This window comes from Mesoplodon mirus, assembly GCF_964341445.2.
Source record: "Mesoplodon mirus genome assembly, chromosome: 1".
In the NCBI taxonomy this organism is placed as follows: Eukaryota; Metazoa; Chordata; class Mammalia; order Artiodactyla; family Ziphiidae; genus Mesoplodon; species Mesoplodon mirus.
The window spans coordinates 75,907,186-77,060,618 of record NC_138976.1 but is presented as its reverse complement, the minus strand read 5'-3'; the positions used below and the strand labels follow the sequence as shown (position 1 = coordinate 77,060,618).

General features: G+C 41.7%; 8 protein-coding genes, 1 long non-coding RNA gene and 3 pseudogenes across 20 annotated transcripts; 3 read left to right on the top strand and 9 right to left on the bottom strand.

Annotated features, from left to right (window-relative positions):
* Positions 1-91,474: 91,474 nt before the first annotated feature.
* ENTREP1 (endosomal transmembrane epsin interactor 1) lies at positions 91,475-153,099 on the bottom strand. Of its 2 annotated transcripts, XM_082606162.1 has the most exons (11): positions 152,591-153,099; positions 141,917-141,973; positions 115,395-115,505; positions 107,860-107,988; positions 106,244-106,351; positions 105,990-106,123; positions 99,293-99,422; positions 99,040-99,118; positions 97,587-97,739; positions 95,055-95,347; positions 91,475-92,337 (listed from the first exon to the last, which is right to left on the bottom strand). In XM_082606162.1, exons 1-11 carry the CDS (start codon positions 153,005-153,007, stop codon positions 92,134-92,136), a joined length of 1,815 nt encoding a protein of 604 aa, XP_082462288.1. In that variant the 5' UTR covers positions 153,008-153,099; the 3' UTR covers positions 91,475-92,133. The 2 variants fall into 2 exon arrangements, with proteins under 2 accessions (XP_082462288.1, XP_082462289.1); XM_082606163.1 differs by lacking the exon at positions 141,917-141,973.
* A 38,161-nt stretch (positions 153,100-191,260) lies between these two features.
* TJP2 (tight junction protein 2) lies at positions 191,261-325,713 on the bottom strand. Of its 6 annotated transcripts, XM_082612606.1 has the most exons (24): positions 325,501-325,698; positions 298,316-298,436; positions 235,296-235,349; positions 232,410-232,534; positions 231,144-231,246; positions 224,790-225,447; positions 220,692-220,795; positions 219,596-219,749; positions 217,947-218,055; positions 217,708-217,841; positions 216,187-216,253; positions 214,980-215,130; positions 211,117-211,225; positions 209,548-209,758; positions 208,512-208,699; positions 207,785-207,880; positions 206,964-207,043; positions 206,339-206,549; positions 199,854-199,954; positions 198,418-198,630; positions 197,045-197,155; positions 195,531-195,860; positions 193,467-193,552; positions 191,261-192,204 (listed from the first exon to the last, which is right to left on the bottom strand). In XM_082612606.1, the coding sequence occupies exons 3-24, from the start codon at positions 235,338-235,340 to the stop codon at positions 192,039-192,041; spliced, it is 3,552 nt and encodes a 1,183-aa protein (XP_082468732.1). In that variant the 5' UTR covers positions 235,341-235,349; positions 298,316-298,436; positions 325,501-325,698; the 3' UTR covers positions 191,261-192,038. The 6 variants fall into 6 exon arrangements, with proteins under 6 accessions (XP_082468732.1, XP_082468727.1, XP_082468730.1 ...); XM_082612601.1 differs by lacking the exon at positions 298,316-298,436 and having other exon boundaries at positions 325,501-325,711; XM_082612604.1 differs by lacking the exons at positions 298,316-298,436; positions 325,501-325,698 and adding an exon at positions 277,098-277,153.
* On the top strand, positions 225,609-227,216 carry LOC309799490 (hypoxanthine-guanine phosphoribosyltransferase-like; annotated as a pseudogene). The gene is made up of 2 exons: positions 225,609-226,351; positions 226,587-227,216. The product of its transcript is annotated as a hypoxanthine-guanine phosphoribosyltransferase-like (transcript).
* LOC309799485 (UDP-N-acetylglucosamine transporter-like) lies at positions 228,110-229,899 on the bottom strand (annotated as a pseudogene). The gene is made up of 2 exons: positions 229,405-229,899; positions 228,110-229,044 (listed from the first exon to the last, which is right to left on the bottom strand). The product of its transcript is annotated as a UDP-N-acetylglucosamine transporter-like (transcript).
* LOC309799498 lies at positions 324,608-434,684 on the top strand. The gene is made up of 4 exons (XR_014293291.1): positions 324,608-325,053; positions 425,962-426,023; positions 426,113-426,380; positions 433,413-434,684. It is a non-coding gene; the product is annotated as an uncharacterized lncRNA (long non-coding RNA).
* FXN (frataxin) lies at positions 366,809-388,937 on the bottom strand. Its single transcript, XM_082613963.1, has 5 exons — positions 388,748-388,937; positions 381,627-381,724; positions 378,211-378,331; positions 372,261-372,358; positions 366,809-368,383 (listed from the first exon to the last, which is right to left on the bottom strand). The coding sequence occupies exons 1-5, from the start codon at positions 388,913-388,915 to the stop codon at positions 368,221-368,223; spliced, it is 648 nt and encodes a 215-aa protein (XP_082470089.1). The 5' UTR covers positions 388,916-388,937; the 3' UTR covers positions 366,809-368,220.
* Positions 419,030-748,208, bottom strand: PIP5K1B (phosphatidylinositol-4-phosphate 5-kinase type 1 beta). 3 transcript variants are annotated; one of them, XM_082612673.1, is made up of 15 exons: positions 748,116-748,208; positions 639,354-639,438; positions 636,142-636,210; positions 589,410-589,540; positions 577,286-577,403; positions 567,760-567,912; positions 551,840-552,139; positions 528,746-528,957; positions 527,045-527,128; positions 526,873-526,921; positions 523,991-524,075; positions 511,810-511,965; positions 498,306-498,450; positions 447,202-447,319; positions 419,030-419,772 (listed from the first exon to the last, which is right to left on the bottom strand). In XM_082612673.1, exons 3-15 carry the CDS (start codon positions 636,208-636,210, stop codon positions 419,770-419,772), a joined length of 1,623 nt encoding a protein of 540 aa, XP_082468799.1. In that variant the 5' UTR covers positions 639,354-639,438; positions 748,116-748,208; the 3' UTR covers positions 419,030-419,769. The 3 variants fall into 3 exon arrangements, with proteins under 3 accessions (XP_082468799.1, XP_082468798.1, XP_082468800.1); XM_082612672.1 differs by lacking the exon at positions 419,030-419,772 and adding an exon at positions 429,385-429,541; XM_082612674.1 differs by lacking the exons at positions 419,030-419,772; positions 447,202-447,319 and adding an exon at positions 477,603-477,642.
* On the bottom strand, positions 560,272-562,598 carry LOC309793392 (M-phase inducer phosphatase 3-like). Its single transcript, XM_082603864.1, is given in 2 exon segments — positions 560,272-560,555; positions 560,557-562,598. Coding segments are annotated over 2 exon segments (1,368 nt in total). The 5' UTR covers positions 561,666-562,598; the 3' UTR covers positions 560,272-560,296.
* On the bottom strand, positions 674,709-676,094 carry PABIR1 (PP2A Aalpha (PPP2R1A) and B55A (PPP2R2A) interacting phosphatase regulator 1). Its single transcript, XM_082612592.1, has one exon. It carries the CDS (start codon positions 675,972-675,974, stop codon positions 675,108-675,110), a length of 867 nt encoding a protein of 288 aa, XP_082468718.1. The 5' UTR covers positions 675,975-676,094; the 3' UTR covers positions 674,709-675,107.
* Positions 748,209-780,595: 32,387 nt separating the features above from the next.
* Positions 780,596-781,442, bottom strand: LOC309803861 (large ribosomal subunit protein uL22-like; annotated as a pseudogene). Its single transcript has one exon. The product of its transcript is annotated as a large ribosomal subunit protein uL22-like (transcript).
* A 135,642-nt stretch (positions 781,443-917,084) lies between these two features.
* Positions 917,085-920,856, top strand: TMEM252 (transmembrane protein 252; the record flags this gene model as incomplete). The annotated part of the gene is made up of 2 exons (XM_082628356.1): positions 917,085-917,436; positions 920,619-920,856. The coding sequence occupies exons 1-2, from the start codon at positions 917,159-917,161 to the stop codon at positions 920,854-920,856; spliced, it is 516 nt and encodes a 171-aa protein (XP_082484482.1). The 5' UTR covers positions 917,085-917,158.
* A 7,852-nt stretch (positions 920,857-928,708) lies between these two features.
* On the bottom strand, positions 928,709-1,121,641 carry PGM5 (phosphoglucomutase 5). Its single transcript, XM_082612658.1, has 11 exons — positions 1,121,151-1,121,641; positions 1,098,546-1,098,708; positions 1,090,689-1,090,835; positions 1,087,182-1,087,307; positions 1,082,517-1,082,707; positions 1,081,761-1,081,915; positions 1,003,785-1,003,900; positions 985,097-985,232; positions 981,302-981,485; positions 964,957-965,091; positions 928,709-930,208 (listed from the first exon to the last, which is right to left on the bottom strand). The coding sequence occupies exons 1-11, from the start codon at positions 1,121,409-1,121,411 to the stop codon at positions 930,119-930,121; spliced, it is 1,704 nt and encodes a 567-aa protein (XP_082468784.1). The 5' UTR covers positions 1,121,412-1,121,641; the 3' UTR covers positions 928,709-930,118.
* Between the last annotated feature and the right edge of the window lie 31,792 nt (positions 1,121,642-1,153,433).

Genomic DNA, 1,153,433 nt, shown 5'->3' with positions numbered 1-1,153,433 from the left:
AACCTAGGAACAGGGCTTCCAGAAAGGCTCTGCTGCCCTAGTAACCAGATTTGGGAATGGAGAAATGCTGCCGCCTTGTGGCCGTTTCCCACAACAGCAGCTTTAAGCCCAGTGCTAATGGTCACTAAATATTCACACTCATTGCGGGCCTGTAAATGACACCTGCCCTCAAAAAAAAAACAAAACCCTGGGGTCGAAAATAGACCAAGAAATTCAAAAGAGGGCCACCTTTCAAGAAGGCAATTTCAACTGGTCTATTGTACTCACCGTTTGTTTTGTTTGCTTAACAGAAATTTAAAACGGTGTGGAAAATGCTGAACACTAGGAATAATTAAACACATGCAAATCCAAATTACAAAAACCTATCAGCTCACACCAGTCAGAATGGCAATCAGAAAAAATTCTGCAAACAATAAATGCTGAAGGGGTTGTGGAGAAATGCCTACCCTTGGTTCAACGTGGAACATGGTAAGAGCCAGTAATGAAAACACAAAGGAGGTGCCTTGAAAAGGTAAATATTGAGCTACCATTCAATCAAGCATACCCACTTCTGGGCCTATCGCCTGAGAGGATGTGAATCAAAAGGTCACAGGCTGGGCTTCACTGGTGGCGCAGTGGTTGAGAGTCCGCCTGCCGATGCAGGGGACACGGGTTCGTGCCCCGGTCCGGGAAGAACCCACATGCTGCGGAGCGGCTAGTCCCATGAGCTATGGCTGCTGGGCCTGTGTGTCCGGAGCCTGTGCTCTGCAACGGGAGGGGCCACGGCAGTGAGAGGCCCACGTACCGCAAAAAATCAGAGTAATAATAAAGAAACAGGCTGGCAATCCTGCACTCCAGCAATATTTACCATAGCCAACACTTGGAAGCAATGAAAATGTCCATCAACAGAGGAATTCACAAAGAAGAAGTGGTCCATGTACACACCGGAATATGACTCCAATAAAAAACTATAAATTCATTTTAAAAAACAAAGATAAGTAAGGAGACGTCGGGTTTTGGGGGTTTATCCGGGCACATTCCCCTCTAATTTATAACCGAGGACCAACGCTGGCAGGAAGGTCGGATTCCCTAGTTACCAGATTGGGAAAAGCAGAAATGCTGCCGCCCTCTGGCCGTTACCTGCAACAGCAGCTTTAAAACCTGTGTTAAGGGTCACTTCCTATGCACCAGTACTGGAGGGCTGTAAATGAAACCTGCCCTCAAAGTGTCTTGAGGGAAGTAATGGCCAAAATAGTTCAAAATGTCACACATACTTCAAGAAAACAACTTGAAGAGCTAAGCTGTACTCACCGTTTGAAGGAAAAAAAGGACATGCCAGAAAGCTCAATTTCAAGGGATTATGAGATGCATGCAAATCCAACCACAAAGAGGTATCAGCTCACACTAGTCAGAATAAACATCAGCAAAAAAACTACAAACAATAAATGCTGAAGGTGTTGTGGAGAAGTGCGTACCCTCAACTTGAAGTGGGATGTAACCTGGTAAGAGCCACTAATGAGAACAGAATGGAGGTGCCGTTATAAGGTAAACATTCGGCTACCATAAGATCCAGCAGGCCCACTCCTGGGCCTATAACGTAAGAAGACAGAATTGGAAAGACACAGGCAGGCAAATGTGCATTGCTGCAATAGCCAAGACATGGAAGCAACCAAAAAGTCCATCAACACATGTGTGGACAAAGAAGAACTGGTACATGTACAGACGGAATATTAGCCAAGGAAAAAAAGGACACAATGTCATTTGCAGCACTGTAGATGAGTCTACAGGTAATCACGCAACATGTAGTAAGTCAGAAAGAGAAAGACACATAGTGTATGGTATCACTTATAGGTGTTACCTAAAAATTGATACCAGTGAAGATGTTTCCACAGAGAAGGGCAATCACAGATTCATTAAACAAACTTTTGGTTCACCAATGGAAAGGTGTGAGGATTGGATACATTTGGTCATTGGGGTTAAGAGACATATACAAACACAGGTGAAATATATAATCACCAAAAACCTACAGAATACCAAGAAAAGACTACTCAACATTCTCTCATAACGTACATGGGAAAAGGATCCCAGGAAGAATAGACATAGGTATATGTGTAAAAGAACCACATCTTGCACACCTAGAACAAGCAAAGCATTGTAATCAAACTTGCTGTGATAAAAAATATAAATTCAATTAAAAAAAAACGAACAAGATGTAGTGGGACATAAACTTAAGGGGCTTTCTCCTGGCAAATTCCATTCTAAATTACAACCTAGAACACGACTTCCATTGACGTTCTGTTGCCCTAGTAACCAGATTTAGTAAAGGAGAGCTGCTGCCACCTTGTGGCCGTTTCACACAACAGCAGCTTTTAACCCAGTGCTAATGGTCAGTTGATATTCAAAATAATTGCAGGCGTGTAAATGACACCTGCCCTGAAAACAAATCCTGGCGTCGTATATCGACCAAAAAATTCGAAAGACGTCCACATTTCAAAACGACAGTTTCAAGAGGCATTTTTATGCACATTTGTCTTATGATTCTTTCTTTTTCTTTCTTTCTTTCTTTCTTTCTTTCTTTCTTTCTTTCTTTTGTTATAAAAACGGGAATGGACAAAGGCTGAACATCAGGAATTAATAAAGCCATGCAAATCCAGTGTACCAAAACGTTCACCTCACAGCCGTCAGAATGATCATCAGCAAGAAAACTCTACAAAAAATAAGTGCTGAAGGGGTTTTAGAGAACTGCATACCCTTTAGCTGCTGGTGGGATGTAACCTGGTAAGAGCCAGTAGTGAGAACAGAACGGAGGTGCGTTTAAAGGTAAAAATTGAGCTACCATGTGATCTGGTAGGCCCACTGATGGGCCTATCACCTGAGTAGACCAGAATCAAAAAGAAACAGCCTGCCAGGCCTTCAATTCAGCAACATGTACCATAGCCAAGACCTGGAAGAAACCAAAATGTCCACCAACAGAAAAATGTACCAAGAAGAAGTCGTCCGTGTACACAACGGAATATTAGCCATGAAAAAGCATGGAACAGTGCCGTTGCCACCACTACAGAAGGATCTAGAGATAATCACCCAACTTGAAGTAAGAAAGAAACCGAAAGACAGATATCCTATGACATCACTTATACGTGTTACCTAAAACTTGATACCCATGAAATAATTTCCAAGAGAAGGACACGCATAGATTCAGAGAACCAAATTATGTAGAACCAAATGGAAAGGTGTAGGGAATGTATGAATTAGGTTATGGGGTTTAACAGACATGTACTAATACATATGATATATATATATATATATATATATATATATATATATATATATATATATATAATCACAAAATAACTATGGAATACGAAGAGAGGTCTACTCAACACTCTATAATAACATACATGGGAAAGGATCCAAAGAGGAATAGACAGATACATTGATAGGATGAACCAGAAACTGTACACCCAGGAGAATCTACATTTTTATCAAATTTGCTCTGATCATTCATAAAAATTAAATTTCAAAAGCAAACAACAATTTAGGAGATGTAAGCCCTTGGGGGTTTGCGCTGGCACATTCCACTCTAATTTGCAGCGTTCTAACATGATGTCCAGGAAAGCTCTGTTGCCCCAAATCCCAGAGTTGGAAATGAAGAAATGCTGCCGCCTTGTGGCCGTTTCCCACAAGGGCGGCTTTAAACCCACAGCTAATGGTCACTTAACATTCACAAGGACTCAGGGCTCTAAAGGACACCTGCCGTCAAAAAATGTCCTGAGGTAGGGAATGGCCAAAAAAAATTCAAAACTGGCAAAATTTTCAAGGAGATAGTATGGAGGGGAAAGTTTTACTCACTCTTTTTCAACAATGAGGAAAATGGATAAAAGCTCAACATCAGGAATTATTAGACTCATGAAAATCTAACCTCCAAAACGGTTTCAACTCACCCATGTCAACTACCATCAGCAAAAAGTTTACCAACAATAAATGCTGAAGGCGATTTAGAGAACTGTGTACCCTCTAGCTGCTGGTGAGATGTAAAGTGGTAACAGCCAATACTGAGAACAGAAAGGAGCTGCGTTTAAAAGTAAAACTTGAGCCACCATTCCATTCAGCAGGCCCACCGATGAGCCTCTCACCTGAGAAGTCCAGAGTCGAGAAGGCACAGGCTTCAACAGCTGCACTGCAGGAACTTTCACAATAGCCAAGACACGGAAGCAACCAAAATGTCCATAAACGAATGAATGGATAAAGAAGAAGTAGTCCATGTACACAATGGAATATTAGCCATGGAAAACAATGAAACACTTCTCTCTGAGGCACCATAGATGAGCCTAGAGATAATCACAGAACACGAGGTAAGTCGGAAAGCAAAAGACATATCTTATGATACCACTTAGAGGCGTTATCTAAGAACTGACACAAATGAACATATTTCCACAGAGGAAGACACTCACAGACTTAGAAAACAAACTATGCTTATCTAAAAAGAAAGGTGGGGGGAATGGAAAGATTAAGAGTACACTTACCATACGTGTACAGATACCTATTAAATACATATATCAAAAAGACCGAACATATAGCAAGGGAGGTCTATGGAACACTCTGCAATAATTTACATGGGAAGTGGATCTGTACGTGAACATATGTATGTAATGTACAAATGAACCAGATTGTGTACACCTAGGACAAACAATATTCTAATCATTACCGCGATAAAAAAATTAAAACAAGAAGTAATGTGACATAAACTTATGGGGGTTTTTCCTGGCACATTCCACTGTAATTTACAACCTAGGAACAGGACTTCCAGAAAGGCTCTGCTGCCCTAGTAACCAGATTTGGGAATGGAGAAATGCTGCCGCCTTGTGGCCGTTTCCCACAACAGCAGCTTTAAGCCCAGTGCTAATGGTCACTAAATATTCACACTCATTGCGGGCCTGTAAATGACACCTGCCCTCAAAAAAAAAACAAAACCCTGGGGTCGAAAATAGACCAAGAAATTCAAAAGAGGGCCACCTTTCAAGAAGGCAATTTCAACTGGTCTATTGTACTCACCGTTTGTTTTGTTTGCTTAACAGAAATTTAAAACGGTGTGGAAAATGCTGAACACTAGGAATAATTAAACACATGCAAATCCAAATTACAAAAACCTATCAGCTCACACCAGTCAGAATGGCAATCAGAAAAAATTCTGCAAACAATAAATGCTGAAGGGGTTGTGGAGAAATGCCTACCCTTGGTTCAACGTGGAACATGGTAAGAGCCAGTAATGAAAACACAAAGGAGGTGCCTTGAAAAGGTAAATATTGAGCTACCATTCAATCAAGCATACCCACTTCTGGGCCTATCGCCTGAGAGGATGTGAATCAAAAGGTCACAGGCTGGGCTTCACTGGTGGCGCAGTGGTTGAGAGTCCGCCTGCCGATGCAGGGGACACGGGTTCGTGCCCCGGTCCGGGAAGAACCCACATGCTGCGGAGCGGCTAGTCCCATGAGCTATGGCTGCTGGGCCTGTGTGTCCGGAGCCTGTGCTCTGCAACGGGAGGGGCCACGGCAGTGAGAGGCCCACGTACCGCAAAAAATCAGAGTAATAATAAAGAAACAGGCTGGCAATCCTGCACTCCAGCAATATTTACCATAGCCAACACTTGGAAGCAATGAAAATGTCCATCAACAGAGGAATTCACAAAGAAGAAGTGGTCCATGTACACACCGGAATATGACTCCAATAAAAAACTATAAATTCATTTTAAAAAACAAAGATAAGTAAGGAGACGTCGGGTTTTGGGGGTTTATCCGGGCACATTCCCCTCTAATTTATAACCGAGGACCAACGCTGGCAGGAAGGTCGGATTCCCTAGTTACCAGATTGGGAAAAGCAGAAATGCTGCCGCCCTCTGGCCGTTACCTGCAACAGCAGCTTTAAAACCTGTGTTAAGGGTCACTTCCTATGCACCAGTACTGGAGGGCTGTAAATGAAACCTGCCCTCAAAGTGTCTTGAGGGAAGTAATGGCCAAAATAGTTCAAAATGTCACACATACTTCAAGAAAACAACTTGAAGAGCTAAGCTGTACTCACCGTTTGAAGGAAAAAAAGGACATGCCAGAAAGCTCAATTTCAAGGGATTATGAGATGCATGCAAATCCAACCACAAAGAGGTATCAGCTCACACTAGTCAGAATAAACATCAGCAAAAAAACTACAAACAATAAATGCTGAAGGTGTTGTGGAGAAGTGCGTACCCTCAACTTGAAGTGGGATGTAACCTGGTAAGAGCCACTAATGAGAACAGAATGGAGGTGCCGTTATAAGGTAAACATTCGGCTACCATAAGATCCAGCAGGCCCACTCCTGGGCCTATAACGTAAGAAGACAGAATTGGAAAGACACAGGCAGGCAAATGTGCATTGCTGCAATAGCCAAGACATGGAAGCAACCAAAAAGTCCATCAACACATGTGTGGACAAAGAAGAACTGGTACATGTACAGACGGAATATTAGCCAAGGAAAAAAAGGACACAATGTCATTTGCAGCACTGTAGATGAGTCTACAGGTAATCACGCAACATGTAGTAAGTCAGAAAGAGAAAGACACATAGTGTATGGTATCACTTATAGGTGTTACCTAAAAATTGATACCAGTGAAGATGTTTCCACAGAGAAGGGCAATCACAGATTCATTAAACAAACTTTTGGTTCACCAATGGAAAGGTGTGAGGATTGGATACATTTGGTCATTGGGGTTAAGAGACATATACAAACACAGGTGAAATATATAATCACCAAAAACCTACAGAATACCAAGAAAAGACTACTCAACATTCTCTCATAACGTACATGGGAAAAGGATCCCAGGAAGAATAGACATAGGTATATGTGTAAAAGAACCACATCTTGCACACCTAGAACAAGCAAAGCATTGTAATCAAACTTGCTGTGATAAAAAATATAAATTCAATTAAAAAAAAACGAACAAGATGTAGTGGGACATAAACTTAAGGGGCTTTCTCCTGGCAAATTCCATTCTAAATTACAACCTAGAACACGACTTCCATTGACGTTCTGTTGCCCTAGTAACCAGATTTAGTAAAGGAGAGCTGCTGCCACCTTGTGGCCGTTTCACACAACAGCAGCTTTTAACCCAGTGCTAATGGTCAGTTGATATTCAAAATAATTGCAGGCGTGTAAATGACACCTGCCCTGAAAACAAATCCTGGCGTCGTATATCGACCAAAAAATTCGAAAGACGTCCACATTTCAAAACGACAGTTTCAAGAGGCATTTTTATGCACATTTGTCTTATGATTCTTTCTTTTTCTTTCTTTCTTTCTTTCTTTCTTTCTTTCTTTCTTTCTTTCTTTCTTTTGTTATAAAAACGGGAATGGACAAAGGCTGAACATCAGGAATTAATAAAGCCATGCAAATCCAGTGTACCAAAACGTTCACCTCACAGCCGTCAGAATGATCATCAGCAAGAAAACTCTACAAAAAATAAGTGCTGAAGGGGTTTTAGAGAACTGCATACCCTTTAGCTGCTGGTGGGATGTAACCTGGTAAGAGCCAGTAGTGAGAACAGAACGGAGGTGCGTTTAAAGGTAAAAATTGAGCTACCATGTGATCTGGTAGGCCCACTGATGGGCCTATCACCTGAGTAGACCAGAATCAAAAAGAAACAGCCTGCCAGGCCTTCAATTCAGCAACATGTACCATAGCCAAGACCTGGAAGAAACCAAAATGTCCACCAACAGAAAAATGTACCAAGAAGAAGTCGTCCGTGTACACAACGGAATATTAGCCATGAAAAAGCATGGAACAGTGCCGTTGCCACCACTACAGAAGGATCTAGAGATAATCACCCAACTTGAAGTAAGAAAGAAACCGAAAGACAGATATCCTATGACATCACTTATACGTGTTACCTAAAACTTGATACCCATGAAATAATTTCCAAGAGAAGGACACGCATAGATTCAGAGAACCAAATTATGTAGAACCAAATGGAAAGGTGTAGGGAATGTATGAATTAGGTTATGGGGTTTAACAGACATGTACTAATACATATGATATATATATATATATATAATCACAAAATAACTATGGAATACGAAGAGAGGTCTACTCAACACTCTATAATAACATACATGGGAAAGGATCCAAAGAGGAATAGACAGATACATTGATAGGATGAACCAGAAACTGTACACCCAGGAGAATCTACATTTTTATCAAATTTGCTCTGATCATTCATAAAAATTAAATTTCAAAAGCAAACAACAATTTAGGAGATGTAAGCCCTTGGGGGTTTGCGCTGGCACATTCCACTCTAATTTGCAGCGTTCTAACATGATGTCCAGGAAAGCTCTGTTGCCCCAAATCCCAGAGTTGGAAATGAAGAAATGCTGCCGCCTTGTGGCCGTTTCCCACAAGGGCGGCTTTAAACCCACAGCTAATGGTCACTTAACATTCACAAGGACTCAGGGCTCTAAAGGACACCTGCCGTCAAAAAATGTCCTGAGGTAGGGAATGGCCAAAAAAAATTCAAAACTGGCAAAATTTTCAAGGAGATAGTATGGAGGGGAAAGTTTTACTCACTCTTTTTCAACAATGAGGAAAATGGATAAAAGCTCAACATCAGGAATTATTAGACTCATGAAAATCTAACCTCCAAAACGGTTTCAACTCACCCATGTCAACTACCATCAGCAAAAAGTTTACCAACAATAAATGCTGAAGGCGATTTAGAGAACTGTGTACCCTCTAGCTGCTGGTGAGATGTAAAGTGGTAACAGCCAATACTGAGAACAGAAAGGAGCTGCGTTTAAAAGTAAAACTTGAGCCACCATTCCATTCAGCAGGCCCACCGATGAGCCTCTCACCTGAGAAGTCCAGAGTCGAGAAGGCACAGGCTTCAACAGCTGCACTGCAGGAACTTTCACAATAGCCAAGACACGGAAGCAACCAAAATGTCCATAAACGAATGAATGGATAAAGAAGAAGTAGTCCATGTACACAATGGAATATTAGCCATGGAAAACAATGAAACACTTCTCTCTGAGGCACCATAGATGAGCCTAGAGATAATCACAGAACACGAGGTAAGTCGGAAAGCAAAAGACATATCTTATGATACCACTTAGAGGCGTTATCTAAGAACTGACACAAATGAACATATTTCCACAGAGGAAGACACTCACAGACTTAGAAAACAAACTATGCTTATCTAAAAAGAAAGGTGGGGGGAATGGAAAGATTAAGAGTACACTTACCATACGTGTACAGATACCTATTAAATACATATATCAAAAAGACCGAACATATAGCAAGGGAGGTCTATGGAACACTCTGCAATAATTTACATGGGAAGTGGATCTGTACGTGAACATATGTATGTAATGTACAAATGAACCAGATTGTGTACACCTAGGACAAACAATATTCTAATCATTACCGCGATAAAAAAATTAAAACAAGAAGTAATGTGACATAAACTTATGGGGGTTTTTCCTGGCACATTCCACTGTAATTTACAACCTAGGAACAGGACTTCCAGAAAGGCTCTGCTGCCCTAGTAACCAGATTTGGGAATGGAGAAATGCTGCCGCCTTGTGGCCGTTTCCCACAACAGCAGCTTTAAGCCCAGTGCTAATGGTCACTAAATATTCACACTCATTGCGGGCCTGTAAATGACACCTGCCCTCAAAAAAAAACCAAAACCCTGGGGTCGAAAATAGACCAAGAAATTCAAAAGAGGGCCACCTTTCAAGAAGGCAATTTCAACTGGTCTACTGTACTCACCGTTTGTTTTGTTTGCTTAACAGAAATTTAAAACGGTGTGGAAAATGCTGAACACTAGGAATAATTAAACACATGCAAATCCAAATTACAAAAACCTATCAGCTCACACCAGTCAGAATGGCAATCAGAAAAAATTCTGCAAACAATAAATGCTGAAGGGGTTGTGGAGAAATGCCTACCCTTGGTTCAACGTGGAACATGGTAAGAGCCAGTAATGAAAACACAAAGGAGGTGCCTTGAAAAGGTAAATATTGAGCTACCATTCAATCAAGCATACCCACTTCTGGGCCTATCGCCTGAGAGGATGTGAATCAAAAGGTCACAGGCTGGGCTTCACTGGTGGCGCAGTGGTTGAGAGTCCGCCTGCCGATGCAGGGGACACGGGTTCGTGCCCCGGTCCGGGAAGAACCCACATGCTGCGGAGCGGCTAGTCCCATGAGCTATGGCTGCTGGGCCTGTGTGTCCGGAGCCTGTGCTCTGCAACGGGAGGGGCCACGGCAGTGAGAGGCCCACGTACCGCAAAAAATCAGAGTAATAATAAAGAAACAGGCTGGCAATCCTGCACTCCAGCAATATTTACCATAGCCAACACTTGGAAGCAATGAAAATGTCCATCAACAGAGGAATTCACAAAGAAGAAGTGGTCCATGTAGACACCGGAATATGACTCCAATAAAAAACTATAAATTCATTTTAAAAAACAAAGATAAGTAAGGAGACGTCGGGTTTTGGGGGTTTATCCGGGCACATTCCCCTCTAATTTATAACCGAGGACCAACGCTGGCAGGAAGGTCGGATTCCCTAGTTACCAGATTGGGAAAAGCAGAAATGCTGCCGCCCTCTGGCCGTTACCTGCAACAGCAGCTTTAAAACCTGTGTTAAGGGTCACTTCCTATGCACCAGTACTGGAGGGCTGTAAATGAAACCTGCCCTCAAAGTGTCTTGAGGGAAGTAATGGCCAAAATAGTTCAAAATGTCACACATACTTCAAGAAAACAACTTGAAGAGCTAAGCTGTACTCACCGTTTGAAGGAAAAAAAGGACATGCCAGAAAGCTCAATTTCAAGGGATTATGAGATGCATGCAAATCCAACCACAAAGAGGTATCAGCTCACACTAGTCAGAATAAACATCAGCAAAAAAACTACAAACAATAAATGCTGAAGGTGTTGTGGAGAAGTGCGTACCCTCAACTTGAAGTGGGATGTAACCTGGTAAGAGCCACTAATGAGAACCGAATGGAGGTGCCGTTATAAGGTAAACATTCGGCTACCATAAGATCCAGCAGGCCCACTCCTGGGCCTATAACGTAAGAAGACAGAATTGGAAAGACACAGGCAGGCAAATGTGCATTGCTGCAATAGCCAAGACATGGAAGCAACCAAAAAGTCCATCAACACATGTGTGGACAAAGAAGAACTGGTACATGTACAGACGGAATATTAGCCAAGGAAAAAAAGGACACAATGTCATTTGCAGCACTGTAGATGAGTCTACAGGTAATCACGCAACATGTAGTAAGTCAGAAAGAGAAAGACACATAGTGTATGGTATCACTTATAGGTGTTACCTAAAAATTGATACCAGTGAAGATGTTTCCACAGAGAAGGGCAATCACAGATTCATTAAACAAACTTTTGGTTCACCAATGGAAAGGTGTGAGGATTGGATACATTTGGTCATTGGGGTTAAGAGACATATACAAACACAGGTGAAATATATAATCACCAAAAACCTACAGAATACCAAGAAAAGACTACTCAACATTCTCTCATAACGTACATGGGAAAAGGATCCCAGGAAGAATAGACATAGGTATATGTGTAAAAGAACCACATCTTGCACACCTAGAACAAGCAAAGCATTGTAATCAAACTTGCTGTGATAAAAAATATAAATTCAATTAAAAAAAAACGAACAAGATGTAGTGGGACATAAACTTAAGGGGCTTTCTCCTGGCAAATTCCATTCTAAATTACAACCTAGAACACGACTTCCATTGACGTTCTGTTGCCCTAGTAACCAGATTTAGTAAAGGAGAGCTGCTGCCACCTTGTGGCCGTTTCACACAACAGCAGCTTTTAACCCAGTGCTAATGGTCAGTTGATATTCAAAATAATTGCAGGCGTGTAAATGACACCTGCCCTGAAAACAAATCCTGGCGTCGTATATCGACCAAAAAATTCGAAAGACGTCCACATTTCAAAACGACAGTTTCAAGAGGCATTTTTATGCACATTTGTCTTATGATTCTTTCTTTTTCTTTCTTTCTTTCTTTCTTTCTTTCTTTCTTTCTTTCTTTCTTTCTTTTGTTATAAAAACGGGAATGGACAAAGGCTGAACATCAGGAATTAATAAAGCCATGCAAATCCAGTGTACCAAAACGTTCACCTCACAGCCGTCAGAATGATCATCAGCAAGAAAACTCTACAAAAAATAAGTGCTGAAGGGGTTTTAGAGAACTGCATACCCTTTAGCTGCTGGTGGGATGTAACCTGGTAAGAGCCAGTAGTGAGAACAGAACGGAGGTGCGTTTAAAGGTAAAAATTGAGCTACCATGTGATCTGGTAGGCCCACTGATGGGCCTATCACCTGAGTAGACCAGAATCAAAAAGAAACAGCCTGCCAGGCCTTCAATTCAGCAACATGTACCATAGCCAAGACCTGGAAGAAACCAAAATGTCCACCAACAGAAAAATGTACCAAGAAGAAGTCGTCCGTGTACACAACGGAATATTAGCCATGAAAAAGCATGGAACAGTGCCGTTGCCACCACTACAGAAGGATCTAGAGATAATCACCCAACTTGAAGTAAGAAAGAAACCGAAAGACAGATATCCTATGACATCACTTATACGTGTTACCTAAAACTTGATACCCATGAAATAATTTCCAAGAGAAGGACACGCATAGATTCAGAGAACCAAATTATGTAGAACCAAATGGAAAGGTGTAGGGAATGTATGAATTAGGTTATGGGGTTTAACAGACATGTACTAATACATATGATATATATATATATATATAATCACAAAATAACTATGGAATACGAAGAGAGGTCTACTCAACACTCTATAATAACATACATGGGAAAGGATCCAAAGAGGAATAGACAGATACATTGATAGGATGAACCAGAAACTGTACACCCAGGAGAATCTACATTTTTATCAAATTTGCTCTGATCATTCATAAAAATTAAATTTCAAAAGCAAACAACAATTTAGGAGATGTAAGCCCTTGGGGGTTTGCGCTGGCACATTCCACTCTAATTTGCAGCGTTCTAACATGATGTCCAGGAAAGCTCTGTTGCCCCAAATCCCAGAGTTGGAAATGAAGAAATGCTGCCGCCTTGTGGCCGTTTCCCACAAGGGCGGCTTTAAACCCACAGCTAATGGTCACTTAACATTCACAAGGACTCAGGGCTCTAAAGGACACCTGCCGTCAAAAAATGTCCTGAGGTAGGGAATGGCCAAAAAAAATTCAAAACTGGCAAAATTTTCAAGGAGATAGTATGGAGGGGAAAGTTTTACTCACTCTTTTTCAACAATGAGGAAAATGGATAAAAGCTCAACATCAGGAATTATTAGACTCATGAAAATCTAACCTCCAAAACGGTTTCAACTCACCCATGTCAACTACCATCAGCAAAAAGTTTACCAACAATAAATGCTGAAGGCGATTTAGAGAACTGTGTACCCTCTAGCTGCTGGTGAGATGTAAAGTGGTAACAGCCAATACTGAGAACAGAAAGGAGCTGCGTTTAAAAGTAAAACTTGAGCCACCATTCCATTCAGCAGGCCCACCGATGAGCCTCTCACCTGAGAAGTCCAGAGTCGAGAAGGCACAGGCTTCAACAGCTGCACTGCAGGAACTTTCACAATAGCCAAGACACGGAAGCAACCAAAATGTCCATAAACGAATGAATGGATAAAGAAGAAGTAGTCCATGTACACAATGGAATATTAGCCATGGAAAACAATGAAACACTTCTCTCTGAGGCACCATAGATGAGCCTAGAGATAATCACAGAACACGAGGTAAGTCGGAAAGCAAAAGACATATCTTATGATACCACTTAGAGGCGTTATCTAAGAACTGACACAAATGAACATATTTCCACAGAGGAAGACACTCACAGACTTAGAAAACAAACTATGCTTATCTAAAAAGAAAGGTGGGGGGAATGGAAAGATTAAGAGTACACTTACCATACGTGTACAGATACCTATTAAATACATATATCAAAAAGACCGAACATATAGCAAGGGAGGTCTATGGAACACTCTGCAATAATTTACATGGGAAGTGGATCTGTACGTGAACATATGTATGTAATGTACAAATGAACCAGATTGTGTACACCTAGGACAAACAATATTCTAATCATTACCGCGATAAAAAAATTAAAACAAGAAGTAATGTGACATAAACTTATGGGGGTTTTTCCTGGCACATTCCACTGTAATTTACAACCTAGGAACAGGGCTTCCAGAAAGGCTCTGCTGCCCTAGTAACCAGATTTGGGAATGGAGAAATGCTGCCGCCTTGTGGCCGTTTCCCACAACAGCAGCTTTAAGCCCAGTGCTAATGGTCACTAAATATTCACACTCATTGCGGGCCTGTAAATGACACCTGCCCTCAAAAAAAAAAACAAAACCCTGGGGTCGAAAATAGACCAAGAAATTCAAAAGAGGGCCACCTTTCAAGAAGGCAATTTCAACTGGTCTATTGTACTCACCGTTTGTTTTGTTTGCTTAACAGAAATTTAAAACGGTGTGGAAAATGCTGAACACTAGGAATAATTAAACACATGCAAATCCAAATTACAAAAACCTATCAGCTCACACCAGTCAGAATGGCAATCAGAAAAAATTCTGCAAACAATAAATGCTGAAGGGGTTGTGGAGAAATGCCTACCCTTGGTTCAACGTGGAACATGGTAAGAGCCAGTAATGAAAACACAAAGGAGGTGCCTTGAAAAGGTAAATATTGAGCTACCATTCAATCAAGCATACCCACTTCTGGGCCTATCGCCTGAGAGGATGTGAATCAAAAGGTCACAGGCTGGGCTTCACTGGTGGCGCAGTGGTTGAGAGTCCGCCTGCCGATGCAGGGGACACGGGTTCGTGCCCCGGTCCGGGAAGAACCCACATGCTGCGGAGCGGCTAGTCCCATGAGCTATGGCTGCTGGGCCTGTGTGTCCGGAGCCTGTGCTCTGCAACGGGAGGGGCCACGGCAGTGAGAGGCCCACGTACCGCAAAAAATCAGAGTAATAATAAAGAAACAGGCTGGCAATCCTGCACTCCAGCAATATTTACCATAGCCAACACTTGGAAGCAATGAAAATGTCCATCAACAGAGGAATTCACAAAGAAGAAGTGGTCCATGTACACACCGGAATATGACTCCAATAAAAAACTATAAATTCATTTTAAAAAACAAAGATAAGTAAGGAGACGTCGGGTTTTGGGGGTTTATCCGGGCACATTCCCCTCTAATTTATAACCGAGGACCAACGCTGGCAGGAAGGTCGGATTCCCTAGTTACCAGATTGGGAAAAGCAGAAATGCTGCCGCCCTCTGGCCGTTACCTGCAACAGCAGCTTTAAAACCTGTGTTAAGGGTCACTTCCTATGCACCAGTACTGGAGGGCTGTAAATGAAACCTGCCCTCAAAGTGTCTTGAGGGAAGTAATGGCCAAAATAGTTCAAAATGTCACACATACTTCAAGAAAACAACTTGAAGAGCTAAGCTGTACTCACCGTTTGAGGGAAAAAAAGGACATGCCAGAAAGCTCAATTTCAAGGGATTATGAGATGCATGCAAATCCAACCACAAAGAGGTATCAGCTCACACTAGTCAGAATAAACATCAGCAAAAAAACTACAAACAATAAATGCTGAAGGTGTTGTGGAGAAGTGCGTACCCTCAACTTGAAGTGGGATGTAACCTGGTAAGAGCCACTAATGAGAACAGAATGGAGGTGCCGTTATAAGGTAAACATTCGGCTACCATAAGATCCAGCAGGCCCACTCCTGGGCCTATAACGTAAGAAGACAGAATTGGAAAGACACAGGCAGGCAAATGTGCATTGCTGCAATAGCCAAGACATGGAAGCAACCAAAAAGTCCATCAACACATGTGTGGACAAAGAAGAACTGGTACATGTACAGACGGAATATTAGCCAAGGAAAAAAAGGACACAATGTCATTTGCAGCACTGTAGATGAGTCTACAGGTAATCACGCAACATGTAGTAAGTCAGAAAGAGAAAGACACATAGTGTATGGTATCACTTATAGGTGTTACCTAAAAATTGATACCAGTGAAGATGTTTCCACAGAGAAGGGCAATCACAGATTCATTAAACAAACTTTTGGTTCACCAATGGAAAGGTGTGAGGATTGGATACATTTGGTCATTGGGGTTAAGAGACATATACAAACACAGGTGAAATATATAATCACCAAAAACCTACAGAATACCAAGAAAAGACTACTCAACATTCTCTCATAACGTACATGGGAAAAGGATCCCAGGAAGAATAGACATAGGTATATGTGTAAAAGAACCACATCTTGCACACCTAGAACAAGCAAAGCATTGTAATCAAACTTGCTGTGATAAAAAATATAAATTCAATTAAAAAACAACGAACAAGATGTAGTGGGACATAAACTTAAGGGGCTTTCTCCTGGCAAATTCCATTCTAAATTACAACCTAGAACACGACTTCCATTGACGTTCTGTTGCCCTAGTAACCAGATTTAGTAAAGGAGAGCTGCTGCCACCTTGTGGCCGTTTCACACAACAGCAGCTTTTAACCCAGTGCTAATGGTCAGTTGATATTCAAAATAATTGCAGGCGTGTAAATGACACCTGCCCTGAAAACAAATCCTGGCGTCGTATATCGACCAAAAAATTCGAAAGACGTCCACATTTCAAAACGACAGTTTCAAGAGGCATTTTTATGCACATTTGTCTTATGATTCTTTCTTTTTCTTTCTTTCTTTCTTTCTTTCTTTCTTTCTTTCTTTCTTTCTTTCTTTTGTTATAAAAACGGGAATGGACAAAGGCTGAACATCAGGAATTAATAAAGCCATGCAAATCCAGTGTACCAAAACGTTCACCTCACAGCCGTCAGAATGATCATCAGCAAGAAAACTCTACAAAAAATAAGTGCTGAAGGGGTTTTAGAGAACTGCATACCCTTTAGCTGCTGGTGGGATGTAACCTGGTAAGAGCCAGTAGTGAGAACAGAACGGAGGTGCGTTTAAAGGTAAAAATTGAGCTACCATGTGATCTGGTAGGCCCACTGATGGGCCTATCACCTGAGTAGACCAGAATCAAAAAGAAACAGCCTGCCAGGCCTTCAATTCAGCAACATGTACCATAGCCAAGACCTGGAAGAAACCAAAATGTCCACCAACAGAAAAATGTACCAAGAAGAAGTCGTCCGTGTACACAACGGAATATTAGCCATGAAAAAGCATGGAACAGTGCCGTTGCCACCACTACAGAAGGATCTAGAGATAATCACCCAACTTGAAGTAAGAAAGAAACCGAAAGACAGATATCCTATGACATCACTTATACGTGTTACCTAAAACTTGATACCCATGAAATAATTTCCAAGAGAAGGACACGCATAGATTCAGAGAACCAAATTATGTAGAACCAAATGGAAAGGTGTAGGGAATGTATGAATTAGGTTATGGGGTTTAACAGACATGTACTAATACATATGATATATATATATATATATATATATATATATATATATATATATAATCACAAAATAACTATGGAATACGAAGAGAGGTCTACTCAACACTCTATAATAACATACATGGGAAAGGATCCAAAGAGGAATAGACAGATACATTGATAGGATGAACCAGAAACTGTACACCCAGGAGAATCTACATTTTTATCAAATTTGCTCTGATCATTCATAAAAATTAAATTTCAAAAGCAAACAACAATTTAGGAGATGTAAGCCCTTGGGGGTTTGCGCTGGCACATTCCACTCTAATTTGCAGCGTTCTAACATGATGTCCAGGAAAGCTCTGTTGCCCCAAATCCCAGAGTTGGAAATGAAGAAATGCTGCCGCCTTGTGGCCGTTTCCCACAAGGGCGGCTTTAAACCCACAGCTAATGGTCACTTAACATTCACAAGGACTCAGGGCTCTAAAGGACACCTGCCGTCAAAAAATGTCCTGAGGTAGGGAATGGCCAAAAAAAATTCAAAACTGGCAAAATTTTCAAGGAGATAGTATGGAGGGGAAAGTTTTACTCACTCTTTTTCAACAATGAGGAAAATGGATAAAAGCTCAACATCAGGAATTATTAGACTCATGAAAATCTAACCTCCAAAACGGTTTCAACTCACCCATGTCAACTACCATCAGCAAAAAGTTTACCAACAATAAATGCTGAAGGCGATTTAGAGAACTGTGTACCCTCTAGCTGCTGGTGAGATGTAAAGTGGTAACAGCCAATACTGAGAACAGAAAGGAGCTGCGTTTAAAAGTAAAACTTGAGCCACCATTCCATTCAGCAGGCCCACCGATGAGCCTCTCACCTGAGAAGTCCAGAGTCGAGAAGGCACAGGCTTCAACAGCTGCACTGCAGGAACTTTCACAATAGCCAAGACACGGAAGCAACCAAAATGTCCATAAACGAATGAATGGATAAAGAAGAAGTAGTCCATGTACACAATGGAATATTAGCCATGGAAAACAATGAAACACTTCTCTCTGAGGCACCATAGATGAGCCTAGAGATAATCACAGAACACGAGGTAAGTCGGAAAGCAAAAGACATATCTTATGATACCACTTAGAGGCGTTATCTAAGAACTGACACAAATGAACATATTTCCACAGAGGAAGACACTCACAGACTTAGAAAACAAACTATGCTTATCTAAAAAGAAAGGTGGGGGGAATGGAAAGATTAAGAGTACACTTACCATACGTGTACAGATACCTATTAAATACATATATCAAAAAGACCGAACATATAGCAAGGGAGGTCTATGGAACACTCTGCAATAATTTACATGGGAAGTGGATCTGTACGTGAACATATGTATGTAATGTACAAATGAACCAGATTGTGTACACCTAGGACAAACAATATTCTAATCATTACCGCGATAAAAAAATTAAAACAAGAAGTAATGTGACATAAACTTATGGGGGTTTTTCCTGGCACATTCCACTGTAATTTACAACCTAGGAACAGGACTTCCAGAAAGGCTCTGCTGCCCTAGTAACCAGATTTGGGAATGGAGAAATGCTGCCGCCTTGTGGCCGTTTCCCACAACAGCAGCTTTAAGCCCAGTGCTAATGGTCACTAAATATTCACACTCATTGCGGGCCTGTAAATGACACCTGCCCTCAAAAAAAAACCAAAACCCTGGGGTCGAAAATAGACCAAGAAATTCAAAAGAGGGCCACCTTTCAAGAAGGCAATTTCAACTGGTCTACTGTACTCACCGTTTGTTTTGTTTGCTTAACAGAAATTTAAAACGGTGTGGAAAATGCTGAACACTAGGAATAATTAAACACATGCAAATCCAAATTACAAAAACCTATCAGCTCACACCAGTCAGAATGGCAATCAGAAAAAATTCTGCAAACAATAAATGCTGAAGGGGTTGTGGAGAAATGCCTACCCTTGGTTCAACGTGGAACATGGTAAGAGCCAGTAATGAAAACACAAAGGAGGTGCCTTGAAAAGGTAAATATTGAGCTACCATTCAATCAAGCATACCCACTTCTGGGCCTATCGCCTGAGAGGATGTGAATCAAAAGGTCACAGGCTGGGCTTCACTGGTGGCGCAGTGGTTGAGAGTCCGCCTGCCGATGCAGGGGACACGGGTTCGTGCCCCGGTCCGGGAAGAACCCACATGCTGCGGAGCGGCTAGTCCCATGAGCTATGGCTGCTGGGCCTGTGTGTCCGGAGCCTGTGCTCTGCAACGGAAGGGGCCACGGCAGTGAGAGGCCCACGTACCGCAAAAAATCAGAGTAATAATAAAGAAACAGGCTGGCAATCCTGCACTCCAGCAATATTTACCATAGCCAACACTTGGAAGCAATGAAAATGTCCATCAACAGAGGAATTCACAAAGAAGAAGTGGTCCATGTACACACCGGAATATGACTCCAATAAAAAACTATAAATTCATTTTAAAAAACAAAGATAAGTAAGGAGACGTCGGGTTTTGGGGGTTTATCCGGGCACATTCCCCTCTAATTTATAACCGAGGACCAACGCTGGCAGGAAGGTCGGATTCCCTAGTTACCAGATTGGGAAAAGCAGAAATGCTGCCGCCCTCTGGCCGTTACCTGCAACAGCAGCTTTAAAACCTGTGTTAAGGGTCACTTCCTATGCACCAGTACTGGAGGGCTGTAAATGAAACCTGCCCTCAAAGTGTCTTGAGGGAAGTAATGGCCAAAATAGTTCAAAATGTCACACATACTTCAAGAAAACAACTTGAAGAGCTAAGCTGTACTCACCGTTTGAAGGAAAAAAAGGACATGCCAGAAAGCTCAATTTCAAGGGATTATGAGATGCATGCAAATCCAACCACAAAGAGGTATCAGCTCACACTAGTCAGAATAAACATCAGCAAAAAAACTACAAACAATAAATGCTGAAGGTGTTGTGGAGAAGTGCGTACCCTCAACTTGAAGTGGGATGTAACCTGGTAAGAGCCACTAATGAGAACAGAATGGAGGTGCCGTTATAAGGTAAACATTCGGCTACCATAAGATCCAGCAGGCCCACTCCTGGGCCTATAACGTAAGAAGACAGAATTGGAAAGACACAGGCAGGCAAATGTGCATTGCTGCAATAGCCAAGACATGGAAGCAACCAAAAAGTCCATCAACACATGTGTGGACAAAGAAGAACTGGTACATGTACAGACGGAATATTAGCCAAGGAAAAAAAGGACACAATGTCATTTGCAGCACTGTAGATGAGTCTACAGGTAATCACGCAACATGTAGTAAGTCAGAAAGAGAAAGACACATAGTGTATGGTATCACTTATAGGTGTTACCTAAAAATTGATACCAGTGAAGATGTTTCCACAGAGAAGGGCAATCACAGATTCATTAAACAAACTTTTGGTTCACCAATGGAAAGGTGTGAGGATTGGATACATTTGGTCATTGGGGTTAAGAGACATATACAAACACAGGTGAAATATATAATCACCAAAAACCTACAGAATACCAAGAAAAGACTACTCAACATTCTCTCATAACGTACATGGGAAAAGGATCCCAGGAAGAATAGACATAGGTATATGTGTAAAAGAACCACATCTTGCACACCTAGAACAAGCAAAGCATTGTAATCAAACTTGCTGTGATAAAAAATATAAATTCAATTAAAAAACAACGAACAAGATGTAGTGGGACATAAACTTAAGGGGCTTTCTCCTGGCAAATTCCATTCTAAATTACAACCTAGAACACGACTTCCATTGACGTTCTGTTGCCCTAGTAACCAGATTTAGTAAAGGAGAGCTGCTGCCACCTTGTGGCCGTTTCACACAACAGCAGCTTTTAACCCAGTGCTAATGGTCAGTTGATATTCAAAATAATTGCAGGCGTGTAAATGACACCTGCCCTGAAAACAAATCCTGGCGTCGTATATCGACCAAAAAATTCGAAAGACGTCCACATTTCAAAACGACAGTTTCAAGAGGCATTTTTATGCACATTTGTCTTATGATTCTTTCTTTTTCTTTCTTTCTTTCTTTCTTTCTTTCTTTCTTTCTTTCTTTCTTTCTTTCTTTCTTTTGTTATAAAAACGGGAATGGACAAAGGCTGAACATCAGGAATTAATAAAGCCATGCAAATCCAGTGTACCAAAACGTTCACCTCACAGCCGTCAGAATGATCATCAGCAAGAAAACTCTACAAAAAATAAGTGCTGAAGGGGTTTTAGAGAACTGCATACCCTTTAGCTGCTGGTGGGATGTAACCTGGTAAGAGCCAGTAGTGAGAACAGAACGGAGGTGCGTTTAAAGGTAAAAATTGAGCTACCATGTGATCTGGTAGGCCCACTGATGGGCCTATCACCTGAGTAGACCAGAATCAAAAAGAAACAGCCTGCCAGGCCTTCAATTCAGCAACATGTACCATAGCCAAGACCTGGAAGAAACCAAAATGTCCACCAACAGAAAAATGTACCAAGAAGAAGTCGTCCGTGTACACAACGGAATATTAGCCATGAAAAAGCATGGAACAGTGCCGTTGCCACCACTACAGAAGGATCTAGAGATAATCACCCAACTTGAAGTAAGAAAGAAACCGAAAGACAGATATCCTATGACATCACTTATACGTGTTACCTAAAACTTGATACCCATGAAATAATTTCCAAGAGAAGGACACGCATAGATTCAGAGAACCAAATTATGTAGAACCAAATGGAAAGGTGTAGGGAATGTATGAATTAGGTTATGGGGTTTAACAGACATGTACTAATACATATGATATATATATATATATATAATCACAAAATAACTATGGAATACGAAGAGAGGTCTACTCAACACTCTATAATAACATACATGGGAAAGGATCCAAAGAGGAATAGACAGATACATTGATAGGATGAACCAGAAACTGTACACCCAGGAGAATCTACATTTTTATCAAATTTGCTCTGATCATTCATAAAAATTAAATTTCAAAAGCAAACAACAATTTAGGAGATGTAAGCCCTTGGGGGTTTGCGCTGGCACATTCCACTCTAATTTGCAGCGTTCTAACATGATGTCCAGGAAAGCTCTGTTGCCCCAAATCCCAGAGTTGGAAATGAAGAAATGCTGCCGCCTTGTGGCCGTTTCCCACAAGGGCGGCTTTAAACCCACAGCTAATGGTCACTTAACATTCACAAGGACTCAGGGCTCTAAAGGACACCTGCCGTCAAAAAATGTCCTGAGGTAGGGAATGGCCAAAAAAAATTCAAAACTGGCAAAATTTTCAAGGAGATAGTATGGAGGGGAAAGTTTTACTCACTCTTTTTCAACAATGAGGAAAATGGATAAAAGCTCAACATCAGGAATTATTAGACTCATGAAAATCTAACCTCCAAAACGGTTTCAACTCACCCATGTCAACTACCATCAGCAAAAAGTTTACCAACAATAAATGCTGAAGGCGATTTAGAGAACTGTGTACCCTCTAGCTGCTGGTGAGATGTAAAGTGGTAACAGCCAATACTGAGAACAGAAAGGAGCTGCGTTTAAAAGTAAAACTTGAGCCACCATTCCATTCAGCAGGCCCACCGATGAGCCTCTCACCTGAGAAGTCCAGAGTCGAGAAGGCACAGGCTTCAACAGCTGCACTGCAGGAACTTTCACAATAGCCAAGACACGGAAGCAACCAAAATGTCCATAAACGAATGAATGGATAAAGAAGAAGTAGTCCATGTACACAATGGAATATTAGCCATGGAAAACAATGAAACACTTCTCTCTGAGGCACCATAGATGAGCCTAGAGATAATCACAGAACACGAGGTAAGTCGGAAAGCAAAAGACATATCTTATGATACCACTTAGAGGCGTTATCTAAGAACTGACACAAATGAACATATTTCCACAGAGGAAGACACTCACAGACTTAGAAAACAAACTATGCTTATCTAAAAAGAAAGGTGGGGGGAATGGAAAGATTAAGAGTACACTTACCATACGTGTACAGATACCTATTAAATACATATATCAAAAAGACCGAACATATAGCAAGGGAGGTCTATGGAACACTCTGCAATAATTTACATGGGAAGTGGATCTGTACGTGAACATATGTATGTAATGTACAAATGAACCAGATTGTGTACACCTAGGACAAACAATATTCTAATCATTACCGCGATAAAAAAATTAAAACAAGAAGTAATGTGACATAAACTTATGGGGGTTTTTCCTGGCACATTCCACTGTAATTTACAACCTAGGAACAGGGCTTCCAGAAAGGCTCTGCTGCCCTAGTAACCAGATTTGGGAATGGAGAAATGCTGCCGCCTTGTGGCCGTTTCCCACAACAGCAGCTTTAAGCCCAGTGCTAATGGTCACTAAATATTCACACTCATTGCGGGCCTGTAAATGACACCTGCCCTCAAAAAAAAACAAAACCCTGGGGTCGAAAATAGACCAAGAAATTCAAAAGAGGGCCACCTTTCAAGAAGGCAATTTCAACTGGTCTACTGTACTCACCGTTTGTTTTGTTTGCTTAACAGAAATTTAAAACGGTGTGGAAAATGCTGAACACTAGGAATAATTAAACACATGCAAATCCAAATTACAAAAACCTATCAGCTCACACCAGTCAGAATGGCAATCAGAAAAAATTCTGCAAACAATAAATGCTGAAGGGGTTGTGGAGAAATGCCTACCCTTGGTTCAACGTGGAACATGGTAAGAGCCAGTAATGAAAACACAAAGGAGGTGCCTTGAAAAGGTAAATATTGAGCTACCATTCAATCAAGCATACCCACTTCTGGGCCTATCGCCTGAGAGGATGTGAATCAAAAGGTCACAGGCTGGGCTTCACTGGTGGCGCAGTGGTTGAGAGTCCGCCTGCCGATGCAGGGGACACGGGTTCGTGCCCCGGTCCGGGAAGAACCCACATGCTGCGGAGCGGCTAGTCCCATGAGCTATGGCTGCTGGGCCTGTGTGTCCGGAGCCTGTGCTCTGCAACGGGAGGGGCCACGGCAGTGAGAGGCCCACGTACCGCAAAAAATCAGAGTAATAATAAAGAAACAGGCTGGCAATCCTGCACTCCAGCAATATTTACCATAGCCAACACTTGGAAGCAATGAAAATGTCCATCAACAGAGGAATTCACAAAGAAGAAGTGGTCCATGTACACACCGGAATATGACTCCAATAAAAAACTATAAATTCATTTTAAAAAACAAAGATAAGTAAGGAGACGTCGGGTTTTGGGGGTTTATCCGGGCACATTCCCCTCTAATTTATAACCGAGGACCAACGCTGGCAGGAAGGTCGGATTCCCTAGTTACCAGATTGGGAAAAGCAGAAATGCTGCCGCCCTCTGGCCGTTACCTGCAACAGCAGCTTTAAAACCTGTGTTAAGGGTCACTTCCTATGCACCAGTACTGGAGGGCTGTAAATGAAACCTGCCCTCAAAGTGTCTTGAGGGAAGTAATGGCCAAAATAGTTCAAAATGTCACACATACTTCAAGAAAACAACTTGAAGAGCTAAGCTGTACTCACCGTTTGAAGGAAAAAAAGGACATGCCAGAAAGCTCAATTTCAAGGGATTATGAGATGCATGCAAATCCAACCACAAAGAGGTATCAGCTCACACTAGTCAGAATAAACATCAGCAAAAAAACTACAAACAATAAATGCTGAAGGTGTTGTGGAGAAGTGCGTACCCTCAACTTGAAGTGGGATGTAACCTGGTAAGAGCCACTAATGAGAACAGAATGGAGGTGCCGTTATAAGGTAAACATTCGGCTACCATAAGATCCAGCAGGCCCACTCCTGGGCCTATAACGTAAGAAGACAGAATTGGAAAGACACAGGCAGGCAAATGTGCATTGCTGCAATAGCCAAGACATGGAAGCAACCAAAAAGTCCATCAACACATGTGTGGACAAAGAAGAACTGGTACATGTACAGACGGAATATTAGCCAAGGAAAAAAAGGACACAATGTCATTTGCAGCACTGTAGATGAGTCTACAGGTAATCACGCAACATGTAGTAAGTCAGAAAGAGAAAGACACATAGTGTATGGTATCACTTATAGGTGTTACCTAAAAATTGATACCAGTGAAGATGTTTCCACAGAGAAGGGCAATCACAGATTCATTAAACAAACTTTTGGTTCACCAATGGAAAGGTGTGAGGATTGGATACATTTGGTCATTGGGGTTAAGAGACATATACAAACACAGGTGAAATATATAATCACCAAAAACCTACAGAATACCAAGAAAAGACTACTCAACATTCTCTCATAACGTACATGGGAAAAGGATCCCAGGAAGAATAGACATAGGTATATGTGTAAAAGAACCACATCTTGCACACCTAGAACAAGCAAAGCATTGTAATCAAACTTGCTGTGATAAAAAATATAAATTCAATTAAAAAAAAACGAACAAGATGTAGTGGGACATAAACTTAAGGGGCTTTCTCCTGGCAAATTCCATTCTAAATTACAACCTAGAACACGACTTCCATTGACGTTCTGTTGCCCTAGTAACCAGATTTAGTAAAGGAGAGCTGCTGCCACCTTGTGGCCGTTTCACACAACAGCAGCTTTTAACCCAGTGCTAATGGTCAGTTGATATTCAAAATAATTGCAGGCGTGTAAATGACACCTGCCCTGAAAACAAATCCTGGCGTCGTATATCGACCAAAAAATTCGAAAGACGTCCACATTTCAAAACGACAGTTTCAAGAGGCATTTTTATGCACATTTGTCTTATGATTCTTTCTTTTTCTTTCTTTCTTTCTTTCTTTCTTTCTTTCTTTCTTTCTTTCTTTCTTTCTTTTGTTATAAAAACGGGAATGGACAAAGGCTGAACATCAGGAATTAATAAAGCCATGCAAATCCAGTGTACCAAAACGTTCACCTCACAGCCGTCAGAATGATCATCAGCAAGAAAACTCTACAAAAAATAAGTGCTGAAGGGGTTTTAGAGAACTGCATACCCTTTAGCTGCTGGTGGGATGTAACCTGGTAAGAGCCAGTAGTGAGAACAGAACGGAGGTGCGTTTAAAGGTAAAAATTGAGCTACCATGTGATCTGGTAGGCCCACTGATGGGCCTATCACCTGAGTAGACCAGAATCAAAAAGAAACAGCCTGCCAGGCCTTCAATTCAGCAACATGTACCATAGCCAAGACCTGGAAGAAACCAAAATGTCCACCAACAGAAAAATGTACCAAGAAGAAGTCGTCCGTGTACACAACGGAATATTAGCCATGAAAAAGCATGGAACAGTGCCGTTGCCACCACTACAGAAGGATCTAGAGATAATCACCCAACTTGAAGTAAGAAAGAAACCGAAAGACAGATATCCTATGACATCACTTATACGTGTTACCTAAAACTTGATACCCATGAAATAATTTCCAAGAGAAGGACACGCATAGATTCAGAGAACCAAATTATGTAGAACCAAATGGAAAGGTGTAGGGAATGTATGAATTAGGTTATGGGGTTTAACAGACATGTACTAATACATATGATATATATATATATATATAATCACAAAATAACTATGGAATACGAAGAGAGGTCTACTCAACACTCTATAATAACATACATGGGAAAGGATCCAAAGAGGAATAGACAGATACATTGATAGGATGAACCAGAAACTGTACACCCAGGAGAATCTACATTTTTATCAAATTTGCTCTGATCATTCATAAAAATTAAATTTCAAAAGCAAACAACAATTTAGGAGATGTAAGCCCTTGGGGGTTTGCGCTGGCACATTCCACTCTAATTTGCAGCGTTCTAACATGATGTCCAGGAAAGCTCTGTTGCCCCAAATCCCAGAGTTGGAAATGAAGAAATGCTGCCGCCTTGTGGCCGTTTCCCACAAGGGCGGCTTTAAACCCACAGCTAATGGTCACTTAACATTCACAAGGACTCAGGGCTCTAAAGGACACCTGCCGTCAAAAAATGTCCTGAGGTAGGGAATGGCCAAAAAAAATTCAAAACTGGCAAAATTTTCAAGGAGATAGTATGGAGGGGAAAGTTTTACTCACTCTTTTTCAACAATGAGGAAAATGGATAAAAGCTCAACATCAGGAATTATTAGACTCATGAAAATCTAACCTCCAAAACGGTTTCAACTCACCCATGTCAACTACCATCAGCAAAAAGTTTACCAACAATAAATGCTGAAGGCGATTTAGAGAACTGTGTACCCTCTAGCTGCTGGTGAGATGTAAAGTGGTAACAGCCAATACTGAGAACAGAAAGGAGCTGCGTTTAAAAGTAAAACTTGAGCCACCATTCCATTCAGCAGGCCCACCGATGAGCCTCTCACCTGAGAAGTCCAGAGTCGAGAAGGCACAGGCTTCAACAGCTGCACTGCAGGAACTTTCACAATAGCCAAGACACGGAAGCAACCAAAATGTCCATAAACGAATGAATGGATAAAGAAGAAGTAGTCCATGTACACAATGGAATATTAGCCATGGAAAACAATGAAACACTTCTCTCTGAGGCACCATAGATGAGCCTAGAGATAATCACAGAACACGAGGTAAGTCGGAAAGCAAAAGACATATCTTATGATACCACTTAGAGGCGTTATCTAAGAACTGACACAAATGAACATATTTCCACAGAGGAAGACACTCACAGACTTAGAAAACAAACTATGCTTATCTAAAAAGAAAGGTGGGGGGAATGGAAAGATTAAGAGTACACTTACCATACGTGTACAGATACCTATTAAATACATATATCAAAAAGACCGAACATATAGCAAGGGAGGTCTATGGAACACTCTGCAATAATTTACATGGGAAGTGGATCTGTACGTGAACATATGTATGTAATGTACAAATGAACCAGATTGTGTACACCTAGGACAAACAATATTCTAATCATTACCGCGATAAAAAAATTAAAACAAGAAGTAATGTGACATAAACTTATGGGGGTTTTTCCTGGCACATTCCACTGTAATTTACAACCTAGGAACAGGACTTCCAGAAAGGCTCTGCTGCCCTAGTAACCAGATTTGGGAATGGAGAAATGCTGCCGCCTTGTGGCCGTTTCCCACAACAGCAGCTTTAAGCCCAGTGCTAATGGTCACTAAATATTCACACTCATTGCGGGCCTGTAAATGACACCTGCCCTCAAAAAAAAAACAAAACCCTGGGGTCGAAAATAGACCAAGAAATTCAAAAGAGGGCCACCTTTCAAGAAGGCAATTTCAACTGGTCTACTGTACTCACCGTTTGTTTTGTTTGCTTAACAGAAATTTAAAACGGTGTGGAAAATGCTGAACACTAGGAATAATTAAACACATGCAAATCCAAATTACAAAAACCTATCAGCTCACACCAGTCAGAATGGCAATCAGAAAAAATTCTGCAAACAATAAATGCTGAAGGGGTTGTGGAGAAATGCCTACCCTTGGTTCAACGTGGAACATGGTAAGAGCCAGTAATGAAAACACAAAGGAGGTGCCTTGAAAAGGTAAATATTGAGCTACCATTCAATCAAGCATACCCACTTCTGGGCCTATCGCCTGAGAGGATGTGAATCAAAAGGTCACAGGCTGGGCTTCACTGGTGGCGCAGTGGTTGAGAGTCCGCCTGCCGATGCAGGGGACACGGGTTCGTGCCCCGGTCCGGGAAGAACCCACATGCTGCGGAGCGGCTAGTCCCATGAGCTATGGCTGCTGGGCCTGTGTGTCCGGAGCCTGTGCTCTGCAACGGAAGGGGCCACGGCAGTGAGAGGCCCACGTACCGCAAAAAATCAGAGTAATAATAAAGAAACAGGCTGGCAATCCTGCACTCCAGCAATATTTACCATAGCCAACACTTGGAAGCAATGAAAATGTCCATCAACAGAGGAATTCACAAAGAAGAAGTGGTCCATGTACACACCGGAATATGACTCCAATAAAAAACTATAAATTCATTTTAAAAAACAAAGATAAGTAAGGAGACGTCGGGTTTTGGGGGTTTATCCGGGCACATTCCCCTCTAATTTATAACCGAGGACCAACGCTGGCAGGAAGGTCGGATTCCCTAGTTACCAGATTGGGAAAAGCAGAAATGCTGCCGCCCTCTGGCCGTTACCTGCAACAGCAGCTTTAAAACCTGTGTTAAGGGTCACTTCCTATGCACCAGTACTGGAGGGCTGTAAATGAAACCTGCCCTCAAAGTGTCTTGAGGGAAGTAATGGCCAAAATAGTTCAAAATGTCACACATACTTCAAGAAAACAACTTGAAGAGCTAAGCTGTACTCACCGTTTGAAGGAAAAAAAGGACATGCCAGAAAGCTCAATTTCAAGGGATTATGAGATGCATGCAAATCCAACCACAAAGAGGTATCAGCTCACACTAGTCAGAATAAACATCAGCAAAAAAACTACAAACAATAAATGCTGAAGGTGTTGTGGAGAAGTGCGTACCCTCAACTTGAAGTGGGATGTAACCTGGTAAGAGCCACTAATGAGAACAGAATGGAGGTGCCGTTATAAGGTAAACATTCGGCTACCATAAGATCCAGCAGGCCCACTCCTGGGCCTATAACGTAAGAAGACAGAATTGGAAAGACACAGGCAGGCAAATGTGCATTGCTGCAATAGCCAAGACATGGAAGCAACCAAAAAGTCCATCAACACATGTGTGGACAAAGAAGAACTGGTACATGTACAGACGGAATATTAGCCAAGGAAAAAAAGGACACAATGTCATTTGCAGCACTGTAGATGAGTCTACAGGTAATCACGCAACATGTAGTAAGTCAGAAAGAGAAAGACACATAGTGTATGGTATCACTTATAGGTGTTACCTAAAAATTGATACCAGTGAAGATGTTTCCACAGAGAAGGGCAATCACAGATTCATTAAACAAACTTTTGGTTCACCAATGGAAAGGTGTGAGGATTGGATACATTTGGTCATTGGGGTTAAGAGACATATACAAACACAGGTGAAATATATAATCACCAAAAACCTACAGAATACCAAGAAAAGACTACTCAACATTCTCTCATAACGTACATGGGAAAAGGATCCCAGGAAGAATAGACATAGGTATATGTGTAAAAGAACCACATCTTGCACACCTAGAACAAGCAAAGCATTGTAATCAAACTTGCTGTGATAAAAAATATAAATTCAATTAAAAAAAAACGAACAAGATGTAGTGGGACATAAACTTAAGGGGCTTTCTCCTGGCAAATTCCATTCTAAATTACAACCTAGAACACGACTTCCATTGACGTTCTGTTGCCCTAGTAACCAGATTTAGTAAAGGAGAGCTGCTGCCACCTTGTGGCCGTTTCACACAACAGCAGCTTTTAACCCAGTGCTAATGGTCAGTTGATATTCAAAATAATTGCAGGCGTGTAAATGACACCTGCCCTGAAAACAAATCCTGGCGTCGTATATCGACCAAAAAATTCGAAAGACGTCCACATTTCAAAACGACAGTTTCAAGAGGCATTTTTATGCACATTTGTCTTATGATTCTTTCTTTTTCTTTCTTTCTTTCTTTCTTTCTTTCTTTCTTTCTTTCTTTCTTTCTTTCTTTTGTTATAAAAACGGGAATGGACAAAGGCTGAACATCAGGAATTAATAAAGCCATGCAAATCCAGTGTACCAAAACGTTCACCTCACAGCCGTCAGAATGATCATCAGCAAGAAAACTCTACAAAAAATAAGTGCTGAAGGGGTTTTAGAGAACTGCATACCCTTTAGCTGCTGGTGGGATGTAACCTGGTAAGAGCCAGTAGTGAGAACAGAACGGAGGTGCGTTTAAAGGTAAAAATTGAGCTACCATGTGATCTGGTAGGCCCACTGATGGGCCTATCACCTGAGTAGACCAGAATCAAAAAGAAACAGCCTGCCAGGCCTTCAATTCAGCAACATGTACCATAGCCAAGACCTGGAAGAAACCAAAATGTCCACCAACAGAAAAATGTACCAAGAAGAAGTCGTCCGTGTACACAACGGAATATTAGCCATGAAAAAGCATGGAACAGTGCCGTTGCCACCACTACAGAAGGATCTAGAGATAATCACCCAACTTGAAGTAAGAAAGAAACCGAAAGACAGATATCCTATGACATCACTTATACGTGTTACCTAAAACTTGATACCCATGAAATAATTTCCAAGAGAAGGACACGCATAGATTCAGAGAACCAAATTATGTAGAACCAAATGGAAAGGTGTAGGGAATGTATGAATTAGGTTATGGGGTTTAACAGACATGTACTAATACATATGATATATATATATATATATATATATATATATATAATCACAAAATAACTATGGAATACGAAGAGAGGTCTACTCAACACTCTATAATAACATACATGGGAAAGGATCCAAAGAGGAATAGACAGATACATTGATAGGATGAACCAGAAACTGTACACCCAGGAGAATCTACATTTTTATCAAATTTGCTCTGATCATTCATAAAAATTAAATTTCAAAAGCAAACAACAATTTAGGAGATGTAAGCCCTTGGGGGTTTGCGCTGGCACATTCCACTCTAATTTGCAGCGTTCTAACATGATGTCCAGGAAAGCTCTGTTGCCCCAAATCCCAGAGTTGGAAATGAAGAAATGCTGCCGCCTTGTGGCCGTTTCCCACAAGGGCGGCTTTAAACCCACAGCTAATGGTCACTTAACATTCACAAGGACTCAGGGCTCTAAAGGACACCTGCCGTCAAAAAATGTCCTGAGGTAGGGAATGGCCAAAAAAAATTCAAAACTGGCAAAATTTTCAAGGAGATAGTATGGAGGGGAAAGTTTTACTCACTCTTTTTCAACAATGAGGAAAATGGATAAAAGCTCAACATCAGGAATTATTAGACTCATGAAAATCTAACCTCCAAAACGGTTTCAACTCACCCATGTCAACTACCATCAGCAAAAAGTTTACCAACAATAAATGCTGAAGGCGATTTAGAGAACTGTGTACCCTCTAGCTGCTGGTGAGATGTAAAGTGGTAACAGCCAATACTGAGAACAGAAAGGAGCTGCGTTTAAAAGTAAAACTTGAGCCACCATTCCATTCAGCAGGCCCACCGATGAGCCTCTCACCTGAGAAGTCCAGAGTCGAGAAGGCACAGGCTTCAACAGCTGCACTGCAGGAACTTTCACAATAGCCAAGACACGGAAGCAACCAAAATGTCCATAAACGAATGAATGGATAAAGAAGAAGTAGTCCATGTACACAATGGAATATTAGCCATGGAAAACAATGAAACACTTCTCTCTGAGGCACCATAGATGAGCCTAGAGATAATCACAGAACACGAGGTAAGTCGGAAAGCAAAAGACATATCTTATGATACCACTTAGAGGCGTTATCTAAGAACTGACACAAATGAACATATTTCCACAGAGGAAGACACTCACAGACTTAGAAAACAAACTATGCTTATCTAAAAAGAAAGGTGGGGGGAATGGAAAGATTAAGAGTACACTTACCATACGTGTACAGATACCTATTAAATACATATATCAAAAAGACCGAACATATAGCAAGGGAGGTCTATGGAACACTCTGCAATAATTTACATGGGAAGTGGATCTGTACGTGAACATATGTATGTAATGTACAAATGAACCAGATTGTGTACACCTAGGACAAACAATATTCTAATCATTACCGCGATAAAAAAATTAAAACAAGAAGTAATGTGACATAAACTTATGGGGGTTTTTCCTGGCACATTCCACTGTAATTTACAACCTAGGAACAGGACTTCCAGAAAGGCTCTGCTGCCCTAGTAACCAGATTTGGGAATGGAGAAATGCTGCCGCCTTGTGGCCGTTTCCCACAACAGCAGCTTTAAGCCCAGTGCTAATGGTCACTAAATATTCACACTCATTGCGGGCCTGTAAATGACACCTGCCCTCAAAAAAAAAACAAAACCCTGGGGTCGAAAATAGACCAAGAAATTCAAAAGAGGGCCACCTTTCAAGAAGGCAATTTCAACTGGTCTATTGTACTCACCGTTTGTTTTGTTTGCTTAACAGAAATTTAAAACGGTGTGGAAAATGCTGAACACTAGGAATAATTAAACACATGCAAATCCAAATTACAAAAACCTATCAGCTCACACCAGTCAGAATGGCAATCAGAAAAAATTCTGCAAACAATAAATGCTGAAGGGGTTGTGGAGAAATGCCTACCCTTGGTTCAACGTGGAACATGGTAAGAGCCAGTAATGAAAACACAAAGGAGGTGCCTTGAAAAGGTAAATATTGAGCTACCATTCAATCAAGCATACCCACTTCTGGGCCTATCGCCTGAGAGGATGTGAATCAAAAGGTCACAGGCTGGGCTTCACTGGTGGCGCAGTGGTTGAGAGTCCGCCTGCCGATGCAGGGGACACGGGTTCGTGCCCCGGTCCGGGAAGAACCCACATGCTGCGGAGCGGCTAGTCCCATGAGCTATGGCTGCTGGGCCTGTGTGTCCGGAGCCTGTGCTCTGCAACGGGAGGGGCCACGGCAGTGAGAGGCCCACGTACCGCAAAAAATCAGAGTAATAATAAAGAAACAGGCTGGCAATCCTGCACTCCAGCAATATTTACCATAGCCAACACTTGGAAGCAATGAAAATGTCCATCAACAGAGGAATTCACAAAGAAGAAGTGGTCCATGTACACACCGGAATATGACTCCAATAAAAAACTATAAATTCATTTTAAAAAACAAAGATAAGTAAGGAGACGTCGGGTTTTGGGGGTTTATCCGGGCACATTCCCCTCTAATTTATAACCGAGGACCAACGCTGGCAGGAAGGTCGGATTCCCTAGTTACCAGATTGGGAAAAGCAGAAATGCTGCCGCCCTCTGGCCGTTACCTGCAACAGCAGCTTTAAAACCTGTGTTAAGGGTCACTTCCTATGCACCAGTACTGGAGGGCTGTAAATGAAACCTGCCCTCAAAGTGTCTTGAGGGAAGTAATGGCCAAAATAGTTCAAAATGTCACACATACTTCAAGAAAACAACTTGAAGAGCTAAGCTGTACTCACCGTTTGAGGGAAAAAAAGGACATGCCAGAAAGCTCAATTTCAAGGGATTATGAGATGCATGCAAATCCAACCACAAAGAGGTATCAGCTCACACTAGTCAGAATAAACATCAGCAAAAAAACTACAAACAATAAATGCTGAAGGTGTTGTGGAGAAGTGCGTACCCTCAACTTGAAGTGGGATGTAACCTGGTAAGAGCCACTAATGAGAACAGAATGGAGGTGCCGTTATAAGGTAAACATTCGGCTACCATAAGATCCAGCAGGCCCACTCCTGGGCCTATAACGTAAGAAGACAGAATTGGAAAGACACAGGCAGGCAAATGTGCATTGCTGCAATAGCCAAGACATGGAAGCAACCAAAAAGTCCATCAACACATGTGTGGACAAAGAAGAACTGGTACATGTACAGACGGAATATTAGCCAAGGAAAAAAAGGACACAATGTCATTTGCAGCACTGTAGATGAGTCTACAGGTAATCACGCAACATGTAGTAAGTCAGAAAGAGAAAGACACATAGTGTATGGTATCACTTATAGGTGTTACCTAAAAATTGATACCAGTGAAGATGTTTCCACAGAGAAGGGCAATCACAGATTCATTAAACAAACTTTTGGTTCACCAATGGAAAGGTGTGAGGATTGGATACATTTGGTCATTGGGGTTAAGAGACATATACAAACACAGGTGAAATATATAATCACCAAAAACCTACAGAATACCAAGAAAAGACTACTCAACATTCTCTCATAACGTACATGGGAAAAGGATCCCAGGAAGAATAGACATAGGTATATGTGTAAAAGAACCACATCTTGCACACCTAGAACAAGCAAAGCATTGTAATCAAACTTGCTGTGATAAAAAATATAAATTCAATTAAAAAAAAACGAACAAGATGTAGTGGGACATAAACTTAAGGGGCTTTCTCCTGGCAAATTCCATTCTAAATTACAACCTAGAACACGACTTCCATTGACGTTCTGTTGCCCTAGTAACCAGATTTAGTAAAGGAGAGCTGCTGCCACCTTGTGGCCGTTTCACACAACAGCAGCTTTTAACCCAGTGCTAATGGTCAGTTGATATTCAAAATAATTGCAGGCGTGTAAATGACACCTGCCCTGAAAACAAATCCTGGCGTCGTATATCGACCAAAAAATTCGAAAGACGTCCACATTTCAAAACGACAGTTTCAAGAGGCATTTTTATGCACATTTGTCTTATGATTCTTTCTTTTTCTTTCTTTCTTTCTTTCTTTCTTTCTTTCTTTCTTTCTTTCTTTCTTTCTTTTGTTATAAAAACGGGAATGGACAAAGGCTGAACATCAGGAATTAATAAAGCCATGCAAATCCAGTGTACCAAAACGTTCACCTCACAGCCGTCAGAATGATCATCAGCAAGAAAACTCTACAAAAAATAAGTGCTGAAGGGGTTTTAGAGAACTGCATACCCTTTAGCTGCTGGTGGGATGTAACCTGGTAAGAGCCAGTAGTGAGAACAGAACGGAGGTGCGTTTAAAGGTAAAAATTGAGCTACCATGTGATCTGGTAGGCCCACTGATGGGCCTATCACCTGAGTAGACCAGAATCAAAAAGAAACAGCCTGCCAGGCCTTCAATTCAGCAACATGTACCATAGCCAAGACCTGGAAGAAACCAAAATGTCCACCAACAGAAAAATGTACCAAGAAGAAGTCGTCCGTGTACACAACGGAATATTAGCCATGAAAAAGCATGGAACAGTGCCGTTGCCACCACTACAGAAGGATCTAGAGATAATCACCCAACTTGAAGTAAGAAAGAAACCGAAAGACAGATATCCTATGACATCACTTATACATGTTACCTAAAACTTGATACCCATGAAATAATTTCCAAGAGAAGGACACGCATAGATTCAGAGAACCAAATTATGTAGAACCAAATGGAAAGGTGTAGGGAATGTATGAATTAGGTTATGGGGTTTAACAGACATGTACTAATACATATGATATATATATATATATATATATATATATATATATAATCACAAAATAACTATGGAATACGAAGAGAGGTCTACTCAACACTCTATAATAACATACATGGGAAAGGATCCAAAGAGGAATAGACAGATACATTGATAGGATGAACCAGAAACTGTACACCCAGGAGAATCTACATTTTTATCAAATTTGCTCTGATCATTCATAAAAATTAAATTTCAAAAGCAAACAACAATTTAGGAGATGTAAGCCCTTGGGGGTTTGCGCTGGCACATTCCACTCTAATTTGCAGCGTTCTAACATGATGTCCAGGAAAGCTCTGTTGCCCCAAATCCCAGAGTTGGAAATGAAGAAATGCTGCCGCCTTGTGGCCGTTTCCCACAAGGGCGGCTTTAAACCCACAGCTAATGGTCACTTAACATTCACAAGGACTCAGGGCTCTAAAGGACACCTGCCGTCAAAAAATGTCCTGAGGTAGGGAATGGCCAAAAAAAATTCAAAACTGGCAAAATTTTCAAGGAGATAGTATGGAGGGGAAAGTTTTACTCACTCTTTTTCAACAATGAGGAAAATGGATAAAAGCTCAACATCAGGAATTATTAGACTCATGAAAATCTAACCTCCAAAACGGTTTCAACTCACCCATGTCAACTACCATCAGCAAAAAGTTTACCAACAATAAATGCTGAAGGCGATTTAGAGAACTGTGTACCCTCTAGCTGCTGGTGAGATGTAAAGTGGTAACAGCCAATACTGAGAACAGAAAGGAGCTGCGTTTAAAAGTAAAACTTGAGCCACCATTCCATTCAGCAGGCCCACCGATGAGCCTCTCACCTGAGAAGTCCAGAGTCGAGAAGGCACAGGCTTCAACAGCTGCACTGCAGGAACTTTCACAATAGCCAAGACACGGAAGCAACCAAAATGTCCATAAGCGAATGAATGGATAAAGAAGAAGTAGTCCATGTACACAATGGAATATTAGCCATGGAAAACAATGAAACACTTCTCTCTGAGGCACCATAGATGAGCCTAGAGATAATCACAGAACACGAGGTAAGTCGGAAAGCAAAAGACATATCTTATGATACCACTTAGAGGCGTTATCTAAGAACTGACACAAATGAACATATTTCCACAGAGGAAGACACTCACAGACTTAGAAAACAAACTATGCTTATCTAAAAAGAAAGGTGGGGGGAATGGAAAGATTAAGAGTACACTTACCATACGTGTACAGATACCTATTAAATACATATATCAAAAAGACCGAACATATAGCAAGGGAGGTCTATGGAACACTCTGCAATAATTTACATGGGAAGTGGATCTGTACGTGAACATATGTATGTAATGTACAAATGAACCAGATTGTGTACACCTAGGACAAACAATATTCTAATCATTACCGCGATAAAAAAATTAAAACAAGAAGTAATGTGACATAAACTTATGGGGGTTTTTCCTGGCACATTCCACTGTAATTTACAACCTAGGAACAGGACTTCCAGAAAGGCTCTGCTGCCCTAGTAACCAGATTTGGGAATGGAGAAATGCTGCCGCCTTGTGGCCGTTTCCCACAACAGCAGCTTTAAGCCCAGTGCTAATGGTCACTAAATATTCACACTCATTGCGGGCCTGTAAATGACACCTGCCCTCAAAAAAAAAACAAAACCCTGGGGTCGAAAATAGACCAAGAAATTCAAAAGAGGGCCACCTTTCAAGAAGGCAATTTCAACTGGTCTATTGTACTCACCGTTTGTTTTGTTTGCTTAACAGAAATTTAAAACGGTGTGGAAAATGCTGAACACTAGGAATAATTAAACACATGCAAATCCAAATTACAAAAACCTATCAGCTCACACCAGTCAGAATGGCAATCAGAAAAAATTCTGCAAACAATAAATGCTGAAGGGGTTGTGGAGAAATGCCTACCCTTGGTTCAACGTGGAACATGGTAAGAGCCAGTAATGAAAACACAAAGGAGGTGCCTTGAAAAGGTAAATATTGAGCTACCATTCAATCAAGCATACCCACTTCTGGGCCTATCGCCTGAGAGGATGTGAATCAAAAGGTCACAGGCTGGGCTTCACTGGTGGCGCAGTGGTTGAGAGTCCGCCTGCCGATGCAGGGGACACGGGTTCGTGCCCCGGTCCGGGAAGAACCCACATGCTGCGGAGCGGCTAGTCCCATGAGCTATGGCTGCTGGGCCTGTGTGTCCGGAGCCTGTGCTCTGCAACGGGAGGGGCCACGGCAGTGAGAGGCCCACGTACCGCAAAAAATCAGAGTAATAATAAAGAAACAGGCTGGCAATCCTGCACTCCAGCAATATTTACCATAGCCAACACTTGGAAGCAATGAAAATGTCCATCAACAGAGGAATTCACAAAGAAGAAGTGGTCCATGTACACACCGGAATATGACTCCAATAAAAAACTATAAATTCATTTTAAAAAACAAAGATAAGTAAGGAGACGTCGGGTTTTGGGGGTTTATCCGGGCACATTCCCCTCTAATTTATAACCGAGGACCAACGCTGGCAGGAAGGTCGGATTCCCTAGTTACCAGATTGGGAAAAGCAGAAATGCTGCCGCCCTCTGGCCGTTACCTGCAACAGCAGCTTTAAAACCTGTGTTAAGGGTCACTTCCTATGCACCAGTACTGGAGGGCTGTAAATGAAACCTGCCCTCAAAGTGTCTTGAGGGAAGTAATGGCCAAAATAGTTCAAAATGTCACACATACTTCAAGAAAACAACTTGAAGAGCTAAGCTGTACTCACCGTTTGAAGGAAAAAAAGGACATGCCAGAAAGCTCAATTTCAAGGGATTATGAGATGCATGCAAATCCAACCACAAAGAGGTATCAGCTCACACTAGTCAGAATAAACATCAGCAAAAAAACTACAAACAATAAATGCTGAAGGTGTTGTGGAGAAGTGCGTACCCTCAACTTGAAGTGGGATGTAACCTGGTAAGAGCCACTAATGAGAACAGAATGGAGGTGCCGTTATAAGGTAAACATTCGGCTACCATAAGATCCAGCAGGCCCACTCCTGGGCCTATAACGTAAGAAGACAGAATTGGAAAGACACAGGCAGGCAAATGTGCATTGCTGCAATAGCCAAGACATGGAAGCAACCAAAAAGTCCATCAACACATGTGTGGACAAAGAAGAACTGGTACATGTACAGACGGAATATTAGCCAAGGAAAAAAAGGACACAATGTCATTTGCAGCACTGTAGATGAGTCTACAGGTAATCACGCAACATGTAGTAAGTCAGAAAGAGAAAGACACATAGTGTATGGTATCACTTATAGGTGTTACCTAAAAATTGATACCAGTGAAGATGTTTCCACAGAGAAGGGCAATCACAGATTCATTAAACAAACTTTTGGTTCACCAATGGAAAGGTGTGAGGATTGGATACATTTGGTCATTGGGGTTAAGAGACATATACAAACACAGGTGAAATATATAATCACCAAAAACCTACAGAATACCAAGAAAAGACTACTCAACATTCTCTCATAACGTACATGGGAAAAGGATCCCAGGAAGAATAGACATAGGTATATGTGTAAAAGAACCACATCTTGCACACCTAGAACAAGCAAAGCATTGTAATCAAACTTGCTGTGATAAAAAATATAAATTCAATTAAAAAAAAACGAACAAGATGTAGTGGGACATAAACTTAAGGGGCTTTCTCCTGGCAAATTCCATTCTAAATTACAACCTAGAACACGACTTCCATTGACGTTCTGTTGCCCTAGTAACCAGATTTAGTAAAGGAGAGCTGCTGCCACCTTGTGGCCGTTTCACACAACAGCAGCTTTTAACCCAGTGCTAATGGTCAGTTGATATTCAAAATAATTGCAGGCGTGTAAATGACACCTGCCCTGAAAACAAATCCTGGCGTCGTATATCGACCAAAAAATTCGAAAGACGTCCACATTTCAAAACGACAGTTTCAAGAGGCATTTTTATGCACATTTGTCTTATGATTCTTTCTTTTTCTTTCTTTCTTTCTTTCTTTCTTTCTTTCTTTCTTTCTTTCTTTTGTTATAAAAACGGGAATGGACAAAGGCTGAACATCAGGAATTAATAAAGCCATGCAAATCCAGTGTACCAAAACGTTCACCTCACAGCCGTCAGAATGATCATCAGCAAGAAAACTCTACAAAAAATAAGTGCTGAAGGGGTTTTAGAGAACTGCATACCCTTTAGCTGCTGGTGGGATGTAACCTGGTAAGAGCCAGTAGTGAGAACAGAATGGAGGTGCGTTTAAAGGTAAAAATTGAGCTACCGTGTGATCTGGTAGGCCCACTGATGGGCCTATCACCTGAGTAGACCAGAATCAAAAAGAAACAGCCTGCCAGGCCTTCAATTCAGCAACATGTACCATAGCCAAGACCTGGAAGAAACCAAAATGTCCATCAACAGAAACATGCACCAAGAAGAAGTCGTCCATGTACAGAATGGAATATTAGCGATGGAAAAGCATGGAACAGTGCCGTTGGCATCACCATATAAGGATGTAGAGATAATCACCCAAGTTGAAGTAAGAAGGAAACCGAAAGATATCCTATGACATCACTTATAGGTGTTACTTAAAACTTGATACACATGAAATAACTTCCAAGAGAATGACATGCATAGATTTAGAAAATCAAATTATGTTTAACCTAATGGAAAGGTTTAAGGAATGTATGAATTAGATTATGTGGGTTAATAGACATGTACTCATACATATGAAATATATAATCATAAATACCTATGGAATACCAAGAGAGGTCTACTCAACTCTCTATAGTAACATACATGGGAAAGGATCCAAAGAGGAATAAGCAGATACATTGATAAGATGAACCAGATTCTGTACATCTGGGAGAATCTACATTTTTATCAAATTTGTTCTGATAATTAATAAAAATTAAATTAAAAAAACAAACAACAATTAAGGAGATATAAGCTATTGGGGGTTTGTGCTGGCACATTCCACTCTAATTTGCAGCCTACTAACATGATTTCTGGGAAGCTCTGTTGCCCAAAAACCCAGAGTTGGAAATGTAGAAATGCTGCTCCCTTGTGCCCGTTCTTGCAAGAGCAGCTTTAAACCTACAGCTAACGGTTACTTAACATTCTCAAGGACTCAGGGCTGTAAAGAACACCTGCTGTCAAAAAATGTCCTGATGTAGGGAATGGACAAAAAAATTCCAAACTGGCAAAATTTTTAAGGAGTTAGTGTGGAGAGTTAAGTTTCATTCACTCTTTTTCAAAAAAAAAAGGAAAATGGATAAAATCTCAACATCAGCAATTATTAGACTCATGAAAATCTAACCTACAAAAAGGGTTCACCTCACACAAGTCAACTACCATCAGCAAAGTCTACAAACAATAAATGCCGAAGGGGTTCTATAGGAATGTGTACCCTATAGCTTCTGGTGAGATGTAAAGTGGTAAAAGCCAATAATGAGAACAGAAAGGAGCTGCGTTTAAAAGTAAAAATTGAGACACTTTTCCATTCAACAGGCCCGCCGCTGAGCCTCTCACCTGAAAAGACCAGAGTCGAGAAGGCACAGGCTTCAACAGCTGCACTGCAGGAATTTTCACAAGAGCCAAGACACGGAAGCAACCAAAATGTCCATAAACGAATGAATGGATAAAGATGAAGTGGTCCATGTACGAAATGGAATATTAGCCATGGAAAACAATGAAACACTGCTCTTTGAGACACCATATATGAGCCTAGAGATAATCATGGAACATGAGGTAAGTCGGAAAGCAAAAAACATATCCTATGATATCACTTACAGGCGTTATCTAACAACTGACACAAATGAACATATTTCCACAGAGAAAGACACGCACAGACTTAGAAAATTAACTATGCTTATGTAAAAGGAAAGGTTGGGGGAATGGAAAAATTAAGATTAGGGTTACCATACATGTACAAATACATACCTATTAAACAAATATATCAAAAAGACTGACCATATAGCAAGGGAGGTCTACGGAACACTCTGCAATAATTTACATGGGAAGTGGATCTGTACATGAATATATATGTGTATTGTACAAATGAACCAGATTGTGTACACCTAGGATAAACAATATTCTAATCATTACCCCGATTTAAAAAAATTAAAACATCGAACATGTAGTAATGTGACATAAGCTTATGGGGTTTTTCCTTTCACATTCCATTCTAATTTACAACATAAGAACAGGACTTCCTGAAAGTCTCTGCTGCCCTAGTAACCAGATTTGGGAATGGAGAAATGCTGCCGCCTTGTGCCCGTTTCCCACAACAGCAGCTTTAAACTCGGTGCTAATGGTCACTAAATATTCACACTCATTGCAGGCCTCTAAATGACACCTGCCCTCAAAAAATACCCTGGGGTCGAAAATCGATCAAAAAATTCATATGAGGGCTACCTTTCAAGAAGACAATTTCAAGAGGTTTATTGAACTCAAAATGTTTTTCTTCTTTTGTTTAACAGAAATAAAAATGTCATGCGAAAATGCTGAACATTAGGCATTATTAAAGACATGCAAATCAAAATTACAAAAACCTATACAGTCACACCAATCAGAATGGCCGTCAGCAGAAAATGTGCAAACAATGCTGAAGTGGTTATGCAGAAATGTGTAACCCTCGGTTCTAAGTGAGACGTGGGAAGAGCCAGTAATTAAAACACAATGGAGGTTCCTTGAAAAAGTAAACATTGAGCTACCATTAAATCAAGCATACCCACTACTGGGCCTATCGCCTGAGAGGATGAGAATCAAAAATACACAGGTGGGCAATCCTGCACTCCAGCAATATTTACCATAGCCAACACTTGGAAGCAATGAAAATGTCCTTCAACAGACGAGTGCAGAAAATAGAAGTGGTCCATGTACACAATGGAATCAGACTCCAGTAAAAAATATAAATTCAATTTAAAAAACAAACATCAGTAGGGAGACATCAGCTTTTGGGGGTTAATCCGGGCACATTCCTCTCTAATTTATTACCGAGGAACACCACTGACAGAAATGTCTGTTTCCCTAGTTATCAGAGAGGGGAAAGCAGAAATGCTGCCACCCTCTGGCTGTTACCTGCAACAGCCGCTTTAAAACCTGTGCTAATGGTCAGTTAATATGCACGAGTACTGCAGGGCTGTAAATTAAACCTGCCCTCGAAATGTCTTGAAGGAGATAATGGCCAAAATACTTCAAAATGTGGCACAGACTTCAGGAAAACTATTTGGAGAGGTAAGTTTTAGTCATTGTTTGAAAAAAAAAAAAGGGACATGCCTGAAAGTTCAATTTGAAGGTATTATGAGACGCATGCAAATCCAACCAAAAAGAAGTATCGGCTCACACTAGTCAGAATAACCATCAGCAAAAACTACAAATAGTAAATGCTGAAGGGGTTGTGGAGAAGTGCATACCCTCAACTTTAAGTGAGACATAACCTGGTAAGAGCCACTAATGAGAACAGAATGGAGGTGCCTTTACAAGGTAAACATTGAGCTACCATATGATCCAGCATGTCCACCCCTAGGCCTATAATCTATGAAGACAGAGTTGGAAAGACACAGGCAGGCAAATCTGCATTGTAGCAGTATTACAACAGCCAAGACATTGAAGCAACCAAAAAGTCCATCAACAGATGAGTGGACAAAGATGAACTGGTACATGTACAGATGGAATATTAGCCAAGGAAAAAAATGACACAATGCCATTTGCAGCACCATAGATGATTCTACAGGTAATCACGCAAGTTGTAGTAAGTCAGAAAGTGAAAGACACATATCCTATGGTATCACTTATAGGTGTTAACTAAAAATTGATACCAGTGAAGATATGTCCACAGAGAAAGGCAATCACAGACTCATTAAATGAACTTATGGTTCACCAATGGAAAGGTGTGAGGATTGGATACATTAGGATATTGGGGTTAACACACATATACAAACACAGACCTATGGAATACCGAAAGAAGACTACTCAACTTTGTGTCATAAGCTACATGGGAAAAGGATCCGAAGAAGGATATATGTATCTGTGTAAAAGAAGCACATCTTGCACACGCGGAACAAAGAAACCATTGTAATCAAACATGCTTTCATAAAAAATTAAAATTACATTTTTTTAAAAAATGAAAAAGTAATAATGAGACTTTGGGCTTCCCTGGTGGCAATGTGGTTGAGAGTCCACCTGCGGATGCAGGGGACACGGATTTGTATCCCGGTTAGGGATGATCCCACATGCCACAGAGCGGCTGCGCCCGTGAGCCGCGGCTGCTGAGCCTGTGCATCTGGAGCCTGTGCTCTGCAACGGGAGAGGCCACAAAAGTGAAAGGCCCGCGTACCGCAAAAAAAAAAAAAAAAAAGTAGAGAGAGATAAACTTAAGGGGCTTTTTCCTGGCACATTCCGTTCTAATTTACAACCTAGAACACAACTTCCATTAAGGGTCTGTTGCCATAGTAACCAGATTTGATAAGGAGAAATCCTGCCGCCTTGTGGCCGTTGCACACAACAGCAGCTTTAAACCCAGCGCTAATGGTCACTTAATATTCAAAACAATAGCAGTCCTGTAAATCACACCTGCCCTCAAAACAAATCCTGGGGTTGTAAATCGACCAAGAAATTCAAAAGACCTCCACATTTCAAGAACACAATTTCAAGAGGCATATTTTACGCACAGATTGTCTTTTACATCTTTTTATTTTTTAAAAAATGATGGTATGAAGAAATGCTGAACATCAGGAATTAATAAAGCCATGCAAATCCAACCTACAGAAACGTTCACCTCACAGCCGTCAGAATGATCATCAGCAAAATGTCTACAAAGAATAAATGCTGAAGGGGTTTTAGAGATCTGTGTACCCTCTAGCTTCTGGAGGGATGTAAACTGGTAACAGCCAGTAGTGAGAACAGAATGGAGGAAAAATTTAAAGGATTAAAGGAAAAATTTAAAGGAAAAATTGAGCTAACATGTGATCTGGTAGGCCCTTTGATGCTCCTATCATCTGAGCGGACTAGAATCAAAAAGACACAGGCTGGCAATCCTGCACTGCAGCAACATTTAACATAGCCAAGACTTGGAAGAAACCAAAATGTCCATCAACAGAAAAATGCACAAAGAATAAGTGGTCCATGTACACATGGAATATTAGCCATGGAATAGAATGAAACAGTGTCGTTTGCACCACCATAGAAGGACCTATAGATAAACACTGAAATTGAAGTAAGGAAGTAACCGAAAAACAGATATCTTATGATATCACTTATAGGTGTTACCTAAAAATTGATACCCATGAAATTATTTCCAAGAGAAGGACATTCATGGATTAAGAAAACAAAATTATATTTAACCAAATGGAAAAGCATAAGGAATGGATGATGTAGGATATGGGGTTTAACAGACATGTAATAACACATATGAAACATATATCACAAAATACCTATGGAATACCAAGAGAGGTGTACTCAACACTCTGTAATAGCCTACACAGGAATGGATCCAAAGATGAATAGTTAGATACATAGATATAATGAATCAGATTCTGTACACCTGAAATGACATTTTTATGAAATTTGCTCTGATAATGAATAAAAATGATATTTAAAAAACAAACACGACATAAGGAGATTTAAGCTCTTGGGGGTTTCCCCTGGCACATTCCACTCTAACTTGCAGCCTACTAACACGATTTCCAGGAAATCTCTGTTGCCCAAAAACCCAGAATTGGCTATGTAGAAATGCTGCCGCCTTGTGGCCGTTTCCCACAAGAGTGGCTTTAAACCCACAGCTAACACTCACTTAACATTCACAAGGACTCAGGGCTGTAAAGGACAAAGGACAAAAATTATCCTGAGGTAGGGAATGGCCAAAAAAATTCACAACTGGCAAATTTTTCAAAAAGATAGTATGAAGAGGTAAGTTTTACACACTCATTTTTTTAAAAAGGAAAATGGATCAAAGCTCAACATCAGGAATTATTAGACTCATGCAAATCTAATCTATGAAAAGGTTTCAACTCACATCAGTCAAATGACCATCAGCAAAATATCTACAAACAATAAATGCTGATAGCACAGGGAGATCAGCTCGGTGCTTTGTGACCGCCTGGAGGGGTGGGATAGGGAGGGTGGGAGGGAGATGCAAAAGGGAGGGGATATGGGAACATATGTATATGTATAACTGATTAAATTTGTTATAAAGCAAAAAATTAAAATTAAAAATTAAAAAAAATAAAAAAAATAAAAAAGAAAGTGAGTCCAGCAATAAAAAGCTGGGTAAGGTTAAGACAACTACCTCGAAAGGAAGCAAGGCTACAAAAAAAAAAACAATAAATGCTGAAGGGGTTTTAGAGAACTGTGTACCCTGTAGCTGCTGGTGAGATGTAAAGTGGTAAGATCCAGTAATGAGAAAAGAAAGGAGATGCATTTAAAAGTAAAAATTGAGATGCCATTCGATCCAGCACGCCCACTACTGGGCCTATCACCTAAGAGCCAACTCGAGAAGACACAGGCTGACAAAGCTGTACTGAAGCAATATTCAAAATAGCCAAGACATGGAAGCAGCCAAAATGTCAATCAACAGATGAATGGACAAAGAAGAAGTGGTCCAGGTACCTAATGGAAGATTAGCTTTCGAAAAAAAAATGAACAATGCCGTTTTCATGACTACAGGTGAGTCTAGAAATAATCATATTAGGTTAAGTCAAAGTGTATGATATATAGCCTATGATATAATTTATAGATCTTATCTTAAGATTCCTACCAATGAACATATTTCCAAAGGAAAAGACACTCAGAGATGTATAAAACAAACTAATGGTTAACCAAAGTGAAATGTGGGAGGATGGATAAATTAGGATTATGGGGTTAACATACATACACTGATGTATGTTACATGTATATAAACTTTCAATATATAAAACATAAATTATATAATCACTAATACATATAAATTATATAATCACCAAACACCTACCAAATACCAAGGAAGGTCTACTCAACACTCTGTAATAACCGACATGGTAACAGGATCCAAAGATGAACAGATATATGTATGAAAAATTGATCAGAATCAGTACATCCAGAGAATCATGACACTCTAATAAAATTTACTCCAATAGGGGCTTCCCTGGTGGCGCAGTGGTTGAGAATCTGCTTGCCAATGCAGGGTACACGGGTTTCAGCACTGGTCTGGGAAGATCCCACATGCCACGGAGCAACTAGGCCCGCGAGCCACAACTACTGAGCCTGCGCGTCTGAAGCCTGTGCTCCGCAACAAGAGAGGCTGCGATAGTGAGAGGCCCGCACACCGCAATGAAGAGTGGTCCCCGCTTGCCACAACTAGAGAAAGCCCTCGCACAGAAACGAAGACCTAACACAGCCATAAATAAATAAATAAATAAATCTTAAAGGCAAAGAAGAAAGGGGAAATTGTAGATAGAGTAAGGATCTAGTTTTTAAAAATTTACTCTTATAAAAAACATAAAATAAATTTAAAAAACAAACATAAGTAGGAGACATAAGCTTTTGGGAGTTTGTCCTGGAACATTCCACTACAATTTGCAACCTAGGAACACAACTTCCAGGAAGGCTCTCCTGCCCTTGTAACCAAGTAACCAAGCTGGGAATGTAGAAATCTGCCGCCTTGTGGCCAATTCTCGCAACAGCAGCTTTAATCCCAGTGTTATTGGTCACTTAATATTCACAAGGACTGCAGGGCTTTAAATGACACCTGCCCTCAAAAAATATCCTGCGGTCAGGAATGGACATTAATATGCAAAACAGTAGAAAATCTGGAGAAGACCATTTCAAGAGGTAAATTTCCTCACAGTGTTTTTTTTTAAAGGACATGAAAAAATGTTCAACATCAAGAATTATTAGGGACATGCAAATTTAAACTATAAAAAGGTATTACCTCACAGTAGTCTGAATGGCATCAGAGAAAAATGTCTGCAAACAATAAATGCTGAATGGGTTTCCGAGAATGGATACACTCTTATGCTGTTGCTGGGATGTAAACTGGTAACAGCCACTAATCAGAACAGAATGAAGGTGCCTTTAAAGGTAACAATTGAGCTACTATGTGATCCTGCCAAACCACTAATGGGCCTGTAACCCGAGAACACCAGAATTCAGAAAGACACAGGTACCCAAAAGTGCTCTTCAGCAATACTTACAATAGCCAGACATGGATGCAAGCAAAATGTCCAAGTACAGATGAATGGACAAAGAAGTGGTACATGTACACAATCGAATATTAGCCATGGAAAAGGTGAAACAATGCCTTTTGCAGCACCACTGATGAACCTAGGGGTAATCATACTATGTAAAGTAAGTCACAAAAAGAAAGACAAATATCCAATGATATCATTTACTAGAGTTATCTAAAAATTGATATCCATGAACATATTTCCACTGAGAAAGACCCATACAGACTTTGAAAAAGGTGAAAGGAATGGAAAACTTAGGATGTTGAGGTTAACATGCATTTAATCATTCATATAAAATATATAATCAAGAAGGACCTACTGGATGCCAAGGGAGGTCTACTCAACTCTCTCTAAAGACCAACATGGGAAAGAATCTAAACCTGATTAGATATATGTATACATATGAATGATCCAGATTCTGTACACCTAGAACAAACACAACACTGTAATCAAATTTACTCTGATAAGAAATAAAAATTAAATTAAACAAGAAGTAATGTGACACAAGATTTTGGGTATTTGTCCTGGCACTTTACACTCCAATTTACAACATAGGAAGAGGAATTCCACTAAGCCTCTCTTTTCCCTAGCAATCAAGTTGAGTATGAATAAATTTCGCTGCCTTGTTGCCCTTTCCTGCAACTTCAACTTTAAAAACAATGCTTACGGGTACTTAATACTCACAAGGACCGTTGGGCTGTAAATAACACCCACAAACAGGAAATGTCCAGGGGTTGGTAAGCAAAATAAATTCTAAAGGAACAGACTTTCAAGATCCTATTTCAATAGGTAAATTTTACACTGTTTAAAAGAAAATCACTTGAAAAGATGCTCTAATTCCTGTATTATTAGTGTCATGGAAATCAAAACTACAATGAGGGATCACTTCACATGAGTAAGAATAGCCATCATCAAAAAGTCTACAAACAATAAATGCTTGAGAGGTTGTAGAAAAAAGGGAACCCTCCTATGCTGCTGTTGGGATCTAACGTGGTAACAGCCACTATAAATAATAGTATGGAGGTGCCTTTACAAGATAAAATTAGAGGTACCGTATGATCCAGCAGTCCCACTCCCAGGCGTATAACATGAGAAAACCAGAATTGGAAAACACACATGCACCCATATGTGTACTGCAGCACAATTTACAATGTCTAAGACATGGAATCAACCAAAATATCCATCAGCTGATGGATGGATAAAGAAGTGGTACATGTTCACAGTGAAATATTACTCAGAAATGAAAAAGAATGAAGGAATTCCATTTGCAGCATCATGGATAGAATTAGAGATAATCATACGAAGTGAAGTAAGTCAGAAAGAGAAAGTCAAATATCAGATGATACTACTTATAGCTGAAATTTAAAAATTGATACCAATGAACTAATTTACAAGAGAGAAACAGGCACTTTCCAGGTGGTCCGATGGTTAAGAATCTGAGCTTCCACTTCAGAAGACATGGGTGCGATCCCTGGTGTTGGGAGAACTAATATCACGCATGCCTCGCAGTACAGCCAAACAGATAAAATAAAAGAGAGAGAAACAGACTCACAGACTTAGAAAACAAACTTATGGTTACCCAATGAGAAAGGTGGACAGAAGGAATAAATCAGGAGGCTGGGAAAATATTTGCACACTAATACATATAAAATAGATTATCAACAAGGACCTACTGTATAACAAAGGGAAATCTACTCAACACTCTCTAATAACCTATATGGGAAAAGAATCTGAAGATGAATAGACACATGAATATACATAACTGAACAAGATTCTGTACACCTACCACAAACAGCATATTTTAAATCAACTTTACTCCAATAAAAAAGAAAAATTAAATTAAAACAAGGGCTTCCCTGGTGGCGCAGTGGTTGAGAGTCCGCCTGCCGATGCAGGGGACACGGGTTCGTGCCCCGGTCTGGGAAGATCCCACATGCCGTGGAGCGGCTGGGCCCGTGAGCCATGGCTGCTGAGCCTGCGTGTCCGGGGCCTGTGCTCCGCAACGGGAGAGGCCACAACAGTGAGAGGCCCACGTACAGCAAAAAAAAAAAAAATTAAAACAAAAACAAGAAGTAACAAAACAGAAGATTTGGGGTGTTTGTTCTGCCACAGCCCACACTAATTTACAATCCAGGAGCCCGTCTTCCACAGTGGGTCTTCTTACCCAAGTAACCAGAGAGGGGCATGAAGGAAATCCTACCATCTGTGCCCATTTCCACAACGGCAACTTTAAAACATGTGCTTATGGGCACTTCATAGTCACAAGGACTGCCAGGGTGTAAATGACACCTGCCCTTAACAAATGTCCTGTGGTAGTTATTGAACAAAAATTCAAAATAGTCAGACTTTCAAAAAGCCAATGTCAGCTGTAACTTTTTCTCACAGTGTTTAAAAAAACACATGCAGAGATGCTCAAAATCTCGAATTATTAGACACATGCAAATCAAAACTACAACAAGGTATCACCTCCCACAGTCAGAATGACCATCATCAAAAAGCTTACAAACCATAAATGCTGTAGAGGACACGGAGAAAAGGGAACCCTCCTATGCTGTTGGTGAGATGTAAGCTGGTAAGAGCCACTATAAAGCACACTATGGAGATGCCTTTAAAAAGTAAAAATACAGCTACCATATCATCCAGCAGTCCTACTTCTGGGCGTACATCTGCAGAAAGCCAGAATTCAAAAAGACAAAAGCACCCAAACCCAAACATGCACTGCAGCACTATTTACAATAGCCAAGACATGGAGGCAACCAAAATGTCCATCAACAGATGAATGGATAATGAAGAAGTGGTACATGTACACAATCAAATATTACTCAGAAATGAAAAAGGATGATCATCTCTAGGTCCATTCCTGTTGCTGCAAATGGCATTATTTCATTCTAAGTGAAGTAATTCAGATAGAAAAAGACAAATATCATATGATATCACTTATAGTGGAGTCTAAAAAATGATAGAAATGAACAAATTTATAAAACGGAAACAAACCAACAGACTTCAGATATCCTTCACTGAGAAAAAATTTTAAATCTGTTACCAATCATTAAATGTCAACCTGAAAAATGTAAGCAATAAATAACATTGTAAAGGTATTAATTCTCCCCAAATTAACCTATACCAGGCATTAGCAAACTAAACCTGGAGATCACATCCAGCCTATCACCTTCTTTTGTAAATTAAATTTAATGAATGACCCACAAGAAAACCCATAATGTGATGTCAGGTCAAACCTCTCAACGTGGCTATTATTCCAAAGTCTACAAATATGAAATGTTGTTCATGACATGGAGAAGGGAATACTAGCACACTGTTGGTGGGATTGTACATTGGTACACCCACTATGAAAAGAATATGGAGGTCCTGAGAAAAGCTACAAGTAGAACTATCATATTAGCCAACAATTCCACTGCTTGGTATATGTCCAAAGAAAATGAAGACACCAATTTGACAAGATACATGCATCCCAGTGTTCATAGCAGCATTATTTACAATTGCCAACATATGGAAGCAAACTAAATGTCCATCAACAGATGAGTGGATAAAGAAGATGTGGCATGTATACACAATAGACTATTACTCAGCCATTAAAAAGGATCAAATTCTGCTATTTGCAACAACGTGGATAGGCCTAGAATATTTATACCTACTTAAATAAGTTAGAGAAAGACACATACTCTATGTTCTCCCTTCTCTGTAGAATCTAAAAATGCAAGAAAGGAATGTATATAACAAAAGAGAAATAGACTCACAGAGAACAAATTAGTGGTTACTGGTGGGGCGAGTGAAGGGGGGGAGGGAAAGACAGTAGTTTGTTTCTCTAAATCCAATATCCCTACGTATGAAATAAACAAACAAGGATATATAGTACAACACAGGGAAATATAGCCATTATTTTGTAATCTCTTTAGTGGAGCATGATCTATAAAAATATTCAATCCATATGTTGTACCACTCAGACTAATGTAATATTGTAAATCAACTATACTTCAATTTAAATAATCCATAGGGTGGCTGAATGGATTAAAGAAAGTTCAATTATACTGTGTACAAGAGATTCATGTTAACTCTAATCCATATATAGCATAAAATTGAATGATTGGGAAAAAATACTCCATGAAAATGATACTTGCCTGACTAGTCTATTATGAGGTAAAAAAGACTTGAAGTCAAACCTCTCAAAGGAAAGAAGGTTATCATATAATGATAAATGGATTAATTCATCACGAAATCAGGACAATTATAAATACGTATGTATCCAGCTTTGCAGCCTCTCAACATATAAAGAATATATTAACCCACGTGAAGGGGATAATGTGCAGAAATAAAATAATGGTAAGAAACATCTATACCCAACTTTCAACACTGTATAGATCATCTGGACAGAATATCAATCAGGAAACACTGAACTTGAACACACACTTGATATCAAATGAACCTAACATACGTCTACAGTATATTCCACTCAACAGCAGCAAACTTTCCATTGTTCTTAAGTACACATAGAACATTGCCTAGGGTAGATCCTATGTTAAGCCACAAAACAAGTCTTCAAAAATCCAAGAATATTGAAATCATATCAAGGATCATTTCCAACCACAATGGTATGAAACTGAAATTCAATATTAAAAAGAATAATTGAAAATTCAAGAACACTTAGAAATTGAACAATAAGCTCCTGAATAGCCAATGCATACAGGAATAAATCAAAAGGGAAATTTAAAAGAAATCTTAAAGCAAACAAAATTGGAAACACAAAGTACCTAAATTTATGGAATACAGAAACAAGATTGCAATTCAAAGAGTTATGTTTACAGTAATAAATGCATATATTTTCAAAGAATTCTTGAGAGGGGATCACGATGATAGAGTGGGAAGATACTGAGCTCCCCTCCTGCCATGGAAACACCCAAATTACAACAACTTACACGGAAATTATCTCTGAAGACTAGCAGGGAACGTTTTCCACAACTAAACATATAAGGAAGGAGAAACCACAAGGCAGGTAGGACTGGAAACACAGTCTAATTGGAACCCACACGTGGAGCACAGTGACCCACAGCTGGAAGATATCACAATTGCCTAAGTCCTCCACATGGAGGGAAGGGTCTGAGCCCGGCACCAGGCTGCTCAGCCCAGGGTTCCTGCACTAGAAGAAAAGAACACAGCAGGTCTGGCTTTGAAAACCTGCAGGACTCATTTTCAGGAAAGCTAGAGGCTAAAGAAAACTGAGACTTTGCTCTCATAGGGCACACACAAATCTCACATGTTCTCAGTCCCTGTGCAGAGCCAATAGTGTGAAAGACACGTGTGTCAGACCCACTTGCTAATCTCAGAGAGCTTCTTGGAAAGGCAAGAGGCAGCTGGGACTCCCACTAGGAACTGAGACATTGGCAAGCAACATTTTAGAGTCTTCCCTGGAACTAATTAGAATCAGGGGCCTGCCCCATTTACCACCATGCCCATAGCACTCGTGCACCAGAAGCCCTCGCAACCAGACACACTGGGAGCCTACCCTGTCTGCCTGTGCACCTGGAGCACCACACAGCCACCCATAATGGAGGGCTGCCTTGGCTATCAGCACACCCACGGCAATCACACACTGCAGGGGCTCACAGCCATTTAGGCCAGGGCCCAACATCGTCCACCAGCTTGTCTACAGCAGTTGGCCCTGCCTTAAGAGAAAGGTGTGTGCAGCCCACACAGGGGACACCCCTGGAGCATGTGGCTCTGCTGGCCAGAGGACAATGTGCCGCTGGGCCCTATCAGTCATCTCCTATTATAAGGCTACTTCTCTGAGACCAGGGAATGTAACAACCTGAAACTAGTGAATAGAAATGCACAGAGAATTAGGAAACATAAGGAAATAGAGGAATATGTTACAAATGAAGTAACAAGACACGACATCGAAAAAGAACTGAATAAAACAGGGATAAGCATTCTACCCGATAAAGTGTTCACAGTAATGATTATAAAGATGCTCACCCAAGTCAGGAGAAGAATAGATGGACACAGTGAGAATTTCAACAAAGAGTAATAACATGTCAAAAAGAACCAAACAGTGAACAAAACAATAAAAGAGATTAAAACACACACACACACACACACACACACACGAGAGAAGCCACATTATATTATATGATACAGAAGAACAGATCAGTGAAATGGAAAACAGAGTAGTGAAAATCACCCAAACTGAATAGCACACAGAAAAAACAATTAAGACTATAGGTAAAGGGACCTCTGAGACAACATCAAGAATATTAACATGAGCATTACAGGGGCCCCAGAACGAGGAGAAGGGAGGAACTGGCAGAGAAATTATTAGAGGATATAGTAAATGATAACTTTCCTAAACTGGGGAAGGAAACACACATCCTGGTCCAGGAAACACAGAGTCCCAAACAAGATGAAGACAAACAGGTCCACACCAAGACATATTATAAAGCACCAAAAATTTTAAAATTTAAAGAGGGATCACAGAAGTAGTGAAATAAAAGGATCTAGTTATGTTCAAGGTATTCCCATAAGACTGTCAGATGACTTATCAGCAGAATTTGCAGACTAGGAAGGAATGATAGGATATATTCAATGGGCTAAAAAGAAAAAGTCTACAACAGGAATACTCTACCAGCAAGATTATGATTCAGAATTGAAGGAGAGGGCTTATCTGATGGCACAGTGGTTGACAATCTGCCTGCCAATGCAGGGGACATGGGTTTGGGCCCTGAGCCAGGAAAATCCCAAATGCCACAGAGCAACTAAGACTGTGTGCCACAACTACTGAGCCTGTTCTCTAGAGCCCATGAGACACAACTACTGAAGCCTGAGCACCTAGAACCCATGTTCCGCAACAAGAAGAGCCACTGCAATGAGAAGCCCATGCACCACAATGAAGAGTAGCCTCCACTTGCCACATCTAGAGAAAAGCCCATGCACTGCAATGAAGACCAAACACAGCCAAAAATAACTAACTAAATAAATTTATGGAAAAAAAGAATTGAAGGAGAGATGAAGAGTTTCCCAGACTATTTCTGATATGATTTTTATTATTTCTTTCCTTCTGCTAACTTGGGGGATTTTTGTTCTTCTATCTCTAATTGCTTTAGGTGCAAGGTCAGGTTGTTTATTCGAGATGTTTCCTGTTTCTTAAGGTGGGATTGTATTGCTATAAACTTCCCTCTTAGAACTGCTTTTGCTGCGTCCCATAGGTTTTGGGTCATCGTGTCTCCACTGTCGTTTGTTTCTAGGTATTTTTTATTTCCTCTTTGATTTCTTCAGTGATCACTTCATTATTAAGTAGTGTACTGTTTAGCCTCCATGTATTTGTATTTTTTACACATCTTTTCCTGTAATTGATATGTAGTCTCGTAGCATTGTGGTCGGAAAAGATACTTGATACAATTTCAATTCTCTTAAATTTACCAAGGCTTGATTTGTGACCCAAGATATGATCTATCCTGGAGAACATTCCATGAGCACTTGAGAAATATGTGTATTCTGTTGTTTTTGGATGGAATGTCCTATAAATATCAATTAAGTCCATCTTGTTTAATGTATCATTTAAAGCTTGTGTTTCTTTATTTACTTTCATTTTGGATGATCTGTCCATGGTGAAAGTGGGGTGTTGAAGTCCCCTACTATGAGTGTGTTACTGTCGATTTCCCCTTTTATGGCTGTTAGTATTTGCCTTATGTATTGAGGTGCTCCTATGTTGGGTGCATATTTACAATTGTTATATCTTCTTCTTGGATCGATCCCTTGATCATTATGCAGTGTGTTTATTTGTCTCTTCTAATGGTCTTTATTTTAACGTCTATTTTGTCTGATATGAGAATTGCTACTCCAGCTTTCTTTTGATTTCCATTTGTATGGAATATCTTTTTCCATCCCCTTACTTTCAGTCTGTATGTGTCTCAGGTCTGAAGTGGGTCTCTTGTAGACAGCATATATATGGGTCTTGTTTTTGTATCCATTCAGCCAATCTGTGTCTTCTGGTGGGAGCATTTAGTCCATTTACATTTAAGGTAATTATCGATATGTATGTTCCTATTCCCATTTTCTTAATTGTTTTGGGTTCGTTATTGTAGGTATTTTCCTTCTGTTGTGCTTCTTGCCTAGACAACTTCCTTTAGCATTTGTTGTAAAGCTGGTTTGGTGGTGCTGAACTCTCTCAGCTTTTGCTTGTCTGTAAAAGTTTTAATTTCTCCATCAAATCTGAATGAGATCCTTGCTGGGTAGAGTAATCTTGGTTGCAGGTTTTTCTCCTTCATCACTTTAAATATGCCCTGCCAGTCCCTTCTGGCTTGCAGATTTTCTGCTGAAAGATCAGCTGTTAACCTTATGGGGATTCCCTTGTGTGTTATTTGTTGTTTTTCCCTTGCTGCTTTTAATATGATTTCTTTGTGTTTAATTTTTGACAGTTTGATTAATATGTGTCTTGGCGTATTTCTCCTTGGATTTATTCTGTATGGGACCCTTTGTGTCTCCTGGACTTGTTTAACTATTTCCTTTCCCATATTAGGGAAGTTTTCAACTATAATCTCTTCAAATATTTTCTCAGTCTGTTTCTTTATCTCTTCTTCTTCTGGAACCCCTATAATTCGAATGTTGGTATGTTTAATGTTGTCCCAGAGGTCTCTGAGACTGTCCTCTGTTCTTTTCATTCTTTTTTCTTTATTCTGCTCTGCAGCAGTTATTTCCACTATTTTATCTTCCACATCACTTATCCGTTCTTCTGCCTCAGTTATTCTGCTATTGATCCCATCTAGAGTATTTTTATCTTTTTTTTTTTTTTGTAGTATGCGGGCCTCTCACTGTTGTGGCCTCTCCCACTGCGGAGCACAGGCTCCGGACGCGCAGGCTCAGTGGCCATGGCTCACGGGCCCAGCCGCTCAGCGGCATGTGGGATCTTCCCGGACCTGGGCACGAACCCGTGTCCCCTGCATCGGCAGGCGGACTCTCAACCACTGCGCCACCAGGGAAGCCCCCATCTAGAGTATTTTTAATTTCATTTATTGTGTTGCTCATCATTGCTTGATTCATCTTTAGTTCTTCTAGGTCCTTCTTAACTGTTTCTTGCATTTTGTCTATTCTATTTCCAAGATTTTGGATCAATCAAATCAAATCAACATGATACACCATATTAACAAATTGAAGGAGAAAAACCATATGATCATCTCAATAGATGCAGAGAAAGCTTTTGACAAAATTCAACCCCCATTTATGATAAAAACCCTCCAGAAAGTAGGCATAGAGGGAACTTTCCTCAACATAATAAAGCCCATATATGTCAAACCCACAGCCAACATCGTCCTCAATGGTGAAAAATTGAAACCATTTCCACTAAGATCAGAAACAAGACAAGGTTGCCCACTCTCACCACTATTATTAAACATAGTTTTGGAAGTTTTAGCCACAGCAATCAGAGAAGAAAAAGAAATAAAAGGAATTCATATTGGAAGAGAAGAAGTAATACTGTCATTGTTTGCAGATCACATGATACTATACATAGAGAATCCTAAAGGTGCTACCAGAAAACTACTAGAGCTAATCAATGAATTTGGTAAAGTAGCAGGATACAAAATTAATGCACAGAAATCTCTGTCATTCCTATACACTAATGATGAAAATCTGAAAGTGAAATCAAGAAAACACTCCCATTTACCATTGCAACAAAAAGAATAAAATATCTAAGAATAAACCTACCTAAGGAGACAAATGACCTGTATGCAGAAAATTATAAGACACTGATGAAAGAAATTAAAGATGATACAAATAGATGGAGAGATGTACCATGTTCTTGGATTGGAAGGATCAACACTGAGAAAATGACTCTACTACCCAAAGCAATCTACAGATTCAATGCAATCCCTATCAAACGACCACTGGCATTTTTCACAGAACTAGAACAAAAAATTTTACAACTTGTATGGAAACACAAAAGACCCTGAATAGCCAAAGCAATCTTGAGAACGAAAAACGGAACTGGAGGAATCAGGCTCCCTGACTTCAGACTCTACTACAAAGCTACAGTAATCAAGACAGTATGGTACTGGCACAAAAACAGGAAGATACATCAATGGAACAGGATAAAAAGCCCAGAGATAAACCCACACACATATGGTCATCTTATCTTTGATAAAGGAGGCAGGAATGTACAGTGGAGAAAGGACAGCCTCTTCAATAAGTGGTGCTGGGAAAACTGGACATCTACATGTAAAAGTATGAGATTAGATCACTCCCTAACACCATACACAAAACTAAGCTCAAAATGGATTAGACCTAAATGTAAGGCCAGAAACTATCAAACGCTTAGAGGAAAACATAGGCAGAACACTCTATGACATAAATCACAGCAAGATCCTTTTGACCCACCTCCTAGAGAAATGGAAATAAAAACAAAAATAAACAAATGGGACCTAATGAAACTTCAAAGCTTTTGCACAGCAAAGGAAACCATAAACAAGACCAAAAGACAACCCTCAGAATGGGAGAAAATATTTGCAAATGAAGCAACTGACAAAGGATTAATCTCAAAAACATACAAGCAATTCATGCAGCTCAATATCAAGAAAACAAACAACCCATTCCAAAAATGGGCAGGAGACCTAAACAGACATTTCTCCAAAGAAGATATACAGATTGCCAACAAACATATGACAGAATGCTCAACATCATTAATCATTAGAGAAATGCAAATCAAAACTACAATGAGGGCTTCCCTGGTGGCGCAGTGGTTGGGAGTCCGCCTGCCGATGCAGGGGACACGGGTTCGTGCCCCGATCCCGGAAGATCCCACATGCCGCGGAGCGGCTGGGCCCGCGAGCCATGGCCGCGGAGCCTGTGTGTCCGGAGCCTGTGCTCCGCAGCGGGAGAGGCCACAGCAGTGAGAGGCCCGTGTACAGAAAAAAAAAAAAAAAAAAAAAAAAAAACTACAATGAGATATCATCTCACTCCAGTCAGAATGGCCGTCATCAAAAAATCTACAAACAATAAGTGTTGGAGAGAGTGTGGGGAAAAGGGAACACTCTTGCACTGCTGGTGGGAATGTAAATTGGTACAGCCACTATGGAGAACAGTATGGAGGTTCCTTTAAAAACTACAAATAGAACTACAGTATGACACAACAGTCCCCCAACTGGGCATATACCCTTAGAAAACCATAATTTAAACAGAGTCATGTAGCACAATGTTCATTGCAGCTCTATTTACAATAGCCAGGACATGGAAGCAACCTAAGTGTCCATCAACTGATGAGTTGATAAAGAAGATGTGGCACATATATACAATGGAATATTACTCAGCCATAAAAAGAAACGAAATTGAGTTATTTGTAGTGAGGTGGATGGACCTAGAGTATGTCATACAGAGTGAAGTAAGTCAGAAAGAGAAAAACAAATACCATGTACTAACACATATATATGGAATCTAAGAAACAAAAAAGGTCATGTAGTGCCTAAGGGTAAGACGGGAATAAAGACACAGACCTACTAGAGCATGGAATTGAGGATATGGGGAAGGGGAAGGGGAAGCTGTGACAAAGTGAGAGAGTGGCATGGACCTATATACACTACCAACGTTAAATAGTTAGTGGGAAGTAGCCGCATAACACAGGGAGATCAGCTAGGTGGTTTGTGACCACCTAGAGGGGTGGCATAGGGAGGGTGGGAGGGAGGGAGATGCAAGAGGGAAGAGATATGGGAACATATGTATATGTATAACTGATTCACTTTGTTATAAAGCAGAAACTAACACACCATTGTAAAGCAATTATATTCCAATAAAGATATTTTTAAGAAAAGAAATTAGAAACTAAAAAATTTAAAAAAAGAACGCTCAACATCATTAATCATTAGAGAAATGCAAATCAAAGCTACAATGAGATATCGTCTCACACCGGTCAGAATGGCCATCATCAAAAAATCTACAAGCAGGGCTTCCCTGGTGGTGCAGTGGTTGAGAATCTGCCTGCCAATGCAGGGGACACGGGTTCGAGCCCTGGTCTGGGAAGATCCCACATGCCGCGGAGCAACTAGGCCCGTGAGCCACAACTACTGAGCCTGCGCGTCTGGAGCTTGTGTTCCGCAACAAGACAGGCCACGGCAGTGAGAGGCCCGTGCACTGCAATGAAGAGTGGCCCCTGCTTGCCGCAACTAGAGAAAGCCCACGGACAGAAACGAAGACCCAACACAGCCAAAAATAAATAAATAAATATAACTTGTTTTTAAAAATCTAGAAACAATAAATGCTGGAGAGGGTGTGGAGAAAAGGGAACCCTCTTGCACTGTTGGTGGGAATGTAAATTGATACAGCCACTATGGAGAACAGTATGGAGGTTCCTTAAAAAACTACAAATAGAACTACTAAACGACCCAGCAATCCCACTACTGGGCATATACCCTGAGAAAACCATAATTCAAAAAAGAGTCATGTACCACAATTTTCATTGCAGCTCTATTTCCAATAGCCAGGACATGGAAGCAAGCTAAGTGTCCATCGACAGATGAATGGATAAAGAAGATGTGGCACATATATACAATAGAATATTACTCAGCCATAAAAAGGAATGAAACTGAGTTATTTGTAGTGAGCTAGATGGAACTAGAGACTGTCATACAGAGTGAAGTACGTCAGAAAGAGAAAAACAAATACCATATTGTAACACATATATATGGAATTTAAAAAAGAAAACGGTCAGAAATACCTAGGGGCAAGACAGGAATAAAGATGCAGACCTAATAGAGAATGGACTTGAAGATACGGGGAGGGGTAAGGGTAAGCTGGGACAAAGTGAGAGAGTGGCATGGGCATATATACACTACCAAACGTGAAATAGATACCTAGTGGGAAGCAGCCGCATAGCACAGGGAGGTCAGCTCCGTGGTTTGTGACCACCTAGAGGGGTGGGATAGGGTCGGAGGAAGGGAGATGCAAGAGGAAAGAGATATGGTGACATATGTATATGTATAACTGATTCACTGTGTTTTAAAGCAGAAACTGACACACCATTGTAAAGCAATTATATAGTCTAATAAAGATGTTAAAAAAAACATGTGGCACATATATACAATGGAATATTACTCAGCCATAAAAAGAAACAAAATTGAGTTATTTGTAGTGAGGTGGATGGACCTAGAGTCTGTCATATAGAGTGAAGTACGTCAGAAAGAGAAAAACAAATATCATATATTAACGTATATATGTGGAATTTAGAAAAACAATGGTCATGAAGAACCTAGGGGCAAGACGGGAATAAACACACAGACCTAGAGAACAGACTTGAGGACACGGGGAGGGGGAAGGGTAAGCTGGGATAAAGTGAGAGAGTTGCATGGACGTATACACACTACCAAACGTAAAATAGATAGCTAGTGGGAAGCAGCTGCATAGCACAGGGAGATCAGCTCGGTGCTTTGTGACCACCTAGAGGGGTGGGATAGGGAGGGTGGGATAGGGAGGGTGGGAGGGAGATGCAAGAGGGAGGGGATATGGTGATATATGTATACATGTAGCTGATTCACTTTGTTATACAGCAGAAACTAACACACCATTGTAAAGCAATTATACTCCAATAAAGATGTTAAAAATTAAAAAATTAAAAATTAAAAAATAATCAAATTAAAAATGGTTAAAATGGTAAATTTTATATCATGTATAGTTTACCAAAACTTTTAAGATAAAAATACACAGGATGGAATGAGTTTGGAGGTAGTATTTTATATGGAATGGCTAGAGAAGGCCTCAGTGAGAGGAAGTAAGGTGGGGCCCTGTAGATGTCTAGGGGATGAGGGTTCCAAAGAAGGGACAGCACACAAAAAGGCCCTGAGGCCCCCTCTTGCAGGGAAGGCTGTAGGGCGGCATAGCTGGAGCAGAGAAATGGAGGCAGCAAGTGGTTGGAGATGAACTCACTCCAGTGGGGTAAAGTGCCATAGTGGTGAATGTAGGTGAGGGTAAGTTCTTTGGTGCCGCGTGAGCACACGTGCACAAACATACACACACACACTCCCCTAATCGTTTCCACACAAACCCCTTTGCTCCATCACACTCAGCTCACACTCCTCATCACCTCCTCTGTGCTCCCATCAGTAGCAGGAGCTAGGAATTGGCACCCTCCGGTGACGTAACATTGGAAATGCCAAATCCAGATGACTAACTGGATCCCAGATGGTTACTGAGTGAATGAGGAATCTTAGCCACCCATTGCAGGCCCCTTGCTTCCAAATAAGGAAACCAAAGTCCCTGGGACTTCCCTGGCGGTCCGGCAGTTAGGACTCCGTACTTTCACTGCCGAGAGTGCAAGTTCGGTCCCTGGTCAGGGAGCTAACATCCCGCATGCCACAACACGGAAACAGAAGTCCTGAATAGGAACAGGACTCATCCGAAGCCACGCAGTGAGTAGTCAGCTAGAAACCCACTCCCTGGCTCCCAGCCTACTGCTCCTTTGTGTAATCCCAGCTGCTGACCAATGGGGTAGGGGCAGGCTCATCTTCCTATTGGCCAGGCTGGGAGCTGCCTAGGGCAATCTGAGCACACTGCCGTGACCTCAGCCTTGGACCACCTCCAGGGTCTTTGTGAGAGCTGGGCAGAAAAGCACAGAAAACTGCTGGTAGCCCATCACTTCTGCTAGGCTGGGAGAAGCCACTCCAGGAGGGCTGAGGGTGACAGTATGAGAGGCAGAAGGTGGGAATCACAGCCTCATCGCTGCTCTGCACCCCCTTCCCCAGAGCCCACTCCACACTCTGCTCCTATCGGCCACCTTACCAGCGGCCTAACTATATGACAGCTCTCTTTCCCCTCCACTAAAGAGTTTCTTATGGGTAGGGACCAAATTTTTCTCAACTTTGTAGTCATGGTGGGTTATAATTAGAAGAAGAGTCATAGACAAGGATTTGAATTATAGCTCAGGTTTTGTATTAATTATATTCTCACTGTGTTACCCTGGGCAAGTTAATTAACTACTCTGAGCAACTATGTCTTCATCTGTACAATAGGCACAGCTTGGCTCAGCTCTTAAGATTAGAGATTCTGTCCTTGAAGCATTAACATGTGCAATAGAGGCAGGCATTAGGTACAAAGTACAGACCTGGTCCTGGACGGAAAGTGTCAGGGAACTCTTTTCTGAGGAGGTGATACCTCTGCAGGGTTTTGAAGGTGCTATAGGAACTTGCCAGGTGCCACGGCTGGGGAGAACAGTCCATGCAGAGGCCTGGAGGCCTGGAAGAATGTGGTAAGAGGATCCAAAAGCACTTGGTACTATGAAAGCATGGCGTGGTGACTTTCCACCGTGTCAACTTAGCTAAGCTGGAACTTGGTTTTCCAGATTTCTCTTCCCTGTGTGATTCCAAATTAGGGTTTTCCACAAGAGAATGAGTGAGATTTGGATGGCAGATATGAAGCAGCAGCCAAAATGCACTGAAAACGTAGCAGAGAGCTGGATGCTGCTGCAGCACACACACAGTATCCCTGGGCTGCTGGTCCCCACAGTTGGCTCAGGGCGAAGACTGTCCAGCGGCTCCTGCAGGTCCTCTTCTAGCCTCTCTGAGTCCTGGGCTAGGTGTGTATTTACAGTACATGTGTACATATACATGTGTATATATGTGTGCACACACACACACATATATTCCCTCCAGAGAGCCGGTTGTTAAACCCTTACCAGCACACCTGCTCCAGTCCAGCTTCTCCAGTTGGCTTGTACCATCTCCAAGCTTACTTGGGGGAGTGAGCCTGCAAAGCTTTATTCATAAAATAAACAATAATCTTTTTATGGCCCATATGAGAGCAAAGTATCAACAAACCTTGGTGAGTCTTGGTCACAGCACTAGATGGGCAGGCTCTGTGGGGTCCCCAGGGCCTGCCTTGGCAAGGTGAGAAGAGAGATGCATTCTGGGTGACATCTGAGGGTTCCTTGGGTGCACTGGCCTCAGAGCAAAACAAAATGTTGCCACTCACCAGGGTTTAATAAATTCTAACCAGCCCCACTAACAGTCATAATGAGAACTTGCATTCTTTGACCACCTCTAAGATGCCAGGCAGATGAGTTGCATGTATGTTACATCATTTCATCGCACAGCAATATCACAAAGCAGATACTGATGAAGAATCTGAACTCAGATGTGGTAGGTAAGTTGCCCAAAGTACCAGAGTGATGATTTCAACTCAATCCTGGCTATGCAGTGCCGCTCACTCTTCCTGCAGGAGCGTGTGGTCAGAGGCGTGGCCTGCAGGTACACAGGTACCTGGACTGCCAAGCAGGATGCTCATCCCAAGATGGCACCTACAGGGGGCTTGGTGGCAGGGGGATTGGATGGGGGGTAAGGTCAGAGGGCCAGGGAGATAGATATGCAGCCACCTTAGAATAGGGGGTAAGAACAGGATGTTTGGGGCCACAGGGAGCACAGTCAAGTCACAGTGTGTCAGGAAAGGTTGGCTACACTTAGGTTTTGAGGCCCATGCAGTCCAGACAGGAGCAAGTCCATATGCAGCTTCATGGTATTTCATTTATTTCACTCTTCACTAAAGAGTAACTCTGGGGAAGGGCACACGCAAATTCTACCTGCGCTGCTATTTGCCAGCTTCCATTCTCACACCTGAGACTTCCTTAGTCCATTTCTTCAACTTCTGAGCTTGGTGCCAACCACTGTGGTGGGAACTGAGGATGCAGGGCTGGACCAGAGGCACCATCTGTGCCCGGGGGCTCAGAGCAAGGGCCCAGCATCAGCTGTGTGGCTGGACGGTGGGTAAGTGCGTGGTGAGTTCTGGTTCCCTTACTAGCTGGGCCCTCACCAGCACGGAGGCATTTGGTAAATTACTTCATCTTATTGTGCTTCAGTATCCTCATCTGAGAAATGGGACATGCTAACAGTGCTTACCACTGAGGGTATCTCTGAAGTGTAAATGACATAAACAGATGAGGGACTTGGAATGGAGCCTGGCTGTAGTAAGCACTCTGTGGGTGTCACCAGTGATTGTCCCAGGAGAGCCTCAGTGGCCGGCATCTTCATCTGGGGTCCCCATTAAGATACTCAGAATCACCCCGTCTGGAGGTGAGCCAGGCATCTCTGTGGTGTGTCTGGCTCTCCTGGTCTCCTGCGATTGCTGGGCTGATCTGTGATATTCTACAGCCCCCTGGTGGGCCTTATGGGAGTATAGCAACTAATTCAATAAACTCCATGATTCTGATTCTAGAGGGAACAAAGTCTGAGGGCTGGCATGGTCTAGATTTCACTCCCCATGCATTGCTCAGGGCCTACGTTATCCTCATTTATCTTTAGTAAAAGAAAAAGTAGTCAGTAGCTATTCCCTTGGCTTATCCATAGTGGGTGAAGACAGGGCACGGAATAAACCCTTCCTGTTCTACTGCTTTGCTCAAGTTACTGCCATGCAAAAATAGATTAGGTGGAGAGGAAATATCTGGCTGGAACCAGGAGGCAGGGGAGGGGTCTCCACCAACCCCACCCTGAGTTCCAGAACCTTCCATCCAGCACAGTGGCTCTCATTGGCCAGGGTTCCAGGGGTCCCATCCAATCCAGCAGGGGGTGGGGGCACTCTGCAGTTTTGGACACCAGAAGCAAGGGACATCTAGGGAGCCACAATCACAGCTCATCCCGTGGCTGTGTTGACAACCGCCTGGAGTTGCCTTCTTAGTGGATGCTGGATATGGGATGCCCAGAAATCCCCCAAGCGGAAACCACCGACACCACCCTTGGACTTGTGCTTCCCCAACCAGAACCAGTCCTGCAACTGCTACCAGAGAGTCTAGGGCACCGTGCTGGATCCAGCACATCAAGGATGGCACTTTCACACACTCTTGGAGGGATCAGCCCCGGCAAACCCCAGCCTCCCTTCTGCCAGGGTCCCCGCCTCAGTTACCCACCTCCACTCCCAATCTCTAAGCCACAAATAGAGTCATGTTATTCCTGCAAACACAGAAACCAACAAATCGCGTGGGAATAGAATACTTTAAAGTGGATTCTAAATGCACCAAGAAGCCTAGCCACCTAATGGCATTTACTAAACAATGGTAAATCTGATGGTCTTTTGGTGGTGAAAGAAACGTTTGGGTTCTTTATTCAGATTATGGTCATTCATTCAGCCAATTAGCATTTATTTAGGGTTAATTCCGTGCCAGGAACTGGGGACACCACAGCGAACAATACAGACAAAATCCCTGCTCTCCTGCAATTTGTGTTCTAGTGGAAGAGACAAAAAATAAAAAGTAAGGGGCTTCCCTGGTGGCACAGTGGCTGAGAGTCCGTCTGCCGATGCAGGGGACACGGGTTCGTGCCCCGGTCCCGGAAGATCCCACATGCCGCGGAGCGGCTGGGCCCGTGAGCCATGGCCGCTGAGCCTACGCGTCCGGAGCCTGTGCTCCGCAGCGGGAGAGGCCACAACAGTGAGAGGCCCGCGTAGTGCAAAAAAATTAAATTAAATTAAATTAAAAAATAAAAAGTAAGTAAAATATATAGTTATTTGAAGTCGTGACATAGGCTAGGGAGTAAAATTAAGCAGGGAAACCATAGGAGTGCCAGAGGGCTCCAGTTTTGGAGGCTGGGGGGGGGCATAGGGGGGAGGGAGAGGAGGCTTCACTGATAAGGGGACGTTTGAGTTAAGACTGATGGAGGTGAGGGGGCAAGTGATCAGAAAGCATTCCAGGCAGGGAGAGGGCAAGTACAAAGGCCCTGAGGTAGGAACACGTGGACATGTTTAGAAATAGGGAGGAAGTCGGAGCAGCCTGAGCAGAGGGAGAGGGTAAGAGAAAACCAAGCCAGAGATAATCCCAGGGTAGGGTGGGAGCTTTACGTGGGGCCTTGTAAGTGACTCCAGGGTTCTGGATTTATTCTGAGCCAGGTGGGAGCCATTGGAGGGTTCTGACCAGAGGAATGTTTTAACAGGACTGCTCTGGCTCCTTCGTGGAGAAGGGATTGAAAGAGGTGATGCTTTAGTCCTTTTATAGTCTTCCTCTCACACCCTATCTGCTAGCAAGTTCTCCCAATTCTGCTTCCAAAGTATGTAGTCCTCTAAATCAGGTTCCTAAGGACAGGCTTTTCAATTATATTAAGTCCTTATTTTAATTTTTAATTTTTATTTATAACCAATTTTTCTGATTACAAAACATGCATATTCATCTAAAATTTTTCAAAAATTTAGAAAACTGAGAAGAAAATGGCAATCACATGTAGTCTCAGTACCCAGAGAGAATCATTAGGAACTTTTTGGTATGTTTCCTTTCAGACTGTGTATTGTGTTTGTGCTGTGTTCCTAGATCCTACTTCTTTCGTTTAACATTCTATCATAAATTCTTCCCCAGGCCAGTAAGAATTCTTTGAAACCATATTTAATGGCAATATACTGTTCTATCACATATATAATTTTTTTAATTTTAATGCAGAATATTTTAACTAGTCTTCTTGCTGGACAGTAGGCCTATTTCAATTTTTTTTCTTGGTATTTCAAACTGTGCCACAATCATTCTCTTTGCTCTGAAATCCTAAACCTTTCCTAACGGTATTAGCAATAACATTTCAACAAAGGTTCATATTTCCAGTTTTTTCCACTCTAACCTATGCTCCCCGCTGCTTCTGGGCTCTGTTAGGGGCTCCCATATGTCTCTAGGATAAAGTCCAATCACCTTAGCAAGGCATTCCTGGGCCTTTACAAGCCTGGTTCTAACTCTTCATCCTGCCTCTTCTGCAACTCCTCACTGCTTCTGGATACTATCTTTTCTCCACGTACAGCTTTTCCCGTTGCCACTTCATTCTCTGCCTGTAACGCCCTTGCTGCCTGTGGAAACCCTCTTTAATCTTCTGTGGCCCCTTCCAGGACAACTTGCTTGCTGTTGTGTGATGCCTTGAGTACTTTTTACAGCATTTATTACACTGTGCTGTAATGTATCTTTAATCCACCGCTCTTCCCTGCTCCTCTATGAGTGCCTTGTGGGTGGGGACTGTGTCTGTCTTGCTCACTTCTTTACCCATTACACCTAGCAGAGTGCCTGGCACATGGTAGAGAACACAGGTATTTGTTCAAAGAATGGTCACCAATTGGCTAGGGGTTTACCAACGTGGCAGAAGTTTCATTGTCTTATGTCAGTAGCACCACCTCCTGGACATAAATGGTTGTGGCACGAGCCACATCTGAATCCGACCATGTTACTCATGACCCCTACTGTGCCCTCCTTAGAACAAGCCACTGCCATCATTACCTGGATTAATGCAGCAGCCTCCTAACTGGTCTCCCATTTGCTCTCTTCTGTCCACCTACCCCTCCAACAGTAGGCAGAATGAACCCATTAACATGGCAAAAGAATGTTAACCCCCTGCTCAAATCCTTCCAACTGGGTCTCATCACACGTAGGCTAAAACCAAGGGCCTTAGATCCCTCCTACACTGTTGGTGGGAATGTAAACTGGTGCAGCCACTGTGGAAAACAGTATGGAGGCTTCTCAAAAAACTAAAAATAGAACTACCATATGACCCAGCAAGTCCACTTCTGAGTATATAGCTGAAAAAAACGAAAACACTAACTCAAAAAGATACATGTACCCTTAATGTTCATTGCAGCATTATTTACAGTAGCCAAGATAAGAAGGCAATCTAAGGGTCCATTAACAGATGAATGAAGAAGATACTGTGTGTGTGTGTGTATATATATATATATATATATATATACACACACACACCATTTACACCATATATATATGCCATATCTTATTTATTCATTCATCTGTTAATGAATATGTATATATCTGTATACACACACACACACACACACACAATGGAATGCTACTCAGCCATAAAAAAAGAACGAAATTTTGCATTTGCAGCAATATGGATGGACTTGGGATGCATTATGCTAGGTGAAATAAGAAAGAGAAAGACAAATAATATATGGTATCACATGTGGAATCTAAAAAATAAAACAAACTAGTGAATATAACAGAAAAGCTCACTCATAGATATAGAGAACAAACTAGTGGTTACCAGAGGGGAGAGGGAAGGGGGGAGGGGCAAAATAGGGGTAGAGGATTAAGAGGTACAACCTATTATGTATAATCTACAAACACACATTGTAAAACACAGGGAATAGAGCCAATATTTTATAATAATTATAAATGGAGTATAACCTTTAAAAATTGTGAATCACTATATTGTACACCAGTAATTTATATAATACCGTACATCAACTATACTCAATAGAAAATAAATAAAATTAACCCAAGAGCCTTACAACGGCTGACATGACCTGGTCCCTGGCTACCTCTCTGATCTCATTTCCTATCAATCTATTTTTTTTTGCTAACTCCATTCCATTCACAATACTCCTTGAGCACACACCAAGAGCACTCCTACCTCAGGGCCTTTGCCCTTCCTCTACCTGCTCCCATGTGGCTCATTCTCATTTCATCCAGATTCCTGCTGAAATGTCACCTCAACAAAGAGGATTTCCCTGAGCACTTCCTCTAGTGCAGCAGGGCCTAACCTGGTCACTCTGTCCGAAGCAGCAATGTTCATCACCTCCTAACCCTTTATCATGCTTTATTTTTCTTAATAGTCCTTACTATCATTGCTGTTATTTTAATTTTTTTTAATCTGGCTCCTTTCACTCAAATATAATTTGTTTTAGGAAGCAAATATAACACTGATACCTAAACCAGATATAAAGAAATATACAGAGAAGTACTGTTCATAAATATCACTGCTAACTTTCTGAATAAAATATTAGCAAACACAGTGAATCTAAAACCACATTCAGAAAATAGTACACCATGAATAAGAGGGATTTATTCAATAATGCAAGGTGACTCACTATTAGAAATCCATTAACATCATAGTCCACATTAAAAAAAAATCTAAAGGGAAAAATCATGATTATCCCTATCAAGCCTGAGAAAAATTTAACACCCCTTCATGAAAAAAACAAAAACAAAAAACAAACAAGAAAAACAGACAAAAACTTAGGAACTGAGGTATAAGTATACCTCAACATGATAGAATGCATATACTTTCATCCTAAATCTCTTATTTAATGAGGAAGCATCAGAGGCATTTCCTCTAAGATCAGGAACAAAGCAAGGATGTCAATGATCGCTATTACTCTCCAACACTGTACTAGAGATATCAGCTAATGCAATTAGACAAGAGAAATCAAGTCAAGTTATAAGAACGGGTTGTTGGACTGCACCAAGCTATAAGAACTGGTTGTAGGCCTACAAGGCCTGTACACAGCCAGCTTCAAGACCAAAGAAAGAGTCAGCAACAAACATCAAAGGTTTAATGGATAGGGGGAGCTTACATGCCTGAAGCAAGGTCCTGGAGTGACACTTCACCATGGGTGGTGGATGGCAGGCAGGGCATGGGGGCAGGCTTCACTACTGGGGAGAAGAGTAGATTGCCATTTGTAGAAGAAACTGACCTCAGGTTGACTTGTTGATTACCAGGGAAACTAGCAGAGAGTCACATCCTTCACTGCCACCCTGATAAGAACAGTCACTAGCTGGGGCCTGAGGCTAGTAGGTAGGAAGTTCAGACATGTGAGTAGGGTATAGGTGAAGCAAGCACTGGTTGAGTAAAGGATGTACAGAGAGCAAAAGAACAGCCACATTCTTGAGTTCAGGAGCACCACAAAACTGGGGGAAACAGAGACTCCACTCTTGGGGGGTGCACACAAGTTTTCACATACACTGGGACACAGCATAAAGCAGTAACTCCATAGGAGTCGGGGCTGGAACTACCTATGAGTCTTGGAGGGTCTCCTGGGGAGGGGGTGTCGGCTATGGCTCACTGTGGGGGGCAAGGACACTGGTGGCAGATGTCACAGTGTGAGCTCTCCCAGAGGTTGCCATTTTGGCATCAAGACCTGGCCCTACCCAACAGCCTACAGGCTCCAGCGCTGTAATGCCTCAGGACAAACAACCAGCAGGATAGAAACACAGACCCACCCATCAGCAGACAGGGTGCCTAAAGTCATACTGAGCTCACAGTCACCTATAAACACACCTCTTGCCACAACTCTGCCCACCAGAGGGACAAGACCCAGCTCCACCTGCCAGTAGGCAGGCACCAGTCCCTCCCACCAAGAAGCCTGCACAAGCCTCAGGACCAATTTCACCCACCAGAGGGCAGACACCAGAAGAGAGAGGAGCTACGATCCTCCAGCCAGTGGAAAGCAGACCACAAACACAGAAAGTTAGACAAAATGAGGTGGCAGAGAAATATGTTTTAGATGAAGGAACAAGATAAAAACCCATAAGAACAAAGAAATGAAAAGGAGATAGGCAACCTACCCGAAAAAGAATTTAGAGTAATGATAGTAAAGATGATCCAAGATCTCGGAAAAAGAGGCACAGACAGAGAAGTTACAAGAGATGTTTATCAAAGAACTAGAATATTTAAAGAACAAACAAACGGAGATGAACAATACAATAACTGGAATGAAAAATATACTAGAAAGAATCAATAGCAGAATAACTGAGGCAGAAGAACGAATAAGTGAGCTGGAAGACAGAATGGTGAAAATCATTGCCTCGGAATAGAATAAAGAAAAACAAAAAAGAAAAGAAATGAGGACAGTCTCAGAGATCTCTGGGAAACATTAAATGCAGCAACATTCACAATATACGGGCCCCAGAAGAAGAGACAGAGAAAGGGCCTGAGAAAAATTTGAAGAGATTACAGTTGAAAACTTCCCTAACATGAGAAAGGAAACACTCAACTCCAGGAAGTGCAGAGAGTCCCATACAAGATAAAACCAAGGAGGAACATGCCGAGACACATATTAATCAAACTGACAAAAATTAAAGACAAAGAAAAACTATTAAAAGCAACAAGGGAAAAGCAACAAATAATATACAAAGGAATCCCCATAAGGTTATCAGCTGACTTTTTTTTCAGCAGAAACTCTACAGGCCAGAAGGGAGTGGAATGATATATTTTAAAGCGATGAGAGGGAAAAACCTACAACCAAGAATACACTACCCAGCAAGGCTCTCGTTCACATTCAACAGAGAAATCAAAAGTTTTCCAGACAAACAAAAGCTAAGAGAAGTCAGCACCACCAAACCAGCATTACAACAAATCCTAAAGGAATTTCTCTAGGTGGAATAGAAAAGGCCACAACTAGAATCAAGAAAATTTCGAATGAGGAGGCTCACCAGTAAAGGCAAGCATAAAGTAAAGGTAGGAAGTCATCCACGCACAAATATGATATCAAAACCAGCAATCAGGGCTTCCCTGGTGGCACAGTTGTTGAGAGTCCACCTGCCAATGCAGGGGACAGGGGTTCATGCCCCGGTCCAGGAGGATCCCACATGCCACGGAGTGGCTGGGCCCGTGAGCCATGGCTGCTGAGCCTGCGCGTCCAGAGCCTGTGCTCTGCAACGGGAGAGGCCACAACAGTGAGAGGCCCACGTACAGAAAAAAAAAAAAAAAACAGCAATCAAGAGAAGATAAGAGTACAAATTCAGGATATTGGAAATTTATTTGAAATTAGATCACTAACTTAAAACAATCTTGTACACATATAGACTGCTATATCAAAACCTCATGGGAACCACAAACCAAAAATCTACAATAGATACACACACACACACACACACACACATACACACACAAGCAATCTAAACACATCACTAAAAATAGATATCAAATCACAAGAGAAGAAAACAAAAGAGGAAGGGAAGAAAAAGGACCTTCAAAAACAAACCAAAAACAATTAACAGAATGGCAATAAGAACATTCATATCTATAATTAACTTAAACATAAATGGATTAAATGTTCCAACCAAAAGACACAGACCGGCTGAATGAATTTAAAAAAAACAAGAACTCTATATATGCTGTCTATAAGAAACCCACTTCAGATCTAGGGACACATACAGACTGCAAGTGAGGGGATGGAGAAAGGCATTCCATGCAAATGGAAATCAAAAGAAAGCTGGAGTAATAATACTCATATCAGACAAAAGAGACTTTAAAGACTGTAACAAGAGACAAAAATGAACACCACATAATGATCAAAGATCACTCAAAGAAGAAGATATAACAATTGTAAATATATAGGTACCCAACATAGAAGCACCTCAATATATAAGACAAATGTTAACACCCATAAAAGAATAAATTGATAGTAACACAATATTAGTAATACCACACTCTCATCAATGGGCAGATCATACAAACAGAAAATCAATAAGGAAACATAGGCCTTAAATGACACAGTAGACCAGATGGCCTTAATTGATATTTGTAGTACATTCCATCCAAAAGCAGCAGAATACACTTTCTTATCAAGTGCACATGGAAGATTCTTCAGGATAGATCACATCTTGGGCCACAAATCAAGCCTCAGTAAATTTAAGAAAACTGAAGTCATATCAAGCATCTTTTCTGACCACAATGTTATGAGATTAGAAATCAATTACAGAAAAAAAAAACTGTAAAAAACACAAACACATGGAGGCTAAACAATATATTACTAAACAACCAATGGATCACTGAAGAAATCAATGAGGAAATCAAAAAATACCTAGAGATAAATGACAATGAAAACACGACAGTCCAAAACCTTTGGGTTGCAGCAAAAGCATTTCTAAGAGGGAAGTTTATAGCAATACAATCTTACCTCACGAAACATGAAAAATCTCAAATAAACAACATAACATTACACCTAAAGCAACTAGAGAAAGAAGAACAAACAAAACCCGAAGTTAGTAGAAGGAAAGATATCATAAAGATCAGGGCAGGAATAAATGAAATAGAGAGGAAGAAAACAATAGCAAAGATCAATGAAACTAAAAGCTCGTTCTTTGAGAAGATAAACAAAATTGATAAACCTTTAACCAGACTCACCAAGAAAAAAAAGACAGAGGACTCAAATCAATAAAATTAGAAATTAAAAAGTAGTTACAACTGACACCACAGAAATACAAAGGATCATAAGAGACTACTACAAACAACTATATGACAATAAACTGGACAACCTAGAAGAAATAGACAAATTCTTAGGAAGGTACAACCATCTAAGACTGAACCAGGAAAAAAAAGAAAATATGAACAGGTGAATCACAAGTACTGAAATTGAAACAGTGATTAAAAATCTTCCAACAGGGCTTCCTTGGTGGTGCAGTGGTTGAGAGCCCGCCTGCCAATGCAGGGGACGTGGGTTCGTGCCCCAGTCCGGGAAGATCCCACATGCTGTGGAGCAGCTGGGCCTGTGAGCCATGGCCGCTGAGCCTGTGCATCCGGAGCCTGTGCTCCGCAACGGGAGAGGCCACAGCAGTGAGAGGCCCGTGTACCGAAAAAAAAAAATCTTCCAACAAACAGAAGTCCAGGACCACATGGCCTCACAGGTGAATTCTATCAAACATTTAGAGAAGAGTTAACACCTATCCTTCTGAGACTATTCCAAAAAATTGCTGAAGAAGGAACACTCCCAAATTCATTCTATGAGGCCACCATCACCCTGAAACAAAATCAGACAAAGATACCACAAAAAAAGAAAATTACAGGCCAATATCACTGATGAACATAGATGCAAAAATCCTCAAATCCTCAACAAAATACTAGCAAACCAAATCCAACAATACATTAAAAGGATCATACACCATGATCAAGTGGGATTTATCGCAGTGATTCAAGGATTCTTCAAAATCCACAGATCAATCAATGTGGTACACCACATTAACAAATGGAAGAATAAAAATTGGATGATCATCTCAATAGATGCAGAAAAAGCTTTTGACAAAATTCAAGACCCATTTATGATGGGTCTCTAGAAAGTGGGAATAGAGGGAACTTACCTCAACATAATAAAGACCATAGATGACAAACCCACAGTTAACATCATTCTCAACAGTGAAAAGCTGAAAGGATTCCCTCTAAGATCAGGAACAAGGCAAGGATGTCCACTCTCACCACTTTTATTCAACATAGTTTTGGAATCCCTAGCCATGGCAATCAGGGAAGAAAAAGAAATAAAAGGAATCTAAATTGGAAAAAAAGAAGTAAAACTGTCACTGTTTGCAGATGACATGATACTATACATAGAAAATCCTAAAGATGCTACCAGAAAACTACTAGAGCTCATCAATGAATTTGGTAAAGTTGCAGGATACAAAATTAATACACAGAAATCTGTTGCATTTCTATACACTAACAACAAAAGATCAGAAAGAGAAATTAAGGAAACAATCTCATTTACCATCTCATCAAAAAGAATGAAATACCAAGGAGTAAACCTATCTAAGGAGGCAAAAGACCTGTACTCTGAAAACTATAATATGCAGATGAAAGAAACTGAAGATGACAGAAACAGATGGAGAGATATACCATGTTCTTGGATTGGAAGAAGCAATATTCTGAAAATGACTATACTACCGAAGGCAATCTACAGATTCAATACAATTCCTATCAAATTACCAATGGCGGGCTCCCCTGGTGGCACAGTGGTTGAGAGTCTGCCTGCCAATGCAGGGGACATGGGTTTGTGCCCTGGTCCAGGAAGATCCCACATGCTGCGGAGCGGCTGGGCCCGTGAGCCATGACCACTGGGCCTGCGCATCTGGAGCCTGTGCTCTGCAACGGGAGAGGCCACAACCGTGAGAGGGCCATGTACCGCAAAAAAAAAAAAAAATTACCAGTGGCATTTTTCACAGAACTAGAACAAAAAATTTCACAATTTGTATGGAAACACAAAAGACCCCGAATAGCCAAAGCAACCCTGAGAAAGATAAACGGAGCTGGAGGAATCAGGCTCCCTGACTTCAGACTCTACTACAAAGCTACAGTAATCAAGACAGTATGGTACTGGCACAAAAACAGGAAGATACATCAGTGGAACAGGATAGAAATCCCAGAGATAAACCCACGCAATTATGGTCAACTTATCTTTGATAAAGGAGGCAAGAATATACAATGGAGAAAAGACAGCCTCTTTGATAAGTGGTGCTGGGAAAACTGGACAGCTACATGTAAAAGAATGAAATTATAACATTCTCTAACATCACACAAAAAAATAATCTCAAAATGGATCAAAGACCTAAATATAATGTTGGACATGATGAAACTCTTAGAGGAAAACATAGGCAGAACACTCTTTGATATAGATTGCAGCAATATCTTTTCGGATCCATCTCCTAGAGTAATGAAAATAAAAACAAAAATTAAAAAATGGGACCTAATTAAACTTAAAAGCCTCTGCACAGCAAAGGGAACCATCAACAAAATGAAAAGACAACCCACAGAATGGGAGAAAATATTTGCAAATGATGCAACAAGCAAGAGATTAATCTCCAAAATTTACAAGAAGCTCATGTAGCTCTATGTCAAAAAAGAAAAAAAGCAACCCAATCAAAAACGGGCAGATCTAAATAGACATTTCTCCAAAGAAGACATACAGATGATTAAAAAGCACATAAAGAAGATACTCAACATCACTAATTATCAGAGAAATGCAAATCAAAACTACAATGAGGTATCACCTCACACCAGTCAGAATGTCCATCAAAAACACTACAAATAATAAATGCTGGAGAGGGTGAGAAGAAAAGAGAACCCTCCTACACTGTTGGTGGGAATGTAAACTGGTGCAGCCACTATGGAGAACAGTATGGAGGTTCCTTAAAAAACTAAAAATAGAACTACTATATGACCCAGCAATCCCATTCCTGGGCATATCCAGAGAAAACCATAATCTGAAAGGATACATGCACCCCAATGTTCATTGCAGCACTATTTACAATAGCCATATATGGAAGCAACCTAAATGTTCATTGACAGAGAAATGCATAAAGAAGATGTGGTACATATATGCAATGGAACATTACTCAGCCATTAAAAAAATGAAATAATGCCATCGGTAGCAACATGGATGGACCTAGAGATCATCACAGTAAGTGAAGTAAGTCAGGCAGATAAAGACAAATATCATATGATATCACTCATATGTGAAAACTAAAAAAAATGATACAGGGTTTCCCCATGGCGCAGTGGTTAAGAATCCGCTTGCCAATGCCGGGGACATGGGTTTGAGCCCTGGTCAGGGAACGAAGATCCCACATGCAGCGGGGCAACACAGCTACTGAAGCCCGAGCACCTAGAGACCGGGCTCCGCAACAAGAGAAGCCACTGCAAGGAGAAGCCTGAGCACCACAAAGAAGAGTAGCCCCACTCACCACAACTAGAGAAAGCCTGCACGCAGCAACAAAAACCCAACAAAGCCAAAAATAAATAAAATTAAATCTTTTAAAAAATGATACAAAGGAACTTATTTATAAAACAGAAACAAACTTACAGATATTGGGAACAAACTTATGGTTACGAAAGCCGAAATCTGGAGGGGAGGGATAATTCAGGAGCTTGGGATGAACACACAGGCACTACTATGTATAAGATGGATATCCAACAAAGACCTACTGTATAGCTCAGGGAACTCTACTCAAAATTCTGTGATAACCTATATAAGAATCTAAAAAAAAATGTATATATGTATAACCGAATCACTTTGCTGTACACCTGAAACTAACACGACATTGTAAATCAACTATAAGTCAATTTTTTTAAAAAAACCAAAAACTTAGTTTCAAGTTTCCAAAATCTGGAGAGATTATTTTAGATAGACATTCCCAAAACATAATTATTCCTGTAGAGTTTACCTAAAAGCTCTTTTTTTCCCCTTCACCCTTAGAGATCACAAATGATTAAAGTTCCTGAGAGCCCAGGCAAGTCATTTACATCTCAAAGGCACAAGAAGAGAAATACCAGTTTCTTCTAGAGCAGAACAAATTACTTAAACCAATTACAAAAGGCTCACTTGGATGCAATAGCAGAGCCATTAGGGGCCATTGTTCTCCAGACCTCTTGGCAGCCCCCATTCCGCAAGGACAGCCACCACAAGCCCCACATACTGGTGGACGGCCACACTGGGACTTCCCCCGCAACTTTCAGGATCACCCCTGGAACTTCTGGGCCACATGAGCTAGTGGACGGCCCTTGCAACATTCGATTCCCCGTCTTGTATTTCCCGACATCACAGCGCTCACAGGAGCTTCCTCGGTCTCCTGGCTGCTCCTCCAATTAATGGGCTGCTCCCCGCGGGCCTACAAGGCCTGTACTCGCCCAGCTTCAAGACCGAAGAAAGAACCCGGGGTCAGCGACAGAGACATCAACGGTTTAACCGATGGGGGAGCTTACCTGTCTGGAGCAAGGTCCTGGAGCGACACCCCACCGTGTGCGGCCAACACTGAGCAGGACGGAAGCAGGCTGTGCTCCCGGGTGGGGAAGGAGACTGCTAGTTATAGGGAGACTGACAGCAGGTGGGCTCATTGGTTACCAGGGAAACCGGCAGAGGGCACGCCCCTCACTGCCCCCTTGATAAGAACAATCCCCAGCTGGGTCCTGGGGCGAGTATGTAAAAAGATCAGTCAGGTGAGTAGAGTATAGTTGAAGCAGGCATTGGGCAAGCAGGGGTTATACAGAGATCAAGAGAACAGCCATCTTGGGTGGCCTGACCATACACTGGTGAATTATGAAGGTTATTGTGAAGATTGCCTGCTCGTAAGATAGCTCTAGAGGGCTCATAATAAATGTTAGTCATGATTACTATTTTGCAGTGATACACTGGTGTTAATGTTTCAATTCCCGTGGGTTCCAGTGGTGTTTCTTTTACCTTCCCATAGGTCTGCAGACAAAAAAAAAAAAGGTTGCCTGCCATTTCAGTAAACAAAGAATGTTGCCTGCCGTCAAGTCATCAGTCACTGCAGCTGCCCCTAATTGTGAGCACTGAGGAGAATTCAGGGTGGAGGAAAACAGGATACTAGCTCTAGATAGTTAAGATGTATATCTAAGGAATACTGTCAACGAGCCCAGAACTTTGCATCTTCTCACACATAGAAAAACACTGAAATCATTACCATGAGATGTCTGTTTTTTGTAATGAGTCAGTAGTAGTCTTTTTTTTACAACTTTATTGGAGTATAATTGCTTCACAATGGTGTGTTAGTTTCTGCTTTATAACAAAGTGAATCAGTTATACATCTGTTCCCATATCCCTTCCCTCTTGCTTCTCCCTCCCTCCCACCCTCCCTATCCCACCCCTCCAGGCCGTCACAAAGCACCGATCTGATCTCCCTGTGCTATGCGGCTGCTTCCCACTAGCTATCTACCTTACGTTTGGTAGTGTATATATGTCCATGCCTCTCTCTCGCTTTGTCACAGCTTACCCTTCCCCCTCCCCATATCCTCAAGTCCATTCTCAAGTAGGTCTGTGTCTTTATTCCTGTTTTACCCCTAGGTTCTTCATGACTTTTTTTTTCTTATATTCCATATATATGTGTTAGCATACAGTATTTGTCTTTCTCTTTCTGACTCACTTCACTCTGTATGACAGACTCTAGGTCTATCCACCTCATTACAAATAGCTCAATTTCGTTTCTTTTTATGGCTAAGTAATATTCCATTGTATATATGTGCCACATCTTCTTTATCAACTCATCAGTTGATGGACACTCAGGTTGTTTCCATCTCCAGGCTATTGTAAATAGAGCTGCAATGAACATTTTAGTACATGACTCTGTTTAAATTATGGTTTTCTCAGGGTATATGCCCAGTAGTGGGATTGCTGGGTCATATGGTAGTTCTATTTGTAGTTTTTTAAGGAACCTCCATACTGTTCTCCATAGTGGCTGTACCAATTCACATTCCCACCAACAGTGCAAGAGGGTTCCCTTTTCTCCACACCCTCTCCAGCATTTATTGTTTCTAGATTTTTTGATGACGGCCATTCTGACTGGTGTGAGATGATATCTCATTGTAGTTTTGATTTGTATTTCTCTAATGATTAATGATGTTGAGCATCCTTTCATGTGTTTGTTGGCAGTCTGTATATCTTCTTTGGAGAAATGTCTATTTAGGTCTTCTGCCCATTTTTGGAATGGGTTGTTTGTTTTCTTGATATTGAGCTGCATGAATTGCTTGTATGTTTTTGAGATTAATCCTTTGTCAGTTGCTTCATTTGCAAATATTTTCTCCCATTCTGAGGGCTGTCTTTTGGTCTTGTTTATGGTTTCCTTTGCTGTGCAAAAGCTTTGAAGTTTCATTAGGTCCCATTTGTTTATTTTAGTTTTTATTTCCATTTCTCTAACAGGTGGGTCAAAAAGGATCTTGCTGTGATTTATGTTATAGAGTGTTCTGCCTATGTTTTCCTCTAAGAGTTTGATAGTTTCTGGCCTTACATTTAGGTCTCTAATCCATTTTGAGCTTAGTTTTGTGTATGGTGTTAGGGAGTGATCTAATCTCATACTTTTACATGTAGCTGTCCAGTTTTCCCAGCACCACTTATTGAAGAGGCTGTCTTTTCTCCACTGTACATTCCTGCCTCCTTTATCAAAGATAAGATGACCATATGTGTGTGGGTTTATCTCTGGGCTTTCTATCCTGTTCCATTGATGTATCTTCCTGTTTTTGTGCCAGTACCATACTGTCTTGATTACTGTAGCTTTGTAGTAGAGTCTGAAGTCAGGGAGCCTGATTCCTCCAGTTCCGTTTTTTGTTGTCAAGATTGCTTTGGCTATTCGGGGTCTTTTGTGTTTCCATATAAATTGTGAAATTTTTTGTTCTAGTTCTGTGAAAAATGCCAGTGGTAGTTTGATAGGGACTGCATTGAATCTGTAGATTGCTTTGGGTAGTAGAGTCATTTTCTCAGTGTTGATCCTTCCAATCCAAGAACATGGTACATCTCTCCATCTATTTGTATCATCTTTAATTTCTTTCATCAGTGTCTTATAATTTTCTGCATACAGGTCATTTGTCTCCTTAGGTAGGTTTATTCCTAGATATTTTATTCTTTTTGTTGCAATGGTAAATGGGAGTGTTGTCTTGATTTCACTTTCAGATTTTTCATCATTAGTGTATAGGAATGACAGAGATTTCTGTGCATTAATTTTGTATCCTGCTACTTTACCAAATTCATTGATTAGCTCTAGTAGTTTTCTGGTAGCATCTTTAGGATTCTCTATGTATAGTATCATATATCTGAAAACAGTGACAGCTTTACTTCTTCTTTTCCCATTTGGATTCCTTTTATTTCCTTCTCTTCTCTGATTGCTGTCGCTAAAACTTCCAAAACTATGTTGAATAAGAGTGGTGAGAGTGGGCAACCTTGTCTTGTTCCTGATCTTAGTGGAAATGGTTTCAGTTTTTCGCCATTGAGGATGATGCTGGCTGTGGGTTTGTCATATATGGCCCTTATTATCTTGAGGAAAGTTCCCTCTATGCCTACTTTCTGCAGGGTTTTTATCATAAATGGGTGTTGAATTTTGTCAATAGCTTTCTCTGCATCTATTGAGATGATCGTATGGTTTTTCTCCTTCAATTTGTTAATATGGTGTATCACGTTGATTGATTTGCATATATTGAAGAATCCTTGCATTCCTGGAATAAACCCCACTTGATCATGGTGTATGATCCTTTTAATGTGCTGTTGGATTCTGTTTGCTAGTATTTTCTTGAGGATTTTTGCATCTATGTTCATCAGTGATATTGGCCTGTAGTTTTCTTTCTTTGTGACATCCTTGCCTGGTTTTGGTATCAGAGTGATGGTGGCCTCACAGAATGAGTTTGGGAGTGTTCCTCCCTCTGCTATATTTTGGAAGAGTTTGAGAAGGATAGGTGTTAGCTCTTCTCTAAGCGTTTGATAGAATTCGCCTGTGAAGCCATCTGGTCTTGGGCTTTTGTTTGTTAAAAGATTTTTAATCACAGTTTCAATTTCAGTGCTTGTGACTGGTCTGTTCATATTTTCTATTTCTTCCTGATTCAGTCTTGCCAGGTTGTGCATTTCTAAGAATTTGTCCATTTCTTCCAGGTTGTCCATTTTATTGGCATAGAGTTGCTTATAGTAATCTCTCATGATCTTTTGTATTTCTGCAGTGTCAGTTGTTACTTCTCCTTTTTCATTTCTACTTCTATTGATTTGAGTCTTCTCCCTTTTTTTCTTGATGAGTCTGGCTAATGGTTTATCAATTTTGTTTATCTTCTGAAAGAATCAGCTTTTAGTTTTATTGATCTTTGCTATCATTTCCTTCATTTCTTTTTCATTTATTTCTGATCTGATTTTTATTATTTCTTTCCTTCTGCTAACTTTGGGGGATTTTTGTTCTTCTTTCTCTAATTGCTTTAGGTGCAAGGTCAGGATGTTTATTCAAGATGTTTCCTGTTTCTTAAGGTGGGATTGTATTGCTATATACTTCCCTCTTAGAACTGCTTTTGCTGCATCCCATAGGTTTGGGGTCGTTGTGTCTCCACTGTCGTTTGTTTCTAGATATATTTTTTATTTCCTCTTTGATTTCTTCAGTGATCACTTCGTTATTAAGTAGTGTACTGTTTAGCCTCCATGTGTTTGTATTTTTTACAGATCTTCTCCTGTAATTGATATCTAGTCTCATAGTGTTGTGGTCGGAAAAGATACTTGATACAATTTCAATTTTCTTAAATTTACCAAGGCTTGATTTGTGACCCAAGATATGATCTATCCTGGAGAATGTTCCATGAGCACTTGAGAAAAATGTGTATTCTGTTGTTTTTGGATGGAATGTGCTATAAATATCAATTAAGTCCATCTTGTTTAATGTATCATTTAAAGCTTGTGTTTCCTTATTTATTTTCATTTTGGAAGATCTGTCCATTGGTGAAAGTGGGGTGTTAAAGTTCCCTACTATGAATGTGTTACTGTCGATTTCCCCTTTTATGGCTGTTAGTATTTGCCTTATGTATTGAGGTGCTCTTATGTTGGGTGCATAGATATTTACAATTGTTATATCTTCTTCTTGGATCGATCCCTTGATCATTATGTAGTGTTCTTCTTTGTCTCTTCTAATAGTTTTTATTTTAAAGTCTATTTTGTCTGATATAAGAATTGTTACTCCAGCTTTCTTTTGGTTTCCATTTGCATGGAATATCTTTTTCCATCCCCTTACTTTCAGTCTGTATGTGTCTCTAGGTCTGAAGTAGGTCTCTTGTAGACAGCATATATATGGGTCTTTTTTTTGTATCCGTTCAGCCAGTCTGTGTCTTTTGGTGGGAGCATTTAGTCCATTTACATTTAAGGTAATTATCAATATGTATTTTCCTATTCCCATTTTCTTAATTGTTTTGTGTTCGTTATTGTAGGTATTTTCCTTCTGTTGTGTTTCTTGCCTAGAGAAGTTCCTTTAGCATTTGTTATAAAGCTGGTTTGGTGGTGCTGAACTCTCTCAGCTTTTGCTTGTCTGTAAAAGTTTTAATTTCTCCATCAAATCTGAATGAGATCCTTGCTGGGTAGAGTAATCTTGGTTGCAGGTTTTTCTCCTTCATCACTTTAAATATGTCCTGCCAGTCCCTTCTGGCTTGCAGATTTTCTGCTGAAAGATCAGCTGTTAACCTTATGGGGATTCCCTTGTGTGTTATTTGTTGTTTTTCCCTTGCTGCTTTTAATATATTTTCTTTGTGTTTAATTTTTGACAGTTTGATTAATATGTGTCTTGGCGTATTTCTCCTTGGATTTATTCTGTATGGGACTCTCTGTGTCTCCTGGACTTGTTTAACTATTTCCTTTCCCATATTAGGGAAGTTTTCAACTATAATCTCTTCAAATATTTTCTCAGTCCCTTTCTTTTTCTCTTCTTCTTCTGGAACCCCTATAATTCAAATGTTGGTGCATTTAACGTTGTTCCAGAGGTCTCTGAGACTCTCCTCAGTTCTTTCATTCTTTTTTCTTTATTCTTCTCTGCAGTAATTACTTCCGCTAGTTTATCTTCCACGTCACTTATCCGTTCTTCTGTCTCAGTTATTCTGCTATTGATCCCATCTAGAGTATTTTTAATTTCATTTATTGTGTTGTTCATCATTGCTTGTTTCATCTTTAGTTCTTCTAGGTCCTTGTTAACTGTTTCTTGCATTTTGTCTATTATATTTCCAAGATTTTGGATCATGCTTACTATCATTATTCTGAATTCTTTTTCAGGTAGACTGCCTATTTCCTCTTCATTTGTTAGGTCTGGTGGGTTTTTACCTTGCTCCTTCATCTTCTGTGTGTTTCTCTGTCTTCTCATTTTGCTTATCTTACAGTGTTTGGGGTCTCCTTTTTGCAGGCTGCAGGTTCGTAGTTCCCGTTTTTGGTGTCTGTCCCCAGTGGCTAAGTTTGGTTCAGTGGGTTGTGTAGGCTTCCTGGTGGAGGGGACTAGTGCCTGTGTTCTGGTGGATGAGGTTGGATCTTGTCTTTCTGGTGGGCAGGTCCATGTCTGGTGGTGTGTTTTGGGGTGTCTGTGGACTTTTTATGATTTTAGGCAGCCTCTCTGCTAATGGGTGGGGTTGTGTTCCTGTCTTGCTAGTTGTTTGGCATAGGGTGTCCAGCACTGTAGCTTGCTGGTTGTTGAGTGAAGCTGGGTGCTGGTGTTGAGATGGAGATCTCTGGGAGATTTTTGCCGTTTGATATTATGTGGAGCTGGGGGGTTCTCTTGTGGACCAGTGTCCTGAAGTTGGCTCTCCCACCTCAGAGGCACAGCACTGACTCCTGGCTGCAGCACCAAGAGACATTCATCCACACGGCTCAGAATAAAAAGGAGAAAAAGTAGAAAGAAAGAATTAGTAGAAGAAGAAAGAAAGAAAGAAAGAAAGAAAGAAAGAAAGGGGGAGGGAGGGAGGAAGGAGGGAAGGAAGGAAGGAAAAAAGAAAGAAAGAAGATAAAGTAAAATAAAATAAAGTATGATAAAATATAATAAAGTTATTAAGATAAAAAATAATTACTAAGAAAAAAATAAAATAAAATAAACGGACGGATAGAACCCTGGGACAAATGGTGGAAGCAAAGCTATACAGACAAAATCTCACACAGAAGCATAAACATACACACTCAGAAAAAGAGGAAAAGGGGAAAAAAATCAAATCTTGCTCTCAAAGTCCACCTCCTCAATTTGGGATGATTCGTTGTCTATTCATGTATTCCACAGATGCAGGGTACATCAAGATGATTGTGGAGATTTAATCCGCTGCTTCTGAGGCTGCTGGGAGAGATTTCCCTTTCTCTTCTTTGTTCGCACAGCTCCCGGGTCTCAGCTTTGGATTTGGCCCCGCCTCTGCATGTAGGTCGCCGGAGGGTGTCTGTTCTTCCCTCAGACAGGACAGGGTTAAAGGAGCAGCCGCTTCGGGGGCTCTGGCTCACTCAGGCCGGGGGGAGGGAGGGGTACAGTGGCGGGGCAAGCCTGCGGCGGCAGAGGGCATCATGACGTTGCACCAACCCGAGGCGCGCCGTGCGCTCTCCCGGGGAAGCCATCCCTGGATCCCGGGACCCCGGCAGTGACAGGCTGCACAGGCTCCCTGGAAGGGGGGCGTGGACAGTGACCTGCGCTCGCACACAGGCCTCTTGCCGGTGGCAGCAGCAGCCCCAGCGTGCCACTCCCGTCTCTGGGCTCCGCGCTTTTAGCCGCAGCTTGCACCCGTCTCTGGAGCTCCTTTAAGCAGCGCTCTTAATCCCCTCTCCTCGAGCACCAGGAAACAAAGAGGGAAGAAAAAGTCTCTTGCCTCTTCGGCAGGTCCAGACTTCCCCGGACTCCGTTCCGTCTAGCCGTGGTGCACTCAACCCCTGCAGACTGTGTTCACGCCGCCAACCCTAGTCCTCTCTCCCTGCGCTCCGACCGAAGCCCGAGCCTCAGCTCCCAGCCCCGCCCGCCGCGGCGGGCGAGCAGACAAGCCTCTCGGGCTGGTGAGTGCCGGTCGGCACCGATCCTCTATGCGGGAATCTCTCCGCTTTGCCCTCCGCACCCCTGTTGCTGCACTCTCCTCCGCGGCTCCGAAGCTTCACCCCGCCCCCCCCGCCACCCGCAGTCTCCGCCCGCGAAGGGGCTCCTAGTGTGTGGAAACCTTTCCTCCTTCACGGCTCCCTTCCACTGGTGCAGGTCCCATCCCTATTCTTTTGTCTCTGTTTTTTCTTTTTTCTTTTGCCCTACCCAGGTACGTGGGGAGTTTCTTGCCTTTTGGGAGGTCTGAGGTCTTCTGCCAGCGTTCAGTAGGTGTTCTGTAGGAGTTGTTCCACGTGTAGCTGTATTTCTGGTGTATCTGTGGGGAGGAAGGTGATCTCCGCGTCTTACTCTTCCGCCATCTTCCCCGGAAGTCCCAGTAGTAATCTTTTGATGTTGTACTACATGTTTTTTTCAACAAAAACTTGTATATATCCTGGCCCCTACCTTACCTCTTTGGAACAGTCCCTCAGAGCTATCAGAAGCAGGCAAGAGAAATGTAACTTTGCGTTTATTATTATAATTGTGGTCTGTCCCCCTCTCACCACTCAGCATTCTCTCAGCACCTGGCTCACTGCTTGCTACTCCGTAGCTCAATAAATACCAGCTGAATGAATGAGAGGATGAAAGCTCCTGCAGAGAGAGAGAAATGGAAGAAATGTGGTACATTCTTGCCCCAGATTTGGCTTCCCTTGAAGAACCCCAGAGATGAAAACCATGTAAACAAAGATGCCCTTGTTCAGGCCCCTAGCCTTGCCCACCCTTTGTTGTTCTCTTCTGCATCCAGCCATGCCTGGGGGGAGGTGGAGATGCATTCCTTTATTCTGCTTCCCCAGTTCCTCTCCTGCTGGGTGGAGGCAACAGTTGCCCCTTTCCTCTGCCAGTTTTTCCTAACCCTGAGGGATTCACCAAAGCCTGAGGCCTTCTCGGTGTGGGCTTCTCTGTGAGGGGAGCCTCAGCTGTCAGCCACCCTTGGAGACACGTGGGTGCAGAGGGAAGGGTGTCTTCCTGCCCTCCCCTTCCCAGTCCATTAATCCCTCCCCCTCCATCAATGTCCACACAGAATCACACAGAACTGGGAAACTCAGGCTAGAATGAGAACCCCAACCAGAACCACTCAAAGTGTGGGCTGCACATGAGCCAAGAGCTCTTTGTTCCTGGTCCCTAACAAGAGCAAGTTCAGATTGAGGGTGTTTTGAAATGTTAACTGGGTAGAGTTCTATTATGACTGTTGAATCTAATAATTTAATAAGGGGGTTGAATGAGCCGCTGAGCCACTGAAAGATATGGAGGAAACAAATGCATATAGACTAAGTGCAAGAAGTCAATTGGAAGAAGCTCTCTGCTGTGTGTTCCAACGATATGACATTTTGGAAAAGGCAAAACTATGGAGGCAGTAAAAGGACGAGTGGTGGCCAGGGGTTGCAGGGAGGGAGGGATGAATTGGGGGAGCACTGAGGATGTTTAGGGCAGAGAAACTATTCTGTATAATATTATAATGGTAGATACGTCATTATTCATTTGTTAAAACCCACAGAATATACAACACCGAGAGTGAACCCTTGTGTAAACTATGGATTTGGGGTGATAATGATGCATCAATGTAGGCTGGATTATGACGCATGTACAACTCTGGTGAGGGATGTTGACTGTGGAGGAGACTGTGCTTGTGTGGGGGCAGGAGGTCTATGAGAACACTCAGTTTGGCTGTGAACCTAAAACTGCTCTTAAAAATAAAGTTTATTTAATACAAGGTTGGGGTGGGTTGTATTTTATATGTCTTTTTTTATATTACGGTTATTTCTTTTTCCTGGCAAATCAGTGCTATGGACCGAATGTTTATGTCCCCTCAAAATCCATATGTTGAAGCCCTAATCCCCAGTGTGATGGTTTTTGAATGTGGGACCTTTGGCAAATGACTGGGTTTAGATGAGGTCATGAGGTGAAGCTCCCACGATGGGACTAGTGCCCTTTAAGAAGATGAAGAGACCAGAGCCCTCTCTCTCTACCACGTGAGGACACAGCAAAAAGGTGGCTGTCTGCAAGCCAGGAAGGTGGCTGTTCTCACCAGATGCTGAATCTTCCAGCACTTTGGACTTCCCAGCTTCCAGTACTGTGAGAAATAAATAATTCTGTTGTTTAAGCCACCCACTCTACAGTATGCTGTCATAGCAGCTTGAGCTAAGATAGCTTTCAGTCAGTTTGTTATAGTTTACAAAAGTTTTTGGTCTGTGACAGATTGGAGGGGAAAAAACTGATTCTCCATCCCAAATAGTTTGAGAAGCTCTGACCTGCACCAACAGCCCTAGTCCAGGAGCCGGAAGCACTGGTCTCCTGCTGCTGCTCTGTATTTAGCTCTCTGCCTCGTTTCCCCATCTGCAAACTTAAGGGTAGAGTGACCAGACCTAGCAAATGTGGCTGTTCAGCAAATGCTGGTTCTTTCGGTAAATATGGGCAACCTCAGGCAGTTAGGGGCCATGGACCCCTTCCCTACCCCTCACTGTTCGTTGGGACATTCCAGAGAAAGCAAGTCTTGGGGAAATTCTGCCAGCCAGACACAAAAGCTCACTGGCAAGTCTGCACGGAATAGGTTGTAAGCTTGGGCAAGTCTTGCTCTGTCTGAGGACACTGGGACACACAACTTGCGTGAAAGGTTGAGGCAGAGGCAACAGCATTCTGGAGGAGCAGCCTGTATCCTGCTCCATGCCAGTCCACTCCATGCCAGTCTCCTGAAGTGGGGACCAGCCTCTCACTCTGCACTGGTGCAGAGGTAACACTGACTGTCCAGTGTTTCTAGCTAGCAAGATCTTGAACAACACTTATTTCCCCAGTGAAAACGTATTCCAAACACCTCTCATGCCAATTAGTCAACCTTCTGGTGTAATTTTTTTTTTTTTTTTTTTGCAGTACGCGGGCCTCTCACTGTTGTGGCCTCTCCCGTTGCGGAGCACAGGCTCTGGACGTGCAGGCTCAGCGGCCATGGCTCACGGGCCCAGCTGCTCTGCGGCATGTGGGATCTTCCCAGACCGGGGCACGAACCCACGTCCCCTGCATCAGCAGGCGGACTCTCAACCACTACGCCACCAGGGAAGCCCTTCTGGTGTAATTTTGATAAGTACCTTTGAGATGTTTTGTTACCACGTCTGGACTGGATTCTTAAGGTGCTCTAAGTGCAAAAGAGCTGCCCTCTGTGGTACATTCAGTTATACATACACATAAATAGCACATTATTAATGCCTACGTATTTTATAGTATATTACTGGGAACTATACTCACTATAATAACCTAAAAGGGAAAAGAATCTAAAAAAGAATAAATAAAGGGGACTTCCCTGACAGTCCAGTGGTTAAGACTTCACCTTCCAATGCAGGGGGTGTGGGTTCAATCCCTGGTCGGGGAGCTGAGATCCCACATGCCTCACGGCCAAAAAACCGAAACATAAAACAGAAGCAATATTGTAACAGATTCAACAAAGACTTTAAAAATGGTCCACAACAGAAAAAAATATTTAAAAAAACTGTAACAATCATTTTTCTATACACCTGAAATTAACACAACATTGTAAATCAACTATACTTCAATTAAAAAGTAAAATTAAAAAATTTTTAAAAATTAAAAATAAATGAGAATAAAAGTAAAATAAATAATTTTTAAAGTATATTACACCCAGCAAACTAATAGGGAGATGAATTGCGTGGCCTCTAAGTTCCCTCCCAGGGCAAATATATATTGTAATATATAATATATATTTTTTACTTTAATATTCCTTGAAGACAAAAGTCAGTTATCTGAGTTCACCAATACCTTCAGACCATGGAAATACATGGGACTATCCCCAGGCTGAGGGGCAATTCTTCAAAGCTGAGATAGGTCTTCACTTCCTGCTGATAGGCATCAAGTGATGCCCTCAGTTTCTGTCTTCCCCCAGAACACAGAGGCGCCCCAGCTCCGTGCCTCTGGTCTTTCCCCTCTTCTTTACTCAGTGCCCTGACCTCACCCCAATTCCCACTCTGGCCTTGTTTGTTGTCTTGGAGCTGGGGAAGTCTGTGCTTCCATGAACCAAGCTAGAAGTCTCAGCAACCATCTTCTCACAGAAACATGAAATGGCAAACTGCTACTATTTGGGAGGTCAAGGAATGGAGTGCTTTCTGGAGACGGGTGGCTTGGGTGAGAATGGCATCTCTAGCACTTAACTTGCGAGTGATCTTGGGCAAGTTACTGAACCTCATTTTCCTCATCTTTAAAATGGGGACAAATCACAGCTTCCACCTCTTAGGCTGTTGCGAGGGTGACATGAGACTGTCAAGCCCCCAGCACAGTACCCGGAGCCCAGGCGGTACCCGACAAGGACAGCCAGCCTCTCAGTGTACGGCCTCTTTGTTTAGCTCCTCACTGCCACTTTATCCCATATCCTGACCTAAACTAGTCACCACGTGGCATGGTGATCATCTGAAATGTAATTAAACCTGCACTCTTCTGTTGCAAACTCTTCCATCATATCTCACTGTTAGCAGAAAAATCCAGCCAGAGGCTCCTCTCACCTCTCCCCTCGCTCGGGGCTGCAATTACCGTGGTCCTTGCACTGGCCGTTCCCTCTGCCTGGAACACTCTTCCCTGACCCTCAAAGTCAAGTCCAGTTCAAATGTCATTTCCTCAAAGAAGCCCTCTCTAATGGCCCCATCCTCCTTAGCACTAATCCTCAATCTGTAATCACTTTACTGATTTATTGCTCATGACCCCACGAGAAGGCAGCTCAGTGAAGCCAAGCACTGACTGAATGGATAAAGGATGCATTGTTATCCATGGGGCTTGGGTGCTTTTGAGATTAAGCTGCTTTGGTGGCCTGCCCGGACCTGACCCCCTGGCCATCACTGTTGCAAGTTCCAAACCCATTGTAAGGTAAGGCCTGGCCACCTAAGCATAAACAAATGTTGCACGGTGAACCCGGAAGTCCAAGGTAAACACTTTTATTCTCAGTTCTGCCTTAGCTGTCTCTAGTTTTGCAAGCATGAATAAATGGAATCAACAAGAATCCTCTCCCTCAATGTCTTTCAATAAAATCTGTCACCAAACAAGTTTCCTGTTTTTCCTAAAGAGAGTGTGATTTGAAAGTGACCTAATATGAGGCTTGACCATCACAGTATATCAGGGTTAATCATCCTGCTTCCATGCCACTCTCACTTGGCAGCAAATAGCCGCCCAGCAGATCTGCCCTTCCAGCCAGGTAAAGAACTCAGTGAGGAAGGGAGCCGCGAGGGGTGCGGCGGGCACAGAATCCTGAGCCGTTTCCGCCCAGAGCAGGGCAGACCTGGGCAGAGAAGGAGATGCGGCTTCATTCACGGCCTCCAACTCCGCACATCCAAAAGCCAAATGGGTCCGGAATAACTTGTCATTCTTCCTCGAGTGCCCTTGGCCGGCAGAAAGGGGAGCCAAAGAGAGGGAATAAATGTTCTCCAGAGTGCCCCCTTTCTGAGGAGTACCCAGAGGGGGACCCCTACTCCCAGCCAGGAAACTACAGGGTTAGGAAGGGGATCCATCCCCTCAGAGGCCCTGGGTGCCTTCCAGGGCCCATCTTTCTTCCTGCTCCTCAGGAGCCCGGGCCCCGCAGCTTCACAGGACAGTCTCTCGGATGACGCCAATGAGGCTGTGTGGCCTCTCAGCCTCCGCTCGCCGGGGCCTCCTCTCGGCTCTCGGCCTCCCCGCGGGGACAAAGGTGCTCAGATCTCCGCAACTCCGCAGGTGCAGCAGGCCAGGCTGTCTCCTCGAGGGCAGCACAAGGGCCCTGGAAGTGCTGGGCTGCATCGGGCCCATGATCTTTGGGAGAATAAACAGGGTGACAAAGAGGTTAAGCTTCACCAGATGTGGTCCTCAGACCTGCCTCCTACATTTATCCATGTAATATTTAGTTTAGTTGCCTTGGGAAAGAAAAAAGGGTGTTTTCCCAAGGTGGAACCCACTTGGAATTCCAGGAAGTCTCTTAACATGTTGGCTCTTTCCTGAAGTTCCTATGAAATACCCCCAATTTTCTATTGTTTCAGCTGTAGACCTACCGTGTTTAACTATTTGTCAATTGCAATTTCCTGCTTTATATTTAACATTCTTCTCATCACTTTTTTCCCAATTTCCCTGTGGTCTAAGCCAGTGATTCTCACTGGGTCTGCACATCATGAGAGGGGAGGGGAGCCTGTCAGAAAAGTAGATTCCCTGCTCCCCCCTAGCAATTCTGACATGGGAATCTGGAACGGGGCTTGGGCATCTGTAGTTTTAACAAGAACTCAGGTGATCCCGATATACTTGAAAATTGTATAACCACCGGTCTGCTTAAGTTTATAAAATGTCAGCTAAAACTAATGGTGCTTCTAATTGATCTGATAGCTCTCCAATTAAGAAAAAAACATGATAAACAACATAAAAACTAGGCCAATTTATTTGTAAAAGCTGTTAAGAATGTTTCTACTGCTAGATCTATTTTGCAATGCAGCACATACATAACTTTAAATATATCATATAACAGCAAAAATGGGCAATCCCCAATCCAACTGAGATTGATAAGAGGAGAACTGCTGTGTACATACAGTTTTTAAAATTACACATGACCTATATTGCTGTTAGCACGTTGGGAAAAACTCAAGTGCTTTATTATCATCTAACATCACAGAACAATCATTGGGATGTCTTTTTGTTTAGTTTCCACCATTCTGAGATTTTAAGGTCATTAAAAGGTTAATCCCCCCAAAAGATGGGACATCAAATTTTTCTAACACTCTGTTATTATATTTGTCTTTAAGGCTGTCTTTGTTTCCTGGGTAAGAAGAAAATTCCAACATTCATAGATGTCTACTGTTATTACATGGTAAGTTAGGACAAGTGGTTTGGATATTGGTAAAAAATTAAAATGGATATAAAAACACATCCCAATAATACTAGAGAAGGTGAAAATGTGCAAAGCTGGGTAGAGTCAGAAATAAAAGCTCCCTTGCCCTTGTCCCTGTCTCCTTCTGTCTGGGGGATGGTGTGGCATTATGATACCTCACCACTGGGATCCAGTTCTGGAAGCCCCGGCAGATGGCCCAGAGTCTACTGCCACAACCCCTGTGCCTGAACGTTGGTCCAGTCTGTGCACAAAGACCTCGCAAACATTTATAGTGATAGCATCTGTTGAACTATAACTGCTTGTTCTTTTTCCCCAAAGCTATTTTCCATCAAGCAAGACTTTGCAGAAGGTCCAGACCAACAGCTCTGCAGATGCTCCAGCTCTTACCTCACCAGAACTTGGCAGCTCCAAATACTTGCTTCTGTTTTTCAGGCAATTGGGGTAAACAGAGGGAAGGAGGCAGGGAATGACATCTGGAGGAGATCAGGGACATGTGCGTGTAAATCTCTCTCCTACACAGGCTACCAACTGGAGCCTGACCTAGGACTACTGGTTGACCACTTTTTAAGAAAGTAAACAACAAAAGGGCCCATGGTTCATGTACCTCTTCACACGAGTAATCAGACTGTTCTCCCCCCCATGGTCCCCTGAGGGATGGGACAGAATCTGGCTTCTGGCTTCTGTAAGAAGAGGCCAGCAGGTGGAAAGGGGAACAGAAAGGAAAGTGAGATGGGGATTTGTTCAATCTGCCTGAAAAACGTACCTAGGATCCAGTATCTGGCAATGACCCTGAGAACCAGGCCAACTCAACTCAAGAAGTATTTGATGGGCACATAATACCCACAGGCACAGCCAAGTAACACCCGTGAGCCACTGTGCACTGAGGTCTCCAATGGCCACCCCACAGACATGGAGCTACAGAGCAAACACCCAAAAGGTAAACGCTGCTTTTGAAAGATGTGGGTGAGGAAAGCTGCGGCCCATTCCCACTTCTCATCAGAGGGAAATTCCATTCACTCAGAGATACGGATGTAGAGACCACCTAGTCCAACACTTCACTTTAAAGATGAGAAACCTGACACGCAAGTGGAATATTTACGTGCCCGGTTTTATCTTTTCACAGGCTACTTGTTTGGGGATTGCCGTGTGTTTTTTAATAAATGGAAAGGAAAAGATGTTTGTTCCTTTAAGTCTATCAGCTTAGGTAATCTTGCCAAACATTTCATGGGAACGTGAACGGCTCCCAGAATCTTGCCAGTATTAAAATTCGCATATGTCCATCATTGTCAAAGGGCTGAAAAAACATGCCAGATCAAGGGAAACGTTCAACTTAGGAAATGGAATGTTAAATGTACTCCACACTGCCCATAGCCCTTGCTTTCATCCCTGAGCTGCTCCCTTTTCTTTTTTCCAAGCATGCTTTCATATCTCGGAAAAATCGGTTTCCCTTCTCTTGGGCCAAGAAGGCTGTGGCAAAGTCACATGTGAAAAGGAAGCACGCAACTTCCTCCTCTCCTTCCCCAGACCTCCTAACCCCATTCCCCTTGATACAGTGACCATGAACTTTCTGTGCCTTCGACAGGAAACCGGAGAAGCCGCTTCAGCTGCCATGGAAACAAGTCATCTGATTCATGCCTGATATTAATAATAAAACTACCTGTTCTAGAAAACTGGCACTTGTGATGGCTTCCTCCATGTGCTCCTCGTCGGACTTCAAAACAGATTTAATGTTTTCTACAAGTTCATGGATGTCCGGGGTCATGCTGCAGGAGGACTGCTCCAGGAACCTCGCCACCAGCAGCTTGGTGTCCATGTAAGACTTGTAATCTATTAAAGACCTTGGTCTGCATCTCGAAGCTCGGGATCTCAACCCTCTTCTCAAGGTCACTGCAGCCAGGTCTGGTCTTCCCTCAGTCTGAGTCGCGGCTTCACAACTGAGCACGGGGACGGCTGTGGGCAGAGACAAACAAGACGCACCTTTTGGCCAAGCCCCGTGAGCACACATCTGTACAGCACAAACCAAGAAACTCCATGTGGAAAACATGTGACAAATGCTGACAGCCATGCACATCTTGCTTTTCCTCTTGCAGGAGGAAAAAAAAAAAAAACCTAACTATGACACGAGCTTACTCCCTGAAGTGTAATTTCAATAGGACACGTCCCCTGAATATTTTATTGTGCCACATAAAACACAACCATCAAGGTAAAGACAGATGACAGAGAAGAGCATCCAGAATGCAAATCATGATGGAGCAGTGGTTTCATGGGATGATCACCAATATATAGGGATGGTTTGGGCAGGCAGAAAACACATGGTTGACTGATGGAAGAATGTTCTGGGGAGAGGATGAAGAAGCCAATGGAAGAGAGGAACTGAGGAGAGACAAAACTTGTGGGATGAATGGAATGCTCTGCTCACATTGACTGTACCTTTGTCCTAAACATCCTCAGGGGCACTGTACTGACTTACAGTATCGACGTCACACCATGGCTGGGAGGTGGCGCTAGGGCTGACTATTACAGAAAGAGAAATCTAGTGCAGAAAAAGTACACGTCATTCTGGAAGTCAACAGAGGGCCTGGGAAATCCACCACAGGCTAATTTCCACAACTACTACTTCAGCAAGGGTATAAGGACTGGCAGAACATTACTGCACTGGCAGATGGGTGAAGTGAAATCAGGCCTGGTCTCTACATGTTCATAAGCCAGCCAGCAGCCTTCAGTGTACACAACACTGGAGATATCAGTCTGTGAAGGTCTGACAAGCAGGAATTTAGATATTCAAGGAAGAAGGGAGGCAGGGGGTGGGAAGACAGGTGGAGGAAGGGGAGCATTCCTTTTCCTCTGGAGAAAGGCAGGCATGAGGAGTTCTAAACAGGGGTTGGCAGCCGTCTTCCTCGGCTGCCACGTGCACATCACAGAGAACCTGACTCTTCGGGGAACACTCACTACACCCACTCATGTGTGAGGACAGAGTCAGGGACTCCACTGTCGCTTGAAGGCGACCTGGTCCCTTCCACAGCAGAGGGCTCCAACGGGTAAACACGTGTCATCCTTGCCCCTGCAGCGCTGCAGAAGGGGAGCGGGTTCTGGAAAGATCTCGTTAAGCTGTGTAGACAGCCAAGTTCCTGTGGAAGCTGCAGGTGGCCATCCCGAGTCCTCAGCTTGCCAGGTGGGGCAGAGGACCCCACGGTGAAGACAGGTCCGGGGAGCTGAGGGGCCAGAGGGCGCTCAGTCCCGGGCAGGACTCCTCCCCGCTCAGAAGCCACTGGAGAGACAAGAGGAGTGTTCCCTCTGGCTCCCACACGGTCAGTCCAGAGCTGTAGCAAACAACACAGGCTGTCAGGGGGACAGAATACAACTAGGAGGCGACGTGGGGCCCGGGACAGAGCAGGACCAGAGGGTTTGCAAAGCTGTATTTGCATAGAGCTTGAAGACAGCATAGGCAACTTGTTAGAACAGGTCACTGAAAGAAGCCTGTGCTGGTAGGATTACAGACTTTCATTTTCTTCCTTTATTTCCTCTACTTTTTACAATTCTCTACAAGGAAGAGGTATTTGAAGATGTTCAGGCAGTCATATATTCAGAAAAGAAGATTCAATGTCATTTTCAGTTTAAAATTTTTTTTAATTAAAAAAATTGTAACTATTAAAATTTAAAATTATTCAAATAACATCTATACACAAACAAACTCAAAACAGAAAGGGAGAGAGATGGAGTGTGAGAGCTTCGCTCTATCCAAAGTTCTTAAAGCAAGGTCAGATTTAAATAATTCAATCTACTCATACCCAGTAAAAAGATAACTAGTGTTGAATTACAGAAGAGGGGGGTAAAAAATACACCCCTTTGACTTTTTCCTGGAGAGAGAATGCTCATTCCCACAGGACTGGGAGCATCTAGGAATCAGAACTAGGTTTGCACTGTCTTCTTCGTTTGGTACCCAGCACAGTATCACGTGCAAGCAAATGCTTCTGATGACAGTGACTTGACAAGAAAAATTCTTACCAGCCTTGAAAGACATGGTAGATGCCTATCCTTAACGTCCATGCAGAATACCTGATTTTCCCAAGACCTGTTAGCCCCCTCCAAGCTCTCTCTTGAACCCCAGGGCCTTGGGTGGCCAGAGCCACTCGGCACCTATAGGCAAACAAGCACAGCGCCCTGCGAAGAACTTGGGAAATGACATCACCTCTCTCTGCAGAATGATGAAGCACAGGGTCACTCTTGGATCTTGTCCTCGGGGGCTGGAGAGCTCTCCGGCTCCTCGCCGGACGTAGCTGGTTGGAGCTGGGAGTTGATATGGATGCGCTTTCTTCTCCAGGTGTGTTAGGAATGTCCCCACCTGATTTTTTTTTTTAAAGAGGAGAAACAGAAATCATTTCTGTTCAGCTGGCACCTTCAAAATGTTGGGCAGGAAACACCTGTGAGCCCAAACCTTCTGGGACAAGGGTAATACAGTTCACAATATTTGCTTAGGCTGTGGGCCCAGTAAGTTTTTATCCTGCAGCACCGTGGGAAATGCTGCCTCCTCAAACTACCCCTCCACACCTAAAACAAACAAACAAAAAGCTTTAAATCCAGGAGCAGAAAAAGAAGCCATGCTAAAATGCCTAAAGGTACTTGGCGTCTTCTCCAGTGGAGCAGCCTGGTGCAGCGCTGGAAAGGTCCTAGCCGTTTTACCCTTTCTGACAACTCAGGCTGACCTTGATTAGGTGGAAGGTGATACGGGTACAGGTGGGGTGGGGCTGCAGGCCAAATGCAGGCAGAGGGTGTGTCTACGAGCTAGGCTGGGAAACTCCCGGAAAGCCAAGTTAAAGAGCCAGTGGCCACTAAATGAATCAGTCAAACCACTCTGGAATTGGATGACTGCTGTTCAGGAAAATAAAGTCCCATCGCTTGTGAGCCTGACTCGTGGTTTGGGAAACTTTTTTAAGAAATGGAAGAATTAAAAACGTACTTAGGAAACAGAACCCTGCTGCATAATTCTACTTAAGATGGAAGGTGAACAGAGCAGAAACCCATTCTAAATGGCGCTGCTGAAAAATTACCTCCACCTAAAATAGCTGAAAGTTGATCCATTATTTATCACCATTTGCAATTTTGTCCTGTGGACAGTTCTCTGGGCCATTTAAAACCTCTCCAAAGAGAGAAAGCGGTAACAATGTTCCCTTAAGTTACAAGGATAATTGTAAACGGACTCTAGTATTTAATGCAAGATTGCAAATCAGCATTCAGTACATGTGAAGGCAGTATGACCTGGGTCCTTGGTTATAAATGAGCAAATCACTCTGCAATAGGTAAAACTCTTTTTGTCTCTTTACAAGAGCTTATCTTATTTTAACAGGAGAAAAAAAATCTTAGATCAGAAAACACAGGAAAACCAAATTAAACTCTGTAATCCATTTCTGAAAAGTCTGGTTATTCATAAAAGATTCTAAAGATATCTTTATTTCTGTTCACATATTATTTCCTACTTGTAAGCCCTAAGAGTTTATAATATTTTTATATCCAGAAGAAAGGATATAGCTTGAACCATTTGCTCCAAGAATATTTGACCTCCAACAAAATATAGTACAGATGATTATTCTACCATTTTTAGTCTATTGAATCATGAGTTTGGGCAGCAATAATGTATTTATTACCTTGAATCACTGGTATGCTGATCGGTTCCAAAGGGCTGGTGGCAGCTTCTGATCCTTCTGGCATTTGGAATGAAGACCCCTGCAACACAGGAAAAAAGAGGGTTGTCTGTTGATATTCAACTCAACCATCATCTGGACTGGAGTGAACCTGAAAAGATCTACAGGGCATGGTCCCTTCCCCACCCCGCTCTCTTGTGTGGCTGCTTTTCCTACTTGCCATCAATGTACCAAAGAGAAACCCTATGGACAGTACCTGCTGCTGGTCCATCTGGCTCACCACAGCTTCATAGGGAGGTGGGGGGTCCAGAGGACAGAACACTTCCACGCCTTTGATTCGCGCTCCATAGATATGCGGCAGTGGTATAACATCAGGACCAACCATCCTAGGAAGAGCATCCTGGCATCAGGAAGCATGTTCTGGCCATCTGATGGTAGTGGCTCCAGCATACTGGCCTTTTCCTCTAGAGGGTTATCCACTGACAATGGGGAAAATCACTCGCCACTCCACGCTACAACCTCCTGGTCCAGGAGCAGGGGAATAACCTAAGCTGCTCTCTGATGGAGTGCCCAGAATTCTTAGGCAAGTGACAACATAGAAAATGCAATACCATCATTCCTTTTAAATTTACTAGTCAAAAAGCAAACAACAATCCATAAGAGACAGAAAGCGAATTAGTGGTTGCACAGGGGTTTGGGGAAAGGTGGGGACGGGGAGTGACTGCTTAATGGGTACGGGGTCTCCTTGGAGGTGAGGAAAATGCTTTAGAACTAGACGGAAGTGATGGTTGCACCATATTGTGAATGTACTAAATGCCACTGAATTGTACACTTTCAAAAGATTAATTTCATGTCATGTGAATTTTACCTCAATAAAAAAAAACAACAACTAAGGATTCAGGGAAACTCAATTATTTGTTACATTAGTACATGACAAAAGTTTCTTGCCCGGGTTTCCCTCATGTCTGATTCATGGTAGAAACTCACTATTTGTTAAATAAATGTTTGAAATAATGAATACATTTTTCAAAAAAAAAAGTGAACAACATCACAGCTCAGAGACAAAGCAGCAATGCTGCAGGAGGAATCACAGAGTACCTCTTCCTAAAGTTGGTCATTCAACAAACACTGATGGAGCGCTTGCTGTAGCTGTGGCTGTTGGCCTGTGGGTTAGAGACCTTTGATAGCAAAAAATAAAAACAAAAAACCCACAAGATTTTCCACCAGCATTCACAGAAGGTTACACACACACACACAAATTATCTAGATAACAAAGAACCTAAATTTGAAAACGACAGTTAAAAATACATGAAAGTTTGTATCTTATGACAAAACTTCCAGTTATAAAATACATGCAGATAAGTCCTGGGGATGTAATGCACGGCATGGTGACTATGGTTAATAATACTGCATGATGTATTTGAAAGTTGTTAAGAGAGTAGGTTGTAAAAGTTCTCATCACAAGAAAAAAAAAACTTGGGCTTCCCTGGTGGCGCAGTGGTTGAGAGTCCGCGTGCCGATGCAGGAGACATGGGTTCGTGCCCCAGTCTGGGAAGATCCCACATGCCACGGAGCGGCTGGGCCCGTGAGCCATGGCCGCTGAGCCTGCACGTCCGGAGCCTGTGCTCCGCAGCGGGAGAGGCCACAACAGTGAGAGGCCCGTGTACCGCAAAAAAACAAAACAAAACAAAACAAAACTTGTAACTATATGTAGTGATGGGTTAACTAGATTTATTGTGGTGATCATTTTACAATATATACAAGTGTTAAATCATTACTTGTTTACCTGTAACTAATACAATGTTATATGTCAATTATATCACAATTAAAAAAAACTGTACTCAGGCCATGAAGTGTTGGAGAATGAAAAAAAGATAATAGCAAAAGTTTAACGTTTGACTTGAAATGCAAAAATCGTCATAAACTAAAGGAGATTGATGAAAAGACAAATTCTGGGGCCAGCTGCCTACAAGGGACTGCTTTTGTTTTGTTTTGTTTTAGAAAGGTGCTCTCTGCATTTATGGTTGTTTCATTTGTGCCCATTTACAAAAATGCAATTGGTGGAAGAAAAAAATTGAAAAAGATGTGATATTCTGTCTTCCTAACAATAAAACTTCTGGAGTTCTGGGATTTAGAAGGATGAGACTCCTACAGCCTGAATGAAAAAGTGAGAAAGTGCTCCCCTTTTTTCCCGCATCTTTATTCAAAAACAAGACTCTCAGCTCGTGCTTGACCTGAGAGGAAAGGAGAAGGTCACGGGCTGGCACCCCAGGCAGGGATGTGTGCAGGCTCAGCACATCTGAGGAGAGGTACCTGCAGGAATGGTCCCTCCCTAGCCTGGCTGGGAGGGGTCCTGGTAAAGTCATCAAGAAAGGGATATTCTTCTCCTTTAGAGGAGGACTTGCCCATGGGTTTCACGCCAACTCTCCATTCCAGCTGAAGCTGTTTAAGAACTATAAACACCAAGCGACTCCAGGAATACAGACCCTTCGTGGACCTGACTTTGAAGACTTTCCCGACCAATGAACAAGGCAACTTGTTTTACTCACTGAGACCTATGCACTCCTTCCTTCGGCTCCAGAGGGCCAATCTTTAATCCTTAATTACCATAATCCTGTGAGCATCTTTCCGGCACTTACAAACTCTTGCCTGTCCCCCCTCAGCCAACTCCCCATGCATTTCTTCACTGCGGTGTCCTTGCCTGGCAAGTTCATCCCCCAGCTTTGCTTATTAGCTCTGGTGCTGTATATTTCATGTTCCCAACCCAGTGGCTACCTGTATGTTCCTATAGAAGAGAGAGGGCTTGCTTAGGACCAAGAAGTGGGAGGAACGGGCTTCACTTTAGATCCTAAGCTACTACAGAATCTCTTCAAGAAGGAAAACTGGGGGCAGAAAGTGGGTACACTTTATCTAAATTGGCTGCAAAATGAATGGCTTCTATGGTGGTTATTACAGTGACCAGCAAAGCCTCATTTAGATGGAAGATGCTGCTAGAGTTGATGTAGAAGGAAAGTTCCTTTCCTATTAAGCAACTTTTCCTTATTTGTACCACCTTTGGGTAAATGAGGATCCATGGAGGGAAATAGGTCTGTTTGCTACAGGTTTTGTTTGTGATCCTTTATGGTACTCAACCCAGCTATAGAGTAGAATCACCCAGGAGGGTTCCTAAACTGGGCATGGCCCAGGCCTTACCTCTAGAAATTCTGCCCTAGTTGCCTGTGGTGGGGCCCAGGTATCTGTATGCTGTCAGTGCTCCCAGGTGGTTCCAAGGCACAGCCAGGACTGAGACCACTGCTAAGCAAAATGGATTATGGTGGCTGAAATCAAAACCCTGTTATATCTGGGAAAGGTGATCAAACTTTTACTGAAAATGAGTGTCTTTAGAAAACTGTTGCCTGATAAGGTAGGGGTAAGATTAAGGGCTAAATGTTTCTTAAGAGTAAGAAACGTGCCAAGAACATCTGAAACCATGCAACTAACAATGGTAGAGCACGGTCTAAGCTTTTGTTTGTAGAAAGATTTTTTTTAGCCCATTTTCTCATAACAATCCTCTCAGGAGTCACATGACAAGGCAGGTGAATGAGGAAGCTGAGGCTCAGAAATGGTAAGAGATCCACCCAAGGTGACCCTTTTAAGAGACTCCAGAGTCTGGGCTTATTCAAATTCATCCCAAAGTCTCCAGGAAACCTTCGCTGGTTCATGCTCATGAGACCTGAAGATGAACAGGAAACCCAAACAGATCATGCAAAACACGTTCTGCTTTGATGCTCCAAATAGGCCCTGAGAACTTATCCGAGGTTGATGGAGCAACTAATATGACCTTGACCAAAGAACAATCCTCCTCTGTGTGCTGAGAGGGCTTGGCCCTTCCACGGGGCACATGTTGGTAGGGGTGTGGAGTGGGGAGTGAGGCAGGGTCGCCCAGCCCAACAGCTGAGCACAGAGTCAAGCCTAGGCACAGCCCAGCTCCACTTGAGTTTGGGTTTTGAAGTTCATTTGGAAAGGAAATGGGTGGGCCTTGTTGCTTTCACCTTTAAGAAATGCCCAGGTCAACCTGGCTCCCGTGCACTCATCTTCAGTTTTCTCTAGCAGGTAACATCCCCACAGTATAACCAGGTCCACATTCACGAAATAGGTTGGAGACTTTCCTTTTTGACTCCTGGCTCAAGCCAATTTCTGAGACTGGGGGACTCCCTGGAGCAGAGGAGATGGGGTACACAGCCCCCTCCAGTACTTACAAATTGGTTCACAAAGTAGATAACCATCTTTGGATAGAAGCCTTGACTGCAATCAGGCTTCTATTTATGAGAGTAACTTGAGAAGCCCTTTTTCAAGGAGATACCAATGCATGAAATGGTTGTATTTATAGAAGTTAAATAAAGCTCTTCTGAGAGGTCCTAATACCTTACAGGAAAAGGGGAGCCTGTATTACGTGAAAACTCTTAACATAACTGATTGTGGAAATATTAATGAAAACATCTGTAAATATTCTTGCCTGCCTGCTTATAAGAAAGAAAATTACCAATTGGGGTTAAACAGCTAGTGTCTATGATGTTGATTTACACTGAGAATCCAGCAAAGTCAGTCAAATTTAAAAATATCTCTGATAGAATATATATCTAAAGGTGAATAAATTTAGCCATTTAAAAAAGGTGAGTGGGCAAGGGGCAGAGGGGGAGACAGGGGCATGGGATTAAGAGACACAAACCACTATGTATAAAATAGATAAGCAACACAAAATATTGTACAGCACAGGGAAATATAGCCATTGTTTTGTAATAACTTTAAATGGAATATAACTACAAAAATATTGAATCACTATGTTGTACACCTGAAACTAATATAATACTGTAAATCAACTACAATTTTAAAAATATACATAAAATGTTAAAAAAATAAAAGAGAAAGTGGGCTGCATTCAGATATTGGTAGAATTTTAGAAAATGAGGCTCTTTGCCCATTGGAGATATGAGCTAGTGCTCCAGGTATATACTTTAGGCCAAGCATTCTTTTTCTCTCAAGGGTGTTCTGCATAACCCCCTCCCCCATGTTCCTCTGGGAAGTTCTGGTTGGTAGAGCCCTTGATGACAAGCTTGTCTGTCTTCTTCCAACTCAGATTTGGCCAGGGGCTGGCTCAGAGCTCAGAGGAGCAAATCCAGGGATGCACCCAGATCCTCAAAGACCCACAGTGATAAGCATGACTATGGAGGTGCAGAGAAGAGAAAGGAAAGAGGGAAGAAGGGTGGGGGATCCCACAGGTCAGCACTACTTCTAAACCCACATGAGTTACTTTCCCTTTCTGCCACAGCATGAAATTAAATGTCTGTTGCCTCCTCTTAGGTCAACCAAGTGCTCACCCACAACCTCAGAGAGCCAAGGAACTCTCCTTGAAGAGGGCATTTCTCTCCCCAACCATGAAGTAACAGGCACTTTTACTGTCCTTCAATGTGCACTCTGCAGACAGCCTGAGATTGGGCTACGTTTTTAGCAAATGTGTCCTATGGTACACAAAGAATATGTGTTTTGTTGCTATGTCCCTCTGGCCTCTGTAATTCTTGGCTCATTTCCTAAAAGACTAGCAAAGCCATCCTGGCCCCTGAAGCTTCGAAATTCCAGTCCACCAGTCCCTGTACAACAGGGAGGCTGAGCTGTCCCCCAGGCCATCTGTCCAGCCAGCTGAGTCCCTTCCAGCTTTGTGGTCATCTCTTATTTCCGCCGAGGTGGGTGGGCAGGGGAGGGGCTAGAGTGGGGTTTAGACACGAGTCTGAGGGACAAGTCAGGAAGATAACCCATTGAAAAGAACATTAACAGTGTCTGGGTGGGAGCTCCCACTGGTGACCTCTTTCAAAATGACATGTGGCTGCCCTGAGCACTAGAAAATGGATTTCCAAAAACCCCAAGGCTGACACCAAATTTGTTTGACAACTCTCCACGTGTACCTCAGGGTTAAAAAGTAGAAATTCCAAGCCCTCTCAATAGCAAGGGAAAGACACTAGTCTTTCTTGTAGAATTCAGAGATTTGTTTTTTAGAAGTTTAAATGTAGGGTTTAAGTTTAAATGTAGGGTTGCTTTAGCCTTTAAATTCGGACTAAGATCATCACTTCATCCTGGAAGCCAACCCTGACCAGCTGACTCTTCCTTCAAGCTCTCTGCAGCCCACTCACCAGTCTAGGTTAGGTAGTCCTCCTCTTGCATTCAAAATCTCCCTTTTGAGTACTACTGTGATCCTTTCAACACTCATTTTTAATGACCTAGACTGTGAGCCCCCGACAGGGGGAGGAAGTTGGTATAACTCATTTTGAATTCCAATAACCCAGCACAGTAACTAGTAAGCAGCAGAGGATGGATTAAATGTTTGATGAATGAATAAATGAAGTCATTCTTTAGAATGGAACAATTCTAGAAGTGGCTAACAACCAAATGAATGCATGCAGCACTTCATTCTACAAATAATGATTTCTGAGATTTAAGAAACAGACGATCAAATTTCGAGCTAGAATTTGAAAAGGAGAATAAACACAGTACCTATTTTTTTTCTAGACCGAGGAGATATAATTAATAATTAATCTTTTTTTAATGGCTGGGAAGAAGTTCATGATTTGAGGACCTGCTGATGGTTTACAATGAATATCGATTTGGCCCGACTGAGAGCGTTTCCAGGGCAACAGCAGTTTTCAATCATGTCAAATTACAGCAGTTATCTCACTGGGTGTCAGTTTTCCTAAGAAGCTAATTGAAATTGAAAAACTATATCCTTAGGTCACAGTTTGACTTTGGTTTCATGCAATTTGTCAGACCAAAAAAGAGAGAGAAAAACCGGACGATCCTGGAAAATAATACAATGTCTAGATTTCGGAGAGAAGTCAGAGCCCATGCTGTGAGTTCTGGAGACCCTTTGGCCTCAAAACTGAGAGCAGCCCAGAGACCTGGGCGGGGGTATGTAGGGAGGATACCTGCGGTTCGTCCGGGGTGTGCACGAGTAAAACGTGGCGAAATAGGAAGGGGGAGGCACTGGCGGCACAAAGTCGTCAGGGTCTGGGATGCGTCTGTGTTCCTCCACTTCTTCTGCAGAAATCTGGGATTCATCCTAATTAAACAGCACCTCGGTTAGTCAACAGCTCAGGGAGAAAAGCAACGGATGACACGAAAAGGTCCGAGGGTGGGATCAGTGGAGTCACAGACACCCTGCCACCTCGCATGGACTTACGATGCAGGATCTTCTGGCTGCAAAGATCTGCAGGTAGCGAAGGGCGGCTGCCACCAAGCAGACGGTGGTGGTCAGGGCATTCAAGGCACACAGGGCGAAAAGGACTTTCTGGAACCAGGAAACAAGGACGCACCTGAGTACCTCAAAACTGAGGACCAGAATGCAACATAAAAACTTTAAAAAATAATAATAATACTGCCCCAAGGAAGACAAGACCCATGAGAAAATGCATGTAAAGGACTTAGGTGGTGTTTGGCTCATGCTAGGTGCCAAACAAACGCTGGTTATTATTAACACTGTCATGCAATAGTGTGTACTTCTTAATTTTAAAAACTTATCTTAGAAGATTCCTGTCCCGGGCAGACCTGGTAGTACCGTATTTCTTTTTGCATCAGAATCCTGTCTGGAAATATCCCTTCCAGGAAAGTACTGAATTTCTCTTCTGAAGTCAGTGTCCCCAGTGATAGCAAATCCCAACCTCCCCCCTCCCACAGACTCCCACCAGGACAGCACGCTGCTTAATTCGTGGCCACTGATTCTATTTCAGGAGCCACTGGCAGAGCTGCCCCGGGCACCCAATGAGGACAACACAGGGGGCAGGCTGGCCCGAGTGTCAACAGGGCTTGTCTCCTCTAAACACGTCTCAAAATAGCAGCAAAGCCAATTCCAAAAGTTTCTGTTGCCACAGTCCTGGCTGCTTAGCGAGGCTTTCCCCAAGCAAAGTCCTGGCTCAGAAAGTCTGGGAGTGACTCAGCTACCGAAAATCCAGAAGCCAACGAAAGAAGGCCATTTTCACATCCTCCAAAACTCAGAGAGCTGACAGCTTCTCTCTCTTTGCTTAGAGACTCCTCTTCCCCACAAGAAAATAAACCCAAAACAAAGATCTAAAGAAAGCCATCAGGGACGGACCATCCAAAATCTAATATCTCAGGGTTCACCAACTGAGCTTGTCACTCACTGGGCTAACAGACCTTAAGTCAGGACATGATTTTTATCCAATTCCCTAATAAAGGTTAACTTTGCATTTCTCTTCAGCTGGTATCATTTGTTTTTCATCTCTTTTGCTTAGTATAGTTGTGGCCTATTAAACAAGAGGTAGTGTCTTGAATTTCTCTTTTATTTTCTGGCCAATATATCTCCTTAGTCTATGTGTTTTAGAACGGCAGCACTCAACAGCCTACAGGATTCATTTAAGCCAACAAAGGAGCACTAGAACAATAACAAATGGGCATGGACTTTAGAGGTTCTGCTAAAACTACATCTTATACGTGTAGCTACATCATGGGTGTGAATGTGTGCATATGTGTGCATGCATATGTATATGTAAATTCACATACATACACATATACATGTGTATGCATTTAGGCTCCTTTACATTTTTTACTAGCTTATAATTCTTGAGCACAAATAAGCTATCCATTCATAACTTAAGAGAAACACAATGATCTGTGGGTTCTCAATTCTGTCTCTAGGTCACTGATAAGGAGTCTCTCATATCTGCTTTCAACAGGATTATTTGAAGGAGGTAAAAGAGGAGGAATATTTCAGGGAGCTTTGCCTTCCTTGGGGTCTCTGTGGTGTAGTTACTGGTGGGGGGTGGAATCTATTCCAGATACCTTGAGTAGAAGGTGAACAGCACTACAAGGCTGAACTGGGAAGAGTTTCAAGGCATTTTCTTTGTCTGTGCATTTGGCTGGTTGAAATTCTTCACAACAGAAGCAAATCTTGCCTTCACCGAAGTCCACCTTAAGGGGAAAAGGCAGAACAACAATTTAACTATTAAGTAAAAATACACAGGCCACACCATGGAACACCAATCCTACAGAATGAGATATGGCAGGGTTCAGTGTCAGGCAAAGTCTACATCAGTCAGGACAGCCTAGGGTATGCTGTGGTAACAACCAGCCCCAAAATTTCAGTGGCTCAATCAACCAAGGTTATTTCTTGACTACGCTACATGTGCACTGCAAGTCAGCAGAGGGCTCTGCTCATCATATTCCCTTAGGGACCGAAGTTGATGGAGCATCCACTATCTGAGGATTGAGGGTCACTATGCTAGAGATATGGAGAGCACATGATGAATTGCACATTGGCACTTAAAGCAGGTTTACAAGGTAAAAGGTAGGACACTCAGTTAAATTTGAATTCAGATAAACAGGTCATTCCTTAGGGTCAGTATGTCCCAAATATTGCATGAGATATGTTTATAGTAAAAAACGATTACTCTTTATTTGAAATTCAAATTTAATTTGGTGTCCTGTGTTTTCACTTGCTAAATCTGGTCACCCTAGCTTAAATCTTCCTCTTGGAAATGACACTCCTCACATGAGCTCAGTTTCATTTCCAAAGTAAATCATATGGCTCCACTTAATCCAAGAGGGCAAGGAAGTTCAATCTACCATGTTCCTGGAAGAAGCACAGGTCTATTTGGTGAACAGTAGCCCTAAACCATGGAGGCTTAAAGAGATCTCTTAGTTCACATCTTCAGTGTGTTCATAGATTCTAGTAGAAGTTTTCTTTTCTTTATTTGAAGTGATACAATTACTGATGAGTAATCTCATATATTTTTAGTGAGATGCTTTGCAAACTTTGGGTCACTTTTCCAAGTTTCCATTGAGTCAGGGTGGGAACATATGTACTAGCTGACTTGGGCTAATAAGACCCATAATTTGGGAGCAGAGGTTCATTCTTACTTGCTCTGCAGCTTGAGCTGTTAAAGTTGGCTATTCTATTTTGGCTAAAAAGAAAGGCCACACCTCTTTCATACTTGTTAAATTAAATAGGCGGCTTTGACTTCACTAGCTGCAAAATTCTTCAGGAATCTTTAAGAATGACTGAACATTTACAATGCTTTTGTTGCTTAACAAAAAAAAAAAAGCCTTTTTTCTCATTGAATTAAGATTCTTATCCTCTAGTCATAGTGGAAAATTTCATCGTATTTTCCATATTAGGAAGAAACTTAGTTCCTTCTAATATAAGTTGACTAGGAAGCCAAAGGGAAAAATTTGTACCACTGGATTACACAATTTTTGGTTTGGTTTTCTTTTTCTTTTGAACTGCAGTTTACATACACAAATCATAAGCATACCGTTCAAGGAATTTAGAGCCATGCATATACCTCTGTAACCCAAACCTTTATCAACATACAGAACATACCATCACCAGAGAAAATTCCTTCATGTCCCTTCCTATCGATCCCTGCCCACACCCTCCAAAGAGACAACCACTGTTTGGATATTTTTTCCATATCGATTAGTTTTGCCTCTTCCAGAATTCCATGAATCCTAGAACATTTTTTATTCCTTGTCCTTAAATCATATTGAAAGGGATGCATTACTAAAATAAACACTGATGTCCAGATTTTATATAAATTTTGCCTCTGATACAAAGAATTACAACTAGAGTTACCTCGATGGCCTCCATAATCTATCAATTCACAACCACTTTGGTTTCTGTCTTTTCCTAGTTTGTCCACAGAGACTGTTATCTCAGCAACATCCCCACACCTAGATCTACGACTCCACACACAAAGGCACAAGGCTGTTTCTATTTGAATTTTTCTTTCATTGTCTCACATTTTTGAAGGTACATCCTGCTGCTAATATCTAGATTCCTGGCTTCTAAAGGAAAACTACTGTGGACATTCAGACAGGACTTCCCTAGGCAGGAGGAGGGAACTATTCTTTCCCTCAGGGATCGCTGACTTTCTCTTGGCTGCTCTTCCATAGTTAATAATATCCTTACATCAGGCTAAATTCAGAAGGTAAATATTACTCCCAATGGGCTTCCTCCTTGAAAGTCTCCTGCTGAGAACTTCCTGTTTTAATATTAACAGCATTATTTAGTATAACAAAGAAGCACCTAATAGAGATGATTCATTCTTCTCATGTCTCCATTCTGTTCATGTACACAAGGCCCTCTCTCACCAAGCAGGAACCAAGCTCATGTTTTTCAATGCGACACAGTGCAATTTCCATTTCTTATATTGTATAAGCCTCAAGATCTTACCTGAGGACTTCACCTCCCTTAGGTAAGACTAGGTGTCATCTTACAAAGTACTCCCTTCCCACATGAGTCCATTCTTAATCCAAGGCATTATTTTAAGACAGAAGCCAATCCTGTGTGGGCCGCACATACACAGCTGCATTAGTCACACAACACCGGACATCCAAATATACAGAAACCTCAGCTCTCTAGAAACTTTGGATGGCAAAATTTTCCAGATAAGTGATAATTAATCCCTTTAAACAAAGGATCTTATCTGAAAGTTAATCACTATGCAAACAATAATGAATATCTATCACTGTGCCCAGCTGACATAAGAAAGCCCTGAGGCTTCATACAAAATGATTCTAGGCAACCGAGCCTTTTGTGTTCCTCATTCTTCCTGTTCCTGACCCTTCATCTGCCTTCTTAATCCCATCTGCCCAATATTTCTGAAAACATATTCTAACTTCTCTTCAATGTCTTTAACCATTTGCAAACAACCCTGTTCGAATCTCCCCATTCTTAAATGAAAAACATCCCTCTCTCATACTTGATGCTATTACCTGAAGCTGTCAGATCCTCTCCTTCCTCCCGTCATCAATCACTATTATGGCTCTCTATCCTAGCTGCACATTAGAATCTTCTGGGAAGTTTTCCCAAAAATGACGATGCCATCTTTAGCAACTAGGGAACTGCAAATTAAAGTAACGATGAGATCTCAACTTAGCCCCATCAGACTGGCAAAAAATTAGAGAGTAACACTTGTTGTAGGTAGAGGGTTACTGGTAGAAATGTAAGTTAAAGCTCTTTAATAAAGGAACTGTCCATACATTTTAAATTAAATATACTTATTCCCAACCACTTCGGAAAACTGTTGAGCAGTTTCTTTTAAAGTTAGACATACATTTACCACATGGCCCAGCAATTCCATACTTATGTATTTACTCAAGAGAAATGAAAACAGGCCCCCCAAAAAACATTATACAAAAATGTTCACAACAGCTTTGTTCATAACACCCCTAAACTGGAAACAACCCAAATGCCCATCAACAGGAGAACTGATAAAACCAATTGTGCTATTTTTATACAATGAAATATTGCCCTGATTAAAAAAAAAGAGAGAGAGAAGGGAAGATCAAACAACTGATATGACCCAAAAACATGGATGAATCTCAAAAACATCATGCTGAGCTAAATAAGTCAGACACAAAAAGGTACATACCACATGACTCCACCTGCATGAAGTTCAAGAACAGGCAAAACTAATCTATGGTGAAAGAAACTGGAACACTGGTTGCCTATGAGAGAGTTGAGACTGCCTGAAAGAAGACAGCAAATAACTTTCTAAAGTGATAAAAATGCTCTAGATTTTGTCTGGGGTGTATACATGAGTGTATTTGTCATGATGAATGTATACTTTGGTCAAAACTTAATGAACTGCACACTTGAGATCTGGTCATTTAGCTATAGATTTTATCTCAGTTTTTTTAAAAAAAATGGATAGAATCATCAAATGGTTGAAAGTGCTACAAAAAAGAATGAGACAAACAGAAGAACAATCCTTGTCCTGGGAGCCTACTCCACTTAGGTCACAGCCCCGATGGAGATCTGCAGGATAGTATTCATAGCAGTACTGCTTCTATCTGTCAAAACCCAAACCACAACAGACAACAAGAAAATAGAGAACTGACTTGTTCAAAGGAAAAAAGGGTGTTAGACTGTACCTAATACATCTTTAAGTGAGAAAAACAATATGCAGGGAAGTGGATACAAAAGCTCCCATTTCTGAAGAATAAGTCGTGAACAACCCCACCTCATACACATCTACGTAAGGTTACATGAGCATGAAACAAGGAAATCCCCCAGCTTGTTACCGTGGGCTCAGGGTGACTGGTGTAGATGGCGAGGCAAAGAGGGAAGGAGAGCATCCCTTCCTCAGAAAGACTCCACTTGCCAAATATGTTCCCTAATGAAAAACAATTACAATATGGTCCTGTTGATGAAAAATTAGGTGTGTTTTTATCCATAAAGACATGCAAAAAACCTGTCAAATGGTTAACTATGATGTCCCCAGATAGTGAGATTTCAAATGATTTTTGAGTTCCATCCTACACTTTTATGGCTTGTCCAATTATATAATCAGAAACAATCCCAGAGTTCGTTTTGTGGTGGGAAAAATTTTTAATTAAAAATACACTTTAAAACTTAAAAAAATACTGATGCTAAGACCCCCACTCCAGGGCAGTTGAGAATCTCTGAGTATGGGGCCCAAGTCTGGGTATTCTTTAAAAAGTTCCAGGCTTCCCTGGTGGCGCAGTGGTTGAGAGTCTGCCTGCCAATGTAGGGGACGCGGGTTCATGCCCCGGTCTGGGAGGATCCCGCATGCCGCGGAGCGGCTGGGCCCGTGAGCCATGGCCGCTGAGCCTGCGCGTCCGGAGCCTGTGCTCCGCAACGGGAGGGGCCCCAACAGTGAGAGGCCCGCGTACAGCACAAAAAAAAAAAAAAAAAAAAAAAAAACCCAGGTGATTCTAACAGGGAGTCAGGGTAGAGAAGCACAGAATTTCTCAGAAGAGTCAACCATATAGACCCAACAGTGATCTAACCACTCAGGCTAACTAACTACTAACTAACCACTGCCCCTGGAATCCTCTCCTCTCCTGGCTTCGACCCACTCCCTTTATTTATTTATTGTTCAAGGCTCATCTCAAATACCTATGTTCCAGGTATCCTTTTCCCGTCTTCCCAAGAGTAGAAATCCTTCTTCTTTTGCACCCCCAGAGCACTGTGTCTCACTCTGATGGCTGATCACAGACTCCCTTGCTTTGCAGTTGGGCATTTATTCATTCCCTCAACAAACACTGATCAAGCACCTGCCATGGTTATCCCACTCCTCTAGCTACGTGATAAACGTCTAGGTCAGAAATGATGTCTGACTTTTATTTCTACTATCTGCAGTTTCTAGCATGGAGTCTTGCATATAATAGATGCTACTCTTTTATCGAACTATCTTTTAAAATATTATGACTTTTCACTTCTAGCCTGTGTCTGTTCTCTTTGCCCCTTACAATTTTCTGTGTAATTAGTAACAGGAAGAACAAACCTTGTTTAAAATTTATTTTCTGGGGACTCTATGTATGTAAAGAAGTCTGTGGGAGGTGCTGTTGAAAACTCCCAAGAAAATACAGAGCCAGACACCGTCCTCAGGAAGATTCCAGACCAGTAGAAGAGAGAAGAAAGGTGTATGAATACCTTTAGTCCAAAAAAGGAAAGAGAAATACTTCAGAGATGTACAGATAGGAATTCTGGAAGATTACCTTCCCTGGGGATCAGGGAGTATTTCCTTAAGAAGATCATCGGTGAATGAGGCTTTAAAAGGCTGACACCATTTGGATGAACAGGGAAGTAAGGGACAGGGAATGGTCGGGGGAGAGACAGCATTGTCAGAAACAGGAAAGTAGGGCAGGAGCCTGGGTAATGACATGCAGGCTTGGGCTCCATTACAGGGAGTGTGAGTTGCTGCAGCAGGAGAGCAGGATGAGGGCAAATGATACAGGGCCTTAAAAACCAGAAGACACTGTGAGCCTGTGCTTCCAAAACTTACGCTTATTAAGTGAGGGAATGACAAAAATCAAAGAAATTTGTGAAGGGTTTTTAAGGAAGAGCAATAGGTTTTTAGTGAGTCCAGGAGGAGCCTTCCTATCTGGGAGGGCCATGAGTCTCACTGCAAGGACCTGGTCACAGTGTTTTGAGCAATGTGGCAGCCTTCTTCACTTGCATCCTGCTGGTTTTGAAAGGGCGAGATTGCCATGGAACCAAGTTCCAAATAGATGAGGTTTACTACAACCTGTAAAGAGTCCACTTCTTTTGCTTTGTGCCACAGGGAGATATTTGTTACAGAAAAGTCCTCTTAAAAAGTTCAGAGATGGCCAACAATTCCACCTTCCGGGCATATATTCCAGAGAACTGACCCATTTCCGTGGCAGCATTGTTCACAATAGCCAAAAGGTGGAAAGAACCCAAGTGTCCTCCGATGGGTGAAGGGTAAACAAAATGTGTCCTGTATATACAGTGGAATATTATCCAGCTTTAAAAAGGAAGGAAATTCTGATACCTACTACAACATGCGTACATATTGAGCATGTTATGCTAACTGAAATAAGACAAATACTGTATGATTCCACTTACATCTGGTAACAAGAGCAGTCAAATCCACAGCGTCAGAGAGTGGTTGTTGGGCTTCCCTGGTGGCGCAGTGGTTGAGAGTCCGCCTGCCAATGCAGGGGACATGGGTTTGTGCCCCAGTCTGGGAAGATCCCACATGCTGCAGAGCGGCTAGGCCCGTGAGCCATGGCCGCTGAGCCTGCATGTCCGGAGCCTGTGCTCCGCAACGGGAGAGGCCACAACAGTGAGAGGCCCGCGAACCGCAAAAAAAAAAAAAAAAAGAAAGAGTGGTTGCTGGAGGCCAGGGGGAGGAGGGGATGGGAAGAGTTCTAGAGATCGGTTACATAACAATGTGAATGTACTTAACACTACTGAATGGTTAAGATGCTAAATTTTTTGCTATGGGTATTTTACTACAACAGTTAAAAATCAGGAAAAAATAGAAATTGACGTAGTACAGGTCCATAACCTCTTATCCACAATTCTGAAATCCAAAAAGCTCTGGAAACCAAAAATTCTGGATTACATTCTGTTGTCCAGACTCCACTGGGACGCTACAGAATAAACAGTATATGCGTCACATTTATCTTCTAAAAATTGTAAAAACTCTGAATGCTGAAACACACCTGGCCTCCAAAGGTTTCAGATAAAGGACTGCTGACCTAAATTCTGATAATATCCATTTTTCCTCTTTAGATGAGAGCAGATAGATATTGATTGTGGACAACTGATCCATCTATTCACTAACTAATGATGCATTTTATTACTGTGGTTCTGGGGTTCTCCTAGCTGGCCCCTGCTTTGGGAAAAAAAAATTGACAACCTGAGTAAAATACTTAGCAGGAAGCTCTTTGTTTTGTTTTCCTGCTTCCTTTTACCAACTTCAGGTTTCATTTTAAGATGCTGCCTGGTCCTGGGTGTTGCCAGCCACACACTGGCACCCGGGAAAGCCGGGCAGGCCAGGGTCGGCCCAGGTGCACAGTGATGATTCAGAACTGCTTACCAGATCACACCTGGGCACACTGGACACGAACTGGGCCCCTTGGCAGCCTAGGATAAATCCGGCTAAATTCAGGAGGACACACACCACAGAGAGCAGCACAAAGAGGTTCACCTGAAACAGCAAGAGAAGAAGCAGTTAGAAAAAAGACCATGGGTAAATTCAGAGATAGTTTTGTCTGAGTAAAAAACTCATATTCTTTCCCTAGAGGAAACATTAAAAAAAGTCAGAACAATGTTTTTAATGTACAAACTTTTTTTTTCATTTTTTAGAATGTTTTAAATTGTGCTGAGGAATGTCCCTGACCCTCAAGTCTTCTCAGTTTCCAGTCCCTATTTTTCTTGCTCTTTGCAAATGAGGGAGTTCTGTTAGCTGTACACTACTTTAAGCCATGGCTATTTCCTCCTTGAGCCATTGTTATTTCTTTCCGACTTTTACAGGATCATGGTAACTAGACAAATGGAGAATTCTAGAATATAAGTGGAACCCAGGAAAATCAAGGAGCTCAGAGCCATTACCAGACAGAAATCACAGTATGTGTGAAAATAAAGATAAGTCTTTTTTCAGTTCCAAGCAGTGTTGGTACTAAAGAAAAGGTGTGCAGTGATCTTCCATGTACTTGTATCCAAAGTCAAATATTACAAATATTACCCTAAATGATTAAGAATTGACAGAAATCAACCAAGAAGCCAGTATTTACTTAGGGCAAATTAGAGACTACAAAGGCTTTTCAACCTGAGAACTCTGATTATTGTCAAAATCAAACCTTAATGTAAATATAAAAGACTGGAGCTAATGATTATCAGTGTTAGAACCAAGCATCATTTCAGGTAGCTGATATGTCAGAATCGGCTGGCAAATGAGTTCACACGTGAACTCTACTACAGAAAGCTCATCCTTTATTGCTGGTATTCCAAGAAGCTTGAAAGTATCTCCCCAGACCCAGGTTATGAGTCAATATTTAGTATCACATGATGCCACTTTTCTTCAGAGGAATTCTTCCTTCCTCTCCAAGAGGAGCATATGAATTATAAATACCAAGTGACTCCAGGAATCCAGACCCTTGCTGGACTTGACTGAAGACTCTTTCCTGACCAATGAACAAGGCGACTCATTTTTCACTGAGGAATCTGGCTTCTGCTTCTCTCCTTTTTTGTTAATTTGTAAAAGGACTATGTGCCCTGCCATCAAATCTTGAGGAAAAAGCTGGAAGCAGCTACTGTGTTACTGTTTCCCAGGCTAGATTCTTCCAGGTCTGTAGTACTTGACTTGCACTGTGCCCCCTTGCAAGAGCCCCCTCTTGCACTGCCAAAGTTTTTTGGGAAATGAGAATGCATAATTGGCAAAAGACAGGACACGGTCTTCTAACGTGGGCTTCTTTTATGCCCTGGCAGTAGCTACTCAAAGAGACCTAATACATCTGGAAACTTCACACCCAGCAACACAATTATTGTTACTATGGGGAAATCTTGAACTTGCCTTTAGAAATTTTTTTTAATGCAATATCAGATGCCTTAAAAAGAAAACATGGTTATAATCCTTATGCCTACCAGCCCACCACTAATCTTCATAACTGAAAATTAGCAGCATCAGATATAGAATGGATGAGAGTCCATTATCCAACACTGGACCCCAAATCTCTCCATTAAAATCTTAAATCCAGCTCATCAAAAGACACCATTAAGAAATCAATATAGGATTTCCCTGGTGGTGCAGTGGTTAAGAATCTGCCTGCCAATGCAGGGGACACAGGTTCGAGCCCTGGTTCGGGAAGATCCCACACGCCGCGGAGCAACTAAGCCGTGCACCTCAACTACTGAGCCTGTGCTCTAGAGCCCACGTGCCACAACTACTGAAGCCCACGTGCTTAGAGCCTGTGCTCTGCAACAAGAGAAGCCACCACAACGAGAAGCCCGCGTGCTGCAACGAAGAGTAGCCCCCCACTCATGGCAACTAGAGAAAGCCCACACACAGCAGCGAAGACCCAACGCAGCCAAAAATAAAAAATATATATATAAGCTTTTTTTTTAAAAAAAAAAGGGTAGTTGCCTGTTTTAGGGAGAAAGCGTGGAGCGAGGGGACTGACTGGGAAGAGATAAGGGAATTTTCTGGAGTGATAAAAATGTTCTATATCTTGTTTTGGGTATTGGCTACATGGGTGTATCCAACTGCTAAAACTTAGCTAACTGAATACTTATGATCTGGGATTTATATAAATTATATTTAATATATATTTTTCAAATAAAGAAGAGAATCCTGAGTTCAGCTGCCAAGACAGGAGTGTGAGATCATATAGTGAATATGATCTACTTCTAAAACGTCAGAACAAAAAAAACAAGATGAGAGAAGGCCCCAGGGATTCACTGTATGGTGGGCTTGGCTTCTCTCCTACACTGGAGGGGCTGCTAATGAGAAGTTAAAGCCGCAGCACCAGAATGCCGCCCTGCAAACCCCAGAATGAGGACGTGGGCCAAGGCACACAGGCTGTGTACAAAATAGCCATGCACTGTTCCCCAAATTTATCCTTAAATTTGGCTTTTTTATTACTATTATTAAAACTCTGGCCAAACATTGGCCAAATGATCATCTAATTACAGTAAGTCCCCTACATACAAATGAGGTCCGTTCGGAGAGCGTGTTGGTAAGTCCGATTTGTTCATAAGTCCAGCAGAGTTAGCCTAGGTACCCAACTAACACAATCAGCTGTATGGTAGTGTACTGTAATAGGTTTATAATACTTTTCACACAAATAATATATAAAAAACCAACCAACACAAAAAATAACGAAAACTTTTTTTTTTTTTTTGCTGTACGCAGGCCTCTCACTGTTGTGGCCTCTCCCGCTGTGGAGCACAGGCTCCGGATGCTCAGGCTCAGCGGCCATGGCTTACGGGCCCAGCCGCTCCATGGCATGTGGGATCTTCCCGGACCAGGGCACGAACCCATGTCCCCTACATTGGCAGGCGGACTCTCAACCACTGCACCACCAGGGAAGCCCAAGAAAACATTTTTAATCTTACAGCACAGTACCTTGAAAAGTACAGTACAACAGCGGCATACAGGGGCTGGCATTCAAGTGAACAGGCAAGAAGAGTTACTGACTGGAGGAGGGAGAGGAGGTGGGAGACGGTAGAGCTGAAGGATCGTCAGCAACAGGAGACGGAGGGCAAGCTGCCATTTCACTCATGCCTGAATGCATGTTCGCATCTTTGAAAGTTCTCAACTTGAAGGTTCATAGGTAGGGGACTTACCGTACTCTAGTGTAGACCACTGTGGTATATATCAGACATGGCAGATATTAGGATACCAAGCATATCTCTTTCAGAGGTTGGATCAGGCTCAACCGTACAAAATATTGGAGTTATAAGGGGTTCAGGATATACAGGGACCTTCAGAATGGACCCCTCTGGCTTTCACCTAGTTATAATGGTATAACATCCAGGACTCAAATATGCATCCGAACCATCACCAGATGGCATCCCCTTAAACAGAAGACAGTGAAAAATCAGCTACTAGTAAAGAACATCATAGTCACAAAGCCCACACAGCTATACCTGGAAAAGGGAAGAATTTCTCATATTTTCTTCTATTGTCATCATTCTTGCCTTTAAAAAAATCATTGCAGGTGATTTGAGTTTCTCTCTGTGGAAGACACCAGAATTTGGGATCAGGCTTTCCCCTTGCTTGCTGTGATATCTTAGACAACCTCCATGAAACTCACTTTTCTCATCTGTTAAAAAGGTCTATTGTCCTACTGGGAGAAAATATTTGCAAATGATGCAACTGACAAGGGCTTAATTTCCAAAATAAACAAATAGCTCATACAACTCAACAATAACAACAAAATAACCCAGTTGAAAAATGGGCAGAAGACCTAAATTGACATTTCTTCAAAGAAGACATACAGATGGCCAACATATGCATGAAAAGATGCTCAACATTGCTAATTATTAGAGAAATGCAAATCAAAACTACAATGAGGTACCACCTCACACCGGTCAGAATGGCCATCATCAAAAAGTCTACAAACAATAAATGCTGGAGAGGGTGTGGAGAAAAGGAAATCCTCCTACATTGTCAGTGGGAATGTAAATTGGTGCAGCCACTATGGGAAACAGCATGGAGGTTCTTCAAAAAACTAAAAACAGAGTTGCCATATGATCCAGCAATGCCACTCCTGGGCATATTCTGGACAAAACTATAAATCAAAAAGATACACGCATCCCTATGTTCATAGCATCACTATTTACAATAGCCAAGACATGGAAGCAATCTAAATGTCCATGGACAGATGAGTGGATAAAGAAGATGCGGTACATATATACAATGGAATATTACCCAGCCATAAAGAAGAATGAAATAGTGCCATTTGCAGCAACATGGATAACCTAGAGATTACCATAAGTCAGAAAGAGAAAGACAAATACCATATGATATCACTTATCTATAGAATCTAAAATATGACACAGGGCTTCCCTGGTGGCTCAGTGGTTAAGAATCCGTCTGCCAATGCAGGGGACACAGCTTTGAGCTCTGGTCCAGGAAGATCCCACATGCCGCGGAGCAACTAAGCCCACGCACCACAACTGCTGAGCCTGCGCTCCAGAGCCCATAAGCCACGAATACTGAGCCCACGTGCCACAATTACTGAAGCCTGCATGCCTAGAGCCCGTGCTCCACAACAAGAGAAGCCACCACAATGAGAAGCCCACGCACCACAATGAAGAGTAGTCCCCACTCCCCGCAACTAGGGAAAGCCTGCAGCAGCAACGAAGACCCAACACAGTCAAAGATAAATAAATAAATTTATTTAAAAAAATAAAATAAAGTGAAATAAAATATGACACAAATGAACTTACCTACGAAACAGAAACAGGCTCACAGACATAGAGAACAGAATTGTGGTTGCCAAGGGGGAGCGAGGGGGAGGGAGAGATGGATTGGGAATTTGAGATTAGCAGATGTAAACTCAATATTATACACATAATGGATAAACAAGGCCCTACTGTAGAGCACAGGGAACTATATTCAATATCCTATGATAAACCATAATGGAAAAGAATATGAAAAAGAACGTGTATATATGTATAGCTGAATCATTTTGCGGTACAGCAGAAATTAACACAACATTGTAAATCAACTATACTTCAACAAAATAGGTTAAAAAAAAAGTCTATCATCCTAGGTACCTCCCAAGATTAATGAGAGACTCACACAAAATGATGTATATGAAAATCTTCTGTATCCCACAAAATGCTAGGCAACCAGTTTTACTATTACTAATAATAGGCATTTCCTCTTTAGGGGAGCAGCTTTTTATTATAAAACGAATTTCACTCGGTCTGATACCAGCACCTTGCATCTTACACTTGTGATGCACCTGAATTTGTGGCAGATGGAAAGGATATATACAAACTGTAAAAATGATCTGTAGGTATACTGTTTCCAAAACTTTTCCATAATTCTGAGACCTGCTTTAGGAACTCACTCCACCACGCTGACCATTGTCACGTGTGTGGGGTGTCTCCTGTTGACCCCTCCAGATCCTCTCTCTACTCTTCACTCCATCCCCTCCTCCCAGGGAGACTGACCCGCGGACCGTATCACTGGGGCTCCTTTGCCCTCTGGTGGCTGGTTTGGTTCAGCCAATGGGGAGGCCTGGCAGAAGATCCAAGGGAGGGAGGAGAGTGAGGCTGGGGTGTTTTTCTCCTGGTTCCCTCTCTGCAGCCTCAGGATGGCTGTGTCCCTCATGGAAAGCCACAGGTCCTCTCAAGGTCTCAAGGGGTCTCTCTGTACATGATCCCGACTTCCAGATTCTGACCACTGTTCTCCCATCAGGACTAGGGATGGTAACAGCTTCACTGTCCCCAACACCCTGCTCAGACCTTTGTGAACAGGCCCTTAATTAACTGCTTGTCAAGTTACAGTTTTATTGTCATCTATGTTTTACCAAGACCTTGACTAATAACAACTTCTCTATAAAATTTTTCCTTACATTTAACCTAATTTTTTTCTGCTCTTTAAGCTTAGCTCCTATTGTTCTCACTTCAAATTCAACATTACTTGTTCAATGAAGTGAACCCCATGGGTTACAGTCCCTGAATTCTACTGAAGCCAATTCATCACTGGGTTTTACCATCAAGAAAAAGAAAAGCCCAGAGTTGATGGAGAGATGTCTTCCTAGAACTTGTACTTTAGACATGAAAGACAGTGGGACTCAGAAAGTAGAGAGCTTGCCTCACTGCAGCCTGTGGCTTTTAAGGGTAAAATGCAAAATCCAGGATCCAAAGAGCTGGTCCTCTCACAAGGACAGGCAACATGAGTTAAGCCTTTTATGTTTTTGGTTTTATTGTTACTAACTTGAATCATGAATATCTTCTGATACTTATATACCCGGTAGCTTGACACAAAAGGTATGTTTTTCAATTGAGTATTTGGAATTCACCTTGACACTGATCTCTTGCAACTGTGCCCCGAGTTCATTCCAGGTCTCAATTAAGTGACCCAATAAAACAATGTCTGGGGAACCTGAAGCTATCCAAGAAGAAGCATCACCTTCAGTTTGCCCATTCCTACCTGCTAAGAAAGTTCCTCATAATCTCCATCACATAACATCATTAAGTAATTATGCCTATCACAGCTTGGTATTGATGAGTGTGTTTTTTGATACAAGATTTCATTCTCTAAATAGACTGACCTTTCCCTGCTGCTTAAGGACTTTCACTTTGCTTTTTTACTTCCCTACTGCTCCAAGCTCAAGATGCATCTGAAAAGTCAACTATGTATGTTTAAATAAACAGTTCCAGTAATTGTGTGAAGGTAGAGTAGCTTAAAAATGAATGAGTTTAGTGAATTGAGCTTAAGCATTTAGTTCTACTAATTCCTGAAAACCCATTAAAATGGCAATAAATGAAATATTTTAAATGCAGAAATCCATAAGGACAGAGAGAACAGAAAAATGGCAGTACAATTTTAGAAGTTAGAAAACCAGTGGGCAAGCATAAATGGACTCAGTGGTCCTGAGAAAACTCAATCTCCTACAACAGCAATGAGGAAAGCCAAAACAGCAGAATTTATTCCTCAGAATCTCCAAATGTTCAGAAATGGGTGGCAGCAGATACCTCTGGATATGAAAGTGAGGCTAGAAAAGGACTGATTGTGAGTCTAAGAAACAATTAGAAAATGGCACAACCACTATGGGGAACTATTGGCAGTTTCTAATAAAGTTAAATATCTACCACCCTATGACCCAGCAATTCATTTTTAGGTATATACATTAGTGTATATGCCTAGAAAAATACATGTACAAGAATGTTCATAGCGACTGGTTCACAATAGCCAAAAACTAGAAACAATCCAAACGTTTAAGAATAGGAGAACAGACGAACAAATTGCAGTACACTCATAAATGAAATAAAACCCACTGCTGTGGTTTGAATGTTTGTGTCCCCCAAAATTCGTAAATTGAAATCCTAATCCCAAAGCGATGGTATAGGAGCTGGGGCCTTTGGGAGGTAATTAGGTCATGAGGGCAGAGTCAGTGGGCAAGCACAAATTGACTCAGTGGTCCTGAGAAAACTGAATCCTACAATAGCAAGGAGGAAAGCCAAAACAACAGAATTTATTCCTCATGAATGAGATTAGTGAACTTGTGTATGTGTGTGTATTTTTTTCTATTTAAATATCAAAAGCTTGCCAAATTCTTTCCTTTAGAAACTTCTCAAAAACTTTTAATTCAAAAAATACTACCTACTGCCTCAGAATCCTTTTCTTTCACACTTTCTTCTTTTAATTTCCCAAGAAAATATCACTGCTACCCATTTAGTCACTATGCCTTTTTTCCCCCACAGGCACTCTTTGGATACTGCTCAAAAATAAACGAAAAACAGAATACACTTTTCTCCAGTGGGGCACCAAAACATAGGTGGTCTTAAATATTACTGAATGAATGAATCAATCAATCAATGAACAAATGAAAGAAAATTGATTCTTATTATAAACACTACATGGAGGTATCATACATCCTTACTAATATTCTTCAACATATACAGACAGGCCCTGAAAGGCAAACACCAGATTAACTCTCACTGCTTGCATGAAAATGGCTACTGCTACTGCTCCTGGTGGGAACTCACCATTTCCTGGGGCATGAAGATGGGACTTCTGTCCCATCCCTTTGTAGGAAGGAGTGGGGGTGGTGGGTGAGTGGGTGGAAGAACAAAGCACCCAGTCCTTAGAATTCAGGTTACATTTTCCCACTGAAACAAGAACATTCTGTGATCTGGCTGGGAACGTGACCAACATTCTAACATATATGTTCTCAGAGACAAGAAGTCCAAGCTCCAAACCACTGATCAGTCACCGGTTAATAAGACAAATGTCATAGGACCCATGACAATGAACATAACCACTTATTTGACTCTTAACATTTACAATTTTAATTCAGTTTGGAGAAGCATGTTAATACAAAGGTGTAGAATCCTGAGCAAAGTTATCTGAATACAACACCAATGACACCAGGAAAAAAAATTGAAGACAAGACACCAAACTAAAACCTTTCTGAACTAGTTTAGCAAAATGAATCTTCTGATAGACCGCTCAGCACCATGGCAACCAACAAAACATAGTAAATCACAGCGACTCACAAAGCCCAGCCTCCTGCTGCTCTAAAGCCGTTTAGGGAGCTCACACATGCGCTGACTTGGTTTGCCAGGGCGCCTTTAATCCTCAGATCCCAAGGGAACCTGCTCCTGGGCTTCACTCCCTTGACATCTTTTAAACTTCTTCCAGAAGCTTGACAGATATATTACCAACGTCCAGACTGGTTCTCCCTGCCAACAAGCCAAACACAGGCCCGTGGCTGTGAACAGAACCAGCTGTCTCTCTTTTCTCTCAGAGATGTTTAAGTGTCAGATTTACTCATGTTATGGCTGTCCCAGATTTTCTTTTTATAAAATATTGAAAGTGTAATAACAGTTATTTTGAATTCCTTTTTCAACAGTAGTGAAGGGCTTCTTCCTCTCCCCACCAGAGTGAGACACACATTTTCACTAGTTTGGGACACAGCTTCAAGGTGAGCTGAAAGCACTTATAACTGAGAGGTGCAAATTCCTGAGGAAAATATACAAATCTCAGGGTATTTTCAAGGCTCCAGCTTGTGAGAGGAAATTCTGCCTTACCTGGGGTCCTCCCTGCCCTGTTCTCTTGCAGATCCCCCATCCCCCAGGGCGGCCTTTCAGCACATTGCACCCCTCATTTCTCAGGAAAGTGACTCTTCTCATGACCCAGGCAATCAGGAGTAGCAGAGAAGGGGGCGTCCTCATCATGTGTCTGGCTCCATAATTCCCTGGTACAACTTAGGCAGCTCTGCCACTCTAAATTAATACATTCTCATCAGGAATGTGGCAGAGGACCAGGAGGAAAATATCCTAATGAGAGTCTCAAGAGAAATAATCAGAGGATGACATGACACAGGGGATGTACTCTTCGAACAAGCTGAAAGGGTCAGGAACGTGGTCTGCTCTGCCCCTGGGGAATAAGGTGGCAGAAGTCAGTTTGGATTTGAAGATAAGAAAGGCAGCAGAAAGTTTTAAGCAAAATTGCAGATCTATGATTCTTAAGACTTCACGTTCCTTCTAAGTTATTCTTCTCTTTCACCTGTGCATCTCTACTCTTCGTTCTTTCCCTGCTTCTAGCCCCTTCTCCACTGCTCTTAATTTCTCAAGGTTCAGCAAATTAGAGAGTCAGATCTTATGACTTCCCAACAATGAAGAACGAGGCTCTTGAGAAACTATCCAGAGCCAACAGTCCTCAAAGACAGCTGCCATCAAGTCCTTCCCTCTGTACTTTACAGGCTGTTCCTCACGTCAAGAGGTGAAGACTAATACATACAATGGAATATTATCCAGCCTTAAAAAGGAAGTACTGACACGTGCTACAGCACGAATGAACCTTGAAAACAGTATGCTAAGTAAAATAAGCCAGATACAAAGGACACATATTGTATGACTGCAATTATATGAGGTCCCTAGAGTCATCAAACTCCTAGAGACAGAAAGCAGAATGGTAATTACCAGGGGAGAATGGGGAGTTATGGTTGAATGGGTGCAGAGTTTCTGTTGGGGATGATGAAACAGTTCTGGAAATGGATAGTAGTGATGGTGGCACAGCGTTGTGAATGTACTTAATGTCATTGAACTGTATACATTTAAATGTTAAAATTGTAAAATTTAAAATATGGGGCTTCCCTGGTGGTGCAGTGGTGGAGAGTCCGCCTGCCGATGCAGGAGACATGGGTTCATGCCCCGGTCAGGGAAGATCCCACATGCCGTGGAGCGGCTGGGCCCGTGAGCCATGGCCACTGAGTCTGCGCGTCCGGAGCCTGTGCTCCGCAACGGGAGAGGCCACAACAGTGAGAGGCCCGCGTACTGCAAAAAAAAAAAAAAAACAAAAAACAACAAACTTAAATATGTAGATTTTACTCACAAAAGAAAAAAAAAAAAGAGGAAAAGAGGTAGAGTCCAATTTCCAATTCCCCTCCCCTTGATTCTAAGGTGGTCTTGGGAACTTGTTTGACTAAGAGAATGTAGCAGGAGTGACATTCTGGTACATCCAGGCTAGACGGTAAGATGACGCCTGGGCCACCTGGGCCTTTTGGAACACTCATTACAGACAGTCCCTCTCAGAACCCAGTCTCCATGCTGGGTGGCTGTTACAGGAGGAGGTCACATGTCCATGCTCTAGTTAACAGCCCTTGCTGGGCTCCCAGCCGTGTCTTTTATATATATGTACTGAAATATTGAAGGAGGAAATGTGAAGGCTGGGATTTATGTGAAAACAACACAGTGGTAAGGGAGAAGAGAAATGGATGGTTAGGGGTGTAGGGGAGACAAGCTTGAACATGTGTAGCTGGGCAATGAGTACAAGGTGGGGGGTTGCTGTGTTTCTCTCACATTAAGAGTATATTTGGGGCCTCCCTGGTGGCGCAGTGGTTGAGAGTCCGCCTGCCGATGCAGGGGATACGGGTTCGTGCCCCGGTCTGGGAGGATCCCATATGCCGCGGAGCGGCTGGGCCCATGAGCCATGGCCGCTGGGCCTGCACATCCGGGGCCTGTGCTCCGCAACGGGAGAGGCCACAACAGTAAGAGGCCCGCATACCGCAAAAAGAAAAAAAAAAAAAAAAAGAGTATATTTGAAATTTCCCATATCAAAGGAAGAGGAGGAGGAGGAGAGGAAGGAGGAAGAAAAGGAGGAGAAGGGAAGGAGATGCGGGGGGAGAGAAGATAAAGAAACCAACTGGACTCATCTCTTCACAAAGTCAATTCCTGGAAGAAGAAAAAAAAAAGTGGCAGGAAGAGTATTCTAGAATACAGAAGACTAAAGAGACAGAATAGTCAAATAAAATGACTGAACCTTGACTGGGTCCTGGATTTTGAAGAACAGAACAGGGTCACATAGGAGTATTCACTTTTGAATGATCCGTCAAGCTGTACACATATACATACACAAATATGCACAAATCATACTTCAGTTGAAAAGCTTTTTGATGAATAAAAAATTATATAACATTTTGGAATAATTGGGAAAGTTTAAATATGGGCTGAATATTAGATGACACTAGGAAATTACAAATAATTTTCTTACTTATGATAATGTTATTATAGTGAGGTAGAAGAATGTCTTATTTTTAGGAGATGCCTCCTAGAGCATACAGGGGTGAAGTACCATGAAGTCTGAAACTTTGAAATACTTCAATGTAAAATATTTATATATAAACATAGCAAGTAAGGCAAAACATTAAAAGCTATTGAATCTAAGTGGAAGGTATATGAGAATTCATTATTTACTCAACTTTTCTGTAAGTTTGAGAATTTTCATAATAAAACATTAAAAAAATATTGAAGAGGCTTTTGCAGGTGCAAAAGTAACAAGAAGCAGAAGCATGTGCCCACCAGCTATTACTAATGAACTTCTTTATAAAAGAGCTGAGTTATGTGCCTGGGGATACAGGGGTCCTGGTGGAATAGTCCCTCCAAGTCAAGTCTTCTTTTTGGTATAACAGAGTCATCTACTTCTCTCAAGCACACCTTAAAATAAAGCCTATCCATCACGAAGGCCCGCTCACCTGCACAGAGCTCCCAGCAATCCTCCCACCCCTTAACAGACAAGCCTGCTGTGGAAACAGACCCACAAAAGCAAGGGTAGTGATTAAGAACATGGACTCTAGATAGAAACCACCTGAAATTGCAACCCAACTCTGTCACTTCTAGCTGTGTGACCTTGGGCAAATTACTTAACCTATCTGTGCCTTGGTTTCCTCAGAATGAGGATACTAATAACATCTTATAGGATTAGTGGGTGCATCTTACTTATGTGTTTACTATTGTTTACTATTACTACTGTTTACTATTATTTACTATTACTATTCTTATTATAAATTATTACAAACATTAAAAATATTACCAACCTAGTTCTTCAGTCACAACTAGAATTTATGAATAATCAAGGAACAACAGACATTCAAAAATCTAACAGCACCAAACAAGAAGGACCAAGATGTCAACCAGAACTACTGACCCCCATGGAGGAAACACTGATTACTCAGAGAATAGAAAAGAAAAAGACAAAGAAATAAAAAGTATAAGACTTTGAAAAGTTAAGAAACAAAGATGATCAATTCAAGAGGTCCAACATCTAACTATGAGATTTTCTAGAAAAATAGAACAGAGCAAATGGAGGGAAGGAAATAATCAAAGAAACAGCAAAGAAAATTGCTTGGTGTTGAAGAAAGACACGTCTTCAAATTTTAAAAAACTCAAATACTCAACGGAAAAATAGTCAAAAAGTATGAAGGAAACAAGACCCACACCTAAATATACCTTCATGTAATTTCAGAAGACTGTCAGAAAAATTATCTGAAACTTGGAAATGGGCAAAAGAGATTATTGGGTATTCCATTTACTTATTTAGTTATTTGATTGGCTATTTTATAACTCTGTAGAGGCAGAGTTTAAGTTGCAGATTTTTTTTTCAGTAAAGATGGAAATAAATTCTGTCCAATGGAACAGAAAACCTCAAAAGTTACTGTTTATGGCTCTGCTGGACATCAACCAGTTTTGTATCTATCCCAGTAATCTCCTCCTAACATCACCTATAAATACTTAGCTCCTCAAATGTTCTTTGAACCAGTTTTCCCTCATTACTGACACATGTTCATTTTATATTTGCCTAAAAGTCATGATTTTATCTTTTTGAAAATTAAACTTTATCAATACGAAGATAAAGAAAAGATCCTAAAAGCTTCCAGATAGAAAGAAAGGGGCTACCCACTAAGGAACAAGAATCAGGTCAGCATCAGTGACAGAAGTCATCAAGCACTGCCTTCAAGTTTTGGAAGGAAAATCATTTTGAACCCAAAATTCTATATATAGCCAAACTATCATTCAAGTGGGAGGGCAAAACAAAGACACATCAAGACATTCAAACCCTTAGAGAGCTCGTTTCCCTCATATTCTTCATGAAAACTTTTATTTGAGAATATTCTCTGGCAAAATGAAAAAGGAATTCAAGAAAAAAGAATGCATGAGGCTTGAGATCTAAGAAACAATGGCTCTAATCCAAGAATACCAAGAAAAGAAATATTTAGATGACATCTGTATAGGAGACCTAGAAAACAGTTAAGTCCAAACTGGAATAGGAAGTTAATAGTCTTAGAAATGTCCAAAGGAGAAAGTGAAACAACTAGCAAAAAGTATGATTAAGAAGCTAGATAGGGCTTCCCTGGTGGTGCAGTGGTTGAGAGCCCGCCTGCCGATGCAGGGGACATGGGTTCGTGCCCCGGTCCGGAAAGATCCCACATGCCGCTGAGCAGCTAGGCCTATGAGCCATGGCTGCTGAGCCTGCGCGTCCGGAGCACCGCAACGGGAGAGGCCACAACAGTGAGAGGCCCACGTACCGCAAAAAAAAAAAAAAAAAAAAAAAAAAGAAGCTAGATAAGTAAAACTCACACTTAGAGTCAGCTGATTTTCAACAAGGGTTCCAAGATAATTCAATGAGGAAAAAACAGGCTCTTCAACAAGTGGCGCTGGGACAACTGGATATCCACCTGCAAAAGAATGAACTCGAACCACTGACACACTGTATGCAAAAATTAACTCAAAATAGATTATAGACCTAAGTATAAGCTAAAACAATCAAACTCCTAGAAGAAAATATAGGAGTAAATCTCCATGACCTTAGATTAGACCAGCCTTCTTAGATATGACAGAACAGCAACAAAAGAACTTCATGAAAATTAAGAACTTTTGTGCTTCAAATGACACCACAGAAAAAGTTGAAAGACAATCCATACAATGAGAGAAAATATTTGCACACCATATATCTGATAAGGGACTTGAAAAGGGAAATTGGATAATTTTGTTAGTTGTGATAACGTTACTATGGTGAGGTATGGTGAGGCAAAGGATCTGAATAGACATTTCTCCAAAGAAGACATGCAAATGACCAGTAAACACATGAAAATTCTCAACATCAAATCAAAAACACAATGAGATACCACTTCACACCCATAAAGATGGCTATAATTAAAAATAAAATAATAAGTACTGGCAAAGATTCAGAGAAATTGGAACCTGCATACACTGCTGATGGGAATGTAAAATGACACAGTTGCTTTGGGAAACTGTTCTTCAAAATGTTAAACTTGGAGTTACTATATGACTCAGCAATTCCACCCCAAGGCATATAGCCAAGAGAAATGAAAACATGTCCACAAAAAAACTAATGTTCACAGCACCATTATTCATAGTAGACAGAAAGTGGGAATGTATATCAACTGATAAATAGATAAACTGTGGTATATCCATCAATGGAATAGTATTCAACAATAAAAAGGGGGAAAAGTACTGATACATGCTACAATATGATGAACCTTAAAAATATTGTGCTAAAAAAATGCTAAGTGAAAGAAGCCAGTTACAAAGGATCACATTATATGATTCTGTTTGTTTGAAATACGCAGAATACAGAAATTTATAGAGACAGACAGTGCATTAGTGGTTTCCTAGGGTGGGAATATTGAGAGGAAATGAGGAGTGACTTCTAATGGGTACAGGGTTTCTTTTTGGGGTGATGTGAAAATGTTCCACAATTGATGGTGGTGATGTTTGTGCATATCTGTGAACATGCCATTGAACTGTACAGTTTAAATGTGTGAATGTTGTGGTATGCCAATTACATCTCCATAAAGCTGTTTAAAAATACAAGAAGAAGCTACATGATCTCTGAGATTAGGCACCTTTTTTGCCAACAAGAAAAAAAAGAGTCATTTAGAAACTCTAAGAAAAACGTCACTCTATATATCAGTCATGGTCCAAAGCTGAAGCAAACTAAAATATGACATGATGCTAAGCAAATGATAGAGAATAAAAAAGAATAATAGATTTGACTTGGCTGCTTGAAACTGTTCTCTCTCCAGATCCAATCATTCTTCCTGGTGCTACAGAAAATAATGCAGCTGATCCTTTGAACAAGCAGGACTCATGGGCGTCAGCAGAAAACCACTTTGCTTCCACCCTCACCCGGGCGATGTTCACGCCCACTTTGTAGGGCTGAACCCTTAGATGAAATCTGAGGCTGGGCCCATGACTCCTCTGGTCAACATCAGATACAAAAAGTCCTCCAGTAACTTCAAGTCACAAAAAGTCCCATTTTGGTAATTAAAATGTCCAGACCTGTGTCCCAGTCAAAACTTGAAACTGCATTTAAATTTCGGCTTCTTTCCTTCTCATCAGGCTCCTTCTTGTAGGCAGCAAACACGTCGGCAGTAGGAAAGGCAGTGAAAAGATATAATCTCCTCTATTTCCTTGTTTTATGTGTCCACTTCTCCTGAGCCTGCCGGCCACAGCTCTGACATTCTGGAGAGGAGGGAGCAAGGGGGAGGCCAGGCCAAGTGCATAAACAAGGTGGGGGGCAGGAAGAGTTCCCTTGATTGTTCACAACCGGCCTTGGCAAGTGTTTACAGGAGACTCTCCTGAATGAGGCTTCCATTGGCTCCTCTGAGATACCCATTTTTGAACCTGCAGTTCCCTTAATGTGGGCATCTGTCAGGGCAGGCCCGGCCTCTCTCTCCTCTGGTCCCCTCACTCCTCTAAGGGGCTCCCTGGGGCAGGATATAAGCTCACCCCAGGCCTACTCTCTCTTACAGGGCCCACCCATCTGGTCAGCTGGAAGTACACTTCTTGGGCTTGGTCTGTGAAAGTACAATTATTTCCCAACTGCAGTCTTTAACTCTCAGGTCACAAGGACTCCAGCCAGCCCTTTAAATTCCCCAGGCAGGAGTCTGACACCAGTCCAGTCAACCACTGTGAGACCTGTCTCAGGTTCTCCAGTGCTTATCTTTAAGCACCGCTCCCCTCCCCCATGCAGGGGTGGAACTTAAAATGCCGCAATAATTCAGTAACTTTCTCCAAACATTTGTCTCTTTAACCTCTAATCCTTTTATAGGCTGGGGGATGGAGATCAGCTAAGGGCTGCAAAGCTGGTTTCACCCAGAAGCTTTACAAGTCCTGCTTAGATAGTCTAACACACACTGGAACGTGGGAGCTGTTGGCATGGGTTGTATTTTGGCTTCAGGTGAATCTGGAAAGCAAGAATCCAATTCTAACCTCCTATTTCAATCACATTCATATAATGAAAATACTATAAATGCTATTATCGGTTTTCACTCTTTTAGAAACAATTTACAGACAAAATCTGAATGGTATGACATAGTTTAAGAGTAAAATGTTAATGTTAAATCACTGCCCATATAAAGGAAATGAATGGTGTTACCATCAACAGGAGGTAAAAGGGGGAAAGAAGAAGAGCTAACTGCTAATTTCTTCATCTTATAAAAGAGAGAATCAATAGGCGGACTGCTACTAAAAGCATGACCTTATGCAGATCGTTATGTGAACAGGGTTTCCTATGTCAGACACGGTGAAAGTATTTGTCTCTCCAATTGAAAATGCCCTGTATTTCCTGTGATATTTATTGGAATCACTCTATAAGGTACTGTATTATGTGTGTAATTATAACAGTTATTTTTATTTGAGATGGGAGAGTTTTTAATCTTTGTAATTACTGCATAATAAATTTTGTTAGAACAAAAAAAAAGAGAATCAAAAGATACTGTCCAAAGTTAATGAATTAAGAAACAGAACTTTATAATATTATTTAAAATTATAAAGCCATCAATAGGAGAAATAAAAATTATTTTCAAATAAAAATAACTTCAATAGGAGAGAATGTGTCACCCATGCCTCCCTTTTAGTGAGATGGAGACAACTGCCAGGGGCACTAAAAGCAGAGAGAAATTAAAATGGTTAATTTGGGGGAGTGTGGTGAGGTTTGGATGCTGGGAAAAATGCACAGAGGTCTAATTATTACTTTCAATAAGAGTAAGAAGGTTAATGAGCTCCCCCTTTTTTTTTTTTTTTTTTTTTTTTTTAGCTGTACGCGGGCCTCTCACTGCTGTGGCCTCTCCCGTTGCGGAGCACAGGCTCCGGACACACAGGCTCCGCGGCCATGGCTCGCGGGCCCAGCCGCTCCGCGGCATGTGAGCTCCCCCTTTTTTAAATAAAAAAGATTCTTTTCCTCTTAAAAGGCACTTAGTTAATTATAAAATGTCACAATGTCACAGTGGTATGTTTGAAATACATATATATGGTGTCTATGTATGTGTGTGTATATATCCTATATACACATGTTTGATACATATACATATACTGTGTCATGTATGTATATCATATATAAATAAATATAGATATAGAAATAAATAGGGAAAAGTCTCAGAGAGGTGATTTATTTATTATGCCCTAAACTATACATCTAATTATGGAACCCCAATCAGATCCAGGTCTGACTCAAATCTACACTCCATCAACATGCAGAATACCTGCTAATAATACACAATGTCCCTTTATAAATTATTCTTTTCTGTTCACTAAAGAGCTCTACAAGGCAACCCTTTGTATCCTCGTTGAGAAGTGACAGCTTGTCAGACCCAATTCCACCACCACCACCCCCGACAACTGCCCCCACCAGCTCATCTACCTAACACTTTCCACCCAAGTCAAGCACAAACCATAAATCAATCTAACTTGAGCACCCACTGGATTTCTTGTTCTTCAACTGAGTTACCATAAATGAGCAAATGTTTACAATGAATCTCTTTAGTTTTGAACTAGTTTTAAAAAAATTCTTGTAAAAGCAACATTCACAGAAGAAAAAAAATCATGGTCCCACAGCAGTCGGAGTTCCCGATTATGTTATGAACAACAGAAACCAACTCAGACTAAATAAGCAGGCTATCGGGTAGTTCATAGAATCCACAGGAACCAGGCTCAGAAATCTGGGAAGGAGCCAAGGGAAGCTGGGTGCTGGGACCTCTACCAAGGTCATGCCACAGGAAAGCCAGGTCACTGGATGCCAGCCTTGGACACAGGTTGCCTCTTTTGCCTAATGAATTCTAAGCTGCCCCGGCTATTCTGCATCAAGGGCTCCAGCTTCCAAGTCCTGGGCCGGAGCTTCAGTTGGGGGGAGGTCACGGCTCACACCCTGGCTGCCGGCATTCAGGAGTGTAAGCGTCTAGCCTCAGAAGCTTCCAGCCAGAGACAGGATCCTGCCTCTCATCAGGACACAGAAGGGCAGATAAACAAACGCCCCAGAAAGAGAGTTCAGATATGTAGGTACTGGCAGCCAGAACCCAAACAAAATAGGGAAACTAAAACATCCTCCACTTCACACAACACATGTCCTCTCCAGACATAAAGTGGAAAGTCAGTCTCCTTCCTTCCCATTCCCAATGCACTCAACAGAGGTGCCTACTGTAAACAGTTTCTTGTATATCTTTTCAAGAATTTTTCATGTAACTACAAACACACGTATGATCCCCCACATGTTTTTAAAAAACACAAGGGGTACCACACACATTATTCCGCAACTTTTCACACGACATCTATTTTAAGATGCTCCCTGATTCAAAATGGTCTTCTCCCGTGCCCCAAATCATTCACAGTCCATGTAGTTGTCTCACAGTCATATTCAGAAATTGATCACTATGGCCTGTTGGGCTCAGAATGCAGGATGGTCAGAAGGCCCTTCAGCAACTCAGACGCACACATACCACAGTATGTCTGAAATACACTTCCAAAAACTTCAGCACAGACAGTGTGATATCATGTACATATGGACTGGTCCAAGCTACACCCTCAGGACGATTAAGAATTCAAATTCCAGGATACTCAGCATTTATGAAAAAAGCCATACTCCAGAAGCTGTTGCTTTTATCTTTATCTCCCAAAAACAGCCAAGCAGCTTTGCTAAATTAGCAGAGTGACAATGGAAATAAGTTGTCCGATTGATGAAATTATTTGTCTGCTTAATTAGCATAATGGATGTTAAGAATGGGTCCTCCAATCCAAAAAAAAAAAAATGGTTCTGACGAACCTAAGGGCAGGACAAGAATAAAGAAACAGACGTAGAGAATAGACTTGAGGACACAGGGAGGGGGAAGGGTAAGCTGTGACGAAGTGAGAGAGTGGCATGGACATATATACACTACCAAATGTAAAAAGATAGCTAGTGGGAAGCAGCCGCATAGCACAGGGAGATAAGCTCGGTGCTTTGTGACCACCTAGATGGGTGGGAGGGAGACTCAAGAAGGAGGGGATATGGGGATATATGTATACATACAGCTGATTCACTTTGCTATACAGCAGAAACTAACACAACATTGTAAAGCAATTATACTCCAATAACGATGTTAAGAAAAAAAAAAAAGAATGGGTCCTCCATGAAATTTATGATGAGAACTAAAACCAACATAATTTCCATTCCCTGTGCTAATTCTGGGACTGGCCATACTCTTCTGACCCTATAATAAACAATACTGAGAACAAGCAAAGATAACTTAGCTACTTGCTCCAAGAAATACTTGCTTCTCAAAGGTAAGATTGTGAACCAACTAAAATAGTTATCAAAACTAACAACTTACTCATCAAATTTGCTTCAAGGCCCTCCCCTCCATTTGCCCACCAATCCAAAGCTATTATCTCATAGGTTCTGCCCAAGTCCAGTCAATTCCCTATCTTGCAAGACTCACCTTAAAATCACCCAGCCGGGGTCCTAAAACTCTATAAATATCCTCTCTTAGACTCACTCCTTCTGAGAACTGCCAGTAAGGTGTTCTCCCTTACTTCAGCAGGTCCAATAAACTTAGCTTTGCTTGATCAACGGGATTTCAGGGAATCAACAGTGGTATTCAAGACAAGGGGATGCAACAAATACTACACGTAAAAAAAACCCTCACTTCATACCTGCAGAAATCAAGAGATTTCCCTGAGATCATCCAATAATTAGTGGTAACATGTCAGCATTAAAATGCAGGTTTCTTGAACTCTCAAACCAGGGAGATCATTCCAAATGACTGACAACCATGAAATATTCCTGAAAGAACCAGACTGCACAAGCCAGAGCTTCAGAGTTCCTCTTATAAATGTACAGATTCCTAATCTGTGCCTAGGTATTCTGCTCCCTCCTGTTCTTTTATCATCAGGGATGAAAGGGCCACCATCTGTCCCACGGCATAACCCACCTATAAGAATTTTCTGACTATCTGGTGAGACTAGTTCCTCAATCTCTTTTGACAAAGTGTCTGGACATTTCATGACCCTCCCTTTGAGGCACAATAAGATGGAAAGAACCTGGATCCCCAAATGGAGCAGGACCATCTTACCAGCCTAGCCTACTTGAACTGTCAGCTGAGGGGTAATAAGGTATCTGTGTATCATACTGATGCCATTTTTTAGTCTCTTTGGGGAATGAGGGAGGCTTTACCCTAAATACTATAATCTTGAAGTTAGAAGAGAAACTGATGGATCATTTTCTAAAAACAGCCAATTCATCTACCTCTTCTGTTCTTAGTCTAGGGTTCAAATCAACAGGACCTGCAGTTGAGAATAAACCACATACGTGACCCAAGAACCTCACCAGGGAAGAACCTTCATTCTTTATGCTAAAGGATAAAGCTGTCTTTTATCAGCTTGAAGGTCATATTCATCCTCTCTGTTCCAAACTGACAAGAAAAATAAAAATAACTATAGCTCAAATTACCACTTCATAAGCAACCAAAACTGTAGGCAGAATGCCTGGCTGGGCTTTCACAGTGGCAATTCTTACCAAATGTACCACCAAAGGAAAACATCTTGTTACCGAGGCTGTTGCCCCAGAATCAGACCCCTGCCCCTCCCTCAAATAGAAACCAATGAGTCTTAATCTAAGCTTCAGGAGGAAGCTGCAAAGAAAAAAAAAAAAAAGAACTGGTTAGAACCAAATAGGCCCAAGATGACGGAAGATCTGACTTCTAGTAGATCTTGAGCCTCATTATACGTTCGTTGTAATACATCAGCAGGTTATGACACACCCACGAGCACCATGACAGTTGACGACTGCCATGACAACAACTGGAAAAGCCCACATAACGACTGAAAAGCAGAGCTGCAACACTTCCCGGTCCAAACCACACTCTGATTCTCGAATAACTCATGAGTGTTCTTCCCACTCTTTCTAATTCCCTCCCTCCTTTTACCTTGACCCTCCTATATATTTGGTGTCTCTCCCCCAAATTGGGTTGAGAAGTGGATTTGAGAACTAGGTTCCCTCTTCTCCATCCTTTGGCCATTGAATAAAGCTTGTGCTGTTCCAGGGTGGGAAGGAGGCTTAAGAGGGAGGGGATATGGGGATATCTGTATACATATAGCTGATTCACTTTGTGATACAGCAGAAACTAACACACCATTATAAAGCAATTATACTCTAATAAAGATGTGAAAAAAAATAAAATAAAAATAAAAACATCTTTATAGTTAAAAATAAAAGCTTGTGCTGTTCCAGTCTCAGCATCAGTTTTGTTACTGGCTGTGCAAATCCAATAGGAGAAAGAACCTCCCTGGCAGAGACAGGGGGTCTCTACCCCGGCTAGGACACCAGCCTGTGTCCAGTCCACCAATTCAGTAACTATCTTATCAAGGCAATTCTGTTTTCCACCTGAGGTGCCTAAGTAAGGCAATCTTTGAGGTCATTCCCAGCACTGAGTCTGTGATTTCTAAACAAGTCTAAAACATTTTATTAGAATGAAAACTGAATGATATCTAGAAAATATAAGGACATTCTTTTAAAATGGAAAATGTTTGCTCTTGATGGAAAATACACAAGTATTCTTGATAGAATACCATACACACACACATACACACACAGATGCATGCACATGCACACACCCCCAACCTTAATCCCAGTCACAGCCCAAAATAGCTACAAACATTCACAAAGTGTCCCCCAAAATTATTATTTTGTTCTGGACACCTGAGTATTCTATCAGTAGAAAGAAGAAGACCCAGTGAATGAAATCTTCCAACTCTGAGTTTCCATGAAAACTTGAGTTTGAAGGAACTAGGTCAAACTGACCTTCTTTGTTCAAACCAGTATAAACCTGATGTAATCACTGAAACAAACACAAAGGGGGAGCACAAATGTAAACGCTCTCAAAAGGAAGTGTTCAAATGTTCTGGACACCCAACAACTTAAAATGAGAACAGCTTGCCTCTTGAAAGCCCCTAAAGAGACCAACCAGCCCCCTCCCAAACTTCACTACCAAAATACTCTCTAACCACCCTGAAGTGGTGGTAAAAGGTGGTAAGTACAAAGTTCAAGTGAACAAAAACAAGTGAGAAAAATTTAAGACAAATGTAAAAGAGAAACTTTGAGAACTACCCAGGATCTGAATTTCTTACTGGTTGCCAAATTAATGCCACCGTTCAAACGTAAGTGTGTCCTGAGCACAGTGGTCCTGGGGAGAGACCCCTGTCCTCGCAGAACTGACTGACCATCTACTGGGGGAGACAGGTGAGGCGCACTCAGGCTACTTACAGACCAAGAAGAAGCCAGTATTCAGTGCTGGGACCCGGTGAGGGGCGCAGAGGAGGGGTCACTGCAGTCAGGGTGGTCAAGGAAGGTCTCTCTCTTGAGATGACTGCTGAGCTGAGACCCAGAAGAGAAGAAGGCAGCCAAGCAAACAGCTAGGGAAAGAAGGTCCTAGGTTTGTGAAGGACAGCCTGGCTGTGTCAGAGTCAGAAGGCGCCCCTGTAGGTCGAGTGTGGGACGTGAATGGCGGTAGGGCTGTGACTGACCAGACCAGCCCGGGTCTGCAAAAACACACGGGCATTTCTGGCTTCTCTAATGAACACAGCCTCCCACTCAAATCATCTGATGGCATATTCCCTAAACTCAGAAAGGGGGATGCGTGGGGAACAAAAAAAAAAAAGGTAAAGTATCCATTGAGGGTCACTAGATTATCCTCTGTTCAGAAAAGAAAACTAGACTCAGAGAAGCTAAGTGGCTGCACAGAGTGACATAGCTCTTCTGTAAATGAACTAGGACTCAAACTAGGAGTGTCTGACTGGTGCGTCAGTTTCTTTCATGTGGCTTTTTAACATAACAAAAGCATTTGGCAGAGGTTATAATGATATACTACTAAGATTCCCGTGGACTGCTTTTTCCTCTATGATACTGACTAAGGGTCAAATGACCTACTGATATACTCAGAAAGTTTCCCTTGCACAATTCCTGCCAATTAATTTATCTTCTTTATAAACTGATGTTAATTAACATTTCAAAATGATCACTAAATGACCTTCTAAATACATAATTCTTAACAGTCAAAACTTCGAAGCTCAGATGTCCAACAGGCTTATGACTGAGGGTAATTCAGAAATATGACAAAATGCTGCGTAGCAATTCTAAGTTATAGGCATGTGGACTCCTCGTACAGGGAAACATAATAGCTACTAATGTGAACTTAATTTCATATTAAACAGAAAAAGCAGAGCACAACATGGTATGTACAAACTGGTTACAACTTTGTGACAAAGTACATATACTTAACAAGGATGAGAAATACATTTTTATTAAGGTCATTTTCATTTAAAGTTGCTTGAGCTCACATAATAAATTTACAAGGGCACCTTTCCAAAAGAAAACAATGTTAAAGAAAGAAATATTTTAAAAGGTGGACTTTCTTAATATCTGTCTAGAACAAGCACTCATATTCTCTTCACCATTTGGAATTTTAAAAGTACAAATAGCATTAGATGAGATAGTTTTCTGATTTTAAATACCTGAGGTTCGTATTACTGAGCATTTCAATACTGACCCAATGGAAAAGGACAGTGCAAAGATGACGCCCAGAACCAAACATTAGTATAAACATTGAACACCATCAAAAATTTTTCTGCAGTGACTGTAAACCTAGAGAGTTGTTGTAAAACAAACCCCAAGCACTCATAACTCATGCCATAAGACTCATCCAAAGCCTCATTTTCTCCTATCCTGCTAATATATTAAAATGCTGTATCAATCATTTACTCCTGGAAATATTAACAAAGTTTCACCAAATGCAATAATTGATGGACCTGTAAAATGTTGCCTGCATTGTCTTGTGGGTCTGAAAACTCTTCAGTTCAGTTTTTCAAGGTCGTCAACACAGTATTGGGCTCCATTATTCTTACTGTATCCTGAAATGTGCTCCATCTCCTTGTATTTAAGAATTTAACTAGTTTTATATTTGTTACCCATCACTTAGCAAACAGTGGTCTGAAGGACAGCCTGGCTGCGTTATGTATATAAATGGAATGAATTCAGAAAATTATTTAACCCTATTTCAAAATGGATGGGAGAAAAATAAGAGATGCTATACAGAAAAATAAATTTTTTAAGCATACTTCAAATTGAATTTCCTAAATCCTCTACCTCATCCTTGTAAGTTGGCCTCTCCATTGGCATTTGTCTATCTTTTTTATAGTATTCCCTGAATCAAAAGGACATAAATAAAAATAAAGGATGGGAACTTACTAAATGCCATCAAATTGTACACTTTAAAATGGTTAATTTTATACTATGTGAATTTTACCTGAATAACTAAAAAAAGGATAAAGTCAACAATATATGTCTCTATTACAATGAAAATATAATATAGGTGTGATAAAGAGAGAATATAGGAAATCTAAGCAAGGAAATTCTGAGATTGCCCAACCCAAGTACTGTAACAATAAAAAATAATGTATTCATGATTTAAGCTGAGATTTGCTTTGAAAGAATGTGGAGGAAAAAAGAATGTGGAAGGGGTGGGGAATGGGTAAGGGTCTAACTGAACAAGATTGGCTAAGGATTGATAATTGTTGAAGCTGGATGATTGGTACAGGGAGTTCATTATATCATTCCCTTCACTTTTGTGTATGTTCAAAATGCCCAGAGTAAGCCGTTTAGTGGGGTTTTTTTAAGACTATTTTTTAAAATTAATTAATTAATTAATTAATTTGGCTGCTTTGGGTTATTACTTGCAGCACGCGGGCTCTTCGTTGCGCCACACAGGCTTCTCTCTAGTTGTGGCACGTGGGCTCCAGAGCGTACAGTCTCAGTAGTTGCGGCACACAGGCTTAGCTTCTCCGCGGCATGTGGGGTATTAGTTCCCTGACCAGGGATCGAACCCGTGTCCCCTGCATTGGAAGGCAGATTCTTTTTTTTTTTATTTTTTTATTATTTTTGGCTGCGTTGGGTCTTCATTGCTGTGTGTGGGCTTTCTCTAGTTGCAGTGAGCAGGGGCTGCTCTTCGTTGCAGTGCGCAGGCTTCTCATTGTGGTGGCTTCTTTTGTTGCAGAGCACGGGCTCTAGGCAAGCGGGCTTCAGTAGTTGCAGTGCATGGGCTCAGTAGTTGTGGCACGTGGGCTCAGTAGTTGTGGTTTGCGGGCTCTAGAGAGTAGACTCAGTAGTAGCACATGGGCTTAGTTGCTCCACGGCATGTGGGATCTTCCTGGACCAGGGTTCAAACCCGTGTCCACTGCACTGGCAGGTGGATTCTTAACCACTGCGTCACCAGGGAAGTCCCGGAAGGTAGATTCTTAACCACTGGACCACCAGGGAAGTCCCAGCCATTTAGTTTTGTTTTGCTTTTTTTTTTTTTGCGGAACGCGGGCCTCTCACTGCTGTGGCCTCTTCCCTTGCGGAGCACAGGCTCTGGACGAGCAGGCTCAGTGGCCATGGCTCACGGGCCCAGCCGCTCCACGGCATGCGGGATCCTCCCGGACTGGGGCACAAACCCATGTCCCCTGCATCGGCAGGCGGACTCTCCACCACTGCGCCACCAGGGAAGCCCTTGCTTTGCTTTTGTTATATCTTTACAATAGATCTAATCCTGGAACTTGAAACACATGTATAGAATTGGGTGTATAAGAAGCTTAAAGTGAATCAGAAAAGCAGCAAAATTATAATCTTACTTTACTGTCATGAGAACATCTGGCTTCTAATATTGTCCATTGTTAACTTCTTTTTTTAATGAATGAGGAAGCTTTAGCACTTCCTCAACAATTTATTTCAACATACTTCATAAACAGCACATTTTACAAAGGGTAAAAATTTATAAGATCAGTACATACCAGGAGTATCATAGGCCGTTTCCAAGTTGTTAATCCTATGATTCCAGAGAGTATCACCTACAAGGATAAACAGGATCATAAATCTAGAAAAGGGGCCAATTCCAATAAACTAATCCCCAGTCTCTGAAGTATATATTTTTTAAAAATACTGAAATTTCAAAAGCTTCTAACTCAAACATTTAATATTCCTGTTGATTGTATGAGCCCTGGTATATGGTTTTAGAGTATCTTTCTTGTCCAAGTTCCTGAAACTTTTTCACTGACTACGTATGTTTTTTCTTAAGGTCGGTTAAGAACATACGAACAGAAACTAGCCTATCCTCTGAGTTAAGGAATCAGTATTTCCTATCCAGGTTTCCTGCCCCCAGTAGCACCTAATCTGTCACCAGAGTCAGCCGCATAAAAAGAATGTCTGGCTGCAACCCTCCCTTCATTTGGTGGGTACCCATCCTTCACGGGACAAGTCAATTCCTCAAAATGGTAAACAAGGCCTTTTAGGATCTTCCCCTGCCTACTTCGCAAGCCTGGTTTCCATGTACTCCTGACCCACCCTCCTTCCAGGCATACTTGTCCTTCCTCAGACTGGCCAGGCTCTAGGCATTCCAGGACTTTGTGCTTCTCTTTGTCACAGAGTCCTCTCTTCCCAACTCCCCTCCTAGCTGCCTGAGAACTCCTATGCATTCTGCAAGGCCCCAACACACAGTCATCACCTCCGATAAGCCATATTAATCTTAACACCCCACACTCCTGTAAGCCCTCTACAATAACTTTTTCCCCCAAAAAAACTCATTGCATTTTTGTCTTGCCCACTGACTGTGAATGCCTGTCCTGTCTCTCTGAATCCCCAGCTCCTAGCAAAGTGCTTGTCACATGATTGGTAATTAGTAAATGTTCCTGAACTTTTATTCCTCAAAGGCAGAGGGACTACAGTGAGAAATATCTCATGTTGCAAAATGACACGTCAATAAACAATAACCTAAAATCCTCAGTAAAGAAGAACCAGCATTTTGCCAAAACGTAATCTGGAAGACAACATCAGCCTTTTGAATAACACAGTTCACTAAGCAGTTAGGAAAGGATAAGCAAAGTAATTATTCAGCCCAGGGTCACTCTGATGACCTTTGTGTATGTAATAAAGTGCATCTGCTGAAAGCAGTTATGAGGATTTTCTTTCAAGTGCACCTTACACCAAAATCACTCAAATGCACCATTTCACAATAACTATTTATTTAACTACAAATCAGTAAGGATTACAGTGCTACTTGAAACCCAAAGCTCACAGGCCTACCTGCGATACTCTCTGTTCTCCATTTATTGACTGAGGGTAATCATTTCACAACAAACCAGTAGAGGACTAGTCTACCCATTTATATCAAGGACCAAAAAACATATATGGGCAGACAAGAGACAATTTCTTTGTATCACGTCTATGTTTTTTCCCGTTGCAGAGCACAGGCTCAGGACACGCAGGCTCAGCGGCCGTGGCTCACAGGCCCAGCCACTCCGCGGCATGTGGGATTCTCCCGGACCGGGGCACGAACCCGCATCCCCTGCATCGGCAGGCGGACTCTCAACCACTGCGCCACCAGGGAAGCCCTCATGTCTATGTTTAAACATACTATCAGCTGCCTGCTCACTGGGCACTATATCCTTTCATCATCTTAAATTCAATAGGATATTTCCTTCCTCTAAACGATTTCTTCCTGGAAACACACTTGATGGGGCTTGTCTAGAGGGTACGGGTGACATCTACTTACAAATTGGAACTTGGAATCCATGAGATCTTGGGGTCCAGGTTCCTTACTTGGCTTTGAATTATACACACACATGCACAGGGGTATGATATTTACAAAAAAAAAAAAATCATAAAAGATACTCTTCCTCCTCTTCTTTTTCTCTCTCAACAAATACTTCACTGGAAATCACTTCATGTTTACTGGACTAGCTCTCATTCATTTCCATTTAATGTTTACATAATATTCCTTTGTACAACCACTACCTAATGTATTCAATCATTTCCATATTCATGGATATTCACTCTTTTTCCAGTTTTTTGCCCCCAAACAATATTGCAGTAAACATCATGGCCATATATCCTTACAAACAAGTGCTTTTTATCTCTGCTGAATAAAGTCCCAGGAGTAGCACTGCTAAGCTGAAAGGGGCACGTGTATAATAAGTACATAAATAAATAAAATGTTTTTAATAGATCATGACAGATACAATTATCATTTCAAATGAAGAGTCTCTGGGACAAAAGAACTAAGCTTTCTTTCTTTCTTTTTAAACTCAGGAATTTAATTTGTTTTTTATTTATTATTTTTATTTATTTATTTATCTTTGGCTGTGCCGGGTCTTAGTTGCGGCATGCAGGATCTTCGTTGCCACATGCGGGATCTCTAGTTGCAGCATGCAGAATCTTTAATTCTGGAATGCATTATCTTTAGTTGTGGCATGTGGAATCTTTAGTTGTGGCGTGTGGGATCTAGTTCCCTGAGCAGGGATCAAAGCAGGGCCCTCTGCATTGGGAGCACAGTCTTTTTTTCTTTAAAGATTTTTTTGATGTGGAACATTTTTAAAGGCTTTATTGAATTTGTTACCATATTGCTTCTGCTTTATGTTTTTTTTTTTTGTTTTTTTTTTTTGTTTTTTTTTTTTGCGGTATGCGGGCCTCTCACTGTTGTGGCCTCTCCCGTTGCGGAGCACAGGCTCCGGATGCGCAGGCCCAGCGGCCATGGCTCACGGGCCCAGCCGCTCCGCGGCATATGGGATCCTCCCAGACCGGGGCACGAACCCGTATCCCCTGCATCGGCAGGCGGACTCTCAACCACTGCGCCACCAGGGAGGCCCCTGCTTTATGTTTTGGTTTTTTGGCCCCGAGGCATGTGGGATCTTAGCTCCCGACCAGGGATCGAACCCGCACCCCCTGCACTGGAAGGAGAAGTCTTAACCACTGTACTGCCAGAGAAGTCCCCTAAGCTAGATAGTTTTCTTCCTCCCTCCCTCCCTCCCTCCCTTTCTCTTTAGAGAGGACTTTGCATATATGAGCAAACTAAATTTAAAACATAATTGTTGGGACTTCCCTGATGGCACAGTGGTTAAGAATCTGCCTGCCAAAGCAGGAGACAGGGGTTTGAGCCCAGGTCTGGGAAGATCCCACATGCTGCAGAGCAACTAAGCCCATGTGCCACAACTACTGAGCCTGTACTCTAGAGCCCATGAGCCACAACTACTGAAGCCCGCGTGCCTAGAGCCCCTGCTCCGCAACAAGAGAACACTGCAATGAGAAGTCCACACACCGCAACAAAGAGTAGCCCCCGCTCGCCGCAACTAGAGAAAGCCCGCGCGCAGCAATGAAGACCCAACGTAGCCAAATAAATTAATTAAAAAAATAATAATTGTTAAAAATGTACAAAATGTATTTGACATATAAGAAATATCAACAGGGGCTTCCCTGGTGGCGCACTGGTTAAGAATCGGCCTGCCAATGCGGGGAACGTGGGTTCGATCCCTGGTCCAGTTAGATCCCACATGCCTCGGAGCAACTAAGCCCGTGCGCCACAACTACTGAGTCTGCGCTCTAGAGCCTGTGAGCCACAACTACTGAGCCCGCGTGCCACAACTACTGAAGCCCATGCACCTAGAGCCCGTGCTCCGCAACAAGAGAAGCCACCGCAATGTGAAGCCCACGCACCGCAAAGAAGATTAGCCTCTGCTCGCTGCAACTAGAGAAAGCCCGTGCACAGCAACGAAGACCCAACACAGCCAAAAATAAATAAATAAAAAATAAGATAAATTAAAAAAAAAAGAAATATCAACAATCTCAAAATATATGTGACAAAGAAACTTAAGACCTCAGTAGGAAGAAATATAAAGCTTATTGAGCAATATTAAAGACCCAAATAAATCAAGACATGTACCACATTCATGGGTTGGAAGACAAAATACTTAAAGATATCATTTCCATTTGAATTGTTTTGTAGACTCAGCACACACAAATGTTAAATTTCAACAGGATTTTTGTAAACCACCCTTCTTTATAGGATGCTTCAAGAATCTACATTCTAGTTGTAGGTGGGAGTTGTAGTTCCATCCACCTCAGTCCTGAACCCTGCAACAAAGGCACACACCAACTTCTACTCAATTTCTCCCATTCTTCAAGATTAAGTAAGCCCAACACACTTGGGGAACCCCGTGAGTGGTGAGATAGAGAAGGGGAAGCAGAGGAAGTAGGAAGCCTCTGGAATGTGGAATAAAAGTGCTGCAGCTAGGGATGAATCCTTTAAGAGCTCAAGACTGAAGCGAATGGAGGTTCACATTTCGGGGGGGGGGTGTGCAATTCATGACTGGGGAGAGAGGATGGGGAAGCGAAAGAGGAGGAGGCAGAGTATTCAATGCCTCCGCTTCCATCAATGGCAGCAGCAGCTGGAGCTCCATCAGAAGGGACTCAAGATCCCTTGACACTGGCCTTCCATTACCTCATCATGCTATTACTTGTTCAATTGTGTTCTACACTCACTTGCAATCTCATGAGGGCTCGGATCTCTGAATATTCACTCAAGTACCACTAAAGGCTGCTAGAGGCACTCAATTAGTTATGGCAAGAGCCAACGAACAACTGAGTGGATGATGAATAAATGAATGAATGAAGGTCAAAAACAGGAGATGAACTTGCTCAAAGATGACTATGTAAGCCTAAACGTATTTTTCACTCCTGTGCTTCTTAAAAGAGTACATCAACAGGAAAAAGCAACTCCATCAGCATGATTTCCACCCAGTGCAAGATGCAACTTGCTCAGAATAAACAGGCGAGAACCTATTTTCTAACACCAAATTATCTCTATATCACTATAATGAGATTTATTACAATTTTGGTTTCACTCACTTGTGACCCATTCTTTGTAGCTTATGGGGAAAAGCAGAGGCCTTTCTTTTTTTCTGATATTGCAAAGAAGGATGCTAAGATACTCCAGGCAAGAATCACTGTTACCCACCATATGTGGTGAATGTGCCTTAACTTTCCAGCTTAAAAATCAAATCATTAAAGTCAAAAGCATATAATTCTACTACCTTATTTTTCTGTGTTAATCCATTAACATACCTTAGGGCAAAAATGTTCTGAATTGTTTGTCAAAAGTTGCCGTATCTAAACACAGAGTTAAAAAGAGCCATGTTATAGGTGTCCCATATTTACAATATTCACACTTCTTAATAACCTATCTTGCCCTATAGCTTTTACACTGCATATATTTTTTAAATGTATGTGGGCATGTATCATTCTTTATCTGCCCAGGGTAACTCAGTAAAAGATCTGACAAAGTGGACAACTGGGTATTTCTCATGTATGCTTGTTGGTTACCACAATGTCCCACCAAAAAACAAACAAACAAAAAAAAACTAGCCTGTTCACCTTACCTTAATTAAATATTGCCTTGATGTTTAAAAAACATTGATAGAAGTTCTAGTATGTGCCAGGCCTGGGGCTAGGACTCAGCAACGAAGCATTTTCCTAAATGTTCTCTTAATTACACTCTCACAAAATCAATTCTGAGGCAAGAATCATCCCACCCATTTTACAGATGAGTAACTGAGGTTGAGAGGCTCAATGACTTGCTCAAGAACTTATCATCATGGATGGACCTAGAGACTGTCATACTGAGTGAAGTAAGTCAGAAAGAGAAAAACAAATATCATATATTAACGCATATATGTGGAATCTGAAGAAATTGGTATAGATGATCTTATTTACAAAGCAGAAATAGAGACACAGACGTAGAGAAGAACAAACATATGCATACCAAGGGGGAAAGGGGGTGGGGTGGGAGGAATTGGGAGATTGGGATTGACATATATACACTACTGATACTACGTATAAAATAGATAACTAATGAGAACATACTGTATAGCACAGGGAACTCTACTCAGTGCTCTGTAGGGACCTAAATGGGAAGGAAGTCCAAAAAGGAGGGGATATATGTATACGTATAGCTGATTCACTTTGCTGTACAGTATAAACTAACACAATATTGTAAACCAATTATACTCCAATAAAAAAAGAACTTATCATGTGACTCTGCTGTTGTGTAAAATAAAGGACCAAAGAAAATTAAATTCATCTCAAAAGTTATACTTAAAAATACTCCTTCAATATTAAAGTAGTATTTGATGATTATGACAGAAAAAAATGTACTTACTGTTGTTTAACTGGTAGAGACTAAGAATTTTTGTGTTAGTTTCCACTCTGGACCATTCATGCTTTTTTTTACATTCTGTCATTGTAAATTTTTTTTAATAGGTTTACCTTAAGGTTCACCAGTGTCTGTCTCTTTATAAGGAACTGGAATCTTGCCAAAGAATCACAGACTCAAGGGAGGGGGGACCATGAGTTCAGGTCAGTGACTTCAACAGAGAGACATGAATGTATGTAGATGATAAAGGTTATCAGGGCCCCCAGAGAAGAACAAAAAACAATAACTAATTCTCTACCACTTGCCTGAAATATCTCCCAAGGATCATATACGTCATCAGAGTCAGGAATTTTGTTTTTTGAGGGAGACACGAACCAATGCAACTCTCTCTACTCTTTCATTAATCTAAAACAGTGTGGTAGGCTGGTCTCCCGTAGTCCCAGTGGAATCTAACTAATATTAACTAACTATGCCTCCAAATCAGGAGCCGGGATAGCGTGGCCTGAACACAGACATGGAGATCCTCCCTCTGCCCTCACCTGGGTCAAACTTCAGCATGTTTTTAAAGTGTCTACTCGCTTAGTTTCATGAACTTTGGGAATAATAATAGATTGAGTCATTAACCAAGGACACCAGCAAGAAAATAAATGATCACAGAGCGCTCAGAAACAATGGGCACATTAAAAACACTCCCTTCAAAGTTGCTGAAAGTAAGTATGTAAAGTATGGGAAAAGAGTCTTTATAGGACTTGTTAATTCTCAAACATATATTACAATAGATAAAATACACCTTCAAGGTTCAGACAAGTGAAGGAAGACTCCAAATCTCGGGCTCAAGGTGAGAATAACACAGCGGCATATATGGAAAAATATTCTTGAACTATAGTGTGTTTGACAAAATAGTCCTTTCAAATGAATATATTTGTCCCTTATGAGCAAAATTTTTGCTGCAGCCAAAAGATTTGCTGACTTAGTTGATACAGCAGACTCAGGCATATAATGCTCATTCAAAGCTTGAAATATGAGGATATCCTTCTACTGTGTTCCTACGTGGGTTTGAAGTAACCTTAGACTTAAGCTGGCACTGCCACTCAACTACCTACTTTCATATGCCAGTCAAACTTCTGAGAGATAAATAAAACATGGTATAGCAACACAATAGGATCTCATTTGGCCATAAACAGGAATGAAGTAGTGATACATGTCACAACATGGATGTACCTTGAAAATGTTATGCCAAGTGAAAGAAGCCAGTCACAAAGGACCATTTGTTGTATGAGCCCATTTTTATGAAATGGCCAGAATAACAAATCCATAGAGACAGAAAGTAAATTGATCAGTGGTTGCTTAGGGATAATGGAGTAAGGAAGAAATGGGGTCTGACTGTTAATGGGTACAGGGTTTCTTTTGGGGGGTGATGAAATTTTTCTAAAATTGATTGTGGAGATGGTTGCAAAACTGTGAATTTAATAAAAATCATTGAACTGCACACTTTAAATGGGTGATATAAGTAGATTTAAATGGAATGTGAATTATATCTCAAAAAAGCTGTCATAAAAAAAATACTCTGCAGTCCTCAAGTCATAATTTTTAAGCTTTTCTCATAAAAACTTTAGTTTAGCTGTCTTTAAATTAGTTACAACGTGCTATCAAGCTCCTTCCTTTTAACTATTAAGCCCCTTTCTTTTAGAAATACATTCTGAAATATTTAATGCTGAAACTACAATACTGGAGATTTGCCTTAAAATAATCCAGTGGGTGTTACCAAGGGGGAGTGGGTGTGAGTATACAGTGACCATGTAAATGTTGATAACTACTGAAGCTGGGTGACGGGTCAATGGGGGTTCTTTCTATATTTGTTGAGATTTAAAATTTTCACAATAAAATTTTAAAGGTAGAGTGGGGTTCTTAAGACTTCCTGGTCACTTCTCTGCTGTCTCTCAAGTCCACTTATATTTTCTTTCTAAAAACATACATGTATTGAAATATTTACAGGTGTAATGATGTGATGTCTGAGATTTGTTTCAAAATAACGTGGGAAGTGAATCTGACAAACGGACTAGAGGGCACGCTGAAGCTAATTTCTACCCTGCTTAGAACACCCTTCCTTCTGGAGTTATCAGAACACATAGAGGGAATTCCCTGGTGGTGCAGTGGTTAGGACTCAGCGCTTTCACTGCCGAGAGCCCGGGAAACTAAAATCCCACAAGCTGCCCAGTGCAGCCAAAAAAAAAGAACACATAGAGCCGGCAGCAGAGCCAGAAAGAGGTACAGGAGATAAAACAACTGTTAGAGCTGGGTGAGGGGTATATGAAGAAGATTCATTGTACGGTGTTTGAATAAATTTAAAATTTTCCATAAAGCAGAGTTAAAAAAAAAATCTCTCTCACACACATAAATTCAAAAGGTATGTTACTGCTGAGACTTTTTTCCTGCAACACCAGGAAAGTCATGGGACTTAATGCCATTCTCAGATCCTATTCAGTTGTTCTGGACATGTACTATCTGTTGGTTCTGTTGTCACTTTGCAAATTCTGAGGACAACCTCAGAAACAGGCCACAACAAATAAGAATAACAAACAGTTGCAAGTTTGCGTATAGAGTTGGGGGCACAATGTGGGAAAAGGACCCTGTGGAAGAGACTCAGTTCCAAATCACTCATTCTTTCCCTGCTCTGGTTTGCTGAGTCCCAGAGACAAGGATGTGCCCAGCCAGCAGGCCCAAGCTAGCAGCCTTTATCTTCTGGCTGATTCCTCTTTTTTTTTTTTAAATAGTTCATCAAATCTAACAATGGCTTGACTGACATCTAAAGTATATTTACCTCTGAAATAATTCACAATAGTACACCGATTTAGGGGTTTAATTTTAGGAGGGAAAAAATAGTTTTCAATAATCCTAAACTAGCTATCTTTGAGAAGACAAGAGATTATGATTTTACAAAGAGCAAATCCCTAAAAATGTATGCAACAGTCACTTCTGGCCCATGGTATTTAGAGAAATAAAATGCAGCCACCATTTGGCTGAATTTAGTCTGACAAGTGGACTAAGGAGCATAACGGATCTAATCCCTACCCTGTTGGGAATACTCCTTTCTGAAGTTTTAAAGGACTCCCAGAGGCCAGTGGGAGAGCCCAAGGGTAGGGCCAGGAGGGTGGGATTCCTTTTACACGATGCACAGATTGTGAATTCCACCCACCACAGTATGATCATCCAGCATCAAAGTATTTCAAAAAGAAGAACAAACTGGCATCAGTTTAAGTATAAAATGTCAGGCCAGGTTCTAGGTACCTAATGTTCTTGCAGTTCTTATTCAAACAATTACTTTGGGTTCAGTTAGTTCTCCCTATATTCTTAAAATTTGGTCTTGAATCTGGGTTTGTGTGGACCTGCAAGGACAATTTTCAGCCATTCAAAATACACATTCATTACAGATCTTAGTAAAAACTATAGGCATTGCCAGGCTTTTAGATTTAGTTTAGAGAAAGGCCGTTTACTTTAAATATTCATCTTCCACAATCATTCCACGAAAACCTATTTCCAGGTCTCTCAATCCTCAGCAAACCTCAAGACGCAGGATGCCTTGGAAGCTGTGAAATGGTTAGGAGGCAGGGATGAGCAGCCACCAGTTTCCATAAACGCTCGAGGGCAGCAGCCTTTTGCCCCAGAACAGCCTTCCCTGTCGGAGGAGGCAGGGCCGGTAGGGCCTGTACCGGAGCGGGGCAGACATCTCCGGCTAGTTGGGACTTGGGCAAGCTCATCCACGATAGGTTCGGGTTCTGGAGAATTAAATTCTGCCCATCAGTCTGCGTGGCTCCAGGAACCTAGTGCGGGCTTAGGGCCCTCCTTTAATGACCAAGTACGTGGGTGCGTTCACACACCCTGTTATTACGTCCTAAACTCGTCCCCAGATACAGTGGAGCTACCCTACACCACCAGACACTTCACATTTACTTGTGCCTTAGTGCGGAATAAAAACAAATGACGTGCGCCAACCTGTCACTTCATCCACCCCACAAATACTCCTACTATGTGCCAGGCACTGTTGATACATCAGTGAACAAAACAGATCAAGATCCTTGCCCTCCCCGTGCGGACCTTGTCAGCGAAGTAAATACTCAACAGCTGAAAGAAGTTTACTCATTTTCTTCCCGCTTTTTTGTCACCCACCCCCATCCTTCCAATCTCCCAAAGAGCCGGAAAATCGGGTTTATTCTATTAGTTTGACAGAAACAACAAAACCCTTTAGCCTACAAGGAATAGACACTGTCCAGGTGCAACCCAATTCACTCCAGAATTCCTCTCTCTCTTACCCCCTTTTTTTCCCCCCAGCCTCAACGCCTCCAAAAACTTCAACTGGCCTGAGGGGCTGTGCTCCCGAAGGGCAGCCCTGGGGCGATCAATCACGGGGCAGTGGAGGCGAACGGCCCGAGCCCCCCGCTCCCCGGGTGGGCCCTGTCGAGGCGAGCGGGGCACGCGCGGCACTCACCGAGGAGCCGGCCCAGAACGGGCACGAGTTCTTCACCTGCGGGGAGCTGCTCAGCGACAGCGCCCCAAAGCTGAGTGCCACCATGCAGCAGCCCAGGATCAGCTGCAGCAGACCGAGCGACAACAGCGGGCGAGCGGGCAGCAGCGCCGAGCCCGGGGCCGCGGCGGCGGCGGCGGCGGCGGCCCGGCGGGAGGACAGCACGGGCGGCGGGGCCAGCACCCCGGCGGCGGCGGCGGTGGCCGCGCAGCGAGGCCGCGCCGGGGGCTGCAGCGCGGCCCGGGGCCAGCGCGGCCGTAGCGGGGGCAGCGGTGGCTCCTGGGCGGCAGTGGCCGCGGCGCCCGGGCCCCCGGCCTGCGGCCCGCCCGAGAGCCCAGCCACAGGGCAGCAGGAGCCCGGGAGCACCACGGGCAGGGACATGGACGGGCGGGGAAGGAGCGGCCGGTGGCGGCGGTAAGAGGACGCGGAGCGGAGCCGCGGGCGCCGCGCACTGGGCAAGCGGGCGGGCTCCGAGGCCCAGGGGGAGGGAAGGAAATGCGCAGGGCCCAACCACTTGCTGCTGCTGCTGCCGCCGCCGCCGCTGCCGCCGCCCCGACTCCCGCCGGCCGCACCCACCTGCCAGCCGGCGGGTCCGCCTCCGGCCGCCCGGGCGCGCCCCACTCCCACCCGGGCACACCCACGCGCGCCCTTCGCTCACGCCGCGCAGCGCCGCCACCCTATGGGGTCCGGCCGAACCCACGCTCGCTCCCCGGTCTCCAGGAAAGGTGCCTGCCCTAATATTTAAAATTGGTCCCTCGGGCTAGGAGGGAACGGCGGTCAGGGCGCTGAGGTACAGGCAGCCGAAGGTCTGAGACTGTCCCCACCCGCCAAGCTGGGGTGGGACAGGAGCGCCGCCGAAGTGCTGTGGACCCTCGGCCCCTTCAGGTCCAGCCCAGAGACTCTGGCAACCTTTAATACGAAGGGAGCCTGGCTTTAAACTTTTTCCCCCGGGGAGGGAGGATGGCAGGAAGAGGAGTTGTGGGTGACTTGGTGGGAAAAGTATAAGGCTCAGGGCTTCGGGGAAGGACAACTCAGAGCGAAGTTACCGTTCGCGTGGGGCTTCCGGGCGCTGACATTGTGCTGCGGCCCCTCCGCCTGGAAGTTGGGGCGTGGTGGGGTGGGGGGCGGGGAGTGCTTTCCCGGCACCAGAGTAGGAGCGAGCAGCAGCCCAAGGTTACCTTGGAAGTATCCAGCCTCCAGAAAGAAAGAAGCGGGACGGCCCGGAGCGCGTGGCAAGGGTTACACTCTGTGGCCGGCTCATCTTGACTCATGAGCTGTATTAGGCATCACCTGGTAGAACGTAGAATCCCAAACTTCCAAAGAAACAGCATAATAAAAACATAATCTGTTTTTGGTAATTTATAAGATATATTTAGAGCTTAAAAAACGGACTCGCCTTTGTAAAATGATTTTTCCTAATAGTCTACCCTTCCCTCGGAAGAATTCTTATGTGTTGAAAGTGTTCGTATACATAAAATGATCATAATAGATTTTTTTCCAGGTTAAGAACCAGAGCAGTGTCGTTTTGCAGCAAGACAGCCTCTGTATTAGGCTTCTCGTTTTATCAGTAAGGTGAGGGTATTTTATATCCTCCTGTCCAGTAAACCAAAGGAAATGTGTATCCGTTTTTATGCTCTGCTTGCAAAGGCTATATTTATTTTGGTCATTACTTACTTCAGCCCACAGTGTGATGCACTGCCAATGTGCATGTGTTTACATGTACACTTTTTGAATAATTAAAGCACCTGTGATAGGGAGATCAGTTCGGTGACCACCTAGAGGGGTGAGATAGGGAGGGTGGGAGGGAGATGCAAGAGGGAGGGGAGATGCAAGAGGGAGGGGATATGGGGATATATGTATACATATAGCTGATTCATTTTTATACAGCAGAAACGAACACAACATTGTAAAGCAATTATACTCCAATAAAAATGTTAAAAAATAAAATAAAATAAATAAAGCACCTGTGATTAATAGTCCCAAGGACTTCTTTTACAGACTCCTCTTGAAAATAAACTTGAAATCCTGGAGAAAAAAATGGACCTGTCTTTTAAAATAAACATTTAATGTATGTTGTTTCATGCACTTTAAAACATTTTTTTTTTTTTTTTTTTTTTTTTTGTGGTACGCGGGCCTCTCACTGTTGTGGCCTCTCCTGTTGCGGAGCACAGGCTCTGGACGTGCAGGCTCAGCAGCCATGGCTCACGGGCCCAGCTGCTCTGTGGCAAGTGGGATCTTCCCAGACCGGGGCACAAACCTGCATCCCTTGCATCGGCAGGCGGACTCCCAACCACTGCGCCACCAGGGAAGCCCTACAGTACATATTCTTAAATTGCAGGTGATGTTAAACTGAAAGTTTCTTGTGTGCTAGTTTGTACATTTTATTTTATGCACAAGCTTAAAGGTATTTAATTTTTAAGATTCTACTATATTGTGAAATATAAAAAAGTCTGATTGAGTCTTGGGAAATTCTGTCAGCTTAACAAATCTATTCCTCTGGTCAGTCCCTGACTCCTGAAATGTACTGTCAAAAATGTATTCTTTGGGTCTGGGTAGGTTGGTGCTAGAAGTCAGATATCCTCTTCCGTTGGATGGTTAATGGCTGGAAAGGGAGAGCTCCAGGGGAGCTGATAACCATCTGTTTCTTGCTGTGGGTGCCAGTTACATGAGTGAGACTCATTTTGAGAAAATTTATGGAGTTACATTTTGTGCAGTTCTCTGCATTTTATATTTAAACACTTTAAAGTATTTCTAAGTCCTTTATTCTTAAATTTTTTGTCTATTTCCCTATACAGAAATGATGATAAACAAGGGTAATTAAAATCCATAGATAGTTTTATCCAATAGCTTTACTTATTTTTTCAGGCCACTAAACGTTTTTCAAAGCTGCTAATTCAGAGTTGTTGTGCAGTAATTTTATTTTATGTTGTTGTTATTGGCCACATTTATAGCTGTGAAGATTCTTTTTCATAAACACAAATCCATAAAAAATTGCCCCAACCTTTAAGATTATAACAAATAGCACTCTTGAGTATTTGAGCTTTGACTTTTATAACCCAAGCTTGACTCTTTGCATCTGCCAAGCAGTTGCTTACAATAAGTCCTTATTTATACGTGATCAAGCTGAGTTGTATGTAACTAAATTCTTATATGATGATTCAGAGCCATTGATTTCAGGTTGGCTTTAAAAAATTAAGTGAGGATTTTGGAAAACAGTCTGGCAGTTCCTCAAAAAGTTAAACATAGAATTATCATTTGACCCAGTAATTCCACTCCTAGGTGTATACCCAAGAGAAGTGAAAACATATCCACATAAAAGCTTGGACACAATTAGCTTTATTCACAATAGCCCAAAAGGTAGAAGCAACCCAAATGTGGATGAATGAATAAACAAAATGTGGTACTATGGATGAATTTGTTTATCCTGCATAAACAAAATGCAGGATAGCCATGCAATGGAGTATTTTCAGCAATAAAAAACGGTGAAGTACTGGAACATGCTACGACGTGAATGAACCTTGAAAACATCACGCTAAGTGAAAGAAGCTAGTCACAAAAGACCATATATTATATGATTCCGTTTATATGAAATCTCCAGAGCGGACAAAGCCATAGAGAAAGAAAGTAGATTAATGGTTGCTTAGGGATGGGGGCAGAGGGGGTGTATTAGACGATTGAATTGGGGGAAGGTTATAGCTAAAGGGTCAGTTTACTTTTTCAGGTGAAAAAAAGCTTCTAAAATCTATTATGGTGATGATTGCATAACTTTGTGCATATACTAAAAACCATTGAATCGAACACTTTAAATGGGTGAATTGTATCTCAATAAAGATTATATGTGAATCTATCTTTATGTCTCAATAAAGCCCTTACCAAAAAATATTAAAAATAATTAAAGAAGAACACGTGGAAAATTTGACCAGGCATTTCATTATGTAGGTGAAAGTTCAAGGAAACAACGGTTGTAGTGTATTGTTGGGTGAAACCCAGCTGCCAGCTTTCCTCAATATCAAAGCCAAATCCGAGGAGGAGAAATTTCCATCAACTCTTCCCTTCCCTGTACCTCATTTTCCACTCCCTGAACTCAAAGACTTTACCTCCCAGGAATTCAGGTTCTCTCACTCAGGTTACGCTGGGCACTTTTTACACAAACTCTTCAGTTCTTCCCACCATTCCTCAGAAGCCCCAACGTGTCAGCGAATTACAGGAGGTTATTCCCCATTAGAGTGAGAGCTGTTGCAGAAACTCCTCAAAACATGTTCCCTGGCAACCTGCCTCCAGTGCTTGCATTTTACGAGGAGAAGAGCTTCTCTGAGTAAGGCAGAATGGAATCTAGAAGTCCTCATTTAATATGGCTACTGTGGAGCAGCTTCGCAAAGTTTGGTCCAAGGACTAAATAACCACTCCGGAAGCAGGTCAAAATGCAGGCTCACGGGCTTCCTCCTCCTGCACGGAATCTGACACTCTGGAGAGGACGGGGAGCCTAGATTTTAACAATTTTTTTAAAAATGTTAATGGATGGTAGTAGCCAGACTCGAGAATCTTTACATGAGGGATTTTTATATGGGAGGGGACTAGAAGTAGCAAATTAGTTGGAAGGGGAAGGCAGCGGATTTGGCTTGAAGACAAACTGAGATGTAAATATGTTGGAGGGAGGAGTTTGGCTGGTCCCCAGGCAGGCACTGGTGATTCTAATGCACAGGAAGGACTTAGACCATTGGGTTCTAATGGAAAGGGGACTATATTAGGAGCCAGACATCCAGGACCCTAGCCCCTCCTCCACTCTGTGATCTTTAGCAGCAAGCTTTTCTAGCCTCAACTGCTTCATCTGTCACCTGCATATCTGTGATGCTTCATCTGCCTGAGGCTGGACCATGTAATCACATGGAATCCCCAAGGCCTGCATTTTGAAATTAAGCCATTCTCATCACCATGATTTGTCAGGTCACCAGTAAGAGAGCAGAGACCAAGAAAAGCAGGTGAATTGGGGTGCAGAATGGTAAACTTTCAGACTCAAAATACCCAGGCAAAGTGAAAAGTCCTTCATTCTAAACTTTAAGGCCTCCAGTTCTATGGTCTCCTGTTTTTCCACGAGGTACAATTTTGTACAAGGATTGTGTCCAGGAAATGGAATGGCAACTTCCATAATAACAATTCCCTTCGCAAGGAAAGAGCTATGGAATTTTTTTTTTTTAATTGAGAGAGAGAGAATGGAAGAAAAGAAAGTAACCCTGAGCAGAGCTGGGCAAACCAGGCACCCCATTTTTCTGAAATAATGGTGCAGACTGGTTGTTAAGGATTTCTAACGCCACCGGCCCCAAGACAGACTTATCTGTTAAACAGAAGGGCTGCAGCCATACTTTTCACATTGTTGAAATTAAATACTGAAGAGCTTCTTATAATGCAAATCTCACAAAATACAATTCAAGTCAACTGCCGTAAAAATTACTTATGGCTTATAACTTTCTAAGGGAGATAAGCTGCACAAATATATGTAATAAAGTGTGTTTTATAAGTGTGTGTGTGAGAGAACTTGTGTATTTGTGTGTGTGTGTGAAACCTTGTAATACCAGAGCTTCCTGCAGGTTCAAGTTTCTGTATAAGTCAAAGCTGTAATTAATTCATCTTTGAGTGGAGACCATTCCTTTGTTTTAAAGAAATCTCTTGAACAAGACTTTTAGTTATGCAAATGTGAAGCCTAGAACTTTTAGGAACAAAGATGTTTAGGAAAATGCTGTAGGATAACAAGGTAGGCTGTGTTTGCCAGATGTGAGCAGAGTTCCTATCCTCCACTAAGGGGCTCTTGGTCTGGGGTGATTGTCAGACTCACCAGGGGAGCTTTAAAAATATATCCAACTTCTCCCTCACCTCTTCCACTCATCCCACATCCCTCCTTCCCCTCTGGAACCACCTCTGTATAGATGAGGAGATTAAGAGGTACATACTTCCTGGGACTTCCCTGGCGATCCAGTGGTTAAGACTCCATGTTCCCAATGCCAGGGGGATGGGTTCGATCCCTAGTCAAGGAAATAAGATCCCACATGCCACACAGTGTGGTAAAAAAAAAAAAAAGAGGTACACACTTCCAATTATAAAATAAATAAATCACAGGGACTCTAATGTACAGCACAGGCAATAGTCAGTAATATTGTGATAACTTTGTATGGTGACAGATGATAACTAGACTTATCATGGTGATCATTTTGTAATGTATAAAAATATTGAATCACTATGTTGTACACTTGAAACTAATATTATGAGTCAACTGTACTTCAATAAAAACAAAAAAGAAATAATTAATTATATATATGTAATTTCTAAGCCCCCAGTTGCTGAGATACTGATTTATGAGGTGTGTGTTGGGGTGAGGCCCAAGCACATCTATTTAGTAGAAGTTCCCCAGAGGTTGGAGATGCCCTCAAAAGCTCTATCTCAGAGACCAATATACCTTTCCATCTGTGTGCGTGTGTATGTGCATGTTTTCTTCTTTCTAGCAACTATTCACAGAAGACAAAACCTTGGGCCCCCAAAGAGAGTCAGAGGATGGGCGTTCCTGCCCATCAAACCAAAGGAGAGAGGACGAGAGGGATTTGGCCTGGGCTTCGTACGGCCCATGTAGACGGAGCTGTGGATGTCCCCACATGTTGGGTTTTTCAAGACTGACTACCTATGGGAAATGTACAGATTCACTGGATTTAAAATGCATTAGCCATTGACCTACTGAAGACCACTTGGCCATCCAGGGAGAAAGAGGGGGGGTCTCCCCCGCATGGAGAGGGCACAACTGCCGTCAGTCATCCTGTGAGAGGATGTACCTGGGACAGGAACTGAGAATGAGGAATGTGGAGTTTAAGATGCAGGAAAAGGAGCAACCTTGTGCTTTCTCTGAACCTCCTCATAACACTAGCTACTGGTCTTGGCAGTCCGCTATGACCAGGCTTTGCGTGCGTTATTTGGAATACTCACATCTCTATGAGGTAGCTCCTTGGCTGAATTGAGCCAAAACAGAAGAGGAAGAAACGAAAGGAAAACTATTCATCTTTGGGCCTCTTGTGCTCATAGTCACTGTTTGTCTCTCAACAGTCCATAGCACGAAAATAAAGTTGCTCTCCATGAAATGGTATGCTACCAAGTCACTCTCCCACCTCTTCTGGTTTGAGAAACAGGCTGCCCTTGATAGCAGATGTGACTTCTGTGCATTTGAAAGCCTTTCACATGCTTGCTTGCACACGTTGCTCTGATTTTATAAATTGGTATCTAGACATACATCCGTCTCTTATCCCAGGCTCATTTTTACTTTGGGGCTTTTAAAAGTGCTGTTCCCGGGCTTCCCTGGTGGCACAGTGGTTGAGAGTCCGCCTGCCCATGCAGGGGACACGGGCTCGTGCCCCGGTCCGGGAAGATCCCACATGCCGCGGAGCGGCTGGGCCCGTGAGCCATGGCCGCTGAGCCTGCGCGTCTGGAGCCTGTGCTCCGCAACTGGAGAGGCCACAGCAGTGAGAGGCCCACGTACCGCAAAAAAAAAAAAAAAAAAGTGCTGTTCCCTCTGCCAAAAATACTGTTGCATGCTTACCTCCTTGGTGCCCAAACTACCTAACATGTTCCCAGGACACTCCTACTCACCCCTAGTTACAGAATGGAGCTCCTTTGCTCCGGAAAGTTGTCCTCGACACACCCACGAGGGCCCCCAGAGGCCAGGTAAGGTGAGCCTGCTTGGTGCTTTCTTTCACTCTCTACTTCCCAGCATGGTCTTCGCCACACCATATTGTGATTGCCTGACATCTTGTCTAGATTCCTGTCTAGACTCTGCATGTGGGAGATGCTCCAGAAAGGTAGCTCATATTTTTGTGGCATGGTCAAGACAGGATCATTCTGGAAACACGGGAGGACTTCGGTTTCTGCTCAGCACTGGCAGTGATTTTACCAAATGAAGAGCCAGCCATGTGTGCCCTTCTTGACAGCTCTCAAGACTAAGTCCACCCAGACCATCTACCAAGTAGCAGGTTTGGCTATGAAGGAGTTGGCTGTGTATTTGTTCAGATTCTTTCCACCAAAGCTCAACAGGCTAATCCATACCAGTTTGACTAGAAAGGGGATGTAGGGACTTCCCTGGTGGCGCAGTGGTTAAGAATCCGCCTGCCAATGCAGGGGACATGGGTTCGAGCCCTGGTGCGGGAAGATCCCACATGCCGCAGAGCAACTAAGCCCACGTGTCACAACTACTGAACCTGCATTCTAGAGCCCGTGAGCCACAACTACTGAGCCCATGTACCACAACTACTGAAGCCCACGTGCCTGGAGCCCGTGCTCCACAACAAGAGAAACCACTGCAATGAGAAGCCTGCGCACCACAACGAAGAGTGGCCCCTGCTTGCCCCAACTAGACAAAGCCTGCGTGCAGCAACAAAGACCTAAGACAGCCAATAAATAAGTTAATTAATTAATTAAATTTATTTTAAAAAAAAAAAGAAAGGGGGTGTATTGTGGCCATCAGAGACAAGAAACAGGGATGCAACCTGCCAGGACCATCTCTCTACCTCTTGTCATTCTACCAGGCTTGTGTCCATGACAGCAGACATGGCTATAGGAACTCTGGCATCTCATCTTTCCAGCTTACATCCAAGAAAAGAAAAGTCCTCCCATCTCTCTAGCGAGGAGAGTCCTTAGAAGGATCATGATTGGTGCAGCCCAGCTTCTCTGCCCATTCTTTGAGTAATCCCTGAGGCCAGGAAAATAGAGCACCATAACGGGCCATCTTGGGTCACATTCCTACTTTAGTTTAGGAAGTAGGGTCTGTGCTAGGAATGGAGAGAGGAGGGACTGCGCTAGGCAGACAGAACAAGTAGCTCCCATACTGCCATACGAAACCTCGCCACAACCCATCTGGTTGTCATTTTGGTTTGCCGTCCGTCCTTCCTGCAGCAAAACCTTCACATCACCCCTTGACAAGCCATCTCCCTGGTCACAGGATGTCTTAGGGGCCCCTACTCCCTGCTGATCCCCAAGAATAAACTAGCATACTGTATTCGCTGGACCTTTCCATGGCACTCTAGACTCTAATTTGGGGGACAGTGGGTCCCTGATGAAAGGAAAAGAAGATACTTGGTAACCACATATATTCATCACTCAATGCTAGAATAATGTTGTGAGTCAAACAGCCACACAATTTCAGCATGGAGCCCCATTTCTTTTCTTTTTTTTTTATTTTTATTTTTGGCCGTGTTGGGTCTTCGTTGCTGCACACGGGATTTCTCTAGCTGGGGCAAGCAGGCGCTACTCTTCGTTGCAGTGCACGGGCTTCTCATTGCGGTGGCTTCTCTTGTTGCGGAGCACAGGCTCTAGGTGCCCAGGCTTCAGTAGTTGTGGCTCACAGGCTCTATAGCACAGCCTCAGTAGTTGTGGCGCAAGGGCTTATTTGCTCCACGGTAGGTGGGATCTTCCCGGAACAGGGCTTGAACCTGTGTCCCCTGCATTGGCAGGCGGATTCTTAACCACTGCGCCACCACGAAAGTCCTGGAGCCCCATTTCTAAGCACCAGCATACAGCTCAAGATGAGAAAGCTCTATTGAGAATCAAAATATATGTGTACCTTTAGGAATACTGCCTTTTAGAATCATAGAGGATTATGTCTCAAGGATACTTTAGTCATTCTCTAAGGCCATGATTCCCCACCTGTAGCTCAAGAACCACTTGGACACCATGCCTTATCTGAAGACAGAATAAATAGTTTCATATGGATATTTTTCCAAATGTACACAGTTATGTTCATAATCAATAAAATAAAGTCATTAAAAGCATAATGACTCCAGGATCTAGGGTTAACAGATACTAAAAATAGCTACTGTCATATGATTTTCTGAGAAATACTTGAACTTTAAAAAAAAGCTCAGACAATTCAACTTCTAAGTATAAACACTAAGTAAAAGAGAAATGAGTGCTTATTGTCCAAACAAAAGATGTGCACAAGCATGTTCATGGCAGTTTTTTCATAAGAGCCCCAAGCTGGAAACAATCCAAATGGCCATTAACAGGACACTGCAGAAACAAAATGTTACACTCATCTAATGGAACACTACACTGCAATGAAAAAAATAGCTACTGCTACTCTCAATAACATGAATAAATCTCAAAAACACAATGCTGAGTGAAAGAAGACAGGCACAAAAAAAGTGCATCCTGAGAATTCCCTGGAGGTCCAGTGCTTGGGACTCCACACTTTCACTGCAGGGGGGCTCAGGTTCGATTCCTGGGTAGGGAACTAGGATCCCGCAAGCCACACGCCGAGGCCCATAAAAAAAAAAAAATGGTGCATCCTGTATGAGTCCTTCCACATGAAGTTTAAGAGCAGACAAGCTTAATATATGCTGATAGAGGTCAGATGGTGACCTTTGCCAGAGGGGAGGGTGGTGTATTGGGGGTGGAGGGGAATGGGGGAAGACACATAATAAAGGAAGCTTAAGAGACACTGGAATGCTCTACATCTTGATATGGGTGATAGTCTCAGATATATACATACATAAAAATTCATAAAGCTGTGCGTTTAAGATTCGTGTATATCTCTGTACTTAGTTATAACAACCACAACGAAAAAAGGTCAGGATACATGAAAATTGGGTACTCACTCATTTTAACACTAAACATTAAATTTTAATTAAAATTTTTAAAGCAACAACCTGATCTTCCAAGAGGGCTTGACCTAGATGACTCACTCAGTAGAACAGGTCTCCTGATCCCCAGCTCAGAGCTGTTTCTATTATGTTACACTGAGGTACTGGGTCAATGTTGTACACATGGGGGCACAAATTCTGTTCCAACCCGGGCAGCATGGTGACTCTGGGTTTATATAGTCATCCTCAAACCTGGACACATTATGTGGCATGAAGTTCCTTGGGACACCCCTGAGGACTCAGTGGCAGTGTGGTTTGATGAAGGAGCTCAGGATGGCGAATCTAGACATCTTGGTCTTATTGGCCTCCTTACTGCATCAGGGCCTTTGCACTTGCTGTTCTATCTGGAATGCTCTTCTCCCAGATATGTCTTGTTCCCTTATTTTATTCACTTTTTAGAGAAACCATCCCTGACCTTCTTATCAAATGTGGCACTTCCCCTCCTCCTTCACTCCCTATCTTCATATTCTGGATTTATTCCTGGTACTTAACACCATCTGACATTACATTGTTTATTATATCCATGGAGATATGACAAATGTAAGCTCCACGAGGGACTTTGTGTGGAATAAGCCTATATTCTCATCTCCTAGAGCAGTGCCTGGTAAATAGGAATCAATAAACTTTTATTGAATGAATGAATGAATGAATGATCTTTGCTTTTTCTCTCACTTGCTGTGTGATCTTAGACAAGTCACATCACCTCAATGAGCTTCAGTCTTTTCCATTAACGAGGGATGGGATAGAGATGGGGCGGGATTTAGACTGGATCATGTACACGGTTCTTTCCAGCTCTGACATATAATTCTAAATTCAAGCATGTAGAATTTCTCTCTTCTCCAGGTGCCTTGGTCTCCTTTGAAGAGGAATATCCTGATTATGAATCATCTCAATGGGAAACTACAAAGAAAGGGGTGTGTGTGTGTGTGTGTAAATGAAGCTGAAAGACAGGCCAGGGCCCCACAGCCCTGGTGTCAGGCTACCTGCCACCCACATATCAGGTGTCCCACTTGTGGTGTCTATGTTATGTGTCAGCCTCAGAACTTAGCCCAGAGAGCAGGAGCTGTGCTCCTCTTCAACTCATAGGCTTTGCAGCTTAGAATAGGACTAAGGATGAGCTTGGCTATGACAGACCTCTGAGGGGACTGATGTAACTAACAACCAAGCCATCTTTGCTGGCATGGAGTGGGTGAGTGGAGACCTAAAGTGGGAGTGGGGTGGGAGGCAGTGGTGCCTGGTTTTCAGTGTTCTTGGAAGTGTGGATGGATGCAGCCTGGGGAAAGCCTCTGAGGACCGCAGAGGCCACTGATAATGGGCCTTATAAACAGAGACCCCCAATGGCAACACACATTGGAGGGGTAGACGCTGCACTTAACCAGAGTTAAAACTGAAACAGCTCCAGGAAACAGTGGGTTATGGAGCAACCTTGCAGGATACCAAGAATCAGAAAGATTGAGAAGACAGACACTGGACACTCATACGTCTCATGTTTGTGCAGATCTTTCAGTCACATCATCTCATAATACACCAACAACCATGCTGGGTAGTAAATGTTCACTCTTTAAATAGAAGAAGAACTTGAGGTTCAGAGAGATAGATTGATTTCCTTCAAGTCAAACTTCAAAGTCAAAGGAAAAACCTAGGCCTCTGACTTTTAATTCAGTCTCTTTCCCAGTATGCCACAGCACTATTTTGTGCACAGCATTACTGACGATTCAGAAAACATGGGAGAGGGCCCACAAAGAGCTGAATTAAGGAAGCCATCTTCAATTCTCTCTGTCCTCATTTCCAGGGGCTGTTCCTTGCTTTACCACAGCCATGCACTCCCAGTCAGGGCTGCCATGTTCTTGCCTGACTCCACCTCCATCTGCAGATTGGGTCTGGGGCAGGCACTTGATCTGAGGGGACCCTCCAAGCCCCACCCCTCAGGACCACACTTGGTTGGTCCATTTCAATAGAAAGACCTCATCACTGTGACTGCAAGTCAGACAAATCCATATGAAATGTCCAAGTAAAAAAGTAAGCTATCCCTCTAATATTTCCTGAAAAGATGTTTGATCAACTTCAGCATCTATTTCTCTAAGTGAAAGAAGCCAGTCACAGAAAACCATATATTAGGGTTTCCCTGGTGGCGCAGTGGTTGAGAATCTGCCTGCCAATGCAGGGGACATGGGTTCGAGCCCTGGTCCAGGAAGATCCCACATGCCACGGAGCAACTAAGCCTCTGCACCACAACTACTGAGCCTGCGCTCTAGAGCCTGTGCTCCACAACAAGAGAAGCCACCGCAATGAGAAGCCCACACACCTCAATGAAGAGTAACCCTCGCTCTCTGCAGTTAGAGAAAGCCCGTGCACAGCAACAAAGGCCCAACACAGCCAAAAAATAAATAAATAAAATAAATAAAAAGTTTTTTTAACATATATTATATGATTCCATTTACATAAAATGTCCAGAAAAGGCAAACTTATAAAGAAAGAAAGTAGACTAGTGGTTGCTCAGAGTTGGGAGGGAATGGGGATAAAGTTAAAAGGTATGAGGTTTCTCTCTGAGGTGATGAAAATGTTCTAAAACTAACAGTGGTGATGGTTGCACATATCTGTGAATATACTAAAAACCACTGAATGGCACATTTTAAATGGGTGAATTATGCGTATGTGAACAATACCTCAATAAAGTTGTTTAAAAATCCATTTGTGATTTTTTAATCTCTTAATAAAATAAATGGCATAATTTCTTAACATATCTATCTCAAATCATCATCAAGAACATACAAAACAGTTTCATTGACTTTAGGAAAAAATTAAGAATGTCCGTGTTCCCCACTTTCTAGCTAAGCAATGACAAATATTTGAAAAAAGAATAATTATTATGATTTCAAATACATGATTTATACCTGGACAAAGTAGGGGAACCTTAAATATCTGGAACATGAAAGAATAAAAGAATCTGTCACATTCAAATATCCTTCAAGTTAAATTTTAAAAACTACTTAAATAGCATAGGCTCCCATCAGTTTTGAGGCTGGATGGAAAAAAGACATTTTCGTATGCTAAAATCAGATAAGTGCAAATCCAATCAAGTAATCATCTGGGGTGGGACTCCTGGATTTTATGAGCGGGCAGAGACTCAAGTATTTGGATAAAGTGAAACCAGCTAGTGGTCTACATGAGCCACATTTCTTTTTTAAGTTTGGAAGTCATATCACAAAAACCAAAAAAGGCAACCTCAACATGACAGTGGTGTGGGTGAGAAGAAATGCCCTGGATGTCTGCAGCTCCAGGCCTCAACACAGCCTTCATTTCTAGTCTTAAGTAATCCCAGTTAACTGAGATGGTACCATATCTCACCTAATGTAAGACACCATTATTTTAAGTATCATTGAGAAAGACTACTGCCAATTAAGGGCCATTGATTGTAAGACACATCCCAATTTCAGAGACATTAAAATGTGGAAGAAAAAAAAAAGTGCATCTTAGAATAAGATGAAATTTCCTTAGTGAATGAACATCTTTTAACCCTGGAAGATTAAGAATTAAATATTCTGAGCTCTCTGAAATTCTATTAGTATTCCTTAGTGAGTACCAGGTTTTAGTTCTGGGAAGATTTAAATTAAGCATTAAAAAATTTAAGGGGTGGACTTCCCCGTGGCGCAGTGGTTAAGAATCCACCTGCCAATGCAGGGGACACGGGTTCAAGCTCTGGTCCAGGAAGATCCCACATGCCGTGGAGCAACTAAGCCCGTGTGCCACAACTACTGAGCCTGCGCTCTAGAGCCCATGCACCACAACTACTGAAGCCCAGGTGACACTACTACTGAAGCCCGCATGCCTAGAGCCCGTGCTCCACAACAAGAGAAGCCACCACAATGAGAAGCCCTTGCACCATATCAAAGAGTAGCTCCCACTCGCCACAACTAGAGAAAGCCCGCGTGCAGCAACGAAGACCCAATGCAGCCAAAAATAAATAAATAAAGTTATTAAAAAAAAATTTCTTTTAAGGGGATCAAAACCATGGTATTAATACTTTGGTGTTTAGAAAGACTCTAAATAGATTTGATATCCTATATGTTTGTAATATTGAAGAGAATTTGTTCCATTAGAGTGACAGTCTTGTAACTCCAGTATAGAACATTCAATTGAATAAGTTAGACTTAAGATGTTTTGTTGAAATCCTACCAAGTTCAGGCACAGAACTGGAACACTTATGAGAATTTTAGGTTTCCCTTATTTATAAGGCTAATTTATTGCATTTCTAAGAGTTATTTAACTCTTCAGGAAGATTGCCTTGTTTGGTCAAGCAATTAAAATACTTTAAAAGAAAATCAAATATATTAAATTGATAAAGGATGTTTGAAATGTTAAAGCAGTTTCATTAACTGAGTTTTCAAACAGACCAAATGATATTTAAAGCACTTAAAAAGTGATTGTTAACAACTGCAAGATGATAAGTAGAATTAAAAGTTCTGTAAAGAACAAGAGCTATAATACATTGAGAACAACTTGTTTAAACCCAAACTAAACTTCCAAAGAGTCTTTTTTACAAATAAAATCCACCCTCAGTGTTACCAGAAAGCTTGCGCTGACTATCCAGAGGGGCACATGACCCCCAAGTGGTCAATCAGAGATCTTACCTAGAATTTTTTCAAACTGGAACTGGGGAAAAAGTCTCTGGTGTGAGCTTGGAGTCCAGGGTCTTTTGAGCTGCCCATAGTCTTGTGGGCTTCGTGGAGGAACCCAGCCTGCATGGAGAGTGGAGATGATGGTCAGAGAGAAATGGAAGTAAGACCCAGAGAAAGAGGAAGAGTGAGAGCGAGAAGAGGGGGCAAGGGTAGAGAGGAAGGGAGAGAGCAAAAGAGAGAACTGTCCTAGTGGCATTCAAGTCCTAGTTCCAGCCATTCCTCAGGACCAGCCGCACCTCAGGCATCCTGCATTCAGGGTCTTCAACTCTTCCTTCCGTTACATGAGGTATCTTGATATCTTTCCAACAAAATCACCTTTTCTGGCTACTTTGATTTAGATTTCTCCCTCTGGCAACACAAACATTTCAATATTCCCAGGGACCTTGACAATTTCAGGTAAGAACTATATAGCAGGAGAACCCCAGCTCACAGAGGGAGAGTTGTGTCATAGTCAATATCACCAAGTTGTTAATAAAATGAAGAGCCTTGGGAAATTCTACAATAAGGAAACTTGTATTTAAGCTGCTTGTCGTGTACAGAATATTAAACTTCCACAATACACAAAAATTACCTCATAAACCTAAGTGTAAGAGCTACAACCATAAAGTCCTTAAAAGAAAACATAGGAGTAAATTTTCCGGACCTGGAGTTAGGCAGTGATTTCTTAGATATGACACCGAAAGGACAAGCAACAAAAGAAAAAATAGATGAATTGAACTTCATCAAAATTTTAAAAATTTGTGCTTCAAAGGACACCATGAAGAAAATGAAAAAACAATCTGCAGATTGCGAGAAATTTTTCACAAATTATACATCTGACTGGTATGCTAAAGAACTCAATAATAACTCTTACAACTCAATAATAAAAAGACAAGGAACTCGATTTTAAAATGGGCAATGATCAGAATAAACATTACTCCAAAGAGGATATACAAATGGCCAATAAGCACATGAAAACATGCTCAGCATTGGGCAAAAATCATAATGAGATACTACTTCACACCTACCAGAATGGCTAGAATAGAAAAGACAGGCAATAACAAGTGTTGGAGAGAATGTGAAGAAATTACATTAAGAAAAGCTGTGAGGGCTTCCCTGGTGGCGCAGTGGTTGGGAGTCCGCCTGCCGATGCAAGGGACACGGGTTTGTGCCCCGGTCCGGGAAGATCCCACATGCCGTGGAGCGGCTGGGCCCGTGAGCCATGGCCGCTGAGCCTGTGTGTCTGGAGCCTGTGCTCCGCAATGGGAGAGGCCACACGGTGAGAGGCCCACGTACTGCGAAAAAAAAGGCTGTGAAAGAATCATACGGCATGAATGTATGTTACAGGTACAACCCAGTTTGTTGTATAATGAAGACAGAAAATAAGCCATTACCACTTAGATAGTCCTATCCTCCCCTCTTTTATGTTAATAGCTCCTGCTTGAAGAATCCCAGAGCTAATAGCCACGTGGCTCTTTTTTTTTTCTTTTTTTAACAAAAAATTTTAAGTGAGTTATATCACCCTTCCTACTGTTTGCTACCTCCATATAAGTGCCAAAATGTTTGGTTATGTTCTGCTCCAAATTTCACTACAACCACTAACAAAGTGCACACACAGAATTAACTGTTTCAAAATAGTTTTTTCCTTACAGCCTCATTCTTCTTGAATTTTAAATCTCTATTGAAAAGAGCCCTCCAGAGTGTCTATTTTCTGAAAACAAGCTGAAGAGCAATCACCTTGCTTTTCCAAAGCAGCCGTACCGCGTTTGGTTTCTTCATTCCAAAAATAACAGAAAATTTTGGAGCCGGTTACATAGCAGGGAACCAAGCATTGGAATACAAAACCTTCCTGTCTCTTGTGGAAGGCTCTTGAGTCCTTAAGTAGTTACATTCCAACATCACAAGGAAGCTGAAGAGGACAAATGCAGTGAGGAGAGGGTTAGAGGCAGCCCTGGCATTCCTCTCCAGGGAGATACCAAGTTTGGTCATTCCCTAGAGACGTTAGGGTGCTCTGCAAGAGGTATTGTCACCGCTATAGTCCTGAAGGCTATCTGGAGGGAAACAGCATCTTCTCCAGGTTCTAATCAGCTGCATACAATCTCCTGAAACACTCACCTGGATGCTAGCCTGTTTTAGTCCTCACCCTCCTCCTCCATAGAATTACACGACAGCTCAACTTTGCTACTTCACCTAGGGACAAAGATGCAGATCGACTTTTTGCATTCTCTTTCCCACCAATCTTCCTCCCCCCTTAAAAATGGAAAACACATAGATCAAATGTCTCCCTATTTTCCTTAGTTTTTAACAGTGCGTAACTAAGCTAATTACTCCCTGGTCAATCCTTCCTTCTTACCTAATTATCATCTTTATCCAGTGTTCCTTTACCTGCCACAGCCTAGATCCAATTACGTCATTAAAATCTGTTTCTCAGGGCTTCCCTGGTGGCGCAGTGGTTGAGAGTCCGCCTGCCGATGCAGGGGACACGGGTTTGTGCCCCGGTCTGGGAGGATCCCACATGCCACGGAGCGGCTGGGCCCGTGAGCCATGGCCGCTGAGCCTGCGCGTCCGGAGCCTGTGCTCTGAAACGGGAGAGGCCACAACAGTGAGAGGCCCGCGTACCTCAAAAAAAAAAAAAAAATCTGTTTCTCCATCTGTTGGTCTCCTCTCCCGTTTGTGAATGAAAAATAAATGAAAGTAAGGATCCTTTAAACAAATGGTACTGGATCAACTGGAAATCCCTGGGGGGAAGGGAGAAAGAAAGAAAGAAAGAAAGGGCACTGACCTAAACCTCACACCTTATACAAAAATTAATCCAAAATAGATCACAGGTTTATATGTAATATTAGAGTTATAAATCTTTCAGAAAAAATAGGATGAAATCTTTGGAATCTAGATCTAGGTAAAGAGTTACTAGTTCTGACACCAATCATACAATATATGAAAAGAAAATTTGAAAATTGGACCTCATCAAAATTAAAAACTTTTGCAAAAAGCTGTTAAGAGGACATGAAGATAAGCTACAAATTGAGAAGAAAATTTGCAGTTGTGTATCTGACAGAGGACTGGTATCTAGAATACATAAAGAACTCTCAAAACTCAACAATGAAAAGACAAACAATCCAATTAGAAAATGAGCAGAAGACATGAGGTGACGTTTCATATAAGAGGATATATACATGACCAATAAACACATGAGAAGAACAGACAAACTGACCACAATATAAATTACCACGAGGTGTTTTGCAGCAGGGGAGAGGAAGGATTGGACAGAAAGTGTCAAAATACTTTAGGAAATTAAAGTCACATATCAAAGAGGTAACATCAGCAAGATGGTAGACTAGGAGGTCCCAGACCTCATTTCCCCAGAAAAACCAAGATTTAACAGTTTTTGTATGAGATTGAAGTTCAGTTGTTATCAACTTAAAATAGATACGTATAACTACAAGATATTTTAATGCAAGCCCCAGGATAACTACAAAGAAAAAACCTATAAGCAGATACACAAAAGACAGAGAAAAGAATCAAAGCAAATCACTAGGAAGAACAAAACAAAACAAATAACAAAGGAAGGCAACAAAAGAAGAGAGGGGCAAAACAACTGCAAAAAAGGTAGAAAGCAGCTAACAAGATGATAAGAGTAAGTCCTCATCTATTAATAATTACTTTAAACATAGATTACACACGCCAATCAAAAGAATGGATGAATGGACTAAAAAAAAAAGATCCAGTGATGTGCTGTGTACAAGAGACTCACTTTACATTTAAGGACACACACGGGCTGAAAGTGAAGAGATGAAAAAAATATTCTCTGCAAATGGTAACCAAACAAAAAACAAAAAAAGGGAGAAGGGGCTACACTTTGACAAAGCAGACTTTAAATCAAAAGCTCTCTAGAGACAAAAAAGGCTATTATATAATGATAAAAGGGTCAATTCCACAGGAAGATATAAAAATTATAAATATATACTCACCGAACGTTAGAGCACCTAAATATATAAAGCAAATATTGACAGATCTGGGCTTCCCTCGTGGTACAGTGGTTGAGAGTCTGCCTGCCGATGCAGGGGACATGGGTTCGTGCCCCAGTCTGGGAGGATTCCACATGGCGCGGAGCGCCTGGGCCTGTGAGCCATGGCCGCTGAGCCTGTGCGTCCGCGCAAAAAAAAAAAAAAAAAAAAAAAAAGACAGATCTGAAGGGAGAAACTGACGACAGTATGAAGATAACACATATTGACGAGGATGTAGAGAAAAAGGAACCCTTGTGTAATGTTGAAGGGAATGCAAATAGTTACAGCCATAATGGAAAACAGTATGGGATTTCCTCAAAATATTAAAGTAGAACAATCTTATGATTCAGCAATCCCACTTCTAGGTATATATCCAAAGAAAATGAAGTAAGTATCTTGAAGATGCATCTGTACTCCCATGTTCATTGCAACATTACTCACAATAGCCAAGATATGGAGGCAATCTAAAGTGTCCACTGACCGATGAATGGACACACATTATATATACATTGTATATATGTATATATTTTTGTATATGAATATGTGTGTATATATACTCACAATGGGCATTTTGATACACAGTATGCAGATTATATATATATATATATATACACACACACACACATATATATCAATATATACACAATGGAATATTATTCAGCCTTAAAAAAGAAGGAAATTATGCTATTTGAGACAACATGTACAAACCTAGAGGACATTAACCATGGAGGAACCTGGAGGCTAAGTGAAATAAGCCAGATACAGAAAGACAAATACTTCATGATATCACTTATATGTGGAATCTAAAATAGTCAAACTCATAGAGGCAGAGGGTAGAATAGTGGTTTCCAGGGGCTGGTAAGAGGGGAAATGGGGAAATTGGTCAAAAGGTACAAAGAGTCAGTTGTGCAAAATGATTAACCTCTGGAGATGTAATGTATAGCAATGTGACTATAGTTAATAACACTTCATTGTATACTTGAAATTTGCTAAGAGGATAGATCGTAAGTGTTCTCACCACACACACACACCAAAAAAAAAGGGAAAAAAGAAAATGGTGAGGTGATGGATGTGATTATTTCATAGTGTACACATATATCAAAACATCAAGTTGTACACCTAAATATGTACATTTAAAATTTGTCAAGTGTACCTCAATAAAGATGGAAAAATAATAAGGTTGTATATCAAAAGTCAACTTTTTTTATTAAGCAAGTTAATCAGAGTTGTACCTGTTTAAATATATTGGAGGTTGTGACTACAGATTTTTAAAGCAAATGTACCAAAATTTTCATGTGTTCAAATAATGGTCTTTCTTGAAAACTGGTGGTTTTGTGAAGTTACCACAATGAAACATTGAAGTGATGCATCCATGCACAGAGTTGAGGTAAGTTGTTGATAAATGGAATATTTATAAATGGAATGGAATATTTATAAATGGAATATTTCCTGCCTTATCAGTAAACAAAGGATGTCACAGTCACCAGTGATTGCAGCCCTCCAGGGAGAGCTGGTGAGCCTTGAGGAAACTCAGGGCTGAAAAGAATACCTGCCATCTGGCAGCCATCAGACTGCAGCCACTCCCTGCAGTGAGCCCTGAGGAAACTCAGGATGTGAAAATACAGGGCCCAGAGAGCTGAGGTGCATATCAAAGGAATGATTTCAGTAAGCCCAGACTCTGGCATCTTCCCATACATAGAAAAGCACTAAATTCCTTAACTTGAGATATCTGGTTTTCTTTATTTAACAATAATCTTTTGATGTTCCCAATTACCTGCTCTTTGTTGCAAAACTCCTATATATCCTGGTTCCTCCCCTCGCCTCCTGGGAGCAGTTTCTCAGAGTTATGTGAAACAGTCTCCTGGGCTGCAGTCCTCATTTTGCCCCAAATAAAATTTAACTTGCAACTCTCACGTTGTGCATGTTTTTTTTTTAAGTCAACATTGTGTACAGACTCATCTGCACAACTCCCTCCTGGCCACCCCCAATCCTCCCTTCCAAAGAATGAGGGGCAGGTCCCCATATCCAAGAGCTTCGGGAAGGGGCTGAGAGGGGACCAACAGTGTGGTTCCCACAGTCCTTGTGAGGGACTCCGTAAGCCCATTGCATTTGCCAGAAGCCAGTCGTGTATCCTTTGATGAGACCCAATATCTGCTGTAGGGGAGGCAAAGCTCCCCTTTGAGACCTTCCCCTCAACTCTTGGAAGTCCCAAAGACAAGGCAATGCCTATTGATGAGGCTTCTCTGGTCTGGGCTATTTAGGATCCAGGATCAGGATTCTTTAGGGAAGATGTTCCTCCTACGTTGTGCCTGGCACCCAGAGAGCCTGTTGCTTCAAGAGCCTCTTGGTGATGGGTGGTATCTGGTCATTCTCTCCCCACCACTCAGAGCCTACATGGGACACACAGGATCAGGCCCATAAAAATAGCAAGTGTGCAGGGCTGAACAAAATGCCTGTGTGGCCCTGTGTTGAGCTTTTGTTAACGACTACTAATCTATAAAACACCAGTGAAACCAAAATTGAAAACAAACTATTATTTCTGTTCTGGATTTTGCACACAAACATTTTTGTTTAAATTGATGAAGGTGGTAGGAGAAAAAAAACCTCTACAGTTTATCACTACCATAAACATATCTGCTCTAGTTCCCAATCAGAAGGCTTTTCTTTTATCACTTCCAATGCCGGGAAGATAACAAAGCAATTTAGAGCCTAGTGGAGGAAGTAGATTCGACCTTGGCACAAACCTTTTTGTCAAATCAAGAGCTATAGAGGCTGAGCATTCTTTGGGAAGTGTCTTTGAATATCTAGTCAACAGAGGATCAGGGCAATGCAAGATCTGCCAGCACCAGGACCACTACAGGGACAGGACTTCGGGTTCATGAGGGTTCGCCCCACAGGGTGTTGGGGGGGCCTGGGACAGTACAGTGTGCAAGAAAGAGAACCAGGTCACAGAAGCTGTATGCAAGGTTTTCCACACCCAGAGGAAGGGTCCAGATGAGGAGCAGATGCAAGTTCTATAGACAAGTCCCTGAGTCAGTCAGATGGGTCTCCCTATTGTCCAGATTTTGCCAAGGGTATTATTATGGGGAATAATAGGAATGTTACACTATCTGCAGTCCACTTGATAGCCACAAGTTAACCTTGACTTTCAACTGCGTCTGGTCATCTGAGAGCTAAACACCTGGACTGCACCCTTCTGGCCACTTCTGGAGGTTCCTTAACTTTTACTTCTGTGTCACTCCTTTCTCACGTGGAATACACATACAGAAACACAGGACGTGTTTCAATGACACACTGACACTGCCTACTGTTTCTGCTGCGGGGGTGATCATGAGGATACTGTCCCTTACATCACGCAGGGCTTCCTGGCAGTTGTAGGAAGGGAAGTTCCAGGAAAAGTTCTGCCTCTCCCGAATAGCTGATTTATTTTTGTTTTAGCAATTGTGTGATTCTTGTTATCTATGGCACTGCCCACTTTGTTTTGGCTGTCAAGTAGTTCAGAATCCAGTTGGTATTGTACCACCAGCAGAGAGTGTAGGATCCCATGGCATGAAACGTGTATACCCAAGTCATCCCTGGGAACATCTTTTTTTTTCCTATACCAGGCTTTCTTCAGCGTGATGGTGTCAACTTTTTTTTTAATCCTATTTTACTGTGACATCTCTGCAAGCCACTATAAACACCCTGTAGGGGAGAGATAAGGTATGAACAAGTGAAAAGACAAATCAGAAGGGTAATTGGCAGAAACAGCTTGTTTTAAAATACGTTCACCTCCCCTTTTTGGGTAATCTTGCCTTGCCTGTCTTTCAACAGCTCTATTTACAAAACAACATTTTCCATACCGAGGTGTAGCATGTGTTTTTAAATGACCTTGATAATCTGACTTTTTATTCCTCTGGAGGAGAGAACAGGAATCGGAATGGAGTTGACAGCAAGAAGAACCCTTTTAATTCTCGAAAGGTTTATTACTCATCACTTAAGCACATATTTTTAAATGACTGAATCTTTGCTATAAATGCTCATAAATATCAGCCTGAGTTCTCAGCCACAGTGTGATTCGTGGTTTATCTGAGCTCACTTGTCTTTCTTTCCTCCTTGGCCTAAATCTGGGCAACTTCCAGATTTTTCCAACGTAGATGGTTATTTACAGAAGGAACAAGTTGACATTTAAATAAAGGCAATGGCTAAGAAGTTATTTCTCCTTTTATCATAAGTACAGAAAATGTGTGTCAAGAATTGAAGCTGTACACATGTCTAACTTTTATTTAATGAGGAATTTATATAATTTTATTATTATTTTTTGCGGTATGTGGGCCTCTCACTGTTGTGGCCTCTCCCGTTGCGGAGCACAGGCTCCGGACGCGCAGGCTCAGCGGCCATGGCTCACGGGCCCAGCCGCTCCGGCGGCATGTGGGATCCTCCCGGACTGGGGTACGAACCCGTGTCCCCTGCATCGGCAGGCGGACTCTCAATCACTGTGCCACCAGGGACGCCCCACCACTTACTTTTAAGGTAATTTATTAGACAGCCAGAGTAACTGGGACAGCAAACCAAGCAAAAAATGTGAAACCTTCTAAGGTCCTTACCTTGGCATCTGCAGGCTCCTACTCGTCCTGTGTCACAGTAGCAATGCACCGAGACTGGAGGGGTAACCACAGGGAGGGTTCTGCTGCCACAGACAGCTTGGCCACGAAGGAGGCAAAGACATGAAAAATGGGAAGAGACCTGCAGAAGCATAAGAATAATTGGGGGGTCTTCCCTGGTGGCTCAGTGGTTGAGAATCCGCCTGCCAATGCAGGGGACACGGGTTCGAGCCCTGGTCTGGGAAGATCCCACATGCCGTGGAGCAACTAAGCCCGTGAGCCACAACTACTGAGCCTGCGTGCTGCGACTACTGAAGCAAGCCTGCGTGCCTAGAGCCCACGCTCCGCAACAAGAGAAGCCACCGCAATGAGAAGCCCGCGCACCGCAATGAAGAGTAGCCTCCCGCTTGCTGCAACTAGAGAAAGCCCGCGCACAGCAACGAAGACCCAACACAGCCAAAAATAAATAAATAAATTTATTTAAAAAACAAAAAGAATCATTGAGAATTGACTGTACACTGTATAGAATGTAATTTACCCAACGCTGACCATTTCTAACCCTGATGCTGTGTCTGCTAGAACCCTATTTTTGGCAGTGGCATTTTATGGTCACCCCTACCCCACTTTTTTTAAGAAAGAAGAAAAGATATATGGGCAGTGGGGCTTTGAATCATTTTATTCCCCTGGGCCTTATTACCTCTAGCTTTTTGGCTTCCTCCAAACCCTCTCTCCTGTTCATACGCATCTACTCATTATTGCTTAGTTTGCTAAACACAGAATTTGTGGAATTTAATGAGCTGAATACCCAACAGTGGTGGCACCATCAGCAATCCTCCCCCCAATAATCCCCAGTCATCATAATCATTGTCAACATTGTTGTCATCATTATCTTTGTTATGACCAAATAATGCTTAATCTTATGAAAAGTATAACTCCAAACCACTTGAGTATATTCTGCTGTTTTTTATTCATCTGTAGCTATCTCACCCTGGGTCCCCCAAGCAGAACCCAAGACAAGGACCTACGTGCAGGTGGTCTATGTGGTAGGAGATCCCAGGGAGCCAGAGTGAAAGAGAGGGGAGAATAGACCTGAAAGGAGGAAAAAACAATAAAAGGGTACATCTTTGAAGTTGCTACTCTAGATCGTGGAGCGTGATTCCATGGGACTTCCTGAGAAGCATATGGAATTTCTCCACTGTAGGATAATATAGGCTAGTATTTGCTGGGCATTGATTGTGTTACATATTTCCAAACACAGTTTAATCACCACAACAACACCGTGAGGTGAGTTTTAATAATCCCCATTTTATGGATGACAAAGCTGAGGCTTAAAAATCTTAAACTGCCCAAGGCCACAGAGCTAGGCAGAGGTGGAGCCCCACCCTCTAACTTTAAAACCTTTTGCCTCTTTAGAACCGCTTCTACTGTGCAAAGAGGGCAGACAGTTTCATTGGTCTCTCAGAAGCTCTTAGAAAATGCAAAATTATCTTTTTTGGCCTCAAATCAAAAGGCCTCTGAGGAAAAAGTCCCCAAGTGTACAACAGGAATTGTCTGACACATTTACACCCAGGGCTCCCAGCTGCAAGGCGACTTGAGAAGGAACTTCTCTGAGACCTTTGATAAGCCTCTCCAGGCCATGTTATTTTTGTGATGATGCAGCTGACAAGATTTCACAGAAACATGTGGACAGCAAAACCACAGACTGACGGAAAACCTAGGAGCGAAGAACAAAGCTGAGTTTTGGGTCTTATGGAATCCCTGGCAGGAAGCAAGCAAAGCTCCTCGTGGCCCCATCGCTGTCGCCCTTCTTCATCAGTCACAGTCCTATTCTTAGTTTGAGGTATCTCAGTGGTCACCGAAGAGAACTCTCAACTGGCTGGATAATTCCAGTGGCTCAGAATAGCACATCTGAAACCGGGAAGAGCGAGCCAGCAGGCACGCTGCTACATTGTTAAGTGAAACTGGGTGGGGAGGAGGGAGATCCTGTGGACACTGAGAGCCGGGTCAAAGGGCCTTTCTTTTCACTCAGGGAAAAGGCCGGAATAGCCGGTTTTGTTGCAAAAACAATGCTTTAGGGGAGAAGAAGTAAATTCAAAGTAGAGAGCTAGTACACAAAGGCCAAAAAAAAGTCTTCATTCATGTAATGCCTTTTCTTCATTTTGCCAGATTTAAAACATGGAATTAATTTTGTCGTCTTGCAGTTATAAAATCAATATATTCTCATTGTAAAAAAAACAAAAACAAAAACACATACAGTAAAGTATAAAAATGAAAGTAGGGACTTCCCTGGTGGTCCAGTGGTTAAGACTCCACGCTCCCAATGCACAGGGCCCGGGTTCAATCCCTGGTAAGGGAACTAGGTCCCTCATGCGCAGCTAAGGGATCCCGCACAGAGCAACCAAGATCCCACGTGCCGCAACTAAGACCTGGGCAAATAAATAAAAATAAATAAATAAAAAATAAAAAGGAAAGTAAAAATCAGCAGTAATTCCGTTATCCAAAGCTCAGAGATACAAACACTATTCACTTTATGGTGAGTTTTGCTGTTGATTTTGTTGTACGTAAACAACTGGTATTTGCTACCCAGAACTTTCCCTCTTTCTCTGGGCAAAATTCACCCAAATTCCTTTGGCACCTGTTCTCTCCCTCTAGTTCTTAGCCGGGTGGTTAGGGATTGCCTCACTCTCGGTTCCATTGTCCGGTCCTTAATAGCTTCAGCTCACCACTGTAGCCCATCTCCCTGGCCAGAGAATTTGGTTCAGCAGTGGTTATGTGACCCAAGCCAGACCAACCCCAGTGAAGTGTGCGTCTTCTTCTGGGACACTCAAACAAAGATTCTCTCTATGTTCTACTGGAAGTGAATGAGGAAACATAGCCCCAGGGACCGTTGGCAGCTATCTTGGGATCATAAGAGAAGAAGCAACGCCACAGAATGCAGAAGAGAGAGACAGAAAGAAACCAGGCTCTCTGGGATGTCACTGAGCCCCTGGCAACCCTGCCTTTTCAGTTACAGGAATCAACTGACTTCGTTATTAAATTAGCTTTGAGTTGAGTTTTCAGTTACTAGCAGCTGGGAAAGTATCCTAATCAATGTCAGTTTCTTCGGACTTCTTTCTGGCATACACACCGACCCAACTCCCACACATATGGCTTTATGAAAAAAACAGGGATTGTACTATCTTTTCAGGTCAAGAAATATAGGCCTACATAATAGTGATTTCTAATGTCCTTCTTGCCATGTAAAGCTCTACTTAAATGTCATCTCAGTCAGGCTTCCTCTGACCTACTTAAAGTAGCCCCATCCCTAATCACTTTTTATCACAACACCCTTTTCATTTTCATCATAGCACTTACACACCCCAGCTTAAAAAAGTTTTTATCTATTTATTCCAGGTCACCAACGCTTAAAATGTAAGGTCCATAAAAAAAGACATATCCGTATCCCTAGATTTTACAATGATATTCTCACAACGTATGTGCTCAGTGAGTGCTTATTGAATGAATGACTGAATGCCTGAATAATATTTCGTGTATATACCATAACTTATATAAAGCAAGTTCCTATGTTGAATATTTAGATTGTTTCCAAGTTTCTGCTCATAAAAACAGCTATCTTCGTATATTTATTATTTTCTTAGTACAAATTCTTGAAGTGGAACTGCTGAGCAAAGGCAAACATGTTGAAGGGTCTTGATGTATATTGCTATGTCGACCTGCAAAAAAAATGTGTACTGATTTATACTCCAATTTTAAAACATGAGACTCTAAGGCTTCACTTCCTTCCCCACTGATGAAAAATAGTAACTCTTTGTTGTCTTATTTTTCATGCCGTTATTAGTGGAGTTGAGTATTTTTTTCATATCTTTATTAGCTATACGTATCGCTTTTTAAGGAAACTTTATTTTTTGCCCATTTTTCTATTGGGCTTTCAGCTTTCCTTACTGACTTGAAGGAAGGTTTTAAAACAAAATGGGGACTTCCCAGGTGGCGCAGTGGTTAAGAATCCGCCTGCCAATGCAGGAGACACGGGGTTGATCCCTGGTCCAGGACTACCCCACGTGTCGCAGAGCAACCAAGCCCATGCACTGAAGCCAAAACTACTGAAGCCAAAACTACTGAAGCCCGCATGCTCTAGGGCCCACGTGTCACAACTACTGAGCCTGTGTGCTGCAACTACTGAAGCCAGTGTGCTTAGAGCCCATGCTCCACAATAAGAGAAGTCACCACAATGAGAAGCCCGTACACTGCAAAGAAGAGTGGCCCCGGCTCGCCACAACTAGAGAAAGCCCGCGCACAGCAACAAAGACCCAACGCAGCCAAAAATAAATTAATTAATTAATTTAAAAATTAGATTGAGAGCACTAACCCACACATTTATATTCTATCAATATCCAGGCATCTATATCTGAGCCTTCAGACATTCTTTTGAGGTTAGAAAGTGCAATTTCTGGTCCTTTCCTTGTTGGTGAGCTTCTCAGAGAGGGAAATGATGGGATCCCGGCGTAAGTCTCAAAGACATGGTGGGCATGCCTATGGTAACAGGGAGCAGAGTGGATCAGTAGTCAGCAAACTGATCTGCAGAGATCTTGACATGGGCTAGTTGATCATGGTGATGTAGATGGCTAGGCTTCAAAAGTCTTATTTGATTTGTATAAGCTGAAAAACTTTAGGTTTGGGAAGAGACTTGCATGAATCACAATGAAGAGGCATGCGCCCTCAGTCAATTTCCATTCACATACGAGCCTCCAAAATATCATGCTAAGTGAAGGAAGGCAGAAACAAAAGGTCACATATTGTATGATTCCGTTTATATGAAGCATCCAGAATAGCTAACTCTATAGAGACAGAAAGCAGACTCATGTTTGCCAGGGGCTTGGAGGCAGGATGTATGGGAAGTAACTGCTTAATGGTACAGGGTTTCCTTCTGGGGTGATGAAAATGCCTTGGAACTAGATAGGAGTGATGCTTGCCCAACACTGTGAATGTACTAAATGCCACTGAATTGTACACTTTAAAATAGTAAATGGTTAATTTCATATTATGTGAATTTTACCTCAGTTTAAAAGAAGAACTTTTGCATCTAGGTTTCTTTGCTTTTGTTTTTTAAGGCTTACATCTGTTGAGCACCTACCATGTGCCAGGCCCTGTGCTAAGAAATTACATGTATTATAGCATGTAACCCTCACAATCAACCTCTTGAGATAGGTGCAATTTTTATGCTTAGTTTACAGATGAGGAAACAGGCTGTAACAAAGAGGTTATAAAACTAATCAATAGCTTTCAGAGAGGGATTCAAACACAGGTAGTCCGCTCAGGGGCCAACATCCTCAATCACTGTGCTTTGTGAATTCATTGCCTTCAGAGGAATTCTACTCCCTAGGCTTTGTCAAAAAAGAAAGGAAGTTGACATACATTGGTGGTAGGTTTGGGCTAATATTCTTGTACTGCCTACCCTGGGCCAGTCACTTAGGTAGACTCCTCATTTAATTCTCACCACCACACTTTGTAGAAGGAACTACCTCAACCCTTATTTTGTACATGAGGAGGCTGAGGCTCAGGCAACTTACCCCAGGTCCCAGGACCAGTGAGGCACTGCAGCCAGATCAGCTGAGACACAAGTCCTTGCTCTGAACTGAGGATGGATGGGACTAGCTCCACTCCAGCCTCTCAGGTTCTCTCTCACAGGAGCCTTTTCCTCTTTCAGCTCAATCATCTCTGCAGCAGATAAGAAAGTGACAAACAGGGAGAAGGCACTGCCTCCGTTCCCCATCCCACAGAAAGAACGTTACCATCGTTCCGTCCAGTTAGTAGAAATGCACAAGACTGGAGAGCTGGTTCCCATTCCCCTCTGTCACATCCATATCTATTAATAGATAAGTATTGACTAATTTAGGAAATGTTAATTCATCTAGGCCTGAAGAGGAATACAGGTCCAGGGACAAGTCCAGCAGCTGGGCCTAAAACCATTATCTAATCACCTGTAATGCCCTGGACTACATTCTATTTCTATAGAGAAGTTTTCAGAATGCATTTCCCCAGACCAGCTCCACAAATGTGACCTCTGCAATCATCCTGCTAACAAAGGTGGACAGCCATCCCTCTGAAATCCCATTTGGTCCTTATTCAGCAGAGCTCTGGGAGCTAATTTTCTAAGCAACAAAAATATATTTGTCACCTTCTCCCAAATCTCTATTTCTTATTCCAACACATTTCAACTGTAGTAGACACAGAGAACAGGACCTGAAGAGCTATACTCATGAGTTCTCCCTAGAACCAGGTGAAATTTCTGGCCCGTCTTGTAGAGTAAGTTACAAACCATGCCAGGGAGCAGCAGAGTTCCTTCTGCACACTCAGAACATGGGCATCCCTTGCAGTTGCGTGGATGCTGCACACTCAGCATCCATGGCGGGGAAGGGATGCAGGGAAGAGGTAAGGGAGGGTTGCAGACTCAATGCCCTCACCTGTCATGAAGGTCATATTAGTAAATGAGCCTGGGTGGGTTCTACATGGGGCAGCAAACACCCAGCCCCAGCCTATGGTTGCCATGCAAAGATGTGCGCCCAGAACTGCCACATCTACCATTTTTAAAAGGAAAGCCCCCAATCTGGACTGGTACGTAAAATCTGCTGATTTTTAAATTAAAAAAAAAAAATTTCATCACCCACCCTGTGCAGACCAAACAAAACATGTTTATGAACTAGATTAGTTCCATAGGTTCTGGCAATTTGCAGAATCGGCTTCAAAGTACTTTTTTAATTTTAATTGTAAATAGAAAACAATACAACATGATCAACAAACTATTTTGAGAGATCCTATAGAAGGGGACTCTAGAAAGAAAGACTGGAAGACTGGATTCACAAGCAGAAAACTTTGTTTTGGACCCAAACTATACATGTTTTTCATCAGCTGAAGGATTCTGAACAAGTTATACAACTAAGTTATAGATTACTTATAAAACTGGCATAGCCACACCTGCCATTCTTACTATGCAGGGCTGTTGCAAAGAACAGATCAGATTATCAATTTAGGCATTTCTCAGGCAAATAAAGTAATTTGCAATGTAAACCTCTGAGAGGCAGAGAATAGTTCATATTCAGTACACAGTGCCTGTGTTTATCTGCACACAGAGACACTCAATAAATATTTTTCATTGACTTAGCTTACTGAAATTCCTGCTATAATCCAAATTTAGAGAACTAATCTTTCTAAGGATCTACAAAATATTTTTGTGTGACTATGAAGCATAATAATTCACATAGTGACTGATGAGGGCTAAAACTATTGATCGAAGTTCCCAGAGTCAAATTACATGCTAATGTGTAGATTTTTGTCTGGTAGAGATGCAAATAATTTCTGCCTGGTGGAAAAGACAAAGACAAAGGTTATCATTTCTTATCCTGTAGGATATTAACCAGTTTTTATTTAACTCTGAATTCTTATTCTAATATTGCTTAATTAATTGCTTATCTATAACTAGTTCCTCAGATGTTCTTTAAACCAGTCTTAATATCTTATTGGTTCCCTCATTAAGTAATGGGCTGAAAAAAATCTCTGACAAGGATTCATTTTATATTTGCATGAGAATCATTTTATCCTTTTGAAAACTATACTTCGATATTAGCCTGCCTTTTGCTAGCCAAACTAAGTTCTTAATAGTTTTCCTCTACTTGTTTTACTAAAGTTCTCCCGTTTAAATTAGAGCTATCAGTGTTGAAGTTTAAACTGGGCACAATGATAGAAAATCTTATGTCACTGACATGCTTTTGTGACAAAACACAGACACTGCATTTATTTCTCCCTTCATTCGTTCATTCCATTTTCCAACAACATTTCTGGAATATATGCAAGACACTGAAGAGTATACATAGATGAATAACAGACACACACATACAAACACACACACACACTCCTTTTAAGGGAGTTGAGAAGTGAGTGGTGAGCAGTTCTGTACATTGATAACTAGAATATCAGAGAATATAGATGAAGGGCTATGGAAACTTATTGAAGGAGTCAGTGTTAAATTGGATTGGGGGTATCAGAGAAGGCCTGCCAGAGAACGGGATATATTAGCTGATTGGAAAAATCCTGGAAAAATGCCTAGGATTTTGAAAAACAGTGAAGAAAAGGGAAAGGTATTCCCAGCAGAAGAAACAGCAGAGAATTCAAGAAATGCAGTGAGGACAATCCTCCTATGAAGTTGGAACATACATGACTTTGCAGGAGAAAGTTACCTGAAAAAGGATTTGTTACAAAGCAAACTACCCCAAACTCAGTGGATAAACACAAAACTTGTGTAATATTTCTCATATATCTGCTGATCTAAGCTGGGCTCAGTTAGAATGTTTCTGCTCCATATCCGTCTCACCCTGCCTGGGACACAGCAGGTAGTCTGAGGAGTTCCCTGGCACAGGATGGCAGAGGTGCAGGACAGCAAGTCATATGGTCAATCCAAAGCCAAGGGGTGGGGAAATACATTCTGAGTCTTTAGAGGAAGGAATTGTAAAGTCACAAGGCAAAGAACATAGATACAGAGAAGGGTGAAGAACAGACTCGACAGGGACAAATAGTAGGAAAACCTGAATGCCATGATTAACGATTAAACTTTGTTGCTAAGAGACTAGATCTTAATTGTTCTCACCTCAAAAAAGAAATTATAATTATATAATATGATAGAGGTGTTAGCTAACACCCAGGTGGTAATTATATTGCAATATGTAAGTGTATCGAACCAACAAGTTATACACCATAAACTCATGCAATGTTGTATGCCAACTATATCTCAATAAAAAAATGAAAGAAGTAAACTTCGTTCTAGGCAAGGAGAAGTCATCACTGTTTTTTTAAGCAGCAGGGAGACATTCTCAGATCTATGTTAGAAAGATGATTATGCCTGTTGGCTAGTGGAGGATTAGAGAATTTACAACCAGCTGAACTAGGGTAGTGGCTGTGGGAAAAGGGACAGAGAGATAAATTAAAAATAGTTCTTACGTAGAATAAAGTAGGTCATCATTTGGATGAAGAGTAGGAAAATCAGACACCACTCAGATTTCTAAATTGATATGGGAAAACCACTGAGAATTATATCACTAGCTACTTTTATTGAGCATTTATTTTGTGTCAGCTACTATTACAAACATTTTATGCAGATCATTTGATTAAAGTGCCACATAAAACCCACGACACAGTGTTATAATTTTCTATCCCTATTCTGTAAATGCAAAAACTGAGCCTTAAGATAGTTAAGTAACTTGCCCAAGGTTCTAAGCTAATACCTGACAAAACCGGGGTTTAAACATAAAACCATTTTGATTCCAGAATCTGAGTTCAGAACCGCTATGGGCTGCCTCAGCAGGATAGGGATAATGAGGGAACCAGCTCTGGGGGGAACTAACATTTGATTTGGGGAAGGGACTGGATTATTGACTTTATATCCTGGCCATCATACTACTTTTGAGTAATAAAATGCCACCTTATTTATTGGTATAAAACATCATTTTGATATTTTAAAATGCCTGAAGTTTGAGTCATTTACATTTTGGCTCAAAGGTACATTCATTTGGAAAGATTCAGAATCCATCCCTCCACTCTTTCAAACCCTTCCAAAGTATCTTGCTATAATTCCCTCTTCCTGGGCTTCTAATGAGGTTTATGTGTATTCACCATTTGTTTCTCACAGATCCTTTGGTCCATCTATACTTACAGTAGTCTGCAGTGGACTTATTTTAGAATGGTGGGGGTGGAGGGGGGAGGAGCGGGTTGTGGAAAGCAAAGAGAGCATTCAGTGGGGGATTTGGGAAGGAGGAGAAAGGGGGTTTGGGAAGTTTCTAGTCCAGCTCCAGCCCCCCCTCATTCTTTCTACTCCTCTCTTCTCTTGTCCTCAGAGACAGATCTACTCTCATTAACTCAATGCATCTCTCCCAGGATGATTTATATCAGTCAATATCTTTTCCCCAACCATCCTTCCTGGAGAGACTTAAGCTCAGAAGGACAGAGGCCCTCTGGCCCTCTCTGAGTTGGGATAGCATCTGAGGACAATGTAGAAGCAGTGAAACCACATCTCACTTTTTACTGCACAAAATAAATACCAAAATACTATATTGCCATTGCAACCACTAGTTTGGGGAATGTAGATTGTGCCAATTTTATACCTATGTACATATAGGCATGATTTAAATAAAAGGCAGGGGGCCTTCCCTGGCAGTCCAGTGGTTAAGACTATGCACTTCCATGGCAGGGGGCATGGGGTCCACCCCTGGTTGGGGAGCTAAGATCCCACATGCCATGTGACATGGCCAAAAAATAATAATAAAAAAATTTAAAAAGTAAAAAAGTAAAATACAAGGTAGGATGGCAATGGGTTGTATTTATCTCCCTATTTACTCACATATATCTTAATTGCCATTGAGCCTTTTATTTTAAATCTCATTTCACTACTTATTATTTAATTTTTAAAACTAATTTATTTATTTACTTATTTTTGGCTGAGTTGGGTCTTCGTTGCTGTGCACGGGCTTTCTCTAGTTGCGGTGAGCGGGAGCTACTCTTTGTTGTGGTGCGCAGGCTTCTCATTGCAGTGGCTTCTCTTGTTGAGCATGGGCTCTAGGTGCGCGGGCTCAGTAGTTGTGGCTCGTGGGCTCTGGAGCGCAGGCTCAGTAGCTGTGGCGCACGGGCTTAGTTGCTCTGCAGCATGTGGGATCTTCCCGGACCAGGGCTAGAACCCATGTCCCCTGCATTGGCAAGCAGATTATTATTTGAATCCTTTTTATTCATTTTGTTTCTCATAATTTTTTTTTTTTTTTTTTTTGGCTGTGCCACACAACTTGCAGGATCTTAGTTCCCCAGCCAGGGATTACACCCAGGCCATGGCAGTGAAAGTGCTGAGTCCTAACTACTGGACCACCAGGGAATTCCATTTTCTCTTAATTTTTAGGGCTTTTCTACTCATTAAAATTAAATTAACTCTTCTTTATTTAAAACAAAATACAAGTACATATATAATATATGCATATGTGATTATATAAATACCATATAAAATCTATAAAGATGTGTAAATATATGTAATTTTCCTTCTTTTGGTCCATTCAGTCATTCATTCATTTGTTCATTCATTCACTCATGCTTTAACAGTGGACAAGAAGTACAGCTGCAGGGGTAGCCTGTAAGGATACTGAGATGATTAATTCTGTGTCTACTTGGCTGAGCTATGGTGGCCAGATTTGGTCAAAGGTTATTCCGGATGTTTCTGTGAGTGTGTTTGGGTGATGAGATTAACATTCAAATCAGTGGATTTTGAGTAAAGCAGACTGTCCTTCGTAATGTGGGCAGGCCTCATCCAGTCAGTTAAAGGCCTGAATATAGAACAATTGATCTTCCCTGAGCAAGAAGGAATTCTGCCAGTAGGCCATCACCTTTGCACTCAGACTACAAGTCTTCCCTGGGCCTCTAGTCTGCCGATCTAGGATTTACCAAGCCTCCCTAGTGGTATAAGCCAATTCCTTAAAATAAATCTCTATTTGAACACACACATCCTGCTGGTTGTGTTTCTCTGGAGAACCCTGACTAATACAGGTACGTAGGCTCTCCCCCTCCACTCTCCCTAGCGGATAGTTCCCTTGTTCTTCTCCTGTTCTCCGAGCCCATTCTAAGACACTAGACAGAAAAAATCCCTCGCCTTGGAGGGCTCAGTAGATTCATAGCCCAATCATTATCACATTACAAGCAGTCAGGGCTCCTCAGGATTTGTACCGCTGCATGCTCCAGCCTGTCAACCGCCTGCCTCTGCATTTCTCCGCATTTCTTTGCCTGAAGCGGGGGGAGGGGTAAGGAGAGGGAGGAGGGTCAGGACACCCTCTCCCTCATCAATATTTACAATAGCCAGGGCATGGAAGCAACCTAAGTGTCCATCGACAGATGAATGGATAAAGAAGATGTGGCACATAGATACAATGGAATATTACTCAGCCATAAAAAGAAACGAAATTGAGTTATTTGTAGTGAGGTGGATGGACCTGAAGTCTGTCATACAGAGTGTAGTAAGTCAGAAAGAGAAAAACAAATACTGTATGCTAACACATATATATGGAATCTAAAGAATAAATATGGTTATGAAGAATCTAGGGGCAGGACAGGAATAAAGACGCAGACCTTCTAGAGAACAGACTTGAGGACACGGGGAGGGGGAAGGGTAAGCTGGGACAAAGTGAGAGAGTGGCATGGACATATATACACTACCAAACATAAAATAGCTAGCTAGTGGGAAGCAGCCGCATAGCACAGCGAGATCAGCTCGGTGCTTTGTGTCCACCTAGAGGGGTGGGATAGGGAGGGTGGGAGGGAGGGAGACGCAACAGGGAAGAGATATGGGGATATATGTGTATGTATAACTGATTCACTTTGTTATAAAGCAGAAACTAACACACCATTGTAAAGCAATTATACTCTCATAAAGATGTTTAAAAAAAAAAAAAAAAAGCAAGCATACTTGCACTAAGCAGCCCTCAGTCAAAGTCTGAAGCCAGCTGGTGAACAAACAGCCCAGCCCCTGTCTCCAACTTGGGTGGGAAAACTCTGAGGCACATGTTTCATACCATTGACCAGCATTTCTTGGGGGGATTAAGTTCTGGTCTCCCATTGTAGAGTTTCCTTGTATTTCCCAAACCAACTACTTGAACTCAAAACCTGATCTTGGGGTCTGCTACCCAAATTACCATCTCCCCCAGCCTCCACCCCGCAACTACTGCTGTTTCCTTCACCAGACAAAAGCACGGTTGACAGAAGCAGTAAAGTCAGGGATGGATAGAAGGTTATGCTGCACTTCTCTAACCAGCAGAGGCTGAACACGCTGCTCATGAAGCGGGACTACCATGCAGACTCGGGAAGTCTCAGGTTGGAGGGTAGAAGGTGCCCCAAAGAGACCTGCTGAGGGTACAAAACTTTACATAAGTCCCCCGTTTTATCCTACAAATTCGTGTGAGGTTTGCACTCTGCGGCATGATCTGCCCTGTGTTTTAAACACCCACCACCCACTCTGAGTACAATGGATTTTGCAGAAAGATGGATAACGCATTTTCCTTGGGGCTTCATGCATGTCATGCTGCTATTTGAGAGGGAATGGCCTTGAATGCTCTAGAACTGCTCTCTGGATTAGGTCAGAAGTCAGAGTGATGCTTCTACACCGCAGTTTTAGGTGCTTTCTCCAGAACATTTACTGAACGGCCCTCAGAATCATGCTACTGCCCTACAAAGAAAAACACAGTAAGAAATGGACCTCCAAGATCCTCCTTGCAAGTAAGTGGTCATGATTGCAAGAGGCAAAATGAGACCCCACAGAATAAAAAGAATGGGGGAGGCGAGAGAATTCTGGGACAACTCCCCCCCTTCCTCCATGTAGAGTGGACACTACGCTCACTCATGTTTGTCCTTCCTATTCTGATATTCTTCCCTTTCCTCATTTGCCTAGCACCATTTTTTTCTTCCTTATACTACACATATATTGTAGGCAGCCTTAAATCCTCCCTAGGACAAAGCTGAAAATGAACTAAAAAGGTGTGGGGCAGACACTGGTGGTCCACTGGGCACCACTGGGACATCCTAGGGAACAGAGGTCCTTCCTTCCTGCCTGCGCCACCTAACGCATCACAAAGAAGTGCTCGAGCCAGATGACAGCCCAGCTCCTGATCAAAAGCCTCCTCTCCTCCCTTCCTTGAGTTTGCAAAAGGGCGCATTCCTGTATTTAAAGAACACAAGCAAACTAAACCATCATATATTTAACCTGTTTTTTTCTTCCATCCACAAAAGGTGGCTTTTATTTATGAAATATGCAGATCTGAGTCAGTGCCTTGAAGCCTGCTCAATTCAGGTAATGCACTGAATGGTATATAAATTACGGCACCAGATTGACAGATACAACCAAGGATAAATTTATAATGTAACTCAGTTATGAATAAGCTGAATTACCAACTCTGCTAAACACACACTTATCATCTTTGTGTGAATTTATATTACAAAAAGCCCTTAATGGAACCAAGACTCTTCTCCTTTCCTAAATTCAGGGTACTTTTGATCCACACAAACCTAAATTCCTAGGCTGTTTTTTAAAAATTCTAAATATATTTTAGCCTTTAAGAGTGAATGCAGGAGTATAAACTGATGCAACTTTTCTAGGAAGCAATCTGGCAGTAAACATCAAGAGTCTCAAAAATGTTCCTCTGCTTTTACTCAGTAATTCCATTTCTGAGTACCTACCTGAAGAAGAGGACTGGAATGCTGATCATTGATATACAAACATGGATTATATACAAAAAGGTGCATCTCACGTAAAAAGAAGCAAAAAATAGGAAATAATTCAAACGGCCAACACTAGCAGAACTATCTACTTATGCAGCAGTGGTCACAGCATATATTATTATTCTGCAGTTATTAGCAATGATGTTGCGTGAGTTTTACCTACCTGAAACGTTCAAACAGAAAAAGCAGGAAAGAGAACTGCACAGTGTACACCCAGCTATTACACACATGGACATCCACAAATATATAATTGGAGGAAATGCACCAAAATTATCTGAGGGATGGGGCTATAAGTAACTTTTATTTTCTTTTTCATATGTCTCTAATTTTCCAATGTTCAGCGATGAGCATGTCCTCACTTTTATGATCAGTAACTGAAATAAAAGCTGCCCTTAAAAGTAGGAAGTAGTGTAGAAATCCACCACAAAGCACCTTGATTACAATGTCCTCCTTTTTATTAAATTATAAAACTGACTGCAGTCAATACACACAATTTTGGGAATGTGTTTTTCTCAAGTATCTGCTTTCGTGGAACACATAGTTTTAAACAGACAGACAAAATACTTCTATACCAACTTCTTGGTCTTCAAGCTATTTAGCACTGGTAGCTAAACTACCAAGTATAGCTATTATACATACAGTCAGAATTTATGGAAAATATTACAAAGACAAATGTCTTGAAAAGATGACACAGTGCAGAGAAAACCATAGCTCTTAAACTGGTATAAAAATTTAGTCAAAATGTTTTAGTCCATTATGGCTTTGCATAAAGCTTCAAAAGAAGAAAATTTAAGAAACTTCTCATCAAAGGCACTTACAGAGTTGTAATAAACTACTTCTTTGAATTCAGTTTGAGTCACACAGTATTTTTATTTATTTTTTTCACATTCTGTCTCTCACTGAAACGGTCCTGGAAGGCAGCTATTAATGAGGAAAAATAGTTATCATTTCTTTATATGTTAAAAATACGCAAACAGAATTAATACAGATTTTGGTCCACTGAAGCAGGTAACTGTATCAGATGGTAGTGTTTCTCTTAATTCTGAGCCAAAAGCCATAAGCTCCCCAGACTCAGGCCCCTGGGCTCCCCAGGAAGTGCCCCTACATCTCCACAGTGCATCAAAACTGCAAAGAACCATCCTCCCACGGCTGGTGGGAGTGCTGCTCTGAGGGGGCGGCAGCGGGGCACACAAGAGTTAATCCTCGGGCATCTATAATTCCGTGTCCCGGTATTGGGAATGCTGGCCGTAATAACCGCGTTTTGAGTGTTCCGACAGCTGCTGTCGGTATTCTTCCTCCTCGGCGTCACTGCCATAACTTCCTCTGGGATCCTGATAAAGTCTGGCAGGACCTTTCTGCGGCTCGGGGGGCCTGGAACTAACAAAGTGAGAGGGTTACATGAAGCCGAAAGCTCGGGCCTCCCCGCCCGTGATGCATGCAGTGGTCAACTGCCCAGGATGGCTGGCTCACCTGAGTCGCACTCCGCTGACAAGCCAGGGCCCTCCTGGCCCGGCTCCAGGTTCCCAGAGTGGTAGGAGTGAGGACGGGAATAACAAGGCCAATGCCCACTTGAGCACCAAGTGGGGAAGCCAGCCACGTGCTCCCTGACCTAAGAACTCTTCAGCCGGATGTGGGTGCCTTCTTAAGCTCACTGGCTAAAAGCTCACAAGCAGAGCAAGCTCTTTGCCAGTTTCAGTCAATTATACCAAATCCCCTCTGTTGCCAGGGGCCACCTGGTAGGCTGTGCCACAGTTCAACTGGCAAAGAAGAAATGTGCCTCTAGTTTTCTGTTGCGTTAAAACTAGACTCTAGGGGGCTTCCCTGGTGGCGCAGTGGTTGGGGGTCCGCCTGCCGATGCGGGGGACGCGGGTTCGTGCCCCGGTCCGGGAGGATCCCGCGTGCCGTGGAGCGGCTGGGCCCGTGACCCATGGCCGCTGAGCCTGCGCGTCCTGAGCCTGTGCTCCGCAACGGGAGGGGCCGCAGCGGTGGGAGGCCCGCGTACCGCAAAAAAAAAAAAAAAAACAAAAAAAAACTAGACTCTAGTTTCCAGTCAGAATGGCTGCAAGAAAATGTGATTTTTTTTCTTTTGTTTCCTATTCTCAGAAGCAGGAAATGATCCAGCATAAAACCTCAACAGGAAGACACTGTGATAGTTACTAGTGCTTATGTAGCACTTTAAACATAAAGCATCTTACCAACACAGGTCGACTGATGTCACCTTCCCTTCAGACCACAGCTCAGAACAAGTGGCCTGACTTTGCTAGGTGACGCAAAGGAATTAAGGAGCTTGGCTAAGAGCTAGAAAATACTGGCAATGAAACAATTGGCATCTAAGCCCCAGGAATTTTGCTCATGTGCTATCCTAACATAATTTAACACATCTGTGCTCCAATGGGTCTAATGGGACTGACTTGGAATGTCAATGATTATGCTATGTCAGTTTTAGCACACAATCAACACTACCATAAAATTTTGACTCTATGATCTTTACAATTAATTTGACTGAAAAAGCAAACAGTTGACCAGGAAAAAAAAAAAATCTTGTTACTTTGAAATGTAGGTGAAAAAAATTCTTTCTTAGGCATCCAAGTACTAGACAAGCCCCTTTTTTAGACCTATACCTTCCGAGCAGCTCTTACCTTGTGTACTGGGGTGGGCCAGGCTCCGGCTTGTGTGTTTTAATTGGAACTGCATAGATATCAGGATGCTTCTGAGCAATTTCAATCTGTGGTGATAAAGAAAAAAAAGAGGGAAGGGATGAATGACTAGACAGTCAGCTTGCTCATTTCCTGCTGGTTCCATTTTCCAATCCAATTTCAAGGAGAAGAGGAAAATAGAAGCAAATTTCTAGTTTCTAGGGTTGTACATGATGCCTAGTGGTATATGTCAAATAGGAAAAATGTTTAAAACTAATGAAATTCTGCCGCATGCTACAATATGGTTGAACGTTCAGGACACTATGCTATGTGAAATAAGCCAGTCACATAAAGACAAATACTATATGATTCCACTTATATGAGGCTCCTAAGCTGTCAAATTCATGGAGATGGACAGTAGAATGGTGGTTAAGGGACTGGGGAAGGAGGTGATGGGGGTCATTAATACTGACATATACAGAGCTTCAGCTGGGGAGAATGACAAAGTTCTGGAGACGAATGGTGGAGGTAGTTCACAGCAATGTGAATATACTGAATGCCCCTGAACACTTACAAATGGTTAAAATGGTAAGTTTTATGTATACTTTACCACCAAAAAAAAAACAAAGGAAAGAAAAAAGAGGTCTCTTGCCTTCTGAGATGGCCCACACTCTGTCTGTGGAGTGTGTTTCTCCCAGGGCCACTCTTGCCTGTTGAGATGAACAGTGTCCTGTCTATGGAATGTGTACCTCTAAATAAATCCACTTCTTATCTATCACTTTATCTCTCACTGAATTCTTTCTGAGATGAGACATAAAGAACCTGAGCTGGGGCTTCCCCGTGGCTCTGGGAAGATCCCACATGCCATGGATCGGCTGGGCCCGTGAGCCATGGCCGCTGAGCCTGCATGTCCGGAGCCTGTGCTCCGCAACGGGAGAGGCCACAACGGTGAGAGGCCCGCGTACCGCAAAAAAAAAAAAAAAAAAAAAAAAAAACCTGAGCTTTGCTCAGTGCTTTGTGACCACCTCGAGGGGTGGGATAGGGAGGGTGGGAGGGAGATGCAAGAGGGAGGAGATACGGGGATGTGTGTATATGTATAGCTGATTCACTTTGTCATACAGCAGAAACCAACACACCATTGTAAAGCAATTATACTCCAGTAAAGATGTTAAAAAAGAAAAAAAAATGAGCTTCAGTAAGTCTTGACACCAGGAACTAAGGTCCCCAGCCAGGTGGAGGATGGAATGATGATGTTGACCCTCCTGACTTCAATCAGCTAAAGCTTGGACTCTGTCAAGCTCTGCCCCAATTCTATGCTGAATTCTCTGCTCAAGCCCCCTGATGAATATGCACGTACCCTTAGTTTAAAACCTCCCCAGTTTTGCAGTTTGGGAGACGCTACTTCGGGAGAAAATCCCCAGTATTCTCCTTACTTACAGTGAGTAATAAATCCTTCCTTCTCCCGCCCCCGCCACCAAAAACACAAAAAAGAAAACCAGAAAAAGGCTCAGAAGCACTGCCACTGTTGTGACAAACTTAAATGAAAAAAACTCCCATAACCACTGGGCAGAATATGCTTAAATTCTTCTCTGGCTTCTGAAAGGCTTTTGTGCACATGGCACAAAAATTCAAACAGTATCAAAAAGGACAATCTACAGGCCTTTCAATTTTAGCACCCAAGGTGTGCATAGTTTCTATGGCAAATCTGGGAGCAAATTAAAACTCAGTTATAAACTGTTTTAACAAAAAACAATTTCAAAGAGGCCACTGATTCTCTTGTCACACTTCCCCATTCTAGAACCTGACGAAAAGTTCTGAAGTATGAAGGGCCTACACTGTTCGCCTACAACATTAGGTTTTCTTGACTGGAAGAAAAAGGGATGCGCTGATAGCTGGCCATCTGGAAATGACACACATACAGGATGTGCCTTTGTATCACGCGTGTGAACATCCTCTCATGTTTGTGGCAGGGGCAAAAGGACTGCAAATCATTATACTGCAATGAAACTTCTTGAAAATTCTTACTGATGACACGCTAAGATGACCTAGTGATTGAAAAAGAATTACCCTTGCATTCTGCGCTTCTTGGAGCTCTTGCATTCTCTGTAATCTCGCCTTGTGATCCATCTTCTCAAATATTTTTACTTTGCCCAGGACAGACTTGGGGGCGCTGTCCTGCTCCTCACTGCCTTCTCCCCCCTCCTCACTCTCTGGGGGAGGGATGGGAGTGGACGGCTTCAGTATAGGCCGTCCAAAGGCGGGTTTTGCTGCAATAGGAGGTGGACATCCTCTGGTAGATGTCCCAGGAATTTCATTACCGGCAACAGCTGAGGGGTTTGACTTGTATTCATAGGATCTAGAGAAGTCAAAGGATTCTTCTTTGTTTTGGGTTTTGGCCTGCAGAGAGCAATGACATAGTTTTAACCGTGAGCTTTCGGTTTATTTTCAAATCTCTATTAGTGATTTAATACACTCTATTTCCTGATCAGTTTCCAAAGGTGGTCAACAAACTCCATTCCGAAAAGGAATCAAATACAACAGGGCACACGGCCACTGATCTGGCATCCGGAGCCCTACCTCACCCCCTACAGAAGAGAATTAAGTGCTCAGGAAAGCAAGAGGGTGCTGGGGACGTGCTAGGAGGCCCGCAAGTGCTAGAGGTGGATCAGACCTCACTTTGTACTAGAGGAGATCAGAAGTTTGGAGAAAACCTCAGAACAAGTCAGGCTTCAGGATGGAAGAGTGGCTCCCGAGTTCACAGCACACGGAGGGTGCGTGCCCTGGCCTGGAGGTCCAGGAGACTGGGGTGGGGAGCAGGGAGGGAGCATATCATGCTGATGGCCACTTTTTCTTCACACTTCCATCCTAGGCCTGCTTGTCAGTTTTCACTGATCTATTTTAGGAGGTCACCAATTACTTCTGAAAGCTCAATCAATTATTACTTTCCTCTTATCTAAAGTATTGAGTTAGAGAGAGAAATTTTATTGGGTTATAAGGAAAAGCCTATAGTCATAGCTTTGATTCAGAGAGGGGTAAACCGTCGTAGGACATACGCCCACGGGTCCTCACGTTGATTCTGTTCTGGACAATGATTTATTTAAAAAATAAATTCAATGGTCCCCATAATGAGACGCATTGTCAACAATGGTGGTGGATTGTTTTCTTTAGCAAGTCGCCAGGAAGGATTTTTCAGGTGCATCTAAATCAGATTGTGGGCAGAAAAATTTAATTGGACAGAAGAAGAAAAACAGATTCTAAGCCAGGTGATTCTGGGCATGCAGTATTTATCAAACTTTTATTCTTTCTACATAAATAAACAAATAAAACAAAAGGAAGCAAACACTAATAGTACTAAAGTTATACGTTCTTCTAAAACTGCCTTTTCCGTCCGACTTTTTCACCTTTTCCTAATTTTTGGTTTCACCCAAAAGGCCAAAAGATAGGCTCTAAGAGAGAACCTGGTGAGTCAAAAACATAATCCAATGCCATATTATTGTGTGTGCTTCTCCCTGGCTATGCGAGGAGTTCCGGGGGGCACGTGCTTCCTTCTCCTTCCCAACCTGGGCTTCCCAGCCACGTACCTGGGGCGGCTCTGGCTTGAATGCCGGGGGCGGGCTATTGTCCCTAAGTTGATCTCTGCTAGCAGCCCTCCTCATCTGAGCTCCTGGCTCTGGGCTAGGTTTCCTTATGCTCTACAAGACATAAAGGTTCATTCATAACAAGAACATCCCAGCAGAAAGAAGAGAGCACTGGTCTGCTTTGCTGGAGTTCTTCGAACTTGTGGGAATTCAGACGTTAAGGTTCATTCATAACAAGAACATCCCAGCAGAAAGAAGAGAGCACTGGTCTGCTTTGCTGGAGTTCTTCGAACTTGTGGGAATTCAGACGTTAAGGTGCATAACTTGCATAAGTTGAGCTACTGACCCAGTGCTTCTTTACTGAAAAGGCAGATACCAGGCATATTCTCCCATTAGCAAGTGCTTAAGATACATTTTTCCAAAACTAGCTGCATCTCTCCCTTTAAAGTACGAAAACAAAAGGTCTTCCTAAAGTCTAAAATCTCTTTTATCACCAACAGCTGTTAACATTTTAAAGCATTAGCTCAGCTGTATCTGCAGACATTCATGAGTTAATGTATCCTTTACAACTTGTCCAGCAGTATATACTAATTTGTCATGGTGAGTTGTTCCTCCTTTCAACTTGTATTTTTGGTACTTATACTTCGTAAAGAATAAAATCATTCATTGAAATGAGCTAAACTGCTAAAGAGAAGTCCACAGTAATAATTATCCACATACATGGAGCATCTTGTCTACAAAGGTAATTATCCCAATGTTCTCTGAGGTATAATTAATAACCGCTCTGATCCTTAGTGCTGGCAATGTGATTCCTAGGATCACAGAAGCTGTCTATTCGCTGGTCAGTGGATGCATAGTACATGAGATCAGACATATTATTAATCAGCGAACTCAATTAAAAAAATTGAAATACAAGAGAGAAGGAAACTGATGGGGAAACAGGAGTTTTTGCAAGATTAGAAAGGTTAAAGGTAGGGTGGAGAAGAAAAAGCACGGATACCTAAGAGTACAGAGAGAGACCTAATCAAAGGTTACAAGTAAATATAACAATACTGTATTTAAAAATAATGTCCCACTTGTAATTTGGACAGCGGGCCCGATATCATGACGTCATGCCCGACAGCATCTGTGTGATGAGTGCTGGTCACTCAACCTCTCCCAGAGCTTAGTTCCTGTCCCACTCCCCCATGGACCACATCCACAATCATACAGGCACTGGCTTGGAATGAGAGGCTCCCTACACATCATCCGCTCCAACCCTTAGGAATACCTGCCACATCACCCTGAATAAACAGCTGGCCAGAGGAATTCAAGTGAAATGCCAGAACCTCCTTTTCCTGCCCAGGGCTGGGCAGCCCATGGCCTCCTCGCCTCACCTCCTCGTGCTGCACCGGCTCCGAGGAGCGGGTGATGGAAGACACCAGTGGCTCCTCAGCTGGCTCATCCAGCTCATTGTCAGTGTAGGCACCTCCTTCGCCGTCGGTGTCTTCAAAGTCACTGATGAGGCGGCTGTCGCAACTCAGATAGTCCGCGCCCATGGCGGTTAAGTAGGACATGCGGTCTTCGGGGTCATCATCCATCCCTTCCATCTAGAGGAATTTGTTTTGGAGGGTCAGTGGGATCTGACATGGCCCCTGGGAGTGAGGACTCAAGAAAACTCCCAAGGGCACAGCCAAGTGACTGAAACCTTGACTTGTTCTAGAAAGGGAAGTCACCTTTATCTTCCTGGAATCACTTGGCTTTAAATTACTATGTTAATTTTTTGTGCAGAAACTCAGATTAGAAACCCTCCGCCCTATCTCTCCTTGCCACCATCCATCCTATATACCACTACTGAGCCAGGCTTCCTCAGACTGTTGCACTTTTCTTCCAGAATTTGGCTCTCCTCCAGCTGTCTCTGTTGTATTTGTCTCCTAGCAATAGTGCATGCTGCCTTGAGCTGCACACCTCTCCGCTCATCCATGAGATTCTCAAATCCTTGAGGGCAGAAGCTATGTCCTGTTCAACTTGTTCTCACCACAGAGGCTAGCACAAAGCCATAGTGGGTATAAGCACTCAGTAGATGCTACTAGATACTCTGACTAAACACGCAGTTCCTGAAGGGCAAGACTAGGCTCAACCATCTAATTGGTAATGGAGGCACTTCCGCAACAAAAATCGTACCTCTAACGTCTCACAAACTACCTCAATTCAGCTGGACCACAGAATACCAGCACCAAAGGCTCCTAGAACCACAGGGAATTCTATAGTTTCTTTGTTTCCTCCCTGAAGTAGGGCTGCGTGTAAACTGCCTCCACAGATGAGACACGAGCCAAGGTTAGGCGCCTATACAAGTACCCAATGCTCTCCCATCACCTACTCAAATCCCTAGGACACATTCTCTGCCAAACTTCTTTCTAAGCCAATGATTCAAACTCCATTAGCTTTTCTTCTTTCTATTAATTTTTAACCATGTTCTCCACATAGCTCAACCTCACCTCTCCACTCTGGGTTTCCCAAGTCCTTCATAATAAGCTGTGGAGCTAAACACAAGGTCTTGTAAGCTCTGATTAGTGTGCTTGGAACAAAACACTAGTTACTACGTTAAAAGCAAAAGGGAAGTGAATGTAGGGCTGCATATATCCCATTCTGCTTTTCTTGTAAAGGTCCCTTCATTTTATTACTTTTTCAGAGAATTCATAAATTTTTGAACTACTGATGCACATGTTGGGATCACTTAAAATGGGCATGGTTTTACTACATTCACTACCCTCTGGAGAAAAAACTCAGAACGCGGACTCTCACCTCATAGCAGAGTATCTGTGCCACATACCTTTCCTTCGGAGACCCAAACTGCTTCTCCTTGCTGATGCTGAATCGTGTCCTTCAGGCTGCCAAACCAGCTATCATTGGCTGAATTTAGGTTGATTGTAGCTATAGAAATGCAAACCAAAAGGTGTGCCTCAATTTCCAGAGAAATTTTTATTAGAAATCCCATTGGACATAATTTATCCTAACTTTCATATTTAAGTTAAAACTTTGGCAGATGAAAGAGAAAGTGTTTACAAATATTTGAACACTAAATCCCTTTAGTCGAATTAAAACTATTACCATCTTCGGGCTTCCCTGGTGGCGCAGTGGTTAAGAATCCTCCTGCCAATGCAGGGGGACACGGGTTTGAGCCCTGGTCCAGGAAGATACCACATGCCGCGGTGCAGCTAAGCCCTTGCACCACAACTACTGAGCCTGCGAGCCACAACTGCTGAGCCCGTGCACCTAGAGCCCGTGCTCCGTGACAAGAGAAGCCACCGCAATGAGAAGCCCGCGTACCGCAACGAAGAGTAGCCCCTGCGTGCCGCAACTAGAGAAAGCCCGTGCACAGCAATGAAGACACAACACAGCCAAAAATAAAAATAAATAAAATAAAGCTATATTTTAAAAAAACCTATTACCATCTGGCTGTTGGAGTTTACATTACAGGTGGATGTTATAAAGCTAAAAATGGATTAATTTCTTTAAAGAATGTCTATTTTTCAGAAAAGCTACCTTTAAAAATTTTGTTGTTTTTATTTTGGCCGTGCCATATGGCTTTAGGGATCTCAGTTCCCCAACCAGGGACTGAAGCCAGGCCACGGCAGTGAAAGCGCCAAATATGAACCACTAGACTACCAGGAAACTCCCAAATATGTTTTTAAACAGTGTGTTTTCAGGGGCAAAGATAACACATCTGAACCAAATATAAATGTGCTGTATTTTAAAGATCAATACATAGACAGGAACATTATGAGTGAGAAAAACATATACCAAGGTACATGTTATCTCCAATAAAAAACTAAAGATAACATTTAAATGAATATCATTTTGATAGGATTAAACATTTTAGAATATAGACATAGATTAACCAAACTCTACAGGTGTGTATTTACGGAACATACATTTTCTATTCAGAACAAAGTATATCTTATGTAATGGCACTTACTATGATTGACCAAGCAGTTTTCCAAATACCTTACATGGATTAGCTCATTTCATGCTTAAACAAACCTCACAAGGTGGGTATTGCTATTATTCTTGTTTTACAGGTGAGAAAATGAAGCACAGTAGTGAAAGTAACTAGCCCAAGGCCTCGCACCAAGGCAGTGGAAAAGCCTGGATGCAAACTCAGAAGTTTGCTTTTAGAGTCTATGGTCTTGGCCACTGCACGACAAACATGAATTTAGAGCACCGGTATAAAATACCAACCAAGTAAAACACATGTGATCGTTCTTCAGCAATATGAATTCATGGACCTAATGGGGATAAACCAGATAATCAAATTTGGGCCTAGCGCTCCCCTGGTGGCGCAGTGGTTGAGAGTCCACCTGCCGATGCAGAGGACACGGGTTCGTGCCCCGGTCCGGGAAGGTCCCACATGCCGTGGAGTGGCTGGGCCCGTGAGCCATGGCCGCTGAGCCTGCACGCCTGGAGCCTGTGTTCCGCAACGGGAGAGGCCACAACGGTGAGAGGCCCGCGTACCACAAAAAAAAAAAAAAAAAAAGGGGGGGCCTAAAATGAACAAACTGAAGGTAAAGTAGGATTTTAAAAAACTGTATCACCATGGCCTGTTATTAAGGGGTATTGCACTATGTGGCACCCACAAGAAAATTGGAACTTGTTGATAAAAGTTGTTCGGCAGCCTGTCCCACCTATCCTGAAGTCTGCATAATTCTTTGTAAAGAGCCAAAAAGAACCAGTAAGCAAATTTTGTAAGCAATTATGCTTCAGGTTTTCTTCCTAGTAACGTATAGCATTCTTTCATTTAAAGAGTCCTAACACTGACCTTGGAAAATCCTGAATGAGCTTACAGTTTCCTTGGTTATTAATTATTTATAGCATTAGAATAAACTGATACCTTGGACAACTCAAGGAAAATTAACCTTGATTCCTTGGATTTCTGTATCCTTATCATGGTATTTTAAAAAGATTATTGTCCTCTTGGTAACAGAAGTGAGATCGGGCACCCTATAGACAAAATGAGTGATTTGCACTAAGTGTATACAGAACATTCAGCTGCCTTTTAAAGCTTTATGTTGGAGCTGTCTGAGATGAGTACAGTTTGTATTTATCATGAGGAAAACCTAAAGGTAAAAGGGGCATTTGTGAAATGCAGAAAATATGTTCATGCCCCCTGATAAAATGAAAAAAGTCAGAAACCTCTTATTGAAACCACATTGAGTCAAGTATATGAAAAAAAAAAAAGAACTTTACAGTAACTAATTTCCTAAGCCCCATAAAAATGTAATTTCCAACTAAGTTGGTAACATCCAACTCATGCACTTGACCTCTAACAGGTGGGTGCACAGCTATGATGCTTCCCTTCACTTGAAATCAAGTTCCTTTGGTTTACTATTGGCTTCTGCTCCTTAACTTTTTCAGATTCTTTGACTACAAGCAATACTGGTTAATTCCTGTTGTTCCCAACCTCTGGACTAGACCCATGTTCCCTTGGATAGAACGCCAGAAAGTGAAATACTGAAAGGAGCTTCACTCAGCCTCCCTCTCGGCTGGGAGTCCTGGGATTCTGTGGGCATCCCTTCCCAGCCCCCACACAAGCGCGCTCCGTGCTTCTTCTCCTTCTCTACCCAAGGAGGTTGGGGAGCACCGAGAGCAACAGCAAAAGGTTGACATGTGAGGCTGGAGGGGTGGGGAGAAATCGGGAGTGACTGTAATGGGTATGAAGTTTCTCTTCTGGGTGATGGAAAAGTTCTAAAATTGATGGTGCTGAGGGCTGTACATCTCTGAATACACTAAAAACTACTGAATTGTACAGTTTAAGTGGGTGAATTATAGTGTATATAAATTAAATTTCAGTAAAGCTATTCATGTGGCAGGGACCCTCTCTAAATGGACAAGCATCAACTGAAGTGCCCAGCCAGGGAGTATGGCAACTTCCATCTGCTTCCTGTGGCCCTCAGAGTCCCTACATGTCCTTGGGAAACCAAGAACTGCCTCTGAGGTTTGGGTACTTTTGACTAGTACATGATTCACTCCTCTCCCTAGGCTTTCTCAAACACTATATTATGGCATAGAAAATTTCTTTTACAATATGTAACGTTTATCAAGATTTTAAAAAGCATAAAATAGCATCACTAATAAATAGCATTTGTTTAGCATTTCCAAAATCTCAGGACTGAATTATACAAATTTCACATTAATGAAATCTGAGAAAACTGATAAAAGTGCTATCCTTTGGTACTTTAAAAATCCCACAATTTCATACAAAGAGTGGCCCTGTGTGGGTCTTTAAGTCCACAATTCCATTTCCGTGGTATTTAAACCATGAACTGAGTGCTTCAGGAATTCCAAGAAAGCATGTAACTTAAACTTCAGGTTTTAAAAAATAATTTTTGCAACATGTGCATGCAAATGTATTCTAAAATAAAATTTTTTAAATGAGGGGGGAGGGTTGGGCAGCCTAATATTTTAATTTACATTGACAAGTTAATTTGCTTTGGGGCAAATCTCAGAATGAAGTTTCCCTGGTCATCTCCACTTAATTAAGAAGTGTCTTGAGTTTGCAAGAAGAGCCATTCTATTTTAATTATTTTAGTTTTTATTTTTTAGGTAAAAGGCATTTATTCTATTGTAAAAATAGTAATGGACATATGTAAAAAAACAAAAGACCAAATAATTTATAAAATAAATTATACCTTTCAAAAATGACCAAGACATAACAATAAGTATAACAGTACAAAAAAGGTAAATCAACAAGCACTAGCAATGTTAGCTTTTCCTGTAACCACTATTATTATCATACTAAGCCCTGGTTTGTCCTATATCTGAAATACTAACAATTTACCAACACACTAACAGTTTACAAGTCTTCAGTTCTTCTACTCAATCACGTTTACTACACAGTAACTTCAAGAAGAGCCATTTTCATACCGTCATAATTAAATAATCACCTGCGGGAAACAAGATTTTCTTGTTACTGTGCAACAAGGAAAAAAGAAGGATATTGAGCCTGGTGAGACCACCTGCAACATAAGCCTTGATTTTGAATTACTGTTCATCATAGTAGCTCTATTTTTCCCAGTTATTAATTCATTAAAATGACATAAATTTAAAATAATAAAAAAAAACCCTTGGATTTTGGCCATGGTGCACACAATCAAATCACAGCCTGGCCAGGCTGAGTGAGACACGAGGCATAGAAAGCGCTCAGTGGGGCCATTCACACAGCTCTCAAGAGTTAAACTTAGAAGTCTGGAAGATTGCTGCGAAAGGCCATCTTACAGACAACTGGGGCCTTTTGATAAGTTACCTGGCACCCTGTTCCATCCATCCTGATGACCAAGTAATTCCATACTGAAGGCTGGCAACCTATGCTGACAGTGGATCACCTCAAAGTTCTAGATGAAATTGGACACTCACAGTGTCACAGCCTTCAACTTTAGTTATCCCGAAACCTTCAACTTCCTGATTAGCTTAGTCGCAATCATATGGACCTCAGTTCAATGGGCAAATTATCTATTAAATGGAGGAACAGCACTATATGACTCCTTTCAGCATTAGGATAATACGTCTGTGCTGTAAAGTATATAGAATATTGGACCCACAGTCAGAGACACTACAGTGTTAGTCTGGGCTTAGCCATACACTCATGTGTGACCTTGTGGAAATCACCTGGCCTTTTCTATGGCCTAATAAGACAGTACACATAAAAGTCTGTACCGCTGTTAGCCATTGCTATAATAAAAATAGTAATGATGATAATAATAATTATAGTAGTAGTAGTAAAAACAACAGAGGAAAGATTATATATGAACATACCAAAAGCACAAGCTCTTAAGATGCTACATTCACAAAAACTCACTTTATGACACACCATTCCCTTCTTTGCATTTGGCTAGATTACCTACCTCTTAGTTAGAGCACTTCACCATAGTGCTAAGTAGTGCATCTCACTCTTTAACAAGAAAAGCCAGTAAGAGTAAAATAATGTCTAATGTGGACACTCATCATACATTCACCCCCTCCCCTTCCCTTCCCACTGTCAGATAAGCTAAAAATGACACAGGTTGGTGATGACTGGCACTGAACTCAAAAGAGCTATCATTATCCTAAGGATATTAATTACATCCACACAGTCTCCTCATGTTGCTCCCACAAAACTGCATGACCAAAAACTTCGTGCCACCCTGTTAGACCCTTAATTATACCACATTCACAGAACTAGTCATTTTCATAGATAGTGCATATATTCAGTTACTAAAACAGGTCACATTCTTAAATCATTTTACTTTCATGAATAACAGTAGCAGTAGGCAGTAGGTCTTCATTTCAGGAACTTAAAAAAATATTCTATGGGACTTCCCTGGTGGCACAGTGGATAAGACTCCGCACTCCCAATGCAGGGGCCTGGTTTTGATCCCTCGTCAGGGAACTAGATCCCACATGCATGCCACAACTAAGGAGCCCATGGGCCATAACTAAGGAGCCCACCTGCTGCAACCAAAGAGCCCATGTGCCGCAACTAAGGAGGCTTGAAGCTGCAACTAAGGAGCCCATGAGCCGCAACTAAGACCCAGTGCAACCAAATAAATAAATAATTTAAAAAATTCTATTATGGAAAACTGTAGACATACACAAAAGTGGAGAGAACAGTTTAACAAACTCCCATGTACACATCACCCAACAACTATCAACTCTTGGCCAGTCTGGCCTATAGTCCCACTTAAGATTATTTAAGCAAATCCCAGACATGGTATTAGGTCATCCATAAATATTTTATTTAGCATATATGCCTAAAAAATAAGGACTCTTAAAAAAACCCATAATCACAATATCATTTTCACCTTAAAAACAGGAGTAATAAATCCTTAATATCATCTAATATCCAGAGTGTTCAAGTTTATATTTCAAGGACATTTTAAAATAATGAAACCACGTTCTGATCACCTTGTAAGTCAGCACATGCATAGATGGTAAGCAGAGAACAATGACACAATCCATAACAGATGTGGGTACTTGGTGCTACACCAGGCTTAATCACTAGCTTTGTAGTCTCACCCCCAAATTTGAGCCTCATCAAAATGACCAGGTATTGTGTATTATGGATCTTTATGATCATTTTCAAACAGTCAAAATTACAAAGCTAAATGTACAAACGCCATGAGTCTGGTATACTCACTTTATAGGATTAGCGACTTTTCAAGGAGTCATGAATAGAATTTCAGATTACTATTCTCCATTCTGATTATTTTCCTATTCCTTCCATTCTACAATTCTCTATTTCTCACTTTTGAGCAAAGAGACTACATTCTGCATTTCACTTACCTGTGAAAAGATGTGCACAAGTTTTTTTAAGCTTGTTGGCTTGGTCGAATAACTTCCGAGAACTTTTGTTGGATGATGGATTCAACCTCTGTCTCATGGTTTTGACACCTTGTCTAGAGTCTGGGTTGAAAAAAATCACAATCGGGAACCACTGAGTATAATTCAACAGGTCCACGGCTTTAGGAGTCACATCCAGGAGTGCATGCTTTTCCTGTTAAAAATGGGAAAAAGTTACATAAATGGGTATGTGAATGAATATGTAAAGCCACATAGCATCAAAGAGTTTGTATTCATAAGTAAAGGCTGCATCAGATAAAATGTACCAATTTAAATCAAAAAGCAGAAAATGTTTCCCTCCACTTTAATATTACCAATCTATGAGAACTTCTGAGAAAATGAATTAACAGGTTATTTGGTATAATGCTTAGAACTCAGAGAGAACCAACATATCAGTGCCACAGAACGTCAGCTGGTTTCCACACACTGAAACAGCTTATGTTTATATTCAGCTTTTATCATTAACAGTTAATAATTATTAAAAATATAGATTCTATTCTTGAAAAGACTGCAGCAATCCATGACCCACTTCCTTCTGACAGCATGGCCTTCGGGTGAATTTCCTCACCTGTTCAATAATCTGCCTCACGGTATTTAACCGCACCACCCCGGTGGATTTCTCAGATCCCGCGTCTCTTGGTTCCGTTTCTGCAAAAGCAAAAAAAAAAAAAAAGGGTGGGGGGAGAGTGAATAAAATTTTAGAAACCAGTGACAACCAAGTACACCAACCTAGCATCAGCAAGGATGGGACAGCTGACATTCGCTGTCTCCTAATGAGAGGCAATGGGAAAGACCCACACTACCCGTATAGCCAAAATCTAACCAGGGGAAACAGGCCAGGCCAACAGGGAACATCCTATGAGACAAATGGCTTGGACTGTTCAAAATATCACATTACAAACTAATTTAGAAAAAAGGAGGAGACCAGAAAGACATAAAGATCAAATGTACTGCATGCTCCTTGGTTGCATTCTGAATTAAAAAAAAAAAAAACAAAACAGTAGCAATAAGCTATGAAAGACATAATTGGGATAAATGAAGAAAATTTGAATGAAGGACTATATACTAAATAAAATTATTGTATCAATGTTAAATTTCTTGGCTGTGATAATGGTATTGTGATTGTATAGGAGGAGAATTAGGAGATTCACAGAGGTAGGAAGTGTTATAATGCCTGCAACTTAAACTTTCAAACAGTGCAGCAGAAATTATAAAAATTTGTGTGTGCGCATGTGTGTGTCTATGGGAGAAAGAGTGTAGATGGTAAAACGTTACCTGTTGACAGTGACCCCAGGTGAAGGGTATGTGGGTGTTAATTATTTTTTCTGTATGTTAGATATCTTTCAAAATAAAAATTGGTGGAGAAAAAAATATCACTGACAGACTTACTAGCAGTTTGGAACAGGTCAGGCAACTCATTTGCCAACTTCTCCAGGGCTATATCTGCTATGGGGCCAAATAAGACCACAGGTCTCTTGAAACCAGCTGAAATGAGATAAGAAAAGCCATGAAATTAGGTATAAAATAAGCTAGAAGGATATATTGTACAACATGGGGAATATAGCCAATATCTTATAATAACTACAAATGAAGTATAACCTTTAAAAATTATGAATCACTATATTGTACACCTGTAACATATAATATTGTACAGCAACTATACTTCAATTAAAAAAAAAAAGCCATGAAGACACCTACATGTCCTTAGCTGTTAAGAAGCAAAAGTATTTTATATATTGATAACACAACTAAATGAAAGAAATTGTGTGTTCTCCCACCTCCAGTTCAGACTAGCTCTTTTCTGAAAAATAAGAGCTCCCTCTTTTATTATAGTTCACTCCTCCCACTATTACTAAAGATAAGCTTTGCTCTACAGAATATATAAAAACTTCTGAATGGTAGTATTAAAAAAAATAACTGAGATTGTAGAACTACGAGTTTGCACAGCTCACTTTTTTGTAAGTCTTATTTCATGTTTAAACATGATTCCAATCTGTAAGCTGGCTTGGCCTAAGTGATACAGATAAGTTGGAATGTGATCATTAAAGTTAAAAAACAAAGAAAAACAGGCTCTGAGCCCAGTCGGATTATTTCCTGGCCCACTTGGCTTCCACACCTTCTCGAAGCAAAACCCTCTCGTAAGCCGGGAACTTGGTGCTGACCGACACAGCAACCGTCAGGTCTTCCCGACTCTTCCGTAGGTTCTTCTTCACGCCCGATCTCTGGCCGCGCATCCTCCAGAAGTCTGCCCTGTCCCCAGTGCTGTCTCTCTGGGCAGACTGAACGCTGGCCATTTGTTCTGCTCTGAGAGAAGAAACCGGGGGGAAGTAAAGCTCTAAAGCTAGGAAATGCGCAAATGTGTGGGTCACTAATCAAATCCAGTCAAGGTCACTCATGGACTTAGATTAGAGGTGCAGCTTGACAATGAGCAAGTTTCACGGGGTGAGAAACACAGGGCCTTTCTCTTTTGGATGGAGGCAGAGAAAGGCTAGGTGCACATAAAATCCTGCAGAAATAGCTCAGTAATAAACATGATGACATGGCTTGTTCTGTTTAGGCTGATATACAGACACACCCTGTCTTACTGTACTTCGCTTTACTGTGCTTTGCAGATATTGCGTTTTTTTTACAAATTAAAGATTTGTGGCAACTCTGCATCGAGCAAGTCCATCAGTACCATTTTCCCAACAGCATTTGCTCGCTTTGTGCCTCTGTGTCATAGTTTGGGAATTCTCTCAAAATTTCAAACCCTCCACCAGCGAAAACACTATGGCTAACTGAAGGTTCAGATGATGGTTAGCATTTTTTGGGCAATAAAGAATTTTTAATTAGGGTATGTACATTTTTTTTGAGACATAATGCTATTGCACACTTAACAGACTGCAGTAAAATATAAACATAACTTCTGTATGCACTGGTAAACCAAAAAATTTGCGTGACTTGCTTCACTGCGATATCTGTTTCATTGCAGCGGTCTGGAACCAAACCTGTAATATCTCCAAGGTCTCCTCGTACACCAGAAATGGATGATGGGAGAGGTCATGATGACAAATGATGAAGTCATATGGGGCTTCCTTTGTGGGGGAGAGGTGTTGTTTACTTGTGGGAAGAAGGCTTAAAGGGGTTGCGTGGGAGTGTGCAGTCTCAGATACCTGCTTTTGTTGGGGATTAAGCCTTTTTCCAATTCATTTCCGATCCTCACGGCCAGCCAGTGGCCCAGTTTCCCATCGTACAGCGTATCTACCACACGGAAGACCTCCCCTCTGGTGAAGGCCAGGCTCTGTGGAGTTTCTTTCTCACACTCAAAGTGGCTTCTTATAAAAAACGAATCCCCTCTGCCACAAGCCAGTATGTCTCTATACACTGAAAGACAAAAGCATCATTGCATGCGGTACTCAGCTTGGCCAGAGGTCTTTTCTGGAAGAGTTATCAGCTCTCTGAACTCTGATCACCCTCTTTACTTTCTTTGCATTTAGCGAACTCAGCACACAGGTCCTCTTTACTTTCTTTGCATTTAGCGAACTCAGCACACAGGTCCTCTCTACTTTCTTTGCATTTAGCGAACTCAGCACACAGGTCCCATGGGAACCATAGTTCAAACAGGAAGAAGGAAAAATAACTAAGTTCACCAGTTGCTGTGATGGTTAATTTTATGCATTGGCTTGACTGGGCCATGGGGTGCCCAGATATTTGGTCAAATATTATGCTAGGTGTGTCTATGAGGGTGTTTCTGGATGAGATTAACATTTAACTCGGGCAGACTGAGTAAAGCCAATTGCCCTCCCTGATCTGGGTGGGCTTCAGCCAGTCCATTGAAGGCTTGAACAGAACAAAAAGGTAAACCGTCCCCCGAGTAAGAGAAAAATGAACTCTTCTTCCTTTCAAAGTGGGACATCAGCTTTTCTCCTGCCTTCAGACTCAAACAGATACACTGGCTCTTCCTGGATCTTGAGCCAGTCCGCCTTTGGACAGCAACTACACCATTGGTTCTCCTGGTTCTCAGGTCTTTGGACTTGGACTGGAACTAAACCATTGGCTCTCTTTGGGTCTCCAGCTCACCAACTCACCCTGAAGATCCTGGAACTTGCCAGGCTCCATAATCATGTAAGCCAATTCCTCACAGTATCAATAAATAGCTCACTTTCTCCCTTTCTCTATCTGCCTGTCTCTGTCTCTGTCTAGAAAGATACACACACACACACACACACACACACACACACACACACACACACACACACACACACCCTATTGGTTCCATTTCTCTGGAGAACCCTAATACAGTCGCCAATCAACTATTAGTTGAAGCAGACAAGAAGATTCTATTAACCCCCATTTTACAGATGAGAACAATAAAGCTTGGAAAGGTGAAGCAACTTGTCAGACTGATACGGGTTAATATGAGAGCTGACCAGCAGGTGTGGCCCTTTCCATCTGTCATGGAAAAACTCAATAATAACTTCAGGCAGTAATTAAGGATGGATCTCTGTCCAGAAAAGCAGTTTTACTCCAAAATCACACAACTAGTGAAATTCTTTCAGTAGGTGCACAGAAAACATGTGTATAGAAAGTTAAATGGTACCCGAATTCTTTCCACATACCTATGACCTAGAGATCAGGTGTCAGGATCCACTTCGATTTTTTAATATCCAGATTTTCCTATTGTGCTCCCAAGCTACCTCCCTCTCCTACCGCCCACTAAACTCATAACCAAACTTGCTCACCATCAGCTCGGCTCTGGGCTAAAATGGTCACCATTTCGCCTTTGGGGACTTCTAACAGGTAGAGAACGGCATCCTCCCGAACGAGCCCTCTGAAATCCTGTGTGTTCACCTGATAGGAGGGGCAAACAGAAAAAACAAAACAAGAAGAAATAAGAAGTTGTTTTCAAAAAGGTGCCACCTGCTTTTGATCTGTTTGTTTTCATCAGGGCCTGCCCAGAGCAAACCTCAGATGTAAAGAAGTCCTTAGTGCCCTACTCAGGGACTCTTAGCACCCGGTCTGGGCTATGGGCACCACCATACCCTCCTGCCTCCCCACACTGCCCACCCCTTAGGACTATGCCATTCCACCAAGGACTCATCACTGGACCAGGTTAGAATTTCTTGTAGTTGTGTCTGCTTCCCTCTCTTCTTTGAATCTCCTGTAGAGGTGGCCAGGAAGGTAATGTACAATTACAAATCCAATAACTGTAATGCAATAAGGAGTGGTGGGGTCTATGGTAAATGAGCGTGCTGGCCCAGCTTAAGGCATTAATACTTTTCAAATTGATTCAAATAAAAGCCTGCAAATAATTCTGACCAAATCCACCTTTCTCTTACAGCTTCTAGCACCTGAAATTGAAGAACATTAGTCTTATGTGGCAGACCATTAGCCTAATCTATAGGCTTTTAGTTTAAGCTTCTGATACATAATGGGCAAGAAGCTCACATCTATTCCCCACTGAGTAGGGTACACTGTAAATAGCTCTCAGAAGACAAGTTAGAAAGCAGGTAAAATTGAAAAGTGGTACAAAGAAAAACACATTTTGACATCTTTGTCCTGTACCTTGAAAACCACTTTAAAACAGAATAATTACACATAAGTAAGATGTAAAAATGATTTTAAAGTACCTAATATTTTGATAATGTATTACAGAAGTGAAGATACGGAATTCCCCTGAAATATTTTCTTCAGTCACTGAGGACTTGTAGAATCCTTTAATCAAAAGAGTAATGCCTTACTACTGAAAAAAAATTGTTAATTGAGTCTAATTTAATTAAGGTTGGAATTTACCATTAAGTGAAAATAGGCATGAGATTAAAATTTACTTGGTGCTTTTAAAATAGAGTGATTTACTAAACCAATCATGTTAACTTTTCCACTGAAACAATATTTATAGCATTTAAGACAGCTCATTCCCATCTCTCTGTCCCTGAATTAGGGATATTCACGCTTTGGTAATTAATCCTTTCTTGTGCACCATCTGCAGATCTACATCTGTGTCTATATGTGGCCACGTGTATTTTTTTTTTTTTTTTTGCGGTACGCGGGCCTCTCACTGTTGTGGCCTCTCCCGTTGCGGAGCACAGGCTCCAGATGCACAGGCTCAGTGGCCATGGCTCACGGGCCCAGCCGCTCCGCGGCACGTGGGATCCTCCCGGACCGGGGCACAAACCCGCGTCCCCTGTAGGCGGACTCTCAACCACTGCGCCACCAGGGAAGCCCCACGTGTATGTTTTTGTATGCACTGTACATGCTTGTATTTGTTTATTTAAATAAGATATGGCCACAGGGCATGGGGGAAGACCTTGGAGGTCCCTCTGTCCTTCTCTATCAGAGACTGACCTTCTGTCAAGCCAAAAACTATAATGGTCAAAATTAAAGCAACACATGGTAGCTAAAATCCACATGGTTAATAACCAAGCTTAGGAGCTTTTTTTTCTCTTTCCCTTCCTCTAATAGTTTCTGAAAGAGAAATGACAATCATACCAGGTAAAAAAATAAGCAAAGAGATAGGTAAAGCCAAGCACTAAAGCATGTGTACTTCTGTTATTTACAAGGCACATATTTCGCCACAGCACACTCACTTTTTTGTTCCATGTGTCAAGCTGTCACCTTTACAAAAGGAAGAGCTGCACTTAAAAAACCCACAGCAGAGTAAAGTGCTTACTGTATGTACATTGTACCCTGATATATTCAATTTGACCATGAAAAGGAGTGCTGAAACAAATTAAAGGAAAAAAGGCCAGGACAGCACTTTGGTTAGGTTGTACAGCCCTCCCCAATAAATATCCTCTTTCATTATCTATTTAGTAGTCTACACGGTCTGTGTCTGCTGTGAGCCTGAAGAGGATTCTGTGTCAGCTACGCTAAGGCTGTGTCGCAACTTCTCTGCCCCAGTAGGTGAGCTCAATCTTTTTCACCCCTTTGAAGAATTGAGGGCTCCTTTTGTAGTCAACAGAAAATTTCCACACACCCAAGAATGAGGACCATCTACTGCCTGACCTCCAGATGAGACTACTGCAAAAGAAGCTGGTTCCCACAGTTTCTTCCTTGTCGCCAAGGTGATAACAGGAAACAAGACACTTTCTCAAGTAGAAAACATTGTATTTCACGACTTTTACATGTGGAAGTGACTCTCATTTTAACGACTTAGAGAGGTCAAGTCCCTAAGTGAATTTACTTTTTTTTTTCATGAAAATTCTGAAGATCCTTTTCCCCACAGGGTACAAAAATATGTCATCCGTGAACCTTCGTGAGCAAAAGTTTCCAAATTCTTACTTGACTTCCTACGGTCCCACATCAGTTAGGAAACACGCTTTTTCTTCTTTGGCATCAGCCCACGAGTAAATTGGTATAAGCTGGCACTCAAATGGGGTTCTTATCGGTAGCACTTGGTAAGTGGTATTTCCTAGGACCATGTGGTACCCTGAGGTTCTCTCAGGTACACTTAGTCTTCTAGGATCCTGTCCAGAGCCAAAGAGGGTCTAGAATGTCACTGGAAAGCTTCAGCAAAGCTCAAGGTCAAGGTTTGCTCTTCATCGGCTCCAGAAATGAAATCTGAACTACCACCATGAGGCCAAGGGCCAAGAAGGAAAAGGACCACCTCTTTTTGTGCTCTGCCTGCTTCCTTTGGGAATTCTGCTTTTCTCCCCTCTTCTTTGAGGCTAGAGGCTCTTACCAGACCACCTAGTACGCATAAGAAATGCAAGTTTACAGAAGCAGAAATTCTGGTGTAGACAATTCCCCAGCATTCTGTGTTTTTATAGTCACAAGGTACTCAGTGTTCTTGAAGTTAATTCTGAAGTCAGTGGAAAATACATGATAAAATGTCAAAGATGAGTTGGTTATCACTTTTTTTAAACCAATAGATGATACAAACATATATATAGTAAATTGAAAAGTACCAATATTTGATTAACCAGGGATTCTCCTTCCTGGACAATTTTAGAGGTAAGTAACACACTGAGTGGCAGCAACTCGTTAGTTTCCAACAGGATAAAGAACAGACACTGACTTTCCTACCATGTGCCAAGAACTCTGCTGGGCACCTTGCAAGGATCATCTGTTCTAATGTTCCCAGGGTGCCTGCGAGGCAGGTATGCTTATCCCCATTGAACAGATACAGAAACCCGAGTCTCAGAGCCAAAGCCAAGGCCACAGACTAATATGAAGCTGGGACAGGATTCAAATCAGATGATCTGATGCCAATACCCACCTTTGTTCAGTTACAGCACACGGCCTGAAGAGTGACAACCAAGCAGGGGAATCAACTAAAAACCAACCATTAGCAAGATCTTTTGAAAGTTCTTCCACCTAGGCCTTTAGTTGAAGTCTCAATTTTTTTTGTTAATCAAACTAATAGAAATCTTTGTGAGGGTCCTGAACACTATAAAGTCCCACAGACATAGGGATGAGTTTTGGGTTCCGGGACTGAGGAGACAGGATCCATTCGAAGGAAACAGAGACCTGATGCTTGGCAGCAACAAACCTGCAGTTGGTCTATTTTCACAAGCTGGACCACTCTCCTGTCCCTTATGTAAGACCCTCCAGAAACCCCCACTCTTTCCCAGTAACATTGAGAAACAGGGCTGGGATTTCCTACCTTCAGAATCTGGTCCCCTTCTTGAAGACCTTCTTGCTCCGCTGAGGTACCCTCTTGAATGCCGGCCACAAATATCCCGACATCATTGCCACCGGCCAACCGGAGGCCCACGCTGTCTCCCTTCTTGAACCTCACCATTTTGGTATTGGGGCTGCAATGGGTTCCGTTTCAGGAAAGAAAGATGGGAGATTTTTTGGGGGGGGGCGGGGTAAAGGGAAACCAACATCAGCAGTGAGCAATTTAATTTATTCTATCTATAGAGTGATTTACCCTTTTAAAATCTCTCTCTCGGGGCTTCCCTGGTAGCTCAGTGGTTAGGGGTCCGCCTGCCGATGCAGGGGACACGGGTTCGTGCCCCGGTCTGGGAAGATCCCACATGCCGCGGAGCGGCTGGGCCCGTGAGCCATGGCCGCTGAACCTGCGCGTCCGGAGCCTGTGCTCCGCAACGGGAGAGGCCACAACGGTGAGAGGCCCGCGTACCGGGGGGGAAAAAAAAAAAAAGCTCTCTCTCATTTTTCTCATGTAATCTATAATTTTATCTTCCTTGGGGCTGTGAGATGAATATCAGTAGGCCACTTTACCAGTGAAGAATAGAAATAGAGAATGTTTAAGTAAACTCATTCAAGATTAAAAGCAAATAATGGGCAGGATTAGAGCAAAAATCAAGGCCATCTGATTCCTACTTCAGGATTCTTTCAAAGGAAAGCCTGCTGACCCCACAGGGATCCTGTCAAATGGAGACACAGCCTGGGTCCAGGGAAGCAGGATCCTAATCCAGAGGCCACTGCTTGGAAGCAGGGGTTCTCACTGTCAAGTACAGAGCACTGTATCGCTTCTCCCCTCCCTCCACACGCCAGGATCACCTGTCACTACAGCCCCTGCAGAGGCACCATACTTAAGCAATACTTCATCCATCTGTGCGTTCTTGATCTGGCAAACTCAAGTATTCAAAATAACATCTGGAAAACTAGCCATGTAAGCAGACAAGCAGACGAAGTTAACATTCACTCACTTCCACATTTTACTCGTCCTACAAATGATTTCTCTTTCTCACAAACACTAGCAATAGGGGTTGGTTAAAGGGCAGCTGATTATATGCAAAATCACCATCTATAGTTTAAGAAAACCATTCTTCCAAATTTCCATTAAGGAGATAGAGCTGTGTGGAGGAAGAAAGGGGGAAAGCAAGAAAGACTGAAATACATACCCATATATTGCTAAATCTTCAGGACTCGGACGAAGAACAGTTCTTGGGGCTGGTTTTGGTGGAGGAGCTGTGGATTAAAAAACATCATTACCAACCTGGACTAAAAGGCTCTGTCTTGTCTCTACATATAAAGATCACAAAATCCACAAAAAATTCAAGTCGGTACCCTATGCTGCATATATGTTATCACGTCAAACAAAAATGTCTTAAGTTTAATTTTGAGGCATTAGTAGGTGTCAATGATTTCTCAAAAGAAGTGAGAAGAAAATGAACCTTTAAAATGCAAGGTGCATAATCACATTTACAAGCAGGTAGCATTTTTTAAATAACTTAAAAGCCATGTAGTAATGCTGTTTTTTTTCCCATGGATAAATATTTATGCATTTAAATCATGATAATTTTATGGGGTTGGGGGCAGGGGTAGGGAATGGAGTTGAGATCAGAAATGGGACGTAAAAGGACTTCAACTAATCAAACTTGACAAAGTGTGACTGTGACATAATTAGAAGTATGTATTTGGTCTCTGCCCCACCCTCAGAGATCCTAAAGTCCCTATAATCTCTGGAGTGAAAGGGGTGCCAGGAGTATCTTTTGCTCTAATGTTCCGCCTTTGAGCCCAGTTCCTGACACAGAGGTCCTACATCCCTTGGAATTTCCTGGGTGATGGGAGCATCCTTTGTTCTAAAGAGATGACTCCTGGATAGCCTCAGAATGGGGCTGGTCACCAGGAAGAGGAAGCCATGCACATGACAAAGCCTCCATAAACAAGGGAATTCAGAATGCTTCAGGGTGGGTGAAAATATTGAGGTGCTGGGAGGGTGATGTGCCTGGAGAGGGCAGGAAAGCTTTCCACCCTCTCCCCAGACATGGCCCTATGCATCTCTTCCATTTGGCTGTTCCTAAATTGTATCTTGTATTAAAAAAAAAAAAAAAAAAAAAAAAAAGTAATAGTAAATAAAGCGCTTTCCTGAGTTCTGTGAGTCATTCTAGCAAATTATCAAACTTGAGGAGAGGGTCATGGGAACCCCCAATTTAGAGCTGGTTGGTCGGAAGTGAAGGCGGCAACCCGGGACTCGTGACTGGCGCCTGTAGTGGGGGCATCTTGTGAGACTGAGCCCTTAACCTGCGGGGTCTGCACGAACTTGGGTAGTCAGTGTCAGAACCGAATTGAACTGTAGGACACCCGGTCGGTGTCTGGAGAATTCGAGAACTGGTAGCTGGGCGGAGGACAAAACCCACAGAGTTGGTGTCAGAAGTGTTGTGAGCAGAAAACAGTTCAGGCTGGGATCAGGGATGGGAGACAAAAGGACCATGACTAATGAAATAGAACAAAAGGTGACCAACCTGTTGGCACACAGAAAGAGCTGTTATTCTTCATATTTTTTTCAATATTAAATGAGATAGGAGTGCCTCTTCCATATATAAAAATGATTTTAAAATAATTTCTCTCTCTCTTTCCAGCCACCTTCTAGAATTACCAAGCACTGACACCTGAACATGACTGTTTAAAATGAGCCTCACCTGGGGATTCCTCTTGGTATGTGGGTTCCTTGCTGGGCTCTGTGCTCACTGCAGCTGCAATATCCCCAGTGGACTTAAAGGGAGTGGGTGTGGCGACCATCCTGGACCATCTGCTATGCATGTCCTCTCTTGAACTTAAGCACACGTCATGTTAATGTCTCATCATGTGACAGATTTGCAAATACGTATGTGCGTACACTCACAGGGATGTGTGCAAGGGAAAATACTCATCATCTTACTTTGGTCTTTCCTTCAGCTTTTCATTCGAGGAATGATAATCATAATCGGAATACTGCTGTCGTCTGTCCTCCGGAGAAAATGATCGGTTTGACTCTATTTCTGAGATGTCTGATTTCAAAAATAAGAAAAGATTTCTTAATAAAATATTTGAGACCTGTGCCAGAAATTATTCTATTCTCTGGGCAAGGAAACGGGAAATGGAAGAGAGGGCGGGCAGTAAATGTGCTATTAGTCTGATGGTCTTTCGTTGAAAAAAAAAAAAGAATCTGATTGTTTGAAAGGAAAGGCATTAATTAACAAAGAGGGCTCTAAATCCAGAATTTTATGTTCCTCTTTCATCATACCTTCCATCAAAGCTGACACACGGAAGAGACAAAATCCAATGATGGGAATATATGTATGTGTGTGTGTATGTGTGAATCTATATTAGTGTATGTACACACGTACACACACACACACACACACTCATTTTGAGTGTGCACATAGACCAGTGCTTCTCAAACCTTAATGTGCATACGTATCACCTGGGATCTTGTTAGAATGCAACTCTTCTGGGCCGGGCCCGAGATTCTGCAATTCCATCAAGCTCCTGGATGACACGATGCTGCTAGTGGGCTGAGCAGCACACTTGGAGTGACAAGGAAATAACCTGTAAGCTCCTAGCACCCTGGCATTATTTCTTGTGCTCTACTTGTTTTCCTGTATTCAGAGCAGTAACCACCTGATTAGACATTTTATATAATAGAAATTAAACCAAGGTTTAAGGTTTTATAAAGTAATTCTTTTAAAAATCAACAAGTCCATTTCTAAACTTGAGAACTTAATATTTTCTAAACGTTTCTGCACAAAGCCAATACTAGATGGTTAAGTAGGAAATAGCATGCCTACTTATTTTTATTGGTAATTTTTACATGGTTAAAATGTTATCGTAGGTACTGTATGTCAACTATACTTCAATTAAAAAAATAAAAATAAATAATAAAGACATGCCCAAGAGCCCCCCGCCCCGCCAAAAAGTAAAGGGCTAAGAAGACACAAGACCATTTTGAAGGACAAGAAGTTGGATTTGGCTGTGGAAATAAATGAAGAGAGACCAAATAATAAATGTTATCTTATGTAAAATTCATATTCAAATTAAAAAAAAAGAAACGACTAGCTTCTTAAGAGAAGAGGTGACACAGATTGCTCACCAATGAATATCACAATATTCAGCCATTCTGATTGAGTCTATTATAGTGTCTACCAGTTTTAACTATCCTCTACATTGTCTTCTCTTAGTTGGAAATATTAATAGTCACTTCAAAAAAAATCACATGATAAAGCACAAGAATGAGCAATTTACAAATGTATGTGGTTAGTTCTGTGAACCACTCCTACACACATTTTTTTAATAACAAGTTTTGTTTTCAATGGCCTAAATCAGAGTCCACTGGGATTCACGAGTACACCAGAATTTCATACTGGAATCCTAATGTCAACAGACCCTTTAATAAGAAAATAACAACCAAACCTGGAATTAAAGTTTAAAAGAGAGGCTTCTGTTAGAAATTTAACTGCCAGGTGAATGGCTATGCTAAATAGAGATGACAATGCAGAAGCAACAGTCTTACTCTCCTCCAGTTCAGCTCACAGCCTCCCCTTTCTTTACCTTCTATTTCTGAGTCGCTGTCATTTAATGAGGGGATGTTGATGAGCGTCTGCTTGCTGTCCCTCAACACCACGAGCTGGAGTTTTCCTCTTGACTTCTCTATCAGTTTTCGAGCATCCGTTAAAGACATGTTCTCAGTTACGGCTCCATTTATCTGTGTTTATGAAGAACAGTAATGTTCCATGCAATACAACTACCCACAGCAAAATAGAAAATTCTTATTTTCCTCTTCTAAAGAGTTAAGGGCTTTGCTCAGTTACTCAAACAGACGTGGGCTTTAGGATGACTGACTGAATAAAAGTGAATTATCCTTTAAATTAAATATAACCCTGCATGCCTGGAACCCAAACACAGGCCTGAGAAAGCTGTAGTGTACTTAAGTTACTCTGCTAATTTATTTAACTTCCAAGCTCAAGACGATGGTTTGGTTTACTACTGGAACATATTTCCTGACTAGAGAGGTTTACAAAAACTATTAAATATTCAGCATTCATATACCACCAACTTGCCCTCTCATCTTTCCTTCGTTTAGAGAACAGGAGCTTAACCTTTTAATAAACAGGGAAGAAGAAAGACTTTGTTGAGATTTTTTAAAATTTTATTTTTAATTTATTTTTATTTAATTTATTTTATTTTTGGCTGTGTTGGGTCTTCGTTGTGGTGCGCGGGCTTCTCATTGAAGTGGCTTCTCTTGCTGCGGAGCATGGGCTCTAGGCACGTGGGCTTCAGTAGTTGTGGCTCGCGGGCTCTAGAGCGCAGACTCAGTAGTTGTGGCGCACAGGCTTAGTTGCTCTGCGGCATGTGGGATCGTCCCAGACCAGGGCTCGAACCCGTGTCCCCTGCACTGGCAGGTGGATTCTTTACCACTGCACCAGGGAACCCCCAAGATTTTTTTTTTTTTTAACTGACACTACACTATTACAAATCTCCAGGTCTGGTTTTCCTGATAAAAATGATCTCTCTGCTGCTCTTCCTAGCTTTGTCTTATTATTGACTCCTATCTCAACAAAGTTTCACTGACTTGGCACTTGAACGCAGAAATACAGACTAGGAAGCTGAGCATGAACCCAGCTGTTCTCCTCCCTTTTCCACCCACCTTGAGAATTATGTCTCCTTCATGCAGGTTGCCATCTTTAGATGCTAGACCTGTTCCGGTCATTTCCTTTATGAAGATCTGACTCCCGAGCCGGAGACCATACTCTAGAAGACAAACACACAAACAAACACATATTTCATCAACGTGTTCAGAAAACTAAGGCTGGCTTTTAGGATGATTTAAAAATATGTATGAAAAATTAATTTTGCATGTGAGACAGTCTGTAAGCCCACTGGCCTTCACTTGTCAAAACAGCTGATGTCATTAAAAAAAAAAAGAAAAAGAGGCAGAGGGACTGTTCTAGATTAAAAGAGACTTAAAAACTAAATGCACTGCATGAAACTTCACTAGATCCTCAATCCAATATGGGGTAGGGGTGGGGGGTAGGGGTGGATTACATTGTTTTGGAGTAACTTCAAAATGAACTGCACTATAATATATTAAAAGGCATATTAATGCTAACTTTCTTAAGAGTGATAATGGCATTATGGTTATGAAGGGCAATGTTTTTATCCTTGGGAGGTACCTGCTGAAATATTTAGGGGTAAAGGGTCATGTTGCCTGCAACTTACCTTCAGGTGGTTCCAAAACACCATTTAGAGACAGAGAGATGCGGTAGGGAAGGAAGACGGGGGAGGGAGAAAGGGAAAAAAAGGAGAAATAAATCGAATGTGGCAAAATGTTAACAATTGGTAAAACTAGGTGAAGGCTATTTGAGTTATTTGCCACAAAATTAACACTTTTCAAAACAAAATGTTGGGGAGAAAAAAAAAACAATTCAGTACATCTTAACAGGCATGTTCTACTGACAATACAGTTGCCTACAGGCGGGTAGCACAAATAGCAAACTCTCTATCTGTAACAATTCAGATTGTGTGGCATTTGGCACTGAAAAAATGTCACTGTGTGAAGAAAAGGGGGAAATAAGCCAGCAAAGCAACAAATAAAGTATTCAACTAAAAACTGGCATAGCTCTGGGGATTTATGGACTTTGCATTGCTCTCAAGAAAAACCACTGTATTTACTAAGTATGTATATTTTAAAATATTTTAAATGCTATTCAGACTATTCTGATTTTACTTATTAAACTTGTAAAAATACACACTTTAAGGATGAATTTTGGTTATTTTAGGAAGCTACCTAAACCCAGCAGGTTTTAAAAGAGGCACATTCAAATTTTATTATTATTGTTATGGACTCAGTGAAGTCAGGAACAGAAAAATAAGTATCGTATATTAACGCATATTTGTGGAATCTAGAAAAATGGTATGGATGAACCTATTTGCAGGGCAGGAATAGAAAGGCAGATGTAGAGAACGGATGTGTGGACATGGTGGGGAAGGGGAGGGTGGGATGAATTGGGAGATCAGGTTTGACATAAATACACTACAACGTGTAAAACAGATAGCTAGTAGGAACCTGCTGTATAGCACAGGGAGCTCAGCTTGGTGCTCTGTGATGGCCTAGTTGGGTGGGATGGGGGTGGGGAGGGAGGTCCTAGAGGGAGGGGATGTGTGTATGCATATGGCTGATTCACCGCACTGTGTGGCAGAAACTAACACAACATTGTAAAGCAATTATACTCCAATAAAAATCTTATCAATTCAAAATAAAGTAACTTTCTGTCACTTAGAAGTAGATTTAAAGATAAGTTTTCAGTGACTTATAGTAAGTTAGATTCAGATCTTACCACAAGGATTAAAGCTATTAAGGTCCACCCCCGCCCTTTAGGGAGCTGATACTCAAGAAAGAATAAAGGTAAGACAGACAGCATTTTCTTCAGGGATGGCAATTCCTTACAGGTTAAACAGCCTCACAGCCCAGGACAGAAGGCTGAGACAAACTTGAGCAATGACTTCTTTCTCACGTGTCAACAATTCCTCCATCCTCTTAAAAACTGCACTCTTATTGTAAAATTACAAATAGGTTGCTATTGGTATGTTTGTGGGCACCTCTCAAATGAGGAAAAAAAGTCAGTTGGCCAGCTTCTAAGACTTTTACCAGCAAGGCTATCTGATGCCCATGAAACATGTAAAAGCTGGCCATGTGAATGGATCCTATTTTTCTTAATCAAATGTAGGGTTTGCCTACAGCCAGATATTTTTAAAGATTAATTCTTATGCAACTCTGGCCAGTGATAGCTTAACTACTGTGTCATCTTAGCAAAATGTGGCTTAAAAAATCTTTTACAAAGTAGAACTTTGGAAAAAACAAACAAGCAAACACTGAATTCTAAGTTTAAAAAGCAAAATGGCCCAGAAGCAGTAAAATGTCGTATCAGCAAAGGGGCATGAGCCCTCTTTGTTCCTTAAGAGTATTACTAAGACCAGGCATGATGTGGGCAGTTTCTTAGGACAAACATCTTTTTAATTGTGGGTCACAACTCATGAGTGAGTCTTGAAATCAATTCAGTGAGTTGTGACCAGTATTTTTAAATTTAATGTAATAGAACCTCTCAAAAATCATCACACAGAGTTAAGTACCGTTCCATGAAACACTTGGCCAAGTTTTTCACATATTGGTGCCTCCACAATTATTTGCAAGATGTGGTTCTTTCTGTGGCAGGAGGAGGAGGGGGAAGAGAAGGAGAAAGAGGAAGAAGGGGAAGAGGAGAAAGAGGAGGAAAATACTGCAACGGGGAACTCAAGAATCTGGGTGCAAGTCCTACAGGACATGCATCAGACCTCTGTGAAGGAGGCCTTGTGTCAAGTTATCTTTCTCAAAACTTCTCTACAGTCCACAATCTGGAAGCAGAATGGTTTTTACTCTGCAATTCTTGGGGGCTGATGAATTAATATGTCATTTTCCATGGTTACAAAGATTTTCTAGAATTCTTAAATCTCCCAAGATGCACATCCCTCAGAGATAGTACCATCTCCACTTTCACCTTTATTTTCTGGACCTGGGCTCCAGGTATCCCATTATTCGCATCCTTGCAGTTACCTCAATATCCTTTCAATAGGTACCCAACTGTATAACTCAACTCTTTATGCTCCTCTAGAAGAACTAAAGAAAACAAACCCTCTCATCTGATAGGCTCTTTAAAATGCAAATTCCCAACCTAAAAAGCAAGAGGTCTTTCACTCTGCACTCTTGGGTACTCTTCATCTTTTTTCCTCTTTGAAGGAGGACAATTAGAGAACAAGCAGAGATAAAAGATGTTACCAGGAATTCAAAAAGTTGGAAGCCAAGAATCAATGCAAGGAATAGCTCAACGTGGGGTTCTAAATCCCTGTTCATTCACCTACTTGCTTCCTATCATCTATTTCCAAGAGATGAAGTTTGAGCTCCAACTCCACCACTTACTTACCAGCGTCAAGATGTGGGCAAGTCACCTCCCATCTCTGAGTTTCAGAAGCCTCACCTAAACTGCAAGTGCTGCTCGCTTGTCCAGCTGCCACAAAGGGGTTTAGTGAATCTGGATGTGCTTAAGCGTATGCAAGTGCTCCAGGCATGCAACACGGGATGGGACGGGCAGCCTGGGCCAGAGCCTGCCTCATCTGTGGACACACGAAAAACCTCTCTGCACCTTGCTATATCCACCTGTAAAAGAGGAATGAAGTCTCCTACCTACCACAAAGGCTTCTGGTGAGGATTAAATTAGAAAGTATTTATTCCACAGAGGGCCCTGGCATAGAGCAAAAACTCAATCAAGATTAGCTGGAGTATTGTCCCCTACTGTGGTTTCATCAGTTTAAGCTGCACTGGGTTCACCAAGAGAGCTTGTTCACACAGAGACTCCAGGGGCCACCCCAGTGCTTCTGATTCAGTGGGGGCTGGTCTGGGGCCTGAGAATCTACATTTCTAATAAGTGTCCAGGTGCTGCTCTGAGAACCACTGGCCTATTAGTTTAAAGCCAGATTTCCACCACCTGGCTTAGCCACTGATGATACAACTTTGTGCCAGTCAATGAACTTTTCTGTGCCTCTAGTTTCCTTGTCTATAAAATGAAGATATGACTAACTTCCACAGTGGGCGGTGGTGAAGACAAAATGAGCTAATCTGTGCAAAGCATTTATTAGGTCAGTGCTTGGCACATAGCAGGTTCCACGTAAGAGTTAGCTATTATAGTGCTTTTTCTTCATCAAGCATGACTACCTTCATTTCCTTTGCTTTTCATCAGAAGGACCCCGATGGGCCTGTCCGAGTCCAGCCGCCCCCGCGGGTCGGGGCTGGGGCTGCGGGAGTGGAGGTGCTCGCGGCTGCGGCTCCGGGACGCCCCGTACCGGGCATCGGGCTGGGCCCTGCGGCCATACTCCCCCTCCGGGCTGTAGGCGCGATCGTAGGTCGGGTCAATGCTCCGGCCGCGGCTGCTCTCCCGGGCTCGCCGGTAGTCATCATCGTCGTGGTCCAGGCCCCGCTCGAGGCTGCGGCCAAGGCTGCGCTCTCGGGCTCGCCGGTAGTAATCGTCGTCGTCGTGGTCCAGGCCCCGCTCTAGGCTGCGGCCACGGCTGCGCTCTCGGGCTCGCCGGTAGTAGTCGTCGTCGTGGTCCAGGCCCCGCTCCAGGCTCCGGCCGCGGCTCCGGTCCCGCTCCCGGCTGCGCGCCCGGTCGTGGGGACGACCCCTCCTCTCCGGGCTTTCCTCCCAGCTGCGGCTGCGCCCTCCGCGGCTGCTGGGCCGGCTCCTCTCGCTGTACCCGCTGCGCGCGCTTCTGCCATCAAACTCGTCCATCAGCTCGAAAGCCCGGTCATGCTCGTGGACGGGAGGGCTGCCCTGCAGCGGGGCCAGCTGGACCTTCCGGGGCCTCTTGACCACCTGTCACAAAACAAACAGTGGGGACGCAAGACAAATCACAACCAAACAGAGAGAATGCAGTGGTTAAGAGCCCGCGTTCTCCTTCCAGTAAAACTCTTGTGTCCCCACCCAGCTGCTAAGCCTCAGGGTCCTCATCTGGAAAATGAGGACCCCTCAGGGGGTCAAGGATAAAATAAGACAATGAGTATAAAACTCTGAGCACAGTGCCTCCAAAATCTGCTTCTACTCAAAGTGTGAAAAGCACCAAAGGGCTTTAAATCACTAAGTTACAAAAATGAAAATCCAGAAAGTGAGACATTCTGTATACAACTGCGTAGGTTCATCCAAAAGTCAATGTCATTCAAAAGGGCGGGGGGCAGGTAAGGGGAGAGAGGAGGTAAAAGAGGGATCCTTTAAGATTAAAATGGACCGGAGCGGAGGCGGCGAAGAGCGCTCGGGCGGACCACTCTGCTTTCCCGCGCCGCGCAGCCTCCCGCCCTCCGCCTCCTGTTCGGACCGCCGCCGGCTTCTCCTCCCGCGACTGCCCTCAGCCCGCGCACCAGTCGGCTCCGCTATGGCGACCCGCAGCCCCAGAGTCGTGATTAGTGATGATGCACCAGGTTATGACCTAGATTTATTCTGTAGACCTAATCATTATGCTTAGGATTTGGAAAAGGTGTTTATTCTTCATGGACTAATTATGGACAGGACCAAACAGCTGGCTCGAGAATGTGATGAAGGAGATGGGAGGCCATCACATCGTGGCCCTCTGTGTGCTCAAGGGGGGCTATAAATTCTTTGCTGACCTGCTGGATTACATCAAAGCACTGAACAGAAATAGTGATAGATCTATACCTATGACTAGATTTTATCAGACTGAAGAGCTACTGTAATGACCAGTCAACAGGTGATGTAAAAGTAATTGGTGGAAAATATAAAACCGATAGCTAGTGGGAAGCAGCCGCATAGCACAGGGAGATCAGCTCACTGCTTTATGACCACCTAGAGGGGTGGGATAGGGAGGGTGGGAGGGAGGGAGATGCAAGAGGGAGGAGATATGGGAACATATGTATATGTATAGCTGATTCACTTTGTTATAAAGCAGAAACTAACACACCATTGTAAAGCAATTATACTCCAATAAAAATGTTAAAAAAAAGTAATTGGTGGAGATGATCTCTCAACTTTAACTGGAAAGAATGTCTTGGCTGTTGAAGATATAACTGACACTGGCAAAACAAGGCAAACCTTGTTTCCTTGGTCAAGCAGCATAATCCAAAGATGGTCAAGGCTGCAAGCTTGCTGGTGAAAAGGATCCCTCCAAGTGTTGGATATAGACCAGACTTTCTTGGATTTGAAATTCCAGACAAGTTTGTTGTAGGATATGCCCTTGACTACAATGAATACTTCAGGGATTTGAATCATGTTTGTGTCATTAGCGAAACTGGAAAAGCAAAATACAAAGCCTAAGATGAGAGTTCAAGTTGAGTTTGGAAACATCTGGAGTCCCATTGAAATCACCAGGAAAATTACCAAATGGTCTAGTTCTGTGGCCAGCTTCTTAGTAGAGCTTACTGCATGTATCTTCTAAGAATTTTATCTGTTTTGTATTTTAGAAAGGTCAGTTGCCGCATTCCCGTACTCTTTATTTGCACTATGAGCCTATAGACTATCAGTTCCCTTTGGGTGGATTGTTGTTTGACTTGTGAATGAAAAATCTCTTAAACCACACCACTACTAAATGAAAATATTGAAATTGTATCTGTAAGAAACATTTAAAGACAAGAATATATTATTTTTTTATTGATATTTTAATTTTTATATATTCAGGAAAGAACAGAAGTGATTGAATATTGTTAATTATACCACTGTGTGTTTAGAAAAGAAGCAGTCAGTTTTGTATCAGTGACAGCATTTAGAGGTATTGTTATGTTGGAATTACTTTAGTAGATTTCAGTAGCATTAACTGTATTTTCCTGCTTGTTCAGATTATTTCTGGTGAATCTTTGTCAACAGTTCCATTTAAATACGGGTCAATAAGTTCTAAAAACCTACCATTTTTTGAAGTCTTCAATGTAAAAATCCTAAAAATAAAGGCTGTCTCTTAAAAAAAAAAAAAAGATTAAAATGGACTAAAGTGATTAGGACCAAATGTGATGCGTGAACTTTGACTGGATCCTGGATGGGGAAGAAAAATAATCTACCAAAGTCATCTTAGGGTATGGACTGTATATTAAATGATATTGTAGAGTTATTATTACTTTTCTTTTTTTAATTTTAAAGTAATAACAAGGAATTATCTGATTTACAGAAAAGAAATACAATTAAGAGATTAAGGACAAAACTCCATTAGTGTAAAAGTCACTAGCTACTATCAAGCACAGGAACAACTGGATTGCTTCCAGCAGTTTTGAAGCACTAAAATATCTTAAAATGTAGATGGGGAAATAGATGTGTATATTTCTTCACATTAAATCTAAATATGAGTTTTATTCTGACAAGTCAGACCCAGAATGTTACTTTATCAATTTTTATGCATTTGAACATCTGCAACATATAGCAATCCTTTGTTTAGTAATCTTCAGTATAAATATAAAAATCTGAGATCCATGAAAATGTTTTTCAAATCATACTTCTATTTCTTCACAGCTTTATATGTGCAAAATTATAGGTAATTAAAATTTTCAAACTTTGAATATCCATGTTATTTGATATATCTGTACAGAAAGAGTAAGATAAAAACCATTTAATAAAATTAAATATATCTAATTTGCAAAACTGATGTCTGACATTTGTTGTGTGCTCGTGCAAAGAGTGCATAGGTTATTTCTGCAGCAATCAAAAACATAAAATCTTTTTAAACTCAGATTTCAAGTTTCCTCTGATAATTATTCTACTCCCTGGAAATACTTTCAAGTTTTGATTTCTAGATGCAATGGGTATTTTGTTACATATACATATATTTTATCCTTCAACTTTTATATTTTCAAACTATGTGAACATTATAATCAGACTCAGCATGGTGATTTTTTCTTAGAATCTGTGGAAGTCCTCTGTTCAGGATTAATGTAGAGATTCCCAGTGCGCCAATGTGAAAAACCAGATAAAGATAGTATTACCACTATGCTTTTGTGGGATTTCCTGCATGTTTGCGATCATAACCATGTAGGAAAGTAGTTCTTATTACAAGGATGGCTCCAAGGGAAAAGACACTGGTTGGTACGAAATCTTGTAGTCAAAAATAAGATATCAGTGTTGATAATACTATTCACAAAGGGGTTGCAAATCCTTTTAAAATGTTATCCGCATACTTAGTAACAGCAGCTATTACAAGGCCTCCCAGTGCCTGAAGAACAACAACTATCCATGTCAGCCGGTTATATCCCTGAAAAAATCCATTCTTTGATTCCAGTTCTCCATCATAAACATATACACCCATTAATCCAAATATACTCCCCAAAAAACCAAGTTGAATATTTCTTATCCACACTGACTGTTTGCTTTCTTTTAAGATTTTCTCAAAGTAAAACCCAGCAAAGCCACTTGAAAAACATGCTGTGCGAACTGCCATGAGGCCTACGAATTGTGAGCCAGGTGAAAGTTCCTTAGAATTAAGCACTTGTGGGGCTTTGATGGCAGCTCAGTGGTTAAGAATCCACCTGCCAGTGCAGGGGACATGGGTTCAAGCCCTGGTCCGGGAAGATCCCACATGCCGCAGAGCACCTAAGCCCGTGCACCACAACTACTGACCCTGTGCTCTAGAGCCCACGAGCCACAACTACGGAAGCCCGTGTGCCTAGAGCCCGTGCTCCACAACAAGAGAAGCCACCGCGATGAGAAACCCGCACGCCACAACGAAGAGTAGCCCCCGCTCGCCACAACTAGCGAAAGCCCATGCGCAGCAACGAAGACCCAACGCAGCCAAAAATAAATAAATAAATAAATTTATAAAAAATTTTTTAAAAAAAGAATTCAGCGCCTGAGAATCTGAGGGCCACTGTACAAAAGCAACTCCTGTAATCAAAATGACAAGGGAGAGCCACTGGTACACACCGAATTGTTTTACTAAGCATCGACACAGAAAAGAATGCAGTCGTAAGAATTTTCAACTGATATGTGACCTGATAAGTAGCTGCATCTAGATTTGACAGTGCCACAGAGAGTAAATTATTCTGAAGAGTATATATCCCTGATGGAATAGCAAGTTTAAGCGCTTCCATAGGTTTGTTAAGAATTTCACCATGTAGTATTCAATTCAGTGCTCTTAGACTACATTTGCTGTCTTTGTACTAATAAAATGCAGGCCATTGTCTTCAAAAGTTCAGCAACAGCCACAGCTGTAGAGGACAGATAACGAGGCCCCTCCTGTTTTAAAGTCCTAGAATAACACATTGTTAGAACCAAACTGGTAGTCTGAAAGACCAAAATTCCCAAGGAAAGGTATTTTAGGTTGGCTGACAATGTCTTATCTTCATTTGCCTGCTAGTGTTGGAGGGTCTCCTGCAGAGGTGGCAGGCAGCTGAGGCTCACCATGGGGACAAGGGCACTGGCAGCAGCAGTTCTGGGAAGTACTCATTGGCGTGAGCCCTCCCAGAGACCGCCATGAGCCCTGCTATACAGCCTGTAGCTACCTTTCTTAAATAGGATAATAGTAGTATAATTATGCAGATGAATGTCTTTATTTAGGAGACTTGAGAAGTAAGAAGGATTAAACTGTCATGTCTGCAACTTCTCCTCAAACAGTTCACTAAAAATATGTATGTCTTGGGCTTCCCTGGTGGCGCAGTGGTTGAGAGTCCGCCTGCCAATGCAGGGGACACGGGTTTGTGCCCCGGTCTGGGAGGATCCCACATGCCGCGGAGCGGCTGGGCCCGTGAGCCATGGCTGCTGAGCCTGCACATCCGGAGCCTGTGCTCTGCAGTGGGAGAGGCCACAACAGTGAGAGGCCCGTGTAATGCAAAAAAAAAAAAAAAAAAAAAGTATGTCTTTATATACATATATAAAGAAAAATCAAGTGAATATGGCAGAATATTAACATTGTAGAAGATATATGTGTTGATTATACTAATCTTTGAACTTTTCTTTTTGTTTGAAAATTTTCATAATATAAGGTTGAAAAAAAAGTTAAATACCACGTACCCGATGCATCCCCCCCAGCACTGCCCCTAACACACTGTGTTCCAATTCTCGCTTAGTGTGTCCATTTGCCCCACTGGAGTGAACACTCCTTGTAGCTCAGACCTGCTTCAGGTCATTTTCAACCAATGTTTGCTGAATGACTGAGTGAGCTAATAAATGAGTGAATGGTACAGATTGCCAGTATCTCCTAAGAAACAGGAGTTTATGAAGGTAGAACAGATCCTGTGAGGGCCTGTACAAATGAGTTTCTGAGCTCATAATTTAGCCTCTAAATGAATGCTGTTTTACCATTGTTCTCAATCTAGTTAATTCTCTTAGGGAATAATTGTTTAACCTGGCTCAAGGCAAATTCACTCTGACAAGAGAAGCACTGGTCTTAAGTTAGGAGTAGGATGAGGAGAAGGCAGGGAGGGGTCACTCACGTACATCTTCACATCACCCTTAACATCACCCTCCCAAAGTACTGAGGATATGGAAATAGTGGTCCCTAGATAGGGCTGAAGAGCAAGTAGTAATTTTCTTCTGGGCATAAAAACAAAGTCCTACCGAGGCGAGCTGAAAACAAACCCAGAACGTACAATGGCAGCGATCTTCCCACTTTTCCTCAGCTGCTGAACAGCAAACGAATGGAGCACGCCTTCCATGGGGGTACCGTTAACCATGACCACCCTGTCATTTTCTCTGCAAATAAAACAGAAAAACGGAATGTGAAAAACTCCCATCTCGTCCCTCTGGATCATTTATTTAGGGACAAATAAAAGTGGCGGATTGACCCAAAATGCTTATTAAAGGGCTCAGTGTCTAATGACTCCTGAGGCTTAATCCATCAACTTGGTCTGAGCTCTTCCGAGGAAGGAACCCAGGAGCCACTCAGCCCACTTTGGACAGTGTCTCCTGGAAACCACCTGGGGAGAAGGACCCAAACCCATGGGGTCCCTCCAGGAGGCACCGGATAGCAGCGAGGTTTGAGCACAAGTGGAGTTTGTGTGTCAGGGCCTCCTTACCCATGGTACACGGTGCGCCTCAGCAAGTCTACAGATCTCCCCGAAGGAAGATGATATTCACTTGTATTTTGGAGGGGATGAAATCAAGAGCTCACCTCAGATTCTTAACGAAATTTTGAGGTCACAGAACCCTAACTCTTACTTTGTCTCATCCAAAAAAATCATGTAAAAATTCTACCATGCTCTCTGTATGAAAGAACACTAACTTGGAGAGGACCACTGAGATGAAATGCCAACAGAAGCTAAATTCTGGAGCCATGTGGCCAAGGCAGCTGTGTAATTAACTTTAGATTCTGCCCTGAGAAATTATCCTAAGGGGACTCAGACATGCATCTTTTCCAATGGCATTTGCTCTTCAGACCAGAAGCCTGGCAGTTGGAAAACTTGGGTTTCCATTTGGTAAATTTTTCCAACTTCTACATCCCTCTTACAAATTAGATAATCATTAAGCAGACTATCCTCATTCTTAACGAATAAAAATGAAAATAAATATAGATAGTGTGGGTAGGCATTAGGGGAAAAAAGAGCATGCCAATTTTACACTCCATGTTCATAAATGATTCCTAAACCCAGGAATGATAGTTACGATAGATAGTTATAACCATCTTCCTGTGGAAATTATTATTTTCCTCTGTTCAAAGTCTGGATATTCCCAAAGGTTTGGGGATTGTTAAAACATGGTGTGTTATGGTCTCCATTACTGCCTGAAGACTTTTCAATATACATATATAAAATTTTATTTTCTTTTTGAATTTTAAAAGTGCACACCACTCAAAGCCCCCTGTCTAGGGCCAACCAGTGGGCTGGCACGGGTTGGGGGCAGGGAGTAAGGACACTCACTGAAGCAGCCCATCGGCGGGCCCACCCGGGAGCACGTCAGAAATGACGATTGATGTCTCCCCATTTTCAAAGTGTGGGTTGTCTCTGCCTCCGGACACTGCAATTCCAAATCCTCTCTTGGAATCCTGTTCATTGGGGTTAAGAGAAAAATTAAAATAAAATCCTTCTATAAGTGGTTTTCAGGATTTATTACAAGCAGTCGATAAAATAAAGGTCAAACCAATAACCAGAGACAGCTCAGGAACAGAAGGCTTAGAGAAACAAGTGAGAAACAGAGTACAGCGTCATCATGGTTAGCTGACAGGTTTATAAAGGGAAATTCCTTATCTAAAAGAAACAGCCTTGTGAAAGCTGGACAAGATTGATAGCACAGACTGGAGTTATCACTAGAAGCTGGCAGGGGATGGGAAATTACATCTTCTGTCCAAATAAGGATGTGTTATTGGATTCACCAATCACACCTGTTCTCATATCCAGGCCTGAGCCAGATGGGCTGGTCACAACTGAATCTATGCTAAAACCATATTTTTAAAGAATACCTTTAACTTCCAAGTTAGGGGAGCTAGTGGTTTCACTTTCATATAGGGTCAAAAAGAAGGAAATGGATTTTAAAGATAAAATCCGAAGACGAACTTAGTTTTGAGATCTCATGAGAGAGCAAAGCATTAAATTCTTTTCTACATGCATGTAAGATGGAAATACAGATGAATTAGATTCAAGATTAATAGAGAAATGTATAACAGTGAACCCAAATAATACAGAATCCCCACTCATTTCGGTGTTTAAAAAAGCTAAGCTTCTGGATTTCTTCATCCAGATCACAAGGGCATGTACGTGACTATCACACTAAATACGGGTTTCATTACATAAAAATCTTCTCAGAGAATGAAAGAACCCTCACCTCAAGATAAGTTCCCACGTGGGGCCCACTGTGGCAATCGATAACAAACAGCAACACAGACAAGCTGGCTTGTTGTTCATTAATCGCACGGCTTTGAATTTGGCAGTGCTATCCCCTGGTACCTGTTTTTACACAGAGAGAGCTCCATCCTCTATACCAGGCCAAAAATGTTTCTCACCTTTGCCAGTTCGGGGTCCAAACTCAAATGGTATGTGGTGGAAGGGCAGAGAGAAGAGTCGGAAGATGATAAGAGGTGAAAAATAAGACCTAAAGGGGGAAGCCTCTCAACTGAAGAAATCATGATGACTGCTCCAGAAGTTTCAGCACTTGAGCACCAATCTGTGTTTTTCTACCTGGATCGATTTAATACACATTTATTCAAGAACCAAATTTGCACTCAAGTCAAGGGTTGAAGTTCATGGTTGTGAAGGTCAAAGGAAAACTCTCCCTTTGGGGAACTTACAATCCATCTAAGAGGTGACAGAGACTGGAGAGACTCAGAGTGGAGAAAGAGCCATTCAGGGCCCAGGAAAAGCTAGATGCTGACCAAGGCAGCTTGATGGAATAAGCCTTTGGGATCACGAGTGCATGTCTAGCTCGACTCAGCCGCACGCAAGTCACTTAAAAACTCTTGGTGGCTGCGCTTGTTTCGAGCGGGGCTAGCACCTATCATGCCCACCTCAAACTCTGCTGTCAGAATAAAAAGGAACAGAGCTAACATTTATTAAGCAGTGATTATGTGTTGGTCTCCAAGTACCAGAAGCTCTTTGTATTACCTAATTTAATCAAGAGGGGCAATACCTGTGAAATACCTTTAAAAATTAAGTAAAATACACTTACATGTGATCTTACTTCTACTTTCAACCCCACTGTGGGGAGGGGGCTGTTGTTTAAAACCTGATTAATTCGGCACCTATTAATATAATCAGGAGTGGGACAAAGACTACAACCCATGTCTCCTGAGTGCTAAACTAACGTTTTAAAATTTAGTTTGGGGAACTCCCCGGTGGTCCAGTGGTTAGGACTCCAAGCTTCCACTGCAGGGGCACAGGTTCATTCCCTGGTCAGGGAACTAAGACCCCTCATGCATGTGGTGCAGCCAAAAAACATTTTTTTTTAAATTAAAAAAAATTTTTTTTAGTTTGGACTTAAAACTCACTGAGGGAATAAGTTATAAATGCTGTAATTAAAATTACAAAAGTTGTAGAAGTTACCTCAACGTCCTTAAACAGAACAGATTATTTCCATTCCTCCCTTCCTTTCCTCTCTTTTTTCATAAACTATTCTATCTGGAGACAGGTGAATACATTAATTAACCTCAATACATTAATTAACCTCTATAATTTTCTATATTATACAGATCTTAGCCAAAAAAATAACAACATGCAAATCCTTGTTAATGCAATAACTGTGTTTGCTTAAAAATAAATAAGATCCATGATCTGTTGTGGTATACATATACAATGGAATATTACTCAGCCATAAAAAAGAATGAAATAATACCATTTGCAGCTACATGGATGGACCCAGAGATTATCACACTAAATGAAGTAAGTCAGACAGAGAAAGACAAACATCATATGATACCACTTATATGTGGAATCTAAAAATGATACAAATGAACTTATTTACAAACTTGAAACAGATACACAGACATAGAAAATAAACTTATGGTTACCAAAGGGAAAAGGGGAGGGAGGGATAAATTAAGAATTTGGGACTAACAGATACACACAACTATATATAAAACAGATAAAGGTTCTACTGAACAGCACAGGGAACTATATTCAATATCTTGTAGTAACCTATAATGGAAAGGAATCTGAAAAAGTGTTTGTGTGTGTGTGTGTGTATGTGTGTTTAATGAATCACTTTGCTGTATACCTGAAACATTGTAAATCAACTATACTTCAATTAAAAAAAAAAATCCATGATCTGTAAACTCAAGAACAGACTGTAGCAGATATGACATGTGTAGTACTCACCTTCTGTAGGGTCACCGTGTACTGTTCCCATATCAACTCCTCCATGCCTGGGGCCTGTTTTAGAACAATCAAAACCAATTTGATTAAAACCACAAACATTTCAATGTTAGAAATAAAACTATAATTCAAAATGTCTCCATAGAAAGGCCAGCTCACACATTCTATACACCAAAGAGTGGATATTTTTTAGGAACATTATACTATCTACTATATTTTCAAATATACTCTCCTTGAATGAAATGGCAAACTTAACAATACTAGAAAATTAGTGAAATACATAGGGAGAGATGTACCCTAAAAAGAATGAAATATTAGGGACTTCTCTGGCAGTCCAGAGGTTAAGACTCTGTGCATCAAATGCAATCCCTCCTCAGGGAACTAAGATCCCACATGCCGCGCAGCACGGCCAAAAAGAAAAGAAAAAAGAACGACTGGAATATTAAGTGTTAAGCTTTTTTATTATCACCACTCCAAAACACTGTCATGATAAAAGCCCTTATCTAGAGTTGCAAACAGATATATTTTCATTCTTAAAAAAAAAAAAAATCTCCCTTCCTCCAGTGAAAGGTGACCTCCTAGGCAAGTTTCATGCATTTTTGTGGCGGGGGGGCGGGTGGGGGGAGGCCCACGCTGTGCAGCTTGCAGGATCTCAGTTCCCTGACGGGGGAATGAACCCGGGGCCATGCCAGTGAAAGCGCTGAGTCCTAACCACTGCACCACCAGGGAACTCAAGTTTTATGGATTTTTATGTCTAAAGGAATCCTTGGCCTTATCACAGAGACTGCCAAATTGTGTAATCTGTGGGACCCCCTTGGCCTTTTCTCCACCAGTAGTGTGGGTGTGAAAGATGATGATGCCAGCATAAAGACCACTAGGCTTCAGTTTCTGACAATATTCTAAAATAGATGTCTAGACAAACCTGAAAACAGTGGATATCATTCAATAATAATAATAATAATCCATTAAATGCAGGCTGCCTTTGAGGGGAAATCCTTAAAGGCAAGAAATGCCAAGAAAGCTCAAAGCCAGAGAAATAAGGCAGCACTGAAGCAGGCATTTCAACAGGAGGCCAGGAAAAGAGAGAAACTGTAGGATCCAAACAGGGTGGAGATCAGATCAGAGTGAATGTATTAGGGGCAAAAACACTACCAGGCAATGGAGACAGCAGGGACAGTCGCCTACCTTATTCTTGGCTCTGGGTAGAATGGAAATAACTAAAAATATCTCCATAGAGAATCCCTGTATCAATAACCTGTACTCACTCAGGTTTGAGACTGAAATTCATATTACAGATGTGACCACACCCTCCCCCCTCCAAAACCCTCACACTCAAAGTGGTACTGCATTGGTAGGACCATCCAGGTACATGGAGGAGAATGAAATTCTCCCCTAGAAACACATTAAAACACAGGCTTCAGAGAATCCCTCAGATAAGCATTTGAGGAACATGAGTTCACAATTTAAACACACACAAAGCAAGTGAGTTAAAAGAAACAAAAAACTGCAGAATCAAAGACTATAAATATTGGAAATATAACCACAGACCAAAAAAAGGATGTATAATGTTTCATGGAAATATAACCATAGACCAAATAAAGGATGTGTAATGTTTCATATGTTTGTTTATTATAAGAAGTTAAACGGGGAAATTAAAAGTATAATGAAAGTACAAAAGAACATCAAAAATAACCAAGCCGGACTTCCCTGGTGGCGCGCAGTGGTTAAGAATCCGCCTGCCAATACAGGGGACACGGGTTCCAGCCCTGGTACGGGAAGATCCCACATGCCATGGAGCAACTAAGCCCGTGTGCCACAACTACTGAAGCCCGCGCGCCTAGTGCCCGTGCTCCACAAGAGAAGCCACCACAATGAGAAGCCCGCACACCACAACGAAGAGTAGCCCCTGCTTGCAGCAACTAGAGAAAGTCTGCGTGCAGCAATGAAGACCCAACACAGCCATAAATAAATAAATAAATAAATTTATTTTTTAAAAAATGACCAAGCAAATCTAAAGAAAAAATTTTAGAAATAAAAAAATATGATAAAATTAACACATTTTTGATGGGAGACATATTATGGCCACAGGAGTTAGTTTCTGCAAAAATCCCCCAATTATGTATTAAATTAAAAAAATGGATTAAACCACATATGACACATGGTTGAAGTCAATAATGAATTAGAAGAAAGATGTGAAGAAATTACCCAGAATACAGCACAAAACATTAAAAAAGTGGGACACATGAAAGAAATTAAGAGTGAGAAAGTCTTACAATGTGTCTAAGATTTCCTGAAGGAGATGATAAGAGGGTGTGGGAGAGATGCAATACTCAGTCACAACAGCTCTTCAGGACTTGATGATTTTTCAGGTTCAAGAAGGCTTATACATCACAAGCAGGGTAAATTCAAAAAGAAAGAAAACCACTTTGAAATTCATGGTAATCTTACTGTAGAAAAAGATACAGAGATGAGAGCATATAGGTAGAAGAGGCTACAAAAGAGCAAACAGAATAAGAGCCGACTTTGAAACAGCAATCATGAAAGGCTGAACTTGGTAGAACAGTATCTTTAAAACAGTATCTGTTGATTTAGGGGGCAGAAAGACTTTTTTTAAAAAAACAAAAATTGGGAAAGGTTATTACAAGCAATAAATGAACTTCCAAAGGATAAATTTAAGAAAGGAATAATCCCAGAAGGAAGACCTAAGACACAAGAAGGAATGTAAGCCTGGACATATATTGGCTGTATTCAACTAATCAATATAATAATGTATGATTTGTGAGAGTTAAACAAATAAGACAGAAGTAGAACACTGGGCAACATAGCATGTAAATCCAGAAGACTTTAACATGATTTAATTATTCTAAATATTTTATTCAAGAGTAGAGTTAAACTGTAGATTAATTTTGAATTTCACTGAGTAAAATCCACATGTTAAATTTTCTGGCATATATAATTTCCAAGATAGCAGAGAGGAAAATAAAATGAAAACAAAGCAAAACAAAAGTCAATCCAAAAGAAGGCAGAAGAGACAAAATGGGAAATTTAGAAAAAGCAGGGCAAATACAAAACAAACTGTGACTGCAGAAATGAATATAGAAGAATAGAGTAATCACAATAAATATAAAGATAGATGGTCAAGATGGATTAAAAACAAGTAGATCCAGTTACATGTTTCTTTTAATAGAGAATATCTAAAACATAAGGACACAAAGGAAAGGAATCTAATTATATGAATAAAAAGCCTTTCTGTACTTATTATATACAAATAATTTAAGAAAAACTATCTAGTTCCTTTACATTAAAATTTTTTTAAAATCAACTGTGCCATTCTGCTCTGCTACTAATGACAGAGAAAAGAATCAAAACATGTCCAGATAATGTGCTCCTGTTTTACCCAGTTAACAAACCCTTAGGCTTGGGGAGGAAAGACGTTTAGCACAAAAGGCAATTCTAACAACTGATATATTGGAGCAGATAATTTATCCTTTGATAGAACGGGATTAGGAAAAGGCAATTTTGTTTGTATGTAGAGAAGAAAGATGAGCCAGCCACTCTTGAGTAGCTATAACTGATTACTCAAATTGAGAGGAATTTATAGTCTTTTAGTTCCCTCCTCCCTCTATGTACTCACTTTAGGGACATTTCCCTGGTTAATACCATCTGGTTCCAAGAACTCTCAGGGAGAGATTTAAAAATAGAATTCAGGGCTTCCCTGGTGGCGCAGTGGTTGAGAGTCCGCCTGCCGATGCAGGGGACGCGGGTTCGTGCCCCGGTCCGGGAAGATCCCACATGCTGCGGAGCGGCAGGGCCCGTGGGCCATGGCCGCTGAGCCTGTGCATCCGGAGCCTGTGCTCCGCAACGGGAGAGGCCACAGCAGTGAGAGGCCCGCGTACCGCAAAAAAAAAATAAAAAAAATAATAATAATTCAAATCACCGCTAGGGTTAAAAAGAATTTTAAAAATGGTACCTGGGAAAGCTGAGAACTAGGATCTGTGCTACCAGCACGCATGGGACTGGGTGCTATGGTGGGGGGATGGCGGGAGCATCAGCATCCAAAAAGAGGTGATGTTTAGGTTAAATGAAGGCACATCAACACAATGAAATATGTAAACATTCAAAAAAGGTCATTGTCTAAATTATGTAAATCTCCCCAATTATTTAAGTTTGTTCACCAGGACCACTGTTTTTCAATTAAAAAAAAAAAAAAAAAGAAAGTGGATTTTCAGGTGAGCTTTTTTATATCTCACTCCCTCACATTTTTTCCAATATCTCCTAGAACAGTGTTTGGCACACAGAGTAGGCACTCAAAAAGGTTTTCTTTTCAATAAACTAACAGATGGATACACTATTCATTCATCACCCAATTAGTATGATGAAGGCACTGATTGCTACTACTTACAAGTTTTCTTAAAGGAAATTTCTATTACATTCAGTGGCCCTCTGCTTCTTTCATAGCACACCTGAGGTGGTTAGCTGGAAGCTCAGGTGTCTGTGGTCTGGTGTCCAGCGAGGAATAGTTTATAGCCATTCCTCTCTGGAATTTTGTGGTCTATGTCTATAACAGCATTTCCCAATTTGTACCAGTATAACACAACTTTTCGATGATTTTAATAAAGTTTTCTAACTCCTTTTTTTTTTTTTTTAAAGAGGGACTTCCCTGGTGGTTAAGAATCCGCCTGCCTTGGGGGCTTCCCTGGTGGTGCAGTGGTTGAGAGTCCTCCTGCCGATGCAGGGGACACGGGTTCGTGCCCCGGTCTGGGAAGATCCCACATGCCGCGGAGCGGCTGGGCCCGTGAGCCGTGGCTGCTGAGCCTGCGCGTCCGGAGCCTGTGCTCCACAACGGGAGAGGCCACAACAGTGAGAGGCCCGCGTACCGCAAAAAAAAAAAAAAAAAAAAGAATCCGCCTGCCAATGCAGGGGACACAGGTTCAATCCCTGGTCAGGGAAGATCCCACATACTATGGAGCAACTAAGCCCATGCGCCACAGCTACTGAGCCTGCGCTCTAGAGCCCGTGAGCCACAACTACTGAGCCCGCGCGCCTAGAACCCATGCTCCGCAACAAGAGAAGCCACCACAATGAGACGCCCACGCACCACAAGAAAGAGTGGCTCCTGCTCACCGTAACTAGAGAAAGCCCACGAAGACCCAACTCAGCCAAAAAAAAAAAAATATATATATACACACAAATAGGGCTTCCCTGGTAGTGCAGTGGTTGGGAGTCCGCCTGCCAATGCAGGGGTCGAGGGTTCGGGCCCTGGTCGGGGAGGATCCTGCGTGCCGCAGAGAAGCTGGGCCTGGGCGCCACGGCTGCTGAGGCCCATACGCCTGGAGCCCGTGCTCCGCCGCAAGAGAGGCCACCGCAATGAGAAGCCTGCGCACCACAACGGGGAGTGGCCCCCGCTCTCCACAACTAGAGAAGGACCACGCGCAGCCTCGAGGACCCAACACGCCAAAAATAAATAAATAAAATAAATAAATTTATTTTTTTTTAAATTGTGACTTTAAAAAATACATAAATAAATAAATTTAAAACAACAAAAAAGGATTTTTTTCTTAAAAGGAAATAGTAAGCAGAAACCCAGCTGATCAGAACTGATCATCTCTTGCCATTTCCAGAGAATACCTCTTAACTTCTTGGCATCTTTGGTTTTCAAAGTGGCTTTTGTACAACCAATCCACTATCACCCGGAAGTGACCTTACTAGCATGTATGTTTTCCAAGTTTCTTCTCTGCTCTTTACTATACCTTAAAGCTGACAAATTTCAACAAAGTGAACTACTCTGTAAGTTATGGTAAATAAATACAGTTGCCAACTCCTCTTTGAATATAGCTATACTCCCGTATATTAAGAAAAACAGCGCACAGTACCCTACCCCAAAAATGTATTTAAAAGTCATCAGAAAAGAACCAGTACCATGACAACGACCCCTAGGATTGGGCAGTGCTATAGGGTGGAGGGGAGCACAATGTCCAAAAAGAGAGTGATATTTAGGTTAAATGAATCAACACAATGAAATACATAGGCACTGAAATAATCATTTAATTTCTGTCCATATTTAAAGTTTTTTCTTTATGATGCCTGTGTTTTCAATTAGAAAGAGAGAATTCGTTGTGTTTTTTTTTTTTTTGCGGTACGCCGGCCTCTCACTGTTGTGGCCTCTCCCGTTGCGGAGCACAGGCTCCGGATGCACAGGCTCAGAGGCCATGGCTCACGGGCCCAGCCGCTCCGTGGCATGTGGGATCTTCCTGGATCGGGGCATGAACCCGTGTCCCCTGCATCGGCAGGCGGACCCCCAACCACTGCGCCACCAGGGAAGCCCCTGATATATTTATTTTTATAAGCATACAGGGAAAAGACTGGAAGAGTAAATACCAAAAAATATTAAATCTCCCCAGGAGTTGTGGTATGGCAGAGAGTATTTTTATGAGTACCTTGCTTTTAGAATATATGTCAAAAATAAAAACAGCAAACTCTCCATTAAAAGTTTTGGATTTAAATTTTTTTATCATTTCACAAAATAAGTGCATTACTACAAAATTTATTTTCAAAATGTTGTCCAAGCACCTGGCTTTTGAAATTCACTGTTCTTCCTTAATAAGATTATACTGTCTTTAAGCATTCCTGTGCTGCCTGCAGTAGTATTTTATTTGTTTGTTTGTTTTTTTTGCGGTACGCGGGCCTCTCACTGTTGTGGCCTCTCGGGCTGCGGAGCACAGGCTCCAGACGCGCAGGCCCAGTGGCCATGGCTCACGGGCCCAGCCGCTCCGCGGCATGTGGGATCTTCCCGGACCAGGGCACGAACCCATGTCCCCTGCATCGGCAGGCGGACTCTCAACCACTGCGCCACCGGGGAAGCCCCTGCAGTAGTATTTTAAATTCATTTTGGCAGAGAAAGGATGAATCCCTTACCACTACCATGCCAACGGGACTGAATCAAAATTTTAATCAATCAGACCTTACCAGGTGCCAAAGACTTCACCAACTTGTCATGAAACTGCTCAGATTATAAGTGACTTCTCCTTACCTAGGGTTAATGGGTTGGGACACAAACCACTGACTACTTAAATATAATATTAAAAGAATATATTAAGTGATAAATTTTAAATCTTAATTTTAAAGGTGAGGAAATTAGAGTAAAATAAATTTTAATAGTGCCTTTGAGAATTAAAAGTACACCATGCTGTATTTAGCCCACAAAGCTGTGACTTTTTACAAAGTCTCAGAGAAAACCCTTTATTCATTCATTCATTCATTCACTCACTTATTCTCTCACTCACTCACTCAAAAATATTTACTGAGCATCCATTATGTGCCAAGCATGTGGTTTGTGGCACCTGGATTACACTGGTAAAAAAAACCAGCCAAAGCCCATGTACAGCTTACCAACCACAGGTGTGCCCCGAAAAGCCAGTCACTGAAAGTCTGCCTCAACTATATACTATCTTTCCAGAAACACAGACACCCCACACAATCACACATATTCCCCAGAAAATCAGCTCCGGGTACACGGCCGGGGACGGCCTACTGGCGTGCAGCAACTCAGCTGAGAGCTGAGATCAGGCCTTTCGAACTTGGCCAACGGGCTTGGGCCCCACCCAACCTGTGCTGGGCTGTGCAGAGATCAGAGAATTGCTGTCAATATTTAGACTGCATGAATGCCAGCAGGAAGCTGCTTAGCCTTTGGAGAGCTTTCCAAGCACACATATATCAGAGTAAAGGTACGAGTATTCACAACGCAGTGATTCCTCTCCTGCGCAGAGGCCCGAGAACAATGTGCCAGTATGTGCACATAGATCCACACAGAGAGTATTCACAGCAGCAATGTTTCAACAGCCCAAACCTGGAGACAACCCAAACGATCTCTCAAGAGCAAAACTGACAAATAAATTGTGACATACTATTAAAATGCAATGTTATACTGCAATGAAAATAAACTAGAGCCACACATCCACAACATAGATGCATCTCAAACATAATATGGAGTGAAAAACATCCCAGAAGAATTTATAGAGCATGCTATCAGTTTTATATAATTCAAAGATCAAACACTGTTTCATAAAAATGTGAATATTCTTAATATATTCTTGTACACTTAAGAATGACTAAAACGATAAGTTTTATGTTATGCGTTTTCTATGACAATGGAAAAAAAATCAAACAAAACCAATCTTTTGTTTAGAAATGTTTGTGTGTATGTATGTGTACGTGACCTGGGATGAGGCAGAGGAGTGAGAAGGGACCTTGGGTCCATTTTGGTGAGGGTCCATGGGTATGTGTGATGGGCTCATGGGTATATTTTATAATTATGCTTTATGATTTAGACACATAATTCTCTGATATGTACCAAACATTTTGTAAATTAAAAAACAGAGGGGAAAGGGGGGCGGGTTCATGAGTGAACAAAGGGTACTCAATGACTCCTGGCCCAAGAACCTCATACCAAATATTTGTTAATGCAGTACAGACTTTGCAAAGCCAAAGAGCAGAAGAAAGTGTGACCATTTGCACTGGAGGAGGGCAGGGTGGGGATCGTAGCAGTCATTTGAGAGGTGCGTAAAGGCAGGTGAGGTGGAGGAGAGGCTAGCTCTGAGGGAGCAGCAGGCTGCAGAAGATGCCAAGTCTCTTTTTCACCCCAAGAGTCAACATTCCAGGAGCAGGAGGACCTCCGCTTCCCCTCATCACTTTCACTTTTCCTGTAAGTAGTGTGAATAATCACTCCCACAAAACTGTAATGACTCATTCCTAGACAACACAGGATGATAAAAGGGGGCCAATTTTTGTTTTGTTTTGTTTTTTTACCATAAATAAAACACTGTGTTAGCAGTAAGGTAGTTACATGCAGAATGAGAAAGGGACAAAGACAAACAGTTATCCGATCTTTTAAAAAATATTCTCTAGTTGTTATAAAGTTTCTTTCCTTTGAAAAATTTTGGCCAAACAGGTAAATCCCATATTTTACATAAAGAATATGGAAACGTGTTAAAAACCAACCAGAAGGCAAACACCAAAAGTCTTCACTGCCCCAACAGGAAATCTTTAAGCTTTTTAAAGTCTACAAATTGTTGCTTCCCAGTGATGGAGGGTCAGAGCCAAAGCTAAAGATTAATCAATATCTGCCCAGAAGGGACATGGTTGATAAAAATCCCACCCACCATAAAAGTAAACACTTATACATGTTATAGTGCTACAGATGTTCAAACTATAAAAGGAAAAAAAGAACAAGGGAAAAACTTTTTTTCTATCATTTAGAATCTGAGATATAAGAATATTTTTTAAAAAGAATAAGAATATACATTTCTGCAGGATAAGGAAGCAAAAAGTTTTTTCCCCAAACAAGAAATTACAATTACCCAAATACAAACGAACATCTAATAGGCAAACTATTGAGTTATCCCCAGGAAGCAACACCGTGCGTGCTTGCAGATTCCCAACACATGGAAAACAGCAGACTTTGATTCAGAAACCCCATAAGAGGCTATCAGTTTTGCATACGTCTGCTAAAAATAATACAAGTATTTTAAAAACCCACCAATGACTACAATCTGAATCTCACAATTTGTTACTGAAAGCTGCCAGAAGCACAAATAAATCAAAGGAAAAAGGAACCACTGTGAGAAGGCCCCCCCCCCAACCAACTTCCCACAAAAGAAAGGTCTGGAAAGAAAAGGGGGAGAGCTTATAGAGGGACTCACATGGACTTTCAATCTCCCCAACTTTTTAACAGCCTGGATCCACATCCTCTGGAGGACCTGAGTGGTCTTCATGGCCTCTGGAGGTAAAGCAACCAGACCACTGCCTACATCCCAGGCTGCTCACCCATTGCCATCACTCCACGTGGTTACGTAAGGCAGATACAATAGTGGCCCACATTCCCAGCAAATCCTGTTGTCATCTCTCAGTGACACATCCATACAGCAGGGACGCCAAACGCTTTGAAAAGCACCACTTGTGAGGAGAAAAGAAAGCAGTCTGGATTTGCACCGCTCTTTTGGCTTTCCTTTCCTCTCTCTCTCCTGTGCCAGGGAACCAGAGAACTGGAGTAAATATTCCTTTTAGACATGTAGAATGATTCAATATCCAAGTAGAAATTATTAAGTAAGTAGGGCATTCTAGAGACACGTAGAGAAGTTTTATTTACATAGATGCTCACACACACACACACACACACACACACACGAAAAGCATAAGCTGGCTGAACAGCTACTGGTAATGTTTCAGAAGAATGGAATTGCTACTGTTGCCTAGAAAATTAAAAGGCATGAAGATAAGAAGTTGCTCATCCTTGGAGATACATAAATCTGTACTTGGGCTGTTGGTGCAGCTCAGAGCCACCGCAGGGATAGAATGCTCACTAAGCAGAGCTTCCTCCTCTTTCTCCCCTTTCTGTAAATTTTGAAGATAAAAGAATAACAAAGAGCCCTGCTATCCATTTCTCTCTTTGTCTTTACCACTTGTGGGGGTGGGGTGGAAAAGCACATTTTGGGTTTCTGAACAGCTAAGAAAGACTGTATGGGATACCGGGGGTTTGAAAGTTGGGCTTGGGATTTTGGAAGCATGGTCTCAGGGAGCTGGTGGTCCTTCTCACTACCACAGTGTATATGATACCAATGGGCCAGAGCGAGTGAGAGTGAGCCCTTTGACTTATTTAAGATTGAGATGTGAAATAAATGTGGACCATGAGATGCAGACCATATAGGAAGCAACTTGAAGCAGAGGCAAGGACGTGAGTTTTCAAGGCAGACGATCTGGGGGCAATCTGTTCCGTCACTTAGCTGTAGGCCTGGGATAATCTGTCTCCTTCACAAAATGGGGATAACACACTTACACCTTGGAGGGCGAATATCAGCCTGGAATGAGGCAACCTTTCCCTACAAAGTGCACTGCTGAACGGGCACTCGAAAATGTTCACGTCCTTCCCTTGGACTCTACAAGAGTAAGTCCTTCAGCAGTGTTGGGACAGCAAAATAGGATAGGAAATGAATGAAAGTTTGTTTCAAATCTTGCACTGAGGAGGGCAGGGAGGACAAAGGAGTCCTACTGAAGCAGGAGCCTTAGAAGCTGAGGGGATGCCCAGGACTCGACCCCAGCGGACCAGCCAGGACCAGCCCAGGGCCCCAGGCGCAGAAGAGCAAGGACGGAGGGCACAAAGCAGCTCACTCCTTTACTGTGACTGTCCTTAGGTAAACACTCCTGCTTCCCTGATGAGGAAATAAACGCTTCTTTCCCTTAAATTTATGCATATTGCCCAGAAGTCATAGGCATCCTACAAGTTAAGAATTCCAGATTCTTCTTCAATGATTTCCAAAAGTCACAGTTTCTGCCATCACTCACTCTTTTTTAAAAATTGTGCTAAAAAAAAACTGCATAACAGGGCTTCCCTGGTGGCGCAGTGGTTGAGAGTCCGCCTGCCCATGCAGGGGACACGGGTTCGTGCCCTGGTCCGGGAAGATCCCACATGCTGCGGAGCGGCTGGGCCCGTGAGCCATGGCCGCTGAGCCTGCGCATCCGGAGCCTGTGCTCCGCAACGGGAGAGGCCACGGCAGTGAGAGGCCCGCGTACCGCAAAAAAAAACCCTGCATAACATAAAATGTATCATCTTAACCATTTCTAAGTGTTCAGTTGAGTAGCGTTGGGTCCGTTCACGTTGTTGTGAATCTCCAGAACTTTTTTGTTGCCAATCTCCAGAACTTTTTCATCTGGCAAAACAAACTCTATACCCATCGAACAACTCCTCATTCCTTCTCCTCTCAGCCCCTGGCAACCACTATTCTACTTTCTGTTCCTATGAATTTACTCTGAATATCTCATGTAAGTGAAATCATACAGTATTTGACTTTTTTGGTCTGGTTTAGTTCATTTAGCATAATGCCCTCAAGGTTCATCCTTGTAACATGTGTCAGACTTTCCTTCCTTTTAAAGGCTGAATAATATTCCACTGTATACATATGCCATATTTTATGTATTCATCCACCAGTGGACACTTGGGTTCCTCTCACCTCTTGGCTATTGTGAATAATGCTGCTACGAATGGAGGTGTGCACATATACCAATTCTTTACTCATTCATTCAACAAATGTTTACCAAGTACCATAGGCCAGACCTTGAGGATCAAATGAAGATCAAATCATACACAGCGCTGCCTTCAGGAAGTCTGACGGGAGCTAGCACCTGACCTACTTGGCTGAATGGGGAGTGGGGGGTGTTTCCCATGAGCAAGGGACATTGAGATGAGGTTTGTAGAATGAGTACAATTGGGGATGGGGTGGGGTTGTGCAGGACCCAGAGAACAGCACAGGGCAAAGACCCTGAAAAAGAAAGTCAGGAGGGGCCGCTAGTGAAAAGGCCATCAGAACCACTGCAGCCTGTACTGATGAGCAGCTATTCTACCAGTGGCATCAAAAGGACACTCTGTGGTGGACAGCTGCCTCCATGAGAAGATCTCAATAGTTTAGGGATTTACCTTTTCCAAGATCCCTAACTCCCATAGTCACATATTCGAGAAACATCTACTGAGCAACTAGACACCCGCCCTGTGGATAAAAGAAAAATTACCCTACATCATTACCCTCAGGCAGCCATAGTCCAGTGGGGAATTGGGACACGTAAACAGTAATCACAAGTCAATGCAACTACAACAGCAGACGAATATACAAGGCTCATTCATTCAACGAATATTCCCCAAGAACCCAGGACGTGTCAGACACTGCTGTAGATGCTGGGGGGAATACAAGCCAGTGTCCTCCCCTCACAGGGAGGATTTTAACAGAGATAACAGACAAGTAAACATATTATAATCTTCAGTAGCAGTAAGTGCCATGGGATGTGACATTGGAAAGAATGAATCATAAGAAAACCTGGACCTCTCTCCAAGGAGAGGGAACAGCAGGTGCAAAGGCCATGAGAAACAAGCTTATAATCATGAAAGAAAAAAGGCTACATGGGGCTGGAGCAAGGCGACCCCTGAAGTAATGGCAGGTATATACAATGTGAAATTGATGGCATGAATGCATGTTATTAACCGGGATGGGAGGTCTGGGGTGGATGGAAGTGTGCCCCAGTGGCAGGGGAGGCCCTCCTGTGTTCTACGCGAGCTCAGTGCTGAAAGATGACTAACTTGTCAGGGCGGGGGGCGGGGTGGATGACCTTGGGAGGGAACCGCAGGCAGAGCAGGAGGGATAACCTGTAAGGTGTGTGCAAGACACTGAAAGCACTCGGTGTGGCTGGGAAGTAAGCTGTTTAATAACACACATGGGATGCTACGTTCTCAGCACGGACGGATGTGTTAAATAACTTAATTACAGCTTGGGAGTCTTAAAACACACAGCCACCCTGGAAACAGGAGACCAGACGGCTATGGGAACCGGAACGGAAGGAAGCCATTAACACTCAGCAGGCACCTCGCCCATGGCTCTCTGTACAGTTTTTCACTGATGCCCACGACCCTGTGCGTTAGCTACGACTGTCTCCATTCTATGAACAGGAAAGCTGAAGCCGTAATTCACAGTTTACGCTGTCAGATACGGATGTGAGGCTGGAGCCCCACCCCAGATTTGATTCCTTTTCTATGTGTAGAATGTGATGTGTGCTTTGCACACACTAAGCCCTTAATAAATGTTATGTGGACACATCATAAGGAAGGAAATAAAAGGAGAGAGGAAGAAAGCAAGTAAGACAGAAGGAGTACAAAGTGAAATAAATCATCAAGGTTCCCAGGAGGCTCCATACAGCAGATATGAAATCTTGGGAGACCACCACCAGGATAAACTGGGCTAATGGTTTTCTGCACCAGGATTCCTATGGTGTTTTTATGCTGTGTCCAGTATGTCATTTTAGAAGGCATCTCAAGAGAGAGTATAAACAAACAGCCAGCCAGCCTCAGGACGGGTAGGCAAACCATAGCCCACCTACCTCTAGCTGATAACAGGGCTTTTGTTTCACCCTCCCCCCACCCTTCCCCCAGGAAATTGGTCTCATTTTAATGGCTGTGAATTATTTAGTCAAAATTCTCTTCATCAGACCCAGTTCTGAAACACCTGTCAAATAAGTACACAGGAACCCCTTTTCCCTAGAAAAGGCAAAGAATGAGCTCCACTCTTGCTCTTCCTAAAATGAGTAGTTTTTAAAATTATAAACCAAGTCTTTGGCTTCAAGGCACTTGCCTGTGTCTCTTCAAAGCCAAACCCTTCCTGGTAGCAGTAAACTAGTAAGCAGTGAGTTAAACAACCCCTTATGTGATTCTTGGTTTACAAAAAAAACAATCTTTCATAGTTTATTCCGTCAGTATTTCACGTTCAAATGCGATGACACTGCCACCATTGGCGCCTTACCCTCCCTTCTCAACTCAGGAAGGTGAGCGCTGACAGGGAACAACTAGTGTGCACGGTGTGCTCATAGCACACAACTCACAGTGGACACAGCCTGAGTGTGACCAGGGTTAAAGAAAAAAGCTACACACAGAAGTTGAAAGAGGGATTCTTGATAGCTCAACAGAACTCACAGGATTAGATTCTAGAGTTACTGTTGATGGGTACCAGAGTATCTACCTAAGGTAAAATTTCAGTGCGTATTTAAGGAAATAATAGAGAACTGGGAGAGGATGACAGTATTCCTAGGGGTGCAATCGGCAGTTTTGAAAGCAGTTGTGCTGAAAGGCACATAGCAATGAACCCAGACTCCCAGGAAGACACTTCCAGCCAAGACTCTGCCCCTCCCAACTGATCCATGACCTTGGGCACCCACTCAATTCCATTGCCACTTGGTGAAAACAAGTATATCATCATCTGTTTCACAGGGTGAAATGAAGCAAACTCCCACAAAAACACTGTAAAATCCAGGCCAGTAAACCTTCAATGGGGAGGTGGGGTTGTCATAAATACCCCTGACAATGGCAGCCACATAACATGGTGGGAAGAGCCCTGTAGGCCACTGCACATGCCTGGGTCCAAGTTCATCTCTCACACACTCTACGAGCTCTGTGACCCTGAGCAGTTTGCTTGTTGAGGCTCAGTTGCCTCATCTATAAAATGGGCTCAAAATCCCTACCCTATTATAATTGTTGTGAGGACTGAATGGAGTAATGCTTGTAAAGAGCCTTGCCCAGGGCTCATCACACAATTACCACTCTTCGTAAAGGTCCCCACCATTAGTTCTGCAGCAGCAATGTAAGGTGACCACTCCCAAGTAAGAAACTGTTTTCTTTCTCCCAGAAGAAATCATACTCTCCCAGAGTATGATTAACTACAATAAGAACACATATGGAAGCCAAGGGAAATGAAAATATATGTCCACACAAACACCTGTACACACATGTTTACAGCAGCACTGCTTATCAGAGCAAAAAAGTGGAAACCATTCAAATGTCCATCAAATAATAAATGGGTAAACAAAATGTGGTATATGCATATAATCAACTATTATTCAGACTAATAAGGAAAGAAATACCAATACATGCTCCAACAAGGATAAACCTTGAAGACATTATTAAAGAAGCCGGATGCATAATACTTTGGGAAATCACAAAATATTATGATTCCATTTATGTAAAATGTCCAGAAGAGGCAAATCCATAGAAACCAAATGTAGACTAGTGGTTGCCTAGGAATAGGGGAATACGGGGAGAAATGCGGGGTGACTTGCTAAATGTGTACAGGGTTTCCTTTTTGGGGTGATAAAGATGTTCTAAAATTGATATGGTGTTGGTTGCACAACTCTGTAAATATACTAAAAACCACTGAGTTGTACACTTTTATTTTGTGAACTATATCAATACAGATTTTTTTTTTAATTTAAAGAATGCATCGTGGATTCTGCACTCAGAAAGTGGGGATTCTTTTCTTTCTTTTTTGGCTGTGCCACATGGCTTACGGGATCTCAGTGGCTTATGGGATCTACCAGGGATTGAACCTGGGCCCTCAGCAGTGAGAGGGCGGAGGCCTAACCACTGGACTGCCAGGGAATTCCCAGAAAGCAGGGATTCTAATCCTTGCTCCACCACTTCCATTACTTAACTGCTCCTTGCCTCAGTTTCCCCCATCTGTAAAGCAGGGGTAGTCACAAGACCCACTCCCCTAGAGTTGTTTTGAGAATTTAATCAGGTAATTCATGTACAGAACTCAGGGTGGTGCTCTACACACAACCAATGCTCTGCCATTTTCAGCTATTATCATTATCATAATTATTGGACTCATTTTACAGAAAAGAAGACTGAAGTCAGAGAAAAAAAGTAACTTGTTGGAGGTTATACAAGTTAAAGGTGGCAGAGGATAGATTCTAACCCTTTTCAGTGTGGTTACAAAGCCTGTCGACTGAAGTACGTTGCCTCTTTCACTATACAGCAATTGTTCCTTTCAGAACCTACCCATGAGTGATGACTGGTCCCTGACCTTGAAACCAACCAAGCAACCAACCAACCAAAAAAAAAAAAAAAAAAAAAAAAAAAGCCATGGTTGTTGGTGCTTGGGCACCAGACCTGCAACGGATCCAATCACTCTGACAACTCAGAACATCTTAAAAAGCATGATGGTCACTTTCAAGCAGTTGGCCTGGGTTCAGTCAATCCAGCTCAGGAACTCTTCCTCAGTGACTTGGTAAGAAGAGAGTGCAGGAAGGAAATAGGGTCGGACTTTATTTTATTTCATTTCTGGCTCTTTCAATAACCAGTTAGTTATAAGTTCCCTAACGGCTGTGCCCCTGTGAAAACACGTTTAAATGAGGGGGCATGACATACACCATTATTAACTGAACGTTACAATGTGCCAAACACTGTGCTAAATGCTTTATCGCTCTTGACCACTGATCCTTCCAAAAACTACAAAATTCCTCCCTTTTTACATATGAAAACATAAAGGCCTGATGATCCACAAAACAAGGAATTAAGAAGCTTCAATTAAAATTAAAAACTTCTTCTCTGTGAAAGACAATGTCAAGAGAATGAGAAGACAAACCACTGACTGGGAGAAAATATTTGCAAAACACACATCTGATAAAGGACTGTTATCCAAAATATACAAAAGAACTCCTAAAACTCAACAATAAGAAAACAAACTATTGGACTAAAAAATGAGCCAAAGACTTCAACAGATACCTCACCAAGAAGATATACACATGGCAAATAATATGAAAAGATGCTCCACATCGTAAGTCATCGGGGAAATACAAATTTAAGTAACAATGAGATACCACTACATACATATTAGAATGGTCCAAATCTGAACAATGACAACACCAAATGCTGGTGAGGATGTGGACCAACAGGACCTCTCGTTCACTGTTTGTGAGAATGAAAAATGGTACAGCCACTTTGAAAGACAGTTTGGTAGGCTCTTAAAAAAACTAAACATACTCTTTCCATACGATCTAGCAATCATGTTCCTTGGTATTTAACCAAAGGAGATGAAAGCTTATGTTCACACAAAAATCTACATGCGGTTTTTAGCAGCTTTATTCGTAAGTGCCCAAACTTGGAAGCAACCAAGACGTCCCTCAGTAGATGAATGGATAAATAAACTGTGGCACTTCCAGACAAAGGAAATATTATTCAGTGCTAAAAAGAAATGAGCTATGGAGCCATGAAAAGACATGGAGGAACCTTAACGCATATTACAGTTGGCCTCTGTATCTGCAGTTTCTGCAGATTCAACCAACCATGGATTGAAAATATATTAAAAAAAAAAAATTTCAGGAAGTTCCAAAAAGCAAAACTTTTGGGGGGGGGGGAATTAGGAGTTTGGGATTAACATATAAACATGACTATATATAAAATAGATAATCAACAAGGACCTACTCTATAGCACAGGAAACTCTACTCAATATTCTGTAATAACCTATATGGGAAAAGAATCTGAAAAAGAATGGATATATGTATGTGTATATATACAACCACTTTGCTGTACACCTGAAACTAACACAACATTGTAAATTAACTATACCCCAATATAAAATAAAAATTAAAAAAAAGAATTTCTTCACAGTGATGCTATATTTCTGTACTTCCAGTATCTTTTCACTAAAGAAAAATAAAATATGAATACTGTAATAAAAAAACAAAACAAAACAAAAACTTCAATTTGCCACATGCAAGCAACTATTTACATAGCATTTACATTATATTATTAGATATTATAAGTAATCTAGTGATAACTGAAAGTATACAGGAGGAACTGCCTGGGTTATGTGCAAATACTATAGCATTTTATATAAGGGACTTATTTGAGCATCCCTGAAATTTGGTATCCACCTTGGGTCCTGGAACCCATTTTTATATACATACATACATATATATATATATATATATATATATATATATATATGTTTTTATATATATACATATATGTACATATCCTGAGATATTAAGGGACTTGCACACAACCCCACAGCTAGTAAGTGGATGGTCATGATCTGAATCCAGATCTGCGTAAGTTCAATTTTAGTAAGATATGAGGCAAAAACAAAAACACACCATCAACAGATAATTACATTTAAGACCTCTATGTTCACAGTTTTGCTACACTAAGTTACAAAGCAAAATTATAATTTAACAGGCCCTTCTTATTTGTAATCACAAAGAAGCCATTAATAAGCCAAAAAAGGAGCTAATTTGACAACACAGACACAGCCCTGTCTACTCTATGATTTTAAATCTGACTAAGCCCATAAACTTTAAAATATAGCTTTACTTAAAAAAACAAACATACGTACAAACCACCATCCATGCTGGTACCAAGGTATATAAACTGCTTTGTCAAAAGGCAGGTTAGAAAACCAATTAGTGTGCTCAGCTAAATCCTGCCAGCAGGATTGGCCCTGTATTAAATACCCAAGGTCAACTGTCCCTCCCAGACCCAAGGCACCATCAGAGGATAGCTCACACAGAAAGGAGCAACATGGGGCTTCCCTGGTGGTGCAGTGGTGGAGAGTCCGCCTGCCAATGCAGGGGACATGGTTTCAAGCCCTGGTCAGGGAAGATCCCACATGCCGCGGAGCAACCAAGCCCGTGTGCCACAACTGCTGAGCCTGCACTCTAGAGCCTATGAGCCACGACTACTGGGCCTGCATGCTACAACTACTGAAGCCTGCGTGCCTAGAGCCCATGCCCTGCAACAAGAGAAGCCACCGCAATGAGAAGCCCGCGCACCACAACGAAGAGCAGCCCCCGCTCGCGGCAACTAGAGAAAGCCTGTGTGCAGCAACAAAGACCCAACGCAGCCAAAAATAAATAAACAAAATAAAATTTTTTTTAAAAAAGGAGCAACGTGATGCTTCTTCCATATTTCAGTGTGCCTGGTTAATCCCCAGAAAGTTAGGAAGCCTATAGACAGAGTCCTGAGCCTCAAAGACATGCCTTTCCTATGTGAATTGGGGAATAAATGCATGAACATAAAGAACCTCACCTTTAGATACTGTATTGCCAACACCTGAGAGCCTCATAGAAATGCAGAATCTCAAGCCCTTCCTTGGACCCGTGGATAATAATACGCATTTTAACAAGAGCCCCCCTGTGATTAATGTGCACGTTAAAGATGGAGAAGCACAGGTCCCCAACAGAACTCTGCACCGTGATGACAGTGGTTTTTTTTAATTTTTATTTATTTATTTATTTATTTTTTTGCTGTACGCGGGCCTCTCACTGTTGTGGCCTCTCCCGTTGCAGAGCACAGGCTCCGGACGCGCAGGCCCAGCGGCCATGGCTCACAGGGCCAGCCGCTCCGCGGCATGTGGGATCTTCCCGGACCGGGGCACGAACCCGCATCCCCTGCATCGGCAGGCGGACTCTCAACCACTGCACCACCAGGGAAGCCCCGATTACAGTGCTTTTTCTGTTCTGTGCTGTCCAATATGGTAACCACGAGCCACTTGCAGCCACTGAGCACTTGAAATGTGCCGACTGCAATTAAAGAACTGAATGTCTAACTTAATTTAATTTAAATTAACTGTAAACAGCCACATTTAGTAAATAATTAGCCATATCCCTAGCAATCCTTTAATGCTGTTTCCAATTTTTTGCTACATAACAAACACTATGGCAGGCACTGTTGTGCATGCAGCCACTCCCCCCATAATTTGCAGTATTTCTGAATTAAAGAGCATACTCATTTCTAAGCCTTTTCATGTGTACTGACTTATTACTTTTAAAACAAGTTCTAGCAATTTACAGTGCTGTATCAAGATGAGTCAAATGTCATTTTGAGAACAAAATACTACTTATTTACAGAAGCAGTGCTTGTTTCCATACTTTAAAGATCTTTCTGGTATTCTTTTAAAACTTTTCCTGCAAGAAAAGGAAGAGATTGTGGGGAAAAGAATATTTTGAACTCCTTCTGTAGGCACATTGATAAAACTTACCAAATGACCCTTTGAAAACACTAATTTAACTAGCTCTCAGTAAGAGACACAATAATTTTCTATTAAATCGTTAATCTATGGATGAGATTTAAAAGTTTACAATTTATGGCTTTAACTGCTTAAGTATTTGTTATACATTTTATTATTTTTAATTTTTTAATTGAAGTAGTTGGTCTACAGTGTTGTGTTAATTAATGCTGTACAGCAAAGTGATTCAGTTATACATATATATATACTTTTTAAAATTTACTTTCCCATTATGGCTTATCATAGGATACTGAATATAAGTTCTCTGTGCTATACAGTCAGACCTTGCTGTTTATCCATTCTATATATAATAGCTTACATCTGCTAACCCCACCCTCTCACTCCATCCCTCCCTCAACCCCCTCATCCTGTGCAACCACCCGTCTGTTCTTTATGTCTGTGATTCTGTTTCTGTTTCATAGATAGGTTCATTTGTGTCATATTTTATTTTATTTTATTTTATTATTTTTTTTTTTTGCGGTATGTGGGCCTCTCGCTGTTGTGGCCTCCCCCGTTGCGGAGCACAGGCTCCGGACGCGCAGGCCCAGCGGCCATGGCTCACGGGCCCAGCTGCTCCGCGGCATATGGGATCCTCCCAGACCGGGGCACGAACCCGTATCCCCTGCATCGGCAGGCGGACTCTCAACCACTGCGCCACCAGGGAGGCCCTTGTGTCATATTTTAGATTCTGCATGTAAGTGATATCTCTTTCTGACTGACTTCACTTAGTATGATAATCTCTAGTTGCATCCATGTTGCTGCAAATGGCATTTGTTCTTTTTATGGCTGAGTAGTATTCTACTGTACATATGTACCACATCTTCTTTATCCATTCATCTGTCCATGGACGTTTCAGTTGTTTCCATGTCTTGGCTATTGTGAATAGTGCTGCTATGAACGTAGGGGTGCATGTAGCTTTTTGAATTATAGTTTTGTCTGGATATATGCCCAGGAGTGGGATTGCTGGATCATACGGTATTTCTATATATTTTTAGTTGTCTGAGGAACCTCCATACTGTTTTCCACGATGGCTGCACCAACCTACATTCCCACCAACAGTGTAGGAGGGTTCCCTTTCTCCACACCCGCTCCAGCATCTGCTATTTGTAGACATTTTAATGATGGCCATTCTGACTATTGTGAGGTGATACCTCATTGTAGTTTTGATTTGCATTTCTCTAATAATTAGCGATGTTGAGAATCTTTTCATGTGCCTATTGGCCTTCTGTATTTCTTCTTTGGAGAAATGTCTATTTAGGTCTTCTGCCATTTTTTGATTGGGTTTTTTGTCGTTGTTGTTGAGTTGTATATTTGTTGTACATTTTAAATATCATAAACTTCACAATGGAATGTGTACTTGCATAGTACATTCAGAATAATGAGTGTGCACTGTATCTCAGGGAATCAACGGAGGAAAACAAAGACCCACTTGGTTATTCAAGAATACACTCCATTCAGGGGAGGGGACAGCAAAGACTAGAGACAGGAAGGGGAAAGGTGAGGTTTCCTACATCCAGCTCCCACACCAATGAAAGGTGGGAGCCCAAGCCAAGCTATTAAAAATAATGAAAATGCATATCAGCAAGCTTTACTAATGATTTTGACTTAATAAGAAAACAGAGTAGATGAAATTGAAGCAAGTTGTACCTAAATAGTTAGGCTTCTAATTTTTTTTTCTCATGACAAAATTGAAAGAAAAAGTTCAGATGTTTGAAACAGCCTTATTGCTAAACTTAGAAAGAGACCACATTCTTTGATCTAGTATCTTGTATGGCATTATTATATAAACTGAGTTAAATGGACAGTCCATAAAAAAATATGTACCCTCCTGTCCCCACTCTTTGCCACTGTTTTCCTTTATTGGTGACATGGGAAATTTCAGATATAGGTCAATATTATTTTTTAAATTCTGAATTAAACAATGTTGATCTCCTCTCAAAAAACCTGTCTATGCCTAGTAACATAAATGGTTGGCAGAAATTGTATGTGATCTTAAAGCATAAAAAGGCACCCAACATTTCCCTTTTGTGGAATTTGTGGTTATTAGGAAATCAGCAAAGGCCACTGCATAGTAACAGACATATAACCCACTAGGTGGCGCAATGATGCAGAAATAAAAAAGAATGCTGTTTCCTTTCAAATTTAAAACTTCAGAACGTAATTCAGGGAGATTAGAAACAAACTTTAAAACTTACAATAAAACCCCACCATTATAGCTTTTATAAGAGGTAAGGTACATTTGCAACTCAAGGGAGAAAACTAAAAGAGGAAAATTACACTTTTATTTGTCATTCATTAACATTTTTAAAAAACCACTACAGCATACATATTACAATCAATTAACATCCTATGAGGTTTTGGCCCTGCTCTGGTTGTGGGATAGTCAAAGCAATTTAAACCATCTGGAAGGTAGAAGACAGCACTTTCTAACTGTTAATCGCAGGACCTAATTGGTATAGTGGAACATATTCCAGGAGAAAAAGTTACAGGATTTGGAGTTTCATGTAGAAGATGGAGTCCATTCACTGGTTCATTCAATAAATATTTACTAAACACCTTTTTCATGCCAGGCTTTGTACTGAGCACTAGAGATTAAACAGTGAGGAAAATAAACAAGGTCCTGCCTTCATGGAGCTTACAGGCTAATGGGGGCCCAGCTGTAAATCAAGGAGCCTGTCAGCAACTGTAGAACTAAAACTGTGACACACGTGCTTTCAAGGGCAAGTACAGAAAGGTCTAGAATAGGAAGAACTGGCCTCTCCAGGGACATCAGGGAAGGCTTTCCTTCTTAGTGACACCGTGGAAATAGGGAATGCAACCCACTGAAGGAGGACAAGACGAGAGACCACCACCACGGCTGAGGCACAAAGAGGGAGGCAGATGGGGGAGCCTGGGTCTCAGGAAGGATCTTGTTCTCATCTATGAGTAAAGTAAGTATAAGTCTGAGGCAGATCAATGGCACAGGTGGATTTGCAGTTTTATATATTTGGGTCCAAATTCCTCATCTTACTGAGAAGCAGGGAAGAAATCTAAGCCTAGGTCGATAGCCCCAGTAGATTACTGGGTACAAGAGGTGGGAAGAAGGAAGTAAGGGAGAGGTGCACTGAATTCCCCAGGCAGTAACGGCTTTCTCAGGGCAGCTGAACCCCAAGGCCCACCCAAGGGTTTAAGCCCCAGTCAAGATCCCCTTATACTGTGAGGAAAGAATAAAGCAAACCATAATTTCTAAGCCACGTTCCAAAGCCACCTCTGCAAGTACATCATTTAGGAGTGGGCAAGAAACTGCTATCAGGGCAGGAAACAGGAATGTTTAAAAGGCTTTCTGAGAAATGGATGCAGACACCAGAATAAGCCAAAGGACCAAAGGAACAAACTGCACCATCAAGAGTGCTCATCAGGGGGAATTCCCTGGAGGTCCAGTGGTTATTAAGACTCAGTGCTTTCACTGCTGAGGTCCCAGGTTTCAATCCCTGGTCAGGGAACTAAGATCTCACAAGACCCGAGACACGGCCAAAAAAAAAGCGTGCTCGTCTGAAGAAAGGCAACAACCAAAACCTGTCTATTGAAAGAAAATTCAGGTAAGGACTTCTACTGCATTTGCCAGGAAGACTCAGGCTTCTGCTTCCCTGGAGGGCTGGGGCCAGGGTCCAGACAACAACACAACACGCTGAGCTCTCTCCAGCTGTTCTAGTTTGTCAGTAGATGAGCTCCCGGTTTGTCATTAAGCAGCTGTAAAACCTCTAAGTTCGCTGAACATCTCAGGTGTTAATACCCACCTCACAGGGTTCTTGAGAAGATCAAGTGGAATTTTATGTGGAAGTTTTGTTTTGTTTTGTTTTTTTGCGGTACGCGGGCCTCTCACTGTTGTGGCCTCTCCCGTTGCGGAGCACAGGCTCCAGACGCGCAGGCTCAGCGGCCATGGCTCACGGGCCCAGCCGCTCCGCGGCATGTGGGATCTTCCCGGACCGGGGCACGAACCCGTGTCCCCTGCATCGGCAGGCGGACTTTCAACCACTGCGCCACCAGGGAAGTCCTATGTGGAAGTTTTTACAAACCAGAAGGTTTCACACAAATGAGGGGTACCTCCTATATTAAATAAATCTCACTCTAAAAAGAGGCAGTATGGTATACATTTAATAAAAGATTTTGCAAATAGATTGCATTTAGTCATTCAGCATTTAAGTATCTACTATGACTCAGGCTTTGAAAACAAAGGCCTATCGAAGTAGAACACAGTCCCCGCTCTCAAAGGTTGCCTTTTTTAGGATATAGAAAGGCCTGGAATGGTCTAGAGAACAATGGCAGTGAATGTGTACTGAACTGGGGTATCAGTCACTGATCTATCAGCCTCAAGCCTTTCCAAATCCCCTGAGTTGGAAAAACAACATTAATTCCTCTTCTGCGTTACATTTCTTCACAACTTCGACCATGATGGTGGTTTATCATATCTTTGAAGTTTTCCCCAGACAGTAAAGAATGAATTGTTTGGAAATGAAATAGCCAACAACTTAGAAATACGACAAACATAATCTGTTCCAAAGCTGGAAATCCAGAGCATAAATAAGAACATCCAAAACACAGACAAATGTTTTACCATAGAGGGACATCTCAGTTTTATGGCCTTTCAACATCCTAAAACCAAAATGAGCTTGGACATATACTTTCTCCACACTTTCTTGTATTTAACTTACTGCTTAACCAGAGGAAGTCTACACTCATAATTTCTCAACTGGGCTATTACCAGTCACCTTCCGAGACTGAAACCAGAAGCAAACCAGCCCTTCAGTGCTAAGATCCACACTCTTCTGCATCTGGCTTTCCCATAGCCAAGGGGGACCTTGGACAAGAGTGTCCTCATAAAGCCAGAACATTTCATAAGTCAGCATCTGACATATCTATACCCAGATGGCAGAAAAACTGCCTAGAAACCAAGCATCCTGCTTCTGGAAGTTCTAAACTAGTGCCCAGCAAACATTTTTTTTAAAGGGCCACATAGTATATATTTTTGGCTTTGCAAGTAGAGGATATTAAATAGATACTTATATAGCAACTTAAAATGTAACCATTAAAAAAGGTAAGAACAATTCTTAGCTACCAGGCAGGAAAAAAACCCAAAAAACCAACCAACCAGGCAGCCGGCTGTAGTGTGCCAACCCCCAGTCCACACTTATGCAAAATTTAATAACTGACTAGTAATAGATGTGCAGGTGTCTGTTCACCAAGCAAGGTACCATGTTTAGCCAGCAAAGTGCTCACAACCAGCACACAGGGAGGTGCACACACTGCTTGATTCCTGCTTTCCTTCATCTTGGTTTTCACTTCTATCCTCAATAAGCCTTAGGATTGGTGTTTGCTTCTTTCTTTCTTTTCTTTTTTTAATTAATAAGGCATAAGTTTTTAGTGGGTACATAATACAAAAGTTAGGTCAATTCAAAGTGAACTCGGGACTTCCCTGGCGGTCCAGTGGTAAAGAATCCACCTTCCAGTGCAGGGGATGCAGATCCCATCCTGGTCGGGGACTAAGATCCCATGTGCCGCGGGGGCAGCTAAGCCCACGCACCACAACTACTGAGCTCGAGCACCTCAAAGAGAGCCCGCGTGCCGCAAACTACGGAGCCCACGGGCCCTGAAGCCTGTGCGCCACAACTAGAGAGAGAAAACCCGCACGCCACAACTAGAGAGAAGCACGAACGCTGCAACTAAAGATCCCGCGTGCCTCAACAAAGATCCTGCATGCTGCAATTAAGACCCAAGGCAGCCAAAAATTTTAAAAAAAGCAAAACAAAACCAAGTGAAGTACACTTGGTTTTGGTAGCAACTTAACTTCTCTGGTTATATTTTACCTAAACAAAAATCTGAACTTGTTCACAATTTCCAATCACATACCACAGGGGAAACTGGCCTGAGATCAGAATCTTGCTTCAGATAATCCTCCAAGTGGATGATTAACTACAGGTGGGAGATTATCAACACTTTATTGGGCGAGAGTGAGGAAATGTGTTGGACACAGAGAAGTAAAAACCTTTGCTCCCGATCTCAAGCTGGGCTGCCGTCTGTGTACCCTCACAAAAAGACAATAAGGATGTGGCACCCACAACCCAAGACAAATGCCACTGCAGAAGAAATGTTTTAAAGAGAACGTGAAAACACTACAAGTTTCCATTGCCCACCATGAAGTCTGACTTAGAGTCTGGTCAGAATTCTATATACAGCTTGTGTCAGGGCTGAACTTAGAACCAAGAATCAGCATTTCAAATCATGTCAACCTTATTAGACTGTCAATGGAAGCTCATCAAACTCATCAATTCTGAATCCTGGGAGAAGAAAGCCATGCAGTGAGGCAATGAGGAAAAGACAAAAGCACCCTTGATAAGACTCCAGGGGGAACAGGAAAGAAACAAAGTTTATATCTGGAGCAAGCCTACCCCTTGCTGGTTTCTCTGGCTTTCAATGTCCTCCTACCCCAAAGCGTTCAAAGGTGAACTCCAAACACATAATGTCTGCTCCATCAGCAAAATGTTCTGGCTCCCAAATTCCCTCTCTATCTTTATCCCCAACCCAAACTCTCACTGTATCAATGCTTTCAGTCTCAGCTAGATAGCAGAAAAAGATGACCTACTTCCCACTAAAGTATGAGTGTCTGGTAACCTACACCTCTTGGTGTTTTTTTAAAAGATGTACTTTGACCCTGATGAAACTCCTGATGGAATTCTGATCCTTAACAGGCAAGTTCACAAACACAGCACATCAAAGATGAACATTCTTTCGAATTCCACAACCCAGATGCTTTGTAGCCACAAGTTTTTCTTGACATTAATTACAATTGTTGTTTTCTGTGGGATGGGATTACACAGCCATTTCTAACTAGAGGCTGTGGACTTGGAGACAGTGGACTCTCTCTCACTTGACAAGACAGTCTTAATATTTTTATAACAAAATTATGATTTTAACTAGTTGTCTATGAAATCTACTTCCCCATAAAGCTGTGTCTTACACACCTTAGCATCTTTGGGGCGTCCTACAGTAATGGACACACATGGGTCACTGAAGAATGAAAACATCTCTTAAAAACATTGATATTTCATTGTGACGCATGATTCCCTGAAGGAAAAATTTCTGTATACTTTCAGTGATAATGTGCAAAATCCTTCAAATCAACAGAGGGCCGTTAGCTTCTCCCTCTTATTTCTCTGCTCATCTGATCCTGAAAAGCAGAGGCTGGGAGTTGAAAGCACCTATAAGTTTCAAATTAAAGGGATCTTGGCTCAAATTCCCTCCCTGTCATACAAGCTATGTGATGCTGGACGAGTTACTTAACATTTCTGAGCCTCAGTGTCCTCACCTATAAAATCGGGTTTTAACCCTACCCCCAATTGGTTGGGAGGATTCAATGAGATCTGTACCAAGGGTCTAACACTGCATCAACCACTTCACTAGAGAAAAGTCTGACTGCATCTTACTTTATGTCCTGGGCCCCCTCACGATTAGGCATTTTACAGAGACATCAGGAGTTCTGATGGACACTTGGGAACTGAGCTGAGGGAGCCAATCCCCAACACACCCCGATTTGCAAAAATCAAGAACACAGCTTCAGAGCCCTTCTATAAACTCCATTAATGCATATTTTACATTTGTTGGTCCAATAAAGGAACAGAATGTTGCAGCTTCAAACAGTCTCCAAGCTACCTACAAAGTGCTTTTGGGGGGGAGGGGCGGGCGGGGGGGAACACAGTGAGCAAGGCAAGAGAAAACTCACCCAGGCCAATCTCATTTCAGTTTTTTAGGACTTACCGTCTCCATTCTCTTCCTTTCACCTTCCTTCATTTAATGAGCAACTATTCTATGCCTGCACTGGTAATGCCAAGAAGCAGACCTGCCCTTGAGAACTCACAATCAACCCCCCACATTAAAAGTGACCCTCCTCCCAACACTAGGCCGAATCCAGGCCTCGTGGAAAACACACTGCTCTCCCAAAAGGATAAACACACCCACTAAAGTTTACATCTAATTGAGGACTTTTTTTTTTTTTGGCAGTTCACTGTTTTCCAAGCGTTCGTTTTGACTAAGCTCAACCCAATCAAAAAGCTTATGTGGCTTCTCAGGAAGATAATGACCCATCCATGTAGCAGACTACATAAATAGAGCCAACATACCCAAGTTGGAGGAGATGAGACAGACAGAAGGACATGACAGCACCCCAGTTGCCAGGGCACTTGGCTGCATAAATCACTATCCCGTATATAAAGCCAAAAGGACAAGTCTGGTGACTGGAATGATATGTGACTGCGGTTTTCTCAGGACAGTTCATTACTGGGATATAATCCAATCAGGCCAACATTTATATGTGATCATCCAATCACACTCAAAGACAACTGAGAACAACAATGCCATTGTTCCTTGGAGCTTATTACTAGGCTAAAGCCAAGTGAGCGTCCTCCCCCAACCCCCGCCCAGTGACATGTGTATTCTCCTTGGCTCCTATTCTATTAATAAGTAAGAGAGATTCTTTAAGGCAGTGCATACTGCCTGCAAATATTCTGTGGTAATAAACAGCAAAAACATCACCAATGTATGATTTCTGGACAAAGTAAATCACAACCACAAAATTTAAGAAATTCAGAAAACTTAGCAATGCCTGAACTAATTTTATTTTTAACCCAGCTCTGTTTCCCCACATTTTACAGAGGAATGGCCCACAAAGAACTTTATCTTTAAAAAAGCAGATGACTAACCAGTCCCCAAATATGAGGTTTCAAGGACTGAGGAGGGTGATGATGCAATGCCAGCTGCCTTTCTTAATTCCCTAGCTTCTGTGGAACATCAGCTCATGCCAGAACTTGACTTTTTTTTTTTTCTTAATTTTAAAGGATATTGTCAAATAAAAATAAAGCTATTTTACAAAAATACACAAAGCAGCACCACACGGCCCTTCCTCAGGCTGTAACACTACTAGCTGAAATATTTATAGACACCTGGATCAGAAATACCTATATGTTCATAACCAATCATTTTTGTTGAGGGAGTGAATTAGGTCAGTGCCCTTAAGAAGCTCCCCTTCAGCTCTATTTTCCACTCTCAAAACAAAGAAAACCTTTGTGCATTGTATTAGCCACTGTAAACTGTTTGGACATCCATTGTTAGTCCTGGCTGACTGGATAAGTCTGGCGAAAAAGAGATAAAACAGGAGATTCTGTCAATATATTTCTAGCACATTCAAATTTAAGCAAGCTTTTTGCACAGAGCCAGCTCACTCTAACTGCTAAACAAGTGACTGAAATGAAGTTACTGCTCAAGCTTATCTTGGCCCTTAGAATATATGCTTTCCTTATCGCTTCAAATTTCTCTGAGTCTTCAGAAGTAGCACCGTAGATAGAAGCCTAAAATAAAATATTAATCAATAAATTGCTTGGCCAGTCTGCTTCTAGCTACTTACCTGAAAGCAATAATAGTAAGGTCCCTAATCAGTCAGGGTCATAGGGAAAATTATTTGAATGAGAGAGAAGATTCACAGACATTCTAAAATAAGAAAAACTCAGTTCTTTCCACATGAGACATCATTATAGGGAGGATTTTGCCAAAATTGAGCCTATATTTTTAAATGTTTCAAGAACAATACATTACGGCTCATACTTCACAAATAAGTAGAAGTGGGACAGACACTATTGCCAATGTTTTGGTAGACTAGAACGTGCTGTCAGCATGAGATGTGAGGCACAAAATAGGATAAAGATCGAATCTCTTACCATTTAACTTGTCAAAAGATAAAGAAGACAGAGGGAGGAAAGGGGACATTCTCTTCAGCCCATCTATAAACCAGATTTATATATCACCTTTTTATTAAAAACTAACAAATCAGGGGAGGGATAAATTAGGAGTTTGGGATTAAAACATACACACTACTATATATAAAACAGATAACCAACAAGGACCTACTGTATAACACAGGGAATAGTCAATATCTTGTAATAACCTATAAGGAAGAGAATATAAAAAAAAGAGTATATATATTTATATATATGTATAACAGAATCACCTTACTGTAAACCCGAAACTCACACAACATTGTAAATCAACTTTTTTCTTTTTTTTTTTTGCGGTACGCAGGCCTCTCACTGTTGTGGCCTCTCCCGTCGCGGAGCACAGGCTCCGGACGCGCAGGCTCAGCGGCCATGGCTCACGGCCCCAGCCGCTCCGCGGCATGTGGGATCTTCCTGGACCGGGGCACGAACCCGCGTCCCCTGCATCGGCAGGCGGACTCTCAACCACTGCGCCGCCAGGGAAGCCCTCAATAAAATTTTTTAAAAATTAAAATAAAAACAAATAAATCAAAATGACTTCAAAAAGAAAATACTCATTAAGTTTCATAAAGTTATATGTAAAAGCAGCAGCTCTTAGAATCAAGTCACTTCTCAGTCTGTATTGACTTGTAGGCTAGCAAACTATAATTTCTCAAGCTTACTCATAGAGAAAAGTACCAAGAATCACAGAGCAGTTGAGAAACTGAGGCCCTTCAGAGAAACAATACCTTATGTGACAGGTAGGACTTAGGGTGGCATCCACACTCAAGCAGGTGATTATAAAGTCAAAGGACTGATTTCTATAGTTCTGAACACGAATTATAGAAAGCAGTCCCTCAGTAATGATGATGATATGAGTAAATTATAACTACTGCCATTAAATTGCCATTGCAACCCCAGGAGGCATCTATGCCTTTTGTTTGCTGGCACTCAGCTTCCCCTAGTCCCAGAGACCAGAAGCCCCCAATCCCCTTGCCAACAGGGTACCAATGAGGTGCAAGTATTTGTTTAAGATCTAAAAGGATGAAGGGAAGCAGATGCCATTTGTTTTCATTTTCCTGTAGCAGCAGTCAGAGGCAAAAACTGATTCCCCAGACCTGAGCTTTGCAGCTACCTCCAAGCTCCCTACCATTTTAGCCTCCTCTGGGCTACAGAGGCTGGGATGGTAAAAGGGTTTTTTGGAGGTCCTGGCTCAGGGCAGCAGCAGCTTTCTAACTTTCTAGGGGGCAAATCAGAGACTAGCAATGGGCCCTTTTGCTCTGTAGGCACCTAATTCTCTCCATTAAATTTCATTTTCCTTGAACTAGCTAGAACGATGTCTGTTTTTTTCACTGAATCCTGACCCAGAGGGTTTGTAATGTCCATTTCACAGCTGAGAAAACTGAACCTGAGAAAAGTAAATTGCCTAAGGCCAAGCAAGTAAGCGTGAGGACAAGAAGAATTCACACCCAGGTCTGCCTGACTTCAACATCACAAAATCAAAGTTAAACACACAGAGTGAAAGGTAAGCCTATCTCCAACCCATGACCCAGCAATTCTACTCCTAGGAATTTACACAAGAGAAATGGGTGTGTAAGCCCAAAGAACAAACTATAGGTGATTTTCATAGCAGCTTCATCCATAATAGAAACAAAACAAAAACCTGACGACCCAAATATCCGTCAACAAAAGAATGGATAAACAAACTGGTAAATTCATACAAATGGAGTATTTACTACTCAGCAATAAAAAAAAAAAAGAACTACGGAATTGTATAACAACACAAAGGTTACTGAGGAAAGAAACCAGACACCAAATGCTGATTTCATTTATACAGATCCTCTCAAGGTGAAGCAAGACTATAGGATGGTGAGAGATGTCAGAAGAGAGGTTCCCTTGTGGGTGGGGTGGTGAACAGTCGGAAAAGTGACAAGAGAGAGCCTTCTGGAGTGATGGAAAGTTCTATTTTTTGATCTAGGTGGTAATCACACAGGTGAATACATTCACGTAAAAGTTCATCTGGCTCTGCAACTGGATAGTGGTGGTGGCTGCAATTAATTGCCACAATTAAATGCCACTGAGTGCACACTTAGAATGGTTAAAATAAGGTTGGGAGGGAGGGAGACGCAGGAGGGAGGGGATGGGGGATATATGTACGCGTATAGCTGATTCACTTTGTTATACAGCAGAAACCAACACACCATTGTAAGGCAATTATACTCCAATAAAGATGTTAAAAAAAAAAAGAATGGTTAAAATAGTGGATCTTATTGCGTTTTACTACAATAAAAAAAATCAAGCTCTCCACTTGAGAGTTGTACATTTTACTGTCTGTAAATTATACTTCAATTTAAAAAATAAAAATAATAAGATAGAAAAAGCTCCATTGTGAGTAAGCAGGCTTTGGAGGACAGACCCAGGACACCACTGTTTCCACAGGAAAATTTTTCTCAGCTTCAGGCAAATGTTTTCCACCTCAGTTCTTTGGTTAATTGAATCTACCTTTCCTGCCTCTTCCTGACCCTTGAGTAAAGACATCTGCAAACTGTGCGCTTAAGCAGTATAAGCAGACCAAATACTTCTCCCAGACCTTTGATTAAAATCCGAATTAGGTTCTGCTAGAAAGAAGACCACCAATATTCAAAATGAACTCCTTGCCCCTTCATTTCAGTGTGTCGCCACTTGACTGTTTTTAGACACTTAACAATAATGCCAGAAGGAAAAGCACGAATGTTTCCAGTTCCATTTCTGGAAAATTTCAATGGCTGTCTGAGATGCCACAAATCTCTCTCCCCTCTTAAAACTCACCCAGACACTAAACAGATCGGGCCAAGGCAGGCGAAGTGCTCTCCCTGAAGTTAGGCAGAAAAACTTTGATGTGCCTGAGGTAACCCTGAAACATGGCTGCTGGCGAGTGACTTCACATCAGTCAGTAACAGTGAATGAGGCCTTGCGACAGTCACCAGGAAGCTCGTCTTCAGCGCATTTGTGAAGAACAAATCAGAAAGGGTTCCCAGTGGCAGGCCTGCCTTACCTTCCGTGCTCGTGCTACGGGCAATGCGGTCCCTGGGAGAGGAGTCCATGGGGAAAGGAGGGGTGCCGGAGGCTCCCAGGATGCAGCTTTTACTAGGAAGGATGGAGGGAAAGAGGAAGGAGAATGATTCTCAGGAAGCCCTGGGAGATGGTTGCAGTTGCTGGCTTGGGGCTGCAGAGTGAGGAAGAGAATTCAGCACCCACTGAGCTGGTACATTATTTAAGCTGCAACTGAATAATAGATCTTTCCACCACTTCATGGGCTAACCAAGACAGCCACTCTTTGGAAACTGCTTTGCAGAGAGAATGCATTGGCTCTCTTCTTAAAAGAGAAAACAGAAAGAAAACACACACGCAAGTTGTTTAAGGAGTGTGGAAGCACTTAAAGATGGCATGAACCAACAGAAATTACCCAGAATGTTCTCTAGGCTTTATACCAAACACTCAGAATCTTAAGCACTGTAAAAGACTTCAGAGTTGATCAAATATAATTATTCATTTCCCTATAAAGAAACTGAGAACTAGAATTACACGCCTTAGCTAGAGTCACCAAGCTAATCCGTAGAATAGCTTATGCACCATTAAAGAAAGGGTGTGTATAAAATTCTACACCTTTTTTTTTCTTATGGACAAACTATCATCCACTCACTGTATCAATGTCAGGAATCCACTTTTCTAAGTTCTCGATGTCTTCAATTCTTACTAGTTTATGCAACAAGCCTTCTAATCAAGTCAGTACAATGTGGTCAACACTTAGTGCATGTGCTTGGTGCCCTGTCAGCTTCTGGGGTGACCAAGATGACTCAGACCAGGGAGGGGCTCACGGCTGACGGGAAATGACTGGCATGTGGCAGATGTGATAAGGGCTCGAATAAACACTGGCATGTGCACGCTAACCTGTCACAGGCCAGGAGGCAACTGATTCAGCCTGAGTGAAAAAGGGTAAGGGAGGAACTGGACTTCTAAAAATGAGCTCATCAGGAAGTTTCTTCTAAACTATTCATTCTTTTCAAAAGCAGAAATGACGAGTTTTGTTGTTTTTATTTTACAGATGGGTTTTTTTAAATTGTTACTTTTATTTATTTATTTCTGGCTGCATTGGGTCTTCGTTGCTGTGTGCGGTGTTTCTCTAGCTGCGGGGAGCGGGGGCTACTCTTCGTTGCAGTGCTTCTCATTGCAGCGGCTTCTCTTGTTGCAGAGCACGGGCTCTATCTAGGGCTCAGTAGTTGTGGCTCGTGGGCAGGTTCAGTAGTTACGGCGCACAGGCCTAGTTGCTCCACGGCATGTGGGATCTTCCCAGATCAGGGCTCGAACCCGTGTCCCCTGCATTGGCAGGTGGATTCTTAACCACTGAGCCACCAGGGAAGTCCGGATGAGTTTCGCTAATACTAACTCCTTCAAAGAATTTCATTCTGCTTTGCTAGATATATTTGGCAATAGCCTTCCTAGGATTGAGAACGGGCTACTTGCCTCGCACAGCTACATCACCCCTCCTCCCCGTCACCCAGGCTCTCAGGTGCTCCGGGCAAGAGGAGGCAGAGAAGGAACCCCACAGCCTAGGACTTGGAACACTTCCCTTATAAGAAATGGCTCTCAGCGAATGGAAACAAACAGCTACACTTGGAACATTATTTCCTCCTCCGAAGAACAAAGCTCCAAGAAGCTACAAGTCTTAGAAGAGGAGTTCAGTAAATCCTACTGATGACTAGAATGCATTATTTCCCCGGTTCACCTTCAACTAAGTGACAACGTCTAGAGTATCTGCAGTGTTCTCTCATCTCTATCAAAGGTTTTTCTAACACACACAGTGGCAAAGATACAGCTGGATTCTGGGATTCTCTGGCTGTCCAGTGGTTAGGACTCCAGGCTTCCACTGCAGGGGGGCCAGGGTCCAAAGATCCTACAAGCAGCATGGCACGGCACCGCTCCCCCGCAGAAGAAAAGAAAAAAAAAGATACAACTGGATTCTAATCATTATCTATTAATTACGGCCTAATAACTCTTACCGACCAGCAAGCTATCCCAATAATTCTCTCCCACAATGTATTACATATATTCTCCCTAAATGACTGACTTGTCACTAACTATATTGTCACTAACTAGAAATATATAGCTCTATATTTAGTCCCATGTTTATATAGGCTGTCTGTCAGATGAAGCATACTATAATTAGTTTTCAAAGATGACGTCACTTTCTCTTGTGAACATAATGTATATATTCCATATGGCTGAGTAAAGTCTACAATACAAATAATAATTATCATATTAACTCTGAAATCCATGTTTACATATGCATATGGGTAAAATTCAGGAAACATTTGTATTCAAGGATGTGACATGAAGTCTTTGCCATAATTAATGGTATAATTTGAAATTCTGGGGTCAGTAGAGCTTCCTGTGTAACACGCAACAAATATTTTACTCTCAAAGGATCTATCAAAAGTCTTTCACCACTACTACCATTCCTGCCACCCTCCAAACTCTCCAACCCCTCAACACTCACACACAATGATGGGGGAAGAGAAACACAAGTAGAACCTATAATCTATGAATATTCTAATCAGGCTAAATATTTAGTTTGAAAGTTAAAATAAACATTCATGATTACTGGAATTTATACTGCTATGGTTTGCAACACACAATGGTGTATAAGTGACTAAGAAAAGCTGCATTATGTTTTTTAAGGTTAAAGACCTGATTTAACTTTAACCATCTGGCAGAGGTACTAAACAAATAACTGTACTGATTTTAAATGACTAAAGTTACTAATTGAAGGCCTAGCACTTCTCATAAAGAGTGTGCACGCACACACAATTAGGGATTTTGCTTACTGAAGCAAAGTGTTTTCTACTGTGGTTTTATTCACCTATCCTGAACATGAACTTCAATTGCTCATTTCTCCAGGTCATGGCAGGGTTTCTTTTTTCCTACCTCAAGACTTCCAATTCCTACAACAATCCTTGTTAAAGCCTATTCTGCAGACCCAATAAAAGCTCCATTTTTAAAGAGTTAGATGCGTTACATGTGAGGCTGCTCGGGTCTCTGTATTCTTAGGCGCTGACGGATGGTGACTGCGATATACTTGGTAACATGGTGATGTCCCCCAGGAGTGCCAAAGCATTTCCCCCCTTTTCACTCTATCCTATCACAAATGTCACACCAACAGACTTTAAAATTGCAGAATGGCTTGCGGGAAGCAAAGAGAGGAATGAGACTTAGGGAAGACATTAAATCGCTTCACGAATACACTGTCTGCAGCAACAGAAAAGAGAACTGGGTGGACAAGAGCAAGATGTACACATTAAGACACAAAGTCCATCAAATTCAACTTTCCTGGCTTTTCTGGGCCATCCTGTGTCCGACTTTCCTGAAGGTGCAGTTGAGGTACACCTAGCGCTCCATACCTAAACGTCACACTCATATTTTAAGAGTATTTTCCAAATCTCAGATTTCAAGGGCCATCTTCACAGTTTTGGCCTTATTCTCATACCACTCATCCTGATAATTTACTATTTTTCTTAAATCGAACTCACCGTTTTATTTAATACTTATTTTTGTCTCATTCTAAGCAATCTATCCATGAAATAAATGAGTTTGGTGACCGGCTTTATGTTTTTTAGTCCTGAACTACAAGGGTCATGCACAGTAATTAAAGAATGGGCTACGTCCCTCCCTGTGCCACCTGTAAATCTGTCTGCACAGCACACTTAGGAAACAACACTGTTTTGAAGACAGCAAAAAAGGCAGAGAAAATGTTTAATTTAATAGGCATTTTTTCAATATGACAGCCCTGAGTCTCCCTTTTGAGTTCACAGGTTATCGAGACTGACACAGCTTTGGAAGATGGAGGCGCGAGCCCCCTTAAAAAACCCGAATGAGGGCTTCCCTGGTGGTGCAGTGGTTGAGAGTCCGCCTGCCGATGCAGGGGACACGGGTTCGTGCCCCGGTCCGGGAGGATCCCACATACCGCGGAGCAGCTGGGCCCGTGAGCCATGGCCGCTGAGTCTGCGCGTCCGGAGCCTGTGCTCCGCAACAGGAGAAGCCACAGCAGTGAGAGGCCTGCGTACCGCATTTAAAAAAAAAAAAAAAAAAAAAAAAAACCCGAATGAAACAGTCACCGTCATGGGAAGGCCCATGCAGGCCTGTCCTGGCTCTAGCAGTCAGACGCTAAGTTCCAAGAAGGGCATTTCCTAATCAAGCTGCAAAAGTGGAAGCAGGTACTTTCCAACTCAGAACTCTCTTCCTCACACGGTGCCATAGGCAGTGTACAAAGTTAATCGACTGCTTTCCTAGGTAACCTTCAAACCTGGAACTAGCTATTGCCAATACCGGATGTTAGGACTGAGTGGCTGATAACTTTTCTCCATTGCTGTTATACAGTTTTTGCAAAATTTTTAATGGGAATACCACCTCAGACCCTCATAAATTTGCTAGCTATACGAGCTTTCTCTCACAAGGGTCGTCATAAAAATTCCTGTGGGGACGAAGTAGGTTCTAAATCGTTTTAGGGAACATTTCTTTTTTAACCTTAAAAAAGCCCATGTAGGGACTTCCCTGGTGGCACAGTGGTTAAGAATCCACCTGTCAGTGCAGGGGACACAGGTTCGAGCCCTTGTCTGGGAGGATCCCACATGCCGCGAAGCAAGTAAGCCCGTGCGCCACAACTACTGAGCCTCTGCTCTAGAGCCTGCATGCCGCAACTACTGAGCCTGCGTACCACAACTACTGAAGTCCATGCGCCTAGAGCCTGTTCTCTGCAACAAGAGAAGCCACCACAATGAGAAGCCCATGCAGCCCAGTGAAGAATAGCCCCCACTCGCCGCAACCAGAGAAAGCCCGTGCATAGCAACGAAGATCCAACACAGCCAAAAATAAATAAATGAATACATAAATTTTTTAAAAAGCCCATGTAAAACATCGAAGTTTTTAACCCACTAAATAGGTGTTAAATCTGACCTCTGTCTGACTGTATGTTTCTGACCCTGCCCCTTGGATTTAGGATGAAGAAACAATTCAGTAAAACACGTGAGATAATCATTCTGCCGCACCCACCCAATTTTCAATGGAAAATGCCTCTCAATACCAAGGCTGGCTGGTCCAAGGCCATTCCAGCCAGCACTTGTTGGCCCCGATTACCGCTTAGAGCCTGATCAATAAGGCATTTTATAGGGTGTCAGCTCTCAACCTCGATAAGCTAATCTGCAGCCACAACTCCTCAATGGGATTTGTTTTAGGGTTTAGGCAAGGAATTCCCGGATGGCTCATATTCTTGGTAGAGGTATGTTGAAAGTTTCAGCGTGATTACTAACCCTTCCTGAGTCTTCACCCCATCAGCCCCTCCCATACCTCAGGCCACACCCCCGCCAAATCTGCATAGCTTTTAACTACGGAACATATGACAGTACACAGGACTACGGTGGCCCCGCCTAGTTTCAATAACTTTTCTGTCTCCTAAAAAGAAAGCCTTCTTCAGGAGAGAAAACCTTGCTAAGCTCAAAAGTCACTGTAGGGCTTTTATCTCCCTCGGAATTCCCAGGAACTTCTCCAGCATAAGAGCAATGTCTGGCTGTGACGTTTTGTCAATGTACAAAGAATCAGATTAAAAGGTAAACAAATGTAGGCAGAAACCCTTGCAAATGGAACTCCCCAGGGGGTGATGCTAAAATATTTTGGGTCTTAAGCATATGAGATCCCCCAAAAGAGTAATATTCCCTGTGTAGGGTGCGTGGGGTAGCCCTGTTTACTGGGAAACTGGTTCACTTCTTTATAGGAAAAGTCAAGTCATTAATACATTAGGGATTTCTGTGACTTTTTTTTTCTTTTTCTCAAAGTTCTCTTCCTGGCATTTAAAGCCTTTCAACAGAGTGTGAGCATCTCTTGCTCTTTCCCTCAGCAACTGCCCTAACATACCTGGCACCTCCTATCGGTCCTTAGTAACCCAGAGCCCAGCACTTAATAGAGTTTTCAGCACCTGTTTTGGTTCTTATTACAGTTGGCCCTCCATATCCAAGGATTCAACCAACTGTGGATCAAAAATATACAGGGGGGGAAAAAATTCCAGAAAGTTCCAAAAAGCAAAACTTGAATTTGCCACACACCAGCAACTATTTACACAGCATTTACATTGTATTTACAACTATTTCCATAATATTTATATTGTATCCGGTACTGTAAGTAACCTAGAGAGGATTTAAAGTGTACAGGAGGATGCCCTTAGGTTATAGGAAAATACTACACCATTTTATATAAAGGGCTTTGAGCATCCTTGGATTTTGGTACCTGAGGGGGGTCCCAGAACCATTCTCCCCGCCATCCCGGGATACTGAGGGATGACTATACTAGCTACTGTCTACTTAGCATCCACTAGCCAGGCACCCTATGTCATTTCACTCAGTCCTCGTCTTAGAGACGCGTTATTAGCCCCATTTTCTAGGCTGGCTTACCCTGTGAGCTATCTGTTCAAATGGGAAACTTTCTTCCCAAAAAGAAACCCTGAAGGGAGTGTGCACAGAACAAACCCACACTTTGTTGCATTTCTGTATTGCAGAGTGTGCATCTGTATCGCATACTCCCTACTTAAGCCGCAGGTATCCCAGCAGAGAGAGTTTGCAGGGTCTTAAAAAAACATCTAAACTTTTCAGATCAAACAGACGACTCTTGACGGCAGAAGTTGAGTCTTGCTTATCTTGTACCCCACCTGCTCACAGTGGACCGGCACAAGTGGGCGCTCATTAAGTTATCAGCTGTGTGGTCCTGAAAAAGCTACAGCAGCAACTCAGGGGGAAAACAATCTCCCTTCATTAATCTCTGACAGCAGCTCTGAAAAAGCTCAAGAAACACCTCAAAAGCCACCGTTGCCTTAGTAAAGCACCCTCCTTCTCTCGTCTCCCCAGAGAGGGGAAACTACAGCATCCTGTTCATGCTTCTAATTGGAATGCATCAGACTCTTAATTATTTGCATTCTTCCCCAACAAGACAGTGTGGTAGAGGCACACTCTTAACATTTGTATTCCCCACACTGAAGCGAAGTTGTTCATGAAAATTTATTGAATAACCATATTTCATTCTCTCAGGCAAGATATTACATGGCATTTTGCCACAAATGCAATCACTACTAGTAACTCCTGGTCCACTTCCAAGGTTTGCGTGTAGACTGTCTCTCCCAGGAATAATCCTGACACAGGTGGACCTGTTCTCCCAAGGTGACTGTCAACGCACGCAGCACAGACCACCTAGAGATCTGAGGAAAAGGGCCTCTTCTCTGCTGGGATTCCCCTAGCTGAGGGAGGGAGGAAGGGAGGGAGGGAGGGAGGGAGGGAGGGAGGAAGGAAGGAAGGGAGGGAGGGCAATAGGATGGGATTTGTCTACGCTGAGAACTGCAGGGAAACCACAACCATTACTCAGGCCAGACAGCTGCCAAGGAAGCAGCGCTGCCTAAGAACTGAAGCTAAAATAGAGGTGGGAGGCTGTATTCCTTTCCATTACTAAGCCCTGGAGTATTCACTCCCAAGTTCATCCACATTTCAAGAATGTTAAAACCCTGTAGTCAAAACCCTGATTATTTATAACTTAAAATAACCTACTGTGTAAAGCAGAAACTTTACAAATGAAGACACAAAAGAAAAGCAACTGGTGACAGGTAAGATAATACCAGAGTACACATCCATTCCCTACTGCAAATAACTTTTACTTATATTGCAGAGGCAACTGATTAAAAGGGAAAGAGAGGATTCTGGTCTCCAGAGAGTTGTCAGTTTGTCTCACGCACACACGCCTGTAATTTTGCATCAAGTAGAGAGTGCGGTTTGAAACACAGAAGGAAAACACAAAGGCATAGGGCAGGCGACACAACAGGAACAACGAGATGCCTCCAAAGTAGTAGCGATCCAAGACAGAGTTCAAGACAGTCTTCCCTACTCGCGACTTAACCTGAAATCCAAGTGACTTTAGAGAACAGAGAAAAGGGTCCAGAAGCCCTGGAGGCCACAAGCCACCACCTCTGTCCGGTGAAACCTAGTCCCTGCCCTCAACCCCACCTCCGGATGGGAGAATTCCAGCCACCTAATGAGCATCTGGGAAGCCCACCACGCGCTCCCATGCCCCGTCCTCACGACCCTTCTCCCAACCAAGCGGGACGCAAGAGGGCACTTACTCGGAGCCAACCTGACATCTCCCGCCGGGGTGGAAACCCGCGATCTCCTCGCACCGGCATCTTCGGGCGCGGGTCCCGCGTGGGCGCGCAGGTCCAGGACCCAGTTCCACCTCCTCCTCCTCCTCCTCCGGGCGGCAGGTCAGTCCTCCGACCCGCAGCCGGGTTTTAGCCAGGTGCCGGCCCGCGGGAACCCACCCCTTTGTCCCTCCCCCCTCGGCGCGGCGTCGGCCCGCCCCCGGCCCGAGGCAGCGCCTCGGCGCCCGCCGCCTGGCCCGGGAAACTCTCAAATGGGCCGCTACCACCCCCGCGCGACCCGGGGGAGGGTTCGCCGGCGCCGCGCCCTCGAGGTCCCCGCAGAGGGCCGTGTCACGCGCGACTCCCGGCCGGGGACGAAGGAGGGCGGCAGCAGCAGGGGGACCCCGAGGACAGAGCGTCCCGCGGCCCCGACACCCAACCCCCCCACCAGCGGACCTGATGGTTCGCTCCGCGGCGAGCTCTGCGAGCAGCAGGTCCGGCTCCGGGCGCCCGCCGGGGGAGCTCTGCAAGTTTGCGTGTAGCAGCAAGCCCTGGGCGGCCTGTTTGTCCACGGGTTCTTCCCTCAGGGTCGCGTGCGCATCCTGTACGAACCCTTTCTGGAGAGGTTTGCAGAACCTCCTTCCGAGTTCTCTTCGAAAAGGAACCGAGAAGTTTTTTTCTGTCCTGCCTAGAGGACACACACACACACACACACACACACTACCCCTACGTTTAAAACACGACTTTTGAGAAAAATATACTCCAGGTTATCTCTTTGGCACATTTCCAATAACTCCAGTAAAGAGATTAAAACTCCTCTCCCCTCACCAGCTTTTCAAAGGCTTTCTTTAAAAAAGTAGGTCACAAATGCTTATCAGGCAGGATTCATCGAATTCAACTCAGTACATTTATTCGTTTTAGAGTCCTCTATGTATAAAGAATTGTGCACGATAAATAAACGTTTCCTTATTTTAAGGGCATGTAAGTTATTTGGAGAATCAAAACAGGTACACTGATTACAAATATAATCTTGGATTTGAAATCTTAAGGAAACCATGTTGTAAGAGAAAAAAGTATGGCCCATCCTGCTCTTAAATTGAAAAGCGAAACTCGGCCTAGACTCACAAGAAGGTAAAAGGTAAAAAGGTCTGATCTGACCAGCTGACAAGATACAGATGCCGGGCTCTCTCCCCGAAAAGTTGCTTCACTTCCTGCCTAATCAAAACAAGTTTGGCAGTTTATGTGGAAAAACAAGTACAGCAGATGCCTCTCTGCAAGTGTTAGGCTTCTGGCCTCCTTTGGAATGGCTAAGTGCCTGCCTCTGAATAAAAAGCACTGTGAGTAACATTTCCCATTTTCCTTCAAGTCTCCAGAATTAGACGTTTTGGCTGTATTCCTGATGTAAGGTGTCACTCTCCTGTTGAAAGAGCCATTTAAAAAAAATGTTTCCCAAATTAGGCGGTGCGGACAAATAATAACAATGGCAGCATTTGTGAACTGGTCACACCTTAGTGGCACGAGCTTACACCACTAAGCATTTAAAAAGGAACAAAGGAACCCAGAATGTAGCAATTATATCTGCTGAATTTCCTTTTTCTCTCTAGAGTTCCACTGTCCAATATGATAACCACTTGCCACATGTGAGTATCGAATACATTTAAATTTAAATTAACTAAAATTAGGGCTTCCCTGGTGGTGCAGTGGTTAAGAATCCGCCTGCGAACGCAGGGGACATGGGTTTGAGCCCTGGTCTGGGAAGACCCCACGTGCTGCGGAGCAACTAAGCCCCGTGCACCACAGCTACTGAGCCCGCGAGCCACAACTACTGAGCCCGTGTGCCACAACTGCTGAGGTCCACGCGCCTAGAGCCTGAGCTCCACGACAAGAGAAGCCACTGCAATGAGAAGCCCGCGCACCACAAGAAAGAATAGCTCCCACTCGCCGCAAGTAGAGAAAGCCCGCACACAGCAACGAAGACCCAATGTAACCAAAAATAAATAAATAAAATAGATAAATTTATTTTAAAAAATTAACTAAAATTAAAGGAAACAAAAAATTCAGTTTCTTAGTCACATTAGTCACATTTCCAGTGCTCAATCAGTAGCCACATGTGGCTAGTGGTTACATTGGACAGTGTAGATATAGAATATTTCCATCATTGCAGAAAGTTCTATTGCATCACACTACTCCAAATGATGACATATTTTTACAGTAGAAATACAAATATTTTGGCACAATACATAGTTCTGACTCATTCAATTGATACAGTAGCATTGCTGGTGGCGGTATAAATCAATACAACTCTTTGGAAAAACAAGTTATAGTAGTACATATTTTACACATGTGGGCTTGCACATGTGAACCCCACTCCTAGAAATTTTTCTCTGAAGAACTTCTATCCAAGAAGTAATTACCAAACACCTTCTGTCAAGTCAGAACCCCCTCATAAAAGACTTAGGCTCTATCCTCAGAGAGTTCAGTTTATTGTAATAGACAATCAGTAAATAATAAGAAACCACGTAAGTGTTGACATTCCTGGCAGACTCAGGGTAGTCTGGGGGCTTTCAGGAGAGGTGTTCCTCACCAGACTAGGGGTATGGAGTTTAGGGAAGGCTTTCCAGAAACGAGGTACTTACACATTCTAAAGGACACGTAGGAATGAGTGTGAGACAAAAAGAGGGGCAAGAGCTTTCCAGGTGAAGGCAATAAATAACAAGTGGAGAAACAAGGAAGGAAAACCATGGGCTTGCTCTTGAGATGCCAGGAAGTAAGGCTGTCCAGGCAAGCAAGGGCAGTGTTCTACTGTGACACAATAGCAGTGGAATTAGACTGGCATTTTATAAAGATCACTCTGTCACCTTCTTGGAAGATGGATGAGTTGGGTGGGAGCTGTGGGGAGGGACATCAGTAAGAATGACAAGACCAGCAAAAAAAAAAAAAAAAAAAGGATTTTTGTGGGAATGCAGGTGAGAGATGATGTGGCTGTGAAGTTAGACAAAAGGAGCCACTTCAAGAGAAATTAAGGAAGTGTAATCAGCAGACTGGGTGCCTGCCTGATCAGATATGAGGTAAGGAAGAGGGAAGTGAGCCTACGGTGACTCTTAGGTTTCTGGCTTAACTAAGTAGATGACGGTGCCTTTTGCCAAAATAGGAAACACAGGAGTGGGAGCAGATTTTGAGAGGGGCTTGAGGAAGGATGGTGAATTCGATAAGGACTGATTGAGTTTTGAGGACTATGAGTTCTCCAGGTGGAGATGTTCAAGTATCTACTATATGCCAGGTATTGATGAGTGTTTGGGTAGAGAGATTTGAGGTGGAGGAAGAGATTTGGAAATCGCCAATGTATCAAGAAAGCTGAAGTCATGGGAGATAATGAGACTTTTCAGAGAAGTGATGAAGACTGAGGCAGGAGAAGAGTAAGGATAGAACCCATCCCTGGGAATGCCAATATTTAAGGGGCAAGCTTAGGTCCTCAGAATAGAGATAAAAGAGGAACTGCCAGAAGGGGAAGGAAAAAATCCTCTGGTGCAGGGTGTCCAAAAAGTCAAGAGAAGAATGAATTTCAAGAAGGGAAGAATAGCCAACATGGAACTTTGAGGAGCTCAACTAAGATAACAACAGAAGACATTCACCAGGAAGAGGACCACTGCTCATCCTGGCCAGCGCTCTTTCAATGGCAAGATGGGACTGGAGATTAGATGACAGAGGGTGACTGGGAGGTGGGACAGCACTTCACTGTATGCCTATTTATAACACAAGATGGAAACCATCAATGTCCAAGGATGGAGGGCTATTAAATTACAGCAAATCAACTTAATTGGCACAGCAAGCCATCATTTAAAATTATATAAAGAAGTCTGGGACTTCCCTGGCAGTCCAGTGGTTAAGACTCCACGCTTCCATTACAAGGGGCATGGGTTTGATCCTTGGTTGGGGAACTAAGATCCCACAAGCCATGCAGTGCAGCCAAAAAAAAAAAGTATCTATTCTGCTGATGGCAATAACCAAGAAATTACAAAAGAAAAGAAAAGAATTGGAAAGTATATGAGAACATGCTTTGATGAATGGATAGGATTGTGTGTTTTTCTTTTTAAATAGTAGTTATTTAAAAAATTGTAGTTACTGTTTGTGCAATAGATAATTTTTCAAAACTTGTCATTATGTATTACAGTGTAAGATCCTTAAATTATAGTCAGAAGACCTCAAATAAATGTAATAAACTTAACACTTTTGGGCTTCCCTGGTGGCGCAGTGGTTGAGAGTCCGCCTGCTGATGCAGGGGATGCGGGTTCGTGCCCCGGTCCGGGAGGATCCCACATGCCACGGAGTGGCTGGGCCCGTGAGCCATGGCCGCTGGGCCTGTGCGTCCGGAGCCTGTGCTCCCTAACGGGAGAGGCCACAACAGTGAGAGGCCCACGTACCACACACACACACACACACACACACACACACACACACACACACACACACAGCAGGGGGCTTGCTCACAGCATGAAGAGAAAGACATGTAAACAAACAATGACAAGGCACAAGAATTGCTCAAGTACATGTACGACTGAAGTGCTGACAGTTAAAACTCTGCCTGAGGAAAGGGCACTTTTCAGGAGACAAGGCCCGGCATCCCCTTAACTTTCCAAATCAAAGGACCATGCCAATAACTGTGCATATTCACTTAAAGGACTCCTTCTTCCACAAGCAGCCACCCACAGCCCCTAAAAGAACATCCAGGAGAGAGGCATTCAAAGTTTTGCTCTGCCCCTCATGGCTTCACATTTTGTTATTTAATGTTACACTTGCTCACTTTCAAAGTTTAACTCCACGTGCGTGCACCTAGGAATGGCCCTGTAAGCACACAGCGAGAAGGTGGCTGTCCACAAGCCAGGAAGAGGGCCCTCACTAAGAACCAAGTCTGCCAGCACCTTGATCTTGGACTTCTCAGCCACCAGAACTGTGAGAAGTAAATGTCTGTTGTTTAAGCCACCCTCTCTGTGGTGTTCTGTTATAGCAGCCTGAGCTAAGGCAGCCTCCACGTCCTACATGAGTGGACCCTGCTGCCTTCTCCAAGCACAGCTCAGGCTGCACACTCCCAACCTCACTTCCTGGAGCTACACTGGCCTTTCTTTGTAGTTGTCGCTCTTGAGACCCTGCCAAGCTCATTCCTGCCCCAGAGCCTTTGTTGGAGCTTCTCTGCCTGGACCACAGAGCCAGCTCCTGCTTAGATGTCTCTTTCCATCTAAAGTAGGAAGCATCCCTTGAGGTGGCTATCAGGAAGCAATGCCCTCAGGAGAAAGCCAAGTCTAAATTAAAGCAAGGAGGTGGAGGCCAGCTGAGTGTTTCATTTACTGTGAATCAAGGGTTTCAGAGAGCCCAGTGTAGGGGTATGAAAGGGGGTGGGGGGGTAACGGGTTTGTTTAGGGGAAGCGAAGACCAGAGAGGAACAACAGCAGGAAGGGAGAACAGCCCAAGAAAGGGCCCCCTCTTTTTTTTTTTTTTTTTTTTTTGCGGTACGTGGGCCTCTCACTGTTGTGGCCTCTCCCGTTGCAGAGCACAGGCTCCGGACGCGCAGGCTCAGCGGCCATGGCTCACGGGCCCAGCCGCTCCACGTCATGTGGGATCTTCCCGGACCGGGGCACGAACCCATGTCCCCTGCATCGGCAGGCGGACTCTCAACCACTGCGCCACCAGGGAAGCCCAGAGCCCCCTCTTTTTAAACATCATCATCGTCATCATCATTATCGCCACTATTGGTAACATGTTAACATTGCTGCTATCATCACTACAATGAAAAGGTGTCAGAGTAAGAGCAAAAAGGATGAAAAAACATCAGGAATCAGACTTAACAGGGAGAGAAAGTTCTCAGTTCTAAATGAATGCTGCCTTCTATTCACCTCTCCTCTCCCTGCCAGTGGCACAAACTCCAAACCCCAGCATCCCCCATACCCGCCCCGCCCTGTGTAAGAACTCGGCAATGGGTTCACCTGGCCACAAAGTTGTCAAAAGAATTAGCTGTGCAACTCAGAGTCAGCTGCATGGATTATAAGTCTGAGGAGGCCCCAGCCTGGCGTTACAGGGGGAGTTCTGGCTGGAAGGAGGTGGCTGTGGTCTGGGCTGACCTTGGGGTGCAAGGCTGTCAATGGGCAGGCTTCTAGGAGACTTACGGGGCTGGTCTGGGTGTGCTCAGGCTGGTAGGCAAGGCAAGGTGTACTCAGCCTGATTAACAGGGAATTGAGATAGAGCATAATCCAACTCCAAACCTGGAGATCCTAGAAGCACTTTCTGGGGTATGGTCTCATCTGGGCAGACCCTGCTAGAGAGAGCGCTCTGCCTGTGGGGGAACCCTCCCCTCCTGGCAAGGTGCCCTGGGTCCTAGAGGCACTGTGCTCTGTGTTTTGACATTTTTAAAAATTATTTTACTACTATTTACATTGCCGAATATATAAAATCCACACTCTTCAGGGACAGGTGCTGCTTGTTAACCCTCCATTAAAAAACAAAAAAACCTGGATAGAAAGTAATTGATCAAATGCACATTGTGTGCCGCAAATCTTTCAAACACTATTTTAACTCATTTAATGCAAACCCTCCCATCGCCCCTGTAGATTTGGCATTATTGCCCTACTTTAAGATGAGGAAACCAAACTTCCCGGAGGAAAGCAGCTTGCCCAAGGTCATCACCGATGGTGGGTAAGACTCCAGACCTATTGGACTCAAAGCCCATTCTCATCACTGCTCTCCGGCCCCTCCCCTCTACAGCAATAAAACAATTGCACACAGCTGGGGTAGAGGTAGGTCTTTGGTAGTTATTATTGTTGTTTTCTTTTTGGCTCCTTTTAACAGAACTTAAGAGGGGTTTTGCTGACACAACAACTGAACAAACAATGCTGGGGAATATTTGTGAAAATCTTCCTGTACAATATTAGAAAGGTAAATGCCGCAAATGTCGTTTGACTCCAGCTAGTGAGCCAGTAATTAGAATTCTCAATTCAAATATGATTCTGGTGCTAAGAATTCCAGTGGTCCCTCTCCCAGAATAAGTTCCTTAAGAAAAACACTTTAATAAGGTAATAATTTTCCCTCATCTCCCATGCAAGGGAGGGAATCTAAGGTGAGAGAGGCCCAGGGGACTGTCCACGTGATACACAAGTCCTCCAGGGAGACCAGAGGGGACCCTGGCAACACATGAATTTCTTTTAAAAAATTATCACCAGAATCCTCTAGCCCTAAGAACTCAGTACCCTGATAGACACAGATTGAAATTGTTGAAGTGTCTCCTTAACTGTCAAAGAATCCTCAGACCTGAAAGGGGCCTTAGAAAAAAGCTGCAAACAGTTTTCCAGGGCAGCCATGCAAAACAGTGCAGGCCTCTTAAAACAAAGGAAGCTGGGCCTGGGAAAGGCACTTCCAAGAGGCATTCAATAAAGCTTGAAACATGGCTCGTAGCATTTGTTTCTATAAGAACAGCTTTCTAAATTTTCCTGATGATAAGAATCACCTGAGGCATCCCAGGTCCCTCCCTGAGATACTGATTCAGTGGATCTGAGAAGGGCCCTGGGGAAATTTACATTTTTAGCAGGTACCCACCAGGCTGAGTCTTATCATCAGGGAGTTTTAGGACATTCTGCTAAAGGGACATTGTTACAGTTCTCTGACCCAAGACAGGAAGGTTACCATTTTGAAAGGAGGTAAAACATTTCGAAGGTCAGAAAATAATTCTCTACTTGCAAAACGTCTTTGGTTTACAAAAGAAAGGGTCTGATATTATAATCCTTTGGTATGCTGATTTGCATACGTATTTGTATATACACATATGTTTGGATTTCAGTTATTTTTAAATAAATGATACTTGTTTATTTGCACAAACCATACAGTAGATCACACAAAAAACAGTAAAATGCAACTAAAGTGTCATCATCCAGAGCAAACTACTGTTAATAATTGGATGAGCATCCTTCCAGGTACCTCCATGCACAGGTAAGCATATAGGTATCATACATAATGTTATACCCCTGGGACTATACTAGACACGCTCTTTTGCTACCTGTTATTTCTACATGGGAATATTGTTTGACTAATTTTTTCATGGCAATATAGATCTATATTATCATTTTTCTAGCTGCATAATATTTCATTTGTATGAATATACCATAATTTGCTGAATAAATACTTTAAATTTCTTTTAAAAACTGGTGTAGAGGACAAAGTAAAAATCAGATGGATGAAACTCCTAAGATTTTCCATAGACAGTGAGAAAACAAGTAGTTTGTAAGACTCAGGTACAATTCATAAGATGTGTATAGTGTACAGAACTTCCCTGGTGGTCCAGTGGGTAAGACTCCGTGCTCCCAATGCAGGGGGCCCAGGTTTGATCCCTGGGCAGGGAAGTAGATCCCACATGCATGCCGCAACTAAGAGTTCGCATGCTACAACTAAGAAGTCCGCATGCAACTAAGACATGGTGCAACCTAAATAAATAAATATATATATTTTAAAAAGATGTGTATAGTGTACATAGTATGTTAGTAACGTGTAAGACATGTTAAAAAACAAAATAAATGGAGTGTTTTTTATGTTAAATATAGATGAAAAGAATGAAACAAATAAGAATGTTACTTATAAATAGAAGGGTTCTGATGGAAGGACAAAGTAAATCATAAATATTCATATTGAATAAAATATTAATAAATGTAATAATGTCTAATTTACAATTGTATTTATTTAGATATAATATAAGGTAATAATATATTTTTATAACTTTATATTATTGTTAATAATAAATATTCCCTATCTAATAAAATATTAATGATACATAATAGAGCCCAGCTCATGCTGCCTCCAGATTGACAGCTAAATCATCCTAAATTGATCACCCATTGGTGACACCCATTATGTCCAATTCTGGTCCCATGTATACTCTGCCCCCAAACGCAGACAAATTACTAGTGAGCTATAGCTACTGGCCAGGTATACTTGCCCTGCATCCCTCCGATGGAGCAAGCCTATGCTGGCTTCAGACACCTTTTATCTGCTAAGACCACTTGTTCAACCACAGGTCTGTTCTTTGTGACCACACCATCACTGGGGAAAGCTGACACCGCACAGAGACAGGACATATAAAGATTGCAAGCACAGGTTCCAGAGTATGGACTTTTCACCCTATTAATATCCTAACCTAACTATGTTAAAGTGTTCGAATCTTTTCCCCTTGCTTCTCACTGCATGTTTTCAAATTGAATAAATCGTGTGACTGCAATACCCGACTTTGGTGTCTGAGCCTTTCTGTCTCATAATCTCTGGGAGAGCTTGCCTGGCAGTGTCCTTGGAGGCTAAGACTGCATCAAGGTAATTTCCCACATTCCTAGAGTAATGGAGAGAAGCAAGCAATAGGGAATTCCTGTCCAGGGTATTTTGTCTAATCTCGCCCTACAATCAGATTACCTCTAAATGAATCAAAATTTTGGCTGAAGTGAAAATCACTGTCACCAACCACTGAACTAATGAAAATGTGAAGTACCAAAATCAGGGCTCCAGTGATGACACTCCTCCCAACCAGAAGCTAATTGCATTATTTTATTATAATGGGAATCATAAAATAAGCTTACTCCAGCCTTCCCCACACAGCCACAGCACCAGGGGCCCAATAAAGGCAGCACACACACACACAATGTAACTGCTGATTGAAAATTCAATTGCATATCTCAGCCACGGAAGAGCCCTTGTCCATGAAAATTTCCTTAGGTAGTGCTGTGCTTAGCCTAGAGGGTACCTGAAGCCAGTTACTGGATCCCTGAGTGTCTGGAATAGGTGGAGGATGAAGTGCTGAAGAGAGAGGCAGGTGATGGGGAGGAAAAAGGGTGATAAGTACAGAGATTCCTTTTAAGAAATGTGGCTGTGAAAAGTAACAGAGAGGTGGGGCTCTGGGTTCACAAGCCCCTAGTCATCTTTGAATTCTTGGGTTCTGGGCTCTCTAAAACATGCAGGAGTATAATTAAATTTATGTTTCAGAACCTAGATGGAATATTACTCATCTATGTCCTATACTTAAAATGTCCAGACATCTCAGATTTCCAGAGATAGGCCAATGGCCACCACTCTGTCTTGCTGATTTCATAAGTGAACCATGCACTCTAATTTTTGTTTAGAAAACATGGTAGACTATAACTAACACATTCAAAAGTAAATATAAACACTTCTTATTTTTATTTTTCTTCCACTTCAATGGTATACCAATTTCTCACAATGAAAGTTTGCTTAAATTCCTAAAATGACAAAGTCTTTGTATCTACGTATTTGGAGCAATGCTCTTTCATTTTAAATACTTAGAGAAGAAAATATGGAATTATTCTTTGGGTACTGACAAAACTATTTGTCTGAAATCTCTAGAGTTAGACAATTAAGTTGCCTGAACCCCTGAATGCTGAAATAATTCCAAGAAAATGTATTTAAAATACAAGTGCAGGGGGCCTCCCTGGTGGCGCAGTGGTTGAGAGTCCGCCTGCCGATGCAGGGGATACGGGTTCGTGCCCCGGTCTGGGAGGATCCCATATGCCGCGGAGCGGCTGGGCCCGTGAGCCATGGCCGCTGGGCCTGCGCGTCCGGAGCCTGTGCTCCGCGACGGGGGAGGCCACAACAGTGAGAGGCCCGCATACCGCAAAAAGAAAAAAAAAAAAAAAAAAAAAAAAAAAAAAAAAAATACAAGTGCAGGACTAACACGTTGCTTAAAACATTTAGGCTGGTTTGAGAAGGAAATTAAGAATAGAACATCTCGTGTCTGCTTCCAGGTCAGCTGAGGGCCAGGAAGGAGGTGCACCAGCCACGAGTGACAGGCAGAGCCCGACAACACTGGAACAGCCCTTGGGCTGAGTGCAGGTAGTTCCTCCACTGAAGCCTTGAACCCCTCAAACTCATCCATGAGGACTGGAATCAACTTCTTCCAAACTTCCATTAATGTGAGAAACAGGCTGAGGGAGATTTGGGCTGTGCCTGGGTTCCACAACCAGCAAGTGACTGAGGCATCACTTCATCCAGTTCTTCTGACTTTAAACCCTTCTGCTCTCTCAAGTGTCAGGTGCCTGCCACAGTTCCCCAACCAGGGATCGAACTCGTGCCCCCTGCAGTGAAAGCGCGGAGTCTTAACCACTGGACTGCCAGGGAATTCCCCAGAATCTGCTTTTTACCGAGACTCCTCCCGCCAACCAGGCAGGTGGATGACAGTTTTTGTGCTTGAGCCAGGTGTCAGGCCTGAGCCTCTGAGGTGGGAGAGCCCAGTTCACGACATTGGATCACCAGAGACCTCCTGGCCCCACGTAATATCAAAAGGCGAAAGCTCTCCCAGAGATCTCCATCTCAATGCTAAGACCCAGCTCCACTCAACGACCAGCAAGCTACAGTGCTGGACACCCTATGCCAAACAACTAGCAAGACAGGAACACAACCCCACCCATTAGCAAAGAGGCTGCCTAAAATCATAATAAGTTCACAGACACCCCAAAACACACCACCGGGCGTGGTCCTGCCCACCAGAAAGACAAAATCCAGGCTCATCCACCAGAACACAGGCACCAGTCCCCTCCACCAGGAAGCCTACACAACCCACTGAACCAACCTTACTCACTGAGGGAAGACACCAAAAACAACGGGAACTATGAACTTGCAGCCTGTGAAATGGAGACCCCAAACACACAGTAAGTAAAGCAAAATGAGAAGACAGAGAAATACACAGCAGATTAAAGAGCAAGGTAAAACCCCAACAGACCAAACAAATGAAGAGGAAATAGGCAGTCTACCTGAAAAAGAATTCAGAGCAATGATAGTAAAGATATCCAAAATCTTGCAAACAGAATGGAGAAATAGAAGAAACATTTAACAAGGACATAGAAGAACTAAAGAGGAAAAAAAGTGATGAACAACACAATAAATGAGATTAAAAATTCTCTAGAAGGAATCAATAGCAGAAAAACTGAGGCAGAAGAACGGATAAGTGACCTGGAAGATAAAATAGTGGAAATCACTACCACAGAGCAGAATAAAGAAAAAAAAAAGAATGAGAAGAATTTAGGACAGTCTCACAGACCTCCGGGAAAACATTAAAGGCACCAACATTCAAATTATAGTGGTCCCAGAAGAAGAAGAGAAAAAGAAAGGGACTGAGAAAATATTTGAAGAGATTATAGTTGAAAACTTCCCTAATATGGGAAAGGAAATAGTTAATGAAGTCCAGGAAGCACAGAGAGTCCCATACAGGATAAATCCAAGGAGAAACACACCAAGACACATATTAATCAAACTGTCAAAAATTAAATACAAAGAAAAAATATTAAAAGCAGCAAGGGAAAAACAACAAATAACACACAAGGGAATCCCCATAAGGTTAACAGCTGATCTTTCAGCAGAAACTCTGCAAGCCAGCAGGGAGTGAAAGGACATATTTAAAGTGATAAAAGAGAAAAACCTACAACCAAGATTACTCTACCCAGCAAGGATCTCATTCAGATTCGACGGAGAAATTAAAACATTTACAGGGCTTCCCTGGTGGCGCAGTGGTTGGGAGTCCGCCTGCCGATGCAGGGGACGCGGGTTCATGCCCTGGTCCGGGAAGATCCCACATGCTGCGGAGCGGCTGGGCTTCTGAGCCATAGGCTGCTGAGCCTGCGTGTCCGGAGCCTGTGCTCCGCAATGGGAGAGGCCACAACAGTGAGAGGTCTGCATATGGCAAACTCCCCCCACCAAAAAAAACATTTACAGACGAGCAAAAGCTAACAGAAGTCAGCACCACCAAACCAGCTCTACAACAAATGCTTAAGGAACTTCTCTAGGCAGGAAGCACAAGAGGAGGAAAAGACCTATAATTACAAACCCAAAACAATTAAGAAAATGATAATAGGAACACACATATTGATAGCTACCTTAAATGTAAATGAATTAAATGCTGCAACCAAAACACAGACTGGCTGAATGGATACAAAAACAAGACCCGTATATATGCTGTCTACAAGAAACCCACTTCAGATCTAGGGACACATACAGACTGAAAGTGAGGGGAGAGAAAAAGATATTCCATGCAAATGAAAATCAAAAGAAAGCTGGAGTAGCAATTCTCATATCAGACTAAAGAGACTTTAAAATAAAGACTACTGCAAGAGACAAAGAAGGATACTACATAATGATCAAGGGATCAATCCAAGAAGAAGATATAACAATCATAAATATTTATGCACCCAGCATAGGAGCACCTCAATACATAAAGCAAATACTAACAGCCATAAAAGGGGAACTCAACAGTAACACAATCATAGTAAAGGACTTTAACACCCCACTTTCACCAATGGACAGATCATCCAAAATGAAAATAAATAAGGAAACACAAGCTATAAATCATACATTTAACAAGATGGACTTAACTAATATTTATAGGACATTCCATCCAAAAAGAACAGAATACACTTTCTTCTCAAGTGCTCAGGGAACATTCTCTAGGAAAGATCATATCTTGGGTCACAAATCAAGCCTTGGTAAATTTAAGAAAATTGAAATCATATCAAATATCTTTTCTGACTGAAATACTATCAGACTAGATATCAATTACGGGAAAAAATCTGTGAAAAATAAAAACACATGGAGGCTAAACAATACAATACTAAATAACCAAGAGATCACTGAAGAAATCTAAGAGGAGATCAAAAAATACTTAGAAACAAATGACAATGAAAACACGACAACCAGAAGCTATAGGATGCAGCAAAAGCAGTTCTAAGAGGGAATTTTATAGCAATACAATCCTACCTCAAGAAACAAACATCACAAATAAACAACATAACCTTACACCTAAAGCAATTAGAGAAAGAAGAACACAAAAAAACCCCAAAGTTAGCAGAGGGAAGAAATCATAAAGATCAGATCAGAAATAAATGAGAAAGAAATGAAGGAAACAATAGCTAAGATCAATAAAACTAAAAGCTGGTTCTTTGAGAAGATAAACAAAATTGATAAACCACTAGCCAGAATCATCAAGAAAAAAAGGGAGAAGACTCAATAGAATTAGAAATGAAAAAGGAGAAGTAACAACTGCCACTGCAGAAATACAAAGGATCATGAGAGATTACTACAAGCAACTATAGGACAATAAAATGGACACCCTGGAAGAAATGGACAAATTATTAGAAAAGCACAACCTCCAGAGACTGAACCAGGAAGAAATAGAAAATATAAAGAGACCAATCACAAACACTGAAGTTGAAACTGTGATTAAAATTCTTCCAACAAAAAAAAGCCCAGGACCAGATGGCTTCACAAGCGAATTCTATCAAACATTTAGAGAAGAGCTAACACCTATCCTTCTCAAACTCTCCCAAAATATAGCAGAGGGAGGAACACTCCCAAACTTATTCTATGAGGCCACCATCACCCTGATACCAAAACCAGACTAAGATGTCACAAAGAAAGAAAACTACAGGCCAATATCACTGATGAACATAGATGCAAAAATCCTCAACAAAAGATTAACAAGAAAAATCCAATAGCACATTAAAAGGATCATACACCATGATCAACTGGGGTTTATCCCAGGAATGCAAGGATTCTTCAATATACGCAAATCAATCAGTGTGATAAACCATATTAACAAATTGAAGAAGAAAAACCATATGATCAACTCAATACATGCAGAAAAAGCTTTTGACAAATTTATGATAAAAACTCTCCAGGGCTTCCCTGGTGGCGCAGTGGTTGAGAGTCCGCCTGCCGACGCAGGGGACACGGGTTCATGCCCCGGTCCGGGAGGATCCCACATGCCACGGAGCGGCTGGGCCTGTGAGCCATGGCCGCTGAACCTGCGCGTCTGGAGCCCGTGCTCCACAACGGGAGAGGCCACAGCAATGAGAGGCCCATGTACCGCCAAAAAAAAAAAAAAGAAAAAAAAAAACTCTCCAGAAAGTAGGCATAAAGGGAACTTACCTCAACATAATAAAGGCCATATATGACAAACCCACAGCCAACATCGTCCTCAATGGTGAAAAACTGAAACCATTTCCACTAAGATCAGGAATAAGACAAGGTTGTCCACTCTCACCACTATTATTCAACATAGTTTTGGAAGTTTTAGGCACAGCAATCAGTGAAGAAAAAGAAATAAAAGGAATCCAAATTGGAAAAGAAGAAGTAAAGCTGTCACTGTTTGCAGATGACATGACAGTATACATAGAGAATCCTAAAGATGCCACCAGAAAACTACTAGAGCTAATCAATGGATTTGGTAAAGTAGCAGGATACAAAATTAATGCACAGAAATCTCTTGCATTCCTATACACTTAAGATGAAAAATCTGAAAGAGAAATTAAGGAAACACTCCCATTTACCATTGCAACAAAAAGAATAAAATACCTAGGAATAAACCTACCTTAGGAGACAAAAGACCTGTATGCGGAAAACTATAAGATACTGTTGAAAGAAATCGGAGATGACACAAACAGATGGAGAGATATACCATGTTCTTGGATTGGAAGAATCAACACTGTGAAAACGACTATACACTACCCAAAGCAATCTACAGATTCAATGCAATCCCTATCAAACTACCAATGGCATTTTTCACAGAACTAGAACAGAAAAGTTCACAATTTGTATGGAAACACAAAAGACCCTGAATAGCCAAAGCAATCTTGAGAAAGAAAAACAGAGCTGGAGGGATCGTGTTCCCTGACTTCAGACTCTACTACAAAGCTACAGTAATCAAGACAGTATGGTACTGGCACAAAAACAGATATATAGATCAATGGAACAGGATAGAAAGCCCAGAGATAAACTCACACACATATGGTCACCTTATCTTTAATAAAGGAGGCAAGAATATACAATGGAGAAAAGACAGCCTCTTCAATAAGTGGTGCTGGGAAAACTGGACAGCTACATGTAAAAGAATGAAATTAGAACACTCCTTAACACCGTACACAAAAATAAACTCAAAATGTAAGGCCAGACACTATAAAACTCTTAGAGGAAAACAAAGACAGAACACTCTATGACATAAATCACAGCAAGATCCTTTTGACCCACCTCCTAGAGTAGTGGAAATAAAAACAAAAGTAAACAAATGGGACCTAATGAAGCTTAAAAGCTTTTGCACAGCAAAGGAAACCATAAACAAGACGAAAAGACAACCCTCAGAATGGGAGAAAATATTTGCAAACTAAGCAACTGACAAAGGATTAATCTCCAAAATATATAGGCAGCTCATGCAGCTCAATATAAAAAAAAAAACAACCCAATCCAAAAATGGGCAGAAGACCTAATAGACATTTCTCCAAAGAAGATATACAGATTGCCAACAAACAAATGAAAGGATGTTCAACATCACTAATCATTAGAGAAATGCAAATCAAAACTACAGTGAGGTATCACGTCACTCTGGTCAGAATGGCCATCATCAAAAAATCTACAAATAATAAATGCTGGAGAAGGTGTGGAGAAAAGGGAACCCTCTTGCACTGTTGGTGGGAATGTAAATTGATACAGCCACTATGGAGAACAGTATGGAGGTTCCTTAAAAAACTAAAAATAGAACTACCATACGACCCAGCAATCCCACTACTGGGCATATACCCTGAGAAAACCATAATTCAAAAAGAGTCATGTACCACAATGTTCATTGCAGCTCTATTTAGAATAGCCAGGCCATGGAAGCAACCTAAGTGTCTATCGACAGATGAATGGATAAAGAAGATGTGGCACATATATACAACGGAATATTACTCAGCCATAGAAAGAAACGAAATTGAGTTATTTGTAGTGAGGTGGATGGACCTAGGGACTGTCATACAGAGTGAAGTAAGTCAGAAAGAGAAAAACAAATACCACATGCTAACAAACATATGGAATCTAAAAAAAAAGAAGTGGTTCTAATGAACCTAGGAGCGGCACAGGAATAAAGACGCAGACGTAGAGAATGGATTTGAGGACACGGGGAGGGGGAAGGGTAAGCTGGGATGAAGTGAGAAAGTGGCATGCACATATATTCACCACCAAATGTAAAATAGATAGCTAGTGGGAAGCAGCCACATAGCACAGGGAGATCAGCTCGGTGCTTTTTGACCACCTAGAGGGGTGGGATAGGGAAGGTGGGAGGGAGACGCAAGAGGGAGGAGATATGGGGATATATGTTTATGTATAGCTGATTCACTTTGTTATACAGCAGAAACTAACACACCATTGTAAAGCAATTTTACTCCAAGAAAGATGTTAAAAAAAAAAAAGGTGGGGTGTAATTCCCTTCTTCAAAAAAAAAGAATAGAACATCTATACTCAGATAACCTGTATATTTATAGGTATTTAACATTTTACTAGCAATGAATTTTTAATTTCACATACTCTAATAATTTCCGACCACTCTCCTTAAACAGGCAGTATAGAAAACTGAAATATAAGAGTATCTCATTCAGAAACTCAAGAACCAGAAACAAACAGGCTAGCGCTTTGGTATCCTGATCTCCATACCACTGCTTTTCCCCGTGAACCATGAGGAAACAGCAGAAAAAAAGGAAAAGCTAGTAAACAAATTGAAGCACTGGGTGAAAGAGCACAAGGTGAATCAGACCTGGGTTTCAACAAGCCCCAGTTCTGCTACTTCTTAGGTTTAAAGTATGACATTGCCCCTATTCAACTGTTTCTGAGCTATAAAAATGGCAAGTTTACACGGTTGGACCCAATGGTTGTGTGATTTGGTCAGCTTATTTAAACCCTCTAAGCTTCCGTTTCTGCATCTGTAAAATGGTGTAATGAGTTGTTTCGTGTTTCCTCAAATTCACATGTTGAAGTTCTAGCCCTCATTACCTCAGAATATGATATTATTTGGAGATAGGGTCTTTACAGAGGTAATCAAGTTGAAGTGAGGTCTTTAGGTTGGGCCCTAATCGAGTATGACTGGTATCCTTATAAAAAGGTTAAATGTGGACACAGAGACACACATATAGAGGGAAGACGACCTCAGACAAGCTAAGGAGAGAGGCCTGGAACAGATCCTTCCCTCATAACTCTCAGAAGGAATCAACCCTGCCAACAACTTGATTTCAGGCCTCTAGCCTCCAAAACTGCGAGACAATACATTTCTGTTGTTTATACCACCCAGTCTGCGATATTTTTTTTTTTTACTGCAGTCCTAGGAAACTAATACAAATCAAGATTACAGTTGGACCTACACCTCATAGGGTGGGTATGAGAATTAAATGAAAACAATGCAGGTAAAACACTCAGTGCAGTACCAAGTACACTGTAATAAGCACCCAAATAAACAAAAAGCTTTCCTCTTTATTACTGTAGGTTGATACTTCACTTCCTATCAGAATTACAATGGAATCCTCACCACAAACAACTTTTCTTCTCACTCAGTGCAGCATCTCCAGGCCTCTGATGCAGTCTTGCTCCCCGCGTTTCTTTTCCCCTCTTTTCATACCTGGCCAACAACTTTCCCTCCTCAGGTTCCTCTTGAATATCACCTCCCCCCAGAAGGCCTCCTGTCACATAATCACTGCCTCAGGCCTTCTGCTTACAGTACAGGGTGAGAGCAGCCCTTTTCACACAGCAATGTAATTACTGATCCCAAATTAGACTCCCAGATGCCCCACAAGCCTTTACATTCCTCTAAATTTCCCTCAGGCAGTGCTGTGTGAGGTGCTCATTAAATGTTTGCGGAAAGAATCCCTTCACCACAGGTAGGGAAACTGGCCACACACCACCTATAAACAAACCCATGCTCTACAACAACTGTTAAAAGTACTGTCCAGGGACTTCCCTGGTGGCGCAGTGGTTAAGAATCCGCCTGCCAAGGCAGGGGACCTGGGTTCGATCTCTGCAGGGGACACGGGTTCAATCCCTGGTCTGGGAAGATCCCACATGCCGTGGAGCCCATGCACCACAACTACTGAGCCTGTGCTCTAGAGCCCGCGAGCCACAACTACTGAAGCCCACATGCCTAGAACCTGAGCTCCGTAGCAAGAGAAGCCACCACACTGAGAAGCCTGTGCACCGCAACGAAGAGTAGCTCCCGCTTGCCGCAACTAGAGAAAGCCCGTGCACAGCAATGAAGACCCAATGCAGCCATAAAATTAATTAAAAATAAAAAATACTGTCCAAGTTAGTGGTTCTCAAAGCATGGTTGGGAAACCAGAAGTATGAGCCTGAATGGGAACTTGTTAGAAATGCAAATTCCTGGGCCTCACCCCAGACTGACTGAAGCTGCAACTCTGGGGGGTGGGACCCAAGAATCTGTGGTTTAACAAGCCCTCCAGGTGATTTTGATGCAGTCAAAAGTTTGAGAGCTACTGTGATGAGTGTCTCCAATTCCATATGAAGAGCTTGGGCTGCTGGTGTGAGCTCCCCAGGTATCCCTACTGATGAGGACCCCCCAGGGGAGAGGGCACTGTAGAGGGGCTCCCAGGGGCACAGAAGTTTTTAATTTTCACCTTCAACTCACTTTTCTATGCCCATATTATGGGACGAGCTGGTAATAACTCTAAAGTATCTAAATTACCTAACAGTGAGAATCCATATCTAGGAAGTGAGTCTCTGCCCGGACTCTTAGCATCCTTCCTGAGAGCACAGAGGCAAAGGTGATTTTGCCACATCAGAAGAGTGAACACCAAGTAGCAACAAACAAGTGCCAGGCAAATAGTGCTCTCCAGAGACTCCAAGATTGTAAAGGAGGACAGCTGCAGGTAGAAGCTGATGATCAGAAACCTCAGGTCAAGAGTGTGCTCTACAGGGACCCTCCTCCCCCCACACCAGACATTGCTTATGGATCACAACATTCGTACTCAACAAACGTGGATGGCACCTAGGAATCCTTAGCTCCAGGCAGCCACTATCAATTGATCAGAACTGGCCCTTGAGAAAAAACCTGTTACTATCCTAGTTTAGGAGTTAAGTCTTCAAGCTCTGTAAAGTTAGTATAGAAAACAGCTGCTACTATAGGAATCTCACTGAACTTAGGAATCAGAGGCTATGCAATCTTGGGGAAACCATTTAAAATCTTTGAATCTCAGTTTCCTTATTTGCAAAAGGGAGCTGGCAATATCTCCTCAGGAATGTTCTGAGGATAAACAAGATGGGTGAAAACACCTTGCCCAGTGCCTGGCAAATAAAAGGCTCTTAATAAATGTTTGCTGGATTTGAAACTACAGCCATGTGGGGGAAAACCTCACCACCCAAGCTCACCTGAGGCTAATTTACCCAGAAACCCAAGCTTCAGTGTTTACACATGAAAGAGCTTTGGAGTAAGACTGACTTGGGAAACCAAACTGACATTGAAGGGAATGTGGTCACTAGCGTAGGGAATCTGACCAGAGAGATATTTATCAGAAAGGGCTTGCTTGAGTCAGAAAGATCCTTCCCTCCAAAGACAATGTCGGCCCCAACCCCTCCTTTGCCATACTCCATGCAGCCCCTCTAAGTCATTTGACTAAAGCAACAGATCCTACCTAGAAATCTACTTTCAGGAAAACCACTTCCAGGGTCTGGGCAAGCATCTGTCTTATGTTTGGAACCTTTACGAGCTCCATAGAGAACATCTCAGTAAACAAAATCCACTCCCAGCCCTGTCAGTTCAGTGGACACTAAGGACTTCCCCACACAAGTGTCCCCATTTGGACAACTAGACTCCAAGAAAGGCCTCAGTTAAGGCCTTGGTTTGTGCCCAGTGCTTGCTATATGTTAACTCATTCAGCTTCATGTTAACACTCCCTTTTTTTTTTGGCTGCTCTGCATGGCTTGGGGGATCTTAGTTCCCTGACCAGGGATTGAACCCATGCCCTCAGCAGTGAAAGCACAGCATCCTACCCACTGGACCACTAGGGAATTCCCTAACACTCCCTTTTTACAGATCTGGGGCTCTCAGACATTAAGATGTGCCCAAGATCACAGAGTCGGAAGGCAGGAACCCTAGGATTTGAACAGCTATCTGCTATTCACATTCCACTAAACAATGCTGACATGCAGTTGGAATCCACCCCAGCAGGATCCTCGAGCTTAAACAGACAGGAATTATGAAACAAGCACACGGAAAAAATCCTAACCCCATTCCAGCCGTCCATGGTCAGGCCTATCATCAGTGGTTAAAGTGTAACTAAGAACAAATACATCCCAGCATCTGTCAAACTAAAATTTAATACCTTGTAAATCCCACTTAATTCGTACTTAAAATTGAATCAGTAAATAGGTAATACTCACCTATTTTGCTAAAAGCCTGTACATAATTAATCTTTAGAAGCCAGTGTGACTGATGTCTTTTTTATTTTCAGCAAAGTGCTTACCACTGTTATATAATTCTGCTACCTCAAAGCTAATAGAACAAACGTGACCTACCAAAATGACCTATAACCCTAGACATCAAAATACCTTGCTAGGCATTTATTCTGAACTACGGGGGTTGGACTTACATGCTTTAGCAGGAAGCACCTCAGTTGGCATTCGCCCAAAATTACCTATCGATTCAGATCATAAATGCGGGTAAGATCTTCCTGTTCTTTGGGAAATAGGCCATTACAATTAAATTTTCCTGGATATTAAACAGTTTCACTATCAGCAACATCGAAAATGGTGGCCTTGACTTCCAGGATGTGACATAATTTACATCACACTTTTGGTGGAGGAAAGCCAGTAACTAGGCTGATGAGAGACAAAAAAGCAAGTACCTGGTAAAGCAGGCTGTCAACCGGCACTAGTCTGTGTTTCCTGGAGCACTTGTGCCAGGAGGTGCAGCTGGGGTACCAATCCCACTCACAGGGAGATGATAATAATGTGGTACTTCGCACCCTGAAAAAGACAGTGTTGTTAAAAATCCAGCACAGTCATTCCCAGCTTGGCAAGATCTTCGAAATGCACTGAGGTTCACATTCTGTACAATTTACCCATTTATAGTATGGCTTTTAATATATTCCCAGACTTGTGCAACCATAACCACAATCCATGTTAGAATATTTTCATTAGTTCAAGAAAGAAACCCAGGACCCCTTAGATATCACTCCCTAATCCTCCAATTCCCTCCCCTCCCCCACCGTAGCCCTAGACGACCACCAATCTAATTTGGGTTTCTATATAGTTATCCCTTCTGGAGATTCCATACAAATGAACTCATACAATACGTGACCTTTTGTGACCAGCTTCTTTCACTTAGCGTAATGTTTCCAAGTTGCATCTGCATTGTAGCCTGTGTCAGAGTTTCACTCCACTGTATGGCTATATCATACTTATCTACTTTACAGCTGTTGGACATTTGGTTCGTTGTTTCTACTTTTTAGCTATTATGCACAAATGTGTATATGGACCTAGTTTTCATTTCTCTTGGAAATATATCTCTGAGTGAAATTGCTGCCCCTAATGTTTCTAGTCTTCAAAAAATGGAAAAAAATGAGTAATCATGTGAAATTTGGCACCATCAATCCACCTGAGGACCATCCTGAGGATCAAGCTCTTATAAGAATTCACTTTTCAGGTTAAAACAAAAAGTACTCAGCAGGTGAGAAAACATCTAGAGAAAACTTTTTCAAATTGTGGTAAAATACACTTAATATAAAATTTACCATTTTAAAATATACAATAGAAAAAACATTTTCAACTAAAAGATAATTACAATACTGGCTCGTTTCTATATATTTATGTGTGGGTTGCCCCGAATCAGAAAAGATGGCAAATACTTTTTTTCTTTTTACCCCTCATCCCAGGGAAACCCAAGAAAACCCTTTCTGGACATTTTTATGAATCCTGCATGTGCCTTTCACACAGCACAAGGGGGCAAGTTCATTTCTGGGCTGGGCCTGGGCCCCGGCAGCCTCACATGGGGCATCGCAGAGAGCGCTAACAGTGGGAGGAGGAATGTGGCTTCTCACCAGTTCTGGACATACTCTTCTGTTTGCTAGACAAAGTGATATTGTGGCATCTGTGCAAAACACTCCCTACACAATGAAACAGAAATAAGAGATAGTGTCCATTCTATTTGTACAGGCAGGGGACACATTTCCCTTCTCCAAGGATCAGCAGGAAATGTGGGCACAGGCTAAAGCAGAGCCATCTGGATAACCTACAAAGCAAGCAACAGGATTACAGCCCAGTCCATATATGGTTTCTATTATTACTTCCCACGATAAATAAATGCCCAGCAGATCAAGGTGGGCTTGGTTATGCTTTTGGCCTTAATATGAAATTTTCCTACAGGTGTCAGTTCCAAAGAGAGTTTGCTTCTTTTATTGAAATGGCTTGCTTTTGAATTAAATCAGTTTTCTGAATTTTGATAACATCCTGATTTTAACTTTCTTTTATGATATTGCCTGAGGTTTTTGACATGTACCGGAACCACCAATAACAATCAGCCATTTCTGAAATACACTATTATTGACTAGGGCTACCTTGTCAATAAGCTTGGAATAAAAAACTAAATAATACTCTTGGTGTTCAGTATGCAAATTTTTTGTCAGGTAACATGAGTTAGTGCTGGAAAACTTTACAAAACTTTAAAAGGGAAATCCATAAGTGGCTCAGTATTTTTGTAAATGGATGTCAATTCTTAAAAAAAAATTTTTTTTTTCATTTGTGTCTATGCTAAAACCAAGTAAGCACTGGCAAAAGATATGTTGTGCACCTGTCATTTGCAGGGCATTAGGATCAATATACACATGTGTAAGACATCCAATCTGTGCTTCAATAAACTTGCAATATACAGTCAATTGGTTGGTTCAGCCAGTTTTGGCCTATCATGTGATTACATTTTGCAGAGTAGAAGCTCCAGCACAGGCCTGTTTGCAGACAGCAAGACAAAGTACTAAAAGGAGGAGGGGGTTGGTGGTGAAAGAATTCCTTGAGGTTTTGAAAACTCAATCATTACCTGACTTCCAATTATGTTTTAAAACACAAAAGGAGCTGCTCTTAAAGACTATGCAGTATTATATGTAAGTTGCAGCAATTGGAATATTTCTTTTCTTTTTTTTTTTTTTCTTGTGGTACATGGGCCTCTCACTGCTGTGGCCTCTCCCGTTGCGGAGCACAGGTTCCAGACGCGCAGGCTCAGCGGCCATGGCTCACAGGCCTAGCCGCTCCACGGCATGTGGGATCTTCCTGGACCAGGGCACGAACCTGTGTCCCCTGCATCGGCAGGCGGACTCTCAACCAGTGCGCCACCAGGGAAGCCCTGGAATATTTCTTGAAAAGAATGAAAGGGATAGAATTCTTGGAAGAAATACTGGCCCCACTATTCAGTCAACCAGCTCAATAGAAATCTCCAGTATGAATGCTGGTGGGCAGATTTCCCTCTGTAGAAGCACAGCCAACCACCTACCTTCTTACCACTGAGATGTCTAACAGCAGCAGGGAGGGAAGGTATTGGGACAGAAAGTTTTCAGGAAGATCAGAGAACTCTGAGGTCAAGAGAGAACAAGTAGGATATCATGGAAAGTGCCTCTCTAGATGCTTGTTCCTCCAAGTGTGGTTCATGACTGAAGCATCAGCATCATCTGGACCATCCACTGGGTGGGCATCACCTGAACTGACAGTATCACCTGGAAGCATATTAAAATGCAGACTCTCAGGCCCCAGCACATCTGCAGAATCAGAATCTGCATTTAACAGAGTGACTCATATGCACATTAAAGGGTGAGAAATAAGATATCCAGGTGCCTCTGAAGGATTTAGAACTCATTAAGTAAATTAATCAGTAGGAGATAATCCATCCTAGGATACCAGGAAAGGAGAGTTTACTACAAGGTCAGCAAGGGATATATTTATATGTCCACAGGAAGGCTGTGTGAGGTGATAAGAGAGTCAGCAAACAAAAAATGAGGATCAGCAAAATACTGTTTTGTCCATGTATATTCAAGGAACTCCAAGTTTTACAGATATAAGGAAGATCTTGACCTGTGATGCAGTGCTATTTCATCAGGCTTAAAGGAATGTTCTCTTAAGAAAAAGAAAAAAAAGGGACACTCAACTTCTCTTATTAAGGGTCACTTTGGAATGAATAATTTGACTTCTGTTTGGCTAGACTTGGGAATTGAGGAGAACCAGAGGCGGTTCTACCTAGGGTACTTACTCATCCTGATGGCTGGAAAAGGTTATCTCCAAAAAGAAATAAAGCATGTGGCAATCAATTTACACATCTGAATCATGTGTGTTTGTTTAGGGTTAATCCCTTATTGAATGGTCCTGAGCCAGAAACTAAGAACATCCAGCTGCTGTCTGAGGGCCAAGCCCTTGATCATGATGACTCAAATGAGGCTGTTTCACATGTGTAAAATTCGAAGACCAAATTAGAATTAAGGAATGGTAAAGATATAAGCCATGTGTATTGCAGCTTCCCAATTCTCCAAATTATATGTCCAGAACAAACATCCCTCATTATTCACAATATTCCATACTTGGCCTGGGGATCCTCCCTGACTTGACCCTCTAAGTCGTCCACCCATCAGCAGGCTTTGGCCTGACTTATGAAACTTGTTTGCCATCCCTTACAACAGGTCCTCCCAGCTCTAAATTTCTGTCATTCTGGGACGAAGGGCCGGGCTAAGGTATGCCCAATCTCTAGGGGCTACTTGAGGAATCACATTTTGGTCATTACAACATGTTTTCCATAGTCATCACTAAACACTGACCCACAATGTCTCTCCTAGGGTCACTCTATACCTCTTGCACCCTCTACACATATACTCACTTCCTTTGACTTTCAAGACAACAGCAAAGTCATCCTTGTCATCATCATGCTGCCTCAGGATTCCATTCTAAAGCATCTCTGAAACTTCCCAAAGAAATACCTAATTTATTTCCAATAAAAACTGCCTTTTAGATTCGAAGAGAATCTTCCTAAATCAAGTGTCTCAACAGCAGTAGCATGGACATTTTTTACTGGATAATTCTTTATTGTGGGGGGCGGGGGCTGTCCTGTCCATTGTAGGATGTTGGGCAGCATCCCTGGCCTCTACCCACTAGATACCAATCCCACACCCAACCCCCAAGGGCTGGAACAACCAGAAGTGTGACCAGACATTGCCAGATATCCTTTAGGGGACAATTCCTGCCACTGCACCCCCTCCCTTGAGAACTACTGACCTAAATGATTATAGTAACCCTTTCAGGAAGATGGGACTATGGATGATTTTTTCCCTCCTTATTTTTCTGAATATCTGTTGTTCATATGATAAAAGGAGCTAGTGACTTTCTATTTTTTAAAAAGAAATATCATTAGCTATACAGATACCTCAAGTTGGTCCCTGAGTGCCAACGTGTGGCTTGTTCAGTTTAAAAATTGAATTTGGTCTTTAAAAATACTGTGTACCATACAGACACCTTCAGTTAAACTTCTCAACATATAAAAGACACAGATGAAGGACTTCAGAGAATAAAGTCAGGATTGAGGCCTCTTAACCATTCAGAAACGTTTCTTCAACATGGTAAATCAGTGGGGCTGTAGAAAGAGATGTGAAGCAAAGACTGCTGTTTCAAGAGAAGTGTTTACCTGAAACACAGTCTGCATGTACACTTCAGTCAGAAAAATACTTGCATTGTAGGAAAAAAAAAAAAGGCACAATTTACTTCATCTTTAAGAACTGCTACGTTTATAGACCATGAAAAAAAATTTCAAAATCATGAAATTAAAATTTCTGGATGTAAAAATGGGCTCTAGACACACCCATTACTTCATCTTCTTGACTGCTAGACCAGGAATTTTCTTAGAGTATTATTTCCATGAATTTCATTACTGACTATTTTAATTCAGTCTGGGAAGGCCATATCTGCCAGGAAGAAACAAGTTCTCATTTGCTGAGATGACACAAATTTGGAATCTGAGCTCAGATGGAACTTGAAATGGAATTTAACTTTAGCCATAAAAAGGTAGTGTGCTTAGAAAATGAATATGATAAACGAGATAAAATGTATAAATTGCTTTGGGGAGCAATGTTATTTAAAATGCTGATAAGAACTAAACAAATAAACGGGAGGCTAGCTACACAAAAAGAAAAGCAAAGAAAGAAACAAGTTCTCAACGAAGAACTCAACATCTATTACCCTTATGACAGGGATGACACTTTCTTCCATCTAGGCCCCGGAAACACACAAAGCATCTCTGGTCTCCGCTGCTTACCCGGGGTGCTGCCAAAGGTTCACGTGTCTTCTGCTCTCAGGTAGAAGTTCTCTTTTGTTAAGTGGGGTGATACCAACTGCTGCTTCCAGAATAGCCATATATTTCTTGTACCTCATCTTGTCTCTTTCAGTACAAGGTCAAGTAAATTTTGGGCGCTGTTCCGCTGAAGCAGATGAAGTAATCTTTGCAATACCAGAAGCTGCTCTGCTTTTAGATGCTCAGCGTACCCCTAGGCAGAGCTATTACACTCCACTGTAGGGGGTAAGGCATGGGGGCGAGGCCAAGGCCAAACCACGAATAAATAAATAAACTTCCCTGCAACGTCAGTATTATATAAGGCTAGAGAATTTTGAATAAAGCACTAATGAAAATGATCTGCAGGATGACGGTGGTTTTAAACACGGCAATCTAACGTACAATCCCCAATTAATCCACACATAAATCCTTGAGGCCACTAATCCTTCAAGTACTAACAGCACAGGATGTGATTTATCTCAAGGTCTAGTAATAAAATAATAATTGGTCCAAAAAGCCTGCATGCCTCTGGGTAAAATAAAATCAGAAGCAGATCTGCTCCTTCTATAAATGCCTTTCTCTAAAAGGCTGCGCTTGACACTGAAAAAGGAGTTCCAGTTGTCATTTATGGCAATGCATTTCTAAATGCTATAAACTTTTTGCTTGAGTCAATTGCAAAGCAAAGATTAATTAATAGAGAAACAATTCTGTTTTTTAAAAATATCTTTTTAAATACCTCTAAAACCCAACAGAGGTGAGCTCTGCTAGCATGGAAATAATAACTACTTGGAGATATTCAGAATCGAACCCCTCTCCCTTTTTTATAAATGTCTCCTCTCAGCTGTAAGGACTTTTCTTACCCTCTTTTCATGGGGTAAAGGTGGATGGCCCATCATATGGCCAACCTAATGGGTCACAGTCCACATGACCCAGCCTGGGTAGACCAGCCCTCCCTGGGCTGAAAATAAGACATTCAGAGAGAAATGCCCTCTCTCCACTGGAGTTGGTAACCAGGGCTGATGGGAGGTTAGGGCTGCTAGCAATCATGTTCCCCACCAGGTGGAAAGGGCTCTCCACTAGTTGCTGAGAAATGGTACCAGGGGAAATGTGATGACATCATTTGAGTTTCTCGATCCAGCTATGCCTAAGTTAACTGTCATCCTAGGAGATCCTAGGTACACTTTTATTAAGATAATAAATTGATTTTTGTGAAATTTAGTTTTACTTGAGTTTTTGTCACTCTGAAAGAGTTCTGCTTTATATGCCTCCCTGACCACTTCTTCAAGCTATTTTCTCTTCTTTTCTATTTACTGCAATACACGTTGTACTGCTCCTTGTCTAAACAAATTCACATACAGAAGGGAAGTAAAATCAAGGAGAGTCGTCCTGTAATACTTCTGACTAACCTAGATATTCACAGTGAATAAGTGTCCCAAATCCTTCCACATCCCCCCAAATCTTGAACTCTTCTTCCACAGTCTCTCTCTTTCCTTAACAGCAAGTCTCTTTTTTCTTTCTTTTTTTTTTTAATTTAAGGGACCTAAATCAGTGGTCTCCAAAGTAGGGTGCATATACCAACAATCTTTGGGGTGTGGGAAGAAAATATTAAACCATCTATTTTTTTGTCTCTTGTCTATTAAAATTTTAGTTTAAGCATTTATGTTATTAAACATTTGTAATGTTTACTTTAGGAACTAATACAGTAAGTCCCCTACATGTGAACGAGTTCCATTCCAAGAGCACATTTGTAAGTCCAATTTCTTCATAAGTAAAACAAAGTTAGCCTAAGTACCCAACTAACACAATTGGCTATATAGTACTGTATTGTAATAGGTTTATAATATTTTTCACACAACTAATACATAGAAAACAAACAAACACAAAAAATAAAGAAAACATTTTTAATCTTACAGTACAGTCAGTACCTTGAAAAGTACAGTAGTACAGTACAGCAGCTGGCATACAGGGGCTGGCATCAAGTGAACAGGCAAGAAGAGTTACTGACTGGAGGAGGGAGAGGAGGTGGGAGATGGTAGAGCTGAGGGATCATCAGCAATAGGAGACGGAGGGCAAGCTGCACGTGACAATGTACGCTAGACATGGGAACAAACTTACATGACTGGGCATGAGAATGCACGTTCGCATCTTTGAAAGTTCACAATGTGAAGGTTCATATGTAGGGAACTTACTGTATATTTTAAATTACATAAAAGTATATCTTTTTTTTTTTTTTCTGGCTGCACCTCGAGGTATGCAGGATCTTAGTTCCCGAAGTCCCGAAAGTATATAATTTATAAAGTAATATACTCATATATATTATAGAGTATGCGTAAAAATCTGATGGGGTGTGTGCAAAAGAAGTTTCAAGGTCGGTAACTTAACACTTCAACTGCTCTCTAAGCCTCAATTTCCCTCTTCATTAGAGGCCTGAACAGATGAACACCAAGTTATCTTCCAAAACCAGCAACAGACTAAAAGCCCCCGCTTCACTTGGCCCGATTATATAATTACAGTCGGCCCTCCACATTTGAGGATTACTATCCACAGGTAAAACCAACCTTGGGGGTGAGGATTCCAGAAAGTTTCAAAAAGCAAAATTTGAGTTTGCCTAGCTCTGGCAACTATTTATATAGCATTTACATAGTACTCACAACTAGTTACATAGCATCTACATTATATTTACAGCTATTTATGTAGCATTTATACTATATTAAATATTATAAGTAATTTAGAGATGATTTAAAGTATACAGGAGAATGTGTGTAGGTTGTAAGCAAATACTATAAGGGACTTGAGCATCTCTGGGTTTTGGTATCCTTGGGGGTCCTGGAATGAATCTCCCATGGATACCGTAATATAATCTGACCACAGTAAGTGGTGAAAACAACGGACAAACCATTTGATCTTGGAATATTCCATTTCCATATCATTCATGATATTACTCCCACTGGTTGTTCTACAAACAATTAGTACCAGTTAGTTACAGGAATTCTTTTATAGGCTGAACTTGGTTGGCTACAGCTGCCACTGCCAAAAAAAGCTCCAATACAGCCCTCATTTAATCATACAGGACGATGTAATTATACTTACACAACAGTCTTTGTTCTAACAAATTGTATTTCTAATGACGCGTGATAAAAATTACTACACAACCCTCTCAAACAAGAAATGAAGTCTGAGTTACCAACAACAAAAATCAAGCTAACTTGTTATCCGTTGGAAACTGTTTTCCTACAGTGAAAGTGACAATACTTTATAAACGGCATGTATTAGAGTTTCATTTTCTGTAGGAATTTCTGATGCATTTAACGAAATAACTCTTACACAGTGATTCTTATCTATGATAATATCATACAAGATTAAAATTGGGTCTTTCATTAGGAAAAAAGTTCTGCTTTAGCAAGTCATTAGGAAGAATTTGCTTTTCTTCCACAAATAAGATCGTTCAGTTTTCTAATTTATTTCTTCATTTTTAAAAACTGTCATCTTTGTATGAACTCCCTCATAATAGTACCTGAGGACAATAACCCAGAAGAAAATAAATCTAGCCAAAACACTCCATCCAGATATGTAATTATAAGGCTATTTTCTTTGTAATTCTACAACATCTTCGGAAATATTCATTTACTTGGTTAATTCCAATTTCTAGAGTTCTAGAAATTCTTTATAACTACAACTATCTGATTTAAAAATCAGTTATTTATTTTTTAAAAATTGTTAAATATACATAATCCAAAAAACGTTTAAGTCAGGATGCTCAAGTTCTCTTTCTGAATAATCAAAATTGAATATAGAAATTCACAGATAAGACTGACCTTCCCTTTGAACTGATTATTTCTACTTATTTCTGCGGGAGGAAAACAGTGGACATCCTTCTTCACGGGGTATTCTAACTGTTCCTGTGCTTTAGAAGTATAAAAATGGAAATGAACTAATGCCCCAAACAGGCTGTTATACAGGGTGTGGTCTGCTTTTCAGGGAGTTGAAAAAAGCCTTAACTAAAAGTGGAAGAGTCAGGGAAACAGTTTTGTTTTGTTTTTTTTTAAACTCCACTGCACATAAGATAAATTATATGACTTTAGGCATAATTTCATCCCCACACCCCGCCCCCAGTAGCTACATATAGAATACACCTTTACCTGTTTGCTACTCAGATGAGCCACCAGAGCATTGTAAGAAAAAGACTACATGGTGTAAGAGAATTACAAAGAGTTCAAGATTAGTTGCGGATCTCCTAGATTTAACACACACCCCATTTCTCCCCACCGCCAACCCCCGGTCACCTCATACTAGTCTTCTCTCTTCATAGCCAGTCTCAAAATGCACTCACGACTGGGTTTATACTATTACCTTCAACTGGATGTCACCAAATCTGTCCTTTCAACCCTGTCCTCCCACCCAACCCAATATCTACCTGAAGGAACCCACTGCCCAGCCCCCAGCAGCAGTTGCTTCTTGCCTTTTCCTGTTTCTAGCATCCTCCTCCTGGCTCTCCTGGCATGAGACCTTGAAGCCATCCTCGCCCATTCCTGGGGTGCCCAGTCATACCAAACCCGTGACACAGGGAAACAGAGCTGAGTTTAAATGGGAAGACTTGATTTGAATCCCACCTCTGCTGTTTAATACCATGTGACCTTGAACAAGTTACTTGACCCTTCTGAACTTTATCTGTAAAGCTGCAAGAAGACCACAGTGCAGAGGTGGCTTTAAATAATAAATGAGATGATGTATTTGTAGTCAGTGGATATCATCTCCCTCCCTTCCTTCCATCTCTCCCATCTGTCCTTCTTTTTCCATTCCTAATACCTCTGTAAGAAACCTTCCTTAATCCTCATTTCTTTGCAGGCAAGCACAAGGAGTACTTACCAACTTCTGACCCTCCCCTGCAGCTACAGAAAAGCCCAAGGATGAGTGATTTTGTGGGGAAAATAGGGAGACTGACTGAAGGGTACAGGAACCTAGGGGCTGAAGTGAATGATGGAAACCATCAAAAAGAGAAAGTAGGGTCTCCGGGCCTGCTATAGGGAGCAGAGGAAAGGGGCCCAGCTCAGGTGGTACTCACCAACTGGGCAAGTTCTCCCTTACCATATTTCACAAATTTTTAGTCTCTGCTACTGAATAATTAAAAGCCAAAATTAAAATCACTTGACTGTACCTCCCAAATAACTTGAATACACAGTAATTCTATAAGTACCCTCATTCCTAAGAAATAAAAAACTTTCAACTCCTTATGTGAGGGAAATTCACTCTTTCTTACTGTCGGTAGGAACTGTGTTCATGTTACATTTCTACGCTGAACCTAGAGTCGTAGGATTTGGGCAGTTCTCTTGCCTGGGAGCAGCTGAGCAGTGGCAGTGCACAGCAGTGAGAACACTTACAGGAGCTGGTTTAAGTCACGAAGGGCTTGGCCATTCACTGGGTTAGGGGATATCAGTCACCTCTGCTCTACAACTTTCAGAAAGGGAGAGAGTCTCTGGAACTTGGTAGGGACTACACAAGGTGTGAAGTGTTGAGATCCAGCAATCTGTGGCCAGTGGCTAGAGAGAAGTAGTTCACATAATCCCACATCCCACCTGCCGACACCCACCCCCAACCTCCTTAGCATGAACTGTGGCATGACACTGCCCAGGACTGAAGTCCAGCTCTACCACTAACTAGCTGTGTGACCTTGGATAAGTCACTTAATGTTTCTTTGCCTCAATTTCATCATCTGTAAAGTGAGGCTAATAATAACACTGACCTCATAGGGCTGTTTTAAAAACTAAATCAGAGGCACATACTTTAGGTTGCAAAATACATGAGTCATGGGTATGAAATGTACAGTATGGGGAACATAGTTAATAACTATGTAATATCTTTGTATGGTGACATATCATAATTAGACATACTGTGGTAATCAGTTTGAAATGTACAGAAATACCAAATCACTATGTTGTATACCAGGAGCTAGCATAGCACTGTAGGTCAGTTATACTTCAAAAACAAAAAACCAAACAAACTCATAGGAAAAGAAATCAGATATGTGGTTACCAGAGGTGGGGGTAGAGGGAGGGGGAAATGGATGAAGGTGGTCAAAAGGTCAAACTTCCAGTTATAAGATAAACAAGTACTAGGGATGTAACGTACAACATGATAAATATAATTAACACTGCTGTATGTTACATGTGAAAGTCGTTAAGAGAGTATATTCTAAAAGCGCTCATCACAAAAGGTTTTTTTTCTATTTCTTTAATTTTGTATCTATATGAAATGACAGATGTTCATTAAACTTATGATAATCATTTCATGATGTATGTAAGTCAAATCATTATGCTGTATACATTAAACTTATACAGTGCTGTATGTCAATTATATCTCAATAAAACTGGAGGGGAAAAAAAAGAAAGAAACAGGGAAAATTAAAAAAAAAAAACTAAATCAGTTTTTAATTGTAAAGCACTTAGCACATGTAATGTCCAGCATAAAATATATGTCATGTGTGTGTGTTATTTTCTTTTACTTGCTAATTAGTTATATCTTCATTTTTTTCCAGAAAGCTCTTCTTGGTTGAACCACCTACACTTGGCTAGGTTACTTCTGCTCTCTCTCAAATACTTTCTGTTTAATCTCTCAACAGTGGAACCACAGGGCTTCCCTGGTGGTGCTGTGGTTACGAATCCGCCTGCCAATGCAGGAGATGCGGGTTCGAGCCCTGGTACGGGAAGATCCCACATGCCACCGCAGAGCAACTAAGCCTGTGCGCCACAACTACTGAGGCTGCATTCTAGAGCCTGCAAGCCACAACTACTGAAGCCTGCACGCCTACAGCCCATGCTCTGCAGCCACCACAGTGAGAAGCCTGCTCACCGCAATGAAGAGTAAGCCCCACTCGCTACAACTAGAGAAAGCCCGTGCGCAGCAACGAAGACCCAATGCAGCCAAAAATAAATAAATTAATTAGTTTTTAAAAAGAAAAAAATAGTGGAACCACAATGAATTTAAATTATGTGTTTAGGAATGTTCAGAGGATAGGGTGGGTCCTCTGGGCCATGGAAGGAGAAGATTAATTAAAGGTTAAGAAGGAGTCTGGGGCAGTGTTGGTGGGTTTGGCTTCCGCCCCAATCCACCCCAGCGGTGGTCTTCCTGGGTGTCAGACACAGGTTTGGTTCCAGGCAGAGCCTGTTTAGTGATCACAGTGTTGTGGCCGAGTTGGCCACAGAGCCTCAGTGCGGGCCCCCCCTGAGGAGCCTCATCCTGCCCCAAAGCTGTACTTTTGGCAAACCCAGGAGACACTTCAGAGTTCAAGGCAGAAGAACCTGATGATGTGAGCCCCTGTCTCGCTCTCCTGGGACATCAGTGGGAGATGGTGGAGTGTGCATGACAGCTGCTGTGTTAACATCTCTCTTGGTTCCAGGCAGAATTTCTTATTCTGACTGTATTAGTTTGCGAGGGCTGACGTAACAAAGTACCACAGACTGGTGCCATAAATAACAGAAATCTATTATCTCACAGTTCTGGAGGCTGGAAGTCCAAGATCAAAGTTCTGAGGCCCATGAGGCAGGGCTCTCTACTTGGCTTATAGATGGCCACCTTCTCCCTATGTCTTTACATCATCTTCACTCTGGACGTGTCTGTGTCCAAATTTCCTCTTCCTATAAGGACACAAGTGATACCAGATTAGGGCCCACCCTAATGAACTCAATTTTTTTATTTGATTACTTCTGTTAAGACCTTATTTCCAACTAAGGTCACATTCTGAAGTACTGGGGTTAGGACTTCAACATATGAATTTGGGTGAGGGGGATACAATTCAATCCATAATGCTACCTAAACTTGGAAAAAAAAAAAAAAAAAAAAGGAAAGCCCTCATCAAGTGAGATGAAAAAGATAAAAGCCCAGAAGAAGCAAGTTGCCTGGACATGTCCAGCCTGTGATTTGATCCAGCATATATGCTTTATAGCAAATCAGCTGGGAAAAGAAAATGCGTCATGTTCAAGATGAGCCAATGTCTGATACTGTGAGAAGGATCTGTTCTCTGGAAGCTGAATCCAATAAAATAAAAGAGGAAGAAGTTAAATCCCATATAAAACTATTACGAGCAACTGAGAAAGACTTGGGGTCTCCAGATGGCACTCTAGGGCTTGTGTGGGGAGTTAGATCAAGTGTCTGGTGGGACTGATGACTCAAGATCAGCTTCCCCTCACAGACACAGAAAACAAACTTATGGTTACCAAAGGGGAAGTGGGAGTGGGGGGAGGAGAGGGATAAATTAGGAGTTTGGGATTAACATATTTACACTACCATAAAGTACATAAAATAGATAAAAAACAAGGACCTACTGTATAGCACAGGGAACTATACTCAGTATCTTATAATAACCTATAATGGAAAAGAATCTTTAAAAGTATATATACATACATACATGTATATATAAATAACACAATATTGTAAATCAACTATATCTCGATAAAAAATTTTTTAAAAATTAGCTTCTCTTGGAGAAGAGAACAGGGTAATAAATTGGAAACAGGGGATGGCAATAATGCTGATGACCGGGCATGAAGATCCAGGAGGAAACTGACTAATGTTCCAAAACCAAGCATGCATCTCACCACCCAAGATGGAGAGAAAAATCTATTTACACCAATGTTGCAGAAGAAGAGAACAGAAAAGCAGACTCAACAGGTCATCTTATTGATGTCAGATTGAACAAGCCTCGAGTGAAAGTGCAGCCCCAAAACTTCAGCAGAGAGGAAAGGAGATGATGTGACTCCTTCACAAGAAAGAAATGCAGCCTGTTGGGATATTGCCTGTTGAGGCAGAGCCAGAGGAGGAAAGGTCTGAAGCAAACAACAGGCTGAGCTGTGACGGTGAGGTGCTGGAGACCTTGAAGAAAAGCTGCAGTGACCCCGTGTTCTTCTCAAGCCAAATTCTATTCCTTCAAAAGGAGCTTATGATCATTGGCTGAGTGTGCGAGGCTAGACAAAACCCCCTCCCCTCAAGACAGAAGGGTGCAGACTTGAGACAAAAAAATAACCGTAAGAGCCATGAAACTTGAACCACAGCAATTCAGGGAGAAGCCCATATTATTGACTCCCTCTTACAAAGAGAAAACTAAGGCTTAGAGTTGAGAAACCTGCCCTAGATCACACGGCTCCTATGTGGCAGAGTCGATATTCAAGCCCAGGTCTGACTCTTTCCTACTCTGTTCTAGTGCCTTCTTGAGTGGACCTCCATGCAACTGAGGATTCAGACAGAACATCTGCTTCCTGATCCCTAGCAGAAGTGCTGCTTCCTCTGAGACAGAAGGATATCTCACCCCTACCCTCTAACCCCCTCTTGGCTGCAGCCTTTCCTCTTCCCTCACCTCCCCTTTCCCAAATCTGCTATTTCCAGTGGATCCAAATGTGGAGTTTGTGGCAAGAAGACATCCCCTTCCTTCTCCTTCTCCAGGAAGCTCTGCTTCTCCACAACCATCACCAAGCTGGCTTCCCACCTAGGGGTCACTGTCCTCCTCCTCCTCCTCATGGGCTGGGTTTTCCCCTGCACACCCCCATCCAGACAATAAAAGTGAGTTAGTTACCTCCTGGGTTTACTGAGCTTCCACATATACATGAGCTTCCCTAATGGTCAAGATCCTGAAACACCACAAGGTTTTTAAAGTCATTTTGTTTTAAATTTTCCTGTAAAATATTTCTAAATTATCTATATTTATTTTTAGTTAAACAAACTTTTTCATATAAGTGGTTCTACTTTTTCTCAAATTGTATCTTGATAGTATTATATATTTTAGGATATGTGTTATCATCATTTAATTATTATCAGTACTTTAGAAACTCTAGTAAAAATAGTCAGTTTTAATTTGATGAGTCAGCCCACTATTCCCTAAACAATATATATAATTTTGTGAGCACTTCAGCTACCAGATACATCTGAAATAGCAAAACACTTGCCTCTGCCAATGGTTCTATGTACCACAGTTACAAAAGAAAGGTGAAACAAAGTTCCTTGTTGGCCTCAGTATATTTCAGTTGACTTCAAAAATCACAGCTCTGTCTCTCTCAGCATTCTATGATGGCCTAGAAGGTAGATCTGATGTCGTACTCAACCTTGTATCTGCAGCATCTCTCCTCTCTCAGGAATCAGCGTATGATAGATACCCAATAATATTAGGGTTTACTTCCTAAGAGGCAATAGGGTATAATGGTTAAAACCCTGCTCTCTAGAACCAGACTGCCTGGGTTTGAATCCCAGCTTCACATTTAATGAGCTGTGTGACCCGGTCAAGCCTCTATACCTCTCCAGGGCCTCAGATTCCTCATCTGTATATAGGGGATAAAAATGGCACCTACCTATTAAAGTTGTGTGAAAGTTAAATTGAATAAGTATATGCAATATACTTGGGGCCTTAACCATCTGAGGTGCTATCTAAGTGCTAGCCATGATTATTATTTACTCAGCAAATATTTATTGGTCCAGGTTATGATGGACTAAATGTTTCTGTCCTCCCAAAATGCATCAGTCGAAGCCCTAATCCCTAGCATGATGGTAATCGGAGGTGGGGTGTTGGGAGGTAAATTAGGCTTAGGTTACGTCATGAAGGTAGGATCCTCATGATGGGATAAGCGCCCTCATAAGCAGATGGAAAGAGATGGCTCTCTCTCCACACACATGCACTTAAGAAAGGCCATGTGAGCACACAGTGAGAAGGTTGCCTTTTTCAAGCTAGGAAGACAACCCTCACCCAGAACCGGACCATGCTGGCACCCCGATCTCAGACTTCCAGCTGCCAGAAATGTGAGAAATAAATGTCTATTGTTTAAGCCCCCCAGGCTGCAGTAATTTGTTATGGAAGCCTGAGCAGAATAAGGTTGGAAATCCAGCCCACAGGTTGTTCAGCTCACCGGGTGCCACTTTCTCAATCAACCCTGCGTTCCTCAACCCCAGTTTTCCATGCTCCCAAGTGGACTACTTCAACCTTCCAACTGTCCACTTAGATCTCCTGCCCTTTGGCAGCTGAGGTGCTGGTATCCTAGATCCTCCTCTCCATCCCCATCGGGAGGACTCTCCTGGGGTGGCTCCCTGCTGGCCAGTCCTTCCGGCCTCCAACGCCACCCATGCTCCAGAAGATATCCAGAAGATAACCTCACACTGCCCATGGCATCAACGTTTGGACCGCCCCTTTCTCTCTGTTCCCGCTCCCCTTGCACCTGCTGCTGGGCCAGACTCTTTCCCTTGTGTCGCTTCTCTAATTATACCTGTGTACTATCTCCCCCACTAGACTGTAAGCTCTGCTGTGAAGGCAGATACCTATTTGGCTGACATTGTATCCATTTCCTGTTGGGTTTCCTAAGTCCAACCCGATACTCCATTCATTCATTCACTCCTGGGACAACCACTGAGCTGCTCCCTATCCAACACTCTGATGGATGTACATACAAGTAATACGAAACTGTCCTCGCCCTGCAGAGCCATGCAGTCGAATGGAGCAACAAGTAACTGCAACCCAGCACGCTGCAGTAGGGAGGCAAGTGACCATGGAACAGGGATGGGACAAAGGAGAGAGGGGACAACCCTGTCCAAGGGGCTTGGCTTGGGAAAGTCTTCACAGAAAATGTACTTGAGTTAGGTCTTAATAATATGAGTAGGCATTCCTGAGGCGGACAAAAGGAGCTGAGGCATCCCAGGCAGAGGGAAAAATATCCCCAAGAGCCAGAAAAGCAAAACAGCGAAGAATGTTCTCAGATCGGTTAGTAGGATGAGCTGGCAGGAAGGAAGCCTGTGGTGTACCTGTGAGCTCAGGGTTAGGGATGCCTTCTGACCTTAGGCTCTGCACACAGCAGGTAGGGCAGATGCCACCCCCTCCTGCTAACACACCCTTCCCCTTGCCTAGATGTGGCTGAACCATTACATGGTGAACATGTCCTCTGTGCCAGCCACCGAGATAAGCCTCCCCACAGGCATTACCTTGTTTAATTCTCACAAGGACCTTAAGAGGTGGATGGAAATTCTCCCTGTTTTCAGATGAAGAAACTCAGGCACCAAATGCGTAGGTTAACTTTCCCGGGGCCACACTGGTAAGAAGTAGTGGAGGTGGGATTCCTACCCAGGTTGGTCTGATTACAAAATTCATACTTTCTGACACCCACTAAGCCTGGGTAGGTGCCCTGGGGCCCTTGGTATGTCCCCATCATAATGAAATGGAATTGCCCCTTTACTGATTGGTCTCCCTCTAGGATCCCATGACAGCAGAGACTTTGTACCCCTAGCAGCTGCCACAGGGCCTGGCAGAGTATGGCATCAATGGGGCATGCTGAGAATGAATGAACACATGAATGAACAGGGCTTTGAACTCTTTGCCAATGTGCCCTCTCACCCTTCTCTGTCCCTGAAGTGAAGGAGTCCCCATTATCATCCTAAAGCCAAGATCTGAGTGCAAAACCCAAGTTCACTTCCACCCTCTGCCGCTTTGGTCAAAGGGAGAAAAACTCCTACAGAACCAGCCTCTGAAGCTGCATGGACGGACCCCTCCGCCAAGTGCAAGAGCTTCTGCCACCGTCCTTGCTTTCCATCCTCATCCCCATCTGTGCACAAAAGCGTTAACATCCTTTGAGAGGCCTGCTTACAAGACTGGCCCTTGAATGGGGGGCTAGAAAATATTGACCAGAGAGTCAAATTCAGCCTGATTTAGCTATCATTATTAGTGTCTTATAACTTCACTTTACTCATCGGCAAAATGGGGATAAAATACTGTCTAAAGTAATTATACAAGAAATCATATACATATATATGAATTACATAACACACACACACACACACACACACATATGCATAAGATAAAATTTTTAAATTTGCCAGTATAGTGCCAGACCTGACACAGGCATGTCAGGGAGCTTGGATTTGAGGAATCTTCCACCATTCTCAGGACTGATTAGAGTTGTTCACTGTCCCTCAACTATTCACACAAATAATGCGGTTTAGGCTAAACATCTACTTTCCTTCTGGGAGTCTGAACTTTTGGTACATGCTTTGCAGAGGATGCCAACATAATAAGTCCCCAGAAAAAATACCCTGGGTACTGAGTCTTTAATGAACTTCCCTGGCTGGCAACATTTCACACACGTGGTCTATTGGAATTAAGCCTGTCCTGCGTAACTCTACTGGGAGAAGATACTTGGAAGCTTGCACCTGGTTTTCTCAGATTTTGATCGTGTACGTTTGCCATTTGCTGGCTTTGCTTTGTGCTCTTTCACTGCAATCATAGAGGTGGCTATGACTGTATGCTAAGCCTGTGAGTCTTCCTAGTGAATCATTGAAACTGGAGGTGACCTTAAGTGTTCCTAGTGAATCACTGAAACTGGAGATGACCTTAAGTGTCCTGAGACACAATCTCTCCCAGAAGCAGGACTGAGAAATACTTCCTGTCCAGTTCTGACCATTACCAGAGGAATTGCACACCCTGGGCCCACAGGCATGTAGAATTGTGCAACTGGCTGAGTGGGATGGAGGACACAAAGGTGAGTCTAAAGTAGGCGGTGGCTACTCAGCTCCTGAGCTCAGCAGCAAGTCACAGGCAGAGCCCGGCACGGATAACACCCACTGATACTAAACCCTCTCCCTCTGCTGACGGCAGGTGCCCCCAGATGGTAACACAGAACACTGCAGGGCAGGTTTGGGCCTTGTTCCAAAGCCCAAGAGAAGTGCTTTCTATCCTCAGGTACGATGAGGATTCCTTTCAGAAAAATGTGAAATAAAATTAGGAGATGTTTGTCTCACGTCTGTGAAACTGCAGGGAGGGTGGGACACAGCTCAACTTCACAGGACCCAATAGCAGTGGGCCACTGCCCTTCCTGGATTTCCTTTCTGTAGCAAACCTTCTGACCTTCACAGCATGGACGGTCAGCACCCACCCTCAGAATAGGCTTATGCCAAGTTATGCTAAGGAGACTAGACACCTGGTAGCACAGATTTTTTTAAGCCATTAAGCTGAGCAGGCAAAGGTGTGAAAGGAAGAAAACTAAAACTCGATGGCCACTACTTGCACAAAGGACTCCTGCTCTGGCTTACAAAGCTCCTCGGGTTCTAGGTTGACTATGATTCACGGTAAACAGGCAAGACGGAGAGGGCCAGTCACGACTCCAGGACCGTGGCCTGAAGGACTAAAGGGACCCCTTATCTTATGAAGGCAAGTCCACACTTGGCCCTGTGCCCAAGCAGCCCATCCCACTACCTGGTAACGCTGGCCTTCCTAGAAGTGGTGAAAAGGCGTGTCCTCAGTCCCCTGTTTACATGGAGCTGGGGGGCCTCACTGGCCTTTGTCTCCTCGGAACTCTCTCCCCATCTCTCCCCCATCTCAGAGGCTTCTCTTCCAGCCACCCCTCCCCACAGAATCCCTGTGTCCCAGTTCCCAGCCCAGCCTGGGTCATATCTACTTCCTCAGCTCTACTAAGCTCCTGTATACACAGGACACGTGAGCTCACCTCTAGCCTCGTCCCCTCCCTCACTCTTGCTCCCCGGTCCTACACTTCCAAATGCCTCCAATCCACTGGTTCTCTAAGTGAGGCCCCCAGACCAGCAGCATCAGCATCACCTGGGTACTTGCTAGAGATGCAGTTTCTCGGGCCCCCACCCCAGACTGACTGACTCAGAAACCAAACTCAGGGGGTCAGTAATGTGTGTCTTAACAAGCTTCTAGGTGATTCAGACACAGCCCAATGTGTTAGGACCACTGAACCACACACTTCCATTTGCTTATTCTAAGGCTGTCTTAATTTTCAAATGGAAGTAATTTTCGTTTTCTAAATCCAGATGATTTCTCTGTTTCTCTTACTGCTCCCTACATTTGCCAGTAATACAAGATCCAAACAGCACAACCCAAGTTCAATAGAGTGGGCCTCTAAGATGCCAACAGGTATTTTTAAAATTCAGGATGGATTTGTAACTGTAGGACATGAAGATGATTCTCCATACGGCTATAGAGAAAAAACACTGCCATGCAGCTTGGGAAAGAACAAAAATGTACAAACTCACACCAAAATGTCCATCAGCCTACCCTCCTGTTGGGAGTACTTGAAAATAAAATCAAGAGTACCCTAATAAAAAATATCAACAATTTATTAATATGATTTGTAAAGTATATTCTTACATATTTTAATAAGTAGAATGGACAGATGTTAACCAACAAAATATCAAACAATATTTTCGTTCAAGTGTTTAAACTATCCACCATCAGGACTTCCCTCGTGGTCAGGTGGCTAAGACTCTGCACTCCCAATGCAGGGGACCCGGGTTCGATCCCTGGTCAGGGAACTAGGTCCCACATGCCGCAACTAAGTGTTCACATGCCACAACTAAAAGATCCCGCACGGAGCAATGAAGATCCCGTGTGCCACAACTAAGACCCTGTGCAGTCAAACAAACAAATAATAAAATGTCCACCATCAGCATAAGCATATTTTTTGGTGTATTAACATTTGAGAGGTGCATGATTTTTTAGTGGGCATTAAATCAGCGTATAGAATAGTAAGTCCCTGCCTACTTACTCCCCATCACCTCCAAGAATCTACATATTAATTCTTCACTCAAATCCTTTGGAACATCAGGTACTACATGTACTAGGCCTCAAGGCAAATAAAAAGATGAGCCAAAACCAAAATAAATTTTAAAAGAGCAAAGGGCTCCGTTTACATTTTTAGTATTTTTCTAAACCATTGAAACTAGGGAATTTATTCAAAATTGATTTTCCTCTTCCTCTATCTAGTGTTCCCCTAGAAGGGGATTTAAAAAAAGGTCAGGAAAGAATGGCTTAATAAATAAGCTCATGAAAAAATGTTTAACATCGTAAGGCATCAGAGGAGTGTGAATTTAAACTACTTCACACCAAAACAAAACAAAAAACAAAAACCAAAAAACTACTTCACACTAACTAGGATGGCTAAAATAAAAAGACTGATGAGGATGTGGAGAAATTGAAACTCTCACACATGGCTGCTGAGACAGTAAACTGGTGCACCTACTCTGGAAAAGTCTGGTAGTTCCTGAAAATGTTAAATATAGTTAGATATGTTTTTCACTTGTAGGTATGTACCCCAAAGAAATGAAAACATATGTCCACATAAAAACATGAATGTTCACAGCAGTATTATTCATAACAGGCAAAAAGTAGAAACAACCCAAATGTCCCTCAACAGATGAACGGATAAACAAAATGTGATAAACACAATGGAACACTGTTTGGCAATAAAAAGAAAGCTCTGAAACATGCTGCAATGTAGATAAACCTTGAAAACATTATGCTAAATGAAAGAAGCCAGAAATACAGGACCACATATTGTATAATTCCATTTATATCAAATATCCAGAATAGGCAAATCTATAGACAGAAAGTAGATTAGTGGTTGCTTAAGGTGGGGGAAGTAGGGGATTAGACGGTGCCAGCTAAGGGGCATAAGGGCTTCATGAAGGGGTGGTGTTCTTTTTAGGGCAACAAAAAGGTCCTGAAATTTATTCTGGTGATGGTTGCACAACTCTGTGAATATACTCAAAATCAATGAATTGCACACTTTATAGGTGAATCGTATGGCACGTGAATTACATCTCAATAAAACTGTTTTTTAAAGAACGGCCTAGAAGCTAGAAGAGAATTACAAACAAACTCAGTTAAGTAAAATGTGTGAGGTACCTCAGATGTGTGGCTTCTTCTGTCTCCTTTGCATTGTAAATTTCTCCCAAATGAAGGTAAGACATTTTTATTATTTTACAGTTTACAGAAGCATTTTTATAAAAAAGGTCTTTTTGAGTCCTTACTATAATCTTAGAGGGAGATAATTATTTCCCTAATTTTACATTTAGGGACACGGTGGCTCCGAGTTTATGAGGTTTATCCCCGCTCAGTCAGCTGGTCAGGGTAAATATCAGTTCTTTTACACCTGAATTCTGTGCCCTTTCTTCCACACTGTGTAGCATGTTGGGGTGCCTCGTAAATACCATCAGGTTGATATGCAGAGATGGTACTGCTGACCGGTGTCAGTAAGGAGAATGCCCAAGACTTGCTTTTCCTGGGAGCTGGACTAGCTATGCTAATGCTACGTTCAAGACACGTACAGTCTAACTGATCACTCATCAGAGGTCTTGTGGTACCATGGAAAGAACACTTTGCTGTTGACTCCTTTGCTCTTTTGGAATTTATTTCAGTTTGGGCTCATTTTTTATTTGCTTCAAAGCCTAGAGCAGCTAGTACCTGATGTTCCAAAAGATTTGAATGAAAAATTAATGAGGGCTTCCCTGGTGGCGCAGTGGTTAAGAATCCGCATTGCCAATGCAGGTGACACGGGTTCAATCCCTGGTCTGGGAAGATTCCCACATGCCGCGGAGCAATTAAGCCCATGTACCACAACTACTGAGCCTGCGCGCCTAGAGCCCGGGGCTCCGCAACAAGAGAAGCCACAATGAGAAGCCCGCGCACAACACTGAGGACCCAACACAGCCATAAATAAATAAATAAATTTATTTTTTTAAAAAAAGAATTAATGAATACATAGTTTCTTGGAGGTGAAAGGGAGTTAGTAGGCAGGGATTTATAATTCTACATGGAAGGACCATGAAAAGGACCATATTCTAGAGTAGGAAGACCCAGGTTGGCTTCAGTCTTCTCATCTGTAATATTATAAAAAAAAGAAACACCTCTCTCAAAGTCATTGTAAAGATTTATTGAGAATATATATGAAAATGCCCAATTCAAAATGGGCACTCGACAAAAGTTCATTGATGCTGGATCAAATAATCTAATACCTTGATACCTTAGGGAGACCAGTGGGTTTTTCTGGACATTCAGGATTCTGAACCTCAGATCTCAAGAATGAAGACCAACATCAAAAAGTGTTTATTCAAGTTGCCAAACTGAAACAATGACTACCTAATTTTAAGGAAGAATTCATCATTAATTTTATTTCATGTTTAATATAAAATTGTGTTCTCTTGTACTTTCAGATTAATTTCTCAATCTTAGTTTGCATGTGTGTGTGACTCCCAAACCTAATTATATATTGGAATCACCCAAGGTGTTATTAAACCTACAGATTCCAATGCAGGGAGTCTCAGAGGTCTGGAGTAGTTGGAGAGGTTCCATTTTTACTAAACTCCCCAAGTGATTCTCCAGGCATCACTGAATTACTGATAAATCCATTCACCGAACACTTTCTAGGAATTTTTTCTCCTGTGTGGACTACAAAATAGCATTTGTTCACCAAATAAACCATTGAACTATATTGCTATTTCCAAGAGAACATAGTGGAGGAGGGGAAACATTTTCTCTTTGCCTTACCATAATTAAAAAATAATAACATTCTGAAATTCTGTGACTGCAAGAATCTCCTGAAAAAGGAGAATTTTCTGCCAAATCTTGCCTATCTGAATTATCTTCATTCATCATTTCAAAGGGACTTTTTAATCAAAGGGAGCTCTAAGTTCCTTGCTACAAGGTGATAGCCTCATTCTAATGAAAGTCTTAAGACAAGAAAAGTCAAGGGTCTTAGAGAAAAAAGAATTTGGGAAGAATTTTAAGGATCTGCCACTATTCAGCTACTTATTAAATCTTCCCAATATCTCTGATCATTTACGTATTCTGAACCACATTCTTGATCTATAACAATGCCTTTGTTAGATCATGAATGAAACCATTTTTATTAGCTTGCCAATTCACATTTCTGTTCTCACTGAAAAGCATGTCCTCAAACCACAACCTGGATAATTTTGAGCAGATGCAAGCAGATTACTTTCAGTATTACAAAGCTTTCTATAAATTAGGAGTTTGGGATTAACAGATACACACTACTATCTACAAAATAAATAAACAACAAAGACCTACTGTATGGCACAGTGAACTGTATTCAATGTCTTGTAATAACCTATAATGGGAAAGAATCTTAAGAATATACATATGTGTGTAAGTGAATCACTTTGCTGTACACATGAAATTAATCAACTATAAATCAACTATATTTCAATTGAAACAACAACAACAAAGCTTTTCTAAATTATACAAACATTTTTACAACCAGAAATAATGTTCTTGGACCATTAGACTCACTTAACATTAAAGCAGTAACACAATAGTTTGGGGTCTTTTAGAAAATTATTTCAAATCTTTCTGACTTCCTCCTATATATACGCAAGCAACAACACTTTTTCTTAAGCTTCTTTCAACTACTTTCAACAATGAGTTTGGATCAGCACTAAAAAACAAAAACAAAATGCTAAACTCAATGTAAACACGACCCCTAAAATAAAGCCAGTTAAAAGAAGCACAGAGATTTTATCAGTCATCTGCACCTAGTCAATTAGTGCAGTTTGAGCCCTGGGTAGTTCCATTCCTTTCCAACCAAACCAAAGAGGAAGCCCTCATAGTTTCAGGTTGTCTCCATTAAAAGAAAGCACATGCACTTTAAGAATCTGGAATTAAAATGCCAAGTCCACCAGGCCAGTGACCCAGGAATTTCCAAACGTTTATTCATATTCTGAGAAGATGATTTTACTTTTACTTTACATTCCTGTTCAACCTTTTCTGTACCCTACAGAAAATGTCATTAACAGTATCCGGAAGCTCAGGAGCTGGGAATAGGGTATTCTTTTAATGGGTACAGAGTTTCTGTTTGGGACGATGAAAAAGTTCTGGAAAAGGATAGTGGTGATGGTTGCACAACACTGTGACCGTACTTAACGCCACTGAATTGTACTCTTAAAAATGGTGGTTAGGGCTTCCCTGGTGGTGCAGTGGTTGAGAGTCCGCCTGCCGATGCAGGGGACACGGGTTCGTGCCCCGGTCCAGGAGGATCCCACATGCCGCGGAGCGGCTGGGCCCATGACCCATGGATGCTGAGCCTGCGTGTCCGGAGCCTGTGCTCCGCAACGGGAGAGGCCACAACAGTGAGAGGCCCGCGTACCGCAAAAAAAAAAAAAAAAAAAAGTGGTTAGGACTCTGCGCTTTTATTACTGAGGGCCTGGGTTCAATCCCTGGTGGGGGAAATAAGATCCCACAAGACGCCTAGAGGGGCAGGAAAAAAAGAAAAAAATGGTTAAAATGACAAATTTTATGTTGTGTGTATTTTATCCCAATAATAACGATGAAAGAATAAAAGTACCTAGAAACAAAAAACCCACAGGCTTAAGGAGGCTGCCACCTGCGGTGGAGGTGCTGTGACCCATAAAGCTGTAGTGTGTTTGTCCTGGTCTGGCAAAACGAAGGTTCAAATGTAGGACTGGATGGACATGTAGGGAAATGTAAATCACTTCTTTAAACTGGACAAAAAACTTCACCCCAACATAACCCTCTGCCAGTGCTTCTCAAGCCATAATATGCAAAGAGTCCCCTGGGGACCTTGATTGAGCAGTTCTGGGTAGGTCTGAACTCCTGTGTTTTTAACAGGCCCCCAGGTGATACCGCTGTTGCTGGACCGTGAATCTCACTCAAAGCCGCAAGGCCCCAGCGCGCTTGATGTAAAGACAGTCCCCTATCAATTTAACCCTTTAAAACCAAGGTCCCCTCACCGGGAAACGCGGAGGGTTGATCATGTGTTTCAGAAGAATTGGCTAAGGACTTAACAACCACAGTTTGTAACAGTGCGTTGAGAAACTTGGATAGAAGGCCTGACTGAATGGAGGCCTTCTAAGACAACCCACTCACCTCCGGGACTAGCAAGCAGCCGCAGCTGATAACGATAATTGACAGCGGCAGTTTCGCAGAAAGCCCTCAAGCCGACTTCAAAACAGTCTTGAAAACACCCTTCTCAAGCTCGAAGAATGCCTGGAATTCAGTGGCCTTTATCCAACATAAAGATGTCCAACTCAGTTTTGACTGAGTTCCCTATAGAAGAACCTCACAATGTAGCCCTTGAAGACTGACAACACCCAGGATGTTAACAAACTCGGCCCCTTCCTTACAAATGGGTCAGAAAGTGAAAAAAAACAAAAACACAAAAACCCCCAAAACTTCCCCCAAACTCCGCCGAGCTGGGAGCACAGATTTCGGCTCCCGGGCTGCGTGGGCTGACAAGCATCTCCAGGGCTCTCAGGTGTGCGCACTTTCCAGGCTCCGCGGCTGAGACGCCGCCGGCAGCCCAGGCAGCGCCCACCTGCTCTCAACTAGCCAGCGCCTCCCTCGGCCCACATAAATCCGAGGCACCAGATCCTGCCCCCTCCAGATACCGCAAACGCTGACTACGCCAACAGAAACTCAGAGGCCCTTTGAATCTGGTTCAAGAGAAGGTCAACAGAAAGTGAAACAGCTCCCATCCCTTGGGGAAGGCTCCAGGCCAGGTAGGAAAAAGAAGGTGGCTCCCAGTCACCTGTAGCTGCCCCAACTGCGCGCCCAAACCCACTTCCAGATGAGTCCCCAAGAGAAACCCCGTGACTGTCATCCCGGAGGGGGGTATGGGGAGGCAAAAGTCAGTTAAGCATCCCCAGAAAGGGGAAATAATCAATGCCCAATAAAGTCCAGCCCGAATCCACAGGGGCATGGGGTGACAGAGCATTTACTCACGCTGCCCCCCACCTCCGCTCCCATGAAGGACGAGGGCGCAAGCGCCCCGCCGCAGCCCCCAAAGCCCTCCCCCGCCAGAGTCGGGACCGGAGGGAGATATCCCGGGCGCTGCCGGAGCGCGGAGGCTGCGCCTGGGGCGGCTCTTCTCCGGCCTCGCGGAGGGCAGCGCCGGGACGCCCGCGGGCGCTCAGTGGCCAGCGAGGGACCGGGAGGGGGGTACTCGCCTGGAGGCGGGTGGCGGCCGCAGTTGGCGGAGTCGGGGGCAAGGCGAAGGCGGCTCTGACCGGCGCCTGGGAGCCTCCGAGGCGGCGCCGGCTGCTGGGCCGGTGTTCACTGCGCTCCCCGCGCGCGTCGCCGGCGGCGCCTCGCCGGCGGCGCCTCGCGGAGCCGGAGTGCTGGAGGCGGCCCAGCGAATGGGCGGGCGCGAGTGGCCTCGGCCGCTGCTCCTGTGTATTATTGTGACTCAAGCTATTTCCTGTTTGGAGGTTTGGGAGAAAGAAAGAAAAAAAATCTAAGGTGGGGGCAGGGGGATCGGGGCGGCGGTGAGCCGGAGAGCGGCGGCCTGGAGGGGACGAGGGTGGGGAGAGGCTGTCACCTGGTTCCTTCGAGCCCCCGAGGGTGATTAGCGCGCGAGCCGGGGGAGAAATGTAGTTTATTGCAGCGCTACTTTGGGGTACTGGGAAGGACGGAGGGTGGCTCATGCACGCCACCCAGCGTTGGGGTAGGGGCTGCGGCCGCAGGGACCGCTTGGCCACTTCAGCCCGCGCGCCCACTCCCCTGCCTCTTTCCTTCTCGGAAAAACTGCCGCTGAGCTTTCTTTCCCCCGAAGGGCGAGCGGAATTCGCTGTGCTGCCTTCTTTCTTCGTGACCTGGTCGGCTTTTCGATCCCTTCCAGGGGTGTGAGCAAGGAAGGGGTGAGCGTCGCTCCCCTTTCAAAAACTATGGGAGGATCGTTGTGGACCATTGTGGGTGTTTGATTGGTGGTATGGGGTGGGGTGGGGTGGGGGTGGGATGGGAAGGCAGGTTAATTATTTTGGTGGAAAGTTAACTTATATGATCAGCTTCCGTTCCCCTCCTCCACCAGCCTCACCCTTAGCCGGATCACAGGGTCTGAGGCCCCAATCCGGAAATACCGGTTCCTCCCGCTGGGACAATAGGTGAGGGCGGTAGTGTTAACCCGAGAGCTGGCTTAGTCACCACGGGAGTCTCTGCTCCGCTGGGAGGGCCGAATCCCCCTAGTGCCCCAGCGTGCAACTGGCAAGCAGGTGCCGCTTCCATTCAGTCTTGTTAAAAATCCTGGGGAGGTTATGGGGACTTATTGTTTAATGGGTGCAGAGTTTCCACTTGGGATGATGAAAAAGTTGTAGAGATAGATGGTGGTATTAGTTGCACAACTATGTGAATGTACTTAATGCTCCTGAATTGTGTGCTTAAAAATGCTTTGAATGGTCAATTTTATGTTGTGTATTTTACTACCAAAAAAAAAATCCTGGGAAGATCATACCCTCATTCATTCAAGACAGCTTTGCTTATGATTGCCAGGCCCCCCTTCCCTCTTCCCTTACACAAACGTTTGCCAGATGTAATGGAATAAGTAAAACTAAAGTTCATTTAGTTTAGACTTTGGGGGGGGTACATATCAACAAGTTATTCCAAGAAGTAAGTAGATTGAGCCTAGAGGACAGTACAGTTTTTAAAAAGATGAACAGTAGTTTGTCAGAAACATGGTGCTGGCAAGATGAATAAAGGTGTAAATAGTGTCTTACTGTTTATCTAAGAAAGCAGGAGCACATACATACATTTGCTTATGTATTTTTTTAAAAGGAAAGATAAATTACTAAATAAAATGGTTACTTATTTGGGAGAGATGGAACAAGATGGAAGGTACAAGGATAGAGGCTAGACTTCTCTGACTATATCTTATTTTGTAGATTTGACTTTGGAATGATGTAAATTTTACATAATTATGAAAAATTAAATCAGAAATTTAAAAAACAAAATGCAACTAATGAATGTAGGTATCAAGTTGGTGGCTTAACCACGTAAAGGGAAGTTATGTGAGGTGACTTTAAACCACAATTATTTGACTCTACAGCCCTTAGGAATATACCCTAAGGATGAAGAGAATGTTAAAAAACAAAACAGAAACTGCTTTTCAGTAATCACAATGTTATTAGTAATTTATGTTAGTGTTCTTAAGAATCAACGTTTTTCAGAATAAAAGATAAATACAAAATCAAGTTAAGCAATATTAAATTTGAATTGGAATTATCATTTAGAACTCATGATATACTTTACTTAAAAAATGTTTTTCCAAGGTCTTTTACTCAAAATGTCCACCAAACAGTGACCAACCTAGTAGGAATAAGCACTCTTAGATCCCAGATTGTAGTCTCTAAATAGCATTTTTCCCTAAAAGGAACTAGACCTACTTGGAGAAGTGATTTATTTTAGGTTAAAAGTGAGAAGTACCCAAAATAAGACTGGAGCATCTTGTCAATTCAGAAATCAAGGAAGCTATCACAAACTAATAGGTTCACATGAAATGGAAGCGGAAGCCAACCTGTAGAAGCACCCACTGGCTAAAGTGGGATAAATTTGAGCATCAGTAAGGAAAATAACTGCAATGAATTGAGACATATCAAATATGTATATCTCCATGATTCACAAGGATACTTAAAAATGGGGTAAAAAGGGCTTCCCTGGTGGCGCAGTGGTTGAGAGTCCGCCTGCTGATGCAGGGGACACGGGTTCGTGCCCCAGTCCGGGAAGATCCCACATGCCGCGGAGCGGCTGGGCCCGTGAGCCATGGCCGCTGAGCCTGTGCGTCCGGAGCCTGTGCTCCGCAACGGGAGAGGCCACAGCAGTAGGAGGCCCGCGTACCAGACAAAAAAAAAAAAAAAAAAGGGGTAAAAAAACCTGATTGGTTACCTTTGCAGAAGCAGTAGAACTAATTCATTATTTTGAAAGCTGGTAAATTGCAAGAGAGAATTACACATTTTACCTGCCTCTTCTGGGCTGTATCTAACACTTCATATGTACCACTTCAGATCTTCTTTGCCTCACCTGTCTCTTATTGCAGCCACTGCTGCAGCAGTAAGTTCTACGTGGGCTCTTTCCACCTTCATACAGGAACAACCCAAATAACCTCATCTCCTACCTTCCACCCCAGCACTTCCCTGTTAATGCCAGTGTGGGGATCCATAGAAACTATCTAGGTGCCTATGCATACACCACCCTGAAGGGTGGGTGAGTTAATGTTTCGTGGTCTAACCTAAGACCAGTGGGGGATAGAAGCTGATAAATAAATATTCCTTCCTTTTCTCTCAGGACGAACTGTCCTGAAACTCAGTCTGTATGACTTCTCAGAAATCAAGTCACAAAGAATCAACCAATCAGGTGCTTGAAGCTGCAGCCTACCGGGCTTGAATTGGCTCTCTCGGCTTCCCCCACCCCTCACTTCTTTCCCTAGGACCATGCTTCCAATAAAGCCCATGTCTCAAGAACTCTGCTTCCTGGGAAACCCAAGCTAAGACCTGTACAAACTGTATCTCGGGGTAACTAAATAGTTGATGAGGAAATTATTCTAGCAAATAAATAAGAATATCAGTATTTTCCAAAACCCTATAAAATAATGGGTCAAGGCAATGGTTATCAATGGCCACTAATCTCATAGAAAAGATCACTAGACATTATGTGCAATATGATAGAAATACGCAACACTGCCAATGACACATTCTTGCCGAAAAAGAGCAAACCTGAATCTGATCGAGCTTCTAGATCCAACTACCAGTTTAGAGGAACTATTGGAATAGAGGAATGTGTTAACGTTACTAGGGTCCATGATCAACAAAATCCAGAATGTGAGAAACTCAAAAAGACAAATGACCCAGTTTCCTCAAAAAGTACCAAGGCATTAAAAATGATGGGGGAGGGCTTCCCTGGTGGCGCAGTGGTTGAGAATCTGCCTGCTAATGCAGGGGACATGGGTTTGAGCCCTGGTCTGGGAGGATCCCACATGCCGCGGAGCGACTAGGCCCGTGAGCCACAATTACTGAGCCTGCGCGTCTGGAGCCTATGCTCCGCAACAAGAGAGGCCGCGACAGTGAGAGGCCCGCGCACCACGATGAAGAGTGGCCCCCACTTGCCACAACTAGAGAAAGCCCTCGCACAGAAACAAAGACCCAACAGAGCAAAAATAAATAAATTAATTAATTAATTCCCACCCCCATCATCTTCTAAAAAAAAAAAATGATGGGGGAAGAAATGTATAGATTAAAAGACTTAAGTGATACCAATAAAATACGACATGTATTTCTTGTTTGGGTCCTGATTCAAAATGGTGAGATATTTGGGGAAACTTGATAGTCCCTAAGTTAGTAAAATTTTAGGGAAAATTTTAAACTATTTTAATCACATGCCACTGATTTAATCTCCTGTATGGAGTTGGTGTTGCTACTACGTGTGTTTGGGTGCTACACACACACACACACACACGTATACAGACACACAAAATAAAACACCTGTTTAATTTCTTTCTGTATCTGAAATGAAATGGACATTTCAGAGAAGACTTGGATTTTCTTTGAATGTGTTCAGGTGGGAAGAAAGGGACTCTGGCTGGCACAGCTGGTAACTGACATTCTTTTTGTCTTTCCCACCCACTCTTTTCGTTCTGGTTATGGGCTGTATGTATGCCTTTGTGCTTTCCTGTAATCAGCAAGACAGCATTTTCAGCATATTCAGTAATAAATATTTCCACTCTGAAGACTAAACATTGCGAAATCTGCTCTTAGAAATAAAAAGAGACACTTCCATGGACCACAGGGACAGTACCCTGAAAAATGGGACAAGAACTCTGGGTTCTGACTCAGAACTCAGCAGAGGTTCCCTTCCCACCACTGACACCAAGTCAGTCCCATAGAAACCGTCTTGCCTTCCCGGGAGACAAAGCCCTATTCTGCTGCGTCTTGTGACAGGGAGCTCTTGTATTCTGTGTCCTGAGGTTCTGAAATCAATACTGTGCTTCACCTGCAGACTGGACAGACAGGATGGGGAAAGGGTCAAATCACAGTCTAAAGTGGGGCACTTGCCTTGGTGAGATAGGTGTTTTCTTTCTGGGCAATAGGTGCATTATCGAGCCCCAGAAAGAGCCTTGTTTCTAGTTTTGACTTTGCTACTTGCTGCCTGTATGATCCTGAGTTTTGCATTCTTTTCCAGTTTTATTGAGGAATAATCATCATACATGACTGTATAAGTTTAAGGCATACAGCATGATGGTTTCATTTACACATATTGGGAAATGATTACCACAATAGGTTCAGCTAAAATCCATCATCGTGGATATTGATATCCATCGTGAATGTTGATACAATAAAAGGAAAAGGGAAAAAAAGTGTTTTTGTGATGAGAACTCTTAGGATTTACCCTTTTAACAACTTTTCTGTATATCATACAGCAGTGTTAGCTATAGTTAGCATGTTGTACATTACATCCCTAGTATTTATGCTATAATATTTATCTTATGATATCTTATAATAATATAACTGGAAGTTTACCTTTTGGCCATCTTCCTCCAATTCCCTCTGCAATGCCCCACCACCCAGGCTGCAAATTTATACTTAATTTCCTTGAGTCTCAACTTCAGTCTTTCACTCTTTGACCTGGCAACTCCATTTCTAGGTATCTAGGTATCTACCCCTCCCCCACAAATATTTACACACATATTGAAAGAAATATATTTAAGAATGCTTATTCCTCTGTGTTAGAATAGCAAAAAAATTAAAATTAAATGCCACTAAAAGAATGGCTAGGTAAACAATGGTACATCTGGATGATGTGTTAAATGTATTTTGGTACCTTTCAGGGTAGTTTTTTGTATGAACTATTCAGAGGTTTGCTTTGGTTCCAAAATGAGTATTCAGTTAATTAAAGTTACAGATCCCAAACCCTAGTTCTTCTTTAGGCTTTAATTTTACACATTTTTATTATTCTATCTTGTAAGTCTAGCTTTTATTTTTACCTACAAAATTTTATTATGTTATATTTGATACATACAAAATAATATAAGTACCATCTGTGTAAGCTTCGCAGCATATAATAAAATGAATACAGAAATCCACCACACTATTAATCAATAGAACATTACCTGGACTTCCCTGGTGACGCAGTGGTTAAGAATCTGCCTGCCAATGCAGGGGACATGGGTTCAAGCCCGGTTCCGGGAAGATCCCACATGCCACGGAGCAACTAAGCCCGTGAGCCACAACTACTGAGCCTGCGCTCTAAAGCCCGTGAGCCACAACTGTTAAGCTTGTGCTCTAGGGCCCATGAGCCACAACTACTGAACCCACGTGCCGCAACTACTGAAACCCGTGCACCTAGAGCCAGTGCTCCGCCATAAGAGAAGCCACCACAATGAGAAGCCCGCACACTGCGACAAAGAGTAGCTCCCGCTCTATGCAACTAGAGAAAGCCCGTGCACAGCATCGAAGACCCAATGCAGCCAAAAAAATTTTTAAAAAAAGAACATTACCAGTGCTTTTGATTATGCCACATGCTTGCAAATCCTACTCACCCCCCATCCGTTTCAAGGTGATCACTATCCTAATTTATGCATTCATGGAAAAAATTTTTTTTACCAAGACATGTACATCTTCCTAAACAATATATTGTTTGGATTTGCTAGTTTTTGAGCTTTATAAGAATAGAATCACACTGTATGTAGTCTTCTGCAACCAGCTGTTTTTCACTGCAAATTATATTTCTAAGATTTATTCAACTTCTTGAGTATAGATATATTTCATCCAATTTTATTCCTGTATAATATTCCATTTCTATATTTGATTTTAAGTTTTCCTTTGCATAAAAGGATGCCCACCCTCTAGGCAGATGATTACTTTCTTAGTGAACTTTAAGGAAAAGGTTTTCTTTTCATCAGAATTTGCAGGCAAGAAGAGTGATTCTTCTTTTCACTCATCAAGGAAATATATATATCATCCCCCGTCTTTGGGGATAAATACATATATCATCCCATACTTTGCCTAAGTATGGCAGAGATGCATAGCTATCAGAAAAATGCATCTGGGTGGAACTCACTAAATATCATTTATACTTATGCTAGTTACTCCAGAATTTCAAGAAGGGGTCGCCTTCTAGCCCACATCCCTAGATTACTAATTCTTGCTTCTATTCATAGAAATGTGCACCTTCCACGCACCCAAGAAGGTTTTATATTTCTTTGGCTCTTACAACTTGTAAATGTCTTTTCTTCCTAATTCTTAAGACCTTGGGACTTAATGAATCCTGCTTCTTTCCATATACCTCTCAACTTAGAACCACACAACTCTAGCAGATATTAAAATGACAGCCAATGAAAGTGGTAACAGTTGTTGAATCTAGTGGAGTGTATGTGTGTGTTTCCTATACTAGTCTTTCCACTATTTTGTATGTTTGATTTTTTTCCTGTATAAAAATTGAGGGAGGAGGATTGAATTGAATTCTGATGTCTTTCTTGGCTTTGTCTGATTTGGGGGTCACAACTTTTTAAGCTGTTTCTGCTGACCGACTGAGGAGCACTCTCCATCAGTTAAAAGCAGTGAGCTAATCTATATGAACCAATATGCAAAGTTCTTCAAGACACGTTGCTAAAAAAAAAAAAAAGGGCAAGTCACAGAACAATACATATGCTATGAACCTGCTTATGCAATAAATACATGCACATCTATATGCAAATGAGTATAAAAAGGGCTGGAAGAATGCTCTGCATCTTGGCAATGGTGGTTAACTGGAAAAGTCAGTGGGAGAAGCTGTGATTTAGGGGGAGAGATGAATAGTGGTGAAGACAGACCTGCATTTTTGGGGTACTGTTTTGAATTTAATTAAAAGCAAAAGTAAAATGAATGCATGGGGTGGACTAGAAGACCCGCCAGCCCTCTTGCGACTGACACTTGCAGTGATCCTAGGGGGATGGAGCACAGCTGTCTTGAGGGGGACTTGGTGGGAGGTCGTGGTCATGGGGCTCTAGTGCTCTCTGAAGATTGAATGAGACCAGCTGCAGCTCCGAGAAACAGGCCATGATTGCATGGGTCAAAGGACTGCTAAGTGCTCTTTCAACACTCCTTACCCTGGCCTCATCCCCAGACACACCTGAGAGCACGGCTGCTCCTGGGCCAAGGCCCTCCTCTATGGGGCCACAGCAGGCAGCAGCCCCACCTTCTCCCTGGGCAAAGGCAGGAATGGGGCAGGTAAACGCCCCATGTGTGGCTGCCAGTCACAGTGTTGAGAAGCAAGTCAAGAGCCATGCTCAGCAATCACTGGGTTGAAGATTACTTTGATCCCTTTTAACACCCTTTGTAGTCACTCTACTTTGGCATGACATCTTAAGTCATCCAATTTATGATTCTCTGTTTAGAGCCAGGAGGTACCTCTAGATTCATAGTTCCTGTGGCCAAAGTTTTGGAAGTTTTTCTAAGAAAATATCAGTTCAAGTAAGTGGCACACTGCCTGCCTTATGACATTCAACAATGTTAATTATTTGGACTTTGACAAACAGCTCATAAAAATATAGTACTTTGTCTCAATTACTTGTTAGTCCAAAGATCACTGTAGTTTTAGTTAAGCTTCTGGTGAATATTAATTTTCAATATGCACGAAAAGCATATTTTCCCTGGTGCTGGAATTTCCAGGGAGATAGAAATATATAGAGATATGGATAAATTCATTGAACAACTTAGTAGAAAAACAAGGATGTGATTATTTATAGTGTCTTGTGTAAAATTCATTTTTCTCATTATGACGCTCAAAAAGCTCTAAACAATAAACTAATAGTTTTGTAATAATTACAACTGGTATTTACATGTATAGATCAATCATAGAATTTAGAAGCTGAGATACAGTTGAATTGCACCTGTGCTTATTATGCATTGGGTAATAGTAGGGGTATTAGGACATGGCCAAAATTATGGCCTCACATTTTAATGAGTATTTATTTGGCATAGAATGCCTGTGACACTAAACTGATGTTATATGAGCATGTTAATTGATCGAGGGATTCTTCTGCTTAAGTCAATAGCCACAATTTAAAAACAACAAAAACCCGGGGCAGGTGAGGGTGTGTTGACTCTGCTGCATTGCTATTACCTTTGTAAACCGCTCTAGCTGTTTTAAAAAGTATTCTCAGAAAACACAAAGATTTGTAAAAAAAAAAAAAAAAAAAATCATTGACCCTGTGATTTTACACTGGGACCGCTATCTTAAGCCAATAGTACAGATGCAGAGAAAACTATATGCACAAAACTTATCATCAACATATTATTCATAAGAGCAAAAAATGAAAACAACAAATATCCAATAATTATCGGAAAGTAGGGTAAATTAAGGGATATCTACTAAAAGGAACACTATGTGGGTATATGTATATTAAGTATGAAGAGTATGTAGCAGGGCTTCCCTGGTGGCGCAGTGGTTGAGAGTCCGCCTGACGATGCAGGGGACACGGGTTCGTGCCTCGATCCGGGAAAATCCCACATGCCGTGGAGTGGCTGGGCCCGTGAGCCATGGCCACTGAGCCTGCATGTCCGGATCCTGTGCTCCGCAACGGGAGAGGCCACACCAGTGAGAGGCCCGCATACCGCAAAAAAAAAAAAAAAAAAAAAAAGTATGTAGCAATATTTATTCAGCCAACAAATGTTTATTGAGCCAGCTTTACTATACTGTGCTAAGCACAAGTGATACAGTGATGAACAAAAAAATGGAGAAAGTGTTGTCCTCATGGAACTTGTGGATAACACTTACAATATAATATTCAGTGTAAATGACTGACTACAAAATTCACATAATAGGAGTACCCCAACGCAAAAATGAAATGCATAGGCAGAAGGACAGAAACAAAATAAACCAAAATACAAACTTTGGTGTTTTGGGAGATAGTAATGGCACAGATGATTTTCCCCCCTCTTCATCATTTTACAGAATGTATTGAGTATTTTTTAATTTCAAATATTGTGAGATATATAGAAACATCAAGAGCTACTTTTGTTAGCTGAAAAAAATCCCAGAATAATAAGTAGTATGGATAGAATAGCTGCAGCTCTGCATGCAGATGAACAGGGAGTGAAAACAGTTGTGCAAAAAGGAAGTATCAGGAAGAGCAATGGGATCTGAGCTAACTCATTTTTCTTTTTAACAAGTGCATGTTAATTTGTTGCTTCAAGTCTTGTTACAATGTGTACTTTAAAAAGAGACTTGGAGGGGTGTCTTCCTCTGCCAGTCCAGGAACTCTAGAGAGAGGCACACGGTAAGGAGAAAGAACATTGGGTATTGGAGTTCCCCAGACCCGGGCATACATGCCAGTGTGGTGACTTTCCAGCTGAGTGACTGAGGTAAGCTCACTGGATTTACCTGAACCTGTTTTCCCTTTTAAAAATAAGGCTAGGGGCTTCCCTGGTGGCGCAGTGGTTGAGAGTCCGCCTGCCGGTGCAGGAGATACGGGTTCGTGCCCCGGTCCGGGAGGTTCCCACGTGCCGCGGAGCAACTGGGCCTGTGAGCCATGGTCGCTGGGCCTGTGTGTCCGGAGCCTGTGCTCCGCGACCGGAGAGGCCACAGCAGTGAGAGCCCCGTGTCCGGCAAAAAAAAAAAAAAAAAAAATAAGGCTAGGGCTTCCCTGGTAGCGCAGTGGTTGGGAGTCCGCCTGCCGATGCAGGGGACACTGGTTCGTGCCCCGGTTCGGGAAGATCCCACATGCCGTGGAGTGGCTGGGCCCGTGAGCCATGGCCACTGAGCCTGCATGTCCGGAGCCTGTGCTCCGCAACGGGAAAGGCCAAAACAGTGAGAGGCCCGCGTACCGCAAAAAAAAAAAAAAAGGCTAATATTACCTGCTTCATAGATTGTTGTTAGTGTTAGAATTTATGTATCTACATACACAGAGGAAAAACTCTAGAAGAACATTGTTTCAGGGTTATAATTGGCTATAGATAACAGAATCTCAACCACAGTGGCCAAACAAGGTAGGCCTTTATTTTGTTTCATATCATGAAATATCTGGAGGTAAACAGTTCGGTTTTTTTTTGTTTGTTTTTGTACAGCAATTCTAAGATTAAAGCAGGGGACAAGAAAAACCCAACAACAACATGGGACAAGGTTTTTCCATTCTTTCTGCTCTGCCAGTGTTTTTTTTGTTTAAATAAATTTATTTATTTATTTATTTACTTATTTATTATTGGCTGCATTGGGTCTTCGTTGCTGTGCGCAGTCTTTGTTGCTGTGCGCAGTCTTTCTCTAGCTGCGGCGAGCGGGCTTCTCATTGCGGTGGCTTCTCTTGTTGCGGAGCACGGGCCCTAGGTGGGTGGGTTTCAGTAGTTGTGGCTCGCAGGCTCTAGAGCACAAGCTCAGTAGTTGTGGCGCACGGGCTTAGTTGCTCTGCGGCATGTGGGATCTTCCTGGACCAGGGCTCAAACCCATGTCCGCTGCATTGGCAGGCGGATTCTCAACCACTGTGCCAGCAGGGAAGCCCTCTGCCTGTGGTTTTGATCTTCCTGGGTCCAAGACAGTTCCTCCACCTTCAGACATCTAGCGTATAGGGTAAGCAAAAGCCTGCACCAGCTGAGTCTGCCTATGAGCTTTCCTGTAAGCTTTTGTGCTTACATAAGCCAAATGTAGCTCCTAAGGCTATTCCTAGTTTCACAGTCACACATACCCATACACACTTACTCTAGCTTCTCAACTGTTTGCAGATACTGCTTACACCTGGCACAGTGACACATAATATGTGCTCAATAATGTGTTGAGGGACTCCCCTGGTGGCTCAGTGGTTAAGAATCCGCCTCCCAATGCAGGTGACACGGGTTCAATCCCTGGTCCGGGAAGATCCCACATGCTGTGAAGCAACTAAACCCATGCACCACAACTACTGAGCCTGCGCTCTAGAGCCCGTGAGTCACAACTACTGAAGCCCACGCACATGGAGCCCATGCTCCGCAACAAGAGAAGCCACCACAATGAGAAGGCCGCGCGCCGCAAGAGGAGCCCCCGTTCGCCGCAACTAGGGAAAGCCCACATGCAGCAATGAAGACCCAATGCAGCCAAAAATAAAAAATAATGTGTTGAGCTGAAAAATTAGTCTCCTCATCAAGGTATGCTTTCCTTATTGAATAATAAGTCAAAAGTAAAATATTAAGTTCTTGACTTGATATGAGTAAAGGCTCCTGTCAAGAAAGTTCTATATGTTCCTTCACTAGGAAATACCCACAGTGAGGAAAAAATAAAAAGCTACTCACCTGGCTCCCAAGCCATCCTACGACCCACATTGTCCAGGTTGCTTTGCGTTGGGCTAGCTAATCTGAAACCCAGGAGACAGAAACCAGAGGCTGTCCAGCGTGTGGCCTGTTTGGAGAGCATGGTCCACGAGCACGCCCAGGGATGGAGCAGCCACAGGGCCCACGTGAACTTTCCAGGAGAAGAAATATGTCCTGAGTTGCAGGTCTGGCAACCTGCAGCCATGGTTAGGCAGCCATGTCTGTGAGAAAGTGTATTGAGAACTGAAGAGTGACTAAAATGAGCTGACTTCATTATCCTTACCTATGGTTCCCAAGGCAACAAGGCAACAACCCCCTTAGGTTCTTAGGTAATAAGATCCTTTCAAATACACTTGGGAGATATCAGTTGTCTGTTGCGTGCACCTGCCTAGCGGGATATTATTCATTGGGTTTCTGCCTTCTGGTGAGCCAGAAAAAGGCGCCCTGCAAAAGTCTATTAGTTCTTACTTGTGTGTTTTCAGGTCCCACTGATATATACCAAATACCCCCCAACAAAAGACCTCCTGTTACAGACACATCCGCAGTGTATAGAAGGATGTGGTGTTGAGTAATTCCTTCCTGCCCAGACCCAGATTGTTGATTCATAGCATCCTAGCTACTCATAAGATTGGTTCAAGCAATTGCTTGCTTTTCAGAGGTACACAGAGAAAGGGTATATAAATCTACAATCCCTTAGCCACAATTCTGAAATTTCAGAGTTTTGCCTCTGAAACCAAAGGTTCGGTGCTCAAACTAATTTGGCAGCAGAATCTGACCTGAACTGTTGATGTAAGTCTGTTTATGATCCTTATTTATTCTACATAGTACAAATAATCATACATTTCACTGGGAATATATCCATGGCTTTAAATAATTCCAGACTCTGCTGGAAGTATCACGTAATGCTATGTAGTATATGCACCACATTTCTGAAAAGAAAATTCTGAATTCCAAAACACATGGCCCAAGAGTTTCAGATAAAGGATTATGAACTTGTGAAATTAAACCCCAGGGAGATATGTAGTTAGTGATGGGTTATTCAACACATCCCATTGTACTTGCAGCTTCTTTATAAACTGTAGAGTCTCTGCTATCCCTGCCCAAACACACAATATATGTAACCCTAACTATTGCACGCTGTATCAGCCCTGTAGAAAATTTTGCAAACTCATTATACACACCCCCAAATTCTTTTTTTTTTTTGATGTGGACCATTTTTAAAGTCTTTATTGAATTTGTTACAGTGTTGCTTCTGTTTTGGCTTCTTGGCCCCAAGACAGGTGGGGATCTTAGCTCCCCGACCAAGGATCGAACCTGCACCCCCTTCATTGGAAGAGGGGGTCTTAACCACTGGACCGCCAGGGAAGTCCCTACATCCCCCCAAATTCTTACACTGAATTTTCACTGACTCGGCCTCTGTTTACAAGGATTGCTCCTCCTTACAGGCAAAACAAGTCCATTTCCTCTTACTGCTTTTCATATCAGTAAGAAAACAAGCACCTGCCTTGGGCAAACATATTTAAGTTTCTATGCAAGTTTGCAAAGAAAGCAGATTTGAAGGGCAGCTCAAAGGAGGACAACATGTTCAATTTCTTTTGTGTATCCGTTAATTTTCTTTATGTGACTATGGCACAAGGCTTGGTGTTGTGACTCCTGTATGATATCAGCACAGCAAGTTAATCTTTCAAATATCCACCTAAGTCAGAAATCATGATTTGGATCTTTCACTGAACAGGAAGAATCGGATGCAGAATGCAGAACATGTGAAGGTTTCATGGATGACAAATTATTAGGTTAGCTGAACAGATTAAGGTCTAAAGGTATTTCCGGTGACCAAGTAGAGGAGATATAGGCATGTCCCTGTTTTTCTCTGTACCTAGAAAAATGGAATGTAGTCAATAATGTAGGATTAATTGCTCCTGCACAGGGGAAACTTGTACCAACAAGCTAAAGGACATTCCAAAGGAAACTCATGACTCCTCAATCATATCTGATGGAAGAAAGTTCTATAACTCAAAAAGGAAACTCAGTAAACTTCACAGCCTCATAAATTGTGTTCACAACCACCGTATGCTCTTTGATGCAGAATCCCAGGAAAAATATGAAGATCCTCTTCATGATTAAAGAACTTGTGCTTAGCACTGAATTGTCTGTCTCTTCATGGATCTGGGTTGACATCTCTGCTAAATGCGTTACTTCCAGGAGAAAAGTGACTCCCAGGTCCCTTCTTTGTGCTCTGGAGGTGGGGTTTTAGCTACATCAAACCTTACTATATCAACTCTCACCTGGGCTATTGATGTCGTCTTAACTGTTTCCAGGGTGTGGAACACACTAACCTAAGCTGTGCACAAAGCTTGTTCTCACTTCGTTGAGGCTGCTACTCAGATGCTAGTGTATTAGAGAAGTCTTCAACTACTCTAGCAAAAAGGGCTCCACCCAAGACAGTTCTAGAGATGGTTGGTGGTTATAGTTGTGAAACCTCATAACTCAGATTAGGACTTGAACCCACTGTCTTTTATTTATTTATTTAAAAATTTTATTTATTTATTTTTGGCTGCATTGGGTCTTCGTTGCTGTGCGCGGGCTTTCTCTAGTTGCTGCGAGCAGTGGCTACTTTAATTGCGGTGCGCGGGCTTCTCATTGCGGTGGCTTCTCTTGCTGCGGAGCATGGGCTCTAGGTGCACCGGCTTCAGTAGCTGTGGCTCAAAGGCTCTAGAGCGCAGGCTTAGTAGTTGTGGTGCACGGGCTTAGTTGCTCTGCGGCATGTGGGATCTTCCCCGACCAGGGCTCGAATCCGTGTCCCCTGCATTGGCAGGCAGATTGTTAACCACTGCGCCACCAGGGAAGCCCCCCATGGTCTTTTTTTTTTTTTTTTAACATCTTTATTGGAGTATAATTGCTTTACAATGGTGTGTTAGTTTCTTCTTTATTACAAAGTGAATCAGTTATACATATACATATGTTCCCATATCTCTTCCCTCTTGCGTCTCCCTCCCTCCCACCCTCCCTATCCGCACCCCTCCCCCCCCCCACCGCTAGGTGGTCACAAAGCACCGAGCTGATCTCCCTGTGCTATGCGGCTGCTTCCCACTAGCTATCTATTTTACATTTGGTAGTGTATATATGTCCATGGCTCTCTCTCGCTTTGTCACAACTTACCCTTCCCGCTCCCCATATCCTCAAGTCCATTCTCTAGTAGGTCTGTGTCTTTATTCCTGTTTTACCCCTAGGTTCTTCATGACATTTTTTTTTCTTAAATTCCATATATATGTGTTAGCATACAGTATTTGTCTTTCTCTTTCTGACTTACTTCACTCTGTATGACAGACTCTAGGTGCATCCACCTCATTACAAATAGCTCAATTTTGGTTTTTTTTATGGCTGAGTAATATTCCATTGTATATATGTGCCACATCTTCTTTATCCATTCGTCTGTCGATGGACACTTAGGTTGCTTCCACGTCCTGGCTATTGTAAATAGAGCTGCAATGAACATTTTGGTACATGCCCCATGGCTCACGGGCCCAGCCACTCCACGGCATGTGGGATCTTCCCAGACCGGGGCATGAACCCATATCCCCTGCATCGGCAGGCGGACTCTCAACCACTGTGCCATCAGGGAAGCACCCCCACCATGGTCTTTTAATTAAAATCTTGCACACCTAGTCTCAGGACTTAATGAAGCTCAGATTCTTTATGTCTCAGTGCGGAAGGAATTCAGTGAGAGACAAAGTGATAGGTAAGATGTGGATTTATTCACAGAGATACATATTCCATAGACAGAATGCGGTCTGTCTCAAAAGGCAAGAGTGGCCCCGAAATATGGGAGTGGTTAGTTTTTATGGGCTGGGTAATTTCATAAGCTAACGAGTGGGAGGATTATTCCAACTATTCTGTGGAAAGGGTGGGGATTTCCCAGGAATTGGGCCACCGCCCACTTTTGGCCCTTTATGGTTAGCCTTGGAACTGTCATGGCGTTGGTGGGTGTGTCATTTAGCATGTTGATGTATTACAATTAGCGTATAATGAGGCTCAAGGTCTACTGGAAGTTGAATCTTCTGCCACCTTGGACCTAGTTGGTTGTAACCAGTTTATATTGTATCCTCAACAGCTGTCATTCTTTTAAAGGTTGTGCCCTGCCCCCTTCCCTCCTGTTTCAGCTATACAATAATGTGAGTGTACTTAATGCCACTGAATTGTAACTTTAAAATGGTTAACATGGTAACTTTTATGCTATGGACATTTTTTTTAAATTAATTAATTTATTTATATTTGGCTGCGTTGGGTCTTCATTGCTGCGCACGGGCTTTCTCTAGTTGTGGCGAGCAGGGGCTACTCTTCATTCCGGTGTACAGGCTTCTCATTGCTGTGGCTTCTCTTGTTGCGGAGCACAGGCTCTAGGAGTGCAAGCTTCAGTAGTTGTGGCACGAGGGCTCAGTAGTTGTGGCTCGGTGCCCTAGAGCGCAGGCTCAGTAGTTGTGGCACATGGGCTTAGTTGCTCCTTGGCATGTGGGATCTTCCTGGACCAGGGCTCGAATCCGTGTCCCCTGCCTTGGCAGGCAGATTCTTAACCACTGCACCACCAGGGAAGTCCCTGTTATGGACATTTTTACCACATTGAGACAAAAAAGACAAAAAGGAAGAAAAATAGCTCCACCCAGCACACTTCATCCTTCTCACCTGTTTCTTTTTCCTTCTTAGCACATCAGTACCCAACACTGTAGATTCATATGTCTATTATCTATACTCCCCCAGATGAAAGGAAGATCCAGGAGAGCTGATGCTTCATTTGTTTTCTTTGCTCCTTTTTTTTTTTTTTTTGGCCACACCATGAAGCATGAGGGATCTTAGTTCTCCGACCACGGATCGAACCCATGCCCTCTGCATTGGGAGTATGGAGTCTTAACTACTGGCCTGCCAGGGAAATCCATTCACTCCTTTATTTGTGTTGCCCAGAACAGTGCCTGGCATGTTGTAGATACTCCTAAAGATTTTCTGAGTGAGTGAATAAAAGCAAACTAGCAAGCTAGGTCTGAAACTAGTATTCCCATCTCTAGCTTCTCTCCTTCTAATCCAATCCAGCTTAGACATTGACCCTAGAATTACCTGGGTTTTCTTTTGAAAACATAGATCTGATCTTACTATTCCCGTGCTCTCAAATTCTGCATGTTTAGCAGAAACACAAATACTATTTCTAAAAGGAGAAGAAGAAATAACAAGTGATAACCACAGAATGTTACCTAGATCATCTCTGAGAAATAACATCCTAGTTTCTCTGCCTGTCAAAGTCTCATATAAGAGTTAACAAAGATACTAGGTCATAAGCAAACCAACACCATGAATAACAGCAACAAAAAATTCCCCAAACTAGCTGTGGCTTTTTACTAACTGTAGTAGAAGGTCCAAATTTAATAGATAGCATGACATTTTAATTTCTTTGAAGGTAACAGTCCCAGTACAATAATTAATACAGCCATATAATTTATAAGCATGTCTCTCCTTCCCCCAAATCACTTCATGGAGTAGGGATACAGGAGCGTAATCCAATCCTTATTGATAGATTCATGGCCTCTACAATCTAGACCCTACCTGTCTTTTTCCATTTCCTCTCCACCCCATTGTAGGGGAGCAAAATTTGCTACCCCAAATACCTCTTTGGCATGAGGATTAATTTAGGCTGGAAAACTCAGGAAGTTTTTCTTCTTACCTTCCCCTTAACTGCCTAAATGAATTCTCATAAAAAGCCTGTTCCTGCTAGAAAAATGGTACAGATGAACCGGTTTGCAGGGCAGAAATAGAGACACAGATGTAGAGAAAAAGTGTATGGACACCAAGGGAGGAAAGTGGCGGGGGGGAGGGGAGGTGGTGGTGGGATGAATTGGGAGATTGGGATTGACATATATACACTAATATGTATAAAATGGGTAGCTAATAAGAACCTGCTGTATAAAACATTAAAATCAAAAATTCAAAAAAAAAAAAAGCCTGTTCCTGGAATAGAGCTATCACCAGAGACATCTGCAAAGATGATGGGCTAGGTGTGATGGAGAGGCAGGGCCTAGCGACCAGAGTCCACTCTGTGTCCCATTGTCTCTGCACAGCCGGCAAACATTTATTTACCAAACATTTGCTTTTCCATCTTCATGTGCATTACGTCCCAAACCACTACCCCCAATATCCTCTTTTGTCTTTAGCTGAAGATGATATTTAAGGTGAGGGTTTTGGCTATTTTGGTGAGTTAGTTTTCCTGGCTTTATCCCATGTATAGATGTTGTTAGACTTTTGTTTGATTTTTCTTTTGTTAATCTGCCTCATGTTAATTTAATTCTCAGACCAGCCAGAAAAACTTAGAAGGAATTTGTTCCTCTCCCACACCGTGCTCCCCACACCCCAGCAAGAGTATACTTTTCTACTCACTTTATCACACCCGTGTTCTTCCCCCCTTCCTTCTGCTCAAACCTCCCCTGTATCCAGAACGTCCCCACTTCCCCCTCCAGCTGACTCCTTTATACCCCTTTCCCCTCTCCACCTGCCACAGTTGTGCTCATCCTCCAAGACCCTCTCCTCCCAATCAGAAGTGTGGTGCGGGCTTCCCTGGTGGCACAGTGGTTGGGAGTCCGCCTGCCGACTCAGGGGACACGGGTTCGTGCCCCAGTCCGGGACGATCCCACATGTCGCGGAGAGGCTGGGCCCGGGAGCCATGGCCGCTGGGCCTGCGCGTCCGGAGCCTGTGCTCCGCAACGGGAGAGGCCACAACAGTGAGAGGCCCGTGTACCGCAAAAAAAAAAAAAAAAAAAAAAAAAAAAAAAAGGTGTGGTGCTTCAAGGACAATGATGCTTCAAGGATAAAGGACAACCCTGCCTGGAAAGGTTTCAGCGTTACACCCCTTACCAGACTCTTAATCGCTTTCCCTACCAAGTTGTGATGGTTATGAAATTCCTGAGCCCACCTGGGTGACACCCACCTGGGTGTCCTGTCCCAAATAAGGAAAGGGACCTGTCCCAAATAAGGAAAGGCATCTGGCCTGTCCCACTCCCAGCCTACAGAAGGAAGGTATATGTGCCTCGACCAATCAGTAAACAAAATTTTCACCTTGGACCATTCCTTTGTTTTCTGGCTATAAAAACTGATCAATAGCACATGTTTGGGCTCAACTCTCCCAGACTACTAGGAAGTCGGCCCGCCGTTCTGGCAGCGACCCTTCCCTCTAATAAGTTCTATCTTCTTTACATTCTGGCTTGTGTCTGGAAATTCTTTTCCAACCCACGTTCGGACCATGACAAGAAGCAGTTGCCGACTTCCTTGAGTTCATCTGGTATTTTAAGCCTCTCATCAGCACTATTTTGGGTTTCGATCAAGGTCCTGTATGTCTCTGCCTCTCTTCATGACCAGACTGTAAACTTTGAGAGGAGGGTGGCAGTGTACACAATAGGTGCTCAAAGCGCGCCTGTCAGAATTGGCTTCTAGTCATGTGTGCCTCCAGGACATTACAATTCTCCACAGCTAGACCCTCTACGAGGCTGTTGTCCGTCAGCTTTAGGCATGGATGCTGGTGGCTGTGTCCTGCCAGGGCACAGTGATGCCAGAACACACAGACTTCACTAGCAGAGAGAAGAGACAGCCCTGTCTGCATCTACCTGACTGAGCCCTTAGGCCTGGTGGAGTTTCCGAGGGAGTCACCGGGGCAGATGTTTACGTAGAGGGCAGATGTATCTCATCAGGAGGAGCAAAAGGGCTTCTGATAAGCGGGTCCTGAAGTCATGGAAAGCAGAGCTTTGTCAGCCTCTACCTTTGAGGCAGCATGGAGGGAGAAATCTGCGTTGACCTGCAGGAAACCCTGTGGTCTGGTCTGGTCATGTCACCACAGACATCTCTCTCATGGGAGGGTCCAACCAGGGACCAGTGGAAGATTGGATGGAGTTAAGTTGGGGAACCAATGTGCAAGCTGCAAAACTCATGCACAAAACTTGACTGATTTCTGGAGTATGAACTAAGAGAATAAACATTTAAAAATTTTTTAAGTTACTTGAGAATTATGATAGATAGTAGAACAAACAAAAACTCAACAACCGTCCCAAACAAATACACTTCTATTGCTCTAGCTACAGCTCGACTCCTCCTTTCCTAAATCCGACGGAGATGTCCTACTCATCTTCCTCTTCTCCAGCGTTCCCGACAGAACTTCACCAACCCTGAGCAGGAAGAAATTCAGGAAACAGCGGGTATGGGGACAAATCCTGGATTTTTGTCCCAGCTCTGCCTCTGACTAGTTGTGTGACCTCGACTCACCTCTCTGGGCCTCAATTTTCTAATGTATAAAATGGGAGAGGTGGACTAGACTAGCCGAGTAATACACCAGTTCTAATAGATTTAATAGGTTTTCCCAAAAAGGGTTTTGAATCCAGATGTCTGGGAAATTCTGGGCTGGACAGGTTTCTGCACTGCAGGACTTCTCAGATGTATGCATTGTAACTTTTCAAGAGGGAGAGAAGTGCTGGGTGTCCCAGATTTCCTTGGCCACAGAATTCTTTTATTCCCATAAACCCCTGGGACTCACTTGGGTAGATGATGGGATGGAGAATCTCTGTTTCCTTTCCAAGCTTACTTGCCCTTCCCACGCCTGGCCTCACTGTGACTTCCCTGGTCGTGGTCTACCTTATTTTGCACGAGTCCCATTTTGTCCCATCGGCTCATCTCCCAGCCATTATCCTTTCAGTGCAAACAGAGTAACATGGGTTTCTTCATTTCTCTGAAAATCTAGATGCATCGTTGTCAAAATGTAAAAATAATATGACTATTTGAAAACAATGCAATACAGGGAAGTACAAGTAAATTACAATTTACCCCCAATTCTCACCACCCAGAAATAATTCTAACAAAGCATTTTTAAACTGAGCCAGAGGATTCTAGAATTGGCAAATTTTTATTTATTTAATGCTTCAATTACAAATGCATATGGCAAAATCTTTAAAACAGATTGAAGTTTTAGAACTCTTATATGTCTGAAACATTGAGTGGAGATTTTTTTTTTTTTTTTTTTTTTTTTATTTTTTGCTGTATGCGGGCCTCTCACTGTTGTGGCCTCTCCTGTTGTGGAGCACAGGTTGCAGACGCGCAGGCTCAGCGGCCACGGCTCACGGGCCTAGCCGCTCCGCGGTATGTGGGATCTTCCCGGACCGGGGCACGAACCCGCATCCCTTGCATCAGTAGGCTGATTCTCAACCACTGCGCCACCAGGGAAGCCCTGGAGATTTATTAATTAGGGTTGTTTAGATATTGTGGGAGGGGTTGTGATAGGTTGAAGTGTGTCTCCCCCCGACCCCAAATATATTGAAGCCCTAACCCCTAGTACCTCAGAATGTAAACTTATTTGAAAGTAGGGTCATTGCAGAGGTAGTTACATTAAGATGAGATCAGGACTTCCCCGGTGGTCCAGTGGTTAAGACTCCACGCTTCCACTGCAGGGGACACGGGTTTGATCCGTGGTGGGAAACTAAGATCCCATATGCCACGTGGCATGCTGCCCCCCACCCCAAAAAAGAATTATATATGCTTAACATCCTCCTATGGACTTACCTAGATCTTAAGCCTTACAGTAAATTGTATTTACCACAATAATTATTGAACACCAGCACTTAGCCCACCATATCTGCAGCATAAATAGAATAGCTTTTCAGTTTTACCCTAGCAGTTACAACACTTTCCTCTTCCACTAGAGAAACCGTACAGTAATGCAAGAGGGTGAGTGAAGTGCCCGTTACATGGAGCACCAGCCCGGATGCCTTCCACTCCCAACCAGGCATCAAATCATGAAAATGCAACAGCCCCACCATGGCTAACTCTCCTCCCTGGTTCAGTCTCCACTGTCCCATTTCCTCCTACCCACGACTCACCTAGGGCCAGAGGATCTATTCAAAAATGCACAGCTACTCGGTAGCGTCCTCTTGAAAAAAACGCACTATATAAGAGCTGTAAGTAGAATTTTTTAGTGTCTTACTGAGGAATATAGCCTGGGGAAACCGTTCTGAAGCTGGAAGGGAGGACCCAGGATATATACGAACTTTTTTGCTGAGAAAAACATGTAGTCAAGCAGAAAAATATTGTCGAACAGACATCTCAAGTTCTTTCTTTTTTTCTTTCTTTCTTCCTATAGAAGTGTATTTGGTTTACAATGATGTGTTAATTTCTGCTACACAGCAAATTGATTCATTTATACACATATATATGTTCTGTTTTTTTAAATATCCTTTTCTATTATAGTTTATCACAGGATATTGAATATGGTTCTCTGTGCTCTACAGTAGGACCTGTTGTTTATCCATTCTATGTGTAATAGCGTATATCTGCTGACCCCAACCTCTCACCCCATCCCTCCCCCAATCCCCTCCTCCTTGGCAACCACAAGTCTGTTCTCTATGTCCATGAGTCTGTTTCTGTTTTGTAGATAGGTTAATTTGTGTCATATTTTAGATACCACATATAAATGATATGGTATTTGTCTTTCTGTTTCTGACTTCACTTAGTATGATAATCTCTAGTTGCATCCATGTTACTGCAAATAGCATTATTTCATTCTTTTTTAGTGCTTTTCTATGTATGGAAACATGCAAGAATCTGGGGTCATTGAAAAATTTCCTTAGTTATGTATCTTAACTATCTAGGGTCTGGTATATCCAAAGCACAGAATGCTTCCTGTTTTTCTCTATTCTGAATTCCCACAAGGTGTACTGCAGTGGTTAATGGCTTGATCCCTATAAAACTGGAATGGCAGGCAACATTTTTTTCTTTACAGTAGAACGATCTCCAGGGAATATTGTACAGTGAAAAACAAAGCATGCACACGTGCATACACACACACACACACACACCGAAAATCAACTACTTGAATTAAAAGAATCAATCAGTCAATCAAAGAAAAAAAAAGCTGCTGGACTGTTGGTACCATGTAGCATCTTTTTTAATTTTATTTTTAATTTTTTTTCCTTTTATAACTTTAAAAACCAGTCTTACATATTCTTAGATAAATGTAAGGTGGTCTCTGTATGCCTATAGTACGCACTCTTTTCACAATGCATTTTATTCGTTTACTTTTCTATTTCTTCCAGAAGACCATGACTTCCTTGAGAGGAGGGAATTACTTGAGAGGAGGGTATGCCTTCATTGACCTTTGTATCCTAGCACGTGGCTTGGATCAAATAAGCAATCAATAAAAGTCAGTTGGATAAAGGAATCATTAAATAAAGGCAGAAACACTGCCTTTAACAGTTTCCTCTTCTCAGTTAAATTTACTAAGCCAATATTTTAACATAAACACAGATCCATCAAGGGTGTATGTTACTTCCTACCATTTTAAAGTTTTTTTGTTTTTGTTTTTTTGTTTTTTTTGGCTGTGTTGGGTCTTCGTTGCTGTGCAAGGGCTTTCTCCAGCTGCGGCGAGCGGGGGCCACTCTTCATCACGGTGCCCGGGCCTCTCACTGTCGCGGCCTCTCCCGTTGAGGAACACAGGCTCCAGACGCGCAGGCTCAGTAGTTGTGGCTCACGGGCCTAGTTGCTCCGCGGAGTGTGAGATCTTCCCAGACCAGGGCTCAAACCCATGTCCCGTGCATTAGCAGGCAGATTCTTAACCACTGCGCCACCAGGGAAGCCCTGTTTGTTTTTTTTTTGTTTGTTTTTTAAATCAGGAAGAGTCAAGAGGCCAAAAAAAAAAAAGTGAAATTAAACACACACACACCACAAACATCTAATTAGACCAAAACAAAACCAACTTACAAGCCTTGGCTCATCATCTATGTGCACTGATACCTACGTGCACTGATCCTATAATTTATGTCTACTAAACACTGTTATTTTCCTTCTCTGGGCATTAGGCAACTCAGGAAAGGGTTCCAGAAAATTTCAACACTACTGGCAATCATGATTATTAATATTATTAATACTGTTTATCTTTTTAATGGCCAGTCTTCTGTATTCGTGTGTCCGATCTGAGAGAAGAATGTATTTATAGGATTGCAGCCAAACGCAGCCCTGAATGTTTTCTTTTTTTTTAAATATACATTTTATTTATTTATTTATTTATTTATTTTTGTCTGCATTAGGTCTTCGTTGCTGTGCGCGGGCTTTCTCTAGTTGCGGAGAACGGGGGCTACTCTTCGTTGAGGTGCACAGGCTTCTCACTGCGGTGGCTTCTCTTGTTGCAGAGCATGGGCTCTAGGCACGCGGGTTTCAGTAGTTGTGGCTCACAGGCTCTAGAGTGCAGGCTCAGTAGTTGCGGCACAGGGGCTTAGTTGGTCCACGGCATGTGGGATCTTCCCGGACCAGGGCTCAAACCGGTGTCCCCTGCATTGGCAGGCGGATTCTTAACCACTGTGCCACCAGGGAAGCCATGAGGGGTGAGGCAGGGGATGTTAATAATCCCTGCTTCCAACTTCCTCCCTCCCTTCCCACCCAGGCTACTTCCTGCCACCTGAGTTGGCTAGTTCTCCAGGAAATAATTGCCCTTTTCAGGCTTCTCTTTGAGCAGAAAGAAAGGTCTGGATTCTCCTCCTTTTCAGAATCCACCCTATTCTATGGTTTTCCAAATAACCGCTCTTAGCATCTCTAAAGCCCTTAATTTCTCTCCTTCTGCTCTCAGATTGCAGTTTACATAAGAATCCCCCTGGGGAGTTGGTCAGAGATGCAGATCTCTGCTCTGCCCCTGGAGTTTGTCCAGGAGTTTGCTTAGTGAACAGAACTCTCCCTGGGAGTCCGATGATTTTACCTTTTTGTATGGCTTGCACTTTTTACCTTGAGCTTGGGGTAGTTTGAGCAAAAGTTTTGTAAACATTGGTGAAAAATCCTGAGGGAGGAAAAGAACAGCCAGACCAGAGCTGGAGTTCTTCTACAGAGTCACATAGTGCCGTGAACCTCAAAGATGAGACCAGGTCAGTTGTGATAGGATGGAGGCTGAGCTCCATTTACATTCCAGTGAGTGTCTGGAAAGGTGTCTACTGTGATGTTTTTATGGCATCCTGCAGTCTTTCAACTGTCCCCTTACTAATTCTTTCTAAAAGCTCTGCAAGACCCCACCTACCAGAGTTGCTCTGGCTTTTCCCACCATGAGCCTCCAGAGGCAGGTGGTCTGCAATGGAAGCAATGTCAGGGCATATAGCAGGGTAGAGCCCCCTACCCCTCCAGAGAGCTCCAACCCAGAGCAGGAGGCAGGGTTCCCGTTTCTGATTCCTGCTTCCTCCCCCCAGGGTTGGGCACATCTCAGTTAGAAGAAAGGAGTCAGATCCCATTATCTTGTGGATAGCACACCCTGAGGGCAGATGAATGAAAAGGCTCTTCACTTTCTCCCCTCCTCCATCCCCCTCCTGTGCCCTATAAATGTGTCCTTTGGGGTTTCAAAGGACTGGCTGTCAGATCTGGAAGAAGCAGGACCCTGCAGGTGACATACCACAGAACTGAATTAAAGGACAAAAGGCCTTTAAAAGGGGAAAAAAAAATTAGGAAGCCCAAATGGGGAGACGGTTCTTGGACAACAGCTAGGAGACACTGTGAGAGGCCTTTGAGGGTCTGAAATTGGAGTCTCACAGCAATTCCAGAAATTCAGGAAACCTGGGTGGGACTGTGGATCTCTAGTGGGATAGGATGGTGAAGTGATTCCCAAACTTAAAAAAAATCTCAAGATCTCTTATACTCTTAACAGTTATTGAGACAGAGCACAGAGAACTTGTAGGACACTACTCTGTACGATACAGTTACGGGACAGGGGGAACACTTTCCTTCTATCATCCTATGTTCAAGAGCTGGGTCTATGAAATAAACTGACAACAGGCAGATTAACAGGAGAAAAGGTATACAAATGTATTAATTTTTAATATCGTATGCACGGGGACATCACAGGAAGAAAAGAGAATACCCCAAAAAGCAATGATACTTGAGATTTTTTTTGTGTGTGTGTGGTATGTGGGCCTCTCACCGTTGTGGCCTCTCCCGTTGCGGAGCACAGGCTCCGGACGCGCAGACTCAGCGGCCATGGCTCACGGGCCTAGCTGCTCCGCGGCATGTGGGATCTTCCCGGACCGGGGCACGAACCCGTGTCCCCTGCATCGGCAGGCGGACTCTCAACAACTGCGCCACCAGGGAAGCCCCTATTTTGAGAGTTTTTATAACATCTTTATTGGGGGGGATGTAGGCTGTTTAGAGAGAAGTAAATAATTTTTAGAAAAGATGAATGCACCCTTAGAAGAATAGATAGGAGATATGAAAATGTAGGGGGGCAAAATTTGCCACCCCAAATATGTCTCTTTGGCATGGGAGTTATTTCAAGCTGAAAACAAACATGGCCCCCAAACCTTAGGAAGAACCTTTGACATTTTCCCCTAACTGCCTAAAATAATTTATACAGAGAGCCTGTTCCACGAAATGAACTATCACCGCAGATAACTATAGTATTATATGAATCAGGCATGGTAGACAAAGAGGAACTTAGCAGCTGGTGCTGAAAATCCCCTCTGTCTCATTGTCTGTGCTTGGCCCCCAGCAAACACTTGTTTACCAAACACTGGCTTTTCCATCTCCATGTGAATTGTCTTCCTCCCCTTTGAAGTCCCAAAACACTACCACCAACATCCTTTGTGTCTTTAGCTGAAGATGGTATTTTAAGGGGAGGGTTTTGGCCATTTTGGCAAGTTACGCAGTTTTCCTGGGTGTCTCCCGTGTGCAGACGTTATTAAACTTTTGTTTGATTTTCCCCCTGTTAGCCTGTCTCCTGTCAATTTAATTCTTAGAGCAGCCAGAAGAAACTACAAGGAAAAATTTTCCTTCCCAGCAATAGTTTGTGACAAAATTTGTCTGAGTGTGATAAAATCCAATCTTCCCTGGCTGTGAAACTACCTGGGGGGGGGGATTTATGACAAGTGAATTTCTTTTGCCTCCAAAGGAGGTGACAGATAAGGGGAGTTCAGAGAAAGCCTCTCCCTGCATTTGCTGTTTTTCCAAGTGCCTTCAGCTCAAAATAGTCAGTATGCCAAAGCAGCATATTTTAGGTTGTCATGTCTTCAATTTCTTCAGTATAATAATTGATACATGTCATTATACATTTTGTCCAAAAAACTAGAATGTACACCACCAAGACAGTGAACTAATGTAAACTGTGCACTTTGGGTGATTATGATGTGTCAATGTAGATTCATCAATTATAGCAAATGTACCAGTCTCGGGGATATTGATAATAGGGGAGGCTGTGCATGTGTGAGGTCAGGGGGCCTATGGGAAATCTCTACTTTCTGCTCAATTTGGCTGTAAAACTAAAACTGCTCTAGGGACTTCCCTGGTGGCACAGTGGATAAGACTGTGCTCCCAATGCAGGGGGCCTGGGTAAGTCTATTAACAAAAAAAAGTTATCGAGGATTCCAAAGAGCTTTTGTTTGTGTATACTGTATCTATTCATTTTTACCATATTTAAAATTTTGGGGAGGGGCTTCCCTGGTGGCGCAGTGGTTGAGAGTCCCTGCCGATGCAGGGGACACGGGTTCGTGCCCCGGTCCGGGAAGATCCCACATGCCGCGGAGCGGCTGGGCCCATGAGCCATGGCCACTGAGCCTGCGCGTCTGGAGCCTGTGCTCCGCAACGGGAGAGGCCACAACAGTGAGAGGCCCGCGTACCGCAAAAAAAAAAAAAAAAATTAAATTAAATTTATATATTCATTTATTTATTTTTGGCTGCGTTGGGTCTTCGTTGCTGTGCCGCGGGCTTTCTTTAGTTGCGGCGAGCGGGGGCTACTCTTCGTTGCAGTGCGCGGGCTTATTGCAGTGGCCTCTCCCATTGCGAAGCACGGGCTCCAGGTGCACAGGCTTGAGTAGTTGTGGCTCTCGGGCTCTAGAGCGCAGGCTCAGCAGTTGTGGCACAGGGGCTCAGTTGCTCTGCGGCATGTGGGATCTTCCTGGACCAGGGCTTGAACCTGTGTCCCCTGCATTGGTAGGCAGATTCTTAACCACTGTGCCACCAGGGAAGCCCCATATTTAAAATTAAAACTGAGAAATTTTTATGTACTTATTAATTTAATATTCAAAGTATTCATTAATTTAGAAATAACAAGCTCATGACCTATTAATGTTAATGACACAGTTTATGATAAATATATATTCAGCTGTTTGCATCCACGGGTCCAGCATCCGTGCATCCACGGGTCCAGCATCCGTGTGTTCAGCCAACTGTGAATAGACAATATTCTTCTCTGGGGAATTCCCTGACTGTCTAGTGGTTAGGATTCTGCGCTCCCACTGCAGGGGGCATGGGTTCAATCCCTGGTCGGAGAACTAAGATGCCTCATACCGCATGGCTTGGCAAGAAAAAAAAATCCCCCGCCCCCCAAATTCCAGAAATTTCTAAGAAACAAAACTTGAATTTACTGGGAGCTGGCAACTATTTACATACCATTTACATTGTGTTAGGTATTATAAGTAATCTAGAGATGATTTATAGTATATAGGAGAATGTGCTTAGGTTTTATGCAAACACTCCCGCCCACATTTTTTATTCTTTTTTTTTTTTTTTTTTTTTTTGACAGCCTGCAGCTTGCAGAATCTTAGTTCCCCCACCAGGGATTGACTGTTTTTTCTCCATTGTATACTCTTGCCTCCAGTGTCATAGATTAATTGACCATAGGAGCATGGGCTTATTTCTGGGCTCTCTATTCTGTTTCATTGATCTATGAGTCTGTTTTTGTGCCAGTACCGTACTATTTTGATTACTATAGTTTTATAGTATAGTCTGAAGTCAGGGAGTGTGATACCTCCAGCTTTGTTCTTTTTTCTCAAGATTGCTTTGGGGCTTCCCTGGTGGCGCAGTGGTTGAGAGTCTGCCTGCCGATGCAGGGGACACGGGTTCGTGCCCCGGTCCGGGAGGATCCCACATGCCGCGGAGCGGCTGGGTCCGTGAGCCATGGCCGCTGAGCCTGCGTGTCTGGAGCCTGTGCTCCACAACGGGAGAGGCCACAACAGTGAGAGGCCTGCATACTGCAAAAAAAAAAAAAAAAAAAAAAAAGATTGCTTTGGCTATTTGGGGTCTTTTGTGGTTACATATAAATTCTAAGATTTTTTTGTTCTAGTTCTGTGAAAAATGTCATGGGTATTTTGATAGGGAGTGCATTAAATCTGTAGATTGCTTTGGGTAGTATGTACATTAAAAAAATATTCTTCCAGTTCATGAACATGGAACATCTTGCCATTTCTTTGTATCATCTTCAATTTCCCTCATCAGTGTTTTACAGTTTTCAGAGTATAGATCTTTCACCGCCTTGGTTAAATTTATTCCTTGGTATTTTATTCCTTTCAAATCAATTGTAAATGGGATTGTTTTCTTGAATTCTCCTTCTGACAGTTCATTATTAGTGTATAGAAAAGCTACAGATTTCTGTATGTTAATCTTGTATCCTATGACTTTACTGAAGTTGTTTATTCTAATAGTTTTTTGGTGGCAACTTTAGGGTTTTATATATAGTATCATGTCATTTGCATAGTGACAGTTTTACTTCTTCCCTTGCAAGTTGGATGCCTTTTACTTTTTCTTATCTGATTACTGTGGCTAGGACTTCCAATACTATGTTAAATAGAAGTGGTGAGAGTGGGCATCCTTGTCTTATTCCTGATTTTAGAGGACATGCTTTCAGCTTTTCACTGAGTATGATGTTAGCTGTGGGTTTGTCATTAATGGCCTTTATCATGTTGAGATATGTTCCCAATACCAACTTTGATGAGAGTTTTTATCATGAATGGATGTTGAATTTTGTCAAATGCTTTTTCTGCATTTATTGAGATGATCATGTGATTTTTATCCTTCCTTTTGTTAAAGTGGTATATCACATTGATTGATTTGTGGATATTGAACCACCCTGCATCCCTGGAAATCTCACTTGATCATGGTGTATGATCCTTTTTTTGTATTGTTTGCTAATATTGTGTTGAGTATTTTTGCATCTATATTCATCAGAGATATTGGCTTGTACTTTTTTTTTTAGTGTCTTTTTCTGGTTTTGGTATCAGGGTAATAGTGACCTTGTAGGATGAATTTGGGAGTGTCCCCTCCTCTTCAATTTTTGGAATGGTTTGAGAAGGATAGGCATTAGCTCTTCTTTATATGTTTGGTAAATTCCTTGTGAAGCCATCAAGTCCTGAACTTTTATATGCTGGGATTTTTTTTTTTTTTTTTTTTTTTTACAAATTCAGTTTCACTACTAGCGATCATTTTGTTCAGATTGTCTATTACTTCATGATTCAGTCTTAAAGGCTGTATTTTTTAAATTTTATTTTTTCTTATCTTTGGCTGCGTCGGGTGTTAGTTGCGGCATGCGGGATCTTTCGTTGCAATGCACGGGCTCTTTGTTGTGGTGCACGGGCTTCTCTCTAGCTGTGGCGTGCGGGTTTTCTCTCTCTAGTTGTGGCGTGCAGGCTCCAGGGCATGTGGGCTCTGTAGTTTGCAGCATGTGGGCTCTAGTTGAGGCATGTGAGCTCAGTAGTTGTGGCATGCGGGCTTAGTTGCCCCGCGACATGTGGGATCTTAGTTCCCTGACCAGGGATGGAACCCACATCCCCTGCATTTTAAGGCAGATTCTTTACCACTGGACCACCAGGGAAGTCCCAAAGGCTGTATTTTCCTAAATATTTGTCCATTTCTTCTAGATTGTCCAATTTATTGGCATATACCTATTTGTAGTATTCTCTTATGATTTTTGATATCTCTGTGATATCTTGTCTTTTTAAAAATTTCTCTTTAATTTTTTATTTTGTTTATTTGGGTCTTCTGTCTTTTTTCTTGATAAGCATAGCTAAAGGCTTATCAATTTTATCTTTTCAAAAACGCAGCTCTTGGTTTCATTGATTTTTTAAAAATAAATTTATTTATTTATTCATTTATTTTTGGCTGCATTGAGTCTTCATTGCTGCACACGGGCTTTCTCTAGTTGTGAGCAGGGGCTGCTCTTCGTTGTGGTGCGCGGGCTTCTTATTGTGGTGGCTTCTCTTGTTGCAGAGCATGGACTCTAGGTGCGCAGGCTTTAGTAGGTGTGGCACACGGGTTCAGTAGTTGTGGCTTGCAGGCTCTAGAGTGCAGGCTCAGTAGTTGTGGGGCATGGGCTTAGTTGTTCCACGGCATGTGGGATCTTTCTGGACCAGGGCTTGAACCCGTGTTCCCTGCATTGGCAGGCGGATTCTTAACCACTGCACCACCAGGGAGGCCCCATTGATCTTTTCTAATGTTTTTTATCTCTATTTTATTTATTTTCTCTCTGATCTTTATTATTTCCTTCTTTCTGCTGACTTTCAGATGTGTTTGTTCTTCTCTTTCTAATTCCTTTAGATAGTAGGTTAGGCTGCTTTTTGATATTTTTCTTGTTTCTTGATGTAGGCCTATATAGCTGTAAACGTCCCTCTTAGAACTGCTTTTGCTGCGTCCCATAGATTTTGGAAAGTTGTGTTTTTATTTTCGTTTGTCTCAAGGTATTTTCAGATTTCCTCTTTAATTTCTTCATTGACTCATTGATTTTTTTAGTATCATGTTGTTTAGTCTCCATGTGTTTGTGTTTTTCCCACTTTTCTTCCTGTAATTGGTTTCTAGTTTCATACTATTGTGGTCAGAAATATTTCTTGATATAATTTCTATCCTCTTAAATTTGTCCAGACTTTTTTTTTTTTTTTTTTTTGTGGTATGCGGGCCTCTCACCACTGCGGCCTCTCCCGCCGCGGAGCACAGGCTCCAGACACGCAGGCCCAGTGGCCATGGCCCACGGGCCCAGCAGCCCCGCAGCATGTGGGATCTTCCCGGACTGGGGCACGAACCTGTGTTCCCACCTGCATTGGCAGGCGGACCCCCAACCACCGCACCACCAGGGAAGCCCCCAGACTTGTTTTGTGAAGTAGCATATGATCTATGCTGGAGAATGCTCCTTGTGCATTTGAAAAGAATGTATTCTGCTGTTTTTTGGAAGGTATCTATTAAGTTCAGATGATCTAATGAGGCATTTAAGATTACTATTTCTTTATTGGTTTTCTGTCTGGGTTATTTGTCCATTGATGTAAGTGAGGTATTAAAATCCCCTCTATTATTGTATTGTTGTCAATCTCTTCTATTATGTTTGTTAATACTTGCTTTATATATTTAGGTGCTCCTATATTAGGTACACATATGTTAACAAGCATTATATCCTCTTCTTGTATGGATCCCTTTATCATTATATAATACCTTTCTTTGTTACTTGTTATAGACTTTATTTTAAAGTCTGTTTTGTCTGATATGAGTATTGCTACTTATGCTTTCTTGTCGTTTTCATTTGCATGAAATATCTTTTTCCATCCTCTTTCAGTCTCTTGGTGTCTTTAGCTCTGAAGTGAATCTCTTGTAAGCAGCAAATAGATGACTCATGTTTTTTATCCAATCAGCCACTCTATGTCTTTTGATTGGAGCATTTAGTTCATTAACATTTAAAGAGATTATTGATAGGTATTTACTTATTGCCATTTTGTTACTTGTTTTCTGGTTCTTTCTATAGTTCTTCTTTGTCCTTCTTTTAGTTTCTTCCCTTGTGGCTTGATTATTTGCTGCAGTGGTATGCTCTCTAGTTTTTGTATATCTATTGTAGGTTTTGATTATTGGTTACCATATGCTTTGTATATGTTGACGTATAACTTTGTTTACTTGTTTGAAACTGGTAGTCATTTAAGTTCAAACACATCCCAAAAGATCTACCTTTTCTTACTCCCCTCTGTCACATTTTGTGTTTTTGCTGTCATATTTTATATCTTCATATTATCCTTTCACTGTTTATTGTAGTTATAGTTGATTTTACAATTTTTTTTGTCTTTTAGTCTTTGTAATAGCTTATTTAAGTTGTTGATCTACAGACTTTACTGTATATGTGCCTTTACTAGTGAGATTTTTCCTTTCCTATTGACTCTCACTCTTGTTATAGCCTTTTCTTTTCCACTTACAGAAGACCCTTTAACATCTCTTTTAGGATAGGTTTAATATTGATGAAATCTTTTTGTTTTTGCTTGTCTGAGAAGTTCTTTATTTCGCCTTTAATTCTAAATAGTTATCTTGCTGTGTAGAGTGTCCTAGGTTGCAGAATTTCCCCATACAGAACTTTAAATAAATCATGCCACTCCCTTCTGGCCTGCAAAGTTTCTGCAGACAAAACAGTTAATAGCCTTGTGGGAGTTTCCTTGTATATGAGTCTTTAGTTTTTCTCTTGTTGCCTTTATAATTTTTCCCTTTATCCTCAACGTTTGCCATTTTAATTATGATATGTTTTTGTGTGGGTCTGTTTGGGTTCATCTTGTTTGGGACCCTCTGTGCTTCCTGTACATGGATATCTTCTTCAGGTTCAGGAAGTTTTCAGCCATAATTTCATCAAATACATTTTCGATCCTTTTCTCTGGGTCTTCTCCTTCTGTGATTCCTATAATGTGAATGTTAGTATGCTTCATGTTGTCCCAGAGGTCCCTTAAACTATTCTCATTTTTTAAAATTTGTGGGGTTTTTTTTGTTCTGATTGGATTATTTCCATTATTCTATCTTCCAGATCACTTATACATTCTTCTGTATCACCTAGCCTCCTATTAATTTCTTCTAGTGTGTTTTTCATTTCAGTTATTGTATTCTTCAGTTTTGACTGGTTCTTTTTTTTTTTTCATTTTCTAGTTCCTTGTTAGTGTTCTCACTGTGTTCATCTATTCTTTTCCCTAATACAATTAGCATTCTTATTACTAATGCTTTGAACTCTTATCTGGTAAATTATTTATTTCTGTTTCATTAGTTGTTCTGTCAGAGATTTTCTCTTGTTCTTTCATTTGAAAAAAATTCCTCTGTCTTCTCATTTTGCCTAATTTCTCTATGAAATCAGGTGAAATAGTTACCTATTTAGGTCTTGAAGGGATGTTCTTGTGTGGGAGTGTCCCTGTACAGTCTGTGAGTGCCCAGTGGCTTTGGTGGTAGAGGTTGATCTGATGTGAGAATGAGTCATATCTTCCCCACAGAGTGTGCTGGCAACTCTCATCTTGGTAGGAAGTGAGGCTGGAGATGGAGGGGCTAGAGCCAGAGCCAGGTGTGTGGGGCTTCTACTATGCTCAGTGGCCAGCACCACCCTATTGGGGGCAGGGGTGGGTCACAAGTTACTGGAGCTGAGGGGCTGGATCTGAGCTGGTTCCATTCCCTCTTAATGTGCACTACCCAGTACTGGCACCCTCACTCCAAAAGGGAGCAGTGCTGGAGCAAGTGGGGCTTGAGCGGGCACTTGGCATGGGTAGGGGAGTGGGCTGTGGTGGTCCTAGCTCCAGTCAGTGCCCTGGACCTCTCCTGATTTGCTGCCTCTGTAATGCCAACAATGGCTCCCCTTGGCTGCCGCCCTCAGGCTAGTGTTGAGCTGTACTATGGAGCAATAGAGGCTGGAGTGGGTGCTCAGCTCAGGCTGGTGCACATGCTGGGGTGGTCATGGGAAAACGGCCAGAGTCCCCGGTAGTTTCAATCTGCTTCCTCTGCCTTGTGTTGGGAGTGAGCAAATGTATGTGTGCTCTTCACGAGCAGAGTCCAGGTTTTTTACAGCCCTCCTGTTAGTCCCATTGGTTTTCAAACCAGCTGCGGGGATTTGTCTTCCCTGTGTTGGACACCAGGCCTGGGGCACTCAATATGTGGCTCAAGCTACTTGTTTCCTAGTGAGGATCTCCGAGACTGTGTAATCACCCTCCTCCTCTGTGTCCCCTCCCAGGGGTGCATGTCCTGACATTATCACTTCTCTTCCCTTCCTACCCAATTCTGTGTGAATCTTCCTTATAGCCCTGGTTGTACAAGAGTCTTTCTGACCATCTTCAGTTTGTTTTCAGTGAGAATGCTCTGTATGTAGATGTATTTTTGATGTGTAGGAGGTGAGGTCCAAGTCTTCCTACTCCCCTCCTCGGAAATTTACATTTATAAAGGAAATTTCCATTTGTAGAGCTATCTTCCTCCCCTTTGTCAGGAAGAGGAGGACTCTTAACAGTTCTTACCAATGGAGAGGGCAGCGACTTAAATCTGCATAACAAACATTACTAAACAACCCTTGTTTATCATACTTCTCCTGGTCACTTTCCCATTACTTCCCTTACATGCTCAAAAGCCACCCAAAACCCTTTTGCCTTTGTTTAACCTAAGTTGGTATATTAAGCCCAAATTCCAGCCACTCATTTGAGGTACTCAATACTGAGTATCCAATACCTGTGAATCCATGTGCAATGCACATGTTAATAAACTTCTGTTTGTTTTTCTCTGCTTAATTTGTCTCTTGCCAGTCTAATTTATAGCCCCCCAGCTGAACAATCTAACATGGGTAGAGGAATAGGATTTCTCCCCTCCTCTATACCCTCAACTGACACCCCCCCAACCATTTTTCTATAGAATTTATATTTCTTGTTAACACTTCAGGAGCTGTGTTTATTTGAACTTTATTTGGGCTGTACTGGTAAACACATAATTACAACACATTTATTTGACATTTATGGAGCTCTTATTGTATGCAAGGAACTGTGCTAGATGCTGGAGCTACAGCAGTAAATGGGGGAGAGGAAGTTCTGTCCTCTTGGAGTGTGTAGTCCAGGAGAAGTGAAAAATTCTAGAGTAGTGAATTCCCATTGCCGTCAGTGCTGGGAAGGAGAAACGTGAGGTGCTGTGAGATTATGGAACAATCAAGGGTGTCCAGGTTAAGAGGCTGAGTGCAGGAGGGGTCAGCAAGGTTGTGGCGAGAACATTTTTCAGGTAAAATGAATGCCCCAGGCAGCAAAGTGGGTAATAAGGACAAAAATGGATTCAATGCTGGCCAAGTCTCAGAACCATGTGAAACAGCGTAGCATCTTTAGGGAGCTGGGGATTTGGACTTGTAGCCAAATGTTGAGAGCGAAGGGTGAGAAAAGCTTAATTATACTGTGGTGTCAGTGCAGGGTTAGGTCAGAGAAGTTCACATTTTATGCTATGATACTTGGACTTGGTCTTGTCTGACCTGGTCCTGCTAAGGTTTTATAGAAGTAAAGATCATATTTATACTTTTGGAAGCTCACTCTGGAGGCAGCATGGGTGGTGAGCTAAAAGAAAGGGAGGGAGGTGGAAGCAAGAAAGCTTCTGCAATAATACAGGTAAGAAATGATGTAGACCTGAATTGGGGGTGGGTAGGAGGGCAGATTTTAGGAATGTTTGGTGAAGCATTTGAGGAGAATTGCTGATAAGCTGGCAAAATGAATTCAAGCAGGATCAGGTGGATATGCTGTGAACAGTTTGCACAGCTCTAGGTGGCACCATTCACATCACATTGTGGTTGTTGTAATCTTCATAAGTAGTAATGCTGAGAGTTGTGCAGTGCACAGCCTGGGCAGCCTTACACAGCAACCCTGACCCTAAATTCATTTACTTCTATTACTTTTGAACCTTGGAGATTTTAAACTTTTATTTCTCTTCTGATTTTATTTCATTCACTTTCTTTTGGAAAAATCTCAGCATTGAAGGAAGGAGTAGGAAGTTAATGTAACTGGGCAGTGGCACTCTTTTATCTTTCTATATAATTTAACTACTTTTCCACTTAACATGGCAGAAATTGGAGCTAAAAACTTTGGGGTCAAGATGTGGCATTACCAATGCTCCCACATATCACAGAACCACAAGTGGAAATAGAGGCTTGTCTTGCACTAATATTTCTAACTGGATAGAGCTTCAGTGGGCTTCACTTTTCTTTTTAGAGCAGCAGAAAGTCTTTGCGAGCCAATTTTCCTGTTGGGTACAGGTGTTTTCCTCAACAGTTTAAATAAGTCTTCAGTAGACAGCTCAAAAAATCTGTTCTGGTTTATTGGCTTAAACTCTCTGGTTCTGGATTATTCTCTCTTATATAAGAATAGAAACATTCTATTTTTTTTTAATTGCTAAAAGTTTGTACCCTTTTACCAATATCACGCCATTTCTCCTACCCTGCAGTCCCTGGCAACCACTTTTCTGTTTCTATGAGTTTGACTTTTTTTAAAAAAGTGTATGTATTCATTTATTTATTTTTAGATTTCACATATAAGTGATACCATGCAGTATTTGTCTTTCTCTGTATGGCTTATTTTACTTAGTGTAATGCCCTCCAGGTTTATCCATATTGTTGAAAATGACAAGATTTTCTTCTTTTCTTAAGGCTGATAAATATTTCATTATATCTATATCTAAGTAAAGATACAGCTGTAGATATGTTTCACATTTTCTTTATCCATTCATCCATCAACAGACCCTGAGGTTGTTTCTGGATCTTGACTATTGTAAATAATGCTGCAATGAGTGTAAAGGGCATATATTTCTTTGAGATAATAGTTTTGTTTCCTTTGGATATATCCCCAAAAGTAGGATTGCTAGATCATGTGGTAATTCTATTTTTAATTTCTTGAGGCACCTCCATACTATTTTCCATGGTGACTGTACCAATTTACAATCTCACCAGTAGTGTACAAGGAATTCCTTTTCTTGACATACTCACCAGCATTTGTTATCTCTTGTCTCTCTGATGAGAGCTCTTCTAACAGGTGTGATGTGATAGCTCATTGTGGTTTTAATGTTCATTTTTATGATGATTAGTATGTTGAGCACCTTTTCATGGACCTTGTGGTCATTTTCTTGCCTTCTTTGGAAAAATGTCTACTTAAGTCCTTTGCCAATTTTTAATTGCATTATTTACTTTTTGTTATTGAGTTGTATGAGTTCCTTGTATATTTTGGATATGAACCCCTTATCAGATAAGTGGTTTGCAAATATTTTCTTCTCCTTTGCTGTGTAGAAGCTTTTTAGTTTGATGTCCCATTTGTTTTTTACTTTTGTTACCTTTTCTTTTAGTGTCAAATCCAAAAAAATCATCACCGAGACTAATGTCAAAGAGCTTACTGCCTATGTTTTCTTCTAGGAGTCTTATAGTTTGAGGTCTTAGGTTCAGTTATTTAATCCATTTTGAGTTGTTGTTGTTGTTTTTTTTTTTTTTTTGCGATACGCGGGCCTCTCACTGTTGTGGCCTCTCCCGTTGCGGAGCACAGGCTCTGGACGTGCAGGCTTAGCGACCATGGCTCACGGGCCCAGCCTCACGGGTCCAGCCGCTCTGCAGCATGTGGGATCCTCCCGGACCAGGGCACGAACCCACATCCCCTGCATTGGCAGGTGGACTCTCAACCACTGCGCCACCAGGGAAGCCCTTGAGTTGTTTTTGTGTGGTGTAAAACTTTCATTCTTTTTTTAGTGTATGGTGTACTTTCATTCTTCTGCATGTGGCTGTCCAGGTTTTGCAATACCATTTATTTAAGAGACTGTCCTTTTCCTATTGTATATTCTTGGCTCCTTTGTTGTAAATTAATTAGCCAAATATGTGGTGGTTTATTTCTGGGCTGTCAATCCTGTTCCATTGATCTATGTGTCTCTGTTACGTCAATACCATACTGTTTTGATTGCTTTGTACTACAGTTTGAAATTAGGAAGTGTTATGCCTCTTGCTTTGTTCTTCTTTCTCAAGATTGCTTTGGCTATTCAGGGTCTTTTGTAGTTCCACACAAATTTTGGGATTGTTTATTCTATTTCTGTGAAAAACGCCATTGGAATTTTTATAGGAATTGCATTGAACCTGTAGGTCACTTTGAGTACTGTAGACATTTTAACAATATTAATTCATCCAATCCATGAACATAAAATACCTTTTCATGTATGTGTATTTTCTTCAATTTCTTTCATCAGTGTCTAAAAGTTTTCAGTATACAGATCATTCACCTTCTTGATTCAGTTTATTCCTAAGCATTTTATTTCTTTTTGATGCAATTGTAAATGGGATTGCTTTTTTGGGGGGGGGGATTGCTTTCTTAATTTCTCTTTCTGATAGTTCATTGTTGGTGTTTAGAAACACAACTGAGTTTTTCATGTTGATTTTGTATCCTGCAGCTTTACTGAAATGGTTTATTAGTTCTAACAGTTTTTTGGTGGAGTCTTTAGGGTTTTGTATCTATAATATCATGCCATCTGTAAATAGTGACAGCTTTACTTCTTCCTTTCTGATTCCGATGCCTTTTCTTTTTTACTTGCCTAATTGCTCTGGCTAGGACTTCTAATATTATGTTGAATAAAAGTGGGGAGAGTGAGCATCCTTGACTTGCTCCTGATCTTAGAGAAAAAGCTCTTAGCGTTTCACTCTTGAATATGTTAGCTATGGGCTTGTCATATATGGCCTTTGTTATGTTGAGGTATATTCCCTCTATACCCAGTTTGTTGAGAGCTGAAACATTTTATCTTAAATAATACATCCAGAGAAAATGGACCAGGTGAGCTCAGATTGTTTCTGTAGCAAAATCAGGATATAAGTGAGCTCAGTTTTATAAATTCGCAGGGGCCACTAATTGGGATCTTTAAAATGTCATGGTTAATTAAGTCAAGCCAAGGATCTGAAGTCATTTCTTACTCTAATAGTAGTATACACAGAAAGACAGTCATGAAGTCATAGTTTTGAACAGCGGGGTAAATTTATATGAAATTTCATACCTGTGCCCCTCCTTCTTTTTCTGGTATGTAGCTGTTTTCATTTGCAAAAGATAAATCCATGCCAAGAATTCAACTGGTCATGACCTAAAATTACTTTAATCTTAGCGTGTACCTTGGAGGTTTGAAGTCCGCTTTCCTTGGCAACTGTGTATAGCCAATCCACACAGACTTTACATGTATGAACAGGGGTCTTTCTTCAGAAGTAGCAATGAGGTTTATTAGGATATCGAGTCAGGTATAGCTTGAGAAACCTAATATAAACCTATTATTTAATACAAACTGTCAAACATAAGGTTGGCTTATTAGTTTTAGAAGCTATGCAAAAGATGGAGTAAAATACAAGTACTGTTAAGGGGCAAGAAAAATTGTTCCAGGGAATCAGAATCCATCACCAAGATAACCAAAATAAGTGTTTTGACTAAGTTTGAGGTTGAGTAGAGGATGTCATAAATCATACTTTGGGGGAAAACCCCAAATCTGAATATGAAATTATGCTGCACATGTGATAGTATTTTTCATGTGTTTGCTTTGCACATGGCCCAGGTGCCACAGGTTAGGTTCTCCATTTTACAGACAAGAAAACTGAGGCTAGTGTCAACAAACAAGCTAAGTGGCAGAGTTTGGATCAAATTTTTAAAACTCTGATTAAAAAGAACCCCAAAAAACTCAGGCTCTCTTTTACGTACCCCAGTGCTTTTCTGTATCTTCACAAAGAGGTAAATAAATCATTCTGGATGGTTTTATTTTCTAGTGGCAAAGGGTCTATCCACTCAGGAAGCGAAACATAATAGAAAGCTTTCTAAAATTATGTAATGTATTTTCTTGCCCCCTTAACATTATTATGCTAAACAATACTGAACATTTACAATGTTTTCCTGAGAATTCATCCTTCATACGGGTGATACCAGAGATGAGATGATGCTCCCAGGGTCCGATGTATGGGGGGCACTGGCCACACACCGTGATGCTCTTCCAGTTTGTCAGAGCATGATTTTTATTCCTCCCCCAGCTGCTGTTGTGCTTGCAGTCTTTTCGCCGCCTTAAATGGGAATCTCCCAGGGTCTTAGAATATAAATAATTAAACCAGTTAGAATTGTACGTAAATAGAAGTAAATAGGCCTGAAAGCCTGCACAAGGAAAAGATTAAGAGCACAGTCCCTAATTTCCATTTTCATGTTACCACAGCCCAATTAAATACTTCTTTAAGTTTTGTGTCCCAGATGGGAGAGCGCACCACTTAACTGAGTTCTAGGTAAATGAGGGACAACGAAACTTTCATTAGAAGCAAGAGATACATATACACACACACGATTTATTTTTTCACTGGTACTGACCTACCCCACTTACAAATTTCCACTGGACTAAAAAATAATCTATTTTTGAAAAAGGACTATATTTTAAATACTCATTTAGCATGTTTATATTGTTCTATTGTTAAGAGTTTTTTTTCCACAGTGGAATGTGTTTTTGGTTTTCCTACCGCAAAAGCCTTTGTTATAGATTTGCATAGACTAGTCACTAATAAATCTTGCTTTAGTAAGGAAGTAGCAGAACAGGAGCCTAACTTTGGGCGAGTTTTAATGTTCCTGAGCCCTGGTTTCTTCATGTGTAAAATGCAGGTCAGTAACAATTCAAACGAGGTCATATGGTATAGCAGGCTGCCTTAGTCCATCAGGGCTGCTGTAACAGAATACCAGAGACTGGATGGCTTATAAACAGAAATTTATTTCTCATAGCTCTGGAGGCTGGGAAGTCCAAGATCAAGGCCCCAGCAGACTGGGTGTCTGGTGAAGGCCTGCTGCCTGGTTCATAGACAGCTGTCTTCTCGCTGTGTCCTCACATGGTGAAAGGGATGAGGGAGCTCTCTGGGGTCTCTCTTATAAGGGCACTAATCTCATTTATGAGGGCTGTGATTGGGGGGTTAGGATCAACACCTTAGCATTCAGCCTACAGCCCAGGCTTAGCACGGTAATGGCACAATAAAAGATGATTATTTGAACATGAATTCAACTGAAATTCAAGTTGAACAAAACTCAAAACCATATACTTACTCTATAGCTTAAAAAAAACTGTTCACTGTCATCTCCTCTACTAGAGGGAATTAAAGCTGGCCTGTTAAGTTGCCTGACAGGACCACTAAATGTCTAAATTGGGAATTGACTATATTCTATCCAGTTTAACCCTTTCTGTTAACACGGGGAAACAGAGATCCAGGGAGTTTGAGAAACTTGCCCAGAGACAGACAACTACTTTTGGGCTGGGCCAAGTGTAAGAGCAGGGTTCCTTTCATTAACACCAACATCTTTTCATTTACGTGGGCTTTCACAATTTACCAAGCACCTCATCAGCTCCATGACCTCATTTATTATACTATATCCATGAGCTTACAGAGATGGCTTTTGGGAGATTTTTTTGCATCTGCAGACCAGTGTTGCAATAGCTTATTCTATACTGACCCTTAAATTTAAAAAATATGTATGTACACACACATGTAAATGTGTGTGTACATATATATGCACATATGGAAGACACGGTACCACATCTCCCCAGGTTAACCCCATGTGGGCCACACCCTGGCAGTCACAAAGCACTAACAGAAAATGGTCTTCGGTTTCAGAATTCCCGAGTTGCCACTGATGCTTCAATACTAAAGGACTTAGAAGTGTTTACACTTTCAAGAGGAGTAGGAATGTTTTAGGCTTCCCTTTAATGAGTCTCATTTTGAGATAGGATGGCAAGGTTGGCCAGCCACTCTTCATGCAGTTTTTGTAGTAAGTCTTTCAGAGAATGAATGGTGAAGCCAATTTATTTCTCCTCCTGGAATTTGTCTTTCTTCTTTTTCTTTGTTGTGAGGTTATATAGTAAAGGTACGGGCACACAGACATTACGAAAGATAAGGGCTTATCACGTGAGGGAGGAAATCAGACAATAAATCCAGAGAAACCTACGGAAATTAAAAATCTGAACTCAGGGGCAGGGCAGGAGGTGACACGGTCTTTTCACAGAGCCGTTACACATAATGCAACTGTCCTCAAAAGCAGGAATGGAAAAGAACTAGCCATTCAGCTGCAGAACGAAGCTGGGGTCTTGGCTTTAGAGCTTTCAATGTCTTTAGCATTAGGCTGGGCAGGAGGTGCCTTTTCCGGAGTAGGCCAGAGAAGATAAGTCCAGTTTGGTTTTTAAGGCTTGAGTCAGCTCTGTGGCCAGCAGCTCGTGGAGGGACACACCGTCGTGGGAGTACACCCAGTTCCTCCCAGTCCAGTCGTAACGCTTGGGGCCACTGCAGGACAAAACACAGTCTGAGTAAGTCCACGGGAACAGCCCTTCAGAAGAAACTCTCACCAAGAAATTGACTGCAGTGCAGATCTAGAAAGTAATACTTAACGAGCCATGTATTTGACTTCTCGTCTTAGGGTCTATTTAATATAACTGAATCACTTTGCTGTACACCTGAAACTAACAAAACATTGTAAATCAACTATACTCCAATTAAAAAAAAAAGCAGGGCTTCCCTGGTGGCGCAGTGGTTGGGGGTCTGCCTGCCGATGCAGGGGACACGGGTTCGTGCCCCGGTCCCGGAAGATCCCACATGCCACGGAGTGGCTGGGCCCGTGAGCCATGGCCACTGAGCCTGTGCATCTGGAGCCTGTGCTCCGCAACAGGAGAGGCCACAGCAGTGAGAGGCCTGCATACCGGAAAAAAAAAAAAAAAAAAAAAAGCAGCTACACAATTATCCTCTGGTACAATTCACAGAACACCTCTCAAGACCTGAAAATATTTCAACCCTATTGATGAGTCTCCATGTATCACATTCTGATCTTTTGCTTTTCCTAACTCACATATGATACCTGAAATATCACAGCAGTGTCTTTTAGATGATGGCCATTCATGTACCACTGACATGATTTGTCCCTTACCTACATTATTATTATCATTTTAGTACGTTCATAACACTGGGCAACCACTACCTCTATCTAGTTTCAAAACATTTTCATCACCCAAAGGAAATTCCATATCCATTAAGCAGTTACTCCCTATTCACTCCTCTCCCCAGCCCCTGGCAACCATCTGTATTTACTATTTTAAAAAATAGTTTTCTTAATTCAATTTTAAGTCCATGAAGGTGAGAGTTTGATGGGCTAGTTCATCCATCTCAAGCTCATCTAGTGAACACAAGCCGTACGTGCACTTCATGCTGGGAACGCTGTGTTTGTGTGGACCCAGGTGTGGCTAGCTTTCACCGTGTCTTATTATTCCAGATGGACACAGAGTGTGCCCATTAATTCCACCTCCTCTGGGCCTCGTGGAGCCGGGTGGGGGGTGGGGGGGACACGTGCTGAGGCAGGAGATAGATAGGCCTCAGGGTAAGCACCTGGAGTTCGTTCCCTGTGGACAGAAACTCCAAAATATCAATAGCAGGACAGTTGGGAGAAGAGCTGAGCCCTGCCCAGATAAGAGAGAAAAGGCCGCACATCCCTCATTCTCAAAGTCAAGGAGACCTTCCCAAAGTCAAGGAGACCTTCCCAACTACACATGCAGAGAAAGGCTCCTTGCAAGTCAAAAGGGAGGGGGTGCCACCCCATAGTAAGTGATGTCAACTACCCATAGGCCTCTTCGCTAGAATCCATCTTGGCTAAGAGATGCACACGTACACAGTGGAGGACCCTGAGATATACCAAATATGGCCTCAGAACCAGACAAACCAAGATGATCGGTTAAAGGAAACCTGGAAGAAATGCTCCATAAAAGTGATTCAAACTACCACAAGGGCGCGACTCTCTCTCTGAGCCGCAAGTGTGTCTATCCACACGTACTGTACTCTTTTTCCTCCTAATAACACTTTACTTGCTTCACTACTTTCCGTCTCTATGTGGAAATTCATTTCTACACAGCTGATGGGCCGGGGCCTTGTCATTAGCCACTGGTCCCTGGTGGTCGAGTGGCTAGGATCCAGCGCTCTCCCTGCCACTGCCTGACCTCAATCTCTGGGCGGGAACCGAAATCCTGCTTCAAGTCGCTGCAGGCCGAGGCCAGCCGAGATCGGTGCCAGCAGCTAATGGTGCTACATGATGACGCCTCGATGGACAAAGGAGCAGAGGATGCTGAGAGCCCACGGGAAGGAGGGGCCCGAGTCCACCTGCACACTCAGGGGAGCTTTTCCGAAGTCCAAGACTGGGACGGGTTTGCCAGGGACGAGGAAAGCTTAGAAGGGAAGCATCTTTGGGGGGTTAGGAAAACATCAAGGATTTCTGGATTATCAGCCAAAAGCTGGGGTTTGAACGCTTCCTTAACAATGGGGATAAACCAAAAGCACTGGACTTTTGTTTAATATGCACAAATAGCTGAACACGTAAAGGCATAATAACCTGGACCAGATCCAGAGAACGTTCCCTTGGCTCTGGACTCCGATTTGCTGCCAGGATGCCAGGCAAGCGTGAGAACCTCCAGGCCCCTCCACGCTGCCTCGGACGTCCAGCTGTCCACCCAGACCTCTCCTTGATTCCACCCTACAATCTCCTCAAGCAAGGTGATGGGGTAAGGCCACTGTTTGCTCTGACCTGAAACGCTGTCAATTAAAAAGCCTCCCAAATATCAGAAATGCAGCCCTAGGAAGGATTATTTTGGACCAACATGAAAAATGGAGTGGAAAATAATTTCTTTTTTTTTTTTTTTTGAGGAACATAGTATCCATGACAGTAAATGGCTGCTCGGCAGATTTTCTTTCCAGATTCCCATCATGAATTACAGATTTTTAAAAAACAACAAAACTTGGAATTTCTTGGAATTTCTTATTATCCAGAAGTCGATTTTTCTAAACATGCCTGCGGTAGGATCCCATTGCTGGTAGGTGTGTCCAAATGCCATAAGGACTTTTTCTGTCTCAAGATACAACACGGGGGAATTCTGTTAGCGGAGCCATCACAGCTGGTTCTGGTGCCCTGCCTGCTATTTACAAAGCCACTGATTCCCAAAGCTGATGGCTGGATTTGAGCTGATCCAGCCAGTTTCTCTCATACTGGTTCCTCTGAGATGAAGGACAAGACTGCAGCCCTTGTGCATGGCCACAGTTAGGGTCAGGGCAACTGTTTGAGGCCAAAGAGAGCAGGCTAATTGGCCCTCCCAGGGTCACCCCCTAACCCCGGCCAAACTTCAAGTAAACTACCTGGATCTAAAAGCAAGACCATCTGTGAATAAGGGCCTCACTAGAAATGACAAGTGATTCCCTGGAGTTGTTTTTCTTGAATTATAACATACTTCCTAGACGAGGCTGGGATGAAGGAGGCCTAATGCTTTATTTATCTTGAATGAAGAATCACACATTACAGTACCATAAACAGTATCATATTAGCTGCCTAAAAGTGCTGTCAACTCTGGGGCAGGAGAAGAGTTAAATACTTTTTTTTTAAATGCAAAAAGCGTTAGGCAAAAAGACTTCCATGCTGGTTATATCTGGGCCTTTCCCAATTCACAGCGCGTTCTCTTTGGAAGTGCTAATGAGTGACCAGGAAGGCTGGTCTGAGAGCTTTTTGTGGGCGTCTCTTTTACTGTCTTACAACCACTTCAGCCAGAGGGATGAGGGACCCCCTCTCCCTGCATGTTCTCAGGCCTTGAGACGCAGTACAGACTGTCTCCAATACAATCTTTTATTCCACTAGATTGAAAGCACATCAATGGAAAAGGCAGGAGGGATGAAAAGCCCTAGAAGGGCTGTTCAAAACACCTTCCCACCTCCACAGAGTACACAGCCCTATTCTGCAAATGGAATTAAACTGACCTTTAACTGAGATGCTCAAAGTGAACCAGAGGCCAAACTTTGAAGACAAAGGGCAACTTGTTCAGATGCTGTAAAAGCAAAAGTGGCTTTTTCAAAGGCACGGCAGTGATTTAGTAGAGAAAAACTGTCAAGGTGGGCTCCGAAAATTTTTCACTTTGCATCTTGTTAACGTCCCAGTATCTGCTTTGAGAGCCACATGATCACCAGACAGAAGTGACAGAACCACAGTAAGCTTTCCTACCGAGCATGAGACACGCTGTAAAACATCAGAGAAGGTTCACTTACACTGCTGCTAACACATGAGGGTGACACTTCTTATACGGTCCACAAAGTCTTGTTTCGAACAAGCTAAACAATGAGAGATTTTGACTTCTGAACGTACCTGGATGGTGAAGACAACCAGATTTGCTTGTTTGGGGTCTGCTTGTTGATCACGTACGTTCCTAGATCTCCACCCAGTTTGATTGTTAAAACACCACCCTGGTGCATCAGATGGAAAAAGCATGAAGAAAATAAAACAAGACAAAGTTATCACTGTGTCATAATTGCCTCCTATTTTGTTATATCTCAACACTTTGCATTTATACAGGTACACAACACACACCATAAAGAACTGCCTTTAATTTAGTGTTTGGAATTAGGAAGTAATGCAGAAAGAGCCCTGCTCTCAGAATCAGACTATGATTAACCACAATGACACTTACAAAATCTCACAGTGCTTTTCCTCGTTTCCTATGAGGTGGGCAAGGTGAGAATATCCCTAGTTAAGTGACTAGTCAGAGGTATTGCATCTGGCAAACGAAAGGATCCGCATCCTTATTGCTGCCTTGGTTCCTCAAATACCAGCCAGAACATACTAGAGATATTAAAAAATGGAGACACCAACTCTACCGACGTCCCAGTCAGCACAAACATCGGGCAGGCCAAGTTCATGACCGAAGAAAGGAAAAAAGGCAAGAGAGAAGGAAATAATCAAACCACCTGCTTTGCTGGTCTCAGAAGAGCAGTAGCCTGGGCTCTGCCAGCAGAAGGCTGACAGTCCACACTGGGGTTCTTATTCCCAGACCCTTCCCAAGCTCACAAGCTTCTCAGATACCCCTCTCCAGCTTTAGTTTCCTCTATAGGAGCCTTGAGTTCGTCAAAAGACTGGCTGGTCCACCTTTGCCCAATAAATGCTCATTTAAATGTGAAAACCCTCTTTCAACAAAGGAGCCCTTTCCTCCCAAGGCCCGAGGTCTCTCTAGAATGGGCAGGATATTAAAGAAACAGCTACACGGCTGAGCTGGTGAACGGGGAGCCTCGTTGCCCCCCATCCCCTGCGCAGCCCACAGACAGGCAGCCTGTCTCTGTGCCTCTCAGAGCCCCTGTCCACCAAGGGGCCCCCCAGTGGTTCTTAGAAAAAGTTTTGTGGTTGGTTTGCAAACACAAAGAGCTGTTGAAAAGGTGGAGGGAATTCCCTGGTGGTCCAGTGGTTAGGACTCCGTGCTTCCACTGCTGGTCGCCCGGGTTCGATCGCTCGCCGGTCGGGGAACTAGGATCCCACAAGCGGTATGGAAAAAAATAAACAACAAACAAACAAAACATGGTGGAGAAAGTGCCAATAATATAACTGATAGGCATGGGATGGGGAGGACACTATTGGGTTATTTTTTAAATAATTTTTTTTCTGATTAAAAAAGAAACGTAGCAAAATTAGAGGCATTGGGAATACAGGTGGTATAAATAAAATGCAAACATCAATAAAAATAGCATCTACTATTTTTCAGTACCTACTCTGTGCCAGGCACTGTGCTTTGCACTTTGTGTACAACTGCTTCCTCCGTGACCATAACCATCGGAGTTGGAATCATTACCCAATTTATAGATGAGGACAACAGAGGGACAGGGTAATAAAGAAAACTTAGTAACGGGCAGGGCTGATCTTAAATTCAGGTCTGCTCGGGTCCATAAGATGCTGCTGTTTCCATAACACGAAGTGCTCTCTCCATCCCATTAATCAGCGACATGAGCTGTTCACTCTCAGGTATTGGCTGCCAGTTTTTAAATGCAGGGCTAGGATCACAGTATACATCAGTTTGCTTTTTAAAACATTTTTTCTTGAAACCCACGTGTACTATTTTGTTAGGACTACCTTTCATTTATTTCAAAATTTCTTACAACTGTATAATTTAGTAGTTTTTAGCATTCCACAAAGTATTTTCAGAAAGTGTGCAAACATCCCCACCGTCTAATTCCAGACTATTTCCGTCACCCCCAAAAGAAACCCTGTACCTATCAGCAGTCGCTTCTTCCCCCCTCCATATATAGTTTATGGCTTATTTTTCCATATGATATGAGGCCCAGAGAATCAAGACATAATTTCTTCTAATCTGACCTATTTGTGGCCCTTAAATGCTCCAATGTGCATTGACTCTATACCTGGGAGGTGCGTGATGCAGCGGAAAAGGCAGGGGGCCAGGTCTAGGGATGTGCGTTAAGCCCCATCAGCTGTGTCGTCTCCTTGGGACAATATCTTTTCTGCCTCCTTCAGAGACAGTGCGAGGGCGAGGGGCCGATGGGTGAGCTGAGGTGCTTCTGGGAAGGTTACCCTGACGCCCCTCAGCTGGGACCATGACCCGCGCATGTCCCCACAGCTTCTGTGCTTTCCTCACTGCGTCTGAGCTGCTAGCTTGTTTGCCGGTCACCTGCCCCTTCGCTCCACTACTATAAGCACCTTGCGAGCAGATCTGTCTTTTCATCCTAGCATTTTCAGTATTTGTACAAAATATCACTGAATTTAAAAAAAAATTGTGGATGAGTGAACAGAGTGGCTGATAACCAGGCACTGTGATAACACACACATACCACATGGAGGGCAAGGTTATGCAAGGCAACACTCAACCACGCCCCCTCTTGTTCGTGGTGTGTCATTAGACGTTTTTCCCCACAGAGCCAGAAGCTGTTTCCAAAGGCAAGTGGCAAGAGAAGGGAAACTAGCTGTCTTACTGGTTCCCCAGGAGTTCTTAAAGCTTTTGCAACTGTCTTCAAGTAGACAAATAAAGAGAGTTTTTTGTCCATTAGTGTTATTCCTTAAGGGGCAATCTGAGTGTCTACTTTGAGAGAGTGGGTAGACTTTAATGCAGGGCAGTGCAGGAGAGAGAGGCAGTACTTAGCAGCTGCTGAGACCCAGGCACTGACCAGTTGGAACAGACCCTGGCCACAGCTGGTGAGGCTTGATTCCCGACAGGCAGTATCAGTGGAAGCAAAAATAGCAAGGCTCAGGCTCTGTTGTCACCAGCTCAGTTGCAGAAACAGGCACATATGGGAATGGCACGTTGAGTCAGGGGATTTCACATGTGTGCATGTGGCTTCCCACACTCCTAAAACAGATGCTGACTTCCCCTTAAGGAATAAGAATAATGAATATAAAGCACTTTTACCTACACAGTTTCAATGAATCCTAAGATACACCCGGGGAGGTAGAGGTTACTGTCACCACTCCTTTACAGCTGAAGGACCTGCCCTCACAGATAATTCACTGAAGCGCTCTCGGAAAGAAAATACAAATGCAGGATGCTAGGCCAGGCCCTCTGTCACCATATCCAATAAAGTGCTAAGTCTGAGCAGGGGTGTGTGACCTAGGACCCAGAGGTGGTCTTCAGGGGTCTGCATAGAGCTCTGGAAGCTGATATGTACTCATAGGTATGCAGGGATGTTTTTCTTGGGAGAGCAGATTCTCACAGGGTGTCCTGATCGCCAAATGGTTAAGGAACCTCTGCTCTATGGCAATAATATGCAGACAACTCAGTGAACGAAGGACATGGCGGCAAGCAAATTCTCATTTAAGTGTCTAAGAGGCCAGGGCTCTGCCTGGGAAAAAAAACGAAGGCAGTTTGGAGGTAACTCTCTAAATAGTGTGGTGCTTCTCATGGTCTTCAGTGTCAAGTGTAGCAGACTCCGTGGTTGCCTAGTGACGGGAGGGGCTTGGGCTCTGGTAGGCAGTTCCCTCTGCTATCCATTACCAGTGAGGAGTGAGGCCTGAACCCAGACACTGACATCCACCGCGACCCGCCCCACTTGATGGACAACACAGTAGCCAAGAAGCTGCTCACGTCTCCCAGTCCACAGGAGGAAACTGAAGAAACGTGGCCTGGGTGTATCTGGAGTATTCCTTTCATTTGCCTATTTGGCCAGTAGCAAGTGGATAAAACAGCAGTAAGTGCTGAGTGGCATCAACGAAAGCATGTTCTGGAAAAGGAGGTGGGCCTCATTTCATTTACACAGTGAATCGACATTCGTTAAGTCCCCGCTAAGTACTTAGCAATGTTCCAGGCATTGGGAGACCAGGAATGGGCAGTGTTCCAGCTGTCAAGCTCAGTGTAGCCTTGGGCACTGATGTGTAAAGAGACAGTTACAACACAGGGTGATCGTCCTCGGCGTGCTGGGCAAGGAGGGCAGGGTGGTGTCTGCCTGGAGCATCTAGGAGGGCTGCAGAGAGGAGGTGACATCCAACTGGACCCTGAGGGCACGGAAAGACTGCACTCCAACCAAGCTCAAGTAATGGTGTTACAGGTGTTCTACTGTCTATAATGTAATTTCAACTGATTTATATGTGAAATACATAGTTTTCTAGCATCTGAAGGACTCTAATCAGGAATTCACACCTGAGGGTAGACAGCATTTCAAAGTACTCAGAAGTCCAAACTACAGAGGGAGCTACTATATGCCATTAACCTTATACACCTACACTAGAGATTTTCCTACTTGGCAAATGATTTCCTAGAAATATTTCTCCCCTAGTGAGTAGAATGGTATGGATTGGCTAGAAAAACTCAGGTGCCTCTTCCCTTGCAAGAATGGGTTTTAGACTCTGGAAAGTGCAGCAGCTGAATCACTCTTCAGAGAGACACTCTGAAGGTAGGTAAGATCCTGACCCACCACTGAGCAGAAGCTTTTGTTGCCTGCCTTAGTGAGGTAAGCAGAATCCAGCCGCTAGAATACTGGCACCTTTGCTTCTAATGAAACATTCAGGCAAAGTGTTTGAGTCAAGCAGGGGCTTCATTAATCCTATAAGAACAGGTGGTGTGACTATTTCTGTGGCATGTTCCTAAAGGTTTGCATGTGTGGCAGAGTTTAGCCTGAGCCTTGGTTTCCCCACAGTTACAGAGCCTGGTAAGGAGGCTGGGGTAGAGGAGACCTGTAACTTCCCCAGCTCTAATCATCCCACAGATGGTCAAGTTCCAGAGGCCAGTTTGTAATGGTTCCCAAGTAGCTCTGCCTTCTGAGTCTGCCTGCATAAGCATGTCTACAGCCCTGCCGGGACATTTCTGCTGCTGACAGCGACCAACGAATCCACCTGGAAGGCATTTGATCGTATCTTGCCTCGTTACCACGAAGTCCCTTACTGTCCTTACAACTAAGCTTGACACCTGCCCATCTGATGGAGTCCTTTTCTATCCAGTGCCCCCAACAGCAATATCCAATATACCATTTCTATCACTTTAGCCTGACAGCTGGTTGTCCTAGATAATTCCATGATTTAATCCCAAATGCACTCTTCATTGACATTTTCTGGTATTAATTAATTGCTGTCAAGAGGGCTGGCCTCTGCAGGGGATGTGCCCCCACTGGCAAAAAAGGGCTGCTCCCTAAGGCCTAAGCAATAATTCTAAACCCAAAGGCAGACCCTTGCTCAAGTCTGCCACCTGGTGGCCAGTCGATACACACCAGCACTGCCCTGGCTTCTAGGATTTGGGGCTTAAGTTTCATCCAGCCCTGGGGTTCTCGCCCAGCTGCATTAGAATCCTCTGAGGAGTTACTCTAAAAACTTTTAAAACCCCAAAGCCTGGCCTGGGCCACACTCTAGACCGATTTTTATTTGATTAATAAACATCTCTAGGGATGAGACCCAGGGATGCTCAGTAGAATCTCAGGTGAGCTTTTCAAAAACATGCTTCCTAGGACTGTACCCTGACCACTGTATGAGAATTTCCAGGAGTGGGGCCCATGTCTAGTCTGAATACATCTTGGGCAATCTCTCACCCTGCTTAGGAACTAGCCTGCCTGCATGATGAGAGGCGTCTTGCTACACAAACACATGCCTGGGTCCCTCCCTGATTTATCTTCACAGGTATAGAGTGAAGCTTGAGAATCTGTATTTTTAGGCAAACGTGAGGCTCAGAGAGGCCGAGTGACTTGCCCAAGGTCACAAGCCTGGTGATGCAGGGCTGACACCAGAACCCCAGTCTTTTGGTCCCATCCATAACCGCATACTGCTGGAGAGGAATTCTTTATCTTAGTGAGCTAAAATTCTTAAGGAGGATACAGAAGAATGAAAAGAAGCAAATAGGTACCCCAAAGGAGACATCATAGTCTTCAAATGTGTAAGGTTTGTCTGCAAGGTCTTCAAAAAACTCTGCTAAGGAGTCCAGCGTCTCCTCGGCCAGTCTTTCATAGGTGGTATCGTCCAGAGGGCTGTGAGGGGAATAGAAACAACCCCGATCATGCAATCACCAAACCGCTCCGTTTTATTAACATTAATGGACACATTTATTTTTTACTTAAATTTTTTAAATTGATGGAAAATATCTAACATATACTGAGTAAAAATTGAAACAGCATCAAAGGGTTTACAGAGAAGTAAGCCTTTCTTCCCAAATAGGCAGCCCCCATCCCAGAGTCAGCTATGATGAGCGATCTTTTAAATATATAAATGAAGCACCTTGCAGTTTTCCTTTCATATGTCTTGGAAATTGTTCCATATTAGCACATACAGTTTTCATAGTATTTTATCTTATGTTATTCATTCAGTTTGTCCCCTTCAGCAGGACACTGAGGTTGCTTCCATTGTTGTTAAAATTTGTTGGGCAAACCACAAAGTGGGAGAAAATATCTTTATTCTATATATCTGAAAAAGGACATATCTAGAACATGTAAAGAACTCTTAGAAATCAACAAGAAAATCCAATAGAAAAATGGGCAAAATACTTGAACAGATTTCGTTAAAAAAAAGATATCCAAATGGCTAATGAACATATGAAAAGGGGCTCAACTTTGTTAATCTTCAGGAAAATGCAAAGTAAAAAATCACATTGAGATACTACCAGAATGGTTAAAATGAAAGAGACAGATAATATGAAGAGTTGGCCAGGAAGTGCAGTAACCAGAGCTTTCCGATACTGCTGATGGGCAAGTAAATTGGACAATCGCTTTGGAAAACTGTTGATACTTCTACTAAAATTGAATATATTCATATCCTATGACCCATCAATTCCACTCTTGGGCATTTATGTAACAGAAACGCATACCCAAATATAAATTTCCTTAGCAGTGAAAAGACCAAAACCAATTTCGATTTGAAAAAAATTCAGATGACAGAAATATAGAGTTGTATAATACAGTTTGATACTTAATATTGTAATTGCTCTAAAAAAAAAAAAAAGAAATGCATACCCAAGTTCACCAAGAGACATGCACCATGCTAGAATGTTCATAGCAGAACTATCCAACAGCCCAAACTGGAGACTGCCCAAGTATCCATAGGAAATACCATAGATAAATAAATTGTGATATATTCATAAAATGGAATACTACAGTGAAAAACAGAATTGTCTATAAATATAACAATATGGACGAAACACTTCTTTTGATGGTGATTGAAAGAAGCCACATACAGATATATTTATATTTGATGATATAATTTATATAAAGTTAAAAAACAGGCAAAACTAATCCATGCTATTGGAAATCAGAATGGTGCTACTCTGGGGCAGGGAGGGGTTAATAACTAGAAGTGAGCAGAAGGCTTGCTTTCAAGGGGCTGGTAACATTCTATTTCTCGAAGCATTTCTTGAGTTACATGGTATCTTCAGTTTTTGAAAATTTATCAAGCTGTATACTTATAACTTGGAGACACTCCTGTATAGATACTATGTTTTCATTTTTTTAAATTGCTATAAATCCATAGAGACAGAAAGTAGATTAGTGGTTGCCAGGGGCTGGGGGAGGGAGGAATGGGGAGTGATTACGAATGGTTATGGGGTCTCCTTTTGGCGTGATGAAAATGTTCTGGAATTAGACAGTGGTGAAAGTTGCACAACCTTCTGAGGACACTAAAAACCACGGAATGGTATATTTTAAAATGGTGGCGTTTATGGTGTGTAAACTATGACAAAGAAAATTGCTATAAACATCCCTGTATGAGCTTCTGTGCCCGGGTGAGGACATGTCTGTAGGTTACAGGAGGTGTCTTGGACAGCTCCATCATCCGAGAGTTTCTAAGTGGCCCCAGGAAGACACCAGTGGCTGCCAGTCAGTCAGTGCAAGACAGAGGTTTGCAGTATGGCCCCTCCCCCACCCAGCCCATCACCCACCTCAAGGGCACAATGTGGGGAAGGCTACAGGGCTGATCAGGACATGGCGAGTGGGGGGCCTGCGGTGGGGCTGTGCTGGACGTCTCCCTCTCCCTCTCCTCGGCTACAGCCGATGGAGGGGGGATCTGGAGAGAACCAGGAGAGGTTGACATGTGCCTGGAGGAGCTTGGGGAACATAAAGGCACCCATGACTCAGGCATAAAGTCCAAAGTCAAGAGCTTGACAGGTGCTACCTGTCGATGACGGGGGGCCATGGCAGAAGTGGGCTGTCCTTAGCGTGGCAGGACGAAGGTGTGCTTCCCAGAGGCCAGAAGTAGACCCTGAAGAAGGAAGCTGGACTTGGGGCTTCCTGCAAAGGTCCCACCCAACCTCAGAGGACTGCCTGGAGGGACTGGAAGACAGAGAGTCTGCCCGAGGAGGTCACAGGTCCCACCGCCCGCCTCCCCTGCAGCCATGGGGAGTGACAGACAAGGAAGAGTCTCCAACCAGGGTTTCATAGAGGGAAGTCCCCCAGAGCCAGGGCAGAGGCTGTCCCAGTGCCGCTGGACATCTCGGCCTTCGAGGTGGATGAGTGACTGCATGGTCCTGTGGTTGCAGCCTGGGGGTGTGTATGGAAGCAGAGTCCCTGCAGATACAGGCGCAGGGCGGGGGGCTGCAGCTTTTCCCCAGAACCCATTGCGTCCTCCCTCCAGGCACCCGCTAGGCTACATTTCCTGGCCTCCCCAGCTGTTAGCTGGGGCCCCCGGACTAAGTCCTTCCTGCTAAAATGTGAGTGAGGGACAGATGTCACCTCCAGACCTTCCATGCTCTTGTCCCTTTCTGTGGAGTGGAAGCTGGACAGGGTGACCTGGCCTCGACCTGCAGAGGACAGTAAGTGGCTGATAGGCGATAGGAAGGTGGAAGGAGCCTGGCTCCCTGAATCATTTCACAGAGGCCTGGCCACCCCCCACCGACAGAGAGCGGGGACACGAACCACTCCTGGTTGGAGCCATTGCAGTTTTGGGTCTACTTGTTACAGACGCTTGGCCTGCCCTAGCTACTAAGATGTCAAAGAGAATAACAACAAAACTCTGGAAACAACCTAAATGTCCAGTAATAGGGGATGGGTTAAATGAATTATGGTACGTCCATAAAACTTAATACTATTTCATTAAAAATAATGCGGTGGGTAAGTAGTGATGTGGAAAGATGCTTATGAATGCTGCTGCTTAGGGAGAAAGCAGATGGGGTGGGTTGCTATGGGATGGTTTTGGTTTTCTTTAATTTTTTTTTGTTGTTGTTGTTAAAAAAGGTAAGAGAAAAGGAAAAAAAAAGTATGTGTATGTGTGCGTATGTGTATATTGAGAGAGAGGGAGAGGGAGGAAGAGATCTCTGATGTGGAAGGTGTTTTATCTCACCCAGCGTCACCCAAAGTTCCCGTTGTCCTCAAATTCATCCAACAGACCCACTGCTTTTTGACATTCAGGATCTGGTTGAGGCAGCAGAGGCTCAGACTCTAAAAGCCAAAGTGAAGAAGAACGTTACCATTTTTTACAACATACAGTCCATTAATGCACAGTTTGAATGTCGCTACTTCTACATTCGAGAGTGACGAGGTTAAAGTTTTTCAGGGTATATCTTTCTCAGGAAATTTTTTCGCCTTCTTTTAGTGCATCAAACTGTGCTCTCCGGGGCTCTCTCTAAGCCTGTGCTGTCCAACTCAGTAGCCACAAGCCACAGGCAGCTATTTAAATGTAAATTTATTGAATAATATAAAAATTTAGAAGTCAGTTCCTCGGTCCCATTGGCCATGTTTCGGGTGTCCTGTGGCATCATGTGGCTCGTGGCACAGACAGGACACACCCACCACCACGGGAGGCGCTGCTGGCAGCACTGCTCCGGACGGGGATGGGGCAGTTAGCATGGTGGGGGGGGTGGAGGGGGGTTGGGGGGTGCGATGGGAAGTGTCAGCCAAGTTCTTAGAATGTGACTCAAGTGAGCAACAACAGATAGCAGGTGTCCAGAAGACAGGCCGTGCCTCCAGTGCTATGTGACAGATCTCACTAACACGATCTGCAGGGGACACCGTGACCCACTGATTTCTTGCAATACGTAACTGCTGAGCGTCCTGGAGCCCGGCTCTGAGGACTAGGGTCTGAGCTGATGACTGCCAGGCAGGCGGACCAGCTAGAGAGATGGTGGAGGGGACGGAGGTCTGGACGGAGGGAGAGGTGGTACTGCCGAGCGGAGACGGCAGGGGAGTGATGGAGAGGTGGGCTGCTGGACTTCATCCCAGGAAGGCACCGAGGTGCTTCCTGAGGTTGGTGGCAAGGCTCACCTTCTCCAAAGAGCATGTGGTTGCCACTAAGAGAAGGGGGCAGAGGCTGTGGTTACTCTCTTGAGCCATCAGGGCCCTGGGCAGGCTGAGAAAGGAGGAGGCTGAGAAGTGAGCAGAGGAAAGGGGGGTGCAGAACGCAGATGGCCGTTTACAAACGTTGGCTCAGAAGGGAGAAGTGAGAGAGCGGCCGTGATAAGCACAGTATCGCCACAGCACATTCTAGAGTGTTCACCATCAGCGGGGTAGCGTCCTCAGACTTTAGACAAAGGCACTCAGTTAGTCCTCATAACATTCCAATGAGGGAAGTACTATTCACAGTCATTATTCACGACAGTGATGTCCTATAAAGTTGCCACAAACGCTGGATTAGCAAGTTACTAAGGGAAATATGGAGAGGTTCCTGCAAGCCTCAGGTCACATGTTCACCAAATGATCAATGCATAACCTTGTTTTACATGTGTTCCTGTTCTAAGGTGCCTTGTTTAATATATTGTTGATTCCTTGACACTGAACTCACAGCCAACAGCGCTAGAACTCACACTTTGGACAGAGCTTATCCAACCCAAGTATTTTCTCCCTAAGGCCCATCACAGCCTTCTTGCACAGAGCAACACTAGACAGCACTTCAGCACGATGCTTGCGGGTCACTTTAAACAGTGAAATTATAAACGGAAGTCACGAAAATGTGAAAAACGCGCCACCAGATAGACAGTGAACAGGACCCTTGTTTCCAGTGTGGGAGCTGAGAAGTGGACAGAGTGGCACTTTGTCTGACCTCAGCCAGGGACATGTGAGTGGAGGTGACTCACAGTTTTTGCTGCTCTGTGCACGTCCGAGAATGACCACAGAAGTGCCCTGAGTATCGATTTTGGGGATAGAAATACATTTTAGTGAGTAGGTGAATTCACAAGTAGAGGATGCAGGAATAAGGAGGGTCGACTGTATCTGTATTTTACAGATGAGGAAACTGAGGCACGGAAGGGTAACTTGCCCAGAGTCACACACACATAAAGTGGGGGAGCTGGGATTGGAACCCACGCTGTCTGGACCCAAGGTCTGGGCCCCAAAGGAAAGAATCACATCCTGGGAATGATACAGGACTCCAGACACGGAGGGGAGGTGTTTGAGAATGCAGGGCTCACCTCAGTCAATTTCCCTTCTCTCCGGGATCCTGGCCCCTCAGATCCTAGCTGTCTCAGTCTCTCTGCTACCTTCACACAGCTGTTTTTGTCTTTTTTTTTTTTTTTTGCTGTACGCGGGCCTCTCACTGTTGTGGCCTCTCCCGTTGCGGAGCACAGGCTCCGGACGCACAGGCTCAGCGGCCATGGCTCACGGGCCCAGCCGCTCCGCGGCATATGGGATCCTCCCAGACCGGGGCACGAACCCGTATCCCCTGCATCGGCAGGCGGACTCTCAACCACCGCGCCACCAGGGAGGCCCTGTTTTTGTCTTTTAATTTTACATCTTCCATGGTCTGGTGGGAGGGCTGGTCTAAAAGCAAGGTACTCATTCACAGCCAGAGTAGAAGACTTCATTCAGCTGTGTTGATTCAACAATCACAAGAGGAACAGTTGCCAAAGACTCCCTGCCTTGTCTCTCACCTGCTTTCCCCATCTAACATTCCCTGGGTAACCGCTTAACCCTCCCAAGCTCTGCTTCCTCCTCTGAAGGTAGGGATCATGGTACCGGCCTTGCAGTCTGGTTATGAGGATCCAACAAGAGGATATAAATATCCCAAACACGGGGCCTGAGGGTTCCATCAGTTTCCATTTTGAAGCATGTCAACAGAAGTGTGAAGAGGTAGGAGGTCAGAGAGGCAAAATCCGGCCTTTGCCCAAGGGAGGCAGATGGATTTCACGCTAGGGAGCCACCCAGGGCCACCCCTCCTGTGGCCACATCACCTGGAGCCAACGGACTGACTATGTGTCTCGTGCGGGTCTGCTTACTCGAGTCTCCAGGGTTCAGTGACTCCATGAGCGCAGCACAGAGGCTCATGGGAGACATTGGAGGAAATACCAGATAGTTCTTGGGCCCACAGGCTCAAGTTCAGGCACTGGAACCACACGACTCAACTAAGGCCTGGCCTGGTGGTCGGCAGGGAGGCCAGCCTTCACCCCAGGGTCCCCTCAGTCTCCTGGGCCCTGTCAAACCACAAGCCTGAAGAGAGAATCAGCTCTCATCCGCTGCTGGGGAGGACAAACTGGTACGACCACTCTTGGCATCTAGTGAGGGGGATACCTGCCGGCCCCTCGCTCAGCAATGCCAGTCTGAGGACTTCACCCAAGAGGAGGTCCTGTCCACTCACGGGCACGCCCAGTGCAGCACCCCTGTAAGAGCAGCTCACTGGACTCAACCGGATGTGACAGGAGGAGCCTGGACAAGGTGTGACATACTCACCCAACGGCTGCTATCCAGCAGACAAAGCAAATAAATGACAACTGTGTGCATCAGTGTCGCCGAGTCTCAAACACTGATCACCAGGAGTACAGCACAGCGGAATAAATACAGCAAAATGGTTTCTTTAAATGAATGCTACATGCTTTAGGGAGACATACACAAGGAGGTGAAACTCTGAGAAGGGGATGCCTGACAGAATTCAGGATAGCAGATTCCTCTCAGGGAGGACCAGGCTGTAACAGAAAGAGCACCAGGCCTTCGTGGAACACTCAATATTGTATTTTTTTAAAAAAATATTTATTTATTTATTTGGCTGCGTCGGGTCTTAGTTGTGGCTCACGGGATCTTCGTTGCGGCATGCGGGATCTTTCATTGCAGCACTCGGGCTCTTCGTTGCAGCGCAGAGGCTTCTCTCTAGTTGCGTGCGGGCTCCAGAGCGTGCAGACTCAGTAGTTGCGGCACGCCGGCTCAGTAGTTGTGGTGCACGGGCTTAGTTGCCCCGAGGCATGTGGGATCTTAGTTCCCCGACCAGGGATTGAACCCACATCCCCTGCATTGGAAGGTGGATTCTTAACCACTGGACCACCAGGGAAGTCCCTGGAACACTCCATATTCAATTTCTTAACCTAGTGGTGGGAACATGGGAGTTTGTTATTAATCTTTAAACAATACAGATATATTTTTTAAAATATTTATTTTATTATCTATTTTTGGCTGCATTGGGTCTTCGTTGCTGCGTGCAGGCTTTCTCTAGTTGCGGCGAGCAGGGGCTACTCTTTGTTGCGGTGCGCGGGCTTCTCATTGCAGTGGCTTCTCTTGCTGTGGAGCATGGGCTCTAGCCGTGCAGGCTTCAGTAGTCGTGGCATGGGGGCTCAGTAGTTGTGGCTCACGGGCTCTAGAGCTCAAGCTCAGTAGTTGTGGCTCACGGCTCTAGAGCTCAGGCTCAATAGTTGTGGCACACGGGCTTGGTTGCTCCGCGGCATGTGGGATCTTCCCGGACCAGGGCTCGAACCTGTGCCCCCTGCATCGGCAGGTGGATTCTTAACCACTGCGCCACCAGGGAAGCCCACGGATATTTTAAATACACTTTTGTGTATAGACTCTACATATAGAGTCATGTATACTGTCTGTGGAAGACAATAACAATGAATTTAGAGTGAAGTAGGGCATAACCCACCCAGGCAAAGGCCATGGGGTCATAAGTGACGATCGTGTCCCTCTAGAAAAATTAATAGATGCCTAAATGCCTTCCGAGGTACGCAGAAGTGGTTGCAGCAGGAGCTCCTGAAGTTGTTTAAGAGCAGTGGCACCTAGGTATCACCTCCTTGGAGCTGCCTCCAGCATTAAAGGGGAAAGGTTAGAGACCCTGTCACTGTCACACTCTCTTATTATTAGGGTCGGAGGCTGCCTGCTGGAAGTAGGGTCTTCTCCAAGCCTCGGGGTGAATAAGGCAGGCAGTGGAGGGCTGTGAGCTGCAGGCTTACAAGGCATTTCTGTGGATTCTGGGTTCTGCTGACCAGCTGGAACTGAACATTGACAATCAGAAGCTAAATCTGCTCACCTCCAAAGCTGTGCACACAGTAGCCGCCAGACACACGTGGCCACTGAGCACTTGAAACATGGCTGGTGTGACCGAGGAACTGGATTTTAAACTTCACTTAATTTTAGTTTAAAAATGATACTCAATATGGTTACTGGAAATTTTAAAATATGTTTGGGGACAACTCAAGTGTGTGAATTTACTTTTTCAGTTGTGAATTTTATAAAATCTAAATATAGATCAAGTATTTCCACAGTAAACTCAGTTTAACATCTGATGGACAAGGGATGGACGTATGAAATCCATACTGGATTTGGAAGAATGAGTACAAAGAGGGAATGTGAAATATCTCAGTAATGATCTTTCAGTCTTGATTACCTGTTGACATGGTAACATTCTGGCTATAGTAGGTTACGTAAATGTATTGTTGAAATTAATTTCACCTGTTTCTTTTTACTTCCCAATGTAACTACTAGAAAACTTATTGCACAGGTGGCTCCCATTCTATTTCTGCTGTGGAAGTAGAAGCAGCCAGCAGAGAAAATAAAGCCAGAGAAAAGGGTCCCCAAATGAACTCCCCAAACGATCTTGGGTCAGAAGTCATCAGGACCCACATGGAGTCCAAGGGACTTTAGGGATCGACCTGAGGACAGTTAAGGCCTTAAAAAAACAGGATCGTGATCCCAGTTGTCACTGTCATCCACCCAACTCCACAAGTACTGAAGATGTGCAAGGGAACTGCGGAATAGACAGGTTAAACCAACCTGATTAACTATGGAAAAAGGGGCCCAATGGGTAGCCTAGGTTGTTAACCACCTAGCAACCTCCCAGTGGCCCAAATCCCAGTATGTGCCAAGTGCCCACCTCCCGGGTGCACCTCTGAATCAACAGCCCTTAACAGCCACTAGGTACCGTCCAAAAGCCCATGCCATATCTTGTCAATCTCCTAAATTAAAAACTGCCGAGGACACAGGCAGGCGTGGAATGGCACGTCAGGGCAGCTCCAGGTGAGAGCAGCACAGAAGGAGCAGAGTAATAAACGGGGGCGCTCTGCAGAAGGGGATCATGGGACCAGCATGGCCATAACTACCTAGTTTTCCTGAGAAGAGGGGGAAATCCGTGATTCCAGCTTTGAGTGTTGACAACCAATCCCAGTGTTTCTTCAAACAGGGTCAAATAACACACGTCAGCGGGAGGTGTAGGCCTAAAGTCTAAATTCCGGAGCTCCGTGAACAATTTGGGCTGGATTTCACCTGCCTCCTTCACCATCCACAATCCATCAAGCGGACCAGCCACTCAGAGTTGATCGTCGCCCGCTTTCCTGGCCTTTATCCAGGCCATTCTCTCCTCTGAGAGCCCCTCACTGCCCCCTGCCGTCTTCAGACCCTGATTAAACATCATCTCCATCCTCCGGTGTAACCTTTTCAACCCCACAGACTTTCTTTGGGCTTCCTCCTTTCAAGTCGTGGGGTAACCGGGTCAGGTGTTTCTTTGTATCCCCGCGAGGGAAGATAAGTGCAATTAAGTGCTGAAGACTTTACATATGTTAATTAAACTGCAGGCCAGCTCGGCAAAATGGGTACTCTCCCCTTCACAGAAAAAGAAGGCAGGCCTCAGAGAGGTTCTGGGATCCCCCGACGTCCCCGAGCTCTGCTGAGTCCAGGGGCCAGACTTTGGAACCCAGGTCCGATCCAAAAGCCCTGCTGCTCTAGCTACTGTGCTCCACAACTTTGACATCTTTACCTCGCTCGCTGAAAGCGTTTCGTTCATAAAAGCCCATGCTTGAAAACATCAATCTGACAGTATGGCTACTCATATTTATATACTGTCAATATTATATTGATATATACTATTTTACTGAAGTAGTTCTATGTTTACAGCATGCTAATATATAGATAATATACATATTATGTATATTATAGTACCTGGCATATATTATTAAAGTTCTCGCAAAGAGAAGTGACAAGCTTAGAGCCACCACAGGTCCCTAAGAGCCGATGCCCGCCCGCCTTCCCTGCCTTTGCCGGCGCGGTTCCCGCAGTTGCACTGCAGGCTACAATCTCTGTCTTCTCACCAGAAAGCAGAAGCCAGTGCAACTGTAACCGGGAGAAACGGAGACTGGGGAATGCACGGCGGCCGCCGCCGCCCTTCCCCCGCCTGAGCGCGGCCCCGCGGGAGCTGGAGCGAGCGGGTGCGCGTGCCCGGCGTGCGCGGCCTCGCTACGCCGGCGTGCGGCCTGGGTGGCTACCCGTGCAGATACTCACGGGCTGGCTCGGTGTGCAGGCCGCGGCGGTCCCGGTGCGCAGGCCCCGGCAGCCGTAGAGCCGGGAGTCCTTCGTTGGCCGCGGGGCCCCGGCGCGGGCCTGGGCAGAGCCCGGGGGTGCCGAGCGGGGCAAGAGGCTGGCAGCCGCTCGGCGCCCAAACGTCCACATGCTCCTCGCGATCTGCGGCCGCTCCGCCTCCTGCTCCGGGAACTCCGTGCGCCACCTGGTGGTCACGGGTTGCAGCTGCAGTCGCAAGCTTCCCTTTTCTGCAGGCTTGGAAACGAGCAGAAGTTAGACTTCAGGAAGAGCTTCCCTGCGTTGCTCTATTTATGCATTTAACAAAAATAGAGAACCTGTTTCGTGCAAAGCAGGGGGCTTACCTCTTGGGCAACATAGTGAATGCGTAACCAAGGTCCCTGACCTCGGAGACTTCAGCTTAGACCCGCTGCTGACGAATTTTATACAAAAGGCTTTGGGAGCTGTAGTTTTGCTGTGAACGGGTTGGGGTCCTGAAGCTGCTTGGCCGCCAGTATAGGTTACAGCAGTTAGGAGATTGCGGACAGGAGACTGACTGCCTGATTTAAATATGTCCCCTGCCCACTTCCTACCTGTGTGGCCAGTGGGTAAGTTAATTAACCTCTCTGTGTCTCATCTGTAAAATGGGGTATACAAGTTTCTACTTCACAGGGTTGTTATAAGGATAAAATGAGTTAATCTATGTGAAGTTTTCTTGGACAGGCCCTGGATCCTGTTAAGTCCACAATAAATACTAAGTTGTTAATACATTTTAAAATAAAATTTTACTTAGGTAGTGTAGTGCAAAGGAATATGAACTGTGAAAGTTCTTTTGTATTTTATATGTGCTTTAGAAAATGTCAAATATGTGTACTAGAGAATATCATCTTTATGGGTAAGATAGTGGGAAGAGGAGATAGAAAGTGTTAAAATTCTACCAAAGCCACCTTGGTACTTTGTGAATAGAGTAGATAAGACACACATATAAATACTTAGGACAGTGACAAGTGTTAAATGGGTGTCAGCGTTGCATGGGAGAGTATATACAACTAGGGGTGGGGGCAGTCAGGGAAGTCTTCACGGAGGAAGGGACATTTGTTCAGGGCCTTGAAAAACAGGATAAAGGAGGTGGAATCTGACTGGCTCTCTGACAGGGCATTCTTTTGGTTGGGAGACATTTTCCTGCATTCAAGTAATTCTAAACAGCAGTTTATTGAGCACCTGTTATGTAGATGTTAGGCATGAAGAAACCATTTCTTCTTGTAAAGTGTCTGGAGATACTTTTTTTTTTTATATAAATTTTATTTATTTATTTATTTATTTATGACTGTTGGGTCTTTGTTGCTGGGCATGGGCTTTCTCTAGTTGCAGTGAGTGGGGGCTACTCTTCATGGCAGTGCACGGGCTTCTCATTGCAGTGGCTTCTCTTGTTGCGGAGCACGGGCTCTCGGCACGCGGGCCTCAGCAGTTGTGGCTCGCGGGCTCCAGAGGGCAGGCTCAGTAGTTGTGGCACACGGGCTTATTTGCTCCACAGCATGTGGGATCTTCCCGGACCAGGGCTCGAACCCGTGTCCCCTGTATTGGCAGGCGGATTCTTAACCACTGAGCCACCAGGGAAGCCCTGGAGATACTTTTGCTTGTCACAACTAGGCCGGGGTAGGGTGTGTGTGCGCTATTGGCATCTAGTAGGTAGAGCCCAGGGATGCTGTTAGACATCCTGCCATGAACAGGAAGGACACCCACAACACAGAATTATCTAGTCCAAAACGTCAATGGTGCCAAGTCTGAGAAGCACTCACTAAAGCCACACTGGTAGAATCCACTGGAGGCAAAGAGAAGTGTGTTGGTTGTTGGCCTCTGCCCCAGACCCGTGGCACTAACAGTGAGGCCCTTCCTCACACACTCAGAACATCATTACTTAGAGAGTTGAATTACTATTAACCAGCATGCTTAGCGTGTTCTGGCATAGAAAGTGCCCCGGTACCTGCTCCAACTGCCTGCAAAGTTGGTATCACTGCCCTGTCTTTTCAGCCAAGGAAACAGGCTTGGAATAGCAGAGCAGAGAATATTAAGGTCTCCCAAAAATCTGTTCTTCTCCAGATTCTGGGAGGTGATCAAAGGCAATTGGGCACACCTGGTAAGAGGCTGGCCCCCCCCCAACCCCACCCATGGATGTGCATAGATGTGGAGGGACCCTGTAGGTACCAGTGCCTTTCCCCTGCTCTCTAGGTTGCCTCCCCCTAAAGGCAGGTGCTAGGGGGTGGTGTATGGCAACCCCAATGCCTGTCTGGTTGAGGGCGGGGGAGAATTTCCCTGGAACTCACATTGTCGGCCCTTAGGGTACTTTTTTTTTTTTTTAACCACTTTATTGGAGTATAATAGCTTTACAATGGTGTGTTAGTTTCTGCTTTATAACAAAGTGAATCAGTTATACATATACATATGTTCCCATATCTCTTCCCTCTTGCATCTCCCTCCCTATCCCACCCTCCCTATCCCACCCCTCTAGGTGGTCACAAAGCACCGAGCTGATCTCCCTGTGCTATGCGGCTGCTTCCCACTAGCTATCTATTTTACGTTTGGTAGTGTATATATGTCCATGCCACTCTCTCGCTTTGTCACAGCTTACCTTAGGGTACTTTGATGAGATGTATTCTAGGACAGTGATTTGCAAAATGTGCGGAGCAGCAGCTTCGGCAGCACCTGAGAACTTGTTAGAAAGGCAAATTCTCAAGTCCTATTCAGACCTACGGGTCAGAAACTCTACGAGTAGGGCCCAGCAATCTGTGATTTAATAAGCCCTCCAGGGAAATCTGAAGTACCTTGAGGTTTGAGAACCACTGCAGTAGGGTACATCTTGGGCAAAATTGTGAATTAAGCTGGTGTCACGAGGTTATCTTTCTAAATCTAAAATGTTAATCTAACCATAGCGCTACTGTTAGTTCCCTTTCACCACCATCAGGATAAGTGCTCTTTCCACTAGCTTTTGTGTACCCTACCCTCCGGGTAATCTGAGTATACCAATTAGGGTTAGATTTTGCTGAGTATATCAGAGAACAAGAAAATAATGTTTTAAACAATTTAGAAGTTTATTTCTCTTTCACATCCAAAGATGTTGAGAAACTGGCATCCAGTTTTCTTGGGCAGCTCAACAAAGTTATTAGGAGTCCTTCCAGCTCTCCAATCTATTATCTGGGGTGTGGCCCTTGTCCTCACAGTCCAGAATAGTTGCCAGTATATCAGCCATCACACGTGTATTCTAGGCAGCAGGGTGGAGGGAAAGGCATCCTCTCCCTTCAAAAGACACATTCTGGAATTTTCACCTAATACTTTCACTTGCATCTCATAGGCTAGAAATTAATCATGTGACCTTACTTAGCTGCAAGGGAGGCCAGGAAATGGAGTCATTTAGCTGAGCAGCCAATGTGTCCCAACTAAAATTTGGAAATCCTGTTATTAAAGAAAAGGGGAGAATGGGGGAGGGATGGACTGGGAGTTTGGGGTTATCAGATGCAAACTATTACATATAGAATGGATGGACAACAAGGTCCTACTGTATAGCACAGGGAACTATATTCAATATCCTGGGATAAACCATAATGGAAAAGAATATAAAAAAGAATGTGTATATGTGTATAACTGAGTCACTTTGCTGTACAGCAGAAATTAACACAGCATTGTAAATCATCTATACTTCAATAAAAAAATAAAATTTAAAAAAAGGGGATGGGACTTCCCTGATGGTCCAGTGGTTAAGACTCTGCGCTCCCAATGCAGGGAGCGTGGGTTTGATTCCTGGTCAGGGAACTACCAAAAAAATTCGGGGGTGGGGTGAATGGATATGAGGAGGCAGCTGGACATCTTTGCCTTCGCACACGACTCACAATTCCCAGAACCAGCGATGCTTTCTTTCCCTTCTGGGTCATCCCTCATGTTGTTCCTTAGTTTTCCATCTCTTTGCCTGGTGTGGAAGATTGGATTTCTCAAAGAGCACCACACAAATATTTATTTCATCTCACATGGACTCCAAAGTCTTTGACACTCCTCAGAGGTGATGCTGTGTGACTTCCAAGATTAGGTCATAAAAAGGATATAGGTTTCTCCGAACTCCATCGTTTGGGAATTCTTGCTCAGGGGACCAGCCATCATATTTTGAGGAAATCCAAACTAGCCCAAGTAGAGACCACATAGAGAGGAACTGAGGCCCCCAGTCAACAGCCAGCATCAACCACTAGACAAGTGAGTGAATCAGCCTTCAGGTGATGCCAGCCCCAGCCTTAGAGCCTTCCAGCCGAGGCCCCAGACACCATGGAACAGAAACAAGGTATCCTCACTGTGCCTTGTCTGAATTCCAGACCCACAGCATCTGTGAGCATAAAAGATACGGGCATGGGTTTAAGCCAGTATGTTTCAGGGTAATTTGTTCAACAGTCATGATAACTAGAACATGTGGTTATCTCCTTCTCTTCCTCTAGGATTCAACTTAGATGTCAGATGTGACCCTTTCCACAGTCTTTTCTGAAACCAACCTCTCTGTTCTCACAAGCGTGTCTTAGGCACCCTCCTCTGTGTTTCCACAGGCTGTGATGTCATTGTGACTTTCCTTATTTAGCTAGTGTTTCCTTATTTAGCTAAATAAGACACTCTATTGGTGAGTGAATGAATGAAAGAAAAAATGAATGATGTTCTTCTTTGTTGGTCTCTTATTCCTCTAGGAATGCCTTTATTATCTTGGGTCTCACTGCCAAGGAATAGTATGGAACTAACTGATACTGGCCAGTAGAGATTTACAGAGTAATGTCATCCTCGAGATGTTTATTTGTATTTTACTTGGAGTCTCAAAACTTTTAAGACCCAGTGAATGGATTTTTAAAATCTTACCCCCGAAAATAAATAAGTAAGTAAGTAAATAAATAAATAGTCTTACCTCGAATCTGAAAGTTCTCCAGTCTATACCGTCTCAATAAATATTATCTTCAGACACTGAATGGTTCTTGGCAGTAACCTGGGTTGTCACCCCCCACCTCCACCTTCCTTTCCCTCACTCCCCACACTCAACCCCTCAATGAGTTCTGTCAATTCTACCTCCAAAATGTATACCAAATCTGCCTAGTTTCTTTTTTTTTTTTTTTTTTTGGTCCCTGTTTAGAACCATTCTCTTGCTTGGATAACTGCAATGGCTTCATACCTGGTCTTTCACCTCCCACCCCAGCCAGCTGTTTCTTCACACGGAAGGCAGTGTAAGAATGCCTTTCTTACGGCATTCCTTTTTTTCCCAAAGCAACGATTTAGTGCTTTGCACAAATGATTTATGTTTTATAAAAAGTTAGGAGATTTGAAAAAACGTACTCAAAGAGAGCAAGAAATCACCCCTTGGAATATGTTTTCTACGGTAAATGTGTAGTGAACATTCTTCCACACAATGCAGTAGGTGTATATATTTGGTCGGTTGAACAAGGATGCAAGGCAAAACCAATCTCATTCTTTTTAATTTTTAAATATTTTTTTACTTATTTATTGGCTGCGTTGGGTCTTCGTTGCTGTGCACAGGCTTTCCCTAGTTGCAGTGAGCGGGGGGTTACTCTTCGTTGTGGTGCGCGGGCTTCTCATTGTGGTGGCTTCTCTTGTTGTGGAGCGCAGGCTCTGGGCGCACAGGCTTCAGTAGTTGCAGCATGCAGGCTCAGTAGTTGCAGCATGCAGGCCCTAGAGCACATGGGCTTCAGTAGTTGCAGCGCATGGGCTCAGTAGTTGTGGCACGTGAGCTCTAGAGCACAGGCTCCGTCGTTGTGGTGCACGGGCTTAGACGCTGCATGGCATGTGGGATCTTCCTGGACCAGGGATCGAACCCATGTCCCCTGCATTGGCAGGCAGAGTCTTAACCACTGTGCCACCAGGGAAGTCCCTCATTCTTTTTTAAATGCATGAGTCTACCCAACGAGAATACAAGTTACATGAGAGGAAGCAGCTTGTCTGTTTTTGTTCCCTGATATGTCCCCAGAGCCAGATAAGGGCCTGGCATATAGAAGGTCCTCAATATTCAATATTTGTTGAATAAATAAATTATTACTATGCAAATACTATCCATGGCACAACCAATATTTATATTTGATACATTTCCTTTCATGGACAGTTAGGTGTTTTTCATGGAGTTTTAATTGCCTTACCCCCACTTGTGTTGTCTGCCTTGACTGTATTCTTACATTCCTCAGCTTCCCCAGGACTGTGTGAAATCCCTGGAATGTCCTGTCCTGCAGAAACCCCTCTCTTGGGAGGCTCCTCCCTCCTGCTCCAACCTGGGATAATATTCTTTAGGCTCAGGGCACAATTCCATCCTGGAACTCCCCATCTGAATTCCATGCCTTCCCTTTCCTGGAGTTACTTCCTTGTTTGGATGGAGAACAAGCTCCAGAAACATTCTAAGAAAGTGTTTGGAGAAGGACAGCTTCTCTACGTTTTCCTGGGGAAAGAGATCTGACCTCTGCTCACCCCTGGAGCTCATCCTGGACCCCCTCCTCACCATTCCCTCTGCTTCCCTTTCTAGTGCTTCCACTTGCCATGCCCTTCTGTCCCTCAGGCCTTTGCACTTGCTCGTCTTGCTGGATGCTCTTTCTCCAGCTCATCCCAGGGGGACCCTTCTCATCTTTCAGGCCTCAGTCTGCATGTTCCCTCCTTAAGGGGCCCTGCTCTGAACAATGTACCTAACGGAGACCTCTCCCTCTACTCCTGTCTCTCGGTCACCTCCCTCCATTGATTTCCTTTGTAGCACGTATCCTAACGGACACGTATATTGTGTGTGTCTTGCTTGCTCACTGGACGTCTCCCACACTAGAATATCAGCTCCGTGTCTGTCCTGTTCACTGTCGTATCCTCCTGCTGGATGTGGTGCCAGGTAAACAGCAGGTGCTCAGTGACTATTTGCCCAATGAATGAATGGATGAACAGTGCTGCTCTGTGACCTGCTGGCTAAGCTTTATCTGTAGAATGAGGCTGATAGTGGTATCCACCACATAGTGTAGGAAGAATTTAAATGAAATAAGGAATACATTTTAAAAAAATGATTATCTGCATATAGTTAGACCTTGACAGTTATTATTCTATTTTATTTTTCTGGCCCTGAATTCTAGGCCCAACTCTGACCCTGCTAGGGCAAACCTGAGCTAATCACAGAACTTCTGGGCTGTCAGAATTTATTCAGTCAGGTATTTATTGAGTGCCTGCACTCTGTTCTAGTGCTGGAGATACGGTGATAAACAAAATAAACAAAAATTCTTGCTGTCATGGAACTTACATTCCAAGATGTCTGATGGCCTAGATACTTTCTCTGATATTCTGGGTCACTTAGGAATTGGAATCATCTGACTGAGTTTTGACTGGAGGAGGGGATGAGGACTGGCCTTGTCTGATGATGTGGCAGGTCTCCTCTGTGCCTGTTTGAAAGTGCGTTTGCTTGACATGGTGCAACGTCTAATGAGCTGAGAGCACATCAGAATTCAAGGAGTCGGCTGACTGCCAGCAAAGCCTTCTGCCCAGAGGGTCTTGAGATGGGTTGGGGGGAAGAGAGCAGCCCAGGTGGTGAAAACAGCCAAGGGGCCCCACCTGCCTTGGGATAACATTTCTTCTGATTTCCCACAGCAAACCTTTCTGATCCTTCTTGCTGGAAAAGAAAAAAAGATTTCTTATAGAAATGCACTCTTCTTGGGCCAAAGGAAAGTGCTGTGTTCATAGGTGTGTGTGTGTGGTAGGTGCTAATATGGTCCTCTCTGACTTGCCCCTAATTTTCAGATGAAGAAATGGAGGCCCAGAGAATTTAAGTGATATGCCCATGATTGAAATGGGACTAGAACCCAGGCCTCTGGATTTCTGGCTCAGTGCTCCGACCCTACAATCCTAGACAACAGTAGTTTCCTAGTTACCATATACAGGCAGACCTCATTTTATTGCACTTCGCTTTATTGTACAATACTTCACAAATATTGCATTTTTTACAAAGAGAAGGTTTGTGGCAGCCCTGTGTCGAGCAAGTTTCCCGGAGCCATTTTTCCAACAGCATTTGCTCACTTTGTGTCCCTGTGTCACATTTTGGTAATTCTTGAAATATTTCAAACTTTTATTATTCTTATTATATTTGTTATGTTGACTGTGATCAGCAATCTTTTGCGTTACTACCACAAGAAGATTACAACTCGATGAGGGCTCAGATGATAGCATTTTTTAGCAGTAAAGTATTTTTAATTAAGGTATGTACATTGGTTTTTTTTAACATGTAATGCAATTACACACTTAATAGACTATAGTATAGTGCAAACACAACTTTTATATGCACTGGGAAACCAAAAAAATTGTGTGACTCTCTTTATTAGGATATTCACTTTATTGAGGTGGTCTGGAACCGAACCTGTAATATCCCAAGGTGTGCCTGTATCAGTCCCAGGGAAGGGCTCTGATTGGTTCTGCTGGGGTCGTGTACCTACCCCTTGGAGCAATCACTGTTGCTAAGGGGATGGGGTGACATGACTGGTCAGGCCAGGGGGTGTGGGCATATTGCCAGATGAAGGCAGATGGGAAAGCTTTCCAGGGTGCCAAAAATGGGTGCTCTCCCAGTCCACCACAGATGATAAAAACGTTCGTCTCCAAATCTCACTCATTCTTGCTTGGCTTTCAGCTTCAGCTCAATGCCCTGACTCAGAGCCTAACACTTAACTTCCTGCCAGGAGGTGACTTCAGCTCTGGGGAGAAGCAAGCCCATTGTGTTTGCTTGGATCGATTGATAAGAGAAATTACCAAGGATGTTCTTTTCTGACATTTGCCAGGGGCAAATTTTTCTATAAGGAGGAATGAGAACTAGCAGTTATGTCCCAGGAGACTGATTATGGGGCCAGAATCTGAATCCCAGCTCTGGAATGCAATTTGATACATGACCTTGCATTTAATGTAGATTAAGTTCATAAGCTATTCAACAAATTAATCGATCAATAATTCTAAAATGTTTTTGATAATAAACAGAAACGTGAATTATTTAAATAATATGCTAAATATGGAAACTTTCAGTGGACAGAAAAAAAGGAGGTTTGGATTTATTTACTGAGAAAGAGTCCCTGCAGGATCCCTAGGGGACATGTGTCATAGTGTTTGATCCTTGATCTGACAGATTAGGAAAGCTTCAGGCAAAGGACTCTCACTGTACAAAAAACTCTTAATGGAGTCTTGTTGAGAGGACCTGAAGAGAGAAGCATATGATGTATCTGAAATATCACTTTGGGAGAGTCAGTCTTGTTGAATTTGTGTTAATGTAACAGTAGCCCTCAAACTGGCATGGCAGAAACATGTAGACTTTGTGGACTTAGATATATTTGCAAAGAATAATTTTTTAAAAAGTTAAAAACATAATTCTCATACAAATATATACTGAGCATGTGTCAAAGATTAAGTAGAGAGGCGTTATGGACTAAATTGCGTTCCCCCCAAATTCATATGATGAAATCCTAACCTCCAGTCCTTTAGAATGTAACTATATTTGGAGATAAAACTTTTTTTTTTTTTTAATTGGCGGTACGGGGGCCTCTCAATGCTGTGGCCTCTCCCGCTGTGGAGCACAGGCTCAGGATGCGCAGGCTCAGCGGCCACAGCTCATGGACCCAGCCGCTCCACGGTACGCGGGATCCTCCCGGACTGGGGCACGAACCCGTGTCCCCTGCATCGACAGGCGGACCCCCAACCACCGCGCCACCAGGGAAGCCCTGGAGATAGAACTTTTAAAGAGATAATTAAGGTTAAATGGGGTCACAAAGGTGGGGCCCTAATCCAATATAACTGTTGTCTTTATAAGAAGAGGAAGGAACACCTGGGTTGCACAGGAACAGAGAAAGACCATGTGAGGCAGCAAGAAGGCAGCCGTCTACCAGCCAGGGAGGGGGTGCCTCAGAGGAAGCCACCCATCTGGCACCTTGATCATGGACTTCTAGGCTCCAGAACTGTGAGAAAATAAATTTCTGTCATTCAAGCCACCCAGTCTGTGGTATTCTGTTATGGAAGCCCCAAAGAAGTACAAGAGAGAATCAGCAGGAAGGCAAAGGTGGTTTCAAAGAGGAAGGAAGAGACTGAGCTATATGGACAGTGATAATGAGAGTGCTGGAGTGAGATTGCTAAGTTAGATCCATGACTGGTGAGTGTCCTTCAGGTCTGTAAAACTAGAACCTTCAGGGTACCTTCCTAGACAAGAATCGTTTGCATCTTTTTTTTTTTTAAATATTTATTTATTTGGCTGTGCCAGGTCTTAGATTAGTGGCGTCACGTAGGACCTTTGTTGTGGCATCCGGGATCTTTTTTCTTTACTTGCGGCATGCGAACTCTTAGTTGTGGCATGTGGGATCTAGTTCCCTGACCAGGGATCGAACCCGGGCCCCCTGCATTGGGAGCGCGGAGTCTTAGCCACTGGACCACCAGGGAAGTCCCAAGAACCGTTTGCATCTTATCAGTCTTCTACAAGTTGACATTCGTTGAGATCTAATAAATTCCAAGTAACAAGTCAGACTTTGTCACATTGTCCTAGAGCAGAGTTTGTCATCAGTGGAACTATTGCCATTTTGGACTGGACGATTCTATGTTTTGTGGGCCATCCTGTGCCTTATGAGATGTTTAGCAGCATCCCTGACCTCTACCTGGTAGATGGTGGTAGTATGTGCTCCCCCATCCACTTGTGACAATCAAAATGCTTCTAGACAAAATGCTTCTTGCCAAATGTTCCCTGGTGGTAGGTGGGCAAAACTGTCCCTAGTTGAGAACCACTGTCCTAGTATAACTTTGAATCAAAGGCCCAAAGCCATCTTGACTTCCAAGTTTTAGATAAATGTCATTAACAGTATTCATATTTCTGCCCCTCCCTATTGGTATGACTTTGGTCTGTTTTTTAACCTCTCTGAGTTTCTGTTTCTTTAGCTGTAAAACCAAGCAACACACCTTTACCTCAGAGTTTTGTGTGATTAAGTGAAACTGTATGTGCAAAACAAAGACATCATCTAACCCTTGTCATGCACTAGGCCCATGATTGGCCATGTCCACACACCTGTGGCCCCAGAGGGCCGAGAGCTCCCCTGGGACCACTTTAGCTGGTGGAGCACAGATATCCAGTCCCCACTTCAGGAGATGGCAGGCCCGTTCGGATCACTGAGAAGCCAGGGCCCGGCAGCTGATCTGGGCACCTCTCCTCACCGCTGCAGGCGGGGCAGAGGAGTGTGGGTCGTCTTGACAAGACTTAGGTGAGGAACGGGGAGTGGCTGGCTACCCACCCTTCTTTACCCTTGGCCATCATCGTGTTGCCCTCTCTCCTCCCCCTAACCTGATGCTGTTGTCAACCCCTCCATTGCTTTCTGCGAGGACTCTGGCCCTGCCTGTTCCTCTCTCTCCTCTGGCTTAGGCAATCAAGGGTACCACAGAAGGGGGCAGGAATTCCATATGGAAGTGTAACTGGCATCTTCGTTGCTACCCTTGCACTTCTGGTTTTCAGAGGTGAGCTTGTTGATCAACTGAATTGAATTTATGTGTGTGTGTGTTTTGTTTTGTTTTAATTTTTATTGGAGTGTAGTTGATTCACAATGTTGTGTTAGTTTCAGATGTACAGCAAAGTGAATCAGTTATACATATCCACACATCCACTCTTTTTTAGATTCTTTTCCCATTTAGACCATTACAGAGTATTGAAAAGAGTTCCCTATACTTATAGAGTAGGTCCTTATTAGTTATCTATTTTATATATAGTAGTGTGTATGCGTCAGTCCCAATCTTCCAATTTATCCCTCCCCACCATATGTGTGTACTGTTAGCATATTTTTATACTTTGGTATGATTTGAGGGGAAAGGGGCTTTTGTGGTCCCAGGCCCCCTCCCTGAAGGAGGAGACAAGGGATTACTTAGGAAGCCACTCTCAGACTAGCCCAGCTCCCTCCATGGGACACCCCCGGGACTCCATTGTCCAGCAAAGGGGCCCGTGTGCATGGGGCCCTGGGACTGGGGAAGTGGTTATGTTAGGGTTTCTGTTTTCTTTTTCTTTTCTTTTTTTTAAGCTGCTAAATGTGTGGTAATTTTTTTTTTTTTTTTTTTTTTGCAGGGGGTAGTTCAGAACTGGTTCATCCTGAGGTGATAGAACCCTCTCCCATCTGTGGGGACAACTGCTCCCCATTCCCTGAGTATAGAACACTGACAGGTGCAGCCTGGGCTTAAGGCTCTCCCTGGAGTGAAATGACGCTACCTCCAGGGAAAAGGAGAACTGAGTCAGAGCATCTGGTGAGCGCCTTCTCTCCAGGCTCTTCAGCTCCGCTTCTCATTCCCGCAGTAACCTCGCTACCTGAGTGGAAGCCATACAAACTAATATACACAAGCTATTAATTATAGGAATCACTCTGAATTATCATATTAGTGAACCAACCTGTGTGAATCATGACTGGTCAGTAAGGTCATATGCTGCACCGAGCTGTAGGTAGGCCCTGGGAGACGGGGAGTGCTCAGGTCAAGGGCAAGGCAACTGGTCCTAGATCCACGGCACCATTTGCTGACCCTGGGCAAGAAGACCCTTAATCTCCCTGGATTTCAACTGCCTCACAAATAAAATAGTGAGAATCACGTACTAGAATTTTTTTAAGAAGTGGGGGTAGGACCTATGAGCAGTGATGTTCTGGGTGGGAACTCAGGCTCATTTCTTGTAGAAATGGTGCAGCTGGGTGGCCCACGATTCACCGTTTAACAAATTTAATGAAGCCCCACTGTGTGCTGGCGCTGTTCTAGGGACTGATGATACAACAGTGAGCAAAACAGGCAAAAATCTCTTCCGTCTTTTATTCTATTGTGGAGAGACTGACAATAAACCAAATAAGTTAAATAATGTGTCAGTTGGTGATAGGTGGTATGGAGAAAAGTAAAGCAAGGAAGAGGGAGAGGAAGTGTAGTGGCCAGCCCCAGATGGCCCTCCCAGGATCCCCCCTGGTATTCACACACTTGGGTGGTTCCTTCCACATTGTACCACATTGTACCAGGGTTAGTCTGTGTGAGCAATAGAATGTGGCAGAAGTGATGGAATGTCGTGTCTGAGATTAGGTCTTAGAAGACTGTGACTTGCTTCTTGGGCTCATCCTCTGATCACTCACTGTAGGGGAAACTGGTGGCCCTACTGTGAGGACAGTCAGGCAGCATACGAAGAGGCCTGGCGAGGAGCTGAGGTACCCAGTCAAAAGCCAGTGAGGAAAGGGGTTTGCCAACAGACTACAACTTCACATGAGACCCTGGACCAGAGCTCGGAGGAAGCCTTTTCCTCAGTGCTCTAGAGCTGAGAATGTACTCTGAATGTACTTTCTGCATGGCTACCATCACTAGGCCCTGTGCTAAGTAGCTTATGTCTACTATCTCACCTAATTCTCCTAACAGCCATACTGAGTGTACTATTATTATCTCCATTTTACAGACCAAGGCTCAGAGGCTAATTCATATGCCCAAATCCTCCAGCTACGAAGTGTCTGAGCTGGGACTCACACTTGGGTCCTTTTTTTTTTTTTTTTTTTTGCAGTACGCGGGCCTCTCACTGCCGCGGCCTCTCCCGGGGCACGAACCCGTGTCCCCTGCATCGGCAGGAGGAGTCTCAATCACTGCGCCACCAGGGAAGCCTCACACTTGGTCTTTAAGCTCTCATGATATTCCACCTCTCCTTTGCTCTTTTCAGACCAGGCTTGTGATGTAACACTAATGCCCTTTTCCCTTCCTTGTTTTATCTCTTGTCCTCCAAATCATTCCTAAATATTGACATTTATTGAGCCCTCTGGCCCCCGGGCCACAGTCGTCCCTCTCTTTCACCTCTGGAGTGTCAAAGGGTGGCTCCAGTATTCACGAAGTTGATGGTCTATCCCACCCCAGGTTCCTAGTTCCTGGAATCTTGTAAGAACATTTAACTGGAGATCTACCCTCTTGACAAAGTTTAAGTGCACGATAAGTGAGCTTTTAGAAGCGCTGATACCAAATATATATATATATATATATTTTGGCCGTGCTGTGTGGCATGTGGGATCTTATTTCCCTGACCAGAGATTGAACCCATGCCCGAACCCATGCCCCCTGCATTGGGAGCGCAGAGTCTTAACCACTGGACCACCAGGGAAGTCCCATGATACAGTATTGTTAACTATAGGCACAGCAGGTCTCTAGAACTTATCTTGCGTCAGGGACGCTTACACCTGTTAAATAGCAGCTCCCCATTCTCCCCTCACATGTCAGCTTTGGCTCCAGCCCTCTTTGTCCCCTATGAAGGATATAAACTTCCTGCATTTCCTTAATTCTGGAACTTGCTCTCTGGTGCCATTGCATGCTCCTCCTTTCTTTCTTTCTTTCTTTCTTTATTTATTTTAATTTTTTTGCAGTACACGGGCCTCTCACTGCTGTGGCTTCTCCCGTTGCGGAGCACAGGCTCCGGACGCGCAGGCTCAGCAGCCATGGCTCACGGGCCCAGCCGCTCCGTGGCATGTGGGATCTTCCCGGACCGGGGCACGAACCCGTGTCCCCTGCATGGGCAGGCGGACTCTCAACCACTGCGCCACCAGGGAAGCCCCGCTCCTCCTTTCTTACTGCTTTTATGTAGCTTCCTTTTGTATCAGAGAGGTATCTAATTATTAAGATAATGAGAGGTGCGATCTCTCACTTCTCAGGTTTCTGCTCCACAGGCTATGAGGCACGTTGGTGCTCCTGCTGGGAAAACAGAGAGATTTCAATCTAGGGCACACACCCAAATGCTGTAGGGGCCAGGCAGTTACTGGAAATGAGCAGCAGGCCCTGTGGAACACATGGCCCTCTTGGAGTGCCTTTCTATTTCCTGTTCTGCTGGAGACACGGGGATAAGCACTATTTCACCTCTCTTAACATTGATGTGAAAACCCCACAGCACAAGCAGGATGATAAGCAGCAACTGTCATGGGCTGTGTGCTGTGGTGATAGTGGGGTGGGCTGGGGAGGACTGTGGAACGCAGAGAAAATGTTTATATAAGGTGTGGCTGCAACTCAGGACGGCTGAATAGCATCCCATGGGAATGCAGGCCTACTGTGTACAGATATTCCTACAGAAGACCGCCATCTTGGGTGATTTGGGTATATAAAATTGACTAAATTTTTTTTTTTTTTTTTGCTGTACGCAGGCCTCTCACTGTTGCGGCCTCTCCCGTTGCGGAGCACAGGCTCCGGACGCACAGGCTCAGTGGCCATAGCTCACGGGCCTAGCTGCTCCGCGGCATGTGGGATCTTCCTGGACCGGGGCACGAACCCGCGTCCCTTGCATTGGCAGGTGGACTCTCAACCACTGCGCCACCAGGGAAGCCCCTTTTTTTTCTTTTTTTAATTGAAGTGTAGTTGATTTAGAATATTGTGTTAGTTTCAGATGTACAGCAAAGTGATTCAATTATATATATATTTTTTTTTCAGATTATTTTCCATTATAGGTTATTATAAGATATTGAATATAGTTCCCTGTGTTATACAGTAAATCCTTGTTGTTTATGTATAGTAGCGTGTATCTGTTAATCCCATACTCCTAATTTATCCCCCCACTCTTTCCCCTTTGGTAACCATAAGTTTGTTTTCTATGAAAATTGACTAATTTTTAATTTTTGAAAAATAATTTTAAAATACTGTATAGGTCAGTATAATGCAAGTCAAACAAAACATTTATGGGCTCATTCGGGGTTCTAAACCTTGGCTGCAGGTTAGGGCCACCTGGTGAGCTTTTAGAAGCGCTGATACCAAATCACACCCCCAGCCAATTCAGTCAGAATCTGAGAGGCAGGATGAGTCATCAGTATTTTTCAAAATGTCCCAGGTGATTCCAAAGTGCAGTTAAGGTTCAGAACTACTGGGCTTGATGACCATCAGTTTGTGACCTCACTTCTAAGGGCATGTTTTGGCAGGAGGCTGTTATGAGTACTCTGTGCCACCTGGGTCTTTTCTAGTGTTCATTGGCAGGGATGCTAGATCACCAGATGTCAGGTGCCCTGGATGGGACCTCCAAAGGAAAACATTAAATGCTCTCCTGTTCTATTTCTCTTGAGGGCCCCAACTCTTTGTCATGAAATGTGGGTTTTTATGGTGATGGCAGAAGAGGTCCCTGAGAAACTCATATGTTGTTTGACCTTAAATGGGTGCAAAGCCTCTTTTCATGGTCCACACTATCTGATTTAACATCTTGTCCTGTGTACAATTTCTTATTCAGTCACCTGGGTATACTGTCTATATGTTATACGATAATGACTAGATGTCATGCACGTGCAGTCACATCGCAACCATGTGACAATGCCCAGTGGGTAGGTATGCACAAAAAATCATCTTCAAGGTCTCAGGACTGAGTATGGCGGGCCTCACCAGAGATCATGGTATTATGGTGGTATTAACTATGGTGGGCAAATGGCAGCTCTGATAGTCCTTCCCCCCTCCTCAGGTGGAGGTATTTCCCACAATCCCATCCTTGACTCTGCTGTCTTGTCTCTCTTGGATCACTTACTTTGGCTTGCACACTCATACCTCTTAAATCTCTGCCGAGAATTCTTATTGTCTGCTGAGTTCCAAGCCCATATTTCCAACAGTCTATTAGACATTTCCACCTGAATGTCTTATAGGAACCATGGACTCAATGGTTAAATAATAAATCCTGAATTTATTATTATTTTCAATAAATTTGTTACTCTCTCTCCATTTGCTTTGTTTTTTGCTTTTTTTTTTTTTTTTTTTAAGGAATTTACTGAAAGGACACACAAATGAAGAACTGATAAACCAGAAGTAAGGAGGATAGGAGCCCAGGAAACTTGTTGATTCACAGCCTCAGATACACATGGGTAGCCTTTTAAGACACTATCTTTGGACGACTCATTTACAAGTACCTCCAGTCCCCATGTGTTTCTGCTCAAGATTCAAATTCCTGAGCGAGATGAGCTGGTTGGCCTATCTTGGGTCATGTGCTCACCCCTGACTTTAACTCAGGTGGGTGGAGCCTGTGGTTGGAAACCCACCAGCTCTACCTCATTTCTATTTTTGCAAGTAAAGTAATTCATGGTCAACATTAATTTAAGCAGTTCAGAAGTTTATAAAATGAAAAGTAAAAATTTCCCTCCTTCTAATCCACATTTTCCTAAATTCCTAGTGCTGTTTCCCAGAGGTAACCACTGTTAAGTTTCTTTTGTATCAGAAGAAGTACTTCAAGGTAAACAAGTAGGGCTTATTTCTAGGACCGCTCCCTTTCTTTATCCCAACAATATTACAGCGCTGATTATCATGTTTTTCAGCCCATTTCCATAAATAGAGCAAAATCAATAGTATCAATGGAGGGCTTCCCTGGTGGCGCAGTGGTTGAGAGTCCGCCTGCCGATGCAGGGGACACGGGTTCATGCCCCGGGCTGGGAAGATCCCACGTGCCGCGGAGCGGCTGGACCCGTGAGCCATGGCCGCTGAGCCTGCGCGTCCAGAGCCTGTGCTCTGCAATGGGAGAGGCCACAACAGTGAGAGGCCTGCGTAACGGGAAAAAAAAAAAAAATAGTATTGATGGATGGATGATTGCCAAGATTTTTGTTAAGAAATGTAGTACTTGTTAAGTTACTGTCAGTAAACTTTCTCCATCTTCTAAACTTCCTGACTCCCCAAATATATATTTTTTCATATAACAGAGGCCATGCCAATTTTAAAATCAACATTTTATAGGTATCCTTGCTGTTTATAAATCTGATATAGAAACTGGTGTTCAAAAATCTTCTACATTATTCTGCTAATAGGAAGGAAACAAACTAGAAGCTGGTTTGTCAAAATCCAGTTAAGTCTCTCTCTCTGGACCAGAAAATGCAGTATTACATAAGTAATTTTGGGGAGATAGATATTTGCAGTTTTTTTTCTTGTTTGAAGTCTGGGGGAATACTTTTCTTATAAAATATTTTACAGATAGAGAGGAAGTTAGAATTGACTGATACAAGCCTTCTTATACTACTGGCCATTTGGAAACAGCTACGTAAGCAGCAAAGAGGGACGTCAGCTGGTGTGTTCCCACTAAGCAATTTTGGGGGCGAAAGGTTATCTTGATTGTCTTCAGATGGTCACACAAAGCAGGGCTGTCTCTCCCCTCTTCATTGGGCTCCAAGCAGGACATTCTGGATGCACCGTGGCCTGCTTCTCTGATTTTTTCCCATCAAATGAAAGAATTTATATGAATGCAGAGGGATCCCCATTCCCCTGCACATGCTAAGGACTCCCCTGCTCCCCAAGACCACAAGGAAAAGCAGAAGGGAAAGTGGAAAGATGTAGAGTGTAATTATTCTGTGCTGGCTCTGGGACAGCTAAATACTTGATGTTCTGACCTGTAAACAAAGTATGGAGCTGTTTCTTGTACGCAGCCTGTGCTCATTCTACACTCTGTTCAATTTTTCTAATTGAACTTCAGAGACGAATGCCATATAAACTTGTCATTGAATGGCACATGGCTGCTTCTCAACCAACTGTCCCACCTCCAAAGCATGGGACTACTGCTAAGAAGACAACTTAGTAGTAATTGTTCTTTGTGTATCAATTCTATTGAATAATCTGGAGGTAATTATTATCAGAAATGGGCAGAATTTTATTCAATTGCTTGTGTTGAAAGCAAAGAGGGGGTCTCTAAGATTATTCTGTGGGGAAGACTTAGAAGTCCCATCTGCCAAGGCACTCCCTTGATCCAAAATGCGGAGGGGCAATGTTCCTCTGCTGCTATGCTCTTCTTGAGGGAATGTGGGTTTCCCTTTTGTGGAAGTTGGGCTCCTCTTTCTATCAACACTACTTCTTTCCTCCTTCACCTCCCCTCCGATCAGACCCTCTCTGAATATGTAGTCAATCCCCGTTTATTGGTCCAAGATTAAAACCTAAGCTCAGAACCGGGTATTGCACGCAGTATATACACTTGCTTAACCAACACTTGCTGAGTTAACTGGAAAGAATTCACAGTTACAGTAGAAACCTTCTAATTGGAGTCAAGCAATTGGGAGTTCCTCTTTATTTTTTTTCATTCTAGCCTGCAGGGCCGGGTGAAAGCATAGCTAAAAGTGATGTAGCCCAGGTGTGTAATCAGAACTGCAGGTACGCAGAACTGTCAAACTTAAAGGGCAGGTTGAAGAGAAAATGAGATGATAAATGGATATGTCTGTTAGCTAGGCGTTTGCAATGGGGGATACAATCAATCTATTGTATAGAATTGACAGGGGAGGGCAGTCCAGGGTCTCTTCTAGTGGGTGTTCTGACATGGTGGCCTGAGGGAGTTATGAAGGGCCCAGCACTTATACACTCTGTCTTCTCGTGAATTCCTATGGTATGTTTTTAATAATTCATAGAATAGACAGAAAATCAATAAGAATATAGAAGACCTGAACAATACTATCAAACAACCAGACCTAACTGACATTTATAGAACATTCTACCCAATAACAGCAGAATAAACATTCTTCTCAAGTGTTCAAGGAACATCTACCAAGATGGACCATATTCTGGGCCATGAAATAAGTCCCAATAAATTTGAAAGAATTATGTCATACAGAGTATATTCTCTGATCACAATGGAATTAAATTAGAACTCAACAACAGGAAAATTCTTAAAGTCCCCAAGTATTTGCACACTAAATAATACATTTAAAAGTAGCCTATGGATCACAGAAGAAATCAAAAGGGAACAGGAAATATTTCGAACTGAATTAAAAAGAAATCACCCCATATCAAAATTTATGAGATGCTACTAAAACAATACCTAGAAAAAAATTTACAGCACTAAAAGTCTGTATTAGAAAAGATTTCAGATCAGTGACCTTAGTTTCTATCTTAAGAAGCCAAAAGAAGAGCACATTAAACCCAAAGCAAGAGGAAGAAAGGAAATAATATACATTTAAAATTTTTTATTTTTTATTGAGATGTAACATGTAACATTTTAGTTTTAGGTATGCAACATAGTTTGATATATATTTTGAAATAATTACCACTATAAGTTAATATCGATCACCTCACAGTTACCATTTTTTCCCTTTTGACAGAACTTTTAAATCCTATTTCCTTGCAACTTTCAAATATACAATATAGTATTGTATATTTGACTGTAGTATGTTGTATATTTGTCACCATGCTGTACATTACATCCCCAGATTGTATTTATCTTACAACTGGAAGTTTATACCTTTTGATCGCCTCCACCCATTTCACAGTACATACTTATAGTACAATATTACTGTCTATGTTTAATAAACTTTACATTAAATCTCTATGGCTATGTTAGTACTCGTTACAAGTTTGTGCTCTTAAACATCCTAAATCTTATCCCCGTATCCCCCCATCCCCTGTTAACCACTGTTTTACTTTTTTTTTTTTTTTTTTTTACATTCCACATATAAGTGATGTTATGTAACATGTACTTGTCTTTCTCTGTCTGGCTTATCTCACTTAGCAAAATGTGCTTAAAGTCCATCCATGTTGTCACAAGAAAGCAGGATATCCTCCTTTCTCATGGCTAAATAATACTACATTGTGTATATATCACATCTTTGGGTTTTCATTTCCTTTGGGTATATTCCCAGAAGTATTGGAATTGCTGGATTGTGTGGTAGGTCTATTTTTAATTTTTTGAGGAACTTCCATATTGTTTTCCACAGTGGTTGGACCAATTTACATTCCCATCAACAGTGTATAAGAGTTTCCTTTTCACCACATCCTCTTCAGCACCTGTGGTCACTTGTCTTCTTCATGATAGCCATTCTAACAGGTGTGAGGTGAGTTGTTTTGTTAACGGATCCTTTTTTTTTTTTTTTTTTTTTTTGGCCACACCGTGCAGCATGTGGGATCTTAGTTCCCCCACCAGGGATCGAACCCACACCTCCTGCATTGGAAGTGCAGAGTCTTAACCACTGCACTGCTAGGGAAGTCCCTCTTATAGTTGTTTTGAATTGCATTTTTTGATGATTAGTGATGTTGAGCACCTTCTCATGTGCCTGTTGGCCATTTTGACATCCTCTTTGGAGAAATGACTATTTAGTTCTTCTGCCCTTTTTTTTTTTTTTTTTTTTTTGCAGTACACGGGCCTCTCACTGTTGTGGCCTCTCCTGTTGCGGAGCACAGGCTCCGGATGCGCAGGCTCAGCGGCCATGGCTCACGGGCCCAGCCGCTCCGCGGCATGTGGGATCTTCCCGGACCGGGGCACGAACCCGCATCCCCTGCATCGGCAGGCGGACTCTCAACCACTGCGCCACCAGGGAAGCCCCTTCTGCCCATTTTTAAATAAAAGCTTTTTTGTTGTTGTTGTTATTAAGTTGTGTTAGTTCTTTATATTATTTTGGATATTATCCCTTACCCAATATATGACTTGCAAAAATTTTCTCCCATTCTGAAGGCTGCCTTTTCATTTTGTTAGTCGTGTCTTGGCTCTGCAGAAGGTTTGTGTTTGGTGTGGTCCGATGTGTTAAGTTTTGCTTTTGATGTTTGTGCTTTTGGTGTTATGTTCAAAAAATCCTTGTCAAGACCAACATCGATGAGCTTCTTCCCTATGTTTTCTTCAGGAGTTTTATGGTATCTAGTCTTATGTTTAAATCTTTGATCCATTTGGAGTTAATTTTTGTGACTGAGGTGAGATAGGGGTTCAGTTTCATTGTTCTGCATGTATTTCTCCAGTTTTTCTAGCACCATTTATTGAAGAGACTATCCTTTCCCCCATAGGGTATTCTTGGCTCCCTTGTTGAATATTAGTTGACCATATATGCCAGGATTGAATTCTGAGCTCTCTATTCTTTTCCACGGGTCTATATGTCAATTTTTGTGCCAGTGTATATTATACAGTTTTATTACTATGGCTTTGCAATGTACTTTGAAATCAGAGAGTGTGATACATCTGGTTTTGTTCTTTTTTCTCAGCATTGCTTTGGTTATTCAAGGTCTTTTGTTGTTCCACACAAAATTTAGCATGGTTTCTTCTGTGTCTGTGAAGAATGCCTTTGTTATTTTGATGGGGATTGTGTTGGATCTGTAGATGGCTTTGGGTAGTATGGCTATTTAAACAATATTAATTCTGCTGATCCGTGAACATGGGTTCCCTTTTCCATACATCCTCGCCAGCATTTGTTATCACTTGTATTTTTAGAATAGTTATTCTAACATGTATGAGGTGGTATCTCATTGTAGTTTTGATTTTCATTTTCCTGATGATTAATGATGTTGAGCAACTTTTCATGTACCTGATGGCCTTTTGTGTATATTTGGAAGATATCTATTCAGTTCCTCTGCCCATTTTTTTTTTTTTTTTTTTTTTTTTGCTGTACGCGGGCCTCTCACTGTTGTGGCCTCTCCCGTTGCGGAGCACAGGCTCCAGACGCTCAGGCTCAGTGGCCATGGCTCACGGCCCAGCCGCTCTGCGGCATGTGGGATCCTCCCGGACCGGGGCACAAACCCGTGTCCCCTGCATCGGCAGGCGGACTCTCAACCACTGTGCCACCAGGGAAGCCCCCTCTGCTCATTTTTAAAATCAGATTTTTTTGGTTATTCAGTTGTATGAGTTCCTTATGTATTTTGGATATTAATCTCTTAACAGATAAATGATTTACAAATATATTCTCCCATTCTGTGGGTTGCCTTTTCATTTTATTAATGGTTTTCTTTGCTGTACAGAAGCTTTTAATTTTTACTGTTTTAATTGAGATGTAATTGAGATTATGTAAATTTCAGGTATACAACATGTTGACTTGATACAATGGTAATCGTACCTCAATATATAAGTGTAACATTAGCTAACACCTTTATCATGTCACATAATTATCTTTTTTTTTTGTGGTGTGTATACTTAAGATCTAGTCTCTTATCAAGTTTATCTACAATACAATATCTTTATGTTTAATCACTATATTGCACATTAGATCTCCAGGATTTATTTATCTACTAGTTGCAAGTTTGTACATCTAAACAACATTTCTACTGTTCCCCAATCCCCCCCACCCCCAGCCTCTGGTAGCCGTCATTTTATGCTCTGTTTGTACAAGTTTGACTTTTTTAGATTCCGCATGCTAGTGATATCATACAGTGTTTATCTTTCTCTGACTTATTTCATTTAGCATAATGTCCTTGAGGCAAATTCATATTGTCACTAATGGCAGGATTTCTTTCCTTCTCATGGCTGAACAATATTCCGTTGTATATATGTACCACATCTTCTTAATCCGTTCATCCATCGATGGATCTTAGGTTGTTTCCTTACCTTGGCTATTGTGAATAATGCTGCACTAAACATGGGAGTTCATATATCTCCTTGATATCCTGTATTCATTTCCTCTGGATATATGCCCAGAAGTGGGATCGTTGAATCATATGGTGTTTTTAAAAAAGTTTTTAAAGGAATCTCCATACTGTTTTCCCATAGTGGCTGCACCAATTTACATCCTACAACAGTGTACAAGGGTTCCCTTTTCTCCACATCCTTACCAACACTCCTTATCTCTTGTCTTCTTGATAATAGCCATTCTAACAGTTGAGGCGATATCTCATAGTGGTTTGGATTTGTATTTCCCTGAAAATTAGTTATGTTGAGAATCTTTTCATGTACCTGTTGGGCATTTGGATGTCTTCTTTGGAAGAAATTTAGTTCCTCTGCCCATTTTAAAAGTAGATTGTTTTTTGTTATTGAGTTTTACAAATTGTTGATAGATTTTGGATAATAACCCCTTGTTTGATATATGATTAGCAAATATTTTTCCCATTCTGTAGGTTATCTTTTTGTGTATCTCTTTTGCTGTGCAGAAGCTTTTAAGTTTGATATAGTCCCATTTGTTGATTTTTTGCTTTTATTATTTGTCCTTTTGGTGTCATATCCAGAAAATGATTGCCAAGACCAGTGTCAATGAGCCTCTTCCCTGTTTTTTTTCCCTTGGAGTTTTATGGTATTATACCTAAGTGTTTGATCCATTTTGAGTTAGCTTTTCTTTTTTCTTTTCTTTTTTTTTGCGGTACGCGGGCCTCTCACTGTTGTGGCCTCTCCCGTTGCGGAGCACAGGCTCTGGACACGCAGGCTCAGTGGCCATGGCTCACGGGCCTAGCCGCTCCACGGCATGTGGGGTCTTCCTGGACCGGGGCATGAACCCGCGTCCCCTGCATCGGCAGGCGGACTCTCAACCACTGTGCCACCAGGGAAGCCCTGAATTAGTGTTTTTGATTTTTCTGAATATATAACTGGGATTGCAATGGCTGGATCATATGGTAATTCTATTTTTAGTTTTCTGATGAACCTCCATACTGTTTTCCATAGTGGCTGCACCAATTTACATTCCCACCAACAGTGTTCAAGGGTTCCCTTTCCTTCACATCCTTGCTAGCATTTGGCAAGTTTGGGAAGGATTGGTATCAATTCTTTAACTGTTTGGTCAAATTCACCAGTGAAGCCAGCGAATGAAAGCCTGGACTTCAGTTGGGCAGTTTTTGGATACTGATTGAATCTCCCTAGTAATTGGTCTGTTCATATTTTCTATTTCTTAATGATTCAGTCTTGGTGGGTTGTAGGTTTCTAGCAATTTATCCATTTCTTCTAGGTTGTCGAATTTGTTGGCATACAATTGTTCATACTAGTCTCTTATGATCCTTTGTGTTTCTGTGGTATCAGTTGTAATACCTTTCATTTCCTATTTTATCTATTTTTTTGACTCCTCTTTTTTCTTAGAAAGTTGAACTAAAGGTTTGTCTACTTTGTTTATTGTTTCAGAAAACCAGCTTTTGCTTTCATTGATCTTTTCTATTGTCTTCCTTGTCTCTATTTCATTCATTTTTTCCCCCTGATCTTTGTTATTGCCTTTCTACTACTAACTTGGGCTTAGTTTTAATTTTCTGGTTCCTTAAGATGTATAGTTAGGTTGTTTAAGGTCTTTCTTGTTTCTTTTTTTTAAAATAAATTTATTTATTTTTCTATTTATTTTTGGCTGTGCTGGGTCTTCATTGCTGTGCACGGGCTTTCTCTAGTTGCACTAAGTGGGGACTACTCTTTGTTGCAGTTTGCAGGGTTCTCATTGCGGTGGCTTCTCTTGTTGCAGAGCATGGGCTCTAGGTGCACAGGCTTCAGTAGTTGTGGCACGTAGGCTCAGTAGTTGTGGCTCACGGACTCTAGAGTGCAGGCTCAGTAGTTGTGGCACACAGGCTTAGTTGCTCTGCAGCCTGTGGGATCTTCCTGGACCAGGGCTTGAACCTGTGTCCCCTGCATTGGCAGGCAGATTCTTAACCACTGTGCAACCAGGGAAGTCCCTCTTTCTTGTTTCTTTTTAAAATTAATTAATTATTTATTTTTGGCTGTGTCGGGTCTTCGTTTCTGTGCGAGGGCTTTCTCTAGTTGTGGCAAGCGGGGGCCACTCTTCATCGCGGTGCGTGGACCTCTCACTATCACGGCCTCTCTTGTTGTGGAGCACAGGCTCCAGACGCGCAGGCTCAGTAGTTGTGGCTCACGGGCCTAGTTGCTCTGCGGCATGTGGGATCTTCCCAAACCAGGGTTCGAACCCATGTCCCATGCATTGGCAGGCAGATTCTCAACCACTGCGCCATGGGGGAAGCCGTTTCTTGTTTCTTTTTCTTTTTCTTTTTTTTTTTGCAGCATGCGGGCCTCTCACTGCTGTGGCCTCTCCCATTGCGGAGCACAGGCTCCGGACGCGCAGGCTCAGCGGCCATGGCTCACGGGCCCAGCCGCTCCGTGGCATGCAGGATCCTCCCGGACTGGGGCACGAACCCGTGTCCCCTGCATCGGCAGGCGGACTCTCAACCACTGCGCCACCAGGGAAGCCCCCTTTCTTGTTTCTTAATGTAAGCATTTATCACTATGAATTTCTCTCTTAGAACCGCTTTTGCTGCATGCCATAAGATTTGATATGTTGTATTTCCATTTTCATTTGTCTCTAGATATTTTTTTGATTTCTCTTCATTTCTTCTTTGACCCATTGGTTGTTCAGGAGCATGTTGTTTAATCTCCATGTATTTGAGAATTTTCCAGTTTTCTTCTTGTCATTGATTTCTACTTTGATACCATTGTGGTCAGAAAAGATGCATGACTTTTTTCAATCTTCTTAAAATTATTGACTTGTTTTGTGGCCTAACATATGACATATCTTGGAGAATGTTCCCTGTACACTTGAGAAAAATGTGTATTCTGCTGCTTTTGGATAGAATGATCTGAAAATGTCAAGTCTGTCTGGTCTTATATGTAGTTTAAGTCCAAATGTAAGTTTTCAATTTTCTAAGTTAAATACCAGGAGTTGAATTGCTGAGTCACAAGATAAGGGTATGTTTATTAGAAACTGACACATTTTTCCCTAGTGGCTGTACCATTTTGCATTCCCAACAGCAAAGTATGGCAGTTAGAATTGCCTTACATTCTCATTTATTGGAGTATAGTTGATTTACAATGTTCTGTTTGTTAGTTTCAGGTGTACAGCACAGTGAATCAGCCATACATATACACATATCCAATTTTTAATTTTTTTAATTACAAATTTTGGGAGGTGCTTTATACATTCTCTTATTTATATATAATATAGGTTATTATGTTTGCTCAAGACCACTGTGCCTATTAAATGATATACTGTATGTAAAGAAGCTAGAACATAAAAAATTAGTATGGGTTCTTATAAGGTTAGAAATGGGGAGAGGAAGAATTGGTCATCTGTGTTCCTTTTTTTCATTTTCTAAGTTGATGTGTGTCACCTCCACATTCTTGTCCCCAAAGTTTTCAAAAATACTAACTCCAACATGATGTAAAGGATAGCCACTCTTTTTTAGATTCTTTTCCCATATAAGCCATTACAGAGTATTGAGTAGAGTTTCCTGTGCTATAAAGTAGGTCCTTATTAGTTATCTATTTAATGTATAGTAGTGTGTATATGTCAATCCCAATTTCCCAATTTATCCCTCCCCCCACTTACCCACTGGGAACTGTAAGTTTGTTTGCTACATCTGTGACTCTATTTCTGTTTTGTAAATAAGTTCATTTTTACCCTTTTTTTAGATTCCACATATAAGCAATATCAGATGATATTTGTCTTTCTCTGTCTGACTGACTTCACTCAGTCTGACAATCTCTAGGTCCATTCATGTTGCTGCAAATGGCATCATTTTGTTCTTTTTTATGGATAAGTAGTATTCTATTGTATATATATACCACATCTTTATCCATTCCTCTGTCGATGGACATTTAGGTTGCTTCCATGTCCTGGCTATTGTAAATAGTGCTGCAGTGAACATTGGGGTGCATATATCTTTTCGAATTATGATTTTCTTCAGGTATATGCTGAGGAGTGGGACTGCAGGAACATATGGTAGTTCTATTTTTAGTTTTCTGTTCTCCATAGTGGCTGTACCAATTTACATTCCCACCAACAGTGTAGGAGGGCTCCCTTTTCTCCACACCCTCTCCAGCATTTCTTGTTTGTAGATTAAAAAAAATTTTTTTTTAAGTATTAAAATTTTTTTAAATTATTTTTGGCTGTGTTGGGTCTTCATTGCTGCATGTGGGCTTTCTCTAGTTGCGGTGAGCGTGGGCTACTCTTTGTTGCAGTGCACAGGCTTCTCAATGCGGTGGCTTCTCTTGTTGCAGAGCATGGTCTCTAGGCACACGGGCTTCAGTAGTTGTGGCTCACAGGCTCTAGAGCGCAGGCTCAGTAGTTGTGGCGCACGGGCTTAGTTGCTCTGTGGCATGTGGGATCTTCCCAGACCAGGGCTTGATCCCGTGTCCCCTGCATTGGCAGGAGGATTCTTAACCACTGTACCACCAGGGAAGCCCTGTAGATTTTTTTGATGATGGCCATTCTGACTGGTGTGAGGTGATAGCTCATTGCAGCTTTGATTTGCATTTCTCATGATTAGTGATGTTGAGCATCTTTTGATGTGCTTTTTGGCCATCTGTAAGAATGTTCATTTTTGTCACAGCATCCTGATCATGCTTCATGGATGCTGTATAATTTATTATCTTTGAAGATGTATGGTAATTTTTGTTTTGAACTTTACTTCTTGCTGTCCTTGTTTACCCCAGTGGCAATTTTCTGTTTGTATATTTCAGTCTCATTTTAGAGAATTTCCTTAGATGTCTTGTGATATTTGGTTGGCTGTGCATTGAGTGGGGACTAAAATGTGAGTGAGCAATGGGTGTGGGGGGTGTAGTGGAACTTCACTGTAGGGTGCCTTGGCTGAGTCAGTTGTTAGGGAAATCTCCAGTGTTATTACCTTTAAGCTTTCCCCCTCGGTAAGGTAACTATATAATTTGTGGTAAAAATGGAACATTTTTGAGAGTGAAAGTATATACTGTTATTATGCCTGAGTGTCCGGCATAAACTCAGACTATCTTAGGCAAATTAGCGTATGGTCATCTACTTCCTGGTAGTGATATTTTTTTCAGAGAAAATTCTTCCACACCCAGTATGGGTGCTAGAAGTCAAGCTGTCTGCATCTAGGAACTGTGTGGAAGAAGATGTCTAGGGACTCATTATTTATCTTTCAGTGCACATGCTTATGGCCCCAAATTGGAAGCTACCCAAATGTCAATCAGCAATAGAGTAGAAAATTGTGGGATAATCATACAGCAGAATACTACTCAGCAATGAAAAAGAATGAGCTTTCACTGTATACAGTGAAATGAATGGTTCTCATACAGTGTTGAACAACAATACCACCAAAAAGCTAGATAAAGAGGACATGCTCTATTACTCTATATGAAGTTCAAGAACTGGCAAAACTAATCCATGATGATAGAAATAATAATAATGGTTACCTTTGGGGCATTGATGGAAAGGCATCAATCCTACCAATGGTATTGATGGGGAGGGGGCATGAAAGAGCCTGTAGGTTAGCTGGAAATATTCTCTCTCTTGCTCTAGGTGCTGCTTACAAGGGTGTGTGTATATATGTAAAAAATCATTGCATCATACAATTAATAGTTGTGCACTCTATTATATGTAAGTTATACCTCAATTTTTAAAAGAAGGTACAAAGTGTTGAGGTTTTCTGAGACAGGTGAGTTGACCACAGACTGGCTAAGGGTGATGGTGGTGGGGGGGAGAGAGGATTGGGCATTATGGACAGCTTCATGGCATTGAAATAGCATTTGAGTTAAGTCTTAAAATAGTGGTTCTCAACAGTTCTTGGGTCAAAGTCACTGTGAATTTGATGGAAATTATTGTCTTTCTCTTCATGAAAAAAGCCCCCATATACACAAAGGCATACCCAACTTGTGTATATTATTTCATGGCCCTATTAATATTCATCTGTGACCCTCCTAAGAATCAATGGGTCCTGGGCTTAAGGACCCCTGCTTAGATAAATGGATACAAATGGGAGGGGGAAGAGTAGGACTGCAGCTAAGTAAACCCCTATAGTAAGATCGGGCATCTGCTAGCACATATGGATACCAGGCAGAGAGAGGCAAAGAATCCTCCATGATCCACTTCAGTAAAATTTCCCATTGACAGCCCAACCCAGGATAAATTCCCAGCACCAACTCTGCAGATGAAATTAATACTTATACTGAGTCACCAAGCCTCCAAGCTGTATTTACAAAAGCTAATATTATGTTTGCTTATGAGAATCAGCTTGCTTTAACTTGAAGTATTTTACACTGAGCATCTTACTCATCAGGAATGTCTTTTTGCTTTCTAATGATTTTTTCTGCAGTGTATGATTATGCAGCCTCTTAACCTTCTGCTGCTTGGGACACTCATGTGATACTATAGATGTATTAACTGCTTAAATATCCATTGCCCCTCTCTGCTGAGTCTATTCCTATGTGAAAAGTACACTTCCCAACACTTTGACGACAGACTTGTCAATGTTATTTGCTTTGGCCAGTGGAATGTGAGAAGTTCTGTAAACCATGTTGAAGCAGAAGCTTTATGAGCTCCCATGGTTCCACTATCACATTTTTTCTTCTGCCATAAACGTGGCATGTCCTAGATAGGGGTTGCTCTGGATCCCAATCCAGAGATTTGGGGATTGTTTGTTACCACAACATAACATAGTGAAAGCTGACTAACACACCAGGACATTTGGGAAAGTCTCTTGAACAAGTTGAGCAGAATCTGCTATTGAGTCTTTTCTCAGGGCCCGGGGAATTTTCTCTCCATTTTCATCTATCAATCACGAGAGTCAGTTTATTTAGGATTCCAGAATATGTAAAAATGAGGGGTATCTAAGTTACTTATTTTTTATTAACAAAAGAAAGAAATGTAAAGACCATAAACCATTAGAATTAATATAATACCACAATTGAGAACAAAATATTTTATTTCTCTCAATAAAACTATAGTTTACAATAGTATTTACTAAATAAATTATATAATCTCTTTTACAAGCAATAAACTAAATCACAAATATTTCAAAGACACTGTATGTACACGACATAAGGCCTTTTATAAATAGCTTTGCTTTTCTCATTTCACTAGTAAACAGTGAAAAAATCTTTATAGAAGCTAATTTTCTATAAAGTATATGCAGACCTATTACACTGATCTTTATATGAAACCAATTTAAACTTTTAATGACATGGGCTGATTATAACTTTGAAAAAGAGCATAATTCAGACTTTATTTACCATTTTGCATGGATAGATTTTTAAAAAATATATAAGCAGATTACATATGGTGCTTATGGATAATCACTGGATGCATGCAAAATGAAATAATGCAAGTGTCAATAGTAAAATAGCACTTCCAAGTCCAAAGGCAATGGTATAGAAAGCAGCTTAAATAGAGTTCATGCAGTTCTTCACAGTTCAGCAAGCAACAGCAAATGACAGAAGAGTGTGGTATTTTTCACATCACATCTGCTGATCAGCCTCTCGGCCAAGGCTCCCCTGACATCTCGCAAACTCCAAGTCCAGTTGATTATGACTCTGTGTGTAGTGGGGCTCAGCCAAGTTTCCTTTGGGAAATTGTGGAGTGGAGAAACTTCTCTCTCACAACCATGTTCCTGCCTCATCCATCTGCTTAGGTGGTCACCATTTTCACTTACTGGGGGAGAAAAAAAGAAAGCAGATGTAAGACTAAGTTTTGGCATCAATTTATAATGGCACCTCATGATTGGAAACAAGTTCATTCTTTCTTCCAATGACTTGTGCCTGGAAAACATGCAGGTAGAAATGGGAGGGCATTAGGCCTGGAATTGATTCTTTTGCAGTGATGAACATCTGCTTCCCTGGACCTGCAACATGTAAATTACACCAAGATTTATCAAGCACTTACCACATCACAGCTTAGTGCTAGGGACTCTGAAGGAAACAGCGCTGGCTAAGACACACTCCTGCCCTCCAAGTGCACAGGGCTTTGGGTATGTGCTGTGGTATATCAGGCCTGAAGCCAATCAGAGCAACTTGAACATGGTCTGGAACTCAAGAATGCTGTGTGCATTTTTACACACTATCCCTGTGGCTGGGGAGCAAAAAATATGTCCAGCAAATACTGGACCTAAAATGGTAGCCACTTAAGGTCAGAAGCAGCTAATTGAACCCCTGACAGCTGTACGAAGATATACACGGGGAAGTGGTACCATGGTCAGTCAGACACAATGGCTTAAATCTATTGATTCTCTCTAATTATTACAGCTACAGGACGTTATGCAAGTTACTTAACCATCTTTGCACCTTAATTATCTGTTAAATGGGAGTAATAAACCCTACTTTATAAGTGATAAACTTTTCTATGAGGAAATAGTATCTGTACAAATAGACACACATACATGATATACACAAATTCTATACATCTCATTTAGTGCCTGGCAATATTAGTGTCTCCAAAATAGTAGTTAAGAAGGTTGTAGTTGGGATCACAGAGATTGTGTGGCCCAACATATTCATTTGGAGGCTGAAAAAACTTGAGTAAAAAGTTTGAAATGACTGAAAATTATTAGGAAAGAAACTATACCAAAGAGGATTCTGTTTAAAAGTATTACATCTCGTAATTTGAGCCTATTGTGAGTTGTAACTTTTGTTGTTTAATAGTTGAGACTCCTCCCTCTCATTAATCTAAAACATGTTCACACTGTTACTTTCTATCCTGTTCTGTTGATCTATATTTCCGTTTTTGTGCCAGCACCATATTGTTGTGATGACTACAGCTTTGTAGTAAAGTCTGAAGTCAGGGAGCCTGATTCCTCCAGCTCCATTTTTCTTTCTCAAGATTGCTTTGGCTATTCGAGGTCTCTTGTGTCTCCATACATATTTTAAGATTTTTGTGTTCTAGTTCTGTGAAAAATGCCATTGGTAATTTGACAGGGATTGCACTGAATCTGTAGATTGCCTTGGTATTACAGTCATTTTGACAATATTGATTTTTCCAATCCAAAAACATGGTATATCTTTCCAGCTGTTTCTATCATCTTCAATTTCTTTCATCAGCATCTTACAGTTTTCAGAGTACAGGTCTTTTGCCTCCTTAGGTAGGTTTATTCCTAGGTATTTTATTCTTTTTGATGCTAAGGTAAATGGGATTGTTTCCTTAATTTCTCCTTCTGATCTTTCATTGCTAGTGTATAGAAATGCAACAGATTTCTGTGTATTAATTTTGTATTCTGCCACTTTACCGAATTCATTGATGAGCTCTAGTAGTTTTCTGGTAGCATTTTTAGGATTATCTATGTATACTATCCTGTCATCTGCAAACAGTGGCAGTTTTACTTCTTTTCCAATTTGTATTCCTTTTATTTCTTTTTCTATTCTGATTGCTGTGGCTAGCACTTCCAAAACTATGTTGAATAATAGTGGTGAGAGTGGACATCCTTGTCTTGTTCCTGATCTTAGAGGAAATGCTTTCAGCTTTTCACCACTGAGTATGATGTTAGCTGTGGGTCTGTCATCTATGGCTTTTCTTATGTTGAGGTAGGTTCTCTTTATGCCCACTTTCTGGAGAGTTTTTAATCAGAAACGGGTACTGAATTTTGTCAAAAGCTTGTTCTGCATCTATTGAGATGATCATATGATTTTTATTATTAAATTTGTTAATGTGGTGTATCACACTGATTGATCTGCATATATTGAAGAACCCTTGCATCCCTGGGATAAACCCCACTTGATCATGGTGTATGATCCTTTTAATGTGCTGTTGGATTCGGTTTGCTCGTATTTTGTTGAGGATTTTTGTGTCTATGTGCATCAGTGATGTTGGCCTGGAGTTTTCTTTTGTTGTTGTTGTTGTATCTTTGACTGGTTTTGGTATCAGGGTGATGTTGGCCTGAGTTTGGGAGTGTTCCTTCCTCTGCAATTGTTTGGAATAGTTTCAGAAGGATAGGTGTTAAGTCTTCTCTAAATGTTTGATAGAATTCACCTATGAAGCCAGCTGGTTCTGGACTTTTGTTCGTTGGAAGTTTTAAAGTCACAGTTTCAATCTCATTACTTGTGATTGGTCTGTTCATATTTTCTATTTCTTCCTGGTTCTGTCTTGGAAGATTGTACCTTTCTAACAATTGGTCCATTTCTTCTAGGTTGACTGTTTTATTAGCATATGGTCGCTTGTAGTAGTCTGTTATCCTTTGTGTTTCTGTGGTGTCAGTTGTAACTTTTTTCATTTCTAATTTTATTGATTTGAGTCTGCTCCCTTTTTTTTCTTGATGAGTCTGGCTAAAGGTTTATCAACTTTGTTTATCTTTTCAAGGAACCAGCTTTTAGTTTCACTGGTCTTTGCTATTGTTTTCTTCGTCTCTATTTCATTTATTTCTGCTCTGATCTTTATGATATCTTTCCTTCTACTGCCTTTTGGTTTTGTTTGTTCCTCTTTCTCTAGTTGCTTTATGTGTAAGAACAGGTTGTTTGTGATTTTTCTTGTTTTCTAAGATTGTATTGCTATAAACTTCCCTCTTAGAACTGCTTTTGCTGCATCCCTTAGGTTTTGGATTGTTATGCTTTCATTTTCATTTGTCTCTAGGTATTTTTTGATTTCCTCAGTGATCCATTGGTTGTTTAGCAGCATATTGTTTACGCTCCATGTGTTTGTGTTTTTTAGTTTATTTCTTGTAGTTGATTTCTAATCTCAGTGTTGTGGTCAGAAAAGATACTTGATACAACTTCAATTTTCTTAAATTTACTGAGACTTGCTTTGTGGCCCAGCATATGATTTATCCTGGAGAACCTTCCATGTGCACTTGAGAAGAATGTGTATTCTGCTGCTTTTGGATGGAGTGTTCTATAAATATTGGTTAAGGCCCTCTGATCTAATGTGTCATTTAAGGCCTGTGTTTCCTTATTGATTTTCTGTCTGGGTGATCTGTCCATTGATGAAAGTGGGGTGTTAAAGTCACCCACTATTATTGTGTTACTGTTGGTTTCTCCTTTAATGGCTATTAGTATTTGCCTTATATATTGAGGTGCTTCTATGTTGGGTGCATATATATTTACAATTGTTATATCTTCTTGGATTGATCCTTGATCATTCTGTAGTGTCCTTCTTTGTCTCTTGTAATAGGCTTTATTTTAAAGTCTCTTTTGTCTGATATGAGTATCGCTACTCTAGGTTTCTTTTGATTTCCATGTGCATGGAATACCTTCTTCCATCCCCTCACTTGCAGTCTATATGTGTCCCTAGATCTGAGGTGGGTCTCTTGTAGACAGCATATATATGGATCTTGTTTTTGTATCCATTCAGCCAGTCTATGTCTTTTGGTTGGAGCATTTAATCCATTTACTTTTAAGGTAATTATCAATATGTATGTTCTTACTGCCATCTTGTTAACTGTTTTGGATTTGTTTTTGTAGGTCTTTTTCTTCCCTTCCTCTTTTGTTCTCCTCTCTTGTAATTTGATGTCTAACTTTAGTGATGTGTTTGGATTCCTTTTTCTTTTTTGTGTATCTATTGTTGATTTTCGGTTTGTGGTTACCATGAGGTTTTGATATAGCAGTTTATACACACACACACACACACATACACACAAGACTGTTTTCAGTTGCTGGTCTCTTATTTTCAAATGCATTTCCAATATCCTACACTTGTACCCTTCTCTTCTCATGATTGCTGATTTTTATATAATATTTGTGTGTGGATGATTTCCTACCTTTACCATATGAGATTGCCTTTACTGGTGAGCTTTTTCATTTGTAATTTTCTTGTTTCTAGTCATGGCCTTTTCTTTTTCATCTAGAGAAGTTCCTTTAGCATTTGTTGTAAAGCTGGTTTGGTGGTGCTGAATTCTCTTAGCTTTTGCTTGTAAAGCTTTTGATTTCTCTGTCAAATCTGAACAAGAGCCTTGGTGGGTAGAGTATTCTTGGTTGAAGGTTTTTCCTTTTTGTCACTCTAAATACATCATGCCATTCCCTTCTGGCCTGCAGAGTTTCTGCTGAAAAACCAGCTGATAACCATATGAGGATTCCCTTGTATATTATTTGTTGCTTTTACCTTGTTGGTTTTAATACTTTCTCATGGTCTTTTTGTCAGTTTGATTAATATGCGTCTTGGCATGTTCCTCCTTGGGTTTATCCTATATGGGACTCTTTGTGCTTCCTGGACTTGGGTGGCTGTTTCCTTTCCCATGTTAGGGAAGTTGTTGGCTATTATCTCTTCAAATATTTTCTCAGGCCCTCTTTCTCTCTCTTGCATTATAGGAGTCCCAGAAGGAGAAATGTTGGTGCATTTAATGTTGTCCCAGAGGCCTCTGAGACTGTCCTCATTTCTTTTCATTCTTTTTTCTTTGTTCTGTTCTGAAGCAGTGATTTTCACCATTCTATCTTCCAGCTCACTTATTCATTCTTCTGCCTCATTTATTCTGCTATTGATTCCTTCTAGTGTATTTTTCATTTCAGTTATTGTATTTTTCATATGTTTTGTTCTTTAAACTTCTAGCTCTTTATTAAACATTTCTTGTATCCTCTCAGTCTGTGCCTCCAATCTTTTTCTGAGATCTTGAGTCATTTTTTACTATCATTATTCTGAATTCTTTTTCAGGTAGATTGCCTATCTCCACTTCACTTAGTTGTTCTTCTGGGGTTTTTATCTTGTTGCTTCGTCTGGCACATATTTCTCTGCTGTCTCATTTTGTCTAACTTTCTGTGTTTGTGGTCTCTGTTCCTCAGGCTGCAGGACTGTAATCCTTCTCGGTTCTGGTGTCTACACCCTGGTGTGTGAATTTGGCCCAGGAGCTTGTGCAGGCTTCTTGGTGGGAGGGACTGGTGCCTGCCCACTGGTGGAGCTGGGTCTTGTCCCTCTGATGGGCAGGGTCACATCAAGGGGTGTGTTTACAGGTGGCTGTTGGCTCAGGATGACTTTAGGCAGCCTGTCTGCTGATGGGTGGGGCTGTGTTCCCACCCTGTTTGTTGTTTGGTCTGAGGCATTCCAGCATTGGAGGCTGCAGGCTGTTGGGTGGGGCCAGGTCTCAGTGCCAAAATGGTGACCTCCAGGAGAACTCAAGCCAATGAGTATTCCCTGGGGCATGCACCACCATTGTCCTTGCCCCTGCAGTGAGCACAGCTGACCCCCACATCCCCAGGAGGCCCTCCAAGACCCACAGGTGGGTCTGGCCCAGGCTCTTAATGGAGTCACTGCTTTGCCCTGGGTCCCAGTTCATGTGAAACCTCTGCATGCCTTCCAAGAGTGGAGTCTGTTTCTCCCAGTCCTGTTGGAGCTCCTGCACTCAAGCCCTGCTGGCCTTCAAAGCCAAATGCTCTGGGGGATCCTCCTCCCAATGCCAGAACCCCAGTCTGGGAAGCCTGCCATGAGGCTCAGAACTCTCACTCCTGTGGGAGAACCTCTGTGATATAATTATTTTCCAGTTTGTGGGTCACCCACTGGTATGGGATTTGATTTTATTGTGAATGTGCCTCTCCCACCATCTCACTGTAGCTTCTTCTTTGTCTCTGGATGTAGAATATCTTTTTTGTTAGATTCAAGTCTTTCTGTGTTGATGGTTGTTCAGCAGTTAGTTGTGACTTTGGTGTTTTTGTGAGAGAAGGTGAGCTCAAGTCCTCTACTCCACCATCTTATTTCTTGTCCCGTTGGAATCAAGTTTTTTGTAAACTGAAGGTCTTGTAGAAGTTTCTATAAACTTCGTTAAGCACTCACTCTCACCCCCAGGGTACAAGAATGTCAAAGTTGGGTGAGAACTGCCAATTCTATATCCATGTTGTAATGTAATCCTGGGATGACATGTTTGGTTACCTGAAAGTGTCCATTTATAACCCTAATAAAATGAGGTGGCCTGACAGGTCTTTTTTTTTTTGACAGGTCTTTAAGTCTTCTGTGGAACTTGAAAGCACAGCATCTCCCTGCTTGTAAACTTGGCCATGGTAAGCTGGCTCCAGAAGGCAATTTTATTATCCATTATTTAGTATTAAGTGTGCAATAATTTTCCTTTCTTCAAATTATAATCCACAAGTCCTGTATTGGCCATCAGTGAAGAGACAAAGTGTCAGCTGTCTGTCTACCCTGGGAAGAAACTCATAGCTTGAGTTTATTCTTCAAAATATGGTGCATGTAGAATCCCCTCCAGCTCCCCAACATGAAGATGGGTTCTTCAGGTATTAGTGCCCTGAACACCAGCAACTTCTTCTGAGGTGCTGAGACTCAACCCTCTCCTGACCTGATGGATTTAGAAACAGAAATGGGAACTGGTGCTTTGGAGAGAGAACCTAGCCATATCTCAGGTAAGGGATGGCAGAAAATTTCAGTTCTATCACCAACTGAACTGCTGTGTTTGTTTGTTCATTTGTTTATTTATTTATTTAAACATCTTTATTGGAGTATAACTGCTTTACAATGGTGTGTTTCTGTTTTATAACAAATTGAATCAGCTATACATATATAAATATCCCTATATCTCCTCCCTCTTGCGTCTCCCTCCCACCCTCCCTATCCCACCCCCTAGGTGGTCATAAAGCACCGAGCTGATCTCCCTGTGCTATGAGGCTGCTTCCCACTAGCTATCTACTTTACATTTGGTAGTGTATATATGTCCATGCCACTCTCTCACGTCATCCCAGCTTACCCTTCCCCCTCCCCGTGTCCTCAAGTCCATTCTCTACATCTGTGTCTTTATTCCTGTCCTGCCCCTAGGTTCTTCAGAACCATTTGGGTTTTTTTTTAAGATTCCATATATATATGTTAGCATACAGAATTTGTTTTTCTCTTTCTGACTTACTTCACTCTGTATGACAGACCCTAGGTCCATCCACCTCACTACAAATAACTCAATTTCATTTCTTTTTATGGCTGAGTAATATTCCATTGTATATATGTGCCACATCTTCTTTATCCATTCATCTGTCGATGGACACTTAGGTTGCTTCCGTGTCCTGGCTATTGTAAATAGAGCTGCAATGAACATTTTGGTACATGAAGGTTGCTTCCATGTCCTGGCTATTGTAAATAGAGCTGCAATGAACATTTTGGTACATGACTCTTTTTGAATTATGGTTTTCTCAGAGAATATGCCCAGTAGTGGGATTGCTGGGTTGTATGGTAATTCTATTTTTAGTTTTTTAAGGAACCTGCGTACTGTTCTCCATAGTGGCTGTATCAATTTACATTCCCACCAACAGTGCAAGAGGGTTCCCTTTTCTCTACACTCTCTCCAGCATTTACTATTTGCAGAATTTTTGATGATGGCCATTCTGAACGGTGTGAGGTGATACCTCATTGTAGTTTTGATTTGCATTTCTCTAATGATTAGTGACGCTGAGCATTCTTTCATGTGTTTGTTGGCCATCAGTATATCTTCTTCGGAGAAATGTCTATTTAGGTCTTCTGCCCATTTTTGGATTGAGTTGTTTGGTTTTTTTTGATATGGAGCTGCATGAGCTGCATGTAAATTTTGGAGATTAATCCTTTGTCAGTTGCTTCATTGGCAAATATTTTCTCCCATTCTGAGGGTTGTCTTTTCGTCTTGTTTATGGTTTCCTTTGCTGTGCAAAAGCTTTTCAGTTTTATTAGGTCCCATTTGTTCATTTTTGTTTTTATTTCCATTTCTCTAGGAGGTGGGTCTAAAAGGATCTTGCTGTGATTTATGTCATAGAGTGTTCTGCCTATGTTTTCCTCTAAGAGTTTGATAGTTTCTGGCCTTACATTTAGGTCTTTAATCCATTCTGAGTTTATTTTAGTGTATGGTGTTAGGGAGTGTTCTAATTTCATTCTTTTACATGTAGGTGCCCAGTTTTCCCAGCACCTACTGAAAACGCTGTCTTTTCTCCATTGTATATTCTTGCGTCCTTTTTCAAAAATAAGGTGACCATAGGTGTGTGGGTTTATCTCTGGGCTTTCCCTCCTGTTCCATTGATGTATGTTTCTGTTTTTGTGCCAGTACCATACTGCCTTGATTACTGCAGCTTTGTAGTAGAGTCTTAAGTCTGGGAGCCTGATTCCTCCAGCTCCATTTTTCTTTCTCAAGATTGCTTTGGCGATTCGGGGTCTTTTGTGTTTCCATACAAATTGTGAAAATAATTTTTGTTCTAGTTCTGTGAAAAATGCCATTGGTAGTTTGTTAGGGATTGCATCGAATCTGTAGATTGCTTTGGGTAGTAGAGTCATTTTCCCAATGTTGATTCTTCCAATCCAAGAACATGGTATATCTCTCCATCTATTTGTATCATCTTTAATTTCTTTCATCAGTGTCTTATAATTTTCTGCATACAGGTCTTTTGTCTCCCTAGGTAGGTTTATTCCTTGGTATTTTATTCTTTTTGTTGCAATGGTAAGTGGGCGTGTTTCCTTAATTTCTCTTTTAGATTTTTCATCATTAGTGTATAGGAATGGAAGAAATTTCTGTGTATTAATTTTGTATCCTTCTACTTTACCAAATTCATTGATTAGCTCTAGTAGTTTTCTGGTAGCATCTTTAGGATTCTCTATGTATAGTATCATGTCATCTGCAAACAGTGACAGCTTTACTTCTTCTTTTCCGATTTGGACTCATTTCTTTTTCTTCTCTGACTGCTATGGCTAAAACTTCCAAAACTATGTTTGTTGAATAATAGTGGTGAGAGTGGACAACCTTGTCTTGTTTGTGATCTTAGAGGAAATGGTTTCAGTTTTTCACCATAGAGAACGATGTTGGCTGTGGGTTTTTCATATATGGCTGTTATTATGTTGAGGTAAGTTCCCTCTATGCCTAATAACTGCTGTGTTTTAAAAGAACATTGCCCCTGAGTGTCAGGAGCTCATGGAACAAGGATACCCCAGGGACTCTTTAGTGCGGTCATCTTAACCAGTCAGACTGCACGCAATCATACATCCACACAGATGCCAGTGTTTCTTCCTAAGCATGTGATGCTTTGAGAATGCATGATATATTTTAAATTCTGGGACCTGAAGGTAAAGGTATGATAACAGTTGCCGTGAAAGGAGTAGAGGTTTAAGGTATTTCTGTGGCCTTAATCCTTAGCATTGTTTAGCCACATATGTGAGTAAGTGTGTGGGTGTGTGAGAGGCTTGTATTTTTATTTCCACTTAAACTCAAGTACTTAATTCTGTGATTGAAACTACACAGTAATGCACACATGTGGTCAAAGACTGCAAAGCCTTTTCAATAAAATTATTTAAAACACAGACACAGAGAAATAAGGGAACATAGCAAAGCAAAAGCAGTTTGTTTGCTAACCACAAAGCCCTTTGGGAGGGTGGACTGCACTTTTTGGAAGCCAGATTTCCCCAGTGACCCCCGAAGTATAGATCACTTCAAGATGAGCTAAGTTGGAGGGTCTAAGTTGACTTTTTAGAGGCATGTGCAGACGGCATCAAAGACGAGAAGTTTCTCTTCCAAGGTCTCATTTCTAGGCTCATTTCCTACCCTCACTTTTTTTCAAGCTTTTCCCTGAAAGATACACACACATATATACCCTCAACCGACTGTTTAAAAGACATATTTAGCCAATAGAATTTCACAAGATCTGGAATGTGCTGTGAGGAGATTTAAGGGCAGCGCTGAAACAAAGCAGAACTTCAGGACAGTCAGACTGGCTAAGATGATCACACTAAATAGTCCCTGGGGTATCCTTGTTCCATGAGCTCCTGACCCTCAGGGGCAATGTTCTTTTTAAACTACAACTGCCTCAGAGTTCAGCTCCAGGGTCCCACAGAAGCAGGATCTTTTCCTGTCTGGTGTCCAAGGGCAGCCTCATTTTGAATTCAAGTTGAAATTCTTTGCCAAAATACCCTTGAGGAAAATATTGATTTCTCTCCAGGCTATTGTAGGTGGCAAGTCCCTTATTTCCTTTTCCTATACTGAGCCCGTTTTCCCCAGCCCCACTGTTTTCCTTTCTAGTTCATATTGTTCTTTTGGCCAACGTTCTATCTGTTGCCATGAGAGCACACCAGCTCATCCTGCCTCACTCCCCTCATTTTCGTCTAAACTCACAGCATCACCACAAACACATGTAAAGGCTTCACAATGCCCCACCCTAATCATCCCCTTGGGTCTGGTGTCCCCTCCAGCTCTGGGCTCACCAAAGATGCTTCAAACACCAAGCAGCCACCATGTTCTCTGGAAATCTTTTTTTTTTTTTTTAACATAAGGCTCTATATTTACTTTTTATCACATTCATATCTACCTCATATTGGGGGTACTTCACAAGGCACAATCACTTGGAAATAGATTGGAATAGGGGATTTCTCTTTGAACAACAGTTGCTGGTGTCCAAAAGCTCGCCATTTTTTTTTTAAGGAGATGAACAAATACATACACTAGTGCTACAGAAATCAGGACACGGTCTATATATATGGAGTCCAACCACAGTGCTATGGGGTTTTATAGCTGGAAGGAAGCTTAGGTCTAAATTTCCTACCTTTGCACTTAAAAAAAATTTAGATTCAGAATCAGTGGTGAAATTATTCTTTCCCAAGAACCAGAGACTACAGGGCCTTAATTAAGAAGCCTTGAGGCAGAAGGTAGGACTTGGAACAACCTTGAAGAGTATGTACAATTTGGATGAAAACTACCATGTTGTGCCTATCTGGTAGAATGTTTGTTGAATTCTGAGGTGTTGGCAGCACATGGAGTACCAGGCCTCCTGCCAACCTTCAAATGCCCTATCAAAGTGTTCCACACCAACCAGCAGATAGATTACTGATAAGAGGAGAACAGACCCACGAAAAAACTGGCACTGATTTCAGATGCCTCGTGGGATGTATTTAGGATTATGGCCTCTCATTTCAAAAATGTTAGTGCAGCAGCAGTATTTTAATACAGTTCCCTGCCTGATTGATTTGTTTTCCAAAGACCTAAGAGAAGCTGGAGGAAATCAGTGATTTATGTGGGCTGACAATTCTACAGTGGACTTTCCCGCCTGAGAGTGACTTCTGCTAATTGTAAATCCAAATGGTTACCTTGTTATCTAATATATCATGCAGCCCTGGGGCTGCAACCAAATTCACTCTGGATAGTGTAGGGAGAGGAATATGGTACTGGTTTCATTTGAAAAGGAGCACTGCCTTGGGATGAGGCCACTGGCTTCTCTCTCCCTGTGTAGAAGGAAAGGGTGAGATGCCAGAGGCCCCCAGGCACAGCCTAGAGTGTAGGAACCAGAAGCTGCACCCCTATCAAGACGCCCCTCTCAGCACTTTTCTTGGTACCATTTTTCTTTACAAAAACACACAGTAGCCGGCATGGATTGAATTGTGCCTCCCCCCCCCGCCCCTGACACCCCACATTCATATGTTGAAGCTCTAACCCCTAGTACTTCAGAATGGGATCTTATTTGGAGATACAGTCTTTACAGAAGTAAGGAAGTTAAAATAAGGTCCTTACGGTCAGCTCTGATTCAATAGGACCGGTATGCTTATAAAAAGGGGGAAAATTTGGACACAGAGACAGACACACAGAAGGAAGACACAGGGAGAAGATGGCCATCAACAAGCCAAGGAGGGAAGCCAGAAACAGATCCTTCCCTTACAGCCCTCAGAAGGAATCAACCCTGCCAACACCTTGATCTTGGACTTCTAGCTTCCAGAACTGTGAGACAATACACTTCTGTTGTTTATGCCACCCAGTTTGTGATATTTTGTAATGGCAGCCCTAGGAAACAAATACAGTAGCCATTACTGGGATTTAGAAAGTTTTTAAAAAAAATAAGGATCCATATTTGAATTTTTTTGTACTTAATCCGATCCTCCACTGGGGGCTACCGCCAAAGCTACAGTTACCTGGGGGGTGGAGTGGCTGTAAGGGACAACCTGTCAAAGATTGAAAGTGAAGAAAAGGTTTTTTTCACTCCATATTTTTTGATACTTCATTCAATTTGCTGCCTAAGCAGCAGAAAGAAGCATTTTCTGTGTTGAATCCCCAAACTGCCATAGGGCCTTTTCAAAGAGGCTCAAGTGGAACTGGCCTTAATGGATGAGAAGGGCACGATGGGATCCTAGGGAAGATTAGCACCTTCATTGCTGTGCCTGATTGTAATTGCAGCCTCTAGTTCCACTTGAGGGAGCTGCCTTTGCCGTCTGAAGGATGTGCCCCTGCCAAACGTGCGTGCACCGCAGTGTGAGGCGACCGTAAAGTACACGGAGTGGAGACAGCCCTCTGAGCCTCACACTGGCACTTAATAGCATTCAAGGACCTCAACAGCTCCTTATCCTGGTTGGTCAGAGGCGCCTTCCTACCACTAGGTGGCAGTAGGGTCTGCTGCAGGAACGCAGTCCCAAGACCAGTTCATAAACTTGAATGTGATTAAGGTTCACCTTAGAATCAAGTTCATTTTTCCTCTGATGTAAAGCAAAGCTAACTGGCCAGCCATCTTAGGAGGGCTCTTAGGGAAGTGATACAGATTTCCCTTTCATCTAGCACAGAAGAATTATAGGATGCTCAGAGCTGAAGGACCCTGTCGACAAGCTGACTGGGTCTCAGCCCTGTATGTGTGGGGAACTTTTAAAAATACCATTGCCCTGGTCCACCCTCAGGGATTTTATTTCTAATACACAATATGTCCCCAACAGGTGACTGTATCAGTTAATACATTCGTTTACCTGACACCTTTTTGCGAGGAATCCACCATAATTTGGAAACATCTACCCAACCTCACAGTGACTAAGCCGGGGAGACGGGAAGTGAATGAAAAAATGGGGCCAAGCGTGGTAAAGAGCATGCTTGCCCTTTCACATGTCCTCGGTAAGGCGGTGTAGTTGAATAGTGTCCCCTGAAAACTCACGTACACCTGGAACCTTTGAAATGTGATTTTATTCAGAAATATGGTCTTTGCAGATGTAATTAGTTAAGATGAGTTCATCCTGGATTACGGTGGGCCCTAAATCCAGTGACAGGTGTTCTCACAAGAAGAGAGGACACAGAGGCACAGAGTCACAGGGAGGTAGTGGGAACTGGGGCACGGATCAGAGTGCTGCAAGTCAAACAACGCTGAGGACCACGTGGACCACCAGAGGCTGGAGGAAGCCAGGAAGGATCCTCTCCTAGAGCCTTCAGATGTACCAGGGTGCCGCCAACACCTTGACCTCAGATTTCTGGCCTCCAGACTGGGAGACAAATTTCTGTTGTTTAAGCCTCCCAGCCTGGGTACTTTGTCACGGCAGCCCTAGGAGCACAGGCAAAGCCAAACCAAAGGGAAGCCAGGCCCTCATCTCCACTCCCTAGTCATCTGCACACCATCCATCACACTTGGGGAGGCCTTGTTCTTTACTAAGTGGACAGTACTTATGCATCCTCCCTTCTACCCAATTTTCCCATTCCTCCTCAGGGCCCAGGAGAGCGAATGGCATGAAGGAGGCCAGCCCGGCTCTCACAAGGTCCACAGGTGTGATTTAAACTTGCTTTCCCGAAAAATTCAGACTTCCGGGTAAGATGGCGGAAGGGTAAGACGCGGAGATCACCTTCCTCCCCACGGATACACCAGAAATACAGCTACACGTGGAACAACTCCTACAGAACACCTACTGAACGCTGGCAGAAGACCCCAGACCTCCCAAAAGGCAAGAAACTCCCCACATACCTGGGTAGGGCAAAGCGGAGAGATTCCCGCACAGAGGATCGGTGCCGAGCAGCACTCACCAGCCCGAGAGGCTTGTCTGCTCGCTCGCCGGGGCGGGCGGCGCTGGAAGCTGAGGCTCGGGCTTCGGTCAGAGCGCAGGGAGAGGACTGGGGCTGGCGGCGAGAACTCAGCCTGAAGGGGGCTAATGTGCCACAGCTAGCCGGCAGGGAGTCCGGGAAAGGTAAAGATGATCCAAGATTCTATTTCCCAGATCCAAAATCTTGGAAATAGAATAGACAAAATGCAAGAAACAGTTAACAAGGACCTAGAAGAACTAAAGATGAATCAAGCATCCATTAAAAACACAATAAATGAAATAAAAAATACTCTAGATGGGATCAATAGCAGAATAACTGAGGCAGAAGAACGGATAAGTGAGGTGGAAGATAAAATAGTGGAAATAACTGCTGCAGAACAAAATAAAGAAAAAAGAATGAAAAGAACAGAGGACAGTCTCAGAGACCTCTGGGACAACATTAAATGCACCAACATTCGAATTATAGGGGTTCCAGAAGAAGAAGAGAAAAAGAAAGGGACTGAGAAAATATTTGAAGAGATTATAGTTGAAAACTTCCCTAATATGGGAAAGGAAATAGTTAACCAAGTCCAGGAGGCACAGAGAGTCCCATACAGAATAAATCCAAGGAGAAATAAGCCAAGACACATATTAATCAAACTGTCAAAAATTAAACACAAAGAAATCATATTAAAAGCAGCAAGGCAAAAACAACAAATAACACACAAGGAAATCCCCATCAGGATAACAGCTGATCTCTCAGCAGAAACTCTACAAGCCAGAAGGGAGTGGCAGGACATAATTAAAGTGATGAAGGAGAAAAACCTGCAACCAAGATTACTCTACCCAGCAAGGATCTCATTCAGATTTGATGGAGAAATTAAAACCTTCACAGACAAGCAAAAGCTGAGAGAGTTCAGCACCACCAAACCAGCTTTACAACAAATGCTAAAGGAACTTCTCTAGGCAAGAAACACAACAGAAGGAAAAGACCTACAATAATGAACCCAAAACAATTAAGAAAATGGGAATAGGAACATACATATTGATAATTACCTTAAATGTAAATGGACTAAATGCTCCCACCAAAAGACACAGGTTGGCTGAATGGATACAAAAACAAGACCCATATATATGCTGTCTACAAGAGACCCACTTCAGACCTAGAGACACATACAGACTGAAAGTAAGGGGATGGAAAAAGATATTCCATGCAAATGGAAACCAAAAGAAAGCTGGAGTAGCAATTCTCATATCAGACAAAATAGACTTTAAAATAAAGACTACTAGAAGAGACAAAGAAGGACACTACATAATGATCAAGGGATCGATCCAAGAAGAAGATATAACAATTGTAAATATTTATGCACCCAACATAGGAGCACCTCAATACATAAGGCAAATACTAACAGCCATAAAAGGAGAAATCGACAGTAACACAATCATAGTAGGGGACTTTAACACCCCACTTTCACCAATGGACAGATCATCCAAAATGAAAATAAATAAGGAAACACAAGCTTTAAATGATACATTAAACAAGATGGACTTAATTGATATTTATAGGACATTCCATCCAAAAACAACAGAATACACATTTTTCTCAAGTGCTCATGGAACATTCTCCAGGATAGATCATATCTTGGGTCACAAATCAAGCCTTGGTAAATTTAAGAAAATTGAAATTGTATCAAGTATCTTTTCCGACCACAATGCTATGAGACTAGATATCAATTACAGGAAAAGAGCTGTAAAAAATACAAACACATGGAGGCTAAACAATACACTACTTAATAACAAAGTGATCACTGAAGAAATCAAAGGGGAAATTAAAAAATACCTAGAAACAAATGACAATGGAGACACGACGACCCAAAACCTATGGGATGCAGCAAAAGCAGTTCTAAGAGGGAAGTTTATAGCAATACAATCCCACCTTAAGAAACAGGAAACATCTCGAATAAACAACCTAACCTTGCACCTAAAGCAATTAGAGAAAGAAGAACAAAAACATCCTAAAGTTAGCAGAAGGAAAGAAATCATAAAAATCAGATCAGAAATAAATGAAAAAGAAATGAAGGAAACGATAGCTAAGATCAATAAAACTAAAAGCTGGTTCTTTGAGAAGATAAACAAAATTGATAAACCATTAGCCAGACTCATCAAGAAAAAAAGGGAGAAGACTCAAATCAATAGAATTAGAAATGAAAAAGGAGAAGTAACAACTGACACTGCAGAAATACAAAAGATCATGAGAGATTACTACAAGCAACTCTATGCCAATAAAATGGACAACCTGGAAGAAATGGACAAATTCTTAGAAATGCACAACCTGCCAAGACTGAATCAGGAAGAAATAGAAAATATGAACAGACCAATCACAAGCACTGAAATTGAAACTGTGATAAAAAATCTTCCAACAAACAAAAGCCCAGGACCAGATGGCTTCACAGGTGAATTCTATCAAGCATTTAGAGAAGAGCTAACACCTATCCTTCTCAAACTCTTCCAAAATATAGCAGAGGGAGGAACACTCCCAAACTCATTCTACGAGGCCACCATCACCTTGATACCAAAACCAGACAAGGATGTCACAAAGAAAGAAAACTACAGGCCAATATCACTGATGAACATAGATGCAAAAATCCTCAACAAAATACTAGCAAACAGAATCCAACAGCACATTAAAAGGATCATACACCATGATCAAGTGGGGTTTATTCCAGGAATGCAAGGATTCTTCAATATACGCAAATCAATCAACGTGATACACCGTATTAACAAATTGAAGGAGAAAAACCATATGATCATCTCAATAGATGCAGAGAAAGCTTTTGACAAAATTCAACACCCATTTATGATAAAAACCCTGCAGAAAGTAGGCGTAGAGGGAACTTTCCTCAACATAATAAAGGCCATATATGACAAACCCACAGCCAGCATTGTCCTCAATGGTGAAAAACTGAAACCATTTCCACTAAGATCAGGAACAAGACAAGGTTGCCCACTCTCACCACTCTTATTCAACATAGTTTTGGAAGTTTTAGCCACAGCAATCAGAGAAGAAAAGGAAATAAAAGGAATCCAAATCGGAAAAGAAGAAGTAAAGCTGTCACTGTTTGCAGATGACATGATACTATACATAGAGAATCCTAAAGATGCTACCAGAAAACTAACAGAGCTAATCAATGAATTTGGTAAAGTTGCAGGATACAAAATTAATGCACAGAAATCTCTGGCATTCCTATATACTAATGATGAAAAATCTGAAAGTGAAATCAAGGAAACACTCCCATTTACCATTGCAACAAAAAGAATAAAATACCAAGGAATAAACCTACCTAGGGAGACAAAAGACCTGTATGCAGAAAATTATACGACACTGATGAAAGAAATTAAAGATGATACAAATAGATGGAGAGATGTACCATGTTCTTGGATTGGAAGAATCAACATTGTGAAAAAATGGATCAACACTGTGAAAATGACTCTACTACCCAAAGCAATCTACAGATTCAATGCAATCCCTATCAAACTACCCCTGGCATTTTTCACAGAACTAGAGCAAAAAATTTCGCAATTTGTATGGAAACACAAAAGACCCCGAATAGCCAAAGCAATCTTGAGAACGAAAAATGGAGCTGGAGGAATCAGGCTCCCTGACTTCAGACTATACTACAAAGCAGTAATCAAGCAGTAATCAAGACAGTATGGTACTGGCACAAAAACAGAAAGATAGATCAATGGAACAGGATAGAAAGCCCAGAGATAAACCCACGCACATATGGTCACCTTATCTTTGATAAAGGAGGCAGGAATGTACAGTGGAGAAAGGACAGTCTCTTCAATAAGTGGCGCTGGGAAAACTGGATAGGGACATGTAAAAGTATGAGATTAGATCACTCCCTAACACCATACACAAAAATAAGCTCAAAATGGATTAAGGACCTAAATGTAAGGCCAGACACTATCAAACTCTTAGAGGAAAACATAGGCAGAACACTCTATGACATAAATCACAGCAAGATCCTTTTTGACCCACCTCCTAGAGAAATGGAAATAAAGACAAAAATAAACACATGGGACCTAATGAAACTTCAAAGCTTTTGCACAGCAAAGGAAACCATAAACAAGACCAAAAGACAACCCTCAGAATGGGAGAAAATATTTGCAAATGAAGCAACTGACAAAGGATTAATCTCCAAAATTTATAAGCAGCTCATGCAGCTCAATAACAAAAAAACAAACAACCCAATCCAAAAATGGGCAGAAGACCTAAATAGACATTTCTCCACAGAAGATATACAGACTGCCAACAAACACATGAAAGGATGCTCAACATCTTTACTCATTAGAGAAATGCAAATCAAAACTACAATGAGATATCATCTCACACCAGTCAGAATGGCCATCATCAAAAACTCTACAAACAATAAATGCTGGAGAGGGTGTGGAAAAAAAGGAACACTCTTGCACTGCTGGCGGGAATGTGAATTGGTACAGCCACTATGGAGAACGGTATGGAGGTTCCTTAAAAAACTACAAATAGAACTACCATATGACCCAGCAATCCCACTACTGGGCATATACCCTGAGAAAACCATAATTCAAAAAGAGACATGTACCAAAATGTTCATAGCAGCCCTATTTACAATAGCCCGGAGATGGAAACAACCTAAGTGTCCATCATCGGATGAATGGGTAAAGAAGATGTGGCACATATATACAATGGAATATTACTCAGCCATAAAAAGAAATGAAATTGAGCTACTTGTAATGAGGTGGATGGACCTAGAGTCTGTCATACAGAGTGAAGTAAGTCAGAAAGAGAAAGACAAATACTGTATGCTGACACATATATATGGAATTTAAGAAAAAAAAATGTCATGAAGAACATAGGGGTAAGACAGGAATACAGACACAGACCTACTAGAGAATGGACTTGAGGATATGGGGAGGGGGAAGGGTAAGCTGTGACAAAGTGAAAGAGCGGCATGGACATATATACACTACCAAACATAAGGTAGATAGCTAGTGGGAAGCAGCCGCATAGCACAGGGAGATCAGCTCGGTGCTTTGTGACCACCTGGAGGGGTGGGATAGGGAGGGTGGGAGGGAGACGCAAAAGGGAGGGGATATGGGAACATATGTATATGTATAACTGATTAAATTTGTTATAAAGCAAAAAATAAAATATAAAAAAATAAAAAAATAAACTTGCTTTCCCTAAAAGTCTCATTTGTTCCTAGTCTGGTTCCTTTTGAATCGGTTTTTGTTTTCTGAAGGCTCAGGAGCCTGGCAAACCCTGGCTTCCTATGACGATGGAGAAGATGGAGATCAAAATCAGAAACAAAAGCAGCAGGGAAAGTGTGGAGGGAGTGGGGAAGGAGAGAGAGGCTGGTGTTAGGAGGTAAAGAAAGAAGAATAATGGTGCCACCCAAAGAGGGCCTGGATGAATAGACTCAGGCAAGCGCAAGAGCAGAACTGGCCTTGAGGAAGGTGGAAATCACCTGGCCTGTGAGGCCAGGATTCACTGTGAAACTAGGACAGAACAGAAAAAAATCTACCATAGCCCTGTCTGCTGTCATTTAATTGTTAACTGTGGGCCTAATACAACTGAAAAGCCAGTATGCGTTTATAACTCCAATTCCCTAAGGTAATCCTTAAACAGCAGTTTAATACTGTTTGTTTAAAAAAAAAAAAATCCTACAGTGACCTCCTAATCCAGCCCAGCGGGTTGTCTCATTAATTTGAAGCTGGCGTCGCTCGTTTCAGGACAGGAATCCCTCTAGGTGCCATGGGGTGCAGGCAGTTGGATCCATTTTTTCAGCTTTTCTACATGTCTTAGAAATATTATTTGGTCAATGACTTAAGAGGGTCAAGCCTTCCTAGAGATAAAAAAGGGCCCTATTTTGTTCTTTCTGAAATCTCTTCATTTCTCAACGATGTGGTCATATGGTGAAAGAAAATGGCATTCTGGTGAAATGCCTTACAAGCCCAAGGCAGCCTTGGCTTCTTCTCTTCCTGTTTTGGTCTCACTAAAATCTGCCAAAACCTCGAGCAGCATCTTTGGTTGGTGGGGACTGTAGCTCTCTGCTGAGAAGCGATAGAATTGCCACTGTTGCACATAAACATCTTTTGCAGCAGCCAATGCTGGCTCATGCAAGGAGGGATTCAAGAGACCCGATACTTCACATCCAAGTCATTAATGTCAATGCCAGCAGAGTCAAGTCCAGAAAGGCAGTTTCTCTTGCCAAAAAGTTCCACTGAATTTCCTAGGACCCCCGTGACCTAATTTAAAGTGTTTTTCTTCTCAGGCTTTTTTCATACATAATAGTCTGATAAGCTGTTAATTCACAATCATTTCCACTTCTCTGCCACCCTTCATCCCATGATGAAAGAGTATTATTAACCACCGTAAAGACACATTAAATAACAAAGCTGTCCAACAGCTGCACATCAGAGCACTGATCTGCAATACTGGCACGGCTAAAAAAAATGGCTTAACTGTTTCTCTGCCCACAGCTATTTTTGTACTTCAGCCACCTTGCAGGAACACATATCTGGATGAAAGGACATATTATTGAGAGGCTGTTAATATGGAACAGTGTAAAAAGAAAAGGGCATAACCTCAAGACCTAAATAACAGAAGTGAGAAAATTGTCGTTTTGTGGCAGCCCTCTTTCAAACTTCTATATTATTTACAAAAGCAATTCCATTATCTCCCACTTACCCATCCATTCTCAGCTAGTCATAAAAAAGGGACACGCTCACCCATGACATTTTTCAGCTGCATTGCCTTTGTTGGTTGTTCCTCTTTCCATTAACACCAAATTGCATTCTACACCAGGTAAAGGAGTCGCCTGAGGAACTGAAATAATAAGCTGTCATGATCAGCACCTTAGAATATCGGACTATTCAAAAAGTGGAATCTAGCCCTATTATGAAGATGGCATGATTGCCCATTTAAAATCAAGAGCCTGCTTATCTCTGCTGTATTCTTTTAAATACCCTAATCTGTGTCATCAACTCAAAACTCAATGGAAACACCTCTTTGGTCATTGGATAAAATCATCTTCAAAAACACGATGATTTGAGTATTTGAAAATGAATCAGATAGCCTGGAACTGCAGCGTGAAGGTGAATGGCCTTTTCCAAGCAATAACTAGGAACATGGAACCTGAACCAAATGCTTCAATAAGGGTGCTGGAACAATTAGCAGCCTTTTAAGGTAACCTATCCTTTTAATTTCATGTCAAATTATCAGAAAAAGCAGGATAGCTGGCCTAATTCACATGCACATAATGTGGGTGGATCTTTAAAAAGGAAATTTCATATGTTATCTGGTGTGCATAAATCATTTGAGTTTAAATCATATTTTACAGTGATATAAACAGTATTGTCCATTAGTATGCAAACAGTAGCACTAGGGGATTAGTTACAACTACCAATTCTTAAAGGAGAAGAAACATTACAAGAGAGATCTATGTTTGGTTATAACACCCACTGTAATGTCACCACAGAAGCCTTCAACTGCCCTTTCAGTAAGGATGGCTACGATTAAGAGGATTCTAATCAGGTCAAGAGGAAGGAAAGACAAAGGTGTAGGCAAGATTGGTTTTCCCTTCTGATGCTTTTCTTTGCCATCCACTCTTTCACAGTGTGGAGGCAAATGACAATATTGAAGGGAAGGCAATAAGCTGCATCCTTTAAGATTGGAAGAGCATGCTAAATAAAAATCTCCAGCATGAAAACACACCCTGGAATTACAAGTTAATGGTGCAGAACTTTCTAGATGCACTGCCACAAAAGTTAAGTTTAACTACTGTGATGGTTGATGGTAGAATATGTGATGAAACAGTGAAATTTGAAGAAACAGCTATAGCTCTTCTGGGAAAAACCTTATTTCTACAACTCCTTGTAATTTAGAATAAGTCATGGCCAGTCAGACCTAGAAGGGGTCTTAAGAGGTGACTTAATGATCTATTTCATAGATGAGAAAACTGAGGACCAAAAAGGTTGATTAATTCAAGGTCAGTGATTAATGAGAGGCAGAGATAAGCATAGTATCCTGGTGCCTATTTCTAATTAATTCTTGTCTTATTTGATTCTGCAAGAGTTGAAGGGACTGAGTTAAAGTAGTAGAACAATGGTGTGGGGGACCATTTCTGGGGGACCATGAGGTCTAACTATTTTCCTATTCATACTAAGATGTTATTTGCCCTTTCATTCTCATTCCCTCTCATGGGTGCCCAGTTGAATACAGTCATGTGCCAGATCATGCCAGACCAATGTAGGTAGAAGTTGATATGAGAATCCAGCTTCTTCAGACAATAGGGACTGCAAAAAAGTAAAATAATGGCACTCTTCTCACTAAGCTTATTTTTTTCCTGGAAAAGTTATTTTCATAAAAATTTATTTAACATTTTAATAGTTATTATTTTAAATGAACGAATATTTAAAATTTTTCTCATTTTAAAAATATAAAATATTGATAGATATAACCCACATACACAAAAGCTATTTGGGATCCTCAATTTTTAGAATGTAAAGGGATTCAGAGATGAAAAGGTTTAAGAACTGTGGCACTAAAACTTGAAAAAATAGAAAGGAAACCAAGATGAAAGTGGAATTTTATAAAAACTACTCTCACTTCTTTTTTGGATCCATCTCTCACCTTCATGAGGAGCATGATTCCAATGAGATGGACACATCAATCAATCAGTAACAACTACAGTGATATGGTGCTTCATGGTTAACACTACAGTGATAGGGGTGTAGGTAGGAGCTGGATTTGAATTTCGGCTCTGCCATTTACTAGCTCTGGGGGCTGATCAGTTAAGCCTCAGGTTCCTTATCTGAATGAATGGAGACAAATATAACACATACCTTCATGAAAGAGCTAGCATAAGAAGAGCACTGGGATGGTGCCTGCATATGGTAAGTACTCATTTGGCCATTATAATTATTGTTCAAAATCCTATGCTACAAAAAGGCAACCTACTGAATGGGAGAAGATATTTGCAAATGATATGTCTGATAATAGGTCAATATCCAAAATGTATAAAGAACTCATGTAACTCAACATTATATATATAAACAACCTGATTAAAAAACAGGCAGAGGACCTGAATAAACATTTTTCCAAAGAAGACATACAGATGGCCAACAGGCACATGAAAAGATGCTCAACATCACTAAAATGCAAATCAAAACCACAATGAGATGTCACCTCACACCTGTCAGAATGGCTATTATCAAAAAGACAACAAATAATGAGTGTTACAAGGATGTAGAGAAAAGGGAACCCTAGTACACTGTTGGTGGAAATGTAAATTGGTACAGCCACTATGGAAAACAGTATGGAGATTCCTCAAAAAATTAAAAATAGAATTACCATATGATTCAGCAATTCCACTCCTGGGTATATATCCGGAAAAAAATGAAAACATTAATTCAAAAAGATATACACACCCCTATGTTCATTACAGCATCATTTTCAATAGCCAAGTTATGGAAGCAACCTAAATGCCCATCAATAGATGAATGGATAAAGAAGATGTGACACATACACACACACAATGGAATATTACTCAGCCATAAAAAAGAATGAGAATTTTGCAATTTTCAACAACATGGACTGACCTGGAGGGTATTATGCTTAGTGACATAAATCAGACAGAGAAAGACAAATACTATATGTTTTCACTTGTATGTGGAATCTAAAAAAATAAAGGAATGAATAAAACAAAACAAAAACAGACTCATAAATACAGAGAACAAATTGTTGGTTCCAGAGGGGAGAAGGGTGGCGAGAGGGGCAAGATAGGTGAAGAGAATTTAGAGGTACACACTACTAGGTATAAAATAAACAAGTTACAAGGATGTATGTAATGTACAACACAGAGAATATAGCCAATATTTATAACTGTCAATATATATGGAGTATAATCTATAAAAGTAACAAATTACCTGAAGCTAAAATAATATAAAATATATTGCATCAGTTGCCATATGATCCAGCAATCCCACTCCTGGGCATATATCTGGACAAAACTCTAATTCAAAAAGACACACGCACCTCTATGTCCACAGCAACACTATTCACAATAGCCAAGACACAGAAACAACCTAAGCGTCCATTGACAGAGGAATGGATAAAGAAGATGTCGTATATATACACAATGGAATATCACTCAGCCATATAAAAGAATGAAATGATGCCATTTGCAGCAACATGGATGGACCTAGAGATGATCATACTAAGCAAAGTAAGCCAGACAAAGACAAATACCATGTGATATCACTCATATGTGGAACCTAAAATATGACCCAAATGAACTTATCTACCAAACAGAAACAGGCTCAGACATAGAAAACAGACTTGTGGTTGCCAAGGGGGAAGGGGGGGTGGGGTAGGCATGGGTTGGGAGCTTGGGATTAGCAGATGCAGACTGTTATATAGCGAATGTATAACCAACAAGGTCCTACTGTATAGCACAGAGAACTATATTCAATATCCTATGATAAACCATAATGGTAAAGAATATAAAAAAGAACGTATATATGTATAACTGAATCACTTTGCTGTACAGCAGAAATTAACACAATATTGTAAATCAACTATACGTCAGTAAAATAAAGAAAATGCTCCAAAATATTTCACAGCTTATTGCTATTAGCTATAAAATAAGATGAAACTAGTTTGTCTCCAAGCTTGGTGAGAAAAGTTTCTACTGTCTGGTTACCCTCCTACAGCCCGACCTCCCTCTCCTTTCCTGTCCTCCAATGCTTCTGAATCACAACAAACGCTGTGCTAGGAAGACTGGTCAGCTGACCACACCAGCCAGCTAACCACCACCACTATCTCTTTCAGTTCTAAAGGCCCATGATATTTCTAATTGGTCCTCAAATGCTCTCAATATAAGCAACAATTAAATGCTGTGGCTTTTCCCTATGGCTTCTGAGGAAGCATTATCCTTTTCCAAAGTGCTTTGCTTTTCAATTTCAAATAAAGACATTTAAAAAACCCAATAAAGTTAGACACTAATAAAACCAAATAAATAGCAACATTCTTAGAAATAAAACTGACGGTACCAAGGAGGAACAATCAAAACAATGAATAAGATAACTTTTCTACCAAAGGAATAAGGGATAACAGATAAGGAACTGGCGCCAGCAATGCCATTTAACTACCCTGTGATTTTACATTCCACTCAGGAGTGTCACAGGCCCCCGGCTGGTGCAAATCTGGTTTTTGTAAAGATACACGCAAGTGGCATGAACCCTCAGCTCAGGAAGATGAGATTTTCACCTGGTCTTTCAGCTTTCCTGATTTCTACTTCCAGATGAAAAATTTAAAAATACTGTATATTTTTTTTCCTAGTTAATTCCCTGTCTTCTTGGTTGTGGAGGGGAGCCAACTCTTCTGCAAGGATTTTGCAGTATAACCTACTTTTTTAAAAAAGTGAAGGCAGTGTGGGGAGGAGTATTGTTCAGTGCAAAAAGACTGTGTGCCACAACTGGGATATTTGCGGTGTAAAAAAAAAAAAATCCTCTCACAATGGTTGGTGGGGAGGAGGTTCCTGTTTTATACAGGGGGTCAAGGAAAGCTCATCTGAGAAAGAGATGTTTGTGCTGAGACCTGAAGGGAGGGAGGAAGCAAGTATGGGGCAGCTGAGAAAAAGTGTCCAGATGGAAACAGTAAGGTCCTGAGGCAGAAATGTGCTTGGTCTGTGGGAGGAATGCCCAGGAGGCCAGTGTGACCGCAACAGCATTTGCAAGGACAGAGCAAGGCAGGAGGTTAGAGAGGCGGGGAGACCAGACAGGCATAGGGCCTTAAGGGCTTTGGATGTTGCTCTGGGAGAGGTGGGAAGACGCTGGAAGGCTTTGGGCTGAGGAGTAGCAATTTGGGACTGATGTCCTGCAGGGGACACTTGAGGAGATACAGTGCAAGGCTAGGGGATACGGGGAAGCAGAGGGTGGGGGCGTGGAGATGTGCTGCTGATGCCCATGGTGGAGCCTGCACATGGAGAGTGATGGAGAGTGTTGGCTCAGGCTCGGCAAAGCTTTCAAAAGTAGAAAACTCTGAATCGGCACTTCCCCGTTTCACGAGACCTTGTGCAGGTGGAAAGGGCGTGGAGAATGGGCGTGAGATGTACTTTGTAAGGAAAATAGTCTCCTCTTTTGCAGTCCAGACCATCGGGGTATCTTTCTAGGCCTCACCTAACAATTCAGTTAAGCCTCCAGAGACAACTTGAGGCGCACTAAAGGGTGTTCCCTTAAGTGATCACTCATGATCCTCCAGGCAGCCTTGTGAGGTAGAGAGGGCAGGTGTTAGTTTCCTCCTTTGGCCAATAAGGACACACAGAGTGTTGCCAGAGCTGCGCCAGGTCCTCGCTCAAAACCCACCAACCCCCCACCTTTAGCAGGAGTTAACATAAATCTTTACGTCACAGGATCTGGGGATAAGAAAGGAAGTTATAGGGAGAGACAGACAAAAAAATCAGATGGAACCAGCAGGGACCAAGATGGTGACAAATCTGACCTCTGACAGACCCTGAGTCTCACTCTACACTGATTTTACTACATTAGCGAATTAAATGATACACCTACTGGTGGCCACGACCGGAAATTAAGGACCAAAAAAGGATAAAAAGAGAGTGGTACCCCACTCCCTCGAAAAGCCCTGCCCCTTCCCAGGTGGACTAATGCACATGCCTCTCCATCATGAGCCTCACTCCTCCTCCCTTTGTCTTTACTCTTTAAAATAAAGTCCTTTTCACCACGTGGGTGAGAAGTTGATCTGTGAACTAAGTTCTCACTTCTCCATTTTTTGGCCATTGAATAAAGCTTGTGCTGCATTGATCTCAGCTTCAGCTTCATTATTTGGCTACACGAACCCAAATGGAAAAAGAACCTTTTCCAGCTGAGGCAGAGGGCCTTAGCCAAGCTAGGGCCTGGGCACAGTCCATATGACTTAATTCAGTAACGAGAAGTTTCTGCCCAGATCACACAGCTGGTGACAACTGAGGGAGGGAGGGAGTCAAGATCATTTGGCACTGAATTCAGGTTCTTCTCATAACTTGGTTCTGTGCCTCTTAGGCTACCAATTTATCAAGGGAGTAAGCCCAAGGCGAAGAAGATTCACACGCAAGTGGATACAGTTGAGTCAAAGAAGACATAACTCTGTGGGCAATGACACTGAGGCGCCCCACTTGGCTTCAACAGTAGGGGATTTGTTCTCATAACATACAGTGATTTAGGATTTTATGCTAGACACCCTTCTGTGCGCTGTTCTATAGGAACTGTGGGACGACATGGCTTGTGAAAAGACACACCATTTGTAGAAGTGACAGGGTGCTATTATTTCTTTTAAAACCCAAGTATGTCTGATCTTACAGAACTTGTTCTTGTGTGAGCCATGGCCCAGGCCCATTTGTAAACCAGGAGGGGAAGGGGAAGAAACCAGAAATTACTTACTAAATAGACATCAAGCACGGAGGCATTATCATCCTGCATTTCCAGAGCATTTGGCTCAGAAGCCAAGTAGATGGTCCCCTCTTCCAAGGTAAATGTTGAACTGGAAGGTAACCCTTTACTGGAAAAATAAAAAAGAATGATGAGCATGTGGACTTCAGAACAAAATCCAAGGACTTCTCCAAAGTGGTGGCTGAGGTGGGAAAGCTTTGGGGCAAGAAAACAAATTTAGGGCGTTTGAAGGAAATATGGTTATACCTATAGAGATGCTCACTTGAGTTTAAAGGATTTGGCTTTACTGACAGTGCCTTTTCTCTGTCTACTTCAGCGCGTGAGACACTTCACACTTCTGAGAGGTGATCTGTGGACTCCACACCTTGTGAGGGTGGACTGCTGGGAATTTAGAGGCCCACCAGTCATCTCTGACTCTGAACAGTTAGTTCTCGCTGTTTAAATTCTTCTCTCAACAGTACTGATGCTTTCCTAGCTTATAGAAGATAACCTTGTACCTCATTAGCAGTGATGATTTCTTTTTTTTACATCTTTATTGGAGTATAGTTGCTTTACAATGGTGTGTTAGTTTCTGCTTTATAACAAAGTGAATCAGTTATACATATACATATGTTCCCATATCTCTTCCCTCTTGCGTCTCCCTCCCTCCCGATGATTTCTTTCCATTGTTTTTTTCTTTTTCTTTTTGGCATGAAAGGTTCAGTTACATCCATGGTTCTCAAAGGAGCATGGGGGGCTGGTGAAAGCCCAACCTCCTGGGCTTGTAGGATTGAAGGAAGGAAGGATTGAAGGAATGTATAATCTTTCCCCCACTGAAATAAAAATTAGTTATGTTTTTAACCTGTGGAAATTTCCACGTGATGCTTTTGCAGGAACAAAATATCTGAATAGACATTTCTCCAAAAAAGATATACAAATGGCCAATAAACCCATGGAAAGATGCTCAACATCATTAGTCGTTAGGGGGATGCAAATCAAAACCACAATGAGATACCACTTCATACCCACTAGGCCGGCTGTAACAAAAAAGACAGATGATAAAGTGTTGGGGTGGATGTGGAGAAGTGTGAGCCCTCTTACATTGCTGATGGGCATGTAAAATGATGCAGCTACTTTGGAAAACAGTTTGGTGTATCTTCAAAATCATATGACCCAACAACTCCACTCCTTGGTATATACGTAAGGAAAATGAAAATATATGCCTACACAAAAACTTGAACATGAATGTTCACAGCATTACTCATAATAGCCAACATGTGGAAATAATCCAAATGTCCACCAACTGATGAATGGATAAATAATTCATACAGTGGAATATTATTTTGCAATGAAAAATAACAAAGCACTGATATATGCAACAACATGTGTGAATCGTGAAAACACGGTAAGTGAAAGAAGCTGGTCATAAAGGACCACATGTTGTATGATTCCATTTAGGTGAAGGGTAAGAAGAGGCAAATCTATGAGACAGAAGGATGTTAGTGGTTGCCAGGGGCAGGGGTGAGGGGGCAATAGGGAGTGACTACTATTGGGTGTGGGGTTTCTTTTTAAAGCATTGAGAACATTCTAAATTTAGATTCTGGTAACAGTTACACAACTTTGTGAATATACTAAACCCACAAAACCGTATACTTTAAATGGATGAATTTTGTAGTATGTGAAATATATCTTAATAAAGTTTTTTAAAAGTTTCATGAGGTACCTAAGGGTCATGATTCTTTTCTTTATATTGAAGAATAGTTGTTTTACAATGTTGTACCAATCTCTGCTGTACAGCAAAGTGACTCAGTTATACACATATACACATTCTTTTTTATATTCTTTTCCATTATGGTTTATCACAGGAAATTGAATATAATTCCCTGTGCTATATATTAGGACCTTGTTGTTTATCCATTCTAAATGTAATCGTTTGCATCTACCAACCCCAAACTCCCAGTCCATCCCTCTCCCTCCCCCCCTCCCCTTTGGCAACCACAAGTCTGTTCTCTATGTCTATGAGTCTGTTTCTGTTTGGTAGATAAGTTCATTTGTGTCATATTTTAGATTTCACATATAAGCGATATCATATGATATTTGTCTTTGTCTGACTTACTTCATTTAGTATGATAATCTCTAGGTCCATCCATATTGCTGCAAATAGCATTATTTCATTCTTTTTATGGCTGAGTAATATTGCATTGTGTGTGTGTGTATACATACATACATACCTAATACACATATATACACACACCACATCTTTTTTATCCATTCATCTGTTGATGGACATTTAGGTTGCTCCCATGTCCTGGCTATTGTAAATAGTGCTGCTATGAACATTGTGTTGCATGCACCTTTTTGAATTGAGTTTTTGTCTTTTCTGGATATATGCCCAGGAGAGGGACTGCTGAATCATATGTACCACATAACTCTATTTTTAGCTTTTTAAAGAACCTCCATACCGCTCTCCATAGTGGCTGCACCAACGTATATTCCCACCAAGGGTCATGATTCTAAACTTGATCTCTCAGTACACAGTATTAGAAATATCAGAAATGTGATGGAATAGATATTTTTAGGTTACATACATTTTAGAATTATCTGTATTGAATAAACCCCCGATTTATTTGCCGGTCATTCAGAAAACATCTCCTTTTTCCTAATAGAGAAAAAAATTCTAGTTGACCTGACATGAGAGAGTTGGGCTCTGCGATTTCAAGGCCTGAGGTGGAGAGATGCTGCTTGCAGGCTGGGGAAGCCTGGGGACCATCAGCAGTGTCACAGGGCCAGTGCTGCTGAAGTACGAGCAGAGGTAAGGGGACCTTTATCCTGGAGGATGCTTTGCCTAGAAGATGCAAATTGCTGGCCCACAGAGCCAGTCTGGCTGGGAGAAGTGTGTTTTGGGCCCAAGGAGATTTTTTTTAATTTGAATGATTGCTAAATTAAGAAACAGGAAATCCCTACCAAATCCAGTTTTCCACAGCTTCTTATGAGAAACGAGAAGAGCAGGCAACTCTGAGCCCACATTTCTGAGTAGCGATGAGGTTGTGGCATGTCCTTTCTGGTTCCCCAGGGTCCCCACTGCTCTCTTCGGTGTCACACCTGGCCTTTCTACCCATTTGCATCACCTCTGCCTGGCCCCTCTGTGTATATGTCAGCCCAACATCCCTACTTCGCTGATGAGGGGACTAAGGCCCAGGGAGGCACAGTAACTTGCCCAAGGTCACACTGCAGTTGAATAGGATATAAACTAGGATATAAACTCTGTTTTCCAATTAAACACTTTTTCTATGGTCATCTGTGATGAAATTTTAGAAATTTGCCACTGCAGAAATTGAGGGAGCTGAGGCCAATGTATCTAGGAGCTTGAAAATCATCATATAAACCAGCAAAAACAAATGCAGGATTTGAGAATAATAAACATTTGAGAATAATAATAAAGATTTGAGAATAATAATAAAGATTTGAGAATAATAATAAACAAATGCAGGATTTGAGAATAAATGAGAATAAGAATACCAAACATGCAGGATTGTTGTGAGCTTGATGTGAGCTGTGGAGATCTTTTGTTTGAGAAGAGTTATCATGGCCAGAAAGGTTTGAGGAAAAGTAAGTAGGTAAAATATGCTTTATAAGCCACATATCTATCTTTCTCAAAAAGTTAAAAGAGTTACCATATGAGCCAGCAATCTCATTTCTGGGTATATATCCCAAAGAACGGAAAACAGGTTCTCAGATATTTGTTCCCCCAGTGTTATGGGCTGGAATGTGTGCCTCCCCCAACCCTCCATTTATATCTTGAACTCTTAACCCCCAGTACTTCAGAATGTGTCTGTATTTGGACATACGTTCTTTAAAGAGGTGATTAAGGTTAAGTGAGATCATTGGGGTGGCTCTAATCCAATATGACTGGTGTCCTTATAAGAAGGGGAGGAGATTAGGACACAGACACACAGAGAAAAGACCATGTGAAGATAGCGGGAGAAGACGGCCGTCTACAAGTCAAGGCGAGAGGCCTCAGAGTAAACCAACCTTGCTGACACAGTGATCTCGGACCTCTAGCCTCCAGAACTGTGAGAAAATACATTTCTGTTGTTCAAGCCACTCAGTCTGTGGTACTTTGTTACGGTAACCCTAAAACTAATATACCCATGTTCACAGCAGCATTTTTCACAGTAGCCTATAGGTGGTATCATTCCACCTACTTCCTCATGTAAGTAGTCAAATTCACAGAGATATGAAAGTAGAAGGGTGGTTGCCTGGGCTGAGGGGAGGGAGGAAATGGGGAGTTGTTTCATGGGTACAGAGTTTCAGTTTTGCAAGATGAAAAGGTTCTGGAGATTGGTTGCACAACAATGTGAATGTACCTAACACTGTTGAACTGTACACTTAAAAATGGTTAAGATGGTAAATTTTAAGTTACATGTATTTTACCACAGTTAAAAAATGTAATAAATATTCATTATTAAAAATAATGAATATCTAATAGTTCACAAGAACAACAAAGCTATTTAAGCTTCCAATGTTTTAATACTTAAAACAAAATGACATATAAATATATAGCTCTATATAAATAATCAGGCATTTATAAAGTCCCATTAAGTGCACTCAGAATAATCTGACATTATATACAATGGAATATTGCTCAGCCATAAAAAGAAACGAAATTGAGTTATTTGTAGTGAGGTGGATGGACCTGGAGTCTGTCATACAGAGTGAAGTAAGTCAGAAGGAGAAAAACAAATACCATATACTAACATATATATGGAATCTAAGAAAAAAAAATGTCATGAAGAGCCTAGGGGTAGGACGGGAATAAAGACACAGACCTACTAGAGCATGGACTTGAGGATATGGGGAGGGGGAAGGGTAAGCTGTGACAAAGTGAGAGAGTGGCATGGACATATATATACTACCAAACGTAGGGTGGATAGCTAGTGGGAAGCAGCCGCACGGCACAGGGAGATCAGCTCGGTGCTTTGTGACCACCTAGAGGGGTGGGATAGGGAGGGTGGGAGGGAGGGAGGGAGACGCAAGAGGGAAGAGATATGGGAACATATGTATATGTATAAGTGATTCACTTTGTTGTAAAGCAGAATCTAACACACCATTGTAAAGCAATTATACTCCAATAGATGTTAAAAAATAGCAAAAGCTATATAACCAATTGATTCATCTTTTAAAAATATTTGTTATCTTCATTATTCAGTATGTACTGAGTGAGATCAGAGTACAGAACTGGCATTTTACTTGCCTAAAACTCTTAGATTAGGTCCTACGTACTGCCCAAGAAAGAATGAGAATACACTCTAGGGAAACGGATACCTGAGCAGATAAGGCATTCCAGGCAGAGCATGAACTTTGGAATCAGATGACTGGCTTTGAATTCTGGCTCTTCCTCTTAGCTGTGTGTGTGATACTGGATGAGTTTCTTAACCCCTCTGAACTCCAGTTTCCCACATGTAAAATGAGAATAATACCAAACATGCAGGATTGTTGGAGTGATGAGTGATAACGAATGGACAACACAAAGAGCCATTGTTGCACATTGTATTCTAGGTGCCAGGATGCAGCAGAGATGAAAATAAACAGAGATCTCTGCCTCATGGAACTTACATAGCATCGAGGAGAACAGATAATGAGAAAAATACTTAAAATACATATTACATTGGTCAAAAGCACCAAGGAGAAAAATAAAGCACAGAAGGGAGAGAAGTGAGTGAGTGGCATAGACCATTTCCAAGCAGCACACTTTCCAGGCTCTGCCATTGGAGTTTTTGGGGTCTCAGGCATGAGTCAGACACTAGGGGACACACCCAGGTCTCCTATACTCCATGGGACACAATAGCAAGCCCTCCGAAGCCCACTGAAGTCCCTTTCCCTGGGCTGGGACAGGCACCCACACTCCCTGACAGTTCTCTCCAAAGATCACACTCAAACTGCCAACTCTTCTTGGCTTCTCTAACTTCTTTTAGGGAGTGGAGGTGGTGGTCAACTAACGGTTTTTGACCACTTCCTTTGCATGTCCTGCAGTCTCACACCTTGCTTTTGTTTTGGGTCTCTGGTGAAACTGATAGTAAAAATATTTCATTTTAACATTCCGTTATGTTACTTTTAGCAAAGAGGTTAGTAAAGGTTATACATGAAAATGCTTCACATAAGGACATAAAGTATTATCTGGGCTTTAAGAACCTTTATGCTATACTTTGAATGTGTATGTCATTGCTACTTAAAAAATTAATGAAGAGCAATTATCAAAAGAGTAGGGAGGTAATGTAAGAGTAAACCATCCAACCTAAATAAATCCATCCCTAGCCGACAGCAAATTCCTCCTTCTTTGAAGATGCCCCAAGTAGAAAGGTAAGATATGTTCTAAAAGGGATTTTCGGGACTTCCCTGGTGGCGCAGTGGTTAAGAATCCGCCTGCCAATGCAGGGGACACGGGTTCGACCTCTGGTCCGGGAAGATCCCACATGCCATGGAGCAACTAAGCCCATGCACCACAACTACTGAGCCTGTGCTCTACAGCCTGCGAGCCACAACTACTGAGCCCATGTGCCACAACTACTGAAGCCCGCGTGCCTAGAGCCCGTGCTCCGCAACAAGAGAAGCCACCACAACGAGAAGCCCGCACACCGCAACGAAGAGTAGCCCCCGCTCGCCTCAACTAGAGAAAGCCCAAGCACAGCAACGAAGACCCAACACAGCCAAAAATAAATAAATTTTTTTTAAAAAAGGGATTTTCACTTAAATGTTTAATGTCACTGATCAATTTCATGTTCATTTCTCTTCAGTTCTGACATTGGGAAATATTTTTGCTATTGCCCTGTTTTCTTACTCACTGTTGATTTCCTGGGCACAAGCCTATTTGGAATCAATTTCTAATTTCTCTGGCTGAGAGTTTTCCAGATTCCATTTTAGGGGTCACTTATAAGTGTGAGCATCTCTCTTGGGTAGAATGCCTTCAAAACCCAGGGATCCAGTCAGAGGGCTTGCCATTCCTCAGCCTTGTAGCTTGGGAAGATCCATGTCTAGAAGCAATTTTACATGAATGGGTTTAAAAGTCTGGCTGGCTGCCTGGGTTCTGCACCATCAAGTTTTGCCACAGTTCCCTCAAGTCAGACTGTCTGAGGGCTAATTGCACCTAATTTGCAGCAAGGCGCTCAGGAAACAGTTAATCTATCTAGTTCTGTTCCTCCCTTGTAAAAGCAGAGCAACTGCCAATATTCTTCAGCTGCTCTGTGCTCTGGTCTCTGCACACATCACAAACTTGTCACAGGTAAGAGCAGTACAAGGAGGGGGAATTTTATGTCCTCCCAGCTCCCTCTGGGAGCTGACATTAATGGTTCTCTGATGCCACGCAGGCTTCTCTATCATTTACAAAAATGCTCCTTTCTTTTACCAGCAACATTAGTTTGGCTTCATTGGAGAGCATTAGCCTGGCTGGACTGCTGAAAACAGACATCAGTCATTTTATAGCCTGGAACACTCTGATTTCTGTTTGCAGACCTAATGAGTGTTTTATAGCTAATTCTCGTGAGGGTATTTGCTCAGAGAACATATGGTTTTTGTCTTTTAAAAGCACAATTTCTGTCTTTTGAAAGTCATCCTCTCACTGCCTTAATTTCTTTTGTGTCAAAGTAATATCATAATGTATCATACAATACAGATGACTTATGATGAAATAAACAACCTCCTGCTCTCACCTGCACCCCAGTCATCTCCCCAAAGGCGGCACCTTTCACCATTTCTCTTTTTAGCCCTTCTGACGGTTCCCTTCATATCTTTTGATGAGTCAGGGAATAAAATATATTCTCAACCCAAGGCAGCATCTATTGATTCAATATAAAGGATGTTTACCTATCCCTACTTCGTACTTCCTTCCAACATTTGCTATTTATATTTTATTTATTGTGTAACTGTAAATCATATACTTAATAACTTTTTCTAGTCCATCATCCACAAACCATATATCTTTAATTTCCCATATTATTTACTCTTTGTCCCTGCTTTCCTCTCTCATTTTGTATTAGATATACTTTAAAAAGATCTTTAAAAATCTTTACTTTGTCTTGGCTATTCATACTTATATTACCTTATTCTTATCTTGTAGCTATAAACAATTTTTCCTGCTTTGTCCATGGATTGATTCTAAAATTAGAAAATCAATACATAGAGTTTATATTATTATGACTATGTAAATGTTGTTAATGCCTAGCCAACAGTGTGTTAGGGTTACATTTCCCTCTCTGGATTCAAAATCATGATTGCTGGGCCATGCAAAGAAAAATGGTCCCATCATCAAGGTTAACTGGAATCTCTCTGTTTTTTTTTTTTTTTTTTTTTAACTTTTGCTCAAATTCCTACCACGTTTTAGTCTGCTTCACAGTTGGAGGTTTTTGCCCTTTAGACATGGACTGAATGCCATGTGGGTAAAACCTAGGAAACATCTGGACTAAGTGTGGAGGCCTGAATACAAGCCCTGCTTCTCGGATTATTAGTTACAACGCTGGGCAAGTCATGACCCTGAGGGTCCTGGTTCCTCCTCTGAAAGTGAGAATGGCAGTCCCCGTCCAGCCCACCTCCCAGGGCCATCAAGAGGACCAAGTCAGAACATGCAAGTGAAAGAAAGGCAGACAGAGGGTAATGCTCTTCTGTATAAACTACCTAGAGTATCACTATGACTTCTACCTCCGGGACTCTGCTTGTTTCCTGGGGGTGGGGGGAGGGGGTGTTTATTTGAGGAGGTCTGCTGGCATAGACAGATTTATCATAACACTTTGGAAAGAATTCTTTTTCTGCTGGTCTAAGTTTAGCTACCGGAACACTGACTGATGATAACAAATGTGGACGGGAAAGCTCTACTTGCAGAGACAACCGACAAGTATAGCCTAGTCTCACTTAAAGGCTACAAATACTTGTTCAGTCCTAGAGACACACTCTGCATATGGGCAGGCCCACCCCAGCATGACTCAGGCACTTCTGATGGGATGATCAAGGCAAGGCCACATGCCCCTCTTGGAAAAGCTCAACTCTGGCTAGGGTGGCTTGCGGGTGGAGGCTGCTCTAGGGTCTGGAGTTCTGAAGCCCTGGCACTGGGGTGCCTATTTGCAGCTGCGATAGTGTCAGCCTGCAGCAAGTCTCATGCCTGTGCCAGGATGAGCATCTCCTTCATGCCAAGCTCCTTGGTTGAGTGTACGGGCACATCTACAAGACCCCCCCCCCCGCCCCTCCCGCAAAGTATGGACCCAGAGAACTGGGAAGCCCTTGGCCATGGTCACTGCATCCAGAATGCTTTACCACCCACCTTCCTAACCTACCCTGCCAGACAGGAGGCTTTCAGAAGGATCTGTTGCTTTCTTTCTGTCTTCTCTCCTTTTCAGCCACTTCCATGCTTTCCCACTTTGGCTGTTTTTAGACAAGGAGGCTGCCTGTTTCTAATAAAAGGCAAGCAGAGTGGCAGGCTCTCTCTGGAATTGAGCAATGGCTGCCTTATGGGTCTAACACTTGGATTTAACCCTCGTCTCTCCCTGCATAAGTGACACCTGAGGCACAAAGACTGTTGTAGACAGAGCACAAAGAGTAGCACTTTGAACTGGCAGGGGAAGAGAGAAGCAAGCAGTGTGCTGCCAAGTCTATTAGTTCTGGGGACCGGAAGTCACAGCTGCTGAGAGAGCTGGCAGCAACTGAGCTCCTGCCACCAGCAGCTTCAGAAGCAAGCAGAGGAAGGAGGTCAGGGCCCTCCCTCTGAGGAAAACCTGTGTACGTGTGTGGGTGGTGGCTGGAGGGAGAATGCTTTCAAAAAGGAACCCCCATCCAAGTTCGGGGAACTTTTCCACCATATATCTCTAGGAGATTTATTTTTCTTTTCAACATCCTCCCACACACATTTGGGACGAAGTGAGAGAGTGGCATGGACATATATACTACCAAATATAAAACAGCTAGTGGGAAGCAGCCGCATAGCACAGGGAGATCAGCTCGGTGCTTTGTGACCACCTAGAGGGGTGGGATAGGGAGGGTGGGAGGGAGGGAGATGCAAGAGGGAGGAGATATGGGGATATATGTGTGTGTATAGCTGATTCACTTTGTTATAAAGCAGAAACTAACACACACCATTGTAAAGCAATTATACTCCAATAAAGATATTAAAAAAAAAATAAAGCTAGCAGTCCTCATTGACGGTGATGTTTATACTGTGATGATTGCATTACAGACATTATTTCATTTAATCATCAAAGATCCCCCTGATAGGATGACCAAAAAAGCACATGAAAAGATGCTCAACATCACTAATCATTAGAGAAATGCAAATCAAAACTACAGAGAGGTATCACCTCACACCGGTCACTATGGCCATCATCAAAAAATCTACAAACAATAAATGCTGGAGAGGGTGTAGAGAAAAGGGAACCCTCTTGCACTGTTGGTGGGAATGTAAATTGGTACGGCCACTATGGAGAAGAGTATGGAGGTTCCTTAAAAAACTAAAACTAGAACTACTACCATATGACCCAGCAATCGCAGTCCTGAGCGTATACCTGGAGAAAACCGTACTTTGAAAAGATACATGCACCCCAGTTTTCATTGCATCACTATTTACAATAGCCAGGACATGGAAGCAACCTAAATGTCCATCAACAGAGGAATGGATAAAGAAGATGTGATACATATATACAATGGAATATTAGCCATAAACAAGAACAAAATAATGCCATTTGCAGCAACATGGATGGGTTGTAATACTGAGTGAGGTAAGGCAGACAGAGAAAGACAAATGTCATATGATATCACTTATATGTGGAATCTAAAAAAAAAAGTACAAATAAACTTATTTACAAAACAGAAGTAGAGTCTTGGATGTAGAAAACAAACTTATGGTTACCAGGGGGATAAGGTTGGGGGAGGGATAAATTGGGAGACTGGGATTGACATATACACACTACTATATATAAAATAGATAATAATAACCTACTGTATAGCACGGGGAACTCTACTCAATACTCTGTAATGGCCTATATGGGAAAAGAATCTTTTAAAAAAGTGGACATATGTATATGTATAACTGATTCACTTTGCTGTACACCTGGAACTAACACCACACTGTAAATCAACTAGACTCCAATAAAAATTAAAAAAATAAAGATCGCCCTGTTAGGTTGGGTCTCTTCCTATTTATTTTGTACATGTGAGTTTTAAGGCTAACGTGTCTAACCACAGTTAATAAATGGTGGCATTGGATTTGAGCCCAGGCCTGACTCTGGAGCAATGCCACACATATTCACTCAAGTGTCCAACCACTGCAAAAAATTCACCCTTTGCTATGTTCCTAAGATATCCCCAGCAACAATGGTTTAATTATATAAAAGAAAAAAGGACATATATAAATCTGTTTCCAAATGACAAATCTATTACTATAAATAAGTCTTTATTATCTGACTTAAGACAGGCAGGAACAGATATTAAAGAACAGCAAGAGGAACTCTGATACCCCAATACACAAAAATTAATTTGAGACGGATCACAGACAAAATGTGAAAGCTAAAACTATTAAGCTTCCAGGAGAAAACAAAGGGGAATGTCCCCTTGACCTTGGGGGGTCATGACTAGGAAGAGACAGAAGGGAACTTCTGGTATGATGGGAATATTCTTTTTTTTTTTTTTTTTTTTTTTTGCGGTACGTGGGCCTCTCATCACTGCGGCCTCTCCTGCTGTGGAGCACAGGCTCTGGACACACAGGCCCAGCGGCCATGGCTCAAGGGCCCTGCCGCTCCGTGGCATTTGGGATCTTCCCAGACCGGGCCATGAACCCGTGTCCCCTGCATCGGCATGCGGACTCTCAACCACTGCGCCACCAGGGAAGCCCGTGAATATTCTTTATCTCGATCTGGGTGATGGTTACTGGAGTATACACATTTTTGTCAAAATTTATGAAACTATACACTTAAAATGTGTGCATTTTACTATACACAAATTATATTTCAACAATGAACTGTCTGCATGAAAAAACAGTATCTGCTTTTCTGCTCACAAAACTATAAGTCATCCATTCAAATGTATACTGAGTGCCTACTTCATCCAGGTACTGTGCTAAAAGTGAAAAATAAGTTGGTAAACAGTTGTCACATGGCTGAGTCACTGGCTTAAGGAGCTTTCAGAAAAGTTGGTGAGATGATAAATGTTAAAAAGAGCAAAATGACTAGATATATATCATTATTATCAAATATAAAAATGCAAACACCCTCAGATAAGTGGCATGCACTGAAAACAGTACTCTAGCTAGAGGAAAGCACCACAAAGGCAACAGGAATTGGGACCTTTTAAATCACAGGGGACCCATGGCGTCCATGGTATGTGGAAGAATATGCTAGAACAAGAGGCAGGGTAGCTGACTTCTGGTACTAACTTGGCACTAAGTGTGGTGTGTGCTGTATTTGGGTGAGCCGTTTAACTGCCCTGAGCCCTGGTTTCCTCTGTAAAAATCAGGGCTTTGAACTTGGAGAGGTCCTTCCAGCTTTCAAAAGCTTTGATCCTTAGCCTAGTTGGCCCTCTTTCAACTTCCCCAGAAAACCAAGACTGAGGTCAGAGCAGCCTATCAGGAATACAGTATGCTGAAATGGAAATGTCCATGCTGTGTAAGCCAATGGAACCATAAGGGTTTAAGATAAAGTGAACAAATAATTCTGAACCACAGCACCCTTACCCCCTACCCTGTACCTCAATGACATGACTCCCACGGATGGTGGTTTGTAGTCAGATACTCTGCCATCTCTTTACACTTGCTTCCTAGCAAGATTGGGGAAAAAGATTCCAGAAAAAGAAATCCTTATTCAGAGAGATGGTGCTATAGGTTAAATTGTATCCCCTTAAAAGTTGTATGTTGACAACTTAGTCCTCAGTACCTCAGAATGTGACCTTATTTGGGAATAGGGTCATTGCAGATGTAATTAGTTAAGATGAGGACATACTGGAGTAGGGTGGGCCAGTAACAATTCGTGTTGTTATGAAAAGGGGACATTTGAACACAGACGTGCACACAGGGAGAACGCCATGTCACAATAAAGGCAGAGACCAGGTGATGCCTCTGTAAGCCAAGGAATGCCAAAGATTGCCAGGAAATCACCAGAAGCCAGGTGACAAGCAAGAAACAGATTCATCCCCACAGTCCTCAGAAGGAAGCAGCACTGTCAACATCTCAGACTCCTGGCCTCCTGAACAGCGAGACAAGCCACCCGGTGTGTGGTACTTTGTTATGGCCACCCCAGCAAACGTACAGGTGGTATAAATGCTTAAAGGAAAACCCTGCCTTGGCCAGTGGGCTGGGGCTCACTAACTTTCCCTTCCTTTCCTTAGCCCATAACACCAGTAAACTTAACCTTCAGGAAATTTATCATTTGGGTACCTGAAAGAAGTACTATTCCTTTTCTTTGCTAAACACTACATTTCCTATTTTTAAAAAGTAAGGCACTCCAGTAAAATCTCCCAAACATTTGTTGAGCCTACCAGGAATATCTAGATAGTGTTTGTGGCTTAGATTTCGGACTCCACTCAGGTCCTCCTCATGTCAATGTGCTAAATATGCACAGGGTGGAGATGACCACCTCAGCACATAAGTGGCATCATTTACTCAAAATCCAAATTACTATCAAGTCTGCAGAAGCTGCTGGAAAAAAATAATACGAGAACAGATTACAAGGCAGCTTTGCTCTCACTGATGTACACTGTAATTATCACTGTTCAGGGCTATCAGAAAACCATTAGCAGAATTGATTTTTAGTGGGCCTGCTAGCTTCAAAGAGGTGCATAATGACATGAAGGTTTCTCACACGTGGCCGGGCCAATGCCAAACTAATTATAAGCTCTGCCTGGAATAATCGGAAAATGTCACAGAAACTACTGGTTTCTGCTGGACAGGTCAACACCCTGTCTGGAGTCATTAGGAACATAAGGAGTTTAAGGAGAGACAAATCGAACAGAGCCCTAGTTTGCCAAGGATGGGAGGTGGCTGGCTGAGATGGGTGGGGAATAGAGTACTGGCATCTCTGAGAAGAACTGGGACTTGTTCTGGCTTCCAAATCATGGCTCAGCTTTAATGATCTCTCGCAGTGGTCCTTTTATACACCAAAACCCTTCTTTTAAGTTAAGGAATTAAAAACTAGGTGCTTTAGAAAGTCAGGACACCCCATTAGCTTCAATAGTGGTTCTCATACCAACCATGCACTAGAATTCACAGGCTCAGGAAGCTGAATTTTTACCAACTTGCTGTTTCTGAAGCAGGTGGTTCTAGAACCTGTAGTTTAAGAAATACTGCCTTATAGACACAGGAAGAAAAATACTGCATGATCTCAATTACATGAGGAGATTTCAGGTGCTCTACACACACACACACACACACACACACACTTCCAGTTATAAGATAAAATAAGTCCTGGGGATGGAATAGACAGCACGGTGACTGTCGTTAACAATACTGTATTGTATGTCTGAAAGTTGCAGAGAGAGTAGATCTTAAAAACAAACAAAATCAAACCAAACCAACTAAAACAGACACAAAACATAGTCCCTAACCTTTAAGAGTCCATAACCTAGTGAAGAAACAAGCTAACTTCGAGTAAATAAAACCAATTCCTAGTCTCAAAAAAAAATAAATAGTAACTATGTGAGGAGATGGATATATTAATCAGCTTGACTACAGTAACCATTTCACTATGTATAGCAACTCATCATGTTTTACACCTTAAACATATGCCATTTTTATTAAAAATATACACTGTAAAAATAAGAGTTCTGGTGGAGAACAGTTTGTAATAACCTATGCAAAATAAGAACAGGAAATATAATAAGTTCCAAATATATTCAGCATGATAAAACTTTGATGAATTGCATATATATTATTTCCTATATAATTTTTGGGAAACTAGTATTTTAGAGAAATGGTCATAGGCATTCAAATTAATATATCAGGTTGTCATAAATAAACACTAAGATCTAAAAAAAAAAAAAGAAAAAAGAAATATTGGCTTAACAGAATGGTAAGGCAGTGCAGTGGGACATGCAGTCCAGACATGGTGTGGTATGCGTCTACTAAGGACCAGAAGGGCCCATCCTGGGGAACCTGACAAAGCATGAGGAAGATGTTGGTCTCTGCTGAAGGGCCTCGCCCATGCCTTCGAGGTTCAATGCTGGCTCTGCTCTGCAGCTGGTGTTGAGAGTGCCTGGAAGGGTTGGCGTCCAGTTCTGTAGGCTGGACCTGGCTGGTGTTCAGGAGCTCTGAATACCATTGACTTTACTGGGGTCAGATATGTAGCCATTTACCAGGTGTCACGCTCAAGAAATCCTACCTTCCAGAAAAAACACATAAATCATCTAATAAATGATTAGGCACTTTGTAAAACACCATAAAAAAGGCTACCCATTATTTTACACTGTTCACATACCTGACTCTTTGACATGTGTAAATGTGCTTAGCAATCTGTAAATACAAATATTAATGTTTAAAGTTGTCACTGAAATGATACCCTTTCCCATTTATTCTACCTATTCTGGAGAAGTCTAAATTATCCATTTTGGGAGTTTGACTTAGGCTATTAATTTTGGATAATGCCTATCTTTCATATGCACGTCTACATCCTATTAATGTGAAATTTCTCAATGGCTATTAACAAAAATGTTCTCAAAGTATTTACCATTCAGAGGCCTCCACAGCATTTCCTTAGATGACGTAGTTATATGACATGTGAGTTGATTTACGAAGAGGCACCTGAAAGCTTTGGTTCTCCCCTCGTGGTTTCCCCTTCTAACCAGTGTTACTTAGCTGCCACTTAGGCAGTTACTCCATCTCTCTGAGATTGTTCTTTATCCATATGATAACTTTCCTTGTTTATCACAAGACTGACGTGAGTAATTTATATGCAAGTGTCTCCCATGCTTCTTGCCCTTGGGACGTCCTCTTCTCCACTAAAGCTGGAGGTGCCTGAATTTACCTCCTCGTTGTCCCCTTGTCTCTAGCAATATAACAGCATTTGCGAGGATTCAGTGAGGTGACTCTTATAAAGTCTGTCGCTTGTGTTGAATACATTTTAGCTGTTATTAATATTATCACTGAAGATAATTCTAATAGACATTTTATGGACTTCAGTGGCATATAAGGAGTGGTGTACTGGGAAGTGTTTAACAACTAGAATTTTGGGAAAAAATGTCTGTGTGTATATATGCTTATTATAAATTTTACTGGCAAAGAATGTGTAGCACACAATATACAAAAAATAATAAAACATGCAATAGTCTTTACTGTCAATTCCATATAACCAATTGATTGTCATAGAATGCTTCTGTTGATTTTTGGTAGAACTTCTGCATCCACAGCCAACTTATGATTGCAGTAGATGACTGTGTAGTTCTAACATGATGTTGGTTGGTATTTTCCTTTACATTAATAAGACAAAATACAATAAAGACACTTGTCAGAACTTCACTCACTTGTCAATGGTATAAGCTACTTTTCTGATAAGTGGAAAAACAGTTTTCAAATAATGGAAAATTACTTCCTCAATATTTTATGCTATTGACAATGCAATGGCTATAGATACGACACACTTTGAAGGTTTAAAAAGAGATGATTAACAAAACAATAAATCTAGCCCTGACTTATAGCGCTTGACAATTGCTGTGGAATAAATACTTCTGCTTCAGTTTACCAACGTGATGTTGCTGAATGAGGAGCTGGAATGGAATGCACCATAGAAGACTACCTAGTATTCCCAAGATACAGATCCAGTGTACATAAACAACCTCAAGGGCAAATAACAGTAGGTATATAGTGAAGTAATTAGGAAGGGATGATTTTGAGTATTACGTTTTTAAAAATATAACTGGGCTTCCTTGGTGGCGCAGTGGTTGAGAGTCCGCCTGCCAATGCAGGGAACACGGGTTCGTGCCCCAGTCAGGGAGCATCCCACATGCCGCGGAGCGGCTGGGCCCGTGAGCCATGGCCGCTGAGCCTGCGTGTCCGGAGCCTGTGCTCTGCAACGGGAGAGGTCACAACAGTGAGAGGCCCGCGTACCACACACACACACACACACACACACACACTATATATATATATATATATATATATATATATATATATATATATATATATATAACTCATTTAGTTGTTAGTTTATGTAATTTAATTTCTAATAATGGCTGTGCTTAACAACTGGCTTGCAAAATTTCACAGTTGACTCTCAAGTGCCAGAAGGAGCGGGCTCCAGCACACTGCTAGACAAACGCTAAAGGAAAACCTTAGGAGACATTTTGGACACAATCTATTGGAGTTGCTGCTTCCATCAGAATCACTATGGCTGCTGGCAAAATGTTACCACATGCTTTGTGACCACCTAGAGGGGTGGGATAGGGAGGATGGGAGGGAGACGCAAGAGGGAGGGGATATGGGGATCTATGTATACATATAGCTGATTCACTTTGTTATACAGCAGAAACTAACACAACATTGTAAAGCAATTATATTCCAATAAAGATGTTAAAAAAAATGTTACCAGTCAGTGAACAATAGAGCCTGGTGGGATTCCAGAATAATCAAATCTATACATCCATATGTAATTTCTTAATCAACAGACATTAAAAATACAATTGCATGAACATTTCAACTTTGAAGAGTGAGAGCCCACTTCTTTTAGTTCTACAAACTGAGAGCTAGAAAAGAGTGTATATACCTTCTTGTAGGGAAGATATTATATATTTAGGGAATAAAATCTACAACATTTGGATGAACAAAAGTTCATCTATCTTGGTATTAATGACCTACTTTGTTTAACCAACACTTTTCTTCACCTTGCAGGAAAGATGATCTCAGATGATCCCCTTGATGCAATATTACCTGTGTAGGACAATTTCCTACTAATTGCCAGGAACAACCAAACACCAGCGGTAATCGTGAAAGCATAGGCCAGTCCTGTTCCAAGTACATAATGAATAAGCATCTAAAAGACTTGACATAGTATCTGGTCTTGACAACCTATAATTAACCCCGGCTATAATTCTAGATGGCACAGAGTTTCAGTGAAAAACAATTTCAGGGAAAACAAATGCTCCTTGAAATAAATTTAGACTTCACCGGGCAATGATTTTAGAAAGTCAGCCTCAACCCTCATAATATTTAAGAAAGGATCAATGGAAAGGTCATTGGATTCAGAGTTGAAGGACCTAGATTCTGCTACTACCTATCTTGTGTGCCGAGTGATGCTGAATTTAAGTAATGTCACCTCTATTTACCTTAGTTTCCTAATTTTTATTTTTATTTATTTATTTAAAATATTTATTTATTTATTTTTGGCTGCATTGGGTCTTCGTTGCTGCGTGCAGGCTTTCTCTAGTTGCGGCGAGTGGGGGCTATTCTCTGTGGTGCGTGGGCTTCTCATTGCGGTGGCTTCTCTTGTTGCAGAGCACGGGCTCTGGGTGCACAGGCTTCAGTAGTTGTGGCACACGGGCTTAGTTGGTCCGTGGCATGTGGGATCTTCCTGGACCAGGGATTGAATCCGCATTGGCAGGCGGATTCTTTTTTTTTTTTTTTTTGCGGTACACGGGCCTCTCACTGTTGTGGCCTCTCCCGTTGCGGAGCACAGACTCAGGACACGCAGGCTCAGCGGCCATGGCTCACGGGCCCAGCCGCTCCGCGGCATGTAGGATCCTCCCAGACCGGGGCACGAACCCGTGTCCCCTGCATCGGCAGGCGGACTCTCAACCACTGCGCCACCAGGGAAGCCCGGCAGACGGATTCTTAACCACTGCCCACCAGGGAAGTCCCTAGTTTCCTAATTTTTAAAGTAAAAGTGTGGGGCTAAATAATGGCCAGTTTTTTAAAACGAGGAAATCAACCTCCATAATCAAAAGCATTTCATGTCCCGTGATAGAATTAAAAATTAAAACGCAGCAAACATATCCTCCATGTAACTCCCTTGAACAACCGTTAAGACCCTCCTACAGATTTTCAAGGTCACACTCCTCTTTGCTCTCGTGAACACACACTGTGATTCCTCTAGTTTCCAAATGTACACTTGACCTTCTTTCAAATGTGTATTCTCAGTTTTCCCTATTGAAGCTTGTTTACTTGTGAGAACAAGGCTCTCTTTTCTAGTAGATCATAAAGCAATTCCCGGAAGGGGCTGTTGTGGGAGGTGTAGGATATGCCCAGGTACAAAAGATATCTCATAATGTTGATATGTTAGGAAGACAGGGTGAGGTGGTCCCAGCCCCTTGGCTGGTGAGTATTCTTCTTCTACCTCTAGCAGTGTAGTTCTTCAAATGGCTAAGTCTTACTTTAAAATTCTGAGTCTGTGGTCTTTTTCGACACTGTCCAATTAAAAAATTCTGCAGTTTTCAGTATATCGTGCCTGAGATTAAACAACAACAAAAACCACCACCCCTAAGAATAGTAATAGTTGCCCCTTACTGAGGCACTGAACCTGGCACTTTATATATATTATCTCATTTACAATGTTACCAACCTATCAAAGTGGGTATTATCAACACAGTTTCATACCTGAAGCAAAGGAGGTCCTGAGAAGCTAAGTACTGTGCCCGAAGACCCAGGTGGCACAGGCTAGTAAGTGTATGATCTCCCTTACCCTACCTGCCACTGCAAATTAAAACCCCAGCACGACCCAGGCAAGACTGATGCCTGTCTTGGTTTTGAACGGGGAAGAGAGCAGTAGAACAGCTTAGAGAGATTCAGTGCTTGGCAGTTTCACCATAAACATCGTTCATGAGACACAGCTGGGAGCTGGGATAGAATACCCATTCTGAAGTGAATGTGACACTTTACCAAGCAAAGCTTTACCATCAACACATGCAAAAAAGGGTCCAACCCAGTAAGGACTGTCCAACACATTATCCAACCCAGTAAGGACTTCCATGCTAAGATGAAAACCATACCTGCAGAATGTACTGAAATATTATTTGTTAGAAAAGCATGGAAAATATCTATAGACGCTATGTATATTTCAGAACTGTGTGAAAATATAACTTTATTAAGCAACTATCACAACAAGCTCTCAACTGGCTACTAAATGTGATCCAGATTTAAACATCAAAATGATTCTATGATAATGCCAAGCACTGGCAAGGTTGTGATGCAACTAAAACTGCTCTACGTTGCTGGGGGCAGGTGTACGGTGAAAACTATTTGAAGAAAAGCATACTTATCGACCCACCAATTCCAATCCTAGGTATACACCCCCTAAAAATGCATGCATATGATACCAAAAGTCATGTATGAGAATATCCTTAGGAGCTTTGTATAGTAGCCCTAAACCAGAATCAACACAAATGTCCATTATCAATAGAATAAACAAATATTGGTAAACAATGGATACTATTCAGCAATGAAAATGAATAAATATAGCCACACCAAACAACATGGGTGAAACCCACAAACATAATATGGAGCAAAGAAGCTGGGTACAAAAGAGTACATGGTATGACTCTATTTATATAATGTCCCAAATCAGGCAAAACTAACAAACAGTATTAGAAGTCAGGAGGGTGGTGAGGTTTGGGAAGGAGGAAGTGGGTAGTGATTGTAAAGGGCCTTGAGAGGGCATCCGAGAAAAATAGCAACAAAAAACACAATTCTATGAGGTAGGGATTATTTTTATACAGATTAAAAAAAGGGACTTTTAGAGAGGTTATGAAAACATACACAAGGTTATACTTATTTAGTTATAAGTGGCCTTAGCCGAATTCTAAGCCACATCTGAGCCTTCTCATTCCTTTCTTCACAGGAGTAGTATTAAATTATAGTGGATTTCTCTTTTTGCCCACCCAGCACGCCTTTCCTCTGCTGGTAAGGGCAGCCCACTCAGCCTCTGGAGAACTAGCCTTCCCTCATTCCATGTGGTCCTGTGGGGAACGTACATGACAGCACCTCACCCCGTGAGGGTGTCTTTGACTAACCTATGCTCATTGGACACTCTAAGGGGTCTGAATCTTGGATGAATGATGGGTGAAAACTATAGGAGCTCAGTAATAACACCAGCAGCAGGCGAACGTGAAGCTGTCTGTGGGTTTGACATCCTCAGAAAGCAAGCTCAGTGGAAGCAAGAGCATGACAGATTCCCTGCTATATCCTCACCGAGGACACAGTGCCTGGGACATTGTAGATGCTCAGTAAATACTGCTCAATGAATGAATGAATCCCCTGAGCTGTCACATTTCATATTCTTCCCTTGACTTGACAGTTTAGCCTTTTCCTTACATTATGTGAACTAACTGGTGTTTTCCCAGTGTAATGCCAGCTTTTATTCCTTTTGCAATGGCAGCTTCTCTTGCTTGCAAGCAAAGAACCCTATCTGATTATTATTTCCGGAATTGTTACATGTGCCATAATATTTGAAAATACAGCCCTGTGGCATTCTATTCTCCTATAGCAATGTATTTTACCCACTATTGTCACCCTAAATAAGGATGCTGACAGAAAATTCTTCAATTGGGGCATCAAGGAACTATATAATCTCATAGGAGAGAGGTAATTTATTCAGTGCCATACAGGTCCCTGTGAAAAAGACCAGCTACAATATGTGAGGAAGTAGCTTATTTCTACACTGCATTTGACTCATCCTAAACTTGGACCAACTTCCACACGTTTATCCAGGAACAGTCATAAAAACAAAATCAATGCAAACAGCATATGAGTTCACAGGAAATATTAACATTTTCTCAGGAAGAGATGGGATGATTGTTTTCGAGGAACGGTATCAAGATATAAAAACCCGGGCTTCCCTGGTGACGCAGTGGTTGAGAGTCTGCCTGCCGATGCAGGGGACACGGGTTCGTGCCCCGGTCCGGGAAGATCCCACATGCCACAGAGCGGCTACGCCCGTGAGCCATGGCCGATGAGCCTGAGCGTCCAGAGCCTGTGCTCCGCAATGGGAGAGGCCACAACAGTGAGAGGCCTGTGTACCGCAAAAAAAAAAAAAAAAGATATAAAAACCAATAGTGTGCACAGAACCAGTATCAAAGAAATCATACACCTTTCTTGCTTTGATTTTCGTCTCCTTGACAGTGGAAAAGGCTGGAGTTGATGTAAAAAGAGTGCCTTAGAGTGATGACGATGACACGTGTTGCCAAGGCAACAATCTCTGAGTAAAGTTTCCTAAGCCTGCAGTGAATGGAACATGGTCTGACTACATGTACCTTTCCCTCAGGAGAGACGCAGCCTGGTTTCCTATATTTGGGACATAAAGAAATTACAGCTGTCTGTATGTCAACTATGGGCACTTAAGTATAAGCAAGAAACTTTCCCTTACCCCGGACACATACGCATGGAAAATTTCTTCGACCCAATCCCAAATTCTGGAAACTGGGAAATTTGAGCTATAAAAGCCAAAGGAATCCATACCAGCCTTGTATGGGTTGAGGTTCCAAGGCAGGTTAAAATATAATCTGCATAATACGTTAATCACAGTTAAGTGTGGCTGCAAAAAGACCTATACCATTTAACAGATTACCTGTGTCCTTGTGTGTACAACCCATATACCGAGTACACCGCATTTCAAGTAAAGCCTCACAGGTAGTTTTAAAACATGATCCCCAGCACTCACATTATAAGAAATGCTGTTATAATGCATGATTGTTGTGTAGGTTTTGGTGATGTCACTTTGAGGGAAGAAACACCAACCACTTAAAAAACAAAACAAAACAAAAGTCCATACTCTATTTAGATTTTGTAAGTTTTACTTAATGCTCTTTTTCTGTTCCAGGACCCCATCAGGATATTACACTACATTTAGTCATTATATCTCCTTGGGCTATAATCTTATAGACTGTGATGGTTTCTTAAACTTTCCCTGTTTTTGAAGACCTTGACAGTTTTGAGGAGTACTTATTAGGTATTTTGTAGAATGTCCCACGATTTGGGTTTGGCGGATGTCTTTCTCATGGTTAGACAGTAATGATAGGTTTTTGGGAGGAAGATCACAGAGGTAAAGTACCATTCTCATCACATCATATCAAGGGTATAGAGTATTAACATGACTGATCCCTGATGATGTTAATCTTGATTACCTGGCCAAGGTGGTGTTTATCAGGTTGCTTCACTGTAAAGTTACCCCTACCTCCCTTTCCATGCTGTGTTCTTTGGAAGCAAGCTGCTAGGTAGAGCTAACACTTAAGGATGGGGAGTTATGCTCCACCTCTTTTTTTTTTTTTTTTTTTTTTGTGGTACGCGGGCCTCTCACTGCTGCGGCCTCTCCCGTTGCAGAGCACAGGCTCCGGACGTGCAGGCCCAGCGGCCATGGCTCATGGGCCCAGCCGCTCCGCAGCATGTGGGATCCTCCCGGACCGGGGCCCAAACCCGTGTCCCCTGCATCGGCAGGCGGACTCTCAACCACTGTGCCACCAGGGAAGCCCCTACGCTCCACCTCTTTGAGGGCAGAGTAGCTACATAATTATTTGGAATTCTTCTGATGGGAGATTTGTTTCTTCTCCCCCATTAATTTATTTATTCAATCATACAGCAATATCAGTATGGACTTGTATATTTATTTATTCTTTGGTTTATAATTCAATACTATGTTATTTTATTGCTCGAATTGTTCCAGTTTCACCCGTTGAGAATTCTTTCAGTTGGCTCCCATGCCCTCTGACATATCCCCGTTGTTTTGCTGTTTGAACACCAATTACTTTTTCTTTTTTAATACAGAAGGATAGATATCCGTATCTTTGGATGGCTTATCTATGGAAACACTGAGGGACTAGGTTGATTCTTCTAATCCTCAGTAAATATTGAGCTCTGGCATCATTTTACAGTTAATTCAAAGGTTTAAGACTGACCTCATTCACTTCGTCATTCATTCATTGGACAAACTTTGTACAGGGGTTCAGAACTGGGTTACTTTCCTTAAACCATTCCTAGCCCATGATTGGTATTAATTCACATTGAAAGGCTAGGTCTTTCAGAACTAGGCTGACCATCAGAGGTGGCAACGGTGAAGTAAACTCTGCTAGAACGTTAGCCTTTCCAGGGATACTCTCTGCTCCTTTGTACTTCACCTTGTACTTTCAAGTCGTATCTTCACAGTCACTGGTTGGAACCAGTCCACTGGTTATCACCAGTTAGAAGCAATCCACTGGTTATCACTGGTGGAACCAGCTTCCTGGTTGGAGGTCCTGGGGTAATGTAGACAGAATATGGAATCATTCATCCTTGGGGACCCAGGGGAGTTCAGGTGTCCTCTAATTGTGTTAGTTGGGCATAGTACTGAGCACGCAGTGTGTCTACAAGAATGTCTGAAGGGCTATCTTACTAAAAAACTGGATATTTGAGTACATGTTACACTCTAGGCACTAGACAGTCATACATATTTTCTCATCTTATCCTCACAATAATCTTATAGGAAGATATCATTATTCTCTTATTACAGGTGAAGAGATTGAGGCCTAGGAGGTTAAGTCACGTAGCTGCTGAACGGCAGATTGGCATTCTAATTCAAAAGTCTCTATGCTAGCTTACCCCTCCAGACTGGAAATTATGGCTATATAATATTACAGTTTCCTCAAAGGAAGCATGCCGTGCCAAGTGGGTGCAGTGTAAGCCTTAGGCCTATTTAAGGCCACATGCTTGCTGGCTTGGTTTCGCTCTATTCATAAGAAAGGGCAAAGATGGGTTAGACTTTCCTCCCATGAGGCTCTGTATTGGTTACAATCAAGCATCTTCTCTTGGGAGTTACCTTAAGAGAAACCCAGAACTGCAAGGTTACAAGGAAACCAAAAGGCACTCTAGCTAAGAAAGCCACGTGATGTTTCCCTCCCCTCCCCAGCAGCTCTCCCAGATGGTCGTTCAGCTCCAGTGAGAGGCTCAGTATTTTCAGAGGTAGCCTATTTCTTCTCTAACCACACTAGAAACTCTTCCTTGTATAGAACAATTGTCTCTCTGTAACTTCTAGGCATGGGTTTTGACTCTCTGCCTTCTGAAGAGGAGCTCTCAGCCTGCTTCCACATGCCAGCCCCATCAGCTTCCTGGACTGTGCGGGGAGTCCGGTTAGCCCTGTATCAGGTACTGCTTATTTTGGGGCGGATCCAAGGGAGCATCCTTCACAGCAAGGCAACCACAGAACTGCGGTGCCAATGTATCCAAAGTCAGCATATTAATACATGCCCGTCTTCTGAGATAGCAAAGATCGAACGTTTACTCGTCATCAATAAATATTAGCTCTTTACTTCCCTTAGGACCTTTACTTCTCTTGATGGGATCACAATCATCCTTTGGTAAACCCTTAAGAGACATTTAGCCCACTGGGTTCATGTAAAGTGCCCCTATGGGTGAAGGTGGAACCACATACATTTCTAAGTGTCTATCAGATTCAAGGTTCAAAACAAATAAGTCAAGGAAATCTCGGACATGCCTGAGTATAAAAGCAGTCTCTAAGAAGAATGATGGCTTACTGGCAAAAGAGAAGGAAGTTTCGGGCTTCCCTGGTGGCGCAGCGGTTGACAGTCCGCCTGCCGTTGCAGGGGACATGGGTTCGTGCCCCGGTCCAGGAAGATCCCACATGCCGCGGAGCGGCTAGGCCTGTGAGCCATGGCCGCTGAGCCTGAGCGTCCGGAGCCCATGCTCCACAATGGGAGAGGCCACAACAGTGAGAGGCCCGCGTACCGCAAAAAAAAAAAAAAAAAAAAAAAAAAGAGAAGGAAGTTTCAAGACTGCCACTGGGAAAGAAAAATGCTATTGGTTTCATTTCCTTCTGATATGAATAGCAGGTGCTCAGACACACTGAGCTGACACACAAGTGTGATGGGGGAAAATACGTAGCTCTACCAACTGCCAGGAGCTGAGAAATAGAAGATATATTTTTATTCAAGTTCTTTTCCCCTTGGGGATCAGATCTTGCGTTTTACGTTAATTTGGCTGGAAGAATTTCACCCATGGAAAGCTACTGTCAGAGCACAAAGAAAGCACCTGAAAATTATCACCACCAATTACTGAATGCCCATGGTGGGAAGTGTGCAGTCTAAGGAACTGAAGTCTGAAGTGTAATAGCTATGTGATTGAACGCCAGCATGTATCTGAAATGCAGAGTTTCAGGCAAAGACTGTATAATGAATGCCCCAACTGCTCTCACAGGAAAGGTCACTGAGCAGGGGAGTGTCAGCCCTGTAACAACTGAACCAAAGTAAACTTTTATTGGAAGAAACATCAGAAGTATACTCCTTCCAGAAATGGTCAGCATGTCATCCTTAGAGGGACCGCTTGTTTGGTTTAATGCCCTGTAGTTGCTATCCTGAAACTATTAATAATTTTTGAACAAGGGGCCCACATTTTTATTTTGCAGGAGATCCCACAAATTATGTAGTCGTCCCGAATGGCTGTGATGCTTTGGGAAGGTCAAGTGGTTTTGCTTAATAATCTAAATTAAATATAAGTTTCAATACAGCAAGATAAAGGTTCTTTTTAAAAGTAAAAGGATGGTATTTTTGGTTGAGAAACAGAATCGTAAGGTTTTAGAGACTGTGGTAATAGTAGAGAACATGGTTATTATCAAGCAGAACTTGGCCCAAGGTTGTATTATACTGAAATGTTTAGTTGGAGTACAATTTAGAATTGTCTTGAAGTTGTCAATATATATGACACAGTTGTGCTTTTGACTATGAACGTTTTCCTCTCTTATTCACGTGATAAGTTTTAAGAAATGTTAACTAGATACCAAGTACAATTCTAGGTACCAGAAATGCAAAGAGGAATTAAGTCAGCCCCTGGCCTCAAGGTCAAGTATCATAGAGGATGGTAAGCTTGGCCAGTGTCTTTTCCATAATTTTAATACCTTGAGCTCCAGATTCAGTCTAGATGGTCTGAATGATCCTCTTCAAATCAAAGAACAACGTGAGAGTATTTAAGGCAAGTATTAAACATCTAATTTTATCTATGGAAAATTAACAATAAAATCCATCTAATCTTTATGAGGCAGTCAGAATTTGAGAACCTTGCTCACTTACTAAGGTAAAGAAATGCTTCATGATTTGAGGAGAAGCTTACTTCATCTATTTATCTTAAATCAGTTTAACACAAGCCTAATAATTTTGAATGCACTTAACTGGTTCTCTGAATTCAGAGAGGACTGCTTTTTCTATTTGCGTATGAAAAATAATATACCCTCCTTTGATAGCAGAGAAATATCATCAAATCTTTGGATTCTGCATAAAACAAGAGTATTTTGTCCAGAATCAAAAGTTTATTCTATGTTTTTTTTTCCAAATCAGAATTTTAAATAAAAAAGTAATCTCAATACTACATATTGTTACATTCCTGAAAAATTGGAGAAGGCAAAACGTGTATATGTGTTCAGGTAAAAATGGTGTAAATACATTTCCACCTTTGCTTCCTACATAAGAACTCATAAAATTGAGAAAAAAAGCCTAGAACCAACCTGATTCACAGAATCCCCCCAAACTTAGGAATTAGAAGCACCAGGGGTCTCTGAAAGTGTGTATATGTGTGTGTATGTGGTGGGGGGCAACTAAGATAAGTACATTTAAGAAGCAGGCAGATCGGGACTTCCCTGGTGGCTCAGTGATTAAGAATCCGCCTGCCGATGCAGGGGACACTGGTTCGTTCCCTGGTCCGGGAAGATCCCACATGCAGCAGAGCAACTAGGCCCACTTGCCACAATTACTGAAGCCAGCATACCGCAGTGAGAGGCCCACGTACCGCGACCAAGGGTGTGCAGAAATGAAGACCCAATGCAGCCAGGAAAAAAAAAAAGGAGCAGGCAGATCATCTCTCCCACTCCCTACCATGGGGCAACTGCCCTTTCTCAATCCTGGCACACATTCAAACACAAACAAATGGAGACTGATTCTCTACAGTGGGTAGAATAGAGGGTCTCTGGACCAGGGGCCATCAGGCACCATGGAGGGCTAGAGATCATTCTGGAAATGAGGAGATTAGGTGGGTGTTAGCTTGCTCCATTCAGAGGCAGCCTCCTTCCCTCACTCAGGTCCCAGAATGCTGGCAGGCAGCCTTTATCCTCCAGGCTGGAGAGATTGGTAGAGTCATTCCTGGGGAATCTTATCAACCCAAGAAGACAAAGATACTGATTATCAGAGGCTCCCCCAACTAAACAACTCAGCCAGATCACTGTACAGTGAAAACCACAGATGAAAAGCCCCAGCCACACACGTAGAGCTTTTAATTATCTTGTTAGTGTCCCACTTTTTGTTTGAAATGGTTTTATTGTGATATTATACACACACCATACAACTGATCCATTTAAAGTACATAATCCAATGTTTTTAGTATATTCAGAGTTGTGCAACTATCACTGCAACCAATATTAGAAGATTTTCATCACCTCCAAAAGAAAATTGTACTTATAAGCAGAACTCTCCATTTTCCCCAATTCCCTCAGCACTAGGTGACAACTAATCCACTTTCTGTTTCTATAGACTCACAGTGGTGCCCTTTTAAGTATGAACAGACAACCGAAGATTACCATAAATCTGAGAAAAGTCACTATTTTAAAAGATAGAGACGGAAAATACAGAAAAAAAACCTAATTGGAGGGAAACTGAGATTATGCATGGAGAAAAAAATGCCGAAATATCCACATCCCAACTATCTTTCATATCCTCAGATAAGTAACTGTAACTATGAAACAAAAGAATATGATACTTAAAAAACAATAAAGACAAGACAGAGGTCTTGGGGAATAAAAATACAATAGTAGAAATGACTCAGTAATAGGGCTGGATGAAAATTTGAGGAAATCTCACACACACAAAAACAGAGCAAAGAAACAAAGAGATGGGAGACAGAGAAAAACAAGAGAAACATAGAAGGCCAGTCCAGCAGTTCTGATTTTCAAATGAGGAAATACAGAGAGAAGAGAGAAAACAGAGGCAAGGAAATCATCAAGAAAATGTCCTAGAAACAAAATCCTCCTACGCTGTTGGTGGGAATGTAAATTGGTGCAGCCGCGATGGCAAAGAGTATGGAGGTTCCTTAAAAAACTAAAACTAGAGTTACCACATGATCCAGCAATCCCACTCCTGGGCATATTATCTGGAAAAGATGAAAACTTTAATTCAAAAGATATGTGCACCCCAGTGTTCACAGCAGCACTATTTACAATAGCCAAGACATGGAAGCAACCTAAGTGTCCGTCGACAGATGAATGGATAAAGAAGATGTAGAACATATATACAATGGAATATTACTTAGCCATAAAAAAGGAAATAATGCCATTTGCGGCAACATGTTTGGACCTAGAGATGATCATACTAAGAGAAGTAAGTCAGACAGAGAAAGACAAATACCATATGATATCAGTTATACATGAAATATAAAAAAATAATACAAACGAACTTATTTGCAAAATAGAAATAGACTCACAGACAGAAAACAAACTTATGTTTACCAAAGGGGAAAGGGGTCAGGAGGGATAAATTAGGAATATGGTATTAATAGATTCACACCACTATATATAAAATACCTCAAGGATTTACTGTATAGCACAGGGAACTATATTCAATATCTTATAACCTATTATTATAAGATATTGAATATAAGAATCTGAGAAAAGAATCTGAAAAAGAATCTGAAAGTGTGCATGTATATATGCGTGTGTGTGTGTATGTGTGTGTGTGTATATATATATATATGGCTGAATCGCTGTGCTGTACACCTGAAACTAACTCAATGTTGTAAATCAACTATACTTCAATTAAAAAAAAGAAAATGTCCTAGATCTAAAAAAACAAAACAAAAAAGGAAAAAACCAAACCAAAACAAAAAAAGTAAAAGAAACAAAGAAAATTTCCTAGACCTGAAAGACATGAGTGTGCAGAGTGAAAAGGTCCATTGGATATACTTTACAATGAATAAAAATAAGACCCACTCCAACATACTTTATTAGGACAAAGTGAAGATCTTTAAACTTTCATATAGGGAAAACAATAGGTCACATATAAAGGATCAGGAAGCAGAATGACTTTGAACTTCTCAGTAAAAACCTGGGGAGCCTGAGGCAATGGAATAATGCCTTTAAAAACCTAAAGGAAAACTATTTCCAAAATAAAATCTTACAGCCTGCCAAACTGTTATGTGAGTGAGCTAAGCATAAAGACATTTTCAGACATGCACGAACTCAAAAAATTTGCTCCCCACGAGTCCTTTTCTCAAAAAGATACTGGACGATGTACTCCACAAAAACAAGGGAACAATCCCCAAAAGAGGAAGATTTGAGAACTGTGAAGCAGGGGAGCCAATACCGGAGACAAAGGTAAAGGAAGTTCTCAGGATGACAGTTGTACACCAGGCACAGAGGGCAGACTGAATCAGGTCAGAAGGTCCCAGGGAGAGATGCTTCAGGTGATGACAGTGATGCAATGTCTGATGCATCTGAACCAATTATGCATGGTGAATATCTTGAGATTCAATTAGTAACAAGTATTAGACAACTAAGTAAACAAAAAAGAACAGAACATCATTTATTTTTGGGAAAAATACAAGGAAAAGTAATGAGATTTTATAAGGCACAGTTGTAAATAGTGATTATGACATAATAAGGTAAATAACAATCTAACCAAAATTATGATGCAACTCTACTAGGGGGATAGAGGGGTAGAGAAGGGTTAGTGTGGAGGTAGGGGTAATAAAAGGGAGCTATATTATCCTTTTCCAAAATGAGAACAAGAAGTAGAAACACAAGCATTCTGTTTAGAGAGATGGAGAGAAACAGCCAAAAAATCAGATAAAAAGGTGAAAGTGATTGCCTTTGGGAAGGAGGAAATGGGGGTGAGGAGTGGATGGGTTGATGGTTTTCATTAGTAGTAATTGAAGAACTATTTGACTCTAAAGTATATCTTTGATAAAAACTTAAAAAAATATGAAAAAAGCATGAGAACAGTGCCATAAAATATGCGTGATATGAAGTAGCATTTATGCTATGATTATAATCATATAACAAATCTGAAAAGAGCTTGACTGGGGTTCACAAAGGCATTAAAAATTGTATTATGGGCCTCCCTGGTGGCGCAGTGGTTGAGAGTCCGCCTGCCGATGCAGGGGATACGGGTTCGTGCCCCGGTCTGGGAGGATCCTATATGCCGCGGAGCGGCTGGGCCCGTGAGCCATGGCCGCTGAGCCTGCGCATCGGGAGCCTGTGCTCCGCAACGGGAGAGGCCACAACAGTGAGAGGCCCGCGTACCGCAAAAAAAAAAAAAAAAAAAAAAAAAAAAAAAAAAAATTGTATTATGGTGGTGGGATTAAGAATAACTGCTTTCTTTTCCAAATTCCCTACACTATAAAGTTCTTATATAACTGTTATAATCAGAAAATGAATTCACAAAGCTGAAAAAGAGTATTCCTTATCATGGACCGAAAATTGGTCAAGAATTAGTTCTATTTTCCAAATCCAAGATCAAGTTATCAGGGAAGGATTCTGGGTGGCTGGTGTTTTCTCTTTTTCTTACTCTTTTTTACTTCCAAGTCAGTATTGGGAATATTATGAACCAACCTTCTAAAAATGATCAGTTAATCAAAGGTAGTGTTTATGTTTAGTTTCTCCACTCAGTACCATGAGTCTCAGATATAGTCTTTGCAATGAGATAAAAATAATTGCTCTGTCAATTTTGAGGAAATGAGAAAAAATATCTCCAAATATCCAAAGTTAATACTGCTCAAATAAAGTTAATCTTTAAAATTTTGTGGTGTGAGACATATGCATTACAATGACTTTTAATTTTAATGTTCAAGAAATGAAATAAAACCAGTTCTGTGGTCTAACTCTGGAGACATCTCACACAACATTCCAAAGATTCCATCAGATTTAAAAATTAAAAATATTAATGCCTTTTCATTGCGAATGTGATACACGATGAAATTTAGTAAACTATCAAACAGGAGAAAATAAGGTAAAAAACCATACCTAGTTCTACAACTCAAAGCTACAAAATCATAAACGCTGCTTGGATGTCTCTGAATGAAAATGAATACTGAAAAAACTTAAATTTCTTTGACTAATATTTACACAAACTTTTCTCTTATCTGTAGGATGCTCTGTTTGAAACCCACTTCCACAGAGGAGGCTTTTAGTTTCAGGGGTAAGTGACCCTGTGGGTGGTATTTTAGTTGAAACAGTCTGAACAATTAAGAAGCAGAAAATCTGTCTCATTAAAAAAAAATACTGACTTTTTCCTTACAGGCTATGTTTGGTACTACCACTGGTGCCTATACAACTGGCATAGCTCCCCGTCTTTGCTAACAGAACCCCCAAATTTTGAGTTTAGGTAGTGGGTGGAGATCAGTAGTCTCAGAGTAGGTAGGCCTCTTTCCAGACTCCTATGCAACAAGAAGTGGTCATGCAATCTACTTCTGACCATGAGTTATTAAGGAGGTCTTTTGGGGCCATGACTGGGAAAGCTCCCCCCAGCTCCCCTACCCATTGGATAAAAGAACAGACCATCACCATATGAAACACCCTCCCTTTTTTTTTGCTTTGTTCTTTCTGTTTCCTTCTTGAATGCATTTCCTGGAGTGAGGACAAGATGTCTAAGGCTGTGGCAGCTACTTTGTGACCATGGGGCAACAATATGGAAAGAGCATGGATCCATGAGAATGTCATTGGGCAGCTGCACCCATCCTGGACTGCACACTTCCAGACTTTATGTCAAATAAATGACAAATCTTCTTTATTATATTTTAAGCCAGTACTGCCCAATGTTTTTTTAGTGTCATGACATTCATAGGACAGGATAATATTTGTACTGTCCTACAGGGAACATGGAGGAGACTGCTGGCTGCTGAGATGAATAGCCCTTGGGACTTTGGCTCTCCTAGGTCTCCCTCACCACCCTGAAGACTGAGGGGGGAATAAATATCTCTGCTCCTCTTTCTGTGGCTCACCAGTGGGTCTCACCATACAGGTTGGAAAGTTCTAGTTTAAGCTGTGCTTACCAATCAGTATTCTGTTACTTGGGCTGAAAGCATTTCTAACTATTACTGGGCTCACTTCTACTTCTTAATGCAAAGTGACAAGATTTCATAAGATATCTTATACATTCTCTAACAACATATAAATATATAAGAAACACTGAGCTAAGCCTAAATCACATCACATGATTCCACTGACTGGACTATTTGTTATTTAACTTGTTTTCTTTTTTGTCAGTTATGGGGCACTTCCTAATTGGCTAAGGTCACATTTCATGAGATCTTAAAATAGGAAAGCTTTCAAACGATGCAACTGAGAATATAGTCATTATGATTGAAGAACTATAGATTTCTGAGGAAAAAAATTCATTAGTATCTAGAAATTCATTTTATGGGTCAAGTTATTACATTTTTTTAATACATTCTTAGGTTTGGGTACACAGTGGCCTTGATAATAACTGACTTTTCTACATTATTGTCATGTATGTTTCTGAGTAAGTCCCTTTAACCAACTCCACTAGTGCTTACCCTACAGGGTTGACAGGTGCATTAAATAAAATAACACCCGTAGAGTGCCTGGTAGACTACATGGTATAGAGTAGGCATCCAATACATGTTCTTAATATTATTATCATAACAAGAAATGTAAAAATTATGCATTAATTAATGGTAGCCATATAACTCATCAATTTTCAAAAATCTTCCATATTTAGTAAAAGACTTTATAAATATTATTAGATAAGTGCTATAAAAATATGAAGCACTCACCATCCCCCAGAATTCATGTAATTATTTCAATCTCAGGCCAGCTCCCAAGTGACCTGCCTTCCTGTCTTAGCAAAGAGGTGCCATGCTCCGGTTATGTCTGAGAACTGTGTGTTCTTCAACAAAAATATCCAGTTCCCTAGTTCTCCAGAGAACATACTGAGAGGATTTTACGTGGGAGCCCCTTGTTTGTTAAGAACTGTTTTTACGTCACTAAGGCACAGAAATTAATTTTAAATCTGCCTCAGCCACAGAATGACACATGGGACCGAATGACAGTCAAGGGCAAACTGGGGAACTCTGCTCTCTCAGTGTCTGGAGTGATAAGCTCAAGGCATCTGTCTGCACTTGAAAAGGTAGACGTATTAATTATTGTTACGAATATGGCTAGAAGCAAATGATCAGTATACATCTTCCTGGAATTAAGTTTTTAATAAAACAGCATTTCCCTTTTGGGGATCCCTTCTTAGTTCAACTAAGAATATACACCTCAAATGTTGCATTTGGATAATGAAGAAACATTTTCTGAGCCAGGGAAAGGGACACTACCATTAGGGACATAGAGTTTTTGCTATTTAGTGCCTTCCAGTGCTGCGGGCATCACAGACAGCTCCAGGCAAGTCATCTTTCCTAACTCTGTTCTCCTAACTCACTTTGCACAGATCTTTCATTGAACTGAATACCACTCACCTTCCATTCTATATATTCAAATATGAGAGTTTTTTAAGAGCAAAGATTTTCCATCTTTTCCATCCTCTCTAGCATCTTATATAATGTCCTGTGACTAGAAGGTCCTCCCCAAATGTTTGGGGATATTGAATTAAAGTACGTGAGAATGTGTATTATCGATGTGAACAGACGTGGTAAGGATCCCAGCCTGGGGCACTGAGATGAGGCAATGTCCATTTTTAGGATTTAGATCTGTCTGATAGGCTGGTGGGGCAGGCCCAGTGCATGTCTATTTGCTGAGGGTTGAGGGAGATCTAAGAAAGCAGATGAACTGAGTCACGTCTTAATTATCAGATGATATGTTTAGTTCAGTGGTAGGCTAACCCCAAGGACTCATGCTTTATTCCTAGGGCTAGAGACACAGAGAAAGTCACGGAGTGGGGGATGCTTCCTGATTTACAGCCTCGTGATAAGCTACCAGTCAAAGCAAAAATACAAAGGACTCATGGCAAAATAGACTTTTAAACTCATTCACACCGAACCAGGCACATACTCATTATGGAGGAATCCATTATTGATGATGTCTATTTTGAAAGAGGGTGCCCTGAACAAGGACAGGAAGTATAGGTCCCAGTACCATTTCTGCTATTAAGTTATGCTGCAACTTCAGAATACTCAGTCGGCAACTCTCTGGGCCTCTCTTAATTTATAGACAAAGAAGTAGAAGCAGATGGAATACAACACATCTAATTATTCTGTCACCTCCAACCCCTCTAAAATGACAATAAAGGGTTAAAAAAAGACATAAACTTAAAAAAAGGGCAGAAGATGGGGAGAGGGTAACAGACACAACAGTTTGGAGCCTAGAAGCCACGTAGACAGGTAGCAACTGATTGCAAACCCAAGAGAGCTGAATCCTAAGCCACCAGTGGGGAAAGCAGAGAGACACATAGCCAGGCAAATACTCGGGCCCATTCCAGCAGCACACTGGAAGGCTTTTTTTCCCCTCTGATGAGGACATAGAACAGAGGACATCTGGACCCAGGGACACCAGAGGCAGCTGAGGGAAAAGAGAGTGATGAGGTTGAACATGTGCCTATTAGATGCTGAGACACCCAGCCCTCCTCCCTGCCAAAGGTCCCAGAAGGCTGACAGCCAGGCCTTTCCCCTCCAAGCAAGAAACTGGAAGCATCTTCTATAGGGAATCAGATCAGGTCACAGCAAAGACTGGTGGACACCAACACTGGTTCCACATCAAAGAGTCCAACTGGATGCCCTTTAGTGAAGCTTGGTCAACTCAAATGCTTAAGCTTCCAGTCAGACTTTTAATTTCCCATTCAAACATATGGTTGAGCAACAGGCAAAGATTTCCAGAAATTTGAGGAAAACTTTGAATATGAAAGAGGCAGACCAAAACGAACAGAAAAAGGCAACCCACATGAAAATTGAGACCAAAAGATAAGAGACAAAAATCAGAGCAAAACAAAAAACAAAATCTTGATCTCTTCAGGAGAAAAGAGAAGAAATTTCAACTGTGAAATAAGGAAAGATTGCTAGAAAGGAGACCAGTAAACAAAAAAGATTTTTTTTTTACTGAATCTTTTTTCAGTAAACAAAAAAGAATTCTCATAATATATGGCAACAAAAATGAAAACCTCAGTGGAAGGATTAGGAGATAAAGTGGAGGAATTCTCTGAGAGAGTAAAATAGGAAGACAAACAGATGGAAAGAAAGAAAGAAAAGTAAACTGGAGGACAAATCCAGGAGATTCTATATGCATAAAAGGAGTTGTAGGAAGAAGAAAGGAAGTAGAGGGAGGAAATTTAAAAAGTTACAAAAATTTTCCCAAACTCCAAAGCATGCGTTTGCAGATCAAAAAGGCCTTCTGAGATTGGTGGAAAATAGACCTGAAGCAAAGCCTATTATCATGAACCACTGAGACACTAGGGGGAAACTGAAGAGATAATAAGCTTCTAGAAAAAAACACAGGCCATATACAGAAGATCAGGAATCAGAACAGCACTGCATTTCTCAATGGTAACTGGAAACTAGAAGATAACAGAGCAAAGCCTTCACAGTTAAAAACAACAACAAAAAAGATTTACAGTGTAGAGTTTTATATCAGCTAATCTATCAATCAAGTGTTAGGGTGAGAAAAAAGACTTGTTTGGACATGCAAGGCCTTGAATATTTTGCCACCCATGAATCCTTAGGAAGATACTGGGGGATGCGCTCCACCAAAATGAGGGAGCAAACCAAAAGAGAGGCAGATACAGGATATGCTAAACAGGGGAACCAACACAGACAAGAGTTGATAAGGATCCCAGGATGGTGGAGAAGGGAGACTCCAAGATAGCATATGAACTTCAGGCCCTAGAGGGCAATCCAATCCAGACGGGAGCAAGTCAGAAGGCTTTGGGGGAAACTTCTGTAAGGCAGTGAAATTAACAGAACATGATGCATCTAAATAGTTTGGGAAGCAATTAAGACAACTGGTGGAGAGTTTAGGCTTCCATTAAATACAAATACACAGAAAGCTAAGCAAACGAAAGAACAAGATGATTATTACAGAGAAAATAAAAAGTCATACAGAAAAGGAAACCCAAACATAATATTCACATGATTATAATAAAACACTTGATATAGATCTAAGCACAATCATGATATAACTATACTGGAAGACTAGAAGAGTGGGTGGGAAGGACGCATGTTTGTGGTGGGTGTGGAATGGGGAAAAGACAGCTAAATCTTCATCTTCTATAGTGGGAAGTTATTAGCTAATGTCTAAATCTGAAAGATTGAGAAACAGCAATATAAGCATGCTGTTTAGAGATACAGAATTAACTGCCAAACAAATCAGCTAAAAGAATTGAAGGTGGTCACAGCTGGGGACAGTAAAGTGTATGGGGAGGTGAACAAGGACCTTCTCTATTTCCTAATAAACTTTATACAACTATTTGACTGTCAAATTCAGTACACAGAATTTTGATATAAAAAAATAAAAGGGCTGGATGACATGATGTCAAAAGGACCCTTCCATTGCCAAAGCTCCATGATTCTTTTAGGGCAAGTTTTGCTACTGGGATTGGAAAAGTTATCAGGAGGATGGGCAGGGAAATTCACTAATGAACTTGGCCTTGGCTTGCCTGACTTCTCTTCTGTCACAACTCAGTGAGGACAAAGAAAATGGCTAGTAATGGCAGATAGAATTATCAGGACATGAACCCAGATGCACTTACATATAAATAAAGGATAAAACACCTTTTCCCAGACATTAGTGATTAAATACTCAAAAGTATTCTTCCAATGTGATGAGAAACAAACAAAAGAAAAGACAGAGAAACTAACACATATTTTCTCCAGTAGCCATCAGGATGAATTTTCATTTTATCCAAATCCTTTGTTGAGAAAACAAGTCTGGTAGTTTTTAAGGTCTTCTGTGACCTTCCAAACACTAATTTTTAATATGGCTGGCCAGAAAAGTAATGAGCTCCTTCACATCATTATATATTTCATCTTTATTACTTTATCCTTGAAAGCAGGTTATTAAATAATTACATTTTGGATTAATATTATTTTGATTTGAGATTTTATCATTGTCTCCTAATTCCCTCATTACTCTTACCTAATTCTCCTGTCACCCAGACTATCATGAGCTTCAAGCAAAAGGTGGTTGTGTAGACATGTTTAGTCAGCCAGTGGGGGGGGGCGAGGAGGTCCGTTAGTTTCTCCAAAATTAATGAGTCCTCAGCAGCAGGTTTATATTTGTGACTTCCACGGTGAAATCTTTACCCCAAAGCACAAGTCATCTAAGTTACAGGGAGATAAAGCTGGTTACTGTGGAGATAATTCCACAGATAACAGAAGGATTTAACACAGGGTGCTGGGGATCAACTTCCTTCTAGCCTTGGAAAAAATGAGGTTTGTTACTTTGTGTATATTAGGTGTATTGGAGAATCAAACTCAGGATCCAGGTGTAGACTATATGATGTAAATCTGGGGGGTTTTTTTTGCCAAAAAAAGGCCTGGGTTTGAGGAGGGGAAGCTAAACTAACAGGCATATAATGAAGCTGCTATCAGGCTACAATTTTCTCTGCAGGTGCCCCAGTCACAACTGGAGAAAGATATGACATGGCTCTTAGGTTCTCCTGTAATCCCAGCATGCCTAAAAAGGTCCTAATTTCTAAAATGAGATATTCTTCTCTTGGGAGGCTGGGTAACAAAGCAGGCTTCTGCTTCAGGATTCTGAGGAGTGTTATTCTCCCCCAAACACGTATCATCATTTTCTTGGTGACCTAGTTTCCTGACACAAGAGAAAAGTTGACTAAATCCTTCTCTTCACTCTAAGGAGAATGGAAGTGACACCACACCTCTCCACCAGCCAAAAGTGTGTTTGCTCTAAACTGAGTTTTATTCAGTTGATGAGATGGGGTAGGCTGGGGTCTTGGCAATAAAGTGCTTTGATAGGGCATGGGTGATGGCTATCTTGCCTCCAAATTCTATCAGCTGCTCTATCTCCTGGATTCCCCAGGCTTACAAACCTCTTTGTGGAATTCTTGAGCTGAAGAACCTTTTTATCTATCCCATGTGCCTGGAATTAGCTATGACATTTCTATGAGTATTTATAACCAGCATCTACTCTAGCGCAGTACCAGGGAAAGTGTTATTGGCTGTCAGACAGACTTGTTGGTAAATATCGGAGTCTCTAATTGCACACAGTATTGAAAAAAATTATGGCTACCTTACATTCCATTATTACCTTGGCATAGTACTAAATTGACTCTACGATTCCTTTTGTAAGAGTCTAGATCAATTCTTGCTCTTGCACGCACACACCATCTTTGTGAAGCTTTGATTTTTGTAATTCTTTTTTTTTTTTTTTGCGGTACGTGGGCCTCTCACTGTTGTGGCCTCTCCCATTGCAGAGCACAGGCTCCGGACGCGCAGGCTCAGTGGCCATGGCTCATAGGCCTAGCCACGCCATGGCATGTGGGATCTTCCCAGACCGGGGCATGAACCCGTGTCCCCTGCATCGGCAGGCGGACTCTCAACCACTGCACCACCAGGGAAGCCCTGTAATTCTTTTTTGTGAAAGAACTTACTTCTATCTAAGTTTTTGCTCTGTGTGCTCTGGTTGTTATTTATATGCTGTCTCCAGTCTCCTTTGCAATGCTGGGCAAACCACATTCCTCAGGCTCCTTGGACAGGTTCTGACAGTTGAGGACACTGGCAGGAAGCAGGGTGGGCGGAAGAGAGAAGGGTCTCTTCTCTTATTTTTTTTCCTTCCTTCTTTGGACGATGTCTTTGGAGCCGGTTGTGTCCCTGCCACTATCCCAGCTCTTTAGGTGACATCCTCCTCCATTGTCCCTGCTCCTAAGGGGGCATCTGGTCCCCACGTGGGGCCCTCCTTCATGAGTCTAGGTTCTGGTGACATGGTAGGGCTCCTGCTAAGAGCTGCTTCCTGCAGTTAGTTATTTACCTGGGTTTCTGCAACTCCCTCCTTTCACTCTTCCAGCCTCCCATGCTCTGTAACCAATTCCATTGCCTAAATTCTCTTTGAAGTTCCAAATGTGTTTTCTGTTTCCTTGACAGAACTCTGACTAATAAAGTACTCCATGAGGGCTTTTTGCCAAAAACAACTATATCTTGCCCCTTACAGTGGGACTTATGGGGAAGCTGCAAGGTGTTAGGGTCTGGAATCACTTGATTATTTTAACAAGTATTTTGAGGCTGCCTACTATGTGCCACGAGGCATGATAAGTACTTTCCAATTATTATTTCATTTAATCTTTGTAACAACGCTCTGGGGCAGTAGCATCATAATCCGTATTTTATAAATGAAGAACCGAGGCACACAAAGGTAAAGTGACTTGCCCAATGTTCGATAGCTAGAAGTGGCAGTTTGAGGACTAATGCCCTAACTGATGATATATAATAGTGAAAGTGAAAGAGAAAAACTTGGCCGGGGCTGGAGGGGTCAAGGAGGTCTGTCTGCAGGTAGGAGTATTCAGAAGAAGAAGCATAAAAGCACAGAGTTTGGAGAGGTCAGATTCAAAATTCAGCATCAACAGGAGGGTTGCAGACACCTTCCAAGGGGCTGGCAGAGCCCCCAGCTGGCATCTGGGTATGGCAGGGAGCTGCCGTGGCCACAGCAGATACTGCAGGCACGTGCTGGCCCTCCCTGGAGGTTATGGTTAGAGAACTGGAATTACTAGCAAGTTCTTGCACCCAACTTTCTTCTCCCTTCATTTTGTAAGTAATGAAGTGTTCTTTTTAACCTTACTGTGTCAACAGAGGATATGGGATTTCCTAAATCAAGCAGAAACATACCTAACAAAAGTCTCTTCTCGATGAAGTTCTGCCATTTACAATGTAATGGGTATTATGTAGAGGGTATTATGCCTAGCGAAATAAGTCAGAGAAAGACAAATACTGTATATTATCACTTACATGTGAAATCCAAAAAATAAAACAAATGAATGAATATAATAAAAACAGAAACAGATTCACAGATACAGAGAACAAACTAGTGATTACCAGTGGGGAGAGGGAAGGGGGAGGGGCAAGATAGGGGTAGGAGATTAAGAGATACAAACTACCATGTAGAAAATAAATAAGCAACAAGGTTATATTGTACAGCACAGGCAATCTGGCTAATATTTTATAATAACTTTGAATGGAGTATAATCTATAAAAATACTGAATCACTATGCAGTACACCTGAAACTAATATAGAATTTCAAATCAACTATATTTCAATTTAAAAATAAGTCTCTTCTCAATGATCATGTAACAATTTGGAGTCAACCTGTAGAGTTGGAAAATAGAAACGTAAGGAAATAGTTATTTTAGGTTTCTTATGAATTTAACTTAATATGTCATATTTTTAGTGTTTGAACACTAAGAATCTAACATCTTTGAAATGAAAATCTTTACTCAAAATCACATTGAAAAAGAAAAGGCAAAACGGGTAAGAAAGAAGAGAACTTGTGTGGATGTTACTGAATTTCCATTAAAAGCATCATCTAAAAGCCATCTTGTCTGAGATGTGATGATATGGACGAGGGCAGCTGTTGAATGGCTGAGGCTCGTGCCTTATATTCTCTGTCAATGCTGTGCATGGAAATCATGGCTCTACTTTTTAGCCATTTGACCTCAGGAAAGTTAGCTAATATTGCTAAGCAACTCCCGTCTGTAAACTGGAGATAACGAAGATAATGACCTTATAGGGTTGCTGTGAGAATTGAGTGACTTGATCCCATGTTAAGAACTTAACACAAACCCTTAATAAGGTCCAATAATTAGCTGTTTTTGTAGTTGTTATTGGATTATTATTGGCGATTTGAAGTATGACTAGTACTATGACAGAGAAGTTCCCATAGGTACCACATTTTTAGTAAGCAAACTTAGCCCAATGACTTCTAGAATAAACATCATAGGTAGATGCTAACATAAGCACAGCACTTTGCCTACTGGAAATACTATAGTTATTAAGCAGCAAAAAACGGCTCAAACACAGGGCCAGAATTCACGTTAGGAAAAAAATCAACCACTGACCATCTGTGCATAACACACACATCAAGGATAAGACCAGAAGTCTTTGGAGACCATGATGAAAGGGGCGGTACAGTGGAAAGAACATGAGGCTTGGACCCCAGAGAACTGTGTGACAGTTTAAATCCTATTAGCAGGCTATGTGACCTTGGATATATCACATAATGCATGTCTCTGCATTTCTCTTTCCTTATCTTTTAGACACATCTGTAAGATAATGGGTCTCTAATATTCTTTGGGATGGCTCTATTTGTATGTCTTTAAATTTGAATGGTAAGCAATTTGTGGGGAGGTACTTTTAGCTGGAGGCAATGGTTCCACCCTCTCCTAGGTTTGCCATACTCTACAGGCAGGAAGAAAGCGGCACAGAACTTTGCTTGGAACCACTGAGTCAGCCTCTGAGGTCTAGAATGTTGGACCCATCATTTAGGGAGCCTTTGTCAGCCGTCCCTCTATGGGCAAATGACCAGTGGTTTTCCTCTGACCTATCTGCCCTTCTCACAATACACAATGTCTTCAGGATGAGTCAACTATTAGAAATAGCCACTAGCAAAACATGAGACTAGACAGAGTGGTGATGTTGGAAAAGGCATCTTTGATGGGGAAAGGATAAATATATTGGAATGCAGTAGGGTTTTCTATGCTTATGCATAATCAAAGCTCCAGCTTTGCTACCAACTGTGCAGGAAATCACAAAAAAGAATTAATATTCATGTGTGTAACCAATATCCACAACATTAAACTAAATTGTTCTTAACTTTGAGATAAAACACATTTGCCTCTGCATTTCTTAGTGCTCAATTTATACCTCCTTTCAAAGGACAGAAGTATTATTAGGAAAGAAAAATTTAAGAATAAAAACTTCAGAATGTAAATCCCGCTATTTGACTGGGAAGCAAGAATCCACAATAGTTTCTTTTTATTCCTATGAGTTGCATGCTGTAACATAAGACTGTTGAGCAGAACTTGAAAATATGTACCCCCACTAAGCAGGTCAAATATATACTTTAAAAAATGATACTATTTTTTCTTTGCTTCCTAGTCAATTTTTGGAGTATGCTTAAAAAAAAAAAGAAGAAATTGCGATTGGGGTTTTTGAAGTCACAAACAATAATCCTTTAAAAAAAGGAATAATTCTAAGAGACAGCAGCTTCCTATTGCAGTATATAATTTAGGTGTGGAGACATCCAGGCACTAACTGACACTTTTCAAACTTAAGGATTCTGAAAAGACTGACAGAATGACAACCACTAGCTGAAGTATTTACAGCGTATTTAAGTGCAGATATGTTTAGTATAATGCAAAGTGGGAAAACAGACCACTCTGCCTTAACAGAAAAATGATTCATAGATAAAGAAAGAGAAAAGCCTAACATGTGAATTATAACATCACTTTTCTTTCCAGGCTATCTGGATTAGGTCTTAAACCTTAGTGGGCCACATGAGACTTAGAATATTGTCTATGTATTACCTCAAGAGACACCACGTAGGACTAGGAGGGCTCTAAAGGAAAAAATGATAGGAACAAAATATGACAACTTCTTTTCAGTTTGCTGGTAAGGTTTCCCTGTTGAATAATTAGGGGTGGGTATGGTGGGGAGGGAAGTAGGGATATGGATTCCCAGGGGTTCGCCTGCCATAACTTCTCTTCAGGGTTCTTTAGCATGTCTGTGCCTTTTTCGCACCTTTTCCTTATGATTTCCATAAGGCAGTCATTAAGATCCAAGGCATGTCTTTGGCTTCTCTTATACATCAAGGCTAAAAGCAGAAATGCCCACAGGAGCAGGCAGGCAAGAGCAGAGGTGAACAAAGCAGAGGTTGCTGACCTGGAGGGTCCATGCTTCTCCCCTCCAGCAGATAAATGCCAGGAAGCAATGGAGCCAAGTGGTGCCAAAGCTAGTGATTTTTCAAAAGGATCTGGCCATTTTAGTGAAACGATATGATTTTAAAATGTTAGTTTCTTTTAAAACATTCTAGGTTCACTCCAGAGGGCAGACAGCAGAAGCAAAAAGAACTACAATCCTGCAGCTTGTGGAATGAAAACCACATTCACCGAAAGACAGACAAAATGAAAAGGCACAAGACTATGTACCAGATGAAGGAACAAGATAAAACACCAGAAAAACAACTAAATGAAGTGGAGATAGGCAAACTTCCAGAAAAACAATTCAGAATAATGATAGTGAAGATGATCCAGGACCTCAGAAAAAGAATGAAGGCAAAGATCGAGAAGATGCAAGAAATGTTTAACAAAGACCTAGAAGAATTAAAGAACAAACAAACAAACAAACAAACAAACAAACCTTTAGCTAGACTCATCAAGAAAAAGAGGGAGAGGACTCAAATCAATAAAATTAGAAATGAAAAATGACAAGTTACAATGGACACCGCAGAAATACAAAGCATCCTAAGAGACTACTACAAGCAACTCTATACCAATAAAATGGACAACCTGGAAGAAATGGACAAATCCTTAGAAAGGTATAAGCTTCCAAGACTGAACCAGGAAGAAACAGAAAATATGAACAGACCAATCACAAGTAATGAAACTGAAACTGTGATCAAAAATCTTCCAACACACAAAAGTCCAGGACCAGATGGCTTTACAAGTGAAGTCTATCAAACATTTAGAGAAGAGCTAACAACCATCCTTCTCAAAATCTTCCAAAAAATTGCAGAGGAAGGAACACCACCAACCTCATTCTATGAGGCCAGCATCACCCTGACACCAAAACCAGACAAAGATACTACAAAAAAAGAAAATTATAGACCAATATCACTGATGAATATACATGCAAAAATCCTCAACAAAATACTAGCAAACAGAATTCAACAACACATGAAAAGGATCATACACCATGATCAAGTGGGATTTATCCCAGGGATGCAAAGATTCTTCAGTATATGCAAATCAATCAATGTGATACACCATATTAACAAATTGAAGAATGAATATCATATGATCATTTAAATAGATACAGAAAAAGCTTTTGACAAAATTCAACACTGATTTATGATAAACACTCTCCAGAAAGTGGGCATAGAGGGAACCTACCTCAACATACTAAAGGCCATATATGACAAACCCACAGCTAACATTCTCAATGGTGAAAAACTGAAAGCATTTCCTCTTAGATAAGGAACAAGACAAGGATGTCCACTCTCGTCACTATTATTCAACATAGTTTTGGAAGTCCTAGCCATGGCAATCAGAGAATAAAAAGAAATAAAAGGAATGCAAATTGGAAAAGAAGAAGTAAAACTGTCACTGTTCACAGATGACATGTTACTATGCATAGATAATCCTAAAGATGCCACAAGAAAACTACTAGAGCTAATCAATGAATTTAATAAAGTTGCAAGGTACAAAATTAATGCTCAGAAATCTCTTGCATTCCTATACACTAACAATGCAAGATCAGAATAAGAGATTAAGGAAACAATCCCATTCACCATGGCAACAAAAAGAATAAAATATCTAGAAATAAACATACCTAAGGAGACAAAAGACTTGCCTGATGATGAAAGAAATCAAACATGACACAAATAGATGGAGAGATACACCATGTTCTTGGACTGGAAGAATCAATATTGTGAAAATGACTATACCACCCAAAGCAATCTACAGATTCAATGCAATACCTATCAAATTACCAATGGCATTTTTTATAGAAGTAGAACAAAAAATCTTAAAATTTGTATGGAGACACAAAAGACCCCGAATAACCAAAGCAATCTTGAGAGAAAAAAAATGGAACTGGAGGAATCAGACTCCCTGACTTCAGACTATACTACAAAGCTACAGTAATCAAGACAATATGGTACTGGCACAAAAACAGAAATATAGATCAATGGAACAGGATAGAAGGCCCAGAGATAAACCCACACACCTATGGTCAACTAATCTATGACAAAGGAGGCAAGGATACAAAATGGAAAATGACAGTCTCTTCAATAAGTGGTCCTGGGAAAACTGGAGAGCTACATGTAAAAGAATGAAATCACAACATTCCTTAACACCATACACAAAAATAAACTCAATATGGATTAAAGATCTAAATGTAAGACAGGGCACTATAAAACTCTTAGAGGAAAACAGAGGAAGAACACTCTTTGACATAAATCACAGCAAGATCTTTTCTACCCACCTCCTACAGTAATGGAAATAAAAATAAAAATAAATAAATGGGACCTAATGAAACTTAAAAGCTTTTGCACAGCAAAGGAAACTATAAAGAAGACGAATAGACAACCCTCAGAATGGGCAAAAATATTTGCAAATGAATCAATGGACAAAGAATTACTCTCCAAAATATATAAAGAGCTCATGCAGCTCAATATTAAAAAAACAAACAACCAAATTAAAAAATGGGCAGAAGACCTAAATAGACATTTCTCCAAAGAAGACATACAGATGGCCAAGAGGCACATGAAAAGATGCTCAACATCACTAATTATTAGAGAAATGCAAATCAAAACTACAATGAGGTGTCACCTCACAGCAGTTAGAATGGGCATCATTAGAAAATCTACAAACAATAAATGCTGGAGAGGGTGTGGAGAAAAGGGAACCCTCTTGCACTGTTGGTGGAATGTAAATTGATACAGCCACTATGGAGAACAGTATGGAGGTTCCTTAAAAAACTAAAAATAGAATTACTATATGATCCAGTAATCCTACTACTGGGCATATACCCAGAGAAAACCATAATTCAAAGAGACACATGCACCCCAATGTTCACTGCAGCACTATTTACAATAGCCAGGTCATGGAAGCAACCTAAATGCCCATCGACAGACAAATGGATAAAGAAGAAGTGGTACATATATACAATGGAATATTACTCATCCATAAAAAGGAACGAAACTGGGTCATTTGTAGAGACGTAGATGGACCTAATAAAAAGGAACGAAACTGGGTCATTTGTAGAGACGTAGATGGACCTAGAGACTGTCATACAGAGTGAATTAAGTCAGAAAGAGAAAAACAAATATTGTATATTAACGCATATATGTGGAATCTAGAAAAATGGTATAGATGAACTGGTTTGCAAGGCAGAAACAGAGACACAGATGTAGAGAACAAATGTATGGACACCAAGTGGGGAAAGAGGGCAGGGGGTGGTGGTGGATGAACTGGGAGATTGGGATTCACATATACATACACTAATATGTATAAACTAGATAACCATAATAAATAAGTAAGTAAGTAAGTAAGTAAATAAATAAATAAATTGTATAGCACTCTACCAAAAAAAAAAATTCTAGGTTCACAACATGCTTTTCTCTGGCTTGCATTCCTTTGGCAGGACACCCACTTGATTGTGACAAAGGCTGCTGGTGGGCCAGCCCAGTGGTGTGTAGCTGGTATGGTTTTCTGATGTTCAGCCTAGAGCCCACTCCCCAAGCCTTTTTAAAGACTTTGTGAATTCCCTGTATCAAATCCCTTTCTGCTTAAGATAGAGTGGTTTCTTGTTTTTGCAATTGAACTGGGATGGATAGCAAAATATAAGATATCAAATCACAATTTAGAGATACAATGCCACAGAAGATTTATTTCAAATAATTCTCTTCAAAAAAAAAAGGGGGGGGGCGGAAATATCATAGATAACACTGATGCTTTTCTCAGCTAAATATACATGTTAACCACTGTCAGCATAAATAAAAGTACCAAGAGTTATACCATAGCCCTGGAGCATGCAGAGGTAGCTTGCTCCCAAGCCGGCCAGAAAGGATTGGGAGTCAGAAGGAACTCTGATTCAGATCCTGAAGGAACCTTATGAATACCCAAGAGGTGAATACCTCTGGCCAAGAGACTGAATACTTAATCAAAACCACTGCCACCAAAAACAAACCAACAAAACCCTTTTATTTTTGTGCTGAAAATTCTAGTAAATAATTTTATACATATCCAACTATCTGCCCTGATAATGAGAACAGTAGCAAATGGTAAGAAACCACCGCAGCTTCACATGAGAATTGGTTTTGACCTTGCAAAGCATTTCCTGCAACTTTCCAGCCATCTTTCGAGCTGCTATTTATATTTGAGAGCAAAACAACAGCCTTCAGCTGTACCGTACAGATAGGAAAAACTGTTGCTTGACAAATTTACATAACAAATTTGAACATTCAAGGTACACATTCATTTTAGGTATAAGTCACTTTAAATTCTTCTAATTTGAGGAAGCTAACCAAATTACTTTTACAGTTCAGGTGAGTTGAATAATTTACAATGGAGCCTTATTTGTTGGTCCTACAGCAGAGCTATCCAAACGGAAGCCCAGCCAAGATTTGTGATTCACCTTGTCATTTGCTCTTCTTCTCTAGACCTAGATGGGCTGTCTCACCTGCTACCACCTAACCTGTATCTAGCCAAGAGAGAAGGGAACAGCAACAAAAAGAATTTCTAGAACCTCCAACTACCAAAACTTAACTTGCCAAAAGACCAAGCTAGAATTTATAAACATGCATACATTAAAAATGAATCTACCATATTGAGTCCTCTTTCTGGAAGTGAACCAAGTTGCTAGGGTGGAGGGGGAAATGACTTACAGTATAAAAAACATTTCACCTGCACAAATTTGATCTTGATTCTTGAGAGCTGACTTATGACAAGAACCAGTTCAACATTTAACAGATAATTTTTGAGAATGTATATACACAATTATCCCTGACCTGTAATTGAAGCTAGTTACAAAAGTGCATATATAAACATAGAAAAAATAGCTAATCCCACAATGTTGTGACCTCTTTGTAGAGGTACTTTCTATTACTAGAACCAATGTTTCAGAATATTTTGTTAAAAAAATAATAATAACAAATTAACTTGCTATCTAAGAAACTTCAGTACCCCTCCCCAATATTCAAATTCACTTTAAATGTTTGAGAGTCCCTATATTAGTTTCCTATTGCTGCTGTGACAAATTGTCATAAACTTAATGTCTTAAAATAAGACCAATTTATTATTTTATAGCTCTGGCAGTTAGAAGTCCTAAAATTCAAGGGGTTGGAAGAACTGTGTTCCTTTGTGGATGATCTAAGGGAGAATCTGTTTCCTTGCCTGTTTTGGCATTTAGACTCTACCTGCATTCCTTGACTCATGCCCCATCCTCCACCTTCAAAGCCAGCAGTGTAGCATCTTCAAATCTCTCTCTCTCTGACCTCTGCTTCTGCCATCACATCTCCTTCTCTGACTCTAATCTTCCTGACTTCCTCTGACAAGGACCCTGTGATTACATTGGGCCTATCTGCATAATTCAGGATACTCCTCCCATCTCCAGACCTTTAACTCAGTCATACTGGCAAAGCCCTTTTGCGACAGCCTCTTCAATAAGTGGTGCTTGGAAAACTGGATAGCTACATGTAAAAGAATGAAATTAGAACACTCCCTAACACCATACACTAAAATAAATGCAAAATGGATTAAACACCTAAATGTAAGGCCAGAAACTATAAAACTCTTTGAGGAAAACATAGGCAGAACACTCTGTGACATAAATCACAGCAAGATCCTTTTTGACCCACCTCCTAGAGAAATGGAAATAAAAACAAAAATAAACAAATGGGACCTAATGAAACTTCAAAGCTTTTGCACAGCAAAGGAAACCATAAACAAGACGAAAAGACAACCCTCAGAATGGGAGAAAAAATTTGCCAATGAAGCAACTGACAAAGGATTAATCTCCAAAATTTACAAGCAGCTCATGCAGCTCCATATCAAAAAAACAAACAACCCAATCCAAAAATGGGCAGAAGACCTAAATAGACATTTCTTCCAAGAAGATATACAGATTGCCAAAAAACACATGAAAGCATGCTCAACATCACTAATCATTAGAGAAATGCAAATCAAAACTACAATGAGATATCATCTCACACCAGGCAGAATGGCCATCATCAGAAAATTTATAAACAGTAAATGCTGGAGAGGGTTTGGAGAAAAGGGAACCCTCTTGCATGGTTGGTGAGAATGTAAATTGATACAGCCACTATGGAGGTGCCTTAAAAAACTAAAAACAGAACTACCTTATGACCCAGCAATCCCACTACTGGGCATATGCCCTGAGAAAACCATAATTCAAAAAGAGTCATGTACCACAATGTTCACTGCAGCTCTATTTACAATAGCCAGGACATGGAAACAACCTAAGGGTCCATCGACAGATGAATGGATAAAGAAGATGTGGCACATATACACAGTGGAATATTACTCAGCCATAAAAAGAAATGCAACTGAGTTATTTGTAGTGAGGTGGATGGACCTAGAGTCTGTCATACAGAGTGAAGTAAGTCAGAAAGAGAAAAACAAATACCGTATGTTAACACATATATATGGAATCTAAAAAAAAAAAAAAAAATATATATATATATATATATGGTTCTGAAGAACCTAGGGGAAGGACAGGAATAAAGATGCAGACATAGAGAATGGACTTGAGGACATGGGGAGGGGGAAGGGTAAACTGGGACAAAGTGAGAGAGTGGCATGGACATATATACACTACCAAATGTAAAACAGATAGCTAGTGGGAAGCAGCCGCATAGCACAGGGAGATCAGCTCGGTGCTTTGTGACCACCTAGAGGGGTGGGATAGGGAGGGTGGGAGGGAGGGAGTTGCGAGAGGGAGGGGATATGGGGATATATGTATACGTACAGCTGATTCACTTTGATATGCAGCAGAAACTAACACAACATTGCAAAGCAATTATACTTCAATAAAGATGTTAAAAAAAAAAAAAGGCCCTTTTGCTATATAAGGTAACAGCGTCACAGATACCAGGGATTAGGATGTGGACAATTTGCGGGGGCTGTTATTCTATCTATCAGTAGTTGCTAAGGTCACTCATACGGAAAGAAAATACTCAGATACTTTGTAACTATTTGTGTAAATATTAACCAGGAGTGCTTGCTTAAAATATCCACTCATACGATTATTAAAATAAAAATGATGAAAGATTCATCTTCTTCCACAGAGTGAAGTACATAGTTTCTACAGGACATAATGATTAACTGTACAGAAAAATCAGGAGGGTTTTCCCTCCTGTCACAGTAAATATCCAGCATTTTCTCTCTTTCTGTTACAGGGCAGGCGACGGTCCCAACCTGGTTGTTAGGGATGACTTGTTCTCATTCAGAGATACTGGCTAGCTATGATGTTAGTGTGGTAATAGCCCACTGGTAGTTTGATTGCACTAAGTATTACCTGCTTGAATAAAGCGTAGTCCTGTCGTGTGGATAATGTTCATTGACGTACAAGGAAGAAGATGAAATTGTGGTCGCCAAGGAAGCAGCTTCAAACAGCGATGGAGTGCTAGGCACCAGGTCTGGCCTGTGTCGGGATCCCAATGCTGGGTGAGAAAAAGCAAAACAAACACTCATGAATCTCGGTAAGAAATGCTGCTTTAGTGTATATAATAATTTAAATGAGTCAAAGGCATTCATTCTACATATCAGGCTGCAAATTGAATTATGAAATAACCGTGCTCTTCTGAACTACAGCAGAAATGTAAAATAGCTTCTTGCAAACAGGTAAAACAGAAAGGAAATTGCATTAATTTACAAAATGGCTTATGGAAATGCCATTATGAATGTTCTTTTAAAAACCTAATAAAGTGATTTACTGTTTTGAAAGATGACATAAAAACTCCTAGGAGCTTAAGGAGATAATTCGACAGAGATTAAAAGGATGACTGGCAAATGTATAAACAGACAGTGAACTTGCTTTCCTCTCCCGAGGCTATGCCCATATCTGTGATTCTCAGTGCAGATCTAAGAACTTAGACTTGTTAAGAGCCAAGAAACAAATGCTTCACAGACTAACAGCAAGCTATACCTTAACCCTGTTTGAGCCCATACACATCTTTGAATATTATCCACAGCTCTTCTTGACATTATATTCTAACAGCAAGGCTGCCTTTTTAAAAATGAGAAAACTCTTATTTTTCTTTAAAATGTACGTACCTATGAAAATACTTATGCAGGAGCCCTCCCTCATCAGGAAAGTGGAACAGTCAAGGCTGAGCAGTGACCCAGCCTACTCTCTCTATGTGGATTTTTTTTTTTTTTTGAGAGTTGAATCTGGATCTTTTCTTTTTTTTTTCTGGATCATTTTTACTCATCCTATCCTAAACTTTGGACAAATTCACATTCATTATTGGTCAGCTTCTCAGAGACAGTATTTTGTTGAAAGGTCCAGCCACACAGAACAGAACTCCTTTAAACAGAGACATGCATGTTCCCAGAGATGGAACATTGTGGATGAATCCTGTCTTTAAAGTTCTGTAGTTGGGCTCAAGCTGATTTATTTTTCACCAGTGGAGATATTTTATAATTTTATGGAACTACAGCTGACCTATAACAATGTATTAGTTTTAAGGTATACAACGTAGTGATTAGATTTATGTATATATTGTGAACTGATCATCACAGTAAGTTGAGTTAACATCCTATCACCACAGTTACAGCATTTTTTTCTGGTGATGAGCATTTTTAAGATCTCCTCTCTTAGTAACTTTCAAACATGCAATACAGTATTAGCTCGTGTCACCATGCTGTACTGTGGATTCTTTTTTTTTTTTTTTTTTTTTTTTGCGCTACGCAGGCCTCTCACTGTTGTGGCCTCTCCTGTTGCGGAGCACAGGCTCTGGACACACAGGCTCAGTGGCCATGGCTCACGGGCCCAGCCGCTCCGCGGCATGTGGGATCTTCCCGGACTGGGGCACGAACCCGTGTCCCCTGCATCGGCAGGCGGACTCTCAACCACTGCGCCACCAGGGAAGCCCATGTACTGTGGATTCTTTTCAATCACTTCCCCAAACTAAACTAAAACAGATGATAATAAATACAATATAACCTTACGGTGTTTCTGGTATTCCTTTATAGGCACAATAGGCTCAAAATTGTGTACTGTCAGGGAGTGAACGAATGGAAATTGATCCTAATAGGCACTATCATGTGAGTGTGAGGTTTGGATCTTGGACTTGGAGGGAAATAGATGGAGAGGTGGGGCGAGGCGTGGAGGGAGAAGGGGGCAAGCACAGAAGGTCTGGACTCTGGACTAGGAATCCAGACACACATTAAAATGTATGAGATGGTGCAGCTCTGCATCTGATTCAGATCAAAATAAAGAACTGCCATGATGAATAACAGATGATAATCATATAAAAACACAAGTGACAACATGCTCAACATGCAAAAGTCAGAAAGGCTTCCATACGACAGTTGGCTAGCAATCTTCAATATACTTGATCCCGCTTTCTCATTAAATACAGAGAAAAATATGAAAACTCTCAGTAACATAGAAAACTGAATCTGAAAAATAACCTCACATCAGATTCCAATGAATCACTACTAAATATAAGGCGGATAGAGCTAGACTGAGAACAACTAATGCAGACTCAGGTCTTGGGCATCCTCAGCCTGATTTCATAAACCAGAGGCTCGCTGAGTGACAGAATACAGAAAAACACTACCTGTCCAGTGACTCGGGCCCAGGTCAGACAGCACCCAAACACTGGGTAGCTGACCCTTAGGAGCAGTTCTTTGAAGTAGAGAACTGTTTCCTTATGTGCCCATACTCTTCAGTTTTTTAAAATAACTAGTGTGGTGGGCAGAATCCTAGGATGACTCTCAATGACCTGTACCCTTGTATAATCTCCCTTTGAGTGTGGGTGGAAGCTGTGAGAATGATGAGATATTACTCCTGTGATTATTTTATCTTATGTGGCAAAAGGAATCTTGCAGATGTAATTAAGGCCACTAATCAGTTAACTCTGAGTTAGTCAAAGGGAAGATTATTCAGGTGAGCCTGGACTAGTCATGTGAGCCCTTTAAATTTGTGTCTAGAGGTCAGAGATGGTGATGGCAGAGATTCCAAGTGTAAGGGGGGATTGACCTGCAAGAAATTCTCCATCTGAAGATGGAGGGGGGCTGCATGGCAAGGAATGAGGATGCTCTCTAGGGGCTGAGCCTGGCCCACAGCTGTTAGACAGCAATGACATGGGACTTCAGCTCTACAACTGCAAGGAAGTGAATTCTGCCAACAACAGGATGAGCTTGGAGGAGGATTCTTCTCCAGAAACTCCAGATGAGAACTCAGCCAGCTGACACCTTGATCCCAGTTTTTGAGACCCTGAAAAGCTGTGTTGGAGAACCCAGGTAAGCCTTGCTAGTCTCTGACTTATAGAACTGTGAGGTAATAAATGGAAGTTATAATAAGCTGCTAACTAACTTTCTGGTAATTTGTCACATGGCAAAAGAAAACTAATACAACCCAGACATACTGAGAATGATAGAAAACAAATGATTAAAAACTGGAGGGAAATTTGGTAATGACTTGGTGCATTATAAAAGGGGAAGTCCCCAAGTATAGAGCATTATAGAAAGGCCGAACCTTGCAGCAAACTTTGTAGATGCAGAGAATTATCAAGATAAACTCATTTAAAAATAGTACGTTAACAGTTTCAAAGAATATGCTCAATAGGTTTTTCGTCAAACTTAAGAGACTTTTTCTGGTGAAGTACCTTTAGATCTAAAGCAATGGGTCCAATAGTTCAGTTGAAAAAAGCATAATTTGTGCACTGCTTCCTATGTTTCCAGATTTTCTAGATGCTGTGTAGTGTATTTATTATACTTATCCCTAAGATTAACAACCGGACTCATGGCTTAAACTTTAGAAGCAATACATACATTTTTATTGAGGTATAGCCAATAGAAGTCATAATGAGCACACTATTTGAAAGTTTAACTATCACAGTTTAAAAATAAGTTTATCCTAGAAAATTAGGCAGTGTGGTAGGGAGATGCCAATGCAGGGACGTTTAGGGAAAGAGGTGGATGCCTGTCAGAAACTGGAGCCATCAACTCAGAGAGAGGAGCAAGGGCAATTCAGTAACTCTAGCTGAAATCACTAAATCTGCATAAAAGTCGGTTTATAAGATGAGAAAGAAACCCAACATGGCAGATATGGATAAGTGCTGCAGAAGGGAAAAGGATGAACACACTATTCTAAAGATTGAGGAAAAGAAAATCCCAGAAGAGATCTAATCTTCTACAGGAAATAAAAGAAAATTTTGGGAAATGTTGGCATTCCCAAAAGAATATACTGATAATAAAATCTAAAATGTCACTTCCTCTTATAGGATTAGAAGAGAAAATCCAAATGATCAACTCGATAGAGAAAAATATTTGATAAAATGCAACACTCATTCCTGATAAAAACTTTAGAAACTAGGAATAAAAAGAAACTTCCTTGACTTGATTATGGGCATCAAATACAGCAAAATTCTTTCTCAGCAGTGAAACATTAGAAATATTCCCTTTAAAATCAGGATGAGGCAAGGCCGCCCACAATCACTACTTCTGTTCATCAATCTACCAGAAGTCCTACTTAGCAAGTAAGAAAGAAAGAAAAAAAGATGTGAGGTCTATGCAGTAGCAACAAACAGCCAGAAAAACCAAACCTTAAAAATATACTACCTGGGGAGAGACCTTTAAGATGGTGGAGGAGTAAAACATGGAGATCACTTTCCTCCCCACAAATACTTCAGAAATACGTCTACATGTGGAACAACTCCTACACAACACCTACTGAATGCTGGCAGAAGACCTCAGACTTCCCCAAAGAAAAGAAACTCCCCACATACCTGGATAGGGCCAAAGAAAAAAGGAAAAACAGAGACAAAAGAATAGGGATGGGACCTGCACCAGTGGGAGGGAGCTGTGAAGGAGGAAAGGTTTCCACACACTAGGAAGCCCCTTCACTGGCGGAGATGAGGGGTGGGCGGGGGAAGCTTCGGAGCCGCGGACGAGAGCACAGCCACAGGGCTGCGGAGGGCAAAGCGGAGAGATTCCCGCACAGAGGATCGGTGCCGACCAGCACTCACCAGCCCGAGAGGCTTGTCTACTCAGCCGCTGGGGCGGGCGGGGCTGGGAGCTGAGGCTTGGGCTTCGGTCGGAGCGCAGGGAGAGGACTGGGGTTGGCTGTGTGAACACAGCCTGAAGGGGGCTAGTGCACCACGGCTAGCCGGGAGGGAGTCCGGGAAAAAGTCTGGACCTGCCTAAGAGGCAAGAGACCATTGTTTTGGGGTGCGCGAGGAGAGGGGATTCAGAGCACCGCCTAAACGAGCTCCAGAGATGGGCATGAGCTGCAGCTATCAATGTGGACCCCAGAGACGGGCATGACATGCTAAGGCTGCTGCTGGAGCCACCAAGAAGCCTGTGTGCAAGCACAGGTCACTATCCACACCTCCCCTCCTGGGAGCCTGTGCAGCCCGTCACTGCCAGGGTCCCGTGATCCAAGGACAACTTCCCTGGGAGAACACATGGTGTGCCTCAGGCTGGTGCAACGTCACGCCGGCCTCTTCTGCCGCAGGCTCGCCCTGCATCTGTACCCCTCCCTCCCCACAGGCCTGAGTGAGCCAGAGCCCCCAAAATAGCTGCTCCTTTAACCCCGCCCTGTCTGAGTGAAGAACAGACGCCCTCAGGCAACCTACATGCAGAGGCGGGCCCATATCCAAAGCTGAACCCCAGGAGCTGTGCGAAGAAGGAAGAGAAAGATAAATTTCCCCAGCAGTGTCAGGAGCAATGGATTAAATCTCCAAAATCAACTTGATGTACCCTGCATCACTGGAATACCTGAACAGACAACGAATCATCCCAAAATCAAGGCACTGGATTTTGGGAGCAACTGTAGACTTGGGGTTTGCTTTCTGCAACTACTTTGTTTCTAGTTTTATGTTTATCTTAGTTTAGTATTTAGAGTTTATTATCACTGGTAGATTTTTTTTTATTGATTTGGTTGCTCTCCTCCTTTTTTTTCTTAATATAGATATACATATATTTTTCTGTTTTCTCTTTTTGTGAGTGTGTATGTGTATGCATCTTTCTGTGATTTTGTCTGTATAGCTTTGCTTTTACCATTTGTCCTATGATTCTGTCTTTTTTTTTTTTTTTTTTAGTATACTTTTTAGCGCTTGTTATCATTGGTGGATTTGTTTTTCGGTTTGGTTGCTCCTCTATTTATTTTCTTTTTTTTATTACTGTTTAATTTTTTAATTTTCAATAATTTTTAAATTTTTTATTTTAATAACTTTATTTTATTATTTTCTTCTTTCTTTCTTTTCTTCTCCCTTTTCTTCTGAGCCATGTGGCTGACAGGGTCTTGGTGTTCTGGCCAGGTGTCAGGCCTGTGCCTCTGAGATGGGAGAGCCAAGTTCAGTACACTGGTCCACCAGAGACCTCCCTGCTGTACGTAATATCAAGCTGCGAAAGCTCTCCCAGAGATCTCCATCTCAACGCTAAGACCCAGCTCCACTCAACGACCAGCAAGCTAAAGTGCTGGACACCCTATTCCAACCTAGCAAGACAGGAACACAACCCCACCCATTAGCAGAGAGGCTGCCTAAAATCATAATAAGGTCACAGACACCCCAAAACACACCACTGGACGTGGTCCTACCCACCAGAAAGACAAGATCCAGCCTCATCCACCACAACACAGGGACTAGTCCCCTCCACCAGGAAGCCTACACAACCCACTGAACCAACCTTAGTCAATGGGTACAGACACGAAAAACAACAGGAACTATGAACCTGAAGCCTGTGAAAAGGAGACCCAAACGAAGTAAGTGAAGCAAAATGAGAAGACAGAGAAACACACAGCAGATGAAGGAGCAAGGTAAAAACCCACCAGACCAAACAAATGAAGAGGAACTAGGCAGTCTACCTGCAAAACAATTCAGAATAATGATAGTAAAGATGATCCAAAATCTTGGAAATAGAATAAAGAAAATATAAGAAACGTTTAACAAGGGCCTAAAAGAGCTAAAGAGCAAACAAACAATGATGAACAACACAATAAATGGAATTAAAAATTCTCTGGAAGGGATCAATAGCAGAATAACTGAGGCAGAAGAATGGATAAGTGACCTGGAAGATAAAATAGTGGAAATAACTACTGCAGAGCAGAATAAAGAAAAAAGAATTGAGGACAGTCTCCGAGACCTCTGGGACAACATTAAACACACCAACATTCGAATTATAGGGGTCCCAGAAGAAGAAGAGAAAAAGAAAGGGACTGAGAAAATATTCGAAGAGATTATAGTTGAAAACTTCCCTAATATGGGAAAGGAAATACTTAAACAAGTCCAGGTAGCACAGAGAGTCCCATACAGGATAAATCCAAGGAGAAACATGCCAAGACACATATTAATCAAACTTTCAAAAATCAAATACAAAGAAAAAATATTAAAAAGCAGCGAGGGAAAAACAACAAATAACATACAAAGGAATCCCCATAAGGTAACAGGTGATCTTTCAGCAGAAACTCTGCAAGACAGAAGGGAGTGAAAGGGCATATTTAAAGTCATGAAAGGGAAACACCAACAACCAAGATTACTCTACCCAGCAAGGATCTCATTCAGATTCAATGGAGAAATTAAAATCTTTACAGACAAGCAAAAGCTAAGAGAATTCAGCACCACCAAACCAGCTTTACCACAAATGCTACAGGAACTTCTCTAGGCAGGTAAGAAAGCCAAGGAAAAGACCTACAATAACAAATGCAAAACAATTCAGAAAATGGTAATAGGAACATACATATCAATAATTACCTTAAATGTAAATGGACTAAATGCTCCAACCAAGACACAGACTGGCTGAATGGATAAAAAATCAAGACCCGTATATATGCAAGAGACCCACTTCAGACGTAGGGACACATTCAGACTGAAAGTGAGGGGACAGAAAAAGATATTCCATGCAAATGGAAATCAAAAGAAGCTGGAGTAGCAATTCTCATATCAGACAATATAGATTTTAAAATAAAGACTATTACAAGAGACAAAAAAGGACACTACATAATGATCAAGGGATCAATCCAAGAAGAAGATATAACAATTGTAAATATCTATGCAGCCAACATAGGAGCACTTCAATACATAAGGCAAATGCTAACAGCCATAAAAGCAGAAGTCGACAATAACACAATCATAGTAGGGGACGTTAACACTCTATTTTCACCAATGGACAGATCATCCCAAATGAAAATAAATAAGGAAACACAAGCTTTGAATGACACATTAAACAAGATGAACTTAACTGATATTAATGGGACATTCCATCCAAAAACAACAGAATGCACTCTCTTTTACTTTTTTCTTTTTAACATCTTTATTGGAGTTTAACTGCTTTACAATGGTGTGTTAGTTTCTGCTTTATAACAAAGTGAATCAGCTTTACATATACATATATCCTCATATCTCCTCCACCTTGAGTCTCCCTCCCACCCTCCCTATCCCACCCCTGTGCTCACAAAGCACCGAGCTGATCTCCTTGTGTTATGCAGCTGCTTCCCCCTAGCTATCTATTTTACATTTGTTAGTATATATAGGTCCATGCCACTCTCTCCGTCCCAGCTTACCCTTCCTCCTCCCCGTGTCCCCAAGTCCATTCTCTACACAGAATACACTTTCTTCTCAAGTGCTCATGGAACATTCTCCAGGATAGATCATATCTTGGGTCACAAATCAAGCATTGGTAAATTTAAGAAAATTGAAATTGTATCAAGAATATTTTCTGACCACAACGCTATGAGACTAGATAGCAATTACAGGAAAAAAATCTGTAAAAAATACAAACACATGGAGGCTAAACAGTATACTACTAAATAACCAAGAGATTACTGAAGAAATCAAAGAGGAAATCAAAAAATACCTAGAAACAAATGAGAATGAAAACACGATGACCCAAAACCTATTGGATGCAGCAAAAGCAGTTCTAAGAGGGAAGTTTATAGCAATACAATCCTACCTCAGGAAACAAGAAACATCTCAAATAAATAACCTAACCTTAGATCTTAAACAATTAGAGAAAGAAGAATAAAAAAACCCCAAAGTTAGCAGAAGGAAAGAAATCATAATGATCAGATCAGAAATAAATGAAAAGAAAAGAAGGAAACAATAGCAAAGATCAATAAAACTAAAAGCTGGTTCTTTGAGAAGATAAACAAAATTGATAAACCATTAGCCAGACTAATCAAGAAAAAAAGGGAGAAGACTCAAATCAACAGAATTAGAAATGAAAAAGGAGAAGTAACAACTGCCACTGAAGAAATACAAAGGATCATGAGAGATTACTACAAGCAACTATAGGCCAATAAAATGGACAACCTGGAAGAAATGGACAAATTCTTAGAAAGGCACAACCTTCTGAGACTGAACCAGGAAAAATAGAAAATATAAACAGACCAAGTACCAAGTACTGAAATTGAGACTGTGATTAAAAATCTTCCAACAAACAAAAGCCCAGGACCAGATGGCTTTATAGGTGAATTCTATCAAACATTTAGGGAAGAGCTAATACCTATCCTTCTCAAACTCTTCCAAAATATAGCAGAGGGAGGAACACTCCCAAACTCATTCCACGAGGCCACCATCACCCTCATAGCTAAATCAGGCAAAGATGTCACAGAGAAAGAAAACTACAGGTCAATATCCCTGATGAACATAGATGCAAAAATCCTCAATAAAATACTAGCAAACAGAATCTAACAGCAGATTAAAAGGATCATACACCATGATCAAGTGGGGTTTATCTCAGAGATGCAAAGATTCTTCAATAAATGCAAATCAATCAATGTGATTAAACCATATTGACAAATTGAAGGAGAAAAACCATATGATCAACTCAATAGATGCAGAGAAAGCTTTCGACAAAATTCAACACCCATTTATGATAAAAACCCTCTAGAAAGTAGGCATAGAAGGAAGTTACCTGAACATAATAAAGGCCATATTTGACAAAGGCACAGCTAACATTGTTCTCAATGGTGAAAAACTCAATGGTGAAAAACTGAAAGCATTTACACTAAGATCAGGAACAAGACAAGGTTGTCCACTCTCACCACTACTATTCAACATAGTTTTGGAAGTTTTAGCCACAGCAATCAGAGATGAGAAAGAAATAAAAGGAATCCAAATCAGAAAAGCAGAAGTAAAGCTGTCACTGTTTACAGATGACATGATATTATACATAGAGAATCCTAAATATGCCACCAGAAAACCACTAGGGCTAATCAATGGATTTGGTAAAGTAGCAGGATACAAAATTAATGCACAAAAATCTCTTGCATTCCTATACACTAATGATGAAAAATCTGAAGGAGAAATTAAGGAAACACTCCCATTTACCATAGCAACGAAAAGAATAAAATACCTAGGAATAAACCTACCTAAGGAGACCAAAGACCTGTATGCAGACAACTACAGGACACTGATGAAAGAAATTAAAGATGATACAAATAGATGGAGAGGTCACCATGTTCTTGGATTGGAAGAATCAACATTTTGAAAATGACTATACTACCCAAAGCAATCTACACATTCAAAGTGATCCCTATCAAACTATCAATGGCATTTTTCATAGAACTAGAACAAAAAAGTTCACAATTTGTATGGAAACACAAAAGACCCCGAATAGCCAAAGCAATCTTGAGAAAGAAAAATGGAGCTGGAGGAATCAGGCTCCTGGACTTCCAACTATACTACAAAGCTACAGTAATCAAGACAGTACAGTACTGGCACAAAAAACAGAAATATAGATCAATGGAACAGGATAGAAAGCCCAGAGATAAACCCACGCACATATGGTCACCTTATTTTTGATAAAGGAAGCAAGAATATACAATGGAGAAAAGATAGTTTCTTTAATAAGTGATGCTGGGAAAACTGGACAGTTACATGTAAAAGAACGAAATTAGAACACTCCCTAACACCATACACTAAAATAAACTCAAAATGGAGTAAAGACCTAAGTGTAAGGCCAGACACTATAAAACTCTTAAAGGAAAACATAGGCAGAACACTCTATGACATAAATCACAGCAAGATCCTTTTTGACCCACCTCCTAGAGAAATGGAAATAAAAACAAAGATAAACAAATGGAACCTAAAGAAACTTAAAAGCTCTTGCACAGCAAAGGAAACCATAAACAAGACAAAAAGACAACCCTCAGAATGGGAGAAAAAATTTGCCAATGAAGCAACTGACAAAGGATTAACCTCCAAAATTTACAAGCAGCTCATGTAGCTCCATATCAAAAAAACCCCAAAAAACCCAATCCAAAAATGGGCAGAAGACCTACATAGACATTTCTTCCAAGAAGATATACTGATTGCCAACAAATACATGAAAGAATGCTAAACATCACTAATCATTAAAGAAATGCAAATCAAAACTACAATGAGGTATCACCTCACACCAGTCAGAATGGCCATCATCAAAAGTCTGCAAACAATTAATGCTGGAGAGGATGTGGAGAAAAGGGAACCCTCTTGCACTGTTGGTGGGAATGTAAATTTGATACAGCCACTATGGAGAACAGTATGGACATTCCTTAAAAATCTAAAAATAGAACTACCATATGACCCAGCAATCCCACTACTGAGCATATACCCTGAGAAAACCATAATTCAAAAAGAGTCATGTACCACAGTGTTCACTGCAGGACCATTTACAGTAGCCAGGACATGGAAGCAACCTAAGTGTCCATCGACAGATGAATGGATAAAGAAGATGTGGCACATATATACAATGGAATATTACTCAGCCATAAAAAGAAATGAAATTTAGTTATTTGTAGTGAGGTGGATGGACCTAGAGTCTGTCATACAGAGTGAAGTAAGTCAGAAAGAGAAAAACAAATACTGTATGCTAGCACATATATATGGAATCTAGAAAAAAAAAAAAAGGTTCAGAAGAACCTAGGGGCAGGACAGGAATAAAGACGCAGACATGGAGAATGGATTTGAGGACATGGGGAGGGGGAAGGGTAAGCTGGGACAAAGTGAGAGAGTGGCATGGACATATATACACTACCAAATGTAAAATAGATAGCTAGTGGAAGCAGCCACATAGCACAGGGAGATCAGCTTGGTGCTTTGTGACCACCTAGAGGGGTGGAATAGGGAGGGTTGGAGGAATACACAAGAGGGAGGACATACGGTGATTTATGTATATGTATGGCTGATTCACTTTGTAATAAAGCAGAAACTAACACACCATTGTAAAGCAATTATACTCCAATAAAGATGTTAAAAAAAAAAAAAGATGAGTGGAGTTTAAACCTAAACATTTCTGGGAAGGTACCCTATTAAGCCATTCTTTAAGTAATACTAACACTGTATTGTATTCGTTTTCCAGAATGTTCTTTAATGCAAAAGTTTGATAGTGGTTGGATTGTCTCAGAATATGGAGCACCTGGATGGGGCAGCTTTGAATAGTCTCGAAAGGTGCCAACGTGAGAGGAGTTTTCCAGGGGTATTGGAAACAGATCCTATTAAATGCAACACTTATTGACCACCTACTTTGTGACAGGTTCTATGCTGTATATTAACCACGTGAATTATCAAAATATCCCCATGAAGAAGGTAGCACAATTAGCCCCAGTTACTGATGAGGAAAGCAATGCTCAGATATTAAGGGTCCACAGCTAGGTCCATAGCTAGGACTGGTGGATCTTGGATTTGAAGCCAAATTTCAAGATCCTAAAACTGTGCCTGGCACATAGTAGGCACTCAATAAACGTATGTCAGATCATTCTAAGCCCAAGACTCCTTCCCCAGCACCAGAGAAAAAGAGAAGAGGGTGGTGCTGAAGAGAAACTCTGCCAAAGGTCAACACTTGGGTGGGATTTTGGTGGCCTCCCCAAATCCCCAATTTAAGCAATACTGTTTGAGGCTATAGGAAGCTCAGCCTTAATCATTGCTTTGTCAGCTTCATGCACTATGGGTCCTTTGTGAAATAGAAATAGAGAACAGAGTTTCTCTCAGACACTCAAGTATCACTGAGATTCAGACACGCCCTTTCTTACTGAGTGCAGATTTAACTTCTGTAGTTCCCTGATGCAGGCAGAAATTGAGCCAGAGCAAACGGGAGGCTTTCTTTCCAAAGGTCTGCCCAAATGGTGATCTGCCATCAGAGCCTTTGCAACAGATTTCTGATGGGCAGTTGATGAAATTAATCGAGGGTAACCTGCAAAGTTGATGCTCTTGGGAATGACTCTTTGTTTGGCCTTTTAGGTTGGTATTTGTCAGAAACCCCAGACACTCCATTAAATCATTTTTGTCATTAAAAAAAAATATATATATATATATACATTACCTGAAAAGACAGAAAATACGTTATCTATGTCTTTATCTCTATAACCATTTGAGAAATAAATCTAACAAAAGGTAGGAATATATGACATGCCAGGAGAAAATTATAAAACTTTTATTAAACTCATTAAAGAGGACCTAAATAAATTGGTAATTCACTGTTACATTGTGTATGTATATATGTCTATGTATATAATGTATGTATATGTTTGAAAAATATATATATACAAGCCCAGACCAAGGTCTACTAGTAAAAACACTGAAACCTTCAGATGTGTTATCTTCAGGTAGTGGGATTATAGATCTTTGTTTCTGAATATTTTAGTCTGTTTTAAATTTTTTTTACCATAAACTATATACAGTATTGTTTATGTGTTATAAAAATTTTACATTAAGTGTGTCATACTGTAAACATCATTTTAAAAATTAGTTAAGAGACTTTGTTTCCTAGAGAAAGTACTTTCTCATTTTTCTACTGTGAGTTTACATTACTTATACAAGTAAAATCACAAGAACTTTTATCTTTTCTTTTTCTAAGTTCCATGTCTTTACCTTCTTCATCAAGGCTGCTAAAACTTTGCCCTTCGGTCAGCAAATCACGCTTCTCATCCTTCCATTCCTGGCTAATTGAGGACACAATCTCCTGTGAGGTTGCCTTCAGGGCGGCAATGGAGTTGCACCGTTTTTTAGAAGGTGAGGCCTTCAAAGCTAGAAAAAGGAAAAGGAGAGACAATTATAGTTATTGTAAAACCACATGAATATATTATTTATTAAATTAAAATTTTACTCATGATTTATTAAGATTTTAGTCATTATTTCAGTAGGATGCAAGATGCTTTGTTTTATATACATGAGGAAAGGGAGATGATATTATGTTTTGGCAATTTTATTTGTCCAAAATGATTTGACTTAAATTAGAATAGCTTAGAATAAATTTGGATTGAGATATCTCTCCAGATGTTGAAATATAGTCTTATTTGAGGTGAAATTCAAATGCTGCTGAAGAATTATATTTCCTCCTCCAAGCAATGTTTTTCTAGGGCTGGGAAGAGGTTGAGTGCGTCGATAAGCGCAGATGGTAAAGTAAGGAGAATTCTCATGACCCCAGTTTTATTAACTTGGGACTGGGAATTTCTAAACATGCCAGTGTTTAATCTTATACTCATGTTACCCAATTTAGCCAACTTACTTCTGGTTGCTTTTTTCTTTCAGTGACTTTCCACTGAAATTTCCTGCCTTTGGGTCTTTTCTAGGTCATGGTTACTTCAGATGTATAATTCACTCCTGATTTTTGTCCAGACAGCATTGTATAACTTCTGAAATGTGTTGGGAACCTGAACAAAGGCAAGTGTACTTCACCATCAATCATGCTCACTGAAGGCTGGAACTTGACTTCTGATATGTCAGTGGGAGCTGCTTCAGCTGCAGCCAGACCATCCCCATGTATATTTTCTCCATGCTGCAATCGTTCTTCTTGCTTAACACTGTTAGAGAATTTTCTTGGAGGGTAGAGGGAGAGGGAGGTTGAGGCCTCTTTACGCTTTCCCCTGAACTTGGTGTTAGCAGTGTCTCTCTTCCTTTGGAGGTTTGCATACAGGGCTAACCTGACAGCAGATGCATTACAGTGATTGTGTTCAGCCTTGGGAATCTCAGAGCTTAGATTACACTGCTCATCAGGGGCATCCCATCAGCAGCTTGCAAAAACTTAATTGGAGAAGGACTTTGGGACACACAAATGAGGAAAGAATAGAGGGCAATCTTTCACTGAAAGAGAAGGGAAGATTTATGTGTCCCGTGAGCAGTCTTATAACCATAATAACATAATCGTAATCAATAACATTTTAGAAGGCTTGAGAATTTGGAAGCCAGCATCCACATTCCTTATCTCAAACTATCCAGATGGTCTTCAGAGGGAGGTAGGCCCTTTTATAGGTCCAGAAACAGAGCAGAAAAACTGTGACCTGCTCAAGGTCACAAAGCTAGAAACCATGAAATCCCAGGTGTCTTTGTTTGAAGTTGTCTAACTGGTGGTTCATTTCCTAGCTCTTTGGCATTCTATTTTCTGGTTAGAGTGAGGCAGGAATAAGATAAAACTAGAGTTTGTTTTTCTTTGAGGGGAGGAGACTTCGAATGTTTAAAAACTGATCAGATGGATTTGAGTGGCAAATAAGTGGACCAATGTGTCATTTTTTAAACTCCTCATCCCATCAAAAGAGTGGTCACGGGCTTCCCTGGTGGTGCAGTGGTTGAGAGTCCGCCTGCTGATGCAGGGGACACGGGTTCGTGCCCCGGTCTGGGAGGATCCCACATGCCGCGGAGCAGCTGGGCCCGTGAGCCATGGCTGCTGGGCCTGTGAGTCTGGAGCCTGTGCTCCGCAACGGGAGAGGCCACAACAGTGAGAGGCCCGTGTACCGCAAAAAAAAAAAAAAAAAAAAAAAAAAGAGTGGTCACATTTGCTTTACAGGTGTGAAGTAATTATCCATACACTGGCTTTGGCTTTAATATTCTATCTGCTAGCTTTCATAAACTCTCAGCTCTCACCTTTCAATCTAGTACAGTTGACTTGAACAACACAGGTTTGAACTGTGTGGGCCCACTCATATATGGATTTTTTTCAATACCAAATGCTATAGTCCCACATGATCTGGGGTTGGTTGAATCCTCGGATGCTGAGGAAGCACACATGTGGAGGGCCAACTCTAAGTTACATGTGAATTTTCCATTGTGTCGTGCTTTGGCACGCCTAATGCCCCTATGATGTTCAAGGGTCAACCGTGTTTTAAAATTTCTAAGTCAGAGGATCTCAAATGTGGTTCAGGGACTGCTAGGAATCCCTGAACTTCTCCTCGAACGTCTGTGATGTTAAAATTATTTTCTTAACAATATTAAGAAATTATTTATCTTCCTCACTCCCATTCTTTCCTGAGTTTTCTAGATGCTACATGACCTGTGGTATCACCACAGAGACTGAATTCAGAAGCATACAAGAGAGTCTGGATGTCTTCTATTAAGCCAGAATTAGGGGGCTTCCCTGGTGGCGCAGTAGTTGAGAGTCCGCCTGCCGATGCAGGGAACACGGGTTCGTGCCCCGGTCCGGGAAGATCCCACATGCCGCGGAGCGGCTGGGCCCGTGAGCCATGGCCGCTGGGCCTGCGCGTCCGGAGCCTGTGCTCCGCAACGGGAGAGGCCACAACAGTGAGAGGCCCGCGTACCGCAAAAAACAAACAAACAAACAAAAGCCAGAATTAGGGATTTGAAAAAATATAAAATAGTGCCACTTTCCCCATGCAATTATTTGTTTTGGAAAACATAATTATTTTTCATAATTACTTTGTTAGAATTTTTTTACTTTTTTGTTAATATTGACGTATGTTAACATGCAATTTTTTTATTGTTACCTTGTAAGAATGAATATTTAAAATTTTCCTCAATTTAAAATTCTAATAGGTTAAGTATAGACAGCTATAATCCACATAAATAAAAGCTCTTTGGGGTCCTCAGTCATTTTTAAGAGGGTAAGGTGGCGCTGAGACCAAAAGGTTTGAGAATTCCATAGCTCTTAGGTCAGTGCTAATTCTCTAAACTGAGAAACAACTAGGATCAGAAGAATGTTGGCAGCATCATGGAAGAGTGAATGAGGGGAAGATGCTCAGAGGACTGTCTGTACTTGTTGTGGCTTATCATGGACCCAAGGCCAAGAGCCCCCCAAAGAAATAGCTCTTTGCTCATTATCAGCATCACATACAAAGAGGAGCAGAGAAGACCCCAAAACAAACCCCTGCCAGGACCAGATGGCACCTAAAGAAAGCCTTTACTTTTGTCTTAAATGGTCAATCTTCCTTAAAGGAATTATCTGAGCCTCATTCAGTGGATAAGGACTTGAATCTTGCAGAAACTGAATACCTCAGGGACTTGTTTTTTTTGTTTGTTTTCATATTTGGGGAGATCATTTATTTTCCAAACAACGATTTCATGGATTACAAATGTGAACTCAAGTTGTGACTTCTTATTTTTTATACCAGAGATTGGGTTGTGGCAATTGGATTAAGTAGGTTTCAAAAGGTTTGACGTCAATCATTGGCATCAGGGTGTGTTTTCAACTCTGTAAAAATCTAATCATGTGCACCTATACCTTTCCTAAGGTTTGATAACTCTATCACTTGGAGGAAATGGGCGTGGTCTTTGGAGAACATATAAAACATCAAGCAAAGAGCCAAGCTCATTCTTCTCCAGAGCCTAGAGCTGTTGTGTTTGGACTTGGCTGGGCTGTGGAGACTTTGGAAAGTTACTGCCACCAGGAGGTGAGCACCTAATCAGGGAATTGTTTTGACTGGAAAATCTCAAAGGATGGTTTGGGTCGCTGGTTACTTTCTTCTGTCCACAGAAACTCTTGGATTTGTCTTTGGCTAAATAATGGCGACAGGTATCGTGTGTCCATCTCCAGCTCTACATCCTGCTACTCACTGCTCCTACCCTTGACTGCTTTTCAGCTCACCTATCTGCCATCCCCTGAACCTCCATGTTCATTCCTACCCCAGGGCCTTTGTACATGCTGCTCCTTCTACTTGAGATGCCCTTCTTGCCTCTCTTCCTAATAAATGCTGGCTTATAGTTTCAGGACTTAATTTAAATATTCTTTTCTCTGTGAAGCTCTCTTTGGGAAGATTGGTTTTATTTCTCTTTGTGTACCTACAGTAGCCTACGCAAAAACTCTATTAACAGCTGCTTTATTACATTATAAATCTTTTACATGTTCCAATCCCTGACCCAAAATAGACCATGAAATTACCTAGGGAATTTAATTTTTTTTAAAAAAAAAGCTTTCTATATTATTAATGCTTAGCATAGTGTTAAGTACATAATAGGTGCTCAAATGTTGGTTGAAAGAATTAACTATTGTTCTGAAATTTTAGGACAGTTGATTTTTAACTAATTAATGTATCAGTACTATTCTATTCCTTTCAGGAAACTAAGTTTTAGTACTCTAGACACATTATCTGGGTAGAGAATTTCAGTGAGGTTCCAACATTACGGTGACTAATATTTGCAGAAAGAATTATAGGATTTTGCAAACATTATTACATTGACAGCATGACTCAATTCTGGGGTGGGATAACAGATTTAAGAAGGCTAAAAAAATTGATTAAAAAAAAGAAACTTGAAGACCAAGTACTGTTTTCTTGGGGGTAGGGGTGGGGAGGGGAAATTTTCACATACAAAGAAAGTATGCCTGTCGTTGAATGGCTGAGTAGAACAGAGCCCCTTGCCAACCTGTGCTGGGAAAGTCTGAACAAGGAATAATCTTTGTTTTATTAAGCCACTGAGAATCCAGAGTTAATTTATTGCTGCAGTAAAACTTAGCTAACATGAGTAATAAACTATTTTTTTAAATAAAATCACAACAGAAGGGGTGTGTGAATGTGTGTGTATGTGCTTTGTGAAACAGTTGGAAATTTATATTCCGAAGTTTAAACTGTGACTTTCTCTGGGTAATGCATTTTCATTATTGTAATTCAATCTGTATTTTTTCCCCTGAACTTTCTACAGTAAACATGTATTACTTTCACAATCAGAAAAAAAAAAAAAAAGGAAAGTATGACTGTAGGAATTAAGGGCTTTAACTTAATCATAGTTGATAAAGGATTTGGAAGTTGTATTTTAAAGTGTCAACTTTACTAATTAAATGGCTACCCTTTGAAAAGCTGGTAGTAGATGAAAAGTCCATTCATTCATTCAATTATTCATCAAATAATGATCGAGGGCCTACAATGTGCCAGGAAATGTGCTAGCTTCTGGGAATATATATATGAGAACCACACACAGCCCCTACTTTTCAGGAACTCAAAGTCAAGTGGGGGAGATACAACAACAGCTTACTATAGCAGAGTATGCTAACTGCTGTGAAGGAAGCATCATCTGAGCTGAGATGTGAAGGAAGACCAGGGGAAGGATGGAGATCACTACAGGCAAAGGGACAAGAACATGTACAGATGTAGAGGCAGCCTGGAATGTTAGGGGTAACTGCAGGGCGCTCAGAGCTGCTGGAGGCTTGAGGGTAGGGTAGAGCATGGAATGGGTGTGAGAAAAGTCACGGCGAGGGAAAGAGAGGCCACATGACACAGGGACTCAGAAGCGAAGTTAGGATTTTGCGTACTAGGAAATACACTGAAGTTTTTATTAAGAAAAAAAGTTTTTTTAAGCATGGAAGGGTTTTAAATAGGAAATTAGCAAGAGGAAATTTAAACTGATGCCTCTGGCTGGGGTTGGGGGAGATTGGGTTGGAAGGGGATATGACTGGAGGTAAGAGAGGAACATGAGGGCCACAATTTTATGTAAAAAAAAAAAGAAAAAAGAAAAAAAAAAAAGCCCAAACCAAAACCATAAAAATCACAATGGCTGAATTAGGAGAGGTGCTGTGAAAGAAGGGGACGAACTCTTGATATTTCCAGGTGAGACTAGATATTGGTGAGTGACTGCATGTGGGTGGTTAAGCTTAGACAAAGCTTGATGCCTGCATGTCTGGTTTGGGTAAATGAGTAAATTGTGGGGACCTTCAGGGAGGCATGGACTCAGGATGTGAGGCAGGTTCTTGACCAACCTGGGGGAATCCAGAAATTAGTCCTAATATTTGTGGACAACTGATTTTCAACAAGGAACCCAGATAATTCAATGGGGGAAAGAAGAGACCATTCAAGAAATGGTGCTGGGATAACTGGATATCCACATGCAAAAGAATGAATTTGGACCCTACCTCACACCATATACTATAAATTAAATCAATATTTGTAAATCATACACCTGATAACAGAAACATGTGTTGAGAATATATAAAGAACTCTTACAACTAAACAATAGAAAGACAATCCAAATAAAAATGGGCAAAGTATTTGAATAGACAGTTCTCCAAGGAAGACATAAATGGTCAATAAGCACATAAAAAGATGTTCAACATCATTAATCATTAGAAAAACATAAATCAAACCACATTGAGATACTACTTTATACTCACTAGATGTCTAAAATGAAAAAGACACATAGTAACATACGTTGGTGAGGATGTGGAGAAATTGGATCCCTCGTACATTGCTGTTGGGATTGCAAAATTGGGTAGCTGCTTTGGAAAGGAGTCTGGCAGTTCCTCAAAATGTTAAATAGAGTTACTATCTGACCTAGTGTTTCCACACCTGGTATGTACCCAAGAGAAATGAAAACTTATGTCCACAGAAACCTGTGCATGAATTTTCATAGCAGCATTATTCTTAATAGCCAGAAATGTAAACAACCCAAATATCCATCAACCCAAATATCCATCAAGAGGATAAACAAAATGTGTTAAATCCATACAATGGAATATTATTCAGCAATAAAAAGAATAAAGCACTACAAGATGGCTAAACCTTGAAAACATCATGTTAGGTGAAAAAAGCCAAACACAGAAGGCCACATACTGTATAATTCCATTTATGTGACATATTCAGAATAGACAAATCCATAGAGACAGAAAATAAATGAGTAGTTGCCAGGGGCTGGGAAGAGGAAGGAATGAAGAGTAACTGCTAATGGATATGGGGTTTCTTTTCAGGGTAATAAATATGTTCTAAAATTAGATAGTCGTAATGTTTGTACAACTTTGTGAATATACTAAGAATCACCAAATTGCACATTTTAGAAGGGTGAATTTCCTGGTATGTGAATTACACCTGAATAAAGATGCTATAAAAAGTAGACTAAGAAATCAAAATGGGAAAAAAAATAGATTTGACTACTTGAGAAGTAAAAGACTTGTTACATTAAAAACATGATAAACTATACAAACTGGAAAGGTTCACAACTCACACCATATTTCATGGAATTGAGGATGCCACTGACTGCACCATTAATTTATACACTACTAAGAAAGCAAAAACTTCCAACATGGGGTATCTCGTGGAGGAGCCTCACTAAACCTGGGATCCCATGGGTTACATCCTCCATAAACCTACCAGGGGCCACAAGGAAACTCATGATTTTCAACCACGGCAAAGGGTAAAGAGAGGCAGAAAATCTTCCTTCAAAATTTGAACCAAGTTGGTATCCACACAGGATTGCAGGCTGAATAAATACTATGTTATGGTCCATCTTAGGCAAAAAAGACCTTAAACAGAAAATTTAATTGGTAGTGGTCTCAATTTGAGACCAATTTCAAGATACCACTGAGATAGTCAAATGTGAAACAAAAGTTTTTCTTAGAATGAAATAAGGTTAAAAAAAGAGATTAATATCTTTAACGTGTAGAGTTCATATAAATCATTTGGGAAAATAATAAATACTAATGTAAACGAGCAAATATTACAAAGCTCAATTCTCAAAGGAACTACAAATGGGCAATAAACATGAATAATGGTTAAACTTCACCAATATTTAAGAAATACAAAATAAAACAACCAGATAACATCTTTTACTTATCCAAGTAGCATAATTTAAAAAGAATAATTCTGGCTAAAGGCTAGAAGAATACAGACTCTTGTGGAAGTCGAGAGTGGCATAATCATTCTGTGCAATTATGTGCATTTTAAACCCTTAGTACTTCTTCTTGGAATCTATCCTAAAGAAATAATCATAAGCTTGGACACCATATTTATCTAAAATCATGTTCATAAAAATACTCATTAGAAAAAGGAGAAATAATGTAAATGTCCAAATGATAGAATCTTAAATAGATTATGGCATACCCATATAATTTTAATGTTGTATTGTAATTTTAAATGGTTTCTTTGTACAATATACAGTGATATGGGAAACTATTCATATTATAATATGTGAAAAATAGAGGACATATACATAAAATTGTACACCACTATGTTACCATTTTTATATAAATACACAAAGCACAGAAATAAAGATGGTAGGAAGTATGTGAAAATATTAGTAGTGGAGGATCTGAATAGACATTTTTCCAGTGATGACATAGAGGTGCCAACAGAAATGGCTGTTATCAGAAAGATGACAAATAATAACTGTTGGTGAAGATGTTGAGAAAAGGGAACCCTTAGGCACTGTTGGTGGGAAGGTAAATTGATCAGCCACTACGGAAAATGGTATGGAGAATCCTCAAAAAGCTAAAAATAGAGCTACCATATGATCCAGCAATTCCACTGCTGGATACTTATCCAAAGGAAACAAAACATTAATTAGAAAAGATACACGCACCGCTATGTTCACTGTAGCATTATTTACAACAGCCAAGATATGTGAGCAACCTATGTGCTCACCCATCAATAGATGAATAGATAAAGAAGATCACACACACACACACACACACACACACACACACACACACACACTGGAATATTAGTCAGCCATAAAAAAGAATGAAATCTTGCCATTTGTGACCTCATGGATGGACCTAGAGGGTATTATACTAAATGAAATAAGTCAGACAAAGAAAGATAAATACTATATGATTTCACTTATATGTGAAATCTAAAAAACAAAACAAATGAACAAACTTAAGAAAACAGAAACAGAATTATAGATACAGAGAACAAATAGGTAGCTGCTGGGCAGGTGGTGGTGGGAGAAATAGGTGAGGGAGATTAAGAGGTACAAAATTCCAGTTGCAAAATAAATGAGTCATGAGTATGAAATGTACAGTGTAGGGAGTAGCCAATAATTATGTGATATCTTTGTATGGTGACACATCATAAGTAGACTTATCGTGGTGATCAGTTTGAAATGTATAAAAATATCAAATCACTCTGTTGTATAACAGGAACTAACACAGTGTTGTAGATCAATTATACTTCAAAACTAGACACACTCATAGAAAAAGAGATCAGATTTGTGGCTACCAGAGGCTGGGGGTGGGCGGTGGAGGAGGAATTGGACGAAGGTGGTCAAAAGGTACAAACTTCCAGTTATAAGATAAATAAGCACTAGGGATGTGATGTACAACATGGTGAATATAACGAACACTTCTGCATGTTATAAAGGAAAGCTGCTGGGAGAGTAAATCCTAAGAGTTCTCATCACAAGGAAAAACTTTTTTCTATTTCTTTAATTTTGTATCTATGTGAGATGATGGCTGTCATTAAACTTATTGTGCTCATCATTTCATGATGTATGTAAGTCAAACCATTATGCTGCACACCTTAAACTTATACAGTGCTGTATGGCAATTATATCTCAATAAAACTGGAAAAAAATATTTATAGTGGATATTTCTGGGTTGTGAGATATCAAATCATTTTTATGGTTTTCTTTGTATTTTCCAATATTTTTACATCGAAACGGTTTTACTCTCACAAAAATTAACTCAACATGGATTAAAGACTTAAACATAAGACCTGAAACTGTAAAACTCCTGAAAGAAAACATAGGGAAAATTTCCTCAACAATGATCTTAGCAAAGACTTTTTGGATATTACAGCAAAAGCACAAGCAACAAAAGCAAAATAAACAAGTGGGACTACATCAAACTAAACAACATCTGCAAATCAAAAGAAACAACCAATAAAATAAAGAGGCAGCCCACAGAATGGGAGAAAACATTTGCAAACCATATATCAGATAAGGGGTTAATATTCACAATATACAAAGAACTCATAAAACTCAATAGTAACAAAAGCAAATAATCTGATTAAAAATTGGGCAAAAGACCTGACATTGGCAAAGGACATTTTTCAAAGAAGACATACAGATGGCCAACAGATACATGAAAAGATGCTTAACATAACTAATCATTAGGGAAATGCAAATCAAAACCACAATGAGATATCACCTCATACCTGTCAGAATGGCTATTATCAAAAAGACAAAAAATAACAAATGTTGGTGAGGATGTGAAGAAAAGGTAGTCCTAGTACACTCTTGGTGGAAATGTAAATTAGTGCAGCCACTATGGAAAACAGTATGGAGTTTCCTCAAAAAATTAAAAATAGAACTACCATATGACTAGCAATCCCAGTTCTGGGTGTGTATCTGAAGGAAATGAAGTCACTATCTTGAAGAGATATCTGCATTTCCATGTTCACTGAGGCATTATTCACAACAGCCAAGACATGGAAACAACCTAAGTGTCCACTGACAGATGAATGGATAGAAAAAAATAAGGAAATCCCGCCACTTGTGACAATATAGATGGACCATGACAGCATTATGCTAAGTGAAATAAACCAGAAAGAGAAAAACAAATACTGTATGATCTCACTTACATGTGCTAAAAAATTGAACTCATAGACAGAGAGAGTAGAAGAATTGTTACTTGGGGCTGATGGGTGGGTGAAATGGGGAGACATTGGTCGAAGGGTACCAACTTCCAGTTATAAGATGAATAAGTTCTTGAAATCTAATATACAGCATGGAGACTATAGTTAATAATTCTGTCTTACACACTGGAAAGTTGCTAAGAGGGTAGATCTTAAATGTTCTCACCACACAAACACATACACACACACACACAATTTGTAATTATGCGAGACGATGAATGTGTTAAGTAACCTAATTGTGATAATCATTTTGCAATATATATGTGCATCAAATCATCACATTGTACACCTTAAATGTACATAATGTTATATGTCAATTATATCTCAATAAAGCTGGGGAAAAAAAGTCTTAAAAAAGAAAGTGTTTTACTTTCATTAACAAAAAACTCCAACAAATATTATAAGAAAAAAATCTGTCTTATATAAATACAAAATATGAACATTCTACTCTTTCAGTTTTTTGCGTGTGGCTAAATTGTTATGAAATTGGACCACAAAATACCTAAATGATAAAATAACATAAGTAACAACAGGGTTATTTTTTCCTTTTCACATAGTTAAAAAATTTTCTACATAAATAATACATATCCATTGTGGAAAATTTAATAAATATTGATGTAAAGAAAAAGAAAATGCCACACGATCTCATGGTTCGGAATAACCATTGTTAACTTTGGTTTTAGTTTGCTCTTCTTTTTTTATGTCCTTATGGTTTAAAGTTAGGGTATTGATTTGAGATCTTTCTTCTTTTTTAATGTAGGCATTTACAGTTATAAATTTCCCTCTGAGCACTGAATTTGCAGCATCCTCTAAGTTTTTGGAATGTGTATTTTCATTTCCATTCATCTCTAAGTTTTTCCTAATTTCACTGTGTTTTCTTCTTTTACCCATTGGTAGTTTGAGAGTGTGTTGTTTAATTTTCACATATTTGTGAATTTTCCAGTTTTCACTCTTTACTGATTCATTCCATTGTGATCAGAAAAGACACTTTGCGTGATTTCAATCTTTTAAAATCTATTGAAATGTGTTTTGAGTACTAACATATGGTCTATTCTGGAGAACACTCCATGAGAATAACTATTGTTAACATTTTTATATATCCCATGAGAATTTTGTTGTGCATTTAGGTATGCAGACCAATAACTATATATATGTGAATGAAGCTAGCTATAAGGACTAAATGTACTTTTAATACATCATTTTTTATTTGTTGCATATTATTCCATTATTTAACTGTATCATAACATATTTAACCAATATATTATAGGGTCGGATATTTAGGCAGCTTATAATTTTTTCCAGCACAAAATTAGACTTTAATGATTACAGCATCAATAAATACCTGGCTAGGATACTTAACCATAATAACTAAGTGATTTCCACTTTTGGGAGATAAATAGTTCCAACTCTTCCAATAAAAATCTTACAAAGTGAAGTCAGCCAGTAAGTGCTAAAGGTAAAAAAAAAGAAACTCACAAAAATCTTACCTTGAATTTTCTTGAAAACTCTGGAATTCATAAACTTTAGAAATCTGTCTGCATAAAAGCTTGGTCTATGAACCGAAACAGTGTCCTGAAAAGACAAATGAGGTACCAGAGGTTTACCTCTCAGACAGTTTGTTTCAAGCTAGAGGAAAGCTCTATGCAGTTGGCTCTCTGTTAGCCAATGTCCTTAACCAGAAGGTGTGGATGTTGGGAGCCACAAAAGAGTGATGCCCACGTGCTGTGTGCCCAGGAGCTGGGTTGGGGCAGGAAGCACTAGGCTCAATCTGAGCAAAGATTCCAGATACTCATGGTGAAACAGAGCATTAAGAGGGGCAGGGGTGAGATAGCAAAGACTCTGCTTCATAAACCCAAACAGCTGACCCTTGTTCCACTGTGTGCCATGAGGGGTTTTTAAATTCCATTTTTTAACATACAGGCAGCCAGTGTCTCAAGTGTCATCTGGAATAAAGACATATCACTTTCAGTCAGGAACAAAAACGGGGGACATAAAGAAGCAAAACAACCCTAAAGTAAGAGTGAGATACAGGGCAAAAAAAAAAAAAAAAGTTTGCTGGTTTCACTTCCCAATAATAAGGTATGTAGACACCGGGAAGACTCCTAGGAGACAAGGCTGACTGATGACCCCTGTTATGTTCAATTATCTACTAATTAGATAGAGTTGAATTGAATTAAATTGTTAATTCTCTCATGCTTGGTAGGAGTCTTTAGGACTGAGGGGGCATTTTATTACAAGTCTAGGAAAGAAGATGGATGAAGGAGCTAATTCTGTATGTTTATTCAGTAGTCATTTATTTACTATCCAAGATACACATTCCTAAAAATAGTAAATTTGCTTATTTAGTGCTCCATTTTGATTTCAGGTTCATGGCGTCCAACAGGGAAACTTCTAAAAGTTTACGTTTAGATACTATAAAGTGTCTGTGATGGGTTTGGAAGAAAAAACACACACTGGACCAGAATCCAGAGACCCGGTTCTGGTGTTTCGTCTAATTTTAAAAAGCTGTGTGGTTCTGGGTAAAGACACTATCTCAGTGCCTCAGTCTTTTCATCTGTGAAACTGGGGGTTACATGAGGCATAAGGTAATTCTCTAATGATTGATTTACGAAGGACACAGTATGGAGAAACCCTCTTTGCCAAGTTAAAATGGTCCCCTAGACTATCAGTGATGCTGCAGATGTGGTGGAAAATTTCCCACTGGTTTGACATGCACTCTCCCCAGTATTCAGTCAGCTCCTGTTGGAAGTGGACACAAATTCACAAGTACCATCATTTAAAAATATGTAGGCTGCAAGATGATTAAAATTCTTGCTTTCCAAGAGAAGTTAGATTGTGGTTCTCCTCGGTATGAAGAAGCAGTGTTTAAAGAAAAGGCACTTTTGTAAAAAGACAAAAATAAGTCTTAATTATTGCCTATAATTACACAAATATATAATCAGCACAGAGATGATGATTATATATAAACAGAAGATATATCTTATTTAGACAAATGTAGGGGCTCCTTAGAAGCATCTGACCAATAGAGGACTAGGCCATACAGAGCACAAATCTCATTTGGTAACACAGAATTGAAATTGTGTCAATAAACAGAAGGAGAATGAAACAGAGGGTGTTTACTCTCTTTCCCTTCCATGTTCGAGGCATTAATGTAGTTGCTACGTTTCTCAGCTAGAAGGAAAAAAAATTAACCTACCATCTTGGCCTTTTCATAAAAAGAATCTTTGATTTGAATAATAAGCCTAAGTTTGATTCTCAGAAACAAACTTGTGAACCTGTTGTTTAAAAGTGCATTCTGATGAAGGTCCTTCCTTAGCCTGTGGACAAAATGCAGATCTTTCACGCTGAAAGGTTATTACCAGTCTTCCACAGAACTGAGAAAGTCGGTGTTCTTTTCCAAAAAAAGAAAAGAATAGCATCTATAATTTATCTTTGCTTCAAAGGAAAGCATCTGATAACATCTTAAAAAAATGTGTGAGCAAATCTTTGCCCAATATATTCTCTGGAAGTGTCACTTTGAGTTATTAACTGAGGGAGGCTGAGGCCATAAATGTTTTGTCAACGGCAGGAAGTTCAAATTTAACATCTAGATAGGAAGTCTCGTGTGTGTGCGCACGTGCGCATGTGCATGTATATATATAGAGAGACAGAGGCTGCTCTTTGAAAACTGATGGTTTTCTTCAGTCATGCCACTTCTGGGTCCAAAAGACATCCTCATGTCAGTCAGCCTTTGTCCAACACAACTGAAAAAGTTTTCCCTTCCTATGTCCTTATTATGTTAGGCATCATGTTGAACACTATGGGGCATTATTTAATTTAACCCTCACATCAGCCTACGAGGCAGGTACGAGGTACTATTACTAGGCTTCTGCTACAAATGGGAAACCAGGCTAAGAGACGACAAGCAAGCAATGTGTCTAGGACACATGGCTAGTAAAGTGGTTTGAATGCAGAGTTCAAGCCCAGGGCCGTTTACCATCAAAGTAGGGTTCAAATCCCTCTGAAGCTTGGTCTTGGGACAACGTGAGTTCAAGTGCCCTACTGGTGTTCCCAGTGTCTATGAAAAGTCTCCTCCTTTTTCTCACCATCTCATAATGGTCCCTGCAGATTGCACATAAAAACGAGACCTCATTTTGTTTTCCTGGCCTCTACCTAGTCATCGGCTGGATGGCCTCTATTTGAAGAGCTATTCACATTTATGTTGTCTTTGTTCTTAGATTTGAACCAATCTGCTAGCCTGAGACTCTGAGTTTATAAAGATCTTTGTTTCCTTTCCTCTTCAAGTGACACGGCTTCCTAGACATACTTTGAAGTCTCTGAGAAATCAGAAAAATATACAGTTTAATAAGGAGCATGATAAATCACTTACCCCATCATAAACAAGAGCTTTCCAGGAATGTTCCAACTTTTTCATTAACCTAAACATAAACGGACAGAAAAATAAAAATAAGAATGTAAAATCACTCCCATTTAGTGAATTTTCAGAACCTTTTGTTGATTTATTTTGAAATAATAAAAGACTACTTCCCCAAATTTCTTACCTATATGATTGCAGAATATCAATAATGCCCATAAATAAAAGTAGCTTTTCTCCCTTATGGCTTTTAGCTGGAATGCCTCCCATTCTGTGAATAGAGCAAAAGAGAAAAAATTTATATGAATAGGAAGTTAAAAATCATTTCTAATAAATAGACTGTAAATGAAAATGGGCAGTCTCTAAGATTCCTGGACTCTCTCTCCCTTCATCTTTTTTTTTTTTTTGCTTCAGCTAAAGTCTTCCTGGGAATCCAGAATGATGTACCTCCCCTGAAGGAGAATAACACCATAGCTGTCAATTCTGAAGAGCTGGATGGGAAGAATTCAATTAAAAAATCATTCCTGGGCTTCCCTGGTGGCACAGTGCTTGAGAGTCCGCCTGCTGATGCAGGGGACGCGGGTTCGTGCCCCGGTCCAGGCAGATCCCACATGCCGCGGAGCGGCTGGGCCCGTGAGCCATGGCTGCTGAGCCTGCGCGTCCGGAGCCTGTGCTCCGCAACGGGAGAGGCCACAACAGTAAGAGGCCCGCGTATCGCAAAAAAACCCCAAAAACCAAAAAACAAAAAACCCAAAAAATCATTCCTACTTTAAAACCAAGAGCAAGAATTTTGAAGTATTTCAAAATACTGCTCATCAAAAATGCAACACTTTTATATATTTACTGTGAGATTTTTAAATAAAATATAGAACAGCACAAAGAAAAAATATATAAAGAATCCATTCCTAGGATGCAAAGATAAACACTATCAACATTTGGTACATCTTTCCTGTGTGTGTGTATATTTATTAATACACAAAAGCTATTATTTAATTTATCATGTTTTATAACCTGAATTTTTCACTTGCTAAATGATGAACATTTCTTCATATTCAGTGCTAATGTGCTTTTAATGGCTGTATAGTACTTCACTATACTGACACAGAATAATTTGTTTAATCAGTTATTGGACATTTAGAAGAGCTCTATTTGAAGAGCTATTTGAATTTATAGGAAGGATTAAAAAATCTTTAATATGTATGAATTTCCTTCATAAAAGTGAAATGTGCCTATGATTTAGTCATTGTTGAAGAATCTTACAAGGCAGGCACTTACAGTCAAGGAAAATGATTTCTTTCTTTCAGTCTCCTTGCTCAGCTAAGTACACACACGTGACACAACCAAAGAAAATTAGTGAAATGGTTGACTGTAATTGTTTCTGTTAGTCAATATGCACTTTTTACACATGCAAACTAATCCTGCAGTTACTATCACATCTTGTTGAAGCAAGAGATCATATCTGCCAGGGTATAGGACTAGGACAACAGAATCCTCTTACGCACATAAAAAGCTCTGAATTGCGGACATAATTTCTAGCATGTATTTGCCTAAATACATGTTTATTCAAATTCAAAGAATATTCACCCTGTTTGTGGTGGATGTTTTGAATATGTAGTAAATAAGGATAAAAACATTTTTAGCCATTGTTAAAAAATGGAGCCATTTGAAAAAAGAAACCATGTGGGTGAAAGAATGATAATAACTCGAAAAACTGCCACTCATCTAGTTATCCATGGATGAAAGGAAATAAGCCTGGCTTAATCCACTTTAGCACCAGGTAGGAATCTATTCCTAAAGAGCCACCATGAAGGGAAAATGCTTGCATTTAATTACCCAATGACGCTGGCTGCCACGATCAAGGAAATGTGTGGGCAGGCGTTGCACTTACGTGTCCGGGTTCTCTGTGATGATCCCGTCTCCTGATTTCCCTGGACCCTGAATGGATTCCATTGCTGTTGAGTAGAGGACCTTTTGCATCCCAGACCGCTTAGCATCAGGCACATTTTGTGAAATTTCCTCTTCTTTCTCTTTGAGGGAATGGTCCAAGATGTGGATTCCCAGCAAAAGGCTATAGTCCATGATCTTGAAGCTTTCCAGCACCTGAGTAAGGAAAAGAACAAGGAGGCCCATCACCCAAATGGCTTGTAAATCTCATCTGTGCACAATCAGAGAGATATGGAGACATGCAGCTCTTGCTTGCCTCCCAGAGGGTGGCTGATAGAGGAAAAATCAAAATAAAAACATTTGAGGTTACGATTAGGTCATGTGCAGTAAGGATTATCACCATGGCTCTGAGGTGATATTTTTATGTAAATATAGAATAAGCACATCTTTCCTCAGCACTCCATTAATGTTTCACCAATAGCGTTTATTGAACACTTTCCATGTGCCAGGTGCTAAATGGTTCATTTGGATTCAATCCTCACAACTCTCTGAGCTAGGTGCTATTATTATCTCTGTATTACAGATGAAAAAAATGAGACACAGAGAGAGATATAATTTGCTCAATATCACACAGCTCAAAACTCACACTGCCGGGATTTGAACCCAGGCAGTCAACTCCAGCATCTTAGGTACTAGAGGAGAGACACCAACAACCAATGGTCTCTACAAGCCTGTATACCCTCCTCAGCACGAAGACTCACCTGGAATGGGCTTTTGTCTGAAATCTGTTCTCATAAACTTTCATCTTCCTAGAGTTTAGTGGTCTCCTTTTCAAAGCTTGTCTTTCAAAGTTATCATTCGGTTCCCTGCAGCGAGTCTTTTTTAAATGTATGGTCTCAACAAAGAACAGGACTCACTGTTTAATTATCCACTCAGCAAACAGTGGGAAAGAGAAGGAATTAAAAGTAGCTGGATGCAGCCAGACAAAGGAGATAGCAATGCTCTGACAGGAAAACGACGGAGACACGGTCGAGATGCAAGACAGGCAGTCAACATGGCTTCCGAGTGTGGGTAAGTCGTTGACACTCAGGACTCTTCAAGTGAGGAAGAGTGTTCAGGAGGGGTTCAGGAAAATGGGGTGTCTTCCTCTATGATAAAGCTCTTTTCCTAATAGTTTGTCTATGATTCTCTTCCTACAACAGGTTTTTTGTTTTGTTTTGTTTTGTTTTGTTTTTTTAACACCTTGGCATTTTTCACACAAAGTTACTCAGGAAATCAAAACAGCCCAGAAAGACCAGTTTGCACAGCAGAATAGCTGTCTCTGAACCAACGAGATAATCTATCACTGTACCCTAGCTAGGAAACGCCTTTGAAGATCAGAGTCTATAGATAATTGTTTAACCAGGGATTGAATACGTACCCAGAATATCTTACACTTCTCATTCTCCCTCAGCCCAAGTGCTTTTGATCAGGTTATACTTCTGAAAACAGAAATCATAAAAAGCCAACAAAAATATCACTGTACTTCTAGCCTGCTTACTAGTGCCCTTTTGGTGTGTCCCGATTCCTTTAAAAGTTCTGGGTTGGGGGTACCCAGGAGCACAGCTTGGATGTTCAGCAGGAAAAGGTTGGCTGACACAGAAATTCTGGTCAATGGGCTATAAAATAATGGCTTCACGATCTGCCAGAGGGAACAGTCCTGTGTTCAATGGGTGAAAGTCACAGCCTTGTGCCCTGCACAGCCCAAAGTGCCCATTGGTAAATGTTCCCCCACAAAGCAGTGGACTGGTTTCAAAAGCAAATTCTAATCAGTCCCTGTGACAATATTGTAAATGTTCCTAACAGGCATCTAGAGTAGTGAAAACTGAAAGGCACTCGCGGACACCCTATTTGTTTCATTTTTCTCTGTAAACCATCCATATAATAGTCTTGTTAATAAGCTTTCTTTATACAATACTTTTTCTTATAATTTCTTATAATACTTTTTGAATGCATGATTCAACATGAACTGTTCCATTTGTACTTAGAGTCTCCTTTCTTGCCCAAGGACAATCCAAAGAGAACATGTGCATTTTATAAGGAATATGAAGTCAGGCTGTGGTCCAACTTCAACTAGTAGACAAGGCAAGAAATGATTTCATTGCTTTAAGTGGTCAAATATTAGTCTGGGTTTATTTAAAAAACATACAAACCAAAACTTAGAGAACTAAGAAAAAGTTACAAATAAATTTTCAACAGAGATTAGTTTCCTCTGTACTTTTAAACTGGATTGCCAGCAACCCTGAAGGGGCTTCATTGTCCTCAGAGGGCCAGGCTTCTACTTTCTGAGTGAAAGCCTTAAAAAAAAAAAAAAAAAAAAAAGGATAAATTTTATTCCTATTGTGTGGAAAGTTGAGCATGATATTTGGATTTGGGGTTAGGGAAAGTCACCATCCATAAAAAATGGTAAGGAAGAAAACGATAAATATATAGACATATATTTTAAATCAAATTCCCAAACTTGTGTAATGAAAAATTCCGGGAACAGATTTTAGTCACGTGCACTGCAGATTTGCATCAATTATGAACAAAATAGCTCTGTTATTCATATCCTCTCAGATCTTTAATGAAAGGAATCGATACGTCTGCCAAATCTTAACGCGCGAGCATTGAGAGGGTGCAACATCCTGCAACATTACAGACACCAGTCTAATCGGTCACTCAGGCTCAGGTTTTCTCCCAGAATGTTGGCCTGACCTCACCGTTGCTAGTGGATCCTGTACCTATGCATTTGCTATGCAAAACACAGTTGCAAGGCAAATACAGGTGCTTTCCCATCTAGCTTAGGCAAGACCTTACTCCAGGAAAGATCCAGATACATGTAAAACTGAAAGCAAGCTGAAAGACCATAATGCTTTTTATCGTCAGAGCCAGATTATTTTTTCTCTTCTTTCTCAAGGACTATTTTTAAGTCAGTAATAATATTGGAATGTGGGATAAAAGTCAATGTTAAAGCAGCTGCTACAAAATCCTGAAGATGTGATCAAAACTATCTTTTTCTGACAGAAACAGACTCACAGACTTAGAGAACAACCTTAAGGTTACCAGGGCGGAAGGGTGGGGGGAGGGATAGTTAGGGAGTTTGGGATTAACATGTACACACTGCTATATTTTAAAAGGATAACCAACAAGGACCTACTGTGTAGCAGAGGGAACTCTGCTCAATATTATGTAACAACCTAAACAGGAAAACAATTTGAAAAAGAATAGATACATGTATATGTATAACTGGATCACTTTGCTGTATACCTGAAACTAACACAACATTGTTAATCAACTATACTCCAATACAAAATAAAAAGTTAAAAAAACTATCTTTTTCTGAAATAAAGCATATCCTCTAGGCTCTCATGGCTGGCAACGCATCAGGTATGCTCTCATTCACATATGATTTCTGCAGACTTGGTGACCTAACGTGGGAGATGTCCTAACTTAGAATGACAGGCACTGCTATCCTCTTTTCGCAGCCAAAGGTCATAAAGAGTGGCCAGTCTTTTTCCTTTTCCATCTCTGTGCCATAGCCCTTAGCCCTCTGCTAGAAGGAGCCAGAATGGCTGCATGGTAGTAAAGACACTGTGCTCTGGGGCCAGGTGGCCTCGTTGGACTCATGGGTCCCCCATTGGTTTGTCCTTGAGCAGAGTATGTAACCTTTCTGGGCCTGGCATCCTCATCTGTAAAACAGAAATAACAGGGACACCTACCTCACAGAGTTAGTATGAAGATTAGTTCATCCACATCAAGTCTTAGGATAGTCATGGCATACAGAAAGCACCCAATAAATACTACTTTTACTTGTCATCCTTGTTCTCTTCCACCTGTAGAATCCATCACTGCTGACCACCCCCCACTGGAACCTCCACTCATCCTCAGCTACTGGGGCCCACCTTCTCTTGGTTCTTTGCCTTCCTATTTGTTTTTCCCACTTTTTTCTTCTATGCCCTAAAAATATTCACCAGAGTTCTCTCTTCAACTCTTCTCTTTTTCTGCTTTTTGGTAGTGATGTTCATTTATTCTTTTTCTTTGGAAAAAACAAGTTGAGTGTCTAGTCTGTGCCAGGCACCCTGGAAGCTGCCAGACCTTCAGGAGTAAGTAAAACAGACAATGACACCATCCTCAAAATTACACAAGCTTGAACCACAGGTTGGAATAAGGCCTGGAAGGAAAAATCAGCGTGCTGTGGAGATACCCCACAAAAGGAGGACATACTTTTGACTGAAGGGTATCAATAGTGTAGGTGAGGGTTGATGGTACTTGAATGAGTTGGTAGCAGGGGAGCTCAAGGGAGACGTGGATAGATTTAAGAATCTTTTAGGGGTAGATTCCAACTATTATTGCTCTACAGACAATTCCTAAAATGTTACCTTTAGTCCAAACTCACTCCTAACCTCCAGTCCTGTACATTTCCCATAGCCTTCTGGACGTTTCTAAACTTCTGTATACTTTCCCCCAAAAGGAGTTCTTTCTCACTTTTTCTCTCTTACCTGAAATCATTCTAATGTGGATTTCAGACTCCATGACTCTTTTTCCTTTCATTAAGTTGCCCAATCCAGCAGCTTCTATAATCAAAATGATCCTCCTTGCTAAAGCTTTGATTTCAACTTCCCTTTTTTCCCTTTCTGATTCATTCCTGACACCTTTACTTGACCAGGTGATATCACACCTCTCCTCAAAGGCTGTAGTCTCTCACCATTGTTCAAGTGACACCGAAGGTCCTTGCTACCGTGGCCCCAGCCAACATCTCTCTGTTATTTCATACCTGTCTAGAGATACCTCCCAGGCTAGTCAAACAGAAATCCCTTAATTACCCCAAAATGTGCCCTGAAGAGGTAAGATGAACAGCTCAGGTTGTCTCTTCTAGAAGGTCCTTATTCAAATCACACTGGTTTTTCAAAGTCTATCTCAATTCTTAGCTCCATGAAGACTATACTCATGATCTGCACAAAATATTAGGAAAACATCTCCTCTCTGAAAACCCAAGCACATTATCAGTGCCCCTCTACGGAATAAAATTTGACCCTCGGTTTATCTATACTTTTCCTATCATGCACATAGGCTGCTCTGCTCACCAAAGACTTGTTTTACTTTGTGCTCCCTGCTGTACACTCTGATCACAGCAGAAATGTGCATTTGTTATACTGCTTTCCCTGTGAGCAAGCAAGTGAAAAAGAAAATATTCAGCAGCAAAAAATGTATAGCAATACATCTTATATCTCAAATATAAGAACTTAGATTCTCCGCTTCACAATTACAATGCGTGTGAAAAATCTTCAGCACTGAAAGCATTTACTGTGATTCTGTGGTCTGTTGTCAGAAAAAAATACAGCTAATAGCCTACAGTATTTTCAAACGTTCCCACACCAGAGGTATTTATACGCACTGTGTCAGGGACAAAAATCAAGCTGTTATTTAGAGACTCTGAATTCACTGTTCAGTAGGCACGCAACTAAATGGCAGATAAAAGGCAAGCTTGTTGGCTATAAACTAGTCTGAGCTTGGAAGCTGGTAAGATCATCACATTTCTTTTTAGGAAGGCTTTGCAAAAAGAGCATGTCACAGGCTGGGTCAACTTCAAAGACCCTTTAACTATCCAAGAGTGCTTGGTGCTGAGTTTAAGATGGAGGCTCTGTTCTGAAACACATCTTAGGGTTTCCTTAGCATTCCTGTCCTCTGTTTCTCTGCTTTTCCAATCTGTAAGGAATGTGAAGTTAAGTTGGCATAAGACTGAGAAAGGAAAATCACCAGAGAAGTCCAAAAGACTGTTGAAGAACGGCACCAGAAGATATTAAGAGTGGCAAAAATAATTGAAGTCATCTGTAAGCGATGCTTTATGCAAAGTGGAGAAAGAAGGATGGTGATTCTAGGAGGAAAAAGATGCTCTTTAATCAGATCTTAGGCAAGGTTTCTAATGACTTCCCCTGTCACGGGGGCTTTTATGAAAATTAATCCATTCATTAAATATTTTACTGAGCACCTGTTATGTGCTCAGCACTCTCTTGTTTAGAAATCCTTTGAGCATTCTAGCTAATGTGTGATAAAACAAGAACATTGCCATTTTACAACCCCTAATGAATTAATGGATCTAGTCAGTGGTCAGCAATGCCTCTAACATCACAGAAAGAAAGGCATTCTGACACTATGTGCCTCCAGATGGGAGGAGAGAGCACTAACAATAAAGTGAAACCTAAATATGACCAAACCTCTAGATCCAACAACCAATCTACAGGAAAAAAAAAGGGGGGGGGGAGAGAGGCACATATTAAAAGAAATTATAGGGATGTAATCAACAAAATCTGGACAATGGAATAAAGAAACCAATTTCTTCAACGAATATCCACAATGAAAAAATAAGTGACCAGGGTGAGAGGTGGGGGGTGGATCCTATTTAAATCCTGATCCAAACTATAAAACAAGGTTTTATTTCTGACACAACTAGAAATTTGAACACTGACTAGTAAGAATTGTTAATTTTGTAAAGGTATGATAAAGAGGTTCTAGTTACTTTAAAAAAATGAGTCCTTAGTTTTCAGGGACTCTTACTAAAATATATTTGAGCAAAATGATGTGATGTTTGGAATGTGCTTCAAATTCTATGGGGGGTTGGAAGTGGGCTGAAACAAGATTGGCTACAAGTTGAAAACTGTTGAAGCTGGGTACAGAGTACATGGGTGTTCATTATAATATTCTGTCCACTTTTGCATATGTTTGAGTTTTTCAAAACGTAAAGTTTAATATACTGCTTTGAAATACTTAGATAAAATGTATTCATATACCTGTTTAGAGTTAACTCACCACTACCTCTGCTAATGACAGGCAAGAGATGGCACAGATAAAAATAAAAAATTATTCGGGATCTTAACTAAAATAATTAAAGCAGAAAAGTTGCTATGTTCTACACTCATCTCACCTGATCATTCTTTGATGAAAGATCTAAAGAACAACCAAATTAACAAGATGTGGAGCTGACAGGAAGATGTATCAAGGGCCCTGAGTAATTTTCCAACTGGCCTTGTCTAGTCCTTGAATAAAGAGTAAATGATTGGGCTTCCCTGGTGGCACAGTGGATAAGAATCTGCCTGCCAATGCAGGGGACATGGGTTCGATCCCTGGTCCAGGAAGATCCCACATGCCGCAGAGCAACTAAGCCCATGTGCCACAACTACTGAGCCTGAACTCTAGAGCCCGCGAGCCACAACTACTGAAGCCCACGTGCCTAGAGCCCGTGCTCCGCAACAAGAGAAGCCACCTCAATGAGAAGCCCACACACCTCAACGAAGACCCAGTGCAGCCAAAAATAAAAAAATTTTAAAAAAAGAGTAAATGACTGGCTAAAACATTTGTGTTAATTCAATGATACGACACAATTCAAAACAGTATCCTGAAGATTTTATACAAATAGACATTCTTGGACCCATTGGTTTAGGGTAAAATGAATCCAAGGGTCTGCCATTTCCCCCCAAAGTAGGCTCCTTGGAGTATAGCTCCAGAATTACTCGCATGTGCAAGCCCAGTTAAAGCTAAACGTTGTTTTATAATTTAATTTAATTTCCTCAACACAGCTCAGAGTGTTCTTTGCTAATATAATAAAGAGAAAAAACAGGCTGTGACGAGCCATACAATTTTGGCTGGTAAAGCAGACTGAAATAAATATTCAATCCTTAGCCTAGTGATGGCAATAATGTGTTTTTCACTGTGTCTAACGTGGTGATTTAGAATTCTGAGCTGTGCTTGATTACCTTGTACACAGGCTTTTTTTGCTCACTTAAAAAGCTTAAAGTAATAGAAGTATACCTTAGAGGCACTAGAAATAGTCATTTATTATTTTAAAACCTCTATCTATCTATCTATCTATGAAAAGATATATGAATGAATAATATATATATTCATCATCTTCTACATTAGATGGGTTATGGATCTTTTTCTTTATAGACACTTCGTTTCTACACATAAATATGTCTTAATAAATTATTTGTAAACACATTTAAAAGTAACACATTAAAATTGTCAAGTACTTCCCATTTTATCTTTTGGTTTGCTTTGCCATAAGTAATTTGCTTCACTGTGGCTTGACTGGTGGGACAGTTGAGAGCCTGGGGCTGTCCAGATGTCCAGTGAGACTCAGAGGCCACACGTGGCACAAGTTTCCACATCCACTTCAATGTACGAGGTGCAGTTCCTGAATCTTCCACACTGTCTACTACAGTCCACCTGCTGTGGTGAACTGCCTCTCTGGGTAAAGAGGAAAAAAGTCCTCTTCCCTCCCCTCTTCACTTTCCCTCCCCTCTTCACTTTACTCTAATAAACAAAGAAAGCAAAGAAGAATGGGGTAATCTGTCCACAATAAATAAGACCTCAGTGGTTTGGCTTTATGGTTTAAACACTAGGCTTCTTTGAGGCGAGGGCCATATCCTATTCATTTTTATCCCTCCCACAGACTTAGCACAGAGCCTTTTGCAGAGCAAGAATTTAAACTATTTGTTGAATGACATGTAATTAATTTGGTAGGAAGGGAAGGTACAATTTGTCGACCAAGATTCCTGTGGTGGTTTGAAGCCAGAAAAATCAAGCCAAACCATGCTCTGAGATCATAAAAGGTTCCACAGGGCAGGAACAATCTGAAGTCTGGGAAAGTCATCATTTGTACAGAAAAACTTACAATTTACGAAGAACAAGTACCTAACCATGGGGTAAGTTTTAAGAAGTGACAGAAAACCCAGGTTGTGGGAGCCTTCACTAGAAATGAATTCTTTGGGGTCTTGAGGTATTTTGATTTATTTAAGAAACAATTATGGTCAAAATTAAAGAGAGCATAGGATGGTAGCTCAATGCCACATCCCACATAGCATGAGAGTGATGGTTTGAGGTGGAAGTAGAATATAGTAAGTGGAGGGCCCTGTAGCAATGTTCTAGTCTCTGTATGTCAAGATGTGATCAATACCCTACATTTTCAATGGTGTGTATCTAAAAAGATGGAGTGATAAAAGAGGGTCAATCTACACCAGTCCTCAGGGGGAGTTCAACTTTGAATAAGAAGACTATTGAAATTGAGACGTGACTATTTAAACCCGAAAAGACTGAAATATTATTAATTGGTAAGTTCAAGACTGTGGATTTTAGTGAGCAAGAGTAGTCATGGAAAATTAAGAGACTCAATTTTCCCTACACATCTGAGTGGAGAGAATAAACTTGCAACCCAGAATCACTGCTTTCTCTGCTCCTTGAGAATAGGTTGTTGACATATTTTCTGAAATTGCTAATAATCTAGAAAAAGTTCTACAGCTCTTTCATAAAGAGGAATATCAGAGTCTGGCAAATCTCTATCTCCAGAGAATGTCCATTATCATCTGAAGCCAGATTACCAGGTTCTTGTGAAAACACAGTAAACAATGAGTTGGTATCTAGAATGGTTTGTTTTTGGAACAGCTGAAGTTGACTGAACACAGGCAAAGTTTACAAATGAGGTCTTCATGTGGAGGAATGAAGAGAGGAAGTCAACAATATCGGACTCTAGCCAGGCTCACTCTCAGGCTGGATGAGGATATTTTAAATAAACATTAGGTTTTAACTTCCCTGCATCTCTAATAGCTACGGACAACTAATATATCCAATGGACTGTGTATCCCTTTTAAAATAGTTTTTTTAAGTATACATGTAGAAAAGTGCACAGATGTATCTTTTTGTTTATAAAAAGTTGAAATTTAGGGCTTCCCTGGTGGTGCAGTGGTTAAGAATCTGCCTGCCAATGCAGGGGACGTGGGTTCAAGCCCTGGTCCGGGAAGATCCCACATGCTGTGGAGCAAATAAGCCCGTGCGCCACAACTACTGAGCCTGCGCTCTAGAGCCCGGGAGCCACAACTACTGAGCCTGCACTCTAGAGCCCGCAAGCCACAACTACTGAAAGCCGTGTGCCACAACTACTGAAGCCCGCAAACCTAGAGCCCGTGCTCCACAACAAGAGAAGCCACCGTGGTGAGAAGCCCACGCACCACAACGAAGAGAAGCCTCAGCTCGCTGCAACTAGAGAAAGCCCGCACACAGCAACGAAGACCCAACGCAGCCAAAAATAAAAGTAAAAATAAATAAATTTTTAAATTCTCCTGTGGAGATTTTCTACCTCACAGTATAGAAGTGCAGAATTTCGAGGAACAGAAGTGAGGAGAGAGTAGTTATCCTTTCTGGATTGAAATAACTAAATTAAGGTATGTCTCTGAAGGAAGAACAATGGTGACATCAAAGGGACAGTCACTTGCAGGAGAGAGGAGGCATATAAAACTGCTGATAAGGCCAGGGATGAAGAGCTGTGTACGTGAGCCCAAGCCTCTCAGAAGCCAGAATGTGCTGAGCTTTTTGGAAAGAACTAGAACCAGTGCGTGGCCCAAGAAGTACCTTGCCTTTCACAAGGCAGTCATGTAGGCCCTACTCCTCCATAACGTGGGTACTCAGTAAATGGGCACTGTTGAATGAATAAAATAAAGCCCTATAAAGATCAAACAGATTTCCCCCTTTAAAAGTGTTTCCACAGGGCATATTTCTGAACCATTTTCTAAACCTTGTAACATTTTCCCAGACCCTGGAAACTCTCAAATACTTCTTAAGTCTCTGGAACTCAGTCTCTTACTAGATTCCAGAAGTTTCTCCTACGCTATGGAGGTTCAGCTCTGTTTTGTAAGTTGCTGGGGTCTGCCACCCCTGTCTCCCATGGGCTTGGGTATTTACAACCCTGCTCTAATTCACATGGTCATCTGTGTGACAGACTTACACTGGCACCCACAACCGGATCCACCCCGGCCAACCTCACAGCCTTTCCAGACACATCTTCAAAGCCAGGGTTGCTGCTACTGTCATGTCCCCCGTGGCCACTTCCCCTTCCTGCTCTACCTCTTTGCTCTGGTTTCCCAGGATTCCCGCAGGGGAGGAGGATATGGCCATGGGGACATTTCCTTCCCTTTGCTCCCTGCCCTCAGATACTCTGTGAGTCCTCCTATTTGGGACCTACAGTGACCTCACCTCTAGACCTAAGGTCATCTACAAAATCAAAGACAGGTAGGTTCTATTCACACAAAAGCAGGAAACCCTCACATACTATTTTTATTTCATAAAGGCCAAAGACTTTAGTTTCCTTTGACTGGAATTATTGTATATTTATATTTATATGTGACAAATTACTTAAAATGAAAGTTAACTAGACACATTACCACCACCACACCTTAGGAAATATGTGAGTTCTCTCATCTTTAGGCATTATTTCTTATGAGAAAAAAGATAAAGGAGTTTTAAAGGAGTTGAGGAAGATATTTCCAGTCTCCCATTTCCATTCTTTTCGGTAGAAATTTTTATATTGTTCCATTTGGCTTGAAGTGAGCGTTAAAAAAACAACTACTGGCTCGATAATCCTTCAATTTCTGGAGTTAATGAGAATTCTCAAAAGCTGCTCACACAGGATTCAACAGCCCACATCGCGTCCCCAGTCTCCCTCTCCACCGGATTGGAAAAACAATCAACTCCACTGTAACCATCACATTTCTCAGAAAGAAGTTTTGCTTTTAAGTTAAAAGGATTTCATGTGCACACATGTTGGTAACAGTTGGCAAGTGTCAATGGGCTTGATTATGCTTTTCATTAAACTTTCAAAACTAAATGTTTGGATTACTAATTTTACTTTGTGTTCCTCAGTCACTTGGCACGATTTTCCTCTCTCCCTCCTTCCTTGAAGTAGGTTGTGAGACTTCATTAACTCTTTGCCTTGTCCAAACCAAGTTCTCTACTTTGATGGAGCCCTTTCTTAACCCCTACAGCACCTTCTCCCCAGCTCTGTGTCAGAGCTAGAAGACCAGTCATCGGGCACTTCCAGTCCACCCTGTCTGCGTCCATCCAAGTTATTACTTAACACTTTCATTTCCACAGACCTTCCTCCATTATACCTACACGCCCCTTAAGGAGAGTGCACAGATGAAAGAACCTGGGTTTTAGAACCAAAGAGACCTGGGTGGAAATCCTGGCTCCAGCACTATAAGCTCTGCAGGCCTGGGGAAACTGAACCTCTCCTGGGTCCCCGCTTCGTCTGTCAAAATGGAATCATGGCACTCACTCTGCAGGGCTGTTGTGAGGATTAGTGAGACAATCTATCTGAAATGTCAAGCACTGCCTGGCTCAGAGCAAATGTTAAAGGAAACAACCTATGGATGGACTGAGCCTTGGAAATGAGTCCTTACCATCCATAAAATCATGTATTGGGTACTATATTGTGCATAGGTATTTCATGACTATATACCATGTATGATGTGTTTTAAATGCTGTTACTTTGGTATCTACAGGTTATATCTAAGATAGAATGCTCCCTCTACCCAAAACTGGAATAGCTGTTTTGATATATTGAGAATTACTTGTCTGGCTCAAATTGAGGTATCTCTTGCTGAGTAGAAAGTCAGGCGTGAACAACAACATAGAAGAGTATTTGGATTTTGGCAGCTACTCTGAAATTCTCTGGTACTGACCAACTTGTCCCTTCTGTTACTGCGGTGGCAGCTCCTGCCCATCACCCACCTGCATGAGAGATGAAGAGCAGTGAGTGCCAAAGCTGGACAAACATCAGCCCCGTTCCAGGACTGATGAACACCTGTGTCATTCAGATAGTCTTAAATGGGGACACCAGTCACCACCTAAATAAATAACTGAGTGGACTGAGTGGTCAGCACAGTTGCGATTGACTAATTTAGTGGTCATTAACAGATGCTGGCCAGGTGAGCAATACAAATGTACTTCAAGCCATTATCCTCCAATTCACAACACTGATATGATGATTAACTCTGGTACTATTTTGTATCAAACCATGGGTACACTATTAACAAACCTTGCTCTTATTATGTTTATTGATTAGGTAAGATTTATAATTTCAAAAATGTTGTTGTTGGGACTTCCCTGGTGGTCCAGTGGTTATGAGTCCTCCTTCCAATGCAGGAGATGCGGGTTCGATCCCTGGTCGGGGAACTAAGATCCCACATACCACGGGGCAGCTAAGCCCGTGCGCCACAACTAGAGAGAAGCCTGCACGCCGCAACAAAAGATCCCTCGTGCTGCAACTAAGACCCGACATAGCCAAATAAATAAACATTAAAAAAAAATGTTGTTGTTATCTCTTAGGCTTCATCAAAAGACTAACACTGAGACAACTGCTATTCTGTTAAGTGATTTGAAGGGTAGGAAAATGAAATCACACAATTCCTGTTCTCCTAGAGAGCAGATTTTAGTAGGCAAACATAAAACGTGTACCCACGTAATTACAATACAATATAGAAATACCAATGGCTATAGAATAGAGTTAGATCAAGTGCTATGAGCTTCTAAAGTCTCATAGAAATGATTATTATTAGTGCTAACGTCTTATACCTCAGGTGTCTCTTTCTCAGGAATCCCTACCAATTGCATTAAGACCCACAGACATACGATCAGCCATTAGATTTGATTGTAAGCTCTTTTGTTTCATTTTCACCACTCTTTATCCCCAAACTACTACTTTTTTGGATTTATCTTTTACTTTGGTGAAGTATATACTTAAGCTATTTTTTTAACAACAGACTTAAATATACACCTATCAGAATGGCTAACATAAAAAGTATAGTGATGACATGGGACTTCCCTGGTGGTGCAGTGGTTAAGAATCTGCCTGTCAATGCAGGGGATGTGGGTTCGATCCCTGGTCTGGGAAGATCCCACATGCCGCAGAGCAACTAAGCCCGTGTGCCACAACTACGAAGCCTGCACTCTTGAGCCCGCAAACCACAACTACTGAGCCCGCGCACCACAACGAAGAGTAGCTCTGGCCCGCCGCAACTAGAGAAAGCCTGCATGCAGCAACAAAGACCCGATGCAGCCCCCCCCAAAAAATGTGTGTGTGTGTGTGTGTGTGTGTGTGTGTAGATACATAGTGATGACAGCAAATACTGGTGGGGATGAAAAGCAACTAGATCACTCATACATTGCTGATGGGAAGCAAAATGGTACAGCCACTCTGGAAAAGAGTTTAGCAGTTTCTTCCAAAACTAAACATGTGCTTACCATACAACACAGAAGCTGCACTTGGGCATTCATACCAGAGAAATGAAAACTTGTGCTTATGCAGGAACCCTTATGAAAATATTCATAGCAGCTTCATTTATAATAGTCAAAAACTACAGAAAACCCACATGTCATTCAATGGGTGGATGCTTAAACTGTGGTATATCCATACCATGAAACATAACTCAGCAATAAAAAGGGTAAACTACCAATACACAAAATAACTTGGATGGATCACAAGGGTATTATGCTGAGTGAAAAAAGCCAATCTCAGAGGTTACACACCATATGATTCCTGAAACGACAAAATTATAGAGACGGAAAACAGATTGGTGGTTGCAAGGGACTGGGGAGGGGTGGGATGGGAGGGAGGTGTCTGTGGCCACATATAAAAGGGGAGCAGGAGGGATCTTTGTGGAAGAACTGTTCTATATTTGACTGTGGTGGTTACATAAATACACATGTGCATAAACGATATATATACATACCCATGCACACATACAAATGAGTGCATGTAAAACTGGTGAAATCTGAAAAAGATCCCTGAATTGTACCCATGTCAATTTCCTAGTTGTAATATTGTACTAAGGTCCTATAAGATATTACTGCTGGGAAAACTAGGTGAAGAGTATATGAGATCTCTCTGTATTTTTTTTTCTTCCAACTGCATGTGAATCTACAATTATCTCAAAATAAATTTTTTTTTATAAAAGAAGATTTAGAGGTAGGAAGTTTTTTAAAGTCCTTGCATATGTGATGCCTTCATTTCCAGTCTCACAGGGAAATCTGGCTTGGCTAGACACAGACATCTATGTCCAAGATCATTTCCTCTCAGACCAGAGCACAGAAGGCATTGTTCCACTGTTTCTCAGAAACTTCATGATTTTCTTTTTTTTTTTAAACTCATTGCCCTTTAAAAATTCTTTTTTAATTAATTAATTTATTTATATTTTAGTTTTGGCTGCGTTGTGTCTTTGTTGCTGCGCGTGGGCTTTCTCTAGTTGAGGGAAGCAGGGGCTTCTCTTAGTTGTAGCGCGCAGGCTTCTCATTGCGGTGGCTTCCCTTGTTGCAGAGCACGAGCTCTAGGCGTGCGGGCTTCAGTAGTTGTGGCACGCGGGCTCAGTAGCTGTGGCTCACGGGCTCTAGAGCACAGGCTCAGTAGTTGTGGCGCACGGGCTTAGTTGCTCCACAGCTTGTGGGATCTTCCCCGACCAGGGCTCGAACCCGTGTCCCCTGCATTGGCAGGCAGATTCTTAACAACTGCGCTACCAGGGAAGTCCTATAATTCTTCCTAGCTCAAACAATCTTGGACTCTGTAAGTTGGTTTTATTTACTTATTTTTTTCCACCAACTTTATCTTTGCTTTATGTTGGTATTACAATGTTATCAAAATAACTAATAAGAGATAGCAAAACTCATAACTTAAAACAATGGAGCAAATAATATATATCATGGGATTATAGTGTTTTAAAGATATAATTTGCAAAACAGTGCATTTATCTATATCTATTTTGGGAAGTAATCTTTCAATGTCTGGAACAGAGATGTGGAGTCAGTGATATCCTTGTCCCCTTCCCATGTTTTAGCTGAAGTCTAAAAACAAACTCCAATTCCTTACTGATAAAGGAAATAGCTTAAATATAAGTGCTGTCATCAGTAAGAGATGTACATCTTTTTTCTATTAGGTCTGAAACATTTTTTCCTCCTTAAAGATAACTGGAAGGCAACCAATACATATGAAAAAAGAAAAGAACCTGTCTAAACTAAATGCGAAAAAATTAATGCTAAAGAAATTTATAGCTATGGGGTAAGCACTAACATTATGCTAAATTAAGTATTATAGAAAATAACCTGCATTGTAACCCATACAAACATGCCTATAGCTGAGAAGAATCTGATCTACAAATTTAGAGCTTGCAATACATAGTTAGGATGAAATCCCAGTTTGCACATCAAAAAGTCTCAGTATTCTTAAGACTGGTTTCATTAATATTTCATTAATATTAATATTTATGATGACAGACATTTGTGTGAAAAAGGAAAATTGGTTCCACACCACATAAAAATTAATAAACTTGCTGCTCAACAAAAAAAATAATGTTAAATAAGTCATTTAGGTCATTAATTATCAAGACTGTCTGATATGACTCCCACATGAAGGAATAAGAACTATTTGAATTGCAAACACAAGTTCTCACTAATATACTTTATCAATGTCATGTCCCCAGAATTATCAACAAATATTGTAGGATGTAATAATTTATCAAATTAATTAAATGATATGAGACATTTTAGATTTCTCATAAATAAGTTATGCCAGAGAAGAAATAATTCTAGTAAATTTAAAATGCACACAAAATAGTTCCCAATTGTTCTTCCAAAATTAATACATAAATTTCAAGTCAACTTTAATTTCATAATCTTATAATATGTACTGAGTGTACACAATAAGCCAGGTACGCAGCTGCAGAGAGGTATAAGGAATGAGCTTTGGCCTTTGAGACATTTACAGTCTAGCTAGGGAGACTGGATATACACCCAAAGGAGACAAGGATCAGTATTAAATAAAATAAAGTCTAATGACTATTTACAATACTGTTTCTATGGGAAAATAATTGAAAGATAAAAATACTTTTTTTACACAAATGACTTTTAACATGGGGACAATCAATACAGTTTCTAAAAAAAATCCCAAGTGATTCAAAAGGGAGATCATCTGCTTTATTAAATTCTCAATGCTATATGTGGCAGGCATTGCAGTGAAACTGGATACTTCTTCCAAAATACGCAGAACTTAAAAAACAGCTAGATGTACAAAAGTCACCAAAGATAGATTTTTTTTGGAAGTGTGACTAAACCTGTCTCCCTCTATCATCAGATAGTTTATTCCCTTGCTCGAATATGTATTTCTGTTTTTCTTTTCTTTTTAAAATATATTTATTTTATGTATTTATTTTTGGCTGCATTTGGTCTTCATTGCTGCGTGCAGGCTTTCTCTAGTTGTGGTGAGCGGGGGCTACTTTTCATTGCGGTGTGCAGGCTTCTCATCACAGTGGTTTCTCTTGTTGTGGAGCATGGGCTCTAGGCATGCGGGCTTCAGCAGTTGTGGCACACGGGCTCAGTAGTTGTGGCTCACGGGCACAGGCTCAGTAGTTGTAGCTCATGGGCTTAGCTGCTCTGCGGCATGTGGGATCTTCCCGGAGCAGGGATTGAACCTGTGTCTCCCGCATTGACAGGTGGATTCTTAACCACTGCACCACCAGAGAAGTCCCTCGAATATGTGTTTCAATGAACAGTTACTAAGTACTGACTAAGCACCAGGCAATGAAGATAACAAAGACTTTAAGGTTTGATCCTCATGCTCAAGGATCTACATGTGAATAAATAAAATAGTATGTTAAATCCCACAAAAGAGGTCAGCCCCAGAGGCTTGGGGAATCGCAGCATGGTGGTCTTCATGGAAGAGATGAGTAGGAGGGGGACAGGTAAAGGAGAGAAGGGAAGAATGGTCCAGGGGACTGAGACATGTATTAAAAGACCAACACCTTTAGAGAACATGTCCAGTAGATCAGAATGGCTGGAGAGTACAGATGCTCTGGGGAGAGGGGAGAGAGAAGGCTGAAGAAGGAAGCTGAAGGAGCATCCGGAGAAGTGGCAAGGAACAGATCGGGAAGGATCTGAATGTTGCAAGCTGGGAAGTAAGTATGGCTCTGGCCCAAAGGCAGTAGTGGACCTCCACTAGAGGATCTTCAGGAACTGGTGGTCTTCTGATCTGAGGAGCACTTTGGCAGCAGCATTAGGGCTATGCTGAAAGGCAGTGATAGTGAAATCTAGTAAAGAGGCTACTGCAAAACTCCAGGTGAGGAAGGGTCTCAATAAGGGCTGTGGCTGTGCATCTGGAGAGGAGGGGGCAGATCCAAGAGTTATTGAGGAGACAGACTGGAGAGGACATGGTGATTTACTGAGTGTGGGGAAAGAGAACAAGAACGAAGGTTGGAAAGAGTAGCTTCAGGGTACTGATGTGGGCAACTGGCTTCATGCTGATCATGTTCCCCAGGCCAGGGAAGACAGGCAGAGGAACAGGCTGTGGGAAGATAATGGAGTACCTGGGAAGACCAGTTTTCACATAGGATGTGTCTCTCAGCTTGTCACATGGGACCACAGGGGATGGTTTGAATAAATCCTACTTCCTGTTTTTGATGGCAAGTGACCTGTGACGTCCTGGCGGTACTTTCTGCTGACATAACTCTTACCCTGGGCCAAGTTCTCTTATGGGTGTAGATGGCTGTCACAGCAGGCAGAGGAAATGCTTCCAGAAAGGGAACCCAGTTATTCACATGTCCATTTTCCCCAGACATAGCCTACAGGGAACAGCAATGTGGGACCCAGGGAGAACCCAAGATCTGGATCCCTGCTTTTGGAAAGAGCCCTTTGTCTGAATCCTGTGGGCAAGTGGCCTCGGCAGGGTTGAAGGATAAAGTGCGCTCCGTTCCCTAGAAGAGTTCTAAGAGTTCTAAGTGGACAGCGTGCCATGTGGAGGAGTTGGTAGGGATGGACCAGCACAGGGGGACAGGCTTACAGGCAAGGGCCCGAGGCTGGGCTGGGGAAGCTGGGGAAAAGGATTCGGGGGCTGCTCAAAGGGCGCAGGGGAAGATGGCATTTGTCAAGAGGGCTCACTGTGGGTTGAGGCGGCCCAGGCTGTTTCGGATGCAGAGTCCAGAAGCAGAAGCTCTGATGGGGAGTCAGGGAAGTAGGCTGTGGGGAGCAGGGCACAATGCATGCAGGTCAGGCTGGGTCAATGAGTCAGGCAGGTATCTTCCGGTCAGCAGTCACGCAAGGGAAATGGAGTCCTGGGGTCTGAGACGTCACGCCGAAATATGAAAGAGGTGGGGGCAGGAAGCAAGAAGTCTGCAGCAAGAGGTGAGGAGGCTTATCGTTTCTATCTGGGAACAGCAGAAAAGCTGAGGTCCAAAGGTCTGGGATTCCTGGCTTTTCCACCTCTAAGCCCTTAAGAGGATCTGGCACCAGCAGAAAGGGTCTTTGGACATTCTTTGGTTCCTGACTGCATTTCTCTCCTACCTCACATGTTCCTTTACTATTAACTGTTGCAACACCAAACAACTCTAGTTCTTGGAACATGTTATGCCATTTCATGCTTAGCTTATATTATTTTCTCTTCCTAGAAATATGCTTCTACTTCTTTGCCTACCTGGAGAACTCTTCTCCTTCTTCAGAACCAAGCTATGATGTTACCTACTCTGATTCCTAAAATGCTTTAGAATATTATCATTGCACTTAATATTCTGAATGGCAATTGATTAAAAATAGAACCTGCTGTATAAAAAATAAATAAAATAAAATTCAAAAATTCATATTATTTATAAAGATAAATAAATAATTATAATTTATAATAATAAATGTAAGTATTTATAAATATATATATTATATTGGCTTTATCATTTATAAAATAATGTCACCTACACCATCTAATTTAATCATCACAATGCTCCTGGGACATAAGATGAGCTTAGATATTAAGGAAAAATTGTGGTTTAGAGAGGTTATGACTTGTCAAATATCATACAGCTTATCAGTGGAAGATCTAATATCTAGGCATCCAGACACCTGACCTTCCTTCATTTCTCCCTCCCTCCCTCCACCCTAACCTTATTTCTGTCTTAAAGATCTTGCTACCGCTGAGATGATGAATTGACATCAGAATTGATTGAAATTTCTTGCTGAGAAAATGTTTATCACATATTAATAAATCACATTGGTTGATGCTTCAAAAAAATAAAAATAAAAACAGAGGTCATTCACCTCATGTTGGCACACAGGAGGCCTGCGATACATGTCTGATGAGTGAGTAAAAGGATGCATCCTAATATGGGTGTAGCTCACCTTTCTTTGGCTGGGCTGGTGACACAGTAATCCAGTCCCCTGCCTTAGCAGCACTGCCTCACTCAGAGGATTGTTAACAGCAGAGATTCCCGATGGTTTGGGGCCGGTGCCAGCCCCAGGGTGAACTTACATCCTCCCTGCATCTCCCTAGCACCTCATCTGGTGCTAAAGCTCAGTTCTGCAAAGTGAGGGAAATGTCAGGGTAAGAGATGCTGTGGGCAATGCCAACCACACAGCCTATTCCAGCCCTTCAGAGGATGACCTGAAGAAAGAGAGATGAGTCTGCTCGGCCCTAGGATGGGGGTCATTAGCCCGGGGTAGGGAGCAGGTAGAGAGACGATGGGCTGCAAGGGATTCATGAACTGGAGTGTGAGTGGGCATTTTTCTGGGGAGACAGTTCACAGCTTTCATCAGTTTTACAAAGAGGCCCATGACTATTAAATATTAAGACCTACCATTCCAGAAAAGTGCCTTCCTCCAGGTAGCTCTGATCTGAGAATCAGCTGCTGACTCCAGATCACAGAGGCCTTGGTCATATAGTCAAGGCAGATCACAGAAGGGACTCAGGGTCCCCCGCAGCATGCCATTCCCATGCTCCAACTCCACCCCAAGAAAAGCCTTTCTGAAGGCCGATGTGCGCAATTTAAGGAAGTTTCATGATCTGTGTCTTTGACAAGTTCAAATGCAATGAAAGAGAAGGAGTTAGGCTTAGGATACCTCCACATTGACCTTTATGTGCCTTAGCACAACAAATCCTCAAAAAATAAAAAATAAAAAGGCAAATCCCCAGGGTCTCATTCCTGATGCAGAGTCATGTTTGACCTTGTTCTATCAGGATTGGGCTTAGGAAATGCTAATAAACAGACAAATCCTGTGCAATGGCTTTTTACATTTGACCTTTCCTTTTTTTTCTGGCATAGGAGCCTGTGGCTTTAGAAAACAGCAGAAAAAAGGCTTTCCATATTCAAGAGGCAAGAAATGCACACACACACAAAGAGAAAGCAAATCTAAAACTGTTTGAAACCCTGGGGAGCTGAGAGTCACTTTTCACCCACATCCTGTCAGGGTTGAAAAGCACAGGAAAAGGTTTCTCCTAAAATGTGTGTATATTTTATTTTTTCTGTTTTAAAGAAAAACAAGAGTCACTCATATGCACCCAGATATCTGAATAGATCAGCTGGATATTTTTTTGTTTGCTTGGTTCCCACTGTTCTTCCCATGACTTCTGAAAAGATAGTTTAAAAAAAATCCTCACGTTGAATCTTTAAATTTCAATTGTTAAGAGCATATGCTTTGTCCCCAAACAGTGGGCTCTGCCACTGACTTGCTAGGTGATGCTGGACAGGTTTGTTAACCGTTTTAAGAACCTAATTATTCACCAATTAAAATGGGAGTATGAATGGTACTGATGTCAAAGGGTGGCTGAGATAATTAAAAGAAATAATGCATTAAGAAATCTTAGGCTATTAAGTTTAGTCAGTCAAACAGAGAAAGACAAATATCATAGGGTATCACTTATATGTGGAATCTAAAAAAATGATACAAATGAACTTATTTACAAAACAGAAATAGACTGACAGACAGAAAACAAACTTATGGTCACCAAAGGGGAAAGGGGGGGAGGGATAAATTAGGAGTTTGGGATTAACATATATACACTATTATATATAAAACAGGTAAACAACAAGGACCTACTATATAGAACGGGGAACTATACTCAATAACTTCTAATAACCTATAATGGAAAAGAATCTGAAAAAGAATATATATATACATATATGTATAACTGAATCACTTTGCCATACATTTGAAACTAACACAACATTGTAAGTTAACTATACTTCAATTTAAAAACAAAGGAAAATATCTTAGGCTAGCTTGGTAAACTCGAAGCATCAATGAATGGCATCTAAAGGACAGGAGCTGTGGAGTAAATCCTCTACCGATGAAACAAACAATTCCAAGGACACATCTTTATGCATTACCATAGATGTTTTAACACAGAAAGAAAAAACCCAGCAACAGTGGGGCTGTTACTCATTGAGGATTCCCCATTTTATACATTACATGCGGTGGTTAGACTGCCTTCTTCACCTTCAGGTGAGCTCGAGTCTGGCAGAGAAGGGACCCTCCCTCCCCTGTAACAAGGTGCGTCATCTGACCAAGTCCACAGAAGGCCCAGGAAGCCAAGGCACACCCCATATTTCCCAGTGATCAGGCCCCATGAGTCCTATTCTCTTCTCCAGAAAGCCCTGGTCAGGCCTGGACCCAACCCGTACCAGCACGCCTTCAGCCCATCTCCAACATGCCCAACTCAGCTGAGAACCTGCATGGTTCTCCTAAGTTCATCTGGGCCCGGAAATAACATTCCTGAGAATCTGTTAATCAAATGATCATCATCCTTCAGAACCTAGCAGAGTTGCATTTTCATCTATTTCTCCAAAAGGGCTTTTACCTACTTTCTGTAAATTTACCATGTCAGAAAAATTTATCCTGGACTTCGGTTTTACTTTTTTTTTTCTTTTTTTCTCACGCATTGCTGGCTGGGGGGAACTCCTCCTCCTTTTGACAATCGCTCTGGCTACTTTGCATGGAATGGTCTTTGCTCTGTCAAGCCTCATTCCTGATCGCCTCTTATTCAGATCACATAAAGCAATTTCAGCAAATGGGCCCACCTCATGGTTCTGCATATACAGTGGATTTCCAGGGATCCACTTATCAATCCCACCAAGTGCATTTTCTCTAAGCTTCTCTCCCCTGTTGGAATCTTACTTCATTCAAGTCTTGTATGTGGCTTTTCTCCCTAATCACTGTGTTAAGCCTAAACTTCTTTTCCCTCCACTTTAACCACCCTTCCCCCAGGGGAGGATGAAAAGAAAAAAAAAATTCTTGCGATCAAAGAAAGCTGACTTAGCTTATTAATAAGACCAACAGACTCCAGACAATTCCCTTATCATCCACCAGTTCCTTCAACAACAGGGAAGCATGGATCAGCACCAGGATTGGTAATGACGGGATTCCATGTGACAGTTTTTGGACATTCTTACAAAGGTACCTTACCACAGATGACTTTTCAAAGGCATTCACAGCAATGACATTTCCTTACCCGGCAGTCTCTCTGAAGCGTCTTCATGAGCGCATTGTATGTTTCTGTATCAAAATACAACCCTTCGTGCATGTCTTGCAGGAAATCTAGGTCCTTAAACGTGGGGTTGGATTTCTCTCTCTCTTTTCGGGATGCTCTTCGCTTATAGGTTGAGCCTTTCAAGTCATATGTAAAGTGCATTCTCATGGAGCGTGGTAAGACATTGTTCATCACCACAATCCTGATGTTAATGCCCCCTGATTGCATGCAATACAGTCCATAAAATTTGGGCAAAAGAGTCCTTGGATTCTGGTTTAAATTCTAAAAAAAGAAAAAGGAAAAATATGTTTCAACTCTGCTTTTACAAAATAATGCTCCACTATGACGTGTTTTCATCTAAAATGATAATTAAAAATGGAATGTGATTATTTTTGTTAACGGCCATTGTTAAAATTTTGCTGTTCCTAACCTAGTTTTTAAGTCGGCTTATGGGAACAGCAACTTTATCATTCTGATCTCAGGGCATTAAAAGTGGCTGAATTGAAAATGGACAGAATGTCCCAAATTAGCTCCAACTAAAATCAGGCAAAGACGTGATTAGTGCCATGTGTGATTATTCTCTAAGGTAGCTCAAGAGAAAATTAATTGCTGGGGTATGAGGGATGAATATTTTTAATTTTTTTTTATTTTATTTTTTGTGTGTGTGTGTGTGGTACACGGGCCTCTCACTGCTGTGGCCTCTCCTGTTGCGGAGCACAGGCTCCGGACACACAGGCTCAGCGGCCATGGCTCACGGGCCCAGCCGCTCCGCGGCATGTGGGATCCTCCCGGACCGGGGCACGAACCCACGTCCCCTGCATTGGCAGGCGGACTCTGAACCACTGTGCCACCAGGGAAGCCCAAACATTTAAAATTTTAATAGCTCCTGAGAACCTGTCTTCCAAAATGGCCAGACCACTTTACCACACTTTGCAAGATTACATATTTCCCACCACTCTTACCAGTGCTGAATATTATCCAACTTTATAATCTTTGTAAGCATGGCTGGTGAAAAATGACAACCTGATTTCAATTTAATTTAATTTAAATGTGAATACCACTAATAACTAGAGAAATTTAATATTTTTACATATTTTTAGCCACCTCAAAGATAATTTTGTGTTACTATCCTTTGCTCATTTTTCTTTACGTTTTTGTCATTGTTGGAGTTCTTGATATATTCTGGATATTTATTAGTTTCCTATTCTATTCGGGGTAAATATTTTCTTCCACTATGTTGTCTTTTTTGCTATAAAAGTAGGGAATACACACCTATTTTTGTTTCACTTTAAAAGTAGGCAAAAAGTAAAAAATAGTTTACTAAAAGGCATTTATATAATGAAAAGTCTACTATCCCTAATCCTTCCCCCAATTCCCAACTTTTGTGGAAACTCTTGTTCCCACTTTCTTTCATTTTAGAAATATCCTATGTGCTTATGTTAATTTTATACCTGGGTTTTTTTTTGTTTGGTTATACAGATGTTTTGCTTTTTCATGTAGTCACATTTATGTACTTGTTTCTTGTGCTTTTTTGGCTTCTTATTTAGCAAAGCTTTTTATACCCCAAGAAATTTATAAATTTCTTCTATGGTCTTACAAATTTTTAATAATTTTGGTGATTACATTTGTTTTTTTTGTTTGTTTGTTTATTTATTAGTTTCTGCTTTATAACAAAGTGAATCAGTCATACATATACATCTGTTCCCACATCCCTTCCCTCATGCATCTCCCTCCCTCCCACCCTCCCCATCCCACCCCTCCAGGCGGTCACAAAGCACTGAGCTGGTCTCCCTGTGCTCTGCGGCTGCTTCCCACTATCTATCTACCTTACGTTTGGTAGTGTATATATGTCCATGCCTCTCTTTCGCTTTGTCACAGCTTACCCTTCCCTCTCCCCATATCCTCAAGTCCATTCTCAAGTAGGTCTGTGTCTTTATTCCCGTTTTACCCCTAGGTTCTTCATGACATTTTTTTTTTTAATTCCGTATATATGTGTTAGCATATGGTATTTGTCTTTCTCTTTCTGACTTACTTCACTCTGTATGACAGACTCTAGGTACATTTGGTTTTTTTACTTCACATGGAATTAATTTGCTTCTTCCAGAAAGTTTGCATAGAGCACTGATTTGACTTACATACATCGAGAAATGAGTATCACAATAAGTTTAGTGAACAGCCATCATTTCATATAGATACAAAATTAAAGAAATAGAAAAAAATTTTTTCCTTGTGATGAGAACTCTTAGGATTTACTCTCTTAACAACTTTCCTATACAACATGCAGCAGTGGTCATTATATTCACCATGGTGTACATCACATCCCTAATGCTTATTTATCTTGTAACTGGAAGTTTGTACCTTTTGACCACCTTCCTCTAATGCCCCCTTCCCCCACTCCCGCCTCTGGTAACCACAAATCTGATCTCCTTTTCTATGAGTTTGTTTTTGAAGTATAATTGACCTACATCACTATGCTAGTTCCTGTTACACAACATAGTGATTTGCTACCTCTGTACATTTCAAACTGATTACCACAATAAGTCTAGTTAAGATCAGTCTCCATACAAAGATACTACATAATCTTTGACTATATTCCTCACACTGTACATTTCATACTCATGACTCATTTATTTTGCAACTGAAGTTTGTACCTCTTAATCTCCCTCACCTATTTCTTTTACCCCCACACCCCTCTCCCCTCTGGTAACCACCTCTTTGTTCTCTGTGTCTATGTCTCTGTTTCTGTTTTGTTATGTTTGGTCACTTGTTTTGTTTTTCAGATTCCACATATAAGTGAAATCAAACAGTATTTGTCTTTCTCTGTATGACATTTCACTTAACATAATACCCTCTAGGTCCATCCATGTTGTCACAAATGGCAAGATTTCATCCTTTTTAAGGTTAAGTAATATTTCATTGCATATGCATACCACATCTTGTTTTTCCATTCATTTATTGATGGGCACTTGAGCTGCTTCCATATCTTGGCTATCATAAAACAATGGTGCAATGAACACAGGGGTGTATATATCTTTTCAAATTAGTGTTTTTGTTTCCCTTGGATAAATCCCAGGAGTGGAATTGCTGAATCAAACAGTAGTTCTAGTTTTAATTTTTTGAGGAATCTCCATACTGTTTTCCATAGTGGCTACACTAATTTACATTCCCACCAATGGGCATGAGAGTTCCCTTTTCTCTACATCCTTGCCAACGCTTATTATTTATTGTCTTTTTGATAATACCCACTCTGATGGATGTGACGTGATAGCTCACTGTGGTTTTAATTTGCATCTCTCTGGTGATTAGTGATATTAACCGTCTTTTTCTGTGCCATCTGTATATCTTCTTTCGAAAAATGCCTGTTCAGATCCTCTGCCGATTTTTATTTATTTGTTTGTTTGTTTGTTTGCGGTACACGGGCCTCTCACTGTTGGGGCCTCTCACTGTTGTGGCCTCTCCCGTTGCGGAGCACAGGCTCCGGACGTGCAGGCTCAGAGGCCATGGCTCACGGGCCCAGCCGCTCCGTGGCATGTGGGATCCTCCTGGACTGGGGCACGAACCCGTGTCCCCTGCATCGGCAGGCAGACTCTCAACTACTGCGCCACCAGGGAAGCCCCGATTTTTATTTTTTATTGAAGTATAACTGATTTACAATGTTGTGTTAGTTTCTGTTGTATAGCAAAGTGGTTCAATTTTATATGCATGTATATGTGTGTGTGTGTGTATGTATGTATATATATATATATATATATATATATATATGTACTTTTTCAGATTCTTTTTCATTGTAGGTTCTTAGAAGATACTGAGTATAGTTCCGTGGGCTATACAGTAGGACCTTGTTCTTTATCTATTCTATATAAAGTAGTGTGTGTCTGTTAATCCCAAGCTCCTAATTTATCCCTCCACCCCCTTTCCCCTTTGGTAACCATAAGTTTGTTTTCTATGTATGTGAGTCTGTTTGTTTTGTAAAAATGTTCACTTGTATCCTTTTTTAAGATTCCACATATAAGTGATACCATATGATATTTTTTTCTCTGACTTACTTCACTTAGTATGATAATCTCTAGGTCTATCCATGTTGCTGCAAATGGCATTATCTTTCACTTTTTTATGGCTAAATAATATTCCATTATGTATGTATGTGCCACATCTTCTTTATCCATTCATCTGTCGAGGGACACATGGCTGCCTCCACGTTCTGGCTATTGTAAAAAGTGCTACCATGAATGCTGGGTTGCATCTTTTCAAATTAGTTTTCTCCAAATATATGCCCAAGAGTGGGATTGCAGAATCATACGGTAGTTCTATTTTTAATTTCTTAAGGAATCGTCATACTGTTCTCTGTAGTGGCTGCACCAATTCACATTCCCATCAACGGTGTAGGAGGGTTCCTTTTTCTGCACACCCTCTCCAGCATTTATTATTTATAGGCTTTTTAATGATGGCCATCTGACTGGTTTGAGGTGATACCTCATTGTAATAGTTTTGATTTGCACTTCTCTAATAATTAACAATATAGAGCACCTTTTCATGTGCCCGTTTCTGACCATTTTCTAACATTTTTAAATTGGGTTGTTTATTATTTATTTTTCATGTTGAGTTGTATGAGTTCTTTGTATATATTTTTTTAACATCTTTATTGGAGTATAATTGCTTTACAATGTTGTGTTAGTTTCTGTTTTATAACAAAGTAAATCAGCTATACATATACATATATCCCCATATGCCCTCCCTCTTGCATCTCCCTCCCACCCTCCCTATCCCCTCCCAGGTGGTCACAAAGCACAGAGCCGATCTCCCTGTGCTATGCAGCTGCTTCCCACTAGCTAACTATTTTACATTTGGTAGCGTATATATGTCCGTGCCACTCTTTCAAATCATCTGAGCTTACCCTTCCCCCTCTCCGCATCCTCAAGTCCATTTACTACATCTGTGTCTTTATTCCTGTCCTGCCCCTAGCTTCATCAGAACCAACTTTTTTTTTTAGATTCCATATATATGTTAGCATACGGTATTTGTTTTCTCTTTCTGACTTACTTCACTCTGTATGACAGTCCCTAGGTCCATCCACCTCACTACCAATAACTCAATTTAGTTTCTTCTTATGGCTGAGTAATATTCCACTGTGTATATGTGCCACATCTTCTTTATCCATTCATCTGTCGATGGACACTTAGGTTGCTTCCATGTCCTGGCTATTGTACATAGAGCTGCAGTGAACTTTGTGGTACATGACTCTTTTTGAATTATGGTTTTCTCAGGGTATATGCCCAGTAGTGGGATTGCTGGGTCATATGGTAGTTCTATTTTTAGTTTTTTAAGGAATGTCCATACTGTTCTACATAGTGGCTGTATCAATTTACATTCCAGTCAACAGTGCAAGAGGGTTCCCTTTTCTCCACACCCTCTCCAGCATTTACTGTTTGCAGAATTTTTTTTTTTTTTGCAGTACGCGGGCCTCCCACCGTTGTGGCCTCTCTCGTTGCGGAGCACAGGCTCCGGACGCGCAGGCTCAGCGGCCATGGCTCACGGACCCAGCCACTCCGCGCGGCATGTGGGATCTTCCCAGACCGGGGCACGAACCCGCGTCCCCTGCATCGGCAGGCGGACTCCCAACCACTGCGCCACCAGGGAAGCCCTGTTTGCAGAATTTTTGATGATGGCCATCCTGACCAGTGTGAGGTGATACGTCATTGTAGTTTTGATTTGCATTTCTCTAATGATTAGTGATGTTGAGCATCCTTTCATGTGTTTGTTGCCAATCTACATACCTTCTTTGGAGAAATGTCTATTTAGGTCTTCTGTCCATCTTTGGATTGGGTTGTTTGTTTTTTTGATATTGAGCTGCATGAGCTGCTTGTATATTTTAGAGATTGATCTTTGTCAGTTGCTCTCTCTGCAAATATTTTCTCCCATTCTGAGGGTTGTCTTCGTCTTGTTTATGGTTTCCTTTGCTGTGCAAAAGCTTTTAAGTTTCATTAGGTCCCATTTGTTTACTTTTGTTTTTATTTCTATTTCTCTAGGAAGTAGGTCAAAAAAGATCTTGCTGTGATTTGTGTCATAGAGTGTCCTGCCTATGTTTTCCTCTAAGAGTTTTATAGTGCCTGGCTTTACACTTAGGTCTTTAATCCATTTTTTGTTTATTTTTGTGTATGGTGTTGGGGAGTGTTCTAATTTCTCTTTTACATGTAGCTGTCCAGTTTTCCCAGCACCACTTATTGAAGAGGTGATCTTTTCTCCACTGTATATTCTTGCCCCCTTTATCAAAGATAAGGTGACCATATGTGCATGGGTTTAGTTCTGGGCTTTCTATCCTGTTCCTTTGATAGATATTTCTGTTTTTGTGCTAGTACCATACTGTCTTGATTACTGTATCTTTGTAGTATAGTCTGAAGTCTAGGAGCCTGATTCCTCCAGCTCTGTTTCTATTTCTCAAGATTGCTTTGGCTATTCGGGGTCTTTTGTGTTTCCATACAAATTGTGAAATTTTTTGTTCTAGTTCTGTGAAAAATGCCATAGGTAGTTTGATAGGCATTGCATTGAATCTGTGGATTGCTCTGGGTAGTACAGTCATTTTCATAATGTTGATTCTTCCAATCGAAGAACATGGTATATCTCTCCATCTGTTTGTATCCTCTTTAATTTCTTTCCTCAGTGTCTTATAGTTTTCTGCATACAGGTCTTTTGTATCCTTAGGTAGGTTTATTCCTCAGTATTTTATTCTTTTTGTTGCTGGTAAATGGGAGTGTTTCCTTAATTTCTCCTTCAGATTTTTCATCATTAGTGTATAGGAATGCAAGAGATTTCTGTGCATTAATTTTGTATCCTGCTTCTTTACCAAATTCATTGATTAGCCTAATAGTTTTCTGGTGGCATCTGTAGGATTCTCTATGTATAGTATCATGTCATCTGCAAACAGTGACAGTTCTACTTCTTCTTTTCTGATTTGGATTCCTTTTATTTCTTTTCTTCTCTGATTGTTGTAGGTAAAACTTCCAAAACTATGTTGAATAATAGTGGTGAGAGTGGGCAACCTTGTCATGTTCCTGATCTTAGTGGAAACAGTTTCAGTTTTTCACCATTGAGAACGATGTTGGCTGTGGGTGTGTCATATATGGCCTTTATTATGTTGAAGTAAGTTCCCTCTATGCCTACTTTCTGGAGGGTTTTTATCATAAATGGGTGTTGAATTTTGTCAAAAGCTTTTTCAGCATCCATTGAGAGTATCATGGTTTTTCTCCTTCAGTTTGTTAATATGGTGTATCACATTGATTGATTTGCATATATTGAAGAATCCTTGCACCCCTGGGATAAATCCCACTTCATCATGGTGTATGATCCTTCTAATGTGCTGTTGGATTCTGTTTGCTAGTATTTTGTTGAGGAGTTTTGCATCTATGTGCATCAGTGATATTGGCCTGTAGTTTTCTTTTTTTGTGACATTTTTGTCTGGTTTTGGTATCAGGTGGCCATCTTTGTCTGGTTTTGGTGGTGGCCTCGTAGAATGAGTTTGGGAGTGTTCCTCTCTCTGCTACATTTTGGAAGAGTTTGAGAAGGATACATGTTAGCTCTTCTCTAAATGTTTCATAGAATTCACCTATGAAGCCATCTGGTCCTGGGTTTTTGTTTGTTGGAAGATTTTAAATCACAGTTTCAATTTCAGTGCTTGTGATTGGTCTGTTTATATTTTCTATTTCTTCCGGGTTCAGTCTTGGAAGGTTGTGCTTTTCTAAGAATTTGTCCATTTTATTGGCATAGAGTTGCTTGTAGTAATCTCTCATGATCCTTTGTATTTCTGCAGTGTCAGTTGTTACTTCTCCTTCTTCATTTCTAATTCTGTTGATTTGAGTCTTTTCCCTTTTTTTCTTGATGAGTCTGGCTAATGGTTTATCAATTTTGTTTATCTTCTCAAAGAACCAGCTTTTGGTTTTATTGATCTGTGCTCTCGTTTCCTTCATTCCTTTTTCATTTATTTCTGATCTGTTCTTTCTTTTTTTTTTTCCTCATTCTTCAATGTTTATTTTCCCATTTTAAAAAAAGGCGAGAGAGGGAAACAAAGAAGGAAAATATAGAGAAAGAAGATGGGCAACTCTCTCTTGAACAGCCAGCAGCCCATGGGGAAAAAGATGTGGCTGACCTCTGAGGAGACTCGAGCAATTAGGAAGAGGAATGCAACAGCTCCCTGAAGCAACACAAATCTCTCTGCAACCCAAGGCTCCAGCCTTATAGAGCCAGCTCCAGGACTTCCCACCAGCCAGCAGCTCTACTGACACCTAACCAGTCTCCAGGCCTGGGATTTCAGTAGTTTGGCAGCCTGTTGGTTTACTGACATCTTTTAACATCTTGGATTTAGCTGCATAGAAGATGGCCTCTTTCTGCTCAGGGTTTCTACAGTGTCTTTTGGTGAGTCCTAGGCAGCCAGTGGGTGATCTGGTATCATGGGCTCACATCCTTCACCAGCAAGGTAATCTGTTCCTGCAGCTGCCGCTCCCCTTCCCATGCTTTGCTCTGGTTTCGACACCTCAGCAGCTCAGCCTTATGGTCCTGGTGATGCATAGGGCAGTAGCTCTGTGGTTCGCACAGCTCCATATATTCTGGAAAGAAGTCTCTGTAGCCCCCTCTGAGGATATACAGCTCTGGGTAGTACAGTGCAGGATACTGGTTCACAGCCCTGTCCTCTTGTCTCAGAGAGCGGTACCTGGATGTGTCCTCCCAGGTACTCATATGGATAGCGGCAATCGATGATATAAAATTTCTCTAACAGACCCTGGAACTTCCCCAAAAGCAAGGCAGCCACTGTTTCTGGGTTGACGTACTTCAGATCTTGGTGTCTCCCTGACACGGTCGGCAGTGCACAAACCTTGGAGAAATCACCAATCAGAGGCCCCTGGTTAGAATCTTCCTCCAGCATCTGAGTCATATTAATGTCACAGAGGGAGACCATTTTCTTTATACCTAAGCCCTTCCTGAGCTCTTTGTGGCTAGAACAATACTTCTTTTTTACTTTATCTGGTATTGTGTTGTCCTTGAATTTTACCATCTGCTTCAGTCTTGGACTGTTCAAACTGTCTGGCAACGAAGAGGAGCGATACAGGCAGCTCCTGTTCACAGATGCCTTGGCCTCTTCTTGATCTTCCAGAGAAAACTCCATCAATTCATCTGAAATCTCCTCTGTCTGGTTTTCTCCTAGCTCTGGATTTTTATCTAATTTTGAACCTGTAGTAATAGGACTGTCCTGATGTTTCATTTCACTTTCCACCAAGTTTCCATTGTCCAGTAGAAAAAGAGGAGACCTCAGGTTCCTGGGTACCCACCACTCCAAGGGCTTTGAAGTGCTGTTTTCATTCTCTTTATTTGCGGATGAGCTACATATTGCATCTTTCTTCCTGTGGCCATGGTCCAAAGCATTCGGAGTGCTAAAAAGCAGCTGTGCTGGGCTGCATTTTACAAGGTGTTGGTGATAATTCATCCCAGCTAACTGTATTTCCTCAGGTCCTGTAGAATCCAAGTGACCAGTTTCATCAAGATCTGAAGAAGTGGTAAACTGAGTGGCAGACATCTCCCCGCTGCTAAGATTTGAAAGATTAAGGCAACGTTTGGGGGTTTCTCCAGACAAAATGCTTAGGTTTGCAGAATCACCAAAAAGTTTCTTCTCCACTGGGGTTCTAGGGAGATCTGAACTGATGGAAAAGGAAGTATCTCTCTCCAGGAGCAGGTTTAATATCTTCCTCTGATTGGACCGAAAACTAGGTCCTGAGCCAGGGCTTCCTTCCTCTCTTGTAGATGAAAAGAATTCTGCAGACATGGTCTCTGAGTTCTCACTTCAGGAGGAAGAGAAATAGGCAGGGAATGACACACAAGCGAAGACTCTAGCAGAATTCAAGGAAATCTGGGGAAAGGAGGTGATTCGACCAGAGGACAGCTATGCCTCTCGACCAGTTAGGCTGGAGTCTGGCTTCTCCGCTTCTCTCAGCGGACTGTCCTGATCTGTTCTTTATGATTTCTTTCCTTCTGCTAAATTTGTTTTTTTTTTTTCGTTCTTCTTTCTCTAATTGCTTTAGGTGTAAGGTTAGGTTGTTTGAGATTATTCTTGTTTCCTGAGGTAGGATTGTATTGCTATAAACTTCTCCCTTAGAACTGATTTTTCTGCATCCCATAGGTTTTGGGTCATCGTGTTTTCACTGTCATTTGTTTCTAGGTATTTTTTATTTCTTCTTTGATTTCTTCAGTGATCTCTTGGTTATTTAGTAGTGCATTGTTTAGGCTCCATGTGTTTGTATTTTTTACAGTTTTTTTCCTGTAATTGATATCTAGTCTCATAGCATTGTGGTCAGTAAAGATACCTGATATGATTTCAATTTTCTTAAATTTACCAAGGCTTGATTTGGAACCAAGGAATGATCTACCCTGGAGAATGTTCCATGAGCACTTGAGAAGAAAGTGTATTCTGTTGTTTTTGGATGGAATGTCCTATAGATATCAATTAAGTCCATCTTGTTTAATGTGTGATTTAAAGCTTGTGTTTCCTTATTTATTTTGGTTGATCTGTCCATTGGTGAAAGTGGGGTGTTAAAGTCCCCTACTATGATTGTGTTACTGTCGATTTCTCCTTTTATGGCTGTTAGTATTTGCCTTATGTATTGAGGTGCTCCTATGTTGGGTGCATAAATATTTACAATTGTTATATCTTCTTCTTGGATCGATCCCTTGATCATTATGTAGTGTCCTTCTTTGTCTCTTCTAGTAGTCTTTATTTTAAAGTCCATTTTGTCTGATATGAGAATTGTTACTCCAGCTTTCTTTTGATTTCCGTTTGCATGGAATATCTTTTTCCATCCCCTTACTTTCAGTCTGTATGTGTCCCTAGGTCTGAAGTGGGTATCTTGTAGACAGCATATATATGGGTCTTGTTTTTGTATCCATTCAGCCAGTCTTTGTCTTTTGGTTGGAGCATTTAATCCATTTACATTTAAGGTAATTCTCAATATGTATGTTCCTATTACCATTTTCTTAATTGTTTTGGGTTTGTTATTGTAGGTCTTTTCCTTCTCTGTGTTTCCTGCCTAGGGAAGTTCCTTTAGCATTTGTTGTAAAGCTGGGTTGGTGGTGCTGAATTCTCTTAGCTTTTGCTTGTCTGTAAAGGTTTTAATTTTTCCATCGAATCTGAATGAGATCCATGCTGGGTAGAGTAATCTTGTTGTAGGTTTTTCCCTTTCATCATTTTAAATATGTCCTGCCGCTCCCTTCTGGCTTGCAGAATTACTGCTGAAATTTCAGCTGTTAACCTTATGGGGATTCCCTTGTATGTTATTTGTTGCTTTTCCCTTGCTGCTTTTAATATTTTTTCTTTGTATTTAATTTTTAATAGTTTGATTAATATATGCCTTGGCATGTTTCTCCTTGGATTTATCATGTATGGGACTCTCTGTGCTTCCGGGACTTGATTGACTATTTCCTTTCCCATATTAGGGAAGTTTTCAAGTATAATCTCTTCAAATATTTTCTCAGACCCTTTCTTTTTTTTTTTTTTTTTTTTTGCGGTAGGCGGGCCTCTCACTGTTGTGGCCTCTCCCCTTGCGGAGCACAGGCTCCGGACGCGCAGGCTCAGCGGCCATGGCTCACGGGCCTAGCCGCTCCGCGGCATGTGGGATCTTCCCAGACCGGGGCACGAACCCGTGTCCCCTGCATCGGCAGGCGGACTCTCAACCACTGCGCCACCAGGGAAGCCCAAGACCCTTTCTTTTTGTCTTCTTTTTCTGGGACCCCTATAATTTGAATGTTGGTGGGTTTACTGTTGTCCCAGAGGTCTCTGAGACTCTCCTCAATTCTTTTCATTCTTTTTTCTTTACTCTGCTCTGCATTAGTTATTTCCACTCTTTTATCTTCCAGGTCACTTATCCATTCTTCTGCCTCAGTTATGCTGCTATTGACTCTTTTTAGAGAATTTTTGATTTCATTTATTGTGTTGTTCATCATTGTTTGATGATCATCTTTAGTTCTTCTAGGCCCTTGTTAAACATTTCTTGTATTTTCTCCATTCTAAATCTAAGATTTTGGATCATCTTTACTATCATTACTCTGAATTCTTTTTCAGGTAGACTACCTATTTCCTCTTCATTTGTTTGGTCTGCTGGGTTTTTACTTTCCTCCTTCATATGCTGCCTATTTCTCTGTCTTCTCATTTTGCTTAACTGACTGTGTTTGGTGTCTCCTTTTTGCAGGCTGCAGGTTCATAGTTCCCGTTGTTTTTGGTGTCTGCCCCCGGTGGCTAAGGTTGGTTCAGTGGGTTGTGTAGGCTTCCTGGGGGAGGGGACTGATGCCTGTGTTCTGGCAGATGAGGCTGGATCTTGTCTTTCTGGTGGGCAGGACTGCATCCAGTGGTGTGTTTTGGGGGGCTGTGACCTTATTATGATTTTAGGCAGCCTTTCTGCTAATGGGTGGGGTTGTGTTCCTGTCTTGCTAGTTGTTTGGCATGGGGTGTCCAGTACTGGAGATTGCTGGTCATTGAGTGGAGCTGGGTCTTAGCTTTGAGACAGAGATCTCTGGGAGAGCTCTTGCCGATTGAGACTACATGGGGCTTGGGGTCTCTGGTGGTCCAATGTCCTGAACTCGGCTCTCCCACCTCAGAGCCTCAGTCTTGACACCTCGCCTAAGCACCAAGATCCTTACATATAGATGGGTTAAATTCTCCAATCTAAAGGCACAGGGTGGCTGGCCTTCTGTGCTCTGCTCAGTCCTCCAGCTGGGCAATGTTCTCTGGGCCTGGTCGATATGGAGAGGCTCCTTTGGATCCAGGTCCACCTGCATGCCTTAGCACCTAGAAGAAGCAGCCAACGTCCCCCTCCTCCCTTATCCCCGCCGCAACTTGTCAGGATCCTGGACCGTCCCTTCTTTGTATATTTTTGATATTAACACCTTACCATGTATACCACTTCTGAATATCTCTTCTCATTCATTTTTCATTTTATTGATAGTTTCTTTCATTGTGCAAAAGTGTTTTTGTTTGATGTAGTCCTGTTTGTTTATTTCTGCTTTTGTTTCCCTTGCCTGGAAGCAATTTTGTGTGTGGGAAAGATTTGAAATAGGGGATTTAATTTTTTTCCGAAATGGGTAACCATTTGTTGAACAGTCTGTCCTCTCTCAATTGTGTTTAAGTCCCTCCTATATCATACAATAAAATGTCAAATATTTCTGGACTCTTTATTTGAATCCATTAATCTTTCTGTCTAGAACTGTACTAATGCTACATCTTTAATATTACTAGAGATTTACATATTTTTGGTGTATGTTACGGCAGGCCCACCATTTTTCTTTTTTCCTGAAAATGTTTTGCCATTCCTTGTCCAAAAGTTTGTCAACTTTTGCCTTCCACTGTTTGTTTTTTAAAATGCTCTTAAAATAATATTTCTTTTCACTTTCAAATGAGCCAGCTTTGTCAAGTTCAGGGAAAAAAATCCTGTTGGAATTTTTGATTGGAATTTGACTGGATTTATAAGTTGGTATGGGGGGAATTAAAATGTTTACAATTCTGAGCTCAGGAATGATGCACATTTCTTCATTATTTCAGAAGTTTGTTTATGTCCTTGAAAAACATTTTGTAGTTTCCTTCATATTGGTCTTGTTCATTTGTTTTTATAGACGTAAGTATTTGAGTTCTAACTACAAGAATTCTTTTTGGATTGTTGTTCATATGTTATATCTGCTTTCCCAATCAGAATTATAGTATGTCTTCATTTACGTATTTTTTCTCTAATAATAATCATTATAAATTATTGCCATCATGAATGGGATTCTTTTTTCCCCCTTATACCCTCCAACTTTATATGATCTACATAATGGAATATGATAGATTTTGTAGATTTATCATATATCCCCCAAATCTACTGGATTCTCATTACCTCTAGAAACTACTGGCTTATTTTCTTGAAATTTTGCTCATTTTCAATTGTATAATTTGCAGAGAACAGTATTTATACTTTTCTTTTTTTTTTGTACTCAAAGTTATTGATAGAAATTTTAGCAAATATGTCAGAAAGGACCATTGATGGAGCGCATCCTTACTTTTTCTATTACTTCCAGTGAAAGAGCTTTTGTTCTTCTCCATGAGACATTATGTGAACTCTTGGAGACTGATAAATGTATAATATGTATATGTTCATTTATTTACTTATTCTGTTAAAAACTTCCATGCCAATTTTAAGAATTAAGAGAAGATACTGAACTTTGAGTGCCTTAATTTCTCCTCAATCTCTATATGGACAACCACATAATGTTCACATTTCTTCTTCTTAGTGGGATGAATTCTATTGTTTGTTATACTAGCTTACATGATTGGGATAAAATTACTTGTTCAGCAAAATTTTAAAATTTTATTTAATTTTAATTAATTTAAATTTAATAGCCATATATGGCTAATGGCTACGATATTGGACAATGTAGTTTTATAACAAGAGACTACTCTATCTAAGCTTAGAAGTATAGAAGTTTAAGATTTACTCACTTAGCAGATTAGTAAAGAGTGCTATCAGTTTGATTGCCATTTTAAATTATTTAAAAATCTGTATATGACTAGAATACATTTGAAAAGAGATATACCAAATATTAGTAATATGTATTTCTGAGAAAATAAATATAGTTCGTTGCATTTTTTTTCTTTTCTGTATTTTCTATTTTCTCTGACATAAGTAGATAATTTGTGCTAAAAAATATTTCCCAGTGTTGTTCAGGATCAAAACCTTTTAAAATCTGTATATGCTGCCCACTAATATTTTTGTTTAGATTTTTGATTCCTATATTTACATGTGGGACTAATTTATAGCATTTAATTGTTGTCTTATCTGATGTTGGAACTAAATAATATTTTTACATACTAAGTGGCATATCTCATCAATTTTGTTTTGAAACAAAGATGACAGTTATCACCTCTCATAGCAAATGAATGGCAGAACTGGGGCTTCTGAAATCCAAACTTCTTCCTGTAGCCATTCTAATCACAAAAAATTAATAACTGCTATGAAAATACAAAGAAACCAGCGGTATGAAAATGACAAAACTACTGAGGAAAAGTGTTTATTTCTTAAAAATCTGGTCTAAATGTCTAGCAAATCCACCTGGGCTAGGTTATTGTTTCTTTGTCTCTAAAACATTACATGGAAGGCAATTACCACATTATATTTAACTGATGAAATCCTCAATTCTGAAGTGTAATGGCTAAGAATAGCTAATATGGAATGTATGCCAGTACATGGTGCAGGGGTTAAAGATGCAGCCTCTGGAACCCTACTGCTTGTATTCAAGCTCCACTTCTACAGCCCACTAGCTAAATAACCCTTGGCAAGTGATTCCATTTATCTTTGTCTCAACTACTTCATCTATAAAATGGCAATGACTGAAGTATCTAAGATGCTGTGAGAATTAAATGAGTTACTGTATGCAAAGCACTTACAGCTGTGTTTTAACACAGAGTTTAGCCCTCAATGAATGTTAACTACTCATATAAGTGCTATGTACTGCGGCAAAGAGCTCTGCAATGCATTGGTTCCTTTATCTTACATCCTAGATCCTTTCTTTATTATGACAACCATGGAAGATAGGTGTTTCCCAGCCTTCAAAGACTGAGGAGACTGAGGCTCAGAGCTTACCTTATTCACATAGTTAGCTGATGGCTGAGTGGGATGTAAGCTCAGGACTGAGTCAGTCAACAGCTACGCTCTACTACTCAGTTCTACTTACTTTTAAAAATCTATTCAATGAATGTCATAGTATACTCTAAATGCAAAATAAAGCTCACCAAAGAGAAGGAAACATGCCAAAGAGCCACTGAAAAAAACATAAAAGAAAACTGTGGAGGAAAGTAATTAAACCTTAAGTCGAAGCTTTAATTATGTGCAGTTACTTACCATGTAATAGCCTGGCAGGAGCTTCTGAAGGAACTCTGCTTCTTTATGCTGAACTGTTTTGATGATAAATTCATCATCACTGGTCACAAAAAACAAGGATCCACTGGCTCCAGGGTTAGACAGCTCTATTAGAGGTTCACTGCATATGGAATACTACAAGAGCAAATAAATAAATAGTAAAAATACACTTAATGTGTATGATGCATACAAGGAAGAAATATCACAGTGTTACATATCTTGGCCATGTTAAAATAGGAAGCCCTCTCCAAGAGCTTTAAAAGGAGACTCCACGTATGCTAAGAAGGCTCTTTTGAGATTTCTAAACATTTACTTGATCCATTTACCTTAATAATTCTACAATGGGAAACAACATGCCCTCCTCCACTCCCAGTATGACAGAATCACAATCACCATATTTGTCCAATGAGACAACTCCAACAGTGGTATTGACCAAGGTGCTTTGTTTCCAACAAGTGCCCATAGAATAACAACAGAAGGTGTGATCCACACTGTGTATTTGTCACTTGACACCAACACCTATTCTCTTCTCACTATTTACTCTCCCAAGGGAGGTCATCCACTCATGGTTTCAACAAGGAAATGACTCTAACCTCTGAATCTCCAGCTCAGCTCTCTCTCTAGGGATCCAGACCTGTATGCCTAACTTTTCAATAGACATTTCTATTTCGTTATACCAGAAACACTGCACATGTAACAAGTTCAAAAGCAAGTTCATCTCAGGCCTGTGGTTAGCCCTTGTGGTGACTTTGTAGTAATTAGAAAGAGGGAACTCTTTTTCCTGGCAGATGCAGCTCTGGACCAGATACAGGTTGGTGAATAGATGAAGGAATGGATTCTGGTCTTCATTCCTTCACCTTAGCCAGGTGTTCTTGGGCAGTGCACACCCTGTACAACTATACATGGTGACTCTAGATCATCTGCCTCCTCTCCCATCCTCCATCTTCTCCCCTCTTCCTCTATCTTAGATAATGGAAGCATCATTATCTTGATGCATCATTATCTTTATTTTGCTCCCCAAACCAGAAACTTGGGCATCCTCTTTGATGCCTCACATTTCTTCACGTTCCATATCCAGACTATTGATAATATCTGCCCCCTTCATGGCATCTCTTTTTCCAATACCCGAAGTTCAGTGGTTTCATCGTTTCATGCCTTGATTACTAAGGCAAGCTCCACCTGTTCTCAACTATCCATTCTTGACGCCCCTGTGCATTCTCCACCAGGAGACTAGAGATCTTTCTGAATTGCATAGCCTTCCACGCCTTCACACCTTTCAACATGTAAACATGGGTTCCACTGTTTACAAAGAAGAGAATACCCAATACCAAGAGAATACCCAAGTTTCTTAAGAGAGCATTTGAGTCCATAAATGATGGAGTCCTGTCTCCAGCCTTCTCTCTCATCACTTCTCTCCTCAAACTCTACCTGTAAACACAGAGAACTATTTCTCATTTTCTTAAGTGTGCCACACACTCTTGGCTTTTGCATTTTCCTCTATCAGAAACAACCTCCATGCTACCTTTACCTGGTTGACTACCACTGAATAAAACTTACTCTAAAAAACCCCCTTATTTTCTTGAGAATAGAAACTAGACTAGCATTATATTATAACAGAGTATTTTTGGTAGAATGAGTATGCACTTATATGCTTCACATACCAGTTTTAACATATACTCGGCTTGCTGATTCTTCATGAAAACCCTCAGGATGATTTGGTTAATTTCATATATGATTCTAGTTGTATGCCAGAAATGCATCATTCATGTGTTCATTCAACATTTAAAAAGTATCTACTGAGCATCTGTCTGTACTGTCCCAGGCACTCAGGAAGCTTATATTCTAGTAGGAGGAAACAGTCAACAAACAAGTAAATAACTTATACATCAGAATGTGCCAAGTGCTGTTGAGAAAAAGGAAGCATGGAAAGGGGGGCAGGGAGTACCAGCAATGATGAGGACTGGGTGGTCACTAAAAGCATTACTGGGAAGGTGGCATTTGAGGAGAGGCCTGGGGATATTTGGGGAAAGGGTACTCCAGGCAGAGGGAAGGGCAAATGCTAAGGTCTTGAGACCTGAAGAGTTCAAGGCACAGCAAGGAGGCCATGGCTGAAGCAGAGGGAGCAGGGAGGAGAGCTGAAAGGGAAGAAGCCAGAAGGGTTGGGTAGACCCAACACATAGGGAGCCATAGGCCATGGTATGGACTTTGGCCCTTTCTCTAGGGGAGCTGAAAGCCATTGCAGCACCTGGAGCAGAGGACCGTTCCATCTGCTGTGCTGAGAGCCCACAGTAGGTGGACAAAAGGAAGACAAAGTGAGGAGGTTGTTACAGTGACTTTGGCCTTCACTGTCTGCTGGACAGCGCTTGCCCTGGAAAACTCTCCCTGGTTCTGTGAGTCCAGATCAACTGCTTCCTGGCACTGAATGTTCTCATCACACAAGTTACCACAAAATACATTAATTGCCTATTTAGTTATTCCAAGTTCCCATGAGATTGTAAAACTCTATGAGGGCAGAAACTATGACTATGTTATACTCTGATACAGTTCAGGACCTGTGCCTTGTACACAGAAGGAACTCAATAAATTTTTGTCAAATAAATGACTGAAATTTACCAACAACTGAAGGGCTGTCTCACCAAGAAGTGCCCCAAACCAGCAGAACAGTCAATTTTGGGTTAATGAGCTTAGTGTTTATTAGCTAATAAATCCCCATTATTGACTAGAGAAACATTAGGAGCAGAGAAAAAGGTAAGGAAGCTATGGTGTGAGATCAGACGAGCCCTGGTGCGAGGCAAAAGCAGGGGTTTAAGGAACTGTACTTTGAGGATGGAGGCATCTGAAAACACCAGGACTGAACATCCTCCAAAGCATTTTATCTGGGTTTGTGAATATTTAAGTCCTCATCACAGAAAAATCTGAGAGGAAGTGAGGAACAAAAGGAAGGAGGGAGGAGAAGAAACAGAGAAACTGGGAGAAGAATGATTAAAAGGAAGTTTCTAGATGTTACCTTTTAAATTAACCTGCTTTGGCAGCACTGTGGGTAAGGGAAACAAAATTCACCAGGAAAAGAATGAAGCAAGTGTTTGCTGCCTTCCTAAGCGTCACTGGCAACTTCCATCTGCTACCTCCTTCTTTTTCCTCTAGCCTTGCTTCCTGAAGCTCTATTGCTAAGCAGCAATGCAGCCTAAGCCCTTATGAACCACTTGAGGATAAGAGAGGAAAACAAAAATAGTCATCATACTGCACACAGGATGCCATAAAAGCCAAGAAGCAGAGGGCACCTTCCCTGCTGTGTGCAGAGTCCACGTGGAAGGAAAGGCCTGGGACTTGAAATTGACTGATGTTTCTAAAATCATGACTCTGTCTGTAGCCAGTTCTGTGACCTTGAGTGAGGAACTTAGCATCTTGGAGTCTTAGGAACCTCATCTCTAAAATAAAGATGGTAATATCTACCTAACAGCAGCTCAAAGTTTTAAAAACGAATGCTTTTGAAACCCCTGGCAGAGTGACCACTTAGTCATTGCTGTTGTCATTTTTCATTACATGATCATACACACAGCTGGAGAGCCAGCAGTGCCCTAGGATGTACTGAGGGTTTCAGCCTAAGTCCCACGACAAGAGGGCTACCCAAAGGTACACTAAGATATTCTTGGTGAAGCAAGAAAAGAGATGGGCCGGGGGTGACAAGATAAGTTAGGGGTTTGGGATTAATATATACACACTACTATATGTAAAACAGATAAACAAGAAGAACCTACTGTATAGCACAGGGAACTCTACTCAATATCTTGCAATGCCTATAACACACACACACACGCACACATATAACTGAATCACTTTGCTGTATACTTGAAACTAACATGACATTGTGAATTAACTATAATTCAACTAGAAAATAAATTAATTTTTAAAAAAAGAAAGAAAAAAGCTGGGTCTTCTGTATAATCATGAATTTGAGACCCTGGAAAATAAAGGTGTGGATCCCATTCTCATAAAAAGTGAAGGCAGACCCCAGACTCTCTTTAGGATTCTGATTTTTTGTTCCATGGGGTTTGAATTTCTGGCACAGAACCTTCTTATGGATAGGAGTAAATGTTGTGAAAGTACAAAAACAGCAAAGGATGCAGAAATTAGGGGCTGCAAATAGAGAAATTAGGGGGTGATCCAGGAAGAGCTGTCTAGGGAAAACCGGATTCAGACGTGCACATCTGCTTCCAATTAAAGGCTCAAATTCTTCTACAAGCAGTAACACAATCTGGAGGCTATTTCATTGGTTACTTAATTGCCAAAAACTCCTTCATTATGTAATTTATAAATGAATATGAATGAGGAAATCAGTTGTTTTGGCCTATTTTAATAACCATTTTGGGGTCACTCCTAGCACAGCATCAGTCTGCAAAAAACTAGCATTATGATGCTGAATACCTGGGACTTTTACCATTATCACCTCTAATTCTATGGTTTTCCACCCTGCAACTTGGTTACCATGTTCTCTGCTAAGCAATCTTCTCTGAAATGTTGCCTTTTCAGAGCAAATATAGAGGAGCTATAGGAACAGTTTAATTAGCTATGATCAACAAGCCCGTGTGCACGCCTGGGTTGATGCACCTTCCCAGCCCTCTCATCTGCGCAAGCTGTTCCAATGTGTTCCTTCCCTGCCTTGTATTTCCTGCAGGGCCTCCCTAAGCACCCACTGGAAAGAATGCAAAGTACAACCCGGCTGGGCCCTGCCAAGGCAAATTAACGTTGTAAACTTGCACAGTGAGGTGGAGATCATTTTTCCTGCCATTTCTTACCCTCGATGGTGTCAACTATTCACCCCGCTCTCTTTCTTATGGGTGTTGGTGAGCCTGAAAAATATCATATGAATCACCCTGGATTTGGGAATACCCAGGCACCTGGTAAAGAAGGAAATGAACCAAAGGCCTGTTGCCCAAGCAGAAATGGGAAGAAAATGCTCTGGGGCCTCTTGGCTTTCCCCTGGGAGGCATTTATTTAGGAACAAATAAGGAATAAGGAGCATTTGCATTGCCGTGCGGTGCACGTGGACATACCTTCACCGCACTGTCTTATATCCAAATTATGCACGTTTCAACATGAATTTGTAATTAGCACGCACATGGTGAGTTTTAATGGCACTGAGAATGTAATCAGAGTTATTCAGGCTGAAATCCAGATGCAACAGCATAAGACTAAGTAGAAATACAAACATATCACAGAGATCCAATATCAAATCTACCAATGGTTACCAATCCCTACATAAAGTTACCCTCTCCTTTCCTCTCCCATTTAGATCAGTATATCTTCACAAACTTGGGTTTAGATAACCCCAGTTTCATAGATGCCAGAATGCATTTGTGATCTGCACCGTATCCTTTTTTTTTCTTCACACAGTTTTTCAGGGGACGTTTTATTTCATTTTTCTGTGATTTTTGGGCTTAACTCTTTGAAAATGTGCTTTGTTAGGGGTCTTTTACCTCTTTGGCTGTATTTTTCAGAATGGATAACCACAGTTCATAGTTTGATGGCTAGGGAGTGGTCACCTTGAGACCACATCTAATAAGAGGTCTGAGACTTAGTGGTTGGGAAGCATGAGGCCAACTGGTGGAGGGCAAGAGCACCAGGGAAGGAGGTGAGACCACGGTTCTGGCCTGGGCTCTGCCTCCACTCCCCAACGTGGGTAACCTTGGGCACCTCCCTTCACCAGCTTCAGATTCCTCATCTACAATGAAGAGTTGGGTTAAAAAGTCTCTGAGGGCTTCCCTGGTGGCACAGTGGTTGGAAATCTGCCTGCCAATGCAGGGGACATGGGTTCGAGTCCTGGTCCGGGGGGATCCCACATGCCACAGAGCAGCTGGGCCCGTGCCACAACTACTGAGCCTGCGCTCTGGGGCCCGCGAGCCATAACTACTGAAGCCCAGGCGTCTGGAGCCCATGCTCTGCGGTGGAGAGGCCACTGTAGTGAGAAGCCCGCGCACCACAACGAAGAGTGGCCCCTGCTCGCTGCAACTGGAGAGGGCCCGTGCACAGCAGCAAAGACCCAACGCAGCCAAAAATAAATAAATAAATTTATTTAAAAAAAAAAAGTCTCTTGAGTTTCCACCTGACTCTCTGAAGCATGTTGTGTCGGCAAAAGACCCCTTCCTCATCTACCACACTCCAGATGACTGGGTGGGCTCCTCAGATGTAGTAGTTTAGAGTGAGCTTCCAGAAGCTCCAAGACCAGTAAGGTGAGCTGCCTTGGTCCTGGGCTGTGGGTGGCCCCAGCCATTGGGGACCAGGAGGCCATGTTTAGCTAGAGATCCACTGCCCTTGTTCTGTTTCTTGCAGGTCCCGGAGATGGGTCCGGTTACTAAACTGTGTGTACAATTAATAAGGGAGGTGAAAAATGCAATCAAACAAAAGCACACTTATCTGTCCCATCCCATCTTTTTTTCCCCCCTAACTTTTCATTATGGAAAATTTCAAACATACACAAAAGTAAAGAGAACTAATTAACATTATGTGTGAATTGATATACGTGTCTATCTTCTGACTTCAACAGCTATCAACTCATGGCCAACCTTGTTTCCTTTAAACCCTCAACCATTGCCCTGGCTGTTTCTCTCAGATTCTTTTGAAGCAAATCACAGACATCATATCATTTCTCCCACAGATATTTCAGTACATGTCTCTAAAACACAAGGATTCCTCTTTTAAAACACGACCATGGGCTTCCCTGGTGGCGCAGTGGTTGACAGTCTGCCTGCCGATGCAGGGGACACAGGTTCATGCCCTGGTCCGGGAGGATCCCACATGCCACGGAGCGGCTGAGCCCGTGAGCCATGGCCGCTGAGCCTGCACATCCGGAGCCTGTGCTCCGCAACGGGAGAGGCCACAACAGTGAGAGGCCCGCGTACCGCAAAAAAAAAAAAAAAAAAAACAAAAAAAAAACCCACAACCACAATACCATCATCCCACCAAAAAACCCCCAAAACTTCAACATAATCAAATATCTAGTCAGTCTTGACATTTCACCAATTTCCTATAATTAAAAAAACAAAAACAAAAAAATCACAAAACACACAACTGGTTATTTGAATTATCTAGCCCTGTCTTTTTAATCTTCCTGATCAAAACCTTCCCCTCCTGCTATACTGGACCACTCAAAGTCCTTCTAAATATTTAATGCACTTGCATCTCTGGCTGACAGTACTAACACTGCTCCCCACCCTTATACCCTGTCCCAGCATCTTTCCCTTTTTCCCACCTACTCCCTTGCAATTTTTAAGTCACAGTTAAACTACGCCATGCCCATAAGGAGCCCCTCCTAATCATCAATCCAACAGAGAGAGACCTCTCCTTCCTTTGAAATCCTGGAGTATTTATTGTTTTGCTTCCATCTTTTTATTTACTGCCTGGTAGAATTAGTTGTTTTCCAACATAAATCACCATTCCAATTGGATTCTAAGTTCTCTGAGTGTCATGACTTATAATTTTCTGAATCTCTCCATAATTATTAGCAAAGTATATTAGTTACAGTTGGTATTCAAAGTACCCAGTGATCAATTAACCACCTCTTGCCAGGTACCCAAAGGAGGACTTTTGCTTTGAGTAGCCATCAGCTTGGTCTCCCCTGCTCCTTTGTAAATACTCTGTCCTCATTATGAAGGTAACTTTTCCAGCTTAAAGGCTCATTAGAAACTGTATAAGCTGTGTGAGTTGTTGCTCAGAAAAAGGCCTTCCCCAAGGAGAGAAATCTTGTGAGAAAGACTGAGTAAAAGAATGGGCTTCCCAGCCTGCAGGTCAGTGGCCATAGGAACACTAAAGGAAGACCTACTCGGGGTAGACAGCCATCTCATCACACTGATTGAATCTGTGTTATGAAATGCGAGTCTAGTGGCATCTCCTTGGCTGGCAGAAGCTCAAGGTAAGTCAGAAGAGAATCCATTAAGTGGTAACATATGGCAGAAGATGAGCTATCAATCTTGTTTTCAATAACACAATATCAAGACCCCACTGGGTTCTCCAAACATGTTTCGTGAATGACAGTGACCGTCAGTAATTACCGAATGGCCAGAAACTAAAGGATCTTCTCTAAGGTACACCCCACCCCCCAATCCTGCAAATGTGTGTGTTTGTGTTGTACTTGAGTGGTTGCGAGGGCAGGGTTGGTAATGCTGGGTAGAGACACCTAGTCTCTCCATCAAAGGGGTGTGGTGAGGCAGAGATCAACATAGCCATTCTGACAGGTGTGAGGTGATAGCTCATGGTGGTTTTGATTTGCATCTCTCTGATGATTAGTGATACTGAGCATCTTTTCATGTGCCTGTTGGCCATCCGTATGTCTTTTTTTGAAAAATGTCTATTCAGATCCTCTGCCCGTTTTTTAATTGGGTTGTTTATTTATTCATTTTTGATGTTGAGTTGTATGAGTGCACATTTAAGGGCAGCAGGGTACCCAAGGACTTTCTACTCAGTTCTCATGCTCTGTGAAGACTTATGAATGTGCCTTGAGGAACCAGTATTCTCTCATTCATCAGGCAGAAGTCATGTTATTTTCTTAGGGCCCAGCTAAATTCGTGGGTTTTCATCAGCCCAGAACAGAATCAGCTCTGAATTTAACCATTTATACCTTACCCAAATTACAAGATACAGTTTAAATACTCTCTGTTAACAAGTAACACATGTTGTTGTACTTCCTCTGCAAAGGATTATTCTAGGATCTGGCTCAAGTCTTATTAAGATCGTTCAGAATGGGATGAACAATAACTGTTTGATGGTATCCTTCCTAAAGCTTCTTGAAAACCAATTTTCAAGAGCCCCAGGGTGTTAACAGTGATCAAATTATGAGATAAACCATTTTTTCTCTTGAAACAGAAAGAAAGCTCCTGGCTTCTTGAACAGGAATAAGGTAAAACTCTGAGGTCACATCAGACATTCTCACAATAAGGCGGCTGTGTTTGTACCCACTGTGTGTAAGGAGGCAGACAGGGAGAAGAGACAGGCCTAAGGATAATACATGTCCTGGTACCAAACAAAAACACCTCTAGAAAGAGCTGGCATGAAGAGCTGTTGAGAACAAAACTATCCAGCTGCTTTAAAAGCATATTCAAATTGTAGGTCAAGGTGAAAATGGCTGTGGGCCAAGGCAGGTTTGAGACGAATGGTATAAATAAGTCAGTTAAGATAGGAAGGCTTTCATACAGAATCCAATCAGCAAAATTCACAGGAGTCTTTATAACTAATTATAATATATATCTGTTAGAATAATTATCTGAAGTAGCAACCGATACCCTGCTTATTTAAATATCAATTACCATAGCACATTTTGTAGCTATCAGGTAAAAGCTGCAGAGTCAAACTACATTTCCTGAAGCTAAATTTATAATCCTTATGAAACTTGAAACTTTTACTATGCTCCAGAGCTTTGTAAAATAAGAGACACAAGCCACTTGTCACTGTTGCTATGAGAAAAATGTTGACGTCACACATTTCTGGAGAAGGAAGGAAAATGATAGGTTCTTACCAAGTAATCATCAGGCTTGATACCAAAAAGTTCTCTGAAATATCGGAATGCTAGTGGAGCATATGTCTTAAATCTGAAGTCTGGGTAGTGATGTGCTGGGGTCAGATTGCTCCCTTCACTGCAGTTAAAATGTTAAAAAGAAAGAGAGAGAGAGAAGGAACATCAGCAAAGACAATTTTGACTTCAAATTCTAGCTCTATTAGTCCTGTGCCAATTTCCCTTCTAGGAAAACATCCCTTGATACTGGGTCTCTCTAAGCTCATGTCACAAAGGCCAATGGACATCAGGTAAAAACAGATGCTAACGCAGCAAGGGCCACTCCACGCAGGCATCCCTTGTCAATCACAGTGTGTCTTTAACCTGAAAATTCATCATCCCCCTCTGCCTCCTTCCTGGGAAAATCTCTCCATTTTCCCCAATGAAACCACTGTTGTAATGCTTTAGGTATAAGATCCAGGGCTTAGTGTTTGGAGCAATGTCAAAAATGCATTTTTTTGGCCATGAATTTTGAATGTTGGATAAACATTTTAAACTAGGAATAGGTAAAATAATTTAGAAAATATCTCACCAACAGAGAGAACCATCACAGTGGAAATAGATGGGTCCTGAATCTGAACTCTTTCTTACATCCGTAGTTACAGGAAAAAGACCTTAGATATTTTAGGGATTTTAAAACCTTATTTCCATTCCCATATATATCATTATCTTTTTTTTCCTTCTTCTGGGTTCACCTTTGAAAATTTTTGTGCAAAAGTTATGATATATAAAAGGTATAAAGAAATCAGTGAATACTCATGAACCTAAAATGCTGCTTAAGAATGTTATTCATATAGTTGAATTGCCTTCTGTACTTTTTACTGATCATATACCCTTCCTTCTCCTCAGAGGCATCCACTACCCTGAATTTTGATGTTTATGATGTTTATCATTCATTTTATTCTTTGACTACATATATTTCACATGACATCAGAAAAGTCACCTAATCCTTCATTGTAAGAAATTAGAACAATGCAGTAGAATAATATACTTTTATGTAGAGATTCAGGGCCTCTATTTACCATATTCTAGGTGGGACACTGAAGGCTGATTCTCATGGATGTTAAGCAAATCAACTGTGCAAATAAAAAGGCTTTTAGCATACAACAAGCACTTGGAATCTACTATAATTTAAGTTTGCTGAGGTCAGTCAGAATTTTGTATCAGCACCTAACACATGGTAGACTATAAGTATTTTTTGAGTGAAAAAATGAGTTTTCAAGATAATGCTAATTCAGTAAAGTTGATTCTTAGGTGAAGCTTAGGTTCAAAAGTCAACATATAAAGTCAAAATCACCATAGTCAAAGATCATCCTTGATCTGTTCAATGTATCCAGTGCGGCCAGGTTTTCCCCTGCATGGTTACAGATGACTGTTCCTTTTGGTGAGTTCCAGAGGAAGTAGTTGGCTAGTGTTGTTAGGGGCCATCCTCTTATAATAAATCTTATCTGGAAAGGCCAGGACTGCACTCAGGCAGCAGCAAGGCACACACAGGAGGGGAGTGACACAGGAACGAAGGCTGCCTGGGAGAAGAGCTCATGTATGGAACAGCCCCCATATCACCTGCTCACTTAAATGGCTATTGTTGCCCTAAGTAAGTACAGCTGAATATTCATAATGCTTGTATGACACCCAGGTATGGTATTCAAACATTTCCTCATTCCATATTTTGGGATTTATGAAGAGACATGCACTCCGTTACAGCTCTTATGGGATTGCCAAAAGGAATGATTTTGGAACTTATATGAATATAACTTGAAAACATGCGCTATGTAGACATAGGAGGTAAAAGCAGAGGTTCAAAATGACCTCTGACATCCTTCTTCACTGTTGCAAGCAAGTAAAAATAATCACAATGCCTTGGGTTCTGAAGCAGGCTATTTTCAGTGGGTTAAGAGTGTTGCCAATTTTTTAATTTGTTCCACTCTGTTTTCTCCTTTCAATCTCATGCAAAGCAATTCATTCCATTACAGCAGATCACCTTCAACATTCAAGAGTAAAATAAAATACCCGTTCCACTTACATGGAATTATTCTTTAAAGGATTTATTTCCATGCAGTCGGGGGGCCAAGATTTTATTAGAGAGGATACAGTATTTCTTTTTTTTTTTTTTAAGGAGATGTTGGGGGTTGGAGTTTATTAATTAATTTACTTATTTTTGCTGTGTTGCATCTTCGTTTCTGTGCGAGGGCTTTCTCTAGTTGTGGCAAGCGGGGGCCACTCTATCGCGGTGCGCGGGCCTCTCACTATCGCGGCCTCTCTTGTTGTGGAGCACAGGCTCCAGACGCACAGGCTCAGTAGTTGTGGCTCACGGGCCTAGGTGCTCCGCGGCATGTGGGATCTTCCCAGACCAGGGCTCGAACCCGTGTCCCCTGCATTAGCAGGAAGATTCTCAACCACTGCGCCACCAGGGAAGCCCCTGAGGATACAGTATTTTTTATTATCATTTTCATTTTTGGTTACTCTGAGCTTCTTGAGTTGTTCACCTTTCCCTGAAGCAAGTATTAATTACAATAGTTTTCCTTGGATTCACATCTCCCTAAGTACTGTGGTTTATTCAGCAATGGTGTAAAAAGGATAGTGCTAGGTTTCCTTGGCAATGAGACAGCAGACACATGCGCGCATGCACGCACGCACGCACACACACACACACACACACAGAGAGAACATCTCTGGTTAGAGAAAGGGAACATTCGTTTCTTTAGGTATCCACCCTGACACAGCTCGTATTAAAAGGCACCGCATCACTAAAAATGAGAAAAAAAACCCACCGAACCTAGCTAGCTTTGGGCCACATTAAGATACAGAGAATGGTATGGGTCAACTGTGAGGCAGGCTTGCCTGTATGGGGTCATCAATAAATTGTATTTGTATAAATGGAGATGATGAAAAGGGGGCAGGGATAATACTTAACACAGGCATTATAGAAAGTGGCAATTTCTTCACAGCATAATTAACAATATATTAATAATTAACTGCTGAGGTTACACAATCTTGAACCTCTCCATTTGCCTGAATGGAGAGGAACATTCCCTAATAGTGGATAATAAAACATCACCATTTTTTTTCTCTTAGTAGATTTTAGCTTATGAATTCTGCTTTCCCTTGACAAACATTAAGACTTTGCATTCTGTTAAATCATACTGGATACCCTGTATGGGAGTTAACATGCTCCTAACTCCCTGTGGTCCAGGGAGACCTGCGTTCCAGTTCCATCTCTGCCATTTACAAGCTGTGCTCTCTGAGGCCTGGTACTGAGCCTCTAGAAATAACATGGCAAAGTGGATGGAAACGTGAAAGGACATGCACTTGGCAAGTGGGGAGCCCTCAGTGCGTCTGGATGATTAAGGCTGTGTGGTGACGGGAGACAGCCCAGGGTTGGACACGTCACGTGGAGAATGAAGTGACTAACTGGCTTTAAAAATAAAAAGGAAAAATGAAAGTGACAAAATGAAAAAATGTTTGCAACTCGTATCACAAAGAGCTAATCTCCCAATACAAAGAGCTCCAAAATACAGCAAAGAAAAAGACTGAAAAGTTATATATGTAAAAAACATAGCCAAGGGTATAATCAGGCACTTCACAGAAATGGAAGTATAAATGCCTTATGCATATAAAAAGATGTTCAACCTAATTTATAATAGAATAAATGCAAATGAACGGTCACCGAGATATCATTTTCTCTCTCAGATGGGTAAAAATTTTAAACTTTGATAGAGCTCAAGGGAGACTGGTACCCTGAGACACTATTAGTGGGAAAGTAAATTGATACTATTCCTTTGGAGGACATTTTCACAACTCCTGTCAAAATGACAAATGTACATAACTCTTGATTTGGCAAATGCATGGCTATAATTTACAGTACAGATAAACTACTGTTTGTACAAAATGACATGTTTGTACCTGGTTATTCATTATAGCACTGTTTGTAAGGACAAAGGATTGGAAGCAACTTAGATGTCTCTCAGAAGGGAACCAGTCAACGTAATTATGGTTCAGCCACACACTGGAATACCATGCAGCTATTAAAAAAGAACGAGGAGGTTTATGTACTGACGTGGTGAGATCTGAGACAGATTAAGTGAAAGAAGCTTGATGCAGAATACTGTGTATGGCATGCCACCATTTGCATACAAAAGCAAAAAAATATATCTTTGGCATGTATCTGCACAAAAAATCCTTGAAGGATAAACAGACCCCAAGTAACAGTGATCACTAGAGTTAGACAGGTAATAAAGGCACAGGAATGAAAGGGACACTTTTCACAGTATTTCTTCTAAAAGCGTCATGAGGATTGACCCTTCTACGTATGACCGTTTACAACATTAAAAAAAATTTTTTTAAGTTAGGGGTAAAAGCCATAACCCCAAAACAAAGCTCTGCACACTGGGTTTGCTTCTGCTTATTAAGCTGCCAAGTGAGTAACAAATACCAACTCGGCATGAATGAAGTTCTACTGAAGGAAATGCAAATTAATGGGCTGTGGGCTCCAGCTAGAGTTTGTCAGGAGGTAGAGGGCACAAGAGCAACACCAAACAGCGGGTGCAGTGAGGACCAGCCAGCAGACACTAACCTGATTTTCTGAGGTTGAGCACGGGCAGACCTACTGGGGACCAGTGTGGGTGCTGGTCCACTGCTGCCCAGCACAGAGGCTGCTCTGCACGTGCACGAAAGGCTAAGCCAAGGCAGTAACACAACCGCAATCAGCATTAGTCTGCTGGCCAGTGGAAGAGGTCCACCAAAGACTCCTGCAGGCTTTCCTTGACGGAGCCTGGGTGGTAGCCATCAGGAGACTGTCCAGCACCTAGACTTCCTCAGCAAAAACGGACTCTGCTGAAGAGCAGACTTCTTCACAATTTAAGACTTATGTTTCTTCAATCCATTTATGTAGTGATTGGGGAAAAAAACTCCACTTTCCTGTCTTGGCCTAAAATGGAGCCTTTGGAAATTTCAGCTGTGAGGTTTTCACCAGGGGTTTGACATGTTTGGATCCCAAGAGCTGGTAAAATTTCACCAATAAAAATCCGGAGGCCGACATGGGATTTCCAACTTTCTCTGGCCAAGTAAGAACCCAAACAAGTAAGCCAACACACAGTACTGTCTTATCAAATTATTAAAGAAAGGGTTTGTCAACTCCACCAAAGGAGGAAGAAACTTCGACTAAAAAACTGTACTTTTCTCTATCTTGTCCTTTTCTCCCTTATTTCACCAAGAAGCAAAGTTTGATTATGGATCAGCTCTGGCATTCTAATATTCACTCTTCGGAGGAGTGTTCAATTTTTAATTTAACTACATTTCATTTAAAGTTAGTGTTCATCTTAAGTCCAAAAGTACGTTATTTCTTAATGGCAATAAATGTTTCGGATTATACAACGCTGAAGCTTGAGGAAGCATTAGCCACCATCTGGAATTTCCCATTTAGCAGATAAGGAAATCAAAGTCCAGGGAGGGAAAGTACTGACCGAAGCTAGCCAGGAACAAACAAGAGGGGAGATTAGATCCACCTCAGGGCAGTGGAAAAGTCACAAGCAGTCAGCTTTGCCTTAACTTCAATTTAATGTTCCTTGGTTAGTCTTCCTTTTCAGGATCCAGTTAGAGGCTTCAGGTACAACCTGCCCAAATACCCCAATTACTTCCCCAGGAGGGCCTCAGGTAGGCTGAGTCTGATTAGCCATGCTGGGGTTCTCATCTGTATGTACCGTGAACACCCAGCTTTGTGTATGTGATTTTAGAGCCTGATAGCCAAGCGTTATTTTTGGCAGCACTGGGTGGAGAGATTTGGTGCTAAGCAATGGGGTGAAACTGATTAAGCATCTCCAGAACCCTTAAGGGGTCCAGTTTTGGAGCTGAGGCCCAGAGCTTTGAGGTTTTAGAGGCAGCATTTTATATATGGTGAGCTTCCTTGATTTCAAACTGTAACCGACAGTTAGTGGGTTTGTGGCCTCCTGGCAAAACAAGTGGGTCAGCAACCTCCTAGGTGACAGATTTTTCACGAGGGATCGGCTCATGCGATTATGGAGGCTGAAAAGTCCCGTGATCTGCCATATGCAAGCTGGGGGCCCAGGAGAGCTGGTGGTGTAATTCCAGTCCAAACCCGAATGTCTGAGAACCAGGAAAGCCAATGGTATAAGGCCTGGTCCAAGTCTGAAGGCCCAAGAACCAGGAATGCTGACATCCCAGGGCAAGAGAAGATGGATGTCCCAGCTCAAGCAGGGAGTGAATTAGCCCTTTTCCCACCTCTTTGTTCTATTCAGGCCCTCAACGAATTGGATGATGCCCACCCAAATTGGTGAGGTGATGTCCTTTACTCAGTCTATTGATTCAAATGCTAATTTCTTCTAGAAACATCCTCACAGACACACCCAGAAATAATGTCTTATCAGCTATCTGGGCATCTCTTAGCCAGTCAAGTTGACACATAAATTTAACCATCACAGCAAACATGACCACACCTCCCATGAGGCAGGATAAGTGAAGGGTCCTTTGTCCTAATGTACAGATGGTGATGCTGAGACAAAGAAAACTTCAGTGCAATACAATTGGACAAGTGACACTACAGTCCAGTAACAAACTAGTGGTGGCAGCCAGTCTTCAAAGTAGACCTTTGTAAGTCAGGGTATGAAGAAGCAGCTTTAAGCATTATTAATTGCCTCTGCCAACTCAGGCAAGGTAGAGATCACTCAGTTTTCACATATGACTAATTAACCTGTGAAACAGAAATTGGTCCTCTCTCTTGCCAAATTAGACAGTGCTCTTGAATGGAAAAACAAAACAAACATAAGAAAATAACAGACACAACCCCCCTGCTGGTGCCAACCTCCTTCTACTGAGCACGTCTGTGATGGCTACCCCTGAGCCGCCTTGTGAAACACGAGGCTGCACCATCTTTTGAGGTGAATCAGCTGACAGCCAGTCTTTAAAAGTCAGTAGCTGAAGACAGCTTAAATTCCAAAACCAAAGAATGTATTCTGGGGTGTCATTTGGGGAACCCCAGAAGAATGCATCTGGGGAACATGTGATATCGTTGTTCATCATGTAACTGTTAAACTTCTCAAGTAGTTATTACCACACTGGGAAATTATGTTTTCAAGGCAATTTCAAATAAGTTAAAATGTTATGTAATATTCAGTGCATGCAATAAATCTTTCATTTTGAGTTAAAGGAAAAGGTATATAATTTTTATTGACAGAAAATCATTTTTCCCCATCCCCGCTACATAAATGTTGAACAAATATTTTAAAAGTTTTGAATTGAAGGGACCTTGTGTTATTGGCTTGTCCAGTGACAGTCACACCTCTCATTTAATCCAGAGAAAAATATTCTGGCAGCTTTGTGTTCTATCCACATCTATATAAAACCTGGTATGGAATGTCTATAGATCAGGGGTTGGCAATCTTTTTAGAGTCTTGTTGCAACTACTCAGCTGTGCTGTCGTAGTGCAAAAGGAGCCATAGACAATATGTAAGTGAATGGGCGAGGCTGTGTTACCACTGGATGAGGCTGTGTTACAAGTAAAACTTTGTTTAAAAAAAGAGGCAGGGGGCCAGCTTTTTCTCTTGAGCTGTAGTGTGCTGACCCCTGATACAGATAGATTCTTGGATGAGCTTATGTCAGTGAAACTTGAAATGCAGGTGGTTGGCTAGTCTGTCAAAACCATAACGTCTAGCACTGATATCTGGCAACACTTATATGCACCTTTGACATATATGTTTGCTTGTCATTTAGAATAATGTTTCACCCTTACAGTAGTTCTGTGGAATTCTCTCCTCTCTTTGAGGGTATTCCCTGGAGATTCAAATAAATCCCAAAGAGCATCCATCAATCTAAGGGCAGTCTGTGCTTTGCAATGGTCCTCACATCAAGCTAAACTCCATTTCATAAGTGAGGAGATGAAAATTCAGGAGAGTTTTACAAATTCTTTGGTTAGATAATTACTCTTGAATATGGAAAGATAGATAAACTTTTATTGCCAGCTTTCCAGAGAAGGCAGTGATGGTGTCTCCTGCAGGGGAGCAGAGGGATGGATTCAAGCTGGTTGTCAAGGGGCCAGACAGGTAGATTTAGTTTCATAATTCTAGATTTTTTTTTGATTCAAAAATGCAGAAATACTGTTCCTGTGCTTTATCACCATAGTGTCGGGAGAAACAAAACTTTGGAGCCAGCCACCCCGGAGTTCAAATCCCGGCTTTACCATTTATTGGTTTATCACTTTGGGTTAAACCACTTAACATCCCAGGGCCTTAGTTACTTCATACATAAAATGGCTTTTTTATGGTAAAGATGAAAGTAATAACAATAACTGAATAATGTATATTATATAAATATTATTAATAAAACTATGCTTGGTCCATAGTTGGCACATAAACTTCGCCTCCTGTTGCCAGTTCAGGTTCAGGTTTACATGGTAGAAACATTATAAAATGTCCTCTTTCTTCCTAATTCCACTTACATGGGAACATTTATCTGCAACCCTGAGTTTCTGATCATGGCACAGAATTGGGGGTCAAAAGATTAAGATATGATCATGGTTCTCTTACTCATCTACTTTGTGATCTTCGAAGATAATGGAACCAGATAGTTGAAAAGGGTATTATATCATCCTTCAAAGGATGGTCCAGAAAGGACCTTCAAAGAAAGGTCCAGAGCTTTCTCCATCTACAAAATGAAATAATCTGTAGTGCAAATACATAATATCTGAAAATAACTTTGAGCCACTTTAAAATAAAGAAATAAAAAATGACACAATGCAATTTGTTGCTAAGGGAAACAGAACCAGCAGCTTCCTAGCAGTGGTAAATTAAAACATCTCAAGGTACCCTAATCAATTAGTTCTATGACCCAGATAAATGCATTGAATTTTAGAGCCACCAGAGACTTCAGAATGTTTCAGCTGCTTCCACAAGGGCCAGTCCTGCCCACCTTTCTCTACTCATCCACAGGCATATGGGCAGGTAGGGAAGGAGCATTATTTGGCCCCTTTACTGAGTTATAAATGACATACAATAGAGTATAAAGTTTATTAATCTTCACATATGCATACACCAGTGAAACCACCACCATGATCAAGATACTGAATTTATCCATCACTTTGGGGGGCATTTTGATTGCTACAGTTACTGGCATGGCCTGGGGTTGACAAATGTGCAGTCTTGCACAAAGAATTATCTCATCCAAAAAAAGCCAATAGCACCTCCATTGAGAAATACTGGGTCCAATCCTTTTGCTAAACCAATGAAGAAACTGATCCCAGATGAGGAAACTGAGACAAGACCCAATGTAAGTTTCTTCTGCTTCATATAAATGCATCTGGAGCACAGATGTTCTTTAAACAAACAATATAGTATCTGCTGAAATTTTTACCTGAATCAAACATTTAATGTCATATTGACATTTAAAAGCTATATATGCTTTAAATGATCTATTTTAAATGTGACAATGGACTCCTCTAAATAGGGTCAGTTAGCTGGGTGCTCCCCTCACCAGTGACATGTGTGCCATTCAGCGGCTGCTGCTGCTATCCTGGAATATAGAGTTAAGGTCAAAGATACAGAATCCAGCCAGGTCCAACTTTGGTTTCTTACTCCTGAATAAAAAGGTGAAAAAAAAATCTCATTCTTGTCTTAATCATAACGATGCAGTATGCTTATGATAAATTGTCAGTGAACAAAAGGAATCAAGGCACTCAAAGGGCCTAAAAAGTGCCTGCGAAGACCTCAGTTATGTGCTCCTTGTTGTACGTATCTCATACAGTGTCGTGTATAATTCAGTTGCTAAACAGATGTAATTTTGATATTTAAGATATTAAAAAATCATTTAGGGGGCTTCCCGGTGGCGCAGTGGTTGAGAGTCTGCCTGCCGATGCAGGGGATGCGGGTTTGTGCCCCGGTCCAGGAGGATCCCACATGCCGCAGAGCGGCTGGGCCCGTGAGCCATGGCCGCTGAGCCTGCACGTCCGGAGCCTGTGCTCCGCAACGGGAGAGGCCACAACAGCGAGAAGCCTGCGTACCGCAAAAAAAAAAAAAAAAAAAAAAAAAATCATTTAGGGTTTTATGAGCTCCAAGAACAAAACTTGGTATCAACTAGAACAACTGTCACTCTAAAATGGGAAGCAATGTGCTAGCTCGGTGGTTCTCAAACTTTTATGTGCTTAGAATCACCTGGAGCAATTGTTAAAACAGATTCCTGGGTCCCAGACCCAGAGTTTCTGATTTTGTTGATCTGGAGGGAGCCCAAGAATCTGCATGTCTAACAAGTTCCAGATGATGCTGATGCTGCCGGCCTGGGGACTGTATGCTTGGGCCATGCCTTCCTGTGGTTCCCATCAATGGTTGGCTCTGTTGATTGGACACTATGAGCAGAAAGGATGAGCCAGGATGGAGCACCCTGCCCTTCTTTGTACACCCATCTTGAGCTGTAACTGCTCCAGCATCCTGAACTCACTGCCAGCCAGCCTCTTACAAAAGGCCTCTGCTCCTCTTGTTCTTTACAGTGGAAGAAAAAAATAAGGTTGGAATATTTGGGTAGAGGCCCTAGAAGACCATGAGAATTAGAATATTCTGGAAACACATTTACAGGAATTTGAGCCTAATTTACAGGAAATTGAGCCTAACAGAACATACCAAAAGATTAAGATAAACTTATAAGCTCCTGACTTTAAAGAGAAAAAATGGTTACTACATACTTTTTTGGAATGATAGATTGTTAAAAACAAACACAACGGACATTTTCCAGCTATAGAAAGAAGAGCAGTGTCATGAGCAGACAGGATTATATCTTAGGCCTTGGGGTTGTCCATTTTCTACATGGAAACTAGTTCTTGTGGCTGCTAGGGAAACCTAGAGAAGCAAACTTTAAAACTTGCATAGACCAACTTTGTTCTTCAGCCCAGAGCATTTAAAGCAAAATGAAGCTGTCTGGGCTCATAGCCGACTTTCTTTTATCTATGGGCTCTGTTGTGACTACATGGACACCCTCACCTAAAGGTTTTATTTCTAGGCAGTTGACACCTGGACATAAAAATAAATGTAAGTACTATTTCCCTGAAGGTTTTTTTTTAAAAAAAATAAGGCAATGAGAACACTGAGAGGGAAAGTGTCAGTCCAACCATTCTCACACAAGCCAAATAATAATTGATAATAAAATTGGCTTATTTTGGAGAGAAACAGTTATTTTAAAATAAATGACAAGTCAATCCTCACAGCCCCAAAGAAAATATAATTGCCCCCAAGCCCCCAAATCAAATATCTTTATTTTTATTTTTTTGAACAGTCCTGTTTGTAGTAGCGACATTTCCAATTTAATAACGAGTAGCTCTCTTCCTATGTTAAGCTAGCATCAGCCTTTTAAATTATTTATTTATTTATTTATTTTGGTAAAGCATGTATAATATAAAGCTTACCATCTTAACCATTTAAAAATGCATAGTTATGTGGCATTATGTCCATTCGTATTGTTGTGCAACCATCCCTGCCATCCATCTCAGACTTATTAGTTTGATTTCCCCCTGCCCAGTATAATAAAGTTAGAGGTGATATGTATGGGTTACTTGGGTGCTTTTGCAAATACGGCATCCAAATAGGGGGATCCTCGTAAGTTTTCTGGAGGAAAGTTAAGTTAAAAGAGGAGATACATGAGTGTACTCAGATAGGAGGCCCAAATGCGCATCCCCCAACTCACCTTTTAAATTAGGGCTAGCAAAAACTTGGCACCAGCTGCTGCGTCTTGGGTGTCCTCTTTTTCTAAACTTATGCAGGCATTACTCTGTGATTACTGTACTCTTTCCCACTGAATCTCAGAGTCTTTCTCCATAGGGTCTTCTAGGCATTATCACAACTAATTAATTACAACTGGCCCAAAGGATGAACCCTATTTACCATCACCATATACAAATGCAAGACACCTGATGCAACCGGAAGTCATAATCATTTGGATTGCTTTTGGGCAAGCCAAAGGTCTAACATGAACATCAGTACATGATGTACACATGCATGGATAATAAAGTCTTGTACTGGTAGAAAGTCTTCAATATGGGGGTGTCACAACGAAGGTTCCTTAGCATGGAAATCATCACAAGTAACAACGTTCTTACCTGGGTAGGAACACACTTTCCACCACATAAAAGTCTTGCATGAGAACATCTCGATCTGGCTTGGAGGTGAGATTACCCACTGTGTATCCTATTCCCAGCTGAATAGCACCTCTGATGGCAGATGATGCAGTCTGCAGGGACAACAAGGATTTCAGCGTTAGCCTCAGTAGTTGGGGCCTTGTTCAATGTCACAAGCAGCAAAAACAGGAGAGTGAGGTTAGATTTCCTTTCTTGTTCCTAAGCAAAGAGGAAACTAGGTTTGGAAAGATGACAGGCTGCTTCTTTTAATGGAGAGTACTTTCCAAACCTCAAGGACACTTCTGGCCATGAAATTATTTTGGTGGTAATCTTTCCTATAAATGTTCCTAAGGTCAAATTACAGTCCAAAATCTCCAGCTTTCTTTTATTAAGAACTTAGAAACTTGGTAGAACACTTGCAATATACAGAATTATAATTTCTACCAAAGGATAATTGATACCATTGCAGTTTTTAAAAAATCAGAAGTTCTGTAACATACCTATGGATCAGGAAGAGTGTTTGTCTTCATAAGAAATGAGAGAGCAAAAAATAATTTGAGCCTTTGAAATATATAAAAAAAATTTTTAAACATCTTTATTGGAGTATAATTGCTTTACAATGGTGTGTTAGTTTCTGTTTTATAACAAAGTGAATCAGCTATACATATACATATGTTCCCATATCTCTTCCCTCTTGCGTCTCCCTCCCACCCTCCCTAATCCACCCCTCTAGGTGGTCACAAAGCACCGAGCTGATCTCCCTGTGCTATGCGGCTGCTTCCCACTAGCTATCTATTTTACGTTTGGTAGTGTATATATGTCCATGCCACTCTCTCACTTTGTCCCAGCTTACCCTTCCCCCTCCCTGTGTCCTCAAGTCCATTCTCTAGGTCTGCGTTTTTATTCCCGTCCTGCCCCTAGGTTCTTCGTGACCTTTTTTTTTTTTTTTTTTTTTTAGATTCCATATATACGTGTTAGCATACGGTATTTGTTTTTCTCTCTCTGACTTATTTCACTCTGTATGACACACTCTAGGTCCATCCACCTCACTACAAATAACTCAATTTCCTTTCTTTTTATGGCTGAGTAATATTCCATTGTATATATGTGCCACATCTTCTTTATCCATTCATCTGTCGAAGGACACTTAGGTTGCTTCCATGTTCTGGCTATTGTAAATAGAGCTGCAGTGAACATTGTGGTACATGACTCTTTTTGAATTATGGTTTTCTCAGGGTATATGCCCAATAGTGGGGTTGCTGGGTTGTATGGTAGTTCTGTTTTTAGTTTTTTAAGGAACCTCCATACTGTTTTCCATAGTGGCTGTATCAATTTACATTCCCACCAACAGGGCAAGAGGGTTCCCTTTTCTCCACACCCTCTCCAGCATTGTTTGTAAATTTTTTTGATGATGGCCATTCTGACCGGTGTGAGGTGATATAGAAGATCTAAATAGACATTTCTCCAAAGAAGATATACAGATTGCCAAAAAACACATGAAAGAATGCTCAACATCATTAATCATTAGAGAAATGCAAATGGAATATATAAAGTTTAATTTGAAAATTGCTTACTCGTTTTGCCATGGGTCCATAATCAAAATTTCCTTCACTGATCTATGATAAAACACATAGCATTGGAACACCAGTATTTCCAATTTACTACTTTTCTAATATTAATCCATAATTAAATTGACAATGTTATCTTGGGGGAATAACATGTGTGTGTGTGTGTGTGTGTGTGCATGTGTACATAAATACTTTTAACCAACATAATAGGAGACATGGCAGAATAACTTAATTTAGGAAAATCAGAATGCATTCCTCTTAAGGGTGAAAGTGTGGCATATTTTTATGCCTTGCAGTGTTTAATGTGGTCCCATGTACACAGCGGAAGCTAAATAAATAGTTAAGTCAGTGGTTCTCAACCAGGGACATCTGACATTGTCTGGAGACATTTTTCGGTTGTCATAACTGGTGATGGTGGTGGTGTTACTACTGGCATCTAGTGGGTAGAGGCCAGGGATGCTGCTAAACATCCTGCAGTGCACAGGACAGCTCATAACAAAGAATTATCGAGCCCCAACTATCATTAGTGCTGAGGTTGAGAAACCATGTCTTAAATGAATGTAATAAAGATCATCTGTTTTATAAAAAAATATATTCCTTTTGAGTTATCATTTTCACTTAGCAAATCCAAGACCCATCTCCACTTTCCCACATGCTTTTTTTTTTTTTTTTTTTAACTTCTTCTTGCTTTTAACGTTCAAAAACATATCTCCTTGAAAAAATGTATCCTCTTGATTTCTATGATAGAACATGGGCCTGGGCCCACCTCCACCTTTTCTGATAGTCTCTAATGTCTTCACTAACTTCTCATATTTTATTTGTTATAATTGCAGTGTCCCTAAAAGATTGATCCTTGATCCTTAGATTTCCTTAATTATGCAGGCAATCAATCCATTCCTAATGGCTTCAAATACTGGCTCTGTGCATATGACTCTCAGACGTTTGAAACCTACTTGGATGCTACTCTATCATCACAAACACAGTATATACGGCACCAAACTAAATTTTATCTTACAACCATTCCACCCCCCCCCCCGAGACTGGTTTCCTCTCTCAAGGTTCAGTAATCCTGTCAACCAAGGTTGAACCCCCCAAAAACCACATCTTGCACAGGGCTAGGTCCCCAATAAATACTTGCTAACTTCCCTTGAAATGACCACGATCATTGATACCGCTCAGTCACCCCCACTATACAAGCAGTAACAATCACTTTCCCATGGAGTCATCATTTAATCGCTCTGCTTACTTCACTGCAAATATTACATCACCTTTGTGTGAGGACAACTACCTATCCCTGTCCCTGCAGGAGGTAAGAGAAACATCTTGGTGTTTTTCTTTTTTACACATGCCTTTTTACTTATGATCCCAGAGCAGCAAGATGGCAAAAGACTGAGAGTCAAGCCCAAATAGTGCAACCAGTGCTTAAAAAACAAAAAGTTGCTATTTTAATACTCCTGCTCTGAGCTCAGCAATGCCAATTGGCATCAGTGACCTTTTGTACCAATAGCTCTGACTTCTGAAGGCTGAAATGAATTTTTCTCATTTTAACCTCACATAAAAATTCAAATTTCTCTTCTCCTATCCATCATTCAGGGCAGTACGGCGCAAGACACGACATCAGCATTTTCCAGAGGACCCAACATCCCAAAACGTTCTGTTCCAGACCTATCAACAGACTCACATGCTCTCAAACTGCTTTTCCTTCACCGCACCCCACCCCGACTTTGCTTCCAGAACTACCTGGATTTCTGCTTAATTCAGTCACTTAGGGCTTCTTGGACTGGAACATCTATCAAATATGGAGTACCCAATTCTTCGTCAACCACCCACCACGTCCCCCCTCCCACATCCCCAGGAACAGAGGGTGGTCAAAGGTGCAGGAGGATATATCTGGTATTTTCAAACCTTAGAAAGTCGGGGATTCACTGGGACACTTGTTAAAACAGACTGAAAGCACAACTACAGAGACAGTGAAAAGATCAGTGGTTGCCAGGGGCTGGGGGAGGAGAGATGGAGCACAGAGGATTTTCAGGGCAAGGAAAATACTCTGTATGATACTTTTGTGATGGATGCACATAATTATGCATTTGTCTAAACCCACAGAATGTACAACACCAAGAGTGAACCGTAACGTAAACTATGGACTTTGGGTGATTATGATGTGTCCATGTGGGTTCATCGGTTGTAACCCTCTGGCGGGGTATGCTGATAATGGGGAGGCTGTGCATGTGTGGGTACAGGGGGGTGTATGGGAAACCTCTGTACCTTCCTCTCAATTTTGCTGTTAACCTACAACTACTCTAAGAAGCAAGTCTTAAAAAAAAGTCATTAGGCACTGAAAAAAAGAAAAGCGACTTACGGGTTGCATCTCCAGAACTTTTGATTCTGAAGGTCTGCGGTGAGGCTCAAGCATTTGCTCTTGCTCTAAGGAGCATTAAAAAAATCTCTGGGGCTTCCCTGGTGGCGCAGTGGTTGAGAGTCTGCCTGTCAATGCAGGGGACACGGGTTCGAGCCCTGCTCTGGGAGGATCCCACATGCCGCGGAGCAACTGGCCCCGTGAGCCACAAATACTGAGCCTGCGTGTCTGGAGCCTGTGCTCCACAACGAGAGGCCGCGATAGTGAGAGGCCTGCGCACCGCGATGAGGAGTGGCCCCCACTTGCCGCAACTAGAGAAAGCCCTCGCACAGAAACGAGGAGCCAGCACAGCCATAAATAAATAAATAAATAAATAATTAAAAAAAAAAAAAAAAATCTCTGTCCTGAGGTATAAGATTAAATTTTGAATCCCCAAAGGAATAAGATTTTGGAAAGGACCCCGCTGACATCTGTTTAGTTAAACCAGAAACCAGACTTGTAATACTATTACTTTCCTTTCAGGCTCCTTAAAATTCAAGGGCTTTGAAGAGAGATATAAAAGAACTCATAATAAAGTTAATCTTTTTTGATCAACTATTTGTGCCAGGCACTTAATATATAGATAACAACAATTATTATCACAATCTACCATAATCATAGCACACATTTATAATAGAGTGATTACAAAAAGGCAGGCACTATTCTAAGTGCTTTTGGTTACATTAACTCTTGTATCTTCACAACGACCCTGTGAGGTAGGTACTATTATTATCTCCATCTTACTGACTCAGGAAGGTTTAGTAACTTACACTAGGTCACACAGCTAGTGAAGAGGTGGAGCTGGGACTCGTACCTGGGGAGTATGGCTCCTGAGTCCAGCTTATAAAGTACACGTTAGAATCTCTGACCTCACTGAAGCCTTCCAAGGACACTGAAGGGTAGCGCCAATCACACCCATTTTACCGTTGGGGATCTAAGGCTCAGCAAAGTTAACTGACTTGCCCCACTCACATTGTTAGCGTGTGGTAGTCTGGCTGCAAAACCCGTGCTGCTTCAGTGTTTCTTTCTTTTTTCTTTTTTTCAAAATGAGCCTGGAATCAGAGCTGGAAGCTCTCTATTAAGTCTGGCTGTTTGACCTCAGCCAAGGAAGCAGCTCTGTGGGAGCCATTCCTTTTGATGAAAATAGGGATAAAATATTTTATTTGCTTCTAATCATACCCAACCATGGGTAAGCGTAAGAAAATCCTGTAAACCACTTGGTAAACCAGTATGAACTCCATTGTTAAGGTCACTACTACTAACATTGGGAGGTATAAACAAAAGGGGATATTTTGCTGCCGCGGGAGGATCGTTACCTCAAGGTTTCCTCCTCCCCATCTTTGTGTAAAATTAAATGCTTCAGCATTGGTGTATTTGGGTATAATTAAAAAGCATCTTGTCTATTTTATGGAAACGTCTGATTGTATTCACTGTGGCACGTGGTTTTTAGGGCCACCAGCAGTAGAGGCCCCACTACCTGACATTTTCCCATTGGACATTAGGCGCGGAGGCCAGGATGGAAGAAACCATAGTATTTTCTGACACAATCACTCTTGAGCAAGATGTGCTTTAAAATTACGAAAACACTTTGAAATGCTAGCTGGAGCGTCTCTGATTAGCAGACTAGTAACTCATGATGACAAAGAACCTGCTGTGTGTAGTGCTCTTCTAGAACCAGCAGTTCTTTCCCTGAACATTCTGAGGGAAAACTCCTCTCCTCCTTCCTCGGGGATGCCACCAACAGAGCAGTGAGTCTGTAATGAGTTGTCAGCTTCGCACACACACTCAGCCACTCCAATTTGCTCTGTGTGGCTTTGCATATGCTCTAAATATGCTGAGACGTGACCATTTCCCCTTTGACCTCTGTGAAAACATATAGGTTTAGATTTCAGAACACAGCCAAACAGAGTCTTTTTTTTTTTTTTTTTTTTTTTTGCGGTACGTGGGCCTCTCACTGCTGTGGCCTCTCCCGTTGCGGAGCACAGGCTCTGGGCGCGCAGGCTCAGAGGCCATGGCTCACGGGCCCAGCCACTCCGTGGCATGTGGGATCTTCCCGGACCAGGCCACGAACCCGTGTCCCCTGCATCGGCAGGTGGACTCTCAACCACTGCGCCACCAGGGAAGTCCCAGGGTCTATTTTTAATTCGGGGTTTTTTTCAAGGGCTAAGTGGAGGCAACATATTGTGTGGATACTAGGAACACCTCTAAAGCCTTTGAGACTTGGAGAAAGAACCAGACCACACCACAAAGGCAAACCACACACACTTAATTTCATAGCTTCTCTTTACTAACCCAAATTTGTTCAGCAATGATGGCAATACTAAGAAGAAAATTAATGTCAGCTTGCATTTGGATAATCTGTTACGGTTTCCACAATGTTACCTTTTAATGATTGCATTTGATTGTCACAGTTGTTATGTGGGTAGGTAGGGTTTTAACGCCCATTTTATAAAGAAACTGTGGCTCTGGATGATTAACTTGACCTAAGTCCCCTGGCTAGTATGTGGTAGAGCCAGGAGTGATATTCTGGCCTGGAAGGTACCAGTTCAGTGCTCTATCAGTGTGCAGTGCTTTACCTGCCTGAATTTTCTCTGCAGGAGACGGATCTGACTGAAGCCGAGACACACTTGAACCATCAGATAATTAAATGATGATACTATCAATGAGACTAAGCATCTATGTAAACCCACTATTAGGGGAGCAGTGATGCTGACAACAGTAAGGTTTTAATGCTCTTACATTGGTTACAGGAAACTGCTTTCTACAGCACACTGTCTATGAAATTAGATCACTTAATATGCAATCTGATATCACCAGCTTTAAAAGGAAGTCTGAAAACATTTCAAGTCAACAGCATTTTCCTCCCTAAGGTGATCTGATAACCTAATTACAGGATTATAGCCAATATATATATTACCAGAGTGATTTTTAAAAAAACACAGATCTAATCTTGTCACCATCTTGCTCGAAGCCTTCTAATGGGTCTGTAGTATCCTCACCACAGGATTAACTCCAAATACCTTAGCTTGACACGGAAACCATCTATGATATTAGACCCTCCGTACCTCCCACTGACTCCTGCATGCCAACATAAAAAAAGATCCTAAACACACACACACTATCCTTTGAGCAAGGGGACCTTATAGGTCCATGAACCCCTAACTACTATGTGTGAAATTTTCTGGTATGTGAATTTTTTTCCAAGGAGGGGGTCTAATGCTTTCTCTTTATCTCAGAACATCCATTTTCTCAAAACCACAGATGTAGAGAGACTAATTCTAAGTCAGAGATGTTTACTGAGAAGCACCTTAAACAAGGCCATTAAAAAAAAATGGTTCCGTAACACCTCTTAAGAGCAAGAGGAGACAATCCTTGTTCAGCCAGGGAGACCCTGGCCCCTCTTTCCCAACTGACAGCTCAAGTCCAGTTCTAGGTTCTCCCTCCTGTCTCTGAACCTGAAAGCAGCAAAGAGGGTAGAGATTTCTTGCTCATCCCAATGAGAGAATTAAGGAAAAAGAAAGAGATAGCTTGCACAAAACTGGCTGTAGGACTGTGGACATGGGATACTTCGTGAGCAGGCAAGCCTAAAGCCTTCTGAAAGGAGGTGGGACTGCCTCTCACCTGCAGGTTCCCCAACCCATTCCCCCAGTCCCTCCTTGTTGTGTTGGTTTTCTATTGCTGCTGTAACAAATGACCACAAACTCTGTGTCTTCAAACAACACAAACGTATTACCTTACAGTTCTGGAGGTCAGAGGTCCTAAAATCAAGGTGTTGGAAGGGCTGCGTGCTATAGGCTGTAGATGAGAATCCAGTTCCTTGCCCCTTCAAGCTTCTAGAAGCCAATCATATTCCTTGCCTCGTGGCCCCGTCCTCCATTTTCAAAGCCAGCAGCATCTTCAAATCTTTCTTAATCTCTCTTTGTCTCCCCTCTGCTTTTGTCATCACACCTCCTCTGATTCTGACTCTCTAGCCTCCCTCTTACAAGTACCTCTGTAAGTACATTGGGCCCATCTGGATAATCCAAGATCACTTCCCCGCCGCAAGATCTTCAACTTAATCACCTCCGCAAAGTTCCTTTTGCCATGTAAAGTAACATATTCACAGGCTCTAGAGATTAGGCTGTGGCCATCTTTGGCGTCCCCATGATTCTGCACACCACACTCTATTTCAGGTTTGACTCCAGCATTTTTTCCTATGGGCAAGACGGGAATAAAGATGCAGACCTACTAGAGAATGGACTTCAGGATACGGGGAGGGGGAAGGGTAAGCTGGGACAAAGTGAGAGAGTGGCATGGACATATATACACTACCGAATGTAAAACAGATAGCTAGTGGGAAGCAGCCGCCTAGCACAGGGAGATCAGCTCGGTGCTTTGTGACCACCTAGAGAGGTGGGATAGGGAGGATGGGAGGGAGGGAGACGCAAGAGGGAGGGGGTATGGGGACATATGTATATGTATAACTGATTCACTTTGTTATAAAGCAGAAACTAACACACCATTGTAAAGCAATTATGCTCCAATAAAGATGTTAAAAATAATAATAATAAAATAAAAAATAAAGATACACATTCATAATAGGCAGTGATACAAACAACAGTGTGGTGTGACTGAGGCCGAAAGCGGGGTTGGGGGATCCAGTTTAGAATGGGGGAGTTAGCAGAGGTCTAGAAGGAATGACATGCAGGCTGAGATGTGAAAGGTGAGTTGACAGGTCACGTGAATGGAGTCTGGCTGTATGCCCACCACGTGCCAGGCACTCGTCTACAAATTGGGGATACAGAAGTGACCTGGCCAGAGTCCTTGCCCTCAAGGAATTGAGAGTCACATTAGGAGGTCAGGGGAATCGATTTCCAGGCATAGAAAAGTAGCAGTTTAGGGACCTGAAAGCAAATCACTGTGGGTAAATTAAGGTGGGCATCAGGGAGAACATTGGAATTGGAGGATGCAAAGATGGGATGAATCTAGGTCTGAGCCTTATAGATCCTGTTAAGGGTTTGATGTGTTTCAATAAGGGAACGGTCATTGTCTAGTTTGAAAAAGTTCACTCTGGCTGCCGTGTGGAGAACAGATTGGACAGAACATATGAGGAAAAGTGATCAGGAGGCAATGGTCATGGTTCATATTGAGATGTGGATGGCTTAGAGTAGGGTGATGAACAAGACGATGGACAGAAGAGTTGAATTTGAAATACATTTTGGAGGGAAATAAACAGAACTTGCTATGAACTAGAAATGAGGGAGAGAAAAGTACTGAAACACCTCCTGGTGTTTTCCTTGAGCAGTTGAGAGGACTGAGGTTGCTTTACTGAGTTGGGGTGACTGACGGAGGAACATATTCTGGGGGGAAGATTAAGAGTTCCATTTGAGATGCCAGTGAGACATCCAAACGGAGGTGTCAAGATACAAGTCTGGAGCTTAGAACAGAGGTTTGGGCTGAAAATTTGAATTTGAGTGTTCTGAGCATATAAATAATATTGAAAACCAAAGGGCTGGACGAGTAACCTAGGGAGAAAGGGGAGTGCTCTAGAACGGCCTTGAGCATAGTCAAGAGTCAGGGTGGAGACAGAGAAAGGAGAACCTTTGGGGGCGATTTAGGAGTGATTACAGGAGTGGGAAGAAAATCAGGAAAACATGGCTTCAGAAAAACTGAGAAAACCAGATGAAGAATTTGAAGTGACAACAGTCTCAACAAGTGGCTCCGTCACTTGATAATATGAGTGCCACAATTTGGAATGTCTAAAGCTATGCATTACATTCTCTATTCTTTTCTCATTCATATCATTGATTCATAGTCCAAGTACAGATCTAAAATATTCGACAAAATTATTTGATAAACTCCAGTCAACTTATGCCTTCATTTAAACCATATTTTAAAAATGTGCTATAACTTTAAAAATATTACATTAAAGGGCTTCCCTGGTGGCGCAGTGGTTGGGAGTCCGCCTGCCGATGCAGGGGACGCGGGTTCGTGCCCCGGTCCGGGAGGATCCCACGTGCCACGGAGCGGCTGGGCCCGTGGGCCGTGGCCGCTGGGCCTGTGCGTCCAGAGCCTGGGCTCCGCGGCGGGAGAGGCCACAACAGTGAGAGACCCGCGTACCACAAAAAACAAAAAAACAAAACAAAAATTACATTAAAAAAGCAGGATACAAAATACATATAATAAAATTTGAAAAAGAAAAACTCCAAATGTTTTATACACATCCACAGAGGCAAACAAAACAGGAAGGAAATACATCAAACTGTATGATTATCTCTGGGTTGTGGGATATTGGGTGATTTTTTTACTGTCAAGTCTTGTACTTCTCAGAGTTTCTAAATTTTGTGTTCCAGGCAGGAGTGGAAACGTCCTTCAATGAAAGCGCTTTTACTATATTTATAAATACATTTTGAAGGATGACAAAGGCATGTTTAGGATTTGCTCATTTTTTAAAATCTCGTTTTCTTTTAAGTCAAGGCCTCTACGCTAGAAACACATGTAACTATTATACTCTTATGAAGTGTAATCATAATGAACTTTATTATGGGAAGGGGAAGGGTTGGGGAAACTTCTTTCTCTTTTCTGACTGATTGCCTGAGGGAGCAGGAAAGGTCTGACTTGAGGAGAGGGGTACAGTTGTAAGATGCCCCAGGCACTCAAGGCTCACCAGGTGTATATGTACACCTCTTTCTCTTGCATGCTTTCACAGGATTGGCAGTTACCCATCCACATGGTGGTTGCATCTCCCCTTTAGGGGAAGAACACATCTCCTTCTGGCTGGTAGGTCCATGTTGTTCCTCCAGGTCCTTACCTGGACAGGCTCAGTGAGGACCACACAGCAGCTTTATCTCTAGCTTAGTGTCCTCAACTGGTCACATCTCATTTATCCCCCACCCTCCCTAAGAACCCTCTCTTAGATTTGCCACCATCAGAGCAGCTGACCAACAATTCTCTCGTTCTTTCAGTTTCCCAGAAAATACTACAGTTCACTGCATCCCCCAGGCTGCAGGGGTCATATCACATTCACAGTGGTCTCACTGAAGCCCCGTTTCCTTAGGCTTAAGATGACGGGCAAACCCTCTCCTAACCCCCGCCCCCCCTCATGGGGGTAACTCATGACATCAACAACTCTCTCCAAAATTCTTTTTCCAGTCTCCACATTTCACATGGGGCAGCCAAGATCTTTCACAGACCAGGATGATCACTGCACTGGTCTGAGACCACCTCCTTTCCCAAGTTCCGCGTGGAGGACTGGCACCCTTTTGGCTTGCACTGTCCTTCACTAATTCACAGGTCCTGCCGATAAAGCGTGGGGCTGTGGTCAGTGGCATCAATTGGTTTCTGTGTTCCTTTCCACCTGTCACGTGACTGCCAGACTCATCATTCTCAGGTTTTTGGTTTTTTTGTTTTTAACACCACCTCCCAGCATAAAAACCTTCACTGTTTTTTCACTATCTGTAGAAGTGAACCTCAATTCCTTGCTTGGTCTTCAAAATTTTTCTACAATCTACTTCCTGCTAATGCTAACTGCAGTAATACATAAATTTCCAAATTCTAACTTCTGTAAAAAGCACAGCCCTGAAATCTGGTGTCTTACTTCTATGCACGCTGATTTCTCCATCAGGAACAGTCTTCCATGGTGGTCCCTGATTGGTGCTCTGCTTCCCTCTATTGGTTGGCATCCTGTATCCTTGTGGCTCTGACATCCCCTCGGGTCCCAAAGTCCTCCAAATCCAGCTGGCTGATAGAAGAAGCAGGAATGGGGAAGGAACACCCACCTTCCACTTTTGACTACCTTTGCCAGAAGTCACCGTGCAGGATATTTACCCCAAGTCTGCTACTCAGCCATTCTCCATCCTACTCTGTGTCCTGGAACATTCCCTGTACAACTACATTAAAGTACTTCCTCTCCTTCTGGCTTCCCGTTGGATTTGGCCAATAGGACGCCTCCACAGAAGACTGAAGAGAGGCTGGAGAGTGACATCAGGGTGTCCACTCCCCTCCTTCCCTTACCTCGGGTTTGACTCAGACTGCTGTGTCCTTCTGAGGGTTACAGCTCCTTTCCTTTCTTGTGGGCCTCTCCAGATAACTCCTATTCTAACTCCTAGAAACTGTACCATTCTCTTCTCTCTCAGGTCTAAAAGAGCTAACGGGGTAGGGTTGGGCTTCATGATACTATACTATCCATTGTAGTTTCCTTATCCACTCCTGCATCTTTGCAAACAGTGCCTTTCTTTTTTTTTTTTTTTTTTTTTTTTTGCGGTATGCGGGCCTCTCACTGTTGTGGCCTCTCCCCCTGCGGAGCACAGGCTCCGGACGCGCAGGCCCAGCGGCCACGGCTCACGGGCCCAGCCGCTCCGCGGCATGTGGGATCCTCCCAGACCGGGGCACGAACCCGTGTCCCCCGCATCTGCAGGCAGACTCTCAACCACTGCGCCACCAGGGAAGCCCGCAAACAGTGCCTTTCTTAAACTCTCTTCAAGTGATCTAATTTGAGTCTGCCATCCATTTGCCATCCAGATCCTCTACGCTAAAGACAGTGGACCACTCACGGTCCATTAGCAACGACGAACCACATGGCCTCACCAAGACACAAGGAGGGCTTGCTTTGCAGCTGCTTTCCAATTCCAGCTTTGCTATGGAAGAGGGAACACAAATTCTGGTGGACAGTTTGCTGTCTAGGCCACACAACAGACCCTACTGCCTTCGCACAATTCTACACCTTCCGCCAAACTCTCCTGCTTAAACTTGCCATGTGATTCCTGGTCTCCGCCCACGCTGATCCCCCTGCCTTCAATGTTGTCTCCATTCTCCTTTGCTCCCCACGGAGTCTTCCAGGTCCAGTTCTACCATTAGTCTCTGCACACAGTGTTTGCTCACCCAGCAGCGAGACATGACTACTCCCCTCTCCCAGTATGAGTGGTTTCATACTTTGGGGGTATCGTTATTTTCACAGCTGGAAACTACTTTTCTGATACAATTTCTGCAGCTGACATTTTTGAAAACAAGAATACTGGAGCACCATTATAATGATATCCTCCCCTGCACCTGCAAAGACCTTCTATGTGGTGAAACTGCCTCATAACAAGGTCATTCTGACACACTAGGCACTCAGCCACCTTGGAAGAAGCCCAAGACGGGTTCACTTTCTGTTTAATTTTCCCTTACTACTAAGCAGCCTTTATAACTAGATCCTAGTGTATCCACTTGTTGGAAGGAAGATTTGATTCTCTAAATGTGTTGGAAAAGGCAGAAAAAAGAAAAGGTGTTTTGTGCTCTCTTTTAAATGATTTTCCCTTATATACATGACTGGCAGTGAAGCACGTACTCTCATTGGAATGGAAAAACATATTCAGCAAACATTTCTCATTAACATAAAAATACTATACTCTTAAGATATTCAGCAGTGGTAAATTATGCCCACTTAATTGCCCTTAGAAGAGATATGCCGGGTTTATTCCAGGAATGCAAGGATTCTTCAATATACGCAAATCAATCAATGTGATACACCATATTAACAAACTAAAGGAGAAAAACCATATGATCATCTCAATCGATGCACAGAAAGCTTTTGACAAAATTCACCACCCATTTACGATAAAAACCCTGCAGAAAGTAGGCATAGAGGGAACTTTCCTCAACATAATAAAGGCCATATATGACAAACCCACAGCCAACATCATCCTCAATGGTGAAAAACTGAAACCATTTCCACTAAGATCAGGAACAAGACAAGGTTGCCCACTCTCACCACTCTTATTCAACATAGTTTTGGAAGTTTTAGCCACAGCAATCAGAGAAGAAAAAGAAATAAAAGGAATCCAAATCGGAAAAGAAGTAAAGCTGTCACTGTTTGCAGATGACATGATACTACACATACAGAATCCTAAAGATGCTACCAGAAAACTACTAGAGCTAATCAATGAATTTGGTAAAGTAGCAGGATACATAATTAATGCACAGAAATCTCTTGTATTCCTATACATTAATGATGAAAAATCTGAAAGTGAAATTAAGAAAACACTCCCATTTACCACTGCAACAAAAATAATAAAATATCTAGGAATAAACCTACCTAAGGAGACAAAAGACCTGTATTCAGAAAATTATAAGACACTGATGAAAGAAATTAAAGATGATACAAACAGATGGAGAGATATACCATGTTCTTGGATTGGAAGAACCAACACTGTGAAAATCACTATACTACCCAAAGCAATCTACAGATTCAATGCAATCCCTATCAAACGACCACTGGCATTTTTCACAGAACTAGAACAAAAAATTTTTACAATTTGTATGGAAATACAAAAGACCCCGAACAGCCAAAGCAATCTTGAGAACGAAAAACAGAGCTGGAGGAATCAGGCTCCCTGACTTCAGACTCTACTACAAAGCTACAGTAATCAAGACATATGTTACTGTCATGAAAACAGAAATACAGATCAATGGAACAGGACAGAAAGCCCAGAGATAAACCCACGCACATATGGTCACCTTATCTTTGATAAAGGAGGCAAGAATATACAGTGGAGAAAAGACAGCCTCTTCAATAAGTGGTGCTGGGAAAACTGGACAGCTACATGTAAAAGAATGAAATTAGAACACTCCCTAACACCATACACAAAAATAAACTCAAAATGGATTCAAGACCTAAATGTAAGGCCAGACACTATCAAACTCGTAGAGGAAAACATAGGCAGAACACTCTATGACATAAATCACAGCAATATCCTTTTTGACCCATCTCCTAGAGAAATGGAAATAAAAACAAAAATAAACAAATGGGACCTAATGAAACTGAAAAGCTTTTGCACAGCAAAGGAAACCATAAACAAGATCAAAAGACAACCCTCAGAATGCGAGAAAATACTTGCAAATGAAGCAAATGACAAAGGATTGATCTCCAAAATTTACAAGCAGCTCATGCAGCTCTACATCAAAAAAACAAACAACCCAATCCAAAACTGGGCAGAAGACCTAAATAGACATTTCTCCAAAGAAGATATACAGATTGCCAACAAACACATGAAAGGATGCTCAACATCATTAATCATTAGAGAAATGCAAATCAAAACTACAGTGAGATATCATCTCACACCAGTCAGAATGGCCATCATCAAAAAATCTACAGACAATAAATGCTGGAGAGGGTGTGGAGAAAAGGGAACCCTCTTGCACTGTTGGTGGGAATGTAAATTGATACAGCCACTATGGAGAACAGTATGGAGGTTCCTTAAAAAACTAAAAATAGAACTACCTTACGACCCAGCAATCCCACTATTGGGCATATACCCTGAGAAAACCATAATTCAAAAAGAGTCATGTACCAAAATGTTCACTGCAGCTCTATTTACAATAGCCAGGACATGGAAGCAACCTAAGTGTCCATCAAGAGATGACTGGATAAAGAAGATGTGGCACGTATATACAATGGAATATTACTCAGCCATAAAAAGAAACAAAATTGAGTTATTTGTAGTGAGGTGGATGGACCTAGAGTGTGTCATACAGAGTGAAGTAAGTCAGAAAGAGAAAAACAAATACCATATGCTAACACATATATATGGAATCTAAGGAAAAAAAAAAAAAGGTCATGAAGAACCTAGGGAGAAGATGGGAATAAAGACACAGACCTACTAGAGAATGGACTTGAGGATATGGGGAGGGGAAAGGGTAAGCTGTGACAAAGTGAGAGAGTGGTTTGGACATATATACACTACCAAACACAAAATAGATAGCTAGTGGGAAGCCACATAGCACAAGGAGATCAGCTCGGTGCTTTGTGACCACCTAGAGGGGTGGGATAGGGAGGGTGGGAGGGAGGGAGACGCAAGAGGGAAGAGATATGGGAACATATGTACATGTATAACTGATTCACTTTGTTATAAAGCAGAAACTAACACACCATTGTAAAGCAATTATACTCCAATATAGATGTTAAAAAAAACAACAAAAAAACAAAAAAACAGAAAACAAAATGAGAGTTTTAAAATGATCATACAAGAAAAAAAAAGAGATATGCCATCAACTGCAGATTAAATTTTTGATTTAGGATAGAACAGTATTATGAATGCTGCTATATTAGTCTTTTATAAATATTACAGTGTAGACTGAGACATTCATCATAAATGTGGCACAGTGTAATATCCTTAATGCTACCCTACAGACTAGGGAAGAAAGTTTCATTTGTTTGTATATTCAAATAAAAATAGTATTTATTTGATACAAATACAAATGTAGATTCAATAAATAAAAATAAGAAAGGATTGAATTTTCATCCTTCTAGAATCAAAAAAACCTACCTTACCACAGTCTTGAGTATTATATTTCCTGGTAAGTGGGTGTCAATTTTAAAGATAAACTGTTACATTGGTGCTAAGCACTGTTTTGGGGGAAACAACACAATGCTTATGGCAGATGTTGCTAGCTGTCCCCAGTATCCGTTCACCCTTCTTGTTTAGTAGTTGTTCTCAATAAGGGTTGATTTTGTCCACCAGGAGACATGGAACAGTGTCTGGAGACAATTTTGGTAGTCACAACTGAGTAGTGCTACTGACATCTATTGGACAGAGGCCAGGGATGCTGCTCCTACAATGCACAGGATGACCCCCACAGCAGAAAGTTATCCAGCTCCAAATGTCAACAGTGCCGAGGCTGAGAACCCCTGTTAGACGCTAACAGAAGCTCGAATTGGGTAGTTTGCTTGGTTCTCTTGCAGCTAGGTGTAGTCACATGTTTAATTTCTGACCATCAAGATGTGAGAGAAAATGTGTCCAACTCCCAGGTCACACTGTTCACAGGGAGGGGAATGTCTTCTGCATCTGTGATGGCCGGAGCTGCAGCAGCCCTCCTCATCTGGAAGCTGTACATTGAGGATGACAGAAAAACAAGATAGAAACCTGGGCCCCTGATGACTTGAAGAGGAAGTAAATTACCTCTGACTCTTATGCCAGAGAGAAACAAATTTCAACTTGGCTTAAGTCAGTTATTCAGGTTCTTGCTTTTACATGTAACTGAACCTATATTCCAACTGCTTATAAACCTATGATATTATGACCAAGTGCTCTTTACCTGAAAAGTGATGCAGACTCAAAAATATCTCAAACTGAAAGAGAAATGTCTACACAGATAACATTGCTTAATTAAAAAAATTAAATTGTAGCCCACACTCACTGAGAAAAAGTCAAACAACTCAGCTATAGAAAGTAAAACACAAATGTGCCTTTCTCAATCTTCCTCTTCAGGGTTAACTACTATCCCTTCTTTAGTGTGTATCCTTCCATGTTATCTTTACACACTGAAAATACATGCACATGTATACACATTAAAAAATATAAAAATGGGATCCTGCTATTCATGCTCTACTGCACTTTGTTTTTTTCACACAATATCCTTCCATGTCTATCTGTACAGATTCTCATTATTTTTAATAGTTATACAGATTTTCACAGTTTGTATGTAAAAACAACTGTTTTAACTACTCTCCTATTGATAGACATTGAGGTCCTTATTCTCTTTTTTTAATTTAAATTTTTAAAAATTATTTATTTATTTTTGGCTGTGTTGGGTCTTCATCGCTCTAGTTGCATTGAGTGGGGGCTACTCTTCGTTGCAGTGCACGGGCTTCTCACTGCGGTGGCTTCTCCTGTTATGGAGCATGGGCTCTCGGTGCGCGGGCTTCAGTAGCTGTGGTTTGCGGCCTCCAGAGCACAGGCTCAGTAGTTGTGGCACACAGGCTCAGTTGCTCCGCGGCATGTGGGATCTTCCTGGACCAGGGGTCAAACCCATGTCCCCTTCATTGGCAGGTGGATTCTTTTTTTTTTTTTTTTGCGGTACGCGGGCCTCTCACTGTTGTGGCTTCTCCCGTTGCGGAGCACAGGCTCTAAACGCGCAAGCTCAGCAGCCATGGCTCTCCGCGGCACCTGGGATCCTCCTAGACCGGGGCACGAACTCGTGTCCCCTGCATGGGCAGGCGGACTCCCAACCACTGCGCCACCGGGGAAGCCCGGCAGGTGGATTCTTAACCACTGCGCCACCAGGGAAACCCTCTTATTCTCTCTTTTTAATAGCAAAAAATGCTGTAATGAATGTCCTTGCTCATATAACTTTGCACACTTCTTTCCTGCAAATTTCTGCAGCATCGATTCCTAGAAAAAGAACTGCTGAGTTAAAGGATATGCACATTTATACTTTTGCCGGTACTGCCAAAATGCTCTCCAAAAGAGATTTCATCAGTTTGTACACTCACCAACAGAACAGAAGAATGCACCTGTCATCAACCCTTCACCAACACTGGTACCACTGATATTGTTAATTTTTGCAAATCTTGCTGTTTTAGTTCCCATTTTCCTGACCACTAGCGAAGCAGACTCTCTTTGTGTGTTCATTGTATTATTTGCCTTTAACTTCATAATTTTTTCCTGTTTTATGTTTATACACTAATAACATGCTCAAATATTTTATACCAATTAAACTGCATTTACAAAATAATCATCCTGGAAACTCTAAAATGAATAAGATTCCATGCCTGCTGTTAGGAGTTTTTATTGTTAAACTTATAAGCTCTCACAGGGCAGAAACTTGTAGGTATTCTTCATCATCTACCAAATAGTCCTTCTTTATTCCTTTTTACTATAATAAAAATTTGCACTTCTCTAGATAGCTTTTGAAATTTGAAAGTAGTTTAGAAGAATTTATACCCATATTCACAATTTTTTTTTTTGCAATAACAAATAAGAGATGCACTTCATAATCAGCTGATAGGGACAGGGGATTCTTTTGGAGGGATGTATACCAACAGCCTGCTGGGTGTTTGGAGGGTTGAGAAACACACCTGGGCAGAGAGACATACAGAGAAACTGTAAAAGTGCGTGTTTACCTATCCCTTTAGAATCTTACACTATAGGGTTGAAAAGGACCTTTAGGATTAGCTTCCCTGTGGTGAGAAGCAATCAGGTCTCTTTAGCTGTAATTGTTTTACATTATGGTAGTATCTTTCTTTTTTTTTTTTTTTTTTTTGGTACTCGGGCCTCTCACTGTTGTGGCCTCTCCCGTTGCGGAGCACAGGCTCCGGACACGCAGGCTCAGCGGCCATGGCTCACGGGCCCAGCCGCTCCGCGGCATGTGGGATCCTCCCGGACCGGGGCACGAACCCATGTCCCCTGCATCGGCAGGTGGACTCCCAACCACTGCGCCACCAGGGAAGCCCTGGTAGTATATTTCTTGCCATACTTCTGCTTCATTCCTTTTAGGGGGGGAATGAATGAAGCACATTGAGAGCATTTCATCATTCTCCTATCTAGCTGGCATTTTCTTTTTTCCCACGTGACTGAAGCCATCTTTATTTTTTTATTTTTTTAACATCTTTATTGGAGTATAATTGCTTTACAATGGTGTGTTAGTTTCTGCTTTATAACAAAGTGAATCAGTTATACATATACATATGTCCCCATATCTCTTCCCTCTTGCATCTCCCTCCCTCCCACCCTCCCTATCCCACCCATCCAGGTGGTCACAAAGCACTGAGCTGATCTCCCTGTGCTATGCGGCTGCTTCCCACTAGCTATCTATTTTACGTTTGCAGACCTACTAGAGAATGGACTTGAGGATAGGGGGGGGGGGGAGGGTAAGCTGGGACAAAGTGAGAGAGTGGCATGGACGTATATATAGCTGGCATTTTCTGAGGGTTTATTGTCATCTAGGCATTGTCCTAACTGTGTTAGAGGTATTTTCTCCTTTAGGTGCATTTATCGTCAACACAACTTGATAAGGAATGTAAAACTATTACTCCTGATTTACCTAAGACGAAACTGGTTCAGAAAGATAAAGAAGCTTATTCAGAGCCACGCAATGAGGAAGTGACAAAGCTGGCCCTTAACCCCAGATCTGTTAACCCTGAGTCCATGCTCATAATCAACACATCTGACATCATAACTGGACACAGGAATACAGAGATATCAGCTTTGCCAACTGTGCTTCTCAACTCAGCACACACCCAGCTAAATTCTGTGGTTAGTCTGTCTACTTGTTTCTTGGCTGTGTGGGCCTATTTCCAAGCAATATCAAGCCAGCTTCTATTCTTTTTATCTGTGCTCTCCATGGACCAGCAAGTTCATGGTTAACTCTCTTTGCCCAGAGGTGTAGAGGTGGGTCAGGGCCAAGCCAAGCCTCACTCCTCTAGAGTTCCCACGAGACAGTTTCACAGAACTCTGCCAGTTAGGTACACGGAGACGTGGGCACTCGATTGAAAGGCTTCCTAGACGGGGCCAAAGTAGAAAGGTTTCACTACAATATTGGCATTTTGGAATCTTTAGAAAAGGAATTAGAACCTAGGCTTGTCTACCAGCTTTCCATAGGGCAGGTGTAGGAAAGACAACCAACCCCTCTCCGCCAAAAGAAACCCTCGAGGAACCTCCACTCTCTTATCCCTCCTTCCCAGCCTTGTACTAGCCCCGCTTACTTTGAGAGGATACTAACCGCTGCCCACCTACACCCCTACCTCTTATGCTCTTGCTGCATATGAAGACAGAGAGACAGACGGACAGACAGACGGACACACACACACACACACGCACTGCTGTTGCTGCTGTTTTAGGGAATGGGAGGGGATAATTACAACTCCTTAAGGGAGGCTAAGACCTACAGGGACATTGAATATACTTCTGGAACTACCGGTGGTATATAAGATCTTGTTGTTCTATCTTTTATCCCCTACTTGAAGAGACTGCAAACCTTTTCTTTTCATTCCACTGACTTCTTCAGTTTTTAAAAGAATGTCTTTAGTTAAGGAGGAGAAATAACGCAGCACCTCTCAGTGCTCCAGTACTGCTGGCAGGGCCATTGGTCACTATTCAGGAGGTGAGGTCTCTGACTTCATAAAACAGGTGGGTTTAATTGCTATACATTTACTCAAATAAAGAGAACAAAAACAGAAATGAAACTTCTTCCTGGGGCAGGGATCCTTGGATTTTTTTTTTTCCATTTATGCTTCGATTTGTATTAGTCACAATGCTTTTAATAACTAAGTTTCTTGATCTATAAAAAATAGATGAGAAAAATAATAAATGGTATAGAAGCAGACATATACCATAGTATAAAATAGCTTTGCTTCTTCTTTCAAACCTCTCCCAGTTTAATTTTTTTCCCTTAGTTTAATTTTCATGACAAACTCTTTAAGTAGGCCAGAGGGGACTTTTATGAATATATATTTAAATATATATTATATATAATATATATCATATATTATATATAATAAATATTTCATGTATAATATAGTAAAAATATTTTAATATATTAAAAATATATTTTTAATATATTTTATGAATATATATAATATATATTATAATATATATTAATAAAGTATATAAAGTATATATTTTATAATTTATTGGAGTATAATTGCTTCACTATGCTGCTAGTTTCTGTTGTCCAACAAAGTGTCCAGTCATATGCATACATATATCCCCATATCCCCTCCCTCTTGCTTCTCTCTCCCACCCTCCCTATCCCACCCCTCTAGGTGGTCACAAAGCACCGAGCTGATCTCCCTGTGCTAGGCGGCTGCTTCCCACTAGCTATCTATTTTACATTCGGTAGTGTGTACATGTCCATGTTACTCTCACTTTGCCCCAGCTTCCCCCTCCCACCTCGTGTCCTCAAGTCCATTCTCTATGTCTATGTCTTTATTCCTGCCCTGCCACTAGGTTCATCAGTACCAGTTTTAATTTTTTAGATTCCATATATATGCTTTAGTGTACAGTATTTGTTTTTCTCTATGATACCATAATATATACATATCCATATGTATGTTATAGGAATAAATAACATTTATGGAAAAATATATACACATACGTATATATATATTTTTTTTTACAGGAATAAATAATATTTATGGAATAGAAAGGCAAAGCTCAAGGATCCAAGACTTCCGGGACTTCCCTGGTGGCGCATTGGTTAAGAATCCACCTGCCAATGCAGGGGACACGGGTTCGAGTCCTGGTCTGAGAAGATCCCACATGCTGCAGAGCAACAAAGCCCGTGCGCCACAACTACTGAGCCTGCGCTCTAGAGCCCACAAGCCACAACTACTGAGTCAGCATGCCTCAACTACTGAAGCCTGCTCCACAGGCTTGTTGCTAGCCCTGTGCTCCACAACAAGAGAAGTCACCGCAATGAGAAGCCCATGCACCGCAACAAAGACTAGCCCCCATTCGCCGCAACTAGAGGAAGCCTGTGCACAGCAATGAAGACCCAATGCAGCCAAAAATAAATAAATTAAAAAAAAAAAAAAGGATCCAAGACTTAGAGGGAAGAAAGGGGAAGGCTTATAATTGCTAAATGAGACAGAATCATACATAAAACAAAAATAATTTTACAAACTGAAAATACAGTGATTTCTGTAGATTGACAATGAAAAGCATCATTTGCTAGAGATGTGCTGCCTGTCAATCTTCGACCCTTCTTCTATAGGTAGGTCCTAACACTCCTTATAGAACAGAACCAGCAGCTGTCAGACCAAGGAATGATGGATGCTGACAAAGGATGAAAAAAAATGGCTTCTCTTTAAATTCCTAGGATCAAGCTGTCTTTTCTGAAAGGATGGGGAGTGACGCTATCCCTCCTTTCACAATTAAGTTAGTTTAAATGATCGTAACAGTAATTGTTAACAGTGTTATTACTACTTGCTTGGCAGTTCTGCCCATATTTCTGATAAGCCACAGGAAAACAATGCCAAGAGAGTTTTTAACAAAAAGATCTGAAATGTTAATGCTAGTATTTATCTGATGGGGCTTTAAAATATGGAATTTAGGTGTTTCCTTAATACAAAAAGATTGGTTCTAAGGATTTAAAGGCCCTAATATAATAATTGCTTTTGTGAGATAAATATGCACATATACTTCTATAATACTGCCTTAGATTCTGCTGTAATTGTTTTAAGTGCTTATTATGTATGGGCCAGGTCAAGTTACTTGCATTATTGATTTCTCACCATAACCCTATGATCTTCCTCTTATGGATGAATACTGAAATTCAGAAACACTGCACATCTGAAAGATAAATTCTAGGTCATTTTGCACAAAAGACCATGCAATTAAAATGTATAGACAGAAGTAGAGGTTCTTTATGAATCTTTCAAGAATCTCAATAACCAGGTTAAAGTTAGGGGATAATCTGAGACATTGTGCACAGTTTCAAGTAGGGATTAAGCATTCTTTGCCCATGTAACCTGTATGTTTCAAGATCTAGGATTACATTGCATTTAAGATGTGATTTTTCTCCCTACACATTTTCTCTTTTAGAATCATGGAACCATTTCCAAAATCTTCTGTCTTAGAACCCTGTACATTTGAACAACAACAAAACCCCAGCCATTGTAGGAGTTCAGGACTTTCCCGTCTGCTTGCAGCTCCTTCGATCCATGTCTGATGGCTTTTTCTCCCTTGCCTCTGGATCCCTCCTATCATGGCCCTTTCAAATTACTGTGGTTTTCCTGATCCCAAAAGCTAGGATCGGCCCCTTCTGCCAGAAAAGCTCCCTAGGTCTCTGTAATAGAAGCACTATCAAAACCCAGCTGGACACCTGGGCTGCAATTAGGATGGAAGGGAAGGGTCCCTGGCCAGCGGGCTGCTGGTCACTGAGGCGAATGTGATGGACTGACAGGGGCCAGTACCTCCCCCTGAATCCCTGAGAAGCTCTACTGTGGGGTCCTGCCTGCCTAAGATGTTTCTGCATTCACCACAGCTCCGGGTCGTTGGAGAAGCTTCTCCCAGATCCTTTCCATGGCACCATGCCACCATCTATTGTCCCAGGCCCTCTGTCTCCTCTCACCTACAGCTGGATGCTGGGGGTGCAGGACGAGGCCCAGACACAAGTGAAAAGACACTTGATTGGAGGTTCCTTGCTCTGCCAAACCAGCTTTTTCACCAAAGGTAGAAAAAGAGAAGAAAAAGCATTCACAGACAATGACTACTGCTCATATTTCATAAGGCCACCATATTAATGAACAAACATGAACAGACATTTGCAATCAGCAATAGGCAGAAAAATCTGAGTTTGGGACCCCTTCTGCTACCGTGGGGGGCATTGTGAGACTGAGAAAGTTAATGATATCACTGGGCCTCAATTTCCTGCTCTGTAAAATGAAGGCATTTGACTAGATGATTGCCAAAATTTCTTCCCCATCTAAAGTTCTATAAGTCTACTTTCTAATTTCACTTATTTTTCAGTCTATGCAGTCACCAACCAGAAGCCACTTGTTTTGCAAGGTTTAACGTATTGCATTCCAACATTTTCTCTCTGCTTTTTTTTTTCCCATTACAGTTGCTCCTTAAAAAATACAACATAAGTAAATGCATTTTGCCTACTTTAGATCACAATCCTTAAAGTAAGTAAGACTGATACTGAGAAAGGAGAACAGGGTAGTCTTTTCTCACAAGAGAAGCAGGAGGAAGCAACCTTGCTTCACCCATGAGCAATTCCCAGAAGTGCCAGCTGGATAAAGCTGAAGGTGCTACTTATGTGTTTGGTCTTTTTCTCTTGAACTCAGAGCATTATTAAATTGATTTTGACATTGCCTAAGGTCATAAAAGTTGGTGTCAGAGTTACCAACAGATAAACACCTAGTTTGGGATTCTTCCTATGGGAGCTCGCCACCAGATTCAGGTAACTTTCTGGACCTTCAGGTGATGTGACTGTTCTTAGCAAGTTTCTTAGAACCTCTTGACTTGATCCCAACAAACCAGCCTTCCAGTGGCCCAGCTCAGATGGATCACTGATGGCCCCAGCTGGTGGATGACCTGCTATTAAAGTGAAAGTGCCTGACCCACAGTCCACTGCTCAGTAGAGGGCTGCTTCCTTCCATCTTTCTTGGTAACAGAGGAAACTGTGGTGGGTTTCTGCAGCCCAGACCTCCGACCCTACACTCATTCTCTCTCCAACTGTGCTAACCTGTCTGCCATCTACCACAGCACCTCTTTAGGCCCTGCAGTAGCTAACTCTCAGGATGCATATAAGGAAGCAGTTTTCTGTCTAGAAATTTCTGTGTTATGTTCTCTTACGTGTTCCTTCAATCTGCTGTAGAAAAGGCCTGGCTGATTCCCGACCTTGTCTTAACTTCCGATGGCCTCCACCTGTGTTCTGACCCACACCTCCAACTTCTGCTCTTCCAGGTCTGCTTTGATATGACCTGGACCTGTGCACAATCCTTGCACCCTTCTTCCAGCACCAGTATCCGACACTCGGCTTTAGGCGGCTCCGTGGATGGTTGCTTAGAAACGGCTTGGCTTGTGAAATAGACATACCTGGTAAAGTATGTGGCTCCGGGGCAATTTCTGCAGTCTGGCTGGGTAAGAAAATAGCTTTTCCCAAGAGGAGCAGTGTCTCACTGTGAACTGAAGGGAAGGAAAGCAGTCCCAGTCTCTTCGATCGACCACCACCAACCAGGGCTGCTAGACAAAAGTGCAGATGGTCCTGATGCGAAGCACCACAGCCACTCGTACTGATGGGTTTGCATCGTCAAGGAGCGTTAATTTCATGGGAGTGGAACCACCTGCCATCAGCCCTGCAAAATGAGCGTGATTGGAAATACCTGCATCTCTATCCCATGATTTAATGTGGTTGGAATTTAACCACCTGGTAATGGGGAAAAACCCAAACAATATGGAAAATTTTTTTTTTCAAAGATTCAAAAAGGAGCAAGGAAATACAAATCATTCTTATTACACTCAGTGCCTGAGTAGCATACAGCATACGGCCAGGGCTCCAGCAGCCTCCTGACCACTTCTTCCCTCCCTGGACCCTTCTCCCTTTTCAACTACTGCTGTCATAGTAGACTTCGCCAAGACTTGACCATACTGAGGCCTGATTCCTCACCTGCCATAGGGTTCCCTGATTGGGCTGTTTTTGTAAAGAATGGATAAGGGTAAGGCATTCCTTAGTCTTTATAATCGTAATTATCTTCTTTAATACTATGTTTGGTTATCTAAATTATACCATGACCCACAAACAAAAACAATACATCTAAATCCTCAACCACAGAATCCACAGATGTGAAGAGCAGAGGGAAGCTGATTTTCAATTCTAGTCGCTGAGAATAGAGGCCTGAAAGAGAGTGCACGGGGGCAGTTCTGGGACTGTGGGGCAAACTTATTCCTTTACCTAACCGGACTAGGGAAACTTCCTCAAGCCATGCATTATACTGGCATGTTTATTCCACAATCGAAGCTGTTTCTAAATTAATCAACTCTTCACATAGCCTTCTAAAGCCAAGTATCAGTTAAGTCATAGATTCCCTTAGGCCAGGGTTTCTCAACCTTGGCACCGCTGACATCTCAGACTGGATAGTTCTTTGTTGCATATGTGGGGTCTGTCCTGTGCATTGTACGACGTTTAGCAGCATCCCTGGCCTCTTCCCACTAGATGCCAGTAGCACTATTTCCTCCAAATGGGACAATCAAAAATGTCTCCAAACATTGGCAAAAGTTCCCTGAGGGGAGGGGGACAAACTTAGCCCTGGGTGAAAACCACAACTTCATCTAAGTGCAAAACTCTCATAATATACACGAAGATAAATCACCTCCTATCTGCTGGTGAAAGTACCATGTTGATGCTTAATTTGTTGTCTGTGTATATGGTGTCCATGTCAAAAGAATGCCTTGCATGTTAGGTTTATCAAGAACAAGGTCTTGAAGTTTCACAGTTTTTTTTGTTTGTTTGTTTTGGGTTTTTTTTTGCATTATGTGGGCCTCTCACGTTGTGGCCTCTCCCGCTGCGGAGCACAGGCTCCGGACGCGCAGGCTCAGCGGCCATGGCTCACGGGCCCAGCTGCTCCGCGGCACGTGGGATCCTCCCGGACCGGGGCACGAACCCGTGTTCCCTGCATCAGCAGGCGGACTCTCAACCACTGTGCCACCAGGGAAGCCCCACAGTTGTTTTAATTCATGTTGTGTTGCACCAAGCCAAGTGCAAAACCTAATTACTGAAGTGATTTATAAACAAAAAACCAATGATAGAGCAGGACAGGAAAGTGCACTCTGTTCACCTTTTCATGATCCTGGTCCTTAAAAATGCTGCTGGCATAGTGTGTGTGTGCAGACGAGCCTGCCCACCCTCCCTACCTTCCATGTCTACTTGCACACGTACACACAAACAGGGGCTACTGTGGCCCAAAGCAGATGACTCTCCTGTTCCCCAGGGTAAATGGCACAGGAAGTATTTTGGCCATCTGCTCAGGAGAAATGCCCACGTGGAAATCGACATGAAGGGTGTCTCTGGGGTAGATGGCTTGGTCTGCTCATCCCAGTGTGGCCACCAAAGGCGCTGGCAACAAGTGCAGTGTGCTGAGAAAGGCTGAGGACCCAGAAACTTGCAACTTAAGCTCCAGCTCTGCTTCTTGACTCAGCACATTCTTGGCTAGAGATAAGTATTTGGGCTTTTACTTCCTTACATGTTAATGAACAGTTTTATCAGAGGCATTTCCAACTCTTAACAGTTTAAGTTTCTAAGAATATAATGCAGACAAATGTCACTCCCACCCACCCCACAATCCTTCTCCTTTCTAAATTAATCATTCCTGTTATTTCCACCTCGAGTGATGATGAGTATTCTCAATTCAACAGAAACTGCAAAAATGCACAAGATATCCGATTACTTTCAAGAAAAAGGACTAATCCTGTCATCGGAGGTGATGACCTTGTTCCTATGCTTTTGCCCAAGATTAAATCTCTGTGGATAGCTAGTGTTCCATTTTCAAAGAACTACTAAAAAGGTCCATTCTAGTTAACCCAAACTGTGTGCTGAAAGATGGAAAATACCAGTCCCATGGTGCATATGAAGTCACCAGAGTATTTATAGCCCTTGATTCCAACCTAGGGATCACTTGACTCTATACCCCATGGAGAGATTTTCCATATATCATTTCCTTCTTCCAGACATGCTTCATAAACGTGACCTGCTTCTGTAAACACCGAAGAAATCACATGGCAAATGGTACTGTGGGAGATGCATAATAATACAGGAAATGAAGGACACCATCTGTACTATCTCCAGCAGCGAGATCAGCATTTGATTTTCAAAACTGTGTTCAAAGACTGAAAAGTAATATGGCTCATGTTACTACTGTAACATGAAACAGTAAATCTTTGAACACATGAGCCATATTTGCTTTTTAATCACATGGAATAATATCAGAAGCCCAGTTTCATGCTCACACCTTGTAAAATGATCTCTTATCTATGTAAATTTATTACAGAAAGATTTAGGTCCTAGACATATGTTTATTACTCTTGTTGATTGGAGGGAGGGAGTTAAATAAAAGCGAGAGGGGAAAGAGAGGAGGAAAAAGAAATAGACAGGAGATAGTCTACACCTCCGGACCCCTACACCAAGGTCTACTGACAGTCTCAGACAGACATGATAAAGGGATGGAAAAGTGCTCTAGGTACACAGAGAAAGACGCTGTTAAATTATATTAAAATCGACCCCTAAATATGTCCATGTCCTAACCCCTAGAACCTATGAAACCTAAGAGAATGTTACCTTAGAAGGCAAAATTTTACCCTACAAGGTTGCAGATGCAATTAAGGATGCTAATCAGTTGAACTTGAGATGGGGAGATTGTCCTGAATTATGCAGATGGGCTCGATGTAGTAAACATGGGTCCTCAAAAGTGAAAAAAGAAGAGGCAAAAGAGAGGGTGAGTGAGATGTAAAAAGGACTCAGCTGCCATGGCTGGCTTTGAAGATGGAGGAAGGGGCCACAAATCAAAAAATATAAGTGGCCTCTAGGAGCTGGAAAAGGCAAGGAAATGGATTCTCCTCTAAAGCTTCCAGAAAGGAATGCAGCCCTTTGGGACACCTTGATTGGAGCTCAGTGAGATGGTACTGGATATCTACCATAGAGAACTGTAAGATAATAAATTTGTGCTGTTTTAAGCCACTAAGATTGTGGAAATTTATTGCAGCAGGGAAACTAATGCATGTATTAATTTTAAAACACTCTCAATACTTTTAGGTCCTGTCTACCTGAGGCACCCCACCTTTTCATCCACCAGCCCCAAAAAGATGGATCTATTTATAAACAAAATGTTCTACTGAGACCTGTCTGGAATGGTTTATCTTTTTTTTTTAAAGGCAAAAGTCACATGCTGGCAGCTCACAGTAAGTTTAAACACACTGAAGTCAGACCAAGGGGACTGATTGTTGGCTGACTATCTCTTTCTTTAAACTCAATACTTACAAAATTATTTCCAAGGCATTCTTCACAGCTAATTTGCACTGGGCTAAAATTAAGGAGATGGGTTTATATCTCTACAGTACCAGTGAATGGCAGAAAACAGGCTCTAAATGACCATTTGTTGAATGAATGAATGAATAGATGGGTGACGGGTTTGACATGGAAGAGTATACATCTGGCCTTCTGGATGGGAGACGGTCTCTACAGGGCCTCTGTGGACTACAGATGACCAAGGATGGACCCAATAGGAACACAGCACTCTGGTCTTTCTCCTTTTCTTTCCACGAGACCACTTCTATATCTTAGTCTCTGGTTATGTCATGATTCTCCTAGGCTTGAAGAGCAAGTGGGGTAGGGTCACAGTGCCATGCTTTATACACACTTATTTTAAGCTTACACACACTCCAGTTTATTTTATTTTCTTACAAGATTGTCTTGTAAGTCTCGTGACAGGCTTTTGATCATTTTCTGGTGTACTCATTTTCCCTGGACCATAGAAAAAGGGGGAAATCTCCACTTTTTCCCAGAGAGGATTAATCTTTTTAAACCCATAGAGTCATTTGAGTCTCTAATCCACAGGGTATTTAAGAAAGGGTGGGAAAGTATGCAAGATATTATCGCCTTTGCACCAAAGGAAAACTAGCACAGACTTTCTTAAAACAGTTGAGAAGTAAAATGTAACCTCCTGCCCACCTTTCACCTTCTTCACTTTCACTTTTCTATAGCATCCTGCATGCACTTAATAAAGCAATTGTTCCAGGGGATGATCACAGGATCAAAACCAAACAACAAACAAAACAACATTAAAAACCTGAGCAACTTAAAGGGCATTTGGTTGTCATCCACATCCTCAATTTTACAAATGAAGAAAGAGAAGACCAAATATAATATAAAATTACATTCAAAAGTAAAACTGAGATCAATAAACAAAGAATTTCAGGTGGAAAAAATATGTTCCCCCTCCTTTTTCCCCCAAAACACAATTTCTGAGAATGATTTCAACAACTTGCCTACCCCAGAATAGCTCGCGGAAGGCATTAAACCTTAGGATAATTTCCACACAGATTACTCTAGTATGGGGGAAAGATCAGCCGGCCTATAGGAAGAAATTCTAAAAATTGTCCCAAACTGTAAGGAAATAATACAATTATCCTGTCCATCTGAACTGATACCAAATCTAAATTAAACAATATTTTATGAAAAACATGGTTTTATTATTTTCAAGTACTTAGAGTATCTCAAAAAGAGAATTGTGTTTCCAGTGGCTGCCTTTTCATTGTCTGCTTAAATCAATTTTACAAAAAAGTCAATATCCAATTAAGGTTTACAAAACAACTTTTAATAAAACTAGAGTCAGGAAGAAACTTTCTTAATATGAAAAACAATTATTGAGCTACGTGACAACATTATACTATTGGAAGCACTAGAGTGACTCTTCCCAAATGCATTTGACCAAGGGATTTGCATTCACGTATCTATTAGTGATGTGTGTGTGCCAAAGAATGCACTCTGAGAAACAGTGCAAGAGCCATTTGCCCTTTAAAATCATGAACAAGACAAGGCTGTCCTTTTATCATGAAGAGTCTTTGATACTATTCTGGAAGATCAAGCTAGTAAAATAAGACAAGAAAACCAAATACAAAATGCTGGTTACAAGGAGAAAACTTATAATTCACAGATGATATGATTATTACCTGTAGTATTCAAGGATCAATCATGGACCTAGTGGAATAGTTTTAAAAGATCGAGTTGGCACTTTATAAAATATATGCACACGAATCAAGATCTTATACATTTCTAGTTAGAAAATGCAGTGGGAAAAAAAAAAGAATCCTATTCACAGTAGGAATTAAAAAATCCCAAAACAGTAACAAAAAAATCCCATATAAATTACTCAGAAGTATATTTAACCAAAAAGAGGTACAAAATCTTTGAATAAAAATTTACTGAGGAGCAGAAAAGACAATAAATATATAGACATTTCATTCTTGGAAGAATAAAGATGCTACTTCTCCCTAAATTCATTAATAAGTTTAACAAATATCACAATAGAAATCTTTTTAGAGGAAATGACCTTAGAAGTCAAAAGTTCAATTAAAGGGATAAATATAAAAACATCAATCAGGAAATTTTTGAAAATTAAAAATACCATGGGAGGTCTTACATTATGAATATTATAATTAAAACAAGGCATTACTAGCACAAAATTAAGAAATGAAAGCAAAGACAAAAGCTTTAAGGGAACTATCAAGAAATCTGACTTTATAAATCTTGAGTTAAAGAAAATTAAAAGCCTAATCTAAAACCAGAAAAACACTGGCAACAAAAATGCAAGCCTTTCATATATAAGTAGCTCTTAAAACAGATAATCCTCAAAAGACGACATGCAAGTGAATAAAAATCATCTGAAAAAATGGTCAAACTTACTAGTGATAAAAATAAATGCAAATTAAAATGAAAATTAGGGCGTTTTCCACCTATCCTGTTGGCAAAGATTTTTGAAAATAATCGTGCTCAGTGTTGGTGAGGACCTGGGAAAATATGCCCTCGCCTGATCAGCTACAGGTAGTCTAAAGTGGGATAACTTTTTGAAAGGTAATTCAGTAACAGTGCTAAGATGTCCAGACAGTTTAACTTGGTTCATGAGGTCAGGGGCCAAGTCCCTTGTATTCGCTGCTGTATTCCTGCTGCCTAACACCAGTAGGTGCCCAGATTTATCTACTGAGTAAGAACACATGAGGAAATAGGTATCCTAAGGCCTTGGAAGCTGAGAACAAAGATGCTATCCTGCCTGGGCCACTGGGTGCTGAGTGCTCTCTCGTCATTTGAGTTTCTAATCCACAGGGTATTAGAAATCAAAATCACTCAAGGTGATTTTGCTAAGGATGAGTCTGGGTCAATAAGTAGGAAGAGTGTGGATGGTTGTAATGTTTGCTATTCAAATTCCTCCTTCATGGGGCTGGAAGCCTGAGGGTAAAAGGTTATGGCCTGGTGCCTCACATTTGGCCAGACTCTGCCTTGGGCACCAAGCACTGTGTGTGTCCCTGAAAGGATTCTGAGGTCCAAGGGATGCTCCACTGGCATATGCTCCACCTGCTGCTGCTCTGTGCAGCTTGTCTTCTAGCAGGATACCTTTCCCTTGGCTAGAGCACCCAGGAGCTTTATCATACTGTGTAGTTTCTTCCCACCCATTTGTAAACTTGCCTGAAACATTCCAGAACCTCCGTAATCCAAATAAATAAATAAATAAATAAATAAATAAATAGCTAGCTAGCAATACATATGCCAATGGAAGTATTCAATATACTTTTAAAAGCCTGCTTAAAACTTAAATGAATGAATAACAAGTGTGGTGATAAACATCAAGGTGGCTTAGGTAGGCATATTCCAGATTTCAAAAGGAAATGGAAACTTAGGACATTTTTATATGTAAAACTCCTTGAAAAACAGGATTTCATCTTACCAAGCATAATTTCAGAAGACTTCATCCTTTGATTTTGTTCACAAATGCAACTTCACTGCTTCAAAATCTCTTTTGTATTTACAACTTTAAGACACCCCTAATTTATATTACAGCTATATCCAAATTAAATGTTCCATAGAACAGAGGAGGGGAGGGAATGGTGGAACAGATTTGTTTTCAAGTTTCAAATAATTAAGTTAAAAATAAGGAAATGATCTTGGGGGAGGACTGTGCTGATCGTGCTGCTTAGTTTTTCCATGATTTTCTTGAAAATGCATGGAACACAAAGCTGGACTTCCCTGCCCATCCCCACTTCTCCCCTCCTGCTGTTTTCCATGACACACCTTCACCCCATTCTACTGCACTCTGTGTCCTTGGAAAGAATGACTTTTCATTTCCTCAGGAGAATTCCACTGGCCCAGGACGAGCAGCTAGAACACTTAAAGGCAGAGACAGATGAGGAGAAAGGGCTCTTGAAACACTCACTATACAGTTACTTCAGACTATTTCAGACCCTGGGTGATGGTAAAGCTACAACAGAAGACATCAGATTTTTATTTAATATGCTGGAAAGCAAAGAAAACAGTTCCCCTTTCTGGAGACAGTCTTTTATTTATTTTTTTTCAGGTTTCTTTAATGGACAAAAGTTAGATTTCCTTTTGCCACTGAATCCCACTGCTTTTCGAAAACAACCTGTCAACAGTAGAACTGCCATCAAGAGAGGACAGCATCTTAAGCTACTTGGGATTCCCAGTTTGAGCAGGGTCCCAGTATGGAGAAGGGGGCACTAATATCTGTTGCTTCACTAAGAGTTGAGCTCTACCGGGTCTGCCAGGTCCTTGCTCTCAAGTGGCTTAAGTTCCACTGTGGATGAGTGGGGATCCAGCAACAAGAGTAGAGATTTAACATTTGTACAGCCAACTACCATCTTCCAAGTGCCTTCTCATACATCCTCAGATCTAATGCTCAAACCACACTGTGGTACTCCTGGGCCCAGACATTCATTGTCTTGCACAAGGCTGAGTTCATAAACAGCAGAGCCAGCCTGACTGCCCAGCCACACCCCCTCTCATCCGTGGCTGGTGAGGAAAGCAGGCAGGAAGACCCAAGGGCCGGCACTCTCATCACTGCCTGTTTTTGGTTCCTGAGTGCAGCTTGAAAGTCTGCACTCCTCCACGATTGTGTGAGGGATGTAGCTGCTTTTAAAACTGCTAAGTTATTATTCCCTCTCCCTCCCTCTGCAATAGCAAACCCGAAAAAATCATGGATCCTGTTTCTTTCCAAACTTTTGTAACTTTATGTTACAAACTTTATGTTTGTAACATAAAGTTACACACACACACAAAAGGGGTGTTTACTAGGCTGCTGTGCTAAAGAAACAGACTGCCAACCAAATCCTGATCTCCCTGACAATTAGTGGCCTCCATCTAGGGCAGCCTTTAATGGGGCCAACATCCAGAAAGAAAAGAAGCTTTATATGACAGGGATGGGAGAAGAATGCCTTTTAAAATTCATTGCTGAAGCTCTTCCCTATGTGCCTGATCATAAACAGTCTGTGGACCACAGACTAAGGGACTTGAGGATGCCATGTCATGAACAGCCAATTTTCAAACATCCCTATGGTGACCCATGACACAGACAATCACTATCACCTTTGAACAGAAAAAGTCAGAAGTGAACTGAGCTCTCTCAAAGTGTTCTTCCCATGATCTGCATATTCAAAGCCCAAATTCTGCCCACTTCTTCCCCGCCTCCCTCCCCCCAAAATATCTCACCTCTAACTGCAGATCTGGAACTGTAGGCTCAAGAACATATCTCTCTGGAAAGTCTACAACAATTTTAGAATTAAGAAGAAAAAAGTGATACATTTCTTCAACGCTATGTGTCAGGCACTGTGTGGGCCCTACGGATGTCAAGAGGATTGGGCAAGGCCCCTGCTCTCCAGCTGCTCCCAGAGCAGTTGGCAGGACATAATTTCCAACGGTTATTACAAAACAAAGTCATCCACGATATAACAGTGGTAAGTCCAGGAGGCCTGGGAAGCAGTGACAAAGAGTCACTACCTGGGAGCATGGGCAATGGCCATGAGAGAGCTGTTTCCGGAATGAGGCCATTCTACAGTGATCAGCATGGGCAGAGAGGAACAGGGATGGACTCATTCAGTGTGCCTGGAGTCAGGTGTGTGTTGAAGGTAATGGCAGAAGATGGGTTAAGACACACCCAGTGGGCGGAGGACTGCAAACGATTTCTCGTATGCTGTGCTGTGGAGTGTGGGTTTTCTCTGTAGGTAACAGAAGGCCAGTGGAAGATCATAAGGGAATGACTTGGCCAGCTTTGTTTATTTCAGGAATCTGACACTCTGGAGGAGAGGGTATTAGGAGGTAATATCAAAATGTGGGTGTTCCTTAGTCTGGGGGCCTCTCTTTTCCATCTGTCTCACCAATTCCTGTGAATCAACAGCTTGACAAACTGAAGCAGAACCCTGGACTTCTCCCCAGTGTCCCAAATCCACACTTCCAACTACCTACTTGATTCTCCCCTTCAATGGCTCACAGACACCCCCAAAGTGACATGTCCAAATTGGAGATCTTGATTTTCCCTCACAAACCTTTCCCCACACCATTCCTTTCCATCTTGATAAATGGCCACAAAATCCACCCAAGTGCTCAAGTTAGAATGCTGGGCTCATCAGTCATTCCTGTCACCTCACCCCCACATGCAACCATGAGCCAGCCCAGTCCATCCTAACTCTGAAATATACCTTGAACTTGTTTCCTTTCCTTCTTCCTCTTCCTAGCCTACAAGCTTAGCTTAGGCCACCGCCTATTTCTCTAACCCAGGGCTTCTCCAATTAGCACTACTGATGTTTGGGGCAAGACAGTTGTTTTGTGAGATTGTCCTGTGCATTGTAGGACGTGTAGCAGCATCCCTGGGCTCTAGCTGCTAGACAGCAGGAGCAGTCCCTGCCCACAGTTGTGAGAACATTGTCTAATGACCCTGGGGGACAAAACCAGCCCCAGTTGAAAGCCACTGCTCTCAGCTCAGGCTGCCTCTCTCTTCCATGCTTGGGACGTTCCATCGCACTGGGCTCTCCTTCAGGTCCTTGAATCCACTTGCTCCTTCCTGCCTCCAAGGCTCAGCAGATGCTGTTCTATCAAGAACGCTCTCAATTACACTCTTCTGTCAGCCGGCTCTTTCTCAAGCTTGTGATCCCAGACCTGTGTCACCTCCTTAGGCTGCCTTGAATACCTCGTCTAAAAGGTAGCAGTACTGCCTGTCTTTATTTTCTTCATAACACTTTTTTTTTTTTTTTTTGCGGTACGCGGGCCTCTCACTGTTGTGGCCTCTCCCGTTGCAGAGCACAGGCTCCAGACGCGCAGGCTCAGCAGCCATGGCTCACGGGCCCAGCTGCTCCGCGGCATGTGGGATCTTCCAGGACCGGGACACGAACCCACGTTCCCTGCCTTGGCAGGTGGACTCTCAACCACTGTGCCACCAGGGAAGCCCTTCATAACACTTTTAAAGGTAGTAATAATTTTATTATGCTTACTTTTTCAGGTCTGTCTCTACCACAACAATGAAAGCAGGGCTAGGATTATGTCTGTCTTGGCCGCTGTCTTACCTCCAAGGTCTAGCTCAGTGCCAAGCTAAACAAATATTCACCAACTAAATAACTGAGTGAACGCACGGACGTACAGTCAGACGTATGTCTTAGAGCCCAGGCACTGACCACACCCTTAAAATTGACAAAGCCACAATATGAAAAATTAGCTCAGGAGAACTAGAACGTCACCTAGACAGCCTATATTTCAGCTCTGTGCTCAATAACCAAATGCACCCTGATCCATAATGCAAAGCAGATGGCAGCACATCTTGGATGAAGAGAAAGCACTTGCATAAACGTAACAGTAGTCCCATCTTCTCTCCACTGGGAAATAAGTACAGTTAGACCCTATGATTGAACCCAATTCCTTATAATTCCTTATATTCCTTATAATTGGACCCAATTTATATCTCTGGGTGTCTACATATATATATGTCTCAGGAATTGAGCAAAATCAATTCAGGAGGACAAAGGACCTTAATATTACAGTCCCCAGAGACCACACCAACCTCTTTTTCTTCTCTGCCTAGTGCTATGTCAGCCACCTCAGGGGTGATGGCTTCCATGCAGAGGGCGAGCCATCTCATCTTCCTTTCATAACAAAAGCCTCAGATGCAGTGAACTGAACTCACCGGAAAAGACAGGTGTGCCATCTGGGGAAATGTGATTCCCATAGGGGAAAATAACTTCTAACTTGGGTCACCCTTTGACCCAATTCTTCCTTTATCAGGTCTTTTTAGCTACTGAATAGGTTATTAGTGAGTTATTACCCCTCTGTGACAGTCTACCAAATAGTTAGCTTCTAAAACATGTTCTCCTAATTTGACAGTTCAGAATATGTCACCCCCTCCAAGTAGATCTCATCCCTTCCTGACAATTTTGAGTTCTGTGGTCAAGAATAATTTTTGAAGTTATGACTTTATTCATCATTTTATTTCCAGTGTTCTGCTCAGTGCCCAAGGGATCGATTTGTTTTTCTTTTTTTTTTTTTTTTTGCGGTATGCGGGCCTCTCACTGTTGTGGCCTCCCCCGCTGCGGAGCACAGGCTCCGGACGCGCAGGCCCAGCGGCCATGGCTCACGGGCCCAGCCGCTCCGCGGCATATGGGATCCTCCCAGACCGGGGCACGAACCCGTATCCCCTGCATCGGCAGGCGGACTCTCAACCACTGCGCCACCAGGGAGGCCCTCGATTTGTTTTTCATTTCAAAATTACTATGCACTTTCTAGAAAAAAGTATTCTTGAGGCTATAGTTCAGATTCTATATTCAGAGGTGAGACACTTTGGAGGAGACAAGTTGGCTTCCGAACCACTAAATTAGGGAAATCATGCTCTAAAATTGTTGATTTCCATTCATTTTTCCCTTTCCAAAGATGGCTGGGTTTATCTGTGCCACTGGCCCCCATTATTCTACTGGATAATTGAGAATTTTCCATTTTAACGTCATAGGCACCACAGTATTCTGAGGAGAGTGTACTGGTTAGGGTCTGACAGACCCTAGGGAGAGACAATCAGGGTGAAAATCCCAGCTTTATTCTGCCACTGACTGGTTGTGTGGCCCGAAGCAGGTTAACTTAACCTCTCTGTACCTCAGTTTTCTCATCTGTAAGATGGGAATAATAGTACTACTTCATAGGGTACTTATAAGAGTAAATGAGTTAATAATTCTAAGTGCTTAGAATAGTACCTAGAACATGCTAAGCACTTAATAAATGTTAGTTCTTATTACTAGCATAGCTTTTAAAACGCTTCCAACTGGTAATAATTATACTTTAATTTGCTGAATTAATAGATTTCTGGCTAGAATAAACCCACTGGAGTCTGAAAAATAAGATGCTTCCAGCAACCAATGATTCTAACTTCATAAAACATCAAAAGTCCTGAATAAGCACATGGCATATGTCCTATTAGTGTCTATTAAGTAGATATAAGCCGAGAATCTAACATACATTGCCTGTCATCTTTTTTGGAATCCAGAATGAAGAATTCCAGAATTTTAAATATCTATGATCTTATGCAACATCTTAAGAGCCACCTTTAATAATCCTTGTTAAGTATCCAGGCGAGGGAAGAGGGGTGGTAGTGATAAAAATGGTCAAGCCCTGAGCATTGGGACAGGAGCCTGCTGACCAGATCAGAACCTGCTGGCCAAGCTGTGCAGGGAGGCATGCAGATCACCCGCGGATATTAACCCTTTTAACTTGAAAACAAAAGCACCCTTGTGCCCTGAGAGCAGGTGCTCCAGCTCAGACGCTACAGAAACACTGGAAACCCCAGCTTCCCAGCCCGTCATGAACACCAAATGCAACAATGCAGTGGTTCTTATTGCCCCCAAAGGAAACTGTGCAGCAAGTTTCGGGTGTAGCATGTTATCCCCTGGAGTCAGTGTTTGGGGGACTTTCCATGGTTAACCAGGATGCAGAAGCGTGGCAAACCTGGGTGGCTTAACATACAGATGCTCCCTTGGAAGTGAATGCTAAAAGAGGTCACTGAGAACTGAACGGCTCAGGGAACCACCCTGGGGGCGGGGGTGGGTTAGCTTCTATTCCTATTCAGAAGCTCCTGATAGTTTTTGCTTAATTACCTGCCACTTCTTTCTTAAAAGTCATCAAGGCAGATTTGAAATCATTTGCTTTAGGACTTTTCAAGGAAGAAGACAAGCACGGGTGATCTTCTATGGAAGCTGAGGGATTTGGAGGGAAGATCTGTACAAAGGGGTGGATGGCAATGGTAAATGCTTATACGTGCTTCTAAACTGAACGAGATTATTTAAAAATTCCCCCTCTCTGAATGGTGCAGCTCATCTCCTTGCTGCCTAATTTTTTTTTTTACATCTTTATTGGAGTGTAATTGCTTTACAATGGTGTGTTAGTTTCTGCTTTATAAAGACACAGACCTACTTGCTGCCTAATTTTCAAAGCACAGAGGCAGCCCACCATTAGAAGCACATCTTTCTCTCTTATTTCCGAAGCCACTGCTGCTGGGAAGGAAAGACTGTCTTCTTCCAGCTCCGCCTACTCTATGATGCCCAGGCCAGACCAGAGCCAGCTTCAGGATGCTAAGTGACACTTCTCCCCGTAAGCCCAGTGCTGGGGGAGGAAGTCACACTGGCTGCCGTGCTCAGTTCTAACAGAACTAAAATCTGATTGGAAATCAGAGGCTGAGGGATTCTGCTTTTGCTAATACGACAGTCACTTCACTCCTTGGCATTCCACTTTTCCCAGGATGTGTTCACATCTGTTAAACTGTTTGATTCTCAGAGCTGTGAGCAAGTATTAATCACATTTCATCAATGAGAAAAATAAAGATTCAGATCAATTAAGGAAAATGCCTACGATGATACAACTAGTATCTAAAAGAGCTGGGGCTTCCCTGGTGGTGCAGTGGTTAAGAATCCGCCTGCCAATGCAGGAGACACGGGTTCGAGCCCTGGTCCGGGAAGATCCCACATGCCGCGGAGCGACTAAGCCCGTGTACCGCACCTACTGAGCTCACGCGTCACAACTACTGAAGACTGCGTGCCTAGAGCCCGTGCTCTGCAGCAAGAGAAGCCACCACAATGAGAAGCCCGTGTACCGCAACAAAGAGTAGCCCCCGCTCGCTGCAACCAGAGAAAAGCCTGCGTTCAGCAAAGAAGACCCAACGCAGCCAAAAATTAAATAAATAAATAAATAAATAAATAAAAATAAAATAAAAGAGCTGGACTCACATCTACCCTCCACTTAAAAGGGTAGTTGAGTTTGGCTGAAAAACCTTGTCACTGCTAAAATTCTGATAATTCTTTGTTGTGGGCTCTGCCCTGGGCATTGTAGGATGCAGCATTGCTGGCCTCTACTTCCTAGATGCCAAAAGCACTACGCCCCCAGTTTTGACAACCAAAATGTATCCAGACATTGCCAAATGTTCCCTGGGCACTGGTTGAGAACCACTGGGTTAGGGTGTTTTGGATTAAGGTGAATTAGGAATAACACTTGGAATGCCAAAGGATCACTCTTCCTATAGACCAATGTAGTTGCTATTGATGACAAGGGCCGCGTGATGCAAAGACAAAGCTGTCTCTGTTAAGCTACAGAGTGTAGCTCCACCAACGCGGAAAGCAAGGGTCTTATTTCTGGAAGTCATGGCTTTCTAGAGTCTGAAGGGAAGGAAGAGCAGTCAGGGCTTGGGACACATGCTAACCCTTTCCCCCACCCCTTCTTCTCATCTTAAAATGTTATTTATTCAATTTTTGAATAGGCAAAACATTCATATGGTTCAAAATTAAATAGCCATCAAATGTATATACAGAAAAGTTTCCCTTGACTCAAGATTCCCACCACCCATTTTTCCCCAGAGGCAGTCAATGTTGATAGCTGCCTGCATATCTGTCAGAGATGTTTTATAAAAGAGCTTGTATTTAAATAAATGCTTCCTCTTAGTTCAAAGTATTGCTGAGTCATGACTTCACTCATGTTTAGAAAGTCATAAGGGACATCTTCCCTTGCCATGTGGTAAGAGGCAGGCATCATCCTCCCACCTGGTCCCTGCCTGCCTCCACTGAGAGGAACACTGGCTGAGAGTGGATTTACATGACAACCTAGGTCTTAAAAAACAAAACAAAATGAAAAAAAACCTGGGGAACTTGGGTCAAGGACCCTGTTTGTATCCAGAGTGGTCAGTTTCCTACTAGGTCACTCTGGGTGCTCTCATCACGTGTGCCCGTCCTGGTGGAAATTGGTTAACAAGATTCAGACCACATCTGAAGTCAGGGTGCTTGATGGTGCCAAATGTGGGCCCTCCAGACCTCAAGTAGCCTGTGGTAGTCATCAAAACCAGAATCTCCTAGTGGGGACCTGTTGTGGGTAGGCCCAGGATGGAAGGTGGGGTAGAGGAGGGAGGATGACAAGCCTGGAAGGACACCTTTGGGATGGAGAGGTGAGACAGGGAGGAAAGCAAAGGGCAGCCCTAAAAATTTCCCACGCCTATCCACGGCCAGCCGACTGGGAAACACTGATCGATTCCGATGGACAAGTCACCAATTAGGACATCATGTGGCTGGAGCTTTTCATCATCTTCCTGACAAAGAATTGCTAAGGGACCTGGGATAAGCCATTGAACTATGCTGACATGTCTGTTTTGGAAGGGTGGGGGAAGTGGGGTGGGCAATTTCCTCACATACAAAAGAGTAACAACTCAGACCTCTGGCATTGGTATTTTAACTCGAGTTTAAACCATTCTTAAAGTGAACTGAGGTCCTGCTTTCTGCTTCCTTCCTTCCTTATCATCTTGTTAAAAAACATCTCTTCTTCAAACTTCTCTAGTTCCATCAATGGCAGAAAATTTCTAGTAGTTACTCTGATTGGAAACTTTCAGGTCACCCTTCATTGTGGTTTAGACTGTCATTTCATCATGTCACTGATCTCCGAACCAGTGTCATGGTACCTCACTGCCTAGAGCTGCGCTGTCCAACATGGTAGGTGTTAGCCACATGTGCTTATTTAACTGAAATTAAAATTAAAAATTCCTTCCTCAGACACATGGGTCCCATTTCAAGTGCCCAATAGCCACACACAGCTTGTAGCTACTGTATTAGTACAGATTATAGAACATTTCCATCATTGTCAAGAGTTCTAATGGACAGTGCTGGCTCAGAGCATGAAATCCAAACTCCTCGAACCAGCACTCAAAGCTAGCTGTCACTTAGAGCCAGCCCATACTTCTGAAATTGCCTCTGCTTCCCCCAAACAATGACACGTAGCTTTGTCTAGGTCAGACTCTACTGTCCCTCCAACAAATTCATCCCTGATTCTGTGCCTGTGCCCATCGGATTCCCCATCATTGAGACAGGTGACTTGGTTAGTCAGTGCACAGTCGTCGAATGAGTGGCATTTTCTGCCATGACAAAAAGCAATGAGGCATGTAGGAACTTTTTATCCAGGCAAAATGTTCTGCTAACCAACAAGTCCAAGAAAAGGACTTTTCCCCAGAAGACTGTAAGGAACTTTGGGCTTGTCAGGACTTGCTAGAGGATTAAGTGAAATGTCACTTGTCTTGGCATTTCATACCACTCTGTATTGTTTTTTTTTTTCACATGGGCCTCCTATCTATTTTTTTCTCTTAAATAAATTGTATGGATATAGGAAGCAGAGACCAGGCCTTACACACATATCTTTTGCATCTTCCTCTCCTATCTCACTTCTCCACCTAAAGAGTGCAGAGATTGCAAACTGGCCACCATGTGAGGACCAGATATGATTGATACAGTTTGTTGCTTTTTCCAGAGTGTTTTTTTTTCCTTTTTGGTAAGAACAGGAAAGGTTGCTTTATTCAGGAGGCCAGCACCTGGGGACATGGTGGACTCCTGTCCAAAGACTAACCGCAACATTCTGCTAGACCATGAAAGTTTTTAAACGGAGAATCATTTGAGGAAGGGGCCAGAGTCTTTGTTATTTTCCACTATGTACAGTCTTTCTTCCAGAGTGTATTTCTGAACAATTTTGAATCAGTTGCCAATCTTTAACAATTAGGAGATTTTACATCAGAATCTACATTTTGGGTTTCTTGAAAAATCACTTATCTGGCAACCCTGGGTGAGGACTCATGCAAAGCTCTATTAGCTAGCGTTTAAGGCCACCTGTCCCCTTTATAAAAGGAGTGTATTCTCCTGTTTACCACCTTCCCCCTGCTTGTTTACTCCCTTGTTACCTGCCTGGCCCCTTAAAGCCTCTGCATTTACAATTCTTGTGGAAGACACCCAATAAATGAACTGAGAACAGAAATACTACGCTCTGTAACGAAGCCAGGCAGCCCTTAATGCCTGTCTTCATGGGCGTCATGTTTGTTCTAAGCAGCTAAAATCAGAATTCTTATCTCAGCCATTAGCTGAAGACATTAACCTTCCCAACTGATTTTAGCTACTCTTCCTGGGCTTGTCAGGAACTGATAATGGATTCGAGAAATGGTCAACTGGAAGAACAAAAAGCAGCCAGCCTAAATAATCACATGCAAATAATTGAAACTCAGAGAGCATAACAGTGTTCCATGAACTCTGAGTGTTCCCTAAAAACACGTGGGCATCACAGCACTCATGATGCTGAGTGTTGCTGGCAGCTGCCCAATGAATCTTGACACAGAAAGCCTAAACCCGCTCATTAACTCTAACCCATATTGATTTCTCCTCTTTTGAACCTTTGTTATAGACTACTGTGTTCTAAAACTGTTTTCATGTCTTGGCTCTCCCACTCAACCGTAAGTTCCTTATAAACTCCCTTGATATCCTTCTCACGCCTAGTACCCAAGATCAGAGTGTTCTTTTTTTTTTTTTTTTTTTTTTGCTATACGCGGGCCTCTCACTGTTGTGGCCTCTCCCATTGCGGAGCACAGGCTCCGTATGCGCAGGCTCAGCGGCCATGGCTCACGGGCCCAGCCGCCCCGCGGCATGTGGGATCTTCCCGGACCGGGGCACGAACCCGTCTCCCCTGCATCAGCAGGCGGACTCTCAACCACTGCGCCACCAGGGAAGCCCAATCAGAGTGTTCTTAACCCGGATTGGCTTCAGTCGCAGGTAAAATCCAATTGCTCATCAAACTCCTCATTAAAAAGGAGCACACCCCATGGTCAGGGCCTCAGGGCTGGGAAAGAAAGTTAATTTTAAAGTATTTGTAAAAGGGACAATAGTTAATGAAATGCAGGGGACAATATTTATACATAGTTAATGAAATGAAATAGTTAATGATAAGCCTTGATGACACCCACCTAATCTGTTATCATTCCCAGTTTTCTGTCACCTGCACATTTGTAAAGTATAAATTTGATGTCTTCATGAAGGTCATGGGTAAAAATTATGAAGCTACACAGGGTCAACTCGCATCATGTCAATAGAGACAAGAATGTTCCAGGTACCTTTAAATCAAGATCCACTAAACTTGAGAATTCTCCCGTATCTGCGACCAATTTAATGATTCTTTCATAATAGGAAATGCAGTTAATTTGACATAAACTCTATCTTTATGAACCTCTGCAGGTTTGTAAAAGACATGTGTTTCTTCTCTAAATGTACATAGCTGTATGTTTACTAACCCATGCTCAAATTATGCCGAGGAACAGTCTCACATCTGGTTTCCAGAATGTACCTTTTCCTCATTTTTGAAAATAGGGATGATATTTGCTCATCTCCTGCCTTTTGATAAAATAAGCCTTCCGTTCTCCCAATTTTTCAAAGCTCACACTCAGTGGTTTCCCTATTCTAGCTTCAAGTTCTTTCATCTGGGACATGGTTCAGCTGGGCCTAGAGACAAACACATTTGCAGTAGCTAACGTAACTCTTACTATCACCGCTCCTAACACCACCATTAACGCCTCCAGTTTAAAGACCTTTCGCTTAATGGAGAAGAATTCAGTGGAATAGTTCAGCTGAGCTGTTAACCTGTTGGCGAAGCAACACTTTCTCTAAGTGATCCCATCTTCCTGCTTTGCATAACAACACCATATTAACTGAGGGCTAAAGTTCTAGGCACTCTGCTGTGTCTTGGTGCTTTTCTTACAGAGAGGGTCCTCCTCCTCCTCCCTTGCTAACCTTCCTTTTAAAATCAGAGGTCATCAAAAAGGTCCCTATGCCATCACACATTAAAAAAAAATCATTGATTTTTTTGGTCCTCTTAAGTTTCCTGCGTCTTCTCTTTATTTTTCAGAATTATTTGCTATCATACAATATGATTTTTAGTTTTTATAACCTTCCCAACATTGCTGAGTCAGATACCCTGTCAGGGACATTCATCATAGAATCATACCTATAATATTACTAATTCTTGAGCAAGACACACTTAGTAAACTCCAAGATCGCATGGTCACATGCCTTCTATTACTTTTGCATTACTAAAGAGCTCCTGTACATCAGAACACAATCAAGAACCACAATGCATCTTGATGCTGACTGAGAAAACTGCCTGAAACTGCTCTGAAGTAATGCCAGACTGGCAGTTTGACCATCTCTGTGTTGGTCCCATGTATGACTGAATTTACAAAGAGTCTTGGGTAAATGAGATAGGATTTCGTGTTCCACCTGTGTCTGAAAATAAATAATAATGTATTGCTGCCTCTGTTCGGATTAACACATTTTATAAGCTGTAACATGACACTTGTGAGCTCGTGAATCTTTAACCTACTCTTCCCCAAACACATCACCACTTTGGATGGCAAGCTCTCTGTTTATACGTCTAGGTTTGGCTGAGTAGAAAAGTCAGAAGAAAAGATATACCAGGAAAAAGGGCATGTTATTCCACATGGAAATGGAACAGGAAACACATCATGTTAGTTCCATGACCTAAATATGTGGGCAGATCACATGGCTCATGTGACTTTATGACAAAACTTCTTGCTAGCTATCCATTACGGAGTAAAAGGCAAAAGGAAATGTTAAGGTATATTAAAGCTTCAATACACAAACCTTCTACTCCCCAGAGAGGAGGAGAGCAAGGTCTTTTAAAAGCTAAAAAGCTAAAATGTACAGTCCATTTAAAATCAGGAACAGCAGTGCTTGGGAACATATATTACCCAGTAATGCTTCTAAACATTAGCTTGGTTGCTAGGGACCAAGAATTTATCGAAGTCAAAGAGTGGTCAGGCAAGATACTCTGGGAAGTCTAGAAAGAGATTTTTGTGAAATGGGCTGAAGACATGGAATCTGAGAGGCTTAGAAAGGGGTGAGATGAAATTCCAGGCTAAAAATCTTCTTTAAAGGTAGAAAATGTTTAAAATTATGGTGGCAAGTAGCAAGTCAATTAAAAGATTCACATAGTGAACAAAGAACACTGCACACACATAAGGGCCTTCTTCTTAGGAATAAAAAGGGTTTTCAAGTAACTACCTTCTGTCAATGTTCTATATCACAGTAACTGTGGTGGGCAGAAAAATGGCCCCCCAAAGATGTCCGTGTTCAAATCCTTGGAATCTGTGAATATGCTACATTATGTGACAATGAGGAGTAAGGGTGGAGAAGAAATTAAGGTTGCTAATCAGATGACTTTAAAATAAAGGGATTATTCTGGATTATCCAAGAGGGCTTGATGTAATCACAAGCATCCTTTAAAGTGTCAGAGTGATAGGGCCTGATAAAGACTCAACTGGCCTTTGCTGGCTTTGAAGTTGGAAAGAAATCATGATATAGACAATGCAGGCAGCCTCAAGAAGCTGGAAAAGACAAGGAAATGAACTCTTCCCTGGAGCCTCCAGAAAAGAATGCAGCCCCGTAGACACCTGGATCTTGACCTAGTGAGACCCATGCCAGACTTGTGACCTACAGAACTGTAAGAAAATACATTTATGTTGTTTAAGCCACTAACTTTGTGGTAATTTGTTACAGAAATAGGAAACTAAGGCGGTAACTTACACACAAATGCTTTGGAGGAAGAAAAGGCTTATGGCAATGCTAGCATTCTAAGCAATAAAAGTGTTCCTCTTTTTGAGCTGAAAAAAGAAGATAACACACTCACTCACCTTTTTATAGGTTTTTTCTTCATTTTGTTTCCCAGGGGCTGCATCTCCATTCTCAGCAGCAGACGACATCTACAAGAGAAAAATGTACCTATTTGAATTTAGATATTCTACTCTGAAATACAATCTGCTAATAATACTGTTACCTGTTTGGGTTAATTACATTTTTGTTGTTATGCTGCTGTCTCCAAGAAAGGAAGAGATTTCTCAGAACACTAAAAAAAAATTCTGTGTTCCCCATGCTTTCCAAAATAAAGCTTCACATATAAATCATTTTGGCAGCATACTTTACTCCGTAGGCTCTAAGAAAGAGACCGTGGAAGTCCAAGCCCAGATCATGTGTGTATAAGTTTCTTTCTACAAAGCCTTCAAAAATTAATTTCTTTCCCCTATTCTTCTGGTTATATATGCTTCCTGTAAAAATATCTGGAAAGTACCAAAAACATGAATCAGAACAAAAACATTACCCAGCTCTACTGCCCTTGGGCAACTCCACTATTCACATTTTGGTATGTTTGTTTCCACCTTTTGTTCCATGCACTTTCATACTAAAAATATTATGATAGTACCTTAACACAGCACTTTTCGCTGAACACTTATGTAATAAGCATTTTCCCATTTGATTATAAAAATCTCAATGTAAGAATAATTTTTTCTAGTTGCAAGAGACACCACTGGGTGAACACAACTGTGCGTTAATACTTAGTTAACAATGCCAACACTGAAGGACAGTTGAGGAGGATCGGGGGTTTTGTTTCTACAAATAATGCAACAGTAATGATTGTGCGCTTCTACCTTTGTCCACCTTCCATGTTTTCTTGGACTCGTTTCCTAGAGTTACTAGGTCACTAAAAAATCGAAAGCTCTTACCACGTATTGCTAAATTTCTTTCTGAGAAGAATACACCCATTCACACTATCAGCAATGAGTGGGGGCTGGTTTCATGACACGCTTAGCAATGACTATTATCATTTTAACGAGCTTTGCTAACTTGACAGGTGAAAGGAAGCACCTCCTGATTTTAATTTGCATCCTTGAAAATTATTAGCGAAGGTTAACGTTGTTTGCATATCTTTTTTTGGCTCTTTGTATTTCTTCTTTCAACTTTTCTATTATTTTGTCCACTGATCTATTTGGGTCTTAGGTATTGATTTTTGACCTATTATGGCTAGTAATATTAGTGGTCTCCTTATTGATTTTTATGTATTAAGGTTATTAATCTGTTCACAAGCACATTATGAGTATCTTCCATGCTGCTGTCTTTTAATGTGTTTTATAATTATGACATGGAGAAGTTTTACATTTTTCATACTTAAAACTATTGACTATTTTTGTGATTTCTTCCAATGCTTTTAGATAAAATTTTATTTTTCATTGGCAGGTATCAGATGTTTAAACATGTGCTCCTCTCATCTTTTAATAATAAGGCTTTTACATTTTCTAATTCATCTGATTTCTTAAAACCAGTTACCTATGTGGTAAACAAGGATAACTACATAACTCAAGGTGCCATGATAGTTAAGGGTCTTATCTTAAATTGCAATGAAGAGCATTCTATACACCATGGAGGAGAAAACTTCTGACTTTCTCATAAGCCTTTGAAGCACATTTTAAATCTTGGGCTTTCAATAAACATAGTATGCACTAAACCTAAGGATCTGCCAGCCATTTCTCTGTACTGGAGCTAAATGACTGCCATGAGCTGGATGTGACTAAAAACCACCCAAGAAAATGAAAGAATGGACCATGGCAAGCCAACCTCACCAGACCTATGACGGCCCACCAATCCAAGCATTCTCTTAGATAAACTTTCAGTTCCATTTGTCTCCATTCAATCTGTCCGTATTTGAATGTGAAGTTTTCAAGGACAGATGTTTCATACACTACTGCTTCCCACACTGTATCTGCTCAATTTATTTAAAGAATAATTGATTTTTCTAGTTACTTCATAATATGAGTTTTGAATAATACATGAGTGGAATTGGAATATTGGAAAGGTTTTGCAATATCAGGCTCAGGGTAAAAACCAAACCCAGCCCTGTATCATTCCCCTGGAAAGCTCAAATTACATAATCACTATAAGAATATATAAGGAGTTATCTGATATTTGATCCCTATTTCTGTATTAGAGTATGTTTGTGCAATTTAGTATGTACTACCACTAATAAGAGTAGGATTTTCCTTAATCTTCAGCTGTTTGATAGAGCCCACAGAATGAAGACTTCCCTAAAGAATGCCATTTCAGTAATTTCACTTCTAAGCCTTTGCAGCTTTTAAACCCGAAAAACTTCAAGAGCAATGCTGAAAGGGCTTGAAAATACAGTCTTAATGAGGGGTTGACAAATTGGCATGAATGAAGGACGGATGATGAGTCTTTTTTTTATTACTTTGTAAATCATTCCTGACTAGACGGTAGAAAAGTGGGTAAACTTAATATATTAAAAAAAAAAAAATTCCCTTCAAGCAGCACAAAGCAGATAATAATGTTAAAAGCAGACCATGAGATATCACCTGGATTCAAAGGTTTTTGTTTGTTTGTCTCTGTAGGATGATGTTTAACAAAGGTCACACGGACTTATTCACCAGGACATCCATGTAGGAGAGGCAAATGAGATGCTTTGGGGATGCTCTGGTCGACTGCAAATGGCTATTAAAATGGTCACAGTGACAATTACTGTCTCTTCCTAGACTTGCTATGTTCTGCACTCGTTAAGGTACATCATTTGTAACTATGGAAGCCAAGGTAAGTATGGATTAAAAACATTGCTTTTAAAAACATTATAATCATATATATTTCTACATATGCATAAAGGAAGGAGGAAAGAAATTCGCAGAAGTACTGGTAATTATCTACAGATGATGGGATTGTGAATGCTTTGGCTTATCATGTTAATATTTTGCTATATTCTCCAAGTATTCTGGTGAGCACTGCTACATTTAAAAATAAGGAAAACACTAATGCTAGTCAAATACTTAACCGGACACAGTAATTAATAGCAGAGACCACATCTCCTGGGTTCTGCCCCTTTTGGCATGCCAACGTCCACAAAATTTCCTGTTTCTATTTGCTTGCTGTTTGTTTTCAATTTGATGTCAAAGTTAAAGGCCATGAACTAGATACATGATTTAGAGTATTTGTAAATATAAAATAAAAGAGTAAGGGCTTATAATGAGTCCGTTGGAATTAATTAAAAATATAGACTGTACTTCCTTACCTTTGTCAATGAAATGGCAAGTCATCTGTTACTGGTCGTGATGAGTGGCCTATTCATTGTTGAGACTGTTTTCCTTCCCAGGTTCCTGTTAAAATAGAAATCACTATTCATCATTTATTCATACCTCTACTTCGTCTCCCAGAAGAGATCAGAGGTGGCTATAGGGATACACACAATGCAATCAGTTAAAACTAAAATAAAGAAATGTGTGCATAAAAAAAGGGAAGATAAAGGTGAGGAACAAGATGGTGCCAGCAGTATGGGCTGTGCACAGAATGTGAGCCGTGTAATCCCGTATAGTTGTTGAATACCCTGGTCAGTCTCCAGTTTGACTCTGAGATTCCTAGTGGTCACAGCAGAGGAAGAAATAATCAGTTACATAAATGCCCAATGTTCATAAGATAAAAACAAGTCAGTTGCTCAAATGAACCACACTGGGGATTGAGGCTGCAGTGGAAATTTCTCCTGTGGGTCTTCATAAAAGAGACCCCACGTGGTATGTGGATAATTTTGCAATATTATTCCTGTGATAAATCAACTGTGATTTTCAAGAAGGTTGTTTCAATAACACAACTTCAAAGACGGTTCAACAAACCTTTTTGCCCTATAATTATGTTTTCATACAAAAGAGATACTTGCTTATGGTAACCGATTTAAAAAATACAGTTTAAAGTAAAAATGAATAAGGTCCCATCAGTATCTCCCCAAGGAGATAACCAGTGGTAACAGTTTGTTGACTATCCTTCTCAAATCTTCCCTATGCTTACACACACACATGCACACACTTATTTCAGCCACTTCTATCAGCACTTTAAAGATATTTTTCAAATCTATATTATATATCTCTCTCACTTTAAAATAACTGTATCAGGACTCCCCTGGTGGCGCAGTGGCTAAGACTCCGCACTCCCAATGCAGAGGGCCTGGGTTCAATCCCTGATCAGGGAACTAGATCCTGCTTGCATCCCGCAGCTAAGAGTTCGCATGCCACAACTAAGGAGTCAGCGAGCTGCGACTAAGAAGCCCACAAGCCACAACTAACAGGAGTCTGCCTGCCGCAACTAAGACCCGGCACAACCAAAAAAAAAAAAAAAAAAAAAAAAGTTACAAATGGAATCCTATGGTGTAACCTTTAAAAAAAATAATTGTACCATATTCCACAAAATGGACACACCATCATTTAAGCAACCACTCCCTCCCGGACGAACATGCAGACTGTTTCCAGGTTTGGCTAGTGTAACCAGAGAAGGAATAAACAGACTTACATAAACATCTCTAACGTTCTAGTACTTTTATTTCTGTGGGAAAGAATCCTGGAAATTAATCCAAAGTTGATAAGTGCATTAAATATTTGAAGGACCTTTGTTACATTCTTTTCTGTAAAAAGGGTGAAGCAATGAGTCCCACAGTGCATACTGAGTACCTGCTTAATGACATACTAATCAGCACTGGATGTTCGCCATCTTTAAAATGTTTGCCAATCTAATGGGCAGAGAATGACACCTCAGTCATTTTAATTCACGGTCTCTTATGACTAACGGGGCCTATCCTCTTCACAGGTTTACTGGTGATTTACATTTTCAGTTCATTTCCTTTTGCTTATTTTTATACTGTGCTGTTTATCTTTTTTTCTTTTATAATCAATCTGTAAGATGTCCTGGTATATTAAACATTAACTCGGTCATATGAGCTGCAAGCTATTGTTCATCTTTTGGCTCTGTTTATGGTGTCTTGTCAGGTAGACATTGAAAATATTTACATAGTCAAATCTACTAATTTTTCCTAGATGGACTGTGGATTTACTGCCTTACTTGGGAGAGTTCTCCCAAGCCTGATGTTACACTCCATGTATTCTCCTGTATTTTCTTCAAATACCTTTATAGTTCATTTTTAACATTAGATCTTTGCTTCAAATGGAATCTAACCTCATCGTCTCCCAGATGGGTAGCTAACTGCCCCAACATCATTTACTTTATAATCTATCTTCTTCTTACTGGAAGGGCATGCCTTCATGCCTCCTTTAGCAAATATTAAGTTTTCCTATATACCTCAATATATTTCTAGGCTTTCTGTTCCAAAGACTTACTTGTTGATTTCTAAGCTAATATATTGTCTTAAATGCAGTAACATGCTGCTGCTACAAGTTCCCCACACTATGTTTCTTCCAAGTTTATATTTTTATATGGACTTGAAAATCACATTGCTTAACCTGAAAACACGCCCACCCCACCAGCCCCCTGCCAAGTTGGAATTCTGACTAGAATTATATTAAATTTATATACTACTTTGGGAAGCATTAATATCTTTGGAATTTTAAGTTTTCTTATTCAAATCATGGTATAGTTCTCTATTTCTTCAAATGTTATTTTATAACTTTTACTACAACCATATTTTTGGTTTTTGTCTTATGTCTTCCTAAATTCATTCCCAGATACTTTAGTTTGTCATGCTTTTAAATAGGGATTTTTCTATTTGCATTTCTAACTGGTTATTAACTCATAGAAAGAAAATGATTGGGTTTCATCTATTATCTTTCACCCAGTCATTTAATCAAATCCTCTTACAGAATTTTAAAAGATTTTAGGCAGAGCCTCAATCACACTACCTGCAATATTTATACACCTTACTTCTATTTCTTTTCCTATTACATTCACTGAACTTCCAAATAAATGTTGAATAATAGCAGTTGAGTAATAGTAGTAGTGCTTGATATTTATATTATAATCCTACAGTAGTCACCATCCTCTATAATGTTCTTGTTCGTTTGGTAGCATAGTAGCTTCTTTCTGCTATATTCTACTTTATTTTTTATTAGGAATGTCTACTGAATTATATCAAATGCATTTTCAGTCAGCATCAGTTGATATAATCATAATTGTTCTCCTTTATTCTACTGTGTCAAATATAACATTGAGAAATTTCACAATGAAAAATTACATATTTCTAGAAAAACCCTAACTTGGATTTGATTTGCTACCATTTTTAAAAGGATATTTTCATAATTGAAATGTTTTCTCCCATCTTTATCAGGCTTTGGTATTAAAAAATTAATACTTTTCATAAAATTGGATGGCTCTTTATATGCACTTAGTTTTTGGGGATTATTCATTTCTTGGAATTTATAACCTTGCTTTGAATCAAATTTTCATAATTTATATTCTGTTAGAAAGCCATCGATTTCCTTTAGATTTTTAAATTTATTACCATAAAGTTAACACATAATATTTTGTTACTGAATTCTTTCGATTCTTTTGGGATCCAGGTAATGTCTTTTTCCTTATTCCTGATGGGGTGTGTGTGTGTGCATGTATGCATATGTGTGTGTGTGTGTGTGTGTGTGTGTGTATAGACATAAAATGTATATGTATTATATGTTGCATATATATGTTATAAATATGTATTTTTGTTAGACTTCCCTTTTCTATTATTTGTTTTTGTGGCCATTTCCATTAATTTTAGCTTTTAATATTTTCTTTCTTGGGGATTTAAAGAATTTCTTAGATATGCACTACTTAGTTTATTTTCACTCTTTTAAAAAGATAGTATTAAAATCACTTAGGCTACAAAGTATTCCTGAATATATTAATGATTTCCTCATAAATTTTGATGTGAAGTATTCTGTTTAGTTAATTTCCAAATAATTTGTAATTTTGGACTTGATTTTCAATTTGATCCAGGAATCATCTATAAGAGAGTTTCTTAATGTTAAGCATTTATATTTTAATTATTAATCTTTTCATTCATTGTCATATTCTTGCTTATTGCACTGGGATCAAAATATGGGATAAGTAAAATTTCCCCTCCCACTCAAATTCAAGTTTTTTCCTATGGCCGTAGAAACAATTTTTTGTAAATGTTCCATAGACACAAGAGAAAAACATGCCTGTGCCCTGTTTCTAGGGTAGAAAAACACTATATTATTACCACCTTATAACATTGTCTACTTTGTCAAATTATGAAAAAAATACAGTAAAATTCTCTGATATGGTTATAGGTTAAGCATATTCTCCTGTATTTCTACTTTTTATTTTTTGCCTTAAAACTTCCATAACTACGCTGGCCGTGTACAAAGGATATATGTATAATAGTGTCCTTGTGGATTGTACTCTTTATCTGCAAAAGTATCTTTTTTTCTTATTTAATAATTTTGGTCTTGGATTCCATCTTGATGCTAATATCCTCACTTCCTTCCTTTTATTTGCACATGCTTGGCATCTTCTTGTCCATTTTTTTATCTTCAGCTTTTTTAGTTATTGTCATTTGGTTTCAGCGGTGTGCCTGACAAATAGCTTAAAACTGGATTTTTTTTTTAACCAATCTAAGAGTCTTTGTCATTTGAAAGGGGACTTAACAAATTCACATCTATTGTTATTAGATTATATTTGGTTTACTTCCATCATATTTGTTTACTATTAATTATAGTTACGCTTCCTGCATTTATTTTTATCCATTCCTTTCTTGTTGGGTTAATAAAATTTACAATTCTTTTTTTTCCCATTAATTGAAATTTTTTATTCCACATATATTTTGCTCATCATTATCTTTCTATTTTTAAACCATTAAGAGTCTATATATTTCTAGTAAAAAATAATAATAATAAAATGACTTTATGCCATCCCACTACCCAGGCATTTTTCCTTTGGTCTACTGTGCTAGACGCAGACCTGTGCCACCCAGATCTCCCCCTCAAGGAGGGCAGGTTGCTCACCACTAGGACGGTGGTCAGCAGACGCCTCCAGCTGCCAGCTCTTTCAGGGTCTGCCTCTGCAGGGAGCCTCCTCTCGCAGGCCCTGGCCTCCCCAGGGCTGCACACAGCCTGTGACTGAATGGTGGGGCAGCTCCCCACTGAGTTGGCCCCGGCTTTGTGGGTCCTACATGGAAGTCTGACTTCTCCCTCTGCTTGCCTGACCGTGCTTCCCCCCTCCTCCTTTCACAGGCTGTATCAGTCTCCAAACGGTGTGGCTTAAAACGACGGAAATTCATCCTCTCACAGTTATGGAGGCTGAAAGTCCAAAATCAAGGTGTCAGCAGGGCCCTGCTCCCCCCAGGCTCTAGACTGCATCCTTCCTTTCCTCTTCCTAGCTGCATGGTGGTGGCCGTTGACCCTGAGCGTTCCTGTGCATGCAGCTGCATCACTCTAGTCTCTGCCTCTGTCGTCTGCCTTCACATGGCATTTTCCTCTTCTTATACGGACACCAGTCCTATTGGATTAGGACCTACCCAATGACCTCAGCTTAACTTCATTACATCTGCAAAGACTCTATTTCCAAATGAAGTCATGTTTCACAGGTACTGGGGGTTAGGACTTCAATATATGTTTTTTTGGTTTTTTTTGTTTTTTTGCAGTACGCGGGCCTCTCACTGTTGTGGCCTCTCCTGTTGCGGAGCACAGGCTCTGGATGCGCAGGCTCAACGGCCATGGCTCACGGGCCCAGCCGCTCTGCGCCATGTGGGATCTTCCCAGACCGGGGCACGAACCCGCATCCCCCGCATCAGCAGGCGGACTCTCAACCACTGCGCCACCAAGGAAGCCCCGACACAGCTATTCTTAATGAACAATTTATAGTTCACAGTCATATTATTATCATTTATTTAGACTTGACCATAAGTTTTACAAGGTTCATTGCTCATAATTGTTTCTTTGGCTCTTCATCTCCTCCTATCCGAACACCTTTGTTCTGATTCAATTTTCATTCAGTTGGAACAACTTCTCAAGTAGTTCCCCAGAAGTGGCACATGGATGGTCTGCTCTGTGTCATTCCATGACCAGAAATGTCTTTCCTTTGTCCCCATGTATAACTAGATCTCTTGGATTCTTGGCTCCCAGCCCTTTGTTTCATCTCCCTGTTGATATGTCACTGCTGTCTTCTTGCTTCCTGGCTTACAGATGAGTAGTTTCATGCTAGTCTGATGCTTCTGTCTTGGTAACTTATTGGTTTTCTCCGTCTAGAAACCTATGAGAGTTTTCCCTTTTAACACATAGTTCAAAAATTCCATAAGGAGGGCCTCCCTGGTGGCGCAGTGGTTGAGAGTCCGCCTGCCGATGCAGGGGATACGGGTTCGTGCCCCGGTCTGGGAGGATCCCATATGCCGCGGAGCGGCTGGGCCCGTGAGCCATGGCCGCTGGGCCTGCGCATCCGGAGCCTGTGCTCCGCAACGGGGGAGGCCACAACAGTGAGAGGCCCGCATACGGCAAAAAAAAAAAAAAAAAAAAAAAAAAAAAATTCCATAAGGACAGATGTGTTTTTTTTCATCAATCCTGCCCAGCAAAGGGAAACTGACAAGAAGCTGTTACATGAAGATCTGATGAGTTAAACCATGAATAATATGTAGGCTCTCTAGCTGAGGAATAAACAGACTTCATATCCTTCAGGCAGTGCTCTCTGAAAATTATTTCTCGTGACCAACCTTTTGATAAGAACTGGACAGGGGAGCACTCAAAATTATAGTCTCTGGCAAGAGCCTGGAATGCAGAAATTCTAATGGCCAAGTAAGGACATAATCATAAGACTCAGGTCTCCTTAGGAGATGTGTTAATATGTAATCTGACACGAGACTCCCTGTTAGAACTTATTTTCTTAAATTATTGCTGACATTAAACAGAGCCAATTTATAGTGTCATATGATTAGATTGTTGAAACACCAGCTCAGCTAACAATAATACATGCCAAGCACTGAAATTTTTTTTGACTTGTTGATGATGGCTTATGTATCCTTTCTGGTATTTGGTATCTGGATTCTGTTAGCATAAGGAATAAATAATTTATACTATTTCAGAGCCTGCTACAAATTTCATTCAATTTGAGGGAAGGAAAGACTATCATTTATTGAGCAACAACTATGTATGAGACGCTGTCACAAAAAAGATTTCATTTAATCCTGCAACGAATCCTTTGGCATTCTTCAATTTAGCTTGTGTGATTCTGACACTCGTAACTGACTGTCCTATAACATCCATGGGATGCAGTCATTTTTAATTTTGCTGAGGCTCTCGCTGTTAGGCTGGTTTGTAGAAGTGAAGCCCTTAGTGGTGAATAAATATAGCAACTCCCAAACCCCTCCATCTCAGCCTGGTTTGCTGTTCTCTTTACCAATGCTGAGCATCAGAACCCCTGGGGAGCTTTATGAAAATTCAGGTTCTCAGGCCATGCACCAAAACAACTAAATCACTGCCTCTGCATGGTGGGTCTGAGGAATCCGGTTTTTTCAGTATGCTTCAAGAGCTTGGGTTCATCTAAGCTACCCTAAGCAGCAGGGGCAATAAATATGTTTTATCACTTCAAGAGAGATGTTAGGGTCCAGGAGGGAACACAGAACCTATTCTGGGTATGTTAAAGAAAGAGAATTTAAGACATGGAATTAGTTATAAAAGTGACGGGTGAGGGCCTCCCTGGTGGCGCAGTGGTTGAGAGTCCGCCTGCCGATGCAGGGGATACGGGTTCGTGCCCCGGTCTGGGAGGATCCCATATGCCGCGGAGCGGCTGGGCCCGTGAGCCATGGCCGCTGGGCCTGCGCATCCAGAGCCTGTGCTCCGCAACGGGGGAGGCCACAACAGTGAGAGGCCCGCATACCGCAAAAAAAAAAAAAAAAAAAAAAAAAAAAAAAAGTGACGGGTGAGTTAAAAAGCTAAGCAAAAGATGGTGATGAAATGCAGAGACTAACATCGGCACCCCAAGGGCTAGAGGCACACCAAGGGAAGGGGTGTTACCAGACCTCAAAAGTTGGAGGGCTCTGCAGAACATCATGGCGAGGGTGAACTGGAAGAGGCTGGAATTACAGGAGGAGGGGGTATATTTGGAGACATGGTGAAGACAGTCACTGTTGCGGACACTACCCAGGACAGAGAGAGGGGGATACACTCTAGATTCCCCCTCAGCCCCTCTACCCAGCAATCCCTGTCTATGGCTCCCATGGGCCAGCCTACTGAAAACCATGTGACACAGGGAGCCTGAGAAATGTATCCTCTAGGAATGCCTGCCCTGTGACACAGAACAGGAGAAGAGTGAGGAATGGCTTTGAGGACAAACAGGCCAGTGATGGGCTACAGAATGAGATACAAAAATGAGATAAAAATAGGAATGTGGGAAAGCAGATATGAGCTAATGATATGCACAAGATACATGGTTCCCAAAGAAAATGTGGACTGGGAGGCAGGCTAGGAGCTGGTACAAACATTTCTATTTTTATGACTCTGGGGATTTCCAAAGAGCTTAAATAGATCACTACAAAGTAGCCAGGGTCTACTGCAGCCTCTTCATTAAGCATAGGAGTGAGGCTGTGACTTGGGACAATTTGCCTGGGGTCAAGTCAAGAGGTGGTGGGGCTGAGACTTGATCCAGAGCTGTCTGACTTCAAATCTACTGCTCATTCTACCATACCACACTCTCCCTCCTAGTTATCTGACAAAATGTTGGAAGACTGTCTACTAAATATTGCATTGCATTTTTCAATTTGTAAATGCAATCAGGAGGTTAGCTGACAATATTAATTTACATAATTATTTCCTGTAAAACTTGTTCGACATCAGTGAGTCTCAACCTGGAGGGCATTTCTAGGTTTACAAGGTGGTAGGGGAGCTTTTTAAAATTCTACAGTTAAAGAATGGACTTGAGGACACGGGGAGGGGGAAGGGTAAGCTGGGACAAAGCGAGAGAGTGGCATGGACATATATACACTACCAAATGTAAAATAGATAGCTAGTGGGAAGCAGCCACATAGCACAGGGAGATCAGCTCGGTGCTTTGTGACCACCTAGAGGGGTGGGATAGGGAGGGTGGGAGGGAGATGCAAGAGGGAGGAGATATGAGGATGTATGTATATGTATAGCTGATTCACTTTGTTATAAAGCAGAAACTAACACACCATTGTAAAGCAATTATACTCCAATAAAGGTGTTAAAAAAAAAACAACAAAACTCTACAGTTACCGAAGGTTTTAGATATATTATACTTGGGGGCCATATTCGAGTTAGTCAGATGCAACCCTTTCAACCTCTAATTTCCCAGCTAGGGCCATCGAAGTCAGTATTTTAATTTGCCACAGATGAGTTTGCTCCTCATGCAAGGCCAAATGAGGGGGGAAATGACTAATTACCAAATTACCCAACTAAGTAGGCCAACCTATAGATACAAGAGGCGAGGGGCGCTAGCCATGAATCCTTACTGATCTTCCCATAAAAACAACCTCTTCATTAAACACCGATGAAGCAACGCAACAAGGACTAATGGGAAGAACAGTGCAAGAGGCCTCTGAAGGCCTTGCTTTTTGGTCCATCTCTTCTACTGATTCTCTATGACCTTGGGTCATATCCACTTCTTTTCTATCACGAATCCTGCTGACTCTGTTACGTGGCGCTTCTGGTTTGGTGCCATCGCCAAGTTTCTTGGGTACAGCCTCCCCTCAGATCCTCTTTGGAATGAGGAGGAGACTCGCTAATCATTTGATCATCCTGAGTACAACCTGCCCTATGGGAATTGATCTTCCACAAGTTAGCCATATTCAAATGTTTTCACGCCATTCAGGCTATCTATGGTAACATTTCCTAGATCATTTCCCAATAGAGAAAGCAATTAAAACACAGTTTGGGCCTTGGTCATGTCTGCCTGTTAATGTTAATCATTTCTGTTTAAATTATGCTCTTCTGAGTTCATTTTATCTGCCAGCAAACTAATTCACTTTTTCATGCATTCATCAACATCATTGAACAGTACATGTCAGGCTATGAGCTTGGCCCTGGAGCCATAAAGACAGAAACAGATTCTCATCCTCAAAGAAGTCACATCAGCAGGAGAGACAGACATGGGGACAGGTACAATACAACATGCCACGTGCTTTACTAGGGTTCTTGGAGAAAGAGCTGCCCAAGTCAGCCTGTAGGGACCATGGAAAGCTTCATTTATGAGGAACACTGAAACTGAGCAGTTTCTGGGGGACACAAGGTTGAGAGGTAGAGGGTGAGGAAGATGCCAGGTGCCATGGCAGCTTAAAGAAAGCCCCAGCAGGATGAAGCATATTTAACACATTTTCCGGCGTGTTCTCTGAGATCTTGAATCTTGCATTTTAAGAATATACCCAGAAGCAGGCTTAGGATGTTACTTAAAGGGTTACAGACAGACATCCAGATTGCTCATTCCACCTATGATCACAAACCCCTGTTCAGTCCCTTGCCTAAATAAAACTAAATTTGTAAAAAATGTATATGGTTTTCATGAAAACCTAGAAAGTCATTCTTAGGAAAATGTCAGCCTTGTAAATAGTTTTGCTGGGGAGGTAAGAAGTATTGTAGTCCTTCCCGTGCACTTGGAAGGGGTGTGATACTCTTTTAATGTGGTTTTGGCAACAAACAACAATAACAGAACAGACAGGAAAAACCAAAGGCTTAAAAATGTGATAGGTTATTTTCCAAGGCTTAAATATAAGCAACAAAAATACACCAAACTGAAAACAATCCTTGACAGATTTTCCAAGGTAGAAATACCTATATTTTTCAAATGGGAAAAAATTTCTGTTCTATTAAGAAATCATAGGCTCTTATTTCTTTCTTTAGAATATTTGCATAAACTCTCAAAGAAATGCAGAAGATCTGCATGTTGAGTATCTGCACAAAGGAGGCCACCTATACACACATATGTTCAGACATATGGTATGTTACACATTTGTAAGCTCAGAAGCTGTACAGATAGAACCGTGGTGCTCTTATATTCAGTGTAATGCTCCCCTATTCCTACTGATGAAAATAATTTAAATGAGGTTTCGTTTCATGTATCTAATATTTATATAACCAAGCTGCTGCCAAAACCAATTCCAAACGATGGCACCTGCTTGCTATGAATCCAAATGGAGACCAATCAAAACAAATTGCAGGGCTCTTGTAGTCTCTCACGAAACACACTCATCAACTCTCAGAATGGCTCTCACCAAGTGAATAAACAGAATAGCTATAAACGGCGATGACAAAAGGCTCAGCATAAAATGAACCACTCGTAATTCATTTTCCCAACAAAGGTTGTGCTAAAAGAATTCATACGTCTTTTCAAACCAAGCCTTCACTGCAAACATTAGACAGAAGAAAGTAGCCCATGGAAACAACTGTGACGAGTGTGTTGGTTCCAGACCAGTGCAACTCATAGCCTTTCGGGAAAACACCATTATTGTACAATCTTCTCTTGCCCTGGTTTTCATGTTAAATACACAAAGACCTACTGTGTGTTTGTGTGTGTTTGGGGTAGGGTAAGAGGGTTGGGGAAAGGGCTGAAAGTCAGGAGAGCAAATTCATACATGGTCATGACACCTGGGCTTCCATTTGGCACAAGGAAAAGCCTCTATGAAGACTTCACAAACACTGTCACTTTTTTGTCTCTTCCCAGAGACATCTGGGACAGTCACTAAGAATTGCACATAGTTGGACTTTCTACCTCTATATAATGCTTACATTTTTTCTTTCCCCAGTTTTACTAGACATTTGATATTGGGTAGACTTCACAACATTATATTCTTACTACACTGTAAACTTTCTCATTTTTTATTTACCAGATTATGCTTCCTGTCCACATTTTATTTCTAAGCTATTTTCCTTTTTTCCCCCCAAGAGTATATGCCTCAGAAATTATTCAATTATTCCACTAATAATAATTGTGTAAACCATATAGGAATGAATGCTGTCATGACTGGTAAAAAGAAGTAGTCCAAACAAAATAACCAAAATCGATTTGGTTTTGCTCCTGCAGCAGTGTTCAAGGTATTTCTGGGCTTATTTCATCTTCTTCAAAGAGAGCCAGAGCAACACAGATCTCCTATATGCCCCCCAAACAAGGGACAGATAGTAGTTTACCCCAAAGCACTTTCTTTTTGCCAGTGTTTGTGGGCTGTGTGTCTGAGGGGAAATCTGAAAGGACAGAGATGGGGGTAGATAGGACCCTAAAAGAAACGCACTGCTCAAGGGAATGGCAAACGCTCCGAAGAGTAGAAGAGACTGAGCAGGAGAAAAATTTTCTAGGGTTCTAGGCTAATAACCTTAATAGTCAACAAGTAATAAGAGAAGTTTCAAACGAGGCACAAATATAAAAGTCTAGATAGAGGGTAAACAGTGGTGAGATGACCACTTAAGACACACTTTCACCCAGAAGAGTATTCATTTACCCAAACATTGATTCCAGCACTTCTATGGTAGGTACTTTGGGGGGAAATGACAATGAGTAACATGGTCCCTGTTGTCAAGGTGCTTAAAAGAGAAGCCAAAACAAAAACACAGAAATAATGGGCAAGTCTTTAACAGGATTAGGAGCTAATACCTTTTACTTGGCTTTGCTTCTAACAGGTATTCAATTATCACAGTCAGAAGGCTTACGTGGAATGTTCTAAAAAATGCAATTAAAAATTAAAAACAACAGCAACAACAACAAAAAAAACCTTGACCCCAAAAACCCAAGGCCATGAGATCATCAATCAGTTATTAGTCCCTGAATATTAAATTTCCCAAGTTCTGGGTTCAGGTTTGAGACATCCTGACAGAGAGTTGTTTTCAACAAACCAACAATTTAACTGGAGAATCAAGACTAAAGGAGTTGTTCAGAGAAGAGGACGTGACAGGGTCTGGAGTGCAGCCCTAATGGATGGAGCAGCTGTCAGGTGACAACAGTGGGTGCATCTGGGAAAACCACTCCTGGTGAGACAGGAAGATCGCCCTGACCTAATAGTGGGGGATGAAGTTGCAGACAGTGATTAGGCCCGGGCTAGATGGCCTTGGGAGCCAACCACAGATATGAAAAACTAGAGAACACCTGCTGAAGGCTTTTGAGTAGGAGGCCAGTAATATTAAAAATAATAATATTGCTTAAAAGGAGACAGGATGAAATGGGAACGGAAGACTGGATTGAAAGAGTGAACGCAGCAGTTGCCGCAGTGGTCACGGTGGTGAGAACCTAGAAGGCCAGGTTGAGCTCAAGACCAAAAGGACAGAGCGCTGAGTGGTGCTGACAATGAAAACACGGTCAGAACCCAGGCACTGCCAGGGCCTGTGGGAATTTGGGGGCCAGTCAGGGTGACTAATATTTCAAGCCTTGCTAATTGTGGACCGTCATGGACCGTCATGGGAGCTCTAAGAGCTGCTGTCTCCCCGCCTGTGGTACCCTCCCCACCTCCATCCCAGCCTCAGGATGAACCGAGGGGCCACACTAGGCCCAGGCTGATCCACTGCGTTATCCATATCGAGAACTTTCCCACAACGCAGGGACTAAGTGGTCAAGTGGGGTTGGTCTTGGACTTCTCAGGTCAGGAAGAGCCAGAAGCCAGCCCAGGAGAGTGAAACTGAGAACCTGGCAATTTAATCAGAATATAGAAGGATGCACAGACAAGGCTCTGCGTTTCCAGACAGAGATATTACTACTGCCTGCCGACACCCAGCCCTGGAATCTAGTCACACTTCCTAGCTAGCAGCTGGCTTCTGGGAGAGCTCTGTATCTTCATAACACATCCACCATTCCCCTGAGCTCCTCGGCCATGGCTCACGGGCCCAGCCGCTCCGCGGCATGTGAGATCCTCCCAGACCGGGGCACGAACCTGTGTCCCCTGCATCGGCAGGCGGACTCTCAACCACTGCGCCACCAGGGAAGCCCTCCCCTGAGTTCTTTGCAGGAGGTTCTAATCCTTACGGCCAAACTCTTCTTAACTAAGACAGAAAATCCACTATCAATAAGCTACCACAGGCTTGACTGAGGTCTTCACCCCATCCTCCGCCTGCCACCCTTTCCTCCGAGTCACACCCTAATGGGCAAGGTGGTGACAACGAAGCGGTCACGGAAACGCGATGGAGTCAGACTGCCCGGCTTCACCAGCTGTATAGCCTCTTCATCTGAGAAATGGGCGAAATGACAGTATCTCTGTCACAGGGCAGCTGTGAGGAGTGACCAATATGTAAAGCATTCACAGTGTCCCGGGCACAGAGCACACACTCCATAAATTCAGCATTATTATCCTCCTCCTCCTCCTCAGCTACTCGCACCAGCAGGGGCACCATGAGCCACAGCGGATCCTGTCACTGCTGTGCTTCCAAACTTCACGTGGCCACAGGGCAGACTCCCAGCACTCAAGGCCCTGCTGAGTCTCAGGCTCTGCTCTGCCTGCGCATTCCTGCCTCACTGGAGGTGGAAGGAGCCTTTACACATACACACCGCGCCCCACGCCTCACCTGCCCCCTCTCAAGTCTCAGGAGAGCATATGCTCTTCCACAGCCTCTTGCCTAAGCCCAGTGTTTGTTCTCCACGACCTGTGCATCAGTCCAGTGTCCTTCGTCTCTGAGGACTTCCTTGATTCCTTCTATTCTAGAAGAACACAGCGCTTCCTTGGCTGTGCTCGCAGAATCCCCATCAACCGCTTGCATTTTGGTGTTTGTGTGACCCCGGACTGCATTTGCTCTCAGTCCTGCTAATAGTAATTAGTACAGATAATACATGTGGAGCACTTTTTCTGTGCCAGGCACAGTTAAAAGTACATTAATCAAGGGCTTCCCCGGTGGCGCAGTGGTTGAGAGTCCGCCTGCCGATGCAGGGGACACGGGTTCGTGCCCCGGTCTGGGAAGATCCCAAGTGCCGCGGAGCGGCTGGGCCCGTGAGCCATGGCCGCTGAGCCTGCGCATCCGGAGCCTGTGCTCCACAATGGGAGAGGCCACAACAGTGAGAGGCCCGCGTACCGCAAAAAAAAAAAAAAAAAAAAAAAAAGTACGTTAATCAAGCCACTTAATTCTCTCAACAACTCCAAGTAACAGGCTTCTGTTATTACCCTCATTTTACAGATGAGAAAACTAAGGCACAGAGTGGTTAAATAGCTTATCCAAATTCACACAGTTAAGTGGCAGAACGAGGATGTGAGCATACAGACTGTCCAGTTCCAAAGAAGGGCTCCTAACCACTCTATGAATACTGCCTATTTTAAGACTTCACTTATTTCCTTAAGTCCCCTGCCTGACAATCTCTGCACCTTGCCTCCTGCTTCACAGAGGGATGAATGGTCCCTTCATTTGCTGCCTTCCCCACCTGTGAACTCTCACACACCGATTCCCAACCTTCTCTCTAGTCTGGGGCTCTCTCCTCCTCTCTAATGCACACCTAAGGAATGTTCTGTGTTCCCTCCCGCACACACCAGTCCGGAGCCCTCTCTCCATCAGTTATCCTTCGACCTGGATCTTCAACCGCTTTCTCTCACCTGGCTCTTTACCTTGGGAATATGAGCATGTTGATACCTTTCCGGAGACCCTTCCTCCCTGACACCTCTTCTTCACCCTGACGCCCTCTTCTGGTTGCAACCTTGTGTCACTCCCCTTACGCTCAAGACCAAATCCTCCAAAGACTAGTGTACGCTCCCTGCCTTGACTTCCTCCCCCTCCCCCTTCACTTCTGGATGTAGCAGCCATCCAGCCACCCCCCATAACCACCCCAACTTCACAAGCGGGCTACTGGTTGCTTCACCCACAAAGCTTCATTCGTCACCTTTCTGGACTTCTTCACAGCATTGACCTTGGAGTAGCCTGCACACGGTGGGCTCTGAAATCTGTGTTGAACTGATGAAGGACCAGTCTTTCTCCATCGACAGTGCCTCCACCCTTGGCTACCCCGCATGGCCAACACTGTCGTTTGCCTGCCCCAAATCCCTTTCCTCGTGGTCTTTACTAACGGAAGCCTGATTTTGTTTGGGGGAGGCAATACGCCCAGTTAAACAAACAGAAAACTTATATTCCCAGACGTTTTACAAATGAGATGTTGGCAGACGTTTATGTCCAGGGAGACTTGTTAGAGGCAAACTCAGTTGGTGTGGGCACTTCTGCCACTTGTCACTTGCTCTTTGCCCTTTCTTCCATGGATGGCAGGCTTGAGAGTGGGCCTGAACCAGGATTCCACATATACCTGGTCTTCCCTTCCTGATATAGCCGGCTTTCCCCCTACCTCTCGGAACACACCTTGGTCTCCTTGGCAGGTTCCCTCTTCTTGGGCTGCCTCTTAAAATTCATGTTCCTCGTGGTCTTCTGCATTCTCTTCCTCTCACTCCCTCTGCACCATCTCTTCCATTACCCAGGGGTTCAACTACCACCTACTTGGGATAGTCCCCCATAACTCTGGAGCCTACATCTCTTTCTTGAGCTCCAGATCTATATTTTCGGTTACTTTCAGGGTTCTTATAGAGCATCTTAGGGGCACTATCAATTCTACAGTTCATCACACGCCTCCCCGCTCAGAGAATGCTGCCATCATCCATCTAGTTGTCCAAGCCAGAAACCATGGGGTCATCCCGACTCCTCTTTTAACCTCATCCCACAGTCCATCAATCAAATTCTTTTAAATCCATCTCAATGTTCTTTGATTCTTTCTCGGCATTTCCCCTGTTACTATCTTAATTGAGACTTCTTTATTTCTTGCACAGATTCCTGCCTCAACCTCCTAATTAGTCTGCCTTGCTGGGGCACACTATTGCTGGAAGAATCTTTCTATAATGCAAATCTGTCTATGCCACTCTCCTTCAAAATCCTGTGGTAGCTTCCCACTGCTTCAGGGTGGAACTCAAAGTCTTTAGCACAGCACATGACCTCTCATGACCTGGCTTCTTCAATTCATCTCTCCTTGCTGCCCACCCCGGCATGGTTGCTGCCATGTGGGATGATTTGCAGTTCTCAGAAGCCATAGTACTCTCTTGCCTCCTTCCACTGCACTCTCTCCAGAGCCTGACATGCCACTGTTCCTCCACCTGCTCCCCGGCTGGGTGTTTCTTATTCTTCAAGATGCACCTAAGGCAATCACTTCCTTCTATGAATCCACGCTCCCTCCTCCCAAGTCAGGGCTCAGTGCCTCTCTGTGCTCCCATGGTGCCCTGGTCCTGCCCCTATTGTGACACTTACTGATTATACTGTAATTATGAGTTTCAATTTCTTTTCTTTCCACTACACTATCAGCCCTTTCAGGGCAATAACCTCTGTGTATTTCTCTGTAAATCACAGAACCTAGCACAGTGCTTGGCACACGGACTTAAAAGCTGAAAGTGTAATGAATGTACATATAAGAATGTCTGCCACACTTCTTAGATAAGCTATCTTGAGTACAGAAAGGAGGTCTTATTTTCAGTCCTTACTTATTTTCAGTTAAGTCAATGCTTCATAAATGTTTTCTTCTTCCTTCTTTTTAGCATTGGATAATAAATGAATGTTTAGTTTTCAGAGTGAGAAACAAGATGAAAAACTAGGACGGTGATTTTGCATCCCAAATACTTCTACAAGAGGTCTCTTTCTCCCTCCCTCCCTCCCTCCCTTCCTTCCTTCTTTCCTTCTTTCCATCCCTGTTTTAGGTTTATTTCACACAACTGAAGTATAGTTGATTTACAATGCTGTACTAGTTTTGGGTGTACAGCAAAGTGATTCAGTGTATGTGTATATATATATATATATATATATATATATATACTGAATTACTTCTCAGATTCTTTTCCATTATAGGTTATTACAATAAGTTGAATATAGTTCCCTGTGTTATACAGTAGGTCCTTGTTGTTTATCTGTTTTATATATAGTAGTGTGTATCTGTTAATCCTTAACTCCTAATTTATTCCTCCTCCCATCTCATTTTCTTCAAATGGATCTCTTTCTGAACATTTAAAAAAAATATGGCTATAAATGCAACTCGTATCTATTATAGAAATATTGGACAAATATAGAAAATCACAAGGAAAATAAAACTGGCCAGCTATCTCACCGCCCAGGGATGCCCATTGTGTTCCTTTGGAGTCTCTTCTAACCTGCTTTCTGGTATGCTCACACACTGCCTTGCTCTCCATCCCCTCACTGCTTCTATGGCACAGGGGCTGAACTGGGCTGTGATACCCTGGGGCAAGCCTGCGTCATTCATTCCAGCAGAATTCAACGCAGCATGAGTCACAGAACAAAATAAGAAGACCCTGTGGAGCGGCCGTTCTAAGGAGTGAACTTCAGTCTGAGATTGGGCTTCTCTTGGAGTGAGCTGTTCTTCATCTTCAAACCCTACTGGGGTATATCTATACTGCAAAGTAATCTTACCTCTAAGTGAAAACTGTCTAGATTTTCACTTATCCTTTGGATGAGACTCAGTCCACTCTGGCAAAGATTTCTTTTCAAGTGGTGTATTAAGTTCACAGGAGTGACTTTCCATCTTATTGAACGATTTCAATTCCTATGGCTTTGAAAATAGGGGGGAAAATCCCCAATCTTCAGCTTTAGGATTTATTTCAAATCCCACACACCTGGCAGGCTGCCTCAAAGCTCACCACCATGCTGGTACCGCAGTACTAAACATACCCTCTTAACATCAAGGAAAAGGATAAATCTCTGAGGTTTAAATTCAGGAATGCAAGCCAGGAAGGATCGAGCATTGTTTTGATTATTAGCAATCCATGGAAAAATATGTGCCCTTTTCCTAGTCTTAATACCACTAAGTCTCCCTGGAATTCCAAGTTCTCTGCTGCCCAGGCTTGTCGTTTCCCCTTGAATAGCCCTACGTGGGGAGTTTCCATCAGAAGCTCAGGACGACTGTGTCTTGGCTCAAGGAAGGCAGCAAGCCCCCCTCCCCCATACACACGATTTCAATTCACCTTATCAGCAGGCAGGCAGGCAGAGGAACAGTGACAGCCTAAAATACCTCTGGACCACCTACCTGTGTGGCAGCAGCAAGTGCTAACTGAGAGAGCCTTGGGAGCACTGGGAATGGGCACGGACACCAGTGACTTGGGTCAAGTTTCCTGTCTGGGAATCGGGGGGAGGTTGAAGAAGGAGATATAGGTATGGAGACAACAGCTCAAAATATTCTGACACTTGGAACGCTTACACCTAAACACCTCAAGAACAGGGCCCCTCTTGCCTGGGTTTAAGAGAGTTTTGCCCAAGAAACAGGAGGACCAGCTGGCAGTCAGAAAACAGTGTAATCAGCACTGAGATGGGGCGGATACAGGTTGCCCAGGGGAGCACACGGAAGGGACACAGTACCTGGATTCCAGGAAGGCTCCTCTGAGGAAGTGATTCCTACCTGAGTTGCATCTTTTTTTGTGTGTGTGTGGTACGCGGGCCTCTCACTGTCGTGGCCTCTCCCGTTGTGGAGCACAGGCTCCGGACGCGCAGGCTCAGCGCCCATGGCTCACGGGCCCAGCCGCTCCGCGGCATGTGGGATCTTCCCGGACCGGGGCACGAACCCGCATCCCCTGCATCGGCAGGCGGACTCTCAACCACTGCGCCACCAGGGAAGCCCCCTGAGTTGTATCTTAAATGACTCGTGGAGAGCAAGGTAGAAAAAGCTGGAATGGGTATTTCCAGGACACAGGAGCAGCATTTGCAAAGACACAAGGGTGGGACAACATGGTGCCTTCTGGAAATTACCAGTTATTTGTCACGGTGGAAATACAGAGGTACATGTTGGGGAGGGGTCTGGCACGAGTCTGGAAGGTTCTACAGGGAAGGTCTTGTGTGCCATGCGTTTGGAATAAGACAAGAGTCACCACTTCGTTCATTTTCACAACTGGCGTGTGCCCTAAACTGAGTCACTGATGAACAAATGATATGCACTACAGAGAGAGGGTTTCAGTGTTATCAATCACACTCCCAACACTTTTAAAAAATCGATTCAAACTAACATTCTAATGGGTAGTGTGGTCATCTCAAATATAATTTTAGCTAGAACGTCACTTTCCTTAGCTTTGGGCTTACATGTCCAAGTGACATCTCCCTTGGTGCCTCTCACACGTATATTAGATGTAATACATCCTAAACAGAACTCAAACACCCCTACTCCTGCCTCTTCCAATCTCCCATCTCGTTCAATGTCACTCCACCCCCCCTTTTTACTCCAGTCAGTAAACTAGGAATCATGCCTGCTGTCCCCCCTCCCCCCCTCACCACGCCCTCCCCCCAAGCCCTGCTGATGTCTCACAACCACCTTCCCTTCTTTATCCTCCCCTCTCCATCCTACTGCTACCCCTTGGGGTCCCTGTTACCGGCATCTCTTGCCTAGACGAATACAACAGCTTCCCCATGGGTTTCCCCGCTTCCATTCTCCGCAAGCAAGAACGATCATGAAGAGGAAATCTGTTCAGGTGAGTCCCTTGTGTAAAACCCTTTAATGCTTTCCCATTGCATTTACAATAAAATCCAGACTCCTGGCCTTGGCCTGTAAGACCCTGTAGGATCTGCTACTTACCCTGCTCTTCAACCTCATCTCATGCTGTTTTTCCCCTTACTCACTAGGCTTCGGCCCCACTAGCCTTATTGCAATTCCTCAAACACACCAAGCTCTTTCTAGCTCAAGGGCTCTGCACACGCTACTCCAGGTCTGTAATGCTTCTCCCTGACCAGCCTGTACAAAACAGGTGCTTCTCTATCATTCAAGTTCTCAGTCCCTCATTTACTTCCTTCCTAACCTTTATTGTAATTGGCAAGGATTCCATTGTCTCTCTCTCCTTCCCTCCCTCCCTCTCTTTTTTTTTTTTTTTTTTTTTTTTGGTCTGTTACCTCTCACTATAATATAAACTCCATGAAGCAAGGGAATTAATGTGTCTTTTAGAAAACTGAGATAAAATTGTCAATGAAAGGTCGGTGTCTGGCCTAGAGTAGGTGCTTAAGAAATAGTTACCGGGCTTCCCTGGTGGCGCAGTGGTTGAGAGTCCGCCTGCCGATGCAGGGGACACAGGTTCGTGCCCCGGTCCGGGAAGATCCCACATGCCGCGGAGTGGCTGGGCCCGTGAGCCATGGGCGCTGAGCCTGCGCGTCCGGAGCCTGTGCTCCGCAACGGGAGAGGCCACAACAGTGAGAGGCCCGCATACCGCAAAAAAAAAAAAAAAAAAAGAAATACTTACCCAGTGAACAATGTTACAACCATATTAGAAATTCACCCCAATTATCACTCCCCAGAATGTTGCTAATTAGGCTTCCTAAACTTAAAAAAATTCTTGCCTATAAAACAAGATTAAAATTAATGAAGGAATCATTATACTTTGAGGAAGCTTAATTCAAATCTGGGCTCCAACAGATTATTTTATTCACATGTGGTACTCCATGGAGAATTAAAAAAAAAAAAACTACCATGGATGCAAATTCATTTATTTTAAAAAATCATGACAATAACAGAGCAGTACTATATGCCTTATTTAATGTGGAAAATATCTAAATAAGATCATTATGGCTCTGTTACAATGTATCTATTTAGTATCTATTTAGGAACCAGGAACCCTGGTTCCTTTCCACTATAAATCCACTTTATTTGAAATCTCAGAATGTGTAGCCCAAGGCTTTTCCAATGCTAAGACCAACAGATGTGCACAGTGATGTTGATCATATTTTGGAATATTACTAAGAGCATGAAAAAATTCTCAGATAATTTGATCTACATAGTCTTTGTCTATTCTATCTTTCGATCTCCTTATGAATCTACAGCCATAATGTCTAAGCTATTAAATCCAAGGCAGGAGAAAAAGAATGTCATTGAGATGGAGGCAGTTACAAGAACACCTTACAAGCCAAGTTCATTTCATTTACTCTTTTAGGATCAAATGATTTCATAACTTCCTAAAAAGGAATAAACAAATAAATAATTTGGTTTTTTAAAATCAGAAATATAGAGAAATAAGAAAACATTAAATTAGTAAAAAAATTTTTTTAACTTAAGAATTAATTTTTTTTTTTTAATGAACACTGTAATTCTTGTTTGCTGGAAATTGCTGGAATACGCTCTGTTCTTTGCACATGTTACATGACCCTCTTCATGTTCCCCTTGGAAGATACCTCCTCACTTATCAACTTGCTAAAGACCTGCTTCTTTTGTAAACACCTTTGTATTTCTTTCCTCTGTATTCTCATAGGATCTTGGAAATATGTCTATATTGCAGCAAAGCACTGTCCATTTTTAATTTCTATGTGTGTACCCCACCAAGAGCAGCTTAAAGACTTGCCCACCCCTCTTTGTATCCCTGGCCCCTAGCACAGTGCCTGGTGCATACTAGGTATTCACTGAACATTTACTGCAAAAATGAGTAAGTCATCTCTATTATTCCTTCTCCTAAGACCTACACCTTTGGTGACCATATATTATAACCCTAATACTGACAAACATGACATCATGAAGGATTTTCATATCATTTCTAGATGGATGAAACAGAAATATGCCAATTTTAATGTCAAGATTTTTGAGACATTTCAATGGGCAGCTGGAGGCAATATTTGTTATCTTGACTACCCTAGAAAATGTGAGATCCCAAGTTGCCATAGCTGTGAAAGATGAAAACGGGTGGGGACCTGAAGTCTGTGAGGGCAGGTATCTGTCTAATCCTGGCCTCCTTCTCCATCACCACCACCCACCCATGCAATCTCTCCACCCCTTCTCACCTCCACATGCTCCAGCCTTTTTTCCACTGAAATGACAGAACAGTAGTAAGTGACCTCCTGGAGACCTCGCTAATCCTGAATTACAGATAGGTCTAGTAAAGGAGATAAAGACCTCAGAGCAACATGTTCCTAGTGACATTATCAAAACTCTCTAGGTTGGATTAAATGAAGAAAAGGCTGTCTTAGATTCATGAAAAAAGAACTGAAATACAGATTATTTTCAGAGAACTATGCTCTATTTTTTTTTTTTTTCAGTCACACACGGGAGCTCCAAACATGACCATCAAATAAATCACTCAAAACTGACTTGGAAAAGAATGCTTTAGAAGTGGACAAAATGGAATTGAAATTAACATGCCAGCTATTTCACATTGGCAAGTCCAAGAAAGTTCTGTGGTCTTTACATTTTAAAAGTTGTTCAGATGTACATCAGAACACTGTAACTGAGAAGAAATTAGAAACATCCTAAAGAACCAAAAGCAGCTGGTTACCTATAACATGGTACAGCCACAGAAGGCAAAATGATGCAAAAGTATATTTAAAGCATTCACTGTATATTATATGGAAAAAAGTAGTTTGTGGAGCTGACTATAGGTGCCATTTTTGTGTAAAAATTACATGTGCATATTTAAGCATAGAAAAAGCCTGGAATAGGACTTCCCTGGTGGCGCAGTGGTTAAGAATCCGCCTGGGGACATGGGTTCAAGCCCTCGTCCGGGAGGATGCCACATGCTACAGAGTAGCTAAGCCCATGCGCCACAACTACTGCTACTGAGCCTGCGCTCTAGAGCCTGCGAGCTACAACTACTGAGCCCACATGCCACAACTACTGAAGCCCACACGCCTAGAGCCCGTGCTCCACAACAAGAGAAGCCACCGCAATGAGAAGCCCGCGCACCGCAACGAAGAGTAGCCCCTGCTCGCCGCAACTAGAGAAAGCCTGTGCGCAGCAATGAAGACCCGACGCAGCCAAAAATAAATAATTTATTTTAAAAATAATTTAAAAAAAAGAAAAAGCCTAGAATATACATGGGAAGATAAACAGCAGCAACTCAGTGAAGTGTACTTCTTTTTGCTTATTGGAATTCTTTTAATTTCAAATGAATCTGTATTGCTTTTATCATTAGAAGGTGTAATTTGCTTGTTTTAGCCTATTTGGTTCTTTCTTTTTAATCTTTTTTCACATTATTAAAATACACAGCTTATGAAAGTTTGCTTAAAAGTAAATGTCATCTAAACTTCTCTCCTAATTATACGGAATTTGATCGATTGTGTTAAAATTAAAGCAGATTTCTGAATTCTGGGCTGTGAAAATGTGAATGAGAGGCAAAAAACCCCAGCAACTTTCACGAGTGTTAGGAAAACTAAAACGAAAGCGGATTGACTTCACATACCATCAAAGTTGCAACATCACCCTCCCTAGCCTGTGCATTGTAAGGGTTTTAGGCTGGAAGAGGTCCTAAAGCCTGAAATACTCTCTAATGTGCAACAATGAAATACATCATGACATGTGTATCACAGGTTTCCATGAGCAAACACTCCATGTTTCCCAAGCTCCACCTATCATCACTGATAAACCCCAAGTTCTTTCTATAGAGATGCACTGTTATTAGGAAAGATACATAAGCCATTGTCTCTTTCTTTCAGGAAATCTGCCATAACGATGGGGGATTATTTTATATACTATATATATTCTTCAGGTTTCCATTTTTTCAAATGATTCGTTTTCTGCCAAATAATTTTACATGCCTTCTCCCCTCCAATTCTTAGGACTTTTGAGGTAGGAACCACTCCCATTCAACAGGTAAAAAGACTGAGGCACACAGAGATTAATTTGCACGAAGCAGGGAAGTGGGAGGGCTAGGTCAGGAATGCAGTTCTACAAGTCTGCAGATGCAGTGCTTTTACAACCATTACATGACATTACACCCCCTCTGCTCCCCTCCCCCCCCAAAACCCGACAAAGTAAGGGCTACAGGCAGTAGGTATAGCGATTAAGAGGAAACCAATACTACCTAGAACCAGGAGAAGCAGAGAAGGCTCCATGAAGTCAGCAGGACTTGACTGGAGTCTTGAAAGGCAGAAATGCAGTATCAGGAGAGAGAAGGAAGTCCAGGAGAAAGCACTCTTCCCTCCTGAGTACAAATATGGTTTGGATGTCCCTGAGTCCTCTTGTATGAAAGACTGGGTTGGACTGCCCAACCCACAAGAAGGAACCTGACAATATTTTATGATTAGAATGAAATTGTAGCAATTTAAAGCAAGGAAAGCATTCTTTCTTTCTTATCATTACTGGCACTCTCCTCTCCCACCGTTCAGCAACAATTTTGAAAAGGGATAAGGAAAAAAAAAAATCTGTCCCTAAATAAAACCTAAGAGGACAATGAACTACTTTAAAAAAAATTCACAGTACTCACTGAAGAGGAAAATGTCTCTGGGTTAAGAAACTGGGCCAAACTTGCAGAAATAATTGTGTCACGGGTGTGGAACTAAATTTCAATTTATAAGTGGGAAAAAAAAAGCCATTAAGAGAAATAGATGACAAGGGAATAAAATGAACCAGATGAATTCATGAAGGAAGTAAATCAGTAAGTCTTCTGCTAGAACAGTCTCCTCATGTTTGGCGTAAAAGCATTTACCTGTAGGTTTTTCTCCTCACAAAAAAGCCAAAAAGAAAAAAAAGGAAAGAAAACAATTTCTTTTGACCTTGGTTTTTCCCCAATTATAATCACATATATGTAAAGAGGTATTTCTTGTGAAATGCTTAATAACAATTTACCCATAAGAAGGGGAGGGGGGTGACCTTTTCACTTTAGTTCCTCTTTATCCTTAAGGATCTAGAAGGACTCAAGTTCTTTCTTCAGCCATCTGGCTGTCTCCAATTCTGCTCATCCTATTTTCTCTTAAACCTCCTCTCATCAGGCTTCCACCCCACCACTCCAATGAAATGACTCTCACCAAGGTGACCTGTAACTTACATGTTACTAAATCCAGGGCTCAACAATCAAGCCTCTCTTGTCAGATCAGCTGCAACTGATAACATGTGATCACTCCATCCTCTCATATGTTTCCTTCCCGTAGTTTCTAGGACACCACACTCTCTTGGTTTTCTTACCTCCCTGGTTGTTCCTTCTCAGGGTCCTTTTCTTGACCTCTTAATGTTATAGGGTGTCCCAAGGTTCAGTTCTTATTCTTCTGTTCTTTACCCACATTCACATGACCCTTGGTGATCTCATGTATTCTCTTGACTTTAAATATCATCACAGGCAGATGGCTCCCAATTAGGTATTCCCAGCCCAGCCTTCTTTCCTGAACTCTAGATTCAGAAATCTAACTGCTTACTTGACATCTCCATCTGAATGTCTAATAAGGTTCGTTTACTTAACATATCCAAACTGAGCCCCTACTGCCTCCCATCCTCAACCCACCCCACCCCCCAGCCAAACAACAGCAGCAAAACAAACACACACACAAAAACCCAAAACAAAAAACCCTACCTTACTCACAGATTTCCACATCTCAGTTGATGGGAACTCGATCCTTTCCGTTTCTCTCTCTCCTTCTCCCCTCTGCCCCAACCCCACCTTATGCCCACCTTAAATCTGTCAGCAGAATCTATTGGCTCTACCTTCAAAATATATCTAGAATTTAACCACTTCTCCATGCCTCCACTGTTACCACCCTCGTTCAAGCCACCATTATCTCTTACCTGGATTGCTGGAAAGTCTCCTAATTGGTCCCCCTGCTTCCTCCTCTGCCCCTCATAGCCAAGACAGCAAGGGTGTTTCCTTTAAAACCTAAGATAGGTCGTGCCACTTCTACGTTCAAACCCCTGCACTGGCTCTCCATCTCTCACAGTCAAAGTCAGTGTCCTTTTTTTTTTTTTTTTTTTTCCGGTACGCGGGCCTCTCACTGTTGTGGCCTCTCCCGTTGCGGAGCACAGGCTCCGGACGCGCAGGCTCAGCGGCCATGGCTCACGGGCCCAGCCGCTCCGCGGCATGTGGGATCTTCCCGGACCGGGGCACAAACCCGTGTCCCCTACATCGGCAGGTGGACTCTCAACCACTCCGCCACCAGGGAAGCCCAAAGTCAGTGTCCTTTAATGGCATACGAGACCTTATGCCCCCTGTGTTGGCAGCAGTTCCCAGCCCTGCCCACCCCTCTAAGCCCCTCTAACTATCCTTCCCTTCAATAACTCTGCTCCAGCCACCTTGATTTCCTTGCCATTTCTCACTGTACATATGATGTAATTTACTTATTTATTATGTTTATTGCCAACCCCTCCCTCCACCTCCACCCTGTTAGGATGTAAGCAGAATGTGTGCTCTACAAGGGTGGGAGTCTGTTTTGTACACTGACATAGCCTAAGAGACTAGCCAATGTGAGGCAGGTGATCAAATCAAAATTATTTAACAAATGAACTTCTAGTCTCTTAGCAAACTATAAAGAGCCCAGCCACGTGACTAGACTTGGTCCACTAAAAATCTTACTACATTCCTTTCTCTTAAAAACAGTCTGTGCAGGGCTTCCCTGGTGGCGCAGTAGTTGAGTCCGCCTGCCGATGCAGGGGACGCGGGTTCGTGCCCCGGTCCGGGAGGATCCCACATGCCGCGGAGCGGCTGGGCCCACGAGCCATGGCCGCTGAGCCTGCGCGTCCGGAGCCTGTGCTCCGCAATGGGAGAGGCCACAACAGTGAGAGGCCTGCGTACCACAAAAACAACAACAAAAAAAACAGTCTGTGCCATTTGTTCACCCACTTACCCATCCATTAATCATCCACTCAATATAAATTTGAGTAACTATAATGTTCTATGCACAGGCATTAGGAACAGAAGTAAAAGACAGAGGTTAAAGAAACAAGAAACAACCCAAACACACATCAGCCTGTTAACTGCCTTTATAGAAGGAAGTCCTGGGTATAACAAGATCCCACAAGAAAGCTATCTAACTCACCAGGGCTGGAGAGGCAGAGGCCATTAGGAAAGGCTTTCCAGAAGCTATGCTCCCTTGGGCTAAGTTTTTAAGGAGTTAGTTAAGAAAAAAGGTTGGTAGAGAGTGCAGAGGAAGAAGGGAGGAAGTGCTGTTCTCAGCCAAGGACACAGCTTGTCAAAGCACAGATAGTACATGGGAGCCTGAAGCAGGGGAGCCCAGGCAGCTCAGTGTGGCTAGAGTCCTTGGGTTCACGGGGTATGTGGAGATATGCAGCTTATCATACTGTGTAATTGGACTTAATCCTGAAGTTAAGAGGTAGCTATTAAAGTTGAATTTCAGGTTTGCATTTTAGAAATACTAGTAGCAAGTAGTGTGGTAAAATGGGGCCTTGAGAAAGACCATATAGATAGGTGTATAATTTTAATTGAGTTAGAAACCTAGTATAAATTGGTAAGGTAAAGAGCTCCAAGAACTTTAATTCTTGACTCAAAGTAACCTTTGATAATAAAGAAAGATAATTATCGCTATTGTTATTATTTACCATTTTTTAGAAGACTTAAAAGACGAGACCATTAAGGGAAAGATGGTCGAAGACATTCTTAAACACATACTGATTCAACCCCAAATCCCAAATGAAGTGGAACAAAGAAAAAACATTCATGAAGAAAACCACCATCAATGTCACTCTCTAGTCAACAGGGAGCTCACCATGGTAGTCCGAGGTCTCACGTGCCAAAAGGAATACCCAATCCATGCATCATCTCCTCACTCCCATCCCTTCCTGAACACCTCGCATTTTTCTTTCCAAAAGACACCAACACTCAATAGCTACTTGTCACTCTGGAGTTCCAGTAACCCTCCGGGCACTGTAACAGTGAAATCATTCTTTGTCCTTAAAGTAAGAGGGAGGGATCGTCTGAATCACAGGAATGGTTACCTCAACCAATTTTATTTTGTGAGGGCACAAAAGATCTTTTTCAATTGTCTTCTTTCACAACCTGCCTTGCTAGCCAAGCCTTAGAGGTCAGTTTATTTTGGAAGGCCACTGTAGGCAATTGGAAAAGAACCAGAACTATCCCTGGCACTGATACAGAACTGAAGTTTCACAGGTAAATAAAAGCTACACATTCTCTGCTTTCTAGTTTCAGTCACACTGCCTAAGAATTTGTTAATGAGTGATTTGCACATCTCCCAAGTGTTTATTCCAAAAGTTCAAAAAGGAGAAATAGAAATCAGGCACAAAGAAATCCTAGGTATGAGAACCAAATACCTATTTCTCTTTTAGGGCAGCACTTGGAATTTGGAAAGTTGATGCAAAATCAAGGCACAAAACACTTTCACCAACAGTACGTGTGTGTGTGTGTGTGTGTGTGTGTGTGTGTGTGTGTGTAATTTACAAAGTCTAACCTACCTAAGAAAACCAAGGAGAGGAAAATGAGGGGAAATCTAAATGGGGGTAAAGTTAAATAAGGCTCCAAGCACACAGAACAAAACTCATAAAGTAGGTCAGGTGTGTGTATGTGCAAATGTGCATGTACATTTAGTCGTGCATGCACAGGACTGGAGTATTTGATGTTATCTGCCTAACCGCTCTGTTATAAAACTGTTTTCACAAACAAGCTACATGTAGAACCAAAAGTCACTTTTTTGGCGGGGGTGTGTGTGTGTGCAGATCTATGTACAAATTTTATTTGCATCCACTTACTATTTCTGTGAGCTTGGGTAAATCACCTAACTTCACTAAGGTTAACTTCCTCATTTTTATTTTTTAATTCAAGTACAGTTGATTTACAATGTTGTGTTAGTTTCAGGTGTACAGCAGTGATTCAGTTATCTCTATCTATCTATCTATCTACCCACATATCTATCTATCTATCTAACTATCTACCTATCTATTCTTTTTCAGATTCATTTCCCTTATAGGTAGAATCAAAAGTCACTTTTGAGGTGATTTTAAAATATTTATTGAACTTCCAAAAATGATACTAACCTTTTGGAACAAATTGTGGCTTTCAATGGTTTGTTTCAAAATATCTAATGCAGGGATGTTACACTGTGAAACTTGAAGTTTAAGCACCAATTCCAAAATGCATTCAAAGGCAAGTTTTCCTTTTTGGGTCCTTTTGCTGAACAGTGATTTTCTATGAAGTAAAGGTAAGAAGAATAATAGTTTCTCAGGGATTGCTCAAGTGTTCTGAATTTAAATCTCTAACCTCTGGGGAGAGCTTCTTATAGAGAAAGAAGGCAAATTTGTTAATTAGGTAATAAAAGATTTTGGATCACTCTTTAAATCCTGCTGTTACTTTTCCTCTAAAAATGATACATTTTTACCTTATAGAGTTTGTTGGGTCGGGGGGGGGCGGTCAAATGGTTCTTGCTTTTGTTTCCCCAGGAGTGAAAATCTAAGGACAACCAAGGATACTGTATAACTCAAGTATAACAAAGCATATATAACATATATATATATTTTTTTAAAAACAATAATTTAAAATTTGTAGTTTGGGGATTTCTTATTTCAAATAGCAAATCAGTTTTAAAATATGTAAACCATGATATCCTTCTATACATCTTTAATTTTTTTAACCTATTAGTAAAGAAAACAACCCTCCTGATTGCTTCCTCTAATATGATAATAATGTCTAAAGCCATCATTTTAAGTAAACATATTGTTTGATTCAAAACAAGTGGCAACCCTAGCAAGCTGGAAAATAGGCTTTATCTCAAAAAACAAAACCAAAAAAGTCTGTTCATAAGGAAAAGACAAAAAAGACTTAAATCCAAATGGAAAAAAAAATAATAGAAAGTAACAGAGACTTGAGAAAATGTATTTGGTGTTCTCATCTGTTAAATGGGAATAATCATTGCACTTACCTCACAGGGTTGTCATGAGGATTAAATAAACTCATTACATTCAAAGCATGGAAAATAGTGTCTAGGCCCTTATTGAATACTCAATAAATATTAGTGCTAATTATTATTATTACTATTGGCAATGGCTCGTTATTAGACCATCTCTTGCTTTTCTACTAGGGAAAGCAAACAGTCTTAAAGGGATCACAATCTTGTGAAAATCCTGGCTGCCGAGCAATGATAGCCTGATTTCCCAGAGGAAGTACACTAAAAAAATTGCTCAAGATTCCCCAAATCCAGAAGTAAGAAGAGGTCATTACGGAGGGATCAGTGTTTCTGATTTGTGAAGGGAAGGCTATCATCTAAAAAAGAGATAAGGCTTGTTCTGCATTTTCCAGAGAGTTGGACTTGAATTAAATGGTGTAAGTTCCAGAGGGAAATGTCTGCTCAGTGTAAAAAAGACTCCGAAGTCAAAAACTCTCATCTTATAAAAGGATAGGCTGCCTAGAAGGGTAGAGTATACTGTTACTTTTACTCTAGTGTGAAAGTAGGAGTTTCATCAGTCATGGATAATAAAGAAGATTCCTTAGCAAGTCCACACTAGGTGACAATAAGGACAACCACCAGCCCCACAAGGATAGTAATGACAGTTGACACTAACTGCCCAGCACTGCTGTGAGGACTTTACCTAGAGTGACCCCTACCTCAGCCGCCCAGCTCCACAGTCTGTGTTTTTAACCACTACCTCCCAGTTCGGAATCCTGAGCAAGTTACCTAACGTCTCTGTGCCAACATGATAAGGACACATAAAATGAGGATAATATGGCACTAACCTCAGAGGATACTGATGAAGATTAAATGAAGATTAAATGATTAAATGAAACAATACATTTGTTTAGCAGCTAGAACAGTATATGTAGCAAGTACTTTATATATACTTTTTAATATAAAGGTCATATCAACTTTTAAGAAAACCTTTTTACCTGGATGGCAAGGTAGGGAAGGCATAAAGAACTGTCTTGGCTACAGGGAGCAATCTGACTCAAAAAAAAAAAAAATTTTTTTTTTAAATCAACTAAATGGAACTCAAGGCTTGCTGATTCAGGATTGAGTCTCTGAACAAAATGAGACATGAAAAATATGGGCAAAACTGCTAAAGTGAGAGTTCTGCAGTGAGATCAGATTCTCTGTATACTTTGTCATGGATGATTGTAACGTAAGACCTTGGGGAAAAAAACGGCCGATTCCATGACCCACTGCTGACTTCTCTTAGCATCTCCAAGATCTTGGCCAATCACTCAACTCCACTTTCAGCAGAATACTTATTTGCTTCACACACTTGACTTCACCTAGTTCCCGCTTAACCAATTCCCAAACTTAGGTCAATCCAATCTACTTCTTTTGCACCTGACATCCAATTGCAACCTGTCATCCAATGTGGCCTAATAAAGCTCCTACTCACCCTTGTCACTCCTTTACAGATCCTCACAGAGGCAGCATTAAACCTTTACTTCATTCAAGCTTCCAAATCTACTCCTGCCCCACCCTCAAACATCCTACACTCCTTAAAAATTGGAAAATAGAAGCAATCAGATACAAATTCTTTTCACTTTTCATATATACCTTCCTCCAAACCCCTAAACTCCTGCAACACAAATCAGTTCAACATTTACTGCTATCTTTGCCTAGCCTTTTCACTCTCCTTCCTGTTGCAAAGGAAAAAAAAAATTATTCTAGACAACCTTTCCAAGACCAACTCTTCCTTCTATTCACTGACGCTACTCAGGAAATATCAGTTACATCATCTTCTTAGGTTTGTTGTTTTGGCAACTATTCCCCCCAGTCTCCCACTTCTCTCTTGGATCTTCAGACTTTTTCTACTCATCTAAACACATGCCAATAAGAAAACAATCCTCAGCCCTGTTTCCCTCAGAAGCCTTGACCCTTTCCCACTTATATGCCAAATACCTAAGAGTGGTCTCTTGCTATAGGTATGTAGCCGGCTGAACTGATAAATGTGAACCACTGGAAGGCAATCCCATACAGGTTATTCTTGATTACAGTCAATCTTCTACGTATGCTTAAAGGTTCTGACATCCAGCAGCTGCAGATTTGGTGACCATTAATTATATGTTCCATTTACACTGTGTTTTTGAGAAACATAATAAAGGAAAATATACAACAGAGGTTTGTTATATATGACAAACTGTACTTTAACTCAATGTTGATGTGCTTTGGGGCTTCTAGCACAAAGTTTATAGATTAGCAATACTAATACATTAAAAAGGTTTTTTTGAGGCTAATTCTTACATGAGCTAAGCCTTTACATTCTATAGAGTAATGACTGAAGCCATGAGCAATAATATAATAATCTAAATTGCCTATATAAACTCTTAGAGCCTTATCTGATTTAAAACTTAACCACCTATATAGAAAAATTAACTTATAGAAATAAAAGTTTCTCTGTACCTTCAGGGAAAAGGATCTGGTAAAAGCCCATAAAACAGGAGAACAAGATGTACTGAACAAGAAGAAAGCAAGCCAGTGAGGGTGGAGCACAGAAAGCAAGGGGAGGGAGAGGCAAGGGCCAGACTGCACAGGGCCTCCTAGGGCAGAATTAATACATTTTGGTATACCATAAGAACAACAGGAAGCAAATGAAAAGCTTTAAGCTGGGAGATGGAAGGATCAGATCTGCAATTTTAAAAGGATTACTCTAGTTGCTGTATGGAGGATGAACGGGTAGCCAACCAGAATGAGTGTGAAGGGACAAGTGGGAATTAGGAGGCCTAAAAGGGAAATGATGGTAGGCTGGATCCAGGTGGCAGTACAGATGAAAGAAGATAGATTCTGGAAGATAAAATCAATAAGATTTGGTGAATGATTAGATATGAGGGAAAGAAAAGAGAGATGTCAGTGAGATGTTGGTTTCCTGAATTTATATACACATATACATGGAATGCAGAGTAACATCTTGTATAACATATAACGAATTATTAACAGAAATTACCTATGGGTAGGGAAGATGAATTTTACATAGTAGAAGGCAGACCTTCATTTTTTTTTTTTTTACTATATAGATATCTGCGTTGTTTAAATATTTTTATAAGCAGAAGGTATACATTATTTCATAGTTAAATTCAAATGCAATAAAAAGAAACAGCATTTTCCTGGGTAAAAAGGATAGGAATGGCATTTTAGGGAAAGGAACAATTTAATCAAAGGTACAAACACATGAAAGTACATGGCATATTTAGAGTATCAAGTGGTCTAGTGTTTACAGAGTAAGAAGGGAAGTTGTGTAATTGGGACAGGATGAGCAGAGGATTAAACCTGTGTTAGAGTATAGCCAGCTCATGAAGGGCCTTATCATATGTCGTTAAAGAAAGCATTCTCTCAACTGTAGAAAATGGAGAAGCATATAAAGTTTTTAAGCAGGAGGACAACAAACTCAAGTTTATATTTTAGAAAGATCACTTTAGAGGCAGGGTGAAGACTGGGCCAAAAGGGAGGTAAGAAAATAGGCTGGGAGATCACTTACACCGGAACTTAAGCTAAATCAGGGCAACAGAGATAGAGAAGGGGAGACACAAGATTCACTTCACAAGTAGAAAGGACTTGGCGATTGAGCTGGATGTGACACACAGAGAAAAGGGAAAGTCAAAGATGCTTCCCATGGTTTTAAGGAATTAGATAGGATGACATCAATTTAGGTAATCCAAGAACAAGTTAAATGAAGAGATCATAAATTTTGTTTTGAAGATGCTGAGGTTAAAGTACCTCTGGAAGCAGGTCAAAGTGCCCAACAGGAAGTTGGACATACACGTTTGAATTTGAGGAACAAGGTCAGAACTGGAGCACATTAACCCTATTACCCAGAATAGCGAATTTTAAGCCTGTGGACACGATCTTACCCTCGATGTAATGCACTGAATTCTTGAGGCAACTGCCAAAAGTTGACCAGTTCCATTTATTCTCATAGTTGTAAAAATTCCACGTAATTGTTAAAGTCTCTGTAGGCAATAACTTAAAAGTGAGCCGGAACATTTTGTCTTGGCTTCTTGGTCTCTCTTTTATTTTTTTCCCCTTCCCCTTTTGTTTGCCATTCTTTCTATCTACCTACTTATCTAGTTAAGGAAGATACAGGAAATATAAGGAAGTATAATATAAAAAAATTTGTTATTAAATATTTTCATACTTTGTCTTAATTGTAAAAGGCAAAGAAAAGAACATTTTACAATTCTACCTTTAACAAAACCTAAGTTAAATAATGATTTACCTAGGTGACTCTCCCCTGATTTTCTCTGGCAAGTCACTGCCCCTTAATTAAACGACATCCCCCAGGCAGTCAACTCCAGCTGTAACTTTAACCACAGAGGTTCCTGAAAACAATTCCACGGTCCTGTTGTTGCTTACTGTCAGAAGTTTGAGTCACACTGTACCTTTGTCTAACCGATGATGCCCTAGTTTCTTGGGAGGTGGAGAGGAAGGACCTGTTGGCAAGGAAACAGCTGCTTCCTTCCTGAGCCAGGGAAAACCAAGAAGGTGACAGATGGGCAGAGCATAAAAGCAGCCAAAAGTTGCGCTGGTTCCTTGCTGGCAAGGATTTTCACTGAGGCACGATTGGGTATTTTAAAGCATATTAATGATTGAGAGAGTTTCATCTGCCTGGGTGCTCTGCTGAAGTTCAACAGGGCTTCCCACACATCTTCTACAATGGAAAAACTTTTAAATCTGCAGTGGTACAAAGAACCTGGCCTCAGCCTATGTACAGTGGGCTAAGACTGCAAGGCACTGTCCCATTTCACTTTAGGATTATGCCCAAAAGAATGCACTTTCTGGTTAAAAAAAAAAAAAAAAAAAAAGAAATTCTGTATAGTAGTTATATTTGCACAACTTATTAGAATTACTATTAAAATTTCATTAGAAAATGTTTTTTAAATATGTTTACTTTTATATATTTAATTTTAAAAGATTTGTTGCAAACTTTTATATTCTGTTCTTTTATCACCATCCCCCATCCACTTCTGTACCCAGAAAATTAAATATTCAAGGATTCCTGGGTAAAACAGACAACCACTGGATGGATAAAACTAACATTTTAAAAATACCTGTACATAGGTAAGTTATTGTTCTTCATCAAATAGAAATTAGCAATCACTGAAAATAACATTAAAAATTAGTGTGGGCATGAAGTATGGAATTTTAAAACATCAGTTTACTATGCTGATTAATTCAACATTTATATTTGCATCAGAACTTAATAATCGCATAAATAAATAGAGCTCTCAGTTATTTTAAAAAATCAAGGGATAACATATGTATTTAGACATATTAGCAGCGTAAAGATGTATGCTTCAACACACTTATTGGGAAAACGTCTGAAAATATTACTACACTGAATTCAAGGGCACCCGCAGGAATCTGACATAAAAGTTCTCTAGAATAACAACATTTCAGGAAATTCCAAAAAAGGAAAAGGGTAAAATAGGAAATAGCCTCAAATTAATCGACAAAGTTCAGTGCTTGTTCCAACTTCATTTTTCTCTCCATTGCAAAAACAAAAAAAAAACCGAGTCTCAGGATGGGTGGGTGAATCACTTAGATGAAAGTTCATCTACTGGAATAAATGGAGAGGCCGCTTGGGCAGGTGACACAGGAGAGTCGGTGGTAGTGCTGACTTTCGCTGGTGAATTACAAGAAGATCCGGCACTGCTGCTGTTTCCATCAAGGGTATCGGAAGATACACACACACCAGGATCTGACAGCTGTGCAACGTCAGAAGAAAGCATGTTGGTGATGCCCTGGAAAAATCTCTTTGGCTGATATTCAGTTTCCATTTCACATTTTCTTTTCAATGGTCCAAGAACACTTGGTCTAATGCAATTAATTGGACTCTGGCTTCTCCGGGTAGTAAATCGGGTCGTTGGGCTGGGAATCGGACTTGGAGGCAATCCATTGCTACTCACAAAACTTTGCAAGGATGGTGAAAAACACTGCTTCCCAATTCCCCGGGTGGGTGACGGTGCTGGCGACACCGGAATGAAATCGATGCGTTTCGGGGAGGCGGATTTCTCCACGTCGTTGTCACTCAGGCTGAAACTTTCCTCCCAGGAGTGGCTTATCTGCATTGCGTTCTGCACCTCGCGCTCGTGGACGGTCTCTCGATTGATCAAGTCCATGCCCTCCTCCTGTTTGATCTGGTGCAAGCGGCTGCTGTGCATGCGGACGGGGGAGGCCGGTAGTAGCAGGCCGTGGCGGTTCGGGAACGTTGTGCTGTTTCGCCTGGCGCTCGGCGCCTCGGCCTGGAACACCGGCGAAGTGTCACTGAGGCCGTGGATCAGGGGGGCGCTGTTAGACCTCCTGAGGCCCCCGCCGCCACCGCCGCTGCCGCCGCCCTCCGCCGGGCTCCCAACCGTGCCCGGAGGCAGCTCCAGGTCCAGCTCCATCTTCTCCTGAGCCATGTCGCGGGCAGGGAGGCGGTGGCGGTGCTCAAAGACCTAGGATTCCCATTCCCCGCAGTCCAGGGCCGCTGCCGCCGCCGCCACCACCGAGAGAATCTGTCAGCGGGCTCGTCCCTCTGCGCATGCGTGCCCCTTGGCGCAGGCGCCCTGCAATGTCTCTCTTCGCGGCGCCCGCTTAACGCAAAATAGCTGCGCCGCAGCCCTAGGGGGAGGGGGGAGGAGTGGTTGGGCCACCAGTCAGTACGTTCCTTCCGCAGATAGCTGTGAGCGCAAGCCTGCTTTAACGCATATTAATAAGGTTACCACCATATTCAGGAGTATATATTTATAAAATTAGAGCTCTGAAAGAGAGGCCCTTGGCGATGTGGGGCTGTATGACTAGGAGTGGAGTTCGTCCTAACCAGAGAGGCCTTCCCTGAGGAAGGGACCATCTCCTGAGATCCCAAGAAGCAGGCCAAAAGGATGCGGTGTAGAACTGCCTGGGAAGCGGGAAGCGAGGGCTGCCAGCTGGGTGGCTGGCGGGAACCAGGAAGGGAGGGAGTGAGTGTGGCCTGGAGTGGAGAGTAAGCTGGCGGGATGTGAGGTGGTGGATCTTTATCCTGAGAACAATGAAAACTCGGAAGGTTTTCCAGCCATGGGTATAATGGCGACTGTAAAGGTCCGTGGCTGCAGTCCGGGGAATAACGTTATTGGGAGATTAGAACCTACAGAAAAAGACCAGAGAGGAGGCAATCCTCGGGGCCAGAGATGATGGTAGTTTGCAGTAAGGTGGTACTGTAGGAGAGGAGTTGGAGAGAATGGGAAAATCTGGGAACTCGGTCAAAGAGGGGAAAAAACCAACCTATATTACTATTATTTTATTTAGAATCGTATTTCCAGCACAGGCATATGTGCTCAATCATGTTCATTTAGGATGAGGAATTTAATGAGGGGAAAACCAATAGGTCCTCGAACTTTAAAAATAAAAACACAATACTTGGCTCATGTAAGTAACATAAACTTTCATATCATTAAAAATCGGTTTATATTTATTCTTTAGTGTATTCAGTCAGATTTTTTCGCACATAACCAACTGTATGCCAGGCAATGTGGTAGGAATTAGGCCCTAATATGGAGACATTTAATTTCTATCTGGGGGGGAAGAGATAAATATATGGGCTATTTTTCAGATAGTGGTAAGCCTTAGGAAAAAATAAAATAGGGTGGTGTGCCAGAGCACGACTGGTAGAAGGCAGGGGGCAATTAGATAGAGCTGGGATCTAAACGACAAGAATCAAGTCCTGCAGACATCTGGGGGATGAATATTCCAACCATAGAGACTAGCAGGTGCAAAGTCCCAAGGCAAACATAAGTGTGGTGAGCTGGCAAGGAAAGAAAAAAGGGCTGTGCCGCTGAAGCATAAGTGGGGGAGTGGTATGAGGAGGTACAAGAGTTTGGCTCTTATTCTAAGTATGATGAAAAGCCACTGGGGAGTTTTAAGCAGGAGAGTGATATTATCTAGTTTATGTTTTAGATATCACTTTGGCTCTGTGGAAAACAGGCTGAAAGAGGGCAGGAGTGGAGACAAAGATGGATTAGGAACCATGGCAACAGTACAGACAAGAGATTACTGGACTAGGGTTGTATCAATGGCGATGGGGCAGAAGTAGATGGATTCAGGATATGTTTCGGAAGTAGAACCTATAGGATGTGCAGATGGATTAGATTTAGATGGTGAAAGAGATAATTCAAAGGCAACTCAGAGGTGTTTTACTTAAACTGGGTAGATGGCAGTATCATTTACTGAGACAGGGAGAGAGTGCATTTAGAGGAGTAGAAATTAAGAGTTCTGTTTTGGTTGATTTGAGTTGGAAGTGTCTATTAGATATCCATCTGCCTAGGTGAACTGAAAGAGAGCTTAGTGATTTTTGTTTGGCCTCCTTTTTGCAGTTGAAGAAAGTAAGATCCAGAGAAGCCGGTACAGTCAGCATCACATAGCTTGTTTAGTAGTGGGAACCAGTACTAGAATCCAGCATGAGAATCCTAGTCCATACCCTTTCCACTGTCTCTCAAACAGCTTTTAATTTGAAGTCCCCACAGAATACAGATCCTGGTAATGAAATAATGTTGATTATTCATACCTATAATTATAGAAACGGATTTAAGTTTTCCAAGTGCCAGACACTATTCAAGGTGCATCATATGTAGAATCTCATTTAATCCTCACACTAACCCTAGGAAGTAAGTAGCACTGTTCCAGTTTGCAGGGGAAACTGAGATGCAGGGATTCAGTAATGTGCCCAGGATGACAGGAAGCGATGGGACCTCGCCCTTCTGGCTCCAGAGCATGGGCACGATGGTGCCTCCTCCACGTGCAGTAACATTTCAGACTAGGAGAAACCACTTCCAGATAGTTTACACCTTTGTGAGTGTAATGGTATTTGAGACAGAATTTGAAGGACAGGTAGGATTTTAATAGATGATATTTTATATAGAATTGGAAGCATGAGTATATAATAGCAAATTTGCTAATACATAAAGTACATGGAGAAGAATAGGTAATGGGAAAAAGTTGGAAATCAAAGTTGGAGTCAGAGAATTGGAGCTCTGAATGCCAAACAAAAGTGCCTGTATTTAACGTGTGGGGCAATAGGAAGCCGTTGACAAGAGGAATGACACAATGAGAGCTATGCTTTAGGGCCTGCCAGGTGGATGGATCTTAGATAGAGGGAAGTGGAAGAATGGAAGGTGGAAAGAACCAACATTTTCTAAGTGCCCAATGCTGCCAGGCCCTTTAAACACTATAGTTCCACTTAATTCTCATTGTAACCCTATAAAGCAGATACTGTTATGCTCATCTTATAAAGGGACAAGTGAGGTTCAAAAATTACAAAAGGCCCTATAGCTACATGGAAGAACAAAGATCTGAACCAATGTGAATCAAGATCTCACTTCAAAACCTATATTCTTTTTGCTGCTTTCCCCATGAAACAATGGACAAAGGATTAATCTCCAAAATATACAAACAGCTCATGGAGCTCAATATCAAAAAAACAAACAATTCAATTTAAAAATGGGAGGAAGACCTAAATGGACATTTCACCAAAGAAGATATACAGATGGCCAAGAGACACATGAAAAGATGCTCAACATCACTAATCACTAGAGAAATGCAAATCAGAACTACAATGAGGTATCTCACACCAGTTAGAATGCCCATTATCAAAAAATCTAGAGACTATAAATGCTGGAAAGGGTGTGGTGAAAAAGGAACCCTCCTGCACTGTTGGTGGGAATGTAAATTGATACAGCCACTATGGAGAACAGTATGGAGGTTCCTTCAGAAACTAAAAATAGAACTACCATACGACCCAGGAATTCCACTACTGGGCATACATCCTGAGAAAACCATAATTCAAAAAGAGTCACGTACCACAATGTTCACTGCAGCACTATTTACAATTGCCAGGACATGGAACCAACCTAAATGTCCATTGACAGTTGAATGGATAAAGATGTGGCACATATATACAATGGAATATTACTCAGCCATAAAAAGAAATGAAATTGAGCTATTTGTAGTGAGGTGGATGGACCTAGAGTCTGTCATACAGAGTGAAGTAAGTCAGAAAGAGAAAAACAAATACCATATGCTAACACATATATATAGAATCTAAAAAGAAAAAAGAAAAAAATGGTACTGATGAACCTAGGGGCAGGGCAGGAATAAAGACGTAGACATAGAGGATGGACTTGAGGACACGGGGGTGGGGGGTGGGGAGGAGGAAGCTGGGGCAAAGTGAGAGAGTAGCATCAACATATATACACACTACCGAATATAAAATAGCTAGCTAGTGGGAAGCAGCAGCATAGCATAGGGAGATGAGCTCGGTGTTTTGCAATGACTTAGAGAGGTGGGATGGGGAGGATGGGAGGGAGGCTCGGGGGGAGGGGATGTGGGGACGTTTGTGTGCATGGGGCTGATTCACTTTGTTGTATGACAGAGACTAACACAGTATTGGAAGCAATTATACTCCAATAAAGATCTATTAAAAAAAATAAAGATGGAGAATTTGATGGCTAACTCTGAGATGAAAAGAGGGTCTAAACTAAAGTTGGGAATGGCAGAAAAAGGAGATGGATGTGGAGACCAGAAGGTCTCAGACCCAGAACCCAGAACCTGACTGCCTGGCTGTATGGAGGATGAACAGAGAGGAGTCACAAACAACTGAAGTTCAAGCATGAGCAGCTGAAAGAATGGTACAACAGTACTGAATAAAAACAGAAGAGAGAGGAAGAGCTTCCGGAAGAAAATCAATATTAGATGAATAGGAAAAAAGTATTAACTATAGAGCTTATTTTATAGTATGCATAGCTTATTTCTAATTTGCATATTACTAAATTATTTCTATCAATAGTATGCCTCAAATGTGCCAACATTGTTCATCCATGTCTGGATAAACACAATAATTATCTTTACTAATAAAGCACAGAGATGGTGATAACTACAAAATCAAACATACACCTATTAGAGATCTTCACTTGTTTCCCTGTTTCTACCCTTGTCTCTACAGTCAATTCTCCACCCTATGTTCAAGGTCATCCTTAAAAATAAGACTTGAAGAGTCACTTCCCTATTCAAAACCCTTTGGTGGATTCCCACTCGGGGGGGAAAAAGCCAAGGTCATTCCAATGACCTATAGAGCTCTATCTGGGTCTCTGCCATCCCTCTGCCTACCCACCTCCAACAGCTCTCCCCAGTCACTGCTTTCCTCCAACTGCAGAGGCCTCCTTGCTAAGCTTCGGCATGCTCCCTGCCACCTAGCTTACTCTTCTTCCAGTGGACATCAAATTGTTCCATCCCTTCAGCTCTCTGCACGAATGACCTTTCCTTGTAAAAAGCAACAACAGTTCCCAACACCAAGTCTACACTCCCATCCCCCTCACTCTGTTTTCATTTTCCTCCAGTGACAATACGTATACATTGTTTTCTTGCCTCATCCTCAAGAAGGCCAACTCCATGAGGGCAAGGCCTTTGCTCTGTTCCTTGCTATAAGCCTAGTATCTAGAACAGGGCCTGGCACATAGCACTCAGTAAGCAGCTGTTGAGTCATTGTGCAAGTGAATGATGAATGAATGAATGGACTAACACAGCTCTGTCCAAAAGGGAAGAGAACTCTGGTATTTGGAAGTCCAGAAAAGCCTAATAGGCTTTTCTACACTGATTCTAAGTGCTCCTTACTTTGACAATTCCTTTTCTCATATCAAGAATATCATTATTAGTTACAGTGCCCTCCAGCCCATTCAGGTAGGCTACCTGAACAAACCATTATGTGAACCAAGACCTTTAAGTCCTAAGTTTCCATTCTTTTTAAACCATCTGCTTATACACACTTGACAGAGTTAAAATGCTCAGTGCTGAGGATTCTAAGCAGTATTTAATATACTGAGTTACTGCTTCGTCTCAAAGGAATAAAAGATAGATGAAAGAAAAGAGCAGCCATAAAATGCAATTCAGCCTGTTGCGAAAATAATACCAGAGGCAGGCTCTAGATCTTCCCTAAGTCAATTCACCCTTCTGGTTTCACTCCGGGTATGAATTAAATACCACACTTAGGAGTAAGTCATAAAATCAAACATCTACTCATTAAACTTTATTGTGATTAATATCGTATTTTTTCAAACAAACAGGTAGTTTCCTTTTAATTCCTAGGAGCAATTTTTTTTAACTCAACATTTTATTTTTGAGATTCAACATAATGTTGTTGTATAGTATTCTACCCTTTAAATATACCAGAATTTATTTATCCATTCAAACACTAGTGGAAGTTTGCACAGTTTACAGTTTGGGGCTACAGCAAATAGGAGTTCTATAAACATCTAGGAGCAATTTTTGACTATTAAACCCCCAAGCATATAAAAAGGCAAATATCCACCTTTGAATCCGTATTGAATGAATGTGAAATACAAAAATATGTGTACATGTATAATCTGAGATAAGCTGGAAAATGTCTCCATATCCCACATTAACTAATATCACCTATCTAGAATAAAAATATTGCAGAGGAAAAGTGTACTTTCAAAGCACAGGAGCTCAGGAGTGTTAACTGGTACAACAACTTAGGGAAAATGTTTGGCAGTACATCATACTACCTACTAAAAGAAAATATATGCATGTTCTATGATTAAGAAATTCCACTCTGGGGTATATATCCAAGAGAAATGAGTACTTATGTCTACTGAAAGCCATGTACGAGAATGTTCCTTGCATTATTATTCATAATAGCCCCAAACTGGAAACAACCCAAATGTCCATGAACAGAACAGTCAAAAAGGGTGAACACATTATACAATGGAATTCGTTTTTGTTTTTTTTTTGTTTTTGTGGTACGCAGGCCTCTCGCTGTTGTGGCCTCTCCCGCTGCGGAGCACAGGCTCCGGACGCGCAGGGTCAGCGGCCATGGCTCACGGGCCCAGCCGCTCCGCAGCATGTGGGATCTTCCCGGACCGGGGCACGAACCCGTGCCCCCTGCATCGGGAGGTGGACTCTCAACCACTGCGCCACCAGGGAAGCCCTACAATGGAATTCTTTACTCAACAAGATGGATGAGTTACAGTACAATGTTGAACGAAAGAAATCAAACACATAACAAAGCATACTCTTTGACTACCTTTTTATGAGATTCAAGAACAGCCAAAAGCAATCGATGGAGGTAGCAGCCAAAATAGTTGTTACCCTTGGGACTACTAACTAGGAGGGACACAAGGAAATGTTCCATATCCTGTTCTGGGTGCTGTTAACACAGGCATCAACATATGTAAAAAATGATTAAATAAGTACTTAAAATGTATACACTTTGTTGCATATCAAGTTAGTCCTCAAAATGTTATCGATATAGAGAAAAACAGAATGGGAACTTGGAATGTAAATGGAAGACAAAACAGAATAAGGATGTACTTTAGTCAGGATGAAGATATGTTGTTCAAACGCTAACCATGAGTCTAACTCTAAACTGGAACGCTAAGCTTCCAAATCTCTGACACACAACATGATCAGTGGAAGAACAGCTCGTCGGCCTTGACAGGACAAAGAAAGCAGACAGAAACACACACATACGCCCTTCAAGCTGTCTTTCACTGGGGCCCTAAACACCAAAAGACTCCAGGAGCCTCACACAAACACTGGACACTGTCTGAGGCCAGTTACAGATCACCAACAGCACCATCGGTTCTCCTTGGCCCTGTTCCCAAAGAGCCCTCAAAGTTACTTATTTCTATGGAGGCATGACAGAGGAAATGAAGCCCATTTCATAGCCTTTGACTTTCTCAACTGCACTCCGTGTATTCTGTTCAGTCGGTTCTGCGGTATCCTCCTAAGCATACTTCATGAAATGAAACAGAGTTAAAATAACGTCAGAGGAACTCAGCGGGGGCTGTGATTACATATGGAAGGAATGAGAATTGTGTTTGAGGACGCGACTTTGGCTGCAGGGAACTTATTTCGTTATCATAATGAAAGAAAAATAGTAGATGATCTCAGAAACTGTTATCAACCATTTACTGTACACTTACTGAGAGCCAGTAAGTACAGAGACTCTTCCTAGCATCTACCCTCGAGGTTGCTTAATCTAATCCTTAAAACTTTAAAGCAGCAGCAAGGATTAGAAGATCAAAGCACAAAGCTTACTAAGGGGCTTTTGACCCCCTCACCTTTCATTTTCGACAACTGCTAAAAGCCATCATGCCACTTGCATGGAGCTACAATCTTTATAGGGAAGAAGTAAAAAGGCAGAAAGGGGGCCTCAAAGGCCTGATAGAGGAGGCTTAAACAGCCTAGGTCCTCACCAAGGTTCAAGCAAACAAATATATGTGAATTGTAGTTATTTTGTTCAATTTTTTTCAAGGGAAGATATTAAAAATAGCCATCCAGCCCCCACTCTCTACTTTAAGTCCTTCGAATAAAGTAGAACAATTGGTTGGTATCATTTTTTGATCCTCGCCAATTTTATACATTTTAGGCAGTACCCATTTTTTAGTGCCTTCTCTTTGGCATTAAACTTCTCCTAGGCCATAAACCAAGGTTATGATTGTTGTCCTTCACTGTTTTCATGTTTCTCTCTACCTGTCTGCTATCTTTCCCTTAAAAGATTAACCCATCTGGCAAGCAAGAAAAAAGAACTGATGTCTTTACGGATAATGTATAAAGTTAACTTTGAAACATGCAAAAGCTGCAAATCTAGTTGGATTATATACTTGGCCTCCCAGTTGGGTGTCTGGGAAACTTCTAAAAGGGGTCAACGTATTAGTGCCAGTAGGACTATAGCCAAAAAAAAACGGTACCAAACCTGGAGTCAGACAATCATACTTCCAGCACAGTGACCTTGGACAAGTCTGTCAACTTCTCTGGGCTTGCTTTTCTCATTTATGAAGTGGGGACACAACCTCTTTGTTGTAAAGATCAAATGATCTCTGTCCGTAACAGGCCTTGCAAATGGTAAAGGCCCTATACAAACAGGCTTCTCTCAATGAAAATACTTAGTGCTATGATCGCAGAATGACCCTGCCTACTTTTCCCCTACTCTCATCCAAAAGCTTCCTTTGTTTTCTTGCTTTTAGTTTGATTCTGTGAAATAAAATTCTCTCCCCGCCTTCTTCCCCAAGACCATTAGTAATTTTTAGAGACACACAGTTTCTGTGGTCTAAGAAGTATGAACTGAAAAGTTCATCTGCAATTAGGTGGACAATTTCTAAGAAGAAGAAATAAGAAAAACCACATTTCTAAGAATTTCACTCTCTGAGTCTGCCTGAGAAGAGATGGACCCCACAGGGTGGAGAGGCCATCAGGACTAAAAATGTGGCTCGATCAGTGAATCCTATTCCCCGCAGCAAGTCATTTGTCTGTCCCCAACAGCAGCAGCTACCCTCCCTGATAGCGCTGAACTTTTCAACTGGGACTAATCCCAGAGGCTTATTCTCATTTATTCATTTTAAACCCCGTTTTGAATTCTGCTGTCGTGCTACTGTCTTTCCTGGCATATAATGAACTGCACAGACACACATTTGGCTGAGCCTGATAAACAAGATGAACCCAGCCCCTCTCAGACAAAATCGGAAGGGGAAAGGGGAAGAGACCAGAAGAAGATTCAAGAAGTTTCAAGAGTTACCGTTCCTCGAGATGCACACCCTTCTCTCCAGGTAGCTGACTCCTTGTAGGTATGTTTTGAAGATCAGGCCAAACGACCTGAAGAAGTTTGAAGCTGCTGCCCCAGACCTAAAGATTCATAAACTACATGCTTTAGGGAAATGTTTTTGGCTTTAGAGGATGACAGCTGCATAGCCAAGAGTCACCTAACCTCTAAGACACTTGAAGAAAGTGAATTCTAGGACTGAGAAAGAGGGCAGTTTCTAATTTTTCTTTTCCTTTCACCCAGCTATACTTTAAGCTAATATGTATTATGGAGGGGTGCTCTATTTCCTCCCATCTTATACTTACTAATTTATAAACTGAATGCAACTGTAATTCAGCATCTGTATGGCTTTTCCACATGCGGCTCCAGTTTTTGGTAGGAAATGAATTTTTACCACCCATGGAGTTCTGTCATCTGAAAGTTTCACTTATTAGGAAGTGGTACAGATTTTTCTTCTTCACTCTCCATTTGTTCATTTTGTTCAAACGCTATCCACGAGTCTAACTCTAAACTGGAACGCTAAGCTTCCAAATCTCTCTGACACACAACATGATCAGTGGAAGAATAGCTAGTTGGCCTTGACAAGACAAAGAAAGCAGACAGAAACACACACATACGCCCTTCAAGCGGCCTTTCACTGGGGCCCTAAACACCAAAAGACTCCAGGAGCCTCACACAAACCCTGGACACTTGTCTGAGGCCAGTTACAGATCACCAACAGAACCGTCGGTTCTCCTTGGCCCTGTTCTCAAAGTTACTTATTTCTATGGAGGCATGAAAGAGGAAATGAAGCCCATTTCATAGCCTTTGACTTTCTCAACTGCAATCCGTGTATTCTGTTCAGTCGGTTCTGCGGTATCCTCCTAAGCATACTTCACGAAATGAAACAGTTAAAGTAACGTCAGAGGAACTCAGCGGGGCTGTTATTACATACAGAAGGAATGAGAAGACTTCTCCTCTAAAAGAGGAGACTTCTTCAGCCCTTATGGTTGTGACACTTTTACCAGACAATGTCGTCATCATTATCATCATCATCATACAATAGTAGCTTACATTTACTGAGGGCATATGTGCCAGGTACCCTTCTAAGTACTGTGTGTATATGAACTCATTTAATCCCTACACCATTTCTAGGATTATGATCCTCATTTTATAGATGAGGGAAAGGAGGAACACAGAGGTTAACGTAGGTGCCTGAGATGACATAACCAGTTAAGGGGTAGAGGAATTTAAGCCCAGGGGTCTGGCTTCAGAGGCTCACAGCTCATGAAACACAGGTGGATTCCTCAAACCTGCCATGTTCATAGTGCTCCAGGCTATTTTGAAAGAATGATGGCGGACTTGACATGTACAGGATAATCATTCTGCTTATCAGAAAGACAGATGAGGGATCCATGTAATTGCATGGGCTTACAGATACTAGCGAGGTAACAAAATTCAGCAATTAATAAATGCCCTACTTGCCCCAAAGCAGTGCCGAAAACTAATGCAAAGTGTTAGAACCACGGAATGTCAGCTCTGAAAGGAGCTTTAGAAATCACCTACACTAAACTTTATCAGCAAGGAATTAGGTTCAGAGAGAGCCAGTGATTTCTTCAAGGTCAAAAAGGCATCCAGGACAGAGGCAAGACGCTTTATTTAAGTCATAGAAATTGCTTCCTCATGTTTGCTCTCTGGGTTCCCCTTTCACTTTCAACTCTTTCTCTAAACAACAGCATCCACTTCCATGGTTTCAACTATGACCAATGTGCTGATGTCTCTCAGATTCATGTCCCTAAGTAGGGCTGACCTATCTCTAGACTGTAATATATAACTACCTACTAGACAATTCTACTATACTTTTCACAGGTCCTTCAACCTTGTCTGTGAACAAGCTCACTTCTCCCTACCCCAAATCCACTCTTCTCTTGAGAATGAACTACACAATAATCTCTCCAGACAGCCACAGCAAAACTGCACAGGTTCTAGATCTCTCCACCCCTTCATGTCTTCCACCTAAACCATCACTAAATCTCTTCAATTTTACTTGCTTAACATCTGATAGCCTCCCCTTTCTTTCTGCCTCTATTACTAAAGCATTCTGTCTGCCCCCAACTACAATAGCTTCAATGAGTCTTGGGCATATGAGGATGGCTCCAATCCTACCCAATTTGCATAAGTGCTGCCAGGATGAATTTTCTGAAGTAATCTCATCACAAGAGCAGACAGACAGGCTACAGAGAGGAAGACAGACTGAAAAGAAGGAAGGAGGGTGGGAGGGAGGGAGGAAGTGGCTAACCCTAGTATCTGCCCAAATTGCTCTAAAGCTCCACTCCCTTTGAATGGAAAGTACTACAACATAGTATTTAAGAAATCATGCTCTGAAGTCAGAGAACCTGGGTTTAAATCTTGACTGTGTAACTTACACATACGTGGCTTGGGGGTCAAGTTACTTCCCCTCCTTGAGACTCAGTTTCCTCATCGAAAAATGAGGATAATAGTCCCTCTATCAAATGACTATTGTGAACATTAATTGAGGTAATATGCACGAAACTCTTAGAACACAGCCAGACATGAGATTTCTCAAAACAGATCCTAGAACCATAACCAGTACATCTTATTTAACCAGACTGTTGCCTCACTTCTCTTTCCTAGGCACCAACCACCTAGCGAGCTCTTCCTGCAGTATTTATTGAGTGCCGAATCTACATGCAGTTCAGTTTGGAGACTGAACAAATACTAGAGCTTCTCTGCTAGAACTCTGAGATTTCAAAATCCTTCAAACCACAAAACACTCAAAATCTGTTACAATGAAAGCTCTGTAGAGGCTATTATAAAGATGAAAAAGACAGCAGGGAAGTTGAGAATCCAGGAAGGAGGTAATCAGCACATTATTAACCATACAATAAGCTAGGTCTCAGGCATCCCTGGTGGCGCAGTGATTGAGAGTCCACCTGCCGATGCAGGGGACACGGGTTCATGTCCTGGTCCGGGAAGATCCCACATGCCGCGGAGCGTCTGGGCCCGTGAGCCATGGCTGCTGAGCCTGCGCGTCCGGAGCCTGTGCTCCACAATGGGAGAGGCCACAACAGTGAGAGGCCCGCGTACCGCAAAAAAAAAAAAAAAAAAAAAGCTAGTTCTCATATCCTTGGCCTTAAGTGAGCATCAGAATCATCTGTGGAATTTTTAAAACAAACACAACAGAGCCCCAGTGCAGAGGTTCTCACTCAATAGGCCCGGGACCTGGTATTGCCATTTTTGTTTAAAAAAAAAAAAAAAAATTCTCCAAGTGAATCTGATGTGCTCCGAAGGTTGGAAACTCCTGGAGTGAAAAGCATCTCTACTGCTCACAAGTACTTATTAAAATATTAACATTTTAGAAGATGAGGAGATTGCTTTCAGCTGATTGAGGGGAATAACAGAAAGTCTATGCAGAATTCTTGCAAAACGGATCCCAAGGGAGTCTGTTCTAACCTGCCCAATTTGGAGCATGAGAAGCCATCTTCCAATAATAACACTAGCTGAGTGAAACCTTCACGTGAGAATTTTTGTTTTTCTGTTATCTGGACTCCTTCTTATCCCTGTTTTGACCTGGAGAGGACAAGACCTCAGCAAGATGGCCAAAGGCTGAGAAAGAGGCTTTTTGCCTGCAGCAGGCCTTACCGAAGGAGGGGAGAAGAGCTGAAATGAAGTTGGAGGCTCTGCCAATCACATTGGAGATACCAGCAGCAAACCGGGATTTAAAATGACACTTGTCAAATGTGGCAGAAATGCTGAAGGATTTGGTTTGCAGGGAGGGAGGATGATGTCTGGGAGATACCTGGGGATCTTAGGGAGCGGCAGAGGGAGGGAGATAGAAACAGAGGGAGGGCGTGTGCAGGGGGTGGGGGGGGGCTGTGGAATTGGGAGGAGCTGCACCTTAGGTGGGTGATAAGAAACTGGAGGAAGCCAGTAGACTATGCTCTGAAAAATGTGGTTAATTCAAACTGAGAAAACATTTTTCAAGTTCTGACGGGGTGCCAGGTGCTTCCGCACAGACTCAGAGGAAAGCAAGCAATAAAACATCACCATGACGGATCATGGAAGGGTTCTTAAGGACAGGATTTTCTTAAACTTTTTTTCTTTCCCGAGAAGTGACTAATGGTAAGAGAAATACTAAAGATACGAAAGGAAAGATAATTGGGACAGAAAGTCCTGGAGTGCAGGGAGGAAATGGAATTGGGGGCACAAGCAACAGGTTATAAATATTTATTTAAAGCCTATAAAAATAACCTTTAGCTTTAGAGAAGTCAAATCTGGGGGAATTACACCGCTCTTTTCTTCATCAATAATAGCTAGTTATGGGCTTCCCTGGTGGCGCAGTGGTTGAGAGTCCGTCTGCCGATGCGGGGGACACGGGTTCGTGCCCCGGTCCGGGAAGATCCCACGTGCCGCGGAGCAGCTGGGCCCGTGAGCCATGGCCGCTGAGCCTGCGCGTCCGGAGCCTGTGCTCCATCCACAACGGGAGAGGCCACAACGGTGAGAGGCCCGCGTACCACAAAAAAATAATAATAATAATAATAACAGCTAGTTACAGTTTCAGAGGGCTGCTTACATTTGATCTACTCCATCACTGACAACATGAAAACTTCCACTTTTCTTTAGCAAAAATGAAGGGAAAATGCAATTAATGTTAGTGCTTTTATTATACCTAGCAGTTCTGGAAGCCGGATAGAGACTATAAGCTAGAAAAAAAACACAGCCTAGGCTTCCCTGGTGGCGCAGTGGTTGGGAGTCCATCTGCTAGTGCATGGGACACGGGTTTGAGCCCTGGTCCGGGAAGATCCCACATGCGGCGGAGCAATGGGCCTGGGTGCCACAGCTGCTAAGCCTGTGCTCTAGAGCCTGTGAGCTACAACTACTGAGCCCGTGTGCCTAGAGCTCAAGCTCCGCAACAAGAGAAGCCACTGCAATGAGAAGCCTGTGCACCGCAAGGAAGAGTGGCCCCCACTCGCCGCAATTAGAGAAAGCCCGCGTGCAGCAACGAAGACCCAATGCAGCCAAAAATAAAATAAAAAAAATTTTTTATGTATATAATGTTTTAATTTTAAAAATAAGATGAGGGAACTAGGGGTATATTATTGGGTTTGAAGAGGTTGTGCATTTAATGAAGCAAATATTTAATTTCTTCAAATGCTTCCACCACTTTTCCCAATAGTGTGACTAAGTCAACTGTCTACACGTGTGCCCAGTACCTCGCTTCAGTTTATTATCAACAACTGAAATGCTTCCAAGGACAGGCAGGCAGAGGAGTGATAGCACTACAAGAAAGAGCATTTGCACTCAGCAGACTGGAGAGCTGGGGGGCATCTAAAGGAGACAAACAGCCACTGTGCAATTCCAGCCAGCTGTTGCCCTTTGCAGAAAAGGGTGTCATTCAATGCTGAAGCTTCTAATTTTTCGAGAGGCTAAACATTCAGATTTTCAAAACCATGGATTCTCACAATCTGTAGATGTTAAATTAAAAAAAATAAAAAAGCTAACACACTGGGTGGGCCTGATCAAAAGGGTATAAACGCTGGTTTAGGCTCGGAGGCACTAGCTCATGACCTCTGAAAACCCATTCTTTTCTCTCATTTTTTTTTTAAACATCTTTATTGGAGCATAATTGCTTTACAATGGTGTGTTAGTTTCTGCTTTAGGACAAAGTGAATCAGTTATACATATACATATGTTCCCATAACTCTTCCCTCTTGTGTCTCCCTCCCACCCTCCCTATCCCTCCCCTCTAGGTGGTCACAAAGCACTGAGCTGATCTCCCTGTGCTATGCGGCTGCTTCCCACTAGCTATCTATTTTACGTTTGGTTGTGTATATATGTCCATGCCACTCTAGTCTCAGCCCTCTTTCCCCAGGACTGTCATTCCTGTTCTGCTGCATGATGACCCCTCCTTCCACAATACCCTTTATCTTTTTTCTTTATTCTCAACCTAGTCTCTGGCCACAGGCTAAGAGGACAGCAGCCATGTTTTAGAAGTAAAGGGATACCCTGCAGTGCTTGACCTGGGGCCTGGTGCACGTCAAGAACATGAGAATGATGGTGGGTGATACCTTTGATACCTCTCCTAGTGGATGATGGATGCATCCAGTTTTTCCTTTTCTTCCCACTTCTATCCCTACCAGCAACAGTTATAACCAGCCCTGTGTCTTACTGACTTCTCTCACTGTTTTTAATAATTTTCCAGTTGATTCTCTTCTTTCTAGGTACGTACTTCAAATACCTACAAATAATAAGTTCCACTTCAATGTTTATATCTATTACTACTTTCTCTTGTCTCCTGGCTGGTATTTTCTGAGTCAGGTTTATAATTTCAATGAAAATGAGCATTCTTATCATGCATTTGACTTAAATGGGAATGCTTCTTGTGTTTCACAAAATATGATGCTGTTTTGTCATGAGACTATGCGGTATTTAAAATAAAGCAACAAAAGTAACAAATCCTACTTATTCTAATTTTACTAAGTTTAACTTTTTTCTTTATAATCCAGAATGTGTGTTGGATATTTTTTCTGTTACCAAAGACTGATTTTATTTATTCTTATGAAGTTAAGTTTATTGACATATAATTTACATGCAATAAAATTCACCTTTATAAAGAATACGGTTCAGTGAGTTGTGACGAATGTATATAGTCACATAAACATTGCCACAATCAATATATCATTGGATGTTGAATTTTAGCAAAGCATTTTTGGCACCTGTTAAGATGACAATATAGATTTTTCTCTTTTGATCTAATATGGAGCCCAGCTTCTCCAATACTGAACCAAGCTCACATTCCTGTGATGTACCCCACTTGACCATGTATTTATTTAATGTACTGCTAAATTCTATTTGATGGTATTTTATTGAAGGGTTTTGCATCGATATTCATAAGCCAGATTGATCTTCGGTGTGTGTGAGCATACACATGTACATGTTCACACACACTATCTTTGTGAAGTTCTGATATAAAGATCATTTTGGAATAAAAAAACTTGGAAGTTTGCTTTTTGCTCCTTCCTTAGAAAAAGCTGTAACAGTAATGTGGACATTCATCCAGGTTTACATGGGAAAGCTCCAGTTTACATCACTTGTCCCAAGTCAAACTCCCTTTAATAAATTATATGGTCACCCTACTTAATATCATCAATATCCTTGAATGTTGGAAGAATTTACTGAGGCCAACTGGACCTTGCACTTTGAATTTAGAAAGCATCTTCTGATAACTTTTTCATTTCTTCCATGGTTACTGATTTAAGCTCTCTCTCCTGGGAGCCACTTTGAAACAGTAAAATTTCCTAGAAATACCACCTACTTCATCTATCTCCATGGAATTTCACATAGTACCTTACAACATTTTTTGGTTATTTCTTCTATTTTGGTCTTTAATTCTGTTGACTTTTACTTTCTCTGGTAATAAGAGAACAAAAGCCATACTTGTTCACCGTACAAAATTTTAAAAAAACAAATAAAAACACATACAAAATTAAAAAAATAAAAACACATACAAAGAAAAAGTTAAAAATTACCCATAACCCCATTACTCAGAAATAATTATTGCTGACACTGTCATGTGGAACATTTCAGACTTTTGGCTGCCTACAAACCTGTATTCCTACCTATGCACAGCGTTTATTAACTAGTCTCTTCCTTGTTATATGGTGTGACCATATTTTCCATATCAATAAATACATATTTACATCTTCAATTTCAATGGCTGTGAAGCATGATTATACCATGACTTTCTTATTTAAATTCCTGACAATAGGGGATAGGTAGATGGGTTATTTTTTTTAAACTATTTTTAACAATGCTGCATTGAACGTTAACTAACATCTTTGCATGCTCATCCAGTTATACTGGTAGGACAGATTATTAAAAGTAGAAGTGCTAGTCAAAGATAGATATATTTAAAAACAATTTTTTGCTTATAAAAAGTCTGAATTTCTTATATTAAAAAAATCAGCAAAGTAAATATTTCCTGCAATCCATTCTCCAGTGATACTTCTGTTCACATTTTGTTAGGGATATAGCCACCAAGCCTTAGTGTATACTTTTTTTTAAACCATAAATGAGACCATATTATACATACTAATTTGTAACTTACTTTCCATATTATACCATCTTTTCCTGCACAGCATCATTCTGTACAGCTATAAGATATTCAATGGATAAAAGAACCATAATTTGATTAACTACTGATGTAAATGTGAGATGTTTCCAATTTTTGCTACTATAAACAATGCTACTATGAATATCACCGTCTTTAGTTTCGGCTCCATTGTTCAATTATTTCCTTAGGCTAAATTCCCAGAGGTGGAACTGCTAGATCAAAGGATTTTTACTTCAAGGCTTCTGATGAACACAAGACCCTTGAGAAAGTCTGCACCAATCAGCATTCCCAACAGTCTGAGTGCTTGCTCTCCACATCCACCTCAACCTCAACCTCGGTATTTTTGTTCTTAAACTTAGGCTTAGATAACAAAAAGTGGCACTTAGGTTTGCTATTGTTCGCATTTTTTTTTTTTTTTTTTTTACTTTTTGGCCTCGCCCTGCGGCATGTGGGATCTTAGTTCCCCAACCAGGGATCGAAGCCGCGCCCCTGCATTGGAAGCAGTCTTAACCACCGGACCGCCAGGGAAATCCCTGTTTTTTGCATTTTAAAAATTATTAATAAATTGGATATTTTTTATGTACTTTTTGGCTCTTCACAAGTTACCAAATCACTCTATATGATCTAGTAGCTATCTATAAACAGAATAGCCATAATAAATCATATTTATTTCTTAAAATCTTCAGTCCTATTTTGGAGAATTAAAAAAAAAAGAAAAAAGGAAAACATGCCTTGCATTTTTAGAATTAGCCCTGGGTGCTCTTGTTGGAATTTTGTTCTAAGTTTATTCCAAGTAAGGGAGAGCAACCATTTTCTCCATGTTGCATTAACATGAATAGGTACCAGAACATTATAAAATGTTTTGTTGGAGCACAGAATTCAGTGTAGCATGGGTACACACCCAACTTTCCAGTACAGCATAAGCATTTTAATAGATATTTCATTATAATACAGTCTCATCTCTAACTGCTCCATGGAACAGACCACTAAAATACTAGAGGCAGGCTAGTTTCATCACATTGTCAACATCTGTAATGTTTGAAGCATTAAAAAATAAGGAGTGCAATCTTTCTCAGAGCTTTCATTTTTTTCAGGGCTTTCATTTTTAAATAAGCACCCATTATGAACAATTGTGACTGATTTCCTTTGGAGCAATAACATGGTGAACATTCACTTTTTTTTTTTTAAACAGTTAAGAACAAATGACCTGCAAGTGAATTCAAGATAATGAGCAGTGATTGTAGCATTCCATCAAAGCATTTTTGTTTAAATGCTTAAAAACAAGATTCAGAATCCATATTCCAAAAGGCAGCAAATTTAGATGGGCCTTCTCCACTTTTTCTTAAACTCTAGTTTTATTTTTAAATGCACACGTCAAATGTGTGAAATGCTTCAGTGTTTTTAAATAACTGTCATTAAAGAAATCAAGGTAATTATAATTTGAAACAAAATTTTGGGGGGAAACACTGATGTTTATGTTTATATCAAGAGATCACATAATAAAGGTGAGGGCAAGAAAAGGTTTAATTTATCAAGTATAACTAGAATAAATATTTTTTTACCATTACTCTTTTTTGTTTTGATAAAGTATTGCCTAATCTGTCTGACCTTGCAACGCTTGATATAATGTATAAAGCAACACTCTAGCATTAAATGAAAATCCAGTAAAAAAAAAAAAAAAGTTTATATTCCTAAAGCATTCAGTAGAAAGATACTAAAATTCTAAGGTCCTTCAATAGTACTTTGATAAAAGAATTACTAGACAAATATAGCAACTTTGGGAAACAAATCTTATCCTCCCAACTCATTCATTGAGCTATAGGCCCCCAAATATAACAGATTCTAAAATCTAGTATAAGAGATGATTAAAGCAACAGGTTAGGAAAATAAGATGACACTAAGAAATGGAAAGGCCATTTTATGGAATTAATAGTACTGTGAATTCACCCACAATGGATGGACTTAACCGCGTAAATATTCCCAGAAATAACCCACCACTTAGCTCCTGAATGCAATGAAAAAATGACCACTATGGAGACTGTTTATTGTTGAGATTAGTATCATCAAAAAGCAACCAAGTTTAAAGAGAGTCAAGATAAACCGAAAAATCGTGACATCTCCTGAAAGATGAAACAAAGGTGATGATTAAAAAAAAAAAAAAATCAGGGGAGGAATATGTCCAAAAAAAGGGATATCTATAAAAGGAGAGAGAAGAGAAAATCAGTGTCTCTGCTATCTCCAGAGAAATGGTGCCCTGAACCAAATGCTCTGAGAATTCTCATTTGTCTGGCAGACATGGAGTTAAGTGAGCAAGGCTGATCCACTGGGTTGGCATCGGCTGTTGAAACCAGCCCTTCAAAGCATTCATCTACATTTGCTCCAACTCCTCATCCTTACTTATGAGACCATTTGATGTTAACACAGGAGCTCAAGAAAGTTTACCAGTTCATGGGAAGAAAATACACCACCTCATTGCCATAATTGTCACAGCACGCTGAGAGGTTTCCATTTTGAGTATAAATTGATAAAAGTGTCATTTTTCTTCATCAGTCTCTCTGATGATTTTGAGTAGTAAGAATCGAACCACCAGGGTCTAATCAGCCTTGCAAAATAAGGACAGAGTTGATAAATCCACGAAGCTCAAATCATATTTTTTTTAAAAATCAACAATTTTCCCAACAATTTCTGATGTTGAAACTCCTCAGCATGGGCTATGCAGACCTTTCCTACTTTTTCAACCTCATGTAATATGATTGTGATCAACATCAACAGCTGACATTTGTTAAGTGTTTTTTTTTTATATCTAAGGCCCTGTTCTAAGCATTTTACTTATGAGATCTTACTAATAAAACCCCACAACGTAGCTAGTGTTGTTTTCTTTGTTTTACTAAATGGGGAACTAAGGCACAGAAAGGTTAAATGCTTTGCTCCATCACGTTCCCACATGAATCTTACACTTCAGTCATACTGAAATATTTGCAGGTCTTGCAAACGCCATATGCTTTTGCACACGATTGGCTTTGCCCAAAAAACCATTCCACTTTTTCTTATCTGACCATTTCCTATTGATTCTTCAAGACTCAGTTTAGGTAGGGCCTCCTCTGAGAAACCTTTCTAGATACCCTGACTTCCCTAAGATAAGTTAGATGCTCCCTCTTCTGCACTCCTATTACCAATATGTATCCACTCACACCTAACATGGGGATTGTAAGAGTCTGTATGCAAATCTGTCCCCCACTGGGCTACAGGCTCCCTCACGGGCAATATCAGGGTCACTGAATAAGGCCTCATAGTCTTTCACTGCACAAATCCAGGGGGTGCCATTCATAGACTACAGAGTGATATAAATGGTGACTCCTGGGGTTGTACGATATGGCAGCTCTAAAGGACACTATCCCCATTGCCTTCCAAAGAATTTGGCACATTTCTAAGTGACTGAATGGCCGAGACAGAGCTCACAATAAATGTGAAATGGTGCTTCACCATTGAGGTCTCCCAACCAGTTCATTACCCTCCAAACCAACACTGTCAACCGAAAGATAAGTGCTGGTTTGCACACTCAGAAAACTCCTGCCTTGTCTCTTCTACATCAGTTTCTTGTACATTTTCTCTAAATGCTAACAGTGAATTTAGATTTCCCTCTAAGCCTTTGATAATGGCATAATTAATCTGCAAATAAATGTGGCATTTTCACCAGAGACGCAAATAATCGTAGTGAGAGCCAGATATAAAAATCTACCCAAAAGAGTGGACTGAAATACAAACTAAGTCCAATTTTTCTATTTAATGAGCACGTTCACAAGGACAGCATGATTCTAAATTCAGAAAACCAACATTCCACAACTTCCAACCACCTGCTCAGCAGAGAGAAAAAATTACACACTGAACTTTGGCAAACATTTATGATATCTTTGATTAGAGGTTAAAAAAAAAGCTTAGGCAATACATTCTTATTTTCTTTAGAAGGACACAGTTTCTGTCTTTCCATGGGTGGGAACATGGTCCTTGGTCAAAGAACCTTCTACACACAATTAGCTTTAAGAAACAGCTGGAGATTGAGGCAGGCTTCGCTGAAGAGAAATTCTTTAGTCATTCAAGGTCACTATTTAGCCCTAATTCCCACAGTTGACTCCTGCCTTCTGTTGGCTGACTGTGCCTAACTCGGAGTGGGAAGAGGGAACAGAGACAAAAACGACTTGCTCTGAAATTATTCCTAGAAACTATGAAACCTCAGAGACTTGACAATGTGGTAGGCAGAAAAATGCTCCCCCAAAGACGTCCAAGTCCTGATCCTCCAAACCTGTAACTATGTTGTGACTGTGGCATGGGGGATTAAAGTTGCAGGTGGAATTAAGGTTGCTAATCGGCTGATCTTAAAATAAGGGGCCTTTAGAGGGAAGAGAGAGACTGAACCGGGGATTGTTAGCTTCGATGGTAGAAGGAGGTCATGAGCCAAAAAAGACTGCTGCTGCTGGCCTCAACAATCTGAAAGACGCCAAGATAACAGATTCTTCCCTGGAGCCTCCAGAAAGAACGCAGCCCCGCTGACACCTTAACTTTAGTCCAGTGAGGCCAATTTTGGGCTTCTGACCTTCGGAACTAAAATAATAAATCTGGGTTGTTTTAAGCCACTAAATCTGTAGGAATTTGTAACAGTAGCAACAGGAAAGGAATACAGGGAATTTCACCTGAGAGAGAGATACATGATTTCTATAATTTCTATAGCAGGTGACCACTTATTCCCCCAAAGGAGAGCCAAGATCTCCTGCAGATGACCAGATCTGATGTGGCCCTTTCCCATCTCTGCCCTCAACTTAAGCCTTATCATGAAAGAGAACACTTCACACCCATCTATTTTACAGAAATGGTCTGAAATACATTCAAGTTGGTGTGGCGTTTTGAGGCTCTGTGCATACAAGATTCATAACATTTTCTGAGTGCCAGAGGGACCTCAGAGAAGAACATCTGGTCCACTCCCTATAATTAATTTATAAATGATGACATCCAGGCCAGAAGGCTGAAGGTAGTACTATTCTCCAGGTTACACAGCTAGTTAATCTCAAAGCCATACACGTTCTCTCTCGTTCTCCCTCTCCAATTCTCTCTCACTGCCCTATGCTACTAGTAACTAAAATCAAATGCTTTGCATACAACTAAAATGGCACTTGAGCTTTTACTTGCTTAGTTACATAAGAGGTAAATTTTAAATTTTATTTCATTTCTTTTTTTTTTTTTTTTTGGGGTGTGTGTGTGTTACGCGGGCCTCTCACCGCTGTGGCCTCTCCCGCTGCGGAGCACAGGCTCCGGACGCGCAGGCCCAGCGGCCATGGCCCACGGGCCCAGCCGCTCCGCGGCACGTGGGATCCTCCCGGACCGGGGCACGAACCTGCGCACCCCGCATCGGCAGGAGGACTCCCAAACACTGCGCCATCAGGGAAGCCCCATTTTAATTTTTTTTTAAAACCTGACGTTTCTGTTACTGGGAAACTTTTAGGTATGTTTGGAACAACCTGGGAATGTGAGCCTACTTTTTCAACTGTAAAGCTTCCGAAATCTAAATACAGATCAAGTATTTCTGATGAAAATCCAGTGTCTGAATGCGCTGTAAGTGCAAAATACACACTGGATTTAGAAGATCCAGTCTGAAGAAAAAATATAAAATGTATCCTTAATTTTTCATATGATTAAATGCTGAAATGATAGTATTTTTGATATATTAGGTTAAATGTGGCTACTATAAAATTTTAAATTACACATGTGGCTCTCATATTTCTAACAGACACTGATGTTCTAAAGGAATAGACTGAGATACACATGTATTTTAATTTGATACTCTAAAAAAATGGAAACAGCAAAAATACCAGGTATTTGTTTGATGCAAGGAAGAAATTATAGAGGGAACACATGACAGAAGAATACACATCTATATGACCAGAACCCTCAAACTTTGTAACAAGGTCACAGATAAAAGTTTTTTCTAATTTTATTTTTAATCAATTGGAATACAAAGGACGATTCGAACAAAAATTACCCTTCTTAAAACATCCCTTGGTTGTTAGTTGGCTCTTAATTTACAGATAACCTTGTAAAACAAAATTGTAAACTAAGAATGAGCACACAGACTGCATAGCAGTCATTATACATTTTTAGAAACCTATTTTTTCTACAAATGTGTCAAGCTGACAAAATGAGAATACAAGCAATTCACAAACACTTTGCATTAAATTGCCAGTCCAAGCTCTCCTTATTTTCAGTCTTGGTAATGGATTAGCTATAAGTTTTTTAGAACTAGTATTACACCACAGAGAGAGAAATGCTGATCTATCAGACAGGGGTCTTAAAAAATGTTTATGTGAAAATATCACATGGCCAAAGGCCCTACAGAAATCCCTGGAATTTGGCCTTAGGAGTAAACCAATTTATCCGACTTCCTTCTTCACGGGATTCTTTATGCACAACAGGAGTGAGTCTACCCTGGAAATATCCCCGTGTGCCAGACGACTGACCAAAGAAGTCACGGCAGTCTACACAGCCGCTCAGAGGAGGCCAGCTTCCAGAGGACACCCGGTTGCTCAGAGAAAAGGAGTATTTTGTTTTGACCCTAAGCCTCCCAGAGGTCATGCAGGATAATCTCAGCTTTGTTTTCCAGGAACTCTGAGGACCTGGGTCAGTGATTGTTTGAGGACCGTGGTGGACCTTGCTGAGTTCATCCTGGGATTCATCCTCAGGACTCCGGCCATCTGTAAGCCTGCTCAGATCACATCATTCTCCATTCCCACAGCCCAAACAGTCCAGCTTTCATACTTAAAAGCTCCACCGCTAGGCAAAAAACACGATTAAAATATTTTAGATAAAAGGACAATATACAATCCATATATGCAGTGTGATTGTAACTACATGAACACAGGAAAAAACAACTGCAAATGCCAACAGTGGTTATCTCTACTGGAAAGTTTATATTGCTTATACTTTTCAATATTTTCCACATTTGGGGGGGGAACTTGTATTACTCATACAGGCCAATTTTCCTTTTTATTTTATTTTTATTTTTGGTACAGGGGAGTGTTAACAAATAAAAAGGGTCCATATTCCTAAGGTACTTGAATATATCTTGAGTTAGCATGCTCCTTTGATATTAGCACCTAATACATTTTATAAACTGCTTGTAACATCATTAAGCAGAGGTATATTTGTAAGTGTACTTTCAAAGCGCCACCCTGCTAATCCAAAAAACAGGATCACTACTAAAAAGTGGATCCTTTAGGAAAGTAGTCTCCAAAGTAAGATACAATAAACTTAAAACATTTCTTCTCTGAAGTGTGAGTGGAAATTTCGACCATTCAATTACATTGTATGTCTAAGGTCTTGATAATACTGCATGAAAAATTAAGACTTTACATTACATGAATTTTGATCCACTTTTCTAACTTGAGTATGATATATTTCAAATTATGTCTTATAGATTTTTAAAAGTTCAGCAGGGCAGAGAGGTACAAATCACTTAGAATCTAATACGAAAGGTATTTATTTGATTGCTATGTCACCTTTTAGTCATAGAGCTCCAGGCAAATGTAGCTACCATTTTCACAGAGTTTAACTGCTATACATCAGGAAGGCCATACACAAATAACGCATTATTAAAAATATCTTATTTGGAGAGGAAAGAGACTGGCATTGCCAAAGTACTGTTAGTATCCACAAATCATGTATGATGGTGAAAGACTAGTGACACTCCCTTTAAAGTCAGAAAGCAGACAAGGATGCCTCCTATCAGCTCTGTTATTTTAATATTTATTGTTTTTACAAGTGTTAGCCAAAGTGGTAAACAATTATAGATAATGGAAACTGGAAAATGTAATTAACATTATTTGGAAATGACATGATAATTCACTGATAAGACCCAGTAGAAATGCTTGAAAACAATTCAGAGTCAACATACAAAATCCACAGCTTCCCTAATTTCCCGAAATAACCAGCAGGAAAACATAATAGGGTATAAGTCACAAATATAAAGGGAGAAAAAGACAGTAAACAAATAGAAATATATTTAAAGAGAGGTATACAGAGCCAACATAAAGAAAGCCATGTACCTTTACTGTGCGGCACAAAAGAAGATTTGAATTAATGAACTGAGGTACTATCCTGCTGAATGTGAAAGCTTAATTGTAAAGATGAGAATTTCTCTCCAAATAAATTCAGAAATGTAATGCAGTTACAATTATCAATAATATTTCATTAGAAATTGTCTTTAGAACTTGACAAAATTACTCCAGAGTTCCTTTAGAAGAATAAATAGCCAAGAATATTCACGAAAATTTGGAGGAAAAGGGATGAGTTAACTAGATAGAGCTCGCACTATCAGATATCAAAATGTGTTATAAGCTATAGGAGTTGAAATCTGTTTTGTTCTTACCAGAAAAGAAGGTCCAAATACAGTCTGAAATTCAGCATACAATTAAAATGACATTTCAAATTAATGCAAAAAGGATGGATTATTAAATCAGGTTCATCAACCAGTTATTCATTTTGGAAAAGATTAAGTTGGATCCCCATCTCCTGCCTCACATAAAAATAAATTTTGGATGCAATAAAATTAAATGTGAAAGAGGAAACCACAAAAGTACTGGAAAAAAATTAAGGCAATATTTATATAATAATGGGGTGGAAAAGAAATGTCTAAGCCTAATACAGGCCAAAATCACAGGGAAAAATATTAGATTTAATAGCATAAAAATGTTAATCTTTGAGAAAAATAAAACCACCAAACACAAAACTGAAAGGCAGGTAAATTAAACAAAATATTTGCAACATGTGGCAGAAAATGAGTTAATAACCTTAACCAAAGAGAGTTTTTGTGAACTGATTAAAAATCTTGCTTTCAAAAACAGGCAAGTGACATAAGACAATTTACAAAAGAAATCATACAAAAAAAATTCAAACATATCTAAAAGCAAATATGTGCAAATTAAAACATGACACACTGTTTTCAACATTAACGTGTCAAAGGCTTTAAAAACATGATCACATCCAGTGTTCTCAAGCAAGCAGGAATTGGCCACTCCCACTGCTGGTCTGAATCTATATAGGTATCATTTTCCAAGAGAGAAATTCGGCAATGCACATTTAAAAAACCTAACATTCTGCAACTACACCGATCCAGTAATTGCATTTCCAGGAATTTATCCCATGGAAATGACTGCAGATGTTTAAAGCATATTTATAATATTTAATGATTAAAATACATTTCTGACACTAGTAATTTGTATACATTATGCTATGTCCACTAAAAATGCAATGATTAAAAATATTATTGAAGACTATTTAGAGACAGAAAATATATTCAAGCCATCTTAACTTTTTAAAAAGCAGATTCTAAAGCAGCATATCCCCTATGATTATGTTTTTAGAAGATGTGCAGTGAATGGACGTAGAAAAGATTTAAGGATACATACCAAAATTATTTAAATTGGTTATTCTAAATTGTGAGGTTACTAGAGGTTTTATCTTCTCTTATCACCTGTATTTTCTAAATTTTCTACATGAGCAATGTATTCCTTTTATAGAAATAAATATTTAACTTTTATGCAAAGCAGATTTACAGCAGATTTTGCTGGGGGAAGACTTGTGAAGAGATGAAATAGAACTTGCAGATTCCAAGATTCATGTGGCATTATATTAGCCAGTAAGCTCAGGTACTGGACTTTATTTTTACTGAATCTTAACTGCCCCTTTCTCCATATTTTTTCCTCCTGCCTGCTCTTCCTGGGTTATTTCCCTTTTTAAAAAAATGTCCATTTCCTCCTTTATTTTCACTAAAAAAACAAAAGAACTACCTTGTTTGTTTTGGACACAGTTTGCCAGCCTCATTTTTATGTCCCAGGGGCTAATGATCCTGCTGCTCACAACACCCCTTCAAACTTTCTAATCTCACCCAACCACACTCTGTTACATTGAACTTAACATACAATAGAATCCTTGTCTGCACTCCAGATATGACCCCTTTCCACCTCTTCCACAGCAATATCCATTCCTCCTATATCTCTTCTCAAGTACTATCATGAAAACAGTATGAAAAATAGTTAAGAACAGTATGAAAGATAGTTATAAACAGAACCTGCAATAGCCCCTCGTCTTTAAGTCAGCTCAAAGCAAACCCACCAACTAATCACTGAATTGGGTTGTAAAATCAAAAGAAGCCTCAAAAGCACACCTAGTAACTAGTCTGGTCCCTGACCCTTAAGGCAGGGAAAGTACTACTCTCGCTTTTTGATAGGTGAGGTAAGAGAAACCCGGAGAGGAAGAACTGGCTAAAATTTTAACACACAGTTAACTAGTGGCAAAAGGAGGAATGAAACTCAGGTCTTATGTTCCTAGAAACATACGTTTTCTAGAACATCAGGTGACATGAATCTTTTAAAAAAGGAGGGGCGGGAAGAGGGAGGGAGGGAGGGAGGAGAGGAGGGAGGGAGGAAAAAGAGAAAAGGCAAAGAAAAAAAGGACACCAAATCATATTCCAGTGGCTATGGATGAATGAATTACCTACACACGTTTTCACAAATGCTAAGTTAAAAAACAACATCCTGGGAGAAAAGAAAGTCCTTGTGCACTGTTGATGGGATTGTAAATTGCTGCAAGCACTATGGAAAACATTATGGAGGGTCCTCAAAAAATTAAAAATAGAATTACCAAATGATCCAGCAATTCCACATCTGGGAATATACCTGAAGGAAATTAAAACACTATGTTGACAAGCAATCCCACTCCTGGGCATATATCTGAAGAAAACCATAATTCGAAAAGATACATGCACCCCAGTATTCACTGCAGCACTATTTACAACAGCCAAGACACGGAAGCAACCTAAGTGTCCATCGACAGAGGAATGGATAAAGAAGATGTGCTACATATATACAATGGAATATTACTCAGCCATAAAAAAGAATGAACTATTGCCATTTGCAGCAACATGGATGGACCTAGAGATGATCATACTCAGTGAACTGTCAGATATCATATGATATCACTTATATGTGATATCATATGTGGAACCTAAACAAATGATACAAATGAACTTATTTACAAAACAGAAACAGGCTCACAGACTTCAAAAAAACTTAAATTAGGAGTTTGGGATTAACATATACACACTACTATATATAAAGGAGATAACCAACAAGGACCTACTGTATAGTACAAAGAACTCAACTCAATATTCTATAATAACCTATATGGGAAAAGAATCTGAAAAAGAATGGATATATGTATAACTGAATCACTTTGCTGTACACCTGAAACTAACACAGTATTGTAAATCAACACTACTCCAATATAAAATAAAAATTAAATTAGAAAAAACACTATGTTGAAGAGATAGCTGCACCCCCATGTTCACAGCAGTATTATTCACAGTAGCCAAAACATGAAATCAACCCAAGTGTCCACTGACAGATGAATGGATAAAGAACTTGTGATATGTATCACACATACATACAACAGAATATTATTCAACCATAAAAATGGAGGCAATCATGCCATTTGTGACAACATGAATGAATCTTGAAGGCTTTATGCCAAGTGAAAAGTCAGAGAAAGACAAGTGCTATAGATCTTTCATACATGTGGAATCTAAAAGAAAAAGAAAAAAACAAACTCAAAGAAAAAAAGTTGAGATTTGTGTTTACCAGAGGTAGGGCGTGGTGTAAGTGGGAATTGTGTGAAGGCAGTCAAAAGGTACACACTTCCAGTTATAAGATAAATAAGTACTGGAGATATGTAATCTATAGCATAATGAGTACAGTTAACAGTGTTGTGTGTTATATTTGAAAGCTGTTAAGAGAGTAGATCTTAAGAGCTCTTATCATAAGGAAAAAACCATTTTCTTTCTTTTTTTTTGTACCTATATGGGATAATGAATGTTAACTAAACTTACTGTGGTAATCATTTTACAATATATGTAAGACAAAACATTATGCTGTACATCTTCAATTTATACACTGCTGTATGTCAATGATATCTCAATAAAACTGGGTAAGGCAGGGAACCACAACTTCCTGCCCTTCCCCTAGCTCTAGGAGTAACCTAACCTCTCTGGGCCTAGGTTACTCATTTTAGAGCAAACTGAACTTGAAGATCTCTAATACTGTACAGTTTAAGTCCACTTCCATTAAAGTATGAAATTATAACCTATGATGCAACACAGAAAACAACATACATTCAATTCAATGAACAGTTATTGGGCACCTACTATGGGCAAGATACCCTGACAGATACTGTGGGGATATCGTTTTGGCCTCTATCTATGTAACCAATATAGCACCATAAAATTTTAGAGCTGGGAAGGACTGAATTGTATAAATTAGCAAACAAGCACAAAGTGTTGGCATATACTGAAATATTAAACTTCTAATACATTTGTAAAGTTAAAGAAAAGTTATTCCATACATTATACATATGTAAATTTACATATATATTTATATATATAAAATGTCAGACTATCATATCCTTTAATAACTCTTAAAGACTAGACAAGGAGGTGGGGAATTTGGCAGTGTCAGAAATTTACTTTTTAAAAACTTCCTGAAGTGAAATTCACATAACACAGAGGTAACCATGTTAAAGTGAACAACTCGGTGGCACTTGGTACAGTCACAATGTTGTGCAGCCACCACCTCCACCAGTTCCAAAACCTCTCCTGCAGTGCAGCAGTACATCCCAGATGCACCCCACTCCCGATCCTGACTTTTTCCCAGCGAAGCCTTTGATTCCTGGAGGAATTTTTGAAGTCATTCAGCATAATTGGGCAACTCATTCTACTCCAGGACCATTTAACAAATGTCCATCTAGGTCTCTATCAGTAAAGTGAAGAGACATGCAATTACTTAGAAAAGCCAATCAATAGAACCATCCATGAGAACTAATTAATCACGTTTTCAACAGCCAGACATTTATTATCTGAATTATTCACTGTGTCTACGCTCTCATTTCAATCTCCCTTTGTGAGAGTCTGCACAGAGTCCTTACAGTGTGTCTGGGGTCCAAGCTCACAAGAGGCCAGTTCACAGGCTCTCTACCTAGGATGCCCCTTTTGCAGGCAGAGTTTATTACAGAGATGTTTGCATGCATCTGAAACCAACAATTACAGGTACACTTTACAAGTACCATATTTACATATTCCCTTAGAAATACTTATTGTGCTAATTGTAAAATTACAACTATAGGCAGACGTCAGAGACAGTGCAGGTTCAGTTCCAGAACATCACAATAAAATGAATATCGCAATAAAGTCGCACGAATTTTTTGGTTTCCCAGTGCATATAAGAGTTACGTTTACACTAGACTGCAGTCCATTAGGTGTGCAGTAGCATTGTCTTAAGAAATGTACATTTCAATTTTAAAATATTTTATTGCTAAAAAATGCTAACCATCATCTGAGCCTTAGTGAGTTATAATCTTTTTGCTAGTGGAGGTTTGAAATACTGCAAGAATTACCAAATGTGACATGAGAAACAAAATGAGCAAATGCTGTTGGAAAAATGACCCATAGACTCGCTTGACGCAGGGTTGCCACAAACCTTCAATCTGTAAAAAATGCAGTATCTTGGAAGTACAATAAAGTGAAGTGCAATGAAACGAGGTGTGCCTGTACCAGCATCTTCTGAGGGTTTATCATGCTCCTGACACAGGTCAAAGTGCTTTCAATACATTATTTCATTTAGTCCTGACAAAGGTTATAAGGAGACTGGGGCTTGGAGAGATTAAGTGACTTGGCCCCAAATCATCCACTTTATATGTGGAGAGCCAGAATGAAAAAGATGATCTATTTGACGTAAGAGGAAAAAAAAAAAAAAAGGGCTCTGATCTGCTAGGCATAGTCCTTCCCTGAGACTGCACTGCCAGTAATTATTCTGGAACCATTTCTATCAAGAATTCCCACGGCAGCTGGGATAAACCAAAGCCACATGGCTTAACTGTGAGAGACACTCCCAGGCAGTACTGCGGAGAAGAAACAGAGGTTCGGCTCCTCGGATATTCCAACTGTTCGTTATCAGCAGAAATGCATTAGCAAACATTGGTTTCAATCCACATCAAAGACATTTTCACTTATCCCTATGAAAATATTCAAAAATGCTCCTGCCCTGCTCAAGACGGCACCTCTTCCCTGGTGCCACCTCCAGCACTCCCAGTCCCCCTTACGCTAGACTATTAGTTTTCCCACAGTTCTCATCACCATCTAATACACTACACCGTTGACTTACGGACTGTGCATAGTTTTCCTCTGTGCTAGAACGCAAGCTCATTGGCAATGGTGGAATCTTTGTTTTCTTCACTGCTCTGTCCCCTGTGCTAAGAAACACAGTGGCCTAAACCACAGTTGGAGTGCTTTCCTCTTCCTCACAAAAGTAGATGATGGTATCTATTCAAAACACTTTCTAACATTTCACCAAAAACTGCTAAATGCTGCTAAATATTTCGCAAACTTGAGTGGAGACACTGACACATCCATACATGAATTCAACAGCTGTGTCACTGAGGAGAAAGCTGTAATTATGGAATAATAGAAATATCACTGACAGATGGAAGAGGGTTTTCTTGTTGCTACACCTTACCCAGGGAATTATATGAAGAGTTCAGTAAGTTAGTATGACTGACAGGTGATCGGAGCATGCAAATCAAGCCATGATTCCTCAACTCTCAGGCACAGGGCTGGGGAGTAGTGGGGTGGGAGGTCAGGGCAACGAAAGAAGGATGTTTAATTTCAAACACTGATCTTTATAACAGAAGTCACTACATATTTGGAAATGTTTTAAAATGCTCATTATTTCTGCAAAGGAAATTAGAGAAAATCATATGATAAACTAGTATGGCAGAGCATGAGTTAATAATTGTTTTCACTTATTAAACATTTTACTAGGTACCAGGCACTGTTTTGAGGCCTTCACACATATCACATCATCTGAATAACCTCACAACCACTCTGTGATGCAGGTACTATTATTATTTTATAGATAATGAAACTGAGGCTCAGTAGGGTTGCCTAACCTGCTTGGGACCACACAGCTACTTAGTGATGGAGCTGGGATCAAACCCAGAAGTCACACTCCAGGTTAGTGGTTCTCAACAGGGAGTGGTTCTGTTCCCCAGGTGCTATTTGGCCATGTCTGGAGATGTTTTTTGTTCTCACAACTGGAGTGAAGGTGCTGCTGGCATCTAGTGGGTAGAAATGCTGCAAAACTTCCTATAATTCAGAGGACAGCTCCACAACAAAGAATTATCAACAGTGCTAAGGCTGAGAAACCTTGCTCTAGAGCTAAAACTCTTAGCCACTGTTCTCAAAGTCTGAGAAACACCACCATTGATACAGGGACTAAAGGAGGTAAATTAAGTATAACCTGCCAGTAATAGGCAGTTATAAGTTATTATATAAAAGAAGGATATTTGTTTCCTGAGAAGGTTGTAGCAGATGACAAAACAAACTTGGTGGCTTAAAACAACAGAAATTTATTCCTTCACAGTTCTGGAGCCCAGCCATCCAAATCCAGTATTCCTGTGCTGAAATCAGGGTGTTGGCTGGGCCATACTCCCTCTGGAGGTGCTAGGGGACACTCTGTCCCTTGCCTCTCCCAGCTGCTGGCTGCTACCAGCACTGGCACTCCTTGGTTGATGGTCACATCATTTCAGTCTCTGCTTCCATCCTCACATCACCGTCTTCTCTCTGTGCCTCTGTGTGTAATCCCCCTGCCTCTCTCCTATTAGGCTACTGTGATGACATTTAGGGCCCACCTAGATAATCCAGGATAATCTCCTCATCTCAAGATCCTTAATCACATCTGCAAAGCCTCTTCTTTTTCAGATAAAGTAATATTTAAGGGTTGCAGGGATTAGGGCATGGATATCTTTGGAGGGCCATTTTTCAGCCCACTACAAGTAGAGAGCACACTCCCATTTTACCCATGGTGGAGACTGAAGTCATGTGCCCAAGGACAAATGGCTAACAAGCAGTGGAGGTGGGATTTGAACCTCCCTCTGTCCATCTCTGAAGCTCAGTCTCTTATCTTTATGCCACAACACTTAGGAAAGCTGAAGAAAAAATTTTAAACTAGCAGGGCCCAACCACCAAGTGGGCACTAATACAAGGAGACTAAAAATTGACACGTGCTCCAAGAATTACCAGTAAAAATCAAGAAAGCACAAACTTCCATGATGTGAGGGTCTTGAGAATATTTGCATTAATTCATTATCTTCTTTACATAATTTAGTGATCATTTTTTTTTTGTGGTACGCAGGCCTCTCACTGTTGTGGCCTCTCCCGTTGTGGAGCACAGGCTCCGGACGCACAGGCTCAGCGGCCATGGCTCACGGGCCCAGCCGCTCCGCAGCATGTGGGATCTTCCCAGACCGGGGCACAAACCCATATTCCCTGCATCGACAGGTGGACTCTCAACCACTGCGCCACCAGGGAAGCCCCTAGTGATCATTTCTTATCCCCCTTGGAGGTATCTTACTGTACAAAGAGTTACCTGTAAGCCTTGCACAGATCAGCCTACAGCCTTTCTTCCTGAGTCTTACGTAATATGCTACAAATTACAGCTTTAACTGCACAGGTTCCTTCAGGATATGTACATTATAATGGACTAAAATCCCAAGCTTATGGTGAGAGGAAGTTATTGCCAATGGAGGGAAGGATACGGTGGGTCTACGTGTGGGTAGATATTGGAGTTTTCGTAACCCCACAAGTTTTTTGATATTAAAAATACTGGATATGCAGCCATTCAAAGGAATGAAGTATGCATAGATGCTACAACATGGATGAACCTTAAAAACACGCTAAGTGAAAGAAGCCAGACACAAAAGGACACATATTGTATGATTCCATTTATATGAAACATCCAGAATAGTTAAATCCATAGAAACAGCAGATTACTGGTTGCCTAGGGCTACAGGGAATGGAGAATGGGAAGTAACTGCTTAGTGGTATGAAGTTTTATTTTAAAGTGATGAAAATGTTTCAGAATTAGATAGAGGTGGTGGTTGCCTCCGGTTTTTGCTTTAACATGGTTAATTTTATGTCGTGTGAATTCCACCTCAATATGAACAAAGACAAATAAACGGAGACCTCTATGCTAAGCAAACTCTGGGGTAGAAAACCCATTTCTTTATGATAGTTACAGTGTTAAATGTTAAACCATATTCTGGTTCAATTCCTAGAGTAGTGGCACCTAGCCAAGAAACTATGATTTATTTTATACGTCCCTGGACAGAATCTTCCCTCTACTATTCTACTTTTTGAAGTTTGACAAGAAGTGTTAAAGAACTGGAGGCCATAAAAATTTTTAATTCACTTTTTAATTTTTACAACTAATGTAAGAAATACTTGGTGTAAAAACTAATTATGCCAAATTTATAGGAAAGTAATACCTAGGATAAAAACCTTACCTCCCACTCTCCTAAAGTAAGTTGCCTACTTGGATTTTCCTATAAAAAAGCCAAATGAGATAACAAAATGAAAATGCTCTACTAACTCTGAAGCACCTCTCAAATGTAAGGCATTTATTGTTAGTATACATAATGATAACCAAGAAAAAGACAGCAGCAAGTAAAATACTGACACGTTGCAGTGAGCACTTTAAAAAATGACAAGGCAGTAATAACTAACCAAAGAAATTGATGGTCTATTACTGCACAATCAACAGACAGTAATTAAGCAAACGTCAACAGCTGCAGTTTCGATGTGATAATAACCAGATAGGACAGACCAGAAGAATGTGCACTTATGAGATAAGCTTCCCTCCTCCTGAGTGAGCACCTCAAGGCTGTTGCCTCAGGGAGCCTGCACTGCCCCAGGGGCCCTGTGCCGGGTAAAACATTCAAGAATGTAAAGTTCTCTGACTGTGGCCGGGGTCAGGGCAGTCTGTTGAGCAGCTGGGAAAGAAGGAAAGCTAAGGCGATTGCCCAGCATACCCTAGTTCAAGCCCAACACCTTCCTTCAGAATCCAGCTGCTACTGTTCCCTCAGGAAGCAGGCCCAGGAGCCTCCAACTATGTGGGCTGAGGACAGGGAGGGGACATGCCACCTGCAAATGCACCACTTTCCTAGGGGTGACTCTTAGAGATTCTCTTGCTTTGCACCATGCACGATAGACTCTGGGCGGGGAACTAGTCTTTCCATTCCAAACGGCAGCTGGGCTGCCGTCACCTTTGTGTGATTTGGAAGTGGTAAGCCAGGCCACAGCCTTGCTGCAAGGCCAGAGGACAGCTGTGACGACAGGGAAAAGCCCAGGAGAGAGCTGGCAGTGCTGATCTCTGGGCCACACTGGTCAGTAACCCCTTCCATGATCTCACCCCTAAGTCCTCCTTGGAGGAGGACTTACATTTTATCTGTAAAACGGGGCGGTGGCCCTGCCAGCCTCAAACAAAGTTCCCGTTAGAAAACAGTGAGAAAAGGGACTTCCCTGGTGGCACAGTGGTTGAGAGTCTGCCTGCCAACGCAGGGGACACGGGTTCGATCCCTGGTCCAGGAAGATCCCACATGCCGCGGAGCAACTAAGCCCGTGAGCCACAACTACTGAGCCCACGTGCCACAACTACTGAAGTCCTCACGCCTAGAGCCCATGGTCCACAACAAGAGAAGCCGGTGCGGTGAGAAGCCCGCGTGCCACAACAAAGAGTAGCCCCGCTCGCAGCAATTGGAGAAAGCCTGTGCACAGCAACGAAGACCCAACGCAGCCAAAAATAAATAAATTAAAATTAAATTAAAAAAAAAAGAGTGAGGAAAAAAAGTGGGAGTGAAGGGGGGAAGGGGACAATAATGAAAAGTACACCGAAAGTTAAGTCATCAGCACTTCCTAAACCCCACAGGTGCATCCCACGCAACCAAGCCCCCAGATGTTAATAGTTCACACGAAAGAAGAGATGCATTTGGGACATGATGGCTTTAGTTGACTTGGTTATTCATGCCTTCACTCATTTATTCAACAAATATTTAATGAGCACCAGTTAGGTATATATTACTGAATGAAACAGGTATCAACTTTTCCTTTGTGGGGCTTCCAATTTGATAGGAGAGGAAGATACTAAATATGTGTTGTGAAGGAAATAAAGAGAATGCAGTGGCAGAAAATTAGGGAGAAATCTACTTGGGTGGGAGGTGGGGGAGGAAGTCTTTTCTGGGGCAGCAATATTTCAGAATCCTGAAGGCTCAGAAGGAGCCAGCAAGGCAAAGAGGGACAGGGAGCAGGGAAGGGACACCCGGAGGGGAGATACAGTGTGAGCCCAGCCCCTGGAGGAGGAAGGTCAGGAGAAGAAGAGAACTTTTCTCAAATTTATTGACTTATTTAGCATACATTCACTGAAATATCCTATTTTCCCCCAACTCACCAAGAGAGCCCTCTTTTGAATTAAATGGCAATCCACGTAAATAAATGTCTTACGCTTCCCTGGTGGTGCAGTGGTTAAGAATCCTCCTGCCAATGCAGGGGACACAGGTTCAAGCCCTGGTCCGGGAAGATCCCACATGCTGCAGAGCAACTAAGCCCGTGCACCACAACTACTGAGCCTGTGCTCTAGAGCCCACGAGCCACAACTACTGAGCCCACATGCTGCAATTACTGAAGCCCATGCTCCTAGAGCCTGTGCTCTGCAACAAGAGAAGCCACCACAATGGGAAGCCCGCGCACCGCACGAAGAGTTGCCCCCGCTCGCTGCAACCCCAGCGTGCAGCAATGAAGAACCAATGCAGCCAAAAATAAAATAAATTTTAAAAAACTTTAAATACATGTCTTAGAAAATCCTTTTGTTGTGCCAAACAACTACCAAGAAAAGCCAGGGGGGTGGGGGAGGAAAAGAAGAAAGAGAGAATGGGGAGGCGGGGAGGGAGAAAAAGAGAGAAAGAACCAGGCAGAGCTGATCTCCTCTGCACTGAGAATCTATTACAAACACTTTGATAAACTAGAATGTAAAGGCACAAGCTGGGAAGAACACTGAACTATGTGTCTGAAGAATTTGTTGTATGCTATAACCTACTCGTCCATGTACTGTTACTTCTCTTCAATAAAAGTATTGAGAAAAAAAGAGAGAGGAAGAAACTAGGGCAAAATCGGGGGTATGGTAAGCACCGCCTCCCAGAAGAGTATTATAGGATGTCAAAATGGACATGGCAACCACTAAGACTAGATATCAGATTCCAAAGTGAAGTGCCAGGCCTGGATGCAATTCTTCAAAGGACAATATGGTCCCAAACTATTTTCACTGATCTTCAGCTCCTCAGCCACAGTGAGGGTGCAAATGGACCAGCCTGTTGGTAGCTAAAAGGCGGGAATGCTTGAAGCAAGCTGGCTGCAGCTCTGGTCATAGGGTAAAAGATTTCGGAAGAGGCAGAAGTACCAGCCCTCCTCTGCTAGCCTGGTGAGGGGCCTCAGCAGGACTAGCCATTAGCAGGAGAGCAGGAGACTCCTGCAACGTGGGGGACATGGTAACGTTGTTGATGACTTCTACTTAAGAAATTTAAAGGACTAGAAGTAGGCTGGCTGGATGCTGATGGACAAGCCAGAGGAAATAACAGTTGCACTGGGATCGGCTTGCACCCCCCCAAGTTTGTGGGAGTAAAGATGTGTGAGTCTTTCCCAAAGACCAGACATGGACCACACCCTGAGCACATGTATGGGGCTATCTCAGGCTCTGCCCAACAAGGGCCACCTCTTGCACAACAATGGAACCCAGTAGACAGGAGTCCACATGGACCAGGGGGCTTTCCAGAGTCTATGAAAGGACAGAGTGCAGCAGTCACACCAAAGAAACTGGAGGTAAGAGGTCCCCAGAGACAAGGTAAGGGGGTATCTCTGAAGAACCACAAAAGGGTCCCACCAGAGAAAGAACCGATTCTAGACACTTACAGCACAAAGGCGGCTCACCTGTGATTCTGCCTGCCAATCAAACTTTTCCTGAGCCCCTTGCTGTCCTCCCCACCCCTGCCCAAGCCAGAAGCAATAGCTACTGAGTAAGCAAGAGGGAAAGCATCCAACCCCAGCCCCTTCTCCCTGCAACAGGCCCTCCCCAGAGGAAGGGGAGCAGGCTAAGTAGGAATGAAGTTGGAAGTTGGGAGCTCTGACTATGAGATGACACAAGACATTTTCAGTATTTGGCACATTAAACTGGGACTTTTCATTATGTAAGACGAATCAGAATAGTCATGGGATATGTTTTCGTCCAGAAACAGGAGAAATGCTTTCCACTGAATAAATTTTAATGAGGGAGTGGGAAACTAGATAAAGTTGGTTTTTGACAACTAGATAAAGTTGGTTCTCTCCCACAAAATCTACTTGGAGGCACATTATACACGGAACGATTCGTGGCAGCGCATCTCATGGAAAGTGTACTTTACAGAAATGAGGTCCACTGTGTCCCAACTTGAAGATGAAGATCCCTGTGGGTTTTGGGTTCCCCTTGTAACACCCTCCAGCCTTGGGAAGGCCATGCAGAGTCTGCAGCAGCTGAAGCTACTAACCTGTTGCCCATAGCAGAGTTCTTGTCCCCAACACCCTCCTGCTCTTCCAGAAATACACACATGGTCCAGGAAGGGATCCCTGCCACCAGGAGCCACCACCATGCTCAGCTCTGATCTGTGTGAAATAGTTTCTGACTGAGTTCCCAACTTGGAGCCTCACCAGTCTTCTCCTTAGACATCACTCTAATAGGATTCCTTCCACTGAGACCCAGCTGAGAAGCCCAGAACCTCAACTCACACCCAGCGGTAAACCCAAGGGTATCAATCCCAAAATGGTGGCCTCTCTAACTCCCTCCATTCAGTTTCCCTTTGTCTATGGGTCATGAGAAGCATATCTTAGAATGCAGAGCAGTAAAACATGAAACAGAACTCATCTTCAATAAACTGACACTTTGGTCAAGCAAATGTGCAAAATCAACAGTTTCAGCATCATTATATGTGAGTTGGTTTTAGCAAATCGACACATACTAGACTAGTCTTTATGTTATTGGAAATATTGGTACCAAATACATGCTATACAAGATATACATGCTCTACTTTGATGAGAGTTCATTTAAAATCAAGATAATTTTAAAAGGTATTTCTGGGCCTGCCGTTCGCTAAGTTTTGAGCTCCATGAAGGCAGACTGTGTCTCATCTGTTTTGCGTCCTTTGGGGCCTAGCACAGAATCTGGTACCTAAGAGGGTTCAATACAGTCCTATGGCTGATAAGTGAATGAACAAACAAATGAATATCTTGGCTTACACTTCAAGCTAGATTTCTGTGAATACTGTAATTGAATATGTTTTTAAAAAGGGAGAAACCTGCTGTCCATCATTTTTGACTACACCATTCTACTCTCTACCAATTTTAGTGTGTGTATTTGAATATTATAACTGGATACTTTAGTGTTACTTTGTATAAAAGATTTTTCTAAGGCTACTCTTTCAACAGGCCCCTGAGACCAGGTCAACTGGCCATTCACCCCCACTAAGCAACAGCAAAGATCCATCATGGTATGTGACTCCGTCTAAGGGAATCCATGTTTCAGGTCTCTCAAAGGGAATAATACTGCTTTAAAATAGATACACTGAAAAGAATTGACTTTCACCTCTCTTGTGGAAGACCCTTTGGGGGCAAAGCAGAAAGAGGAAAGGTTCATTAGCAGATGGTTGGGACGCATCAGGCACCAAAGAAGAAAGGTCACAAGATTTGGAGTTGGACAGGTCTGCAGCCAGTCATGTCTTGGCTCTGCTGGGCCTCAGCTTCCTCATCTGTAAAATGGAGATCATAATGCCTACCTCAAAGAACCACTGTGCAGACAATGAGGGAATGTATGGAGGCTCTGATTATAGTATCTGACACATAATATGGGTTCAAACAGCAGTTTTATTACCATTACCTACATATAAAGAGAATTACATACACCTATCTGCATCTAAAGATGATATTATACATAAGTGGTCCACAACTCTTAAAGGAGCTGAGATCTAAGACTCAGCTGTTTGGAACTTGAAATGCATTTTCCCATAGGAACAATGCTACAAATCATAGAATTTCAGAACTAGAAGGTGCCTCAAAGCTCATCTAGTGATGTAATAAAACTTCCCACTAAATGGAGTATTTCCTAATGTAGGCTCCCTGGGGTTTAAGTTTCAGGTAAGTCATTCAAAACCAACATGACCTATAATGTAGTTGAAATACTACACGCAAGCAAACAAAAAATAGTAGAAAATGATTTTTAAATGTTGACCAGTTCATCTTCACATGATCTTCTAACCTTAGCTAAGATTATCTTTCCACTTGGAAATTCACTGATGTAGAAAGTGGGGAGACGATTTCTTATTTCTTATAACTTACCCTGCCCCTCCCCACATCCAACAACTGCCACAAAAAAGCTTCCAGTTAACATGAGGAACTTTATCTGCAGCGTGAACAAAACATAGCAGGCCCACAGAGGAGACAGAGAGAATTGGGGGAGGGGGGGTGTCAAAGGGGACGAGGTGTGGGTGTGAAGCAGGGCACAGGAAGAAAGGCCTTGGTTACCAACTTCACCTCCTTTCTCACTTTTCCCAGTGTCAGCCCTGTTTCACCTGGTTGTGCACAAATTAAAACTATTTGTGGAGGTCATTTGAGACCCTGATGGGTCACCATGCATATGCAATTTTTTAGGGGTTATCTGTCAGCCTCAGTCTGACCCCTGGCCATGCCCACTCTGACTTCACGCAATGGGCAGCAAAAAGGCACAGAGTGCTCTGGGGTATTCCGCCCTGCTTGTCTTTGGAATGGCAGAGGCTGGCTGTTTGGACTTACAGTATGTTCACAAGCTAAGTGTATGCAGCTTGGCCAGTTCCTATAATGTTGTCTCTAATATGGAAAAGTCAAAAGAAACTGCAGAAATGACCAAGGGAATCTGGTTTTGCATAAAACTCTGAGCCCTATTCGGACAACATGGGACAATACTTATGATACAATGTTAGATGAACAGAAGTCATTCATGAAAATGTATATATGGTATGATTTCAATTTTGAAATACACGTACATGCTGTTTTATACATCCTTACATATCTGTTTAGAAAAAAGACTAGAAGGAAAAAGACTCCAAAACATGAACAATTATTTTGTCTGTGTTATGGAAATACAGGGTGTGTTTGTGTGTGTGTGTGGGGGGGTGTTTATTTATAATTTTCTGTATTTCCCAAGTTTGGTTAAATGAATAAGTAACTATATTAAAAGGGGTAAAATGGAATTTAGAAACTCGAATAAGAGATTTTAAAGCAAAAAGAATTCTTAGAAATGACCTAATCCAACACTTCCTCCAACCCCTCTTAATTTTATAGGGAAAATACCTCTGGTCCCTCAGGTGACTTATGAGTCTGAAGTCTTCCAACTAATGGAGAACTAGCCAAACGGTGGCTTGAACTCAGATCTTGTGACATGTATGGCCTGTGCCACTCCCATGACATCACAGTGTCCTGGAGTCAGGGACTAATGAACTTCAGAAGGAAATACTCCATAAGGAAGGAGCAAGTCTTACTGTGCACACCTATACTTCTCACTAAATAAATATTTGCCTAGAGTTATATCATAGTTTTATGACATGCAAACAACTCAGTTGCTAAAGGAGCTCTGGTGACTTCATCAGAGCTACTGAACCAGAGTCCTGTTTACATTTTTACTCCTGCATTGCAAAGAAACCCACCTTCAGAGACTTTCAAGATGAACATACATCAGAAGGCACCTCTGTCCGTAAGCTAGGCACCTCTGTGACGATGAGGGAAGAAATGGCTTATTTTCCATCTTCCACTGTTGCTAACATCACATACAACAGTCACTTAACTTCCATTCCACCATATCATGCTGTATTAGAACTACTTAACATTTATCCAGCCCCAAAACACTTAGAAAAAGCAGACAGACTGAAAACCTTCTTTAGAAGCTCTCACATCCTAAAGGCTTTAAGTACTTCCTATTTATAAACATGAAACCTTGTTAGGAACAAAGCATCATCTAAATCTGACAAAAAGATCAGTTTCAAGCTCTTTCATTTCTTAAGGGAGAAAATTCAGACATCTGATGCAAACACAAGTACAAGAGCAGCCATGGGCCATACAGAAGTGTCTTCCGATTTTGCTCTGCTTATCTTGAGCTGGTGGGGCTGGGAAAGCTTTTCAGCAAGCGGTGGGGAGGTGGCCTCCAAGGACACAGTAGCAGAGGACGGGCCACAGGTGGCAAGTCAAAGAACTGTTTTTCAGGTAAGCAAAGACTCTAACCCTGGTCACAGGCACAGCAGCTGGCTTGTTTCCTGCCCAGTGTGCTAACCAGAAACATAATAGGCAGCCCAAGATATATTATGGTGGGCAGAGAGCGTGCAGGAGTCTGGACAATACATCAGTTGCCTGGACAATACATCAGTTGCCTGGATTAAGCAGTAATTAACTTAGAATCTGAAGTTAGCTGTGCACGTCACGCAAAATAAGGCAAAGCTTAGAGCATGCATAGGCATAGCAGAGCAGGAAGGACCTAAAACGGGCTGCGAAAATGTGAAATTGCTGACACTGGAAGAATTTATGGTATAAGACTCCAAGGAGAAATTTAGGTAAGAGCAGGCTGAAAAGTACTGCAACCTGAGATATTTCAGGTTGCAAAATATTCCTCCTACCAAACTTATTTCAGTATTGAGGGAAGCCCTAGAAGGAGACTGAATTTTATACGTTTAACTATAAATGCCAAATTCTTAAATACCTGTAAGTTTTAAGGAAAGAATGTAATGTGAAGTGATCTCTCTTCTTTATTTCGTCAGTCAAAAACACTTAAAATGGAACAAGGATCCTACCAATGTACCTCTCAATCAGACTCTCATCTCTGAGAATTCAGAATTTAAATGAACCTATCTAGGAAACAGACTCATGGATATAGAGAATAGACTTGTGGTTGCCAAGAGGGAGGGGGCTGGAAGAGGGATGGACTGGGAGTTTGGGATTAGCAGGCACAAACTATTATATATAGAATGGATAAACAACAAGGTCCTACTGTATAGCACAGGGAACTATATTCGGTATCCTGTGATAAACCATCATGGAAAAGAATATTAAAAAATGTATATATATATCTGAATCACTTTGCTGTACAGCAAAAGTAACACATCGTAAATCAACTATATTTCAATTAAAAAAATAAAATAAAAAGAATCAACTCTGAGAATTTAATCTAAGTCAATAAGACAAAAGGAGCAAAAGGCTAGGTTGTATGAAGGTGCATAATACATTGTACTCTGTAAGAGCAAAAGTAAAAACACTAGATCTTACTTGGTGACTAACGGTAGGGAAAAATTAGACAAGAATAAATTAAGGCACATGAAATATTCTCAACCCCTTTAGAAATGATAACATGAAGATACAAATGAGAACCAATATGAAGTTTCAAAATTCAAAATTAAACATTCATTATAGCTACAACTAAATCAAAATAATGGTGCTGGGAAGATAGCTAGGAGAAGAGTCAAGGACCAGGAGCCAGTGGTAGCCAGGCTGGTCCAGGGTAGATTGATGGAGGATGGAGATGCTGAAGGCAAGTGCCCTTGGGTAAAGCCATGGAGAACTTTTTGGGGTGGTGAAGGAGAGGCTCCAGGCTCATCCAGAAATCCCAAAGGTGGGCCTGAGCCCTAAACAAAAAAAGATGTTGGTCTTCCTAAGATCAAAGGGGGCCCAAGTACAGTGCTTCATTACCCTTGGATTAAAGGGTTGAAAAAAGGATGGGCTAACAGAACCTTGAAGGAGGGAGACCTGAGGGAACCTGCAGATTACAAGAAAATGGAGCCCCTTTTAGAGAGGGCCTGAAAGGGTCTGTTTAATCCAGAAAAGTCTGGAAGGTTCCATTTAGTCTAGAAATTTGGCCAAACTTACCAAGGAACGTGAGGATGAACTTGTAACAGCATGATGGAACCTGAGAGCGGGAATGGGGCAAAGCAATTAGCTTCACCCCACCCTTTGCCAACCCCAACTTTCAGTTAAGAAAACTCAGACCCAGAAAGGTGATGTCAACTGCTCGCCCAAGATGCCAACTAGTTCATGGCAGTGCCAGGGTTAGCACCCAGATCTTTTCCTCTCATTCCAGCAATTTCTATATTATACCTTGCTCTCATATCAACCATATATAGATGGACCCACCATTCTCCCATCATACATGAATTAAAATAATAATTTTCACCATACAAGTACTATTGCTTTCATTTTTTTTTTTTTGCTTTCATTTTTAATTGGGGGAAATTCAAGAAAGCCAAAGAAGGAGGAAAATGAACTGCAATTTCAATTCTAAAAACCTCAGTTTTTAAAAATTCTCATCATTTCTATTAAATTTATCTAGTTGGTGTATTTTCATCGTTGGTGGGTATGTATTGCATAGTGTGAATCCTTATTCTATAGGTTTAGCTAACCCATTGAGCTCTGCATCATCAATCACATAGAATATATGACTTTTTAGATTTCTATCCAAATCCTAAGGAGCTTTCTTAAGTTGGGGCCAAAGAAAAACTTGAAGTTCTGACACTAGAAACTTCTTTCCAGGCCAACACTCAGTCATTAATTATGCTATGGCATATGAACAGAGTCAGCTGTGAATGTAATTATTCCATCATCCTCCAACTTTTCTCTATTAAGCGCATAAGGAGACCTGTGGGAGATTTTTTTATCAGATGCTTCAATGTCTATGACATTTTCTTACTCTACCAATCTAAAACCCTTATCTTAAAAAAATGTGATAAATCAGTCACTACACATTAATAAAATTATACTGGTTCCTAGGGATCAATGCAGTGTCTTCTACAGGCTCATAAATCATTTGTACGATAATAATTCACAATTTTTGCAAGGGAGCTTTTCCACATTAACAGCTTTAGGAATTCGACTTTTTCAAAAGCTATACAGAACATTTGCATGTCTCTGATCTTCTGGAACCTCTCCCACTCTCCAAGATTTACTCAACAATCACTGGCAGTGACGCAGAGATGGTATCTCCTAACTCTTTCAACACCCTGAGACACAATCTAGTGGGCCCTAGAGATGTGAACTCATTCAAATTACCTAGATGCTCTCTCAGTGTCTTCTAAATCCCTCTTAATTCTTTTCCATTTTGAAGATCATTCTCTTCGATGGAGAAGTGAAAGCAAAATAGTTCTGTATATGTCATCTATTGATATCAGCCTTACACACTTACTTAAGCAAGAGTCCGCCTCTGTCTCTCTTCTTCTAGCTCCATATACAACTAAAAAGCAAAGCAAACTAAGATACTATTCTCAAAATACAAATGACACACCACACACCTTACACAATTGGACACACACAGGCGTGCACCAAAAATGTTCAACCTAGCCAGTCAAGAAATTAAATGAACACAACAATGAAATGTCATTTTATAACAAACCATAGGAACATACCTTTTAAGTGATCAAAGTAATGTTGATGAGGTTGTAGGGGAATGGACATACTTACATTTACCAGAAGTGTAATTGTATTTGGACAGCAAATACAAGATGTTCATGCCCTTTGCTCCAGGGACCCTACACTCGTACATTTATCTTAAGAGACACATTGCAAAAAGAAAAGAAGATACAAGTATACAAAACTATGTCTTTAGGAATCTCGTAATAGCCCAAACTGGATACAGTCTAAGTGTCCAACAACAGCAATGGCTATGAACCACAAAATACCAACTGTGGTAGGCCAAATAATGCCCCTGCCCCACAACAAAGACAGCTACCCCCAATCCCAGAACCTCTGAATATGCTACCTTACATAGTAAAAGGAACTCTCCAGATGTGAATAAATTAAGAATTTCTAGAGGGGGAGATTATCCTGAATTATACAGGTGAGCCCAATGTAATCACGTGTCCACTTTAGAGGGAGGCAGGAGGGTCAAAGTCGGAAAAGGAGATGTGATGACAGAAGCAGAGGTGAGAGACAGAGAGACTGAAGTGGGGAGGAGGGAGGAGAGAGATGTGGAGATGCTATGCTACTGGCTTTAAAGATAGAGGAAGGGGGTCCAGTGGTTAAGACTCTGCGCTTCCACTGCAGGGGGCACGGGTTTGATCCCTAGGAACTAAGATCCCCCATGCCACAGGGCGCGGCCAAACATTTTTTAAAAATTAAAAATAAAAAAATAAAAGATAGAGGAAGGGGCCATGAGTCAAAGTGTACAGGTGCCTCTAGAAGCTGGAAAAGGCAAGATATTCTCCCCTAGAGCCTCCAGAAGGAACGCAGCCCTGCTGACACCTCAATTTCGGGAATTCTAGCCCCTAATCATTGCCAGGATTGTAACTCAAAGTATAACAAATATGAGTCCATAGTGATATAAATAAATGATTGAATAAATAAACAAATGGAGAACAGACAAATCTCTCACGCAGAAAAATTCCACATTATTTTTATAGGGACACCTCCTTAAAAGAAGAGAAACATAACTCCCCACTCTTTAAGTGTGGGCTGCAAATAGTGACTTCCTTCCAAACAGTAATTCTCAAAATTGTCAAGATCATCAAAAACAAGAAAAATCTGAGAAACTGTCACAACCAATAGGAGCGTAGAGAGACAATGACAACTAGATGTAATGTGCTGTCCCAGACAAGATGAACAAAACAACAGCACAGGGAAAAACAGTAAATCTGAATAAAGTACGGACTTTAGTTAATAATTATGTATCAGTATTGGTTCATGAATTGGGACAAATGTACCATACTCATGACAGGGAAAACTGTGTGAAGTATACAAGAATCCTCTATACTATCTTCTTGAGAGTTCTCTAAATCTAAAAACGTGCTAAAAATAATTTCAAGAGATCATAATCACTGTCTTCAAAGGCTCCTCCACCTTCCACCTCATAAAGTGGTTCTGCCTTAGTGGTTAATGTTAAGTCTAATATAACAACTTCCTTTGTTTTATTCTGAGACATGACCCAAAAAAGGTCACAAGGTATTAGATTTTTTTTTAGCCCAATTATCCAGCCGGGAAAAGCTGAGATAGCCATCTCCTACTGCCTCTTCCAGTTTTGCAGTCTGTGTCAACAACGTATCCTCAGCTTTAGTCTCCATCTGTCTGGTTAGCAGAATGTCCCCACAACAATCAAACTGGTGCTTTGGTTTTTTTCCTTTTAACTTCACCAAATGCTCTGCAGAACGGTTCCTCCATCAGACTGTAGGTTTATAGATAAGCGTGTTCCTCCCTCTTTATCAATCCTGTTTCTCCTCTTCTCTTCCATGGATGGGAGAGTCAATCCCATTCCTGTGGGTCTCAGGACCACTTGGGCAGGAAGCCCTGGGGGCAAACATCAACCCCCATTGTTAAAGAAAAGAAGTATAGGGGAAAGGAGTAGGACCTGCCATATGGGGTCCACTTGGCACATTCTGGACCACCTGCCTGCTAACACCAGTCCTCACTGGCTAAAAGTTCTTAACCAAGCAGTAGAGACATGCTGGGTGCAGCTTTGAGCCTTTGTTTTTGTTGTCCTTCCCTCCCATCTAGGCCATTTCCCTATTCCCTTGTTTCTTCCAGCTTCATTCATCTTGTGTGCCTCCCACACAGGAGTGATCTTCCCCTTCTCTCAACTCTCCTAAACCCCACCTTACGCACTTTGCATTCTTAGCACCATTGGTTTCATGAGCATTTTCTCCTCAACTACACTGCAAGCTCCTCACTGGGGAAAACTCCTCTGTCTCCTTTTCTGTATACACTTTGTGCACTGATCATTCAAATTGCCCAGTAAACATCAGCAAGTATTTGAAAGCTTGCCACTGAGTGTTTAATCTGCCAACAATGAGGTAGGCACATAATTACCTCCATTTTAGAGCTGCAAATGCTGAGGAATAAAGGAGCTGAGTGACTTCACTAGGGTTACATGGAAGTTGCAGAGCCTGAATATGAACCCAAATTCAAGCTCTTAATCACCTCAGTACATTCCACTGCCTCCTAATACACACTTACTAGTTAACTGATCTTTTACAGAGTCTAGGTATTTTAGTAAGTGGTGATCTCAGAAGGAAAATTTAAAATCTGGGTCTGATGGCCAAAAAGCACATGAAAAGATGCTCAGCATTACTAATTATTAGAGAAATGCAAATCAAAACTACAATGAGGTATCACCTCACACCAGTTAGAATGGCCATCATCAGAAAATCTACAAACAATAAATGTTGGAGAGGGTGTGGAGAAAAGGGAATCCTCTTGCACTGTTGGTGGGAATGTAAATTGATACAGCCACTATGGAGAACAGTATGCAGGTGCCTTAAAAAACTAAAAATAGAATTACCATATGACCCAGCAATCCCACTACTGGGCATATACCCAGAGAAAACCATAATTCAAAAAGACACATGCACCACAATGTTCATTGCAGCACTATTTACAATAGCCAGGAGATGGAAGCAACCTAAATGTCCATCAATAGAGGAATGGATAAAGAAAATGTGGTACATATATACACTGGAATATTACTCAGCCATAAAAAAGAATAAAATAATGCCATCTGCAGCAACATGGATGGACCTAGAAATTGTCATACTTAGTGAAGTAAGTTGCACACAGAAAGACAAATATCATATGATATCACTTATATGTGGAATTTAAAAGAAAAGGGTACAAATGAACTTACTTACAAAACATAAGTAGAGTCACGGATTTAGAAAACAAACTTATAGTTACTGGGGGATAAGGAGTGGGAGGGTAAATCAGGAGGCTGGGACTGACATATACTCATTACTGTCTATAAAACAGATAACTAGGGCTTCCCTGGTGGCACAGTGTTTAAGAATCTGCCTGCCAATGCAGGGGACATGGGTTCAAGCCCCGGTCCGGGAAGATCCCACATGCCGCGGAGCAACTAAGCCCCTGCACCACAGCTACTGAGCTTGAACTCTAGAGCCCGCGTGCCACAACTACTGAGCCCGCGTGCCACAACTACTGAAGCCTGCGCACCTCGAGCCCGTGCTCCGCAACGAGAAGCCACCACAATGAGAAGCCCGCGCACCACAACGAAGAGTAGCCTCCGCTCGCCGCAACTAGAGAAAGCCCGCACGCAGCAACAAAGACCAAATGCAGCCAGAAATAAAATAAATTAATTTTTTAAAAAACTGATAAGAACCTGCTGTATAGCACAGGGAATTCTACTCAATACTCTGTAATGGCCTATATGGGAAAAGAATCTTAAAAAAAAAAAAGAGTGGATATATGTATAACTGGTTCACTCTGCTATACACCTGAAACTATACAACATTGTAAATCAACTATACTCCAATAAGAATTAAAAAAAAAAAAAACCCTTGGTCTGTGGACCTCAAATGGACTGAGAAAATTTTTATTCAATTGTCCCTCCCCGCAAAAAACCTAAAAATCACAGAGTTTGTTTATAGCATAGACAGTAGGACTCATGGGAGACCGTACTTTTAAAAAAGTCTTTAGGAAATAGTGTGTTATCTGTGCAATTATTTGTGCAAATGTCTCTCCATGGATTTTAGTAATTCCATTGTATATATCCTGACTTTGTGCATCACCAAAATCCTTATTTGCATTTTTACTGAAAAAGAAATCATTTTCAGGGGCTGCCTGGGGCTGAACGGGAAAGGGTGAATTGGCTGCAAAAGGGGTACTGGATAACTTTTGGGGTGACAGAAATGTTCTAAAACTGGATGGTAATGATGGTTGCACCACTGTATAAGTTTACTAAAAGTCTTCCAAATACATACTTAAAATCGGTGAAATTTTGGCATATAAAGTCTACCTCAATAAAGCTGTATCAAAAACCACTTCTATAGCAAGTACTGTGGTTCGCCATCTTTCTTCACACATGAACCAGTCGGAGGGCTGGTGGACACAGAATGAACCAACAGAGGAAAACAAAATATGCAAGTCTGGACAGTTTGGACTGCAGTGCCAGGCTGGCTCATACACTTTGAGGAAACTGGGCAGAGGCAAGGCACCCTGCTAGAGGAGCAGCCAGCACCCAGCACCATCCCATATGGGCACAGACAACACAGCGAGGTCCTCTTCAACCATCTGCTTCTCATTTCCCCCGGGCAACTTTGTGGTTGGATGATCGGCTTCTTAGAAGAGTTCTAAAACTAAGTTACCACCAATTCAATGACACAAGTACACAAGTATTTACAGTCACCATGTAGCCCATGGCTAAATTAAGCCACTGTCCTTTCTATGAGAGGAAGACGGTGCTGAACTCCTCAGCAGGTGCAAAGCATCAAAATTGGTATAAGCCTCCAATTTCTTCATCATCATCATCTCCACCATCATCATCATCATCACTAGCAGCACCACCAGATGATGAGCTTTTAAAGGATGCCTGGGGCTTCCCTGGTGGCGCAGTGGCTGGGAGTCCGCCTGCCGATGCAGGGGACACGGGTTCGCGCCCCGGTCTGGGAAGATCCCACATGCCGCGGAGCAGCTGGGCCCGTGAGCCATGGCCGCTGAGCCTGCGCGTCCGGAGCCTGTGCTCCGCAACGGGAGAGGTCACAACAGTGAGAGGCCCGCGTACCGCAAAAAAAAAAAAAAAAGACTCACCAGGCTTTGCCTAAGGGACAGGCAGACCTCTCTGCTCTGCCCACTTCCTGCCATCACTCTCATGCCAGCTGCTACTGAACTCTGAGCACTCGCAGAAAGCTTTGCCCAGGGAAAAACACTGTCCTTCCTCCATCTCTTAGACGTGTTAATTACTCATCTTTCGGGCCCCACCAGCTTCTGTTTACCAGACCCACATGTCTGGTTCAGCTATCAGATTTGGGACCAGTGCCTCCTCTAATGACGTCCCTTTGCAAACAGTACGTAGCTATAGTTCTGAGTTTCCAAAAAAAAATCTGAATGAAGACTAAAACATACCGTAGCTGATTCCTAAGCAGATGAAAGGGAAAATGCTAGCAGAGGATTAAGTTAGAAATGGTGAGGGAATGAATTTCCTTTGAATCCTAAATATGCCAAAAACCAAATGAATACAGAGTTTCGGGTACTCCTTGAACAGCCCTATTAAGCAGAAGTGATCCATGTAATTCATTCTGTCAGCAAGTCTTTGGGATAAAGGGAATTGCTTTGGACAAGTTTTATTAAAAAAATAAACAAGAGATCTTTCTGCCTTCAGGGAACTTTCAATTCAACAGGGAAGACAAGACACGCCTGCAAATAACTGAAAATACACACTGAAAGGCAGGACGTCAGAGAAGTACACATAAAATGCTTATCTCCTCCACCTCCCTATTTACTCCAGTGCCACAAAGGTTTCAGGAGTTTCAGGAAGAATTCTACCTTGGGACTAGTTGACAGGAGCCCCTGGAAGAGGAAGAGGAATAGAATGAGCTCCCTTCCCATAACAAAAAGGAGTGCAATTTGCTTAATCTGAAATACTTCCTGAAATACAGTGAAAAACAGGCAATTCTGAAAAGCAAAGAGCATAATTCGAGCATTATGTGTGACTCTCTCAGAGAAATTTCATAGCTGTGTTCGCCCTCAGCACCAGCCTACCTTCAAACCTGAAGAGAACCAGCATCACACACTACAAACCCCAGGCTTAATTTGGAAACTGGAGGCTGGTTTTTACCCTAGCTCAAGCCACGTTCAGCATTTTTGCCACTCTTCTTTTAATTGCATTATCTTCCCCTAATTAAGGGTATCTGACTGGCTCCCCTATCTATTGTAAATTCCTTAAGGGCAAGGACCACTCATCTGGTTTTGCTCTTGCCTCCTTACCCCACTCCCTCGCTCTAAATGCTACTTACAAAAAGCTTTGCACATAAAAAGTGAAAGGAACTCACATTTACTTCGTTCCTACTACCCGCATTCCTTTAATTATTATTTAATTCTCTCAAGAACACACTGAAGTGGGCACCATTAGGCTCATTTCAGAGGCTGTTCTTTGCTAGGAAGACAAAGAGATTGAATTATCTCAGACCCTGTCCACTGTACACAATGCGATGTCAGGTTCCCCTCTCCTCACTTTCCCCTACAAAACATACACATCTTATCCAGACATCGGGAGCATCAGAAATCATACTGGTCAACAGATATTCATACACTGTTGTCACACTGAAATACTACAACTTTCAGACATCAAGAGTTCTAGAACAAGTCTCTAAGATTCTAAAGCGGCACTCAAACATGACCCATGATCCTTGAACTAAACTATCACACATATTAAAAAGGATCCATAGGGGTTTCCCTGGTGGCACAGTGGTTAAGAGTCTGCCTGTCAATGCAAGGGACACGGGTTCGAGCCCTGGCCCGGGAAGATCCCACATGCCGTGGAGCAACTAAGCCCGTGAGCCACAACTACTGAGCCTGAGCTCTAGAGCCTGCAAGCCACAACTACTGAGCCCACGTGCCACAATTACTGAAGCCTGAGCTCTAGAGCCTGCAAGTCACAACTACTGAGCCCACGTGCCACAACTACTGAAGCCTGCGCGCCTAGAGCCCGTGCTCTGCAACAAGAGAAGCCACGTCAATGAGAAGCCCGCACACTGCAACGAAGAGCAGCCCCCGCTCACCGCAACTAGAGAAAGCCTGCACACAGCAACAAAGACCCAACACAGCCAAAAATAAAATAAATAATTTTTAAAAGAAAAGGATCCATAGGCTTAAGAGTGACAGCCTTAAGAAGAGTGATGACTATGATGGTCATATCTATTCACTTGTTAACGGTTGAAGGGTGAGTAAAGGAGGACCAGGTTTCAACTACGACCGCAAGGAAAGTGCCTCAGTCGGGCACTAAAAATAAAAGTCACTATCAGGTTTAAGAGGCTTTACTTGCCTGGGCACCAAGTACTCCCCTCCACTCCCTCAGCTCTGGCCATTTGTACCGTTCCTCATACAGGCCAAAGGAGCTCTGCTTCAGAGCTTTGCACTTACTATCCTTCTACCTGGAATGCTTTTCCCAGTACAATTAACAGATATTGAATAGTTCACTTCTCTACTTCATTTAGATTTATGTTTGTGTTGGACTGAATGTTTGTATCCCCCCCAAAATTCCCATGCTGAAATTCTAACCCCCAATATTCTATTAGGATGTAGGGCCTTTGCAAGGTAATTGGGTCAAGAGGGTGGAGTCCTCATAATTGTGATTAGTGCCCTTATCAGAAGAGACATGAGAGAGCTTGCTTCCCCCCTCCTCTCTCTCTCTCTCTCTGCTCTCCCCCATATGAGGATACCATGAGAAGAAGGCCATTTGCAAACCTGGAAGCAGGCACTCACCAGACACATCTGTTGGGACCTTCACAAATGTTTGCTATTGAAGCTACCCAGCCTGTGGTGTACTTGCTAAAGCAGCCTGAGCTAAGACAAGTATAGTCCCCTCAGAGAGGTCTTCCTTGAACTTGCTTTCTAAAATAACATTCCTCCACCACCACTACCATCAGTCTACTCCTTATCCTGCTTTATTTTTTCTCTACAGCATCTTATGTTAAATTCTACATGTATTTTTTGTAAAATGTAAATTCTACATTTTCATCATTGGCCTCTCCCACTAGAATGGAATAATCCTAGTACCTAAAACCATGTCAATAGGCACTCAAATATCTGTTAAATTATTAGTGAACTTAAGTCAAGTACCTCTTTAGGAGACAGCTTCAAAGAAAAAGTCATCTTAGAATCAGTGAGCATGCACTGTATGTACTGTGGGGTGTTACACCCCTCATCCTACTGTGAGACATCACATAGTATCATAGCTAAAAGAGATGGTTCTGGAGCTGGACCACCTGTCTTTGAAACCTGGCTGTGTGGCCTCGAATAACATACTTATATCTCTACTCCATGGCTTCCTCACTTATAAAATGACAATAGTACCGACCTCACAGGTTGCTGTGAATATTAAACAAGTTAATGAATGTCTACTGTTTAAAAAATACCTAGAATGTAGTAAGTGCCCAAATAAGTGTTAGGTACATATCAGCAATGACTGCCATTTTAGGGCCCCTCCTTCTTTTATACAGCTTTCTAAACATAAACTATTTCCCCAGTATTTCTTATTTTATAATATTCAGCTCTCACCCTCTACCTGTTTTATTTCATGTTGCTTTTTATCTTTATGATCTAATGACCAATATACCAATGATTTATTTTTATCAAAGAAATGCATGTATGAGGTAATATATCATATGACATAAAGGACCTCATGAGAGTCACCATTTCTTGATTTTCCTATTCCTGCCATTAGTTCCATTCTCCCAAGACAACCATTCTTAAAATTTTCTATTTTGGTCTCAGTTATCTCCATAACTCTTGATAACATGCTTAAATCTCTTGTTCTTGACTCATATCAGGGACTTTCCTCATACTGCCCTGGTTTTCATCCAAAGTTTAATATATGTCATTGTTTTAATTCGTCTGTTCATAACCTTTGCAATTTTAAGTATTCAGGTCTTCATGTGTGTTTCCACCAACTTTCTTTTAAGTAAAACTGTCTTTATTCACAGACAACATGATTGTCTATGTAAAAAATTCTATGCATACTACAAAAAAGAAGTCATCAGAATGAATACGAGTTTAACACCTCACCAAATATAAGGATGGCAAATAAACACATGAGAAAATGCTCAACACCATTAGCCATTAGAGAAGTACAATTTAAAGCCACAATGAGGTACCCTTATACACCTATCTGAATATCTAAAATAAAAAAGACTAACCATACCAAGTGTTGATGAAGATGTGGAGCAACTGGAACTCTCATATGCCACCAATGGGAATGCAAGATGGCACAACTCCAGAATACCACCAACTTTTTTTTTTTTAATTTTATTTATCTTTGGCTGCATTGGGTCTTCATTGCTGCACACAGGCTTTCTCTGGTTGCAGCAAGCAGGGGCCACTCTTTATTGTGGCGCATGGGTATGTATGTATGTATGTATGTATGTATGTATGTACGTACGTATTTATTTATTTATTTATTTATTTAGGCTGTTGTGGCATGAGGACTTCTTAGCTGTGGCGTGCATGTGGGATCTAGTTCCCCGACCAGGGATCGAACCCAGACCCCCTTCACTGGGAGCCCAGAGTCTTAATCACTGGACCACCAGAGACGTCCCCCCACCAATTTTTAACAACTATATGTTACCCCCCATTTTAGGAGGTGAAAATATTAGCACATTTAACCCTTTCCTCTGTTTCCACATTCCACCTTCTGTCAGCTATACTTTTACTCTGTTGAGGTTGCTACAATTTGCTATCTAGCCTACCAACATAACCAAGTCCACCATACTTAGTCCATAGTCGACTCTAAGGGCAGAAAACTGAGAAAAAGCACCTGTATAGTTATGATTATGCCAGTATGCTCACAGCCAGGCTAAGGAAGGAATTAAGATTTTGGTCTCTTACTGTAGATCCCATGTCATGACTACAGATCCAGTATTGTTACCCCTATGCCAATGATGTTAAACTCTTTGAGTTCCCCTCACTTTTGATCAGGTATTACCTACATCAGTGACTCCAGTCAAACCTCTCTGCCGTGTGATACAGGTCACTGAACTATAAATATCTATATTATTAATTGAAGTTTTTATTAGCATTTGAGGAATGTCCAATTAACCTCAAGCAGCCTTAAGGATTCCACAGGTATTAAAAATGCTTCCTGAATGACCTCTAGGAGCTTCTCCTACTCCATCTAAATAGGCACTAATTGAAACACTGACCATTTTTGTATGTGAGGCACAGTATTAGGGGTGATAATGACCACCACATACCATTCAATCTAAACTGAATAAGCAATGAACTTGTTTAATACATTGAGCATCATGTCCTAGTTTGGACTCTATCATATGAATTATTTGCTGCCCACCAGCATTCTTTTTTTAAAAAAATTGAAATATGGTTAATTTACATTATATTGGTTTCAGATGTGCAGCACAGTGATTCAATATTTTTATAGATTATACTCCATTTAAAGTTATTACAAAATAATGGCTATATTTCCCTGAGCTCTAAAGTATATCCTTGTTGCTCATCTATATAACACAGAGTAGCATGTATATCTTAATCCCATGTCTCAATCTTACCCCTCTCTCCCTCTCCCCACTTGTAATTTCTAGCTTGTTTTCTATATCTGTGAGTCTATTTCATTATATACAATTGTTTTTTTTTTTTTAGATTCTACATATAAGAGATAACATAGTATTTGTTTTTCTCTGTCTGACTTACTTCATTAAGCAGAATACTCTCTAGGTTTATCCACTTTGTTGCTAACAGCAGAAGTTCATTCTTTTTATGGTTAAACGATATCCCACCATACACACACATGCACATGCACACACACACACACACACACACACACACACACACACACTTCTTTATCCATTCATCTGTTGATGGACACTTGGGTTGCTTCCATGTCTTGGCTATTGTAAATAATGCTGCTCAATGAACATTGAGGTGCATGTATCTTTTCAAAATAATATTTTGGTTTTTTCCAGAAGTATACCAAAGAGTGGAATTGCTGGATCACATGGTAGTTCAATTTTAAGTTTTTTGAGGAACCTCCATACTGTTTTCCATAGTCCTGCCCCAATTTACATTCCCAACAACAGTGTATGAGGGTTCTCTTTTCTCCACATCCTCACCAACATTTGCTATTTACTTTTTGATAATAGCTATTCTGACAGATGTGAAATGATATCTCACACAGTTTTGATTTGCATTTCACTGATGATTAGAGATGCTGAGCATCTTTTCATGTGCCTGTTGGCCATCTGTATGTCTTCTTTGGAAAAATGTCTATTCAGGTCTTCTGCCCATTTTTAATCAGGTTGTTTGTTTTTTTGATATATTTTGGCTATTAACCCCTTCTCATACATTTCATCTGCAAACATTCTCTCCCGTTCAGTAGATTGTCTTTTTGTGTTGTTGGTGGTGTCCTTTGCTGTGCAAAAACTTTTAAGTTTAATTAGGTCCCACTTGTTTATTTTGGCTTTTATTTCTTTCGCCTTATGAGACCGATCAAAAAAAAATATTGCTACAATTTATGTCAAAAGAGTGTTCTGCCTACTTTCTTTTCTAGGATTTTTACGGTTTCAGGTCTTACATTTAGGTAATCCATTTATTTTTGTATACAGTGTAAGGAAATGTTCTAATCTCATTCTTTCACATGTAGCTGTCCAGTTTTCCCAGTACCACTTACTGAAGTCTTTTCTCCATTGTATATTCTTACATCCTTCATCATAGATTAATCGACCGGCATTCTTTTTCTTTAACAAGTAAACATGAGTTTTGCTTTCTTCAACAAACCTCCACATCCAAGATCCATCCCTTTTTAAAGATCAGAGTATGCTGCTCTTCTCATCCATGCTGAGGGTGTGTTTAAATTCTGGAACTCTGTTCAGACAGACTTTAGCAAAGAGTCCCACTTTCACCCTTGGCCTCTGGGGATTGGGGAGGAGACTTCTTTTATGGGAACTCCATCACAGTAGATGCTACCAGCTTTGCTTCAGATTTCCTTATCCATGGGCTATAAAGGTGGTTGTCTGGAGCCTGACCTCCTTTTGTAATTCTTATGAAATAAATTCTCTAATGTAATGTGCATGATGCTTTTTTTCTAAGAACCTCAAAGGCCATCATTCCATTTGGCCTCACAACATACCTTTGAACGGGGCCAAGAGCCAATGTACAGATTCTCATTCCACAGATGAGAACAAAAAGGTACAAGAGAGGTCAAGCCACTTGACCATAGGTCACCAAAGTATCAGGAGAGGGACAGGATAAGCCAGAATCCCTGCTTCTAGGGACAGATCTCTCACTGCACCCAGATTCAGCCTGTGCAAATGTATGTGAAATGTTATTTTAAAACACAGGAAGTACAACCCAGTGAAACCTGGAGATAAACTCTGCTTGCAATAAGCAATGGTAGTTGTAGGGGAGTTGCCAAAAGATATATTCTCTTCCACTGAAAGTTTCAAATAGTGAGAATGATAAATGACAAGACTTATGCACTGGTTTTATGGACTTTTTTGCTAATTATGTTTCTTTTTTGTTTGTTTAGTGAGAAACAGAAACTTCTAGCCACAAACTTACTGTAAGTAGGCACTTTCAATTTAGTTCAAGGGACCTCAACTGCTCTAAATCCTTAGAGAACTTGGAGTTGTTCACCTTTTTCCTTATTTCTCTATAGAAGAATGAAAATAAACAAAAAGGTGTAGGAGCAGCTAGTGTGAAGGAGACACTGGAGCTGTCAAGCTGGGTGGGAAACATGAAGCGGGAGAAGATGTGGTCCCTGCTGTCAGGACTTGAGCCTGCATGGAGAGCTAAGTGGAGAACAAATGAAAAGTCAGCCTTGAGGGAAAGTTCCAAGAGAGTGGTAAGAGCAAGAATGCCAAAGGGAATGCGTGCCCGAGAAATCACTCTTGAGCATGTGTGGGGATCAGAGAAGTGGGATATATGTGGTGTCATGAAAGCCTGATGCCATTTCCCTCAACGGAGAAGAAAACGGAAGAAGATTCAGTAAGAGAAAAATGTAATGAGCCAAGGTGTAAAGAAATGAAATTGCAAAGGAAGATCAGGGAATGATGTCGGTTCTCAGACATGTTCTCTTCCTGGTCTACAAACCCTTCCGAAGCCTCGTCTAATCCCATGGCTTTAATCACAGGCAAGAGATCATAACGCTGTCTCCATCCCAGGCCTCTCTCCTCACCTCCACACTCATATACCTTGAAGTCCTGCAGGCATCTCGGTCTCATCCACGCCGATGGCTTGAATCGCTACCCAAAGACCCATGACCATAACACAGCCAGTGTCTCCATTGTGGACCTCTCTCCTTACAGCCACACTCCACCCAGATACCCCACAGGGATCTGAAATGCATGTTCAAAACTGAACTCATCATTACAGCCCTCCCACCTCTGCCACCACATACATGCTCCCTCTTCTCCATACTCTCTCTCTGTTGATCATCATTCTCCAATCTCTCCAGCTAGTCAAGCCAAAGCCAGAGAATTATCATCATCTACCTCTCCCATTCCCTCAAAATCCACATGCAAGTGGTAACAAGTCTTATCGATTCTTCCTCCTAAATCTCAAATTTGCTCACTCTTCCCTATCCCCTCCGTACCTGAATTCAGGTCTTCATCATCTCTCTTGTAACGATATCATCTCCTCTAACCAGTCTCCCTGTCTCCAGTCTCATTCCCACCTCATTCACCTCCCAAGCTGGAGGCCATGCTGCTGATCTAACCTAAGGCATGAGCTCATCACTCGTCTGTGAAAATCTTCTTCTTGTTGCCTCCCTGCCTATAGAAGAAAAGTTCAAACTCCTTAGCCCATCTGACAAGCTGCCCGTGGTCTGGCGCCAACATACCCCTCCAGCCCTATTTCCTCCCACCCACACCTACCCTACTCATTATCAGATATAGCTCCAAACATACCACAAACCTTTATGACTTCATTTCTTCCCATGTGTTGGGCTTGGTACAGAGTAAGAGTTTAAGAAATGGTAGTTGCTGTCAGTACTACAAGGATGACAATGACAGCAACGACAATGATGACGTTAGAGAACTAGGGCCAAACTGTGGATGCTCTTAAGGACCAAACCAAGGTACTTAGATTTGGGGCATAACAAAGCATCTAAGGATTTGGGGGCATGGAGGTGATGAAATTATAATCTCTGGTAGCAAGTATTATAACTGACTAAAGGGGGAGAGAGAGGGAGGTACAGGGGCCGTTTGGGAAGCTGCTACAATAGTCCAGGTAAGAAGCAGTTAATATAGGAAATACACGTGAAAATGGAAGAGAACTTTTCAAAAACTTCCTCAGGACTTGGTAGCTGCACAGAAACAAAGATGAGCAAGATAAAAAGATTGCTGAAATTTCAAAAGTAGGTTAAAAAAAAAAAAAGAGGGTATCTTTGATGAAAATCTAGAATTTAGGGAAGGAGACAGATTCAGGTTTTTGAAAGGCACAAGCTCAGATTTCATAATATAGGGATTTTTGACAGAGGCAAGAGTTGGGCTCACAAGAGCAGATAAGCAGCTAAGAGAGAGTGAGGCATGAATTATTAAATAGTTCTAAATGTAACAGACCAAAAAGCAAGAGATGGAAAAAAGACTAAAATTTGGCCATGAGCAAGGCTGCTCATTGGGAAAGGAACTTGAAGCAGCGGGAAGGCTAGAAGCTTGACTGTTAACATTTTACAAAGGAAGAGGGACCTAGGAAGTTGAAGAAAAGACAGATGTGGCTTAAGAAAATCATTCACTCAATAAACGTTAATTGAGAGCCATCTGCGCTGGACACTTTTCTAGGTGTTGGGCATACAAGAGCCAACAGGACACAGTCCCTCCCCTTGTGGAAGTTCACTTTCCAGTACAAGAGGCAGACAATGAAGAAAACAATAAAAACGGATTGTCAGGGAGTGCTGGTGACTGCCTCTAAAGCTGCTAGGGCTTATGGAGGATACTTTAGGCTCTAAAATGCTGCCAGGAGTCTTCTGACATATGTGGAAAGTGACTGTTCCTTACATATAGTTTGCACAAAATGAAATGATGCATCATGTTTACATTATAAATTGCCACGTAGGAGAGGAATTTTCTGAGAAACTGCAAAACTAAATAGTGAAGCCCAACTCCATACAAACCTTAAAAGCTGCATTTCCATTCGATCTTTTATAAACAAATATAAGCAAAGGCATGTTTCTCTCTTAATCCTTAGCATGAGAGACTGATTTCTCATTTTCCATAAATCTTCACCACTCTGCCTAAACTACATGTCTTGGGAAAAACAGCAAAGGGCATCATTTAAATAGAGCTTGCCAAAGCAATGACGCTACTGTTTGTTTCCATATGATGAATTCATAAGCCTAAGAACACTCTGGCTCACATCACTTCTTAAAAACAAGTTAAAATTTTCATATTCACCTTATTTGCTTTATTGTAGGTATTAAAGTTAGTTTTCCAATAGAAGATAGACATCAGAAGTCCTATACAATAGAAGTTTCTATGCAATTTCTCCAGTGGGACATGAAATAACCTTTGGTGATTTATAACCTCCAAGGGCATAAAATATTAAAAATGAAACTCTCACCAAAACACCCATAAATTACCACTCTGTTTAAATTAAATGAAAAAAGTCTATGAAAGTGTACTTTAGATCATAATATAGTAAACACAAATATTTTATACAAATAAAAAAGAAACCATGAATATCTCAGCCTAAAAAGGTAGCACTTTATTTACCTGAACAGCCCAAAAACAAGACATAAGAGAAACATGCTCTTTATTGGCCAATGAGCTAAGTGAATGAGAAAGAACTAAAGCTTGCTTCCTTGAGGCTCTCCCTCGAAAACCGTTTTTTCTTTCTTAAAATAAATTTCAAGTCAATGCATAAGATGAGTCTATTTCAGAAACACAATTCAGACAATATGGGTGTTATCTGGCTCCCAAGATCACAACAGATTCTCAGTAGCAAATGAGTGAGTGAAGGGTTATCACTGCTGAAAGCCATAGAAATAGCATCAAAAAACAAACAAAAAAATCAAGGCAGGTAAGATTTTCAAAAACAGCAAAGTGGGGCCGTTTGGTACAGGTGCAAAGAGCCTTGTATATGTGAATGAATCTGAAAGCTATCACTTTATTACAACATTAGAGACACACTCTATGCTGTATAATCTTTTAAAGAATCAGGGAAGGTTGTAGCAACTTTGGGGAAATTTTCTATACAAAAATTGGCTATAATAAATTTTGATTCTTAAATAAGCAAACCCTCAGTGATCAGGAAATTTATTCTAGAAGTAAAACAGCCTGCCCCAAAGTTCTGAGTACCTAAGAGTTCCCTGTTTTAAGCTTCTTTCATTTTGTGCTTGAACAAGCCAGTTAAAATTGGCAGGCTTGATGTCTCAATGAACTTCAGGCAGAAAAAAACCACACTGTCAAATTGTTCTTGACATATTTTTTAAGTAAGGTCTTTTTTTTCTTAAAGTACTATTCAGATTCTTGCTAAAATAAATTAGTAGGAACTTTACGGTGAACAGTATATGAAAAAATGTAGCCCTGCCCCAGTTTAAAGGTCATAGTTCATCATTGTAGATTATTTATCCTATGTAATTGACAAGGTGGCTTTATGAGTTACTTTCCCCCAACGCCAAGTTCTATCAGATGCCTACTTTCCCAATTTCACAATGCTTTTTGACAGAAATTAGAGACGCAAGAGGGAGGAGATATGGGGATACATGTATATGTATAGCTGATTCACTTTGTTATAAAGCAGAAACTAACACACCATTGTAAAGCAATTATACGCCAATAAAGATGTTAAAAAAAAAAAATTGCAGACGGAGCCTTATGGAGTTGTTCACTCACAACCCTCCCTGAACCCACAGGGATGGAAAGAGCACTGGATGAGAAGTCACACTCAGCTCCTCAATGAATGCACACATCTGGTCTGAGCTTCTGCACAGGCAGCACTGGAAGGGACAATAGGATAGATCTGTTTTCCAAATTGCAGGTCTCAGCCCATCAGTGGGGAGTAAAATCAATTTGGTGGATCATGATCAGTGTTTGGTAGAGTTTGGAGGTGGGATGGAACTTATCAGAAAATACTAGAGCACACTGCACGCAGTATAGCTAAGTATCGCTCCATGAAAGCTTTATTTTGAATATATTATTTATATTTTTATGTCTGTACTGGGTTACAACATAGAATGTGCTTCCTAAAGGGCACTGAGTTGGCCATAAAGGGTTGTGTAATGGACTGAATGTGTTTCAAATTCGTATTTTGAAATCCTAACCCCCAGTGTGATGGTATTAGAAGATGGGGCCTTTGGGAGGTAACAGAGCTATGAAGGTGGGGTCCTTATGAATGGGATTAGTGTCCTTATAAAAGGGATCCCAGAGAGCTCTCTTGCCCTCTTTCCACTGTATGACGACACAAAGAGAACTCAGCAGTCTGTAACCTGGAAGAGGGTTCTCACCAGAACCTGACCATGCTGGCACCCTGATCTCAGATTTCCAGCCTCCAGAACTGTGAGAAATAAACTTCTGTTGTTTGCAAGCCACCCAGTCTATGTTACTTCGTTTCAGTAGCTCGAACTAAGACAGTTTGGTACTTCTCAATTATTTACAGTCAAGGGACACCAAGTAACTGAAAAAGCCACGTGCAAAGATTAAATGCAAGCTTAGCTTAGGCTAATTTCTTTTCACTAGTTTCTGCAGGATCCTACAATCCTGCCTCGTATTCATCTTAAAAATACCTAGAACATCAAAGATAATGCTTTTGGCCTCCAACTAACTCCTTACTCAACAACTGCTTTTCTCTTATCTAAATAGCAGTCTCTGGTTCCTGTTAGAATAAGAGTGCACCTCGGGATTCCAGACCACTCTAAAATCTTGGTATTCGGTGTAGGTTGGGCGGTCCCTAGGATCACACTGGAGTCTTCATCCTGTGGCTTTAAGAGCAGCCGACTATAGTTATGACCGTGGCCTGACCACATTCCAGGGAGCAAAAGCATCAGAGTAGGATGCTGTTTAGAAGAGCAAGTCCTCAGACCTGTGTAAGAGTTCAGGGACCAAAACGTGTCTGCTTCCTGGAGGGCCTGGCTGGATGTGAGAGGTAAGGATCCAGCCAGCCAAGTCTAGGGTCCTCTCCAGCCATTTCAGTTGCTCTGGCTGCAGTATGGATGATGGATGGATTAGAGAAGAGCCAGGCTGGACTCAGGAGCCCAGGGAGGCGATGGCTAGAATCCAGCAGAGAGATGAGAAGCTGGACTAGGACAGAATCAGCAGAAACAATGAGAAGCAGACGGATGGAGGAGCTATTAAGCAAGCAAAATCCATAGAAATGGGTGATGGGTTAGATGTGGTGGATGAAAAGGACGGGGACAAGGATGGCTCCTAAGTTTCTGCCTTGTGCGAGATAGTGGCTAGTTGTGCCCATCACAGAGCTAAGCAACCTTGCAAGAGGATGAGGTATGAAGAGAAAATCAGGATTCTGGTCTTGGACATGAAAAACTTGAGGTGCCTTTGAGATATCCAGGTGCAATGTCAATTATGTAATCTAGAGCTCACAGAGAGGCCTAGGTTGGAGATACAAATTTTAGACTCACTTGTGTCCTCCTTTTTTAAACTCTTGTACCAAAACTACATTTCGAGGCACAACTGCATGAAGCAGAGAAAAGAATGTGGGCTTTAAAATCAGAAAAGCCAGAGATGGAACCTTGCCTTAGTGGCTCTGTGCCCATGAGCATGTACCTGCCTGATTAGGTTTCCATTTCCTCCTCTATCAGCAAGGATGCTGCAGCCCACTGTCAGAAGCATGGTGGAGATGAAAGAAACAGCACTTGAGAAGTGCCTGGAACACAGCAAGTTCTCAGCACAGTGGAGCCAGAACCATGTTTGTACTTTTTTGTATACCCCATGGCACCTGGTACTGTCCTGGCCAAGGGGTCCATCAGTATCTAGTATGATGAACTGACCTGAAATATTCAGAATTGTCAGTAAACCACAGTTTCCTAGACAACCACTAGCTCCCGAAATCATTCCTCCACCTGGGGTCCTACTGAAGCAACACCCAAACATAAGCTATGCATGGAGCGTGTCTTACCCCTCTTCAGCCACACCTCCCAGCCTTGGGAGTAACCATCACTTGGCAGGGCCAATGACTACCCAGAGCTTTTTTGTACTATCTAAAGTCCTAGACACCCAATCCAGTCATATGAAATTGTTTTCTTGTGATCCACAAGGATGTGAGAAAAGCAAAGACTGGCTTTGTTTCTCCTCTGGTATTTCTAGTGGAGCAGGCAGATGGCACCCTCTCCATGTATCCTGAAATTCACTTGGGAATACCAAGCACCTCAGGAGGCGTAGATTTTGAGCAATGGATTTAACATTTTCTGCCAATCTTGAGTGTGCATCAGAATCACCTGTTGCCAGATTGCTACGCCCCCATCCCCAGAGTTTCTGATTCAGCTGGCCTGGGGAACAGTATGAGAATTTGCATTTCTAACAAGTTCTCAGGTGATGCTGATGGTCGAGGGGCCACACCTGAGAACTACTGTCCTGGCTTCTTCCCTGAGACAGGGCTATTGATGTTTCTAACATTTAAAGAAAAACCAGCTGAGCTTGGGAAGTTTTACCTGGAGTGTCATAGGATGTTGCCTTGTATACTATCAGTAAGGTGTCTTAATTAGGAATTACATATGTTTGGGATTTAGGTACTTTCAGACCTTATTTTAATAGTTTTGGAACATTTTGTCTTATGCTTCATAATTTCTACTTATCTGTTCTCTGCTATTCATTTTTGAGTAAATAAAATGTGAGAACTCTTTAAATAGAGATACTACTTCATACTCATGCCAGAACCTATTCACCTAAACAAGCACTGTTTCCTCCTTCTGGAAGACCTAGCTATCCTTCTCATGGACCTGCTATAGCCAGCCTTTAAGAACTGTCTTCACAGCTCAACCTGCTTGGCTTGAGTGACCTCAGTGGTGGCTCAATTCATCCTGACAGGATGGATGGGACCTAGTCATTCATTCATTTACATGTTTACTGGGCACCTACTATATGTCAAGCACTTTCTTGAAAAACAGTGTTAACGAACCATGACCTCTGCCCTCAAGGAGCTTATAAATTGACTGTGAATTTGAGTAGAGGTGATAAAAAATAAACAAAAATGCATAAATGTATAAGTATCCACTGTGATAGGTGAAGAAAACATACGGAGAAAGTCCCCTTTAGGTTAGATGATCAGAGAAAGCCCCTAGGGGAGGTGATGTTTAAACTGATTAACTTAGAGAAGCTTAAAGTCCATTCTTGTCTGTGTACCCTGAGCCAAATTCACCCTTAAGCCACCCTGGGAGCTTTAAAAATATGTTTATCTGATACTTATAAAAAGTAAAAAGAATAATACATTTCATACTTATATTATTATTTCTGTTAAGGAAGAGAAAAAAAATCATTCCTAGGCATATTGGTTAAAAAAAGTTGGAGGTCTGGTGAATAAATACCATTTATGATGTAAAAAGAAGGACCACTATAAACTATTGAAACTAGTGTTTATCAGCCTGCCTGACATTTCTAAAATGGTCTGGAAAATAATAAAATCAGAATAATTATAAAACATTCCAAGGTTTTGAAGAATGATATCATGTAAATTCATAAATTGTTCAGTACACATTTATTAAATCCCCACCATTTCCCATGCAAAGTGCTAAGTTCCAAGAATACAAAGATAAAACATGATGCCTAACCTTTCCCACTGACAAATATTAGCTAAACACCTATCATGCACTTACCGCTTCCTCAAGCTGGTCACAGTTTTGCTTCTTTTTATTGCTACTGTTTTGTTTCCTTACTTTATCAACAAATGTCATGACCAAATGATCAAGAGATGATTATGATGGGCAAAATCCTGGATAAACCCTGGATAAACAATAAGGTCCTACTGTACAGCACAGGGAACTATACTATCCTCTGATAAACCATAATGGAAAAGAATTTTTAAAAGAATATATAACTGCTGTAGAGCAGAAATTAACACAACACTGTAAATCAACTATACTTAAGCAAAAAAAAAAGAAAACCCACTAACCAATAAGTAGAATCTATTGCATTTCCTGTGCCAGTCTATGGCTAACTATAACTTCCTCCTAAACCCCTTGCTCAGCATTACTGGATGGCAAAGTCTTAGATATCACCTTTCTCCTACAAAAGAGAGGAATGTTCTACAGTCCTGTGTCTTTAGTCCTGGGATTTTAGTTCCAACTCCAGGTAATTATACTTTCTAGGCCTCCAGGGCTTGCAAGCCCAACCCTTGCCTGAAGAACCTCTACTGAAAGACACACAAGCCCATTTTTAGTGGGAGCAATACTGCACACACAATGCTGTATAGTTCAATACAATACTCAATTTTATAATTGACTTTCTAAAACCCTGAGAGAAACAGGTCTCAAGAACTTGCTCACCCATATGTCAACTCCCACAGACATACTGCACACCTATTTTTAATTCATCCCATAAACAACACAGAAGACTTTCTACAAGAAGAATACACACTTCATGGAGTTGTCCTTTTAAACAGGGGTTTGTTTTAACTTAAAATGATAATACCAAGGAAATGCCAGTTGACTAGACATGTAACAACATCCCAATTATTATGTTTCAAATCTTCCCAAGAGTAACCTAATTTGAGTGGGATTCCTGTGTTTTCCTATATCATCTCCTTATACACCTCTGATGAAGTTAGTAGATGCAATTGAGAATGGAATACACAAAATCAAGCCTGGTTTCCCTGCCCTAATCTTTTATACTGAAAGGAACCTGACTGAATAAAATGCTTCATCAATGGCAGCCAATTTTGACTACACAGTACTTCAAAAATGTCATCAAGAGATTAAGTTTAGGGCTTCCCTGGTGGCGCAGTGGTTTAGAGTCCTCCTGCCCATGCAGGGGACACGGGTTCGTGCCCCGGTCCGGGAAGATTCCACATGCCGCGGAGCGTCTGGGCCCGTGAGCCATGGCTGCTGAACCTGCGCTCCGCAACGGGAGAGGCCACAGCAGTGAGAGGCCCGCATACCGCAAAAAAAAAAAAAAAAAAAAAAAAAAAAAAAAAAAAGAGATTAAGTTTAACATTTATTTAAAAAAAGAAAAATACTAAATAAAACAAAAGGCTAGGTTTCCTCCCTCCCCGATTTCCCTGGCATTTAGAAGAACTGCCATAGATAAGTCCACAAATGAACAGCTGAGCTGCATAATGCCCAGTTCTAACTGGGCAGCTTCTGAAAAAAAAAAAAAAAAAAAAAAGGACTCCTTCCAACCCCAGTTAATGTACTTGATACAAAGAGAACATGTTTCTGCAACAAATACATTTCAGGCTTGATGTTTTACAGAGTAACTAATGAAGGCTCCAGCCACAGGAAAAAAATTATTTTTCCAGGATATTAAATGTTTTGATTCACCGTTTAACAGAAGTACAAGTAAAATGAAAATGCAAATTAAATGTATACATATTTATGACTTTACCAATGTATGACAAGGCCACCTTTGGCTTCTGGCTTTATTAACCAGGAAGAGAAGCCTGGAAAACCACCACACATTTGTATTTCTATTCAAATAGTTCTCTCTGCCCAAGCACTGGTTGGAGCAAAGTATTAATTCTGAGTCCAGGGACATATATAAGCCAAGAGAATCACAGTGAATGGATGAAAATGGACATTGTCTCCTTAATTATCTGCTTGGACAAGAAGATATAAAAATATAAATACTAAACAATGTTAAAATGTGACAACTCGGGCTTCTCTGGTGGTGCAGTGGTTGAGAGTCCACCTGCCAATGCAGGGGACACGGGTTCGTGCCCCAGTCCAGGAAGATCCCACATGCCGCGGAGCGGCTGGGCCCGTGAGCCATGGCCCCTGAGCCTGCGTGTCCGGAGCCTGTGCTCCGCAACAGGAGAGGCCACAACAGTGAGAGGCCCGCGTACCGAAAAAAAAAAAAAAAAAAAAAAAAAAGTGTGACAACTCATTAATTACTAGTAAACAGAAATTTTCTGTTAACCTCTATGATTTCTAGAAGTCAAAAATTCACTTTCACCATAGAACCCCTAGCAAAACCTTGAGTAAGAACCTTAAGAATTCCACGTTAGCCCTGGTCGCTAAACATCTATCTGTTCGACCATGAGCAAGTCAATTCACCTCTCCAAGCCTCAGCTGTCTTACCCATAAAAGGTGCGAGTTTCTGAACTAGTTAATATACTAATTCTTTATCAGAAAGAAATCTACCTCAATCCCCAATGGCTGAATCTGTTAATAATATTTAAGACCCATTCTAATTATTTGTCATCATACTTCTAAAGGTAAAAACACTACTTTTGTGCTTATAGGACGAAGGGGTGGAAAGAGAAGAGGATTCTTAAAGGGAACAGAAACTAGGTTGGTTTTGTTAATTAGGTTCCCCCTCTGAAACCACGAGCCAGTATTAGCACCTGCTGAAATTTACCCAAATATAAGAGTGGTTGGTTTCTTCATCTCAAGACATACTCTTTCAGAAAATGGCACAAGTCAATTTCTAGGAACGTATATTTCAGCCAGTTACACATTACTAACAACTAAAGGGGCAGGGGGAGGCAAGCAAAAGAGCATGACATAGATGATGTGAGTCTACTGTCTACACGGAGAAATAAAAACTCTTCTTTATATGATGTATTCAGCAAGGAGAGACACAATGGGCACCTGCACCTGCCAGCTTCAGGAGGCATACCTCTTGTACGTAAATTACCTTATGGGTCAGCAGATGCTGCGAATTTACATGATAAGATGCTTTCTATGTTTTACAGCATGTGTTTTCCTTATGAGTGATTTCATTCCCTCCTTCACTCAGCAACTCTTCATTAAATACTTACTATATGCAAACCCCAAAGCCAAAAAAATAAATAAACAAAGGTATGAGTTGACTGTCTGGAATATTCAGGTGAATCTTGACATTTATTTTAGAGTAGTTCAGCCCCTGAGAATATTTCCAAATCAAAAAATAATACTAAATAATACAGATGCTAAGCTAAAGTGCACTTGGAATTTTCTTTCCCTTCATTAAGTGGTATGCGATGAAGAGGAACGGGGAGTAAATTAGAATACAGGTGGAATAGGTTATTAGCAAATTAGAATGCAGGTGGAATAGGTTATTAGCTAAATCCCCTAGTTAATACAGGGTGAAGATTTCTCTTTCCCCTAGAGAAAAATGATACCACTGGATTACAAATATATTGATAAGCATTATAGAATGCTAAAACTAGAAAGAGAAAAATAATACAAACCTCTTGTTTTATATGTGGGAGACTTGAGGCTCAAAGGTGGTAGAATTTGGTCCAGGTTATACAGCCAAATATAGTGCCAGAACTAGAACCCAGGTCACCAGCAGGCATGCTTAACAGTCTCTGGTGAATTGCATGTATTGTATCCCATGATGTGTCCTCATTCCTATCACAAGTGGAACAATGGCATAATCCACAAAGCAAAGGACTAGACATCAGAAGCTCTAAGTTCTAGTCCTGTAAGCTACTAGACATGATACTATAGAAAACTCTAATCACTTGTCTAAACCTCGGTTTCCTCATCTGTTGAAATGTGAACAGTAATTCACAGTAAGACAGTACAGACCACAATAAATGCAGAAGTCTGGCCATTGTAAAAACCTTATATAAGTACAGAACTAACACTGGGTGATGATAGTGGTGGTGGTGGTGATTTCACCACCTGAAATGGTGGTGAAACCCGGCTTCAACTCTAATTCCAGCCACTTGTTACCTTGATAAGTCATTGAACCTGTGAGCCTCACGTTCCTCCTGTGAATATGTGGTTAATAATCTTTGCCCTGCCTCCCTCAGAAATGGACAGAATTAAATGCTTTTCAGAGAGTACTAAAAAGCAATTACAAATAGCAAGGCATTGATGCAAATGTAAGGTATTATTACCAAATCCCTCTAGTCTTAATTTGGACAAAAATGTAACATGGTTTTATTATTCATTTTTTAACAGTTTTCCTCCTCAACTACGACATCACTATGCATTCAGTCTCAGACTTACCAGCTTTCTCATCAGTCTTCCTAAGTCTCCAAAGAACGCACCATTTCCCTCAGCTCAGAGATCATGTTTACTGCTTACTCAACTTCCCACTGGCATGGACTTGACCAAGAAAGGTTTTTTTCTAGGGCCTCCTTTCGACTGGAAACGCTCTGACAAAAGCTTCCATGAACACTATTCTACTTCATCACGTTAGAGGGGTAATGAATCCAACCCTTTGGCTTTTCTCCACTCCTAACAACTGCAGAACACTTCAGCCTTCACATAGAATGAGACAGAAGTCTGGGTGGATGCTTTTCACGGGAGGGGCAACAAGGGTTACCCAAACCCACGCTCAGTAGTATTGATGGGGAGACTGCTGCTTCTTTGCAGGAGACTAACACATTCTTAGGCCCAACCGGTCCCTCAAGAGTCATTCACCTTAGAGCTAGGGCCTCTGGCAGGCTGAGAATGTCACAGAAAAATAGTAAGGGCGGGGGCCGGTATTTTGGGTCTGCAATACGCTGCCTTTAACAAGGCATCAGAGTAACTAGCATTTCCTTGCTGAGAACCCTGATTTCAGTTGATCAGAAGAAAGAATTCATCAGCCTATCCAAACAACTTCTCTGGAACAGGTTTCTATCCAACCACGCTGGGCACGAGGGACAAGTGAGCCGAGGGTGGGGGGTTGGTAAGAACTGACAACAGGCTCATCTGCATAGATGAACGATAAGCAGACATTTGTTGTCTGCTGTTTTGGTGACTCCTGGCACCGGTGTGGCAAATCAAACCCCGGCATTCTCCCTCTCCGGTGCCCCACACTCCCACCCCCCCTCCCCAGCTGCTGAAGCGTCATGTTGACGGGGCTAGGGGAGAGAAGCAGGGGAAATGCAGAAGTCGGTTGCTGCATTTAGGCTGGAACCATACCGCACCTGTTCAACCCGGCTCCGGCGCCAAAAATGACCAAACACTGACTCGCAAGCCCCTCTTGAGATCCCAGGGGCGCCTAACAAGTTCTCCGCTGTTTAATACCGGGGAAGGGTGGTGGGAGATCTCTCTTTCTGCAGCCAAACTCAGCTGGCTCCTATTAAAGGGGAGGGGGCTGCTGCTTAAGTGAACCCAGAGTGGTCCCCGAGTGTCACTGCGGCTCCGGGGATCCGGGTGGTGAGCGGGTGGGTGCCCGCGGGGAGCGCGCAGCCGTGGCCCGGGGGAATGAAGGTCCCGCTTCGGTGGCCACGCGCACCCCCTACACCCTACCTCCAGCACAAGGCGGACAAAGTGAGAGCGTCGAGAGACCTCCAGGATTCATCCGAGACTCAGAGCCCCCAAGCTCGAGCCCAGAAAGAGGGTCGCGGGAGGAGGGGCCGGGGACGCACAGGAAACTTACCTCACCCGGACAGCATTCGGGCGCCTCCGGTGTCGAGACCAGTTGCGCCACAGTCTGCAAGTTATCGGGACGTTGTCGCTTCCCCCGGGCGAAAGGAGAGCAGTGCAGGCGAGGAGCGGGAGGGGCGGAGGATTGGCGGGGCGGGGCCGGGGCCGGGGCGCAGCTCGAGGAGCGGGCAGGTGCCGGGGCCCGAGCCACGGGGCCAAACTCGCCCCCGACGCGCCTCGGCGGGGGCGCGCGGCTGCGAGTGTGCAATGCGCGCGCGCCGCGGCGGGTGTGTGTCCCCGCTTTCCCCTTCCTTCCCCGCCGGTCCTCCGGCCAGACTGAGCCGCGAGCGGCCGCCAAAGCCCCAGCCGCTCCGAGCGGCTCCACAGCCGGGCGCGCTCTGGCCGCGGTGCCTTCGGGGTCGGGGGCCGAGGAGCAGGGCGCCCCCGGGCTCGGGCGCGGGTCCCGGTGCAGAGAGCGAGGCGCGGAGACCGAGTGGGCTGCGCGGCGGCGGCCGCGGCTCTGGGAGGCTGCAGGCCCCGCCCGCCGGCCGCCCAGGCTCTTCCCCTTTTCTCTCCACCCCCTCGCTCCATCCCCGCACGCCCTGCAGGGAAGGCAGAAGGGTTTGCAGCTGAGGCGGCGGGAGCCTCCGCTGCAGTCGGACTGGGCGTCCGAGTCGATACTCGGGGACAAGGCGCTCCGTCCCGCCGCCGAATGCCTAAGACAGAGAGCGGGGCTGGGGCGGGCCCCTCGATCTGGCCGGTTCCTTTAAGGCTCCAGGGCTAGCCAAGGGCTTTCCGGCGGTGCTCAAAGTCTTGTAGCCCCGGAAAACAGGGCTGTTAGGATAGGGCTCCCCGCCTCCTCAGCAACACCTGGTCGCCTGCCCTCTGGAACTCTGCTTGTGCCGAAGCCGCACTTAAGCACAGGTGTCCCCTTCACCAGGAAGGGACAAGCTAGTCTGAGGACAGCAGGTGTTCCCAGGAAGTAAGACCTACCAAACAGGTAGAAGTGGGTAGGCGAGGGGTCTTGGGAGAGAGAAGGCTGGAGGGACGTTGAGCACGGATAGGCGGTGATGGGGGTTCGGGCGTGGGGCCCTGGTAATCTCACCTGACGTCAGCCTAGCTGCGGAGAGGGCACGGGCCAGGTCTAAAGGACTCTTTTGCGGGGGGGGGGGGCGGGGGGAATGCTATCATGGAAGCTATAGCTAAATGTCCTTAATTGGAACCGAAAAGGGAGCGGATCTCTCCCAGCTGAATCAAAGCAAGTGGTATTTCTCACTCTCACCCCTTCCTTCCACCTTACCCTTATTTAAAAAACAAACGAACACACTCATGGGAAATGTGGGATACAATCTGTCCGAAAAAAGCCAACATTTCATAGTCCTTATCCTCAGATACCACCGGCTTGGCAAGCCAAAATGAATTTGTTTGAAAGGATACTCCGTTCGTTCTCAGCAAGTGAAAACCCTCTTTTTCAGTTTTGAAATCCTTTTTACTTCCCACCTCCCACCACATCAGCTCAGAATGGAGTGAAAGAATTCCTTGGTAACACATATCTGTTACACTGTTTTTCCAGCATACTTCTTCCAGATGTGTCTAGCCATCACTGGGAGTTTTAGGGCATCACTTTGTTTGTTTGTTTGTTTGGGTTTTTTTGTTTTTGTTTTTGTTTTTTTTGGCATCGCTTGTATAGGACCCTGTGACTCGTGTCTGGTTTTATCTTAGCATCCTAGGCTCTTCAAAGCTCAGAGCAAGAACACAAGTCTAGTCCAGCATGCTCACTTTACAGAAGTAAAAACTGAGACCCAAAGACATTAAGTGACCAAAGGGCGAGAACATAGGTTTCATGACTCCCAGAAACACTGGACTAACAAAGTTCAATTTGGGGTCTAAAGAGAAACGGGTGGAGGAAAGAGAAACAGATCAAAGAACGCTTCATCTGCCTGGTGTGAATCACTGTGCAGAGGGCAGCAGCACCCTGCTGTAAGTAGCAGACTGCCTGGGATCTGGGGATGGTAATCCCAGTCTCTTCTCTGCTTCTCAGACGTTTGCTCTGAAATCCAAGGAGTAGAAAACAAACCTGCTTCCCACAGAGGTAGTGATAAGTGAAAATGCAAAGTCAGTTCTCAATATTTCCTGGGAATGCAGAGGAGGTGAAAACAGGTAAAACCAAACTTAAAACACAGTGGATCAGAGGTGGTCAGACATGCTACATACAAATGGATGCATACACGTGTATACACACTCCCCCTTTTCCATTAAGAGCCAGTTTGATTCCCTTCTGTAAAGCACAGATGCCAACAGGCTTCAGTTTCCAGAAAGAAGTCACAAAGCAGACTCCCCACTGGCTATTTAGAGAGCTAACTCTATTAAACAGGATTTTAAGGAAATATACCAAGAGCCTTAAGACCATCATTACTGTAAATTAATTAATGGAACAAGGGACCACATACCATGAGACCTGATATTTCTCCTTGATTCTATCTCGAAATCTATCAACAGCAATTTGGGAACGTCACCTTCTATTGGAAATAAAACACTATCACTACCATTAGCAATAGTGGCTTGGCCATAAAATCTGGAAATATTTAAAAATCAGATAATGCTTATCTAATTGTTTTACTTGATTTCGAGTATAATTTCTCCAGTTGATTTCAGATCTTAGTCCAAAATCTTAATAATGCTATGTAATACTCCCCTATGAGAAACATGCATAGATTTCTTATGGTAGATTTGATAGCATTAATGGCTCCAGTTAATGACCTCCCTTTATCCAGGTCCTTTCCTTCTAACTTTGTAGTCTCCTCCCACTCTGTGCTCACCCACATGATTTACTTTGGTCAGTGGAACAATAGCAGACTTGATGTAAACGAAGGTTTGAAAAATGTTTGTGCAACAAAGAAATACCACTACACATCTATTAAATTTTCCAAAATCCAGAACACTGACAACACCAAATGCTGGCGAGGATGTGGAGTAAAAGGAACTCTCATTCATTGCTGGAGGGAATGCAAAATGCAATGGCCATTTTGAACAATAGTTTTTCAGTTTCTTACGAAACTAAACATACTCTTACCAGGTGATTTGGCAATCATCCTCCTTAGTATATACCCTAAGTAGCTGAAAATTTATGTCCATACAAAAACCTGCATGTGGATGTTTATAGCAGCTTTATTCATAATTGCCCAAACTTGGAAGCAACCAAGATGTCCTTCAGTAGGTGAATGGTTAAGTTGTGGTAAAACGGAATACTATTCAGTGCTAAAAACAAAAAAGCAAACAAACAAAAAAGAGCTATCAAGGCATGAAAACACATGGAAGAAACTTAAATGCACATTACTAAGTGAAAAAAGCCAATCTGAAAAGGCTGCATATGGTATGATTCCAACTATATGATATTCTGGAAAAGGCAAAACTATGGAGACAGTACAAAGATCAGTGGCTGTTAAGAGTTGGGGGGAGAGAGATGAATAGGCAGAGCACAGAGTATTTTTAGGGCAGTGAAACTACTCTGTACAATACTATAATGATGAAGACATGTCATTATACATTTGTCCGAAACCTTAAAATGTACATCAAGAGTGAACCCTAATGTAAATCGTGTACAATACTATAATGATGAAGACATGTCATTATACATTTGCCCGAAACCTTAAAATGTACATCAAGAGTGAACCCTAATGTAAATCGTGTACAATACTATAATGATGAAGACATGTCATTATACATTTGCCCGAAACCTTAAAATGTACATCAAGAGTGAACCCTAATGTAAATCGTGGTCTGTGGTGATAATGATGGTGTCAGTGTAGGTTCATCAGGTGTAGCAAATGTGCCCTCAGGTGGGGGATGTCCATAACGGGGAGGCTGTGCATGTGCTGGGGCAGGAGGTGTATGAGGAATCTCTGTACCTTCCCCTCAATTTTGCTGTGAACCAAAAAGTGCTCTAAAGCATAAAGTCTATTTTTAAAAAATTGTGTGCATTTCTGTTTCTGTTCTTAGAATTCTGCCATCACCAGGAGAACAAGCCCCTGGAGGATGAAAGACCCTGTGGAACAGAGCTGAGTCATTGCAGCTGAGGTCATCCTTGACCAGCCAGCCCTCAGTTGACTGCAGAGGTACAAACAAGTTCAATTGAGATCTGCCAGGCTTGGTCCAGGTCAGCCAAACCTCCCACCCAGCTCATAGATTCATGAGAAATATTACATGGTTGCTGTTTTAAGTCACGGCTTCAATTAATTATCTATTGCTGCGTAACACACCACCCCAAAACTCGTAGCCAAAAACAACCACCATTTCCTATTTCTCATGAGTCTGTGAGTCAACTGGGCTCCGCTAGGCATTGGCTAGTGTCACTCAGTTGGCTGCATTTAGGTGGCCGCTGGCAACTGGACCAAAGGGGAAGGTCTGACAAGGCTTCACTCACACATCAGTTACCTCCATCTGCCTCCCCCGACCTTTCTCTTTCCACGTGGTTAGCTTGGACTTCCTCATGCCATATGGTCCTTTCGCCTTGTCAGACTTCTTGCATGGCAGCTAGCTTCTCAGAGGGAGGAACTGGAAACTGCCAGTCCTCTTAAGAACTGAGCTGGGAGGTTCTAGAACATTACTTCCACTTCATTCTATTGGTCAAAGCAGTCACAAGACCAACCAAATTCAAGAGGAGAGGAAATAGACTCTAACTTTTGATTTGAGGGGCAGCATGTATGTACAGGAATTAAAGGGCCTTATCACAGCCATTTTGGGGAGACTACCTCACCTCCTAAGTTTTGGAGTGGTTGCTCTTTTAAGCTATGGAACTTTGGACTAGTTACAAGTCCTTTCTGGACCTTTCTATGAAATGAGGGAGGTTGAGTTTCTCTATATTGCTAATGCCTATTTAACTTTTCTTTGGTGATGTCTCAAGGGCAAACTGAAGTCCAATAAATATCTAAAAAGGAGTTGCCACAGGGAATCTGGGGCACATTGGTCAACCATGGGTACTTTTAGCAGTTCATCTGTTAATTATTTTTCAAGCAAAAATTCTCAAGATGCCACATGTAAGGCATGCATTGCCTCCATGGACATCAAGCAGTAAAGTAGAGGATGCATCCATCATGACTCCTCAAGGATCATCTTTCATAACACTGTCTTGTCTTCACTTTCTAGAAATTTGATTTCTAAGCAGACAAGAAAAGTTAAATGCTTAGCTGACTCCCCTATATAACTTGAGATGCTCATTTCAGAGGGTGTGTTTACCCGGGGGACTTTATGCTCTCTAATTTCAGGTTTGCTCTTAAAATTAGCAAAGACTTGAGAACCTCACCCCCAATTCCCTTCCATCTCTTCTTTCTCCCTGTACCATCTTCCTTTCCTCTAGCTATGCTTTCTTTTCCTGCTGCATTCTTTCTTCCTTAACCGTATAGCACTGAACTAGGAGTCCTAGGCCTGCTTAGGACTGTCCCTGCAACAGTGAAGTCTGCATTCTCTCTTGGCTTCATATTTCTTGGATTCAGATTCATGTCTGTATCATGAGATGCTCTGAAAGGTCACAAGCCTGACAGTCTACGATCCTTAGATGCTTCTGCAATACATACAGTGGCAAGGCTTGGAGGGGGCTGAATATTAAGGACTCAGAACCCTTTAGAAGGGGTACACATGTGTCTCAACCCTTCTCAAGCAATTCCCAGCACCTCAGTACTTTTCCCTAAGGTTTTTTGTTTGTTTGGTTGTTTTTAATTAGAAAACATGCAACTCTACCAGCTACAAGCCCTATCTATTTAACTCATTACTCTTTACCCAGAGGTTGGTATCATCCTAGCTCTCAAGACCAGCTGATGTTTTACATCTGTTAGCCAGAAACAGTATGAAAACTGGAGGCCCAGTGTTGGCAGGCATTCAGGTCTGACCCTAAAAATGTTTCCCCAAATACCTGGTAACTTACCTAAGAAATATGAAAAAGAGCTAAGAAAGATTTCCATAACAAATTTATACCAGAATACAAAATTATATGCATTGAGATTACAATTGTGTGGAAAAACATGCACATGAACAACTCCTGAAAGAAAACAATTAAATATTAAAGTGCTTGTGCTAGGGTAGGGGAATTCTAAGATTAAAAACGTTTTGATTTTATGTTGTTTTTACATTTAAAAAATGCATATGCCATACAACTTCTAATTTCTGTTGGCCTGTGCAACCTGTTTTCTGTTGAGTTCAGTTACTCCTTTTCTCTTCAATGGTTTTTTCTTGTTACAAACAGACGCACATGCCTACCTTTTCTAGATGAATGTTCACCTTGCCCAGAAGTTACAGAAACAACGTAAACTTAAGTGTTTGATTCAAAGACTGAACAAGAAACAAGAGAATATCAGAATGAAGGGAAGAAAGAAGAAGAAATAGAGAATTGGTAGGATGACACAGAGAACCAAGCGGCATTTAAGACAGCATCCTAAAGGCATGTAAAATTTATACACACATTTTGTATATCAAGTCTGAACCTGGGTTTTAAAGAAGCTGAAAGTCAAGGTCTTCATAAGAGAGAAAGAAACCCCTTTTTGGTTGGAGGGGCTAATTTAAAAGCTTTAAGTAGAGAAAGGAGGCAGAAATGAATCAGCAGGGATCCTCAAAACTTCGCAAAATCTATTGCAATTGTTATAGCCTGAGAAACAGTGTGTCGAAATAATCTAAGGCCACGAAACCCAGCCATAGAGCCAGGAACAAAACCTAGGGCTGCCATCTTATCCCTGGATCAGGAGGTGGTCAGCAGAATGGGCCCTGGACTCTTCATGACTAAGCATAGGTTTTTCATGCCAAAGCCTCATTTGCCCTAAAATGTGAAATGCTCAGTTTGTGTTCTACCTCATTGAAATACTAAAACAGTTTCTCATCAATAGTGAGCACATTTGACATTAAATGGGTCACAATAAAAGAGTGATAGGTCTAGAAACAATACCGAGAAATAATGGAATCTACAAGGCTGAAAAAGAAGAAAAGGTAATGAATTCAACAAAGACACTTGAGCTTCCTAAATAGCAGCAATGGCTGCCCACCTAAGATGTCCATGGTTTAACTGACGCTTTCCTGCAGCCATTTCAGGAAGGGTTCAGGTGCTTACAATGAGCAAGATTAGCTCCCACCCTTTGTGGAGGGGCAGGTTCCAGGGCCAAGACTTGGAGTTTCTCAGCCTTGCTGTCTGAAGGAAGATGGTGTGAATTATGCTGATGACACAATAGATACTTGGTGAAGAGAAGCGAATGTTAACTTCAGTCAACCAATGAAGCCCCCCCTAAGATTTCTCAAGTCTTCTGTGACACCTCACCATGTGAATGAACCAGGAAGACAGTGTTGATTTTTGCTTTTATTTCTCAAAAAATTTAGGAACTTTCTTGGACTTGGAACCATTTAGGCAGAACCTGACTAGCAAGCTTCTCCTCTTGGTAATATTTGAATTTGAATGCTTTGTTAGCAAAATGGAGCCCTTACTTTGACCACTTTTAAAACATATAGCCTACAAGCTATCACAGAAACCTAGAATATTTTGCTGGGGTAGGAGATAGAAAAAGCAAATGTGTCAATCAGGGTGTGCAAATGATGAAAGATAAAATCCCCAATCCCCAGTTAAGGCGGACTAATATAATAAAGATTCATTGCTTGTTCATGACTCTGTTCAACATGGTTTGGTGGTGGGGTTGGCTTCCTGCAGCCATTCAGGGACCCTGGGTCCTTCCATCTTGTGGCACCATTATCTTCAACAAGTGGCCTCCAAAATCCCTGCTGAATTGGGAGAGTGAGCAAAGGATTTAAGATGCCAGGTATGGAAGTGGTGAATATCACATCCACCCACATTCCACTGGGCAGAACTTGGTCCAGGGCCCCACCCACCAGTATGAAGCCTGGAAAGATATGTCTAAGTGCTGTGCTCAGGAAGAAGAGGAGAGCATGGGTGTTAGCGCTATATTTTCTTCCCAATGTGCTGAATTAAAGATGAATCATTCATCTTAAGTTTATTCTTGCACAGCTGTGATTGGAGGCCTGGGGGGAGTCTTTGGTAGTCAGATTTATTCTCCTATGCTTGTATCCCGGTGTTTTCCCTGCATTTTTAGATGAGAAGCAGCCTGTTGTATGTGTGTAGTTAGGGATGGCATTGCTATCTTGGAAGTGTTTGTGGACATACATGGGAGCATAAAGAGTCAGCAGCCTATATTGTTACAGAAAATTGAACACTTGAAGCAAGTGTATTAAAAACTGTCTTTCTGGAACCCTTGCCACAAGGAGAGGGCTACTGATTCCATCGTCATGGGAGAAAATGGAATCTGTGCAATCAGCTTTTGAAGTGGCTGCAACTGCAAACTCTGGAGCCTTTGGGAGGAAAAAAAAAGATGAAAAGAAACGTAAGTCATAGCTCTATCTGCAGTCAGCCTGTCCTGATGGCATGAGTGATTTCAGAAGAAAGAGTTATAATGAGGGAAAGAGAAAAAGGATGGGACAAGCAAGAGAAGTATACTTGTTCTTTTTAGCACAAATACTCTGTAAGGAAAAATACAGGAGTTGGTGGTACCGTGGGGATTTACAAATACTTCAAGCCAGAAGGCAAAGCCACACGATGAAGATATAAGTTAGAAGAAGTTGGAGAGTTGCCCAGCTTCTTCCTACTGCATGAGACTCCTTTCTGTCTTTTCCTATGTGAAGTGGGGAGAGAGCATCACACTGCAGCAAAAGACCAGGCTATGTCCTCAACAAGTTCTACTGGGTTTGTGTTTTCCACAGCTTGGGGACAGTATATATTAGGTGTGTGACCTAATTTTTTCCCTTAATTCTAAAGCAACAAATATAAGACAGAAGCCCTCTCTCATGACCATTCTGTACACCAAAAGATTTAGTGGCATTTCCTCTAGAAACTTTCAGAAGAAATGGCTAAAGAGCTTTGTTTGATATGCAGGGGATTATTTACTATATTATGATAAGAATAAAAGGCATAATTTGAAATTGCACGTATGCAACAACCTCAAAAAGCACAGAAAGTCTAGTAAAATATCTTGGAGGGAAATCTGCTAAAATATTAGCTATTATTGCCTTTAGGTTAATATCGTGTCTCCTTTTAAAAAAACTCCTTGCGCTACTTTTTCAAATCAGAGAAAGATAAAGAAATGAGGGAAATGTTAATGTTTGATGATGAATAAAAATTATGCATGTTTTAAAATTTTAGAAAAAATTAGAAAAGCAAAAAAGAAATACTTAATTTTCTTCACACAGAGACCATCACCTCTAACATTTGGTATTTGCTTACTTTGCTTTAATATATTTTATACTGTTTTTTAAAGGTGAAAATAACATGTGCACAGGGCAAAGGAGCTGAACAGATATTTCTCCAAAGACGGTATACAAATCGCCAATAAGTACATGAAAAGATACTCAACATTATTAGCTATTAGGAAAATGTAAATCAAAACCACAACCAAATGCCACTTCACACCCACTAGGATGGCTAGATCAGAAAGACATCATCATAACAAGAGTTGGTGAAGATGTGGAGAAGCGAACTCTCATACACTGCTGGTGGGGATATAAAAAAGGTGAAATTGCTTTGGAAAACAGTCTGACAGTTCCTCAAAAGGTTAAACATAGAGTTACCATATGACTCAGCAATTTCACTGCTAGAGTAATATGCCCAAGAGAAACAAAAACTTGCATCCACAGGAAAACGTGTATACAAATGTTCATAGTAGCATTATTTACAATAGCCAAAAAGTAAAAACAATCCAAATCTCCATGAACTGATGAATGGATAAACAAAATGTGGTATATCCATATAAAGGAATATTATACAATGGAATAGTACTCAGCCATAAAAAGGAATGAAATTGGGTCATTTGTAGAGACGTGGATTAATCCAGAGACTGTCATACAGAGTGAAGTAAGTCAGAAAGAGAAAAACAAATATCGTATATTAACGCATATATGTGGAACCTAGAAAAATGGTACAGATGAACCGGTTTACAGGGCAGAAATTGAGACACAGATGTAGAGAATAAATGTATGGACACCAAGGGGGGAAAGTGGAAGGGAGGGGTGGTGGGATGAATTGGGAGATTGGGATTGACATGTATACACTAATATGTATAAAATGGATAACTAATAAGAACATGCTGTATAAAAAAATAAATTAAATTAAATTAAAAAAAACCAGAAAACAAAATGTGGTATATCCATATAAAGGAATATTATTCAGCAATAAAAAGGAATGGAGTACTGATACGTGTTACTACATGGATGAACTTTGAAACATTATGCTAATTCAAAGAAAGCCAGATACAAAAATTTACAGGTTGTTTGATTCTATTTATATGAAATGTTCAAAATGGGCAAATCTATAAAGACAGAAAATAGATTAGTGGTTGCCTAGGGCTGGGGAAATGGTAGTGACTGCTAATAGGTACTGGATTTTGGGGGGGATGATGAAAACACTCTGAAGTTGATAGCAGTGATGAATGTACAAACTCTGTGAATATACTGAAAAACATTGAATTGTACACTTTAAGTGGGTGAATGGAATGGTATGTAAATTAATCTCAATAAAGCAGTTTTTTAAAAAGGAAAAAAATAACATACAGATGTCAAAAAATTAAAACAATATAAGAATCTAAAATTAAAAGTAAGATTTTCCTTCCTACTCACCATCTAACCTCTAGTTCTAGAGAAGACCATTTTTAAGTTTCTGTTTTTTTGTTCTTCATGTGGCTCTCATTTTAACATTAAATAATATAGTTATACTTTTGTTAACTGAACTGTCAAATTAAAAAATATCTGACTTTCTGCTCTGAAAGAGAAGAAAATTAACACGGTTTTACTAACTCTCATATCCTCTCCTCCTTTCTGCCTCCCAATTTCTGTGTTTCTTATTTTTGTAATAGTTTCCACTTTTATAATTTTAATAATATACTCAAGCCTCTATTTCTTGATTTATCAATCTTAGACACCATCTATTAACTAGAAGGAGGTAGATCTTAGATGTTTCATAACTACATAAACTACATGGGAGAAATTCAATTAAATAAAATACTGAGTTTTATCAACAGAAGACTGCTTCCTACCCTGTTTAATTATGACATTCAGAACTTTAAATGTTTCTCAAAATTTGGCTAAGTGATAAAATATTTATGTGAGAATTGACCATAGTGTATAAGAACACTGTGCTGCTTGGGGGCCAAGAATAGAGAGACCAAATACTAGCCTTACCTTAAATTCATCATCATATTTACCCAATAGGCATTATTTAATCAATTTTAAGAAGAGACCACTTATGCTGATGGGAAGCTGTCAAGCATCCAAATGAAAGTTGGATAATTAACCATTGTGGCTTCCTTTAAACTCAGAGAGCCTTTGAGTCTGGAACTTTGGGTTTGTAAGGAGGATGCTCAGCTATATCCTGTTAGCACTGGACTTCAAGTCTGGATGCTGTGGTGATTATCTTGGACCAGGTGGCAAAGAGAGGATGACAGAGTCTAGTTCAAGATTGGGGCATCCTGTGGGACAGAGGAGATGGAGAAGAGTGGGAAGGGACAGTAGTTCTTACATATTCTATAGGTATTCCAATGATAATTACCTGAAAAAGATGCTTAACCTCAGCAGCAATAAAGGGAAAACGCAAAGTGAGAGCTCTAAGGTACCTCTGAATCCCTGTTAAGGGACACGGAGTAGACATTGGCTGCCTACATACTGTGCATCAGGCCCTGTGCCAGCTGCTTCTCCTGAACTATCTCATGCAATCCCCAACCCAGGAAATTAGTCTTATTTACATTCTCAAATGAAGCAGTTGAGGCAGAAAGGCTAAGTCCCTAAGCTAACAGGGCTGAGATTCTCCATGGCTCCAAATACCTTAAATTACTGAAAGCAAAGGACTAATACAAAACCCAGTGTTGATGGGGTTTTGGGGGAACAAATACACCAAATGAACACTGGCATAGTCTTTCTAGAGAGCAACTAACAAGAAGCATACACTTATTAGTACCTATGTCCCAGACATCCTACTTTGGGGAATATATTCTAAAAAAATTACGTAACTTAAAAAATAATGATTGTTCAAAACTCTTCATTGCATTGATATTAATAGTGACAAGAAATAAACTCAACAGTCAACAACTAAAGACATTATGTTACAGACTATCACTAGAAGGAAATATTATTTGGACTGTATTGATGTGCACAAAGATGTACATGAATTAAAGACAAAAAAATGGAACACATAGACAGTTTGTGAAGAGTGAACACTACTATAAAAAATGTTTGTACAACATTGATGTGTCGTATCTGCACTGTTCACAAGTCAATTCTGATTTTTTTGTTAGTTGGATTATTTTTCCCATAGAGTGAAGTGCATAACAGTACATTGATTTAAAATTCCCAAAACTAATTTTGTAGTCTATGATTAAATGTCCTTCCCTCTCTGGAGCTGGGGGCCATCTGAGGGTTTGAAGAGGGGTGTGAGAGACAGGGGCAGCACCATGATGCTTCTGAAATCAAAAATGCATCACCCCCAAAACCTCTCGTGTTTATGCTCCTGAAGACTTTCCTGTTGGAAAGAGACAGACTCTGCTGTGATATCCGTGATGCTCTCAGAGATCAGGGGGAAATCAGCAATGTCTTTGACCTGCCTCTGAATTGATCTGTTTATAAACATACCCATAAAGGTTGTTCAGGAAGAATTCGCATTGAAATTCCATGCCTGCAGAAAGGACTGAGTCATCTCGTCTTAATAAATCTCCAACCTGACGGAGGTATGATCTGTGGTCTTGGCATTGGCCTTGTATACTCCCACCCTAAGCCTTTCTACAAGCCTTTCCTCTATCCTGGAATGCTCCTGCTATTCACATCCCATGGGTCTTTTTTTTTCTTTTTTTTTTTTTAGATTCTTTTCCCATACAGGCCATGACAGAGAATTGAGTAGAGTTCCCTGTGCTATATAGCAGGTTCTTATGAGTTATCTATTTTATATATAATAGTGTGTATACGTCAATCCCAATCTCCTAGTTTATCCCTTGCTCCCCTTATCCCCTGGTAACCATAAGTTTGTTTCCTACATCCATGACTCTACTTCTGTTTTATAAATAAGTTCATTTGTACCCTTTTTTAAAGATTCCACATATAAGCAATATCATATCACATCCCATGGGTCTTTCAAGACCTCCTTGACTCTTCCTCTTTCGAAGGAGTCTTCGCAGGAAGCCATCACCACCACTTGTGATTCCCATACCACTCACTTTTCTGCACCCGTTTCACAGCGAGATGGTAAACTCCCTGTGGTGAGAGGCCCCAGTTTTTGTAAACTGCCCAAACGACATCAGTGCTTACCAAGTGCTTTGAAATACGGCACAAAGTGTTCAATCAATATTTGTGAAGCTGGGACTTCCCTGGTGGCGCAGTGGTTAAGAATCCGCCTGCCAATGCAGGGGAAACGGGTTCGATCCCTGCTCCAGGAAGATCCCACACGCCGCGGAGCAACTAAGCCCACACGCCACAACTACTGAGCCTGCACTCTAGAGCTCGCAAGCCACAGCTACTGAGCCCACGTGCCACAACTGCTGAAGCCCGTCCTCCGCAACAAGAGAAGCCACCGCAATGAGAAGCCTGCACACCGCAACAAAGAGTAGCCCCCACTCGCTGCAACTAGAGAAAGGCCACAGGCAGCAGCAAAGACCCAGCGCAGCCAAAAATAAATAAATAAATTAATTAATTAAAAAAAAATTTGTGAAGCTGTCACCCATTTCTTCTAAAAGACATCTTTTGCCCAGGGTTCCTTTAGTTAGAGTATTAGCATTTCAATCATTAGTGTTTTGAGTAGACAGATGGATCTGGAATCAAATGTTCCCACTCACATTTTTCTTGAGACTTTGGGCGAATTTTGTAACTTTTTAAAGTCCATTTCCTCATTCATTAAATAGGGATATAAGACATCTTACAGGAGTACAGTAAGGATTAAAACTACTCAGTCTTCAAGTCTCAGCTTAAATATTATTTTCTTTGGCGTCCCTTTCCTCATACCCCTCCTCACCTCCAAGTCTTGACAGGGCAGTGTCTCTCCTCTGTGCTTTCCCAACTCTCTAAACCACTGCTGTCCAGTAGAACTTGGTGCAATGATTCCATTCTGTAATCTGTGCTACCCAATAGGGAGCCGCTAGCCACATATGGTTATTGAGCATTTTAAAAGTGGCTACAAAGACTGACAGATTGAATTTTAAGTGTTATTTAATTGTAATTAATTTAAATTGAAATAGCCCCATGTGGCTAGTGACCACTGGATGGACCACACAGCTCTCAACAATTCCCATTATAGCACTTACACTGTGGTTCACCTTTCACAAGACTGAGATACATAGCGAAATTCACTTTGACTGTGATGATCACTGCTGTATTCATAGCACTTCGCCCAGGGTCTGGTACACAGGAAGCTCTCAGTAGGGCAGCTATCATAATCTTCAACATCATCTCCTCACTCTTTGCATCCCACAGCTTAGATTAGCACACGCTGTAGATGCTCACTAACTGCTGCTAATTGACTTAATTGATTTCTAGGCTTACAAGCCAACCAATTATCTGCTCCTGGAGAATGTTCAAACAAAGGGAGTTGCATAAATGTCTTTCTGATATATTTCCTTGTGTGCGGCATAGAGGTTAGAAGCATCTGCTTAGACTCAAACCCTGACCACGTGACCTCTAGTACGGAAACTTTCTATGCCTTAGCTGATTATTCCTCTGTAAAATGGGGACATTAATAGCCCTGCCTCCTTGAGTTGTTGCAAGGATTATATACGTGTTGAGGTTTACAACTATCATTTTATAGGAAATATAGAGATCAGAAGACCATGTTAAATGACATCATAAAGATTCAAAATCCAGACTGTAGGAAACTCTTGTTGGGAAACAGAGGCAGCCATCCTGTGGTCATTAGGAAATAAATCCAAGAACCAAGACAAGACTCTGAGATTGGTAATCTTGCTGCAAGGGAGGCTAGGAAAAATACCTGGTATTGTCACTCTCTATAGTAAAGGGAAGGCTCTCAGGAGAGGAAGAAGTACTAGAGAGTGACTTTGTGTAGCAATCCATAATGTGAGCTCTACAGCCTTTGGTAAAACCCCAGTTGCAACTGCCTTCAACTTTGCATGGACCTAAGCGTGGGCAGAGTTTCAGCAAAGAGGGCCCCCAAGCTTCAAATTCTGTCTGTGAGATGTTGGTAAGTCAGGCACAAGCACTGTGTCAGTTAGGGGGGTCTCAATTTTTCCTTGCGTGGCAACTGTAACAAAAGTTCAGGCCTTTACTCATACTGAAATGAGAGTGTGAAAATAGGGGTTGGGATGGGGAGAGAATGAAACAGCTGGAAAAAATTGCCTGGTTCTTCTCTTCTTAAGAGTTCCTTGGAGCCCCCAAAATGACAGTCTGGGGTTATCCTTTCATCTTCTCAGGATCTATCATTCTTAGGCTTCCCAGCTTGTTCTCCAACTTGGGTCTCCTGAAGTATGGCTGATATATTTTAAAATTCTGTTTTAGAAGACTTTTCTAAATCCTTTTTATTTTATAAAATTAAGCAAAATAATTAGGGCATACATAAAACTACAAAAACAGTATCACTTCAACAAAATCCTAACTCTCTCCACTTTTGTACATCTATTCTGCCATTACCTTGGCCCAATGCACTATCACCTCTTGCTGGGATGACCTCAGGAAACTTTTAACTAAGTCTTCTTGCTTCCACTTTTGCCTCCTTAAAATTCATTTGCCAAACACTGTGCAGTGAGATCTTTAAACCAGTGGAAATCAGATTTTGTCCCTCTGCTGTTTAAAATATTCTAAAGTCTTTTTAATGTCTTAGAATAAAAGTTAAATTCTTTACTGTGGCCCTCAAGGCCCTACATTGTGTGATCACAAAATATACATCTTTGGTGTCACTGCAGACCACTCCGTCCCTTGCTCCCCAAAGTTTCAGACACACTTGTCTTTTTCTTTCTGTTTCACGAACATGCTAAACTATTCTGTACTCAGGGAACTTCAACCTGCTGTTCCTTCTGCCAGGAAAGCCCTTAACCTGGATCTTCCCTGGTTGTCTTCTTCCCTTCATGTAAACCTTGATTCCCGTGTCATTTCCTGCATGAGGACTTTCCTGACCATTGTACAGAAAGGTTTATGGTAACGATCTTCCATCTAAAACACACACATGATTTCCACTAAGATCAGGAACAAGACAAGATTGCCCACTCTCACCACTCTTATTCAACATAGTTTTGGAAGTTTTAGCCACAGCAATCAAAGAAGAAAAGGAAATAAAAGGAATCCAAATCGGAAAAGAAGAAGTAAAGCTGTCACTGTTTTCAGATGACACGATACTATACATAGAGAATCCTAAAGATGCTACCAGAAAACTACTAGAGCTAATCAATGAATTTGGTAAAGTAGCAGGATACAAAATTAATGCACAGAAATCTCTGGCATTCCTATACAGTAATGATGAAAAATCTGAAAGTGAAATCAAGAAAACACTCCCATTTACCATTGCAACAAAAAGAATAAAATACCTAGGAATAAACCTACCTAAGGAGACAAAAGACCTGTATGCAGAAAATTATAAGACACTGATGAACGAAATTAAAGATGATACAAATAGATGTAGAGATATGGATTGGAGGAATCAACATTGTGAAAATGACTGTACTACCCAAAGCAATCTACAGATTCAATGCAATCCCTATCAAACTACCACTGGCATTTTTCACAGAACTAGAACAAAAAATTTCACAATTTGTATGGAAACACAAAAGACCCCAAATAGCCAAAGCAATCTTGAGAACGAAAAATGGATCTGGAGGAATCAGGCTCCCTGACTTCAGACTATACTACAAAGCTACAGTAATCAAGACAGTATGGTACTGGCACAAAAACAGAAAGATAGATCAATGGAACAGGATAGCAAGCCCAGAGATAAACCCATGCACATATGGTCACCTTATCTTTGATAAAGGAGGCAGGAATGTACAGTGGAGAAAGGACAGTCTCTTCAATAAGTGGTGCTGGGAAAACTGGACAGGGACATGTAAAAGTATGAGATTAGATCACTCCCTAACACTATACACAAAAATAAGCTCAAAATGGATTAAAGACCTAAATGTAAGGCCAGACACTATCAAACTCTTAGAGGAAAACATAGGCAGAACACTCATTGACATAAATCACAGCAAGATCCTTTTTGACCCACTTCCTAGAGAAATGGAAATAAAGACAAAAATAAACAAATGGGACCTAATGAAACTGAAAAGCTTTTGCACAGCAAAGGAAACCATAAACAAGACCAAAAGACAACCCTTAGAATGGGAGAAAATATTTGCAAATGAAGCAACTGACAAAGGATTAATCTCCAAAATTTATAAGCAGCTCATGCAGCTCAATATCAAAAAAACAAACAACCCAATCCAAAAATGGGCAGAAGACCTAAATAGACATTTCTCCACAGAAGACATACAAACTGCCAACAAACACATGAAAGGATGCTCGACATGTTTAATCATTAGAGAAATGCAAATCAAAACTACAATGAGATATCATCTCATACCAGTCAGAATGGCCATCATCAAAAAATCTAGAAACAATAAATGCTGGAGAGGGTGTGGAGAAAAGGGAACACTCTTGCACTGCTGGTGGGAATGTGAATTGGTACAGCCACTATGGAGAACAATATAGAGGTTCCTTAAAAAACTACAAATAGAACTACCATATGACCCAGCAATCCCACTACTAGGCATATACCCTGAGAAAACCATAATTCAAAAAGAGTCATGTACCAAAATGTTAATAGCAGCCCTATTTACAGTAGCCTGGAGATGGAAACAACCTAAGTGTCCATCATCAAATGAATGGATAAAGAAGATGTGGCACATATATACAATGGAATATTACTCAGCCATAAAAAGAAACGAAATTGAGCTATTTGTAATGAGGTGGATGGACCTAGAGTCTGTCATACAGAGTGAAGTAAGTCAGAAAGAGAAAGACAAATACTGTATGCTGACACATATATATGGAATTTAAGAAAAAAAATGTCATGAAGAACATAGGGGTAAGACAGGAATAAAGACACAGACCTACTAGAGAATGGACTTGAGGATATGGGGAGGGGGAAGGGTAAGCTGTGACAAAGCGAAAGAGAGGCATGGACATATATACACTACCAAACGTAAGGTAGATAGCTAGTGGGAAGGAGCCACATAGCACAGGGAGATCAGCTCGGTGCTTTGTGACAGCCTGGAGGGGTGGGATAGGGAGGGTGGGAGGGAGACGCAAGAGGGAGAGGATATGGGAACATATGTGTATGTATAACTGATTAATTTTGTTATAAAGCAGAAACTAACACACCATTGTTAAGCAATTATACTCCAATAAAGATGAAAAAAAAACCCCCACACACATGCACACTGGTTTTACTCAATGTATTAATACATATGGGGTGAAGGGCTTAGAACAGCACATTGTTAAGTCCGGTATTTTTAGGTATTATTTTTTCCATTATACCACATATAGTCTAAATTTCTCTTGCATATTTATGTATTTACTTTTCCATGGTTGGTTTACCTTCCTCATTGTTAGCTCCATAAAGGTAGAGACCTTGATTTTTTTTGGTTTTGTTTACTTATATATCTCTAGCACCTAGAATAAAGCCTGACACATAGTAGCTACTCAATAATCATTGCTGAAAAGATGAATTGACTATAGAAAAAAATATATATGACAAAGAAAAAGAAGAGTAGAATATAACCACCAATAACTCTGCATAGGGAGATTTTTGTTTTCTTCTCTCTAGCTTTTCAGATATTCCAATTTTTTACAAAGATCATGTACTTTTCTGAATCATAAAAAAGAGTTAATTTTTGCAAAAGGAGTCATGTTGCCTTGCTGTATGAAACGTCAATTGATCGATTTCTGCAGGCTTACTGGAGGTTGCAATCTCTGGATCTGTGCTTAAGCACCTCTTAAATCAGAAATCTTCTGACATTCTTCAGGAAGAATGCTCAGTGCTGTGTCCCTTACTGTGTGAACACACAGGCGGGCCCTGGTGAGAGCCCCCTGGGAGGTCTGACAAGTCTCATTCCATCAGCAGCCACGTGCCATGTGACTAGCCACCTGCCTCTTTATCTCTAGCTCCTTAAGTCAGGAGTTCTGTCTGGCTACAGAGCTTGACACTGTGGAGGTCGGCCAAGGTCAGGGCTCCAGTAAGAATGACTCACACCCCACTCCATGCTCTCCGCTGGGCACAGGCTGGAGCACGATGAACACTGTGATTTTCCATGCTCGGCTCCCAGGTTGTGAGGCTCAGTCCCTGAAATACTGATCCATGCAAAAAAACTGAAGTAGCCCCCAAAGAGGGTGTTTACATTTAGGGGAAAAAAAGAAGCTTTTACTCTCTGATCCTATCCAGTGTGGTGCTGATTCGAAGTGGACTGCACAGTGCAAACGTGCTTTTTCAAGCTTGTCCAAAGGAGGGCAATCCTTAAGATTTTTTTAAAAATAATGATTGTGAAAGATTAGAAACGCACATAGTGTTAATAATACAGTTTAAAAATTGCAACACCAGGGTGAAGCTTATTAAGATTCTTACATGCCTCCCTTGCTTTGGAGTCTCTTGCCTTAAAAAAAAATTACAGATACAGTATACCCACCCTCAATTCCATTCCTTTCCTTCCTCCCCAGTGTCAAACAGTATCATAAAGTGGCTGTTTATCACTGTTCCACATAGTTTTATATATCCATGTATACATCAATTTTGTTAAATTGTTATGAATATTTTAAGCTTTCCTTTAAAGGTTACCATACCTCACATACAATTTTGCAACTTGTTGTTCAGCATTATATTTACAAGATTTATCTTTATTGATACATGAGATGGTCAGTTTTATGTGTCAACTACAGTGCCCAGTCATTCAGTGAAACACTGATCTAGGTGTTCTGTGAAGGTATTTTGTAGGTGTGATTAAACTCCATAATCAGTTGACTTTAAGTAAAGGAGATCATCCTAGATAATTTGGATGGACCAGAGTCAGTCAGTTGAAATTTATACTCCTATCAGTAGGCCATAAGAGTTCCAGTTTTTCCACATCTTCCACACCACTTGGAGTTGTAAAACTTATACTTATAATCTGGTGGATGTAAAACTATTTCATTGCAGTTTTAATTTCTATTTCTCTAATGTATAATAGTGAAAAGCATCTTATCATATGATTATTTTCTGTCCATATAGCCTCTTTGGTAAGGTGTTTGTTCAAATCTTTTGCCCATTTGAAAAACTGGGGTTTGTTCTCTTATTATTGAGTTTTGTAAACTCTTTATATCATAGATACAAGTCCTTTGTTGGATATATGGTTTGCAAATATTTTCTCCCAGTCTGTGGCTTGTCTTCTCACTCTCTGAAGTGTCTTTTGCAGAGCAGAAGTTTTTAATTTTGATGAAGCCAAGTTCATCAGTTTGCTCTTTCATGGATCATGTTGCTGGTGACATGTCTAAGAAATCCTTGCTTAACCCAAGGTTACAAGGATTTTGTCCCTTATTTTATCTTCTACAAGTTTTATAGTTTTAGGTTTTACAGTTAGGTCTATGATGCATTTTTAGTTAATTGTTGTACATAATACAGGATATGAGTTGAATTTCAGTTTTTTGCTTACGGATGTCCAATTGTTCTAGCACTATTTGTTGAAAAGACTATTTTGTATCTTTGTCAAAAATCAATTGACCATACATGTGTGGGTCAATTTCTGGGCTCTCTGTTCTGTTTCAGTGATCTATTTGTCTATCCTTTTGCCAATACCACACTGTCTTGATTACTGGAGATTTATAGTAATTCTTGAAATCAGGTGGCATGACTCTTCAAGTTGGTTCCTCTTTTTCAAAGTTATTTTGACTAATCTAATTCCTTTGCCTTCTCATATCCATTTTAGATTCCGCTTGTTGATATCTACAAAAAACTCTGCTGAGATTTTGATTAGGATTATGTTGAATCTGTAGATTAATTTGGGGAAAACTGAGATTATAACAATGAACATGCTATGTGTCTTTTTTAAATTTATTTTTTTATTGAAGTATAGTTGATTTCTAATGTATATATATATATTCTTTTCCATTATGGTTTATCCCAGGGCTATGTATCTTTTGACATATTTAGTTCACTGTTTCTTTTATCAGTGTTTTCCAGTTTTCACCATATGGATCCTACACATATTTTGTTAGATTTATACCTAAGTATTCTTTTTTGGGGTGCAGTTTGTCAGTGGTACTTTTAAAAAGGTTGCTTTCCAACTATGACATATCGAATGGATAAACAACAAGGTCCTACTGTATAGCACTGGGAACTATATTCAATATCCTGAGATAAACCATAATGGAAAATAATATAAAAAAGAATGTATATATGTGTATAACTGAGTCACTTTGCTGTACATCAGAAATTAACACAACATTGTAAATCAACTATTAAAAAATTAAAATAAAAAAGTAAAAAATGTTGCTTTCCTGTTGCTAGTATATAGAAATATAATTGATTTTTGTATACTGACCTTAAATCCTGCAACACTGCTAAGCCCATTACCTAGAAATTTTTCCTTTGCCAATTTATATATTGGTTTGTGGGTTTTAAAAATTGATTTGCAAGAGTCCTTTAGATATTCTGTATATTTATTCATTGGCCAAATACTTATTGAGTGCCTGCTATGTATCAGGTACTATATTAGCATACTAATCTTGAGTCTACTTTGTTCATTGCTAAATACTTCAAGAAGCAGTTATTCATCTCAATTATATAAATACTTATACAGTACCTACACATCCATTAAATCACTTATTCAAAAATTTTACTGAGTACCTACTATAGGCCAGGTAATAGTTTAGCTACTGGAGATATAGCACAAAAACACACACACAAAATGAAGAGCCCTGCTCTAATGGAGGAGAGAGACAATAAACAAACAAGTAAATAAATAAGCTAATTTCAGGTAGTGAAATGCTTTGGAGAAAATAAGTCAAGGAAATAGGACAGAGGGGACAGGTGAGAAGACAGAGAAAAAGGTGGTATTAGATACAGTGGTTGCGGAAGACCTCTCCCAAGGAGCATCATTTAAGCCAAGGCCTGAGTGAGAAGAACAAACTGAGGCAAGAGCCCTCCGGGAAGAGACAACAGTAAGTGCAAAGGTCCTGGGGTGAGAATGAGCTTGGTGTGACTGAGGCACAGGAAGGGGGCCAGAGTGTCTGGAGTTTCATTAAGCAGGGGATGGTGGTACAAAAGAGCCTAAAGAGGCAAAGAGGGGCTGCAGGTAGGGAGAGGCCATGATAAAGGAGACTTGATTCTCAGTCCTTAAAAAATAGCAATGCCTGGGCCAAGCATCTCTGACACAAAGGTGAGTGAGACAGAGCCTAGCCCTCAGGAGGCCGTGATCTAGTGAAAGAGACAAACACATGAACAAAGGCACTACAGTGGGCAAAGTACTGTAATTGAGGTAGGAGGAGGAGTAGAGGTAGGAGGCAAGAGAGAGGTAAGAATGATCCTTTATTCATATATTGTAAGATAGAACTTCTATAGCCTTCTATTTAAACCCCAAATTAGAAAAATTCCCTTAAAAATAATACACACACATATATATTATGTATATATAATATATGGTACTATCTTATTTTCAAATTGTGATGACTAGGTAGAGATCCCTTCTCTGTGCTCCCAATGTGCTCTCTGCTTTTCCCCATTCGAGCACTTGGAGAGCCTATATTTACTTGCTTCTCTGTCCCACCAACCTCCACGTTCCATGAAAACAGCAGCTGAGTTTTATTCCCCATTATTTCCCCAATGTCTGCCACAGTGCCCAGTGCATTCTAACTGCTCAGTGAATGCTCAGTGAAAGAGAGCAAAGCTCTGAGACTAAAGCACATTCATATTTTATTTCATTTCATTCTCATCACAATCCTGAGAGATGGGCAGGACAAGTGTGAGTATCCCATTTTACAGATGAGCCAACTGATGATCAGAGAGAGTAAGTAACTTGTCCAGTGAGGCACAGCTATGGCATTAGGGCAGAACGTCGGGATCCCAGTGACCTGCCTTTTCCTAGATGAGGGTTTTTTTTCCCTTTACTACCTCCCTATCCTATGCTGACGTTGGGGAATATGCCAAAGGACATGGAGGTCAAAATGATGGGCTTGCTTTTGTACCAATTCACTGGTATGTCTTCTAACCACTGAGAAATCTCCAGAATGTTATAACTTATTCAATGATTTCTATTGTAAAATGTGTCATACATCCAGAAAAGTATAAAATTTTACAGTTTGAAAAACAATAAAGATCCATGTACGTATATCCTGGTTACGAAGTAGATCATTTCCAGCACTTGAGAAGCCTCCTATGCATCCTTCCCTAACCACGTCCCCTCCTTCCCACCTTGAAGTACACATTTAGCTTACTTTGGGGTTAACCAGTCCCTTGCTGTTCTTTACAGATTTCCTACTTATACATATAACAGTCTCCCTTATCTGCAGGCGGTACATTCCAAAACCCCCAGGGGATGCCTGAAACCATGGATAGAACAAAACACTATATATACTACTTTTTTCCTATACATACATACGCATGATAAAGTTTAGTAAATTAAGTGCCATAGGAGATTAATAAGTAATGATAAAATAGAACAATTGTAACAATATACTGTAATAAAAGTTATGTGAATGTTGTTTCTCTCTGTCAAAATACTTACTTGTACAACTTTAATGCCTTTTCTATCTTAACTAAGCACTTATCAACTACTGTGGCCATAATTTTGCAGTTTGAGCTGCAACAGCAAAAGTAGCATGAATTTCTTTTTCCTTCTTCACAATTTCACCAATAGAAGATTCGTTCCTACCATAGTTCTTAGCCACCTCAGCATAAAATCTTCTTTCCTCATTAAATCGGAACTTTCACTTTTCCACATAAAGGAAGCACTTTACTGTTTCTCTTTCATGGATTCGAATTGTCAGCATCACTACTTTTATGCTTTGTACCCATTATTAAGTAAAATAAGGGTGACTTGAACACAAGCCTCGCGGTACCATCAACGGTCATCTGAAGGACCAGAAGGCTACTGAATGACCAACTGGTGGGATATGATGGACAATGGGATGATTCACAACCTGGGCTGCACCTAGCGGAATGGCCCAAGATTTCCTCATCTACTCAGGATGGTGTGTAATTTAAAACTTATGGATTGTTTATTTCTGGAATTTTTCATTTAATGTTTTCAGACTGTGGTTGACCAGGGGTAACTGAAAATGCAGAAAGTGAAACCATGGATAAGTGGTGACTACTGTATGTATCTAAACAAAATATGTTTTAGTTTTAAATACTGAGTAGCAAGCACATACCTGGCTGTGTAAGGACAGGATGATCTTACCTCTATTAGACGAAGACTCCCAGGAAAAATAAGCTGAAGATCCCCAGAGCCAGAATAGGCCTTCAGGTTCCCTGGGAGCTTATGGGAGCCTTTTCTAGGGAAGTCATTGGGCAACGTCACATCTGAGTCCTGGGAAAGAAAGGGGAGAAAAAAGATTAACACAAGCCTGTAATTCACTCCTTCCCCACTAGGGGATGCTTCTGTCAGACCATTGCTGTAATTCCATCGATGGTATTAAGAAGAAAGATTTGGAAAGGGTCTACTTAAAAGTGTTTTCAACATGAATTACCTGCTCTGTTTAGATTGATCGCTGTAAATAAATGTGGAATTTATGGATTAAGAGCATGGCAGGGGCAGGGCATTTCCTAACTGTGTAATTACTTCCTATCTGTATAAATAAATAAAATATAAATGAAGTATAAAACTGAGGGGGGCCCCCAAACGGATATAGCTTCCTTTGAGAGCAATTGCATATATGGCTCAAAACCCATACGTAGATCTGACACCAAAATATGTCCTAATGTAGGTGAAAGGAACACTTTTGGACACTGGTGGTTTTAGGACCCTCCAGGAAAAGAATGTTCTGTTTTGTGCCTGTTGCTTGCCTGTATCTTTTTAATCATTAGTAAAGTTTGGTGCTGAGTAAAACCTAGGATTCTCATCATCCCATTTGACAAATTGACGTTTTGTATGAACTCAATACAGATCACGATAGTGGGGGCATTTGGCGATACTGTAGAATCACCCAGATACTAGATGTCTACTAGAAATGTGGTCAAGGGGGTTTGTACTCAAACCTGTGTCTTCTGAATTCATCATGGATTCCCTCAGCTCTCAAAAACAAGGTGAACTATGATGAGATACCACTTCACACTCATTAGGATGGCTACTATAAAATACAAAAACAGAAAATAGCAAGTGTTGATAAGGATGTGGAGAAGTTGGAACACTTGTCTACTTTTGGTGGGAATGTGAATTGGTGCAGCCACTGTGGAAAACAGTATGGAGGATCCTCAAATAATTAAAAATAGGACTACTATTTGATCCAGCAACTCCAGTTCTCAGCATATAGCCAAAGGATAGGAAATCACTATCTTGAAGAGATATCTGCACTCCTATGTTCGTTGCAGCATTATTCACAACAGCCAAGGTATGGAAAGAACTAAGTGTCCATCACCTGATGAATGGATAATGAAGATTTATCAAGAGTGTATACACACGCAGTGAAATGCTATTCAGCCATGAGAAACAAGGACATACTGCCTTTTGTGACAACATAGACGGACCTTGAGGGCATTATGCTAAATGAGATGTCAGACAGAGAAAGACAAATAGCATATAATATCACTTACATGTGGAATCTAAAAAAGCTGAACTCATAGAAATGGAGACTAGAATGATGGTTACCAGGGGCTGGGGGGTGGAGGAAAAGGGGAGATGTTGGTCAAAGGGGACAAACTTCCAGTTTTAAGATGAGTAAGTTCTTGGGAATCTAAAGTACAGCATGGTGATTGTAGCTCATAATACTATATTATATACTTCAAAGTGACTAAGAGAGTAGAGGTTCTTAAATGTTCTCACCACAAAAAAGAAATGGTAAATGTATGATGTGATAGAGGTATGAACTAAGGCTATGTTGGTAATCATTTTGCAAAATATAAATGTATCAAATCAACCTATGTACACCTTAAACTTATACAATGCTATATGTCAATTATATCTCAATAAAGCTGAAAAAATAGAAATACCATATAATCTAGCAATTCCACTTCTGGGTATATATTCCAAAGAATTGAAAGCAGGGTCTCAGAGAGATATTTGTACACCCATGCTCACGGCAGCATTGTTCACAATGGCCAAAATATGGAAGCAACCTAAATATCCATCAATGGATGAATGGAAAAACAAAATGTGGAATGTACATAGAGTGGAATATTATTCAGCCTTAAAAAAGAAGGAAATTCAGGGCTTCCCTGGTGGCGCAGTGGTTGAGAGTCCGCCTGCCGATGCAGGGGACACGGGTTCGTGCCCCGGTCTGGGAAGATCCCACATGCCGCAGAGCAGCTGGGCCTGTGAGCCATGGCTGCTGAGCCTGCGTGTCCGGAGCCTGTGCTCCGCAACGGGAGAGGCCACAACAGTGAGAGGCCCACATACCACAAAAAAAAAAAAAAAAAAAAAAAAGAAGGAAATTCTGATCCAAGGTATAACATGGATGAACCCTAAGGATGAACCCTAAGGACATTATGCTAAGTGAAATAAGCCAGCATTTTTATGAAAAATATTATATAATTCTACTAATATGAGGTACCTAGAGTAATCAAATTCATAGTTATAGGGCTTCCCTGGTGGCGCAGTGGTTGAGAATCTGCCTGCCAATGCGGGGGACATGGGTTCGAGCCCTGGTCTGGGAGGATCCCACATGACGTGGAGCAACTAGGCCCGTGAGCCACAACTACTGAGCCTGTGCTCCGCAACAAGAGAGGCCGCGATAGTGAGAGGCCCGCACACCGCGATGAAGAGTGGCCCCCGCTTGCCACAACTAGAGAAAGCCCTCGCACAGAAACGAAGACACAACACAGCAAAAATAAATAAATTAATTGATAAACTCCTACCCCCAACATCTTCTTTAAAAAAAAAAAAAATTCATAGTTATAGAAAGGGGAAGGATGGTTCCAGGGGCTGGGGGGAGAGGGGATGGGGAGTTGTTTAATGGGTATAGAGTTTCAGTTTTGCAAGATGAAAAGGGTTCTGGAGACTGGTTGCACAACAGTAAGAACGGACTAAGTACTATTGAGCTGTACACTTAAAAATAGTTAAATTTTTGATAGTTAAGACGGTAAATTTAATGTTATGTATATTTTACCACAATTAGAAAAAAAAAACAATAGGTCAAAGCAGACACATTTGTGAGGGTGTGATAGGTATCCCTGCTGATTCAGGGAGGAGGGCGTGGAGGGGAGTCAGACCCGGCCAGTTTCACCTAGACACTTTGCCTTTTAAGTGAGGACAGTGGCAGCAAGCATCATGAAGGTGACAGCTCTCTTATCATGCCACATTGTTCCATCTGGACAGGTAGCCCTTTGCATCTGCTGCAGAGCTGTCACTCTGAGCTCTCCCTTTGCCACATCCCTGGGGAATGCTTTCACCATTTGCTGTGTTGCATCTCCTGTTTTTTGGTATCTCACCTTTTCTAGGTGTACTCCCTCTTTTTGGGTGGTGTGCATGGGAGATTTCTTTCTTGATATCATACATTCCAAAAAAATCCTTCTTCTATCCTCCTACACAAAGAGCTTAGCTGGATATGGAATTCTAGGGCAGAATCATTTTTCTTCAGAATTTTGGAGGAATGGTTCCATACCTTCTTGGTTCCAGTCTTGCTGTTAAGAAGTCTGCACCTATTCTAACTGCTCCTCTGTAGGGGAGCAGTGCTTTTAAGATCTTATATTTGTCTCCAGGGTTTTTGGAAACTTATAACGATGTGCATTGGTGTGGGTCTATTCTCATTTGTTATGCTGTATGTTCTTTGAATCTGGCAATTCCTCTTCTTCAGTTCTGGAAATTTTCATTGAGTTATTTTATCACTGATTTTATCTCCCCTGTTTTTTCTATCTTCCCATTCACAGAGTCCCATCATGTAAGCGTGAACTTTCTGGACCACTCTTCTATTTTATTTTCTTTTCTTTTTTCCTCTTTGTCATTTTCCTCTACTATCTGGGAGATTTCCTCAGCTTTATCTTCTAACCTCTCTTTTGCATGATTATCTCGGGCTCTCAAAAGCTCTTTTTCCAAAAGCTCTTTTTGTTTTCTAAATTGTCCTTTACTATTGCATCCTATTCTAACTTCATGGATGCAATATCTTCTATCTCTCTCCAGGTATTTATTTTAGTTTATGGCAATGAAGTTTTTTTCTCCCTGAATAGCCTGTTTCTTCCTAGTTCCATTTTTATTTGTTCGTTTTGATTACTGGAGGCTTTCCTAAGCTGTCTGGCAATCTTGGTTGTCTGCTCGGGTTGGGGGGGGTTAGTAAAAATGCTGATTGGTATCTCTTAGGGCAAGGGTAGAGCTTATTAACTTTGAGCATCCCTCTAAGGTGATCTAGGTAGGCCTTCTGGGGGCCTTTGGTGCTAGTATCCTAGAGTCATTCCTCCTAGGCTGGCCAGATCTCTGTACCCCTACCCTTCCACCTCCAAGAAGAGGTTTAAAATCCTCCTCCTGTAGGTAAATGTCTGGTCACCAGTGTTCTGGAGGAACAGTGGGGAGAGGCTCAAGGTCCCTGTTAAGCACTCAGTACACTTACAGTTACTTATTTCCCTATTATTGACATGATTCCCATTCTTACTTTAAAGAAAAAAGGAATTTGTTTACTGGATGAGTTACAAATCTTTCTCCATGAAGAGACAGCCTGATAGAAATCACTTTTGTAGAGCTCAGGGTGCTGAGATAGAGGAAGGAGGGCTAGGCTTACAGTGTGTCTAGTGGACATCTCTCCTGAATTGTCTCTCTTCAGCTTCACTGACAACCTTAAAAATCCGATGCTAGAGGTTTCTTGTATGACTAAGCGCTTCATTTTTTATAAACTGTAAGCGCATGTCTTATGCTCTTAAAGTGCTACGCCCACTTGTTTATTGTGAGCAGGTGAGGTGCATCAAATCTATTTACTATTGATGTGTCTCAGATTAATAAAGGGTTTGACTCACAGAATCTTATTTCCCCGGCATGAGCCAGGGATCCCTCTTATTTCCCAGAAGCAATATTTCCCCACCACTAACTCTGGGCTCTGAAACACAGCTTTATGAAGAAGAATCTGAAAAATAACCAAACCTAATATGACTCTATGCCGAGAGTCACTAACCACAAAAATATCTTTGGTAACTAGAGGCCTCCAGTAACACCTTTGGCATATAGGATGAGGAATGAGGCCACAGTGGGTTTGCTTGTTTTCATTCAAAACTCAAATGTTGGGCCTCAACTTACTGCCTTCCAAGCGTCACCCAGGCTTGAAAGATGAGAAGGTGGAGAAAGAAGGAAAGAGGGTTCCAGACCGGAAGGTATTGTCAGAGGCAGGACGAAACCCCAACTGGGGTGACTTAGGAGATGGATGAGAGCCAAAGGCACCGAGTAAGGACAATGAGATGATGAGAATAAAAACAGCAACCAAGTTATCAGCACTATCTCCAATGTCCATCCAACCTCCCAGCAAAGCATCATGATTCCCTCAATACACATACAAAAGCAGAGGGTCCCAGAAACCCAGCGTGACAAAGTCTGGCTCCCTCCAGAGTGTGGCTGCCTTCTGTTATGCCAGGCTGCCTCTCAATTCATGCCATGCTGCTCACTCATCCAGCCAGCCAGCCATCTACTGCCTACAAACTGCTAAGCCGTATGCTGAGAACAGCAAAAAATATTTGTCACTGAGTGGTAGAGATCCCTACATTCTTTTAAGGTCCATTTACTTTCTCAAAATCTTGTTTATAGGACTGCTAGCACCACTCCAGTTCTTCGATGCTACTTTTGACTGTGAGTCTTTCCTACGTGGGTTAATAGAGGCTAAGCCTTCCTGACGTAAACATCAGTTCACAAGTGAGGTCAGGGAAGCTCTCCTTCAGACGGATAGAATCTGCCACCCAAACTTGTCAAGAGCAGGAGTAAACATCTCCCTAGTGTAATGTAAGAAGTGTTCCAGGGATCCAAAGGAGTGCTTAGTGCCCTTAGCTGCTATTTAGATTCATAACCACCTGTCGCCAATGGGGGAAATGCCAAGAAAGAATCTTGCCCCTTATAATGGCAGCCATGCTATTACAGCCTACTATGCATTGAGGTATATGGACAGGGGTAACATTTCAGACAGGTCATGGGTGAAACTTCTTTTTTTTTTTTAAAACATCTTTATTGGAGTATAATTGCTTTAAAATGGTGTGTTAGTTTCTGCTTTGTAACAAAGTCAATCAGTTATACATATACATATGTTCCCACATCTCTTCCCTCTTGCATCTCCCTCCCTCCCACCCTCCCTATCCCACCCCTCTAGGTGGTCACAAAGCAACAAGCTGATCTCCCTGTGCTATGCAGCTGCTTCCCACTAGCTATCTATTTTATCTTTGGTAGTTTATATATGTCCATGCCACTCTCTCACTTCGTCCCAGCTTACCCTTCCCCCTCCCCATATCCTCAAGTCCATGCTCTAACAGGTCTTTGTCTTTATTCCCGTCTTGCCCCTAGGTTCTTCATAACCATTTTTTTTTTAGATTCCATATATATATATGTGTTAGCACACGGTATTTGTTTTTCTCTTTCTGACTTATTTCACTCTGTATGACAGACCCTAGGTCCATCCACCTCACTACAAATAACTCAACTTCATTTCTTTTTATGGCTGAATAATATTCCATTGTATACATATGCCACATCTTCTTTATCCATTCATCTCTTGATGGACACTTAGGTTGCTTCCATGTCCTGGCTATTGTAAATAGAGCTGTAATGAACATTTTGGTACATGAGTCTTTTTGAATTATGGTTTTCTCAGGGTATATGCCCAGTAGTAGGATTGCTGGGTCATATGGTAGCTCTATTTGCAGTTTTTTAAGGAACCTCCATACTGTTCTCCATAGTGGCTGTACCAATTCACATTCCCACCAGCAGTGCAAGAGCGTTCCCTTTTCTCCACACCCTCTCCAGCATTTATTGTTTCTAGATTTTTTGATGATGGCCATTCTGACTGGTGTGAGATGATACCTCATCGTAGTTTTGATTTTCATTTCTCTAATGATTAGTGATGTTGAGCATCCTTTCATGTGTTTGTTGGCAATCTGTATACCTTCTTTGGAGAACTGTCTGTTTAGGTCTTCTGCCCATTTTTGGATTGGGTTGTTTGTTTTTTTGATATTGAGCTGAATGAGTTGCTTGTAAATTTTGGAGATTAATCCTTTGTCAGTTGCTTCATTGGCAAATATTTTCTCCCATTCTGAGGGTTGTCTTTTCATCTTGTTTATGGTTTCCTTTGCTGTGCAAAAGCTTTTCAGTTTCATTAGGTCTCATTTGTTTATTTTTGTTTTTATTTCCATTTCTCTAGGAGGTGGGTCAAAAAGGATCTTGCTGTGATTTATGTCAATGAGTGTTCTGCCTATGTTTTCCTCTAAGAGTTTGATAGTGTCTGGCCTTACATTTATGTCTTCAATCCATTTTGAGTTTATTTTTGTGTATGGTGTTAGAGAGTGTTCTAATTTCATTCTTTTACATGTAGCTGTCCAGTTTTCCCAGCACCACTTATTGAAGAGGCTGTCTTTTCTCCACTGTATATTCTTGCTTCCTTTATCAAAGGTAAGGTGCCCATATGTGCGTGGGTTTATCTCTGGGCTTTCTATCCTGTTCCATTGATCTATATTTCTGTTTTTGTGCCAGCACCATAGTGTCTTGATTACTGTAGCTTTGTAGTATAGTCTGAAGCCCGGGAGCCTGATTCCTCCAGCTCCGTTTTTCTTTCTCAAGATTGCTTTGGCTATTTGGGGTCTTTTGTGTTTCCATACAAATTGTAAAATTTTTTGTTCTAGTTCTGTGAAAAATGCCAGTGGTCGTTTGATAGGGATTGCATTGAATCTGTAGATTGCTTTGGGTAGTACAGTCATTTTCACAACATTGATTCTTCCAATCCAAGAACATGGTATATCTATCTATTTGTATCACCTTTAATTTCTTTCATCAGTGTCTTATAATTTTCTGCATACAGGTCTTTTGTCTCCTTAAGTAGGTTTATTCCTAGATATTTTATTCTTTTTGTTGCAATGGTAAATGGGAGTGTTTTCTTAATTTCACTTTCAGATTTTTCATCATTAGTTTATAGGAATGCAAGAGATTTCTGTGCATTAATTTTGTATCCTGCTACTTTACCAAATTCATTGATTAGCTCTAGTAGTTTTCTGGTAGCATCTTGGTTGAAACTTCTTAAACATTAAGAATTTAAATTTCTTAGCCACATCCCTTCCCATGTAAACCCTTCCCAATGAATTTAGGGAAACATTTAGATCTTTACTATGATGGGGTTTTTTAACTTTTATTTGCATTTATTTTTTTACAGCATTTATTCCTGGGCCATCAGTTTTTGCTTCTTCAGTTTTTTTCTGGGATATCTTTTTCTTCTGTGCAACCTCCTGTTCCGGTTTAGGAACAATCTGTTCTTTTTCAGTAAGGATCATCTCAATGTGGCAGGGAGAGCTCATGTATGGGTTGATTTGACCATGAGCTCTGTAAGTCCTGTGCCGCATCTCGGGGGCTTTGTTCACCTGTGTGTGAACCTGTATGTGCTCAGTGACCAGAGAGTCCTACGTCTAAGCCGTTAACTTCAGCATTACTCTCTGCATTTTTGAGCATGTGCCGTAAAAATTCAGAACTCTTTTTGGGCCACTGACCCTGCGTCCAGCCCTACTGTTTGGCCTGGGCACACCTACCAACTCCACCATTGTAACAATGGAACGGCACACATTGCTTCTGTAAAGTGACATCCTTCAGATACTTGGTGCTTTTTAGATGCAGTTTCACAAATATTCTTGAAGTGAACACAAAGATTTGAACCTCCTGACTTGCATGATCTTGTGGGGTTTTCTGGGTCAAGTGAATAGCAAACCATTTTTAGAGGTCACCTCAGGCCGCTTACTTGAAAAGGATACCATGATGCTTCTTCTTTTTTTTTTTTTTTTTTTTTTGTGGTACGCAGGCCTCTCACTGTTGTGGCTCTCCCGTTGCGGAGCACAGGCTCCAGACGCGCAGGCTCAGTGGCCATGGCTCACGGGCCCAGCCGCTCCGCGGCATGTGGGATCCTCCCAGACCGGGGCACGAACCCGTGTCCCCTGCATCGGCAGGCGGACTCTCAACCACTGCGCCACCAGGGAAGCCCCATGATGCTTCTTGAAGCTCTCACCTACCAATCCTGTTTGCTAAGCTCCAGCTACACCGGTCTCGTCCTTGAATTCCCAAGTAGGGTTTGCAGGTGTGGTTACACTTCCTGGAATGCTCTCCCCCAACTCTTTCCAGAGTTGTTCCCTTTTTTTTTTTTAATGGCTGTCTTCAGAATCTTTTTTTAAAAAATTAAGTATAGTTAATTTACAATATTGTGTTAGTTTCAGGTGTATAGCACAGTGATTCGATTATATATATATAAGATTGTACAGAAAAACTCGGACGAAATTTTTGGCCAACCCAATATATATTTTTTTCAATACTTTTCCATTATAGGTTATTACAAGATACTGAATATAGTTCCCTGTGCTCTACAGTAAATCCTTGTTGTTTTATATATGGTAGTATGTATCTGTTAATCCCATACTCCTAATTTATCCCTCCCCCACCTCCTTTCCCCTTTTGTAACTATATATTTGTTTTCTATGTTATGAGGCTGTTTCTGTTTTGTAAATAAGTTCATTTATATCATTCTAGATTCCACATATAGGTGATATCACATGATATTTGTCTTTCTCTGTCTGACTTCATTTAGTATGATAATCTCTAGGTCCATCCATGTTGCTGCAAATGGCATTATTTCATTCTTTTTTTTTATTGGAGTAGAGTTGCTTTACAATGTTGTGTTAGTTTCTGCTGTACAGCAAAGTGAATCAGTTATACATATACGTATATCCACTCTTTTTTGGATTTCTTTCCCATTTAGGTCACCACAGAGCATTGAGTAGAGTTCCCTGTGGTATATGGTAGGTTCTCATTGGTTATCTATTTTATACATAGTGTCAATTGTGTATATATGTCAATCCCAATCTCCCAGTTCATCCCACTACCCCTCCCACCTCAGTATCCATACGTTTGTTCTCTACATCTGTGTCTCTATTTCTGTTTTGCAAATAAGTTCATCTGTACCATTTTTCTAGATTCCACTGTACCATTTTTCTAGATTCCACATATAAGCGATATTATATGATATTTGTTTTTCTCTTTCTGACTTACTTCACTCTGTATGACAGTCTCTAGGTCAATCCATGTCTCTGCAAATGGCACCATTTCATTCCTTTTTATAGCTGAGTAATATTCCATTGTGTGTATGTATGTGTGTGTGTGTATATATATATATATATATATATATATATATATATATATATATCCCATATATTTATCCATTCTGTGTCAGTGGACTCTTAGGTTGCTTCCATGTCTTGACTATTGTAAATAGTGCTGCTGTGGACACTGGGGTGCATGTACCTTTTTGAATTAGAGTTTTCATCTTTTCTGGATATATGCCCAGGAGTGGGATTCCTGGATCATTTATGGTAGTTCTATTTTTAGTTTGTAAATGAATGTCCATACTGTTCTCCATAGTGGCTGTATCAATTTACATTCCCACCAACAGAGCAAGAGCATTCCCTTTTCTCCACACACTCTCCAGAATTTATTGTTTGTAGATTTTTTGATGATGGCCATCTGACCGGGGTGAGATGATCAAGACTCACTGTAGTTTTGATTTGCATTTCTCTAATAATTAGTGATGTGAAGCATCTTTTCAAGTGCCTGTTGGCCATCTGTATGTCGTCTCTGGAGAAATGTCTGTTTAGGTCTTCTGCCCATTTTTGATTAGGTTATGTTTCTTTTGATATAGAGTTGTGTGAACTGTTTGTATATTTTGTAAATTAAGCCCTGTCAGTCACGTCACTTGCAAATATTTTCTCCCCAGGGTTACTCCTTCTTATCTCTAAGCTCAGTTTGAATGTCACCTTCTAAGTGAGCCTCTAGTTCAACCATAGTAACTACAGCGAGCTCTTTCTGTAATCCTCCTGCTCAGTCCCTTCTTTCCATCACAGTATTTATTACAAATTAAAACAACTTTTGTTTATTTTTCTGTTACCTTTTGAGCTGATGTCCTTGCATTACTGTGAGCTCTGTGAAGGCATGGGGGTATCTGCCTTGGATGCCATTGTGTGCCCTGCCCTCTGTATAGTGCCTGACAAAAGTAGAAGTTCAATACATATGTGACGAGTAAATGAAAGTCAAATTATACACACGCAATCATACTGTACATTCTAACATTGAATTGGAATTCCCTGAAGTCTTAAAATTCTAGGTAGATGCATTTCTATACAGAGGAATTTTGTTTCTGCCTTCTAGTAGACCCTCAGCAGGATAACTTCTAGTTATGAGAATTCTATGGGATAATGCTTAATGATTTCCTTGTAAGCAAGTGTCACTTACTGATATGTATATATTTTTCATGTATGACAGACTAGGTGTTGTTTCAAATGACCCACACTGGAGAATTTGTTCTGAATTCCTAAACTGCCAAAAAGGCGGACCACAGTGTCATATGGTTCTTTCCTCATCACTTGTCAAAGAGTTAATCCTTGTAGGTGTTTTAACTCTTGATTTAACAAACAGTGAGTGTTTGTTAGAAAACTGTATTACCTATAGCCTGCTTCCTGAAATGGAAAATTAAAGTATTTCAGCTACAATACCACAGTTTTGCTTAGATTCTGGGATACAAACTATCCATGCAAATTAGTACAAACCTGCAGCTTCAAAGAATTGAGGCTGGACTCAACAAAACAGAATTTCCTTAAAATTCTCATAAAATTTAGAATTTGGAGCCACTGGTCTGGTACAGTATATTTTCAGGAACGTACTGTTTTGTGCCATTGCTAAGCAAGAGGTGACCTTGTCGTTTCTTTAGTTTGTTCTGCTGTGATTCTCTTCATATTCCTCTATTTTGTCTTGCTTTGCCTCTTTCTCTGGGACCTTTTTTTCCCACTACTGCTTTGGTGTCAGTGTCTTCTAGAGCTCTGCCCTCACCTCCCTTCTTCCTCTGTACTTTCTCATTAAGCCATCTGGCCGCACACACTTTCATGGCTTCAATCCCCACTTGGATGCTAATAGGACCCAATTCTCCATCTTCAGCCTGAGAATCTCCCCTTAAGCCCCAGATCTATATTCCCACCAGCCTACTGAATACATTGCCCTGAATTTGCTGCAAGCAACTCAGATTTGCCATTGTGGCCAAAAAGCACATGAAAAGATGCTTAACATCACTAATTATTAGAGAAATGCAAATCAAAACTACAATGAGGTATCACCTCACACAGGTTAGAATGGGCAGCATCAGAAAATCTACAAACAACAAGTGCTGGAGAGGGTGTGGGGAAAAGGGAACCCTCTTGCACTGTTGGTGGGAATGTAGATTGATACAGCCACTATGGAGAACAGTATGGTGGTTCCTTAAAAAACTAAAAATAGAATTACCATATGACCCAGCAATCCCACTACTGGGCATATACCCGGAGAAAACCATAACTCAAAAAGATACATGCACCCTAATGTTCATTGCAGCACTATTTACAATAGCCAGGACATGGAAGCAACCTAAACGTCCATTGACAGAGGAATGGATAAAGTAGATGTGGTATATATATACAATGGAATATTACTCAGCCATAAAAAAGAATGAAATAATGTCATTTGCAGCAACATGGATGGACCTAGACATTGTCATACTGAGTGAAGTAGGCCAGACAAAGGCAAATATCATATGACATCACTTATATGTGGAATGTAAGAAAAAATGGTACAAATGAACTTATTTATAAAACAGAAATAGAGTCACAGATGTAGAAAACAAACTTATGGTTACCCGGGGATAAGGTTGGGGGAGGGATAAATTGGGAGACTGGGATTGACAGATACACAGTACTATATATAAAATAGGTAACTAATAAGGACCTACTGTATAGCACAGGGAACTCTACTCAATACTCTGTAATGATCTATACGGGAAAAGAATCTAAAAAAGAGTGGATATATGTATATGTATAACTGATTCGCTTTGCTGTACAGCAGAAACTAACGCAACATTTTAAATCAACTATACTCCAATAAAAATTAAAAAGATAAAAAAACATCAAACTCACTAACAATCACTCACCTTCAAAGAAATTCCTGCTCCTCCTCCTGTGAAAGATATCATCACTCACCAGCTGCTCAAGCCAGAAACCTGGGGATCACCCTCCACTTATCCATCTTCTTTACCCCCATATCTTATTGTACTCCAAATACTTTCAATTTTACTTGCTAGATATTTCTTGGCTTACCTCCAGTATCCTATGTTCTCATCTTTGGTTCAGGCTCTCATAGAATAAAAAAGTAAATGCTTTTATACTTTTAGATGAGCACTGTTCTAAACATTTGTATAAATTTACATTTAATCCTGCACAGCTAGCTCATCAGTTGTTACTCTTACAATTCCATTTTCAGTTGAAGAGAATGAGGCACAGAGAAGTTGAGTAACTTGCCAAAGCTAGTAAACAACAGAGTTGGAACTTGAATGCAGGAATTTGCGTGAGTAACCACAGGATCTGTGGCCTCCGTAGTCTAGCCTGGAATCCTGCAATTGTCTCCTAGCTGCTCCTGCTGCCTCTTCTTTCTCCTTCTAAGACCTTTCACATAGCCACCCAAAGGATCCCTCAATAATGCAAATTGGATTAAACTTGCTTCACCCATTCAGTGGTTCCTCATCTCCTGGAAGGTGAAGTCCAAACTTCTTGGCATGACCTGCATTGCCCTTCACAATTTTTGTCCAGCTTAACTCTCTGAGACCTATCCCTGGAATTCAGTCATACACATAATCTAGGGGCTGATCTTCCCCTCTGTAATGTCCTCCCCAAGCCCACTCCCAACCCCTTATCGTCCAGGTAAATACCACTCCAGCCTTAAAGATTCAAATATCACCCCTTCCTCATTTCCTTTTCTGAAAAATAAAGTTTTCATTCCTTTGACTTCCCTTATCACCTGTATTAATCAATAGCAAGTGTCTCGTTGCAATATCATTATTTGCTAGTAGCCACTTCTCTAACCTGGACTGCGAGATTCTTGAGGGAGGGACAATGTTACACACTACTTTATGTGCCAGACATCCTTGGTGACTGTACAGTTCCTGGCACATAGTAGGTGTTCATCAAACACTTAGCTATGGTTTAAGTGGTAAGAAACTTGGATCTGAGAGTACGGAAAGCAATAGCTTAAACAGTAGAGTAGAATCTGCCCAAGGAATTTTATCTGAATAATTCCTAGAAATTTCCAATTATTCATCTAATACTTGATTCTTTGCTACCAAATTCACTCATTTAATAGACATTTCTTGAGTGTCTATTATATGTCAGTACCATGCTAAGATGAAGGCAACACAAAGAAAAACAAGGCACAGTGTCTATTTATGATAAGAACAAGTACTTTCAGGGGCTTAGTCTAAGCGTGGGGAACTCAAAAAATAACAGGCAGTATCCATGCAGTGTGACAGGAGCCATGGACAGGGAGACACAGTGGGCTGTGAGAGCACAGAGAAGAGGCACCAAACCCAGTGTGGTGGGGTGAGAGGAAGCTTCTTGAATGGTGGCGAGATCTTCAAGTGAAGAAGGGCAGGGCACTAAAATTCCAGAGAACAAAGAAAGCACTGACTTTTCTGAGCTCTGATGTAACTTGATTTTGCCAAATAGGTAAGAAAGAGACAGAAGAAGAAGGGCTTCGTATGTCATGCTAAGGACCTTTGGCTTTCTCCTGAAAGTTGCGAGGTGTTGTGAAGGGTTTTAAACAAGGCAGTAACATAACTGATATGTGTATTTAGAAAAATCACCCCAGCAGTGGGAAGCAGGGGGACAAAAAGTTGTTCAGTAATCTAAGTAAGAGAGAATGAGATTCTGGCTGAATATCTCTGCAGTGGAGAATGAGCAGTAGGCAGATGTGAAATAAGTTAGTGACATAGAATCAATACAGGCTGGTGACTGAACATGGAAAGTGAGAAAAATGAGAGGGAGAAGTCAAGTATGGCTCCCAGACTGGTGGGATGACAGCCATTCATGGAGACATGGAGCATGAGAAGAGGGTCAGATTGTTTGGGGGGAAAACGAGTTCAGGTTTGGAAATGTCACAGTCCTAGTGTTACATCCAAGTGGAGATATCCCAAATTCAGGGAGGAAGAAGAGTTTTGAGCTGGAGATAAAGCATGAAACACCATCAACATATGAATATTGAATTAAAGAAGGGGGTGTATAGAGAGAACAAACTAGTGGTTACCAGTGGGGAGAGGGAAGGGGGCAGGGGCAAGAAAGGGGTAGGAGATTAAGAGATACAAACTACTATGCATAAAATAAATAAGTAACAAGGATATATTGTACAGCACAGGGAAATATAGCTATTATTTTATAATAACTTTAAATGGAATACGATCTATAAAATATTGAACCTCTATGTTGTACACTTGAAACTAATATTGTAAATCAACTACATTTCAGTATAAATAAATAGATAGATAGATAGACAAATAAATAAATAAAGGAGAGGGGAAGGACTAAGGATGAACCCCCAAAGAATATCCATGCAAGGCATAAGAGGAAATGCTAGTGAAGTGACCAGGCAAATGCCCAGATGTCCATATTCAGAGAAGTCACAAAGTCACAATGCTCTTAGGTACACAGATACTGGTGTTTGGGGGGTGGGGGAGATATGCTAAGGCTATTGAAGAGCGGGTTTGCTACACATGAGCGATCTGCTCATCAGTAAACCCATGGCTTCTGAATAGCCAGAAGCAAGCTTTAATTAAGGCTATAGCTTTAATGAATGAAGAACATGATTTTTTAAAAATCTTTGATATAAAGTCAGGGAGATTAAATGTAGCTGAGGGATGGTGTGAACACAGATAAGGAAGCAATCATTATCCCTCACAGCAAACTGTTCTTGAGTATTTCCCTAACCTGCGAAGTATTTATATATTTGATTTCATCAAACCTCCAGGATGTATATTTTCAGATTTTCACTTTTCGAGGAACACTGCTGTGCCCTATGAAACATTAATAGGACACAAGTCATAGCATTTCAGTTGTATTGAAGTTTCATTATGTTTTCTAAAAAAGAGAGGGAGAGCATGCAAGCAAGAGCATTGAAGCCTTTTCTAAAGACTTATTTTGCAGCCTTCTGCAGTAATTCTTTGGTTCTCACGGCCGGGAATGTTTATCTATGTATTTATGTAGTATGCAGTCCCATAGTATCCAAGCACCTGGAAAATCTAATTAGCCTGGTCTTGATTGACTGCGTGCGGGATAATGCCATCGTCCTCAGTCTGTTCTTCATCTCCTACAGCGTGCTTACTGATATGAAAATGAAGACACAGTAAGAGTTTCCGAGATCAGCTGCCAAACGGGTTTCTTATGGTATCCTGCCTGCACAGAATAAATGCCCATAAATAAGGTGGTCTCTCCACCAATCAGGGGCTGGGAAGTAGACTGTACCGAAGGAGAAGTCACAGCAGCAAGTTTTATCGCTGTAACCCAGTTACACCATTAGCTGCAGAACATTTTTCAACCCTTTCTGGGGCAGCCCACCAGCAAATTACATTGCACAGGCAGGGGTTACAGTGAAAGCATCAGGAAGAGCAGATTTAAGACATGTTTTGTTTTCTTATCATTTAGCAAATGCTGCTACCACCTTTGGCACTGGCATGGAAAGTCTACAAAATTCATCCTGTAGGAATGGTTTAAACTACCCTTTGCAGGGGTTGGGAGAACCTGATTGGGACATTGATTAATGACCTGAGCAGAGGCAGGTTTACCACGAAGCTGATGGAACTTAGGCTTTCCAGCCCCTCACTAGCTTGGGCCAGTTCCAAAGTCCTCAGTTCATTATTTTGTGGTTATCAGTTTGCATTCTTTATCTTAAAGAGGAGCCCAAGAGTTGCACAAGCTTCAGGCCTCATAAAATCCAGAACTGCCCCTGGGCTTGGGCCAGAAGTTGTTCCCTATGTCTGAGCCCACTAGTCGTTCTACGGAACTCACTCTCCCCCATTCCCTTCAGTGATCCAATCACCCATCTCCTCGCCAAGTTTTAGCTGGGTGTGACTTCCCCATCTACAGACAATATTTCCCAGTCTTATTATAAGCCACGTGACTAGGATTTTGTCAATGGAGTGTGAGCACAAGTAATGTGAGAAATGTCAAGGATGTGCCCTTCCCTTTTTCTCTTTCCCCCTTTTTGGCCGGCTGGTAAAAAGGCATTAGTGGAGTAGCCACCTTGGATCCAGAGAGTTAAGCTAAGTGTTAATGACAGCAGATAATGGTAGACCACATAATTCTGGACTATTACTTGGGAGCTGTAAGTTCATATTTACTGGAGCCTCTATACTTTTGAGGTCTTTTGTTACAGCAGCTTAACCTGTACCCTTCACTGCCAGTGGGCTTGCTGGGTCAGGATTTATTTCAGAGGCAACGTGCAATGGAGAGAGTTGGCCAAAGTAGGCTGAGCCAAAGCCCTTGAAGGGTATTGAAGAGTCAGAAGCCAGAGAGACACATACAGACATGAGTGGCCAGGTGTGGAATCATGATGGAGAATTCAGAATTAGGAAACTGGTGGACACAGGACAAGAGTGGAAACACTATAGGTAGTTGATGGAGCACTGCCTCTTTGTGCTCATGGCTGGACACTGGGGCTAAGGTGTATTGACTTGGGTCAGGAGAGGTGCCTATGAGGAAAGCGACTCCCACTCGACCCCCACCCCCTGCCCAGCTGCTGGAACCAAGGGTAAGTAACTGATCCCAAGCTATCACAGGTTGTTCAAGTGGTCCTACATTGTACTTACCACTGGTATGTTCTACTCTTAATGGGACTGACTACTCTAATCACACCCTTTCTCTAATGGAGTTTTAATGAGAGACCTAGAAAGAATGAGTAAGCACTTGACAATGGAGGTATAAGTCAAAAGACACTAAGAAATCAGACAGGAAACAATGACAAAGCTACCAGGCAAAAGAGGCACGAAGAAGAGTCAGGATAGGCAGCAGGCAGAGAAGCTGCCTCAGGAGCAAGGCTCATTTGCTCTTAGGTTCTCAGACCTTTGCACGGAGGATTAGAGCTAGTGCTGTATCCCACACTTTGTTAGTTCTTCTTAAGGCTGCCTTGCTTTATAGCTCTGAAAAGATATCCCACCCTATTTACTTCCCTGTGTAACCCTCCAGTAAACTCATTTAACTAAGATAAACTGAGCTGATTTAAAGATACAAAGCTGAGATAGCCAGAAAAATCTGCATTGTATCTCCTGTAAATGTCCTATTTCCATCTTAATCTGGATTCACTCTCTTTGTGACAGAGCTACCAAATAAAGGATAATAAAAGTGAAGCCAGAGGTTTTTTGTGTGTGTGTGTGGTACGCAGGCCTCTCACTGTGGTGGCCCCTCCCGTTGCAGAGCACAGGCTCTGGACGCGCAGGCCCAGCGGCCATGGCTCACGGGCCCAGCCGCTCCGCAGCATGTGGGATCTTCCCGGACCAGGGCACGAACCTGTGTCCCCTGCATCGGCAGGCGGACTCTCAACCACTGCGCCGCCAGGGAAGCCCCCGAGTTTATTTATTTATTTATTTATTTTTGGTCACAAAGGTTGAAGCTGGAAAAGTCAGGAAAAGTGATGGAGCGTGCATATTCCTTCTTCGCATATAATCTGTCCAGATGAACCTCACAGTTGAATGGCACTGTGTCGTTGTTCATGTTCACAGCAGATACAAATTTGGAATAGTTCATGTGTATTTAGTCTCACTGCTGGAAGAGCTGTTAGAACATGACCTGCTATTCTGGTTCCCTCCCATGAATGCCAGCTCTGTTGCAGGCAGGGGGAGGGTTTACACCATGTTCCGAAGACATCTCCTTTAAGGAGCTACTTTTCTGAATAGGAAAGAGGATAGCCTCAGTCACGGGTGGCAGGCATCTGCGGAGCTCACAGCTGTTTTACCTTATTTGATTTGTCCTTACAACTCCTCGCAGAAAAAATGAGTGAGCCAAAGAGGCATTCTCTCAATTTCACAGAATGAGGTCCTCTAGCATTCTGCCTTACCTCTTATACTTCTTCTAGGCCTATTCTCATCTCCAGCTCAATCAGCCTCTTTGAAATCCTTGTTGGTACTTTGGGGCTACCTGCTTTTGTGCCATGATCTCTGCATCTGAACATCCATCCTTCGGTCAGCCAAGACTCACCTTGCATCCCAAGTCCTACCTGAGTTGGGGCGGAGGGAGAATCTTTCTTGAACCACTAGTGCTGGCATGTACCACACACTGCCCAGAAGGACATCTGCACAGGTAACCTGTTCCCGGCCAGTTGTTAAGTACCATTTCTATAGGATGGGTTTGTAGACTTTTAATACCAGTGTCAAAGGTGGTAGCAGCATTTGCTAAATGATAAGAAAACAAAACATGTCTTAAATTTCCTTTTCCTGATGCTTTTGCTGTAGCCCCTGCCGATGCAATGTACCCCACCTTTCAATGAGAAGACTGTCAGCAAACTATAGTCTTACGGACCAGATCAAACCTACCACCTATTTTTGTAAGTAAAGTGTTATTGGAATACAGCCATACCTATACGTTTACATCTATGACTGCTTTTATGATTCAACGGCAGAGTTGCAAAGCTTAAATTATGTACTCTCTGGTAGTTTCAACAAGGTTGTTGATCCCTGACCTAGAGGAAAGCGATCATGCCCAATCTAGCACCTGACACGGGGAAAACACTCAGGAAACTCTTATTGAAGGAAAGAAGGATGGAAGGAGGCATAGGGAGATAGAATGAATTTCTCCCAAATCACATTTCACATGATGAAATATTAGAAGAATGAGACTAAACTCAGAATATACTCAGGACTGGCAATTTCAGGTAAGGAGGCTGGGAGACTGGAGTGTATGGGATTAAAGGGGTTGTTCTAGTTAACTATTGCTGGGTTACAAGATACTCCAAACTTAATGGCTTAAAACAACCATTTATTGTATCTCATAATTTTGTGGACAGGGCTTGGCTGGCTGATCCTTCTATTCCATGTGGCATCAGTGGAGATCACTGGGTGGTATTTAGCTGGCATTTGGGCTACTTTGAAAGGTCCAATTCAGCTTTACTACTTATCTGGTGCCTTGGTGGGAGTGATTATAAGGCTGGGCTCTGCTGTGGTTGTCCACCATGTCTACACATGGCCTTTCCAGCCTGGTAGCTTCAGTGTAGTCAAACTTCTTACATGGCAGCTCGGGGCACCAAGAGCAGGTGTACCAGCAAATAAGGCAAAAGCTGCAGCATCTTTTTTGACCTAGGCACAGAAGTCAAATAATGACACTCCACCCTACTCTATTGGTTGAAGCAGTCATGAGCCTGCCTGAATTCAAGGAGAGGGGACACAGATTCCCCATCTTTCAATGGAGTGTCAAAGAATTTGTGGTCAGGGCTTACAACCAGCCGGGGATGGGCGGGAAGAGGAGGGAATCACTGGGGGCGGGCAACCAACATTTACTAAAGGCTTTTCATAGTTATTTCACAAAAACCTTGCGTGAAAGGTATTATTATTTCCATTTTACAGCTTTAAAAAATCCACACATCCACGGGCTTCCCTGGTGGTGCAGTGGTTGAGAGTCCGCCTGCCGATGCAGGGGACATGGGTTCGTGCCCCGGTCCGGGAAGATCCCACATGCCGCGGAGCGGCTGGGCCCGTGAGCCATGGCCGCTGAGCCTGTGCATCCGGAGCCTGTGCTCCACCACAGGAGAGGCCACAGAAGTGAGAGGCCCGCGTACTGCAAAAAAAAAAAAAAAAAAAGAAAAGTCCACACATCCAAAATTAAATGACTTACAATTAACTTACACAAAGCGGCTGAGCTATTGAGCTAGAGAATTGGGATTTCAACCCAGACCCATCTAATTCCAACTCTGGAGCTTGTACCATTATACCATGATGTCTATCATAGAGAAAGGAAGAAGAGTCAACCATGGCAGATAGTGCCATGATGGGAGCTAAGGGGTTAAAGGGAAAAGACCATGGTCTTACCTTCTTGCTTTGGGGAAATAAGAGTCACTGGTGGCAGGAGGGGCCTGAGTGTCCTGAGAAGACAGTATGCTCAGGTGTAACACCACCCCCTGCAAGCCTAGTCCAAGAGGTGCCAGATGTCCTAGCTCTTCTCCAATTCCTGGTCAGCTATGCTAGGCTGTCTCTGCCCAAGGTCACACACCTTTGACAGTCAAAGAGGGTGATGTTGATGAAAGAGTGCAACCATTTCCTGTGTAGTAGGTGACTCTCACACCTGTGCCTTCATACGTAGCCTCTCACACGAGCCACCTCCAGGCCACCTCCATTCCAATGTTCCCCAACCACAGACTCAACATGTCAGGACACACAGCATCCTTTTCTCAGTGCAAGCTTCTGCTCCCCCCACCCTCCTCAGTTCCCAGGCCAGCAAGGAAGACTTCCAGTTCCTGATCCCACAGGAACTGGAAGTCCACCAACAACAGGGAAAAAGTTGAACAGACTGAAAAATCAACAACTCTTCTTGGATCTGTAACAGAGGGAGGACACAGGGCAAACCACTGCCTTCAAGACTGGAAAGACAGGTGCATAGGGAGAGCTGAGACTCACAGAACAGAAACTGCCACGGACACTGGTGCCCCACTGCTGGGGGAGGAAAACCTGAACTGTAATTGACAAATTGTGGTGGACTCAGTAGGGACAACTCTGAGAGTTAAAAACTCCAGGGGGACCCGGCTGGGGCTCCCACAGTATTGTGAGATTTACCTCCAGAGGCTCAGCCATGTTCCCATAGTAAATAAATAAATAAAAATTCCTCTTGGGCTTCCAGCAAGGTAAGGAAAATATCCCAGAACACTCTGCTCTTCCTAACAAGGTCTGCCCTCAGGAGAAACTAGTTAACCAGAAGCTAACCTGCTGGGGTATTATCGGAGCCTAACTAATTGGGAGAAGGGAAATGCCCAACTCCATCCCATTCTCACCAGCCTGTTCCATCTAAGGTGGGAGGAAAAAACTGAGAAACACTTGTGAAGTTCACAGTCCAGGGGCACAGGCCAAAGAGTGAGACCTAATCGTAGGACTACAGCACGTTTCCCCTCCCCCATACCTCACCACCACATATTTATAGCAGTTCCTTTTACCTGGTACACCATGTCCAGCTATGAAAAAAAAGAATTACAAGTCATACTAAAAAGCAAAACACACAATGTGAAGAAACAGAGGAAGCATCAGAATCACACATGGCAAGGATGTTGGGATGGCAAGACCAGCAAGTCCTCACTGACTGTTCCCTTACTTCTTCTGATGGCCAGGGAGAGTGCAGCATGGTATTTTAGCACACGGGCTTGGTACTGTGCTGCCTGGGTTTGAGTCTCGGTTGGCTTTTTCTTGGTTATTTGATTTCAGACAGGTTATTCCATCTCAGTGAACTTCAGCTTACTCAGCTGTGAGAGAGCAACAGTAATAGTCCGTCCTTAGAGCATATTTAGGAGAACTGTTATTATACTGAAGTGCTTAGAATAGCAGTTGGCACATAGTAGGCACTCAATAAATGTTAGCTCTCATGTCTAATCTATCTCCAAGTTCGAGTAGTTTTTCATTTATTCAGGGTCCTTCCTGTTACCAGCATCACTACCTTAGCCCATGTCCTAATGACCTTATCCTTATATAACTATAATAACTTCAAAACAGAGGAAACCGGTGCCCTCACTTCTTCTACATTCTGCACTTAGCTAGTTAAAAATCTTCCCCATTTATTGACCCCACTATGTACTAGGCACTCCATTAAGCATTTTAGAGACATTATCTATGACATTTGCAACACCTTCTTAAGCTAAGGTGACTTTTATTCTTTCTTTTATAGATGGAAACACTGCATTCAGAGAAGTAACTTGCTTAAGGTCACAGAGCTGACAGAGTCAGAATGAGAAACCTGGTGATCTTCTTTTATCACACCACACCTTACTCTTTTTTGACATCATACTCTGAGATTCAATATGTTCATCTTCCTGCTTAGAAACTTAAGTAAATAAACAGATAAATCAGTGACTTGAAGGAAGGAGACTAGAAACTTTCAAAGATTTTCTATTACATACAGAATTTGTTTTAACCTAAATTTAAACACATGAAAAATAGCCCCAAATTAATTTTCTAATCTAATTTTTGTTATTTCTTAGTCCCAATCCTCTATTCTCATCAGGCTAATCTACTTATCACCTCACTAGAGACCACAGCCAATTCCCATTACGAATCTTGTGACATTCACCCAGGTGGAATGCCACCTTCACATCTATCCAGCCAATTTGTACCCATTCTTCAGGTCATATCTCAAACTCCACTTCCTCCATAGGGCCAACTTGATTGTCTAGAACTATGAAGGGTCTGAAATTCCACCCTACTTGCAAGTTGACAATTTAACCAGTTACAGTTTCATGGATGTGGCAGAAGCCATGAACCTCCTGGGTTTCATGACAAAGGCATAGGATAGTTTTTTGTTTGTTTGTTTGTTTTCTTTTCTTTACCATCAGCAATAGTAATAGCCAGAGTACTAGCATTTTTTGTGCCAGTTTCCCAAGTCCTGATGCCCACAGGGTACTGTGAAGTGGATCGGGTGACACCTGCATACACAGTAGGCTGCATTACAGGAGAGGAACACAGAGCTTAAGGAACTGGAACCTTTTATAATGGACAGTAAGCATGTCCATTTTACTATCTCTATATTCCAATGCTATAACCAAATCTGCACTTTGCTTCATAGAGACATTGTCTCTATCTGCCAATGTTGTTCACGATGCAAACATCCTTGAAAATACAGTCCAGAACAAAGTTAGTGAGCACCTCTGCTCACAAGATGTTTAGAAACATGACAGTCCCATGGAGAATTATCTCCCAACACTGACAACCCAGGCTACATTGATAACACCTTCCTCTGAATCTCTAAGACAGTATTTCTCTAGCTTGAGTGATATACAAAGCCCTTCTGAAAAAACAAAGTCTCATAGACTCCCTGGGGTTCACTTAAGCACTTCTAGTATAACACTATTTAAGTACAAGTAAAGCTAGGTATATTCTCATTGTGTTATAGCTCTTACACACTAGACAAAAAGGAAAAAATGTATAAATTAAATGCAAACTAAAACAAGAAAAGCAATTGATTTCATATTTATAATATTAAAGTAATGTTGAGAAATTATTGTTTGGCTAAAACTGAATTGTTGGTGTAAGGTTTAATACAAAAAAGACAAACAACTTTCAGCTCCACCCCCTGACCTCTGGGCTAGGGGATGAATCAATTGCTAATGGCCAATGATTTAATCAATCATGCCTATGTTATTAGGGCTCCATAAAAACATAAAAGGTTGGGATTCAGAGAGCTTCTGGGTTGGTAAATGCACCTACATGCCAGGAGGGTGGGTTCATCCCAGTTCCATGGGGACAGAAGATCCTGTGCTCCAGACCCTTATGGACCTTGCCCTGTGTACCTCTTCATATGGCTGTTCTTCTGTATCCTTTATAATAAACTGGTATACGAAAAGAAAAAAAAGAGACAAAAACCAAGTCCAGATCTACATTTACCCTGCTCTGGTTTTTTTTTTTTTTTTGATTTCAACAAATATCAATGTGAACAATAAATCTATTTGTAAAGTACTTTGCACAAAATTGTATTAATAACAATAAGGCTTTGTTTGCTAATTCAGGGTAATCTTAGCCACAGCAATCAGAGAAGAAAAAGAAATAAAAGGAATCCAAATTGGAAAAGAAGAAGTCAAACTGTCACTGTTTGCAGATGACATGATACTATACATAGAGAATCCTAAAGATGCTACCAGAAAACTACTAGAGCTAATCAATGAATTTGGTAAAGTAGCAGGATACAAAATTAATGCACAGAAATCTCCTGCATGCCTATACACTAATAATGAAAAATCTGAAAGAGAAATTAAGGAAACACTCCCATTTACCATTGCAACAAAAAGAATAAAATACCTAGGAATAAACCTACCTAAGGAGACAAAAGACCTGTATGCAGAAAACTGTAAGACACTGATGAAAGAAATCAAAGACGATACAAACAGATGGAGAGATACACCATGTTCTTGGATTGCAAGAATCAACGTTGTGAAAATGACTATATTACCCAGAGCAATCTACAGATTCAATGCAATCCCTATCAAGCTACCAATGGCATTCTTCACAGAACCAGAACAAAATATTTCACAGTTTTATGGAAACACAAAAGACCAGCTTCATATCTGTGAGCACTCATCCCTGAAAAGAGAGAGTGCCAATATGGGGGTCACATTTCCTTCTACTTTGTTGTGTTTTTTATTGAGATCAGTGGCTTTTACACATTTTCCTTTACAATTGTGATAAACACATTTAACATAAAATTTACCAGCTTAACCATTTTAAGTGGATAGTTCAATAGTGTTAAGTACATTCACCCTGTTATGTAACCAATCTCCAGAATTCTTTCCATCTTGCAGATCTGAGACTCTGTACCCACTAAACAACGACTCCCCATTCCCCGCCTCTCCCCAGCCCCTGGGAACCACCATTCTACTTTCTGTCTCCATGAATATGACTACCCTAGGTACTTCATATAAGTAGAATCATACAGTTTTTGTCTTTTTGTGACCGGCCCTTCTATTTGAAAATAAAATAAAACACATACACACATCAGATTAGCCTTAAACAATCACGGGCCTTGGAAACAGCATCTGAGGACTGTATGTAAAGATCTTTCCTGTTCTGAACGCTCACACACGGGTGCTGTTCTCTTTGCCATCCTCTTTCCCATTGTGCTGATCTGTCAACAAGTTGAAATGTTGACTCTTTTCCTTTTGGTTTCCCAGGCTGAAAGTGATTAGATTAGACCTGAAAGAAACAACTGCTGTCATCCATGAAATGATGAGCAGTGGTTCTTACCATTTTGGGGGTTTTGGGTGAAAACTTTTGAGGATCTGATGAAAGCTATGTACCCTTTCCCAGAAAAACGCACAGGCATGCAGACTTTTGCACGTAGTTTCAGGGGGTTTATAAACCTTGATTTAATTTGGGTTCCCTCAGAAATAAACCCTGAGATAAGACTTGGATGTAAGTAGTTTATTTGGTAGGCGATTCAGAGGAATACATTGAGGAAGTAAAACAGAGAAGGGAAGAAACCCAATAAAGGATGTGTTACCTAGTAGGTACCACTGTGGATAACAGAGGCTCCATTTTGCTGGAGGTCCTCTGAGACAATGTGCAGAACATACCTTAGAATTGTGGCGTTAACTTTCCAGCTATTCCAGACTGTTCTGCCCTGGGGCAAGCACGTTCCTGCAGCCAAAAAAACCCTCAGGTAAAGGAAAGCCCTCAGGTGTTTGAGAAGGCTTCCGGGTGTATGGGAATTGTTCACTGAAGCTGAAGGTAAGTTCTGGGCGGGCCAAGAGGGGATGTGGGTGGGGCATTAACACTGCTACGGATCCTGGGAAGCTCATCCATGCACATGGGTTAAGAGTCTTTGGAAGAGGTTTACTAACATCTCTTCTAGTTACAAGAGCCTATTGTCCTGTTTAAGCAGTGGACAGCTTTCTTGTCCTCTCAGGCATAATTTTTGGAGCAGATATTCAAGTGTGCCCTCTCCCGAGCAGCCTGTAGTAGACATGCATGCTGAGACTGCACCCAGCCCGCTCAGCTTAGTGCAGCCCCATCTGTGCACGTGACCCAGCTATCACTATTTACTCCAGACATCCACTCTGACAGTGGTGAGCTGCAAGGTCTGACCCAGTGGGCTCATTTGCTTAATTCCATGGCTTATGAGAATGATGTACACAGTGGGGATCTGCAGAAAAGTTAAATGGAAATGGCCTCACTGCCACCTCAGATTGGATTCTCTGTTATTCATTTCCTCTGCCTTATAATTAAAGCCCACAGAGGAGGTGGTCAATTTTATTAAGAAATAAACCAGCAACACATGGGGGCCTTACTGATGAAATGCAATTTTTTAAAAATCCCAAGCATAAACCTCAGGACTTTTTGGTGGTGGCTTTCCTAATTGTCACATTGGAGGAGGTGAGAGCAGAGCAGGAACAATTGGAGGGGAGCTGAGATCTTAGGTTCTGTTTAGGGTTGAATGGTGTCCCTCCCCAGAAGATGCTGAAGTCCTAAACCCTCGTACCTCTGAATGTGACCTTATTTGGAAGTAGAGTGGTAAGCGGATAGGGTAGGGGTCCCTGGAGAAAGAAAACCAGGTGTGGCTTTCTTGCCATAAGGGAAGCCGTTTTTTGCCTAAGCCCATTTTGTGATCTAAGCCTGGCCACAATGCTTGCCCTTGAACAGGTCTCAGAAATTAATGATCTTAAGAGAACAAAGGAATGCAGGAAAAGAGGAAAAGCACTCAAGAAACAATAGTTCAGCAATAAAACAGAGTCCTAGTTCCTCCTCAAGGAATATACATAACAACCTGATACACACCTTTGAGTTGTTCTACAGGAACTAAGGTCCCCAACCAGCTGGAGGATGGTAACTACATGCTAAGACCCCGGACTGGTCGGAACCTAAGGAATGATGAAGTTGACCTTTTCTGACCCTTGTGACTTCAATCGACTAAAGCTTGGACTCTGTCAACCTTTGCCTCAACTCTACATTGAATTTACCTCCACTCAAGCCCCTTCATGACTTTGCAAACACCACCCAGCCCCTTCATGAATATGCACGTACCCTTAGCTTAAAACTTCCCCAATTTTGGTGTTCAAGGAGATGCTGCTTTGGGAAGGATCTCTGGTGTTCTCCTTACTTGCTGCAAGTAATAAAAGCTTCCTTCTCCTGATCTTTAGCTTGGTTTATCTTTTGGCTTGACACCCACCAAGAGGCAAACCCCGTTTTCAGGTAAGAGAGTCTTTGTAGATGATCAACTTAATTTAAGATGAGGTCATTAGGGTGGGCCTGAATCCAATATGACTAGTGTCCTTATAAAGAGGGGAAATGTAGACACAGAGACTCACAGAAGGATGACAATGTGAAGACACAGGGAGAATGCCATCTACAAGCCAAACAAAGTCCGAGAACAGATTCTCCCTCAAAGCCCTCAGAAAGAACCAACCATGCTGACACCTTGATCTCCGATTTCTAGCCTCCAGAACTAGGAGACAATACATTTCTGTTGTTGAAGCCATCCAGATTGTGGTACTTTGTACCACAAACAGCCCTAGGAAACTAAAAGAGGCTTGAAGTAAGGAAACAAACTGAAGTCCAAGCTTGGGGAGAAAGATGGGGCAGTGAGAGGGGATAAAGAAGATAAAGAACATAATACGAATCAGGCTCCCTGACTTCAGAATATACTACAAAGCTACAGTAATCAAGAAAGTATGTTACTGGTACAAAAACAGAAATACAGATCAATGGAACAGGATAGAAAGCCCAGAGATAAACCCATGCACATATGGTCACCTTATCTTTGATAAAGGAGGCAAGAATATACAGTGGAGAAAAGACAGCCTCTTCAATAAGTGGTGCTGGGAAAACTGGACAGCTACATGTAAAAGAATGAAATTAGAACACTCCCTAACACCATACACAAAAATAAATTCAAAATGGATTAAACATGTAAATGTAAGGCCAGAAACTATAAAACTCTTAGAGGAAAACATAGGCAGAACACTCTATGACATAAATCACAGCAAGATCCTTTTTGACCCATCTCCTAGAGAAATGGAAATAAAAACAAAAATAAACAAATGGGACCTAATGAAGCTTAAAGGCTTTTGCACAGCAAAGGAAACCATAAACAAGACAAAAAGACAACCCTCAGAATGGGAGAAAATATTTGCCAATGAAGCAACTGACAAAGGATTAATCTCCAAAATACACAAAGAGCTCATGCAGCTGAATATCAAAAAAAAACCCAACCCAATCCAAAATATGGGCAGAAGACCTAAATAGACATTTCTCCAAAGAAGATATACAGATTGCCAACAAACACATGAAAGGATGCTCAATGTCACTAATCATTGGAGAAATGCAAATCAAAACTACAATGAGGTATCACCTCACACCAGTCAGAATGGCCATCTTCAAAAAATCTACAAATAATAAATGCTGGAGAGGGTGTGGAGAAAAGGAAACCCTCTTGCACTGTTGGTGGGAATGTAAAACTGATACAGCCACTATGGAGAACAGTATGGAGGTTCCCTAAAAAACTAAAACTAGAACTACCGGATGACCCAGCAATCCCACTACTGGGCATATACCTGAGAAAACCATAATTCAAAAAGAGTCATGTACCACAATGTTCATTGCAGCTCTATTTACAATAGCCAAGACATGGAAGCTACCTAAGTGTCCATCAACAGATGAATGGATAAAGAAGATGTGGCACATATATACAATGGAATATTACTCAGCCATAAAAAGAAACAAAATTGAGTTATTTGTAGTGAGGTGGATGGACCTAGAGACTGTCATACAGAGTGAAGTAAGTCAGAAAGAGAAAAACAAATACCGTATGCTAACACAGATATACGGAATCAAAAAAAAAAAAAAAGGTTACGAAGAACCTAGGGGCAGGACAGGAATAAAGACACAGACATAGAGAATGGACTTGAGGACATGGGGAGGGGGAAGGGTAAGCTGGAACGAAGTGAGAGAGTGGCATGGACTTATATATACTACCAAATGTAAAATAGATAGCTAGTGGGAAGCAGCCGCATAGCACAGGGAGATCAGCTTGGTGCTTTGTGATCACCTAGAGGGGTGGGATAGGGAGTGTGGGAGGGAGATGCAAGAGGGAGGAGATATGGGGATATATGTAAATATATAGCTGATTCACTATGTTATAAAGCAGAAACCAACACACCATTGTAAAGCAATTATACTCTAATTAAGATTTTTTTTTTAAAAAAAGAACAGGGCTTCCCTGGTGGCGCAGTGGTTGAGAGTCCGCCTGCCGATGCAGGGGACACGGGTTCGTGCCCCGGTCCGGAAGGATCCCACGTGCCGCGGAGTGGCTGGGCCCGTGAGCCATGGCCGCTGAGCCTGCGCATCCGGAGCCTGTGCTCCGCAACGGGAGAGGCCACAAAAGTGAGAGGCCCACATACCGCAAAAAAAAAATAATAATAAAAAATAAAAATAAAAAATAAAAAAATAAAAAAAGAACATAATACTATTAAAGAACAGAGAAGGAAGTGATGTTATGAGTCTAACATCGCACGGGGTGTCTCTGAGTCACCAGGGATCAGGGACAAGATTCAAGAAGGTTAAGTCCAGGTAAAGGCAATTGCAGGACACACTCTCCACAAATGGGCCTTGTTCTCTTTTCCTAGGGATACCCTCTACCTTCCTCCACCACTCAGAGAAGCTGCCCTTGAAGAATTCTGTGTTCTCTCTCCCCCTTGCCTTGTCTGTGTTGAAAGGCCTCCTCTCTACCCACAACACATGGACCTTATCCCATCAGAGTATTTGTCCCTCTGCCTTATAATTGTCCCCTGTTGGCTTCCCCACTAGGCCAAGACTTCTCTGAGTGCAAGGACTTTTCCATTATTTTTTTCACTCTTTTCCATTATTGCATCCTTAGCATCAGACACTAATGCCTGGTATATTATAGGGAGGCTCAATAACTGTTCGTTGAAGAAATTAATGGATGGACGGGTGGATTAATGGATAGATAGATGCATGAAGGCATAAAAAGCATGGACTTGATATTAAGACCAAAATTAGCTTGCATCTTGGGGCTGTGTAGGTATCTCCTGGGCTCAGGGTGGTTGTAGGATGTGGCTTTTAGGTAAGAACTTGGTCAGTAGGACCAGCAGTTGGGAAGGGCTTGCAGCACTGTGGCTAGAGCCATGTGGCATTCATTCCTTTATCCATTCATGCTCAAACATGCTTGGAGTGCTATAGTGTTCCAGGCACTTAGGGATACAAAGACGGGGAACAGTAAAATTCCGTGAGGGGCTTTACAGATGGGTGGAGGGAGAGACTGGTAAATAAGGAAGGGCAAAGGTGTATTCCCAAAGATATTTGCTGCATCATCATTTATAACATCAAAAAATTGGAGATAACCTTAGTGCCCATCTACAGGGAGAAATGGTTAAATATAATATGGTATATTAATAGGATGACGTAACATGTAACAAATAAAAAAGAACAAATAAGGTCTTCAGGTACTATTTCAGTTAAGATTAGTTTGGGCTATGAGTGATAGAAAATTTGAAATTAGAGTGGTTGTGACTGATATAAAACCTGACTTAGAGTTGCCCAAACAGAAATGTACTTTTCTTCATGTAAACAAAAGCCAGAAGTAAGCAGGTTGTGGTTTACCAATCATCAACTCAGCCTTCTTCTTTTGCTATTCCTCCATCCATGGAATGTGACTGCTCCCTCATGGTCCAAGAACTGCTACTAGAGCCCCAGCCATCACTTCTGCATTCCAGGCAGCAGGGAGAAAGAACGGATAAAGAATGGAAGGCCTACTCCCTTTATAGCTACTTTGAGAAGTTGCACATGATGTTTCTGATTTTGTCTGTATCCATCAGAGTTCCAGTGATTACAAGTGTTATGGGATAAAGGATTTATTATGGAAAAATAGACCCTACATTTTGGGAGAAGCTGCAGAAAGTTGGAGCGTCAGAGAAGGCATCACCAACTGGTTATTTTGAGAAGCCAAGCATGTCGAGCTGCTGAAGGGGCTGGAAAGGGGGAGCTCCCAGCGAGATATATGGGAAGCTGCTGCCACGTCTGGGGGTCCTCAGCCAAACATCTGGGGTGTGTCAGCAGGGCCAAGAGTTGGGAAGAAGAGTTGGACATGCAACAGAAGAGAGTAAGTTCCAGCTGGAAACTGTTGGACACCTCTGCATCCATCTGTTACCACATTGGACAACAAAACGACCATTAGAGAATAATGGCTGCTGTCTCACTTCTGCCTCCTAAATTTCACAGAATTCCTCTTTTGACCAACTATAACTTGGAACCACACACGAAATATAACTTTGGAAAATGTAGCTTCAAGTTTAACCAAGGTGACACAGCAAAACCACCACAGTCCACGCTCCGTCACCCTGGCATGTATATAAATGCTTAAAAAAACAAACAAACTACATTTAACTTTCAAATAAAGACAATAGTGAAATCATGCTTCCAGGGCTTCCCTGGTGGCGCTGTGGTTGAGAGTCCGCCTGCCGATGCAGAGGGCACGGGTTTGTGCCCCGGTCCGGGAACATCCCACATGCTGCGGAGCGGCTGGGCCCGTGAACCATGGCTGCTGAGCTTGTGCGTCCGGAGCCTGTGCTCTGCAACGGGAGAGGCCACAACAGTGAGAGGCCCGTGTACCGCAAAAAAAAAAAAAAAAAAAATCATGCTTCCATTTAACATGATGCAGGTATTCCTCATATAGCAGAAAAATGCAAACCCTTTTCCCAAAAAAGGCTACTCGGAAGCTCATGTGTAACATTTGTCCATTATTGAATGATGCTCAGTCCTCTTCTAGCTGAGTTACACTCTGATAGCCTTTAACTTAAACACTGAGATATAAAGTTAACTGCTATTAACACATCCTATGTTAGATAGTAGGAGAATTGGGAAAATAAAAATAAAAATGTATTGGTTAATATATATTACAAACATGTTCACATCAAAGCAAGGAAGAAACAGTCATAAATACTACAGTCCTCATTTCTACAACTGGTCATGTGGTCATAGCTGGTATTTATTACTTTTCTCTTTCACTACTATATTTCATATTTTCTTTTCCCTCAGCAAGCAGTACAGCTGATCATAATCTTGCATGATGGAGTAAACCAAACCTTCATTCCAGCAGGGTCTCAGCCATTACCAATCCAGTTTATATTGGATGTTGTAGTTTTCCATTAACTTTTTTTTTTTTCTGGCTGTGTTGGGTCTTCGTTGCTGTGCGTGGGCTTTCTCCAGTTGCAGCGAGCGGGGGCTCCTCTTCATTGCAGTGCACGGGCTTCTCATTGCGGTGGCTTCTCTTGTTGTGGAGCACAGGCTCTAGGTGCATGAGCTTCAGTAGTTGTGGCTCTCAGGTTCTAGAGCACAGGCTCAGTAGTTGTGGTGCACAGGCTTAGTTGCTCCACGGCATGTGGGATCTTCCTGGACCAGGGCTTGAACCCGTGTCCCCTGTATTGGCAGGCGGATTCTTAACCACTGCACCACCAGGGAAGTCCTTCATTAACTTTTATCATAGGACACAGGATGGCTAAGAGGCAGCCTAAGAGAATCTCCAGTGTTCCAGACATACTCTTCCTTGACTCCACTTTTCCTTGATGGTCAGGATCAATCACCCCAGCCAGTAAGTATTGAGATCTGGTTTGTTTTTTTTTTTTTTTTTGGTTAGTTTGTTCTTTGGTACGAGTTGCCTAAAATGATCAGAAGAGCATGTCAGATATCAGCTAAAAACCTACTATCGTGTCTGCCACTGGCAACATTTCTCCACTGGGATTTGAGATCTCTAAACTAAGAGCCCAAAATTGTGGGAACAAAAAGCAAAGACTTTACTAATGGATCACCAGGGATAAAAGAGAAAGAAGCCACTCTCATTGCACCCCTTGATTCCAAGACACATAAATCCTGGCTATGGGAGAAACATTGCAGACACCTGAATTTTTGTCAGATTTGTTTCCCACCCTCTGGCATGGATGTGTCATATCACGCTGTCTGGGGTAATGGCTACTTCCTAATCCCCAGGTCAAAATGCAGTGGACCAGCATCATATCCTGTGGAATACAGAGGCAATGAAATGCAAGCAGACTAGGTGTTGACAGAGGACCAGAAAGTGGATAGAGCCCTGGGGTAGGACAGTGAAGGTTCACTGCCAAGCCTGCCAGATGAAAGCAAACAGCTTCTGATGGTCTTTACTAACGTGTGTGGGAAAGAATTCACTAGAGCCATTGTTATCCTTGAGCCCAGTTAAGGGATGGGTTGTGAAACCTGCCGAACTTGAAAGACTCCAAATATTTCTCAAGTTGTAGGCCTTGTGAGTATTTCCAAGGGCAGCATGGAATGCCAGCTGATCTTTTTCTCCTTGTTCTCAGCTTAGCTTCAGAACCCCTTCTTTGCATCAAAATGAAAACCAGGAATACCAGTCTTTTGGCTTCTAAAAGCAAGTTGGACAACAGGTACTTAGTAACAGAATATGGTGTTACTTTATGAATTTTGTTACATACTAGAATGCAGAAGAGAGAAAGCATGCCAAGTTATAAGAAAATTCAGACATTCACTCTGGGTAACTTGCTGGGAAGATCTGTGTAAAAACAAATAAACAAACAAAAACTTGTATATAAAATCACTTTCTCATTGACTTCCACTGCATTTTGGTACTGGATGAAAAGATACAAAGATGAAGGCAAGATTAAGCCACCTGGGATGAGTTTCTTAGAGGGTAGCAAAAAGGTGATTTTTTAAAAACTAATTTATTTTCTTCAACAAATTTATTTGTTTGTTTATTTATTTATTTTACAGTAGGTCCTTCTTGGTTATCTATTTTAAATATAGCAGTGTGTACATGTCAATCCCAAACTCCCAATCTGATCATAATCTTGCATGATGGAGTAAACCAAACCTTCATTCCAGCAGGGTCTCAGCCATTACCAATCCAGTTTATATTGGATGTTGTAGTTTTCCATTAACTTTTTTTTTTTTGGCTGTGTTGGGTCTTCATTGCTGTGCGTGGGCTTTCTCCAGTTGCAGCGAGCGGGGGCTACTCTTCATTGCGGTGCACGGGCTTCTCATTGCGGTGGCTTCTCTTGTTGTGGAGCACAGGCTCTAGGTGCATGAGCTTCAGTAGTTGTGGCTCTCAGGTTCTAGAGCACAGGCTCAGTAGTTGTGGTGCTCAGGCTTAGTTGCTCCATGGCATGTGTGATTTTTGATGAAGGAATTTTAAATAGGTGGCATCAAATTCTTGCTGGGGAGAATGTCACTCTGTAATATGAGGGAAGTAGAATAATAGACCAACTGTCCCAGAAGGGGCCTCAGAGGCCAGGCAGTATGAGTTTCTCCTTTGACAGATGAGAAAAATGAGACTCCTTGTGTTGAAGTGACTGGACCACCAACACACAACTAGAAATTTAGAGTTTCAGTGAAGCTTAATATCCTGGTCCTGGTAATATTCCTCGTATAAGCTATATACAACCATGAGCAAGTTACTTAACATCTCAGGGCCGCAGTTTCCTCATCTGTAAAATGAGGATAATTACAGTGTCTACCTCATAGGGTCATTGTGAAGACTGAATGAGATATGTACTGTGAATCACAGAGCAGGATAACAGATCGCAAGCAATAAATGTGTGCTATTATTATTAGCTGTCTTAGGACAAGCTTCTGACTCTTAAACCAGTGTGATTTTTAAGTCTATGCCATCTTTGAAATGGGTTTTTGGAATCCGAGTGCCTGTCAGAATAGGATGGTACTAACTTGTCTCAAAAGAAGATTGAGTCTCTAACAAAGTCCTTTTCAAGCGGTCTCTCATCACCTCTAACCAACAACTACCTTCAAAGGGTAATGGCAGTCTCTTTGCTTTCACTTCCAGATCTTGGATAGTGTCACTTCTGGCCAACTCTCAGAATCATTATAGGGGAGGGGATTCTGGGAAGCATATTTCTCAGTTGACAATATGGCAGCACAGTGACTCCTTCCCACAATAAATGTCCATGTCAATCCTTCATTCTCTTGAAAATAAATGACACAGGGTGCCATTTTACGGTCTCCCATACACATTGCTGGTATCGCATGACATACTAGGGGGTGAAACTTCTTTTTTTTTAATAGTATGGGTGGCTTGCCTTGTTTGGAGATTCAAAAAACCTAGAACAGGCAGCTTCTTGAGAACTCAGTGTAGCCACTTGAGATCTCCTTGAGGTGTCAACTGGTATCACAGAATAACTTGTATCGATAACAGGCATTTGGAATATGTGGTGCTGAATTGCAAAGTATGATGATGCATTCCATCTCTTTTACTCCTGTACTTTAAGAAGAGAAAATATGCATGAAGGATTAGAAAACAGCTCTCTCAAATCTTTTTCTGACATGTTTATTTTAACAAGTTTATTTTAATCAAATAAAATGAGGCATTCATTCTCTTCTGGTGTTTCTCAAGAATGGATACCATAAAAGACTTAAGTCAGATACAGACACGGGAATTTATTTTCAAGTAGTTCTTGGTGTGATACTATCTTAGGTAGCTGAGATGCAGTCAAGCCTTCTTTAGACACCCCCTTTTTTTTTTTTGGTACACAAGATGGTAGGAAGAGCGTAATCTTTGAAATCTAAAGGAACTCCATAGAAATCTTCCCTCTGCCACCGCCCAGCTTTGGGACTTTGAACGTGTTAGCACAGCAGAACCTCCACACTTTCCCCATCTCTCCCTGGATAGACTCCTTCCTCTCAGCCTTTCCTAATGTATGTTTATTTTGTCAACTTCCTGTGATTAATTCATATTAATGTGTAAATGCTGTAGGAGGTAAATTCTGACCTTTAGAAAGTCTTCTTCATTCCCTTCTTCTCTCCCCGCCTTTTATGCTACTCCAAGGAGAGGATGTGCTAATCTACTTTGATCAGTGTCTCCAACAATGACTTGGTGAAATTCTAGGGGACTCTGGATGGCTTCTAGGACAGCACATGGAATGACGTGTGTCTCTCTTTACTAATATTCTTCCAGTTGTAATGGTCAAATTATATGGGGTTGCTTGGGATAGCATCAGCCTTTTCTTCTTCTCTCTTTAGATGGTCTGTCTTCTTTTGCAGCAGGCAGACCTGGGAGGGTTGGGGAGAAGAATGGAGTGGGGAGTTGGGAGCCAGCTCTAAGCATTCCTGAATTCCCTTTCCTCTGGCACTGGAGGTGTGTGGCTTTTCATTGGGATGATAGGTTCTGAGGTTCAATGTTAGATGCATTGGGTGGGTATCAGATGAAGTCCACCCTGATAACCAGACCAGCACCTCCTCACTGAGGAAGTTAATCAAAAGCATCACTTATGGGCTTCCCTGGTGGCACAGTGGTTGAGAGTCCGCCTGCCGATGCAGGGGACATGGGTTCGTGCCCTGGTCCGGGAAGATCCCACATGCCGCGGAGCAGTAGGCCCGTGAGCCATGGCCGCTGAGCCTGCGTGTCTGGAGCCTGTGCTCCACAACGGGAGAGGCCACAACAGTGAGAGGCCCGCCTACCGCAAAAAAACCCCAAACAAACAAAAAACAAAAACATCACTTTTTCTTGCTCTGCCTACTGTTTGTTTGTATTTACCTCCTCTGAAGACCTTGTGGGGAAGGAGGGGTGACTGGTCCAACATAAGATTCAGCCCTCACCCCCCACCCCTTGCAAAATGCCATCTTAAGCTTATCCTAGTCTACCATCCACTTCAATTGTATGGCTTATGGTGTTACTCCTCCCAGGAATGATGACATATAATGGGGGAGGAGGCCTTAAATCAAAGAAATGGAACTCTTTACAAAGATGGGTTCTAGACAGAAAGCAGGGGGAAAAAATCCCATTGAACAGACATGAAGTCTTCAGGGTCACATAGAAAGCCCATCTCTGATGGTGCTCAGAACGGGCAACCTTGGCAACTGGACACCCTCACAGAGGTGATGGCTCACAGGCCATCTGGAAGGAAGTAAACAGGTGGCCAAGAGCTAGATCATGACCATTATCCTTAATCAGTGACTTCTTGCAACCCACATTTTATCTCATAATTCATAACTTTGGGGAATTAAAAGAAAGAGGATGCTGATGAAAGTTCACAGTTATACCACAAGCAGGCCAACAGTAAATAGAATGAATCTGGGTAGGGATGCCCATGGACAATGTTTTAGGAATCTTTAGGGCTTCCCAAGCAGCAAAACTCTGGAAAACAGTAGGGGTTGGAAAGAAATCTGGGGGCAGGCTGGCAATTCAGAAATAACACCTGTAAAGGATCACCTTCACCTCTTTAAAAAAACGTGATCACTTATGGCAGTGAACTTAGAATGGGACTCCTTGGCTTTTCTTGGTTGAAGGAGGAACATAAAATTTTCCTCCCATGAACAGGTTATCAAATGAATTGACCTTAATTATGCATGCATTGTCTCCTCTTTTAAAAAAACGTACTAGTCTTTTTTTTTTTTTTTTTTTTTTTTGCAGAACACTTTTAGGTTTACGGCAAAATTGAGCAAAAGGTACAAAGATTTCCCATATATCCCCTGCCCTCACACATGCACAGCCTCCTCTGGTATCAACATCCCCCACCAGCGTGCTACTTTTGTTATAATTGATGAACCTACATTGACCATCATAATTACCCAAAGTCCACAGTTTACATTATGGTTCATTCTTGGTGTTGTACATTCTATGGGTTTGGACAAATGTATAATGACATGTGTCCATCATTATGGTATCAAGCAGAGTATTTTCACTGCCCTAAAAATCCTCTGTACTCTACCTACCTAGTCATCTCTCCCCGGTAGCCCTTAGCAACCCCTAATCTTTTTACCGTCTCCTCAGTTTTGCCTTCTCTGGAATATCGTATAGTTGGAATCATACAGTATGCAGCCTTTTCAGATTGGCTTCTCTCATTTAGTAATATGCATTTAAGTTTCCTCCAAGTGTTTTCATGGTTTGATAGCTCATTTCTTTTTAGTGCTAATTAATATTTCATTGTCTGGATGTACCACAGTTTATCCATTCACCCACTGAAGGATACCTTGGTTGTATCCAAGTTTTGGTAATTATGAATAAAGCTGCTATAGACATCTATATGTAGGTTTTTGTGTAGAAATAAGTTTTCAGCTTCTTTGGGTAAATACCAAGGAGTTCAATTGCTAGACTGTATGGTAAGAGTACGTTTACTTTTGTAATAAACTGCTAAACTGTCTTCCAAAGTGGCTGTATTTACATTCCCACCAGCAATGAATGAAAATTCCTGTTGCTCCACATTCTCCCCAGAATTTGGTATGGTCATTGTTCTGATTTTTGGCCATTCTAATAGATGTGTAGTTGTCCCCTCTTCAACCTTTTAAAAATTAATACATATACCATATATATATATTATATATACACATATATAATATATATATAAATATCTCTAATCTCTCATTTCACAACAGCCATTATTCCATTAAATGAAAGAACAATATTTTTACAGCCTGTTCGCCTCCCTTCGAATATTTTATGAAAAGAAAGTAAAAAACTAAGAAAAATTCAAAAACTTAAAGGAAAACAGAATTGTTCCTTCTCAGAGAGGAAATTTAAGTCACCCTTGGGAAATATTTGTGTGGTCCAAATTGTCTGGAACTTGTATAAGACTGGACTTACATGTTCCAATACTTGGTGGAACTTAGCACTAAAATAATTTTAACCTGGTGATGGTTCCTTGCCTTCTCCTTTTTCTTCTTTCCACCTTCTCTTTCTTTTCCTTTTTTTTTGTGGGGGGGTGGTGAAGTGGGGTAGATTATTTATACAATTATAGATTCAATTTCTTTAATGGTTATAAGCCTGTTTGGTTTTCTATTTTTTTCTGACTCAGTTATGCAACATTATATTTTCCTGGGAAATTATCCATTTTGTCTAAATTTTCAAATTTATCTGTATAAAGTTCACATTATTGTTTTATTATTTTAAGTCTGCTTTATCTTCATTTATATTCTCTGTTTCACCTCCATGTATTTATTTGTGCTCTCTCTCTCCTTTTTATATTTTTTTCAATTTTGCCCAAAATGTGTCTACTTGATTAAACTTAAAGTATTTGATTTGGTTGATCCTCTGCATGTGTTTAACAGGAGGAAATACTAATCCCCCACTCCTATGATTTACATGTTAACAGATTTCCTTAAGTAATCTGACTTTTTTTTTCCATTCCTTATCCCTCTGCATAAAGGTGAACTTGAGTATCTGTAGTTGGACGACAGCCATTTCTTGATTGGGTGAGTGTAAATCATCAAACCTCCTAAGCACTTGGGAATTGGCTCTCTTTTGACCTCCAGACCAGCGCAAGATAACAATGCTGGGTGAGTGCATCTGGTTCTCACTAGTGTGTGGTTCCAAGTTCTACAAATGGACGGTGGTTGGGGAGTATTAGTAGACCCATTTGATGCTTGCTCTAAGTCACACCCTCTTAGTAGTTTATCATCAATAAAGGTGATAATTTAATCTTCATATCTTTGACTTTTGATCTCTCAGTGGGTTCACCATGTGAAAGAACATAGCCAAGTCATCTATTTGGTTCTCTCAAACACCAACAATATTTCTGTTTCCAATTTCATTAATCTGTGCTCTTTCTGTTTTGTGTGGTCCCTTCTTGCTTTGGATTATTTCATGTTCCGTTCAGCTGCATTTACTTCTATTACTGCTACCTTGAGTTTTTAATTTCACTGACTCTCATTTAATGTGAAATAATTCTAATTTCCATTATAATTTCTTGTCGGACCCATGAATAATTTCAAATCAGTTTTATTAAAAATTTAAAAAATGTATTTCTGAACAATAACACATCATGAGGATGTGGTGGGTTTTTTTTTTTTTTTTGATGACTATAAAAAGACCCTCAATTCCAAAAAGAAAAAAACTCTTTGCAAGAGATGAACATTTAAAGAAAAATCAGTAAAACAACCTTAACATCTGTTAACATATCAACCCAAAATAAATTAATGGGGGAATCTCAATATTTTTCTAACTCTGAATTCTCCCCTGTAAGTCCCATAATTCCTGCAATTTGCATGTGCTTACCCGAATAGTTTTGTTTGGTTCTGTTTTTTAAATTTTATTGGAGTATGGTTGATTTACAATGTTGTGTTAGATTTACCTGAATAGTTTTTAAATGATATTTTCCCATTATGATATCGCTAATGTAATATTTTAAATCATTTCTAGTTACCTAGAGTTAGCATTTTATACAATGTTGGAAATAAAATAGACCTAGACATCTCATTCAAGCTGTGTGAACATGATTTGTATTATCACTTAGCTCTGAGGTTTATTATCATGCCTTCATAGCTTTCCTCATCATGGTTGAAAGGATGTTGAATGCCAAGTGGTTCACTTCCTTACCATGCGCTTCCATTTTTAAAAAGCGCTATTTTATTAAAACTCACTTGAAGGGCATTTTGAATAAGTTTAAGAGCTCTGTTATAGAGATTTTCCCAATTTGTCATGTTCCCAACAGTGTATAAACCACTGCTCCTGAACATAAGAATAACTACTTTCACTGGTCATCATATGTTGTTCTACCTAATTAATACTTGCACATCAACTCTCACTGCCTTGTCCTGGATTTCCTAGATATTTTTGATTTTTTAACTAACAAGACAACAAATTGTGCTTAGGCAGAATACTTTAAGAATTTTGTGTATGTGTGTGTGTGTGCATTTTAACATAACCAAAATAAATGAACACACCTAAAGTTAATAATAATACCTTGATGTCATTAAATATTCTGTTCATGTTCACATTTTTTCTGATTGCATTATATATGTTTTTAACACTTTGAATCAGGAGCCAAATAAGATCCATTCATTGTAATTTGTTTGTAGGTCTCCTAAATTTCTTCTAGTCTATAGGTTCCTCCTCCTTTTCTTTTTTTCTTGAGACATTTTGTTGAAGAAACTGGTTAGTTGGCTCTGTAGAATTTCCCACATTCTGAATTTTGCTGATTGCATCCCCAAGGTATGAACACTCCCCCACTCCTTTCTATTTCCTGTAAGTTAATAGTTAATCTAGAGGCTTGACCAGATTCATGTTTTTATTGCATTTTGTGTTTTGCAAGATGCCTCCATAGTTGGTGTTGCATGTTTACATGAGGAGGTACATAATGTCTGCTAGTTTTTTGTAATATTAGCAGTTTTGGGTGAGCCTTGCCTAGACCCATTATTTCCTTAAGGTGTGTAAAATGATAGTCTAATTCTATAATTACTTTTTCAGTTATTAGCTAAACTTTTATAAATTCCTTTGTAAATACTTTTGGTTATCCTGAGTTTGAGATCATATAGGAAAATTAGGACAAATGACAGATTTTTTCTCTTTGTTTACCAGTTTTCAAAATATTGTGGTTGATCTATGTGTCTATTATTATACCTTGGCATCCTCCCAGGTGATCACTGAGGGTTTTTTTTCCCCCACTACTAGTATGAAGTCATGGATTTTAACACATCTGATTTACTTTAACTCATTTCAGTTATTTCCCTTTTTCTTGCTCAATTGTCCCATTCTGGCCAAAGGGAACTTATTCAGGTTGGTTCTCAAGCCATTTTAACATGGCTTTCATAGTCTTTGATATTTCCTTACTGTTGGTTATGACAAGATACTCTAGGTTCATTTTGGGTATTTCCTGGACAGATCTGGAATCAGCCATGTCCCCATGGGGGCCTGGTTTATTTTAGTACAAACTGGTATTTTGCATTAAAAAAAGGATGTTTGGTGTGCTTACTGTGATGGAATTTCATCATTATTTCTTGACATTTTCAGTCAATATTCTCTCCAATTTCTTTATTTTTGCCTTTGGTATTCTCCAGTTATACTATGATATGTCTAAGTGTCCTGCCTTGAACATTGCTTCTCCCTACTCTCTATTCTGTCCTTCTGAAATTCCTATTAGATGTATGTTATACCTTCTCATTCTATAAACACTATTTTTATCCTCAGTTTAATATTTTTATTTTATTTTATTTTATTTATTTATTTTTTTGCGGTACGCGGGCCTCTCACTGTTGTGGCCTCTCCCGTTGCGGAGCACAGGCTCTGGACGCGCAGGCTCAGCGGCCATGGCTCACGGGCCCAGCCACTCCGCGGCATGTGGGATCTTCCCGGACCAGGGCACGAACCTGTGTCCCCTGCATCGGCAGGCGGACTCTCAACCACTGCGCCACCAGGGAAGCCCTCAGTTTAATATTTTTAATATTTTTATTTCTCTGTGCTACCAACTAGAAATTTCTTCTGATCTGTGCTCCAGTTTGTTTATGTTTTTTTCAGCTGCATTTTACTTGTATTATTGCTCCCTTGAGTTTCTAATTTCATTGACTACATTGACATTTTTTGAAATTCTTTTTTGTCAATTTTCAACTCAGCTTGTTCATTTTTCATAATTGTTCTTTTCATATATTTTTCTTTTTTTTAATCCTTAATCACTTTTAAAACTTATTTTATAGTCTCTGAAATTCTATTATCTGAAACTCTAGGAGTCTCATGCTGCTCTGTGTCCCTCTAGAGAGGCTTTGCATGTGCATCTGCCAGTCGCTACAGGGTATAACCCACTAAAAATCACTTTGATTTCTATTTCTTAGGCTTCCTGAGTCATGTCAGTCATGTAAATTTGAAATCCAAACCCATGCCTAACCCATGTGAGGACATTCCTATGATTACAAATTCTTAGGGGAGATATTTTTCCCCCACCAACACCTAGAGTGAAACTTAGAAGTTTCTTGGTTGTTGTCCTGTGCCAGTGGGCAAAGTTATAGCCCTTCAGGGGTCTTGGCTTTATGCAGGAATTTCATTTTCAACTCCCCACCTTGCACGGGTCCAAAGCCATTAAAACACAAGACACTAAGGAACTGAGACCCTTCTTTCCCAAGCTTCCCTAGCATCAGTCTATTTGCTTATCACTGTAGTTGTCAATTTCCTCTTCATTTTTGATCACTGATCATTTCCTTGGGTTTTCTGGCTATGTAGTTTGTCATAATGCCAGATACAGAACCCATGGTCTAATTCTTTTCCCAAGATCCTCATTTAAATCTATACAAGTTTGAGTATCTACATCCACGAGCTAGTCAAAACATCAAGTCTGAAAAATATTAGCATATCATGTGGATTACATTTTCTGAATGACAGTTGATAGTGTCAATTAAGGGATTCTTGAGAGCAAAAATGTTGGTTCTTAGCTGCATTTCACAATCCGATGTCCACTCTCAAAATATTTATATGATTAATGGCACATCGGTACCTTATTTCAACAGGCACAGCTCCCATATTGATCCCTTTGTAACTTCCTTTGTTTCTTTTACAGTGGTTCTCATATTTTGTTCCTATGTAACACTAGTTTTCAGTGATCTAAACTAAAATGTTCTACCACCAATATCAAATAACAGATCCCCAACTTGCAGAAAACCCTAGCTAACGAATATCAATTTTCTCAGTTTAAAAAATTTCCCCACAATGTTTTTTTTTTTTTTTAAATCCCAGCTGTGGGTGTAGATGTGGTCAATCCAGGGTGCATCACAGCCCCTGAACGAATTTTGTAAGAATTTCTCTCTTTCCCTGTCTTTGTGTTTTGTTTTTGAAATTTATTTTTATAATGGGGTTTAGCTGATTTTCACTGCTGTGTTTATGCTGCTCTACACACACTTGATTAATTTACGGAGACATATCAATACATAAGTTTTAAGATTCTTACTAGTCACATATTTTCCTCTGCGGTTCATAGGGGGTGTTGAGTCCAGTTCATTGAGCAAGGAGTAGGTCTTGTCTATTACATATTTGGTTTATGGAACAGTATCTGTGCTAACTTCAAAGTCTGTTTTTTTGTTTGTTTGTTTGTTTGTTTTCATCGAGGACCTCCTACCTGAAGTCACCCTGCCTCCATGAGAAAGTCTGCTTGCATTCCTACTCAACTAAAGCTCAGTGCTTCATGTAACACTGCAGGCTTTTGAAGAGGCACAGGCCCAGAAGCCTAACTAGGGCGTTCCTTGGTTGAGGCAGTTCGCTAGATGCAGAACATCCTGCTTCGAGAAGTTCATTCAGGAAAGAAACCACTGTGTAATCTGTGTCCCTTTTGACTTATTAGAAACCACAGGGATGTATGCTGTGTGTGCCCATGGAAATTAGGGTGTGATGGTACTAGCCTTGCTTTCCCTTTTTTTTTTCCCCCACAATGTTTTTCTAATGTTTGTGTACCCAGAATTAATAGCTGGCTACTACTCAAAAATCGATGAATTAGAAGGAAAGTTATAACAGAAAAACTCATAAACTTGACTTGTTAGGTTATCATATATATACTGTTCTCTGTGAAGATGCAGAGATCTACACAGAGTTTATGTAATAAAGTCTTCATTTCTGGAAGTAAACTTTTCTACGATTCTGAGTGTTTTCATCTCTTCAGGATACTTGTCCAGCTCTCAAATTCTATTTATCTATTTTCAGCCTGACTGATAATTTTTTTAAAGTTATTCTATGAGGGAATTAGACATAGCAATATTTCATGGCATTCTGCAAAGGGCACTGTAATTTCTAGGTGTTCTGACCAACGAGAAGTGTAAGAAACACTATCCCAGGACAAAGTTTTTCAAAACCTGTTGTCACCAATGGTACTATATTGCAAACAAACACATAAAATCAGGACAGTTTTGATAAAGTTATAATGTTTTAAATATACACCCTTGATGTTTAAAAGTTGTTCATCCACATCTTCTAGTTTCGAAGCCTCTCAATCAAAGAAACCCAATCTGGCATCCAAAAAATAACTAGTCAAAAATAACTCAAGTTATTTACTTGTCTTTTGAGAACACAATAGAGTGAGCGTCTCTCAAAATTCCTCTTCTCCCTCATCCATGTTTGACACACACTGTGGCAACTCCCACACTTCTTTTCTCAACACTCCTCAAACTCCTCCTACAACCCTAATTCAGGTTTCTCCTATTCTTCCCCCCCTCCATCTGTTTTACCCATTTTGCAGCACAAAGGTTCAACATAATGGACCTCTGGCAAGCTGGACCTTCCTCAGGCAGTAGAGAAGAAGAAATGGAGCAGGTAGAACCAGAATCCTCAGCATTGTAAGAGCTGGACACTTACATACTTGTTCATTTTCCTCCTGACACACACACATGAGCGTATCTGAAAAGTATTATACATGTTTATAGTAAGAGCCATGGGAAGTTTCCTGTGTTTCTTAAGCTCACTGGGTATCAGTTTCCTCATCTGTAAAAGGGTGATGAAAAATAGTATCTGTGTTCTAGTGTGCTCTTGAGGGTTAAATGAGATCATACTTGCAAAGCATTTAGGAACAGTGCATGGTACATGGTAAGTGCTCAGAAAGTGTTAGGAGTTATTATTATTTGACAGTAGTAGTCATCATACATGCACCAGAGAATAAGGCTGTAAAGACACAACTTAAACTGGTTTATAGGCGTTATGCAATTCCCCTTAAACAAAGGCTGTGGGTAATAACCTAAGTGAATATTAGGATAGTAATGCTAGTGATGGGAGTTATAATAAAATTTTACACTTTTAAGTACTGGTTTACTCAAACCATGATAAAGTCATAATACATTTTTCCCTATCAGTTGAAACACTGGTGCTGTTATCTTTCTACCTAATTTAATAACAACCAGGGGTGCACTGGGCATGCTACTAAAAACTTAATATGTATTGATATTATCGCACTTAATTCCTACAACAACTGTATAAGATAGGGGTTATTACTGTTACCTTCATTTTTCAGGTGAGGAAACTGAGGCTTCAGAGAGGATCCTTAAGAGCAATGAAGACTTTTTTTGTGTGTCTCTGCCTATCCCAGTGCCTCCCATGGTCTGGAACTTCATAAAGGTGTGTTGAATGGATTAAAGGAATAGTTAAATCTTACTAGTCTCTATTTTGGTCCTGGGCCTTATACCCCAAACAGGTTTTCAACATCAGTTATGAAAGTAGACACAACCACACTGTAGGAACAAACCGAATTCCCCAGACCATTTTAAAAGGAAAACGTGAAACAACATAAATATCTTGGTGGGAGAAAACTGTAAAATGCTCAGCTGTTAAGATTGCCAAGATTATCAGACTTGGGTGGATGGCTAGGATCACAGAGGAAATAATTCCACTATATAAGCCATCAGTAGAGTTAAAGTGGGGTCAGAGATGCCATCCTACTTCTTGCTATTTGTATTTTGAAGACCAGTACCGGTTGGCCTGGGCTGGTGGGGATGCAGAAATGGAGACTGGAATGAAGGCTACCCGCTAGCACACACGGCTGCTGCTGTGGCCTCCTAAGACCCACACTCATAGGAGGAGGGTAGTTTCAGGACTCTGGGCAAGCCACCGAGCACCCAGGGCTTTCCCACTGAGGTTCCATAGCTTCTCTTCCTCATCGCCCACAGGGTGATACACAATGGCTCAGTGGGTCTCAGTATCATCACAACTCTACTGCTTTTGTCCTGGGTGAGCTAGAAATTATACCCAAGTTGACATGATCTGCAGGCTGCTATTAAACATGCAGAACAGCAAATTTATCCACTGCTGGGTTCCTTTAAAGAAACACATCCTCTTTCCTTGAGGAGCCACTAAAACAGTGATTCCCAAAGCATGTCTGAACCAGCAGCATCAGTATCACCTGGGATCTTACAGTCAGAAGAATCAAATTAGCTACAGAAAACATTATTTGAAATGTGTGCTGTTAAGAGTTTCTTCCTTTCCCTTTCTTAGTTTGAATATGTATATTTTGCATGGCCACAGACCTGTTGAAAAATTCTCAAAATTGCAATTTACTACTGAGCTCAAAATTTAAATGAGAGGAAATGAGGTCACAAACTCAGGTGACCATTTAAATGGATTAGAAAAATCAATTTTATTTTGAATGTCTTGTTTGAAAAAGGATTTGCCACTCTTTTAGTACCTTATAGAATTGTTGGAGTGACTGAAAATGAGATAATTTGTATGAAGGTGTTTTGAAGCCATAAAATACAGGTTTCCCCTGCTATCCAAAAGTAGAGCATTCCTATGAAACCTTTTCTGAGCCAAAATGACGTAAAACGGAGAAGCAATTATCCTAGGACACATCTTGCTAATGGATACACAAAATAAACCAAGATAAAGCACAGATGCTCACAGACACAATTCAAAGCTAAGGAGGCTTGATGCTGAGATGCTGAGTGTACAGTAGCTCCCGGGGAAGGAGCTTGGTGGTGGCACTCTTGCTGCTCAGGATGTGCATAACAAGCTCTGAACGATATTCTCACTTTCTGCCCCTTTTTGTAAAAGCAAAATTTTCGGATTTCTTTTGGTCAGTGAAAACAGGTACTAATGTAGGTCTTGTGTAAAAGTGAAGTGGTGTAAAGTAAACTTTCAAAAAGTAGAGGATACCTCTACTATGAAAACGTTAGTGCAAGGTGGTTGAGAGTTTTGGCAAAAGAGTGATTGAGGCAAGAGAGAATGAGGGGGAACTGAGATCGATTACGAAAAAGAGACTGGAGGTCTTCCTTCCTTCATTCACTTGACTCTTAGCTATTAGGCATGAAATACAGGTATAAATTGGAGATAGTGTGGGTTTGGTTCCAGACCACTGCAATAAAGTGAGTCACATGATATAAAAGTGCATACAAAAGTTATGTTTACACTATACTGTAGTCTATTAAGTGTGCAATAGCATTAAGTCTAAAAAAAACAATGTATATACCTTAATAAAAAAAATACTCTATTGCTAAAAAATGCTAACCCTCATCTGAGCCCTCAGTGAGTTATAGCAGTAACATCAAAGGTCACCTAGCACAGATCACCATAACAAACACAGTAATACTGAAAAAGTTTGAAATATTACTACAATTACCAAAGTGTGACACAGAGACACAAAATAAGCAAATGCTGTTGGAAAAATGACACAAAAATGACTTGCTTGATGCAGAGTTGTCACAAACCTTCAATTTGTAAAAAATGCAGTGTATGCAAAGCGCAATAAAATGAGGTATGTCTGTGTCTATATATATTGTGCCTAATAAATATATACATGTTTACACACACACTCACACACACATACACAAGAACTGCGCCAGGTGCTGGAAATAAAATTTTGAACAAAAATAGACATGGCCCTTGCTTTCATAAAGTTTAAATCTAATAGAGGGGACAGATATTTATCAAAAAATTACATAAACGAATGTCTAATTACTGAACTTAAGAAAAGTATCTGAAGCAAAAGCATGTAGTTCCATGACAGCATGTAGCAAAGGGACCTGGTCTAGATTTGTGGAGGGAGGGGATGAGAAGAGTAAAAGGGACGTTCAGGGAGGGCTTCCCTAAGAAAGCTGTGCTGAGATCTGAAGGATGAGTCGAGGTAAATTAGGTCAGGCTGGAGGATGAAGGGTCAGGAAGGAAAATCCTATAGACGGAGAGAAGAGCATACAAAGGCCCTGTGAAGGAAAGCCCACATGGTGTAGTTGAACAACTGAATTCAGGCCAGTATGAACTAAAGAATGTAAGGACAAGAGGTGGGGCAAAAAGAAGCTATTGAGAGACACCAGACCATGGAGGGCCTTATAAATCCTGTATGAATCAATTAGAAATTGACTTCAACTCTTAAAGCCAGAAATTCAATGATAGTGAATTTAAACAAATAAGGATTTTGTCTCCTCATAGGAAAGAAGTCCAGAAGTAGGCAGTCAAGTCTTATATAGTGGTTTCACAAAGTCATCAGGGCCCGGGCTTCTTTCATCTTTCTGCCTTACCACCTCTAGTACTAGTTTCCACCTTCAAGGTTTCAAGATGCCTGCTGGATTTCCAGTTATCACATCCACAACCCAGGCATGAAGAAGAACTAAAAGGAAAACTTTAGAGGGCTTCCCTGGCCACTCTACTTAACAACTTTTGCTTGCATCTTATAGGTTATCTCTCTCTGTAAAGGAGGCTAGGAAATGTGTGTGTCTGTGTGTGTGTGTGTGTGTGTGTGTGTGTGAGAGAGAGAGAGAGAGAGAGAGAGAGAGAGAGAGAGAGAGAGAGATTACCATCCTAATAATATTTTTGTAAGGAAAAAGGGAAAATGGATATTATGGAAAGGCAGTCTTTGCCACACTGTATTAGGGATTTTAGTTATTTTCCTGTGATCAATAGGAAGTCCAATAGGAAGTGCCAATGTGATCAACTGGCAAGTTTTATGGAAAGACGTCACATGGTTGATTGTCTATAGTGTGTGAAAGGAATGGGCCTGGGAAAGCAGAGTAAATGGGGGAAGAAGTACCATAAAACAGAGAGAACAGGATGGCAGCATAGATTAGGGTGATGGCTATGGAAATACTAGAATCAGGATTGTTTTGAAAGACATTTTGTAGGGGAAAGAGACAGATCTTGGTGATAACTTAGATATGGTAATGAGGGAAAGGAAGGCAGCAAGGATGCTACACACTGGCTGGATAATGGTGCCATTCATTGAAATAGGGAACAAAGAAGAGGAGCAGCAGATTTGCTGGGAAAGATCATGAACTTGGTCTTGGACATGTTGAAAAGGAATGTTTCCAAATGGAGATTTAATATGTAGTTGGACATCTGGGTCTGGAACACAAAGAAACAGTCTGTGCTGGAGATATAAGTTGGTACCCACTGTCATGTAGATGATAACTGAAATCATAATGGATAATTATTTCCTGGACATAGTGCATAAAGTGAGAAGAGGCTCTAGGACTGAGCCTTCAGGAAATTCAACATTTAATGAAAGGAGGTGGAGGAGAATGAGCCAGAAATGTAGACAAAAAAGAAGCAGCCAGAGAGATGAAAGGAAATCCAAGATGTGATGTCCCAGAGTCAAGGAAGGTCAAGGAGGAGGGACCATGTCCAACACTGCTGAAGGCTCAATGAGATGAAGACTGACACAGTCTTTTGGATTTAACAACGTGGAGAGCATTAGGGATATTAGTTCTTGGAGGAACGTTTGGGCTAGAAACCAGATTATAATGGGCTAAGGAGTGAATCAGTTATGAAAAAATGGCAGCAATGGGTACACCATTTGTTAAAATTCTGGCCCTGAAGGAAAAGAGAGAAAAGGAAGAGTAACAAGAGTGGGGACATGGACCAGGGAGGTTATTTTCTAGTACTTACGGGCTTAGATACTGATGGGAGGGACCTAGTTGAGAGGCAAGAAGGGATAATTGATACATCTAAGGTTTCTGGGAAGGTAGGAGAGTATTGGATGAAAAGCACATGTCACGTGGTGACGCTAATGAGGATGAAGAGAAGGTATAATTAAAATTGGAGGATAGATACAGATTTGGGGCCAGAAAGTAGGAAACTGCCGTTCAGGATGAATGATATCTTGTCCCTATCATCTTGGGAAAACTGAAGTCACACAAGCATTATAATCCTTAGGGAAAGTGAATTTCACATTAAAGTTGTCATAAAATGTTAAGCATCTCCACTTTATCTTCTTTCTGTCAGGCATCTAGTTCAGTGAGACCTCAATAAAATACTGTAGTTGGAGTTAGGGTTTACTGAAGCTTTATAAGATCATGTAATCCTCATAACATCTCTGTGAGGAGGATGCTATATTGTACTCTCAGTTTAAGAGATCAGGAAGCTGAAGGCAGAGGGGTTAAGTAACTGACCTGACATCATGCACTATTTAGTGGTAACTACAGGATTCAAAACGTTATCTGCCTGCTGCAGGGTTCTCACTGCCATGCTGGGCTACATGCCTCACCAGAAAAGATGCTGATTGACAAGTCAGTTCAGTCATAACCAGTCTGGGCAGGGAAGCAGACGTCTTCTCATTTAAGATTAACACCTGTGTTTATGGCTTGAAGGCAATCACGGCATCATCCCTTCGTTAAAGGCTTTCTCGAAGTGTCACAAAGGGAACGGAAGTGATCGTGAAATAGGAGAGGGTCAAGAATCAAAAGAAATGAAATTTAAAATGCCACCAAAAAGGGAACAAGTTTGTTTAAAGTTAAACTACACAAACAGAAGGACAAGTGTCGATATGACCATAAAAATGCTCAGGCAAGTATATAGCAGATGGGATCGCCAAGTTACTGCTCTGGGATTTCCAGGCTTTTACTGAGCAGCCTGAGGGCAAATAGTTGCCGGGACTGAAAGGCTACGTCTTTCTACTTCCCCACAGAGCACTTCACTTTCTTCTGTCATGAGATCTTTTCCAGAGCTGTTTGCTTATTTCAAGGCAACGCCATACACAACCAAGACATATCCAGAACTACTTTACATTGGGTCTGAGCAGCTTCCTTGAGACAAAATGGTTGCCCAGAGTTTTGGGGTTTTTTTTCCCAAGGGACGGGTCTTCGATCACTTTTAATTAACTGTAGTGAAATTTGACCCGTGGCTGCAGGTTTACCAGGATGTGCGCATGAATTCACTACCTCGCCTTTAAGCTCTGGTGACTCCGCCAGCAAAATGGAAGATCAATAATTGACATCTGCCTGCCTGGGTCAAGACGCTGAGCTCTCCTGGGAAACTCCAGGAGCACTGTTTTGTGTAGAGAGAAAGGAAGCCTCTGCGGTGGGGATTTTCCACCATTACTTCTGGAAATCCAAGCAATGCTTTTGAGCATCTTTCTTTCCTCCTGCCACTTCACCCAAAGAGGAAATCTTTCCCCAAACCTATAAACCTTGAAGATATTTAATGAGATAACACAAATAGACATTTTTGTTGAAGTTCCTTCTTTCCCTTCACCTTCTTTGTTGGAAGGAATTCCTGGCCTTTCGAGGTTGAATCAGGAAACTTTAGAAGACTTGTAATCTAGTCAGTGTGCTTTTGTTGGCAGATTCCAGGGGGTTGGCTTTGGAATTATGGCGAGCCTGGAAATTTAAGGCAATTCATAGCAAATGATAGTGATTACTGCACACAAAAATTTGCTGTCTCCAAAACTCTCAACTGAGGGGCTACGGAATATAAAATTCTTTTGATGTCATTTATAAATAACCCTGCAAGACAGGTTATCTCTGTCCTAATTTATGTTTTTCAGTTTGGATTATTGGGGAAAAACCTGGATCCTGGGAAACTGATGCTTCCGGCTTCTTGCCTTATAAATTTTTAGCGACCTTTGATTCTTTGATTTCACTAACCTTTCCCAACTCTTTAAAATCGCTTTCTAGGATATTGAACTTTAGCTAAAAACAAGTATATCAGGGGATGAGTCTGGCAGAAGGTTAGAACTACATGGGACTTAGAATTATAAATATAGTAATAATATTAATAATAGCCTGTATTTATTTCCCAGCTACTGGGCTCAGCATCTTATAGTGATTACCTTTTTTAAATATTTACAATAGTTTTGTAAGGTTGGTCCTATTATCATCTTTCTTTCCTTTTTTTTTTTTTTTTTTTCTCCTTCTTTTCTGCTGAGGAAGCAGTTTAGAGTGGTGAAGAAATCTGTCATAATAAGAACAACTCCAATCCAGGCCCTGGGTCTGATGGTTAGCCCCAGAAAATGTCACTCCTTGGGTGTGGAGAGGGTGTGGAAGAGGAAGCCAGCACAGCTCACAGGGAGGAAGGGTGGCAGGACCACTTGCACTGAACAAGGAGACCCTTGATCCCAAAGCTGGACAGAATTTTGGATCCCATCCTTCACCCCCTGACTTTCAAACATGATTATTAAGAGCCACCATAAAAGGAGAACTGACCAGTTTAAGGCCTCTAGAATGCCAAAGACTCCATAGCTCCCTTTATCCTCTGCATCTGTGAGGCCACCCCCCAGCACTCAGGCCTCAGTGATATCCCCTCCTTAATAATCCAAGGAATAAAGCCCAATAACCACATTTCTTAGTGTTTTCCAGCATGTTTATGTAATTACTTCGTTTGATCTCCACTGGAACTTGGGATGTCGGCCAGGACATACGTTAAAATTTCACTTTATTATTTCTATTCTGTAAACTAGGAAATTGAGTCCCAAAGAGGTGAGGTAACTTGCCCACGGCACTAAGCTAGTTTGGGGTAGAGCTGGGGCCATAATTCAGGACCCTCAGCCCCAAGACTTGGTTTGTTCTCCTTTCAGCATCAGGAGATGTTTGCCCAGTGCCTACTAGGCATAGGCTTTTGAGCAAAGCACGCTGGGTAGGAAGCAGACGTAGGCCTCCCTCTCAAAAGGATTACTGTTTTCTTTGGGAGATGGCTCTTATTCTCATCCAATTAGTGACACACAAAAAGTTCACTGCTGGGCTTCCCTGATGGCGCAGTGGTTGGGAGTCCGCCTGCCGAGGCAGGGGATGCGGGTTCGTGCCCCGGTCTGGGAGGATCCCACGTGCCGCGGAGCGGCTGGGCCCGTGAGCCATGGCCGCTGAGCCTGCGCGTCCGGAGCCTGTGCTCCGCAACGGGGGAGGCCACAGCAGTGAGAGGCCCGCGTACCACAAAAAAAAAAAAAAAAAGTTCACTGCTTTTTCAGAACTGTGTTGTAGGCACCGTTTCTGTCTCCCCTCACACCCAGCAGGTGCTCAGTATGTGTTGCTGTCAGTGTCACCTGCATTAGTGACTAACACGGGCAGCTTGGTAGGAAGAACAGACTTTGGAATCAGGCTAATCTGCATTCAAGCACTGCCTCTGCCCCTTCTGGTTGTGTGACTCCAGGCAGGTGCCTGACCTCTCAGTGCCTCGGGCACCTCAACAGGAAAGGAAGATCACAGAGTGATGACGTTGAGGAGTCTGAGATAATTAAGGCAGGTGTGGTCTTGAGTGCAGAGCACAGACGAAGCACGCAGCAAGTGCTGTCTCTGGAGTGGATCTTGTTATGAGGAAGTCTACCTTATCACCTTCCTAAGAGAGTTTGAGCTCATCATAGCTGAGCCTGCAACGTTTCCTCTGTGCATTTCAACACGTGCTTCTGTTGAATCTGTAAACGCAAGCGGTTCTCTTTTATCTCCATTCAGGCGAGGAGGATGATCACACTCAAAACCATAGCTCAGCCAAGTGCACCTTAGCACTGTGACTTCCCCAGCTGCGGGGATGCATATTAATAGGATCAACCGGAGACCCTCTTGGCAGGTGTCCACCCCACCCCCCAACCAATTTCATCAAAAACACAGTTACATTTGGAACAGGAGCCTTTGAACCAGAACCCACTTTCAGCTATGTGTGGCACCCTCATGCTAAGCGCAGCGGCTGGGGGAGCTTCATTTTAGTGTTAAGTCCTTCCAGCAGGACCAGCAACCACCAGAAACCAAGTCACTACCTAGTCCAAGAACTCCTCCCCCCCACCTCCTCAGGAGAGCGCATCAATGTGGACCAAAGTCATTTCCCAAACAGCTGATTTCCCCCATCCACTGTGCCAGTGTCGAACACAACTGCCCCCCAGGATCAGACTGCTGTTCCAAGAGATGCCTCTGAGGCTGGATGATTCCAGCTCAGTGATATCAAATCTGCCTGCCTGTTCTCCTCAAAGCAGTTTCAGAGAAAAGAAGTATTGCCTGTGTTGAAAAGGGGCCTCTGTTTAAAAAAAAAAAAAAATCTCCCAGTTCCACTGTAGCCCAGTGTCCTCAGCCCTCCATTCCCCTCATAATGGAATACACAGCAACAGAACGTCACGTTCACTACCTGGAACTCTGTCACTTCATGTGTCTTCAATTGACTCGTCCCTGTGATCCAGGTCAGAGAGGGCAAGAAGTGGCCTTGACTTCCACCTGGGTCTTCCCAAGCCCAGAAGCAAGCTCCTTTCCATTCTTCAGCTCCTTTTCCCTCTCCCCTGGCACACTGCATAGAAACTGGTATGGGCACAGTGTCTGTTCCTACTGTGAGCTTAGCACTAAATACCTTCAAAATAATTTCACAGAGCTTGGGCTGTATCTGGAATATGTCCAGGTGAGCCTCTTGAGTATGTTTGCTGTTCTACCCTGGCATTTGAACAATTGTTTTTCTCATTTCTGAACCTACCTATAGCTAACTATGAGCTCTTAGGAGATGCCAGGCTCTGCACTGAGGCTGACTTGCATTATCTTGTTTAAACCCAACAAGATCCCATGAAGTAGGTACTACTATTATTTTCATTTTACTGTTAAGAAAAGCAAGGGAAATTAAGTAACTGTAGAACCCATGTTGCTAACCTCTCTGCTACAGTGTCTCCCAGTTACAAAATACTGTGAGCTTTGTTCTCTTTAGGGATGGTAGTGTCTTGCAGGTGGAGACCCAAGTCTTAAAATTCTGTGCCAAGTTCTCAGTGCAGTCCTCCTTACCTCACCAGCATTTCACAAATGCCATAATCAGTCTGGTTCTCAACAAGAATTCATACAAAGCACGTCACTAGAGCCTCCTAGGTTTTCAACTTAGTAGCAAACCCTATGGCCTAGACAAAGGAACTACATAAGTCTATTTAAGGGAGATTAGTCCTTCTGAAACAGAGAAATCAATTTAAATGTGAAACTGAAAATACATGTTTTGGCATCTAGGGAAAGGGCAGACCAGATCATGGGGCGGTAGTGGGATGTGAACTGGCCCTTGAAGAATGAGGCCAATGTCAAGAGATGGAGAAGGAGACAGGGGGAAAGGGTGTGAGAAAAGTCTTGGGGGGAAGAAAACAGGGAGTTGGCCTGTAACAATATAATGTGTACCTTGTAATTTCTCTTCACCATCAAGGCTGGGAATTCTAGAGGCCTTACTGTCTCTGCTCTTGATGAAAACAAATACTTCTTAGCCCACCAAACAGATTTTCCCTAGGGCCTGGGATGGGAGTCAAAGGACCTACATGCAGGGTGTGTTCCAGAGACAGGAGGACGGGTCTCTCTCTTGTGGTGTTCTCCCTGTTTATCCCCTTCTACTTCCCACTGTCTTCTCTGAACTTAGTTTTTGAAAAGTGAACATATGGAAGGTTTACAAGTGGAATGAAACAACCCAGGTTGGTATCCTGGCTCTGCCACGCCCCGCAGCTGTGTGTGGTCTTGGAGGAGGAGGATGGTAAACCTTGCTTTGAGGACATGTTTCCCGTGACAGGTGATATGCCAGGCATTTGGCATGTGCTAATTCACTGACTCTTCATAAGAAAGGTAGTTCACTATTAGCACCCCCATTTTACAAATGACAAAACAGAGGTTTAGTGAGATGAATAACTTGGCCCCAATCGCACTGCTGGTCATTAGCAAAGCTGGGACTCCTTCCCATATCCGTGGGGCCACCAAGCCTATGTTCTTAGCCCTCTAGTTATACTTCCCAAGTCACTGAACTTCTTGGAGCCCCCCGTTTCCTCATTTGCAGACTCTTCATAACAGCACCTACAGTGGGGAGTATCGGGGAGTAACCTGGTGATGTAAGTGAAGCAGTCACCCCGTGCTCAGACAAAGTGGGTATTCAGAAGTGGCCTCATTAATTTTCTCCATTCAAAAGCGTGAATGTCTCCATTAGCTTTGTCTTGTACCTTTACACTTCTTCAAGGATCTTGTAAGTACTCAGGAAGTACAGAGGGCTCACACCTATTCTTGTATCTTTCTCAGTCTTTGTGATACCACACACAAAAGACCAACACTCAATTACTTTATTTTGAGCTCTTCTCTTTCCCCTTTCTCTTTTTCTCTTTTGCGTAACTTTATAGATGTCACTGAGGAGGAAACTAGGAAAGTACAGTCGTTCCTCCGTATCCGTGGGTCATTTGTTCGAGGAACCACCACAAACTCCCAGATACCAAAATCCAGGACACTCAAGTCCCTTAGATAAAATGACACTGTATGGTTGGCCCTCTGTATCCCTGGTTTCCACATCTGCCGACAGGAAGGCAGACTGTACTTCACTCAGAGGTGAGTCTGTAGGTAACGAAAAGTGGAACAAGGCTTTATTGTCCTTGGGTGTGGGTGGGGAACCCTGGTGCCTTAGGCTCGGCATTAAGTACTGTTCTACCAAATACTCGTGTCCTGGGCAGGTGTTTGAACAGGTGGGGTGGCCCTCCGGCAGATGCTGAACAGGTCACACCGAGCTTGGTAGGTATAATTACATCTGCATAGAAATGAATGCTGGACTTTCTCCCCTGCCGTGTCTTAGCTACAGGGGCTAAAGTAAACATTTTAATTAGTTTCAGCTTCCAGAAGAGTCTCAGCAGGCCAGACTTCCGACTCTGCCTCCTACAGGGAAAACACACTCAAATCGCACCAGTTGGCAACAAATCCCTCCAAAACAAAAACCCAAAACCAAAAATCATGTCAAACCCAAACTAAAGCTTTGTTCTGCATTTGGTAGCTTAGAGTGACACAATCTTGGGCAGAGGCGGAACCTTCACATCTCTTATCATTTCCCAGGAACTGGAGAATGTCAGCGGTAAAGCACAATACAAGTCCTGTATCTACCACCCCTTCCTTTGCTTTTTTAGAAAAAATCGGGGCATCCCAGACAGCTGAAGGGACCTAAATATATAACGAGTTCACAGTGGACTCAAGGTAAAGTGTCCTTTTCTTTTTCTTTCTTTTTCAAAGTGTCCACATGTTGCAATTCTCATCCGTGGCTATCACCGCCTTACGAGGGAGGTACCAATACTCCTCTTCTACACATGAGCAATTGGGGCTGAGACCTGGCTAAGTGACTCACCCGGCATCACAGCTGGCAAGTGCTGGCCCTGGAATCAAATGGTCTGACTAGCTCACTCCTCATCTCTGATCAGCTCACTCCTGATCTTAGACCCCCAGGGCCATATGAGAACAACTGAAGACAAAATGTAGCTCAGGGCATGAAGAAGAAAACAGTCTTGTTAAGAATCTCCTCAAGCCTTTCATGTAACACTCTGACCTTATTTCCATACAGGCCATTCTGTCTCTTTAGTTTTGACTCTGAAGGCAGGAAAGGGAATTGAACACACCACATTTGGGTCCATATACATTACGGCTCTGCATTCGTTTGCTCACTCATTCATTCATTCATTCATAGGTGTTTATTGAGCTGCTCTCTGTTCCAGACACTGTGCACATCACAAGCCAGCCTCTTTGACATCGTTTCTATGTTAGCTATGAGGACACTGTTTACCTCTTAAACCTTGGGTTGGTTTTGTACCTTTCCTGTGGACATTTCATTGGCATACAAATTATCTAACAGCAAGACTATAGGTTCAAATTTCCCAGAAGATGAGACTTCACGAAGAATCTCCCCTAGACTGTGAGCATTTCCACAGCAGAAACTGTCGTATTCTCCTTTGAACATCTCAAGCAGCACTGTCCACTAGAACTTCCTGGTGACGGAAATGCCTTACGTCTGCACGGATGCTGTAGCCACGTGCCACATGTGGTTAGTGAGCACTTTAAATGTGACTAAGGAACTGAAACTTTAATTTTAATTAATTTAAATTTAAATGGTCACATGTACCTAATGGCTACTGTACTGGGCAGCACAGAGCAAGGGGTTCTCAGCTCTCGCTGTACACGCTCCAACGTTTATAAAACATTCAGACGCCCAAGTTCTACCCTTAGAGAATGTAGCTTACTTAGTCTGGGTGGGACCCAGTGTACGTCAGTCTGATTCTCTTTTTGTTTGTTTTTCCTATACAAAACATAACCTTTAGCAGGAGTCATTTTCCCTGACTGTATCCATAGTTACTCTTAAAAATTTTTTTTAATTTATTTAATTAATTTATTTAATTAATTTATTTTTTTACATCAGTGGTTTATTGGACTACCTTTATTTTTGACAAATAAATTTATATATATTTAAGGTGTACAACGTGATGTTTTGATACATGTTTTGATACATGTATACATTGTGAAATGATTTACATCAGTATGATTCTAATGTGCAGCTAGGAATGAGAGCTTAGTACTTAGAGTAACCCAGAGCTTGGCATCTGGTGGGTGCTCAAGAAATGTCTGTTGAAATAGTGCAATATATAAGTGACCTCTGATTGGGCTGAACATTCACAAAGAATCAACATGCATAAAGATATTGTGTATATATAATAGTAATAGTGACACATTAACAACGTTGCCATGTAACATCTGTGGATATAAACCTTCTATTATAATATGCTAGCTAAACGTTCATTCATTCATTCAACAAACACCTAACTAAGCATCTACTATTTGCTAGGCAGTGTCCTGAATGCTGAGGATATGGTAGCAAATAGAAACAGACATGATCCCTCTCCTCATTCCCTAGTGGGGAGATGCAAATAATAACAAAGTAGATGCTCACAGAAGGGGATAGGTTCTGTGGGGAAAATGAAGATTGATGTGACAGCACTTGGCCGTGAAGAGGGGGATCTACATTACAGGAGTGTTTAGGAAGGGCTGCTTTGCAGAAATCATGTTTCAGACAGCTGAGAATTCGCCAGCTAAGGCAAAGAGATGGGGAATGGCATCCCAAGCAGAGGGCGCTGAAGCCATAAGGGGGAATATCTTGCGAGTCTGAGAAACAAAAAGACTAATAGTCCTAGAGTAGATTGACAGAAGGGGGAGAGGAACACCAGATGAGATGGAGGAGTAGCCCAGAAGCAGGTCATGCAGAACCTTGTAGGAATTTGGATTTCATTCTAAGACCAAGAGCAATTCCTACCAGGTTAGGTTACAAACAGGAAAGACCACTCTGACTGCTGGTGGCAAAGGACTGGGCGGGGCGGTGGGGGGGAGGGGCTCCAGCTGGGAGTACAACTAGGAATGCTGGCAGATGCATTGGAAATGCGCAGGGTAAAGTAAAGGGAAGAATCGGGGAAGTTAACTCCGACTCCACCCCGCTCCCCTGCCCAGGCAATTCGGTACGTTATTCCGGCCAATTATGCTCTTAAGAAATAACCCTTTACATTGTAATACCTCTTTCACTGTTTCAAAGAGCTTCCATGTTTCCACCCCTGTTGCCATAAATGATCACATGGAGTTTTATCTAGGCTAGTTTTATTATTATTATTATTATTATTATTTTGGCGGTACGCGGGCCTCTCACTGTTGTGGCCTCTCCCGTTGTGGAGCACAGGCTCCGGACGCGCAGGCTCAGCGGCCATGGCTCACGGGCCCAGCCGCTCCGCGGCATGTGGGATCTTCCCGGACCGGGGCACGAACCCGTGTCCCCTGCATCGGCAGGCGGACTCTCAACCACTGCGCCACCAGGGAAGCCCCCTAGGCTAGTTTTAGAAGAGCCTAAGTCCAAGGATTTCTGGGATAAAGAAAGAATTTTTATTTTATTTCATTGCTTCAGGTAGCATTCAATGTATAAATACTCCTCGTTCTTAAATCCCAATAAAGTTTAACTAAACTTCCACAACAGATTGGGAAATGTTATTTTAATTATAAAAGATATCCCCAGAAGATTCTTTAAAGCAGTGGATTTTTCTCGGTATTATTTATTGGACAAATCTATTTTGAGCACTAGCAATGTGCCCGACACTGTGTGCTGTGTGTATGATGCTGAAGTGAGCAGTCTCTGGAGGAGACATGTATAAAATATACAAATACGGTCCTGAATTGTGATAGATGGAACGAGAGAATAACGCTGGGCAGAAGAAAGTGACTTGATTTGGAGCGGTCAGTGAAAGCTTCTCCGAGGAAACAATATTTATACTGAGAATGGAATCATAAATAGGAGCAGTTAGGTAAAGGGTGAGAAAAGGAGACTAGACAAGGGAGGGTGCATATTCCTAGAGGAGGGAACAGCATTTGCAAAGACCCCGAGGCCACAAGGCTGGAGTGTAGAGAGCCAAGGAGAGGACGCTCAAAGATGAGGTGGGCGTAGGACTACCTTTAAATCTTTTGTTTACGGATAGATAATCACATCACAGAGAACACAGGAAGTAAAGAAAGCGACCCCGTTGGGAGACACTGTCCATGTAAGAACTATCAGAAATGAAATTATAATTTTCTCCCTGAAATTATAAAATTATAGTCAAGGAAGAAGAGATTCAATTTTCATACACTTATTTTATTACACGATTGGGTAAAATGTGTCGCACTTGTTTCTGTGTAAGTTAAGAACTTGTTGGGTGACTTGCTAGCATTTTTTCTCAATTGTAGGGAATGATGTGTGGGGAAGAAATCCCAAACTGGTGGCTGACAAGCTGAATCTGGTTCCCAGACATGGTTTCTTTGGTCTGGACAGTGTTTTACAAAATCTAGGTAAGCTGCAGTGGCAGAAACAGCAACTTCCTTCTGTGACAGATGCGCAGCAATACTGCATTTCCCAGCTTCCTCAGAGCGGAGGAGGGACCACGTGACTGTTTTGCCAGTGGAAAGGGGGCAGAAGCGATCCTCACCTCTTCTAGGCCTTGCCAATAAAAATCCTTCTCCCAGTGCTGCAGGTTCTCTCTCCCCATCTGCAGCTGAATGCGGAGAAGAAAGGTATCATAGAGGATGCAGAGCCACAGGATGAAGGGAACCCAGGTCCCTGAATGACCAGACAGAAATCTCCGCAATGACCCACACTGGCTGTGATGGAGTGAAAATTAAAACTTCGCTGAGTTCACCACTGAGATTTTGAGTTTCTTTGTTACAACTGTATCTTTGTTCAGGTCCCTCCAGGATCAGGTTCTAAGATAGGGATTGGTGTGTAAGTCATTTATTTGAAGGTGATCCCAGGAAACATGAGTAGGCGAGGGTGGGAGTGAGATGGGGAAGGCATGGAAACCAATGGGTTTCCATCCTCTGCCAGTCTCTGCTGTGGACAGCTGGAGTTCATCTCACAGAGAGCTCTGGGAGATAATTTATTATTTTTTTTTATATATATATTTTAAATATTCATTTGTTTGTTTTATTTTTTAGATTCAGCATACAAGTGATAACATACAGTATTTGTCTTTCTCTTATTTCACTTAGCAGAATACCCTCTAGGTCCATCCACATTGTTGCAAATGGCAAAATTTCATTCTTTTTTATGGCTGAGTAATATTCCATACATATACATATACCACATCTGCTTTATCCATTCATCTATTTTTTTAACATCTTTATTGGACTATAATTGCTTTACAATGGTGTGTCAGTTTCTGCTGTATAACAAAGTGAGTCAACTATATGTATACATATATTCCCATATGTCCTCCCTCTTGCCTCTCCCTCCCACCCTCCTTATCCCACCCCTCTAGGTGGTCACAAAGCACCGAGCTGGTCTCTCTGGGAGACAGTTTAGATGGTACCTCACAGCCATCCCAACTGAGAGGTGGGAGACTGGGGTATTGATGGGCTTCCTCCATGTCTAGCATTGGTGGAGAGCTGCTTCCAAGAACTCAGACTCTTCAGGATTCTCTCTCAGCCCGCCCTGCATGAAGGCCAAGTGTGTGTGCCATGTCTTCAGGAGGAGAGTTAAAGGTGTTCACTGGGGGGCAGCCTGGCAAAGGTGAATGCCGCGTGGACATGAACGGGGGCACCAACAGTGTCTGCTGAAGACACGTAGCCTACACTGACTGATATGGGTGCCAACATTTAAAATTAGATGACTTCACATAAAAATCTGAATTTCTGACTTCTCTGAAAAAATAACGTAGTCAACATTGGGTCTGCATTTCTGTATGACAATAGCTGGCTGGAGCTGACTAGTGACCTATGTGTTAGAGGGGGCCAGGGTCCCTAATTCTCCAGAGCCCCCACCATACCCCATTAACCCCAACCTGCTTCCCTTGTCTAAGTTACTTTCACAGTCCTTGTGGTAGGCATTTGAATCTATAACCATGGTGTTCTCCTAGGACAAAGTTCTTGTGTTCCCCCTTTCCTCCTTTCTTTTTCAACCCAATTGCATTTTCTTTCCTCCCTACCCCTCTTCAAAAACTGCTCAAGATGCATCTGGTTGAGACCTTCCCCAACCACCCTTACCTATTTCATTCACTATGCTTTGGCAATCATCCAGAGCTGCAATGTCCAATATGGTAGCAAGATGTGGCCACCTGTGGCTATTCAAATTTTGGTTCATTAACTAATTAAGATTAATTAAAATTTAAAATGCAGTCCTTCCATCATACTAGCTGTATTTCAAGTGGTCAATAGCCATATGAGGTCAGGGGCTATGATACTGGATGGCACAGACATTATACATTTCCATAATTATAGAAAGTTCTGTGGGACAGTACAGATCTATAGAATGTACTGCAATTCTTAGTTCTGGTGTCTCTTGTAGGTATTCTCATGTTTCCCATGTTTACTCTTTAAGGTGAGAGCCACTTCAGAAAGAAGAGAGCCTGTTCTACACACAGTGTATTCTTTCTCACCATTTAGTACCACAGCAATTGCCTGTGGTAATATTGAGAACGTTTTTCAAGTTCTTGAATGATGTTCTGTACAAGGGTCTCCAGTGGTCTCATTCAGGGAGATATTGTGTGTTCTCCTGGCCCCTTCAGGCTTGTGTGGAAGACTGGGGAAGTTGCTTAAAGTAGAAAGAAACAGAGAAGATCAGGTATGATTTCAACATCATACCCTCTTAGAATAGAAAGGAAATTCATTAAGACCACTTATTGCTTCCCATTGGATAAAAAGGGCATCAGAGGTATTTAACCCATATTTTGGTGATTTTATACATATATATATCATGTCTTTTAAAAAAATTCCATAGTGATTGGGGCAATATAACATCAAGGTACCATAGAGCACTCTCACCTGGGAGTCTGATAAACTGGGTTGACATTCCAGCTCTGAGCCTTGTTACCTGTGGGCCCTTGCACTGTTTACTTGCCTTTCCTGAGCCTCAATTTATTCAAAGGGGAATCATAATAATATCTACCTCGTGGAGTTTTTGTGAAGATTAAATGAGATAAATGTGATAGGAAGTGTTATAAATGCTAGCTATTGTTATTATCAGCAAAAATCAAATTCAGAGGAAAAGCAATCAAGACAAGAATTGACTTCCAATGGTGCACCTTGATGGAAAGGACCCATGTAGATAATGCATCCAGAAAACTCCCTCCAATAGAAACATTTGCAGAGTTGCAGAGGATCCATTTTGACAAACGCTCATTTTTTTTGGAAAGTATGAATGTATTTCCATTAGCGCTATGATTATTAGGCAAGCATTGCACCTTCCCTTGTCCCATTCTGCCAAGCAAATAGTAACTCAAATTAAAGCTACCATTTAGTGGGAAAGAAAAAGGATAATAGAAATAGGATGATCAGGAAGAAAAGGACTGCAGAACTCCCATCACTCAGTTTTAGGTCCAAAAATAAAATCATTATAGGGAATACCTATCTTTTTTTCTGTCTTCTCCATCCAAATGTCTTACACATTTGAAAAGAATAGAACATTGTGAATGCTTTCCTTTTCCAAAGAGGTAAACAATGACTGGAAATGTTAATGTTCTCAAGCACCTCTGAGGCATGGCTCTGTCCTTCTCTTGGTCATCAAGCTGTGAAAAATCATCCTGCTGTTCAATAATCTCGCTGAGAAACAGATTAAAGGCACTTCCTGCTGAACAGAACGGATCATTCTAGGCCTATCTAAGAATGGCTTTTTGACCAAAGGCCATTATGTCATGATGGAAACTGATTTGGGCAGAGGCTCTGAAGTGGTATTTGGCAGTTTTTCCTTCTTTACTGTGCCCAGTTTATTGTTAGGGAAAGATGCTCAAAATCAATTGCTAAGTGAAATAAGGTAGATTACAAAAGAGGATGTATCATATGATCATATTCTGGTAGAAGAATTGAAAGTGTCAATTAGAGCTCTTGGTTTGCAGCCACAGAAATTCACTCTGGCTCTCCAGGACAGGAAGTTATTGGAAGGATGTGGAAGTTCACAGATGTATCAGTTAGCTATTGCTGCATAACAAACCACCCTAAACTTAGTGGCTTGAAAAATCAATTTATTTAGCTCAGGAATGTAGGCTGGTCTTCCATCTATCTGAAGGCACCTGTGTGTCCATTAGGTGGTTCTGCTTCTGTGAGTTAGCTGAGGCCCCTGGGCTCTCCTCCAAATGGTTTCTCATCCTCCAGCAGACTGGCCAAGATGAGGTCAGTTTTTTTGTTTTTGTTTTTGCTGGAAATATATTTTATTTCTTTGTTATAAGTATTCATTTGAATTAAAGCCTTCAAATGTCATATCAAGCAACATTGTAAGTTTTGTTTTGAATTTTATTTAATTTATTTTTTTATACAGCAGGTTCTTATAAGTCCTCCATTTTATAAACATCAGTGTATACATGTCAATCCCAGTCTCCCACAAGGTCAGTTCTTATGGTGGAGTCAGTGTTCCAGGAAAGAGAGTGGAAACACACGGGGCCTTTTGAAGCCTAGGCTCTGAGCTGGCACACTCTCCCCTCCCCTGCATTCTGTTGGCCAAAGCAAGTCACAAGACATTCCAGACCCAAGGGGTGAGGAACTAGACTCCACCTCTTCATAGGCCTCTAACTCTTGCAAAGGACATGGATATGGAGGCCACTAGTTGGGACCATCAGTGCAATCAGTTTACCATAATAGAACTGAAGGAAAAGCTGAAGAATTTGTTCTCAGAAGGCCCAGGACCCAGGGATGCTCAGGTGTCTGGGTGATGGCAACTAACGGGTGACCTCCTCAAAGTTCTCCTCTTAGGATGAAGGAATTTTACCATTTTCAATCCCTGAGGATCACTTGGCCGGAGACTGAAATCTCACCTTGGTCACCTGCTTTGGCAGTGGAGGACATGACACCTGGATTGGCAGTTGGACTAGAAATGATGCTCCATTGATGGAGTGGCTATCCTCAGAGAAAAATATGGGTGTGGCTTTCTGAAGAAGGAAGACTGAATGCTGGTACCTACACCAACGTGCTCTCATCATGCACCAAAATGGCGACAGGAGTAATACCCACCCATTGGATTTACAGAAGAGATTTTTATTTTTGTTTGCATGTATTTCTTAATTTTCTCTAAGGAACATGTATTAGTTAGGGAATTTTTTACATTATAAAAAAGTTATAGAAACACAGGGCTTCCCTGGTGGTGCAGTGGTTGAGAGTCCGCCTGCCGATGCAGGGGACACGGGTTCGTGCCCCGGTCTAGGAAGATCCCACATGCCACAGAGCGGCTGGGCCCGTGAGCCATGGCCGCTGAGCCTGCGCGTCCGGAGCCTGTGCTCCGCAACAGGAGAGGCCACAACAGTGAGAGGCCCGTGTACCGCAAAAAAAAAAAAAAAAAAAAAAGTTATAGAAACACAAACTTGTGGCAGTGGCAGGACAGGTATAGTAGGAAGGTACTTGGACTTCAGGTATTTTTGCCTCAGGTCTCCTCCCCCCTCCTCCTCCCCCTCCTCCTCCTACACACATGTGTACACACACAGACACACACCCCTTCCATCCCATTCTAAAAGGAAACTGCTTTGGGTCTCTGTCTTCTCATCTGTAAAATGATAGAAGGAGAGATAGTCTCCAAAGTCATTTCCACTTATGAAAAATGGATGCATACATAATTCTAATTTACCAGCTAAATTTTTTTATGTTGTTTGAACACTTTCTCTTTGTCTCAGTATATTATATTTTAGCTCTAAAAACTCAAACCTGTTCTAAAAGCACATGAGAGAGAAAGGTTTTCTTCAGCATACCTCTCTTTGGTCACCATCACCAGATGTGAATATGACAGTCAGCTGGAAGATCATAGAGATCTAACAGGTGCTACTCCATCCCTGGGAAAGGCTTCAGACTCAGGCTTTACATATCAGAAATCAGTCCCTGCGGAAAATATCCCTCCTCACCCTCTACAGTACCCAGACATTAATGAGAAAGAGAGGGAGAGGGGAAGAATTCTCTCTTAGTATATGCTTATAGGGGCCACTTACAAGTGGTTTTGACCTTGTGGGTTGGAATTAGGGTAGCCAAAGAACAGAAGAAAACAAAACAAACAAACAAACAAACAAACAAAATGGGCTTCCCTGGTGGCACAGTGGTTAAGAATCCGCCTGCCAATGCAGGGGACACAGGTTCAAGCCCTGGTCCAGGAGGATCCCATGTACCGTGGAGCAACTAAGCCCGTGAACCACAACTGCTGAGCCTGAGCTTTGGAGCCTGCAAGCCACAACTACTGAGCCCACACACCACAACTACTGAAGCCCACACGCCTAGAGCCCGTGCTCTGCAACAAGAGAAGCCACTGCATTGAGAAGCCTGTGCACTGCAACAAAGAGAAGCCTCCGCTCACCACAACTAGAGAAAAGCCCACGCGCAGCAACAAAGACCCAACGCAGCCAAAAATAAAATAAATAAAATAAATACATTTAAAAAAAAACCCCAAAACAAACAAAACCCTCAGGACATTCAATTAAATTTGAGTTTCAGATACACAAGAAATAACTTGCTAGTATAAGTATGTCCCATATATTGCAGATACTGCCAATTTGAATGGGACAGATTTATATTAAATATGTATTCATTTTTATCTGAAATTCAATTATCATTTGCTAAATCTGGCAACCCTAGTTAGAAGAGATTTCCAATGTTATTTGCTCCTCCTAAACCATGCCACCCTCAGGCACAGAAAAAATACACAACCTGAACCAGATTTTGGGCAAAGACCTAAAACCTCTGTTTTGAAGCATCTGAAAGAAATCATGAGGGAAAACATTTTATGGGAGGATATTCCTCATTTCCTGTGGTCATGACAGTCTGGAACAGGAATTAGAGTCTGGTTCTAAATTTGAGAAAAAGTAATTCTTTTCTTGTTTTTATTTTTCTTTCACTGAAGTTCTATATATATAGTATACACACACACACACACACACACGTACTTTTTTTAAAAACAAGCAAAATCTCTAATCAACCAAAGGCAGCATGGGAGGCCAAGTGAGATGTCTCCCCAGAACCTAAAAAAGGGAAATAAGATCTATACTTCAACTCTGAGAGTTGAATTAATGAAATCGACTCAATCTCCTCAAAACTTCCCAGGACAGCCATGTGACTGCAGGAAAACTTGTGACATTAGCAAATACATGAAAGGACGTTATGATATGAAAGCGGGTAATTAACTTCTGAGCATGGGAGAGACAGATTTGAAGAGGAAGTTCTTGGCAATGCCTGGCGGGGAGATACCAGCTGAAGCGAGGGTAAGCTGAAGACAATAGGGGAAGAACGCAGAATTAGGAAAGACCTGGTTCAAGGATAACTTGTATTTTGTTGATATGCTCAGCGTAGTGAGAACCCTAGCTCCTTGAACATCCAATCTGCCTGCGTACAAACAATGATGGTACATTATGGGGGAAATTATAGAGCTTCAATTGTGTGCCCCCCCAAAGAATACTCATTGAGGCTTCATGTAAACGAAGGAATGGCAGTTGTTTCCTCCTCAGTCATTGTACCTTTGAACAGGATTCAGTGTAGCCACCATTTAATTTGTTCCCGTCCTCCTGGCACTAATGAGGTTGGTCTATTTTAGACTTTATTGACAAGGAGGAAATGGCAGGCAGGCAGGTGTCCAGAGCACCAATCTATGAAAGGACAATTTCCTCTGTGTTTGCACTGGGTGGGATGTTTCAGCTGATAGAACTCTATTCTCCAGTGATGTTTCCTAACAGAGCCCAGTTTAATTCTCAGATTTGTCAAGCAGATCCACTCACACACCTCTTGTTTATATTCTTTCCTCTGACCATTCCAGTCTTGGAATCATGGAATCAAGGTCAAGTTACCCCATTTTTTTTGTTTGTTTACCGAATACCCATGTAGCACATGTTACGTGCCAGGCCCTGTTTTAAAATAATAACTCATTTAAGCCTCCTGTTAACTGTATGAGGTAGGGCCCACTATCATCCCCATTTTACAGATGGGGAAACTGAGGCATGGAGTGGTTAAGAAACCTGAACAAGTAAGCGGCAGACTCAATACTCTGGACTACGTGCTTTGTGCTTTCATCTTGATATGTGCTGATGTAATTTGCACCTATTGGCTGATTCTCTTGATTCCTGGGGGAATAAACTTTCCTGGGTGGGAGAGGTGGGATGGAGTTTCAAGGGAATACATATTGCTAAGGAAGAGGGGAAAGAAAAAATGTACCATGGCCACTCTGCTAACCTTAGACTTCGTTGAAATCAGTTGTCTCAAGAAATCTGGTTCTTGACTTCCCAATATGAAGTTTGGGGGCTCCCATTTCAAATGGTTATGTAACTCCAGAGAGGAAAAATCATGTTAGCAGCGGCCTCAACCCCTGAATTTCAGCATCTATAGATCTGAAATGTTCAGAAATGTTTTGGATTTAGCTGAAGCCAGGGATAAGTTCCTTTTCCAATGTTAAGAAAATTTCTCTATGTGAGGGAGATATTATTATTGGTATGTGATAAGTGGGGTGACCATGTATATAGCTAAACATCCAAATTGCAATACTTTTAAGAGTAAAGGTGGCATTATTAATAATTATGCAAGGACAAATTTGCATTAAACCAAGACTCAACTTGGCAAACAGAAGGTATTGTCACTCTAATGATAAATGAAACTGGAACTAGCATCTTGTATGTGTGTGTGTGTGTGTGTGTATCTGTTAATCCCATTCTCCTAATTTAACCTTCCATCCAGAATTAGCATCTTCAAGCTATGACAAAGGTTTTATTCTGGATAAGCCCAACTAGGATATCATGTGACACCCTTTCTGTTCTTGTCCTGGGTTGGCATTGATAAGTCAGCCAGGTTTTATAAGCACTGTGAGATAAAAACTGCATGGGGGCCCTGCAGACCTGCTTTGTCCATCACTGATACAATCACTTAATAGAGCACTTGAGAACCCACAAAGTTAGGCCAAGTTAGTGGACGAACACATGGACTTGCTAATTTTCAACAGATGACCAACTGCCACCTGAACATCCAAATAGATTTTTTCTGAGCTCACTTGATATGCTCTAGTTCAGTGGAGGGTGACAGGATGTCAAGGAGACTTGAAACCTGTCAACTGAATGACAGCTGAAGAAAATGGGAACATATAGCTTGGATAAGGACTCCCCAGGAGTATCCTAGACATTTATCCTCCTGCAGCTCTGTCTGTGCACATGCAAACACACTATTTGCACATATACACATGCATTCTGTATGTTTACAAATAATTTTGCTCTATTTTTGTTTTATTCTTAAAAATATAGCCATAAAATTGGCGTACCTCAGGAGGTGATTAAGAAGGGCCTTCTAACATAAATTTCTATTATTTCTTTTCTTTCTTTTTTTTTTTTTTTTTTTTGTGGTACCCGGGCTTGTCACTGCTGTGGCCTCTCCCGTTGCGGAGCACAGGCTCCGGATGCGCAGGCTCAGCGGCCATGGCGCACGGACCCAGCCGCTCCGCGGCATGTGGGATCTTCCCAAACTGGGGCACGAACCCATGTCCCCTGCATCGGCAGGCGGACTCTCAACCACTGCGCCACCAGGGAAGCCCAATTTCTATTATTTCTGAATGATGTGACACAGAGATGCCTTGCTAAAGGATTGGAAACAGTCAAATATGACTTTAACTATGGACTGTAAGTATCTGAAGTGTTCCACAATTTTAGTTAACCTTTTCTGACATTTTTTTCATTAAAAGTTTTTTACTAGGTGCCTTGAAAAATAGTAGATATTTTGCTCTGATACATGTTCGTAAGAGGAAAAATGTTCAAATGATTTAAGACGCCTGAAAATGGAGGGGCTGTCTAGGAGTTTTGGCCACTGGCTATGTTTAAGCAGTGGGTGGATGACCACTTGGTTGGGACATTGTAGAGGAGGTTAAAGCCACAGATGGGAAGGCGGGGAGAGTTGGACTGAGCGCCTTCCAAGATCCATTTCAACGCTCTGAGTCCCTGACTTCCTGCGCATGCTCAGCAGGCAGTGAGAAAGATTCAGGAGGAGCTCTGTGAACAGGAGCATCCAAATGGCCCTGGCCCCCTACTCCCACCCCCAGCAGGAACAGCCGGTGCATGCACAGTCTGGCTGGTTCCGGAGACCGCCCACTGACATGTGGCTAGTGGACAGGAAACGCCTGCGGGCAGCAATGATTGTTCCAGCTGCTCTTTGGACCTTGGGCACTTTCAACTTAGGTACCTTGATTTAAAAGAAAACAAATTCCTCTCTAAACACTGAAGATTCTAAATTGACAGCAAATACTGTACATTCTTAAGGGCCTGGCAGGACAGGAAATTACTCCTTCACCTGTCTACTATTTTGATATTTCATCAAGATGGAATTTAGTGGCTTTGAAAGATAATATTATAGTTGACCTTAAAAAAGAGAACTTGGTTAAAATTTTCATTGTTCAGAATCCCCTCTATTTGTATATGGGTCGGATAGATGTATTTCTTTTCTTTTTACCTTAAAAAAAATACCCCCCAGAAACACTGCAAAAAGAGTACATTGAACATCTATACACTCTTACCAATTGTTAACATTTTATCATATTTGCTTTATCTCTCTGTATACAAATATACATATTAATATTATTGTCAGCAACTGCTATAGGCTGAATGTTTATGCCTCCCTCTCCCCCAATTCATATTGGGTTGGCCAAAGAGCTCGTTCGGTTTTCCATAAGATGTTACCAAAAATCCAAACGAACTTTTTGGTCAACCCAATATGTTGAAATTCTAACCCCCAATGTGATGGTATTGGGGTGGGACCTTTGGGAGGTGATTAGGTCGTGAAGGCAGAGCCCTCATGATTAGGAGTAACACCCTTATAAGAAGACCTAAATAGACATTTCTCCAAAGAAGACATACAGATGGCCAAGAGGCACATGCTCAACATCACTAATTATTAGAGAAATGCAAATCAGAGCTACAATGAGATATCACCTCACACCAGTCAGAATGGTCATCATCAAAAAGTCTACAAAAAAATGCTGGAGAGGGTGTGGAGAAAATGGAACCCTCCTACACTGTTGGTGGAAATGTAAATTGGTACAACCACTATGGAGAACAGTATGGAGGTTCCTTAAAAAACTAAAAATAGAACTAACATATGACCCTGCAATCCCACTCCTGGGCATATATTGGCAAAGAGGAAAACTCAAGTTTGAAAAGATGCATGCACTCCAATGTTCATAGCAGCACTATTTACAATAGCCAAGACATGGAAGCAACCTAAGTGTCCACCAACAGATGAATGGATAAAGAAGATGTGGTATATACATATATAATGGAATACTACTCAGTCATAAAAAAGAATGAAATAGTGCCATTTGCAGCAACGTAGATGGACCTGGAGATTATCATACTAAGTGAAGTAAGTCAGACAAAGACAAATAGTATATGATACCGATTATATGTGGGATCTAAAAAAACTGATACAAACAAACTTATTTACAAAACAGAAACAGAGTCACAGACTTAGAGAATGAACTTATGGTTACCAGGGGGAAGTGTGAGGGAGAGGGATAGATCAAGAGATTGGAATTGACATGTACACACTGCTATATTTAAAATAGATAACCAACAAGGACCTACTGTACAGCACAGGGGACTCTGCTCAATATTCTGTAATAACCTAAATGGGAAAAGAACTTGAAAAAGAATAGATACATATATATGTATAACTGAATCACTGTGCTGTACACCTGAAACTAACACAATATTGTTAATCAACTATACTCCAATATAAAATAAAAAAGGTTTTTAAAGTATTCCCCCAAAAAAATTAAAGAAAAAAGAGACCCCACAGAGCTCCCTTGACCCTTCCCCCAAGTTGAGGATACAAGGAGAAGTCAACAACTTAGAAGAGGGCCCTCACTCAAATGTGCACAATGACCTTGGACTTCTAGGCTCTAGAACTGTGAGAAATACGATACTGTTGTTTATAAGTCACGCAGTCTGTTGTATTTTGTGATAGCAACCCATATGGACTAAGGCAGGAAATATCAATGTTCGAGGTAAGTTATAGACATTGTGATTCTTTCCACCTAAACATATGGGCAAGTGTCTCCTAAGAATGAGTGCACAGTATAATGATCCAATTTAGGACACTTAACAATGATGTAATACTATTACTGAACACAATCATATACAGATTTTGCCATATTTCTAATATTGTCCTTTATAACATGTTCTCCCAATCTAGGATTGCATATTTACACTTAGTTGTCATGTTTCTTTAGCCTCTTTTATTTCAGAATGATGCCTGAGCCTTTGTCTTTTACAATACTGATATTCTTGAAGAGTACAGGCCAGTGGTTTTCTAGCAGGTTTTTTGATTTGGGTTTGTTTGGTGTTTCCTTTGGACAAGATTCAAATTACGTACATGCTGTGTCCTTCTCAGCACATCGCAGTAAGAGGCACCTGTTGTCAATTTGTCCCATTATTGGTGACATTGACTTTGATCATGTGGTTTAAGTGGTACCCAGATGATTTCTCCACTTTACGGGATACTTGCCCTTTTCATAATCAGTAAATAATCAATGAGTAGACATTGGTATCGTCACCCAGATTTCTTCACTCTAACGGTAATTTTTCCCTTTGTTGTAATAAATAATCTATGGAGAGATATTTTTAGACTGTGTAGATAGCTTGTTTACAAGGAAACTGGCTTTAGCATCCATTGATGACCCTTGCCTGAATCAATTACAATATTACTATGGCGCATAGATACTTTTGGAAAAGGGAATATTGTAATAGTGAGGTTTCTTCCCTGCAGCCTTTCCCCATTATTCCTCCTCTAACAGGAAAAGGGATGCCCCAGGCAAACCATTTGGGCCAAAATGACTACAGGTCCCTGACAGCACCTTTGCTCCACCATTCCAAAGTTTGAGCTATGCCTGGAGGATGAGGCAGCCATGGTGCAGCAGCAAGAGCTGGAGACTGAGAGTCAGATGAGCAATGACCTGGCATCTCCACTTGGAGATTCCACGGGTTCCTCTAAATGAACACATCCTAAACTGAACTCCTTTGAGGCAATCACGCCCTCAAACCTGTGCCTCCCTCAGAGTTCTAATTTTAGGGAACATCACCACTATCTACCCAGTTGCACAAGCCAAAAATCTGGGCAGCATTCTCTAGTCCCAGCTCTTCCTGAATCTCCACATCTAACCATCCTGTGTGAGGATACCTTCCAAACATCCCCAAGAGTTCATCCTCTTATTTCCAGCCCTATGGCACCACCTGGTCCAGGCTACCAGCATCTCTCACCTGCTCTTCTGCAACAGCCTCCTGACTGTCCCCCTGCCTCCAAGATTCTGTGAACTACAATCCATTCCTCTCACTTCATTCAGAGTGACCTGTTTGCAGTATAAATCTGATCATGTCCCGACCACAACAACAAACCCTTTGGTAGCTCCCCATTCCCTTAAGGATCATTTGGCTAAAGGGGTAAGTCTCAACTCCCTAACATGGCATACAAGGCCCACAGCCTAGAGTTGGCCCACTTCACCAGTGATACGTTTCATCATGGAACCACCTCTTACTTATTGGCCTCACTTCTGGCCAGAGAGACTGAGACAGGAACAAGGTAACATACTGTGTATGAAATGTGTTCTTGAAAAAGCATATGCAGCTCCTCAGTGTGCACACATAAAGCAATTTCTCCTCGGGAAATCACGGAAGCAGCTCTGACCTGGCCATTTACAAGACTCTGCCTTTAGAAACCTGTCCCCCACCTGTGGATCCTCCTCCGTAGTGGAAGAGAGAAGCACTCACCAGGAGAGGGTTCCTTAAGTTTGCGCATCAGGGCCGAAGAAGCCATTGAAAAATGGGCCACCAGAGGGCGCACCGTGACACCACAACAGGCTTGAGGAGGGATGGGTTCCACATATCTTGAAAGAAAAGATATTGGAAACATATTAGATATATTTATTTAGGCTTTCTGACTAACACATGCATCCTAAATCCCAGGGCAGCCACGTTCTTTTATTTTTGTGCCGTATCCATGGTTTCAGGACAAACATGCTAAGAAAAACCTTTCCCATCACTGAATAGAAAAGGAAATATGAAAGCTTGGGCTATTTTCTTCCTCCAAAAGTTAGACTACATTTTAAATAGTCTCTCCTGAGGAAAGAACTCTTTTTTTAAATAATTTATTTATTTATTTATTTATTTATTTATTTTTAAACATCTTTATTGGAGTATAATTGCTTTACAATGGTGTGTTAGTTTCTGCTTTATAAAAAAAAGTGAGTCAGCTATACATATACATATGTCCCCATATCTCTTCCCTCTTGCGTCTCCTCCCACCCTCCCTATCCCACCCCTCTAGGTGGTCACAAAGCACCGAGCTGATCTCCCTGTGCTATGCGGCTGCTTCCCACTAGCTATCTATCTTACATTTGGTAGTGTATTTATAAGTTCATGCCACTCTCTCACTTTGTCCCAGCTTACCCTTCCCCCTCCCCGTGTCCTCAAGTCCATTCTCTAGTAGGTCTGCGTCTTTATTCCTGTCCTGCCCCTAGGTTCTTCATGACCAATTTTTTTTTTTTTTTTTTTTTTTTTGCGGTACGCGGGCCTCTCACTGTTGTGGTGTCTCCCGTTCCGGAGCACAGGCTCTGGATGCGCAGGCTCAGCGGCCATGGCTCACGGGCCCAGCTGCTCCGCGGCATGTGGGATCTTCCCGGACCGGGGCACGAACCCGTGTCCCCTGCATCAGCAGGCGGACTCTCAACCACTGCGCCACCAGGGAAGCCCTTCATGACCAATTTTTTTTCTTAGATTCCATATATATGTGTTAGCATACGGTAATTGTTTTTCTCTTCCTGACTTACTTCACTCTGTAGGACAGACTCTAGGTCCATCCACCTCACTACAAATAACTCAACTTCGTTTCTTTTTATGGCTGAGTAATACTCCATTGTATATATGGGCCACATCTTCTTTACCCATTCATCTGTCGATGGACACTTAGGTTGCTTCCATGTCCTGGCTATTGTAAATAGAGCTGCAATGAACATTGTGGTACATGACTCTCTTTGAATTATGGTTTTCTCGGGGTATATGCCCAGTAGTGGGATTGCTGGGTCATATGGTAGTTCTATTTGTAGTTTTTTTTTTTTTTTTTTTTTGTTTGTTTGTTTTTTTGTGGTACGCAGGCCTCTCACTGTTGTGGCCTCTCCCGTTGCGGAGCACAGGCTCCGGATGCGCAGGCTCAGTGGCCATGGCTCACGGGCCCAGCTGCTCCGCGGCATGTGGGATCTTCCCGGACCGGGGCATGAACCCGCGTCCCCTGCATCAGCAGGCGGACTCTCAAACACTGCGCCACCAGGGAAGCCCCTATTTGTAGTTTTTTAAGCATCAGCAGGCGGACTCTCAACCACTGCGCCACCAGGGAAGCCCCTATTTGTAGTTTTTTAAGGAACCTCCATACTGTTCTCCATAGTGGCTGTATCAATTTACATTCCCACCAACAGTGCAAGAGGGTTCCCTTAGGAAAGAACTCTTGATTCATTAAAGAAATGTCTAAAACTCTTCATGGCACATTTTTCATAAATACTGGAAATTTCTTAACTTCCAGTATTTAGGATCAGGCAAAATGACAAAAAAATATGATTAATAGCTACCTCTTATTGAGAGTTTACTATGTTCCAGATACTATGCTAAGAGTTTGATATGCATTATAAGTAAATATAAATATATGTAACTCACAGAATAAGCTTTAAAGGTAAGTATTATTGTTCTTATTTTGCAAACGAGAAAACTGAGCCTCAGAGCACTTTAGTAACTTGTCTAAGATCACAAAATTGGGATTTGAATGCAAGACTATCAGATGTCAAAGTCCATGTTCCTATTCAGTGAGCTCTGCATCTTGGAGACCTCTCATCTTTCTCCTAAAAGCCTACCATCTCCATTTCAGGACCTTCCTTCTTTCCTCTTTTCCTACCATGAGTACACTTACAATACTAGGTGTAACTCCAGTAGACATCTACCATACTCTAGATCCAAGCTGCCCCACTGTTACCTAGACCATATCTTCTACCCCCAATCAAAAGTGGATTGTCCTGTGTCCCATTCCTTCAGGACCACTGATTCAGGCTCAAGTACTTTTTGTGCCTCGTAGTCAGGCAGTCAGCAAATCCTGTTGAACTTCTCTGTGCTACACCAATATGGTTCCCACACATGGGGCTCAGTAAACGCTTGCTGGATAATGGATGGATGAATGAACACTAAAACATAGTTAGTGACAATAGAGGAAGTTTCAGATAGAGGACAGAATATGACTTTTGGAATAAAAAGGATTTGGATTCTGGCTCTATCATTTGGGTGGTCCTTAAGTACGAAGTATTCACCAAATATTCCTGGCCACAGTCATTTCAGGCACTTGGTAATTCTATCTTGCATTGCAGTGTTTCCAAATTCCCAAAAGGCATCAGTCTTTGGGATTTGGGAGTAAGAGATCAGAATTCCCAGGAATTCTGAAATCATAAATTATTCTGTATTTTTCATGACATTTTATTTACCTATATTTAAATAATAATGGGTAACCATAATAATGAACATTGAATCATTTTTCTGTGATAGGGTTATACTGCCAGGGGTTTTCTGTAAAAATGATATAATAATAAAAGCATGGTTTATTATAGTTATGAATCAATTTCTTGTGACAAGATTATATATTTCAATAACATGTACAAATAATCTCTTCCTTATGGAGACATTTGATAATAAAAATATTAAAAGAAGGGGAGAGGCACAAGATAAACACTCAAGAAAATTATTATAAAATGGAATGTAACACAAATATTTCTATAAGGTATTGTTATTAAAATGAACATTTAAAACACACAAAACATTAATTGCCTAACCAATTTTCTTTTTTGCCTTGACATTCGTTCACTTGTTAGCAGTGCATCCAAAAGCAATTTCAAGTCAAGTGTTAGAGTACATACTGCTTCACATAAGTTCATTTCCTTTTCTAATGATGAAAATTAAAAATAGTTATTTTTCTTTTCTTCTTGCCCTGGTTTTGATTTTGCTGTTGAAACTGATATTGCTTTTGCTAATTCAGATTTTTGTTCAGTTTCTGATTTCCTGTCAGAGTGTTCCACAACAATTTTCCCATCATCAGCTCTTTGCATTTCTTTCAGCTAAAGTATTTACAAAGAATTGTAGCCTAGAGGGAATATTCAAACACTGGAAAACACCAGTGAACATTACTGGGTTGTGTTCAAATAACATAACATTAAGATCTCCTAGCAAAGTTAACAGCACTAAATGGGAGCGTGTGTTGACTGTTTCCAAAACTTATGTCTTAGAACATCACTCAAGGGATTTGGATGAGGTATATATGAAGCATACAAATTTATTGATATTTATTTGAAAGAATGCCTCACCCAGCAGACATGGCCATGAACACACACTTAAAACATGGCAACAGCTGCTAGCAAGACTGCCTGATTAGATGGTCTTGGCTTTTAGGGTGTTCCTGTCCCTGTTCCTGGAAAAGTCAACCTTAACCTTCGATTCTGCACATCAGTGTTTCTTGGTCTTGCTTTCAACTTGACATGAGTGAATCCCTTGAACCAGTAACATCTCTATGTTGCTTCTTTATGGTTTAATTCTTTTAGGAGAATCACAACTTTTTCCTGTTTTCCCAATTTCTTGACTGAATTGTATTGGGACTTGGGATTTGGAAAAACATACACATTTCTAGAAAAATGCCAAGAAGGCATTTACTCATGGAAATAGCACCATGGCCTTTACAAGGGAGGTGGCTTTGACCAATGGAACATGTTACTTCCAGGCGGCAACTGTGACAACTGTGATGAGATTTGCCACATTCCTTCTGCTGCACTAATCATAGAAGCCACATGTTGAATTAGAACCTCCAGAACCAGGGTCCCTGAGTGATTGTGATAAGCAGAGACCACTGACAACTCCTGATATCCATGAGAAACTTTGGTGAGATTTTGGGGTCGTCACTATAGCATAAGCAAAATCTACAGTGACGGTCTCTCATATGTTGGGTAAATTACTTACCCTCTCTGTGTCTCAGTTCCCTTATTTAAAAAGAGAAGTTTCTATTTCAGGATTTTATTTTTGTTTTGGGTAAGGACTAAACAAGATAAGCACATGGAAAGCCTCTAATACAATGTCTAATATATAGTAGATGCTCAATACATGCTTCCCGTGCAAAGGGACAAAGAGAATACCTTAGGAAATGATCACATAAAAAAATTAGAAGTCAGAGTGGCATCAGACTTCCCAAATGCAACACTGGAAGCTAGAGATGTCAAAGGAGCAACGCCTTCAAAACTATGAAAGGGAAGTCTTTACCCAGCCAAACTATCAAGTAAGGATGAGGGTCAAATACAGTCATTTTCACAAAATATTTTATAGCCTATGCACCCTTCCTCAGAAAGTATTCCACCGCAATGAGTAAGATATTCATCCAAGGAGAATATACAGGATTAGGAGACAGAGGAATCCAACCCAAGATGGAGAGAATCCGTTGAAGGGCATCCCCAGCTTGACGTTTGGGCAGAGCCTCGAGAGCATTGGCCAGCTTGGAGCAGGAGGATGGGTCTGCAGGGGAGCCCTAACCAGGAACAATATTAAACTGGTGGGAAACTTGATGTATGTGGAAAATAGTACTAGAGGGAGAGTACATTTTATTGGGAAGAATTAATGACAGTACCTGGATAACTGAGGGCATCTAAAAATATAAGGCAATTGTTAACTCTAAGAACAAGAAAATGTTGAAAAAGGATATCATAATTATTACTTGACTTGGCAGGCAAGAATATTTACATGGTTGTACTAATTTTTTTGCTGATTATTGATCTAATCAGAAATTTTATAATAACTGCCAAATATAGGTGGGATGGGAGGAGAAATTGGGGACGTACTAAATCTTCATCTTGCAAATTAGGAAATCAATAGATGATGCATAAAGTAGGTAAATCAAGAAATCACTATGAGTAGATTATTTAAAAACATAGAGGCACGTGCCAGAGGAGCCACACGACAGATTTGGACGTGGTTACTTCTGAGGAGATGCATTCAGGGGTGGAGACCACTTACGGCAACAGCTGCTAGCAAGGCTGCCTGATTAGACGGTTTTGGCCTCTGGGGTGCCCTTGTCCCGGTTCCTGGAAAAGTCAACCTTAACCTTTGATTCTGCACCTCAGCATTTCTTGGTCTTGCTTTCAACTTGACATGAGTGAATCCTTTGAACCAGTAACATCTCTGTGTTGATTCTATGGTCTATGTTTCCAGTTACAAATTGGGTAGTGCAGTTTGACTCTTTATTTCAGAGCAATATGTGTCCATATTTTAAGGATTAGTTACTGTGTAAATACTAATAAATATTCTTAATATTTACGTGAAGCCCTGAGTTCCAGTCCTGAGTCAACCACACCAGCAAGGACTCAGGTAAGTCCTTGCACCTCTGAGTCTGCTTCCCCATTTGTAAGTGGGAGGTTTGAATTTATTATCTATGATCTCTGAAATCTCAAATGCACTATTACCAAAACGCAAACTTGTAAAATACCTTGTAACACTTGTAAAAAGACAACTCCTTATTTTCACAAACGCAATTCTTTTTCATAGATAAAATACTAAAACACACCAAAACACTCTAGGTTAAAAAAAAGAAAGAAAGGAGTACAAAAACTCTGACATACTGGCCATGTTTTGTCATGTATCATTTTTAATAGCCTGGCAAGCTTTGTAAGCTTTTTCAGTCTATGCCATGTGGATAAATAAATAAATATGACCTTGAGTGTTCTCATTTTCACATGCCTCATTTCCCACCCCACCCCCCACCTCAGGACAGTTTCAATAGTTCTCGAACCAGAATTTGGTGTCCAGATAAGCCACCAAAAATAATCTTCCCCCTGGAGAGATCCCTGTGTGTTCCTTGCAGGCATAAGATGCCCTGGGTAGAACTAATGAAGCGTATAGTTCAGAAATTTTCATTGGAGAGAATTTCTTCCCCACCTCCCCTCAAGTTCCCATGAGCCAGCTCCCTCACTGTGCTAAACCAGCAAAGAGCTCAGCATTTCCAGAGGAAAGATAAGTCAGAGTCACTGCTACTCCCAGACAGAGGATTCTCCCCAGTGTCCACCTCCTGCTGCTTTTTCTTTCTTCCCTCTCTGCTGCTCCTTTCTACCGCCCACACCATCCTCCGCAGAGAGTGAGGTTCTGGTGATTTCCCTTGGTCTCTCAGGCACGATTTGTTCTTCTCCAGAGTCAGAGCTCGCTGTCCCAGCACCGGGTGGTCTGGCTGTGAACAGGTGAAGTGAGCCGGGTATCATTTCCCAAAAACCATTTATTTATTTGTTTATTTTTGGCAAGAGTAAGCACCTGTCATCTGCCTCCGTCAAAACTTTGATTCAGGGCTTCCCTGATGGTGCAGGGGTTAAGAATCCGCCTACCAGTGCAGGGGACACGGGTTCGAGCCCTGGTCCGGGAAGATCCCACATGCCGTGGAGCAACCAAGCCTGTGTGCCACAACTACTGAGCCTGCTCTCTAGAGCCTGCGGGCCACAACTACTGAAGCCCATGCACCACAACTACTAAAGCCCGCGTGCCTAGAGCCCGTGCTCCGCAACAAGAGAAGCCACCGCAATGAGAAGCCCACGCACCGCAACGAAGAGCAGCCCCCGCTCGCCACAACTAGAGAAAGCCCACGCGCAGCAACGAAGACCCAATGCAGCCGAAAATAAATAAATTAAATAAATAAATTTATTTCAAAAAACCAAAAAAAACAAAACTTTGATTCAGAGAAGTGAAAATGACAGCCCCAGATGCCTGGCCTCAGGGCACTCAGTTAATTTCTGTGCTCCAAGTCCAAGGTGAGGGAGAGAAGGATTTCCTGGGCAAGTGTCAGAGGTGCATTCACAGGCAACTGCTCCTCTCCCAGCTTCTCCACTGGATTATGTGGAGGTGCGGTTTGTCACACCCTGCATACACCAGCTCACTGAGTGCCTTAAGCAGATTTATCCCCATTTTACAGGTAAAGAAACTGAGGCAGAGGGAGGGGAAGCATCTCGCCCAAATTTGCACAACCAGGAGTTCGTGGAGGCAGATATGAACTGAGGTCTGTGTTACCCTAAAGCTGGTGTCTTTTCCCTTTGGGCTGCCTCTCCGATTCCCTGACGGCACTGCCTGCCCTGTGCTCCCTAGACCGGGCTGGAGGTAGAGATTGGGCTGGATGCAGGGGCCAGGTTTGGCTGGGTTTGAGAGCAGCTCAGAGGTTTAGTGACAATGTGGATTGCCGTGAAATGCCTTGGCTGTTGAATGTCTTCCCTCCGTTTTGGTCAACTTTGGCCATTCTGGGTCTCCTTCATCCCTTTGAATCCCAGGTATGGACTAAGAAGTGGCCATAGGTGACACTTGGGACACACCAGAATTCCACTCTGACTTGGCCACAACATCAGTGTGCTTAAGGGTAAAGCACAAGTTATCGGACATGTGATCTGGGGGCATAGAGTGGCCTTGCTGCTCTTTAATTATCTTCTTTTTCATGCCTTTCATTTCCATTCCTCCATCTCTGTCTTCCTGCTTATAGGGTGTGGGGAGGGGCAAGGGTCTCTGTGTAACTCTGTTCCCTAGTCTGATCTACATTACCTTCTCGGCCCCCATGTTCTAAGGAATGGCTTAGAATCTGCTGCTCAACCCTCTGGGTTGGGAAAAGAACTAACTGGCACAGTTTTCCAGGCAGCAGGGGTAGCCCCTCAAAACAGAGCTGCTGAAATCTCTGTGGGGCCTCTGGGTCCTCGTGATTCATGTAGATGCAGAGGCCCTGCCTTGGAGGCTACATCAGACAGATTCCAATCTCCACTGAATGCCCTGGCTTGGATCTTACATAATTACTCTTATAACTTACTTTTTAAAAAGCTCTGGTGAGGGCTAAACATGTTTTATTTTAAAATGACATTTCTTGGGTAATTTTTTGGTCAAATATTATATATGCATTACAGAAAATTTAGGAAAGAAAAAAAGCAAAGCAGAAATAAGAAAAATAAATATTCACTGTAATCCCACCAACTGGAGATAATATTTAAGAATATATAGCATTTCATTCATTTTGGGGGGGGTGCCTAACTATGTTCACTTTTATTTCTAAAAATGGAATCATATCACATTCACCACATTACCTAACAGCCCCTTCTCTGCTTTCTCCTTTACCAGTAAACCCTGATTTTGTCCAAATAGAGGACAGCCATGTGCCTGAGGGAAGGCTGGGACCTTCTCCAGCCTGAAGTAATGCAACTTAATTGGTCTAGGTCGTTCTGGATAATTCTACTCGTCTTGTCAGTGACTGGCTTGGGAATAAACATGTGACATTATTTTGGCCAAAGAGACAGGAAGGAAGTCTGTAGGGAACTTCTGGGAAAAGTTCCTTTGCTCTTCAAAAAAAATCCAGCATTGTTGCAGTGGTACCCTTGCATTCATTTCTTACTTCCTTAGTTTAAACTCTGGGTTAAATGTTATGAACAATTTTGAGACTTTTAATACATATTCCAAATTGCCTCGGAGCCCCTATTGACATGTTTTGTACTAACAATTAAAAATTCTCCATGGAAGGTCTATTTTATCTTTCTTTACAGTGAGCTATCAAAAGAATCCTTGTCAATAAATATTATTCCTGCAAGTGCAGACTTATTTTCCAAAATGAGTTCCATTTATGCAAAGTTTGTCTTCTAATAAACATTAATACTTTACATTCTTCAACATTACATTAAATTCAAATTATTAGAATCATATGAGGGTAGATCCCAGGGCCAAGTAAGGTCATATATTTGGGCTGATGGTGCTCAACTCTGGCTATACACTTGGGATCACCTGGGGACCTTTAAATAAAACCAAAGTCTTTATAGAGATATAGCTGATGTACAATACACTGTACATATAGTGGGCAATTTGATAAGTTTTAACATATGTATACATCCATGAAACCATCACCAAAATCAAGATAATAAACATATTTATCACCTCCAAATTGCAAGGCTCACTGTCCTTGGTGTCGCCTGGCATCCACTTACTTGGAAATGACTGTTTCACATATTTTGTCTGTTTTTTTAGTTGTCTCAGGCAGGAATAGGAAGGAAAATCCACGTCCTGTTACTACATCTTAGACAGAAGCAGATATTCCCACCTGGGGAGTTTTTGTAAAACAATCTCTTGGTTCTACCCCAGAACAAATGAAGTATAATTTGGAAGGGCTAAAAAAACCATACTTATTTTTATTTTTTCATTAAGCTATAATTTACATGCAATAAAATTCATGCTTTTTAGTGTATGGTTTTGTGAATTTTGGCCAGTGTGTATACACTCATGAAACTATCACCACAGTCATGATATACATCAGTTCTACCCCCTCTTCCAAATTCTCCTATGCCCCTTTGTTGTCAATCTTCCCATCCTCAACCACTAACTCCTGGCAACCACTGATCCTACCCCTCCCCATAGCATGAGTACACAGACCAGAGCGGATGTCTGAACAAAGAAGATTGGCGGATGAAAGGTCTAGAGTCAACAACACACATTTGCTCCTATGAAGGATCCCAGGAGCAGGCACACTGGCCAAAGCTGTAGTTTACCCCTTAGCCTGATGAGCAGCTGTAGTCTTCAACTGTGTTCTTGGGACCAGAATGGCCATCATCATTGGGGTCAATTTAAGGCCTTATGAATACTGACTACCTCACAAATTTTAAGTGCCTCTTGGCCCCTCCATTCTTTCCTCTCTCTGTTCAGCATTTACGTGCTCTGTATGCCCTATCATGTCCCCTGAGTCACCAACCTACCTATCCACACTTCCCATTTGTATTTCTTGTCTTCTGAAGCAGCAGTGATTTTTCTTAAATAATACACAAATGCGTATTATGTTGTGACACACATAAATGCCATCTTTCATGTGTCACCATAGAAACAAAGATCAAGAACTGCCGCTCCACGTGCGGAGAGGCGTCACTCAGAGGATGTGAGACACAGGGATTGGATCCATGAAGACAAGAGTAGAGCAACTTTGTAACTGTGGGAAATAACTGTGATAATTACAAGTTATCTGGTTTGGTTCTCGCAAGAGCCCTATGAAGGCGCTATTCTTATTCCATTTTCCAGTTGAGGAACAAGCACAGAGAAAGGAAACAATTGCTCAAGGTGCTCAAAAGTGCCTAGTTCTTCTGGCTTCAGGTTCAACCCTCTCTTTACATATTATAGTGGGGATTAAATCGTCTCCACCTTCTCAAGTTCTTTACAAAGATAGGATAGCAAATAGTGTTTGGAGACAGGGTTGAGGAGGTGAAAGGGAAGAATTCTCATGCATTCCCCAGTGCATGTGGTCAGACTCATGGAGCACAAATGACTACATCCAAAGAAATTCTCTCTCTATTTGGCAACTTCCCCTCATCCTGTAAAACCAATAAATCTTATAAAGAATAAGCTGCTAGAGGTGAATGATCAGCTGAGAAGGGCAAAACTGGTTCTCAGCCACCTCAAACACCTGTGTTTAGGTGGTCCAGGGCTTAGATCTGAAATGTGGAAGTTGTTGCCAGCTGTTGGGTCTCAGCCCAAATTGAGAACTAAGGTTCACTATAACAACCTGTTTCAGACTTTCAGAATTCTCAGTCATAGACCAGCTTGGTGGATTACAGAGAAGCTTCCATTCACTTTGGAAGTCGACCTCCCTTCAGTCTCTTCCCCTCTCTGTGCTGTAACTCAGGCCAGTGGCTCTCAAAGTGTGGTCCCTGGACCAGCAGTATCAGTGCTACTTAGGAATCTCTTTTTCAATTGAGGTCAAATTTACACAACATCAAATTAACCATTTTAAAGTGTACAGTTCATCCTCATGTAGTACGTTCTCAGTGTTGTGCAGCTATCCCCCTCTACCTAGCTCCAAAACATTTTCATCATTCCAAAAGGGAAGCCTGTCCCCATTAAGCAGTCACTCCCTACTTCCCCTCCCCCAGCCCCTGGCAACCGCTCATCACTTTCTGTTTCTACGGATTTGCCTATTCTGGACGTTTCATAGAAATGGAGTCACACAATACGTGACGCTTTGTGTCTGGCTTCTTTCACTTAGCATAACGTTCTTGAGGTTCGTCCAGGTTGTAGCATGTGTTAGCACTTCATTCCTTTCTATGGTTCTAAGAACTTTTTAGAAATGCAAATTTCCTGCCTCACCCAGACCTAGTGTATCAGAAACTCCGAGGGTGGGGTCCAGCAACTGGTGTTGTCACAAGCCCTTTTGGTTACTTGAAGGCATCCTAGCATTTAAGAACTCCTGATTTAGGAGATGTCAGCCTGCGCTCTTTGACACAGAAGGAAGTTGCTAGGCTCCTAAATTCAGGATTTTGTTATTCTGCCCAAAACCCCAAGTCAGTATAGACGTTTCAAAGGCAAAAATGGTTTGGCCTTTTTCTTGAGTTGTCGAGGAAGGCTGTCAGGATCTGCCAAATTCATTCCTTGTCTTAAAAAACAAATCGAATATCTAGACACATTCTTTCAAAATAATCTCAGACTATTTTTAATCTCTTAACGTGAACTCAACCTTTTCCATTTTGTTTCCATCCTTTTTAGAGAATGGCTAGTTTCTTCTCGAACACCTCCAGATGTGCCTTCTGTTACCCAAGCTGTACACTGTAGGTGGCTGCGAACAGGACCGGCCCAGCTGGCTCCTTCCTTGACTCCCTCATTACACGGTATAGATTCGTCCTTTAAACACCCGAGGGCCATCCACTCTGTATGATGTGGATGGACCTAGAGACTGTCACACAGAGCGAAGTAAGTCAAAAAGAGAAAAACAAATATCGTATAATATCACTTATATGTGGAATCTAGAAAAAAATTGTATATATGAACTTATTTGCAAAGCACAAAGAGGGAATTCCCTGGTGGTGCAGTGGTTAAGAATCCACCTGCCAGTGCAGGGGACACAGGTTCGAACCCTGGTCCAGGAAGATCCCACATGCCATGGAGCAACTAAGCCCATGCACCTCAACTACTGAGCCTGCGCTCTAGAGCCCACGAGCCACAACTACTGAAGCCCGTGTGCCTGGAACCCGTGCTCTGCAACAAAAGAAGCCACTGCAATGAGAAGCCCGCGCACGCCAACAAAGACCCAGTGCAGCCAAAAATAAATAAATTAAGTAATTTTAAAAAAACATACTTTAAACAAACAAAAAGCAAAAATAGAGCCACAGATGTAGAGAGTAAACTTACAGTTGCCAAGGGGGAAAGAGGGGATGGGACAAACTGGAAGATTGGGATTGACATATATACACTACTATGCATAAAATAGATAACTAATGAGAACCTACACAGGGAATGATCTGTGGTGACCTAAATGGGAAGGAAATCTAAAAAAGAGGGGATATATGTATACGTATAACTGATTCACTTTTCTGAACAGCAGAAACAAACACGACATTGTAAAGCAACTATACTTCAATAAAAATTTTTTAAAAAAACAAAAAACACCCAAGGGCCCACTCAAAGGCTTTCAGTTGCAATGAGCCAAAAGGAATTTCTGTAGTTTGACACCCAAATTCCCAATTTCTTCCCTGGTATTTCCCCCTCATGGTGGCTTCTGTAGCCCACCTGGCCCTCTGCTGATAATCTGTAGGTTTAGGAAAAAGAGCTGTCTTGGGTGGCGTGGGAACCTGTAGTAGGAAATTCAAGGAACTGGGACCCGAATGACTAGGTTACAGGGCTGACTTGACTCATGTACTTGTTCACTCAACAAATACAGAATTTATTGAAGACCACGTGGACTAGCTACTGGGTGAGAAGACGGCCGTGAGCGAGGTCAACATTGTTCCCCTCCGCCCCCATTTTGGGAGCTTAAAGTCTAACACGAGATCCAAACAAGCAAAGAGGCCATTTCAGCCCCGTGTGAGGAGGAGTCAATGGGGTGTGTCTGAGATACGCTGTGGAGGGTGCGGAGAGGCACTTACTCCAGTGGCAGCGGTGTGTGTGTAGGGGAGGTCAAAGGGGGCCCTGAGGAGAAAGAGAGGGATAAGTTTGTTCTAACTCACGGAGGGTGAGCTGGCAAAAACTGGGTGTCAGAGGCGGCAGGGTAGTTTAGTTGGGAAGAGGCTTCCTGAGAGAGGAAATGGCAGATGCAGAGGTTGAGGAGAGAGAAGGGGTGTGTGTCATGCTAGGAACTATAGCAGGATTCTGCCATTGCTGGATTGTAATGTCAGGGGTGGGTCTGCTGTGACAGAGGGTTAGCAAGGGAAGAAAGAGGCGGTAGAGCTCAGTTAGGGCCAGGGAGGCTCAGTGGGAAGCCAGGGAAGGGGTAAAGCTCAGTTGTGAAATTTTTTTTTTTTTGCGGTACGCGGGCCTCTCACTGTTGTGGCCTCTCCCGCTGCGGATCACAGGCTCCAGACGCGCAGGCTCAGCGGCCATGGCTCACAGGCCCAGCCGCTCCGCAGCATGTGGGATCTTCCCGGACCGGGGCACGAACCCGTGTCCCCTGCATCGGCAGGCGGACTCTCAACCACTGCGCCACCAGGGAAGCCCCCTGAGTTGTGATTTGACCTACTGTGTGTTTTCGTAATCACTTGACTATGTAAGGGGAGTGACCTGGAGGGAATGAGAAAGGAGATTGGGAATCCCGTCAAGGGGCTCTTGCACTGGGGCCTCTCATACCACTGCTAGGGGGTGTGTAAGTTAGACAAACACTTTGGAGAACAGTTTGGGAATGTCTAGTAAAGTCAAAGATACGTGTGCCCTGTGATCCAGAAATTCTGTTCACAAGAAGTTATGGGTAAGATGCTCATAACTGTATTCTTTGAAATAAAAAATTGGAAGCAATTTAAATGCCCATTAATAGGAGAATGGATAAAACGTAATACATAAAACATGCTATATTTATACAATGAATTTTTATGCAGTAGTTAAGGTGAATGAACTGGGGCTGGATTTATCAAACTGAAAAAATCTCAAAAGCGTAATGTTGAACAAACAGCCATGGTTTGCAGAAATACAGGTACAGCTTGACATCCTGTACTTAAAGCTTATAAAGTCTATCATTTCTTTATGCACCCTTAAGACAGAAAAAATGCTGAGAATTAAACTCTGACAAAATGTTTCTTGTCACCTATTATTTGATACTTTATACTTGATTAGACACTTTTTTACCATATATTACTCTTGTGTGTGCATAAAAAAGTAAAATAGAAGTGAAATAAATAGAAGTGAAATAAATCAACTTTTCCACATGTAAATTCTGACTCTTCTAAGTTCTTTTGACTTAAAGTCACTGATGTCTGTGTTTCCCACATAATAAATCCTCCACCAAACTAGAGGGTTGGTGATAAGGCATCCCTGAAAGTCATCCATAAGAGAACTCATGGTTGTTGTCACTGGGTTCTTAAGCTATTTTCACAGTTAGGTATAGCTAAGCTTCTTTAGAGTCCTCCTTCTGGAACATTGCTGGACATTTCTGATTTACCTCCGTACCCACAATCTCCTCACAACCACTTGGTTCCTGAAGGGAAAAAGAGGGCCCCACTATGGTCTCCACAAGTTTCTGCAAGTTTAGTCCTGCTACTTTTGATGTTGGAGGATGTGCAGGCAGTATGGCACGACTGCCACCTGGCTGGTAGCTATTGTAAGGTGTCATCAGGTATAAGAGCATCCTGATTTCTGAGATATTCAAATGTGGAAAAAGATGTGTGCTTTACATTTTGGAGGGTAAGTTCAAAATAGGAGAGTATTAGCAAACCCACTCGACTTCACAGCCATGCCACATCTTCCAGTCCAGCTTTGTAAGGAAACCAACATTTTGATATCACTTATATGGGGAATCTTAAAAACGGACACAAATGAACTTATTTACAAAACAGAAACACTCACAGACATAGAAAACAAACTTACGGTCACCAGAGAGGAAAGGGGGGGGGAGGGACAAATTAGGAGTTTGGGATTAGCAGATACAAACTACTATATATATAAAATAGATAAACAACAAGGACCTACTGTATAGCACAGGGAGCTAAATGCAGTATCTTGAAATAAACTATAATGGAAAAGCAAAAGAAGATGTGTGCCGTAGAAATGATGCAATATGGTAGGTATTATTTATGAATAAAAATGTAAAAACTCTTCATGGAAATGATAAACACCAAATTCAAGATGGCTGCTATCACCATAGAGAGAATGCTGATGTGGAAATGGAGGGCATGTGATGGGGACCCGGGCATGGGGGCTCCCAACGAGCCGCTCACACTCTAGCCTTTAAGCAAGGTGGTGTCACATGGGTGGGTGTTTGTATTACTCTCCACACTTTCTGTAAGACAAATATTTCATAACTCATAAAAAAGGAAACTGTCACACTAGTACAATTCTGTTAATAATCGCCATGCGCGTCAGGGCACGTGTCTAACTTCAGCTTTCTGTTCTACACTGTAAAGAGGATTAATACCTCTTTTCCCTGCCTCAGAGGAATTGGTGTTGTTGTCAAGGTCAAAAAGCTAATGCTTGTGAAACCCTCTGTTAAACCCCAAAGCACGGGAGAGAAAGGTTACTGAGGTTGTCATCTCACAAGCTGACCAAACCTCTTACCGAGGATGTGTGGAAAATGCTTCCAGTAACGGCCCCCAGTGGATCAGGCCTCCCTCTGTCTACACCCCTTTTGCAATATGACTCTGCCACTCCTCCCATCAAATGGTGGCGCCTATTTCTCCACTCCTCCGCTCCGGGCTGGCCTTGGGACCCGCTGTGATCAATAGAATATGGTGAAAGTGACACAGCAAGTTCCAGAGCCTAGACCTCCAGGGTAATGTGCCTTTCACTGTAACACTCTAGATTCCCGAGACACCCCCCACCAGGCTGGAAAGCCCAGTCTAGCCTATTGGAGGATGTGAAGTTAAGTCAAGAAGAATCAAGAAACCTGGCCAACAGCCAGTAACAATGGTTAGACGTGAGTCAGGCCATCTTGGACTTTCCGGCCCCACTGGACCCTCTGGCTGAATGCTGTCAACCAACAGAACTCCTCAGTCAATCCACAGAATCATGAGAAATACGGAGTCATCAGGGTCTCTAGGTCACCATGTTTCAGGGTGGTTTGTTTTGCAGAGTCAGGTACACTGACGTATGACTGGCAGTTTGGTTTGATCTACTTTGCAGATGACAAGACACTCCTATTGCCATTTTGTAAGTTGAGCAGTAAGTAATTAAGCGCCTACTGTGTGTAGGTTACGGGGTAGGTGCTGTGAAGACTACAAAAAAGCCCTGCAGATAAATGGCTCAGTTGTAGCACTAAAAGGAGCTGCAACCTTGTTAGGAAGACAAGATGTAAATTATAGAAAGTTAAATAAGAATGTACTAAATTGAGAAAGATGTGCTCTCCAGAGGAAAATGAACCCTTATGAAGTTCTTACTATGTAGCAGGAATCGCTGGCTTAATTCTTACAACAACGCTATGAGGTAGGTACTACGATTATTCCCATTTTACAGGGAAGGAAACTGAGGAAGCCGCAGGTAAGTAACTTGCCCAGAGTCACACAGCCAGCAAGTGGTCGGGCCCAGGCTGGGAGCCGGCAGCCTGACTGCAAAGCCTGCATGTGCCCAGGACTAAATGAATGACAGCAAGGCCAGTGCTGTGAGGACGAGGGGACAGATGCTCTGGGGGTGGGGACGGTCAAGAAGAGCCCTAGGGGAGAGAGACCTCAGCTGGCCTTGGAGGTTGGATGGGAGTTGGAATGGAATTAAGATAGAAAGTTCTAGGCAGGGGTCAAGGCATATGCCCTGTGGGAAACAGGAGGGAAGCACGTGGGGTGTTTGAGGACCCAGGAGTAGCTGAGCCCAGCTGGGTCGGGACCTGCCTGCCTCCCACCCGGGAGGGCTGCGATTGTCCTTAGTGGCCACTTACATCCAGTGAGACCCCCACTGCCTGGCTGAGGGCAGGCCCGGGAGAGGTGGGCTGGGAGGAAAGTGGGGAAAATGGCGCTATCACTGGGGGACCAGGACAGACCAGGAAACAGGATGGGAGGGCCTTCAGGGCCTCCTGGAATTCTCAGGTGGGGAGGGAGCAGGAGCTGTCTTCCAGCTGCCCCGCGGAGCCCATGTCCATCGGCCAGGACAGCAGAGGCCGGGGTGGGACTACGGTGCCATTTCTCCCGGGGCGTGTAGGGTGGACTTGTGTGTCCTCACGGCCCTGTGTGTACCCAGACCATCTTTTTCCGCCGTCTTATACTAGCAGCGGCCACCAAAATCATTTCTGCGAAAACCTTTGCTGTGACTCAAGAGAGAAAGGTGTGTTCAGATATGCTCTTGAAATTCTCTTAAACAACCTGTGAATTACAATGGAACATCTTAGTAAGAGTCCTGTTCTTGTTTGTTGCATGTATTTTTGGTTAAGATATGTCCCTTCACTTTATAAACACCCGTGGTACCGGTGGCTTGGGGGTGAAGGTTGCTGGTTGTTTGCGGATGTGGTTACCGTCCCTGAGAAGCACCCATGAAAAGCAGAGGCCACAGGAGCACCGTCTGGCTTCATCACCCACCCACTCCCACCCTCGCAACACTGGATTGCTCGCATCCTGTGGGAATTCAGGAAAGGCTCCAAGTGAAGAGACACTTGAGATGGGCCTCGAAGGATGGAGAAGATTTTGACAGGTGAGGCCAGAGGGAAAGGTTTACCAGGTGGTGGGAAAACTGACCAAAGGCCTGGGGCCCTGCATGTGCAGGGGATGATCAAGGAAGAGGAAAAGGTCTACGTAATCACAGAGCTTGGGAGATAGAATAAGACAGGACACGTCAGATGGTTGGGGTGGCGTTGGGGACCAGAGCCTTGAGCGGGGACAGTTGGGAGATGTGGCATTGCCCTCTGAAAGCAAGACGGCAAATACGACATCACATAAGACCAGCAATTATTCCTGGCTCATTCTTAATTCAGCCTAGTGGATCCAGGGTAAGCACAGAGGGATGAGAATTGTGTGATTCTGAGAACATCCTGTGTAAAAAGATCAGAAGGCTCTACCTAAACAAACCCTTGCAGAGCAAATGATACAAAATGCATATTTTGGTGAACTTAAAATCGTACATGCAATGCATGGTTTGGGTAGAAAATTTTGAAGCCACAGATAAGCAAAAGGAAGGGGGAAAAAGAAATATCACTTATAATTCTACCACCCAGAGATAATAAATATGCCTTTCAGACTTGTTTGAATGCATGGATATAAATCTATATTATGTAAATGGGCTCATACTGTTTTAGAACTTACTTTAGAAAACTCAATATCTTGTGACTATCTTTCCGTATCAATATGTATACTCCTCGGCATCATTTTAAACGGCCATTTATTAGTCCATGTTGAAGAACATCCTGAACCGTCTCCAATCTCCCACTTCTATTTGTGTTAAAATCTTAACTGTATCCATTCAAGTGATGTGTTCTTAGCCACATGTACAGAAGAGGGCACTTGAAAAATCAAACCCAGAGTAATCATTGCCATTAAGTTAATCACTTCAGAGCTCTTTTCAGTGCATACCTGATGTAGCATTCTGTAGTCTTCCAGAAGAGTCTTCCGGTGGTGCTGTTAGGTGGCACAGTTCCTTCAGAACCCAAACGACTCATTTGAAGAGTGCGTGGGCTACTTCTATCCAGACTTGACCCCTCTTATTGTCTTTGTATTTCTGTATTCACTCCAACTCCCTCAAAAAAGAAATGACAAGAATCAGATATTTTGCAGTTGTTTGTGATTGATGATGCATTCTTGAAACGGGGGAAAGTTTAATGGATTTAATATGTCCTGCAAAATGTTATGAGTAGACTGAGCAGAAGAAAATGCCTTTTCTACTAGGTAAGCTGTTTACCTGGGGCCTCCTGCAAAGTTAACTGCTGATATCAGACTCGCCCTGATGAGATGGAAACGCTGAGCTGAAGTGTGCCCCCGTGATTTGCAGAGCCCGGTTTTCTGTGGCACCATCCACGCACGATGAAATATGTCTCTCAGATGAGAGCATCTTTAAAATGATGACATCAAAGAGTACAAATTTGAAATCTCAGGGAAGAATGAAGCATAAGGACCTCACTGCTTTCCCCTAGTGGTTCTATCCTGTTTCAGCGGGTCTCTTGGCATGAGGTGGGTCCCGTGCTGGGAAACTCAGCGCCCTCTTGTGGAGGGCAGGAGAAGACATCCATATTTCTGAGATGGCAGAGACCAAGGCTACAGAGAAACCGGTGGACTGACAGAGACTTGACCTGACGGATTGGCAAACACTGAGTCACCTCCGCCAGAGCTTGTGTATGTTTTTCCCCCTCAGAGATTTATTAAAAGCTGAATCAAATCGATTCTCATTCCTTTAGGATGATTGAATTGTATGTCTTTTTTATTCAATACCTTTTGTTATTGTTCTGTTTATTCCATTACTTTGAGCATCCTCTTGGAATTACCCAGTTTCAGTAGTACGATTTTGCCCCATTTATCAGACATGGTTTATGGATGAAGGGAATGCTCCAGAGAGCTGATGGTGTAGTCTCTGAACCGCTATAACGTTTGTCAGGTTTTGCAGATAGAAGATAGTGATTAAAGGCATGGGCTGTCATGCCTAATTCCAGCACTCGTTCTGCTAACTGGGTGGCAGGCAGGCACCTGACTTAACTTTTCAAAACCTCACCTTCCTTACCTACAAAATGAGGATGATGATAGTTCCTACCTTGCAGAGTTATGACAATTAAAGAATGTAATAAATATATTAGCACAGTGCCTAGCTCATTGTACTTAGCAAATGTTAACTATTACTATTTAACCAGAAGATGAACATTTTTTAAAAGGTGCATTACATTCTTCACTGAGTTTTTAAACAAAGTACAATGACCGACATTAACCATTTTCTAGGAGGCTCATATTTTTCCTTGTAAAAAATGACTCTGTGCCCATAGCAATAAAGTGCTAAGAAGTGGCTGAGGTCTGAGTACAGTTCTCCTACTTTTTTCTACTACAGAGCTAGTGGTCTGCATGTGAACTGCCTGCACCACATTCTGAGTTCTTGTTTCTATTTCCATTTTCACCTGTTCTCCTCACTATCTCACTGCCCATTTCTAACACCACTGCTGACTCCACCCTTCTTTCGAATCCACTGTGGAGCCAGAAACGAGGTAACAGAGCTGATTAGAATTCTGTTTTGTGCAATAGGTTAAATAGACTCTAGCGGGAATGTCTGAACTCTTCCCCTCTTTGCAAAACACATAATCTCCTATCTGAATACACGTATGCCTTGTAGTGCCTTTGGAATTTATACCCAGGGAGTAGGAAAGAGCAAAAAATTTTAAAAGGAAGTGTTAAAACTTTTCTTAGGATGGGCAGCTGATCATGCGAGCTGAGAGCTCTTGAGGCAGCCCTCTTTTGATTTTTGTCTCCTTGTGGGGGGTAGGGGTGGGGAAGGAGAGCTGGGTCCTGCTCCCTAGCCTGGAAGCACTGCCCTCTAGTGGTTAGGAGGGCAGGGTGCTGCCAGAGGCTGCTGTCTCACAGAAAAGGATCCTGCAGGTAGTGATAAGAGGAGGGCAAGCAGATATTACTCAGGGGAGCATAACTGGAGGAGAATCTGAACCAGAGTCAAGACGGGAGCAAAGATCACAGTGAGGAGAGGCAAGGTGGGTCTATGATTGAGAGTACAAATAACAAGGTAAGAAGTGGAGGTGTGGTGTCTGTAGCTTTGTAGTATAGTCTGAGGTCAGGGAGCATGATTCTTCCAGCTCTGTTCTTCTTTCTCAAGATTGTTTTGGCTATTCAGGGTCTTTTGTGTTTCCATACAAATTTTAAAATTATTTGTTCTTGTTCTGTGAAAAACGTCATTGGTATTTTGAGAGGGACTGCATTGAATCTGTAGATTGCCTTGGGTAGTATGGTCGTTTTAACAATATTCATTCTTCCAATCCAAGAACATGGTATATCTTTCCATCTGTTGTGTCGTCTTCAATTTCTTTCACCTGCATCTTATAGTTTTCTGAGTATGGATCCTTCACCCATAGGTAAATTGAGCATACCATCTCTTTTCTTTCATGATCCTGACTCATAGACCATGTATTTCATTAGAGATCCACGATGCTTAACGACATTTTAAAACCCATTTATTTCATTTTTTAATCTCTCCACTACAGTCTTTTACACTAGAACATAATCACATTGTCTGGCATGTAGAAGGTGCTTATCTTAGATGGTGTTTTCTCAGAAGCAGACCCTGAACCAAAAATACGAGTGCAAGCCAAAGCAATCTTGAGAAAGAAAAATAGAGCTGGAGCAATCAGGCTCCCTGACTTCAGACTACACTACAAAGCTATAGTCATCAAAACAGTATGGTATTGACACAAAAATAGAAAAATAGATCAATGGAACAGGATAGAAAGCCCAGAAATAAACCCACACACCTATTGTCAATTGATCTAAGACAAAGGAGGCAAGACTATACAAGGGAGAATGGACAGTCTCTTCAACAAATGGTTCTGGGAAAGCTGGACAGCTACATGTAAAAAAAATGAAGTTAAAACATTCTTTAACACCATACACAAAAATAAGCTCAAAATGGATTAAAGACCTAAATGTGAGACAGGACATTATAAAACTCTTAGAGGAAAACATAGGCAGAACACTCTCTGACATAAATCACAGCAAGATATTTTTCAATCCGTCTCCCAGAGTAATGGAAATAAAAACAAAAATAAACAAATGGGACCTAATTAAACTCAAAAGCTTTTGCATAGCAAAGGAAGCCATAAACAAAATGAAAAGACAACTCACAGATTGGGAGAAAATATTTGCAAATGATGTGATCGACAAGGGATTAGTCTCCAAAATCTACAAACAGCTCATGCAGCTTAACATCATCAAAACAAATAACCCAATCAAAAAATGGGCAGAAGACCTAAATAGACATTTCTCCAAAGAACACATACAGATGGCCAAGAGGCACATGAAAAGATGTTCAACATTGCTAATTATTAGAGAAATGCAAATCAGAACTATAATGAAATATCACCTCACAACAGTCAAAATGGCTATCATCAAAAAATCCATAAATAATAAATGCTGGAGAGGGTGTGGAGAGAAGAGGACCCTCCTACACTGCTGGTGGGAATGTAAGTTGGTACAGCCACTATGGAGAACAGTATGGAGGTTCTTTAAAAAACTAAAAATAGAATGACCATATGATCCAGCAATCCCACTCCTGGGCATATATCCAGAGAAAAACATGGTCCAAAAGAATGCATGCACCCCCATGTTCACTGTAGCATTGTTTACAATAGCCAAGACATGGAAGCAACTTAAATGTCCATGGACAGAGAAATGGATAAAGAAGATGTGGTACATATATACAACAGAATGTTACTCAGCCATTAGAAAGAATGAAATAATGCCATTAGCAGCAACATGGATGGACCTAGAGATTGTCATACTGAGTGAAGTAAGTCAGACAGAGAAAGAAAAATATCATATGATATTACATATATGGGGAATCTTAAAAAAATGATACAAATGAACTTATTTGCAAAACAGAAACAAACTCACAGACTTAGAGAACTAAACTTATGGTTACCAGGTGGGAAGAGTGGGAGAAAAGGATGGTTAGGGAGTTGGGGATTGACATGTACGCACTACTATGTTTAAAATGGATAACCAACAAGGACCTACTATATAGCACAGGGAACTCTGCTTAATATTATGTAATGACCTAAATGGGAAAAGAATTGGAAAAAGAATAGATACATGTGTATGTACAACTGAATCACTTTGCTGTACTCCTGAAACTATCAGAACATTGTTAATCAACTATACTCCAATATAAAATAAAAAGTTAAAAATAAATTTAAAAAAAATTTTTAATTAAAAAACATATGAGTGCATGTGATTTATTAAAGACGTGTTCCTGGGAGAAGTTGCTAAGGGATCGTGGAGGCAAGAGAGAAAAGAGGATGAAGTCAAGCAATGGTGTGATGCCAGGAGAAAGTCCCGGTCTCCAGGTCCCAGAGGAGCTCTGGAGCATCAGTTGCACCTCAGAGTTTGTCCCTTTGGGAGGCAAGGAAGGTGGTATGTCAAATGCTTCCTCCACAGTAAGGTCGGTCATTAAGCAGCAGAGGCCATGAGGGCACGGTGGGTCATCAACTCCCAGACTCTCTAAGTGGACAAGGTGACTTCAGCAGTCACAGTCAAAAGTTAGAAGAAAGGAGAAGCTGTGAGCAGCTAGCTGTGTGGCACAGAAAAGTTGGGGACCTGGGAAGGATATCAGTGGTGTCCTCTAGAACTTTCACTAAGGATGTGGTAAATGAGTGAATCAATGAATGAGTAAAGGCCCTCAAATTCCTCCATATGGACACACAGGGTATCATTTTTTTGCTTTATGTTACATGTATTTAGATCCTCATTACCTAGTATTCTATGGATTAGATTTTGGTAAAGAAACATTGCTCATCCAGAGAGCTAATTTTTCCTTATCCAGGACACTGTGGTTAGGGAAGCGACCCTCCCAAGACTGAGAGTGCAGGACTGAGTCAGTTGCCAGAGTCAGACCTTCTAAAGAACTGGACTCACCCGTGCACGACAAGAGTGCCCTCGAGAAAGATGTGACCAGTGGAGACTTACACCTGGAATTAAAATGGACAGGATGGGGTCTGACATGATCCCAGGCCTCTTACTAAGTGGATGACCAAAGAATAAACAAGACTCTGGAAATCCATCCCCAGGGCAGCATAAGAAGGTGATCATGAGTGTAACATGAGCACGGAGAAAGAAGAGACCAATGTAAATATCCCCGTGAGGAGTAGCAACAAATGGACTAGGAGATGCTTTTCGTGGTCATAAATATCTTGCATAAGGATGAAGAGCATATACATGCTCTGTGAAAACCTCATAAATAAGATGGTGGCTCTGTCCTAGCTACTCATGGACAGAGAACTACAGCCTTACCCACTATTCCAGAAGAAGGAGTAAAGATTAAAACCGGACCTCCATTCATGAGGTTTTTTTTTAGTTGAAATGTGTCAAGTTATTTAGTAGAAATTTTGTTTGCCTATAGTGAGGTGGTTATGTTCAAATAAAGATACTTTCCTTTCTTATGTCTGCATTAAAGGACCCCCAACATGGGTGGCACTGTAGTAGGAATGTGCAGTGAATCTGAGGGATCTGTGCATATCTCACCTGGGCTGTCCAGTCTAGAAGACTGGGCAGAAATTGCCATAGAAATCATACCCAAAGTAAGATTCTGGTATACAGACTTTGTTACATAAGTATTGTGTGTTTCAGAGTCTTAGAAACAAACAAGGGAACAAGAAAATTGTACATTCTGATTCTCAACTATGTTTCTAGCAGTTGAAGGTACAGGATAGTGAGCCTGGAAGGGTGAGGGGCGACAGTGCCTGATGCTACAGAAGGGAACCCAGGCCCTTTCCTTTCCACCATATTTGGATCTAGAAAGTCTGTCTGCTTCATGTACCCTTTTCACTGCAGACAGGTACACATTGATTTAAAGGATTAAGACGAGAACTGACCTGACCCTTGTAACAACTTTTCAAGGAAGCAGAAAGAGAAGCCCTGACCACAAGGAAGCAGAAAGAGAAGCCCTGACCACAAACTTGGGCTGGCTTTTGCAGTTCAGAAATGTACAGCTCATCCTCACTATGATTACTTCTTTTTTAAAAAATTGAAGTATAGTTGATTTATAGTATTATGTTAGTTTCAAGTATACAGCAAAGTGATTCTGTTTATATATATATAGTTTATAACTATAGTTTATAAATATATATATATATATAATGGAATCACTTTGTTATATATATAACTGAATATACATAGAGATATATATTTGGGTTATTTTCCACTATAGGTTATTATAAGATATTGAATATAGTACCCTGTGCTATACAGTAAATCCTTGTTGTTTATCTATTTTATGTATAGTAGTTTGTACCTATTAGTCCCGTACTCCTAATGTATCACTCCCCTTTCTCTCTCCCCTTTGGTAACCATACGTTTGTTTTCTATGTCTGTAAGTCTGTTTCTGTTTTGTATATAGATTCATTTGTGTCATATTTTAGATTCCACATATAAGCGATATCATATAATATTTGTCTTTCTCTTACTTCACTTAGTATGATAATCTCTAGGTCCATCCATGTTCCTGCAAATGGCATTATTTCATTCTTTTTTATGGCTAAGTAATTATGATTACTTCTGAGCTTTCACTACTAGTAGTAATGTGCAATTGCCAAGGGAACTGTGAGACTTTTATAGCCCAACCTGTAAGTATTAAAAAAATGGAACTGGGAATGAACTAAACCCATTAACCATTCATTGACACCCATGGTATGCCTTGCTCTGCAGCTGGGAAGGGTGGTGTGGGAGCAGGGGCAGCAGATTGAAAAATGTGTGATGGAATCTCTGGTCCCAAGAAAATGAGTCACTACCTGTGGTAGAAGAAATGGGTTGGTACCACTATTAGTGTTGACAGTTTGAGATAAAAGGTGTTAGTAGTTTCTAGAAAGAGATTTTCTACATATTGAGAAATACTGAAGGTGGTGAGAAAGCCACAAATGTTTGAGTCCATCCTGTGCCCTCTGATTATCTGCATGTAGGCAATGTCCCTACCCCTGACCTTGGGGAATATTTCCCCTTGCCAGTAAATGCTGCTAGCGGAAGTCTGCAGCAACTATCTTTTTGGAGCCCTGTCCAGACTCAACTCACTGCACCAAACGAGGGTCCTGAAAAGAGATTTCTTTGAAGTCATATGTCAGGGGTCTAAGGAAAATGGGCAGGTACATTTTACTGGCCAGTATTCTTCCATTAGAAGTATTTCCTTTGACACTATCTTTTTTGGTTTTTTTTGGTGACACCTTCTGTGGAATGGAATTTACACAACTTTTTTGCCCATCTTAGGAAAAGAAAAAGATTTTCACTTTCTTTAAATGAATGGTCTGTTCTCCTAAAGGAACAAGTCAGCCTTTCCATTTGAGTAAATTATCCAAACCATGCAGCCCAGGGCTTATGCATGGCTGTTAGGGCTCTCAGGCAGGTGAAGCCATCTGTACATCCCTCAAGGGGTATGTCTCATATGACACCAAACAAACATTTGCAACTTATTAAATAGCTTCTTGAATTTTAAAAAACTTAATTCAGAGGGTACAATTTGTCATCCTCCTGGAAGACTGCTTATGGCTACAAAGTTTTCATAATGTCCACTGTGGAATCTTTGACTTCTAAAACTACAGAAGAACCCCATGAAAAATCCCTTCCTTTCCAGTTCTACTACCAGAAAATTAATCCTTAAGTGAGTTATGTATTTCTTCTGTGTCAAGTTTCTCATTCTATATAATGGTAATAATGCCATAATAATCAGAAAAGGAAAAGAAATAGAAGGAAACCAAATTGGAAAGGAAGAAGTAAAACTGTCCCTGTTTACAGATGACATGATACTATTCATAGAAAATCCCAAAGATACCACCAAAAAAACTACTAGAGCTCAGTGAATTTGGTAAAGTTGCAGGATACAAAATTAATATACTGAAATCTGTTGCACTTCTATACATTAACAACAAAAAATCAGAAAGAGAAATTTAAAAAACAATCCCATTTACCATCACCTCAAAAAGAATAAAATATCTAGGAATAAATCTAACTAAGAAGGTAAAAGACCTGTACTCAGAAAACTATAAGACACTGATGAGGGAAATTGAAAATGACACAAACAGATAGAAAGATATACTGTTTTCATAGATTGGAAGAATTAACATTGCTTAAATGACCATATTACTCAAGGCAATCTACAGATTCAATGCAATCCCTATCAAAATACCAATGGCATTTTTCACAAAACTAGAACAAATAATTCCAAAATTTGTATGGAAACACAAAAGATCCCAAATAGCCAAAGCAATCTTGTGAAAGAAGAACAAGGCTGGAGGTATCATGCTCGTGGACATCAGACAATACTACAAAGCCACAGTAATCAAAACAGTATGGGACTGGCACAAAAACAGATACATAGATCAATGGAACAGAATAGAGAGCCCAGAAATAAACCCACACACTTAGAGTCAACTCATCTGTGACAAAGGAGGCAAGAATATAAAGTAGGGAAAAGACAGTCTCTTCAATAAGTGGTACTGGAAAAACTGAAGAGTTACATGTAAAAGAATGAAATTAGAACATTTTCTTATACTATATACAAAAATAAACTCAAAATGGATTAAGGACATAAATGTAAGACTGGAAAACATAAAACTCTTAGAAGAGAACATAGGCAGAATACTCTTTGACATAAATCATAGCAATATTTTTTTAATCTGTCCCTAAGGTAAAGGAAACAAAAACAAAAATAAACAAATGGAACCTACTTAAAGTTAAAAGCTTTTGCACAGCAAAGGAAACCATTGATAAACCGAAAGGACAACTTACTGAGTGGGAGAAAATATTAGCAAATTATATGACCAGCAGGGGATTAATGTTCAAAACATATTAACAGCTCATACAACTCAATAGCAAAAAAACCCAAAATTAAAAATGGGCAGAAGACCTGAATAGACATTTTTCCAAAGAAAACATTCACGTGGCCAACAGGGACATGAAAAGATGCTCAACATTGCTAATCATCAGAGAAATGCAAATCAAAACCACAATGAGATATCACCTCACAACTATCATCAAAAAGACCACAAATAACAGCTGCTGGCAAGGTTGTAGAGAAAAGGGAACACTAGTACATTGTTGGTGGGAATATAAATTGGTGTATCCACTACAGAAAACAGTATGGAGGTTCCTCAGAAAACTAAAAATAGAACTACCATATGATCTAGCAATTCCTGGGTATATATCTGAAGAAAACAAAAGCATTAATTCAAAAAGATACATGTACCCCAGTGTTCACAGCAGCATTATTTATCAATACAATAGCCAAGATATGGATACAACCTAAGTGTCCATCAACAGATGAATGGATAAAGCATATGTGATATATATATATATATATTATATATAAATACACACACACACACACACACACACACACACACAGGAATATACTCAGCCATGAAAAAGAATAAAATTTTGCCATTTGCAACAACATGGATGGACCTGGAGGGTATTACACTTAGTGAAATAAGTCAGACAGAGAAAAACAAAGACTGTATCTTATTACTTATATGTGTAATCTAAAAAATAAAACAAATGAATGAATATAACAAAACAGAAACAGATTCGCCAATATAGTGAACAAACTAGTGGTTACCAGTAGGGAGAGGAAAGGGGGGAGGGGCAATATAGGGGTAGGGGATTAAGAGGTACAAACTACTATCTATAAAATAAATAAGCTACAAGGATATATTATACAGCACAGGGAATATAGTCAATATTTTATAATCAAAACAGTATGGTACTGGCACAAAAACAGAAATATAGATCAATGGAAAGCCCAGAAATAAACTCACACACCTATGGTCAATTAATCTTTGACAAAGGAGGCAAGAATATACAATGGAGAATAGACAGTCTCTTCAATAAGTGGTATTGGGAAAACTGGACAGTCACATTTAAAAGAATGAAATTAGAACACTCCCAACACCATACACAAAAAATAAGCTCAAAACGGATTAAAGACATAAATGTAAGACCGCATACTATAAAACTCCTAGAGGAAAACGTAGGCAGGACACTCTTTGCCATAAATTGCAGCCATATCTTTTTGGATCCACCTCTTAGAGTAATGAAAATACAATAAAAACAAAAATAAACAAATGGGGGCTTCCCTGGTGGCGCAGTGGTTGGGAGTCCACCTGCCGATGCAGGGGACATGGGTTTGTGCCCCAGTCCGGGAAGATCCCACATGCCGCAGAGCGGCTGAGCCTGTGAGCCATGGCTGCTGAGCCTGCGTGTCCGGAGCCTGTGCTCCACAACGGGAGGGGCCACAGCAGTGAGAGGCCCGCATACAGCAAAAAAAATAAAAATAAAATAAAATAAACAAATGGGACCTAATTAAACTTAAACGCTTTTGCACAGCAAAGGAAACTACAAACAAAACAAAAAAACAACCTACAGAATGGGAGAAAATATTTGTAAATGATGCAACCGACAAGGGGTTAATCTCCAAAATCTACAAACAACTCGTGTAGCTCAATTAAAAAAAAACAACAAAACAAGCAATCCAGTCAAAAAATGGGCAGAAGATCTTAATAAACATTTCTCCAGAGAAGACATACAGATGGCCAAAAGGCACATGAAAATATGCTCAACATCGCTAATTATTAGAGAAAGGCAAATCAAAACTACAATGAGGTACCACCTCACACCAGTCAGAAAGACCATCATCAAAAAGTCTACAAATAATAAATGCTGGAGAGGTCGTGGAGAAAAGGGTACCTTCCTACCCTGTTGGTGGGAATGTAAATTGGTATAGCCACTATGGAGAACAGAATGGAGTTTCCTTAAAAAACTAAAAATAGAGCTACCATATGATCCTGCAATCCCACTCCTAGGCATATATCTGGAGAAAACCATGCTTCAAAAAGATACATGCACCTCAATGTTCATTGCAGCACTATTTACAATAGCCAAGATACGGAAGCAACCTAAATGTCCATCAAGAGAGGAATGGATAAAGAAGATGTGGTGTATATATATATATACAATGGAATATTACTCAGCCATAAAAAAGAATGAAATGGTGTCATTTGCAGCAACATGGATGGACATAGAGATTACCATACTGAGTGAAGTAAGTTAGACAGAGAAAGACAAATATTATATGATATCACTTACATGTGGATTCTAAAAAAAAGGATACAAATAAACTTATTTAGAAAACAGAACCAGACTCAGAGACACAGAAAACAAACTTATGGTTACCAAAGGAGAAGGGAGGTGAGGGATAAGTTAGGAATTTGGAATTAACATATACACAGTACTATATATAAAATAGGTAAACAAGGACCTACTGTATAGCACAGGGAACTATACTCAATATTTTGTAATAACCCATATGGGAAAAGAATCTGAAAAATGATATATATACTTAGAAATATATAAAACTGAATCACTTTGCTATACACCTGAAACTAACACAAAATTGTAAATCAACTACATTTCAATAAAAAATAAATTTAAAAAATAAAATAAATAAGCTACAAGGATATATTGCACAGCCCAGGGAATAGAGTCAATATTTTACACTAACTTTAAATGGAGTATAACCTATAAAAACTTTGAGTCACTATGCTGTATACCTAAAACTACTATAATATTATAAATCTTTACCTCATTCAAAATAAATAAAAAATTAAAAAAATAAAATGGTTGTGATGTCTGACCCTACTTTTTAAATTGTCCGTAAGTAATATATGTACATTGAAATACATATTCAAAAACAAACACACATGGTTACTTGTAGAAGTTCTATTCTGTTAAAAAAAATGTGAATACAGATTCAAACCTCTTTGCTCTAAAACCCAAGTAGTTCAAATGACAGGTTTGGCACTTTTAAACCATGTAATCTTCAGAAATTATTTGCCTCCTATGAAATTAAATTTTCTATCTATAAAATGGAGATAAAAGCAAACATCTTGCACAGTTGTAAAGATTACATTAGTTGATCCATAGAAATACACTCAGCACAGTTTCTAGTACATTGTGCTTTAAAATGTTCATTTCCTTTTAAATTCCTATTTATTGTGCTTTTTTTAAACTTATATTTGCAGCTCTTGGGACATAATGTGAAAAAGATATCATAGAAACATATAACATTCCAAAACTGGAAGAATAGAAAATCTGAACAGACCAATTATGCGTAAGGAGACTGAAATAGGTAATCAAAAATCTCGCAACAAAGAAAAGCTCAAGACCGATAGTTTCACTGGTGAATTTAACCAAACATTTAAAAAAGAATTAATGTCAATCCTTTGCTTATTCTTCAAAAAAATTGAAGAGGAAGGAATACTTCCCAATTCACTTTATGAGTCCAGGACACCCTGATTCCAAAGTCATATAAAGACACTACAAGAAAAGAAAACTATAGACCAATATTCCTGATGAATATGATTGCAAAAATTCTCAACAAAATACTAGCAAACCAAATATAGCAGCACACTGAAAGAATTATTCACCATGATCTAGTGGGATTTATCCCTGGGAGGTAAGAATGTTTCAAAGTATGCAAATCAATGTGATCCATCACATTAATAGAATGAAAGAAAAAAATTATACAATCATCTCAATAGATGTAGAAAAAACATTTGACAAAATTCAACATCCATTCATGATAAAAACTCATAAAAAATTTCGTATAGAAGAAACATGCCTCAACATAATAAACAACATATATGACAAGCTCATAGCTAACATCATACTCGAAGGTGAAACGTGGAAAGCTTTTCTTCTAAGATCAAGAGCAAGACAAGAGTGCCCATGCTCACCACTCCTATTCAACGTAGTACTGGAAGTCCTAGCTAGAGCAATCAGGCAAGAATAAGACATAAAAAGTATCAAAATTAAAAAGAAAGAGGTCAAATTCTCTATTTGCAGATGACATGATTATAAAGAAATAATCCTTAAAAATCCAGCAAAATCCTACATAATTCTAAAGAATCCAGCAAAAATCCTGTTAGAATGAACAAATTCAGTAAATTTGCAGGATATAAAATTAACATACAAAAATTCAACAGCATTTCTATATACTAATAATGAATTATATGAAAAGGAAATAAAGAAAATGATCCCATTTACAATAGCATTGAAAACAATAAAATACTTAGGAATAAATTTATCCAAGGAGGTAAAAGCTCTCTCCACTGAAAACTATATGACATCAATGAATCACAGAAGACACAAATAAATGGAAAGGTATCCTGTGTTCATGGATTGGAAGAATTAATAGTTAAAATGTCCATACTACTCAAAGCCATCTATAGATTCAAAGCAATTCCTATCAAGATTCTAGTGGCTTTTTTTTTAAAAAGAAGAAAAACAATCCCCAGTTTTATATAGAACCCCCAAAACCCTGAATAGCCAAAATAAGCCTGAAAAAGAACAACAGAGTGGGAGGCATCACACTTCCTGATTTCAACCTATATCATAAAGCCATAGTAATCAAAATGGCATGGTGCTGGCATAAAAACAGACACATAGGTCAATGGAACAGAATTAAGAGTCCAGAAATAAATCTATGCATATATGGTCAACTAACTCTTGCCAACATTACTCAGTGGGGAAAAGGCAGTCTCTGCAATAAATGGTGCTGGAAAAATTGGATATTCACATGCAAAAGAATGAAATTAGACCCCTATCTTACAAACACTTGAAAAAAATAACTTGAAATGGATTAGAGATTTAAAGGTAAGACTGGAAACCATTAAACTCCTAGAAGAAAACATAGGAAAAAATCACCTTAATATGGGTCTAGGCAATGATTTTTTTGATATGACACCTATAGTACAAGCAACAAATTCAAAAATAAACAAGTGGGACTACATCAGACTGAAAAGCTTCTGCACAGCAAAAGGAATGATCAACAAAATGGAAAGGCAGCCTATGGAATGGGAAAAATATTTGCAAACTATATATCTGACAAGGGGTTAATATCCAAACTGTATAAGGAACTCATATAATTCAATAGAAAAAAACCAAATCATCCAATTTTTAAAATGGGCAAACAACCTGAATAAACATTTTTCCAAAAATGATACACAAATGAAAAGGTGCTCTACATCATTAATCATTAGGGAAATACAAATCAAAACCATAATGAGATGTCAGCTCACATCTATTAGAATAGCTGTTATCAAAAAGATATGTGTTGGGCTTCCCTGGTGGCACAGTGGTTGGGAGTGTTGACAAGGATGTAGAGAAAAGGGAACCCTTGTGCAGTGTTGGTGGGATTGTAAATTGCTAAAGCCACTATGGAAAACAATATGTAAATGCCTCAAAAATTAAAAATAGCATTACCATATAATCCAGCAATTACACTTCTGGGAATATATACAAAGGAAACAAAAACACTATATCAAAGAGATATCTGCACCCCCATGCTCATAGAAGCATGATATCTATAATACTGAAGACATGGAAACAACTTCAGTGTCCATCAATGGATGAATAAAGAACTCGTGATATATATATATGTATATATATGTATGTACATGTATATATATATATGTACACATATATATGCAAACATACATACATATACACACACACTAGAATATTACTCAGCCATGAAAAGAAGGAAGTCCTGCCATTTGTGACAACATGGATGGGTATTATGCTAAGTGAAATAAGTCAGACAGAGAAAGACAAATACTGAATGATCTCACTTACATGTGGAGAGAAGAAGGAGAAGGAGAAGGGCAAGAGGAAGAGAAGAAGAAGGAAACCAAACTCATCGAAAAGGAGGTCAGATTTGTAGTTATCAGAGGCAGATGATAGGGGATGAAGGAAATGGATGAAGGTGATTAAAAGTTTCAAACTTCCAGTTGTAAGATAAATAAGTACTAGGGATGTAATGTACGACATGATGACTATAGTTAACACTGCTGTATGGTATATTTGAAAGTTGTTGAGAGTATATATCCTAATAATTCTCACCACAAGGAAAAAACCACTTTTTTTCCTTTTTTTTTTCTGTTTTTTGTATGTGTATGAAATGATGGATGTTAACTAAACTTGGGGTAACTTTTTCACAATATAGATAAGTCATGCTGTTTACCTTAAACTTATACAGTGCTGCATGTCAATTATATCTCAATAAAACTGGGGGAGAAAAGGTATCAGAAGTTGAACGGTCAAGGGTATTTTCTAGTTCATCTACTCCAACTACCTCATTTTACAGATGAGGACAATGAGCTTTAGCATGAGTCCAAGGTTACAAACTAATTAGCAGCCAGACCCAAACTCAAATTTAGGTGTCTGGACCCCAAATTCAGAGCGCTTATGATTACATTGCCATAAAACCTGTATTGTTTATTTTTCATGGATCACTTATCAGAAATGTGATCTGATATGGGGCAGGACTTCACATGCTGCATCTTGGGTTTGAAGTTAGGATAGAGGAAAGACTTGCCCGTTGTCAAAGTGAATCCTAAGGAGACAGCACCAAATGGGGCAGGGGTGGTGGTATGAGCAGGATGTTGGAAGACTTTTAAATATAAATGATGGCTAGGATTGTTGGGAGATATACCATCAAAATTACAGGGAGATGATTGAAAATGGTCAGTTTCCAAAAGATTGATTTGCCTGTAGGAAAGGAGTAAAAAAATCCCAAAATATATTAGTTCGTGTCCTTTGTTCATCTGTTCTCCCGTCTTCCTTATCTGAGATGTTGTGAGATGGGGCTCTTTGAAGTTTTAGAATAAACATACACAAATACTATCAAAGTCCTATAGCTTATAAAACCCAGGGAACGAATGTTAAACCTACTTCCCCTCTTGACACAAAAATCCTAAATACAGGAAGGATTTCATTTTAGAACACTCTAAGAAACAGTCCCTGATGATGATGATGATGATTTTTCCTCCCCCTCCTTCCCCTCCTCCTCTTCTTTACCACCTTCTCTCTGAAATAAATGTATCACAATCTAGGCTTTGAAATTTAAGCTATTTATTATAATTTGACTTAATTGTCATATTAATTATAAAGGAACCTCCCTGAAAGGACTACGCCACAGAGATGTACCCAGACTTTAATAGCCCAAATAAATGTTTTTCAGTGTTCCTTCTTTAGAAATTTATTCCTTATTCTATATACACAATCATGATCAGCCTATTTTATGATTGCTGGTAACTGAACCAGGCTACAGAAATAATTATTGGTAACAATGTCAACCTCTTGTAAGACTCAGTCTCCATTTTCAAATACACACACACACACGCACACACACACATGCTTTCAAGTTGGGAATCTTCACTTTGCAAGTTGTGAAACCCTAAATCATTTGTTTAAAGGGAGAAATGTGACTTTGTAATTGTAAGGATGAATGAAATTTTATGTAGTTGATGATTTCATTGATTACCTCAATGTTTGACAATCTTATTAAACTGCTTTCTAGAAAGGGTAGATTCAACTTGAACTCATCCTCTGAAAATTATAATAAGCCACTTTGGTGAACACTAATGTATATAGTCATTAAGCTTCTTTGTTAAGATTGTTTTTCTGTAAGATTTTTTTGGTATGAGTGTGAGCAATAAAGTTAGAACAATTTTAGAGAGATTAAGTACACAGAAGTGAATTCATTCCAGGCAATAGTTTGGAAAGTCATATTTGAACCTTAATTAGATCACTAAGCCCTAGAACTTACCTTAGGCTATGGAGTCCCTTTATGTGAATCAATTCAGCAGACTGGAGAAAAATTCAACAATGATTCTTTTATGTCACAGTCAACCCTAGAAAAACTAACATACACTTCCCAACTTGTCTCCTTTTATGAGAAAAATAGCAAGTGCTTAGAACAATTTTCCCCCAAGTGTTCTTCCATAGGACACAGGTTCTCAAATCTAGGTAACCTCAGTATCCCCTGGAGAGCTGGGTGCCACCCCCCAGAACTTCTGATTTAGTAGTTCCGGGGTTGGGCCCAGGAATTTGCATTTCTACCAACTACCCAGGTGATGCTTGTTCCCAGGGACCACACTTTAAGAACTAAAAAGTATATGTGTGTGTGTGTGTACATGTATATATACGTATACATTATATGATACATATGTGATACCATATTTTTATATATATATATATAGAGAGAGAGAAGCTGATAAAGCAAATGTAGCAAAGTGTTAATTGGTGAATCTGGGTAACAAGTATTCATGAATTCTTTACCCTTAATGCAAATTTTCCCTTAAGTTTGAAATTCTTTCAAAATAAAAATTAAAAAATTAAAAATTATACCATGAAACTAAAACTATTTGCTATCTGGGAAAAAGAAAACCAGTATGAATAAAGTCTCCTTGGGCACTTGTGGTGGGTTTGAGTCATGCTCAATATATAAGAGCCAACTTACTTCCTTCTTGATTCATTATTATCAATATATTACCAATAATAATAATTATCCAAAACAAGACTCACAGAGTCTGAACACACAGAAGGATATCTGAAGTAAAAAAAAAAAAAAAAAAGCTTGTGTAAGTGGTTAGAACATGGACTTTGGATCCCAACAGTCCTGGTGTGATTCCCAAATCTGCCATTTACTAGCTCTGTGAAGCTGGGAGTCATTTTAACAAGGGCTGCTGCATTGTTCCCCAGGAGGCGCCATTTACATAGAAAAAAAGTGGATGATGCTCTCTGTAGTAGTGCAAGGTTGTAGTCTCAATGAAAGTATTCTGAATCTCAGTTTCCATATCTGAAGAATGGGGAGAATAGTAACACCCAGAGTAGTTATGGAGATTAAATGACAATACATGTGAAGGGTTTAGCACAGTTGCCTGGTCCATAGGAAGTGCTCAAAAAAATGGTAGCAGAATTAAAGATGATAATAATGATTGATACTGGAAAGCATGGATTCTCCAGAAGGAGAAATGATCTCCATGGTCCTGTCTAGCAGTACCAATGTTGTGATCTGGAGACAGTTCCATGTAACAAAGAAAACATAGACTTTTCTCCTTTTTTATTATTATTTTTTTCACCTGGGACACCTGATGAAAAGCCATAATTTTAGTTATTTTACTTATGTCAAAGAAGTTTATGATTTTCCCACTCCATGAATAAAAATAGTGTTTTCTTTGAAGTGGGTCACTTGTAGTACCATTTCTTAAAGATATCAAGACCCAGCACCTTGCTGATACACTTCTGCAGGGTTTATTTTTCCCAAGACAGAGTGCACTGAGAATTTTTAGGAAATAAACATTTACTTAGTTATCTACCTGAAGAGCAAATAGGTTATTGTTGGAAAAAGCTATGCCAGGCAGCAAACCCCACTGGCCAGATGAAAATAAAATTAGAGAAGCAAGAAGTTAGTAGACAAGAGAATGAAGTTCAGGACGGAGGTGGGGAAGAATGGTTCAGAACTGTCTCTGAGTGGCAGCTGTGCACTCGTGTTATATTTCCAGCCAAAAGACCATGGAGAGAAGAGCAGACTGGGGAGTCACGAGAACTGCTCTAGTCCTAGCTAGTGCTGTGTCCTCATCTATAAAATGAGGGAGCTGGATGATATCAGGGGTTTCTCAAACTATTTGTTAAGATCAATTTTATGAGAAGCTTCAATGAAAATCAAGTAAATGTAGAGTTGCTTTGGGGAAGTTTGGTAGGTGAGTCGAGAGGTGACTGCACTCACTTCTTAACTCTGGGAGCTCCGGGGGGAAATCAGAGACAATCCAGGGGTTCCTTGGAACACAGATGGAAAACCACTGAACTAAGTGCCTTCCAACTCAAACACTTCACTCTCTGGCTTTGATCTATTTCCTCAGAGGAAGGACTATATTTGACACTTAATTATGTAAATTTGTATTCCTCATAATCCTTCATAGCCTCCTTTATCTTCTAACAGCTCTGCATGGAAGCCATTATTTAGCTAGCTTTGTTCATGGGCAAATTATAAATCTTATTTGCCCAAGGGTTTTGAGGGAGACAAGATTTAAAAGCAGCAAGCCTTGCCTCTGGTACCCAGACTGAATAAGAGACTAGCTTTAATAATTGTTCCAACTATTAGTGCCGTAATTCATGCTGATTTTCTTTGATTCAGACTTTTTTGTTTAATCCTAATCTTCCAAATAACTGGCTTTCTAGAGCCAGTAGCCATATATGGTGAACCGGCCATGAAAAATTTCATACAGCTTTATTTATTAAGCTGCAGAGAAGTTTCTGGAAAGCCTAGAGGGAAAGCAGATGGTTTTTTTTTAAAAAAAAGAATCTTTCCTGGTGAATTTGGGGTGCTTTCCTATAGGAAATTACAGATCATTATTTTTCTTGTTATACCTTTAGTCAGACAGATGGCACAAGACAGAGAACAAGAATTCTAGAGAGTTTCCATGGCAATTGCAGAAGAGCCGTGGCCTATTTGCAGCGATGTGCTGTGCAGTATCTAGGGTGAAGGTAAAATCTCAGGGATTCATTCTGCAACACCCATGGACTTTAAGCTATTCAAAGGGCACTTGTTGAGCCCCTGTTGTCTCAAAAACAATCTCCTAGTTGTTGGGGGAAGAGAGAGGAATGTCAAAGACAACACATCATTGGCTTTTCCCTTTAGAAGTATACAATATTGAGTGACATATGTATGGATAATATAAGAGCACTAATGAAATCAATGAATTTGTCATTAATATAAGGTTTTTTTTAAACAGGTGTTGTCCACTAAAGCAGTGACAAGAATACAATCCTTGTAAACTGGGTTAACAGCAGCTTCTTTATTTGTACACCATGTATGAGGCCTTGTAGTCCTGTGACTCAAAGTCTGGGTTCTGAGCCAGACTGCCTGTGTTCATATCCAAGCACTGCTGTTTCTTAGTTGGTTGACCCTCCATAAGTTATTTAAGTTTGCTGTTTCTCAGTTTCCTCATCTATAAAAATAGGAATAAGAATGGTATGTAACTCAAAGAGTTGTTAAGAGGATACCATGAGTTAACTCACAAAAAGGGCTTGGAAAAAGGTAGGTGTTCCACACATGTTAAATATTAGCAAGAGGTATAAGCCCTCAATGCAAATGTATTCACTAATTTGAAAATGTATTCACTAATTTTTAGGCCAAGCTCATCTGGCCTGAAGTAGGGAAAGAGCAGAGTAGTTAAGATGATACTATGAACTGGCTCTACGACCTCTGGCAAACAACTTAATGTCCCTGAGCCTCATTTCCCTCATCTGTAAAATAGAGAATGCTGTAGTCACCTGCTGTGGTCTCCTTGCAGAAATGAAGTGGACCCCTCACCCAAAATTTATGCCACACAGATGCCAAGAGGGTCTGAAAAGGTTTATAACTCACATAAGGAGGCTTTCTGGGGAGAGTAAGGTGGGTCCCCAAGCAGGTCTAAGAACGGTTTAGGGAAACAAGGAAAGGACATTGGATTTGAGGTTCTATAATGAGGGGCTGGGGCTGGAGTGAAGGCTCCCCCTTGCAGCTGGGGTTTAAATGGTTCGAATTTCCCAATAGCACCAAGGTAGGGAGCACTTGAGGGTTTTTTTTAAATAAACTTGCCAAGATGTGGGGGAGAAGGGCAAGGGGCCTGGGGGGGCTTGACCGCTGTCAGCAGCTAAGTGTCAAAAATGGGGTCAGATTCTTTATTATACCACCTTAGAGTGTTGTTGTGAGGATTAAATGAGATTATACACAAACAGCCTTTAACTCAGTGTCCGGGAAACAATAAATACTCAATAAATGTTATTTTTTGAAATTAAAATAGTTTCCTTTTTAAAAAAAAAAACTCAATTTTTAAAACTTGCCAAAAAACGCAAGAAGCAACACCTGTTTTACCTTGTTCTATTTGTTTACACTAGATGCATTTTTTAAAAGAAAGCTTCAATATCATCACTACATGTGAAAAAACAATTACTTGCAGTCTCTAGCAACGAAAAGGCTGTATTCTAAGAATTCTGTTTTAAATTGTCACTTGGAACACTTTTCCCATAGAAACAATGTTAAAAATAGAGTTAAGTCTCCAGAGGGATGCTCAAACTCTTCCTAAACTATAATATAACTAAAATAATCCTTGATAGAGCAGGGAACTCTGAATCTTAGGCATGTGGGCCTCTCAGAACCCCAAGCTCTCCCAGGTCAAGGCAACCCCGGGTGAGACTGGACCCTAAGACTTCTGAAATCTTGATTTGGAGGGACTGGCGGAATGGGAGCTGAACAGCACAGTGTGGCAGGTGGGCCCCCACCCCCACCCCATGCAATTATGGCCGCACTTCTTGAGACTCTCTAAATCAAACCCTGATGGGATTGTCTTTTGGGGCCTCAGGGCTGTCTCACCTCCCTGTGGGTGGGGTGGGGCTTGCCCTGAAGGGAAGGGATGCTCCAACTCTCAACCAGCCTAGAGAGGGGCTGATCCAGGGGCAGATGCTCTGGTGGTGGACCTTAGACTAGGGGGAGGGGAAAGTATGGTTCTATTTTCTGGGGGCAAATTCTGAGGTGTGGGGAAGCCTGGAGTGGGTTCGTTGCACAGAACTGTCTCTGGTCACATGGAAAAGGCCAGGATTAAGCCCTGAGCCAGCTCAGGAATCAACACTAAGATGCTTATGGGCCTCTGCCGGAGAGGGAACATTCCCTCTGTGCCCTCTCTCTCTCTTTTTTTTTTTTTTTTTTTTTTTTTTTTTTTGCGGTACGCGGGCCTCTCACTGTTGTGGCCTCTCCCGTTGCGGAGCACAGGCTCCGGACGCGCAGGCTCAGCGGCCATGGCTCACGGGTCCAGCCGCTCCGCGGCATGTGAGATCTTCCCGGACCGGGGCACGAACCCGTGTCCCCTGCATCGGCAGGCGGACTCTCAACCACTGCGCCACCAGGGAAGCCCCCTCTCTTTTTTTATCTATACTAATGGTATTGCTCGGTTCTTCTGGGCTGTGGGGAATTACGGGTGATACTGGGTGGAAGAGACAGCAGCAGCACTGTGAAGGAAGAGGATCTGGATGGAAGACGGAGACCTTCAGAGGGAAGGGCAGTCTAGGGTCTGCTGAATGGGCCAAGGACAGCCGGGCAGATTTGCAAAAGAGAATTATACTATCAGTGCGTTCCACAGACACCCTCCACGCTAAACACTTTATCTTTATGAACACACTCAAGCCTCCTAATCACCCCCTGAGGTACTATTACCATCCCATCTTACAGATGGAGAAAATGAGACATGGAGAAGTTAAATAACTTGCCTAATGATCAAATAGCTAGTAAGTGGCTTGGCTACTGAGGCTGGGCCCTTAAAACGCTATACTTTCTTCTCTCACACGCAGAAGCATTCACCAGGTGCATTCCCAGAAATACATGGAGAAGTATACATAGCAAAAGCCTAGGTCCCCTGCTAGGAAGCAAGGTGGGGGTGGGACATCTGTGAGTCAAAGGGGTTTCATGTTCTGGTATGATTAGGACATGAAGGCTATATGCCTCACTCACGTTCTGAAGTTTCTTTGCAGATGTTGTGATGGATGCCAGAGATAAATAAACAAGCAAGATTTGGTCCCTGCCCTCAAGACGTTCTCACAGTCTTATGAGGGAAACAAAGAAGCAAGCCCTGGACCCAGCCTTGACCCCATATGGAGTCCATTACACCCTATCAATGCCTTCATTTCTCCCAGCCAGTCTCTTCCTCTCTGCCTGGTGGACACTGAACAGCCACAAGACTCATGTGAAGCCAATCCCTGTCTCTCCGGACCCAGCAAAAGTCCACAATAGTATCCTGGGTTTCCCTCTTGTAACAACTCTCAACACCCGAGCTTTACTTGTCCAGGATCTTTCTTCCCACTGGATGGTAATTGCCTTGTCTGTCTTGTTACACCGAGGACAGTGTAGATGCTTCATAATCATTTGTCAGTTAAATAAATAAATGAAGTTAGTTTAACATAAGCAAACTCCATGTGTAGAAGGTATGAGATAAACAATGAGAACCCCTTGAAAAGGCTGAAATTTTCTGAAAAACTTATTTGATATCCAGGAGTACTATTGTCCTACAGGAGCTTTGGGCTGGTATCTCTATCTAGTTTTTCATAATGAAAATTTTTACACGAGAGCGTAATGTGTGTATGTTTAACTTATCAGGATTTTTTTTTTCAAGTAATCACCATCTGGCTGGAATTTTTAACCAAACTCCTATCAATTGGGCAGTATTATTTTTTTAATAAAATCATTGTTGAGAGAATTTATAGAAGAGTTCATTATTAATGTTCTTCTGACAACATGCCATGGGATAAAAACATTCGATGCTCATTGTTTTAAAACATTTCCTTTACTTATTATTCATATAAACATACCAGCAAAGCCTCATATTATTCCATTAAGTGCAACCATGTTATTCAGTCTTTCGTAACCAGTGATATGAGGTGAAGTGACTTGCCTGCCTCCATGTTAGTAACCGAGTTGAAATGCAACATTCTAGGCCATAAGTTCTGACCTTACTTACTCCTAAGGTTGTGTCCCACAAGGGGCTGGTCTAAAGAAGGATGACCCTTGGAAAAGTAAGATTTAGAATAAGCATAGAAATTACTTCATCAGCCATTTACGAGGGCTAAGTGAGCTAGTAGGGGACAATGCCTGACACATGGTAAGCAATCATTAATTGCTATTATCAAATCATTAAGTAGCTATTATTAATGTTCCCTCCAGAGCCAGTTGCTATCTGCTCCATGATTGCAGGGAGTTTTGTTTGTTTACTGCAAAATCACAAATGCCTCTTAGACTAGTACCTGGCACATAGTAGGGACTTAATACTTGTCAAATATTAGTTAATGTAACTTTAAGCCAACCTAACCTACTCATGTACCAGGCAGTTGATGGATACCAGGACTATCCTTACCTCATTTCCTTCCCTTGATCCCATTTAAGTTCAGTTCTGCCCACCTCCTGACCACTGACTCTCTCCAGTTTTCATCCCTGTTCCTTCCTTTGGACTTTCACACTTACCCGGATTTCTTTGGACTGACCAAGTTACTCCATAAGGAGTGTCACCCTTTGGCTCTTTCCTGCCTGGTTGTCTAAGGGAGAAAACCCTGCCCCATCTTTCATCTTGATAACAAACTACCACCAGCCTCACTGATTTTTTTCAAATGTTTATCACCTACGCAGCAGGCAGTATTCCAGGCCCTAGAGACACTGGTGAATGAGAAAGGCAGGTTCCCCTGCCTTTGTGGGATTAAGCTAAAATCACCATGCTCTTTGTCTTTTTTATTTTATTGAGACCCAGAGGTGCCAAGCAACGGTGCGAGTTTCATCTAACAAACAGGCTGCAGATTCACGAAGGGTGAAAACCATGACTAAACTGAGGAGGCGTCCAGCTCTGGCCTCTTTGCAACACCCTCTCCAAAGCAAGTGCAGACAAAAGAATGTCGGCTGCCGCTTCGGTAAACTAAGAATGTTGCCTGCCATCAAGCCATCATCCACTGTAGCTGCCCCTAACTGGGCGCACTGAGGAGGATTCTCCGTGGAGAAAAACAGGATCCTGGCCCTAGATAGTTAAGGTGCATATCTAAGGAATAACTTCAATGGCCCCAGACTCTTGCATCCTCCCATACACAGACAAGCTCCGAAATCATTAACTTGAGATGTCTATTTTTGTGATTAGCAGTAAACTTTTGATGTTCAACTCTATGAGTTGTCTTCGGTTTTTGTTTTTGTTTTTTTCTCCAGGCAAAAACTCCTATATATCCTGAGTCCTCCCTAACCTCTTTGGAGCAGTTCCTTGGAGTTATCTGAGAGGCTGTCTCCCAGGCTATAGTCCTCAGTAAGGTCCCCAAATAAAACTTAACTTACGTCCTTTAGGTTGTGAATTTTTCTTCAGTCGAGAGTGTATTCCTTTAGAATCCTTGTACCTTAAATATCATGGAGTATGCTCCTTTACTTTCAATCCTGAGGACCTAATTGTTGTTGACTACTAAATATCTCACACCTGAGAGCCCAGGTAAGCTTCATTTCAGTCTCCCATGACCAACACCTCACACCAGCCTTTAATCTCCAAAATTACATGGCGGGTTGTTGAAAGCTAATTCCTGCTGAAACACTAAAATATGCCCCACGAGCTCTTTTAAAAGTTCACCTCTACACACAGATTCCACTTTGTATATCCAGATATTTGGTTGTTTGAGAAGACGCCACAGTTTTACCTCATCATAATGATGCCCCATGTGAGCGAAATACGCGCTAAAAGTCCCTGGACTTTTCTTAATAAGCTTAGTACTTGGTAAATGATTACTGAAGCAATCTCCACAGCTTGACTACTGTTCTCAATTTTTTGTGGGTGTGTGGATAAGGGGGGGTGGCAGGGAGAACATGTTAAAAATAGAGCGCTTCGAAAGTTGTACTTTCCTTATAGTCATAAACACAGTATGAATTTTTAAAAGGTAAACTGCATGCTGATTACAATAAATTACAGTAAAAATTTCCCCACACTCTGCAAAATTTACAGAAGAGCGTGGAACTAGGTATGGCTTTTACCAATAAATCTGTGTTTGAAAGCTGGATGCCCCTGGTTGTCCTTGCTTTATCAGCCTGCATTTCCTCAGGAGACACACAAGAACCAAATGGAAATGGTCTCTAAATGTCACACATTTGCATTATAATAACACTGGCTATCACTTATGTAGAGCTTACTGTATCCCAGGTGCTGCTTTATGCCCTTGACATAGGTTAACACATTTAATCCTCACAACAACCTTGGGAGGTAGGTGTGATTCATATCCTGGTGAAACTGAGGCACAGAGATGGTCAGAAACATTATGCAAGGTCATGCCCGCAGGATATTTGCTACAGCCAATACACCTCAGCTATTAGGTACTGATTTTTTTTTAACTTGATAAAGTTTTTTTAAAACTTAAGTTTATTTCAAAAGGAAACTTCATGTCTCTAACTGTAGGTGGGAAATCAGTATCACTTGCCATAAATAGGAGGTAACTATGAAAACGGATAGAATTCGTGCAAAGCAATGTTATTAACTTCTAGCTTGATTCTCCTGCCTGCCAAGATCAGAGATTTGCTTTCTCTTTGTGAAGAAGGAGCGGGGGCGGGGGGAGAAGCAGGTGTTACTGAGGTGTTAAAAATATATGAAAACCAAAACATAAGACAAAACAAATAACAAGAAGTAAAATCTAAAGTGTGCATTAATGCCAGAATAAAACTTAACTTGGCTTTCTCCTTAACATAATGATAATGAATAAAAGACTCTCAAACATCATTTTCTTACTATGTGCTCTGGATTCCAAATCTGATTGTGTCCCTTCCTTGCCCTGTGTCATCTGACTGCCCTGAGCCTCAGGTTTCTGTCTGAAAATGAGAACCACCTCAGAGGTGTAGACATCACATATACAAAAAGCCAGGCACACAGTAGGCACTCAATAAGTCACTATGATCAATGGTCACTTCTTTTTTTTTTTTTGCGGTACGCAGGCCTCTCACTGCTGTGGCCTCTCCCGTTGCGGAGCACAGGCTCCAGACGCACAGGCTCAGCAGCCATGGCTCACGGGCCCAGCTGCTCCGCGGCATGTGGGATCTTCCCAGACCAGGGCACGAACCCGTGTCCGCTGCATCGGCAGGCAGACTCTCAACCACTGAGCCACCAGGGAAGCCCAATGGTCACTTCTTAAAAAGACTATAGTTCTGTGCTTGAAATAAAGCACAGGTGTGGGATCTCACTTGTCCTTGCTTCAGCAGAGCAGGGGTGGGCTAAGCGTCAGGTGGGTGTGACAATTCACATTCAGCAGAGGCAGGGTAAAGATGCTTGGAGGGCTACTGATCTGAGGAATCTGCTTATCTGCTAGGGGTCCTAAGGAGTAGATAGTAAGGAGAGATGGGAAAGTTCAATTTTGAATATCTTAAAACCGTTGGAAAACAAGGGAGATCACAGAATCCACTTCCCCTTTGGGTCATGGGTCAGGACACTGAGCCTTTGGGTTGCAGGACCCTGCCCACGGACCCTAAGCAGTGAGGGGCAGCCAGACCTAGGCCCCTCCAGACACTGCGCTCTTCCCACCTGATGCCCCATCGGCCTCCTTCTCCTGAACCAATCGGTGGCTCCAGGCTCTGAAAGCTGAAAGGCTCTGAAGACCTATGACCCCATACTTCCATAGTCTGGGTCCCAGGGACTTGATTTCCAAAATGATCATTGGCTCCAATGCTATCTACTAATTTGCTAAAACGTTTGTAGCCTTTCTTAGAAAGCCAGAAAAATGTGACTTTTTTGCCAATTCCTGATCACATCAATTTTCAAACAAAACAAAACAAATCCATATCAGGGGGAAATAGTTCCACTTGGGGCTTTGGTCTGTCTCAAGACAATTTTGATTCCCTCAAGACAGCATTTGCTGAGTCACATGCTGTGAAAAGCAGCCTGGCCTTACATACAGCTCCCTCTTCAATGGACAAAGACAGTGAGGGAAAACAAAAAAAGCGGGTGAGTGACAGACAGGTTACAAACCCAGCGCTGAGTGGTACAACCAGGTTCCAGAAAAATCAGGAATGGGAAGTCCCCAACCTTCTCTCAGCCAGAGGAGCTGGGTGAGGGTGACTATGGACTCGGGGAGAAGACAGAGGAGGAGAATTTAGGCCCAGGAAAAACATCATGTAGTGGTACTGGCTGTGATTAATGCATGGGGCATTAAATCCCATGCCCATACTCATTCCTGGAACTCCTCAAGAAGATGTGGATCCTTTGGGAGCAATAGTTTTTTCATACAGGTGTAGCAAACAGAAGCCCACAAGGGCCCGGCTGGGAAGGTAAATGAGTGAGACACTGGCCAGGTGGGATCAATGAACTTGAGGGCACCTCACTTGTCTCTTTAAAATGGCAGCTGAGGGCTTCCCTGGTGGCGCAGTGGTTGAGAGTCCGCCTGCCGATGCAGGGGACACGGGTTCGTGCCCCAGTCCGGGAAGATCCCACATGCTGCAGAGCGGCTGGGCCCGTGAGCCACGGCCGCTGAGCCTGTGTGTCCGGAGCCTGTGCTCCGCAACGGGAGAGGCCACAACAGTGAGAGGCCCGCATACCGCAAAAAAATAAAATAAAATAAAAATAAAATAAAATAAAATGGCAGCTGAGGGCATTATTCACAATAGCCAGGACATGGAAGCAACCTAAATGTCCATCGACAGATGAATGGATAAAGATGTGGTATATATATACATACACACATACACAATGGCATATTACTCAGACATAAAAAAAGAATGAAATAATGTCATTTGCAGCAACATGGATGGACCTAGAAATAATCGTACTAAGTGAAGTAAGCTTCTTTAGAAGGAATCTAGTATATGATACAAATGAACTTATATACAAAATAGAAACAGACTCACAGACAGAAAACAAATGAATGGTTATCAAAGGGGAAAGGTGGCGAGGAGGGATATATTAGGAGTTTGGGATTAGCAGATACAAACGACTATATATAAAATAGAGAAACAGCAAGGCCCTACTGTATAGCACAGGGAACTATATTCAATATTTTGTAATAAGCCATAACGAAAAAGAATATGAAAAAATATGTATGTATAAAGGAATCACTTTGCTGTACCTTGGAAACAACATTTTATTTTATTTTATTTTTTTGTTTTGTTTTTTGTTTTTTGCGGTATGCGGGCCTCTCACTGTTGTGGCCTCCCCCGTTGCGGAGCACAGGCTCCGGATGCGCAGGCCCAGCGGCCATGGCTCACGGGCCCAGCCGCTCCGCGGCATATGGGATCCTCCCAGACCAGGGCACGAACCCGTATCCCCTGCATCGGCAGGCGGACTCTCAACCACTGCGCCACCAGGGAGGCCCAGAAACAACATTTTAAATCAACTATACTTCAATTTTTTTAAAAAGGCAGCTGAGGTGCAGCTCCTTGATTGTTATCATGCAGGACCATGGATGCAGAATCGCCGTGACGTGTCGGTTGTTAAGCTATTATCTATTCTTCTACATTCAGTTTAGCGATGCTGGGGCCTCTTTCTCTTTTGTTAACTGCCTTCCTGGCAGGTTCTGCCAGAAGAGGGCAGTAGAGGGAGCCTGGATGGCAGGAGACAGGAGGGAGCAAGTCCCTTGTGCCTGTTTGCTTGTTGGAGCCTCCAGCCTCACCCCGGCAGTTACCTTCACGGTTTCAGACGCCAGCTTTCTTTCTGACTCCCAGAATCAGCCTGTGTCCCCACAAAGGAAACAGCAGCTGCCCCAGGGGCTCCCACCTCCTCACAGGGGGCTCCTCCTCCCCAGCTCCACAGACCCCACTTCTCTGAGCCCCTGGGTTTTGATAACCCCTGTTTATTCCCTTCATTCCACCAACCCCAGGAGCGGTGGCTCCTTCCTGCAGTTACTACATGTGGGTACCACGATGTTCCCCATTTTTACTTTTCAGCCTCCCCTACACTTGTTTAATAACCTCACTACATTCAATCTCTGTTGAAATACCCAGTGTGGGTTTTGTTTGACTGACTGGACTGTGACTGATTCACCAGTTCTTTTGACTTAAGGAGAAGCTAAGTATCTACGTTATTTTATGGAATCACTCATTTTTTAAAATACTGTGGAAAGAAAAACATGTATCTGAAGACCAAATTCAGCCTTGGAGCCAACGCAGCGGTATTCCCTGAGATGAGGGCTGCCGCATCCTTTGCCAGTTGCTGGGATTATCAGCTATGGGCAGCTCACTGTTGTCCCCATCCCCAGGAACTCCCCTCTGCTGAAGGGAACTACCTGACCTGGTCCAAGAATAAACCCCTTCCCAAGGACAGCCTGTGGCCAGTGACCGACTGATATAGGGAAACAAAGGCCTGGCCCCTAGCTTCCTTTTGGGACACCTCTGGAGGGCCATCCAGCTGCAGAGACCCCTGCACGATTGGCTAAGGCCTTTGGGTTGCAGCCCCATCATGGGACAGCTTCTCCCCTTGCCCAATTCTGCCTTTTTCACATCCTTACTTGTACAGCCCCCTAGAGCACTCCCTAATGAAGCTGCATGCAGCTCTCTATCACAGAGCCTATTTCCAGGGAACCCAAACTCAGCCAAGGCTGCATTAGTTTGGTGTACAGAGCATTGCACTCACACAGGAAGCATGTGAAGAAAGAAAAACAATTAATTCGCCAAGACATATTCCACTGGAAAGAGGGCAAAGTAGAGAGAGAAAATAATTAGAAGAGTCCACATAAAATAAGATGCGGACTCTCACATGAGTGAAGACAAGGCAAATAGTCCCCAGAGGCAGAATCGTCATTAAGAGCGTGATGACTTCCCTGGAGCTTCTTTGGGAACCACAGCAGACATCCTTCCCCAAAGCCAAGAAGACACAGCAGCCACCTCAGCCTTTTCTGTCTCTGAATGGACAGAGAAGGGGAAACACTGCCAGGGACTTTATTTAAACACAATTTGAACTCGCTCCACCAGCAGAGGTCTCCCCATAGCCTAATGGGGGAACAAGTGGGTGTTTTGCATCTGGCCAGTGGCTTGGAAAGGTAGGAAAAAGCCCGTGCTTCCTCTTTGTTGAGCAGTGCTGGGGCTACAAGTGATGGAGACACTGGCAGAGTCCCCACACGTGTGCAGGCTCTTCACCAGCAGCAGGAAGGAGCCTCCCCTTTCACATCTCCTGCACTGGTTGGTGCAGAAGGGAAGATGGACCCCGAGTGAGGCCTGGCCTTTGTAGTTTCTACAGAAAGCAGTATGTGCGTCTCCATGGCCTGTCCCAAGGTAACTTTCTTGGGAACGTGAAATGGCTGTTTTGTTTTTTTTTTTAATTAAAGTATAACATGTCCCTTTCCCTGCTAACTGCCTTCTGTAGCTCACCCATGCTTGTCTGATCAGCAGGCTGGTCAGAATCACGTCAAAGGGGAGATGTCGGGAGGCAGGGGTCAACCACACTGTAATATTTAACTCTATTACTTAAAGCAACTGGAGAAAACTCATTTTAATTTTCAACTTCAAAGAGAGGCCAAGGCCAAGGGGATGACTGTAGTATCCCCTGGGGACAGACTGAGGAATAACATGTTGAAGGGCATGAAAAGTAAAATAGGTGAGGCCTCCGTTATCAGGCGTCAGTGGCCTTGCTGGCTCCTCTCTGTCTGTAGGCCTGAGGTTGGCAGGGGAGCAGAAGAGACCGAAAAAGAATGCTAGGCAGTAGAAGGCAGAGAGAGGATCACGCCACTTCCGGTGTCACTAAGTCACATCTCTGAATGTGTGTTCTGATCGTTAGACAGACAGAGAAGTCTGATGGGGATGAACGATTTCATTGTATGGATCTGGTTAGCCAGCAACTTACTATCAGATGAGTAGCACAGTCAGACTCCCGGGGAACACACGCTTCTGGTAGACAGATGAAGCTGAGCTGGAGTTGATAGACCTTATCTGGAATGTCAAAGAAGTCCAGACCTCCCAGAAAAGGTCACATGGCAACGTTCCACTTTCAGGCAATCAGGTGTTCTTCTGAGGATGTAACACCACAATTGGCCACCATAATTATTTAAAGAAATGTCTTAAACACAGTCTTCTTCAATCTATTCAAAAAGAATGATTGAGCCACTACTGTATACCAGACCCTGGGCATGGCACTGTGGTTCCAAGGCGAAGAGGCACAGCAGATGCATTCTTGGCCTTGATGGAGCTGAGAGTCTCATGGGGAATACAGACCTTAGAACAAGTAAATAATTACAGTTGTGCTATGTGTTATGTTGGAAGGACCTAATCTTACTCAGGAGCCAAGGAAGGCCTCCCTAAGGAGGTGACAGCCTTCTGAGACTTCAAGGAATAAGGGAAGGTTGGATACATTAAGAGATTAGGGGAGAAGAGGGCTCCTGGAAAGAAAAGCATCTCCAGAGACCCAAACATGAGATGGTATGGTACGTACGAAAGGCTGAGAGCAGCCCCAGATGGGAAGCTGTGAGGGAGAGACAGGGGAGATGGTCAGGGCCTAGTTACGGAGCGCCTTTCAAGCCAGATTGATTTGTGGCTTTACCTTTCGATTTTAGTAGGGCAATGACATGGTTAATAGATCCCTCTGTCTGCAGAGTGAAGAATGGATTGGAAAAGGCCAAGAGATGCTGTGGAGAGGCAAGTTAGGAAGCAAATGCCCTTGTCCAGAAGGGAGATGACAGAAGTCTGCATCAGGATGGTAGCATGTAAGGGAGAGGGGTGAAAGTTATTGCAAAAATACCTTTTTGAAAGGTATATAGGCATGAAATAAAATTTAGAGACAGAGAATGTAGTGTGTGAAGGGCCAAGAATGACTCTCAGGGTTCCAGTTTGCCTAGTGGGTAGATGGTCATGAAAGATGGGTAGATGGCTGATGAAAGAAACAAGGGAGGTTTGGAGCTGGCAGTGGGGTGGGGATGGGAGCAGGCCTGGAAGGGATGATGGCAAAAGGAGCTTTGACTGTGAATTGCTCTGTGCTTTCTGAGGGGACATGTTAAGCAGGCAGTTGAAGATATGGGTTTGGAATTGATATAGATAGACAGGTAAAGACAAAGGTTTGGGAGTCAAAGAAATAATGAGACCATATATACCTGTGGCTCTCAAACTTTTTTGATGAGGATCTACAATAAGAAATGTATTTTAGGGGCTTCCCTGGTGGTGCAGTGGTTGAGAGTCCGCCTGCCGATGCAGGGAACGCGGGTTCGTGCCCCGGTCCGGGAAGATCCCTCATGCCGCGGAACGGCTGGGCCCGTGAGCCATGGTCACTGGGCCTGCGTGTCCGGAGCCTGTGCTCCGCAACGGGAGAGGCCACAACAGTGAGAGGCCCACGTACCGCAAAAAAAAAAAAAAAAAGAAAAAGAAATGTATTTTACATCGCACACACACACACACACACCAGAAACAAATTGCCCTGAACAATTCTCACCTCTGCCACGCCTGACGTCCGGTGATTCTCTGTTCTTTTACCCTGTGCTGGTCAAAACTTCTATGTTGATTTAATGGCCTTACAATGGGTTACTACCCATGGTTTGAATACTCTAATTTAGAGAACACATGATGAGAAGAAAAGAGGGTCTAAAAAATCCTTCAATGCTTTGAAATACTTCAAGCTTTTAAAGCTCATCTGTATTCTTCTCTGCAAAGGCTTCTGGAGTCTCACCATTTAAAACTAATCATTCTTTCCTCCGTGTTCCTCTAATGTGATGCTTATACTAGTTTAGAACTTATTTTCCTTTGCCTTATGGTTGATTTTTTGCATGTCTCACACTAAGTTTTCTAAGGACAAAGACCATGCCTTACTCTCTGTGCTCCCCCCAGCACCGAGGTGCAAACCTGGTAAGAGTTAATGCCACTCACCAAATATTTCTGGCTATTAGAGTCTTCTGGGTCTATAACAGGTTTTCACTTCTTGATCCCCTATGGTTGGTTGGGGACATGTGGCCAATTAGCACCAATGAGTTGTAAGTAAAGTGATGTGTGACACATCTGGGACAAAATTTAATCACCAACGCAAGACCCTTTAGGTCATCTTTCTTCTTGGCTGTTTTGACTGTTCATGCTCTAGAGAATAGTCCCTCCCTCAGCTGGGATAATGTCAACTTATAACAGAGCCCCAGCTGATCTATGATGGCCATGGTGAGTGAACAAGAAATAAACTTTTGTTATTGAAAGTCACTGAGATCTGGAGTTTGCCACAAAGCAAAGCCTACCCCATCCTGATTGATACACTTGTAAATGGTAATACTGTGAGTCTAGAATTTTTACAAAATCCATCAGAAGCAGCCATCAATGTCTATCACTTGTAAATTAATCAAGTAAAATCACCAGACTTAAACGGAGCTGTCAAGAGAGGCACTGTGATATACAATGAAGAGTGTAGGATATAGAGCCCATTAGGGTTTGAAGACAGGCTCTACATGACCTTGGTCACTGATTCTCTCAGAACTAGCATCCTCCGATCTTGAATGGAGCTTATGATACTTACCTTGTGGTATTGTTGCAAGATTTAGAAATAGTAAATGAGTGGTACCTGGTACATGGTGGTACTCAACAAATTGTTATCACAATTGTTTTAGGTGTTTTCCACATTGGACCATGAGATGTGAGAAACTATACATATTTCAATTTAAACCAAGGTATTCACTGCTAACTCCTATTCATCAGCAGCAAGTTGTCCTCACCAATCTTCTTTCACTCATCTTTCAAAAAAGAAATAAATTTGGGCCCCTATTGATTTAAAAAATCTATGAAACTATTATATGTGAAGAGATGACAGTTTATGTATAAACATCACTTCTCATTTAGAGAAAGGAACATTTAAATAAATTATTCAACTTTATGCTTGCTCGACACCAGTGACTCATAGTAAATAAATAGATGCATTGAAAAAAGGGAAAGAGGGACTTCCCTGGCAGTCCAGTGGTTAAGACTCCACACTTCCATTGCAGGCGGCACGGGTTCGATCCCTGGTCAGGGAACTAAGATCCCACATGCCTCATGGCATGGTCAAAAAAAAAAAAAAGAAAAGGGCAGGGGGTGAAAGAGAAAAAAAATAAGACTGGATTTGTTTTTCAGTTTTTGTGGATAGAAAATCAGAATCATCAGATTTTGAGGCTCCCAGTTATATTTATAAAATTTGAAAAAATAATTCGAGGTTTGATGATATGTGAGTATAATGTTGTCTTTTGCCTTCTTGGTTTGGTTTCCAATACTTGTTCAAGTGTAGTGAACCATTCATCCCAATACGCTTCCATAAAGGTTTCTAACAATCTGAATGTCACAATCCCATGAGAGTTTACAGTTCCTATCATGGCATTTTCACGACTTGATTACACTCCTGGCTGTGAGGAGACGTGACTTCAGTCTCTCAACATAAACAGAATGACTCATCCTTCTGAGGCAGTAAATAGCAACTTGGGTAGATCAACACCATCTTTATACTTCTTCCTACACCTGTAACTTAGAAACACATCCCTTCTGGAGTATTTTATACATATTGTGATATGTGCTGAAAGAAACATTGTGCTCCAAAGATAAGTTCTTATTTCTAGGGCTTTAGAAAGAGAGAGGAAAATCTCAACATCCATATTTCCCAGTCCAACTAAGGATCAACTTCTTTTTTTCTCATTGAGATAAAATTGGTGTATAACATTTTGTTAGTTTCAGGTGTACAGCATAATAATTCGATCTCTGTATATACTACAGAGTGATCAATACATAAGTCTAGTTGCCATTCATCACTATTCAAGTGACACCCTTCACCAATTTTACCCACCCACCTTCCCCCCTCTGATAACTACCAACCTGTTTTCTGTATCTGGGTGTTTGTTTTGTTTTGTTTTTTAGATTCCACATGCAAGTGAAATCACACAGTATTTATCTTTCACTGCCTGACTTATTTCACTTAGCATAATACCCTCAAGGTCCATCCATGTTGTCACAAGATTTCCTTCTTTTTGTGTCTGAGTAGTACTCCATGCATGTATGTGTGTGTGTGTGTGTGTGTGTGTGTGTGTGTGTGTGTGTGTGTGTATATATATATCTCACATACTCTTTATTCATTCATCCATCAGTGGACACTTAGGTTGCTTCCATATCTTAGCTATAGTAATTAATGCTACAATGAGCCTAGGAGTGCATATATTTTTTCAAATTAGTGTGTGGGGGGGTTTTCCCTTTGGATATATTCCCAGAAGTGGAATAGCTGGATCATATGGTTGTTCTATTTTTAATTTTCTGAGGAATCACCATACTATTTTCCATAGTGGCTGCACAAGGATCAACTTCTGCAATAGCACAGAAATGTAGGAGAGGGGGAATCAAATACAAACACAGGAACGCACACATTTAGTGTTTTCTGTTCCCTAATCAACCTTCCTCCCTGCTTTCTCTCTCTACCTGCTACCCCAAGTCTCTACATTTGTTCTCACCTGTTCAACTGAAAAAAAAAATCAGATTGAATCAGGAATGCTTATGAACTGCTACATGCCAGACATTTCAATTAGTCTTAAGGATCTACAAAGCTGACAGTTTTCTCTCTCCTCAAGGACCTTATGATTTAGTGGTGAAGAAAGAGAAGAAAATTAGTATATATACTCCAGTATGATGAACTATGAAGCCTCATTCATTAAAAATAATGTTTTCGAAAACATATGTTGTTCTACTCATACACTCAGAAAAAATATGGGGATCAAATTGGCAGGCTGAGCACACCTGTCTGCTTTTCCTTCCCCACTAAATTCCACCGAAATACCAAACAAGAAGAGTTACAATCAAAGATCAGATACTGTGAAGATATTATCCTGGAAAACAGAGGAAAGATAGAATTGGATGGAAAGACCAGTAAAAGCAGGGGGGAAAAAGCCAGCAGAAGGACACCGCAAAGGTAACAGCTGTTTTGTGCACTAACTTTCTAGGGAACTTCAAGCTCAGGGTTAACGGTACAGTGTAGGGAGGGGCCTTGTCAATAATTATCTGGTAAATAAAAGATTGTATTATGAACTGAGGGGCTTATCATGATCCACGCATGTGCATCATATGCTGAAGTTCTGGCACGAATGACGTCTGCTCCTATGTTAAAGCCTCAGCAACTGCTTCAACCAGTGACGCTGGGCGGTCTCCTATCAGCAGGGCTGACTCTGGACAGAGAAGCAGGGCAGAACTTGATAACTCTACCCGTATAACAACAAGAATTAGAGTGGGAAGAGGTGACAAGAAAGAGAAACCACAAGATGCTTCTGATATAAGAGGTTCCCAGACCTTGGACGCTGGGCAGAGGCATCTCCCACACGAAGATAATCTACCTGCATGTCTGCAACATTCTACTCCACACACCCTAGAAGCTGGCTCTTTAGTCAGACCCTTCATTCACTGGGATGATTATTGCAGCCATAAAACAGAAAAGCAGCCTTGTGAAAGAAATACACAGACTTCTGGATTACTGAAAATAGAATCACCATTACTTAAAATTGGGCTGAATATTCAAACGGGCTGTTGAGCGGCTCCCCGCGGGCCTACAAGGCCTGTACTCGACCGAAAACCGAAGACCGAAGAAAGAGCCCGGGGTCAGCGACAGAGACATCAATGATTTAACCGACGGGGGAGCTTACTTGTCTGAAACAAGGTCCTGGAGCGACACCCCACTGTGTGCGGCCAACGGCGAGCAGGACATTATGGCAGGCTTCGCTCCCGGGGGGAGGGAAGATTGCCAGTTATAGGGGGATTGACAGCAGGTGCGCTCACTGGTTACCAGGGAAACCGGCAGAGGGCACGCCCCTCACTGCCCTCTTGATGAGAACAATCATCAGCTGGGGCCTGAGGCGAGTATGTAAAAAGGAGGTCAGTCAGGTGAGTAGCGTGTAGGTGAAGCTGTCACTGGTCAGGTAGGGGATGTACAGAGACCAAGAGAACAGCCACCTTGGGTGGCCTGACCATACATGGGCACAGATGAATATTATTTTAATGAGCTGCAACATTGGGCCGAGGAGCTCTTTCGAAACAGTGCAAAGATATAAAGATATTTCCAGAAGCTACTACATCTGTCTAGAGAGTTTTGTAAAGGAGGAAACAAAGGCAATAGATGGAAGGGCGTTCAAAAGTCAGAGAGGACTAATTTTCAGAGCTGAAGAAATATTATGAAGTCATGCGTTTTTATGTAATTTATTTGTTTCTATTCATTACAGTTTTTGAAACTTTGGGTCCCAGGTTGCCCCATGTTGGGCTAGTGCAGTGGTTCTCAACTAGAGACAGTTTTGATCCCCAGGAGACATTCACCAATGCCTGGAGACATTTTTGATTGCCATGACTGAGTATCTAGTGGATAGAGGTCAGGGCTGCTATTAAACCGTGTACAATGGAGCACAGGTAAGCCCCTGCTGTAAAGGATTATTTGGTTCAAAATGTCAATATGTAGTGTGGAGGATGAGAAACCCCAGGCTAGTAAGGGCCCCTTCAGGTTTGCTCCTACACCTCTTAGGCATAACTCCTGCAGTTTTTGTTAGTTTCCTTGTTTTGGGGGTCACTATTATATCTCCTAGGTCTTCTGCCCGAGACCTAGAATCAACCATTTTTTTACAAAGATGGTTGTGTTTTTTTGTTTTGTTTTGTTTTGTTTGTTTGTTTTGGTGAGAGACCACAATCTGAGTGCTATGGATGTTCTTTGCTGTTGGGTTGTCATTGCTTCTAAAAGCCTTTTCAGTGCTAGATTATATGCAATTTTCATAAATAGCAAAATAAATCATGAATTCATAAGTGCTTTTTCAAGCTAAAATTTAAGACTGTGCAGATCTTATTTAACTTTGATTTTTATGTGTATCTTATGCTGAAATTTTTGTCCATACTGACATTAACCTGTTTGGCTTATCCTACCATACACATATAAAAATCTGAAAATAATACTTTATATTCTTACTAACAATAAGACCACTTAATACATATTAGGATTTATCCCTAGGTTTTGCTTTTGTTTTGTTTTTCATTAAAATCTTTTCCACTAAGTGAAAATACTGCATTTCAAATTTACTTAAAATAATTATTTTTGGGGCTTCCCTGGTGGTGCAGTGGTTGGGAGTCCGCCTGCTGATGCAGGGGACACGGGTTCATGCCCCGGTCCAGGAAGATCCCGCATGCCGCGGAGCGGCTGGGCCCGTAAGCCATGGCCGCTGAGCCTGTGCGTCCGGAGCCTGTGCTCCGCAACAGGAGAGGCCACAACAGTGAGAGGCCCGTGTACTGCAAAAAAAAAAAAAATTACTTTCATTATGGTTTGTTATCAACCTGATCAGGAGTTAAGTTTATTTGTTTCCTATTTCTTTTTTTAAATTTGTAGCCAGAAAATATGCCCAGATGTGTTTGTTTGTTTGTTTGTTGGCATTTTCCTGCTTGGTGTTCTCTGAGCTTCCTGGATCTCTGATTTGGTATCTGACATTTGGAGAAATCCTCAGTCCTTATTGTTTCAAATATTCCTTCTGTTCCTTTCTCTCTTCTCCTTCTGGTATTCCCATTACACATACCACACCTTTTGTAGTTGTCCCACAGTCCTTGGATAGTCTCTTCTGTTTTTTTTTTTTTTTTTTTCCAGTCTTTTGTTCCCTTTACTTTTTTATTTTGAGGATTCTATTGATAGATTCTCTAGCTCAGAGTCTTTCTTCAGCTGTGTCTAGTCTACACAAGCCATCAAAGTCATTCTTCATTTCTACTGCAGTGTTTCTTATCTCTAGCATTACTTTTTGGTTATTTCTTAGGATTTCTACCTGCTTATATTGTCAACTGCTCTTGCACGCTGTCTGCTTTATCCATCAGAGCCCTTAGCATACTAATCATAGTTGTTTTAAATTCCTGGTCTGATAATTCCAACATCCCTACAATGTCTGGTTCTAATCTTTCAAATGCTGTTTTTTGCCCTTTGGTAGGCCTTGTTTTTTCTTGGTTGTTTGTTTCTTTGTTGACAGCTGGACATGATGTACCAGGTAAGAGGAATAGCAGTAAACAGGCCCTTAGTAATGTGGTGGAGAGGTGGTAGGGAGGAGAAGTGTTCTGGAGCGCTATGGAATGAGAATGTTTGTGTCTCAGGTTTTTAGTGAGCTTGTGCCCTCTGGACTGTGAACTTCACAAGTGTTCTCAGTTTTGTTTTGTTTTGTTTCTCACCCCTTAAGTGGGACAGGATGGCTAGACGGGATGAATTTGGGTATTTATCTTCCTCCGTATCAAAGGCTAGAGCCAGCTAGGGTTGGGTATTTCCATTCTTCCATATTGGTTAGGCTCCTCTTAACTAGTTTCTCCTGAGGGCAGGCCTCATTAAGAAGAACAGAGTGCTCAGGGATATTTCAAAATGGTTCCTTTTCCCCTCCCGCTGCCAGAAGCATGAGGGGATTTCCCCCCAGTATTTACTGTGGGAACTTGGTTGAGCTCCTAGCAGTAAATCTCACAATATTGTGCAGGGGTCCACCTCTGACGGGGCCCCTCTGGAGTTTTTAACTCTCAGAGCTGTCCATAGGGAGTCTCCAGCAATTTTCAATTCAATTTTCAATTCAGTTTTCAGTGCAGTGTCTTCGTGCACTGGCACCAGTCCCTACCATGGTTCCTGGTCTAGAGGGGCTCCAGGAAGCCATGACTCCCTGTATTCACCTGTCAGTCTTTCTAATCTTGGAGGCAGTGGTTTGCCTTGTGTCCTCCCTACCCTCATGGATCCAAGAAAATTGTTGATTTTTCAGTCTACTTAGCTCCTTACTTGTTAGGATGGCGTGGCAACTTCCAAGTTCCTTACATCAGAACCAGAAACCTTAAGTCCTTCATTTAAAAAAGAAAATATTTAGGGATTGCCCTGTCTTTCAGTTTTAATTTAATTTTGTTTTAATTATATAAAGCGTGTATACAGTTCCAATGTCAAAACTATTTTTAAAAGGCACATTCGGACAAGTCTGTTTTCCAATCTTGTCCCTCCTACACTTTTACCTCCCTCTTCCTAAAGGTAATCATTTTTTAAAAAATTAATTTTGTTTGATACTTTCATTGTTTCTTTCTGAAAATATACAGGCATTGATGCATATATATTTTTATCCCATTCTTTTATAAAAGTGACTTTATTTAATAGACTTTATTTTTTAGAACAATTTTAGGTTCACAGCAAGATTGAACGGAAGTGCAGAGATTTCCCATATATCCCATGCCACACTCACATGCATAGCCTCCTCCATTATCAAACCCCACAACTGATGAACCTATAGTGATAGATTATTATCACCTAGAGCCCATAGTTTATATTAGGATTCAGTCTTGATGTTGTACATTCTATGGGTTTGGACAAATTTATACTGGCATGTATCTACCATTGTTTTATCAACTACTCCTTTTTTTATACTCTAAACTCTGTTGTTTACTTTGACTTTTTATCTTATCAATATATCCTGGATATTATTCTATAGTAATACAAAAATATTACTCATTCCTTTACAACTGTATAACACTGTATTATGTGGATGTACCTTAGTTTTTTTCAGACCCATTATTCATAGCCATTTGGGTGTTTCCAGTATTATGTAACTATAAACAGTGCTGCTGTAATGAGTGGATATATGCATTTATACTTTTGGGTTTTTGCCAGTGTATCTTTGGAACGAATTTCCAGAAGTGTGATTTCTGGGTCAGAAGAAAAATACAAACGTAATTTTGCTAGATTTTGTGTTCCCACGAGTAACATATGAGAGTGAGTGCCTTTTCCTAAGGCACTTACCAACAGAATGTGTTGTCAGACTTTGAGATTTACCAATCTGATAGGTGAGAAATTGTATTTTAGTGTTTTTCCTATTACAAGTAAGGTTGAATATTTCTTCATTATTTAAGGGCTATTTTCATTTCTTTTTCTATCATTTATATGTTTATATATTTTGCTCATTTTTATATTAGGTTAAATTACTTTTTATTTGGAAATGAGTAACAATATGAGCATGGCATATAAAAACTTGTGGGATTTAGGCCAAAGTGACACACAGGAGAAAATGTGTAGCCCTTATTACATGGATTAGAAAACAATTAAAAAGGTAAATAAATTAACTAAGCATTCTATGGAAGATACTACAAAAAGAATGACAAAAACAACCATTAAAAGTAGACTAAATAACTTACTAAAGACAAAGAGCAGAAATTGATGAAATATGAACCTAATATGATAAATGATAAAAAAGTAAAGAACTGATTTACTGAAGACAAAAGAATGACAAAGAACTCTTTAAAAGTATACTAAAGATCTTATTAATGATAAAAGCAGAAAATCATGAAATATAAAACTTACAAAACAAAGTCTTTTTTGTTTATTTATTTTTTTTACAGTACGTGGGCCTACTCACTGTTGTGGCCTCTCTCGTTGCAGAGCATATGCTCCAGACGCACAGGCTCAGTGGCTATGGCTCACGGACCTAGCCGCTCCGCGGCATGTGGGATCTTCCCAAACCGGGGCACGAACCCGTGTCCCCTGTATCGGCAGGCGGACTCTCAACCACTGCGCCACCAGGGAAGCCCGCACAAAGTCCTTTTTAGAAAGGCTTGAATAATAAAACCAAATGTGCTGACTCTTGGAAAAGATCAGTACATGAACAAGTATCTTTGAAAAAAACTAGTAAAATAGCTTTCTTGTCTCATCAAGGAAAAAGTGTAAAGACACAAATAGCAATATTAAAGAAATGGAAAGGTGACATACCTACAGAATCAGAGGAGATTTTAAAATTATGAGTGAAATATATATATATATTTTTTTTTCTATGTGCATTTTCTGGGAAACTGTACACTGCAAAAACTGATTCAAGAAAAGGAGATAACCCTATATTAATCCCTAGGAAACTTTGAAAAAGTAATTAAAGTTGACCCATTTAAAAAGATTGTGCCAAGGATGGTCTGCTTCTGCCTAGAATGTAGAAAGCTGGCAAGAGCTTTGTTCTCACTCTCCCAACAAGAAAATGTCTGATAACTTACAAAACCATAATTTTTCTTGAATCCATTAAAGAGCTGAAGTTAGAGGGAAAACAGCCCGAAGGCCAAGGAAAGACAGGAGCCTCCAAGGGAAGCTGGGACATGAGCCCTGGCTCACTTGTGGTAGGACACAAGAAGAAGAGACAGGAAGAAGAGACGCGGAGTGTCACACAAGCTGGTAGGAAGAATCCAGTTAACATTTTTAGTGAATTGTTAAATGTCAAATGTGGGCTAACTTGAGACAACAGAACCACTGGGAGCTGCAGGCACAAGGGGAATTTGCACCTACTTTTCTAGGTTCTTTTCCGTGGACCTTCACCAAGCTGCTACATGAATGTCAAAACCCCACCTGACTTTGTTAAGCTGCAGCTTGCCAGAGAAAAGGGCAGCAGAACCTCTTCCCCCAGGACAGAGCTGAAACCCATGTAGCTGGGGTCAGCGAAAAGGAAAAAAACCCTCTACCTCAAGAGGAGGGTCAGGGAACCATCCTGAGGCCAGATCTTTAGAGGAGACTAATGTTGGAGAAATCGTGGGACCGCTCGCTGAGAAAGCCCTCACCCCCAAGACCCAGGACCACAGAGCCTGCCTAAGACTGAGGTGGACAGGATAACAGAGAGAGCCCCTGACCCCACCACCCAGCTAGCAAGCACCAGTCTCAAGCAACAGCAGTCTACTGCTGAGGGAATAGGTGAGTGTGAAGACCCCTTGTGGGCACACAGTGAAGCTCTACAGTTGAGAGCAGAGGAGGAACACTGAAAAAAAACCCTCCAGCAACCAAACCCTCACCCCAAGCACCAGTTAACACACGAGGAATTGGAAAACAGTAGTGCACTGAAGGTAACCATAGCGACAATGAAACCCAAATTCTGTTCAAATCTTGACTAGATTCACTCGACCTAGTCCACTGATAGTTGAGCACAGAAGGAGGTGTTCCCATTTCCAGGCATGGCATAAATACTACTTATCTTAGACTCTACTATCATATGCATACCATCTGGCATTCAATTAAAAAAAACCCTAAGATATAAAAAAGTGAGGAAAAAAATGTCTTGGATCCTGTGGTTTTATGAGTGAGTTCTACCAAATCTTTGAGGAACATATAATTATGCTATCATTTAAGTTATCCAAGAGTATTAAAAACCAGGGAGGTAGGAAATAGAAGATCAATATGAAAGAAAATTTCCTGAGGTGGGATACAGAACCCACTTCATATTTACAAGTCACTGGCCATCACACCAACTGGTGTAACCTAGGCAATCAAAGCTGCCCTGGCTTGAGGCTTCTGCTCTGATCCAAAGTGGCCACAGAAGTATGGCCTCCTTTCAGTTTTCTAAGGATCCATAAAGAAATTAAATCTCTTCTGGCTTGTTTCTGGATTAAATTGGAAGCTGAGCTCTGTCTAGAGCAGAATTTGTCTTGTTTGGTCCACAGACACGACCCAATTTCCTCACCAAAACTTTACTTACAGAAACAGGGGGCAGCTCATAAGCCATATTTGCCAATTTGATTTTTTAAACATTGTTTGAAATTTTGATTTGTCTTGAGTACTAAGTTTTTGGGTGCCCCCAGAAGTCTGTACTCTAGTTGAGTGCCTCACGGGCCTCACCCTGTTCTGGCCTTGCTCAGAGCCCTCTGTCCTAGAGGCTCACTAGGTTCATTGCGGGGGGAGTGTGAGTCCTGCGTGCTGGTCTCATATCTCCTTACCTCACTACACCACACTTTTTCTCTGAAGCTGTTTGTCCTCTGCTAACCTAAAAATGCCTTCATTTAAATCTTCCTGCGTGGGTGAGGGGAGAAAAGAGAGGTGGGGGAAAGGGTCAGAAGCAAAGAAAACAAGGAGCTGGAGGAGGAAGTGGCCAGTGCCCAGTGAACCCACACGTGTGAAAGGCTAATCCAGAAATCACTCAGTAATCACCACCATGAAATCAGGCCAGGTGACATCGCTCACTGCACAGATGCTCACCTTCCCCACCTCCCACAGAGCCTCACTTCCTAAACCCAAGTGACCTTCTGAAATCTGGCCACTCTGTCCCAGCTCCTGGCCCCATGCCCCTCCTACGCAACACCCTTTACACACCATTAGCTTCTTTCCAAAGTCCCCATCTACTTCTCATCCAGGGCAACGTGCTTTTCCGGCTTTCAAGAGAAGGGTGCTGGCTCGTGTGCTCAGTAAACAAAGACGGGAGTGCAGAGGCCTGTTAGAAGTTCCAAGACACATCTTACACTGGAGAGTTTGAAAAAAGGGTGAGGTTTTGGAGGCTCGGACGTAGAAGGCAGAACAGTGCTTGGAACTCAGCTGCACTCAGTGTTCAGAACAGCACTGGTGAGTCAGTCATGCTCAAAGGAACAGAGTGTTGAAAGAGTGAGTACGTTTTAAGATAGTTTGGCTGTCAACCAAATAACATATTACTGCCTACTGCCAAGTCAGGCACTACTGTTGACTGGTGAATTTTAATGAATGATAAGAATAAATAAACTGGTTTAGAAGGAAGACATCATTTCTTAGGTGAATCTCTTGTGGAGGGGATGGGAATTGGGATGGGGGGAACTTGGCTTCCACTGGGTCCCAGAACGTTTCTTTATAGAAGGTGGGCCTCTGTCCATACTCCTCCCAGAGTATCCATTTTCTCATCAATCCCATGCTGACCATCTTAACTTAGATGAGTCATCCATCTCTCCCTCTTGCAGTTTCTCCGCCTGAAATGGAGTTAGTATCATTGGCCTCTTCCCCTCACACTCAGGGCTGGCTAAGTGGCAAGGTGGGCGAGCACAGGAAAGGAGGCCTAGGAGTGAAGGCAGAGCCGGAAGACAGGGCCCAGCCTAAGGAAGGCCAGCCAGAGGCCCAAAGGTCTCCTGAAACTTTAAGGTCTCCTGACTCTTTAAGGTGATATTTTTGGTGTTTGGCTCTTTACTGGACTGTTTTAATTTTTCCCCGGTTCTGAGGATCTGACCTGCGTTTTTTCCCTCTATCATTACAACTGCTCTTCTGCTGGGGTTTCTGCCCCTTCAAGACCGATGAAGACCAGGAGGCTTCCTCTCAATGTTTGTGCTACTTTATTATCACACAAGCAAGCACACACCTTCTTTCACTTCTCACTTTTCAAAAATGTTTCCACTGCTAGTGATTGTGGGGAAAGAGGGCATACCACAGCACGAAGAAACAGGGAAACCACAAGTAATTAGGATTGTTTAAAACTACAAATCACTGGTTTTAGTTATCCTTGGTAATTTTTGAGGTATCAGAGGGGAATAATGCTCATAGAGCAGTGATGCATGTGGTTCAGAACTGAAGCAGAATCACAGTAAAAAAAAATTTAATAACTTACATATTTAATTATAATAATAAACACAATCATGCAAAAATAACTTCCACATAATCCTTCACTAGTGTGTCTCAAGAGCCATGAAGGAGACACACAGTTCTCAGAAATACTTCATATTTCTTTCTTTCTTTCTTTTTTTTTTTTTTTTTTTTCGGTATGTGGGCCTCGCGCTGTTGTGGCCTCTCCCGTTGCGGAGCACAGGCTCCGGACGCGCAGGCTCAACGGCCATGGCTCACGGGCCCAGCCGCTCCACGGCATGTGGGATCTTCCCGGACCGGGGCACGAACCCGTGTCCCCTGCATCGGCAGGCGGGCTCTCAACCACTGCGCCACCAGGGAAGCCCTCTTTCTTTCTTTTTAAAGTTAATTAGTTAATTTATTTATTTTTGGCTGCATTGGGTCTTTGTTGCTGCGTGCGGGCTTTCTCTAGTTGCGTCGAGCGGGGGCTACTCTTCGTTGCGGTGCACAGTCTTCTCATTGTGGTGGCTTCTCTTGTTGCAGAGCTCGGGCTCTAGGTGCACAGGCTTCAGTAGTTGTGACACGCAGGCTCAGTACTTGTGGCTCACAGGCTTAGTTGCTCTGTGGCATGTGGGATCTTCCCAGACCAGGGATCAAGCCCATGTCCCCTGCAGTGGCAGGCAGATTCGTAACCGCTGTGCCACCAGGGAAGTCCTAATACTTCATATTTCTATACTGATTTTTGCCTCACCCCCCCTTTCTCATCTACTTTCTTCAAATACTACAGATTCTCCTATACTTCCTCCTTGGGGCCCCATCTCATCCCAGATAAACTCCTTAAATACTCTGAGCCCAGGGACTTACTCTTTATTTTATATAAATTTTACATAAAATAACTAAGATCTTCCACCCTTCTGCCACTTCCTGGATCTTGCTCTTTCCTATTCAATTTCTCACCAAAACAAAGAAGCAAAAAACCAACCACCCCAACAAAATACACTGCTCTGGAATGACACACACCTCCTTAAAGGGTGTTGGAGAGGAAAAACCTATCTGACAAAATATAAGGCTCTAGTTACCCTTTATTGGAACTGGAGGAGAGAAAATGTAGGGATACTTCCTTACTAAGATATTCATGTGATCACGGGAACTAGGCCTGACCTGTCCTAATGCCCAGCCTGACTAATCCTCAAGTTTTGGTTTAAAACAAAGAAGCCCAACCCTATGTGTGCTCGGGGCAGTTCTCAATGAGAATTTTATCCCTCCTTACTCTAATACTTAATTGTAGCTCGGGGGCTCTACCATTTACCTTTTCTTGGGACCCAAGTCCTAGTGCAGACCTTTCGGTTGGAAATCCTGGGTCTTTCCCAGCTTTTTGGATTTACAGCAGTGATGACAGTAATAATAATGGTGAAGATGGTTATAGCTGACTTTGATAGGGCACTTTCTATGTGCTCGCTACTGGGTAAACACATAAAACCGATTGTCTCCTCTGGTTTCCAAGTCCTAAAGAACTGTTTTAGTTACCCATTGTTGCCTAACAAATTGCCCCAAAACTTAGCAGCTTAAAACAACACACACTTATCATCTCACAGTTTCTGTGGGTCTGGAATTTGGCCATGACTTAGCTGGGTCCTCGGTTTCAAGTTCTCTCAATCTAGGTATTGCTTAGGGTCTGGTCATTTCAAGGCTCAGCTGGGCAAGGCTTTCATGTCATTGGCAGGATGCAGTTCCTCCCTGGCTGGGGGACTAAGAGCCTCAGTTCTTTACTGACTGTCGGCCAGAAGCTGCCTTGTCATGTGGGCTTCTCCAATATGGTGGCTTCCTTCTCAAAGAGAGCAAGCCATGAGGGCAATAGAGAGTCTGCTAGCAAGACAGAGGTCACAATCTTTTGTAACCTAATCAGAGAAGTACCATCCCATCGGGCTTCCCAGGTGGCGCAGTGCTTGAGAATCTGCCTGCTAATGCAGGGGACACGGGTTCGAGCCCTGGTCTGGGAAGATCCCACATGCCGCGGAGCAACTAGGCCCGTGAGCCACAACTACTGAGCCTGCGCGTCTGGAGCCTGTGCTCCGCAACAAGAGAGGCCGCGATAGTGAGAGGCCCGCGCACCGCGATTAAGAGTGGCCCCCGCTTGCCACAACTAGAGAAAGCCCTCGCACAGAAACGAAGACCCAACACAGCCCAAAATAAAAATTAATTAATAAAAAAAAAAAGTACCATCCCATCACCTTTGCCATATTCTATTGGTTAGAATCAGGTCATTATGTCCAGCCCACACTCAAGGGGACATGGATAGCGGGAGGGAGGGATCTCCAGGGGTCATTTTAGAAATCTGTCAACCTCAAGACCATTTGGATCTAAGAACTCCTCTGTAAGTTTAGTAAACTTAGTAAATGGAAAAGAATAGTAATGCAGTAGTGGAGTATCAAAGAGGAACTGAAGATAACCTTTCTGTAAGTTTAACTGAAAGTGCTCAAAGAATTGCACATTGAGGGATGTACAACATTCTTTATGCTAATAATAAATATATTGGACAAAGGATTAATCTCCAAAGTATACAGACAGCTCAATAGCAAAAAGACAACCAATCCAATTAAAAAATGGGCAGAAGACCTAAATAGACATTTCACCAAGGAAGATACACAGATGGCCAAGAGGCACATGAAAAGATACTCAACATCACTAATTATTAGAGAAATGCAAATCAAAACTACAATGAGGTAACACCTCACACCAGTCAGCATGGCCATTATCAAAAAAACTAGAAACAATAAATCCTGGAAAGGGTGTGGTGAAAAGGGAACCCTGCTGCATTGCTGCTGGGAACGTAAATTGATACCACTATGGAAAACAATATGGAGGTTCCTTAAAAAACTACAAATAGAACTACCATATGACCCAGCAATCCCCATACTGGGCATATACCCTGAGAAGACCATAATTCAAAAAGAGTCATGTACCACAGTGTTCACTGCGGCACTATTTACAATAGCCAGGATACAGAACCAACTTAAATGTCCATCGACAGATGAATGGATAAAGAAGATGTGGCACATATATACAATGGAATATTACTCAGCCATAAAAGTAAATGAAATTGAGTTATTTGTAGTGAGGTGGATGGACCTAGAGTCTGTCCTACAGAGTGAAGTAAGTCAGAAAGAGAAAAACAAATACCATATGCTAACACATATATGTGGAATCCAAAAAAAAAAAATGGTACTGATGAACCTAGTGGCAGGGCAGGAATAAAGATGTAGACATAGAGGATGGACTTGAGGACACGGAGTGCGAGGGAGAAGCTGGGGCGAAGTCAGAGTAGCATTGACATATACACACTACCGAATGTAAAACAGTTAGCTAGTGGGAAGCAGCCGCATAGCACAGGAAGCTCAGCTCGGTGCTTTGCGATGACCTAGAGGGGTGGGATAGGGAGGGTGGGAGGGAGGCTCAAGAGGGAAGGCATATGGGGACATATGTATGCATATGGCTGGTTCACTTTGTTGTACAACAGAAACTAACACAGTATTATGAAGCAATTATACTCCAATAAAGATTTATTTTAAAAAATTAAAAAAATATACATCTATATAAATTGGCATGTTAGATACTGGAAGTAAACATACATTTGATTAAAATTTTGAATATGGCAAAAAAAGGAAACAGTTGGAGAAAAAGGGAGTAGGCGTTGCTTTAAGGCTACAAGGATAATATCAAGATTAGAAGATGAAAGTAGGCGAGGATAAGGATTGAAGCCAATAAAGATAGAGGTTACGAGGTGAAATGAGGAAGGACTGTATATTATTTTTCATCCGGTGACTTTCTCTCTTTCTCCTAGCCCATAACATGATAGTAGAGCTGAGGAGGTGGTGGGTATGAGACTAAAGGGTGTACATGGAACTTCTACTAGGGCACTGCACAAAGAACTGCTTTTTCCATTGGGATAGTAAATGGAAAAGAATAGTAATGCAGTAGTGGAGTATCAAAGAGGAACAGAAGATAACCTTTCTGGACAAAAGTGATCCAGAGTCCCTCTGGGAGGAGACTTTTGGCAGGGACATGTCAAAGCATCAAATAAAAAAGGAAGGAATCAGAGCATGAACCTGCTCTGGAGTAGGGTGTCTAAACCAAAGACAGACAAGATGGAAGAAACAAATTCCAAACAGAAAACAGAAGGCTGGTTCTGGAAAGATTTTTTTAAGGCAGTGCTACATAGAGCAATGGTACAGAGGAGAGGACAGGGAACAATTTTTAGCAGCATCTACCAAAACAAATTTCATTTAATATGTATTTTGTGAGGGAAAAAATTGTAGGACTTTTCAGAGCCTTCAATATTTGAGTGCACTCTGTGAAACCCTAAGATATGTTGGGGGGAGGGTAAGGATTGAACAGGCAGCACTTCTCATACATATTTGCTTTTCCTGGAGGTGGAAACATGCTACACATGTTTAGGGAATGCTCTTTTATCAAATACCTGTGGCCTTTTTGAGAGCAGGGACGGTGAGATCTGGTTTAAATACTTCTACTGAGCCAAGTATGGTGGCCAGTGGTTTAGCAATAAGCAAAAAAATGTATCTAACATTTTTTTTTAGATACAAAAAAATGTATCTAACACCTATGTATGAATAAGAAATGACCCTAGGAGTCCACATTATTTCAACATTCGGGCCTGACAATGGGAAAGATACAAAATCAGACTCAGAGCAGAAGTCACCAGATTATTACCATTTACAACCATCCTCAGAAAACCCCTCACATTCCTGAAGATCTGTCGATCACAATCCTCTTCCATAGCACTTTCTTCCCCCTCCTGCTGACACTCCCCTTCGAATCAGGGAGTTCACCCCTGGGCTTTTTTCTTGGAATCTTTCCAACATTCTAATGTGAGGGTAATAAAGGGAGAATCACTGAGAGAAGCAAGACAAATATGGTAAGAGCCTTAACAATTATCTTTTTAGGACTGGAAAAGGAAGAAGCAATTAGGAAAGGACTCCCTGCCAAACCACAAAGAAAAGAGTTCAGCAAGGAATGCTAATTTCTCTAGCATTACTTTGGAATCTCCTGCGATGGGAATCAAGAGACCCTTTTAATCAAAGGATGGGAGACCTTCCCTCAAATAACCTGGGTCAGCCTAGGGTCCCATTCAGCTCAGAAGACCAAGAGAGCTCTGCCACTCCTTCCTGCAGTACACAATGCTGTGTTTTTAGGTTAATCATCCAAGGATATTACAGTTACTTTCAATGGTTAATGAATAGCTTCTAAGTGCCTGCTTCATTTAATTGTCCAAAGGCCGGTTGGTCCCAGAGCATATAAAGCTGACAGCTGGCTAATGAGAGCATCCTCTCTGAGCAGGGGAAGCAGGGGAGTGGCAGGGGCAGGGAGCTGGGTTCCAAAGGAGCAGGGATGCAGAACAGAACCTGTCTAGTTCTCTGTGCCTTTGCCCTTCTGACGGGCTTCCTGATGATCTGCCTGGGGGCCTTCTTCATTTCCTCGGGCTCCCTGTTCAACTGCCAGGGGAACCTGATCCTGGCCTATTTGCTTCTGCCTCTGGGGTTTGTGATCCTTCTGAGTGGAATTTTCTGGAGCACCTTCCACCAGGCCAGTGAAAGCAAAGGGGTGTTCAGCCGTGTGCTCAGACAGTACGGTGCTCAGGGGGCCCTGCCCCTGGCCACAGTGGACAGGTACGTGCTGAGAAGCCAGAGGACTGGGGAGCACTGAGGTGGGGGCTGAGTTCCAGAAAAGATCAATGGCTTCTAATCCACTGGGGAGCAACTTACACGTCCCATGGGGCTATGTGTCTACAACTGAAGCTTTATTGTCAGGGAATTACTCTGGGATTAGACATGAGGAAGAATGGTGCTGCCTCTGGGGAAAACTGTGAAGTAGAGGGAATTTATGCCAGAGAATAACCACCCTTTTCCCATCACCACTGAAAAACCCACCAAAGCCAATTTAAGAGGCCAAACTCATTTTCTTTTGTTGTATCATGGGAGCTGTCCTTAGAGGCAGGTGATGGTTAGTTATTCCTCATAACCTGGCTACCAGGTTGTAAGGAAAGCAAATCCCAGACCAAATTCTGTCACACAACAAATGAGCAAGCAAGCATAAAATCAGCTATATAATCTCTTCATGAACTCAGTGAAGTCCCAGCTTTCTGTACTCTTAGGTGTTCTCATCACACATTGCGTGAAAGATTTCCCTGAGACAAGGCACTCATATTCCAGAGGTAATAATTGGTTAACCTTACTACCTCATACCCATTAGGATGGCTATTATCAAAAAAGCAGAAAACAACAAGGTTAGCAAGGATGTGGAAAAACTGGAAAACTCGTGCACTGCTGGTGGGAATGCAAAATAGTGCAGCTGCTCTGTGGTATGGAGGATCCTCAAAACATTAAATATAGAATTACCACTTGATCTAGCAATTCCACTTCTGGGTATATAGACAAAATAATTGAAAGCAGGGACTTGAACAGATATTTGTACACCAGTGTTCATAGCAGCATTCTTCACAATAGCCAAAAGGTGGAAACAACCCATATATCCATCAGTGGATGAATGGATAAACAAAATATGGTACGTACAAAAGATGGAATATTATTCATCCTTAAAAAGAAAGGAAATACTGATGCAGCTATAACATGAATGAACCTTGAAGACAATACGCTAAGTGAAATAGGCCAGAAATAAGCCCAAAAGACAAATATTATATGATTCCACTTCTATAAGGTACCTAGAGCAGTCAGGTTCATAGACAGAATGTACAGCTGTGGTTACCACGTGCTGGGGGAGGAGGGAATGGAGAGTTACTGCTTAATGAGTACAGAGTTTCAGTCTGGAATGATGAAAAAGTTCTGAAGATGGATAATGGTGATGGCTGCAAAACAATGTGAATGTATTTAATACCATTGAACTGTACACTTAAAATTGCTAAAGTGGTAAATTTTATGTTATATGTACTTTACCACAATAAAAAAATTTCAGTTAGCTTTATGGTAAGTATCGGACAACTAAAAATCTCCTAATTTTTGGCTGAACACGGAATCATTTAGGGATAAAACCTCAGGTATCATCCTTAAGGTACAGTCTGCAAGACTCCATAAATTCTTTTGTTCTCTTCATCTAAGATATTGGGTCGGCCAAAAAGTTTGTTCAGTATTTTCTGTAACATCTTATGGAAAACCCCGAACGAACTTCTTAGCCAAACAATATTTTAGCTACTCCATGTACCTTGAATATAAGTGATTTTTATCCATGACAGTTGATTTTTGACATGATTATGCTAATTAATAAGATACTAATTACAATGACCAAAACCCATTTCCAATGTTTATGATACTAACTGCAAGGTCTCTGGGTTTGATAAAAAATTAAAGATAACTGAAGTGATTGTAGAAGATGCTTCTAGAGTGATGGTTTTCTTTCTTTCTTTTTTTTTTTTTTTTTGGTATAAATGTTAGATGATTGCCTCCGGAGTGTGAATTCCTGATAAGAATAACTGATTGCCTTTAGGATGTAGCTTAATTTACTAACACATGCATAATATTGTACTGTCTGTGCTGAAATACTTTAAACTATGGTATCACGACACCTCCCTTTTACTGCCTCTTTCTGCCGCATCTAATAGATGCCCAGCCCACTCAGAATGGCTAGTAAGTCAGTAAATGGTTAAGTTACATTTCTCAGAAGCATTTGCATTCAAAATGGGTACCCAAAGGGGTCTGCAATGGTGGAATTCAGGACACTGGGAATGGGAAGCAGTGTGGGGAGGCTGGGGGATGGGAGAAGTGGATGGGACATGGGGGCAGGCAGCAGTCATCCTGGAGCCTCTCAAATCACTCCAGGGAACAGCTCAACTTTCTGTCTTCAATGCCTGTACACATGTGCCCCATGGCACAGCCTTGGCTATTCTGAGCGAAGGCTGAGATGTATGCTGTACAGTAGATAGCTCCTTCAGCTCTTTGGTTTTGGGCCTGGTAACATTGGAATGGAGCTGTGGCTACAAATGGCAGTCCCTGTTCTGTTGTGGTTACATACCACAAACACTCCCTGTAGGCACTGAAAGGATTCACTCCATAAATACACAACTAAATCAAGCTCACCCTCTCCCTTCTTCACCTCCATGCCACCCCCAATCCCACTGACGATGGAGAAGCCAGAGGATTTAGCAATTAGCAACACTGGGCAAGATTCCCAATGAGCACATCAGCTCTGGCATGAATGGCTCCTTTAGCCATTGGCCTGTTGGCATGGAAAGGACCACTACTGAAATCTACATAAAGTTGTCAGTTGAAATAGTTTGAGAAATAAGTATGGCGGCGGGAGGAGGGGCGGACTAGCTGATTGAAAGAGTGAAAGGAAAGAGAGAAGCATCTGATATAGTTCAGGAATCTTCATGGAGCTGGTTTTCATTCACCATTTTGTTGGTTGTGAGGATCTGAGACAGTGAGTGCAATCGAGTAGAAGATGATGTGTGTGAATGGGGACAAAGATGTGAATGAACTAAATAACTGGATAGAGAGATGCTCCACAGTCAAGGCCCCCATGTCTCCTACCCCTGATAAGGATCTCACATTGAAAGTCTCTGGTTCCAATGAGTAAGAGAGAGGGAATAGTTTGGAATAACCCAATGGGAAAAATATGAGTATAGAGGCACACGTCCAACGGCAGATAAAGAGGGTTTTGCTGGAAGAGCAGCACATTTTTAAAAAACTGGTGATGCCAGGGAAGAACATCTGTTTCAAAATCAATGTTTCTTAACAGTTTAACTTCACACAGTGTGATCTGAGAGAGGCAGACATATGCCTCTTTGGCATGAACCACTTAAATAACACATGTATGTTTGTGGCATTTTGTCCCCCAGGCCAGATTTTTATCCTCCCGCTTATGAAGAGAGTCTTGACGCTGAAAAGCAAGCCTGTCCTGCAGAGCAAGAGACCTCGGGTGTTCCTCCACCTCCGTATACAGAGATGGGCCTCGAATTTGAGGGTGAAGGTGATGCCCACCCAGAGGCCCCACCATCCTATGACGAGTCTGTAGCAGACAGGGTGGAGGCAGCAACGCCACTGCAGGATGCTGAAAGGCAAAACCAAGAGTGCTGAAGCAGGGGAAGCTCTCCAGCCCTCATGAGGCACCCTCATGGGATGCAGCTGCTAATAATAAACCCAGGCAGGGATTGTGGGAGGAAAAGCCACATCAGTGATCCCACAAGAGTTTGCAGAGGGGATGCTGCGTGTGACAACAATGCAATTCCGCACACGTGCTTGGCCTGCAAGGGCAGAGTGGAGCCCTGGAAGGGTGTGGTCGGCACCAGGCAAACGTTTCACAGGACCCCAACCCAGGTGAACTTTTGGACTGCAGAAGTGTTGTGAGAGCTCTGCTCCGCAGAGAGCTTTTCCGTTCTCTCTCCTCTCCCATCCCCTAGACCCCGCAAAGGGAGGAATAGATGCTGCTTGGACACCACGTGCCTTCATGTACTGCATTACCAATAATCACAAAGGGAAAGCATGCTGGCAATGAAGGGTCATTATCATTTAAATTGTGGGTTCTGCTGGCTGGCTTTGAAGTTATCCTCATTTACCAGAGTGACACAGTAATTCACACTGTAAGAGATTTGCCTCTGGAACTCATGAATGTTATTTTGAATGACTTTATGTTAAGTATGTGTATTTTATTTCTATGTGAAAGGAAAGTGACTTCAATATTTGCTTTCAAAATGGTTCAAGTACAAAATCTTAAATGAGTATTTTAAGAACGGGATGGTTGTACAAGCATATATGATAAGATTTCTTAGAGACTCAAGTTGAATAAAGAGAATACTTAAAAATTCATCATACACAGGATTCAGGAAAAAAAGAATTTGTACTAGCCATAGGTTGTATTAATACAGAATTGGACATAAATCTTGAAAAGTTTTAAAATACACATATATTTCAGTGAACCCCCTGTAAATCTCTAGGATTTGAAAGAAAGGAGACTATATTGTAGTACCTTAATCATTAACAGGAAATTCTTTGTGTCTCAAGATACAGATCCAGGCACTTTTAGACTTAGGACATTTATTTTAAAGCCCAGTGATTCCTCCTCAGCTTCATTATATCTTATTATAAGTTTTAATACAAGAGGACAAATCAGGTGGCAGAATGGTGGGAGGAGATGCAGCCTGATGCTTTAGAGCTTGAGCAAGAAACTTCATCTCTCTGGGCCTCAGTTTCCTCCCCAATCAAGTGAGGACTTTATGTTGGGATTAATATCTAACAATTGGGGAATGCCTTTTATATCACAGGCACTGTGTTATGAACTTTTTACACTTTTTATTTAGCCCTCATTATAGCCTTCAGAGATAAGTGCTACGGTTATTCCCATTTTACAGATGCATAAATCGAGACTTTGAGAAGTTAAGAAACCTCTCCAACAACATACAGTTATTTCCAGGAGGGTGAAGAAAGGTTCCTAGGCGGGGATGGTAAGACATATTGACTTCACACTTTTGTGCTAGGTTGTGCTAATCCTGTCCTACTTCCTCCTCCCAGGGAACAGTTTGGACTTGTCTCCCACTTGAGGAAGTGGGCGCTAACAGGAAGTGGAGCCCCAGGGTTGCAGCATTATCTTAAAGAGAGGCAGCAAAGGTTGCTTTAGGGTTAACAGTCTGGCTGCTCTTTTAAAATGTAAATAAGCCCTCTGTTTTCTGCCTAGGAGCTTGGCCCTCACCTCCTGGTGTAATTTCCTTTCATCTGATTCTTATACTGATGATGAAAGATGGTTCCTAAAGATAACAGACAGCCTTGGTGAACCGGCACAGGAGGGCTTTGGACAGTGGTGGGAAGGATGGAGAGCTTTCAAGAGGATAAGGGTTGTAGAGATGGGATGGGGCCTCCATAGCCTCCTCTTCCCTGTTATTGCTGAGTGCTCAGATGAAGCATGTCCTGACAAATACACAGGAAGCCATAAAAGGAAATCCTGGTTCCTTTACACAAAGCAGGACTTTAGGCATCTGTGATTTGAATCCTTGACATCAAGAACATAACTGGACATGAAGGTCACTCATGGTTGTCCAACAGGAAGGCGGTCATTTATTAGCAAGGCGATTTATTATTTCTCTCTTGTCATCTCTTTCTATTCCTCTACTGAGATGGTTATCCTGAAATTTTCCTTGGGGTCTGAGCACATTCACTGACCTGAACAAGCTCTATAACTGGGCTATCGTCCAGAGTTTGAATTTGTAATAGATGGTTTTTCCAACTACTGGTAGTCATGTGAGACAAATGTAATTTTGGTTTACATAAGAAAATTGTTTTAATCTCTTTCCTGCAATAAATTTTGTACTTAAACTTTCCCCTTTTTTGCTGTTTTGTATCAGAAAAAAAAATCAATAGAGGAGCATAAGTCAAAATTTTATTCTCCATGTGGAACACAGCATCCAGATGAGTTAATCTTTTTGCAAAGCCTAACATCGTTGAACATCAACTATTGAGTCAGAAAATGAGCCATGTGCCTTTCATAAAGAAATACGACTAACAGGCATTTATTGCCTTTTTTTTTTTTTCTTAAAACAAATGTACTCTGAAGCAAGCATCAGAAACATGGTTATTACCCACAACAAATCCTGCCTTTGAGAGGCCTACCAATTAAAACCCACCGGCCGAGTCAGACAAAAGTGTCCTGTTGCCCACAGATTGGGAGAAAATATTTGCAAATGATGTGACCGACAAGGGATTAGTCTCCAAAATCTACAAACAGCTCACGTGGCTTAATATCATCAAAACAAACAGCCCAGTCAAAAAATGGGGAGAAGACCTACATAGACATTTTTCCAAGGAGGACATGCAGATGGCCAAGAGGTACACGAAAAGGTGTTCAACATCGCTAAGGATTAGAGAAATGCAAATCAAAACTACAATGAGAGGGCTTCCCTGGTGGCGCAGTGGTTGAGAGTCTGCCTGCCAATGCAGGGGACGTGAGTTCGTGCCCCGGTCCGGGAAGATCCCACATGCCGCAGAGCGGCTGGGCCCGTGAGCCATGGCCGCTGGGCCTGCGCGTCTGGAGCCTGCGCTCCGCAACGGGAGAGGCCACAGCAGTGGGAGGCCCGCGTACCGCAAAAAACAAAAATAAATTAAAAAAAAAAAAACTACAATGAGATATCACCTCACACAAGTCAAAATGGCCATCATCAGAAAATCCATAAACGATAAATGCTGGAGAGGATGTTGAGAGAAGGGAACCCTCCTACACTGTTGGTGGGAATGTAAATTGGTACAGCCACTATGGAGAACAGTATGGAGGTTCCTTAAAAAACTAAAAATAGAACTATCATACGACCCAGCAATCCCACTCTTGGGCATATATCCGGAGAAAAACATGGTGCGAAAGGATACATGCACCCCAACGTTCACTGCAGCACTGTTTACAACAGCCAAGACATGGAAGCCACCTAATTGTCCATCGACAAAGGAATGGATAAAGAAGAAGTGGTACATATATACAATGGAATATTACTCGACCATAAAAAAGAATGAAATAATGCCATTTGCAGCACCATGGATGGACCTAGAGATGTCATACTGAGTGAAGTAAGTCAGACAGAGAAAGAGAAGTATCGTATGATATCGTTTATATGCAGAATCTAAGAAGAAGTGATACAAATGCACATACTTACAAAAAGAAACGGACTCAGGCTTAGAGAATGAACTTATGGTTACAGGGTGGGGGGAAGGGTGGAGGGGAGGGATAGTTAGGGAGTTTGGGATTGACATGTACACACTGCTATATTTTAAAAGGATAACCAACAAAGACTTAACTGTATAGCACAGGGAACTCTGCTCAATGTTATGTGGCAGCCTGGATGGGGGGGGAATCTGGGGGAGAGTGGATACATGTGTATGTATGGTGGAGTCGCTTTGCTCTGCACCTGAAACTATCACGACATTGTTAATCGGCTATACAATATAAAATGAAAAGTAAAAAAAAAAAAAGTGTCCTGTTGTGATTAATGAGAATTCATTGGCCACGCCTGGATGATTCACTCAGGGGAAGTAGACATTGTATCCCCTCTTCCTCCTGAAGTTTATGATAAAATTAATGGTGATGAATTGAGAACCATGATTCTGTGAATGGCAGGCAGGGCACTTAGACTATGAGAAAGTGCGGTCTTTACCCGTTACCTCCTCTGAAATGTGAACGGCGGGGGCTTCCCTGGTGGCGCAGTGGTTGGGAGTCCGCCTGCCGATGCAGGGGACGTGGGTTCTTGCCCCACTCCGGGAAGATCCCACATGCCACAGAGCGGCTGGGCCCGTGAGCCATGGCCACTGAGCCTGCGCGTCCGGAGCCTGTGCTCCGCAACGGGAGAGGCCGCAACAGTGAGAGGCCCGCCTACCGCAAAAAAGTGAACGGCGGGGTGGGGGGCTCACGTGTCAACAAAGGAAGGGAAATTCTCAGAGGTGATGACTCTCCAGTGTTTTAATCTTATAACGTCTAAGAAGCCACCTCCACCAGAAGATGAGCATGACAAGGTCACTTATAGAATACACTGTGCTGCATCTTTTGCACATCTGAAATGTAGAGTGTATACTTTCAGCCCCTCCACTCAAAAACTCCCACTCCTATCCATCCTTTAAGATTCTACTTCAGCACACTGTCTTTGGTGAGGTATCTCCCCAGCTCACCTATTTTGTAAGGCACATACTAGGTGCTAAAAGACATGGGAAGATGATAAAGACATGGGTTTATACCGCATCCCTTCACCATATTCTATGCTCCATGAAATGACAACTTAGGTACATACCAGGTGGGTCGTCAGCCGCATGAACCATCCACTGATGACGTTTCCAGCTGGTCGGAGTGGAGCAGGCATTCTGCTAAGCTCTGCCGCCTCGGATAATCTCTTGCTGTTTGTAACTTTTTTTTTTTTTTTGCCGTACGCCGGCCTCTCACTGTTGCGGCCTCTCCCGCTGCGGAGCACAGGCTCTGGACGCGCAGGCACAGCGGCCATGGCTCACGGGCGGCTCCGGACGTGCAGGCGCAGCGGCCATGGCTCACGGGCCCAGCTGGTCCGCGGCATGTGGGATCCTCCCGGACCGGGCACGAACCCGTGCCCCCTGCATCGGCAGATGGACTCTCAACCACCACGCCACCAGGGAAGCCCTGTTTGTAACTTTTGAAGGGCCAAAGACTGGTTTACTGGGAATTACCTCATTTCCAAAGGCGTGTGATTTCTCCGCCCCTTCACCACTCAGGAATGGAAATCTCTTCAAGGCAGGTGTCTGGGATATCAGGGTCCACGTGTTTGGCGAGTAGCCCGTGGGTAATCAAGCAATAAAATGGAGTCATCTGTTATATCACTACCAGTTCCCGCAGGTGCATTTCAAATTCCCCACACCCGCCACAGGCCGTGGCTGATGGATGTGTTGCCAAGGTAAATCCTATGCCTTACACCGAGCCACGCTGGCCAATCAGAAGTCACCATGTCATTAACCCTGTCATGGCCTGTATTACCTGCAGAGAACACTGGCTCAGTGTGGCCAACTGTCAGCCCATTGTGCCACCATGGGATTGGTCATCAATCTGAAGCTTCCTGTGCAGAAAGCCTTCATGTCTTGTGCAAGCCCTTCAGCCTGCAACGTCACGCAGCACGATTTGCGCCAAGAATACGGTAGATGTAGGCTGCACCTTGGATCAGTAAGATTGATAAAGGATCTCATTTTAATAACAGCTGTCTATCCATTTCCAAGGTCAGTCAATAAACTCAAGAATCATAGATGAGGCAAAACAACTTTTTGACCTAGGGGACTGGCTGACACAGCAGCATACTTCACATCCTTGGTCCCCTCCCACTAAGCGCCTCCCTGGCACACACACACACACACATTTCCAAACACTCCCTGGGCGGGTAGTGGCACTGCCCTCTTTGGGAATCACTGCATTATATACACTGGTGCTTGTCATTGCTCTGGAAGCACGTGGTGCAGTGAGTGGACACCTCAGTCCTAGCTGATCACAGGAGTGGCCTGACAGCTGCCATACTCTATCCACAGTCCCTTCCACGTTTCTCTCCTGTGGTCCCCACAACATTCGAGGACCTCTCCAGTCATCTACTCCTAAGACAGACTGGTGGCTGAAGCTCTGTCTTTAAGAACCAAAGAACATTATGTGCAGAAGGGTGACTTCCTGTCTTTCAGTTCTCCCAAGGGTAAGGCAAGAGGATGTGCATGTATAGCTCGGCAAGAGAAGCTTGACTTTTATGTAAAGCAGAATTCGTACCTTGGCAGCGTGATCTGAAGCAGGTTCCAGAGGCAGGCTGTGTCCTGAGCCACTACAGGACCTTCCCTTTTGCACCCTCGCTGAGAAAAAGCTCCGTAAAAATAGGTGGCTGTGCAGCTGCTTCTTTCCGTAGCTGGGCCCAAAGATTTGCTTCGTCTGATATTTATAACGTTGTGTCTGCTTCAGCTCCACTCATGCAAGCCAACCTCTCACTAGACCCAAAGCAAGCCTCTTCTCCAGCCATCCTACCCCTCCACTTTTAGTATTTGTTCTTGCTACATTCACCCTTGGTGAAATTACAGAAATGGTTACCAGGCCCAGGAAACTCTACTCTTTGGGAAATCCGTTCTAGTGCCTTCCATCTCTGAGTCAATCTCTCTGTGTATTCCCACAGACGGTTGCTTGTGCCGCTGCTGTAACCTTCACGTCTACCTGATTCGTTGTGCATGTTTGCCATAGCCTCCTGTTCCCAAACTACAAACTCACAGGAGCAGGAATAATATTTTATGCATCCATTTGCTGCACCAAAAAAACCCAGGACTCTGGATAGAGTAGCTGTTCAATTGGCGTTTGCTCAATGAATGAATGAATGATATTTGTGTTGCTGGACACACATGACTCCATACTGAAATAAAGAAACAGGATTTGGGCTTCCCTGGTGGCGCAGTGCGTGAGGGTCCGCCTGCTGATGCAGGGGGACACGGGTTTGTGCCCCGGTCTGGGAAGATCCCACATGCCGCGGAGCGGCTGGGCCCGTGAGCCATGGCAGCTGAGCCTGCGCATCCGAAGCCTGTGCTCCGCAACGGGAGAGGCCTTGACAGTGAGAGGCCCGCGTACAAAAAAAAAAAAGAAAAGAAAAGAAACAGGATTTAAAAATGAGGATTAATTTACATTTGAACTTCAAAGTTCGACATGATGAAAAGTTCAGCAACTTGAGAAAAGATACTGAAAAATAGGCTTAGCTGTCTAAGTCTGAGTGTATCTAGTTGGGCTGTCATCAACCTCCACTTTCTTTTTTTTTCCTTTTTTTTTTTAAAAATAAATCTGTTTATTTTCAGCTGGGTTGGGTCTTCGTTGCTGAGCGCAGGCTTTCTCTAGTTGCGGCGAGCGGGGTCTACTCTTTGTTGTGGTGCGCAGGCTTCTCATTGCGATGGCTTCTCTTGTTGCAGAGCACGGGCTCTAGGTGTGTGGGCTTCAGTAGTTGTGGCACACAGGCTTAGTAGTTGTGGCGCACGGGCTTAGTTGCTCCGTAGTATGTGGGATCTTCCCAGACCAGGGCTCGAATCCGCACTGGCAGGCAGATTCTTAACCATTGCGCCACCAGGGAAGTCCCATGGACCTCCACTTTAAAGATGATGAGAACCAAAGCCACAAGGCAAGTTGTATTCCATTGCTGATAAACTTCATAACTAGTTCCTTAGAATCTCAGCTCAAAGCCACCCTACTATTACTTTGAAATGAAGACCCTTGTGATGAAAGATTAGATGCCACGTTTGTTTCTTCTGATGCCCAAAGGCAGTTTTGAGCACTTTGCCTTCTCTGTTCCATTTATTTACTAAATTCCCAAGATCATAATGATGAAAACCAGCCCTTGCAAGTGTTCTGCAAGGCAGACTTATCAGAAGAGTGACCACTACTGGAGTTTCTCAAATGGCAAGACAAACAAATAAGCAAAAATCCACAATTCTTGTGTAAGGTTGAAATCAGAAATTTCTTTTTTATTAGCTACTAAAGGTCCTAGCAAGTTTCTGACAGAAGCATAGATAGAAAATGGAAACAAATACCTTGCTGGGAATGTCTCCCTGCTTGCCCTAATCTTGACTACAGCAATAATGCATTGCTGAACTGTCAAAGCACACCATGTTATCTGTGCCAATGACATGATAAGTGGGTGCGTTCCCAAGGAAGCAAAACATATGCAAACAGGTCCTGTGCACCCAGGGTTCTGGCTGAGGACTGACAGAGGCTGCCAGGGCCACAGTATCTTTTCTCGGGGCAAATAAAGCCAGCTGTGACCCTCTGATTTCCAGCAGGGGACCCCACAATCCCTGCCATCTCATCAGGCCCATCACTGTGTCACCAGCAAGGTTCTCTTCCAGCATCCACTTCGTCTCCTACTTTTACAGCATTTCACTGTCTCCTTTTATGGACATGACAAGTAAGATCCGAACTGTGTCCAAACAAGTGCATGAAAACAGGCCCTTATTGGGAGATAAGTTAGCCGAGCGAGAAAGTCAGAGAGACGGCCGACATGGTGGTATTTTGCCTTCTCAGCAGGAATTAGTATCAACTCATGTACCAACCCACGTGATATAATCAAGGCAGGGCCCGAAAATGTTTAGCATTCATTCTCAAGAGTCCTGCTAAGAAATGACCTCCCACCTGTGTAATGAATGGCTGAATTTGAAGGAATGCAGCCTGCTTAATAGCTAGTATTGATATTATTTACAAAATAAGAGAGAAAAACACCCTTTGATATGTTTTGTTGAAAGTGTGTCATTGTGGTTTGTAGGAAGCTCTTGAAGATGTGAAGGGGGTGGCATGGGGACTTTGGAGATGGGAAGGAGGGTGAGTGGCCATCAGGTGGTTGGTGGGCATGAGGTGGGCTATTAGGAGTTCTACAACTTTCACCCATGGGAGACCTGACCTGGGATGAAAAGTTAAATCCTCCCCCTGCTGAGGAGAGCCTTCTTAGGTCTGTCTGGGAGCACCTGGGGCTTAGGGTCAGCTGACTTCTGGCATTGCACGCTCCTCTGTTATTCCAGAGCCTTCTCTCCCCTGACACCAATGATGCACAGATGCCCTGACTATTCCCAGCCCACTGATTCTCTCTCGAAAGGGCAGGTTCCCTCGTGTGATAAAGCACAGATATCAGATGACAGTGCAGCTTTCAGAGACAATCAAAGACCCTGTTGCATTTGCAGAAACTGACTAAAACCCAAACAAAACAGACTTTTTTTTCTTTCCCCACCTACCCCGCCCACCACCAAATCAACCTTTGTTTTTTTTCAAAGTCATAAGAGGCACAAACAGGTAGCAAGAAGGCATGAGTGAAGCGTCCCCCGCCGAGTGCGTTCTTTTGGCTGTGGTGAGCGATCTGTCCTCCGTTCAGGTGATGACAGTGGGGCCCCTCCGGCCGGTTCTCTCGTGAATCTGGGATATTTTCAGCGCGATGGCTATGAGAGGGCTCAGCACTGCCTGGAAAAGGAGGAAGAAAGTCAGTCACAGGAGGGCCACAGGGATGGGTTTCTATTCCAAGCATCTGGATTCAGTTCTGATTTGCGGATCCGGACACCTGTTCTCTGGTCCCTGGTTTCCTCTTCCGTAAGAGGAGGCTCAGTGGGCGGGGGGTTAGGGAGAGGAGAGGGAGCAGTTGATCTCCAAAGTCTTACCTGGCTCCCAAACACACCGCTCTAAGATAGGAACTTGCACAAACCAACTACGAGAGTACTGAAGCATTTCAGGAACAGAGCGCTGTGAACCAAGGAAGTTCAGAAAACCCCCCAGTCTTCCTCTGCTACATTCCCTCCCCAACACACACCCGCCCCACCCCACCCCACCGCCACACACACATGTGTGAACTTGAGGAAAAACACTCATTCTCCATCCTAAGTCCATGGACCTGATGGACATACTCTCCTGATGTTTTGGAGAAGACAGACCAATCCATCAGCTAGTGCTACAGAGAATAACTGTTCATTTCTTCCCATCATATAACACAGTGGCTCATGGGGCACCTCAGCGTCCCCTAGAAGGAGGTGGGGAGGTTTGGGGGCCTGGGGAATAGCTTCTTGGAAAGGTGAAGGACATGAAGGGGAGTAAGAATCACGTCTTGCCCTTTAGCTGCTCATCATTTCATGAGACTCAGGCAGTGTTTTCCAAAGTGAGGAGGACACACCACTCGAGATGATTTCAGGTGGTGCAGGAGATGATTTTAGATGGTGCATGGGCGTGGCACCAGAACACTGAGAAGGTCAGTCGATTTTCCATTCCTCTTCAATCCTCCTAATTTCAGCAAAGAGAAAATCTATTTGCTGCCAATCTTTAACACTTTTACCAGGACAGAGCATGCCTCAGGCAAGAGTTACCTAGATAGAAGGTAATATCATTGTATTTTTTATTGCATTTATTTTTTATGATGATTTTTATTTATCAAGAGATACTGTTTTATTTATCAAGGGAGTTTACCTAGGGATACTGCTTTTTCCATGGAGAGCACTGATGTAAGCTTTCTAGAATAAAAAAATAGATTTAAGTGAAAACAAAGTTAAGTCCATTTAAAGACGAATACTAATATAGGGGTACTGGCAGAAAAGAAGTTTGGGAAATACTGGCATAAGGGGAAAAAAGATATCATATTGAGGAAAATAAAACCTGTAATTTTGGAGGGGAGAGAAAGATTCCATTACTTGCAGCCTTCACGTATTCCTAACAGATAGAGGCACGGAGGGAATGCATGCATCCTAATCAGACAGCAAGAGCCCAAGCAAACACCCAGGGCACCAGAAGCACAAGTAGCCCAGTTGTCCTGAGTGGAGTGTGGTCACAGGGCATTCCTGAGCTATACGTGAGCAAGACTTGTTTGGAGAGACCTAACCACCAGGGCCAAATGTAAGGTTTTAATTCATTAGGTAAGGGGAGATGTTGGAGGTTTTTGAGCTAAAAGGTGACACTGTCAGAGCTGTGCTTTGGAAAGAATGCTCTAGCAGCAAGTCTCATAGTTTAATACATTTATGGCTAAATGTATTACATTATCTCACTCTATAAAGACGACGAGATGAAGCAGCGCAGATGTAATCTTGGAAGCCAGAAGAGAGATGAAAATCTAGAGCCTTTTCACAGCTACACAAGCAAGTGCTGCTTCCTTCTGGTTCTGCGCCCATAAACTTGATACACAGAAACAGAAGCATTTCCTTTCCTTTTAGTAACCCAACTGGTGCCCAGAAAAATTTTCCACTGGCACATTTTGCCAGGCCCTGTTCCACAGGATGCCCATAGGGCAGCATCTGGATTCTTTAAGAGCCAAACACCCACTTTGTATAGATGTCAGATTATTAGCTTTCCTCCTCTTCCTGTCTTCTCTCCCCTCTTTCCTTCTTCCCCCCTTTTCGGCTATCTAAGCCTACACAACACCTATAAGAGAGGTAAAGTGAGGACAAAGAAAGAGAATAAAGCTAAAATCAATCACTTTGAGGTCCTGGAGGATGAATAAAGCTAAAATATCCTATCAATTTAAGAAAATGAAGTGAAACTGAACTTGAAACCCTAACCCTAACCCTCACTTTTTTTTTAACTGAAAATTAAGACCTATTTTGTTTGACAGCATTGTAAGTTTCAAGATTAAGGATTTTCTACTCCTTACCTTTAAGTGGTGGTACCTATTGGCAAGAGGGTAAGGGAGCACAGTTGTAACCGATACTGTAAACACTGCAGGTGTTCTCTTAACTGATCTCTGCTGAACTCTACAGATGAACCTATGCTGCCCATTTCTTCTGTAGACCATCCTGACTGAGGTCCACTGCACACTGGATGTCTGTGACCAACAGATGACCCTCTAACGTGCTCACCTACTTCTGCCTCTAGCAGTTATGTGCTTATTAGAAGTCAGTTACGTTTGTTCCTAAATATGTTAATGCCTGTTGTACTTGTTATTGAAACTATGAATTTATTAAATTATATGTAAACCACAGAAATGTGAGAATAAATAGGAAGAGTTCTTTCTATGAAAATTAAGTTGAATGTTTTGGAAAGAGTTAGATAATGGTGATTAGCCATGCCTGTCCAATTAGATGTGAGTGAGATGCTGTTAAGTACTGGGGAGAATTTTTTAAAGTATAGAACATTCTTTTTTCAGATTGCCTCACAAGTGGCCTTAAGTTCCCACTGACAATAAAGAAATTAAAGGTGAACATTACAGATGATGAATTATGAGTGGGAATCTTTTGAAGAAAGATAATCACAACAACAAAAGAGTATGCTCATATTCAAAGAAAAGGTGTTGGACCAAAATTAAAAGGTTGACAAACAAACATACATTTATATGTTTTGTGCTAAAAATAGAATGGTCAAGATATGTGTACATTTAATTACCCCTTTTAACTCTCTTTTTGGAGTAGTGAATTAAGTAGTTGTCCCTTATCCTGACCATGTCAGAGAAGAAGGCTTCCATGGTTAACTATGCAAACTGAAATTCTCTGAGGAAGACCTTGAACATGGGAACTCCCACCCTGAGCAAAGAGTTCCAGGCCAGCCTGACATAGAAGCTGTGGAACAATCTGCCCTCAAGAGACCGTGAGGGTTTGGGAAGAAAAACATCAGTGATGATCACCATGGACTGAATACTACTGAGGTCCTTTCACACATTTTTCAGGAACCCAGAAAGTCTTTAGATGCTTGTAGGATCCTAGGGAATTCTGGGAGAGATCCCTAAAAGTGCCCAAGTTTGCATTTTTTGCCAGTCTTGTGAAATGGGAGCCTCAAGTCATAATTTAAGGATCATAAAGTATTTTTTTTCTTGCTTGAGTGTGCATGTGAATGTGTGTGTGTACACAGAATGCATGATCTAGAATGAATGGTTACACCATGACAGCAGGAGCTTTGTCTAATTTAGGGCTAGAAAAGTGCTGCTGCTTAGGAGGCATTGAATAAATATTGGTGGAATAAAAGGATGCTATATCAGTTTGATGAAAAGAAAATGATGAGGCTGATAGAGACTTCTGTGGCCATTCATGAAGGGCACTCTGGGTGAGCCAGAGGGTCAGTGGTACCGAATTTTTACTGTCATGTTTTTCTTTAGAAATCACAGCTTTGGTACGTGCGATTCCCAGATACTTTTTTCATTTCATCAACCATTCATCATGGAAAAGAGAGAGAGGGAGATTCATCTTTCTGAAGCAAGTGGAAAGGCCCTCAGACTGGGGAGTGAGAAGAGGGGTGAAAAATTAGAAGCCTGCGGACGTGAAATTTCTGAGGAGGAGCTGGACACAGAGCTTAAGAAACAGAGAGGAGCATGGGATGATCTAATTTGATTCTTTCACGTGACAGATGAGGAAACTGAGCCCAGAGAGGAGATGTGATTGGCCCAGGGTCACACATCTGTTTGGTGGCTGAGCTGGGATGAGAACATAGTGATTCTTCCTCTACTGCTCTTTCCATGACACAATTCTGAACACGAGACCCGTGAATGACAAGGAAAAACAGAGAGGACAAGGTGAGCCTAAGAGGAGAGATAAAGAAAAAGTAGGATCGTCATCCCACTGTACTAGACCAGTCCCACATCAGATGAGGGGTCAGATAGGACTGATTAGCCATTCCCACTAACCAAGAACAGGTGGACAGTGGGGAGAAGAGCATTTCCGGTTTTGTGAATGTATTAGATGTTCCAAGATGACTCTTGGTGAATGAAGGAAATAAACTAATAGAGACTATAATCTATTAGAAATATAGCATCTTTTTTCTAATTCCAGTGCTTCTTAGAGTGCTTGACATAGCTTTTCTGCACTCAAGAGTAGGACACAGTGAGTGCTCATCCTGCAGCAAACGGCATCAGCAATGCCTCCATTCGAGGGTACTCACACCGCGGCTCCATTCAACCTTGGAGGTTTGGGTGGCTTTTGCTGTCATCTCAAGTTAATAAGCCTAGAAAGGGAAATGGAGTCTGTCTCTATTTAAAATTCTGATACTTAGCTCACCATGGATTTTTTTGCATTGGTTTTGATTTTTTAAAGTATTGCATTACAATATTTATCTTGAGTACTGAATTTTTTGGCACCCCTTTAAATTCTACACCCTGCTAACCTCAGCCTCGTCCTAGCCCTGTGTTAGGCTTTAACCTGTTTATACCCCACCCCCCGGAAGGAAAGAGGTTTCTTCTTTCCCTTTCTTTTTCATCTTCTCTCTTGTTCTATATTGTTGTTGTTTTGATTCACATTCATGTAAATTGGAGCCATAAAAACAAGCCCCTAACAAATGAACTTCTTACCCTGACCGGCAATAGACAGGAGAGGTGTAAATGATCCGAATGTCACAAGACTCAAAGTAAATAGTTAACTGATTTTTTTGGAGAAAAACAAATGCTAACCAGAAACACAATCACTTATTAAGTAAAATTTGTTCAAATCTGTGGAGGGAGCCCAGGGCTTGGCTGGTCCCAATGAGGACTGTGCATTAGGACAGTCAGGGAAGTATCCATGTGGGAAGGAGGGCATGGGGAAGACAGTACTTATCCTAGTTCATGGTTTGAGGCAGGTAGTAAAACCTGGAGGATGCAGATCATTCAACAACATAAAACACTGACATTCCAACATCCATAAAATAGGGATTTACAACAAATGCCACGTTCGCCTGATGCTTAGAGGCAACTTGCATCAACACTCCTTCTTGGGTTAAAGATGAACCACCTTTCTCTCATGATTTCATTCAAACATTCATTTTTAGTCCGTGTGCAGTCTGCTTAGTCTAAGGCAGTGGTTCTCAAACTTGAGTGTGTATCAGAATTACCTGGAGGGCCTGATAAAATGCAGATAGCTGGACTCCTCCCCTGGAGTTGCTCATTTAGGACATATGGGTTGGGGCCCAAGAATCTGCATGTCTAACAAATTCCAGGTGATGCTGATGCTGCTGGTCCAGGAACCACACTTTGAGAACCACTGTCCTAAGGCACGCCCATGACTGTGCCTGTCAAATTCCTTGCTCCAGCTAGAGACTAGGTTGCCTGGTTTGTTCACATGATCCCACTCCTTGGCCATAGCTGACTGGACCAGGAGTAGGTCCCTGACCTACAGGCAGCTGATCCATAGGCTGACCAGTGACTGAGCAATAGCCTGAGGCAAAACTTGAACCAGCTGATCAGATTTTTTCTGATCAATTTTTTAAATTGGTAAGTAATGAAAGAATAAGCCAGCCAGCAGTGGGAGCTAAATTAACCACGAGGTTATAATTCACTAATCACAAGGGCATAAGACACCAGGGTAATCCAGGATTACGAGAAAGCAGAGATTCTGAGAAATATGAAAAATTCTAAGAAATTTAGAAAAGATCTTGGAGAAATAAAAATTAAACAGAGCAGAGGGAAATAATAAAGAGTTGGTAGAGAGAAAAGGATGGCGTACGTCACAATAATCTCGAAAGTAAAGATCCACTAACTCCTGCCAGGCGGGCCTGAATCAATAACTTGCTCGAGGTCTAGTGTCTGAGACCTGACCCTACTCTTGGATTTCTTGAGTTACCTTTGGTCTGTCTGTGCACTAAAATAAATCAAAACTTTAAAACAAATTAAAACAAAATCACACTAATAAACAAACCCCAAGTATGTTTTTCTTGGATCATTTTGAGGAACCATCACTATCCAGCTTTCTACCACCAGTGAGAAAAAGCTTTCTTTCCTCATAAAACTCAACCTCTTGCAAATTGAAATTAACTTCCTAACCAGATCAGCTCATGGCACCACCTTCCCCTTTCTGCTACTAGCAGATCCCACCAATCTCTCCATCAGCTGGGCTGGAAGTGCACTTTGGTGAGTCTTTCTCTCTTTTCCCCACATCTAAGCAGTCACCCACTCCTTCTCATCCCATGGCTCTTTCCTTTAACACAGTCCCCTATCACCCCTGGCTTGCAGGAGTCTGCTAACTCTTCTCAGGCTCACCAGAGTGAGCTTTTAGGAACCCTAATGTAAAAGTCCTGGATGGTGTCCTAAGCCCAAGGTCTGCCCTTGCAGTATGGCTGTCAGCTTCTTGACAGTTGGGTCTTACCCTCTCTGGTAGGCAGAATCCTATGCCTCAACCCCCAAAGATATCAGGTCCTATGCCCTGCAATCTGTGAATGTGACCTTATTCGGAAAAAGGGTCTTTTGCAGACGTGGTTAAGTGAAAGATTCTGAGATGACAAGATTAGCCTGGAGTTTCCAGCTGGGCCCTCAATGCAATCACAAGAGTCCTTATAGGAGAGGGTCAGAGGGAGATCATATGCACACACAGGGGAGAAAGTGATGTGGTGATGGGGACAGAGATGGTGGTTACCAGCCAAAGAATGCCTGCAGCCACCAGAAGATGGAAGGGCGAGGAAAAGATCCTCTCCCAGAGGCTCCAAAGGGAGTGTGTGCCTGCCGACACCTTGATTTCAGAATTCTGGCCTCTTGAACTCCGAGGGAATAAATTTCTATTGTTTTAAGTAACCCAGTTTGTGGTAATTTGTTACACAGCAGCCAAAGGAAATGAACACACCCTTCCTTTCCACAATTCCTCCCCAGTCTTCTGCCTGCTCCTTGTCTCACCTCACTGCACCCCTTGAACAGTGACCTCTCAGCCCACGCTCTTCTCCACTTTTACATATGTTGTTCTTTCATTTTGGACGGATGCTGAAATCTCACCCATCCCTCAAGGCCTTTTTCATGAAATCTCTCTGACAGTCCCAGGAAGGATCTCTCCATTCTCTGACCCCTTCACTTGCTTCTCTGATGATTTCTTTTTATCTTGATTTACAGGAATTTGTAGGGGTTTTCTTTTCTTTCCTCTATCACATTTCAACTAAACTCTAAGTTACTAGAAGGCAAAATTTTTCTTAAATGTGTCTGTTTCCCTCCCGATACTATGTGTCTTGCCCATAAGAGATGCTGAAAGAAATGGTGGGCTTGGGATACTGTTTCAAGTGTTTAGTGCAGGGGGTGGTATACTGAGAAACTAACTTATGCTTTGCACCCCCTTCATCAGGAAGATTCACCAGGATGAGATGAGACTGTCCATCCAGTCTCCCTCCTGCCTCTTCCTCAGCCCAAGGGACTGCTCTGCCTGTGAAGGGTTAGCAGGTGCTTGGGTGGTTCTAACTAGCACTAAGTGCTAATGTGGAGATAGGGTTGAATGAAACCTTCACAATCCAGAGTTCAAAGGAAAGGGAAGCTGTCCGATCGGAGAAAGCAGGAAAGGGAAAAGAACTCTGAGAAAAAGATGGCCTGTGGCAGTGGAAAGGACTGTTAGGGAAAAGACTCTGTGCCCCTGCCCAGAGCAGTGCCCCAGACAGAGGACAGGACAACAGCAGAGGTGAAGGCAACCACAGAGACCTGCACTCTCCCCCAGGACGGTGTGTGCCCTCTCCCGGCTCCATCCCCTCTGAGCTGTTTTATATGATCTGGAAAAGGGAAGGAGCCCCAAATGGCTACTGCTGAGCTTCTTGCCAATTCAGATGGGAGCTAGAGATCCATACAATACAGAAATTCCTTGCATCACAGGAGTCGTGGAAAAATCCATACCTGCTATAATTATAAACTTGGAGGCATCCTCTGGCTTTGTTTCCAATACATCTCAGCATTGGAGAAAGTTTCTTCTTTTCTTTTTTTTTTTGAAGTCTTTTTTTAATTGAAGTATAGTTGATGTACAATGTTGTGTTAGTTTCAGGTGTAGAGCAAAGTGATTCAGTTATATATTCAGTTATACATATATAATTCAGTTATATATATATATATATATATATATATATTCTTTTACAGATTCTTTTCCCTTATAAGTTATTACAAAATACTGAGTATAGTTCTCTGTGCTATACAGTAGGGAGAAAGTTTCTGATTACATTGCCCTTCAAATCCTGAACACTTACACAATGTAACAGAGACAGCCAAGTATAGGAATCTGTAACTAACTGTCAGGGCAAATTTATAAGGGCCCTGCCCAAAGAGGTAAGCAGGGGTGGAAATCTATGCCAGCTTCTCTCAGCAAGCCAGGCATCCTGGCAAGGGGCTGCATTTTCCCAGAGGAAGGGTGCCTTTGTCTTTTCACAAAGATGCCATCCCCTAGCCTCACCACCCTGTGCATTCCCGCTGAGAGAGCCTTTTTCTAATTTGCACAAAGGGGTCCTAGAGGTGAGATGCTGCCCTGTTTACAGAAGCCCAGATTTGGGGTAACAAAGATGACTAGCTATTTCAAATCCACCTGAGAAGTGTCTAGAAGAGAAATTGTAACAACAAAAAAAATCAAATACATTTGTTGCTAATAAAAGTTAACTGAGGGCTTTCCTGGTGGCACAGTGGTTAAGAATGTGCCTGCCAATGCAGGGGACACAGGTTCGAACCCTGGTCCGGGAAGATCTCACATGCTGCGGAGCAACTAAGCCCTTGAGCCACAACTACTGAGCCTGCGCTCTAGAGCCCGTGAGCCACAACTACTGAGCCCGTGCACCACAACTACTGAAGCCCACACACCTACAGCCCGTGCTCCGCAACAAGAGAAGCATGGCAATGAGAAGCCCGCGCACCACAACAAAGAGTAGCCTCCTCTGGCTGCAACTAGAGAAAGCCTGCACTCAGCAATGAAGACCCAATGCAGCCAAAAATAAAAATAAATAAAAAAAATAATTTTTTTAAAAAAGATTAGTCCTTAAAAAAACAAAAAGTTAAGTGAAAATACTAAACACTGCAAACATTCTGCTCTTTAATATAATACATACAACCATGGTCCTAACTTTAATCCCCTTTTCATGTAATAAATCTATCTATCCATCTTGATCCAAAATGGACCTAAAATTAACCAAACTAGAGAATATGAAAAATGACTATAGATAAATCTGAATTCCGAGCCCAACCCTGAGGGAACCCATCTATTTTGTGAATGTCAGAAAACAGGCCTCCATAGAAGCTCTCTTCTGAGGGGGAGAAAGCCATTCCAGGATATAAGCGATGAGATACTCCCAAAGAAGTTCAATCAAAGCAAAAACTAAGCTAGCGTTCTGGGAATGCAGTGACGAGCTTAACAGAAACCACACTGACCAGGCCAGCTGGGCCTCCTTCTCCACAGCCCTCCCCACCTTTGCAACTGACTTGGGACTTCAGGAAGCAAAAGGCAGTGCTTAGGCTGCAAATCCAAAATAAATAAGAGGAGTCAATGAAGCCATTTTTCCTATAAATTGGAGCTGCATTCGGTCCCTACTCAGAAGTATCATGTTGGGCTGGAGGACAAAACAAACATGCTGGCCAGCATTTGGGGGCACAGCCCAAAGGCACTAAGTAGAATCTTGGTGGCCTTTCATTGTCCTGTCATGCAAACACAGACCAACCTGCAAGAGTTCACAGCTTCCATTTTATAGAACCGCTCCCCTGGTCACTCTTTCCCTTTTCCTCTTTCCTCTCTTCTCTCTTTCTATCCCCTCATCTGCCACCAAAAACATTGCAGAAAGGTGGGAAATGGCTAACTGGTTCAGATCGCCACAATTTCTGCCTTCCCCCTCCAATGTCCCTATCGTGTCTTCACGTTTCGACTCCACAGCAGACTTCAAAGGTTTCCCTGATGTAGAATGCACTTTCCAATTTAGAGGGAACCTAGAGTTGCCCACCTCCCTACCGCCACTTGCAAAACTGTTACCAGAAATATAACTGCAAGACTGAAAGCAGAGGTTTAAAAAAAAAAAGAACCACTCTCCAGTTCAAGTTCTCAAAGGACTCTCCTTGTAGCCACTTGCCTCCTCTTTTGAAGCCAAGGTCTAGGTTATTAGTAGTTGTCATTTTTTTAAAACTAGGTTCTTAGGGTTGGAACAATAATGTGATTCAGCTTGGCTTTCTGCGTATAGATCCCAGAAAGCCTGGCTCCTTAGAGATGGATTAAAAGCATCAACAGAAGTCTCCCAAAGATTGGTCAGCAGACTGCTACCTGAGGACGAGGTAAGAATCACCTGGGGATGCTGTTGTGGCCTCCCGTCATGGAGATGCTGTTTCAGTGAATCTAGGGACCAGGAAGGCAATGTGTAGCTCTACAAGCTCCCACAGTGATTCTGGTGCATACCCAGGTCTTGAAAGCACACTTATTCTAGAATCTGCAGTGAAGAATGGTGGTTATAAGCATGGACTCTGAAGCCAGACTGCCTGGCTCTACCCCTTATGAGCTGTGCAAGCTCGGGCACGTGCCTTAACCACCCTGAACCTTCATTCTCTTTCCATGAAATAGGGAACACTTACCTACTGTGATGGGGCTAGACTGGGGCATGCAAACTGGAGATCCATGGCCACAGATCCACTCAACCATCTCTCATTTTTGCTGGCACAAACTTAATATATATTTTAAAAAATATGAACTGAATGCCTTTAGATGGCATGCCAGCTCTAACTAACAACTTCCTACTGTTCTATGCCCTGCTGCCCTATTCACATTGGTGAGTTATCCGTCTGTCATTTGAATTTCTGACCCCAGGGCTTGCCATGGGGTGCATACCCTGTAGTCACCCATCCCTGTCACAGGAAGCTGGCTGCTGTCAGCGATGTGGGTGGTGGGTGTGTTGGTGAGAGGATGGTGTACGCCCCCAGGGCTGCTCCTGAGGGTGGCTTCGCATGGGGAAGAAGAGACCTATGGATACCGTACCAAAAAGCTCCTGACTGAGTTTCGAGGTGTCCTGACCCCAGATCTTACACCCTCTCCACCCTGGAAGAGCACCTGCAGCCAACCTGGGTTTAGTGGCTGTACAACTTGAGGCCCAATATGGAACGTCTATCAGGACTATAGGGTATCCCTGGAGACCTGTGATTGTTAGACATAGGTGGTCATAGGTTTTTCCTCAAGGTGCACTTTAGGATCATGAAACCAAGCTTGGAACCTCAGCCAGCTGTCCTATATCTTCCTCAATCTGCAGTGTCCACTGGACTTTTTTTTTTTTTTAGACGTTGGGGGTAGGAGTTTACTAATTAATTTATTTATTTATGGCTGTGTTGGGTCTTCATTTCTGTGCGAGGGCTTTCTCTAGTTGTGGCAAGCGGGGGCCACTCTTCATTGCGGTGCGTGGGCCTCTCACTACTGCGGCCTCTCTTGTTGCGGAACACAGGCTCCAGATGCGCAGGCTCAGTAGTTGTAGCTCACGGGCCTAGTTGCTCCGCGGCATGTGGGATCTTCCCAGACCAGGGCTCGAACCCGCGTCCCCTGCATTAGCTTGCAGATTCTCAACTGCTGCGCCACCAGGGAAGCCCCCTCCACTGGACTTTTGAATTTGGTTCATTTAACAGAAATTGAACACGTTTGCACACTGTTTATCTTCATCCAAACTAACTTACCTTTCCACACTTCCAAAAGGCCAGTTACAAATATTGGGTTCCAAAGCCCTCACAGGTCTAGGCTCAGAAAGACTATTCCGAATAATACATTTAAGCTTCCTTTCTTTCGTGGCGTTACTGGATCACTGTGGTGTCATGAGTGCCACACACAACGATACCTAGTGTTTCTCTCCTCCCTGCCACAGAAGGCTGAGCTTCCAGGCCTTCTCATGGTCAGGCAGGGCCCTTTGACAATTTCCAGGCAGTGGGTTAAGAGCAGAGGAGATGTGGTCACTTTCAGCCAAAGCTCTTCCTCTCCTTACGGTAACCAGCTGCTGGGGAGCAAATCTGCCACTCCAAAGTGTCTCTTTAGCACGTAGGTTATTTTGAGCTGAAAACAATGAAGGCCCAAAAGACTCAGGAAGAAATTTTGACCTTCCCCCTAACTGCCTAAAAAATAAATTAGATAGAGGGCCTGTTCCCAGAATAGAACTTTCACCAGAGACATCTGCAAAGAATATGGGCTTGGTGTCAGGGGAGAACAGGGCCTAGAAATGCATCCACTCTAAGTCCCATTGTTTCTGCACAGCCCAGAAAACATTTATTTACCAAACATTTGCTTTTCCATCTCCGGGTCAACTGCCTTCCTCCTTTTTGAAGTCCCAAGCCCTTACAACATCTTCTTTTATCTTTAGCTGAAGATGGTATTTTAAGGTGAAGGTTTCAGCCATTTGGGCGAGTTACTCAGTTTTTCTGGGTCTCCCCAGTTGTAGACATGTTATTAAAATTCTGTTTGATTTTCTCCTGTTAATCCGTCTCACGTCAGTTAGACAAGCCAGAAGAACCTAGAGGGCAGAGGACAATTTCTCCCTCCCTAACACAGCGATGTTCTAGACACCTGTTCTGTACACTTGGACCCTGGGGTAAGAACACAGAGGCAAGCACCCAGCCAAGCTGTGGTGAATATATAATAGGAATTAGAAGTAAACCTTATTTTCAGTGGTGGTTTTAAGCCAGTGAGATTTTGGGGTTGTTGGTTACCATGGCACTGGTCTAGCCCATCTGGACTAATGAAAATATTATTCACTAAAACGAAGTGGGAAATGCCATTTCAAAAACATTTTCCAGGGCTTCCCTGGTGGGGCAGTGGTTGAGATTCCGCTTGACGATGCAGGGGATACGGGTTCGTGCCCCGGTCCGGGAAGATCCCACATGTCGCAGAGCAGCTGGGCCCATAAGCCGTGGCCGCTGAGCCTGCGTGTCCGGAGCCTGTGCTCCGCAACAGGAGAGGCCACAACAGTGAGAGGCTCGCATACCCCCCCCCCAAAAAAAAAAAAAAAAACCAAAACAAACATTTTCCAAATCAGAAGGTGTGAAGAAAGAGAATATGTCTTGGAAACTCTATACTGCTGAACTATTATTTGCCTTTAGGCACTAGGCCATCTTTATTATATTGGATACTCTTTAGCCAATTAAAAGGATAAGAATGATGTAATAGTTTTCAAACATGGCTGCAAATTCTTTGGGATTCTTTCCATTAAGAGGTGGGTCTAGTCCCTCTTCCCTTGAAACTTGGCAGCCTTATTCAACCAATGCAGTTTGACAGAAGTGCTGTTCTGTGACTCGTGATCCTGGCTCACGAAGCCCAGCAGCTTCCCCATATTGCCCTCAGCAATGTTATATGCAAGAAGACTTACTATCTCGAGGCCAAAAAGGTAAAGAGGCCTCCAGAAGACTCCAGCTCCCAGCCATTTGAGTCACTCCCAGTTTTTCTAGTTCTCCCATCAGAGACCCCAGACATCAGGGAGCAGAGGCAAGCTATCCCACTGTGCCACGTCCAAATTCCTAGCCTACAGGGTCCATGAGCGGGCAGAAATCATTGTCATAGGGTGTCAACAAGGGTTAAGGTGATTTGTGAAGCAACAATAGGCAACCAGAGTGAAAGGTGAGCCGTCTCAACAGAACTTTAGGCTGATACATTGCTTGACCATTCATGAGGTGGGGAAAGAAGTTAAGGCTTAAGTACAGTGAGAGAACTTATAGTATGTTGGTTGAATGCATGGATCCATTAGGCTTGGGCTTAATTCCATCTCCAGCACTCACTAGATAAGGTTCTTAATCTCTCTGTGCATCACTGTATTTTACTACGCATCAATTTTGAAATTGGGATGCTAATAATTGTTCCTGCTCCACAGGGTGACAAACATGAAATGAGATACAGCATGGCCCTCAACAGCATCCCCAGCCCTGCACTTGTGACTCTGTCACTGAAGGCTGCCAGGAGGCCTCACCCTGCTAAATATGCAGCTTGCACATATGAACATCAGATAATTCCTGCTCTTGCCTAAGCAGTCTTGGAAGCCAGAAGATGTTATGTTTCCTGGCTGGGTTTAGGTCACAGGCAATAGAATTGGCTACACAAGAAGACAGAGAATTGATTTACTGGCTTGCAAAAGTCTTGGGAAAAGGAAATTCCTTTCCTTGCTCTCATCTATAGTTTGTGCCTCGGGTTCTGAAGTTTTAATTCTGCTTCAGCAGTTTTTAATAGCTGACACTGAATATGTACCATGTGCCAAGCACTATTCCAAATTCATGCGTTGAGTTAATCTTTATAATAGATGGTTATATTTTATGTAATCAATAACAGATATATCTATCGTGTGAGGTAGGTAGTATTATCCCCATTTTACAGATGAGAAAACTGAGGCTCAGAGGCATTACATCACTTGCTCAAAGACACACAGCTGGTAAGTGGCAGAGCTGAGCTCTGAACCCAGCTGGTGCCATGATTTTAACGGCAAAGCTGGGCTGTATCTCACTACCCTAGACTGCCCTTCTACTGAGGGAAAATTTTCCATTTTCTGAATATTTAAAATACCTGTCTTCATGCCTTTACTGTAAAAGGTTTCTCTGTTTCAGGTACGCTATTTGAAAACGACCTTTTTAAGAACTGTGAAATGCAGCAATCACAGGGAAGTGCATAAAAGTTACATACTTGAATTACATGTAAAGCTGATGCTTGTACTTCTGAGGCCCTTAAGCATTTGCGTTCTACATGAACTCATCAAATTTTTTCCCTAGTTAGCATGACATACTGTCAGCACATATAGCCCATGTCCAAGATTTTTCTTTAGCAATGTTCTTTATGAGATTAAAGGACTTCCTTTTGATTTCTATCTGCAGAGGGTTTTTTTTTTTTTTGCGGTACGCAGGCCTCTCACTGTTGTGGCCTCTCCCGTTGCGGAGCACAGGCTCCGGACCCGCAGGCTCAGTGGCCATGGCTCACGGGCCCAGCCGCTCCGCGGCATGTGGGATCTTCCCGGACCAGGGCACGAACCTGTGTCCCCTGCATCGGCAGGCGGACTCTCAAGCACTGCGCCACCAGGGAAGCCCTCTGCAGAGTTTTTATCATGAATAGATGATTTAGGAAAGCATTTTATCAAATGCTTTTCTGTATCCATTTTGTTATTATTGATACTTTCTAACTTAATTGCCCTTGTGATAATACTCTGCATTGTTTCATTGCCTAATTTTTATACATAGTTAATTTTTATAGTGAATTTTTATACATGTTCCCTGTGTCATGAAAACAATTTATATGTTGATATTGTTTGCTGTAGTATCTATGTAAGTCCATTAAATAAGGCACGTTAACAATGTTGTTCAAATAATCTACAGCCTTATTCATTTTTCTATCTCCTCGTTCTAATAATTCCTGAGAGGGCTGTTAAAATATTCCAGGGCTATTGTCAGTTTCTCTATTTCTTCTTATAGTTTTAACAATTTTTTGCTTTATAAATTTAAAATTATTAGGTCTTCCTGGGGGGAGTTAAAGTTTTGATCATTTTGAAGAGTCCCTCTTTATATTAAGCAATACTTTTGACCTTTATCTGAAACTAACAGTCAGATTTTTTATTGTTATTTGTATATATTTTTCCATTTTTTTAACTTTCAAATCTTCTGTATTTTTATATAAAATGTGTCTCTTATAATGAGCTTATATTTGTCTTTTTAAAAAAATCCAAACTTTGTCTTTTCCCTGGAGCACTTAGTTCATCTATATTTAAAGTAATAACAAATACATTTGTGTTTAAATCTACCATCTTATATGCTTTTTATTTGACCAACTTGTTTGGTCAAAGAGTTAACATGAATCCTTGACCTATCAAAGTCTAATAATGATCCATAAATTTACTTTCTTCCAAAATATGCAAGGATCTTAGTATATCTTAAGTATGATTACTCTCACGGTTCTTAGAGCTATTATGGTTGTATATTTTAGTTCTTTATAATATTAATATGATAAAAATTTTCAGCATCATAAGACATTACTATTAATGTTTTATACAGCTAAGGTTCACATAAACCAACCCCTATTTTTAATTTTTCTTTCCTTTTTATTCCTTGACGCATCTCTGAGGTTCATGGGGGATAATTTTCCTCCTAACCGAAGAATATCTTGGAGAATTTCTTTCTGTATGGGGCTGCTGATAGCCCATTCTCTTCAGTTTTTGTCTGTCTAAAAACGTCTTCATTTTCCTTTCATTTGAGAAAGATCGTTTCTAGACTGTCAGTTATTTTATTTCAGTCTTCTGATTTTCAATGTTGCTGTTGAACAATTAGTTGTCAGTCAAACAACTTGTCTTTGATCTTCTGTAGTTTTAGCCTGATGTGTCTAGATGTGAATTTATTTTTATTTACTCTGCTCAGGCTTCTAGCACCAGTGGATTGCTTTCCTTCATTGGTTCTGGGAAATCCTCAGCTATTATCTTTTCAAGTTTTACCTATACGCCAGTCTCTCTCCTCTCCTTTTGAGACTCCAATTAAATTATGCTAGACCTCAATGTATCCTCCACGTGTCTTACCCTCTATTCTATATTGTCTATTGATTCTGGTGCACACTGCTTTGTCTCTTCAGGTGCTTTGTAACCTTTTACTGTTTGCTGGCCATTTTGTTTGAAAGAATTATTATAGAAATAACTTGAGACCTAGGATATTGCTAGCGTCCTTCATTGCCTCCTGCGAGATGCCTGAGGGCACTAGTAGTTCAGAGCCGTGGCTTTATAACCCCTTGATTACAGTCTGTAGTCTACCTTTGGAATGATTCCCTTCAAATTTACAGTCTAGAACAGGGGTTACTGTACCAAGATCTCTGCCTTTGGTGAGTTCTCAGCTCTAACTCTTTTTCCTTCAGCCACAGGAATGTGCAGCACAGGTCTGCCTCTCAGCCTCCTTTGGTTCGTCCTTTGGGTGGCAGAGGCAGGTGGAAACAGACCAGGTTCTGCATTGGACCTGATGCCTGTCACCTACACTTTGTGTAATTTGCCAAAAGCAGCTCTTCTTAGCCCTTCACCTGGGTAGGCAGATGCGCCGGGATAGAAAGAGCTCTGGCTCGTTTCCCTGAGCCCCAACCTCCTTCCTACTCATGTTGCTATCTTATTAGGTCATTGGTCATTGATGCTTTTCCAAAGATACTTTTATAGATTTCTTTCAGCTTTTCTCTTTTCAGAAGGAAGGTTAGTTTGAATCATCTAGCCCACTCATACTAGAAGTCCTTCACACAGACAGGGTTTTGCTTTTGTTTTGGTAATCATTTTCCTGCCAATATTAAATTTCATATGAAATCTAGATTTCTGAAAATTCGGGGGATCTGGCAACCCTGGGCTCACAGACTAACAAGGCAATAACTGGAGAGAGCTGAGTGTCACCAGAGTTCCCACTGTGCTCTGTGGTCTTAAACTAGCCCCAGTCTAGAATTTGCTGCCTGTCTCGACAGGCATCTGAATTGGCTATCACTGAATAAGCAATAATGAAACAGAAGCAATTAGATGATTTCAGTATAATGAGGATATACCTTACCTGGATAGTTCTATATCCAGCAATCTAGGACATTCTAATTTACATGTTTTCTTTTTCTGAAATAGGCAGTCTCACTGTGAGGGGCTTGAAAACTGTGAGTGAGGGCCGGCAGATTTGCATGAGGAGCCCAGAACAGTTTTGGGGAATGAAGGGGCTGAGGTCGTCCCCAACCCGCCGTCTCTGAGATTCAGATTCTCCACATGGACTGAGCTGACCGTGACTAAGACACAGGACTGTAATCCAGGAACTGTCTCCTCTCGACACAGCCTCCCAGGGGCACTCTTGAGGCTGGCAAAGCAGCGTGCAAAGGAAGCCACAGAGAGAGATGAGGAGACTCTAGGTCCACTTTGGCAGGGAGAACTCCTGGCTGAGCGCAGTTCTGAGAATATGGGATCTTTTCCTCTCCCACCTTGAGAAACCACCGAGGCCTAGGGGGATCTTCAGTGGCCTAGCCCACCATTTCCTTTCAGGCCCACCATTGGGGAGCCCACCCTGGGGTGGTGATACTACTTCTCCAGGGGAAAAGTTAACAGTCTCTTTGCATGTCCCATAACTGCCACCCCCCAGCCCACTTGATGTAACTGGTCACAGGTAACATTGTGGCATTCTCTAGCCTCTAGAAGGTACAGCCTTCTAAGAGAGGACTAGTTCTTTGGAAAGGATTTGAGGACATAAACAGGGGTAGGAAGTCTAAAGGAGAAACTAGACTTCCCACTGCTCTGGAATTGTGGGGCTCAGGGGTTGCATCTGGGAATACTCGTAGAGGATGGGTTGGGAGCATCAGTGATACACCAGACTGAAGACGGGCACCCTGATTACTCTATTTTTTCATAGCTGGGTGCACATCCCTATATTATTTATTTATTTATTTTTATTTTTTTGTGTGGTACGCGGGTCTCTCACTGTTGTGGCCTCTCCCGTTGCGGAGTACAGGCTCAGGACGTGCAGGCTCAGCGGCCATGGCTCACGGGCCCAGCTACTCTGCAGCACGTGGGATCTTCCCGGACCGGGGCACGAACCCGTGTCCCCTGCATTGGCAGGCGGACTCCCAACCACTGCACCACCAGGGAAGCCCACCCTATATTTTTTGATACCACATAGCACAGCACCCTAGCTAAGACCATGGGCTCTGGGGCCAGAGCCTAGGTTCATATCATTTAGAAATAGTAGGTTATTCAAATCCTCAGGGCCAAAGTTTTATCATTTGCATAACAAGAACGGATGAGTATGTATCCCACTGGACTGTGGTGAGAATCAGATATAACTCACACAAAACACTCAGCATTCTACCCTAACCCAACACAGGCACGCATAGAACACAAGCTAATGGATATATCATTGTCGGTGTTGTAGTTGTTATTCTTGAAGCAGGAAGCCTGGCTTGCTAGGACCGCAGGGGGCGGAAGTGAGTAGACCAGCATTCTAGCCCCAGCATGTTGACCTTTGATAGACAGACAACAACTCCTCTGCCTTGTGCTTCCTTGTCCATAAAATGAAGTTCATACGATCTTTTCTGATGGAAGATCAGATAAAAAAAGATTAAGAATATCACCAGTGTTCTCAGCTCTTTGAATGAAAGACACCCAAAGTCACTCTGGTCAGAACTAAGATCTCTCTGTATCAGTCAGATGCTCTGGGCCTCAGGAAATCCCTTCCTTTTCTGTTTGTGTGCACGGGGGGCCCCTCTATCTAGCCAGAGGGAACACAGTCAGATGGCAGGTGGACAAGACAAAGCTGAAAACAGATGGAACAGACGTGCCTACACTCAGAACACATTCCTTCAGGGTGTGTCTGTGTCTAAAGCAGTAAGTGAGCAAGGACCACCACAGGGAGAAAGAGGGCAGAAGCAACAGAAGAAAGAGAACTTGTGCTGTGAGGCTGTCTGAGCAGGGCCAGGGCAGCGGAGTCCTCAGCGCCAGGCTCTAGGGTGACAGCAGCGAGCCCTCTACGCACAGGCTTCCCTGCGAGACAAAGACCGCGCCTGGAATTTATGGGCGGGGAATATACAGTTTACGAGTGCAGTGACTGAACGTTTCTTCCACTTTTGACAAAAGAATATGTTCTTCCACGGACTTTCCCTCTGTGACGCGGCTGCCATATTGCCCTTAAGTCCTTGAAGTATGTTGTTGGCCTTTTAATCGAAGTAGTGCTAGACTGCCTACCCACAATTTTGGCAAGGCTTCCTATCTCTGTAAAATCAAATCAGAACTTTCTTCATGCCCAGGTTATTTTGAATCTCTCAGTTTGACTAGTGTAATTGTGTGAAGAAAACACAGTCTAACACTACGGAGTTGATACTGAGGTAGGGTTTCTATGGTGATGCAAAGGAAAACTGATTTTCTTGTTTCTTGTTTTGTTAAGTTTCTGAGAAGTGGAAACAGGTCTTCAAAGGTCCTGGGACATTTGTCTGGGTTATTTTCTGCACTTTTTGTAATTTTCCAGGAGGAGAGAATAGAAGAGGCCAGTTACCCCTACAAATGCCTCCTAGTGGTTTGGCTTTAGAGGGATTTATCTGGTCTGGAAGGAAAGTCAATCCTGCCAAACAGAGGTGGAAATAAGGATGCTGAAGGTTAGCAGAGCAGGAACGCTCTGACTTGAATGTGGACACAGATCCCCTGGGGAGCTTCTCAAAATGCAAAATCTGATTTGGCAGGTCTGGGGTGGGGCCTGAGATTCTGCGTCTCAGAAGCAACCAGGTGATGCTGATGTTACTGAACCAAGGACTACTCTTTGGGTAGCAAGAGTTTCAAGTACTAATAGAAACGGTATAAATTATATCTGCTTTTTTTTTTTTTTTTTTTGGCGGTACGCAGGCCTCGCAACTGTTGTGGCCTCTCCCGTTGTGGAGCACAGGCTCTGGACGTGCAGGCTCAGCGGCCATGGCTCACGGGCCCAGCCGCTCCATGGCATGTGGGATCTTCCCGGACCGGGGCACGAACCCGTGTCCCCTGCATTGGCAGGCGGACTCTCAACCACTGCGCCACCAGGGAAGCCCCTATATCTGCTTTTAAACTGCTTAGTGAATCGTATTCATTACATGGACGGTGAATTCATCAGGACTGCAAATTCTGAGCTGTATCAAAATGAAATACCCTATGTTGATGTAAGTCGGGGTCAGCAACTGGATTCACCAGTAGAGAAATGCCCAGGTGGTTAAAGACAGTACATAATGTACAGCTGGAAAATCTTAGTCAGATATCAAAGTATCTTAGCTTTTGTTGAATACCATACTGCCCATCCTCATTGTAATACCTGAGGCTGTAACTAAAAGCAAACCAAGAACAAAAGGCAACAATAGGCTTGGCTTCCTAAGGGATGTGGGGCTTCTGTGGGCGGTGGGTTTGAGGGTCACTGAGAAAGCATCTGAAATGCAATCATGCCTTGTTAGCCACTCCTGGGAGCCCCATTCACACCAGAACACAATGTCAGGGCACTCCTGGCTTTGCACAAGTAGAAATGGCCCACACTTGCTGCCCATGCATTCTAAGTACTGTCCAGGACTCTCTCTCATACCTTTCTTTTTTCATACCATTTATCCACGAGTTCCTCCTGAATAGTTCTCCTTTGTCTTCCAACATAGTTCTAGTGCTGCTCATCTGAAAATCATTTGTAAGCAACTGCTTTAAATAGAAAAAAGAAGGAATCCTTCCTATAAGAAAGAAACCAAACACCTGAAAAAGGAATTCGATTTCATGAAACAAACACGCTTGAAGACATTTTCCTTTCAGGTTTTCTTGCCATCATATGCTGGGGATTCAACCTCAGAAGGCCAATTTTGGAGATTTCCAGGGATATTTGATACTTGTTTTGAAAACGTTAAAATTCAACTCTCTATATAAACACACATGTGAATACGAATGTAATTGTACCTTTTACAAAATGTATTGTTGAGCCAAACTCATTTGGATGCATGCTTCCCTGAATATAATCAGAAATTGTCCATAATGTTCAAAAAGGCCAGGGTCAGCAAACTAGAATCCTCGGGCTAAGTCTGGTCTACCACCTGGTTTTTGGATAGCCTGTGAACTAAGACTTACCTTTACGTTTTTAAATCATTGAAAAAAAAATCAGAAGAATATTTTGTGACATGTGAAAGTTATATGAAATTCAAAGTTTAATACCCATAAATAAATTTACTTATTCATTTATGTATTGTCTGTGGCTGCTTTTGTGCTACAGTGGCAGTTGAGAAGTTGCAACACAGACAATGTGACTAGTGTTATGGGTTGACTCGTGTCCCTCTCTCCCACATTCAGCTGTTCCAGTCCTAATCCCCAGTACCTCAGAATGTGACCTTTGGAGATAAGGTCTTGACAGAGGCAATCTAGTTAAAGTGAGGTCATGAGGGTGGGCGCTACTCCAATATGCCTGGTCTGCTTACTAGGGGGGATATTTGGACACAGAGGGAAGATGATATAAAGAGACAGAGGGAGAAGACAGCTATTTACAAACCAAGGAGAGAGGCCTGGAACACATCCTTCCCTCACAGCTCTGAGGTGAGGGAAGGAAGCAACTCTGCCAACACCTTGATCTTGAACTTCTAGTCTCTGTGAGACAATACATTTCTGTTGTCGAAGCAGCCAGTCTGTCGGACTGTTACATCAGCCCTAGCAAACTAATACAGTGAGCAAAACTTAAAGTATTTACTATCTGGCTTTTACAGAAAAAGCTTGCTAACACCTACTCCATGGGACTAATTTTTAAAAAATTTTTATTGGAGTATAGATGATTTACAATGTTGTGTTAGTTTCAGGTGTACAGCAAAGTGAATCAGTTATACTATATCAATACATATATCTGCTCTTTCTTATATTCTTTCCCCATATTGGCCATTACAGAGTATGGAGTAGAGTTCCCTGTGCTATACAGTAGGTCCTTATTAGTTATCTATTTTAGATATAATATAAAATAGTATATGTCAATCCCAATCTCCCAACTCATGGGACTAATTTTTTGCATTTAATGCTTTGAAGCCAGCAAGCACATGCCTCATAACAAGCAACAGAGACTCCAGAAATCCTCTCTTTATCTCACACCTACCCTAGTCTTTAAATACTTTTTTTCTGGCAAATGAGTTGGGAACAACCAACCAATGGCACATTATCTTGGATAAAACAGAATTACTGAACAACCCCAACTCAGTACCTCTTGCTTCAAGCCAGGAGGGCAGCAAATTTGTTCCACTAGCTCCATGGATGTAAGAATTTTAAATAACGGGAGGAGTGAGAAAAGGAAAGGAGAATGCAGAGACAGGAAGAGAATTTCAAATTCATTTTTGAACCTTTCAATACAGTATTATGTAACTAAAACATTGTGTCACAGGGCCCCGGCACCCTCTTATAAGACCGACATCTTTAAAAGCTGCCAGTTCTCTTGGGATATCTCCCATAGATCCAGTTGACCCTCAGAGAATTTAGTGGAAGATGAAAAGACAAGACAGGTTAATTCCATTATAAAACAAATTGCTAGTTAGTCTGGGACTTTTTGATCCTCACATGATCAAAACTCTGGTCTACATTGCTATTAATAAAAATAATGGCAAGAACGAGATTATTAACGACAACAAACACTTAGTGAGCATTTTTTATGTACCAGGCATTGTCCAAAACACTTTAAATGAATTATTTCATGTAATCATCACAATAATCCTATGAAATAAGTATTTTTATCCTCATGTGACTGATAAAGTAACTGAAGTTTACAGAAATTAAGTTGCCCAAGATTACAGAACTGGAAAATGGCAGACCCAGGGCTCAAGACCAAGGATGTAGGGTTCCAAAGCCCAGCCTTTCAATGTGGGCCACGTGGCCTTAACGGTATATGAAAAAAGCAAAATCTTGGTGCCCCCACAGTTTTATTCACCTGAAAAAGTCACTGTGTTTTCTTCCTCTTTGTATGAAGCATGTCTTCCATTCTGATGCTTTGACATTTGGGACCTTGCTGACACTGGAAGGGAACGCTCCTTCAGGATTAGCTAATTTCTAGAGAGAGCAGAGAGCTCCCCTGGGACCCCCCCCCCTTTTATAATTAGAGCAACGAATCCAGAGCTCACTCCCCAACCACCTGCTTTGTTGGGCTCTCACACTCAGACCACTATCCACCTGCCCTAATCACCCCAGGGCCAGGTACCCGACAACTAGGAACACAAGAAGCCCCTATGCCCCAGAGCCTGCTGAAATTATTCAAACTAGCTAATCCTAAACCTGCGAACCCTGCTTCCCTTCTTCCTTTCCACGGAAACCATAATAAAAGCTCTTAGCTACATTTCCCCCTATTCCTTCTGCCTCATAACCAACCCTGGTTCCTCCCCACATGGCACTGCATGGAGTGACTTGTCCCACCTCTTGGGAATGGTGAGTAACAAGCTACCTTTTCAATGACAATCCTCTCCTCACCTACTGGCCTCACCATACCCAAATAATGATAAAACCTACATTTTAAAACACTCTTATAGGGCTTCCCTGGTGGCGCAGTGGTTGAGAGTCCGCCTGCCGATGCAGGGGACACGGGTTCGTGCCCCGGTCCGGGAGGATCCCACATGCCGCGGAGCGGCTGGACCCGTGAGCCATGGCCGCTGAGCCTGCGCGTCCGGAGCCTGTGCTCCACAACGGGAGAGGCCACAACAGTGAGAGGCCCGCGTTCCGCAAAAAAAACCCAATAAAACACTCATAGCCTCATCTACCTCCCGTGCCCCTGTTTCAAATACCTACCAAACAATGCCTTACATGATGACTTCTACCAACAAAGGTGCTCGGAAATGAAACCAAGCAACAAACCACCTGCTCCTCCACTAAAAAACAAACAACAAAAAACAGTAAAACAAGAGTTTCAGGAACCTTTCGCTGTTTTCCCTCCTGCCTAAGGCTGAAGCATTCCGCTATTGATATGCCGCTCTCCGGAAGTTTGTGTCATACCTCCCAACTTTCCTGGGAAGCAAAAACAAAGGATGCGGAACTCCCCCACCTGCATCTTGAATAGGGTTTCTCTTTTGGGGATTAGGGCATCACACTTAAAATCAGCCAAGAGCAGATAGGAGAGCTAAAAACAGCCACATTCCTCACCTCAACTGCCCAGATCCTGCGTTCATCATGGGAAAAAAGCGTGACCGTGGTGGGGAAGCCAGGCAATGCCTCCTCCTCCTCAGGCTGCTTCAGTGCATGGTCTCGTCCTGGGCCTTCTTCTGAATGTCACAGACAATCTCAAGATTCACCATCAGTGTTTATTTGCCAAGGTACACTCTTAACTTACGAGTAAAGCAAAGGATTTACTATCCACCAAAGAAGGGCACTGATTCAAAGAAAGCCTGAATCACCGCCAGCCTATGAGCCTTCAGTAGCTTTCTGCTGAAAGGCATGGAAACTTCGTTGTGCTGTGCGTCTGGGCTGGAACAAAGAGGATGCTGGGAAAGCCAGATTGTGCTGGCCACAGCTTGTCAAGCCCATTCATCTGGCGAGAGGAGTTATGGCCAGTGACCCTCTGTACTTGTGTGACCAAGGCAAATTCATTCATGCTCCCTTTTCAGGCTGAGTAAACAAGATCCAGCAAGACTCTAGGTTAACCAATAGCTGGTTAAGTATGTGCTTTGGGCACAATAAAGCAGAAGCACCAAAATAAATAGCCTTGTAGGGAAAAAAAATACCTAAGTTTTGTTAGATTTCCTTACCATTATTTATTTATTTTTTTTGCGGTACGCGGGCCTCTCACTGTTGTGGCCTCTCCCATTGCAGAGCACAGGCTCCGGACGCGCAGGCTCAGCGGCCATGGCTCACAGGCCCAGCCGTTCCACGGCATGTGGGATCTTCCCGGACCGGGGCACGAACCCGTGTCCCCTGCATCGGCAGGCGGACTGTCAACCATTGCGCCACCAGGGAAGCCCCTTACCTTTATGTTTAAAGCTGATTTTGGTTTTATTTTGAATGACACACGGGGACGTGGGAAGAGGAAATATAATTTTTTTTTCAGAGCTCTGGGTCTGTAAACCTTAATTCAAAATTGACCCAGAGCCAGGATCAAGGCATGACTTTTAGCTGTTCTACTTCTTAAGACCACTAGGTTCTTGGGATAAATTAGCAATATCAAGACAGTCTGACAAGATTTGGAGCAAGGGTCTTTTTTGCATATACTGCAAAAGAAGGAGGATTTGAGATGGGCCCTATTTGTGGGATTGACGTGAGTGACAGCCAGCTGTCATCAAGGCACACGCTTTCCCACAAGTCCTAGAATGTCCACAGTGTGGGTGGACAGGGTGAGCCTCTGCCCCAAGCCAGCACACACTCAGTACCTTAAAGGGAGTTGTGATCCCAGCAGAGGCCGAGGGAAAGGCCCATTGTCATCAAAACCCTAAACAGCCCTGGACTGCGACAGTCGCTAGCCCCTTCAAAACATCTGCCAAATTCCCAGCCCAAGGGAGTTTATCACACACCATCTGATGACCATCCCAGGAAAGGTCCTCAGTTCCAGGGAAAACAATCCACAGTAACAGCAGAGCGTGAGTCCAGATTTCAATATCCAAGTGAGAAAAATAAGGACTGTTTGCCCTGTCTTTTTTTTTTTGCGATACGCGGGCCTCTCACTGTTGTGGCCTCTCCCATTGCGGAGCACAGGCTCCGGATGCGCAGGCTCAACGGCCATGGCTTATGGGCCTAGCTGCTCCGCAGCATGTGGGATCTTCCCGGACCGGGGCACGAACCCGTGTCCCCTGCATTGGCAGGCGGTTTCTCAACCACTGCACCACCAGGGAAGCCCGCCCTGTCTTTTTTTTTTTTTAAGGGGCAATTCACCTAAATGAGTAGAAATAAAGAAATCCCATACATGTTTGCTTCTTTCTCAATTTTAATTCAGCTCCAGGTGACTCTGATTTGTGAAAACAGTTGTACTAAATTCCTTTCTAGTCCACTAGGGGGAAATCTAACCCACCTCAGCAAAATTTTCTTTATTTTTTTTTTAAAGTAATAATCACAGAACCAAAATTTTTAGGCTGAAGCATACGTTGAAATGTTATCTTTCTCTATCTCTTCCACCCTTGCCCATATTTAAAAATTATTTGAATCTTTGTGGTCATGGAGACTTCTAGAAAAGCACAAACCAGCCATCTTAAGTTGGGAAATTGTTCTAACAGGCAATCTGAATCACTTCCAGTTCAGCTTGAATTTATTTCCTCAAATTACATATTCATCAGTTATGGAGAACAGCTGGTCATCTTTCTCTGCATCACATTATTCTTTAAATTCCTGAAGACCTCCAGGTCACGCCTCTCTTTCAAGCAAAATGAGCCAGCTCTTCAACTTGGCCATAGAGTTTACATCCCAACCCTTTAACCACGTGCTGCTCTTCTCAACTCTCTCTACATCACTCCACCCTCCCCCATACCTCCAAACTACAGCAATACAGACTAAACTCTGAGGAGAAAAATGAAGTTGCATCCTTTATAAAAAATCACTGATAGTAGGGCTTCCCTGGTGGCGCAGTGGTTGAGAGTCCGCCTGCCGACGCAGGGGACACGGGTTTGTGCCCCGGTCCGGGAAGATCCCACATGCCGCAGAGCGGCTAGGCCCGTGAGCCATGGCCGCTGAGCCTGTGCGTCCAGAGCCTGTGCTCCGCAACGGGAGAGGCCACAACAGTGAAAGGCCCGCGTACCGCAAAAAAAAAAAAAAAAAAAAAAATCACTGATAGTAAGTAAAGTGCTTTTCTGGGTTCTGTGAGTCACTCTAGCAAATTATCAAGCCTAAGGGGGGAATCATGGGAACCCCTGAATTTATAGTCAAATGGGCGGTAATGTGGGGAGCCTGGGTGCCCATTTGCAGCTAGTGTCTGAAGTGGGGGCAATCTTGTGAGACTGAGCCCTTAACCTGTGGGTCTGGGCTAACTCAGAGTAGTTAGTCTCAACTGAATTGAATTGTTGGACACCCAGTTGGTGTCTAAGAATCAGAGAATTGGTTGTTGGTGAGAGAAAAAAGTCTCTCAATAAGTAACACTGAACCGAGGCTCCAGGTGCAACCTTGGCTTCAAGCACAGGTAAGAAGAAATTCTCTCTCCTCGGGACCTCCTCAGGACCTCAAGCGTTACCATGGAAAACATGGGTTTTATTAAGACCTAGTATGAATCTCCAATCCAGACCTTACCGGATCCGTGGGGCTGAATGTTCCCTGACTCAGTTTACTCACTTGCAAAAGCGGGACAATAATTCTACTCTGGGGGCCACTGGAACCATTAATAAAATAATGGATACATCTAAAATACTGGGTTGGCCAAAAAGTGTGTCCAGGTTTTTCCATACAATGTTTTGCCCTTTTGGCCAACCCAATATGTAGAATGGTGCCTGGCACATTGTAGACCTTAAAAATGACAACTGGTTTTATTCAAACCCTCAATCACAGAAGAAAACCTGATGGTAGCACCAAGGTTCATACTGAGTACAGTTTCCAGTGTGATATAATCAGTGTGAGATATTCCAAAGTAATTAACACTGAATACAGATGTTCCTTGATTTACGATGGGTAACCTCCTGATAAACCCATCTTAAGCTGAAAATACCATAAGTCAGAAGTGCATTTAACACACCTAACATACGGAACACCTTAGCTTAGCCTAGCCTACCTTAAACGTGCTCAGAACACTTACATTAGCTTACAGTGGGGCAAATTCATCTAACACAAAGACTATTTTATAATAAAGTGTTGAATGGCTCATGTAATTTATTGAATACTGTACTGAAGTGAAAATCAGAACGGTTGTAGGGATACAGAGTGGTTTTAAGTGTATCCATTGGTTGTTTTCTTTTGAGATTGTGTGGCTGACTGGGAGCTGTGGCTCAGTGCTGCTGCCCAGCATGACCAGAGAGTACGGGACCACATATCACTAGCCCAGGAAAAGATCAAAATTAGAAGTACGGTTTCTACTGAATGCTTATTACTTTAGCACCATCAAAAAGTAGAAAAATCAAGTTGAACCATGATAAGTCGGGGACTGTTTGTATTTTGTTCATTTGGCAAAATTGTACTGGACATTTACCGTATGCCAGGTGGTATTCTGTGCATTAGGGGTACAGTGAAAAAAAACCAAGCACTGGCCTCCTGGTGTTTTATTCTACTGGGTGGAGACAGACAATAAAACAAAGAAACAAGTAAATATATATGTGACAGGACTATGTACTATGGAGAAAAGTAAAGCAGGGCAAGGGAGCTAAGTCGCACTCGGGTATGAGGGCTATTTTACGTAGAGTGGCCAGGGTAACCCTCATTGAGAAGTGAGGGGGAAGGCCATGCAGATATCAGAGGGAAAAGCATTCCAGGCAGAGGGAACAGCCACTGTTAAGTGCCATGAGGCGGAGTATTCTTGGCATGTTCACCAAACAATGGCTGGAGTGGAGAGAGAAACAGGATGGGAGGTAAGAGATGAAGTCAGAGGGAGAAAAGGGGCCATTTCCAGTTGTGTTTGAGACCACAGTAAGGGTTTCGGCTCTTCTCTGAGTGAGCTGGGGAGCCACTGGAGGATTTTAGAGTCATGAGGTGATCTAACATGTTTTTTTAAAAAGTCTTCTGGGGCTTCCCTGGTGGCGCAGTTGTTGGGAGTCCACCTGCTGATACAGGGTACGCGGGTTCGTGCCCCGGTCCGGAAAGATCCCACATTCCGTGGAGCGGCTGGGCCCCTGAGCCATGGCCACTGAGCCTGCGCGTCCGGAGCCTGTGCTTCGCGACGGGAGAGGCCACAACAGTGAGAGGCCCACATATGGCAAAAAAAAAAAAAGTCTTCTGGTTGTTGTGCTGAGACTAGGGTGTGGGCAAGGGAGTGGGCAAGAGTGGAAGGAAGGAGGCCAGTGAGGAGGGCACTGCAATCATCTAGAGAGGACAGCAGTTTGGCCCAGGGTAGCAATGGTGGGGATGGTAAGACGGGGTCAGACTCTGGTTGTGTTTTGAAGGTCAAGTTGATAGGATTTGCTCTTGGATGTGGGGTAGGAGAGAAAGAAAGGAGTCAAGGATGAATCTTAGATTTCTGGCTGAACCTACTGGAAGGATGAAACTGCCATTTACTGAGATGAAGAAGACACTGAAAGAAGCAGGGTTTGGTGGGGGAGGGGAGCAGAGCACTGGCAGGCGTCAAGTGGGAGAGCCCTAGAAGACATTCACATGGAGTCCAGTGGGCAACCGGGAAGTCTAGAGGACAGAAGCCCATGCCTGCAAGGGCACTAAAAACAGGTGTTGCCCCTTCTACCATTTTAAAGATTTCAAGGTCGATCAAATATACTTTAACTTTTAAAAAAAGTTTAATTCTGAAAATGGAAAACATAGTTAAATAAAAATAAAATTTCCCCCTTAAAATTTTTTTTTCAAGGCCCTGTTTTTAGGGCTTCACAGTTCATCTAACTCTTTGCTGTTCAAAGCGTGGCCCCTGGACCAGCAGCACGATATGCCTTGGGGCTTGTTAGAAATGCAGACTCTCCAGTCTTCCCCAAAGCTGAGTCAGAATCTTCATCTTGATAAGATCTCCAGGTGATTCATATACACCTTAAAGTCTGAGAGGCACTCGTCTAATTAGAATCACCTGGATAGCTTTTTAAAACTATAGGTCCAGGCAGAATAATTAAAGTCAATCTCTGAGAGTGGGCCCAGGTGTGTTATCCTCACCAAGGCCCCCAAATGGTTCTGACGTGCAGTCTGGGTTAGAACCACTGATCTAACTCTTCCCTTCTTGGCCTGCTCTCTCTGTACTACTGGGTTTATATTGCTGATGCTCTTAGAAACCCATCTCCAAAGAGGTGTGCATATCTCAGAGAGCAAGAAGGTGTGTAGCTAGAGTAACCATCTGTTGAGCTGGGATCGGTGCCCCCTGTCACTCTCAGAAGTATCGTGGTTTAGAAGATAAATTATATGTTCTCCCAGCATAGTACAAAAGGGCTCTGGGCTTTATATTTCTGGATTATAAAGTCAAAATAAGAACAGCTAGGACAAAACACCAGCTGGCCTTTGGTTTGACAGATGAATCCAGTGTAGAGAGACTTCCGGTGCTTAGATATTAGTTTTTAAGGTGTTCTATGTACAGCTTATCAGAAATACATACATAAATTCCCTCAATTTGTAAGGAGGGTTAGAGAAAATCAGTCTCCTTCCAGGGGCTGGATGGGGTGGAGCTCTTAAAGTTCCAAAGCCAACTGCTGATTAGCTGGGAACTGATTATCAGCCTGTGATTACCCCTGGCCTTAGCAAAACTTCTCCTTCCTTTTCCTTTTGGATCGTTTATTGTTTATTAGCTATTCCACCCTCAGGCTCAAAGGGACAAGGAAAGAAGGTGAAGAAAAAGTGAATTTAGCAGTCCTGCTAATAAGCTTGGTGGGAAAGAAAATGGAAATAACTGGACTGTTTCTGGTTACCTGTGAATTTAAATTCTTTTGGCTCATCCCTTTTTCAAATTATTCCCAGCTGGTGTGAGGGCTCATTGAAGGCCTACTGATTGCCAGTAAAATTAAAGTAATCTTGTATTTTGAAAACTCTGTAATCTCCTAGAAATAGGCCTTGGAAGCTTTCCTTCCTAATTTACCAAGGACACAGGGTGAGGGCAAGGCAAGCACCTCTGCATCTCATCAGAGCCCTCCCCACCCCCTTCCTCCCCTCCCCACCAATTCTTAGGTGCACATGAATAGAATTTTTTAAAAAATATTTTCTGATGTAGATAAGAAATTATTTTACATCAGCTTAAGGCAAATAGCATAATCACTGTTAGACAAAAGGACCCAAGTGGAAAATCTACACTCAGGAGTAAAGACTTACGTGCATATAGATTGAATCACAAGTTTTCCTAGTTGCATCACTAGGATAGCTATGAATACTTCCACAAGGCAACCACAGTATAAATGTTTAAAACATGTTCTGTTCATGTGTCTAAAATGTCTGGAAAAGAAACTATCCATGTGCAAAGTAGAAGAGCCAGATGCTGATAAGCTAGTTAAAGGGAACTCTTGTTAAATAACAATAATAAGGGAGTCTTCTTGTTAAATAACTTGTTAGGGTGGGTAAAACATCCAAAAATACCTGTTGAATTAGAATAAGATTATCAATGGAATCTCTACAGACCAGAGAGGTACTTTTATGGGCTTCTGAGTGCAAGTGGGAGTGTGTGTGTGGGGGGGTGGGATCTGTTCTCTGCTTTCTGGACTCTAAGTCAGAACAAGCTAAAAAAGTGGAAGAGGGACTTCCCTGGTGGCGCAGTGGTTAAGAATCCACCTGCCAATGCAGGGGACACGGGTTCGAGCCCTGGTCCGGGAAGATGCCACATGCCACAGAGCAACTAAGCCCGTGTGCCACAACTACTGAGCCTGTGCTCTAGAGCCAGTGAGCCACAACCACTGAGCCGGCATGCCTACAGCCCATGCTCCACAACAAGAGAAGCCACCGCAGTGAGAAGCCCGCGCACCGCAACAAAGAGTAGCCCCCGCTCGCAGCAACTAGAGAAAGCCCGCGCACAGCAACGAAGACCCAACACAGACAAATATAAGTTAATTAATTAATTTTAAAAAATAATAAAAAGGGCTCCCTGGTGGCGCAGTGGTTGAGAGTCCACCTGCCGATGCAGGGGACACGGGTTCGTGCCCTGGTCCGGGAAGATCCCACATGCCACGGAGTGGCTGGGCCCGTGAGCCATGGCCGCTGAGCCTGCGCGTCTGGAGCCTGTGCTCTGCAATGGCAGAGGCCACAGCAGTGAGAGGCCCGCGTACCACAAAAAAAATAAATAAAATAATAATAATAATAAAAAGGTGGAAGAGGTCTCTGTAGCTAAGAAAGCACCACAAGCTGGTGTTGCCCTGCTAGGCCCTGGACCAATAATAATATTAGCAGCTTGAGCAGAAGGCCTTATCTTTGATCTCTGTTAACAGTTAACCACAGGCTTTTCCTTCCAGAGCTCTTGGAAGGCAGAAGCAGGTGGTCCCGGAAAGCAGTGCTGGAAGGAGGCCCCCCAGTGGTTAAACTTAGATGCCTAGGGACAGTTCAGCAGTAATTGAGACAGGTGGGCCTGCTGAGAGATGCTGCTTCCTTTTCCTTAGGGGTTTAGGTGCCTTTTAAAATCTTACTCTAAATTATATCTTGACTGAAATATATTACACAGTACGGCTTAAGATGATGAGTTAATGATGTCTGGTCTTTGAACAAGGAGTTCTATTTTAATCTAAAATTTTTAGCTAGATCATAAGCTAAATATTCTGAGGCCCACCTAGCTAGGTCCGGCAAAACCCTCACTTAGGATTACAAAAGAAAGGAATATCAGCAATCAGAAGAAGAGCCCTATCAATGAAGGGATTTCCCAACCATTCAAAGTGGCAAACTTTTTAAACCAACAGGATGGGAAATACACAGCAATGGCGACTATAACCAGCATTACTTATGATTCTTTTGAAGTATATACTTACCACACAACCTTCTAGCAGCAGACCTGTGGTGGTTTTCAACTTCAAAGTAAACCTTAAAAAAAAGTGGTATCACTTGGCCTTTGGGGACCACCTCAGAGAGAGACTCATACGTGTATAGGGTATTTTTACATGTGTCTAATGGCCTGGACATCATACTTCTGCAGTTAGTGCAAAGGTAAATAAAAATAAGCAAACATCATAACCACTTACCCCGTGCAAATAGGGAAAGGAATGTTGAAGAAAAAATAGCCTCGAATCAGAGTGAGTCAGAGTTGGTGAGGCCAGGAATATCATTCCTCACCCTGTACGTAGCTCTGGACTTTCAGGCTCTTGCTTTAATCTCACTTCCCAACATGAGGTGTAGAAGAGTTTTATATGGAAAGACAGTGTTAGCCTCTAATTCTTGCATGATTTGGTACTATCTTGGGTGAAATGTACTCAGTAACAAATTATGTTCGCAGAGCGTGGCACATCCCTGCATGGAGAGCCTGGGATCCTGAGAAGGAAAAGGCCAAAGTCTCGATGCTGGCTTCATGCTCTGGCCCTTCACACTTTCAGTGACCCTGACAACAGAGGCCTTCCAGGACTCTCCTTCCCCATCTGGGGTAATTTTACTCCAGATAGATCCACTGGTTACAGAGTCAGGTGTAAGGTTCTATGGTACCATTTTCATCAAGTTCTTTGAGACCCTCCAAAGAAAGATACCATTAAAAACAAAAACAAAAACCACTAAATTACTTACAAAGAAAGATAACCCTCCCTGGTATCTTATTCCATCCATGGTGCAACTTTGGCAAATTATACCTGAAAATTCTGGGCAACTCTACACTGAGAAGCAGTGAGTTTTTCTTTGCTTCTCTACTTCTCCACAAAAGAAGCATTGCAGATGGAACCAATGGTTTCATCTCAAGGAACCATTTCCTCAAGGACTCTGCTTCAAAACCCAGGCTGAACTAGAGACCAAGGCAGGGAGGGGCAGCTAGCAGTGTAGATGGAAGTGCTCAACATTATAATGGGTACTTTCTGGTATTAAATAATGTTGCCTGGAGCTTTAACAAATACGGGGGTGAGGATATGGTTGTGTTGTTGCTTTTCTAAGTGAGTTTTTAATTAGCCCTGTGCTGACAAGTTAAGGGGGCTCTGCCATACACAGGCCAGCCCAGCTGTGTCAGTGTCCTCCCTTCACTTTAAATTCAGACCAGCCATGGCCCCTCCTCTCACAGTGGGCCATGCAGCAACCTCAGAGAGGAAGCCCAGGGTAGCATCTATAGTGGCACCTGACGGACGTGGTCCAACCCAGAGTTTTCAGAACACTTGGGAACCCATCATTTACATAAGTATAGACAAGGCTCTGAAGAGTTTGACCCGCTTGACTCTAACTCAGAATTTCCTTAACTGGTCTATACAAGGTGCCTCTCTTGAGGTTACCACAATCAACAAACTGCAGAACAGTCAAGAGAGGCAAGTGGCTTCGGAAATGCTGGTCTAAACTCACAGATGCTTGAGAGCAATTTTTCTGTTTCAAACACTGCAATAAATGAGTTAAATCTGCTTAGAGTCACTCACAGTTTGTCCTTGATAGCTGGAGCTATCAATACACCTCTCTAGAAAGTAAAATCACCCCCACTAAAGCTCCTCAAGTTTTCCAGGGGCAGTAAGACACACAGTGCTGAGAGCACAGCTCCGTTCAGGTACCTGGGGCTCCTGATCATGACCACTGGGATCCCTCTCATAGCTTTCTGCATATAGTCTGATGGTGGCCCGCACACCACTGGAGGAACTGAGCCGGAAGATGAGCCGAGACGCATCTGAGAAAATGATCCTCAGGCCCTAAGAGCAAGAATATCAAAGGATGGATCAGTGAACAAATGAATACACAGCTAAAAATGACGAATACCGACCTTGGAGATTAGCGTATTCTTATCATCCAAAGATGCTCGGCATTGTGACAATTTATAATTGGCTCTCTACACTCACCAAACAGGACAGTGAGGTAAACCTAGAAGCTACTTAAGGTTATCTATTTGTCTCTATTCTATTTCTGTTGCCTTCTGGTTCATGTTGGGGGAGGGTTAGGAGCAAAACTATGAATAGATGCTCAAGGTCCCTTGGTCTGGTGATGTGGAAATCAGAAAGCGGTAAAGGTAACAAGGATGGGGTGATATTTAATAAATGTCCCTGGGGTAATACCTAGGAATAAACCTACATAAGGAGACAAAAGACCTGTATGCAGAAAACTCTAAGACACTGATGAAAGAAATGAAAGATGATACAAACAGATGGAGATATATACTGTGCTCTTGGATTGGAAGAATCAACATTGTGCAAATGACTATACTACCCAAAGCAATCTACAGAGTCAATGCAATCCCTATCAAACTACCACTGGCATTTTTCACAGAACTAGAACAAAAAATTTCACAATTTGTATGGAAACACAAAAGACCCTGAATAGCCAAAGCAATCTTGAGAAAGAAAAACGGAGCCCGAGGAATCAGGCTCCCGGACTTCAGACTATACTACAAAGCTACAGTGATCAAGGCAGTGTGGTTCTGGCATAAAAACAGAAATATAGATCAATGGAACAGGATAGAAAGCCCAGAGATAAACCCACGCACATATGGTCACCTTATCTTTGACAAAGGAGGCAAGAATATACAATGGAGAAAAGACAGCCTCTTCAATAAGTGGTGCTAGGAAAACTGGACAGCTACATGTAAAAGAATGAAATTAGAACACTCCCTAACATGATACACAAAATTCAACTCAAAAACTCAAAATGGATTAAAGACCTAAATGTAAGGCCAGACACTATAAAACTCTTAGAGGAAAACATAGGAACACTCTATGACATAAATCACAGCAAGATCCTTTTTGACCCACCTCCTAGAGAAATGGAAATAAAAACAAAAATAAACAAACGGGCCCTAATGAAACTTAAAAGCTTTTGCACAGCAAAGGAAACCATAAACAAGACGAAAAGACAACCCTCAGAATGGAAGAAAATATTTACAAATGAAGCAGCTGACAAAGGATTAATCTCCAAAATATACAAGCAGTTCATGCAGCTCAACAGTAAAAAACAAACAACCCAATCCAGAAATGGGCAGAAGACCTAAATAGACATTTCTCCAAAGAAGATATATGGATTGCCAAAAAACACATGAAAGGATGCTCAACATCATTAATCATTAGAGAAATGCAAATCAAACCTACAATGAGGTATCACCTCATACCAGTCACAATGGTCATCATCAAAAATCTACAAACAATAAATGCTGGAGAGGGTTTGGAGAAAAGAGAACCCTCTTGAACTGTTGGTGGGAATGTAAATTCATACAGCTGCTATGGAGACAGTATGGAGGTTCCCTAAAAAACTAAAAATAGAACTACCATGTGACCCAGGAATCCCACTACTGGGCATATACCCTGAGAAAACCATAATTCAAAAAGAGTCATGTACCACAGTGTTCATTGCAGCTCTATTTACAATAGCCAGGACATAGCAGCAACCTAAGTGTACATTGACAGACGAATGGATAAAGAAGATGTGGCACATATATACAATGGAATATTACTCAGCCATAAAAAGAAACGAAACTGAATTATTTGTAGTGAGGTGGATGGACCTAGAGTCTGTCATATGGAGTGAAGTAAGTCAGAAGGAGAAAAACAAATACCGTATGCTAACACATATATATGGAATCTCAAAACAAAAAATTGGTTCTGATGAACCTAGGGGCAGGACAGGAATAAAGACGCAGACATAGAGAATGGACTTGAGGACATGGGGAGGGGGAAGGGTAAGCTGGGACAAAGTGAGAGAGAGGCATGGACATATATACACTACCAAATGTAACATAGATAGCTAGTGGGAAGCAGCAGCATAGCACAGGGAGGTCAGCTTGGTGCTTTGTGGGTGCTTTCTACCCCACCTAGAGGGGTGGGATAGGGAGGGTGGGAAGGAGGGAGACGCAAGAGGGAGGGGATATGGGGATGTATGTATATGTATAGCTGATTCGTTTTGTTATACAGCAGAAACTAACGCACCATTGTAAAGCAATTATACTCCAATAAAGATGTTTAAAAAATAATTAAATTAAATGTCCCTGGGGCCAAAGTTTGTCCCTTGTGAACCTGCTGGATGCAGTCAGGTAGGCAATTTATCTATTACAGTATGACAAATGACCCGTGTTAAAGCTACCCCCACATGATGTTAGACTTTGCTTTAAGTTTCTCTCTGTTTCTGTCCTCATTCCCACATTCCTCTGGTAGCCATGGAAGCCTACAATGAAATGCTCAGGGCTGGAGCATCTGCCGGGTTCTGAGGGTTTCTGTGTACGTCCTCATCCTCTTGGTTCTCTCCTTCCTTCCTACGGTAAGACCTGGCCACCAGGGTGGGGTCGGGGCAGAGCCGTGGCAGCACCTCACACTGCTGCCCAGGATTTGATTTTTGGCTCGGAACATCACTGTTCTCTATGCATCTCTTCTCATTAGTGGCAGCGACATTTTAAAAAGTATGACTGTAAGATCATGTTGTGACTTCTGTTGAAGGAAATTGGTTTTCTTAAGGCAACTGTTAAAGTTATTGTTATAAATAAGCATACTGGCAGGAGCCAGAAGAAAGAGAGCCAGGAACAAAATAATATGTCTGGTCACTTGTTACTTCTGAAAAAGTAGAAGTCTCAGGCAACTGTGATACCAGTCATTTTCCCTAAGAAATTTACCCTGGAAACGTCTCTGGCCTCAAATCCTGCTTGTTAAGAACAGCATTATTAAAAATATTCATACATGCCACGTGAACTTGACCGCTAATCTCTTACCCCCTCCCCCATCTGGTGATATCTGCTGGGAAACACTACGATTCCATCTGTGTGGTTTTCTGCTTTTTAAGTTGTGTAGGCATAGTTTGTTCCAATCCCCAAACAAAAAGCTTAGTCTCTTTTGGAGGCTTCAATGTCTGCCACAATTTGTGTAATAAAAAGGAGCCATGTCTTTTCCTGGCAGCCTATCACTCTGTGACACTAGCTATGCAAACAGGTTGATTTTGTCTGGGATTCACTCATTAGGCACACATTTTACAGCAACGCTTAGGGATCTGGTATGGGGCTAAGCCCCGGGTATATGAACATAAAGACAGTATTTGCTCTCCATAAGCCTGAAATATTCTATCACAATGAGCAAAATTATTTTCTTAACCACCTTATGCTGCTGGAGAAGTGAACAGTTAGGAAATTCCCAATAGAGCAAACAAACCCTGCTATCCAGAAAGTATGGTATACCAAATTCTGTTCAGACTGACAATGAAGCCCCAAAGGTTGGTTCCACCATTGTATTCACAGCCATGTTTTTTTTTTGAATATATTTTTAAATTTTTTTAAATTAATTAATTAATTAATTAATTTTTGGCTGTGTTGGGTCCTCGTTTCTGTGCGAGGGCTTTCTCTAGTTGCGGCGAGTGGGGGCCACTCTTCATCGCGGTGCGCAGGCCTCTCACTATCGCAGCCTCTCCTGTTGCGGAGCACAAGCTCCAGACGCGCGGGCTCAGTAGTTGTGGCTCACGGGCCTAGTTGCTCCGCGGCATGTGGGATCCTCCCAGACCAGGGCTCGAACCCGTGTGCCCTGCATTGGCAGGCAGACTCTCAACCACTGTGCCACCAGGGAAGCCCCACAGCCATGTTTTTACAGACTTTAAGGTCGAAGCCCTAAAGCACCTGTTGTTGCAGGTACTAAATCACTTGAAGCCACCTCTTCTGAGGACTTCCCAGACTTAACCCTTTAAAGTAGCTCCATTACACAATTAACTTCCCAGATTAGTTTATGGCCAGTGGGGGGGGGTACTTAAGAATTCAGGCCATGATAAATCCTCAACATGTATTATCTGCTCATAGCTAAGCCCCTTTTACAGTGAAATCATGTTTTGTTTTTTCACTAAGTGTAGCCATATCTTTGGCTGTACTCATGGAAGGTTGGTTAGAACCTGTATCGGGTAGCCTGGAATAGATTTTGCACTTGAAAAGATGATAAGGGAGTGAATAGCACATATCAGCCTGCTGGAAATAATCCAGTGTCTTCTCTCTTTCCTAAGGAACCATGAGATCTTAATAGAGAATCCATGTTGCTTTGTGAGACCTCCCAGTGAAGAGCATAACAATTCTCCTTCTCCACATGGAACAAAAAATGTTTAGACCTAGCCCAGTTCTCTGCTGCAACGACCCTAGTTCCATGTCTGCTGAGCGTCACTTGGATGTGTGAATAGTTGTACTGGACTGCTTTGGGGTCTGCATGTTGTTCCAATGAGCTTAATGAATTTGTAACCTCAACATGAACCATGTTCTCTCCAGCATGTATCATCACCTGCTATCAACTAAATAATAAGGCCAAAGTAACCACTGACCAAGACTTGCCAAGTTTCGAAATGTTCCATAATCCCAACAAAAGAATACCAATAATATACTTGGCTTTAGAAAATTTTTTGGGTTAAACCAGGGGGTTGGCAATATAGTTTGTCAGCTATATTTGACCTGCCACCTGTTTTTATAAATCAAGTTTTACTGGAACACAGACATGCCTGTTCACTTATGAGTTGTCTGTGGCTGCTTTTGTGTTACAACTGCAGCACTGAATTGTTCTGACAGAGGTCGTCTGGCCCACAGGGGCTAAAACATTTACTATCTGGCCCTTTACAGAAAATGTTTGCTGACCCCTGGTAAAAACTATTCCATGATCCACAACATGGAACACTTACCCTTCAACTCTACCCCAGAAAATGAAAAATATAACCGTATGCCTATGGAAATCCCAGTACAGAGAAACTATGAAGACTGTTATAAGGGTGTCCCTCAGGCACTGCACCTTCCAGTCATAGGTTCATCTGGACATATATTTGGCCCAAATCAACTTACTTCTGATCACCTACTCATGATAGAAATAGATTTATTAAATCGCATTTTAGTTTTATATCCTCACTTTTATTGCAGGGTCTGCAAGGCACTGTTATAAAATCCATTTTTTGCAGTCACTATAGGAGACTGTATGAAGCTCCACATTAGACATCTCCTCAAGAGCCAAGTTGTTAGGAAAGCCTTTGCTTCCCTGAGGAACTGGTATTTTGTTTTCTTTCTGACAACAAGAACTTTATAACTAACCATAGTTTCCTTTTTAATATGGCTGCCAGGACACTTAATGCCAAATTTGAGGTTCAGCCCAAGTGGATCCTTATGACTTGCAAAATTTAAAATTTTTCTTCTTCTGTTCTTGACTCTCTACTCTTATTTATATTTTCCCTAGTCTTGATTTCTGTTTCTTATTTATATTCTAACAACTTCATTATGTGTGTTTGCTGCCACAAATCCTCTTGAAGAAACAAGGCCCAGTGCAAATGAATAAAATAAGTTCCCTTTACAATCTTAACCCTAAAGTGTTGGAATCACTGAATTATGTCGTTGGGTCCTTCATTAGCTGATAAGCTCTGGGAGGGAAAACCCTTACATTCCTTGTTCACCATTTATTGATACAGCCTAGGACAAGCCTGGCACACGGTAGGTCCTCCATTGACACTTGTTGAATGAATGTCATTACATGTCCAACAGCTGGTGTGAGCATCACTGGAAGGCCTCCTTCCACATGTAACAAGGCCAAATGGAAACACACTCATATTCTTCACTAATGAACTGGGGCTACATATTCACCTTGAAGGGTAATTGTGAAAGATACTATGTCTACTCATCCTTCATTTTTAGGGCAAGGGTCGGTTTTAGATAAAAACAGTGGAGTTGAACCATGTTCAGTTGGAGACAGTTCCTGTCTCCAGCTGTGTGATCTTGGACAAATCATTAGCTAGCCTATTAATTGCAAAATTTACTACACACTAAAATCAGCTAGGAGTCTTTAAAAAAATAGTGGTACCTGGCTCTCACTCCAGACATTGTGATTTAATTTGTATGGGGTGTGACTTGGGCACTGGGATTGTAAAAGCTCTCCAGGTGATTCTAATGTGTAGCCAAATTCAGACAGCACTGCCGTCGTCTTTTTTTTCTAGGTCACCGCCCTCATGTACCGAGTGACTGACTATACCACATGTCAGCCTTAAGGAAGATGCCTTTAAGATCTGAGGTTTCTTGCATACGCTACCATCAGACTGGGATCTTAGGAGGCCATAACACAGGGGCCTAATAAAACATCATGTTGCTGCTGAGTCCTGAAAGCCTCCTCCTAGCGCCTTGTCAGCAGCAGAACCACTAGAAGCATCTCCTCTTGAGCATCTGACATTAATTGTTTCTAGCACAATCTCCTAAGGAATTCCTGAAGCAACAGTGAAGGAATCCATGATACCACCGTAACCATAGCAGCTATAGGAGCGGGAATTTCCAGGATGACACAACAGCCCCAAGCTCAAAGAAGGGAAGAAGATGCCCTCCTCCATTAGAAGAGAATGTTAAGTATGGGGTGGGGTACACAAAGGGCACTGCACTTCCAGCCCAGGGGAAACCCTTTGAGTGGCCATAGTTGTATGCCTCAGTGACCAGGGTGGGGTTTTGCCCACCTTAGCTCTGTCCCAATGAGAAAGGATTATTAAAGAACTGCTCCACACAAAAATCCTGCAATCTGCTTCCAGTTATCTCTGTAGCATTTCTTTTCCTCCCCAGATTTGCCCCCTCTTTGGTTTGCCATTTGTGGAGTTTGGAAACAATATAGGAATAACTAGAGAACTGGGCTAAAATTCTGGCTTGGCTTGTTAGCTGGCGGTCTTGAGTAAGTCATTTAAGCTCTCTAAGCCTTAGTTTCCTAAAAAGCGGATGAAAAATAATACACCCCGGCTTACTGGATTGTTGTGAGCATCAGATCAGAAAATGTATGTGAAAAGTGCTTTGAGAATTATAAATCACTATATAAATAGAATTATTTTTCTTATGTTAAAGCTTTTAGTGAAAACGGTGCTATGCTCTAACTTGTCTAACTTTCCAGATTTTGCAAAAGATTGCTATATAAAGATTAAATGGCAATGGTTTGTGGTGCAGTGCTACATACTTATTTTTATATTAGGCAGAATTAAGATTAATTTTATTTTTAAAACTTTGCCATGTCCTCTGAAATCACTACTAAACACAGAGATCTGTTACCATTTATCTTATCCATATCTCCCACTAAACTGGCTTCCTGGCAATAAAATTCTCTTTCCTGGCTGGTCAATTTACAAACTTAAGGTCTTGAAAGGAGGACCTTAGGGTCATCCAGGCCATCTCCTCCTTTTACTGAAAAGAACAGGCAAGTCAGAAAACCTGCTCAAGGTTAACACAACCAGTAAATGGAGGAGCCAGGGTTTCAGCCTACGTCTTCTCACTGCAGGCTTACAATTTTAGGTTGAACCATATGAAACCACTGATAGCCATACATTGCTTCTCATGTGAAATATTTGAACAATATCTCATATGTTTTGTATGGTCCTGCAAACTGGCACAGAGCCTTTTGTAGAGTAGGTATCTGATAAACATTTGATAAATGAATCTTGGGTTGTTTTTTTTTCTTTTTTTTTTTTAAGCCCTTGTGTAAATCAATGCAGGGAAATCTGCAAGTTGCTAAGTACAAGCAGAGCTGCCAGATGTGAGTTTGGAGACTATAGGACATGTTGCAGCCAGGCGGGGAAGGAGGAACTGTACATTACCAACAGTTATTTGGCAGCATCTGACCTAGTTGAATACCGACTTAGGAAGAGTTCCAGGGGAAAACAGCATATGGCCCTGAAATCTGGTACAATGTCGCATATACAGTCAGTTGGCCACCCCAGGCATATGAACCTGGAGACAGGACAGGCTTGGAAGAGAGAGACTCTGTGAGATTAACTCAGATGTTATCTCCCACAGGAAATCCCAACGATTTATCTGGAACGCTTCAAGGTGAAAATATTGCTGTGTAACATCTGAACCATATTTTGTAGAAGAAAGCATGCAGCTTATAAAGCAGAAAATTTGGATTGGACAGACATTTCTTGCCACGAAAAAAATCACCTAGAATTACCCCATTTTTCTTTGTTTAAGTCACAGAGTTAGCTGTGAGCATGAGTTCACAAGTGGCTGAGCTGGGCAGCTGCTAGTCCATACCATGCCCTCATATAAATTACAAGCAATGCCCTCTCTGGGTGGACAAATTACAGAAGAGCATCTTTTCTCTTGGCTGGTCTGGATTTCAGCTTCTCCTCCAGCATTAGGCCCATGCCTTTGTGCAGTGCACTGACTACACAGCCATACCCAGCTGCCCTACCCTTGGGAGCAATTCTCAGCTAGCCTTTTTTTACAACCAACCAGCACTCTTGGGAGCCAACAATTGCAAATAATTATCTGGGGAAATCAAGGTCAAATGGCTTCTTAAGTGCACTTTTACAACACACATCCAGCAAAAACCATCACATTAGGTGATGAGAAGTGAAGTGGGAAGTGAAGACAAACCAGTCCTCATCCAGATTCTAACTATCAAGTCTGGAACAATGGAACTAGGTCACACATGTTCCATTTCCCTGTGTCTTTGGCCAAAATGGCCAAAATGGCTGCTGATGCCTGTTCACTCAACACCAGGCCCGGTTCTGGGATATTTTGGATTCAGACATACTTTACCCAGACAACAGGGGTAGTTTCCTCCCTCAGTTCCTGTGATAGTTTGCAGCTTTTTCCTTTAATATTTATGTTTCCTGGTGATGGTTGCCCTCCTGACTACACACAGACATTAGTATTTCAGTAGGAAGTAACTGGGATGCCATTCCAGAATGCTTAGATTCTTACCACACATCTTAGCAGGGTTCTACTACCAACATTTTAGAAGATAGCCCTAAAGCAATCAATTATGTCAGGAGAAGGTAATTCATTATAACAAAACTCCAACAAATCAGAAGCAGGGGAGTCAGAACTTCCCAACTAACCAAAAACAATGTCTCCCTCTCTCTGTTTCCAAATCAGCCAACAGGTCATTACAAAGCACTGAAAATATATTTGGTCCTTGGAAGGCAAATAGGCAAAATCATAGGAAAAGTAGCCATTAGGAAAAAATTTTTTTAATCCATAGTTTTCAAGGTATCCTACTAAGAGGCCCAATTGTCTCTATTTCCCACAACTACAGTGTTGTAGAATGAGCACTGGAGTTGAGAATCATAATCACAGCTATTGTAACATCCCATGGGGAATGTGATTGCCCATAGGAAACCCATCTCTTTCTCTGGAAAGCTAAACAACGGTATAAGTACACATGATGGAAGAAAAGCATGTAGTCTGATAAGACAGTTTCGCCGGAGCCAGCTTCCAACCATTCTTCAGGACCCAGCTTAAGTATCATCTCCCCATGGAGAGCTTTCCAGAGCCCTAGTCTAGGTTTGTTCCTTCTGCTATGCACTTCCAAATAAGTGATTTCTCTGTAATATTGTTAAACAAACCCTGTAGTTATTACAAGCTTAATGTCAGTCTGCCTTCCCCGCTGGCCTGTCCTGTGTGCTGTTTTATCCTCAATGCCCAGGAAGCTGACTGCATGTGGTAGGTGTTTGGAAAATAGTCAGTAAATGGATGCAGACATGAATGAATCAAACTTCTACTACCTTCACCATGTGGTACTAAGGTGGGAAAGGAAGCTGTATTTATTAAGGGAAATTTTTTTAGACATCACAACTTGCAATGTAAAAAGGATTTTTTAACCCAGGTTTGATCACAGTATACATTGAACGATTACACCTCACTCCCTAAACATTTCTGTTACTCAACACAGGAGCACTGTTAATAGGTACTAACATTCAGATTTAGCTAAATTCTGTAGGTGGGATAACCAGTCTGACTGAAGTGATTTCTTAAATTCTACTTCTAGATGCCCAAAGCACACTCTAGCCAATGGCATATTATAGGACAAGGATTGTTAATAGGACAGTCTCTCAGTTGGTTCATTGATTGGAATGTAATAAAAGTTGAAGCTTGAAGTTAAAGGATGACCAGTTAACTCTGAGTAGAGAGCCCCTCTGGGGCCCCAGATTTTCCAGCTAAGACTGTTCAGTTGCCTTCATGTGAGGCCACCAGAGACAAGGCCTCAGTAAACTTCTCTGTATCTGCTGACCAGGAGTTGGCAACACCACAGTATATATTGAAGCACCACATGTCAGACTGAAATGTGATTTCAAGATTGCCAATTTACTTTCTTTATTATTTCTAAATACCAAAAGTAAGAAGTACAGACACCTTCTTGTATATTAAAATAACAACACTAAAAGCAAACTGACTTCAGAATCAGTCTTCAAAGTGTGCTTTTTCTCTGAACTAATTTCAAATGGTTCTTTTTTCCAGGTTAAGGACAACATCAAAAATGTTTCCACACAGCCTGCGTAACTTGAAGAGGTATTAATAAGCTCAAAGTTAGTCTGACATAATCAAATTGGATTTGGTTTTCCACATCAGCTAACTGGTATGCATTTATTTACATCAGTTTTTTTTTTAATATCAGCTGAACTTTTACTTGCAAATGACTTCAGCACTCATAGAATTTAATGATTTTTTATCTTGTTAAATAGAAATAAGGGAGTTGGATGAGACATAAAGAGAGACTTGTTTGGTTAAATATTGCTCCTGAAGTATCAAGGTTTCTCATTTCAAAGCTAATTTTCAAAATACAGGTCATAGTTCTGGACTGATGCCCACCCTGGCGGCAATACGCCATCACTCAGGGCTGGTACCATTTGTGAAGTTGTCTTTCTTTCACAGCACCGGCATTAGAGCATCCCTTCTCCCAAAGCTGGAGAGTCTCACAGTCAGGGCTAGAAGGATGAGATGGGGAGGACAACACTAAAAGATAATCTGGGTATCGATAATGTTCCCAGAGAAAGTGATAGTTGAGGGAAGAGAGAGCACACCAAGCACCATGGAAAATCTTGATATTTGAACAATGAATCCATCCTTGAGGAAAGACTGGGCCACCCTTCATGCCTTAAGGGGCCGTCTAACCTTTCCTCATCTCTCCCATCTCTTTACAAGGCATAAATCAAGAACCTATTAAATTAGTCAGCAGTTTGATCCAACGGTTGCCCTACTCTCACAGTAGCTACTGGCTATTTTTCCCACTCGTATTTGAAGAAACCATCATCATTCATTCATGTGACTAGATTTTACCAGAAAATAACAAGTGACACATCCTCATGGGACCACAGAAAGATGAGCTGCAATTGTTGAACCACACCTCTCAATTGCTATTTCTAAATCAGAGCCTCTCTTGGGTTCTGTTTAATGGAAGGCACACATCAACTTTTCTCCTGGCACCCAAGGTCACAAAAATATCAGACACTTGGAGGCAGCCATAGTAAATTCCATGAGACCCGACAGGCCACAGTGAGGCCAGTGAGGTCCCTGGGAATTCACATCAGGGGATGAGTACTTCAGGGGGTTCCTTCTTGCTCTTTGAATGACCTCCACAGGATCTCACAGGCAGGATAGATTTTGCTGAACATTTCCATAGGAGTGGAGTAGATGGTGGGTGCGGGTGGGAGGGATGGCTTATCACCAGAACAGGATTTTCATTTCATTTTGGATGGAGAAGCATTTCTTCTTTATCTCTAGAGATACATGTAAAACAGCTTTTTTTTTTCCCCACGGTCTGTTTCCTGACTCTGACTTCAAATCAAGGACAAAAAGGGGACAGAGCTGCCTTAAAAAAACTTTTTTCTTTCTGAAGCAAAATGTATGTGTGATGGAGGGTGGGGGGCCGTGGGGGCAGGCAGAGAAATGTGAGTTTGAATCAATTCACAGATAGCTCAGAAACTGACGGGGCCTTCCTGTATCTTCGCGTGACACCCTGCAAAGTTGTTGTTGTATGCTCTTCCCCACTGCTTTGCTTATCATTTATGGTTCATTAAATGCCAAAATCTTTCTTTCCCAAGGATGCTCTTTTTTTTTTTTTTTTTTTGTGGTATGCGGGCCTCTCACTGTTGTGGCCTCTCCCGTTGCAGAGCACAGGCTCCGGACGCACAGGCTCAGCGGCCATGGCTCACGGGCTCAGCCGCTCCGCGGCATGTGGGATCTTCCCGGACCGGGGCACGAACCCGTGTCCCCCGCATCGGCAGGCGGACTCTCAACCACTGCACCACCAGGGAAGCCCCCAAGGATGCTCTTTTAACATAACTTATTTTAGTTAACCAGTTATTAATGTTTATCAGGTACTAGGACTTTATATATATTATCTGATTGAATTCTCCCAATGGCCATATGAGTTAGCCATGATTACTATTCCTATTTCCACAGACAGGAGAGAAAGGCACAGGGAGGTTGAGTAACTTGCCTAAGATCACCCAGCCAGGAGGTGGCAGAGCCGAAGCTCAAATCCAAGACAATCTGACTTTAAGACTACACACTTAAATGCCACTCACGCCCTTTCCTCAGACTGATATGCACTTAAGTTAAGGATTCTGATAAGGGGGAAGGAACTGATATTTCTTGAGCATCAAATGAGTACTAGCTACTGTGCCTCGGGGCTTTATAAGTCTTTCTCCTAAAACCTTCTCCATAACCCTATATGGTAATTATCAGCATGGCCTCCCCCTCCCCTTCACTGTGTTGAGGTTCAAAGAAGTTAAGTAACATGTCCAAAGTCACAAATCTAGGCAGTGACAAAGCCAGCCTTCAAACCTATGTCTGTCTGACTCCAACATGACAGAACACTGGAGAAACCATAGCAATCGGCCTTTGACAGCAAACAGAGATGTTACATTATTATGTTTCCTTTCAGTTTTGCTAGGTGAAGCATATGTCTGTTTCTCCTTGTGGAGGTTAAGTCTCCTTGTATCTTAATTTTGAAATAACCCATAATATAGTAGACTATTTTTAAGTTACAGTATCCTATAATTGAAAAAACATAATAACAAGGGTTGGTGAAAGTGTGCAGAAATTGGAACCCTCATACACTGTCAGTAGGAGTGTAAAATAGTACAATTGTGTTTGGAGACTATCTGGCAGCTTCTTTAAAGGTTAAACATAGAGTTAACCATTTGATCCAGTAATTCCACTCCTAGGTATGTACCCAAGAGAATTGAAAACCTACGTCTACACAAAAACTTACATGAATATTCACAGCAGCATTATTCATATAGTAAAAAAGTAGAAACATCTCACATGTCCATCATATGAGTGGATAAACAAAATGTAGTTTATCTACACAGTGGAATTACTATTCAGCAATAAAAATGAATCAAGTAGTGATATATGGTATAGCACTGATATACCCTGAAGACACTGTGCTAGGTGAAAGCAGCCAGTCACAAAGGACCACATATTATATGATTCCACTTATGTGAAATGTCCAGAATAGGAAGAGCTATAGAGACAGAAAGTAGATCATTGGTTCCCAGGAGTTAGAAGGGAGATGATAGCTAAAGAGTAGATGGTTTATTTTGGGGGAGGTTGATAAAAAAAAATGTGCTAAAATTGATTGTGGTAACAATTGCACAACTTTCTCTATGTACCACATTGAATGGTAGACTTTAAATAGGTGAATGGTATGTTATGTGAATTATATCTCAATAGAGCAATTATATATTTATATTAAAAAACTGCACCATGAAAAAAACCCAATATTATGCATTTGATAGGCTCTCAAGAAATACCTATTGAATGAGTGACTATTTAAAAATAATACTAGTTTATTTAAATTCAAATATGTCTTTTAGGAATGGATAGTTTATTTAGCAACAACGTTGCATAAACTATGCCCCAGACTCAACCGTCCCCTGAGGTGAATGCTGATAATACTGACATCCCACAAGGGCTGAAACGTGGTCCTCAGTGGTGAAAGTTTAGCAATGGCCACACCTGTGGAGGAATTTCCCCTCTGTTCCAACAGGACCAGCTGTGGTGAAAGAACCATCTGTGGCTTGCTGACAATAGGGATGCCGCTGAGTGTTAACTGATCTCCCAAAACCCTCACTGAGCCAAACCCAGACCAGCAAGAATCTCTAGTGTGACTCAGGGCCACCAGCTAATGAAGGTATCACTTGGGTCCTGGAATCCAGGAAGATAAACAACTACCCTTCCTTTGTTACTTGAGAAACCCCCAAGAGCAGGTCCTGGTAGCACGTATCTATTTATGGTCACCTTTGAGGACAGATGAAAGAGTATGGGGAAAATATCAATAAATTCCAGAGTAAAAATAGAAACCAATATTCAGGGTTGAAGGGGAGGAACATAGAATAAATCAAAGTCCAAACTTGAGATCCAGTTGAGGAATTAGCCTGGTGTGAATGACTAAAGAAAAGCCAAGGAAAAAAAAAGCACCCAAATGCTGAGTGCATTGAAGAAGAAACAAGGTAGAGTATTAGTAGATTTAACAGCAAAACAAATGAGCTCAACAAACAAGCTCTGCATGAGTTGATATGGTCCAGAACCTACCAATGACTAGACATTCCCTTCAAGGAATAGTTTTCAAGCCTTCCTCGTCAGGGAACAAAAAACCTCTCAGGGGTACTTTAGAAAGCATGTATTTTACGACTCAAATTCTACAGTAACAACAACAAAATAAGTCTTGGATTAGGGAAGTTTGTTCTGAGGACCCTGTGTGAAACAGAGGTGAAAATATGGTACCAAACTGGAATAGATTATCTGAGACATGGAGGCTCAAAGATGTACATGTGCTGTGTGCTGGCTTCACATCTCCAGGGATTCACTGGTATTATTTTGGAGAGAATTCAATCCATTCTACAAGGAAGCATCCTTGTGCAAAACAAATCACAACTACAAAGCCTTGTGTAAAGGCTAGGAGTTTTTATATATGTTATTTTGTTCTATTTCTAAAACAACTCTGTGAGATAGATGTTTCACAGATGAAGAAGAAACTGTGGCTCAAAGAAATCCAACAACCTTCCCAACTAATAAGTGGCAGGGATAGGATTCAATTCTGGGTCTTCAAACTTCTTAACCACTATTTTCTCCACTACCCTACACCTTTCCAAAGTAAGACTGTAATGAATTTGTCTAGCCATGGAAGGCCTTCTAGAATGAAAGACTGACATTTTGATAGAGATGAAAGATCACTACAAAAGTAAGCAGACCAGAGGGAGAATATCGCAAAAGTAACAGTAGGGTACTGGGCTTTGGAACATCGGCAAGTCAGGGGACCCTAGGGCAAGGACTATGTATGAAACACTAGTCAAAATAAAAACAGCAATATCTACCGTTACATCTAGTCCCTTAAAGCCTACAGCTTCTGATTTATTTTGTTGTCTGTACGTGGTGAAGCATGTACAAGAAGATAAGAATTTGGAGATTTTAGAATGGAACTGCTCTTAACATTACTAAGTGTCTTATTTAGACTATAAATGTTAAAATGTGCTCCCAGAGTGGCCAACATTGCCATAGCCAATAAATAAACAAAATCGAGAAGAAAAATAATGGTAATAGCTTTCAACATCTCTCATACAGTTCACAGAGATGAGATCATAATAAAAGTTGTGGTTGATTTTGCCACTTATCTTTCATTTAATATAATTCTCAACCATAAATCTTGCTTTTGGGTTTGTGGGGCAGAATTTCCAATTGTTTCTTCCCCTACCAGGAGTAACAAACCCAGCTGGCTAAGCTCCTATCATTGACATAAGGTAATGACATAAGGTAATAAAAGGTGAAACATCCCTGTACCTGGGGGTCCCAAGGAAAGGGATCCCTTGCTCTTGGAAACTTTTCTGAATCTGTCACCAGTCATGGCCACTATATAGAGGGACTGCAGGCTGCAAACATTTCAGAAAGAAATGTTGGGTCTAAATCTATTTGTGGTGTTGGCCCATCAGTTACCAAGTGGAAAGAATACTGGACAGAGAGCCAGGGCCCTGTATTCTAATCCACTCTCTGCCATTAAGTAGGTAGGTAACCTTCACTGAGGGCTTTCCTCTCTCCTGGCCACAGGGCGCTCATCTGTAAAATGAAGGGCTCAGAGTAGATCATCGCTGAAGATCTCTCCAGCTGTAGGATATTTTGCATCCCCACCGCACACCACCCCTCCTCTGCTTGATAACCTGTTCTGGCGATTTCATAGCAAGTACCTGTTTCTTGGTCACAGTGCCATCCACGGGGTCCACGTATTCAAAGCTGTCTGTCTTCGCCACACTGTAGACGTGGCTCCCCACAGCAAACTGCTGGCCGATGAAGGACTTGTCTGTGACCAAGGCCTCCAGGTCCCTCATGATGTAATAGGTCGTCTTGGGCTCTAAGCCCTCATAATCAAACCTGGCGAGGGAGGAGCAGGACACAGGATAAACACAAATCTAATCAGAGAACCAGCAGCTGGGTGGGCCTCTCAAGGTCATTTAATCATTGGTTTTGTTTAAAGAAGAACAGCACATGGAAGAACATGGAAGAAACATGGAAGAACAGCACAGAGAAGCATCTGCAGCTGGTCTCCCCTCTTCCCCCTGCCAGCCCTCCATTCATTCCCCACACAGCAGCCAGCATCATCTTGTAAACATCAAATCGTGCCAATCCTTTCCTTTAAATCCCTCCAGAAATGCCTGTCATGTTGAGAGCAAGAGTCAACACCCTAACCACAGCCTATAAGGCACTGTGGGATCTGACCTGCCCACGTCCTTGATTTTACTTTGTCCCGCTCTTGTTCACTATGCTCCAGCCACATGGGCCCCCTTTCCAGTCCTCAGAGACACTTTGCCCTTTCCCTTCGTTGGGCCTTTGCTCTTGCTATCTGTTTCCTTTCCCTGGTACAATCTTCCCCAGGCTACTCAAATAGCTGACACATTCCCTTCCTTCAGCTTTCAAATTTAGTGTTACCTCTAGAAAGTGACCTTCTCTGACCAGTCATCTAAGGTAGCTTCCCTCTATCTCTCCCCACCTCTTATCATCCTTTATTTCTTCTTTTGGTAGTTATCCCAATCTGCATTTACTTTGTTTATATATTTGTTTCCTTATTTCTTGTCTTTGCCCCTGAGTACTGGAAGCTCCAGGAGGGTAGAGATCTTACCTGTTTTGTTCTCTGTTGCTTCCGACAAGTGGTGTTTTTTGTAAGTAATGGAATGAAAGATGGGAGGAAGTGAAGGAAGAAAGGAAGGAGAGAGAGGAATCAAGGCAGGGGAAGAGAGAAGGAGGAAGCGAATTCAATGTACCATAAAACTCTCTTGGAAACTTGGAAGAAATATCACAATTGTTCCATTAAAAAAGAAGGTCCCCCTAGCCAAGAACATCAAATGTAACAATGGGGCTGGGAGGTGATTAGGGAAAAAAAAAAAGACTAAAAATAACCCTTATCTCATTTGTTGTTGTGGAGTTTAAATATGATAATGCATACCAAGTAGTTGGCACAATGCCCGACACCAGTGCTTAAAACTCTTAATTACTTTTATTCTTAGTCACTACCATAAGGAAACTGTAGGGTCTTTCCCGATGTCAGAGGGTTTTCCCAAGTCCTTACGGCACACCCAGGGGGCTCTGTTTAAGAAGGAAGCCCTAGGTGGGGCAGCTGTGCCCATGCAGCTGTGCTGGGATCTCACACTGGGCTCTCTGTAAACAGGAAAGAAGGTGAGTTCTCAGAGTGAACTAAAGAAGGAAGGTCTGAATAGTTGTTACTACTTTTTTCCACCCAAGATCTTCTGTGACTTCAGCAGACAACAGGGTGTTAGCCAAAAGGAATGATACCATGGCTAACAATGGGTCCCCTGCACCTTCATCCCCCCTCTCTTCTGTTCTCTCTTACACAAGGTGTGTCCTCCCGGCCTCAGAAACAAAACAAAAGGGAATTCTCTCAGAACATTCCTTCTCGGTAGTGTATGTGTTCTAATCCTAGATTCTCTTTAAAGATAACTTTTTGGGAAGGTAAAACCTAGCCAAGCAGAAAGGGGCAGGAGGTTGAGATAAGAGGGTGTAGCAGGAGACAGAGAGGCACTGAAAGAGACTTAGAAGTTGAGAAAATACACTAATGTGACAGGTCACACCCAGTCTATGGCTGAGGTCATCAGACCAGCTGCCCAAATGCTCATCTTCATACACATGCAGGTTCTAGCACTAACTTCCCCTCACTACCCCAAAAAACCCCCTCTGACCATCACCACCACCAACACACTTTCGAGGAAAGAAATTTCAAAATGGAGAATTCCTTTTGGGGTCCACTCATACAAGGAGTATCATCTGGGTTCTCAGATACAACTTCAGGCTCAGTATTAGTTAAACCAAAATTGTTTAATTATCTCCTCCCCACCAAGACAACAGTCAGGCTAGACATCATTTTCTTTCACAAGCACTTTTAACCTACCTTTCCCAGAGGCTGAAGGAAATGTTTACTTTCATTCTACCTATTCCCTCCTGCCTTTTTCTTTATCTCTGTGATCTCCTTGTACAGAAATCTGAAACATAATTCAAAGTCCTACAAGAATTTATATCTCCACTGCATTATATTCTCTAATACGGTATTTGGTATGAAAAAAGTAATTGTCATGTAACCTCTTGGCCACAAAAAAATGAACTATATTATGAATACACTTATCATAATACCATGTCTTCAAAATGCTGGCAGAAAGCTAGACAATCATTCCACAAATTATGAGGAACACATCTCTGACTCAAAGCGATCTCACTAAGCCAGAGGTTGGCAGTCATAATATATTTTATCAGGTTGGATTTTTTGGAGCAGCTTCAGGCAATAAAAGGATTTGCTGTGCCAATTGGTCCCTTTGGTATGCCAAAAAAGCCCACAAGAATCAGGATTTTTGGCACTTGTTAGAAACACTAGTGAATAAAACAAGTTCCCACCTGCCCTGAGAGTCCTTATTTTATAACACAATGAATAATTTGAGGTGATTTCCCAGCTGTCACATCCTCAGCCTTCTTAACTAAACAGGAACCAAGAATATGATGGTGCTGTGTACATTTCCCAGAGTACTGCAGTCTCTTTGATTTTACTGAAAACTATCACAGGCTTCCTTATTCTCTGATATTTATCTAAGTAAATGACCTCTTAAGAGAAGAAACAATCACCTTATAAGGGAAGTCTAAAGCTTTCTTTCTGTCCCTTAGGCTCTTGAAACGCAACCAAACATCCAAAGTAGTTAACTATTCATAAGCAAAGCAAATGAGGCACTGTCTCTGTTTTTAATACACAGAGAGCCGCTGAGACTACCCAAGGATTCCCTGCCCTAATCCCACATTCTCCACAGTTAACATCCTTTCCGACCACTGCTCCCCCTAAACCATGGCTTGGTACTAGCATATCTAGCAGGCAGCCACACAGCCAGAAGACTCTGCCCCCATCGCTTGCTTCAACAACAGGAAAGCGGTAGAAACCCCCAACCCTAAGCTCTTTGCCACTGACCTTTCCCCTCCCTCCTTCCCAGGGTAATATTTCTTTTTTCTGTAACTCCTTTCATGGGGACAAAACTTTAGCAAAATCTGGGGCTCCTGAGCCATGTGGTCCCTTCAGAGGATGCCAGCTTAGGCATCTTGGTCACGGTTTGGACCATTAGTGGGAGCTTCTGGCTTTGCCTCCCTTTCCTTGATAATTATGGGTGGAAAGCCAACAAGGAAAGCCCCTGGTCTGACTGTACAACCTTCATGGCCACCAAAGGACCTTTCAAGGTTCTGTAGTTCAGATTCCCTCTGGGGATGGCGGCCCACTGTACAGGCAGGATGAAAAGATGACAGAGGGGTGTCACCAGGGGAGGGGTACTCCTTGACACCACTCCTACCACCTCTCAGGGTTATCTGGCTCTAGCGTCTGTGCTCCTCAGATTTTCCTGAAAGATGCCTCCCTCCTAAGGTTCTAGCCCACTTTAAAAAAAAAACAAACTTCTCTAAGAGCAGTTTCCCAGGGTCCATACGGAGACCCTTGCCCTTCTCACCTGCAGTAGTAGTGGCGGCCAAATTTGGCCCAGTGATCTCGGACAATTTCCTCCACACTCTGCTTCCGGGCAGCGATAATGGAGAGCCAGACCAAGACAGCCCAGAGGCCATCCTTCTCCCGGAGGTGATCAGAGCCTATGGGAGAAAGGAAGAGTCTGCTGAAGATTTGTTCACGAGGGGAAAAATTAAAACTAAATGAACTATGAAGACCAGTTAGCACTTGAGTGTTACATTGAAATGGTAGGATATATTTATCTATTGTGTTAAAAACATGTCCCATAGGGCTTCCCTGGTGGCGCAGTGGTTGAAAGTCCGCCTGCCGATGCAGGGGACACGGGTTCGTGCCCCAGTCCGGAAGGATCCCACATGCCGCGGAGCGGCTGGGCCCGTGAGCCATGGCCGCTGAGCCTGTGCGTCCGGAGCCTGTGCTCCGCAACGGGAGAGGCCACAACAGTGACAGGGCCGCATACCGCAAAAAAAAAAAAAAAAAAAAAAAAAAAAAAAAAATGTCCCATAATAAACTTGCATTTCTAAAAATATGCAACCGAAATTCAAATAACATAAAACAATATCAAAAAGTAAAATAAAATCCTGGAAGTTGTTGAAAGGATCCAAGAGCCAAGCTGACATCACATTTGACTAATGGTATCATTCATTCAGTAAATATTTGGTGATCCTTACAGCATACCAAGCATTGGTCTAGGTACTAGGGATACGGCAGTGAACAAGATAGCTCTTTATTCACCAAGTTTGAATTCAAGTAGGCGGGGAGGCAACAGAAAAGTAGATGAAAGAACAACATGCATCAAATAAGGACAAGAGCTATGAAAATAATTAAACTGGGTGATAATGTCACAGAGCATGATATCAGCAAAGACTTCTTTACTAGAGCAGCACAGCTTACCTAGAGTGGGGTTGAATGGTACTCCCTAACCCCACTCCACCCGCTGAAGATATGGCCACCCAGAACCTATGAATGTGACCTTATCTGGGGAAATAGTCCTGCAGATATAATTAAGTTAAGGATGTTGGGGGTGAGATCAGCCTGGATTATCCAGGTGGGCCCAAAATCCAAGGACAAGTATTCTGAGAAGAGAAGACACAGAGAGGAGAAATCCAAAGGAGCAGGTTATGTGAAGACAGAAGTGGAGATCAGAATTATGCTGCCACAAGCCAAGGAAGGCAGGAAGACACCAGAAATTGAAAGAGGCAAGGAAAGGTTCTCCCCTAAAGACTTCAGAGGAAGCATGGCTCTGCCAACACCTTGATTTTAGACTTCTGGCCTCCACAACTAGAAGACAATTAATTTCTGTTGTTTTAAGCCACCTAGTTCTTGGTAATTTGTTATGGCAGCATTAGGAAACGAATACAGGTAGTCAGGGTCAGCCCCACTGAAGTGATGATATGTGAGCTGATACCTGAGAAGAAGGAGTCAGCCATGCAGAGATCTGGGGACAAAGCACAAAGTCCCTGAGGCAGGAAGGAACTGCGAAGCTTATTCCTCTAGCTATTTACATAGAAAGAGAGGCAGCTCATATTGTGGCATTCACACGATAAAGTGTGCAGGCTAAACAGGTAGCTTCCTGTGCAAAAAGAACCCAGAGGAATATGCTGGAGGCTCATTTAAGCATCTGTCTATTGGCTAATTGTAAGCTCTGTCCTGAATACAAAGGAATGTGTTGTAGTGTAAGAAAGGTGATATAATGGGAAAAGCATGGGGAAGACTTTGGAATTAGGGTTTAAAACTAAACTCTTCTACTTCCCCGGAATGTGAGAAGTTATCGCAAAGGTGTTAACCTTTCTGAGTCTCAGCTTCTCATCTGTAAAATGGGGACACCATCGCCCATCTTGTTGGGTTGTCATATGAATTTAATCACACTCAGTGAGTAGGCTCTGGAGTCAGATTGTTCACATTCAAAGTCTGGCTCAGCCACTGACCTTTGTGTGACTTTTTGTCCTCATCTGTAACATAGGGAGATAATAGCCCCTACCTCATGGGTTACTATCATGATGAAGTAACTAAATATGCCCAGGTATTTAGATCAATGACTGGGATGTCACAAGTGGTTGTCTTGTTGTTGATCTTATTGGTAATTCACATAAAGTACCAACCTGGTGCTGATTCCTCAATATGTGCTTTGAGGCAAATTGTTCTCAGTCATTCATTTAATTTTATCCTCTGACTCTAGCTACAGCAATGTCTTAAGACAAGGAGACTGGGACCAGGGGTTGGATCATTTCTTCTTGCAATAGAGCAATAAGAATGGACAACAGTACTTGGGTTTCAGGGCTATGAAACATAGAAACTCAGAAAGGAAAACCCAATGACACAAAGCTGTTTAAACTTTGAAAATGGACTGAAACAATACCTTACTTAAGTTAGGCAACTTTGAGAACTTCTCACCAAAGCTATGGACCATTTATACTTCTTGGTACACTTGCAGGGTTAAATGTTAAATGTTTTTCCTCAAAAAGGAAAACATACAACCTTGAGAGGGCAGTGAAGATACTTAAAAGGGGAAATGATCAAGTCTTTGACTCCTCCATACACCGATCGATGGTCTGCTGATGACACTTTTAGATGTCTGGTTGTGCCTGTCTTTAGCCTGAGAAGACCCTGGGCTTTTAATCATCACAGCATGGAGTGACTCTAGTCCCATCCAAGGAATTCTGCACACTGCTACAAAAATGGAAGAAATTTGGAAGATGCTGGGTTAGCTCCATGGCCTAGTGCAAAAAAACAAGTCTAGGAAGTCCTGCCCAGTGGGATAATTTCAAAATCCTTTGTCCTTTTCCAGCTGAAAAAAATCACTTTTATTTACTGTCTAGAGAGAAATACCTTTTTGTTTTAAAACATGGGCTTTGCATACCTTGAATCTCCAGCTGGATTACATTACCTAGAGATAGACCCATTGGTTGATAAGTCTGACATCTGATAAGATGTCATAATTTAGGGGAGAGAGACATAAAGTTATTTTAGCAGAATCAAAAAAAAAAAAAAAAACCCCACACAAACCCACCTCAACCCTTTGTCACCAACCACATAGTAAATTGTGAACTGGCTTGGATATTCTCACCTACAAGTTAAACATTGCCCAGATTCATAAGGGGCCAATGATCAAGTAAAATTAACTGTGCTCTTTACAGCTGTTTGAGGTGGGGATGGAGACACTGATGACTTGCAATTACACACACATGATTCCACTGAACTTTCATAATGTGCTTTAGAGGGGGCTTTGGGGAAACAACTCTCCTTTTAATAACTTTAAGGCAAGTGAACTATAATGCCCTATCCCTGAAAGATAAATTCAACAGGAAATGCAGAAAATACAAAGGCATCAAATGGTTTCCTAAAACCCCACTATAAACAGAGTGAAAATGGATGCAAGAAATGCTGACACTATATATGACAGGACTAATAGACTTTATATTAAAAATGTTTTTATAAGTTAATCAGAAAAAGAGGAACCCCAATAGATAACTGGGTGGATAGGCACAAATGAGCAATTTTCAAGAGAAAAATATTAAAAGTCAGAAACATTTGAAAAAATGTTCAATCTCACCTCAGTCAAAGAAAAGTCCATAAAATGGAATCCCATTTGGAGACTTTCAAATTAGCAAGCGTTCATTAGGGGCAGGGGAACACCTAGTACTAGCAAAGTACCAGTGTAAATGTGTACAGTTTGGTGGAATAATTTGGCAATAATAATCAACAGCCTTAAAATAGCAACCAGCTTTGGACCCAGCTATTCTACTTCTTAAATTTTAGTCAAAAGGACATTCACTAAAACAGCTTAAAGAAGAGAGAAAGTTGCAGGAATAATAAAAAGGAAAAAAATTGTTTTAAAAGAAGAGGGAAAGCTGAAAAATGAATACTAACTGTTAAAGAATAGGAAATTGTGGAAAATCCATACAAAAACTTGTGTAGATAGATAAAATATTGAATAAGAATCTTTGGTAACACATGGAATGATGTTCATCCAATTTTAATAAATGTTAAAAAAATCAGGTTACCAAAAAAGAGTATTCAGTATTTCTTTTGTAGAAAAACATTTAGATATGTATTTATGTGTGTGCACAGGTTATCAACAGGATACACACCCAGCCGTTAACAGCGTTATCTCTGAAGCAGTAGAATTGCAGATGTTTTGCTTCTTTTTCCTTTGCAATATTTCCACAATAAATGTATATTATTTTCATTATAAGAAAAAAATAAAAATTTTAAAGCTGTCAACGGTGTGTACAAATTCACATTTGAAAACATGAAATCCCATCTACCAAGGGTTAGCTGGATATTAAAGGGATCAACACTGCTGATGAACAAGTGATGAATTTTGAACCTATTGCTCATCCCATTTCTTAGATTGAGTAATAGCTATTTAGAGCATAGAGACTGAATATGACTCCCTCGTGGGGCTCACAGGTTTTGGGATTTGGTTCAGGATGTACTGTAAGGCTTTAGGACTTGACAGAAAATGAGAACAGGGAAGGCAGTGCACTGCTGAGCTGTCAACATTAGCCTTGGAGGAAGCTGGGCTTAGGGGATGTGTTTTGTTCACCTCACAGGGAGACTCCACTAGCAAGGACAAAGCTTCAGATTCATCCCAATAGCCCCTAGGGCATTTCTACTATTGCTGACCGGGCACAAAGAGGGGCTCACTCAGCCTGTGTTTCACCCCCTATCTTCCCAGGCAAAATCTCTACACTCTGTGAACAGTTAAACAGCTGTTTGGGAAAAAACAAATAAAATAGCTCTTTTACTTCCTCATTTCATATATTCACAGCTGCTCCATCTTTAAAACATGAGATTCCAGAAAAAAGTTCTTCGGCACTAATATTTATACATGCATACTATTGCCTGTACAATTTTTAATAGATTTTATTTTTTAGAGCAGTGTTAGCTTCATAGCAAACTTGAATGAAAAGAACGGAGAGTTCCATAAGAGTCCCTATCTTCACACAAACACAATCTCCCCACCATCAATATCCTGCACCAGAGTGGGATGTTTGTTACAAATGATGAACCTACACTGACACATCATCACCCAAAGTCCACAGTTCACATTAGGGTTCACTGATGGTGTTGTACATTCTATGGGTTTTGACAAACATATACCCACCATTACAGTATCATACAGAACAGTTTCACTGCCCTAAAACTCCTCTGTGTTCTGACTTTTCATCCTTCCCTCCCTCGTAGCCCCTGGCAACCACTAATCCTTTTATTATCTTTATTGTTTTGCCTTTTCCAGATTATCATATAATTGGACTTTTTAGTTTGGCTTCTTTCACTTAGTAATATGCATTTAAGGTTCCTCCATGTCTTTTCATGTCTTTTTTTTTTTTTTTTTTTTTTGCGGTACATGGGCCTCTCACTGTTGTGGCCTCTCCCGACGCGCAGGCTCAGCGGCCATGGCTCACGGGCCCAACCGCTCCACGGCATGTGGGATCTTCCCGCACCGGGGCACGAACCCGTGTCCCCTGCATCGGCAGGCGGACTCTCAACCACTGCGCCACCAGGGAAGCCCTCTTTTCATGTCTTAATAGCTCATTTCTCCTTAGCATTGAATAAGACAGTACAATTTTTGAAGTTTGCTTCCTCTGGATTTCTGGCTGGTGGTGCAGCCAGAGCTTGCCACCTGGTTCAGAACATTGCAAGAAGCTTTAACCCATATTTCCAAAGCCTGTAAGTACCACTCAACTGTCCTTCCTCTATCCAGGCTAGCCCAGCCCGAAGCCCACTCAGACTTGCTTTGACCAGCCTGGAAAAGCAGTCATCCCAACCCAGATACCAGAAGGAAGTGTCTCAGCTCTCCCTGCTACAACTCCAGGAAAAACTGACACCAAAAACAGGTCTATTTTTTTCTTATCAGAAACATCCCCACTCTTCTATTCCCCAAAACTAGACTTTGAATTTTCTCAAGCTTTAAAACCATATTACTTTGAGCTAGGCAGTACACCAGTAAGTATACTGACATAAAAGAAATGGGGGAAAAAAAGAGTACTCAATCTCAAAGGAATTTTCCTCAAATGGAAATGCCAGCACGGGCAAATCAACTCAATAAAACACCACACATGTTACTAAAAGATCAAGTCATCTCAGCTGAAACTCAGATCAGGAAAGTCTTAATTTGTCATTTGGGAAAACACAAATCATTATGCACCTGTTGCCAACTCCAAGCTAGAAATAAGTTAGTGGTTCTCAACCCAGGCTGCCCATTAGAATCTCCTAAAGAACTTATTAAAAATACCAATGCTCAGGCCCCACCCCAGACCAATAAAATCAGAAGTTTTGGCAATGGGACCCAGGCATCAGTATATATATATTTTAATTCCTTGGGTAATTTTTATGAGCAGCCAGAGTTGAGAACCACTGTTTTAAGAGAAGCCTACTCAAAACAGTCCCATATCAGGGGCAGATTACTTAGGGGTAGTGAATTAGGCCTCTTCCTCTATTTGCTCAAATTTGGCACTAAAGGAAAGTGGTCATTGGTCTCTAGTTTGATGGATGCCCCTGGCCCTAGTCAGGGGGGGCCCTCTCACTGGAGCCAGCTTCAGTATCATGGTTTTCCCCCACCCCTTTTGTCTGGAAATCTTGTGAGGGCCTTGCCAAATGTGGGGTAACCAACTCATCCTGGTGTGCCTGGGACTTTCCCCATTTTAGCAGGAAATGAACAATATCCCAGGAAACCTCTCCATCCCATGCATACCAAGGTGGCTGGCCAGCTGATAAGGAAGGCCATTTGCTCAAAGAGGCTCCTGACGGTTTTCAGGATATGTGCATATACAGCACATACCTAAGCACACATATTTCCTAGAGCCAGAAATGATAGGAAATATATCTATATACTTGATGCAGAATTACACAGCAAGATAAATTCCATTTTTGGAAGAATAACAGCAAGGCACCAGGCACTTCACTCAGTACTTTATACATCTATTATCTAATTTTTTTTTTTTTTTTGCGGTAAGCGGGCCTCTCACTGTTGTGGCCTCTCCCGTCATGGAGTACAGGCTCCGGACGCACAGGCTCAGCAGCCATGGCTCACGGGCCCAGCCACTCTGCGGCACGTGGGATCTTCCCGGACCGGGGCACGAACCCGTGTCCCCTGCATCGGCAGGCGGACTCTCAACCACTGCGCCACCAGGGAAGCCCTATTATCTAATTTTGACAATTTGATAGCTTCTCTTTACAGATAAGAGATTGAGGTTAGGTCATTTGTATGAAGTCACATGGCCACTAAGGGGTGAAAAGAAGATTCACACCTGGGCAGTTTGGCTCCAACGCCTGTGGACATAACCACTGCTGGAAATGCCCAGCAATGCCAGTGGTCCTCAGGAGCTGCAATGAGGCAGATAAAATGCCCCAGGTGGTTAGACCTGAGGCAACCCTTCTGAAGATCTGGGTGATGGATTGGTATTTTTTCCTCCTCACACTAGACATTCAGGAAAAGTTGCCAAATTTCCCTTTACTTCTCCTCTCCTATCGATTTACCCTTTTCATTTACAAATGAAGTTTTCATTAATTTGCAGTGAAATTCTTTCCATCCTCTTTGTATCCACTCAAGGATTTGTCTTTTCAAAATAGTGAAGTCATGAGGGAACACTGGGAGGCACCCCTTGCAGGGAATCGGAGATTTGAGAACATGCTATTGAACTGTGACAGGTTGTTGTTTTGGGTTTTTTTTTTTCCGTGTCTCAAACTGCTCATGTTCAGCTCTTTAAATCTGGCCAAAAGCAGGGCTCATGGAAAAATTGTCAATTTTCCATGCTTAAAAAGAAATGCTTCTTGGGCTTCCCTGGTGGCGCAGTGGTTGAGAGTCCGCCTGCCGATGCAGGGGACAAGGGTTCATGCCCTGGTCCGGGAAGATCCCACATGCCGTGGAGCGGCTGGGCCCGTGAGCCATGGCCGCTGAGCCTGCGCGTCTGGAGCCTGTGCTCTGCAATGGGAGAGGCCACAGCAGTGAGAGGCCCGCGTACTGCAAAAAAAACCAAAAACAAACAAACAAAAAAGAAATGCTTCTTAAAAAATTAATGCTCTAAAATGTTTGCAATTGGAAAACAAATCTGTCCTGGAAAACAAATCTGTCCTGCATGTAAGCGGGTCAGAGCCAGCTGTCAGCTCAGCAAGGTAGGACGGCAGTAACCGACAGTGTAGCTCACGCTTTGCTGTGGGCATACGGGCTCCCAATGCTATGTAACAATAAATCTGATGATGATGATGATTAATAATAATAGTGTTTGACATAATAATGCAGCAGGGCTCTTGGCTAATATCCTGACCGTTGCAACACCCTGTAAACTCCATGAGGGAAGGACCCATATCTGAAATGACTCATCATTCTATCCTGGCCCTGGCTCATAGAAGGTGCACAGTAAACCTTCACTGAATGAGTAAATGAATGATGAGGTGACACTCTAGTATGTAGTGTGATTCATCAGATTCACTCCTCACTAAAAGCTAGAAGCAACCTGAAAAGATATATGGGAAAAAAACTTTATAGATCATCCCATTGAACAGATTCAGCTTATAAATGAGGAAACTGAGGCCCAGAGAAGTGATCTGTGTAAGGAAGTTCAATGACAGAGAGTGGGAGTCAAGGTCTATCTGGGTCTAACTGGGACTGTCATCTCCTGGTGCTGTGCTGCTTACATGACACCATTCTTCCACATCCCTGGCGTGCATCCCATCCCCATCTAAAAGAATTAACCAGATGGGAGAAAAGGACACCTTTGGCATTGTCCTTAAACAGGAGCAGCAGAGTAAGACTGGGTTTGAATCCTGGCTCTGCCATGTGAACTTGGCCAGTGGTTCGACTTTCCTCTCTAAGCCTCCATTACCTTATCTGTGGTCACTATGGTCCCTAGTTCATATCAGAGTCAAGAAGTCTCAGTGAAATGACATCTAGGAGGCCCTAAGAATGTACTTAGCACTCCAAGAGATGCTCAATAAATAACAAGTATTAGCACTGTTTCACTAACACAGGCCCTACAGCAGCCAGGCCATCTATCTCATCTATCCCAGAGGAGGACAAAGCGTTCCCTATGTCAGGGCTGGCCAGCTGATGCTCGTCCCTCACGGGAACAAGCCAAGGTACAGGGCAGTGGGACCTCCTGACTCATAGGTCCCATCCCGTTTCTTTGCCTCCAGTGCTCATGGGAACAACACAACTCTCTAAGAATTATTCCTTGCTTGGTCATAAGCTGAAGCAGAAATCTCTCCAGCAGGTTTAAAGCCTGCACCACAGGGTTGAGGACTTGTCACTCTTTAGGCATTGTACTTTGTTCTCAGTGGGGCTACCTGGGAGAGAGCAGCAGGGGAAGCCTCAAAGCACAACTTTAGGGACTGCATCTTAAATACCAAGGGATGGGCCCCCTTGTTAAAAGTCCCCTAGTAGACACTGTGAAAGGAAACCCTTAGTGTGTTTGGAATTCTTCAATCCGTGAAGATTGAAGAATGATTTCCCAGGATCCACAGTCCCAGAATGCACGGGTAAGTGTGGACGCAGCCTCAGAGGGAGGCCCCATTCCTTTCTTTCTGCTCCACACTTTGGTGTCACACAACACCCCCTCTTGCCACACTTTTCATCATTGAAAGGGTCAGTGGAGCTGGAACTGTGGCGACCCCAAGAAAAGGTTTGGTTTGGTTCTGTTTTTGATGGAGACATTCTTTCCACTCCAGGTGGGAGCTCTCTTTCCCAGCACAGGGGTTGAGAGTTTGTAGAGGGTCCAGAAGAGAGTTTCAGTTTTCAGAGTTTACAAGGAGGCTCTTGGGGAGTGTCAATCACAGCGCCGCTGTGCTCTGGCCCAGCCTAGATTGAATTGCACACGTGCACACAGCCTGTTTCGACTCTGCCCAGCAGAGAAATTGCTCTCCTACTGCTGATAATGCTGTCATCACAGCCTCCTCACGTCACATCTGCTACCCAGCCAAATTTACCCAAATCGGCCAGAAATGAGAGAAAGAAATGTGGTAGAACCTCAAGAGTCTGAAATTCACAGATATATGGGCCTCCTTCTCTGGCCTAGAGACTAGACAGATGTGAAAGCTGCCAAATGTAGAGTTAATGATTATCTAAATAGGGAATGAACTAAAGCTTTCCTTTATTGTACCTTAAAAAAATCTGGCAGCCTATTCAATATTCAACAGCACTCCTGTGAACCTAATCCTGAGTTAGGATGTACATAGTTCATGTGTGAAATACAGATGAAGAAGTAGGTATGGAACTTGAAAGTGTTATAGACTGTTTAACTGTTAGGGAAAATAAAATGTCCATTCATAAAGCAACCAGAGAGTAAGTCAGTAATATAAACCATAAGACAATAGAGCAGAGAATGTCTCTGCTAAAGGCTGTAAGAAGATCTTTATATACAAAAGATCACTAAAGCTGGAACCTAGCCGCTAATGAACACGGCTATTTACAGGTAATTGTCAGCAGCCTCCACTCCCCCCCAGGAAATAAATGTTAATAAAATGAATTATAAATACTTAACAGGATTTAAATTTTTTAATCTGTTCATTAACACAGGTCTTGGGAATGAATTTTCCTAGAAGCACCTTGCTCGCTATTAATTTGTGCTAATAATGATGTGATAATTGAAAGTACCAAAAGTTTATTTCAAAATTTTATATAATTCCAATTTTAATATCATTCATAAAATCCTTCCTCACCGCCTTCCAACTGGTCTATATTTATGTGGTTTTGTTTTTATGAATTCTCCCAAGTCTTGGGATACCCTAATGCCCAGATTTCCAGAAATACAACCACTCAAGAATGATAAAAATATAACTACTAACAATGTAAAGAAGAAATACCAAAATGGAAATTCTTTGTTTCTTCCTCCCTTTTTTCCTTCCATCCATCTTTCCAGCCTTCCTCCCTTCCTCCCTCCCTCCCTTCCTTCCTTCCTCCCTTCCTTCCTCCCTTCCTTCCTTCCTTCCTTCCTTCTATCCTTCCATCCAACCCACAATCAGTCAAAGCCTATCATATATATAAGAAATAGAGCTGAGCAAGAGAGACATGGCGCCTGTCCTCAGGGCATTTACGGTTGCATGGCAAGCAGAGGGATCCAGAAAAATCTCAAAAGACTGGAAAGATACACGAGATTTCCTGTGAATGAAACACCTACATACTCTGGGCCTCTTCCTTTTGTGTTAGAGACTGGAGAGATATAAAAATAGCCAATGTCAAGAGCACCAGACTGTACTCCAGAGTTCACAGTGAAAAAAGTTGGTGTGATAATGAGGGACAAGCCATGTTGGTGCCAGGAGACCTGGATTCAATTCCAAATTTCCAGAAAGAGATGGATGTATACAAAAGGCTTAGCAATGCCCCCAGCACATACTAAGTGCTCATTTAAAAAGATAATTGTCATTATTGTGAAGAACTCAACAGAGAGCACTTTCTTGGAAAGAGAAAACATTGTTGTATTGCCTGATTTTATCTGGCAAATTTGTATGGCTATTGACATTAACTTTTAAAAAATACATAACAAAAGTAATAGTAATACTCAAGATGGTGGTCAGCTTGGAGGTCTTCCAGGCATTCACAAACAGAGCAATTCTTTATGTTACCTGTAAAGGGACAAGCTTTGGCGTGATAATTCAAACACTCCCCAGATGGTATGACTTCTTACAAAACTGATGACAATGATGGCAACCAATAGAGCATCATCAACAAATTGCCCCCAAACCTCAAAGTTTTTGGTTTTTTAGCTCTTAGTTTTAGTATTTTAGTACATCCCCTTTTGTGTATGGGAACAAGTCCAGATTCCTTCCAATTTGGAACTTGAGAAAGTTAGCCAGAATGCCATTTAGATGAACAGTTTTCTTCTGTTTAAGGATTTGTAAAATGTTCTTTCTCTCAGAAAAGAGTTTTCCAAAGCCCTTCCCAGGAAGTGGATGAATATCTGGTTCTAGCACAAGAGATGATTTGGCTTCTGAAATGACCTTGGTTCTTTGACAGAGCAATAAATATAGGCTTCCTATTGTCCAGGACCTGCACCTTTCCACAGGAGAGAAGCCTGAACACTGATCCTATCACCAGCTTGTTACCTTGGAAAGTTCTGGGAGCTCAAGATGGCGGCTGATTTTCCCCTGAGGGAAATTTCCACTCAGGGTATATCCTTCTTCTCTTGGGCAAAAAGCTTGGCATTCCTGAGCCTGAGGCAGATCCATATTTTCAAGGTTTCTTGGCACTAAACTATGCTTACTAGTTGGTACACAGCTCCATGCCCCAGGGGCACTGAAAAAGGCCTCCACTAGAGAAAGCTTTGATAAGTTTTCGAAGTGTCTCCCTAGTCTCAGGTCTAAAATCTTTCCATCTCTCTGCTTTCTCCTTCCTTAATTAGCCCACTTGATTTTGAGAACTATATCCCAAGGTAGATGGGGAGCTCCTGTGATCAGATGACTTTTACAGGCTGGAATTGTGAGGGGTCAGAGGGACCATGCGGCTTGTCTGTAGGTGGCAGGTGAGGGTCTTGAATGTAATCATCAGCCTCACATTCCAGGCCTCTAGACTTCCTGAGCCAAACTTGGTGTGGCATCTCAGACACACTCTTTCTACCATTCCTGATGAAAAACAAATACTGGTTTTCACTAGAGCAACGTTTCCTACTCCTGACTGCACATCAGAATTACATGAGGATACTTACTTAAAATGCAGACTCTCAGGCTCCACCTTGCCAGGGATTCCAAGCAAGGGTAGGATAGAAAATCTATATTTTTAGCAAGCTTCCCAGGTGATTCTTACACATTCAGCTCAGTGCCTCTCCAAGAACTGGCATTAATAAGGAACAGCATGAATCCACTTTTTCCTTCCAAGACTGAGTGGTCCAGTTCCTCAGGCCTTCTAATAGTCATTCACTGTCGGGTGCTGGAGAGATGGAATTAGCCATTGCTTTCATCGGAAAGACTGATCAGCACAGTGGAAAGCAGCATACACCGTAGGGCAGGAGACCTGTCTTTTAGTCCAACTGTAATTTAATTCAAGTGGAGGCCTTTTCCAGGCTCTGGGGCCCTGGGTGAGTCACTTAACTACTTGGGTTCAGGAGCTTCATCTGGCAAATCAGGCCAATGTCACCAGAACTTGAAGAATGGTGGGGGTGGGCAATACCTTTAGAGCTCTACACATTGAAAAATCTCTTGTGCTCCTTGAAAGGAAAATGGCAAGCAAATATAACAGTGAGAGGCTTTTAAAAGTCCCTTCTAGTGCAGGCTACACGTTGCAATCAGCATAACAGTCTGAAAGCAAAGCTTGCTGGAAAGTGGCTGCAAGCAGACCTCCCCCCTGTGAAGACCATGGTTTCCTACTTCCAGTTGAGTCAAGTCTTAACGTCTAAGCTAGGCAGGCAAAGGGCTTCAGAAATGAGCCCCTCCCCACTGGTATTTCCAAGACTGTTTCTTGGGACTCCCTTCTCTACCCTACGCTATATGTCAGAGGTTAGTGAACTACAGCCCATGGGCCAAATTTGGACTTAGGCCTATTTTTGTAAGTAAACTTTTATTGGCACACAGCCATACTCATTTATGTACTGTCTATGGCTGCTTTTGTGTTACAATTACTGAGTTGAGTAACTGTGGAAGAGACCGTACATAGCCTCTCAGTTCACAAAGCCTAAAATATTTACTATCTGGCCCTTTACAGAAAAAGTTTGCCAACCCCTGATATAGACCAGTCTTTTTCAGTCTTTTGGCCATGACCCACAATAAATACATTTTACTGTGAGATCTAGCAAACACGTAGATACCTGTGCACATATTTACATACAAATATTTCTCAAAATAACATTTACCTTTCCTAAATACAATGCATTCTGATAGTTTCTAGCCTATTATATTTTCTTAAAAAGCTGTTCACAACTATACCAACCTCATGACCCCAAATTAGTTTTGATTCATATTTGGAAAATACTTCTCTAGACAAACTGAACAGCTGGCTACTTACAACACATGGCCCCTAGTCTCCCACTTCTATTCCTCTCTTGACATTGCTGCCCCCATCTGACAAGGCTCTGTCCTTTCATCTTTATGTGTGCAAATCCTTCCCATTCTTTAAGAACTACCCAAATTCCATCTCTTCCAGGAAGTCTGCTTTGAGCCTCCAGTTCCAAACCACTTTCTCCTTTTCTCATCTCCCAAAGCACCTTTTCTATTCCTCTATTGTGGAACTTTAAAGTTTCTGCTTTGTAGAAAACTCACCTGTGCATCTTTCTAACTATGTACCCTAAAGATCTTGAATTTCTTAAGGGTATGGTCTTTTTTGTATTCTACATACCATCCAATACAGAGCCTTGTACTCTGTAAGTACTGAATAAATGTTTATTAAATTGAAGTCAGCAAACATTTGTTATTAATGGTATAATATGGTTTATACATATAATATTATTATTATTATTATTATTATTTTGCGGTACGTGGGCCTCTCACTGCTGTGGCCTCTCCCGCCGTGGAGCACAGCCTCCAGACGCGCAGGCCCAGTGGCCAAGGCTCACGGGCCCAGCTGCTCCGCAGCATGTGGGATCTACCCAGACCGGGGCACGAACCCATGTCCCCTGCATCAGCAGGCGGACTCTCAACCACTGCGCCACTAGGGAAGCCCCATACATATAATATTTTATCCTTTAATTTTAAAGACTATAAATTTATGGTCTACTGTAAGCACTCAACAAATGTTTATAAAGACAGAGAGAGAGAGAGAGAGAGAGAGAGAGAGAGATAACCTGGACTTATCAGTTTCCATTCCAGTTGCTAGATTTGTGTTATTTTAATAACCAGCAGGCAGAATTATTATATACAATATACAATCCCTGATTTTTTTTTTTTTTTTTTTTTTGCGGTACACGGTCCTCTCACTATTGTGACTTCTCCCGTTGCGGAGCACAGGCTCCGGACGCGCAGGCTCAGTGGCCATGGCTCACGGGCCCAGCCGCTCCGCGGCATGTGGGATCCTCCTGGACCGGGGCACGAACCCGCGTCCCCTGCATCGGCAGGCGGACTCTCAACCACTGCGCCACCAGGGAAGCCCCAATCCCTGATTTTTTGAGTCACAGTCACTGGTTTAGACACACAGAACACCAAAAAGGATACACAGAACACCTATTTTTAGGGCCTCAGCAGAGAAAAAGTATAACAGTTTCAACTATCCCAAGCAGACCTGCCATCCATAAGTTCTGAGATCAAACAGTAGTAATTGAGAGAGCTTGATATGATCTCTCTTTTTCCAAGGAGAAAAAGGTGCCTGCCAACCCTTCTGCACCATCAATGCTATTAGCGTCTAGCTGATTTTGGTAAAAGGAGAAAATTTCCCAGGAGAAAATTCCTTCAGGAACCCTGACATAGCCTGAAATGCTGTCATTATGACTAATTAGAGTGGTTTTACTGCAATCTGTTTAAGCATGACCAAATAAGACTTATTCTTAGGAATTCAAGGATGGTTTGGTATCAGCAAATCAATCATACTTCATTACATTAACATAATAAAGGAGAAAAAACATTAATATATCACTTGATTCTGAAAGGGCACCTTCCATCAGCCATTTATAATATGATTCTAAGAAATATTAGAATAGGAAACAAAACTACATAAGCATGATAGGGATTTTACCAATATTAAAAAGAAATCATCAAAATAGATGGTAAAATACTGAATTGATTTCCATTAAAATCATGAACTATCACAATTGTTATTTAATATTATTTTGAAGATTGCAGCTAGTACCATAAGAATATGAAATAAAAGGTCTAAATATTAGAAAACACAAAAAATCTTTAGTCATAAATTATAGGACTGTATACCTAAAAATGTAGACCTTTTAGAAAAGAAAATGTCATAATTAATGATAGAATCTGTTAAGGTGGCTGTGAACCAGAGAAAAGGCATATTAATCAATAGCTTTTCTTTATCTGTTATATGTTTATATGCTATGTAAACAAATTAGAAAGGAAAATGAAGATATTAACATTAAAATCAAAGCTGTTGGGCTTCCCTGGTGGCGCAGTGGTTGAGAGTCCGCCTGCCAATGCAGGGGACACGGGTTCGTGCCCCGGTCCGGGAGGATCCCACATGCCGTGGAGCAGCTGGGCCCGTGAGCCATGGCCGCTGGGCCTGCATGTCCGGAGCCTGTGCTCCGCAACGGGAGAGGCCACAGCAGTGAGAGGCCCGCATACCGCAAAGAAAAAAAAAAAATCAAAGCTGTTAAAAGCTCTATAGGACATATGACCCAGTTTCTTCAATGAATAAATTAGAAAGAGAAAACGTAGAGGGGAGAAATGCAGATTAAAAGAGACTTAAGAGATATCAATGAGTTATGATGTAAGATCTTTTAGATCCTAATTGTAAAAATTTATCAAGGAGGGGAATGTTGAGAATAGGAGAAATTATTAAGAAATTACTTTTGGAGTTCCACTTCTGCACTTCTGTTTAGGATGTGGAAATCAATAAGAGAATGTCACTTCCATCCCAGTAATAAGAAAAGGCCAGGAAACTACAGCATAACTTAAAAAAAAAAAAAAAAAAATCTGAGGTCACAGGAAATAAAGTGAATTCCAAAGAGTCTCAAGGCAAGACAGGACACAAACCATCTCACCTTTAGCAGAGCACAGGAGAAAGAGGATGCTTCCATACAAGTGAATAATAAGAAGTCACATAAGAGTTTTAAACATTCTTAAAGGCCAAGTATAGCCTATTATGATAGTTTTAAATTGCTTGGAGTCCCAGATATGAAGGGCACATTCCAAGTTATTTCCCATAGGCTCCCCTGGGTACTCACAAGAAAGACTGGAAAAAGAGAGAGAGAGACTTGGTGGTGCTGACATGCAGGAAATGATCAAGTCCTGCCAAGAGATAAGCCTGAAACCCTTCTAGTTACCCAAACATTTCTTTCATAGGAAACAAAAGCCTTAAGCTCCTGGATGAATGAGCTTCAAACCTTCTCATCCCTAGGATCCAGGCAGAGGTCCACTGCTTCTGAAATAGGGGTTGAAGTAAAAACTCTCTGTCCCTGGACAAAGAGTAGGAAACAATGGGCCCAGAATCCTACACCAATACTAAACAGACACCTGCTGCCACAAGAAAAGGGTCAAGTACCTAATAATAGAGGTCTATTTTGTCTCACAGACATGCAGTAACTGCTGAAACCTGTGAATGCAACAGAAACGCTGAAAAATCTCCTCCATCTCCCCATCATCATTTTCAGTACATAGTAAAAATATCCCACTACCAGAAGAATTTGAAACCTGTGATACATTGATATACTAAAGATTATAACAGAAACAATAAAATCCAAACCCAGCTCAACTCCTGACTATATTTAATGTAACCTTGCACACTAATGCCCTGAGAGAAGAAGAGGTATGCCCATTTCTGTGTATAAATATTATTTACCTGAGTCTCTACTGTTCTTATATACATACAGTCCAGCATTCAACGAAAAATTATGACATGCAAAAATCAAGAAAGAGTAAATCATTGCTGTATCAAGAGACAAAGCAATCAACAGAAAGAACTAGAGTTAGAAAATAACCAGTTATTGGAACTATCAGACAGAAGGTTTATAGTAACTATGCTTAATATGTTAAATGATCTAATGGAAAAGATAAACAACAGACATAAACAGATCAGGAATTTCATCAAAGAGATGAAAATTATTTAAAAAGAGTCAAAGAGAAATACTAGAAATAAAAACTACAGTATCAGAGATGAAGAAATCCTTCACTGGGCTCAGCAAAAGACTGGACACAGCTCAGGAAAGAATTCATGATATGCCAATAGAGATTATCTTGACTGAAACACAAAAACAATAAAGAGTAAACAAAACCAAATAGTGCATGTAAGAGCTCTGAGACAACACATGGTCACAAATTATCTAACATTATGTAATTTGAGTCTCAGAGGAGAGGAGAGAATAAGGAAAGAGAGATATTAGAAGAGATAATGGCAGAGAATTTTCTAAAATTAATGAAAAACAACAAACAACAGATCCAAGAGTCCCAAAGAACCCTAAGCAGGGTTAAAAAAAAAATACATGTACCTATACATATTATTAAACTGTTAAAAACAAAAGATAAAAAGAAAATGTTGAAGCCAGCCAGAGGTGGAAAGTAGGCGAAATTTAAATACAGAGCAATGGTGGTAAGAATTAGAGCCAACTTCTTGGAAACTATGCAAGCCAGAAGACAATGGTGTGACATCTTAAAATAGTGAAAGAAGAAATTATTTTTTAGCATTTTAGGTGAGAAAATTGTACTATGGTTTTATATATATATATATTATATATATATATATATATGGTTTTTTTTTCCCCTCAGTAACCCTTATACTTAAAGATTCACACTAAGGAATGCTTCACAATAATCAGAGGGGAGGGCTCCTCTTGTGGATGAAGGTAGAGATAAAGTAAGATTGACCAGGAGTTGATGATGGTTGAAACTATGTGATGAACACATGGGAATTTGATATATTTCCTCTCTCTCTCTCTCTCTCTCTCTCTAAAAAGAAGAAGAAATGGGCAGAAGACGTGAAGGTGTCATAGCACATATCCCACTAGGTTTCTCTGATTTTTTTTTTTTTTTTTTGCCTCTAACTCTTTCGCCAGCCTTTGATTCACAGTGGACTGACAGGTCCCCAAACTAGGGTCACAGGGTCCTGCAGCCACCCTCTCCAGTAACACCAACCCAATAAAGCCTACCAGTGCCAAAGCTCTCTTCTCCACACAGAGAGCACCGGCCTGAGTCCATCAAATTTGAGAAGAATCTCCATCCAGCTGGGGTCTCATACACAGGGACCTTCATTGATTTGGCCACTCTGAAAAATGAAATTCGAGGCAACAGTTAATTCATATTTCTCCTTTCCTTTTTTTTTCCTCAGCACATAAGGAAGTCTTTAAGATCTGTTAATGCCATAACTAGATTTTAGAACATCCTGAACAACGTGGACAGTTTTCAAGATGGCAAGCCATTAGGTAGAGAATGATAAATAGCCTATTCCAATGGTACTCAATTTTGCTTTCCCATAATATAGAAGATGTTCAGTTAATGTACAGCATATTCTCACATTTATGTTTCACTTCTATATATATTCCTTTATCTTGGTGGTAAGATCCCAGTTGGGGAATCTCGGAATCTAAATTAAGGTGGTATTTGGGTGCAAACGCTTTGGAATATTGTTTGACAGTATCTACTAAAGATGAATATACACATATCCTATGAACCAGCAATTCAACTCCTAGAAATTAATACTAACGATGTAGTAGACACTGTGGTGCACTGCTCAGCTTCACCTCCAACACGCACACGCACACACACACATTTTAGGACTTTTAGGACTGGAACACTCTACCAGCTTCTAGGAATGTTGATGGCTTCTAGGAATGGTGACAGCTCACAGATGTGGCCCCCACCCTCTGCTAAAGAGAGATGTCTCACTCAAAATCATGCTCCCTTCCTTGGGTCAATCCACATCCAATGCCTGGCAAATGAGAGATATATAAAGGTCTAGGCTTCTTGCCCCTATTTGGCACAACTCTGTAGGGCCCTTTCAGCTCCAACTTCTCCGTCTGATCCTCCTTCCTCACTCCTCCATAGGTATTGCTCTTGAAGGAAACTTTGATCTTGATGGCAGAAAGGAATAAAGTTCCTGCAAGTGAATCTCTCTCAGAGCTGCTTCCTGGGGAACCCAGCATGTGACATTACTCAACAGAGTATGTACACAAGATTTTTTTTTAAATGATCATAGAATCACAATTGGTAATAACTGAAACAAAAGTCCATCAAAGTAGAAGGGACAAATGATTTGCAATATATAATGCAATAGCATAAGTTTCATTGAACAAACTAGTGCTACATGCAACAACTTGAATGAATCTCACAGACATAATATCACGTGAAAGAAACCAGTATCAAAGGAATATACACTATACAGTTCCATTTAGATAAAATTAAAAAACAGCTAAAACTAAGCTCTAATGTCAAAATTCAGGCTCAGAGGACCCAGAAGGTCAAGTATTTTGTTCAAGATCTCACAGAGATAAGAGGCAAAGCTAGATTCTGGACCCAAGTCTGCTTAATTTCTGTCCATGTTCCATTCCACTACACCATGCTGTCTCCCCAAATGTTTTAGTGCTTCAAGACATATACAGACCTCAAAGGTGGCTGGGGAATGAGCTGCCGCCACAGACACTGGCCTGAAGAGTTTCATCAGCCCCACATGGAAGCAACCCAAAGAGAAAAACATCAAATGCCTGCCACCAGCAAGGTTTAGTCCTTTGATGACTGTACGTGCAGAAGGTGACCATGGAGAGGAACCAGTGAGGGCATCTCGGTGAAGAAGAGGAAGAAAAATACACAAAGGACAAAGGACACGATGTAACAGTGATTTCTTTAGGTTTGTTTTGTGACCACCTAGAAGAAAAAATATCTAGAACTCTTGCCAGAGGAACATAACACTTCTCCTTCCATTGAACCCAAATGTAATTAATGTGCTCACAATCTTGAAAAAACTGTGTGCCAAGTCTCTTTCAAGTTTGCTTTGAGGGACTTCCCTGGTGGCACAGTGGTTAAGAATCCACCTGCCAATGCAGGGGACATGGGTTCCATCCCTGGTCCGGGAAGATCCCACAAGCCGTGGAGCAACTAAGCCCGTGTGTCACAACTACGGAGCCTGCGCTCTAGAGCCCACGAGCCACAACTACTGAGCCCGTGTGCTGCAGCTACTGAAGCCCGCACACCTAGAGCCCACAGAGCCCACAACAAGAGAAGCCACTGCAATGAGAAGCCCATGCACCGCAACAAAGAGTAGCCCCCGCTTGCTGCAACTAAAGAAAGCCCGTGCGCAACAATGAAGACCCAACGCAGCCAGTAAATGAGTAAATAAATAAAGGTTCAACTGAAAAAAAATATGTCTTAAAAAAAAAGTTTGCTTTGAAAACAAGCACCTTTTGGATGCTTGGGTGTTACATCAAAGGTTCTCTTTTCCTCAGTAGTCTAAGAAAGGTATACAATCATGTTTACATCCTGGCAGGAATAATGAAATAAATCCTCTCCAAACTGGAGGGCAAAGGTAAGCTTTCACAGCCATTAATTTATGGTCAGAAGCTCAAGGAAGGAGAAATCATTCACATAGAAGCCTTCTAGGGCAGTGCATAATAAAGCCGGGGTCAAAATTAATTTAGCTAAAATGAATGCATAAGATTACAAAATAGAATATGCAACATGGGGCAGAGGTGAGGGTAAGAGAGAGGCTAGAGGGTGTGGGGATATATATTCTCTGGTCAAAACATTCTTGTTGGTTCAAAGCCAAGTTGGCAGAACTGAAAGGAGGGGAGAGGATTTCCCCAGCTCCACCCTTCTCAGCTGATCACTGTCAGGAGGTCATCAGGCTGAAGGCTGAGGCTGGATTTTAAAAGACCGGATACTTTTATAACTATGAGCCACATTTGCAGCTGTACAAGCTAAGATAACAACATGGGTAATTCAATTCCCGGATCCTGAGCATGAGTTGATGTGTCCTAGAGTCAGAAAGGAATGCCCCTCCCTTCTCCTTCTACTGAACTTGGGATCCATCCCAACCACAGCATTCAGCAGATACCAGGCTCCAGACTGGTTTTTGGCAGGAGGCCCCAGTGGAGTCACTGGTACAAAAGCTAAAAATGAAGCTGCTCATGCTGAGGGTCTGCACCCCTCTCCTTGACTACCACCACCATGTGCCAGAGACAAACAAAACTCACTTTCTAGGAAAGACCAGCATATGAAGGAAAAGAAAGAAAATGAATCTGGGCCACAATTTTCCTGCAAATGGGACTGAGCCTTGGTAGCCAAAACAAAACAAAACAAAAAAAACCATGGTGGGCTTCCCTGGTGGAGCAGTGGTTGAGAGTCCGCCTGCCGATGCAGGGGACACGGGTTCGTGCCCCGGTCAGGGAAGATCCCACATGCCACGGAGCCGCTGGGCCCGTGAGCCATGGCCGCTGAGCCTGCGCGTCCGGAGCCTGTGCTCCACAACGGGAGAGGCCACAACAGTGAGAGGCCCGCGTACCACAAAAAAAAAAAAAAAAAAAAAAAAAAGGTGGATATAAGCTTCTTAGTGTGGATTTTAAAACCTCTAAAAATGTGGCTTCAGGTTGGAAATAGCCTCAACCTATTTTGCCAATACTTTCTCCCATGATACTCCCCATATGCTCCTAAAAACTGAACCATCTCTTATTTTCTAAATATGCTCTTGCATTTTTGTTGTTGTTTTTTACGAGTCCTTCTTTATGCTTTTCATATTACCTGGATTAATCCTCCTTTCCAATCTCTCTCAAAATAACGGCAATTTTCGTCATTTTTTATTTGGCTGTTTTCTCGCAAGGTAAAAGAGAGTCATTAGTAACCGTTGGTATTCCAGTAGAATATTGCCACATACAATGATGTGGCAATAGGTTTTTGCTTCAAAACCTATCTTAAATGCCTTGCCATCACGAATCCTGTGGCAAAGCCTGCTAGTGGTCAACAAAAGTATCTTTTCCTGGACACACAGCTGGACTACAATTCCCAACCTCCCACGAGGTTCACTGTGGCCACGTGCTGAGTTCTAGCCAATGGAACTCCAGTGGAGACAATGCACACGCTTTTCAAATCTGGTTATTAAAATTCCCCATCCTCCACGTTCTTTCTCCTTCTGCCAGTCTAATGTGGACAAACCCAGCAATCCTAGAAGCCACATGTTGAAGATGGTGGACCTACAAGTTGGAAGGATCTGGATCTCTGAATCACCATTTGGAGCAGAATCAGTCACCAATCAAGAACACTTGTTTTTAACTTCTAATGACTGAGAAATAACCTCTTGCCATGTTTGAGCCATTGTACACTTTGGGATTAGTTCTGTAGCACCAGCTCCATTATCGTAACAAATACAATTCTTTTTTCATTGCCGTTATCAATCCAAAGTAACCCTTCCTGCCCTAGGCTTCCTCTCTTGGTAGGGGGTTTTTATGTTCACATTGTCATTGTATATGTTGTTACCTTCTTAACACTCTCCTTTCACACACAGATACCACCACTACAACCACCAGTGTGTTAGTTCTTTGAGGGCAGGGGCTGCATCTTATATACTTTTATAGCTCTTCAATGTCTAGGATAACATAATACCTTGTCAGACTTGCCCTCAATAAATTCTGTATGATTTCAGTTGACTAATATCTATTATTTAAGGAGTATTGTTGAATAGCAAGGGGAAAAGTATCTCTATTTTATGGTCTTTTCTCATTGTAGGTTCCTTATATTATATTAAGAAATAATGAAGTAATTTCTGCGTGTTTTATTTAAATTAGTCATTTTGAGCAAAGAGAATTTCTCCAGGTATTAATTGGTGGGGCTATCAGGATAAGACAAAGGCATTTCTTGAAAATAAAGATTTTACAGAATGAGGGCAGTGCATATATGAGTCAAAAGTCTGAGAAGCAGAAGGACAAATTATTTCTATTTTACCGGTCTGGTGGTCGCCTTACCCTCATGTGCTCAAACAAGATAACAGGTACAAAAGCATCCTGAAATCTCCCTAAAAGCTCACTACATGTAGAGGTGCTAGCACACTCACCTTTGCACCTCCCGCATCCAGCGCCGTGCATGCCCACAGTAGGTATTAAAATATATATTAACTTAATTATACAGTACTACATCATTGTATGTGGCAATATTCTACTGGAATACCAACGGTTACTAATGACTCTCTTTTACCTTGCGAGAAAACAGCCAAATAAAAAATGACGAATTATATCAAGTACATGAGGTAGCGTCAGCTACTCTTGGAATTCTACTTTAAGAAAGTTCCAATAGATTTTAAAAGGAAAAGATCCAGGTCGCTCTTCCTTCAATTTATCTTCAAACATCCACTTTCTTAAGAGCTGAGCACACCTCTTGGTTCTATTTTCTACATACTGAACTCTCAGCCCCTTTTTAAAAAGCCTCCATCTAGGGATTCCCTGGTGGCGCAGTGGTTGAGAGTCTGCCTGCCGATGGAGATGACACGGGTTCATGCCCCAGTCTGGGAAGATCCCACATACCGCAGAGCGGCTAGGCCCGTGAGCCATGGCCGCTGAGCCTGTGCGTCCGGAGCCTGTGCTCCGCAACGGGAGAGGCCACAACAGTGAGAGGCCCACGTATCCCCCACCAAAAAAAAAAGCCTCCATCTACATAGATTAGGAGATATCTGCATCACATATATCCAACAAAAGACTTATACGTAGTTTATATGTAAAAACTCCTACAAATCAATAAAAAAGGCAGATATCCTTTAAAACATGGGCAAAAATCTTGATTAGGCACTTTACGAAAGAGGATATTCACAACCCACAAAATGAAAAGACAACCTATGGAATGGGAAAAAATATTTGCAAACCCTATATCCAATAAGGGGTTGATATCCAAAATATATAAGGAATGCTTACAACTCAATACCAAGAAAACAAACAATCTAATTTTTTTTAATGGTTAAAGGGTCTAAATAGGAAAATAAATTTTTCTGAAGAAGACACACAAATGACCAAGAGATACGTGAAAAGATGCTCAACATCACCCATCATCAGAGAAGTGCAAATCAAAACCACAATGAGATATCACCTCACACCTATTACTGGGGTTTTAGCCAACCTGAGAGAATGGCTATTATCAAAAAGACAAGAGATAAGAGAGCCAGTGTGGATGTGCAGAAAAGGGAACACTTGTGCAGTGTTGGTGGGAATGTACACTGGTACAGTCACTGTGGAAAATAATATGGAGGTCCTCTCCTCAAAAAATTAAAAAAGAACTATCATATGATCCAGTAATCACACTTCTAGATATTTATCCAAAGGAAATGAAAACAGGATCTCGAAAGGATATCTGTACTCCTATGTTCATTGCATCATTATACACAATAGCCAAGATACAGAAACAACCTACATGTCCAATGACAGATAAATGGATAAAGAAGATGTGGTATATAAATACAATGAATATTACTCAGCCATAAAAAAAGAAGGAAATTCTGCTATTTGCAACAACATGAATGAAACTGGAGGGCATTCTGCTAAGTGAAATAAGCCAGAGAGAGAAAACCAAATACTGTAAGGTATCACTTAAATGTGGAGTCTAAAAAAAAAATAAAGCTGAAGTCATAGAAATGAAGAGTAGATTGGTGGTTGCCAGGGACTGGGGTGGGGAGGTGGAATGGGGAGATGGTGGTCAAAGGGTACAAATCTCCATTTATAAAATAAACAAGTTCTAAAGATGTCTGTATGTGTATAACTGAGTCACTTTGCTGTACAGCAGAGATTGGCACAGCATTGTAAATCAACTATTCTTCAATAAAATATTAAAAGATAAATAAGTTCTGAAGATCTAATGTACAGCACGGTGACTATAGTTATTAACATGTACTGTGTACTTGAAATTTGCTGAAAGCAGAATTCTCACTAAAAAAACTATGTGAGGTGATGAATGAGTTAATTAACTTGATTGTGATAATCATTTCACAATGTTTATCAGTATCAAATCATCACATTGTATATTTTAAATATATTATAGTTTTATCTGTCAATTATATCTCAATAAAGCTGGAAAAAATAACCAAAAGAGCTAGTCATTGGTGACAGAAGTCAGGATAGAGGTTATCTCTGGGGAGGAGCGGGAGGTAGTGATTGGAATGGGGATCGAGGGAGCTTCAGGAATGCTGTTCTGTTTCTTGATCTACAATGGTAGTTACATGGGTGTGTGCACTTTGTAAAAAGTCCTTGAGCTACGCATGAGATGTGCCTTGTTAAATATACATTACGCTTCATTTAACATTATTTACTTATTTTTAAATAGACCTTTACTGGAGTATAATTGCTTCACAATACTGTGTTAGTTTCTGTTGCACAACAAAGCGAAACAGCCACATGCATACACATGTCCACATATTTCCTACCTCTTGATCCTCCCTCCCACCCTCCCTATCCCACCCCTCTAGGTGGTCACAAAGCACCTAGCTGATCTCCCTGTGCTATGGGGCTGCTTCCCACCAGCTATCTATTTTATACTCGGTAGTGTATATATGTCGATGTTATTACTACTCTCACTTCGCCCCAGCTTCGCCCTCCCACGCCATGTCCTCAAGTCCATTCTCTATATCTACCTCTTTATTCCTGCCCTGCAACTAGGTTCATCAGTACCTTTTTTTTTTTTTAAGATTCCATATATATGCATTAGCATACAGTATTTGTTTTTCTCTTTCTGACTTACTTCACTCTGTATGATAGACTCTAGGTCCATCCACCTCACTACAAATAACTCAATTTCGTTTCTTTTTATGGCTGAGTAATATTCCATTGTATATATGTGCCACATCTTCTTTATCCATTCACCTGTCAATGGACATTTAGGTTGGTTCTATGTCCTGGCTATTGTCAATAGTTCTGCAATGAACTTTGTGGTACATGTCTCTTTTTGAATTATGGTTTTCTCAGGGTATATGCCCAGTACTGGGATTGCTGGGTCATATGGTAGTTCTATTTGTAGTTTTTTAAGGAACCTCCATACTGTTTTCCATAGTGGTTGTATAAGTTTACATTCCCACCAACAGTGCAGGAGGGTTCCCTTTTCACCACACCCTTTCCAGCATTTATTGTTTCTAGATTTTTTGATGATGGCCATTCTGACCAGTGTGAGATGATATCTCACTGTAGTTTTGATTTGCACTTCTCTAATAATTAGTGATGCTGAGCATCTTTTCATGTGCCTCTTGGCCATCTATGTCTTCCTTGGTGAAATGTCTATTTAGGTCTTCTGCCCATTTTTTAACTGGATTGTTTCTTTTTTTGATATCAAGCTCCATAAGCTGTTTTATTTAAAAGAAAAAACCCCTGTAGTATTTATGGCTGAGTACATGTTTAAATTAGCCTTATTTACATCATCCCAAGAAATAAACTACTGAAGATGGAGTTTAATAGCATTCTGGACATGCTGGTTAAGGTCTGGTAGACATGGAACAAAACTGCCTGCAAGTTTGTCCCCTAGTATTTTCACATGGATGAGTTCACTCCCAGATCCCTTCTTTGATATCTGGCACTGCTGGCTGGAGCTGCTCTGAGGTAAAAGGCTTACGTGAGTTTGCACTTTAAATGCATTTCTAAGGTGGCCTACTCAGCTCACCAATAAGAATCAAGCAGAGTTCGACTAGGCCTTGTTTTCTAATACCGATCTCAAAGTTCACTCTTTCCTCATCCTTTGAATGGAGCAACTCACACTTTCAGGTAAAATAAATATAAAACATGAGGCTGTCACAATAAGATGACCACAAAAGTTTTTCAACCATATATATAAATATTAATATACGTCAACTTTAGCAGCAAGCTGCTTGTTCCTGGGGCCTGTAGTATCTCAGCCTGGTCTGAACCTCAAAACTCACATACTAAGTAACACCTCCCTTGCCTGTCTTATCAGGGAAGTCTTAAGGATCAAATGAGATGGTATAAAAAGAAAAGAAAGTGCTCTAACAACTGTGAAATGTCCTACGGTATTACAACACTATTACTGTTCTGGGTATTGGAACTTTCACTTAATCCAAAGGGAGATGGACATATCATTTAAAGAATAGTTATAAAAAAAAAAAGCAAAACATAACTGTATGTTTCATGCTCCCTAAAAAATTCTAGATTTGGGGCAATTGTAAAACAAACAAAGGTGGACCCCAAACCCAGGGGCTTTTGCTGCTTTATCTAAAAGCTTCTGTACTTTCATTTTAGGTAAGTGTTACAGAGGAAAATAGGATCCTTCCCAATTAGATTTTAACTTTTGTTAGGAAACATAAGGCAGGCATATTTCTGAGGATGTTCACTTAAAAGAAAAAAATTTGGCTTTGGACTTGGACCAAAGATCCAAGAGAAAAATACGTAAAATTGAAAGAATCACAGGTTCGCTCTCTTAAGCTAGCAAATACTCGGGAACCCTATGTCTGGGAATCAACAAGTGTCTATGTTTACCATCTTGATGCTTGAGAACTTTGATGTAAATTGTTCCTGGTTCTAATTATTTTCAAAGAAGAAAAACTGTTGAGGGGCTAGGGCTGGCAAATATTAAGCCCCAAGTGTTCCAGTTAAGCTGAGAGGTAAAGAGAAGACTGACTGTCAGTTGTCCTTCAGATTCCCATGAGATTGCTTCCTGAAGAGCAAAAAGTGAAGCATCTTCTTGTCTTTTTGTTTTGCTTTGAATTTTAAAGTATGTTGACACCTTACTGAAGCTTTTTTAAAAGCCTATATAATACCCTTGGAAGATTTAGAATCAATTCCTTTATAACTATAGACAAAAAGTAGTAAATACTAACTGATGTGACAGCTCTATAACCCAGGAGATAAAACATCTCACTAAACCAAGCTTCTCTTTCTTAAAACCTTCTGTGTTTCCTCTTCTGGATTCAATCAGCATCTTTTCCTGGATGGTATTAAAAAATCTTACTGCTCTTATGTCATAAAACAGGAGAAATGGGACACCTGGGCATGGAACATTAAATAAATATACAGCGGCTGTAAAATGATACTCGTTTTAAAGGAAGAACAAAACCCAGAGAAAAGAAGTATTTGTATAATGCTGCATCACCATTCTATGGGTAATACCATGAGCAGAGGTAAACATTAAAATATCATGTCATTATCAGTTTTCTCAAAGATCTGTGGCTTAATGTATGACCCAGTTCGCTGTTTCCTGGGAACTCAGGTCAAGTCATCAGGCAGCCATCCCTAAATGGGCTCTGAGAAAATGAGCATTTATCAAGGGACACAGAAGCACCCACCCCAACTGAAAGATATCACATATTCAAGGCTGCACTTACCCTTCCAGGATGTGCATCCTTACTCAGGATTGGGTTTAATTTTGCTGATAAGTATAAAGAAAGCTCATGCCACATTAATTTATCTTTTTAAAAAGTTTTGATTTAGTAAGACATAGTTATGTGGAAAGAAACGATTGGAGAAGTTGATGTCCTTTTGTGGGAAATGATGTTTACAGCACAAGGTAAAGCTGAGTGGACAGGAAAGGGAGGCAGACGTGCACTGCCGTGGAATCAAGTCCAAACACCTTTGCGTGGACGAGAGGATGGACTCTGAATTCTGACTGCCTGAGTCCCCACCCAGCTCCACCCCTTCTTGGCTGAGTGACCTTGGCCAAGTTACTTAAACTCAATAAGCCCAGCTCTTTCACCTGTGAAATGTAATAACACTGAATATCCTTATTCAGGGAGGACTAAATGGGGTGATCCTTGGGAAGCCCCAAACATTCAGAGAAGTGCACGGCCAGCAGCAACAGCTGTCAGCATTGTTACCTCTCCAGCTGCTGCTTCCTGCATTTCCCTCTATCCTCCTGCCAGAGCACACTGCTATTTTGGTAGAGCCTCCTTAAAGCACCATGCAGCTTCAGATCCTGGCACACATAATTCACATAGATGGGGATACTCTTCATATCAGTTAGAGTCCCAACAGGAATAGATGACACAGTCAAACTGAGTAATTTGAGGAGAGTTTAACACAGGTGCTGGGCTTTCCCGGTGGCGCAGTGGTTAAGAGTCCACATGCCAATGCAGGGGACACAGGTTCGATCCCTGGTTCAGGAAGATCCCACATGCCGCAGAGCAACGAAGCCCATGCGCCACAACTACTGAGCCTGCGCTCTAGAGTCCGCAATCCACAACTACTGAGCCCACACGCTGCAACTACCGAAGCCCATGCACCTAGAGCCCGTGCTCCGCAACAAGAGAAGCCACTGCAATGAGAAGCCCGCACACCGCAACCAAGAGTAGCCCCCGCTCGCCGCAACTAGAGAAAGCCCGTGTGCAGCAACGAAGACCCAACACAGCCAAAAATAAATAAATTTAAAAAACCAAAACAACAAAACACAGGTGCTATTTACGCAGGTGTGGGCAGTGGAGAAGGGGAGCACAATGGACAGTACAGTACCCCAGGGCAAGTAACATCAGGGCGAGCATTACCCCACCCCCAGACTCATTCCTGGAACCGGAGACAGAGCTGGGTGGAGAGGGCTGCCTGGCGGGAGCCATGACCTTCAGAGGAGACACGCTGCCAGCCCATAGAGACCCATCAAGGAGAGAAATCAATTCCTGACCCCATTCTACTCCAGCTGCCTGGCATCTGTAGTGCCCCCAATTGTCCAAACCCAACTGAAATCAGGAGGGAAGATGAGCCAGTTGATACAGTCCATAGAGGTCAGCCTGTGGGACAGAGTGTAGGGAGAGAGTGGAGAGGCATCCCGGGGCAAATGGAAGACACCCAGCACTCTTTTCATCCAGCCCCCTACACTCAGGCTATTTCGACTATCCAGGTCAATGTGTCCAGTCCCTTCTTTGTGCTGCCACAGGAAACCCTACCAATGACACACTCAGCACAGGTTATTGCATTAGATGTTGGGACAGCTGACTGCCTCTCATCTGTGAGCCCCCGGAGGGCAAGGGCTCTGACTGGCACAGAGCAAGTACTTAATGACATTTGTTAATTCCATTGTGGGCTCTATCGGAACACAGACTTCTCCTACATGGGTACAAACGTCATTTAGATTCCAGAACTAAGTCCTTCAAATACCAGAGGGAGCAAGTACATGAGACCGTTGAAAGCTCAGGATAAAATTAAGTTACGGTGGATGAACTTCCACGTGGAATTACTTACAAAGAGTTGGCTGAAAAGATTGATAACCTTACTTCTAAATAAGTATATGTTAGTTTACCAAGTCCACTGCTGTAAGTTTATTGTGAAAAGGTAGGAGATTATGGTAAAACTGGTCTCTTTTTACCTTTGCGGGATTTCTCAGAACTAAATGCTCATTTCACTGTAAAACTTTAAAGAGACGGGAGGGTGCATATTTCTCATGTTTATAAGTAGCACCTCGTGGGGCTGACGTTTCATGCAGCACATGCTGGAAAACACTGGTTAAGATAAACCAAGAAATATATCCCTTATATGACTATAGCAGGAGTGCGCTTCAAAGGACTTTACTCCCACGGAACACTTTTGAAGAGCAAGGCAGAAGGAACATGTCAAATAGTCTGGCGTCACATCAAGGATTCTCAGGAGGGCAGGGGACATGGGTTCGTGCCCAGGTCCGGGAAGATTCCACATGCTGCGGAGCGGCTGGGCCCGTGAGCCATGGCCGCTGAGCCTGTGCGTCGGAGCCTGTGCTCTGCAACAGGAGAGGCCACAGCAGTGAGAGGCCCGCATACCGCAAAAAAAAAAAAAAAAAGGATTCTCAGGAAGATGCCTTTCCCAAAGAGGCTTGAGAGACAAGTTAACTGGAAGGGCATCCCCGGGTGGAAGGGCATCCCTGGGAACCGGATACCCTCCTCCAGGTCCTGGGCTGCAGGAAGCTCTGGGCTCAACAGAGGGAGGCAGCCCAGGGGCAGGGCCAGTGAGGGTGATTGACAGCAGGGCTCTTAGCTATCTAAATCTGGTCCTGGGGTTCTGTCCCTAGGGAGGCGGTAGGGGAAGAGGAAGGAGATGGGGAAAGCAGCTGTTTGTATTCAGGGTGAACCATGCAGTGGGCTAGACTCTCTCTCAGAGGGCCAAGTGGTCTCTGGAGGATGGGGACCAAAATAGGTTGGTGAGAACACACAGTTCCTGAAATTAATTGAAGAAGTAGAGTCTCCGTGGGGAATCAGAATGCCTCTCAACTGTTCTTTCCCCCTTTTCAGAGACTGAGGCACAGAAATGTTTCTCTGTGTGGATCCATTCCATGTTTTCGGCTGATTGCTGGGCCTAATTGGGGACCCACAGAGGAGGGACAGGGTCAGCAGAGGACACGATGGCTTCTGGGCATTGAGAACCACGGCAGGGGCACAGTCTCCTGTGAGAGGAACAATTCTCTTCAGGTCAAGACACCACTTCCTACGGTGAAGGGGTGATACAGATGAGTGGAGAGGTAGGAGCACTGCCTTTTCCTTCGGCCCAGGCTGCAGCCCAAGCAGTGCCCTGGTGCTAAAGGTACTACATCATCTTTGAGACCCAATAATTTCCAGCTTTCAAGAAAGTGTGGTAGCACACTGCTTTTCTTAGAAGAGAGCACTTTAATGCCACCTGTGAAAACACTGTCATAATAAATATTTAACTGTAAGTGTCCTCAGTGGGAACATTGCCCCCTTGGAATGCGGGGCCCTTACACAATGCACAGTCTGTGCAACTGGATGCAGAAGCTCTCCATCAGTTTCACCTGCATGTAGCCAGAGCAGAAGCTACGGCTCTCAAGTCCCTTAAACATATTCCTGGTGTAGCAAGGGGTGGGTCACACCCTCCCCAATGGTCCTATGACTAAGGGTGGACCCTAAAGCCTTTTGCAGTCTTTGGACTGTTGAAGACACAGCTTTAAACAGCACATTTTCTTTTTCTCCAACCGTATGCCCTACCCAATAGCATCCAGAAGTGGTGAACTCTGTGAGTGTGCAAGTGTGGGTGAGGCCTCAACCCATATCATACCAACCATATTAAAATATATCGACATCTCACATAAAAACTGACTTCTTGCTTTAAAAGAATCTTGAAAGGATTTTTATAATTTTGTTTTTGAAATGAGGCTACAAGCCACTCAATTAACTATGGACAAGATTTCTCATCTGTCATGCACACTTGGGAATCCTTTCAAAATGAGAAAATACATACTACAAATTATTTTCAAGTGTTGACTATTTGGATACTAAATTTAATAATAAAGTGACAAAACGTTACATTTTTACATTAAACTAAGCAGTTACTCATGTCGATGTTGCAGTTTTCTTCATTTTGGAGTTAATACAGTTGACCCTTGGACAATACAGGGGTTAGGGCCACCTACCACCTGTGCAACTGAAAATCTGCATATAACTTTACAGTTGGGCCTCTGTATCCATGGTTCTGCACCTGCAGATTCTACTCATCTCAGATCATGTATTACTGTAGTAGGTATTTAGTGAAAGAAATCTGTATATAAGTGGACCCATTTAGTTGAAACCCGTGTTGCTCAAGGATCAACTGTAATTGTTTTCAGGTCTCTATTTTTAAGGCTATGAATATCAAAGGCCCTAGGCAAGAAGCTGAGGATGCCAATGACGGATAAAATGACCCAAGTGCATGTGGGCATGTGTGTGTGTGTGTGTGTGTGTGTGTGCTTGTGTGTGTGTGGACATGTGGGGGGGGCATGTGTATGCATGTGTATTGTGTGTTTGAGTGTGTCGGGGGGTGGGGGGGTGGGGGGGTGTGTGTTGGGGGCAAGGGAAATTGGTGTAACTCTTGTCAGAATCTTAGGTAGTTTCTTGCACAATAAGGTTTCGGGGAGAATGCTTCATCTTCTCCTTTACTTTATCCCCACCATATTCTGCATACACTATACTTATTTTCAGCAGGTCCTACAAATCTATTTCTGAACATTCCATCCCAGAATTCTCTCAGCCAGCTCCCATTTTCTCTGCCAATATCCAATGCAGTTAATAATGCCCATCTGGAAAGCCAGATATGGATGCATGCAACCCCAGCACACTAACCTGGCACTAGGCTACTGACTGAGTTTCTTGGAAAAATCTCAAGGCAATGCTCCAAAGGTTAGAAAGAAAATATGGTCATTCACTTGTAACAGACTTTCTAGCTGGATGAAATACGACAGTTGGGGTTTTTTCCCCTAGTGAAACCAAATGTGTATATTCAACTCAAATAAAAGTAGCAAAATGACTTCCTATGATGTAAACTTTTATAAACTTAGAGTAAGATGACATCTATGGGGTACCCAGATAGTGTTTTTTTTTTTTTTTTTTTTTTTTTTTTTTGCTGTACGCGGGCCTCTCACTGTTGTGGCCTCTCCCGTTGCGGAGCACAGGCTCCGGACGCACAGGCTCAGTGGCCATGGCTCACGGGCCCAGCCGCTCCGCGGCATATGGGATCCTCCCAGACCGGGGCACGAACCCGTATCCCCTGCATCGGCAGGCGGACTCTCAACCACTGCGCCACCAGGGAGGCCCCCAGATAGTGTTTTTAAAGGCCTCACCTGCCTCACCTGGCACACAGCTTGGATGAGTTTCCCTCTTTTGTCTAGCTGGTGGTGCTTAATCACTCAGTTTCACAGAAGAAGCCAGTGCTTCCCACACTTTCTTGATAATAACAATCATCTGGGGTACTTATTAAAGATAAAGATTGCTAGGCCCCTCCACAAGAATATCTTGAATTAGTAGGTCTTGGTGTCTATGCTTATAACAAGTAGTGTTTCTTATTTCTAGAAGATTCTTATTCTAGGAGGGTTTATAAAAAGCTGTGAGTGAAGACAAACTATATGCAAATGATGGTGATCAATTAAGCAATGCAACCATATATATATATACATGTATGTATATGTATATATAGACTTTGGGCAAGATAAAAACCTTTATTTACAAACATTCTATACTTTAAAAGATATATACAGAGTAAAGGATTTGGATTAAATATGACAAATATATATATGATATATATACATATATATATATATGTGTGTGTATTCAAAATGCTAATAACCAATTTTTTTTTTTTTTTTTTTTTTTTTTTTTTGCGGTACGCGAGCCTCTCACTGTTGTGGCCTCTCCAGTTGTGGAGCACAGGCTCCGGACGCGCAGGCTTAGCAGCCATGGCTCACGGGCCCAGGCGCTCTGCAGCATGTGGGATCTTCCCGGACCAGGGCACGAACCCGTGTCCCCTGCATTGGCAGGCGGACTCTCAACCACTGCTCCACCAGGGAAGTCCCTATAACCAAATTTTGATGTACATATTGCCCAATGTTTAAGAAGTCCTCAGAGGATATTATTCGATTGGGAGTCCAGACTCAGATTGGCACTGAACATCAGGGTTAGCCTAGATGTGAGTCTGTCTCAAAAGAATACAGAAGATGGCAATCAAACCCTGGCAGGCTGAGGTTCAGCTCTCGCCGCACCATGGCACTTTCCGCAAACGTGAGCAGGACAACCAGCCCCCTAGCCTGTAAGTACCGCACTGTCTTTGAAATCTGACAAGCCTGGGTTCAAAGTGCAGCTCTTACACTTTTCATCCTGTGACCCTCATAGGCCACTTACCCTCTTTTATTTGTGGTTCACATCCAAGAAACTGGAATAATAACAATACCTGCTGCTGAGAGGAGTGGGTTTACTTCGCTGCTCACTTCTCCTGTAGTGCTCTAGCAGCGGTCCCCAACCTTCCTGGCACCAGGGACCGGTTTTTTGGAAGACAATTTTTCCATGGACCAGGGGTGGGGTGATGGTTTTGGGGTGATTCAAGCTCATTATATTTATTGTGCACTTTATTGCTATTATTATAGAAATGCCTCAGATCATCAGGCATTAGACCCCGGAGGGTGGGGACCCCTGCTCTAGGGAGACTGGGCAGCAGAGTGAAGCAAGCTTGGGCTTCTTGGGTGGAGCAACCTGGGTTAAAATCCTGACTCCATCTTTCACTAACTTTTGTTGGTAAGTCGCTGCATTTCTGTGAGTCTCAGTGTCCTCACAGGAAGAGATGGGGGTGTTCCTGACACAGTAAACATACCAGGAAAGCAGCACAATTTAACAGGCAGAAATCCTCAACCTCCTTGGGGTAAGTGGGTCTTTTGAAGGCTTCAAAGAAAAGTGACTCATCCATTGGCGATAGCCTGCAAGGAAACAGGGGCTGCCAGAGGGGTTTGAACCTGAGAGATGGCTGTGTGGGATGGGGACCTGCCACCACCCCGCTTCCCTCCACTGTGGACTGGCACAGAGTGCTTCCTGGGAAGGTGCTGCATGGGAACTAAAAGGGCTATGACCCTGGGGGCCCCAGGGCACTCACAGCCAAGCTTGGCATCAAGGGAAAGAGTCTGTCCTCCCTTGAAGACATAGGAAGTCCCTCTCCAGTTTTACCTTCCAGGGACTCCAAAAGCTTGCCATTTCCAGATAAGCCATGCTTTCTGTCTCCCGGGACTCAGGAATACAGCTTCCCTCGCTTCAGCTAGCTAACTCTTAAATGTCCTTTAAGTCTCAGTTTCTGGGAAGAACCTCCAGACCCGCAGAGGTTCCTTGAAGGCAACAAGATCACCCCATCACAGGTGTCTCTTCTGCCCTCCCATAGCCTCGTGCAAAACATCATTGTTCTGGTCCAGCAGCTTCAGGAGGACAAGGGCTGTGTCCTTCTCTGAAGACCAACTCCTAGCACAGGGCCAGGTACTGAACAGGTGCTTGAGGGATGTTTATTGATTGAAAAACAACCTCTGAGTTACATTCTAACAGGGTCAGGAGGGATTATCCGCAACTCAGAGGTGGGGAGGTTCTACGAGGCAGAGCACCACCTGCTTGAGAATCACTGCAGGGGCAACAGGTGCTCCTGAGGGGAGCGGGTTACGCCTGTGAACGGAAAGGCAGTTTGACAACCTCTGACCTAACCCGAGAGGAGAAGGGAGGTTTGTTAATGAAATTAGCAGGGGCCCCTGGGGTACTGGATAGAAGCCTCTGGATGGGACCAGGGCTCTGCCTTGAAGGTTCGGGGGCATCAAGGGACATCCCGTGCAGGCTTCCCTAAGTGTTCTCCCCAACACCCCCCTGGCCTGGATGATGTAGCTACCTGGTTGTCCTGGCAGCGTGGCTGATGCTGGACCTGCCTGAACAGAGGGGCAGGAGTTTGAAGGAAACCCACAGTCGTGTTACTGTCCTTTTGACCTATCCTGCGGGACTGTGGTTTTCTGTGAAATGTAGCTCAAGCGGGTGGAATTCAAAGAAGGAAGTGAGTCTGATGAGCTGCACCGGAGGAGACAATCTATGTACCTCCAAGTGGAAGCTCCCCCTCCTCTCAAGGCCTCTCTTTCTCTTCCCCAAACTTAGCTATCTCTTTCCCTTTGAATTCTAACCCAGAAGTGACATCAGTGCTCCTTCCTCTCCCCATCTTTGGTACTATGGCTCTAGGAGTGGAGTGTCTACTCTTGGGGAAGGGAGTTAGGGATGCGGTGGGACAGAGTGAACACTTAGTGAGCACTGACTAGCACCAGGCTCCATGCTGGGTGTTTCCCTACAGTAATGCACTGACTCCTCCCAGCAATCCCACGAGGCATTATTATCCTCCTCCTCGTGCTTCATTACGTGCTGCCTCTTCCAGAGAAAGTGCTCCAGCCCAGAGGCCCTGTGGCCGGGGTGATCTGAGCTGATGGGACCAAGGCTGAACCGGGTGTCCGCCAGATGGACAGAGCCAGACGAGACCTGAAGGAGCAGAAGGGTCTCCACCTCGCTCACAGTTGGCTCTTTTTTTTTTTTTTCTGGCCGTGCGGCATGTGGGATCTTAGTTCTCTGACCAGGGTTCGAACCCGTGCCCCCTGCGTTGGAAGGAAAGCACCTTAACCACTGGACCGCCAGGGAAGTCCATCCACCTTGCTTACTATCAGCACTGAAGAGCCCTCCGAACTGCAATTTATTTCCATGAAATCTCTACAGGATTGCTATCAACCCTCTTTGTCCTGGTTCTATACTTGATTCATTTCTGCCTGTGGCAACCAAAATACCTGGATTTACAAAACTACAATGAGATATCATCTCACACCAGTCAGAAGGGCCATCATCAAAAAATCTAGAAACAATAAGTGCTGGAGAGGGTGTGGAGAAAAGGGAACACTCTTGCACTGCTGGTGGGAATGTGAATTGGTACAGCCACTATGGAGAACAGTATGGAGGTTCCTTAAAAAACTAAAAATAGAACTACCATACGACCCAGCAATCCCACTACTGGGCATATACCCTGAGAAAACCATAATTCAAAAAGAGTCATGTACCAAAATGTTCATTGCAGCTCTATTTACAATAGCCAGGAGATGGAAACAACCTAAGTGTCCGTCATCGGATGAATGGATAAAGATGTGGCACATATATACAACGGAATATTACTCAGCCATAAAAAGAAACGAAATTGAGCTATTTGTAATGAGGTGGATAGACCTAGAGTCTGTCATACAGAGTGAAGTAAGTCAGGAAGAGAAAGACAAACACCGTATGCTAACACACATATATGGAATTTAAGGGAAAAAAAATGTCAGGAAGAACCTAGGGGTAAGACAGGAATAAAGACACAGACCTACTAAAGAATGGACTTGAGGATATGGGGAGGGGGAAGGGTAAGCTGTGACAAGGTGAGAGAGAGGCATGGACATATATACACTACCAAATGTAAAATAGATAGCTAGTGGGAAGCAGCCGCATAGCACAGGGAGATCAGCTCAGTGCTTTGTGACCACCTAGAGGGGTGGGATAGGGAGGGTGGGAGGGAGGGAGACGCAAGAGGGAAGAGATATGGGAACATATGTATATGTATAACTGCTTCACTTTGTTATAAAGCAGAAACTAACACACCATTGTAAAGCAATTATACTCCAATAAAGATGAAAAAAACAAACAAACCCTGGATTTAAACAATCATTACCACCAGACTACAGACCACAAAACTGAGGTACCAAGAGATTAAGTCATTTGTCCAATGCTGTAACAGATAAGTGGCTGGGCAGGGATTCAGGCCTATTCTCTGTACAATGAATTGTGCCAAGACATTCTTCAGGGCTGCTAAGAAGACTTCTGGATGTGTTTTGAATTCAAAGAAAATGTTGGTAAAAAGAGTGTTGTATCAGAGCAGTGGGAGCTATAGGAAATTCTTGCTGCAAAGAGCAGAACTATAGCTCTCTTCTGGCAGCAACAGTAATAATAGTAACGGCTAACAGGTATCAAGCATTTACTTACTATGCACCAGGCACTGTGCTAAACACTTTTAAATGGATGTTACCGCCTTTATCTTCCCCATTTTTAGATAAGGACGTTGGGCCTCATAGAGGTTAGGTAACGTGTCCGAGTTCTCAGAGCAAGGAAGAGGAAGCCCTGTGGTTCAAGGCCAGCCTCTCTGAAGTCGAGACCTCATGCTACACAGAGACAAATGTTACAGTGCAGACAAGACTCATCTGAAATCTTAAGGAAGCCGTGGTCACCTCACTGTAGCCATCATAATAATTTGTAACAGGGAGCGGGGTGAGGGGTGTCCAAATGAACATCAGGATGTATAAGTTGTGAAGTTCTCACTACAAGTCAGAAGGCCAAGTGGTGAGATAGGCTTTTAGTAAAAATGAAGAGGCCAACAGCACTAGGCAGCGAGCGTGGTCCTCCGAGGCTTTCCTCCCCTGAGCTCAGTGCCAGCAACTCTCAGTGATTTATGCTTCCAAGTGACACAGAGCTTGCAGGCACCAGCCCTGCCGTAGCGAGGAAAATGGATGGACTGCCTGGGGATGTTTTCCCTGCACGCACCATGTTCCCTTAAAAGGCCCTGAGTGTATATACAGTTCTGACATGAGGGCAGAACCAAATAACATGGGGCCTCTCTTTCCCTTATATGGTCAAGTATGACAATAGCACCCTCCCTCCTAATTTATGAAGCATACAAGTGGAGGAATGTCGATCAGGAGACGTGGGGAAGTTTCACCAGAGAGAAGATATAAAGCTCATCTCGCTGGCAAAGGATTTCCAAGACCAAGTGGAACAGAATGCATACTTGCTGAGGTTTTTTTTTAACTCTGAAGAATAAACACTTTCATTCCTCTTTCAAATATCATTTCTTGAAGCCAAAGAATATGCTGAACTCCCCTCAGAATCAGATAAAGAGAAAAATAAAGCAAGAATTAAAACTTGTAGAAGGTATCCTTCATGCATATACCCCCTCCAGCCCTAGCCTTTGTTTCTCCATGCAACACACACACACACACACACACACACACACACACACACAGCATATACACAACCAATCAAGTATCTGAAAAGAAAGGACAATTTCATTTGAAACATAACACAGAAATGGGACACAGTCCTACTTAGGAACAGTCAGCTGCAAAGACAGAGAGTTCTTATCTATAAAGGGCTTTAGCCATTTTGTTAGAAGTTACAGACCAAGTTTTCCCATCCAATCTCTGTCCTAAGATAGGAACCAATGAAGACAAGAGGGTGCATCAAGTGGGAATGTATGGGAAAGTGCTTTGTACATCATAAATCATATGATATCCACAGTTAAATACTGTGTTAATGTCCTCATAGCATTGTTATTTTTAAATCACTATTATTTTGTGTATTATATAATACACCAGTAGGTTTCTTGGATATAACCAAGTATAAGTTATATCACAACTTAAACTACTTTCACCTTGGCTATACTTCACTTTCATTTGGCCAGGACTCTGAATCTCTTTGGAGTACAGTCTGGTCCACATGACCAAATTCTTCTGCCTCAAAAAGCCAAGAAACCCTTGGATGTCCACTATAGGTTTTTTTTTTTTGTTTGTTTTTTTTTTTTTTTTGCTGTACGCGGGCCTCTCACTGTTGTGGCCTCTCCCGTTGCGGAGCACAGGCTCCGGACGCACAGGCTCAGCGGCCATGGCTCACGGGCCCAGCCGCTCCGCGGCATATGGGATCCTCCCAGACCGGGGCACGAACCCGCATCCCCTGCATCGGCAGGCGGACTCTCAACCACTGCGCCACCAGGGAGGCCCTCCACTATAGGTTTTAATGGCACACTGTACAAGCTAGTAGAGAAGGATTCAGGCATTTTATACACATAATGCATATTCCTTCACCATTTACAAATGACATGTATGCATGGAGCACCTTGAGTGAAATATTCTTCAAAAGCACTTGGAGATCCCCAGACAGAGGGTGCAGTACAAATTATAAGACTCAAGAAAACAATGGACTGTGCATCCTTCAATGTAACTCTCCACATGAGATGTGTTTAATGGGAAAGTGTAGCCTGGAGGTTCAACTTCTGAAAACAGAAATTTAGAAATCAGACTCTGCTGATCCCAAACACATGTCCTCACCTAGAAAGGTCTATTTAAGAGCCTCGTAAGATTGGTACAATAAGGAAAACTCTCAAGGTACTCATGGCCTACTCTCTACCCCACAGCTTTATTACATGGCTACACTGGAGGCAAACAGAGTGAGAGGCCTGAGGACAAAATGCAGGAGCCCTGGGTGGGTGTGACTCTTGTGCCCCAATGCAAAGGCAGTAGAGTCCCTGGCTACTCTGATGTCCACTGTCATCCCAGCATCTTCACACTGTCTAGGGGGCTTAACGAGGGAGCTTTCAGGGCCATGCCCGTTGCCCTACTTTGAATATTTTGTAATACCTGCAGCTCCAACTGAGAAGGTTCCCTTTTGTTTCACTGAAAACCAACCACTAGATATGCAAGTCTGCAGGCTTGATCAACTGCATCAGAACTACCTGACCATTTCGTTTAAAATGTAGATGCCTGGGCTCCACTCAGCATGGCCGAATCCGAATCTCTGGGGACAGGGCTTTGGAATATGCGTTGGAATAAGGACATCTCGACCCACCCAACCTCCACAAAGATTCTTATGCATGCTAACATTTAAGAACCACTGCTATAAGCACTCAAAAAATCCTGTTGAATTTAACACAGTCTTATACCCAGCTAAGGAATACAGTCATGGCCCTGGCCCCAAAATATACCTCTCTTAATATTTGTAGCAAAAAGAGATCTTAGGGAACAGCAAATGCAACCTCTTCATTCTTTAAATAAGGAAAGCAGAGGTCCAGGAAGAGTAACTAACTTGCCATGGCATCTTATTGCCACCTTACGGCAGAATCCTTTGGGAGTTCTGATCCTGGTCCAGTTCCTAGACTACTGCTTGTTCTGCCGTAACACCCAACACCTTCCCCACCCCTCTCTGCACCATACCCACACTCAGTCACACACTCTCCAGAGCTGTTTAGTTTAAAATGTAGAATGCCCGTACTCCAATAAAAATTAATTTTTAAAAATGTAGAATACCCCACCATGGTGATCTGGAAACTGTTGTTTCTGTCTGTCCAATATCCAACCCCTTCTCAAGGAAAAACCTTTGGTAGACCTACCCCCTTCCCCACTGCATGTCACTCAAGGTGACCCCCTCTTCCCTGGCCAAAGAGCAAGCATGTGACTCAACCTAGAATGAGGTGAGTGAAGTGAAATGGGGAAAATGTATAAAGTTTCTTCCTTGATCTGGAAGGCAATTCTCTAACAAGATTGTCCATATGTAATTCCTGGCACCCAGGTTCCTATTATTTTTTGTTGTTGTTGTTCTTTAATCTGTAGATTTTTTTCTTTTCCATCATAGTTTATTACAATATATTGAATATAATTCCCTATGCTATACAGTAAATCCTTGTTGTTTATTTTATATATGGTAGTGTACACCTGTTAATCCCATACCCCCAATTTATCCCTTCCCCCTTCCCCTTCGGTAACTATAAATTTGTTTTCTATGTCTGTGAGTCTGTTTCTGTTTTGCAAATAAGTTCATTTGTATTGTTTTTTAGATTCCACATATAAGTGATATCATATGATATTTGTCTCTCTGTCTGACTTCATTTAGTATGATAATCTCTAGGTCCATTCATGTTGCTGCAAAATGGCATTATTTCATTCTATTTTATAACTGAGTAGTATTCCATTGTATATATGTACCACAACTTCTCTATCCTTTCATCTCTTGATGGACACTTAGGTTGCTTCCACATCTTGGCTATTGTAAACAGTGCTGCTATGAACATTGGGGTGCATGTATCTTTTCAAATTAGAGCTTTTGTCTTTCTAGATATATGCTCAGGTGTGGGACTGCTGGATCATATGGCAACTTTATTCCTAGTTTTTTTAAGGAAACTTCATACTGTTTTCCATAGTGGCTGCACCAATTTACATTCCCACCAAAGGGTTCCCTTTTCTCCATACTCTCTCCAGCATTTATTATTTGTAGACTTTGTAATGATGGCCATTCTGACCTCAGGTTCCTATTATTTTTGAGACCAGCTTTTCCTTTGATTCTGAGAGTTACCCCTTATTCTTCCATTGCATTCCTTTTACGTTGGTCTGTCACTAATATGCCAAGAACTCTACTTGACCCCTGCTTCCTTAACCCAAAACCATAAATGGGCAAGCATTTGATTCAGTTCTATGGAAAGGGAAGTTGCTGTTAAATATCTCTTTGTTGGAAACAGAAAGGATATGAGACCTTGCAGTTGGATGAGTGGGGATGCAATACTGAAAACCCCTGTCTTCATCAATAACCACCACTCTACTCTTTCAAAAAACCCTAGTCTTTTGCCTTTGATCCCCAAACACTCCATCTAAACTAAAGGGTTTAAGATACTATCTGTACAGCTGAAAATAGAAATAGTCATGAACCCACAACTGCAAAGTGATCCAGATGACCCTGCTAAGTAGTGCACTCATTCTCAAGATCCAGTGCCAAGAAGTTATTGGGCTCACCGCATCTACACAAGTAGACAGATTCTCCTCCTTGTCAGTCTGGGTTTTATCTTTAATGTCCTCTCCCCAGGGCAGCACTATGGTCCCTGACATGCAGCACATTTGCGTGCAATTTCCACATAATAGGAGCAAGGCTTGTTATTTTAAAGCCGTTAAGTGCCATTAAGAGGTCTTCCTGCCAAAACCCATATGGCTCTTTTGTTACAAAGCTATACAAATATTTGTGTTTTCCTTTTGACTTGGCAGCAAGGCAAACTTTCAGATTCTTTACTGCTCTTGCATTGAAATGTCTTCTTGTCTCCTTTTGCAGGTTATTTACTATTTACTGTGATTCTCTAAAATGAGTTCTAAGTTTTTGAAGGAGAGTTCCAAAACTGTTGTTTAAGAGGCCCATCATTGGGTAGTTGCTCCAGAGAAGTACTGTTCAACCCAGACAGCAACTTGGCGTTAGGAGGAAAGATTTTTAAATGTATTTTAATTTTTTTAATTAACCCACAATAAAATGGACTTTTTGGTGTGTTTTGAATTTTGACATGTGTATAGATTCATGTAACTGGCACCACAATCAGGAGACAAAACATTTCCATCACCTTCAAGAAACACCCTCATACAGTCACACCTATCACCTGCTCTGGCCCCTGGTAACCACTGCTCTGGGTTCATCTCTTTAGTTTTGTCTTTTTGAGTACCATATAAATGGATTCACACAGTATATGACATTTTGAATCACGCTCCTTTTACTCAGCATAATCACCTGACAGTCATCCAAGTTGTGTGTACCAGTAGTTCCATTTTATTGCCAAGTGGTATTCCACTGTATGGATATATCACAATTTGTTTATCCATTCACCTGTTGAAGGACTTTGGGTTATTTCCATTTGGAGAATATTATGAATAGAGCTGCTATAAATATTTGTGTCCAGGTTTCTGTCTGAACCTAAAGTTTCAATTCTCTAGAATAAATACACAGGAGTAAGATTACAGTCATATGATAATCATCTGTTTAACGTTATAAGCAACTGACAAACTGTTTTCCACAGTAGCTGTATGTCCCATTTTGCATTCCTACCAACACTATATGAGAGCTCCAGAGGTGCATCCTCATCAGCACTTAGTATTAACAGGACTTTTTATTTTAGCCTTTTTAATCATTATGTAGTGCTATCTCACCCTGGTTTTAATTTGCATCTCCTAAAGGCTAATGATGTTGTATATCTTTTAATGTGCTTATTTGGCATCTATACATTCTCTGTGGATCGAATTTTTTGCCCATTTTAAATTGCACTGACATTCTAATTCTTCCAATGTGTTTTAAAAATTATACTTTCTTCTATGAATTGCTTTAGCGCTTTGGTCAAAAATCAACTGGCCTTATTTATTAGGGTCTCCTTTTGGACTCTCTGTCACGTCTCATTGATCTATATGTCTGTCCCTTTGCCAATGCCACATTGCTTTATGCTAATTAGAAAATGTGATTCCTCCAGTTTCATTCTTCTTTTTCAAAATTGTTTTCCTTATTTTAGTTCCTTTGCCTTTCAATATAAATTTTAGAATTGATCTGTTTATATCTACCAAAATCCTATGGGAACATTTATTGGAATTGCATTAAATCTAGATATTAATTTGAAAATAAATGACACCTTTGCTGTGTTGAGTTTTCCAATACATGGACATGGTATGTCCCTCCAATTTAGGTATTTTTTCACCATTGTTTTGTAGTTTTTAGCATATAGATCCTTATGTGCTTTATTAAATTTGTAGCTAGGTATTTTATGTTCTGAGCATTGTAAATAGTACTGCTTTTTTTCATTTGGTTTCCAACTGAACATTGATAGTATAAGGAAATACAACTGATTTTTGAGCACTGACTTTGCATCCTACAATCTTCCCTTATTAGTTCTGGGACTTTTTTGTGGCTTCCTTGGGATTTTCTATGTAGAAAATCATGTCACCTGTGAATAGGAATAGCCTTATTTCTTCATTTCCACTCTCTATATGCCTTTTAATTCCTTTTCATGTCTTATCACATTGGCTAGGACTTCCAGTACAATGTTGATTAGTAGTAGTGAGGGTGGACAACTGCCTTGTTCCTGATCTTGAGGGGGGAAGCATTCAGTTTTTCACCATTAACTATAGTTTTAGCTGTAGGTTATACTGTAGATGCCCTTTATTAGACTGAAGAAATTTACTAGATTGAAGATTATCAATTTTATTCATCTTTTCAAAGAACCAGCTTTTGGATGTTGATTTTTTAAATTGTTTTACTGTTTTCAATATCACTGATTTCAGCTCTTATCTTTATGATTTCCTGTCTTTTACTTGATTTGTATTTATTTTGCTCCCTTTTTTTCCCAGATTCTTAAGGTGAAAGCATAGATTATTGATTTGAAAACTGTCTTTTTTTTTTTTTTTTTTTTTTTTTTTTTTTGCTGTACGTGGGCCTCTCACTGCTGTGGCCTCTCCCCCTCTCCCGTTGCGGAGCACAGGCTCCGGACGCACAGGCTCAGCGGCCATGGCTCACGGGCCCAGCCGCTCCGCGGCATATGGGATCCTCCCAGACCGGGGTACGAACCCGTATCCCCTGCATCGGCAGGCGGACTCTCAACCACTGCGCCACCAGGGAGGCCCCCTTATTTTTTAATATAACCATTCGATGTTATAATATCCCCCTTCTGTAATGCTTTATCTGCATCCCACAAATTTTTCTGTGTTGTGTTTATTTTCACTTAGTTCGCAATGCTTTAAATTTTCCTTGAAACTTTCTCTTTGATCCACAGATTATTTAGAAGCATATTGTTTAAATTCCAAATATTTACAGATTTTCCTCTTACCATTCTGTTACCAATTTTTAGTCAAATTCCTTGATGGTCAGGAACACACAATTCTTTTACATTTTGTTATTTTTGTTTGTTTTAATGGCCCAGGATATGGTCTACCTTGGTGAATGTTCCATGCACTTGAAAAGAATACATATTCTGCTGATGGTAAGAGTGTTCTATAAATGTCAATAACACATGGTTGATGGATAGTGTTGTACAGTATTTCCATACCCTTGTGGATTTTCTGTCTAATCTATCTGGTTTTGTCTGTTCTATCAGTTTCTGGGAGAAAATTGTTGATTTCTCCAACTAGAATTTTGAATTTCTCTATTTCCCCTTCTTGTTCTGTCCATTTTTGCTTCACATACTTTGAAGTTCTGTTATAGGAGCATATACACTTAGGATTATTATGTCTTTTTAGTAAATTGGTCTAACATAATTTCAGTTTTCAAAGACTCTGCAGTACTGCTGAGTTCTCAAAGCCAATGTGTACGGTTTAGGGTCAGATCCATGCATGCTCAGCTCAGAAGTGAACCCAGTAGTTCATACACATAACTTGAGGGTCATTTTTCCTGACTCCACCCTCTTTTTGATCTCCCTGATACTTTCCAGCTTTCCTGGAGCTCTTTTTGGTATTCTGACCAGAAAGCTGGCACTTTATTTACTCCATTCTGCCACACACTTCCCACGTCTGCCCCTGTTTCTGGGGATAGGGAGAGTCAAGCAGTGGGAAGACAGAGAAGAAAAACAAAGCAATGGTGTTTCTCTCTACTCTCTTGGAACTACTTCTCCAAGTGAGAGGAATGTTTCCTTCCCCCTAAGTTTTAGGTTCCTGCTGGCCACCTTACTACTATTGCTACTGCTACCCCTGAACTTCTTGGGAGCTATGGCATGAGAGAATGGAAAAAAGAGAGGAAAAAAAGAAAAACGGGGAAATTCCTCACACAAACTCTCTGTGTGTTAGGCTCCTTGAGCCAGAAGAAGAGGACTTATCCTGGAGTTCTGTCTGTGCTGATGTTCACTTCCAGGTTTTAGACTGCAATGAGTTCAAGCTGGAGGATACTAGATACACACAAAAGGTAAACCCATTACCAGTTTGGTGGTACTTTAAGTTCTGGTCTTCTCCAATCTGTCTGCTACTATTTACTTTTCCAAGTCCTCAAACAGTCGTTCCATACTCCTGTCCAGATTTTATAAGCTACTTTCCGTGGAAGACAGGGTGTATAAAATGTGCTTACTCCATCTTACTTAAAATCAGAAACAAGAGGAAAGCTTTTTAAACCTTCAGATTCCCTGGCTTCACACCACATCTACAGGCTTTTAAAGGGGAACTGGGAAGTGGGGAACAAAATGTAGATTTTTGGAAAGCTCCACAGGAGATGTTGATGCACAACTGCTGTGGAGAGCCATTTTTCAGAACACGGTCAACCAGCTACAGATAACCTGCAGCTGCTCAGATTCTACTCCACATCACTCTGATAATGGCTAAAGTTTAAGAACTCTGGGTCCTTAATCAAAGATCGCAAATTCAAATGCCTCCACAGGCCACACAGGTTAAGCAACCAGTTGGAACTATGACACCAGAGAATTATGGGGACCGTGGTGAACTAGAAAGTCCATGTCTGCTAGGGGTAGCCTCCAGTAAGCTCCAAACAACTACTCCTATGGGGCAATGCAGGCTCAGTAGCACCAGAACTGCAATTATTCAATAAAACAATAACAATCTGGATTTTTATACAAAATCTACCAATTTTTAAATGGTAGCAAAACAATTCAAAAATGTAACTGCAGGGCATCTATTTGGTCTAGAGAGGAACTGGTAGCATTTCTATAAAGTAATTTGGTTGTGCATTATACAGTATATGTGTGTGTGCATGTGCATGTGTGTGTGTGTGTGTGTATTCCTTTGAAAAATTTGATGTCGGTCCTTGAATACCTGGAGATCCCCTACATGTAGCCAAACTATTCATTGTTTGGAAACTTTGTGGTGCAGCAACATGTGTAAAGTATAACACCCTTTGGAAAGAGATATTTACCAATTTATAGACTGTTGCCCATGAACTGGGCTCCCTGGGGTATTACTAAGAATTCCTTTTTCTTTAAGGCATATCATTTAATGGAACTTGCCAAGCTTCCTTTTCCCCCATTAAGAATATTTTTTAGCAAAGCCTCTTCTTTCAACAAGAACCTGGAGGAAATGAAGCAAGGGGAGGAAATTAGTAGAAAGAAAAATCTCAAAAATTATTGAATTTATGTTGCCAAGAATTTTTAATTTGCAAGTTACTGAAGGGTATGTGACATGTCTCATTTGATTTTAATTTCAAAGTGATGTGACCTGACAGAGATAATGAAGTGAAATGTATGCTACAAACATTTTTGTATACATACCAGTTCTCAGTTATTGTCACTACTAGAAAAGCAGGAGTTAGTTATGCATAAATATGACACCATATTTAATTTTAGTGAAGAAATTCATTAATAAAGATGAATTTACACTTAGTTCCAAGCTGGTTCACTTAACTGGTGAAAGCATATTGCTATCCAAACTGAAGTTAAACACCTGAATGTCAGGAAATATATCTGAGTACAAAGTGTGGAGTAAAAAGATTGGGTCTTGGAGTCAAATAAAACAGAATCTAAGGCTTCCCTGGTGGCGCAGTGGTTGAGAGTCCGCCTGCCAATGCAGGGGACACGGGTTCGTGCCCCGGTCCGGGAGGATCCCACGTGCCACAGAGCAGCTGGACCCGTGAGCCATGGCCGCTGAGCCTGCGCGTCCGGAGCCTGTGCTCCGCAATGGGAGAGGCCCGCGTACCGCAAAAAAACAAACAAACAAACAAACAAAACAGAATCTAAATTCCAGCCCCTTAACCTACTAGAATATGACCTTGAGCCTTGGTTTCTTCATCTGTAAAATGCAGTTAATAATGAAAGTTTTTAACTCGCTTTTCTGGTTTCAAGGAACAAAGTCTCAATTCAAGTTAACCTCAAATAATAGGGTAGGATTCTATGAGATGAAGTAGTTTATATATATTGCAGAATGAGAACACAGATATATTGACCATGAGGCCAAGCTTTAAAAGAAATCCAGGAAACACTGAATAACCAGGCTTCACAAACATACATTGTTCAAAAGCCAAGGAGGAGATATAGCTTGTCATGTGGCTTGTCACCACCCTGGCCCAGCTATTCCTTCTCACTGGCAGCATCATCTTCCATTCTATATGTTTTTTGTTTTTTGTTTTACTTTATCTTCTAGGTTCTGTTTTCTCATTACTCTGGGTCTGGCTTACCTCTAACTTCCACTCACTCATGACTGTCATAGCCCTACCAGATTCCTCTACCTTATTACCTAAAAGCTTCTTCTCCTGCTTGAGGAGGATTCCTACCTGGTTTAGTCACATTCACACGACTAAATTCAAGATTACTAAAAAAAAGAATCTGATCGTGTTTTAATTTCCTGTTTATGAAGACCTTTTTCTCTATTTCAAGGGACACTGACGAATCTGTGAACAGGCCACATTTGAGCTGATCAGCCATCCTTGGCCTAATCTGTTATGGCTCAAATTCATTTAAAAATAAAAGTAATACCACTCTTTGGCAAAATTTGTGATGCTCACTCACCCTGGTTAGGTTCCAACATCACAGAGAAATCAAAAATTCTAACACTAGGTTTCAGACCTTTGGCTAACTAGCACATGGATTACTACAAACACTCTCTCACAGAGTAGGCGTAAATGTATCCTACCAATGCAAATTCTAACCCATACCTGTGTTGGTTTGAACAGATTTCAAATCCACTTTGATATCTGCGGTATTAAACCAGGACTGTTTCCTTGAGGGACTCCTAAGAACTGGTGAGTAATATATTTTACAGAGGATGGTTCCAAACATCTGCAGACTTGTTCAGTTAAGTAAATAAAGAGTAAAATCCCCATCGTTCTACCTTTCCCCTTCTTTTGGCTCTGAGCCCTCAAAAAGCAGAAGGTTAAAAGAAACCAAAATAACATTTTTCCCAACCTCTTAATTTTATTTATGTATTTGATTTTTACAAGGTTCAGTGAGCAAAACATGGCCTTTAAACGAAAGATTACCATCACATGAGTGCTATATCTGACTTGGAACTTGATTAAAACCAAATCTGTTCATCGACCAACAGGTCAAATGTGCCCGGTCCAAGTACTGGGGAATGTTTAAGAGCACACATAAACACACAGCCATCAAACTGATTTGAATTGGACAAAATAAACAAAATCTGGCCTAAATGGGAGTTTTTTCAGTACTGTCTCTCAGCTTTCAAAAAGCCCTGAAAGAAAAATTCACAGCTTGAATGTCTCAAAAGAATCCTCCAGCGGGTTAATGGATTTGTTTGCTAATCAAAGCTAAATCAGAAGGAACTTAAATTACTTTTGCTCTCGGCAATCTTTTAAAGAGGAGATTTTTGGGCTTCCCTGGTGGCGCGGTGGTTGGGAGTCCGCCTGCCGATGCAGGGGACGCGTGTTCGTGCCCCAGTCCGGGAGGATCCCACGTGCCGTGGAGTGGCTGGGCCCGTGAGCCGTGGCCGCTGAGCCTGCACGTCCGGAGCCTGTGCTCCGCGATGGGAGAGGCCACAACAGTGAGAGGCCTGCGTACCGCACACACACACACACACAAAAGAGGAGATTTTCATATTGGTTTGGGACTGTCGTAAATAATTCTCTGAAATTGGGGAACATCAATTTATACATGTAAAGGCTCATGGGCTACTGGAACTCAGAGCTAGTCATCTGCTCCTCTTCCCTCATTTCACTGAGAGGAAAAGCCAACACAGAGGAGGGAAGAAGCAACTTGCTCAAAGTGCATGACTAGGGAGTAGCAGAATTCAGATTAGAACCCATGCCTTTGGGGGCAAGTTTTTTCTTTGGTGAGGGGTGTTAATTCTGCAGCAGCAAGTACAATTTTGAAAGCATACTCTCTCTGACCTAGAAATGAGACTTTTAGGGGCCAATAGTATAGAAATACTAGTTAAATGTGCAATATATATATATATATATATATATATATATATATATATATATACCAGGATATCCACTGCACCACTGTTTGTAGAATGAAAAACTGAAAGCAACCTACACGTCCAACAATGGGTGAATTATTGAGTATAAGATTCCATTACCATGCAATGGAATAAAACAGCTGTTAAAAACGGTACAGTATATTTAAATGTTCTGCCATGGATATTCGTGAAAAACTGTAAAGTGAAAAGGCAATTTTCAGATCAAAGAGCAAGTATGACCTCATTTTTTTGTTTGTTTAAAAAACAAATTAAAACTGTATGTGCATATGTGCGTTTGTGTGTGTATGTGTGCGCGTGTGTGTACAATGTCTGGAAAGCCACACACCACAGTTTAAAGTGGTTATGTATAGAGGAATTTTAAAAAACAAAAAGCAACACAACACAAAGGCTCCAACAAGAATAACAGAATAATCTGAGAATATGTTAGTAAACTGAGGCATACTGCATTCACGAAAGACTCCTGGGCTGCAAACAGCTCACACATGAGCAGTGGGAACTCCTAGGGGTGGACTGGTTGGCCGGGGGTGGGACGTGGGGGGCGCAGCTTTGGCGCTGCATTGATCTTCAGTAGCCACCACCACCCCTGCATTCTTTGATGTGAAAAATGACGTTCTCTCCATCTTGTATAAAGTGCTTTTCAAACCTAAGTTTCATTCTCCCCAGCACTCGCCTTCCAACCAGCTGCCTCCTTTACCTATTCCTGGGGGGAAATTCTGGAAAACCACAGCACAGAATCCTAGAAAATCCACCCTCCTTACGAGATGGAATAGACTCAGACTCTTAATAATGCATTTTGCCCCTGTATCTGTTACAGTTCTAGAAGAAGACTGTAAATGTATTATCAGGGGTTTCTCTGAGCACACATTCCATTGCCACAGGCTTGAGAACTGTGGACAAGTTGCCTGTTATGTAAAGCTTAACCTAAGCTAAGTAAAGCAAGAGCTTTAATAGCTATGTTAAATCCCTGTGTCCTTTTTCAAAATGCTTTTGAGACAGAGACAAAATTTATTATTATGTGAGTATTCCTAGCCTCACTCTGAACCCTGGAGGCCTCTGCTCCCCAGTAAAGGTAATATTGTCTCTGCCTGCTTAGTGTCTCCTCTTTGCCTAGCTTCTAAAGAGATTTTTTTCTTATCTTGCCAACTTAATTGCTGGGTTCCTGTGACACAGAATAAGAAGAATGGGAAGAAAGAGGTAGGACTAGAAAGACAGAATCCAAGAAGTAAAAAAAAAAAAAAGAGTGGAGAGCACTGGGGAGTCATGGAAAAGAGAAAGTGGAGAAGAAGGCTCCAGGGGGTCTCCAACAATAAGGAAATGGAAGAACAGGGTTATGAGAATCTTAGGCAAGAGTTGTTCATTGGATCCCCTTTACCATGTTCTGAGAACTGCAAGCAAAATTTAGAACCACCGTTCATTTGCTTTTGGTTGTTTCTTTGAATGTTACACTGCTCTGAGACTTAGTCACATAAGGCCAGAATTTATTCAGGATATAATACATTCCAGGGGAACAGGCAGGTATGATATTCATAGAACTGTATTTAAAAGAACCATGGTGAGAACCAATAAGGAAACAGTGGATTGAAACAATACTATAGAGCAAATGCACTTAACAGACATATATAGAACATTCCATCCAACGTCAGCAGAATACACATTCTACTCAAGTGCACATGGAACATTTTCCAGGAGAGATCATATGTTAGGCCACAAAACAAGATTAAACAAATTTAAGAAGACAGAAATTACATCAAGTATCTTTTCTGACCACAGTGGTATGAAATTAGAAATCAATAACAGGAGAAAAGCTGAAAAATTCACAAATCCATGGAAATTAAACAACACACTTCTGACAAACACTAAATCCAAGAAGAAATGAAAAAGGAAATTAAAAAATTATCTTGAGACAAATGAAAATGGAAGCAGAAAAAGCATTTTTAAGAGGAAAGTTTATAAATGTATACACTAAGAAAAAAGAAAGTTCTCAAATAAACAACCTAACATTATACTCCAAGGAATTAGGAGGGAAAAAAAGCAGCCCAAAGCTAGCAGAAGGAGGGAAATGATAAAGATTAGAGCAGAAATAAATGAAATAGAGAAAAGGAAAACAATAGAAAAGATTAACAAAACTAAGAGTGGATTCTCTGAAAAGATCAACAAAATTGATAAACCTTTAGCTAGACTCACCAAGAAAAAAGAGAGGAATCAAATAAATAAAATTATAAATGAAAGAGGAGACATTATCAGCTGATACCACAGAAATACAAAGGATCATAAGAGACTACTAGAAACAATTATTTGCCAGCAAATTGGACAAATTAGAAGAAGTGGATAAATTCCTAGAAGCATACAAACTACTGAGACTAAATCATGAAGAAACTGAAAACCTGAACAGACCAATGAGTAAGGAGATTAAATCAGTAATCGAAAACCTCCCAACAAAGAAAAGCCCAGGACCAGATGGTTTCACTGGTGAATTCCACCAAACATTTAAAGAATTAATGTCAATCCTTTTCACATTCTTTCAAAAAGTTGAAGAGAAGGGAACACTTCCAAACTCATTTTATGAGACCAGCATTACTCTGACATCAAAGCCAGATATGGACACTACAAGAAAAGAAAACCACAAGCCAATATCCCTGATGAATATAGATGCAAAAATTCTCAACAAAATAGTAGTAAACCAAATTCAACAGCACATTAAAAGGATCATGCACTTGATTAAGTGGGATTCATCCCTGGGACACAAGGATAGTTCAACATATGCAAATCAATGTGATACATCCATTAATACAATGAAAGACAAAAATAATATGAACATCTCAGTTAGATGCAGAAAAAGCATTTGACAAAATTCAGCATCCATTCATAACAAAAACTCTTAACAGGGCTTCCCTGGTGGCACAGTGGTTGAGAGTCCGCCTGCCGATGCAGGGGACATGGGTTCGTGCCCCGGTCTGGTCCGGGAAGATCCCACATGCCACGGAGCGGCTGGGCCCGTGAGCCATGGCCGCTGAGCCTGCGCGTTCGGAGCCTGTGTTCCACAACGGGAAGAGGCCACAACAGTGAGAGGCCCGTATACCGCAAAAAAAAAAAAAAAAAAAACCTCTTAACAAATTGGGTCCAGAAGAAACGCACCTCAACGTAATAAAGGTCACATATGCAAAGCCCACAATTAACATCACACTCAACAGTGAAAGGTTGAAAGCTTTTCCTCTAAGATGAGGAACAAGACAAGGGTGCCCATTCTCGCCACTCTAATTCAGCAGAGTAGTTGAAGTCTAAACCAGAGCAGTTGGGCAAAAAAAAAGAAATAAAAGGCATCCAAATTAGAAAGGAAGAAGTAAAATTGTCTCTGTTTGCAGATGACATTATCTTAAATACAGGAAACTCTAAAGATTCCACCAAAAGACTGTATGAACTAATCAATGAATTCAGTAAATTTGCAGGATACAAAATCAACAAACAAAAATCAATTATGTTTCTAAACACTAACAATAAATTATCTGAAAAAAAATAAAGAAAACAATCCCATTTACAATAGCATCAAAAAGAAAAAACATCCTTATTTGTCAAATCTTAAAAAAAGAAATCATTGAAAGAGAGAGTAGATTGGTGGTTCCAGGGGTGCGTGGAGGGTTGAGGGAAATGGGTGAAGATAATCAAAGGGTACAAACATCCAGTTATAAGGTAAATAAGTTCCAAGGATGTAACGTACAGCATGGTGACTACAGTTAACAATACTGTGTTGCAGACTTATAAGTTGCTAAGAGAATAGATCTTACAAGTTCTCAGCATAAAAAAAAGGTAACTACATGTGTTGATGGATGTGTTAACTAACCTTATTGTGGTAATTATTTCTCAATATATCTGTCTATCAAATCATCACATTGTGCACCTTAAACCTCCACAATGTTATATGTCAATTATATCTCTATAAAGCTGGAGGGGGAAAAAAAAAGAGCCATGGAGTAAAATTCATTGCAAAAACTATTTACTGAGAAAATTTAAATATCTGATGTTATGTGCATATTATGATTGATTATCCTAACTTCAAAAGACAAAGGACTTGAATTCAAGGAAAGAATTAAGTGAGAAAATAATATTCTAATTAGAAAAGAACAATCACCTAGAAGTTTTCAAACTTTCTGGCTGTCTTTATTTCTGACCATAAAAGAGACAAGATATGGAGAACTCAAGTATATACACATACAGGTATGGGAAAGGAAATCTGAGATTTCCCTTAAAATGAGAAAGTTGAAGCCATTTTTACACCTGGAAACAAGGGTTAAAAGTTCTCAAATCAGAAATAACATCCAAGGAAATTTGATTCCTGAGAAGCTGATGGACGAATTTAACATCATTGGGTCTTGAGAAAATCAGGACTACATAAGGAAATAAGAATACGTGAAGGTCAGTGAGGAAAGAATATAAATGCTCTCCTAATTTTGCTCTAAATTATTTACCTCTTATATTACTGATATGCTAGAAGAGATTAAAAACAATGAAAATGTCTGTAAGTAGAACTTATTTTAATAGAGTAAACATTCTGGAAAGGAAAAGCATGAAATGTATTAATTTGATTATCCATGAGACATGGAGCAGTGCAGGCCCAGCTCAGGGCTTATTGCTCATGCACATCCACTGCAAGCACAAGAACTGGAACATGAAACAAAACTGTAACAGCCACTCTAATCTGGGCTGGAAAATTCAACCTGTAGAATGATGACAAATATCTCAAGGTTAAATTTCAAAACTGTAGAGAAGACAAAAGGAAACTGTATATTTCCAAAAGTATTAATTTTTGAGAGCTATTTCAATAACGTATGCTTATTCTTCAGAGTATTTCTACATTTCAAATGATATATCTCAAGATTACAACAGAAGTTTTTCAATTGGGTTTTGCCTTTCAAATAAAGCCGAAGGGTGTTAAGAGAATAAAGCAAATAATAACCAACCTCAGGTACCCAGATACTGCCCCTCCTCCCAGCAATAACAACACTGAGTCCTATTCTAGATCACTGGCATTCTTCCCTGTGTAACAGGATCATGATGTTCAAGTCCATCCCTGGCTGTTGTTCAAAGGATGAGTGTGGAAGATAGGATAAAAAGAAACTGTCTTCAATTGCAACAACATAGATTATCTCTCAGAAAGAATTCAGAACTGTGATAGCCATTAAACTCTGGGATGGAGGCCTGAGTAAAACTGTGGCCTGTTCTTCTCCAGATGCTGGGACAAATAGGATGAGTGCTCTTTAATCCAGACTGTGTAATTCCTAGAAACCAATGAAAAATTGTATTTGGGTGAAATTTTTCACCACATTTCATTCCAAATATATTTTATACTATTTCATTCCAAAATATACTTGTTTCATTTGACTTCCAAAAACACTGACAATGAACACTGTCAGGCAGTGAGTTTTGTCTTTTGTGGGATATAAAAGCAACAAATACTTCCTGAAGGGAGAGTATTAACTGGCAATTTGGATTAACTCTTTGAGGTAAGGTTGTGATTTAAGAAACTTGTGTTAGCAGGAAGTGCAGTTAAGTGTCACTCTACTGCTTTAAAATCTGAACTGATTGGTTTTATTGGTTGATTGATTGGTTTTGTTGGTTGGTTTTGTTAGATGGTTAGATGGTTGGTTGATTATTTTTAACAATTGATTGTATTTACTCTTGCAGAAATTGAGAAAATGCAAACTCCCCACAGCAGGCATGCATTTAGTTTAATTAGAGTTCTGTCTCATTTCAGAGGCAGAGCATTAATATTTTCTTGAGACCCTTAAGGTGACAATGGAAACTAATGCATACTAAAAGCCTATCATGTGCTAGGAACTATTCTAAATGTGGTTTTTTTTAACATCTTTATTGGAGTACAATTGCTTTACATTGTTGTGTTAGTTGCTGTTGTATAACAAAGTGAATCAGCTATATGTATACATATATCTCCATATCCCCTCCCTCTTGCATCTCCCTTCCACCCTCCCTATCCCACCCCTCTAGGTGGTCACAAAAGCACCAAGTTGATCTCCCTGTGCTATGTATGCGGCTGCTTCCCACTAGCTATCGGTTTTACATTTGGTAGTGTATATATGTCCGTGCCACTCTTTCACTTTGTCACAGCTTACCCTTCCCCCTCCCCGTGTTCTCAAGTCCCTTCTCTAGTAGGTCTGCATCTTTATTCCCGTCGTGCCCCTAGGTTCTCCAGAACCTTTTTTTTTTTCTTTTAGATTCCAAATATATATGTTAGCATACAGTATTTGTTTTTCTCTTTCTGACTTACTTCACTCTGTATGACAGACTCTGGGTCGATCCACCTCACTACAAATAACTCAATTTCATTTCCTTTTATGGCTGAGTAATATTCCATCATATATATGTGCCACATCTTCTTTATCCATTCATCTGTCGATGGACACTTAAGTTGCTTCCATGTCCTGGCTATTGTAAATAGTGTTGCAGTGAACATTGTGGTACATGACTCTGTTTGAATTATGGTTTTCTCAGGGTATATGCCCAGTAGTGGGATTGCTGGGTCGTATAGTAGTTCTAGTTTTAGTTTCTTAAGGAACCTCCATACTGTTCTCCATAGTGGCTGTATCAATTTACATTCCCACCAACAGTGCAAGAGGGTTTCCTTTTCTCCACACCCTCTCCAGCATTTACTGTTTGCAGATTTTTTGATGATGGCCATCCTGACCAGTGTGAGGTGATACCTCATTGTAGTTCTGATTTGCATTTCTCTAATGATTAGTGATGTTGAGCATTCTTTCATGTGTTTGTTGGCAATCTGTATATCTTCTTTGGAGAAATGTCTATTTAGGTCTTCTGTCCATTTTTGGATTGGGTTGTTTGGAGTTTTTTTTGATATTGAGCTGCATGAGCTGCTTGTATCTGTTGGAGAGTAATCCTTTGTCAGTTGCTTCATTTGCAAACATTTTCTCCCATTCTGAGGGTTGTCTTTTCATTTTGCTTATAGTTTCCTTGGCTGTGCAAAAGTTTTTAAGTTTCATTAGGTCTCATTTGTTTATTTTTGTTTTTATTTCCATTTCTCTAGGAGGTGGGTCAAAAAAGATCTTGCTGTGCTTTATGTCACAGAGTGTCTGCCTATGTTTTCCTCTGAGAGCTTCATAGTGTCTGGCCTTACATTTAGGTCTTTAATCCATTTTGAGCTCATTTTTGTGTATGGTGTTAGGGAGTTTTCTAATTTCACTCCTTTACATGTAGCTGTCCAGTTTTCCTAGCACCACTTATTGAAGAGGCTCCATTTTATATTCTTGCCTCCTTTATCAAAGATAAGGTGACCATATGAAACTGTGACCATAATAACAGTTTCAATTTCAGTGCTTGTGATTGGACTGTTTATATTCTCTATTTCCTCCTGGTTCAGTCTCAGAAGATTGTACTTTTCTAAGAAATTGTCCATTTCTTCCAGGTTGTCCATTTAATTGGCATACAGTTGCTTGTAGTAATCTTTCATGATCCTTTTATATCTGCAGTGTCAGTTGTTACTTCTCCTTTTTCATTTCTAATTCTGTTGATCTGAGTCTTCTCCCTTTTTTTCTTGATGAGTCTGGCTAATGGTTTATCAATTTTGTTTATCTACTCAAAGAAGCAGCTTTTAGTTTTATTGATCTTTGTTATAGTTTCCTTCATTTCTTTTACATTATTTCTGATCTGATTTTTATGATTTCTTTCTTCTGCTAACTTTGGGGGTTTTTGTTCTTTTTTCTCTAATTGCTTTAGGTAGTTTATTTGAGATTTTTCTTGCTCCCTGAGGTAGGACTGTATTGCTATGAACTTCCCTCTTAGAACTGCTTTTGCTGCATCCCATAGGTTTTGGGTCATCGTGTTTTCATTGTCACTTGTTTCTAGGTATTTTTTGATTTCCTCTTGATTTCTTCAGTGATCTCTTGGTTATTTAGTAGCATATTGTTTAGCCTCCATGTGTTTGTATTTTTCACAGTTTTTTTCCTGCAATTGATATCTAGTATCATAGCGTTGTGGTAGGAAAAGATACTTGATATGATTTCAATTTTCTTAAATTTACCAAGGCCTGATTTGTGACCCAAGATATGATCTATCCTGGAGAATCTTCCATGAGCACTTGAGAAGAAAGTGTATTCTGTTGTTTTTGGATGGAATGTCCTATAACTATCAATTAAGTCCATCTTATTTATGTGTCATTTAAAGCTTGTGTTTCCTTATTTATTTTCATTTTGGATGATCCGTCCATTGGTGAAAGTGGGGTGTTAAAGTCCCCTACTATGATTGTGTTACTGTTGATTTCCCCTTTTATGGCTGTTAGCATTTGTCTTATGTATTGAGGTGCTCCTATGTTGGGTGCATAAATATTTACAATTGTTATATCTTCTTCTTGGATTGATCCTTTGATCCTTATGTAGTGTCCTTCTTTGTGTCTTGTAATAGTCTTTATTTTAAAGTCTATTTTGCCTGATATGAGAATTGCTACTCTAGCTTTCTTTTGATTTCAATTTGCAAGGAATATCTTTTTCCATTCCCTCATTTTTCAGTCCGTATGTGTCCCTAGGTCTGAAGTGGGTCTCTTGTAGACAGCATATATATGGGTCTTGTTGTTGTATCCATTCAGCCAGTCTAGGTCTTTTGGTTGGAGCATTTAATCCATTTACATTTAAGGTGGTTATCGATATGTATGTTCCTATTACCATTTTCTTAATTGTTTTGGGTTTGTTATTGTAGGTCTTTTCCTTCTCTCGTGTTTCCTGCCTGGAGAAGTTCCTTTAGCATTTGTTGTAAAGCTGGTTTGGTGGTGCTGAATTCTCTTAGCTTTTGCTTGTCTGTAAAGGTTTTAATTCCCCCATCGAATCTGAATGAGATCCCTGCTGGGTAGAGTAATCTTGGTTGTAGGTTTTTCCCTTTCATCACTTTAAATACGTCCTGCCACTCCCTTCCGGCTTGCAGAGTTTCTGTTGAAAGATCAGCTGTTAACCTTAGGGGGATTCCCTTGTATGTTATTTGTTGCTTTTCCCTTGCTGCTTTTAATATTTTTTCTTTGTATTTAGTTTTTGATATTTTGATTAATATGTGTCTTGGCATGTTTCTCCTTGGATTTATCCTGTATGGAACTCTCTGTGCTTCCTGGACTTGACTATTTCCTTTCCCATATTAGGAACGTTTTCAACTATAATCTCTTCAAATATTTTCTCAGTCCCTTTCTTTTTCTCTTCTTCTTCTGGGACCCCTATAATTCGAATGTTGGTACGTTTAGTGTTGTCCCAGAGGTCTCTGAGACTGTCCTCAATTCTTTTCATTCCTGTATCTTTATTCTCCTCTGTGGTGTTATTTCTACTGTTTTATCTTCCAGGTCCCTTATCCGTTCTTCTGCCTCAGTTATTCTGCTATTGATTCCTTCTAGAGAATTTTTAATTTCATTTATTGTGTTGTTTATCATTGTTTGTTTACTCTTTAGTTCTTCTAGGTCCTTGTTAAACGTTTCTTGTATTTTCTTCATTCTATTTCCAAAATTTTGGATCATCTCTACTATCATTACTCTGAATTTTTTTTTCAGGTAGACTGCTTATTTCCTCTTCATTTGTTTGGTCTGGTGGGTTTTTACCTTGCTCCTTCATCTGCTGCATATTTCTCTGTCTTCTCATTTTGCTTAACTTACTGTGTTTGGGTCTCCTTTTCACAGGCTGCAGGTTCTTAGTTCCCATTGTTTTTGGTGTCTGCCCCCAGTAGCTAAGGTTGGTTCAGTGGCTTGTGTAGGCTTCCTGGTTAAGGGGACTGGTGCCTGTGTTGTGGTGGATGAGGCTGGATCTTGTCTTTCTGGTGGACAGGACCACACCTGTTGGTGTGTTTTGGGGTGTCTGTGACCTTATTATGATTTTAGGCAGCCTCTCTGCTAATGGGTGGGGTTGTGTTCCTGTCTTGCTAGTCGTTTGGCATGGGGTGTCCAGCACTGGAGCTTGCTGGTCATTGAGTGGAGTTGGGTCTTAGCAATGAGATGGAGATCTCTGGGAGAGCTCTCGCTGACTCATATTATGTGGGGCCGGGAGGTCTCTGGTGGTCCAATATCTTGAACTCGGCTCTCCCACCTCAGAGGCTCAGGCCTGATACCCGGCCGGAGCACCAAGATCCTTTCAGCCACATGGCTGGAGTGCCTTCAGAGTTGGAGAAGCTGCCCTGCAGTGGCTGTCCTTCTGTTCTGCGCTGCACATTAGAATCACCCGCTTCTTCCTTGTTTTGCCGCAAAGGCAGGGTTGCACAGAGAAAAACAGTAGCCATGAAAATAGTCACAGCCCTGAGATGGCTTTCTTTTTTCCTTTGTGCTTAGTCGGGTTTCTCTTGCTCACAGGGGGGCTATGTGCAGAGGCCTCGTACCTGGCTCTTTCAACCCTAAATGTTTTAGATAATCATTTCATATAATACTTGCAGCAAGACTGGTATAATCCTTACAACAGAACAATTACTGAAGCAGACCCTAGAGTGTTTTATACATATACCTTGAACCACTGGATAAACCTAAACCAAGACAATGTTCATCTTCATTTTGCTGATGAGGAAAGCAAAGGACAGAACGGTTAGAAGATTTGTCCAAGACTACCCAGCTAGTAAGCAATGGAGTTGGCATTTGAACCCAGCCCTGCACCATGGATTCTACCTCCCCAGTTATGTGACAATGAGTCTATGCAGGAAATCTGAATTGTGGGGATCGTTCTCCAAAACACACATACTCAGAGAAATTCCACCAGTTGCATCGGATTTCTGTGCATGTAAGGTTGCAGAATGTGAAAGACAGAGACAGCAACCTACAGGGGAAATTGGGTCTCCGGCAGCTGCTTTGAATTAACATTAAGAGCCAACATTAAGAAATGAGAAGCACAGAGCAGAGTGTCCTTAACAGACACTCCTGGAAATCCTGATTCCAAGCAGAATCACAAACTCCAGATCTATATTTCCATACTCCTGACAGGTTGTTAGCTTGCAGCCGAAACACAAGATGTGATCCTGGCTCAGGGGAAACAGGAATTAGCACGCCTGCCTGAAAGCCAGTCAACAGGGGCAAAGCAAAGAATACGCACAGGTACTTTTGAAATAGGAGCTGAAATCAAAAAGTTTGAAAGCGTTTGCTCATTAATATAAATTTGGGATAAAGAAATCATCTATGGTTGTCAAAAGTAAATCAAACACCTACCAAACCTCTAACTACATCTGCACGTATGAAATTGCCACCCATACCCCATGCAAGACAACTGTGCTAGATCCATCTCCCTTTGACTTTTAAAACTTGCAGATCATTAATGCTCTGTCTGAAACATAGAAAAACTGTTTAGTCCCAATTGGTTAAGTGACAATCTTGGGCAAATAACATCTTCCTGGTCAAATTAGAACATTAATAAATATTGTCAAATTGAGTTTCATCTGTATGTGAGGTCCAGTGCATTTATTTTTACCAAACTCTACAGATGACTGTACTACAAAGCATAATAAAGTGTATAATTTTTAGCCAAATTTGGGGAGCTCTTTAACAGGATACTGTAAAAGGAAAGCCCCAATGTTCTAGCTCATAAACAGAACTCCAAGTCATTGCTCAATAGTGCGATGTCCAACATGAAACAATCCGGGGTCTGAAAACCGTATCAGAGTTCCCTGAGGGTTTCCACACAAAACAACAGTAATTAGGATTCTGGAGCAGAGCTGCTGTCTTTGACAATCTCTGCCCTCAGAGTTCAAGCTGAGCCAACACTACAAGAGGCTTCAGAGTAGACCCGAGATTGGCTTTCAGCCAGCCTTCAATAAATCACAGAGACTCCAGAGGAATCAGTTGCAAAACAACCCAGAGTCTGAGGACAAGGCAAACTTTTCCGAACTGTTTATTAATTTCTACTCCCCTTATCAAAGTTCTCCAGCAAAAGGCAAGTGGCATACACATGATATTTAGACATGGACTTATTCATATACAAGTCAAAAGCTCCACATTCTGATCCTCCCTGAATTGGCCAGAGACCCCCAGCATCCATGCCCACAGCAGGTGGCCGTATGATGCTCAATATGATCAAACAGGGATCTTCTGCTCCAGAGGGGATCTGGAAACCCTCCCTAGCCCTGCTGTGTCAAGGAACTCTGTTTTCACATCCTGGCTCTTACAGCACAGTCTGGAGTTCAAGGACACAGTATATGGTTATCAAGCAACACAGCAGAGGCCCCTTCTGTCATCTTAACCTCTGTAACAAGATCTTGCTTACAGAATGACCGATATTAGGGGGGAGATGATTAAAATATTTGACCAGAGCAAGAGGCTTCCCTGAAATCATGTTACATGGGTCAGGCCAGCTCTACCCTTTAACCCCTTCTTGGGGAATTCGCAGACTGAAGACCAAAGTCTTCCACTCCCGCTGGGAATTCTGCTCTTAGGGCAATAAGGCCACCTGTGCTACATCTGCCTCTCTCGCTCCAGTTTCTAGCACCAGTGTCTGGCATTTTTAACAACTCTTTGATGAATGAATGTTTTGGCAAGTCAGGTGACGGTAAGGAGCCTATCCTGCATTAGCCATCTGCTCGGTTTATTTCCACTGAACAATCACTCATTGAGATCTTATGACAGGCCAGGCCACGCTAGGATGCAAAGATGATTAAGGCACAGTCCTGCCCCGGAGGACCAAGTAGTCTAGGGGGAGGCCTTAGAGTTGAATCATTTTGATAGAGTTTAAATATGGAAATACAGCCACCAAATGCAGATTCTGAATCCTGCTGGCTGCTTTCAAGAGGGCATTTAAGCATTCTGACATTCTAGGAAAGCTACCAAAGGGAGGGGTATTTGGATGAAGGGAAAAGCTCAAAAGACAGGATAGATTAAAAAATGTTCATTCACTTTGACTCCATAATCCCTCCTCTGGAACTAGTCCCAGAGCAATTGGTCAAAAAAAAAAGCTTAAATGTACAAAGATGTTTTTCACCATATTATTATAATAGGGAACAACTGTAAACCATTTAAATGTCCATCACTAGAAGAAAACCTAATAAACTACAGCACAACATAATGTTAGATGTAAAAAGTAGAACACAAATTTGTATAAGGTACTGTGATTGGAACCATTTACATATAAACAAAGACCAGAAAGGAACTAAAAGTGATTACACAGATGTGTAAGGAACCTGAAAATTGCAAGCTGCTTTTACATATTCTCTTACTGGATACTCCCAACAACCCTGGGAAATAAGCAGTATGATTATGAAGCCACTTTTTTTTTTAATGCCTAAGGAATGGAGATCCGGAGGATAAGTGACTTGTCCAAGGTCAGAATAGAAAACTTAAACACTAGAAAGACGTCTACTCTCAAAGTCCTTCTTTCCATTATATTACTCTGTTTCTGGAAAATGCAAATCATTGTTGGGCTAGTATAGGTGAAATATGTGTTAGTTTTTAATTACCAATATACATCTTTAAATAATTTAAAGTGCTTTCAGTAGTAAATTTAATTTTAAAAATATACCTAGAGTAGCATAGCAGGGTTTCACACATCAAATAACAGCAATAAACAACTTTGTTGAGAACCAGGACGTGTTTCTTTTTTTATCTAAAACTGAAAATCAGGAAAATGGGAATCCTAGTCTTCTTTCAATAGAATTCATCTTGATCCCAGTTGTAGAAAGCCACTTTGGGCATCCCTTGTCATTTTTTGTTTCCAGGTTTTACTGCAGTGAAAGTTAAAACTTTGCTTTAATTTATAAGTCAATAAAAGTTGCTAAGGTGTTATCTTACTGTTTGACCAAAGAATACAATTGTTTCAAGATGGTTTCCCTCCCACATGCCAAGCAGACAATCTTTTAACCTGAATGTCCAGCACTGAGCTGAATTCTATTAAAAATATTTCTGGAATTTAGGTATCTTAACTGCAAAATAGGACAATGCATAGGATAGGATTTAATTCAACCCCAGCATTCTCTGAGAGTATGCTCTTGATTTTCTCTCTCCATTATGTATATTAAGGAGTGTAATATCAAATATACATTTGCAAAATTCCAAGCCCACTTCCCTCTAAGATACACACACAGTTGAAAGCTTCCACAACTCCTTTTACCACCAAAGTACCTTGGAATCTGCATTACTCTACACTTCACCCCTCCCCCTTTCATGGTGGATTGGAATGTTATGACATCATTAACCATATGGGACACTGTCACCATGAGCCTTGCCTGTCATCTTTTGAAAACAATGTAGCTATTTGGATGTTTCTACCATGTCATCAAGGGAGTTGCCTCTCTTGCCTTCCTCTTGCTCTTTTTTTTTCTCACTGCTGTAGAAGTTCTGATGCTCTGGATTGTTCCTAAGCTTGTCCCTTTGCCTGCCAAGGGCAGAAAACAGGATGAGGTGACCCTGACTACAAAGAGCATTCAGAAAAATCCTCAAAAAACAGATCTCTCATTAAAATTTAATTATTTATTTGGAATAACAAACTTCATTTTTTTAATGAACAGCAAATGAAATGAGGTTTATATAAAATTTGCCTTGCTAGAAATATGTTTAATCACATAATAACATTAATTTCAGATAAAGAGGGAAGAAGGTCAATCTTGGACATCAGAAGACATGTCTGAGTAGGGAGGGCAACTTGAAATCAGAGTGTCAGATTTTGGAAGGGATCTTTAAAATCAAATATTTCAACCTCCCTCCTGTAAAATCTATGACAATGGAGCTGACTAGCTTCTGTGGGTTTCAGAGCTTCCATTTCAAGCATGTCCATTTAATTCCTTTGCAGAGCAGAATTAATAATTAAAGTTTCTCTTATACTGAGTTAAATTTTGTCTCTCCCTAAAACTTCTACCAGCATCTCCCCTCTGATTAAATACAGAATAAACCCATTGCTTTTCCACTTAGTGGCTTAGGTTAAGATTTCTCCCAAGTGGTTCCCAAGGAACCCTAGTTCCTAAGATATGTTAATAGGTTCACCTGGGTTGGGGGTTCTTTTCTCAAATAAGTTTGGGAAAGACTGCATTCTTTACCTCTACTGGAGAATCACAGCAACCTGTTAAAGGCTGTGAGAAGTTTTTTTAAAAACAAACAAAAAACTCTATTCTATCTTTATTTCCTCCCTTTTCAAACTTATTTTGTCTGTGGAACCTCTCTGCCTTGCTTTGGAACACCAATTAACACTTCTTATGAGCCGTGTTGTTGAGAAACACTGTGGGAATTACAAAGCTGAGTCTTGTCTTTGCTAAACATCTCCGGTTTTGTCAAGAGCTCCACATGGGAAAAATTTCAGACACTTCACCCTCCTTGTTCATCATGAGGTCAGCGGTGCCTGAAGGGCAGATCTGGGGAGGGAGGAGTGAGGAGTTCTGAAATGATGTTAGGAGAGAAACGGCCACAAACTGCATCACCTTCTAATTTTGTCAAGGGACATGGCGGCAGTGATATCTGGATGAGTTTGAAAATAAAACTCAGCCTCCTCAAATTCAGCCCCATCTTCCCCATCTGGGTTAATTCTGTCTCCCCAATGCTGTCCTGTTTCCCTATCTACTTCCTGCTCCTCCCATGGCAAGGAGAGAAGAAAGAGAAGAAGGAGGTAGGATTATGTATCTGCACACCACACTTTGCCCGCTCCAAGTGTAGTGTAGAATTATTAATTATTCATGGAATGCTAACAGATCTCCAAGGACCTCAGCCCCTGAAGAAAAGGGAGAGTGAGAGAAATGGCTTGCCTGAAACTGTTACCATTCCCATATTATTCCTGATTCAAATCGTGACTGTGCAAAGCTTTGCAGTCCTGCTCCTTAGAGCCTTCTCCCTTCAAAGGGGCTTTGCCACCCTAAGAGCTTTGCTACTCTTAAATTCAAATTATTGTGCATGTTTTTAAAATATTTTTACCTTTGCAGAATGTTTTTATCCTATTACTGATTGTCCTATTAGTATGCTAATTTATTTTATTTCCTTTAATTATCTCATCTACATGTTTACTTTTTTTTACTCTTCTAAATGGGGAAGAGGGAGCAACAGGGCATACAGGGAATCTTGAGGATCAGTGTGCTACCAAGCGGGGTGGGGGGGAATTTTGCCCCACCCTCATTATCTCCTTCAATCCTCCCAGTAATTTAACTAAACGTGAACAAAAACTGAGTCCTTACTGTGCAAATGGAGTTTCAAGACAATTCCTCTAGACCCCTTCCGAAAAGATTATGATGACTAAAACCCTCCTATACAGACATATTGGAACCAATTGATGTTATTAAATACCTTGTCAAGTCATCAAATCATTATTTCATTGTTGTTGGGGATTTTTCCTCTTACTTGTTCTGTCAAAAGTTAGGAGAATTACAGTAAGTTTTCTCAGTTCTATAGAGCTTCTAAAAAAATGATTGCATATTTAAGAATATATATTTTGATGACGATATTTAATACATAAATATTTATGAAAGCTATTTTAAAACAATAAAAATGATCTTCATTACTTGAACGTTTTCTTACCATGCTTTTTGCTTTTCTTTCTTTTTTTCTCCTAATTTTTTATATATCTTTGCCTAACAATTTACTTTTAACCATTTAAACTCTATTCTGAGAGTCTTTGTCCTTTAAAAAGATATATTAATTCATTTACATTTATAATCCATACATGCACACAAATCAGGGACTTCCTTCTGTCATCTTGCTCTGTACTTTATACTGGTTTGCTAATTCTGTCTAATGCTATAGTGACTCAATTTTACTGCTTTATATTTTCTTCAGTGATTTGGCAGGAGTATATCCCATTCTTAATTCTAATTGTGGTTTATTCACTCAACACATATTTGTTGAGTACTTACAGTATGAAGGTACTGGACAACCTGCTTTAAACTTCAAAAAAATTATAATCAGTGTGCAATGTTTTAAAATAAGGTTAGGAGTAATTTCTTTTACACACTTATACTTTAAAAGTTTGGTGTTTTGATCATTTAATCAACAGCCTTTAATTGCTCATTTTCATTCTTAATATGGATAATGTAAACTAAGTTAAAACTCATCACTTGGGCTTCCCTGGTGGCGCAGTGGTTGAGAATCTGCCTGCCAATGCAGGGGACATGGGTTCAAGCCCTGGTCTGGGAAGATCCCACATGCCACGGAGCAACTAGCCCCGTGAGCCACAAATACTGAGCCTGCGCGTCTGGAGCCTGTGCTCCGCAACGAGAGGCCGCGATAGTGAGAGGCCCGCGCACCGCGATGAGGAGTGGCCCCCACTTGCCGCAACTAGAGAAAGCCCTCACACAGAAACGAAGAGCCAACACAGCCATAAATAAATGAATAAATAAATAAATAAATAAAAATTTAAAAAAAAACAACTCATCACTTGACTCTCATACTTGTTCTGAACCTCAATACAGATGTTTAAGTCTTTTCCCAGATGTATCTGAAATGTTAGGATCTGAGGGACCAAAAAACAAATGTAGAACTGTCTAACTTTCTAAGATTCAAAGAATTCTTTACATGCTGTTTCAACTGCCTTTTGAAATCGGAAAGCCCATTAATCACATAGTACAACACAGTCATTTAAAATCATCCCCAATCCCTCCATGATTAAGAACTTGGGAAATTATATCCTATCCTTAATTTTATACAGACACAATGACTCAAATATATAGGATAACATATAAGCAGAACTCAGAATTAATCGTATGTAAATGCAATATTGATGAACCCAGGTTTAGATTACAACCTCTCTCAGCATGGTTTCTGTAAAATCAAGCTTGAGTTTTTATTTCATTCATGTTTATTACATGATGATATAGCTCTTATCCCATTTTATAGACCCAAGCTGAGATCTGGAAAACTCAGGCACCATAAAATATCTCGTTGATTACTCTAAGTTTTAAAAAAGGATTTTAAGGGAAAAACTTTTGTTAACTAAACTTTCAAAAAATCTGCTCCAGAATATTAGATCCCAAACTTTGCTAAACTGCTTATTTTAATTAAGTCTTCAAGCAGATTCAGGGTACACTCAACACAGTACCCTGTTTTAAAATAGGGTAACCAAATTTACAGACCTATAAGTTTGCTAAATATTCATTTAAAATTCTATATAATCTTTCTTCGCTACAAATTGCTGGTACCCATGTCTTAATCTAATATCCACTTATGAAGCAAATATCTTGTATCAGCCAGGGTCCAATCAGGAAAGCAGAAGCAACTCTAGGTATTTCAAGCAGTAGGAATTTAATATGGAGAATCAGCTACCCAGGAACTGGAGGAGTAAGCAGCCAAACAGAAGAGAGTGAGACACCAGAGATTTGCAATATCAGGAAATGGTCACAACCTTCAGGGCTACAGGGGCAACAAGAGGAGCCCAGATGCTGCAGCCATTCAAAAGGAACTAGCTCCTCACCTCTGGGGTGAGGTAGGAAGCTGGCAGTAGTCAGAGACCTAGGGTAACGTAGCTCCCTGAGATGTAGGGCCAAGGAGGGGGAAAGCAGTGAATGGATTTAATGCAAAAGTGAGGATGACCAGGACACAGGCACCCACGTGTGTACATGTATGCACACACACACACACACACACACACACCCCACATTATTCATTCATCTATCTTTCCTCAGCTTTGCCTTCCAGAGAAGAAACCATCCATGACCAAAGCAGGAATCCCAAGTTAAGATAACTTCTTTCAAAGCTTCTATGATCATCATAAGACCTTACACTTCTATAACACTCCACTGTTTCACAGCACATTCAAAACCATCCATGCATTTTTATTTTAGTTTTTACAACCACCACATGAGGCAATTCATGTATTAACAGCCTCATTTTACAAATGAGGAAATTTAGAGAGATTAAGGTATCTAACTAGTACACTGCAGAGTTAGATCTAAGTTCTGGATTCTCCAGGCACAAAGAGCAGGCTCTTTATCTTCTGCCTACTGATGAGTGCCTGAAGGTCACAGGTGAGCAAAGTAAAATCTCTAGGCTTTAAGTCACCACATCTGGCCACACACTAATAAACAAGGCTATATTAAGTTAATCATAGGCAATAGCCTCTCTTAATCAACTTTATGCTTCAAGTTACCCATTTTAAGAAAAATTCATCATGGCAATAATTTGTATAGTGCATGACTGCTTACAAAGTGCTCCCCATTTCCCCATGTGATATGATAATATTCATGAAATACATCATGGTACCTAACCCATATCTAATCTGCAGGCATTGTAAGTGAATAAGCTCAAGGTCAGTGAGGTTGTTTTTTTTTTCCTCATGGATAATATGAATCTTGTGACCTACTGCATGAATTCAAAGAGATCCATTTCCTTCATTTGTACTCAAAATCACAGTTAGAGGACTTTTCTTCAGATGTGACCTATTTCTAACTATTCCCCTGACCCACAAAATCACAGACAACAAAGCAGCTCTGTCTCTGTTTGGAACACACCACACCTCAGAGGTTTGCTTCTGGGAGTAACAGAGTTTCAGGGTCTTCAGAGTCCCAGAGTGAGGGCGGGGCTATGCCTGCCACCAGTAAGGCAGGAATCGCCAATCCCATTAGATAGTTGGGATTCCTCCTGGTGTACCTTTGCACAAAGCGCTGGATGGTAACTTGATCTAGTCTGCAAGGAGTGGCAGCTCCAAATACTGGAATCAAGGCACCTCCATGCACTTGGCAACTATTCTTAGCCGGGACTACAGATGAAAAGCAGCCGCACCGTTCAGTACGGAGCATCACAACCTGATTGAATCTGATTGTAACAGCAGGGCTAGCGCTCAGCAGAACAAGGATTTCCAAACAATGTCAGACCCTGACAGAATTCTCACAAGAGGGGAAAGGGCCATCTCAAAAAAGACACAAAGCCTACCCTAGTTGTGACACCAAAACTTCTCTCATTTCTACCATGAAAGTGTTCTGTTTGGGCTCTGAGAATATGCAGAGGGCATGGTTCCCCATGGGTGACTGACATTTCCAGACTGGGAGCATTTAAATGCTACATAAAAAGAGCAGTGGGTACTGGTTCCCAAGAAATGCTTCTAAACAAAGCTAAGCGTTGGAGGAGGAGATGGTTTGCAGAGGAGCTGTGGGAGCCTCCTGGGTCCTATGTCCTCTCCCAGATCCTCTCAAGTATGGCTCCATCCACCTCAGCTTCACAATGCCCAGCTGGGTCAGAAGCAGTACGCACTCTGGCCCTGGCCCTGGCGGAGGCTAAATCACCCCAGGCAGGGCTCCACCTACAACCACTCTTCCCAAGCAGGGCGCCCTCCTCTGTCTGGATGCCTGGCTGGTGGTAGAAATGGAGGAGGAGGAACAGAGCTGAGGTCTGAGAGCTGATCATTAAATCTACGTGTGTTCTCAGACACAGAAAACAAACTTACGGTTACCAAAGATGGGTGGAGGCGAGGGGTAAATCAGGAGTTTGGGATTAACATACACACACTACTGTATATAAAATAGATAACCAACAAGGACCTACTGTATAGCACAGGGAACTCTATGCACTACTGTATAGAAAACAGATAAGCAACAGGGACCTACTGTAGAGCATAGGGAACTATACACACTACTGTGTATAAAATAGATAAGCAACAGGGACCTACTGTATAGCACAGGGAACTATACACACTACTGTATATAAAACAGATAAGCAACAGGGACCTACTGTAGAGCACAGGGAACTCTACTCAATATTCTGTAATAACCTATAAGGGAAAAGAATCTGAAAAAGCATAGATATATGTATATGTATGTGAATCACTTTGCTGTACCCCCGAAACTAACACAACATTGTAAATCAACCATACTTCAATAAAAAATAAAATAAAATTTAAAGGTAAATTAAATTTAATTTTAAAATTAAAATATACTAAGTAAAAAAAAAAATCTATGTGTATTTTGCTGTTTTGCCCATAAAATGTACAGTGATGGGTGCTCCACACATTTATGTAAAACTGTGAGCAGCCACAAAGCTTTAAAACTTTAACCAAAGCCCTCAAGACATTATCTGCTGTTCATCTTCTTCTCTCTCAGGCAATTGAAAGTACACGTCACAGTGCCTGTATCTCCCTCCTAATTAAAGAAATTATAATATGTTATGGAACTGAGATCAATTGTGTTATATTAAATCATATTAATTTCATAAGTCTTCTTTAATCTGATTCTTTTCTGTCAAAATCCCAAAGCAGAGGTTTATTTATACATACACCGTGGGAGGTGGGGGGAGGCACCTGGTAAAGTATTAAGTAAAAGTTACAGCCATTTTAAAACAGGCCACCAAATCCTTACCACATTTTCTTTTTTCAGTCGACTCTAAGCTCACATAAGCCTGGTTCCTCAGGCTGTATCAACCTCCCTCGGACTCTGACACCCAAATCAAGAGGCTGTGGGCTGGCAGGAGGGGTCCAGGCACACGATCTGGAGGGAGGGGTCCTGAAGGCAAAGAGAAGAGGACCCTGACAGGGGTGCCAGCCATGCCCCACTCCCACCAGCCAGTTGATAAAACCGACTCCCATGGGCTCAGACGGGATTAGGTGAGATGCCATCCAAGGCACAGCACCTCGCAGGGCAGGCGCGTCAGGAGCAGTGAGTCATCTGGACAAAGAGCAGCGACAAGGCGAGAGAAACAGAAGCAGCCTGCAGTGGCCACACAGAGCCCAGTTCTCTCCTTTCCTGAACACAAGGTATCCTTTCTTTTATCGCCCTTTCAGTTCAGGACAAGCTATCAGTGACAGGGTCTGATTTCCAAAGCGCTTCTCTCTCACACCCTCAATGCGACAGGATGCCAACTAAAAGGTCTGTAAGCTAAAAATAAGACCACTTGTCTGTCAAGTCGAGCACAGGGCCGAGTGGGTTCAGAGCCTAGAAGGCCTTTGTCTAAGCCGAGGCAGAGTGGGAGGCGGCAGAAACCTCATGGGGCAAATTCTCTGGGGACTCCTTCCTCTGAGTTCACAGAGGTAAATATAAAAGCCTTCCAGTAGGTTTGCCCAGTGGAATGGGGCACTGGGGTTTGGCAGGCAGATCTGGCCTCTGGAGTTCATATAAGCCTGAGATGCCTTTGGTCAAACTCAGCAAACAAAACGTGGGACCCTGCAAGCAGGTGAGTGTGAGGAGACCATGATCCAGGGACGTGACAGAGAGAACAAAGCAGAGAGAGAGGCCCTCTGTGACCCTAATAAAAAGAGCTCTGGCTCTTGTCAGGACAGAAACAGAGCAAAAAAGGAGAGATCAAAGACGGCAGAATTAATTCCCTCTCTCCAGTGGTGTCAGAGAGGGCTTTGGTAACTGTCTCAAATGAAGTGTAAAATCCCACTACTGGGCATATACCCAGAGAAAAGCATAATTCAAAAAAAGACAAGCACCCCAGTGTTCACTGCTGCACTATTTACAATAGCCAGGTCATGGAAGCAACTTAAGTGCCCATCGACAGACAAATGGATAAACAAATGTGGCACATATATACAGTGGAATGTTACTCAGCCATAAAAAGGAATGAAATTGGGTCATTTGTAAAGACGTGGATGGACCTAGAGAGTGTCATACAGAGTGAAGTAAGTCAGAAAGAGAAAAGCAAATATCACATAATAACACATATATGTGGAATCTAGAAAAATGTTACAGAGGAACCTGTTTGCAAAGCAGAAGTAGAGACAGAGACGTAAAGAACAAATGTATGGATACCAAGGGGGAAAGGAGTGGGGTGGGAGGAATTCAGAGACTGGGATTGACACATATACATTATTGATACTATATATAAAATAGACAACGGATGGGACCATACTGTATAGCACAGGGAACTCTACTTAATGCTCTGTGGTGACCTAAATGGAAGGGAAGTCCAAAAGGGAGGGGATATCTCTATGTGTATGGCTGATTCATTCTGTTGTGCAGTGGAGGCTAACACAACATTGTCAAGAAACCATACTGCATTAAAAATTAATTTACAAAAAAACAAGGAGTGTAACAGGCAGGGAGCAGTTACTGCCAGAGGTTCCATAACACAGAAAGTGAAATTCAAGTCCCTGAGAAGCCAGGGGCAGTGGAGAGACATGGTTCAACTGAGGCAGAGCTAAGAGGCTTCCTCTGGCTTCCTCCAAAGTCTGGCAGACACCATCAAATCCCAGGAAATGTGGATGTCAACACTGAAGAAAAATCTTTCTTGATGGCCAGGAAAAGAAGGCAGTCCTCAGTGGCTACAGCTGAAGTCAATAGGTTTTTTTTTTTTTTTTTTTTTTTTTTTGGCGATACGGGCCTCTCACTGTTGTGGCCTCTCCCGTTGTGGAGCACAGGCTCAGGACACGCAGGCTCAGCGGCCATGGCTCACAGGCCCAGCCGCTCCGCGGCATGTGGGATCCTCCTGGACCGGGGCATGAACCCACGCCCCCTGCATCAGCAGGCGGACTCCCAACCACTGCACCACCAGGGAAGCCCAAGTCAATAGGTTTTGAAGACAGATTTTGACCCCGAATTTAGCAGCACCTATATGCTTTAAGCCTCTTCTTGCCTGATTAGGCATATAATGTACCTTTTCCAGCATACATTTCATTTCCCAATACACCTCTGTGGTTAAAAATGCCTATCCTCTATTTTGGATGTTGCCCTGAATGATGGAAATGAGAGGATGTGTGACCCGATGGTCCACGAAAAAAGTCATCCAGGTACTTGATCAAAATTCTCCACAAATGGAGATGCAGCACAAGCATTTCACTCTCCCGCCAGGGCCCAGGAGAGTACACTCCCTCGTTCTTTGACTCTCACTGTTTCTTCCCAGAGGTCCCCCAGGTTTGGCAGAAATCTCAGAGTGAGTGAAGAGCTATCACATGTGCTACTCAGCAGAAGTAGCCTGAAAGGCATAACCCACTGTCAAAGAAGGGACTCCAAATATAGTCTGTCACTATGTCTCACGTTTTTTGACAAGGAAATCCTATTTCACAGGAACCTTCTGCTAAACCTAATTTAAAAGCTGTATCTACTTTACCCATCTTTGCAGCAGACACTATAAAGACACCAGCAGGCCTGTATCCCATCAAGAGGGTGGTTATCTTATCAGGATGGAGGACCTAGCAAGAGGATGGCTACTCATGGGACCCGAGCTTGCCCAGTCTTCACACCTCCCGTTGGTATTTGATCCTGGCTTTCCAGCCAACCTGTTGAACCCCGTGAGGAAAGAAAGAATCTGTCAACATTCAGAGCTGAGGAGGAAATAGCGTTTTTGAGATAAAATTCCCTTTGTGGCAGATGTATATTTTTCTAGCTTTATCTAGTGTCTTTCCTCAACAGAGTCACACAGCAGATTTCATAAAATAACAAAATCACACATAATCATGAAAGCTAGAAGCACCCCCCCTTTGAGATTTCCTGCTTAGAGGGGTCTGAGATAAATTTCTAGAGCTGGGCACACTTCTGAGTTATCTCACCATAATTGTGTAAGGTTTCTCTGTGTGCCTTACTTTTCTCATTACCTGCTTTTCATAAGCCAGGCACAAATAATTGGATCTGCATATTCGGGGAAATTTTAGGGCTTTAAAATATATCAATACAAAATGAGAAGAAAGAGAATAAATATTCCTGACGTCCTAGTTTGGGTTCCCCAGGAGCAGGCTCGAATCCTGAATCAAGGATTCAAGTGCACACATTGATCTGTGGGGGAAGGAAGGAAGTGGAGAGAGCACAGGTCGGGAGAAGGGAAGTAAAACACAGAAGGGAAGAAAGTTCATAAAGGTTGGGTTCTCAAGCCAGTTATCACAGTAGGTGACTGAAACTTAATCCTGCAAAGATGCTCTAGGAACCTGTGAAACCACATGCCTCAGGATCCTGCTGAGGGGCAGGGGAGCTGGGGTATTTATACACCAACTCTCTTCGGGCACTCATGCAGCAATCCCAACAGAGCCATCCATAACTCCTTGTGTGGATTCCCTTGGACTCAAAGTACTTCACCTAATATTTAATTTTTTCTTACTATTTCAGTGTGGGGTTTTTTGAAGATTGCACAAAGTCATTGGCTAACCAATAATCAGATAGGCAGAGCATTTGTAGAAGGAATTCCTCAGATCTTACATCTTCCCAGAAGCATGCACAATTTATTTCAGACCTGATGGCAATTCCATTCTCTTTGAACTCTCCAGAGACAAACACCAACTTTACTCTTTTGAATAATGTCAGTTATTTTTGAACAGTGTCAGATACCAACTTTACTCTTCTGGATAGTGAAAAATGAGGCAGTTTTCTCTGTAAACCAATTCGAATGCTACAGTAACAGCATCTTTAATTAATTCTAGGTAGTAATCCTGAAGGTGGGGAGTGGAGGCAGATATATCTTAAGGGGTGGATGACAATCTCTAAAATTTTGTGAGTGTGAGTGGATGTGAGTCTGTGTGTTTGCATTCTTGTTTCTGAGATATTTTGATACTTTTGGGGAGAATCCTCCTCCACAGGGAGCCATTCTTACTTCTGAGAGAGAATGTGGTGTAGAATGAAGGTTGAAAAGTGTACACTCATCACTGAAACCCAGACTAGAAATGTGACGAGGGAGAGAAAACATAAAAAAAAAAAAGAGTGACATGAAGAGAGAACCAGACAGGTTAGAAATGGTTTGCTTTAAATAAGAAGCAGCCTCAGGATTCTCTCAAATAATGTCACTTGTTATGTCCATATTTTGACAAATGGAGCCACATTGTGCTGCCTGTCCAAACAGTCCTGATCTCAGGCCCAGCCCTGGCTTGAGAAATGGAACCCACACAGTCACGACAGGTTTCCTACCACATCACTCATGTTGATGTTGGAGCAGGTGAAGGCAGATGTTTCCTGTCAAACTGTGAATCTCTCCCTAAAGAACACATCAGTGTCCTCCATCTCTTCAAGCCACACATAAGACCAGGGGCCTCCATGCAACTGGATTTCTCCTTAACCTCACTGTTCCATTTGCTAGATCAGTTATCCCTAAACAACATGCTCTGGAATTCTGTGTTCTTCTCATAAATGGAACACGGCACCAAGTTTTATAAAAGGGAGAAACTATTAAGAGAATGGCCCCCAGAGCCAATTAGAGGAAATACAGTCTCTGACATGCAGCTGCCATGACTAGTTGACACTCTTGGCATAAAAATACCTAATACCTTTAGGGGATGCAGGGGGGCAGCCAGAGCATGAGCCCTGAGATCTAGAAATTCCTGTGGAAATGGGTTCAATCAACAAAGTGTGAGTTCATCAATTAAAGAAAACCCAGCCACTTGTGGAGAAAATTTGGCAACTCTTCAGCAGTGCACCCTTTCCTATTTTAGGAAATAGAGAACACTGAATAAACAGAACGTAGGAAATACTAGCATGTGATATTTGTCAGAATCACACTATAAATGTCTGTTAACTCTATGACTCTCAACTAAAGTATCAGGAAGCATAATATGTGTATGGCTCACTTTCAGTTGCCAGAAACATTCTGATTGAGGGAAAGAATTTTCTTCAACAAACAGTTCAGTAAAACTGAAGATTTAGATGAGGGAGGAAAAATAAGTTAGAAATAAGGTAGACTATGTTACTAAGTAATAATAACAGCAATATCCACTGAGTGCTTATTCTCTGCTGATCACTTTACATGTATTATCCCATCTGAGTTGCACAACAACCTAACAAGGTTAAGTACTCTACTTTTCTTTTTCTTTTTTTTTCTCAGTTCCCTGACCAGGGATTGAACCGGCGCACCTGGCAGTGAAAGTGTGGAGTCTTAACCCCTGGACCGCCAGGGAAGTCCCAGTACTCTAATTTTCATTTAACAGATGAGAAAACAAGCACAGAGAGGTTAGGTAACTTCTCTACATTTACACAGCTAAGTCATGGTAGATCTCTCACACTTGAATTCAGGTCTTCATGAAACTAAAGCTCTTACTCTTTATAGCCACACTGTAACACCTTTTTTGCTCACAGTGGATGGTTTGCTCCAGAATATTTTCTGTTTTCCAGATCTGACTCATCCCTGCTTACCACCATGAGCAACTACTATGGTCAAAGCATTATACTCAGATTTAAAAAGAAAGATAAAGAATAAAATGTGGTCCCTGTTCTCAAGGAGCTCATTCAAGGGCTTCCCACTAGAGACATTCATAACCTAAGAGAAGAAAGTTCCATTACAGCCACCAGTCTTGATCCTGGTCCAGGCCAGCATAAATGGTTTCCTCTCAGCACTTTCATGGCTCCTAGTATGGCATTCCTCACGTTGCATTGTAAGTGCTACTCAGGATATCTGTCTCTCTCACTTAGTCATAAGTTTTTTGAGGGTAAGCACGAATTGTATTCACTTCTAACACCATCTCACCCGGAGAAGGTATTCAATAAATGTTATTGGTAAGTAAGTGAACAAACTGTAATAAGCAAGTGAAATCAAAGGCAATGGCATTTTCAGGAAACATCTATAATTCTACAATGTCTTTTGACACTGGGGAAACACTTTAAATGAATTAGCAGCTACTGACAGTTGCCCACCCAGTCATTCACACTGATTTACTCATTAACAGAACAATGACTTTATTATTTACCTCAGCAAAAGTGAATATACTATAAAAAAGAAAAAATACGACACTGGATGGTTTCCAGAAAAGTCTCCTTGACTTTCAAAAGACACATAAATAAAAGGCAGTCCCTTTTCTTCCATAAGACCACATCATATGTAGGGGTAATATCTAGACTTGCTGGAGCCGATCCATGAGGAAAGCTCACCAAGAACAAAGACCACACCCTGAGGATGACAGAACGTAGCTCCTTAATGATGAGACCAAGGCAATGAGTTGGCCGCCTCCCCCTTGGAGCTAGTTCCTTCTAGACATTTTAATATGTGAGCTATATCTTTCTCTTACTGTTTATGTCATTTAGAGTTCAGGTTTCTGTTACTTAAAACTAAAAATCACCTCGTTTCCTTCCCCAAAACCTTGCTTCCCAATCTTTGTTGTTATATCATAACTCCACAGGTAAGGATCAGTGTTAGTGGGTTTCTTCCATTCTGAGCATCAATTTACTTATTTATAAAATGAGGGAAATAAGACTTTTCTCATTCAGTTGTCCTTTCGGTTTATCTTTTCTTTGGTAGATGAGGAATATCATATCCTCTTCCTCCTCATCATCATTCATATCATCATCATTTATGTCATCATCCTAACTTCTTTAGTAAAGAAAAGAATAAAAGATTTTCACCATGTCAAAGATGAGAGAAAATAATATTTTATAATTGCATAGATTACAATATTCTATACAGAATGTTTAGACCATCACCTAAATTAAACCCATGGCAGCGACTGCTAGTTGTCCCGCTATAACTATTCTCCCCTTCCTTCTTGATAGAAAATCTTTGATTTTGGGCTGTGCACATGGCCATTCAGAGTGAAGACTCCATGTCCCAGCTTCCCTTGCAGCTAAGTGTTGCCATATCATTAAGTTCTGGCAAGTAGGATATAAGCAAAAGCATCAAATATCTACGCTGTGAACCTCTTTAAAAAGATTGTGTATCTATCTTTGCTCTTCTTTTTGCTCTTCTTTATCCTGTACTCCAGTAGCTGCATAAAATGCAGACATGGTAGTGGGAGCTCCTGCAACCTTGAAACATGAGGGCACAAGCTACACCCACATGAGGCAGAGCAATGAGCTAGAAGGAGTGTGAGTCCCTGGGAGCTCTGTGGAGAAGGGCCACTATACCAGCCCTGACTACTTCCCTTCTAGAAGGGGAGAGCCAGGCTTTGAGAAATGATAAGAATCAGTAGTACAGTCAGAAGTACCAACATGCTCACACACATATCTCCTTTTCTGTTTGATTCTACCGTATCTCCGTGAGAGCTCCCTCTCGTCACCCGGCCCTGGCTTGATGTCATGCCCACCCAGAGCCACAACACAGCCCCTGATCTCTGACCTACTTCAGGAGTTGGTCCTCAGATGGAAATTTCCACCAAAAATCCAAACAGCCTTGTCCAAATCAACTCTCATTTTCAAACTTCTCATGCTCCTGGCACCCACCTGCTTTGATAATATTCACGTAAATATACCTCATTTGGGGAGGAATCTTCACCCTTCCACCTCCCATGCCTCTCCCTAGTGCACCAGAGGACTTGGCTAATGAGTCTGCAAATAAATGGACTACAGAGGAGCTTATAAACTTTTAAAAAGTCATTATAAAAGCAGGAAACAACCATTACAACAATAAATTGGGATTGAGATGCTAACTGTTAAGAAAGGAAGTAGCTAGTGGTATATGAATAACAAAGAAAGCCACTTTCACAAATCTCTCCTCAGTCCTCTCCTCCCCACACACGGGTATATCACAGAGCAATTCATTTGGTCATAATGTTTCTCTTATTTTACCTTTTTAGCTTTTGGCTGAATACTGAACAGACTGAAATGGGCAAGTGCTTATATTACGCACACAAACCACATTATATATTTTAATGGTATGTATATATAACACAACACCAAAATCCTAGCATCAGAATTAGCAGTAGAAAAAAAAAACTTTGAACTCTGTATGGGGGTTTAATGGTTCTGGCCAAAATACAGACAGACACAGGTGTTTTTTTTTTTTTTTTTTTTTTTTTTTTTGCGGTACGCGGGCCTCTCACTGTTGTGGCCTCTCCCGTTGCGGAGCACAGGCTCCAGACACGCAGGCTCAGCAGCCATGGCTCACGGGCCCAGCCGCTCCGCGGCATGTGGGATCTTCCCGAACCGGGGCACGAACCCGTGTCCCCTGCATCGGCAGGCGGATTCTCAACCACTGCGCCACCAGGGAAGCCCCCACAGGTGTGTTTTAAAAGAAAAAAAAGAAACCCTATGTTTTCCCATAAAGACAGTTTTTCTAAAGAGATGGGATTTCCAGGGTCCAACAGTCCAGGGTCCAAGTGCTTCTATGAACAAAGAACTTTTCATCTGTAACAACTTTAAAGGATATTAATAAAAAGGCATCAAATGGCAATGGGTCTAATCCTCGATCCCTAGTTGAAAGGTTCCATTTACACACAGAGAAGAACTAAAGAAAATTAACAATCATTACTTACAAAGTAACCTGAAAAACTACCAAATGCAGATATTTGAGGGTCACACAGCAGTCTTCTAAAAGCTTGTTGTACTGTGAAATGTGAGGGACCCATAGAAGGAACACCACTCAATAACTGTTAGCTACATGGGGGATATGGGCTCTAAGTTTAGTCCCAGTTCCTTAGTGTGGAAGAACTGCAGACTAGTTATTAGAACCCACTGCCCATTCTTGAGTTTGTTATCTTTAAAATTCCATCATCATGATAATAACAGCTAACCTTCCTGGAGCTCTTACTGTGAACGGCACTCCTCTAAGCACTGTGCATACATTACCTCATTTAATCCCAATGAGAATGATGCTGTTATTATCTCATTTAGCAGGGAAGACCCTGATGAGGGAACCAGCCCGAAGTCACAGAGCCAGAGAGCAGAGGATTCAAATCCAGGTAGTCTGAATGCAGAGGCCAATGAAAGTCAAAGATACCACGTCCCACTCCATGCACGAACACATTTGGGTACACTGGCAGGCAGAAATGTTTGCACTCCTTAACCTATGTCCTCTTTTTCTAGCACACATACTCTCTTTTCTCTCCCACTCCTAAATTTAGTAGAATCTGTGTAAGGCAAGCTGCAGGATACAACATCATGATTTGGAAACACTCTCCAAGTCTATCATTAACATTCAGATTGAAGTCATGAGCCTTTGTGAAGCTAGCAGAATACCTTCCATGGAGAATATTAATGCATTTTGTTGATGGTGATGTTTGACAAAGGAAGAAAGGATGTGGAAGAGGAGATGAATTTCGGCAGAGTATCCAGCACCTAGCAGTGTGCCTGGCACACAGCAGGTGTTAAAAACGGTTTTTGAAGAATGACAAAGTGGAAGGTAGGTAAGGAGAGAGGGAGGGAATAAAGGAGGGAGAAAAGAAGGAAGCAAGGAGGGAAAGAGCAAGAGAGATGGAGGAAGGGAGACAGAAAGGAAGGAAGCGTAGAGAGAACAGGATGGGAAAGAAGGACAGATGAATCCTTGAGCATATGCTAGGATCAGGGCAAGCACCACCACTCTAACACTGTTGTCAGTTACGTAAGTAGCAGAGGATCGGCTGGGGTATGAGGAGGTAACAAGAAGAAGGGCCTCTTGAGTTCTTAACTAGGTCCTGAATTCTCCCTCCAGAACTGCACCCCAATGCACTCACCCAGCTCACTTCCCCTTGCCATCTATTGGGTCCCAAATTGCTACCACTACTCCTTCTGGAAAGAGAAAGAAAAGATCTTGCTTTGGAGGAAAACTGCATCCATTCTCTGTCATTTGGTATGGGAAGGAATGATTGTCCTCCCAGCTCCACTTAATAAGGGGAAAAGGCTTAAAACTTTCAGCCTCTCCCACCCTTCATGGCCTCAGTGAACCGATGGATCAGAGATGATACAAACGCCAACCAAAGTCAAGACTCAAGGACACGTTCTCAGTTACTTCTTTCTAGAAAAGCTTTGTCACACACACATACAAACACACACACACAGTTTTATCCTCCTAGTTTGGGATTAACATATACACAATACTATACATAAAATAGATAACCAACAAGGACAGGACCTACTGTATAACACAGGGAACTATACTCAATATTTTATAATAACCTATAAGGGAAAAGAATGTGAAATATATATATATATACACACACACATATATGTATATGTGTGTGTGTATATATATATATAATATATATATATATATATATCTGAATCACTGTGCTGTACAGCTGAAACTAACACAACACTGTAAATCAACTATACTTCAATTTTAAAAAAAACTTCTCTTATAGTGAGGTGGATGGACCTAGAAACTGTCATACAGAGTGAAGTAAGTCAGAAAGAGAAAAACAAACACCGTATGCTAACACATATATATGGAATCTAAGAAAAAAAAATGGTTCTGAAGAACCTAAGGGCAGGACAGGAATAAAGACACAGACATAGAGAATGGACTTGAGGACACAGGGAAGGGGAAGGATAAGCTGGGATGAAGTGAGAGAGTGGCATGGACATATATACACTACCAAATGTAAAATAGATAGCTAGTGGGGAGCAGCCGCATAGCACAGGGAGATCAGCTCGGTGCTTTGTGACCACCTAGAGGTGTGGGATAGGGAGGGTAGGAGGGAGACACAAGAGAGAGGAGATATGGGGATGTATGTATATGTATAGCTGATTCACTTTGTTATAAAGCAGAAACTAACACACCATTGTAAAGCAATTATACTCCAATAAAGATGTTAAAAAAAATTAAAAATTAAAAAAAATTTTAAAACTCCTCTTAGACAAGGTAGTGTAAGAGCGTGAGGCCTAGAAATCCTGCAGACATTTGCTCCACCAAAGGGAGAGCCTGGAGAGCCAAAGGCAGGGAACACCTGAGGATGAAAGTAATACCTCCTAAGGCAAAGCAGAGAGGAGGGAATAATCAGGTATCACTAAACTGCTGGATCAAGGTTCACCTGAGGCCAAATCTACTTCAGTTAATGTGGACCAACACTTTCCCTTTATTATTTAGGTCCCATTTCAGCTAGTTTTCTCTCATTTGCAGCACAAAGATCCTGACTGATACAATCTCTCTGTGAGTCCTGGATAGAGAACTTGCATTAAATACAGGCAACAACTTACCAAACAATTTTCCTCCATGCTAGGATATAAACCACTGATGCAATTGGGGACTGTAAAAGAACTTGGAATTCCAAATGACAAACTTAAACCTCAGGCAGAAACCTGATCAGAGATGAGATGAGTGGACTCCCAGGTCTGAATTCTATCCTCACCTGTTTAGGGCATACAGACAAGAGCTGACACCATTTCTTTTTCTTTTCCTTTTCTAAGCATCGATATCTTATACACAACTGCCAGCACATTATTTACTAAAAGATTCCATCGTACTTAATTGGTATCTTTTATGTTTCTGCTCATCAGTGTTGCTTGCTTAAGATTAAAAACTCTTAGAAGGAATCATATCAGCTTCACCCACTTTACACAGAATGTTATGGAGAAAGGCTGCCGAAACCTGACAAAGGTTTTTTGGTAGAGCCACTGTTGATCTTACTACTGCAAGCAAATCCTGAGGTAAGGGTATAAAATTCAAATGCTGCCTTGAACTCCGGTCAACAATTTCCTGGAAGTCTTAAATTAAAGCCAAGAACTGCTTCTTCCAGAGCTTTACTAAACAGTAGTGATGTTCAAGGTCAAATTACAAGACATCTTGGGGTTGATACTAATTATGCTTGTCTGATGTCATCCACCACACACATAGGTCCCCCAACACAGACACACACACCAATAGACACAAATGACATTCTGATATAATCAGAATGTTCTCCTGCTCTCAACAATAAGGAACTGCAAAGAAATTATGAGACTTGGAATTAGACAATCTGGCACCAGTCTTGACTGCTTCCTTCTTGATGGGCAACTGTAGGCAAGTTACTTAATCTCCAAATATTGTATTTTTTCTATAAATAAAATGTTGATAATAGCACTTGATACAAATACTTCTGAGGGTTTGTGTGAATATCAAACAAGGCACTGTAATGGAATCCACTGTAAATAAAAATGCATTCCCTCTTACTCTGTGCTGAGCAGGCAAAACTTTGGGGCAGTTTCTTGATTACCCTGTGCATGTTTTTTTGCGGTACGCGGGCCTCTCACTGCTGTGGCCTCTCCCGTTGTGGAGCACAGGCTCCGGACGCGCAGGCCCATTGGCCATGGCTCACGGGCCCAGCCGCTCCGTGGCATGCGGGATCCTCCCAGACTAGGGCATGAACCCATGTCCCCTGCATCGGCAGGTGGACTCTCAACCACTGCGCCACCAGGGAAGCCCTCCCTGTGCATGTTTTTTCGATACTATTCTTCCCTCAGCCTGATGGGTAAGTGAAATTGATGATATTTAGCAATTTAAGCAGTGTTCCAACAGGTTCAGCTTAACACTACCCTAACAGGTTGAGGTTTAAAATCCATTAGAAAGGGCCTCCCTGGTGGCGCAGTGGTTGAGAGTCCGCCTGCCGATGCAGGGGACACGGGTTTGTGCCCCGGTCCGGGAAGATCCCACATGCCGCGGAGCGACTGGGCCCGTGAGCCATGGCTGCTGAGCCTGCGCGTCCGGAGCCTGTGCTCCGCAACGGGAGAGGCCACAACAGTGAGAGGCCCGCATACCGCAAAAAGAAAAAAAAAATAAAAAAATAAAAAAAAATAAATAAAAAAAATAAAATCCATTAGAAAACATTTTTTGGTGAGAGTTACAAAATTCATTTCAAAATATAAAGCGAATACAAAAAGTCCAATTTTTTTTGTACAAAAAGCTCTTTCACTCCAGGAGGATCTTCAGGTCTGAGATGATTTATCATTATCTTCCATCATTTAAAAGCACTGTCAAGTGCCAAGCTTCTCTGGCTGCTTGACAAAGCATACAGTTACACTGACCAAGCAAGAGTTATGCTGGGCTATCCTGTCTTCCTAACATATTTACGTCATTAAGAAATTTGATTAATGACCTTGAAATCTTAGAACTTTCGACTTTATTTATTTTTTTTTACATCTTTATTGAAGTATAATTGCTTTACGATGGTGTGTTAGTTTCTGATTTACAACAAAGTGAATCAGTTATACATATACATATGTTCCCATATCTCTTCCCTCTTGCGTCTCCCTCCCTCCCACCCTCCCTATCCCACCCCTCTAGGTGGTCACAAAGCACCTCTCAACTTTAAATGGAAGTCTTTTGCAAGACAAGCCTGCAGGTAGTACACTGACATTCTGGCTCACCACAGAGAAGGAGACAGTGTACAGCGATTCCAAAGACCACTGGACTCACCTGAACCAGCCAGTGTTTACTGACGGTCTGGTCAATGCAAGCCTTGATGCTGGGATCTGGGGTCATTCAAATAGTCATGATCCATGACCCCAATCATAAAGGAAGACCCAAGACAAGTTCTTTGTTTTGCTTTCAAATAAATAGGGTTTGATTATTTTTATCACTTTTATCAAGGTATAATTGATATAAAATAAAATTCACAATGTTAAGAGTATATAGTTCCATGAGTCTTGACAGATGGGTAGATAGATAGAGTTGTATTACTACCACCATAATTATAATATAGAACATTCTTATCAGCCAAAAAAACTACCTCATGCCTCTTTGCAAAAACGAATGGGATTGATTTTTAAAGTGTATAAATATTTTAAGTCACAAAAAAGAAAGGAGGATATTAACCAAATGCACCCGCCAAAAACCAAAATTGAGATAATAAATAAAAGCAGGTCATGAAGTCAACATTCCCACTGGAGACCAACTGCATTCCACTTAGCTCTAGACTGAATGGCCTTGAAACCCCTGCTTAAAATGATCTTTAATCCCCAATCACCCAGAGTGGTGTAAAGGAACTTCTTTCAGTACTGGCAGAACCCACCAATGGTCGAAATTACTTGCCAAATGCCAACAAGTGCCAGGTCAGTGGAAGGGCTGAGAAAAGGATGCTGGACACCATTAACAATGACTATGCCTTTCTAGAAACAGAACCAAAGAGCGGCAAAGAGTCCTTGCACATATAGCAGGCCAGAGAAAGCCAATTTCTAAAAATGGTTTGTCTGCGTTCACATGGAAGGGTGATGATGATTATATATTTTGGAACTCAAGTCACTTAATGCTCATCCAAATTTGTTTTTCTGATCAACACGGAGAGCAAAAACCCAAGACAGCTCTGAACAACTGACAAAAGATGGTTTATCCAAAATCTCCAAAGCTCTTGCAGCCTCTAGTCTTAAATGTTCCCAATTTATTCCTCTCACTTTAGCTAATTAATGTATAAGTGCCCTCTACTAAATGTAGGCATGAAATTGCTTTCTCATCAGACAGCAGCTCTCAGAAATACTGACAAGCAGGCCTGAATCACTGTCAGCATCCTCTCCAATAGGTGAACACAAAAAGCATAGAGGAAGGCAATGCTAGGCATCCTCAAACTGTCCTACTTAGCTCCTCACTGCTCACCCTACTTAGCAGGGCAAGGAATAAAGAAACCCGAGCTTAAGTTCAGGCTTTGGTTTTTTAGTTATGGACTAGGAAATAACTGCTATGTCGTTGCTTCCTTTTATCTCACTTTTATTGTTATAATCAACACCCACATATCATTACTAAAATCCAACTCACTACAAACTTACCTAAATGTAAATTAAAACCTTAAGTCAGGCACAGTTTTATTAGACCCAAAAAAAGACTGTGCAATTAGACATCATTCATTTTCTTCTTATCATTCAGTATACTTACTTTCCTGTGCAACCAGGTGATAGCATCGACAAATTTAATTTGTAAAAATGTCCAAAGAAGCATGTTTGTTCGTAGAGCTGTGGCATTCTAGTTACTTTTTCTCCCAAATAAGAAGTATCCAAAATGGGAAAAAATCTCATTCATTCATTTAATAAGCGCATACTGAGAACCTATTCTATGCCAAGCACTGGCTAAAACCTTCACCTTTGGGGGGTTTACAGGACATTAGGAAACAGACAAGTTCATGTTTTCAATGTCTGTGACAACTGTGATATAAGGATCTCTAAAGAGCAAGTTCTATGTATTGCTTTGGGGTAGAGAAACATGACATCAAAGGAGTACTTACTAAGAAGGTGATGCTGATACGAGTCTTGAAAGATCAGGAAGAACAAAGTGGGGTGGGATGGGGCAAAGGGAACACATTTCAAGGAAAGAGAGAAGGATATGCAAAGGCACATCAGTGTGAGAGGCCATCAAATTTGGGAAACTGTAGGCAGCATAACACGTCTGGAGGGCAGGATAAAAATGATAGGCAAGAGTGAGATGTAAGTAATCCAGAGATTATGCATGTTTTAGAATCAGGAGATAGGATCTCATTCTGCAGGCTTTTGAAGCCACCAGGACTTTTTTTTTTTTTTTTTTTTTTTGCAGTACGCGGGCCTCTCACTGCTGTGACCTCTCCCGTTGCGGAGCACAGGCTCCGGATGTGCAGGCTTAGCGGCCATGGCTCACGGGCCCAGCCGCTCCGCGGCATGTGGGATCTTCCCAGACCGGGGCACGAACCCGTGTCCCCTGCATCGGCAGGCGGACTCTCAACCACTGCGCCACCAGGGAAGCCCCCCACCAAGACATTTTAAGCAAGGGAGGGAGGTGCATGGCTCTCTGCCTTAGAACAATCGCTCTTGAGGTGTTCTAGAATATGGAATAAAGAAGAGGAGGTCTGGGGCCAAGGAGACCAGTTCACTGACTATTGCGTTAGTCTAAGCAAAAGATTATGAGAACCTGAACTAGGAAAGTAAAAAATAGGGATGGAGAGGAAAGAACGATTCAGGAACTATTTAAGGGATTTTTCTAACAGAGCCCAGTGACTAATGGTGTGCTGGGAATGAGGAAGAAGTAAAAATCTAGGATTATGATAGGTAAGTCACTCAGATAATAAACATAAAAAGGAACAATTTTAGGGAAAATTTTTTTTTAATTGCTATTTACACATAATAAATTTGAGTTGTATATAGCAGAGCTGTCTATTGACAGCAATTTGGATATACAACACAGGGGTTCATTTCTGTCTGAAGAAAAAAGATGAAAATTAGAAGTGCCTAAAATTAACAAGGGCCTAATATCCAGAATATACAATGAACTCATGCAAATCCATCAAAAAGGGGAGAAAACCCTAAATAGAAAAATGGGCAAAGGACAAGAAGAGACAATTGATAGAAAGGAAATCCCCAAGTATCTCAAGCATCTGAACAGATGCTCATTAGTAATATGAGAAATGAAAATTTAATACAGCAATGGTATATTACTCTCTATCTATTCTACTGGGGGAAAATTAGAAAGCTAGACAATAAAAGTATTGGCCTGGTCTTGAAGATGCAGGAACTGGTGGGCAAAGCAGGCTAGAGAAGCCATTCTAGAGTACAATCTAACATAGGATTTGGTCAAATTAAGTATACACACTGCCTCTGACCCAAAAACTCTGCTCTTGGATACACATGTCAAAGAAATTCTCACATAAATCCCAAGGGGCTATTCATTGTAATGGGAGTCGTAAGAGGCATGCTGAGTGTTCACAGCTGAGGGAACAGAGGTGACCTGTGGATACACACGATGGACTACTATGCAGCAGTTAGAAGCAACACACTAGATGCACACAGAGCCACTGAGAGGATCTTAACACAAAGTCTTTAGTGGAAAAAAGAAACCAAATACAATCTATTATACAGTACTAGTCACAATCATTTAAAATACATGCAAATAAAACAACATACACAAACAAAAGGACACCCAATAAACACACATTTGTGTTTGTCTCTGGGGGGAAAGGTAGTCAAAGAAAAGAGAAATACATTAATTTTTTAATAATAAGAAATGTCTCCCATTGGACAAATTACGAAAGGATTATTCAGTGATGAGCATGATTAACTCAACTCACTACACCCGAGTTCCAAAAAACTAGGACAAGGTTAAGACTGGGAGACAAGCAGGTAGAGATTACCAGAAAGGCTGGCCGTTGTGCTGGTCATGCTGCTTATTCTTTGTTTGCCCCCTTCCACCTTAAGAGTCCCCATTACATTCTATGCCCATCTCTGCCCTATTCACTTCCCTAGGAGGCTGAGCTCCACAGGTTACCCTCTGTCTTCCAGTTGGTTTTGGTCAAGAGGAGGTATCAGCAGGAAATCAGAGGGTGGGAAAAGAGAGAAGTTGGGGTATTTATACCTCCCTGACAAGCTCAGTCCCTGACAACTCCAAACCTCACCAGGCTATGGTTACCCTGATCCCTCCCTTGACCCTTTAGTCCTGGGAGAATTAATAGCTTTTTGATATTGTGAGTCCTGGGATACCTCTCCATCACTTCGTGATTTTTTCGGTTTCTTTCATTATCTTCACCCATACCTCTGTGGACCAGGTCATTAAGCTACTATTACTAAATTCCTTTTAGCAAACCCTTTTGAGGGTGCCATTTCTTTTCTCCCTTGACCCTGACCTAAATAGCTATGGAGAGTTTTAGGGCAATAAGTACTCTAATAAAGGTTTTTTTCTCTCATAATTCCTATCACGCTATAGCACAAGGGATGTATGGGAGACTGAGTAATTACATATTATCTCACAACACTATCTCTCCCCTTACTGCTGTGCATCCTGACTGATCTTGGAGACAAAACAGCACAGATCTAAAGGATGTAGAAAGGACCAAGGTCATCGTAGATCAGTAGATACTTGCATACTTGCAGGATTAACACTGTTTGGATTCCAGTGACCGCCTGAATATGTTTAAGATAAAGCTACAATACATATTTCACATTGGGGATTGGCAACAAATAGTTGTAGACTACATTCTGCAAAAATAAGTATCTTCACATGTGTTATGGGCCATTTCTAATCTCAGCATCAAAGCCAGGTCCATCTGCACAGTTTCCAATCTTTGATCCTACCCATAACCTCCTCAGAAAGTCCTTCCCTGGCTACCTTATCTTAGTAGGATGTTCCACACCCGCCCATTATTACTACACCAAGTTCATTTCCCCTGAACACGCATTACAATTTGTGCTTATATTTTTTTCTTTACTTGTTATTACTCAAATTCTCCATTAGACTGTAAATTCCATCAGGGCAAGGGACAGTTTTCTAGGACCTAGAAGGTCCTTAATAAATATTTCTTCAGTGAACAAATGGTGAACAACAGGAGTGACACAAAATGCAAAAAGAGAGTAAAGAGCATTAATTCCCTGCACCATCATGTTTATGGGTGGTGGACCTTATATGGTGGACTTTGTAGTCAAAACATACTTTTCAGATCTCGCTCCCTTGTAGTGTGTACAAGGATGCTCGCTGTGTTTAAGGCTCTAAATATCTCTAATGAAGAGATTTCAAGTCTGTTTGCCTTGCTTAAAACAGCATTCAGCACAGCCCCAAACACAGATGGGTTCTGCATAAATATTACTGAAGAATGATGACACCGAGGATTATTTGCTACCTCCTCATGGGGTGGAGACAGACCTTGGGCCACAAATATAATTGAATGTGCTTTACTTCTCAAATAATTTGAAGCAAAATGATTTCAACAACACAGATTCATCGGCAACCACAAATCAGACACATTCAGAATGACAAAGCCCCAAAAGAATGCCATTTTCAAGACTGAAACTGTATTATTCTGGGGTAAATGGAATCCTTGTTTCAGTGATACTGTAAGAGCAGAAATTAAAGATACTGAAAGTCTTCCCTCGGGGAACAACAGTTATCTGTGAACAATGAAAGTTTGTCTGAATAATTCATCAGCTTCAACGATGCAGGCCCCCCCTTATTCGGGAATTTCAGGAGTTTGGGCAAGTGCATCATTGAATGTGTCTCAGCCACTCCATTGCCATTCTGCCGGGGACTGGCATTTAAGGGTACATTCCTATGATTTTCTTAATTAAAAAAATTAACCTGTATGGGAAACCACTGTCAAGACAAAATTTTGAGGGTGCATTTGTTTTACTAAGAAGAAAGAAGCTTATAAAGCGTCCATCATGAGAATCCACCTGGGACTCCACAAGAGATCACATACCCAAAACAAATCATCACGTCAGAGCCCCACAGAATTCTGAATCCCAACCAGCAAGCATGAATAATCCTTTTAAATGGTCACTTACATATCAGAACAGGTCCTTTGTGAAATTTCTAAGCAAGGCCTCTGGTTTCTGACTGAAACAGAGATTTATTGGGAAGGGGGGATGAAGTGAAATCAAGAACTACTGGGAAATTTCCACGAGAAAAGAGGACAAATGGTTTTTGTTGTCAGAATAAAACCAGCCTCTCCTGGCCAGGGTTCAGAAAGCTGCTGACTACCCCACAGGAGAGTTGAGCAATATTTTCAACTGGTTTCCCAGGGACCATCCTGATTAAGTTGTAGTTATGGGGCAGATGCAATAGTTTCAAATCCTGGGTCGCTGTCTTATTAGCTGTGTAACCTTGTACAAGTCACTTAACCTCTCTGATAACTGGTTCAACATCTTTAATATGTTGAGAGTTAATGTCTACCCAATTACCTTACTAAATTATTGCAAAAATCAAGTGAGTTCAAATTTCCGAAAGTTCTTTCTAAATTATAAGATTCTGTATAAGTGGAAAGTGTTACTAAATATGCTCGCACAATATTAAATATCCCACATAGGACTCAGAAGCCTCTATGACTCTGGGTTTTCCATTTCTAGAGATAGTCTGGTTTTTGCTTTGCTCTCTACAGTTTCACCGAATTTTTTTTTTTTTTTTTTAAAGAAAGATATAAACAAAGGCAAAGGGGAAAAAGTGGAATCATACGTCCTACTTTTTGGTGCTGCTAGGCAAGAATTTTAGGCTGAGGCTTGGTTCATTACCATGACTTGGTATCAATATCACCTGAGGGATAGAAGTAAAATAGGGAGCATCCAAAAGGCATGTGATTCATCTCCCCACTGATGGAAGAATAAAACATCAATTTACAGGAATCAGTTATATTTCTAATTACTAGCAGCAAACAACTGGAAGACTAAATTTATAAAACTATTCCATTTACAATAGCATGAAAATATATAAAATACGCATGAATCAGTTTAACAAAAATTGTGTAAGACTTCCACACTAAACTGCAAAACATACGTAAGAGAAATTAACCTACAAAGTATGCAAAAGAAATTAAAGAAAACTAAATAAATTGAGAGATATATCACATTCACGGACTAGAAATCTCAATATTATTAAAATGCAATTCTTCCTAAATTGCTCTATGGATTCAACACAATCTCAGTCAAAATCTCAAAAGGCTCTGGTAAAAAAGTGACAAGTTGATTCTAAAATGTATATAGAACTGCAAAGGACCTACGATACATAACTTTGTCTATATGAAGAAAAAGAAAATAGAGTTGAAGGAGTCACCTGATTTAGATATCTACTTTAAAACTTCAATAATCAAGACAATGTAATATTGGCATAGGGATAGACAACAGATTAATGGGACAGAAGGGAGAATCTTGAAATAGACCCACATATATATGGTCAACTGATTTTTAACAAACACATCAAGGGAAAAGTAAATTGTTTTCAATAACAACTGGATATGGGGAAAAAGTGAACCTCACACAAAAATTAATTCAAAATCAGGACTTCCCTGGTGGCACAGTGGTTAAGAATCTGCCTGCCAATGCAGGGGACACGGGTTCAAGCCCTGGTCCAGGAATATCCCACATGCTGCGGAGCAGCTAAGCCCGTGTGCCACAACTACTGGGCCTGTTCTCTAGAGCCTGCTAGCCACAACTACTGAGCCTGCGTGTCACAACTACTGAAGCCCGTGCACCTAGGGCCCATGCTCCACAGCAAAGAGAAGCCACCACAATGAGAAGCCCGCACACCACAACAAAGAGTAGCCCCCACTCACCACAACTAGAGAGAAAGCCCGCACGCAGCAACGAAGACCCAGTGCAGCCAAAAATTAATTAATTTTCAAAAATTAATTCAAAATCATCATAGACTTAAATGTAAAAATTAAAACTACAATGATTCTAAAAGAAAACATAGGAAAAACATCTTTTTGACCTTTGGGCAAGCAAAGATTTCCTATAGAGGATAAAAAAAGTATACTAACTATATAAGAAAAAAAATTAGCCATCATCAAAATTGAAAACTTATGCTCATCAAAAGACACCATTAAGAGAAAATAAAAGTGGTTCTGAAGAACCTGGGGCAGGACAGGAATAAAGACACCGACATAGAGCATGGACTTGAGGACACGGGGAGGGGGAAGGGTAAGCTGGGACGAAGTGAGAGAGTGGCATGGACATATATACACTACCAAATGTAAAATAGATAGCTAGGGGGAAGCAGCCGCATAGAACAGGGAGATCAGCTTGGTGTTTTGTGACCACCTAGAGGGGTGGGATAGGGAGGGTAGGAGGGAGACACAAGAGGGAGGAGATATGGGGATGTATGTATATGTATAGCTGATTCACTTTGTTATAAAGCAGAAACTAACACACTATTGTAAAGCAATTATACTCCAATAAAGATGTTAAAAAAAATAAAGAATTTGAAAAGGAAAGTGACAGACAGGGAGAAAATGTTGTAATACATATATCTGAAAAAAGACTTATTATCCAGGGAAATCCCTGGTGGTCCAGTGGTTAAGACTCTGCACTCTCACTGCCAAGGGCCTGCTTTCAGTCTCTGGTCAGGGAACTAAGAAAGATCCCACAAGCCGGCTGTGTGGCCAAAAGAAAAAAAAAGATGTATTATCCAGAATATATAAAGAACTTCTATAAATCAATAACAAAAAGACAAACAGTGCATTTTTAATTGAGCAAATACATTCTGAACAGGTACATAACAAAAGAGCTCACAAGTAGACAATAAGCATATGAAAATGAGCTCAACATCGCTAGAACGATGTAAATCTAAACCAAAATAAGATAATATTTTGCACACACTAGAATGGTTAAAATAAAAAAGACTGATGACACCAAATGTTGTTGAGGATATGAAGCAACTAGAACTCTCACACGTTGCAAATAGGAGTACACGATGGAAAACAGTTTGGCAGTTTCTTGTAAAATTAAACATGCATCTACCCTAAAATCAGGATTATACTCCTAGATATTAACTAAAGAAATGTAGATGTGGCCACAAAAAGGCGTGTAAGAATGCTTATAATGGCATGATTCATAGTAGCTAATAAGTGGAAACAACCCCAATGTTCATCAGCAGGAGATTGGAAAAGTAAACTGTGATATATTCATACATTGGCATACCACACTGCAACAAAGGAGGATGAACTAGTGACAGATGCAATGGATGCAGATGAATCAAAAAATATATATTAAATGAAAAAACCAGTAACAAACGAGTACATAGTATATGACTCTATTTATGTGAAGTTCAAGAACAGGCAAAACCTAAATACGGTAGCAGAAATTATGACAATGGTTGCCTAAGGGGCATTGCAAGGAGGATGGGGGCACTATAGGGGGTGATGGGAACGTTCTATATCTTATTCTGGATGGTTGTTACCCAGATGTATACATTTTTCAAAACTCACTGAATTGTAGCCTTAAGATTATTCATTTCACTGCATATAAAATTTATTTAATGAATGATTGAATGAATGGTAACACCATGCGGAGATAACCAGGTGGGATTCTGCAGGACAACTGGTCAGGTCTCTTCAAAAATTACTGTCATTAAGTAAAAGATAAAGGGATTGTGGTAGATTATAAAAGACTTAAGGGCCTCCCTGGTGGTGCACTGGTTGAGAGTCCGCCTGCAGATGCAGGGGACACGGGTTCGTGCCCCGGTCCGGGAAGATCCCACATGCCGCAGAGCACTAGGCCCGTGAGTCATGGCTGCTGAGCCTGCGCGTCCGGAGCCTGTGCTCCGCAACGGGAGAGGCCACAACAGTGAGAGGCCCGCGTACCGCAAAAAAAAAAAAATAAAAAAAATAAAAATAAAAATAAAAGACTTAAGAGATGTAACAACCAGATGCAATGTATGGTGTTAGACAGGATGCTGCTTCGGGCAAACCCTCTATTAAAGACATTCCGGGGACACTCGGAGGAAATTTTAATATGATCTTGGTTTTAGATGACATAAAAATGTTTCAATACCAAGTGGGAGATTGTTGATAGAATAAAAAACAGGTTACAAGGCAGTATGTACTTTCAGATCTCCTTTTGGTTTTTACAAAAAGGCAAATATATATTATATATTGTGTATGTTATATATGATTTAGAACTATGTATGTATGTTATATATGTATATAAAGAGATCCAATAAGGAATATACATTTATCAATTAACATAAGTCAGGCAGAGAGATATGATGTTTACATTTTCTTATTTTTCTGTGTTTTCTAACTTTCCACCATAAACAAATACTGCTTCCACGATAATATATGTTGCTTGAAAATATTAGTCTCTGAAATTCACTGTTTTATAAGACAAGGTAAAAGACGGATGGATAGGGCCCGGAGAAGGAAACCTCAGACTGTTCTATCTACTAAGTGAGTCTCCTACTGGGCATTTTCCACGCGTATCTCATTTCATTCTCACAACAAACCTATGATGTATCTTCCCCGTTTTTACATAACTAATGATGATACAAATGAGAATTTTAACATATTACCTGACCTCAAGACTCATGTTCTTTCCACCTCACTTACATATTTAGTAAGTTTTCTTACTAAACATCTGTGAAGTATTTACTATGAACCAGGCATTCTGTTACATGTTTTACAAGAATCACCTCAATCCTACCTTATAACAATCCATGTAAGGATGATACTATTATAATCCTCGTTTTAAAAATAAGAAAACAGAGGCACAGGAGTCAAATAAGTCCCCCAAGTTCCCAACAGCTAAAAAGCAGCAGAACCGAGAATCAAGTTCAGGCCACCTGATTCTTCACATGCCTACCCAGTATACTACAGCATGTCTCTAACTTCCCATGCTTTCAACAAGTTCCCAGTGGAGTAGGGGAGTATGAGTGACAGCTACCAGCAAAGGGAACATTGATATCAGAGGCCTGCCATGAAGGCTTTCATGGTGACATCCTTGCTTACCTGTCCAGGGCTGTGCTGGTGGGCATACTCCTCCCAAACCCTCGGACCCCCATCTGACGGAAATACGGAATGCAAGAGAGGTTGGCGGCAATGATGGCCAGGGAGTCGGAAGGGCTCACGAAGAAGCCATTTTGGCCTAGGATCATATAACGGTCCTGTGGGAAAGAATGTGTGAAAATGTTCAGGCAAAGGCATCTGCCGCCAGCAGCCCATTCCCATCATCATTACAAGCCACTTTACTGCCATTCCACATTTAAACAACATGAAACAAGTTGAATGAGGCCAAAGAGGGCATGGGAAACCAAGACCTCTGAATATTATAGGGCCCACGATCTTGACACGACTAGGAATATATCCCACCTGTCGAAATGTGGATGACTTCCTCAGGCTTCAGTAGCCTCTATATTCCCAATTCACACTTTCCCCCAAACATAATGGAGAACAGAGATTATTGCTAAAATAGCTCGCTTCTTAACATGGTGATTTCAAGAAAATCAGCCATTATAAAGATGTATTGCATGAATTTTTTTTAAAAAGAAATAACCTCTTTATAACATAAGCTTACTTGAAAAAAGAAAAGTAATGGTTATTTAAGCGCAATACTTGGCCATTAGATAGAAGGGCAGATGCAGAGCCAGTTAGGGTTCATATGCCCCATACATGTCAGCTCCAGAGGTATCCAATAGTTCTCTGGTTTCCAGTGCTTGGTTCATTATACAGCAAAAGGGTCAGCATGCAGAAAACTTTCCTACTTACCCCATCAGCATCAAATGCAGCTCCAAACCCATATTCCCCTCCTTTCATAGCTTCCAGAAGGGTCGTTGCATATGTCAGGTTGGGGTCAGGATGCTGCCCTCCAAAATCTTCCAGGGGGACACAGTTGATTGCAGAATTGGCTGGGGCCCCCAGCTCATCACACAGGACTTTTCTCACATAGGGTCCCATAACTGAAAAAAATACACAGCAATATGAGATCTTTGCAGAACCTCTGCCACCACCCCCGCAACCAAGGGTGTTTTGCTCTGCTTAGAACAAGAAGGTTACTTAATAGCACAAGAAAAAAAAAGATAAATTCTACAAGTTTTCTCAAGACACAACACAGAATAATATTTACTTCAACTGCTACTCATTGAGCATCTGCTATGTGCCAGTGACTGCATTAGGCATACAGAAGTTGTATTCAATAATCCAGTTCCATGAAATTTCTCTCCAAAACTTATCTAAAATATTGGCAGAAATAAATCGACTACCTAATAATGATTTATTGACTGTTACTTTTTATGTATGAAAAGCTTTAGCTGAATATATGCAAAAGCACTAATAGGCTCTAGCAACATTCTTTGTCTCTACAGTTGTTTTAACTCTGCCAAGTGTATAATTAAACACTAAAACACTGAAGCATATAAAACTAAGCACATTTTACAAAATAAATGTCAAGGAGTTGTGTTTTCCAGTTCAACACACATTCGTGGAGTGCCTAACACAGAACTCCTATGTGAAGAATGGAGGGCATCAAGGGACACAAAGCACCCAATTCCGACATTACTGGGCTCTCCATCTAGCAGTGGGATGAGTCAAATCTACAGGTGAGTGACTGCAATGGGAAGACTAGTTCTATTCAATGTATATTTATGAAATAATACGATCCAATAGCTTGAAAGAAGAAATGACCACAGGAAAGGCTTCAAGAAGAAGGTGGCATTTCTGGGAGGACTTGGAAGAATATAAATTTGACAGGAGTGAGGACGCCATCCAAATGAAAAGAACACTATGAGCAAGGAAACAGAGCCTGTGGTAGAACACACAGCAAGCACATTTGGGGATCAGCACATAATCCTGTTGGCTGAAATATATCAAAGTACTGCCTTCCATTTATTTTCCAGTAATACAATTCAAACCTCAAATAGTGAACTTTTTTTTTTTTTCGCGGTACGTGGGCCTCTCACTGTTGTGGCCTCTCCCATTGCGGAGCACAGGCTCTGGACGCGCAGGCTCAGCGGCCATGGCTCACGGGCCCAGCCGCTCCGTGGCATGTGGGATCTTCCTGGACCGGGGCACGAACCCGTGACCCCTGCATCAGCAGACGGACTCTCAACCACTGCGCCACCAGGGAAGCCCGTGAACATCTTTTGATTTTTCCTGCCCAGCACCCATTTCCCCTTCCTCCGGTAGCAGCATCTTGGGTTTCCTTTGGAGAACCAATCCTTCTCCCATCTCAGTTCATGTGATCAGGATGTGGCTAAATCCTACTTACCCTAAGGCTGGGGAGGTGACCTAGGTCTGCCAGTCAGTATCCTCCATCCCTCAACCAGAGTGGCTGATTCAGAGATGAACACACAGTACAAGCTAGGCAATGAGGCTCAAATCCAAAACATGGCTCAAACTATTTGGAAAGAGAAGCTGTCTTCCCTCTAGGCCAGATAAAGCTAAGATAAGAAACTGAAAGAGCCTTTTCTGGGGAAAAGAACCAGCCCAATAGGAAAAAGCAAAACAGCCCAGCCAGAAGACCTCAGAGTGAAGCCCTTGGAAGATAAGTTCCACACATGGGCTCAGAGCTCCCAACAAAATTTTTAGCACCTCACTCTTAAACATGCCAGGCAGCCAAGGACCACCAAACTTCTGAGGAATGCATCTAACATGAGACCAAAACAAAGAGAGTAAAGAGCAACCTGGAGAAAGCAGAAACAACACAGAGAGAAAAAATATTTTAAAGTATGTTTCAGTCATATCCTAATAGAGATCAACAAGATGTGACAGAATGGCTAAATTTGAAGAGACCGACAATACCAAGTATTGGTGAGGACATGGAGAAACTGAAGCCTTCATGCTCTGCTGGTATTGCAAATGGTACACTTTGGAAAACACTTTGGCAGTTTCTTATTAAGTTAAACATATACATCATATGACCCAGCATTCCCACTCCTAGGTATTTATCCATCCAAGACAAAGGAAATCATATATCCCCATAAAGAACTTGTTCATAAATCTTTATAGCAGCTTTGTTTTGTAGTAGCCAAAACGTAAAAATAACCCTAATTGTATCAACTGGTGAGTGGATAAACAATATGTAGTACATCCTTACTATGGAATACTACTCAGTAGTAACAAGAAATAACTACTAATATATACAACACCATGAAGGCATCTCTAAAACATTATGGTGAGTGAAAGAAGCCTGAAGAAAAAGGCTACATATTGTATGCTTCCATTTAAACGGCTTTCTGGAAAAGGCAAAACTGGGGCAGTTGGGGGGGCGTGGTGGACAAAAAGCAGATGAGTGATTGCCAGGGACTAGGGAAAGGAGGAGGGGTAAGACTATAAAGAGCCGCAAAAGAACTTGTGGAAGTGAGAGAAATATTCTATATCTTGATTGTCAGAGTGGTTACATGACTATATATGTTTGTCAATCCTCATGAAACTGTATACCAACAAGGTATCAATTTTACTACATATAAATTATATACCTCAGTAAACATGACTTATTAAAAAAAGATATGGCATTCATGAAAGATGAATAGGAAGCTATTTTTAAAAATAGATTATTTGGAAAACAAAAAAAAAGTTTTGGGAAATTAAAAATATGAATGAATGAAATGAAAAACTTAATGGAAGTTTTTAGTGGAATGAAAAACTTAATGGAAGGACTTGGAGATAAAGCTGAGGAAATCTCCCAGAAAGTAGCAAAAAACAAAGAGAAGGAAAATGGGTGGTGGGGGAAAGAATAGGATAATTAAAGGATCAGTCAAGTAGGGCCAATATCTAAACAACAGCCATTCTGGAAAGAAAGGAAAGAGAAAATAATGGAGGAAATCATCCAAGAAGTAATGCAAGAAAATTTCCCAGAATTAAAGGACACAAGTTTCTAGATTAAGAAGATCCTCCAAGTTCTCAGCACAATAGAGGAAAACAGTCTCACACTAAGACTCATCATTGTGAAAAGAAGGAACACTGAAGATATGTCAAAGGCCCTAAAAGCCTCCAGAAAAGAACAAAGAAAGATTTCATACCATAGATTAAAAATCAGAACAGCATCAGATTTCTCAAGTTCAGTAGTAATAGCTAGAAGACAATGGAGCAATGCCCTCAAACTTCTGAAGAAAAATAATATCCAACCTAGATTTCTATACCAGATAGATAGCAACTCAGAGTGAGCACAGAAAAAAGGCATTTTCAGATATGCAATGACTCAAAACATTTACCTCCTATGAGCTTTCTCTCACAGAGTTCCTGGAGAACTTGTTCCTCCAAAATGTAGGAGTAAATCAAGAAAGTGGAAGACCAAGGATCCAGAAATAGGAGAGTCAGCATAAGAAAGGGGTAAAGGGAATTACAGGATGATGCTAAGTGGAGATTCCAGGACAACAGCAGCTCACAGAGCAACCAGTGCAGAGCAGAGGAGATCCCAGGTCTCCAGGAAAATGAAGTGAGAGAAGATTTGGATACTGGGAGAATATGAGGGTTAAGAGTGGTAAATACACTTCACAAAACCTAAACAGTGAGAAAACAGGACAATTACTAATTCCACAGAAGAAGTTGTTCTGTAAGGAAAATATAATTACAGTATTTTTCATGGCTCAGCAGTGTTATGATAATGTAGACAGTAGATACTGATCTTCCCAAAATGATGATATAATTAGTTTAAGGAAGTGTGCTTGGATTTAGTGACTGGAGAGGGTGAAAAAGAGCTACAACTTCATCTTCCATGGTATGAAGTCAGTAATGCCCCAAACTGAAAAATCAACAAGGAGCATTATATTCATAGTATTTAGTAACAGGAAGATCAATACTTTAAAGAAAAAAAAAGAAAGAAAAACACTGAAAGAGTTTAAAAAAAAAAAGGTAGCCTCTGAAAAGTAGGAAATTGGGGGAAGGAGTTGGGAATGGATTTTTTCATAATAAACTTTGAACTATTTGACCTTTTAAACTGTGTACATATCAAAAACAATTTTAAGGGCTTCCCTGGTGGCGCAGTGGTTGAGAGTCCATCTGCTGATGCAGGGGACACGGGTTCGTGCCCCAGTCCGGGAAGATCCCACATGCCGTGGAGCGGCTGGGCCCGTGAGCCATGGCCGCTGAGCCTGCGTGTCCGGACCCTGTGCTCCGCAATGGGAGAGGCCACAGCAGTGAGAGGCCCGCGTACCACAAAAAAAAAAAAAAACAATTTTAATAACTACAGTTTTGCTATCTCCACTCTAACAGGCATAGCCTCAAAACCTTTTGTTCAAGCTTTGTCTTCATTTGCATCAAAAGAGACAAATTAGAGCCCTGAAGTTTTCCAGAGCATCCCAAATGCCTGAACACACACACACACTGTATGAATATCTATAAATCCAGCCTTCCTCTTAATCCCAGAACCCAACACACACTGAAGTCTCCTTTACCATTTCTTGCCCACCACTTGGTAGGAGAACACGCATTTACCTCCGTGCATGGCATCAATTCGGATCTTCAGTTGGCTGGGCCCAGTCAGCAAACTTTTGATGGCATTAAAGTCAAAGATGGTCCGAAGGAGGTTGAGATAGATATCCACTGGGTCCACTATCTCCACTAAGGATAGGAAAGCAAAAGGAGACACCAGTGACTACCCATGAAGGATACTTGGAAGTATAAAAATGCATGAAATTAGGATGAAAATCATATCATAACCCCACACATTTACGTGGGAAGCGAAGTATCCGTTTGCAGACAAAATCACAAATTAAAGCACAATCAAGATGCTGCAAAGTTTGCAGGTGATCAAAAGGTGTAAAAAAATCTCGTTATAAATTCTTCTTTGCAAGTGAAAAAATCAACCACAAGAATAAAGTAGTTAAGATAAAACTATGCCTATTGTCGCTACTCCCACCTTCTTTCCCTCCCCCAAACTGCAACACCTCAATGCTAAGAGGCATCTTGGCACATCCGGTTGCCTCTCCTGTGGGGAATGGCCAAAGAATGACTCAACTGGCCTGAAACAAATCAAGAAGTGACCTCTGCAATGACCCCTACTTTCCAAATGCCATGGTGCCAACCAGATCCAGGTTCTGAACTGGTGATGAAGGATATTTTCCTGAGTTTGTGTGACGTCTCCTGCATGCCCAATTAGTACCAGTTTCAGTGTGAGTGCCAGATATTTAGAAATCCTCATTAAACACAAATGTTCTCCAGTGTCCTGCACCACCCAATGACCAGGCATCCAAAACAAGTCCTTTCCACTTATTTCACAGATTCATAAAGCCCAGAATACATCACATTTTTCAACCTTGGCAATCAGTACATAATTAATACTCAGAAAGTACTTTTCCTAGAAGTAATAAATATTTTATTTTAGGCACTAAAATTTGTCCACGAGCCCTGCTTTTTAAATTCATAGTTAAATTTTGAAACTTATGTATGCTGTTTCTCAAATTTTTCAAAAACATACTACTTTAGAATCCTGAAATACTTAAACCTGCACTAAAGATATTACCAATCCACTTTTAATAATTTTTAGTGAATCCAGGTGCAATACTTGATGGATGAGATTTTATATGTAATATGAAACTGTCCCTTCGTCTAGTCAAATACATGTCTAAAAATATTTTTTCTTGCACTTAAATCAAGGTAGTATGTGTGTCCATTCAAATATAATGTAATTACTGTTTACAGAACACAGATAGTTTTTAATCATCTTTTGATATTTGGAGGATATTAATCTATAAAATTAATTAAAAGTTAATCTATATGAACTGTACATCTAAAAATGATTAACATGATGTACTTTACGTTACATATATTTTACCACAATAAAAAACTAATCTATAAAATAAAAGGTTATGGCTTGAAGTTTTACTCACTCTACAACTTAGGATGATATTTTTGGCAATTATTTCATTCTGGTTCTTTTCAGAAATTCCTGAACCACTTGTCTAAATACATCTGGTATTTACAGCAGATAACACACAGCACCAAACAGAAATGTAAAAAACAAGGAAGCAAGTAGAATTCCATGAAGACTGAAAGTTCACATCACATAGTTCATGCTCTTCATCCTTTAAGGTGAAATGTCAAAGACTGATTTGTTTCCAATTAACTCAAGCCTTGCTCAACATTTAAAACAGCAAGAACACAGTACATAAATTATCCCAAATAGTTATCTCCAAATTCTTCTTGGGAGCCAGGGAATGTCTCTATCTACCTCGTGGTATCTGTAGCATTGTAGAAAACTCATCAAGCTAGCAATGTGACTGGAGCAGTGGGCCTGAATCTGAGCTCACCGAAGGTCTGGGTCTCTTGGACAACAAATACAAGTGTGAAGATACCATAAATAAATAAATAAACTTTCTTCCTGATGGTAATACCTTCTTTTTCTTAGCATCTTATTTGCCAGTCCTTCTAAACATATGTAATCAAGTACACTTAAATCATTTGTTTAACATAAAATATCCCTTGCAGACTTCCCTGGTGGTGCAGTGGTTAAGAATCCGCCTGCCAATTCAGGGGACACGGGTTTGAGCCCTGGTGCGGGAAGATCCCACATGCCGCGGAGCAACTAAGCCCATGTACCACACCTACTGAGCCTGCACTCTAGAACCCGTGAGCCACAACTAATGAGCCCGTGTGCCACAACTACTGAAGCCCGTGCACCTAGAGCCCATGCTCCGCAACAAGAGAAGCCACCGCAATGAGAAGCCTGCGCACTGCAACAAAGAGTAGCCCCAGCTCGCCGCAACTAGAGAAAGCCTGCGTGCAGCAACGAAGATTCAACGGCGGACATACGTACATACATACATATATAAATAAATGAAATTTGAAAATAAATAAATAAATAAAATATCCCTTGCTTTTAGTTGTCAAGCGATTGTGCAAGCGTGTCTGTGTGTGTGTGTGTGCAAACTCCCAACCAGATTCATAAAATCAGGAAATGTTGCTTCCAATAAATATCACATGGTTTTCAATTAATTTCTGCTCACTAGCTAAGCAAGCAATTGACTCAAAATCTTCCAAGACAAATGTGGTAGAGTTGGCCCAACACTGTGACTCCAAACAGTCCATTTCAAGCTCTTTTCTGTCCCTAAAATACCATGTGGCCATGAGCCAGGTATTTCACCTTTTTAACTAAACTAAATTACTTGTAAAATAAGGATACCATCTTAACACAAACTGGATTTAAGCTTATAGGGGTATTGAAGGAGTAAAAAAGTGTTAGTTTTATTGCTACTTATATGCCTTCTAGGAAAAAAACAATAGGATAATATAAAGGGTGAAAAAATGATATGCATATACATGGCATTAATGTTGTTATATAGTTCAATATTAATCTACAAATTAAAAGGTTATAATGGAGGACTTAGAAGCTTTATTCATTCTACAATACAGGATAATATTTTTTGACAACTTCATCCCAGTTTTTTAATTCTTGAACCATTTTCCTAAATCCATTTGGTACTTTGTAAATTCCTTTGTAAAATCTCCTAACACGGAGTGTAATACAGAGCAGGTGATCAACAATTGTGCATTGAATCAACATGAACTGCGTGGTTCTGCCTTGTAAAAGAAATGCCTACCTTCCATGGGAAATTTTAATAACCCCACTACCTTTTAAGGTCTCTTCTTAATTATCTGAAGTATTTCAGTATGTTCACCTTAATTGCTTAGAAAAGCAAAGACACGTTTTGGCTTCACAGCCTATTCCTGGAACACTGTAAAAGAGTCAGCCATGAAATGTTCCCTATGTCAAAAATGATAGAAAGTTTGGAAAGTCGTTTTTGAAAGTTTGCCAGTTCTAAATATCTTGGCTGGTCTCATTTCCCTCTGCACCACACTAAGATTACATCTACTTATCAAGTGCCACTCCTGAGATTGATAATTCCATCACTTTCGTGTGTGCTTTTCCCTGAAGGAAAAAACCAGAGTCACCCCCATCCACGGAGTTATTCTGATTTCTTCAAAATACAGTTTCTCTGTTACCTCTAAACGGTTTGAATTTGTTCTCCAGGTCAAACTCTTGTCTTCCTAGTCGAGACAGGTCGATTCGTAAATCAGGGCATATGGCGTATTCCTCGATTGTTTTGCTGATCTGATAGATTTTGTCTGAGACGACATCTGGCGCAGGACCTAAAATTTGAAAATAATGCACCACCAAAAATAAATCTGCTTAAAAATTCAATCAGAGAAATGTTAGCTGCTCCTCCACCAAGCAGGAGAAAGATTCATTTGTGCTCTAGACAACGGTCAACAGTTCACAGTTCGATGTGCCTCGATATTTCTTATCCTTCCACTCTGGAGGAAATGTGGCCAGCCTCACCTGTTCCATGTAGGCCAATGACCCACATGTTGGTTTGTTTTAATCCACTTCTAAACAATGATATGTCTTCCCTGAAAATAGTTGCACACCTGCCAGGGAGACCTGGTTATGTCATCAGCTTTATTCAGGATATGAGACACAAACAGGATATGCATTTGACAGAACTGAGGGATTCCAGATTTTAACTGCAGCTTCCCAAGTGCACCTAGAGAAAGAAAATACAATTTCTACTCCCAGATCTGCTGCCTATTTGATGCATAAGCTGACCAGGGTACATTATTTTCCCCAATTCACACTCTCTAGTGACTCCCAAGTTTTTAAAGTGAGGTTTAAAATATCTGATGCACTTCCTCACAAGGTCAAGCTGACAGTTAAGGTGAAGTGATAGGCTTTAAATGAACTGAACATGAAATCAATGGTTGTCCTCCTTTAATTTTTCTTTTCTTTTTAATTTTTATATCTTCATGCAAGCAACTTCAGGTTTTTTACAATGAGTTTGGGAATCAAATAAATAAGTAGATTGAAAGATCTAAAACATAAATAATTGATAACTTTGTGTATTGATCTCACTCACCAGCTATATTATAACTTTCTACTGAACAGAAATTATTTCTTGATTTCTTTTATATCCCAGCACTTAGAGCTACACTGTCCAATTCAATAGCTGCTAGCCACATGTGGCTCTTGAACATTCGAAATGTGACTAGTCAAATTGACCTGTGCTGCAGTTATAAAATACACATCAAATTTTGAAGAGTTAATAGAAAAATAGAATACATCACATTAATATTTTTATAGTAACATGTTGAAGTGATAATATTTTGGATATATTAAGTTAAATAGAATACATTATTCATTTCACCTGCTTCTTTTTACTTTTTTAGGTACAAAGTGAATCAACTATAGATATACATGTATCCCCATATCCCCTCCCTCTTGCGTCTCCCTCCCACCCTCCCCATCCCACCCCTCTAGGTGGTCACAAAGCACTGAGCTGATCTCCCTGAGCTATGTGGCTGCTTCCCACTAGCTATCTATTTTACATTTGGTAGTCTATATATGTCCATGCCACTCTCTTCGTCCCAGCTTACCCTTCCACCTCCCCGTGTCCTCAAGTCCATTCTCTATGTCTGCGTCTTTATTCCTGTCCTGCCCCTAGGTTCTTCAGAACCATTTTTTTTATTCCATATATATGTGTTAGCATGCGGTATTTGTTTTTCTCTTTCTGACTTACTTCACTCTGTATGACACACTCTAGGTCCATCCACCTCACTACAAATAACTCAATTTCGTTTCTTTTTATGGCTGAGTAATATTCTATTGTATATATGTACCACATCTTCTTTATCCATTCATCTGTCGATGGACACTTAGGTTGCTTCCATGTCCTGGCTATTGTAAATAGAGCTGCAATGAACATTGTGGTACACGACTCTTTTTGAATTATAGTTTTCTCAGGGTATATGCCTAGTAGTGGGATTGCTGGGTCGTATGGTAGTTCTATTTGTAGTTTTTTAAGGAACCTCCATACTGTTCTCCATAGTGGCTGTATCAATTTACATTCCCATCAACAGTGCAAGAGGGTTCCCTTTTCTCCACACCCTCTCCAGCATTTATTTTTTGTAGATTTTTTGATGATGGCCATTCTGACCGGTGTGAGGTGATACCTCATTGTGGTTCTGATTTGCATTTCTCTAATGATTAATGATGTTGAGCATTCTTTCATGTGTTTGTTGGCAATCTGTATATCTTCTTTGGAGAAATGTCTATTTAGGTCTTCTGCCCATTTTTGGATTGGGTTGTTTGTTTTTTTGATATTGAGCTGCATGAGCTGCTTCACAATATATTTCTATTGCACAGTGCTGCCTTAGAGCATAGCACTGTTACCGTCTCCCAAAAAAGGTTCACTGAACATATAAAAAGGAATAATGATCAAACTCATCAAGTTGCATACCTTAAATATGTGCCGGTTTTTTATATATCAATTACATCTCAATAAAGCGGGGGAAGAGGGGGGGAAAGGAGTAGCAATAGCACCATTTCAGTGGGCGGAAAAGAGCCTAGTAGATTTTACCCACATTTTCTTGTATAGGAAAAGTGAAGACCACAGAGAAGTAAACATAGTCCTTCTCAACTTCACTCCTTACCATTTTTTTTTTACAACTTTATTGGAGTATAATTGCTTCACAATGGTGTGTTAGTTTCTGCTTTATAACAAAGTGAATCAGTTATACATATACATCTGTTCCCATATCTCTTCCCTCTTGCGTCTCCCTCCCTCCCACCCTCCCTATCCCACCCCTCTAGGTGGTCACAAAGCACCGAGCTGATCTCCCTGTGCTATGTGGCTGCTTCCCACTAGCTATCTACCTTACGTTTGGTAGTGTATATATGTCCATGCCACTCTCTCGCTTTGTCACAGCTTACCCTCCTCCCTCCCCATATCCTCAAGTCCATTCTCAAGTAAGTCTGTGTCTTTATTCTTGTTTTACCCCTTACCTTTTTTATTCTTTTGCAAAACTTAAAAAGTAAATAGTGTTATTTAGTTTTTGCATTTTTTAATGCTTGCCAGATGATACACATCTATCCCTCTGCCTTCCAGGCACCACACTATGTTCTTGGGATGTTTCCATCACATTTTAAAAGTCTCCATCTGAGTTTGTTTGCCAAAGCACACTGATTTCCAAAAGCAACACTGATAACCTTTGAGTTCATCAACATCCTCTGCATCCCTTCACATCTTCCCAGTTCTTGACATCTTCCACTCCAGTGACATCCCTCTTCATTTTAGTCAATTCCTAGTACAGTCATACCATAAGTATTATTGTCTTTTGATATGCTTCTTGCAAAAATATCAAATTGGAGTATCTTAATCCTAATCTAAACAAATTCCTAATCTTTCATCTACCCTACTTTGTACCCCTGTGAACCTGTTCTTCAGTCCTATACTGATGCCCAACGTCACTTGATTACTCCCAGGCCATCGGTCCCTTTCATTTCACTGGTCTCTTATCCCAGAAGGACCCTATGGTCTAGCATTTGAGCCTTGCCTTTGTTAGTATAATAAGACAAGCCAACATTTGTTGAAACTGACACATATCACATTTCACATCGTACGTGGAATTCAGCATTCACAAAAAGCAGATGAAGTAAGAATTATTAGTATCCTCATTTTCCAAATAAGGAAACTGAAATTGGAAGAGGTGACCTTAACAAAGGTCACATCACTCGTGTGACAGAGGCTGGGTTTGACTCCTAATAGTCTGATGTCAGCTCAGACACTCTTAACAACTGCCAGCCCCACATTATACTCTGCCATGCCCACACTGCCATTCCCCAATCCCAGGACATCACCATCATCTGCTCCATTGCTGCTATTCCCATACTCCCCCCATGCATCGCTGAAGGCAGTCATGAAATTACACCAACTGGCTCCCCCGAAGAATGAGACTGCTTAACTTCAACTCGGTCCTCACAACCCCTCAGGAATCCTCAACAAATTTCCCAGAGGACCTTTTAGAAAACATCTCCATTTATCCCCTTCTCTATCCTTTCCCCATTATCTTAGCAAGTTACATTTCCTCTTCTTTGTTTTCAACAGATATAGGCAACTATTTCCCAAAACTTCCACTCTGCACCCTCAAAGTGCTTCTTTCCCTCATCTCTGCCTCCTTACTCAGAAGTTCTACCTATTTCTTGGAATCTAGGTTCCAAATGAGCTCCACAGCTTATGAGTTCTGTGACACTGGGCAAGTTTTTTAAACCATGAGGATTAAATGAGAACATGTATGTAAAGTTCTGACTCTGAAGCTTGGCACACTGTAATTATTTTAAAAAATCAGTATTTTTATTACTGATTCCTTTTGTCCTCTAGCACCTTCTCCCCTATTTAAAACATGCTCAGAAAGGTCCTGTCCTCTAAATAATTTAAAAGCAACATAGTTTTAGATGTGTCCTATTTCCCTGGATGTGCCTACTAATTCTATAGACACTTCGCTTTTAACTTATGCCATAAAATGTATTTGTATGACACCCAATAGAAGAGATGAATGTCTGCAACTTCAGATGAAGGATAACATGGTAAAACTCACTCTAAGTGGGAAGAAACCAACTGAATCTCTCTATGCCATTAGGAATGTTAGTCTCATTAATGATGCCAAGACATGTAAACATGAAGAATTAAATGTAAGAGGAAGGACTTTCAACAGAGTTAAAGGCCAAACAATAAGTTCAACCCCCTCCCCCTCATCAGGATATGACTGAACAGGTCTCAAAACCTCCTGTAATTCGGCCTACGAAATGGTTATTTAAATAATATCTTCCCCTTTTATGCCTCACAAGTTATCATAGAGATGACTGAGATTCTCTCACAAGATATGAAGTCAGACATTAATTTAAATGATTAAATACATTATTTAGTTTGGCAACTTATATATTACATTGCTCTACAAATTGCCATTTTCTGAGCTCATGAAATGTCCTGTGTTATCAGTGTGCAGAACACCTATGCATTGCATACTTTTTCTCGAAATATTCAGTAGCTGCTGCAAGACTAGATGTTGGCCCTAGGTGTGCTTCTTAGTGAAGCAGGTTTCTTGAATCACACTTTCAAGAATGAGGCTCTTCATAAGGTGTTTTTTTTAACATGATGTGAGTAATGTTCTTTCTTTGGATAATGTCCAAAATGGCTGCAAGGAGGGGGCAATCGTGTACTTCCCCTTCAGGACGTGCTATTTTGCCTGGGCCAGTAATGCTTCATAATGGCAACAGTTGTTGGTTAAAATTCAGCTCCCACCCACATATACACGAAGACTCAGTATTCTAGATTAAAAGAGATTTAAGAGACTTAAAAACCAAATGCAGGGGGGTGGGATGAGTTGGGAGATTGGGATTGATATATTTACACTACTATGTATAAAATAGGTAACTAATGAGAACCTACTACATAGCACAGGTAACTCTACTCAGTGCTCTGTGGTGGCCTAAATGGGAAGGAAATCTTAAAAAGAGGGGATATATGTATACGTATAACTAATTCACTTTGCTGTACAGCAGAAAGTAACACAACATTGTAAAGCAACTATACTCCAATAAAAATTAATTTAAAAAATAAATAGGGTGGGTGGAGCCGGGCCCTGGCCCTCACGTGGGCTGGGCCGTGTCTAGGGGCGACTGTAGAGACAGCGGGGGGTTCTTCAGGCTTTAAGCAGCCTGCCTGCTGATGGGGAGGGCTCTGTTCCCACGTTACTTGTTTGGCCCCGAGGCTTCCCAGCTCCGGCACCTGTAGGCTGTTGGGTGGGACGAGGTGCGGTATCCATGCTAACGAGGCAAACACGCAGCCACCATGTTCACGTGGATGAACGGCCCCAGGGTGAGGGACAGCCACCCCGCCTCTCCAGGGGACTCTCCAAGACCAGCAGCTGGCGAGTCACAACTACTGAGCCTGTGTGCCAAAACTACTGCGGCCCATACACCACAACTATTGCAGCCCACGCGCCTAGAGCCCGTGCTCCGCAACAGGAAAAGCCACCGTGAGAGGCCCAGGCACCGCAGCAAAGAGTGGCCCCCGCAACTAGAGAAAGCCCGCGTGCAGCAACGAAGACCTAAAGCAGCTAAAAATAATAAATAAATAAAATAAATAAGTTAATAAATAAATAAATACATAAATACATAAAATTAAAATTTAAAAAAACAAATGAAATGCATGGTTCTGGGATAAATCTTGGTTTGAACAAAACAGATGTGAATAACATCTGGGGGATACTTGGAAAATTCTGAATACAGATTAGGTTTTAGATGATATTAGAGAATTACTATTATTTTTGTTAGGTGTGATCATGTAGTTATATAGGAATACGTCTTTATTTTAAAGAGATGTCAGAAATATTTAGGTGCAAAATATCTTCATGCTGTAATTTATCTTAAAATTCTTCAGAGGAAAAAAATAAGCAAAATGGAAAAACAAAGTAATGGATATATGGTATCCATTTATTATCCTTCCTACCTTTACATATGTTCAAAAACATTTTTAATTCACCCCTATACACGTATCCCACCCCACTAGGACTTCTAAACTATAAATTTCTATAAATATAAGAAAAAGTGAAATAATTCTAGGCATGTCAGTGAGAGAAAGTCAACACTATAGGAAAGAGAGAAAGTAGGACTTATGCTAAGGAGTCATCTGTCTGACCATGTGACCTTGAGCAAACAGCCTCTCAGGGCTTTGATTTGTTCACCTATAAAATGACAGGAATGATCTAAATGACTTTGAGGGTCTGTTCCAACTTTAAAATCCAGAGTCCTTCCATGTCAGATAAGCATCAACATTCAACCGTTTCACTGTGCTGAGGAGTACAGAGAACCAAAATGGGTTTGAGACCCCGTTATACCATTTTCTCATCATGTCACCCTGGGCGACGTGATGCTTAATTTTATGTGTCAACTTGCTTTGGCCACAGAGAGCCCAGATGTTCATTTAAACGTTGTTCTGGGTATGTCTGTGAGGGTGTTTCTGGGTAAGATTAGCATTTGAATCAGTAGACTGAGTACAGCAGATTGCCCTCCCCAGTGTGGCTCGGCCTCATCCAACCCACTGAAGGCCTGGACAGAAGAAAAAACTGAGAAAGGGAGAATCCACTCTCCGCCTGACTGTTTCCAGCTGACACACGGGCCCCTCCTGACTCAGACTGGACCTTACACTCTGCTGCTTCTCAGGCCTTCGGACTCAGATCAGAGCCATAACATCCATTGGCTCTCCTGGGCCTCCAGCTTGCTGACCAAAGATCTTGGGACTTCGCAGCCTCCATAATTACATGAGCCAATTCCTTATAATAAATCTCTATACAGATCTTCCTCAACTTACAAATGGAGTTATAGTCCAATCAACCCATTGTAAATTGAAAATATCATAAGTCAAAAATGCATTTAATACACCTAACATCATGGCTTAGCCTAGCCTACCTTAAGAGTGCTCAGGACACCGACGTTAGTCAACACTTTTACAAAATCATCTATCACAAAGCCTATTTTATAGTAAAGTGCTGAATACCTCATATAATTTATTGAATACTTACCGAGACTAAAAAACAAAAATGATTGAATGGGTACAGAACGGTTGTAAGTGTACTGGCTGTTTACCCTTGTGATTGGGTGGGAACTGCATTCGCTGCCCCTGCCCAGGATCACGAGAGAGAATCACACCACGCACACATTGCTAGCCCAGGAAAAGATCAAAATTCAAAATTCAAATGAAGTAGTTTCTATTGAATGCATATTGCTTTTACACCATTGTAAAGTCAAAAAATCTCTAAATCAAACCATCGTAGGTTGGAGCCCGTCTATGTGTCCTATTGGTTCTGCTTCTCTGGAAAACCCTGACTAATACAGGCACCTCACTAGATTTTTCTGAGCCATTTTCTCTCTGCCTTGCTTGTCCACCATCAGTGGGTCACCATAAGACTATGACAATATAAGAAGAAAGAAATCATGACAATTAGGGCATATTCTGAACCACATACCTCCATTGGCAACATTAAATTTCACTCCAAACTCTCCCCCTGGTCCTCCAGGGCAGTGGCTGGCTGTCAGGATGATTCCACCAGCTGCTTTGATCTTTCTGATAATGCAGGATACAGCAGGTGTCGACAAGATGCCATTCTGTCCAATAATCAGCCGACCAATCTAGATTAGCCAAGGAAAACTAATCAATCCAGTTACATGGGATTGAAGTGCATTTCAATGAGAAAGTGTCCCAGGCTCTGTGAGCACACACTAATCACTTGGCAAAAAGAACTGAGTGGGGTTAAGGTAGGGGGCATGTGTAGGGGGGTGGGGGGAAGGGTAGTTCAGGCGTTGTCTTTCCTTCCCCATGTCTTCAAGACCATTTGGGACACCCACATCTCCCAGTCAGTTATTAACCTGTAAATGGGATCTGCCTCATTGATTTTCAGTAGTTTAAAACACCTGCTTTTGCTGTACACCTGAAACTAATGACATTGTTAATCACCTATACTCCAATATGAAACAAAAATTTTTTTAATATATTAAAAAAAACACCCACTTCTGATGACCAAAGGGTTAGCTTGAATCGCACGAGAAGTTCTTAGTTTGTTACCGGATTAGAAACTGCACGTGTACATGCTGGAAATTACAAGAAAAAAAAACAGAGCACTTCTCTGCTTCACCTTCCTTCTCTGCCTCAGCACAAGCTCACACAGCAGGGACCTGATCTGCTATATCCTCATCGTCTGCAAGTGTATTTTAACTGCACTTGGAAGGCCCAGTCTCCTGAAGGCAGAAGTCCTATTTTGGCAGCATGTGCTAGGGACACTGGAGAAATCCAGCCATGCCAGGCAGAGATCTGGAGGTAATCCATCAGCGTGGTCAGACTCTCTATAGCTACAAAACTGATTTTTTTAAAAAGAAAGGAAACAGCATAGCCCTACAGAGTATTACTCCAAATGCTTTGTTTTAAAATAGGGCCCAGGGCTTCCCTGGTGGCGCAGTGGTTGAGAGTCCGCCTGCCGATGCAGGGGACACTGGTTCGTGCCCCCGTCCGGGAAGATCCCACGTGCCGCGGAGCGGCTGGGTCCGTGAGCCATGGCCACTGAGCCTGCGTGTCCGGAGCCTGTGCTCCGCAACGGGAGAGGCCAAAACAGTGAGAGGCCCGCGTACCGCAAAAAAAATAATAAAATAAATAAATAAATAAATAAAATAAAATAGGGCCCAACGTCATCCAATCCAGTGGTTCTCAAATCTTGCTACAAATCAGAATCATTAGTGAAGCCTAGAAAATTCTAGTACTAAGTAGTCTAGTAGTCTAGTCCAGTACTAAGACTGCATTCCAGACCAATTACATTGGAATCTCGGGGTGGGATCCTGAGCTCCACAGTTGTTTCCAGCATTCAGCCAAGTTTGGTGATCAAACCCCCTCACTACTCAAAGGGCTAGGGGCATGGGCATTACCTGCGAGCCTGGGAGAAATGCTAAACCTCAAGCCCTACCCCACACCTACTAAATAAGAATCAGTATTTAGCAAGATCCCTACCCCTTCTCCACATAATTCATTTGTCTATTAACGTTTGAGAAGTACCGACATAGCCCAGCAACCAAAACCAGCTCCCATGTCCAGCTCAACAGCAGTTACCCTGGCACCAACGATAGCATTGCTGGAAGTAGGTCACTGCCCAGATATGACAATGAGAAAATATACAAAAAAAAAAAAAATTTAAAGGGCAAACACAAGAGCTCCAAAAACAAAGCAGTCTTGTGATAATTTAGTATAGAAAGACCCACACTCCACAACCTCCCCAGAGTACCTATTTTCAAGTGGATGAGGCAGATTATAAACAAATAAGCCTAATAGTAGTAGTGGTAGTAGTAATTACTAGTTAGATACATATTGGAAAAAATCAGCAGGTTTCTGTGATAGAGAATAATGGGGTGTTAATTTTAATAGTAACAGTAACAATTATAATAGCTAAGGGAGCTTGGATTTTATTCTAAGTACAAGGGGAATCCATAGAAGGGTTTTAAGCAGTGGAAGTGACCTGATATCAGTTACATTTTTTAAAGATCATGGTCTGAGCAATCCAAAAGATCGTATTAAAAAGCAAGTCATTCAGGCTTCCCTGGTGGCGCAGTGGTTGAGAGTCCGCCTGCCGATGCAGGGGACACGGGTTTGTGCCCCGGTCCGGGAAGATCCCACATGCCGCGGAGCGACTGGGCCCGTGAGCCATGGCTGCTGAGCCTGCGCGTCCGGAGCCTGTGCTCCGCAACGGGAGAGGCCACAACAGTGAGAGGCCTGCATACCGCAAAAAAATAAAAAAAATAAAAATAAAAAGCAAGTCATTCACATCAGCAAAGCATTCCAATGACTGTCCTTGTCTCCCACCAACCCCAGGTAAAGTCAAAGTCTTCATGGTCTACCAGGCCCTACATGATCTGACCGCCATCACCTGCCATTCTCCACTTCCCTCCCTCTCTCTGCTCCAGCCACACTGGATGGTTTGCTGTTCCTCACACACATCAAGCGTGCTCAGTGCCTTTCCATTGCTCTTTCCTCTCCTTAGAGCACTCTTATCCAGGTATTCATAAGCCTGCCCCACCCCATCCTTTGGGTTACTGTTTCAACGTCAACTAATCAAAGATAGCACCCTTGACAACCCTATACAGTACAGCACCCATGAGTCCCAAATTTCTCTACTGTCCTCTATTTTCTTTATCCTGTTTAGTCTTCTGTATTACACATATTATCCCTTAATATTTTCCATTTTATTTATTTTCCCACTATATATAAATTCTAAGGACTTTGGTTTTTTCACGGCTATACTCTGAGTATCTAAAACAAACTTAGCATATACTAAGTACACAATAAATATATGTTGAATTAATTAATTGAAAAAAATGAATGAATGATGAGTGAGTGGCTGCAATATGAAAAATGCATTAGAGACTGACAAGCGCAAAAGGAGAAAGATCAGATGGAAGGCTCTCACGGCAGAGCTGAGTGTGGACAGCATCTTGGACTAGACCAGAGGCAGCAGAAATGAAGAGAAGTGATTACATATGAATATATTTTTGGAAGGAGAATGAACAGAACATGTGGGTGGAATGAAATACAGAAGAGAGGTGCTATAGTAGCCAGCCTCTACGATGGCCCCCAATGATCTGTGCATTCTGGCATTCATGCCACGGTGCAGGACCCTCCCACAGCAAATAAGGCAGACCTGAGTGATTAGTAGAACATTGCAGAAGTGATGGTGTGTAACTTCCAATAAATGACATTGCTGCTTCTGCCTTGCTCTCTTAGATTGTTCACTCTGGGGGGAGCAGCCACCATGTCACCAGGACACTCAAGGAGCCCTGTGTAGTCACCTGAATGGAGAGGACCTGAAACCTCCCACCAACAGCCAGCACCCACTTGCCAGCCGTGCAGGTGAGCTACCTTGCACTAGATCCTCCAGCCCTTCAAGCCTTCATATGACAAAGCCCCCACCAATATGCAACTGTGACTGAGTCAGAACAACCTACCTCCTGTCCCACAGAAACTGTAATAGTAAATATTTGTTTATCTTAAGCCACTAAGTTTTGTCATAATTTCTTACACAGAAATAAATAACTAAAACAGGAGCAGTGAGGAAAGGAGCCAACTCACAGCTTCTACCTTTAATAATTTGATGGATGGTGGTGCCATTGATTGAGATGGGAAAGACAAAGGACAAAAATTACACTCATATTTTATCCAGAGCCAAGATAAATCATGTTCCACAAGCTTTTGTTAAAATTTATTTAGTCATTCAACTTATTTTATTGAGTATTACCATGAAACAGGCAATGCAGAAAACCCTGCAGGTACAGTAATGAATACAAATTAATCACTACCCTCAAGGAGTAAACCTACAGATTCAAGAATGTGAAAAATATTTGTAACTTTTGTTCATAATTTTCTCTCTCTCCCATTTTTCAGGATTATTCTTAAAGAAATAATCTTTAAAGGGGAAAAAGGTACGTATGTGTAGACATTTCCTACAGTGGTATTCATTAGAGGTAAAAATTTTTTTTAAATCATTATAAGTGTCTAATAATGAAGAACCTGTAAAATAAAGTGTGATGTATCAACTTATGGAATATTCTTCAGCCATCTAAAAGGATTATTATAAAGACCGAGCACCTGTGGCAGACTTGGTGAGCAGTCCACAAAAAGTTATGCTCTCCTTTCACAGGGCAGAACTGTTGCTGGGCAGCAGCTGCCCAGCCAGGGGCTACATTTTCCAGACCACCCTTGCATCTAGGTGTGGCCACATGACGAGTTCTCGCAATGAGTGATAAACTACTATGAGAATGAGAACAGAAGTAACGTGTGTTCCTTCTGGGCTAAGGATGTTAAGGAGTAGATACATCTTCTCCTCACTGCTTATTTCCCCTTCCACACACTCAACACAGGTGACCACACAGCTCGAGGAGATGCCAGAGCAAGAAGACGGAAAGAACCTGGGTGCCTAACTCACAGGATGGACAAGAGCCTTTGTTCACCAGCAAAATCCCCGTTGGACTATTACGTGAGTGAGAAATAATTTTCTATTGTTTTTAAGGGAATAAAAATTGCCGAGGAGACCTTCAAGTCTCCTGGCAGAGGAGTAAGACGTGGAGATCACCTTCCTCCCCACAAATACATCAGAAATACATCTACATGTAGAACAACTCCTACAGAACACCTACTGAATGCGGGCAGAAGACCCGACTTCCCAAAAGCCGTGTGGCTGACAGGGTCTTGGTGCTCCGGCCAGGTGTCAGGCCTGTGCCTCTGAGGTGGGAGAGCCGAGTTCAGGACATTGGTCCACCACAGACCTCCTGGCTCCACGTAATATCAAATGGCAAAAGCTCTCCCAGAGATCACCATCTCAACACTAAGACCCAACTCCACTCAATGACCAGCAAGCTACAGTGCTGGACACCCAAAGCCAAACAATTAGCAAGACAGGAACACAACTGCACCCATTAGCAGAGAGGCTGCCTAAAATCATAATAAGGTCACAGACACCCCAAAACACACCACCGGACATGGTCCTGCCCACCAGAAAGACAAGATCCAGCCTCATCCACCAGAACGCAGGCACCAGTCCCCTCCAACAGGAAGCCTACACAACCCACTGAACCAACCTTAGCTACTGGGGGCAGACACCAAAAACAATGGGAACTAAGAACCTGCAGCCTGCAAAAAGGAGACCCCAAACACAGTAAGTTAAGCAAAATGAGAAGACAGAGAAACACACAGCAGATGAAGGAGCAAGGTAAAAACCCACCAGACCAAACAAATGAAGAGGAAATACAGTCTACCTGAAAAAGAATTCAGAGTAATGATAGTAAACATGATCCAAAATCTTGGAAATAGAATGGAGAAAATACAAGAAACATTTAACAAGGATCTAGAAGAACTAAAGAGCAAACAAACAATGATGAACAACATAATAAATGAAATTAAAAATTCTCTAGAAGGAATCAATAGCAGAATAACTGAGGCAGAAGAACGGATAAGGGACCGGGAAGATAAAATAGTGGAAATAACTACCACAGAGCAGAATAAAAAAAAGGAATGAAAAGAATTAAGGACAGGCTCAGAGACCTCTGGGACAACACTAAATGCACCAACATTCGAATCATACGGGTTCCAGAAGAAGTAGAGAAAAAGAAAGGGACTGAGAAAATATTTGAAGAGATTATAGTTCAAAACTTCCCTAATATGGGAAAGGAAATAGTCAATCAAGTCCAGGAAGTGCAGAGAGTCCCACACAGGATAAATCCAAGGAGAAACACACCAAGACACATATTAATCAAACTATCAAAAATTAAATACAAAGAAAAAATATTAAAAGCAGCAAGGGAAAAACAACAAATAACATACAAGGGAATCCCCATAAGGTTAACAGCTGATCTTTCAACAGAAACTCTGCAAGCCAGAAGGGAGCGGCAGGACATATTTAAAGTGATAAAAGGGAAAAACCTACAACCAAGATTACTCTACCCAGCAGGGATCTCATTCAGATTCGATGGAGGAATTAAAACCTTTACAGACAAGCAAAAGCTGAGAGAATTCAGCACCACCGAACTAGCTGTACAACAAATACTAAAGGAACTTCTCTAGCAGGAAACATAAGAGAAGGAAAAGAACTACAAAAACAAACCCAAACAATTAAGAAAATGGTAATAGGAACATACATATCGATAACTACCTTAAATGTAAATGGATTAAATGCTCCAACCAAAAGACATAGACTGGCTGAATGGATACAACAACAAGACCCATATATATACTGTCTACAAGAGACCCATTTCAGACCTAGGGACACATACACACTGAAAGTGAGGGGATGGAAAAAGATATTCCATGCAAATGGAAATCAAAATAAAGCTAGAGTAGCAATTCTCATATCACACAAAATAGACTTTAAAACAAATATTACAAGAGACAAAGAAGGACACTACATAAGGATCAAGAGATCAATCCAAGAAGAAGATATAACAATTGTAATTATTTATGCACCCAACATAGGAGCACCTCAATACATAAGGCAAATGCTAACAGCTATAAAAGGGGAAATCGACAGTAACTCAATCATAGTAGGGGACTTTAACACCCCACTTTCACCAACGGACAGACCATCCAAAGTGAAAATAAATAAGGAAACACAAGCTTTAAAGGATACATTAAACAAGATGAACTTAACTGATATTTATAGGACATTCCATCCAAAAAAACAGAATACATTTTCTTCTCAAGTGCTCATGGAACATTATCCAGGATAGACCATATCTTGGATAACAAATCTAGCCTTGGTAAATTTAAGAAAACTGAAATCGTATCAAGTATCTTTTCCTACCACAACGCTATGAGACTAGATATCAATTACAGGAAAAAATCTGTAAAAAATACAAATACATGGAGACTAAACAATATACTACTTAATAACCAAGAGATCACTGAAGAAATCAAAGAGGAAATCAAAACATACCTAGAAACAAATGACAATGAAATCACGATGACCCAAAACCTATGGGATGCAGCAAAAGCAGTTTTAAGAGGGAAGTTTATAGCAGTACAACCCTACCTCAAGAAACAAGAAACATCTCAAATAACCTAACCTTACACCTAAAGCAATTAGAGAAAAAAGAACAAAAAAACCCCCAAACTTAGCAGAAGGAAAGAAATCATAAAGAGCAGAACAGAAATAAATGAAAAAGAAATAAAGGAAACAATAGCAAAGATCAGTAAAACTAAAAGCTGGTTCTTTGAGAAGATAAACAAAATTGATAAACCATTAGCCAGACGCATCAAGAAAAAAGGGGAGAAGACTCAAATCAATAGAATTAGAAATGAAAAAGGAGAATTAACAACTGACACTGAAGAAATACAAAGGATCATGAGAGATTACTACAACCTATTATATGCCAATAAAATGGACAAACTGGAAGAAATGGACACATTCTTAGAAAAGCACAACCTTCCGAGACTGAACCAGGAAGAAATAGAAAATATAAACAGGCCAATCACAGGCACTGAAATTGAGACTGTGATTAAAAATCTTCCAACAAACAAAAGCCCAGGACCAGATGGCTTCACAGGCGAATTCTATCAAACATTTAGAGAAGTGCTAACACCTATCCTTTTCAAACTCTTCCAAAATATAGCAGAGGGAGGAACACTCCCAAACTCATTCTACGAGGCCACCATCACTCTGATACCAAAACCAGACAAAGATGTCACAAGGAAAGAAAACTACAGGCCAATATCACTGATGAACATAGATGCAAAAATCCTCAACAAAATACTAGCAAACTGAATCCAACAGCACATTAAAAGGATCATACACCATGATCAAGTGGGGCTTATCCCAGGAATGCAAGGATTTTTCAATAAATGCAAATCAATAAATGTGATACACCATATTAACAAACTGAAGAAGAACCAAATGATCATCTCAATAGATGCAGAAAAAGCTTTTGACAAAATTCAACACCCATTTATGATAAAAACCCTCCAGAAAGGGGCTTCCCTGTTGGCGCAGTGGTTGAGAGTCCGCCTGCCGATGCAGGGGACACGGGTTCGTGCCCCGGTCCGGGAAGATCCCAAATGCCGTGGAGCGGCTGGGCCCGTGAGCCACGGCCACTGAGCCTGCGCATCCGGAGCCTGTGCTCCGCAACGGCAGAGGCCACAGAAGTGAGAGGCCCGCGTACCTCAAAAAAGCAAAAGCAAAACAGAACAAAACAAAAAACAGCTGCTCTAAACAGACTTAAGATTTAACATTTAAGTTTTGTTAAAACATTTAAATATTCAAGTTTATTTGCTATAACAACTTACACTTTCTTAAGTAGTAGAGAAGGAACATAGACAATGCTTTAATGCTAAGTCAAAATGCAGAAATCTAAATAACTTTTAAGCTATTACAACAATGTACAATTATGTACACTTTGGGGCTAGCACTTAGAAAAATACAGAAATAAATATGTACGGTTTATTTGTTAAATAGGAGAGATTATAGATACATTTTTATCTTATTAAATTTGAATTTTTTTAAAAGGTAGTATATCTTCTCTGTTTAACATTAAAGTGGGAAAATACACTTGAATAAAATTTCAACCTGAAACATTTTAGTTGTCAGTGGAGGATTAATAGGAGATTAAATTCTAGTTATCTGGAAGTTTTAGCTCTGTGGATCTGCTCATTAACCCACCAATACCAAAAAGAATGAGGTAACGCTGGACACTGTATATAACTCTAGTTGAGGGACTTCTGAGAGGAGACAAGTGCTGGAGGGGATGCAGGAGAGCGGGTGATGAGGCTTCTAAGATAAGACATGGAAAATCGTGAAGATATTTGTGCCCCGTGGGAATGCTCACCAAAAAGTGACCTCAGCAGAGGAGGATTTAAATAATCAAGTGGCTAGAAGGACCAGCTCTGTCAAACCACTCTGCCTCTTTCCCCAGCCACTCCTGTCATTGCCCAATAGGCTCGTGAACAGGGTGGCCGACGGGCTGCAGGGAGGGAGGTCAAGCGTGGGCTCAGCACATGGACCTCCACTCACCAAGGCTGACCTGGCTGTGGCCACCGCTGAGGGCCCTATGTGCTCCCAGCAGAGACCAGCCCTCAGTCCAATCTCCACCTCTGTCTTCACATTACCCTCTCTGTGTGTCTGTTTTCTTCTCTTCTGTAAATTCTCCCTCTCCTAATTAGCCCAAGGCAAATGTCATCAGAAAAGCTATGACTTTCAAGATCTAGTAATTGATCAAAGAAACATAACCTTTGGAAGCCCTGTTGCATAAAGAAAAAGCAACAGGCAACTTAAAAGATCTAGATATGAGTCTTTGCTCCACCCCTGACCTAAGGCAAATTGCGTCACTTGTCTGAGGCACCTTGTCTTCATCTGCAAAGTTGAGAGGGTTCAGGGTCATGAAAATTCATGTAAGATGAGATTATATAAACTCTTCATGAAATTCAACATGACCCAAATCATGCTATTGCCTTCCCCAAGCCCCCTCCCCTCCCCCAACATTTAAAATTCAATTTTAGACCTTAAATTAACCTTAAACTACCATTTCCCTTTCTGAAAAAGTCTATTAGAAGTACTATTCTCTGCCAATGTTGCAGACTGCTACCTTGCAAGAAAAAGATGGTCTACTTACATCATTGGCTTTGGTTTTGTTTACAGCATTGAAGTAGGCAACATCTGACTTCTATTCCTGAGTGAAACCCAGACCACAGCCTGGGGAGGTCTGAGCCATAGCACTCTGCTGCTCCCTCGCTGACCCTCCCAAAGGGGCACTGGAGGAACTGTCACGCCCATACCATACAGTCTGTCTTTGACTGGAGGAAAGGAAACCCCACCCAGTCCTGCAGATGGTGCACCAACCCGGGTGGGCTTTACTGCTACTGAGAAACATGTCCTTCAGTTCCCACTAGGAAAGGGGGGCAAAGTAGACCCCAGTCCAGTGTTGCTTACACACACACACACAGAAGGCCCACAGATACAGGCAGATACCAGGATCCACAGGTAGCCATGAGAACACTGTCACACCAGCGCCTGCAGACACATACGTGAGGCACACACTTTCCCAGACACCCAGATACACAGACCCAGCATGAACTTGTTCTTATCCAGTCATGACTGTTAAATGCTAGGGAAAGGGAGGATGTAGCAGGTAGCCGTGTGCAATTACCATCAATCATTTCCCTCAGTGCAGTTACTTATAATCCCTCTGAGTCTATTCTTCTAACTAGATGCTGGCGTCTTCCACCAACTCTTACGCCTCACCTAGATTGCATCACCATTGACTCCACCCATGAATGGGCACAGCAAGTGCCTCTGGAATCGATATGCCCTTCCACATACCACAGACCAGTGTCCTGAAATAGAGAAAATTTTATTTCATGAAGCCTTCTCCCAGCACATCCATACTTTACACCATGTGCCATATACAACGAATTGTTTTAATGATTTTATTTCTGATGGCTCCCTCTTTCCAGAACACTAACAACTACTCTTCTAACTTAGATTTAGTACGAGTTCAGTTTCTAATTAGCTCAGATTAAAGTCCAGGAGAGCAGCAATATACAACTTAAACCCTCAGGCTAGAATCTCAGGATAGACGTGGAATTTTGATACCAAATGATTTTTCCCCAGTAACATAACACTGAAGAAAGCAGGATTGTTTTCATGTGTGAAATCCCTTAAATAAGATTTCCACTTTATGGTTTCCTTTTAACTTTAAGTAAGTCATAAAAAAAGGAGTCCCACAGAGAGAAAAGAAAAAGTTAGCATGACATTCTTCAATAACCTCTGGTCACTGTGTCACATCCCTGTAATTCCCAAAGTGAATTAGAGAGAGTAAAGAGGGCACTAAACAGAAACTTCCTTGATGGTTCGCAGACAGAGTGCTGTACAGGACCACACAGCCACCACCATGTCCACCTACAAAGTGCATGGAAAGCCATAAACACAAAGATGCCTGTTTCTCATCTTCTTGGTTAAACAAAAAACAAAAGCCGTGAAGGAAACCCAGAGCCACGCTGCTGTGGATGGCCAGGCTTCAGTCTCTCGTCCCTGCTGTCAGAGAGGAGAACCAGCCCCTGACCACTGCTGCACATGAGTAAGCAGGAGATGGCTAAGTGGAATTTTGAGAAATAACAAACTCAAGACATGGATGTAGTTATCCAAACATCAAGGGACTTCTCTATTTGCACATGGATAATTGTGCAGTTATACGCTTTGTTACACGGAGACCAGATGGGAACAACCGAGCTCATCCTCAGACGCGTGTTCCCCTGGAAGCCTTGACCCACATACCCAGGGGCTGGAGGGTGAGACGAGAGTTCATTAGAACCAAACCAAGCTGTATTTCACATTTGATTCCCAACATCTGAACAGGTGCAGAAAAGTCACAGGCATCTGGAAGTTTGGCCCAAGTTCTATTCCTCAATCAGCCCACCAATTCTCAAGGTCTCACTGAGAAGATCAGGCACTCTAGCTTTCCTTGGGTGCAAAATGGGGGCAATGAAATTGGAACTTATGTTCCTACTGGTAATTCAGTGCTTGGAAGATACTGAAATCTTTACCTTAAGATATAGAACTCGGCTCACTGAAAGAAGAAAGGGCTCTATCTGCTGCCATTTTATGAGGTGATCAACCCAACCAGATACCAGGATAAGAACTATTGGATCCATCTGGGTCAAGAAAGAAGGGCTGAGTGCCCAGAGATAAGCTGAGATTTTGGCATTCAATGGGAAATGATGCAAAAATGGACTTGCCAACTGCCGGCTACATGACTTTGGACAAGATCCTGAATCCTCTGTATTCCAGTTTTATTACCTAAAAGATAGAGGGTGAAAGAAAGTAACACAGCCAAGCTCCAGTTCAGCATCTGACACCCAATAAATCTTTGATATATTTCCCTTGCCTTGCTTGCTGGTGTCATTTCTTGATTCTTAATTATGAATTTCTAACTCATAGTAATTGAATGCATTTGTTGTTTCACCAACCTGCAATGGTTTTCTAATTACAAATGTATATACTTTTATATATATGACAAATATATGTATATATAGTATATATATACCATTTAGAAAGTACTCATAAGCAAGAAGAAAGTAAAACTCATCTGTAAACCTAAAAGTGACCACAGTAAACATTTCAGTGTCTAACCTTTGTCTGTATGTCTTGGGATATCTCTCTCTCTCTCATTTACATATTTATATTTTTACAAAAGGGAATGTCGTGTAGTCTACATCTTTCACTTAACATATCTACCCCTTCCATGGAGTCTATCTTTCTCTGTCACTGACTATTTTTCCACAACATGATTTTAGTGGCTGTATAATCTTCCATTATTTAAATGTACCATGGTTTACTGACCAATATAAAAGTGTTCTTTTACCTAAGTTTTTATATGTGAAACTAACAATGTTTGAGGACTAAACCCATCCTATGGAATAAATTTAACTCAAAGTAGCTTGCCACCAATTAAACAGAAAATTAGTTGTAACACACCTACGTAAGTGCAATGTCTTCTTTCTTCTTTAACCGCCAGAACTGCTCATTAAGAAACTGCTGAAGTCATGGTGATTAGTGACCGGACCTCATGTCTGTATCCTCGTCTTGGCCCGGATCTTCCTATTTTCATTGCCCCATCTATGCCTCTGACTTGCACCGTCCACTGGTATGTCCCATGCTAGACTGCTAACTTACCCACGTTACTGAGCTCACAGCAGAGAGCTGTCCGTACAAGATCCTGCCTGGAATGCAGGATTTATACTACGTATATTTCTTACTATTGGTCCATCCAACTCCAGCACAAGTTCTATTTATTATCATAGAAACATAGGTCATTTGGGAACATTTAGTCACCTCCTTCAACTCGATGCTGTCTTCAGATACTTCTGTCATCTGGGACTCTGCTCTACTCTCTTTTTTAATATATCCAGGGAAGAAGATGTATCTTCGGGGAGGGGGTGTCCTGGGCACATGTGCACACACATATGCTATTTGATAAACTATCTAAATGCTTAAGAACACTTTCCATCTGGAACCTTTATAAGTAGACAGTACACACACACACACACACACACACACACACACACACACACACATATATAAAATCCCCAAAGAAAAAACTCACTATCTTTGGCTCTTTTATAGATAGAATATATATATATATAGATTCATATACACATTCCTCTATATATGTGTGTGTGTATTTTTTCCCGGAAAAACCTCAGTCTCTCTTTATAGCTATGTGTTTTTCCCTGAGTAGTTGTCACAGTCAATTAAAATACATATATGTGGATCTTTAAATTCCATCAGACCAATATCTGTCTGGTTGGGAAATAATTACTGTCCATTTGCTAAATGCCACCAACCCTTATACTATGTTCCAGTGAACTAAAGACCTCTGGCAATCACAGATTTACAACTCAGCAAGATTAAACAATTTACTGTTATTTATGACAGCAAAGCTAGGTCTTCTGTATTATATTCCACGTTAGCATCTGTCACTTTACATTTGGGAGATCCTGTCCAAAAAAAGATTATGCCTCCTAACCAAACATTCAGCAGGGCTGTAGGAACAGGCACCCTGACAAACATCCTGACAAAATGCTTTAAAGCATCGCTAGAGCTTGCAGCTGTGCATTTTCAGACTACTCAGCAGATGAGCATGGAGTCTCTTAGCCTCTGCTTGGTCTGTTCCTCTCAGTAATCCCTCACATGGCCCAGCCCATTAGGCTTGAAAATCTGCATGAAATGAGCAGATTAAGATCTGGCCTCAGCTGGGGCAGTGGAGCAGGTATAGAAGGGTGGGTCTACTCTTAACGTAGCCTGAGCCTCAGAAAGGTTTAAGATTGAAAAGCATGGCATTGACTCAGCTGATTCATAATAGGAAATAATGCACAGACCATGCAAAAAGAAGTCCTTTATGTTGAGTCAAAGTCTATGCCAGAGCAGCTGCTGCCACCTCAAGTACCGTGACAGGGTGTGCATACATGTGTGTTTGTGTGTGCATGAGTGAGTGAGTGTGTGTGTGTGTGTGTGTGAGCGTTCATGCTGGGAGAGGGGAGAGGATCATGACTTCAGCAGTTGCCACCCAAGCCTTAGCCAGCAGCCTGCAGAAATGCCGAAAGTCTTACTAAAGCAACTGTGATCACCACGTCGACGGGCGCCTTCTATCAGTAAGGCTGCTGAGAATAAAAAGCATATATGCACTTGTCCTTTTATTTTAATCAGAGAAAAATAGTTTGGTAATAATGGTGCTATATGAATCAATAAAATAATTGACAATAATCCATTACCTCATTCAATCCTCCCAAAACCCCTGGAAGATGTGGGAGGCAAGTATTATGACAGTGCCTATTTTTATAAATGAGGAAACAAACCCCAGAAAACTAGGTGAATTCCCCACAGTCATACACGTTGCAAATGATAGTATAATGATTCAAATTCAAAGCTTCTCCTTTTTTCTTAACTACTCTCTAGTGATGTGTTTAATTATGAAAGCAAGGCATATATACGTGTGTAATTACTTAATAAAGAGAAGTATATGAGTAGAAAGGGAAAGGATTCCCCTCCCCCACCAAACACACCCACATACCCCAGATATATTCACTGTTAACTGTCTGGACTATGTTCCTCCAACCCTATTTTCTATGCCTAATTATATACACAAAAGTGGGATCATGCTACACATGACCCTCTACTAATTGCTTTGTTTCACTTTAACAAACTATCATCCACATCTTTCTCATGTCACATATAAGCTCCACCTTCTTCATTTTTGGATATTAATGCATTCCTGGTGTGGTTGTGTCATAAATTATGTACCTGTTCTCTACTGCTGAACATATAAATTGTTTCCAAGTGTTTTTTTTAATAAAGCTGTTTTGTTTTTTTAAGTTTTTTTTTTTGGTGGGGGGGCCCGAGCCGAGCAGCATGTGGGATCTTAGTTCCCCAGACCAGAGATCGAACCCACACCCCCTGCATTGGAAGCATGGAGTCTTAACCATTGGACCACCAGGGAAGTCCCTCAAAGTTTTTCTTTAGCAAAATGCTGCAGTGAGTATTCCTGTACATAAATGTTTCCACATTTGTATTAGAAAATTTACAGGGTATATTCTTAGAGTAAGGGATTCTTAGATTATTGGACAAGTACTCTATTAATTTAGATACATACTGCCAAATTGCCTGACCAAAAAGTTGCATTAATTTAACTTCCACCAACAGTGTACAAACATGACAATTTTCCAACACCTATGCCAGCTCTGAGTATTTTCCGTTTTTTTCAAATTAATGGATTGTTTTTGTTTGTATTTCTTTGGTTACTAATGAGGCTGATCACCTTTTCATGCATTTGTGGTTGCTGTTGACAATATTTCTTTTAAACTGTTTGAATTTTCTTATTGATTTGGGAAAGCTTTTCATATATTGTAGATATTAACCATCTGCTTTAAAACTCTCCTCCTAGTATTTTGAGGGGTCTTTTGTCAAGCAGGATAAACTCTGATCCTATGATTTCAAATTCTTTTCTCTTTTTTATTATAAATGTCTAAATATAAAACTACATATCCCTAGCTACCAAACCGGACTCTTATTAGAGGAAAACAATAGAAAGGCAGTAATTATTCTATTTGTACAAAGCATCAATTAGTAGAGACTTGGAAAGGGAAAGAAAATTGTCTGTGACTTTATGCCAAGAAAAAGAATTTCTTTGGGGATTCAATGTTCCTAAAAATTTTTTTTTCTTCAGACAAATACAGGCATTACTCCAAAATTTGACGTCACTAACAATGCAGGAGATGAAAGGTATTGAAAGACTCAGAAAATGTGGATTTTAACAAGTCTTGTGTATATCCCAGATATTCTCTTATTCGTAAGTAATGAGAGTCAAGTCAGATGAAAGAACCGAAAACTTTCCCTTTGGCTATGCAAGTATAAACAGTAAAGGCATACTGGCCAAATCTTGAGTGTTTGCAATTAGCTTTCAAGGCTGTAGGCTAACAAAGGACATTGCAGCCCTAGCTTTTTACCTTCAATTTAAAAATCCCTGGGAAATTCAGACCTTTTTTTTTTCTGCTGCCTATTATTCCCCAATAATCCTATTACAGTGTTCATTCATGTCACTGTTGTCTAACAGATGAGTGGCCAGAGCCCAAAAGATGAAGGGTAAGGTTGGTAAAGCCAATACCTCTCCTTAGATTCCCCCAAAATAGGTTCCAACTTCTATTCCACAAGGCTGTACAGAAACTAGCAAACTTCCAGAGTTCACAAAGGGAACAGATGTTTTATAAAAAATTCTTAGGGCAAGTTTCAGACATAATGTTGCTGATGGGTATCTGTCTTTTCAATAAACATCATTATACTTTATCACAAGATTTAATAAAGCAGCTTAGTTAAAAATGCCATCTGGGTCTCTGGACACATTAAACAAAGCTTAAAATAACCCACCCCAGCAACTGGGAGGGCCCAGCTGTTCTCAAAACCTCTCCCACTCCTTTTACTTCCTCATAAAAAAGTGAATGAGGACTTGAGGCTAAAAGAGTCAAGAATGAACAGACCCAAACAAGGAGAAGGGTGGAACCAAGGGCTCCCTAAAATTTGCTATTGCTCATATAATAGATTTTCCATTTCCACAATTCAGGGGATGAGGATTTGGGAAGGGAAGCAAGATAAAGTTATGGGAGGCTCTTTAGGGTTTTCTAATATATTACAAACCAGCCCTTCCTAACATCTGGGCCATAGTAGCCCATTCCATTCACCTATTCTGTTGTGAACACCCATAGAAAATACAGAGCAATCACCACCCAGTCCTTTTCCCTTCTAGAGACAGGACCTGGAACTAGCCACACCCAGATTTCCAGATCCATTCCAGGAAAGAAGCCTTAGTGTTACAGTACATGTTTCCCTCTCTTGCTTCCTTCTTCTTTCATCACTACTGGCCAACCACCACCATATCCCACTCTGCTTCTCTTCCAAATATATGTTCCTTGTCTTTGGGACCAAACCAAAATTTGTTGCCCAGATAGTTCTCATAAATGTCAAGGCAAGTGTATTCTCATTCTTTGGAAACAGACACCTCTTTATGACCTGTTGGAATCAAATACAACCTGTGCCAGCATCTATCCGGAGGGCACACCCAAGCCCCTCACTGATCTAGCATTCCTCGTATCATTTCACTTCATTTTCTACCTCTAAAAGATTTCACAAGCCATTGAGGAGCTCTTGAATTCTGTAAGCTGCACTGTATGCCAATATTATTAACATTAATGCTGATCATCATGTGGCCAGTACAGTGCATGGCTAATTGACAAATGGATTTTCTCTTGGCTAAAACTTGTTACAGAGCTCTAGGTTAGTCCATACATGAGTCAACTCATTATTATCTGAGATGTATTCAGCTGACCATAGAAATACTCCCTTGCATTTCTTAGTGCTGTAGATGTTACAAAATGCTTTCACATGCAGTGCTTCATTTGATTCTCAGGATAATTCAGAGATGCTATCATACCCAATTTATAGATGAGAAAACAAGTGGTTTCTAGGTATGTCAAGAGGCTAAAGCATTTGCACTGCAACTTGTATGTCAGAGCTAGGAAAATAAGGCAAGCCCTCCAGCTGCTGATACAGTGCTTTTTCTACCATACCTCATTGCCTCCTGGGCTCAAGTCAAAAGAGTGTGGTTATCGTACGAAGAAATCTGGTTTGGGTTTGCCAATTACGTATTTGTAGTATTTGTCCACCTCCCTTTATTTAACCAATAGTTGCTTTTGATTTTAACAGTCTGGCTCCGTTAAACACACACACACACACACACACACATTTTAAATGTTAAATTATAGAACTGTGCTGTCCAGTATGGTACCTACTAAGCACTTGTGACTATCTAAGTTTCAATCTTAATTAATTAAAATTAAATAAAATGTAAAATTCAGTTCTTCAGCAGCATCAGCTACATTTCAAGTATCCAACAGTCAAGTGTCCTAGTTGGCTAAGACAGTGCAGATTACAGCACATTCCCGTCATCACAATAAGTTCTGTTAGACAGTACTGATATACAATGTCATCTTAGAAAAAGAAGACTTTAGAAAAAGTCAGAAACATCTTCAGGCAGCTACAGTTCTGTCACCTGTCCAATATTAAAGGTAGTTTGGGACTAAAAAAGAAGATTTTAACGAAGAGGAGGAAGAAAGACAGATGCCCTTAGCCGCAAATGGATCTACCCAGAGAAGGGCAAAGGCATTCCTGTAGCCATTATGATGCATTTAGCTTTTCAGTTCTTTAAGACATTAGAATAAATTGATACATAGAGGATCTAAACCCCTGAGGAGGATCTAAAGCAGATGGAAATAGAAATAGGATAAAAAAATCAATTAGTTTCAAACTAGGTCTGATCTCAATTCATTTAAATGACACTATTTACTTCATATACTTAGTTTTTTGTTGTTTGTTTGTTTGTTGCTCTATATAGCATGACATAGTTTGTATCTTTAAAGAGGGATTAAAATACTTCTGGGGTTTTTTAGATAAATTCACATAGCCCCATAAAAACTACTAAAAAAAAGGTAGTTTCTTTTCATTCTTCAATAATCTATTCAAATTGATTATATAAAAATCCAGGAGTCCACAGTGATATTTGAAAAAGTGAAAGCAAAACAAAACAAAATTCATGTATCATCAATAGAGGTGGCTATTTCACCAAATTCTTACTCTGAAAATTGGTAATTAAAAAAGAGAGAGAAATAAACACATATTCTGTCTTTCCAGAAGGAACTATATTACAGAATAATCAAATAGCCTAGTAGTGAGGAAAATACCCAGTTTATAGAAAAATGCCAGCTAAAACATGTAGATAGAATTAGAAAATTTGAAAATCATCATTTTGAAACCCCTAATGAAATAATCAACTCAAGCCAGTATCATTAATGGATGCTAAAACAATTGGGTAAAAATTGATAAGGAACTGAATATTCACATGGTACAAAGTTCACCCCACAGCCTACTGCTAGTCTCAAAGGGGAAAATAATGGACCATACCACCATAGCTCTATAATTATCTCAGCATCACGGATGATGGAACAACCAGAGATTATGTTTCCTTGTATTATGCAACTGAATATACACCATCACCTATGAAATAATCTTATAAAAAAATACCGAACCTGACCCTAATTAAGCCTTTAGACTGATTTCTAGTTCACACACACACACAGGGAATAGAGTGAAAAGTTAAACGACACCATAAAGAAGTAATCAGAAAATTCCAGAAAGGAGGTGGAGGAGACATTCTATAGAAAAACCAACTGACCTAGTCTCGGCAACAAGTCAATTTCGTTAACAAAATAAAAATAAAAAGGGAGGTACTTTCTAGGTTAAAAGAGACTTAAGACAAATGTAATGTGTGTTCCTTGATTAGAAGAAACAAGTTTGAACAAATTAGGTATAAAAGACATTTCAGAATAATTGAAGAAATCTGAATGTGGACTGGGTCATAAATAACGTAAAGAAATAATTTTTTATTTTGTTTGGGATGTTAATGATACTGTCTCTATCAAGGAAAATGTTCTTCTTTTTTAGAGATCCATACTGAAGAACTTAGGGTAAAATGTCATGTTCTTTAATATATTTTAATATACTTTAGCCTCTCGAAAAGATGAATCAAACATAAAAAATGTCAACAATCTAGGACAAGGGCATATGGATGTCGTTAATCTATTCTCTCCACTTTTCTGAAAGCTTGAAAGTTTCATAACTTTATGAGAAAGTTTTTTAACATCTCCAATTGTACAGGTATTTGTGTAGGAATCTATTTCAAACTTTATGAGATATTAAAATATTAATAGTGTAGTTTATTGTTTTAGAAATTCCAAACTTCTGTTTTCCTCCAGCAATTTCATAATCGAAGAGTAACTATCATTTTTTATAGAAAAACTGCTTTGTAAAATTAACTTTTTCAATCAAAACCAAGGTTTTTCAGAGAGAGAGAATGCAGCCCACGTGGTCATATTCAAGTCAGTTCAAAGAGAATAAATTCTATCTTCCACTATTTTCTTTTTTTTTTTTTTTACTATGAATATCCAATGGGGAAATCAAAAAAGGCCAAAGCATTTGGAATTGAGTTGAAGTTCCCCATTCCTGAGTATAATCAGCAGGCCAAGTCAGGAGGCAAGTGCATCCCCATCAATTTGCAATCATGCAAGACCAATTTTGCTTACGGTGGTCTTTTTTTTTTTTTTTTTTTTTTTTTTTTTTTTTTTTTTTTCGGTGCGCGGGCCTCTCACCGTTGTGGCCTCTCCCGTTGCAGAGCACAGGCTCCGGACGCGCAGGCTCAGCGGCCATGGCCCACGGGCCCAGCCGCTCCGCGGCATGTGGGATCCTCCCGGACCGGGGCACGAACCAGCGTCCCCTGCATCGGCAGGCGGACTCTCAACCACTGCGCCACCAGGGAAGCCCCGGTGGTCCCTTTTAAACCGCCTCTCTCCTGAAGTCAGCCTTCTGATTATTCACTTTGCTTTAGCAAAAGCTCCCACGAAGCTGAACAAAATGAGGAAAAGATTGGTGAAAACTGGCTGTTTGAAATCTTTATAAGAGTCAACCATCCCTTTCCCCCATGCTCGTCCATCTTAGAATTAATACTTCCAGATTATTTAAAAGACGGTGCTTCTGTGTGGACTTTAGTTTGCCATTCTGTCCTTCATAACAACTGGTAGATTAAATTTGACTCTATTTTAGGTATATATTAACGTATGCTAACTATCTCCTAAAATAAACTCCACTCTTAAAGTCAATAAAATGTGTTTACAGAGAAGACCCACTGAAGTTAAAAGATTGAAGAGCCCTTAGGGTAAAGTATGCCAAGAAATAATAAAGCATAATAATAATGCGTCCATGCAAATCAACAACTGTAACTCCAAAACTATCCTGACCCGCAATAAATATTGGACAGGCCATGTTTTTCTCACTCCTTGGAAAACCTGGCCCAGGAAGGAGTATGAAAGCTGCCACAGCTCTCCCAAGGCTCATTATTCTCTATCATTCCATGGGAATGGCTTTGTCAGACAAGAGTAAAAGACCATTTGTTAACCTCTCTCCAAATCCCTGATTCAGGCCAACTTTCATCAATCCCAAGTGAGGAGGCAGAGAGAAATACAAGTCTTATATCTCCAGCAGCATCATCTGCTGGGGCTGGAGATCACAGTCCCACCACCCAGCTCACCCTCACCCCAGCCAGGCCCTGTTTCACCCAACTGCTTTTTGGTTAGTAAAAAAAAAAAATCCTCTTTCCCTATTCCTGAAACACTGAGAAAGGGGAGTTATAGTAGACAAATGTGAAGCATGGACAACCTCAAAGCTGTCTTTTTAAGCAAGAAATGAGAAAATTAAAAAGGATAGGGTTGGAAAGGAGGGAAGGAGGCATTCAAAAGCCAGATCATTGTTTAGTTTCGCTTTTTTAAATGTTCACACTCATTTATACATCTGCAGAGGTTTCACTTAAAGGGAAGTTCTGTGTGTGTGGATCTGACTGCATTAACAAGGCTTAAGTTCCTCTTTTAGACAATGTTTCCCACAGAGAACTCAGGGACCCTTGAAGTCAGTATCCCTCTTGAGACGCTGTGGCTTTGGAAAGGAGGAGATCAGGGTATGGGGATATGTCAAAAGGTGCGTCTAGTTGTAGGATAGGGAGAAAGGAAGGAGAAAGAGATAAACTCAAGGTCTAAGAATTCACATTGCAAAAGAAGACTACTTAAGTGGTGCGAGAAGGGAGAGGGAAAGAGGATGAAAACTGCAGGGGGGGAAGAGGCATGAAATGTTGTCGACTGCCAAAGGGCATCTTGGAGAGAAGGTGGGAACTGCTTCAAGAAAAGCATTGCAAATCCCATTTCTGACCATTTAGAGATTTGCCTGCCCGGAACCGAGAGCGCAGTCTGTATAGCTTCACATTGATCCCCGTCCCATCCTTTCCCTAATCAAATCAATTATGAAATATAACTCCACGAACCAATGATATTAAAAATCTTCAGGGTCCACGCTTGCTAAATATGTCAGTAACCAACACTGGTGTGTGTGTGTGTGTGTGTGTGTGTGTGTGTCTTCGGAGCCAACACTACTGTTAAATTTGGCAGAGCCAAGATGTGGAGTAGAAGACTGCAAATAGGATACAGGAGTTGGGGGGAGGGGGACAACTATCAATATATTGGTAGCGGGAGGGTAGTGAAAACGGTCAGAGGAAATATTTTTAAAGGGTTGGGGAAGAGAAAGTCGAGAACAGCGAGCAGGTGCAGGACATGGTCAGCGTCCAGAGAGAGTTCAGGGCGATGTGGCACGTCGGTCGGGATGCCCGGCTGGGCTCAAAGAAGGGCGAGGAACCCTTAAGGCCTTTCGGAACGGCGGGCGCGACACAGCCCGGGCGTCCCGGGTGCGCCGGGGAGGCTGCGGGGAGCTGCGGTAGCGGGACGCGGGCGGAGGGGACCTGGGGGAGCGGCCGAGCCCGGGAGTAGGGTGGGGGTCTGGGCTGGGCCTGGGGCGGGCCGGCGGAGGAGGCAGGGTGAGGAGGGGGACTGCGGACGCGAGGGGCGGCATGTCACTCACCCCGTTGGCCGCGGCCATCTGCACCACGATCTCCGTGGCCGTCCTGCTGAAGTACCTGCCGTCGCTGCCCACCACCATGGTGCAGCCCTGGCGGTCGCGCAGGTCGATGGACGACAGCACGCTCTGGATGAAGTTGGGCAGGTAGTTGCGCTGACCCTCGAAGAGCCCGGTGGGCCTTCGCAGCCCCCCGCCGCCGGCCGGCCGCTGGTCCTCGTAGGGCGCCGTCGGCACCGTCAGCACCGGGATGGGGCTCCCCTCCATGGCGCCTCCTGGCCGGTCCTGCCGCGGCTCCGGGAGCCGGAGGGAATCTGCAGCCCGACGGGGCCCCCACCAGCTTGGCGGCGCGCCCGGGCTCCGCCTCGCGCCGCGGCCCCCTCTGCGGCCGGCCCGCGCCCCGCGCCCTCCTGCCGCGCCGACCGCTCCTCCCTCTGCGCGCGGCCCCTAGCTGCCCCCGCAGAGTTTGGCCTCTACCTTCCAAGAAAAGTTCGCACCCGCCCAACTTCCTCTCCGGCCGGAGCGCCCGACGTGCCCGCAGCTTCTTCTCCCAGCTGGACCCACTTTCGGGGTGTCCCCAAAGCCCCTTCCCAGGGCCAGCTACCCCGATACCGGGGACGCCTCCTCGCGCGCCTAGCCCGAGCCTTCCCCGGTGATCGCGTCTCCCCCTGCACACCCTCCGCTAGAAAACAGCCGGGGAAGGGGTGGTGAGAACTTGACCAGGATTGGGGGTCCTCTCCCCGTACCCGCGGCCCCTCTCCCCTCCAACCCGCAGCCCTGCCTCCCGGCCTCCCAGGGAGTGAGCGGTTTACAAGCACCAGTTTCTCTTTTGAACAAGGACAGGGGTGGAGTTGGGAGGGGGCTGAAACCTTTTGCCATCAGAGAACAGCCCCAGCCAAAAATAACCCTGGAAGAGCGAGCTGAGAATTGTTATCTTCTGCCAGCGCTGAAATTGGAGGCTGGGCGCTGCGAGTGTGTCTGCGTGTGTACACACACCCCACCACTACCATTTGTTGCAGGGAATCACATACTGTCAGGCCCTTCAATCCAACAGGATCCACCCAGCCATCCACACTTTTCCCCAGGCTCTCTGAAGGCAGCACACTTCTCAGGAAGAAAACTTTTTTTTTTTTGCTTGTTTGTTGTGGTGGTCGCAACAGCAGCAACACAGATGCGTGGACGCGTATTTCCTTATTCTTCTTGACCTTTCACCCTCCCTGGCCCAGCTCCTGCTTAGAAACAGGCTGTCCCACACTGTACGTGTCCACACTGCGGAGCTCTTACCAGGATTCATTGCTTTAACTAGGAGGAGGGTAAAGCCCTTTGTAAGGTCTTACCAGGAATGAATGAACAAACCCCAATTAAACAAGGACAGGGTACCAGGAACTGGGCTTGCTCCTTTCACAAGCTTTCTGGCATTTGGGGGTGGGGTGGGGGGGGGGTCAATATGTTCTGCCTTCTCTCCATAAAGCCCACCAAAAATCCCAAATCAAGAAATTCCCCATAGAAAATCAACAGGAAAAAGGATAAAGCCCCAAAAGGGAAGAAACAATTCTCATTTTTGCTTCTATCTCCTTTCACCCTCAAAGCATTTTTGCACCCACTAAAGTCACTGAAATCTCCTGCTTCTTCTCCTCCTCCAAATGTTGTCCACTTCCTGGGACTAAGCTGGATTTGCTGCAGGATTATAAAGTGTTTGATCATAGTAAGATGACTGTGAATAACAGCTCACACTTATATGTTGTTTTGCAGTTGACAAAGGCTTTGCATCTGTTTCCTCTTTGGAGGCTCAAAACAACTAAAAGAAGTAGTAATGGCATATGATTCCCATTTTACAGATGAGAAAAAGGAGGCTTTCTGTGAGGTTGAAGGAAGTGGCCAAGATGGCACCTACATTCAGTACAAATTCTTATGTGGCCCTTCCCCTTTTTATTAATATCATTAAAGTGTGAAGTAATCAACTGAATCCTGTTGAGACTCTTTACCTTTTCTCTTCAACAGCGAAGTTTGTGTGTGTGTGTGTTGTCGTTGTTGTTTTGCCTCTACTCTCTCCATTCCCCTGTAAAGCTCCTGACTTGATGGTTGAGGGAGCCTTGTCTTAGCACCAAATAGAATGTCAACACTTCTAAGGACCTGTGCACATCTCTATGATGGGGGATTTTTTTAAACCACTTTCTAATAACATTTCATTTTGCAAGGAAGGACAGTATCATTCCCAGAAGAAGAGAGGGTGGTAAGTCCTCTGTCCCAGACAAGAAGAAAAGGATGCAGCCTCCAAGCCTCAGAGATAACCAGAAGGTCTCCAGGACTCCATCTCTGCACTTCTAGGACCTGCCTCTCTCTTGACATCACCATCATTCTCTCCTACCACAGCCCAGCTCCTTCCCCAGGGCTGAAGACAAGTCAGGCACATCGCAGATAAGATTTTACAGCTTTACCAGCCAAAAGGAAAGTCTCTTCCCTTGGTTCTAATCCCCAAATTCCCAAAGACTCTGGTCCAGTTTGAGGCAATGCATCCAACCACAAAGCAGGAACCCCACAGTGAAAGGGACAAAGTTCCTCCAAAGCCAGGGGGTGCTGGTCCCCAAAGGCAGGAGAGATGGGCAAACAAACCGTAACTGTCCACCACATAATTGACACTTTCACTGATAAAGTCTTTTGAAAATTATTTTTCTGTTCTCTGAACTCACATAGCACTTTGTACCACTCATAAGGAATGTTTCATGTGCTGCTACACCTTTCTATATGTCTTCTCTCCTCCAGCTGTATGTGGCCTTGGAATAGTTCCTTACCTTCTCCTCACCTCAGTATCATCACTGTGAAATGGGGATTATTATAATCCCAACCTCATAAATTGTTGGGAGGATGAAAATATTAGTACAGTGCCTGACAAACAGAAAGGCATTCAATAAATGTTAGATATTCATATTATTGCCATCTATATAGTATTTGTCATTATTATCAATGTCTTATATACTAAGAACTACATTTTATATCTTTGTAGACCACCACTGTACATAAACATCTTTGGGCAAAGGTAATATTATATAAAGTTTGGTTGAATTAATCTGTGGCTTTTGACAATGGAAACTCAAGGTATACAGAGTAATTTGCCCTTGAAACATACAAAAAGGGCTTATGAACTAAAGAAATCTCTTCAAAGCTGCCCCCAATTCTGATCAAGTTAATTCCAACAAATATGTCACAGTGATGGAGAAAAGGAACCTGAAAGGGCTCCACAGGTAAGAAATGCCTGCCCAGAGTTGCTCACTGGTAAAATGAGAAGGTCGGATTAGATCAGTGTTTCCCAAAGGGTTTTCCTTGTAACACAAGTGCCTCCCAAATGCTGCATAAGCGTTTCATAGTCAAGTAACTTTTTAAAATCCTGCATGCTCTATCCCATTCTTGGAGTTTCATGATACGCATTTTCACACTGACACCTCTGAAAGGGCATCAATTTAATGTCTTCTTGAACCAGTGCTTCCCAACCTAAACTCACACAACTAGTCTGCTTAGGGAAAGGCACTCAGACTAGCTTTGGAACTACAGCTAAGACAGTCCCCTCCCCACTTCATGTGTCCTCACTGGGCTAGGTCAGGGATAAATACATTTTCCTGATTCTAAGGGGCTGCTCATCCTTCTGTGCTGAGTTCAGAGCTTCTCTATAGTGTGGGTCACAATGAAGTGGGCCCTGTTCGCCTACAGATGCCTTCCAGCCTTCTCTGAGCCTCCAGGGAAAGGCCTCTCACTGAGAATTCTTGGCATGAAACAGGGGCAACTGATATATCCTTCCTTCCCCTTGGGATTTCCTTGCTCTTAAAAAGGTGTCAGCTGCTATCATCATGTAGAGACTACGCTAGCTGGCTCACCTAGACCAGCATTTCTCAAAAAGAGAATTGGGGGTAAAATAAATCTTGAAACACTTCAGACTTTATCCACCCTCTTGGAGATTCACAAAGCACATTAGCATATGAAAGACTCCGTGAAGTTCTGCAGGAAAAATACCTATTTAACTTTAACCCAGCATTCCCAAATTTTATTTGACCATGGGGCCCATTTCCAAAACACCTATTAAGAGATCAAGGACATTAATGTTCCATGAAACACTTTAGATCTCTGGGATCCCTTCGAGCCATATCATTCTATGATTTGCTTTTTTACTTATGAGGCATTAAAAGATTAATTTCTATCAGGCTTCCATTTAGGAACTTATCAGAATGTGCAAGCGGGAGCACTGGTAAAATTGCCCAGTTAAAAAAAATACCCTTAAGTGATTATGAGACTTAAAATGAATTTTATATACACACGTGCACACACACACACACACACACATACATATTTACATATAATTTTATTCTCTATACTCTGTTCTTCCACACTACCCTGCCCCCGATCCCCTGGCTGGCAGAAAAGGCTGGCACAGGTCTGGCCCATGGTAGTTTTATATTCCTGCTGAGTCGGAGTCCACTTCTGTGCACACAGGGCATGCTAAAAACATGCTGTTGACTCACTGACTCTTAAGAGCAGAAGAAATGCCAAAAGTACAGGACAAGAGGCAGAAAAGCAGGTGGAAAATGTCATGGGGCAGTCCTCTAAGGAAGCACTAGTTCCCTTTTTAATCTGCCGAAACACCTTCTGGTGGTACGGAAAGTCAGTTATATATTTCTCCTAAAACGCCACCTTCCACTAAGCCTTCTGTTCCCCAACAAATGAAATAACATATAGTAATTCCGACAGAACTTTGTTTCTCTACTTCCTTCAGTTTAAGGCCACTAAAGTGAATGTTCAAGTGATGGAAATGTGCATGTCACATGTGTATCTTATAAATGGTTGTGAACTTGTCTCTGTGTTCTCACATCTAGGCTTCAAAACTTTGTTGCCCACCTTCATCAGTGACTACCCAGTCGGCCTTGGACAAGTTGCTTACCCTCTCTAAAGTTCACTTTCTGCATCTGTAAAATGGGCATAATGCTACCCACCTCCTAGGGTTGATGATCATATTCAGAGACCTAATATGTGAAAACTGCTTAGCACAGGGCCTGGAACATAATAAGGGCTTAATAAGTGCTTGCTGTAATTATTATGATTATTATTATTACTATCACTAAAATAGTTATTATTATTATAATCATTACTATAATAATTATTGCTATAATTATCATTACCATAATTCTTAATCTTTGTATCAAATAGTATTGTCTTTGAGGCATCAATGGACTATGTCTGATTAACTTCCAGCACAATATCTAGCATAAGATCACATGCAAATTAGGGAACTAGTGTTAAGGATGAAAAAAATTATTTTTATTGACCCTTAAAGACTTCATATGTAACTGGGCAAAAAGAGCCATCCATCTCACACATGGAAACTCCAGTTCCTCTGGAGTTTGTTTTTGGAGGTAATTACAGGATGCCTAGAAACATTGAAATGCTGTTTATAAATCTCCTGAGACCAGCACAAGGTGATGGACGCAACCAGTGCAGATGTGGTCTCCTGACTGCTGCATGCACTGCCGTCAACTTTGAAAAGCACTTCATGTTAACTAACTTGTAAAAACTGTGGTTTTTGGAGAGCAAAAGGTTTTATTTTAATTCAGTTTTACCTAAACATAATAGGCCTCTGATCTGCCAAGAATGAAGATTTGACTTCCGTGTGTCCCCCACAGTATCTAGAAATATCAATGATATACAGTAACAGATTATTTAAAACTTTAGAGTCTTATCAAAGTTCTTTATTCTATAAAAGGCAAATAAAGTTTACTTTTCTAAAGGAATCTCAACACTTTTTAACAGCTGAATTTTGTTTCTAAAGGCTTCAAAAAGGAACACAATTTAGATCTTTATTAAAAAGGAAATGTATTTTCCATGTTTTACTTAAATTATATTGCATTAGTCATTTGCAATCATAGTCTATATGGAATTTTCCTTTGGTGGTTTTTATGTTTGGGTTTTAGGAAGGGACCCCCAACATATGGCTAATCTCTGAATAAATATTTTAACATTCCTATGTAAAGTCATTTTTTAAAAAGTTATTTTATATCCATCTATGTCATGGAGCTAAATAACACGGCTTGCCATACAAGTCAGTATTCCTGCCTTATGAATGGGTTTTTTTCAACCATGCAATTCATGAAGTGAATTTGCATGACTGGTAGTGAAATACTGTGTTATCAGACCCAGCCAGTTTGATGCCATCCTCAAGTCCCTCTAGCCCAGCCCAGGTCCAGCTCAGGTTTTACTCACACACTTAACCAGGAACTACTATCCCCAACAATTCTATGCACCCTGCCGGGCTAATTTTCTCTGTGAGATTCTTCCAACCATTCCCCCATTCCCTCAGAGTACATCTACAGAGGACACACACATTTGAAAAGTAACTCAAGCAAATAGAGAAACAATGCACACAACCACTGCATTTTAACCTAGGATTTTCTGGACATGCTGTTTTAACCCAAAAATGATGCCAGTGGTTGGAGTTTCATAGACTAAACTATGGCTCCCAACTTCACAGCCATGCCCATGGGTACCTTCACTGTTCTGGCAATTTTCTTCCCCCTGTTTCTAGTGTTTTCTTGGAAGCCAGAAAGTAGTCACTTTTCATTTATCATGGAATTGATTTTTTCCAACTTTCGGTAGGAGCCAAAATCAACCTGGAGATTTGTATCCAACAACAGTTCTGTTTGTGCATCTGAGACCCCCAACAAGTGTGACTGACTCAGGGACGTCGTTCATGACAGCAGCTCAGAGCTCAACAGTAACGTTTTATCATTGACCCTGCCAGGTGTCCAACAGAGGGTGTTATTCCCTTTTACTGTGTCCAAACTTCTGATAGATTTTAATCATTGGGATTCAATAATTAGGAAATGGACTTTCTGAGAATTCTCAGCAATTCCAGAATTCATGTTAGTATTCTGTAATTTTCATAATACTTGTACTTACATGTTTTTGAAAAATAATGTGACCATAATAATAAGTAGAGAATCATTTTTCTGTGATAGGATTACATGAAAAGTTTTCATGGTCTTTTGTTTAACAAGATATAATACCAAATGCATGGTTTATTATTATAATTAACCAACAAATTGTGATAAGATTATTGAATTCAATAACCTGTAAAAATGATCTCTACCTGATAGACACAGGATAATAGAAAACATTAAAAAGAAATTAACGTTAACACAAAATAAATGCTAAATAAAAATAATTTTTAAATTGGAAGATAATTCCACAAATATTTAAAGATTCTCATTCTTTAAATGAAATTTTTAACCCCACAAAGCATCAACTGTTCTAATAGAATTCAAATAATGCAATATTTGGATCTCCTGGCAAGGTGAAGAGCACTACAGAGAAGTAATTGTCAGAATAGCCAATTTAAGGACATATTTTGCTTCCAAAACCTGGTATTTCTTAGAACACCACTAATACGATTTGTAAAAAGTATCCTAAGGCCTATAAACTTACTAATATTTATCTGCAAGAATTATTCACTGTCAGCAGTGGACAGAGCAATGAAGACACTTAGAGCAACAGACACAAGAGAGTCTCACTGATGCTTCTCTTCCACTGCTCATGTCCGGGTTCCCAAAAATCCTGACCTTGACCTTTGTCTCTGTGCATCAATATTTCCTGCTCTTGCTTTCAACTTGAAGTCAGTGAATTTCTTCAAACCAGTAAGGTCTCTATACGGACTATTAAGCTTTAATTCTCACAGGAGAATTATAACACTTCTTCCAGTTTTCTGGATTTCTCAACTGATATTTCTCAGAATCTAGAATTTGGGAGTCCATATAAATTTCCCTCAGAAATGCCAGAAGGGAATTCCCAAATGGACAAGTGTTTTTCTCTATATTCCTTTTCACAAGAAACCATAAATACAGAGATTTCCCTCTCATCACCAAATTTTCTCTGCTCACTATCGTTGTCACTTCTTTAGATGCCCTACTCACAGTTTCCCCTCCTCTGGAAATAGCCCCATTACCATGGGACAGGCTCTCGGTGGTTATGTCCTTTCTGCATTACCCTGCATTCTTCATCATATACCGGAAGCTGACCTAGGGAGGACACCTGGCCCAACTGGATTCTCTTACTGTCTCTGGAATTCGAATATTGGAACCCAGACATACAGAGACTGGGGGCCACTGTGGCCATATTGATATTGATATTGATGACAGGTGTGGGAGGGGTTGAATCTGTACCTACCTACCTACCTGTTGCTCAGATCCCAGGAGCTGTCCTGAACTCCTCTTTCCCAGTCATGGGGTACTTAAGATGCCCCAATAATCTTTATGAAATCCCTCCCTGGTTTAAGCTAGCCAGAATTAGTTTCTGTTGCCTCCAATCAAAAGCAAATACATAATTATTCCTTGGCCCTAGTTCCTTTAATTTTTTAGGAAAAGAAGTAAAAAGTGACAACATAAGGTACCATTTATCTAACATTTGGAAACACACAAAGGAATACTTTGTACAGTTTATGATGCACCCATATGTAGTATGGACATAAATCATCAACAGTGTGCACATCTATATCAAGATCGTGGTTGCCTTGGGGGATGGGGGAGAACATGGGCCAGGAAGAGGCACAAGGGGAGACTTCAACAGTTACAATAATGCTTGATTTCCAGGTGCCCATATGACCCAGTTAGCCTGAGGCTGTTCAATTTACATTTGTTAAACCAGCATAATTATCAACAGCAGGCCCTTCTTTCTCAAGAGTATCCCAGTTTGGATACTAAGCTCTATGACCATGCCTTAAGAACACTTTAAATAATTATAGAAAAATACTTCTGCATATTTTCCTGTATGGTTGAAGTATTTTATAACAAAAATAATTCAAACTTATTACACATACAGAATGTAGCTGCCAAAGCCCCCGCTTTGATATCCCAGCCATGAATCCCTCTAGAGCACCTTCCCCATACAACACTTGTGAGGATTCAATGAGACCAGCTCTATGAAGCACTCATCAGTGACCTGCGCTAAGAGACAGTCGCCATTAAGGTGACATTTCTTTATTCTAACCAAACTCCTGGTAAGTTATTTAGGGACATTTTAATTTTATTTTTTTTCTTTTAAATTAGTTTTATTAGTTATCTATTATGTACAAATTCGTGTATATATGTCAATCCCCATCTCCCAATTCATCACACCACCACCCGCCCCCCACTTTCCCCCCTTGGTGTCCATATGTTTGTTCTCTACATCTCTGTCTCTATTTCTGCGTTGCAAACCAGTTCATCTGTACAATTTTTCTAGGTTCCACATATATGTGTTAATAAGCGATATCTGTTTTTCTCTTTCTGACTTACTTCATTCTGTATGACAGTCTCTAGGTCCATCCACATCTCTACAAATGACCCAATTTCGTTCCTTTTTATGGCTGAGTAATATTCCATTGTATATATGTACCACATCTTCTTTAAACATTCATCTGTCGATGGACATTTAGGTTGCTTCCATGACTTGGCTATTGTAAATAGTGCTGCAATGAACATTGTGGTGCATGTGTCTTTTTGAATTATGGTTTTCTCTGGGTATATGCCCAGTAGTGGGATTGCTGGGTCATATTGTAATTCTATATGCAGTTTTTTGAGGAATCTCCATACTGTTCCCCATATTTAAATTCCCACCAACAGTACAAGAGGGTTCCCTTTTCCTAACCCCTTCTCCAGCATTTGTTGTTTGTAGATTTTCTGATGATGCCCATTCTAACCGGTGTGAGGTGATACCTCATTGTAGTTTTGATTTGCTTTTCTCTAATAATTAGTGATGTTGAGCAGCTTTTCATATGCCTCTTGGCCAACTGTATGTCTTCTTTGGAGAGATGTCTATTTAGGTCTTCTGCCCATTTTTTGATTGGGTTGTCTTTTTTTAACACTGAGCTGCATGAGCTGTTTATATATTTTGGAGATTAATTCTTTGTCCGTTGATTCATTTGCAAATATTTTCTCCCATTCTGAGGGCTGTCTTTCATCTTGTTTATAGTTTCCTTGGCTATGCAGAAGCTTTTAAGTTTCATTAGGTCCCATTTGTTTATTTTTGTTTTTATTTCCATTACTCTAGGAGGCGGGTCAAAAAAGATCTTGCTGTGATTTGTGTCAAAGAGTGTTCTTCCTGGGGCTTCCCTGGTGGCGCAGTGGTTGAGAGTCCGCCTGCTGATGCAGGGGACACGGGTTCGTGCCCCGGTCTGGGAAGATCCCACATGCCACGCAGCGGCTGGGCCCGTGACCCATGGCCACTGAGCCTGCGCATCCGGAGCCTGTGCTCTGCAACGGGAGAGGCCATAACAGTGAGAGGCCCGCATACCGCAAAAAAAAAAAGAGTGTTCTTCCTATGTTTTCCTCTAAGTGTTCTATGTCTGGTCTTACATTTAGGTATTTAATCAATTTTGAGTTTATTTTTGTGTGTGGTGTTAGGGAGTGTTCTAATTTCATTCTTTTACATGTAGCTGTCCAGTTTTCCCAGCACCACTTATCGAAGAGACTGTCTTTTCTCCATTGTGTATCCTTGCCTCCTTTGTCATAGATTAGTTGACCATAGGTGCATGGGTTTATCTCTGGGCTTTCTATCCTGTTCCATTGATCTGTAATTCTGTTTTTGTGCCAGTACCATATTGTCTTGATTACTGTAGCTTTGTAGTATAGTCTGAAGTCAGGGAGTCTGATTCCTCCAGCTCCATTTTTTTCCCTCAAGACTGCTTTGGCTATTCGGGGTCTTTTGTGTCTCCACACAAATTTTAAGATTTTTTTTGTTCTAGTTCTGTAAAAAAATGCCATTGGTAAGTTGATAGGGATTGCATCAAATCTGTAGATTGCTGTGGGTAGTACAGTCATTTTCACAATACTGATTCTTCCAACCCAAGAACATGGTATATCTCTCCCTCTGTTTGTGTCATCTTTGATTTCTTTTATTAGCATCTTATAGTTTTCTGTGTACAGGTCTTTTACCTCCTTAGGGAGATTTATTCCTGGGTATTTTATTCTTTTTGTTGCAATGGTGAATGGGATTGTTTCCTTAATTTCTCTTTCTGATCTTTGTTGTTACTGTATAGGAATGAAAGAGATTTCTGTGCATTAATTTTGCACCCTGCAACTTTACCAAATTCACTGATTGGCTCTAGTAGTTTTCTGGTGGCATCTTTAGGATTATCTATATATAGTATCATGTCATCTGTGAACAGTGACAGTTTTACTTCTTGTTTTCCAATTTGGATTCCTTTTATTTCTTTTTCTTCTCTGATTGCTGTGGCTAGGACTTCCAAAACTATGTTGAATAATAGTGGTGAGAGTGGACATCCTTATCTTGTTCCTGATCTTAGAGGAAATGCTTTCTATTTTTCACCATTGAGAAGGATGTTTGCTTTGGGTTTGTCGTATATGGCCTTTCTTATGTTGAGGTAGATTCCCTCTATGCCCACTTTCTGGAGAGTTTTTATCATAAATTGGTGTTGAATTTTGTCAAAAGCTTTTTCTGCATCTATTGAGATGATCATATGGTTTTTATTCTTCAATTTGTTAATATGGTGTACCACATTGATTGATTTGCGTATATTGAAGAATCTTTGCATCCCTGGGATAAATCCCACTTGATTATGGAGTATGATTCTTTTAACGTGTTGTTGGATTCTGTTTGCTAGTATTTTGTTGACGATTTTTGCATCTATTTTCGTCAGTGATATCGGTCTGTATTTTCTTTTTTTGTAGTACCTTTTTCTGGTTTTGGAATCAGGGCGATGGTGGCCTCGTAGAATGAGTTTGGGAGGGTTCCTTCCTCTGCAATTTTTTGGAAGAGTTTGAGAGGATGGGTGTTAGCTCTTCCCTAAATGTTTGATAGAATTCACCTGTGAAGCTATCTGGTCCTGGACTTCTGTTTGTTGGAAGATTTTTAATTACAGTTTCAATTTCATTACTGTGATTGTTCTGTTCATATTTTCTATTTCTTCCTGGTTCAGCCTTGGAAGGTTATACCTTTCTAGGAATTTGTCCATTTCTTCCAGGTTGTCCATTTTATTGGCACAGAGTTGCTTGTAGTAGTCTCTTAGGATGCTTTGTATTTCTGCATTGTCCATTGTAACTTGTCATTTTTCATTTCTAATTTTATTAATTTGAGTCCTCTTCTTTTTCCTGATGAGTCTGGCTAAAGGTTTATCGATTTTGTTTATCTTCCCAAAGAACCAGCTTTTAGTTTTATTGATCTTTGTGATTGTTTTCTTTGTTTCTATTTCATTTATTTCTGCTCTGATATTTATGATTTCTTTCCTTCTGCTAACTTTGGGTTTTATTTGTTCTTCTTTCTCTAGTTCCTTTAGGTGTAAGGTTAGATTGTTTATTTGAGATTTTTCTTGTTTCTTGAGATAGGCTTGTAATGCTATAAACTTCTTAGAACTGCTTTTGCTGCATCCATAGGTTTTGGATCGTTGTGTTTTCATTGTCATTTGTCTCTAGGTATTTTTTTATTCCCTCTTTGATTTCTTCAGTGATCTCTTGGTTATTTAGTAACATATTGTTTAGCCTCCATGTGTTTGTGTTTTTTATGTTTTTTTCCCTGTAATTTATTTCTAATTTCATAGCGTTGTGGTCAGAAACGATGCTTGATATGATTTCAATTTTCTTAAGTTTACCGAGGCTTGATTTGTGACCCAAGATGTGATCTATCCTGGATAATGTTCTTTATACACTTGAGAAGAAAGTGTAATCTGCTGTTTTCAGATGGAATTTTCTATAAATATCAATTAAATCTATCTGGTCTATTGTATCATTTTAAACCTGTGTGTCCTTATTAATTTTCTGTCTGGATGATCTGTCTTTTGGTGTAAGTGAGGTGTTAAAGTCCCCCACTATCAGTGTGTTACTATCAATTTCCTCTTTTATAGCTGTTAGCTTTTGCCTTATGTCTTGAGGTGCTCCTATGTTGGCTGCATATATATTTATAACTGTTATATCTTCTTCTTGGATTGATCCCTTGATCATTATATAGTGTCCTTCCTTGTCTCTTGTAACATTCTTAAAGTCTATTTTATCTGATAAGAGTATTGCCACTCCAGCTATCTTTTGATTTCCATTTGCATGGAATATCTTTTTCCATCCCCTCACTTTCAGTGTGTATGTGTCCCTAGGTCTGAAGCGGGTCTCTTGTAGATAGCATATATATTCGGTTCTTGTTTTTGTATCCATTCAGTGAGCCTATGTCTTTTGGTTGAAGCATTTAATCCATTCATATTTAAGGTAATTATTGATATGTATGTTCCTATTACCATTTTCTTAATTGTTTTGGGTTTGTTTTTGTAGGTCTTTTTCTTCTCTTGTGTTTCCCACTTAGAGAAGTTCCCTTAGCATTTGTTGTAGGGCTGGTTTGGTGCTGCTGAATTCTCTTAGCTTTTGCTTGTCTGTAAAGCTTTTGATTTCTCCATTGAATCTGAATGAGATCTTTGCCAGGTAGAGTAATCTTGGTTGTAGGTTCTTCCCTTTCATCACTTTAAATATATCGTGCCACTCCTTTCTGGCTTGTAGAGTTTCTGCTGAGAAATCAGCTGTTAACCTTATGGGAGTTCTCTTGTATGTTATTTGTCGTTTTTCCCTTGTTGTTTTTAATAATTTTTCTTTGTCTTTAATTTTTGTCAATTTGATTACTATGTGTCTCATCATGTTTCTCTTTGGGTTTATCCTGCCTGGGACTCTCTGCGCTTCCTGGACTTGGGTGGCTATTTCCTTTCCCACGTTAGGGAAGTTTTCGACTATAATCTCTTCAAATATTTTCTCAGGTCCTTTCTAGATCTCTCTTCTCCTTCTGGGACCCCTGTAATGTGAACGTTGATGCATTTAATGCTGTCCCAGAGGTCTCTTAGGCTACCTTCATTTCTTTTCATTCTTTTTTCTTTATTCTGTTCTGTGGCAGCGAATTCCACCATTCTGTTTTCCAGGTCACTTATCCGTTCTTCTGCCTCAGTTATTCTGCTATTGATTCCTTCTAGTGTATTTTTCATTTCAGTTATTGTATTGTTCATCTCTGTTTGTTTGTTCTTTAATTCTTCTAGGTGTTTGTTCTTTAATTCTTCTAGGTCTTTGTTAAACATTTCTTGTATCTTCTCGATCTTTGACTCCATTCTTTTTCCAAGGTCCTGGATCATCTTCACTATCATTATTCTGCATTCTTTTTCTGGAAAATTGCCTATCTCCACTTCATTTAGTTGCTTTTCTGGGGTTTTATCTTATTCCTTCATCTGGTACAGTCTTCTGCCTTTTCATTTTGTCTATCTTTCTGTGAATGTGGTTTTCATTCCACAGGCTGCAAGATTGTAGTTCTTCTTGCTTCTACTGTCTGCCCTCTGGTGGATGAGGCTATCTGAGAGGCTTGTGCAAACTTCCTGAGGGGAGGGACTGGTGGTGGGTAGAGCTGGGTGTTGCTCTGGTGGGCAGAGCTCAGTAAAACTTTAATCCCGTCTGCTGATGGGTGAGGCTGAGTTCCCTCCTTGTTGGTTGTTTGGCCTGAAGCGACCCAGCAATGGAGCCTACAGGCGTTCTGGTGGGACTAATGGCAGACTCGGACTCCAGGAGGGCTCACACCAAGGAGTACTTCCCAGAACTTCTGCTGTCACTGTCCTTGTCCCCGTGGTGAGCCACAGCCACCCCCCCACCTCTGCAGGAGACCCTCCAACACTAGCAGGAAGGTCTGGTTCAGTCTCCTATGGGGACACTGCTCCTTCCCCCTGGGTCTTGATGCACACACTACTTTGTGTGTGCCCTCCAAGAGTGGAGTCTCTGCTTCCCCAAGTCCTGTCGAAGTCCTGCAATGAAATCCCACTAGTCTTCAAAGTCTGATTCTCTGGGAATTCCTCCTCCCGTTGCTGGACCCCCAGGTTGGGAAGCCTGACGTGGGGCTCAGAACCTTCACTCCAGGGGGTGAACTTCTGTGGTATAAGTGTTCTCCAGTCTGTGAGTCACCCACCTAGCAGTTATGGGATTTGATTTTATTGTGATTGCGCCCCTCCCACTGACTCATTGAGGCTTCTCCTTTGTCTTTGGATGTGGGGTATCTGTTTTGGTGAGTTCCAGTGTATTCCCGTCGATGACTGTTCAGCAGTTAGTTGTGATTCCAGTGCTCTCGCAAGAGGGAATGAGCACATGTCCCTCTACTCTGCCATTTTGAACCCAACATCGGGACATTTTAATTTTAATATCATATGTAGGTTATACATTCATAAGGTTCCAAATTCAAAAAGTACAAAAGGGCAATGAGAAGTTTTCCAGCCCTGCCCTTGTTTATCTCCCTAAAGACAACTAAATGTTTCTAGATTTTTAAATATCCTTAAAGAATATCCTGTGTAAAAAAAAAAATATATATATATATATATATATATATCTGTATGTGTATTACCCCATTAGAAGCGCACAAAAACTCTTTGAAAAGGTATCATTATTACTCCCGTTGTACATGATGAAATTGAGGCTTGGAGCAATTAAGTGACTTACCTAAGGTCACACAGGTGGTAAATAGCAAAACTCAGGTTCAAATCGCCTAACCACTACAAGTATTGTCCCAAATTTTGAAAAAGAGGAAGTGGAAATAACCTACTAAAATGAAGGCATATTTCAGGTATCAAAGAAGCAGGCACCCACATTCCCAGCTCATCTGGAAAGCTCAACTTGCCCCCAAAATATCTCCCCTTGTCATAAGAAATTCCACCTTTTCAGATTTTTACTTAGGAGCTTAGGGTGCTCAGCTCTTCTCCTAGGGCTCCCTAGAAAATAGAAATCCTGGAAGGCTAAATACATGCTAACACTTGGAAATTTGTTGGCTCTCCTTCCTAAGGCAAGGCACTGAAAGGGAGAGTCAGATGGGGTGGGCAGGGGGCATCCTTGAGGAGTGGGGACAGGAAACTGAAAGGCAAGATAGGACGTGACAAAGAAAACCACCTCATGGTTTTTCCTTGAACCTGCCCTAACTTAGGTTTACGAGGTTCAGCCACTGATCACCATCAGAAGACTAGTCAATCTGAGTTGTTTTCAATATGATGACGGACATCAATTTCATCCTTTCATCCAACATTCTCATCTGGCTCTTCTTTCAACCAAGGACACGCACATTGCCAGGAAGAGTGTGGGCAGTTAGTTCTCCCGCTCAGGAATCTGACGGTTCTGAGTTACCCAGGATCACCCATCTTAACACCTGCCAGTTTGTATCCTGAGTCCTAAGTAGCACTCCCCCTCCCCCCATGCCTCAAGTTCTGGATATAGCACAGCCTTGAACACAGCAACATCCAGCCCTCCAGCAGGAAAGTCCCAGGAATCCAGAGGCAAGAAAATGCGAAGATGAACTCAGGAAAAATGAGCCAAATTGTGTTTCTGTCTGAAAAAGGACATTAAGAGCTTCACTCAGGTTACATCAGAGCCAATCCTCAGGATCAAGAGGAAGCTCATACCTAATAAACAGAAATTATAAGATGGAAGGAAAGGAGAGGTCAGGCCTCACCTTGGCAAGTGCTGATGGTTGGCTCAGTATGGTATAAAATATTTGTTCTGAAGCCAGATATTTGCCTGATCATTTGGACACTGCTTGCACAACCAGAAAAATCAGTCATCAGTTAGGAAAATGTGTTGCTGTGTGAGGCTTAGAACTCAGTTATCTAAAATTGCAAGGGAAGGCAAAATTTTCATCCAAAGTGAGTGCCTTTGTTTGTCTTGACTGATTATTCTAACATCAACAGCCTCTAAATAAAGTGTTGAAGATCATGACATAACTCCATCTTTGTCATCCCTCCCATACGGTTTCAGTTGCCCAAAGTCCACCATTAACAACTCTCTCTGCTGAAATCTGGCTCTCTGAGGAAGAGCATCCAGAAACAGAAGACACAGATCAGGGAGTTTCTTCCTACTAGAACTGCTGCTTTAGTTTAACTTGAAAAAACCCACACCCAGTTCCTAATGTAAAACATCTGAACCACCAGGTCTTCCACAAGCAAGACGGTGCTTACGCTCTCAGCGTGCTCCATCCTACATGCAACCAACAGATTGCTTGCCGAGAAACAGAGCCTGGCTGCCAGGAGAGCAACATTCCACCAGACCCTGATTTAGCAAGACATTTCCATATCATATCCCCAACCAGCTGGAAATCTTCCACTGCTTTTGTGCAAAGATCTAACTCATCTCGCTGAATTTGCTGATTTAAAAGTCTAATTCATTGCACAAAAAGTGTGACAGAAGGAAACCAAGTATACCAGCCTTCTCCTGCCAGATTGCCCCAGACTAAAGCCCTTGTATTTTCATTCTGTAAAAAATGGTCCAAATATGCTCTGCAGGAGATGCTGGTCCATTGGTCATCCTCTTATTCTTGCTGCAGAACCTTGGCCGATGGCACTGGAGGAAAAACAGGTTTATCAATTACAAGAGCAACTAAGCTCACTCCTCCATGAAAAATAATAACAAGCCTAATGTCTCTTAAGCTTATGAAATAAGCACTGAAAAACACAAAGGACTCACAGTTTTAAAATGTGACATACTTTCTCTAAGCAGTGAGCTACCTAGAGATGCAGTGTTTACATTGCAAACCCTCCCAGAGCAGGGGTCATGAGGCTCAGCTGTCCTTCAGTGTTCAGGGATGAGCCATTAAGTGCAACGAAGCCTGCCAGGGGACAGTAACTTGGGGAAGAAGCCCAGGGGAAAAAATGAAGTAAATCCATCTGCTAATTATAAAAATAACACACACATACATGTAGCTATACATGTACATTTTTTAAAAACATGGCTTTTACACACGTAGTCAGCCCATAATGACTTCTGGCTAATCATCAAGGCAAAACTCTTCTCTTTTTCCTGCACCTTTCTAGGCTCCTTTTAAAAAAAATTTCTTTTATATATAAATGATCATTTCATTTTCTGTAATTTGTAGTCCCCTCCCCATCTCCCCCACACTATCTATTTACACCATTGTCTGCCACAGCTCCTGGGCATCCTCAACCCCCCCAGCTTCTCTGTTAGGTTAGGACAGGCATGTCCAGTAGGCACCAAAACCTCATCCCTATTGCTTTAATTTTTTTATTGCCTCTAAGAGAAATCTCAGGACTGCAAACTAGAAGGAGGCAGAGCTGTCTGCACGTATCTCAGTAGGAAGAGAATATCATATGAACACAGATTATTCTGCGAGTCAAGAGGAACCATCCTTCCGATAACAAATCATCCTCTAACTGCCCTTAGGTACCGATTGGCAGCGTACATGGGAAAACGATCCAACAGCACCACTCACAGTAAGAGCTGTGAAGTGCAACACTGTTGGTCCGTGTCGGCAGAGAAAGCAGGCCGGCCCATCAGGAAGGTGGACCTCCCCCATTCTCTGCAGAAAGGCCGTGCACGGGGCAGGAAGCCGGTGCAATTCGTTTGTCATCATTTGAAGGGAACACACAGATTCCAGCAAATCCTGGGGAGGAAATGTTCTTAGCAGGCTCTGCTGACCGATGAGGAATGACTCCCACCTGAGACAAACTGATTTTCACCAGAGGCTCCTAGTTCCTGGAAAGATAGACCAGGGAGTCCTCTATTACATCTGGTATATATAAATAAAGCATGTCTTTCTTTGTAATCAAGGCTCTCCCCAAAACTCAAACCAATCCAGACTTTATGAACTGCCTCTTCCAACTTGCTTTCAGGGTCTCTAGGTCAAAAAGAAATATAGCACAAAGATGCTTTCTCCTGAGGGATCATACATAAATTCACTCAGTCTGTTTCTTTTCCACATAGAGCAACAAAGCCATAAGACTTCCATCCACTCTTTGGCTCCTTCTTGGTTAAGGTAAGATAAATCTTAGACCTCTGTCTGCATATGGCAGGTTACAGGCGAGTGAGGCTTGGCTAGGGAGATTTGACTTGGAAAAGTCCTCTCCAGGCCTCTGTATGCAAGCAAGCTGGTGTGGAGAAGTGCAAGCAATTAGGGCTGCATTTCAATTCCCCAAACCCTACAATTAAGAAGAGGGAGGAGATATATGTACAGCTGATTCACTTTGTTATAAAGCAGAAACTAACACACCATTGTAAAGCAATTTATACTCCAATAAAGATGTTAAAAAAATTAAAAAATAAAATAAAAAATCAATTTGATAAATAATAAATGATATTGTTATTCTTAAAAAAAAGAATGGAAAATTTTGCTTGTCTGTCCCTTCATATATGTGTGTTGATGAAAGCGAGAGTTTCAACTATCCTTTTTATTGACTACATTGTTTAAATTCACCAGACAGTGACTCCATCTTCACTTTGCCTGGATAGACCCAATTCAGGACACATTTTCAACAGCTTTAACCTCCTCAAGTCAAAGAGATGAATCAGCAGTATTATTAAGTTCAAAGTTCAAATAAGGTCTTGCCTTATCTCATTTTTATTTGTAATGTTCCCATTCCTCCAAATGCCATAATCAGGTAAGATCACAAACTCTGACTGGGTAACCATATTATTAGAAAATGCAATTCTTACAATTCAGTGTGTAACTACACTTTTAATAAGCCCTCCACTCTTCCCCATGTATTCTCCATTAGACACCCCTTCTCAAATTTAAAGTCATAGATACAAAAATGTTATGCCTTTAGAGAGTCTAGTGACTGCCCAATCCTGTAATTTGATGGGTGAGAACACTGAAGCCCAGAGGAGGTTGTCATTTGTTCCCAAAGCCTTAAATAAATAAAAGAGAAGATGACCAGTTGACAATTCCCATTCACATCCAAGGGCAGAGGCCTGCCCTTGGATGTGAGTCCAAGGAGAGACTTAAGAAATACTGATACCTGGGCTCCACCTCCCAGAGATTCTGGCATAAGTGTCTAGGGTTTGACCTGGCCCTAGGTATTTTTTTCAAAAGTCCTCAGCTTATAAAAAGCTGGCAGGTTGGGCTTCCCTGGTGGCACAGTGGTTAAGAATCCACCTGCCAATGCAGGGGACACGGGTTCGAGCCCTGGTCTGGGAAGATGCCACATGCCACAGAGCAAATAAGCCCGTGCGCCACAACTACTGAGCCTGCGCTCTAGAGCCCGCGAGCCACAACTACTGAAGCCCGCATGCCTAGAGCCCATGCCCTGCAACAAGAGAAGCCACAGCAGTGAGAAGACCGCGCACCGCAACAAAGAGTAGCCCCCACTCGCTGCAACTAGAGAAAGCCCGCGCACAGCAACGAAGACCCAACGCAGCCAAAAATAAATAAAAATTAAAATTAAAAAAAAAAGCTGGCAGGTTATAAGCAAGCAAAGCCTATACAGCACGGTTTAAGAAAGAGGAGTCTAGATCAGTGGTTCTAGAACTTTAACTGCCTCAGAACTACCTGGAGGGCTTGTTAAACCACAGATAGCCTGGCTCCACCTCCAGAGTTTCTGGTTCAGGGGATCCTGGTGGGGCCTGAGTATTTGTATTTCTAACAAGCTCCATGCTTATGCTGCTGGTCCAGGGACGACATTTTAAGAATCCCTGCTAGTTAGACAGACCATACAAGATCAAAGCTCAAACTCATTCCAAGAAATTTTCTAGACCCATAAACAAGCTGGAGTTGAAGCAAGCACCTTAAGGATGAAAAGAGTTTAATTATGAACACTTAAAGTATTTCGTCTGTTCCCTCATATACTCATATTTCTCTCAATGTATAATACTCCCAGCTTGCTTGTTTTCATCCTCATAAATAACTTTTCCATCAGAACAAGTTCTAAACATAAGCTGTAAAAATATCTTGGGATACAGCCCCTGGAAAAACCCTGAGGGAGTCTGGCTCTGGGTTCCAGTCCAGATGGGCGGGTTGTAGCCATCCCTGCTCGTGTGAAGAGCGCCCCCTGGAGTTCTGCCACAGATGGTGCCCGGCATCTGACAGTTGGTGGAAAACACAGCCTCTTTGCTTTCCCCTCAGGAAGCCACTCCAAACTGCTCTGAGGAATCCCTTGAAACCCATGTTACCTCCAGGACAGCATGTTTTCCCAAAAGCACTTTGCCTTTGCATCAGATTTATTATACGGCACCAAAGAAAAGACCAACGCCTAAAAGATTTCTCTTTTTAAATTCATACTCAATTCATAGCACGCTGTCATTATCAGTCTGTGCAAAGCCTCTCTCGTTTTATTTTTTCCCTCTTATTTCTGACCCTCACACTCATCCTCCCTATTTTTTAGGCAACCTCTCTAATATGTTAGAGATATGTCCTTAAATATGCATGTATCCCTGTAGAAATGAGTAGGGCTGCTTTGTACGCGTATGTGGCTTTAAATTACATAATGGCATCATAATAGAAATCCCATTTCTTATCGTTACACTCAACGTCATGTTTTTAAGACCTACCCATGTTGCTTTATGTCCACCTAAGATGCCCCCAACCACATTTTGCTTATTGAGAAGTTGCCTTTACACATGTGTTTCTCACAGTGAAATCAGGATGCTGTTGAGTCAGAGCATTTCAGACCAAGCAAGACTGTTTGCTGGGGTTAATCTGACACCAGATGCATTTATCCCTGTTTTAGGACTGTAACTAATTCCTTTCCGCTCCATGTGGTCCTGCTCTCTAGCTGGCATCACAGGTGTCTTCTTTGAAAAGAAAAAGATTTTGTCCCTTGGTCTCCTGGCAGTCCCTCACTTTTTTTTGGAGGGGGGCTCTTTTTCAAAAAGTTTGCACCAAAAAGCATAGAGGTGGACTCCTCCAAGGGAAACGTCTCTATTATCTATAATTTATTCTTGCTTAAACAAGATCATTCCATCCTATGGAAATTGTTTTCTTTAAATAAGAAAAGTTGCCTCAATTTTGGATTACAGGTTTCAGATCAGAATGAAAAAATAGTCAAATTGCTAATCAGAGAGTCTTCTGTTCTTACTCTGCTTACCTACTCCTCTTGCAGATGTAAGTAGTAAATCCAAAACCAAATTCTCTCTCTCGAGATGTGAACTCCCACCAACACCCATGAGGAGGCAGTTGGGCTCACACAATAGCACTTAATCAAAATCTATAATTTCCACATGTACGTGAGAGATAAAAAGAATGCATCTTTGGGCCTATTTCCAGCCCAGGCCTTCAGAATACGTGAAATCGTACTTCTTTATCAACTGGACCCCATAAAGTGATAAATATAAGGTACCAAGATTTAAAATGCAAGTAATACTTTCCTCAAGACTCTGAGATGAGCCCTTCACAAGTCTGTAGTAAAAAATATTAAAAATAACTACCATATATTACGTGTTTATAATGTGCCAGGCACTGAACTAAACATTATTCATGTGTTTTCCCATTTAATCCTCATAAGCCTATGACATCGATTCTTCTTAATCCCCATTTTCAAGATGAAAGACCTAAGGTTCAGAGATGAAAGAAAAAGAAAACTTTAATCCCATTATGCAAGATTAACTCATTCCCCTGAGCCAAAAAATACATCTCTCTTCTCCTAAAGAAATATTGTTTAACTTGTTTCTCTCTCAAGAGCCCATCCTCTCTCTCCTCCCTGACTTCAGCCAGCATCCGGAATTCTCTGGGGCTCCCATCTCCTCCGTGCTCTCTCCTCCCTTGCAGTCTGGGTGCCTCTCACAGCAGTGACACAGAAAGCCATTTCCTGGGTCCACAACTAACTCAGACTCTGAATCTCTTTGAACCCTTGGCCTCCCCCTGTTTTAAATCCTCCCCTGCCTTGATTTCTCTGGCACTGGATGGTCTCAGTTTCTTGTGTCTCTTTTCACATCTTCTGACCACTTTGCCAATTCTTCTTCCTTTGCCCCCCTCCTGCAACAAGGCACAGCACAGCTCCTGCCTCAGCCTGTTTCCTTAGTCCCTGCTGGTGTCCCAGGAGCTCCCCTTACCCCCAGACTGGAGCCTGTGTCTGGAGTGGTTCCCCTCCCCACCCAAGAACCCTCAGCCCCTGCCCACCCGTGGTTACCCCAAGAGCCTGCCAATTCCTCAAACTCTGCCCCTTCCACAATTTCCCAGTGTTGGCCATTTATTACCTGTGTGAACCTAGGCCTCAGTTTCCTCCCATATAAAACAAAGAGCATGAACTCAATGATCTCTAGTGTCCTTTCTAGGTGTGCCCTTCTCGCACAGTTCCTCTCCATAAACAGAGCAAACTCAAGCCTCTTCAGCCTGGCATTCAATGCCCTCCACTCTCTGCCCTCTCCTCACCTGTAATACCCTACAGGTCTCTCAGCCTTTCCCTGAAACAGACCCAGAGGTGCTTCTCTACCGGTAAGCTCCCTTCTTTATCTCCAATATCTGCTTGCCAAAGTCCCGGGTCAGCTCCAAAAATCTTCAATCCTCAAGCAGTTTTCCTGGTAGAAAACCATTCTGCTCGCACTGCACCTGAGAGTCCACCACAGCACTTGTGACGGTGTATGTAGCTTCAGAGCCCGGTGAATGCGTGCATGGCCCCGCCATCTACCTGCAAAGCTCCGAAGGCAGATTAGTCTCCAGACCTGGAGCCGGCCAGCTTAGGTTTGTTTTGTGTTTGCTTTTTATTTTCTGAATATTATGATGTTTTGACATCTTCAAACACCTTTCTAGTTGAGGAGAGACTGCTCCTCCCAGGGTCAGCCAGTTCTTAGAGATGACAAAGGGCCCAGACAGAGCATATTTTTGATATGCACACTAACCAATCCAGAGCCATCCTTTTTCTGTCTGGCCCTTACAACCCAGGAAACAATATTCCTCTGGCTTAATCATCCCAGGGCCAAGTACCAGGCAACTGGAGACCCTCTAGAGCCCAAAGCCCACCAAAATTTCTCAAACTAGCCAGTCATAAATGGAAACCCCAATAAAAGCTGTGGCCTAAGCTCTCCCCTCGCAGCTGCCTTCTGCTTCGCTGTACTGTGGAGGCCAGTGAAAGCCTCTCTCATGAGGGGATTTTTGACAGAGATTTGAAGAAAGTAAAGGAATGCCACTTGGATATCCAGGCAGAGGGATCAGCAAGTGCAAGGGTTCTGAGGAAGAAGAGAGCTTGGCATGAATGAGGGACAGCAAGGACAGCTTGGAGTCTTAAGAGATGAGGTTTCTGGTGCCCTTTGACTGCTGCAGAGAGCCGTGCCCTCCACCACACAGCCCCAGAAATGCTAAAACATACCTATGCTAGGGATTTGTCCCCAGATTTCCTTTCATCATGACTTATCTTCCAGTATCCTACCTCAGAAAGCAAAAATTACCTGCTTTCTCCTAATAATGACTAATCCAGCTCCTTCCCAAAATGTAAGGCTAGTGAGGACACAGACTTGGTCTGTTTATTCACTGATGTATATACAGCTCCTATTTCAGGGCTGGAAACCAAATAGGCCCTCAATAAATATTTATTATACAGATGAACTGGAAAACCTAGCCCTGTGACATGGTGATGAGGCAGCTGACCCCCTTGAAGGCAGGAGATTTAAGTTCTAGACATGCTGACACAAAGCAATAAGGAGACGACCTCTAAAAATCACACATGTCTCTGAGCCTCACTTTCCCCCATAGAACTAGAACTGGGCCTGGCAAAATCCTGCTGCAGGTATGACCACGCCCATCCATGTGCCCTCCCATGCCCAGCAGACTCTCCAGTGGACCATGGCTCTCTTTCTGTCTAGACAAGACTTCGGAGTCTTTTCTAACCCAATGCTCTTAGCAGCCACTACCAACTGGTGAGAGATGATCCTTACAATGAACCCAGTTTGCCATCCTTCATAAGATTCCTTTCAGCTTTAACATCCTATGATTCACATCTAAGCAAGTCCCTTTCTTTGGCCGCACGGAGGCACGCGTTACTGCAAACACAACCAGTCCTGTACTGCAGGAAATCACACTGCTCAGGGCCAGGTGAGCCCTGCTGGCTCCTTATCAAGGCTCTTCTCAAGCAGAAGCAACCAACTGGTAGTGCTTGCTTTAATTCTAGCAAATATTTTTCACCAAAAAACTCATTCAATGCTAGCTTTTTCAGACTCTTTCAAGGCTGCTAGGATTGATCCTTTGAGTAAACTGAGTGCTGTGGCTCCCTTCAAATCCTATCCGATAGGGATTCATAAATACTCCACTCATAAATACACAAGCCCTAAGGCTGAAAACCGGAATGGCCAGTCTTTGAGCCTTTAAATAACTGTATCTCTGGCCAATAAGAGGGAGTTGCTGAGGTCCTTGATTTGGTTGTGATCTTCTGGGTCCCAAAGCCTTTGGCCTGATCTCTCCTCCTCAGGCATCCATTCCTGACCTGCCCCTGACCTCTCTTCCTGTGCCCTAAGTTTCCTCGCCTCTCATCTGACTTGGATGCTCCTCTTTCTTACAGCATGCACTTGCCTCTCAGGATATGTCATCTTTCAGCCACTCCGGGTGACAAGTCCAGCCCAATCCATCCTGACCTCATGCAGACCCATGACGATGGCACTTCTGCTGAGGGAGAGAAATACACAAATATCCAGATACAGAGCAGGACCATGAAGGTCCCCAAAGTCACATGGAGAAACGTGGAAGGCAGAACACACCTCTTTGTCTCAACTTCCTCCCAAAACCACTGAAGAGAGTGTTTTAATGACACAGACCCATAAGGACAAAGAAAATTGGAGAAGAATCATCAGCAGAGACATTAACAAAATTTTAAAAGCTAAAAATGGATGAACAATAGCTGTCTTAGTCAGCCAGAGAATATCAGCTAAAATAAAGCTTTATTACATGGGCCCTGTAACAGGGGACTTATAAACATTATGGAAAATGTCTTCAACTCTATGTTCTAAAAAGTCACCAAAACCTTGATCAGATACTTGTAATCAAAACAACTTCCTTTTCATTTGTTCTACCAAAATGTCTCCATGTCATCATCAATGACTCTATACTCTTCTTCTTACTCCATTTCTCACAATGATGGTGCCTTGGGTGCCTGAGGGGCTCTAAACCCCTATAAACTCCAGGGACCCACAGCCAAAGTCATCTCAAATAAACACACAATGGAAATGAAAATGGTGTGCTTGCTATGCAAGCACTGCTCCAAGACAACTCCCAACCCTCCAACCCTTCACCCCAAATCACCATCCTAAACATTTCTTCCTTCTGTACAAGTTTTGACCTGACTGCTGGGGCCTCAGCCACTGATTCTTACCCCTTGTTATTCTGCCTCAAGATTGCATTCTTTCCTCCTTTGAAAATAATTCTCATGCCCACTCTGAGGAATTATGCTTTCATTCTTTTTTTTTTTTTTTTGTCTGTCCCTGGACCTTGTTAAAAGCTGTTCCTCAAGCTCCCAGCCCTTTGTGCTACTTGCTACGACCTGGTAATACACTTTCAGAGCTAGCTCTCAATAAAATGGAGGGCATAACCATATAATAGTTATTCTTATGAAGGCTTTACTGGAGTAATACCTGAGATAACCTCAGCAGAGATACAACTTCTGAGGCTATAGTTTAGCAGAGATAGGGTTTAGGGAAGCTTGACCCCTGGAAAGTTAATATACCCATGAGAGAGGGTCTTTCTCAAGAGAGTGGTGGCTGAGGGCTTGATGCCATCCAAAAGCCTAAATGCAGGTGCTGCAGGGTAAAGAGGAAGCCATGAACATTATTCTCAGATACGTATACGTCACAGCTTATATTTTGGGAGGGAAGTCTTGACTCCAAATTGTACTGATTGCCCTGAGTTTATGCTGTGTGATGTAATAAAAAGAGCAAGAGTTGTGAATTTTTGTTAGGGTTTTGAAGCCCAAGTTTACAAATTACAACTTGTGTGATCTTCCTTAGTCTTTCTGGACCTCAGTCTCCTCAGCTGCAAAAGAGAGGTGATGGTAACACCAGCCTCGCATGCTCATGTCAAGAACTGTAAGTTCTCATCAGGAGAAAAAAATAATTGGTAACTATGTGTGGTGATAGATGTTAACTGGACTTACTGTGGTGACCATTTTGCAATATATACAAATATCAAATCATGCTGTTGTACACCTGAAACTAATATAATGTTATGTCTCAATAAAAAATTTAAAATAAATTAAAAATAGAAAATATATATTGGTCCTAGGGGAAAAAATGTTCCACATTTAATAGCAAGGTAAAAAAAAGCTTTCTCTTACTTTATGTGGCTTCCATGTAAATTGTCACACTGATAATGGGTTCAAACTGAAACTTTAAAGAATTTTAAATAATATACGTAAAAGTGTTTCGTATGATGCTCATTACACAGTTGCCCTTCAGTAAGTGATGAGTGTTGTTTTTATTCTCAGTTGGACAAAGGCCCATTTCATTTCCACATGGATGTGAGTCTCAAGAGCACCTCTGCTAAGGGCAAGATTTTCCTCATAATTAGTTTAAAATCTTCCCATACACTTCAGTAAATTTTGATTCAATCGAGGTCCTCTGTCATAACAGAGAAAACACAAAAAAGTTTTAAGAACAGGAGTTACTAATCAATGCCTTATCAGATCAGAGAATCTGATTTCTATGTCTTCATGGGACCAACCAGGATGAGTTTTATGCAAAATGTGCTCCAACAGAAAAGATAAAACGATGATTTTTCAATCCTGGCTGCACATAAAAAATCCAAACAATTAATTTAGAATTGCTTGAAATAGAGCCCAGCGTCAGAGTTTTTTGTTGTTATTGTTTTGGTTTTTTGCGGAACGCGGGCCTCTCACTGCTGTGGCCTCTCTCGTTGCGGAGCACAGGCTCTGGACCCACAGGCTCAGCGGCCATGGCTCACGGGCCCTGCCGCTCCGCGGCACATGGGATCTTCCCGGACCGGGGCACGAACCCGTGTCCCCTGCATCAGCAGGCGGACTCTCAACCACTGCGCCACCAGGGAAGCCCCAGCGTCAGAGTATTTTTTTTCTTTTCTTTTTGCGGTATGCGGGCCTCTCACTGTTGTGGCCTCCCCCGTTGCGGAGCACAGGCTCCGGATGCGCAGGCCCAGCGGCTGTGGCTCACGGGCCCAGCCGCTCCGCGGCATATGGGATCCTCCCAGACCGGGGCACGAACCCGTATCCCCTGCATCGGCAGGCGGACTCTCAACCACTGCGCCACCAGGGAGGCCCCGCGTCAGAGTATTTTTAAGAGCCCTCCAGTGACTCTAGTGTATAGCCAGGATGAGAAACCACCAGGATTTTTTTTAATGACCTATTGGATGGAGGGCAAGAGTTTACTCACATAAATATTTGAAAAGCTTTCCAAACCACCTGAGTCTCAGCATAGTTGCTGTTAATCATTTTCTGAAAAGTGGCCAACAACCTGGAAGCAACCAAGATGTACTTCAGTAGGATGGAGGAATAAACTGTGGTACATCCAGACAATAGAATATTATTCAGCACTGAAAAGAAATGAGCTATCAAGCCATGAATGCATATTACTAAGTGAAAGAAGCCAATCTGAAAGGCTATTTACTGTATGATTCTAACTATATGACATTCTGGGGAAGGCAAAACCATGGATACAGTAAAAAGATTAGTGGTTGCCAGGGTTTAGGGGGAGGGAGAGATGAACAGGCAGAGCACAGAGATTTTCGGGCAGTGAAACTACTCTGCATTATACTATTGATATAATGGTGGATACATGTCATTATACAGTTGTCCAAAACCATAAAGTATACAACACCAAGAGTGACCCCTAATGTAAACTATGGACTTTGGGAGACAATAATGTGCCAATGTAGGTTTGTCAGTTGTAACATAGGTACCTCTCTGGTGGGGATGTTGATAATGGAGGAGGCTATGCATGGGGAGGGGAGGGGGTATGTGAGAAATATATGTACTTTCCACTCAATTTTGCTGAGACCCTAAAACTGCTCTTAAAAAATAAAGTATATTAAAAAAAAAAGAAAGAAGAAACCAACAGTCCAATGCAAGAGGCTTTAGGTCAAAGTCATGAAGATTGAGACCCCAGGAAGTACCAGGATGCCCCAGGCATAGTTGCCTCATTACCTGAGCCCAAAAGAAGAAGTGGGTTTGCAGGTGAAGAAGCAGGTAGACTAAAGCTCCAAAAAGGAGATGGAGGAGAAGCAACAGGAAATCTGGAAGTGGAGCAGCAGCCAATTTGACAGCAAGACTTGAAGATGCAGAGCAAGGTCATCACCGAATGACCCTAGTGGGTGCACGTGCAGCCACAGCTTCCCTTGGCCTTCAGCCTGAGCCCTCCTGCTGGAAGGCTTGCTCTGGATACCAGCACGTCAAGCAGATGCTGACACCATGAGGGTTATTTTTTTTTCTAACATCTTTATTGGAGTATAATTGCCTTCTTGCGTCTCCCTCCCACCCTCCCTATCCCACCCCTCTAGGTGGTCACAAAGCATGGAGCTGATCTCCCTGTGCTATGCGGCTGCTGCCCACTAGCTATCTATTTTACATTTGGTAGTGTATATAAGTCCATGCCACTCTCTCACTTCATCCCAGCTTACCCTTCCCCCTCCCCGTGTCCTCAAGTCCATTCTCTATGTCTGCGTCTTTATTCCTGTCCTGCCCCTAGGTTCTTCAGAACCAATTTTTTATTTCTTTTTTTAGATTCCATATATGTGTGTTAGCATACGGTATTTGTTTTTCTCTTTCTGACTGACTTCACTCTGTATGACAGATTCTAGGTCCATCCACCTCACTACAAATAACTCAACTTCATTTCTTTTTATGGCTGAGTAATATTCCATTGTATATATGTGCCACATCTTCTTTATCCATTCATCTGTTGATGGACACTTAGGTTGCTTCCATGTCCTGGCTATTGTAAATAGAGCTGCAGTGAACATTGTGGTACATGACTCTCTTTGAATTATGGTTTTCTCAGGGCATATGCCCAGTAGTGGGATCTCTGGGTCATATGGTAGTTCTATTTGTAGTTTTTTAAGGAACCTCCATACTGTTCTCCATAGTGGCTGTATCAATTTACATTCCCACCAACAATGCAAGAGGGTTCCCTTCACGAGGGTTATTTTTAATTGCTATGTGTTGGTTGCCTTTCTAACAGGCATAGAGGACAAAGGTACTTCCTCACTCCCTTTGAAGTGAGACATGGGCATATGATTTGATCTGGGCAATAGATGTAAATGAAAGTGAGTGGGCTCTTCCAATGGAAGCTTTCAAAGCCATCACACACTTTACCATGCCCCAGTCAGTGACTAAGGATACCTCGTGTTAGAGCTAAAATTAAACTTTTTTATATTAAATCACAGAGATTTGGAGGTTGGTTATTACTGTGGTATAACCTGGATCTGTTGATTAATATGCCACAGTTTGGGTTTATGAACGCAGCTCTTCTAGCTCAGAGTTTCTCAGCCTCAGCACAATTGATGCTTGGGGTTGGATAATGTATTGTGGGGGTTATTCTGTGCACCGTAGGATGTTGAGCAGCATCCCTGGCACCCCTTCCCCAGCTGTGGCAATCCAAAATGCCCCCAGACAGTATGATTCCACTTTCGTGAGGTACCTAGTCAGATTCATAGAGACAGACAGTAGAATGGTGGTTGTCAGGGGCTGGAGGGAGGAAGGAATGGGGAGTCATTGTTTAATGCGTACAGAGTCCCAGTTTTACAAGATGAAAAGAGTTCTGGAGCTGTATGGTGTGGCTTTAAGCACAACAGTGTGAATGTACTTAAAGCCACTAAACTGTACACTTAAAAATGGTACATTTTATGTGTGTTTTGTCACAATTTTTTTAAAATGGAGGGAAAAAAATGTTTCCAGATATTGCCACATGTCCCCTTGAGGGCAAAAAAATCACCCCTGGTTGAGAACCACTGTTCTAGCTGCAGGGGCACCTCATTGAAATGTATGTGTGAAAACGCAGGGCTAGGGCTCCGCTAGGTTTTACACCATAAAGACTTAGAATTTCAGCCCTCCTCGACTGGTTTTTATCTGCCCTGATTTTCAGCCAGGATCTCCACAACAATTAAATAGTCTGATCCAGAAAAGCCTCCTCCTTATAGACCCAAAACTGACATGAAAGAAATAAGCCCTGTGAAAACTCTTACACTGTTTTAAGCTTTCCCCTCCGTTTGATAAATCCTAGGGATTTTATTTGGACTAATGCTTCCTAAAACCTACTGGTTCCTCACGCAGACTCTAAGGTTAAAGGGCAAAGGGACATTGGAGCAAAAGAATGGGGAGACTGGAGGGACTCCCCAGCAGGTGTGTGACTGTCATTTGGAAGTGCTCATGGGTTTCCCTTCTCGAGTTCACCTTGAGCTGTAGTCCTCATGTCTGAGAATAAATTAAGGCCAACACAGGGGTCCAAATGGTGATTGGCTCTGCTGTCCGTGAACTGAATTCCATCTGACACTGAAGCAGCAGAGGGCTTCTTACGTCCACCCGCACTGCCACCACCCTGCCTGATTACCACGGAGAATCCTCTTTGTGTCTCAACATTGGGGCTTCATTCTTACCCCTCCATCCTTTTCCATAATGACTGCCCCCACATTGCTACAGTCTAGAGCCATGACATAGAGGGCAACCTCAGTGCCGGGCGAAGACTTCGTGTCAAAGTCAGGGGTGGGCACCCTTGATGGCAGGGCTTCTGTCTCCGGCCCTCAAGGACATTCTCCAGGTTGACACTGAAACTGCTCCCCCAAAGCTCTCTATTAGGCATGAACAGATTACCCTCCTCTTCTTGGTTCCCAGGGCCAGAATCCTTAACTAATCCTCTACCCACAAAGTAGGGCTAGTTTCACAAGCTGCTGTTTCAGCTGCTTTTACTTCAACATCTGCTCCTGATTTGCTTACTGAACACCTCCTACACGCACGGAGCCGCAGCGTCACGCTGCATCCCGCTCAGCTTTCTGCCCCCTCCATCCTCGAACACACCTGCATCTGCACACACCCGCCCCACTCGCTCCCACCCCAGGGCTGCACACCATTGATCCATCCCCTCAGGGGCTCGCACCATCAACTCCTTGCTCTCAGTCCAGAATCTAACCTTCCCATCCCCAGGGCGCCTTCATTTATTCAACACAGGTACATGTTTAAGCGTCTCTCATCCTGGAAAAAAAAAATCCTCCCTTTATCACCGTCTCTCTCTCTCCAGCTTTTTTGTTTGTTTGTTTTATTTCATTCATTTTATTAAAAATATTGGGGCTTCCCTGGTGGCGCAGTGGTTAAGAATCCACCTGCCAATGCAGGGGACACGGGTTCGAGCCCTGGTCTGGGAAGATCCCACATGCCGCGGAGCAACTAAGTCCGTGAGCCACAGCTACTGAGCCTGCGCCTCTGGAGCCTGTGCTCCGCAACAGGAGAGGCCGTGACAGTGAGAGGCCTGCGCACCGCGATGAAGAGTGGCCCACATTCGCCGCAACTGGAGAAAGCCCTCACACAGAAACAAAGACCCAACACAGCCAAAAACAAATTAATTAATTAAAAAAATATTGAAGCAATCATAGCAAAGTGTAAACTATCAATAA

Bases quoted from the DNA above. Each gene is read 5' to 3' on its own strand.
- ENTREP1 (XM_082606162.1), bottom strand. From the start codon at position 153,007: ATGTCCCTGCCCGTGGTGCTCCCGGGCTCCTGCTGCCCTGTGGCTGGG. The intron at 115,506-141,916 runs GTATGTACTGAT...TTGCTGTTTCAG, and splicing joins AACGGCCTATGATACTCCTG to GTGAACCTCTTTGTGCTGCT. The intron at 106,124-106,243 runs GTAAGTCCATGC...CTGTTTAATTAG, and splicing joins CAGCCAGAAGATCCTGCATC to GATGAATCCCAGATTTCTGC.
- FXN (XM_082613963.1), bottom strand. From the start codon at position 388,915: ATGTGGACGTTTGGGCGCCGAGCGGCTGCCAGCCTCTTGCCCCGCTCG. The intron at 381,725-388,747 runs GTGAGTATCTGC...TTTGGCTTTTAG, and splicing joins CCTGCACACCGAGCCAGCCC to AGTCTGAGCCTCTGCTGCCT. The intron at 378,332-381,626 runs GTGAGATAAAAC...TTCCCCTCACAG, and splicing joins GGAACTTTGGGTGACGCTGG to CCCTCTGGACGATACCACCT.
- TJP2 (XM_082612603.1), bottom strand. From the start codon at position 276,686: ATGCCGGTGCGAGGAGATCGCGGGTTTCCACCCCGGCGGGAGATGTCA. The intron at 211,226-214,979 runs GTAGGAAATCCC...CCCTCCTATCAG, and splicing joins AAGGGGACCAGATTCTGAAG to GTGAACACACAGGATTTCAG. The intron at 207,881-208,511 runs GTGTGGAAGCCA...ATCTCATTTCAG, and splicing joins GAGGGTTTTGCTTCGAGAAG to CTGGTTTCAAGAGACCTGTG.
- PABIR1 (XM_082612592.1), bottom strand. From the start codon at position 675,974: ATGGCTCAGGAGAAGATGGAGCTGGACCTGGAGCTGCCTCCGGGCACG.
- PGM5 (XM_082612658.1), bottom strand. From the start codon at position 1,121,411: ATGGAGGGGAGCCCCATCCCGGTGCTGACGGTGCCGACGGCGCCCTAC. The intron at 1,082,708-1,087,181 runs GTAAATGCGTGT...TATTTTTTTCAG, and splicing joins AATTGATGCCATGCACGGAG to TTATGGGACCCTATGTGAGA. The intron at 981,486-985,096 runs GTGAGAAGGGCA...CTCCCTCGCCAG, and splicing joins GGCCGCCACTACTACTGCAG to GTTTGATTATGAGGGCTTAG.
- PIP5K1B (XM_082612672.1), bottom strand. From the start codon at position 636,210: ATGTCGTCTGCTGCTGAGAATGGAGATGCAGCCCCTGGGAAACAAAAT. The intron at 498,451-511,809 runs GTAAAGACATGG...TTTCTCACCCAG, and splicing joins TAGCAGCCTTGATGAAGAAG to CATTGGGATCCCGACACAGG. The intron at 447,320-498,305 runs GTAATACTTAGT...TTATTTTTCCAG, and splicing joins ACTACGCTTTATTCAAGCAG to TAAAGGGTTACCTTCCAGTT.